Consider the following 861,582-nt stretch of genomic DNA (forward strand, 5'->3'; position numbering starts at 1 on the left):
CTTTAACGACGACCAAGCTTGGCAGCGGGCTTGACGCTAAGACCCACTCCAAGATGACCAGGGTTGCATTGGATTGCGACTGCCGCGGTGACCCTGGTCCAGCTGGATCTTGCAGGCCCCACAAGCCCTTTTTGGGCGAGCGCAAGCCAGCAGTGACACCTCCTTGCGTCATTCAATAGCAACCGGGAAGGAAGATGCGCTGTTCAACCAGGCGCTGGGACACAGGCCCAGCTGCGACGGTCGCCCCGGTGGGCAAAGAATGATGCAGTGCTATGGGAATGGAACCCTTCTGGGTGTCTGTCCATGACAACCGGAATTTGGCTTGGAGGAAAGACACGGAACTGATGAAGATCTATCGTCAGGATTACAGGAATCACTGTGCACGGAGTACCGCGCACCTCCCCTTCCTCTCTTCCTCGGCGGGCAGCCTCTCTTCCCCCTGGTTTTTGTTTTGCATCGCGACTGTGCGACCAATGCCAGCCATCGGAGCCAACCGCCGGCATTCGATTGGCACTACTGCGGAGTTAGCTGTCCCAGAACGGCTCGGCCCACCCTCACTGGCGCCGTCAAGCTGCTAGCTAAGCTCAGGTAGTGCACGCTAGGACTAATAGGTGAAGTGGTTTGCACACTACTCGCTTCCCGTCGCCGTGCATGGGGACACCCCCGGCTACTCAGTTTCTTCTGGCCTTCATATGAAGGCCAGCCCGCTGCCGCGCCTGTCGTGCCGGAGGACCTGACCGTTTCCTGTCGATTTGGTGATCTGACAAGCCTGTTTCGGGACGCCAGGGCATCCGGGGCGACTGACGCCTCGACTCCAGACGCCCTCCCAACGCGGTCGGTCGACAGGACAAGAGAAGGACGAAAGCGCGAGGATACTCAGTTACCCCGAGAGTGATTCCGCCCCGCCGCCAGCATGAGCAGCAACAGCGACCAGGCGGCAAAGCCGTCGTCGCTGTCGGGTGAGTGCCGGCCATGACCCTATATGCCACGACGGGGTGCATCTCGTTGACTCGTCGCTCGCTGCAGGCATGGTCTCGACCCTCGTCCCGGTAGCGGTCGTCTCTGCCGTGTACATTTCCATCTTCCTGGTCCTGCGGCGGAGCCAGCGCCGCTACTATGCCCCCAGGACCTATCTCGGGAGCTTGCGGGAGAGGTACGGTAGACTTGGTCCCTCGCAACCCTCGCAATCCCCGCGACGTCTCATGGCATCGGCTTGCTAACACGGGCCTCCGGCCCCGGCCCCAGCGAGCGCTCGCCGCCCCTTCCCGGCGGCTTCTTCAACTGGGTCGGCAGCTTCTGGAAGATCCCCGACATCTACGCCCTGCAGCACCAGTCCCTCGACGCCTACCTCTATATCCGTTACCTGCGCACCGCCCTGATCCTTTGTGCAGTGGGCTGCTGCATCACCTGGCCCATCCTGTTCCCAGTTAACGCCACCGGCGGCGGCAACCAGACCCAGCTCGACATCCTGTCGTACGCCAACATCAATCAGGACACCCAGTACAACCGCTACTATGCCCACGCCTTCGTCTCGTGGCTGTACTTCGGCTTTGTCATGTACATGATCATGCGCGAGTGCATCTTCTTCATCAACCTGCGCCAGGCCTTCCTGCTGAGCCCCTTCTACGCCGACCGCATCTCGTCCCGCACCGTGCTGTTCACCTCTGTGCCCGCCCCCTACCTGGACGAGGCGAAGCTGCGCAAGGTCTTCGGCCCCGCGGTCAAGAACGTCTGGATCACCAGCGACACCAAGGAGCTCGACAAGCTGGTCGAGGACCGCGACAAGGCCGCCATGCGCCTCGAGAAGGCTGAGGTCAAGCTGATCAAGCTCGCGAACAAGGCCCGCCAGGAGGCCATCAAGAAGGGCGCCGCTGCCGACGAGGCCGACAAGGCCCCCATCGTGGGCGATGCCGAGTCCGGCAGCGTCGCCGCCCGCTGGGTGCCCAACAAGAAGCGTCCAACCCACCGCCTCGGGCCCCTGGGTCTGTGGGGCAAGAAGGTCGACACCATCAACTGGTGCCGCTCCGAGCTCGAGCGGCTCATCCCGGAGGTCGAAGCCGCCCAGGCGAAGTACCGCGCCGGCGGGTACAGGAAGGTCCCTGGTGTCTTCATCGAGTTCCGAACCCAAGCCGACGCCGAAGGTGCCTCCCAGATCCTCGCCCACCACCAGGGCCTGCACATGACTCCCAAGCACGTCGGCATCCGGCCGGGCGAGATTGTTTGGAAGTCGCTCGCCATCCCCTGGTGGCAGAAGGTGATTCGCCGCTACGCCGTGGTGGCATTCATCACTGCCATGATCCTTTTCTGGGCCATTCCGGTCGCCTTCGTTGGCGCCGTCAGCAACATCACCTATCTCTCGAGCTTCAGCTGGCTGCACTGGCTGGGCGATATCCCGCCCGTCATCATGGGCGTCGTGACCGGCCTGTTGCCATCAGTTCTTCTCTCGATTCTCATGGCGCTCGTGCCGATCGTCATGCGCCGTACGTTCCGACCGGCCCCCCTTTGCTTAACTTCATCCCGAGTCTTGGCTGACCACCTACAAAAATAGTGTGCGCGAAGCTGGCCGGCGAGCCGTCCCTCTCGAGGGTCGAGCTGTTCACGCAAAACGCCTACTTCGCCTTCCAGGTCGTCCAGGTCTTCCTGGTCGCCACCCTGGCGTCCTCGGCGACCGCCGTGGCCAAGCAGATCGTCGACAGCCCCATGAGCGCCCCGAGCATCCTGGCCAACAACCTGCCCAAGGCGTCCAACCTCTACATTGCCTATTTTATCGTTCAGGGACTGAGCATCTCGGTTTCGGTCCTGACCCAGGTCGTCGGTTTCGTCGTTTTCACACTGCTCTACAAGTTCCTTGCCAACACGCCCCGCGCGCTGTACACGAAGTGGTCCAACCTCAGCGCCATCTCGTGGGGCAGCACCTTGCCGGTTTACACTAACATCATCGTCGTCGGTATGTCAACTGTCAACACACCCCCTCTCCCTCCCCCCCCCCCCCAACCCCGCCCCCCCGGCTTAAAGGGGCTTGCTGACACGTACACAGCCATCACGTACTCGTGCATCGCCCCGCTGATGCTGGGCTGGGCCACCATAGCTATGGCTGGTTTTCACCTAGCTTATAAATATAACATTCTCTTCGTCACCGACACGAAGATCGACACGCGCGGCCTCATCTACCCGCGCGCCATCAAGCAGCTCTTCACGGGCCTGTACCTGGCCGAGGTGTGCATGATCGGCCTGTTCGGCGCGTCGGTCGCCCCGGGCCCGCTCGTGCTGATGGTCGCCTTCCTTGTGTTCACCGTGCTCTTCCACCTCTCGCTCAACAGCGCCCTCGACCCGCTGCTGTACAACCTGCCGCTGACCCTGCTCGCCGAGGAGGAGGAGTCTGCGCGGCTCCTCGACCCCGAGAAGAACGCCGCCGCGGCCGGCCCCGGCCCGAGCACCAGCAATAACAACAACGACGCCGTCGCCGACGGCGACAAGCCCGCGCAGTCCGCGTCCGAGGCGGACGGCGACGCCGCCGCCGCCGCCCACGCACGCGAGGAGGAGGCCCGCCAGGCCGCCAGCCGCGGCGGCCGCGGCGGCGGCAACGTGCTCACGCGCTTCCTCAAGCCGTGGCTCTACGCGGACTACGCGACGCTGCGGGCGCTGGTGCCGCGCGGCGCGGCGCTGGAGCCGTACGCGGCCGACGTCGCCGCCAACGCGTACCACCCGCCCGCGGTCACGTCGGCGGCGCCGCTGCTGTGGATCCCCGCCGACCCGGCCGGCGTCTCCAAGCAGGAGGTCGCCCACACCGCCCGCGTCATCCCCATCACCGACGAGGGCTGCGAGCTCGACGACAAGGGAAAGATCGTTTGGGACCGCGAGGGCGCGCGCCCGCCTGTGTGGGAGGAGAAGATTTATTACTAGGCGGTAATGGTGGTGTGCGAACGGGTGAGGAGTCGGGGGGGTGTGTTGTGGGCTGGGAATCTAAGGAGGCAGGTGGGTGTGCGGTGATCGTGGACGGGTTCCGGTGCCTGGAATGGATTTGCGTTTGATACCCGGGTTGAACAGGCTGACCAAGTTGGAATTACATATTATTAGCTTTTCTCGGCCGTTGCGGCTGTAATCTTGACTATATTATTTACTTCATGCCATGATATTTCAGTAGCCACAGGTTCCTCGATGTCTGTTTCGCCGGCCATCCAACGCGGCAAGGCCCAGACCAGGTTGGCACAAACAAACAAGCCAGACCAAAGAGACATGGCAGACGCCGGGTATAATACCATGCCGTGGGAGGAGAACACAACAGAGCAATCATTGGCGACTCGAATACAGTGTCTTATCATTTAATCATTTGATCTCGTAAACACCCCTTCGCAGTCGGTCTACAGAGACATCTATCCAGGTGTATTTCTGAGCTCCCAAGATCTATCGACGGTTTCCAGTATCCAAGGTCTATCGACGGCTTTCCAAAACATCAAGATATGGCACGGTTAGATGGCAAAACCTCTACTTCTGCTCCTTCTTTTCGGCAGCAGCGGGCGCAATCTGTGCGAGAGCGACCGCCTTGCCGGAGCCCGCAGGCTCGCCAGCGTCCGCGGGGCGGGGGGCATGGCCCTGGGTGCCCAGCCGGACGAACGGCAGGAAGAGGAAGCTGCCGGCGGCCAGGCCGATGGACACCTGGAACGCCTTGGCGTAGGGCACCATGGGGTCGGCCACGCCCTGCGGCGTCTCGGTCGACTGCGTGAAGACAGCCGTCGACACGCCCAGCGCGATGGCCGTCCCCAGCCTGAACAGCGTGTTGAAGATGCCGCCGGCCAGGGCCTGCTGGTGGGAGGGCAACGACTGCATCACGTACATCTATCAACAGGAAGGAGGGGTTGCCCGTCAGCGACGCTTTCGTGTAACATTGCCAAGAAAACGAGCTTGGGGCTGGGGCTGGGGCTGGCCTGGGCAGGGCTGGACCTACATTCGCCACGTTGAACTGGAAGTCAGCCCCGACAACGCCCAGAATCAGCGACGGGAAGATGAAGGCCCAGTACGGGCTGTCGGGCTGCATGAGCGCCAGCAGCACGTTCGATCCGACGTACGCCAGGCTTCCCATGACCAGGAGCAGCGTGTTGTTGATGCGGTGCAGGACCGCGCCGGCGATCGCGTTGTAGATCAGGCCGGCGACAACCTGCGGCAGCAGGTGTACGGCGACCAGGAGCGGCGTCAGGCCTTGGCGCTCCTGCATGAAGAACGACAGCCAAAATTGGGACGACGTGAACGCCATGAAGCCGGGGAGGCAGGACAGTATGATCTGCGGGAGTCAGTCAGCCAAACACAAACCCTTCCCAACACCACCCTCAACTCCAACCCCAACAACGCCGCTCAGCAAGCAAGCACAGCGCCAGACACGTACAAAGGTGAAATTGCGGTCCTTCCAGATGTGCGGCGGCATCAGCGGGTGCGGGTAGACGGTCTCCCAGCCGACAAACGCGGCGAGCAACACCACGCCAACGACGAGCATGGCAATGATGTGCGCCGTCTTCCAACCGTCCGTCGGGCCGAGCCTGCCCCACGCACCACGTTAGTATACCTTCTCCCCCCCTTTTCCCCGTCCACACCTTGCCCGCAACACAATTAATTACTCACGTTATCCCGGCCGTCAGCAGGCCGGTCCCCAGGATGGTCAGCGCGGTGCCGACGAAGTCGAACGTGCGCACGAACCGCGCCAGCCTCTCCCGGAACGGCTCGCCGGGCGGGTATGCCTCGACCTTGGGGATGGTCCAGAGGGCGCCGACGGCGAAGACGACCCAGAGGATGGCCATGAGGACGTAGGAGGCGCGCCAGTTGAGGACCATGGCGGCGACGCCGCTGATGACGCTGCCGAGGACGAAGCCGAGGGGGTTGCCGGCGCTGAAGGCGGAGAAGGCGAGGTTCTTGCGCTTGCTGGGCACGTCGTAGGCGGCGCCCATGATGCCGATGGCGGGGGGGACGACCATGGCGGCGCACAGGCCCAGCAGGCCGCACACGACGTCCATCCAGAAGGGGTTCTGCGCGAAGGCGACCAGCAGCGCGAACGCCGCGAACGACGCCATCCCCGCCACGAACTGCGCCCGCCGCCCCAGCAGGTCGGCCGACTGGCCCAGCCCGAGCTGGAACGCGCCCGCCGTCAGCGACGTCGACGCCGTGATCCAGCTGATCTCCCCCTGCGTCATGCCCAGGTCGCGGCCGATGGAGGCGGTCAGGATGGCGGAGGCGCCGAGGAAGAAGGACGAGGTAGCTGTCGCGGTCGTGGCCTGGAAGACGAAAAGGCACTCCTGCAGCGTCGAGGTGAAGCAGGCCGGGCGCGCGCCGAAGGACTGCGAGCGCGGGCCCCCTTGGGAGATGCGGCGGTGTGATTCCGGGTCCGATTCGGGGTCCGAGTTGTGATCCCGGCTCTGGTCCGGGTCGGGCCGCCGCTGCTGCTGCTGCTGCTGTTGCTGCGGCCCTGGTGCGGCCGGAAGGGGCGCGATTGTCCCCATGGATGTCGATGCCGAGTCGGATTCGGCTCCGGAGACGGCCGGTGTCACGGCCTCCTTGGAGAGGGACAGGTCGTCCGCCGTTGCCATGGCTGGATTGTGGAAATGGTTCCAGGCTGAGCAAAAAGAGAGAAAAAAAAATCTCGGAATCCGAGAGAGGAAATCTGTCTTTTTGTCCTCTTCCTTCGATGACGCTTATGGTGGGTTATCCGAATCCCGCTGTGCTCATGTAATCCATCATCCTTCATGTTCACTAAGAGCGAGGTTAAGCCGGTGGCGCGGCGAGCCACCGAACCGGCTCGGAATTAAGCGGCTCTCATCTCGGAACTAACTACTGTGTCCTGTACATACATGTTCTGATTACAAACCTATGGATTTAGGTGCTGACCTCCCGCATTTTGGAGGATTGGATGACAAACAAGGAGTCAGCTCGTAGTAAACCGATGTTGATGCTGTGGTTGTTGCTCCTTTTTGCCGAGTTCCAACTGTTCGTTAATTTTCAGAGGACGCCACAGCAACTGGGCGGCAGCCGTTCGGGCTTTTTTGCCAACTGCCTTACACAGTAGGCACGTTAACGCCAGTTAACTTTTCCGCGCCTGGCAACACAACAGCACTACCACACCAGGGCAGTTTTCCATACCTACCCTGACCTGACAGGGCACTACCTACCAAGTGGAGTTAGTTAGCGGAGACGGGCCCCTGGCAGCCACCCCCAGATAAGGCCCGGACCAGGCCGCCTCCCCACGCGCGAGTCACGAGAACACTGTCCCGAAGTGAACCCCTTGCCTCAGATCGCTTCCTTGTTCGTTCGTTTGCAGACACCGAGCGGCCCTGCACAGCCCAAGGCTGCAGCCAACGATGGCTCGCGCTGAGGCTCGGAGGCGCCCAATGGCGGCCCTGCACCCGCGCGACCCCTTGCCCTTCTCAGTTATGTGTTGTCAACAGTTTGGGTGCCAGATGGGGGGCTGCCCAACGCAGATGCGGATGTCCATGGTATAAGATGTGCTCTTGAGACGTTCGAGGGCGGAGGAGGAGTGTCGTCTGCTTGTCTTCTTGAAAAGTCTGGCCCTCTTCCGCCGCCGTGCCTCTTCAATGGGTTGAGCCTTGAATCTGTCTGAAGTGACTTGTGATTCCCCATCAATAACAACAGCCCGTGTAAGTACTTGCCTGAACAGCCCTCTCACTCTCTCCCCACGTGCTGACCTCTCAGCCTCAGCCTGCCCGCCAGAACTCATCATGTCTCTCCCTGCCGACTCTCCCACCTCGGGCAGCCTCAGCCCCGACCAGGCCCGGGACTACTCCTTCCCTGCCCAGCACAGCCGGTCCAGCAGCGTCCAGTCGTCCACTTCGGACTATGAGCTCGCCACGGCGGGCAAAGAAGTCAGGTTCCCGGACATTGTCCGCCGTGATATGGAGTTCTTCATGGCGAGGCTGACCAAGACCACCTCCAACGAGTCGACCTCGTCGACCGTGCTGAGATGAGCGGACCACACTGCTCCCGGTACCTAAATGCCAGCAGCAGCAGCAGCAGCAGCAGGAGCAGCAATAGCATCAAACACACACACACACTGAGAGGAAGCATGGCGGCCGCGGCCTGGAAGGAGGATATACCCCGAGATTGTTTCGCATCTGTGACGACTGATGATGACCCGCTTTCCTTCCCGTCTGGTCTGGTGGTTTGGTGTTGGGGGCTGTATCAGTGTATCATCAATACGGAACAGGCAAGATTGTCAGCATCGGTTGGTGTGTACGGAGTATTTGAACAGGCAAACAAGCGAACAAAGAAGGACTTGAACTCAAACAGGCGCTGGGCTCGACCAAGGCCTCGACAGTGACCCACAGAAGATGCCCAACACGTCCCTTCCTTGGCCCAGCCTGCCCAAACGCATACCTACTTCTCCCCCATCCGCTAGTGTGGCATGTCCCGAGGCGTCGGCCAGTTGTTATGTCTCCTGTCCTCCCCCCACGATCACAGAAGGACGGACACAGCCACTTGAAGACGACCCACACCCACCCCCAGACAAAAGCAGGAAAACAGCACGAGCAACGTCGCACAACGTCAACGCCGCTGGATCGTGCCAAGGCCAGCAAGGCAATTCAGCTTTGTCCGACCACACTTCCCCCTCCGTGGGCCCGTGCCCGGGTACTTCCCTTCTTTCTCTTCTCGGACTGACTACTCCTAACCCACCTGTGATGCAACAGCCCCATACACTCTAGCCACGCCCCCCTCTCCTCGACCACCTTTTTCAGCCTTGAACAGTGAAACGGCAGACAAGGTAGGGAGGCAACGAAGAACAACGATTCCTCGGAAGGCGAAGAAGAGGGAAGAGAGTGAGGAGTGGGAAGAGCATAGAGTACCACACCGAACAAGCCATTTGCACAGCATCAACCGCTTCACCCTGGCCATTTAGTCCATCTAGCCATCGACACGCACAGCAACTTGCAACCAAGTAAGGAGCTCCAAAATACATAGAAAACTTGGCGCAAAATAGGTAGGTATCAAATATTGTAGTACCTGTAGTAGGTAGTCGCAGGACGCAACAGTAGGTAGTGAAGTACTAGGGAGCAACCATACACACTCGAATCAGAAACAAACGACAAGCTACAAAACAACCCGCGCCCTCAACAAACCCCCCTCCCTCCCCCTTCCCCGGCCCCAACCCCTTTACATGTCGTCAACAAAAAAAACCGCCGCGCCCCGTCCAGCCTGCCCGCGTGCCTCCTGCCAGGCTATGCACGGAAGAGAGCCCGCAACACCCAAGAACCAAAAAGAGAAAAAAATAAGAGAGAGAAACATTGACTACCAGTACGTACTACCGGCGAACGGGAGAACCGTACACATACTACTCCCAACTGCCAACTCAAAAAACTCGACCATAAACTGTGTGTGTGGCCTCGCGAGTGCGCCGTGAAGCGCCTCGCCATTCATAAATACCTAGCCCAGCGCGATTCAACCATCCCCATTCTTCAGAAGTTCTTTCCATCCGTTCCTCCACCACCACCCATCATTCATTCTGTCTGCGATACCTACATGAGATTTTCTTCACTCTAGCTTAGCACGCATTTCAAATGGGCCTACCAACTTCCTAATCTCCCCTTCCCCATTTCCCCCCCTTCCAAAACACACACACGCAGACACCTCTCTCAACAGGTGCTCTCTGAATGGTAACGTAGGCAGGGCAATCGACCAAAGCAAGAATGAAAGAAAAAGAAGAAGCCGAACCTTCCAAGTTTCACAACATCCCTCCTTCGCCCTTCGCCCCAAAGCCCTGTCAACCGAGTTCCCCACCCCAACCAACCAACAACTCCCCTCCCTACTTAGTAACAACTCCCCTCCCTACCTAGTAGCAACTCCCCTCGTTACCTAGTAAGAATACCCCCCGACATGCTGCACCTGCACGCCCACGGGCACGGGCACCCCGCCGCCGACCTGCTGCTGCACGCCGCCGCCGCCGCCGACCTGCGGGACCACCGTCCACACGTCCGACATGCCGCCCCAGAAGAGGTTGCCGGTGTCGGGCGGCCCCATCATGTCGGCGCCGTGGGCGAACTGGTCGACGCCGCCGGGCACCTGGGCCCACGGCAGCGACTGGTTCTGCTCGAGGTACTCGGCCACGTCGCCCTGCGCGTACGCCGGCAAGATGGGCATGACGCTGGCGCCCGCGCTCGCGGCCGGGTGCGCTTGCTGCTGCTGTTGCTGTTGCTGCTGCTGCTGCTGCTGCATCTGTGGGGACGGCATGGTGTCGGAGGATTGCGAGGGGGAGTGCTGTTGGTGTTGTTGTTGTTGTTGTTGTTGAGGTTGCTGTTGTTGCTGGAAGCGCCAGAGGGTGGAGGCCGCCGCCTCGGCCGCCGCCTCGGAGGCGGAGTCGGGATGGCTTGGGTGCGGCGGGGCGCTGTTGATAGGCGTGAAGGACAGGGACGTGGACCGCGGCGTCTTGGCGTGGTCGGTCGGGTGGCTGCTGTCGGGCCCGCCGACGGAGGACCCCGGCTCGGCGGTGCTGTCGCGCGAGGAGCTCTTCTCTTCGTCCCCGGCCAGGATCTCGCCGTTGTTGACCACCTTGAAGGCCTGCTGCTTCCACTCCTCGAGCCCGCCGCCGCCCATGCGCAAGCTGAGCCTCCCTTCGCCCGTGGTGCTGGCGGGAGGTCGCCGGCCGATGTGCCTCTCGTAGTCCTGCTTCACCGTGTCGTAGTAGCACGCCATCTCGCGGAAGTAGGTGACGTACGTCTCGGCCAGCTTGAGCCAGACGGACATGTGCGTCAGCATCTTGTACGTCAGTCCCGTCGGGCCGTGCTTGGTCACGTCCAACTCTCCAGCAGCCAGTTCCTGCTTCGGAAGCATATGGCCTTTGGTGTCGATGTGCGGGAAGTGCACCGCATAGATGCCCACGAACGCGGCGGTCCAGACGGCAAAGAGCACGAGCGACGACATGGGCAGCTTGTCGCGGCATATCTCGGTGAGATCGACGATCTCCCTGGCGGCGAGGAAGATCTGCTCGGCGCTGTCTTCCCAAAACCCCGGCGGCTCCTGACCGGCCGGGAACGTGGGCTCGTCGAGAGGGCCGACCGGCTTGTCGCAGAGGATAGGAATGAAGGGTATGTATTCCCGGTGGAGCATGATCCTGCACACGGCGCCGAGCATGTGCAGCGACACGTACACGCTGCTCGCCTGGTGGTTCTCGTGCTTGTAGTAGTTGCTGTCCGACCACCTGAAGTGGTCCGGTAGATCTGCGTAGAACGCCTCCAGCTTCTCGCGCAGCTGGTAAAAGGTCGACTGGGGCGACCATGGAGGGTGCTGCTCCGTGAAGCGGCCGCCCGCGAAGCTCCACTTGGAAATCTCACCCCAAAGGTCGACAAGACGGACGAAGCGGCCGAGAACACTATCGGAAACGCGGCGACCAGCTCCTTCCCCGGGCAGCGGCTTCAGGAAACCCGTGTACACCTCCTCCGAGAGGTCGAACGAGACTTCGGAGCATGGCAGTTGGATCCGCAAATCCTCGGACCGGATGGTCGAGACCCGGTCCTTGCCGCAGCCCAGCAGACGGTCCAGGATCAGACAGCTGAACATGGTGCGTCTCCTTATCTCTTTGGCGATCAGCCGCTGTCCTGGTGGCATGGTCTGCGGGGCCGGCTTGATGGGCCGTGGCCGGAAGACCTTGCCGGTCTCTCTGTCGCCGTCGCCCAGCCCCAATGCCTGGGCCATCCGGATGGCGACTCCCACGTACATCCAGGCTGCCATCCCTCCGACCCTGGGCCGAGCCTGGCTCCACTCGTAGAGGCCCAACATCAGGAACGCTTGCACCCTCTCCACCGAGGCCACCGTCATGCTCGTCCGCAGGCCGCCCAGGGCCTTAGTAAGGACATCGGCGTAGTACTCGGACGCGCTCGAGGCATCCGAAGCGGGGCCAGCCGGCCGGGCCTTGGGCGCACCCGACGTGGTGGGAGTGTTCTTCGGGGCTGTGATGTAGGAAACTAGCGTGCTGTGGAACCGTGCGGTCAGCGTCAGGATGCCGAGCAGTACCAGGTTGATCTCGGGCGAGGTGTCGGAGGGCTTCGCCCTGAACCTGCTGCCGAGCTTCTCCTTCAGGGTAGCCAGGTGTAGGAACGGCAGCTCGGTGGCGAAGTGCAGCCGGTAGATGTCGAACAGCTGGCTCCAGACCGTCTCGGTCAGGTACGGGGCCGAGAGCACGTCCTCGGCGACGACGGCAGGCGAAACGGCGCCCTCCATCTTGACGATGTCTTCGATCCTCCGCAGACGCTTCCGCTCCGAGCCCTGCTCCATCTTGATTCCGGCGGGCGGCTCGGACCGCTTCGGCGGGGCCGGGGTGACCTCCGGGTACGTGCATTCCTTGCCATTGCGGATACACGTCTCGCAGGGCTGGTCGCCGCCGGTGTTGTTGCACTTGATCTTGGATTTCCGGCAGCGTTGGCACGCGATGCTGGACCTCAAGGGGGTCCGCTTGATCCCCTTCTTTGGGTCGACAGCGCCAGGGCTTCCGGGGCTGCCCGCCATCATTGGAACCTGGCCGGGAGACCGGCTGTCATCGTCGGCGGCAGCAGTTACGGGTGCTGTGTAGCCCTGGTTGCGGACCGCCCCGGCGGCGGCGGGCCGCGGCGGACTGTGCGGCAGCGGTTGGCGTATGTTGGGCAACCGGTCGGGGGGCGGGCGGTGACAGGGCGGTGCAGACGGCTCTGCCGGCTCGATGGGCGCATCGGGCGCCGGCGCGGCGAAGGCGTCGTGGTACTTCCGCTTCGGAGTGGGCTGCAGTTGCGGCTGCTGCTGCTGCTGCTGGTTGTGGTGGTGGGCGAAGGTGGGCGTTGCCGCAGGCGCATCGGCGTCGGGCGGCTCGTCGGGAGAGAGGATGGACTGGATGCGCAGTTGGGAAGCAATCGTGACGGCGGGTTGGGTCTCGCGAAGGGACCCCCTTGACGCAAACACGGATAAAAAAGAACAAGGCCTTCCCTGGCCACACTGTAACCGTACAACAGGCGGCTGCAAGGACCGCTCGGAGGGGTGGCGAGGCGGGCACGGGAGGGGGGAGGGCCGAGACTCGACGTTCGGTCGGGGGTGCCGGGCGGACCGCGAGCGAGCCGACTAAATACGCACACTCAGGACGACGCTACCGTTGAGATCGATCGCCTTGCGGCAGTCGCGGCGGGAAGCAGGGTCAAGGTCAGGGGCAGCACAAGCGGAACAGGGCAAGGACCTCGGCGGCGGTCGAGAGCGTGGTCGACAGACGGACACCAAGGTCGCTGGTTCGGGACCAGGCAGCAGAGCTCTGGCAGGGGCAGAAGGGCGGCTTGCACAACCTCAGGCGGCGTGGGACAGCATCCACCAACGGTGCAAGTATCCGCACGCGCGGGCAGCCGGACGAGTGAGCAGGCGCAGGATGCGAGGATGCGCCTATCCGGGTGAGGCCAGTGTGACGCCGAAACGTTGCTGGCAATGCTTCTCAGAATGCGCGACGGGAGCGGGGAATGCGGAAGCTTGCTGATGTCGAGAGGCTGGTGGAAGATGGCAGGAGCAAGCGATGGAGCCAGGGGGGATGGGCACAGGATAACAGCAGAAAGCCGTTTTGGCGGACGGGGTCGATGGAGCAGGAATGGTAAGCTAACTCAGGTGGTGTAGTTAGCGGTGCAGCGGTGCAAGCAATCAGGGAGGGACCCGAGTCGGTCGGCGGGAACAAGCCGAAGACGGGATGGCGGGTTGCGGGTTGCGGGTTGCGAACTGCGGGTTGCAGGCTCGCACGCGCGGTTTCTGAGTGCGTCGCTCGGTACTCCGGAGCGTGGTGTCGGCAACGTCGGGCAGGGTCAAGCAGGTTCGTGTCGAGCCGGGGTCTGGATGCTGGATTATTTAAGCTAGGGTCATTCCAGGTCCCATGATGCCGACCACCATGTCTGGTTCAACGATGGAGACGGGCAATGCGATGAAGTACGGAGTAAGTCAAGACGTGGCGCCTTGCGGGCTTTTGGCATTTTTTGAGCCCCTCCACCAAACTCGATAATAACAATAACCTCGCCAGACGCGGAGCTCAAGCACGTACTCAGCGGCAAAACGAAGCGGGCGGCCTGTTCGCTGCTAACTACCACCTGAGTTAGCGCAGGGAGCGCTGGGCGGCGGGCCCTGCTCAGTGCTTGGCTCCTTCCCACTTCATTCCCGGACACGGCTCGGACAGTGTCACCGTGCCTTCTTGGCCTCCCAACTCCACCTTGCACCTTCCATGGCGAGTGGTCCTCTGCTCTTTCCGTCGGTCAAAACCCAGAGACCGCGTGGTTTCAGCGGAATTTCCACCCGGGATATGCTGAGTTTGAAACTTGGCTGCTCGCTCTGCGATGCCGTGGGAAAATGCGAATACAACAAGGCGTGGCGACGAATGCCGACGGCTGCTTCATCTGGCACGTCTTGCTCACCAAAAGCTCCCGTGGCCCTCGGGAAGGGTGCTGTGCACCGGCCGCTTGGCGCCCGGACGCCAAAAGCACCACCCCGCTCCCGCTTGAAACATCCCGTGCATCCCGTCTCCAGGTTACCACCATACACAGTACTCCGTACTGCATCATTGCACGGAGGACCAACAAAACTCGAGCTGCGGAGCAATAACTCGTGGGGGAAGTGCACGGAATGCAAACACTCATGTACTACGGTATATTCTTCATTCATACTGCAAGCAGTGTTGGGTGAAGTGGCCTGGCCCTGGCGATGCATGTTTTTGATCGACTGCACAGGACTGCCGTAAACATCCTCTCATCAGGCACGGCGGGATCCCCAGCCCTGCCGATCCCCCAATGCTTGCTCAGCATGACTAGGGTGTTCACTTGTCGGTAATGAAAGTTACGAAATATGTATTTCGTGCATACACTAACTGACCTACCACCTTCCGCAGGAGTGTGCGAGCATATTGACACTCCCGGAGCCGGCAACGAGTACGACGAGCGAGGTAGGCAACTGAGGTAGGTACCTGAGGTCCTGTACGTCTGCAGTGCAACTCCAGCGGGTGGCCGAGCGTGGAGATCGTGAGAGTGTATTATACAGCAGGCCGGCAAGGCGAGCCGCGGAACATCGACCCTGCCTGTGGGCAAAAGGAGGCATCCGCCGCAGCCCGGAACCGAGGCCGTCGAACAGGTGTGGATGGCCAAGGGGAAGAAGTTGGTGGCGTGCGATGAGTCGTTTTTCAAAAGACCACCTTCTTGGCATTCCGCCGTTCCAGGCTTCCAGCTTGCCCGGGAAGCCTCCCTGTTCGCTGGTTCGGAATGCTGGGGTCAGATTGCCGGAACTGAACAGCTTGGGTGGGGGTGCCTCGAGTTGGTGGGACACCAGGGCTGCTTGGGGGCCGGCAAATGCTAGAGTGGCCCGACGCAGGTGCATGGGAGCCGAATCGGGATCGCCTTGCAGCCACTCGCCGGTGAACTGCATCTCTGATTCGATCCGATGCGGCCGGACGCCGGGCTTCCTTGATACAGCGTTCAGGTTGTGCAACAAAATTTCAATGCCGACCGATTGTTGACAGAAGCTGACGGGCTCGAATCGCCTCTCTACAGACCTTATGAAGGGAGTATGGAACGTTAATGTACGGATCCGTAATGTGCGTCATTCTGCCGCATACAAGCTCTGGATCTGAGAAGGTTGGCGGGACTCCCTCTCGGGAGCAGGATGGAGGTCTCGGCACGCGGCGCATGTGGCTCCCTCGACCACCCACAACGTGAGAATGGCCAGGCTGGATCACCGAGGCGCGCGGTGCAGGGCCTTTCCGACCTCTTCCTGGACATTCGGGGTGTCTGTGCCCAACGTCATGGGCACTGTACGTACCGCGGTGTCTACGCTGCTCGGAGGCGACGACGCACACAGCAACTGCGCAGTACAGCCCAGCTGCAGCCGTCTCACGGTCGATCTTCGAGGGTGAAATAACTACCTTACCTAAGGTACTTTTGTGCAGCATCTACCCGTGACACGACACGGCACAGCGCGGCTTAGCGGCCCAGAAGAACCCGAACGCTGTGGATGCTTGCGAGCAAGATTGTGTGTGAGCTTGTTGTCTCCCCGGCACAGTGCAGACAGCATGCCTCATCGTACATAACCAGATCTCATCCGTAGGTACCTAGTGAAGGAGTGCTGCAAGGGCCACGTGAGGCCCGGCGGCCCTGCCTGCCCTGCATCTGTGATCGCGGACCTAGAGATGGCGCACCGGACCGAGGCGGACGCCCGGCAAGCGCTCGTGGCCGTCCGAGCCCGGCCAGGGACCCAACCGCCCCCGAAATGACACATATCTTCCAGTCTTTTCATTTCCTTTTTCCCATCTTTTTTTTTTTTTTTATTGAAACAAACCCCTAGTGCAAACGGACAGTAGTGAGCCTCAGGCCGGTGGGTGTCGCCAATGTAACCTTAAGGTATCGTTGTGTTGCGGGCTCATTTATGGTTGGCGTGCTTCTACTTTCCGGAAGAAACATTGGAATCGAGCAAGCTGCCTGCGAATGATAAACTTAGCGCTGACGAGAGGCCTGACTGCAAGCGCTCGCCATCCCTCTGAAGGTGGTGCTGGATGCACCTTCCAAGCTTGTCTTGCGGGCACACCCAATGACGTCGCTCCTGACCGAAGGCTCGAGAGAGGCCTCATGCATGCTCCACACACGAGGCATCTTTAAGCGCCTGGGACCGCGGGGCCGGGTGCTGGGCAGGTTGGCAGTTGCTATTTTGAACAACCTGGGACAGTGACCCCGCCTTCTGGGATCAATTGTCATTGCGAAATCCCGATCTTTCCAGGGGAGTTTCTGAGCTTGGGGCATTCTCGACCATCACATCGAAACGTGTGCGAGTCGAGCTCCTGTTCTTCGTCCATCAACACCCCGCATCGCGGCAATTCTGCAGGTCGCGCTAGGGTCTGGAGCGATCAACGACTCCTTCAATTTGCAGTCCAGGGGCCCAGGCGCCGTCTACTCTGGATCGCATTGAACAGGAAACAATGGCGTCGGGACACAATGTGAGTTCGTCGCTCGCAGGGCCGACATGCGGAGCATTAACAGCTGGCACCTGCGCAGGATCCGAAGCTGCTGTACGCCATCAACGGCGTGTCCGCCTATCACATCGCCAATGGCAAGGAGCAGCCCCTCACGCCTGCCGGGCCACAGACCTTGTCTCTCCTCATGGTCCCGACGACATCGGTCTTCGCCGACCCCGCAATCGACCCCGATGCTGCTTCCGCGGAGCAGGACTTCTACCTGCACCTCCACCTACCGCCTGAGCTCGATCTGCCACTCCCGGCCACCACACAGATCTACCACCAGCCGCCGACCAGCTATTTGATTCCGCGATGGGACCTAGGTCCGGACAGCGGCGCCTTCACCAGGATCGAATTCCCCTCCGTCAAGAGCCGCGAGGGGGTCCAGGAGGATGTAGATACGTTCGAGACGATCCTCGCGCAATGCACCGCGTTCCTCGAGCGGGCGCCACCGCCAAAGATCCGGAAGGGCGAGAAGAGCAGCGCGTCCAAGGCGGCAGATGCGGCGGGGAACGCATTGCCTGCGTATAACCCGGCCGACTTCAAGCCTGGCGAGGGATACGTGCGCGGGAGCCACAGCGGCGTCACGCCCGGCCAGATCGTGCTGGTCGACGAGGAGGATGGAAGCGTGATCGGAGAGCTGGCCGACGGCTTCCAGGTCGTCGAGGACAGCAAGTTGAAGCCGGGGTCAAAAGGTGGGTCTGCCGCGAACCCTTTCTCCAAGCATTCAATGTCTAACCCGTAGTCAGACCCGGTCGAGATCACTCTCCCACCCGAAGGCGGCCAGAAGATCAACGTCGCGCCGATATCACCGGAGCTGTACGAGGCAGAGCTGCACCCCGCTTACAAGAACTCGTTCCTGGTGTCCAACGCGTCAGCCGCCTCCCGCTTTATCATCACCGGCTCCGACATGCTCTCCAAGCTGCTCCAGAACCAGGCCGAGAACTACACCAAGAAAGCGCGGCCCAGCGCCATGCCCTTGACCTTCAAGCCGGCCACGCGCGAGCACATCCGGCGCATCAGCACCTTCACGGGCAGCGCCGCCACGCTGTCGGCCAAGACGGTCGGGCAGATCACCAAGGTGGCGCAGAACTTCGGCGCGTCGCTCGGCGGCCACAGCGGCACGCGCAAGGGCTACGACAAGGACGGCAAGCCGCTGAGCTCGTACAAGCCGGGCCTGCTCAACAAGAGCATGATGGCCTTCTCGACCGTCATGGACGGCGTCGAGAAGGCCGGGCGCAACCTGCTGGCCTCGACCTCGTATGCCGCCACCACCGTCGTCGCCCACAAGTGGGGGCCCGAGGCCGGCGAGCTGACCCGCAGCCTTGCAGGCGGCGTCAAGAATGTCGGGCTGGTCTACATCGACGTGACGGGTGTTTCGCGCCGGGCGATCCTGAAGAGCGTCGCCAAGGGCATGGTGGTCGGGCACACGGCGACCGGAGACAATATCATTGTCGGCGGAGGGGATGGCGGACTGGCGGTGGTGGACGAGGCGGCGCGGTCTGCGAGTGGCAGGAGCGTCGCGGAAGGGAAAAAACCAGCAGGCTCGGGAGATGGGAAGTTCAAGTAGATGGCATTGTGTGTGTGTGATAAAGGCGGATTTTGTCTTGGATTTCGTGCTTGGTAGTCTTAGGCGTTCTGGATCGGGTGGAACTTGGTTTCTACAGTGCGTAGTGAAGGGATCTTCAGGGGGATTTTCTGCGAATATCGAGTCGACCGTGGCACAACAGTTGGCCACTGGGTAACCCAGCGTTAATTGACAACCTTCACGTGACCGTGCTCCCTGCCCGACTTTGGGAGCGCGTCGGAACTGCGAGTCAGCGCGTCAACTCAATTCCAGGTTCACACCCCACCTTCCCACCTTGCCGGGTCTACTGGAGGCATTGACGACTGCGAGGGCCCGGGCCACCATTGACGCTCGACTTGCAATGGGACTGCGTTTTTCCTGGGACCGCACATTCTCGACGGGGAACCGGCCGGATGGGCACTGTACTCCTTGAACACCTCATTTACTCCCAGCTGCCCGATGTGCTGCCGGTTTGAGCTGTTCGGTACCCTGATCCTCTTCCTCCAAGCACTGAGCGACCGCCGCGCCCGAAGGCGAGCTGCCCGTCTGGAACAGGCGACAAAGGACTAGCTCGAGGCCGCCCTCTCTCAATATCGTTAACAGCCACCCACCACGGATCACACCTTAACGACCGCACCGAACTAAACCAAACCAACCCGCAACCATGCTGCAGGAAATCCTCCTGTCCCTCTCCGGCCACCCCTCCCCACTCCTCCGCTCCGCCGCCTCCTCACCCTCCCCTCACGACGACAACCCCATTTCAGCCACCATCTCCCCGCCCGAACGCGCCCTCCTGCAGTCTCTCGCCCGCCTCAGCGACCTGCACGTGTCGCTGCAGGCCGCCGCCGCCCACCTCGCCGCGTCCCACCCGTCCGTCATCTGCCGCGCCGTCGCCGCGGCCATCGACGCCCGCCACCTGGCCGCCTTCCGCCGCAAGGTGCTCGACGTCGAGGCCACGGTCCTGCGCCGCGACGCGGCGCTCGTCGGCGCGTACAACGTCGTGCCGCTGACCGCCGTGGTGGCCGAGTTTGACGGCTGGGGAAGGCGGTTGGAGTGGCTTGCCGGCGTGGTGAGGGCTATGGGTGATGGGAAGTCGAATGGCCCCCGGGGCGGCTGGTGTACCGGGGCGGCGATGGTGGACTTCTTGAGGGCGGAGTTGAGGACCGGGTATAGCGATGTGGAGGAGGCGGCGAGGAGTTTGGGCGCTGTCGCGGAGGCCGCGTGGGTGAAGCAGGTTTCGGCGTGGGTGTTGTATGGGCGGGTGCCGGAGTTTGGTCAGGGGGATTTCTTCGTTGCGCGCAGAGGGACGGGAGAGAGGGAGGAAGAAGGCCGAGGAGGGGCCTTGGCGGGTGACGCTGAGGCGGAGTTCGTGTGTGACAGTGCGTTGCTGCCGGAGTTTGTGACGCCCGCAACTGTCGCGTCGATGCTGTTCATTGGGAGATCGCTGAATCAGATCCGTGCTAAGAGCGCGGATGATTACAGTTTGAGAGGGAATGACCATCTGTCGACTCAGCTTGCCAAGTTGGCCGCGTTGAGGCATCCAATTGACTCGGCCACGTTTTCGAGGACGATTGCGGATATCAGGCAGTTTCTGTCGAGGACGACGCTGCAGCGACTGTTGCCTCTGAGCCGGGTCCTCGAGACGCTGCAACTGCTACGGGACTTCTTCCTGCTCCGCCGGGGAGAGTTCGCCATGGCCTTGACGCAACAGGCGGACGAGAAGATCAGGAGCCGGTGGAAGCGGGCCGAGAACCTTGCTTACGAGAAGCGGGATGGGCTCGCCAGCGCCACGGTCAAGGAAGGGGAGGTGGCTGCTGTCCTGGCCAGGACCTGGGCTGCCATGGGATCCATGCAAGGCGAGCACGCGGACGAGGACGAGGGCCTGGAGCTGGCCCGCGATCTCCTGCGGCTAACGCTGACCAAGTCGAAAGCGGCAACACCGGCGGCGCCTGGGACTGCCGACGGCGGCCTTAACTCTATCGCTCCTACGCCATTCCGAAATCTCCTCTTCTCGGTGCCTGTCACATTGACATTACAGATCCCTTCCCCCCTGGATCTCTTCCTCAGCCAGGCGGATCTACAAACGTACACGGCCATAAACTCCTACCTGCTTTCGCTCCGGCGAGCCCACATCCGGCTGACCGATCTGTGGAAAATTTCTGCCCTTCGGAGACACCACCCAGCGCCTCCTGGTCCGCCGTACGGAAGCACTCGGGGCGGCCGGGAAAAGGTGCACCTTTTCCGTCAGCGCCATGCCATACGCTCCAGCATCTTGCGCAACGCGTGGGCCACAGCAAGCGCCGCCATCTTCTTCCTCGGCGAATTTGAGGGCTACCTCCAAACGGAAGTCGTTGCAGGCCTTTCAGACGGCTTCCATCGCTGGCTAACAACTGGCGAGGACGAGCAGAGGCATGAGGACGAGGCGCACAAGAGGAGGAGTGCGTTCGCGGCTGAGGGCCCGGCCGCGTCAACGTGGAGACAGGACGAAGACGGCACCGCCGATGACGACGACATCTGGCTCGCAGAATCCAACGCCTCCGCCACCACCACAACCTCCTCTCCATCCCTGCCCGACGAACCGCCTTCTCACTCCTACCGCGACCCTCAAACCCTCGCCACCGCCCACCGCCGCTACCTCCGCGCCCTGGTCCACCGGCTGCTGCTCACCCAGCCGTCCTTCACCGACCCGCTGTACGAGCTGCTCGTGCAGATCGACCACCTCGTCGCGCTCGTGCACCGCCTGCAGTCGGTCTGGGCGGCCGCCGACCTCGAGGCCGACGCGGGCGTCGTCGACGCCTTCGTGGATCTCGAGCGCGAGGAGCGCGACGTGCAGCGGGAGATCCGCGGCGTGGAGGGGAGAGTGAGGCGCGGGATTGAAGGGCTCGTGGGCGAGCTGAGGCGGTTGGAGGGGAGCGGGGTTCTGTTGCATGGTCGGGAGGTCGAGGGTGATGGGGATGGTGGTGGTGCTGGTGGTGGTAGCGGTGGAGAGGAAGGCGATGACTGGGAGGGCGCGGGGGTGAGAGAGAGCGGCGAGTATGTGCCGAGACGGGTGGGCGGGGTGGACAGGTTGCTGATGAAGCTAGACTTTGGGAGTTGGTTTGGGAGGGGAGAGGGTGGTAATGATGGGTTAGACGAGGATGGCGAGCTTTGATGTTAGGGATTACTATTCGAGGTAGAATGGGCATTGGCGCGCGGATGGGATCATGAGCATGGTTATACCCCCTAAGCATGAATATTCATCTGTTTGCCGATAGTTGAATTAGTATACAAGCATCATGTGTCGTTCTGGAGTTCTCGTGTTTCTGTCAAGAACTCCTACCATCATCTCTTTTGCACAGGACCTCGCTCATCCGTCCTGGCCGGCGAGTGGATGGATGCCAACACCGTTCCTACCCTTCCAATACCGAAAATTACACAGTTCCTTACCCGTGATTGGCCCAGTTGAGTCAAAATTACACATTACCTTACCGTAACTGGCCCATTGAAGTTTGTCGCTGCCTAATCTGCGCCGCAGCAAGGACGCACTTGGCTAAGGATCTAATGGTCAAATGCTGGATCGCTTGCTGGGTCAGCTAGGTGATAAACAGGAACTGCTTGTGGTAGGTAGCGAGACACTTCGTCAACCCACCTGGACATTTGAGTCCGACGTGATCAGGAAGCTGCCGCGAAATCCGACCTGAACAATTCCACTGCCTCGGGTCCCCTGCTGAGATGCTGAGACGGGAGAGAAGACGGGCGTGTCAATAACAAGCTTGGGATAACCCCCGTTACGCATGGACGGGGAGGGTGTGGCCCAAAGCCAGACTTGGCACCATCACCATCTCGCAGCCCCGCTAACCATTTTGAGCACTGGTCGAGTTGTGACCGAATCTTGCGGTCATTCTGGACCCTGCCAGGTAAACAATGCACGGGAGCATCGATTCATCGCAGGTTTCCGTTGGTAGAGTATGCGATTTGAATTGCTTCGGTCTTTTTCCACTTCACACGAAACGAATTGTTTTTTGTCCATTCTGCGCCCAACAGCAACTGCCTGACAAAACGCGCAGCGGCTGTTGACAGTCGATTGGCTGCATTGACCGTGTTGCTGATTTGGACGGGCTGGGCGGGTCCCCTAGCCCCTCTTGGGCAGCGCCAAGCGCAGATCACCCGCTTTTATTGGACAACGTTCGCCTGCCTGGCTGCGCCCCGCCCCTCCTGGATGTTGGTTCTTTTGCACCCTCCCCCCCGGAACTGACTCTTGGTACGGACACCTCCCTCCTTCTCCATCGCCAGGTTGCCCACACCTCCCTGCTCGGTACACGCCCGCCCACGATTCGGTGTCCGGGTCGAGACCCAGCACCGAGCACCCGCCGGAACGCAGCTCTCTGATCTGAGTTGCGTCGCTGTTCGCCCCCTTGGGCTGCTCTTTCCTTCCGATTTCAACAATGTCCAGCACGAACGGCCATGCCGGCCTCCCCTACGGCGTTGCCACCATCCGACGACCCTTCCCGCCGCCGCACAATCCGCCTAACAAGCCAGCCACGACCCTTCCGCAACACGCACCCTCCTACCACCCATCGCAGACCTACCAGCCGCAGCAACAGCCGCCGAGCCAGTATCCCCATCACCTCTTCGGTCCTGCTCCTCCACAGCTCAGCAACGTCGGCAGTCTGCAAAATGCGAGTCGCCCGCCGCCCCCGGCCCTGCCTGGCCCGCGTCAGCGAGCCCAGGCTCCGCGTCAGATGCAGCAGCAGCAGACCCCTCCGCTCAGCTACCTCCAGCAGACGCTGAATCAACAGCCCCTGGGACAGCAGTCCATGCCGCCGCAGTCCATGTCGCAATCCATGTCGCAATCCATGCCGCCGCAGAGCCTGAACCCGCAGCCGATGAATGCCCAGCAGCTCAGCCAGCCCTCTCTCGGGCAGCAGTCTCTCGGGCAGTCGTCTCTCAGCCAGCAGCTCCAGCAGCCCATGAACCAGCCCCCCATGGCGCCGCCCATGACACAGTCCATGAGCCAGCAGTCCATGAGCCAGCCGTCAATGAGCCAGCAATCAATGAGCCAGCAGTCTATGAGCCAGCCGAGCCATACCCAGCAGGGTATCTCCCCGTCGGTGCAGCCGCTCCAGCAGAGCGACACGCCCATGCTGTCACAGCAGTCGACGCCCCATCCGCCTCCCCAGCCAACACTCCCTCCTGCCCCGTCACCGATGCCTCAGGTGTCCCAGGTGCCCCAGGTGCAAGCTCAGAAGGCCCAGCAGGTACCGCAAGTCCAGACGGTGCAACAAGGGCAGCCGGCTCAGGCCCAGCCCTCCTCGCGGCCTCCCGAGCCCGTCGAACCGGTGCAGGAAAACCACCAGGACGAGGACATGGAGGGGGCCAGCCATGACGAGTCGGGCGAGGGCGAAGTCTCTGTGGGGCACAAGGTGATTGAGAATTCGCCCTTCATCCCTCGCGAGCCAATGGGGCCTATGATGTCTGCGCCTCCGGAGGGCGGCAGCTTCCCGACGCTGGATGCGATTCACAAGCACGTGTTGAGCTACTGCACCTCGGTCGGGTATGCCGTCGTCATTGGCCGGTCGAAGAAGACGGTGCCTGGACTCAAAAAGGTGCTTTTTGTTTGCGATCGTGCCGGCAAGCCGCCGAAGCGGGTCAATCCTGAAACGCGCAAGCGTAAGACCACATCCCGCAAGTGCGACTGCCAGTTCGGCTTCTTCGCCATTGAGCAGAGGACGCAGTGGACGGTGCGGTACCGCCCGGACCCGAGCCATCTGCAGCACAACCACGGCCCAAGCGAGAGCCCGCTCCTGCACCCAGCGGCAAGAAAACTGGACAGCAAGATGGTTGCTGCCGTCAAGCAGCTGAAGGATAATGGTATGCGTAAGCAAGCCGTTCAGTTCGGTGCGGATCGAACTAACTCTAGGCTGGTAGGAGTGGGAGTGTCGCAGACCCTAGAGATCTTGCAGCAAGAGCATCCCCACGTGCCCTTGCTTCCCCGCGACATATACAATGCGCGAGCCGCCATCAATCGCAACCCGCAGAAGGTTGCCTCAGGCCTGTTGGAAGACCGGCCGGCCATTTACAACAAGCCGCACCCATCGGCGGAGGAGCGGATCCGGGCCGACCTGCGGCGCGAGCTCGCGAAGACGCGGGAAGAGCTCGACAAGCTGAAGTCAGATTCGAGTAAGGAGATCGAGGAGCTCCGTCAGAAACTGCGGGAGAAGGACAAGATCATCGAGAAGTTTGAGCAGTTCATCGACATCTGCAACCAGCGCGTCATGGTCAGCCTCACGAATAAGGAGGATAGAGCCGGCGGCACCTCGTCCGGTTCTTGACGGCGGCGGCCTGGCATATGCGGAGTCGAGCGCAACCAGTAGCATGCCGTTGCTCTCCGAGGCCGCAAAAGGGGATCGGCGTGGTTGCTTGAATGGCTTGGGTAGTGTAAAGGTTGGGTATGGGTGTTGGGATAGTTACGGACATTGGCGCCTAGGTGGTTTTTTCGAGTTCAGCATGGGCGTCTGGGTATCGGGAAGCGGGCGGCGCCACGGGTTCTCCTGAGGGGTGTTGTGTGTATGTACATTGCAGTTGGAAAAACGCGGGTTATTCTGGAGCTTCAGTTGATGCTGCTCGACCTACTTTGCAGTATGCTCCTGGCCGATACACGTTGGTTCGCATGATGCTGCGCAATAAAAAGCTACCTGCCTTTGTTTTCCAGGCGTTTGTTTGCTGTCTATGCTCACCCCTTCCACATAGAGGTGCAACCGGTTGAGCCGTCACGTAGAAGGCCTCCCCGTCCTTCCAAGAAGAGATGTTGTAGGTTGTATAACTACCTCTGTACGTCCCGAGATGCACTCCTATTATGGCTTTCCGCATGGTCCGGTCAGGTCAACCACTTCGTCGGTTTGACGTAACTCGTGACTGTGCGGACAGCTGCAGATGCCAGATGCCGGCCGCCAGCTGCCGGACCAGGGTCCCTCCAAGCCAATCAGAGGATGACTCACTGCATGGGCTAGCTGGCCCCTGATGGATACCCTCCGCGACAGGGGTCCAGCAAGTCGCGTCAGGCCTGGCGTGGTTTGGAAAGGAAACACCAGCTTCCCATTCAGGTGCAATCAAAAGCCGGCCTGCATTGCATGGAGTTCCTGCCTGCTCCCGGCTTTAAACAGCGCGGATCCATACTGCCCTTTCGGCCATCGCACATCGCCTTGTGGAGGAAGCGCGTCGTTGATACCCCCATTTCGTTCTTTTCTTCCTCCAGCACTTCTTTTTTGCCCGAACGATAGTAATAATTTCCGCGCCATCTCTGGCCGCGCCGTGACTGCGCTTTCCCTAATCTCCTGGCCTGAGACGTGGACGAGCGATGACCCCAACCGAAAGCGTGACACCCAAACCGCCCTAACGATCCCGCCGACCTCTTCAAATCCTCAGATTGCCGAATATCGCACTCTTCCACCATGGAAGCGGTCGCGCCCGCCCCGTCGCCGAGTCCAGGGGCGAACGGCGTTCCGGCTGCGCCGTTCGCTGCGGTCGATCCGGCACGCGTCGTCGAGTATCTCGCCGTCCTCCTCGAAGCCGCCCTTGGCGCAAGCCGGAAAGAGCTCGAGGGGCCGGGTAGTTTGCTGTCCCCGACTCTGTATAACGACACGCTTCAGCGGTGTACCCGCTTCGCCCTGGATACCCAAGTCGCGCTCTACATTCAGAAGGACTTAGTTCCCACGGATGCGCTCCAGAATGGGAACGCTGCTGAGCGTAGGACTTTCACCTTCCCCCGACATGTTTTGTTGGTGGCTCGCCGTGGTGCTGACACAGCTCTAGATATGCCGATGCACGTCTACTCGATCTCCTCCGATCTCTCCTCGTCCACCACCACCGTGGCTTTCCTCGTGCTCCTCAAACGCCCGCAGCCTCTCGACCCCAGCGTGCCGATAACCTCGCAGATCCAGATGCTCAACCTGCCCGGCCCGGCATATCTGTCTGCCACGGCCGGCGAGCAGGGCCCGACCGGTTCGCCCTACGAGATCCTCCAGCTCTACCTACACAATGGCTTGGCGCCGTATTTTGATGCCAGCACCAAAAGCCAGCAGATGCTGAGCGGCGGGAGAGGGCGGACGGACGTGGATGCGAAGACCGGAATTCCCGTCACCAAGAAGCGGTGGACCGAGCTCGAGCTCAGCCTGTCTCACCTGCAGCAAAACGTCGAGATCCCGGAGGTCTCGCTGCCCTTCCACCCCATCGTGCAGACAGCGCTGGACGAGGCGGCGGCCAAACAGGCAAAACCGACCCTCGATCTCATCCCGTCCGCCGTCCTGCAGGACAGCACCTTCTTGAACAACCTCCAAGCCACGGTCAACAACTGGATCAAGTCGATCCAGGTCATCACCAAGATGACGAGGGACCCCACCACCGGCACGGCCACTCAGGAGATCAACTTCTGGTTATCGATGGAGTCTGCGCTCGAGGGGATAGAGAACCAGCTGCGGAGCGAGGGTGTGATGCTCACCCTCGAGATCCTGAAGCACGCCAAGCGTTTCCAAGCTACCGTCAGCTTCACGGCCGACACCGGCTTGAAGGAGGCCATGGAAAAGGTGCAGAAATACAACCAACTCATGCGCGACTTCCCGCTTGACGAGTTGCTCTCCGCTACCACTCTGCTCAAGGTCAACGACTCGATCGGGCAGATCTTCGGTCATCTGAACAAGAAGCTGAGGATATGTCCGTACCCCATTCGCCGTGCGCTGCCCCTCGTCGAGACCATCTCGGGCGACTTGGACGAGGTGCTGCACCGCCTCTTGCCGGGCACGGAACTGGTGAAGCTCGACTACCAGGACTTCCGCCGCGTCATGAAGCAGGCCGACGCGATCTTCAGGACGTGGGACGAGAACATCAAGGAGTTCACAAATGTCGCCCGCGAGGTGACAAGACGCCGCAACGAGCGGTTTATCCCCATCAAGATCAACCCCAGGCACGGAGAGCTGCAAGCCCGCTTGAAGTACGTCAGCAACTTCCGCGACAACCACGAGCAGCTGCAGCGGACTATCGTCAACGTCCTCGGCCCGAAAGCGACCGTGAACGGCCTTGCCGATGGGTCCGGCATCAATGGCACTGCCGTTGTGGAGGAGATCGGCGACGTCGACGCCGTGGAGGAGGTGAGGCAAGCCTGGGAAGGTCTGAAAGATGTCGACCTCCTTGATGTCACCCCTGAGGGCACGCAAAAATGGGCCCGTGCCGAGAACATCTATAATGAGCGCACCTCGCGTGTCGAAAACTCCATTATTGCGCGGCTACGTGACCGGCTGGCCACGGCCAAGAATGCCAACGAGATGTTCCGCGTCTTCTCCAAGTTCAACGCGCTCTTTGTGCGCCCCAAGATCCGCGGTGCCATCGCCGAGTACCAGACCCAGCTGATCGACAACGTCAAGCAAGCCATCACGGCACTGCACGAGCGGTTCAAGCAGCAGTACGGCCACTCCGAAGCCCATGCCATGGCACAGCTTCATGACCTCCCACCCGTATCTGGTGCCATCATCTGGGCGCGCCAGATCGAGCGGCAGCTTGACGGGTACATGAAGAAGGTCGAGGACGTGCTGGGTGCTGACTGGACACTACACGCCGAGGGCCAGCGGCTGCAGAACGAGAGCGATCTCTTCCGGAAGAAGCTCGACACGCGGCCTATCTTCGAGGCGTGGCTTCATGATGTGCAGAGGAAGCAGATCTCAATATCTGGCCTTCTTTTCAACATCAACCGCATCCGCTCCGCCGGGAACACGTTGGAGCTCGCAGTCAACTTCGATCCTCAGGTCATTGCATTGTTCAAGGAGACGCGGAACTTGGTGTGGCTCAACTTCCCTGTTCCTCACTCAATCAACAATGTGGCCAAGGAGGCGAAGCGTGTATACCCGTATGCCGTCAGCTTGATGGAGAGCGTCAGGACGTTCGCGCAGACCAATCGCCAGATCTCCGAGATGTCTGAGGTTGCCGTGCTTCTGAGCGGCCATCGTGACGAGGTTTACACGCTGATTGCCAAGGGCATCCCCCTGAAGTGGGAGTCGTTTGTCAACACTTACGAGGTACACTTCAAGAATTACACGGCTAACGGCAGCCTCGACAATTTCGCCAAGAACGGGGAGAGCAAGCATGTGATGTTCATCCGCGAGTTTGCAGCAGCCGTATCCCTGCTGCAGTCCAAGACCATTACGCTGGCCAACATTCATGCCACCGTACAGAAGGCCTTGTCTGAGCTCGAGCGATGCCCTTACGAAGTCTCGGCGTTTGAGTCCCGCTTGGAAACCATCCAGAGCGCGGTCGACCAGCTCAACCTCGAACAGTACGTCAACCTCGGCTACTGGGTGGAGCGCATGAACAGGCAGATCAAAACGGCCCTCCTTGCCCGCCTGCAGCATGCTATTCAAGCTTGGATCGAGGCTTTCGAGGGCGAGTACCTCGAGAGACCGAACGACCGCAAGCGGGCTCTGGAGCCCGCCGATGACTCCAAGGCGGATGTGCCGGTGATCAAGAAGCTCGTTCACGAAATCACGATGCGCAACCAGGTCATCTACCTCGACCCGCCACTCGAGTTCGCCCGCGCGAGCTGGTACGCTCAGCTTCAGGAGTGGATCGGCGTCGTGTGCAACTTGAAAAAGATCAAGGCTACCCGCTACCAGATGTCCATTAGCACGACCGTGTACGACGAGCCGCGCTTCAACGACCTGCCCAGCGAGTGCACGCAAGCGCTTTTGCGGGTGCAGACGTCGGTCGAAGCCAAGATCCGAGAAATCGGGGCCTACGTGGACAAGTGGCTTCAGTTCCAGTCGCTTTGGGACTTGCAATCAGAGCATGTATACGAAGTCCTCGGCGACCAGCTGTCGAGGTGGCTGCAGTTGCTCCAGGAAATCAGGAAGACGCGTCAGACCTTTGACACCACCGAAGTCAGCCGCTCATTTGGCCACATCACCATCGACTATGATCAGGTTCAGACCAAGGTCAACGCCAAATACGACCAGTGGCAGCACGACATCCTGATCAAGTTCGCCAGCCGCCTCGGCACGCGCATGCGGGAAGTCCACGCCGAGATCGAAAAGGCCCGCCGGGATATCGAAGGCCAGGCGATCGAGGCCAATTCGACTGCTCAGGCCGTGCAGTTCATCACGACCGTGCAGACTTGCAAGCGCCAGGTGAAGCTTTGGGCGCCCGAGGTCGAGACGTTCAGACAGGGCGAATCGACGCTCGTGAGGCAGCGGTACCAGTTTCCCAATGATTGGCTCCACGTTGAGCAGGTGGACGGAGCGTGGGATGCACTGAACGAAGCCCTCGCCCGCAAGGCCAAGATCGTGCAGGACCAGACGGATGCGCTGCGTGCTAAGATCATCGCTGAGGACAAGGTCATCCTTGACAAGATCGAAGAGATTGCCCAGCTCTGGAACGAAGAGAAGCCCGTCTCGGGCACCATCCCCCCGGATGTCGCCTCTGCTACCCTCAGCGACTTCGAAATGAAGATCACCAGGCTCCAGGAGGAGTCTGCCATGGTCGTGAAGGCCAAGGAAGCTCTTGACCTGCCTGCCACCCCGGAGACCTCGCTCGCCGTCATCCTGGAAGAAGTGCAAGATTTCAAGTCGGTGTGGGCTTCGCTGTCCACCATCTGGAACAATGTGAACGAGCTCCGCGAGATCCTCTGGAACAGCGTGCAGCCCCGGAAGATTCGATCTTCCATCGACAACCTCATCAAGATGACCAAGGAAATGCCGAGTAGGATGCGGCAGTATGCCGCCTTTGAGCATGTTCAGAACGTTCTGCGGCAGCTGATGAAGGTCAACCCCATGCTCGCCGAGCTCAAGTCGGAAGCCGTCCGGGACCGGCACTGGACTAAGATCTACAAGCAAATCAAGCCTGGCAAACGCTATTCTCCCGTCTCCATGACTCTGGGAGACGTCTGGGATCTCAATCTCGTTGCCACCGAGGCCATTGTCAAGGATATCATTGTCCAAGCCCAGGGCGAGATGGCGCTGGAGGAGTTCCTCAAGCAAGTCCGCGAGACGTGGACCGGCTACGGCCTCGAGCTGGTCAACTACCAGAACAAGTGCCGCCTCATCCGCGGCTGGGACGACCTCTTTGCCAAGTGCAGCGAGAACCTCAACTCGCTGCAGGCCATGAGGCACTCGCCGTACTACAAGGAGTTCGAGGAGGAAGCCTCGGCGTGGGAGGACAAGCTCAATCGCGTCCATGTGCTCTTCGACGTGTGGATCGACGTCCAGCGCCAGTGGGTCTACCTTGAGGGCGTCTTTACCGGCAATGCCGATATCAAGCACCTCCTGCCGATCGAGTCGTCGCGCTTCCAGAACATCAACAGCGAGTTTTCGGCCGTGATGAAGAAGGTCTACAAGCAGCCCAACGTTTTGGATGTCCTGAACATCCCCAACGTGCAAAAGTCGCTCGAGCGGCTGGCCGAACTGCTCAACAAGATCCAGAAGGCGCTTGGAGAGTACCTCGAGAAGGAGCGCGTCTCGTTCCCCCGCTTCTACTTCGTCGGCGACGAGGACCTGCTCGAGATGATTGGCAACAGCAACGACACCATGCGCATTGCCAAGCACTTCAAGAAGATGTTCGCGGGCCTGGCCGGCTTGGTGATGGATGAGGAGTCGGTCATCGCCGGGTTCACCTCGAAGGAAGGCGAAGTGGTCCGGCTCAAGAAGGAGATCAACCTTGTCAAGACGCCCAGGATCAATGACTGGCTGGCCTTGTTGGAGAACGGCATGAAGGCAACGTTGGCTGAGCTCTTGGCCGAGGCGGTTGAGGATTTTGGCCCTATCTTTGCTAGCAAGGCCATTGACCGCGAGGCTCTCACCAGGTTCATGGAGTCGTATCCTAGTCAGATTGTCGTGCTGGCCACGCAGGTCGTCTGGACGACATCGGTCGAACAGGCCCTGGCTGAGGGGGGTGGAAATCTTCAGGCCCTCTTTGACCGTGAGGTGCAGGTGCTCCGCCTGCTCGCGGAGACGGTCCTCGGCGACCTCGAGGTGCTCATGCGCAAGAAGTGCGAACAGCTGATCACCGAATGCGTGCACCAGCGGGATGTCATCGAGAAGCTGATCAAGGCCAACGCCCGCTCCAACACACACTACCTTTGGCTACTCCAGATGCGCTATGTCTACGTTCCCGAGGGCGATTTCCTGCAGCGCCTGCACATCAAAATGGCCAACGCCAAGCTCAGCTACGGCTTCGAGTATCTGGGAGTTCCCGACCGGCTCGTTCGGACGCCGCTCACCGACCGTTGCTTCCTCACGCTCACCCAGGCTCTGTGCCAGCGTCTCGGCGGCTCTCCCTACGGCCCGGCAGGTACGGGTAAGACGGAGTCCGTCAAGGCTCTCGGTGTCCAGCTCGGTCGTTTCACGCTCGTCTTCTGCTGCGACGACACGTTTGACTTCCAGGCTATGGGCCGCATTTTCCTTGGTATTTGCCAGGTCGGCGCCTGGGGTTGCTTCGACGAGTTCAACCGTCTCGAGGAGAGGATCCTGTCTGCCGTCTCGCAGCAGATTCAGAACATCCAGCTTGGCCTGAAGCAGGGTGCTGTGGACGAAAAGGCGCAGATCGAGCTCGTCGGCCGCCAGCTGCGTGTCAACGCCAATACGGGCATCTTCATCACCATGAACCCTGGCTATGCCGGCCGTTCCAACCTCCCCGACAACTTGAAGAAGCTGTTCCGCAGCGTCGCCATGTCCAAGCCCGACAAGGAACTCATCGCCGAGGTCATGCTCTACTCGCAGGGCTTCAACCAAGCCAAGCAGCTCTCCAAGCAGACAGTGCCTTTCTTCGACCAGTGCTCGGCCAAGCTGTCAAAACAGGCGCACTACGACTTCGGCCTGCGTGCGCTCAAGAGCGTGCTGGTTAGTTCCGGCGGGCTGAAGCGTGCCCGGCTGACCGGCGGCGATGGCAATCTCGGCGCAGAGGAGGTTGTCGAGCCTGAGATCATTGTGCAGAGTATCCGCGAGACCATTGCGCCCAAGCTGATCAAGCCGGACGTCGACATCATGATGGGCATCGAGGAGGTCTGCTTCCCCGGCGTCAAATATGTGCCCGCCAACCTGGCCCAGCTCGAGGACGCCATTCGCCGCCTGGCGGCCGAGAGACATTTGGTTGTCAACGAGTTGTGGATGACCAAGGTGCTCCAGCTGTACCAGATCCAGAAGATCCATCACGGCGTCATGATGGTGGGCAACTCGGGCTCTGGCAAGTCTGCGGCGTGGAGGCTGCTGCTGGATGCGCTGCAGCAGGTTGAGAATGTGGAGGGCGTGTCGCATGTGATTGACAGCAAGGTCATGTCCAAGGAAGCGCTCTACGGCAACTTGGATTCGACGACCAGAGAGTGGACCGACGGTCTGTTCACGAGCATCCTCCGCAAGATCGTCGATAACCTTCGCGGCGAGGACACCAAGCGCCACTGGATTATCTTTGATGGCGACGTCGACCCGGAGTGGGTCGAGAACCTGAACAGCGTGCTCGACGACAACAAGCTGCTGACCTTGCCCAACGGCGAGCGTCTCAACCTGCCTCCCAACGTCCGTATCATGTTTGAGGTGGAGAATCTCAAGTACGCCACGCTCGCCACTGTCAGTCGTTGCGGCATGGTCTGGTTCAGCGAGGATACTGTTACGCCCAGCATGATGGTCACCAACTACCTCGAGACGCTCCGCTCTGTTGCTTTTGAGGATCTCGATGAAGACGCCGTGGCCACGGGCCAGAGTTCAGCCAAGGCTCTAGAGGCGCAGCGTCAGGTGGCTGATCTCCTGCAGGCGTACCTCACGACCGACAACTTCATCATCTTGGCGCTGCAGCAAGCCGAGGGGTTCAATCACATCATGGAATTCACCGTCGCCCGTGTCCTCAACACGCTCTTTTCGCTGCTCAACAAGACTGTTCGCAACATCATCGAGTACAATGCGCAACACACCGACTTCCCCCTTGATCCGGAGCAGGTCGAGGCGTACGTCTCAAAGAAGCTGCTTCTCGCGATGGTGTGGGCTCTGACGGGCGACTGCCCACTGTCCGACCGCAAGCTGTTTGGCGATAAGGTTGCCGGCTTGGCCAGCTTTGGCTCGCCGCCGCTGGACGGCACAGCCTCGCTCATCGACTTCGACGTCTCGCTGCCCGGCGCGAACTGGGAGCCTTGGCAGAACCAGGTGCCGACCATCGAGGTTAATACCCACTCCGTCACACAGACCGATGTGGTCATCCCGACGCTTGATACGGTCCGCCACGAGGATGTCCTCTACTCGTGGCTGGCCGAGCACAAGCCGCTGCTCCTGTGCGGTCCTCCCGGTTCCGGTAAGACCATGACGCTGTTCAGCGCCCTCCGCAAGCTGCCCAACATGGAGGTGGTCGGCCTCAACTTCTCCAGCGCCACCACGCCCGACCTCCTCATCAAGACGTTCGAGCAGTACTGCGAGTACAAGAAAACGCTCAATGGGGTCATGCTTTCGCCGACCCAGATCGGCCGCTGGCTGGTCATCTTCTGTGACGAGATCAACTTGCCCGCGCCCGATAAGTACGGCACGCAGCGCGCCATCTCGTTCCTGCGCCAGCTCGTCGAGCACAACGGCTTCTGGCGGACCTCGGACAAGTCGTGGGTCACGCTCGATCGGATCCAGTTCGTCGGTGCCTGCAACCCGCCCACGGATGCCGGCCGCACCCCGATGGGCGCCCGATTCCTCAGACACGCGCCGCTCATCATGGTCGATTACCCCGGCGAGCAGTCGCTCATGCAGATCTACGGAACCTTCAACTCGGCCGTGCTCAAGATCATCCCCTCGCTCCGTGGCTATGCCGAGCCGCTTACCCAGGCAATGGTCCGCTTCTACCTTGAGTCGCAGCAGCGCTTCACCCCCAAGATCCAGCCGCACTACGTCTACAGTCCCCGTGAGCTCACGCGGTGGGTGCGCGGCGTGTATGAGGCTATTCGGCCGCTCGAGTCCCTGTCGGTGGAGGGCCTCATCCGCATCTGGGCGCACGAAGCGCTGCGCCTGTTCCAGGATCGGTTGGTGGCGGAGGAGGAGCGCAAGTGGACCGATGAGGCTGTGCGCCGCATCGCTATGGAGTACTTCCCTACCATCGACGAGCAGAAGGCGCTCGGCGGGCCGATCCTCTTCTCCAACTGGCTCTCCAAGCACTACATGCCGGTCGACCGCGAGCAGCTGCGTGACTTTGTCAAGGCCCGCCTCAAAACGTTCTGCGAGGAGGAGGTCGACGTGCCGCTCATCCTGTTCAATGATGTCCTGGAGCATGTCCTGCGGATTGATCGGGTCTTCAGGCAGCCGCAAGGCCACTTGATTCTTATCGGTGTCAGCGGCAGTGGCAAGACGACGCTGTCGCGCTTCGTCGCCTGGATGAACGGCCTCAAGGTGTTCCAGATCAAGGTTCACGGCAAGTACTCGGCCGAAGACTTCGACGAGGATCTGAGGGAGGTTCTCCGCCGGTGTGGCTGCAAGGGGGAGAAGATCTGCTTCATAATGGACGAGTCGAACGTGCTTGATTCTGGGTTCCTGGAGCGCATGAACACCCTGCTGGCCAACGCCGAGGTGCCCGGTCTCTTCGAGGGCGATGACCTCGCGGCGCTCATGACTGCTTGCAAGGAGGGCGCGCAGAGGCAGGGCTTGCTGCTGGACTCGCAGGAGGAGCTCTACAAGTGGTTTACCGGCCAGATCGTCAAGAACCTGCACGTCGTGTTCACCATGAACCCGCCAGAGGACGGCCTCTCGTCTAAGGCGGCTACGTCGCCTGCGCTGTTCAACCGTTGCGTGCTCAACTGGTTCGGTGACTGGTCAGACCAGGCGCTGTTCCAGGTCGGACACGAGCTCACCCATTCCATCGACTTGGACAGGCCCAACTGGGTTGCTCCCGATACGCTCCCGGTGGCCTACCGCGGGCTCAACATGCCACCTTCTCACCGGGAGGCGGTCATCAACTCCATGGTGTACATCCACTACTCGCTGCAGCGCTTCAATGCCAAGCTCCTCAAGCAGCAGGGTAAGGTCACGTTCCTCACGCCGCGGCACTTCCTCGACTTTGTGGCGCAGTATGTCAAGCTGTACAATGAGAAGCGGGAGGATCTGGAGGAGCAGCAGCGCCATCTCAACGTCGGCCTGGAGAAACTGCGCGACACGGTCGACAAGGTCCGTGATCTCCGCGCCAGCCTGGCCGAGAAGAAGGCGCAGCTCGAGCAGAAGGACGCCGAGGCCAACGAGAAGCTGCAGCGCATGGTGGCCGATCAGCGCGAAGCCGAGCAGCGCAAGAACACGTCGCTGGAGATCCAGGCCGCGCTGGAGAAGCAGGAGGCCGAAGTGGCGTCGCGCAAGCAGATCGTGCTTCAGGACCTCGCGCGCGCCGAGCCCGCGGTCGAAGAGGCTAAGGCGTCCGTCAGCAACATCAAGCGGCAGCACCTCACCGAGGTGCGGTCCATGGGCGCGCCGCCGCAGGGCGTCCGTCTGGCGCTCGACTCGGTCTGCACGCTCATCGGCCACAAGGTCAGCGACTGGAAGCAGATCCAGGCGGTCGTCCGCCGCGACGACTTCATCGCCAGCATCATCAACTTCAACAACGAGAAGCAGATGACCAAGGCACTGCGGCTCAAGATGCGCAACGAGTTCCTGGCGAACCCGGAGTTCACGTTCGAGAAGGTCAACCGGGCCAGCAAGGCCTGCGGTCCGCTGGTGCAGTGGGTCGAGGCGCAGGTCAACTACGCCGAAATCTTGGACCGCGTCGGCCCGCTGCGCGAGGAGGTGATGCTGCTGGAGGAGCAGGCTCTGCAGACCAAGGCCGAGGCGAAGGCGGTCGAGCAGACGATCGCGAACCTCGAGGCCAGCATCGCCACATACAAGACCGAGTACGCGGCGCTCATCAGCGAGACGCAGGCGATCAAGGCGGAGATGGCGCGCGTCCAATCCAAAGTCGACCGCAGCGTCAAGCTGCTAGACAGTCTGTCGTCTGAGCGGATGCGCTGGGAGGAGGGCAGCAAGTCGTTCGAGACGCAGATCAGCACGCTAGTGGGCGACGTGCTCGTGGCGGCCGCGTTCCTGGCCTACAGCGGTCTGTACGACCAGACCTTCAGGAAGTCGATGATGGAAGACTGGCTTCACCAGCTGCACCTCTCGGGCATCCAGTTCAAGCAGCACAACCCGGTTACCGAGTACCTGTCCACGGCGGACGAGAGGCTCGGCTGGCAGGAGAACACACTGCCGGTCGACGACCTCTGCACCGAGAACGCGATCGTGCTCAAGCGGTTCAACCGGTACCCGCTCATCATCGACCCGTCCGGGCGCGTCACCGAGTTCCTGCAGAGGGAGTGCAAAGACCGCCGGCTCACGGTCACCAGTTTCTTGGACGACTCGTTCACGAAGCAGCTCGAGAGCTCGCTCCGGTTCGGCAATCCGATCCTCATCCAGGACGCGGAGCACCTCGACCCGGTGCTCAATCACGTACTCAACAAGGAGTACCAGAAGACGGGCGGCCGCGTCCTGATCCAGCTGGGCAAGCAGCAGATCGACTTCTCGCCGTCGTTCAAGCTCTACCTGTCGACGCGGGATCCGTCGGCCACGTTCGCGCCCGACATCTGCAGCCGCACGACCTTTGTCAACTTCACCGTCACGCAGAGCAGCCTGCAGACGCAGTCGCTGGCCGAGGTGCTCAAGTCGGAGCGGCCGGACGTGGACGAGCGGCGGTCGAACCTCATCAAGCTGCAGGGCGAGTTCAAGGTGCACCTGCGGCAGCTCGAGAAGCGGCTGCTGCAGGCGCTCAACGAGTCGCGCGGCAACATCCTGGACGACGACAACGTCATCGAGACGCTCGAGACGCTCAAGACGGAGGCGGCCGAGATCTCGGCCAAGATGAGCAACACGGAGGGTGTCATGGCCGAGGTCGAGGAGATCACGCTGCAGTACAACGTCATCGCGCGGTCGTGCAGCGCCGTGTTCGCCGTGCTGGAGCAGCTGCACTACCTCAACCACTTCTACCAATTCTCGCTGCAGTACTTCCTCGACATCTTCCACTCGGTGCTGCACGGCAACCCGCACCTCGCCGGCGAGATGAACCACAACGTGCGCCGCGACATCATCGTCAGGGACCTGTTCGTGACGACGTTCAAGCGCACGGCGCTGGGCCTGCTGCAGAAGGACCGCGTCACGTTGGCGATGCTCCTGGCGCAGGCGTCGCCGTACAAGATGGACAAGGGTCTGCTGGACGTGATCCTGGATGAGCGGATCGAGGGCAGGGACGTGTCGACCGACGGCGCGGCCAAGGACGACGCATTTGCGCGCGCCAAGCGCATCACGGCGCTCAAGGAGAGGCTCGACGCGGCCCCGCAGGCCGAGTGGGACAGGTTCTTGGCCGAGGAGCTCGCGGAGAACTTCGTGCCCAAGATCTGGGACGACAACACGGAGCCGGCGGACCAGGCGCTCATGTCGCTACTGCTGGTCAAGCTCTTCCGGCTCGACCGATTCGTGCCCGCCGCCGAGCGCTTCGTCACGCTCGTCTTCGGCGCCGACCTGCTCGACGTCGTCGAGGACCTCAAGCAGACGGTCGACCAGGTCTCAGCCACGCGGCCGATCGCGCTCGTGTCGAGCCCGGGCTTCGACGCGTCGTACAAGGTCGACAGCCTCGTCGAGCGCATGCGCGTGCGCTGCACCAACATCGCCATGGGCTCCAACGAAGGGCTCGCCAGCGCCGACAAGGCCATCAGCAACGCGGCGCAGACGGGCTCGTGGGTGCTCATCAAGAACGTCCACCTGGCGCCGACGTGGCTGCAGAGCCTCGAGAAGCGGATGGAGTCGCTCAACCCCCACAAGGACTTCCGCCTGTTCCTGTCGATGGAGTCGTCGCCCAAGATCCCCGTCAACCTGCTACGAGCGTCGCGCGTGCTGATGTACGAGCAGCCGGCCGGCGTCCGCGCCAACATGAAGGACTCGATGTCGTCGCTGTCGACGCGCGCGGTCCGGAGCCCCGTCGAGCGCACCCGCCTGTACCTGCTGCTGTCGTTCCTGCACGCCGTCGTGCAGGAGCGCCTGCGGTACGCGCCCAACCTGGGGTGGAAGGGCTTCTGGGAGTTCAACGATGCGGATGTGAGTATTTTATGCCGTCCAACCCCGCCTTGCAGCTAGCTGCTAACCGGTCTAAAACAGTACGAGTGCTGCGCCTTCGTCATCGACACGTGGATCGACGCCACGGCGCAGAACCGCACCAACATCGCGCCGGCCAATATCCCCTGGGACATGATCCGCTACCTGGTCACGGAGACGTACGGCGGCAAGATCGACGACGACGCCGACTTCCGGGTGCTCGAGTCGCTCGTGCGGACGATCCTCACGCCCGCGGCGTTCGACATTGGCCACAAGCTCGTCGGCGGCCAGGGCCAGGGCCAAACCGAGGGCGAGAGCGGGGACGAGGGCGAGAGCGAGAGCGGCGCCGACGCGGCGGCCGAGCTCGTCGTCCCCGCCGGCACGTCGCTGCAGGAGTTCATGGGCTGGATCCAGCGGCTGCCGGAGCGCGAGCCGCCCACGTACCTGGGCCTGCCGGCCAACGCGGAGAAGCTGCTGCTGGTGGGGCTGGGCAGGAGCATGATCGGAAACCTGAAGAAGGTCACGGACTTGCTGGATGAGGGCGAGGCGTTGATGACGGAGGCTTAGCCCTGGCAGGCCTGTCGGGTTGGGAGTGGGTGTTCATGAGGGTGGGTGTGTGTATGACGGGCAAGGGGTTGTGTATTCCTGAGAATGGTGTTACGGGGTATGGTATGGAATGGGTGTTCTGTTACATATGCCACTCCAGGCTTGATGGTTGTTTTCCTAGATTTGTTTTCTTTGCTGTCGTTACTGCCCTGTAGGGAATACAGTACACTGCTAGACGAGGAGGCAGCGGGGCTGAGGTTTCTTTTCCTGTGGAGGGGCTCAACCGGCCCCCCGGGTTTACTGTTGCTCAGATCTCGGGGTACAGAATACATTTAATGGTCTGGGTGGTTTTTTTCTTTTAGCGCATGTATTGTGGAGAGACTGTCTACAGTGCAATAGAATTAACAACTTGCAGAGTGTCATTGATGCGCTGTAGCTCCAGAGGCCGTCCAGGCGGAGCCCGGCCGCCAACCCACTAAAACGGCCGCTCATGCGGCGTGCCGCAATGCCGTGCTCCGGTTTGCCGAACGGGCAATCCGATGCCACAGACGGCGCCGGAGGCAAAAAGTTTCTCACTCGTGCCAATGCCCTCTGCCTCGCTCGTTCACATGCCATTTCAACCCATCATGGTATTTACCGGCCTTTAAACGTGCAGTAGCCATAAGAAGCCGGCGAACTGGTGGCACATACTTACAAGCCTGGTCGATTTGCGGAGTTAAAAGAGCCGATCCGCCATCTGCGCCGCCGTCACCGTCGGCGTCTTGACAACTCCGTAATCTGTTGCTGCACCACGCCGACGCCGAACTCCGAGTGAGCTGGTTCCGTCCCGCTCACCGCTCACTCTCACCCTCACCATGGCCTTCACCATGCACTCGCACTCGGGCCAATTCTGCCCCGGCCACGCCAAGGACCAGCTCGAGGACATCATCCTGCACGCCATCCGCATCGGCTACAAGACCATCGGCCTGACCGAGCACATGCCGCGCACCGCTCTGTCCGACCTGTATCCGGAGGAGGTATGTCTTTTTTTACTGGCTTACCCCTTTGCCCAATCTTCACCCTTCCCCCGGTATACATCCCCATCCCTCATCATAAATACATAAACAACTAACTCAACCTGGCCCAGCTCACCCCTTCCCCATCCGAATCCCTCGCGGCGCTCATGCCGCGCCACGCCGCCTACCTCGCCGAAGCCGCCCGGCTGCAGGCCAAGTACGCGGCCCAGATCCACGTCCTGATCGGCTTCGAGGGCGAGTGGATCCGGCCCGCCTACGGCCCCCTGATCCGCGAGCTGGCCGCCCACCCGGCCGTCGACTACTTCGTCGGCTCGCTGCACCACGTCTGCGGCGTGCCCATCGACTTCGACCGCGCCCACTACGCTCGCGCCGCGGCTGCGGCGGCGGCGGCCACCGGGTCCGCGTCTGAGGAGGAGCAGGAGCAGGAGGAGGCGCTGTACGCGGCCTACTTCGACGAGCAGCACTCCATGCTGACCGAGGCGCGCCCCCGCGTGGTCGGGCACTTCGACCTCGTGCGGCTGCTGAGCGCGCAGCCGGGGCGGGAGATCGCGCGGACGTGGCCGGACGTGTGGGCGCGGGTGGTCCGGAATCTGGAGGTTGTCAAGGCGTACGGCGGCTGGCTGGAGTGCAACACGAGCGCGCTGCGCAAGGGGCTGGCCGAGCCCTACCCCAAGAGGGAGATCGCGGAGGCGTGGACGCGGATGGGCGGCCGGTGGACCTTCTCGGATGATAGCCATGGGATTGCGCAGGTGGCGACCAATTATGGGAGGGGGTTGGACTACTTGGAGGGGTTGGGCGTGAGGGAGCTGTGGACGCTGGAGCGGAGGCCGGCGACGGGGGCGGAGGGCGGGAAGGCGGAGCTGATCGAGAAGAGCGTGCCCATAGAGGAGTTTAGGGCGAGTCTGCGGCTGGAGGAGTGAAGATGCCGGTGGTATATGCAGGCCGGCCTTTTAGATGGGGAGTTTGAAGGAACAATCTTTAGACAGGTAGGAGAGGCGGGATCATATAGACGGTGAAACAAAACGGAGGGAAGTGAAGACAAAGCATTGCTGGTTTTAGCTCCGGCATCTTCATATCGACTTGCTCAACCGACCTCGAAGGAGAGCTTGCCAAAAGGATAGAGTGCATGGTACCCAGGGCACACAAGGGCTCTAAATCCGCACCTCATCTATCTGCCAAGGAGCAGCACACGCAACACGGCGTCCTGCCATATTGCCCGTTCTGTGTTCCGTCATCAGCGGCTTACACCACTTTCAACTGTTCTCTTGGCGAAAAGGGGTTCCTGCAGCCTCCAAACACTATTTTCCATTCTCCGTCATCCTCTAATGATCAGGATTCTAAAAAGAACGTAGGAAGCAGCGGAAACCCGATGCTAGTGGGACTCGAACCCACAACCTCAGTCTGGGAGCTCCCTTTAGGAGGACCACACGCTACCATTGCGCCATAGCACCGAATGTGGGTAGCCCGGGCTTCATAGTCGTGTTAATATGTTGTGCGTTCGCGATCGGCCAGACTCCAGGCAGGTTGGTGTGATTCCGAAGCGGTGATCCCGGGTGTCTTGTTGTGCAACGAGACGCGGATGGGTCAGATGCCACCTCTGCGCGCGGCTCCAGAGAGACCCCGTCGGGTGCTCAAAACCACGCGCCCCAACATCACTGGTTTGCATCTGGTTGGTGCAGAAAACGAAGCCGGCCAAAGAAAAAAACTGTCTTGCCTCAAATTGCAAAAGTGAAGTGCTCTGGACTGCCCAGATTCCTCGTCTCGATCCACCCAGGGGTCGAACCTGGAACCTCCTGATTACACATCGTAGTCAGACGCTCTGCCATTGAGCCAGCGGACCGAAGATTTCAACTGTTGGAGCCGGTGGGGTGATTTGGAGCTTGAAAACCTTGCTTCGACAACTGTCCCTCCCTGATTCCAGAGCGGGGAGGGAAATTGTGACGCACGGGCCACCGTGCGGGTAAAAGCTGGCCTCCAATGCCCGCTGATACGGCTTCTGGGCTGTGGGGACCCAACCGGAGGAATTGGTTGACCTGACCGACACCCCCCTCGTTGACCTGACCGGCAAGGGGAACTGACTTGACGTGACCGACCCCCTTCCCTGTTGACCTGACCGGCAGGGGAGACTGACCTGACCCGACCGAATCCTCTCCAACCGTCCTCGTCTCTCGGTACAAGCCAGACAGCTCTGCCATTGAACCAGCGGATCTATGTGGGATGCGGGAGTAGAGTCTTCGGCATGTGCGGGTGCCGTTGGTTGGACGACAGAGTGACGGTCTCGGCCCACGGGGGTTCATCCACAGGGAAGACGCGGTGATGTCGGGATCTGTGTGGCTTGATTTCTCAAGCCAGCCCTTGATAAGCGGAGCTCGGAGGAGCCTGCTGGCAAGTCGGTATAGAAGCCTGCAACACTGGTGAGTAAAGGAGTTGAGCGAACGTCTTTGGCGGGAAAGCGACGGCCTCAACCGGTGGCTTGCACTGTAACCCTAATACCCTCCTGCGAGCAAGCACTCCTATTGGAGTTCATTGTCAACGGAACGCAACTCAGCGTCGCCGCGGAATAGGTCGATGTAGTGGGATGATGAAAGATGAGACCGGTCGAAGAAACACAGCACGGCGTGGACATGCTGCCTAAAAGCCGACCTCCAGCCGGGGCGGGCAATGTGCACTGCACCTTCCCGCCTCTGCCCACTGCTCCTTCCTCCAACACGTTCCCAGCCAGCGACGCTGCAAACAGCAGCACTGGCATGCAGCTGGGGTGTTCTATGGTTTGTTTCAGTCGCTGGCGGTGTCTGCCGACAGGCCATGTCAGCTTCTATCTTACTGACCTCTCTGGTTTCCTTGCCTCCGCTGACTGTGGTTCCTTTCTCACCCGTCTCCCTGGTTGAGACTCTTCCATTTTCTCCTTTCTTGGCTCATATTCCCCGTGCTTGCTCCATTACTACGTGGCACCCATACTGCGCTCGCCATCGTCTTGCCCTGCATCAAATCCGATGCATACAGCCGTCGCATATTGGCCGTCGTGGCTGATGCTAACCATGGCCATCTGATCCCTCCTCCCATCGCCGGGCTTGATCACCGCGACAGGGGCCGGGGCACGCGGCCAAGCAGCTTCTGGCTTCACTATCTCCGCCTCCGTCTCCGAGGGTGTCAGGATGAGGACGTCGTGGAAGCCCAGCCTGAGATGCGCGTGCGCCTTAAACGCCGCTTCTTTCGCAGCCCACCTACTCCCCAGCGTCAGTCGATCTCCGAATATTGCCTCCTCCCCTCAGTTCAACGCGGAGCCGGGAAACACGTAGTGTGCACGCAGAACCACCCACCTCCCAGCTAGAAATCTTGCCGCTGCCTTGTATGGAGTTCGCTCTTCTCCCACTCTCTCACCTTCGCCCGCTTCCCCCTCCCCCCCTCTCTCTCCTTCCCCCACCTCCCATTTCCCAACCTCCCGATCCCCGCTCACCATCCTCTCGACATCTCCCATATCCTCCCTGGTCTCCTCGACTTGGCCTTGCACCAATGACCTCCACTCCACCGTGGAAGCTTGCGTCCTCGTCCCCACACTGCTGTTGCTGTTGCCATTGCTGCTGTTGCTGCGGGCCGCGGCCGCGGCCGCGTCGAGCACGGCGCGGACGGCCGGCCGCGTGTGCGCCAGCTCTTCGGGCGCCAGCACGCGCTGGATGAAGCGCGGACCGCGCGCGCTCTGCAGGATGCGCTGGATCCGGCCGATGCGGCAGATGTCGGTGCCGATGCGGAGGGGGTAGGGGAAGGGGAGAGGAGGGAGGGGCGGGGGCATGCTCTTTGCTGTCGTTTACACTTCGTGTTTTGTTTACGGGTGGGTGGGCTGAGGATGGTGCACGTGGGGTGTGTGAGGTGCCTAAGTACTAAATTGACGTCGGTTCCATGTGGGTTGTTGTGAGTATCTCATGGACCGGAGAGATCCGAATTGAGGTTTGACTACTGTGTAGGGGTTTAGAGCCCGCTTCGCGGGCTCGTGGAATTTTTATCTGCATTTTTACATCACATGACTTGCTTACTGTTACTACTGGCTACCTGCATTACCGACGTACTCCTGGCCCACGGCTTGCCTCCTGGCCTACGGCTCCCACAGTTGCTTACCTGCCTATGTAGTGCCTGTGTTATACCCCCAGTGCCCGCGTTGTGCCCCCGGTGCCCGCGTTGTGCCCCCGGTGCCCGCGGTATGGCCTGGGTGCCTGCGGTATGCCCCCGGTGCCTGTGTTGTGCCCCCGGTGCCCACAGTATGCCCCTGGTGCCTGCGTTGTGCTCCTGGTGCCCGCGTTGTGGCCCTGGTGCCCGCGTTGTAGCCCCGGTGCCTGCGTTGTGCCCCCGGTGCCCACAGTATACCCTCGGTGTGTTACACGCAGATAGTGCTCGGTGACCATCTAGCGGTAAACGTATAAGGGTGAGAAAGATCAATGCCTCTTAGCCTCGTCAGCTAATAAGGCGGCACTCCTAAACACTAGTATATATTATAAAAGTATATTGATATAGTCTATCTTCCTACGAAGGGGTTCTAGGTAAGGTTCCCTTTTTAAGGGAACGCTCGTTACCCTTAACTATAATATAGTTATAGGTGCCTTTACTATAGTTGTATATAATAAGTGCCTAAGGATAAGAAGAAAAAGATAGTATCTTTGCTATTATTATAGAACTTAATATAGGATAAAGGAGTATATAGAAAGAAAGGAAACTAATCTATATTATACTCTATATAGGTTTTTATATCTATTATCTTGTCTTATAGCAAAGTCCTCTATTATAATATATCTATTCATTTATTCTATTTATTAAGATCGACTATACTATTACTAGTATAAGGGTCGTCTCTTCTAACCTTAGATACCTTTATTACTACTTTACGTTTAATAGAAATAAGCGTCTTCTTAAGCTTCTTAAAAGGACGTATTAACATCTCCTATACCTTGTTGTTAATAGTTACTTTACACTAGCGCTTAGTAGCAGTGACTTTAGCCTCTTTAGCTCCTAACGTTGAATAAATACTCTTATTGTATTAGCTTTATAGCGTCTTAGCCAACGTCGTTGATATAACTAACAATATAGCTTTAGCGATAGATACCTTAGTAGACGTTTTCTAAGCAAATAGCTATATAGTCTTAGTAAAGTATATAGCTATTATAGTTATAGTGTAGCTAACCTTAGGTACTACCTCTTAGCGTCTAACAGTTTAGATAGCTATAGTAGCCTACTTCGCAACGTCTATCTTCGTAGTAGACAAATCTATTATAGTAGTTTAGGACTCAATAGCTAAAAGACAGTGCTCAATGTCCTATATACGCTATACTAATCCTATATAGATACTATTGTATAGGTTTACTATCGTTTAGGTAGTAAAGTCGATCTTCTTTAAAAAGGCATTATTCTTATAACAAAGATGTTATACATAGATAGTGCTTGGTGACTATCTGATAATAAACGTATAAGGGTGAGAAAGATCAATGCCTCTTAGCCTCGTTAGCTAATAAGGCGGTACTCCTAAACACTAGTATATATCACAAAAGTATATTGATATAGTCTATCTTCCTACAAAGGGGTTCTAGGTGAGGTTCCCTTTTTTAAGGGAACGCTCGTTACCCTTGACTATAGTACAGTTATAGGTGCCTTTGCTATAGTTGCGTATAATAAGTGCCTAGGGACAAGAAGAAAAGATAGTGTCTTCGCTATTATTATAGAACTTAATATAGGATAAAGGAGTATATAGAAAGAGAAGAAAACTAATCTATATTATACCCTATATAGGATTTCTATATCTATTATCCTAGTTTATAGCAAAGTCCTCTATTATAATATATTCGTTTATTTGTTCTATTTATTAAGATCGACTATACTATTACTAATATAAGGGTCGTCTCTTTCGACCTTAGATGCCTTTGTTGCCACCTTGTATTTAGTGGAAGTAGGCGTCTTCTTAAGCTTCTTAGAAGGATATATTAGCGTTTCCTATACCTTGTTGTTAATAGTTACTTTACATTAGCGTTTAGTAGCAATAACTTCGGCTATTTTAACTTCCAACGTTAAATAGGTACTTTCATTGTACTAGCTTTATAGCGTCTTAGCTAGCGTTGTTGATGTAACTAGTGGTATAGCTTTAGCAATAGGTACCTTAGTAGACGTTTTCTAAGTAAGTAGCTATATAGTCTTAGTAGAGTATATAATCGTTATAGTTGTAGTATAGCTAACCTTAGGCGCTACCTCTTAGCGTTTAACGGTTTAGATAGCTATAGTAGTCTACTTCGCAATATCTATCTTCGTAGTAGACAAATCTATTGTAGTAGTTTAGGACTCGATAGCCAAAAGGTAGCGCTTAACGTCCTATATACGCTATATCAATCCTATATAAATACTGTTATATAGGTTTACTATCGTTTAGGTAACGATATTGATCTTCTCTAAAAGAGCGTTGTTCTTATAATAGAGATCCATTATAGTCTTATTGTATATTAGCTATAGGTCGTTGATCTTTATTGTCTAGTGATAGTATATATTATTAAGGTTGCTTTAGAAGGTAAGACTACTAGGATCTAGGTTATTAGCTTTACTATTTACTTCTAAGGTGCTAATAAGCTTTGCTAATTCTACTATAGTTTTTTTAACTTCCTTAATATAGACTCGGTACTTCTAGGCGAATTAAAGTAGATCCTTAGTTAACGTTTATACCGCTTTTATATCTACTTATAGCGATTTAATAGCGTTATCGTTTATAGTGACTATATAGCTAGTATTGCTCGCTATATCTATAGCTTAGGCGTTATTATAATAGGCTAGTCTAAGCTCTACTAATATTATATTTATAGAAGGGTTGCCCTCGCCCTTAGGCGAGACGTAATATAATATAAAGATTTCAATCGCTATTGGTATATAGCTTACTATAACTATGCTCGTCTCTTAGAACTCTTTAAAGGCTCTTTTAATTGTGCCTTTAATCTTTTGAACGTATAGGTTATATACGAAGCTAGTAGGCTTATTACTGAAATCCTTCTTTAGGACTATATAGTAGAACCTAGCGAATTATATCGCTAGCTTAGCTATATACTCGTCATTGTAACCGAAATCTATATATATATAAGCAAGCGCTTCGCTTATAGTAGCAATATACTTGTTTACGACTTTGGTTAGGCGCTAAGAGTACCTATACAATATATAAGTTTCTTAAAGCTCTAGGATATAGTATAGCTTAGTTGCTATATCCTCCTTATCACTAGCGTAATTGGCACTATCGTCGTTGGAGACGTCTAGGTCGTCGTTAATTATAGTAGCCTCGTCCTCTAATATAATATATAGAGTTTACTAGACTTCCTAGCGCTATAGGTTAGCGGAGATAACGGTACTAGTTTTGTTACACGCAGTTGTAGGTCACCTGTGGCCACCTGTGGCCAACTGCGCAAGTGTGGGCCCACTAGGCCCACTGGGCCCCACAACAGCACTGGGCCCTGCAACAGTGCATAGGCCACCTTACGCACAGGCCACCACACTCCTGTATTTAGGCAAGCACTTGCCCGCATTCCACACTCTTGCAATACATCTATCTTACACTCCTCCGAAGCTCCTGCTTGGTTTAAATGCTCTGCTACCTTGGCTAACGAGGTCGGGTAGCACCCACTTTGTTCGTATAATAAGTGGTGCCCACTACTGGACTCGAACCTATACGATGAACTATAAGACTCCTTTGTGAGGGAGCCAGTGTTTATCAACAGCGTGCCCGAGTAGTACCGCGTCATATAGCTTAGGCAACTATATATAGGCGTAGGTGCCCCAAGTACCCTGCTAGGAAGCACTTATAGTTTTGCTTACTTGGGTGGTCTCCAAGTATTGCGAAGCCCTTGAGCTCCTAAGACCTAACCTAGAGGTCGGTATCTAGGGCAACAACGTCAATCGCGACCTTCAACACCTCGTCGCCCCGGCTCGGCTCCTAAAGACCACGTCAATTGCGACTACTTTCCAAGACCTCGTCGCCCTAGCCTAGCTCCTATCCTTCCAACTGTCAATTGCGACCACTTTCCAAGACCTCGTCGCCCCGGCCTAGCTCCTATCCTTCTAACCGCTCCAACCTCCAATCGATCGCTCTAATCAATCGCCCCAACTAGTCGCCCCGATCAAAGAACCCAACCGGCTAGTCGCCCCGATCAAGGAACCCAATAGGTGGATTGAATGGATTGAATGGTTAGATGGTTGAGGTGCAAGATACAATAGACCTACAAGCTAAGGACAGCTTTTCTATTTGTTCGTAGGGGGGGCAATTGTTATATACAGTTGTAGGTCACCTATGGCCACCTATAGCCAACTGCGCAAGTGTAGGCCCACTGGGCCTACTAGGCTCTACAACAGCACTAGGCCCTGCAACAGTGCATAGGCCACCTTATATATAGGCCACTACACTCCTATATTTAGGCAAGCACTTGCCCGCATTCTACACTTTTGCAATACATCTATTTTGTACTCCTCCGAAGCTCCTACTTAGTTTGAGTGCTCCGCTACTTGGCTAACGAGGCTAGGTAGCAACCCACTTTGTTCGTATAACAAGTTTCTAGATATTTGATTCCTAGTATACATTGTAGAGGCTACTCCTCTTCTATATACTTATAAGTTAGGAGAGTTTCTAAGTACTCTTATATAGCGTCGCTATCTAGCGCTTTATTATAGTCCTTATAAACGTTCTATTCATTGTTGGACACTACAATAGGGTCTATAGTAATGTTCTACTACTATTCTTTATAGGTAGTCTCTAAGCTATTTTAGATTGCTTTAGCTATATTAGCTTCTTTAGTAGCTATCATTTCATTGTCTTATATAGTTCTAGAAGCGATGTTCTTAGTTGTAGCTTAATAGGATATATATACTCTTATAGCGTATAAAGGAACATTAGGTATATTGTCGGCTCTTTTCGTACCTCCTACTTATTTAATAGCAAGATAGGTGCTCTCCCTCTTCTAGGTACTAGCGGTATAGCCTTTAGTAGGCGTCTTTTGTATATAGGGAAATATCTTATATACGACGAAGGCTAGTTGAATATCTCCCTCTATAATGTCGATACAATTATACTTGAGTACTTCGCTACTCGATAACGTTAGTAAGCTAAGAGAATTGACTATATAGTCGCCTCTATCGTTGATATAGGTATTATAAAAACGTATAATAGATTATTTTAAGTTATAAATATAATGTAAATATATATCGACTAATAGTAGCTTATATAAATATATATAGTTTAGTAATAAGAAGGTTTGACGATCGATTATATAGCGAATGTAAATAACTACAATAAGGAATTGTTAAAGAAGATAGATATATTAAGGTTGATATACGAAGAGAAAGGAAATTGTAGTAGCCTATATTAAGCTATTCTAGAAGTAAATAAAAACAATAGTACAGTGCCTATAGCCGATAAACAGTATTACTATCTAGCAATAGCTAGAGAATAGAACATTATACCCTTAAAGCTCAAAGCCCTATACTTTTATAGCAATAGGATAGCTTTCCTTAACTATTTATAGGTCAAGGTCAATAGCGAATCTATATATAGGAAAACTAGAATAAGCAAAGTGCTTAACGAACTAAATGACTATAGTTTTATAATTAAAAGCGTTGATAATATCTAAATAAAGGGTAAAGAGAAGAAAAACTAAGAGATCTATAAAATAGAGGATAGCGCTTATACGTCTAGTAGTAGTATAGCGGTAATAGATATACTAAAGCAAATATATTTTAATAAAGAAAGTATAAACGAATAAAAGGAAGAGAGGGAAATAGAAAAGAAGGAAAGAGAAAGTTAATAATAGTATAGCTATTAATAGTCGTTACCCTTCCTCTATAGTAGCTCGATGATAACTTAGTTCTAAGACTAAGGGATCTCTATTACTACTTCCTACTCTTTGATAGTAATACCTTTGTTATAGTATTCCTTTTCCTAGTCAATAGGGTACGCCTTTTTATACTCTTTAATAAGCTCTTTAGCGCTATTAATAAGCTAGATATATAAGATCTACTAGTCGTCCTTAGCGATAAATCCTTTCTATTATACTAAATACTCGACCTTAGGTCTCTAGTTCCTCTAGATAATATACTATTATATAATTCTCTCGACTTCCTATTGCTCGTCTCTATTAACGATTATAGGGCTAGGGGGTTCTACATTATAGCTAAAGGGGTCTTTCCCCTAATCTAGTTTCTATAACTAGGAAACTAAAACTATAGGATAGACTTTCTAACTAGCTAGGAAGTTAAGTTTATAGGCGTTTCTATCGATTTTATAGACAATTTTAAATAGTTTTACCTACTATAGTAATTACTTTTGTTTACACTTTCTTAGGAGATAGTATTTATTATATAGTTGTAGGTAAACGGTGTCTTCTACTTCGAACTTAGTAGGTATATATTTGTCGTTATAACGTATTTTCGCAATAGTACTTATATAATCAATCTATTCTACTACTTCCTTCTAATACTACTGTCTAAGGATACTAATAGCTTTAGCGAAGGCAACGATACCCTTTTTATAGTAAAGTATATCTAGGATAGAGCGTAGTTTAAAGTTGTATACCAACTTGTTTAGCGATCTTCCGATAATAACTATAAGTATATTATTAAGGTTATACTATAATATAGAGAGAAGTAGAGGCTATAGCGTCCCTAGTTTTTCTATAGCTTCTATATAGATAGCGATTTCTATTGTCTAGTTCGTCCTTTCTAACTAATTGTCTATCTAGAGATAATAGGCTATTAAGAAAAAGAGGCTAATGCCTAGAATATAAAAGATTTCCTTCTATAGGTCAGAGGTAAACTTAGTATCTTAGTCGCTAATGATTTGTACTAAGAGCCTCTAATTTATATATATCAATGCTCTAAGGATTATAATTCCCTATTCCTTTACTAACATTTTATCGTTTTTAGCTATAAGAAGCTTCTTTTTACTAAACTTATAGATAATAATGTATATAGTGTTGAGGATTAAGTATTTTTTTATTAACTATAGTATCCCTTTAGAGGGTATAGTGGGTAAATCGACAATAAAATCTATAGTAATGGTATAGAAAGGCTATAGCGATGTCTAAATTAGCTAAAGGTCTCTAGGCTTTAGTTCTCTTAAGGTCTAGTTCTCTCTATATATAGGGTAGTGCTAAATATACTTATATATTATCTAGCGCTTTTAGTTAAATGTAAATGCTAAGAGGTTTACTATTATATTGTCTATATCAAAGTAGTAAGTATTATCGTATACAATAGTAAGAATGTCTTTAATATAGCTACTAGGGATATAAAGCTTCTTTGCTCCTTTATAGTCGATATAGTAGAGGAGACTATCCTTTAGTTTATAGAGTCTAAGCTATAGCATTTAATACTACTTTCTTTATAGCTCTTTTTTTTACTTTTTATATTCTCTCTATTTAACGATTTTCTTAGCTTATTCTTTTATATTGTAGAAACTCCTAATAATCTTATTATACTAGTAGTTGTTAAAGTAAACTATAGTTAGCTTAGCTTTAAACTCGTTACTAATAACTAGTTTAAAGGTACTAGTGTCTATAGCGTAGTATTCCTTAGTATCGATCTAGGTAGTAGACTAAATGTCCTCTAGTTCATTAGTAATATCTTAGGTTTTGTTAAGGGCGTCTTCCTCGAAGGTCGATAAATATAATAAAGTGTCTAGTACAATGTTAAACTTTCCTAGTATATAGAAGATGTTAAAGTCGAACTAGGATAGCTAGTTTATAGCGTTAACGAGCTTTAGGTTAGCCTTTATAAGGTCTATAGTAATAAGAGATATATACTTTACAATGCCTCTAGTCGCTATATAGTCTATTAGGATGTTTATAGGGTATTGGTTTAACTATACTATTTTCTAGAGCTTTCTAACTACCTATATAATAGTGGCGACTTCTACTTCTATACTCCTATACTTCCTTTCTATATTAGAAGTTAGGTAGGATAAGAATATAATAGGCTAGATCTTACTACTTAGGATATCTTAGCTAGGGATATTGGTGCTGTCCTATTCGCTATAGAGTTAAAAGACGATTGTTTTATATCCTTTGTTGTTTACGTCGAGCTTAATGAATAGTAGCTTATTAGGACGATAATAATATAGGAAGTACTACTTATATAGGTGTTTCTATAGTAGCTTAAAGGACTTTAGTTCTATTAGCGTAGACTTAAATTTAACGTTTAAGGTGAATACCTTCCTAGTATTCTTCGACTTAGCGATAGGAAGGTCTCCATTTACTCTCCTTTAGGTAAGGAGCTTGGTTTTATAGTCCTATAGAGGCTATACTTTCGCTATATACTATAGGATACCTTTATATAGCTATCTAGCTATACTAAGGTACTACTTTAAAGTCTTAAAGGTATTAGAGAACTTAAGTTTCTTAAATATAACGATCTTATCGTCTATTTTAGCTACTCTTTCGCCATTAACTATATAGCTAAGAAGTCTTACTGATAGGTAGGCTATAAAGGATTTTTCTATTGAAATATAAATATATACCTTGTCGAAGATGTTAAAAACTATCTCGATATACTTAAGGTACTCCTTTATATTCTTGCTAACGATAATAATATCGTTGATATAGATATATATAAAGTGCTTATACTTATAGAATAAATGGTTTATAAAGCGCTATATAAAAGTTAGTAAGTTTTTAAATCTCATTAGTATAACGTTTAAGCATTCTAAACCTCTAGGACTAATAACTACTATATAGTTATAATGTTCTTCTACAACTAGAAGCTAGAAAAAGAATCTAGAGGCGTTGAATACTATAAAGATTATATTACCTATTATTATATTTATAATGTCGTTTTAGTTAGGTAATAGGTATATATCTAGTACTACTAACGTATTTAAAGGCTAGAGGTCTACTATAGCTCTGCCTTTCGTTTTTCTAGCAACTATATAGTAGACTACGAAGACTAGGTAAGTGATAGGGGTTAGCTAGTCTATAAAGTCTATCTTTCCTTATATATATAGTTTATTATATTCTTCGTCGACGATCGCTTAGTCTTTAGCGTTTAGTAGATAAACCTAAATAGGCTTAAGCTAATTCTACTATCCGTCGACAAGTAGAATTCTTATCTTCTAATCCTTTAGTATAGGGACAATGCTATAGTTATAGAAAACGTTATACTTGTCTAGTAATACTTTCATTTCTTCTATATATCGTTTGTCTTTACTATAGACGTTTACCTTTACTATTGACTTAATATATAGGATGTCGTCTAGTCTCTCGATACTATAGGATAGTATATAGAACTCCTATTTAGTAGGTAGCTTATACTTATCCTTTGCTAATGTCTCTATTATTAGTTCCTTATCGCTAGGCTCCTATTATATAGTCGTCGTTATCTATATACATTTGTTGTCTATAACATTATCCTAGGTCTATTGTATAAAGTTTTATACTATTGCTTAGATATCCTCCTCTAGGCTATATTGGAGGAGGTGTCTAATACGCTATCTCTCGACGATAGTGATTAAGTAAACGGTATTATTCTTTACAACGGCTTGGTATACGCTCTTTATATCTATAATAGCGTCTAGTATACCTTCGATATATAAAGCGAAGTAGAGCTTACGTTTCTAGCTACCTAGATTATTATTATCGATGTCTATAGGCTTAAACGTAGTCTCGATTAAATGTTCTATTATAGGTACAACTATTATAGTATTTATAGCTTTCACTTTCTAGATTATTCTTTTCCGTTCTATATATACTTTTACCTTTATATTGTAAATAGACTAGAAGTAATAGGTAGATGTATTAAGGTTAATCTTTACTCTGTTATAGAGTATAAAGTCAATTTTAATCAATAGTTTTACTTTTAAACCTTTAATAATGTCGGCTATTATAGTAAAGTAACTATCTATATTAATATTATAGACGATTCTTCGAATATAGAAGTTAAACTTAACTTGCTTCTTGACTTTGGTATAGGCTCTAACGCCTTTAATAAAGTATAGCTTTATATCGATCTAACGTAGGTTCTTAGCCTACTTAGAGATAAACTCTTTATCAACGAGGTTAGTATTGCTACCTATATCAAAGTAAACCTTAGTACTTAGCTTATTTAGGTTTACACTAATATTGATTATAAGGTATATAGCTTGCTTGTTCAATACTTTTAGTAGCAATATATATAACTATACTTCTATAATCTATTCTTTAGTTAGTATAAAGTTTATATTCTTACTATTAAGCTCGTCCTTATTGTTACTAAGGTTGTACTAATAGTCTATTTAAAGTTATATAGGTTAACATTTATCTTCGTCGCTATTGTCGGCTATATACTCGAAAAGCTTATAATGTATTACAAAGACTCTACTATAGGTAGCGTATTGCTAAATCTATAGAAGCTATTATAGTGGTTTATTCTAATTTAGTCTAAGCTAGCGAAAGGTGTAATATAAGTAGTAAGAACTATTAGCTTCCTCGTTTTCCAATTCCTTATCCTTAGCTTCGGTATTATATTCGTCGATAAGAATATACCTAGTCTTCTCTAATATTTTATAGTAAAGGTTAGCGTCTTTGTCGTCTCCTATCACTATGATTTCACTATAGTATAAGAAGGTACTATCTTTGAACTACTTTTTATATATATATATTCGAATCTATTAAAGTTGTTAAGGTTAAAATGGTCTTCCCTAGTTGCTATTGTCGCTTTATCTTTAGCTATTGAACGATCTAAGTCCTTCTTTATAATCGTTGAATAGTTAATATCCTCTTCTATATCTAGTTATACTATAGAAGTTTCGGTTACTAAATAGTTGTACTTAGTTATTATCTCTATACCAATTGTTTCTAGGTCGTTAGAGTTTATCTTTATCTCTTCTCTAAGGATTATAATATCCTCTTCTACCTTTTCCTATCTAGAAGGCTCTACTATCCTTTTAGTCGTCTCCTTGTCCTTCGTCGTTATACTCTATATTTATATTGTTAGCAATAGGACTATAGCTAATAATATAGCCTTTAGCGACGTCCTAGCAAAGCTTGTCTCTAATAATATATACTTTAGTGTCGAGAATACTAAGGAACGTATTTATCTCTATAGTTATATCTAGTTTAAGGTATAGCTAATAAAGTTCTAGATAGAGGTAGTTATATAGATATATTAGACGTTGCTCTTCAATAGTATCTCCTTAAATATATATATATTTGAAGTATTCTATAGCGAATTTCTGGACTAGCTTGTCTTTATAGTTGTCCTTCGTAGTATACTAGTTTTTATTTAGCTATTTCTCTACTTTATATCTCTTAATCTTAAGCTCCTTTTTTAAACGCTTAGTCTATACTTTTATAGATATAGTCAATACTACCTTTTCTATAGTAGAGAGCTACTACTTATACTATTATAGCGCTAAGCTTTAAAGTAGAGTCTATATCTCTATATATAAAGTCTCTTCTCTTACTAAGTAGTATCTAATGACCTAATCTATCTATTTAACCTAAAGGTTAACGTCCCTATAGTATAGCTACTGTTTATTATACTATAGGTCCTAGGGTTCCTTAGATTTGTTCTCTATATCTAGCTAGAAGAGACTAGTGTCCTAAATCTTCTATTTCGATATAGATATAGATAGCTATAAGGATATAGTACTTCTATCCTTAGTTTTAGGCTAGTAGTCTTTTATACCTATAGCCTTATTCGCCTTTTCGATTATAATGTTTAGGTTCTCTATTATTCTAGCTATCTAGGTAAAAAAGTCCTATATAGCAAAAGTAGCCTAGATGTCTATAGCTCTAGTAGCTTGTTTAGAGGGTCTAGCTCCTTGTCTAGAGGGTCTAGCTACTTATCTATATAATAGGCTTAGTATCTTTTAAAATAGTATAGAGACACTAGAATCGACTAAACTGTCTATATATTCCGTTCTAAGGTTCTAGACGACTATACCTAGTCTAGGAAGCTCAAATAGATACTAGGATAGTTGGCTAGATGTCTATAGCAGTAGTTAGGGAACCTAGTTGAAAGCGCTAATTAGCTAAGCTATTAGAGATAATAAGTCTTCCTCTTTAAGTTGTTAGTTCTAAAGTAGTAGATCCTACGATCCTTTTAATAGTCTTTAATAGCGTTTACTAAGATTATAGCTATTGACGATATAGGTTTTATATCTCTATTAAAGAATAGTTGATATATCTTAGGGCTCTAGTTGCTCCTAGAAAATTAGGCTTAGTAGAGTTGTTAGCTAGTTCTTAGTTGGATTATATCTAGTTCTTACTAATGTTTTTAGCAATATAGCTAGTCCTAATTACTAATCGTTGGTCCCCTAAGGCTTTAGGGTCTCTAATAGTCCTCGACTCTCTAGTACTAAGGTCTCTAACGTTTCTTAGGTCGAGTCCTTAGTCTCTAAAGTAGTATCTTCGATCCTAGAGTCTAGGATAAGGTTCTTGCTAATAGCTATCTAGACTTTATATCTAATAGTTATAAAGTAGGTGTAAAGAATATAATTGTTAAATATCTAAGAAGGAGGATATTCTACAATGTATAGTATTTCAATGTACTATTAGGTATAGGCGTCTCCTTCTAGTACCTCTTCAAGTAATATAGTAGCTTCTAAGTATTAGAGTTCTTAAAGGTTGATAACAGTTATCTATTAGACGTTATAGATAATTTCGAAGTCTTTAATAAACTTAAGTGTCTACTATATATCCCTATAGACGTTGGCGTTTATAAGGCTTAGATCTATCTAGCTTTTAACTCTTTATAAGTACTTAGTACTAGAATAATAGTAGCTAGGTTGTAAACTAGTTTATTATAAATTATATACTTCGAAACTTGCTTCTTTACAAAGGAGCATTATCTACTTTAGGTACTACTCTATACAATTTACTAAACGTAACTTGTAATACTTTCTAAGCTAAGCTTAGCTCCCTTCGAAGGGAAGTAAATAGGTCTAAATTGTTAGTAGGCACTACTTATTATATATAGATAGTGCTTAGTAACCATTTAATAGTAAACGTATAAGGGTAAGAAAGATCAATGCCTCTTAGCCTCGTTAGCTAATAAGGCGGTACTCCTAAACACTAGTATATATTATAAAAGTATATTGATATAGTCTATCTTCCTACGAAGGGGTTCTAGGTAAAGTTCCCTTTTTTAAGGGAACGCTCGTTACCCCTAACTACAGTGCGATTATAGGTGCCCTTACTATAGTTGTATATAATAAAAGATCTATTATAGTCTTGTTGTATACTAGCTATAGATCGTTAATCTTTAATATCTAATAGTAGTATATATTATTAAAGTCGCTTTAGAAGGTAAAACTACTAGGATCTAAGTTATTAGCTTTGCTATTTACTTCTAATATATTAATAAGCTTTACTAATTCTACTATAGTTTTTTTAACTTCTTTAATATAGACTTAGTACTTCTAAGTAAATTAGAGTAGATCCTTAGTCAACGTTTATACTACTTTTATATCTATTTATAGAGATTTAATAGCATTATTGTTTACAATGACTATATAGCTAGTACCGCTCGCTATATCTATAGCTCTAGCGTTGTTAAATAGGCAAGCTTAAGCTCTACTAATATTACGTTTATAGAAGGGTTGTCCTCGCCCTTAGGCAAGATATAACGTAATATAAGGATTTTAATCGCTATTAGTATATAGCTTACTATAACTATACTCGTCTCTTAGAACTCTTTAAAAACTCTTTTAATCATACCTTTAATCCTCTAAATATATAGGTTATATACGAAACTAGTAGGCTTATCATTAAAATCCTTCTTTAGGACTATACAGTGAAACCTAGCGAATTATATCGCTAGTTTAGCTATATATTCGTCATTATAACCAAAATCTATATATATATAAGCAAGTACTTCGCTTATAGTAGCAATATACTTATTTATAGCTTTAGTTAAACGCTAAGAGTACCTATACGATATATAAATTTTCTAAAGCTCTAAAATATAATATAGTTTTAATATAGGGCAAGAGGAACAAGGGGGTTATATAACCTATATATCTATATATATAGATTAGATAAGGGTGCCCTACGCCCTATGTTATAGACTTTGCAATGCTAGGCCTATTCGGGCAAGCGGTATACATATATATGTTCTGCCCTATAGATATATATTTCTTAGTGTACTACCACCTAGATCTTCGATCTACTACTATTATAAATCTATATCTTATTATTCTATATATCTATAGCACTTCTCTATATTAAGTGGTAGCTACGACTATAAGATTATTGACCTAATTATTTTCTTCTTTTTCGTTATTAATCGACTAGTCTATATAGCAGCTTTGCCGATAGTAGTAGCTAGTTGAACCCCTACTTTCTTTATATAGCAATTTGACAAGGTCGATAGCGTTGAAGGCATCTAATCTACTTTGAACGACGGTTTAGTCGAAGAGCCGCAATTGTATAGCAGTTCTACCGATAGCGATTACGATCTTTAGCTATTAATCGATTAGTCTATATAGTGGCGATCGCCAATAGTATCGCCGATAGTAGTAGCCGATTAACTATCTAGTTCTTCTTATATAGTAGCGATAGCCAATAGCGATTAGAACGCCCTCTCTAGCCCAACGACGAACCTTTTATTAGGCCTTCGTCAACTATCTATATATTAATAATACGCTTATTCGACCCAACTTCCTTAGTTTAAACTAAGGCGATAGTTAAAATAGCCGATTATAGCTATAACACTTGTTTTTATACCTCTTTACTAGCTAAGCAACTCTTTGAATACAACGTTGCTATATCTAAAAAGATCGAGGAGACGTTATATTCCCTATATAAAGGCTTTATTCCTCTAGCTCTAGAGCCACCTACTCCCTAGGAGTATACTTATTGTAATATCGTTATCGGCTAAGAAGATGATCTCGACGATATTTAACTAAGCGATAAGCTATCTTTTAAAGACGCCTAGAGCGACCCTAAGGAAGCTAAAGATATTCTAAACCTCCTAGAGTATATTAAAGTCAACATTAATTGGCCTTTCGTCAAGTAGCTTAGCTAGACCGTCGACGAATATACTACTTTATTTAAGTATACTATTACTATAGTTAATCAACTTTAGGCTAATATTGTTGAGATTTGACCTATATTTAATAAGTTAACGAACTTTTATAACTACTTTAAAAACCTACTAAAGGTTATAGGTTAGCTCTAAATAGCTGTCGCTTAGACTAATAAAGTCGTCTAATAGGTCTAGTATTAAAAAGAGCTCCTTATATAGTATATATATAATATAGATAATCGACTAAGTAAGATCAATAATACTATCGTTTAGTTAGCTACTAAGAACTTATTAGCTAATCCTAAGCTAGCTAAGGAGCTTCTACTAGCTACTTCTATATTGACTATAAAGCCTTAGCTATACGTCTCTTCGATTTAGAGCTATTGCTTAGTAGCAATAGTAGCCTCTCTAATAGAGAGCCTTTATACGCCTTCCCTAGTCTAACCTACTTAACCTTGTATATAGACTACCTTTCCTATCCCTTTAGAGGGCGTCGATATTAGTATAGCCTATAACCTAGCTATAGGTATACTACTAGTATATTAAGCCTATATTATATACTTTAACAATTTGTACTTAGGCAACTAGCACTAGGCTACGTTGCCTCTTAGCGACCTATACTAGGCTAAGTCGCCTTAGAGCGACCTTCGCTAAGGCGAGCCGCCTCGAGATAGCTAACGCTAGGCTATGTCGCTTCTTAGGTAGCCCCCTAGCGCTAATAGCTATAATCTAAACGACCTAAACGACCTAGATAATAGCAATAGTAGATATTGTCTAAGTAACCGCTTAAACAATCGTCTATCTTTCCTACCTCCTCTAAACTATAACTACTAAGAGTATTCCTATAATACCGCTAGTACTAGAGGTAGCTAATCCGTCTCTACCTTTAAGATTAAGTGCAATAATATTAGTACTTTTAATCTTAGTTATAAAGACGCTAACGATATAAGTATCGTTATAGATAGTAAGAATATAATTTTTTGTTATACGCAACTATGACAAGGGCACCTATAACTGTATCGCGGTCAGGGGTGACGAGCGTTCCCTTAAAAAAAGGGAACCTTACTTAGAACCCCTTTGTAGAAAGATAGACTACATTAATATACTTTTATAATATATACTAGTGTTCAAGAGTACCGCCTTATTAGCTAACGAGGTTGAGAGGCATTGATCTTTCTTACCCTTATACGTTTACCGCTAGATAGTTATCGAGCATCATTAACGTATAACAAGTAGTACCTACTAATGATTTGAACCTATCCACTTCCTATCGAGGGGAGCTAAGTTCGGATCGGGAGATATTACGAGTTACATTTAGTAAGTTGTATAGAGTAGTATCTAAGGTAGATAATACTTCTTTATAAGGGAGTAAGCTTCGGAGTATATAATTTATAATGAACTAGTTTATAGCCTAGATACTGTTATTCTAGTACTAAGCATTTACAAAGAGTTAAAAACTAGATGGATTAAAGCCTTATAAACATTAACGTCTATAGGGACGTATAATAGACACTTAAGTTTATTAAGGACTTCAAGGTTATCTACAACGTCTAGTAGGTAACTGCTATTAACCCCTAAGAACTCTAATACTTAGAAGCTACTATATTACTCGAAGAGGCACTAGAAGGAGACGTCTATACCTAATGGTATACTAAAACACTATATATCGTAGAGTATCCTCTCTCTTAGATATTCGACAATTATATTCTTTATATCTACTTTACAACTATTAGGTATAAAGTCTAAGTAGCTATTAGTAAGAACCTTATTCTAGACTCTAGGATTAAAGACGTCGCCTTAGAGACTAAGGACTCGACCTAAGAAACGCTAAAGACCTTAGTACTAGAGAGTTAGGGACTGTTAGAGACCTTAAAGCCTTAGGAGACTAGCGATTAGCAACTAGGACTAGCTATACTATTAGAAATATTAGTAAGAACTAGATATAATCTAATTAAGAACTAGTTAGCAACTCTATTAAGTCTAACCTTCTAAGAGCAACTAGAAACCTAAAATATACTAATTATTCCTTAATAAGGATATAAAACCTATACTATTAATAGCTATAATCTTAGTAGACGCTACTAAGGACTACTAAGAGGATTATAGGATCCGTTGTCTTAGAACTAATAACCTAAAGAGGAAGATCTATTATCTTTAATAGCTTAGCTAATTAGTGCTTTCGACTAGGTTCTTTAGCTACTGCTATAGACGCCTAGCTAACTATCCTAGTACCTATCTGAGCTTCCTAGACTAGATATAGTTATTTAGAACCTTAGAACGGAATATATAGATAGTTTAGTCGATTCTAGTGTCTCTTTACTATTTTAAGAGATACTAAGCCTACTATATAGATAAGTAGCTAGACCCTCTAGACAAAGAGCTAGACTCTCTAAACAAGTAGCTAGAGCTATAGATATCTAGGCCGCTTTTACTATATAGGACTTTCTTACCTAGATAGCTAGAATAATAGAGAACCTAAACATTATAATCGAAAGGGCGAATAGGGCTATAGGTATAGAAGACCATTAGCCTAAAACTAAAGACGGAAGTACTATGTCTTTATAACTATCTATATCTATATCGAAATAGAAGATTTAGGACATTAGTCTCTTCTAGCTAGATATAGAGAACGAGTTTGAAGAACCCTAGGACCTATAGTATAATAAATAGTAGCTATACTATAGGGATATCAACCTTTAAGTTAAATAGATAGATTAGGTCATTAGATATTACTTAGTAAAAGAAGAGACTCTATATATAGAGATATAGACCCTACTTCGAGGCTTAGCGCTATAATAGTATAAGTAGTAGCTCTCTACTATAGAAAAGGCAATACTAACTATATCTATAAAAGTATAGATTAAACATTTAAAAAAGGAGTTTAGTATTAAAAGATATAAAATAGAGAAATAGCTAAACGAAAACCGATATACTATAAAGGACAACTATAAAGACAAGCTAGTCTAGAAGTTCACTATAGAATACTTTAAATATATATATATTTAAAGAGATACTACTAAAGAGCAATGTCTAATACGCCTATACAATTACCTCTATCTAAAGCTTTGCTAATTGTACTCTAAACTAGATACAACTATAGAGATAGGCGTATTCCTTAGTATCCTCGATACTAAAGTATACATTATTAGAGACAAGCTCTACTAGAACACTACTAAGGGCTATATTATTGGCTATAGTCCTATTGCTAATAACGTAGATATAGAGTACAACGACGAAGGACGAGGAGACAACTAGGAGGATAGTAGAGCCTTCTAGATAGGAAGAGGTAAAAAAGGATATTACGATCCTTAGAGAAGAGATAAGGATAAACCCTAGCGACCTAGGAACAATTAGTATAGAGATAATAACTAAGTATAGCTATTCGGTGACTAAAACTTCTATAGTACAACTAGATATAGAAGAGGATATCGACTATTCAACGATTATAAAGGAGGAGTTAGACCGTTCAATAGCTAGAGAAGAGGCGACAATAGCAACTAGGGAAGACGACTTTAACGACTTTAATAGATTTAAATATATATATATAAGAAGCAGTTCGAAGATAGTACCTTCTTATACTATAGCGAGATTATAATAATAAGAGACAACGAAGACGCTAACCTTTATTGTAAGATACTAGAGAAGACTAGGTATATTTTTATCGACGAATATAACATTGAAGCCGAAGACGAGGAATTGGAAGACGAGGAAGCTAATAGTTCTTACTACTTATATTATACCTTTCGCTAGCCTAGACTAAGCTAAAGTAGACTATTGTAATAGCTCCTATAGATTTAGCAATGTACTGCTTATAGTAAAGTCTTTGCAATATATTATAAGCTTTTTAAATATATAGCCGACGACAACGACGAAGATAAATATAGACCTATATAACCTTAAACGGACTGTTAATATAACCTTAATAACAACGAGGACGACTTTAATAGTAAGGATATAAACTTTATACTGACCAAAGGATAGATTATAGAAGTGTAGCCCTATATACCGCTACTAAAGGCGTTGGACAAGTAAGCTATATACTTTATAATCAATATTAGTACGAACCTAGACGAGCTAAGCACTGAGGTTTACTTCGATATAGGTAGCAATACTAACCTTATTAATAAAGAGTTTATCTCTAAATAGGCTAAGAACTTATATTAGATTAACGTAAAGTCGTACTTTGTTAAAGGTGTTAAAGCCTATATTAAAGTTAAGAAGTAAGTCGAGTTTAACTTTTATATCCGAAGAATCGTCTATAGTACTAATATAGATAGTTACTTTACTATAATAGCTAATATTATTAAAGGTTTAGAAGTAAAACTATTGATTAGAACTGACTTTATACTCTGTAATAGAGTAAAGATTGACCTTAATACGTCTATTTATTACTTCTAGTCTATCTATAATATAAAGGTGAGAGTATATATAGAATAGAAAAGAATAATCTAGAAAGTGAAAGCTATAAACACTATAACGGTTGTACCTATAATAGAACATCTGATTAAGACTATATTCGAGCCTATAGATATCGATAATGACAATCTAGGTAGCTAGAGACGTAAGCTCTACTTTGCCTTATACGTCAAGGGTATACTAGACGCTATTATAGATATAAAGAGTGTATATTAGGCTATTATAAGGAACAACACTACTCGCCTAATTACTATTGTCGAAGGACAATGTATTAGACACCTCCTCTAGTATAGTCTAGAGGAGGATATCTAGGCAATAGTATAGAACCTTATATAGTAGACCTAGGATAACGTTATAGACGACAAATATATATAGATAATAATAACTATATAATAGGAGCCTAGTGGTAAGGAACCGATAACAGAGATATTGATAGAGGATAAGTATAAGCTACCTACTAAGCAGAAGTTCTATACGCTATCCTATAGTATCAAGAGACTAGACAATATCCTATATATTAAGTTAGTAGTAGAGGTAAACGTCTATAGCAAGGATAAACGGTATATAGAAGAGATAAAGGTACTGCTAGATAAGTATAACGTCTTCTATAACTATAGCATTGTCCCTATACTAGAGGATCAAAAGATAAGAATTCCGCTTATCGACGGATAATAGAATTAGCTTAAGCCTATTTAGGTTTATCTACTAAGTGCTAAAGACTAAGCGATCGTCGACGAAGAATATAATAAACTATATATATAAGGAAAGATAGACTTTATAGACTAGCTAACCCCTATCGTTTACCTAGTCTTCGTAGTCTACTATACAGTTGCTAGAAAAACGAAAGGCAAAGCTATAGTAGACCTTTAGCCTTTAAATACGTTAGTAGTACTAGATATATACCTATTGCCTAACTAAGACGATATTATAAATATAATAATAGGCAATATAATCTTTATAGTATTCGATACTTCTAGATTCTTCTTCTAGCTTCTAGTTATAGAAAAACACTATAACTGTATAGTGGTTATTAGTCCTAGAGGTTTAGAACGCTTAAACGTTGTACTAATAGGATTTAAAAACTTACTAGCTTTCGTATAGCGCTTTATAGACCATTTGTTCTATAAATATAAGTACTTTATATACGTCTATATCAACGACATTATTATCGTTAATAAGAATATAAAGGAGTACCTTAAGTATATTAAGACAGTTCTCAATATCCTCGATAAGGTATATATTTATATTTCAGTAGAAAAATCCTTCGTAGCCTACCTATCAATGAGACTTCTTAGCTATATAGTCAATAGCGAAGGAGTAGCTAAGACGGACAATAGGATCGCTATATTCAAGAAACTCAAGTTCCCTAATACCTTTAAGACCTTAGAGTAGTACCTTAATATAGCTAGATAGCTATATAAAGGCATTCTATAATATATAACAAAAGCGTAGCCTCTATAGGACTATAAAACTAAGCTCTTTGCCTAAGGGAGAGTGAGCGAAGACCTTCCTATCGCTAAGTCGAAGAACGCTAGGAAAGCATTTACTTTAAACGCTAAATTTAAGCCTACGCTAGTAGAACTAGAGTCCTTTAAGCTATTGTAGAAACATCTATATAAGTAGTACTTCCTATATCATTATTGTCCTAACAAGCTACTATTTATTAAGCTTAATATAAGTGGCAAAGAATATAGAGTAATCATCTTTTATCTCTATAGCGAATAGGACGGCACTAGTATCCCTAGCCAAGATATCCTAAGTAGCGAGATCTAGCCTATTATATTCTTGTCCTATCTAACTTCCAACGTAGAAAGGAAGTATAGGAGTATAGAAGTAGAAGTCGCTACTATCATATAGGTAGTTAAGAAGCTTTAAAAGATAGTATAGTCAAATTAATACCCTATAAACATCCTAATAGACTATATAGCAATTAGAAGTATTGTGAAGTATATATCTCTTGCTACTATAGACCTCGTAAAGGCTAATCTAAAGCTTACCAACGCTATAAACTAGCTATCCTAGTTCGACCTCAACATCTTTTATATACTAGGAAAGCTCAACGTTATACTAGACGCCTTGTTATACCTACTAACCTTCGAGGAGGACGCCCCTAATAAAACCTAAGACATTATCAATAAACTAGAGGATATTTAGTCTATTACCTAGATCGACATTAAAGAATACTATACTATAGACACTAGCACCTTCGAACTAGTTATTAGTAACAAGTTTAAAGCTAAGCTGACTATAGCTTACCCTAACGACTGTTAGTATAATAAGATTATTAAAAGTCTCTACAATATAGAAGAATAAGCTAAGAAGATCACTAAGTAGAGAGAATATAAAAAGCGAGAAGAAGAGCTATAAAGAAAATAGCACTAAAAGCTATAGCTTAGACTCTATAAACTAAAAGATAGTCTCCTCTACTACGTTGTTAACTACAAAGGAGTAAAGAAGCTTTATATCCCTAGTAGCTATATCAAAGATATTTTTACTATTATATACAATAATACTCACTACTTTAGTATAGACAATATAATAGCGAACCTCTTAGTATTTGCTTTTAACCGAAAACACTAGATAGTATATAAGTATATCTAGCACTGCCCTATATATAGAGAGAACTAGACCTTGAGAGAACTAAAGCCTAAAGACCTTTAGCTAATTTAGACATTGCTATAGCCTTTTTACACTATCACTATAGATTTTATCATCGGTTTACCTACTATACCCTCTAAAGAGATACTATAGTCAATAAAAAAGTACCTAATCCTCAACGCTATATATACTATCACCTATAAGTTTAGTAAGAAGAAGCTTCTTATAGCTAGAAACAATAAAATATTAGTAGAGGAATAGACAGTTATAATCTTTAGAGCATTAACGTATATAGATTAGAGACTTCTAGTGCAAATTATTAGCGACTAAGATACTAAGTTCACCTTTGACCTATAGAAAGAAATCTTTTATATCCTAGGCGTCAATCTCCTTTTCTCGATAGCCTATTATCCCTAGATAGATGGTTAGTTAAAAAGGACGAACTAAATAGTAGAAATCGCTATCTATATAGAAGCTATAGAAAAACTAGGAACGCTATAGCCTCTACTTTTCTCTATATTATAATATAACTTTAATAATACACTTGTAGTCACTATTGGAAAATCGCTAAACGAATTAGTATATAGCTTTAAACTACGCTCTATCCTAGATATACTTCATTGTAAGAAGGGCATCGTTGCCTTTGCCAAAGCTATTAGTATCCTTAGACAATAGTATTAAAAGGAAGTAGTAGAATAGATCGATTATATAAGCGCTATTGTGAAAATACATTACAACGACAAGTATATACCTATTAAGTTTAAAGTAGGAGACACCGTTTATCTACAACTATATAATAGATACTATCTCCTAAGAAAGCTTAAACGAAAGTGGTCACTATAGTAGGTAAGACTATTTAAGATTGTCTATAAAATCGATAAGAATGTTTATAAGCTTGACTTCCTAGCTAATTGGAAAGTCTATCCTATAGTTTCAATTTCTTAGTTATAGAAACTAAATTAGGGGAAAGACTCCTTTAGCTATAATGTAGAACCCCCTAGCTCTATAATCGTTGATAGAGATAAGTATTAGAAAGTCGAGAGAATTATATAATAGCGTATTATCTAAAGGAACTAGAGACCTAAGGTTGAGTATCTAGTACAATAGAAAGGATTTACTACTAAGGACAACTAGTAGATCCTATATATCTAGCTTGTTGATAGTACTAAGGAACTTGTTAAGGAGTATAAAAAGATATACCCTATCGACTAAGAGAAGGAACACTATAACAAGGGTATCGCTATTAAGGAATAGAAGGAAGTAAAGGAGATTCCTCGATCCTAGAACCAAGTTGTCGTCGAGCTATTATAAAGGAAGGGTAGCAACTATTGACAACTATACTATTATTGACTTTCTCTTTCCTTCTTTCCTATTTCCCTCTCTTCCTTTCGTTCGTTTATACTTTCCTTATTAGAATATATTCGCTTTAGTATATCTATTACCGCTATACTACTATTAGACGTATAAGTACTGTCCTCTATTTTATAGATCTCTTGGTTTTTCTTCTTCTTATCCTTTATTTAGATATTACCAACGCTTTTAGTTATAAAACTATAGTCATTTAGTTTATTAAGTACTTTGCTTATCCTAGTTTTCCTATATATAGATTTACTACTAACCTTGACCTATAAATAGTTAGGGAAAGCTATCCTATTGCTATAAAGGTATAGAGCTTCGAGCTTCGAAGGTATAATGTTCTATTCTTTGGCTACCGCTAGATAGTAACACTATTCATTAGCTATAGGCATTGCACCATTGTTTTTATTTACTTTTAAAATAGCCTAATATAGGCTACTACAATTTCCTTTCTCTTTATATATCAACCTCAACGTATCTATCTTCCCTAACAATTCTTTATTATAGTTATTTATATTCATTATATAATCGATTGTCAAACCTTCTTATTACTAAGCTATATATATTTATATAAGCTACCGTTAGTCAATATACACTTATACTATATTTACAACTTAAAATAATCCGCTATATATTTTTATAGTGCCTATATCAACGATAGAGGCGACTATATAGTCGATTCTCTTAGCTCGCTAACGTTATCAAGTAGCAAAGCGCTTAAGTACAATTGTATCGATATTATAGAGAGAGATACCCAACTAGCCTTTGTCGCTTATAGGATATCTCCCTATATAAGAAAGATATTCGCCAAAGGCTATACTACCAACACCTAGAAGAGGGAGAGCGCCCAACTTATAGCTAAATAAGTAGGAGGAGCAAAGGAAATCAATAGTATACCTAGCGTTCCTTTATATACCCTAGGAGCTTCTATATCCTACTAAGCTATTACTAAAGACGTTGCTACTAGAACTATTTATAACAACGAAATAATAGCTATTAAAGAAGCTAATATAGCCAAGGTAATTTAAAATAGTTTAGAGACTACCTATAAAAAGTAGTAGCAGAACGTTACTATAGACTTTATCGTAGTGTCTAACAACGAATAAGAAGTCTATAAGGACTATAATAAAGCGTTAAATAGCGATACTATATAAGAGTACTTAGGAACTCTCCTAATTTATAAGTATATAGAAGGGGAGCAACCCCTATAATATACGCTAGGGATCAAGTATCTAGAAACTAGCAACGTTACCTCCGCCAACGTATAGCGCTAGGAAGTCTAGTAAGCTCTATATATTATATTAGAAGACAAGGCTACTACAACTAACAACGACCTAGACATCTCTAACAATAATAGTACTAATTACACTAGTAATAAGGAGGATATAGCGACTAAGCTATATTATATTCTAGAGCTTTAGGAAACCTATATATTACGTAGGTACTCTTAGCGCCTAACCAAAGCTACAAATAAGTATATCGCTACTATAAGCGAAGCGCTTACTTATATATATATATAGATTTTAGTCACGATAACGAATATATAGCTAAACTAGCGATATAATTTACTAAGTTCTACTATATAGTCCTAAAGAAGGATTTCGATAATAAGCCTATTAGCTTTATATACAACCTATATATTTAGAGGATCAAGGGTATAATCAAGAGAGCCCTTAAAGAGTTCTAAGAGATAAATATAGTTATAGTAAGCTATATACTAACTACAATAGAAATCCTTATATTATATTATATCTTGCCTAAAGGCGAGAGCAACCCTTCTATAAACGTAATATTAATAGAGCTTAGACTAGCCTATTATAACAATGCTAGAGCTATAGACGTAACGAACGGTACTAGCTATACAGTTACTATAAACGATAACGCTATTAAATCTCTATAAGTAGATATAAAAGCTATATAAGTGTTGACTAAGGATCTACTCTAATTCGCCTAGAAGTACTAAGTCTATATCAAAGAAGTCGAAAAAACTATAATAGAATTAGTAAAGCTTATTAGCACATTAGAAGCAAATAGCAAAGCTAGTAACCTAGATCCTAGTAGTCTTACTTTCTAAAGCGACTTTAATAATATATACTATTATTGGATAGTAAAGATTAGCGACTTATAGCTAATATACGATAAGACTATAATGGATCTCCGTTATAAGAACAACGCTCTTCTAGAGAAAATCGACCTTGCTACCTAAACGACAATGAACCTATACAACAGCATCTATATAGGACTAGCATAGCGTATATAAGACGTTGAGCGCTACCTTTCGGCTATCGAGTACTAAACTACCGCGATAGATTCGTCTATTACAAAGATAGACGTTGTAAAGTAGGCTACTATAGCTATCTAAACTATTAGACGCTAAAAGTTAGCGCCTAAGGTTAGCTATACTACAACTATAACGACTATATACTCTACTAAGACTATATAGCCACCTACTTAGAAAACGCCTATTAAGATACCTATCGCCAAAGCTACGCTACCAATTATATCGACGACACTAGCTAAGACACTATAAAGCTAGCGCAATAAAAGCACCTATTCAACGTTAAAAGTTAAAATGGCTAAAGTTACCGCTACTAAGCGCTAGTGTAAAGTAACTATTGACGATAAGGTGTAGAAGACGCCGATATACCCTCCTAAAAAGCTTAAGAAGACGCCTACTTCCATTGAACGCAAAGTAGTAACAAAGGTATCTAAGGTTGGAAAAGACGACCCTTATACTAGTGATAGTATAGTCGATCTCGATAAATAGAACAAATGAATAGACGTATTGTAATAGAGGACTTCGCTATAAGACAAGATAATAGATATAAAACCTATATAAGGTATAATATAGATTAGTTTCCTTTCCTTCTATATACTCCTTTATCCTATATTAAGTTCTATAATAATGGCAAAGACGCTATCTTTTTCTTCTTATCCCTAGGCACTTGTTATATACAACTGTGACAAAGGCACCTATAACTGTACTGTAGTTAAGGGTAACGAGCGTTCCTTTAAAAAAAGGGAACCTTACTTAGAACCCCTTCGTAGGAAGATAGACTATATCAATATACTTTTATAATATATACTAGTGTTTAGGAGTACCGCCTTATTAGCTAACAAAGTTGAGAGGCATTGATCTTTCTCACCCTTATACGTTTACCGCTAGATGGTCACCGAGCACTATCAGCGTGTAACATTTTTACTAATATCTATTGCTTTATCCAACGTTTATCAACTTTTCTAGAGGACTTTGACACTAGCTACGATATAGCCTAGCAAATCCTATACTTCCTATCTATAGTTCTCGCTAGCTAAGCCCTCCTTTAGTAGAATAGCGAAGTAACTATATAGGAGCGCTTATAGTAGCGTTAAGCAGGCCTTTATATAGTCTTTGATTAGTTGATAGAGCGTTTTACAATAGATCGTCAAGTGGCTATCGACAAGTTCAACTAAGGACGGTTAACTATTAGATATATTGTAGAGAACCCCAATACCTTAATAAACTTCTTTTAGAAGAAGTTACGTTTTACGTATATAGTAGGCTAGATCAATTATAATAATTCCAACTAGTATAACACTATAGATACTATCTATAACTATTTGGATTCGACTATTATATCTTTTCTTCTATAGCCTAAGACAAAGTATACTTTAGCGTACTATATATATAAGATTGCCAAAGTATAGCCTACGCTTATTACTATAGCTTATAATAAGTTCCTAGAGTTGAAGAAGTCTTCGTTTACTAGCAAGTCTACTATTTCCAACAATACTAAGTCTAATAAGAAGCTCTCTAGACACGCTAATCGCTATAGCAACGATCGCCGAAACTACAACGATAACCGCTATAACCGAGATTACGACTAAGGCGGCAAGCACTACCTAGATAACTATAATTCTAAATATAACGATTAAGCCTAAGACTAAATATACCTTATTAACAACGTTAATTTAAAGATATTATTTAATTTAAAAGCTAATGACGATATTAATATTAACTATAAGTTATCTACTTTCAATAGTACTAACACATTAGATATCGCCTATATAGCTTATAATTTGAAGCTAACCTATTATAAATGTCATTAGACCTTTAATATAGTACCCGCTACTAATATATACGTTTACGCTTATAGTAAGATAATCGTTCCTAAGAGCATTTACTATTATCGAGCTAATTAGGCCAACCTAGGCTAGCGAACCTATAGATACTACAATACTTTGTTCGATTCTTAGAACTAGCTCTTTAAACACCTAAAAACCTATTTAGTAGCCGCTTCTAGTATCATTAAGTGCTTAGAGTATATTATCGCTATTGCCAAAGACGCTTCGAAGGACGATATCCTACTTACCAAAGGCTCCGGTCTAGCTATAGACTTCGCTACCGACCTAGAAGTATAAGAGGCTCCTAAAGCGGCCAACCTAAGTATCGACAGCCTATATAGCGCCTATACCTACTTATATATTAAGGCCTACGTTTAGCCTAACTACGAAGACCTAGAAGTTTACTTTAATCTAGGTACTAGCTATTTAATTGTCGATAAGACCTTCCTAAGCATCTTCGAATACTCGATCGAACACTGTAATAGCTATATTTATAGCATTGGAAAGACTTCGTCTACCTAGTAGACGACCTTCGTCATTTACTTACTAAACGTTATAGCTACTAGCCTAGTACTCTTCAAGTTCACTTAGTCTACCTAGGTAGTAGATAAGCTACCTACTAACCTTCTATTAGGAGCTAACTTCCTAGATTTATATTAGGCCTCTATCGATTATAGTACAAAGATCGCTAGCCTATATAGTATCCTAGGAGGATTCAATATACTATTCGCTATATATACCTAGATATTCCTCTATATATATAAGGTCAAGACTATATATACCGTCACCTTATAGCCTAAGTAGGAAGCGTATATCGCTATAGAATATAAACCTCTCCTAATAGACTAGTCTATAATGTTCAACGCTTGCTATTCTATTATACTAAACACTATTATTAACGCTAAGACCCCTAAGGTAGTAGCTCTTAAGAACCTAACTAAAGGAGTTCTTACTATTCTAAAGCACTATCCTATTGGCTATATTAAAGATACTAATAATAGCAGTTACCTCGCCTATTTATAGGAAATAGCCTTTATAGCATTGACTATAGCAACCGCTTTAATAGCGATATCTACTACTACGAACCCTAGTTCTATTTAAACCGCTATTTAGTATACTAGCCCTAGTATATCAACTATATTCGATATATATAGCTCAGTTTATACTATTCTAGGAGACTCTACCCAACTTATAAGCGATATTTCGCCTTAAACTATAGTATCTCCTCAAAGTTCGCTAGAGCTATTAACGCCTTATAGCAATGTAGTATATTAGCTAACTACTTTATCTAAATCTAGACCTATATTATACCAATTAGTATATCTACTAGGCTAGCCTACTTAGTCTATATTACACTAATCGATCTAAGATCCTAGCACTAATAGTTATACTAATAGGTATAATCCTAACCTTAAGTTGCCTTCTAATGACTATAAGCCGATAGTACTAGAAAAGTATTTGACTCTAGGCCTTAAGATACCTACCGACTTACTAGAGATACTTACTTTAGAGGGCGTATACGTATATACCTAAGATTGTAAGCTAGTATAGCGATTTATTAATATCGTTAAACGTTATCCCTACCTATAGAAGGATAAAAGCCAAGTTGTCTAGGACAAAGAGGATATAATACGAGTACCTCTTATAGAAGGCTAGTAGTATTAGAAGATCCGTGCTCGCTAATACTCTCTAAGCGCTTGCGATTATAAAGTTCTTAATACTACTTTCGACGAACTATACTAGTAAAAGTGCTTCGAATAGGCTACAAAGGCCACTCCTTTTATATATCTGGTATTTGTCGTTTAGTATACCTTTTATAGTAAGATCAAGGGCTATATAGTCATCGATTTATATACTCTTAACAAGGTTATAGTACTTGACAACTACCCTCTACCTTTATAATTGGATATTATTGTATACTTATAAGGCAAGAAGTTTATTATTACGATCGATACTATATCCTTCTTTTACTAATTCGATATATATCCTTTATATTGTAATCGCTTTACCCTAATCAGCCCTTACAGATTAGAATAGCCGAAAGTATATCTAATAGACTATTGTAATACCTTTATATATATCTAGCGTTTTATAGATCAGTTACTTTGCCTTTATATCTCTTTCGCCTATATATTTATCGACGATATTATTATCTTTAGCAATATTGCGAATAAGTATACTAAGTACCTAGAAACTATTTTTAGCTTATTTAAGAAGAAGAATATCTCTATTATACTAGCTAAATCGTATATCGTATATCCTAGTATAGAGCTACTTAGTTTCTATATTAATAGATTTAGATTAACTAATATAGAGCACTATATCGCTACCTTTAGGAACCTTGCCTTTCTAAATAACCTAAAGGCCTTAGAGTAGTATATTGGCGCCTTAGGATTTCTACGCTATCTAATCCTATACTATATATAGCTTATTAAGCTTCTCTAGAACTGTAAGACAGTGCTATTTACAAAAGGCTAAGCAACTAGCTAAGTAGAAAATAGCAACCTTGGCAAGCGTACTACCTATTGCGCTAAAACTTTCTTTAAACCAACGCCTATTGAAAAGGCCTCTTTCGAAGCTATCTAAGATACTATCTATAAGCTAGACCCTACTATTTTAGTTTACTTCGACCTTAGTAAGACCCTCTTCTTATAGATCGATAGATACCTAGAGTATAGCTTTAGCGTTATAGCGTTCTACCTTGCCGATAGTTATAAGTAGAAGCCTAGGACTGTTATCCTATCAACCTAGGTTTAGCCTATTATATTTCTAAGCTAGTACCTTACAAAGGAGGAACTCTAGTATAGGCCTTCTAAATAGGAAGTTGCCTACCTTGTCTAGGTAGTTAAGAAGCTATATACTATAATCTATTCGTTGTATAAGCCTATCGTTGTCCTTATAGATTATACCTCTATAAAAGGCATCGTCAACTAGACTATTTTAGATATATCGTCTATTAAGCAAGCTAATTGTAAGCTTATCAATGTCTTTATTTACCTTTTATAGTACAACTTAGAGATCTATTACCTTCTAAGCCGCTTAAACCTAGTGTTTAATGTACTTAGCCATTTAAAAGCTCTATAGGATAATCTGAACTACGAGAATAGCTCCGATAACAACGACGTAGTCCTCGACAATATCTAGTTCGCCTTCGTAGAAGTGAAACTAGATAATGGCCTTTAAGCTCGCTTTATAGCTATATACTCTTATAACGCTAAGTATACCGCTATTATCAAAGATCTTACTATTAAATTAGCTACTAAGGGCAATAGCAAGGTTTTCTCTTAGCCTAGCCTCCTATTTATCCTTGTAAATAGCCTTCTCTATAATATTTAACTCAACGGATTACGTTTACTCTATATACCTTACAATATAATTTAGACTATCTTAGAAGCTATCTATAATAAAAAATACTACTTTAGTACTAAGCGGATATTATACGACTTACAAGGTATATCGATAGCTTATAAAACCTATAACGTTAAGAAGTACATTAAACTATACCTAAAGTACTAAGTTAATACAATAGATCGTTGCCCTAAACTAGGTAACTATTAATCAATTCGACTATCTAATACCTTGCTAATATATATTATCGCTATCGATTTTATTCTAGGCCTACCAAAGGTCCTAGCTACCGGTTTACCTTAGTAGCTCCCGAACTACGACCACTTCGATAATTTGCTTATAGTATTTTATAAGTTATCGAAGTATACCCTCTTTATTCCTAGTAATTCTAGCTATTTAGCTTAGGAATAAAGGTATATTCTAATTTGCTAATTGCTTTTTAGCGACTAGGGTATACCTACTACGATTATCTTCGACTACAATTATAAGTTTATTTCCGACCTTTAGTAAAGCGTTTAGAAGGCTCTAAGTACTAAATTGCTAATAACAATATCCTACTACTTATAAACGGATGGCCTTTCGGAGTATAAGAACTAGATAGTAGAAATCGCAATCTACTTCTATATATTCGAGTGCCCTAAAGGCAATTGGCTAGATATTATTGTACCTCTACAATAGTACTTTAACAACGCTTATATTAAAGCCGTTAAATCCTCGCTTTATAAATAGCTCTTTAGCTTTAAGCTTCCTAGACCTTTAGAAGCTTTTACTAACTAGGCTACTATTAAGCTAGCTACTATTCTAGCTCTATAAAATGTTCTACGTTAGGATGTTTAATTAAGTATAGACTTCGCTATAGTATATACTAAGTGCTATTACAATAGTAAATATCGCGATATCGAGTTCAATATAGGCGACAAGGTTTATTTATACCTATACTATAGTTACTATCTCCTAGGTAACCCGTCCTAGAAGTATTTGCAATAGCGCGCTAGGCCTTTTTTAATTAAACGCTACGTTAGGCGTCTAGTATACGAACTAGATCTCCTAGCTAATATAGGTATCTACCTAGTCATTTCCGTCGTCTACCTTCGCCTAGCTTCTTAGGAAGAGGATCCCTTTAGCTATAATACGCCACCTTCTAGCCTAATCGTCGACTTTCAATTGGACCATTCCTCTAATAACAACGAATTAGACGATAAATATAAGGTTGATATAATCTTTAACTACAAAGTTATATATAAAGGCCTTAAATACTTAATTAAATAGACTAGCTATAGCTAAGAAGAGAGCGTTTAGAAGACTATATATAAGCTACGTTATATATAGTATCTAATCAACGAATACTAGGCTTATAAAGGCGATTATCTAGATCGCCTAGTCTTTTAAAAAGAGCCTCTTATACCTAATTAGGCACCTCAACTGGCTTGTAAGCGTAGCTAGCCTTGTAAAAACCTTGTTCCTACTAATAACGACAAGATGTAGAAAAAGCTAGTTAATCGCTATCCGGATCAATCTAGCACTACGCTTCTAGCCTTATATCGTAGTACTTGATTAAAGAGTATTTGACGATATAGAGGATCTAGATAGGTAAGGCAATGAGGGCATTGCTATTTTTTCCTATAGGCCTAGACTTAATATAGGGCAAGAGGAATAGGGGGGTTATATAACCTATATATCTATATATATAGATTAGATAAGGGTGCCCTACGCTCTATATTATAGACTTTGCAACGCTAGGCCTATTTAGGCAAGCGGTGTATATATATATGTTCTACCCTATAGATATATATTTCTTAGCGTACTACTGCCTAGATCTTCGATCTACTACTATTATAAATCTATATCTTGTTATTCTATATATCTATAGCACTTCTCTATATCAAGTTTAGTTGCTATATCCTCCTTATCACTAGTGTAATTAGTACTATCGTTATCAGAGATGTCTAGGTCGTCGTCAATTATAGTAGCCTCGTCTTCTAATATAATATATAGAGCTTGCTAGACTTCCTAGCGCTATACGCTAGCGGAGGTAACATTACTAATTTCTAAATACTTAATCCCTAGCGGATATTGTAAAGGCTACTCCCCTTCTATATACTTATAAGTTAGGAGAATTCCTAAGCGCTCTTATATAGCATTGCTATCCAACGTTTTGTTATAGTCCTTATAGACTTTCTATTCGTCGTTAAACACTATAATAAGGTCTATAGTAATATTCTACTACTACTTCTTATAAACAGTCTCTAAGCTATTTTAGATTGCTTTAGCTATATTAGCTTCCTTAATAGCTATTATTTCGTTGTTGTAAATAGTTCTAATAGCAACGTCTTTAGTAATAGCTCGATAGGATATAGAAGCTTCTAAGGCGTATAAAGGAACGTTAGATATATTATTAATTTCCTTTGCTCTCCCTACTTACTTAGCTATAAGTTAGGCACTCTCTCTCTTCTAGGTATTGGTAGTATAGCCTTTAGCGAGCGTCTTTCTTATATAGGGAGGCATCTTATAAGTGATAAAGGCTAGTTAGGTATTTCCCTCTATAATATCGATATAATTGTACTTAAGTACTTCGCTACTTAATAACGTTAGTAAGCTAAGAGAATCGACTATATAGTCGCCTCTATCGTTAATATAGATACTATAAAAATATATAGTGGATTATTTTAAGTTGCAAATATAGTATAGACATATACCGACTAATAGCAACTTATATAAATATATATAGTTTAATAATAAAAAGGTTTAACGATCGATTGTATAGCGAATATAAATGACTATAATAAGGAATTGTTAAAGAAGATAGATATATTAAGGTTAATATATAAAGAGAAAGGAAATTGTAGTAGCCTACATTAAGCTATTCTAGAAGTAAATAAAAACAATAGTATAGTGCCTATAGCCGATAAACAGTATTGCTATCTAGTAGCGGCTAAAGAATAGAACATTGTACCCTTAAAGCTCGAAGCCCTATACCTTTATAGCAATAGGATAGCTTTCTCTAACTATTTATAAGTTAAAGTTAGTAGCGAATCTATATATAAGAAAACTAAGATAAGTAAAGTACTTAACAAACTAAATAACTATAGTTTTATAACTAAAAGCGTTAATAATATCTAAATAAAGGGTAAAGAGAAGAAAAACTAGGAGATCTATAGAATAGAGGACAACGTTTATACGTCTAATAGTAGTATAATAGTAATAGATATAGTAAAGTAAATATATTTTATCAAAGAAAGTATAAGTAAATAAAAGGAAGAAAGGGAAATAGAAAAGAAAGAAAGAGAAAGTTAGTAACAGTATAGCTATTACTAGTTACTACCCTTCCTCTATAATAGCTTAACAACAACTTAGTTCTAGGATTAAAGGATCTTTGTTACTACTTCCTACTCTTTAATAGCGATACCTTTATTATAGTATTCCTTCTCCTAGTCGATAGGATATACTCTTTTATATTCTTCGATAAGCTCTCTAGCGCTATCAACGAACTAAATACGTTTGATCTACTAGTCGTCCTTAGCGATATACTCTTTTTATTATACTAGATACTCGACTTTAGGTCTCCTATTCCTATAAGTGATACGCCGTTATACAATTCTCTCAACTTCCTAATACTCGTCTTTATCAACGATTATAGGGCTAGGGGGTTCTATATTATAGCTAAAGAGGTCTTTCCCCTAATCTAGTTTCTATAACTAGGAAATTGAAACTATAGGATAGACTTTCTAACTAGCTAGGAAGTTAAGCTTATAAACGTTCCTATCGATTTTACGAATAATCTTAAATAGTCTTATCTACTATAGTAACCACTTTCGTTTAAGCTTTCTTAGAAGATAGTATCTATTATATATATCACACACAACTGTGGCAAGGGCACCTATAACCGCACTGCGGTCAAGGGTGACAAGCGTTCCCTTAAAAAAGGGAACCTTGCCCGCAACCCCTTCGTAGAACAGTAGACTATATCAATATACTTTTATAATATATACTAGTGTTCAAGAGTGCCGCCTTATTAGCTAACGAGGCTAAGAGGCATTGATCTTTCTTACCCTTATACATTTACCGCTAGATAGTCACTGAGCACTATCTATATATAACAAGTGGTGCCTACTAACGATTTGAATCTATTCGCTTCCTATCGAAGGGAGCTAAGTTCGGATCGGGAGATATTACAAGTTATACCTAGTAAGTTATATAGAGCAACGCCTAAGGTAGATAATACTCCTTTATAAAGGAGTAAGCTTCGGAGTATACAATCTATAACGAACCGGTTTACGACCTAGCTACTATTATTTTAGTACTAAGCATTTATAAGGAGTTAGAAGCTAGACGAATTTAAGCCTTATAAACGTCAATGTCTATAGGGATGTATAGTAGACACTTAAGTTTATTAAGGACTTCGAGGTTATCTACAACGTCTAGTAGGTAACCGCTATTAATCCCTAAGAACTCTAATACTTAGAAGCTATAGTATTACTTAAAGAGGTACTAGAAAGAGACGTCTACGCCTAACGGTATACTAAAATACTATATATTGTAGAGTATTCTCCCTCTTAGATATTCGATAATTATATTCCTTATACTTACCTTATAATTATTAAGTATAAAGTCTAAGTAGCTATTAGTAAGAACTTTATCCTAGACCCTAGGATCGAAGACGCTACCTCGGAGACTAAGGACTTAACCTAAGAAACACTAAAGACTTTAGTACTAGAGAGTCGAGGACCACTAGAGACCTTGAAGCCTTAGGGGATCGACGATTAGCAACTAGGACTAGCTATATCGCTAAAAACATTAGTAAGAACTAGATACAATTCGACTAAGAACTAGCTAGCAACTCTACTAAGCCTAACCTTCTAGGAGCAACTAGAAACCTAGGATATACCAACTATTCTTCAATAGGGATATAAAACCTATATCGTTAGTAGCTACAATCTTAGTGGATACTACTAAAGACTATAAAGAGGATTATAGGATCTACCGCCTTAGAACCGATAACCTAAAGAGGAAGACCTATTATTTCTAATAGCTTAGCTAATTAGTACTTTCGACTAAATTCCCTAGCCGTTGCTATAGACGCCTAGCCAACTATCCTAGTACCTATCTAGGCTTCCTAGACTAGGTATAGTTATTTAGAACTTTAGAACGGAATATATAGATAGTTTAGTCGATTCTAGTGTCTTCTTACTATTCTAAGAGATACTAAGCCTACTATATAGATAAGTAGCTAAACCCTTTAGATAGGGAGCTAGACCCTCTAGACAAGTAGCTAGAGCTATAGATATCTAAGCTACTTTCGCTATATAGGACTTTCTTACCTAGATAGCTAGAATAATAGAGAACCTAAACGTTATAATCAAAAAGGCGAACAGGGCTATAGGCGTAGAAGACCATTAGCTTAAAACTAAGGACGAAAGTACTATGTTTTTATAACCGTCTATACCTATGTCGAAATAGAAGATTTAGGACACTAGTCTCTTCTAGCTAGATATAGAGAATAAGGCTAAGGAACCCTAGGACCTATAGTATAATAAACAGTAGTTATATTATAGGGACGTTAACCTTTAGGTTAAATAGGTAGATTAGGTTATTAGATATTACCTAGTAAGAGAAGAGACCTTATATATAGAGATATAGACTTTACTTCGAGGATTAGCGCTATAATAGTATAAATAGTAGTTCTCTACTATAGAAAAGGTAGTACTAACTATATTTATAAAAGTATAGACTAAACGTTTAAAAAAGGAGTTTAGTATTAAGAGATATAAAGTAGAGAAATAGTTAAACGAAAACTAGTATACTATAAGGGACAACTATAAAGACAAGCTAATCTAGAAATTTACTATAGAATACTTTAAATATATATATATTTAGGGAGATACTACTAAAGAGCAACGTCTAATATACCTATATAACTACCTTTATTTAGAACTTCGTTAGCTATACCTTAAATTAGATATAACTATAGAGATAAGTATATTCCTTAGTATTCTTGATACTAAAGTATATATCGTTAGAGATAAGCTTTGCTAGGATATTGCCAAGGGCTATATTATTAGCTATAGTCCTATTGCCAACAATATAGATATAGAGTACAACGACGAAGGACGAGGAGACGACTAGGAGGATAGTAGAGCCTTCTAGATAGGAAGAGGTAGAAAAGGATATTATAATCCTTAGAAAAGAGACAAAGACAAACCCTAGCGACTTAGAAACAATTGGTATAGAGATAGTGACTAAGTACAACTATTTAGTAACTGAAACTTCTATAGTATAACTAGATATAGAAGAGGATATTGACTATTTAACGATTATAGAGGAGGACTTAAACTGTTCAACGGCTAGAGAAGAGGCGACAATAGCAACTAAAGAAGATCGCCTTGACCTCAACAACTTTAATGGATTTGGATATATATATATAAGAAGTAGTTCGAAGACGGTACCTTCTTATACTATAGCGAGATTATAGTGATAGGAGACGACGAAGATACTAACCTTTATTATAAAATGCTAGAGAAGACTAAGTATATTTTTATCGACGAATATAATATTGAAGCTAAAGACGAAGAATCGAAAGACGAGGAAGCCAACAATTTTTACTACTTATATTATACTTTTTACTAGCCTAGACTAAGCTAGAATAAACTACTACGACAACTCTTGTAGATTTAGCAATATATCGCTTATAGTAGAGTCTTCGCGATATATTATAAGCTTTTTAAATATATAGCTAACGACGGCGACGAAGATAAGTGTAAACCTATATAACTCTAAATAGACCGTTAGTACAACTTTAGTAACAACGAAGACGAGCTTAATAGTAAAGATATAAACTTTATACTAATTAAAAGATAGATCGTAGAAGTATAGCTATATATACCGCTACTAAAAGCATTAGACAAGTAAGCTATATACCTTATAATCAATATTAGTGTAAACCTAGGCGAGCTAGGTACTAAGGTTTACTTTAATATAGATAGTAATATTAACCTCGTCGATAAGGAGTTTATCTCTAAGTGGGCTAAGAACCTATATTAGATTGACGTAAAGCTATACTTTGTTAAAGGCGTTAAAGCCTATACCAAAGTTAAGAAGCAAGTTGAGTTTGACTTCTATATCTAAGGAATCGTCTATAGTACTAAAGTAGATAGTTACTTCACTATAATAGCCAACGTTATTAAAGGTTTAAAAGCGAAACTATTAATTAGAACTAACTTTATATTCTATAATAAAGTAAAGATTGACCTTAATATATCTACCTATTACTTCTAGTCTATCTACAATATAAAGGTGAGAGTATATATAGAATAGAAAAGAATAATCTAGAAGGTAAAAGCTATAAATACTATAACGGTCGCACCTATAATAGAACACCTAATTAAGACTATATTCGAGTATATAGATATCGATAACGACAATCTAGATAGCTAGAAACGTAAACTCTACTTCGCTTTATATATTGAGGGTATACTAGACACTATCGTAGATATAAAAAGCGTATACTAGGCTATTGTAAAGAACAATACTGCTCGTCTAATCACTATTGTCAAAGGATAGTGTATTAGACACCTTCTTTAGTATAGCCTAGAGAAGGACATCTAGGCAATAGTATAGAACCTTATATAGTAGACCTAGAATGACATTATAGATGATAAATATATATAGATAACGACGACTATATAATAGGAGCCTAGCGGTAAAGAAACGATAACAAAGATACTAATAGAGGATGAGTATAAGCTACCTACTAAGTAGAAATTCTATACGCTATTCTATAGTATCGAGAAACTAGACGATATCCTATACATTAAGTCAGTAGTAGAGATAAACGTCTATAGTAGAGACAAACGGTATATAGAAGAGATAAAGGCATTGCTAGACAAGTATAACGTCTTCTATAACTATAGTATTGTCCCTATACTAAAGGATCAGAAGATAAGAATTCTACTTGTCGATAGATAGTAGAATTAGCTTAAGCCTATTCGGGTTTATTTACTAAGCGCTAAAGACTAAGCGATCGTCGACAAAGAATATAATAAACTATATATATAAAGAAAGATAGACTTTATAGACTAGCCAACCTCTATCGTTTACCTAGTCTTCGTAGTCTATTATACAATTGCTAGAAAAACGAAAGGTAGAGCTATAGTAGACCTTTAGCCCCTAAATACGTTAGTAGTACTAGATATATACCTATTGCCTAACTAAGACGACATTATAAATATAATAATAGGCAATACGATCTTTATAGTATTCGACGCCTTTAGATTCTTCTTCTAGCTTCCAATTATAGAAGAACACTATAACTATATAGTAGTTATCAGTCCTAGAGGTTTAGAACGTTCGAACATTGTACTAATAGGATTTAAAAACTTACTAGCTTTTATACAATGCTTTATAGACTATTTATTCTATAAGTATAAGCACTTTATATACGTCTATATCAACGACATCATCATTGCTAGTAAGAATATAGAGGAGTATCTCAAGTATATTAAGACGGTTCTCGATATCCTTAACAAGGTATATATTTATATTTCAATAGAAAAATCCTTTATAGCCTACCTATTAGTAAGACTGCTTAGCTATATAGTTAATAGCGAAGGAGTAGCTAAGATAGACGATAGGATCGCTATATTTAAGAAACTTAAGTTCCTTAATACCCTTGAGACCTTAGAGCAGTACTTTGGTATAGCTAAATAGCTATATAAAAGTATTCTATAGTATATAGCGAAAGTGTAGCCTCTATAGGACTATAAAACCAAGCTCCTTACCTAAAGGAGAGTAAGCAAAGACCTTCCTATCACTAAGTCGAAGAACGTTAGGAAAGTATTTACTTCGAACATTAAATTCGAGCCTATATTAATAGAACTAGAGTCCTTTAGATTACTATAGAAATACCTATATAAGTAGTACTTCCTATATTATTACTATACTAATAAGCCGCTATTTATTAAGCTCGACGTAAATAGTAAAGGATATAGAGTAATTGTCTTTCAACTCTATAGCAAATAGGACGATACTAATATCCCTAGCTAAGATATCCTAAGTAGCGAGATCTAGCCTATTATATTCTTGTCCTACCTAACTTCTAATGTAGAAAAGAAGTATAGGAGTATAGAAGTAGAAGTCGCTACTATTATATAGGCAGTTAAGAAGCTTTGAAAAATAATATAGTTAAACTAATATCCTATAAATATCCTAATAGACTATATAGCAACTAGAGGTATTGTAAAGTATACGTCTCTCGCTACTATAGACCTTATAAAGGCTAACCTAAAGCTCGCTAACGCTATAAACTAGCTATCCTAGTTCGACCTCAACATTTTCTATATACTAGGAAAGCTCAACGTTGTATTAGACGCCTTATTATACCTACCGACCTTCGAGGAGGACGCCCCTAACGAAACCCGAGACGCTACCAATGAACTAAAGGACATTTGGTCCGCTACCTAGATCGATATCGAGGAATACTATATTATAGATACTAGCACCTTCGAACTAATTATTAGTAATAAGTTTAAAGCTAAGTTGATCGTAGCTTACCCCAATGACCGTTAATACAATAAGATTATTAGGAGTCTCTATAATATAGAAGAACGAGCTAAGAAGATTGCTAAGTAGAGAGAATATAAAAAGCGAGAAGGAGAGCTATAAAGAAAGTAGTATCGAAAGCTATAGCTTAGATCCTACGAACTAAAGGACGGTCTCCTCTACTACGTCGACTACGAAGGAGCGAAGAAGCTTTATATCCCTAGTAGCTATATTAAGGACATTCTTATTATTGTATACAACAATATTTACCACTTTAGTATAGACAATATAATAGCGAACCTCTTAGTATTCGTATTTAACTAAAAATGCTAGATAGTATATAAATATATTTAGTACTATTCTATATATAAAGAGAACTAGACCTTAAGAGAACCGAAGCCTAGAGACTTTTAGCTAATTCAGATACTGCTATAGCCTTTCTATATTATCACTATAGATTTTATCGTCGATTTACCTATTATACTTTCTAAAGGGATACTATAGTTAATAAAAAAGTATCTAATCCTCAACGCTATATATACTATTACCTATAAGTTTAGTAAAAAGAAGCTTCTTATAGCTAGAAACGATAAAATATTAATAGAGGAATAGGCTATTATAATCTTTAAAGCGTTGATATATATAGATTAGGGACTCCTAGTATAAATTATTAGTAACCGAGATACCAAGTTCACCTCTGACCTATAGAAGGAAATCTTTTGTATCTTAGGCGTTAGCCTCCTTTTCTCGATAGCCTATTATTCTTAGATAGATAGTCAGTTAGAGAGGACAAACTAAATAGTAGAAATCGCTATCCGTATAGAAGCTATAGAAAAACTAGGAACGCTATAGCCTCTACTTCTCCCTACATTGCAATATAACCTTAATAATACGCTTATAGTCACTATTAGAAGATCGTTAAATAAGTTGGTATATAGCTTTAAACTACGCTTTATCCTAGATATACTTTACTATAAAAAGGGTATCGTTGCCTTCGCTAAAGCTATTAATGTCCTTAGACAATAGTATTAGAAGGAAGTAGTAGAATAGATCGATTATATAGGCGCTATCGCGAAGATACTTTATAACGACAAGTATATACCTACTAAGTTCGAAGTAGGAGATATTATTTATCTACAATTATACAACGGATACTATCTCCTAGGAAAGCCTAAACGAAAGTGGTCGCTATAGTAGGCAAGACTATTTAAAATTGTCTATAAAATCGATAAGAACGTCTATAAGCTTAACTTCTTAGCTAGTTGGAAAGTCTATCCTATAGTTTTAGTTTCCTAGTTATAGAAACCGAATTAAAGGAAAGACCCCTTTGGCTATAATACGGAGCCCCCTAGCCTTATAATCGTTGATAGAGACAAGTATTAGGAAATCAAGAGAATTGTACAACGATATATCATCTAGAGGAACCAAAGACCTAAGGTCGAATATCTAGTACAATAGAAAGGATTTACTACTAAGGACGACTAGTAGATCCTATATATCTAGCTTATTGATAGTGCTAGGGAACTTGTCGAAGAGTATAAAAAGGTATACCCTATCGACTAGGAGAAGGAACACTATAACAAAGATATCGCTACTAAGGAATAGGAGGAAGTGAAAGAGATTCCTCGATCCTAGACCGAGTTGTCGTCGAGCTACTACGAAGGAAGGGCAACGACTACTAATAGCTATACTGTTATTGACTTTCCCTTTCCTTCTTTCCTATTTCCCTATTTCCCTCTCTTCCTTTCGTTCGTTTATACTTTCCTTGTTAGAATATATTCGCTTTAATATATCTATTACTACTATATCGCTATTAGATATATAAGCGCTATCCTCTATCTTATAGATCTTTTAGTTTTTCCTCTCTTTACCCTTTACTTAGATATTACCAACGCTTTTAGTTACAAAAGTATAGTCATTCAGTTCGTTAAGCACTTTACTTATCCTAGTTTTCCTATATATAGATTTACTATTGACTTTGACCTACAAATAGTTAAGGAAAGCTATCCTATTGCTATAAAGGTATAGGGCTTCGAGCCTTAAAGGTATAATGTTCTATTCTCTAGCTACTATTAGATAGTAATACTGTTCATTGGCTATAAGTACTACGCTATTGTTTTTATTTACTTTTAGAATAGCCCAACGTAGGCTACTATAATTTCTTTTCTCTTTGTATATCAACCTTAATATATCTATCTTCCCTAATAATTCCTTATTATAGTTATTCGTATTTGCTATATAATCGATTGTTAGACCTTTTTATCACTAAGCTATATATATTTATATAAGCTACTATTAGTTGGTATACGCTTACGCTATATTTATAAATCGAGATAATCCACTATATATTTTTACGATACCTATATCAACGACAAAGGCGACTATATAGTCGATTCTCTTAGCTTATTAACGTTATCGAGTAGCAAAGTACTCGAATACAATTATATCAATATTATAGAGGGAGATACCCGACTAGCCTTCGTCGCTTATAAGATACTTCCCTATACGAGAAAGACGTTCGCTAAAGGCTATACTACTAATACCTAAAAGAGGGAAAGTACCCGACTTATAGCTAAATAAATAGGAGGAGCAAAGAAAATCGATAATACGCCTAGCGTTCCTTTGTATACCCTAGGAGCTTCTACGTCTTACTAGACTGTTATTAAAGACATTGTTACTAGAACTATTTATAATAACGAAATAATGGCTACTAAAGAAGCTGATATAGCTAAAGTAATCTAAAATAGCTTAGAGACCGTTTATAAAGAGCGATAGTAGAATGTTACTATAGACCTTATCGTAGTGTCTAACAACAAATAGGAAGTCTATAAGGACTACGATAAAGCGCTAGATAGCAACGCTATATAAAAGCGCTTAGAAACTCTCTTAACTTATAAATATACGAAAAGGGAGTAGCCTCTACAATGTATACTAGGGATCAAGTATCTGGAAATTAGCAACGTCTCCTCTACTAGCGTATAGCGCTAGGAAGTCTAGTAAGCTCTATATATCGCGTTAGAAGACGAGGCTACTACAACTAACGACGACCTAGACGTCTTCGACGACAATAGTACCAATTATACTAGTGATAAGGAGGATATAGCGACTAAGCTACACTGTATCCTAGAGCTTTAAGAAACCTATATATCGTATAGATACTCTTAGCGTTTAACTAAAGCTATAAACAAGTATATCGCTACTATAAACGAAGCACTTGCTTATATATATATAGATTTTAGTTATAATAACAAATATATAGCTAAGCTAGCAATGTAATTCACTAGGTTCTACTGTATAGTCTTGAAGAAGGATTTTAATAACAAGCCTACTAGCTTTGTATATAACCTATATATTTAAAGGATTAAAGGCACGATTAAAAGAGCCCTTAAAGAGTTCTAAGAGATAGGTATAGTTATAGTAAGCTATATACCGACTATGATAGAAATCCTTATATTACGTTATATCTCACCTAAGGGCGAGGGCAACCCTTCTATAAATATAATATTAATAGAGCTTAGACTAGCCTATTACAACAACGTCTAAGCTATAGATGTAACGAGCAATGCTAGCTATACGGTTACTATAAACGATAACGCTATTAAATCTCTATAAGCAAATATAAAAGTGGTATAAACGTTAACTAAGGATCTACTTCAATTCGCCTAAAAGTACTAAGTCTATATTAAAGAAGTCGAAAAAACCGTAGTAGAATTAGCAAAGTTCATTAGTATATTAGAAGCAAATAGTAAAGCTAGTAACCTAGATCCTAGTAGTCTTACCTTCTAGGGCGACCTTGATAATATATATTATCACTAGATAGTAAAGATCAACGATCTATAGCTAGTATACAACAAGATTATAATAGATCTCCGTTATAAGAACAACGCCCTTCTAGAGAAGATCGACCTTGCTACCTAAACGACAATAAATCTATACAACGGCATTTATATAGGACTAGTATAGTGTATATAGGACGTTGAGCGCCGCTTAGTAGCTATTGAGATCTAAGTCGCTACGATAGATTTACCTACTATAAAGGCAGTTGTTATAAAACAAGCTAGAATATCCATTTAGACTACTAGCTACTATAAAGCAGTATCTAAGATCGCTTATACTATAACTATAACTACGGTATATACCGTTAAAGCTATATAGTTGTCTATATAGAAGACGCTAAGCAAGACACCTATAGCCAAAGCTATACTATCGGTTATACTAGCAACGTTGGCTAAGACGCTATAGAGTTAGTATAACGACGATACCCGATCGACGTTAGGAGCTAAAACTGTCGAGGTTATAGGTAGTAAGCGCTAGAGAAAAGTAACAATCGACGATAAGGTGTAGGAGACGCTAATATATCCTCCTAAGAAAGTTAAGAAGATACTTATATCTACTGAACGTAGAGTAGCCACGAAGACGTCGAAGGTAGCTAGGGACGACCTATACACTAGCGATAGTATTGTCGACCTAGATAAGTGGAACAAATGAATAGGTAAATCGTAACGGAGGACCTTACTATAGACCAGAATAACGGATATAGAAATCCTATATAGGGTATAATGTAGATTAGTTTTCTTCCTTTCTATATGCTCCTTTATCCTATATTGAGTTCTATAATAATAGCGAGGACGCTATCTTTTTCTTCTTATCCCTAGGCACTTGTTATATACAACTGTAGCAAGGGTACCTATAACTATACCGCGGTTAGGGGTAACAAGCGTTCCTTTAAAAAAGGGAACCTTGCCTATAACCCCTTCGTAGAATAGCAGACTACATCAATATACTTTTGTGATATATACTAGTGTTTAGGAGTGCCGCCTTATCAGCTAACGAGGCTAAGAGGCATTGATCTTTCTCACTTTTATACGTTTACCGCTAGATGGTCACCGAGCACCATCTGCGTGTAACAATATAGTTATAGGTAAACAGTGTCTTCTACTTCGAACTTAGTAGGCGTATACTTATTATTATAATATATCTTTGTAATAACGCCTATATAATCGATCTATTCCGCTACTTCCTCTTAATACTATTGTCTAAGGATACTAATAGCTTTAGTAGAGGCAATGATACCCTTTTTACAGTAAAGTATATCTAGGATAGAGTATAGTTTAAAGCTATATACTAATTTGTTTAGTAATCTTCTAATAGTGACTATAAATATATTATTAAAGTTGTACTATAACGTAAAGAGAAGTAGAGGCTATAGCGTTCTTAGTTTTTCTATAGCTTCTATATAAATAGCGATTTCTACTATCTAGTTTATCTTTTCTAATTAACTATCTATCTAAGGATAATAGGCTATTAAAAAAAGGAGGCTAACGCCTAGGATATAAAAGATTTCTTTCTATAGGTTAAAAGTGAACTTAGTATCTTAGTCACTAATGATTTATACTAGAAGTCCTTAATCTATATACGTCAATACTCTAAGGATTATAACTATATATTCCTCTACTAACATTTTATCATTTCTAGCTATAAGAAGCTTCTTTTTACTAAACTTATAGATAATAGTATATATAGCATTGAGGATTAGGTACTTTTTTATTGACTATAATATCCCTTTAGAGAGTATAGTAGGTAAACCGATAATAAAATCTATAGTAATAGTATAGAAAGGCTATAGCAATATCCAAATTAGCTAAAGGTCTCTAGGCTTTGATTCTCTTAAAGTCTAGTTCTCTTTATATATAGGGCAATACTAAATATACTTATATACTATTTAGCGCTTTTAGTTAAATATAAATACTAAGAGGTTCGCTATTATATTGTCTATACTAAAGTAGTAAGTATTATTATATACAATAGTAAGAATGTCTTTAATATAGCTACTAGGGATATAAAGCTTCCTCGCTCCTTTATAGTCAATATAGTAGAGGAGACTATCCTTTAGTTCGTAGGGTCTAAGCTATAGCTTTCGGTACTACTTTCTTCGTAGCTCTCCTTCTCGCTCTTTATATTCTCTCTACTTAGCGAGCTTCTTAACTTATTCTTCTATATCGTAGAGACTTCTAATAATCTTATTATACTAATAGTCGTTGAGGTAAGCTATAGTTAGCTTAGCTTTAAACTCGTTATTAATAACTAGTTCGAAGGTACTAGTATCTATAGTATAGTATTCCTTAGTATTAATCTAGGTAATAGACTAAATGTCCTTTAGTTCGTTAATAGCGTCTTAGGTTTTATTAAAGGTATCCTCCTTAAAGGTTAGTAAATGTAATAAAGCGTTTAGTACAACGTTGAGCTTTCCTAGTATATAGAAGATATTAAAGTCGAACTAAGATAGTTAGTTTATAGCGTTAGCGAGCTTTAGATTAGCCTTTATAAGGTCTATAGTAGCGAGAGATATATACTTTATAATACCTCTAGTCACTATATAGTCTATTAAGATGTTTATAGAGTATTACTTTAATTATACTATTTTCTAGAGCTTTTTAACTACCTATATAACAACGGCAACTTCTACTTCTATACTCCTATACTTCCTTTCTACGTTGGAGGTTAGATAGGAGAGGAATATAATAAGCTAGATCTCGCTACTTAGGATATCTTAGCTAGGGATACTAGTATTGTCCTATTTACTATAGAGTTGAAAGACAATTGCTCTATATCCTTTACTACTTATATTGAGCTTAATAAATAGTAGCTTATTAAGATAGTAATAATATAGGAAGTACTACTTATATAGGTATTTTTATAGTAGCCTAAAGGACTTTAGTTCCGCTAGTATAGGCTTAAATTTAGCGTTTAAGGTAAATGCCTTCTTAGCATTCTTCGACTTAGCGATAGAAAAGTCTCCGTTTACTCTCCCTTAGGCAAGGAGTTTAGTTTTATAATCCTATAGAGGCTACGCTTTCGCTATATACTATAGGATACCCTTATATAGCTATCTAGCTATACTAAGGTACTACTCTAAGGTGTTAAAAGTATTAGAGAACTTGAGTTTCTTAAATATAGTGATCTTATCGTCTATTTTAGCTACTTCTTCGCTATTGACTATATAGCTAAGAAGTCTTACTAATAGGTAGGTTATAAAGGATTTTTCTACTAAAATATAAATATATACTTTATTAAGGATATTAAGAAATATCTCGATATATCTAAGATACTCCTCTATATTCTTACTAACGATAATAATGTTGTCGATATAGATATATATAAAGTACTTATACTTATAGAATAAACGGTCTATAAAGCGCTATATAAAAGCTAGTAAGTTTTTAAATCCTATTAGTATAACATTTGAGCATTCTAAACCTTTAGGATTAATAACTACTATATAGTTATAGTATTCTTCTATAACTAGAAGCTAGAAGAAGAATCTAAAGGCGTCGAATACTATAAAGATTATATTGCCTATTATTATATTTATAATGTCGTCTTAGTTAAGCAACGGATATATATTTGGTACTACCAACGTATTTAGAGGCTAGAGGTCTACTATAGCTCTACCTTTCGTTTTTCTAGCAACTATACAATAGACTATAAAGACTAAGCAAGCGATAGGGGTTAGCTAGTCTATAAAGTCTATCTTTCCTTATATATATAGTTTATTATATTCTTTATTAACAATCGTTTAGTCTTTAGCGTTTAGTAGATAAACCTAAATAGGCTTAAGCTAATTTTACTATCTGTTGATAAATAGAATTTTTATCTTCTAATCCTTTAGTATAGGAACAATGCTATAGTTATAAAAGACGTTATACTTATCTAGTAGTGCCTTTATCTTTTCTATATACCGTTTGTCCCTATTATAGACGTTCACCTCTACTACTAACTTAATATATAGGATGTCGTCTAGTCTCTCAATACTATAGGATAGCGTATAGAACTCCTGCTTAATAGGTAGCTTATACTTATCCTCTATTAGTATCTCTATTATTAGTTTCTTACTACTAAGCTTCTATTGTATAGTTGTCGTTATCTATATATATTTATTATCTATAACGTTATCCTAGGTCTACTATATAAAGTTCTATACCATTGCCTAAATATCCTCCTCTAGGCTATACTAGAGGAGGTGTCTAATACACTATCCTTCGACAATAGTAATTAGGTGAGCAGTGTTATTCTTTATAATAGCTTAGTATATACTTTTTATATCTATAATAGCGTCTAATATACCTTCGATATATAAAGCGAAATAGAGCTTACGTTTCTAGCTACTTAGATTATTGTCATCGATATCTATAGGCTTAAATATAGTCTCAATTAGGTATTCCGTTATAGGTATAACTATTATAGTGTTTATAGCTTTCACTTTCTAAATTATTCTTTTCTATTCTATATATACTCTCACCTTTATATTGTAAATAGATTAGAAGTAATAGGTAGATGTATTAAAGTTAATCTTTACTCTGTTATAAAATATAAAGTTAGTTCCAATCAATAGTTTTACTTTTAAACCTTTAATAATATTAGCTATTATAGTAAAGTAATTGTCTATATTAGTACTATAGACGATTCCTTAGATATAGAAGTTAAACTCAACTTACTTCTTGACTTTGGTATAGGCTCCAACGCCTTTAATAAGGTATAGCTTTATATTAATCTAATATAGGTTCTTAGCTCATTTGGAGATAAACTTCTTATCAACGAGGTTAGTATTGCTATTTATATCGAAGTAAACCTCAGTGCCTAGCTTACCTAGGTTCGCGCTAATATTAATTATAAAGTATATAGCTTACTTGTCTAATGCTTTTAATAGCGGTATATAGGGCTACACTTCTATAATCTATCTTTCGATTAGTATAAAGTTTATATCTTTACTATTAAGCTCGTTCTTATTGTTACTAAGGTTACGCTAATGGTCTATTTAAGGTTATATAGGTTTATACTTATCTTCGTTGCTATTGTTAGCTATATATTTAAAAAGCTTATAATATATTATAAAGACTTTACTATAAATAGTATATTGCTAAATCTATAAGAGCTATTATAGTAGTTTATTCTAACTTAGTCTAAGCTAGCGAAATATATAATATAAATAGTAAAAACTATTAGCTTCTTCGTCTTCTAATTCCTTGTCCTTAGCTTTAGTATTATATTTATCGACAAGAATATACCTAGTCTTTTCTAGTATTTTACAATAAAGGTTAGCGTCTTCGTCGTCTCCTATTACTATAATCTTATTATAGTATAAGAAGGTGCTATCTTCGAACTACTTTTTATATATATATATTCGAATTTATTAGAGTCGTCGAGGTTAAAGTAGTCTTCCCTAGTTACTATTATCGCCTTGTTTTTAGCCGTTGAATAGTCTAAGTCCTTCTTTATAATTATTAAATAGTTAATATCCTCTTCTATATCTAATTGTATTATAGAAGTTTTAGTTACTAAATAGCTATACTTAGTTACTATCTCTATATTAATTGTTTTTAGGTCACTAATGTTTGTTTCTACCTCTTCTCTAATAATTGCGATATCCTCTTCTGCCTCTTCCTATCTAGAAGGCTCTACTATCCTCTTAGTCGTCTCCTCGTCCTTCGTCGTTGTACTCTATATCTATATTATTAGTAATAGGATTGTAGCTAATAATATAGCCTTTGGCGATGTCCTAGCAGAGTTTGTCGTTAACGATATATACTTTAGTATTGAAAATACTAAGGAATATACCTATCTCTATAGTTATATTTAGTTTAGAGTATAGTTAACGAAGTTCTAGATAGAGGTAGTTGTATAGGCGTATTAGACGTTGCTCTTCAGTAGTATCTCCCTAAATATATATATATTTAAAGTATTCTATAGCGAATTTCTAGACTAGCTTGTCTTTATAGTTGTTCTTTATAGTATATCGGTTTTCATTTAGCTATTTTTCTACTTTATATCTTTTAATATTAAACTCTTTTTTTAAACGTTTAGTCTATACTTTTATAGATATAGTTAGTACTACCTTTTCTATAGCAAAGAGCTACTATTTATACTATTATAGCACTAAGCTTTAAAGTAGAGTCTATATCTCTATATATAGGGTCTCTTCTCTTACTAGGTAGTATCTAATAATCTAATCTACCTATTTAACCTAAAGGTTAACGTCTTTATAGTATAGCTACTATTTATTGTACTATAGGTCCTAAGGTTCCTTAGACTTATTCTTTATATTTAGCTAGAAGAGACTAGTGTCTTAAATCTTCTATTTCGATATAGGTATAGACGGTTATAAAGACGTAGTACTTTCGTCCTTAGTTTTAGGCTAACGGTCTTCTATACCTATAGCCCTATTCGCCTTTTCGATTATAACGTTTAGGTTCTCTATTATTCTAGCTATCTAAGTAAAAAAGTCCTATATAGCAAAAGTGGCCTAGATGTCTATAGCTCTAATAGCTTGTCTAAAGGGTCTAGCTCCTTGTCTAAAGAGTCTAGCTATTTATCTATATAGTAGGCTTAGTATCTCTTAGAATAGTAAAGAGATACTAGAATCGACTAAACTATCTATATATTCCGTTCTAAAGTTTTAGATAACTATACCTAGTCTAGGAAGCTTAGATAGGTACTAGGATAGTTGGCTAGATATCTATAGCAATAGCTAGGAAACCTAGTCAAAAGCGTTAATTAGCTAAGCTATTAGAGATAATAGGTCTTTCTCTTTAGGTTATTAGTCCTAAGATAATAGATCCTATAATCCTTTTAGCAGTCTTTAGTAATGTCTATCGAGATTATAGCTATTAACAGTATAGGTTTTACGTCCTTATTAAGAAATAATTAGTATATCTTAGAGCTCTAGTTACTCCTAGAAGATTAAGCTTAATAGAGTTGCTAGCTAGTTCTTAGTTAGATTATATTTAATTCTTACTAATATTTCTAGTAGTATAGCTAGTCCTAATTATTAATCGTTAGTCCCTTAAGGCTTCAAGGTCTCTAGTAGTCCTTAACTCTTTAGTACTAAGGTCTTTAACGTTTCTTAGGTTAAGTCTTTAGTCTCTAAAACAGTGTCTTTAATCCTAAGGTCTAGGATAAGGTTCTTATTGATAGTAGCTTAGAGTTTATATTTAATAGTTGCGAAATAGGCGTATAAAATATAGTTGTTAAATATCTAAGAAGAAGGATACTCTAAAACGTATAGTTCTTAAGTATATCGCTATATATAGTTGTCTCCTTTTAATATCGTCTTAAAGGATACTATAGCTACTAGGTATTTAAGTTTCTATAAGCTAATACTAGTGACCTACTAAATATTGTAGATAACCCTAAAGTCCCTAATAAACTTAAGAGTCTACTATATATCCCTATAGACGTTTACGTTTATAGGACTTGACTTCGTCTAGTTCCTAACACTTTAAAGGTACCTAAGGTTAGGCTAACAATATTAGCGAAACAAACTAGTTTATTATATAATACGTTTCCTAAAGTTTACTCCCTTAAAAAGGAGTATTATCTACCTTAGGCGCTACTTTATATAACTTACTAAATGTAACTTATAATATCTTATAAATTGAACTTTGCTCCCTTCAACGGGAAGCGAATAGGTTTAAATCGTTAATAGGCATTACTTGTTATATATAGATAGTACTTAGTAACTATCTAGCGGTAAACGTATAAAGGTAAGAAAGATCAATGCCTCTTAGCCTTGTTAGCTAATAAGGCGGCACTCCTAAACACTAGTATATATTACAAAAGTATATTAATGTAGTCTATCTTCCTACAAAGGGGTTCCGGGTAAAGTTCCCTTTTTAAAGGAACGCTCGTCACCCCTGACCGCGGTACGGTCATGGGTGCCCTTGCCATAGTTGCGTGTAACACGGTGCCTGCGTTGTGCCCCCGGTACCCGCGTTATGGCCCTGGTGCCCACAGTATGCCCCCGGTGCCTGCGTTGTGCCCCCAGTGCCTGCGTTGTGCCCCCGGTGCCCACAGTATGCCCCCGGTGCCTGCGTTGTGCCCCCGGTGCCCGCGTTGTTGCCCTAGTGCCCACAGTATGCCCCCGGTGCTCACAATATAGCCCCGGTGCCCGCAGTATAGCCCCGGTGCCCGCGGTATGGCCCTGGTGCCCGCGGTATGCCCCCGGTGCCCACTTGCCTGCGGCTAGCCCAGGTGCCCAGGCACCTGCGTACGGCCGGCCCAGTTCGACTATGCGGCGGCGTGGCCCACGATGCGGCGGCGTGGCCCACGATGTGGCGGCGTGGCCCACGATGTGGTGGCGTGGCCTACGATGTAGGCGCGTAGAGAAAAAGAGGAAAAAGGAAAACAAATCAATTAGGAAGAGAAAACAACAATTGGAAAATGATAGGGTAGAGCTAGACCAATCAAAAGCAGTAAAAATATCTTAACAGCAATGTACCCTGCAGCTGTTATTTGTTAACAGATATGGAAGGTGGATAGCAATAACAATTAGTTAAGGGAGACCCCTGTTTTGCAGCTTAAATGACCATCGCCTTATAGCAAAATTGAGGGCCGTTGTGTAGTATATATATTAGATGAGAAACCTCATTAGAACCCGGGCGGGTGGTTGGTGTTGCGTTTGCCTAGCGGCGCTAACTGTATTAGGCATGAGCAGGCGCCTTTTATTACCGTATTAGGCATGTTTCAAAGTTCGGTTGCGTGTCGCTCCCGCCATCACCCTAGCCGCCACTACCAGGTAGTTAACGACGCCAACCAGCGAGAGAGCCGGCAGTTCTGGTGGTGAAACAGAACGCCTTGCAAACAGATTGGTCTCCCGTGCTCTGTACTGCCATTGGCACACGCTCTCCCTAATACCGAACCACCTTCCAAGACAAAAACTGCACCTGTCGCAACGCGCAGAAGCAAGCAATCTGGCCGTGCAGATTCCCCTCTCTAATCGGGCACCTCCAGTCAGCACTTTCCGCCAAGCAGCAGCAGCGCCTGCTCGGCATCCGCCTGCCGCAGCTCGGCCGTCACAGCCCACGGCCCCGCGTAAGTCGACACGGCGCGGCCACGATGACAGCGAAGACAGACCGCAAAGCAAACGGTTCCCATTCCTGTGCGTGACCGGGTATCCGGAGACCGAGCCTTCACCTGTGGGGGCACGTGAACTCTCCGAGGCTGAAGTCGAGGGCCGCGATGGGGGGCCACAGGACGACACTACGCGTTCGTGCAGCATGAGAGCGTTATGGGGCGAGGCCAGACCGCCCATTTGAAACGGCCGATTGCTGCAAACTAGCGCAGGCAAAAGCCGAGCAGTAAAGCACTAGGTCGGCGCCCTGAAGTGTGGTTCAAGGATGGATCTGGCTGCCTTGCGAGCTAATCGAATAATCCGACCGACTGACCGAAACGGCTGCTTTCAGCACCCGAAGACTCGAATCACCGGCGCAATGCGCGCGGCACTGGACCAACGAAGCCGTGTTAGCGAACCCAAAGCCCCCGCAGGACACTCTTGTCAGTGAAAGTCCGGACACAAGGCCACAAGTGGAACAGATTGGCCGCTGCGGACCGGGAGAGATGAAGGTAGGGTCCTTCCTTGCCCATGTTCAGGCCAGACGACTTGCTGTGAACGAGGCCGATGGTGGTTCTTGAGCACCGGCGTGCGGGTTAGCCGTGGTGTCGAGCCCGCCACGAGGGGTGACGTTCCCGGCCAGAGAAGAAGACGGACCGTTTACTCGTCGGTCTTGGACCGCCCAAAGCACTCATCGTGCAGGTGATGCTGCCACCCGGCGACGCCAACGCTGCCGTCGGCTTCATGTCCTTCGGCCAGGCGCTGGGCGGCATCGCCGTGTGTTCGGCGCCGCCGGTTGCGTGTTCCAGACCCTGGCCGCCGTTTACATTGCCGGGGTCCTACCGAGAGCCTCGCCCGCCGAGATCCAGGCCGTCATGGCCGGCTCCAACAGCGCCTTCTTCCGCGGTCTCGGCCCGGTGCTGCGCGAGCTGGTCGCCTGCGCCATCACGTGCGCGCTCGCAAGGATGTTTGCTGTCAATGTTGCTGCTACGTTCGGCTGTGATGTTTGTGTGGTTGCTTTTTATGAGCGTGAGGTTGTTTTGTTTTGTTTGGTTTGGTTGGTCGACTCCGCCCCTTGCTCCTTCAGGGGGTGGCGGCTCTTGTTTATAACAGCGTACAACATCCATCTCTCCCCATTCCATCCTTCTTTGGTTCGACTCTGTACTGGCTCATCCTGGCCTGTAGCGAAAAAGGCTTTGGACTTAGAGCGGAGCGCTACCTGTAATGCTCCTTTTTGGGGCCTCGAGGATGACGTTGTGTGCGAGTGGGGAGGCTCGGGCCTCCAAGGGATTTCCAGTATTATAAATGACCATCAACGCTTGCACAGGATCTCCACAAGCTGTTGGCCTGCGCAAAAAGTGGCAGTGAGGTCTTGCAAAGCGTCTAAACATCACATTGCGAAAGAGGAGAGAGCCATGCTCAGCCACTGCGCTGCGTGGAATGACGACTAATCGGCCGATCGCCGAGGACGTCCGTTACACCTTTGACGACATCCATGTAAACGTGGACGTCGCGAACCACCCTTAGTCAGAGTTAGGTTTCCGTGCAGAGTGCAAAAGAACCTGAGAGGCTTCAACGTAACCTTAGTTGAACGTGAGCCTGCTGTGGCGCTGTTCCCCCCGTGACAGCTCGCGAATACAAAGGTTCCCCTGAACCTCCCTCAACTCAGTCTCTCTTTGGCCACTGACGGCTTTCCTTGTTGAGCAGCTTGCAAGATCGCATCCTTCCATTGGCTGAATGATCGTATGAATGAGGAGCTCACACATACGTGGCGTGCCTGCCTTACCATTGGGGCAGGCAACAATGGGCAGCTGCCCACTTCTTGCTGCGCGCCAGCCTCGCCTTCCGTAATGCCATCCCCTCACGGGCTGCAAACCCACCCACACGTTCGAAAGGCTGGGCTCTCCGTCGCACCGCGTCGATCACCACATTGCAGCATCTGGCGTGCCCTAACTCGGGAAGCACGGCAGCAGAGATACCAAGTTGAGTTCTACAGAGCTGCAAGGTCCCGTCCCTGACAGGCTCTGTTACAGGGAAGTCTAGTTCTGCTTTTCCTCCTTTTTTTTCTTCTTCTTTTTGTCAAGGACATCGAAGCTCAAAAATTCCAAAACTGGCGAAGAGAACGCCTCGGCAAAGGAGAGAGTCTTTCAACACGCGACACAAAAAAGTGTATTTCCCCCCTTCAGCCATCAGTGATAGCCGCCAGACTGACCCAGGTGCAGTCCCAGGCGTTCAGACAGACCGCGAAAATGTAATGTGCCTTGGCTGCCGTAGGCGGCGAGTCGAGCCCCAACCTCTTTGGACCAGCGACGCATTCATCGGGCGTTTCCCTTCCCCTGGTCAGCTCAGGATGCGGGCGACTTCAGTGGTGCATGGTGCCCCGGTCTCTGTTCCGCAGTGTCCTTAGCACTGGTCCTCAGAGGAAAGTCTGTTTGCAAGCAGTACTTCGTCTGTCCACTTGGCCGGATTCTAAGGACAGTCGCGCCTTTGGACTCGTGGCCGAGCGTGGGAAGCTCGAATGGTTCGGTTCGCAACGCGTTGAGCACCGGCTGAACTGGCACCCAGTTATCTCGAACCCTCATCTCATCTCCTTTCCGCCCGGTGGATGTGCTTGGTGCGCGAACCACGCCACCGACATTTCCAACTTCCTGTTTCACTTCTCTCAAAAGACAATTGCGCCCTGCTTCGGTGTGTCCCTCGTGTCGGGCAAAAAGATCGCAGCACATTTCGAGGCCAGACCCCGATTCCGAACCTGCATGTGGCAGGCGCACTTTAACGTGCATTAGCCAAGCAGCTCAAAAGACCCAGAAGTCAAGTTATTGGTTCAGCTGTACCTATCTGAATGTGCGAGATTGTCTTCTGTGCATCGCCCCAATTACATCTTCCAGATGCGGAAAACACAGTGGCCGCCTCGTAGGCGGACTCAACAGGCAAACCCCCCGCTACGTCCGCGACCCACGGCGAGGGCAGTTGGGCTTCAAATATCTGACTGTTAACTATCCGCCCGCCTGCTGGCATGATGCTCGGAGATATAAGGAGAACATGTCTAGCACACTGTCATCCATCTCCACGCTGCCTGAGTTTCTTCTGGGCACACAATATGAGACCCTTCATCCCAGGAACCCGCAGGAACGCACGGAAGAAGCCCGATGCGGAGTGGGAGGCACTCAAGTCGGACATTCTTGAAAAGTACGAGACCCCCATGTCCGTCGAGGCCGTCAAACTCTGGCTTGAGCAAGAACATGGCTTCATTGTTTCGTAAGCCTCACTTTGGGGATTCATCGCTGCAAGATACGATCTACTGACTTGCTTCCACAGAAATCGGCAGCTGGGCCGTCGAATACGTGACGTGTGGGGGGTTAGAAGGTACAGACCGAACAGTGCTCGAAGGAGATCTTCGCCCGAACTGCCGCCAGCCCAGGGAGAGCCTTCCGGCATTGGCGCCGTGCCTGTCGAGGAACACGGATCTGGCACACACGCGCCCTTTGAACAGCAAACCCCCATTCACGCTCTTACTGCCGCGCCACGCTTCCCTCCCGCGTCTCCCGATTCGCGGTCGTTTCCTGTGCAGTCGCAGCCCAGCGTCCCACAGCTTGATTCCCCAGACGCCAGGCTTCGGTATCGCAGGCTTGCTGAAATACTGCGCACCCTCGGGGACGCCCACTCTTCCTTCATCTTTCACGCTGCGTTGTGGGATGTCGAGCATTTGACACCAGATATCTACACGTGCGTCCGCACCGCTCAGACGCAGGCGCAGGCTGACAAGGCTCGGGAAATGCTGGCTTCTATTGGAGACATCTGCTCTGAGGATGAGGACTCGTGGATTGCCGTCACCGTTGACCTGTTGTTGGCCCACACGTACGACCGGGGGCCGGATCAGGTCGACGCCATCGACCTTATCAAGGACACCATCAAAGATATCATCGACGACAACCAGGGGCAGGCCAACCTCCGAAGGCTTGCCAAACGAGGTCCTCCCCTCGACGTGCCCGCTTACAGCATCCTTAGCGCGGCACTGGCTCGGTACAATCACTGCTTGGACCTTGAGCATGGCGACAGGTTTATCAACGCTCAAAGTGTTCTGGAGCAGTTCGTCGACCAGCACATGACCACCGACCCTCGCCCTGACCTTGACGTCCTCCCGTCTTGCCTGCGATGGTGTCGAGACGTTTTGCGCAGAAGCCCAGCCACCGCCCCTGACGTCGGCGGCGCTGACGAAAATCCTGTCGCCGAGGCCTGCTCCGTCTTGTGCACCCTCTGGCATTCGTGGCTGGCCTTCGGTCCGCCTCACTCGCCTCTCGACGTCGCCGCTGCCGACCGCGACCCTTCACTGGCGCCGACGTGGTCCGACAAAGTCGAGGCGCAGCTGGGCATCTCCGTCACCGAGTTCTTGGGCGCAGTGGTCTCCATGATCATGGCCGAGGCTCCCCGGCCTGAGATTGGCGACGAGAAACAGCCATTGCTGGAGAGAGCCCGTGCTGGCGCGAGCGAGCTTGCGGGTCTGAGCTCGGAGGCCCTGCTTCGGCGGTTCCTTGACCGGGTGCGGGCTATGAACCAGCCGCTTACGGTCCCGCCGGACGGGGAGCACGGCTTTTATTTCCAGAACGGCGCCGTCGATACCGGCGTCATTGCGCCTTTCCGGGACTTTGCCGCCAAGACTCTCGGGATTGACGACCTGCCTGCTCTTGAACCCGGTGTGGTCGTGTGCCCTCTTGTGGCGACAGATTCGGAGCAGCTTACGTACGACGACATGGTCTGCCTCTTTGAGGACTTCCAGGGTGGCGGCCACAATTACCAGCTGGGCTGACAACGAACAGGACTGCGATGACGGCAGCAGCGAGGTCGGCGACGTGTCCATGCCGTCCGGTTGGCGGATGATGTGAGCTGGATGCTTATTCTGTTGTGCGGCTTGGGAGGTGCCTCCAAATGCTAGGTAGGTACAGAGGACATGAACAAGTTTCCAGTTGTTTGGATATCCGGTATACGCACTCTCGGCTGTTAGAGTATGGATGATATTTCTTTCCTTGGCTTCCAACTCCTCTACTGACAGCTTTCTAGGCCTGTGTTGGTGTCTTGAGGGGCTGTAGACATATGGGTGAGGATAGTGAAGAACTCGAAGACTTCTCTTCTCTCGTTTTAATGTTCGTTGCACCTATTGCTCCCAATCTTCTGTCCTCCCTGTATAGTGCAGGCTGCATACCAGCCAATGTTGGGGCTCGCCTGAGAGGAGCTTCCCGCTTTGATGGAGGTTAGAAACTGAGTTCATCTACAGTGCCTCCCACAAAACCAAGTCTCTACGTGCCGCCCGATGTGAGCCGTTAGCTAAACGATGTCTGACTAACGGAGAGATAGAAGCAGCAGAGGTGCGGACTCACCACAGCTTGAGGTAGAGACAGAACACTGGGCGTCTGGCCTCCCCAGCTTCTCAACCTCGGAGGAGAGGAATACCAGTAAACTGGCCAACTCACGTATTTTGTGCCTTCCCGGCAAGAAAAACACGAGTCACACAATCCCTTGCTGCACGCATTCACTTCTTATTTCCTCCCCCCTGATGCGTATCCCCCTTAGACGCAGCCCGAGCCCAAAACACTCCCCCTGACTCAAGTGTGTGTTGTGGGGGTGGTGCCGTCCGCCAGAGCAACGAAGGTCTAACACGCGAGGGTGGCTTCCCCCCCATCAGACCCGACAGACACTACTTTCTCTTTTTCCGGGCAATGAGAATTACCCCCCCTTTCGACAGTCGATACCGTGCCCAATTCGGACCCCGATGTCGCAAGCTGTGGCTCCCTTAATCCTGTTGTCACTGGGCATGGCCGGTCAATCTCATTCGCAGCGATCGAGTTGGAACTCTGGATTTCGGGGGGGCGTTGTAAGTTAATGTGGTGAGTCTTATTTCAGCACCTCAAGTTGACATGGTTCGGTGAGTGTGGATCCCAGACAGGTGAGTAAGGTGGTCTTCTGTTTGTTTTCAAAGCCGCCCCTGAGCTCAGGGTCATTGTTGTGCGCCGCCTTAGAGGGGGGTTATCCGGGGAGAGCGTCCAGCTGGACGAGTCGATAGCCGGTTCCCACGTAGCAGCCCGGTGTTCTCTCGCTGGTCTGGGGATCTACGGCCCATCCCACGTAGTTAAGCCTCCCAGTTCACCACTCTCTCCGTAACCCGGGCAACGCTCCTCCTCCCCTGAATGTCGACGAGGTGAGTAGACGACGGCGGTCCATCAGGGCGGGTTGACATGCTGGACGGGAAGACGAAGCCGGATTCTCACAGCGTCAAAGAGCCATCGAGCAGAGATGGGGAAAAAAGCGTCCATTCTTATATCTGTCTGTCTACGACCCGCACGTCATTCCATACAGCCGACGAGCTGCAGCCACGGCTGATATTCCCGTCCCATCACCTCGCAAGCCCTTGACGACGTCACCAGCTCGCCAACTCTTAATCAACGCAAGACACAGCCGCGTCGTCTTCAAACAGTACAGCATCCAGCTGCTTCTTTAGCCAGATAGCCAAAGCTCTCCAGTCGGGGGAGGAAGGGCCGAGGGCAAGGCTCTGAGGCCGCGGCTATCAGGCATAGAGGAGCGGCGCACAGCCGCGCGGGCCAGGACAAGACCTCCCCCCCTCATTCAGCCTGCAAGGCTGGGAAAACAAAGCATCGCGCCCAGCCTGGAGAGCGGGAAGTGGGAAGCAGCCGCTCGGCCACGTCTCACAGGTTGTGGCAGGGAAAGAAGGAGCGGCGGGTGAAAGAGGCGGCCGGCGTCCCTCGTGCCATCATCTCACACGCCCTGTCCTCCAAAAATCCCGAGCACGGCCAACACATCCAGTGTCAGAGAGTGGCTCGAGGCTAAAAGCGGCCAGGTGCCAAGCGATGCGAACAGTTTCCAGACCTCACACCTCTGTCTGGCCTCGGGACAGCAACCGACGACTGAGCAACGCCGGCGGAATCACCACAGCTGAGACGCCCGCGGCAAGTCAGCTGACTGACTCTTGCTTGCCATGCACTGACAAAGCACCGAGAACCAAAGACGCGAGATCATGCGCTCCGTCCAACGACGGCAGGCTTCTCGAAGGCCTCGAGCCAGCCCTGTCCCTGCCGTCCATCCCACCGTCCGTCCCCTGCCGGCCTGCTGCTGCCCGTCGGCAATGCCGGCGTGTTCCTTCCCACGTAGCATCCGATCAGATCTAACAGAGTGAGAGATCTTGCATCTTGCATTTGCATTGTTCGGGATCGGGGATGCGTCCCCATCCGTGTACCGCGTGGGCGAGCAGGGATGGGGGGTTGGGCGTGCATCCGGTTTCCACCCTCACCCCTTGCTCTCTCCGCCGTTCAAACAAGATATTGAGATCTGAGTCCGCTTGGTACGAGTTCTACCGTTGCAACCGACCTCGAAACGGGGGAGAAGCGGGCTGGCTTGGGTATGGGACTGTAGGTAGCCAGCGGTGTGGACGTAGAGAAGGAAAGAGAATGGGAGATGCAGGACTGCACAGATCATCATACCAATACGACGCTGGGCAAAGGAAGGGGAGGGCAGAGGGGGGGACATGATCAGCCTCCCATCGAGACTTGATCAGACGAAAGGGTCGTCTGCCGGCCATCTGACATGCAAGAAGGCTTCTCGAAGATCGACTGGCCCTCGGGCAGGAGTGCGCAGTGGTCCAGGGCGGTCCCCCCCCGCGACCCGAGCTCGCGGGAAGATGGTAGCAGCGACGGAATCATGACTGGATAGGCATGTGGGCATTCCAAAACACGGATCTGGTCTGGGAATGCCGGAGGGTGTCTCCCTGTCGTCAACGACGGAGCTTCACCTGATTTAGCAGCCGCCTGTCCCTGACCGGATCGGGGTTTATAGGGCTGAGATATGACCGGCATCTCCATGCCAGGCGCAACTGAATGAGCAGGACAGCCAGACAGCACTGAGCAGGGCTTTGGGGGAAGGAATTGGAGATCTGACCTCTTGTCAAAAAAAGGGGGGCTAGCGTCAGGGGAGAGACGGCTCACAGTTAGCCAGCGACCTGACACGAGCCACAGACTCTGCATGTGTAAAACGGAGAAGTGATCAGTTCCCCGGCTCAGACTCCTCTATCTGTGCTTGCCCATGCACGTCCAGACATTCAGTTCGCTCAGGTCCGCCAGCGCGTTACCATCATAGCAGATAGGATGCAGGGCTTCCAACTTGGAGGCCAGCACACCCACAACGCGTCACGCCTGAGCATCACCCACAAGACCATAACACCAGAATGAAAAGGGGTATCTTCTAGAAGGGATGTTCCGAACATCAAAGAAGATCCCCACCAGACAACTGATGGCCGGCAACGTGGCCCTTGAAACGGCAGCAATATCGTAGGAGGATGCTCACTTCATGCGGCGGTCCCGAGCGGCTCTCTCACTCACTCTTACTGTGCAGGGCAAGGGAAGTTCAGACGAAAGAAAAAGAAGTGTGGACGATCAGATGGGGGAAGAATGCCCATACTGTGGTACGGCGCACAGTCGGCCGTCGGCAGAAGCGATGAACGGCCGTTTGATCGCCAGATCCGTCTGATGACGTTATCATTTTGTCTCCGAGGAATCATTGCGGGGAAAGAACCCTGCCTCCTTTCCCGCTCCCCAACTGGCACACGCCCAAACGAGTGTTGGGGCGACGTTGCTGTTTGGTGGCCGCGCTCGGCAGCGGCAGCGGCAGCGGCAGCATCTGCAAGGCACAGGCAGATTCAAAACACAGACTGTGTCAGTCCCGCTAGCGCGCGGCCGACAGCAAAAAAGTAACTTCGGATGCCGCCTTTGGCAAGCCGTCACTCGACGATTGCAGACCCCCAGCGGCCCATAGAAGGGAAAAGGGTAGCCATCGATGCTTGGAGAAGGAAGGGTCTGTCACTGAGCATGCAAGCCCGGTTGGGCTGTGTGTGTGTGTCTCTCTGAGAAACTGCAATGATGCGCCGTCCACTGGGACTGAAGAAGCTATCACGATGCTTCCAAAGGCCACGCGCATCTGCCTGCCTGAGGGTAGAGGACGGTGTATGGAGGTCGGGATCCCTGCACAGGGTGCTGCTCCGGCCCCAGATCGATCGACTCGGAGAAATGCCCGTGGGCAGAGGAGGTTTGGGGTTCGCTTCGAGGTCGGCATGGCAAACGGCACTTGGGCGCGGCCCCATATCGGTAACCTTCTTTCTCGGCAAGGGCTACTGAACTGATGCTCTCGCAGCCAAATCCTCCGGGTCCAGCGCGTCTGTGAGGATGGGCTTCTGGTTCCCTTACCCGCCGGCCCCGCGATTTGCTTCACGAGACGAGACTTCGGAATACCACCCAATTCTCCTTCCCCCGCAGCCAGTCCGACTTACACTAGTGTAGTGTATACTACTAGTTAAGCTTTGCAGATCTGACAAGTGCCGTAGAGGCCGAAGGGATGGAACTTCAAGCGGGGCGTCCTGCCGCATTCAGCCATCTCCGTGTTCGCTGCAGCCACCCCCGGGGCGAGAGGACGACAGGGGATGACGGCGGCCCCGGGGGTAGTTAAGCTGTTGCCGAGTTCATTCCCCGCGAGGCTGAATGAGCGCGGGGCGAGCTTGAGATCGCGCGTCAACGGCGAGCGGGAGGATATGTTTTGCGCTTGACTCCTCTGAGCTTATTTCCAGCTGTCTCCAAGCCCCTGCTTGCTTCACGATCCCCGATCGGACTCGGGCGCCGCTCTGTCGCGCGATGACGAGCTAGCTGGTGAGCAACATCCAATCACTCAGAGTCCCTGTTGTAAGTAAGGATCGGACCGCCTTTGTGGTGCAGAAGGCCCCGAGCCAGGCCGTTCCCCATCTGCCGAAGGCGTTCAACTAGCGTCTGTCTTGCCTGAGGTGTCCTGGGTCCGAAGCCATGCATTGTCTCCTCCAACGTTTATTGTTTGTTGCTGGGGCGAAACGCCCGGCCGGGGCAGCGGGGTGGAGCTTTTGAGCGAGGAAAGGCTGGTTCCAACCACGGCGGCGACGTCACAAATTGCCCGATAATAAAAAGTAATCTGGCATCGCACACCACTTCCGGCGCTATACCCCTGGTGCGGTCGGGGGTGAGGCAAGCTCAATCAGATCGAACAGCTCTCAACGCAACCGTTGAGACGAACGTTCTGGCCCGCCTGCCCACTTGTCAGGCACCTTCCCAGCTTTGATGGAGGAGAAAGGCAGCATGACTGTGCTGGTTCGGGTGCAACAGCCAACTTCTCGCTGGCCCCCGGCACGTGGTTTCAATGAGCACGTCTCTCCCTCCCCCCGGCATGATCAACACGGGATTCGAGACCGCTGGCTTCAACCAAAGCGATTGGTAGTGCGATGTGCGTTGGCATGTGGTACTCCACTGCCGTCCACAGCTACCAGATCCGAACGGGTTGGAGATATAGTGTACGCTGCCACTACACTAGTGGCGAGCCTTGGTGCCAAGGTGAGGTTGCAGTGTTTTTGACCAGGTTTCCACCTTCCCCGGAGTGTACACTTACTGTACTTGCCTGATATCCGCAGGCCAGGATCCAGCTCCAACATGGTCGCGGGATCGCCGCCTGCGGTTCTCATGCCGGGAGCCATTTGGCTCAGGGCCGGAACCATGCGCGGTGGCCGTTGCGGTTTTGCGCAAGATCTGCGCCAGTGGAGCCCGGAACGAGCTTCGACGGCGACGGAGCTGTCGGCCTCCCCGAAGAGTTCGGGCGCGTACACTAAGGTGAGGTGTCGTCCGTTGTATGCACGTATGTAGTGTACGGAGTACCGTCGTTAGCTGAACGTCAAGGCGGCATGGTGCCGTTGAAACAATGCCGGGGGCCTTGGGTCTTGGCGCGGGGCGCATCTGTTGTGGGCCGAGCTGCTGTGTTGACCACGAAAGGAAGGTGAACTGCTTCGAAAAATGATCAGGTCCGGCTACCCGACACGACTTTTCGGTTCAAGCGGGGCGGGCGCGCAGCGCTGGGGGCGACGGTGGAAAAGCGGTCCCCGTTCCGAACCGCACCAGCGGGGTGCGTTAAGCAAAGATAGAGTGCAACAAACTCTTGCCCCTGACATCGAAAGGCTTCAGTTGGCTTGCCCGCAAAGCATGCACCTGGCTGGGTGCATGTTCCGCTCCAAAGGAATGAAATGGAGGGCAGCCAATCTGACGTACCAGATTGTCACCATGTGACATCTGTCCTGGGGGACTGCAGAAGTGTTTTCGGAGGATGTTGTGAGTGTGGAGTAAACAGTCTCGACAACGCCGCAAAGCCATGCAGCAGCGGCTGAGTGGAGTGCATAGAGCGCGGGATTGCGGTCGGTAACTGCCGATGACACCGCACTGGGCGTTCACTTCTCTCCTGTTTCTTCCACGCCACCGTTCCCAGCCAACTGCTGTAGTTCAGACCAGAGGAAGTGGAAGGTTATCTCGCAAAACAGTCCCTTCACAGTAAGAGAGAGGCTTATTTCCTGTTTCAGGCTAGGCTGCGCACGGAATACACTAGGGTACCGAAAGACGTGAATGGATGGCTGCACAGGGTTTAAAACCTTCTAGAAAGCGACTTGACGCATACCACAGTAGTGTACGGAATACACCCATGCCGCGTGACGGAGGTACATCCATAACCACTAGGAAGGTCCACGAGTTATGTATGTGTTCTGTAATGTGAGTGACAAGCGGAGGAAAGGACACTCTAGTGTAGGCGTGATTGGCTTCGCTCTTCTGGTCCCGAACGCTCAAATCGTGATCAAGGAGCGTCCTCGTGTATGCACTTCCAGCAACCAGAAGTTGCGCTCTGGTGGCTCGACGAGGAACGAATCGGTGGCTTGGTGAGCGCGAAGTCCAGAGATGATGTGCACAAATGCCTGGCCAGGAACGGCAATCTCCACCCCCTGCTCGGGCCAAAGGCAGACGGGGTTTCGGAGCAGCACTCCAGGCCATGGGGCCTCGGTGAACGCGCCTATTGGGCGCGTGCTCGCTGGGAATCAGTTGGCGCATGGCCCGGACATGGATGCTGGCGAATCAGAGGCGCTCCGGCCCCTTGACGGTGAGCGAGATCTTGCTTGCACGTGGAGTTTCGGACCGTCAGCCGAGCGTTGGGGGAATGCGCCACGCCGGCAAGGGTGGCCGGGGGCCGCCAAGCCCCCAGAGGATCTGGTGGCGTTAACGTCAGTCGTGTAATTGTCACTCGCTTTTTCCCCATGAGTGTTACTTAACAATGACTAGTCCTCGATGAAAACGAAGCGCCGGCCAAGCAAACAAACTGACAGAATGGCTACCTGAGTCAGAAGAACCGTGATAAGTGCCGTCAGGGACAGAAGCGGAATGCGACGCGAGCGGTGAGATGGCGTCTGGGAATCCCCAGCTCAAAGTGTGGGGAGTGGAATCCTGGACCAGGCCGACTTTGTGCAACTGTGAGCGGCACTTGTGGAGGGGTTCCGAGCCGTCTGCTCCGCCTGTACGCAGTCACGCATGGCCGACAGTGCAGCTGTGCCCAGGTGCGGCAGGCGCCTTCAGCTGCTTCCAGGAAATGCGGAGGTTCCCAATCATGGCAGTCCAGACCGACACCAAAGTAGTGTAGACTACTGTGTAGGTAGTGCATGGCGTAAATCCGGTCCACGAATTATACTACTGTGTAAGAGGCGGGACCTCGATTGGCACGCGTCGGAGGTTTTGTCGACCAGGCAAACGGTGTTCTTTCCAGATGGCGGCGCCGCAAGGACAACAAACAGCCTTTTGATGCTTTGTCAGCTATTGCCAGGGGGACCCGAGGAATCAAGAGCAGCCCCGAAGACCAACGGAGCCAGGCAGTGATGTTTTCCTTGGCACACCGGAGGACAGTCATCGTGGACAGAAAATGTTAGCACCAACGACGTGGTTTGGTTCCGGAGTAAGATGCTCAAACCATGGCTCTTCTTAATTGGTTCCGGCGATCGGATTTGTTGTTCAAGTAGAGACCACACCCTCTTCGCCCTTTTTTTCGGCCGATAATTGACGACCTAAGGTTCGGATATTGCTCTGCCGTGCGGGACCGAAAGTTGAGTCGAGGTCGAACCACGATGACCTGCTCAGCTGCTCAGTTGCTCCGCAATTTCGAAAGGCGTTGTCTGCGAGCCCGTCCGTGGACTGACGGGCTTGGACTACTGTGGTACTGTGTCCACGTTGTTCTGGAAGTCTGGGGTTTGAAGAGATTGGCGTGCCATGTGGGCACTGCCAAGCAATGGATTTGCTGGTTGTCAATGCTCTGGAGATTGCGGAGGGGAAGGAGCGAGGGTGGGATGCCTCGCCCACGGTTTCTCCTCGTGACATGAGTGTTGGGTGTTCCTGCCGTCTCCGACTCCTGTTGAGATGTTGCTGCGATTGACGATTCAATCCAAGGTTTGCACTGCAAGGCAGCTGCGATGAACTGAAAGCCCAGCCCGTCGCTTTCGTGGACCTGGGTTTCCAGGCTCCAGCCTGACTCGGGCTGCTTCCTTCCTCTCTCCTGATGATTCAGCCAACTGATCATGCTCAGAAGAATCGGAAGCGGCGCCCCACATTGGGGGAGTTGAGGAAAAGAGGGCCCGGCTTTGCTGTTAACCCCCCTTGTCAAGCCCCCTGCCGGCCATCTGCCGTGCTCCGTCAACTCCTCAACGAGATGGGCAAGGTTCGACATGAGCTAAGACCTCGAAGCTCACTAACAAATATTCTTGCGACGCTTCTAACCATCGGTGTGCCCGTCTTTTGACATTGCCTCCGCGGATCGTCTTCCAGGTTCGTATCCACCCAGAGTTGGAGACGAGTGTGTTCGGCGCCCCTGACTGTCGGGAACGGTCAGACCAACAAGGGAGGTAATCCCTTCCTGCTTCTGTCCCTCGGAGCGCATACACAGTGCTACCATATGCCTTCGTCCGGACAGGTACATAGCAGCAGGCCCGACAACGTCATGCCGCCGCGATGCTATCGCAACGGAATAGGAGGCGCCCCATTCCGCCATGTATACAGTACGTTAGCATCGCCCATCTGTGCGTTGGTCACGGCCATCTGCTTTTCGGTTCCATATGCCCAGAAGCGAACCTGACGGCGGTTGGCTTAAGCGACAGGGGCCGCATGTCTGCACTGCAGTGCAGCGGAGGGTGTGCAGTGTGCAGTACATGCATGTATGTGCAAGTTTCCATCGGCTCGACCCTCCTGCAGTTGTCCCGAAGAAGGCGTCGATGGGCGTCAGACGCAACAGCGGCGAAGGATAGGTAGCCCAGCTGATGACCACTGCTCCGGTTCGGCCCCGATTCTCCAAAGAACTCCCCCCAGCATGACCCCAGCTTTTCAGGCACCGCCGCCTGGCCATGACCCCATTGACAGCGATGGGATTCCTCTTTCGGCGAGACGACCGCTGTTGGGGGCACTGCCAAGCCCACTGCGGACAGGGATGGCGCTGTTCGGCACCCACCAACATTGGGCTTCTCCGCTGCTTCTAGCGCCGCGTCGTCCGCCGCGATTCGTCGAACTGCTTTGGGGTGGAGGCTTCGAAGATGCACCATGGAAGCCATCAAGCGCACCATTCAAGGTGGACCGCCCCCTACCAGAGAAGACTGCACGGTACTGTGTACACTTGATTGTGGGAGGGGAGAGTGTCAGCGCCGGTGGCCTGAGTCGTCAGTGGCAGAGGCTGGTAACTCGAGAGCGCGTCGCTGCGTTGGCTCTATCGAACTCGGGCATCATGGAATGCGCTTTGATGCCGCTCCTATCACCTAGTCACAACACGTACGGGCCTGGTGATGCCGCTACTCGGTATGGACAGACGGCGGGCGAAAGCTCCACCGTGAGCACTACCATGCACTAACCACCATGGCAGCTGTCAGAGCCCCCGCCAGAAAGCCGACCCATGTCTGGCATTGCTCCAGGCAGGCCTGCTTGTGGAAACAGGACGAGGCACCCATATAAGTCATCCTCACCCAGACCCTGACAAGGCGCATTCCCCAGAAAATCCGCTGCAGTCACCTCTCCGACACACGCCCCGCGTCCGCACACCGCGCCCACCCGCCCCCAAGACGACTCCCGTCCCGCCGACATATATTGCCCTCGCAATATAAACTTGATACTTGATATTGTGCTGGACCAAAAAGCGTCGCCCCCTGCCGCTCATTGCGTCCGGTCTCACCCACAACGCTTCTCACGGCTCTTCAGAGGTGCATGCACGCCAAGCCGACGGACACACAAACACAAAGTGCGCCGAGAGGCAGGAACAGCGAAGAAAAATTACCGATTTGCCCACTTGCTCAAATCGGATATCCCTTGGCCCTTTTGGCACTACGTGCTCGCTCCGACCCCCTCTTTGGCATTCTTCGGCACATCGCTCGAGGCTGAGACGCGCTGGACAGCAGCGCAGCACCCTGGCCGTCCGGGGCAGAGACAAAGAGACCTGAGAACACGTTATTTCTCAGATTCGCAGCTCTGGGCGGTCGAAACGGTGTGGCGAGCACAGAGCGGCTGGCTCAGGCCAAAAGTCAAGCGGTTCTTTTCCCTCGATCCGTATTCCGTCCGTAGGTAGGTGCAAAATCTCATTTCCCCTGTCTTCCCCAACTTCTCGTCCTCGGGGAGGCTCGTTTCCATTCCGTTGCGCGCCACCACCCCCCTCTCAACCCCCTGCCGGCTGGCTGCCCGTCATCCAGGCACCCCTACCCACCCCCCTCCCCCAGTCCGCTGTGCGATGCTGGTACTGCATCCATCGTGCAGTTGGTCGTGCCGCGCCCTCTCACACCCGCGCGGATCCCCTCTCAGAGTCTAGGCGTCTGTCAATGCTATCCCAGTAGTGTAAGGCGCCCATTAATGCTCATGCCTGTTACTGACCTTTCCCCACAGGGAAGCTGAAGCTCACTTCGGTCCGTCTGACTGCCGTTCTCCAGTCCGGGCCCGGCAACTCGCCTGCGTGCTCCGCCAAGAGCTCGGATATAGATAGCTCCCACCGCCCATCGTCGCCGTCAACGGCCCTCACCTGTCGTCTCCCCTCTCCGACCTTGACGTAGCAGCGCTTCAACCAACTGCCCGCATTCGCTAGAAGCCGCTCCGTCTTCATATGTTCTGATTCGCAGGTCTTGACGACCGACCTTTTGTTGGTAACTAATCTCACCCCACGCCCTCCGTTGTCCCGGCCTCGTCTTCAATCAAGATGTTGTCGAATCCGCTCCACCGGTTCTCTCCCTACCACATCCCCTCTACCGCGCTGCTCTCCAACGGCCATGTCCCCGCCAGCCACCTCCACGCTGGGCTCGACACGCTCGCGCCAGGATCCCACTACGCGCTCCAGCAGCTCCAGCAGCACGTCGGCGCCCATAACCCGCACCTCGCCAGGACCGGAGCTCAACCAAAGCACAGGCAGCACCCTTACGGGCCCGCCGCCAGAGCCGCTGGCGCAGCGGGACCTATCCGGAGAAGGATCAGCAGAGCCTGTGACCAGTGCAATCAACTTCGGACAAAGTGTGATGGCCAGCATCCCTGTGCGCATTGCATTGGTGAGACCGAGTTGTACACTCCACGGATGAGCGACGGCTTCTAACGTTCAGTAGAGTTCCAGCTGGGCTGCGAATACATCCGAGAACGCAAGAAGCGTGGCAAGGCCTCCCGGAAGGATCTCGCACAGCAGGCTGCCGCGCAAGCCGCCGCCGCCGCCGCAGCGGCAGCCCAGAACGGCTCATTGAAATCCGAGAACCAGAGCGCCGAGAATGGCCAGTCAACTGAGAGCCGGAGTGACACCCCTGCCGCCACCAAGCCGTCCTTGACCGTGTCGACCGAGCAACCACCCAACTCGGACAAGAGCATCAACGAGATGGCGGACGACAGCCTCCGGGGCCAGAGGACGGGAAGCATGGAGACGCTGGGTGAGTTGAGCGCCCATCCGGGGCACATGCCGAGCCATACCGGGGCTCTCGACAGAGACCATCTCGACAGCCCAACGGCTCTGGATCTTAACGGATACGGCACCGTTCACGCTGCATACGACCGGCCTATGGGCACACACATGATGGGAGGCCCTGCTCATACGCCCTACGGTTCCAACCAGGGAAGCATGTCCAGCTATCCCGACCTGCCGTATGCGCTGCAGACACAAAGCCCCACCGGCTACTCCGCGGGCGCCTCGAATGGGTTCCGTCTCGCGAACAGCCCTCTCAGCGCCTATCCCATGGGCGGAGAGACGGCATCGCCTGGTGGCTGGATGAACATGTCGTCTCCGCCGCCCCAATTTGCTTCGCATGTGCCGCAGAACGGCTACAGCCACGCGAACCTGCGGTACCCGGTGCTGGAGCCCCTGGTTCCGCACCTGGGCAACATCATCCCTCTATCCCTTGCCTGCGATCTCATCGACCTCTACTTCTCGAGCTCGTCTTCGGCTCAGATGCACCCAATGTCGCCTTACGTCCTGGGCTTCGTCTTCCGGAAGCGGTCGTTCCTGCACCCTAGCAAGCCCCGTCAGTGCCAGCCCGCTCTGCTCGCGAGCATGTTGTGGGTTGCCGCACAGACGAGCGACGCGCCTTTCCTGACCAGCGTCCCCTCGGCGCGCGGCAAGATCTGCCAGAAACTTCTCGAGCTGACCGTCAGCCTCCTCAAGCCGCTCATCCACACGCCGTCGGAAGAGGCGTCACCCGTCTCGAGCCCCATTGTGGATGGCGTCGCGCTCGGCGGCCTGGGCGTGGCGCTCCCGGGATCCATCAGCATGGAAACTCTTACTAGCGAGTCGGGAGCTTTCGGGGCGGCCGGCACGCTCGACGACGTGGTCACCTACATTCATCTGGCGACGGTGGTGTCCGCCAGCGAGTACAAGGGAGCCAGCCTGCGATGGTGGAATGCCGCGTGGTCGCTCGCTCGCGAGCTCAAGCTCGGCCGCGAGCTACCCCAGAACGCGCCTTCGACTCGCCAGGGAGGTTCGGCCGATATCGACGGCGAAGACGGCGGCGGGATGGGCGGTGTCCCCGGCGTCATCACTGAGGAGGAACGCGAGGAGAGGCGGCGGATCTGGTGGCTTGTTTACATTGTCGACCGCCATCTGGCGCTGTGCTACAACCGGCCCCTCTTCCTGCTCGACATCGAATGCGAGGGCCTGCTGCAGCCGATGGATGATACGGACTATCAAAACGGAAACTTCCACGCCTACGCCGACCCGAACGTGCTCGCCTCGGACCAGGAGGCCGGCCGGAAGAGCCGGGTGCGCGGGCCGTCGTTCGAGTGCACCGGCCACAGCATCTTCGGCTATTTCCTGCCTCTGATGACCATCCTGGGCGAGATCGTCGACCTCCATCACGCGAAGAACCATCCTCGCTTCGGCATCGGATTCCGCTCATCCCGCGAGTGGGATGACCAGACGTCCGAGATCACGCGCCACCTCGACTTGTACGAGCAGAGTCTGAAGCAGTTCGAGCAGCGTCACCTCAGCCTCAACGCGCAAGCGCAGGCTGCCGACGAGAAGGCGGCCGAAGCGGCCGGCGTCCCCACCGCGAACAACGACCTGCCGGGCACACCGTCCGGCCACAGCGTGCACAGCGTCCACACGACCTCGAGCCGGATGACCGAGAGCGACATCCAGACGCGGATCGTCATAGCCTACGGCACGCACGTCATGCACGTGCTGCACATCCTGCTGACGGGCAAGTGGGATCCCATCAACCTGCTCGACGACAACGACCTCTGGATCAGCAGCCAGGGCTTCATCACGGCCACGGGCCACGCCGTCAGCGCCGCCGAGGCCATCAGCAACATCCTCGAGTACGACCCGGGCCTCGAGTTCATGCCCTTCTTCTTCGGCATCTACCTGCTCCAGGGCTCGTTCCTGCTGCTTCTCATCGCCGACAAGCTGCAACTCGAGGCCTCGCCGAGCGTGGTCAAGGCGTGCGAGACCATCATCCGCGCGCACGAGGCGTGCGTGGTGACGCTGAACACGGAGTATCAGGTGTGTCTTTGTCTCGGTCACCTAACCCGGAGAACGATGAATGCTAACTCGCTTTTCTTTCCAGCGCAACTTCAGCAGAGTCATGCGCAGCGCCCTCGCACAGGTCCGCGGCCGCGTGCCCGAGGACCTCGGCGAGCAGCACCAGCGCCGGAGGGAGCTCCTCGCGCTGTACCGGTGGACGGGCGATGGGACCGGTCTGGCGCTGTGAGCTGCTTGGCCTCCCTTTCCTGCCCCCCCTTCCTCCTGATTATACCTCCCTTTTCTCTCTTCTCCTAGGAGTACATGATGCTCAATTGGACTGGCTGGTCGATATGTGGGTTTTGCTACTTTCCCTTCCTCTCCTCGGCGTTTTCCGGCTTTGCTTGGCTTTGTTTACTGGGGAGGGTGTCCTTAAGGTTACCAAAACCAAAACGGCAACGGTGGGGTTGTTCTTACGGGCTTGGGTGAATTTTTGGTTCCCCGGAAAGGGGGGTATGTCGGCTCGTCAGGGTGTTGTCTACAGGACGAATGGATGGTCGGAACGGGCCGGACCGGACCGGACGTGCGCGGATGCTGGACGATTCTGATGCCTCAACGACGGAACGGGAGGTTTGGCGTCCCTCGAGCCAGGGTCCGTTACGTGGTGGACTCTGACATGGTTCTTCTCTGCTGTGGGCGATATGCGTTATTTTGGATACCTCAAGTTTTGGCCTTATGGGGTTTGGAAGGAGTGAAGTTTGCTGTTTTGCTTTTGGTTGCTTTTGGCAAGACGGTTTCAGGGCTGGGGGTCGCGAATGAACAAATGCTGTGTAAGGTAGATATTGTGTTATGTATAGTTACTGCTCTAACTAGCTAAATGACGATGCAAACTCTGGGTGCACAACTCGAAGACTTCGTGACTAACGTGGCTAAGGGCTGAAGGGTTTGCTTGTGTTTTACAGGCACCTAGTGCTGCTGTTGAGGCACAGAGCATGAGAGAGGGATGCGTGGCTGGTTGGTGTCGGTTTATGCAGAAGATGTCCTCCCTGGGTTCATCGCCCGCGAGTTGGTGGGTAAAGTCACCTTGACGACCTTCTGGTTGATCGGCTCCTCCTTGCAGGGACCAAAGACAACTCCAAGACTTCACACCCATACTATACAGAAGAAGCTAGCGAGCTTCAAAGTGACCGCTCCTCCCCGAGGCAGCCCGCTGGTTTTCGAAAACTGGCCAGCGACTGGAAGATACCGTGAAGCTTGCACAACCCCAGCTAGTTGTTCACTCTCCGTTGCCCATGTGCACGAGGGGGCTGACTGCCCGCCCACCGTTTCGCTGCTCGGGGAGGCAGAACGTGGTATTGACGAGCAACCGGGTTGATACAGCGCCTCCCATGCGGAAAACGTGAGGGAATGCATCTACAGGACAATATATACGACCGGACCTTGCACCTGGGAGACCTTGAGTGCGGAGCAGAAGCTACCGCAGCACGGCTGTCCGCTGCAGCTGGTGCGGTACTCCCCCAGAAAGGGCCTTGTTCTGCAATACCTGCCGCGAGGCAACCTACGCGAGCATCTCTGGCACTGCCGCCGAGCATCCACCACGTTCGCCAGCGGCGGCAATGGGCCTGCACCTCCTCCACCCGCCCGTCGTTATCCAGAGTCAAAATCATCAACTTCTCGCACTCGTCTTGCGACGGGGTAGTACGCTCTGCCATTGAGAGCAGCTGAGTTTTCTTTCCACGGCCATTGAAGTAATCGTGGATCGGGGCACAGCAAGGTACAGACCGCAGAGGCAGTCATGCTGCTAGTCAGAGCAGAGATGGAGCAGCCGACTAGTTGAGGCAGGCCTCGCATGTGTCTCGCGCTGCACCGCCAGCCCCTCATGTCTGACTGCATTCTTCTCCACAGGCTTGACTACGCTGGCCCGTCCCGACGTCTCGCTCGAGCGTCTCCTTGATACGCTGGTCAGCAGGTTGTCGAATACTTCCTGCTTTCCGGCGCACCGGTGACCGACCGCAGATCCCCACACGGACATTCATCCGGTAGCTGAGCCATTCCTATCGAAAGGCATTGCCGGTGATGTCACCGTGGCTAGGCGTGAGCGGCAGCGCCTCGGGCCCGAAATCCAGGATCGGGAGCCACGATGAAGGTGCTCAGAGATGGGTCGGAGGGCGGGGGCGCAGGGGGCTGGGAATCTGGTGCCATTGCCAGGCGTATACGGAGTGGCTGACCGGGTATAGCCAGCGTCGTAGACAGCGGTGCCGCTGCCCAACCTGGTTGAAAAGCCCTCCACTGCATAAGCAGGGTTTTTGGCCACGAAAAACCATTCTGGCCATCGGCATGGACCCTCTTGTGCTAGGGTACCGGAAGTCGCCAAAAGCAACCCACCCCTAGGCAGCGCCCGCCTCCATCGCCGCCATCTTCTCATCCATCCTCCTGGCCATCTCTTCCTCAGCATCACCAAGCCCACCCCCGTTCTCATTCCCAGCACCAACCCCAATCCCCCTCCTCCGCAACTCCCTCTCCACATCCTCCCTCGTCACCATGCCCCCCTCCCACCCCTCAATGGCCTCCGCCCTGATCTTCCTCCCCCACCCGTCCACGCTCCGCATGCCGACGACCAAGAAGCCCAGCTCCTCCCGCTCGACATCGAACACCTCCCACCAGTCGCACGCGGGCATCCTGGCGCCGACGTCGCGCGCGGCGTTGTACAGCGCCGCGACGGCCAGCGCGTGCGGCTGGCTGGTCAGGTAGAGCAGCTGCGGCGAGAGCAGGGCGGTGTTGAGGTAGGCGAGGGCGCGGCGCGCGAGCGGGCCCCGCCGCGGCTGGCCGAAGAAGTCGAGCGCCTGCAGGTAGGTGACGGCGAGCGGGTGCGGCAGGGCGACGTGCGTGTTGAAGGACAGGGAGGCGAGGATGTGCGCTTCGAGGGGGAGGAGGCGGGCGTGGAAGGCGGCGTAGTCGGCTTGGGTGGGGGGTTGGTTGGAAGGCGAGAGGGGCGGGGGTGGAGGCGGTAGGTGCGCGGGGCGGAAGAAGGTGCTGCTTGTGCGGGAGAGGAGGTGCGTGTAAACGAGACAGAGGTCGCGCGGGGAACGCGGGAGGTCGGAGCACTTTGCCGTGAGGTAGAGGATCGCGGCGGAGACGTCCTGAGTTGGCGAGGTGGTCAGTGAGAGGGAGATGGAGGCGGGGAGAGGTGAGGAGTGAGGCGGGTAAATACGCTGAACTCGTGCGACATCATGGGCTCGACAAGCCAGTAGCGCGCCAGAAGGACATTGGCTTGGGCGGTGATGGACTGCGGGAGCTCGAGGAGGATGCCGGCGGCTTGGGTCAGGCATTGGGTCGCGAAGAAGACGGCGTCCTGCAGGTCCATCGGGAGGGCGCCGAAGGAGCGTCGCTGGAATAATTGTTCTGGCGTCGCCAGCGGGTTCGTCATGTGTGCCATGGTGACTGGTCGCTTGTTGGCTGATGGAGTGGCAGATGTTTCTGGACTGGCACTCGAGTTGACGAAGCTGGGAAGAGGCAGTCAAGAGCTTTGCTGCTCGGTCCAGAAACCACCGACCACAGTGTCTCAGCACAGTACACTAGCTCGCACTCGGACAGCTAACGATCTCGGGGTTAGGGTACCCTTGGCTACCTGTGTTCATCACACAAAGAGGCGAACACGCAAGGACTTTAGACCCTAACCCTTGCGGCCCATTATGAGATGAGAGGATCCTTGCAGAGACGGTCACGGGATGACGCGTGATTAGCGGCCCCACTCTCTTTGATCTTCCCCGGCAAGTCGCGTCTTGCCCGCCAAATGATTGAGCAATTTCCCTCGAACACCTCGCAATCACTTGCTTGATTGCTTCCCCCCGAAGTGGTATTTGCTGTGAGCACAGCCGCAACAGTCCGGGTTTGAAGTCTTCTGTTTCTGTCTTTGATACGTTCTTCTTCTATGTCCCCGGTGTTCCAACTTACCTTCGTCGCGGAACGCGAAACGCGTCGGAGACACGACTGGGTCTTGTCCACGGACCCGATAAATCCTCCACAGTAGTCGGCCACTCAGACCCACCCAGCCAGGCATACTCCGTACCTTATAATTAGGTAAAACCATGGCAGCAGTGAAATGCGAGCCCGTGGACGAAGCCGGCTTCAAAGCCGATGAGCAGCATAGCCCAGCACCGACCGTCAGCTATCTTCAGCAGCTCGTCTCGGAGCATGCCACATCTCCCGACCTGCTCGAAAAGGGTGTCGGGCTCGGCATACGGCTGCTCAAGTCTCTCAAAGAACCGCTGGAAGCCGTGGCCCCGCTCAACACCACGCAAGCCTCCCAGTGGCTGAAATCCATTGGAGATCTCGAGGCTCTTGCGGCGCCCACCAGGACAATTGTTGGTGTCGTGGGCAACACGGGAGCCGGGAAGTCGTCTGTGATCAGCGCTGTCCTCGACGAGGAGAGGTTAGTACACCGGTAAAAGGTGTAAGCCAGTCTAACCAGTCGCTGCACTAGGCTCCTCCCGACCAATTGCATGAGAGCTTGCACCGCGTCTCCGACCGAGATATCCTACAATCACTCGGAGGATCCTGCAGAGCTGTATCGTGCCGAGGTCGAGTTCATCACCGTTGACGACTGGGTCAAGGAGTTGAGAGCTCTCTACAGCGACCTTATCGACGGCAATGGCGAAGTTTCGCGGGAATGCGCGAACCAGGATAGTGATGCTGGCGTCGCATATGCCAAGATCAAGGCCGTCTACCCCAAGATGACCAAGGAGATGATCACGCAGACTACGCCTGAGGCCCTCGCTAACGATGTTGCCGTCCGTTCGGTTCTTGGCACTGTCAAGAAACTTCGAGCAACAACCGCCGCAAGCCTGTACCGCCAGTTGCAAGACTATGTTGACAGCAAGGAGAAGAATACCGAGAAGCGCATCGAGTTCTGGCCGCTGATCAAGGTTGTGCGCATCTACACCAAGGCCTCCGCGCTGTACGTGGCAATATCCATGCTATTGTCCCTGCTGTGCTCCCCAAACTTCCTTGAAAGCAGTCCAAAAGAGTGAATGTGCTAACGCAAGCGAACAGGGCCACTGGTGTGTGTCTCGTCGATCTTCCTGGCGTCCAAGACTCAAATGCCGCGCGAGCAGCTGTTGCAGCAAACTACATGAAAGCTTGTACCGCACTCTGGATTGTTGCCCCTATCACCCGTGCTGTCGATGACAAGACTGCCAAGTCGCTGCTTGGCGACTCGTTTCGGTAGGTATTCTGCCATCCATTTATCTCTCTCCACTCTCCCTCACCCAAGTCGCTCTGTCTCTGTATCGTTCCGTCCTGTCTGGAGCACCCAATCGCTGACACCTGGGGGGAAGACGTCAGTTGAAGTACGACGGCACATACTCTGCTGTGACCTTCATCTGCTCCAAAACGGACGATATCTCTGTTACCGAAGCAGCTGAGAGTCTGGGCATTGAGGATGAGATCTCCGAGTCCTGGTCCCGAATCCAAGAGCTTTCGGAATGCATCAGACAGCAGAGGTCCGATATGGCCGACCTCAGAGACGAGCGAGATGCGTGCAATGATCTGATTGACAACATTGAGCAGACCTGGGACAAGTGGGAGGCTTTGGGCAGCAAACTGGCTAACGGGACCGCCGTTTTCGCTCCATCCAACTCGCCCACGAAGAAACGCAAGCGGCAAGCAAAGCCCAAGGGCAGTCGCAAGAACCGCAGCTCCGTCGATCCGGACAGCGACTTTTCTGATTCTGACAATTACGACGGCAGCGACAAGGAAAATCAGGAGTCGCCAGGCGGGGATAGAGAACCGCTCACTGCTGATCAAGTTGACGCGAAGCTTGCCTCCCTCAAAGCCGAGAAAAAGGAAGTCCGCGCCAAGAAAAAGGAGATCGAGGAACGGGTTTCGACCATCCGCGACGAGATTAAGAAGCTTGTCAGCGAGAGAGAAGTCCTCCTTGCCGAGGTGAAGGCCATTTGCATACAAGGCAGGAACGAATACTCGAGGCGGGCAATCAAGCAAGACTTTGCCATGGGCATCAAGGAGTAAGGATCGGCGACAAATTAGCTGTTTTGCTAACACACCGCTAATCACCGTGTAGACTCGACCAGGAGAACGCCGCGGAGGAAGACGAGGCCACCTTCGATCCCGAGGTCGACCTGCGGGACTACGATGCCGTTGCAGCGTCTCTCCCCGTCTTCTGTGTCAGCAGCCGTGCGTTTCAGAAGCTGAGCGGTAGACTGCAGAAGGATGACTTTAACGCCGCCGGCTTTCAGTCAGTCGACGATACCGAAATTCCCCAGCTGCAGGCGCACGCCAGAAAACTCACCGAGGTCGGCCGAGCCGCCAACTCCCGGCGGTTCCTGAATAACCTGGCGCAGCTCCTGAACTCGATGTTAATGTGGGCCTCGGATGATGGGACCGGCTCAACCCTCTCGGACACAGACAAGGCCGAAGAGGAGAGGCGCCTGCGGAAGCAACTGCACAGTCTAGAGAAGGTCAGCATCAGTCTTGCCGCACCGGGACCGACGAGGCCATGCGACTAACGCCCGGCAGGATCTCGGCATTGCGCTGCAAGAATGCACCGCTTCTCTGAACCAGGTACTTGAGGAGAACATTTTTGAGAAATTTGAAAGGTACATACCTATGGCGGTCGATGCGGCGCTGCCAACTGCGACGCAGTGGGGTGCTCCACGGTCCATGGGCGGGTTGTGCTGGGCAACATACAAGGCGACATGCAGGCGGAACGGAGTGTTTTCTGGCAGCTCGGGCCCTCGAGACTTCAACGACGAACTGTTCAGCCCTATCTCGAAACAGCTGGCGAATGGTTGGGAACGAGCCTTCCAGCGTCGGCTGCCATCCACTTTGGACAACTTCATCAAAGCTCTGAGGAAGCGCCTGGAGACATTCCACCGCGAGGCAACAGAGAGGGCGAGGGAGCGCGGCACCCACTACGACGGACTGACCATGCTGGCGCAGCAACTTCAGGCTCACTCGAACGGCATCTCTGACATTAGGGAGGCCGTCATCGAGGCGACGCAGGAACTGCAGCGAAATGCCAACAGAGCCTTCACGCCGGTTATCCAGCAAGAGATGATTCCGGCTTATGACGGCTGCTTCGCAGAGCGAGGTATGTCTCGCCCCTTCTCTTTCTGTCGCACACACACACATATATCCCCCCCCCCCCCCCCCCCCCAAAAAAAAAAGAAAAGAAAATAAAAGAAAAAAAAAAGAAAAGAAAAGAAAAAAGTCGAGACCTAACTGACGCACGACGCAATCAATAGGTCCTGGCTCCTTCATGCGCATGAAAGAGCTCATGCAAAAGCACGTCACCGAGAACCGCGATACCATGTTCCGGATGGCCACCGACGTCGTACGGATTCAGCTGCTGTCGCTCTGCCGCCAGGTCGCTGGGGACCTTTCCGCGCAGGTTAACGACCTGAAGGCGCAGCTTGCCCGGGACTATCTGGCGGTTCTCGTTGGTGCTGACGCAGCTTCTAAGGGACCGTCTCGCGCGGAGCTTATGCTGCGTGCCGAGATGGCCCCTCTGTTAGCCAAGGCGGATCAAGTGTTCGCTGAGCTAATCCCTGATCAAGCCCTCCCGAATCATGGCGGTTCGGCTGCGCGTCGAGAAGTTGAGGACATTCGGAGCAACGGGCCTCTGAAGAGCGAGTCTGATGCGACGATCCAGGATTCCATCATGGTCAAGACGGAGCCGGAAGAGTAAGGTAGGGGTTTTCACTGTTAGTGTGTGGGAGAAGTCGGCCATGCCGATCCCAAGTGTCAGCTCGTTGTGATTTTGTTCAAATCTTGTAGCCCCTTTTCTTTTTGGCGGGAAGAACGGCTCCTTGCTGGGTTACTGTGCAGCTAGAGTTGCCGGCAGCAGTAATGAAAAGAGGAAATGTGGCTCATTGTGACAGTCCGGTTAGTTAGTTAATCACCTATCGGTCGGCATCCCGGGCTGCGGACTCGGCACGGGTGGGTCCGGAGATGCGGGGAGGTGGGGACCGATGGCGCCGAAAATCTGACTTTTCTCGGCATTGCATTGCTGCCTTCGGTCGCTACTCGCACCCCACTCCAGACAACAACAGACTGCACACCCTCCTCGTACCCATAGACTGGTGCCAGAGATCAAAGCAGTCCCGGCCCAAGCGAGGCAATCGGGTGCAATAGCAGTTCACAGCATCCGGAGGAGCGAGGATTGTCACTTGCTTTGTTGACGGTCTTACTGTGTAAATTCGCGCTGCAAGGCCCGGAGGCTGCTCATCTTTTTTACTCACTTTGTTTTCATCGGTTCGCTCGGTCACATAACACTCAGCCCCGCCACAAAGCATCAGCGCCAGAGGGCTGCAGAGTGAGTGAACATGGACCAGGTTACGAAAGACACCGAGTCGCTCAAGCTCGGCCACTCAAACGCCAATGGAGACGCCCATCCAGACATCACCGCGATGCTGCCGGAGCTGCCGCCCGGCCGCGCCCTGAACGCGGGCATGACGCTCGAGGAGACGGTGGCTGACCTCAACAAGCACCCGCTGTTCATGACGGAGCTCGACACCTCCGGGGACAACGAGGAGCTGGCGGCGCTGCAGGCGCTCGCCTACGAGGGCACCCCGCTCGAGAACGCGACCAACTTCAAGGAGCAGGGCAACGAGTGCTTCCGCGAGAAGCGCTGGGCGGACGCGAAGGAGTTCTACGGAAAGGGCATCGCCATCTTGTCCGCCGAGGAATCGAGGAGGGCGAAGGGCGGGAAGAAGAGGGTACAGAAGGCGGCCGGCCCGCTGGAGCTGAAGCCGGACGCGGATGCGGACGACTCTGCCAAGCCGGAGGCGCCCAACCCACCCAACGATGAGGAGTTTGAGGAGGTAGATGACGACCCGGCCGAAGTCAAGTCGGAGCAAGCCCTCCTCGAGACGCTGCACATCAACCGCGCAGCCTGCCACCTCGAGCTGCGCAACTACCGCTCCTGCACCCTCGACTGCGCCGCCGCCCTCCGCCTCAACCCGCGCAACATCAAAGCGCTCTACCGCTCCGCGCGCGCCCTGCTGGCCGTCAGCAGGCTCCCCGAAGCCCGCGACGCCTGCGCGCGCGGCCTGGAGCTGGACCCCTCCAACAAGCCGCTCCAGACGCTCTCGGGAGAAATCAGCAAAGCCGCCGAAGCCGACGCGGCCCGCGCCGCGCGCGAGGCGGAGCTCGCCTCGCAGGCGCGCCGCCGGGCCGCGCTGCTCAAGGCGGCGCTCGCGGCGCGCGGCATCCGCACGCGGGCCACGGGCCGGCCGCCGGACATGGAGGACGCGCGGGTGGCGCTGGCGCCCGACGACCTGGACCCGGCCAGCGCGCTGGTGTTCCCCACCCTGCTGCTGTACCCGTGCCACCTGGAGAGCGACTTCATCAAGGCCTTCAGCGAGCGCGAGTGCCTCGACCAGCACTTCGGCTACGTCTTCCCGCTGCCCTGGGACCGCGCCGGCGAGTACAGCGCCGCCGGCGTCGAGTGCTACGTCGAGAGCGTCAGTGGCGGCTTGGTGAAGGTTGGGAGGAAGGTGCCGCTCTTGCAGGTGCTGGCCGGGGGCAACGTGGAGGTGGTGGATGACTTGCTGAAGGTGTTTGTTGTGCCCAAGGCGAGGGCGGAGGGCTGGGTAAGGGAGTGGAAGGAGAATAAGAAGAAGGAGCAGGCGGGTGGGGGGCAATGACCACCTGGCAGCTGGGGCGGGGAAAAATAAAATAGGGCCATGATATGATACCCGGATGAGACAGACAGGATGGCAGGGGGAGCGCAACCGGCGTTGAGGCTGCTTGGAAGAGCAGGATGCTCGGTGCCTTACGTTGGACGCTATCCCCATGAGGATTCGGCAGCCCGAGATGGCGGCATGCATGTGCGGAAGACACGCCCCTGGCAGCGCCCCTGAAGTAGGGAAAACAAGACTGCATTGTGTCGTCCCGTCAAACGCCGTGACCACTAAGGCACCGCGTTCTATGCTATCGGTCTACTCACAAACCAGATGCCGCCCACGCCACGAAACCCTGTGCATGCCCGCAACGCAATGCGCAGACAAACCAAACGCCCGCACCCCTGAAACCAGGCTAGCCAAGCCGCGACTCCCTACGCGCCTATTCTGAGCCCTCATCCGAGTAGAACGAGCAACGCAAAGAAAAATGCTAAAGAAAACGCAAGGAAACAGTCCGCAGAAACCCAAGGCTCTTCTTCAGCAGCCCGCCAGTGCCCTCCATTACTCGCGATAGGAGAGACCGGGACCGGTCGCGAGCGACTAATCTTCCGCCGACAAAAGCGAGACCTATCCATCCCCTTCAATCACATCAACGGCCCGCCATCCACCCTTCCCGCAACCACCACACCGTCCAACGCCCCCATCCCGCAACGCAGCCAGCATCCTAATCAAAGCCAGAACACCAGTTGCTTCTCAACAAGACAAGACAAAAAAAAAGCATAGTGATCAACACCCCGCCATCCGCCGCCTCTTCGCCCGCGTGTTGGGCCCACCACCACCCCCGGCCGCAACCGCGCCCGCGACCGTGTCCTGGCCTTCCACAGAAGCAGCAAGCCGCGGCGGCGGCGGCGTCGGCATGGCCTGGCGGGAAGTAGCACCAGCACCAGCACTAGCACCAGCAGCAGCGGCACCACCGCTCCCTCCCTCCTCCTCCTCCTTCGTCCGACCCGGCCTCCGACGCGGCGAGGAACGGTCGCCTGCTGCGCCGGTTGGCCGCTGATGGTCTGCTGCGCCACTGCCACCACTACTGGCGGACCTGGCGACTGCCCCGGCTTCGTCGGCGTTGGCTCTGCTGATGCTGGTGTTGCCGGTGTTGCTGGTGTTGTTGGTGTTGTTGGTGTTGCCGTTGCTATCTCCATTGCCATCGCTGTTGCCACTGTCAATGGCAGTGTCATTGCAGTCATTGTAATCATTGCTGCTGCTGTCCGGACGCTGCACCGCGGCAAGCAGGCGCATCAGCGTGAGGGCGGCGTCGCGCTCCACGGCCGGGCGGGGGGGTTGGTTGTTATTGTTGCTGCTGCCACCGCCGCCGCTGCAGCTGTCGCTACTGCTGTTGACGGGGGCGTTGATGGTGTCGGGACGCTGGGCGAGAAGGACCGGCATGCTCTCGGCAGTCGGACACCCCGGGCCGGAAGCAAAGTCTGACGCGCGCCTCGAGGGGGGAGGGGGGTGCGGGGGCGAAGGGGACGGCGTCGGCTGCGGGCTGCCGTTGTCGTTGCCTTCGTCGTCACTGGCGGGGGTTGGCGGGGGCGCCGGGGTGTTGCTGGCGGTGATGTCGTGCTCTGCTTCTGCTCCGCCGTGGGCGGTGGTGGGGCGGTCGGAGATTGGGGCCGCCGAGGCGGAGCCGGGGCTGCTGGTTCCGGCGTGGCTTCCGTCGGCGTCGTACGCTTCGTCTCTGTCGCTAGGGTTGGTGGGCAGCCGGCTGAACCTGTTGTAGCTGCCGCTGCTGTCGTCTAGGATGTCGACCTCGTCGAAGCGGCGTTTGAGATGCAGTGGCGGTAGCACTATCCGCTGCTCGTGGAAGGGGCTGGATGCCGGTAGCGGCAGGTAATGGTGATGTTGGTGAGGATAGGGAGGAGGACGAGGAGAGCACGGGGGCAGCTTGCTGCTGCTGGTTGCCGGAGACCGCGGAACGGCTGACAGCCAGGGGTTGGCAACGACGGACATGTCCGTGCCAAGCGGCTCCCCGTGTAGGTTGGAGATGGCGCGCTGGTGACAAGCATGATGGACCAGGGGCCGTGTTTGTTCGTTCACGGCCGTCCAGGCCGGGGAGTGCTGGGGCGTAGGTGCTGGCGCTGCCGCTGGCGCTGCAGGTGGGTTTGTGACTGGGACTCGCAACGGCGGCACAGACCGGTAGATGCGGCGATCGTAGAGCTCCGACGGCGGGCGGTAGTCGACGTCTGTGTCGGTGTACGGGCTTAACATCACGGGCCGCTCGTACTCGAATGGGTGATTGTAGGGCTCGGGGATGTGTGCCGATCGGTGGGACGGCAAGGGACTGACGCTACGCGATGCTCGCGGACTGGGCAGCGCGGCTGGCGGTCTCAACGCAGCTGCGGCCTCGCTTCTCGCCCGTGCCACAATGTCTGGGTTGATTGTCATGCGGCCGTGGCCCGCCGCTTTCTCGGGAATGCACTCAAAGGGGAACTGGGGGCCGAAGAGCGGGATGAGCGCGCCGGCGATGCTGTAGCAGAAGGTCGCGCACACGGCTTTGGCGCAGGAGAAGGGCATCCAGTAGCCTACGGTCAAGCAATCAGCCACGCAGTTCGAGCTCCCGGAAGAGTGTCGGGCTCAAGACGCACCTTGAGCCTTGATGGAGCCACCGGTGATGCTGTGGGTGATGTCCTTGAGGCCGGGGTTCTGGTTGAGCATCTTCGCGGGCGTGGTCTGGCCAGGTCAGAGTGGTGTTTGTTCGAACAGGGAGGGGGGCGGAACTCGCCTTGCTGTACCCGCGGCACTTGAAGAAAGGAGTCATGCGGACGAGGCCGACGTTGTAGTCCCACATGACGGTGTAGGGGGTGTCGTCGCCGGGGATCTTGAAGTCGTAATGGAATACTGGCCAGGTTAGTCTGGGGCCCCTGCCCAGCTTCAACACAAGCGGGGTGCTGCCCTCACCTTCGAACCCCTCTCTGCCGGTCTTGGAAAAGAAGTCCTTCTTGCCGCTGTTGTAGGGGATGCGCTCGCAGGTTTCCTGGATCGAGCCGAATGGATGGACCTGGAACCTGCGCACCTCGCGCAGGGAACTCTCATCCAGCGCTTCAAAGGGTGGAAAGTTGACGACGCCCCTTGTCTTGCTCTGGGAGGAAGCAGGCTTGATGTTCTCGGTCATTTTAATTGTCTCGATCGACACGCTGGCTGGCGCTGGTTCGCTTCGAAAGCCTACGCTCCGACGAGCCGGAGACGGCGGAGTCGGACGACACGTTGGCAACGGAGCCCGCGGGGGCTCCGGGTTAAGAAGTTCGGCTACGGACACCATGGCGGTGAGGATGCAGTGGAAATGTCTCGCGTACTCGTCGCGACCGCTGCAACTCGGATGGGGGAGGGGTAGAGTTGAATGCCCAGTGAGAAGGCGGGGACACAGATTATGAAGTCAGACAGCGCTTGCAGCCCAGCCCTTCTCTGGCTGGGCTGAGGGCAGAGAAAAACAGATGACCCCTTTGACTCCGCAAACAACAAAGCTCCGCGCGACCCTCGCGCTCCGGCGGGTACCTCAAGGGCGTGCAACCCCCGACCAGAACCACGACCTGTCCTCCTGCTTCGTTGAGCGCCGGCATGCAAGGGCTCGTAGCCCCGGCGAGCGTCCCCGTCCCCGTGTTCAGTGTTCTCGATGCAGCTCCTTTGTCCGGGGACGCAGGGAGTCGATCGCTAGCTGTCGGATAGAAGCGTTTGGTCCTTCCACCGCTCTTTTGGGGGGGGTGTGACGGGAGAGGGATGGGGGTTCCAGTTGGCCGCCAAATGTGACAAGTGACAGCAGAGAGCGGCGGTCAATAGTCAGTTTGATGATCGCAGCAGTGGACGGTCTGATAGCCCGGCTGTGGCGGTGGGTTAGCTCAGCAGGACGGAGGGGAGTGTGACTTGGTTAGAGCGATGTACGCTCCGGGCTGAGCTTGTGTATGTACCCCCCTGGCGGCATCGATTAGGCGCCAGTGCCGCACACACTCAACTCTACGTCACCTTCCTCCCCCTCAAGGTTCTTCTAGGTGTTGTAAAACCATCGGGAAAAGCAGGGCTCGCTAACGGCCAAGGCGGCACGACTGGGGAAAGACGGCGGGAGCGAGGTAGGTTGTGACTCTACACACTGAGGCTTGGCTTCTCGAGCGAACACAGGTGTCCGGGCTCCACGCTGGTCTTGTGGCCAGAAACAGCAAATGAGTTTGACAGCGCAAATACCATACCGTGAACAACCGGGCAGGGGTGCGGCCTGTTTGAGATCACTTGACAGAAAGCTGGCTGTCGGCCGGCTGCAGGAGACGTCGCTCGGTTACCTGGTTGAGAATCTCCGGTGAGCAAGGTGGAACAAAGAGCGAAACTTGTTCCCATGTCGATGTCCCAGACGGAGATGACTGCTTGACTCGACACACGTGGCTGCCTCACCGCTAAGGGAACGGCTCTCCCGGGCAAGGAAGGCACTGTAGGGGCGAAACTCTGGCCCAGTTACCGGCCCGGGAGCGGTTTGCTGGTGTCACGCCTGACTGCGCGCCAAATGCCGGCTTCGCTGTTGCGCGAGGGGACAGCGCCGAGAGAGACTGGATGCGCACAAGGCTTAGCAAGGGAGATTGCGAGTACCACTCTCGACCGGAGGTCGCTGCTCGGCGCCCTCCTCCGACCCGGTCTTTTTGAGGTATCCAGGTCCCTTCGAGAAGCCGAATCGGTATTCTCCGCCGAAGTTCACGGCAGCGGTGCGGCAGCAGGCATCGGTCACTGCACCGAGCCTTGCTTGCCCCCACGAGCTTGCGCTTTTGCGCAACGGCAGCACAGAAAAAGCGTCCGATGGGGACAGAGGCATAGTTTGAAACTCCCCAACCCTGTCGGAAACCCTCTTTGTTCTTTAGCAAGGGCGGTGTCGATGCGGCAGCGGGTTGACCACGGCGGGCGTGCGCTTGGAAAGCACCCGAAGGACACGCCGGATGTTGGATCCGGAGTCGCGAGGAACGGTCGAGGTTGAAAGAAAATGTGGCGCACTGGCTGGCGACAGGTGAGGGTCGGGCAGGGCGGCGAAAGGCCACCACCCACTTGACCGGTCGCCGCTGCATGGGCGACTGGGCTGCTGGGGGCGGCGTCTGTCCAACGGCAGCGGACAGGGCGGGCACAGCGAGCCGTTGTGTGTGCCGGGCAACATGGATCCCTCGACTCGTGCCCCCTAGACCATGCCCAAGCCTGTCGTTCCAAACCTTGATGAGTGCTGCAGCTACCCGGCGAGCTCTCCACGGCAAGGCCGCCCGGCACCAGACAGACGCCAAAGCACGGCTGGCGCACTGTCCTCAAACGGCAGCACAAGAGCCAGAGGACCGCCAAATCGAGCCGTGAGGAGAGACAAACTAGGCCAGAACGGTCTCTAGAGGGACTTCCGCCAGCTGGGCGGACGCACCTCCGTGCGCATCGCCGGCCGGCCCTCGGGGAGTGCGGAATGAAGACGAGGAGGCTGGTGGGCAGTCTGTCGCAGCAAACCTAGCAAGCTTCCCCGAGCGCGGACTTCATTGCAGCCCCGGCAACGGTCTTAATAATCATGGCCGGACTGGCTTCCCCGGCGGCTCCGTAGTCAACTTCCCCGTCTCCTTGTCGGTCGGCGTGCGTTCGACTGATCCCTGCCTGGTGTTCCACTGGTACACTCAGGGGCTGGCTGGTCAGGCAAATTGGTGCCCGATGCTAGCGCCGAAACACCGCATTGCCGTGGCCAGGCACATCCAAGTGAGATGATGGATCTGGCTGCACGTCAACCTGCCAGTCAGCATCTGGCGTGGCGTCCATCCACCACACAGAGAACCAGCCGTCAAGGTATGCATGTCAAACTTGAGCACCGATCACGGCGCCGCCAGGGCGCGTTAGGAGAAGCATCTCCCTGCCTAACCTAAGCAGTGCGACCGGCAGAGGCTTGTCGCGGTTATGGGCATCCGGTCGGGATATTTCCAGCGCGTGTCGTCCGGTGAGGCACAAGTAGCACGGCAGACTGCGCAGAGGAGAGCACGACATCCATCTGCCGCACAGAGGCTGCTCCACTCTCTCAGGGCTCAGAGAGTGACGACGGGGGTCGTTGAAACGCCCTTACAGCAGAGAATGCATGGGTAGTTGTCCCCGGCGGGCCGCCTCGCAACCATCGATTGGAGCCGCTTGAAACAGGTGTCCCTGAATAGACGGACGTTTACAGCCGGACGGGAAGGCGCGCAGCTGCGGTGCGTTGCCATCGGCCATCACTCCGCGGCAATTGATCCTCGAGGATTCTGTGTATTCTTCATTCTTCAGGAGAGCAGACGCGGGCAACGACCTGGAAAGCCTGGAAAGAAACTCATCAATCGGGCTTCCCATAGACTGAGTGCCGGGAAGCAGCGCAGCCCACCAAAAGGCTAAGCGCGGAAGAGGACACGCCAAACAAATTGCAACCACAAGCACAACCACAACCGCAACCACAGCCGCAGTGCATGCAACCACGGCCGGCGAGGACTCGATCCGCATGCAACAGTGTTGCAATTTTGGCCACCACCGCTGCGGATGTCAAATCGCCCGCGTGATCGCCTTGCCAGCGCCCTGCCATCGCCCTGCCACGCCCAACATAACACAAACTCACCTTCAGCGCACTTGTGTGCCCTTTGCCAGACCCTGAGATCCACAGTTCACACGACGGAGCAAACAGACAGCCCGGGCCGGTCGATCGACCGCAGCGACCAACGACCGCCAAAAATGGATGATGCCAGAACAAGAAGCACTGAACAGCGGCATCTCGCGACGACGACAAGTCCCGGTCGTTCGTGGTTTGACCGCCTGGACGGCTATGCAAGGCCGTTGCATCTACCGATGCGAGCTCCGACTGAGGTAAATAACAGAACACCGTACCTGCCAGAAGCTGCTGAACTGTTGTTTTCATTTTCCGTGTTCCGCACTCGTGGTTGCTCTTGCCTGTTGCTGCTGCCGGTTTCGTTTGTTGTTTGTTGTTGAGCAAAGTGGGGCCATCCCCCTTGCTGCCTGCCCGCTTACTTAATCAGCTCTCCTTCATTCTTTGCCTGAAACCGTGCAAGGGATGCACCGGCGGTTTCGGCCTCAGGCACCAACGGCAAGGCGCGTTCTGGGTTCTGGTCGGGTCGCGCGAGGGTCACGGGTCTCTCCCTGAACCGTGGCCGAAACCCGTCTGTTTTGGGAATCCACACAACATTCTCTGTTTACATTGGGCTCTCGCTTTGCCACAACAACAGTCCGTTCTTTGGCCCGCTCGACCTGCCTTGCCCCTCCTTTTCCATCCTCCTCCTCCATTCCGCCCTCTGCACGGTTTTCCTTGTTCGTGACAATTGTCCCGCGGATTGGATCCGAATTTGGAGTCGCCGCGGCTAGCCCCCGGCAGCTTTTTTTCATTGTCCGTCGACCGCGACGGATTTGTGTTCTTTCACCCCTTGCTGCATGCGCCCCCCTCTTTTGTTGCCCACCCGCCGACTCTTTATCCGAGCCCCTGAGTCTCTCCCCCGTCGTGTGCTGTGGGACACTGTGCCCAATCGGTCGCTATGGATTCCGACGTGGATTCGGTCTTTGATGACTTCCAGGAGGACGAGTCTGACGCCTACACCCCAGAGGCGGTACGTATGTTGCGCATTTGCCCTCGCCGATCTCAACACCTGACCGGCGCTGTTCTTCACGCAACAACTTCGCGAGTCCGCATCGTTGTTCCGCGTATCATTCATTGTTTTTGCGCGCCTTTTGGACTGACGCCCTTGCAGAAACCCAAGGCTAAGGCCGCTCCAAACAAGACGGCCACTGCGAAACCTGCCAAGATGATCCAGACAACGCTCACTGGCGGCAAGGCCGCGCCAAAAAAGCGCCCCAAGCAGGAGAGCGACGCCGAGGACGACGGACTGGGCGCCAGTACGCCGCCAAAAAAGCAGAAAAAGGCACCGGTGAAGAAGTCAAGCAACAAGCCTCTCGCCCCTATCGAGAACGAGAGCGTGGTGATTGACGACAACGACGATGACGCGCCGATCGCCAAGCCCGCCCCCAAGTCCACCAAGTCCGCCACGGAGACGTACCAAAAGCTCACTCAGCTCGAGCACATCATAAAGCGCCCCGACACCTACATTGGCTCCGTCGAGCGCATGGACCAGAAGATGTGGGTGTTTAACAAGGCCGAGAAGCTGATGGAGAACCGCACAATCTCCTACGTCCCCGGCTTGTACAAGATCTTCGACGAGATCCTCGTCAACGCCGCAGACAATAGCCAGAGAGACTCGTCTATGACGTATCTCAAGGTCAACGTCGACCGCGCGACGGGCGAGATCTCGGTCGAGAACAACGGCAAGGGCATTCCCATCGAGATCCATGAGAAGGAGAAGTGCTACATCCCCGAGCTCATCTTCGGCCATCTCCTGACTGGTTCCAACTACGACGACAACGAGAAGAAAACCGTTGGTGGCCGCAACGGTTACGGTGCGAAGCTCACCAACATCTTCAGCCAGCGTTTCACCATCGAGCTGCAGGACTCCCACAACGAGAAGCGGTACAAGCAGACCTGGACGGACAACATGAGCAAGATGGAGAAGGCCAAGATCACGACCAGCAAGTCCTCCGACTTCGTCAAGGTTTCTTTCCTGCCCGACTACAAGAGGTTCGGCATGGAGAACGGAATCGATGACGACCTGGAAGCGCTGATCTACCGCCGCGTCTACGACATGGCCGGCACCGTGTCCGGCGTCAAGGTCTGGCTGAACGGCGAGCACCTCAAGATCAACTTCAAGACGTACTGCGAGCTGTACGCCAAGTCCATTGCCAATGAGCGCGGCGATGCCGCCGTCGACGGCGAAAAGCCGGTAGCCAAGGTCGAGTTCGACCAGGTGAGGGACAACGGCCGGCTGTGGCAGATTGGCTTCACCGTCTCGGACGGCTCGTTCCAGCAAGTCTCGTTCGTCAACAACATCGCCACCACGTCCGGCGGCACGCACGTCAACTACATCGCCGACCAGATCTGCGAGGCGCTCGGCAAGGAGCTGAACAAGAAGAAGAAGGGCCACTCGCTGAAGCCGTCGCACTTCCGCAACCACATCTTCATCTTCATCAATTGCCTGATCGACAACCCGTCCTTCAACTCGCAGACCAAGGAGCAGCTGACGACCAAGATCAGCGCCTTCGGCAGCAAGTGTGTTCTCAGTGACCAGTTCCTCAAGAAGGTCAAGGCTTCCGAGGCCATCGCGAACATCATGGAGTTCGCTGACAGGAAGGCCGACAAGATGATGGCCAAGAGCGACGGCAACAAGCGGTCCCGCATCAGCAACGACAAGCTCATCGATGCCAACTGGGCCGGCACCAAGCGCGGCCACGAGTGCACCCTCATCCTGACCGAAGGCGATTCGGCCAGGGGTCTGGCAGTTGCCGGCCGTGCCGTCTTGGATCCGGATCGCATCGGCGTGTTCCCGCTCCGCGGCAAGATGCTCAACGTCCGCGATGCCTCGATCGATCAGATCATGAAGAACAAGGAAATCGAGAACATCAAGAAGTTCCTCGGCCTCAAGCACAAGCAGGAGTACAAGGACACCAAGGGCCTCCGGTACGGTCACCTGATGATCATGGCCGATCAAGATCTCGACGGGAGCCACATCAAGGGCTTGCTCATCAACTTCCTCGAGGTTCAGTTCCCCTCGCTGCTGCGCATCGACGACTTCTTCCAGGAGTTCATCACTCCCGTCGTCAAGGTCTGGCAGGGCAACAACCCGAAGAAGCCCCAGAACCTCAAGACCTTCTTCAACATACCGCAGTATGAGGCTTGGAAGGAAGAGCACAAATCCCAGCTGCGGAAGTGGAACTACAAGTATTTGAAGGGGTTGGGTAGTTCCTCCAACGAGGACGCCCAGATCTACTTCAAAGACCTGGACCGCCATCTAAAGAAGTTTGAGGTCTTGAAGCCCGAGGAGTCGCAGCTGTTCGAGCTGGCCTTCTCCAAGAAGAAGGCCGATGCTCGGAAGGAGTGGCTGGGCAACTTCATCCCCGGAACCTATCTCGACTCGACCGCCAGCCGGAAGACCTACACCGACTTCGTCCAGAAGGAGCTGATCCTCTTCAGCATGGCCGATAACATGCGATCCATTCCCTCCATGATCGACGGTCTGAAGCCCGGTCAGCGCAAGGTGATTTACGGCGCCTTCAAGCGGAACCTCGTCAAGGACCAGAAGGTCGCCGAGCTGGCGGGTTACATCAGCGAAGTCGCCGCATACCACCACGGAGAACAGTCGCTGCAGCAGACAATTATCGGTCTGGCGCAGAACTACGTCGGCTCCAACAACGTCAACTGCCTGGAGCCCAGCGGTAACTTTGGTTCTCGTCTCGCGGGTGGCTCGGATGCTGCCAGCGCCCGTTACATCCATACGCGGCTGTCGCCTTTCGCCCGGCGCGTGTTTTCCAAGCTCGACGAGCCAAATCTCGAGTACCAGTTCGACGACGGCAACATGATCGAGCCTAAGGTCTATGTTCCGGTTATTCCGATGGTCTTGGTCAACGGCGCCGACGGTATCGGCACGGGCTGGAGTACCTCGATTCCCAACTATCACCCCCTCGAGATCGTCGAGAACCTGAAGCGGCGCATGGGCAGGCTCGACCCTGCGGATCCTGAGGAGAAGCCGTTCAAGCCCATGACTCCCTGGTTCCGGGGCTGGAAAGGTGTAGTTGAGCCCGACGGCCCCAACAGGTTCAAGTTCAACGGCATCATCAAGCAAGACGAGCAGAATCCTAACGAGATTCACGTCACTGAACTGCCCATCCGGATGTGGACCGATGATTTCAAGTCCAGGCTCGAGGACATCATCCGCGCCGAGAAGACTCCCTCCTTCATCAAGGACTACAGGGAGTTCAACGACCACCAGAACGTCCATTTCGTCATCGAGATGGAAGACAAGCACCTGAAGGCGGCGCTTGACGAGGGCTTGCTGGAGAAGTTCAAGCTCACCAAGACCATCACAACCACGAACCTCGTCGCCTTCAACACCCGCGGCCAGATTCAAAAGTACGAAAGCCCGGAGGAGATCATGGAGGAGTACTACCATTATCGTCTGAAGATGTATACTGAGCGAAAGGTTTGTGCTCCCCCCCCCCCCCCCCCCCCCTACCGCTCTGGCTTCAAGGACCTTCTGCTAACAGACGCAGACTCACTGGCTTGGCGTCTACCACGCCGACTATCGGAAGCTGCAGAACCAGTACCGGTTCGTCTCTGAGATCATTGAGAACAAGCTCGTGGTCAACAAGAAGAAGAAGGCTGTGCTCGTGCAGGAGCTCCGCGACCGCAAGTACGAGGCGTTCCCTCCCAGGGACGACAAGAAGGTCAAATCAACCGACGAGGAGCTTGGCAAGGACGATGCCGAAGAGGAGGAAGACGAAGCCTCTGGTGGCGCTCGCGACTACGACTACCTTCTCTCGGTACGACCCCCCTCTTCGTTGCCGACTCTGTCGGGCTGCGCTTTGCTAACAGGCCCCCACAGATGCCTATTTGGTCGCTCACGAATGAGCGTCTCGAGAAGCTCAAGAACCAGATTGCGGCGAAGAAGGCTGAGTACGACGAGCTCAACGCTTTGAGCGAGAAGGATCTATGGGTTCGGGACCTGGACGACTTTGTCGAGGAGTGGCACACCCAGCTCAAACTGGAAGAGGAGATCACTACCGGCATTCGGAGAATGGGCCGCCGCACGTCGCAAAAGATCGGCGCTGGAAGGGGCCGGCGGCCCCGTGATGACGACGACTATGAGCCCGAAAAGAAGACCAAGCCCAAGGCTCCGAAGGCCGAGAAGGTTGAGACCAAGACGCATCAGAGGTTCACCGAGAAGTTCCAAGCGGCTGCCAAGCCCAAGTCCCAGACCGACCTCTCGGATGACGATTTTGCTTTGCTTGGCAAAAAGGCGGCAGTAAAGGAGGAGTCCGAGCCTCCTGCTTCCCTCCCAGATGCCGCCGGCGCGCGCAGCAAGCGTGCGGCCGCCGCCAAGCCCAAGTACGTGCTGAGCGACGACTCGGATGATGACGACTTCATGGACTTGGGCAAACCCGAAGTAAAGGACGAGCCGGAGTCCGAGCCAGAGAAAGTGGTCGAGAAGCCAGCGAGGCGGGCAGCTGCCAAGTCAAAGCCGTCGTACGTAGACGAGGAGTTCGGCTCCGACAGCGATGACGACGATGACAAGATGCTCGGCGACGTCGGCGCCATGGTCAAGGGCATAGGGGTGCCGGCCACCTCGAGCAGCAACGGAGGCAGGCTTAGTCTGTTTGCCATGTCCCGGCCCGAGGCAGGCGACACGTCCGTCCCCAGGATGAAGACTAAGCCGTCAAAGTCCAACATTCTCGACTCGGACGATCACGACGACACCAATTACGAGGCCCTCGCCATGTCGTCACCGCGCAAGTCCACCAAGACTGGCGATCTGGATGACTTCCTGTCCGACGACGACCTGCCCGCCGTGACCAAACCCGCCGCCAAGCCTGCCCCTCAAACAGCCGCCGCAAAGGCCAAGGCCCCCCTGAGCGTGGTTCCCGTGGCCGCCAAGAAGCGCGGGCGCCCGCCAGGGTCCAAGAACAAGCCCAAGGGCGGCGACGACGCTCCCGCCCCCAAAGCCAAAGCGGCGGCTGCGTCGTCCAAGCCCAAGCCAGCGCACCTCTCGCCCGCCGCCAAGGCCTACGCCGCGAAGAAGGCCAAGACGAGGAAGTTCCTCAGCGACGACGAAGACGACATTGTCGACGAGCCCGCTAGCCCGGCGGCGCCGGCGCCGGCGCCCAAGGCCAGGCCGGGGCGCGCGGCCGCCGCAAAGGCCAAGCCGATCTACATTGACGACTACGAGGACGACGAGGACGACTCGTTTGTCAATGGCGGCGGGCGCCGCAGGGGCAAGAAGGATGATGACAGCGATGCGTTTGACATGGACGAGGACAGCGAGTAGCTTGGCCTGCGGCCGTCGGTGCAGTGGTTAGCTGGCCTTGACGAGACACATGACTTCCTTTGCCGGTTGGGTTGGTTGGTCGGTGGATTCCATTCTTACGTTTCCCTCTCGGTTGCCTCCCTTCTCGTTGGCGGTCAGGATTTAGGTGAAGCCCAAGGCGTTTTGGTGGTGGTGGTGATGGTTATGGTGTGGCGCGGTTTCTTGGAACCGGGAAGGGGATGGGTCGGCTCGTCGTGCTTGCTTAGGTTTTTCCCTTTGTGTTGTTCGGGTGGACCGAGGGTATGGTATCTACATATGAATCCCCAACTGTGATGCGCTCTCGTCATGTACGATATATTTCTGCTTTTAACCCATTGGTTCGCTACGTCAGTGCTTGCTTCTTGGACCTTGACGTCCCCGCTGCTGCTACTGCTGCTGCTGCTCTCTGCGTTGTGCTTGCTTTACTACTATGGGCGCTCCGTCACTCGGCACCTAGCTCACTTCGTCTGTATTGTGTGGGACCAAGCAAGGCAAACGACTCTGCTCTGCTCTGAGCGACCCGGATGAACTCATCAGCCACGGCACAGCCCGGTGCAAGTAATTCCTGTAAGACGCCTGCAAAAAGGGAGAGAAAGCAACCGCAACCAACTTGCGGGGGCCTCTCTCTTTGCTTTGGCCCATTGTGACGGAAGAGACTGGTCAGTCTTTTTACCAGCAAAAAGCCGTGAGATGGGAAGTTCTGGACATACACACATAGTCTACCCAACTCCGGCTCGCGCGGAGACAGACTGCCTGTCGCTGGTATTGTGCAGCTCCCGTCCATCCCTCCCATACACAGGCTTGAGCTAGCTAGCATGCTGATATAATCGGCGCCGCATTCATGAATCCATGGAGGGGGCGAGACACTGTCCTTTTCCCTAGGCGAGGGGTGGGGAGAGGGATAGGAAGTTGCGCCCGATCCCGAAATGCAAAACAAACAAAATCACAATTGATGTAGAGGCTGACTGAGGTGGGTAGGAAGAGCTTGCTTTGCTTAGCTAAGCCTAAAGGAAGAACGGAAAGACAAAACGGAAAAGGAAAGTACATATATTTCCACAAGAAGACAGTACTCCATCCACCCATCCGTCCGTCCGTCCCTGAGTCCACTAGATAATGAGAGCTGGAAAAGTCAACGGAGTCGCATCTCTCTGTCAACGAGAGGGAAATGAGCCCCAAGGGAACCATCACGACCCGCCTTGTTGACCATAATACTTCCCCAGCGAATGCCACTGCCTGCCAATCTTGCCTTGCCTTGCTTTGCCTTACCTGGCCTTGCTATTCGGTCACCATTCCCAATTCATTCCCGTGGCGATGATCTCTCCGCCCCGCTCCACAAGCTGTTGTTGTAGGTATTGAGGTTCGGATGCCGTTCTTCGCCCTATTTCGGCCGGCACAGAGACAGGGATAGGAAGGAATGAGTGCCAGCCGGGCAGGTGTAGAATAGTACAAATGGAAACGTGCGGTCACCAAAATGGGGAAGGGAAAGAGGCGCCGGCTTAAGCGGCAATCAGGGGCTCCTCTTCCGTTTTGGCGACGGGCTCGGGCTCGGGCGCGGGCGCGGGCTCCGCGTCGGCCGGCTTCTTCGGCTCCTCCTTGGGAGCAGCGGGGAAGTCGGACGCCTTGAGGGGCGTCGTCTTCTTGGGCGCCTGCTCGTGATGATGGGTGGCGCCCTTGATCAGGGCCTGAGCCTTAGCGGTGTAGTCGCCCATGTACTGCTTGGTCACCTGGGTAGCCTGCTTGGTCTGCTTCTGGGCAACCGAGCGCAGCTGGGCCGTCTGGGCGTTGAGCACCTCGCCAGCGTGCTTGAGCTGCGAGTCGATGAACTCCTGGTTGGTAGTGTAGACGAGCGGCGCAAAGAAGACGACGGTGGTGGCGATGACGGCCAGGCCCCAGTAGGGCACGATCCTGACGAGGTAGTACGAGATGAAGGCGGCGAGCGCGGCCTGGCGGGGTCCCTCGACGTTAGCTTCGTAGCTCTGACGCCATAGCTCCAGCGAGCCCTCAAGCTAGCGCGGAAACAGGAGTGGAGACGACTTACAGCAGCGGAAGCATAGACGTTCTCGGCGAACAGCACGCGCTGCGACTCGATGACGAAGAAGTTGATGAGCTCGTGGACATCGCCAATGAGAGCATCGAGGGTCTCCCGCGGAACGGTGTAGTACTTGCGGGGCCGGAGCTGGGTCGTAAAGCCGTGGTTCAGGAGCGCCTTCCCGACGACCTCGGCGGCGATGGTGATGCCGAGGACCATCCAGGTGAGCTTAAAACCCCAGCGCAGAATGTCCAGATACCTAACCGAGAAGATGAGCGACACGACGGCGGCATAGGCGATGGCCGAGGCCCCTGCGGTGCATCAGCATGAGCAACGGCTCCGCGTGCTATCAACAAGTTGGGATTTCGTTTAACATACGAGGGTTGCGCCACGACAGGAGCTCCGAAAAGAACGAGTGATAATGTGTCAGCGGCTGGCCGGTGGCAGCCGTGTAGCTGGGCCGTTGGCGGGAAGCGGCCAGGTTGGAGAGCTCGGCCGAGGTCTTCGCGGACTGATCCATGACGTTCTGAGCTACCGGACCTGAACAGGAAACCGAGAGTCAGCATCACCGGGGGTGACGGGGGAGGAATCGGCACAACGCAGCAGGTATACCATTGGCGACAGTGTTGTAGGCGGCTGCGGCATCTGGAGCGGTGGGAATGGTATCGTCAGCTGCTCTGCGCAGCGGAAGAATCAGGGTGCGATGGAGAGGCTGTGGGCTGTGAGACACTTGACACTAGCTCAGGGTTAACTGTCAGTTGGCCGGACCCCGAGACCGAGAAAAGCAAACCATGGCAGAGAACGAGAAAGTCACGAACCTTACTCGACTTGAGGGAATCCACGGGGGGATTGCCGTTGACGGCGGCGCTGTCAGCCATTTCTTATTGCTAACCTATGGTGCGATGGCGCGATGGGCGCGTGAGCAATGTCCGTGGAGGGTGGTGGAAGGTTGGATGTTTCGGAAGACCCGTGACGTCGACAGGACCCGCGAGAGGAGGGGAGGGGTGCCAGAAGAAAAAAACGGCTGACGGCAAGTGCGACAAAGCTGGTAACTTCACAACACCGGCGGCGCTTTCTTTGTGGGCAAGGGAGAAGCGGCAGAGCTTGCGGAGCTTGCAATTGCAGATGCAGTTGCAGGAGGCAATGGACTCCGAGATTTTGCGTTCCCGAAGAAAGTTGGGATAGGCAGGAAAGCAATGAGAGCTGCGAACTCTGAGACAGCCAGGGTGGAATTATTTGGTTTCTTCTGCTTGGCCCGAGCTGGCTTATCAGGGCAGGCAGTCAAAATGGTCCATGACGGGATCTGGGAAAGCTGATGGAGACTGGGCCAGCCAAAACGGCAAAGCACCACTGCAAGCACCCACTGCAATGATCTCATCATGCCACAGCAACACCAAGGCAGGAGCAGCCAGGAGCAGCCTATCAGGGCGCGGCAAGCTCCCAGCTCCGGTACTCGTCCTGCATCGCACAGACAAATGGATACCCGGTCTGGAATTCTTACCCCGTAGTTACCTGCAGCTCTCTCCGTTCTTACAATCCGCAATCCAAGCTGTCTCCTTTTGCAGCATTCTGTCTTCAAAAAGGGGGGAATAACTTCAGAACCATGCAGTTTCACCTCGTGAAATTTATTAGTATACCTACTAGCCTAGCGAAAATGGCACCTTCCGTTATGTTAATGCCGACCCTTGCCTGCCTCCCTGCGAATGTAAGGTATCCATAGGGGGTGTGACCTTCTTGGCCTAGGCCCCAGAGCGTCATCGCACGCATGTGATTCCGCGCTAGCGCAGCAGGCAACCCACCAACCCACCCGAGAGAACGACCATGATGGGGGGGATGTTATGGTAAGCTACCGGTAGCAAGCAAGAAGAAGTGCTCGCCACACAAAAAGAGCTGACGTGGAGGACAGCTTGGTCAATACCAACCAGCTTGAGCCGCTAGGCTCAGTCCGTTTCAGTCCGTCTCCAAAACGTCAAACTGTCTCTTCCCACATACATTCAGTCCAACCATGGGAGCACTGCGAGACGAGAGAGAGAAAGAGGCCGACGGTTGCTGATGTATTCCGAATTCCAGCCAAGATGCGAGCCTGTTGATTGCTGTCTAAGGTATGTCTGCCTCCGCCGAAGCTCTTTCTAAGAGAAACAGCCAGTAACAAAAGCAACTCAACTCTGCCTCCCAAGCAGTCCATCCCGCCCAGCAATTGAGCCCACAACTTGCGGAAAGTATCTAGCCAGTAATCCTGTACGTCGCCGGCGGGCAACCGCCCGCAATGCCCCTCTCCGCCATGCAGAAACGAAATCAATGAACTATTTGGTATCATGATGCTCGACAAATCCAGCCGCCCAGCGACGACAAAAAACAGATAAACCCAATTCTCGATGATAAATGCCAGCAATGCCGGCGAAGCAAAGCTTCCTTTTAACAAGAAACCCTCACCTCCTCCACCCCCAAAACCCACCCCCACCACCACCACCAGCACCGCCCCCAGCAGACGAGGCATTCCCACCCCCGGCCTCAGCCGCGCCCGCACCGGCGCCCGCACCCGTAAGCCGACCAAACACGCCCATCGCAGCCGCCGCCGCCCCCGCCGCGGCGGACGGCGGGGCGCGCGTCGGCGTCGGCGTCAGCGGCGGCGGCGTCTCGCCGGGCGCGAGGCCGAACGCCTTGCGCAGCTGCTCGAGCTTCTGCTTGGCCTCCTCCAGCTCCTGGCGCGCGACCGCCTCGGCCGTCTTGGCCTGCACCAGCTCGAGCAGGATCGCGTCGGTTTCGCCGGGGCCGGGGCCCGGGCCGGGGCCGGGGGTGTGCTGCTGTTGTTGTTGTTGCTGTTGTTGTTGGGCGGCAGTCGCTGCGAGCGACTCGCTGCTGGGCTTCTTCTGCATGCTCAGGATGGAGGATGTCCGTTTGCCGTTGTTGCTGGTGCTGGTGTTGTTGCTGTAGGCCGACGCCTGGGACGGCGTGGACCTGCTGCGGGCGAGCTTGAGCTCGCGCAGCCCGGTAGAAGCGGCGGGCGCCGCGGGGGCTGATGCCTTCGGCCACCAATCGCCGCCCTTGTCTGCGCTCGCCGGCGTGTCAGACGCCCGGAGCCGCATGCCGTGGATCTGCCTCTCGAGACGCTGCTTTTCCTGGTGGACTTTGCGCACGTGTGCTTGGGTTTCCCGGAGCTGCTCCCTCATGGAGGCCATCTGCTGCTCCATCTCTTGCACCTTGCGGTCGTACTGCTTACACCTGGCCCTCTCCTGTGACAGTTGCTCTTTTGCCCGCGCCAGCTCGTCTCGCAGCTGCGACTTGGTCTCGTGAATCGACGACGTCGGGCTGAGCGCCGATTCGCTGAACCGCACCTCCACAATGTCGAGCAGGTCGGAGAGCTGCTCTGCCGTCGGCTTGTTGGTGTCATCGGCGTCCCGCGAGGTTGCGGACTCGCCTGGGCTGGCCGAATTTGCATCCTCCTCATCGTCAGCGCCGGCCTTCCTGCGCAGCCCGTCTAACAGCGATCGGACTGCCCGCCGGTCCTCTTCGCGCTCCTCCTTCTCTCTCTGCAACTGACTGGCCAGCAGCGCGTGGTTGCGCTGCAGCTCGCTGAGCGCGGTGAGCAAATCCTCGATCTGGCTGTGCAGATACTTGCTTCCGTCCTTGGAGGTATTGGCGCTCCCCGAAAATGCGGGGACAGGTGTCGGTTTGCGGGACGGCGCCGTCGCTTCCCTGGGCGGATCGTCGGCGGAGCTGTCGCGCGAAACTGTGGTCGCCTCGGTCGACACGGAGCTGAGCACACTGGCGGCCGACGACGTCGTGGATGACGAGACCGCCTCCATAGAGGACAGACTCTGCTTCGACGTGCTGCGCCGGAGCATGCTCAGCGGGCGCGGTGCTGCTGCTGTTGCTGCGCCGAGTCCCGGATTGAGCGCGTGGTGGTTGTTGCTGACGGATGAGGATCCAGAAGCCGCGGCGGCTGCCGAAAAGGTGGCAAACCTGGGGGTCGACGAGGCAGCCCATAGGCGTCCCAGAAAGCGGGAGGCGGCGGTGGTGACATCCGCCGATGGTTGTGCCGCGCTTGTCCCACGGTGATTGGCGCCCGAGCTAATCTTAGCGTCCCTGTACCCCTGCTCGAGCGCTATCATTCGCTCGCGCGTGACAGTGTCGGACAGGGAAACAAAGTCGTTGACGAGCTCATCGGCGTTGTAATTGTAGCAGTCCCAGAGCCCCCGCGACAGCAGCAGATGCATTACGTCTTCCAGCTCGGTGCAGGCCAGGATGCGCGCCTGGTTTTTGCGCATAAGCGATAGCGCCACCCGCATGAGCGTGGTGTCGGAGCCGTCGACGAAGATCACATCGTAGATGCGAAACAGCATCGGCAGGGGGCAGGTTACGGCGAAGAAGGACAGGAACCATTGTGAAACATAAGCCGGCTCAACTTGCAACTCGTCGTCCAGGTGGGCCGACAGAGCGGGCAGTTCTTGTCGCAGCAGCTCGCGAAATTGGTAGATTCGGATGTGCAGCCCGGAGAGGTCGGGAACGAAACATTGGCGCAGATCGTAGTTTTCCATTAGTCTGTGTTGGGTTGCACAAGGTTAGCGCAGCGCCGATTAGATTCAATTTTCATCCGAACTGGGATCCCCATCCCAGCCAAACATACCTGACCAGCACGCAAAAGGCTTGTTTGTCCGGCATGTGCATCAGGAGCGGCCCCACGAGGAACGCTAGCCCCTGGCAGTACCCGATCTTGGTGTCGTAGAGGCTGAAGCACTTCAGCACCCGTGCCAGCATCCGCTGGCCGTCCCCGTCCGGGTCTCTGAACATGTCGACGCCAGGGAAGCTCCGTCCCAAGTCCTTGCTGATGACGCCCTCGTACGGGCTGGACTCGCCCGACAGTCGCTCAAACAGCTCCTCCAGGGCGCTATCCCGGGCGCCCGCCAAGCTTTGCCAAACCACGCCCCGCAGCGGCGGCGGAATGCCTCGCCGGATCTTGTTGGTCAGCAGGGTCGGCAGCCGAGCAGCCGTCTGCTTCGGGTCTTTGACCAGCGCCGCGTAGAACTCGAGCTCTGTCATGGGTGGCGGCGGCAAGGTCGAGTATCGGAGGGCGGGCGGCGTCGGACCGCTGACCATTTGTCGCAGCTGCGCCATGGAGGGGGGTCTAGGCCTGCTCTCGCGCGATCGCCGCTTGCCGGCCGTCCTGACCTTAATGCTCTTCGGGTTTGCCGCGATTTTGTCATTTTCCTGTTCCAGCCTGGCCAATAGCGACGCCGTAGACTGTAGGGCAAGGTGTGTCAATAGCAGCACAACAAGGACACAGGCGAGGTGAGACTGGTACAACGCACATTCGCGGAGCCTTGACCCTTCGACTCGAGGTCCTCCTTCTTCTGTAGCTCGTCCCAGTCTACTCGCTCGGATCCCGAGCTGGAGCATGAGTCGCGGCGCTTCCTTGCCTCTCCATCCTCGTCGGCAATGCCGGCGCCCGCCTGACCTAGCTCCTGGAGCAGGTTGAGTCTGCGTTTCGCCGCCGAAGGCTCGGGCTCAAAGATCTCCGACTCGCTGTCGTCATCCTCCTCTTCCCCAGCAGCCTCACCCATCGCGTCGCTTGGTTCGGGATTGGGAAGGGGGCTTCTCCTCGCAAAGATGGCGCTCGGCGGGACTGTCGTGTTCACACGGAGCGTCGGTGGCTCGGAGAGACGGACCGTCACGAGGGAATCGTGTTCGCTCGCCTTGTCGCTGGCCGTCACGGCGGCGACTGGCGACGAATTGGTCCTTTCGGAAGCGTCATCGTCTAGTGACGGCGTCGCATCGGTGGAAGGCGGTGCCTGCTGCGTGTCTACTCCATCCCGGTCGGGCTCCATCCCGAACCAGGCCGCGATCCCACAGGTTCAGGCGCGCAGAGACGACCCGAGCGCGGTGACGAAGTCCGAGCGTGCCGAATTGCGAAGTATCGATAGGTGGAGTTTACCTGATGTTCCCTCTGAAGTCTCGGCTCCGTCGCGAGGGCTGATAACGAATGCAGGTTTCCCCGCGCTCTCCACGCCAACTCGGCTCCTTGGAAAGCCTTCTCGACCTTTCGAAGGGCGCGTGTGCCAGCTTTCAAGAGAAAAAGGCAGGGATAGCTGGTTCGCCCGGGAAGGGGTGGAGTGCGAGGCGGTCGAGATCATCAAGCTCGAAATGGGTGGGTCTTGGCGCCTCCGCGCTCGAACTGCTGGGGCCGGCGGGAGCTAGCTCTGGTCTCGCAGAGCGGCCGAAGACGCTGAAACGGTTCGGTCGGAGGCGGGCCCGCAGCAAACCCGGGCCAAGACAGGACAATTGACACACTAAACGTGCTGCTCATAAGCACAACAAGAGACTAAGAGTACGGAGTGCACAGGAGACACAAAAGGGGAGTTGAAGGCATGACTGTCGACGGCGAGATTAAGCGCGAGCCCCTGGCGAGGATTATTCTGGTAGGGCAATGGGGCCTGCAGGAACCATGCAACCCTGTCGAGACGGGAAATGCGGGGCAACCAGCTCCCACCAACCGCCAAACGGCGCGGAAGACGGCACAATGGGACAGGCCACTGCGCCACAGGACGCATTGACTGTGAAATACTTGAAGCTACCTTAGTTGCACCTTTCATTGCATGTTTCTACACCCATCGAAAGCATGTGTATTGTCTCTTGTGAAGCCGAGAGAGCACGGAAAGCTGACATTGGTCGACGCGCCGAGCTTAATTCGAGCGCGGCAAAAAGTGGGACCAATGGAATTCGAGAAACTCCTCCTTGCCAATCGGCGTCAGCGCAGATATTCAAATGGCTGCGAGGGACTGAGTCAACTATCTTTATGACGGAGAACTGATTCGTCCCATGGTCTTCCGTGCCTAAAGGAGCATCACAATGCCCTTTCCCTTCCGAAGTATTCTTTCTCTCGCTCTCCGCAGCCTTTTGTCTCGGTCCTTCTAGTTCTTTTAAAGAATCGAGTCTCCCTCACCGTGACAGGGACTTCCATCGCACCTATGGCGTCCATAGGTGACAAGCACGGGTGTTTGGGTGTTGGGTGCTCGAGAGCAGCCTTCAGCCTCGTCAATCGAAGATAAGACTCGTGCTACCACACCCAGTTCCCTCCTTCCACGGGCGTTCCAGCTACCCTGGGCGGACCCGAATCCGAGTTGTCCGCGGTTAACTAGAGCTATACACAACTTCCAACAAAAAGATAAAGCAATGGACTCTGGGTGTCAAAGGGTAGGAACGTAACTCGAGCGGCCAGAGACGTGTATGTCCGTTGGTAAACTCAACTCCTTAGTATAGATAGAAAGGATCTCGGCAGATTAAACAAGCCTCAGAGATACGAAAGCTGTCCCTCCCAGGCTGGTATATACATCTTGTGAATCTCAAGTTCTGCCTCGTGTAGTACACTAACGCCTGTACTCCCGAGGCATGATAACACAGGCGCAGCTAGGTAGGTACTTATTGTGTAAGCTGAACAACGTGGTGAGTGCGACAACGGAACTCCAGCGTCGATCCAAATCGACGTCGAATATTCGTACTCCGTGCACTACCACTGAGTGTCTGTGACGGGTGAGTGTCTGTGATAGGCCCACAGCAAGCTCAAATCGTAGTGTGAATTGAACTCCCAGCCATTGAACAACAGGAAACCAGAAAACCTCCCCACGCAGACCGATCTCAGCTTGACAAGATGATGCGCCTCGTCCGATGGGCCGCGCCACACACGAAACGTCCCGACCCCGCCGACTCTGGGCCAGGCCATGCATGGCCCGGCCCGGGCCACACCCAATGGTTGCAGCCACTATCCATGTGCTCAAGTTCATCGCAGACTTGATGACCTCAACCTTTCCTGGGTACACTACATATATCTACGAGGTGTGGGAATGGCGATGGTGATGATGATGTTGGTCGTGCTGACGGTGCTGTGTTGATTGCAAGATGTTGCTCGTCCGTCCCGCCAGCACGCCAGCACGTAAGTGGCTGCACTAGTCGGTCGGTTGCGAACACATCGACAAGTGTTCTCGCGCCAGGTCATAGCCAAAACACACAAGCTGCTTGCTTAACCGGATTCACTCCATTCCGTTTTAGTGTACTACCCCTCATATTCCCCCATCCAACGAGGTAAAGAAGACAAGAGGAAGAACAAAAAAGCGGCTTGCTCTCGGTATCCTGCCATTCCCGCGCGCCCACGGCCCCAACGCCTACTACGCCTCTCAACCAAGCATTTTCCTCCCCCGCCGGAATGAGATCCACAGGTTCCCGCCATGTAAGTCAAACAAGATCGACGATATATCTCCCCCCCAACACAGATTCGCAGCCACCGCCTCTATGCACTATTTTCCATTCTCGCACGATGGCACCGGCCCATCCATCTCGCTCTCTCACATCGTACAGCGCAAAGAAAACCTACTCCCCCCAACCGGGTCATGAACTAGCCTGCATCAGCCCCGGCGCCGCGGCATTTGCCATTTGCGGGGTCCCCTGCGGCTGTGCCGGCGCAGGCGTGGCCGCCGGGCTGTTCTGGGTCGAGCCCTGGCCCGCCGCGGGCGTGGAAGCCTGGCCGTTATGCGTCGCCGGCATCTTCATCCCCGCCGCGGCCGCGCCTGAGTTTGCCGTCCCCGGCCGAGCCCCGGCCGGCTGCACGGGGGGCTCCTTCTTGGGGTCCACCCCGGGATAGAGCGACTGGAGCTTCTTGTAGAGGCTCTTCAGCAGCTGGTCGCGCTCAGCGCGGTCCGCGACCGGATCTGCGGGCTGTTCGATGGGGTCGTCAGGCATGCTGGGCGGCAGCCTCAACGTGAGCTGCAGGTTGAGCGGCGGCGGGGTCAGGTAGGCGGGCGACGGGGGGACTTGTTTCCCCTTGCGGTCGGCGAGCGCGAACATGTAGGTGAGGTTTGCCTGTAGCCTCCTCATGCAGCTGCGGGGCTGCGTTAGATCAATCCAGATTTGGCTGGGACAGGGCCGGCATAAAAACTCACTGGTTGTAGTCCACGTTCGCCAACTTTTCCTCCTCTGCGTAATCCACCTCGCCGCTTTTTGTCCCTGCCGACTCGGCGGCGGCCTGCTCCTTCTTGAGTTCATTGCGGCTGTTTACGAGCTGTATCGACTCGTACAGCAGCTCCTGGTTAATCTCTAGCAGAACCGCAAATCTCTCCTTGTCGCGAGATTCGGTCGACGGACTCTGCGGCGCCGAGACGGTGGCAGAAGCCCCGCTTGCCAGCTGCTGTCCCTGCTCGGTGGGAAATGTCGGAGTCTGTGGTGTTGCGATTGATGCTGGCGGAGGTTGGGCAGTCGTCGGTGTCTGGCTCTGGGGAGTACCTTGATGTTGCGGCGTTGAAAACTGTTGTTGCTGGGCAGGCATTGAGTTGGTTGGAGTGCCCTGTGGAGGGTTAAATTGCCGCTGAGGCGTTGAGACAGGCATGGCGCCGGCGCTTTGCTGGGCGGCGAGCATCCGTTGCTGCATCATGGGCTGCTGGCCTGGCATCCCCGAGTTCATCTGATAGGGTGGCATTTGGCCGGCCATCATAAAGTTGGCCGGCAGCTGCGGCTGGGGAGCCGCGGAGGAAGGAACAGCAGCCACATAGGGAGATGTGGTAAAGGGTGCCTGCTGGAACGCCACTGTAGAGACGCGAGTGTTAGTCGCCATCGTCAGCCCGGATGGAATGGTCCCGGAGCGAAAGGAGGTCGAAGTAGTGGGAGCACTGGGGCGGAAGTTCGCGCAGCAGCAGCCGTCTCGAGACCACCGGGGCCCATCGCACGTGTCGAGGCGAGGTAGGACAAGACTCGACGAACCAAGTTTGTCCGACCCTCTCGGCAGGGAGCAAACGTCATACGCCAGACAGAGGAAGGGGGGGGGAAGGGGAGGGGGCGCTTACTTTGATGCCCATTGGCAGCCATGTGCGGCATGGCGGCATTCTGCATCATTCCTGCAGGCCCGCCAGCACCACCTCCCATCATGGCAGGGTTGGGACCGGCGGGAAAGGCACCGGGCTGACCCGGCACGGGGAATTGCTGCGCGTTGTACATGATCTGCTGCGGCTGGTTCGGGGATGGGCCAGGTTGCAAGTGCGCGCCCTGGGGTGGGGCGCCGTTGAAGATGGGACCAGCGGCGGGATTGGGGTAGCCATAGGGGGCCGAATACATGGCTCTGCTGTCGGGCTGGAGGATGCCCAAAAAGCCAAGAACCGGGTGACAGTGCCAGGGGGTCGAGACGAGCGGTGGATGGCACGGCGAGGCGGCCGTGGAGCAGATCAGGAATTGCGGCTGCTTGTGTGGGGAAGGAGGGCACGGCCGTCAATCCGGGGATTGGCGGGCGGGGAGGCGCTCCCGAGGAGGTGTTCGTCGCGAACGAGAGACGAGAGACGTCAGCCAGCCAGGCACACCTGGGTCCCCCAGTCGTCCACCCGACAAGGGCAGTGTCCCGGCCAGGAGAGACAGCGTGTGTTAAACCCAGTCGCCCGAGCAGGAGCAGCCCGGGAGGGATGCGCCGGGATGGGAAAAGGATGCAACACACGGTCGAGGTAGTGGGCTGGCCTGCAGGCCCGGGACTACCAAGGAAGGTGCTGCTAACGTCACCTGCCCTCTGCCGCCCTTCCAGAAGCCAGCAGCCAGCAGCGAGTTAACTAGCGGCCAGCAGGGATCGTGGATTGTCACGGCGTGCGTTGCAGGGCAGAGATGCACGGGGCCACGGGTAGGCTATCGATCGTCAGGACCGCAGACCCACGGGATTGCCGCTTGTGTTTCGCGGCTTTTTTGTGAACACAGCAAATGCCGGGGATGGCCAGGCTGTGTGTGGCTCAAGGTGGGTGGGGACGCCCCAGACAGGAAAATAAACGATATGAGCTTAAAATATTAGTGTAGAGCAGGAAAAGGCCGCTTAGGCCAGGAATGGGCCGTGCCGGTGAAGGAGGTGCGCGGAATCCGGCTTGGGTTCTGCTTGCTGCTCTGGCGGTCGGCAGGCGGCGGCGTGTCAGAGAGGGGAAAGGGTTTGTGTGTCGCGAGAATGCCACGGGGGGTGACCGGAACGCCAGATTGCAACAGGGCCAAAAAAGCGGATAGCAGTGGCTCCCGCACGTCGTCCGAAGAAGCGCGCTAACTGGATCAGGAACGACCCGCTGCGCGCTGCGCGTAAGTGGGGACGTGCTTGCAGGGGATCAATCTTGGCTATATTCCGTACCTTGGCCTGCAAGGCAATCGCCGAGGAACCCCGACCGCCGTCGGCTTGTATCGGTAGACGTTAAAGAGGTCCCGCCAAGCCTAATTTCCGTAGTCCCTACAGATACCCGTGGGTCCCGCGCTTAGAAGTCACTCCTTTTGCCGCCGCTTAACAATTTCTACGCGGTGGTCTTTGCGCCTACGTCGCGTTAGCAGCTGCCTAGCCGTTGGTTTGTATCTTGCCTACGTTTCCCTAACTAATCTACGTCTATACCTACCCTCTATTGTACTTCGATCTATATTACAACGTTATATTGCTATAGAACTATATATTTAGCCTATATCCAATGGATCCTATTGGTAAGTTGGTCAACTAGTTTGCTATTAGCGTATATTAGTAGTTACTAAGTATTGATCTAGCTATAGACTAGTATTTTACTATAGACTAGCTCGCTTTATATAGCTAGCAATTAGAAGATATACTAAGTAAGTTCTATTGTTTTACTATCTACTAATTAGTAGTTGCTTAGTATTAATCTAGCTATAGACTAGCTTGATTTATATAGTTAGCAATAAAATAATACGCTATATAGCTAGTAGTAAAACGACGTACTATATAGCTAGTAATAAAACGATATACTGTATAATTAGCAATAAAACGACGTGCTATATAGCTAGTAATAAAACGATATAGTATTCATAGCCTATTAGCGCCTTTAGTCTCTCTCAATATATAAATACCGTTTAGTCAAATAGCGAATTTGATCACTAGCATTGAATTACTAATACTATACCTATAGCGAGCTCCCTAGTCCTAGAATATATATCTACTAAACCCAACCTCGATCTAGCTACTTAGTAGGTACTACCTTAGCTCCTCCTCGTCCCTAAGCCTCTAATTGTACAATCGTTATAATTAAATGGTATTCTCAATCCTACTCTAGCCTCTACCTAGCTACTAGACAGCTCTACATTGTCCGATAAACTGTCCGATAAAGGAGATAGTTCCTTTATAGAGGAACCGGCTTCTAGATATAGATATAGGTATATATCTCTAATTCGCTTATCTAGACCAAAGCCTAGGGCACCAAATAATAGCCTTATAATTCGTAATAACATTTAGAAGATCTAGGAACGCTAGTTCAAAGAAGGCGAGTTTACCCTCCTATATATAGCCTAGTAAGCCAAATAGCGCTAGGTATCGCATTTCTATAGTAGGAGAGACGCTTCGAGGTAACGACAAATGAAGACTATATTTCGCTACTACCTTTGGAAAACGCTATAAAAGACTAAAGGGCAAGGTAAACGCAATAGGGCGCTATAGAATATAGAGCTATATCGCTATATTCTTTACGAAGTTTAATATAACGATAGCACTGTTGATATTGTAATTCGCTATAGGTATAATTACTCGATAGAAGATATCGAGATAGTCAAACGCCTATATACCATTATAGAGTATATTGCCTACCTCCTCACTATTGGATATAGCGACAACGCTATAGAACACTAGCTATATAGCTACGTTGAAACTCCTAAGGCTAGGGCACGTCTTTACTATATAGACGGCTAATATATTACGACCTAGGAGATTTATAACCTTTATAGATCTCTTAAGCTCTATAAACGTAATAATTATAAAGTATAGTCCTACAAGGTTTTCAGAGAAACAGAATTCGTAGAAGCCGTTATCTAGCTACTAGCCTATAGTGATCGATATAAGTATAAGGCATTGACTATACCTAGTAAGAACTCCTCTACGTTGGTCTTTATATATAGAGACCTATTAGATACGCTAAAAAAGTATAGCCAACTAGCGATTATAGATACTACTTACAAGACTACTTATAGTGGTTAGTACCTATTTACAATTATAGTTTAGGACTTCAACGGCTATTAGCTCCCTTCTACTTACTTCTTTACAAAGAGGTAGACTGCTAATAGTATCGTAGTATACCTAAATATACTACTAGAGTAGTATAGGGGAGTAGCTAATAGGGGCTAGCTTCTAAAATATATAATTATCGACGACTCTATAGCTAAACAACTTACTATCTAAGAGGTATTTAGCTACGATGAGTATAACCTCCTATATATATAATATCTCCTTTGTACAAAGTATTGCTAAGAGACTTTGAAGCGCTAGATTAGTACTAATAAGGAGTGCCTTAGCTATATAGTAGCTACTCTTCTAAGCTATCGTTCGGAAAAAGGCTATATAAAGTCTATTGAAGCTACTATTGCTTACACTAGTATCGATAGGCTTAAACAATATTTAAAGAACAATTGGCTAAGCAATACTCGACTATAGGCGCATTAGGTATAAGATATAACCCCCCTGCTCTACTAGATTACTATAACAAATATAGTCGAAGGATAGTACTCGAAGGTTAAAAACGCTAAGCCTATACTAAAGTAGTAGATAGCTAGCACCTTCTCTCTTACTAGTTTGATTATTTACTTTGATCATTATATATAAGACTATCGAAATAAGGCAATCCGGGCTAAGTTTAGGAGTCTCAATTATATACTCCTAGCTATATATATAGAGCAGTTTAACGGCTAGGGCTTTAATAGGCTACCTAAGTAGGCTTAATCACTAATCGTATATAAGCTATCGATAGTATATAAGTAGTTCGATACTAATAAGCCTCTCGACTTCAATAGTATTTTTATACTAGACTAGTTCCCTAGTCTATAGTACAACGATAGGTAGTGGCAAAGTAGTATAATAGCTATCTAGCTACTATAGTTAACTGCTTAAAGTACTACTAACATTGCTACCGAGGTCTCTATACTTAAGTAGGCTACTCTAGACGAACGTCGTAACCTAGACTACTATAATATAGTCAACTAGGTGGATTAAGTTGCTTAGCTCTTATAGGATACTCTAATTCTAGAGCTAGTTAATATCCTTCGCTATAGGTATATATAGTTTAGGAGCTAGTTGCTCCCCTGCTTATATATCTAGTATTATCACTTGTTAACGAACTCGTTATAGCTAGAGCACTTCTAGTAGCTAATTAGTATCTTAAAAGCGAAGGGGTTTAGAATATATTATAGCGTCGTTCTATAGCTAGTAGATCTTACTAGCTTAGACAAGGTCTCTATTAATCGATAGCTATTCCTATAGGTCTAGGAGCTAATATAATTGCTATAAACTACAATATATAGGATCTAGAATAACGTATAGGTAATATATAGCTTATAAAAGGATCTCAACTATATTCTAAAGAAGCTATTAAGCAAGGTTTAGAAGGATCTATAATAGGTTTAGAGGTTAGATATTCCTTTGTTTATATCTTAGCAATAAGTAGTAATATATAGTTCTCTAGTTGAGTACTAGCTAGCCGTTAGATTGTACTACCTTACGTCCTTATTCCTACCTCTAACTTCAAGGAACTTCGTAATAACTAATAGCTAGAAGTTAGAGGATTAGTAGCTAGCTAGCTACTAGACTATAAACGAGTTGCTCGGTTCCTAGCCAATTAGCGTATTTAGAAAGGAGTTTCTATAATACTAAAATATAGTAAGTATTGCTAGTAGTCTAAGTCTTAGCCCTAGGACGAACTTAATAGAGTTGATCGAAGTTTCTAAAAGTGGGCTTAATACTATATAAAATTGTAGATAAATAGAAATTTTATCCTAACCTCTAAGCTTAGCTTTATAGAGAAACTAAAGAAGGAATATAAATATAGAGAAGGTACTAGCTAGCTACTATTCTATTGCTAGTCTAGATACTTCGTAGTTAGATAGATTCTAAAAAATGAATAATATTTACTCTATATAATTGATATTGAAACCTTTGATTCTTTAAGAACTATATAGGCATATAGGCTATAGCTTTTTCTACTGCCCTAGAGCCTTTTACCTACTTCTTCTTCCTTTCCTTCTTCTAACCTCGTAGCTATAGCTATTGCTACCTACCTATTCGCCTACATTGCTATTATATAAGTTGATTTAAAGCTATTTCTATCGTCGCTATCGCTAAAAAGCTAATTAGCTATATTATAGTTTCAATCTATACTTTTTATATACTCTATAAGTCGGTTAAATCGAAAAATCAGTCAAAATTATAGTAGTATTACAATTAGTAATAGCTAATTGAGTTATATAGCAACTTCAAATATAACGATATAGAGCTATACAAAGAGAATAACCCCCCTACTACCGTTAACAACGACGCTCCTACTACTAGCGAGTAGCTAGCTCCTACCGTCCTCCTAGCCCCTATCGCCGACCTTCTCGCTACCCTCGACCAGTAGTAGCAACGCCTCTAGCCCCGCCTTATACGCCCTATACGCCCTACATCTACTATTACTACTACTACTACTACCACTACTACTATTAACGAAGGCGCTACTAGCGAGTAGCTAGCTCCCGCTGCCCCCCCCGCCCTAGCTGCCGCCTCTTTCGCCGCCCTTAGCTAATAGTAGTAGCGTTCCTACGCCTACCCTATACGTTCTACACCTACTACTACCATTAACACTAGCACTAGTAGTAAGAACGTTGCTAGTAAGTAGCTAGCCCCCCTCGCCCCCCTAGCCTCTATTACCCCTAGCTAATAGTAGTAGCGCTCCTATATACGCTCTACGCCTACTACTACTACTAACACTAGCATTAGTAGTAAGAACATTGCTAGTAAGTAGCTAGCCCCCCCTACCCCCCTTGCCCCTACTACCCTCGCTACCTCTACTACCTTTGCTAATAAGGGCAAGTCCAAGCTAGTTATACCTAATAACCCTTAGAAGCGTCTAGCTAGGTCCTTAGGTATAAAGTCTTTAGTAAAGAGTATTGTTTAAATACTAGTTAGTAGCTAGCTAACGTTGGATAAGCTAAAAAGAAGAAAGAGGAGCCCAACTATAGTAAGGTATAGGCAGTACTATATATAGTCTATATTATATATATCTATAATAGAGATATATAGGCTTACTACTTCTAAGAAAGTAAGTATAATATTATATTTTTTAATATATTAGGTTTATATTCGCTAATTAGTATATAGATCTAAGCAATATATATTAGAAGTATACTAAGTAAAGCTATACTAAGTCCTATATTTTTATAAGTAATATTAACTAATAAACGACTATTAGTCTAGTACTAACGAGCTACTAGTAGCTATTCTCTATAATTTAGCTAGAGATTATTAAATAGTATAAGTAAATCCTCGAAGTCGACAAAGACAAGCCCCTATCTACCAACTTTAAAGTATAGAATAGGCATTTAGTTACAACTATTTATAAGCTATATAGCTCTATAGCTACTTTATATTTATATTTAACTAACTAGCACTAAAAGGTATAATATATAAAGAGACTACTACCGCTCTACCCCTAGCTAGCGCTAGTATACTTACGTCTAGCGCTCTCGCCGCCTCTATAGCTCACCTTTTGCTCGCTAGGGCTAAGCCCTAGCAGAGCATTGAAGAGAGAGTCGCTCTAGCGGCGAAACGCTAGGCTATAGCTGTTAAGTAGCTAGCTACTACTGTCAAGGAGTTAGCCTAGCTAGCTCGAGATACTTTAGAGGAGGCTAAGCGATATACTAAAGCTCTAACCTAGATATATAGGCACTTTATAAATATCGAGTAGAATATTATAAATATACTATACCTCTACTTTATAGCTAGCTAATAGCTAATTAGTATAGTATAGAGAAATTTAAAGTAGGAAAGATAGTAAAGATAAAGATAAAGATAAAGGTAAAATAGATACTTAAATTCAATTCTTTTATTTTAATATATTTCTACTACTACCTAGTAGCTAACTAGGCTCTACCTAGGTTAAATATAGTCTTATACTTCTTTAGCCCAACTATAGCCTTTATATATAACCTATTCTTATATAGTAAGATAGTAGTAGCTCTAAAGTAGGTTATATCACCTACTATATAGACTTAACTAATATAGCGTAGATATAGCGATAGCCCGTAGCTAGCCTATAGTGTAAACGCGCTGTTACCTACCTTTAAGCGCGCTACACCCTAGAACATACGCGAAGACCCCTTGCCGGTACTGCTATAATACTTCGAGTTGTAGTAGGGGGGTGGCGTTGACAGGGGCCGGAAATTAGTCTTGGCGGGACCTCTTTAACGACGACCCTTACATCAGACAGGCGTGCTTGCTGCGATCGGCTCGAGTCTGGGTCGCAAAGGTTACTTGCTCGCAACCAACCTACGGAGTGCACAGTACGCGCGCGGTACGTGATGCATTCGCCGGAAGAATCCGTAAGGTTTGTTCGCCTGTTTAGATTATTAAATTGTGAGAGACTTATGTACATACAAATACGATTAGGTGGTTAACCATCGTAGTCACGCATATTAACTCCCTAGAGGTACCTTAGGTAGGGAGGTAGGTGGCCAGCTGCTCTGTGCTTGGCCACGGCGCGTGAACGAGGCAGCAACCTGGAACTCTCAGTTGTAGCGAGTTCCGTACTTGGATTTGCCCGCCACAACGTCGATGAACGTCTTGCCGATGATGGAGCCTGCATTGCGTGTTAATCCCGGTAGAGCGGTAAAAAGGTATGTATCGAGCTCGTTGGGGGGGAGCTGCTTACTGGTCTTGTTGGAGGGATGCAGCTCATCATACCACATGTACCCGTCGAGGGAGCCCGGCTGGTTGACGCACGGGCTGCCGGCGGGGGGGCAGTGGTGGTAGTAGCCCGTGGCGTTGTGCGGAGCGTCCAAGTACTGGGCCGGCGAGTTGTAGATGTCGACCAGCAAACTGTGGACATCAAAGATGTCCACCGTCGCCTTGGGCCAGCGGTTCTTCAGCGACACCTGGACCGGCACACCGTACTCGTAGATGGTGTTGACGTTGGTCGCGTACTCTCTGATCTTCTGGCCGTACTCGGTGATGTTGTACTGCGACTTGGTCGTCCAGAACTGGCTGTCCTCCGTCCCGCCGTTCGCCGGGTTGGCATACAGTGGAGTCAGCTCGAGCGGGCCGACGTTGAGCAGCACGAAGCGCCGGCCGCCCGTCTTGTAGATGTGGTCAAAGACGGTGAAGACGCAGTCCACAAAGTCGGTGATGGTCTTGCCGGGCGCCTGCGAGTCGGACAGGAAGGCGTCGAAGCCCAGGTCGTTCGTGCCGATCCAGACGGCGTACACGGTGTTGTCGGCCGTGCGGTCCGGGTAGAGGGTCTTGAACGCCACGTCGGCCTCGAACGAGGGCAGCTCGTCGTCGAGAATGGCCGGGAAGGTCCGGTTGATGGCGGCGAACCAGCGCGCGACGACCTCGTTGGAGCACACAGCGCCGCTGACGGCGTAGTCCATGAGGTTGGCGCCGGCATCCTGGGCGGCGAACTGGGCCCAGGACAGACCGCCGGTGGCCGTGACGTTGGTCACGGCGGGGTAGACTCCCGGCGGCGGCGCCTTCCCGCCGTTGTTGATGTAGTACGACAGTCTCCCATCGTCGGTGTAGCTGTCGCCAAAGACAACCAACGTACTAAAACCGCCCTTGCAGGGCTTGGCCAAGGCAGCCACCGCGCCGGCGAGGATCCAGGAGGCACGCATGGTGGGGGTGTCCTTTGAGACGATGGATGAGTGCGGATCAACAACACGACATGAGCGGAGCACAAGGCAAACCCGGGACACCCAGCGGCGCGGCGAAGGGATCGATGGCTATATACGGAAGCTCAGGGGAGCAAAAGCTTACATACTCCGGAGGTGCTGTGTGCGTATGCTGGGCGCTGGGTAATTTGGCGTGCCAGCGGTGCCATTCACCCGGGAACAGGGACTGGCCATTGCCAGCAGGCTATATTGCGGCCCCACATCCCCGGGTCCGGGGCGACCGGCGGGCGGGTAGGGGTTTCATGGCGGCGACCGTGCCACACGAAAAGCAGCACGCGGTTCCGGTAGCGCCAACTGACGAGCGCATCCAGCATACGCAAGAGGCAATAGTCGGGACGGGATGTGGATCCGGTGCCGGGCGAGAGGAGGTGAGAGGCTTGCTGCGAGAGAAGAGGGGGCCTGAGGGGCCAGAGGGTGCGGAGGGGGAATGGCGGGTTGAATGCAGAAACGGCCAGGGCGGGAATGCGGGAATGCGCGCCCTGGCCAAGCGCGGTTACATCGTGCATTCGCCTGCAGCGCGTCGTGGCATCGCTCCCGGCTGGTCCAGCACGTCTTCCGGGTCCGCCATCGATGTGGTCCGAAGTGCTTCTGCAGTGGAAGCGGGAGGGACGGGAAGATCTGTTGGTCGAAGCAGCTTGTAAGCGATATGGGTGAGCAATTGGCCAATCAGTTTTTTTCCTAACACCGATCGCCTGACTTCGTGGTGCTCAAGCGAGCTCGCGTCGGGGAGCCAGGTACCACGTACACTAGGGCGTCCCTGGGCAGAATCGCGGACGCATACGGAACATATTCCGTATACACTTTAGGGCGTGGGGGGCGGTTCAAGTTAAGCGGCGGCTCCGCCAGTTTCTTGGTTCAGTTTTCGGGCGTTTTTCCAGAAGGGCTTGGCGACCGAGTCCCCACTCACCCGCATTCCAGGGTTCAAGTGAAGTGAACTTCATGATGTGGGTCTGAGGAATTACACAACTGAGGGTTAGGGTCTTTGCAAGCGGCACCGAGGACAAGCGGAGGAAGAGAGCGAGAGACGAATCCTGAATGTGCGAAGCTACAGTACCATTGCTTTTCGTACCTCCATAGTGTATTCTGTGCTCTGTGACTCGCATCCTGGTAAAGGTAACGGGTATTTGTAACTCCTTGTTTTTCTTTTTATTGTTTTCTTTCCCCCTTATTCTTTGGTTGTTTTTTGAATGTTCATCCACCAGAACCATGGACCCGCTCTCCGGCGTCGGCGCGGGCAAGTTCTTCATTTTCATTTCCAGCGCCGGATTTCAGAGCAGCTTCCGTGACTCACTGCGTGACTCCCCAGCATCACACAGTCTCACTAAGCCCCCATAAAGGTTGATGTGCAAGGGGATCTTTCGCCTGCTGTTGATAACCATCACAGCATCCGACTCCCACGATGTCGCCCTTCAATCTTGAGACCTGCGCGCGGCCCAACATCCTCGCCCTGGAGCCCTATCGCTGCGCCCGGGAGTAAGCCCCCTATACGCTTTCGCTCACTCACTCACTCGCTTCCTTCTCAAAAAGTAAACAAAAATTGACCCCGCCACAGCGACTACAAAGATGACGGCACCAACACCCTCCTGGACGCCAACGAAAACGCCTTCGGCCCACCCCTTCCCACCACTACCACCACGAACAACAGCAACTCCTCCCTGCCCACCCCGCCCAATGCCGCCACCCCCCTCCGGCTGTCCACCCTGCATCGCTACCCAGACCCGCACCAGATCCCGCTGAAGCAGCGGCTGTGCGACCTGCGCACGACGCACACGCACACGGCGCGGACGCTGACGCCGGACCACGTCTTCGTGGGCGTCGGGTCCGACGAGGCCATCGACGCGCTGCTGCGCTGCTTCTGCGCGCCCGGCCGCGACCGCATCCTCGTGTGCCCGCCCACCTACGGCATGTACGCCGTCTCGGCGCAGGTCAACGACGTCGGCCTCGTCCGCGTCCCGCTGCTGCCCGCTGAGCAGGGCTTCCAGCTCGATCGGGCGGCCGTGCTGGACGCCCTGACTCGGGATGCCGAAGCCGCGGCCGCGGCGGCTGCGGAGGGCCGCGGCGCGGATGCGGTAGGCAGGATCAAGCTCGTGTACCTGTGCTCGCCGGGCAACCCGACGGGCGGGCTGCTGCGCAAGGAGGACGTGCGGGCGGTGCTGGAGCACCCGACGTGGAACGGGGTGGTGGTGGTGGACGAGGCGTACGTGGACTTTGCGGAGCCCGGGGCCAGCCTGGCCGAGTGGGTGACCGAGTGGCCGAACCTGGCGGTGATGCAGACGCTGAGCAAGGCGTTCGGGCTGGCGGGGATCCGGCTGGGCGCCGTGTTCGCCGCGCCGCCGATCGCGCGCCTGCTCAACAACATGAAGGCGCCGTACAACATCTCGAGCCTGACGGCGGCTGTGGCCGAGTACGCGCTGTCGGCGGAGGGGCTGGCGGCCGTGCGGCGGACCCGCGCGGACCTGATCGCGCAGCGCGACCGGATGGTGCGCGAGATGCCCAAGATCGCCGGCGTCGGCCGCCTGCGCGGCGGGACTGACAGCAACTTCCTGCTGTACGAGATGCTGGACCGGGACGGGAAGCCGGACAACGCCACCGCGCTGGCCGTGTACGAGCGGCTGGCCGAGAACGAGGGCGTCGTGGTCCGCTTCCGCGGCAAGGAGCACGGCTGTCTGGGCTGCCTGCGCATCACCGTCGGCACCGAGGCCGAGGTGACGCGCTTCTTGGCTGCGCTGGAGCGCACGCTGGCCGAGGTGCGCGGGACGGCGCCGGGGACGGACGAGGAGAAAAAGGAGGCCGAGGCAAGCGCCGTGGTTGCTTAAGGAATAGATAAAGACAGGTTAGGGGATAGAAAAAGGTAGTTTACTATCGTGTTCAAAGTGTGGGGAGACCGAACGGCCACCGTCCAGAAATGGCTGTCCACGTCTGTCTATTTTGCCAGCCCGCCCAATGCTATGCCAAAATGCAGTGATCCACGTCTGCAGATCAAAAATGCCCAAAACTATATACAAGACAAGAAGGTAATCCCCGAGACTGTGAAGTTCCCCCCTCCTCTTACCAGCACACTCTCTCGCCCACCTAAGCCCGGCGCATGTCGTACCGTCCCCCGCGCTTAGAAGCGGAGGAGGAGCCAGCGAACTCGCGAACGACCTTGATGTCGCTGCCCTTAAGCGGCGGCGCGGCCTGGCCGACGAGCAGGCCCTGGATGGTCTCGAGGGCGCACATCTCCTCGCCGAGGCCGGTGATGCCGTCGTAGCCGCCGACGTACCACTTCTGGCCGCAGTCGGTGCCGCTGGCGCCGCCGGAGCAGGCCTTGGCGGCGGCCAGCGCCGACGGGTGCCACAGCTCGTCGATGACCGGCTGGATCGAGGGCACGAAGAGGCTGGCGGCGTAGACGAAGCGCGAGAAGTAGGCCTTGAAGCTGCGCATGTCGACGTTGCAGCTGCCGACCCGCTCGCACGCGTGCTCGTACATGATGTCGGTCGCGTTGTCGAAGGGCCCGAAGAAGGAGCGGGCGGCGCCGAGCAGCTTCTCGGTCCGCTGCACCCACTTCTGGTCGCCCGTGTGGTTGGCCAGCACGGCCGAGCCGTACAGGTAGATGGCCGCGCTGTACGAGAAGGTGACCGGGTTCGTATCGGTGCAATTGTGGCTGGAGCTGGCCCCGTCGTGCACGTTGAAGTCGCTGTCGATGAGCCCCACGGCCTCGGTCCAGTCCCAGACCTTCTCGGCCCACTCGAGGTACGTGTTGTTGCCGGTGGCGCGGGCGAGCCGCGCCGCGATCTGGAAGAGGCCGCCGTTGCTCACCGTGTTCTTGTAGTCCAGCCCGTTCGGGTTCGAGGCGAAGATCTGCCACAGCAGGCCACCGCCGCACGCCGTCGTGTTCCATCTCGAAGCCAGCGAGTTGAAGATGTTGGCGCCCAGCTGCAGCCAGGACGGCACGTTCTCGTCCGGCTGCGGGAAGTTCCTCTCGGCGGCCGCCATGACGGCGAAGCCCCAAAACGATTGGTCGTCGTTGCCCTCCTGGCCGAAGTGGCTCGGTAGCATGAAGTCGAAGTTGGGGCCGACCTGGGCCAGCAGGGCCGTGGCGACCACCTGGTCGTAGGTCGTGTCGCCGGTGTAGTGGGAGTAGTCCAACATCGAGCCCATCAGGGCACCAGCCTCCCACCAGTAGTACGGCTGAGGGAGGTCGACGAACTTCTGGGCATCGCCGGGGTAGTACGACATGGCGCCGGCGGCGATGGTCTTGGCCACGCCCTTGATCGACGCTGCCATGTGTCAGGAGAGCTACAAACGAAGAGGGAGTGAGACACGGGTTCTCGCTTACATGGGTCGTTGATGTTCAGGTCCTTGGGAGCAGTGGCCGAGATGGCGGCTGTCCCCACCGCCAGTGGTTTGAGGGACTTGACAAACTTCATGGTGGGCAGTACTGGGAGGTGGTGTGGCTAATTCGTCTCTACGAGATGTTCGAGAAGAGCAATTGGATCCGGTTGCCGCCAGCGAGCAAGAACGAAGTTAAGCAAGTCGTCGTGTCGGTGATAATAAGAGTAGGTCGACTCGGGGTTACACGAGGCTCGTCCAGGAGGCCAGGCTGAACTGGGCGGGAGGCTTTGAAGCTCTTAAAGGTCCAGCGCGTGCATCTGTGTTTGCTCCCCAGACAAAGACCCGAAAGGGCTACGACGACTCGAAAGGCAGCAAAAAGAAACAAACAAAACAGAGCACAATAGAAGGGAAAACGATTGTTGGTGGTCAACACGGTCGAACGAGAGGATAATAGCTGACAATAACGGACAATAGGGACAATGGTGAAGAGCGAAGGCCAGCTGACGGGGCGGCTGTGTTGGCCCGGAGCGTGCGGGCTTCTCCCATGGCTTTTAACTAAGGGAACCAAAAGTCCAAATGCAACCACCAGCTCTCGACGCCTCGTGTCTGCATCCCGGCGCACTGAGGAGGACAGGCCCAGAAGGCCCACCGAGTCCCTCCCGAGAGAGACGAGGAAAGGGCCGACAGGCCAATGGGCGATGGCGCAGTCCGCGGGGATGGCATCCCTTTGCGGCAACGTTTTACACCCCGTTTCCTTTGTTGAACAGGTCTCGCTGGCGCAACCCCCGCCCATTTGACAGGCAGAGGGTTGCAATTGGGACATGGCGGTGCTGGGCTGGTCGGGGAGGGGTTCACTTCCAGACAGGCGGCGGGCGATCGAGAGCGATCGAGAGCCAATGCAGGAACCAGGGGAACAACCTGGAAGCTCTGAGCTCTGGGCGGCGGTTCATCGCTGCTGGGGTCAGTGGGGGGGTTTGCAGGCGCTGGATTGGTGGGCAGCCGCCCCACGCCGCCTTGGCAGTCCCTTTTTTTGCAACATGAAACATGAGCTAACGTTGACATTGACGAAAGTCCGAACAACTGGATGGGCAAGCAAGAGGAGAGGGCAACCGCGCGACTAAAGAGGACGGATGTTGGCCGGTTGCTAGGCGTCAGGCGTCAGTCAAGTTGCTGTTGCGCTTGAGCTTGGTTGGTGCCAAGTCATCGACACAGCTGTGTCCTGTCTCGATCGGGCTGCACAAACATGCATCAGCAAGTAAGACATGCACAATATCAGGGCCAGACCAAACAGAATGCCGCCCTGAAAGCCATCCGTTCCCATGGTGCAAATATCGAAGCCAACAAGCCACCAAATTTCATCTCCCGTCACCCGTGTTCCCCCAACCGAGTCCAGACACACAAAGGGGTATTTGTCCCAAAAACAAACGCAACGAAGACACCATAACCGTACCTACCTAGGTATCCGTCCAAACCCAACTCCAAACCCCACACACTTGACTAGAAGATCCCCTCTCCAAAACAAAAAAGACAGCTCAACACAACCGCCCCGACCGAAGCCCCGAGCATCACTGCCCTGCTCACCAGCCGCCCCCTCGCTCCGGAGGTTGGCGTCGGAGCAGCCATCACGGTCGGGACCGCGGGGCCGTCAAAGCCGGTCGTGCCCGGCAGCGGCGGGGGCGTGGACAGCGTCAGCACGCCCCATGTGACGTCGGCGGCCGCGAACGTCTTCGTCCAGGCAACTTGCGTGGGGCCCGTCAGCGTCCCTTCCCGGTCGTTCGCGCCCAGCGACGACGAGCCCGTGCAGGTCGCCGCCGTCGTTCCCTCCAGCTGGCACCGCAGGTCGGCCGTTCTGAGAGCGGTAGCGGCACGGTGTCAGCGATGGACTGATACGGGGAAGGGAGGGGAAAAAGGGTTGGGGGGGGGGGGGGGGGGAGGGGGGGAGGGGGAAAGGGAGAACGGACAGAGTTCCCGGGTCGCTGCCCGTGTATACGAGCGTGTGGGCACCCTCGGTGAAGACGAAGGGCAGGGCGCCGGCGATCTGGCAGCTCGGCGCCTGGTCCGCGCAGAAGACGGTGTATGCGGTGACAGACTCGTCCTGGACCGGTGTCAGCGGGGTCCCGGGGTTCGATGTAACAGCCGCCCTCCTCCCCGTAGCAGCCGCTCTCCGTGAAGAGGGGATACGAGTGACACTCACACTGCTGATGATGCTCCCGCGGAGCGCGGCCCAGTCCGAGTCGCTGTATTCCGGCAAGTAGACCGACACGGCCGTCGTCGTCGTCGTCTGGTTGTCGGCGCTGCCCGCAGCTGCGTAGCGGCAGGCCAAGGCGAGGAGGAGGAGTGGCGGACCTCGCGATCTCATGGCGCCGTAGTCTCTGCTTTACGGCCTTCTGACGGCACGGCCATCGCTCCGAGGAGGCCAGAGACGATGGAAGAAGGAGAGAAGGAGGCGTGAAGAAGAGGGAGATTGCGTTGTTTGTGATGCGGTGGTGGACTGCAAATCATCGGGCTCTTGGCGCTTGCTTGGCGGCGTGCTTGGCCGAGGCAACAGTGAGTGCCAAGCAAGCCCTGAGCGCCCCTGAGTGCCGTTTGTTCCGGGGTGACAGCCATTGCTGGTTGCTCACGGACACTGCTTGGATGCCATCCATTGCAGAGGTTTTGAGGAGTAACTATGAGGCGAGTGTAAGTTGTGCAATTGTAAACTCCCGTCCCCCCAATGCAGAGAGCTCGCGCAAGGATACCGGCGAACCCCCGGGGCCGCCGTGGGTGGTGGACTCCGCAGCGACGGGAGTGCTACCGATCGAGCAGGTTCATTTCATGAGAGCGCCTACGAGTGGTATGTTAGGCACTCAACCATCTCAACCTGCCATACGGATACATACCGGGCACATCCATGGATGCAGAATCACCTGCAGAGTCAGGTAAAATGGCCCCATGGGCCCGCCCCTCTGGGATGACGCCCCAAGAAAAGGACCGCTGGTGGCCGCGATGCGGCGATTGACCCATTGAGCCGGAGCCAGATCGCACCAAGCCCGCCCAAACACTCCGCTACCAGGCCAGGCAGCCGCCAATCTGCCGAGCCCGCAATTTCGGAGCTGCCCCGGTGCTCTATGCGAAGCAGGCCATGCCGAGGATGCATGGTTCTTGTGCTCCGTGATGAAAATTTCATGGTTATATATAACTTTGGACGGGTGACTGAAGAGTGCTCTCTTCTCTACCTATTCCCCCTCCCTCTCCGTCAGCCACTCGTTCAGTCGTTCATTCTCTCGTTCATCTTCTGCGTGTTTGTCTCAGTTTCACTGTACTGTCGTTCCTTCAGCGCTAAGGTGCTGAGGATCCTGAGTTACCACCACCACCACCACCACCACCACCACCAACATGAAGCCCGCATCGTCCCTCCTCCTGGCGGCTTGCGTCGCAGCCGCCGCATCAACTACTGTCGTCCAGGTCCTGCTACCAATGCTAGACGAAGCGGAAATCGTTGGCTCCGTCATCTCGGCCGGACCTACTGCCACCGAGTACTTTGTCGCCTGCCCGACAAACGAGCCCGAGGAGGACTGTGGCGCGGGCGACGGCATGCGCGTTGTCTACGGGCAGTCGACCTGGTCCTATGCCATGACGTATCAGGCAGCCGCATTGTTAGCCAGCTCCCGCATCATCCCTTCCTCGCTGCGCGCGCCTGGACGCTAACCGCAATCCTCCCCGCAAGCACCGCCCTCGCCGAATGCAAGCTGGACCCGGCCGAGAACTCGGCCGACTGCCGCGAAACAATCATCAGGCCAGGGCACACCTCGGCCGGGGCCGACACCCTGACCTCGTACAGCGACTTCGTCGTTCCCCTGACCATCACCGCCGGCGCCGAGAAGCTGTCGGGCGCCGCTACTGCCGCTACCACCGCCACCGAGGGACCCAGTGCCACCGGAGGACCCAGCACAGCCGACGGCAGCGGCACGGCCGCCACCACTCCCACCACGCTCTCGACCGCGGCGGTGCCGCCGACGACCTCCGCCGCCAACAACAACGGCACAGCTCCTGCCCCGAGCACGGTCCCCGCCCCGAGCTCGAGCAGCAGCACGGCCGGCGTGCCTCGCATCACCCAGAACGCCGCCGTCCTGGGCGCGGCGGCCATGATTGGCGGCGCCATTTTGCTGTAGAGGGTTGAAGAAACGTGCTTCGTAAAAGGGAGATCAGACTACCATAGCTACCACTATCTGTACTTGATACCCACGTCTTGCGTTTGGATACTCCTTGCAATAGAGCTGGGGCTGAGGCTTGACACAGAGCCCGCTCCGAGGTATTCCCTGTGAGAGGTTCCCGTCCTTGAGCAACAGCTAGCTGACGTAGCCTGTTAGCCCCGAGTCTCCCCGAAGGCATACGCAGTATGGGTTTATGGTCAGTGACCGGAAAACTCTCTTCTTCTGCCCAGCAACCTTGACTATGCATACCAGCCTCCTCAGTTGGGTTGCAGATCTTCCCTGCCGTCCTGCCAACTTGAACAGTTCACACACCGCAAGGCCTGCAGCGGGTCAGCCCAAGCCCTATTCGTCACCTGAGTTGAGACTCATGCACTCACCTTCTCATTGATCCTCTTCCGGCAATACCGGCTGTGTAACAACGCGTGTTAATCCTTCCCTAATCAAGAAAATCGGAATCTTGGATTGAACGTACCACTTAACCATGTGCTTGATGATCGGATCCCGCGAGAAATACTGGTACACGGCGGCCAGGCCATAGAGCGAGAAGCCGACGCCCATGAAATTCAGCAGCCGATTCAAGAAGACCCTAGCAGGCACCAGTAAAGCTGTCCGTCAGCACACAACCAGGCCACCATATCCTATCCCATCCCTCCAGCAAACAACCAACCAAACGAAACAAGACTCACCCATACGCCATAACAACCGCCCCATCATCCCTCGCCTGCTGCAGGGTATTATACCCCCCCTCCCCCCCACCCCCTCCCTGTGGCCGCCGGCGTTCGGCCCGGGCCGCAGGACGGCGAACTTCTCCCGTCCTCCAGGTTGCGGTTCAGCGGCAGCAGCACCGACAGCGGCGGCAGCAGCACGTCGCTGACCAGCGACGTCACCATTACAGCGCCGTGAACATGGACGCCAGCACCAGCCCGAACGCGATCTCCAGCACGTTGCCCCTGGAAGGGCGAAGTCCGCGAACCCCTGCAGGAAGTGGCTTGCCCGCTGGCGCGACTCGTCTAGGAGTGGGCGGGTGTCGGGATCGTCTGCGTTGATGGAGGAAGCGGTGGAGGAGGGGGGGCGGTCGGGGGTGAGTGGTAGGCGGGGCATTTTTTTTTCTCTTTTGGTTTTCCTTTCTCTTTCGGCGTGTGTTGTTGGGCCGGTGTTGAGACGGGGAATTATGGATTGGATGGGGGAAGTATGGTGGTGACTGCTGGGATGGTAGATGGGCGTAATTGGGGGAGGGAAATTGGCGGGTTTGGGATTAGGACTAAACAGAGTTCACAGCATCATCGCACCTGGTCACGACAAGAAGGAGCCAGAGTCGAGGGGTGTTGGCCTAACTCGGCCGCCGTTCCGTTCGGCTGGGCTGGACCATGGCTCCCAACAAGTCAAATCTACTCAACGCAACTCAACGCAAATCAACGCAAATCAACGCAAATCGGCCCTGTTCGCAAGCAAATACGGCCCAGTATTTGACTTGTTTACTTGCAAATATTTGCCAAGACCGCATACTGGTCAGTGCTTCGCAGGATGCCGCCCAGCCCAGCCCAGCCCAGCCACCACAGCCACCAACAACAGCCCTGTTTTTTCCCACCCTCTGGAGTCTGGGCATACAAAATGGAGCCAGCCGTGGAGCCACGTCGCATCACAACGACTTTAACCGGGTCAACCCAGCGAGCCCACCAAGTGCTGATGGCTAAAGAGGTCCCGCCAAGACTAATTTCGGCCAATTGTCGGCAATGTTTTTACAACGTTTTTACGCAACCCCGATCGCCAAGGCGTTTTCGCTATCGCCAAGGGGTTTGCACTATCGCCACGGGTTAGCCACGGGTTAGTTCGCCGGGGGTGCGGGGGGCGGCGCCAGCCCTCCGCTGGTTAGGGTAAGGGTTATAGTTAGGGTAAAGGTCAAGGTTAGGGTAAGGGTTAACTTCGTTTTCTTTTTTTTCGATTTGGTTGAGGTTTCGTAAAGTTGTTGCAACGAGTCTTTGCGATTGTTCGTTGTTGATGTTGCTCGAAGTCGTCTCGTAGCCCCGTCGTGGCCCCGCTTACCCCGTGGCGATTGTAAATACTTGTAAGCGGCAGTCTCCGAAATTAGTCTTGGCGGGACCTCTTTAGCCATAACCCAGCAAGTGCCACAGCCACAGCCATACATACGGATCCATCTGTGGCCTCTGTGGGCCAGTCCGCGCTCATGGAGGCGTTACGACGCGGCCGTCCGAGCGTTGTGCGGGAGGTCTGGGCAGGGCGCAGGCGATCTGGGATTATGTAAGCAATTGCTTAGTCAGAAATTATGTAAGCAATTGCTTAGTCAGAAAAAACAAAACTGGCCACTCTCGATTTTATTGCATTTTTGAGCGATTTAGCCATTGCGAGTGCTGGAGAGCCAGAGAGCCAGAGAGCCAGAAAGCCAGGCAGGGCATGGAAAGAGTGGGTGGGGCATGGCAAAAGTGGGGGGGTCTGTCAGGGTTAGGGATATATATGGCGATTTGACTCGATTTGACAACGACTTGATCAAATACAAACAAGTCAAATATGGTCGCCATGCACCCAAATCAAGGCAAATGGAGCTTCATATTTGACTTATTTGACTTGTTGGGAGCCATGGACTGGACTGGCACAAGGAAGCATGAAGGTCGGTAGGTAGGTAACTCGGTCGGGTCGCTCCCAGAACATGAGGGCGCCTTCGACGTCACCGTTCCTTGGCAACGACCAGGGTACCTAACATTAATCCACACAGACACTGGTTCTCGGCTGCCCTGAGCTTGCTGAGCTTGCCCAGAACGGGCCACTGACTGCATGCCAAGACTTCTGGGAGTTCCCGGACATCAACAAACGGATCGAGATGTTATCTGTCCAGACAATAACCATTTTAGTCGCTTTCCAGAATCAGATTGTACATGAACAACAAAAGCCGGTGACTATCCTATAATACCCCGAAGAAACCATGGATCGATCCAAAAGTCGAATCTCGATGAATCCAGCAAACGCCCCAACCCCTCCAGCACCCCAACCCATACAGACAGACGCTATTTGCTTGTACTTGTACACCGTATCCGAAAACGAGAGCGTAATGCCATAAAGAGCACCTCGGAGAAAGTATAAATGAGCGACAAAAGCAGAGGAGGAAAAAACGAGTGTGACGAATGGAATGGACGCATTGCAACGCGAAGCCCGTCGGTTACTTCAAGAAAGGAGCGGCTGAGTCGACTGAAGATGGTGCCGGACAAAGAGCGATTGATGATAGAATGGACGGTAATGGCCGAAGCACGGAGCGGTAAGCCTGTAATGGCTCTGGTAAGGAGCGACGATGTCGTGTAACAAGACGGGTGCTTATCGAAAGGGGCGACGAAGAGAGTGAAGAGTGACCAAGTCGTTGAACGATTGACAACGTGCGGCGGCGATCCTTGGTTGACCAAAGAGTGACGATATCGGGTCGAGGCGGCGCTCCTGAGAAGGGACCGTCCAGAAAGGTAAAGAGCGGCAGACTGAATAGAACGAATGTCGACGGCGTTGGGCCGCAGGGGTCTGGCAATGAGTGACAATGAAGTCTCTCGAGGCGTTGCTCGCTGGGTAGAGCGATAAACGAGTGACAAGTTAGTTGGGTTCGCCAACAATGAACGATTGGCAAAGCGATTGGACCATCCGGTTTGACAACGAGTAACAGTGAGGTCTCAAGACGGTGATCGCTGAATGGAGCGGTAAAACGAGTGCAAAGTGCCAGATCAAACGAACGACTGACGGCATGACCGGGTTGTAGGAAGCGTGAGAAGGAGTGACTGTGGTCTGTAGAGACAGTGCTTTCTGGAAAGAGTGACAGCGTTTTCTGAAAAGAGCGATGTAGCGAGCAAGGCGTGACGAGTTGACTAAAAGATCGGCAATGCGGTAGAGACTTGAAGCCCGGAAAAGGAGTGACGATGCAGTATCGGCATAGCGTCGTAAAGAGCGACCAAGCGAGCGTACATCCGACTCTGCCAATTGGTTCAGAGCCAGATGATGGGTCGGGAGGCTATGCGAAAGAGCGATGAAATGCCGTACCGAGTACAGTAGGTATCGTAAACACTGAGGAAGCGAGCAAAAGAGCGACGATGCGACCAAGCACCGCAAAGAGCGACGAAGCGAGTAACGAATGACAAGTTGGTCCAAGGGCCGCCGGCGGGTGTGGTAAGACGGTTCAAGAAGGAGTGACAAAGTAGTCCGTTGATAGCAAAGCTGAACGAGCGATCAAAATAGTAGGGGTAACGAATGGAATGAGTGATAAGACAGGCTGGGTGAGAAAGAGTGGCTACCCCGTGTCGAGTATAAAACCAAGAGAAGGACGAAGAGACCAAAGACTGACATACTGGCTCCAAGGATTGACAACCGGTCGGGTCGGAGCCGTTTATAAAATGAGTGACAAGTCAGTCGTATCGAGTGCAGTCTAGAAAGAGCCACAGTAAAGAGTGACAGGTCGACTCAACGAGCGGAAGTTTTTGTAGGTCCATAAAGCACTGGATGAGGGAGCGACAGTACCGGAGAAGATGTTCCCGGGGCGAAAAATAGCACAAGCGAGTGTCGAGGTCGGCAAGACTGCACGATACTAAAGGTATAACGGTCCAAAGCGGGTTCCCGAGTTAGCACAAGCAGTACAGGTGGTGCACGGTGAGCGAGTGGATGTCTCAATCAGCGAGTGATAAGGTGTGAACGAATGTCGAACCCAAGGCGTGTGGGCGGACACGAAGCTTCGAAGGAGTTGGGTCTTGAGAGGGACGAGCGTCGGAAGAAGGAACGTAAGTAGCGAGTATGGCAGCGGTAGAGCGTTGAGCAAAATGAGTGGCGAGAGGAGCGAGCGTTGGAAAGAGCGAGCGTCGAAGAGAGCGTCGAGAGCGTCGAAGAGAGCGAGAGCGTCGAAAAGGGCGTCGAAAAGAGCGAATGTAAAGTAAGCACCGAGTGTCGAAGGAAACGGATATCAGCCAAACCGGGCGATCCCTAAACTTCCCACCTCTCAAGGCCTCCCCGAAACGGGCTCAGCAGGCCCTCCATTGATGGGCTCCTCATAGAACCCATTTGCATCCTCCTGCACCGTGCTCGCCGCCGACACGTTCTTCTCCGCGTACGGCTCCCGCGCGACCTGCATCCGACTGCGGCCGTCGTCGTCGCGCGCGCGGCGGTAGACGCAGAACAGCAGGGCCAGCGCGGCCGTCGTCAGCACCAGTGACATCCACAGCAGAAAGTACAGCGCCGAGCTGGTGGCCGCTGCCATGCCCGACGCCGACGCGCCGCCGTTGACCGTGCGCTTGACCTTCTCCGCCACGGCCGTGGTGCCGACCACGCCGACGAACGACAGCAGCCAGCCGAAGCCGGTCGCGCCCAGCGCGCCCAGCAGCAGCATCATCATCATCAGCGGCGGTGCCCGTGCCCGCATCACGCTCTCGGCCACTACCGCGGCCGCCGACAGGGCAAACCCCGCGGCGACAGCGAGCGTGGCAAACAGCAGGATGAAGCTCATGGCGGCGAGCGCGCGGGGGATGAGGGCGAGCGCGGCGCGGGCGTCGGGCGCGAGGTCGAGGTCGCGCAGCGCGAGCTGGAACGGCCCGGCCTGCAGCTGGCCGTCGAGCGTGGCGGCCAGGTCCGTGTCGCGCGGGTGGAACTTGGGCGTGCACGACTGCACGTCCGGGTCGCCGGCGGCGTCGTTTGGCGCGCGGTAGTAGTCGCCCTCGCAGAGCGCGCCCAGGTGCACCGAGTAGTACTCGCTGATGCCGATCGCCGTGGCGATGCTGATCGTGGCCGCTGCCTGGCTGGGAGTAGCGTCGCGCGTCAGGTGCAGGGCCTGGTTGGCGCGGCATGCATCTCTGGCCGTTCCGGCGACCAAGTCGGCTGCCTTGTTGAGGATGGAGTCGCTGATCTGCCGTTGTGGGCTGCCACCGCCCAGAAGCGCTGCCACCTGGCCGATGCCGTTGGTAACGGTGCCCGACGACGAGGGGACGGCGCTGCCGGCCGTGATGCAGTCGTCCTTCGCCGCCTGGGAGAGGTCAGAGGTTTCGAGCAGGCTTTTGCCGAGCGAGGACGTGTTAAACTGGCCGCGGTCCCTGTTAGTACGGGCTCATGCATGCTTCGAAACGTAGAGGGGAGGAACTCACGCGGATGACGGCGACTCCCTCAAGGTAATTTGGCTTCATGCCCGACGACAGGGCAATGGCCATGAGTAGGAAGGCGAAGAAGGAGCAGGCGATGGGCGCGATCCTCAGCATCACGTCCCCCAAGCGCCCTCTGGCGCCGGTACCGAAGCCTCGCATGTTGGAAGGGAACGACTATGTCGGATCAAAAGGGACCAGCCCCTGATCCCCTGTGCAAAGGAGCGGCAGAGGAAAACCACCTCCACAGAAAAAACGAGCGTGTGACAAGGAATGTCACCCGCCCATGGCAGGCAACAAGAAAAAAACAATGCCGAAGGAAGAAAAGAAAAAGAACAGAAAGGAACAATGTGTTCCAGGGCGAATATCCCGAGGGATGCTGAGGAGAGAGGAGAAGGGCTCAAACCTCGGTGCTGATGTTGCACTATATACCCAACACCATGACAGACAGCACTGCTGCATCTTGGCCTGTGAACATCAAAACAGCCAGCAGACAAACTGGATTTGGCCCTCATCGAGTGTCGTGGTCTGACCTGTCTCGGGCCGGGTGAGCTCAGTGGTTCAGACGAACCGGCCCGCTGTTAGCGCTCAGCACTGACTCGAGAGAAACAATCGCTCTAGCTAGGGAGACGTGAAAGTGAAAGGGGAAACAGCCAAGGCGAACGAGTTGGGATGGCCGCATTGTCGCGGGTCTGATGCGGAACAGGGACGCAGCCAGCCAGCCCAGCAGGGTAGCAGGCCGATCGTTCACTATTGGCGGTCAGGGGGCAGGGGAAGGCTAACTAGCAGGCGTTGCCGATTTCTCCGTGGAGCCGGGCCGGAGATCGTCCACCGCTTGGGGGGCTATGGTGCTGTTCAGATGTTTCTGGTCGACTCCCCCGGACAGGGAGAAACGGCTGTGGTGTTTTTGGCGTCGAGCCGCCCGGACACACGCCCATTTTGCAGGCGCTCTTTCCGGGTTGGAGACCGGATTCGACGCTGAGATGGGCCGATCGAGAAAGCAATTGTGGGCCCCGTGGCTCGTTTTTCTATGTGCGCCGATTTGGGCGACCGGGTTCCGACCGCGCTGGTCAACCCGCTGTCAAGTTGTTGCCGAGTTTCGTAATCCGGTCCTGCGACAGGGTCTGGGCCCGGATTTCCGACCCGGTCCCCACTTTTCCCGAATCGCCGGCCGGTCCCGGCCCGGCGAAAACAGCGCCGCTTGGCGTTTCAACTCATCCGTCAATGAGACATGCATCTGCAACCCAATCCTCGACCTTGGAACGATTTGTCGCAGCAGCCCCAATTGTGTTTTCCTTGGAAACAAAAATGAACAACGCAACCGGCCTAAACGAAAGCGAGAGAGCATTGGTATCAAATCATGACATTGGGGCTTGCAAGAGAAAACAGCGCTACGTATACAATCCTCCGTCTACAACCGCTCACAACTTGGAAACGTATGAGTTGCCCTTCTTGATCCAAGCAACCGCGTCGTTGACAAACTCGTCCACAATCTCCTTCGCCGGCTTCTTCTCGTTGACGACAGCGGCGCACTGACCCATGAGGAAAGGCCGGAACTGATCGAGCAGCTCGTCCACATCCACGTCGTCGTCGGCGCTGGCGTTCATGAGGCCAGAACCCTTGATGGCGGGCGTCTCCTGGGCCTCGCCCGACATGACCTTGTCGAGATCCGCCTCGTAGGGGATCTTGCCCTTGGAGGTGAGCTCCTTGATCTCCTGCTGGCGCTCCTCCTCCCAGTTCATGATGTAGGGATTCTTGCGCACGCGCAGCGGGCGGCCCGTGAAGATCAGCGTGCGGATGGTGTCGTCGAAGCTGGCGGTGCGCACGGCCTCCTTGTGCGACTCGGGCGCGCCAGCCTCCTCGGAAAGGACGAACCGGGTGCCCACCCACACGGCGCTGGCGCCCATCATCAGCGCAGCCGCCAGCAGCTGGCCGTTGTGGATACCACCCGCCGCAATCACCTGCACGGGCTTGCCGGTGAGCGGCGACTTGTGCCCCTTGCAAGCCTGGACGACGGCGGGGATCAGGACCGTCGTGGCAATATCGCCCGTGTGACCGCCGCCCTCGCCTCCCTGGGCGCAGATAATGTCGACGCCGAGATCGAGGCACTTCTTGACGTGCTTGGGGTGGCCGATCATGTTCATGTAGAAGACGCCGTTCTTGTGCAGCTTCTCGACGACGTGCTTCGGGGGAACACCGACGGCCGAGACGAAGAGCTTGGCACCCGACTCGATAATGATGTCGATCAACTGGTCAAGCTTGCCCTTGGTGTAGTCGTAGCTAGCGAAAGGCAAAACCAACAGGTCAGCGGGGGTCACCCAAACTGCTTGCGCGCGGCGGTGGGCCTACTTGGTTTTCCGGGCGTTGCCGCCGATCTGGGGCAGCAGAAGGTCGACGCCGAACGGCGCGTTCTTGTCCCTGAGATGCGACTTGAGCTCGTCGATCTGGTCCCTGAGCATTTCGGGAGTGTAGTTGATGCCGCCCAGAACACCCAGGCCGCCGGCATTTGTGACCGCCGCCGCCAGCTTCGGGCCGGCGGCGACATTCATGCCGGCGAGCAGGATGGGGTGGTTGATCTTGAAAAGATCGGTAATTTCGGTGCGGATTTTCTCTGCAGCGCGCCAAAAGCAAGGGGTTAGTTAACCACTGTCAGCCACTGCTCCCACGCCGGTGCTGTGGCGCACGCTGATCGCGATGACGTCGCGCGGCGGCAGCAGGCGAGATGGGGGGGGTCACTCACGAGGAGAAGCCATGGCGCCGGTTGTGTCTGGAATAGCAATGGTATCAAAGCCGGATTAAAATGCAAGCCTGCAAGTATTGAAGTAAATGTGTTGCTCAAGAGAAACCCGGATCCGACTGGGAGGAGACAGACGGACGACAAACATCAAGGGTCCGGGGAAGGAGCGCCATCTTGAACCGAGGAGCGAAGAGCTAGGGGTTCGGCAGCGCCTAGCCCAGCCCGGGCCATTGGGGCGTTGTGCCGAGGTTGGCCGTCGCTCCACGCTAACCAGACTGAAAGTGCGGAGGCGAGCCGGTGCCGAGGCACGGTTGAGTGTGGGGCAGGCAGTTGGTTAGGTGATGGTCGACTCGGGAAGTCACTCACGGTTATCGCGATGCCTGAATGACTTGCAGGTTTGTTCTTGACAGCGAAATCTTGGACAACTCCGATCCCGGCCAGCAGCAGCCGGCGACATTATCCATTACGGAGTACCTTGCTGTGTAACTCATGTATTCCCCCCTGCGTGTCCAACATGCTGCGGCGTGTGCTGCCGCTGGTCCAATGGCGGCCCTGCGGCTTCGGCCGGATATCCCAAGCAGAACTGCCCGTGTCGTCGACCAGAGCAATCTGTTGTCTTTGAAGTGATTTCTTCACACGCGGACGACGCGGTCTCAGACGGGCTCAGGCAGGCTCTGACGGAAAAGGTCAGCCGCATGGATTCAAATTCGCGAACATCAATAAGCTGACTCAGCTGGGCCAGCATGACCCTAACCCTCGCTGTCTGCTCAAGTGGGATGTGGAGCCTCCAAGCGATCACGGCTGGATTCTCAGTGAGCTCGAGTGAGCTCAGCATGCGGCGATGAAGTGCTTCAGTCTCACCATCGCGCGGCCATTGAGACGCGCCCAGCCACTGCGGCCGCGCGTGCAGCATGTGTGTCATTGTGGCCGGCCCACACATGTGACAAGAGCCGACAACAGGCTGTTTTCACTGTCGACGCGCCGGGTTTCCGACTCGCTCGCCTTCAAAAAATACACACTGCCGCCGAACTACAAGCCCGGCGCGGGCATCGATCTCCCGGCCGGGATGAGTGCTTCTGAAGCCGCTGGCGCTGCTCCGCGCAAGCGGACGGCGTACATCGCCCTGGGCAGCAACATTGGCGACCGCATCGGCTGGATCGAGAGGGCCTGCAACGAGATGGACGCGCGGGGCATCAGGGTGAAGCGGACGAGCAGTTTGTGGGAGACGGAGCCCATGTACGTGCTAGACCAGGATAGATTTGTCAATGGCGCCTGCGAGGTTCGTCAGTCTCGTGTGTCTCTGGCGGCCCACGGATCGTGCCCATGACTAAAAGCCCGAGATAGGTCGAGACGACCCTGGAGCCACTCGAGTTGCTGGATGCGCTGCAGGACATCGAAAAGGCGCTGGGCCGCGAGAAGCTCATAGACAAGGGGCCACGCAACATCGACCTCGACATTCTGCTCTACGACAACATCACGTTCGACCATGAGCGTCTCAAGATCCCTCACGTTGGCATTCCCGAGCGGGAGTTTGTCCTGCGCCCCCTGGCCGAGTACAACCCCTCCCCCTTTGACCCCCCCGCCTCTCTCACTACCACTAACCACAACCCAGGCTCATTCCCGACAAACCCATCGACCCCTCACGCCCGTGGCGTCTCGTCGCCGACTACCTCGACGCCCTCCCGCCGTCCAAAACGCCGCTGACGACCATGACGCCGCTCTCGGCGCACCACCCGCCCATCCAAGCGCTGAACCCGTCCCGCAAAACCCACGTCATGGCCATCCTCAACATGACGCCCGACTCCTTCTCCGACGGCGGCCAGAACGCCCCGCACGACACGGCCGCGCTCCACCAGACGATCGCGGGCTTCCTCGACGCGGGCGCCACCATGATCGACATCGGCGGCCAGTCGACCGCGCCGGGCGCGCCCGAGGTCTCGCTCGACGAGGAGCTCGCGCGCGTGCTGCCGGCCATCCGGCTGATCCGCACGGCCTTCGCCGCGCAGCCGGTGCTGATCAGCGTCGACACGTACCGCGCGCGCGTGGCCGAGGCCGCCGTCGCCGCGGGCGCCGACCTCGTCAACGACGTCTCCGGCGGCGCCCTCGACCCGGCCATGCTGCCCACCGTCGCCCGCCTGGGCACCACCGTCTGCCTGATGCACATGCGCGGCACCCCGGCCACCATGGCCTCCCTGGCCGACTACCCGGCGAGCGAGGGCGGGCTGGTCGCCAGCATCGCGCGCGAGCTGGCCGACCGCGTGCGCGCCGCCGAGGACGCCGGCGTCCGCCGCTGGCGCATCGTGCTCGACCCCGGGCTAGGGTTCGCCAAGGTCGGCCGCCAGAACGTCGACGTGCTGCGCCACCTGGACGAGCTGCGGAGCTGGCCCGGCCTGCAGGGCCTGCCGTGGCTGGTGGGGTCCAGCAGGAAGAGCTTTATCGGGAGGGTGACGGGGGTGCCGACGCCGAAGGAGAGGATCTGGGGCACCGCGGCGACGGTGGCGGCCGCCGTGCAGGGCGGCGCCGACGTGGTGAGGGTGCACGACGTGCGCGAGATGGCGCAGGTCGTCGCCATGGCCGATGCCATCTGGAGGTATTAGCGGCTGGCAGGCATGGGGGGATTCAACATACGGTGCACTTGTACATTCAACAAAGAAGAGGACAAGGGGGGAAAGGCGGTTTTCTGCGAGGCCGGATTGGGGACTGGGGAAATTGGCGTTTGTAATTAGACGGCGGGTGGCCAGCCAGTCAATCGAGTTTGTCGGGCTATGGGGGGGACCACCATGGTCGTCACCTTTCACCCTCTAGGTATATACCTGTCCTGCGAGCACGGAGCTTCAGTCGTTGCTACAGCGGGCATGTTGACGGTTGACCCCGGACTGCGGGTGCTTTGCATTCTCGGAGAGGCAAGCCGCACCGATCGGCAGGGACCGCATCCATGTCGTAAGTAAATACGAGAGACTGGAATCAGTCCTTCTCTTTGGAAGATCCCACCAAACGTTAAAAGTGCAGGATTCAGCATCTTGTTCGAGGCCTGAGTCGCCTTCATCCGACAAGAGCCGCGGGCCCCTCAACCCTACTCCCTCACGCCTGTCCTGCTGAAGCCAAACCACCGCAACCTTTCCAAACCTCAACCGTAGCCATGGTCACACACAATTGTCCCCCGCAGCGGCCAAGGCCGAGCCAGAACGTGGGGGAAGAAACCTCACCTCTCCGTTCATATGCGCTAAAGCGCCTGCACACTTCCACCAGGGTATGGCACTCCCACTCCCACCGTGAACGCTCACTCCCCACCGCCCAATGCTACCGCCACCGCCACCATGGCTGCTGACAAGCCACCAATGGTCATCCAAGGTGTGCGTGTGGATCGAAGAACGACACAACGGTCTGGTCAGACATCACATGTCCCCCTTCCTGTTTCTCAGTCCACCAAGTCATAGCGTAACGCGCCTTGGTCTGGGGCACCGCACAGCAACCTTGTGCTCGATAGAGCCTGCCTTGAGGGGCGGGCAGGGTGCGGAAGAGGGATCAAAGACGACGTGCAGACAGGCTAGATGGTGGCTGCTATTGTATTCAAGTAGGAAATCGGGAAGGGGAAGCATAATATCTCCTTAGAGGGCCGGTAGTGCAAATGCCCCCAGGAGACAGTCTCTAATTGATTTGCTAAAGGCCAGAGTGAAGCGTAGCCAAGTAGCTTCCATTCTCTCGCCTCGTCTTCTGTCTACGTACATACCGCCTACGACTTTCCAGGCGGTTTGTACGTCTCGACGGTGATGAACCTGCCCTTCCCGGCCCTCTGGGCGCGGATATGCCCCTCGACCCTGCGCGCGGCAGACAACAGCCCCCAGAACCGCACCAGCTCGTCCCCCTCGTCATCACCTCCCTTGCCGTGCTCCTCCACGAATCGATAACCAGGGTGCAACACCAGCGTGGTGATCTTGCCCCAGGCGCCGGCCCAGTCGACCGACTCGTCGCCCTCCTCGCCGGCCGTGGCCCACAGCGCGGGGAACCAGGCGCCGCAGCCCGTCAGGTCGAGGTACTCGAGCCCGTACAGGCGCCGGCTCAGCCGGCGCAGGATCAGCACGGCCTCGGCCCAGTCGTCGTCCAGCGAGTGGCTGTAGGGCCCCGTGCCGCCGTACTGCAGCGAGCGGCCCGTCTGCGGCGAGACCACCGTCGCCAGCGTGGCGTTCGGGGTCAGCGTCGGCTCCGGCCAGAAGGCGAGGCTGAGGTGCGTCAGGCCCGGCAGGTGCGCCGCGAAGGCGAGCAGCTGCCGCCACGAGACGGCGTGCGGCGAGCCCGGGTCGAGCGCGAGCGAGAGGTGGGTTAGGTTGGGCAGCAGCGGACGGGGGATGTCGGGAGAGGTGTTCTCGGGTGCGTCCCACGATTCCTGCGCGTCGACGGGCTCGGCCTCGGGGGGGAAGAGGAGGTCCGACAGCTCGCGCAGCTTCAGGGAGCGGCCGACCGACCCGGATAGGTCCAGATAGGTGAAGGTCTCGTTCATCACGCTCGGCGCCAGCGCCGGATCGTCTCGGTACTCTGGGGCGTCCCGAGGAGGGAGGAGCACAGCCCGGAGATCTCTCAAAGACACGCCTTCCTCGGTGTATGTCCCGAGGTACACGATCAGGGCAACCCGCAGATGGGTGGGCAGCCCGTAGAGATGGTACCGGCAGTAGGACCTCTGCCACCGCCAGTCGCGGGCAAACCGGCGGAGCACCAAGTCAACCAGGCTGCCGCGCGAGGGCAGATGCACCCCCGGCAGCGGCTTCCGGACCCAGTCCCTCTCTCCGTCTCCGTCAGGCCCGGCCGCCGAGCGTCGGACGGCGCTCTCCAGCGCGCGTTCCGGCCGCGACAGCCAGCTGCGCGGCGGGGCCGGGCCGGCGGGCAGCCTCGCGCCGCCGGGGCCGAGGCGGAGAGGGCGGCGCGGGCGAGGCGGGGGTGTCTCGGGGATCTGGAGGATCTGGCGGATGGCAGGCGGGACCGTCGGCTGGACGACGTCTGGCGTCTGGTGCCGACTGCCGCTCAGGCCGGCGCGGCGCAGGCCGGCGAGCAGCTCGTTGACTCCGCGGCTTTGCGAAGGGTCATCTGCAAGTCTGTCGTCAGCAACAAAGGGCAAAACACGGGATGTTCGTGTTCGCCAGCCAAAACCGCCGAACGGCGGCTGGGCGCACCAAGGACGACGGGCTTGTGCTGCGGGACCTGGGGGGGGAGGCGGGGGGTGGGCCGAGGGGACGTGGTGACGCACCTTGGCGACTGTCGTTTCTGCTGGCAGCCGAGCTGCTGAGCAACGCTGGGGCAGTGGACTGCGGCTTGGAGTACTTGTTTTGGTGTCTCTTCTTCGGCATTACCCCGGTGTCCGGATATTGTCTTGTTTTTCTTCCCAGTTGCCCTTTCCGAAAAGGTCGCAGCTTCGGGAGGGAAGATGCGGGCAGGTCAAGGCCAGCGTCGACGTGACGTGCATGTCACGACAGGTATGGGCGATAGCGTGGACCCTGGTCGCCCACACGGCGCTGTGCTGAGTGGCCCGAAAGCACTTCCACAGTGCACGGAATACCTAGTGTCAGGTAGTGAAGTGAGCGGGGCAGTGCGGGCCTGTGCCACTGCGTCATGCGGCGGTTCGGGGCAACTGCACCTGCAGGCCCGACGGAGGATGTTCCAAGGTTGTTACACAGTTCAATCCAGCAGCATCAGACCGTGGGTGGAGCGTGGTTGCTCTCCAAAACAAACGGACAGCGGACAGCGCAAGGCGACGGAAAACGAAGCGAACAAGTAGGACATACACTCCTCTGACTCTAAGCGAAATGTATCAGCCCGATTTGTTCACTTCGTCTTCCGTGCAACAGGCCTGACCGTGTAGCTACAGTACGGATTACTGTGCGTTTTGGGTGTGGCGTGTCGAGCGGTTCATGTCAGTCAGAAGCCGTTGGCTCGCGTGCGCCCCTCCGCTGTCATCCTCGGTGCTGGCAGGCTCCAACCCCGTACAACGTCAACAAGCAGAGCAAGCAACTTTGTCCCCTCCAAGACGGATGACGGGCAAGGATCGAGGGGCGTGTCTATCTCCTTTTGGAAGCCGGGAGAGATGATGGAGACGAGGAGCGGCCGACCTCCAGCCTCCAGCCTGTCTGAGAGACTGAGACTCCCGGCACGTGTGGGAAAGCGCAGAGGGGCCTTCCTCCGGTCCTGAACATGCCGAACTGAAGGCCGCACACAACAACACAGCGACCTACACTAGTGTAGATACCGGAGTTGGTGGTGGGACAGTTCTCTCATTGGATCCCTCTCCGCTCTTCCTGACGACGGCTCTGCTCGGTGCAATTAGCCCAGTCATACCCACCCGGCTCCGTCGCCATGGCAAGCTTGCGTCCGAATGGACCGGACGGCCGTCCAAGCTAAAAGCATGACTTGCATTAAGCCGAGACAGCTGATCGAACCAATGCAAGCGTGGGCGGTAGTGTCGGCTTGGGGCACCCGATGCTTGTCTCTGGGGATGGATCCCGGCACGGCTGCAGTACCCATGTTGTGATTCCAAGGCTGGGTACCTCTTGTGTAAGTGTGCCCCAACTCCCGCAGCATGGCGCACCGATCTCGGTTTGTTAGGGGGGAGCCCAGGTATCTTTGAAGGAGGGAAGCAGCCAGGTGTCGTCAGTGTGTGTGAAGGCGGGACCATCCGAACCTATGGATCTTCGGATTGACGTGCACCAAGGACACGAAGCCTCTGGATCCGTTCTTGGCTGCTATTGTTGGTGTCCGCGGACGGGGCCGTCTGTCAGCGGAGAAGGAAGCTGACCCATCCGCTCGCGAATCGGATGCGGTCTTTGGGACGAAAATGCTTGCCCTGCTGCCTGCTCGGTGCCGAATGCCTTGCCCGGATTGCCTCTGGAGCGCTCCCATCTGCCTTTCCGAAGATTCCAGGACCTTGCCAGCCGGTTTCTAAACAGGAACAGTTTGGAAAGCCCTGCAGTGTCGGCAGAGAGGCCCTATCGCCACCCCGTAACAGCGTCGCAGCTGACGTCTTGGTCATGATCGTCCAACAAACATTAGGCTCTGCGGTGCGGCGGGCCCTTCGCAGATCGAGACAGTTGTGTACAACCGTGGCTTGAGGGAGACATGAAGCAGTTCGCTGCATCTTTGTCCGACCTAGGCCACGCGACAGGTGAAGTGGCGCTGGAAACTGAAGAGACCACAGCTCCGGGCATAGAACCGTTGGAGATTGGCGTCGCCTGCTCTCGCACCGCTCGAAACCAGCATGCTTCCCGTCATAGGACACGCGCGATCCCTTAGCGTCGTCTGGCGAAGACCGACGCCAGCATCGGAAGCCATTCTCCAACACCTGTGTCACACCGCGCTACTAGTGGCCCCGGCACCGAGAGAGGAGCTCGCCTCCTTTTGGGGGCCTTGTCTGGTGGCCGGCCGAGAGGAGATCCGCACAGTACGTGTCGGGTTGTAGGACAGATCATGCATGCTCAGGACCAGTCCTCGCCACCTAGCCCCATCCATCGTCTTTGCCGCCGGACCTTGAGGGATGTTTTCCTCTCCCGTTCCGATCCGACCAGCTGCGTCCGCCCACGTATGCAAACAGAACAGACCGAGAAGTGCCGCGTAACGGCAGGCGGGCAGTGCATGGCAAGCGACTTTGTCGATGCCCAGATACTTCTAGAGCAGTCGCTTAAATCGCTCTCCGTGCGTGGAGTTGACTCGTCTCGTCTCGTCGGATCGCCGACTTTCTGCTTCCTCGGTCACACACGAGACGCGCAGCAGTGTCGTGGACCGTGGCCAGCAGGGCGCGGAAGGCTTCTGTGTCAGCGAAGAAGCGGCTTGTGACAGGAGTTCGACCGAGAAGAAGCCTGACAGATCCCGAATCTGGAAGGGATTAGCAAACAAATCAGGCAAGTAATGTCAAACGAAGGTCTAGATTAGGGGTGGTGAGCGCGGTTGAGCAACGTGGGTCAGGTCAGACCTACCTGAAGGGGCCTACTTCCCCCCAGCGCGCCGCTGGCCGGTGTGCCAGGTTTGTCAGACCGCGGAGGCGTGCCCGTTCATGCCTGTGGAGGCTGCTCCCAAGGGGCTGGGTCTCGTGTACAAGCCCATCTCCCTGATACTGCCGGGAGTCACCCGGGGGAAGTGGGCGTCCACAGTGTCCGCTGGGATGCTGCGACGGGCAGGGGAGTCGACTAGGTCGCGCTGCTTGTTGCCGGTGCGACAACAGGTCATCTGCCTCGCCGCAGAGACTGCATCGGCAGCCTGCTTCTCGGGGACGGGCAGCGGAGATTGAAACCGATGGCGAGCTATCGATCGATGACTTCCGCAGCCCAGAACGTTCTTGGGGTCGGCTGTTGTTTAGCACGACCTGGGGGACATCTCCCGTAGGGGCAGCTACTGCGGTTTCTGCAGGCTCCTGATGGCGGTTGCTTGGTGCAACCATTGTTGCATCAAGAGTTGATTGGTTGCTCCCTCGTCTTTCGGAAGTTAACAGAAGCGTGCTCGCCGGGCAGGGAAGGGCGAGAGGGACAATCTTCGGTCCACCGATCCAGCGATTTAGCGATCCAGAAGCTCAGCGGTGCGGTCATAGTTGGCGTGTCGACAACAGATGCTGACCGAGCGGGTGTGACGATTGCGTCTTAGGACCTCCAGTCTGGGATAGGCCCTGCGGACCGCAATGCTTTGGGCCGCGCTGTTGAATCTCAAGCTACAGCCCGACTCTGCTGCGCAGTTGATGTCGCCAACACAAATGAATCTGATATAGAGTGGCTTCAAAGGACACCCGGCCCGTCTGAAGCCCCTCAGGGGAAACTTGCACTGTGCAGATAGTTAAACCACCAACACCGAGTTCTATGCCGGCTCCCGTACCCGTGCGGGGGACGTGGACGCCGGGAAGAAAGAAATGTGGGCGGGCATGGCGAAGGAGACGGTAGAAAACGCACAAGACCTCATCCATGAGCTCCCAGGCGTTCGAAATGCCTCTGTACTGTCAGCATCCCATAACGGCCCATCCAATGAGGGGGGGGGGGGGGGGTGTCCCGACCTCGGAGCCGTTGAGGTAACTACCTACCTTACCTACCTAGGAGAGCGCGGCGCTAATGTCTCGGGCTGAGTCCGGTGGGTGAACAAATTAGAGGGGATACCCTGTCTCCAGCCATCGTGCCCGACATAAGCAACAGACGAGTCCATGGCCCCTGTTCAGTGTTTTTCAGAGCCGACTAGGCGTTGCGCGGTGAGTGCGGGCTATTCATTGCCTTGGCCATGGCCCCGTTTCTGGCGCATAAGGCCGATCGGTATCTGCCGCGCCAGACAAGTACCTGCTCGTACCGTCCTGTCTCAGCACCTCTCTGATGCTACAGGCCGCCGATACGGACCCGGCTGCGCTGCTGCCTGCCTCGATTAGGGAGGTCGCGCGGCCACACACCCCGCCGCACCCGGCGGCAACAAGGGTATCCCAATCTCCATCAAGCCGCAAGTCCTCAAGCGCATAGGTAACCAAAGCAGACCTGGAAGGCGAGGAGAAGCTCGTCGGGCAGCAAAAGGGCGCACCCGAAGGAGCGAGTCCATGACCGATCGGGTGACGGGTTAGCAAAGCCACGGCGCACCCCCTCCCCCTCTTCCTAGCGTGCCTGCGACGCGTGGGCCAAGGCTATAGGAGGCGATCGACTGAGACTTCTGACAGGAAGAAATTAAGAGGACCAGTTGCGAGTACCCCGGGGTCTGGCGGACGGGTGCTTAAGGCCTGACAAAGGCCGGTGAGCGACGCTGCAGGTTTCTCTGGCGCTAGTAGTCTCACTCTCGACGAAGCGGTGTCCTCACATCTCGTACGTAGGTATGTATGGTCGCTTCGTGCAGAGCGGCATAAACGCATCGGCGAGGCTTGCCAAGGCATCCAGGTGGCCAGGGCAATGAATGTAAGGCGAGCAAAGAGAGAGTCTGCGTATCGCAGGCAGAGCCAGCCCAGCCCCCAGGGAGGCAGTTACCTACCTTAGTTACCTACTTGAACAGCTTCAACTGGACTGTGTTTGCTGTCTCGCTCCTCACACCCGACCACCTTGGGGGAAAGGGGGGTTGGCGTTGGTGCAGCCCACCAATGGTCGCGCACTCGCCCTGTTCAACCGGTGAGCTTAATGACGGCAGGCGTCTGCAAGGCCACCCTGACGTCAAAAAGTCACTCGCTGGATGCCGCAGGCGACTGGCCTTCGGAGCTGCGCCGCTTCTCGCGCTCGAGTGTCGCGCTGTCCACTCCTCATCCGGCGACGGCAAAAGGCGCTGAAGCTTGCATACAACCAGAGACAGGCCCAGGAAGCTGGAAGTCAGAAATCCCACGACCCGAGCCAGGCGAAGAAAATAGCGAAAGGCCTCCAGGACCGAGGCAAACTGCACGGAAGACGGCTGTGTACGGTATGAAAGGGGGGTTGGATGAAGTGCCCCTCGAATCGGGCTTGGCATGCGGGTGTCCCGCTGCCGGTCAAGCCCGAGCATGCTGTTGCCTGTATCTCTGTGCAATATCCGTAATTTCGTGCTTGCACCAACCGAGGGACAGGCAGGACCGACCTTCTCACGGGTCTGCTGTTGCCCTGCAGTGCCGGAAGAGGAAAACAGGTCCTGGCCGTGCCTGCCTCATCCAGTGAGTAGTGAAGTGTAGTCGAAAAGGTCTAAGTGGGGCCAGTCGTTCAATTGTTGCTTGGTGTGTGGGGCCCGTCGGGACTCGCTCACAAGCGGCAACAACCCCGGGTCGCGAACCCGCTTGCGCATCGAGAGTGGGCCAAAGTGGAGTCAACGGGCGGATTAAGGAATACACAGTGGTGAATTACTGTAACTTACAGAGTATTCTGCCTGTACACGTCAAGAAGGAGGAAGAAGTCATTTGCTGCACGGCAGGAGCTTGGCACATAACCCAGGTAAATTACACACTAGATTTCCCCACCATCCCGCAACCTTCGAGGCCGCATTCGCTGCAATGCTCCGTACTGTACGGAATACAGCAGTTCTCACACCAGGCCCCAACCACGCCAACCTCTGATCGTGGAAAGTGCAGACTGGGCAGGGCTGCCTCGGGACCAGCACCACGGTTTTGGCCTCTGGTAGTTTCCAGGAAGCCATCCATTTCCCAACTCCGCATCTCCGCGCCTTCTCCCGCACCCAGGTTTGCCAAGACCTCGAAAGAGCCGCTTGCAGATCCTATACTTCCCAGAACAGGTCGCATCCGAAACCTGCGAGGGCCCGGATCCGCTCTCCAGTCTGAGCGACTCCAAAGTGGCTTGATGCCCGGGCACCGGTTGCAGCCTGTATCTCGTTTTGCCCCTTACTTTTCTTCCCTGTTTATTTTATTTTATTTTATTTATTTTTACCGGTCGTCATTGTGGTCGGTAGACGACCTTCGGGGATACTGGGCAGCTGTCGTCGGCGACATCATGGCCTGCCCATGCAAGACCCAACGGCGGCCTCCCCTGGCGTACTGACTGACAGGTGGTGAGAGGGTGAAACAACGCTGCTCGACCCCAGAGAACCCCATGGTTCGTCTGCCGACGTTACCCTAGAGAGACCATTTTCACAGTAGTTCGCCAAAAGAGAGCTGGGGGGTGGCGAGATGAGGTGTCACATGGTACAAGATCTGGGGACCGCAGCAAGATGTGGGCGAGTGTGGTGAAGAGATGCGCAGTGGACGCCCTGAGGCGTCCGTTGTGTTGCAGTCGACTTGCGCCTCAGCGGCCGCGGCAGCGATCCGGCAGCCGATGAGGGCTTGCATGCTGGTGCTGGCAGACAGACAGCCAGCACGACAGACAAACAGTGCGTGATACTGCTTGGCCTGCCGCAGAAACCGATCGTTGGGATCGCGGCCGGGACAGCAGCATCGCGCCCGCGCCCTGGACCACGAGCAGCCTTGTACTCCACTGCTTGCGTCCGCCTGCCGTCACCGGCCTGGCGACTGGAGGCGCTGCCAGCAACGGGCCGATCCGATCTTGCCAGCCGGCGAACCAGAGGTTGACCTCACCCGACTTGTCCTGCATCCGACCTGCGTCCATCGAATTCGACAGCGGGCTTGGAACAGGAGACACGGGGATCGCTGCCTGCCACGATGGCTGGGGCCACAGCCGCGCGTCGACCGAACGAGCCTGCTGGCCTCTCCAAAGTACGTCTCAACAGCACGCCGGAAAAGCTGAAGCTTCCCGGAAAGCCCCCCTCCCCCCAGCCTCGACAGTATCGCGACTGTGCCCGTGCCTAGATGCGTCTGAAGCTCCTTAGCCAATCATCGTGGAATCTGCGCGCGAAGCCACTTGGCGTAACGGCCGAAAGAACATCGGATCTGAAACAACGGGCTTAGCTGCCTTCCTTCCGCCACAGGGAGGCTTCACGATGCCCGTGTTAAACGTCAGATTGGTGGGTGCTCGGGCGCATCGATTCGAAGCAGACGGGAGCCTGCACAAGCGACCTTTCCCGAATTGTCCGTTTTCATGCCCCTGCCGGCATTTCCACGCCAGCAGCGCATATCCTCCTGCACCCGGGCGACACGAAGACATTTCACTCCCGCTTCCTTCGAGAAGGCAGAGGACCCAATGGTACTGCGGTCCTCGACCCATCAGGTCTCTTGCTCCAGGCCATGACAGCAAGGCTCGGATAAGGGATGAGGTCATTGCCTTCTCATTGCTCACGCGAGGTGGCCAACGCAATCTGTACCGGGGCGTCAGGAGGTTGGGTGCTTGCCAGGCTCCAATTTGCACACCGGGGTGCCGGCAGTCGCCCCCGTCGTCGAAATGATCCGCCTGCTGCCAGAGCACTTTCTCTATCTAACCCTTCCAGGTTTTCCAGAGGGGGATATGGTATCATCAAGAAGCTGCAGGAGATGGCCTGCGCCCACATCGTTCAGAAAACGGTTAGCCATCCACCCGCTCACGTGTCGGGTGAAGGGCGAGCCCGCATTCTCGAGTGGGACGACTGCCGGGTGGCTTTGGCACTGGTTCCGCTGCATGGCTCTGTCGGCCGTTGCCGAAAAGATCCCGTCAGTCCTATAGGACCGACAGCTGGAGAAGCGCCGCAAGGAACGTTCAGCTCCGCTGTACCCCTGGGATCGCCTTGGACGTGGACTGCCCTGGACATGGCTTGTTCAATACCGTGAAAAGCCTCTCGCCCTTTGTGTGTCAAGCCACGACGAATCATTGCGCCTGTCTCCTTGTCCTTTCTTCCAACCTCCACCGCATTTTCGCCGGTCGAGAAGGCGACCGAGACGACATTTTCGGTTGCGGAGGCCATGGACCGTCCACTTCGAGTGGAATCTGGACTGGCTATTCATTGTCAAAGCTTGTCATAGTGCTGCAGCTACCCGTTGGTGGGCCATCCCCCGGCTAGGACGCATTCCCTTTTTTTTTTCTTTATTTTTCTTTTTCCTGTTATCAGAGCGGATATTTGTACCCTGCTTCAGGGGGCCGTGACGGCAGGGTGCTTGCATACCCAGCACATGGGGAAACGAGGACAATGATGCTGCCTATCCAGGGCTTGAGTATCAAATTTCATGCTCAACTGCTGGCTCTCGGAGGCACAGCTCTGACTTTGCTCCTTGGGAACGCGGCGGGTTGGGCAGTAGCCAGCGCGGCCATGTGATACCCGGTTTGCTTCGCCATCGAGAAAGAAGCGGCAATCATGTGTCGGCCGCTATCTCTGGGAAAACACAGGTGCCGGCTGGGGCAAGAAGCATTTGTGGCGAGTGGATCGGTTTGCTTGGCCGAGGCACTGGCCCTTACGACGACACGAATCCATTGAGCTGCAACTTCAGCGGCTCCTTGCTTTGGCTGTCCAGTGCGGTCCTTTGCCCGACACTGAGTTGGCCGAGGGGGAGTTGCTCTTCCACAAACCTGACATGGGGTGGCCTCCGGGCTGACCGATATGTACATGGGAAACGAGGCCGGGAGAGACCGCAATCTAAAGCCCTTCAGCTCTTGCCCGAACGCGCATACATACCAAAGCTCTCTCTGACAAGACCTGGATCCTTCTTACTTAAGAGACTGGGGCAATCCAACTCCCCTCCCCATTGCCTGCTCTCTCACCGTTTGCCTCGAAACCCTGCGCAACCTCGCCTGCCGCGCGGAAGCTTAAGAGGACACAAGAACCCCATATCCAGCTCGTCCATTCTCTTACACGGGCGTTTTAACACTCTTCCCCGGATATACTTCCTCCGCAAGCGCCGGACCCACGGGCAATCTGTACTACAGCTCTGTTGCCTGCTGGTCTACGAACGGGCATCGATATTCCCCCGCCACTGGTGCGCGATTCGATCCAAGCCATCGCGCCACAGACCCCGCGACGCCGTCGTCGACAGCAGCATCACGTAGGTCCAACACCTGACACTATCACGGCGTTCCTTGCATACGAAGCAGTCACGATCCGGCCGTCGTTGTCCGCAACAGTCATCCGCGGCTTCTGGAAGACGACGGAACAGTCTCGGCGAACCAGAGGGGGGCCGCTGGCCACGAAAACAAACCAATCGAGGCCCACCTCCCACGGCTTGAAAGTAAAGGGGGCAGCTGCTGCTTGCCCTGCTTGCCTACGACAGCCTGAATCTTCTTCACAGCTCCTGGAGAGAATAGAATCGAGGTAAGCGAAATTCCTGGTTGGCTTTCTTGCATCTGCATTTTGGCCCTTCCGTGTGAACGTCTTCCCAAGGCAGCCAGCCAGACAAGAGCGGGCCTCACGTCCGGACACCGGGCTTCCCTGCGGCAGCGACAGAGCCTCGAACAAATCAGAGCGATCCTCGACGCCTTGGGAACAAATACGGGGTTTGCTACCGCATGCCTGCATACACAGTACTAGCGCAGGTCAGTACGAGGCAGGGACTGGCCTGCGAGTTGGTCCACGGAAGCCGGCGAGATTTGACGCATCGGAATTTGGACCCTCGAAGGTTCGACGGCCGCTGGCGTGGAGAACCCGCACTCGGATGCCAGTGGCGTTCTGGTGATCTCCGACCTCGTCCGCACACAATGAGACGGCGGCCTAACAAGCGCCTGGGCTTACCATGGCTGATCCCTCCGATAACTACGTTCGCTCCCGCCGCCGCGAGTTTCTGCCAGAACGGGGGCCGCGCTGGAGTGGTCCGCAAGGTTCCGAGAGAGCTGGTGTTGGGTCAGCATGCTGACAACAGAAGGGGATTTGCCAGGCGAACGAGAGGCCCAGGGTGCTGTAATCTGTGTCCTTGACATGACTGGGGTCCCTCTGGAGGTCAGTTCAGCCAATCCCGTCTCTGAGACACGCCCGCCCCCCGGGTATGCACCCTCGGGCAGTTTGGAAAAGGAGAGGCAGGCCGGATCCCCCTGAGCCCTGCAACTGCAAGGCCTGCTTGCAGCGCCCCTCCTCGCCCGCCCGTCCAATCCCAGGCCCGCCGTCCTGTCGTTGCTTCGGCCGTTTCGCAGCGTTCGGCGCACCCACGGTACCTGGAGCTTGGAGCCTGCTGGCCCAGGGCGGGCAGGACAGATCGGGCCACCACGGGCCGGGATCTACAGGGCGGTTGAGCTGACCAGCAGCCTCGAGCTAACTACCTGGTATCTTACAGGAACGGGAAACACTCAGAGCGTTTCTGGCTGCCAGCAGCGACACCTCGCTCCCCGCTGGAGCAGAGGAGCGGCGCATGAATCAACAACTCCCCAAGGTACTGCTCCATTTTTCCTTTTGTGGTCCGCGTTTCTAGATGCCATCGCCCTGTCGAGAACAGCAACAACGACTTAGTGGCGAGGAGGGGAGGCCTTGAGCCATTTTGCTGGCAAACCGAAAGCGTATAAATACGGGGCCTCCGTCTTTCGCAACGCATAACTAGCGGCGGCGGCAGCGGCAAACGACAAACGAAAGACGGGCCCCTGCAGAGGGTGCGGGCAGCTCCAGGTCAGTGACAACCTCCACAGCCACTCACCACAATTACCATCCCTGCAAGATTTGCACATCCATTGTTTCTCGTCATCTTTGTCTTCTTGCCCTCGGCCGGACAACAAGGCTGCCGACAGTCTCCGCGGTTCGATAACCATTGCTTTTTCTCATTTACATGATTTCACTCGATCTGCTGTTGCAATGTCCTCTCAGGGGACGACGAGGCCTACCCAGCCTGCTGCTGCTGCTGCTGCTGCTGCTGCTACGCGCAGAGGTGCAGCTTGCTGCGGACTCATCGAAATGGCCTCGATTCCAGGGCGCCGAGCTCGCTGATGCGTTGTGGTCGAGCCCCGAAGCACAGCCAATGTCAGCCGCCGGAGCCCCCCTCATTCATTGTTTGGAAAATCAAGAAAAAAAAAAAGGAAAAAAAAAAAAAAAAAAAAGAAAAAAAAATGGGGGCAGTCCCAAGTAGTGGCCGAACGGGGAGCACATCCTCAACGTCGAGCAAACCGGCCCAGATAACCCAAGGTTGCATCCCGAATGCAAAGCTGCAGAACCCAGCGACCGCTACTGCTGCTTTCGTTGTGAATGCTTGCCTTCTGGCCTCACGCTCGTGGCCGGCTCCAAGTGGCACGCATGTATGGATTCAGTACCCCTGCAGGTGCAGCGGTACCTGGTTGTACTGGATGTACATTCATACATACAGATGCGCCTCCATGGACGCTGGCCCGCGAGTGTCCCAGGCTGCCCCGTTCAAGGCAGAGAGGCAGTGAGCCACAAGTCGCGCGCAGCCGGCCGGTATCAGAGCAGCAAAACGGCAGCGGCAGAGCAAACAGCATAATTTTTTCTTATTATTATTATTTCCTACGCCTCGCCCGCTGGCCTTTCCGTCCCATTCAACAGCCCCTCTCTTTTCATTCGCCTCGCCCCCGCTGCTCTTTCTGCTCGCGCTTTTCTTTCCTTTTGCGCGCCTCTCAGCCATCCACTCTCCTGGGCCCCTCAAGGCACGCTGATGAGGCCGGTCACCGGTCTGCAGCCCGTCACTAAATTGCGCGCAACAGGTTTCATTTTCACCGCCGTACCGCCGCTCGCCGGTCTCTCCTCGGCACGCCGCCGGAAAATGCCCCCCGTCCAGCGTCCCTCGGCTTAAGAGGACATAACCCTTTCGGCGGCAGCCGCATCTTTCCTTGCTCCTCTGGGAGGGGGCAAGGGACGACACCCTGCGGCCTTTGCAACCCTGCTACGACGCTTTGACAGCGGGAGAAAAAAACAAGGATAGAAGTCGGCTGGAGAAGTGAGAACATGGCCAGATTGCTCTAACAGGTGCGTTGTTTATAGCAGGATTTCGTCGAGCCCTCGCCGCCCTCTGGCCCCGGGCTGGACTACCTCGATATACCGGCGCCGACTGACATGTGGTGCGTATGCTCCTGTTTTTCCTCTCATTGGTTTCTTTGTCCAGTACAGTACCCGAGCACCCTGGAGATCAACCGGGGTCGTTTAGATGCCTGCTTTCCATCCGCACTTACACCGTTTTAATTCCCTGCATTGGGCCCTGGAACAGGGCCCTCCCACCTCCTCCCTCCCCCCTTCTGGGGCACACCCTCTTCCTCGCCACGAGATCCCAGATCTGTGTGCAAGTGCAAAACATCCCGGCAAGCGGCCGCTTTATACTTTATTTTTCCTCTATGCCCCCCGTCTCCTAAGGTCCGCCGCAGCCTCCTGCGAGCAATTGCGCTCTTCTTTTTCGTGGTGCGTCGACACTCCTGCTGCCGTTGTTTTCCTGGCTTCTTCCTGGCGATCGCAGCGGCTTGTGAGACATGGGTGGTGCTTGGTCCGGCGTGGTGCGTGCTACCGAGGATCGACCGCCAGTGAGCCTGGCTCCCGCGCCGTTGCCGCATGCGCCATGCTCGCTCTTCCGATTGCTCCTCAAGACTGCTGCTGCGGACCACCCCCCTCCCCTGCAAAACACCTGTGCACCGGTATGACGGGTGCCTCCCACCCCCCGGTCCGACCGCCAGCACTTGGCGTTGCACAGGAAGAGCAGTTGGAAGCACAGGGTGTTGGAAGAGGAGCACTGGGGCGTGGTCAAAAATTATAAAATTATACAGATTACACGCCCCTCCGCATGCACACGCACACACCCCCCCTACTTCCCTTCCTTTTCGCACCTCGATCCGCCCCCCTCCCCACTCCGCGCAAAGCGCTGGAGCATGGGCTAGTTGCTGACCCGGATGATGCGCCGACAGCTTTACTCAGGGCTCTACCACGTCCCTATCGACAATAGAAACGCCGGCCCAGCCTGCCTCATATCTAAGCCTGATCCCACCGGTCCCTCAGCCGCCCGTGACCCCCTACTCCCCCGAGGGAGGCCACTTTTATACTCCCGCTCCCCCCGTCTTCCCCGGCCTCGACGTTAGGCCTCGACTGGGCTCTCAGTAGGTGGCACTTGTTAAGACACACAACTTGCTTGTCGTAATGATCTCTCTGTCCCATGGCGCACCCGTTCCTCCCAGCTGCTTACAGCCATAGCAGTAGCACGGCCGGCCAGGGCATGGCACATGCCCATCGGTCGACGACATTGCCGCACCCAGGAACCCATCTGAGCGCGCGAGAGCTCTACTCCTCCGCGACGCCGGCGTTCAGGAGACCGGACCACCACATCCCGCGGTCTCCGCCCTTCTCGAGCATACGACGCCACAACCCGCTCTCGCCGACCAGCAGCCCGGCCGGGTACGGATCGCTCAAGATGGACGCGGGCTACCCGGGGTCCAAGAACCAACAAAACATCCCGCCAATGCTCTCGATGACGTCGCTCGGCCACCTCTCGTATGGCGACGCGGCGGCGACCTCCATCAAGGTGGACATCAACGGCGTCATCGACAAGGGCTTCTTCGTGGCCGACAACGAGTGGACGTGCTACCGGCGCAACTACTTCTCGTGCGTCTGCTCTTTCTCGCTGACGCCCCTGATGCACAACACGCCCATCCACTTCCTGCCCACGGGCGCCACGCAGGCGTACAACGTGTACGAGTTCGCCATGTGCATCTCGGCCGTCGTGTCGGACAACGACAGCCACACGATCGACCTGGTCCAGCACACGCCGAAGCGGGACAAGGGGCCGATCGCCAAGCCCGAGAAGGTGCGGCTGTCGCCCAAGCCGCCGCAGGCCAGCCACCACCCGCTGACGAGCCTGTACGCGAGCCCGGACGGCAGCCTGGGGTCGTCGAGGTACGAGCAAGGGTTCGGGCAGCCGCAGCAGAGCTCGGCGCCGACCGAGTACACGTTTGAGCGCATCCAGTTCAAGCAGGCGACGGCCAACAACGGGAAGAGGAGGGCGGCGCAGCAGTACTACCACCTTATCGTCGAGCTCTGGGCCAACGTGGGCCAGCCAGGGGGCGCAGACCAGTGGGTCAAGGTGGCGTACCGCAAATCGGCAAAGATGATTGTGCGCGGCCGCTCCCCCGGCCACTACCAGTCGGAGAGGAGAGGAAGCACGAGCAGCGGGCCTGGCGGCTCCGGCGGCGGGAGCATCGGCGGGGGCGGATACGCGGGCATGCTCGGGCCGAGCGAGTACTCGACCGGCTCGTCGATGCTGGGCGGCGGCGGCGGCGGCGGCGGGTACGGGCAGCAACACTACGACCCGCGCTCCGGCGGCGGCTACGGCGGCACGCGGCACCACCACGAGCTGACGATGGAGCCCATGATCTCGGCCGAGGACGTCAAGGCGATCACGGACACCAAGGGCTACCAGTACTACCCGGCGACGCTCTACGAGGGCGAGCAGGACCCGCGGCACCAGCAGCAGCAGGTCGAGCTCTTCTCGCACCACCACGGCCGCCCCGACGTGTCCTCGGAGAGCGCTGGCGGCGGCGGCGGCGGCGGCGGCACCACGGCGAGCTCGATGAGCGGCGCCGCCTTCGACCCCACCAAGGTCAAGTCGGAGCTTGAGAACGGGCTGCCGAGCCTGTTCTACCCGGCCGGGCCGTACTACTCGCAGCGCTGCGGCCGGTTCGAGGGCAAATCGACCTCGGCCGGCCAGTACCCGGCCCTGATCCCGCCGCCGTCCGGCACCACGACGATGAGCATGACCTGACCTGACGAGTCCCGACCCCCCGACCGAACGGAAAACGAAAACGAACAGCGCCGCGCGCGCCGCCGCCTTGTCATTTCATCCAAGTTACCAGCCACGACGATTACAAATGTTTGTCAGTTTCAACCTACCGGACCACACCAACACGACGTCTTCACATCTGCGATGCATTTACGACTAGGACAGGCACTGAGTGGGGAACAAAAAGAACGGATTTGGGAAAAAGTCACGTCGGGGAAACACTCACTCGCACAGCACACACACAACAACGCTGAAAGGAAGCAACGGAAAAGTTTGCCACGCTCGGGCCGGGATTTGGGAACCGGGAAGCAGGAGGTGAGGGCATAGGCACTATCACGCATCTTGTCATGGCCGTCCTTTCCCCCCTTTCTTTTTATTTTCTCCCCTCTTCGTTTCTTGTTTCTCGCGTTTCGTTTCCAGCACAAACTGTACGTACAACCCCCTAGATCGGGGCGGAAGGGCTTGCAAGGGAATGGAAAAGGGAAAGGGCAAGGGCAAGGGCAAGGGAACGGGAAAGGGAATAGGACAAAGTGTTTTCTTTTCTGCTCGGCGGGAACGGCGTGTTGGCGGGAACGGGCGCGCAGGCGCAAGGGACAACAAACAAGCTTGCTTCTTCGGGAATCGAGGTGCTGGAGTTGCTTTACGATCTTTTTTTGTTTTCTCTTCAACTTTGGGACGTAGGGCGGTTTGGGAGGAAGGGAGGGGAGGCCCATTGGGATCATCAAAGTACCATCTGACGACTTGCAATTTGAGGCTGCGAGGCTCTTGCGCGATTTTCTCCAGTGCGATGTTTTCTTTCTTTCCTTTTTCTTTAATGCTGGCGGTAGGGACTGGCATCAGGAGGACCGGCACCACATGCAGCGAACGGGCTTTGGGGACTAGGGGGCACACAAAAGAATGGGATGGGACGGGGACGGAGGGATATGCTGAGGTATTTCCATTTTTTTCTCTTTAATTGCTCATGGTCTGGCCTAACTGATGTTTGTTTCTTTCCCCTCATCTCTTTCCCCCTCGTCTTCTCCTATTCCGATCCTCGGCGGCCATGGAATCACAGAATGGTGTCTTCATGGGGAAACAACTTGGAACTTGGGTCGCGCAACGAAAGATGGCATTTGCAAGGGATACCCGGTGCATCATCATTTTTCCCTCTCTTGTTGTTCTCCTTGCTAACTACCTATGTACTTTCTGCGGTCCTCTTGGTCATTGCCTCAGCTGAGGATAACTCTTCTGCACTGGCACGCGGCCTTGCCTCCCGCCTTTTTTCCTAATTTTCTCTTTTTTTCTTTATTCTTGGTCTCTTTATCTACATTCCACGTTCGTCGTGGCGGTGCGTCTTTCCCTGCTTCTCCCCGCTCCCGCATCACCTCCCGGCGCCGCAAGGGTGTTCTTCAACACTACTACGCTGCACGCCTTTCCTTCGCTACGGGACCGCTCATCTGCCGGCTCGGTGCCGAGGCGGGGCAGGCGGAAACATTCCTTCAGCGGCGTTATCCAGGGTATTTCGAGATGCGGCCGGTTCTGGGCACGGCGGATGCTGGGGGGTTGTTGGCTTGGCTCCTTCGAGGTGCATGGGGCGAAAATGGCTACGGGTATTACGGGGGATAGTTACAAGGGGAAAAGGGAGATCGATGAATGGGTAGGGCCTCCTCGATGCTTTCTTTGCCTTGAGTTTCTCCGCTTCTTTTTGCTGGATGCATTTCGTCGTAGATTCATTCTTTCGAATGAAGCCGCTTTGCGGTGGGATAATCGACCCGTCGCTGACTTTGCCTGGCCTGAGTGTGCTGCAAAGGTACTGGACAAGCGTCGCCGTGTCCGTCCGGGGGCGGCGTAACGGGAGCATTGCCCGGCGGTTGCGTCTGACTGCTTACCTCATTGCCCCCTTTTCGAACCGGATTCTGCACAGGGAGACATGGGCGCAGAGAGTCTGGTTCGGGCTGCCGGCCGCGGCGCGCTCAAGCGCCAGACGCATGGCACCTAACTACCGCAGTAACTGTTCCGAGGGGCAGTGTACACTACGGAGGAGATACAAGGCAAAACCTTGAGGATACCCCTGCAGGCCCGAGGCAGAGACTGAGCCAAGGCCGGGATAAACGAAAGGATCCAGGTATGTACGGATAACGTTATGGGGGCCAGGCAGGCGGTGTCACCGAATCTGATCTGAACATGAACTGGGCTGGGGTGCAGTGGGTCGATGGATGATCACCGCGTCAGAAGTAGATTCCCAATGCCGCCGTTACCACCGTGGGAAGGCCAGCAGTTTGGGCTCACCGGCTGTGCCCGTTTGTTGTTGAGGTGGTGGTCACCTAATTCCGCGGAAGGGCCCGTCTTGTTAGCGCTTGTATAGATACCACAATGTAACCGCTGCCTTACCGGTACTGTACCTTGATTATTGTGCGAGCAAACAACAAGCAAGTCCGGTTGGTTCCCTTGGCGCTGCACGAGGGCGCTATGGACACGGAGAAATGCAGACTGGTCTTTGTTCACGTCGCCCAGGCGGTGAGCTTGTGCGCGTCGTTGTTGAACGGTTGTAGCCTGATGGATGACTCAAGGTCCCGAGTTCCAGTTCCAATTGCGGGCGATTTTCGGCAAGCCGCGGGCAGGAATTCGGGCGAGGGTTCCATTGAGGAAGAACCGGGACGAGCGAGCTGCACTGCGCTAATGCGGTGCTCGAACGGAGAAGAAGCGGGCATTAACATCGCCGGCAGGTACCGCGCAGATTCGCTGCTACAGTATTCCGTACAATACCTGAGGTACCTACTTCGAGCCGATGCAGCTGAGGGCGGGGTGGTAAGCTGCAGCAAATCAATTTACTTCGCCCGCCAACTGCAGCGCCCAAGCAACGCACTTCTGCACTCCTACGCAATGGGGGCACACTCAAGGCCATTGCAGCGCAGCATCGTCGAAGCCGGTGTGCATGGGCCCCCCTGGACAAGACGTCAGCCACTCTGCCACACCTCTCCATACTGCAGCGCCTGGTGGCTCTTTTCTTGATTTTCCTGCTCTTAGTGTACCCGCTGGCGTCTGACCTAGTGTACACTACCACACTACGCTGGTTAGTGTACGGAGATGTGAGGTGAGCTGCCCCGGTTGTGTCACGCCGCTAATCTGCTCATCTGCCGAAGTCGCCCGGGCGGACGGGGCGGACAAGGCCACGACGCAGTATGACTTGCATGAGCGGCCTCCTGCGCCGGCCAAGCAGGGAGGTCCGCTGGCAAACACACTCGTATGACTCCTCCCCTGGCCTCTACACTAATCCGTACACTTGTACAGTACACCAGGCAGCCGAGGGGGTAACGGAGTGTGGATGAGAACCCCGCAGACGAGAAACCGCTCAGCGGCGCAGCTGGCGCGGACTTGGACTGGACGTTTGCGAGCCGAGTCCCCTCCAACCCCCCCAATGAAAGCAGTATTCCGCGTTGGCCGACGTTGGCCTTGGCCACCAGAGTGCGGGGGACCCCGCTACCACAGTAAACCAGGCAGTCACAGCTGCCCGTCTTCTGGCTCACAGCATACGCGTGCGTCAACACAGATCCGAGCAACCCAGGCCGCGCCAACGACCAAAAGGTGAGTTAATTCTCGGGATCCCCGCTGCTCACCCAGAAAAAGACGAGGAGTCAGGCATGCGCCACCTTCCTGCACGCCGGTCCTTAGCTAGTCCCGAGAGAACGGTTTGGAGGAACACAGCAGCGATCTGTACCAGGCGCCGTTCATCCGCGGGACACATGGGCATCTTCCGCGTGCCTCCTCTTGAGACACGTCGACGCGAGCGTGCCTCAAGGTAGGCAGCAGGGCGAGCAAGACCACTCTTGTCCGACCCGGTCCCGATCTCTCCGTCCCAGCCGAGCTGAGCACTGACGGCCGCCTCGGACTACGGTCCCGCGGCACATGGTTGGTTGCGGCCTGGAGAGGCAGGAGCCAGGAGGCGGGGCTGGCCGCAAGGCGTGTTTTGGCTGTTGTCCAAATAAGGTTTCGGGACTAAAACAGCCTAACGACACAGTGATCAACGCCATCCTTGCCTTCCCTCTTCCCCCCTTCCCCCCTTTCCGCCATTGACTCCACCCCACCCGGAACGCCCGGTCATTTTTCAAGTCTCTCGTTCGCCGCCAAGACAGCATCGGTAAACTAACCTCGTCCCGCCGTTGCACAACCTAAACTCGCCCTTCCCGGATCCGCACTTGCTTGCGCTAGCGCCATTCCAACCCCAACCGGTGAGAGCCTCGAACCGTAGGTACACTAAAGGACGGCGGAAGGAAGGCGACCATTCCCTAACCGAGCCTCGAGTTAACTTACGTGAGTGGCTAAACGAGCCCTTTCGAGCGCCGGGGCTGCAAGGCCCCTCAGCGGCCATCGACAGCTCGGCAACGGCAGCCACAGTTACGGCCAGCGTTTCTGCGTCCGGCGATCGTCAACGCAGCAATTCCGACTGGCTCGACTTTACAAAGTGGCGGACATACTAGATAACCAATCTCTTGTTCCGATATGGCGACCGACAACAGGATTGGTCCAGGTACTCGACAGCCCTCCGAGACATTCTAGAAGAAGCGACTCGACAGCTTCGCGTCGTCTGACGAAGCCCCGTCGTAACCACCTCAACCATCCAGCGCCGGGTTGCATGTACTGCAAGGTACTGTACATAGAGACATGCGCAGGCCGGACAATGCCTCTCGCGGCGTTTGGCCTGGCGTCCTGTCACGGCGATTCCTGCGACACCAGCCCTGCTGCTCGTGGAGTTACCCCCACGAGGCGCTGCCGATGCGCGCCAGCCAGCCCTCAACCTTTCATCTCTTGTCGTCACCCAGCCCGCAGCGCGGTTGGTTCCGTCAGTCACTGCGGCGCTCCCCACTTTTTTGCCCTTTTTCTTTTCCCCCTCTTCCCGCTCCCTTCGATTGCCTCGTCACACATCCCGCTCCTTGTACCGCGTCAGATCGGTCCCTGGCCGTGGGGTTTGCGATCGCGCGTGGCCGTGTTGCACAGCCCAGATGCGAAGACGCCACCTTCCCACCCTCCATTAGTTCATGATCATAGTGTAGTTGACGTTTGCCTGTGTCGTTCCCCCGATATTTATTTAATCAGTGTGCGTTTTTGTTGACAATGTGCAGGAAGTCAGCTGCCAAGAAGTCGTCCTGGCAGCACATCCAGGGGCCGAACAATTCCTTTTTCATGCACCGACCCGCTGCGGGCGAGGCGATGAGGAATCATGACGGCAAGGAAGCTCAGCCCGTCCAGATATGCAGTCGACTACGCAAGCAGTAGTATAACTGGCGTTGAGTGGTTCATTACGTACTCGAGCAGTTCTCCGAAGTCCGAACAAGCCACCGCCAAGCCCTGATTCCAAACTTTCCCGTCTCGAGGGCGTTGTTCTCGTCGCCGATCATTTGCCCCCTCGGCGAGCGCCGTGCCTGTCTGCCTGCCTGCCCTCGCACACCGGCCTGCAACTCCCTGCCAAGGAGGGGTGGGCAGGTGTGCGTCTGGCATGGAGGGGGAGTGGTGTGGGTGGGATGTTGTAAGACCCGGTCAGGGTCGCATCCGAGGGCTGTGGCGTTTTAAGCTCGCCGCCATCACTTTCCGCATCGGGGTGTGACTGGCGGGTCGCTTTCATGAGGCTATTCGTGGATTCCGCGGTGTACTGAATCTCTGGGCTCACTCCCTCCTGCGTGAAGCTTACGACGTCAGTTAGTCGGCAGGGCAGGGCAGGGCAAAGCCGGCGTCCGTGAGCTGGGCTTCGTGCAGTGTATGCCGCGTGTGTGCTGGGCTGCGGAACTGGCCGCCCACTTTTCTCTCCTCAACCTTTTTGCCTACTCTCTCTTTTGCACGCTACACGAGGATTCATTCCCAACCCGTATTTCGAAGTCCTTATAACCGTTGGGTCTCGTCGTCGAATCCAGCGCTGCGCTTGTTATGTCGCAGTCTTGCCTTTACCCGTGGATGGCCGCTGGTCTAGACTCGGACTGATGACTGACTGACTGACTGACTGACGGACAGACCGACCGAATCTCTTGGTCTGTCTCGAAGGGGTAGCATTCTCAGCCCTACAGCCCGCGGTGCGCAGCGCGATCTGCAACGGCCAGGTCCGTCGCTCGGTCGGATTGGTCGGCCAGGGGAAGGTCTGGTTATTGACGTTACGTTGCGTTGCGTTGCGGCTGACGAATTTTCACTCAACACCAAGTATAGGCAACCGCTGGGATATTCAGGAGTTGGGTATTTTTGTTTCCCCTTTCCTGACTGATTGACCACCAGACCAATTGACTAATTGAGCGCTCGATCGATCCATTGATCTCCGTGGTGTAGTATCGGCGGCTGCGGAAAGCGATTGCCCCTGATTGGGGCGTTTCCGGGTTTGCCTCCTGAGTGACCGACCACCAGACTTGGTTCTTTGCTTTCCACCTCCATCTCACAGACGCGAAAGGCTCAGAATGCGGTATTTTTTAGAGTCTTTAGCATCCTGGCAGCCATAGGCATAGGCGTTTCGGTTGGCCAGGTAGGGCTAACCAACAGGACAAGGCCGCGGCGAGTGGCCGGAGGCACGTACGTAGGTATCTTGTCTCGTTTCCGCTCCCTACTACTCACACCTCCTGCGAATAGAACAAACCTGGGTTGCAGTTTACCAATGGGTAATGGGTAATGGGCTCCTGCCTGCCAACGACATGGTATCTGCCCTACTACCCAACTTACCCACCTACCAATATATCTTACCTCCCCAGCTTGCTCAACCGGAGCAATTGACTCACCGTGGTTGCGTTGCGTTGGCCTTCTCGAAACGAGCGTTGCTTGTGTCGTGTCGGCTTTGCCTTTGGGGACTTGCTGCGTGAGAGGTTGGGTCTGCATGGCGGACTCGCTCGCTGCGTCGAGCCCTTGCTTGCGTAGGGCTTGTTTGGGTACAGACCGAGACTTTACTGCGTACGCAGGCCGACGCCATGCTGGATATCGTGCGGCAGAGCCGTGGGACTGTTCTTTGGCTGCTTCTGCTCTGGGCAGAGGACCCTTCTTTGGACAAGCACATGGAGTGAAAAGGGGGGGGGGGGGGGGGTGGGGAGCGGGAGATTGCCGGCTCTGTCTTGTTTGTTTGCGTTGGATATCCTGCTCCTTGTGCTGGTCAGTTTTTGCTCGGCAGGCCCTATGATACTGGTCTCGATGACTACTGACGGGGTAGGCAAACGCTCTCGGAACGGAAGCTTTCCTTCTGCTCTGCTCGGCCGGATTACCTAGGTACCCCTGAGCCTCGCCCCCGTACTTGCGAGGCCAGATGCACCAAGGACGGCATGTCCTCCGGACATTTCTGCATGTTCGAAGTGTACTAACCACTTGCAGGTGCACGAGTGGGCGTGGTTGCGGTGTTCTCGCGCGTTTGTCAACGCATAGGGTCTAGTGTAAGTGGCTTGCTTTGAACGTATGGGCGGACCAATTCCAAATGTCTCAGAACGCCGTCTCGCAGCCCTGGTTTGCATGCATTTGTACGGAATTTATTCCGTACTTATTGGCATGAGAAGCCCGGCGGCTTGCTAGAGCAGGTCATATCCTCGTTGAGGTAAGGGAGGTCGGCGAAGGCCACAGCAAGACTCTAAACAACTCAAATCTATCCAACTCAACTCAATCAAATCCAACACAAATCAACGTAAATCGGCCCCGTTGGCAATCAAATATAGCCCTGGATTTAAGTTGATTGAGTTGTCTATTTGCCAAGACCGCATATTGCCTGGCGCCTCGCAAGATGCCTCCTAGCCTAGCCTAGCCACTATAGCCACCGCCAACCGCCTTGTTTTTCCCTATCTTCTAGGCTTAGCAATGCAAACGGAGCTAATTATAAAGTCGCATCGCATTACATCGTCTTTAACCGAGCTAACCGACTGCCCTAGCAAGTGCTATAGCTATAGCTATGCCTAAGACCTCTATAGGCCCCCTAATAGCTACGTTATACGGCTATTCGAGCGTTCTAAGCGTTGCTATATAGTTGGAAGCGCTAGTTAGCACCAACCTCGAAGAACTATCTTATAGTTCTATCGCCGAATAGCCTAAGGTCGTACTATATAGTAAACAATATATCCTAGAAGACTAGCTAACTAAGAAGAGGCCCTAAAAGTCGTAGATTATAAGCTATAGGAGCTTTCTTATCGAGGCTACTAATAGCAAGCTAGGAGAACTATCTTAATATTGTAAATACTACAATAAGATCTTTAAGGCTATTACAACGAGTAGTACCGTAGCTTATCTATCTACTAAATATAACTGCTATAACGATATAAAGGAACGGCTAGTAAAGAGACTAAAGCTATTGGTCTTATCGTTATAGTAGGCTATAGCTACTAGTGCCCTAGTCGTTAAGCCAACGGCTAGTTCGATCAAAGCGTTGCTAGTTACTTAGATCGTTTATAACGACCTCCTCTTTATAGCTATTAAAGATATATACTTCTATAAGCTCCTTCGACTATTTAACTATAAGCTTTTTAAATTTGTTCTAACGTATAGCAATACGATATAGAATTAGGTAGACTAGCGATACTACGAAGAGAAGGAAGCTATTAAAAAGATATTTAAATCTATAAGGTTTATTAAATATTTTTCCTTCGATATATAGACCTTACTAAATTCGTATATACTCCTCGCTATAGTGGTCTACTTCGTAGATAGCTAGTTTAAACTATAGACAAAGCTATTATAGATAGTTTAACTCTATAGCTTATACTCTAGGATTATATAAGCTATAGAGATTACAAAGGTCCTTAACGACTTCGATCTAGCTTAGAATATTAGCTTCTTCTAGTATAACAATATCTCCTTGAATGATATATATATTGCAACGATCCTCAACTATATCTAGCCTAAGTTCCTACTATCGAGAAAGCAATAGCGACTTCGCTATCTTAGCTATATCGTCAATATTATAGCGAGAGCCTTTATTAAAGCTTATATCTAGGAATAAGAAGAGGAGGGTACTAGGCCTGTTTAGAAGCTTCACTATATCGTTCACTATATTCGCTATAGTCTACAACGTTGTAACACCTTCGTTAAGATAGCCTAGTTTAAACAAACTAAAAGCGATACAATAGACGAATTTAATATACTTTTAACCGAGCTAGAGAATATAGTTAGGCTATAGTTGGTAGTAGACAATGATACTAGGTGGAACTTAGTCTTCTTAATAATCTAATGTGCTATACGACTATAGGACTCTATAGACCTCTACTATATATAGTCTATAGCTAAAAAGGATAGGCTTCTATATAATAGTATCCTAACTAAATAGGATTAGTAAGTATTAGCTGATATTAAGGATATATTATAGCTATTCGCAATGATTACTAAGTTGTTTAAGGGCAATAGACCTACTATACCTACTATTGTTAGAACGATATACTTCCTACTTAACAAACTAAAGAAGAAGCTTAGCCTACCCTAGATAGCCACTATATTAGAGATGCTACTGCTATCTACGCTATTATATAGACTACAACGCTAAGCTAGGCGACTATAGCGGTTAGAAGACTATAAGCTTGATCTTCTACCCTCCTAGCTATCGAATATACCCTTCTTATAAGCTATAACAATTATAAGCAACGAGCTAGCTCTAAAGGCACTATTTATTTAAAATAGTATATAAATAGTGATTACGAAGCTCTAAGAATATATTAGCCTGCTCAACGACTTACTAGCGTACTAGATTATAATAATCTTATATCTTAGGTATAAGATTAGGTAGATATAAAAGCACCTTCTAGAGGATAAGTGTAAAAGCTATCTTATTGCCTTTAAATAGTATTTTTAAGAGCAATATAGCTATATAGAGCTTCTAGCTAAACTAGAGCCTTCTATTGAATGTATAGGGCAGCTAGAGAGCTAAGGAAGTAACTACTTCCTTACGTCTTCCAACTACTACGAAGATACGAGCTATTATAAGAATGAGGTTGACAACTACCTTGCCGAGGCGCCTAGGCATATAGAAAAGCCATTAGAGTAGTGGGTAGCGTATACTAGGCAATTCCTACAGCTCTTTAAGATAGTATTCGACTTCCTTTTAATCCTAGCTACATCTTCTAAGTACAAGAGACTATTTAGCCGCGCTAAGCACTATATAAGCTATAAACGATACTCGCTTTATATAGATTTAATTAATATATTATAATGCTTAAAGAATTAGGTATAAAATAGGGAGTTCTAAAGCGTGAATATTCGTCGTCGACGGTGTTAATGTCTAGGTAAGGCGATAGCGATCTTAGCTATATGTAGGAGGTCTAGGCAGGGCGATAGCGATCTTAGCTGTGTATAGGAGGTCTAGGCAAGGCGATGGCGATCTTAGCTATATATGGGAGGTCTAGGTAGAGCGATAGCGATCTTAGCTATATATAGGAGGTCTATATAGGGCGTAGGCGATCTAGGATTATATAATCAATTGCTTAGTTAGAAAAAAACAAAACTAGGCTCTCTCGATTTTATTGTATTTTTAAGTGATTTAGCTATTATAAGTGCTATTGAGCTAGAGTGCTAGAGAGCTAGAGAGCTAGAGTGTTAGGAGCAGGGGCTCCTAAAAGGAAGGGGGTATACATTGAAGTGACAGAGTACAAGCAAGGCATAAGCAGAGTACACGCTATAGGGTAGCTATAGGTAGGGGGGGTACGGGTAGTTGCATTGAACGCTAGCCTCTCCTACTGCCTATAGGTTCTATCCTCCTTATCTCTCCTATCCTAGCCCTCGATCTTCCTCTACATCGGCTAGCCTCTATTCCTAAGCTCGCAGATCCTTTCCTAGGCTATCCTATAGCGCCTATATAGCTCCCTAAGTACGCCCAATCCGCTCTGTTGCCGACCCAATGTCTTAGTTCCCCGCACTTGCTTAGCCTAATGCCCTGTACTTCGCTTAGCTCTATACCCCTCTGATCGCTTCTCTAGGTAGCTCGTGTAATCTAGGCTACTGATGTACGCCCTAGTAACGTATATAGATAATTTGTATAGTGCCCTATAGTTGGCTAGGCTATGCCGAGTACTAGATATAGAGCAAGGTGGTCGGGCCAAGGGTTGTACTAGGTGCTGAGACACGTCCTAAGGGCTGTGCTAGGTGCCGAGGCAAGTCCTGTAGGTTAGGGTGGTTCCAAAGTATAATAGGGCCCTCCTCTTTTAAGGTCCCTAACCCTAGGGACTACTATGCTATAGCTTAAGGGGCGTAGCGATCGTGTTTTAGGTTATAGCCTTGTATACCTAGCGACGGACTATATAATAGTAGTTTAGATAGCGTATACGTAGCTTACGATCTTGCTATATACGTAGTTCCTATCGATCGTACTTTGGCCTACGACCTAGCCTACTAGCGGTAGATCGTATAGCGGTAGTTTAGATAGCGTATATATAGCTTACGATCTTCCTATATATATAGCCTCTATCGATCCAACTGCTCCTCTATATATACGATCTAGGGCGGCCTAGATGGAAGTGGCCTATTTAGACCTAGGGCCGCCTATTTAGGGCCTATTTAGGCCTAAAATAGGAAAGCAACAATAGAGCTAAATAAAACTGAATAGAAGGAGTATATATTTAGGGTAATAGTAAGAAAGAAAAAGGGGTAAGGAGCATACATTATATACGTCTTAAGCGCCTTCGCTATATATATAGAAAAGGGGAATTGAAACTTCTATTAAAATATCGTAATATAAGAAATATAGGATTTTAGGCCTTCTAAGCTTAGACTACTTTACCGAGTATATCTTCTAGGCTTATAGCTCCTAGGCTTCCTTTCCTCCTTTTCTTCCTTTGTACTATCTTTGTAAATGCCTAGCCTACCTAAGTGCCTAGCCTACTACAACAATAATATAATACTAGCCTACAATTGCAATTGTATATATACTCTCTACTTCCTTTTAACGCTCCTTCTAATCGTATATATATAGCTAACTTCTTTACTTTATAGATAATTCGTTTTTTAGCGCTCCCGCTTTCGCCTCTCCTTAGTAGATCGCCCTACAATAGTTTAGTCGATTAGTAGGATAGCTCTCGATCAATAGGATAGCTTTAGCGATTCTAGTATATAAGGGCTATATAGCTAGCGAACTTACTACGTAGCTAGTGGAAAGAATATAATAGTATACTAACAATGTAGTAGATTCAAATAACTTATTTATTTCTAGCTACGCCTTATAAATGACCTTTAATGCTAAGATATCAATAGATAGCGTAGGGCAGACGTTGCTAATACATTAGATAGAAGTAATTATATCAAAGTTGTTCTCGAGCCTAGGCTTCTAGCCTATTAATATAACGTTTAAAGAGCGCCCTACTAGCAAGGCGGAGTCGCTTGCTAACAACGTGCCTATAGCTCTCGCGGAGCGTACGTCTAGCGTAGCGGCTACGCCCGCTAACAACAATAAGAAGGAGAAGAAGAAGGAGAAGGACAAGGATAAAGAGATAGAGGAATCTAAGCCTCCGACTCTATATAAGGGCGGCTTTGGCTATAAGAGAAGGGCGGTATATAGAGAGGGTGTAGATAGGGAACAACGTAATCGCTAATAATACGATAGTCTAGTGACCTTGACTCGACGCTTAAGAAGAGAGTCCCTATAGACGCTACCTATATTATTCTATAAGTGTAGAGAGCGTAATTAAAGTATATCGAAGGCGTAAGCTATATATATACTAACAATGGTAGCTATCGCCGTTGTATAGCTAAGTTTTTCAATAGTAGTAGCACCCTCGTCTACTACTATTAAGCTGGTATATATCTATATATAGGTTATATATTCGTTGTGTCTAATATGCTTATAGGTTCTAGTTTATACTACGTCGAGTATATATAAAATAAATATACTTACCTAGCTATAAGTTGCCCTCCTTCTTTAAAGGTACTAACCTTAGCGCTTTAAAGTTGAAACCTATGTTTTTATTATATATACGTTGTACTATTGCTAATCCTTTTAAAAAAATAAAGATTTATCCTACTGCCTTCGCTATAATTTATAGCTTTATTGAAGCCTTTAATAAGAGGGACTACCCTATCGCTAATAAAAAGGTAAGTTTTAAGTATCTCCCTTATATATACGTTGTATATACTAAGTACGTTCTAGCTGGCTATACTTGTCTAAAGCGTTATTAACGTATTTATAGTAGCCCGTAAGGCTATTAGCAGTGCCCTAGTCGCCTCTACCGCCTACTCTAAAAACTTCTTAGAGTAGTAGGGGGAGGTATAAAAGGTAGAGGGTATATTGAAGAGGCGCCTCCAACGCTTTATCGGCGTGTCTACGCTGCTCCTACCTCCTTCCCCTCCTCCTAGTACTACGTTAGAGGAGGTAGTAGAGAGGCTAGCTAAGCTAGAGGAGTAGCAAAAGTATATAGAGGGGGTAGTAGTAAATTAGCGAGTCTATTGTATCTATAAAGCGTATATATAGCTAACAATTAAAGAATGAAATTTTAATAGTAGTGAAGAGCTAGGGTCTACTACTAGATAAAGATAAGGAGGGGGAGGGGGGTAGTAAGGAGGGCGCTAATAACGTATAGATAGCTGAGTTTATAACGAAGTTGATCTAGGGCTTAGAGAAGGACTTAGCAATGTAGGGGGTAGCTATTAGGTAGGTAGGTAGGTAGCTATTGCATTGTTTTTTCTTTTTTCCTTTTCTTTTCTTTTTTCCTTAATTGAAGCGCTGTTTAGCGCCTTTATTGCGTTTCTACCGCTTATCGCCTACGCCTATACTCATTTTAAATATATACTTTGTAAACGTATAGTAAAGGCCTATTATTAATATACCTATGTAGCTCCTAGGTGTTCTCCTTTAGTGGGTAGTTCTTTTATTTAATAAGGAAATACCTATCGAGAGGTGGCCCTATATGATTAAGAATAGCTTTGACCTCCTAATACTACTTCTATACAACGACCTATATATAATCGCGGTATATAAACGCTTTCTATAGGTTGTCGTTGAATAGCTTAAGTATTACAATAGAGAAAATAGGGTAGAACTTAAATATAGGTAGAAGATCTAAACGATATATTATCTTTTTACTACCTATATTAGCGATGATTTTAAATGGCCTAAGATACTTATTTGCAAGTTTGCTACTTAGGTACCGCTAGCGAATATACTTTGAATTAACCTAAACCTATTGGCCAACTCTAAAGGTTATAGGCGTACGCTTACGGTTGTACTACTTTATATAACCTTCGTTGGCTTGTACTAGGGCTTTATAGATTCTTTCCTAATCTTTAGTGAGCTTCCTAGTATACTCCTCTATAGTAGGAACGTTGCTTGAGCTATTTGTAAACGAGTCTGCTGGATCGCGTAGGTGGTAGCTGTAAAAGAGGTATACCGGGGTCGCCTTTGTAGCCGAATACACTAAGGTATTGTAAGTGTATTTGGCTAGAGCCAACTTCTATACCTAGTTATACTGCTCCTATATACAGTAAGTATATAAGTAATGTTCTAATGCCTAATTCTACCTCTCTGTCTAGCCGTTAGTCTAAGGATAGTATATAGTACTCAGCTTTTATATAATATCTAAGAGGTCGTAGAGTATACGCTAAAACTCACTTATAAACAAGCTCCTATAGTCGGAAACAATGGTCTATAGTAGGCCGAATAGTTGGTAGATGTAATCAAAGAAGAGGTGGGCAAAGGCGTTAGCCTAGAGCTGCTTATACATTGCGATATAGAGGGCGTACTTAGTAAACTTATCGACAATAACGAGGACGGCGTTGTAAGATTTGTATATACAGGGGTCGATAGAGGTAGGTAGGCTAGTGACAAAGTCAACTATAATATCTTGCTATAGGCGTTTAGGAACTGGTAGCGCTACGAGCTTACTATAAAAGCAGTGGGTTCTCACTTTTGTTTATCTATATATAACGTATTCTACTATATATTGATCGATCTCCCTATATATATCTAGCTAATAGTAGTAGCGCATTAGGCGCTTGCAAGTCTTTCTAATACCGCTATAGCTACCTATTGTAGCGTTGTAGTAGTGTACTAAAAGCGTATACTATAGGGCTATAGGCATATAGATCCTACTACTATAACGTAGGATACTATCGTCTCTACGCTTCTACTGCCTACGTATATAAGCCGTCTTCTAAGCGCCCTTAGTTACCTAGGGATCGACTTCCTATACCTAGATTAGTTGCTGCTTAAAAGGCTAGCCTTCGTCCTCTACTAGCTTCCTAGTAACAGCAACGACGTATAGGCGGTGATTAGACATATATACGTCGCTAGCTAGACTACTATAGGCCGTCTAGTCTAAGGGGGGTCGCCGCTTAGGCCCTAGGTAGCTAGATTCCCTTATATATGTTTCCTAGGCCTCTAGGGAGCTACGCTCTAGTAGTGGTTTACTAGGTCTATCTAGGCTATAGGTAGTACTTTTGTCTATACTATAGTTGACTAGTGGAAAAGCGTTATCTAAATAGGGCCTCTACGTCGCCGCCTCTCCCTTGTCCCTAGCCATAGGCTCACAGTAACGTTTACCGCTACCTATACATTATAGGACCTCCTAATTACTTTACTCAAGGTATATATTAGGTGTAACACTCTTATTAAACTCCTACTTACGTAGCTTATACGTATCCTCCAACTCTCTAAAGCCTATACTAGGTCTTAGCTATATAGTTAAAGTAACAGCCCTAACTATAGAGTAGTGCCCTAGTATATAGTCCTTTCCTATAGCAATATACTCCTTTAGGAGTTGTAGCAATGGGTTCTTAGCGCCTTCGTCGCTAGGGCCTTCTACTAGGTCTAGTCTTCGAAAGAGTCTGTTAGTAGGGTTCTATAGGCTAAGGCGATACTTAATAACGAAGTTAAATTCTATAAGCTTATCGCTCTAATGTAGTTACTATATAGAGGGCTACTTCTTTGTCTTTATATACTTGAGGTTCAAGTAGTTAGTAAGGGCGATTATAGTAGTCTATAAGTATAGGAGGTAATACCGCTAGGCCTAAAAGGCGTCGATAAATGTAAATAGCTCCCTATTACTAGTGCTATAGCGTATTTCTTTAGAGCTAAGTTTATAGGAGTAGAACGTAATAGGGTGCTACTAGCCCTTAAACAGTTGGGAGAGGACTACGCTAATAGCGAACTTCGAAGTATCTACTTTAATATAGGTCGGAAGGCTAGGATTGAAATAGCGTAGGATAGGCACTTCCTAGAATCTATACTATAGCTTATAGAACGTATTAATTATATCCTATATTATCTCGAAGATATAATTGCCTTAGAGTAGGTTGGTCAAGGGGGTATAGATCTTCGAGTAGTTATAAATAAACTTATAGTAGAAGCTAGTAAACCTAAGGAACACCTAGATGTTATAAGCGCTACGAGGTAGTAGCTACTATGTAATAGCTTCAATGTACAATAGTTCTATCTTAATGCCCTCTAGGGTGACAATGAACTTGAGGAATTCGACTTTACATATATAGAACTAGCACTTAGGGAGGTTGACGTAGAGGTCGGCTTTTTACAACTATTCTAAAACTTTATATATATACCGTTTATACTTAGCTTCGTCATTGCTAAAGATTAGTATATTATTTAAATATACGATATAAATAATATTAACAAGGCTAGAGAGGGCGTAGTTGATATAAGTTTAGAAGGTTGTAGGTACGTTAGCTAGGCCTATTGGCATTACAACAAACTCAAAGTGGCTATAGTATATACGAAAGGTAGTCTTCTACTTGTCGCCCTTATATAGCTAGATCCGATAGTATATATCCTTTAAATTGAGCTTAGTATAGATCTTTATAGAAGATAGGCGATCGAGGATCTCGCTAATTAGAGGAATAGGAGTGCGGCTTTTATAGGTAATATAATTAAGCGTATAATAGTCGATAACGAAGCGTAATTCGCCTCCCTTCTTTGGAACAAATAGAATAGGTATGCCTATAGGACTAGTAGAAGGTTGGATCTACTGCTTCTCTAGAGCCTTTGTAAGCCATTTATATAGGGTTTCTAATTCCTTCTCGCTAAGAGGGTAGATTGGCCCCTATAGTATAGTCGCACTATCTTCGAGATCAATATAGTATTTAAATATAGTGTAGCGAGGCAGGGGAGGTCGATCTATAGTGGAGAAGAGGTCTCGGTAGGCCTTATATACTTCTAGGAGCTTAGGAGTAGTAGGTTATAAGCCAACGGTAGGCGAGTCTTCTTTAGCTAGGTCGTTTAGGTTAGCTAGGTTAGGCGGTTCGGCTAGGTCGGTAACTAGTATAAGCGTAGCAATAAGGAAAGTATTATCGCTCTAATCCTATTTAGGCTCAACTTGTAAACTAAGGTAGCGCTTTAAGTTTAGGTAAGTCCAAGTCTTTTTATAGTAGTTGAAGAATAGCTTAGCTATCTCTATCTAAGTTTAGCCTAAGAGGATTGTAAATAGCTCAATATCTATAACTACAAAGCGTAGTAGATAGGTCTAGGAGTATCTAAGGTGGTTAGTAATACGAATATATAGGGGGTATACACTATACATTAGAATAGGTACATTGCCAACAGTAGCAAATCTAGAGCATTGAATAAACTTAGTCAACTATGAGTACTTAGCTAGAAAGCTACAACTAATTATATTGTAATCCAACCTAGTATTGAATTAGGGTGATAGACTACTTAGATATAGGGACCTAGTTTTTCCATTTGTTTCAGTGCGTTGCATTCGTTGCTAGGGGGATCTAGCCCTCTAATCGTATATATTTAAGCAGGCTAAGCCTATCTTCTTTGTTATTAAGCAAGATATTAAACAGTTGTCAATATATGTTCGTTGACACTACGTTAGTGGTTCTCCTTCTTCTAGGAAGGCTGTTGAGCCTCTCCTTTCGTTGTTCTACCTTTATCTAGACGATAGGCATTCGAGCTATTGAGCTTTGACCGTATTTTTATTGTCTTTTGTCTTCCTGCTATATCCTACTAGACGTACCTGAGCTATATATTTTCCTTTTAGGAGATATCCTTCCTACTACTCGATATATACTATCTTCGTCTATCTAGAGGGATATTACATTCCTTTAGGAGCTATCTTGTGTACCTGGTCCTAGGTATAGTAGGGTAGGTTGGTATAGAGGTTTTACACTATTTTAAATAGGGGCTTAATTAGGGAGGAGCTTAGCTCTATATCTAAATAGGATAGTATAGACTACGAAGTCTTCTAAGATCGTAGAACTATATAATGCTATATTAATAGCTATATAACGACGATATAGCCGACCTATTGAGGCTCTAGTACACTGATATTGGTATCTCTAGGAGACGTAGAAACCTATTGAGGCATATACGTTCTAGGGGTCTATTGAGACCTTGTCCTAGGAAACCTTCCTTTGCCTAGATAGTATAGGGCATCGAAAAGATATCCTATTATCCCTAATACTTCGAAGACCTATTGAAGCTTCGTTATTATCGATATAGCGGTCGTAAAACGCTAATCTAATCGAAAGACGATAGTTCTATCCTTCTAAGTAGAGATAGAGGTAGAATTTTTATCGATTATCATTTTCTTCTCCGGTCTAGCTAAACTAGTTACGAAAGCGATTAAGCGTAGTAGCTATTTATAAGCTTCCGAGCTTAGGACTATACCTTTATAATACTTAGCTCTTTCTAATAGTATATCTAGCACTATTTTATATCGGATACAAGGTCTTAGTATAGACTTTTACTTTTCTTCTTAAGAGCTATACTCTTACTGCTATTATATTAGTTGGGTCTAGTATATTAGTTGCTAGGGGTATCTAGGTGATTTATAAAGAACCTATAGTTATCCTTCGAGGCCTCTAAACTATATATTCCAAAGGAACTTAGCTTCTTAAGAAGTTTTCTTCCTCTAGATAGACGTCGAGGGAGTCGATATTTCTATAGAAGTGTATATATCAGTCTTTTTATAGTCTATCGATATAGTCGTTGCCTTTCTTAAAGACGATAGCGAAGCGCCTAATAACTAGACTCTAGCGATATATATATACACTGTCTATAGAAGCTCTAGGAATTCTATTGACCTTTATAATACTATTAATCCTAATACCGACCTTCGAGGGAGAGTCTAAGGACGTACTTATCTTATAGCCTTTCCAAAGTATACTAAGCGAAGAAGACTTAGCCGAAGTAGTATAAACACCCTTTCTATCTTCGTTAGATACCTCTACTCCGCTTATCTATATAGAGGCATTTATAGTAACACCTTCTAGTCTCTCTAAAGCCAAAGCTCTAAAGAAGATAACTAAGTATATTCTTACTATTGTACTTAGTATAACCTTTCTAACCCTAGCGAAGGCTAGCCTTTAGGGCCACTTCTCTAGTCAGAATGCTATACAATGGATTAAGACCTTCGAAGAGATATATAAGGCTTATTAGGTCATCAATAACAAGACTTATATATATCTATTCGAGCTTTAGTGTAATACTACGATCTAGCCTATTATCCATTACTAGGAGAAAAAGGACTGAGAGACCTAGGTAGCTTTTAAGGCTAAGTTCCTAAAGCGTTAGAAAGGCGACGATCCTAAGCAATATAGTAATAGCGGTTACCTTTGTAATCTAATTAAAGGGAGATACTAGCTAGTTAGCAAGGTTATCTACAACTATTTTAAGTTAATCGATTGTATATATACTATCGCCCTAGCTAAAGTTCGTAAGGAGCTATAGTATATAATTGTTCCAACTATATAGTATACGTTTGATTAGCGGATCTAGGTAGCTCTTAAGGACCGTTAACGTACTTTAAAGAAGGACGACAAGGACTCTATCTATATTATAAAGTAGATAGACTTCCTCGAATTTGTTTAGGATACTCTTTAGAAGGGTCTTAATATAGAAGACCTCTTTCTTAAGACCTATAAACGTAAGATCAATTTGTAGAAATACTACTCGCCTTTAGCTACGTCTACTATTAAGACAACTCCTAAGCTATAGGAGTAGGAAGAGAAAGAGCCGAAGAAAGCTCTTATATCTACGCCCAACGATATTGATAATCTAGCTAATTAGCTCTAGCGTCTACGCATTTAGAAGTAGAAGATCGTTAAGTAGTTTAAACGGAAGATCGAGGCCCTCCGTTCATATAGAATCGATCCTACTCTTAACGAGATCGAGGTTCTCTAGACGTATTTCTAGTAGCGGAGCTACTTATAGGAGAGATACATTAGCTTCGTCACTGGCCTATATATTGATAGTTGTCCTTCTAGCTATAGTAGACCTATAAGCTCTAGCTATTACTACTATTGCAGTAACTCTAACTATATAGTCCTCGAGTATATAGAAGCTATAAAAGCTATAGCTATAGGTCTAATATATCGCAAGGGTATAGACTACTGCCTTAGCGATAGGAGCAAGAAGGGCTATACACCAACTGAGACGATTACCTTTATAAAGGTAGATGTTGATAGTATACAAAAGGTCGGCAAGATCAGCCAACTCGTTCTTATATATATAGCCTATTGTCTACGATATAATAGCTACCTTATATACTAGGCGTACTATCGTGAGTATAAACGCCTAAATAGCTGCCTATTCAAGCTAGATATATCCCTAGTATTAAACAAGTACTACCTCTAGTAGCTTAAGCTATATTAGGAGCCTACAACTATCTAGACAACAATTAATCGTCTTATATACGAAGGGGAGCCTAAGCTTACCTCTGTCTTCTATTATATAGCGTCTAATCAGTTATTGTTTTATATAGTTCTATTAGAAGGAAGTCGTATCTTAACTTAGAAGGTTGTCCTATGGCCTATGCTAAAGGCTAATGAATTTCGCCAACTACCTCTTCCTCTCTTTAACTAGACTAAGGGGGAAGCTAAAGGGGAAGTAGACAAGGAAGTAGAGACTATACTTCAAGGTATACCATCTACTAAGCGTCGGTTCGCTAAGGACGAAAGGGAAGACAATATCTAGATAGGCGGCACTTCTATATCTCTAGCGAAGCCTCCTTATATAACTATCCTTAAGAACCTAGCTATAGCGAATTATATAAAGAAAGAGGAGCTATAGTCTAAGCCATCTATATTGAAGGTTGCTACGTTGCCTCTGTATATAAAGGATACGATCTATACTACAATAAAGGCGAAGACCAGTCTAACCTTTAACGACTTAGTCTATATCTTGCCTAAGTATAAAGACGCTTTGATCGTATATCTATAGAGCATTTCCGCTAACGTCGAGGTTATCGACTATAAGAGGTCTAGTGTTCCTAAGCCTAATAGACTAGCTACTATACTAAGAGATATAGGAGTCTATATATAGGCTTTATATACTAATATAAATATACTTAATAGTCTTTGCTCTAGTTAGACTAAGACGGTTCTAGCGATCTTTAGAGTTACTAAGGACGACGTATAGAGCATCTATATAGGAAGCCTCTGTTAGAGAGATAGATTGTTATTATGCTAGAGGAGAAGGCTAGCATAGGAGAGCAGGTTCAGAGGTATGCACCGAAGGTGTAGGGTAGGTCGATCGAGAGGTATTAGAAGGTTCGGAGGTTTAGGAGGATGCTCTACGGGTGCAAGGTAAATGGCTTAGTAGGAGGGTTCGGAGGATAGTTCGAAAGGTTGGGAGCAAGATAGCTAATCGCAAGCATATGAGGTCTTCGGACCCCAGTGCTATTGTGCTTCGTCACAGAGATGGCGTAGCGCAGGTGGTGGTTATGGCATATGCAAAAATAGATCAAAGAAGCAGAGGCTATGAGTTCAACTCGCAAAAGGATCTATTTAGTTCAAGGTTCTATCTTCTAGAGCTAGGAGGCACTGCGGTATTTATAGTTCTAGAGCTACGGTACATACCTTAGCTGATTTGGCTAAGGTTCGGCTAATCCGGATGTTCTAATGGAGCTGCACTAGCCGTATTTAGCTAGGTTATCAAAGTATAACGTATAGAACCAATTAGAGCTACACTGAACGTTCTAACAGAGCTGCACTAGCCGCATTTAGCTAAGTTATCAAAGTATAACGTTTAATATCCGTATGCTCGGATCTGAACGGCTCTAATCCAACGGTTTAGATCAGATATATCAGTTTCGACAGCTCGGATCTAATAACTTAGATCCACTTATCTAGATTCTATCTCAGCCGTTGTCAACCGTTAAGGTTAACAGCCATTGGCAATGGTTATCGAAAACTAATAGCTGTTACCAACTGTCAGTAACTGCCAAGGTATAAGTTATAGTACTATAGTAGTTATAACGTTATAGAACCTTTAGAGGGAGCTTTGTTATAGGGAATGCTTAGTATTAGTTATTTATATTGTTATATATTAACACTCCCCTATAATCTTAGCTCTCGCTTAGATTAGTTATTTATATTGTTATTTATTATAGCTCCCCTGTAATAGGTATACTGAGAAGAGGAAAAATTGTAAAAACCTCTCTTAGATTATAGAGAGAAAAACTCAGTGTGAGAAAACCCTTTATTAGTTATTTAGGGATAACCTATGTAGGAAAAAACCCTATTATCTTATTAAGGGAAACCTTATTCGGAGAAAAACCCTTTTATCGTATTGAGGGAAACTATATATAGAGAAAAACCCTTATTATATAAGCCGAATATTTTTCTTCCACTGTTCTAGCTATGTAATGGGTATTGTTTTTGTAAGAGAATCTATAAGATTTTCCTTTAAAGGAATATATTTTATTTGAATCTCGTTATTTTCTAGCAGTTCTTGAACAAAGTGATATCAGATATCAATATGCTTAGTTCTCTTATGAAATTTAGGGTTATTGGCAAGTTTTATAGCGCTAGTGTTATTAACTAGTATAAGAGGAAGTTGTTTTAGAACAGGTATAGAAAGCTCTTTTATTATATAGTTAAAACTGTTGTATATATATAATGCCTCTTTGCAAGTATTGGCCAAAGCCATATATTCTGCCTCTGTGGTAGAGGTTGCAACAGTTTTCTAAAGAGTACTACTCCAACTTATAGTGTTATTGGCGAGCATTGTTATATAACTAGTTACTGATCGTCTAGTATTAGGGCAGCTTGCCCAATTAGAGTCACAGTATATTTTTAATATCAATTCTTTTATATTAGAGCAGTTATAGAGTATTCCTTCCTCTAAGCAGTTATGAAGGTATGCAAAGATATCATCAACGGCTAGGAAATGTTCCTTTGCTAGATTTAAAGCGTATTTAGCACACCTTTGTATAGGATAAGCAATATTAAAGCGCGTTTTAACTGCTAAGTATAATATTGAACCAACGTATCGTTGATACTCAACAGTCTCTTTATAGGTAGCTTGCCCATTATTTTTATATAGCTTTATATTTCGAGTTGGACTCTTTCTCAGTGGAAGTTCCTCCTTGTTATACTTCTTTATTATATTTCTAGTATATTTTTCTTAGTAAAGGAGGAGAGTTTTATTCTTCTTGTTTATCTTCATTTGTATACTAAGAAAAGTATTTACTTCGCCAATGTATTTAAGCTCTATATTCGTAGAGATCTTTTCTAATATCTCCTTTATCTGTTTATAATTTAGGCTAGTTATTATTAGATCATCTATATAGCAAAGCAGTATTATCTTATAGTTATAATTTATAAAGGCTCCTTCATTATATAGTATTGCCTTAAAGCTAAGTTTATTTAGGATATTAGAGAGGTATTTATACCAAAGTCTTAGTAATTGTTTTAGACCGTATAAGGCCTTTTTCAGTTTAAGGCACTTCTTATTTTTATCGAGGTCGTTATAAAAACTTTGTAGTAGAGCAATATATATATTAGTATTAATATCTACGTATACAAAGGCATTCTTAACATCAAATTGGTGAAATGTCTAACCTAGGGCAGTGGCTAAGACAAAGGTTATACGATAGGTCTCTAGACGGTATACTATAGAGAAAGTCTCTAAGTAATCAAGTCCTTCTATTTATTTAAAGCCTTGAACTACCTATCTAGCCTTGTATTTTATTATATTGTTATTCTGATCAGTCTTCAACCTATATACCTAATGGGCACCAAGTGGTTGTCTATCTTTAGGAATATCAACAATATCCCAAGTATCCTTGTCGACGAGCTCAAATATCTTAAGCTTCATTGCCTTAGACCAGTTATCAGCGTAGGGACCAGTTGTTGCTTAGTTATAGCTATTTGGCTCGTTATTCCCTTCTTTTATTAGAAATATATTTGGATATTTATTTATTATCTATACACAGTAGTGTATCTTTTAGAATTGTTTATAGTATTGGTTTTCTTTGTAAGGGATTTCAATGATAAGTTCTTCATCGTTATTATTATTATTATCTTGTATTACTATAGTAGAGGAGTTTATACTTATAGTAATTGACCTTGTTATTATCCTTAGATTTCTCTCAACTATATTATCCTCTTCTATTTGAGGCTGAGACTAAGCCAAAGTCTTATTTTGAGAGTTATCTAGAGTATTATTCTAAGAGTTATTCGGAGAGTTATTAGGTATTTCTATATCTAAGTCTGCAAGTTGGTTATCTATCTCCTTATTTTTATCTTTATTATTAAGCTCTTTATTAGGGAATTGGCCTTTGAGTATTTTAATATCATGGGTCTAGAAAGCCCGTTGTTTATTTGTGTCAAAGACTTTATAGATATGACTATCTTGCCTAAATCCTATTAATATGCCTTTCGCAGCTTGTTTAGCGAGCTTGTTATTGCTATTTGGTCCTTTTATCTTATAGTAAGCTTTAGATCCCTAGATTCTTATATTATCAATATTTGGTTTTATTTTATATTTTATCTCAAAAGGAGTTTTATATTTGAGACTCGAATAAGGAGTTTTATTATAGATATCGGTAGCGGCTAATAGAGCTTCTCTCTAAAGGTATTTCGGAGCTCTTGAATCTATTAACATTGCCCTTACTCTTATAAGCAACGTCTGATTTATACGCTCTGGAAAGCCGTTTAGCTCTTTGGTATTAGCTAGTGAACGTTGATATATTATACCCTCTCTAAGAAGGAAGTCTTCGAATATCTTAGATATATATTTACCACCGTTATTACTTTGGAAAATGCGTATCCTTTTGTTATCTTTATTATTTTCTGACCTTGCCTTGAATTTAACAAAGGCATTATAGACTTCGTCTTTAGTACGAAGCAGTTCTACCTCTAGGAATCTAGTTCCTTTATCTAGAAAGGTTATAAAATATCTATATCTATTATAGGTAGGTGTTTTGAAAGGGCTACAGAGGTTACTACTTATTTTATCAAGGTATTCGTATACCATTTTATTAGTTAATGCTCGGTACACTTTATTTCTAAAGAAAGCCTTAAGACAGACTTTACAACAATTATCTTTATCTTTATCCTTATTCTTCTTCTTCTTTATATAGGTGTTATTCGAAGAAGTGTTTTTTATTAGATTATCTATATTCCTTTTATTTAGGTGACCGAAACGCCTATATAGTGTCTCAATATCTACTGCCCTCTTAACGTGATTTATCAAAGGTAGATTTTTATTCTAGTTATTGATTATTAGGATATAGAATAATCCGTCTCTCTTTTCTCCTTGGGCTATTGTTCTAAAGTCTGAGGTTCTTACTAAGTATAGATATCTATTTATAGTTATTGTTAACAACTGTAGTGAGGCAGAGATACTTATTATATTTATTCCTATCTCTGGGATATAATAGCAGTTCTTCTAAGTGACTATAGTTATTTTATTTGTTATTAGATTAAAGAGAGCTGTTTTAACATTCCCAATTCCAGTTATATTTATAGTTGTTACCTTACCCTAAGCAACTTGTTTCTTTATAGGTTTGAATGAGGAGAAGAGTCTTCTATTAGCTATCACACTTATTTGGGCACTAGTATTAGCTATAAAGCTATCTAAGTATACCTCTAGAGCTAAAGACTTTTCCTCCTTTTCCAATCTCTTAAACATTACTCGGAGGAGTCGATCTAGGTTATTATTATTGTTATTAGTATCTGTTGCTAAGGAGGTATTATTTATTAAAATATTAAGGTTATTTACCTCGAAGTGATCTTTCTTATTATCTAAATCTATCTTGCCAATGTCAAAGTAATCTTCGAATTCCAAATCGGCATTTAAATCGTTATCGGTATCTATTTCGGCATCGGGATTTGCTGTAGGGGAAGCCGAAGAAGAAGAGGCCGAGGGAGGTTTATTGGTATTGAGGATTTGCGGAGAGCTAGAACTAGCGTTCGACTCTGTGTCCGTATTATCCAACAAGGCCCGTTTTGCTATAGCCAAGTGGATTTTCTTTTCCCTCTCTTCCTTTCTCTTATTTGGCTTTTAGATAGCCTTCGAGGCAGGGGAGGATTTGTATTTCTAGCCCTTAGGAGCTTTTTCTGAGTGTAGAAAGGTATAGTTATCTATAGTATGCCCAACGAGCTTATAGTAACTGCACTTTATCTTCTTCTCCTTCTTTCTCTTTACAACACTAAAGACTTAGCTATCCTTATTTGTATTGTAAGAGATACTAAGCCTCCTAGATTTATCTAAAAGGCTAGCGGAGAGAGAATCAAAGGTATAGGCATTAGGATTTTTCTAGAGGGTCTAAATTATTAAACTGGCAAACCCCTTAAATTCCTCTATTAAATTAAACAACACTTAAGCAATATTCACTTCCTTAGGGAGTTCAACGTCCTGTGATTTTAGATCGTTGATACTCTCCTTTACCTTATTAAGGTATTTTTCTACCGAATCGAAGTTTTCTAACCGGCAGTTGAAATACTCCTTCAGTAGGAGGTATTTAGAGGTGAAGCCTTTAGAGTGATATAGCTCCTTATACCGCTCCTAAGCTTAGAAAGCGGTGTTGATGCCCTTTATTTAGTGGAGAGGGCTATCCTCTACCTAGAGCTTTATCTCGGCTAGTGCTCTCTTTTAACACTTTTCAACATCGTTATTAGTACTCTCAAAGGCATCTTTAAAGCCGAGTTTTATTAGGCAGGCCTCTATTTAGAGGGCCTATATAATATAGTTCTCTGCTCCTTTGAGTTTTTCGAAAGCATAGATCTTCTATAAGGAAGCCATTGCCTCGAATTGGAATCTCCTAGTTAAAGGAAAGACTAAAGGAAGTTATTGTTTCCAATAGAATTTCCTAGAAAAAACTAAAGGAGATAGGATCCTATAGTGAAGGAAATCCTTATTCTCGGATACGGCTCTAAGCTTATAACCTGTTAGAGAGATAGATTGTTATTATACTAGAGGAGAAAGCTAGTATAGGAGGGCAGATTCGGAGGTATATACCGAAGGTGCAAGGTAGGTCGATTAGGAGGTATTAGAAGGTTCAAAGGTTTAGGAGGTGTTACACGCAGTTGTGGGTCACCTATGGCCACCTGTGGCCAACTGCGCAAGTGTGGGCCCACTGGGCCCACTGGGCCCCACAACAGCACTGGGCCCTGCAACAGTGCATAGGCCACCTTACGCACAGGCCACCACACTCCTGTATTTAGGCAGGCACTTGCCCGCATTCCACACTCTTACAATACATCTATCTTGCACTCTTCCGAAGCTCCTACTTAGTTTAAGTGCTCCGCTACCTTGGCTAACGAGGTTGGGTAGCACCCACTTTATTCGTATAACAAGTGGTGCCTACTACTGGACTCGAACCTATACGATGAACTATAAAACTCCTTTGTAAGGGAGCCAGTGTTCATCAATAGCGTGCCTAAGCAGTACCGCGTCATATGGCTTAGGCAACTATATACGGGCGTAGATGCCCCGAGTGCCTTGCTAGGAAGCACTTGTAGTTTTACTTACTTAGGTGGTCTCTAAGTATTACGAAGCCCTCGAGCTCCTAAGACCTAACTTGGAGGTCGGTATCTAGGGCAACAACGTCAATCACGACCTTCAATACCTTGTTGCCCCGGCTCAGCTCCCAAAGACCACGTCAATTGCAACCACTTTCCAAGACCTCGTCGCCCTAGCCTAGCTCCTATCCTTCTAACTGTCAATTGCAACCACTTTCTAAGACCTCGTCGCCCTAGCCTGGCTCCTATCCTTCTAACCGCTCCAACCTCCGATCGATCGCTCCAATCAATCGCCTCGACTAGTCGCCCTAATCAAAGAACCTAACCGGCTAGTCGCCCCGATCAAGGAACCTAATAGGTGGATTGAATAGATTGAATAGTTAGATGGTTGAGGTATAAGATACAATGGACCTATAAGCTGAGGATAGCTTTTCTATTTGTTCGTGGGGGGGGCAATTGTTATATATAGTTGTAGGTCACCTGTGGCCACCTATGGCTAACTACGCAAGTGTAGGCCCACTAGGCCCACTAGGCCCCACAATAGCACTAGGCCCTGCAACAGTGCATAGGCTACCTTACGTATAGGCTACTACACTCCTATATTTAGGCAAGCATTTGCCTACATTCTACACTCTTGCAATATATCTATCTTGCACTCCTCCGAAGCTCCTGCTTAGTTTGAGTGCTCCGCTACCTTAGCTAACGAGGTCGGGTAGCACCTACTTTGTTCGTATAATAGGAGGATGCTCTGTAGGTATAGGGTAAATGGCTTAGTAGGAGGGTTTGGAGGATAGTTTAGAAAGTTGGGAGCAGGATAGCTAATTGCAAGCATATAAGGTCTTTGGACTCTAGTGCTGTTGTGCTTCGTTATAGAGATGGCGTAGCGCAAGTGGTGGTTGCGGCATATATAAAAATAGATTAAAGAAGCAAAGGCTGCGAGTTCAACTCGTAAAAGGATCTATTTAGTTCAAGGTTCTATCTTCTAGAGCTGGGAGGCACTGCGATATATATAGTTCTAGAGCTATAGTACGTACCTTAGCTGATTTGGCTAAGGTTCGGCTAATCTAGATGTTCTAACAGAGCTGCACTAGCCGTATTTAGCTAGGTTATCAAAGTATAACGTATAGAACCAATTAGAGCTGCACTGAACGTTCTAACAGAGCTGCACTAGCCGCATTTAGCTAAGTTATCAAAGTATAACGTTCAATATCTATATGCTCGGATCTAAACGGCTCTGATTCGACGGTTCAGATTAGATGCATCAGTTCCAACAGCTTAGATCCAATGACTTAGATCCACTTATCTAGATTCTATCTCAGCCGTTGTCAACCGTCAAGGTTAACAGCTATTGGCAGTGGTTATCGAAAACTAATAGCTGTTACCAACTGTCAGTAACTGCTAAGGTATAAGTTATAGTACTATAGTAGTTATAACGTTATAGAACCTTTAAAGGGAGCTTTGTTATAGGGAATGCTTAGTATTAGTTATTTATATTGTTATATATTAATAGCCTCTAGGAGCGTTGGATTTATAAAGGTCTATCTAAAGATGTTAACGATTATATCTATACCCTACTCTAGAAGTCTATCTCGACGCTTTTAGTCTCGTAGTACATAGAGCTTAGTACGATAATAAAAGTATAGTCGCTTCCTACTCTATATATCTAATTCGAGAAAGGTCATTATAATAAGTATCTTGCCCTAATCGACTTTAGTTTAAAGTACAACTATATCTCGATAAACGTTGTCAAGAAGTATATATTGCTATACTAGCCTACTAAGGTCGTTTTAAAGGGTCTTTATAGCTTAGCACCGTTCTTTGGAGAGACCTAGGTCACTCTTTACTTAGACAGAGTCAGTATCAATCTTTACTTCTTTGTAATTAAGGATACCGTTAGTAGATACAAAGCAATCCTTAGTATACTATTCGTCAAGGATACTACTTTAACCTTCGATTACTATAATAGCAACCTAATTACTACTAATCTACTTATAGAGGGAAAGATGGTCTAAGCGTACATTGTCTCTAAGAAGATTGCCTAATAAAATTGCCTACTATCTTTGATGTAACTAGCTGTTTAGAAGCAATTCTAGGGATTGACAAAGAGTCTTAAAAGAATCCTTGACTAGGCAAAGATAAAAGAAGGCGAGACTACCCTCGGTTTCCTCAACGATAATATAGGTAAAGCGGTTTTTCATTTCGTTTTATAGAAGTCTTATATACCATTCTTTAATACTTTTTTTCACGTTGTATATTCTTATTTTTCATCTTCTCTATCTAGATAAACGAAGATCGAATTATTGTCCTATTTAAAAGGGAAGAGGGGGACCCTAATTAGAAACCCCTTTTCTAATCAGAGACTAAGATAGAAGTTCGAACGCAAGGTTAAATATACCTTAAAGACGTTTATACTCTAGAAGAATATTGTAAACAAGGTTCGACTAGTCGATTCGATACTATTAGATAGCTCTATACCAAAAGGAGACCTATTATAGCGAGAGAAGCGGCTTATAAAGGCTAAGGCAAAGATATAGTTCAAAGAGGAATAGGACAATCTTATAGTCCTTTGTTTCTTAGATCTTAAGCTAGGCTTAAAGCTTATTAAGGAGCGCCTTTAAACGATGCTTACTACTATAGACAGATTCCTTAATAAGCTAGAAAAGGAGATATTTGCTAAGATCTTATAAAACTAGGAGGCTACGCTTATATAAGATTTTACTAAGTATAGGCGTATCTATAAGGATGTCATCCTACCCTAATATATTAAGACTATCCTATATAAGGCTTAGTAGAGCAAGTCTATTCTAATTCCGAAGCCGCTAATATAGAAGGTCATTGATCTATTTAGAGAGAGGCAAATATATAGAATTATCGAGTATAGCTATACAAGCTACTATAATAACTAGTTCCTTATTCTTAAGAAGGACAGTGGATTATAGCTTATTAATAATATTTAAAAGGCTAATACTATAGCAATCTACAACACTTTCGTCCTACTTACTATAGAGGAATTTAGTAAAGACTTCGATAGCTATAAGCTAATGTCTCTCTTAGATCTCTTTTCTAGTTACAACTAAGTTAATCTCAATAAACGAAGCTACAATTTAACGACCTTTTCAACGCCGATTAGTCTCTTCTATATATATACACTACCGATAGAAGGTATAAATTCCATTGCTTAGTTCTAGCAAGCTATAACGACGATCTTTAGTAACTTTATCCTAGATATTTATTAAATCTATCTAGACGATATTACAATAAAAGGTCTTCAATTTAATTATAATAGCTATTTAGATAGAGAGGGACATTGCGAATTTATTGTCGAGCATCTCAAGAATATCGATACAATATTGCTAAACGTAGAGCTAGTAGGTACAACTATCGTTATAGTAAAGTCGAAGTAGGCGTAGCCAAAAGTGGTCCTACTTAGTTATCTTTATACATTTAACGGGCGCCTTCCTAAAGAAGCGAAGGTGATCAAAATAAGGGAGTAGAAGACCTATTCTAACGTTAAAGAGGTATATACCTTCGTTAAAATAGTTGGATACTACCGGATCTAGATTAAAGGCTTTACAATTATCGCAATTCCTCTTTATACTTTAATAAAGAAAGACGCTAAATGGACTTAGAGGCCTACTAAGCAAAAGGCGATAGATAAGCTAAAGGAGAAAATTACTATTACTCTAGTTCTTATAACGTTCGTCTATAGCGATCTATAGTATAGTATAATCTTTCTAGTTTACAACGCTAGTATCCTTAGTTAGAGAGGTATACTCGAGCAAGTTAGTCCCGATAGCAAAAGACACCTATATAGGTTTAAGAATAGTATTTAGTTAGAGGCAAAGAAGTGGTATAATACTATGAAGAGGGAGCTAAGGGGGCTACTCTTCCTTCTAAAGCGCTTTCGCCGCTACCTCTTTAGTATATATTTCACTATAGAGACCGATACTCTAGTTCTAATCTATTAGCTCAATAATACTATAAGCAATATTCTAGGTACTCTTATAATACGCTAGATTACTTAGATCCGCCTATTCGACTTCGAAGTCAAGTATATCCTAGGTCCTAAAAACATTGTAGCCAATATATTATCCTATAAGCTGTCTAGGCCCTTTAACTATATAGAGAAAGAGTTAGAAGAGGATATCGACGACTAGGTCGATACCCAAATCTTTATCAACTATATAGGCGAAGAGACTTTATATCTAGAGGGGAAGCTAGAACCTATCCGCCTTTAGAATAGTTACTCTTAGCGTTCCTAGGACATTGCCTACTTCCTATTGACGATAGAAGCTCTACCTAGCTACGGTCTGTACTAGAAGCGACGTTAGTTTAAAAGGGAAGCATTGAAGTACTTTGTTAAGGATTATTACCTTTTCCTCCGAAATACGAATTATATACAGTGTTATAGGTATATTGTTAACATCCTTAAGGAGAGGCGTTTAATCTTCGACTAGTATTACAATGAGGTTAGCTATTGTAGAAGGGAGCTAATGTACTAACAAGTGACGAACTACTACTACTAATATAGTATATACGAGGATATAGCGAACTAGATTTAGGCTTATATCCTATATTAAGCGTACAATGTCTAGAGGTTTAAAGAAGTAGTAGGTTGGATAGCGCCTCTGCCTTTTCCTTTTGCTAAATGGTACCTCGATATCTAATATATATTGTCTAGCTATAGGGAGAAAAAGTATTTCCTCGTCGAAGCTTACGACGATCTTATAGGATATATCGAGGCTAAGATCCTACTAAACAAGTCCTCTAAGTCCGTCAAGTCCTTTATTTCGCGATATATCCTTTGTTACTAAGGTTACCTTATAATTATAGTTGTCGACAAAGGCTCTAAGTTTAAAAGTGAAATTAAAGAGATCCTTTGTAAACTAGGTATTAAAAGAGTTATTATTTCGCTATACAATTCGTATATAAATAGCGTAAATAAGGCTAGCTATATCCCGATTGCCACCTTGTTTATAAAGATGACTAATAGTATAGGAAAGAGGTAGAGGGAGCTCCTTCTATATATCTTATATATAGATTGTACAACTATCAGGGGCTCTTATAGAATATCTCCCTTCTTTCTTGCCTACAATTATAAGCCTATTAGTCTAGTTGAGTTTGATGTTTCTATATAGCGAATTCTTATCTAGGACTCTATCTACGTCTAGTCAGAGGAAGAAGATCCTACAAAGGTCTACACTAAGCTTATTGCCCTCTATACCTATATCCTCTAGGAAATAGAGTACAATTATAAGATTACCGTCGAATAGGTTGCTATAGCCTATAAAAAGATAGCTAAACGCTATAATAAGGCCTATAAATGTAAATTTCGCCCTAAAAATATAGTTATATTCGTCGATAATCTTGTCCTCGTCTATAACAATGTACACTAGCTAGATATAAGCTTAGTTCAAAAGCTAGAGTACCGTTGGTTTAGCCTATTCTATATTCGGATAATCAAAGACTAAGATACTTACTTCTTAGAGACCTTAGACAGTATACCTATCTAGACGCTATATTCTCCGAACTATATAAAGAAATTCTTTAAGCTAGATAACGTCTAGCTAGAAGTAGATAGGCTAGCCCTATTCTATTACAGAGAGGAGCACTATAACGGTAGGCATTACGACGAGGTTAGCAACGAGGGCTATAGCAACGAAGAGTAGGATTCTACAAATGCCAATTACTTAGGAGCTACTAACAGTGACGATAATTGTAGCGAGGGTATAGATTCTATAAATATACGTCACTCAACGCCTACCGACAATAGCGAAGGGGAATATAGCGTTACCAATAGTATTAGCCTCGACTAGGTAGAGGGAGACTACACCTACGTCTTCACTAGCCTAGGTAGCTACACTAATTACCTAAATAGGCTTCCCCGCAATAGCGTCGTAGTTCTAGGTTGCAACAAGGTCTATAGTATAAGCGATTACGACGATAGGACGTCGAAAGGGGACAGTATAGAGGATGCTATAGTTGTAGTTAAGAAGGAGGTCCTTAAGGAGGAAACCCCTAGTTATACTATAGCACCTTAGGCTAGCTAGACTCGCTCGACTATAAAGGGGGTAAAGAAGGAGCAACCTCGTTAGGAGCTTATCGTCGAAATCCTCTATAGAAAACTACCTAGTTTTTAACACTAGCCCTCTAGACGTATAAAGATATATATTCTAGAAAGGGGGGAGGGTATAGAAGCTACTACCTTCGATAGTTTTATCGGCGTTTAGCTACGTTTCCTTCCTAATACCCATTGTTACATTGGCCTCCTACTTACTAGTAATATCTCCGTTAGCTATATCTCACTTAGTCTTTATTTGTCTACTATCCTTCGCTCGTTTTTAGCCCTTAAGACCTTATTCTTTTTCGCTAGTACCTAAGTTTTCCTCCTAGGGGGTAACTCTGCTTTTAAGGGCCTTATAGTCATTTATACCTTTTTCTTTTCACTTCTACCCTCTAGATAGATAGTTTCTATCGTATAGGACTAAGTTTCTTAGAGCTAAAGTTAAAGCCGAGAAAAAATCTATAATTAGGGTATATAGTCTTTTAATTTATTATTTATAGGCTAAGCTCCTAGACTATGTTCTACCCCTTGCCTATCCTTGTCCATTGTCTCTGTCCTTTAGTGGTATAAGCTCTTACAGTTGACTTAGTACTATGCTATCTGCTCTTTAATAGTATCCTCTAGCGAGATAGACCACTTTTAGCCCACTTCTTCTAAATATAGCTTTAACCTAGGATTGTTCCTTAGATCGTATAGAAGATAGCTCTACGAGATTAAGTCTTAAGCTAGGTGCTTCTAATTATTCTTATAGACGTGAGTCTAGGTATATTCCTTCTCTAACTAGATATAGTTAGTACATTTGTTGGCAAAGAGAGGAGTAAAAGAAGCGTAGCTATTAAAGGGCTAGGTCATATAGATATCCCTGTCTTTGCTAAAAGGAGTTGTTGAACGCTAATACGATAGTTCGTAGCTTTAGTAAAGAACTTTGTTGCTATAGGAGTATTAGTCTTCCTTTACCTAGAGGGCAAGTATAAAAGGGAAGTATAGCATTTACTTATAACCCTATACCTAGATCAAAAGAGCCGAAGCTCGGTTTAGGCGTATAGTAAGATAATATATCCAACGTCTAAGTAGTCTACCATTGTAATGCTCTATATATACTAGACGAAGGACTAAGGTGTTATAGTGCTATTTAATTACGTTAACTAGCCTATCGTCGATATAAACTAATTATTATATTCTACGCTAATCTTGCTAATTACTTAGTAGGACCTACTAGATATATAGTAGCCTAATGTTCAGTTGGAAGATCTTGATTATACTATAGATAGCCTTATATTCGACTGAGATTATAGTGTACTCGTTAGTATAGCGCTTATCTTTTAGCATTGGCGGATCCCTTATCTTGCTCTAGACTACCTAGACGTACTTCTAGGCTATAAAAATATTCGTTTTTAGTACTAGCGAAAGATCGATATAGCGGTTCGTAATCCTATATAATAATAGCCTTTGGTTGTCTACTTTATTAGTGATTTCCTATAAGACGTTGTAGATACGCTAGTTATTCGATATCTTAGTTTTTAGGTTATAAATTTATATATAGGAGCTATATATAAATTTGAAAAGGAAGTAGAAGACCTAACTACTAAGAACCTAATCTACCTAGAGAGGTAAAGGCATTAGAATAAGGTGGTAAAAAGGTTGGAAGAAGGAAATGGTTCTAGGATAGCAAAGAGGAGAGGAAGGCCTTAAGAATTTAGGAGGCGGACGCTCTTTTCTAGCCTATCTCTAGCTAATTAGTAGACGCTATAGGCCTTATCTATTTTCTTTCGCCTAAATTAGGAAAGAGCTAAGTAGCCCTCTTGCCTTTAAAGGCTTGCCTACCCCTTTTCTCGATCCTCCTACTAGCTCTTTTACAATCAACTATTTCTTTTACCTCGCCTACTGTACCTTGGATTTTCTTGTAATTGCTTCAATTAGTCTAGATCTTTTTGCCCAAAGAACGACTTTTCTATCGAGCTAAATTTTTATACGCTATCGCAAATATTACTATAGGTCGTTGTAAAATTCCTAATTTCGTAGGGCCTATATAATCTTAGGCTAATATAACCGCTGCCCTAGGATGGAAGTAGCCGCTTAGAGAGCTTAAGTTTTATATACCACTAGGTTTGTAGAAGCCTACTAAAGATAGCGATTAAGCGAGGTATTACGCCTCCTTCGTAGAGTAAGAGCTAGACTCAAAGATGCTAAGTCACCCTAGGAAGACTAGTCCTAAGCTTTTTCTATTTCTATAGACCCTAAAGAAGTACCTATAAGATGTAATTAACTAGCGGCCTAACTAGATTTAGAGCCCTCGGCTTAGTGTAAACCCTAAGGTTATAAGCTACCTTTTCCTAGACTAGCTAGAGGGAAAGTATATAATAGATCAGTTTTTCGAGATCAGTTTTATAGATATAGGAGTTTTATTCTTTAATATAGAAGATATACTACTCGCTAAGGAATAGCTAGAGGGCTAGATAATCCTAGACGTTATATAGTTTTTCTTTCATCCTTATAAGGACTATCTCTAGTTCTACCTATAGCCCGTCTTAGATACTAGTCCTACGTTAAAGGAGTTCCACTAGTCTAACCAAAAGGTTATTGCCAACCATTATTGTTTCTAGGTCTTTCTTTGCTTTGTTAATAGAAGGCATTGGGCTATTGTAATCTTTGACTAAGTTGTAGACTAGCTTTACTACTTCGACTCTATACTTAAAAGTATAGAGATATATATCAATATCTTATTAAAGGTCTAGATCGCCTTCTAATCTATCTATAGGTTCCTTTAGTCGTAGCTATATAAGGAGATAATCGTCTATTATCCTTAGTAAAGTATAGGTTAGAAGTATAGATAGTTCGCCCTAGAGTTTATATAGGCTTTTCTTTAAAAGCTCTAGCCCTATCTTCTAGATAGATTGATATAATTCAAAATGCCTTAGCTCCGACTATATTAGAAAGACAATAAGAAGGTTGTATAGTAGTGTATATTGTACTTGTAGTTAGGAGCTTATAGGAATGCTTTTAGCACCTTCAAAGATTGCCTACTCTATATAAAAAGGATCTCTTTACTATAGTAGAACGAAGGTAAGACGTATAAGCTCCCTCTAGACCTATTGTCTTTAACCTAAGAACCTATATAGCCTACGCTCTCAAAGTATAACGAAGACGAGGTAATCGAAGTCCTCTAAAGTAACAACGTATTTATACCCAATGAACTAGACATTCCTAGACTCGACGACCTGCCTATATATATCTACAACCACTTTAACGATATAGAGTTTAGGATCTTAGCTATATACTCAGTGGCATTTAAATAAGCCTAGATCTTTAACTAGAGCAAAAAGGGATTAATTGCTACTATACAACTGATCTTTATACTCTAATCAAAGTAAGAGGTAGCGTACTAAGTGTACTACTATAGGATCGTAGAGCTTCTATTAAACAGATAGCTAAGTAGTAGGCTATCTTTACAAGACCCTATAGGTAACCTTAGACGATAGTTATAAACTACATTTTTAATACCTAGGGCTATTCCGCTACTTCGACTAGAGGACTAGAATACTACTTTAGGACTATTGGCTACGCTAGCGGAGGATCTTGACAATATATCGATCTAGGCGAACGTTGAGGCTAAGATTATAGAGATCGCTACGATATAGGCGACTATAATTCGAAGGCTCGTCGACGTCCCTATAGACAAGTTCGACTAGGAGCATCTCCTTAGTAGTATATAGGTTGAAAAGCTCGGGGCCCTAGTATAGGCAGTACTTAGGATAATAGTACTCGATCTCTACCTCTAGGAAAAAGAGACATTTGTCTATATACTTATAAGAAGGCTAAACTATCTTAAGATGCTTTACTCGCTAGTATAGAAGTATTTATAGGCTTGGGGTTCGTCTATATTATTCGGCTATATATTACCCTTAGTATAGTACTGTAGTAAACGCCCTTATAAAGAGCCTACTAAGCCTAAGTAGCTACTTCGCCCACTATTATACGACCTATATAACTGTTACACGCCGATGGTCCTCGGTGACCATCTGACGGTAAACGTATGAGGGTGAGAAAGATCAATGCCTCTCAGCCTCGTTAGCTGATGAGGCGGCACTCCTGAACACTAATATATGTTACAAAAGTATATTGATGCAGTCTGCTGTTCTACGAAGGGGTTGCGGGCGAGGTTCCCTTTTTTAAGGGAACGCTTGTCACCCCTGACCGCGGTGCGGTCATAGGTGCCCTTGCCATAGTTGCGTATAACAAGTGCCTAGGGATAAGAAGAAAAAGATAGCGTCCTCGCTATCATTATAGAACTCAATATAGGATAAAGGAGCGTATAGAAAGGAAGAAAACTAATCTATATTATACCTTATATAGGATTTCTATATCTGTTATTCCGGTCTATAGCAAGGTCCTCCGTTACGATTTGCCTATTCATTTGTTCTACTTGTCTAGGTCGACAGTGCTATCGCTAGCGTATAGGTCGTCCCTAGCTGCCTTCGACGTCTTCGCGGCTACTCTGTGTTTAGCGGATACGAATGTCTTCTTGACTTTCTTAGGAGGACGCGTTGGCGTCTTCTACGCCTTGTCGTCGATTATTACTTTTTTCTAGCGCTTATTGCCTATAACCTCGATAGTTTTAGCTCCTAATGTCGATCGGGTATCGTCGTTATACTAACTCTATAGTGTTTTAGCTGGCGTTGCTAGTACGACCAATAGCGCGGCTTTGGCTATAGGTATCTTGCTTAGCGTCTTCTATATAGGCAACTATATAGCTTTAATGGCGTATACTATAGTCGTAGTTATAGTGTGAGCGATCTTAGATACTGGTTTATAGTGGCTAGTAGTCTAAATGGGTGTTCCGGCTTATTTTATAACGACTGCCTTTGCAATAGGTAAGTCTATCGTAGCGGCTTAGGTCTCGATAATCGCTAAATAGCGTTCAACGTCCTATATATACTATACCAGTCCTATATAAATGCCGTCGTATAAGTTTATTATCGTTTAGGTAGTAAGGTCAATCTTCTCTAGAAGAGCATTGTTCTTATAACGAAGATCCGTTATAGTCTTGTTATACGCTAGCTATAGGTCGCTAATCTTTGCTATCTAGTGATAGTATATATCATTAAGGTCGCCTTGGAAGGCAAGATTGCTAGGATCTAGGTTATTGGCTTTACTATTTACTTCCGATATACTAATGAACTTTGCTGATTCTACTACGGTTTTTTCGACCTCCTTGACATAGACTCGGTACTTTTAGGCGAATTGGAGCAGATCCTTGGTTAGCGTTTACACCGCTTTTATATCCGCTTATAGAGATTTGATAGCGTTATCGTTCACAATGACTGTATAGCTAGCACCGCTCGCTATATCTATAGCTTAGGCGTTGTTGTAATAGGCTAGTTCGAGCTCTACTAACATCGCGTTTATAGAAGGGTTGCCCTCGCCCTTAGGCAAGACGTAACGCAATATAAAGATTTCTATTGCGGTCAGTATACGGCTTACTATAACTATGCCCGTCTCTTAGAACTCTTTAAGAGCTCTTTTAATTGTGCCTTTGATCCTTTGAATACGTAGGTTGTATACAAAGCTAGTAGGCTTATTATCGAAATCCTTCTTTGGGACTATATAATAGAACCTAGCGAATTGCGTCGCTAGCTTAGCTATATATTCGTTATTATAACTAAAATCTATATATATATAAGCAAGTGCTTTGCTTATAGTAGTGATATACTTGTTTATAGCTCTAGTTAGGCGCTAAGAGTATCTACGTGATATATAGGTTTCCTAAAGCTCTAGGATACAATATAGCTTAGTCGCTATATCCTCCTTATCACTAGCGTAATCGGTATTATCGTCGTCAGAGACGTCTAGGTCGTCGTTAGTTGCGGTAGCCTCGTCTTTTGACACGATACGTAGAGCTTACTAGACTTCTTAGCGCTATACGCTAGCGGAGGAGACGTTACTAGTTTCTAGATACTTGATCCCTAGTATATATTATAGAGGCTGCTCCCCTTCTATATACTTATAAGTCAGGAGAGTTTCCAAGCGCTTTTACGCAACGTCGCTGTCTAGCGCTTCGTCGTAGTCCTTATAGACTTCCTATTCGTTGTTGGACACTACGATAGGGTCTACGGTAACATTCTACTATCGCTCTTTACAAGCGGTCTCCAAGCTATTTTAGATTACTTTGGCTATATTGGCTTCTTTAGTGGCCGTCATTTCGTTGTCGCGAGTAGTTCTAGTAGCAACGTCTTTGGTAATAGCCTAGTAGGACGTAGAAGCTCCTAAGGTATATAAGGGAACGCTAGGTGTATTGTCGATTTTCTTTGCTCCTTCCATTTACTTAGCTACGAGTTAGACGCTCTCCCTCTTCTAGATATTAGTAGTATAGCCTTTAGCAAGTATCTTTCTTATATAGGGAAGCATCTTATAAGCGACGAAGGCTAGTCGGGTATCTCCCTCTATAATGTCGATATAATCATATTCGAGTACTTCGCTACTTGATAACGTTAGTGCACTAAGAGAATCGACTATATAGTCGCCTCTATCGTTGACGTAGGCACTATAAGAATATATAGCGGATTGTTTCGAATCGTGAATATAGCGTAAATATATACCGACTAACAGTAGCTCGTATAAATGTATATAGCTCAGTGATAAGAAGGTTTAACGATCGATCGTATAGCGAACGTAAATAACTATAATAAAGAATTGTTAGGGAAGATAGATACATTGAGGTTAATATATAAAAAGAAAGGAAATTGTAGTAGCCTACGTCGAGCCGTTCTAGAAGTAAATAAAAACAATGGCGTAGTACCTATAGCCAATGAACAGTGTTGCTATCTAGTAGTAGCCAAAGAATAGAATATTATATCCTCGAGGCTCGAAGCCCTATACCTTTATAGCAATAGGATAGCTTTCCCTAACTATTTGTAGGTCAAGGTCAATAGCGAATCTAGATATAGGAAAACTGGAATAAGCAAAGTGCTTGACGAACTGAATGACTATAGTTTTATAACTAAAAGCGTTAGTAATATCCAAGTAAAGGGTAAAGAGAAGAAAAATCAAAGGATCTATAAGATAGAGGATAGCGCTTATACGTCTAATAGTGGTATAGCGGTAATAAATATATTGAAGCGAACGTATTCTAATAAAGAAAGTATAATTGAATAAAAGGAAGAGAGGGAAATAAGAAAGAAGGAAGGAGAAAGTCAATAACAGTATAGCTGTCAATGGTCGCTACCCTTCCTCTATAGTAGCTCGACGACAACTCGGTTCTAAGATCGAGGAATCTCCTTTACTTCCTCCTATTCCTTGATGGCGATGCCTTTGTTATAGTGTTCCTTCTCCTAATCGATAGGGTACGCCTTTTTGTACTCCTCGACAAGTTCCTTAGTACCGTCAACAAGCTAGATATATAGGATCTACTAGTCGTCTTTAGCAATAAATCCTTTCTATCGTACTAGATATTCGACTTTAGGTCTCTAATTCCTTTAAGTGATATACCATTGTACGATTCTCTCGACTTCCTAATGCTCGTCTCCGTCAACGATTATAGAGCTAGGGGGTTCCACATTATAGCCAAAGGGGTCTTTCCCCTAATCTAGCTTCTATAACTAGGAAACTAAAACCATTGGATAGACTTTCCAACTAGCTAGGAAGTCAAGCTTGTAGACGTTCCTATCGATTTTATAGACAATCTTGAACGGTCTTGCCTACTATAGTAACCATTTTCGTTTAGGCTTTCCTAGGAGATGGTATTCGTTGTATAGTCGTAGGTAAACGGTATCTCTTACTTTGAACTTGGTAGATATATACTTATCGTTGTAATATATCTTCGCGATAATGCCTATATAATCGATCTGTTCTGCTACTTCCTTCTAGTACTACTGTCTAAGGACACTAATAGCTTTGGTAGAGGCAACGGTACCCTTCTTATAGTAAAGTATATCTAGGATAGAGCGTAGTTTAAAGCTATATACCAACTTGTTTAATGATCTTCTAATAGTGACTATAAGTATATTGTTAAGGTTGTACTATAATATAGAGAGAAGTAAAGGCTATAACGTTCCTAGTTTTTCTATAGCTTCTATATAGATAGCGATTTCTACTATCTAGTTCGTCCTTTCTAACTGACCGTCTATCTAGGGATGATAGGCTATCGAGAAAAGGAGGCTAACGCCTAGGATACGAAAGATTTCTTTCTATAGGTCAGAGGTGAACTTAGTATCTTGGTCGCTAATGATTTACATTAGGAGTCCCTAATCTATATACGTTAACGCTCTAAGAATTATAACGGCCTATTCTTCTACTGACATTTTGTCGTTTTTAGCTATAAGAAGCTTCTTCTTACTAAATTTATAGGTGATAGTATATATAGCGTTGAGAATTAGATACTTCTTCATTGACTATAGTATCCCTTTAGAGGGTATAGCGGGTAAACCGACAATGAAATCTATAGTAATAGTGTAGAAAGGCTATAGCGATATCTGAATTAGCTAAAGGTCTCTAGGCTTCGGTTCTCTTAAAGTCTAGTTCTCTTTGTATATAAGGCAGTGCTAAACGTATTTATATACTATCTAGCGCTTTCAGTTAAATACGAATACTAAGAGGTTCGCTATTATATTGTCTATATCGAAATAGTAAGTGTTGTTGTATATAACGGTAAGAATATCTTTAATATAGCTACTAGGGATATAAAGCTTCCTTGCTCTTTCGTAGTCGACGTAGTAGAGGAGACCGTCCTTTAGTTCGTAGGGTCCAAGCTATAGCTTTTAGTACTACTTTCTTTATAGCTCTCCTTCTCGCTCTTTATATTCTCTCTGCTTAGCGATCTTCTTAGCTTGTTCTTCTATATTATAGAGACTCCTAATAATCTTATTGTACTAACGATTATTAGGGTAAGCTATAGTTAGCTTAGCTTTAAACTCGTTACTAATAACTAGCTCGAAGGTGTTAGTGTCTATAGTATAGTATTCCTCGGTATCGATCTAGGTAGTAAACCAAATGTCCTCTAGTTCGTTGGTAGCGTCTTAGGTTTCGTTAGAGGTATCCTCCTCGAAGGTCAATAAACGTAATAGGGCGTCTAGTACAACGTTGAGCTTTCCTAGTATATAGAAGATATTGAGGTTAAACTGAGATAGCTAGTTTATAACGTTGGCAAGCTTTAGGTTAGCCTTTACAAGGTCTATAGTAGCGAAAGACGTATACTTTACGATACCTCTAGTCGCTACGTAGTTTATTAGGATGTTTATAAGGTATTAGTTTGACTATACTATTTTCTAAAGCTTCTTAACTGCCTATACGATAGTAGCGACTTCTACTTCTATACTCCTGTACTTCCTTTCTACATTGGAAGTTAGGCGGGACAAGAATATAATAGGCTAGATCTCGCTACTTAGAATATCTTAGCTAGAGATACTAGTACTGTCCTATTCGCTATAGAGCTAAAAGACGATTACTCTATATCCTTTGCTATTTACGTCGAGCTTAATGAATAGCGATTTATTAGAGTAGTGATGATATAGGAAGTACTACTTATATAGGTGTTCCTATAGCAACCTAAAGGACTCTAGTTCCGTTAGCGTAGGCTCGAATTTAGCGTTTAAGGTAAATGTCTTTCTAGCATTCTTCGACTTAGCGATAAAAAGGTCTCCGTTTACTCTCCCTTAGATAAGGAGTTTAGTCTTATAGTCCTATAGAGGCTACGCTTTCGCTATATACTATAGGATGCCCTTATATAGCTATCTAGCTATACTAAAGTACTGTTCCAAGGTCTTAAGGATGTTAGGGAACTTAAGTTTCTTGAATATAGCGATCTTGTCGTCCGTCTTGGCTACTCCTTCGCCATTGACCATATAGCTAAGAAGTCTCACTGACGGGTAGGCTACGAAGGATTTTTCTACTAAGATATAAACGTATACCTTGTCGAGGATATCGAGAACCGTCTCGATATACTTGAGGTACTCCTCTATATTCTTACTAACGATAATGATGTCGTCGATATAGGCGTAGACAAAGTGCTTATATTTATAGAATAAACGGTCTATAAAGCGCTATACGAAAGCTAGCGAGTTTTTGAATCCCATTAGTATAACGTTCAAGCGTTCTAAACCTCTAGGACTAATGACCACTATACGGTTATAATGTTCTTCTACAACTAGAAGCTAGAAGAAGAATCTAGAGGCGTCGAATACTATAAAGATTATATTGCCTATTATTATATTTATAATGTCGTCTTAGTCGGGCAATGGGTATATATCCGGTACTACCAACGTATTTAAGGGCTAGAGGTCTACTATAGCTTTACCTTTCGTTTTTCTAGTAACTATGTAATAGACTATAAAGACTAGGCAAGCGATAGAGGTTGGCTAGTCTATAAAGTCTATCTTTCTTTATATATATAGTTTATTATATTCTTCGTCGACGATTGTTTAGTCTTTAGCGCTTAGTAGATAAACCTAAATAAGCTTAAACTGATTCTACTATCTATCGATAAGCGGAATTCTCATCTTCTGATCCTCTAGTATAGGGACAATGCTATAGTTATAGAAGACGTTATACTTGTCTAGTAGTACCTTCATTTCTTCTATATACCGTCTATCCCTGCTATAGACGTTTACCCCTACTACTAACTTGATATATAGGATATCGTCTAGTCTCTCAATACTATAGGATAGCGTATAGAACTCCTACTTAGTAGGTAGCTTATACTTATCCTCTATCAATGTCTTTGTTATCGGTTCCTTACTACTAGGCTCCTATTATATAGTTGTTGTTATCTATATATATTTGTTGTCTATAACGTTATCCTAGGTCTACTACGTAAAGTTCTATACCATTGCCTAGATGTCCTCCTCTAGGCTATATTAAAGAAGGTGTCCAATGCACTATCCTTCGACAATGGTGATTAGGCGAACAGTGTTGTTCCTTACGACGGCCTAGTATACGCTCTTCGCGTCTATAATAGCGTCTAGTATACCCTCGATATATAAAGTGAAATAGAGCTTACGTTTCTAGCTACCTAGATTGTCGTTATCGATGTCTATAGGCTCGAACGTAGTCTCGATCAGGTGTTCCATTATAGGTACGACCATTACAGTATTCGTAGCTTTCACCTTCTAGATTATTCTTTTCCGTTCTATATATACTCTCACCTTTATATTGTAAACGGACTAGAAATAATAGGTAGATATATTGAGGTCAATCTTTACTCTATTGTAGAGTATAAAGTCAGTTCTAATCAATAGTTTCGCTCCTAAGCCTTTAATAACGTTGGCTATTATAGTGAAGTAACTATCTACGTTAGTACCGTAGACAATTCCTCGGATATAGAAGTCAAACTCAATTTACTTTTTGACTTCGGTATAGGCTCCAATGCCTTTAACAAAGTATAGCTTCACGTCGATCTAGCGTAGGTTCTTAGCCCACTTAGAGATAAACTCCTTATCAACGAGGTTAGCGTTGCTGCCTATATCGAAGTAAACCTTAGTACCTAGCTCGCCTAGGTTTATACTAATATTGATTATAAGGTATATAGCTTACTTGTCCAATGCTTTTAGTAGCGGTATATATAGCTATACTTCTACAATCTATCCTTCGGTCAATATAAAGTTTATATCCTTACTATCAAGCTCGTCCTCGCTATTACTAAAGTTGCGCTAACGGTCCATTTAAGATTATATAGGCTTATACTTGTCTTTATCGCTATCGTCGGCTATATACTCGAAAAGCTTATAACGTATTACGAAGACTCTACTATAGGCGATATATTGCTAAATCCATAGAAGCTATTATAGTAGTTTATTCTAACTTAGTTCGAGCTAACGAAAAGTGTAATATAAGTAGTAAGAACTATCGGCTTCCTCGTCTTCCGACTCCTCGTCCTTGGCTTCGGTGTTATATTCGTCGACAAGAATATACCTAGTCTTCTCTAGCATCTCGTAGTAAAGGTTAGTGTCTTCGTCGTCTCCTATCACTATAATCTTACTATAGTATAAGAAGGTACCGTCTTCGAACTACTTCTTATATATATATATCCGAATCCGTTAAAGTCGTCGAGGTCGAGGTGGTCTTCCCCAATTACTATTATCGCCTCTTCTCTAGCTATTGAACGATCTAACTTCTCCTTTACGATTATTGAACAATTAGTATCCTCTTCTACATCTAGTTGTACTATAGAAGTTTTAGTCATCGAATAGCTATACTTGGTCACCATCTCTATACCAATTGTTTCTAGGTCGCTAAGGTTTGTCTCTATCTCTTCTCTAAGGATCGTAGTATCCTCTTTTGCCTCTTCCTATCTAGAAGGCTCCGCTATCCTCCTAGTCGTCTCCTTGTCCTTCGTCGTTGTACTTCGTATCTACGTTGTTAGTAATAGGACTATAGCCAATAATATAGCCTTTAGCAATGTCCTAGCGAAGTTTATCTCTAACGATATATACTTTGGTATTGAGGATATTAAGGAATACGCCTATCTTTGTAGTTATATCTAGTTTAGGGTATAGCTAGCGAAGCTCTAGATAAAGGTAGTTATATAGGTATATTAGACGTTGCTCCTTAGTAGTATCTCCCTAAATATATATATATTTGAAGTATTCTATAGTAAATTTCTAGACTAGCTTATCTTTATAGTTGTCCTTTATAGTATATCGGTTTTTGTTTAGCTATTTCTCTACTTTGTATCTTTTAATATCGAACTCCTTTTTTAAACGCTTGGTCTATACTTTTATAGATATAGTCAATACTGCCTTTTCTATAGTAGAGAGCTACTATTTATACTATTACAACGCTAATCCTCGAAGTAGAGTCTATATCTCTATATATAGGGTCTCTTCTCTTACTAGGTAGTATCTAACGACCTAATCTATCTACTCAACCTAAAGGTTAACGTCCCTATAGTATAGCTACTATTTATTGTACTATAGGTCCTAAGGTTCCTTAGCCTTATTCTCTATATTTGGCTAGAAGAGACTAGTGTCCTAAATCTTTTATTTCGATATAAGTATAGACAATTGCGAAGATATAGTACTTCTATCCTTAGTTTCGGGCTAACGGTCTTCTACGCCTATAGCCCTATTCGCCCTTTCGATTATAATGTTTAGGTTCTCTATTATTCTAGCTATCTAGGTAAGAAAGTCCTATATAGCGAAAGTAGCCTAGATATCTATAGCTCCAGCTACTTGTCTAAAGGGTCTAGCTCCTTGTCTAGAGGGTCTAGCTACTTATCTATATAGTGGGCTTAGTATCTCTTAGAATAGTAAGGAGATATTAGAGTCGACTGAACTATCTATACGTTCTATCCTAAGGTTCTAAATAACTATATCTAGTCTAGGAAGCTCGGATAGGTACTAGGATAGTTGGCTAGGCATCTATAGCGGTAGCTAGGGAACCTAGTCGAAAGCATTGATTAGCTAAGCTATCGAAGATAATAAGTCTTCCTCTTTAGGTTATCGGTTCTAAGGTAGTAGATCCTACGATCCTCTTAGCGATACTTAGTAGCGTCTATCGAGATTATAGCTATTAACAGTATAGGTTTCACGTCCCTATTAAGGAATAGTTGATATATCTTAGGTTTCTAGTTGCTTCTAGAAGGTTAGGCTTAGTAGAGTTACTAGCTAGTTCTCGGTCGGATTACGTCCAGTTCTTACCGATATTTCTAGCGGTATAGCTAGTCCTAGTTGCTGATCGTTGGTCCCTTAAGGCTTCGAGGTTTCTAGTAGTCCCCGACTCTCTAATACTAAAGTCTCTAGCGTTTCTTAGGTTAAGTCCTCAGTCTCTAAAATAGCGTCTTCGATCCTAGGGTCTAGGATAAGGTTCTTATTAACGGCTACTTAGACTTTGCGCCTAATAGTTGTAAGGTAGGCGTAAAGAATATAATTGTCGAGTATCTAAGAGGGAGGATACTCTATAATATACGGTATTTCGGTATACTATTAGGTATAGACGTCTCCTTCTAGTGCCTCTTCGAGTAATACTATAGCTTCTAGGTATTAGAGTTCTTAGGGATTAATAGCGATTACCTACTAGACGTTGTAAATAACTTCGAAGTCCTTAATAAATTTAAGTATCTACTATATATCCCTATAGACATTGGCGTTTATAAGGCTTAAATCCGTCTAGCTTCTAACTCTTCGCGAGTACTTAGTATTAAAATGACGGTAGCTAGGTTGTAAACCAGTTCGTTATAGATCGTATACTCCGAAGCTTGCTCCTTTACAAAGGAGCATTATCTACCTTAGGCGTTGCTCTATATAACTTGCTAAGCGTAACTTATAATGTCTCCCAATCTGAACTTAGCTCCTCTCGACAGGAAGCGAATAGGTTCGAATCGTTAGTAGGCACCACTTGTTATACGCCAATGGTCCTTGGTAACCATCTGACGGTAAACGTGTAAGGGTGAGAAAGATCAATGCCTCTTAGCCTCGTTAGCTAATGAGGCGGCACTCCTGAACACTAGTATATATCATAAAAGTATGTTGATGTAGTCTACCGTTCTACGAAGGGGTTGCGGGCGAGGTTCCCTTTTTTAAGGGAACGCTTGTCACCCCTGACCGCGGTGCGGTCATAGGTGCCCTTGCCACAGTTGCGTGTGACAATAACTATGCCTTCGCCTATAAGTATAAGTATCTAGTATAGTAGCAAAGATAGAACGTATATATCAAGGAGGTAGAGGAGTATAAGAGACGATGTAATCAGCTACTATAGCTAGCTGGACTTTCGTAAGCCGAGAGAGCTATACGTAGAGAGTAGCTCAAGGAGTAGCGACGATAAGAAGTGTATACTAGGGAGCTTTTAAGGTACAAGCTTGCCTATAGGAGCGTATAGTAAGCTCGAAAAGGAAGTGTAAATTAGAGTAATAGACTACTTAGATATAGGGACCTAGTTTTTCTATTCGTTTCAATACGTTGTATTCGTTGCCAAGGGGGTCTAGCCCTTTAATCGTATATATTTAAGTAGGCTAAGCCTATCTTTTTCGTTATTAAATAAGACATTAAACAATTGTTAATATACGTTCGTTGATACTACGTTGGTAGTTCTCTTTCTTCTAAGAAGGCTATTGAGCCTCTCCTTTCGTTGTTCTACCTTTATCTAGACGATAGGTATTCGAGCTATTAAGCTCTAACTATATTCTTATTGTCTTTTGTTTTTCTGCTATATCCTACTAGACGTATCTAAGCTATATGTCTTCCTTTTGGGAGACATCCTTCCTACTACTCGATACGTACTATCTTCGTCCATCTAGAGGGACACTGCATTCCTTTGGGAGCTATCTCGCGTGCCCGGTCCTAGGTGTGGTAGGGTAGGTTGGTGTAGAGGTTTTGCACCATTTCAGTATCTAGTATTGCTACTATAGGCTTTTAATTTTTATCTAAGCGTATAAGGGTAGTGCTCTTAATCTAAGACGACCTAGGCCCTCTAGGTTCCTAGGTGGCGTTAGCGCTATAGTTACGCTTAAGCGAAGCAAGGTTTAGGTTATTCTAGGCGTTTAGGTTTAGAGGCTCCAGGCAACGAATAGCGGTGTAGCCTATACGTCTATAACAACGGTAGATGGCCTTAGGGTAGAATATAGAGATGTAGTCAACTTCGTTGTAGGTATAGTAAACTAGGTGCAACTTAGGTGTAGTAGCGGGTGCTATAACGGCATCTAGGGCGGGTTACTAGGGTGTAGGCTATATAGGAGGGAGCTAGGTAGACGTAGCCGTAGGCGAAATAGGCTAAATAGGCGGGGTAGGCTAGGTAGGAGGGCGGTTCTTAGGGCAGTTGGCGTAGCGATAGCCCTCTCTGCTATAGGTAAAGCATTGAATAGGGCGTTGGAAGGGCGTAGGCAGGACGTTAACAGGGCGTAGCGGCTATAGAGCTGTAGAAGCGTTGTTTAACGAGCAAAGGCGATAGCGAGAGGTACTAGCAATACATTGACTATACTTGATATAGTGGATAAAGCTTATAAGCTACTAGAATATAGCGAGTAACTAGGGGGAGCAGTTAAGGATAAAGCTAATCTCTAGACGAAACTTTAGTAAGAGGGTAACTATATAGGTAGATTTATTTTACTTCGAAGATATATTAGCGATTACGTTGATGAACTATTTAACGAACTCTAGGACGGTCTTGTCTTTATACTATATAAAGCGTTTAAGCTCTATAGCTATACTAAAAGTATATAAATTGGAATTAGATAGTTCATTTTAAAAGAATATAACGAACTTGCCCTAGGTAATAGCTAAGAGACGAAAGTTAGGATTAGCCTCCTACTCCTAGATATACTTTACCTAGATGTTCTTAGGTAGGCTTTAAAGGTAGCTTGCTATATATATAATGTAGTTGCTACTATTGAGCGAATAGCCTATAAGCTAGAAGTTGGTACAATAATTGTATAGGAAGGCCTAAAGCGAAAAAGTATCCTTGCCACTATATATAGGGTGGTTCAAGCTAGTAGCACACTAGAGAGGAGCTCCTACAACGCTAGGAAAGATCGGCGAAAGCGCAATAGGAGCGCTAAACTTAGGGTTAGCAATAGGTAGAACAGTATTAATAGCAACAGATATAGCTATAGGTATAGCTATAGGTATAGACGTAGGCGTAGTAGCTACAAGCGTAGCCTTAAGTATAGCAATAGGTATAGGAGCAGGTATAGGAGTAGGTATAGAAGTAGGTATAGGCGTAGGCGTAGCAACAGATATAGCTAATACAATAGTATTAGCAGCCTAGGTAGTAAAAGGGTTAGAATTCGAAGAAGTAGTACCCTCAGCAATATATATAAGCTAGGTATTCTAGCGTAGGAGCTACGTATATTGAGCTTACAGTTAGAGGATAGCTTGACAACAACGTTTAAAAGCGATCTTAACGCTTAGACAGCGCTCCTCCTTAGTAAGATCATACTCCTAGGTAGAGAATAGGGAGTCAATAGACGCTACGTAGAAGCCATTTAGATCAATCTAGGTGTACTAGGAGCTCTCGCCTATAGTAGCATTAGGTATAAGCGGTATAGAAAGGGTATACAAAGAGGTTAGATCGGTAGAAAGTGTTTAAGATTATAAGAATATAGGGCTCTGCTTAAGCATAGTATAGACGTAGGTCTAGGCTATAGCTCGTCTCCGCTAGTTCAACTCCCTAGGGTAGAATAAGAGTATTCAACTTATTAGGAGTAGGGGCTCCTAAAAGGAAGGGGGTATACGTTGAAGTAACAGAGTATAAGCAAGGTATAAGCAGAGTATATACTATAGGGTAGCTATAGGTAGAGGAGGTATAGGTAGTTGCATTGAACGCTAGCCTCTCCCATTGCCTATAGGTTCTATCCTCCTTATCTCTCCTATCCTAGCCCTCGATCTTCCTCCGTATCGGCTAGCCTCTATTTCTAAGCTCGTAGATCCTTTCCTAGGCTATCCTACAGCGCCTATATAGCTCCCTAAGTACGTCCAATCCGCTCTATTACCGACCCAATGTCTCAGTTCCCTACACTTGCTTAGCCTGATGCCCCGTACTTCGCTTAGCTCTATACCCCTCCGATCGCTCCTCTAGGTAGCTCGTATAATCCAGGCTACTGACGTGCGCCCTGGTGGCGTACGCAGATGACCTGCGTGGTGCCCTATAGTTGGCCGGGCTATACCGGGTGCCAGATGCAGGGCGAGGTGGTCGGGCCAAGGGTTGTGCCAGGTGCCGAGGCGCGTCCCGAGGGCTATGCCAGGTGCCGAGGCGGGTCCCGTGGGTTAGGGTGGTTCTAGGGCATGATATAGAGTGCTAGAGAGCTAAGTAGGGTATCGAAAAAGTAGGTGGGCAAAGGAAAAACAGGGAGGGGGCTATCAGGGTTAGGGATATATATGGCGATTTGCAAATATTTGCGTCAATTCAATCAAATCCAAGCCAACTCAAATATCACTGCTATATATACAAATCAATCCAAATGGAGCCATATATTTAAGTTGTTTAAGTTGTTCAGAGTCTTGGGCCACAGTGGCTTGCTCGCTTGCTTTGCCAACCTGCTGTATTATACAGTGGCTTCTCACCGAGGGTCTGTGGGCCAAAGAACGGAACAGGCAGATCCGCAACTGTGAGTTCACTTAGTTGATCAACTAGGATGTTGGCCAAGCAGACGCCGAGACAGGTCGCCGGTGGCGCCGCAGGCGTCGGACGCTGAGCCGGATGCGGAAGAGCAAATCTCGGGATGTACGGATAGACTAGTGTAGGTTTCACCATCCTGTTGGTTCCAAACAGCAGATCGCCGGTCTGCCTGCTCCCTGCTCGCGTGCCCGGTCGATCCCAGGGCCCTGGAGTCGGAACCCCGGCCTCTCGGCCTGCGGACGCTTTTCCCGACCCGGGTGAGATCGTCTGATGGCGCCGTCCAAGTCCAGACCAACGATCGCGCAGGGGTTGAGGGGCGCAAACACAGGCTGCCAAGAGATGTGCGGTGCAATGATTGCTGGATGTGACGCTCGGCGAGGATCAAAGGATTGATGCTTGCGCGGGATGGGATGCGGAATGGTGGGCAGGGTGGACACAACCGAGATCCTGCGGTTTGTGACATCGGTGAAGCATTGCAGCACAGATCGTCAAGCCTACGCCACTGGGAGTGGGCAACGGGCTTTGTGATCGACAAACCGGTCAGCGACGTTTGTCGTTAGCTCACTACAACGTGGCCTTAGGACGCCTGAAAGCAACCTCTCGAAGCCGTATGTCGTGGTCACACGTCCGAGATAAACGCTACAACACCCATTTTCACATGCGTGGGGGTTCATATGGCAGAAAGGTGCTAGACGCTAGCCGCGGTGTTTGTTTATAATCACGGTTGGGGACCCCTCAACCCCTGACACGCTCCAGGAAGCACGAGCAACTACCGTAGTCCACTCTGCAAATGCGCAACATTTTCCAACTCCCCATCCCTCTACCTCAGCAGTGGCCACAACAGCTCAGCCAAGCAGCCAAGAGCGAGGAAGGACAGCCGTCCCCTGATGAACAGCTCGCCCACCCGCAGCATCAGGGGTGCTGGGTGACCCAGCCTGGGGGTAAAAAGAGGAAAGGAAGAAGAATAAGGGGGTAGAAAAAAGCGAATAGCAACGCCATGCTCCTGGATCATGCACTGCCGGCTCCCAGTGAATATAGCTTGGAAGCAGGGCGGGCAGTGCCCAGCCCCGTGTCCGTTGCGCAGAGCTGGGCCGGCCGTAAGTAAAATCCCGACCCTGCCTCCCACCTTCTTCCCCCCAGCCCTCTTCCAAGGGGCGCTCCGTACCTGACCTGCATACCTGTTCTCCCGGGGACGAGAGCTGAGTGGCGAGCTTTCCGTGATCTCATCCTGTCCATGACAAGAACAAGACTGTTCAGAAGTAGCCATCCAATAACTCTCTGTTTCTCTAAAACATGTGTCACTCAAACCCACCATCAACTCACCACACACCCAAACTCGGCATGTCTAGACGATCTCATTCAGGAGCATGGGCACGCCTTCTGTGCTGCATGATGAACCTAACCACGCACTCATGAAACCTTGCCCGGCGCCAGAACCAGCATAGCTTTCTCGCCCCTCCGCGAAAATACCCCACAGCCCAGTTACCCACCGAAAATCCACACACAGCCGCTTTGCCCCCCCTTAACTCCCCAAGTAAGCCCTGATAGCGCCCTGCAGCCGCCCGGCGCCCTCGCCGAGGAGGTGGGTGAGGTTCTCGAGGTCGTCGGCGGCGGTGATGCCGAAGCGGCGGACAAAGTCCTTGGCGGCGCTCTCGAGGTCGCCGTAGTCGTCGGCGGCGCGGTCCTCGGTCTCGGGGCGGCCGAAGTAGGCGTTGCTCGAGATGGCCTGGGCGCCCTCGAAGCCCTGCAGGCGCGACTTGGCCTCGGCCTGGGCGCTGGCGTCGAACATGCCCTTGCCGAAGAACTCGTCCGACGAGATGGCCTTTTGGTTGCCGAACTTCTTGCGCGCGTACGTTTCCTCCTCGTCTGGGGACGGGGCCCGGGGCGGTTAGCAAAGTGAAAGGACCGAGCTTGAGCGGTAAAACGTGAAAGAAGACCAATGGGTTGGTTGGCTTACCCTCGGCAGACGCCTTGATCGGCCCGACCGAGCCGAATCCGCCGGCGCCCTTCTTCGCAGCGGCGGGCTTGCCCACCTGGCCGAATCCGAGCCGGGCGATGCCCATGCCGAGGCGCTCCACCTCGGCGGCCGACTTCTCCCGCGTGTGCGAGCCGTAACCCCCCCGGGCGGGGCTGACGGGGGTCGGCGAGATGATGGCCGCGCTGGACTCGGACTTGGCGGCGGTCGTCTTGCCCACCGGTGCTTCCTCCTCGGCGTCGGGGTCGTACCCGAGCTTCTCGATGCGCTCGGCCTCCTCCTTCGCCTTCTTCTCGGCCTCGTCGAAGTCGATCGCGGCGTCGCCGGCGCCGAGCTTCTTGGCGCCCAGCTTGGACGACGTCGCCTTCTTGGCGCCGAGGATGTTGGCCTTGCGCGGGCCCGACGTGTTGGATCGTAGCGCGGCCGAGGTCGTGATGCGGCTGGCGGCGGGCTTGGCCTCGCCCTCGCTGTTCTTGGCAAGTGGCGACGGCGCGCGGGCAGCGTCCTTGCCGTTTTGTGCGTTCAGGAAGGGAGACGGCGTGCGGCCGACGACAGGGGGCGTGGCGGTCCGGGAGATGGGCGGGCTCAGCTTCTTGACGGCGGGTCTGCTCCACGAAGAGAAGAAGTCGTCCTCCTCCTCCGCGGGGGTCTCCGCGCCCTCGGCGCCCTCGCCGCTGTCGGTGATGACCACCTCCTCGGGATACCTGGCGACAGTTAGCGCATGAGTGCTGGCTGGCGCGCCAGTAGGTAGGGCGGGCGCGTACTCCTTGGCGTCCCTGGCGGCCCGCTTCTTAAGCTCCTCCTTGTACTTGGTGGCCACGGCTGACGTATACTTCGTCTTGGGGTCCTTGCTGTTCAGCGCGGCCGAGCCGCCGTTGGACTGGAAGAACTTGGTGGCCGACTCATTGCCGCCGACCTTCATGATCCGCAGCTGGTCCCATTGCCACTCTGCACACAAATTAGCTCGCGCGGCCGGACACGGCTTCGGCGCAGGACGCGGAGATCGCAGGAAACGTACGGTCGAGGTTGGTGGAGCGAACAAAGGAGATGTGGACGCCGAGGTTGCGGTGGTTGGCGGAGCAGTCGAGACATAGGTAGATGCCGAACGGGACTGAGGTCCAGGTGGGGTTCTTCTGACCGCAGTCGAAGCAGACCTGGCAGCACGGGTCAGCACCGAGTCGCGCGAGCGCAGTCAATGGCGGTCGCAGCCGCAAAATACGAGCGAGTGTTGCGAATGTTGCGAGTGTTGCTTGCCTTGTTGGCCGGCTTTGTCTTCAGCTTCTCAAAGAGCTTGAGCGACTGCTGCTTGGATGCAAGGCCGCTCATCTTGGCTGATGCAATGATGCTACGGGTCGCCGGGAAGCAGATTGTGCCGTGGTGGTGGTGGTCGTCGTTGTCGTCGTCGCCGTCGCAGCCGCGCGGAGGGCGGGGGGAAGGCCGGGGGAGAGTGTCGGGAGGTTAAGTTGGCGATCGTGGAATCCGCCGTTTCAGGAGAAGGAGCCACATTTTCGGTGGCCCGGGGATCCATCCAGGTGTCATCAAAGTGCGCCGCTATGCCCGACCGACCCTAGCGCAGCGGAGCTTGTTGCCCCACGCCTCGCCCGAGATTCCCCACCCGAGAAATTGCCGGCCGGCACTGCACCTGCAACTGCAAGGCATTCATTGAGCAGGAGCTTCGGGCGGCCCAAGCTCCGCTCATCCCAAGCTTCATCAACGCTGACCTCGTCCACTGACCAACGAGCCCATCCAGCAACGCCGGCTGTCCAAGCCACCAGCGATGGGCACCACCAAGCCGCCATGATGAATCGAGTCACGGTCTCGGGGCTGCGGCTCCGTCCCGCCGCCAGCACCGTCGTCGCCCGCTGCCCCTCCTCCACCGCTGCCCACTCCGCCTCCCCCCTCGCTTGCCACGACCGCAACGACAACCACAGCCGCAATGGCCGCCGCCATTACGCGACGCAGCACCAACCACCCTCCTCCGCCTTCGCCTCTGATTCCCGCCGCCGCGCCGTTACACCCTTCAACGACGACGGCCGCGTCCCCTGGACTGAGCTCTCCGTCGGCGAGAAGACGGCGCGGGCCGCGCAGCAGACCTTCAACTTTGGCTTGGTGATTCTGGGCGTGGCCCTGACGGTACGCCGTTCCTTGCCTTCTTCCCCCGGCGGTCCTTCTTCTTTTTTTTTCTCGTCCCGCAGCAATACAGCAGACAGCCAGGCACTGACCAGCGCGAGCGAGTGAGTGAGTGACCAGGGCGGCGTCGGCTACGTGCTCTACTCAGACGTGTTCTCGTCCGACAGCAAGACAACCCACTTCAACCGGGCGGTGGACCGGATCCGGGCCGACGCGCGGTGCGTGGAGCTGCTGGGCGACGGCAAGAAGATCGAGGCCTTCGGCGAGGAGACGTGGAACAAGTGGCGGCGCGCGAGGCCGATTGCGTGGGTTCTAACCCAGTCCCCCTTTCCATTCCCTCTCGTTTTACCCCGTTTTGGAGGTAGGGAAAGGGGTGGGTGAGTGAGTGGCTTGGTCATGAGGATGCTAACAGGTGTGTTGCGGGGCGTCAGGTCGACGGTGACCAAGGACGCGCAGGGGAATGAGCATATGATGATACAGTTTAATGTGGGTGTGGAAGCAAAATGAAGGACTGGCTGATGCGGCTGACAGTTACTGCGCAGGTCCAAGGGCCGAAAGGCCGCGGACGGGTCGGCATCCATCTGATCAAGCGCCCCGGGCAGCACGAGTACGAGTACGACTACTTCTTCGTGGACGTGGGCCAGCAAAGGATATATCTCGAGAATGCTGCTGCTTCCCGGGTGAAGCAGGGCGAGAAAAAGGAGTTCAGGTTGTTCGGTGTCAAATGGAGCTGATGAGATGATCCCGTCCGACCCGCGGGAGCCGGCCTGCCCTGGCCTTGTCCTGCCCCTGGAAGCGGCTCTACTGCGCAGCCGGTGCTTTCTGCCGTACAAGATGATGTACAGTATGTATATTATGCGCTCCTGAGACGACGGACGTGGTCAGTTGCTCCATGATGAGCGTGATTAACTACGTAAACTGAAGAAAAGTGTCCTTCGCGGGTGTCTCATGGCCGACCGAGCCCCTAGTGTACATGCACAACACGAACCAGTTATCTTACAATCTGTTGCCTTCTGCCACCGTCCCCGAAAATAGAGCTGTCGCCTTTAAACCCCTGAGCCTGCATACCGCCTGGCCGCCCAAGGAAAAGAATAAAGAGCCGAAGACAGGCAGACCTTGAAGGTCTCCCAATATGAAAGGCGAGACGAGAACAGCAAGCCTTCACCCAAGAACATGAGACGACGACAAGATAACCATACCTCAATCCCGCAATCATAGCACGGCGCATACCGTTTCAGTCAGTCAGCCAGTAAGCCAGCCAATCAGACAGTTCAGTTCCCCTCCTCGCCCTCCATCTTGGCAATCCACTTGTTCATCTGGGCGAACTTGTCCTCGAAGGACTTCTGCAGCTTCTCGCAGGCGGCCCACATGGGGTCCTGCTCGTTCCAGTAGGTGTAGCAGTTGGTGAAGATCTGGTTCATGTCGGCCAGGAACTCGTTCTCGTCCGCGTACTCGTGCGCGTCCATCTTGGCCTTCATCGTGCTCAGGTCCATCGGCCGCTTGATCACGTCGAAGTAGTCGGGCACGCCGTCGCGCTGCGGGTCCACCGGTTCCTTGAAGGGCCCTACCACGCGCGTCCAGAAGCCTGCGCCCCGTGGGGGGTGTGTGTCGTTAGTGGTTACACGAGTGCGAGAACACGTGGTCATGGCGAGGGTTAAGGGAAAGCAAGCCTAGTGGGGAAGTGGAATGGATGTTGATGATGATGCAGTGGAGGATGGGGCAGGGGGTGGTTACCTGGACCGGAAAGCATTCTCGTGAGGAGATCGGCGCAAAAGTTGAGCTTTTGGTTGGACGAAAACTGCTGGTTCCCGGCGGCGGCTGCACTGGTCCGCCGCTTGGGTCCCGGTTTGGATCCCGGCTTCCCCGACGGGAGAGATACCCTATGCCCGGGCTTCCGGCCGGAGTTCTGAGTGCTCACAGCGAGCGCGGTCCCGTCGGCCCCATTGGCGCCATTGGCCCCATCATCTGACGCGCGGCGCTTCTTGGCCGGGCGCCCTTCTGCCTCATCGAGCTCGGCGTTAGGCGCCGACCGACGCTGCGCACCAGATGCAGCGGCCGGGTCATCGGCTTGGCCTGGCTGTCGACCTTCCTGCGAGCTCATGGCGATAACCAGCTCGCTCAGCACCTCTTGAGGCAGCGACTTCGCGAACTCGGCTCGCAGCTTGCTCGACATCATATACTCGGCGGCCCACGAAAGCAGGAGCTTGCGGATCGACGAACCCTCCGGAGTGTCCTTCCAGACCTGGACGAGAAGCGGGGTCGCGGGGATGTGAGAGGTCACGCGGCGGATCTCAGCCATCGCGTCGAGGGTCGCGTCGCAGAGACCGTCAATGCCCAGGTCATGACCGAGCTTCCAGACGCCGATGAGCACCTCATAGCTTGGCAGGTCGTCCAGGTTGGGACAGACTTGGCCAGTGTAGAGAAAGTTTTGGGCGTAGGCGAAGACCTGGACGGGCGTGTCTGGAAGCTTCACCAGGTTTTCGACCATGTCATCTTTCGGGTTCTCGGCGAAGTACTTTCTGTAGAAGGAAGACTTGGCGCACAAAAAGTCCTTTTGGATGCCGAAGGGCGTCTCCTCGGGGCCGACCAGGGCAATGACAAAGATGGGGTGAGGTTGCCTAGGAGCAGCTTTGTGAGCTTGGCTGAGTAGTTAGGCGTTGTAACGCAACTTACAGCCATGAGAAGGGCTGAGCCTCAACGGGGACAGCAGAGGCTTCTGCTGGGGCATCCTTGACATTGTTGGCGTCGTTCACGCCGTTTTGCTGGGACGTCTTCTCATCGGCCATGGTGTCTGCTGAGGGTATTTAGCAGGGAAACGCCATCCAGAGCTGAGAAACGCATGTTGGTCCGGTCAATCAACCGCAGATGAGAAGATGATATGAAGATGATCATGAGGGCACGTCTGCTTTTGATGAAAGGCCCCGGCAACAACATCACAAAATCAGCTTCCTCGACTGCGGAAGAGATGCTACATATCAAGGCAAAATCATCATCAAGGCAAAATGGTCTAGAACCAGACAAAAAGAAGACCGCATACCAATCGGCTATTGCAAATTGAATGACTTGTTGCGCCAGAACAGGCACCGCTGACGCACAGGACCGGCGGTAGCGATGGTGCGTCCTCGTCCGCGTCTGGTGGAGTGGGCCTGGCTCATGCCCTGAGGGCCTTCACCGAAAGAGCGAGCCGAACGGCGATCCAGACACCCCGACTGCGGCAAATGATGGCAAATGAGAGCTGCAAACCAGAAGGAAGTGCAATAGTGAGGCACTTGCGTATACGCCTTACTGCTCGTCGCGTGTCTTGACCGCGGTGTGAGCGAGACCGGGTGTGAAGTTGGGGGTGTTTGAGATTGGCGAATGGCAGTCGAACCATCGAACCATCGTGCTTTGGTGCTTGATCCGCCTCGAGAACCATGAGCCCCACCATTGCCGTTGGACAGTGCAAAGAGCACGGTGGTGCCGGTGCTGATCAACAGCAGCATCCTGCAACAGCACAGTGCCCAGACAGTTCCATTTCTGGCGGCAGTTCAGGAATCTCTCCCCATCTTCTCATGCCAACAAATGTGCGTCATAGCATCGGTCGGCAAACCAATGCAAAAATGCAAAAAAAAGACTCACGCAGGGATGGTTCTGTCGAGTCGCATCTTTATTCACGGTTTATTGCATGCATGCTGTCCGTCTCGGCGGCGCATTGGTAGTTGACGGTCAACTGGCTCTCAGCCGCTGGCGCACGCTGAGACGCTTCGTTGTGGCTGAGACCCCTCGACCCCTCGACCGCCAGGAACTCAGCCCAGGAGGCATCCAAGGCACATCTGCATCTTTAGCTTGGTCTTTTGAGATAAGTAGGTAGACATGGACGGCAGCGTCTGGAGTTAAATATCATCATTTTGTCTATGGTTCTGGAGCGCTTCCCCGTCCCCGGACCAGCACTGTGCTGAAGGCGACGGGCGACGACGACAAACGACCGATCGCTCCATGGTGGGATGGGTTGCGCCGAGTCTCGACACGAGCAAAGTTCTCAGCCGCTCCTCACAAATACAATCTCAAGCCACACCGACGACAGCTCAATTTCCATGCAACAGAGGTCAAGTATGGGCCAGCCGCAGCCTGCACCACAGCCCCTGACTGGCGCTGCCCAGTTGTCCGCCCAGCATGAGCGTTTGCTCCTCGAGCTGCTGCCCTTCAAGGATGCCCGCCAATTCCATGAGTACGCTGGTTCTCCTGTCATCCTTGCCCCGGCTTTGCAGAACCCCTGAACCTAAACGCGAGACATCCCAGATGGCTGAACAGCGTGTACGTGCTCGGGTCCTGGCACGAGTTCGTCCGCGACTACCTCGCACGCGAGCCCCTCGCTGTCGAACTCGACAAGTCCAAGACCGCCCAGAAGGCGAAGGACGCCCTCAACTCGCGCAAGCCCGAGTACCTGATGTACCACCCGGACAAGACCGCCTGGACCGCCGAGGACCACCACGTCCGCTTCATCGTCACCGTCATCTCCGACAACATGCTCAAGGGCCTGTGGTCCGAGGGCGACTGGAAGAAGAGGAGCATCGAGATTGCCAAAGCCGTCTACGAGGTCCTTGCCTTTATGCGCGCCACCCACTCCGTGCCGGATGCGAATCCGCCGCGATACGAGGGCTGATTAGCGGCGTCTCTGAGAATCGGGAATGGGAAATGGGAATTGCGGAGCAGGTGCTAGCCGCTGTTGACATGGTGATATCGATATGCACGAGTTGAACGAGCAGCAGAACATTGCGTCGTGTGGCGAGCTGACCTCCTCTCACTCGTGCCTGTGGGATATACACACATCAGATCAAGCACACCACATCTGACATGCCGTGGGACTGAGGAACGACACCTTCATGGGTTTCGATAACCCAAACATCAACAGTTTTCCTTGTTGAAGGCGCATGCCCCTGTATCCCGTGGCATTCGTCTCTCCACCAACACCACGACCAGTCTCGCAATCAACTCGCTCATTCAGGCCACGTCGATCTCGTCCGTGAATTACCATCAATGTCCAGTCCAGTCGACGATTATTCACACCCTGCCATTGAGGGAAGGAGGGGGCGTTTGCCTAGCATCTGGTTGGATTGCTGTCCTGTATTAGAAGCTCCCCGAAAGATTCGAAAACATTGTCAGCATGCCCCGTACCAGTGACACAAGCCAAGTTCCTTTCTCCAAACAGTGACTTCTCGCCAAAGTCTCTCCGACAGCTGGCCGTGGACTGGAACACGAAAAATACCCTGCCTCACCCGAGAAGCCCTAGATCCCTGAACAGTCCATCTCGGAGGATCATGGGCTCGCCCCGTCCCGGGCCTTTAGTCACGTCAGTGGCCCGGTTGCCGGCCGAGGCCATAGCAGCTTGCATATAACTCGGATCAGGTAAACAAACGGGGACGGAGTGGAAAGGGGGGGTAGAACCCCAAGACGCGGTGTCACACCTCCGTTTAAGCAGAGGGCATACCGCAGGCCGCAGTGGAGAGCAAGCGGGGACGAGGCGATAGATGGGTGATACAAAGAGGGGAAAGGAGGCAGAGATGTCTCCTTTTTCTCCCTCCTCCGTGTTGCTTCTAGTAGATACAAGAAGCGATGGGATATGGAGTCCAATCAAACACCAGCTTTCGCACATACCCGGTGTGCGATAACCCCCCCTCCTCTCCCCTGAGGCTGCAGGCCAAGCCATGCCAGATGCCACCACTTTCCGCCTCAATCAACCCGCAATTGCTGTTACCCGCCTCGACTCGTTGCTCGAGCCAGCCTCTGGCGGCCGCAACCCAGCTCAACGTCAAAACAAGATTACCGACCAATCCCCCTGAAGAATTTCGGGGACCATACCGCACGTCCAATACACACCTCGCTCGGCGTACAACCCCAGAATTCGCATACCGGCCGAAGAAGGCGGGATGGTGGGGGGCGAGGGCCCGGCGTGATGCGAATGCAAGCTGTGCCGAAGTGCGCCGTGGGAAGGAAACATCATCGGCTCGATGACTTGGAAAACCCATGGCCGGCCCGCCCAGCCACATCACACCAAGCTCGCCTCCAAGCCCTTGGCCCGTCCGCGGATCCCGTTCCGCCCCTCGGTGTGAACACCAACAGACAACCAGACGGGAAGGGAAGCGGCCATATAGGTAGCTTACGTAGGTGAACCAAAGCGGGAGAAAGGAATAACCAGCACTAGCATCTGCACCGTATTCTCTAACCTTCTACACCACCACCATCACCCCCAGCAGCCCCTCGACAAATGCCGGCGAGCGAAACAACCTGAACTTGTTCCCGCACTAACTCACCTCTGTTTTTCTTGCTCGACCCGCCCCGAGCCGTATACCAGACGAACCAGCATACGCCCGACTGCGGAAGCGAGCGGGGTGCGGAACGGGACCGGGGTAACGGCAGAGGCAGAGCAAAGGCAAAGCGAGCAGAGATCGGATGCTGCAGCAAGTCCCATATCCGATAGCCCGTCTCGAGCACTACCACGAGCACCACCACCAGCAGCAGAGCTGCTGCGGCTCCTGCCATCATCATGTCCTCGATCCGATCGGCTCGGATATGGATATCTGATGAAAGGAACCACCGGAAGGCGCCTTCAACGGTGCAGATTTTAAGGCGCGCTCACATGGGAGACACGGCGCGATGCGACACAGGTAATGTTGGTGGTGGTGGCGGCGATGCTTGTAGTGGTGGTGCTTGTGATAATCATGGCACTGGCGAGCAAGGGGCAGGACTGGAAGGGAAGGGAACGGAACCGAAGGACATCGCAAGGGGGCAGGATTGCCTGCCGGAGTTCCAGCCAGCTTTTTCCTCTTCCCAATGCCTCCCATTCCCTCCCGCACTCGACGCAGACACACACTCACACACACAAATCCAGATGGAACTCTCTCCGCGACCCGTCCGTGGTTTTGTCCGTGTGTATGCACAGATTCTCAGAAGCAAACCGATCCTTCCGTGCAACCGAATCTAGTGCAGAGGCCGAGGAAAGGCACCCTCCCATGCGGAGCGGGCGAATGGCCGAAGGGGCAGGGGCGGAGTGAACAGAGTGAGTGCCCGGGCCTCGCTCGGCCGAAGCAGTGTTTCTCTCGGCCCGAGATTCCCAGTTTCCCAGTCCGGGTAGAGGGAGTGGGAGCTTTTGAGCCGGGGCGACGGCCATTCGTCCGTCACGTCCTTGGGCCTGCCGCGTCAAATCTCATTACACTTCACTGCTGCTCTTGACCGATCGTCACCCTCGTCTTAATGATCAGGGTTGCGTCCGCCAGATTCGGTGACACCCCGATCCATCCCCGACGATCCCAACGGTCAGGGATAAATCAGAATGATCTGGCGATTAACCAAACAAGTTTGATGAGGCCGATGAGGAGGTTCCCTTGCCCAGGGCTCCTCGGAGCGCCGGGGGTGCGGGTTGAGCCGCGCCTGGAGAACGGAGCCGCTCACCGGTGTATGCAGGTGGTCTGAAAGGGTTTAAAAGCCGCCGTTGCCTATGCAGGCAGAGACGGCTAAGACAACTGATAGACGCGGTACCAGAGACCTACCCCTGGTCTTGGCGACCACACGAAACTGCTGCCTACTCCGCGACCGTCGCTCTCCTCGCGCATGCCAGTGTACATACAACGGTATATTTGGGGTAATGAATGAGCGAAGGCAGCTGCAAAGGTGAGGAGGCCCAAAACAAACATTCCAGTGGCGGTCACACCACAGTGATTCACGGACCGAACGCTACCTTGCAGTGCTGTATGCGTTCGCATCGCCACTCGCAGGACGAACGGGCGACCGGACTGTGTGTCCACCACATCGACCAAAGGACACTGGCGGGAGCATCTCGGGGCAGGACGTCTCGCCCTCCAGCGACCCAGTCCGAGGGCATTCCGGGATGAAACCGCGGCCGACTGTCATGCAAGGTAGTCTATGAGACATGTGTCTTATATTGAACGTCAATCTCAGGCAGTTGAACAGGAATTACACGCTTGAACAACCGCAATAGAAGCGCGGCAAATCTGGTTGCGCTCACCCCTTACCGGTCTCACGCCCTGCCTCGGCCGAGAGTCCCGCTGGGCCTGCTCGCTTCCCCTGAGCTAAAGGTTCTAGACCACATGCAAGACCAGGCAGTCAAGACCAGGCAGTCATGAGAGAAGATAAACTCAAGGCTGCGGAGCAATCCCCAAGAAGATGGAGCGGCATACGCGTTGTGGGTGACCTGCAGGTTTCCCCGGACGGCAAATGAATGCTTCGCAGGAACCTGGACATCTCCAAGCTAAGCTCGAACGAAGACCACGGGTTCCTGGCGTCCGAGATTTGAGCAAGGAAGCCCTGATCAACCGTTCATCTTCCTGGGGATGGAAAAGACGGCAATATTGCCGGATCCCTACGAATGCGGGCCCGGTTCTCCCTCCTGCACGTCCGCCCATTGACAGAGCAAGAGGACCAAGTGAGAGGCAAGAGTGGTAATCCCAATTATCGGGGCTGAAATTGGTGTCACGAAGAATAACGGGTATTAAGACGGTGTAAAGGAATAAATTGTGCTAGGAGAGAGCTTGATGAGACTTACCCATGGGGGTTTGAGAGGCGATCTACTCCTCAGTAACGTGCATCCCGGGTCTCCGGTTGCTGAGGTGTGCCCGTAAGCCCAGCCAATACCAATACGGGATGCAACAGCCGGGAAGGGAAAGCCCCGGCATGCGTGCGAGTTGACCCCCTCTCAAGGAATGGCGACATTTCGACAGGATTGCGGTTGGAAAACGTAGCTGCGTCGGATAGCGTCCAGATCGCCCTCAGGATGCAGCGATGGATCGGATGGCGGGAGCAGATGAGCGGTTCAGGAGGGGTGTCGGCGAGAGCTCCACGGAGGTTCGTTCTTGTGGCGGGGCAGGCATGAGAAGCTTGGTACCGGAGGGAGCACAACAGCGGGCATGCTTCCCCCCTCTCATGCCGCCGAGGCAGAAACACAAAAGTAGACGGCGAGATGTGGCTCTCCGGAAGAGGTTTCCAGCTTCCGGAAACGCGAGCGGCTTGGGCTCTCTGGGCTCTCCGAGATCAACTCGCTCTGATCTCGACATGTCTTTGTGTTGACGTAGAAGTGCTCGTTAACGTTTTGTAAGGTTGCTCCGTTTGCAATGATAGAGAAAACGTTAGGGCAGCGCTCGCAGGTATTCCGTCCCTGGGCATCTTTGCTGCTCATAGGTGGCATGCATTATAGCCCGGACCGCAGTTGCTGGGACCGTGGTACCGCCCTAGGCTGCAGCGGGAGTCTATCAGCAAGTGCAATCCCCGGTGCGAGGCAATTAAACAATCAATATCAAACCTAGGACGGCCGCAATATCACCCACACCGGGTCCAATTTGTGGAGATAGCTGACCGATAGGCTGAACGAACAGACGAGGGTACCGTTTCCTGCCCTCATTTGTCTCGAGGGGAGAACGGATGACATCATTCAAGGGCCGGAAAGCAGAGTTGCCGGAGTCCGTACTCAAAATAGTTCGGCGTAAGCCCATGAGCCGTGAGCCACGCGTCGGGGATCAGGTGATACTTCGAATAGCTTTTAGCACATCGATAAGTCTCTCCGAAAGTAGCCTGACAGTTTCCGATGTAAAGGCGCGGGGCGCAGCATGCCTGGACTGATGCGAACCGGAAGAGCGACTGGGAAAGGCCATCATGGCGGCACGGGGGAGCAAGGGCCCGTGTTTTGCAAGACAACATCGGAAAGGGTCGGCATCGGGCGCAGACGCGGAGCCAATGCTCTGCATCAGTAAGTAGCATTGCCGACAAGCCTGCGCGGTCCTGAGCAGCAACTTTCATGACATTGACCACAACGTTGACTACCAGATTCTGTGTAGGTGGGCTCACCGGTAAGTCACGCGGACCGAGACTGAGACAAGCCCACCCAAGCTGCGATCTCGCCTGGGCACAGCCTTGGCTTCGAACCCGGTCAATTCAAGTCCCGAGTCTCGCAACCCGCATTCGCAACCGACATTCGCAACCCGCAGATGACATGGCATGGTGCTAAAAGCGTCAGAGGGGAGGAGGACGAGATACGTGTGGTGGATGGCAGAAAGACTTGGCAGCAATCCGGGCAGGCTAGCAAGGTCGTTGGTTTCGCTGTGAATTGAGGAAACCGCGCCCTGCACCGGTTGAGTCAGCTGTTCCATGGTACGGAGTGTGCGATCCGTCGAGTATCGCACCTTCTCAAAATCGGGAGGTTCGGTAGACAGTTGCAGGACTTTTGCCTATCGTCCCTTACACAGTCTAACTAATACCTTGATCATAACAATGCAGTTCTACGTGTACAGCACCTTAAACTGCAGGTATACCGGTGTAGGAATGCTCTGGGCTGCCTGCACGATTGTGCATCGTTCTTCATGCACTCCGCCAGGCCATCTTTCGGTGGTCTCGATGTTTACTTGGTCGATTGTGGGGTAACACCCCTGATCCTGGCCCGGGTTCGCGTGGGGGTCCCGCCCCATGGATGGATGGCTTTGGACGTCGCAATCAGTTGCCCAGACAGCCTCTTATCACCACGAGCTCCATAGAGTACAGATTAACTATCATCTCTCTTCGACCGAGCATCATGCAACTCCAAGAATAGCATCCAGCCGGCTGAGGCAAGATAAGCCTGCTTTATCTGGGAGATGAAACGCTCGCTACACTATCTGGAATCTTGCAGACACTCTAGCTGCTGTGTGGTAAGTCCCTGCGGTCGCCGTAGCTGTTTTGAATTCGGCGCGCCTTACCTCCGTGCGCCGAAGCGGTTGTTTCCCCCAACAACGAAGAGCCGGGTCGAGCCAAGTCTCGCCTGTGCATCCAGCGTTTCGGGACCAGGTTTCTCGCGTTGCATGGGACCGGCTCCTGACGCTGGTCGCTTAACTAATGTGCACTGGGAGCTGGAGGTTATAGAGGTCCCGCCAAGACTAATTTCGGCCAATTGTCGGCAATGTTTTTACAGCGTCAGTACCCCGCCAAGACCGCCAAGGGGTTTGCACTATCGCCACGGGTTAGCCACGGGTTAGTTCGCCGGGGGTGCGGGGGGCGGCGCCAGCCCCCCCGCTAGTTAGGATTCGGGTTAAGGTTAGGGTGAGGGTCAAGGTTAGGGTACGGGTTAACTTCGTTTTCTTTTTTTTCGATTTGGTTGAGGTTTAGTAAAGTTGTTGCTACGAGTCTTCGCGATTGTGTATTGTCGATGTTGCTCTAAGTCGTCGTGGCCCCGCTCACCCCGTGGCGATTGTAAATACTTGTAAGCGGCAACCTCCGAAATTAGTCTTGGCGGGACCTCTATAACCACGACCCACTGGGACGAAAACTGCAACTTGGATCCCACCAGCCTGCAATGGGAGACCCGGTCAAAGGCAGGAGAAGTTTGCGATCTGCTTAGTTATTACACGAAGTTCTGCCTTTCGGGTGGCCTCGATTCGCTTCTCCAGCTTCTTGCTCACTTTCCACCCTGCGGGGAAGCGAGGTTCCGGAACCTCGGAACCTTGGCAATCAGCCCTGACGAAGGCGATTGCGGGGAAGTCGATGGCGCCATTCAAGGGTGCTCAAGAGACCAGGGTATTTCTAGGGAACCGCCCAGACGTTGTGTTGGTCACAACACAATGCTGCCTGGGAAATCATCCGGTCTCGCCTACATCTTAGCGAAATGGCGACGACTTCACCACGAGCAAATTCGGCAGGCCCCGACCGCTCCAGTTTGCGCGAGTTTGTGGAGGAAAGGTGTCCGGATTGCAAGACGCCAAGCAGACAACAACAGACCCCGAAACAGCCCCGACCTCACAAACCCACACAAGCGGTTCGTATCTGCCGCTCAACCCCAGAGTTACATAGGTAAGATGTGCGTGCAGCTGCCGGGCCAGCCGAATGCCCAGGAAACTGTCGATCATGGTCCCGAGCAGACGTCATTGGTCCTCAGTCCTCGAGGCCGTGGACGGGTCGACGATCCGTATCCGCGAATACCGCTTCCAACACCGTCGTTGGCTGCCTGCGGAGCACAACTCAATACCTACCTTAGCTGGATTTGCCCAACCATCCTCCCATTTGGCCTGGGACGTGTGTCTGTGCCGTGTCTCGAGCCAAACTTGCGGTGAGAAGCCCTCTCCGCACCGTCTTCATGCACATGTCTGGTGTAGGCGTGTCTCTGGCGGGGCCCCGCAACCTCACGTGTGATCTGCTCTTCTTTCCCTTGAAGCGCGGCAAACGACGCCTGTCCGCCTGCCGGTTTGAACTGCGACAACTTGCTTCCGAGCAGCCAAGGAGGCAATGACTCCCGGAGCTGTGCGAGACAGACGAGGACAAGCCATCGTCTCGCCTCCTCTGGCAGCAGAGCAGTCCGAACTCACCAACTTGGGGGTTTCTCCAAATCGGTCATGGCGTTGATATCGCCCAACCCTGGTCCTTTAGAGACAAATATCAGGCAGGAAACCCGCGCAAGAATCCCTGCGACAGTTGATGACAGCTCTAAGGCCGAACTCCGGTGCGGGTATTCGCGCTTTTGTCGATCTCCGCGCATGTATCCGTACATCCGTCCGCAGTAACGTTACTGTGTTGTGTAGTGTAGCGTGTCCAAGCGCGTGACGGCGAGGTGACCCCCAGACTCCCCGCTAGTCTGGCCGCCCCCACGATTTCCCCCGGACCAGGGGTGCGGTTGGCTCGCCCACCGGAAGATTTTTCTGGGGCAAGGCGAAGTCAAAAAGGGGCAGCTGGGTCAAACGCTGACGTGATCCCACCCCACACACCCACAACCGCTTTCACCCAAACTGCGGCGCGGTGCCCGACTGCGTGGCATTCTAGGCGCCTTTTTGACAAGCCCTGGCTGTGCCACGCGATTCGTCAGAGTACCGTTTGGGGAGAGAGGCTGAGCCAACAGGCACCCGTGAACGCATGGCTCGACGACATTGGATGGCTACGGAGATTGTGTTGAGGCCCGGCCACGAAGAATAATGCCTTTTCGGTGAGAGATGGGGGGGCAAGCCCGATTTTCCAGCTGTCACTTCGCGGGAGGACCTCTATGGTGGCTTCTCGCTGCGAGACAGCTGGCGCCAGTTCGCTCGCCCGTTGCCCGCCCACTCGCTGTCTCTGGGATGACCGGTTGTTGACACCATCCGCGCCATCGCTGGCGCCGCAGGCGTGTTCACTCTCCCACGTCCTTGGCGTCCTGGGCGCGCGCCGTACCACCCTCATATTGACTTACATGCGGCGGAGGACGCAAACTCCCCCATGCAGAGCCCCGGTAGGCAATAAAGTTCACGTAAGGCCAGCGTTGCGTCCCCACAACCCGCCGCACGGCGACTCCGCGGTCCCAGGCTCGGGACACCGACAGCGTGCTGCAGCCGGCTCCCGCCAATAAGTAAGGTGTTGTGTAGGAGGAACCACGTAACAATAACTACCAAGGTAACAACGGGAAAAAAGATCCCCCTCAGCGGCATCCAGAAAAGCAAATGTTCACACCTCGTTGACAGGCCATAGAGTCATGGTAGGTAAACTTGGGTTGTAACGCAGTGTAAGGTGAGACATCAAAACACTCGACGCGGAGAAGCCCGAACCAGGAAACCAGAAAACTGACAGAACCAGGGCCAACCCCAGACAAAAGGTGACGCGAACCATGTAAAAGAATGAGCAAGAAACCAAAAGAAAGCCTGGCACGCCAAACATGGCGCACTGCATGCCGAGGCTGCCGTGCCACGCCGACCAAAGCCCGAAACTCCTCCCACCGAACTTACAATCTGTTGACGCCCCGTGTCGGAGCTGTAACAACATTCCTGAGCAACAGGGAACGAAAGCCAAGCTCAGTCCCAAGCCCACGCGCCGCAGCACAACAATGGAAGGCCAATCCAGACCCCCCCCCCCTCTTCGCTCCCCCCACCCCCGGCTGTTTCCATCCTGCTGCTCCGTCCGCAACATCCTTTCATCCTTCCATCCAGCACCCCTGCCTGCTTCCCCGCGGCGGCCCAGCCAGGCCTTACTTACTTAGCACGGCCGCAGGCCAGCCTTAAGGGTTCCCGTTGGCGCCAGCAGGCCACGGTGCTGAAACGTGCGGAGAAATAAGCTGCGGCGGCTTGGCTCTCTCCTTCCTTTTTGCTCGGTGAGTGGTGGGGGTGACGGGACACGACACAACACAAGGGGGCGGGCAACATCGTGTCGTGTATTCCTGAATCCGTATGCAGTACACTACACCAACACCCACCACAGTCCAGTACCTACCCAACTGATGTTAGTTAACGTGGGATGGAGGGAGGAGGGCGCGCAAAAATTCTCAGTTCCCCTTTCGGCCTGATTGCGCGTGTGTACACATCCGGAAGTACTCCTGTGTAAAGAATGTCGTGCACACGAGCAGAGCCTGATGTTCCCCATCCTCGTATCTGAGTAGGGTAGGCACATCCCTGTGCAATGGCAGGCTGGCAGCGCTGAGAGAGACTGAGAGATTGTATTTAGTAACCTCCTTGTGTTTACCGCATGATATTACCGGCGGGAGTTGACTCCATTGCCAAGGAATCCGGAAGGAAGACAGTCCCAGAGACCCCAAATTTGCTTTGCCGTGTTCTCCCCCTTCCAAGATATTCGATTGCCATCTATCGACACCCAAGTTTTTTCGCCAACCATTAAACAGATAAGGAAACGAGGTGTAGAGGGATCGAAGTTGTGTCAATGTGCTTAAACATTCTCTGAAGCCCAGCCCAACCACTCCAGCCACCGTCCAGAGACCCCGATTGAGAAGGAACAAAACAAAGGAAAAGAGTTGTGGCTTTCGTAGCCCCGTGATGGAGGTAGCACAGAGAAGCGAAGTCTATCCTGCCCAGAAGAAGAAGTGGTGATGTCTATCCGTCCCGAGTCCAAGAAACCGGCAACACGCGCTTTCCGCAATATATCCCTTGGCTTCAACCGAGTATTAAAAAGAGCCCGAGTACCCCGTACCATCCAAACAAGGAAGAGGAAATTGGGAAGAGATCTCCAGAACGCCCAGTGATTATATATCCTCTCTATAGATTTCCCGGGTTTGTTGGTTCGTCATCAATCATGTCGTCGGAGGCTGCAGACTGTCACAGAAGGACTCCAAATCCGGCGTTGTTGCCGCGTTGCTCCCCAAGTCGCAGATCTCACAACCTGTCAAAAAGATCCGCCCCTGCGAGGCTGTTGGAGGATGAACTCCTGCCGCTCGCGGGGAAGCCGTCGCTCGGTCCCAGGAGGTCGTGCACGGCCACTTTCGGGACGGGCAGCTTCCGCTGGGAACCGTCAGGCCGACTCATGATGTCTGTCAGCGAGATGCCGTTGCTCCGGGGCGCCGGCTGGGGCGGCGGGGCGTGGCCGTCGGGTTGCGGCTCAAGCGGGGCCAGCGCCGGGGCGTGCAGGCTCAGGTTGCGGAACGGCGGCAGTTCGATGCCGCTGTAGGGCCGCAGACGGGGAGAGTGAGCCGGCGTGGCCAGCGGCGTGTGGTCTGGTGTTGGCGACAGCGAGTTGTGGGAGAACGTGGGCGACGACGGGGCCGTCGAGTTGGGCGAGTTGGGCCTCGACCGCTTCGGCTGCCTGTACGTCTGCCCGTAGTGGTCATCGTGGTCGTCGTGCGAGTGCGAGCGCGACATGTGATACGCCCCGAGGCCAGGCAGAGGATTCCGGGCCGAATGCAGGCCGCTGCCGTAATACGGATGCTGTCTCGTCGAAGGCGGGTAGTGGCTGTCTCGCTCGACCTGACCAGCGGCCCGGGCGAGCATGGCCATGTCTGGCCCACTCTGACTGGCGAGTGCGGAGCGGTTGTAGGGGCTGAGATTCAGCGGCGGAGGCAGGGTCAGGTTGTAGGAGCTGTAGTGGGGCGGCGAGACATTCGGGGACGACAAGGTGGTCGAAGGCGCAGAGCGGATCATCTTGGGGGCAGGCGGAGGCGGCATGACTTCTGGCTGCATCCTGTGGATCATGGTAGCGTGCTGCGGGTGGCCCTTGTTCCCTCGCCGCGAGTTCGGGTTGTTGTGTATCCTCGAGTGCCGCGTCAGCTCGTCGGACCGCGAGAACCGCTTACTGCAGCCGGGGAACTGGCAGGCATGCGGCTTCTCTCCAGTATGCGTGCGGATGTGGCGGGTCTGATGTTCGAGGCGGTGGAATGCCTTGTCGCACATGGTGCACTTGTAGGGTCGGGGCAGCTCGGTCGGCTGCTCAGCGGGCGGGGCGGCGGCCGGGACGGGGCCGTTCGGCCGGATGAGACCCACGGTCGCCATGTCGGCCTCGGCTTGTTGTTGTTGTTGTTGCTGTTTTTGCTGTTGGGGCTGCGAGATCAGATCGCTCTCCGCCTCAACCTCTGGGTTCAGCAGGCTGGAAAAGTCCACCGCAGACTTTGCCCGTTGCATGGGGCCGTCCTCCCAATAGAGTCTCTTGTCTGCCCAGCTCTAGCCTTGTCTTCTTCGGGCACTCTTCTGGTGCGACCTGCACAGAGTGCACGGAGCCAGAGAAAGGGCGGGGGACACGGTCCGTCCGTAGGTTGAGTCGTCGCCCCGAGTTGAGCGTGTCGAGGGCGGGATGGCGTTGGCCGGCGGTAGACGGAGAGTAGGTTGGTTCGGGTCTCAGGGTCTTTGACGTTGTCTGGGGTCTGGGGTGCGGGTGTTGGGGAAGCCTTAAAGTAGCATAGGGGAGTAACAGAAAGCTGACGGGGCTTGTTTGGGGGAGGCGGCGCTGGTTTTAAATGGCGAGCGGGCGGGTCGAGATTGGGGGGTGTCGGCATGCCCCTGGTGTGGGCACAGCAAGGGCTGGGGTGTGGCCCGGGAACGCAGCGGCTTGGTGGGGAGGAGGACAGGGGAGTGCGCCTGAATGCCAGGGGAAATCTCGGGGAAAAGAGGGAAAAAAAGAAAACAGTGGTTCAGCGGTACGGAGTACACTACCGCAGTAGTATACTTGGCCCACAAGGTACCGTTCCTTACGCGCGTTACAATACCGAGCGCAGTATCCTAGTGTACACAACCTACCCTACCTCGCCTCGGCCCCTGGTGTGCCTGAGTGGAGAACAATCCATTCTATCTGCAATGGAGCCTCTGCAGCCGCCCCTCCCTTGGGATGCGATGTTGCAGATTTGGCCGGCTTAGCGACTGCTGGAGAGCTGGCCTGCGCGAGGTGCTATATTGGTAATTTACAATGCAGTGTCGGTGTGGTGTGTGGAAAAGACGTAGGGCCGCCAGACGGTGGGGTGCCTTTGGGTGGTTCCACTCGAGAGAGCGAACGATGAGAGACCACGGGCGTGAGGGACACGGCGAGAAGAGGCCATGCATGCGTGGTGTGTTGATAGGACACAGAGCAACCCCCAGGTTGTTGGCCCGAACACGTATTCCGCACAATAGTGTAGTTAAGGTACTTGGGAGATACACAATACCTGGAGTCGGCCACGGGCATCATCTGGTTCGATGGGGTAGCGTCGTCTCCTAGGATTCCTAGGAAGCCTTGGGAGTCTTGGAAGTCTTGGATGCCTTGGATTTCCCCATCGGGCGAGGGGCTTGTGTTCAGACTCCTTTTTCCCCTCCAAGCGCTCCTGCCGTGGGCAGTCCCGGCCTTGCAGCCAGCAAGATTCTCGAACTGGGCAGCAGTGATGACAACAAAAAAAAAAAAAAAAAAAACCGAGTGCATCCAGCGTCCCTTGACAACCCTCTGGGAACACGAATCGCGAGCCTGTTGTTGTTTTCACAATGTCACCAGCGCCCGACATGTGCTGGCAGGCTGTACTTGGCATGATCATGACGAGGACCGTCCCGTGTTCTGGCCAACCATCGGGGTGCGCAACTCTGTGGAGCAGATCATTGGGGGAACCACTTGCGCAATCCGGGGCGGTGTGGGCGGTGGCTGAGCTGTGGTACACTACGAATGGTTGGGCTCAGATGCGTCTTGGCTTTCCTGATCTGTCCGACTGCCCTTCTGGGGGGCTTGGGGGCATCTCAGAGCCAATCCTCAGAGCCAATCTCACATCTCACCGACGGACCGCCATTTGCGAGCGCGCCTTTGGAAAGACCGTCATCAGCTCAGCTGATGCGAGAAGATGGCGGCATGCGAGGATCCGGGGGGTTGAGAACACGCTAGAACGGCTAAACTGTTGCACATCTGGGGATGTATCGCACATACTGGGGCGATTCCCGGCTCCCGCAATTCCCCAATCCACAAGCCACGGTCACCGAGAGAACTGGCCCAGCAAACTTGTCCAACGAGCCCGGCATTTGACTGATGTCGTGGCATTCTCGGCCACTTGCGCTCAGCCGCGAATGCCGCGTGGTTTCATCTTATCGCGCAGGCTCATGTCCGACGGAGTTGCAGGCAGACAAGACAGACGGGCACGACTGGCCTATCTAGCTTCTGCCGACTTTTCTTTCCTCCTTCAGATAACTATTACCGAAAGCGTAGGACGTGCCAGGAGCAAGCCCGGGGGTGGCGCGAACAGAGATAAGAGTCGACGACGCCATCGGTGGAGCGGGGGAAGCACAAAGATCCTGGCTCGGCCGTGTTCGGTTCGATTACGGCTGGTCCCTGGCGAAGCAGACATCACCGAAGTAGCAAGTGCTATACCAAGGAATCACAGTCCGGCGACGGCCGGATTTGACCGGTTCGCAACACAGTCACAAGCCAGCGATAGGCTGTTCGCAGCACGGCTGAGCATCATCGACCGCGGCGAGGAGAGGTAAGTTGAAACCGGGGGTTGGCGCGCCTGGCAAGTCCGACCGGGGTCTTCGCTTCTCGCGCGGTGGCGTCAACGCACCCCAAAATTCCAGAATCCGGGGTACCGCCCGATCCTCGGCCACATCCATCCATCCACATGCTCAGGCAAGGAGATAACGTTGGCTTACACAGTAAGCGCACCAACGTACACTAGCAACTCAGGCGAGGCGAGCACGGGATTCAGCCGGCCGAGCCGGTGCTGATGAAGCTTGCCGAGGATGCGTCAAACCCCCAGGGGCTGCTGCACCCACGCAACAGGAGCGTGGCATGTTGCCAGTTGACGTCGACCAGGACATGGGGTCAGCTTCCGCCGACACAGCATCCACCCGCTGCGTGGGGGTCCGAACCACGTTGGGAAGGGTGCGCTCAGGGCTTTATCACCGTATCAGCGCCCGCAGTTACATCACGCCCTCGACTCCTGAACCTGGCCGGGATGAAGCGGCATCAATCGGTATGAAGCGGCCAAAGCGAAGTCTTTGCGCATCACTCCTGGTCACAGCATCTCCATCCATCCGCAACGGCATTGCCAGCTGGCTCTGTCTCAGTTGTCCCGTTACGAGAGAGTACTCAACCGCTCGCCCTTTGCCAGGAGAGGGGATTGCATGCGACTCACGATGTCTGCCTCGTCTCCTCGAGGTTCGAGGTGCACAACGATCTGGTACGTGCGCAACGATCTGGAAGGTGCGCAACGACCCAGATCCCTGATTAGAAGGATTTGGTCCGCACTCCACACTGCCAGAGCGATGCGCCGGAACCGGGCCGAACAGCCAACGCTCGTACCTTGCACACACCCAGACAGCCTGTCCGCCCATCCGGCTGAGTCAGAAAACAAGCGCGAGACGGTTTCCGAGATCGTCTTCTGACCCAGATTTTTGGGAAACCGAAGACATCCGACACAGTAAGCCACGTCTTTTGTTTTGACACGTGGGGGAAGGGCCCGGGACAAGGGGCCAGGTCAGATTTCCGGATGAAATTACCGGTGGTATTTTCCGTCAGCACCGCACATCAAGCACCGCCGCCTCACAGAACTAGGAGTACTCCGTAACTGGCATAACAACAGCACGCACAATTTTCATGTTCGCCTCCCCGCCGCGGCAAGGCCGAAGCATGAGAGGGTGCCAGTCCAGTCCACTCGGTGTGGTGCTCAGCGAGTCATTTTTCAAGAACACACCAATTGCCGCGGTCCACAGAAAGACCGAGGATCCGCCCGGAAAAGACAACGAGGTGTAACGAAAAATCGCATGCGTGTCACAGATAATCATGCTGAGTCCAGAACACAAACAGCTAAGCAGAGTGACAGGCAGTTCGGCTACCAAGCGCTTCCATTGTCCATAACCAGTTACTCCGGACAGCCGCCCGAACGAAAGGCAAATGCTGCAGGGCGGGCGAGGCTAACTTGGGGTAACACACACAGAGATCGATCGGCCCAGTGGGCAGGCAATCAACCTTAAGTGTAACTTCCCGTTAGTTAGTGTTTTCCGTAGAGCCGGCGGCTCCGCAGCCCGCGAGGGTTCCCCAGCTGAGGCTACACTCCTCGCAGTAGCTCCGCCTGCCCGCCGCCTGCAAGCGCCCAGGGCAGGGAGGCGAGCGAAGAAGTTGTCAGCCAAGCGGAAAATTTCAACAGCTGGCCTTTTTGCGGGGCCCCACTCAGGCCTTGCTGCCCAAATAAAAAGAAAAAAAAAAGCAAATTTGCTCGCCAAGCCCATGCGGAAAATCCATTGCCACGCCCGTCGTATGAGCGGGTAAGGAGACAAACTTTGCAATCTCGTCAGGTAGCCGACACAGTAAGCGGTACGTCCGTGTAATACCGGTCTCTTCTCGCGAAGCGAGCTTTTCCGATGGTGCAACTGGAACGATCGGAGAGTCTCGGGATCATCATGAGACGTCAGGGGAGAGCGGGCAGTGGCAATAGGGCGGGAACACCCCCACGCGGGTTTGGTGGTTAGGGTTCGGTTGCCGTCCGATCCAGCCCGCTGCCAAGTCGCCAGCGTTTTGTGGCTCGATGGCCGACAGTTGGCTATGGCTCGATTGGGCAAAGACGAACCAGCGACTGCCCTGCTGTCACATGGGGAAGAGCCCCAATGCGGAGTGGATGGGCAGGGTCAAAAGGGGGCAACTTGGACAAAAATGGGCAAAGGAAAACAGGAAATTGGATCCCCGGTCTATCGGATTTTTTTTCCCTTTTTCTACCCCTTGTTACCCGAAGGGAAGGGGGGAGAACTCCCCCGGGCCTCGGTGGTCTCGGTGTCCGGCTGTTTGTGAGTTGAACCTTTCGCCTCATGATTGCCTGTGTGCTGCCGAGGAAGGGTGTACGGAAGCGCACCAAGGCCGCGGTGTTGAGGGGTTGGTTGCTTGGGGCGGTTTTGATCCTGGGCCCCTTTTCCCTTCTTCGTTTTTTCTGCTTTCTCATCTCAGCATCTCCTGGCCAGCCGAACATATCACTTCCAGCATTGGCGAAACGGCGGGCAACCCCCACAGTTCGTTCCCATCTGAGCCTAGGGCCGGAATAGGATCTACACGTAGTGTACCACAGTAGTGTACCCTCGGCAGCCGCAAGGTCGTCGATGCCGGGTTCCACTGCACTGCTCGCCAAGTGTTAGTTTACTCTGCTTGACTTGTTGAGGCCAACGATGCCGGTTGGACTTTTGACCTGAAAGAGCAACGCTGGGCATGTGAATCATATCAACCTGCCGTTTCTGGATACGGCGGTAGTGGTTCGGCACCCTCTAACGCCGGCACTCGCATACCTTAACCGTGTCCACATAGGAAATGGAGTACGGAATGCGGGGTAGCGTGATGTTTGATTATGTACGTGCCACCGGAACAGACTCCGGGTCCATGACAGTGCAGTTCGTGTTGACGAGCGGCCGGGAGATTGCGAAGTGGTACGATCATGAGATGAGCACGCCATTCATGGAGTTGTTGTCATCCAGGTCTTTTGACCGCTGTGCTCGGCAGTCGATCGTTTGAAGCCCAGTCCCTACGGGGATGCTCGTGGGAGAAAAGAAACCGCTTGGACCCTCCAGTCGAAGTGACGACGACTGTGTAATCCGCAGTCGTCGCTGGAAGCTTCCAAGAGTGTGTGGACGGTGTTGAAGATACGGTTACTACCGCGCCGCTCCTGTTCTCGAATTGGTTGAAGGCACATAGGCATTTGAAAGGCCTTGGCCCTTCCACAAAGCGGGTTTAGCTCAGTTGGGAGAGCGTCAGACTGAAGTCAAACTTCAGGAAGTCAATCTGAAGGTCGTGTGTTCGATCCACACAAACCGCATTTGCTTTTGCTTTCTATTCTTGCCTTCATGGGTCTTTTTCTTTTTTCATTTTCATGTTAGCTTTTCATGATTGTTGCGGTGTGTTCTCTCCCAACCATATTTCAAGTGGTCAATGACAGATTTGGGAGCAAGCTGCGTGATTTGTACACATCACTTGTCTGACATGTGAAGTTGGCGAACGTATGAGCCCGATTAGGCAACGCTCCGTAATCCAAGGGGCTGCCAATTTTGGCAGGCGCGGCCCGCCTCCACGATTGATGTCCGGCTGCACAGCAACACCAACATCCACAAAATCAGGACGCAGCACCGGCGTCGGACCCGGAAACCAGAACCATACCCTTGCTCTTATCACGATGCAGAATAATGGAGCAAGATGAGCATGATGAACTATCACGCAATACACGGCCATGATGTCTCCAGCTTTGATCTGCCTTCGACGCGTATGTGTTTGTCGCCCAATCCATTGCATCACGTTCATCTCGCGCGGAAATCGCGATTGGAGAATACTATTTTGGAAGCGCACCAACTGACCCGCCCGGTCAAGATCGTCTACCCACTGTGTCGGCCGCGCAGGCTTTGGAGGACTTGGAGAGAGACAATAGCAATTTCATCTCAACGGGGCTTGCCTCCCTCGATGCGTCATTGAGATCTGGCTTGGACGGTTCCGGCCCCGCCGGCATCCGGAAGGGTCATGTAACCGAGGTCTGGGGTCCTCCGGGTGCAGGAAAGACGGCCTTGGGGTACGTACAGTACATCCCCGTGTCCCCAACACGCGCGCTCGGCTGACCTGCTTCAGGATTCAGCTTGCTGCCCGTTGCCTCGCTGAGCGCCGCGGAGTTGTGTGGGTAGGTCCGTTCATCCTCCCTTGATCGGCGTGCCTCGGCGCGGTGCTTTGCTCACGTTGCTCACGCACTCCTCCACTAGACGGATTCCACCGCATGCCCATAGCGCGCTTGCGCGCCGTCGCCGGCAAGGAAGCTGCGCAGGCCGAGGATGCGGATTCGGGTTGCTTGGACGGCTTCACACACTACACGTGCCCCAGCCTTCCGCACCTGATTGCGCTGTTGTGCCGTCCCACGGTGTCCTGCATTCCGCCAGGGACATCGTTGGTAGTTGTCGACTCGCTCTCGGCTTTAGTCAACCACTCCTTCCCGAAGCATCCGGAGACGCGAACCGCTACGGACAGTAAGGGCAGCAAAGGTACGCTGCCTGCTATTTTGAAGCACACTGATGAAACTGACTTGGGCATGAAGGACCCTCCGCCTCGGCAAGGAGGCTCCAGGTGCTCCAGTACATCGCCGGCAGTCTTCAGAAGCTTGCGGCAACACGGGACCTGGCCGTTGTTGTTCTCACTCAATGTGCCACAAAGATGCAGGCGGAGCGTGGTGCGACCCTGATCCCGGCCATCAACGCGAGCGTCTGGGACCAGGGGATGTCGACCAGACTTGTCTTGTTTCGCGACTGGCTCCAAGAGCGCTCGGGTGTACGTGGTGTGCACTTTGTCGGGATCCAAAAGTCGGACGGGAAGGATACGGCGTCCCTGATTGACAGCATCGGCGCCTTCACAGTGGAAAAGGTGGGTGCAAGCCGTCGTCTGAGCTCCCCGCTCCCCGTTTGCTGACCAAGCGTAGACCGGCCTGGTTGCAGTGGACTACGACAACACTCGACCATCTAGGACGCTCACATCTACGCCTGCGCAAAAGCGGAAGCTTGGGGATACCGACTTCGAGATTGCTGACAGCGACGACGAAGACTACGGTTGGGACGACGACGAAGACCTGCCTCCCATGCCGTCGCAGTGGCAGGGAAGCGAGGATCTCTTGCTCGTCCGGCCGCTCGAGAGCGAGGACGAGCAGCAGCAAGACGAAGATGAGGAGCCCCTCGACACTGGGACGGAGGAAGACCGATGTCCGAGCGATGTTGCAGAGCATGCAGATACCGAACCTAATGGTCCAGACCGCGCGGGCTAAACCCCTGCGTGACCGTTGAATCACCCCATATTGGCCCGTCGTGGCTCGGATAACCGCAGCCAACCCCGGTCCCTCGCGGTCCGCTAACTGCCCCGGACAACGTCGGCCCCGCAGTCATGACGGAAGCATTCTCGGTCTAACATCTGAGGGTCTGCCGATGCTTGCTTCCAAGCCGTCTGGTAAGCGGTATCAATCGGCTTCAGTTGTTCGGCACAGATGGACGCAACCAATGATCTGGCTTCAGTGCAACGGCTCCGGCGACCCTGCAGATGCCCCGAGCACTTCTCTCCGACTCTATCCGCCCGGATGCATCCACCCCTCCTCCTCCCCAAGAGGCATGCTCGAGAACCTTCGTCCCAGGGCTGGATGACGCCCAATTCATGTCGCAATCCAGATGCCCTGCATTATCATCGTGCGAGGCTGTCTCACAACGGAGCGATTCGACATCTTAGCCTCGTTCCAGCAATACCAAGTCCAGCGTCGTATAGCTCGCTGCACCGCAGCATCGTCTAAGGGCGAAAATGATAGGAGGGTAGCAATGCAGACCGACGTTCCAGAAGCCCTGGCTGGATGGCCCGGGGATCGCTACCTGATTTGACCCGGCTGGGCCTAGCTCCCGCCCGCCAAGCGGATGCAATGGCAATCAATCGGAAGTTTTAGACGAAGGTTGCGGAAGGAGACGCTACGGCGCTGCGTTCCCAGGAAAAGCAGCTCACTGCTGTATTAGTGCGTTGTTGACAGTGGGAGAAGTGCTCGACAAGGGGAAGAAGCGAGAGGGGGAGCTGCAGCCGGTGAAGGTCTATCCGATTCAGCCTGTCAAGGAATGCCGCAACGCGATCGTCGGTGGAACGCATGTGGGTGCTAACTATCTCGTGCCGTCATTGCGACATCGATCTTCCCTCTCTGGACATCAAGATCGAGATTCATGCCGCTCTTCCACTTAGCGTAGTTTAAGCTGCCTGGCTCGGGCCGGGATCGCCAGCTCCCCGACTCGACCCTGTCGGCGGCTTGTCTTCCTACTTGTCAACCGGTCCGTCAGTCTGAAAATCATGGTTCGTCTCATGAATTCGGCCCTCCTCCCGAAGAATCCCTCAGCATATGTGTACGACATAACGATTGTGGACACAAAAGCGACTCTCTCCAGACACAGCATGCTACACAGTGTATACACACAACCCCCCGCGAGAAGCCTCCGCGAGCCCCGATTGAAATGTTTCAACCCAAACGGTCCGCCCGCATAGATGATGCGCAGCGGCTATGCAGGCCGCCTTCCCCGCCAGGGCCTTCCCGGCCCTGGAAGGCTCCCCGGCACAGCGTCCGTAACTGCCACACCACACACACCCCTCGATCTCTTTTGGTGCCCGTGCAGATGCACGCTTCGGCGGCTCAGTTCCCAGTCCCTCGCTCGGCCTTGCGATCCGACATGGACTCGGCCGGTCGTCGTCCGTTCCCCTCCTTCTCTTTTGGTGAAGACGGCATGGAGTATTTTTGCTATTGTACAACAGGTACTACTGTTGCTACTGCGTACATTACAGTGCTGCGAAAGTGCACTGGGCTCTGCGCACTACTACCTGAGACAAATGCCACGCTGCCACCAAATGCAGGGCAGCGGGGTAGCATCTCTGCGACCCTGTCTACCTGGTAGTTCACTCCGTATCACGATTTCTTGCGCGCCCGTATTCGGTTCACAGCAGGGACTGACAGAGACGAACGGCCCGGTAACAGGTCGTAACGGTCATTTCATTCATTACCCCCTGACCTGATGTTCATGGCATGTGAATTCCGTCCTGTACCGTGACAGCGCTGCTGCTAGGTGCTGCTGCTGCTGCTGCTGCTGCTAGGTGCTGCTGCTAGGTGCTGCTGCTAGCTGTACGACGGAAGGGGGCGCTGCAACACGCCACTCGATTGCGAGGAACCCCGTCCTGCAAGCGACACGACGAAAAGGCTGCTCTTCCTGCATAACAATATGCAACCCGTTGGGGTGGAGTCTTGCAGAGAGAGAGAGAGGGCTTTTGCCTGCCTGGCTGCCTACCCGCAAACTGCGCTCGCGCTGCGGGCTGGTCGAACGATTTTCCCCCGCGTGTGGCCGCCGAGATCGAATGATGGATCGGCCCATCCTGACCAAAGCGGCGAATGCGACTTGTGCGGGGTGCGGAGCCGTGCGCGCTGCGCTGGGCGAGTTCGCTGAGGATTGTTTGCCGGGCGCATCCCGTCCTCCGGCTGCTGTCGATTCGACGAGGCCCTTTCGTGATGACCTGCTGTTCCATTGTGAGCAAGGTCAGTCTGATGCCGTCGGCACTCGTATCCCCGCGCGCTCTCCGGCACTTGGGCCCTGGCCGGCCGCCGCCTGATCTGATCTGATCGGCTCATGTGGTGTCGCGGCACGGCTCGGCTGGGGTCTGGACCTGGAACTAGATACCATACACAACCTGTGTAATTGCTGGGGCCGGGGAGCGGGGGGGGGGGGGGGGGGGGGAGGAGAAGGAAGAGGGAAGCCACTGCTCCGAGCATGGCAGGCCGTGATAGCCACTGGCGGCCACATGCCGGTGCCGGGTGGGCATGGTGTGATCCTGCTCCCAGCCTGAGTGAAGGGAGAGGTAGGGAGGTATGAGGCGGCCGGTGTCGTGCCCCGGGTCTACTCGCGGCCAACATAGAGCCCAGAGCGCGCGGAGGTCAGGCCTGGTGCAGATGCTCGGGCTCACCTGGCAATTCCGTGCCTCTTCCGTGTTTTTTTGAGGCTACACTGAGTGTGCTGCGACGCCACCGGCGCACCGGAGTCATGCCGGGAAAGCTTGCGAATTCACCGTCGCGACGCAGGCCGAGGTGTTATCTGGAGATGCGTTAGAGTATCCTGATAGAGGGGCAGCACGGCTCAGCGAGTTGGACGACTGTGCCGCCCCGGTTGGCGTGTGCGAGGACAGGCGTGTTGACGGGGCGGCTCTGTGTCAGTTGTCTGTTCATGGGAAGGGCAGAACTGAGCCACAGGCTTTAGAAGTAGGTCAGGAGACGTCTAGACACATGGAGAGAAGCTGCTTGAGTCTGGAAGCATTCAGATGCCCCTGACACAATACTGGGACAATACAGCTCATTGTCGAAGAGCAATTCGGAGTCAGGAGAGTATGTCAGGCGTTGTTTTGAGCCTGTTCCTAGAAGAATTCCCCGACTTTTAGCTCTGGCGGCCTCTCTACACTTGAAGTGATGGTCTCAGTGCCCCCCCGAGGAAATATGCACCCGGTCTTGTCAAGTTCCTGTATCTTGGAGAATATGTGTGATGTACCTAGTAGCAGAAGAAGAAGTCCTGCGAGGCACTGGGACAAGGAGGCATTTTGAGATTCGATGACGCTGCTGGATGCGAGGTCATGCGCTTTGCTGGCTCCAGTCAGTTGACATTGAAGATAAACAGTCAAAGGAGAAGCCGGTTCCAGCGGCTGGAGTGGTTCTGTCCAAGTCGGTCAGAGACATGTCCTTCCCGACCAGGTATGTTGCAATACGGCTTGTCTCCTTAAGTCTGTTGCCTGAACTACTTGTAAGACATGGGTAAGCGTTGGAAGGTTTGATACTGAGCCCCTCTCTGCAGTCCTTTGGCGAACAGCGCGTTGGGTGTTGGGACGAAGCTTGTTGACTACTCTAATTACTCGAACTCGAGACTGAGGGCGGGAGTGTCCGGGTGAAGATATTGCAGTTCCACTTATCGTTGGTGCGAGGAAGACATGGGGTTTTGCAAAGCTTTGTCTTTGCATGGGCCCCCATTGAGTAGGAGGAATTATTGCATTCTTCTCCCGCTCTCAAGGGAGAGCTAGCAGGACAGTGTCATTGAGCTTTTCTGACCCCGTCCACTGTCCAAAGACTTGTACTTGGTGACCTCTTCCTATCACGAAAAGGAAACGTCTTTAACAGAAACTGGATTCTGGTGAAATTCAGATATTGTTGGACATTTAAAGAAGTTCGCCCCAGGTTCATCAGGCTCTGAGAGTGGTTGGTCGGGCTTTGGGTCAACGGTGAAGCTAACTGTCGATGATCACGATTCTGTAGGAATGACATTCTGTTACAACCTGATAACCTCTGTGAGAGTGGTGGACTGGCGGTGAGATCTGATCTGGGACTCAGGAGTGAGTGGTGCCGGGCAGCGAGCCTTTGCCACTGAGCTTAAGGACAATAGCAGCCCCCAAGCAAAGCATCCTGCCAGGTTCTGGTTATATCCTCGCTATGACTCTGGTTGGCGACATACTCGCCCTCTCTTCCGGTGTGGTAGATGCCCAAGGAACCGTAAGTGACAGTCTCCGTCATGCTAAAGTGTCGAAAAGTGCTGCCCGCGTCATTGGTCCCGCACATTTACTTGGCCACTGCCGCGGCACCTGGACAGATGGGCAACACTCATTCTTCAATTGAGGTCAGAGGATGACCTTAGAGTGCTGGGAGAAGTCCTTGGAGTGGCGCGTCTTGATCAAGATCAGTAACCGCATTCCGAAGGAGAAGCAGCCTGATGGAAATCCGCTGCTCTCTTGTGAACCAGGAGAACAACTCCGGAGAGATGATGGTCTCAGGCCACCCTTGTCAGGGTCTCCCCCTACTTTCCTCCTCTTCCACACCAACAACGTTGGCTTCCTGAAATTGGGTGTCTACTGGCCGTATCATCAATCGGAGAGCTGCCCTGGAGGCTGAATCCAGAGTTCTGCCAGCACTCCGAGAGCCGCTAGGCCCAGGACCGGTGAAAAGACAAGGAGAAAAGTCTCGGTTCCGGTCTTTCAACAGTCGGAGCATCTCCTGAGAAACGAAGCAAGGCCTCACTTAGCATCCACGCCGTATTTGCTCGACTGGATTCCGAAATTGCTTTGGTACCACAAGGGCCACTTGGCTGTTTGCCCTGAGTCTGAGTTTGCCCTGAGTCCTGGCCCAGATATCAGGGGCGGCCGAAGCCAAAAAGGCTCCGCCCAACAACGAAAAAGCAAGCAGTGCGGTTTGTGTGGATCGAACACACGACCTTCAGATTGAGTTCCTGAAGTTCTGACTTCAGTCTGACGCTCTCCCAACTGAGCTAAAACCGCATGTGGATACCGCTGGACAGGGCGGATCCTCTGATATCGCGGCATGCCGTCGTCCGTGAGAAGTGGCACCGTGGCCGGACGAGGCGGCTTGCCGTCTATGCTGCAATGCAGCTGTTACCTCCGGCTCTCGCCGATGGCCGAAAGCTGCGACGTCCGTGTTCCTCGAGTTGGGAGTATGTGACTCCCATGTTGAGCAGGGCCAAGGGGACAAACGAGCAGCGTAGCAATTTAGACAGCTGTAACGTACACCGTATGTGGAAGCCGTGCCTGAGATTGTGGCTTTCAGGGAGGAGGCCTTCTGGCGGCGTCGAGAGAGTATCTATCCTTCACCCATCCGTTAGCGCTGTTGTTCTTGCCGTTTCGGCAGCATGGTTCCTCTCAAGGATTGCTCCTCTTCTCCTTGCCTCGTCGGGTGATGGGCAACAGGTCCAGGCCGAAGCGATACTGGCATATTCTCCCTTCAGCTGTGGGCAGAGCGATGTTGTGGAATAAGCCAACTGCATGGCCGATGAGTTTATGGTCCGATTTGGATCATCCCTCGGTAGACCGTAGGTCTTTTGAGCAAGGCAAAGGATGGGATGGCGGACTGGCAAGTCTAACAGCTCTTCGATAGTCTGTCTGGTGGCCACTCCGGAGGGATACTCTTGCCCTGCTGTAGCAAATGGGACACTTGACCGACGCGTGTCTGGTGTCTGGGGCCCCAGACTCCTCGATGGCGCGCTGCGGTGCCCTGAGCTCGGACGCATTTGGGAACCTTGGGAACCTCGACAACTATTTACCGGCTCAGTTCTTTGCCGACTTGATGCCCCGTCTCATGGAGGATGCCGACAGCCGTGTCGCCCATTTTGATACGCTGTTGCGGTGTGAGACGTTGCTGGATGCCCCTCTCGAAGCGGGGAGGGAGCGCGGTCCAGAGTGGAGTGGCCAACCGAATCCAAAGCGTGGTTTTGAACCCCGAGTCCGGTTTCAATCCAAGTGTGCGGGGCCCTCATACCCCGGGTATATCAAGTGCCCGGTCCGGAGTCTCCGTGTGCCGGTTCGGCAATTGACGGGACCGGCGCCGGAGTGGGTCTGGTTGCTCGGTCACAGCACAGACCATCGGGCGCGGGATGCTGAAACAAGCTAGCAATTGTGGGAGAGCTTGTGAGCCAGTCAAACATCAGTGGACAGAGCGCCACACCACGACAGCGACAGCGGGCGGCGGGACCAAATTCCGCGAGAGCAGGCGATGGCGGTGCAGAGACTGTTTGGGCGCTTCACGGATTATGGAAGAATGTCTGGCTGTCAGCTTCCCTTGTTGACGCCCAACCTGGTTGCTTTCGTCGAATAATTCGTACCGGAACAGGGATTTCGGCCGACCATCCAGTAACACGAAGAGGGGCCAGGGTTTCGAAGATCCCCATCGAGTTTGGCGTGGCAAAAGGGTAAGTTACTCCGGACTCCGTAATCCGGACACTTGCCGGGAGTGAGCGTGAAACGGCAAGCTGACCGAGACGGGAATGGCTTCTGGCTTCGGAGTCCCTGCTCGCTTGGCCAGTGAGGCACGGTGAAGCCGACCTGCTTGGCTCTGCAGCAATCCATGCCGTGTGGCTACCAAGGGTTTCAGCCCAAAGAACAAGCCCGGCCACGAAGAGACCGCCGCGATTTGGGAAGCTTCTCGCTGAGAAACAAAGAAAATTTGCCCACTTGGACGCCAGCGATTGGAGCGATCAAGGTGAAGCGTTGCTCTCTGGAGTGCGAGACGGGAGAGTGGCCGTCATTGGTGTTCCTGGACGCAGGTACCGTGCCACGCAAGAAGCGGCGTTCGAGCTAAAATTAAGGAGAGCTGATGAGTGGCCGCTTGGCATCCAAAGTAAGGTACCGCTGCCTTGTGGTTAAGGGGTAGACGTTAAAGAGGTCCCGCCAAGACTAATTTCCAGCCCTGGTCTTACACCGTCAGTACGTAGCCACCATCGCCACGGGGTTTGCACTATCGCCACGGGTTAGCCACTGGTTAGTTCGCCGGGGGTGCGGGGGGCGGCGCCAGCCCCCCGCTGGTTAGGGTGAGGGTTATAGTTAGGGTGAGGGTCAAGGTTAGGGTGCGGGTTAACTTCGTTTTCTTTTTTTCAATTTCGTTGAGGTTTCGTGAAGTTATTGCGACGAGTTTTTGCGAGTATTTGCGGTTTGTCTTCGTCGCTGATGCTCTAAGTCGTCGCGGCCCCACTTACCCCTTGGCGATGTGTAAAAGCCTGTAATTCTTAGTGTCTTGGCGGGACCTCTTTAACGACGACCGGTTAAGGTAGCTGTCAGGGTACTTGCCGCCCCTGGCCCCATTTTTCGACCTAAGCTCTTTGAGGGTCCCTGGGCACCCATTCCCCCAGAGATCGTCGCGCCCGTTTTTGCCGCCCTCATTTCCCTCTCTCGCCCACGCCCTCATCCGTCGTCCTCTTCGCACGAAGACACTGCCATTCCTTTCAGAGTCTCTTGCGCTCTATCCATTCGTTTCTAAATCCCCAACGGCGCCGATTCCTACTGCCTGACGTAGTCTGCGACTCCCTTACGGCCATACTTCGTCAAAAAACACCTTTTCAAGTTGCCACTTCCGCGTGCGTTCCGATTGACGACCTCAATCTTATCGCCATGCTTGTCAAGTCCATCACCGCCATTGCGGCCCTCACCTTCGCGGCCAATGTCGCTGCCGAGCCGATGCCCTACAGGCCCAGCCTGATGAAGACATCCGTGCGCGATCTCTTCGGCCGCCAGGACCCGGGCTACCAGCCCCAGCAGGCCGCCTGCGGTGCCGGCGACACATGCGCCCAGGCTTGCGGTGCCGGTTACGAGGCCTGCGCTGCCCAGGACAACCAGGTCCACTGCTACAACCCGGCCGCCGGCGAGATCTGCTGCCCAGACAAGTCTGGCAGTAAGTGATGCGGTCGATCGATTGCGAACTGAATTGTGGCAATGCTGACCCTCCCCCTCTCCCAGGCTCTTGCGACGCTGGATACTACTGCACAGCCGACAAGAAGGGCGAGACGTGGTGCTGCCCGGAAGGCATGGACCTGAACGCGTGCGCCTCCGCCTACAGCGTGGTCGGTGGTCTGGTCTCGCAGACCGCCCCGCCCACGTCCACGTCCACGTCCACCAGCACCACCTCCACCACCACCTCCACCACCACCACGTCGTCGACCAGCAGCACCTCGTCCGCCGCGCCGACCACGTCCTCGCCAAGCACGACCTCGGCCCCGTCCCTCGCGCCCAGCAGCTCCATCTTCGTGCCCTCCAACACGACCGCCGTTACGACCATCGTCCCGCCCAAGCCGTCCGCCACCGCGTCCCCGACGGGCGCCGGCAGCGTCGTCGGCCCGGCGTCTGCGCTGGTCTTCCTCGCCGCCGGCCTTGCTGCGCTTCTCTGATTTTGAGTAAAAGCTTATAACGGCACCGTTCCCCGGAGAAGGGGGGGGCCAATCAATTTCAACGGCGTTACCTGTGTACATGAGGGACAACCCCCGCCGAGGGCATTGCTTTTACGAGGACTTACGAGATACGACCAGCGAGCGAGTGGTTGAAGATCTGCTTACCTAACTTGCCGAAACTTACCCTACCTAATTTACCTCGAACTTTGTGCAGAGCTGGGATGTTGTGTGTTTCTGAGCCGCATTTGGTTGTTTGTGTGCTATGCCAGGGGTTGGGGTGTGTCAGTGGTGTGTGTGTTTGCTCTTTCGCGTGGCTACATGCGGGCTGTGTCGATTATCATTCGACTTGATACTCTGCCGAGGCGTGCTCCTCGGGCATTTTTATGCGCTTTTTTGTTCTCTTCTGTGTGCCATTTTTGTTTCTTTCACCTCGGCTTGGCTTCTTGTTCGTAACTTGCGGCGGAGACAGACAACATGCCAGCTTTGCACAGTTTCGCGGTTCCAAGCTGAAACGTGGCTTTGCGTTGTCGGGCCGTCCCAAGTTAGGGCCCCCTGATGATGGACGATGCGGTGTTTTGGAGCGATGCAGCGGGAAGTCCAGACGAGAATTAGCTGCCCAAGGATGCTTGCGAGCTGGTTCCTGCCGCGGCAACTGCTTCGTGTTGTAGTCTGCACTTCGTACCTGCACGTGTAGTGTTCACGTTCCACACATCAAGTACCCAACACAGGCCCGGGCCTAGGGCGAGCTGCGGCGATCCGACGATCATCCCATAACCCCGTCGCACGGCATGGCGCCGCCCTGCCGCTGCGCGTGTCTCTCTGGGAGGCTGTTCCTGCAGGTTCCCGTGCGCCTCGTATTCACTACCTTCCTCAGAAGTCTCGTTGGTGCATTAACTATTGGCAGCATTTCAGATGCCAAACACCAGCAGGAGGAGAATATTGTGCAAAGGGTGCAACAGCACGACGGCGCGACCTCTCGCAGTTCTCAACGAGCATTGCTGCTTCTCATCGTGCTCCCATCAGCGTCATCCCGTCTCTCCACCCCCAAGCCCCTTGCTCCCATCTCAGACGGCCGTTCTTGACACCCAAGCCGCTGACGTTACTCTTCCTTCACCTTTTTTCCTTCCCCCCCCCCCCCCCCCCTCTTCCCTCACATCCCCCTTCTCCATTTTCACCAACCTTACCCCTGTGCGCCAGCCCGAGGAAGCGGATGGCCCCGCTCACAGAGCCCAGCAGGCGCGACCCGATGGCGCAGGTTGAGAGCAAGGAAGTCCTGCTTTTCCGCAGTGGCAGCCCGGGCGGTCTGCTGTCGCAGGTAGCTGTAACGGCCCTTGTTGATAGCCGGACAGCACATGCGAACTACCGACCGCGGTGTCGGATGGGTCGAGGATGGACGGTCTGCGGCAGGCAGCTATAGCTATAGACAAGCGCTCGACTTCGCCTGGCGAGGGCTGACTACCTAGGTAGGTAGGGCTCTCGGTCTGGCTCCCGCGGGGGTTTGCAACCAAGGGGTGGTCTGCAGGAGGCGGTGGCGACGTGCCATTGCTCGTCGACGTCGACAGCTGGAGTGTTGGGCCATGATCCGGCGCCGTAGGTATGTACAGGACGCGGGTGGCCTGGTCCGTTTGTCAGCAGCACACTTCCCAAGAACTAGTCCGGCGCGGGGAGGGTGGACAAACTAGATGGCGCAAACAGCGCGAGGCGGCCGTGTATTGTCACGAAGTACAGGACTCCGAGGTATAGCGTCAACAGCATAAGATAGCTACGCTTGCCCATGGTGGTCATGGTGATGGGCAGCGTTCAGACGGGAATCGACGGGTGTGTTAATATTGAGTGAGCTATCTGGGAAAGCACGCATGCAAGAGACGACAGACAACACGGCAGTCGTAATCTGGGTCCGGAGCGTCCATTGTCCTCTCTCTCCCTGGTTGGGCGTGGAATGTGCGCGATCGATCGAGGGAGAGACATGCGGGATATACCGAGCACGACTGAGACAGGCCAAGCTATCCCAGAACGAGGAGCTTCATTAGGTGGATTCCGGGCCATTCCCGCAAAATCTCTTGTGTTCATCAATGACCTTTCTCCTTCTTCTGGCGAGGGGCTGCTTGGGTACGAAGCGCCACAGGGGAGGGTGCGGGCCTGCACTTGGGCGTCGCATCACGGTCGCTGAATAAGCAAGACAAGATGGTTTCGTGGTGTAGTTGGTTATCACGTCAGTCTAACACACTGAAGGTCTCCAGTTCGAACCTGGACGAAATCATTCAGCTTTCCTTTTGCTCCTCGCTTCCGTTGCTTTTGCTCCACTAAGTTCTCATGGGGGCCAGCCGGGGTGGAGGTGGAGCCGGCAGCTCCGGAGTTCGGACCCGAGCCGGTGGCTACGGCGGCGTCCAATGCTGGGTGTTGTAGGATCCCATTGTACAGGTGAGTTACGGCGATGCTGTTGAGTCGGTAGATCAGCCGCGGTTTGAGAAAATAATGCCTACAAGTCTGCCTCCGAAACTCTGGAAAGGGCGTTACCCTTAGCTGGCTGTCAGATCGAAGCATATGCCGGGGGCGTCGCGGACGGCGGCAGGAAGGCAGAAGTTGCACCGCGGAGTCGAGCAGTCTCCATAGAACTTCTTGGCGAACGCGGCTAGAAAAAGGAAAGCGAGAGCTAGAAAGAGCTGAACATGCATGGTGGAAGAGCCGTGCCTGACGAGACGGTGCTGGGCCGATGAATCGTCCCTGAAGTTTAGCCCGAGTAAAGTTTCAGGTTGCAGGATGAGTTTAGGCTTTCAGCAGGGTACGCGGAATTTGCAGTGTCCAGGACTGCGGCTTCGCATGGCATGTTGGTCCTCGGGATTCTCTGAGTATAGAGACAAGGCGAAGAGCGTGCGGGCCAGACATTTGGGTCAGATCAGCATCTCTTTGAAAGCCCCCGAGCTGCTCGCCGTCCCTAGATATGGCTGTTTCATGAAGCTGACCCTTCCAACAACATAGGCCCGATCCCCATTGATGTTGTCAATGGACCGATCCGCGACGAGTTCCTCAGGCATGCCGCTCACCACAACCTCTGCCCTTCCTCCAGCACCGCCAACGAGGATTGGCAAATGTGAGCGCTGTCGTTCCTAGCAACGATGGCGAGACTCGCAACCAGGGCAAGTTTGTCCCTGCTATCTTTGCCGTCCACCGGGGCAGTCCTAAGCTCAAATTCCATGGCAAGTGCGGCAGTATAGATCACAGACGCAAGCACTCCTCGAAGCCCATGCACAGCGCGGAGGGCCCGATTGGTGGCACGGATTGCATGAGAGCACAGCCCCACCAATGTTGATTTGAGTACAGTTATATATTTCTGGCATCTGTGCCAACAGACCGCTCAGACTTCACCCTGGTCACCAGCTTCGCCGGCTAGAGCATGATTCAAGCTCTCCCTCAGAACAGGCAGAAGAGACACGATCTTCACCGCAGATATCTGCTCCTGTCAAATCTCTCGCCTCGCCATGTCGTTCCGCGACGATTGGCCCAAGATGCCTGATGGCCGCGACTTCGATGGCCGACATCTGCTCACCCTAGTCCGCAGTGGTAACAGTCCGTTCCAGGACAAGTGGGATGTGAACCTCCTCATTCAGGAAATTGAGGAGAATCTCGGCGCCCAGGTGGTTGACATTCCCTTCGTTTCCAAGGGCTCCAACAACTATGTAGGTTGTGGTCAAGACGCAATGATCGATTCAATCGCACACCCCATGCTTACACAGCGGCCGGTGGGTTGGCAAAAGGGAATCCATCTCAAGCTGTCCAACGGGATGGACATTGTAGCACGCCTAGCCCGTGGCGATGTCAACATGCCTGATTACGACGGCTTTCCGATCCACGTGCAAGTCCCCGAGGTCAAGTTCGAGGCCGAGGTGTACGCACTTCTGCAGTCAGAGCCGGACATCTTGGCTTCTCGTCTGCTTTATCATCGCGTCCCCGTGCAGCATGAGGGCCCTAAGCTGGACCGTCCCAAGGACATCGCAGGCCGGCGCTTGCTTGTGTTCCAGAGGACCGAGGGAGAGGATAACGTGTGGCGCGCCCTCAGCCCGGCTCAGAAGGTACATACGCGCAAATGATTACCGATCTGGCCATTCGCTTCGTATGCTGACTTCCTCTCCCAGTCTTGCCTTCTCGCTCAGGCAGCTCACATCCGCGCATCGCTGTACAAATTCCATGTCCCGCCCAGCTTCGCTTCTGCCTGGCTCCGCGAACGCCTGTTCGAGCAGAAGCCAGAATCGTTTCCCGTTCCCGTTGCTCCCACGCGCGAGTTCTGCGTTGCCCTCTTTACGTCCAAGATCGAAGCAACCATCAAAAATGTCGGTGACATGATTGGGTGGGAAGACGACCATAACACGGTCGGTCCGGTGGCTGCAGCAGCCAAGCAGTCCCTGCTTCGCCTCATCCCGCACATAATACCTACCGGCGATGATGAAAACCTCCTATACCGGTTCGTTATCGACCACGGCGACTTTGGCGTTCACAACATCTCGGTTACAATGGATGCGAACAACCAGCCTCTTGCCACGTCCTTGTACGATTGGGAGACCGGCTGCATTGTGCCGGCCATCTTGTCCGACCCGCTGATGGCGGTGACCGTCGACCTGGTGACGGATGAAGATGCGGCGCCCGCCGTGACCCGCTTGTCGCCCGTCGTTGCGGCGGATGAGCTGGAGGAATTCGCGACATGGTCGAGGCTGTGCTTTGAGGTATGCTCTTCGTTTAGATAGTTCGTTGCCGCTGTGTCCAGTGTACTTCAAAGGAACTGTGACTAAACAAATACTTGGCAGGCCCTCTTCCGCGAAGCACCTGACTACAAGCGCGCTATCCAGGCTGGCAAGGACGCGCGCCACCTCTGGTTCGCGCTGCGAGACTGGCGTGGCGACGACCCAGAGGGCTATTTTGGCGATCTGGGAGCTTGGGCTGAGAAGAGGATGAAGGAGCTTGGTGTGACGCGAGAAGTCGACTGAGCCATTGTTCACGCTGCAGTTCGAGACAGGTAGAGTCCGCAAGTCCCTGTCTGCTACCCTATCTGTGTCCAAGCCGGGCACTGAATGACGGCTTCCCGGGGGGTCTATTCCCCATGACCTTTAAGGCTCCGGCTCCGTCCAAACTGTTCGCCCAGGAGGGAAATTTTGAAGCTATCGGGCCGGTGTACGAAGTAGACGGGCTCACCGTTGCGGAAGTCGTGCGACTCCAATGGGCTGGCATTCGAGCGTGTTTCTTCTACCTTACCTCCATACCTTGCATGTACATACTGGGGCGGGGCAAAAAAACGTACAGCACCGGGGATTCGCTGGTCGTCACCGACCCAACTACTAATCCGGCGGTTGGTAGCTTATCTAGGGGAGAGCGGACGGGATCCCGAGTTTTCTACCACCTATGGCCGTACGTGCCATGGAAAACCGGAAATCCAGCTGATATGGAGCAATTGCTCGTTAGTTAGCGTGGTTGTGGTTGGCATCGCCAGTCATCTGCCCTGCTGCTTGGATTTGCAGACCGGCGCCAAGACATGTACCACCAATTCGGCAGAGTGGTGGACTTGTTTTCGACTTTCAGCACATCCCGCCCTCGTGGCAGTATTCGGCCCGCGCGCGGCACGTGGATGGCGTCCCTTTGACAAAGAGAGCGCTGAAGAATTGGAGAAACAAGCCAGGAAATGGCAGCGTGAAACACATCTCTCAGGCCGTTTATGCCTTGTTGGCGATCGCCAATCTGCTGTGGTATGCGTAGAAATTTTGAAACTTTCCAATTTTTGCAACAACATGCTGCTTGGCATACCTCATCACGCTCGGCGAGCCAGAGCCCTTTGCGAGTGAAGCGGCCCGACGTGCTGTTGGCGCTGTAGATCTGTAGATCAGTTTAAGGTCCAGTGCCCTGTAAGGCAGGCGTACCCAAGACCAGCTTCCGACGCGAGGTGCTCGGCCCGTTGCAAGACCCCGACTCGGCTGCGGTTTCTTCCATTTTCTCTCCCTCGAACCTCAGAAACGTCCTCCGAAATTTCTCCGTTTCAATATTCTTCACAAGTGTACGGAAACGCTGGGGCTGGCTCCTCTTGCGACTTGTCCGCAGCCTGGACCATTTTTGGCAAACTCGGGAATCTCCGCTAACCATTGCAAGCATCCACGCGCATACGCGTCCGATGCTTTCCATCTTCCCCCCCGCAGACCTTCCATGTTAAGCTTCAGCATAAATAAAGGTGAGACAGAGCGGCCAGGGCTGGCTGGCCTTGTACGCATTCGCATTACACCAGTTATTTGGAGTACGGCCGTAAGCTGTGCTCTACATCTTACTCCGTACATCCACTACACTTCCAGTCCTCCCCGTCACCTCCTATCCCAATGCAACAAACAAGCCAAGACCATGATACTTCAAGCTCTCCGCTGCTGGTTCCCACCACATACGACCATACCTGTCAGAAAACTCGGGATCCCGTCCGCTCTCCCCTAGGTAAGCTGACAAGGGCCAGATTAGTAGTTGGGTCGGTGACGACCAGCGAATCCCTGGTGTTGTATGTCTCCTTTTGTTTTTTGTTTGGTTCGGTTTGGTTTCTGTCTCCTGTCTCTTGCCTCTTGTCTGCTGTCGATCGAGGTAGGTTTCCACCTGCTTGGATGTTTGCGAAGCTGAGGAAAGAGATTGCCAGAGCGAGATAGTTGGGCTGGCTTCTCAGCAGGGCCCACCTCTCTCTGCGCGGACATCCAGAGCGTTCCAGTTGTTTTCCGTTGTTTGAGGTCAACCTTGAGATGCGACGCGAAGTGAGAAAGCTATGCGTTACGCAGAGACAAAGAACCTGCTCTAATAACTGAGTGGGGTATAAATGAACACACTAGCACCGCGTATGGGCAACTGTAAGCGACCTTGAATCTCTTTTTGAGGTATGCAGGTCGCACACCTGCATGGTGGGTTGAGAAAAAGGTGAGACAGAAATTCATCACCTCATACGAGGCTGGATCTTAAAGAGGTCCCGCCAAGACTAATTTCGGCCAATTGTCGGCAATGTTTTTACAGCGTCAGTACCCCGCCAAGACCGCCAAGGGGTTTGCACTATCGCCACGGGTTAGCCACGGGTTAGTTCGCCGGGGGTGCGGGGGGTAGCGCCAGCCCCCTGCTGGTTAGGGTGAGGGTTATGGTTAGGGTGAGGGTCAAGGTTAGGGTGTAGGTTAACTTCGTTTTCTTTTTTTTCAATTTGGTTGAGGTTTCGCAAAGTTGTTGCTACGAGTCTTTGCAATTCTTCGTTGTTGATGTTGCTCGAAGTCGTGGCGACCCCGCTCCCTCGCGGCAATTTGTAAATACTTGTAAGCGGTAGGTTCCGAAATTAGTCTTGGCGGGACCTCTTTAAGAATAACCTATGCGAGTGTGTGTTTTGTCAGGGAACCCTCCGTTTCCAGCGTAGCACACTTGGCCGGCTTCGGCTTAGTCATTCCGGACTTTCGTCGAGAACAGACTGCTCTCCGTCGGTGGCGCCCCCGCCTCGACGCTTTGGGAAGCAAACAGAAAGCCAGCTGAGCGTGTGGCGTTCTGCTGGCGCACCAGCGCATTGACTGGCGCCGCAGTTTTCTGCGGGGACTGTGCAACGGCCCTGAGCCAGGCCCCCTGCCTTTGATGATGCTTTCTGTTCCCTCCAGCTGCCGGCACTCGATGCCTCAACCACGGGCCCCTGGCTTCTCCCGTCTTACTCAGACATGCCTCCCTCGCCGTTGCCAGTTGCTGTCCCATCGACTTGAACTACATTTACCTATGCAGACAGGTCACTTATGGCAGGTTCGCAGCGTACAAGACCCCTCTGGCGGAACGAATTGGAGACCTCAGAATCAGATAGTGACGCCGAGGCGCAGCCTGCCTCGAGGCTGCTTTTGTTCTTACTGTGCACGAGGCACGGGGGCCGGGGTAGGAGGCAGAGCCAGGGCCCAGAGAGGCAGAGACCGCTCCCTTAGGTAGCGAACTAATGACAACACTAAAGGGTTTGGCGCCTCGGAGTGCCCATTGTCCCCGTCGCGAACCCCCGGCCATCTGCTTTGTCGTCCCGCTTTTGCAGTGTGCATATCCGGCATTCCTTAGCGGCAATGACCTCGTGGCGAATGGTCCAGATCGCTCAAGCGGTTTGTTTGACCCCTTGCGCGTGAAGGCTTGCTTCGGGCTTGTTTGCTGGTCAGCGACCCCCTTGGATATATCCTAGCCAGCCCCTCGCCTCTTCCTCGCGGCGTTCCGTTTGTTGGACCTTTTGCTTTTGCGCACACCACAAGACGGCCCGGTCCATGGCATGACCAGTGCTTCGCGCGAGACAACATGGTCGGCGCCGTGGTATACCCCATAACGGGCACGGCCGACCTGTCGAGGGTCGAGGCGCCCGTGACCCTCAAGGCCTACCTTCTCTGTGCCTTCGCCGCGTTCGGCGGAATCTGTGCGTCTGTCGTAGGTCCCAGTCCTCCGTTCTGGCAGCCATGCTAACACGCGCCAGTCTTCGGCTATGACACGGGTTGGATGTCGGGCGTGCTCGGGATGCCCTTCTTCATCACCCAGTACACCGGCCTGCAGTACGACTACGCAGCCGGGGCGCCGATTGGCGTCGACCCGACCGACTTCGCGCTGCCGTCGTCGACCAAGTCGCTCATGACCTCGATCCTATCCTGCGGCACCTTCTTCGGCTCTCTCATCGCCGGGGACCTGGCCGACTTCATCGGCCGCCGGCCTACCATAATCATCGGCTGTACCGTCTTCGCTATCGGCTGTGTCCTCGAGATCGCATCGACAAACCAGGTCGCCCTCTTCGTGATGGGCCGTCTCGTCTCGGGGCTGGGCGTGGGCTTCATCTCCGCCACGATCCTGCTGTACATGGCCGAGGTCGCTCCCCGGAGGGTTCGTGGCGCCCTGGTGTCGGGCTACCAGTTCTGCATCACGCTCGGGATCCTGCTCGCAAACTGCGTCGTCTATGCGACCTCGACTCGCGACGACACGGGTTCGTACCGCATCCCCGTGGGCGTCCAGTTCCTGTGGGCCTTGATCCTGGGTATCGGCCTGTTTATTTTGCGTGAGTGCTGCCCCGCCCCCGCCCGTCATGTCTAGAAGGGACGCTGACGCCTCGCAGCCGAGTCTCCCCGTTTCCATGTCATGAAAGGCATGATCAATGCTGCCGCCAAGGACCTGTCGCTCGTGCGAGGGCAGCCGATCGACTCGGACTACATCCGAGACGAACTGGCCGAGATCGTGGCCAACCATGAGTACGAAATGCAGATCATCCCGCAGACGAGCTACATCGGATCGTGGATGGCCTGCTTCCAGGGGTCACTGCTCAGGGGGAACGGCAATCTGCGGCGCACGATCCTCGGGGCGGGCCTGCAGATGGTGCAGCAGCTGACAGGTCGGTGGCGCTCCTCGACTTGCCGTTGCCTGTCAGGTGGGAAAAAAACTAACACGAGGCAGGCATTAACTTCATCTTTTACTTTGGCACGACATTCTTCCAGCAGCTCGGCACGATCCACAACCCGTTCCTGATCTCGCTCGTCACGACGCTGGTCAACGTGCTCTCCACGCCGGTGTCATTCTGGGCCATCGAGCACATCGGCCGCCGGCCGCTGCTGATCTGGGGCGGGGTCGGCATGGTGGTCTCCCAGTTCATCGTGGCGGGCGTGGGCGTAACGGCGGGGCGGGTCGAGGAGCACGACGACGCGGCGGTGCGGGCCATGATCGCCTTCATCTGCATCTACATCTTCTTCTTCGCGGCCACGTGGGGCCCCGTGCCCTGGGTCGTGGTCGGCGAGTGCTTCCCGCTGCCGATCCGGTCGCGCGGCGTGGGCATCTCGACGGCGTCCAACTGGTTCTGGAACTGCATCATCGCAGTGATCGCGCCCTACCTCGTGGGCAAGGGCCCCGGGTCGGCGGACCTCGGGCCCCGGGTGTTCTTCATCTGGGGCTCGCTGTGCGTGCTGTCGCTGGCCTTCGCCTACTTCCTCGTGCCCGAGATGAAGGGCCTCACGCTGGAGCAGATCGACAACATGATGGAGGAGACGACGCCGCGGCGGTCGGGCAAGTGGAAGCCGACCACCACGTTTGCGGCGCAGATGGGACGGGTCCGGACGGACAGCCCGAGGGATGAGAAGTCGGCGGTATTTGGGGCGGGTGGAACGAGGTAGTTAGCTTTTTTGTCGCTCGCGGTTCGGCGGCGTTCTGGCGCTGGGGAAGCTCATCTTGCTTTGCTTCGACCCAAAGGTTTCTTTCTTCTTGATGAATGCAATACAATTCGCAAACTCCCTTACCTAGCCGGGGCATCTCGGGATCACAATTCCTCGATGAACCACAACAGCGTCGGACCTGGCCTGCCAGTCTGAGCCAAGCGCTTGGCTGGATTGCGTGATAGAGCAAAAAAAGGGCAGGCAATGCAGCCCGGGACCGCCAAGGAAACCGCGTTGCTGCGCGGCGGGGGACCGCAGCTTCCCGGTCCAATAAGGGGAAAATGACATCCACGCCGGCCCGCAGCGGCAGCGGCGTGACTCATGGCCGGCCGAATCGCCCGGGTCGCTCAGGCCCGGGTGTTTTTGGGGGATTGGAGAGCGGGTTTTACACAGTACTAGTAAGGTGAGTGAATGATCCCACTTGCTGTGGAATGAGGTTGTGACAAGTGGATCTGCCACTGTTCGAGCGTGAGAGAGGCGCAGATGAGCTCCAGCTTATAATGCAGGAGAAGAGGGACGATGAACAACTAGCTCAGGGGATGCGAGGAGCTTCCGATTGGATCTCAATGTTCAGCTGTTGGACCTGCCCGGGCATTTCATCAGAACTCGTAGTACTCCCATCGGCTTAGACATCCGTCATGACATCGATCACGGCCGAGTCCGTCTCGACCATCTTGGTGTCGTGCAAGCAGACGCGCTTTCACATCGAGAGCCCCAACTACCGGGAGGTGAGGTTCAAAGACTGGTCTCGCTCTCGCCTTGCCCGGATCCTGTCACTGATAACCAGATAAAGCTCGATATTGAAGGCCTCAACATCACGGTCACTTCCGGCGCGGCAGGCAAGGGCAAGGGCAAGGGGAAGGCAGCCGCCGAGGGCACCGAGATCCTCAGCAACGCGAAGCTGCGCCTCAAGGCCGGGAGTCGCTATGCATTGGTTAGGAGGAACGGGTCGGGCAAGTCAAGTAAGCTTAGGCAACCCATCTGCTTTTCCGGCGCGCTGGGCTGATCGTTTCGACAAGCCCTGCTGCGGGCCATCGCCGAGAAGCTCATCCCCGGCATCCCGGAGCAGACGAGGGTGTCCATCCTGCAGCAGACGAGAATTGGCGATGCCGACACGGACGACCTCGCAGCGAGCAGCAGCAGCAGCAGCGCCGCCCGGGACGGCCCAACTGTGCTCGAGTATGTGGTGGATAAGGCGACGGCCAAGAGCGAGGTGGAGCAGGAGATCAACTGTACGCATCGCACTGGCTCAACGCGGACAACGAGCCTGACTGACTCAAACATACCAGCACTCTCCGCCGCGGTGAACAGCGCAGATCCGTACAGCCCGCTCCGGGCACTGCGGAAACTCCGTCTCGAGCGCATGCAGAAACGCCTCTTCGTCCTCGACAAGGATGCTCGGTTGCGGAGCGGCGCGAGAGGTCTGCAGGCGCGGAAGGCGCTGGTCGAGTACGAGAAGCTGGTCGCACAAGCCGCCGCGCTGTGAGATGTGCCCCTGACGATACCCCTGACGATACCCCTGACGACGGGCCCTGTTCCCTGCACAGTTCCTAACTCCCGGCAGGAACGAGCAGTCTACCGAGGACATCTCAGCCGAGACGCTGCAAGCAGAGACGCAAGAGGCCGCGGACATGCTGGCCGATCTCCAGCTGCAGGTTGAGCCATCGCGGATGGCCGACATCGAATCGCGCGCGAAGAAGATCCTCGCCGGCCTCGGCTTCACCGACGCCTACATGACCAAGACCGCCGCCAGCCTGTCCGGCGGGTGGCGCATGCGCAGCGCCCTCGCGGCCGCCCTGCTGCAGGAAACCGACATCCTGATCCTCGACGAGCCGACCAACTTCCTCGACCTGCTGGGCATCATCTGGCTGCAGCGCCACCTGCAGAGCCTCGAGGACCTGCCCGCGCCGCCGACCCTCCTGCTCGTCTCGCACGACCGCGACTTCGCCAGCTCCGTGTGCACCGACCTGCTGATCCTCAAGGACAAGGACCTGACCTACTTCCACGGCGACCTGCCGGCGTACGAGTCGGCGCGGGCCGAGAAGAAGCTGTACCTCACCAAGATGAAGGAGGCCCAGGAGAAGCAGAAAGCCCACATGCAGGAGACGATCCGCCAGAACCTGGCGCAGGGCCGCAAGAACGACGACCAGAACAAGATCCGCCAGGCCAAGTCGCGCCAGAAGCGGCTCGAGAACCGCGCCGGCATGCAGGTCAACGAGAAGGGCGGCCGGTTCAAGCTGAACCGCGACCTGGCCGGCTACCACTACTCGGCGCGCGCCGAGATCGTCGTGCCGCAGGACGAGCGCGGCGTGTCCATCGCGCTGCCGGACCCGCCCGACATGCGCTTCCCGGGCTCGCTCCTCTCGCTCGAGAAGGTCACGTTCCGGTACGCTTCCGCAACCAGCGCAACCAGCGCAACCGCCGCGCCGCCCACGCTGCAGGACATCACCCTCACCGTCAGCCCGCGCGACCGCATCGGCATCCTGGGCCTCAACGGCGCCGGCAAGTCGACGCTGATCCGGCTGCTCGTCGGCGCCCCGCCGCCGCCCGGCTCGCGCCAGACCGGCACCGTCACCACCCACCCGCGCCTCCGGCTGGGCTACTACTCCCAGCACGCGGTCGAGCAGCTGCAGGCGCTCGGGCGGGCCGAGCCGGCGCTGACCGCGCTGGCCCTGCTCGCGCGCGAGACCGCAGCAGCAGCAGCAGCATCCGCGGCCGGAGGAGGAGGTGTCGAAGCGGCGGCGGCGGACCTGGGCGAGCCGGCGCTGCGCGGGCTGCTGGGCTCGCTCGGCCTGCCGGGGCGGCTGGCGTCGGACGTGCCGCTGCGCCGGCTGTCGGGCGGGCAGCTGGTGCGGTGCGAGCTGGCGCGGCTGCTGTGGCGGCGGCCGGGCCTGCTGGTGCTGGACGAGGTGACGACGCATCTGGACTACGAGACGGTGGCGGCGCTGCGGGCCGCGCTGAGGGTGTGGGAGGGCGCCGTCGTGGTCGTGTCGCACGACCGCTGGTTTGTGCGGGGCGTCGTGGAGGGCGCGAGGGATGACGAGGGGGACGGGGAGGAGGACGGGGAGGAGGATGAGGAGGAGGATGGTGAACGGGAAGGGGCCCCGAGGAGGAGGACGGTGTATAAGCTGGCGAGCGGGAAGCTGAGTGTGTTGGAGGGCGGCGTGCAGCAGTTTGAGGAGGGGATGGAGCGGCGGGTGCGGAAGTTGATGGGTGATTAGCTGCGTATCTACCTATATAGTGACATTGAGAGGGTTCATCCCGGCCTACCGTACATGCACCCCGTCGACCAAGACCCTCAACCACACCCTGCCCTCCCGGCGCACGCTCATCCACCCGCCGCGCTCGACCTCGACGATGGTGCCATCCACGCACATCTTCCGCCACCGCGGCGCCTCCTCGTCGACCGTGACGCGCACCTCGTCAACCTCCTCGTAGCCGACCTCGTCCATACCCACGTGCGCCCCGTCGCGGTACGCGGCCGTCATGATCTCCATCGTCCTGGCCCCGCCGACGGCGCCGAAGTGCACCAGCCGCAGCCGCCCGTCCAGCGGCCGGCTCGCCGGCGAGATGGTGAACGTCTGCTCCAGACTCGACACCAGCGTCGCCAGCACGTAGCCGAACCGCTGCTGCCCATCACCACCGCCCGGGTTGCGATCACCACCACCACCACCACCCCCACCACCAGGCCTGAGCACCGCCCACCTCCCCTCTCCCTCCCCCTCTCCTTGCCCATCCCCATCCCCCGATTCCAACCCCGCACCCAACTCCCGACGCCTTCTCACCTCCACTCGAGCGCGATACCCATGCGCCTCCTCGAGCAGCGCGGCCGCGGCCATGCCAAACCGCCGAGCGCCGTGGGCGCGGTAGGCCGGCGTGTCGCTCTCCCAGACCAGGCTGGCGTGGAAGCCGTATGAAGCGACGATGGCGCCGAGGAGGTGCGGCACTGCTGCCTCGTTTTCATCCTCATCCCCATCCCGATGGTGGGGGGTTGGAGCTGGTTGCTCCGGTTGCTCTCGTTGGCCCGGCTGCTGCTGCGCTTCGGCGGGGTTGGGGGCCGGCGCTTCAGGGCCGGGAGGAGGCGTGTTGGACCCGACGAGCCTGGCGCCGGGGGAGAAGGAAGCGCGGAAGACGGGCAGCGGGGCCGGGCGGCCGGCGAGGAAGGTCCGGAGGGCCAGGACGAGCGGGGAGGGCGGGTTGGTGCCGGCATACTGGGGCTTGTGCAGCGAGTGGAACAGGGCGTTGCCCGTGCCCAGGGGAAGCAGCGCTATCGTCGGTGGCGCGGCGGTTGATGATGATGACGCCGAGGGCGACGGCGACGGTGCTGCGGCCGCCGCGCGGTCCAGCCCGTTCAGGAGATCAACCACCCCGCCGTCGCCGCTGAGTAGGACGACCGTCTTCTCCCCCGCGTGGACGTCGCGCGCCAGCTCGCGGGCGAGATTCCGGACGGTGTTGGCATCCTGCGTCACGGTCACCCGGTACCCAGCCCCGTCCCCGTCGCCCTGCTTCAGTCCGAGGGCGCCCAGCAGCGGGCGCAGCACGTTCTCGAAGAAATCCGGGGCCCGCCGGAGCCCGGAATGGGTGGACACCACGACGTGGACCTGGTGCGGGAGTCGCAGGTGGGAGGGCGGAACGGCATCTTGATCCAGCAAAAACGCGGACAGGTCGTCTGGCAGCTGCCCAGTGGGCACCACACGAAGGCTGAACGGTTTGCCGTCATCCGACGTTGATCCCTCGGACAGGGCGTAGATCAGATATTCGCCGCCCGTCTCGGTTGGTGGGCGCAGGATGCAGACGATTTCTTCGCGCTTGATTGCAGCAGTACTAGCATTTTCAGGGTTGTTGGCCGTCGCCTGGGCGCCTTCTGGAGGCGCGTGTTCGGCGGCCATTAACTGGGCTGTTTAGTGGGACAGCTAGGTTGAAGCGCTGAAGAAATAGGCTTTTTCTTCCCCTTTCAAACCTTTCCTACGGCACGAGTCATGAGTGGAGAACGACACTAAGGTAGCTGGCCGCAAACTAACAAGACGACGAAGGTAAGTCTTGAGAGTTCACAGAAAGATGATCTCTAGGTAGTGTGTAGATTTATAATCCCCGGCGGCGCCGTCGAGTCAAAGCCGCGGCGGTGCAAGACGGGGCTAAATTGCGTTATCACCGCCGTATGGGGTGCGACTCCGCGCGGGTGGAGTGGGCCGGGCGTGGGATAGTTACACTGGGGCGGAGCAAGGAAACGGCGGGATTCGGGCTTGTGACTGACCTTTCCCTTTCCTTTCCCCGTCCGGCCCACCTGGGACGACTTGCGCCCGCCCTGCTCGGATGTGCCGGGCATCCATCACCGTGAACTGCCCCGGGCAGTGCCGAGAGCTCCTCAGCGCCTCGATCCCAGTAGTTTACTTCCCTTTGGCCCTGTTCATCGGGCCCCAATTCTCCCTCGGATTTACCTGGTACCGGATGTACTTGCCCTTGTCATCGTAGCGCCCGAGTCGCTCGTCAAATACGACCTCCGGCGTCTTGCTCTCCCCGCCGCTTCCCACCGGCTTCTCATCGGACTGGGGCCCTTCCGCGGCGCTCGCCTGCTCGCCATCGTCCGCGGGCGTCGTCTCATCCGGCTTCGGTTGCTCGGCGGCCTTCTTGTCCAGCCTCAAAAGCCGGTAGGCGACGCTGCCAGGCTTGATGTTCTCCTCCTTGACCGGTGCTTTCTGGCGGACCCACTCCCGGAAGACGTGCCAGATGACGGACCACGGCGCGTCCGTCTTCATGCTGCCGGCCTTGCAGTGGCTGCGCGTCACGCGATAGCCCAGCCCGATGAGCGCGCCCCGCAGCGCGTCCTCCGGCGGGCTGGCGCAGTGCAGGACTCCCGATACCGCCGGCGGAGAGAAATAGAACGGGTACGGGTCGATGGCAGCCACTTGCGCCTCGGTCAGGCTCTTCTTCAGTATTTTAGTACCGTCGCCGTTCTCCGACTCGCCGGCCTTCATCTCCTCGGGCGAAGGTAGAAATTCCTCCAGCGCCGTCTGCAGCATGCCCCTGATTCTGCCCTTGGTCCCGTAGATCTTGGGGTCCGCTTCCTCGACCTCGGCGATCACGCTCTTGATGAACTCGAGCGAATGGAGGCGTCCGGCATACATGGGCCCCGCGAGGTGCATCACCGATCCGCAGTGCTCGCAGGACGTGCCCGTCGTCGGAGCCCTTTCGAAGCCGTGCTTGTAGAAGATCCCGCTGCCCTTCTTGTTCGGCACCGGCTTGTTTTTCATGATCAGCTGCGTCGTCCAGGCGCCGCACCCGCTGCCGCAACTGTATACGATCATGTTCTTCCCTCCCTGGAATTTGACCATGGACGGGGACTTCCTGATCCGGACAAAGATGCGACTGTAGAAGTCGACCGACAGCGACAGCAGCGGCTCCATCGCCAGGCCGTATTTTCCAGCCGCTGTCTCAATGGCGTGTAGGATGAGGCGCAGCCCCACCTCGTGCGAGTACCAGCCCTTCACCGGGACACCGCCGTACAGGGAGTAGCACTTCTCCGGGTAGCCGTTCGAGGCCCAGACGCCCGAGTCCGTGCAGGTGACGCAGAGCAAGCCGCCGTCGTCCCGCACCGCCTGCACGGCGGAGTCGAGGAAGGGAGCCGCGGTCCCGTAGGGGTCCAGATCGATCACGTCGTACTTTGCCGCCTTGCCCTTGCCAAACGCGGCTCTGCGCGCCTCCCGCACCACGACCTCGTACATGTGCGCCAGGGCGTCGTCTACCGAGATGTTGATCTTGCTGGTGAGCCCGTTGTGCGCGGCGTTCCGCTCGATCGCCTCGGCGGCTGTCTTGAGAATGTCGTTTGCCGTCACGGCCGTGGCGAACGGGATCTCGTGGGCATAGCGCAAAGCGCGGAGCCCGCTGGCGGAGAGGGCATCGAGGATTGTGAATGGAGGCGCAGAATCCTTCTTTGGAATCTCGCCTTTGTCCGCAGGCGCTCCGTTGTCTTGTGCTGCGGCAGCATCATCTGCGGGCTGCTCTTCGGTGGGCGTGGGATCCTCGGGGGCTTGCTCTTGTGCTGCGTCCGGCATTTCGACATCTGGTTGTGCCTCGGCGGCCGCGGCGTCGGCCAGTTTCGGAGACTTGGCCGGCCGTTCGCCTTGCGCCTGCGCCTGCGCCTGCTCCTTGCGCTTCCGCTTCTTGTCGGCAAACTTGTCGGCGCGGAGCTTGTTGGCGGCCTGCTTCTGTTCCATGCGCTGGCGTCCGTAGGCCTTGATGGCGAGCACGGTCAAGTCGCGGTTGAACTGCTGGATCGGGTTGTAGAAGACCTGCTGCACGGTCTGGCCGTCCTTGACCGAGTCCTCGGGGATCAGGATGTGAGCCATCCCCTCCTTGACGGTGGTATACACAACATTGTTGTGCTTGATGCGCTGCCCCTCGGCGGGCGGCGCACTCAAGTCGGCGATGCTGTTGGCGGTGCTGTCGGCGGCGCAGTCGGCCATGGCGCGGATGGAGAGGGCTGTGATGCGGAAAGGGCGTGGGAGCGTCGCTCGTTTCACATATCGCGGGAGGCGCAAGTGGACAACGGCGAGTGGGTTCGGACGCATCCGGGAGAGCAATTCGGTGCTGTTGTAGGTGCGACTCGTGACTGACTTATTCAGAGAACTCCGCCAATCGGCCCATAAATTTTGGGTTCTGCCGGGCGGTGAGGCCGCTGTCATGCAATCCAAAACGTCCACTCGGCGCCATTATCTTTCGGTGTCTACCTTGTATTCCGTAGATGCGTAACGTACTCCGTACAGCGAACCTACAGCTGCACATGAAAAACAGCTTTTTTGATGCTTTTTCGCTACAGGTGTGGCAACGGTCGAATTGGAAAACAAGTGTCCAAAAAAAAAAAAAATGCTTTAGAATTCAGAAAGCTCACCAGCCAACGGCGGGACGGGGATTTTTAGGTCCCCGCGCTCCTCCCATTATGCCAATGACTGGGAGGAGCTGGTGGTATGGGAGTGTGGGAGGTGTATATAAAGCGCGGTAAGGGTGCGGGAAGAGCGAGGGGAGGCGGGGGTCGCGTGACACCAGACGAGGAACCAGCTCCAGGTGATGCCTTCAATTCTTCTTTTCTGCCTATTTATCTGTTCTCTCTCTATACCAGCCGCCATGATCATCATCATCCAGTCATGGGCAGTCGTGGAGAAAAGCAGACCCGACGCCTCGCTGTGTCACAGTGCCTATCCCAAAAAAAACGCCAGGCTGAACACAATCCGTAACTCCCGTCGTGAACTCGTAACACCCCGTCTATCCCATAATCCCCACGTCCGTGTATCTCGTGTCCGTTGTGCGCCGGTAAGCAATTCTCGAAATCCTAAACCCCACCAACACACCGCACCGTCGAGCCTTAACAACAGATCAGCACCACCAGCGGCGCTGATCGTCACTCCTCCACAGCCTCCACGTCGGCCACCTGCTTGCCCCTATCCTCGCGGCCCCTCTTCACCGAAAAGCACTGCACGGACCCGACGAGCGCCACCAGGGCGCTCGCATACCAGGCCAGCGCCGTGCAGTCCATCTTCTTCCCCACGGCATACAGATACCCGGCCACGGGGGGCGCGACCATGCGGCACGCGGCGCCGGCGCTCGCGGCCAGGCCGTTGACCCTGCCCAGGACGGCGGAGCTGGGCGTGGCCTCCTTGATGAGGATCAGCAGCAGCGGGTAGAGCAGGATGGAGAAGAAGTTGCGCACGACCAGGCACGCGTAGATGGCCGGGAACAGCCAGCGCTCGGGCACGTACAGCAGCGGCGGCACGGCCAGGTAGGCGAGCGGGTGCAGCACCGTGACGAGCAGGAAGAGCCGGTACACGCCGACCCGCTCGGCCGTCAGCGGGAACACCACCGCCTGCATCACCAGCGCGATGGCGCCCTGCACCGCCATGACCATGCCGACCGCCTGCAGCGAGAGGCCCAGCCCGCCGGGCGAGTAGAACGGGCTGCCGGGCCGGGCGGCGGCGACCAGGGCGGATGCGGCGGCGCTGGAGAGCGAGTTGGGCGCCGCCCGGTCGTCCTCGAAGAAGATGGGCAGCAGGTGGTCGAAGGTCATGGAGTGGTAGGTGAAGATGGAGAGCGAGAGGATGACGGCCATGATGCGCTTGCAGAAGATGCTGGCCGGTTGTTTCTCGACGTCGTTGGCGGCCCAGGCCTCGGCGGCGGCGGATGCGGCATGCGCGCGGTCGCGCGAGCGCATGGTGCCGTAGTTCTCGTCGCGGAGGTCGACGGCCGGGCGCTTCATGGCGTCCGACGTCTCGATCAGCGGCGTGTTCTCCGACTGGAAGGTGTCGTCCGGCAGCAGCACGCGCGGCTGCATGTCCGGGTGCGTCTCCTCCAGCAGGAAGTAGCCGAGCAGGATGCTCATCAGCAGCATGCCGGCGCAGATGAGGTTCGGCAGCAGGTAGGGAAACCGCTCGAAGAGCGAGCCCTTAGGGAATACGTGGGGGTACGTCTCGTGGGGGTCAGCAAACAAACCCCCTATCATGGGGCCGATGATGGTGCCGACGCTCCAAACGAAGGGCACTTGAGGGGGGCGGGGGTTAGCATACAGTCAACATCTCCTAGTGACTGGTTTAGTGGCACTCACTAATCGAGTATGCACGAGCTGCGTCACGTTAGCAATGGGAGCCTCCGCAAAATTAAAAAGGGGGTGAGGTGGGAGGGGCGCTGCGGAAAACCTACGCTCGTGCTCTGGCTTGGTGACGAGCTCGCCAACCATGGTCTGGATGACGCCGATGTTGCCGTTCAGCAGGCCGCCGATGGCCCGGCCGAGCAGGGCGACCCAGATGTTGGAGGCGAAGCCGACCATGACCATGCTGAACATGGTGCCGACGCAGCCCAGCAGGAGCACGGGCTTGCGGCCGACCCTGTCGGACAGGCCGCCCCAGTACATGCCCATCAGAGCCTCCGCCAGGGAGAAGGCCGAGATGAGCAGGCCGGCGTAGAACGAGGCGTCATCTTCGCTGCCGATCTCGAAGCGCTTGACGAGGGCCCAGGCGTACGGGAAGATGGACGTGAGCGCGATGGGCTCCGCGAGACGGACGATGGCTGCACGGGTTGGGTTAGCCTAGCCGTTTTGCTGCTGAGATCTACTGCGATTCGCGCCATGTGGACGCGATGGTTGATGGACGGGACCTCACCTAGGAGGAAGAGCTGGACGGTGGGAAACTCATCCGGATTGCGGTGACTTGTTCTTCTGGTTAGAGTCATTGCTTCGCGGTTTGGCTTCACTCTTACGCATTCGGCAGCACCTGGCGGAGAAGGTGTTGCGCGGCAGTCAGAAATGTTCTCTCGAGCTGGCTTCGGTGCAGCCCGAGGTCCCTAACTGAGCAGACGTGTCGGTGGGCGAAGTGGTCGGGGGAAAACGGAAGGTGGCGGGAGCACACTGCGCACAGCTGGGTATAAGAGGGAGGGGATGAACGACAGCGCCGCGTGTAAAAAAATTTCGGGACGACCAGGGCAGTCAGTTGATATGGACCGTGCAGTTGACCCAGGACCGGCGTTCGAGGTGGTTCCAGACACAGTTCGAGACACACGGTCTTCAACATTATCACCTTGGAAAGGGCTTATCCGGTCCGCTCCCGATTTCCGGACGCGGCCCACTTCCGGATGCGGCCTGCCATTGCCGCGCTCTCCTCCGGAACCCTTGGTCACCGCAGACATCAGGCATCAGGCATTGAGCATCGGCTCCTCTTGCATATGCTGTCTGCGTCGTAGCAATGAGAGGACGGAGCTTCCCTGACGCATGCGACCAGCCAGAGTGGGCAAAGCACCGTTGCTGCCCCTCTGAGAGATGATTTTGGCGGGGCACGGTCGCTCGGACCGGGCGCCCCGCTGAATGTGGTCGCACTGTACGGGCACGGTACGGGCTTAGGGCTCGCCTCCGCCGTCACATGTCGATCCAAGTGCCACCCACACCAAGCGAAGATGCGAGAATAGCCGTGAGGTCACTATGCGGCAATTCCTTGAGGTGAGCTATATGACTAGGTGTGATCTGAGACAGATGTGTCCGGGATTGAATTTGTGTGCTACTCTGGTCTTTTCAAATTCCGAAGACGAACCATCATCGGCCGGTATGAAGAGCGAGTAACCCAGGTAACTTATCTCGCGGTTGTCGGCCTCACAGTGCCAAGCTGCATGCATGGCGCTGGCGCTTCGGCAAGAGCGGCGGCGAATTTTTAACAAGGCCCTGTCCCTGGCGGCTTCTGCACGCTAGTAACGCTAGTAACGCCAAGATTTTGTGGGGAAAGGCTCGCTGCAGGCTGAGCACCTGAATCCCCTCCGATGTCGTATCGCTGAGTGCTTGCATCCTGGCTGGTTTCGTCAGGTCATGAAAATCTCCGGATTGGCCAGCGACCGTCATCTCGACGTCTCACCGTCGGTCTGGCGACTTTTGGTCACAGAGCATGCGCGTATCTCGGCTGCAAGTTCATCTCAGCTGCAAGTTCGAGAGGGGCCCCTCAGCCGTGTTCCGCCGAAAAGCAGGAGGATGATCAACGCAGGAGTTCACGCATCTGCCGCTAACGTGAGCCGATTCCACCCGCTGAGCGGTGAGTCTCTTCACAAATCTCGACTGCTCTTCCCTGGCCGTGTGCCGTGTTGTGTCTTCCCTGGCAGTTATACCACAGTAGTCCACATTGCTGTATCGGTTTTTTCTCACGTCAGGTTCCGGCGCAATTGTCGTTGATGGTTGGGTTGCATCCATTGATAACCCGATACCAGTTCTCGAACAGTTTGACTGACCAGCTCATGAGTGCCGCCGACGACAGCACACCCGCCTACAGTGTAGCTGGAGTGCACCTTTTCGTATCCAGTCACATATCATGGCTGTCACACGTTGGTCGCGAATGTTAGCGGCGCCGACCCCGGACGTTCTTTGGAAGGTAATGTAGTGTAACCTGCGAGCCGCTTCCGACACTGCTGCAACAGCAACTTCATGATAACGGCACCAGCTGCCCCACCTCGCTCAATGCAATAACCCAGTGTATCTGTTTCGGCCGGAATCTCACGGACTCAAAAAACAATGGCGAGGGAGCAGGTTATGGGCCGGCCTTGAGATTCCGTTCACCCTGAGGCTCGATCGGGACAAGTTGTCTATTACACCCACCTTTGCACGGCACCAACATCCGGGGCTCTTTAGCCGGATCCTTCTTGGCTTTCTGCCGTAACAAAAGTTCGGATTACCTATCGTTGCGGACCCCTCAAGAAATGGGACGGTCCTGCAGCGCACACAGCTGGCCGACTCGGTTTCGGGGCCGTTGACTTGGGATGATAGTGATGCTGCTGGTGGTGGTCTTGTGCGAGTCTGCAAGATAAAGAAGATGCCAGATAACGACAGCATCACAGCAATATGAGATCCGAGAGATATCGCTTATCTCCGTTGCACGTCAATGGCACGGCTTGGCTATCGTCAACGGGAGATCCAATGAATCGCTTACCTTACTTTCCCCGCATTTGCAAGACAGTAATGGTTGGAATGCGGGAGTTGAGCATCTGTTTCTAGTGTATGTACATCTGAAGGGCGGGAGAGGTGGCTTGCCTTGTGAGAAAATAGAAAGGGGAAAAAAAAGAAGAAAAAAAAGAAGAAAGAAAAAAGGAAGAAAGAAAGAAAGAGGAAAGAGGAAAAGAAGAAGAAAAAAGAAGAAAAAGAAGAAGAAGAAAAAATGAGGCTAACTCCTCGACACTAGAGCCTAGGACCTAGTTAACCCCGACCATCAATCTCGTCCTCTTCGTCCTTCTCGTCCTGCTCGTCCTGCTCGTCCGTCTCGTCCACTTTCTCTCCATCATCAAAGCCCCGTCCTATCAGACCGAGACCGAACCATCTCCGCCGTCGTGGTTGCTTGGGGATCACGGGAGGGGCCGCGAGCTGGCAACCGTGCTGGTCCGCTAGGTCTTGGGCGATCTTGAGCATCTGCGCCTGGAGCTGTCGGTCTCGAACATATCTTGGAATAATGATGTGGACGTCAAGCGACAGCTTGCGCTCTAGCCGATCTTTTCCCCTCGTAGGGACCTCGGCGATCATCTCCTGGAGGACGCCGGTGTATCCTGTCCAGCCTTGTTTGTGATCCTTCGCATCTACCGGCCTCTGATGGGCGTGGTAGTAGTAGAGCATGGTGGCGACGTCCCACACCGGCATTCTCAGCCCACTCACAACCCAACCAGCCGCTGCTTTCGCAATGTGGTGCCATCCCTTGCTGTCTGGGAGAGCTTGTTGTTGCCTCCAACGCCATGCGGTCGCCACAAGGAAGGTAGAGAAAGATTCGGACTCGGTCCATAGGCTATGGTACCAGCACTTGGGAAGAGCCTTCGGTCCACGGATTGGGTAGGGCGGAAACCCATAGTCGATGACAAGCATGAGCTCGAAAATGTATGTAAGCGCGGCCTTGATTGATAGATCCCATGTGGGTACTCCTGTGCTTTCACGGACTGCCATTGGCAGGGCTTCCTCGGCCCCCGGATCGTCGCCCGTCCATTCCATCGCATATATGATGGCGCCGAGGGCTTCAAATACATGCTCCGCGGAGCGGGAGTAACTACGGCCGCGCTGCCTTGATTCGATAAGGCTGTTGGCTGATCGCTCTCCCGCGGCGTGGATGGTGGCTTGCATCTTCTTCGCCACCCGGTCCATGGTCTCGCGCGCGCGACTGTCCTTCAGCGCTCCTAGCTCGTCTCCCTCGGACACGACCCGACGCATGGTCGGTTGTTCTGGCCTCCTGGAGGCCTTGAGCGGTGTGCACATGAGTTCCTTGATACGCTGGAGATCGGCCTCGGACTCGCTGGTGTCGAGCTCCGGAGAGCCGCCCTCTGTGGGCTGCTCACGTCGCTGCGGGGCGGCGAAGTGGTCAACGGCGGGTGTGGCCGTCAGGCGCCCCGTGAGGACAATGTTAAGGTGCGCGCCGCAATTGGGGCAGTTTGAAACCATGGTTAGCGACATTGCCGACCGACGATTTGATCTGGGAGAGTGTGGAGGAGGTGGAGTCAAGACATGAAGGGTTTTCTGGCAGTTGAGGCAGGAACATCTGAGAACGCCGAGATGTGACATCTAGGAGCCCGGGCACTGACGTATAAGGTATCTAGGACCTTATGCCTTGCCTCACACACGTTTAGATGACGTAGCCTGAGCTCATGTTACCTCCCCTGCAACGCGGTTGTATCTCTGGATCTTGCCATGACCTCCTGCGGTCAACAACCCGCGGTGGTTGAACGGCTCGTCGCCCCCATGTAAATGGAGGCGAGGGTGGAAACGAGCGAGGCAGTGGAAGCGCTGCCAAAGATGTCGAATGAGACTCGAGTTGCTATATAGGCAGTGCGCATTGTACGTAGAACCTACATAGCTCAACACGTCCAAACATGCCACAGGCATTTCGCAGGACCACACAGGCCAGCCACTTGCATTGCGGACGACTTGATCTCTGAACAGGTGTCATCCACTTCATGGTGCTCGTCCCTTGAGTCCCAAAACTATATCCTGTGTCCCTATGTCCTAACACAACATCACCAAATAGGGGTCACCAGTCCCAGCCCTGTCATGCAGCTGGAAACGGCCGATCACCATTCCGCTTCGTCCACACCTATCGAGTGCTCCAGAACACGCAGACACTAGAGACAGCCACCCCGGCAGCCGAAGACGCGGATTACGGTCGGCTGGACCACCCAGTGCCGCCAGCGTCGTACGTCTTCAACTTCCGCTCCGCACCGCTTCTCATACGCCTGCGAAATGGCCCCTCGTATGGACAGAGCTAGAGCAATATCTACGCCTCTAGCTGCCCATCGAAATTGATAACCCTATTCCAACCGTAGTGCTGCTTACGACGCCGCTTTTTCCTTGCTCCTACTCCCCAGCCGTATTGTTGTCTGCATTACTGTTCCTTGTGCTGGTGTGGCTATTTGTAGCTTTGAATACCGCGTTAGCGCCGTAACCCGTGATGTGGTTTGCGGTGCTGGCAGCGATAGCTTCATTGCCACCGCTGCTGGCTGTCCTTCTTGTACTGCTATCTGTAGTGACTCTGCTGCGTGCACGTTATCGGAAGCCGTGGTAAGTAGCCTCGCTCGACCAGCCCCTTCCCATGGTCCCTGAGCGTACCTCCCAGCGATCAGCGACCCGATATAAGTACCTATGTCCATGCCGCTGTGACGCTCCCACTCTAAGCTCTCCTCTTCTATTGTTCAGTTCTATAGCCCCGATATACCCAACCAGGACTCAGTCTAGCCATGCGTATTCCCTAATGCTTGTAATCCATCTTGCCATCGCCAAGAACTTTCCAAAACTCTTCCACAAGCTCTTTCTGCCCGCTGCTGGCGCCCCTCACCGCGAGGTACACCCTCGAATCGAGCTCCGTCTCCCACCCGCCGGGGTTCCCGCTCACCATCATGCCCCCCGCCTCGTTCAGGATGCACCACCCGGCCGCGACATCCCACGCGTAACACCCGCCCTCCCAGTACAGATCCAGCTGGCCGGCCGCGCAGGCGCACAGATTGAGCGCCGCACTCCCCAGCGACCGCATGCCGCCGACCATGCCCCCGCCGGCCTCGCGCGCGGCCGCCAGCCGCCGAAACGCCTGCGCCTTCAGCTCGAAATTCGGCCCCTCCCGCTGGCTGCCCCACTCGATCGACACCAGCGCCGAGCTCAGCCCGCCCAGCGGCGGCGGGCTCTGCCCGCCGAGCGGCAAGCGCACCCGCTCGCCGCGGCCGCGGCCCTCCGGCAGCGACGCGTTGCGCTGCATGTAGCTGCCGGCGCCGCGCACGCCGGTGTACAGGACGTCGAGGAAGGGGTTGTAGACGACGCCGACGGCGGGGGCGCGGCCGACGGCCAGGCCGAGCGAGATGCAGGCGTGCGGGAAGGCGTGCACGAAGTTGGTGGTGCCGTCGATGGGGTCGACGATGAAGGTCGGCGCGTCCGTGATGCGCGTCTGCCCGGCCACGTACGTCTCCTCGCCGACGAAGGCGAAGGTCGGGTACGCCGCGCGCAGCCGCGCCGAGACGTGGGCTTCGACTGCGCGGTCGGTCTCGGTTACGATGTCGACGGCTGGGGGGGCGCGGGCGGGTTAGGAGCCCTGGATCTGATGTCGGGAGGAGGGGCCGGTTGAGTTACCGTTCAGCTTGGTGTCGGGCGAGATGCTGTTTGTGTTGGCGGCCAGGATCATGCGGCCCGCCTCGAAGGCGACCGACACGAGCGTGTCGAGCACGGCTTGAAGGTCGACTTCTGCCATTTTTGTACCTATATGCGCTATGGTCTGGGATGTTGTTGCAGTTTGAGGTCGGAGCCCTGGGCTGCTCAGGGGTTGATGGAGGGGTTCACGGCGGGGTAGCTCTGGCCCCTGAGAAGTTTCAACGCTAACATAGCGGCTGCACTAAACTGGGGTTCCCCCCCGGGCCATGCTCGCCCAAGTGAGGTGGGTGGGCTGGAGAGCTCTCTGGTCGTGTTTGGCAGGATCGGCAACAAGGTTTCACGACACTCTCGACCTAGAAGCGATTAAGCAAGGAAACTGCAAGCAAACGCATCCACAGGCCTGATCCAATGCCAGCTACACACTCCCTAACGTTACCCCCCAACTGCCCGGACACCTCTGCCTCACGGGCTCCGAAGGGCTGCGCATACAGCGGCAAGTAGCGAACAAGAACACGTATAAAGAGTGCCTTGAGATCAGTGCGTGACAGAGGAAGACACGAGAAAGCCGCCGGCCAAACTCCTCACCCAAGCCCAAACCGAGACAGTCCCAGAATCCCAAGACGCTTCATACAGCAGCCGGCCCAGACAGAGACACACCGAAGCAAAAAACCGCCAGCAGCCCAGAAACGCAGTCAGAAAAGCACCGCTTACATAGCACGACCTACCCCAAGAAAGCCACCCCCCTCACACCTCCTCCCTGAAAATCGACCTCCTATCATCATGATGCTGGCCCTCCGCCGCCGCCATGCGCCCCGCAAACGACGACGCCTCCATCGGCCGCGGACTGACCCCTCTCAAGCTGATATTACTCGGCTCCGCATCATCCCCAAACGGATTCGCCCTCGCATTAAGGTGCTGCCCGTGCCCGGGCCCCGGCTCAGGCGAGCGACTCCTCGTGCGGCCCCTCCTCTCCTCGCCGTCTTCATGACCCTGCTCCTCCGCAGCAGCAGCAGCGACGGACGTAAACGACCCGCCACGCGTCGGCGTCGCGGCCAGATTCATCGGGTACGCGTCGCCATCCGGCGGCGGCGGCGGCGCCAGCCCTCCTCCTCCTTGCCCTCCTCCTGCCACGACTCCGAGCTCGCGCTCCTCCTCGTACGGGTGATACGCGCCGACGCGGGCGTCCCAGGCGCTGTCGTCGTCGTCGTCGGCGGGGTGGGTGAAGCCGCCGCGGCGGGTGGACGAGTAGCCGGTGCCCTCGTAGGCGCCGGTGGCGGTGCGGGTGTTGCGGTGGCGGAAGAGGCGGATGCGGTCGTTGATCCAGCCGACGAGGCCGCCCGGCGCCGGGGTGGGGCCGGCGTAGGCGGAGGAGCGGGGGGAGAGGAAGGGGATGTAGGATTTTAGAGGCGGCGGGGGGAGCTGGGAGACGGTGGTTAGTTAGTTTGCTGTTTTCCTTTTCTTATATTCTTTTCGGCAGAGCGAGGAGATGGAGATGGGGATGAGGGCGGGAGAAGGGCGAGAAAGGAAGAAGGAGCTCACCCCCAGCCGTGAAGCGCGAACGCGCGTGAAGATGACCCAGCCGATCCCTGCCGCGAGCAGCAGCAGGACGATGGTGAGCACGACGGCACCGGCGGTGTTCATGACGACCGGGTGCGACCGAGCGGGCGGTGGCCGAAACAGGCGGGTTTCGATTGGAATGCGCCGATGCGCAGTGGGCATTAACTGGCGTAATTTCCGCAGACCAGGCGTGGTGGATGACGGCAAGTTCGCGAGCGCGAGGTTGCGGCCCGGCAGCCTGGTGTCGCTGTGCCGCATTGTCGGCTGCTTCCAGGTTCCGAGGGTCCCGCTGGGATCAGCAAGTGGCATGCCCCACTCCCGCTAACATGGAAGCTCGCCAACAACGCAGGTAACCACTGCAGCCCCCAAACCCCGACTTATCTAAGTTGAGATTTTGACGTTTTCAAAATGAACGAAACACCACAGACAATGGGGAAGGTCCCCGAGGGCTGAAGGAAATGTGGGAAGTTTCGCTTCTTCTGGAAGAAGAGAGGGCTGCGAAAACCCCCACTTTTCCTTCAGCCCTAGGTCGGGTACTCCCTCTGTGATACGACGATGGTCGTCAGATTACCGCCCTCGGCTCTTTCATGGTCAGCGATCTGGGAGTTCGTCAAATCTGGCTGGATGATTCAAAGAGTATCAGTAGGGGTTGCAGGCAACCCGAGACACCTCCACACTCGCTTGCGTTTACAACCTGGGTCAATGAACGCCACGCTCTCATGCCTCACTGCTTCATCCTAAAACAATACTGTGGCATTTCTAGGGTATCAAGCAAAGCACAAATCCCATCTCCCATTGCCCCTCGCAAACGCCATGCTCTCGACAAAGCTGCTCAGCGTGCACAGCCCCCTCTCATCCGCCCCGCACCCCTTCAGCGGCATCACGCGGTCGTTGACCAGCACGCGCACCATCTCCTCCTCCTCCGCTTCCTCATCCCCACGGCCCCCACGGCCCCCACCGCAGCGCATCTTCTCGACATACACCCTGGCGGCAAACGGCACGGCCCAGCTGGCCGCGAACCCGCTGTTGCGCTCCGGGCCCGTGCGCGTGGTGTTGTCCACCTTGCCCACGACGCCGTCGTACACGCCCAGCGCGCCCAGGATGCCCATCATGTCGTTGTCATGGCTGAAGTCGGCGTACAGCGCGCGGTCGAGCGGGAAGGTGCGCGGGTCGGCGTCGAGCGAGGCGTTGGTGCTGGTCGCGTCGCGCACGGGAGCCCGCGTCAGCCGCGCCACCAGCTCGTTCGCGAAGCCCGCCCCCTGCGTCGGCCCCAGCGGGTTGCCCGGCCCGAAGCCGTACCACTTGCCCAGCGACTGGTAGTAGTCGTAGGCGAGCCACTCGGCCGCGGTGAAGAGGTGGCAGAAGGGGGAGAGGGAGAGGGAGGCGGAGGGGGAGGAGGCGACGGTGTCGAAGGGGCACAGGTCCATCAGCGCGACGGTCTCCGCGTCGGAGAGGTTGGCGCCGGGCAGGTGCTCGTTGAGGCGCGCCGTGATGGGCGGCGCGAAGACGGCCTGGTAGGTAGCCTGCGCGCTGTCGCCGATGGTGGAGTAGACGCCATCCTCGAAGGCCGTGCAGAGGCCGTGGTGCAGCGTGTTGTTGGCCGTGGCGGCCTCCGAGATGACGACCATGTCGTAAGGGAAGTCGTGCGGGGCCGTGGCCTTGGGGTCCGCGAGCAGGGCAGCGTGAAAACCCTGCGTGAAGTTCTGGGCGGACTGCACGACGCGCTCCTGGCCCGAGGTGCGGATGAAGGGCACGGACTTGCGCGCCAGCGAGCAGTACCGGCGGTAGAACTTGAGGCCCGAGTTGACCATCTGCTGCTGGCCCAGCGGGGTGAGCTGGTCCGCGCCCAGCGTGTAGTTGTAGGTCTTGAGAAACTCGTAGCCGGCGGCGTACGAGGTGGCGGTCTGCTGGATGTCGTCGATGACCTTGGCGTAGAAGACGGCCTTGCTGTGGGTCGGCGCTCTCGCGCCGTGGCGGGAGAGGATTTGTGCAAAGGTCAGTTCACAGCCCTCTGGGACCGACGCATCGATCTCGGACGGCACCGAGAAGTATGGTGAGTACTGGCCCCAGAAGTGCGAGGTCGTGGGGCTGCACTGAAACCCCCGCTCGGGAGTGTCGCAGTGCTGGGCCGTGGAGGTCGCCGCCCGGCTGGACACTTGTTAGTCGTTGCTGTGGAGCAGCGGGACGAAAAAGACGCCGGAGACGCACAGGAAGGTGACGGCCAGGAAGCCAGCCATCAGCAGCATGAGCGCGAGGGCAGCGACCTTGAAAGCACGTCTGCTCCGTTCATGGCGGGAGTGGGCTCGGTGATCGGGAACCGCCTGGCCATGCGCAGCGCTCTCGGGAAGCTCGCTGGTAGCGTCGTTGGTCGGGAGCCGCGAGTACCGGGAGCCGCCTCGCCGGAAGTAGTCCATGAGGGAGGCCATCGCCCAGCCGACTTAAAAAACGTCCGGACGACTACACGAGAGTCCTCGCTATATCGCAAGCCGGTCTTTCCGTCGTGCTTTGAGGAACGCCAAGGCCCGGGCAGGCACGCCGGGATGAGTTAGGCTAATGCACTTGTCGGCGCACTGCTACGTTGCGCGGACTTGGCGGTCCGCATCGACGACTCGGGCCGTGTTGGGTCCCGGCATCGGTTGCGCCAGCTGTGATGGTTGGACAGTTGGGCGCCAGCCAGTCAGCGGTGGCCCGGCTAAACTGAAACCATCACAGGGCGTGGGGGCCGAGTTAACGAAATTTGACTGTGTGCGGAGTTCAACACAGCAGATCACTCAATGGTTTTCGGGCCGTCCATGGAAGTGGTCAACCTAATATAAGGTAAAAGTTTCGCATGCCTCTCCCACTCGCCCGGCTAGCTCAATCGGTAGAGCGTGAGACTCTTACGGAGATCTCCGAAATCTCAAGGTTGCGGGTTCGACCCCCGCGTTGGGCTCAATTCCCATCCAATGATGGCTGGCTCCTTCTTTTGCACCTTTTTTCAAGGACGGAACTACCGTACTCAAACCATGGAAGTTAAAAAACCAACAGCTCCAGCTTCTTTATTTTCCCTTTCTTCCCCCTTCTTATTTCTCCTTTTTTTTCTATTTAATTTTCTTTTTTCTTCTCAATTTTCTTTTCATTTTCCTTTCCTTGTCTTTTCTTTTTCTATTCTTTTTTTCCTTTATTTCTTTTTTTTTTCTTTTTTTCTTTTCTTTTCTTTTCTTTTCTTTTCTCTTTTTTTTTTTTTTTTTTTTTTTTTTTCTCCTCTTCTCAGAGAATCTTGAAGCTGGTCTTGGCCAAGCAATCAGTCTCTAGCATCCCTTTACAAGTTGCTCAGGAGCAGCTGAACCGGGAACATCAGGCGGCAACTCGGCCAACGACAGGACCATGACCTGCTCGTCCTGCACCTAGCAGCAAGGTATAACCGCCGTCCTTTGGCGATGCAACGCCGTTCCCAGCCAGAGCTGGACCTAACACAACAATTTTGCCCATGTCCACGGACAGGAGTACCATTCTTGCCGTAACCCATGACCCGTGAGACCGTCCTGTTTCGCCCCTCCTGGGGCTGGCGGCTAAGTAATTAAACGAAGGAGCGTGATATTGCCTCGGGAAATGCACCCGCGGCGGCTATGTGCTCCTTTTTCACACACCTTCATCAAAAACAGAGTACACCGAAGCGGCTCTGGCAGTGTCTCAATCCACTCAGGGACGTATTTGCACGATGCTTGTCTCAGCAAGCAGCGTGCCACGTCTGCCCGTCTATGACCGAAGCTATCGACGCGACATAGAAAACACAACGCAGAACCTTGTGGTATCATCGCCGGGCACTAACCGGTCAGCACCCAGTAGGCAAAACAGAATGCAACCCTTCCCAATTACCCAGGTGGCAGCCCCTGTCCCGGCGTCAAGCATCCAGCCTCGACGCGAGCGGGCCATCCATTTTCCTTGCCAACCCCACCTTTCCTTCCTCTATCAATGCCCAACTGCCTCCGTATATGGGTAGATAGGATAGATGGATAGACGCATGTGCTGCAAGGGAGTCTTCATCACCCAGCCAGCCAGCTAAACGGGGACGGAAAGGGAAGAGAATACAAGGTGTAAAAGGAAGTAGTGAAAGAGGGTTCAGAGCGCGACACCCACGCTCAGCGGACGATGTCCGTCCGTCCCGGCGGCCGCCAGCTCCATCCCCAGCTCGTCAGCTGCACCGCCAACCGCAACGCCGGTCTCCTTCTCAAAACACTCCCCGCCTTTCCCAAAGCCCACGCCGCCGCCAATCACAGGCGTGGTATGCCTCGACCCCAGCTTGGGCGTCATCACGGGCGACCATGCAGCCGTGGTGGTAGTCGGGACGGTCTTGGCCTCGTCCTCGTCCTCGTCCTCATCCTCATCCTCATCCCCCACCTCGCCGCGGCCGTTGTAATCCTCGTCACCACCCGTCGTCCAGGTGCGCACCGACGAGGACGTCGTCGTCTCCATGCTCGTGCGCGGCAGGCCCTCGGGCGGCGCGACGCACTGGTAGAACCCGTCGGACTCCTTGACGGGGCGGGGCGTCGTGGTGATGATGGCGCCGCTGGCCGCGGCGGTGGTGCTACTGCTGCTGCTCTGGTGGTGGCCCGTGGGGACGGCCCCCCGCTCGTCCGGGTGGAAGAGCCAGTTGGAGACGCGCGAAAAGGACTTCTTCTTGCGGAGGGGCGGGCGCAGGACGAGTGGGAGGGGTGGGGCGAGCGGGCGGTCGAGATGGTCGGGGTCGCTTTCGAAGGGGTTGTTGGTGGCGGTGGTAGTGTGGTGGGAAGAGGTGGAGTGCGGCGGCTGGGGTGGGTAAACTCGCGGTGTGGGCGTTCTGGGCGGCGGTGGTGATGTTGTTGGAAGCTCGAGGGGCTGTTGCTGGACGTTCGTGCCTGCCATGTGCGAGGGCGCCGTGCGAGGACGGTCATCCACGCTGAGTCTCTCGGCAAAGGACGGTGCTGCCGCGGGCAGCGCCGGGATCGACGGCATGGGTTCGAGGCCTGCAGCAGTTAGCATGGTGAGCGTCCAAGCAGCGGGCGAACACAGCTCACCCCGCATGTCGTAGCCGGTCGACGGGCGGCTGCCCAGGTAGATGCTCTGCCGCTCAATTATCGAGTCGATCTCGGCCTGCAGCCGCTCCTTCTCGAGCAAGGCGCTCGCGATGCGCTCGACAATCCTGGCCGTGTTCGGCGCTGTGTACGCCCGCGCCCGCGACTTGGGTGGTATCCTCGGAGGACTCGGAGAGCTCGGAGAACTGTCGTCCGAGATGCCGGATACCTGCCGTACATGCTTCCGGGGAATGTGGAAGGACATGGACGAGTGGCTCCGTTCGTGGACGAGTGTCCTGCCGCTGCTGGCCGTGTAGGCGCGCGGCGGCGGGGTGACGACGTCCAACTCGAGATGGGGCAGGATGGGGGACAGCCGGTTGTGCGGCTGGTAGATGCTCAGTTCGATCGGCCGGAACGAACTCGGGCGCTCCCGGCGCTGAGGACGGGACGGCGGCGGAGAAGGGAACTGGAACGACTCGGAATGCAGATGGCGGAAGTTGGTCGGCCCCGATATCCGCAAGCGGCGTGTCGACGACGACGACCTCGAGGACCAGAGCTTTCTCACGGAGTTGCTGTCTCGGCTGCCTGGCCGCCGGAGGCGTGCCTTCTCCCTCTCCTTCTGCCGTTCCCGCTCCAGCGCTCTCTCATATGTCCTCTGCGTCGACCAGAGCGGCTCGGCTGAGGGCCGCGGAATGGCGGCGGGCTGGTCCCTCAGGACGACGACGTTCCTCCCGGGACTCGACGCCCTCGACCGAGGCTTCTCGCGGGCGCCGCAACATGAGGCAAAGGAATTAAGCCACGAGGACAAGGTCTCGGACAACATGCTGCCGGGGTTGATACAGAGCTTCTGGAGCTAAAGTGACTGCCTTGACTGCCTCATGCCGAGCAGAAAGGAACGAACGAACGGAACGACCGTCCAGCAGCGACCAGCACTCGCAAGACAAAGGAAGGGCGAAGGCACAAAGACGCATGGGGCCAACAGCGGCAGCACGCGGCAGCGCGCCGGACGGACCAGCCATCTTTACATAGCATTTGCAGCAGCCCGACGCAAGCGTGGAGCAGTCTCTGCGGTCCGGGCTGAGGAGTGCTGACCTGCCGGCTACGCAGCAGTGGGTGTGTACGAATTACACACGGCCGGATGCGAGGTCACAGGGGGCGGCATCTGATAGGCTGGCGAGGTCCGGCCGGCGAAGGCCCAGGAACCAGTCGGCGCTTACGTGACCGGGGCCCAGGGTGATTATCGGGCAGCCGTACACACCCGGCTCGGGGTCGTCTGACCAGTGACGTGCCGTGAAGGGTGCCGCACTGCGCGCGATGTCTCACTTTGTTCTTGGACAGCAGCCACCTGCGGCGAACGCATTGCCACAAGTGCCTGCCAATGGGGGGGTCTCGTGGCCGTCAAGATTGGCCGGGCCTGGCCGGATCCGATCCCCTCATTTGGCAAGGAACAAAAGAAGAACTCAGATCAGATCTGGAAGGAAGGAGAGGCCGTGCGACGCAGCGCTGCTATTCTGGCTTGAAACCGAGCCCTACGGCGCGGAGGGCGTTACCGTGGCCAGCGACGCGGCCCAATTGTCTGTCGCGAGAGGACCCCTGCCGGCATGTCTCGATCGTGGTGGATGTTGGCCAGTTCCGACAGACGGATGCAAGGTACCGTTGCAGGGACGGGAGCGTGTCTCCAAAAGCCGGCCGCCGCCAAAAGATTGGTTATTTGCGTTAGAGGCCGTGGATGCCGAGAGCGAACGGCGAGTGTGCCGGGCTGCCTTGGAAATGCTGCAGTGTGTGTGGAGCAGCGGGCAAGAGGCGAACTTGTCCGTCGTAGTGTAGCAATGCCCCCCTCAGCCCAGAGTAGAGCAGAGCATTGCAGAACGGCACCCCCGGAGCGTCGCGTGGGCTTTTGGATCTGGAGCGACGAGGTGTGGTGTTAAATCTGGTGATGGATCCAGGATCGAGTGGCCCTGGACTTGCGCCGCTGAGACAGGGCTCAAAATTGCCGAAACAAGCGTTGGCGCATCAGAACATCGAAACATTGCAAACGACACGTGCCGCCGGCAGTCGGGCGTGCTGTGAGAATTTCTGAAACTGAACAGGAAATTTGAGCCCTTGCAACTTCCTTTGCCCTCACTCGAAGCCGCAAGCCCGCGATTTCTTTTTTTGATTGGAATCAATTATCGTCAGCGGAACAGGGAGAGACTTGGGTTGGTTGCAGTCAGTGGCTGAGACCTCCCGCTGCAGATCAGCCCTGCGGCGCGTTCAGGCCACAGCCCACCCCATGTCTCGGACCGGCAGAACACCTCTCCGGCAGAGCCTCACCGGATCTGGATTACGTAAGGCGGAGCTGCCCTTTTGGCCTTTTCTGCGCAGGATTCCTTGCTCCATAACTTCGGTGGAGCGCCGGGGGCCGAGCTTTCGGGGTTGGGCCAGGGCACAGACCAGGCCACCTGCTGGCTGCAGGGGTTTTGGAGATACGTGTACCGATTCGTACGGAGTCCTGATTAACCTTCGTCAGAACAATTAAACAATTCCATCTCGCTGGACCCGACTCGCTACGAGCGAGGACTCGGAATTTTGCACAAAGCGCTCGACTTTCCAGCTGTGGCGGCCTCGAATTGCAATAACCCACACCACATTCCGACGACTCTGGAGTGATGCAGGCTCCTCCTCCCCCTCAAGGGCCCCAGGGCCCCCAGGGACCGCAGCAGGGCGGACCGATGCCCATGATGCCCAGCCCCGAGCAGATTGCCGCCATGCAGCGGCAGCTTGCCATCGATGCCGAGAAGATGGGCATGACGGTGCCGCAGTTCATCGGTAATTACGCTTGCACAGATCGGTGGCTAGCTGGCTCCTGCTAACGGTGTCAATGCCAGAACATATCAAGCGTCATCGGATGCAGGCGCAGCAACAACAGGCGCAACAAGGAGAGCATGCCCACCAGCACCAGCACCAACACCCGCACCCGCACCCGCACCCGCACCAGCATCAGCATCAACCCCAACCGGGCCAGCCCCAGCCCATTGTGCCGGGCCCGCCCAACCCGGTCGCCATTGCGCTCGCCAAGTTCCTCCGCAGCCAGAACCTCAAGCCGCGCACGTGCATCCTCAACGGCGAGCGCAAGGACATGTTTAGAGTGAGCTGCCGACGCGCTCCCTCGCTCCTCCCCGCCCGCTGCCGCAAGCCCTAACATAGTCCAGGTCAAACGTGCCCTCCGCGCCCTCGAGTCGGACGCATACAAGAAGGCGCGGCTTAAGAACCCGGCTCTGCCCGAGATCACGGACCGCGCGTCGCTCGAGAACACGTTCAAGCTGCTGCCGCTCTCGATGCTCGCGCTGCGCGTCGTCAAGGCAGACCCGCACGAGGGCCACGACCACGCGCCGCCCAAGAAGCAGGGCAAGCGCATCAAGGGCCTGTGGACCGTGCGCATCGAGCCGCAGCAGGAGGCTGGCGACGACATGTACTACGTCTGGCTGTGGGAGGGCAGCCAGATCATGCGCAAGGTCTACGCCGCCCTGGCCCTGGCCGTCATCTTTGCCCTCGTCTGTTACCCGCTGTGGCCCGCCAAGCTTCGCCAGGGCGGGTACTACCTTAGCTGGGGCTTCCTGTGCTTCATGGGGCTGTTCTTCGCCATGGCTATCTTCCGCGTGATCCTGTTCTGCATCACGTATTTTGTGCTGCCGCCGGGCCTGTGGCTGTTTCCCAATCTCTGGGAGGATGTTTCCGTCGTGGATAGCTTCAAGCCCGTGTGGGCATGGCACGAGGTGAGCCTGCCCCTTCTTCCGTTGCCTTGCGCGTCGTTCATCAACTGACCGCAGCTAGCCCGCCGCTGAAAAGAAGAAGAAGAAGAAGAAGTCCAAGAAGGCTGCCGGCTCCGCCAATGCGAGCGCCACCTTCTCGGCCGCAACCGGACAACCCGCTCCCGCAACTGCGACCACCACTGCCACCGCGACGCAGGTCTCGGCTGGACCCCAGCAACGCAAATACATGGCTCCGAGAGTGGAGGAGCTGGCGGACGACGAGTGATTGGAAACGGTGGGGCGTTGGGCATGGGGATTTGACATACTGCGTAAGGGTTGCTGCACGCCACGAGCAGGCTGCATATACGTCTAGCCTGCGTCACCGGTGCTTCTCCCGTGCGCGAGTGGTCTCAAAAGGCTTGTCTGGGTACAGCACTAGGAATGATATCGAGTGTTACTTGGGAGAGTGTGTGAGAGTGCGGCTGCTGATCTCGAGTGCATCGGCTCGAGAAGGGCATCTTGTGGAGTGAGCGACCCCTGGCGATGTCAATACCTGGCTGACCTCGGAGAGGCTGGATTATAGTTTTGGCACCAACTTCTGATGAAAAACTATATGCGACAAGCAAAAAGCGGGGATTCCGAAAACCGCTGCAGGAAACGAGGAGGGTGGGCGGAGGAGGGCTGCACATGCTCGGTTGCGTCTGGGTAAAATAATTAAGCTAGATCTCACGGCTAATTGAGCGCTGCATCCGACCCAGTGGGACATCTTCCTCCGCCCCGGGATATTCGACGCCGAGCCCGCAAGGTTGCAGCCGACGGCGCCCCGGACGAGTAAACAACAGCATCTGAGCGCAGCCGGTATAACCATGGCGGCAGCCGGCGCAGCAGCGCAGACCTCATTCGTCTCCGAACCCGTAAGTCACTCCATCAAGCAGGTGCCTGCCATCGCGTCGCTCGGCCGGCCATGAAAGTCTCTCCAGGGCTGACGCTGGCGCTACTCGCCCAGGTTGCCGCGGCCGCCCCGGGCCCGGCGCAAAACTCGACCTACTACAACCCGGTGCTGCCCGGCTGGCACTCGGACCCGTCGTGCGTGCACGTGGACGGCATATTCTACTGCGTGACATCGACCTTCATCTCGTTCCCCGGCCTGCCCATCTACGCATCGCGTGACCTCATCAACTGGAAGCACGTCAGCCATGTGTGGAACCGCGAGTCCCAGCTGCCCGGCTACAGCTGGGCCACCGTCGCCCAGCAGCACGGCATGTACGCGGCCACCATCCGCTACCGCGCCGGCACCTTCTACGTCATCTGCGAGTACCTCGGCGTGGCCGGCAAGGACGCCGGCGTGCTGTTCCGCACGACCAACCCCTTCGACGACGCGGCCTGGAGCGACGCGCTGACCTTCCCCGTGGACAAGATTGATCCGGACCTGTTCTGGGACGACGAGGAGGACAACAACAACAACATCAACAACAGCACCAGAAACACCAACACAACCGACGAAAACAAAGCCTACGTCGCCACCCAGGGCATCCAACTGCAAGAACTCGACCTGACCACCGGCGCCATCACCCGCCCCACCTCCCTCTGGAACGGCACGGGCGGGGTCTGGCCGGAGGGCCCACACCTCTACAAAAAAGACGGCTACTACTACCTGCTGATCGCCGAGGGCGGCACGGCGCTGGACCACTCCATCACCATGGCGCGCCTGCACCGCCTCACGCAGCGGTCCGCGCCGGAGCCGGCCCCGGCCAACCCGGTGCTCACCAACCGGGGCACGGACTCGTACTTCCAGACGGTGGGGCACGGGGACCTGTTCCAGGACGGCGCGGGCAACTGGTGGGGCATGGCGCTGGCCACGCGGTCCGGCCCCGCCTACAAGTCCTACCCGATGGGCCGCGAGGCCGTGCTGTTCCCCGTCACCTGGCGCACGGGCGAGTGGCCCGTCATGCAGCCGGTGCGCGGCCGCATGAGCGGCTGGCCGCTGCCGCCGCGGAGCAGGGACGTGCCCGGCTCGGGGCCGTTCAATGGCGATCCGGACGTGTATGATTTCCCCGTGGGCGAGCCGCTGCCGCGGAATCTGGTGCACTGGCGGGTGCCGCGGCCGGGGACGTTCACCGTGACGGAGAAGGGGTTGGCGGTGGTGCTGGGGCGGAATGATCTGACGGGCTGGCCGAATGACGGGGATCCGGAGGAGGGCGGGCGGGCGGTGTCGTTTGTGGGGCGGCGGCAGACGCATAGTTTGTTTCGGTTTGGCGTGGACTTGGACTTTGCGCCGCGCGAGGCGGGCCAGGAGGCCGGCGTGGTGGCGTTCCTGACGCAGGCGGCGCATGTGCAGCTCGGGGTTGTGATGGGGGAGGAGGGCAAACTGAGCTTTCGGTTTAACGGGACGTCGCCGGACGGGGAGGCGACGCTGAGCGAGGTGCCGGCCGCGTGGGCGGGCAAGCCGGTGCGGTTGGAGATCGAGATGGCGGAAGAGCCGACCGAGTACACGTTTTCGGCGATGCTGGCGGCCGACGAGGGCAGCAGGGTGGTGGTGGGCAAGGCGTCGGCGGAGCTGCTGAGCGGCGGGTCTGGGTCGTTTGTGGGCACGCTGCTTGGGATCTATGCGACGTGCAACGGTGCCGGCTCGGGAGTGGACTGCCCCAGTGGGACTCCCAAGGCGTACTTCAGGCGGTGGAGGTACACGGGCATTGCGCAGTATATCTCGGCTGACGAGAAAATCCCGAGCATCGTGGACAGCCTCGGGCAGGAGGAGACATAACGGTGCAGCTTTAGGTAGTCATACCTCATTGAATGACCCAGGACAAGATCTGACCTACCCGGCCAAGGTACGCGTATTTCACTGATTCATCACACTTACGAGGAGAAAAAGCCAATGCATTCGGCTCTGTCAACGACTCCGTGGCTTACTGAAAAGGTGGGACTATCCCTTGGTGACGGCGTCTTTGCTCGACTCCCCTTACGTGTAAAGCTTGTCGGTCAAGCTGTTCAGCGTCAGCCCGTTCTTCGCCAGATCCTCCACATCAATCAGGAACTGCAGCGGCATTTCGACCAGAGTTCCCCTGATACCGGCCAGCCAATCCTTCAGCTCCTCGACGCCGCCCGGGAACTCGTCCGGCACGACGTGTCCGTAGTCGACCTTGCCCTGCTTGTACCCCTCGGCCGCCTGCTCGGCCGGCTCGCCGGGGATGACGAAGTGGCGCGAGAAGAAGCGGTCGTAGTCCTCCCAGGTGCGCACCTGGTCGTTCGGCACGGGGTGGAACGCGCGGCTGAAGATCTCCGTGTTCCGCCTTGCCGTGGTCTGCCACAGGCGCAGGAACTCCGGGCTCATCGGGTCCTGCACCAGCCGGTCGGCGGGCGAGCCCCAGTCGTACTCGTTGGTCGGGTCGTGCGTGACGGGGGTCCAGTTGCGGGTGACCGCGTCCGGGCGCTGGTCCGGCAGCAGGCCAAGGTGCTTGCGGAAGAGCTGACGGCGGAGGGACGTCGCGAAAGCAGAGGCTGTGTAGGGCCTACCGGCCATCATGCTCGGAACGGGAGTGGGGTCCTCAATGACGACAGCGATCTCGCTGTCGTGGTTGCCAAGCTGCGATCGGTCATTGAGGTTGGCTGAGCCGCAGATGACGAGGTGGTCGTCGGCGATGAGGACCTTGCTGTGAATGTACAGCTCTTCGGACACGAACGCGTTGAATTCGTCCTCGGGGGAGCCGGTCCATGGGATGCGGCGCAGATCCGGCCCGTTCTCCATGTAGCACGCCGAGATGGTATCCCAGGTCTGGTCCGACAGATGACGGGCGGCCTCCTGGTAGCGTCGGTATTGGCTGTCATCGTAACCGTACTGACCACTGCTCGCATAGTCATTGCCGCCGCGACCGTAGTACCCGTCGTCACCACGGCCATAGTCCTCGCGGCGGCGCGGTCCGTCGCCCCACCCGTACTCGTCACCTCGGCCGTCGCCATGGACGTGCTGATCCCGCTCGTAATCGTATCCCTCGTAACGCTCGTCGAACTCACGTCGCGCGGTCTCGTAGCGCACGCCGCTCTCGCGCTCGGCGCGTCCCATGATGGCGCTCGTGTTGATCCGGTCGAAGCTGCGTAGGTTGTAGAAGGTAATGTACCTGTGGGGATCCTCGACGCCCGAGTTCCGCAGAGTCTCGACAATGCTATGCCCGCCACGGTTGATGCTGTTGTATTGGAACTCCATGATTGCTCTCGTGCCCAGCGCGCCGTCGGACTTGAGGTCTCCAGCAAAGGCAGGCACGGCAGGCATCACGACCACGATGTGGAAGTACTCGCCATTCTCGTGCGCTCGGAGGATACGGTCGACAATGGCCCGGCCAATCTTATTGCCCACCGGTTTCTGCTCGTCTGACGTCGCCGTGATGAAGAACTGTGCCCGTTAGTGCCTGCTCGGGTAGGGCACGTTTGACGAACAAAACCAACCTGATTCTCAATGTAGACAAAGTGCCTGGCGTTCCTGATCGCCTCGATGTACGCATTGGCAATCGAGTGCTCCGTGCTGACACCCATCGACCACTTGGAGCAACTGCTCAAATCAGCAATGCCCTCTTGGGTGTGAAGCGTGACAATTACCTCCGAGTCAGTTGAATGTGGGCGCCATCGCTTGGTCCCTGCGGCCCGCGGAATGTCTCCTCTCCTGCGTCTCCAAGGAAGCGGTGCATGTGGCGTGTAAAGCGACGGTGCAGCCCGCCAAAGTACTCCTCTCCATCTTCCAATAGGTGGGAGGCGGCGTGGCGATGAGTGGGAGGCCCTTCCAGCAGCTGGTACTTGCCGATGTCACGGGAAATGTATTTCGAGTTGAAGATAAAGTTCCTGATAGTGGTTACCATGGATAGACCTTGGGCTCGATGGACTCCACTCACCAACGCTGGACGAAGTGGATGGCAAGGCTATCCACGATCGGGCCCGAGAGGCTGATGCTGATGTCGGACCATCCCATGCGTGAGCTTTTGGTGCGATCGACTGGGTCCGTCAGCTCGGGCTCCCAAGGAGAGAGGCAGGAGAGGAATGTGACGGGAAGGAGTGGTTGCACCCACGCTTGTTGTTCTCCCACTTATCGACGTCCTCAAAGTCGTAGATCCTTGCGTTATTGTAGTCTTGTCCCGGGAACAGGATCTGGTCCACGTTTCCAGGATGGGCGTCCGCGATGGGGTGGCCTATGATGTCAACCTGGTCCTCCTATGAATAGAAGAAGGGGGACCTACTGTTCGTATCCCATCTTCCGAAGCCTGTTTCAGTCAGCAAGGACCCGCCCCGGATACACAGGCACGCACTTACACATATCTAGACCTCCCATGAAGGCAACCCGGCCGTCAATGAGGCAGAGCTTCTCGCTAAACAACAGCCATATCAGCCACACTCCTCCGCGACGAACCAGTCGGACAGCACGTACTGGTGTGCCCAAAAGAGCACAGTGTCCTCGGCGGTGCCATAGAGACCCTTGATGACGTCCTCGGAAGCGCGGGCAAGGTCGAATGTCTTCAAGCTGAAATTCTGCAGGCTGGACGAGAGTTCCGAGACGAAGTCATTGCCGCTCGGATAGTGGTCAGGGTGCCGGAACACCTTGATGTTTGGATGCAGGGCTTCCAGGGCGTGCTTGGTGTGCTAGGCTCTGTTGTTAGCTGGGCTGGCGGATTCGACTCGCGCGGTGGACTGTGGGCTTGTCGTCTTACTTCCGAGTTCACTATGGCAGTCAGCATTCACTGCGTCAGCATAACGTGACTTGTCCGGGTGCGCACTTACGAGTCAGCGCTTGCGGCACCTCCTTGTAGACTATCACGTAGACGCGCACGCCTCGCTCGGCGGCGGCTTTGAGCATGTAGTCCAACCTGTAGCGCTCATTGCGTGCAGGGGGGCGGCGAAGGTACAGCTCGGGGCTTTGCAGATGTCAGTGCCGCTACGCTCCGGCTTCCCGCGGCAGAAGGATTACCCTACCTCAGCCACCAGTCCAGGATGTAGATGGACTCTCGGGCCTCTGCGCGTGGTCAGCGGATACAGCATGCGTGGCTGGACTGCGGTAATGCACCCACCTTCCAGGGCCACAGAGACGGCCCAGAAATACGAGGCGCCGTCGACATACCACTTGGCATGTCCCGAGCTCTGGGGCGCGAAGGAGCAGAAGCGGTTGCTGCTGTACTCGGCATGCGAGGCGTCCTGGTGACACTCGTGGCCGTCGTGGGTGTGCGAATGTCTCTCTTCGCCCTCGAGCAGCTCTTCGAGGCCCTCCTTGGCCTTATGCAGCAGCGAATGCAAGCCCATGGTCTCGGCGCCGAAGTCCGGTCAAGGGAGAGTCCAGGAGAGTCGACGAGCGTCCGAGAGAGCGGTCTAGGCTCAACGGCAACTTGCGGGGCAGCCAAAGCAGAAGGCAGCCTAAGCTCGGCGTGCAATGTGCCAGAGCGGCTTTGTGAGACGTTGGATGGATCACGAGAGCAAGACGATCCTGGGAAGTCCAGCGAGGGTATTCGAAGCACTGGTATACGGTAGCTACCTCGGTAGGTTGGTAGTACCTTCATGTGGTGTATGGTCAACAGTTGATGGAAGCCCCCAGGCGATCCCAGGTCCCCTCAGCTTCTCAAGGCTGCGGGGGTGGAGGGCGGGGTCCAAACCAATGAAACAGTTAAGTTACACTAGCGTTGCCATTTTCTTGTGGAGAGATGCCCCATCATCCCGCCCCGGCAGCGGTGAGAAGTCATTTGCTGGGCTGAGCCCCGTCGGATCGCGGCTGCGCGTGGAGCTGGTATGTCAGATTGTCAGATTGGTAGGGCTGAGGAATTGAACCCACCTCGGCACCTAAGCAGGGCTTTGTTCATCGAGCTGTGTTCGGAAGACCGGGACAATAAGCCTGAAATACCCGGCCTTACTAGCAAGACAGTCCCAGCAGTTGAGTCTCGTGCTCAAGTGGCCCCAGGGACCCCCGGCATCCCCATCTGGGTTCCGACGGCAACCGAAGCCGGAGGCCAGGCCATGTGGCTCTGACTTCCATGATAACCAACGTTTAGGTACCTCTGCGGGACCTGCATCAATGCGGCCAGCCGACGGGACCTAACTTGCGCTTCCGTCGGCAGAACCTGGATGGATTAGGTTGAGATGATGTTTGTTACACATGGGAACTCAAGCCAAGGCCCTCCGGGAAACGCCAAGTTAAGCCGCTGCATCTCTCTGCATCTCGGTGAAGGAAAGAGCTAATGTTGGCGCCTAACGGTGATGAGCAACACTACAAATCCATGCGCCTATCGAACGATTTAAGTCTTGCCGCGGCTACCAAGGTAACCCCCGCACTAAATGCTGTGGCGACCCTCCCCCTGGCGGTAGGTGCCTTGCAGCGCAAATCGGCACCCGACTACCTATGGAATGGCACACACGCCCACGGCAGGAAGCTTCTGACACTGCAAGACGCCGCAAATCAGAGACATCCACCTGCATTCCCGTTGCTCCACCGGCTTGCAACCTTGCGGACTTCAATTAAAAAATGACCGGTGAGCCATGATGCAGTGAGCCTGCATCCGACCCTCAAGTTAAAAAGTCAGGTACGGAACCACACACACCTGCGCTAGTTCATCGTGCGACGGGAATGAACTCCCGTCGCGACCATCACCCTCCGCCGTCGCACGTTCACGTTACCCCCATCTGCCATCCTCCCACCAAGCCGCCAAGGGGGGGAAGGCAAGACAGAAAAATCTTCTTCCCACCCTCCCGCTCTGAGACATTTTCCAAGGCCCTTACCCGGCGTTGGCGCCATGCACACAATTGGCTGACCGCCAACCACCCTGCCCCGCAGACGCCATTTCAGAGAACGCTGTCTGCAGTGTCGCTCGACCGAGTCGACCCCCAAGTTCTCGAAAGAGGAAAGGAGAGGGGGGGTTGAGGACAAGGGGGGGTGTCATGGCATTGGCGCGGTAGTGAGTAATGCCACAAAAACGTCGTGGTCTCGGAATCCAACCATTGCGTCTCTCACTCCAGCCATTGTCACCAACCCGACGGGGCTCCCTTCCCGCTCATTGACAGCTCTCTCACAGACAAGTTGCCGCGAACCGCCCAAGGCCCGCACAAGGACGACCCGGAGAGGGCCGGCACCAGGAAAATGGCCTCCATAACCCACGTCTTCTCGCAGGAGCAGCACGGCCACCTGGTCCCGTACATCGCGGCCCTCCATGCGTCTTGCATAACCCTGGACCACATGGTCGGGCCCTTCCTGCCGCCGCTGACCAACGAGAAGCTGCTGCCGTGGTGGAAGGAGCGCCTCGCCGAGGCGAACAACGGCACGCGCATCATCGTGCTGCTGCTGCCCGAGCTCAGCCTCGGCAAGAAGCCGCAGGGCACCGACCTGCGCGGCCTGGCCATGCTCAAGCTGTCCGAGTCCGAGACGGGCTCGTTCCGCGGCCACATCGACGCCGTGCTGGTCGATCGGAGGCACCGGCGCCAGGGAGGCGCCAAGGCGCTGGTGGCCGCGCTGGAGTATGAGGCCGCGAAGAGGGGGCGCTCGTTGTTGGTGGGTCTCTCGCAATTCCCTTCCGCTGAGCATTCTAGAATGGGCGCGCTTGTGTTCTATGACCGCCAGTGGCTGACTGCGCTGGACCAGCTCGTCGACACCGAGACGGGCAGCGTGGCCGAGGCGGCCTTCAAGAAATTCGGCTACATTGAGATTGGCAAGGTGCCGCACTTCAGCCGCGCCCTGCCCAGCGGCAAGAAGGGCGAGACCTTCTTCTATAAGGAGTTCCTCCCTTCGTCGTCATAGACCATGTGCGCAGGACGGCATACTTCTATCTTCTTGTTTTCATTTGTCGGGCGCTGGTGTTGGCTGGTTATCTAGATGGACGAGGCCCACGCCTCGGGTGGATTTTGCTTTCTGCCTGTTGTTTCGGGTTGGATTTGAGGAGTTCGACTGCAGCAAACTTGGACATCTGGGAAAAGTTATAACTGTTCAATGTCGTTCCCACTTTCCTCTTCCTCCAGAGGCGAGAGATCCGGTTGCCGGCTCTGTACATGCTATAGACGCAAACTCACGCTGAGTCGAGCCCATTGGAGATGGCAATGGAAGGGAACAATTTAACTTCTTGGGCGTTTATTTGGCTTCTTGAATGTTGCTGCACACCGACCCCTCTCAGTGTCGACGACAGGACGTCCCTTGCCATCCCAGGACTAGCCCCTCCTGCGGCCAGTTTGGCGGCCTAGTGTGCATACCGAGCCTCGGTTTGTCACTCCCTCTCCGATACAGCCCAATGGCCAGTGACATTTTGGAGGCACAAGCATACCAGGTATGCGCGCTGCCGAAGACCGTCCAATCAGCGAGCAGGTGTTGCAGTGCAAAGAGCCCGGTTTCTCATCTCTGCATGCCCCGTGGCGGCGCCCCTGAGCATTGGCCAAGCTGGCCATGCTGCATCGTAGTAGCGGCTTAGCTCGAAGCTGTGGCATCAGGGGACAGCCCGTGCCTGTGAAGCGTCCTGTCCTCCCTCATGCCGTTTCTCATTTCAGGTTGTGAAATGAAGAGCAAGCTCTTCGCCTCCAGATCACCAACCTGGCCGGGAGCGATGTGTCTCACCTCGGGACTCAGTGAAGCCGGTGCTTCGCTCAGTGTGACATTAACTATGAAGTCTCCCTCACCTCATTCCAAACCCCTAACCCCCCCCAACATTCCCGCAAGCGACTCACCGACCAGCTGCCCATCAACAGTATACCCCCCACACCAATCAGCACATAAAGCATCAGATCACCGACGCGGGCGAGGCGACGAGGCGGGACGGTTGATCACCACACGTTCCTGGCCAGCAGCCCCGTCGCACCAGCAAATGCCCGGGAAACCCAACCCCCTCCCCCCCATTCTCCCAACCCCCCGCACCCCCCACGCCTGAACCCAACCAACTCACCCAGCATGAGCACACAAGCACCCATACAAGAGGAGGCAAAGTCCGACCTGAATTCCTCCGAGCCCGTGGCCTAGATCCCATGCCACTGGAATGTTCCAGCCCGGATCTACCCCCGCAGCCGAGGATCTTAACACACACGTGTCTTACAGCACGGACGCGGTAGAGCGAGGTGGGAGGGAATGCGGGAGGAGAGGGGTGGAAGCATGAGAATGAGGCGAGGTTAAGGTATCTAGATTCATCAGGCTACCGGTGCCGGTCGAAGTCAGTTGGCGGGGGGGGGGGGGGGGGTTGGGAGTGATGCACATTGCTTCCAATGTACCTTTGAGAACACATACTGTACCTGGACAGAGAACCGAGAACTCCCCAGGGTTGAGAATTAAAATATGTTTACCTTTATCTGAGGGCAGCTAGCTACCTTGTTGACGCCCGCCATGGCTCTCCATAAGGTGCACTCAGCGACTGAGCAACACAACACGACAAGACTCACATCCACCGACACAGCACCCAATAGTACCCAACCACGGAGGAAACCACGCCCTCTAGTCCCCAAACTCCATAACAATCTACAATGCGCAGCGGCCCGAGACTCGTTACAGGGGGAAGGACCACGAACCAACCACCACCTTTCCGAGCCAGGAATAGGGTATTAGTACCTTATGCAACACCAGGAAGCTGGCCTGTCCCCCACATTCCCAACCGCCACCGCCACCCAAATAGGTACATAGGAAAGGAAGAAGAAGAAACAAAAACAGGCATTTCATCCAACCGTAGCATTATACACACACGCGCGTGCACACACGTAGACAAATCCCAGCTTTATACGGAAAACCCACCACCGCCCAAAGCCAAGCCCTCCAGGAACCGAAAACTCCAAGCCCCCTCTCAATCTTTCTTCCCTGCGCCGCCCCCGCCGCCATTGGCAAACGCGCCGAGAAGCGGCGCCTTATAGTCCCTAGCCGGCGGATCCTCCAGCCTGAAGTGGCCCTTCCTGCGCCTGGACAGCCTGGCGCGGAGCCAGGGCACGAGGGCGAGGGCGCCGCGGAGCCAGGGCAGCAGGCCGCGGAGGTAGGACAGCAGGCCGAGGAGACAGGGCAGCAGGCGGCGGAACAGCGAGGCCAGGCCGCCGCGGAACCAGGAGAGGCAGCCGAAGGCGATGCCGAGGACGCAGCCGGAGCTGAGGTAGGGGTGCTCCCGGAAGGTGGTCTTGATGTCGAAGAAGATCTTCTCGATGAAGCCGATGGTGAACTTGGGCTTGATCTTGGGCGGGTTGGCCGTGACCTTGTTGACGGTCTCGAGGATGGAGGTGCGCGACGGGACGATGTTGTTGCCCGTGCTGGTCTGGTCCCAGTAGCGCCGGTTCTGAGAAGGGGGGGAGGGTTAGCGGGAGAAAGGAACGGCCTACAGCAGGTCGGGTGCGTTCTGCTCAAACTTACATCCTCGTCGTTGATGATGACTCGGTCCCCTGCCGTGGAATCGATGCCGTACGTGGTGCGGATCCATCGCTGCCAGAAAACGGCGTCGACCCACGCAAACGTAACCTCCTTGCGGTCGGACCGGTCCATGTTGATCCTGATGTTCTTGGCGTTCCGGAGGGCTCGCTCGTCGCCGCGGTCCTCGGCCTCCTCGATGCGAAGCTGCTTGGCGTCGCGCAGCTCCTGGCGCTCCAGCTGGAACAGCTGGATCTGCTTGTCCATCCACTCGTTCGCGGCGCTCTTCATCTCCCGGATGGCGCTCTGGAAGGCGTCCTGATCTTCCCGGTTCAGAATACCGAGCACGACGATCTTGCCGTCCATGATCTCGCGCGCGTTGGTCGCGCTGAGCTCCGGCACGAGCGGCAGCCAGACCGATTTCATCCAGTTCAGCACCAGGTTGTGGTCCCGCATCTCCCTGGGAGAGAGCGGCGTGTAATACGTTGGCCGGCCCTCGCGCGAGACTAGCAGGCGGGGCCACGTAGTGATCTTGAACCGGTCGTACAGCTTGGGGTCCCGGGTCCGGACCAGCTTCGCGCGGCCGATCAGGCTGAGAGGCAGGCGCTCAAGCGCCAAGAAGTCCTCGCTCGTGGTGGCGTGGTCGTAGAAGTAGAGGAAGATGACCTCTTCCTTTTGCTCGAGAGCCTCGAAGGATTCCGCGTCGACATCCTGGATCCCGTTCGACAGCTCTACCGCCTTCTCGGCATACTGGATAAAGTCGCCCAGGCCACGGAGACCCTGGTACTCGACACGCTCGCCGCCCTTGAAGAACAGGATGGTCGGGTAGCCACGAACGTTGAAGTCCTTGCAGAGCCGAGATTGCGCATCGCAGTTCACCTCGCCGATGTTGAGCCGACCCTTCATCTCCTTGGCCAGTTGCTCCCAGTTCGGCGCCATCTTCTGGCAGTGATGGCACCACGGGGCATAGAACTTGATGAACCAGGGCTCTTGCGTCGCGGTCACCAGGGTCTGAAAACTTTCGGCCGTGAGGGGTACGGAGATGCCGTTGGGGTTCGGAGTCGCCTTCGGCTTCACGACCTTCGGAACGGGAGGTTCGAAGTCGGGAGGGACCCAATCAGCCCCTTTCTTGGTTTGCTCATCCATGGTCGAAGATTCCTTTCGCTTCAAGTCGGTCTTGGCGGTCGTATCGCGTGTTCCCTCTTGCGACGACTTGTCCTTCTCGCCTGGTGATGCCTTCGCTTCAGAGGCGCCATTCGACTCGGGAGATGTCTGGTCGCCCGGCTGAGGCAGCTCGATCTTGGCAGGCCGCGTGCCCGGCTTAGCCTTCTCCAGCACTTCCTCCACCGCGCTGCTCAGGACGCCCATGCTCTTGACGCCCTTGAGAGTCACAATCGGCTCGCCGTTCTCGTACAGGATGGTGGTCGGCCATGATGTCACTTTATGCTGGGCGCACAGGTCGTTGTACGCGACGCAGTTGATGTCGGCGAAGCGGAAGTCGTAGAAACTGGTGAAGTCGGCGTTTTTCGGCGCGTCGCCGGCCGGCGATGACGTGTAGTAGAACTCGTACAACGTTTGAAACGTCGGCGCAAAATCCATACAATGCGGGCAGTACGGGCTGGGGACATCAGCACGGGCGGGGCATGCAGCGTGGGACAAGCGAGCTACCTGTAATGCTTGACCAGCAAGTATTTGGAGGCCTTATATTCCTTCTCCCAGTTGTCGGGCGTCAGCCCGAGCATTGGTGGGACCTTCTTCCCATTGAAATATGTGGGTTCTCGGGGCACTTCCTCGTCCTCATCGTCGAAGCCGGCGACGGCCCGGGCGGCCGCCCCTAGCAGCACCGCCCAGCTCGAGAAGCGCATGGTCGTGTGCCACCCTCCTTGTCGCGTGTCTGCGCGACTGGATCACAGGGCAAGAGCACGCTCGGCGGCAGCACGAGTGCAGACGGAGACCCGACGTGTGCACCGCCAAACAGTCAGGAATAGGCCGTCGGCTCTGGAGGCGTGTCGTCTCGTGGAGCCCCGTTGGTCACCTCGGCATCGGCGCGTACCGTGGGGGAACCGGCGGCTTGCTCGCTCGGTCGCCTGGTCGGTCGCTGGGGCGAAACAGTTCCGGCTCGCGTGATACGGATACCTGATGGTGAATACCGCAAATGTTGCACACTGTCAGTGGTGTGTCAGGCGTCGTCTAGGGGGTCATGACTCGGGGGCAAGGCTGCGGCGGCAGCAGAAAAAAGTGCAGGACGGGCGTGTGTGTTTGCCTTTGGTTCAGGGGAGGAGGCGACTGCCAGTCCAAGATTTCTTGACACGCTGTTGGTTGGCTGTTTGTCGCAGCAGGTCTGGCCATGTCGATTGAGCTGCGCCTTGAATTCCAGGCAGCTGCCATGCCTCTTGCGCCGAATTCAGAAGGCGGCCAGCGGCTTCCCCACAACGCTAAGCAGGGGCGCTCCCATCAACCCCTGTTGCCGTTTTGCCGGTAGACGTTAAAGAGGTCCCGCCAAGACTAATTTCGGCCAATTATCGGCTATGTTTTTACAACGTTATTACGAGCCACTACCGCCAAGGCGTTTACTCTATCGCCAAGGGTTAGTTCGCCGGGGGTACGGGGGCGGCGCTAGCCCCTACGGGGGCGGCGCTAGCCCCTCGCTAGTTAGGGTTTGGGTTAAGGTTAGGATGTGGGTTATAGTTAGGGTGCGGGTTATCCTCGTTTTCTTTTTTTTTCTTTTTTTTTTTTTTCGATTTGGTTGAGTTTTCGTAAAGTTGTTGCGACGAGTCTTTGCGATTGTTCGTTGTTGATGTTGTTCGAAGTCGTCGCGGCCTGCTTACCCCTTGGCGAAATGTAATTACTTGTACGCGGCAGTCTCCGAAATTAGTCTTGGCGGGACCTCTTTAACGACGACCGTTTTGCCCCTTGCACTCAGCTTCCACTGGCAGCTGGCCGTGGTTGGCTCGCACTGTCAGGTTCAAGACAGCAGTGCTGAGAGGCAAAGTCGATGAGACGAGACTGACAGCCAGCTCGAGTCAGAGAGGACATCCTTCTCCTGCCGTCATCTGGAAGAGGGATGGACCGACAGAGCAAACGGCCGGCTTCAGCCGATGGCAATGGCGACGACGAGCCGGGTCGGAAGCCGACGCCTTCGTCCCTCACACACCCCATCAGCCCTCCGACCAAGAAACGCCGACTGGCAACGGCAGTGGAGGATGAGAAAGCCGCAGAGACACGACCGACACCATCCCGGCTGTTCAGGTCGCCTTTCAAATTGACCAAGATTCGAGACCTGCCTCCAGAACTGAACAGGGACACGACCACGCTCAAGGACATCCTGGGCGACCCCCTGATCTCGGAGTGTTGGGAGTTCAATTATCTCCATGACATTGACTTCCTCATGGCCGCGTTCGACCCGGATGTCCGCGGTCTCGTCCAAGTCCACGTGGTGCACGGTTTCTGGAAGAGGGAGGACCCCAGCAGGCTGGAGCTGCAGGTAGGCCGGCCATCCCTCTGCTCAAGCGAGCAGAGTTCTCTCGCGCTTCAGTTTTCTCCCGCTGCCACAAGACGCCTAACGTCTGCCAGGCGGCGGCATCTCGCTACGAGAATGTCACTCTCCACAATGCCTACATGCCTGAGATGTTTGGCACCCATCACTCCAAGATGATGATCTTGCTCCGGCACGACGACACAGCCCAGATCGTCATCCACACGGCGAACATGATTGTCCGTGACTGGACCAACATGACGCAAGCTGTCTGGCTCTCGCCGAGACTTCCTCTCATCAAACCTGCACAGCAGGCCGTCAACCAAGCGGAGGCCAGGACCGGCAGCGGTGCCAAATTCAAGATGGACTTTCTGAACTACCTGCGTTCCTACGACACCCGGAAAAGCACCTGCAAGCCCATCATTGAGCAGTTGCTCAGATATGACTTCTCAGAAATCAGGGCTTCCCTAATAGCCAGCGTGCCTGGCAGGCACAAGTTCAGCGAGAACTCACCCACACGGTGGGGCTGGGCGGCCATGGAGGAAGCCCTCAAAGCCGTCCCGGTTAGCCAGGCCAAGTCGGAAATCGCGATCCAAATCTCCTCCATCGCAACCTTAGGACCTACAGACAGCTGGCTCAAGGACACATTCTTCCGTGCTCTCAGCCGCGGGCGAAGAGGCACAGGCCCGCCTTCAGCCCCGCCAGACTTCAAAGTTGTCTTCCCGACCCCGGACGAGATCCGCAAGTCCCTCGACGGCTACGCCTCGGGCGGCTCGATCCACACCAAGATTCAGTCGCCGCAGCAGGTGAAGCAGCTGCAATATTTGAGACCCATGCTCTGCCACTGGGCGAACGATTCCCCTCATGGTGTCGGTTCGTCAAGCCGCCGCCCCTAACCATAACCCTCATGATTAGATACCGTGACTAACAACAGCCACCTAAACAACCCAGAGCTGGAAGCCGGCGCCGCGGTCCAGGAAGCAGGCAGGAAGCGCGCAGCGCCACACGTCAAGACCTACATCCGCTACCGCGGCGACGGACCGCCCCACGGGCCCATCACCATCGACTGGGCGCTGCTGACGTCGGCCAACCTGTCCAAGCAGGCGTGGGGCGAGGCGGCCAACGCCAAGACGGGCGAGATCCGCATCTCGTCGTACGAAATCGGCGTGCTGGTCTGGCCGGAGCTCTACGCGCCGGGCGCCACCATGCAGGCGACGTTCCTGACGGACACGCTCGCGGAGGGGGAGCGGCGCGACGCCGCGGCGGCGGCGGCGACGGCGGTGCCGTTGCGCGTGCCGTATAACCTGCCGCTGCAGCCGTACGGGAAGGGCGAGGTGCCGTGGGTCGCGACCGCGAGTTATTCGGAGCGGGACTGGATGGGGCAGGTGTGGAGGCATGGGTGAGACGGTTCTGCGCAAGTGGCGCGTCCCTCTCTGGCATGGGTGTGCTGCTCATTTTGCAGCGAAGTGACATCGCATTTTAGGAGATGCTTGCGGCGCCCGCTTAGCACTCAACGAACATGTGACAAGATAGCTAGCCCTGCTGGTGGTGTATGGCCTGCTTGCGCGCGAGACCGGCCTGCTAACAATGCTGCTTCACCTTACTTCTCCCTGCCACCTTTGTCTGTCGGTCTCTCCGGCCGCCTATTGCCCGCCGACGGCCTCGGGCTCCTTGTTCTCGTCGTACCCGTACTTGGTCTTCATCTCCTCGATCTTGGCGACGTACTTCTCCTGCGCCTCCTCGACCGAGATGCCGTCGTCGACCTTCGCCCGCCAGGCGTTGTACTTGGCCTTGGCCTGCGGCTCGTGTGTCAGTCCGTTTGCTGCTGCTTTGCATGATCCGATCTCTCGAAATGAGAGCCGGGGACGGCCACCTGCCTTGAGGTCGAACATGCCGGGCTTCGGCGCCTTCTCGATGTCCTCGCCGGTGCCGATCTTGTACAGCGCTGTGGGGTGTTCTTCGTCAGCGAGGAGAGATATTATTCAAGAGTGTGCAAATCTGCCATGCAAGGGGGGCCGGTGCACACCATAGATCTCGAGGAGGTCCTCGTTGCTTGGCTTCGACGTCAGCTTCTTGCTGTCGACGACGGCCTTCTGAAACGCTTCGCTCTGCGCAACCATTGTGACGATCTGCTTGGGCTGAAGCTTGGGAGTCGGTTTCGTTCTTCGGTGTTTTGGGTGAAATCTGGCGGCAGCGAGATGTTGAGGAGACCGGGCCCGTTTGTTGGGAGCATAGCGGGGTCAAGGTCCCAGGCGCGGGGTTCCAACTTTAAGGCCGCCCCTGGCAGGGGAGGGGCATGTGGATTTCCCATCGTCGCTGGGCCTGGAGCGTCATGTGGCTTGCTCCACAGAACCAGACGAACGGTCTGCAAAAGCAGAGAGCGGAATCGAAGGGGAGGAAAATCTCATCGTCCCATGTCTACCACAGTATATGGTTGCTATGACAGCCCAGTCCTGCCTGAGCAAGGTAAACAAGCACACCATCTCGCAGCGACCTGGAAATGTGCATCTGGACCAGTTGGCCAGTTGTACGAAAAACGGAACGAAACGCTTTTTGTATGCACTCTCCCTTTCTTATTGCTCTTTCAGTCATCTTGCGTGAGGAACCCAATGAACCATCAAAAGAAAGCACACGTCATGCGCTCGAAGGTGTCGGTGCCGAGCTGTCCTGGTCGGGTGCCGCGGCAGGCTGCGACTGCGTGGTGCCGTTAGCGGTCAACTTCAAATGTTACTGCATCGGGTTAGTTAGCGGAGCATCCTTAGCATTGCTTAGCATTGCACGACACGATCCCTTCGGTCTTTCGGCTCCGGCCTGCTCCGTATACTCCGGAGCCGTTGAACTTCAGCTTCGGGCGGTTTCATCTCGTCTCGTTTGGCCAGCAACATAGCCGTCTCGTCATTGCCCTGGCCGGATCCCCGTGATGGAAACCTCTGTAATCCAGAGGGTAAGCCATGATATCTGTGTTGTGAGTTGCTCCTGTGTACTCCGGAGTATATTTCGAACAGTGCGCAATTGCGGATTCGCGGACGCGTGGGGGAAGGCCGACGGCTGTCTCGCCCAGACCCGGATCGACATCAGGGATGCTGTGCATCGAAGCCACGCCGCTCCTGCCCCCCAATGCCCAGCACATGAGTGTTTCGCTGTTACGCAAGAGCGACTGTGCGCTGGCACAGAAGAACGGGGTAGTTCTGGGCCCCGCCACCGTGTTGTGGGAAGCGTGCTGTGTACAGTACAAAATAGCTGTGAAATACGTTTACGGAGAGGTCCGTCGGAGTGTCCCCGAGTGCTTGCAACTGTATAAGTGGAAGGCGGGACCCAAACAGCCCATACCGCCTCGGCATCTTTTGCAATCTTTCACTCACCACGAATTGTGCCCCATCTATGTGTTTCCGGTTGATTTAAGCTTCCTGTTCTGGTGAAGAAACCGCTTTTTCTTGCTCCGGTATTGGTATCGTCAGTCCAACGGCACCGCTAGCAATAATGACCAAGACTGTCCTGATCCTCGGGGGTTCCCTCGCGGGCCTTCACGTTGCCCATGCGCTTCTCAGGAAGCGCAACAAGGACCTGAAGGTCATCATCGTATCCAAGGTGCGCAGCCTTCCAAACCATCGCGGCAACAATCATGTGACAACCCCGATGAACGACCACCCTTCGGATGCTAATATGCGCAGAACACTCATCTCTACTGGAACCTGGCATCGGTCCGGGCCATTATTCCCGGTCAGATTAAGGACGAGGCCATATTCAAGCCCCTCAGCGACGCTCTGTCCCGCTATCCCAAGGAGTCCTGGGAACTCATCATCGGCACCGCCACTGCGGCGAACTTGGAAGAGAAAGCGGTCGAGGTCGCGGTCTCGGACGGCACGACTCGCAAGGTCGCCTATGACCAGCTCGTCATGGCCACGGGCGCCCGCTCCGCCGCGCCCAACGTCCCCTGGAAAGCCGCGGACAGCTACGAAGACACGGTCAAAATCCTCCACGACACCGCGGCCCGGGTCAAGAATGCGCAGCACATCGTGGTCGGCGGGGCAGGCAGCACGGGTGTCGAGGTCGCCGGCGAGCTGGGCCACGAGTACGGCAAGACGAAGGAGATCATCCTGCTCTGCGCCGCCGACAAGATCCTGGGCGGCGACAGCGTGGCGGCGGCCGCGGCCCACGAGCTGAAAAAGCTCAACGTCACCATCAAGTATGGCGCGCGCGTGGCCGAGACGCGGACCACGCCCGAGGGCAAGACGCACGTGGTGCTCTCGACCGGCGAGGCGCTGTCCACGGACCTGTACCTGCCGACGACGGGCCTGCTGCCCAACACCGAGTACCTCCCCGGGCGCTACCTCAGCGCGGACGCGGGCTACCGCCGCGTGCTGGTCGACGAGTTCCTGCGGGTGCAGGACGCGCGCGACGCGTGGGCGTGCGGCGACGTCGTCAGCAAGCCGCGCGCCGGCTTCCTGATCACGCAGAAGCAGGCGGCCAACGTGGCGAGGAACGTGGAGCTTGCGCTGGCCGGCCGCGAGCCCGCCGTCGCCAAGGACCCGCCCGCGGATATCTTTGCCTGCTCGGTCGGGCGCGACCGCGGCGCCGGCCGCATCAACTCCATCCGCCTGCCCAGCTTTGCCGTCTGGCTGGCCAAGGGGCGCACGCTCGGGATGCAGAGGGTGCAGGGGTATGTTGACGGGAGCGTTGCGTAGGGGGATTGATGCGTGCAGGGTGAACAGCTCTTTTTAGTGGCAGCCGGTGCAGGGTGATTAGCTTTCTTTTGTTAGGAAGGGCCCGGTTACAGTAGTAATAATACCATTCCCTGTGCCATAGGTAGCCAAGTCGTGGGTGTGTCTTCTTCGTCGTCTCGTCAAGGGGGTGGGGGAGGGAGTGCATGCATGCAACCAATCCGCTAGCTATCTCCCCGCTCTCTCGTCCTCGATCTCCCTCCTCAACTGCTCCAACACCTCCTGCCTCGTCCGCAGGTGCGCCTCCAGCCCCTCGACCTGCTCCCTCACCGCCTGCAGGTCCTCGTGCACGCCCTTCAAGCTCGCCCCGGCCTTGCTCCTCCCGCTGCCCTCCTCCAGCTCGCGCAGCTGCTTGCGCTTGTAGTCGAGCAGCTGCTCGAGCTCGCGCTTGACCAGCGCCGGCTTGGAGTCGCGCTTGCCGCCCTTGCTGCGGCGGTCGGCGGCGGCCTCGACGCGCGCGATCCGCTCGTCCAGCTCGGCCAGCTGCTTGCGCAGCCGCACCTCCTCCCACTCGGCGTCCGTCTGCGCGGTGCTGCGGAAGTCCGTCCCCGCCGTCTTGAAGCTGCTGCGCCCCAGCCGCGTCAGGTACTGGTCGCCGAACTTGGCCTTGCGCCCCGTGCTCGTCTCGTCGTCCGCCTTGGTCGCCCACCGCGACTGCGCCGCCGCCGCGCTGACGCTGTTGTTGCGCGCGCTGTCGACCTGGTAGTCGATCTGGTTGCGCTCGAAGCTGGCGCGCAGCGAGGCCGGCACCGTGCGCGGGATGCGGTAGCCCTCGTGCCGGTAGTTGAGGATGTGCAGGAAGGCGAGGCAGGCGTCCTTGTTGATGGTCTGGCTGGCGGACGGGTTGATCAGGTTCCAGGCCGAGCGGATGTCGGTGTCGGGCACGTCGAGCGAGTCGTACAGCTCTTGGAGGGACGAGACTGGACAGGTGCTCAGTTAACGGAAGGTGAAGTTGGGAGAGGATATTTGGGGGTGGGGAGGGGGTTAAAGTGCATCAGGCAGAAAACGTACAGGCTACTTCGCCCCGCATGTCCCGGTTCTCCTGGTAGATCTGCTCGTACTTGGCCTTATCTTCCGGGCTCATGTACCAGTCAAAGCCGTCCTTAAGGCCCGGCGAGTCCGGCTCGTCCTCGACGCGTTCGAACTGGGCGGCCTTGCCGGTGAGCGCGCGGTTGGCTTGCACCAGGTGGGCCTTGGACTCCGGCACGAGCCAGTCGGGCAGCGAGGTCGGCACGTCGGTATACTCGCCGTTGAGCAGGTCGAAGATGATGCGCATGGCGACGCAGAACTCCTCGAAGTCGAGGTTGCCGTCGTTGTCGACGTCGGCCAGGTCCCACACGCGCTCCAGCTGGTCGTCCCGCAGGCCGCTGTTCTTGAGCACCGGCGCCGCCTGCTCGCCGGTCAGGTACTTGCCGCCATTTGTCCTGGCCGAGAAGATGTTCCAGTATGTCTCGATCTCCTGGGCCTCGATGCGCGGCGCCATCGTGTCGGTTCGTCTGCGCGCGCGAGGGCGCTGTTGCGAGGCAATCGGGGGAGTTGGTGCCGATGTCGAATCGAGGGCCGGGCCGGTTATGACAGCAGCGTCTGCCGGGTTGTGCAATTGCTGGCGACACGGGCAAGCTGGCGGCGCGTGCTGCAAGGGTTAGGTGTTGGATACTGACGCCGTTGATAGTCGCGGGTTATCGGATGGCATCGCTGGGTAGGTTGGTAAGTTACGTCGTCGGCTGCCGCATGGAGCTCACCGTCCATCCACTAGTGCCGTGAACCCTGTCTGGCTATTCGTACAGTGCGTGAGTGCTGATTGGTCCCAAGTTACTGGGGCAATCCTCCCTTTATCCACCAGCTCTAGCCCCTGAACCAACATCAACAACAACAACCGACTTCATTTTCCATGCAGAGTCAACGTGGTGGTTATTCTGTACCTGGGTTATTTTGGCGATCACTCCCCGCAACTCTCACGTGGAGTGCATCTAGCAAATCCTCCGCTATTGGTTTCAGATTCCACACTCCCGTTCTCTACCATTGAGCCCACGAAATCCCTTCGACGAGAGCTCGAGAGATTAAATCTCGGTGCAAGCGTGTGGAAGCAAGCTTGGCCAATCTCAAGAAGTCGTCAAAATGCCACCCATCGCCAAATCAATTCAACGAAGATTGACCATGCATTCCGTATTCCTAACCTGTACACGCTCCGTGCAATACCACCCCTAACAGCGGCTCAAGAATGACGCCGGCAAATGGCTGCCAACCGTGGACATACCTCCCAAATCAATCCCAACGAGTCCCAAGCCCGATCCCGTACTCGCGTCTTACGCTGCATCTCCTGTTCCCAATGATGAATGATGAAAAGTGCTCGTCCAAAGCCGTCTGTCCCGTACCCATGGCCTTCGCCATCACCAATCCAGAGTTCAACCTGAAGTCTGGCGGCCAAGACTTGGCAAGCCCCTTTTCTTTCCAATCCCGCAACAGCCAAGCGGGACAACTCCATAAAAAGACCAAGAGAAAATCCTCCGTCCGCAAGCTTCAGTAACATCTTACGCATCCCAGAACCAATGCCAGTGAAGAGACAACGAAAAAAGCAAAAGGGGCAGAAAAAAAAAAAAAAAAGGAAAACAGGTCGCTCCTCATCCTGGTCTCCCTCCGACACAATCCACCCCATCAACCCTCGAGGAACCCGCTCCGGCAACATCCTCCCTACGCCCTACTCCCACTCCCCTCCCCATCCCCCTGCCCCTCCCCCTGACCATGCGCCCCCCGTCCGGAACCATGACCATGACCAGTCGGCGGCTGGCCAGTCGGCTGCGACGCATCGTCCTGCCCCGGCCCCCGCGTCCCATCCAGCGGCCCCAGCTGCACGAGCAGCATCTCCAGCCTCGGCCCAAGCCAGGTGAGGAACTCGGCGTCCGACGCGAACTGCGCGCGCGTTTTGATGCCCCGCTCGCGGCACCGCTGGTCCAGGAAGGCCACGCGCGCGGCTGTGCGCGGGCTCGACGGCTGCGGAGGTGGCGGCGGAGGCGGCGCTGGCTGCTGCAGTTGCGGTTGTTGTGGTTGTGGTGGTTGTGGTTGCGGTTGCGGTTGTGGTTGCGGTTGCGGTTGCGGTTGTGGTTGTGGTTGTGGTTGTGGCTGTGGTTGTGGAGGCGCCGCTGCTGTCCGTGGCTTGGGCGCGCGCTGTCGAGATCGAGGTGCAGCCCGAGAGGTCCCCCTCGTTCGCGTGCTCCCGGTTGGTCTGGAGAGGCCTGTCGGGGGGTCTGCAGCAGCTGTGCCAGCGCGCTGATCAAGGGGGACGCTGGTGGTGGTGGGAACCCCGATGGGTTGGGCCGGCAGGGCGGGATGGGTCGGCGCGTTCGGCCGGGTACTGCCTGTCGTCGTCGGTGGTCGCGGGGTCTGGGTGGCCGGCTGCTCCGTTGGATCATCGAGGCCGATCACAGGGGAGAGCCCGATGATGGGCCTGGCGAGATTGTGTGCGGTCGGCGCGGCTGAGGAAGAAGACTCCGGCGCGGACAAAGTGGGCGCCGGAAGTAAGGGCCGGGTAGCGGCGGGCTGGCTGCTCTGGGGCGGCTCCTGCTGCTGGTAGTCGCTCGGCTCCACGACAAAGGACCAGACGACGCCCGTGGCGATGATCTCGTACCGCCCTCCGCCGATCCGGCCGCCGGGCAGCCAACGGCGCGTCGACATGGGGTACGCCAGGTCGAACTCGGTGCGCGTCATCTCCTCGCCCTCGGTCGACCGCATTCGCGCCTGCGGCGACACCCAGAAGCCGCGCGGCGTCCCCGGCGTCTTGGTGAGGATCGGCTTGCCGTTCTCGTCGAGAAAGCGCTTGCGCCGCACAACAGGGATCGGCTTGCCGTGCTCGTCGAGTTCGGGCTTCCAGGGGAACGAGCGCCGCTTGGGCGCTGGCTTCGCGGCCTCTTCACCGCTTTGCTCGCTGTCGTCCGTCGGCTTTTTGCGCTGGCGTGGCTTCGGCTTGGTCTGGGCGGCGTTGCCGGCCGAGGGGGCTGCCGCGGCGGTCGGGGGGGTAGGTGGCGCCGCGGGACCCGTGCTGGGCGCGGGGGCAGGGGCGGCCGTCGTCTTGGCCCTTGGCGCCCTTGGCGCCCTCGGCGCACTCGCACGCCGGCCTCTCGGCGCAGCCGCCGTTGTCTGCAACCGCTTGGGGGTCTCGCCGGCGGGATTAGCGCGGGCCGGGGGTTGCTTCCGCCGTCCGCCGCTTCTAGGCGGCTTGTACTCGCCGTCGTCCTTGTCCTCGACGTGAGAGCGAGGACCCCCGCCGGCGCGCAAGATCTCGTCCGGGCTGATGTCGCCGTCGTCGACATCCTCGTACTCGTCCTCGTCCTCATCGCGCCGGGTCGATCGGGCGCGGCGGCGAGGAGCCGGCTCGATCCAGTCGACGTCGTCCGCAAAGCGGACGCCGGCCGACTGCTCACGGCGCCTGGCCAGGATCTCGGTCACCTCTGCCGCCAGGACCGGGTCCTGGGGCCGCACCGAGGGCGGGCGCGCGATGGCAATGGGGTCGTCCCCGAGAACACCGGGGGCTTCCCCGGCCGGCGCTTCGGAAGGGGCGGCGGACTCGTTGGTGGCGGTGGTGGCGGTGGTGACAGCGGGCTCGGGGGCGGCGGTGGCGGCGGTGGCGGCGGCATCGTCGTTGTCGTTGTCGTCGTCGTCGTCGCCGGAGGAGGAGGAGGGGGAGGAGGACGACATCCGCACCCAGTCCAGGATGTGGAAGGCCTGGGAGGCCGCGTCGTCTGCGCCCGGCCCAGCCTGGTTCGGCGAGCCGAACCCGTACTACGGGTCCGGCCGGCCGTCGTCGTGCCAGGCCGGGTCCGGGTCCGCCGGCAGGTGGTTGGCCCCGTAGTCGAGGTACTCCACCGGGACCGGGGCCGAACCCGCCACCACCGCCGGGCGCTCTCCGAGGGCCGCCACCTCCTCCTCACCGAGGAAGGCGACTTCGTCCGGCACCTCGGACCGCCTCGTCGCGGCCGCCAGCACCTGCGTCGGGATGACGCCCGCGTCGTGCAGGGCCTCCCACTCCGCCCAGGCCGACCTGTCCTGCGCCCAGTAACGCCGACCGCTGGCGCCCTCCATGAGGAAGTTCGCCGGGTGCAGGCCCCCCGACGGAGGGACCCGCAGGGGGGTGGCCGTCCGGGCACGCAGCGGCGGCGCCCCCTGGCTCAACCGGTGGGGGTTGAGCGTGTTGGGAGGCGGGTCCAAGCGGACCATCAGCTCGCCCCCCGAGACGGCCCGCATGGGCCGCCCCTGCTCGCTCCTCCACCGGTCGACGCCGGCCACGCGGATCTCGTGGAACCCCCCGCCGGTTCCCCGCCACAGCCCCAGCCTCTCCGCCGCGTCGGCGAGGCCCAGCGCCCTCAGGAACGCCCGGCCGCGGCGGACCTCGCGGCCCGAGATCCCGTCCGTGACGGGGACGGGGCCGACGAGGTCCTCCGGGCTGGGGACCACGCCGGTCTCGACGTCCTGCCTGACGTTCCGGTTGAATATGTTGATTTTTTTCCGCTCGTTATTGATCAGCTCGAGCAGAGCCGTCACCTCTTCGTGGGTGAGGCCGAGTTGCTGGACGGCGTTCGCGAACGGAGTTTGGTCTGTCAGGTCGCAGACGATGGCGTATTTGATCCCATCACTTAGATCGGACCAGCTCGGGGGGGCGCAGTGGCTAGCGCTGTAGTCCTGTCAAGTGTCAGAGTTTCATCATCAAACATCGGATGAAGGGTTCTTACCGAGAGTGCCGGGCTCTCATAGGAGGCTTGACTGGAGGTGATCATGCTGTCTCCGTCTTGCGGCGTTACCGTGGACGTGCTGCTGGTTGGCTGTCGTCTGGGGATCTGCGCCACATGCGCCGGGCGCCCGTGGGTTGCTGTGGTTGGGGGGCTGACCATCGTATTATAGCGGCGAGAAGGAGGTTGCCAGGGACTGTTGCCGCCGCCGGCGCCGGCTTCGACCTCTTCATTGTGGCCATGGCCATTCTGGTGCTGAGCCTGGGCTGCCGACCTTTCAGCCGCCCGTAAAGCCGCGCGACGGGCCGCGTTAGCCTCAAAAGCCTCGCGGCGAGCCCGCTCAACCTCCGACGGTCCAGGTCCGGGGTGGTCGAGGGGCAGTGAAGGATGGGCGCAGTGCTGCGGCAGGGAGTCGTCGAAGGGTACGTCTGGGTGGACAAAAAGGGGGCGGTCGGCCGTGATCGGCCCGTCGTCTTCCCGGTAGCGGCCAGGCCGGCGCCTCATCGAAGCATCACGAAGTTGCATACGGCTCATTCTCGATGTTGTTTTGTGTCGCTCACTAAATCGACACGAAGAGAGGAGGGATGGTGAGAACAAATCGATCCGTGAAGTGCACGAGTCGAGAAGACGAGGTGCGTGATTGACGCAGCGGGATGGGAGATCGTTGTTCTGACAAGAAGGAAATGAGTGGTGTCTTCAGTTCTTGTGAGGTTAAGGCGCGCGAGGCACCAAGGCGGATATTCTTCTGTTCAGAAGAGAACAGTTCGGTTATTCCTTGTCTTGCCGGACGGATGACCGAACGATAGAACGCTGCTGAGCCAACACACGTAGCGCGAGTTCCTGTCGAAAAGAATGACAAGGATGGAGGTCTTTCTTTGGTAACAACAAGTGGTCTGACAGAGCGAGACCTTGCGTCGTCAAACGAGGATGGCTGAGATCTTTCTCACTTCATGAATAACAGACCAAGCCAGCTCGGAGTTGGTGATGACGAGACGTAAACGAAAAAGCTCGCTTCTTGTTGGGTGGATGGTCCAAGGCTTCGCGGTCGTGTCGCAGAGAACGACTGAGACTTGTCGGCAGCGGCCGAGCTGAAGCCAGAGGGCGACGTCGTTGTCGGTGGTGGACTGGTTGAGATTTGCCTCGCTGTAGAAGCTCTGGAGACAGCACAGTGACTGTCCTGCTGGTGAGAAGGGAAAGACAAAGGTTATCGCTGGCAGCGACCGATCGGAAAGAGAGAGCGCGAAGTCCCTGTGAAGGTGGATTGGTTAAGATGTGCCTCGTTGGTTAGAGGACCAAGGAACAGCACATTGACTGTCCTGCTGGCGAGAAGGAAAGGCGAAGATTATCGCTGGCAGCGACCGCTCCGAAAGAGAGAGCGCGAAGTCCCTGTCGGCAATGCGGAATTTGTTGAGATGTGCCTCATTGGTTAGAGGCTCGAAGAACAACGGACCGTGACTGTCCCGCTGCTGAGAAGAGAGAGTCAGAGGTTGCGGAAGAACGTGAGTGAACAGGCCAGGCGAAAGACGCGACGGTGACACGTTGATGGAGTTGTTCTCTTGAGGGGGTGGCTTGTAATGCGTCGCCTCTGATCAGGTTGGTGAGGAGAATTATGGAGCGCGTGGCTCGTTGCTCACAAGGAGAATGATTGAGGTCGTTCTTGTCGGTTAGAGGCCAGAAGTCCGAGCGAGTGGCCCGTTGTTGACGAGAAGGAAATTGAGTTGGATCGTTCTCGCTTGGTTAGAGACCCAGAGGGCAGAGCGCGACCTTTTTGTTGGCGAATATCGCGGCTATCTTGAAAGATGGGGGAAGCCGCTGGGCAGGAGACGCGACAGGCTGGAAGAAAGACCGGGATGGTCGCGAGCGGTGGACAATTGAGGAGGCGTTCCTTGATCGCGATGAAGCTGAGGGGCTCGGGGGAAGTTACCCACTGATGAGAATAAGAAAGTTAACGTTGTCCTCGTGAGTTAGAGGCTCGAACGCGGGCGCGCGAGGTTCTAGCTGCCTTGGAGAGGGAACAATCGAGGTGATTAATGCAGAACGTGGATGAATTTCTCGAGTGAAGAGTGTGGATGGTGGGAAGAATGCCACGAAGGGCGCGAGAGAGTTGAGGGCGCGAGAGAGTTGGGGGCGCGAGAATGTTGAGGGCGTGAGAAGGTTGAGCGAAGGCGTGGGAGGTTGGAAGAATGGCGCGAAGGGCGCGAGAAAGTTAAGTGAAGGCGCGGAAGGTTGGAAGCATCACGGGACAGGCGCGAGAAGGGCACGGCAAGATCATTGGTTGAAGGGTAGAAAAGCCCAAGGCAAGAGGCGTGCTCCATTGTTGACCCAGAACTAGGATAGATCGTTGAGTGAAGAGCACGGCAGGTTGGAAGGATGCCACGAAGGGCGTGAGAATGTTGAGTGAAGGGCAGGGAGGGTTGAAAGAATGCCACGACGGGCGCGAGAAGGATACGAAAGGCTTTCTCGTTGGTAGGAGGGTGGAGAAGCAAGAAGAGAGAGGCGAGCTTACAGGTTGCTTGGGAACGTGGATAGATCGGAGGAAAGGGCGAGGAAAGCTGGAAAGATGCCGCGACGGGCACGAGCAGGTCTTACTGGCCGGCTAGAGGATAGAGAGGCCGAGAAGAAAGAGGGGAGCTTCCAGGTCAACCCAGAATGTGGATGGATTTGATGAGTGAAGGGCTTGAAAAGGTTGGAAGGAGAAGGGTGCCATGAAGGGCGCGAGAAGGATATGACTCAAGTCTTTCTCGTGGGTTGGAGGGTAGAGAGGCAGAGAAGAAAGAGGCGAACTTACAGGTTTGGAAGAAAGCCGAGGAAAGGATCAAGAATATGACCGAGGGTAGCGCTCTCTGGAGCTATGCGCTAAGTTGTGACAGGTTGGTTGGTTGTTGGAAGTATGGCTCGTTGTGCGCGAGAAGAAGAGGGTGAGGTGGAAGAAATAGAAAGCGAAGAGGCCTGGGAACGCGGGCGGTGGAGAAGGCCGAGGAGGAAGCAGGAATACGCGACGAGCTTGGGAAGTCAGGTGGTGGCGTGAGAGAAGAAGGCGGAGGCGGAAGAATTATTCTATTGCCATCTAATCTATCTAACACTTCGGGGGCTTAGGCCCAGCCCATCTGGGCAAGCGGTCCCTCCCCAGCTATTCTACATGCGTGATGTGCTCATGCTTGCTGCCCTCGTCACTGCCTGCTACACCCTGTCGGCTCTCCCAGGAGGCAGAAGATGAAGCGAGGAGGCTTGAGAAGTTGGGTGGTGGTATGAGAGCAGCAGAAGGCCGAGGTCGAAGAAGTAAGTGGCGAAGAGGTCTGGAAGTCGAGTGGCAGATGGGGAGATGAACTCCGAGGGTGGTGGGGAAAGGGGAGAAGGCAGAAGACTGGAATTGCGGTGGATGAAGTTGACGCGTGGACGCAGGGCGACGAGCAAGGGCAGGGCGTGTATAGGAACACGTGTGTTAGGAGGTTGAGTGGTGAGTTTCGTCTGATATCTGGGAGCGCTGTTGAGGAAATCGACGCGAAAACGACGCGTGACACGTGAGGGCAAGAGGTTCTGGAAAATGTCGAGGTCACAAATATTGTTTAGGAGGCTTAGTGGTGAGTTCCGTCTGATATCTGGGGTCGCGTTGTCCTCGTGTGCCAGCCTCCGCGTCATCTCAGCCTGGTAGCAGGGCGGCAGGACTGCTTTCCTTTCTCATCAACACGCTTCCACCTCTTCGCAACATCACGAGAGGTTGAGTGAAGATGTGCTTGGCATAGAAGAAGGGGTCTTTACAGCTGGCCGCTGAACAAGCCAAAAAGGGGTCTGTTTACTTCCCAACCCGGCAGTTCTTGGCATCTCTCGCTTGGGTTCCTCTGGCTTGGGGATGTTCTACGAGGTTAGAGACTTGAGCAGTGTACTGGCGAATTAGTAGGAGGAGGCAAATTGAGGGACGTTTTCACGCAATGCTCAGCCGAGAAAGGGATATCGTGACCCGTTCCAGCGAGGGTGATCGATCTCACAGCCATTCACACTTTTGACTTCCATGTTTATACACTGGAGAATATGCTAAGCAAGGCAACTCCGGCAAGCATGATGCGTGCTTACCAGCCCGACGTTGACCAAAGCTGGAGGGACCATAATAATAATGCCTTTCGACATAAATGATGAGTAGAGGGCAAGGTTAACTCGTTCCAGGTTGTCCATTATGCGGGGTACAAACGCCGCTACAGTCAATACAGTAGGACTTTGCAAAAGGGCTGAGTTTAGGAACAAGTAACGCTACTCGCATGCTTTTCGGATGCCGGGGATGTGGTGAGGTTCCTTCCAGATCTGAGTCTTGAATACCAGGTACCTTACAAGACTGGCATCAACCGTTGGGTCCGGCTACGCCAACGCACTGCTTTATTTCCAGTCTCGCTCTCTTGTACGAGACGCTGACAGATGCCCCTAGCAATGGCCTTTCGATGGGAGTTAAGTGCTTCTGATCACGAAAATATGACGGAATTGGCTGTCTCGAGGCTGAAGACAAACAAGTAACGTGAGGAGTACTTAGGAGCAGAGTCGGTGCTCCATGTGCGAGAGACTCCGTCGAGGTCCTACTCGGGAAACAGCGAACCTGGCAGGTTTGAGAGAGGACTAATCGGCCACAGGCTGCCTCAAAACGCAAAGCCTGATGCAACGAACCTTAGGAAGTGGTGCAAGTGGTACGTGGAGCTGAACATCGAGAGCCCACGGAACGGTCATGACTCCAGGAGCTCTGTGCAGAACTGACTGGATATCAGGACCAATTTTGTTTGCCAAGACATCCGACTACTCCTACCCTGCCAACACAAGTCTCCTGGAGTATCCATGCCGACAGGCCAACACGACTGCGGCAACCATCCCAGCCGTTCCTCATATTCAAGCCATCACCTCCTCGCACCGCTGTCATTCCCCAGGCCCTGGGCCTCGATCCTCGCCTTGGCGCCGGCCTTCAGCTTCTCCCAGCGCGCCCTGTACTTCTCCAGGGTGAGCTGCAGCTTGAGGTGATCCTTCTCCAAGCTGGCCATGCGCTTGACCATCTCGCCGAGCTGCTCCTCCAGCTCCCGATTGCGCCGCCTCAGCGCCTCCTCTCCGACCGGCGCCGGCGGGGCCTGACCGTCCAGGCCCGCGGCCGGCGCGGACGAAGACGACAGCGGCGAGGCGGGCCGCTGCAGACGCAGGCTCTGGGCGAGCGCCAGGTGCGAGCTCTGCGAGTTGAGCTCGAAGGCGTGCAGGCGCCGGCTGAGCTTGTCGAGCACGTCCTTGAGGCTGGCGTTCTCGATCTGCAGCTCCTCGACGACGTTGCGCAGCTCCCGCTCGGACGGCCGGCCCTTTCCGCCGGCGCCGGCGCCGGCGCCGCCGCCACCGAAGCGTTTACGCACGTTGGGTGACAGGCTGGGGCCGGGGGCCTGCTGCGACTCGCGCGCGTCGACAAAGTCGTCGTCGTCTTCGTTGTCGTCGTCGATAAGGTTGTCCTTGCCGGTGTTGGTGTTCTTGTCGTCCTGGCTGCGATGGATGGAGGCGGCTAGGCGGCGCTTCTCTTTGCGCTCGTGGCTCAGGATGCTGGCGTACGAGGCGGTGTGGCCGCTCGTGGGAACAACGTAGAACGAGTCGTTGGGCCCCTGGAGGTCAGGCTCAAGTGAACGCAGCGTCGCGCGGGAGTAGATCTTGGAGAGATCTGGCTCGGCGGCCGAAACAGAGTGTTTCTGCCGGGATTTCCTAGGGGTGGACTCTGGAGCGGACGGGGCCGGCGGGGACGAAGGCTCGTCCGGTGATAGGGGGAAACCAGAAAATACAAGAGGCAGGGGGATGCGGTTGAAAAGCGAGCCAAAAGCGCTGTAGAATCTCGAAAAGCCCTCGTCCGTCGACGGCTGGCTTGTGGGCTCACTTGCGGGCGGTTCACTGGCCGTGTCCTCCTGGACCACTGGGGGCGTCTTCGTTGGCTTCCGCGCTTTCTCGCGCTGGTCAGGGGCTTTGCTCTTGGTAGAAGCCGAAGAGCCCTCCTTGCGCTCCCTGCGGGGGTGCACCTCGACACTCCCCGGGGCCTGGTCGTTGGTCACGCTGGGGCTCAGCGGCTGCGAGCTGTAGTGTGCGCGAATGCCTCGCGCAGAGGCCAGGTTGCTCGCGATGGACGAGAGGTTGCGCCCGGGATACCGGGTGTGCGAGATGCTCGGCGGGGCCTTTGCCGGGGCGACGGTCTGCCTCGCAACGGACGGCTCCTTTGTGGGCGGCGGCGCGGGATCGGGATCAGCGCCGTGGCCTTGCCCCTCCTTCTCCTCCTCCTCCTCGGGGATGTCGCCGTCGATGCTGGTGTGGCTGGGCGGGCCGACGGGCAGCTTCAACAGCTCGGACAGGCGTCTGTGGTGCTGCTCCAGCAGGCTCAAGGTGCGCAGGGCCTCGATGCTGGTGGTGGTGCGGGATGCGTTGGCGAACTCGCCTGCGGCCTGGGCGTGCTCGGTGATGGCCACGGCCGTGTCCGACGTCTGCGTCGCGATCGCTGCCGCGCGCGCATGGTCGTGGGCCTGGTCACGGTCACAGTCAGATACAAATGCTGGCCAATAGGAAAACTACGAGCTGTGCGTTGTGTCGTCGGACATGCCTTGGTCAGCGGAGACGACTCCATGTTTGCATGTTTGGGCAGCTAGGAGTACAACTGTGACTAGGTGGTGCATTGCTTCTGCTCGCAAGAGAGGTACAGCGCGCAAATGGCAGATGGCGGGGACCGCTGTAGGGCTGGAGACCCACAGGCTAAATAAGGTGAACCGTGGAAGTTAGCGTACTTTGATATGCAGTGCTCCTTTATCTTATCGCACCCCTGTGAAGGGCAGCCTAGGGTCGTGGTTATAGAGGTCCCGCCAAGACTAATTTCGGAGGTTGCCGCTTACAAGTATTTACAATCGCCACGGGGTAAGCGGGGCCGCGACGACTTCGAGCAATATCAACAATGCGAAACCGCGAAGACTTGTAAAAACAACTTCGCGAAACTTCAACCAAATCGAAAAAAAAGAAAACGAAGTTAACCCGCACCCTAACCTTAACCCGAATCCTAACCATTAACCCGAACCCTAACCAGCGGGGGGCTGGCGCCGCCCCCCGCACCCCCGGCGAACTAACCCTTGGCGATAGAGCAAACGCCTTGGCGAGCGGGGTTGCGTAAAAACGTTGTAAAAACATTGCCGACAATTGGCCGAAATTAGTCTTGGCGGGACCTCTATAACCTCCAGCCAGCCTAGACGGCTAGACGGGCTACCTAGACGGGCTTGGCTTGGCGTCATCGGGGTGTTCGGACCCTGCCTCAGAACTGGAACTGCGCGAGACGAGTGATGGATGGCTGGATGGCCAAGATCAAACGCTCGAAACGCTGAATGAGGGGCTCGTGTTCTCGGCCTCAATTGTCGCAAACTGCTGGCCTTTTCCCCCATCCTCCTGTTCGATTTTCCTCTTCGGCCTCGCACATCGCACCGCGCCGTCGTCCACTGTTCAAGTAACTGATTCCCCTAGCTCCGCCCTGCTCAGCACGCTCTCTTGGCGCTGCACCAGTGATGGCATCAGTGTCTTAGAACCCGCATGCCAGATCAACCAACGGCCTGTCTCCCACGAAGACTGGGTAGTTCCCGCCTCGGCCGCTGCCCGAGCTGACATGACGGACAGTCCGTCCAACGGCCTCGGCAAGCTGCTGCCCAAGGCCATCACATCAAAGCGCCGGCGCAACAAGGCGTCGTCGGCCGCCGATGCCGCGAGCAGCAACGATGATGTGGTGGCGGCGCAGAAGGGCGGCGACCCCGGCAATGACGCACGAAGCGACGCCCGCTCGCTGAGCGGAAGCACAACCAGCGCGGCAAGCCGCCGCAGCAACCACAACAACGACAGCAACGAAAATCCCGATGGCTCGGATTCAGAATCGTGAGTGCCTCAATAATTTGACCTTGTCATTTCATGCTTGTCATTTGCATTCGTCAATTTTACCTGCGTGGCGGAGGATGCCGAGTACGCGTATCCGTATAGCTCGGACAGAGCTCCATCCCATGTCCGAATGCACGTCAAGCGACTCGCCAGCTGTGAGCTTCTGGTCCCACCCTGGGCTTTTCGATGCGCACTGCTTGCCTGCGCCTCCCCCAGGCGGCGATGCTTTTCGATCGTTGGCCGTCGTCATCAGCCTCATCAGTCTCACCTCACCCGTTTCATTTTTACCCCCGGCCTGCCGGATTCGTCGTTGCTGGATATTATTTTTCCTTTGTGTATGGTTTGCCGCAAAACAACTGACATCACTAACTATCGCTGCTCTCCAGCTCACACCGCCGGCCCACCGCCTTCTCCGCCAACCAGTCCCAGATCGACGACCCGACGACATCATCGCCCCTTGTACAGGTTACCCACAATCCCGAACCCCTTGACTCGAACACCACTTCCAAGCAGCCCGAGCGGTCCTCTACGGTACCCAACGGAAGCAGCGACAGCCTCGAATCTGCTCCGTCGCTTGGAAGGGGCCGGTCTGCTCTCGAGGCTCCCCAACTCCACCCCAAGCGGTCTGCATCGTCCAGCCGGCTACGAGACGTCTTCCGGTCTAAAAAGAGCTCGGCCGACGAGAAGTCCCCGGCTCCCGGGATCCAAGCCGAAGCCGAACCCAAGGCCTCCGTCGACCGCCGCCGGCGCCTCTCCCGGGGCCAGAAGCTAGAGCCGCTCCGAGCGCCGCCTCGGACACCGCCAGGCGAGCCACCTACGCCAGTGATTGTGAACACGCCGCCGACGCCGACCGATCCCGAGCCGGGTGACGGCAAACTGCGTCGCCCCCCGGATGCTGTCCTTACGGGGAGTATGATCACCCAACGACGGAGGGCAGGCTCCGGTGCTGGCCCAAGCAAGCTGTCCACCGTTGCAGCCCCACCGCTCACCCCGACGCCCGAAAATGGCCCGGCGTCACCAAGCAATCCTGCTAGCACCTTCTTCTCGTCCATGTTTTCAGCCGTCCAGAACACGGCAAGCTCGCTCAGCACAACGATACCATCTTTGACACAGGGCGCCGGCAAGAACAAGGGCACACCGGGAAAGGAAGTAAAGGCAGAAGACGATCCGGAAGCGCACAGCGTCGAGGTGGAGTCGGTTGCTCCTCAACGACCGTCCACCGAGCCCAAGGAGCCCGCCGTCAAGACATTAGGCATGGGTGACCTCAGCCTCAGCCACCTAGGCATCGTGGAGGCGCCAAGTGCTGCGCCAAGTCCGGTCGCGACTCGCTTCGCAGAGACTGAAACACGCACGCGGTCCGAATCCGCGCCCGTGGACCCCCATGCAGCCGGCATCGACCTCGCCGAAGACATTCGGCCGCGGTCGGTCTACGAGGCGGTCGGCGGCGAACGGACACCGCCGGCCGGCAGTGTGTACGAGGGCAAGACGGGGATCCACCGCAGCGGCAGCATCCGCAGCGCTATCGGCCACCGCAGGAACCGCGGCAGCAGCATCGCCACGCACGCAACGACGGCCACGAGCACGATCGGCGCTGCTATCGCCGCTGCCAATGCGTCGCTTGTCAACCCGGCCGCCACCGTCGGCGCACCGAAGCTGACCGGCTTTGCCGTTGCCAACAAGAAGCGCAACCGCGACTTCCACGCGCTGTTCAAGAGCGTGCCGGACGACGACTACCTGATTGAGGACTACAGCTGTGCCCTCCAACGCGAGATCCTCGCGCACGGCCGCTTGTACGTTTCCGAAGGCCACCTGTGCTTCAGCAGCAACATCCTGGGCTGGGTGACCACGCTCGTGATGAGCTTCGACGAGATCGTCTCGGTCGAGAAGCGGAGCACTGCCTTGGTGTTCAAGAACGGTCTCGAGATCTCCACGCTGCATGCCAAGCACATCTTCGCCTCGTTCGCTAGCCGCGACACCACGTACGACCTCATCATCAAGATCTGGAAGCTGGGCCACCCCCACCTTCAGAGCTCGCTCAACGGCGTCCGCCTGGAGGAGCCCGGCGGCGACCGGACCGAGAAGGTCGACGTGGAGTCTGTGTCCGCAGTGGGCAGCCACAGCATTTCGGGGTCCGACGACGAAGAGAGCGATGAAGGTGATGACGTCTACGACGAGGACGAAGACGAAGGCGAGTCGCACGCTGCCGGGCCGCCGTCCGATGGCCTGGTTGCCGAAGTGGCCGAGAAGGCTGCCCCGCGTAAGGTGTCGGGCGCCGTGGCGCCGCCGGAAAAGCTCGATGACGGCGCCCCGGCCGGTGGCGCCGACTTCCCTGGTCCTGCAACCCACGCGCCCACAGACTGCGGGGATGCGGCTACGCACTTTGAGAAGGTGTTGGGCGACGAGGTCATCCCTGCGCCGTTAGGGAAAGTGTATACTCTCATGTTCGGGCCTGCATCTGCTGCCTGGATGGGACGCTGGCTCACGGGCGACCAAAAGTGCACCGACCTCCAGATGGAGGATAAGCGGGGCCTGACGGAGGAGGTCAGGACGCGCACCTTCTCGTACGTCAAGCCTCTGAATGCTTCGATAGGGCCGAAGCAGACAAAGTGCATAGTGACGGAGCAGCTCGAGCACATCGACCTCGAGAAGGCAGTCAATGTCCTCGTCAGCACCCAAAATCCAGACGTGCCCAACGGCAACATCTTTGTCGTCAAGACGAAGTACTGCCTGACATGGGCCGAAAACAATGGCACGCGGATCCAGGTCAACAACGTTATCGAATGGTCCGGCAAGAGCTGGATCAAGGGTATGTCTTTTGTGCTTAGTAGCCCCCCACCCCACCACCTTGAACACCGAGCTGACTGTGTTTAGGTGCAATCGAACGAGGCGCAAACGAAGGACAGGCACAGTACTGCAAGGACATCTTTGCAGCGCTCAAAGCAGCCGTGTCGTCCCGCGCGCGCTCTGGCACGCTCAATGGCGCCGCCGGCGGCCGCGGCGGCAAGAGGCGCAGCCGCAAGAACAAGTCCCAGCTGGCCTCCCATCCAACCAGCGACGCCGAGGGCGCCGCCAAGGTCTCCGCCGAGCAGGGTTGGGGCTTGTTCGAGCCCGCCCGCCCGCTCCTCGGCCCCGTCGTCGACGCAGTCCGGCCCATCCTCACCGGCAACGTGGTCTACGGCATCCTCGTCGGCCTGCTCGTCGCCTCGTGGTTCGGCTTCGGCGCGCGCCAGCCCGGCGTCCCGCGCTACACGCACGACCCGGTCTTCGCCAGCGCGCCGCAGCGCCTGGCCGCGTACGAGGAGATGTGGCGCCGCGAGGAGAGCGACCTGTGGGCCTGGATCGAGGAGCGCGTCGGCCTGGAGCGCCTCGGCGCGGACCCGGCGCTGCGCAAGCGCGCCGTCGACCCGCGCACCGTGGAGGAGCGGCTCCGGCAGGAGAGGATGGACGAGCGCGAGCTGAGGGAGGCGATCCACGTGACGGAGGAGCATCTCGAGGTGTTGAAGGCGGTGATGGATCGGAAGGGAGCTGAGCGGGACAGGTGATACGGAAGTGATTGTTGATGCGACGTCCCAACTCGTTGCATGCAGGCAGGCAGGTTGGCTGGCTGGCTGGCGCTATGGTCTATCCCTTTTGTTTTCATTTGTATCAAACAGGCTGCGGGGAAAGGTGTTCAGTGTGCATAAGCGGCTGGGAATATTTGATTTTTATTTGAGCGTCTCCAGACTGGCGTCCGGAATGATAACTTTATTCCGAGTGATCCGGGCTTCGCTGGCGAGTTGAGCGAGAGTGAGGTGTAGATTGTCAGCGCAAGCAGCCATGGACTGCACTGAAACTGATGCAGGCAGTTCATGTCCTCCGTTTACATGGTCGTTGTTTGTACGAGTAAGCCCGCTTGGCCATTCCGCAGTCCGATGAGGATACCCCTCACACGGAGCATCGAGCAGTTTATTCAGGTAGGGATTTATCCATCTGAGACAGCTAGCTATACACCTATATAGCACACACCCTACCCAACTCTCGCCTGACACCTCCACGGCCCACTCGCCGAACATCTCCTCGGCGGCCCAAACAACAGCCGCATCACCAAACATCGGGCCCGAACCTCCCGCCCTCCGGCACGGTCCGGTACGCACAAGCCCGCCAGTCACAGCCCCGCTTATACACCTCGGTGCCCCACCAGCTGAACCCGCGCATCCAGCCGGGGTAGACAAAGCCGAAGAAGACGACGACGATGCCAAACGCCAGGCCGGAGTCGAGCGCGGCGCTCAGCGTCATGGTGTACTTTGCCCACCAGAGCGGGGCGCGGCGGCGGAGGGCGCGGTTGAAGACGTAGCAGACGAGGGCCCAGACGGAGAAGTTGAGGCCGGTGGCGGGGGGGATCCAGCCGAGGGAGCCGAAGAGGACGGGCAGGTTGACGCGGCGGAGGAGGGAAGCGCCGCGGCGGCGGCGGTTGCGCGCGTACAGCCACAGGGGCAGGGGCAGGAGCGCGCCGGCGGCGAAGGCCCAGACCAGCGGGCGGTAGAGGGCGCCCGGGCCGAAGAACTCGGCCGGGCCGACGACGCCCCACAGGATGCTGCCGTTGAAGTGCACGCGGGCGATGGGGCAGGTGAAGCCGTTGACGGCCTGCGGGGTGCACAGGCCCGGGACGTGGGCGAACATCCAGTTGAGGACGGCGATCTGGGTCAGGGAGGAGACGGTGGTGGCGGCCACCTGCACGGCGAAGAGGATCCGCGGCGGGATCTTCATGTAGTGGCCCAGCTTGAGGTCGGCGGCGAACTTGATCCCCTGCGCCGACGAGATGTAACCGTACGTGACGAAGACCATGTTGGCGACCGGCCGGCCGGGGAACACGATGCCCGCGATGAGCTGGCAGATGAGGTAGATGGACGAGTGCTGGTTGGTCACGGCCATGATAATGCCGATGGGTATGAACAGCACGGCGCAGATGCCGAGGGCGAGCAGTAGGCCATACCAGGGCAGGTGAACGGGGTAGCTGGGGGGGTGTTAGTGATCTTCGTGCCGTATTAAAGGGTGAATAAAAAAAAAAGAAGCAACTCACTACTCAACGACAAAGATGCCTATGGCTGTCATGGAGGCAAAAGTAACCAGATACCACGCCATCGGGGCGTCCTTGTACCGCCGCATGAGACGGTTGTGGACGTCCTCGCGGCTCAAGAGATTGTCGGTGCTCAGAGACGATCTGTGCGCCCTGGCAGTGCGACCGTCGGATGGCCGGGCAGTCCGCTCGCTCGACCCAGCCACGGGTTGATACGCGCCTTTGGGCTCGCCGTCTGGTTCCTCCAGCGACCGTTTCCACTGCGTCCAAATGTCTCTGCCGTGCCAGCACAGCGTATGTGTGACGAGCGACGCCAGGCCGGCGAACTGCACCCCGTAGCTCAGCACGTACGTGATGGGCAGGAAGACGCGGCTGTACTTGGAGTAGGCCTCTCTGTCGAACAGGAAATCCTTGGTCAGCACCTTGCTGACGTCGTACACGTTTCCGGTGTTGTCGAAGACAGCCGCTGACAGAATGGGCATGTAGGAAGAGTACAGCCAGTTGCTGTAGTAAGCGATGGGCGCGATGATCCACATGACCACCACAAGCCCGCCGACCACGTTCACAGCCGCCCAGAAGGGGGTGAGCAGCGGCGAGCCGATGTAGGCGACCTGCGCCCAGTCGAAGGTCATCGGGAACAGGCCCAGCCCGGAGACGACGCCGAACAGGTTAGCAATGACAACATTGTCGGGCGCAAACCAGGTGACGACGTTGAAATAGCTGAGCGCGGGCATCAGGAGGCCGGGCAGGAAGTAGAAGAGGAAGGCGCCGAGCCAGACGACATAGAAGAATTTCCATCTGCTGATCCGCCAGCCGTTGGCCTCCTTGTTCTCCTCCTTGTGCAGCGTGGTGAACATGGCCGCCGACATGAGGGTGCCCGGCCATATCATGCCGCTGGGCCGCACCAGGAAGCGGCGAGTGAGCCCCGCGAAGGTGTAGCCCAGGATCTGGGTGGACAATGTGAGCAGGAGCTGGTAGGTGATGCTCGCCTCCTGCTTGTAGAACTGGGTTTGCTCCACGATGACGTCTGTCGCGAAGGCGAACCCGAAGGACACATTGCTGCTCACATAGACGCAGGTGTGCTCCTTCTCGTTCCAGCAGCCCTGCGCAAGCCACAACCGCAGACGGTCGAGGCGGCCCCGGCGCTCGGCCGGAAGGAAATGCGGCGCGCGCGGGGTGCCGGCTGGCGAGCTGTTACCGATGCGGCACCCATCGAGGAACTCCTCGGGGGGATCGTCTGGCCGCTTTAGAAGGTAATCCCACAGGAGGCCAAGAGGATGGACCATTAACAGGGCTATAACTGGTGTAATCGCAACACTGGGGTATCTCAGAGAGAAGAACAAATTGGTGGCAGATCCGAGAATCGAGAAGAGTATTGACAAGGCCCACATCCGGGGCGTGTTGATCGACAGGCTGGTGTTGTCGGTCGGCGAGACGGAGGCTCGGACCTGAGCGTACGGGGAGTTGTCCGGCGGGTCCTCGTCCTCGTCTACCTCGGAATCCGCGACATAGGACCTAGCATCGTCCTGCCCTTCGCCCTCTTCGTGGTCGGCTAGACCGTTCAGGAGGGGAGTCTCGGTGGTGCCGAAGCGGCCCTCGAGGCCGCCGATTATGGTCGAGCCACCGAGCTCCTCCGACTGTCTCGCTTGCCGTCTCAACGTCGGGGACCTGGGCTGGGAGCTGTCGCGCCGCCGTCGCAGCCCCCGCTCGCCCCCCTCAGACCTTCCACTCGCGCTTGCATCCGAGGGCTTCCGAGACGGCAACAGAGGGCTGGCAACCCCCTCATCGGCGCTATCGTCGGACGGACGCGGCGTGATGGAGCCGTACGAGGGACTGGTGAAGCCCGCGGCCGAGCGCAGCAGGGGCGAAGGCGGGGGCGGAAGCCTGGTCATGGATCCGGCTGCCGGCTCGCTCGGGCTGTTGCTCTGGGTCTGGTCCGCCGTGGCCACGGTCGCCTCGGGTGCGCGGCCATGGGGATCGTCAGGTCGCGGCTCGGTCCGGTCGTGCGATGGCAGCGCCGTCTCGGGGTCGCGGGTGCGGGGACGACGGGCGCGGGGGTCGTCGGCGGCCGCAGGTCTGGGGACCAAGGGTTGCAGCCGGAATGCTTCGTCAGAATGACCAAGCTGCTGGTGGGATGGAGCGCTTCTGCCGCGGCGGGGCGTCATAGGTTGGCGGCAGACAGCCTGGGGGCGCGAGCGTGGGGTGTGACGCGCGATTGTGGGGTCTCGAGCATCCGAACAAGCGCACCATTGGGACCGATGGCAAAGACAAGAAGAGGAAACCTTGCTTATGACAGCGTCTAAAAATCTGAAAATATGTCAATCTAAGTGTACCTCGCAGAAGATGGCGGTTTCCTCGCTTTGCAAGTCCCGCCCGATTTTCTGATCCTTGCAGTGTTCAACCTTCAGGAGAAAAGTAAGATCTTTGTTGATGGGAGACAGAAACCCCCACCCTCGCCCCTGTCGTGCCGCGGAGAGCTGCGGCTTGGCATTACGGAGCATGGAACACGGAGCACTGCAGTGCAAGGGCCGCGGTGTCGCCGCAGACGGAACGTTACGGCAGTGTACCCGGAACATACACGGAACATACACTAGCGTATTTTCATGTATTAAACATCCGCTCGTACTCCGAATAGATGTGCCCTCCACTGGGCTCATTCGGGGAATTGCAAGCATCATGCGTATTGTACTGTGATAAATACATAAGGTACCGACGGGAGTTACCGGCAATAATCTTAGGTTTGTGTGGCCTGACGGCATGCGGGACGGCTGCGGCAAATTGAACCGCCTTCCTGGGACGGAACAGCCAGTAGTGTAAATTCCATGTCGTTCAATACCCTGCGATTCATCAACAACGCCGAGAAACGGAATTGTGCAGGACTGGCCCAACGCCGACTCAACGCCACAGTGCCTCATGCATGGCTGAAGCCGCGGCTGCCGAGCAAGAGATGGCGCCGCTCAACGTCGCTAAGCGCCATCTCCGGGCTGCAATGAAACTCAAGCTCAAGGGAGTCCCGCACGACTCTATCGTGGCACAGAGTACAGCGCGCCAGCAACCTTAAACACAGTGCTACATGGGCCCAGCTAAGCATCGCCAGGTTCCACCGTCTACAGCACCCTCAAGACCATCAGCGCCTACGTGAACGCCCGGCGGGTCAGCGTCTTCCTGTCCATGCCCACGGGCGAGATTCAGACCGACGCCATCGTGCGGGACGCGCTGGCGGCCGGCAAGGAGGTCTTCATCCCCTACCTCCACAAGAACCCGGTCGAGGGCCCCGGTCTGCCCGCGCGGGTCATGGACATGGTCCGCCTGAGAGACCTCGCCGACTACGAGTCGCTGCAGCCGGACAAATGGGGCATCCCGAGCATCGACCCGGCCAGCGTGCCCGCGAGGCAGCGCGTGTTCGGCGGGCCCGACGCCCCGCACTCCGACAGCACGCTGCTGGACCTCGTGCTCATGCCGGGCGTCGCCTTCGACGCCGACCCGGACAGCGGCGCCATCCGGCGGCTCGGGCACGGCAAGGGCTTCTATGACTACTTTCTCTTTCGGCACAGGCTGAAGGCGGGTTCGCTTGGGCGGCAAGAGCCCCCTGCATTGCTTCTCGGCTTAGCCCTGTCTGAGCAGTTCCTATCTCCATCCGAGGGGGCGGTACCTGTTGGTCCCCTGGATCAACCTCTCGATGGCCTCATCCTCGGGAACGGCGAGATCAAGGGCCCGCTCGCTCCTGCAAATAAAACAGCCTAATCCCATGCCTGTTTTGCCGTGCGCCATCCATGCGCCAGTATTTGTTGTCCCCTGGTATCCTACTTCGTCGTAACCGCCATTTTCTTTTTTGGCATTGTAAAAACCGAATTGCGTTGTTCGTGCGCGTGCCTCACCCAGACAAGCTCTGGATAAGCGAGACGTTGTCGCCCTTCAGGAGAATTTGCTAGAGCCCCCGTCAGCCTGTGTTTCGGCACGATTTCAGTCTGCATAGAGCGTACCCCCAATGGCCTCCTGGTCTCGGTGTCGTTCGTCTTGGAGATCTGCTTGACCTCGACCGCGTCGTCAATCTGGGTAGTGTCAGCCAGGGATCGTCCTGGCAAGCGGCGCATGCTCTGCTACTCACAACAAGGTTCATGAACTCGTCAAACCCCTGGGTCGGCCGTCAGCGCCAGTTGCAGATCAAATGAAAGTCCGGTTTGGTCTCCTACCCGAATGGTGCCTACGATGCGGATCGACAGCTGCTCGTAGAGCCAGATCTGGACCGTGGACCGCTGCTGCAGGAGCCGGAAGAGAAAGTTGATTGGCGGCAGCAGCACCCGGCGACCGCCACCCGCAGCTCGTCCAGTCATTGTGCTGTGCTGTGCTGTGTATAATGGCGGTAAAGGCGGAAGCGGCTACGCGTGCGATGCAATGCTCGATGGATGTACCGAACCCGTCGCGCCTGGCTTGTCCTGAAATCAGAATTCTGGCGGAGCTTGGAGGCGCGCCAAACCAAAGCGCAGATGCTGCCGCAGCCAAACGGCTGATTGGCCCGTGCGCCTGCCCCTCCTTGCGCAGCCTGACGTCTCCAGTCGTGCAGTCGCGGGTCGGGGTTCTTGGTCATTGCCAGAACTGTTGACGCGCCAGGCCATCCCACCTTCGCCTTCCCGCAATTTCTCCAGCTGCCATCCTGCTCGAGCTTCCATTTCGGCAGAACAACAACTCCCTCATTCGCAACCGGCGCCTCCTTCCCCGGCGTGTTTGCTTTCTCGAGCTTCGTCTACCAGAGACAGTCAGTCAGTGGAAGAGTCGAGCAGGAGGGAGGGGCTCGCAGGCGCACATCGGCGCACATCGGCTGTGCTGGTCAGGTCGAAGAAGCGGCCGCAAACAGACTCTGGCCTACACCGGGCTTTGGCGACATTGACGGGCCGTCGCATCCCCCGCCCCTGAAGAGAACTGCTGCATCCGCCATCATGGCTTCAAACGGAGCTGCGGACAGCTTCGCCGTCCCCAACGTGCTGGCAGCCATGCTGACCATGCGCAGCGGGGACGCCGACAAGAAAAAGATCGCGGTCGACTACCTGGGCCGCTTCCAGAAATCTGTTTGTTTGCCCCACACCGCCGCCATCCGCTGTCCTCTGTCCGCCACATAGTTGCTGATTGCTCGCAGAACGATGCCTGGACGACAACGATATCCATCCTCCAGAACTCGACCGAGGCGGAAGCCCAGCTCTTCGCCGCCACGACGCTGAAGGGCAAGGTACGGGAAACTCAGTCGCCCTGCAGACGGCGGCCACCAGCGCTGACTTGAAAAGATCACCTACGACCTTGCGACACAGGTTTCCGAGGGCGACTTGCCCGCCCTGCGCAGCCAGATTTTGCTGTTGCTGAAGAAGTTCGCCGCGGGGCCGAAGCCCGTCCGGGTCCAGCTGTGCGTGTGCCTTGCCATCCTGGCCATCCAGATGCAGACATGGAAGGACGTGCTGCCCACCGTTGTCGCCGCGCTCGGGAACGACGTCGCCAGCCACGCCTGCATCCTGGACTTCCTGCGCGTGCTTCCGGAGGAGGTTACGGAAGGCCGCAAGATCAACTTGTCTGTATGTGTGGACCGATATCTCGCCGCCCGCCTCGACCGTCTCGGCATCCCGTCTTACTTGTTCCGGCCTGGGATCAGTGTCTAATTCGGTCGTCATAGGAAGAAGACCTCGCCCAGCGGACATCAGAGCTGCTGGCCGACAACGCTGAGCAGGTGGTGCAGCTGCTCGTCAACTACGCACAGTCATCACGTGGGTGCAGATCCCTCAGACGTGACTACGCTGTCGCTGCTAACATCCCCTCCAGCTGCCGCGGCGACAAATCCTCAACTCTTCGACTGCATCAGCTCATGGCTCCGCGAGGTACCGGTCAGCGTCATCATCAACTCCCCGTTAATGGGCGCTGTGCTGCACGGCGTGACGGACGAAAAATCCCTGCTGGCCGCCGCGGACTGCCTCGGCATAATCTGCAGGGAAACCAAGGACGTCGACGACAACTTGGAGACGATTCAGGCCCTGCTCCCCCGGGTGCTTGAACTCAGGCCGCGCATCCAGGCCTTGGTGGACGAGGATGACACGGAGGGGTTCAAGGCCATCACCAAGGTGTTCGCGGACGCTGGTGAATCGTGGGTCTTGATTATCGCCCGCCAGCCCCAGCACTTCCTGCCCCTGGTCGAGTGCTTGCTGGAGTGCTGCGCAAGGGACAAGGAGCGGGACGTCATCGGCTACACCTTTACGTTCTGGTACGAGCTGAAGCAGTATCTGACGCTGGACCACTACATGGAGGCCCGTGTGCAGCTCGTCGACGTCTACGCGAGGCTGGTCGACATCCTGCTAAAGCAGCTCGAATACCCGCATTCCGACGATCCGAACGAGCTTGATCTCTTCGACGGCGACCGGGAGCAGGAAGAGAAGTTTCGCGAGTTCCGCCACCACATGGGCGACACGCTCAAGGACGCTTGCGAGGTCATGGGCGTGACCGCCTGCCTCACCAAGGTGCACGATGCCATCAAGCTCTGGCAGGAGAAGTACGGCAGCCAGGCGACGCCGACTTCGGTGCCCCATTGGCAGTCGCTCGAGGCCCCCTTGTTCGCGATGCGGGCGATGGGCAGGATGGTGGAATCAGACGACAGCAGCGTGCTGCCCCAGATCTTCCCCCTCCTGGTGCAGATTCCCATCAGCAACGAGAAGCTGCGTTTTGCCGCCATCATGGTCTTTGGCCGCTACACCGAGTGGACCGCAGCTCACCCCGAGTTCCTCGAATCCCAATTCCAGTACGTCGTGTCCTCCTTCCAGACCGACTCTCAAGAGATCCTCCGCGCCGCCGCCCAGGCCTTCATGTACTTCTGCGTCGACTGCAAGCAGCTTCTCGGCTCCCAGGTTCTTCAGCTTCAGGCCTTCTACGATCAGATTCTCGATAAGCTGCCCGTCTCTAGCAAGGAGGAGATCACGGAGGGGGTGGCCTATGTGGTCGGCGTCCAAAAGGCTGAGGATCTGTACAAGCTCCTGAAGCTCTACTGCGATCCGCTGGTCCAGCGGTTAATGGTCAAGGCGAACAACGCGGTCGAGAACAAGGCCAAGCTCGACCTTGCTGGTGAGTAACGTTCTTGCCCCTGAACATGGACTCGGCTAACCTCGTATAGACCACATCAATCTCCTCACATACTTCGTCCAGCACGTTGTGCCATACTTACCGAACAACGCTGAGAACCCGGCGGTCAAGTACTGGCAAGAAGTCTTCCCCGTCCTGTCCACGATCCTCGACAACTTCATGGGCTTCGTCCCGATCTGCGAGCGTATCTGCCGCTGCTGGCGGTTCATGGTCATCTCGTACCGGACAGCCATTACGCCTCTACTAGCGCCCCTCGCCAACAAACTGGCCGAGGGCTTCGCCCAGTCCAAGCAGGGCTGCTTCCTCTGGGCTACTAGCGCCATCCTGCGTGAATTCTCCGAAGACAGGGAGCACGTAGAAGATGGCATCACCCAAAACATCTACGTATTCTTCGAGGCGCAGGCGACGAACGTGCTTCGCACCATGAGCGACCTGCCGCCCGTGGACCTCCCAGATGTCATCGAGGACTTCTACCGCCTCCTCATCGACGCCCTCCTCTACTACCCGACGAGACTGATCCCATCCGCGCTGTTCACCCCGATCTTCCAGGCCGCCATCTCCGCCTTGGCCCTGGAGAAGCAGGAGCCTGTCTCGGCGGCGCTCCACTACATCCGCGATGTGCTCACGTACGGCGGCCCGAACCCCGCCGGGTCCGGCAGCGACCTCGGCCCGGCCGGCGCTCAGCTGCGCCAGATCGTCAAGCAGCTCCTGCTCGCGCAGGGCGAGGCCCTGGTGAAACAGACGCTCGCCGGCATGATGATCACGTTCCCGCGCGACTGCTTCGCCGACGGCAGCGGCGTGTTGCTGGGCATGTTCGAGCTCCTGCCCGCCGAGACGACCCAGTGGGTCGACCGCACCATCCGCATGCTGCCGCAGGGCACCATCACGCCCGCCGAGGCCGACCGCCTGCTCGCCAAGATCAAGGACCGCCTGCACGGCGGCGACGCCGCCAACGTCCGCCAGATCCGCGTGCTGCTGCAGGACTTTACCAACACCTACCGCCGCCGCTATGTCGCGCCGCGCGACGGACTGGGACAGCTCGAGGCGGCGCGCTTCCGCTTCGAGGGCTAGAATCCGGCGCTGCGGAGAGGAAGACGTCCTACGGTGCGGCAGGTGCTGGCCGCGTTGAATCCGTGGGTGTGCTGACACCTGAAACTTGGAGTGGGGCTGAGATGGTGCCCCGGGGCACTTCGATCATCGATTATTGGCGAGATGAAGCCTATCAATCATTAAGGTGGGAGGTGGAATGGCGGATTGCGCATTAGACAGGACAGGACGGGACGGGACATGCAATGGAAGGGAACCGGAGGAATGGAACGGGAGGGAGGGAATTGCGTCCGGACCAATGCGCATGAACGCGGTGGCTATCACTATGAAGATGAAGCAGTGATTGTAGATGTGGTATGTATCTAGGCAGAATATCAGCGGCGTGGTGAAAAGGTGTGAGCGAAGGCGGGCTGATGATACCTATCGCAGAGGGAAGCCGACGCAAAAGCAAAGGGAGGCATGTGTGGAAATGGCGGTGGTTAGATGGAATGGGATGATTCGTTGGGGGGTGTATTTGCAAGTCGTCATACTTGTTCGTTGCTCGAGGAAGAACAATCTTCGCTGAACAATCTCAGGAGCGGGATTGGCACTCTAGCAATTAGCATCCTGACGACTGGGTTATTTTCGTGAAGGATACTGAGTACGGAGTATACATAGGGTGCATGTTGCCTCTAACTATGTAGCAAGCACAAAGCTGTTGTTTTACCTCGTGTGGGGGCTGTCTCATGTCATGGCAGCATGCATGCCATTCTCCTGGGGCTGGGAAAGGCATCAGGGGACTTGAGTCTGGACGGATGGAGAAGATTCAGGTAGATATTTGGTATTTACCCTGATACGGTCGTTCCCGCGGTTGTGAGGGCTGTCCCACAGGCAAGGCTCCCAATGACTCAACTCCACCCAACTCCATTCAACCCAAGACAACGCAATTCGGCCCTGTTGGTAATCACACCTGACCCTCCCTGGAGTTGAGTTGTTTGAATTGTCTATTTGCCAAGACCAAATGACCATATATTCCCTGGCGCTTCGCAAGATAGATGCCTCCCAGCCCAGCCAGCCACCAAAGCCGCCACCAGAAAGCCCTGTTGTTTCCCACTCTCTGGGCTTCCAGGTTGGCACGCAAACGGAGCCAGTCATGCAGACGCACCGCATCACAGCAACTTCAGAGGAGGTCAACGCAGGGAGCAGGAGGTCTAGCATTATGTCAGCAGTTGCTTGGCCAGAAAAAACGGCCGCTCTTAATTGTATTGCGTTTTTGAGCGCTTCAGCCCTTGTGAGTGCCATTGAGAGCCCGAGTGTCCTGAGAGCCTGAGAGCCTGAGAGACAGAGCCGGGCAGGGCGTGGAAAAAGGGGGTGGAGCACGGAAAACATGACCGTCAGGGTTAGGGATATAATTATGGCGATTGACAAGTACCTTACTTGACGACGAATTGAAACTCCGTTGTCACCACGATCCACGCCATTCAGTCCTATTCAGACCTTCTACATGACTTTAAAGTATTGGGAGCCTTGTCTCACGGGTGCCTGGGCTCGGTGAATGCTTCACCCCATCCTCGATTTCTTAAGGTCTAATGCGATCCATTCATCCGTCCAGTGTAACTAACTCTGATGTAAAAAATCCGATAAAACATGACCAGGCTGCCAACTCGTGATAGCTGGCTCCTTTTCTTTGTAAACATAGCCCCGTTCCTTTGCAACCATAGCCCCGAGTTATCAGCATAATATCTCATGTTTCGCACTGGGTTACGCCGAACCCCCTAATCCCCCAACTGGGACACGGTTCGCGTATCATGCTTTGAAATGGCCGATTAAGTTGGAGAAGACGGTCCGAAACACCATTGGGGAGTTTGTTTGTGTTGCTGAAGCCTCCGCTCGTTGCTGCCACCCGAGCCGGACTGAACGGACGGCTGGCTTGTTGTTCAACGGCGCACCAGTTGAAGATGCATGGTCGGCTCGGGGCTTGTGATCGTCTTGTCCTGGCCTCCACCCGCGGCGGGCGAGTACACCTCTGGCTTGTTGGCCAGCACGGTGGCTTTGGCGTATTGCAGCCGCGTGTAGCACTCGTTGAGGACGTCCTCCACGGACTGGTCGGCTTCGACGATGCCCGTGTCGAGAATCTCCTGGGTCGGTTGATTTAACAGTTAGCTGCCGCCTGCCACACGTTACAGAAACAGGGCCCAGAGCAAAGAGCGAACCTTGATGAAGTCCTCGACCAGCACAAACTGCGCCTTGTCCATGCGGTACCGGTCCGGCAGGCCGCTGTTGTGCAGCAGGCCGAGCAGGCCGGCGCCGACCGTGTTGACGGCCGCCAGCACCGTGATGGGCGTCGCCTGGCGCTGCGGCAGCGACCCGAGCGCCGTCAGCACCGCGCCCAGCGTGACCTGCAGGATCAGCAGGAACCAGTGCAGCGCCCCGACCAGCTGGAACCCGATCGCATACTTGGTCCGCTCCGTCACCGCGTCCCGGTACAGCCCGTCCGGCATGCCCTTGGGCGGCCAGTACCAGCAGGTCGGGTGCACCACCTGGTGCTCCTCGCCCTCGCGGATGGCGCCGAGTCCGTGGGCCACGCGCGCCCACTCGGTGGGCGTCAGGAAGCGGTGCTGGACCGACGGGCCCTGGCCCGGGGCCGGGGGCTTGGGCTTGTCGGCGGGGCCAGGCTTCGGAGTGGGTGCCGGGGGGGTTCCGGCTGCCGGCGGGGGCGGGCTGATGGGGTTGGGAGCGGGCGTGTTTCCGGAGTTGGCGGGCGGGTTCGGGGCGCTGCCCGACCTGAGGTTTTCGCCGGTTGTCTCCGAGCGCTGGGATCCCTGTGGGAGGCCAATTGGGAGGATTTGGTCCCTGCTGGACGAGGCCATGGTGTTGTGGCGATTGTTGGTTTCAATGGTAGCTGCAGGCAGGCAAAGATCAAATAGTTGTATTGTGACGAATACGCATTTGGCGGCCACCAGAGTGACGGGAAACCGGATGATGAAGAGGCGAGGGGAACATGTGCAAGCGTCCGAGTGCTGTTGATGGCAATTGCATCGTGCCGAAGTTCGGAAGTCACTTCCCGGCACTGGAAGGCGAGTTTTGCATGGCGACTTTGAGGGAAGGAGCCAGACACGGAACTCGCAGCGGGAAGGAGAGGCTTGCTTCGACCACGCGAGCAACTGTGTATGCTTTCCGCGCCTTTAAAGCGGCATCATCATCCCACTAACTAGAACTGCTCTCGGAGTTTCCAAAGAGGTGCGCATTCCCTTCATTCATAGCCAAGGGATCAAACATGGCGAGGAGAATGCCTTGCATGACTCCAGCAATAAAGCGACTCACGTTCCCGCTGCCGCACTTCTGGCTCCTCATATGGGCCAGGGCGGTTGAGAAGAAAAGACGTGCCCAGGCAGCTGGATTGAAATGCGTAGGTACCTAATCAACATTTGAGTGCTTTAACACCTGGGATGTGGTTCTCCCAGACCCGCGACCTGGAAGAAAGGAAAGCCTTGCTTGGTGTGTGAAGGGCTGACTGGACAGAGGGGCAAACTTCTGGCATTGGAAACGGGTTCTCGAGCATCGGCTTGGATTGGTAGGAACAGGCTTTCACGGCCAGCACCAAACGAGGCCCCCTGATCAAGTTCAAGCACCTCCCTCAACTGACATACACGCTGACAATCGGCATATCAGCTTCAACCATAGACCTGGATACAGGAAAAGCTGCGAAAAGGGGGTGGAGGAGACCGCCCGCTTGGGTGACGCAACACTATGCGCCGGAGTTGGATCGAGGTGGCCGGAAAGGGCGGGCCACAGCCAAGCCTCGTGACGAAGTCGGCCTCGGCTACGCACTGCATCTCTGGTTTCTCTGGCGGATAGGCCACGGGTGTCTGGTCCTGAGGACTTGTGAGCCGCTCGTTATGTCTGGCTCAGCACCTCGCTAGTCACTGCCGTCCAATAACTTCCTTGTACCGTACCAAGCCTGCCGCCTTCCACCCATTAGAACCCGAAGCCGACAGATCGAGCCTCGCTGTCAGAAGCCCAAATCGTCACGTAGTCGTGTTGAACGGATTGGGTGTCCCATGATGTGGCCTCGGCTCGTCCTTCCCTCACCGGCGATCTGCACTCTCCGCTCGACGAATGTCGACTTGCATTTCGGCTTGAGCCAAAGTCCAGGGTGAGAGCCTGGTAGGTCGCTTTGTTGTTGACGCGGCTTGACCGAGATGTAACCGCCAAGACTGTCATGTTCCCCTCGGATGCACTTCGAGATGAGAAGACGACGCCATCGGTCACTGCGAGCGGCGGTCCCACGGTCCAACATCGGTGTCTTGATATTTTGTTCACTTTCGACATCCAATGACAGCGAAGGGAATTCGGCACGACCACTGCGTCGCCGGCTAGAGGCTGGCCCACCCCGGACCGTGATCGCCGCAGCCAGCTCGGAAGTTGAAGGGGGGCGGGCCCGGGAAGTGGGAGAGTGTGCGTAATCCGGGGTCCCACAGTTCTCCGCTGGAGCTTTACGTTGCGCGTCAAGGCCACCCCTTAATCACCACTTTCCAGGCTAAGATTATGCAGGTAGATCTAGCTCCGGCAGTGTAGTATACTTGGCGATCTGGTGGCTGGATACCTATGGAATTAGGTGTAGGCTCATTGGCTCACCGCGCATAGCATCCACGGCATCTTGCACCCTTAGGCGCCTTGGCACCATGTCGCGACCGCGCAACACTTCGATGGACGGACAGCCAGGGCGGAAATTCCCCGGGCGGGAGTGAATATGTTCTTGGCGCATACGTTCACGGAGATTGACGTGGTGTACAGGGCGGCGGGCGGGCCATGAGCAAGTTCAACAGATATATAGAGGACCGGACGGTGTCGTTGTCGCCTCACCTACCTTCTTCACCCCATCATCAGTCGTTCCGGCAACCGCCCGTTTCTGAAGCCAATCCATCGTCATGCATCTCACCAAGGCTGTCCTCGGTCTCGCCGCCCTCACCGGGCTCGTGGCTGCCCACCCCGGGCACGATGTCGCCCAGGAGGCTGCTGAGCGCCGCGCCTACCTGCAGTCGGTCAAGCGCACCTCGCTCGCCCACTGCGCTGACAAGCTCAAGGCCCGCGGCACCGAGGCCCGCAACGTGGCCCGCCGCGGGGCCGCTGTCCAGAAGGCCCGCCAGAAGCGCGCCCTGAAGAAGCGTGACTTCTCCACCGTCCTGAGCACCAGCCACAACGAGACGAGCGCCGGCTACACCGAGAACACGGACCCGGCCACCCTGTTCGCCGGCTACAACTCGTGCCTTCTGACTCCGGAGGTGACTCAGGGACCGTACTGTAAGTCTCGCCCCATGCTGCTTCCGTCCGGATCGCTCCGAGTTTCTAACAGCTCGCCTCATTAGACGTCGCCGGCGAGTATGTCCGCGAGAACCTCGTGGAGACCCAGCCGGGCGTCGACCTGCTGCTCGACTACCAGGTCATCGACGTGGCGACCTGCGACCCGGTGCCCAACGTCTACGTCGAGATGTGGCACTGCAACGCCACCGGCGTGTACAGCGGCGTGGTGGCCAACGGCAACGGCAACAGCGCCGACGCGACCAACCTGAACAACACGTTCCTGCGCGGCATCCAGCAGACCGACTCGGACGGCGTCGCGCAGTTCGAGTCCATCTTCCCGGGCCACTACGCCGGGCGCGCGGTGCACATCCACATCCTGGTGCACACCAACGCGACGCTGCGCGCCGAAAACAACACGCTCGGCTTCGACAACTACGCCAGCCACGTCGGCCAGGCCTTCTTCGACCAGGACCTGATCACGGCCGTGTCGCAGCTGGCGCCCTACAGCGCCAACACGCAGCCGCTGACCGCCAACGCGGACGACGACATCATGGCGCAGGAGGCCGCCGCCGACGGCGTCGACCCCGTGCTCGAGTACACCCTGCTCGGCGACTCCGTCGCCGACGGCCTGTTCGCCTGGATCGCCTTCGGCATCAACACCACCCAGTCCTACCTCGTCAGCCCGGCCTCCTACCTGTACGAGTCTGGCGGCGTGGCCAACCCCGACAACAACATCGGCGGCGGCCCGGGCGGTCCCGGTGGCCCCGGCGGCCCCAGCGGCTTTAGTGGTTTCCCCGGCGGTACGGGCGCGCCGCCCAGCGGTGTTCCCCCCACCGGCAGCGTCTCGGCGCCGGCTGTGCCGGCTGTGACGTCCTCTGCGGCAAGTTCGTCGTCGTAGTCGTCGTTATCTTCGTCCTCGGCTACTGCGTCGTCATCCGCTTCGCCTGCGAAGGGTGGGTCAGGGCTCCAAGTCGGGTGGCTCTGGCTCTAAATCAGGCGAACCGAATGGGGTGCACTGCGATTCGCCTGCGTAAGGGAGCGGACGGGCCGATGGAGGTCCGAGTCAGTCGGTCGGTTCGAAGTGTTGAGCTTTGCAGATGGGGTTCCGTTAACTGCTTCGAGAGAAAATGGTTGGGAGGCTTCGCTGTACATACTCTTTCAAGACCAGCTAGTCGCTCATTAGCCATGTCGTTGTATTGAGATTCTGTCTTGTCTCCCTCCCCAGCATTCCGTTTCTTATTTCACCCTCTGGTTGAATGTACTCCCATCATCCATGTCCCTACTCCTAACCATGAGTGTCACTCTGTTCAAGAAGTAAGGTGGTGGGTGTCGAACCTCTTTGACTGCCAGCCGAGAACATCCCTAGTCAAATTTGCCGTCGTAATGTTGCCACGGATAGCAACCTCTTGATGGTGCTGGAAGAATGTTGACTTCAGCAAGAGTTTAGTGTTCTGGACTGGACCGGAGGATTTCTGTTGGAACCACTGCTCGGAAGCGGCCAATTGAAACTGTCGCGATCTGAGCACTCCACAGCAATGCGTTCAATCGTGGTGTTGAAGATGTTGCATTGAAGGAAGACTGTGGAAGAGAGGGCGCAAGTTGGGCGGTAGTTGGGCTTGCCCGGGACCCCGGGCCCGGGCCCGGGCCTGGTGGATCCTGATCTCGGTGTTCTGGCCGGGGGTGCCGGGCTGGGCTGAGCCAAATCTCCGGTTCTCACAACTTCCTCACCTGTCTCTGATGCTTCCAGGTTGCTTGCGCCCGACCATTGGCCTGTGCCCTCAGCTAACTGTCGAGCTCTCGCGCGACCAAAGAGTGCGCTGATTTCGCTTGCTTCCTCAGTGATCTCTGTTAATTGCGTGCTCAGCGATCCAGCTCCGTTGCGGAAGCTGAGGACAGCTAGGCTTCAGAGTGCGTGAAATCGATGCTGTCGTGATCACCTATCTTTGCTGAATACCTTTTTTCCTTCCGAGGAGCACTTGTTGAGGTGCGAGACAGTTCTTTGAATGGGAGGTGCGATGCCTTTTCTGCTCATTGGATGTTGGATGCTGAGTTGTTTTCGTGACAGGATTCTCGGTGATTCTACTTCTACCCCTCGTTCACCAACAACGGTCGAAAGCTCGATCAAGGCCGGAAACTTTAAGTCTAAATATCTACCTTCATCACAGTCTTCCAAAGCGCTACAAAAATCGGCAGGAAACCTCAGCCTCCAGTCGAGAGGATCAAATCAGGAAAACATGGTTTCGTCTCAAATGCCCTGGATGCGTGACCAATTCCACATCCTAAGATGGTGTCCCTGGCACCGCCAACATCACGTAATTCAAATGAGTTGGCGACCGGATAAACAAAGACATGCTTTCCGAAGTTGAGACCTCCTCGACGAGTGCGACTCGGAATGGTAGAGTTGTCGCGGATGTTCTCCGTCCGTCAGTTGCTTCCCGCTGATCCTCCGACTGCTTGAACCAACCATTCTGTGCCCAGATCAACTTGGCCAAGAAAGTATCCTGCCCTCCTCAAACCTCGCGCCTCTCTCGAATCCTAGTTGCTTGCCTCCAGCCTGACCTCCTCACGACTGTATGTCGCACTCCCCGAACGCAATACCAAGTGCTCCAAGCGCTCGTGTTCCCTGTGATCCCGTAACGTGAACCAACAGGGCATTCTAAGTTTGTATCTTCAGGCGCATTTGCGGAGCTCGAGGCGGGGCTTCCGTCTCATCCGAACTGAGCGGCTGCTGGTTGAAATCGGTGTTGTCTCGGCCGGTCGTGGCCGGCGTATTCCCAGTTTCACTCTCCAGAGTTCGGTACAGAAAAGGTATGACTTCCTCGAACAGCTTGCCGGCCTGACGGAGGGACGCTTCGCGTTGCTCTGTCCGGTCGCGGTGGGTTCCCACTGCGTCAAAGCCGACAGGGTGTAGAGATGGGTGCTCAATACTGTATCACCCCCTTCATATGCGCAAGATAATGTGGAGAAGCGTCCATGGCTGGCGTCTGAGTCGAAGTCTGCTGATGCTAGAGTTGATACTGGATCTAGGTGGGCTTTATAGTCGTCTGACTTCGAGAAGAGGATAGGTATAGCCCAGAAGGGGGGCGGAAAGCGCAGGCCGCAAAAGGGAGCGGTTCCTTTAAAAGCAATTAGTCCAAAGCCAACTGCTCAAAGGTCTTTGATAGGAGTAAGCCACTGTATTCCCTTGATAAACTTGCCATCACCGCGTCGTCCGGCAGCCCGTCCCTTGCTGAGCAGTCGGCTGAAAACAAGGCTGCAAGTCAGCCCGGCTTTGTTTTGATGCCTCCCATAGTTTCGGAAGGCCGATTGCGCGTCACCTCCAACACCTCCCTTGTCTCTTCAAGAAAGCCTCTTGTCTTCGAGAGTAAAGTCTTTCCCTGAGTCTTCCGTTGTCTTCGAAGCGGATCTGTGCTCCAGACTGCGGTTGTGCGTGGCCCGTATCGTCTAATGTTTGCAGATCATTAGCCCCATCTTTGAGTCGAAGGGCAACTAGTTTGTGTATGTCCTCAAGACATACTAAGCCCCTGATGCTCTCATAGACGGAATGCCCCTGATACTCACATAGGATGGAACAATGCCCCGTGGCACCGCAAAGAGGGCAGAACCGCAAAGAGGGCGGCACTGCGGAGACGGCGAGACTGCGAAGACGGCGAGACCGCGAAGAGGGCGGCACAGCGCTTGATCTTGCTGGTGAATGCTCTCACATCGGAGGTCGGCGCGGTGGCCGCAAGATAGTAGCATTCTGCGGCCAATGCTGAACCTTCCCGGCATCGAGAGAATGAGGCGGACCCGCCTGAATGCGAGGGCGAGAGGAAAATGCCCATTCTGCCCTCCTAGCTGAGGGCTATTTCTCCTTCTACGATGGCTGACCAGAACCCAATTTCATTCTCTTACCAACAAGAAAAAATATCCAGCCAGCAGAACACAGCCCACCATGGACCAACCTGCCGGCGACAACCAAGGAGACGCCGCCCCCCCAATCCCCGCCATAATCAACATCATCGACAGCCGGCTCGGGGTCCTCGGAATTCCCCTGGGCGTACACATCTCTGGTGGCACGGCCATCATTAACTACCTCCTCCATGCGCCTGGCGGCCCGCCCAACGTCATCGATGCGCCTTTCTTCCTCACCACTGTCAACTTCTTCGTCCCGTACGACTACCGACTCGCCTGGACCGCGTCGCGGCCTGAGAACCAGATGATGTGGCTCTCAGGGATCTCCATCAACGTTATTCAAGTCCCCGCGTTTCTCGCGTCTCTTCCCCCCCTCGTTCCTTGGGGCGGGCAGCCCGCCGGACATGGTTGATCTGAGCGCCAAAATGAGGTTGGTTGTCTCGTCCATTCCTGAACTGGGCATTTGTCTGACTGGCGAAGCAGCGCGAAGCCAGATCCTCATCGTTTCGTCGGCTCTCCTCAAGCCGCCAATTTCTTTCGTGAGTTCCCAAGCTGCAAGAGACTACACGAGCGAATGTTGACTCTGGACCAGGGCAAGCTTCGTACATCATGGGAAGAACAAGTTATACATTACGGGACTTGGAAGGGATGGCGTCTGGGCTGGACAGATAAATAGCGGAGGAAGATAGGGGACAAGGACATATCGGACCACAACGTCTCGTTTCTCACCGAACCTTCATTCGTCCCGTGTCTTTGGCGTCTCGTGTACAATGTGCCAGCATACAGTAACTGCCTCTGTCCTCCGAACCAGCCCGAGACCTCCGTCCAAAGCTCCTAGCTCCCAGCTTCTCGGCTTCACTGACCTCTCGGTCCCTGAACCTGGCCCCCTTCCGCCACTTCTATACTCTCTCCTCTTGATCAACCCATCGTATACCCACCTAGCCGCTTCTATGCGACACAAACGGCACCTCCACTTCGCCCGGGGACCCCCTCCACGCTGTTGGAACCGCTGCGCAGGATCGGCTAGCTTGAAGCTGTCAGATACAGGCGCTCAACCGTATATGCCTTCATTCGGGGTGTTGAAGGTGTTGTATTTAGGAGGAAGACTGCAGAAGAGAGGCCGCAGGCCGGGAGGTAGTCTAGTTGTGCGCCCGGCCTGGTTGATCCTCATCTTGGTGTTCTGGCCAGGGGAGCCTGGCCGGGGCCGAGTCATGGCCCCGGTTCTGACACGCGGCCACGGAGTCCGTACGACAGAAGCGGCGTGTATGTATATGCTGCAGACCGGCTTGGCGTCCAGCGCAGAAGCCGTGTAAGCTACAGCGAGTCCCCGGCGCCGGGAAGGGCTTGTGTCTTCTCCATGGCGCCAACGCACGTACAGGTCGAAGCGCGGCAGCGATTGAGCCCCGTTGCTGGACCGGCAGCGGGGACGGTCGGCTGGTTGGATGGAAGCGAATTGTGCTTTGTCGGGATAGAGCGCGGGGCTTTTGTCAGCTCTCATGCCGCTGCTAGGGACTTGGATGGTCAACGTCATCCGCAATCGGATCCTCAGCTTTAGGCGTGCTGACTCAACGGCTGCGGCTTGGATTGAAACTTGTTGGCCCGTCCAGTGTAGACTGAGCCGCAAGACAGACGGGTCTGATGGAGCAGGGTCCGACTCGCGGAGGCGAAGCCGTTGCCGCCGTTGGTGTGTGTGACGGAGATGCTGTCGTCGACGGCCTCCACGGTAGAAGTGTTGGGACTCGGGCTGATGTGGACGGCCGCAAAGAAGGTCCACCATTCGAAGGACGGCGGACGTGGGCGCCTGCCGGTGGCGGGGCCAGCTTTGCCGCTACCGCTGCTGGGATGACTGCTCTCTGAGCTCGTCGGGCTTGAAGTGCATGAGGACTTGGCGGTTGGCTGGGGCGGTCCATCGTCCGTTCGGATCTGCTGTGGTGCTGGCGATAGATCGCGGGCGGCGGCGCTGACCACCAATACTACCTAAATGTGTCCCGGTCGCGAGCTAGGCAGGCTGGGCTCCCCTGTCTGTGGCTCGGTTCTTTGTGGCTCTGCTCTGCGGGGTTGTGCTCCCACTTGTGTACATAGAGCTCTGCCCTCCTCCCACTTCCTGGGAGGAGCACCGTCGATCTTCGTCCTCTATTCTCACCTCCGTTCTCTGGCTCTAGCTTTGCCAGTGATGTGCCCTCGGCTTTCCTCCTCAGCCTCCAATGTCATGTTACCGCTGCTGCTGGCGCTGCCGTCGATGTCGATGAAGATGTTGTCGGGTATTGTCTGATCGAGGCAATGACCCTGGACAGCTGGTCGCCCTTTAGGATGGTGTTGATCATGGGCTGAAGAAGGTGGCTGTAGGTCTCGACGAAAGAGTCTTGAGAAGATGCTAGCTTCTGTCCTGTGGCTCTGCCGTCCGAGCTGAGAATGCAGAGATCGGCCCGCGCGGTTTCAGTGGACACAAAGGCCAGCGGGCTCTGCGCATTGTTCTTGAAAAACTGGACTGCTTTGTACTAGCGAGTCTCTCTTCGGCGCCGGCTTCTCCTCCGAAACCACGTACATGCTGTCGTCGAGCGCGATGTTGCTCTAGCCACCCACCCCCCTTCGTGAGTCGTTATGGTCTTCCAATCTGTCCCAGCGGACAACGAACCGGGCCGCCCTAACGGGCATGATCTTCAGGTCAGCCGCCCCGTTGGCGCCGCCCAGACTCCGCAAGCAACGACGGAAATCATCTCGGACGCCTTATGTTGGTAACGCTGCGCAGGATCGGCTAGAATGAAGCTATCACCATGCGGGCGCTCAACAGTGGATGTGTTCAATCGTGGTGCTTAAGTGGTTCTATTCGGGAAGACTGTGGAAGAGAGGACGCAGGTTGGGCGGTAGATGGGTGTCCGGCCTGGTGGATCTTAGTCTCGGTGTTCCGGCTCGGGTCGCCAGGCTGTACACGGTCATGGCCCCAGTCTGACACCTTGAAGCCCCGTCGCCTGTTTCCGCCTCGATGTAGGCCGTGGTCTTGTCGTGGTATGCTATGGGCAGCCACTCAGCGACGTCGGTATGGCCGGGCGCGAGGGTGCTGGCGCCGGCGTCGTTCCCCACTGGCTGGTAGTCTTGGTCCTTCAGGGCGTCCGTCGGATCGGGCCATGTGTAGGTTTCCATGCTGAAGAAAGCGTAAGCCACGGTGGCAATCCAGAAATAAAAGTAAACATGGTTACCTCGGAGCAAACAGCGTCGCCTGGGAGTATTGCAGGGTCATCGTCCTTGGGACCTCTCAAATGCCGTGGCTGTACTCTCCACTGGCAGACTCGCCTTTACCCATTGTCTCCTCATCGATCAGCTGGCCGCCCAGTTCAGTTGGCGCCCCAGATCGGTCGGCCCTCCGATCGGTGGGTCCCCCGGTCGGTTCACCGGTCGGTCAGTCGGACCCCCGACCGCACCCCGGGCTGTGAAGGGTAAGCAACGACAACAAGCCTTTCCTCCACTCACTGGTTCAACCCGGTTGACCTCGCATTCTGGATCGCTATTCTTGTTGGTCTCCCTTTGCGCCGTCCCAGATGCTATGATGCAATTTCACGGCAGCAGTTCAGGAAATCAATATTGGAAGAGCGAGCAAAGACATACTGCTTTCGGGAACTACCCCTAGCTACGGAGTGGGGAGCTTTGTCTCTGTAGAAGCCAATATCATCATTTGAGCATGCACCAAGCCATGGGTGGGAACACGGAGTATCAGCCATCTTTGTGCCCTTCTTTCGAGAGGCAGCGACACCAACGACTGGCACAGCCTGACACTGTCGTGCTTTTGGGAGTGAGGGAGATGATTTTGCTTGGATGGGAGGCCAGTCTTCACAGACAGTTGGAGTGAGAAAAGGCGTAACCTTCACAAACATCACTTAGCCGTGCACAGAACAGCACAATGAGGGCAGTGGGAGGAAGCTTTTGTTAGGGATCAGGCGGGGGTCTTGTCTCGCATACAGCAACCTACCTTACTGGAACTGCAATGGAAGAGATCACAGCAGGGTTCTCAAGTTGACGGGGGTGTAGGGGACATCGCTGGTTGGTTGGCATATAGGGCTCACAGGACCCACTTACTCGATTCAGCATCACATCGCTCGCTCATTGGCCATGACCTGTCATGGTCATCTATCTGCCGTCATTGAGGCTTGGTGAGGAACGCCCAAGAGCTGAGATACGATTGTGCGATACCTTGGTTGTGGCTACCCCAAGATTTGAGTTCAATTCTCAGCGAGGAAGGCTTCATGTCATTAAACGGCAGCCGGCTTCGGACCATGGGCATGCAGCCTGATATTGTGCCACGGCCCAGGCCAGCGCCAAGACGGATTAGACATACTCGTCAAAAGATCTGACTGGCCTCTTGGATGACACTGCAATTAACCATAGGGCAGCAGGAGATGGAGCCTGATTACTGACCAGATTTGGTCGTTTAGCGACCGACTGCATTCTGCGTAATTGGCCACGCATCCGAGCTGAACCCAGCAGCAAAGCCGGGAAATTAGGTATGCACCCTCGGTCTGGACCAGCGGCAGCCGCGCACTCTCACATACTCCGGACATGGACAACAATCAATTGAATAGTAGCAAAGACAGTTCATGCAAGTCATCGCGTCTCGGCCAATACGATCTCGAGCCTTCCCTCCGGATCGCCGCCACCCAGCCGCCCGGATACCGACCCCAACCCCAACCCTCGCGCCTGCGCTCAGCGGCACTTGCGCCAGTCGAGCGAGATGTTGACCGTGATCTTGCCGCTGATGCGATCGACCTGCCCCGAGCCAAACCACTCATTCAATCAGCATCAGCACATTACTTCAGACAGAGCCCTCTAACTATATCTCGAGTCGAGAATGGAAGAAAACGGTGGCGAAGACGAAAAAAGGAAAGGAAATGGAGGAAAAAAGACACATACCGCAATCAGCGCCTCCTCCTTGGTCGGGAAGATGTTGCACTGCGTGTTCATGTTCATGATGGCCGTGGTGCCGCCGCAGGGCGACCACGAGACGACGTCCGGGTCGGCCTTGAGCGTGAAGGGCCCCTCGACCTCGCCCTTGAGCTCGACGGAGTACGACGACTGGCCCGAGATGCCCGTGAAGTCGAACGTGTTGGTGCACTGCCCGCGCACGCCCGCGGGTATCTCCGCGAAGCCCGACATGTCCGTCGTCAGCGTCGCGAACCTGCCGGCCCGACCCGCGTTCGGGTCTTCGGTTAGTGAATCAACGTACGTGCGACGACTGCGGGACTGGGGAAAGGTAGGAAAAGGGGGAGGAGGAGAAGAAGAAGAAGAAAAAGAAGGGGCGGCAGACTGGAATCCCTCGTCAAACTCGAGATTCAGCGTGAGCTTGCAGTTCTTGCGCCAGTCCGACGCCCGCGTGTCCGGGCCCGTCTCCACGATGTACTCGGAGAAGGTGACCTCCATGAGCGTCTTGGTGGCGTCGATCTGCACGTCGGCCGTGCCGGCCGGGCAGCCCGAGCCCAGGAGCGAGACGCCGACCACGCGGACGTTCTGCGGCACGATGTCGTTGGGCACCGTGAGCCCCGGCGGCGAGTTGGAGCCGCCGTCGGTCGGGGCCGCCGCGGCCAGGGGGAGTACGGAGAGAAGCGAGAGGGGTTTCATGGTGAAGGTATGAAGGCTTGGAGAGCGCGTCTTTTTCTGGGGTGCTTGAGTTGACTGGGGAGGAGCTTGGTGATGATTGGGAGTGTTGGCTTGGAGAAGATGCCGCTTCTTATACCTGTCGTCCGCCGTCGAGGCTCACAAGGACCTGGTTCTGGGAGGAGAGTTTACTCCGTGTTTGGATCCCGAGCAATTCGTCTGGACACGATGTTGTTCTGAGTTTGGCAGGACGGGATGTCAACGCCGCCGTCAAGGACCCCCGGAGCCTCGTCCACTCTATCCTCACTCTCTCGAGGCACTATTTTTACCAACACAGATATTCAGTCGAGCCTCCTACCTGGGCTGCTGGGCCTGGCCGCAATTCAAAGTAATGAGTTTCGAATTGCTCAGGATTGACCCGGTGTCCAGGTCCAGGCCCTCATTAAGGACTCTACGGATTTGCATCCCGGGCAGAGTACATAACTGCATTCGTCTGCCTGGAGTGCATCGTGTCAGCGGCGCTCCCTGCCCGAGTAAACAAGCACTCGACCCTTGCATGCTCCCGAAGGGACCGTCAGCACGGCGGCCGATGCTGGCGAGAGTTGCATGTGTAATATGGCTTGTGATTACTCCTATAGTCGAACGCACAGGTCAGCGCCGTAAATAGCAGCGGAATATGCGCCCCTATAGCTGAGTCGCTATGCGCCAATACCAGGTAAATACCTGATGTTGCGCCCTCCTGCTGAAGTTGCAACACGTCCGTTTATCTCCCCACGACGTTACTTCTTTCTGACGATGTCGACTCAGCGCTGAATGCAGGACCTCTGGGGCCACGACTGGCCGGTGCGATGCTGAGTGCAAAGCGAGAATGAAAAGATGCCTAAGCAATCTCGGTGTTGTTTATTCCATTTCATCCACGGCCTGTTATTTGCCGGAGCCCGCTGCCGCAAAGACGAGCAAGCGAGGAACCGCTCCTGGAGAACCAACATAGGTCCCACTCAGAACTAATAGCGGCGGATGAGCCGGGAGACGAGCAGTCTTGGCGGACGTGGAAAAAAAGCCGGCCATATTGACATTTGCGGCCCCTGAGCGTAGCCCCACGACATGGACGGTCCAGACTACCGCTGACCTGGTTCCAACATGCTTCCCAGGGTATCAGTTGCGAAGTGTCAACAAGCTGACTACGGAGTATGAGGCAATCACAACGTAGTACCCTTCCACGGGTGCCCCCTATTGGTCGAATTCGCCGGCGTAGAGAATGTCGCCGGGGTCCCCGTTCACAGTCTGCCATAGCGACCGAGCGACGTGCTCGAGGTCCCTCTTCGTCACGTCGGTCCCGTTCAACTCCCTCTCCCCATCCTCGCGCCCTATCTTGACTGCTCGTCATCAGCGTCAGTGCACGCCCCAAAGAAACTTTAGATATACTGCACCGGTAGGGACAGCCCACACTCGGCTCGGAGAGGGGCGGCGGGGGGGGGGGGGGGGGGGCTACCAACCGTGCAAGTAGACAGCCGCGCGCTTTCCGCTGAAGAGCGCATGCGGCACGTTGGTCGTGTTGTCCGAGTTGGCGTCGCCGATGGCGTACACGCCGGGGACGTTGGTCACGAGCCCGTTGGCCGGATCGGCCGCCAGGCGGCCGCCGTACAGGTGCACGCCCAACTTCTCGCCGAGGTGGGACGCCTGCTCGGACGGCCAGGCGGCGAGGAAGGCGGCCCGCTCAACCGGCGGCCCCTCGGTGAACTCGACCCTGAACAGGTCGTGCTCGGCGACGGACGGCAGGCTGGGGTCCTCGGAGCCGTCGGTGCCGTTGCGCAGGCGGCGGATGGCGGCGATGGTGCGGTTGTCGACGCGCACGCCGTGCAGCTGCAGGTAGCGCTGCCAGCCGGGCATCTTGGCGTCGGTGGCGGCGCGGAAGGCGGGCGTGTCGGTGCCGTTGACCAGCGCCACGATGTCGCGCGTCAGCGTCAGCATCTCGCGCACCGCCGCGGGCACGTTGTCCAGGCTGCCCAGCAGGCCCAGTGGCTGGTCCGCGTGCTCGTACCCGTCGCACCACGGGCACCAGAAGATGCCCTGCCCCCAGTTCTCGCGGATGCCTGGCGTGGCGGGCAGGATGTCGCGCAGGCCCGTCGCCAGCACGATCTTGCGCGCCGTGAGGTCCGTGGTGGCGTTGCTGCCTGGGCTGGTCGTCGTCACGGTGAAGAAGTTGTTTTGGCTGTCGCCCGGCGTGATCTTGGTGACGGTGCCGTTGGTCATGCTCACCGTGCTGTAGTGGGCGAGCTGCTGGCGGGCGGCCCAGCGGAAGTAGGCGGTTGTGACACCTGATGGCGTGTTAGTCTGGATCGTACGAGACAGGTGGAACAGCAAGGGAGACTGAGATACCATCAAAACCCAGCACATCATGCATGTGTCTCGTTTGCCCATTGCGGTACTCGCCAGAGTCGATGAGAAGCACGTTCCGGCGGACGCGGGCGAGACCGCTCAGCGCAGCCAGGCCCGCAGGGCCGCCGCCCACGATGATGGCATCGTAGTCTGTCGTGAACGGGGCGCTGGTGGCTCCGGCACGAGGGACGGCAGCGCCATGCGCCACCGCAGCAAGCGCGGCGAGAACCAGTCCTGCCAGACGAACCATTTGCAGCAGCGGCAGATGTCGTGTCTCAGGAGCGTAGAGCAGAGAAGGGGTCGGTGTCCACCGACATCAAGAGGTGAAGGCCAATTGTGGCGTCATACGAGTAGTTATAGAGATATTTCCACACACATCTTCCCAGTCTCTCTCAGCTACGCTGATGAATATCCGGTCGTCGTTAAAGAGGTCCCGCCAAGACTAATTTCGGAGACTGCCGCGTACAAGTAATTACAAATCGCCAAGGGTGAGCAGGGCCGCTACGACTTCGAACATCAACAATGCAAAATCGCAAGACTCGCAACAAAAACAACTTTACGATACCTCAACCAAATTGAAAAAAAAGAAAACGAGGATAACCCGCACCCTAACTATAACCCGTATCCTCACCTTAACCTAAATCCTAACTAGCGGGGGGCTAGCGCCGCCCTCCGTACCCCTAGCGAACTAACCCTTGGCGATAGTGCAAACCCCGTGGCGATCTTGGCGACGTACTGACGGTGTAAAAACATTGCCGACAATTGGCCGAAATTAGTCTTGGCGGGACCTCTTTAACGTCTCTCGAATATCCCCCATGGGCGATCCTCGATCCGACAGCGGATCCTTTCCGAACCCATCCAGCGGGGTTGGCGATCGCTGTATGCGCGGCTCGGCCGCTGCCGCAGTGCACCCCTATCTATTCCCCAATTGGTTCTTCTTGCTTGGATCAGCAGAGACAACCTTAACTTGTCGGCCTCTCAGCTGCATCGCATCCTTGGACTGTGGTTGATGTTTTGTCATATCCTAGCTTCGCATCTGTGAGGGAACCGACGGGAGGGAGAGTGGCGAGCTGAATCTTGACCGCTCACCAAGGATCAGCACTTGATCAGGAAGTTAGACACCCAATGCGCATCCTGCTAGGACTTCGCTAGACGCTCAATAGGGTCGTCGTTAAAGAGGTCCCGCCAAGACTAATTTCGGAGACTGCCGCTTACAAGTATTTACAATCGCCACGGGGTGAGCGGGGCCGTAACGACTTCGAGCAACATCAACAACGAACAATCGCAAAGACTCGTCATAACAACTTTACACAACTTTACGAAACCTCAACCAAATCGAAAAAAAAGAAAACCGAGATAACCTGTACCCTAACTATAATCTATATCCTAACTATAACCCGAACCCTAACTAGCGGGGGGCTAGCGCCGCCCCCCATACCCCTAGCGAACTAACCGCTTGAACGCCTTGGCGATAGTGCAAACGCCTTGGCGATCGGGGCTGTGTAAAAACGCTGTAAAAACATTGCCGACAATTGGCCGAAATTAGTCTTGGCGGGACCTCTTTAACGTCTACCAAAACTTTTCGGTTGACACTCATTGTGTTAGCCGGGGTGCCCACACTCTCTCCTTCGCTAACATACATTGATGTCACCGGCAGATGGGTGGCAGAGTTGAGGAAGTAAGAAGGCAATGAAGCGAGTTGAATGTCTAGCCGCCTTTGAGGATCACAAGAGTGATAGCGAGCACGTGAATGGCGAAAGGAGTTCTGATGACCCCTTTCAAAGTGGCCGGCCTTGGAGGGAAGATATTTGCCAGATTCGATGGCAGTGGTGGCCTCGATGCAGAATGGGAACTTCCTCAACACCAGCTGCTCCTCCAGCTTGTACGGAATGACTGTTTGCAATTCGCAACCGCTAGCGCCAAGCTTCGTGCCCAATTCCTCAACTTTTATCCCAAAACAGTGACTGGCCAGACGGGTGGGAGCGGCGGATATTCCCAAAAATGCTTACTTTCCGGCGCCGGCGATGCACCACGTTGAAGATGGCAGATGGGTCCGAGAAGTTGAATCGGGCCCGTGTAGGATGCGACCTTTGAAGTATGCCTGAAAGTGAAGGTCCTGCCTCTTCGGATGTGTTGACCCAACGAAGCCTTTTTCATTTGCACTGCGCAAGCGGTCATGGGCACTCAAAGCCGTGTTTCAGGCAGCTCGATTGCAGACCCAAAGTGGCCGTAACGCGCCCTGACTTGCGGCAAACCCATCCTTCGATCCGTAAAAAAGTTTCCCGCACCACTTCATGCATCACTGCATGATTCACCAAGAATTTCCCTCCTGGCCAATCCAATCCCTCGCCATTCTCCGACCGCAGAAACATCAAACGCGATTTCAACTCAGCTCCATTTCTCCCGACATCGAAACTGGAATCCATTCTGCCAAGAAGGTTGCACGGCTTTCTTGGTTCTCAAGGAGATCGCTGGAAGACAAAAAACCGCATCGGCTTTTCCAGGGCGACAATGGCAACCGCTGTCCAAGGTGGTCCTCCTCCTGAAGATGACCGAGCTAGATTCTTCCTGAATGAATTGGTTTCTTTCTTCTACATTGAGACCGGAAAGAATCGCGCCCTCGTGGAACCACTGATGAAGTTGTTGGCGGACCGACTGCGAGAAGCCCAGGAGAACACATCTTGGGCCGTGTTCCTCTTCAAGGTTTCTCAGAGCTGGCATGCCCATCGTAAGTCAAACCGGAGAGTTTTCAAAGACGTGAAATGAGCTGTAATCAGTCTTGCTAATTGCTGGTATGGTAGTGAACCGACCTTTCGGACATGAGCTGCCATGCGACCGGACGCCGGTCGTCGACTGCGCCGCAGTTCGCGACATCCTTCGCAAACCCACACCCGTAATACTTCCAGTGAGACTCCGGGCGTTTCCGGCATTTCAGCGTTTTGCAATATCTCAGATCCGGCGATATAAACCAGCCAAAAACAAGGAGCCAGCCGTCGCTCCTGAGCAACAAGCCGGAGGAGGCGCCGTGATGCCACGCGAGGACGAACCCGTCGCCGCATCATCCGGCCAAAAGCCGACAACACTGCAGCAGCAAATCGACCAAGAGTGGGCCGTGCTGATGGCCGGGCCGAACCGACATGGCTTGGGAGCCTGGGAAGTCCCCGTCCCCGCCGGGCTCGACAGCCGCGACTTTTTGTTTAACCCAGCCGCGACGTCTGAGCACTTTGAGGGGCTCGATATTTTCCACAACCCCATCACCGACACCATCCGGCCGATTCTGCGTCTCCCAGCAAGGGTCGTGCAGCCGCGGCCCGAACGGCCCACGCGCCTGTTCGCTCGTTTCATGCGCGTCAACGAGACGCTGTGGGCGTGGGCCGACGAGATCAAGGGCGAGCAGGGCATAATACCTCTCGAAGAGTGGTTGGAGAAGCGAGCGGAGATACAGCTTGGTCGGCAGAAGCAGCTGATGATTGAGCGCTACGAGAACTGGGACGGTCGGTCTGACTTCGGATCAGCGCGCGGTCAGCTTGCTGCAACCGGGGCGGACTCTCCGGGAGCTGAGGCTGAAGGTCGCGAGGCGAAACGAAGAAGAACTGAATGATTACTGCATGGAATGTGGACGTGGAGTTCGAATGAGTTAGGGTGGCCGTCTCGGCCTGGTACTCGCCACGCTCGGCCTCAGCGTGCAGATGGGTCAGATTGCGCGGGATTCCTCGTCGGAAATGGCCCAATCTTCTCAACATTGTCTTTGTATCTCTTTGTATCCAATTCAAGCTATGCAAGATGGGCTTGAGGCGAGAAATGACGGAAAGAATGGGCAAGCTTGCAAGTTTTCGATCTGCGGAATGTGAAAAGGACCCGAGACCAGCCTGGCAGCCGCCTATGCAGCGGGCCGGGCCGTACCCAAAGCCTCGCCCGCAGAGGACCTCTGGCTGTTGAGTGCAATACAAAGCGCCTTGCTTTTTGGGAAGGCCCTTTTGCAGCTGTCTACGGTCTCGCTGTTTACTACGAATTACCCAAGAACATGCCAAGCAACAACACACACCCCCCCGTCGCTCACCACCATTTGGGGGCTTACCGGAGCTTGGGGGCGGAAGCTTGGTAAGCTTGGGGGCCCTTGGGGGCCTAAGCTTGGGGGCATAAGCGCACCAAACTGCGCTGATTCCCTCCCTACCGATGCATAGAACAGTACAGCAAATTATCGCCGAGGAGTGAGTGGACATGTATTGTAGCAGTCATGACCCCGCGGCTGCGTCTGTCAAACTGGATCGCTTTCGTCAGCTGTGTAACTACACACTTCGCATTTGTCAGCACCATTGTGAAGGACAGCCTTGTCCGGCATTTATCTAAAACACACATATCTAGTACACCCAATGATCAACCAGCACTGATCCAGACCAAGCACGCTCGGCCACATCGTGTAGTCGACTCGTCATGGCACCGACCGTAGTCCTCATCACGGGCGCAAACCGAGGCATTGGCCGCGGCCTCCTGCAGCGCTTTCTGGCCCTGCCCGACCACACGGTCATCGCCGGGAATCGAAACCCTGCCCATCCGTCATCGCAAAGCCTCGCTGAACTCCCCCGCGGCCCGGGCAGCAAGCTCATTGTCGTCAAGATCGACGCCACGGTCGAGCAGGACCCGTTCGACGCCGTCAAGGAGCTGCAGGAGAAGCACGGCATCGAATACCTCGACATCGTCATCCCCAATGCGGGCGTCTCCTTTGCGTGGCCGAAGGTGGCCGACGTGAAGCTCGATGACCTGCGCGCCCACATGGCGCCGAACGTCTTCGGTTTCCTCACCCTCTACCAGGCCACCCGACCTCTTCTGCAGAAGTCCACCCGGGAGCCGATTTTCGCCCCCATTGGGTCGACTGCTGGCGTCCTTGCGTGCGTGTTCCCCCCTCTTTTTAGGCTCCTCACCACTTCTCTAGTCCATCCATGCACGATGTCTGCGCTATACACGTACTGCTCGCTAACGGGAGCATGGAATTCGGAACCCGTGCAGGCGGCAACCGCCTATAACTAACGGGACGTACGGCCCCACCAAGGCGGTGGTCAACTGGTACACCATCCGCATCAACGCCGAGGAGCCCTGGCTGAACGCGTTCGTCATGGACCCCGGCTGGGTGCAGACGGACCTGGGGAACGCGGGCGCTCAGTACTTTGGTCTGCCGCAGGCTTACACCACGCTGGACGACTCCTGTGACGGCATGATGAGGGTCTTTGCCGAGACGTCCAAGGAGAAGCACGGCGGAAAGATGGCCCAGTTTGACGGCAACATCTGGGAGTGGTGAAATGTAATGTACAATGTGTCTGTTAGCCTTGGAAGTTGGAGGCCTCGATTCACTGGAGATGTGGCTGACGGAGAGTTCTAAATAGATGGGGAAGCTTGAGCCGCTCATGGCAGTCAAGGCGAACATGAAACTGGACGTCTTTATGTACTTATCAAGGAAGCTCACGGCATCTCCTGCTGATCCTAACGTCGTCGCACGACTGTCGTTTACTGTGGGATGGTTCTTTCTATGTAAGCCAGGCACCGCTTTGCTGTCGAAGCCACATTCCTTCTTGGAGACCTTCAGCTGCGGGAGACAAACATGTAACCAATTCCTCCATGGAAGTCTCGGCCTGATGAAAGCTGAAAGTTGGGCTTCGCCGTCCCCGTCTCGGTCACAGGGGTGATACGATCATCATCGGGTCGAGTATTAACGGCCTAGAGCCGGGGTCGCCAACCTCAAGAGATCTCGTATAGTGTACACTATGTTCGCGTCATCCCGCGCTATGCACTGCAACGTAAGCTGTTCACCCTGATAGGCTGTTTGGCAAACCCGGGTACCGTAGCAGCCAAGAAAACGGAACAATGTCGTCAGCTGCGATGACAACATACAGAAATCAATAGTTCTTTCCTACAATACAAAACGGCGGTGCAGATTTATAAGCAGGCCCGGCCGGGAGCTCGAAGCTTTGTTGAAGGAAGGATGGACCACTGGAAGGAAGGAGCATATTGGTGGGGCACCAGGTATTTAGCTACGCCCGGCTGGGCCACCACACCTTAGGAAAAACAACCCACATCCCACCCATTGTTTTCATGGTGCCCAGTAACAGGATGGGTGGCACTATCCTACCCAGTGGGCTCGTCGCCTTCGTCGTTGTTTTCTAGCCCTCTATCTTCCGGTCTGGGCCCCGGCATTTGTTTGTTTGTTTTCTGGTGGCATTGCCTGGTGGCTTTGCCCGTAGCCCTTCTACGCTCCGGTCTGGGCCCTGGCTCTGGTGGCATTGCCCCAGCTTTTGTGTGTTCTCTGGTGGCATTGCCCCAGCTTTTGTATGTTTTCTAGTGGCATTGCCCCAGCTTTTGTATGTTTTCTAGTGGCATTGCCCCAGCTTTTTAGGCCTTATCCCGGCATTGGCCTCCCGGTGTGTGTTTTCGACCTTTTTCGACCTCGATATCGTTGTTTACGCTTTTTGGGCTTCAACCGGCACTAGCCCACCGGATTGCGACTTTTCCTCACGTTTTGGGCGTCTACCGGCACTGGCCCACCGGCTTTTTCGCGCTTTCAAGCGATTCCAAAGCGACTTTTTCTCCTTCTCGACCGCGGCCCCGGCTGGGCATATGGACTTGCCCCTACGGGAAGGACGATTGGCGAAATCATCAGAAGTATGGGAAGAAACCCTCACAAGCTTGGCGAATGGACATGAAGGCGGAGGATGTGGACACGACAATGGAGGGTATGGACATGCCCCTGGCAATAGGACGGTTGGTGTGGCAGGTTCACTGAAGGCAAGGGATACAAAGGCGAAGGATATGGACACGAAAGCGGAGGATGTGGACAAGACAGTGGAGGATATGGACATGCCCCTATGCATTGGTATGTTGGACCTGGGTTTGGGCCGAGTTCTTAGGCATGTTTATGGGTCTTGAGCATGGCGATGGGGACATCGCCATCATGGCTGATGGGGGGACTCTGTTGAAGGAAGGATGGACCACTGGAAGGAAGGAGCATATTGGTGGGGCACCAGGTATTTAGCTACGCCCGGCTGGGCCACCACACCTTAGGAAAAACAACCCACATCCCACCCATTGTTTTCAGCTTGGGCTCGACCGATCCTTAGGGCCGCCGTCCTAGGAGATATCAGACACCCTATTTTGTCTACGCCTTGGCAACTTGGCAACGGATCACTGCAGCGATGTGATGCCGGAGCCTAGGGTCGAGTCCTAGCGAGCTTCCTAGGTCGCCGACCCTGCAAGGCAAGGAAGGACCCCGCTAATCAGCAACACCACAGCAGAAGAATCACCCGGAAAGGGCGCCGGGAAGGTGTCCAGGTATGCTCGCGACCGTTCTGCCTGCATCCGCTTCCTATGGGATGCAGTGACGGGCGGCTGAGGTGTGCGGCCGCCCAGTGCTTGCATATGTGCCTGAGGTTTAGTAATGAGCACTGTCCGTCTCGAGAGCGCCAGACAGGTTCCATCCAACACTTGAAGAGCCGGCCAGTTAGACGGATGATTCGATCAGAAGTTGCCACACACGAAAAGCCGTGAAGTTATTGACTCGGTTCGACTTAAATCTCAGTCCTCGAAGCCTAAAGAACCCAGCGAGGCGTGTAAGCCCACCGGCGGCGAGCATTAGACTACCCTCAATCCATGACAAGGACCGCTCTAAACCGGACGCTTCCGTCCATCATTGCTTCTGATGATAGAGTACAGCCGTTAATTAGTACGCGTCCCACGGGAATGGATGACAAGCAGAGTGCCAACTTACTGTAGGCCTTGTTTGCTTCCGCAAGAGGGAAAGTTTGCACCATGCAGTCAATCTTCTGCAGCTCCATGAACTGAAGGGCCTCCTCCGCATCGGTAGCGTGACCACACGGCCAAGATGTTACCGAGAGGGCGTATCTCAGCTGAGTTTCCGGTCAGTCGCTACACAAAACGGAAGGCGCACATTCGTGGGGTGAGCAGCTTACCAAGGGACCAGTATCTACCGAGACCTGGCCGGGAACTGCGAGAGACACATCAGTATCAGCATTCCCCAGCAACGCATCCAGCTGGTCCTCGCTTACGGGACAGAATCAACAACTTGCCGAACGGCAGCAGCCCCTTCAGCAGCGTGCCCATGACCTCAGCCGACGGCGCGGTCGTCACGACGAGCTTCGCACCGCCCAGCCTGCGCAGCGCCTCTCCCAGATCCTTTTCCTTGCTCGCGTCGACGTACTCGTGCGCGCCCAGCTGGCGCGCGAAGGCCTCCTTGTCGGCGCCGCGGCTGACGGCCACCACGCGATAGCCCATCCGCCGCGCCGTCTGCAGGGCCAGGTGGCCCAGCCCTCCGAGCCCCTGCACGGCGACCGTCTCGCCCGGTTTCACGTCCATGTGGCGCAGCGAGTTGAAGACCGTCAGCCCGGCGCAGAGGAACGGCGCGTATTTCGCCGCGTCCACGTGCGTCGGCACGCGCACCGTCGCCTCGGAGCGCAGGATGACGTATTCGGCGTCTGGGTGTGCATACCGCTGTCAGCGAGGAGGGAGGAACTCTAAGTGTTTTGGCCGGGGTGGAGAAACTCACAACCGCCGGCCTTGGTGTGGCCGTTGATGACCTGGTTATCGCACATCTGGTACAACCCCTGCTTGCAGGCAAAGCTGTTGGAACCGCTACGTAGGCTCAGGAAGATGAAGCTATCACGATACAAGCGATGCACACAACTGGGAACAATTGTAGTGTTAAGGATATTGTATTGTAGGAGAGTTCTCCTGATCAGGAGCCCAGTATTGGGCAGCAGTTGGGCATCAAGCCGGTGGATTTTAATCTCGGTAGGCTAGCCCAGTGCCCTAGGCCGGGCTAGTTCTGACATACCTCTCTAGGTCGAGCCTCCAGCTCTGGCCTACCAAATCCAGTAATCTATAAAGCTATTCCTAACATTACGTCCTTCCTAATCTAGCAATTCTATAATATTAAGGTCCTTCCACTATTGCCCTAATCTACTAAGCTTTGCCCGCCTACCCTTCTTAATCCTATATATTACACTGTAAACTAAACCCTCTATTTAGTTAGAGCCTTCTTCTAGCCCTATATTTCTTTCTTCTACGTTGCTTAGTAGGCGTAGATCTTAATAAGGGCCTAGATATCTACTAGATTAAGCTTTTCTATAAACTTGCTATAGGGCTCTAGTTCTAGTACCTTCGTTAAGCCGTTGACTAACATTTAGTTCAAGGGTATATAATCTATACTAACCCTCTTATTCTAAGCTTTTTAATATAGCTAATAGTTATAAATATCAATATATTTTAGCTTTGTCTATAATATAGGCATCTTAGCGTTAATTAGCTAGATCGTCTATTTATTATCGTATTAAATCGATAAGATCTTATTATTTAGATAGATCTCTAGTACTTCTAATAGGCGCTAAAGGAATATACCTTCTTTCGCTACCTATATAAATGCTAACAACTCTACTTCTATAGTCGATATAGTTATTATATTTTATTTACTAGCTTACTAGGCGATTAGCCCTTTAAATAGGATAATAGTATAATCTTATAAACTTTTATAATTAATATTATTGTTAGTGAAGCTAGTATTATTAGCTATAATTAAGATATTTCCTCCTTTTAGTTAAAGGGCCTAGAACCTCGTTCGATAGAGGTATTATAATATTCGATTAGCTATATAGTAGTGTTCTAGTCCTAGGTTCTAATTAAATTGTATAAGCTTAGAGACTATAAAGGCAATATCTAGGCGTATATTGATAGTGGTATATAGGATTAAGCTAACCTTCCTTTAATAGAGCTTAATAAAGCTATAACTAGCAATATCGTTAAATAGGAGTAATTCGCCCTTAGCTATTAGAGTCTCTAGCTCTCCTTCTTCCTAGGCTAATCTTATAATCTTCTCGATATATATCGTCTAGCTAAGCTAAATTAAACACCTTTTATAGTTGTAATAAATCTCTATACCTAGGAACTATAGGAGGTTATCTCCTCCTATAAGTTTATACTTTTCTTATAGCTAGCTAATTACTTTGTTAACTTAATATTAATCCTTCTTATAATAGATAAAGACAATGTTATCTATATAGAAAAAGATAATAATACCTTTATTCGTTATAATATAGGGCTTTTATAGTATAGCCTAGAACCCTAAGTTCCTTAGGGTAGCTATTAGCTCTCGTTGTTAGAAGAGAGGAGACTTCTATAGGCTATAGAGTACCTTCTTTAGCTTTAGGATAGTTCCTAGCTTACAATAGCTATATAGTATCTCTATATAAATGTCTTTATCGATCTTTACATTGACAAAGACATTAACTATATTAAACTACTTTAGTTCTAAGTCGAACCTTACTATAGTAGTAAGCACTATTCTAAAGGATTGTATAACGAGTATAGCTATATAGTTCTCTTTAACGAACTTTTTCTTTTATTAATCGCTATATATTATAAGCTTCGCTTTATATTTAACAAGGTGCCTACTTTTATTAAACTTATAGATATATACCTATATACAATCTAGGATTTACTTACTCTAGACCTCTTTATTATAGTGGCAAATCTCTTTCTAGGAGCCTATTACTTTATAGCTTCGAAGATAATTGCGTTCTACCTCTAGAAATAGCTAGCCTAATAGGTAATTTTCAAATTCAAAGTACTATCGAGGTATAGGTAGGAGTATTAACTAGTAGATAGATCTAAGCTTACCTTCTTTCTATAGGCGATCGACTTCTTCTTAGAAGATCCTCTTAGTGCTACTATCTTCCTTCTTAATAGTACCGACTACCTTCTTAGCCTTCTTTTTACTCTTTTAAGTGAATTCCTCTCTCTCTTCCTCTATATAGAGGACCTTCTTTAAATACCTATATTTAGTAGCTCTAAGACCTAATATTCCTATATTAAAAGTAGCCTCCTATAGCTAGAACGCTCCTTTAAAGGCTCTAGGCGAATATAAGCCTAAGAAGGTAACTACGATCAAGGCGTTTAGCGAAGTAGATAGAGGAGTTAGATATTAGAACTCTAAGAAGATACCTATAGCATCGTCTTTTACTATAATAGTATTTAACATTTCTTCGGTAGTAGCTAGGCTCTTTTCTAGTTCTTTAAAAGTTGTTGAAGGCGTATTAAACACCTCTATTGTATCCTCTTCTTTAGCTATAGGCGTAAGATCGCCGTTATCTGGCTAATCGGTATTATTAGCGCCTCTAACATTGAGCTAGCGCTTTAGCTCTTTAAAGTCTATTTAGGGAATATCCTATACTATAAGCTTTAGATCGCCTAGATATATCTACTTCTTGTTAAAAATTATATTATATATATATACTATTTAGTCGATAGTAGGATTCTAGATATAATAGATATTTAAGAAATTATATCCTATAAAGTAACTAATCTAGGCTTTTAGTTAGAACTATTTAAAACGCTTTTCTTTCTTTTTAATAGTATCTATTATAGCGAATATCTTGTAATTATAGACCTTTAAATACCCTTAGTATAGCTTATACTCTAAAGCTCTTAGGCTATCTCTCTTAGTAAAAAAGATATAAAAGTAATCTAGTAGCATTATCTACTCTATTGTCAAAGATAGTGTCCTATTATAGAGATATACTATAGCTCTAATGACCTTTAGCTATAGTTGCCTTAGCAACTATATATCGATAGCTATCGTTCTAGCCTTCTCCTTGATTATACCCCCTAAGCGTTTAGCGCCTCTATTCTATATAGGCGTATTAGGCGTTAAAAGCTCTATTCAGATACTTTGTCTCTCTACCTAGATAGTAATAGCGCTCGCCTATATAAATTCGTTGTTATACTCTAAGACCTTAATATATAGCTAATACTACCTTTTAAGCAGTATAGCGAAATGTTTAATAGCTACTAAGATACTTAGCGCCTTATAATCGTATAGATAGTAGTCCTATATTATACTTAAATAGCGATTTGTCGCTAATAGCAGATATTTAAAGCGCTATTAGCTCTCCTAGAAAGGGTATAGATCTAGGGTAATCTTATCGCCTAGGCTATAGTTCAATAGCTTAGGAATGCAATTAGGCCTACGTTTTAATTTACTAAGGCTATAGCCGTTATATTCGAACGTTAGTACACCTTTGATATACCCTCCTTATAAGCAATTAACGAAGTGTTCAAAGACCTTTAGGCTTATATAGCTAAGGCGTAGATATTAAGTTATAGCATCTACTACGCTCTCTATATAGCAAGCCTAGCGATTAAGTCTCTTCGTTTAAATAGCAAAAGCTATAGGTATATAGTCTTTAGGCATATATTCGAAGATATATTGTTAAAGCTTCTTTATAATATATCCAAAGAGTATATAACGTGCTAGCCTTATAGCGTCTATAGATAAGCGTACAATGTTCTATTCAACTACCTTAAGGAAGGAAAAAAGGAGAAGTATAGGCTGCGGTCCTTGCGCATAGAGTTTTTCAGGGGCTCGCGAAGTGGGTTCGGACCGACGTTATTCCAGGTACGAGGCGGGCCCGCCATAGGTCCGTCCTAGGGCCGCCGTAGATCCGTCCTAGGGCCGCTGTGGATCCTAGGCGTAGCTCTATATACCTAGCCTGGGTATAGCCTAGTCTATAATATACCCCCCCCGCCCCGTTGGGTAGCTGAATTGGAGTATATATAACGTCGTATCGAGCGCGGTTTAGGTCTAGCGTAGCGTTGGTCGTAATAGACGTTGGTACCTACTGTCTAGTTGTATAGCGCTTACCTCGCTATTAGGGTAGTCCGGTGTAGTTGCCTATTAAGGCCTTGCTATTCGTAGCTATTCTATTGCCTAGGCTTGAGTTATTTATTTATATCGCTTAGTAAGCCGTTGATTAGCCCTTCTTCGCTTTATACGTTCGTATATTGTAACTACGTTGTACTAAGTGTACCTACTAATTACGTACAATCTAACCTTGCCTACTACTATTTAAACCCTTCCTCCTATATAACTTGACTTTCTTATATTTTTTTCCTATACCTAACGTATACTTCCCCTTCCTTCTCTATAATCTGTTTTTCCCCCTCCTTATATAGTGACATCGTTCTCCCTATTCCGCCTTGTATATATTTCTTTTCTTTCGTACTCCTACCTCGCGTTTGCCTATACCTTTGAGCACGCTGCTCGTTATCGCCTCAGCTCCTATAAAAGTCTTTTCGTCCCCCCCCTCGATAGCGATATAGTTCTAAAACTCGTCTCTACGTTCGTGTATAGGAACGTCAAAATGTTAGTCGCTGCTACTACTCTTAGAGGTAGTAGCGCGGGCCACTGTCCTAGTAGCGATAATAACGAAGACTATAATGTAAGTACTTCTAGGACGACTTCGCTATAGATCTAAGTTGCTTACTAACTACGACGTTATAGAACTAAAACAATCGCTAGAAGAACGATAAGCTATCGATTGGCGGGTTTATTGTCGAAGGAGACTCCGACGACAAAGAAAATGAACTACTCCCCAACAAGGGAGAGTTTTATATATAATATATTGCTCGCCTTCTTAGTAGCACTAAGGTCGAATATACCCTTAGTCGTAGTAAATCCTATAAGGAATGTTGGAGAGCCTATACTATATATAAGTAGGACTCTATATTGTAGATAATAAACCCCCACCTTTAGTCTAGTCTAAAGAAAATCCTTAAGGTATACAATATAGGCTAGGCTATTGAGACCTTAGCCTAGAAGAAGACGAGCTTATAGCCCGCTTGCTATATAGTCCTTAAACGTAAATTTTAGAAGTTGACGTAGTCTTTCTAGACTACTTTTAACAACGTATAGATATATTGTATCCCTACTTAGCTAGTACTACTCCCTTTGTCTACTACTAAGTAGACCTCGATTTACACTATCCCCTAGACCCTAGTCGCCTCCTCTACTATACTAAGCTACTATAGGGCTTTAGTACCCTATAATCCGCCTACCTCCTCCCTAGACTACTCCGCTTAGCTAGCTGTCTACCTAACTTATCGCTTAATAAGCAATAAGAAAGCCTATTAGTATAATATACACTATTTAGTCGACGCTATTACAATAGTTGTTAATACTAATAACCGTCTTGTCAACTACGTTTTAAGCTCGCTATAGTCTAGCCCCTCTCTATAAGGCGGCTATAGTACGACTCCTACTAAGCGCGACATTGCCCTAGTTCCCTTCGTCCTATATCCCTAGCGCTATCTATCTTCTCCCTTTGAGAACCTTGCCTATGTCCTTTGGGAGTATGTTAATCCTCTACCCTAGACCCCTAGTAGATCTAATAGATAGCTAATTATAGAGGTGCTTTTATCGTTTAACGAGGGTGTCGAGTACCTACCTATTAGCGATATAGTACTATCTAGAGACGAAGAGGCTATAAAGTAGGGCTAGAGACAGCTTTATCCTTTGCTATAGCCCTACTCCTACTTTATCCTATGCTTTAACCTATTATCGAACTAACCTATCAACTAGAGTAGTTGTAGTAACTTTAATATCCGCCTTTGCCCTACCTCGGAGATCCTAGAGTAGGTAATACATTGGCTATCGACCCTACCTCCCTTTAGCTTATATCTAGGTATCTCGCAATATTATAGAATTAACACTAGGATAAGGCTAAAGGACTACCTATATCTGAGGAAGGAGACCTAGTTGGTATATCGGAGCCTCTCTACACTTATATTTTTCTTATTGTTCTTTTATAATAAGGCTATAGCTAGACGTATTAGGGTGACTATACACTTAGTAGTACTATCGAGCTATATTTGTTTTATCGTTGTTGTTTTTTATAAAGTAGTCTATATACGAACATTGCATTTTCCCTTCTTTCTCTAGCTCGACGTTAGCCTATCGTTGTATCGCGTATCTCCCTATTCCTATTCAAACTCATCGAGTATAGTAGTATCTAAGAAGTTCTCTAGAGGCTCCTACATTGGTTTATTATAACCTATCTACTTGACGTATATATCGCAATTGTTTCCCCTTCCCCTAACGTTCTAAGCTTTAAAGATCGCCTCTACCCTATACTCCTACTAAGGAACATCCTCCTTCGATATAACCTATATAAGGTCTAGCCACTTATCTGTAACTTTCTACGAAGAGAGTAGATTAAAGGCTATTCGCTCAACTAGATCGATATAGAAGGTCAAATATAGACCACTTAGTATATCGAGCGTTATCGTCAAGGGGGTAGGTACCGTAACTACCTTATACTTAGTATTTAGCTAGTTGAGTTTCTTATTAGAGCGGTTCGTCTTTATATTATATAGAGAAAGCTATATCTCGTCCCCTACCTTAAACCTCTTAGCTAGGCGGTAGAAGCGGTTTATATTCGTTTACTGCCGCTACTATATATATACAATAGCTACTTAGGTCTACTTTATTCCCTTCTTTAGATAGTAGAGGAACTTGGTAGTATAGCCCTCTAGGGTCGCTATAGGCGTCGTTAGGATCGTAATAAGTTGTATAGGGCTTATATCGAACCTATAGAGGAGGTAGTTCGGGCTTACCCCGGTTATAGACAAGTCCCTATTGTTAAGTATAAACTAGTAGGTTGGAAGGTGTTTAAGCTAGTTGTACTATGTAAAGGAGACGAAGATTTAGAGGATAGCCTATATCTCTTAGTTAACCTACTCTGTTCCCTTATCCGTCTAGGGATAGTAAGAAGTCGATAGGAGCTGCTCTACCCTTACTACCTTATATAGCGTAGTCTAGAATCTACTTAACTAGTCCAACCTACGGTCGGTTATAATTTGAGTTAAGAACCTATAGAAACGCTACTATATATTATAGAACTAGAAAATATATTCTTCCGCTTCTATCGAATATATCGCCTTAAGCTATATATATTTAGAGAAGCGGTTAGTGATTACTATAAAGTAGCTAGGCGCCTCTTCGTCTCTTATAGGGAGGTCGGTTATAAAGTCAATAGAGATCTATTTCCAAAAGCGATTAGGGATAGGCAAGGGTTGTAAAAGCCCTTGATATAGTTGTTGGGAGATCTTGCTCCGGTAGTACTAGTTATAGTTCCTAATGAACCGCTTTATGTTGGATAATATAAAGTCCTAGTAGTAATCTCTCTAGAGTATTTTAAATAGCCTATTATACCCTAGGTATCCTAATATAGCTAAGTTATAGATCTGCTAAATGATTATAGTAGTTAGGGGCTCCTATATAGGGAGCTAGAGACGGCTATAGAATTGGAGCGCGCCTTATACGTTGAGAGAGTAGTCTATAATCTAGGTTTATACTATATTCGCCTCCTTTAGAAACTTCTAAGCTCCATTGTAAATAGCCTAGAGCCGGTGAGCGTAGTGCTTATCTCCGATAATACCCTTATCCTATAGGGCTATAAGCTACTTGTCCTCGAAGAGCGTCTCTCTTATAGGCAACCTAGCCTCCTCTTATACGTTGGTCTAATATACCTTGATCAGAGGGAGTAGCTAGGCGATATATTGGCTATCTTTAGGCTCGTCTTATTTACGCTAAGAGAGTGTATTAAGGCGTAAAGCCTAGGATCCTAGCTAGTACTTTAGCTCGAAGTTGAATAGGGAGAGTATCTTCGCCTATTGGGCCTACTATTTACTAATTGGATATAACTAGGTAAAGTACTTAAGGTTCTTATAGTCGGTTAAGATAGTAAAGGGGGCTACTATACTCCAAAGCTTTGCCGACTAGGCTTTGAGATATAAGATAATAGCCAATAGCTCTTTATTATAGATAGTGTAGTTACGCTCAATAGGGCTTAGTTTTATAGAGTAATAGGCTATAGGGTAAAGAACCTTGTCCTCTCCCCACTAAGATAAATATCTACTAAGTGCTATACTAGAATAGTCTACTTCTATAATCGTCTCTCTCTTAAGATCCTATTAGGCAAGGATCGGCTTCGATATAAACGTAGCCTTAAGTATATCGAAGGCGTCCTACTCCTCCTTGCCCTAGCGGAAGGGGACGTTCTTATAGGTAAGGCGTATTAATAGGGCTACCTTCTTAGAGAAGTTAGGGATAAAGTTGTAATAGAAATTAGCGAATCCTAGGAAGCTTTATATTCCTTAGACTTTGTAGGATACCTTCTACTTATAGATAGCCTTGATCTTCTTAGGGTTAAGGCGAATATAGACCTTTGCCTCTACAATATACCCTAGGTACTTAACTTCCTTTATTACAAATATATATTTCTTAAAGTCTAGGTTGAAGCCTATGTCCCTTAGTCTTTAGAGAACCTTATATACCTTCCTTATATAGTCTTTTTAGCTTTTGCTCGAGTATACTAAGATATTGTTAAAGTATACTGTTATATAGTCTCCTAGCATTGGACTAAAGGCGTTGTTAATATATCTCTAGAACGTTATAGGAGTATCTATAAGCCTAAAGGGGTAGACTAGCTATTCGAATAGTCTAAACTTTGTATAAAACGCTATAAGGTGCTCGTCTCCTTTAGCTATCTAGATATAGTAGAATATAGCTTTAACGTCTAGCTTTATAAGCTATTTGGCTTTAGCTAGGGACCGAAGAGTCTCCTTAATTAGGGAGAGTAGGTACTAGTCCTATTTAATAATCTTATTTAGGGCTTAGTAGTCTATATAGAACCTCTATCCTCCTTCTAGCTTCTTTATAAAGAGGATTAGGGTAGCTACTAATAAGAAGCTTATCTAGATCTATCCCTTATCTAATAGGTCTACGACCTACTTCTAAATCTCTAAGAGATAGTCCCTTAGTATATTATATAAAGGTCCTTATAGAAGCTTAGGAGGTTTTCCGTCTAAGCTCGTCTTAAGACGGATATAATGGTTGGCCTCCCCTTGATAAGGGGGGAGGTCGTTCGCCTTCTCTTTGTTGAAGAGGTCGACGAAGTTATATAGCTCCTTTGGCAAAGCGACCTTTAGGTCTAGGTCGATATTGGGCTAGGAGATGGCCGCTCCTAGTATAGTGGTTATCTTATAAATACTAGTGACGAGGAATGTGTCTTGTACCCCTTTAGACTTCTTCCTTTATACTCTATAGGCTAAGCCTATAAATACTATACCTATAATTAGAGTAGCGTTAGCTTCCTTCTACTACAAGGAGTACTTATATACCTATAGGCTACTTTATAAATTGACGGTAAAGACCCTATTGGCTAGGTCTAGTACAATTCTATAGTAGTTTATCTAAGGGAGCCTTAATATAACGTTATAGGCTAGCCTTAGTACTATATAGAATATAGTAGCACTAATCTACCTATCGACGTCTATTATAACGTAGGCGATATATATAATTTTCTTTATAATTTGTACCCCCTTGACTATAATACCTAGGGTATAGGAAGTTAATAAGCTTATCTACTTAATCCCTAATCTCTAATATACTCTTTTACTAATAGCTCTATAGCTCTAGTACCTACTATCTATTTATACGTTTATAAAACTAGAGGAGTTTAGAAAAATAAGGATAAGAAAGAGGGGCTTATCTATTCTCTCTCTAATCTCTATAAACTTGTTCTATAAATGGCTAGGTCCTTTTAGCCCCTATACAAGACTTTGTATAGAGGCTACTCTTTTCCCTCCTCCTCCTTAGAGGGGGAGTCCTCCTCTATCTATTCCTTAGCCTCTAATTTATTAATGTCGACCTAAGGAGCTAGTCTCTTAGCTAGGGCGAAGGGATAGATAGCTACAAAGTAGCCCTAATACCTATAACAGATATAGGCTCTAGCTTATTGGTATACTATATATACTTCGTTGTTTACCTACTTCGCCTATAGCGTATTCGCGCTTCGTTTTCCTTTGTTCTACTATTGCTTTCCTCTACAACCTTTGTTAGCTCCCCCCTAAGCTAGGGTAGTATAGGTTATATTGATCCTAGTTATCGGTATATTTCTATCTATATCCTTCTCTATATCTACGTTAGGCCTAGGTCGCTTACCCTAGGACTACTAGTGTCGTTCCTCTAAGTAGAAGGCCTCTAGGTCGATAGCGATCTTATAATACTTTGTAACGGCTATAGTATAGTCGTTCTATAGGACCCCTCGTCCTACTACGATATACTTTAACTTTAGGGAGAGGCATCGTTATAGTCTAATAAGTTGTACTTCGTTGCTCTAATTAAGTCCTCTAACCTTTGATAGCTTTGCTTTAAAGCGAACAATAAAGGAGGAGAATAGCTCGTTATCTCTTTAGTAGAGTATATCTAGCTCTATTAAGGCTATAACCTATTTATAGAGGTTTATATAAACTGTTATAAGATACTTAAGAAACGTTCCTAGGTCGTAGTTGTAGCTAGGTCCTCTCGATTTATAGAAGGCTATGACCTTAGCTTAGACCCTCTAGTTAAGGTTCTCCTAAATAAATATCTATTAGTCGTAGAGACCCCTAATAAAGTCCTAGTCCACTACTAGGATATACGCTATCGTAGCCCTCTAGGCGGTAAAGAGCTCCTTTTTACCGTCGAAGGGTTGTCCTATAAGGAGGCACTTTCGCTATGTCTAGGGAGCTGCCAGAGCTACGGTGTTAGTCGTTGGAGCCTAGGCGTTGGCCACCGCGGGGGCGTTTATAGTCTGAGCTACAACAATCTAGGCTATACGAAGTTCCTCAATAGTTACGTTCTAACGTACGATCGTCTCCTATAAAAGTTAGAAGTGTTCGCGGACCTAATCTAGGTCCAGGACCTGTAGGACGTTTAGGTTGTTTATAGTGGCGTCCGGCCTACTTAGTGCTAGTGTCGAAACGCCTAGTGTACTACTCTTATCTATACCTAAAAGTAATAGCTGCTCTATCTATACGAAGGTAGTTGAACTGTAACGTACTAGCCTTATAGCGTCTATAGATAAGCGTACGATGTTCTATTCAACTACCTTAAGGAAGGAAAAAAGGAGAAGTATAGGCTACGGTCCCTACACACAGAGTTTTTTAGGGGCTCGCGAAGTGGGTTCGGACCGACGTTATTCCGGGCGCGAGGCGGGCCCGCCACGGGTCCGTCCTAGGGCCGCCGCAGATCCGTCCCAGGGCCGCCGCGGATCCTAGGCGCAGCCCCATATACCCAGCCCGGGTACAGCCCGGTCCATAACAGAGTATATAGTCTTAGCGCCTAAGTAGGTAGTTTAATATACTCTCTAGTCTATTGTCCTATTAGATCCCTTGTTAATTAAGCTACTCTAATAATATAATGTTGTATATAAAGGTTAGATAGTAAGCTATATTGTATAGTATAAGTACTATAATACCTTCGTTGTTCTATAGTTTAATATCTATCTCGCTATATCCTTTAATCTATATAGAGTACTTGCCTACCTAGATATAGTTTTTAGATACAACTAACTTAGGAGGCCTTTTAAACCTATTTAGATAATTAGCAATATAAATAGTTGACCTCGAATCTAGAATTACTAAGTTGATTAAGGGATATCTCTAGCTTATCTAGAATATAGCTAGGATCGTAGCAAAGTTCGCTATATATTTGCCTATAGCTCTCTACTACTATATTCTTATAATATACTAGTAGCTAAACATCGCTATAATGTTGGTGCCTATATCAAGGGCGTTGCCTATATTAGAGCCAATGCTCACTTTGGGGGCGATACCCTCTTCCTAGGTAGTGCTCTCTTTAAGAGTAGTACCCTCTTTAGAAGTGTTGGCATCTGCTATATCCATTTTAGGGACCTTAAGCTCCTTCGTTAAGAGCATGGCTATAGCTCTCTTAGAGTAGTTAGCTAATTAATATAGTAGCGGATCTTTGCTTATATCGCTCTTTACGTTGTTAGTGAGGCTACTCTTAGACCTCTTTATTTAGAGCCTATTGGCCTTTGCTTATAGAGTTAAATTAGCCTTTAAATTAGCCTCTATATAAGCTTTGACGTATTCTCTAGGTTTCTACCTAGGTAGTATACTCTTAGAGTTCAAATAATAGTACCGCTCTATTAGATAGAAGTGATTATATACATAGTACTTCCTTAATATACTCAAGGACCTTATAGAGATACCAAAGGCTATAGGCGCGCTTAGCTTATATTTAGAGTAGGATCGGCCAATTCTAGCTCCTTCCTTACAACTAGTTTAGCGCCTAGGGCAATCTTCTTAATCTTCTAGTTGCTTAGGGTCCTTATTTTCTTTCTCTTTAAAGCTATATATTAGAAAAGATCCTTTTCCTATATAGCTAAGTGCCTTCTTAAAGAATAGGTATATACCTTTATAGACTTTTATAGCTATATCTTAAAAGGTTAGCTTTTTAAAAATCTCTATTTTACTTATAGTATAGAGGGAAATAAAGCTTAGGAATAGCTTCTCTAGTATAGCTATTAGTTCATTGAACTATAGGCTAGGATCCTTTACCTTATTTATCTTTTAAAGGGAGGCCTTATCTATTTGGCTCTCTTACTTAATAAGCTACTTCTCGAAATTAGCTTCCTTAATATATATATTCCTAGGGTACTTAAGTATATCGAAGTAGATATAAATATATATTTAAAGCTTAGTTATCGTCTTAATAGTTAGCTAAATAGTCTTTTTAAGATTATTATACTATATTCGAAGGTCAATACGCTCTATAAAGTAGGTAGACCAGTAATTAGCTACTACTATAGTAGTTATAAAGGTTAATATTTAGATAAAATAGTTGGTCTAGCGTTTATAGTCTTTATACTTATAGTCTAGATCCTTCTTAACCTATATAATAACGATAGCGATATTGTTGTTAAACTACTTCTCTCTCTTATTGTAGAGCTTCCTCTAATAGCTATTTAGTACCTTGACACTAGGCTACTCTTATAGACCCTCGTTCTTAGAGAAGGTCTAGGAATCTATATTGTTATCCTAGGCTATAGAGGTAGTGCTAGGCTACTATTCGTCTATAGTGGACGCTCCTAGATCGGCTAGAGCTCCTACGTTAGCTATAGCTTCTATAGCTATAGCTAGTATAGAAGCCTATAGTTCGATAATATATTTCTAAAGCTTATACTAGATACGTTTATAGGCAAGATCGTAGATATTAGCTAGTATAGGCTTTAGAAGGAGCTTTGTCTTACCTTCGAAATAGTTAAATAGGTCGAGATGCTTAGCCTTATTAACGAACTTATAGTTCTAAGCTACCTAGTTATCTAGGCTAGCTAGGATAATATCGATCTTTGTATTAGCTTTCGAAGATATAGTAGTTGCTACTAAGCGCTATATATAGGGCTATATACTTAGAGATAGGGCTAGGTTTTCGAGCTAATAAGACTTTTAATTGTTAGAACCGCTATATAGGCTTAGGAAGATAAAGCTATTACGATATAAGCGATGTATACAACTGGGAACAATTGTAGTGTTGAGGATATTATATTGTAGGAGAGTTCTCCTAATCAGGAGCCCAGTATTAGGCGGCAGTTGGGCATCAAGCCGGTGGATCCTAATCTCGGTGGGCCGGCCCGGTGCCCCAGGCCGGGCTGGTTCTGACAAAAGCAGGTCCCTAAGTGATTAGAGTCAGCAAGAGGAGCCGCTTGAACAGGCCAGGCAGCCGCCCGATCTCACCATCATGTCCCCCATGCCATCCTCCGCCCACCCTGTCCCCGACTTTCCAAGCCGTTACCCCGTCGCCGACAGCCACAACACGGCCGATTATCTCATGTCCCGGGACAGCTGGACTATTGGACGCAAGCAAGTGGTCAGTGTCACTGCTGCCCACTGAGGTGTGGACGCGACACGACGGAACGAACGTACAAGACACCGCCCATGCCGTTGCGCTGGGCGAACGAGTCCGAGAAGCACACGCCGCAGGCCTCCACCTTGACGAGCACCTCGCCGGGCCCGGGCAGCTTCAGCTCTGCATCCTCGACGGTCAGGTCCGCGCCCGCCGAGCGAAACGCTGCTTGCTTGAATGTCTTGGGCAGCGACATGGAACTGTTAGTGTTGAGTGAGCGAGCAGGGTGTAAGTGGTACGGAGTCCGATGAGAAAACAACAACTTGGAGGGGCGAGTCAGGACGGGAGAGAAGGACGCGCGGCCAACCTACTTATACACGGGGAGACATTCAGGACGCAGTCCTGCGGCGCTGAAAGGCCCAATCGTTGTCCGGACACACATAGTCGAAGAATTCCGTAGTGTGGAGCCAAGACTCAAGATAGACTTACATGAGGAGGCATGCGGAGCCGAAAGGAGTATCCGGAGTCAAGGGCTGACACAGAGTGTAACCTAACCCGGACATAGCCATGTCAATTCCGGCCTCGGAGTTAAGCAGCACAACCACCTTGGGTTGAGCCTGTCCAAAACAGGCAGTGAAATTACGCCGAGAGGGGGCAACTGGTCAGATCTCGAGAGAGCAATGCAACAGGCGCGACCTTGGGCGGACACATGGAGAAAGAAAAAAAAAAAAAAGAAAAAAAAGAGGAAAAAAAGAAAAAGGAAAAAGAAAAGAGAAAACAAAGAGGAGTGGTGTATTATCTAGGTACCTAAAGACTTCAAGTTCCACTCTATGAACATAGCCCAGTCTAAAAGGAATACCTCTAAACCTATAGTAAAAGACAACCTCTGCCTGGGTGCTCGGTGATCTTGAGAGCTCAACAACGTCGGCTCAACCACCACTCTCACCGTCAGACCCGCCATTGTAACCATCAGCCCGTCCACCGGCCCAGCTTCCCCCTTCCTCTGGAACCCCGGACCCAGTCAAGGCTCGGGCGACTCAGTCGCACTACTATCCCCCGCATCCTCGCGCTTCGGGATCCACCTCGCGCGGCTCAGGAACAGCGAGCACAGCGTGTACAGGGCGCCGGCCGCGACGACCATGAACCAGCAGCGCGCGATGCTGTCGACAATGGCATCGAGACACCGCGCGCGCACGTCGGGCGCGACGGACCGCAACACATCGCTGCGCGAGCCGGCCACGGCGGCGCGGATCTGCGCGTCATCGAACCCCAGCGGGCCCAGCACGGCGCGCAGCCCCGCGAAGGCGCGCGTCTGGAACACGGCGCTGGCGACGGTCAGGCCGATCAGCATGCTGGAGCCCTGGCCGACGTTGAGGAACTGGATCATCTCGGCGACGCGGGCGGGCGCGACGAGGCGGTTGCCGACGGCGTAGCCGGCCTGCGAGGTGGTCATGCCGAGGCCGAGCAGGACGGTGTAGCCCAGGATGCGGCCGGGCGGGGTGTTGGCGGTGACGGTGGCCATGCAGGCGCCGCCGGCGGTCAGGCACAGGCCCGAGGCGAGGAACCAGACCATGTGGTAGCCGGTGCGGCCCATGGCGGCGCCGCAGGCCAGGATGGTGGCCACGTAGAGGCACACGAACGGCAGCAGGCGCACCGCCGCCTGCACGCCCGTGTCGCCGTACACGAAGAGGAAGTACAGCGGGATGTAGTACATGGAGACGAAGAGCGCGGAGCCGCCCGCGGCCATGATGACGTACAGGAGGACGAGCTGCGGGTCGCGGAGGAACTCGCAGGGGAAGAGCCGGTCGAGCGGGTTGGTCAGGACGGAGTACCGCTGCGTGACGGCGAAGACGACGATGCAGGCGACCCAGACAACGATCAGGGCGATGGTGCGGCCGTCGCTGTATGCCCAGAGGACGCCGCCGAAGGAGAAGGCGACCGTGAAGGTGCCGTAGACACCGGCGTTGAGCAGCGTGCCAAGCCAGTCGATGCTCTTCACGCGGTCAACCCAGGACGCCCCCGGCCGCCGGGGCAGCGACGGCAGCAGGAAAAGGTAGATGGGGCTGGCGGCCGCGAAGATGCAAAGGTTGAGGTAGAACGCCTGGGGAGGCCACACCGGTCAGCTCAGTGTTACTTGCGACTCGGGAAGAATGCGAGTAGTGGCGGCTCACCCAGCGCCATGACGCCGAGCTGTCCGCCAGCGATCCTCCCACGATGGGACCCAAGATGCAGCCGCTCCCGTACACAAACCCGGCCAGGCCGACGTACAATGGCTGCTCGTGGGGTGAACTGAGGATGGTGCAGAGATTCAGCATGCTAATAATCAATTAATAAACACCCGTCAGCCACAGCGCCAGCGTACCGAGCCCGCCACACCGGACAACACCCACCCAAGATACATGCCGGCACCGCCCACGCCGCCCCAGACCCGACCGACAATCATGGCACTCATCCCCGGCACAGCGCCGCACAGCGCGCTGGCGGCGGCGAAGTTGGCAAGACAGCCAATGAACAGCCACTTGACGTCGAAGACGGCGTAGGCCTTGCCGAGCGGGAGGATGGCGACGGTGGAGCCGAGGGTGAAGCCGACGCCGAGCCAGCCCAGCTGGGTGACATCGCCGAACGTCTCGGACACGGCGCCCTGGATGTCGGCGACGATGGTCGTGTCCAGCCCGTACAGCACGCTGGAGGAGAAGATGGCGACGCAGATCAGCAGCCAGCGGACGCCGTGGACCGTCCGCTCAGAGGCGCCCGTGACGACGGGGCCGTCTGGCGGCGCTGTGTGCGGTGCCGCCGCCGCGGCGAGCACCTCCTCCTTTTCGGCCGTGTCGTTCGCCTGTTGGCGTGCCGGCTCTTGAGCCAGCCTGTCGACCGCCGCCATGGTTGGAACTTCGGACATTGAGGATGAGATCGAATTCGGCGTTGCGGCCGCCGCCGTCGGGCTCATTGTCAACTATTGCTGGCAACACGGATTGCAACGCAGCTGACGCAGAGAGGAACGGCCGCGTCGGCCTACAAATACACTGGAGGCTCTGCCCGGAGTCATCGGAGTCATCTTCATCTTGCCAGATTCACGGCGACGACACAAGCAACATCCCCGGAGAGAACCTCAGGCAAGACCTCAGGTAATCGATGAGTAACACACATTCTCCTCCGCGGTTCGTACTCGGAGTCGTTCGTACTCGGGAGTCGGGACCCTCGGGAGTGTCCCCACAGCATGTTGAAACACCATCCGCAAGGCGCAAGGGACTTTCGAGACCCTTGACCGTGCCACGCCCCAGTCAGTGGTGAAGCGCAGCTTGGCGGGCCGGGGCCGATGCCGTCATCACCCGCGGCCCACAGTTGCCGACGATCGCGCCAGCCGCCTTCCGGCCAACTGAACCTGCTTACGGTGGCCGAACTTGCTTGTGTAACACGTTGAATTGGAACGCAGTGGCTAAGCCACAACGCCGCAAACACTACAATGTCAATACTACCTTCGATAGCGCCTACTACACTGCTCTTTCGAGACATGTCAAGCGGCCGTTGATGATCCTTACCTGCCGTAAGCCGTCACTGAAGTCAGTACCAAGTTATCACCATTTTCCATCGACACTGTGAGGAGATACAGCCCAATAGGGAAAGAGAGTGTAGGTAGATTCCAAATTGACGCTAGCAGGGGACCATCTCCACCGCCAAGACACGGCACAGCTATGCGCATCCAGTCGCTGCAAAGAAAACTCCAGAGGATTGGCCTGGTGATTGAGCCAAAACTTCCTCGCTGCCTCGATGTCCAGATGACACCATCGCTAGGCAGGGACTTTTGACGCCTTTTTGAGAATTTTTTTTTCCCCTGGAACCCACTGTTAGTGCCGATGCTGAGCAACACAGCTTACGCCTTGACACACCCCCAATTCCTCCTGAGCTCCCGGCCTCCGTCAAACTGGCGGTAACACTTCAACAATGCCGCCTAGGGCGATATTGCAGCCGGATACCGGCATCTTGCATCGAACGCCATCGGCACGCGCCCCACGAATCCTCCCACTGCCACGAACCTGCAACGCGCCAAGAGGCATACGCAGCAAAGTCATCGATTTCGCGTCTCTGCTTGCCCTCGATCTCGCGAAGGGCGCAACTACACGTACAGTACAAAGATAGACTCTGAGAGGATGGCGAAAGCCACCCTCGGCCGGCACTTCGAGAACACAGAGCAGAAGCTCTCGTGCTAGCGCGAGGTGGTTAAGGCCGTTACTAACGGGCTCAACAGCTTCCGCCGAGACTCAAACCTCCATATAAAATCCATGTCCGGCACAAGCGGTTGGAAACGAGAATGGTGCAGCAAGCGGTTGGCGAATGTCGAGACCAAGTAGTTAACCCGCCGGGAGAGGACGGCATTTTGCTCAAACGGGTTGTCTTTCGCCATTTTCGCTCATCCGAGCCGCCCCGGCAATAACTCGCCAACACAGAGGGACGGCGTCTCCGGGCGGATCCGGCGGGCGGAAGAGTGAGGAGCGGAGCCTCTGACTCTTGGCCCCGAACGGCCACGGAAGTTCAGGTAAAAATGTACTCCGTAGGGGGTTGACTCATTGATCCCCGGCCCCTCCTTCCCGATTTGGCTGCGCACCCCAAGCCAACAAGTCCTCCCAATTTGGCAATCCTACCGATTCTGTAACAACGTCAGCACGCAGGTCATGAGACGGGGGTCAGCGCGCTGTGCCATCACAGGAACTTTTGAAGAGAGGGCGCAAGTTGGGCGGTAGTGAAGTTGGGCACCCAGGGCCCCGGGCCTGATAGATCCTCATCTCGGTGTTCCGGCTCGGGGCGCCGGGCTGGGCCGAGCCTTGGCCCGGATCTGACAACAAGGTCGCATACCGGAGTTCTCGATTTTCGCAGCCAAGGCACTGAGAAGCAAGACCGGCCACGGGGCCGGCAATCTGCAGATGAAAACGCCGCAGGGCCACGGGTGCACTCGCCTCAGCAGAATCAAAGGGGCTTTACGGTAGGCCGGAGACCAGGGTTGAAAAGTGAGGCAAATCGCGGAATGACGCTTCATGGGAGATAAGGGACGGTGAAGTCGCTCGCCATTGAGCAGCACCCAATAACTACCGTGACTTCAGCAGGCTCCCGCAGAACGGGCTAGTAAAATCCCGGCGGCCAAGCATCCATCGCCATGTTGAGCCCACCGGGGAACGGCACGCCCATGGGCTGGAAAGAGTCCGCCGAGTACACCATGTCCATCGTGTCGGCCAGCATATCCCGCACCGCAGCCGCCTCCTCGTCCGTCATCTCCGGCAGGAACGCCGCCGGCTGATAACCGACCTCCGGCCCAGTCGACGGCGCCACGGCCGTCGCTGCAAGCCCCGTCCGGCCGGGCGGGGCGGCCGTGTTCGCCTCGTCGCCCTCAGGACCCCCCCGTTGGTGGTGGGTCCCCTTCCCAACCGCCTCCAGCTGTGGTGCCAGGCCAAGGCCGGTGCTCGCGCCGCGCAGCAAATCGGCCTTGGAGAGCAGCTCGCGGGTGGCGTTGGCGGCGCTGGTGCCGACGGAGAACTGCCTGCCGAAGGCCTCGAACACCTCGATCGCGGCGCCCACCGCGGCGCGGGCGTCGGACGCGACCGGATCGGCGGGGAAGGCCAGGACGGAGCCGACCATGGTGATGGAGGCGTTCCACTGCTGCTGGAAGGCCTCGTGCCACCCGTCGAGCAGGTCCGTCTCGACGATGACCTGGCGGAGCAGCGTTGTGAGGGCGATGGCGTGGCGGACAGCCGTCATTGCGTGGGCCATCACGAGCGGACCGGGCTTCGGCGGCGGCGATGGCACGGATGCGGCGGGGAAGACTATGAAGGGGCGATGGAGGTTGATCATGAGGGTGTGGTAGAGCAGCTCGAGGAACAAGCGCTGGCGCTGGAGCCAGGCGGGCGCGAACATCTCGATGTCCAGGCGGCTTAGATCGGCCGACAGGGGGACGCCGTCGCCGACACGCTGAGTCTTCATCGCGGCCGGCACCTCGCTCACCCAGGCCCTCAACCCCTGGGGCTCACCCATGTAGCGCTCTAGCACTTCGGCGGCGGTGTCGAGGGCGACGGGATCGTCATACAACGAGGACGAGGAGCCGGCGGCCGTGCCGAGAATTTCAGCACACCGGTCGTAGAAACCAGCATAGACAACCTGCGCTGCGCGCACCATCTTGGCGTTCTGCCGCGTATACGTTAGCCAGGTCACCGTGCAGCCGTCGGTGGTGATGGACGCCGTGTTGGAGCCGCTGCGGAGGGCCAGCTCGTGGTCGTCGGCGGGCAAGCTGCACAGCACCTGTGCTGCGTCCGTGGTCCAAGGCCGGCCGAGTTTCATGGACGTCTTTATCTCGACGATGTAAAGCCCCCACCAAACCCGCTTCCGCAGCTCCCTCTCCGGCCGCGGCATGGTCTCGGGCGGCTCAAGGTGAAGTCCGAGCGTGTGCGCGACGCGCACAGCCAGGGCGAGCATGTGGTGTGCCGTGTTCTGGAAGCTACCGCAGCAGAGGTAGACGACGCACAACACGAGGCTCTGGACCGTCGACAGCGTCGGCCGCTCGATCTCGAACTCCAACAGGGCCCGGTGGCGCTGGTAGTGCCGCCAGCCGGGAAGGGTGCCATCGTTGGGACCCAGGTCGCCGCTGCCGTACTGCATGCAGAGGGCCACCATGATGTCGACGAGTGCACTGGGCCGGCGGAAGCAGCCCGGCGGAGGATCCAAGCAGAGCGACCGGTAGTGCTCGCGGAACGCGGCTTCGTCGACGATTTGCAGTGAGCAGTGATGCGACTGCCAAAACAGGCCCAGGAAGTACTCCTCCTGCGACGCGTTCAGGTACTCGCCGGGTGCGGCGCTCGACTTCCGCCCGGGGCCCTGCCGCTCGTCGTCTTCGCGGGCGCCATTCGCCGCGTCTGCCTGCCTGGCGGTAGCTTCCTCACGGCCGTGCTCGCCAGGGGACGTGGGAAGAGACTTGCTGGCGGCCGAGCTGAACCAGGTGGTCCGTTCCGTGCTCGGCTGCTGCAGCGCCCGGGTCATGTATGCTTCCATGCGCCCCAGGAAGTAGAACAGCGACGACGGCCCGTACCACTGCAGGTCGTGTGCGTCAGCGCAGTACCGGGAGGAGGGCTAATTAGCTGCAAGGTCTCCGTACCTGTTTGGGCGACGACTGCGTGGTACTCGCATAGATGCCCTCCCACAACTTCAACTTCCTCGGTGGCTTATCGGCAGATGGGCCGTGTGGGTCACCCTCTTGACCCGTTGGCACGGGGGGCATAGGCGGTTGTGTCGTTACCGGCGGCGGAGTGGACGCAGACGCCGCCACAGGAGACGCCGAGTCCCCGCTGTTGCCTCTGTCTGAGCCCGCGGCATTGTGCCGGGCTAATTCCAACTCCAGTTCGCGCACCCGCGAAGTCAACCGTTGAATCTCCCTGCCAGTGAAAGGGTGGTGCGTCAATATCAGCAGGAATTGTTTACGCTGCGAGGCCATCAAGTCGACCTACCGGAAAGCGTGCGGGAGCGTGCGCACCTCGCGGCCCCGCGAGTTGGAGCACTCCCCACCCCGGAGTAAGCAGTTATGACACGGCCTCGTGCTGTCACACTTGACCCTATGCACGCGGCACCAGTCGCATGCTTGGGCCACCTGGGCCCTCTTCGCCTTCGGCCGGTCACGGCCCTGCGCCTCAGGACCGACCGAATCGCGATGCGCGGGGGTCGCCGTGCCGAAAGTGACGAACATGGCTCCGGGTTCTCCCAGTGGGGAATTTTGGAGCCGCCGAAATATGTATTGGTGCTAGACGGAGTTGCCGGAGTTGCACGCCAGGAGTGGGAAACGAAAGCTGCGGGGTGCCCGGACGATCGGAGATTGAATGGAACATTTCCACTTCGAGCGCTGGGCAGGGCTGAGATTGCCGGTTGGATTACCTATGTATACGCGCTGCAACGCTGCAGGGTTGGCAGGAACGGGGGACGCTGTGACCTCCACTTCCAGAAACAAGGTTCCATTGTCATTCAGCCCTAAAACCCCTCTGCCACGCGCTTCTGCGCTCTCAAAGCCTCTATATACAGAGTTCTCTCGAAGCAGCACAGGTACAGTACGCTGCGATTCATCGACCCGACCAGAAGCATGCACCCTCCGGTCCCATCGCCCCTCATCCACTCCTCCCGGGCCTGTTATCATCGTACTTGACGGTAATGTCTGTCACCTGCACAATGCCGTTCTTAGCGCGCCCCGGGTCGGCATTGGTGCCCAGGATGCTGCGGTCGCTGCCTTCGTCGCCCATCTTGTCAAGCTCGACGTCGCTGGCCGGCGGGCCCGCCTGGCTCGTGATGGTGACGAACCGGCTGTAGTTGCCCGCCGTGCCCGTCTGCTCGGCGTACCCGCTGCGATACTGCCGGGACGACTTGACGTCGCGCACAAAAACGCGCAGCATCGGGATGCTGGCCGCCACGATCGACAGGCACGACTCGGCGTTGCCCCAGATGACGAGGTCGACGCCGTCGGCTGTTTTGCCTCGGTCAGCGCGGGGAATGCGTGAATTACAGATTTGCGGACCAGATGCCTCGCGAGACTCACCAAAATCGGTCGACAGCATCCTCGGGAGCAGGGCGGCCTTGACGAAGCCCGCGATGCCCGCGAACACGCCCAGACTCATAGCCAGACCCACGCCAAGCTTCTCTCCGCGCCTCATCTGCAGGCCCCAGAGGAACTTCCAGGGCAGGCCGGCGAAGACGATGTCCAAAAATGCCGAGTAGGCCGCCGAGAACATGTTATAGTGGAGGAGCACCTCGCCGGGCCAGCACGAGCCGTCCTGCACCGACAGGTCCCACGTCTTGCGCACGGGGGTGCAGTTTACCCAGGTGAAGAGCGCCGTCAGGCCCATGGCGATGTTCATCGAGATGAGGCAGAACCAGGTGAACTTCTTGGCCCAACCGTCCATGATCCTCAGCAGCGTGATGCCGAACGACGTCTTGCTCCAGACCGCCGCCGTGATGGAGAAGGTGCCCGACACGTCTAACGACAGCACCAGCGCCTGCAGGTTGCGGGAGTCAAAGTCCCACGTGTGCAGCCCGTATCCCATGTGGGCGTTGTACGTCATCAGTCCTGCATCGACCAGGACGCAGACCTGCGCGAGCCATGTCAGCGCCGCCAGCACACATCGCTATTCGCCCTCAGGGTCGTGGGTTTGGGGGAGACCAACCCAAGATGCGATGAGCACCGCGTCATCCCACCACAGCCGCTGGCCCTTCAGCAAGCGACAGTAGATGCGCAGCGACAGCAGTACGGTGGCCGTACCGGTCAGCGCCCAGAGGCAGGCGACCAGCTTCGGGCCGGTGTTTTCGTGCGGGAGCGCGTTGCCGTTCTCGCCGGCGTCCGAGTCTGCGCTCATCGTCCTCCGGTTTCGTCGCGCCGCTCGGGTCGGACTGCCGGGGAGCTGGGAAGGCAAAGTCGCCGATGCTGCCGCGTCAATGGCTCTGTTGTTCAAGGCTTTTTGGGACCTTATAAGTCGTATGACAGAGCAGCGGTGCCAAAGGGGAGGAAAACCGGGGAGTCCGCTTCATTGTGGCTATCAGGTACCGGTTTCCCTGATATTCTGTGGAGTGTTGACACCAGAGGAGGAAAGGCGGAAAAGGCCCATGCCAAGCAACCTAGTGTTGGTTGTTCAGCGATTCATCATCGCTCGGGCGATTCAGCTTTCGATCTAGCAACGCCTCGTGTCTATAGTCCAGACAGCGGGTGGACAACCTGCCGGGCCATTGGACGCTCTGGCCCGGCAATGCTGGACAGTTTGGGTCGTGAGAATCGCCCAGTCGCGCCCGAGCGCTCTGCAGCAAGGGACACCCTCGCCGGCTTTTGGCAGTCGAATCCTGCCAAGCTCCGAGAAGGGGAACACTGCTGCAATGCTGCCTGCTCCGCAAAATGTCGCTGGTGGTTACAATCAATGATCTCCTTACTTGCACTCCGCCTCTTACCCCCCTTTGCTGTTCTCACTTGCAATCTGCGCTAGAATCCGATGTACAGGTGTACTAAACGCTGTCCGCTTCTGTGCGTCCGCCGCTGTCTTGACGCCAGGGGGGTTCGCTGCCGCCGGATGTTTAAGCGCCAACAACAAACGACGACGTCGAACTCCAACTGCACGCTTCTTCAGGGGGTGATACAAAGTTCCCCGACAGTCTGGGTTCCCGGCCGTTTCAGCAAGCCTGTTCAGGAATCCAAAGCGACCCCGAAGCCACTAGTAGCGAGCTGCGGTCTTTCTAGCTCTTCTAGACCGTTGTGGAGCCGTGGGAACAGGCAGCTCCCTAACTACCAGGTACTTTTGAGCTGGGCCGGTTTCTAGCGATTGGTGTCCCCCTCTGACAAACGATGACTAACTCGCAGTAGCGCCTCGGGGATCACACGTGGCGCTTGATTTAATTATCGGCCTGACGGGGCAGGAGATCGGAAGGATTTCGGGTCCTGCAACAGCATTCACCCCACACACGACCGGCCCGCGAGTCGAAGAATGCGCCGTCACTGCCGGATCTCGAGTTCGTAACAAGCCGGCCCGGGGTTCTCGGTCGCCTGACTCGCCTTTGATCAAGCGCCCTGCTCCCACCCAAGATCATCATGCCGTTTGGCCTTCAACAACCGGCGAAGTTCTCGAGATGGGCAGTTGCAGCACTGCCCTCGGAGACTCGAGCCCAAGTTCCTGTCTCTCGGGTGCCTGCTGCTTTCGGGGGCAAGAGCCAAGATCAAGTGAAGGTAATCCGTACACTACGCTAGTGTCTGTTGCGGTGTCTGTTGCGGGGAAGTACAGAATATGCAAGCCACCTTTCCTAAGTGTCTCCTTAATGGCGGCCAAATTTCCGTTTTGGGGATCGTGGCAAGATACCTTGAACTCCCGTGCCTTCTATACTAGCTCGGTATGCACCATACGGGCAGAGTCGCCGCAACGGATGGTGTAGTCAGCAGGTGCGACGCGAGTCCCTACTCCAGGCTGGGTTAAGCTCTGAGCGCGCGCGATCCTGACTAAAGAAACAAATTATTTTCTAATTCTTGAAGCAGGTATAATGCGTGTTGACGACGAGTGGAACGATGGGTGCCGACGGTTCCATCTCTGACGGAGGTCATCACGCTTCGGCGAGGAGCCGACAATGGCCAAGAGGATTGCAAACGTGAGAAGATGGAAGGATAATAACTGTAAGGCTCGGTGGTAGGCCAGAATGTACCTAGAGATCGTTCTTACACCGGAGTCTAGGACACTAACGGAACGTCTGCCTCTAGTCTGTTTGATCCTGTAAGATTTCCCCTTTTTTTCTCCAGATCGCAGTATCGCAGTTTCGTGTGTAGCCGCTCGGTTCTCTTCCACCCCGCTCCCCTTCTCCGTTCTCGGAGCTCACGCAGAACGCTTTCTTCTTCCCACCCGTACGTCGCGAGTTTTGCAGCAGAGAGATGGTTGTTGGAATGCGGGTCCGCTCCGGCCCCCTCGGAGGATGTAAGGCAGCAGCAAGGCAGCACGGTACAACCCGAGGAAGGCAGGAAAGGACGGAGGCCTGCCGTCCACCTGCCCGATCCATCGCAGCACGCGCCTTCCATTGATCCTTGTTTTGCTCTCAGCAATGGAGCCCACACTTCTCTGCTCGGCCGCCGCATGCCACTCGAAACCACGCTCTGTCCACCACATCTACAGTACTTCTACCAACCACACGACCTCGACCCAGCAGCTTCCACCACGTCTGGGCCAGCCACCATGTCAGCGAGCGGTCCGGTGAGCCTACCGCCGCCGGTGCAGATCTAGAGACGCCCGGTGGTCTTCGACTTCTACGACCACGACATCGCCGACCTCGTGTACAAGCCCGGCACGCACCTGTTCTTCGCTCCCGTCGTCATCAACTGGCACGGCCTCCCCCGCATCGAAGTGCCCAGCCCGCGAGTGTACATCTACTACGGCCCAGTGACGATCAACTACCTCGGTCGGGGCACCCACGGCGCCAGCCTGTGCGGCCACCACATCTACCACGGCCAGGTCGCGATGAACTCGACCTTCGCGGCCTGGGACGGCGCGAGCAACTGCGGCCTGAGCGCCTTCCACGGCCCGATCTTCTTCAACATGCTCCCCGACGGCGCCGCGCCTCCGCAGCCGATCCCGGCAGCCGCGCCCATGATGGGAGGCGGCGTGCCGCTGGCGGCCGCCGCCGCGTTCCAGCCCATGTGGAACGGAGGAATGGCAGGGGCTGGACTAGCTGCGGAGCCGCCACAGCCCGCGATGCCGCCACAGCCTGCGGTGCCGCCACAACCTGCGGTGACGCCACAGCCTGCGGTGCGCCCCGGCCAGCCGGCGGCAAGCTCACCAGCCGGGATACCTGTCGCGGCGTCGAGTGCGGGCGAGCCTGGTGGCCCGAACGGGTGGTATTACCCGGCAACAAATCGGAACTGACCCAAGGTTTCGGGGGAGTGAAAGGAGCGGGGTTATACGGTCCTAATGGAAAGAAAGAATGAGAGCCGCGCGTGACTAAGGAGAGGGCAAGATATTGGAGATAGACACTGCAGCGATTGTACATACGCTATTGCATTTGGCGAAAGCGGAAATACCTTGTTTGTCATCAAGTGTAGCTGCCCCGGGCGGCGAGTCTCAGGACCGCAAGTATGAGCTCGGCTCATCTTTTTGTTTGAGAACGGATTCCCCTCCCGCCCAAACTGACTGGAGTCGAACTTCTGGTCAACACTACTAGAGACCTACCATGAATATAGGGGCAACCACGGAGGGGCATGCCGCAGTTGAACTCACCAGCGAAGGTCTGCTCGGTACGGTGCGAGTGCTCAGAGCTCTACAGTGACCTGTGCGCCACATTCGAATGAAGAGGAAGCCCGTGGATAAGGAAATGAAGCAATGCGACAAGGCGGCATAGGATTGTCCGAGGAATGGCATCACACGCCGCTCGGAAAACGCTTCGGCGCCTGTCCTCAGAGCTTGAAAGCACAGCACCCTTACCATCGAAAAGCCCGTTGCCTCCTGGTATGCAAGGGCGGTCAGCGATTTCTCATGCTGTGATGATGCCCCGTCGGGCTATTACACTACAACAGACAGCTTCCCCCCCCGGGCAGGGAGCGACACGCCGATCCCAATAAGTTCCGAGGTTCCCATTGTCCAACTGGCCGAGTCCATGGCCCGGAGGTATTGCGCCAGGTGGCAACGCAATACTGAGGACCCCTGATCACAGGGCTGCTGGCCAAAGCAGCCCCTGCTGCCGGCATAGATATCTATGTAAACGTCACAAACAGGTCGCCCCAGGGCCACGGTCCGTGGCCAGCAAGATGCACGGCTTGCGAAGCGGTCAGCGCAAGCGGGAGCAAGGGGAGTCGGGAGGAGGCAACGGGACAGCGTCATGTCCAGATACATGGCACCTCGGAGGCGCACCAGGAGAAGGGTAGGGCCGGAAAGCGAGCCAGCTCATGCCCAGAGTCCGACACAACCCACTCACCCCATCAATGCACGGGTTTCTGGTAGCCCAGGAGCAGCGAGACGTGATCAGCCGGAAACAAAGCACGTTTACTACAGAAGACACCTTCCGAGCCACCTGCCCCGTCCCCGACACTACTCACGCCCGCGCCACCACCTGGGCGCTGCCGGCTTGGTCTCGTCGCGCAGCAGCCACCAAATCCCGCCAAACAAGCTCGCCAGCACGGCCGTGGTCAGCACGGCGGCGCCGGCGCGGTCGGCCTTTGTGACGGGGGCCAGCGGGGCGCCGGGCTGCGTGGCGTCGTTGCCGGCGGCGGGGTCGCCCTTGCTGGTGCCGCCGGTGGTGTCGGTGAGCGGGGCGCGGACGCCCTGCTGGGTGACGAGCAGGCTGCTGAGGGCGGCGAGGGCGCTCATCTCCTGGCCGGCTCCCGTGTCGCCGTCGTAGCTGCCCGTGTTCCAGCGGAAGCCGCAAGTGCCGTCCGGTTCGCAGGAGCGCACGGCGCCGGCGGCCGAGGTGCGCAGGCGCGCCATCACCGTCGCGTTCGTGAAGGGCGCCAGCTGCGTCGCCGTCGCCAGCCACCGGTGCATGTACCCCTTGAACGACAGCTCGTCGGTCGTGCAGCCGATCGAGTCCGGGTGCTCGCACATGATCTCCACCAGGATGCCGTCCGGGAAGAAGAAGTCGAGCGTGCGGTTGAGGAGCCCCTGCAGCCGGGTCTGCCATTTGCTCGAGCGGTTCGACTGCACACCGGGTTGTTTTGCCAGGAGGCGTTAACTGTGAACAGCTTCTTCGAGAGGCAGCAAAGGAAGGGGGTATGATACGAAATACGTACGTAGTCATACATGTACGCCAGGCCTTCGGCGAGCACGGCGGCGTTGTACGACCACTGGCCCTTGTCGATGATGGTGCAGTTGTCCTCGATGTGCGCGCCGTCGTAGATGTTGTACTGGTCGTCGATGTATTTCAAGGCCACGAGCCAGTCCCAGGCCTTCTCGGCCCAGCCGGCGTACGTGTCATTGTGCGTGTACCGGGCCAGCCTCGCGGCCAGGTTGAACAGGATGCCGTTCGCGATGGTGTTCTTGTAGTCCGAGCCCTTGTTGAGCAGGTTGATCTGCCACAGCAACCCGCCGCCGCAATTCTTGGTGTCCCAGCGCCAGGCCATCGTGTTGAACACGGCCTGGGCCAGAGCGAGCCATCCTGGCGTGCCGGAGGGCGGGTCCGGGTAACCGACCTCGGCGGCCAGCATGACGCTCATGCCCCAGAAGCCCTGGTCATCGTTGCCGAGCGAGGCGGTCCAGTTGAGCGGCATGTAGCTGTTCTCGGACTGGAAGATGAGGGCCTGCGTGGTGATGTTGTTGTACGTGGTGTCGTTTGTGTAGTGCCAGTAGTCGACCATGGTGCCCCAGAGCGCGCCGCCCTCCCACTGTGGTGGTGGTCCCTCGCGTCAGCACCGCACCGGTCACAGCAGCGCACTCCGCTCCGCCCGCCCCCCGGAACTTAACCTACCCAGTAGTACGGCCCCCCGGGCGGCGGACCCGGCAGGATGCCTGGAATCTGACCCGGCTCGTCGCCATGGTAATAGGTGGAGATGAGGTTGTGGGCGACCACCTTGGCGGCGGCCTTGATAGAGGCTGCGCGGCGTGGGCTCCTTAGCGCGGGCTAGTTGCATGGCAAAGGGGGGATGACAGGAAAGTTAACCCTACCTGGCGAGTTTAAGTCCACGTCAAGCGCTGCCTGCGCGCATGTCGCGGCCCACAGAAACGCCCAGCGCATCGACGAGAGGCTCACCATGACGGACGCCCTGATCTAGCGAGTGACGGGATCTAGCGAGTGACAGGATTTCAGGGTTCTACTAGGACGGAGCTTGCACATGTTCGCCGGCCGGTGCTTGGCAGCAATGTCAATGCAAAGAAGCCCAAAGGAGGAAGAAATCTTGGCTTATTCAGACTCCGGCAAAGACGGCAAAGACGGCAAAGGCGGGACTTAACTAACACGGCGGAGCTCGTATTGTGGTCAGCGGTTGGTCGTTGAGCTGTGGCGCAGCGTCGTTTTTCATGGATCCTTCCCCAGAGACGCGCAATTTTGATTCAAGCGCGCAGCAAAAATACGAGAACAAGTCTGTAAAGCAATTCATGGGTGCGTGAGTTGTTGGCCCCTGAATGCGAGGGGAAACACTTCCTCTCCTCTCCCTGCCAAAGTAGGCAACTTGTATCTTACACGCCATTCACTTCAACCCATTCCACTTCCATACTCCTTTCAGGTACATAATATACAAATACTCCGCATCCAACGTTGTCCTGTGATAGGAACGCCGCCACAGCCCAACGCTGCACCACCAGGCCGACCTGGCACCTAACAAGCCCGAAGCATGCACGCCTGCGGGTGAGACATACATATTCCTTTCCAATCTTGTCTGCCCAAGCAAGGAGCGAGTTGATGCTGGCACCCCAGGCTTGTAGCAACCACTCCTGTGGCCGTGTGTTTTAGCCCACTACTGGTGCAAGGCCCTTCAACTATCCGGCGTCTGGGCTTTCTCCGGTGCTGGCTGCCACAGAACGGATCTGCCGATCCCCGTACGTAAGCAATCCACGCATCACTTTTCCAAAAGCAGTCAGGCAAAATCAGCGCATCCCAGCATCGGTTCGTCTCGACTCTGCCGCTCCTTTGCAGCGCACATGGAGCACATGCACGATCTTACTAAGACGACGGCAGCACGGGGAGTAGCAAGACTCGGCTGGTCCTCTTCCTAGTGTACACAAAGAAGGTGGGGGCCGTTTTCTCGTTCTTCCAGGGCTCGAGGTTTGCCGCATGAACACGCTTACGCTCGGCGGCTGCGGTTGCTGGTCGGCAGAGAGCATGAGATCATGCTCGGAGCACACCGCAACCACGGTAAGTCAAGCTGACCATCCTTGCACATGGGAATGTACATACGATGTAATGGCTGTCCGTTCTCGTTAAGCCTCTTTCCCGTTCTCTCCGCACCGATAGGCCTGGTAGTGCGATGGGCCCGAAAACCCACCTGATCAACGACCCCCACGGCGCTGCCCAACATCTGCCATCTGCGCGCAAACAAGAGACCGCAGTACAGCTACTAGCCAGGTGAGTTCAGGGGCATGGTCGAGAACACGACTGGCAGAAGCATTGAACTGAGCGAGGCAGGATGGATTTTTCGGTAGCCAGGTAGTCGGTGCTGGGAGGGACAGGACTGCCAGCCAGTGCAATCAACCATACGTTGACCCTTGCAAAGCCTAGGTAGTCACATGCTTTACTTTGCATTTACGCAATAATGAATTGGCCCAGGTGAACGCTCTTATGCTAGCAGTGACCCGAAAGCAAGTAGAGGCATCTAAGTCAGACATGGCACTTGGAGCCTATCCGTCATCCTCCTCCTCCACCTCCTCCGGTGTGCTTCCGGATCCACTCGTCCTCCAGCAGCTCCCTGGCCGAGCTGCGTTTTTCCGGCTCCCACTGCAGCATCTTGCGCATGAGGCGCAGGAAGGCCGCCCTGTCCTGCTGCTGTCCGGATCCAGCCGCGAGCAGCGTCGTCTCGCGGTCCTCGAGCGACCGCGCGGCAGGCAGCGGAATCCCGGCGCGGAACTCGCCCGTGCTCAAGTCGAAGAACTCGCCGCTGCGGCGGCCCCGCGCCAGCAGGCTCGGCGGCGGCGGGCCGAGCAGCGCAACCATCTCGCCGAGGTGCGCCCGGCTCCGGTACTCCCCGTGCTCGGGATCCCGGCCGCTGAACAGGTGGCCGCCCTCGAATATGTGCCAGATCTGGTGGTTGTAGTGGTGCGTTGTGTGAGCGGTGCGAGAACTCAAAATGGCTGACTAAAGGTCAGGTCCTGTGTGTGGGCAAGTACGTACCATACATCCTACGTTCCATATATCTATGCTATACGTCCAGGGTGCCTCGAGGATGACCTCGGGTGCGCGGTACGCGTCCGGTTGAACGTCTTCGCAGTGCTCTCGGCCGTCGTCCAACGGCACGGCGGAGCCGAAGTCGCAGAGGACCGGGTTCGCCAGCTGCTGGGGCATCGGAAGCTCACGGGTCAAGTAGATGAACCGGCCATCTACTTCTTTCCTAGGCGACGGGCTTCTGAGCTCTTCCTGCTCAAAGTTGATAAAAGCCGCATCGGTGGCCCCTATCCCGAACATGATGTTGTCGGCCTTGATGTCTGACGAGTATCAGCCAGTTTCATGATTAGCTACGCTCGCTGCTGACATAGACGAACCTGTATGCGCAATGTGGCATTCCGTGTGGAGGAAATCCAGAGCTTGAAATAGATATTTGAGAATGACGGCGAGGAGCAGCGGCGGCAGCCGACGTGTGGGGTTTCGATGCAGCAGCGCGAGCACGCTGTCCCAAAGCGGCGGGTGTACGAGGCAACGATGCTCGTCGTCTGGGCCCTTCACGTCGAAAGAGTCGAGAAGCGGGCGGACGGCAATTCGGCCGGGATGACCGCGCGTGGCGGCGTCGGCTATGCGATTGTAAATGTTGAGCTCGTCATCGAGCTGCTTCCCCAAGGATGAGGCGCGAATGAAGATCTTCAGGGCGACGTGCCAACGGCCACTAGATGGTGAATTGGATAAGCATTGATGTAGGGAGGGAAAGTCGGCGGGACGGACTCAACTTAAGTCCCGGGCAAGCCACACGGTTGAAGTGGTGCCATAGCCCAGCTTGCCTACGACTTGATACCGGTCGTGAATGACGTCCCCAATGCGGACAGGGTAGTAGCGATCCGCGAGATAGTCTGGGATGGTCTCCTCTTCAATCAGTTGATACGGTGCCACTAGTGGGATGCCTTTCCGGGGAAAAGAAAGAGGCTTCCACGCTGGGCGAAAGACCCGTAGAAGAGAAGTTAGCATGGAGGATGGATAGCTCTGGACCGATTTGACCACTCCCGATCGGAGCCTTGTTGTGGCCATCCTCAGTGGCATTTTGAGTGTGTGCGAAGAACCAAATGATTTCCAGAAGATCAAGGTAATGTACCGAATACGCAGGTTATGAATTTTAGCGCAGGCCCACCAAGGTGAGAACTTGGGATGACTGAGATTGAATGCTGATCAACCCGAGCCAGGCCCCACTTGTAGTTACAAATGTCCGCCGCCACTTGCCTGGCGGCCCGTGGTTCGTCATGGAACGGCTGGTGAAAGTTCGGGCCGCCTCTTCACTATCCGTATCGGCCAGCCAGTCCACAAATGAAGTGTTCACCTCTCATTTGCGTCACAAACCGCCTTACTTGGAAACACAGCGGGAGGCTTTCGGATGAGAAGTCATCAGGCCAACAAAACAGCCAACCAGGCGCTAGTTAGCTGGAGTCGAACAGGGTACACAACTCTTAATCGATTTTAGCCGCCGATCGAACTCTTCTCCTGCCCGGCTGCAGACAAGAGCAGGGTAACAGGTCCGGTGCCGAGCCTAGTGTTACGAAAATGGTCAGCATAAAAGAAGAAGAAGAAGAAGAAGAAGAAGAAGAAGAAGAAGAAGAAGAAGAAGAAGAAGAAGAAGAAGAAGAAGAAGAAGAAGAAGAAGAAGGAGGAGGAGGAGGAGGAGGAGATGGAGGAGGAGGAGGAGGAGGAGGGGGAGGAGGGAGAGAAAAAGAGAAAGAGAGAGAATCTAACGCGAACAAAATGGAGGAGTGTCAGGCACCCTCCAGGCAACCAATGCTGGCAGCGAGCACTGGTACATGCTTGCTTGTGTCTCTTCGTACCATAGCCAGGAGGCATCGATTCACCCTGTATCTTTGCCAATCAGACACCTGCCAAGGTGGAAACGAGGCAGTTATAAAAGGCGGCTCCGTAGTTCGTTGGCGTAGCTACAAATAAGGACTGAGCGCCGTAACTCAAGGCGTCTTCTTGAGATTGCCCAATAGGGCAGCTCGGTTCATATAGCGTTTCCCCTTATACGTTGCTTCGCGGCGATATTCTGTACACGCCAGGGTCCTCCCTGTCGCCCTCTTCCGTTTCCACCAAGAAGGCGGAAGCACCGAGCCGCCTGAGATACGCCCTACAGTTACTGCTTCGCCATTGTTTAAGCAAACGCAAAGGATCGTCCGTTTCGCGTAGGTTCCCAGACCTGTCGTCAAAGCGAGGGGCATCCTGAAGCACAACTCCCGATCATTCCGTGAAGCCAATGAGCCACGTAATTTGGGCTCGCTTAACTCCTCGGTTTATTCTATTTGGTTTGCCCTATCACTACGCCTGATCTCCCTCCCGTTTTGCTCTCCAGAACTCTACAGTTGGATCGCCCCGTCGAGCCTTCTTGGCCCTTGTAGGACTCGGACTGCAATTCTTGCCTTCTAGAGGCAGAGCCGTAGCGTGTAATCCAGATGAGATTGAACACACTAATCAGGCTCTCATGTAACCAGGCGCCTATATATCATTTTACCTTGCCTCCGCTACACCGGGATTTCGTCCGGTTGCAGCTGACCACGTTGGTTGGTCTCTAGGAGATGTCCCAGATGCGGCATCGAGAGATAAAAAGGGGTTGGCCACCTGCTGCCTCTACATATATATTTGGTCGGTACCTAGGGCATTTTTGCAACTGTTTTGAACAAGGAGGTGTGAGGTCTTCCTTGTGAGATTCGTTTTGGGAGAACCTCCTTTGTGCGGCCATCCACCCACCTTTTTCTGATGCCAGTGGTTCCCACCAGTTCCTCCTTTTCCACACACACTACTCCATTGTGGTAGCAACCTCTTGATGGAGGCATTGGGCCCCATTTTATCTTTGAGTTTCGACTTGTGGCATTCATTTCTACAGGCCGAGCTCCTCAACCGAATGTAAATGCAGAGCCAGGAGTTCATCAGAGAAGCTTTCTCCTCAACAACCTCAACAATAGTAAAACAACAATAACAACAACGAAACAAATAAACAAGACGTAGTTAAGTACTTCTTTTCCTTGGTTCGAGGACTGTTGAGTCCGTCTGCTCGTTGCCTACCGTCTGTCCAGTTGCGGATGCCGAGAGCAGTTAAGCTCGCACCGCATCGCAGAGATGCTACACACTTGCTTCACCACTAGGACCATCTGAGCCGCACGTCTACCTCTTGAGGATGCGTTCCTCCCTCCTGTCGAATCACTTTGGATCCGTCTGTCCAGAGGGCCGTGACAATCCTTTTGGGGACACCTCGCATCCATCCTCCTGGGCAGTCGGGCTGGTTCGTTTGGAGGTCTTGCACCACTTCACTTCGAGGAAGTGGGCAACCATAACCTCCTTCACTTCACACAACGCAATCCACCGTCATCATCTGCATCCTGCATCTTCCATCCGGCACGAGGTCTCGCAATTGCGCTGGGATTTGGCCACGTGTCGTAAAAGCGGCGCCGCTTATGCAGCCAGCATTAGCGTACCCCGTATAGTCGTCACACCGCGCTAATACTGAGCGGACTTGTGCGCTATAGGCAACTCCTACGCTGTGAGATGAAGTGTTTGGAATGATAACAAGCGAGATTGTAATTGCTTAAAGTAATACACGACTTCTAGTCAGGATGTGATCGAGCTAAAGCTGTAGTCAACAAGGAGCCCAATCCCAGAGATCTCCAATCACAATGTCGAGCAATGAGGAGAACTGGGCTCGGTGAGCGGGGTTGTGGAGAAGTACCAACGGTGCGCAACACGGCACGCTGCTTGAGAAATGCTATATATACAAATGGAGGACAGGGGGGAAGCCAGGTGGCGTGACGGAATGAGTCTCGCAGTCCACTGGCAAGGGAAAGATAAGGAGGAGAGGGGACGGAGGAGCGAGCGATCAAGCCATTGTGACTAGGAACAAAGTAGATCCGCTAGGAAGTGTTGTTCTTGCATATGCAGATGTCCTTTGGGAGCGGAGCCTGCTCCGCCCGGACGGTGAGCAGCGGGCTCCAACAGGTGATGGAGCCAGAAGCTCCATCCCTCCGACCTTTTCATGGTTCACGAGACTAAACAACGACATCGTTTGATGTACTCCATATATCTGAGCCTGAAACCCAACCCAGTCTTGTAGGCCTTGGAGCACCGGTACGGCACATACAGCCCAACGGAACAAATCTGTTCTGGGCACCTGTCGAACCGGGTAAATTAAGGTACTTGGTGGAAGAAGCGGAGAGGGGCTGCAGTCGCCATCATGGCTCCCACAAGACGAGCCCTGCCCCATGAGAAAGGAGAGGATGGCATTTTGACCATAACAGCGTGAGCGGTCGTCACTCGCAGATATTGGGGCAAAGCACAAAAGCTAACACGAGATGCCAGCTTCGAGGGCGCGATTACGGTGCGCGTGCTGGAGCCGGGCGAGCGGGCATTCCTGTTCGACGCCGTCTTCCAGACTCGCCACCGGCACTTCCAGGGGGCGCCCAAGCCGCCCGAGCACTTCCACCCGTTCCAGGATGAGTACATGACGGTGCTCGAGGGCACGCTTATTATCGAGGTCGAGGGCGTCCAGCACGTGGTGAAGGCCGGCGATCCCGAGTTCACGGTGCGGCGGGGCGTGAACCATCGCCTCTACCCCCCACGACGCGACGAAGGCCCTCCCGCAGCGCGCGCCGCGGCCGAGGAGCAGGACGTGATCCGGGTCCTGCTTTCGGGGGAGCAGACATCCAAGCAATTCAAGCTGGACCTCGTCTTCTTCGAGAACTGGTATGCGTACCAGGATATGCTGGTCGTGCAGAAGGCCCGGCTCAACCTGCTCCAAGTGTTGAGCGTAAGTACTGTACCTGCCTTGCCTGCATACACTTCGGCAATTGTTACCCGTCGAGACTGAACACTGATCCCGCATGGCTCGCCCCGCAGATGTTTGATGCGGGCGACTCGTACCTGACCCTGCCGAGGTGGGTGCCCTTCCGCGCCAAGGTTTCGCGCATTGCGGGCGTCGTTGGCGGCCGATGGATCGGCGGCCTGCTGGGATACCAGCCGTTCTACAAGGAGTGGACCACCGAGTGGGACATTGCGTGCGAGAAGATGGAGTCGTCCCTCTTCCTGCGGCGGTTCTCCGACAGAAGAAACAAGAAGTGATTTGAACATGGGCCACGATTGGAGTCTCTGAACATGATACGCATGGCTGGGCGTTCTAGGAAAGTTGATACCCGTATTCCGTATTCCAAACATGTCCGCTGCAAGAATTCAAGAGCGCAGTAATCATGATGCCGGTGTTTATCATTAGTGACTGTCAACTGGTGCAGCGGTGAACATGTGGAACTCCGCCAAACCCATCACTCCCTCCCAATAGCCCGTGTTCTCCACGGATCCATAATTCAAGAGCAGTCTCCCAAGAGCAAACTATTGCTGTACCATGCTCAGGGATGTCCAGCGAATAAGCACCGTGGAATTGCAAGGAATTGCAGTACGTCTCATTGTCGGCCTTCGAACAACGCATTCACGCAATTCCGTTTATGAAAACCCTCACCCAGAGTTGGACGGAAGTCAAGCGGTCCACGGCCGACCGGGCTCATCAAGGAGGTATAATCATGATGGCCCGAAAACGAGGAGGATTTACCGTGACTGAACGATCCTTGATGTATTAACCATCCGAAACCCGAAATCAAGCTCCTTTCCCAGTAAACCCTTCGCACAAATCATCAATCATCATGTAGACACCGCGCAGCTGCCATCTGCGAAGTCTGAATGTGCCTGTTCCCCAAGCTTAGACCGCCCCTTCTCCCGCCGGGTTCGTTCCCGGCCGAGACTCGCCAAATGTCAAAGACAACGGAACTATCAAATCATGATACCGGCTGTACCAGCCACTCCAAGCTTCCCCCCCCTCCCCCCCCCCCCCCCCCACCCCCCATATCTCAGCCGGTGGGCTGCCATCCATGAAGTGTGGCAAGCCACTGCGATCCGCGAAGGAAACCGAAAACGATGCCCGACCACAAGCACCCAGCAAATCCACAACAAGCAACCCATCCACCACTCAGTCCTCCATTCCCATCAGGCACATCCTGATAAGGCTCATATGCCATCCAGGCTCCGCTCCGAAGTCCAGTAATGACTGCGTTATTTAAGGGGGGTGCCGAAGAGGCTAACGCCCGAACCGGTGGCGCCAGCCTTGCCTTTCTCCTTCCCCGGATCCTCCCCAGTGACCTGCTGCTTCGGGCCGGCGGCGGACCGCTTGGGTGCGGGCGAAGGGCCTTCATCGCCGCCTGCGGCCTGCAGGAAGCCGCGCTTGCGGCTGTCGGGCTGGGCAGGCCACGGCGGCCCGGGCGGCTGGGTGACCGACTGCGCGGTCCGCTTGAGCGTTTCCAAGTCTGCGAACAGCGAGAATTGTCTGACCGGCGTGGCGGTCGCGGCTGGGGTCGCCGTCGTGGTTGGCGCTGGAGAAGCCGGTTTGAAGATCGACGCAGGGTCGGCGCTGTCTTGCTTGCTCCTCGCGGCGGCAACCTCCTTGTCAACGAGCTGATTCACTTCCTTTTGCCAGCCGTCGTCCTTGCTGGGAGCGCGGTTGGCGTTCGCCTGCTCGTTGTTCGACTGGAGCTTGCTCTCCAGCGCAGCAATTCTGTCCGCCATGGCGGTGTTCTTGGCTTCCTGGTCCTTTCGGTAGCTACTCAAGTCTTTGCTGATTTTCTTGAGCATCGCAAGCAGGTTGGGGTCGATGCTGGTATTGACACTGGCGGTGGAGTTCTCGTCCTTGTCGGCGCTCACACGCTCGGGACTCGGGGCCGGAGCCAGGACTCCACGAGGCGGAATGTGGTCGGCTTCCCAATCATCGAATTCCGTGTTGTCGCCAGGGCTTCCCCACTGCTGGGCCAGTGCAGCGGGCTCACCGCGCTGGTAGATGGTGTTGTTAACGTTGACTGTGGCGCCCGGGCCGTGAACGGCAATGAGAGCCGGCGTGACTCGAGGATCCGAGGTCGTTGCCTCGGCGCGATAAACTCGGTGGGCAACGTCTTTGGCAGCAGGGCCATCCTGTCGATAGCCGCCAATGCTGTTGCTGCCGTCGTTGGCGCCAGCGTCAGCGCCGTTGTCCTGAAGGTTTTCAGGCATTTTGCTAATGGATTGCAATCGCTTGGCAGCCTGGTGTTTTATGATGCATGAGAGAATGTGCGCGGAGATTCCAAAGCGCAATCGCGATGTCAGAGGAAACGAAACAGAGGCTGCGAGATGTGCCTGCCGTTTCGAAGTTGGCAAACGAGAGATGCCTGTGGCTTGAGAGATGCCTGCAGGGAATCAAGAAGGCACCCTGACTTTAGCGGCGATGGGTAAGAGAATTTCTTGCTGGCCTCGAAAGCTGCCACTAGGCAGTTGTTTTCATTCTCAACCAAGGAGCTCTTTCCCGCAGATATCTGTTTCCTCATCCATTCGTCTCATGCTAGCCACCACTCAGTTCTGTCACCCAAATCACCTCAATCCACAAACCTAACAGCAGCCATTACGCACGAAAATGAACCGAACTCTTGGAGAAGCCTGAAATTTTGCTGTCAGTTTCAGCCTTACTACCATTCCGTCGACCACCTGCCTGCCGGCCCGATTCCGGTGCGTCACTCGGTGTTTCCCATCTCGTCCACCCAAACGCCTCCGGCCCTTGCGGCTGTCAGTACGGCATCCTCCATATAGGTGCCTGCGGTTCAAATGCTTCGAAACAGTCCGGAAGGCGAAAGAACGCTGCTTGCGGGAGACTTCATAAAAACACCGACCAGCTCGGAGCACGAACTCAAACGAGGACGAGCGCTCCGTACGGCATCAGGATGTCAAAAAACATGACAACAGAGTATCACCTGGAGCGGCGGTCCTGTTTGGGGCGTACATGTGTGATGGCTCAATAAGTGCCTTCAGACTGATAAAGCTGGTGGATTGCTAACTCGAGCGTATCATCGACATCTTCCAGGCTAACAACGATCACCGCGCTGGGCACCCATCAGAGCGTCGACTCGTCCGGCATCAGGCCGTTGCGCCACTTCATGGCGGCGTGCTCGTTGGCCCACTCCAGCAGCGCGTCGTAGTCGACGCACTCGTGGTCCGACCCCTCGCCCGGCCCCTCCTCGGTCTTGCCCTCGAGCGTCGTGTCGGCCGAGCACATGATGCCCTGGCGCAGGTAGTTGAAGCAGTGCGCCGTGTGGTGGGCGACCTCCTCCGTCAGGTCGGCGCCGGCGTAGCCCCGCTGGTAGTGCTCGGCCAGGTACGAGAGGCAGTGCAGCTGGTGGAACACCGTCATCATGTACCCCGGTCCGTCCCGGTGCCGGTCGAGCGGTACCGTGTACGGATCCGGCAGGTCATAGCGGCTGGCGTCGTCCACGACGATGTAGCCTCGGCTTGCTGTCGAGGTGGGTGTGAGTGGTCTCTCTCTTCCACGTGCGTGACCATGCGTCGCGGCATACCTGAGCTCAACTCGATCCAGTTGTGGAGAGTGCGGAGAGTCAGCGACTCGTTGAACCACATGTCGTCATTGACATATTTGGGGTTGTTGCGGAATGTGTATATCTTGCGCGGGACTTGACACCATTGAGTCAGCAGCAGCAACAGCAGCAGCAGCAGCGGGAAGGGCAAAGTAAACGTACACCGAGGTACCGGCGTCCTGCGTATGGTCTCGCGGCTGACAACGAAGGGCTTGAAGACGAGCAAGTACACAATCGTGACCGCCATGCCGATGTCCAGAAGCAGTCTCAACCACCATGTCACTTGCCTTCGCCGAGATTTGTGGCGGGTGGGCTGCTCCGAGGGGCCGTCGGCGTTGGCATCTTCGCGGAATCCGGCCTGCGGCAAGAAGGCCTGTTCCTCCTCGTCAGCTTCGTGCTTCCTCGAGTCCATCGCCGGGTCTCGGTCGCAAGAATTCGGTTGCTGCGAGGCTGCCGAATGGATGATGGAGAACAGAAGTTGGGAAGAAGTCGACGTTGAAACCTGCCCAAGCCTAGGCGGCCAAGATCGCGTTTAGCCGGTATACTAGGGTGGTTATCCAGCATCGCGGAAGGTTACATCGCCTCGGCAAGAGGTTACCGTTCACCGATCAGGCTAGTCTGCCCGACATGATGTTGCCGGCAAATTTAAGGGCTGGCGGCCCCACGTTCACGGGTGAGAGTGACGGCAGCGCTCTCGAAAGTGTATCTGTACGACTGATCGACGCGTGTAGCAGTCTGGGCGCGGGAGTAAAAAGGGGCGTTGTGCCTCAGTCACTCAACCAGTCGCTCTTCTGGACCGCGTTCCGCGGAACAATGTAGTCCGCTGGCAAGCCTCTACAAAACCTGCAAGCAGCAAATTTCCCGTTCGCTGGATGTTTCATCCCCGCTTTCAGAAAACACAACTGGTGGAAACTGCGTTGATAGTTGTCTCCAACCCGGAGTATCTAAATGAGGTTGTAAAGTCGAGATTGCTAACCCTAGTTCCCATATCTTGGCCCTTTCTTCGCAGGGCTGGCTTGCAATATAAAAGTATACATGGCTGGGGGCACCTCGGTTCCGTCCCTGTTCAGGTCCAAGATCTGCCGTCAAATGTTCTCGCTGCTGCTGTCCGACCTGACGCACAATGAAGGGCGCCTCGTTTCTCAGTATCGCCTTGGGCGTGCTCTCGCTCGGGCCGCTGGCGGTTGTCGCCCAGCTGAGCGGGAGTGTTGGGCCGACGACGTCGACAAGCGCCAAGCGGTCCAAGAAGGTCTGCAACGTGCTCGACTACGGCGCGAAGGCGGACAAGCGCACCGACGTTGGCCCGGCGCTTACCAAGGCGTGGGCGGCATGTGCTTCCGGCGGCATTGGTGAGCACCATACTTCTGGCTAGGGCAGACGGTGATCATGAGCTGGGTTATTGATTGGCCCTGACAGTCTACGTTCCCGCGGGCGACTACGCCATGGCCACATGGGTGACGCTGAATCACGGCTCTGGGGTCGGCATCCAGCTGGACGGCATCATCTACCGCACGGGCACCGCCGGAGGGAACATGATCGTCGTCGAGAACTCCAATGACGTCGAGTTCTTCTCGAGCAACGGCAAGGGTGCCATGCAAGGCTACGGCTACGAGATCCACAAGTCCGGAAGCCTCTCAGGGTGCGTAATCAAATAACCCCCAACAGAGGATAATTCTCGCTGAGATGCTCTGGCAGCTGCCGCTTGCTCCGGTTCGTCAAGACTCAGGACTTCTCAATCCATGACCTGGCCTTCGTGGACGCGCCCGCGTTCCACGTCTTCCTGGACCAATGCACCAACGGCGAGGTGTACAACCTCGCGATCCGCGGCGGCGACCACGGCGGTCTGGACGGCCTGGACGTGGTCGGCACCAACATCCATGTGCACGACGTCATGGTCACGAACAGGGACGAGTGCGTGACGGTCAAGTCGCCGTCATCGAACCTCCTGATCGAGCAGATCTACTGCAACTGGTCGGGCGGGTGCGCGATCGGGTCGCTCGGGGCCGACACGGCCATCTCCAACGTGGTGTACTCCAAGGTGTACTCGGTCAACTGCAACCAGATGATGATGATCAAGTCCAACGGGGGCAGCGGCACGGTGCAGAACGTCAAGTTCGACAGCTTCATCGGGCACAACAACGCGTACTCGCTCAACGTCGACCAGGCCTGGTCGTCGATGAGCAAGGCGGCCGGCAACGGCGTGCAGCTCAAGAACATCACCTTCTCCAACTGGAAGGGCGACTGCGCCGACGGCAAGCGGCGCGGGCCGATCCAGTTCAAGTGCAGCGCCGACGTGCCCTGCACCGGCATGACCGTGTCCGACTTCGCCATGTGGACCAACGCGGGCGCCGAGGTCGACTACATCTGCCAGAACGCCTACGGCTCCGGCGCGTGTCTCAAGGCGGGCTCGGGCGGCGCCTACTCGACCACCACCAAGGTCACGTCGGCGCCGTCCGGCTGGCAGGCCCCCAAGATGTCCACCGACGTGACCACCAGCTTCGGCTTCACCAGCGAGATCCCCATCCCCGCGATCCCCTCGACCTTCTACCCGGGCACGTCGCCGCTGAAGGCGCTGGCGAAGTGAGGCGTAGTAGCTAGGTAGTTATTTATGTGAAACAATAATGGGGGGCGCAGAATTTGGAAGCCGGATAGAATGTCCTTGGGCAGCAGCTCTCCTGGGCAGTTTTTCGTTGCCCGAGCGCTGCACTGAACGCTTGAAGTTGTAAAAAAAAGCCGAGATGGGAATTCAAAAACTATTGTGCGTGCAAGTTGTCTGTCTGGGCTGGTCGGTTTCAAGCCTTGGTAGTGGTGGACTGGTGGTGCCATCAACTCACACCGCACCCACATTTGCCAGATCTGTCGCGGTCGACTACCTCAAGAAGTTCTGCGAGATCTCGACCAACTCACTCCAGCATCGGCCTTGCCTACTTTCCAGGTTTACTTCGATTACAAACCCCCCACCACCACCCTAGGCGTCGCGGTCGCTCTGCTGGAACAACTGTTCACCCAGTCCTGGACGCCCCGCAAGGGAATAATAGGGTGGAAGAGGAGCACAAGGACATTGCCGTCGGTCAGGAACTCTCATGAGCTAACACGCGAACTCGCGCTTCGAGTGCTGCTTATTATTCTCGGCTTCGGCGGCGGCGTTTACGTCGACCATGCTCAGCAGATGCTCGATGGACTGCTTCGATTGCTCAAAGCCTGTCAGGTCAAGGCTTATCTCCTTGCATTTGCTCTTAGAAGGCGGGAGGGGAAGTACTCCTATTTTAAAGAAAAGGAAAGGAACGTACAATTGGCTATAGAATGCTGGTCAGTTATTACTCTAAAACTATAAAAAGAAAGCAAGAAAAAAAATAAAAAGAAAAAAGGAAAGAAAAAGAAAGAAAAGAGAAAGAAAAAAATCAGCCCTCTCCTACACTGTTCTGCCATCATCCAGCCTGGACCATTCCTGCTGTGCTCAGCGGACCGGTTGGAACATCTCCGGTCTCGGGGCACGTCTCCTTCCCAAGATAATGTTGGGGTGCACGCGAGAAAGCCCATCGGGGTCATTTCTGCCTGGCCAGCTCAATGACTCGATCCGGCTTCAACGTCACGTATCAGCTCCCTGAGCCAGGCAAGTCCTGGGCCGACGTCCCTTCCGCCCTCAAGCGCATGGAGATGTTTGGAGATGTTTGTGGAGAAAAGGAGAAGAGAAACGCACTCGAAGCCAGCTCAGCCGCAGGCACTCCATTATGAAGTGGCGGAAGGCCCCGCATTGCAGTGGGCAGGGGTTGGAACAGAGCCAATGGACTTGCCGTCCTACCTGCGCCTCCAACTGCATCTGCCACAATTTCATCGCCGTGCAGCCGCTCCAAGAAAAGACGACAGGCCCCTGGGGAACAGCTGGAGAGGAGCAGCAGCCACTGCATTGTACTTCCAGGTGAATGAAAGGCACGGTGGAATATATAGATCAGGCCCTGTGGTCATTGGGTTTTTGGGGAGCGTCCTGCACAAATTTCCCCACCATTCCGTCCCACCATTCCACCTCCCCGCAACTACGGTTCCCCTCCACTACGCGCAGCGGGAACTATCTGAAAACAGCACGCGACGCAACCACCCCACCACAACCTCCCGATTACACCCCTGCAGCTGCACGGGCATACATACTGCGCCGTCATCCAAGCCCACATCCGCATATACGGATTGCCGCCTCCGCATGGACGACGACTGGGAGCCGCCGGTGCCGGCCGGCTACAGCGACGCCCACCGCGCTTTTCTGCAGGCCTTCATGGCGCGCGGCACGCTGACCTTCAAAGAAGGCCAAAAGGTGCTGGCAGCGATCAAGTCGGCCTCGGAGGGAGGCGGGCCCGGCGATGGCGACGGCGACGGCGCTGTCGACCCGCAGTCCATCACGGCGGCCGAGTTCGACAACTTCGTGCGCACCGCCCGCGCGGCCGTCGAGCCGCTCGACTTCGACATCCGCAACACGCGCGACCAGGTGCGCGGCGGCGAGCGCGTCTGGGCCTTCGTCAACGCCCACAGCGACCCGGCCACCCAGCTGGGCACCACGCGCTCGCCCGAGGAGGTCGCCTACATCAAGCGGCTGCTGGACGCCATGTTCGAGCAGTACAACACGCCACGCATGGAGGTCATGGCCGTGGACGAGGGCCAGGCGCTGCGCGTGTCGCGCCCGCCGCGGCGCCAGCGGGAGAGCAGCGGGCTCAGGGCTGACGGCCGCACGGACGAGGACGACAACAACAACAACGACAACGACAACGACGACGGAGGAGGAGGAGAGCAGCGGACGGCGGCCACCGACCGCGGGCTGAAGCACTCGGAGGTGCTGTCGCTGCTCTCGAGCCTGGTGGCCGAAGGCTGGCTGGACAAGAGCCGGGACGGGTTCTACAGCCTGGCGCCGCGCGCGCTGCTGGAGCTGTGGTCGTGGCTGGTGGCGACGTACAACGACCCGGACGCGGAGGAGGGCGCGTGGCAGCGCATCAAGTTCTGCGAGGCCTGCAAGGAGATGGTCACGTACGGGCAGCGGTGCAACGAGCCCGCCTGCACCGTGCGGCTGCACGACATCTGCGAGGACGGCTTCTGGCGCACGAGGCCCGCGCGGACCTGCCCCAAGTGCAACACGCCGTGGGAGGGGAATCACTTTGTCGGGGAGCGGGCCGTCACCTCGAGGTCGGGGTTCCAAAGGGGGCGGGGGCGGAGGGGGAGACGCAGCGATGCTGCCGAGACCCAGGAGCCCGACGAGGCTGAGGCGATCGAGGAGGACGGGGACGGCGAGTAAGCTGAAGAGAACGGGGAGAACGGGAAGTGATCTGTAAACTATGGGACGGAAACTGGTATTGATACCCGGCAGTGTACATGTACCTGCACTAGCCACAGCGTAGATCTGACGAACTGCCGTTGCATGACATCATTGTGGCGGTGCGAAGCTTGGCATGTCACTCGAGGCCGACCCTGGCCGGCCCTGGCTGACGACTGCGACGCGTTGTCATTCGAGACGAATGCGGGATAGCATGTCCAATGGTGCCGTTTCCCAAAGCGACAGCAACAACTTTCATAGAACCGATTTCTCAACTTCCACAATTGGATTCACACTCTACCAGCCACTGCTAGCGGGACACCATGGCGTCGTTCTTCAAGAAACACAAGCAAGCCGACAAGGCAGCAGGGACGGCGACGGGCAAGAAGCAAGGCGAAAAGCCGCAGGACAAAGCTGCATCTGCGAGCGCAATTCCGCCTACAGGAGACGACAACGAACCCGCGCCGCTGCTCGACGACGACGACGAACAGTTTCTCGAGCGCCTGGTCTCCAACAAGGACGACGAAGGCGACGAGGAGGGCCCGCCGCCGCCTCTGCCGCCGCGCCCCAAGACCCCCGTCCTAACCTGGGATAGTGACGCCGAGTCGGGCCAACAGCCCGTGGCCGAGGCCAACACTTCCACCACTGCTGCCGCCACCACCAACACCACCACCACCCCAGCCCCAGCCCTGAAAAAACCAAACCCCCTCTCCCGCCTATTCCGCCGCAACAAACAACCCGCCTCCAGCACGCTGACAGTCAACAACAACAACAACCCCCCCGTCCCCGCCGAAGAAGCAGACCGCGAATGGGCAGACCTCAACGGCATGCTCGCCCGGCTGGACATCATCGCGCCGACCCCTCCTCCCGCCGCCACCGCCCCAGCCTCCCAAACCCCATCCCAATCCAAACCCGCCTCCAAACCCAAATCCGCCGCCCTCTCAGCCTCAGCCGAGGTGCAGACCCTCCTGCGCCAGTTCGTGCAGATCCTGAAGGACATCACGCGGGGCGCGCCGGCGGCGGCATCAGACCTGGCGGCGCTGCTAGACGGGCGCAACGACGCGCTGCGGCGCGGCTTCGAGCGGCTGCCGGGGCCGATGCGGCGGCTGGTGACGCAGCTGCCGCGCAAGATCACGAGCGCGCTCGGGCCCGAGGTGCTGGCCGCCGCGGCGGAGGCGCAGGGGTTGCGGACGGGGTCCGGGTCCAAGTCCGGGCAGGAGGCCGGGCTGGCGGCGCGGCTGCTGGCGCCGTGGCACCTCGGGGAGCTGGCCGTGACGCCGGCCATCGTGCAGAGCATGCTCAAGGCGATCGTGAACGCGCTCAAGGCGCGGTGGCCGGCGTTTGTGGGGACGAACGTGCTGTGGAGTGCGGCGGTGGTTTTGCTGCTGTTCGTCCTCTGGTATTGTCACAAGCGAGGGAAGGAGGAAAGAGAGAAGATGGAGGCCGAGAGGGCTAAGGCGGAGGCGGAGGCGAAGGACGTGACTGAGCCGAAGGATGTAGCTGAGGAGCAGGCTGTGGACGGTGACGGGCCGTCAACCGCTGTCGTTGTCGTGGACCCACCTGCCGATCGTCCGCGGGTGTGATGAATGTGCTCGATATACGCTAATAATCTTCGCCGTACGCGGGCCAGCTCCTGACTCAGTCGTCCTGCACGAGCTCCTTGATTTCCTCCCTGCCGGGCGCCACGGCCTCGCCCGCCTTCTCGTCCCGCCCTGACCGGTCAATGACCTGGCCACCGTCCTCCATCCAAAAGCCGACCTCGTCGACGATGTCGTAGACAATGTCCTCGACAATTTGCTCGTCATATCGCTCACTCACCGCCCGGAGCTTGCCGAGTCGGTTCTGCCGCCCGTCGACGCCCTGCATCTCCGCGTCCTCGGGCGCCGGCGGCGGGAACCAGAAATCCGGCCCGAAATTCACCTCGACCGCGCCGCCGCGGAAGACGCTCACGGCCGGGTAGTATCCCAGCGTCCCGTCGTCGAGAGCCTCCCGTCCAGCGCTCTGCTGCGCCTGCCTCGACGCCGGCGGCAGAAAGGCCAGCAGGTCCGTCCACGGCGTGCCCATGAGCACACCGTTCTTGTACACCTTGATGTACGAATTCGGCAGCGTGCGCAGCGCGGGCAGCGGGTGATTCGGGTTCGGCGGCTCCGTGTTGCTGTGCCCGTGCCCCGACGGGTTCATCAAGTCCTCGAGCTCCTTGCTAGTGTGGTAGTCAATCTTCTCGAAGTAGATGTGGGCCTTGAAGCGGATCGGGATGCGGTCGCGGATGATGTCGGGCGCCTCGGGCGCCAGGTCCGAGTCCTCGTCGGCAGCGTCGATTGCCGGGTTGTATTGGCCCTGCACGACCTTGCGGTGGAGGCGCTCCGACGGCAGCTGTATCTCCAGCCCGATAACATCGCCTTCCTGGATTTGCTCGCCCGGCGGGAAGAAGTCCTTGGGCCGTGACATGTGCACCTTCTGCCCCGCCACGTCCCGGATGCCGTAGCTGTACGCGTCGAAGCCGACGGGCGCGTCCAACGACGCCTCCCTCCGAGCGAAGCCGACCCGGACATGCCCGTGCGACTCGGGGTCACCCTCACCCCGGTTCGCCAGGATCCCCCGCGTGATCCTGCACTCCCAGTACCAGCGCCCCTCGCGGACGGCCACATTGGCGCGCGACATCCGGAACCCCTTGTCGGATGTGACGTGCTTGCCGGCGCGGTCGAAGAACATGTGGGAGGCGGCGTCCTCAAAGCTCATATGCGCGCCGTATGGGGGCGGCTCGGTGTTGCGGTAGTAGAACATGGACGGGAAGGCAGGGTCGGCGATGCAGTGGGTGTAGTGGAAGTTCTTCTTGTTGTAGACGCTGCCGGGGTCAGCTGCCGTCCGACCAGACCAGGCATTTAGTGGGGGACGCTTACTGATCCAATGTCTCGCAGAACTCGATGGTTTTCCCGTCTGGGTCCTGCACCTCGTGGTGGCTGGCGAAGACGGGCCCCCTGGACGGCTCGAAGTCGGTGGGCTTGGGCTGGGCGAGCTTGTAGCGCATGGGGGCCAGTTCGCCGGCAGGCTCCTTCGGCTTGGGATCGGGGGTCGCGCGCGCGCTATCGGTGGCACCCTTGGACTCCCGCTTCTTGAGCGAGTCCTTCTTGGTCCTCTTCTCGCGCCCCATGGCCTGGCCGTCGTCTTGGATCTGCACCTGCACGCGCTGTGCCTTGGATTCCGGATTCAGCGGCGAGGAAACAGCTGGGCTGTGGTCTTCCCCAAGAGCACGTTTCTGGGGTAGTATGGAGGGAATCGCGGGGGGAGTTCCTGGGGGAGGCGCGGGGTGGGCGGCCGAGGGCGTGGGCTCCCTCTGCGGGGAGGAAGCGGCAGAGGCCATTGTGTGATGATTGCAGCGACAGAGGATAATGAGCAAAAGCAAATAAAAACAATGCCGGATGTTCCAATTGGATAAGATGCGGCTCAGAATGTGTGGTGTTTGTGCAATGCCTGATGTTGCTGCATCATGGTTTGTGTGTGGATGAGAGGATGAACGAGCTCCTCGGTCGGAGCTTCCAGTGCCACAGCAAGGATAGCTCACGCTACATAGGTGACGGCAAGTGGGGCACCGCAGATGGAGCTCCACCCAGCCAATCAGGCTCAGCCCTGCCGCAACGCCTCGAACTTTAATTGATGTTAGCGCCTTGTCCTCTTGGATGCAACCTCTGCCGAGTTCTGTCCAACACGTGCCGCCGCGATCCTCAACCCATCACGTCGCCAAACATCCGCATCAGCCGCCACCATGCCCGTCGTCAAGGGAGGCGTGTGGACCAACATCGAAGATGAGATCCTCAAGGCGTCGGTCAGCAAGTACGGGCTGAACCAATGGGCGCGCGTGTCGTCGCTGCTGGCGCGCAAGACGCCCAAGCAGTGCAAGGCCCGATGGAACGAATGGCTCGACCCCAGCATCAAGAAGATCGAGTGGAGCAAGGAGGAGGACGAGAAGCTGCTGCACCTCGCCAAGTTGATGCCCACGCAATGGCGCACCATCGCCCCGATCGTCGGCCGCACCGCCAACCAGTGCCTGGAACGCTACCAGCGCCTCCTCGACGAAGCCGAGCAGCGCGAGGCCTCATCGCTGGGCCTGACCGGTCCCGACGGCGGCGAGACCCGCGCACCCACCGCCGATGACGTCCGCCGTCTGCGGCCCGGCGAGATTGACCCGGACCCCGAGACGAAGCCCGCCCGGCCCGACACGATCGATCTCGACGAGGACGAGAAAGAGATGCTTAGCGAGGCCCGCGCGCGCTTGGCCAACACCCAGGGCAAGAAGGCGAAGCGGAAAGCCCGCGAGCGACAGCAGGAAGAGTCACGCCGACTGGCGGTGCTGCAGAAGCGGCGAGAGCTCAAGACGGCCGGCATCAACATCAAGGTCACGACGCGCAAGAAGGGGCAGATGGACTACAACGCAGACATCCCGTTCGAGAAGAAGCCCGTACCAGGCTTCTACGACACCACCGAGGAGATCCAGCGCAACGAGTTCCAGCGCGCCCACTTCGACCCAAAGAAGCAGCAGGTCGGCAACAAGCGCAAGGGCGAGCAGGACGAGGACGCCGAGCGAAAGCGGCGGAAGAACGAGAAGGACGGGCCGAGCGCCTCGCTGCAGGCCGCCCTCAAGGCCGGCCAGATGCAGAAGCTCCGCGAGGCCGAGCAGAGCAGCAAGCGGAAGCCCCTGGTGCTGCCGGCCCCGCAGGTCAGCGAGGGCGAGCTGGAGGAGATTGTCAAGATGGGCGTGATTGGCGAACGGGCGAGCGCGATGGCCCGGGAGAGCGACAACGACGCCACGCGCGGGCTTGTGGGCAACTACTCGACCATCAACACGAACGCGCCCATCAGGACGCCTCGCGCGCCGCCGCAGGAGGACCGCATCGCCAACGAGATCCGCAATATTCGGGCCTTGACCGAGACGCAGTCCTCGCTTCTCGGCGGGGAGAACACACCCCTCCACGAAGGAGCAGGGTCTACGGGGTTCGAGTCCGTCGCGCCTCGGAAACAGGTCATCGCTACGCCGAACCCGCTGGCGACGCCCCTGCGCCCCGCCGCGAACGGTGTCGGTGCCACGCCCCTCCGAGTTGGACAAACCCCACTACGGACGCCGCGGGACACCTTCTCCCTGAACGCAGCCGACAAGGAGATGGACATGGTCGGGGGCACGCCAGCAGATGCCAGGATGCGTGAGCTGTCGCTCCGCCACCAGCTCAAGCAGCGCCTGGCCGCCCTCCCCAAACCGAAGGAGACCGAGTGGGAATTGGAGCTCCCCGAGGATCAGCAGGAGCCCAAGACGGCCGAGCAGCTGGAGGAGGACGCTGCCGAGCGCGACCGCAGGGAACGCGAGATCCGCGAAGCACAGGAGCTTATCGAGCGCAGGCGGCGGACGCAAGTGATGCAGCGGGACCTGCCCCGCGCTGTCACAGTCGACTACGACGCCCTCCTCCGCGCGGCCTCAGAGGACGCCCAAGACCCAGCCGAAGCCCTGGTCGCTCGCGAGGCGGCCCTGCTGATGGCGCACGACGCAGCCAAGTACCCGCTGCCGGGTGCCCCGCCAGCCGCAAAGCCCGTCGACCTCCCGCAGATCGACGATGCGGCCCTGGCTGAAGCGCGCCTGCAAATACTTCTCGAAATGAAGAACACCCCGAAGCCCGACGAGGTGCAAGCAGTCTGGAACAAGGAAAACTCGAACGCGCTGCTCCTCGGCCTAGGCTGCTACGACTCGGACGACGAAGAGGACCAAGTCGCGACGATGAAGTCCGCTCTCGACGTAAGTCCCGTTTCTCCCCTTTCCTACACCTTCTCCCTGCATGATGTATCATCCCCCCTCCCCACATTCCCATGCTAACAATCATCTTACTTTCAAAAGTCCGCCCTCGAGTCGCTCCTCGCCTCCGCGGAAAAGGGCAACAAGCTCGAGAAGAAGCTGGCCCTGCACCTGGGCGGGTACCGGCGCCGCGCCGACGCGCTGCGCGCCCGCGCCCAAGAGGCGCACGCCGCGCTCGAGAAGGCTCGCCACGCGCTCGCCGGCTTCCGCGTCCTGCGCGCCAGCGAGCAGGCCGCCCTGCAGCGGCGGCTCGCGGCGCTGCGCGCCGAGGTCGCCTTCGTGAGCACGCGCGAGCGTGAGGCGCAGGAGCTGTACCGTAGTCTGAAGGAGGAGTTGGAGGAGCTTAGGGCTGCCGTTGATGGGCGGTGAATTGCGGGGTGTATTCTAATCTTTGCATGAGGGGATTACAAGGAGTTGGTTGAAGGGCGGGCGTTCTATGCGTGTCAGTGTGTTGAACGCCGGTTTGCAGAGGGACAGTATCTAGGTCCAGACGAGAATAGAATGAAACCAGATCGCGATTGGCATGCTGCGAAATGGTGCCTCTTACTCGGGTATCAACATCGCTCAGTGATCTTAAGTCCCTTTTCCCTCCTTCTATTTCCCCCCTGTTTATTTTGCCCCTCCAACACCCTACTGTGTAAATACGCCCCCTCACTTCTTCCCCAACCGCGGCAGCCTGACCGGCAGGACCAACAACCAACTCACGACCGCCAGCACCGCACACCCCAGAAACGTGACCCTCAACGCCACCTCGTAGCTGCTAACCACCTGCGCCCGGTACGCCTCGAGCAGCTAGCTCCCTGATGACCTCGACGGACCTCCTCGCGCGGTCCATGACGGCATGCTCCTCCGCCACCGACGGGCCGGCCACGTACATGCTGGAAGCCGGTCGACTTCAGCAGAAAGGCGGTCAACAGCCACGAGGCGCTGTTGCTGCTGCCAAAGTAAGGACAGTGATGACCGGGTGGCTCGAGGCCATGATGGTGCTGTCGAAGCAGGCGATGAAGGAGCACGCCATGACCTGCAGGAAGAGCAGCCAGAAGCGGGTGGGTGACGGAGACGCCGCCCAGGTACGGGGCGTTGTTGTTGTTGCTACCCGGCGTTGTGGGGGCAACAGTCTCGGCTACGTCTTTCGGGTGTGCCTCCAGAAGGGGCGTCTCCTCGTCGAGGACGGTTGCACATTCCGAGGTCTTGGAGCTCGGGCGGCGCTTGCTTGATGGCCGCCGCCGTCAGGAGACGGAGTCCGGGGAGATTCAGCTCGGGCGGTACCCCGATTAGAAGCGTCTGATGTCTGGGGCGCCATTTTGGGCTCCCCTTCTCCGCAACCCGTCAAACAGGAGAAGATGCCTTCTCCGCTAGGTTGACGACCAACGTGGGAACGACGGAGCCATATCCGGCCCCTCGTCGATGACTCCTCAAGACCCCTCCTCATGGTGTTCAACAGGTCTTCCCGCAGAATTCATCCCTCCGAGGCTCGGTCCGGTGCTCTGTTGCCTGCCACACGCCAAACTGGGAAATCCAGGGGCCATTGGACCCTCATGGCAGCCGTCACCAAGCGCGGCCAATCGCGTAGGCATCCTCTTCCAGGTGGAGGCGGCTCGACATGCAGGAAGATGCATCGCGACGTTGCACTAGTGCGTCGGCTTGCGTCCAGCCCCTCATGAGTGGGCTGTCTCACTCCGCGCCTAATGTGTCACGATGATCGGAATCTTAATGCCCGCCCGCCGTACCACAGGAGAGCGCGGCCGACATTGGTTGTGTGCGGTGTCCGTCGCACCAAGTACTTCGTCTGAGGCAAAGGACTGCATCCACCAGAGCCGCTGACAAATAAATATACCAACGATGTCTGTTGACAACGATGTGCATAACATATGCTATGTGCTGTGGCTCGCGAGAGCGCCTGGTACGAGGATTCCCGCTCCGGTGATGCCGCCGTCGTGACATGGCGTAAGGAGGACGCGGGCGTGGGCACGGCCAGCGAATTCGATGTCTAAGATACGGTCGATGAACCTCTGGGTGTCCTCCAGATAGTTCTGGAAATGCTGGATACAGCCACCAGTGTAACCGACAGCAAGCTCTGTGATGCCTGAACTCGGCGCGTCTGCTATCTCCTCGGCGCACTGCAGGAGGCCGACAGTCGACGCAGCGACAATGCCGGCTGCGCGCAGCTCGATGGCCTTCGCGATGCGGTAGAGCGCGTCCGCCAGCTCCGATGTCCATCGGAATGAGGCGTCCTGGGGTGGAAACTCTTGCTCTACCTGGGACAGCATGGGCCCCTTGGGACTGTCCGGGTAAAGATGGCTGATGAACGTTGTCGTAAGACCGAATCTCTGGAGAAGTCTCCTGGGAAGATTGCTAACGCGGCGGCCGAGGATCGTCCCATAGTAGTCGACGAAGATGAGGCGTGCCAGCTCGCCCAAATAGCGTCCGGCAGTCATGTACTCGAGCGGCTGGAAGCCGGGCAGCTCCCCGGCCTGGTCTAACTCGGCGTCCCACCTGCAGATCAGACCGAGTTTTCGCAGCGGCGGCGCGGACCCTTTGATGCTCCACTCCGTGTTGACGGCAATCTTGACATCCGGGGCTTCCTGGCCCGGCAGGACGCTGATAGCGGCGGGCCTCTTACTCTCGTGCAGGGTGCTGAGCTTCAGCGGCAGCGTGGCGTTGCAGCCGGTCCCAACGATCAAGCTCATTGCGGCCTTTTGGTGGGACTTTGCAGGGAACCGGTGGACGAACGAGACGAGGGTAGCCACGGCGTCATTGGCGATGGCTGCGACCCTGATGCGCGGCAGACCGGCGGCCCTGTGTTTCTCGTAGCCCGCAACGAGGTGGCCGCCGAGGTCTAGATTGGACGTGACGGCAAAGCCTTTTCCCATGGGCATGAGGATGGCTTCAGCAAGCGATTTCTGCCGCATTGGGAAGCTGAAGGCGACGCCCATGGGAAGCTCGTCGGCGGCGGACAGGCCAAAAGCTGCAGCCCCCCGGTGCACCACATCGGCAACGCGGGCGCCGATCCACGAGAACAGGCTCTCGGAATTCTGGTGCTTCAGGTGCTCCTGGATGGGCCAGGACTGCTCTAGGAGGCGGTTTAGCTCGCGCGGGCCAGGCTCGTCACCGCCTAGCAGTTCAACGAAGCCGACTCGCAGGTTCGTACCGCCGCTAAGGAGGTCAGCAAACGTGCGCGAAAGGGTGGTCCCCCAAGGAGGCGCCAGTCATCAGTCACCTTACATGTCGATGGCGAGGAAACTGCGACAGGCCAGTCAGTCTTGGTGTGTGCGGAACGGGGGCGGAGCCAGACTTGCCGGCCCTGGCCGCGGTGAGCAGGCCGCAAGACGGACTCGGAGATGGGAGTCGGCAAGAACTGGTCCAGAGACTCGGCGGACAGTTTGCGAAACGTTGAGGCCAGCTCGCGCGAGAGCTCAAGCACCGTCTCGTCGTCGATGGCCAGGGGCTGCAGGAACCCGTCCAGGTCGGAGGTTGCCATGACTGCCGCACCGTTGGCGTCCCGAAGTGCCTGCGCAAAACACTGCTGTCACTCACTCTTCACGTATTTTGCCGAGTATCTACCCAGTTATCGTGACGAGGCTATCTAAACTGCCAACCGCACACGCGAAAATCTAAACTCAGTGCGGGATAACCGGCATGGAAGGCAGCCACCGACACGTGGTTTGGGCCCCACGGTTTCCCAAGGAGGAAGCTGTTCGAGTCCACCTGCGACTCGGCGGCGGCATGCCTGCCTCGCTAACTTGCTACAGGAAATGTGATGGAAAGACGTAAGAGGAAGGCGCAACTGCACTGGTTCTGCGAGTTGCTTGTATTTCGGCCCAACCCGGAGGAGATGCCCCCTGATTAGAATCTGTGGCCTTCTTCCCCTGCTACTGAAATCATGTCAGTAAGGTAGCCCAGAAAGCCTTTGGTAACTCTCGCAGGTTGGTGCGCACTTTGCGCTTCGACGAGTGGCCCAGTCACATTACCTTATTCTGTAAGGTAGCAAGCGTCAATGCCCCGCTGTCCCATGTGGCCTGCTGTAATGGAGTTCCCAGGAGCCCCACGCTGACAAGGCTAACCTAGCTCTCGCAACCCTCTCCGCGCGATAACGACATTGCACCGCCATCACCATCACGGTCCCCGAAACAACGCCGCAGCGCTTTCAACGATCATACCTTGCCCATAGACTACGGGTCAGGACACCCTGTGATGGACGAGAAACACGCACCGATGCCGCCGCCGATCCGACGCGGCGTGGGCCCCGCGCGGCTGCTCATGGCCCTCGGCTACCTGTCGCTGGCTGCCGTCACATACTGGTACTTCCACACCCGCGCAACGTTCCTCCAGAGCCTGCCAAGCCCGCCGAGCCCGGCGCCCGTAGCGGCGACGAATGCACTCGTACCTCTCGAGGCGCACATCATGAGCAAGTGCCCGGACGCTAGGGACTGTCTCCGCGAGCTCGTGCTGCCGGCAATGCAGAAGGCCCACGAGAAGGTCAACTTTACGCTGTCGTTTATCGGCAAGTATGTGTTGCCCGCCCGCCTGCCAAAGGTCTCCTTCCCCAGCGCAACCTATCTGACACCTCGACAGGCCGACGGACGAAGACGACGGGGTGGCCTGCAAACACGGTCCGGAGGAGTGTACGTCGCTCTGCTTCTGATGATACCTGCTGAGCACCACGTGCCGAGCTAAGACAAAGAGACAGGCCTCGGCAACATCATCGAACTCTGCGCGCAACGGCTCTACCCCGACCCCAAGACATTCCTCGGCTTCACCATGTGCCTGATGCGAGACTACAAACACATACCGCAGCGCAGCCTGGTCGAGGACTGCGCGCTGGAGCACGCCATCGACTTCAACCAGCTCAACGACTGCGCGACCAAGGACGACGGCGCCTTTGGCATCGGCATGCTGCGGGACAGCGTGGAGCGGACAGCGAAGGTACGTACACACACATACACACACCCACCCACCCGCAGGCAGGCAGCCCCATTTAGGTAGATACCCTCCGCTCTCTCTCTAACACCCGCCCGCTGCCGCAGGCCGGCGTGACCAAGAGCTGCACGGTGCGGCTCAACAACGAGATCTACTGCGTGCGCGACGACGGCGAGTGGAAGGAGTGCCCGACCGGCCCGGGCGTCAACGATCTGGTCATGGCGATCGAGAAGCTGTACCGTTCTTCCTCTTGAGGGGCTCGAACACGTCGACCCACAGGTCGCTGGCCTCGCCCAGCGTGTAGCATAGCGTAACAGCGTCCATGCCGGCGTCGTCGCCGTCTTCGCCGTTGGCCCCCTGCATTGTCTCGAGTTGCGAAATGATGCTCTCCAGCCCGAACGCCTTGCCGGTGGCCTGCGTCGCGCCCGCCTCGAGCGCCACGTGCACGATGTGGATGTGGAAGTGGTAGTAGGTCGGCTGGTAGTGCACGTACAGCTTGAGCTGGTCCGGCTCGACGGCCGGGTAGACGCGCGTGGTGGCGTCGACGAACTTGGCGCGCATGCGCCGCAGCCAGGGGACGTGCCGGCGCCGCAGGTCGCGCAGGCTCCACAGGTCGCGCCGCTCGACCAGCCCGAGCAGGTGCAGCGCCTCGATCGTCCGCCGGTCCCAGTTGAGGTCCGGCAGCAGCAGGAAGCCCTCCTCCGGGTCCTGCCCGAACGGCGTCCGGTAGATGACGTCCTCGGCCTCGGCGCGGCCCTCGATGATGTTGAACGCCCAGTTCAGCCGGCCCTCCGCGCGCTGCGCCGCCATGTACGGCCGCACGTGCTCGCGGTAGATGGCCGGCGTCTCGGTCACGACGCGCATCCCTTGCTTGCTGTACTTCTTGACGTGCTTCTCCGTGCACGGCCAGATCAGGTTGATCTTGAGGTCGGCGAACTCGTGGTCGGCGGTGGCGTTGCCGTCGCCGCCGGCTGCGGCTGCGATCTCGCCGCTGCTGGCCAGGTACCAGTGGTAGATGTCGTTGGCGCCCAGGTTCTTGAGCGCCCGCAGGCTGCCGGCGACCGAGCCCAGGTAGTCGGCCGAGGTGGGGAACGGCGCGCGCTCGAGCACCAGCAGCGCCGGCTGGCCGTCGATGGCGCCGTAGAGCGCGCACCGCCGGCCGGCTTGGTCTGGGGGCAGCGAGTCAGCGACAATTTACTCTCTTTTTCTTGAAAAACATAGGTAAAGGTGGGCTGGATGAAAAGCGCACGCACCCTGGTTGAGCAGCCGCTCGAACTTGAATTTTGGCACGAGGGCCTCGGCGTTCGCGCTGCTGCTGTCGGTCATGGCGGGTTTCAATGCCGTCTTTGGGGTTGCTTTGGAGAGAGGACGGCAGAGAGACGGCGTGCCCCGCAGACCCCGCCAACGGCGTCGGGGGAGTGGGCCGCGCCGGAAGGGGCCGGTCCGGCACACTACAGGGATCGATCAGGGCAAACACAGAGCCTCCTACACTATTCCAGTATATTTCGTACGGATTACTGCTTCACACGCATCATGATAACATCCATCCTGGATGGCTTGGCATTTGAGTATGAGCAACCTCCAATAACTCTAAAAAAAAAAAAAAAAAAAAAAAAAAAAAAAAAGGCAAAAACGAGGCAGACAGACCAGAGCCGTGCACAGGCTAAACCAGCAAACGAACAAGCAAGCCCTCACCATCGACTTCTGTGCGACAAGGGACGGCCTGGCGCGTCTATGTGAGTATGGATCCCTGCTGATGGGAGCCCCCATACGGAATGGAGCCGCTGGCTAGGAGGGCATCGTCAAGTCACTGGACAACATGGTCTGTCAAGCTCCGGATAGAGCAGCGCAGGGCAGCAGCGTGGCTACGGGCGCGAGGGCGGTAGTTAGCTGTATCCGGGCAGGACGAGATAGATAGGCGGCCCCCGGCAGGACTCGGCGCCGGGACCGAAGGAAGGGGGTCAGTGATAAACCCTCCCGACCTGGCCCGTTCGGAATTCACGCGGGACTTGTTGAGTACAGCGCAAGACTGCGCTGGACATCCTGTCTGAGGGCCTGGCCGAGCGGGAAAGGAATTAAAAAACGGGGTCAGCGAGGCGGTGTACACAACGTATGGACATACATGTGCTATGTAGTGTATGTACCTACCTGAATCCTTCAAGACGCATCACCAGGCGGTGTGGATGCCATGTTCCGCCGTCATCGGAGTGTCCACGCTGTCCAGGCCTTGCCGGGAACATTCGATGTACATCCGCCAGTCCGAACCAGACCATCAGCGTCTCGGCAGTTGTGCTTGGCGTACAGTACACTTCACCATGCGCCCATGACCGGCCGGAGATGCGGGATCCCTAAACATTACTGCATACGTAGTAATCCGTACATGCGTTGTGTAGTTGGTGCACGCACTCGCCCTGGCCGCGCCCAACCCGGTCCAGCACGCCACGTATTCGGCCCGGCTCGGTCTGAATGGCACCTGGGGTATGAAACGTCGTAGTGTAATCCGTAAATGTACACTATAACTTACTACCGCAGCCGCCGAGCCCGGTTTTCGCTCGGCAGCCATTTTGCCGACCGGGGCGGCCGGGCCCCCCCTTGGAGAAGGGAGGTTGCATCGGTTTGCAATCCGACTGTGCCCGACGTTTCTAGAACAGCATGCTGGCTCGGGGGCGTGACCCGGGGTTGCACAGGCACAGGGCAGGGCAGGACAGGACAACATCGATCCCTTGCCCTTGATGAACGCGTCATGCGCGGACAACACAGCAGAGCATGTTGCGAGTGAGGTTCTGGCTTGTTGGGGCGGAGTTGCAGCCAGCACTGTCTGCGTCAATTCAGAGGAGACTGTGTTCGGCGCATGCAATCCAACAATGCCAATGTAGTGTATTATACCCGGATATGTAAAACAGCTCTTCAAGTGGCGCCACTTAGATTCGGATTGCTTGAGTCTGCCTCCCTCGCCGGCCCAGATGTACCCACAGTGATAGCAGCTCCCCTTTTCAATCCAAAATGATGATGCTCCTGCAATGCCAACTTTTTGTCCAGATCCTATCCATCCAATGCTGTAAACGATTGAGATCCCCTTGCAAAATATAGCCAAGATCAGATAGCCAAAGTTGCTCTTCTGCCCCTGTGAAATAGACGGCGCTTGCTCGCTCGCTCGCTGTTGTGTAAAGAGAAACTCCGATGCCGATATGCCGGGCCCGTGTGGGCCTGGTTCTTGGTCTTGTAAACTCGGTGTGTCGCGCGATGATTCCGTCTCCTGACTCCCATCTCGGCCCCAGCGGCGCGGTATCGTCAGCTTGGAGATGTTGCGCGTTGCCCCGTCGCCTGTGCGCCCGTTGTCCAACAAAGACCTTCCCTGCTCCAGGGTGAGCTCAGGGGCGGCCCTTGCTCTCCCCGTGTCACGGGGAAGGGCCCCCTGTGTCCCATGCCCGCAGCCCGCATCCGGCCGCCCGCATACGTGCTCCCGCTCAACTCTCCGCTCCCGCCCCGTCCCACCTAGGCAAGCTAGCCCATCATCCTCCGCGTGCTCTTGTACACCAGCTTCGGCATATCGTCTGAGCCCTCGGCATCCACGTCCCCCACGCCCTCATCCACCTCGAGCGGCTTCTCGGCTCCGGCCGCCGGCGCCGCAGGCGCCGCCGCCGACACTTCGGCGGGAGCAGCGGGCTTCACCACGCTCTTGCGCATGCTCTGCGGGCGGTAGCTGCGGCCGCGCATGCCGTCGTCGTCGCCGACCTTGAGCAGGGCGGCGGGGTCCTCGCGGCGCACGCGCTCCATCTCGCGGTCCGCCAGCTCCTTGGTCTCGGCCAGCCGCCGCTTGATGTTGGCCACCTCCTCGGCGCAGTCGCCGTCGCGCAGGAACTGGTGCGCCGCGTGCTCGCACATGCTCTGCACGTAGTCCAGCCCCCGGTCCAGCTCGTCGTACACGTCGCCGGCGGCCGCCCCCGCGGCCGGTGAGGCTCGGCCCATGGCGGCCGCTCGCGAGTACGGGTTGCGCCCCGTGCGCGCCATCAGCGCGCTGGGGCCCATGCGCCGCGTGCTGACGAAGGGTAGCGAGGGCTCGGCGTCGTCGTCGTCGCCTGCTGGTTTGCTCCCGGATGATGTGGGCGCCGGGTCGGCGGCGATGGGCGCGTCGCCCGGGGATGATGAGCTCGGTATTGGCGGCGGCTTGGTGGTATCCTCGTCGGCCTCGTCGTCCGGCGTCTCCAGCTCGGCGAGCCGCTTGATCTGGGCGACCTTGGCGGCCATCTTGGCCTTGCGCATCATGTTGCGGCTGGCGCTGACGAACTTGACGAGCTCCTCGAAGAACATCTGCACGTAGCTGTCGTAGTAGACGATGATCATGCTGCGCGTGCGGTACGCGGGCCCGGCGCCCTCGGCGCTGACGACCGAGTCGGTGCGCTGTCGCTTGCGCAGCATCGCGCGCGCGCGTGCCTGGCCGGCGGCGCGCATCTGGCTCACTTGCCGCTGCAGGGCCGAGGGCGAATGCGGATCCGACGGGCTGCTCGGTGCTGCCGGTTGCTCGGTGCGGGCCTTGGCGGCGGCGGCCTCGGCGGGACCGGCCGCGTCGGACGGCGCTGGCGGGTCGCGCGGCTGGGCCTCGGGCTCATCGCGCGGCTGGGCCTCGGGCTCATCGCGCGGCTTGAGAGACTCGGTCGATCCCTTGTTCCGTATCGACCGCGCGGCTCCGGACGAGGATCCCTCGGGCGAGCCCGCCCTGGCCTCCTCGGTCAGCTTGGCGAGCTCGATCTGGCGCTGCTCGATCTGGCCGTTGAGCTCGTCGAGCTTCTTCAGCCAGTCCGGCACGTTGGTGATCAGGGACTTGAGCGCCTCCATGGCGAGATCCTCCTCCTCCCCGCCGGAAGGGCAGCCCTTGGGTACGTGTGCCGTCTTGTGGCCGTGGGTGCGTGCTTCGCGAGGCGAGCACGCACCTCTGACGCGATCACGCGGGATGACGCGAGTGTGTGTGTCTGGTGCGCAGTGAGAGGGGGTAGTTGAAGGATATCTCGACTCGTCCTCGGAACTGACAAGCGGCGCGGTGTATCAATGCAGAGATTTGGTCCTCGGGCAGAGATGGTGGCGTCGTCGTCCGAACCAAACACGGTACGGAAAATCATGCGCGGGAAGAGTGCACAAGCTGACTCGCAGTGCTCGGTGTAGCGCCGACAGAGGGAACAATACTCGACAAGAGAAGATCTCTAGTCTTCTTCCGGAAACAGCCGCCCGGACGTGTGGTGTGAACGGTAGGATGGAGGTGAGGCGTCGATGTGGTCGAGAGACGTTCTTGCTCCAAGTTTGCAGGGGAAGCCCCCCAACAGTTCACGCCGCGGGATTGGGCCGCGGCGAAAAGAGGGCCCCCAACCTGGGACCGGGGGGGCTAGTTAGTTAGCGGGCTCGATCCGCAGCTACACTAGTGCGTGTAGTCAGGTGTGGTGTGGTGCCGTGTAGGTATACTACCTAGGTAGTCTCCGAAATACACACACACTGAAGTCGAAAGTCCGGGGGGTCCAGCTGCTGCCAATTTTCGCTTGGCCGGGTATGCCTGTTCGTCGACAGTTGCCCACTCAGAACCAAGCGTCACTCATCAATCGGCGTTTGACTGGCTGGGCAGCGAGCGGCGAGTTGTCAAGATCGGGTGGGGGATCGGCCCAGCAGTGGGCAGAGCACCTTTCGTTTTTTTTTCGCCTTGGCCAGTCGTGGAGCCTGCCGCGCCCAACAAGCCTCTTCGTCACCGTAGTGTAGTGTACTGTATTCCGTACATACACTCCGCAGTTCATCGGCCAAACGGACGAGCGATGGAAAGGCGGGAGGAACGACACCGCAGCGTCAGCAAGCCACCAGCGCCTCCATGCACATGATATAGCAAGTAGTTTTGGACAAAAGCCGCTCCCCCACCCTGGCGTTGGCAATTGGCGGCTTGCGGCCAGCTCCGAACGCACCCTGCTCCTCCTCTCCTCATCCATCTGCTTCCGATTTGCTTCCGTCCTGCACCGGCCTGGCTTGGCCCTGCACCGATGCTGCATGTCGATCACAACAGGACATATAAAAACGCGTGTATGTACTATGTATATTCCCTCTCCTTACGCTCTCATTCCCTCCACTTCCCGCTCGTACCCTGATCTTGCCCTCCGGGCCCACTAAAAGGTACGAGTCTGTCGTGTAGATGCAACGCTGGTTAGCTGGCTGGTTGCCTTGCTGCTGCCGAGTCCGATGTGTCTCTCTCACACCGGTCACCCGTCCTGCAGCTTCCCGCCTCAGCCGGTTCGAGTCGCGCTGGCAACGCGATGGCCCGAGGGCGCCCCGACCCTCTTCGGGCGTCGGACGGACGCTGTGATTTCGTTGCGGTTCTGCGGCGAAAGTAAAAAATGCACCTCGTGCGACGTCAGGGGCGGGCCGTCCGAAGGCGGTCTGCGAAGGCCAAGCAGTTGCAGGGCGGGGGTCACACCTCTCTCTGTCTCTCGGCTGCAGGTCGCAGGGCGGCCAAGGAAGGATGGAGGGGTGGGTGGGTGGTGGTTGTCTGCACGCGCGGGAATTGGCCGCTCGATCTGGCGTATCATCCGCATCCGCAGCGCCGCCTGGTGTGAGCCTTGGCTGCCTGTAGCACAGTGCCACAAATGATGACGCTCTCTGTTGGTATCCGACCTCCTTCTGCGCCAACAGCAAAGCCCTCCAACACGATTATCGAAGTGAGTAACGAACTCGGCCTGTATGAAATCCGCACATGTGGTGTGGATGGCGGATTCCACCAACCGGCTTCCCATCCCTGCCCGGATTGAATCAACGAAGGCTGGACATGCAGCAATGCCATGTCGCCCGAGCGTCAGAATGCGGAGGACGTGACATCGGCAACAGCCAAGGGCGTGAAAGGGCCCTCGAAGGAAGCTGCGGGTGATCGAACATGGGCGCTCTCCGTACTGTACACAGTAGGCCCCGCCTAGCCGAGGAGGCTCCGTCCGCATGAGGCGTTGATCCGAATCTCCGCTCGGCGTGCAGCGTGCGTGGCTGGCAGGATCCTGTCGTCTCTGGCTTCGCCCTGTGCGAGGAGGAGGCACACAGATCTCTTGCGAGCCCCGGGAGGCTTAAACGCCGTGTCACTGACGATGGCGGGATAACACTAGGGCTGCTCAGCGTTCATTTGACAACATACGATGGCCGTGTAACCGCTGGCAAGCCGCTTGCGTGCAACGTCGGTTTGCAATAAACGCTTGCGGCGGGCCGTTGGCAGGATCATTGCATGAGTGTGGAAACCTCCTTGCTAACTCTGGCCAAGCAGATCCGCATTGATCGTATGCGAGGATGCAACGCCTTCTTTTTTGGCTATAAGCCCGTCGGCAGCGGTCAGCCATTCTTGCTGGACAACTCTGAGCCCACCCAGTGGCCTGTGGAGCTGAAGTGGTTCAGGGCACAACCAGATGACTCTTTTAAGTCACCAATTCCCGGTACATAGCATCCGTCTCTGCACAAGATGTCATAGCGCTGGTCCGACATCCTATGACCTTCCTCCCGTCTGGCAGCCCCTGGGACTCATCAACCCGTCCGAGCCGTGTTGAAACATGGAGGGAATAAATGACAGGACTCGAGCCCGATGTGGAGACGAACCCGCAAGCTTGAGCTGCCTGAGAAGCTCCGTGAAAGCCGAGCTCAGCTCGTAGAGATGCGAAGAACCGTTCACGGGAGCTTGTGTGGATCCATGACAGGGCGCAGTCGAAGGAGGATGAGGTAGTATACCGCAGTAGGGTGACGGTGAGCACCAGGGGCTCACGTGTTTCTTCTCTTTCTATCACGTCCAGACAACTCCGAGATGCGGCTAGTATCCACTACAACGTGGTTCCACTCGTCCCACCGCACAACACGCCGTCCAGGGAGAATGAGTGTTCTGGGATGGAACATGGGTAATCAGATCCTCACCAGCCGTCGTCGGTCGAAGAAGGTTGACAGGAGCCGCTTCTCTCCTGCCCCATCGGGGCGAGCCCCTTGCGTGGAGTATAAGCACGAGACACTCATCAGGGAATCTCAACACACAACAGTGGAGAGAGCCGGTTTCGCCCAAAGAGTCTCTCTCCCTCGTCATTCGCCGATGGGTCGTTGTACCGAGGTAACCCGCCAGCCAAGTATCAAGGCAAGGAACGAGAACTTGTCCTTCTCTGACCAACCACGTCAAAATTTTCCCCATTCGGCAACCGACGCGGGATGTGTCGCACGAAGAGGAGCGAACACTCCTACCGCAGTATGCATGCCGTTCGGAAAGAGAAACACACCCGCTGCTGCCGTTTCGCCTCCAAGCTCCGCTCCGCTGTGACAAGGAGAAGAAGCCCGTCGCGCTGCTTCCTGTGATACACTCCTCCAACCGGGGTCCGCATTGTGCGCCAATTTTAGCACGCCCGACGCGACCCCGGATTTCATCCATAGTGTTGCCGCGTGTCTTCCGTGCACTTCATCATGTGGTGTATGTTTTCCGTACCCTTGCCGGCAATCGTCGAGATTGATGATGAGCAGGCAGTCCAGATTGCCGTTGCATACCGCCGAGCGGAAGTTGCGCCGTCTGACAGCCGGCCGTGGCCGCAGGCGATCCGTTGCTTGGCGCCAACCCGGCGCAATGCCCATGCTGATGACCGCTTCTTGCCGTTGGCACCAGATCTCAAGCGGGATTCCATTACTCCTGGCCCTCGTTTTACGAAGGGGCAAGGCATCATCCTCCATGATCACGAGCCATTCTGATGTGTCGCGCACTCCCCAATAGACACGACACTCGGCCACCTCCTGCCGCGCATGTGGCCTTTGCTCTCGTGTGCCGCTCTGCAATTTGTCACGAAACGGCACAGCAATTGCGTGTTCCTCTCGGCGGACCGGGGTGTCGAGCCCCGAAGAGGGGGCCCCGGAGTTAACTGCCTTGACAGGCTGTGCACGTGGGAAGTTGGGCCGCAAGGGAACTTGAGGGGCCGAAAATGCCCTAACCCCCACCCGCACGCAGTGCGACCTTTCCAGCTTCCCCCCTGCAAAATTAGTCGGCGACCTGCCCAACGTTGGACGCCGGGGGCCCTCGCGTGGTCCGACCGTTGAACTGCAGCCAGCCCGCGCGCACGTCACGGTCGCTCTGTGCCAGCTTTGTCAAGGCTGAATAAGGAGATGGTGAGACGGGAGCAAGGGGAGCGCTCTCGTATATGGTGTATTCCGTATGTTCCCTCGATTGCGTGCAACTTTTGTGGGCCAGCTGACCTGGCATCATCCAGTGCTGGATGGCCGGCCGCCGACGGGCCACGGACTTCCCCTTGGGGAAACACTCCAGAACATGCCAACCAGAAAAGTGCTCTGCAGTGAACGCGAATCGACTGGACGAACTCGGTCTTGGCATTTCCGCGGGACAGGGATTACGATCCGGGTGGGGGCCACTGACAGGGCTGCCATGTGCCGCATTGACGTGTCCTCTTCATCCGGCGAGGACCGATGGCCAGCCGCCAACGGCGGCAAGAAGTGAACAGGCAATTTCCTCTGTTCCCTCTGTCGAGAGAGAATGCCCCCCGCCCCACCGTCCCCCTGATTGGCTCGGACCTGGCTCCGCCGGATGAATCGTGCTGCAATCCGCAAAAAGGCGGTCAGGCTAGCCAACCAGAGCCAGCCCCAAGAGTGCCCACCACGCTCTTGATCTTCTCTTTCTCTGCCCTTCCCCAGTCAACGCCCTTGAGCGCCTGCGTGGCGGGCTCTTCAGAATAAACTCCCCAGAGCTCGTCGACGACCATGCTCTTGACCCGCGGCCAGGGGTGGAACATGAGAGCGCTCAGTCGGGTTCGTGCCTGGCGAATACCCTCCTCCTTCCGCTGGGAATCACTGCTGTCCGCGGCAGGGAGCGCGTCGCGGCGGAGTTCCGCGATTGCACCGTACACCTTGATGCAAGCCTCGATCTTGCGAACGTTGCCGGTCTTGTAGCATGCCTTTTGGACCTGCAGACACAGGTTGCTGTAATTGACGCTGCTGTTCCGTGCGAAAATGCCAACGTGGAACAGGAAGGCCACCACCTCGAGGGTCGGGACCAGTACCCGGTCTGTCCCTTGCCAGCTCTTCAGGTTCCGGGCGAGCGCGGCGCATACGGCATCCGTGTCGGCAGCCGACCGCTCGCAGAACTCGCACAGTGCCGCTCGGGCTGCAATGACCAGCTCCTCGTTGCCCGTGTCCGCGGACGACACGAACCCGGATAACAAAGCATCCATCCAGCGGTCCGGGTCAGCTTTTACGAGGGACACGGCAGGGTGCAGCCAGTCCTGACGGAGCAGGTCAAGCAAGAAGAGGAAGTATGACTTGGACGAGAACGTAGATCGGCGCAGCGCCGCGGCTTGGCTGATAGCGGTTAGCAGTTGCCGCGGGGCGTCAGGGACGACCTTACCTTGGCTGCAAGACAACGGCGAGGGCTGTTTGCGCCTCAGCCCTGACTCGGTCGAGCTTCTCGGCCGCCAGTCGCAGAATACGCAAGAATAGTTCGGATACGAGGTGCTGTTTCTTTGCCCAATGCTCTTCTCCTTCTCCCAGCCCCTCCCACAATGATCTTGTTGCCCGAATCGCTTGGAACCGCACCTGAGATCCCACGTCGCCACGAGCGTTGGTGTGGTAGTCATCCAGGCCTTCGGCCACGAGTTCGAGTAACACGTCGGTGTTCTGCTTCAGCAGGTCGCTCCCTGTCAGGCTCTGGAGAATGCACGCGCGTGTGTCTGTCTCGACATCGTTCTTCCAACGCTCCGTGATGGCATCGCAAATCAATGTTTTGTCCTCCTCTAACGCTAGCGTCGACGCCAGCGGATAGACGGAGGCAAGTGCGGAGAAGTGGCCGCTCGTCGTGCGAGTTTTGGATGACTGGCGCGCCCGGGCGGCATCGGCCCACCCCCGGATAGCCTCGTCGCGCTGTGTGTCGCTGCAAAATATCACAAAAACAACGGCCGCCTCGGAAGCGGCGGCGATGATATCGAGGTCTGGCCAGACGAGCCATTTTTGAAGATTATATCCGACAACACGGATCAAAGAGTCCACCTTCACCGTTCTCATGGACGCGCATTTCGCCAGCTCAGCTAACTCAACGCCACTCTTGGTCGTAAGAGAGTGCCCAGGCAGCAGGATGCCGGCGACCGATGTCGCAGCCTGTAGCACGGGGAATGACGAGATAATCAACCGGCTCGCGGCTTCGGCAACAAGCTCTGGCCGGCGGTAAGTCTTGGTGTGGCAATCTCCCAGTATGCCCAGCAGGGCATCTATCGAAAGATCAACAAACTCATTCAGCACAACATCCTTCCGTGTGCCGGCAGCTGCCGGAAGAGCATCGAGGACAGCCGCGAAAGTGAAAAAAAGGCCGTGTCGCTCTTCAACCTGCCGGGCCTCCAGCGACTTGATGCGATTCAGGACCAGGGTTAAAGATCGCGCCAGGCGCTGAACGGGGTTGGGATCCGTCGAGGCCAGCTGCACAGCAATGGTGCCAAACGAGGCACCCGCAGCCCGTCTTGCACTTGCGTCCACGTCCCCAACACCTCTCCAGCCCAGCAAGGCATCCAAGATGGCCTCTCCGTACTGGCCAGAGAGCTTTGTCGCACCCAGGGCGACGTCCTGCAGCGCTCGTGACCTCAGCGCTACAGCATGGTAGTCGACGGTTTGAACAAGCCAAATGCCCTTTTCGACGGTGTCGGGGTGGCGCCCGATCAACTCTTGAAGCGCGGCCGAGGAGCCCCTTCTGATATTACCCGATGGGTCCAGACAGGCAGCGGCGACGAGCTCAATGGCGATGATTTGTAAGATCGATGATCCTGAACAGGGTCCGGTGGCCCAAGAGGCAGTCGGTACTGCCAACAGCTCGGCCGTGGTATACCGGCGTGCCAGCGCCCAGATGCCAAAGCAGGCCGCGTCGCGGACATTTGCCCCGGTGGAGCTGCCGGAAGTACTCCGTCTCTCAAAGGATAGGCCCATGAGCAGCGCCTGAACAATGCTCGCCAAGTTATCAGCCGGAGGGGATCGACGGTACAGCAAGTGGGAAAGTGTAAGCATCAAACCGTGCCATTCCAGCGGATCGACCATGCTCAAGTCCTTCTTGGGTGCCAGCGTAGAGACTTGGCCATCGTTCACGCGCAACACGTTGCGGTTCAAAGACTCGAGGACGGCCTCGACCACCTCCGTCGCCATGACAGGGTCCAGCTTGAGCGTGATGATGCTGAGGGCTTTGCTGGCCGCAAATCGGACGGGCGTGTCGTTGTCTGCGAGGCACTCCAGCAAGAAGCCAATGGTCGTCTCCACGATCTCAATCCCGGCCACGCCCTGCGCGTTCCTCAAGGACATCACGGCGATAGCCCGTATGACTTTGATTATCGCCTTGCGGGCCAGAGCCGACGACATCACGATCCCCGCCTTGGTGTCTTCGGATGCGATGCCGTGCACAGCTTGGAAGATGGTCGCCAGGAACTGATCCATGTCAGAGGTCTCTGACGACGACGCCAAGATGCCGGCGAGGAACGATAGCACGCCAATGTAATGATACGGCGTCCTCTCTGTTGCCTCCTCCGCGCTCGGACGAAGTGCAGCGAGAGCCCAGTAGACTAGCGCATCAAGTACGCCAAGCTGCTGCATGTCCCGGCGCATCGAGATCCTCACCAACAAAGCCTTCGACGCGTCACGCTCCTTCCCGGGCACCGACAGGTACTTGATAGCCAGCGGCAAGATCCTTGTCGTGATGCTCGGTAGCCCAGCCGGCCACGCGAGCCCGGGGATGCGGACCAGCTCGTCGTCCTCGACCTCCTGCCAGGAGATGGTCGACAGGTCGAACGGCGCCAGCATGAGATGCGACAGCCACAACAGCACGACATAGCGCTCCTCCCACGTCCACTGCGCGGATGGCTGGGCGGCTCTCTCGGATTCCTCCAGGGCCGACAGGAGCAGCTCGAGGTACTTGGCCTCGTTGCTGAGGAAGCGCACGATGACCTTCTCGCCGCGGATTTTGCAGAAGGTGTAAACGAGCTTGCAGATGGCCCGGGGCAGCGGCATCAACAGCTCGGAGCGGGTGGACCGCACGGCGGCGTGCCGGCGTGTGAGCTGGTACTCTAGAAAGGCGTCTCCCAGCGCGGGAAGCCATTTGGGCAGGTGAGGGTCGAGGAGCTGGGGGAGTTCTTGAAAAGGTCCCAGCAACTTGATGCGGTGTCGGTGTCAGTGCAGGTCAGAGGCAGGTAGTGCGCGGCGGCGGGGAGCTCACAGAAGAGATCAGCCGCTCCGTTTCGCGGGTCCGCACCCGTGACCGCACAGCGCCACCCGCGACATCTTGTTTCCTCAGAAACGGATGCAGCGACTTGTCAAAATCGGCGATGAGATCGCCCGAGATCTTTTGCAGTTTGACGTCGAGATCCTCTTCCGGGGCATCCATGGCGGAGCATGAGGAGGAAGGGGTTGCTAAGTTGAGGTTCCAGGGTTCCGAAGTGGGGCAGCGAGAACTTCAGGAAGTCAGTCGCCAGGCAACAGTGCTTGCAGCTTCTAGTTACCGAAATAGGAAACAGCAACGGCAACACGCACATACCCCGGGCATGCATGTACCTTCAATGCTTCCTCAACAGAGCGCATCCACTCATCATCAACGAGGTCCACGACGAGGCACACATAGCCGACGAGGCGCACATAGCGACGGCACCTCACAACTTGCGCGCGCTGGGCCAGTAAACAGCATAACCATGGCAGGAAGACACCTGGAACTGAAACTACCTCGTTGACTAATAACTGAGGTAACCGGGATATAAATAAAATGCCTCCTGCCTCCCAATCATTGCAAGATCATCATGATGATTGAACAATCTCCCAGACGCCACCAACCGCTGCCCGCTTAGCGACTTAGACCACCGCCAGCGCCGCCACAATCACGTCCATGGCCGAGCTATGCGTCGAGGCATTCGGCCCGCCGCCCGCGCTCGCCGGCCCCGTCCAGGCGATGCCCAGCTGGTTCTGCGCGTTGCGGTCGTTGGCCCAGATCGAGTCGGCATTCTTCTGGATGGCCGTGCGGAACGCGTCCTGCGGCGCCGCCTGCTGCAGATAGTGCAGGTTGCGCACGAAGATGCCCTTGAACTGGCTGCCGTCCCCGCCGCAGTTGGGCTCGCAGTTGTTGGCCTCGTGGATGATGCCGTTGCTGTCGCTGAGGAACGCCACGGCTGCCTTCGCGATCGTGGTGGCCTCGCCGAGGTACGATGAGTCCCCGGTGGCCTTGGCCAGCTCGACGAGGCCGCCCAGAACGACGCCCTGGTTGTACGACCACGTCGTCATCCCATTGTTGACGCAGGTTCCGTCGGCGTTGATCGTCAGGCCGTCGTTGATGAGGTTGTTGCTGTTGATCATGCCGCTGTTCTTGAACCACGTCCACTGATCCTTGGCAATCTGTGTGTACTGCTGCTTCTTGCTTGGGAGGCGGTTGGCCAGGCTGGCCGCCACACTGAGATACAGCTCGTTGGCGATGGCGTTTTTGTAATTCCGATCCTTGTTCCACCAAATGCCGCCGCCGCAGGTAGCGTCCGTGCCGTTCTGCATGTCCTGGAAGATGTGATCGGCCGCATCAAGGTAGGCCTGCTCGTGAGCCACATCCCACGACCTGATAAGTCCGAGCGCCCACCAGCCCTCATCGTCGTAGTAGTCATTGATGAACTGGGGGAAGCCCCGCTTCTGCGCAAATGTGAGAGTGTACCTCGACGTGGGCATACCCGTGGCAGAAAGAGTCTTCCGCGCCGAGGCGGACACGCGCTGGGCGTTCTGGAACGTGTTGGCAATGACCCCGGATACGTTGAGGCTCTGGGCGGCAGACGTAGAGAGAACCGCCCAGTCAGCGAGAACGGTCAGGCAGTTTGCGCTGTTCCACCAGCCGGTCGTGCTCCAGAGGCCGCTGGGTGTGTCGTACCAGCCTTGGAGCGCCTGAGCTGCGAGCTGCGAGTCTCCAGAGTAGGGAGAGGCGTCCGACTGGTGGCTCTGTAGAGGAGACGCCAGGTGCAGGGCGCGGGCGGCGAGGCCGCCCCATCGTAACGCTACCATCGTGGCAGGTGGGTGTTAACGCGCGGGCAAGAGGGGCGATGGCCAGAAGGGCGAGCGGATAGAGATATAGAACGCTAGAGGAACGTGACCTGAATGCCCACAACGGAGGCTCCGTTGCGCGGCGAGATGGACGAGCCGTCGAAGGGCAGCGTAGTTATGAGTGCTGGCCATGTCGTTCAACACGGCCTCGGTCCTGGGATCTGAATATTGCTTCACGTCCCAAAAAGGAAGCTCTATAACAGCAATAAGATCCCGGTGGCATTCCCGGCTGGTGAGCACCACGCTCACCAGGCAACGATCACTGTCCCCGGTTGGTTGGCACGTTGCAATACCGTCAATTGGCCAAATGGAACGGCATTAAAGAGCACCGCTTGGAGCAAGGGACGGATAGGATGGCACTTCATGTGAGCGCGGACACGGGGCGACCTCGGCCATGCAACTCGTGCTCCGGGCGGCCCAGAGGCTGACCATAGCGGAGAAGATCTCCTTCCAAGACGGGGCGATGCGAGGCCACATGCTGGATTCAATACTACAGCGCCTAGCGTGCCACTCGGTCACGCAGCTGGCGCTGACGTCTTCCTGGAGGATCTAGTGCGTCAACGAATCGCCAAAGCCTGTTTTGGCCGCATGAAAGTGTGGTGTTGCGGGCGGCATGAGACAGCCGCCTCGTGAATTATTGACCCGGCAGCTCACGGTGCTTGTTCGGCTGCTCCATGTCGCGGCTGCGCGACATATCCACGTGGTGGGCGCTTTCTGGATCAGTGTCTGAGATCTCCTCTCAACGACTAGAGGTGCTGTCACAGCATCGGCAAGCGGCTTGTTGGTGACCTGGGGACGACAGAAGGACGAACCAGAGGGCCTGCTGGGGCTCGCATGACACAACCAGCATTCAAAAATGCTCTGTCGTGATGGGACGTGATGGGACCATCCTCCCTGCCAGCTGGTTGGTCGAACTAATCAAGTCAGAGTTAACGTTGCAGACCACACAGGTGAACATCAAAGCTGTCCGAACCGCCTCGGTTTGTTGGTCCGAGCTGGCTGGACGGTTGGGCTTGTGGACCTTCACGCACGGCATTGACGGCGGAATTCCGGTGTAACCGAACAATTTGACAGCGTTGCCATATTGACTAGCAGTGAATAATTTCCGTCGTCAAGTACTCCACTTCGACAACTATGGGCGTAAGGTGAGAACTTGGAGGATGAAAATGGAGGTTGTTGTCTGCCAAGGGATTGGCAGATCGGCAAGAGTTCCAGCTTCAAAGTGTGATGTCAAGTAGAGGAAGTGGTTGAGCTGAACCTCTGTCCAGTAAGGTGGATGGCCATGTGATGGCGGACTGCGCACTGGCCATCGGCAGATGGGTCAGCGGGTCTCCTTGGCAGCAGGTAACGTTAGACGGAGCCTTAAATGCGGGGCTGGCTGGGTACGGGTACCTGTTAAGGTAGGTGGGCCCAATTGTGGTTCCAGACGGATTCCTGACACCCTCCCGTGGTGCATTTTTCTTCAAGAACTTGTGCTGTGATGGCTTATGGGCGTTCTTTTCGTCTAGCCACGGAGAATGCTCGCTCAAGCAAAGAAAAACGAGCAGTCTTCGTCTTTCGCGAAGATTTTTCCTCGCGTTATGCGGTCTTCGATTCCCCGCAGCATTTCGAGCAACGGCCCCGCACCCTTTTTGGGAAGTCTCACATGCTTCTCCAAATGGTCCAGAATCCCCCCATGCATCCCCCCGCCAAGAACTGTCGCCTTGCTCCCTTGCAATTTCCGACATCGCGCAGTGCCTCCAACCACAGACACAAGACGATGTTAATTTCACTGCTGGCCTGGACCACACGAGGTCGAGCGGTCTCGAGCTTCAGCCCAACGATGGGCGGCCAGGCCGACAATTCGGCGTCGCATCGCCACGTCGCGGCGACGGCCATCTCGGCCGTTTTCCGGGGCGGGGCCGTCTCGTTTTCGCGCCGTCATTTCGGGCAGACCACGGCGCACGAATCGCTGGCCATCTCCCAGGCGACAAAGATCGATTACAGGGGCTAAGTTGGCCGTGTTCGACCGAGGCATCGCTGTTGACCCAGCTGCCACACCCGTATTGGTTAGATCGAGTTGGGACACGTCGCTGTGGGTGATGATGGAATCACAGCACCAAGCGTCGTCGGGAAGGTGGTGCGCCGTTTCTGAGGAGGAATTTCCCGAGAAGTTGGGCTTCGAGGGTTTAAGCGGCCCTGGGCCGGCTGACTGCTCCTTACGCATATCAGGCTGGTGGCCGCAACCAGGGATGCGTGTGATGGCATCACGGTCACCTTGCTTCACGCGTGACTAATGTCCAGCGGAGCGAGGTAGGTGTTACGCCCTGGGCCCGAACGGACTGCAGCGCATCGTGGAATCTTGCTGGTACCGTGATGGCCGAGGGTGTGCCGGATCTCGGTTCAGCTCTCTGCTCGAGGACTTCACACCCGTGCGGCCCACGAAGACAAGGCGGAAGGTTAGCAAAGGCAGGACGAAGATGGGTCTGGTACATATATAATGCGTGATTGCGCAGAGCGCTGACCGAATTGTGCACAGGAAACAAAACAGGTCAGGCTCTCCGTTATTGTGCCGGCGCGAGCAATCCGAATATTGCCATGCGACACCACGGTTTCGCCCGGTGCAAAACCCATCTCGGCAAGCAAGAGAGGATTGGATAGGACGCTCACCTTGGAACGGAACTCCATCTAGCGCGTTATCATACGAGTTGACGCAGGAGAAAGTGTCAGATATGTGGTGCGGTTCCCAAAGCCGAACTTCCTAGTTTACCACTCGAAGTGGTAAGTGGCTTGCTGTCATGGAGGCTCCGCGCCGTGCGCCCGGTCAGCGACTATACAAGCCGCATCACGGGCCGATGGTCCGTGCGGTCGTGTCTCGATCAAAGCCTCTGATGTTCAGGCTGATATCGCAGGGACCCACAACCCAAGTTTCGATATCAGCGATAATCACCGACCCATCCTTCGGTATTTTCGATCCGCAGGCGCGGGTCTTGAACGTCTCGCGATGCCCTCGTCAATGACACAATGACAGCTTGTTTTCGCCCGCAAGCCCCGGCATGGCACGGGACGTTCCGTCCTGTTGGTGCGCTCGACAACATCGCCAGGAAAGCCGAGGCTTCAGGTAGAACTGCTGGGAATTGTCGGCGCTGCCGTTGCTGTTACAACAAAACCTGATGATCCACGCTTCCCATCCACCCTGGGGCCAGAATGCCGGAGATCCAGCATTATCCCAAGGCTCTTCGGCGGTTCTCTTCGGTAGCAGCCTAGCAGCCTCGGGTGTCCCGGGACACTCGGCAGAGACGGAGGATCTCGGGCCTGTCAAGATTTTGTCGCTAAAGTGCAAGTCCGGCCAGATGGAGCCTAGCGCATGCACCTGATCAGATCGGGCAAGCCAGATATGCAACGGTGCACTAGTGAAGGAGTTCGTGATAGCCATGGATGGACGCGGCGCCACCTACTTGCGCCTCGACGCGTCATCCAAGGAAAGGGGTATGTACCTTGCATCTTAGTGTAGTTTCAGGCACGACTGGCACTCACTAGCTCCGCCAGTTGACTAGCGCGGCCGAGGATCGATGGAGGACAGCGGCGCACAATATCTTCGAGAAGGACATTTTCGACAGGAGGGACGGATACAAGTAAGGCCGTAAGCCGGGAGTTTCTTGCCTTCCTTGTTTGCCTTCGAATGATGGTCCGCGGTCAACATGAGGTCAAATACCTATGCCGGCAGTTGATCGCAAACAAGCATCCTGGGAGACATGAGGCTGAACGAAAGGTTTGGGGAGCGTCAATACGTCTCACGGCAACGTCTACAGTTCAGGTACGGCCGTACTGTGCATCAAGTATCCGAACCCTACAAAGTACATACACTGACGGTGGCGCAAACACACTGGAGCTCGCGGCAAGCCTCCGGCCGGCCCGCCGGCAATCGTACGCGGAGATTCGGTTTGCTAGGTACGCAGTAAGCGGTGTCGAGGGATTTGGCACCCCCTTCCCCAAGCAAGCACCAGCGCTCCCGGATCCATTCCCCGCCAGCTCTACATTTAACGTCTGCAAGGAAGAGAAAAGAGAAAACCGACGTGTCTGCTTTCCTGCTTGCGCAAAAAAACGCACGTAGAACCAAAAAGGAACACACCCTCGTTCGAATCCCGCCCCTGCACAGCAAACGCACCAATCACAGCCCCGCGCACTGCCGCAGGCGTCTGAATCGGGCAGTCGGCTCGGGAAGTGGAACATCCCCGGGCCCCATTGCCCATGCCCCATGCCCCATGCCCCGCTCCCCCACCCCTTTCCCACCCCCGCTCAGCTGCGGCCGGATCTGGATCGTGTTGTGTGCCTACAAACAGACGAACGTCCAGCTAAACTTCATACACTACTGCGTACGAAGTACACTACACCGGACATACGGTACTTTGCCCTTGCGTCGTCGAGCGGGACCGGCTCGAGGTTCCCGTGCTACCACGGTGTGTATGTCAGGTACCTATGAGTACCTCCCAGATACGACCCTAACCAAACCCACTCTCCCCAACCATGAGAGTAGAAGAGCCTCACGGCGGCATTGGGATCTGATGGCGAGATCTATCCCGTGCAGTGAGGCGATTTGCCTCCGTGGGGGACCGGCCTGTCTCAGGTTGACAGATTAAATTAATACACGCGACTTTCCCCTCGAGAAAAGCTGCTTAAAATTTTTCCCCCGAGCTGTTTTTTTGCTGCTTTCTTTCTCCCACGTGCACACGAAGCTGCACCTCGCTCAAAGCAGACAGGAGATCTCCCTCTCTGCGGCCATCCGAGCAGCGAGTGAAGTGAAGCTCGTTGGGGGATCTGTTGCTGGCATTATGCCGGGAATACCTACTACCTGCCACAACTTGTGCATGGACGGATGTTCAGCACACCAGTGAGGCAGCAGGGCACGCTCTGTGTGTCATGTTAGAGAGAGCCGGCCACAACAAAGTGTATTGTTTGGATGAGAGGGTGGAGAAAAGCAACCGTGCCCAACAGAGAGAAACAGAGATGAGAGATGCTAGTGGAGAGGACAACAGTGATCCAGCACAGTTTTTTTCCCATCGCATCGTCCATCCCTTCTTTTCCATACCCGCCTTTTTTTTTTCCCTTTTGATAACGCCTGTAACCCCCCGTTTTTGTTATCATTTCCTTCCTCCCATTGTTGTTGATTTTTTTTAACCTTCTGTCATGTACCGTGCCGCCTCGCACCATCCAGTGGTGTGATCGCTGGGGTAATGAAACCCTTCCAGTCTATCCTCGCGCGCCGCCAAAGCCCAAACTGGGCAAACAAAAAGCGTACCGGAAACAACAGTGAGAGGGAAATACCGCAAATCCGGGCCGTCTATCAGAGCAAACTCCGCAACCATAAAAAAAAGTGGGAAAAGGAAAGGAACGTGTAATGGGTCGAACGCGACCTGCCCGCACCGTGGCGTAACCTCGCGTAATCTGAGGCAGGGATGCAGCGGGCAGGGGGGTGGTCGAAAAGTACCAAGCAGTTGGGTGGGAAAATGCAGTGCTAGGCGGACGGGAGGACCGCAGGATCGGTTTGACAGCGGGAATCGAAGCGAGATTTGGCGAGCCGTCTCAACGGACGCTGGACGGCCCCGGCGAATCTCCGCTGTCACCCAGCGGCATGCAGGGCGCCGACGGGAGTCTGTCGACGGGCAACGGTGACGGTGACGCACTGGGTGGGGGTGCTTGGTTTCGTCTGACAGGGGCTGCAAGCCTGAGTGGGACCCGGGTCGATTGCGATTTTGCGTTCTGGTTGGGCATCCGCAAGACGTTGCAGTGTTGACAATCCCGACCGTTTGGTCAGGCCGCCGTTGCTTGCGGGTTTCTGTCAATTGTCAGCACCCAAACGACCCTTCAGGTTTTCTGTGCAAACGAATCTGCGATGGGATGGAAGGCGAAACGCCGGCGTCCGTCGGTGTCCGTTTTCTGGCACTTCGTGGCTGGTTCACATGAGCACGCCCAGCCCTGGTCGGCACGTCACTGGGCGACCGCCACATGCTGGTGATCAAGTGCAAGGGTCCTGCACTGTTGCGGCTGCGGTTATCTGGATGTAACTCACCTGCGTCCAGACGCCGTCCAAGCCAACCACACCGCGAATGTCCCATCCCATCCCCCGATCCGGCACCGAGACACGCAGCTGGAGCGCGCATCCCGTCCGGGCCCGGCGCCCGCCTCAGGCGTTATCCATGCACGTCCGACACGTGTGGAGCCGGCAGTACCGACATTCCCAGATGACCCAGAACGGACCATGGAGACAGATCTGGCACATCCATTGGATCAGGGTGTTGTCCGACTTCAGCATGACGAAAGAGTGCGCGCAATTGCTGTGGTTGGCAAGAGCCATCTTGCTTGCGCGTTGTCGGCTGTAACTTATAGGTGGCGGTCGGTGTAAGAGCCTGGGATTGGACGGGGGGTCACCAAGCCAAGGCTGGGCTTGCTGGGGTTATGGCGCTGTGAGTGCACCTCAAAAAGGAAAACGGCCCTACTGTGGTAGTCTTCGGCGGTGTTAGTGCTGAGAATTCGGTAGGGCACGATGTCACACGCACGAAGAGAGTGACGGTGAGGCTAGGTTTCGGCTAGATCCTTAATTGCCGAAGTGAGACCGCACAGTCTGGCCGTAGGCGATGGCTGTAGCTTCGGTTGAACTGGAGAGGCGGACGTCCTCAGAGTTGGCGGGAAGGAGGGTGGTTGATGAAGAGGGTGGTTGCTGCCAGAGCCAAACCAAAGGTGAGGGCGAGCCAAGTGTACTTAAGAAGAGCCGAGGTTCAAACCAGGAATATCTCGGGACACAACGGTGACGGGGTGACAGTCGAACGGAAGCGACCTTCACTGCTGTTCGTTTGTCAAACGTGGGTCTGCAGCGGGAAGTCTGATTGTAGGTGAGCCGCAGAGGTAAACGGGTGAGAGAGGCGGCCCTTATGAGTTGTGCCGCAGAGCCAGAGTGGAGGCTCCTGGTAACGGGTTGAAGGTTTTGTGTGGATCGGCCTGCCGGGTCGAGTTCGACACAAATTGACGACCTGGTCGTCAGTGAGCCAGAAACGAGCTCGAGCGGGCCGGCGATAACTATGCGTCACAAGAAACCTTCCGGTTGCCGAAGAAGGGGCAATCCCGGGACCAGCATGGGTTGGCGAGATCTTGCCGAGCGACAAGAGTCGCCTTCCTTGTTCTGTGAACTTGCTCTACGCGTCAGCGAGTAGGGAGGCTCTTACACCCCCTCACTTGGTGGCTCAGGCAACGGCCATGGGTCGGCCATTCCCCCGTCCATGGAAGAAGCCCGGGACGGTGAGTGAGAGCTTTCGGGACAGCGGCGGCAGTTGGCAGGGAACGGGAGGATTCAAGGACAAAACATGGGCGCCGGCGTACAGTAGATTGGTACTGTCCTGCTGCAAGAGGCGCAGAAACCGGGTGTTGAAAGGTTTGTCTCCATTCCCACCCGGTCAGCGATCCCTGTCGGGAAGAACGGCGAATGCGGTGGAGCAGCTGAGCTCAAACCGACTGGCACCACAGAGCTCGCCATGGAGGCAGCACCACCGGTCGAGAAAGACGGGACGATTCTTGCTGGCTGGGATTGCCCTGCAACTGAGCCGTCCGACGTTTCCTCATCCGGCGCCCTTGCAGACTCCTCGCAGCCACATTTGGTTCACTGCGGCCTCTTGGGGGTATAAGAGAACGATATAGGAGAGCGTTTAGCCGTCAAACCTTGGTTATCGTCGTTCCCTCTACGCGGCAAGCCAATTACAAAGAGGCCCCGATCTCCAAACAGACGACGACGCTTCGGGGCTGGCCGGATGGGGTGACGGTTTGCTATGCACAAGGGTTGGGCATCTGTCTCCCCGGCGGCTCTCTTGGCTGAAGGCACGGATGAGACAGGCCAAACGCCATGCGATTGGCCCGGCACAGAAATGAGTGAGCTGAGACGCTTGGGGCACACTCCACACACAAAAGCCCCATGTGGATTCTCCTTCTCTTTCCATTGTTGATCGGTTGCCTGAGCACGGACCGGGCTGCCAGGCGCGCAGGCGCTGGCGTTGGTGATGGGCGACGGCCAGCGAGATCGTTGCTGCTGTCGACATCCACGAGTCGTCACCCGCAGAATCTCGGGTCGCACAAGGTGGCGCGCACGTTGTTTCAACAACAGCGGCGGGTACCTTGCATGCAGTTCCCGCGAGAACGCCGCCTTCAGCCGAGAAGGCCAGTGATTGCCCAAAAATTGGCTGGTCGAGCAAGGCGGATAAAAGACTTCGCGGCGCTGCGGGCTGAGCGCCGGGACACGGAAGCGGTGCCGGCGCGACAACTTCCCGAACACACCGTCGGCTGCTGATCCCTCGAGCCCGAGCGCATTGCCAGCTTCTGATGGTGCATTGCGGGCACCTCAGGCCAGGAACTGACAAAAGGCGCACGCACGCACTGAGATTGCGGCGGGACATTGGGCAGGAGGGCGCTGCCCCGCTGTCTGACGCTGTTGATGGGGACTGGGGACAAGGCCTGCGGACAACGCCTGGCAGGGGAGAGATTGGCATGGCCTGGAAGGGGGAAGGCGCGATGTCTCTCCATGGTGGGGACCGCAGGCAGCCAGGCAGCAGCAGGCAGCTGTTCAAGCATCTGCGCAGGACTCATACACTACACTAGTGTAAGTTGCAAGGCCAGATTGGCAGTCGCGGTTTCCCCGGGCCCGCTTCGGAGGCCCGACTTCCATGCGCCTTCCTCTCATGATCGGAATCAACCCGACTCAGTCGCAGACAGCCCATCGGCCGACCCATGCGCTGTTTCTTCCCTCCAACCCGCTCATGCCGCGCCGCAGCCACAACATGCATGATCGTTATGACCGAGATTCTCAGGAGTCCGTCCTGTCGAAGAAGACGCCTTGACCGGCGGGGCTTCCGCAACAGGCAACCAGCCTTCGGTCCCTTGGCGAAGGGCAAGTGGAGCCACAAGGCTCCAGGTGGAAGCTGTGGAAGTCTGCCTGAGTGATGTTCCCCAGCCCTGTGCGCCGATTAGTGGACACAACCACGCTCCTGCTCTCGCAGGGTCATGGCGAGAACAGAATCCCGGCAAAGAACTTTCTGGGCAGCTTCTACGGAGTGGGGCCCTCGAGTTTGACAAGCGGGCCTTCTTCATGCGAGAGCCCTCAAGCCAGACAAGGAGGAGGATCCAGTGCCCCCGACTGACCGGTTCGTCCGAACCCAAAGTGCCGTGGTCCATTGGCAGCAACTGGCGCAGTCCAGCTGGTTACACTACGGAACCCGGTAAACGGAACACACGAGGCAGCATCACACTACTTAACCGCCCACCGTGTTCTGGACCTGTCAGCACTGACAAGACGGAGCGCATGCTCACTTTGCGTTGAGGTGTCCTGAACCCGAGGTTACTCCCTTCTCTCTCCCGCGGACGACGCGGACGGCAATGCCGAACAGAACCCGTCCGCCGGTTATTCCCACGTTTTTTTCACATGCATGCAGCAGATCATCCTCCCGCCTGCAGGCCGAAACGCAGCCACCTCTCGGCCAATTGGGCACCCTCCCGGCTCCCTGCTGACTTCGCAGCCATGCGACCGCCTCTCAAGACCTCATGCAGGCGGTCTAAGCACCCCGACACTGACAACATCAAAACAGCATTTCGGTAGTGACAGCCTGCATCAAGCACCTAGAGCATGGACCGGTTCACCACGGAATGGCAAACCACGGAATGGCAAGCCACCCTCAAGCTCTGCTGCCTTCGAGCCGTCTGCGAAAGTACATCTTTTTTTTTTCAAATTGCTCCCGCTCCTAACACTCACACCAGCGTATATCCGACATACGGCCAAAGCGTCATCGACGGATCCTCACCCTGGATGACGTGTACGGAATACACAGTACTCCTTGTCGGCACTGGGGTCTTTCTTGCCCAACTAGCGCTTCCCCCCACATGCCGCTCAGAACTACACTACGGAAGGACACTAGTTTGCGAGCACAGAACCCATGGTTTCAGCCCGGTGGACACCTTTAGTTCCAAGCGTCCGTTGCGCCGCTCGCTCCTTCAACCAAGAAAGGAAGACTTTCCGCAGCACTATTTGTGTTGAGCAGCCAGAATGTTCGCCTGTCTTGAGCTGGTGTCCTCGACGGAGTCACCGGTTGGAGGCAATTATGTATGATCTCCCCGCTGAGTTCACCTGCAGGGTCTGCGATAGCTCGAGCGCCGGGTGCGGCGCAACCGCGACTTTACACAGCATACTGCCTCGCAAAAAACGTCAGGTTGCATTTTGGATTCTTTATCCAAAGTGGCATGCTGTCAACAGCACAGCCGTCCGGGATACCTCCCTAATCCATGCGGAACACAACAGGTTAACAATCCGAGCTTCGAACAGCCCTACTAGATGATCTGTGCCACACGCCTACCCTTCCGCTTCTGCTCAACCTCGAGCTGGATTCCAAATCTCAGCTTCTCTCCTTCTGAGCGCTTCACGCCTGGCGCTGGAGGTTGCGCCGCGAACTTCCATCGCTTGAACATACGGCGACACTTCGCATGGATGGACTGTAATAGCCCCTGGGTCGATCATGTCAAGGACTCCTCATCACACCAGCATCCCAGGCCTCCGACTGTCCGAACCAATTCGTTCATCAGTGCGGAGTACGGATGCGTTCCTGCATCCTGTTCATCACGAGCTGACAGCCTGCAGCTAACCTGGAAAACTACCACGGCAGTCCATTCACCCGAGCCGGCAGTCTCACCCGCACCTCAATGCTTGTCGAGGTGGTTGGATGAGCCGTGCTCAGGACCCATGCATCCAAGCTGTGGTGATGTCACGTCCAGACTGCCGGTGTTCCCCTGCCGAGCCTGCCAAGTCCGAACACAGCAGCCCAAAGCAGCTTAACTAAATCGATCGGCGGGCGCTACGAGCACAGGGTGCGGCGTCTCGGCTACGGTTCGCGAAGATGTGATGAAATAACGTTAGTGAAGCGAAGAACACAAGCGAGCCAACGTCATCCAGATCGTCGGATGCGGCCTGCCTAGCGCCTCGCTTGGCCATTTGCATCGAATAACAGGATGGACAAGCCCGTGCACAAGCAAGTCTATTCGGGCCTCAGGTGTGCCCCCCGCGGACCTGCCAGCCGTTACACCCACCCAGTCAATCCAGTCTCGGTGCCGCAGGGCCGTCCCGCATCGACCGTTGCTTCCCGCAAGCCCGGAACCAGAGATGAACCAGAGATCGCCGCTTTTGCGACTCGTCAGATTTCCTTTCTTATCCGATCGATCTCTTCGCGCTTCCCGTGCATCCGGTCTATCACACATTATAGGTTGCCGCTCTAGTATACTCTATGTCATGCAGCCCATACCCATACCGTGATACAGTCCATACCAGGCGCCCATCACAAAACCCAAACCCGCCTACCCTTTTCCCGTTCCCCACGATCCAAGGACGATCCCGCCGCGTTCTCGAGCCGGTGACCCTGGTCGTTCGGCATCGCAGAATGCCCACCAATACCTACGCATGTACACAGCCCCCCTGCCACGGAAAAACAAGAAGGAAAGGAAGAAAGAATGGCGGTGAAAGAGCATGCATCATCGCGCAATTACTGAGCCCAACATCATCCGAGCGCGGACGCCCCTCCCGATGGGTCACTGTGCACCGTGATCAAGCACTACCCGAAACCCGCTCTCGCCAAGATGCCTGCCTGACAATGGGACGGAGGGATGACAAGCATTGAGATTCCGGCCGGAACCCGAAGCCGGCCCAGGTCCCCCGAAAATCGGATGGTGCCAGCCACTTGGCTGCTTTGGGGAATGAAGGAGGGGAGAATCCGCCGGGTCCCCGCGGAGGGGCTGCTCGCCAGACACACGCCAAGTCGGACCGATCTCCGATCTTCCCAAGCAGGATTCTGTTTTTTCCCTTCTGAATCAATTCCCGCCGGCAATTCCCCCTTCACCCTCAGGCTCAGGTGGGTCCTGCGGCGACGAGCTAACGGTGCTCTCCTCGGCGGCGAGCGCGTCCGCGGCCACCTCTGGGATGGTGGCGGTGGCAGCGGCAGCGGTGGCGGTCGGGTCGATGATCGATTCGGCGGCGCGCTGCTCCTGCTCCTGCCCCTGCTCGGCCGGCCGCAGCTCGTGCCCCTCGGTGTCGCTCAGGTGCTGCTTCTCCTGGAAGGTGAACGCGTCCGAGAGGTTGACGGCCAGGAAGGTCTTGGGCAGTTTCACCCTGGTTGCCGCGCAGAAAAAGACACACATGAGTATCGGATCGGACCGGATCACATCGGATCGCTGTTTTCCCGCCGGGACCACGGGCAGGGCAGGGAAGGACTTTACTTACTGGTGAAACTTGGCTCTCAGCGTCTCGATCACCACCTTCCAGTCATGGTGGGCGGTCAGGCTCCGGCGCGGCGCGCATCCGATGCAATGCCTGCTGTCGAGCTGCACGTCGAGCGGGTCGAAGATGTGGCAGCCCGGGCTGATGGTGATCTTGATGCTGTAGTTGAACGCGGGGCTGTCCTCGGCGTCGACGGGCGGGTTGGCCGGCATCTCGTACAGCTCGAAGGAGATCTGCGAGAGGAAGTCGAGCTCCGGGATCGTGGCCCGCTTGATCTTGGTCTCGAGCCCGCCCTCGAGGATGCAGTTGAGCAGCGTGTAGATGTGCGACTCCTTGGTGAAGTAGATGAAGCACTTGGCCTCGTCCGACGCCTGCATGTCCTCGAGGTCCTGCACGATCTCCTTCAGCAGGGGGAGCGTGGTCAGGAGGCCGATTTCGAGCTAGCAAGCACGCGAGCAAGAACCAGGTCAGTACTATTTCCGCCAAATTTTTGACGACGCCAGCCTCCCATTTCTTACTCACCTTCTCGCTGTCGGATATGCCGTATTCCTGCGGGCAGATGAAGTCAAACAACACCTTGGCGAGCTGGTACAGCTCGCGCAGCGGCTCGAAGCGGGCGTCCGTCTTGGCCTTGGTCTGGCTGTTGCCCTTGTACAGGTGGAAGTACTTCTCGGGCGGCTCCGCCTCCCCGCCGTTGCGCAGCCCGGTGAGGTACGATCGGCGGCGGAAGATGCGCTTGACAGCCTTGTGGCTCGAGTTTTCGATCTTCTCGCCCAGGCCCCCCGACGATGCGTGCTTCTCGTCGCTCCCGTTGCCGGAGGACCCGTTCGCCGCCTCCTCGGCATCCTTGGCGGGGGGTGGCGACGTTTTGCTCTCCTTCGCGTTCAGCAACATGCCGTACTCCTCCTCGAGCATGTGCTTGGGCGGGGTGAACACCCACTCGAGGAACTGCCGGTTGTGCAGCGCGTCGAACTTCATCGTGTCGTACAGCTCCGAGATCTTGCTGGGATCCACCTTCTCGCCGTCGCAGAACTCGGCGAACAGCTTCTCCCACCGCTCCCTGAAGAGCTCGGCGTCCTCGCCGCAGCACCACCGCGCCTGGATGCTGTTGACTGCGTTGGCCTGCGAGAGCGACGACCCGGCGGCCGAGGCTAGCGACGACGTCGACACCCCCGAGGACCCGCCCTCGCCGACGCCCTTCTCCACGCTAGGGTTGTTGAGGCCGGCCAGCGGGGTCACGGCGCCGCTGTACAGCTTCGCGTAGTTGTGGTGCATCACCTTGCGGTGGAAGTTCATCAACTGCACCACGCGCGTCTGCACCTCGGACGGCTCGGGCATGCCGTCGGGCCAGGCGAACTGCGGGGGGCGCTCGTTGCCCTTGCGCAGCAGGCCCTTGAGCTTCTTCTTGACCTTGTCCATCTCGTCCTTGGCGGCGTTCGAGTCGTCGAGCAGGTCCTTGCGGATCGTGATGAAGTCCTCGGGCAGGTCCGTCTTCTTAAGGAAGCTCGCGGTCCAGATCTGCGCGCTCGTCACGACGCGCCGCTCGCTGCTGCTGAACACGTGCACTTCGTCTAGCACGTCGCGGTTCATCAGCCCCAGGTCGCTGCGCATGTTCTCGCCCAGCTCCTGCGCCTGGTAGCGGGCCGAGTGCGTCGGCTCGCCGCCCCACTTGACGATCAGCTGCAGCTTATCAAGCACGAGGCTCTCCTCGGCCGCCGTGAACTTGGACATGGTCACACCCGAGAGCGAGTCGTGCCTCTTGGACGCCTTCTTGCGAGGAGCCGACTGGCCACCGTCCTTCTTCTCGGCGTCTTCGTCGGTCTGGGCCGGACCGTCATCCTTAGGGGCGTCGTCCTGGGGCGCATCGGCCGGTTTTGGCGCCGCCTTCTTGCGGAACATGGGCTTGATCTGCACCTTCGTGCCGGCCCAGCTGCCCTTCTTGATCAGGACGTTGCGCAGGGCCCTGAGCTTCGCGCGGTCCTCAATGCCCTCCCTCATGGCCTGGTCTACGGCATCAAGGACGCTCGCCAGGGCGGGCTCGCCGATGAGGAGAACCTCCTCCTGGTGTCCCCTGAGCAGCTCGATGAACGGCGCGGTGTGGAAGGTGAACTTGTACTTCTGCTTGGGCGTGCGATCCGCGTGGCGGATGACGGACACCACGCCCTTGAGCTTCCAGCTGGGCTTGGGCGGCGGAGGCGGGGGCGGTTCCTGCTCGTCGTGCGTAGCAGTCTCGAGCAGCGTGGATGGCGTAGCAGACGTGATGGCCGACGGCGCTGTAGAGGGCGCGCTGTCCTGCAAGGAAGCCGAGAAGTGGCCGACCAGCGGACTGGCGGGCATGCTCGCGCTCTTGGACTCGGGCTTGACGTTCGCCACGGGCTCGACGAGGGACTCGCGGGCCGACTTGTTATCGACGCTCGGCCGGCCCTGCGAAGCATTTTCCTTGTCCTTGATCGCTTGGCTCGTGCGGGCCGACATAGTAGGGTCCAAGTCGGAAATCGCGGGCGACGGGATGGGCGGCGGGGTCCGGCCGTCCCTGCGCAGCTTCTCCTTCATGAACATCTCCCTGAGAATGCTGGCACAGTGGTTGTAGTAGTCGTCGTTGTCCTTGACGAAACTCCAGCCGTTGACATCAATGACGTAGCTCTTGCCGCCGGCGCGCAGGAAGTCGAAGCCGCACACGCGCTGGCCGAAGGCGGTGCTGATCTTGCTGGCGATCTCCTTCTCCTCGTTGCTCAGCGCGGTCACGTAGCGCACCTCCTTGCCGTGGGTGTTGCGGCGCACGATGCCGTCGACCACGGGCGACTTCCTCGTCTCGGCGTGGCAGTAGGCCGGCCCGACCGTGTAGGCCTTGACGTCTTCGGCATTGTCGACCTGCATGAAGCGCTCGTAGATGTAGCTCTCGTTCGGCTGGGTGATGGCGCGCGGCACCGTCAGGCCCTCGACGAACTCGCTGCTCTTGTTGCCGATTTTGCGGAACAGCTTGCGGGCGCCGCCGCCGGCGGACGAGGGGAAGTAGATGATGATGTTGTGGTCCTCGCCGCTGGTTGGCTTCTCGACAAAGGGCTTCTTGATCAGCTTGCCGTCGACCGACAGGATGTCGCCGCCGTCGAGCAGTTCCACCCTGCGAGGGGCCGCTCGCTTGGCCTTCTCCGTCTCGGAGTCGCTCGGCTCGAAGACGATGCCGCTGACCTCCCGGATGTGCTTGCATATCTCCGGCGTCAGCAGCGTCGGGCCCCCGTCGCGGTTCACCTCAATGCGCTGCGGCGTGGGCACGCCGATGCGGTCGAGCAGGCGCAGGCAGAGGCGGCGGTCCCAGAGGATCTTCTGCATCGGGACGTCGTTGACGCAGAAGGGCTTGCGAGCCTTGACGTAGGCGACGGCCTTGTCCAGCGGGAAGCCATCGGAGTAGAAGGAGATGAGATAGTCACTGGGAGAGTGGTCGTCAGTTGCAAGCAGATAACTTTGGAACGATTACAAGGCTTACCATATTGGCCAGTTTTCAATTTCTAGATTATGTTAGCCAGCCATCCGAAGCAAAGTGTCACCGACAACTTACCCTCATCAAGAATGACCTTGTCCCCAAAGACGCAGACGTCGAACTCGCGGTTCTGGATCAGACGGTTCAGGATATTCCTGCTCGGCTTGCTCCTCGCCTTCACGTCCAGCGCGCAGACACCGATGACGCCCCACGGGGCCGGTTTGTGCTCCTCCTTTTCGGGTCGGTGCGAGCCGCCGCGGTCGCCGCTCGGGCTGTTGTGGCTGCTCGCGCCAGTGCTCCCGCTGAACCGGCGCTTAGCCCGGCTCCTAGACCTAGTAGGCTGCGGGCGCGGCGTGGGGTGCGCGGCATTCTGCTGCTGCTGCTGCTGCTGCTGCTGTGCTTGCTGCCCATTCCGCGGGTTCCTAACCGCGTCACTTGGTTGTTGCGGGTGCGCCTCCTGACCGCTCGTCGTGATGGCAGCATTGGTCACCCCGGACTCTGCTTGCGCGGCGGCGGAGTTCTTTTGCCCGCCAACTGAGCCCATGATGCTCGATACGGACCTGTGACCGGGGACGCCGGTGATGCTATTGCTTTCGCTGCCGTTGGCCGATGCTGCGGAGCTGGGCAGGCCACGGACGGATGCTAAGCTGTACAGGGAGCTGACGCTCATGCGGTTGCTGACGGGAGCCTCGGAGATGGACGAGCGAGCGCTGCGCAGGGCCGGCTCGGGAAGGGCGTGATGCTGGGTTGGGTCGGGGTTTGCGCCGGCCTGGAGGCGGGGTGTGTCTGCGTCGTCAGGATCGACGGCTTCGATCGCCAAGTCTCGGGACGAAAACGGCGGGGCGGTGACGGGGGAAGTAGCGAAGTCGGCCAGAGCGCCCAAGCGAGCTGTCTCTTCCCCCACCGGAAGGTGTTGTGGCAGGCGCAACCTCCGGGAGGGTGAGGGCATGGATCCGTCAGGCCGCTCGATCTTCTCAGCGTGGGTCTCGGTGGTGCCGGACTCAGCCTGCTTGCTCTGGTGGGTGGACAGCGCGGACGAGGAAGAAATATTCCGGGAGTGGGAAAGGTGGGAAGAGTGGGAACCGGCTTGCTGGACTAAGGGCCTGGACTCTGTCGTCCCTGCTGGTGCTGCCGCTACCGAGGACATGACTGGGGTCACCGTCACGGCTGGGGATGCCTCCATTGTCTGTCTTTCGCGTCCAGCGATTTCCTGCGTCGGGAACGCTGCCGACGTGGCACCGTCCACGTCTGGGTCTGCATTGGTCGGGTTCATATTGTCCTGCGATCCTCACCGGCGTAATTGTTTGTCTTGTTCAGAGCTGCGATGCACACTCGGGCTGGGATCGCAACTCGCTGCAATGGCGAGCGCATGCAAGTGTGTGCTGGCGATGGTCGACTGCTCGATATCCGAGTCAGGGGCTCTCAGACCCGTGCATTGGTGGCATTGGTGGCAACCTGTGGATGAACGGTGCAAGTTGCAAAATTACGAAGACCGAAGACGGAGCACATGCTAGCGGGCTCCAGAAATCAAAGCCGGGATCAAACCGGTCCCCTCAGTTTCACGCTTCCCTGTTTCCGGGGCATGAAAAACAGGAGATTTTTCTGGATCGGCTTTCCGCCTGGCTCAATGGCCCAGCCAAGCAACCGCCCCAGCAGCCGGAGTCGCGAACACAAAATAGGGCTTGTCAAATGGCGGAGAGAGGGAAGCTGATATCGGGGCTGGTCAAGGGGTTTAGTGTAAACCGCTGGATTGGCGGGACACAGAATGGCGGTTAGTTCCACGTTTGGCGGACGTGGGCGGTCGACGTTAGCGGGCGGCGACAGGGATCATTTTGTGGCGGGGTGGAGGGGCAGAGGGGCGGAGGGGCACAGAGCCGAGCCAAGCCCATGTGCTTCTGGAAGCGTCATGACGCCAGAGCTTGCTGCATCCGGCAGGCAGGAACGCCCTGCATCTGGCAAAGGTACCTTACCGTGTAATAATCGAAACTTTCCAGGTTCAGCTCTCACCTTCACGCTGTACACTACACTACACACAGTCAACCTGGAATGTCCCGCAACTTCGAGCAACAGGTCTTCGGGCGGCAGAGATTGGCATTTGCGAGGCCGATTGCCCATATTGTGAAATGAACTGCCTAGCTCCTGTTCCACTGCAGACCCTGTCAATCCAGGACGCCAGCAGTGACCGATTGACAGCAGGGCAAGTGGTCGCGTGACATGCAGCCATTTTCGGCCGGGCTGAAAAATCCAACCGCCATAGGCCAGCCGGCCGCTTTATGTCGGAGCTGCGTACACTGCGTGTAGGCGGTGAGAAATGCGGCGCCGCATGTAGCGCCTGGTTTGTGCGGCACCGTCGGGAGCTGATCTGTGGCCATCGGATAGTTAGTTACCGGTCTTGGCAAGCTGACGACCGGTTATTCTTAAAGAGGTCCCGCCAAGACTAATTTCGGAACCTGCCGCTTACAAGTATTTACAAATTGCTACGAGGGAGCGGGGTCGCCACGACTTCGAGCAACATCAACAACGAAGAATTGCAAAGACTCGTAGCAGCAACTTCGTGAAACCTCAACCAAATTGAAAAAAAAGAAAACGAAGTTAACCCGCACCCTAACCTTGACCCTCACCCTAACTATAACCCTCACCCTAACCAGCGGGGGGCTGGCGCCGCCCCCCGCACCCCCGGCGAACTAACCCGTGGCTAACCCGTGGCGATAGTGCAAACCCCTTGGCGGTCTTGGCGGGGTACTGACGCTGTAAAAACATTGCCGACAATTGGCCGAAATTAGTCTTGGCGGGACCTCTTTAAGATCCAGCTGACGACCGGCGATTTTAGCGACCGGGTTACCGGCCGCCAGGTGGGGCCGAGCAAGGCTACCTGAAGAGGCTACCTGAAATTTTCTGGTGGGGCGGCTGCTCGTGCCTTTTCGGACAGAGGCTGCCGAAAACCTCAAACACGGACATCAAGGTTGCGGAGGACCACGGCAGCAGCGGCGACAGCAGCGCAGCAACCAATTGAAGTGGGCTGACAGCGAGCTGCTGCGCGACACAATGCCTCACTCAGAGTCCGACCGCCCATCAACCAAACGCCAGAAGCTCGATGGGGTTGTCAAGGCGCCCCCGGCGGCCAAACGCGGCTCAACCATCTTCGCGCCGTTCCGGGTGAGCACCGCTGCCTAGAATAGAAGAAACGGATGTAATTTGTGTGTGCATTATTCTGATGTCGCCGTCACTTAGACCATCGGCCTAGTGTCCCCTACCGCCGTGCCCTTCTCGTCGATCCCCCTCGGCAAGACCACCTTCCAGATCACCACCTCCGTCGGGCGCGCCCTGCAGACGTACGACCTAAAGCGCGGCCTCAACCTCGTCTTCGTCACTCGCCCCCAGACGCCCGCCGACATCACCGCCACCCATGCGTGGAAGGAGAAGGTCTATGCCGCCTGGGGCGACCCGCGCTCCGGCGAGCCCCAAGGTCTGTGGGCCTTCCAGCGCGGCAAGAAGGCTGCCGAACTGCCGCTGCCCGCCGACCTGGACCAGCCCATCAAGCAGATCCTGATCTTTGGCTCGTGGATCGTCGCCTGCGCGCTGACGAGGATCGAGGTGTTCAAGTCGGCCACATTGGAGCACTACACGACCATCTTCACCGCCGCCGCCAAGAAGGGCGACAACGAGATCACGGGCGGCGTCTGCAACATGCCCACCTTCCTTAACAAGATCTTTGTCGGCCGCAAGGACGGCTGGGTCGAGATCTGGAATGTCAGCACGGGCAAGCTGATCTACACCATCCTTCCGCCATCCCGAGAGTGCGGCGCCGTGACCTGTCTCCAGCCCAGTACGGCCCTGTCGCTGCTGGCCATTGCCTACTCCGAGGGCCCCCTCGTCATCCAAAACGTGCTCACGGACAAGCCGGTGTTGCAATTGATGGCGGGGACCGAAGATGCCCCGGTTACGTGCGTATCGTTTCGCAGCGACGGTCAAGGAGCCGGTCAGGACGGCAGGAAAGACGGTGTCATGGCAACGGCGACAAGTGTCAGCGGCGACGTTACCTTCTGGGATCTCAACAAGGGCGGGCGAATCATGGGCGTTCTCCGAGGCGCGCACAACCCGCCTTCGCACAACAAGGACGTTCGAGGAGGTGTCAGCAAGATCGAGTTCCTGCCGGGGCAGCCCGTCATTGTCACGAGCGGCCTCGACAACTCGCTCAAGTCGTGGATATTTGACGAATCGCCGTTCTCGCCGATCCCGCGCATCTTGCACATGCGGAGCGGCCACGCGGCTCCTGTCCGCTGTCTGCAGTTCCTACCCTCTGACTTCGACGGTGCGGAGGGCGGCAACAAGTGGCTGCTCAGCGGTGGCCGCGACAGGAGTTTGTGGGGCTGGAGTCTGCGCCGTGATGGTCAGAGCACCGAGCTCAGCCAGGGCGCTATCCGCAAGAAGGCCAGGAAGATGGGCCTGCTGGCTGCCGGTTCGCTCTCGCACGGGCCGACCACGACGTTGGACGATCTCAAGGCGCCGGAAATTACCTGCATCGCGTCTTCGCTTAACCGCGACGGCGGCATCGGCGCCATACCGGGGAAGCAAATGATTTGGGATAAGGGCAACGACAAAAATAAGCCCACCAGCGCCGAGCTTAGCGGCGCGACGGGCTGGGAGAGTGTCGTCACGGCCCACAAAGACGATCCCTGGGCGCGTACCTGGTTCTGGGGCAGGAAAAGAGCTGGCCGGTGGGCTTTCAAGACGGGCGACGGGGAGAGCGTGTCGACGGTCGCCATGAGCTCGTGCGGCAGTTTCGCCCTGGTCGGCTCCGCTGGGGGCAGCATCGACATGTACAATCTGCAGTCTGGACGCCATCGCCAACGGTTCCCATCGAGACTCACGCCGGCGCAGCTGCGGCAGCTGAAAATGCAGCAGCTGAAGGCGCTGGATGAAGTCAACAAACTGCAGACGCACTCCAAGCCTACGTTCGCTCCAGGCACCGGGAGGCACTCCAAGGCGGTGACAGGCATTGTCGTCGACCCGCTCAACAGGACCGTCATCTCGTGCTCGCTTGACGGCAAGATCAAGTTCTGGGACTTCGTCACGGGCAACCTCGTCGACGAGATCGACTGGGCGCCCATGACCAAGATCACCGCCTGCCGCTACCACCCAGGCAACGACCTTATCGCCTTTGCTTGCGACGACCACTCGATCCGGGTAGTTGATGTGGAAACCAAACAGACCATCCGCGAGCTCTGGGGCTGCCGCGGGGACATCAACGACTTTTGCTTCTCGAACGATGGGAGGTGGATCATCGCCGCCTCGCAGGACTCCGTCATCCGCGTCTGGGACCTGCCCACAAGCCACTTGATCGATGCGTTCCGGCTGGAGAAACCCTGCACGGCTCTCGCCTTCTCCGCCACCGGCGAGTACCTCGCCGGGGCGGTCGAGGGCGATCTCGGCGTGCAAATCTGGACGAACAGGACGCTCTTCAAGCACGTCCCGACCCGGCAGATTTCCGATAAAGAGATAGGCCAGGTCGCCGCGCCCACAGCGTCCGGTGAAGGCGGGCAGGGCCTGATCGAAGCCGCGTTTGAGGCAGAGGCCGAGGAGCAACCCGAAGACGACGGCGTCACGGCGCCGGTGATCGACCAGCTCTCGTCCGACATGATGACGCTCAGCCTGGTGCCCAAGAGCCGCTGGCAGACGCTGCTGCACATCGACCTGATCAAGGCGCGGAACAAGCCCAAGGAGCCGCCCAAGGCGCCCGAGAAGGCGCCGTTCTTCCTCCCCTCGTTGGGAGGGCCCAATCCCCTGGTCCCTCCTCCCGCGGCAGACTCCAAGGACAAGCAAGAAGGAAAGAGCGCGAGCGGCGCGTCCAGGATAACGCAGCTCGACCGCACGCGGAACCAGCAGGCCTTGACGTCCAAACTCTTGGCCTGCGGCGCGTCAGGAGACTGTAAGCCCTCTCCCCCAAACAACTGCCATGTTTTCCACCCCAGTAGCAAAAAACTAACCCCCGCCTGTTCTCCCCCCCGCAGACACGCCCTTCATAGAGCACCTCAAATCCCTCCCGCCGTCGGCGGCCGACCTGGAGCTGCGCTCGCTATCGCCCGGCAACGGCGACGACGACCCCGCCACCAACGAGCTGCTGCACTTCGTCCGCGCGCTGACCGCCCGCCTGGCCGCCCGCCGCGACTACGAGCTGACGCAGGCCTGGATGGCCGTCTTCCTGCGCCTGCACTTCGACCTGGTCGTGGCCAGCCCGCCGCTGCTGGCGGCGCTGCGCGAGTGGAGGGCGCTGCAGGCCCGGGAGCGCGATAGGCTCGATGAGCTGCTCGGGTATTGTGGCGGGGTGGTCGGGTTTTTGAGGAGTCCTAGGACGTAGGTAATGAGGACGTGTGTTGTTGTGCTGTTACTGCTGGTACTTGCTGTGTGGGTTGTGGGGTTGTGGGAGATGTCGGGTTGGTTTGGTGGGATAGTTGGCGGGTTTCTAAAATAAGGGAGTCTATTGCGAGCAAAGCGTCTGGGGTAACTACCTAGCTATCTCTCGCTCCCTTGTCTGGGGTAACTACCTAGCTATCTCTCGCTCCCTTGAAGTGAGGCGGCGTCGTCGAAGCCTGACTCGAGGTTCTATCCCCGTTTATACCGCCACATTCTAGACGTATATCCAATAACCCGGTCCTGGAACTTGTCAAAGAGGTTGCTGGATCTTGACAGAGAGACCATCACTCCCCGGTCGAGCAGGTGTGTGGTCTGTGTGCGCATGTTTTCATACCATGTAAATGATGAAGCCCCGGCTGTCTTGAGGGTTGAGGTAGGGTAGGGTAGCCCAACAGGGAGAAAAATATGGCCAAAACAAGTTTTGCTAAGCCGTTGCCTTTCCGCCGGATCTCGAGCTCCTCTTCTTCGAGACGGATGTGCGAGATGGAGAGAGGAGGAGTCAGGGGCCCGGGAACCGGAGGGGAAGAAGACCAAGCCCTGCTGTATATGTGTGTTGGAAGTCAGGGAAGCGGAGGGTGTTGGCTGCTGGCCCCATCCCCGGTTCCCCCTGCAGCCCGCCAGCACCCGACTCTCTGTCACGCGGGCTGTCTTTTCTCTATCAGAGCTGCTCAACCACTAATGAGTTTTACAGGAGGCCGACACGGAGGGGCAAAGACGCAGTAAGACTGGGAAAGAGAGAGAAAACAAACGTTATGGATTGGTCCCTCTCCAACGCCTAGACAACGACAGCTCCATTCACGCCGTCCGTGTAAGATGCAACTCCGGTTTTCCCATGCCAACCGTCTTTCAACCACTGTGTCATCTTTATGCAGAGCAGCAGAGCGACGAGGGGGCCCTGAGAATATCAACAGCCCCCTCCCCCACCCTCGACTACATCGTAAATCATGAGGAGGCCTCTTCAAGCCGCCGTCTTGCTCGTGAATGAAAAAACCACCCCGCTTAGCCCCGCCCAAAATCAGTTGAAACAACAAGCGCCGGCCTTTGAGCCTCCCTAAATCTCCATCTCGGCCTGGCTATCGAACCCCAACTCCGCCTCCTCATCCTCACGCAGCCCTCCAGCGCCACCGCCACCACCACCACCGCCGCCGCCGCCGGCTTCACCCTTCCTACTCCCGCCGGCGCCCCGCCTGCCGGGGCCGCCGCCCTGGCGCGACTGTCTCGCGGCGTCGAGGACGTGGAATCGTTTTCCCGCCTCGCGCGCCTCGCTCACGCTGGCGGCGAGGTTGGCGAGCAGCGAGACCAGGTCGACGTCGTTGGTCTCGCGGCGCATCTCGTGGTGCAGCGCGGCCGCCTGCTCGGCCGGCGGGACCACCAGGCCGGCGTTGGTCACCAGCGCTTGGATCTGGCGCAGGATGGTGTGTGACGGGACGGTGTGTTGGGCGGCGGCGGTGGGGGTTGCTTCGGAGGAGGTGGAGGAGGTGGTGGTGGGGGGTTGGGTGCTGCTCTGCGTAAAGGACGGGGGTAGGTGCTGCAGATAGGCGATCACCAGAGCAAGGCGTGATTTCATCATCTTGATGGCGTTGTACTTCGCTTGTAGCGACGCCACGTACTCGGCCTCGGCGCGCGTGAGATTGGCGTCGGGATTTGTGCTGCTGCTGCTGGGGGCGGTTGCGGACCCTTCGGCGGCGGGGGCGGTGTCCTTCCTCGGCTTGCCACTCTCCTCGTAGGCGACCGCTCGACGCTTACCCTTGCCGTCGTCGACGGCGATCTTCTTGTCGAACTGCTCCAGGATGTGGCTCTCGGTGCTGTCCACGGCGGCGTTGGCGCCGCCTTCGTGGATGAACTGCATGGCGATCATCTCGGCCTCGCCGGTTTCTGTCGTGTAGGGGAGCTTGCGGAAGCGGAGGACCATCTTGGTGGGCGTCTCGGCGTCCTTCATCTCCTTGTCTTCTCCGTCGGCGTCCTTGGCGCTGTCCTCGGCCTCCATGCTGCTCTCGTATATCGTTACCGGTAGCGGGTCGCCTGGCGCTGGCGCCAGCATGTCTTCAATGTGAAAACCAAGCAGCACGGCCGACTCGTTGTAGGCGCTGATCTGGCGGTGGATGGGGAGATGTAGGGCGGTAGGGCCTGTCCTGGGCACGAGCGCGTACCAGCCGACAAGATCGAGAGCAGGGCTCTTGTGGACGAGTTTCACTGCGTCGTGTTAGCTGAGCATCGCGTTATATCAGGCTGCTGCGGCACCGGGGGGATCACACTCTGTTCTAGGCGCTGCTTGAACCAGTCCCGGTCCAGCTCGTAGAAGCCGTCGGCGTTCTTGGCCGACTTGCAGCTGAAGCTGTGCTCGATGGTGACCTCGCGTCCGTTCTGCTGGCCAAGAAGCGCGCCAACCACAGCGCCGGTGAAGTCGCGCTGGTATCCGCGGGTGATGAAGTCGGATATCTCGAGAATTGGCAGCGGGTGCAGCACGACCTGCAGGCCCGAGTCGGACGCCTGCTGCGTCGAGAGCAGCTCGTTGGCGGCGAGGCCGGCCATGGTGGCTGTATGGTCTCTCTGTAGTATGTGGAAGAGAATGCAGCAGCCGCGCGCTTTTCGTGTGGGTTGCTGAGATTGTCTCCGAGACGCCCGGGCGAGATGCAGTCGAGCGTCGTGGAGGGAGGGACAAGGCAGAAGCGCAGCCTCGCCCCGCCGGACCCACTGGAGCTCAAGCCCTGAGTTGCTTATGGTGGATGACCGGCCGGAAGGCGGGGTAGCTGTCGCCAGCTGGCACTAGCCGGGTGCTTTTTTGCTCCCTTCAGCCTCCATTCGTTCAGCTTCAGGGGCTCAGGGGCCCAGGGCACGTAAACTAAACCCGTTGTGATGAGCCTTGAAGAAGTGAACAATTGCCATCGCTCCACAACGCACTTGCATCCCACCTGGATGTTGTTGTGTGATCACACTGATGAGTGGACGAGAACCCAAACGCCTCCATTCATTTCCCTTCCTTTGCTTCTATCAATCAACTATGGATTTCTATGGGAAGCTGTACGCATCTCGGCGATCAGGCAGCGCGGGAAGAATATTCTCAGTGATGGCTCTGCTCACTTTCTCAGTTACCGCCAGGCAATGCGATTTCCATCACGCATGCACACTCGCTGCTCCTCTCGCGGAAGTGAATGCCGATGGTGCAGCCCTTTCCTTGCACAACTTGCCTTTGCAGGTTTCCTTTCCATGTTCACGCTCATTCTTGATGGTCTCTTTGAATGCCTTCTCTGTTCTTCCCGTCCTTTGCTGGAAGCATTGAGTCCCGGTGATGATGGTGACCACGCTGGTGACTGTTGTCAGTCTCATGGATGCGCGCAACAGCGACGCTGAGCACCACGTCCTGAATTGCTTTCACACTCCGCCCTAGGAGGAGACACGGTTGGCCCAAACGAGTGATGGAGGGGGCCTCGCTTTGACAGCCCAAGCATATATCCTTCCGTTCTTCCTGTCTCTGCGCCATGCTGATAGTTTCTCTCCTGTCTCGCCAAACCCCTTCGGAATCTTGCTTCTGGCACCTTCATCCCGAGTGAACATGTCTTCGCCTCCGAAGGAGGAACAACCAGAGCAGCCCCAAGAGCCCGCGCCTCCCGGCAACACAGAATCGGACGGCCCCCGCCCCGTCACGCCAGCCAAGAGGCCCGCTGCCGATGACGAGATCGAGTTCATCTCATCCAACCCAGTCAAGAAGAGACGGTTGACCGAGCAGAAGCCCGAGAAACCCATCCTGATGGCGCCGCCGCCGCCAACGCCAAAGCCAACAACTCCTCCGCCGGTCCCCGCCGCCCAGATGGCAGACCGTTGCCGCAGCGCCTGTGGCGACGGAATGAAAATTGCTGGCTCTGAAGCGCTGCTCGAGAACCGAGGAACATCGGCCCCTGCCCTCGACAGCTTCTCCTTTCCGCTGTCGTTCCCGCCTGCCTCAACCATACCACCCCGGCACTCGGAGCCCATCTCTCCTAGGCAGCTTCCGCAAGTGCTCCCGTCGTCGTCCGGGGGTGAGATCACGCGGGACCAACCCATCGGCTCCGGTCCCAGTGCTTCATCGCATCCCACTGTTACCCTCGACCAGATATCGTGCCTCGACTTCAACGGTGTGCCGACCAACACCCCGGGTTTTGATGTGAGCCGCGTCTTCTCAGCTGAAGGTGGTATTCTGAGTGGCCTTTGCGTGGGTGATGAGACCAGCTCGAGCCCGCGTCCGATGCCGGCCTCGGCTCCGCCGCCCTTCAACCCCCTGACCAGCCACAACGCAATCCCCTTCACCATGTACTCAACGGGGAATATCGTGACAATGCCTCAGGCGCACTGCACGAGCCAGCCACCGGCATCGTCGGCCACTGTCTCTGCTCCGCCCCAAAGTCAACAAATCGCAGTCTCCGCTCCCGGCAGCCTCGCCAGCCCGCAGGCCCAGTTTCCTGTCAACCACCAGCATCCTCCAGGTCATCCTTCCACGGCTCAACCGATGCAAGGCCGCTTGCCATTTTCAGCGCCGACCGCCAGGCCGGCTTGTCCGCACTGCGCGCGGATCCAGCAGGAGAACATGCTACGCCAGGCGCAGGGGTCTCCTCCTCGACCTCCCGCGAGCGCCGCCCAACAACAGCACCGCCAAGTCAATCACCAACATGCCTGGCAATCCCCCCCCATGCCGCCCTGCAGCCACCTTCCGCGGCCAGACTTTGCACAACAGACAGGACCCGCCGCACCACGCCCGATGCCGACGGCACACGCACAAACACACGCACACATACCGACACCGCGTCAGCACCAGGCCCCACCGCCCCAGAACGTCGAGCATCCAGGCCCCTCCCCCTCCTCCTCCTCACCCACGTCGTACCCTACCGCAGCTCGTGCCGCCGCCGCTCCGGGCGGTCCGCCGCCGCCCAGTAGCGATCTGTTCAGGGACATTGCCGAGACGATCCACGCGACGTTCCCTTCGGCCCAGGTCGCAGCCCGACACGGCGTGGCGCCGGCCAGGGTCGCCGAGCTGATCTCGGGCTTGGTCATCCGGCCGCTGCTGCTGCGCTGTGCCGGTCGCCCGCCGCCGGCTACTGGGTGAGGGGGGCGGTGAGGACAAGGATCTCCATACCCCCCCCCCCCCCCCCCCTCCCCCTTCTCTCCCCTCTTCTTTCCCCTTTTCCGTTTCCGCGTCTTGAGGAGCTGATGCCTTTTTCGAGCTGGATGGATGGATACACGCATGCTGTCCTAACTGCCCCTCATATCAGGGACCAGGGGGCCTCCGAAGACAACGTCCCTCCATCATTCTGCTTCTGACTCCATTTCTTGTTGAGTTCACATGCCTCTGCTGGCCGTAACTAGCCATGGCCTGGTCCTTCTGATAGGCGTATTTAGCTTCGTCAACATGTAGCGGTGGGGCAACGAGCATTGGTTCGTCGGAGGAGGACAAGGAAGCAGCGGGGGGGGGGGGGGGGGAGAGGGGAAGGGGAAGAGAGAACCGAGCTGTTGTGTAGTAACTACTCGCGCTTTGTATTATCTGAAGCAATTTCCATTAGTGAGTTATCAGCAGGCTGGCGAGTTGGACAATATCCCTCACTCGCAGTAGCTAGATTCGAACCAAGTCATTCTCCTTTGCAAAGATCACAAACTGCCGGACCCAATAGAAAATCAAGCAAGCAGAACAAAGCAAAGCAAACAATAGGAGCGCCAGGCGGAAAGGACAGCGGCACGACAATCACGAACCAGATAGATCCAAGTCTATAAGCCAGTATTACTCTTTCCCCCAGGAACAATCGCGCTCTACCGTAGACAAAAAGGAAACCGCCGATAACCACTCCCAAGCCCAGTCCGTCATTAGTCCGGCTCGTCCAGCCGGTTTTCTATCGTCATTGCGTGTTGAATCGGTTCCGGACCAAGGAAACAGTAAAGGACGGTGAAAAGATGGGGCGAAAAGCAGTGGCGAGAACGCTCTCGAGGCCGGCGGCAAAAGGACTCGCAAAGTGACCAACTCCGTCACGGCTGACATTGGGTATCCAACAGTCCAACAGCGACCGGCAGACAGACCCCCTCCCGCAACCCAATTAAGCTTCAATGACAACCTTGAGAACCAGATTCCCATCGTCATCCACGGTCCTGCTCGCCAGCTCGAACGCACGCTGGGCATTCTCGAGCCCCTTGAACCGGTGGGTGACCATTTCGTCCAGGCTGGGGATGACGAAGCCGGCGCCGGGGGCCAGCCGGTCCCTCGCGCACAGTAACCTGACGCCGGTGGCATACGTGTTGGCGTAGCGGAAGATGCCGAGGATGTCGATCTCGCGGAGGTGCGCCACCGACATGGGCAGCGTCTGGATGGGCGTGCCCATGCCCACCATGATGACCTTGCCGCCGGACCGCGTGGCGTAGAGCGACGTGTGCATGCACACCTCTTTGCCGGTGCACTCGAAGGTCACGTCGACGCCGTCCTCCTCGTCGTCGACGTAGAGCGCGTTCGAGTTGCGGGTCAGGGAGAGCATGTCGGCAGCAAGCGTCTTGGCGTAGTCGAGCTGGCTCTGAAAGGATAGCGTGCTCGCCGGCGTCATGACGCCGTCTAACGGGGTAGAGGTGCCAGAGCTGCTGCCGCTGTAGATGGACGAGCTGCTGGATGAGGTGTGCAGCGGCCGGGGAACGACGTAGCCATGCGTCGCAAAGCCCTTGGCGATGGCGAAGTCGACGCGGCCTTGGTCGACGTCGGCAATGGTGACGGTGGAGCAGCCGGATTGCCTGGCCATGGCCGCGGTCAGCAAGCCGACGGCACCGGCTCCGAGGACCAGAGCGGTTGAGCCAGGCGCTGGCTTCGCACGGTTGACTGCGTGGATAGCGACAGACAACGGCTCGAGCAAAGCAGCGGCGTCGAAAGAGATGTTGTCGGGCAGCCTGGACCATGTTAGCATTCATTGACCCGTTACCCACGACGGGACAAGGAAAAGACGTACTTGTGGCACCACACGGCCGGGTGATTGATCCTCTCCTGCAGCGTCCCCTGGAAGTGCGGAACTGACTTGGCACTACTCCTAAACCTCATGTGTTTGCAGAGATTGTACCTACCCCGGCGGCAGATGCCGCACTGCCCGCAAGGGATGCCGACTTCGAGGGCGACGCGGTCGCCGATGCTGAAGCCTGTCACCTGAGGCCCGATGGCGACGACGGTACCCGACGCCTCATGGCCGAGCGAAAGCGGCATGCAGGCGCAGAGGTCGCCATTGGCGAATTTCTTGTAGTAACTGACATCTGACCCGCAGATGCCAGTTGTGTGGACGGCAATCTGAAGCTCGCCGATGCCAGGCTCCTCGATCGTCCTCCGCTCCTGGAAACGGTGTGGTTAGCTGATTGGTGGTCATACCGAGGCAGCGGGAAATCCACTAGCGAGCGAGGCGTGGGCGGGCCGAAAGAGCGCGTGACAGGACGACGGGGAGCCGACGCCTGTGTAACCCAGGGATCTGGGGAAGCCAGGGGTAAGGCGTGGCAGAAAGGAAGGCGGGCGTTACCATTCGTAGATCGCGGGGCCCATGTAAGACAGAGGCGTTAATGGTCGAGGTTGTTTTAGAGACGGCGGGTAGGTGCATTGGCGCCGGCTCGCCTGTCGCGGAGGGCGCCATGTCGATAGGGCGACTACACTAGGAAGCTGGAGGTGGGATGGAAGTGGGATGAGCGTGGGACCGGGCGAGCTTGGCCAACGTGAGTGGCTTGCCCGTGGGGTTCACCAAAGAGGGCTGCGGCTCTTGCTCGGTGGCCGCCGCCGCGCGGGATGTGTGCGGAGAAAGAGGGAGCGCTGCCCACGAGGTGGGTGGCAAGCTTGCACTGATGTACCCGTCGGTGTGAAAAAAGAGATAAGTGGGCGACCCGATGGACTACACCAGGCACAGCAGAGGGGCGTAGTGTATAGGAGAGATCAGAGAGATGCTCGAGAGACAGGCAGAGCAGGGTATGACGACCCCCACTGCTTAAGTATACTATCGACGGTTTGGCGGCCGGAACGAAATCGTTGACGAGCTGCAATGTGTCAATCTCTGATGCGCAACGCCCGGGGGGGCATTTGGCGAGACAGGAGCAGACGTCAAGGGGAGACAAGGTCCAGGAACGGAGGTGAAGATGCGTCCTCTGGAACCAGAGAGCATGCGCCCGGCGGAAGCTCGCCAGTCAGATATCGACGAGTTATCTCCGTGCGGAGGCAAATGGCCGGGCGGAACACGCCCCAGTAGTGTAGAGTCCCGATAATCTCGGGAGAGCATGCATCAGGCCGGCACGAGCACCCCACCCACACAGGTCTATCGCCGTCTGGAGGGAGCATGGCGACATCCAGGGGCATCCATGGATGGAACCTTGAGCCGGAGCCGGAGCGGTTGCAGGACAGCAAGGGCACGCAAAGGCGCGCCATGTCAATGACCGCTGGAGGTGATGGTGGTGGAGGTGGAGGGTGCAACGGGGAGCAGCAGGATCCAGGGCTCGGAGGAGACGGTGTGTCCGGGTATGACAGAAGCTGATTTTGGCCAGTCCTGATGCGATCCGGGAGCACTGGGGGCGAGGGTCTTGCCTGTCTGGGGCTGCTCGAGCCGTGTGGTGGAGCAAAGATTGGAAGTGCAGGCTTCGTGTGCTTCCAACCGAAGCTGGGCGGGCGAGATAGCCGGGCTTCCATGCAGCAGCCATGCGGATATTTTGTGGGTACCTCGAAGCTAGCGTGAACCACGACCGCTGCAGCATCGACTGCAGCATGCAGCAGCCCCGGCCCTGGTAGTGGGCCTGGGAAACCAGCGTTCGCACGCCCGGCGGCGAGGCGGGAGTGCTCAGGCCACAGATGCGACAGTCAATCTCAGCCGCCCTTTGAATTGCCAGGGACGGCAGCGAATAGACGTCTTTCGTGCGAGCACGCCATCACTTATGCCTGCCGTGGGCCGTGGAATCGCGGCAGTCAGGGCGGTTTGTCAGACGGAAGACGGGACTCTGGACCGGCAGATCCAACGGTCCAAGACTCTTAGCGAGCTAGTTATCGTCCACAGCAGTTAGATAACTTCCGGAGAATGCCTGTGCCGCCGTAGTGTACTGGACACGACGGGGAAAGGAAAGCTAGTCGGGATCAGCCTGCTTTCCACCGCAACGCCGTGACCTGCGAGCTTGGCTCTTGCGCTGTTGTGATTTCTTCGTCCAGGCCTAGCCCAAGTGCGTGTGTCATGCTGGGGGAATATACAGTAACATACCAGACATCATGTCGCAACCGGGCAAGTTCCATTCTGTGTAGTGTGTAGTGTATACGGCGGAATATAAGCAAGCATTGCGCAATACGCGCGATGTCAAAGCCATGTGAAATTGACGCCACACTCGGACGTCGAGGGCAGATCCGGGAGCCGCCGGTTTCGCAGCAGGGCAGGGGTTGAGGAGATGACGAACCGCAGCGACCCTGCGAGTGTGTGGGGTCGAGCGTTGATGACGCGAGCAGGGGAACAAGGAAGCAGCGAGCCAGGGGAACGAAAAAGTTGTTCAACTTATCGGTGACCCGCACCGAAGGAAAGAACACCTTGACAGGCCTGGCTGGGTTCTTGGGTGGACGAACTCCGGGGCCGAGACAAAGGAAGGAGCGATTGCACTTCAAATGACTGCCCCGCCACGGATACGGGCGGATATGGGGTCTTTTTCTTCAACTGTGTCCGTGGACTGTCGAGCCGCATTTCCAGAGATTAGCGAGCTGAAGCGAAAGGTCGCTTGTCAACACCTGCCGCCCTCTGGGGGTGATGTTCCAGGTTGCGCATCGCGGCACGACGAGCTCGTCTCTGCACCGCACGCTGCCGAATGTTACCCGACTCCCATCACTGACTGCCGCTGCTTGGGACGGGTGTGGCCGCCATGGCCGCTCACTCGTCTTGCGACCACCTCAGAGAGAAACGATTGCCCTCAATGACTGTCTATCCGCGGTTGATCTTCGAGTGAATGAGCCCCCTGATGTCTCCAACTCCCAGACCCCACCAGCTGCTCCAATACCCCAATCAGGGAGAGGGACGCCACTTAGCTGGGGTCGTCCAAACGGCCCGGTAACTGCGAAACAGTGGAGAAGGCACCGCGAATCCACCGAGGATCAAAGCTTCGAGAAGCTAACTCCTGCGTACGCTACACAGTACTGCGTCAGGTAGTGTAGCGGACAGAAAACACGACCAAAGATCCGTTTTCCGTACATAACGGCCGAAGGGCACCCACGGGGATTCGCTTTGGACGTCGAAAATGACGAATCTTCTCCGGCGCGGACTCCAGCACTGCGACGAACCACACTGTGGTGCGAGAGGTACCACGGACGAGTCGAGAACGGATTCTCCCATTTTGCCGACCCTACGGCAGGCGAACATGCCAGAGCAAGGGTGTTGCGCATGAAACGGAGCAGAGGCTTGCAAAGCTCAACGAAGTCAGGTAGTGTATCCGTTTGGAGTGGAGTGTACACTACAAGGGAGCACGGATCCGCACACTTGACTTTCACTCCTCGGACGAATTCCAAGTGGAGCGCGAGGAGGGAAACTTCGCCCGGGACAGTGCAGAAGGCTTCCGGAAGATCGGAAACGCGACGGGACCCTGGCGCGGCCTAATCCTGGCCGTGTGCTTGCACAGCAGTACCGAGGTGTGTGTCGGTGAGCATGCAAACCGCCCCGCTTCCAAACAAATCATCGATTCCTTATCAAGGCATTTGGGAACATGGCGCTGTCGCGATTGCAGGTGTGGTGCAGAGTGTATCACAGACGCCGAGTCCAGGGCAGCCCATGCCTTTCCAAATGCAGCAGCTTGCCGAGATTCGGCCCCCCATCGGATGCTGTCTGCTGCTGTCCGGTTCTTTGGAGAAGATCGGAGTCGCGACAGGGGTTGGGATGGCGGCTCAAAAGAAAAAAGCAACAACCCCGCCCCACGATTTCATCATTCCGTCGCACGTGTGGAACCGCTAGGGTTCTCGGGCCAACTTCGTTGCAGGCCTTTTTGTTGAGCTGCACCGGGACATAGTGTACCTCTCTGCCTCGCGTTTCAGCAGTCCTTCCTCGGGATCAGTGCTGCATTTGGAGCACTGATCTCCAGGGATGCTCGATCTGGAAACCCGAGGGTTTCTAAGATTGCTGGTGTATCTGGACCGTCCGTTGACGCCCGTCTGTGTTGGCAGACGCCCGCCGAAGTTCCCAAGCTCCGAGTGCCCGGAATACGGAATAGTTGGCTTGTTGGCGACTGGCAAACCCGTCCACCATTACCAAACCCTGCATTTACACTACGACTCTGTATGGCAGCATACATACACAGTAGACCAGCTGCGCGATACGCCGACGGCCAATCCTATCGGTGAACCAGCTCACACGCTCAGCACCGCCGTCGCATCGGGGGATTCCTGGGTCTCGCGCCATCTTCGCCCGTCCCGGCACTCCCGGCATCCCCGGGCAGGATTCCCCATCAGAGCAAAACGGGCTTCCAACGACGCGGCTGAATTCTGAGCGGATGGGCGACCCGGGATCGGCGTTGAACTGCAAGATATCGAACCCCGGCCTCCGCAGCCGAATGGCGAGGCTTTTGACGGTCCTAGACCACACTATGTAGTGTACATATCTATCATCCTTAGACAGAACCATGGATACCTCTGCCATCGTCATCGGTTAAGGAAAAAGGCGGTCTGATATCAGTCATGATTAATGCATCGACTGATACACGAGACATTCCTGCCTTCATATCCATATCTAAGGCACGGGCCTGGCTGGACGGCCCCAGCGGAAACATGCATATCTCCTCCCCGCAGCGGCTGTTTTCCGGCCGCGCCGCCGCTTCTCGGCCGGCCATGAGCCGGAGCAAACGATGTCGCAATCGCAATGCTGGTGGCCAACATGGTACCGATGTCGTGGAGACGAGGCGGTGAGTCTGCAACGCAGGGCGGGACGAAGTTATTGAAGCATTGCATGCGCGGCGCCCAAGGCGATCTCGCAGCCTGCCAGGCGATAACTACGGAGGTAACGACGGAGTAGCGCACGGAATACGTCGGCTGTCTAATCAAGGTCCGACCAGCCCGCGCATTGGACCAGCCCGTGCATCGGTGTACATACCAGGCAGTTACACGGCACACTATCTATACCCCGGCGACGGGCATGCTACCACGGCTCGCAATGCATGTAGTGTTCGGATCACACATAACTCGAACATGGCGACCGAGGCGAGGCGGCGCCCTCGTCTCAGCAAGCACAGCAACTCCCGAAGCCGGACGGGGCCCCGGGCCTCAGCACGCGGCCCCCCCCCCCCTTTCCCCCCACGACGGGACGGCCCTGCCGGGTGCCGAACCGTCTTGTGGGGAGTTGCGTGGGGGAACATGCTCTCTCTCTCTCGCCCGGCCGGAGCATGTCGAGCCGAAGGGCTGGACGGACCAGCCAAAGAAAGAACTGCAGCACAGCTACCTACATACAAAGTAGGTCAACGGGATGCGGGATGCGGGATGCGTGGGGGACAGGCGGCAGGCAGAGCAGACTGTGTGAGAGGGGACAAGAACCGTAACGCAGCCCGCTGCGGAGAGCACTGACTCCGCTGCGAGATCATGAGACACAGCCAAGCCGGTGACATTGAGATCTGTCCCTCCTCCTCCTCGTCCTCCTCCTCGCCTCACGGATGCAAATGTCGAAGGGGCGCGGACCCGACAGAGGAATAGACAGCCAGTCAACAGACGCCGCCATGCATGCAAGCAAGAATCACAATCATGTTGTGGCCTCAAGGGCACGTTAACCATAAAGATAGCCCGTAAACCATCTCCGTACATACATACATCAATGCCCTTCGCTAACAGCCCCGTCTTCCTGCCGCTGCTGCTGCTGCTGCTGCTGCTGCTGCTGTCCCCCACATACTGTAGCTCTCGTAGCCCAAGCAACAACCTAACCCCCATCCCCCATCCCCCATCCCCCATCCCCCATCCCCCAGACCCGGACCGCGGACCGCGAGCGCTACGGGTGTTAGTTAGAACGTGCTAGCGGCGAGACGACTCGCGGCATTCCGCGCGTCGATGCGATCCTCATCATCCTCCTCCAGCAGGCCGGGCATCCTGCCTCCCGGGCCGACGCCGGCGCCGACAGCCCCGCCGTGCGCGGCCGCGGCGGCGTCGGCGCCGGGGCCCTCCAGCCCGCCCTCCTCGCCGACCGCCTCGGCGACGGCGGTGGCCACCAGGCTGCCGGACACGCTGCGGGCGAGGACGTCGGCGGAGCGGCGGGGCACGCCGCTCCAGGCGTCGCCCTTGGGGCCCTGGCTGGCGGCGAGGCTGGAGCGGCGGGCGGCGGCGACGGCGGGGGGCGGGTGGGCCTCGCGGCCGAGGCGGCTGAGGCCGCCGCTGGCGTCGATGGAGCGGATGTCCGGGCGGACGGACTCGAGCAGGGCGAGGGTGCGGCGCTCGGCCTCGATCTCGCGCAGCACGAACTCGCGCACGCTGAGGCGCAGGTCGGCGGCGGTGCGGGCGGCCCAGCGGCGCCGCTCGTGCACCAGGTTCTGCGTCACCCGCGCCGTCTTCTGGTGCAGCGCCGACTCGGCGTGCCGCGCCTCGTCCAGCGCCGCGATCGCCTCGTCCACCTTCTCGCGCCGCACGTTGGACGACGCCTTGAGCCGGTCGGCCGCGTTGAGCCGGCTGCGCGTGGTCTCCTGCGCCTGCAGGAACTCGCGGATCAGGATCTGCCGGTTCGTGAGCGTCTCCTTGACGATGAAGGCGTCTTGCGAGTGGTACTGGAGCGGGTCGCCGATGGTCGTGGCCTCGGCGGTCGCCTGCGCCGCGTGGTAGTCGCCGACCGTCTGGATGATCTTGCCGAGCTTGCGGTAGGCGTTGGCGAGGCCCGGGTGCGGTTCTTGGACGTTCATCTGGCCGAGCTTGACGCCGAAGTCGGATTCGGCGAGACCGAGGCCTGGGAATGGGCGGGCGGTTAGTCTAGGAGGAAAAAGAGAGTGCAAGGCGCCAGGAGCGGGGGGAGGGGGGCATGGCACGGCTTGCCTCTGCGTGACTTGACGAGTTTGTCCACCTTGTGCCCGGCATCCATGGCGCCCAAGTAGAACAGCTTGACCACGGGTCGGGCTTCCTGCAGCTCGGGCGTGTCATCTGGCGGCGGGGCGAACTGCTTGAGGATCTTGCGCCGCACGCCCGTGGCGGGCTGCTTCTTCTTGACCATGGGGCTGTAGCCGAAGTCGCTCTCGACGAAGAGCACCATCTCGTCGTCGCGCATCAGCACCTCGTTGCTGCACACGTAGTTGAACCAGCGCTGCATGAGCGCCTTGACTCGCACCTCGTCCTCCTCGGTGCCAGCACCGGCCGATGTCAGCGCCGGCGGCACCGCGGGGACGATGGCGTCGGGGTTCGCCGAGATCAGGTGTTCGGCGAGCTTGATGAACTCGGAGTGCAGGCGGCGCACATCGCGGTATTGCGTGGTCCTGAAGGCGGGCAAATTTGTCTGCGCCGAGTTAGCTAGAGCTTCCCCGGCGGTACGACGACATGGCAGGCAGAGCATACGTGTACATCGAACCTCAAGATGGGGTCCTTCCGTCCGGTGCGCTCAAGCCCAGTAATCTTAGCCTGCAGCTTGAATTGCGGGGGTGGCGGTTTCCGAGGCTGCTGCTGCCGCTGCTGCTGCTGTTGTTCTTGCGAGCGCTGCGCCTGGCCCGGTGCGGGCTTTGGCGCTTGCTGGTGCTGCTCATCGTGATGCGGCTGCGGCTGCGACTCTGGCTGCGGCGATAGCGGCCCCTGCTCCCCAGCAAAGCCCTGCTGTTCGGGGTACGGCTCGACGGGAGCTGGCTCCCCAGACGCCGGCTCGGTGGCCTGCGAGACGGTGCTTGCGGTGTCTGGCCGCCGGTACTCGGTGTCGCTTGCGCCGAAGCCGCCTTCGTCGTTGAGGCCGTTGTTCGAGACGGGATAGCGGAACGGGGAAGCCGGGGGCTCGCCTGCGAGGGGACCGTAGCTGGTGCGGTTGTGCCGGGGCGACGAGCTTGGCGAATTGCCCCAGGGCGAGGCCTCGGCCGGGTGGTCCGGGTCGTGTATCGATGAGCTGTAGTCCATAGTGCCCGCTTGCGCCAGAAATGCGCCCTCCTCCGCCTGGGATCAGTTCGGTTTCGATGACGTGGTGCGCGGGACGCGGGCAGATGGATTGCGTGCACTAAACGCTCAGCGTGGCTGCGACGGCCGGCATTGATAGAAGCGGGTTGATAAAATTACGTGTGCGGCGTAACCGTTCAATCAGTCGCACAGGGAAGTTGGGAGGCGGAAATCCTCGGTCGGTGATCGCAGCTGCTCCGCGTGCATCGGCCGGGGCTGGGAGAAGCGGCACAGGGCAGTCGTGTAACTCCAGGATGAACGGGCTTGGCGCCAAGGCCGGGGGAAGGCTGGGTGCACAGACCCTACCAAGGCCTGGGATGGCCTAGAAAAGCAAGTGCAAAACTTGTGTGAAACCATCAACGGTCAATTGTGGGATGGGACATGTCAACATCGGTGTGTGCCGCCGCGGGGCAGCTGATGTTTTGCTTACCTACGAGCTGACAGTTGGCGACCTGAGATGCAGGGCCAGTCGAAATCTGCAGCGCCAGACTGAAGCTGTGCTTTATTTATTTATTTATTAATTCTTCTTGTTTTATTTTGCGCTGTAGGTCTGTACTCGTCATCTGAACTGGTCTTGAAGAGTTTGAGGTGGGAAAAAAAACGAAAAATAAGAGCAGTAAAGAGAAAGAAGCTTGAGACGGGATGCTCTGCGGCGCCCGCCTCCGTCGCGGGCCGAGCCGGCTGCTGCCAAGGGGTATGCTCCCGGCGGCCGTGTTGGCGCTGAGAAACGCCCAACCGGCCCCGTCCAGGCTTGCGCGGAGCTACTCCAGTGACCACGCACACCACGAGGCCCGGATTGAGAGCATCCGCAACATTGGCATCATCGCCCACGTCGATGCGGTGCGTGTCTTGTCTTGGCATTGAGCCTAGCACTAGCTCCCAGACGCCCTCACCCACATCACTCACACCTCCGCAGGGCAAGACGACGACCACCGAGCGCATGCTCTACCACAGCGGCCGGACACGCCACATCGGGAGTATGCCTGTCCCCGTCCTCCCTGCGTCTGGGAAAGGACCCCGCTGACCCGCCCGCCCAGATGTCGACCATGGCAACACGACCACCGATTTCCTCCCCATGGAGCGGGAGCGCGGCATCACCATCCAGTCGGCCGCCATCACCTTCCAGTGGCCCCCCAAGTCGCTGTGCCCGCCGGGCCTCGAGCCCAAGACGATCAACCTGATTGACACCCCGGGCCACCAGGACTTCCGCTACGAGGTTGACCGCTGCCTGCCCATCCTCGACGGTGCCGTGTGCATTCTCGACTCGGTCAAGGGCGTCGAGACGCACACCGAGCGTGTCTGGGAGTCGGCGCAACTGTCCAGGATTCCCCGCCTGCTCTTCGTCAACAAGCTGGACCGAGACGGCGCCAGCTTCAAGCGGTCCGTCCTCGAGGTGGCATCCCGGCTGCGCACCTGGCCTCTCCTCTGCCAGATCCCCTGGTGGCAGAAGGACGACTTCGTCGGCGTCATCGATGTGATCCACGAGCTCGGCCTGCGCTTCTCCAGCACCGGCGCCATGTCGGTCGTCAGCAAGGAGAGCATCGCGAGGGAGAACCCGGCGCTGCGGGACGAGATGGCGACGGCCCGCCTGCGCCTGGTCGAGACCCTCTCGGAGCACGACGACCAGGTCATGGAGGAGTTCCTCGAGCTCGAGAAGGACGTGCCCTCGGCCTCGATCAAGCAGGCCATTCGCCGTCTGATCATGGACGGGGACGCCAAGTTCACGCCAGTTTTCGCAGGCGCCAGCTTGCGCAACATCGGCGTCCAACCGCTGCTGGACGCCGTTGTCGACTACCTGCCCAGCCCATCCGAGAGGCCCCCGCTGGAAATCATGGGCGCCAAGGCTCCCACCTTGGCCAAGCTTCTGGAGGAGACTGTCAGGAGAAAGGGGCAGCACCAGGCCGAACCGCCCATTGTCGCTCTCGCGCACGTCTTCAAGGTCGTCGACGATCCGCGCCGGGGCATGATGAGCTGGGTGCGCGTCTACCACGGCGCGCTCAGCCGCAGCAGCCACATGTGGAATAGCAACGTCCACTCGTTCGAGAAGCCGCAGCACATCCTCCACGTGTCGGCCAAGGACTATCACGAAATCCAGCATCTGCCGACAGGACATATCGGCGCCCTGACCGGCCTCAAGTCCGCCCGCACCGGCGACACCCTGATCACGTATCCGGGCCACCAGGGCAGCACCGCCCCCGAGGCCTTCAGGAACCTCCGCATCAGGGCGCCCGAGACACCGCCCGCCGTCGCATTCATCGCCATCGAGCCGTACACGCGCACGGCAGGCGAGAAGCTCGAGGAGGCGCTCAACAAGCTCTCGCGCGAGGACCCCAGCATCCGGTGGAGCAAGGACGAGAAGACCGAACAGCTGATCCTGTCCGGCATGGGCCTGCTGCACCTCGAAATTGCTCAGGACCGGCTCCTGACGCACTACAAGATCGACCGCGAATCGGCCATGTGGGGCGAGATCGAGGTCGAGTACTCCGAGTGCCTCTTGGCGCCGACCGGGCCCCAGCGCGCCGTGTACGACCGCCCGATCCGCGACAAGGCGGGCAAGGCAGCCTGCACGGTCAGCATCGAGCCGCTCGAGGAGCACCACCACCACCACGATTCGCTCCTCGAGTCCAGCGTCGAGCGCGACGGCAACATCATCCACATCGCCATCCCGCTGCCGCGCGACGCCGCCACCGGCGCCGACCCCAAGCTCCTCGCCTTCGACCCGGAGCTCGTCCGGCAGCAGCTCTTCAACGGCGTGGTGGCGGGCCTCACGCGCGGGCCGCGCCGCAGCGCGCCGGTCCGGCGCTGCCACGTGCATCTCACCTTCGACCCGGCGACCGACTTCTTCGGCGCGGCCACGACGGGCGGGCACATCACCAACGCGGCGCTGCAGGCCGTGCGCGGCGCGCTCAAGGCCGCGCACGCCGCCGGCCACGTCGGCGTGCTCGAGCCCTTCGCGCACGTGCGCATCCACTGCCCGGAGGAGGCCGGCCACGCGATCCAGCACGACCTGGTCGCCGCGCGCGGCGGGCAGGTGCTGGAGGTGCGCAAGGCCGATGAGGACGACGCCGACAACTACAGCCAAGACCACACCACCACCTCCGAAGACGACGGCAGCGGCGAAGCCGCAGCCGCAGCCAACTCCCGCCCCCGCGCCATCGACGTGAGCAAGGTGTACGCGCCGCCGGATCCGTACGAGTCGGTGCAGAGCCTGCGCGGGCCCAAGCGGGCGGTCGTGCGCATGCTGACCATCCTCGGCAAGGCGCCGCTGCGCGACATGCTCGCGTACGACAGCCACCTGCGCAGCCTGACCGGCGGCCGCCACACCCTGCAGCTCGACCCGGGCGGCTTCGAGCTGGTCACCGGCGCGCGGGAGAGGGCGCTGGAGGAGAGGTAGGAAATGTAAGAAAAGAGAGGGGAGGAGAGGAGAGGAGAGGAGAGGAGGAGTGAAGTTGGCCCGTGGTGTCCGGATTGGGTAGCGGTGTGTTCTGTGTGTAAGCGGCTATGGCGGTTGTAAGTAACTAGTGGAAACGTGTCTGAGGGGGTTGCGGCCGCAGTGCTGCTGCTGGGGCTGATGATGAGATGCCTTCCCCCGCCAGTTTCGTGTTCCACCCCTTCTCCTACTGTACAGTAGTGCACATAGGTCCTGTGTGCGTGTATCCTCAATGGAGTCAACGGGGGCCGATTTTCGTTTAGGGAATGGCGAACAGTTCGTTAGTCCACCAGACTTTTCATTGTTTTGTGGAAGGAATTTGGCGCCATGAAGGGCTGCCACTAGATGCTCAGCGACGACCTCGAGACGGCAACCCGGCTTTTTTTTTTTTTTTTTTTTTTTTTTTTTTTTTTTTTTTTTTTTTTTTTTTTTTTTTTTTTTTTTTGCTAACCCGTGCCCTTGCCCGATTAAGGGTCTGGCGGCTGGGGTTGTGCAACTGACTAGAGAACGGTTAGTGTAGCATACACTCTGGCAATTCTCACGAGTGTGGTTTTCCTGCGGGTTTTGCATCTTTCCAATTGTTTCGAGCACAGCCAGGGATCTTGATGATTATGGGAAGGATTCAGGTTACGATGCATCTTGCTGTTCAATTGCTAGAGTACACAATCTTTGAAGGGCGGTTACAAGACAGAGTGATCTGAGACAGTGGAAAGGGACGGGTAGTAAAAGCGATGTGAGAAGCCTGTCTAGAGCAATGCTAAGAGTAAAAGAGAAGAGGAAGACAAAGAAATGGTCAACCACCGGGAGTCAAGCGGCTGTGGGGGGTTGAGTCCGTTGGAATCATCGCCCGCAGTCGCCCGATTTCCACTCCCGCGAACGTCCAAAAAACACCCCCTTATGCTCTTCGTAGCCGACTACCTCCCTTTTTCCTCCGAAGAGAGGACATCAAGGGCGTTCCTGATCTGCGCGAGTCGCTCACCCATGCCCCAGTCGAAGATGTTATGCACGCGACGGCGGAACCGCCTGACCTCGGCCTCGTCCGCCAGCCAGTACCGGCCGACCTCGTGCATGCGGTACGAGTCCGGACGGTCGGCGGGCTTCCACGACACGTAGAGTCTCGCGGAAGTGCGGTACACCACAACGGAGTACACGAGGTTGTCGACCGTCGCCGCCGCCGCCGCCGCCGCCGGCTGGCCAGTCTCTTCCGCCTTCTGCCTCAGCACGTCGTTCAGCCTCTCGACCGCGTTGAGGCAGGCTGCCGAAGTGCCCGCGTTCCGGTTGATGGCCGGCCACAGCCACCACGTCGCAGCAATCTCGAAGCAGATGAAGGGGAACTGGAGCCCCGCGCGATTGGACTCGACGAAGCGCTGGCCCGGATACTGATCCAGGGCTCGCTGGGCAATGAGCTGCGACTTGGTAAAGGGACATGCCTCGTCTGGGATGCTGGTGTAGCCGTACAGCAGGCCAGGCCTCGGCCGACATACCGTGGCATCCGCGGGGGCGCTGGGATGCTTGGGGGTGAGGTAGGCCGACATCGGGACCCCGAGGGCACACGCCAGGCCGGTCTCTCCGCAGAACGCGTCAGGCAGCAACCACCGGACTAACAGCCGGGTGAGATCCCGCGGTTGGTATCGGTATCCCGAGTCCAGGCGCTGGCGCTGGCGCAGATACGTAGCCATATCGTCTCCGTTGAGATCAGGGGTTTTGCTGCAGCGTTTGTGCCTGATCTCGGCCATGTGGTCTCGGACGTGTTGCGGGAGCTCGTTCGGCAGCAACTCGACGAAGATGTGGTTCCTCCGTAGGTTGTACCGGAGGTAGGCAATGTCTGGCGGCCCCAGACTGCGCGGGGAGGTGCTGGATTGACTCGCTTGGCTTGGCGCGCATGTTCTGGTCGAAGTCAGGGATGGCGTAAGAGATGGCACCATAGTGGTGGGCAGGCACTTGTCGGATTGTCCTATCTCAGGGGCGGAGCCTGGCCGACTCTGAGGCGCCGGGTTGGGGGGGCGTTGAAGGCGATCCAAGCCACTGGTCTCCGAGTTGGAGAACGCCGAGCTCGACTCGAGACAGGGAGAGACACCGGCGCCGAGCGTCGAGGGGGGAGGGTCCCGTTCTCCCCCCAGAAACGAGGGGTATGAGCTATTCCTGGGCCATGGTTGCTCGCGTATGAGACGTGGCACCCTCCGGCTCCAAGCCTGCGGCTGCTCAGCTTGGCTAGTCATGTTTCAGTCCGTTGTTGATGGCCTGAGGGGGTAAGTGAGAGTAGGCAACGCGCTGGGTGAGGGATCCGGCCTGGCGAGAAGGTTGGAAGCCGGATGCAGAGCGCAACGTGGCGAGGCTCGAGGCTTTGAATTAATCAAACGGCTGACACACAAAGCGAGCTTTCAGGGTGAGTTGGGGCTTTCGAGGGCATGCAAATCTATCGGATTCAAAACAGAAAGGACCTGCTCCCAAACCTGCGAGCATGGCGTTTTTATATTTTTTTACATGGCCAGCTCAGCTCAGCCGGGCACAAGTACAACACAACGTTGTGGTTGGCCTGGCCACCCTGGTGTGGTCGGACTCGTGGTCGGCGGCAGACAATGCGGTTAAACAAAGAGCTCAGCAACACTCCTGAATGCGTGAGCTCCTCGGCCTGTGGCTGATGGATCCAGTTACCCCGACTTGGCAAAAACGATGGCGGAGGAAAGAGACGAGAGGAGAAGAGGAAGAGGACAAGATTGAAGAAGGGCAAGAATGAGCAAGAGTTGAATCAAGAGCTGACCTTGAATGACTTCCCTGGTTCTCGCGGCTCAGTGACGTACATACCTCTGGTGTACCAACATGGTCCGTCGAAGGGGACAACTTTAAGCGCTATCGCAAGCGCCTCATCAAGGCCAACAGCTAGCGTCCGGGCCGCTAGTTGCTCGATACAGATCACACAAACAACACAACCTGGAACACACTGGCCAATGGCTTAATGAATTCATGTTTCCTCCGAGACTCGCACGCTATGAGACGCTACCACAGCCCCGTCCAGCATCGCTCCTGGTGCCTCTGTGAACAGGCGACAGCAGATGACCGCCGGTTTGAATTCTCCTCTTCCACCTTTCATGCCCAAGAAGTCGTGTAATCTCTTCTCAACAGCGTCCAGATCAGCGAAAACAAATCCTGCATGTATGTACATATCAACATGCTTCAGTGCCGAGCCTGCTGACTGCTGTTCCGAGTATCGTTGATGAACTGGATCAGCTTGGGCCCGACCTGCTGGGCGATGAACTGGTCGCCCTGGTCGTTGGGGTGCACGCCGTCGCTGCGGAGCATGGCGTTGGTGAAGCCGGCGGCGCGCGAGCAGTCCGCGATGGCGATGGGCGACTGCGCGGTGGTGTGCGTCTGCGCCCAGCCCGGGATCCCCGTGTTGACTGCCTCGATGGTCGCGTCGCTCCAGCTCGTCGGGATCAGCTTGTCGATCTGGCGCAGGTCACGTCAGTGGTTAGAGAGGAATCTCACGCGTCAACGGTGTATGGTGGATAGCCTCAGCCTGGGAGCGCCGCGGACTGAACTTACAATGACCTTGACGTTGGGGTTGGCGGCGCGCAGGGCGTTGAGGATGAGCGTGTACGAGTCGAGGATGCTCTGGGCGTTGCGCTTGCCGATGTTGACGTCGTTGGTGCCGAGCATGAACTGGACGATGTCGGGCTTGGTGTTTTGAACCCAGCCGGCGATGTTGTTCCTGGCGACGTCGTACGCCTGGTAGCCCGAGTGGCCCTCATGGTGCGGGTCGAAGCCCGCCGGGCTCGTGCACATGAGGTCGGTCATGCTGCCGACGAACTGCACGCTGCTCGTCAACCCGGCCGAGGCGAGCTGGTTCCACACCAGCGGCCGCCAGCAGGTGATCTCCGTGATGGAGTCCCCGAGCAGCACTGGTCCCGGCAGTTCCCCCAGGGGGGCACACGTCAACATCTAGCCTCCGATCGACAACACGGCTCGCCGCCCTCACGATGGTCACTTACTGACTTTGACCTTCTGCGCCGACGCAGCGGCCGCAAGGCCTGCAACGAGTGTGAGAACGAAGCGACGCATGGTCACAAAGATTCCAAGCAGATATGAATTCCAGTCAGTGGCCCGGGGAAGCAGACAGTCTGCCGGAGATCCGTGGCAGCCATTTTATTCTTGCTCTATTCGACGCTGACAGCGGATGGTGGCTCCGACGTTTCCAGATCCAGTGAACCTCTCCGTAGAGTCGGGTAGTCAGTTCGGCAACTCTCTGGTCACAAGCGCTACCCGCACATTAGCGTGGCTGAGCCAAGCAAGCCCAAGGGAAGGTGTTTTTGTAGAGAAGACGATGCCAAGCTGTAGAGCCGGTGGCAGTTCCGGAGCTGGTGGATGTATAGCCGCGACTGTCGTAGCCGCGCCAGTCGGGTTAATGCGAGGCTTCCACTGTTACATAGAGCACACCAAAGCAGGGCGGACCTAACGACCAGGCTCCACAGACATAACGCCTCCGTGCAAGGCACCTCGGAGCACTACTACACGTGTAGGATCCCTGAAGCATGAATCAAACTGACCCAAACGGACCCTGTCTTCACGGTTGAAGGGATGTTTGACGTTGTCCTTGGGTAGCCCAAATCCCCCTACATTATCCGGCCAGCCGAGAGGGTACTCGATTGGGAATGTTAATGGGGAATGACTTGAAAGAGATACGGCAGCGCACCTACGTGCGTCTCGAGAGCGTTGTGTCTCCAGAGAGGAATCTATCAGAACTCAACGGCGGCACCTCGCGCCTTCTCGTCCTATTCAATGTCCCATATCCAAACCCACCCGCTGTCAGGAGCACTAGAGTTTGAGAGCAGCGTGAGTTGACTCGTAGGACCAAGGTTTGAATAAACACCTGTAGAAAGCCTGGGCTTCGAGTTCTAGTCCGCCCTGGTAGAATACACAACACAAGACACAGCTCAGGCTGGAGGCCCAAAAAGCAAGCCACACTGAGCCTACCTAAAGTTCCGAGCATTTGCTGTAGTTCACTCAGCCCATCAACAGCCCCGTCACACCCCCAGCCCCAAATATCGCCGCCGCCGTCAGGAAGCTCGAGATGGACATGAGCGACAGCCCGCTGATGCCGTGCCCGGACGTGCAGCCGCCCGCCATCCTCGACCCGAACACGATCATGAAGCCGCCCAGGACCGACCTGGCCGGCGAGACGGCCACGTCGGTGATCGGCCGCAGCGCCGGCACGGCGGCCGAGATGATCCACGCGCCGGCCACCACGCCGGCGGAGAAGAGCACGTTCGCGTACTTCCTGCTCGCGCCCCACACCCAGCCACCGAGCTCCTCAAACCCGGTCGACGCGCCCAGCAACGACCCCCTCAGCACGATCGACACCAACTGCGCGGCCGCGATGGCCAGCCCGCCGAGATACGGCGGAACTCCCCTGGCCTCGGCGGCGCCGGCGTTCGCGAACCGCGCGCACGCCGCGACCCCCAGCACGAGCACGGCCTCCAGCCCGACCAGCAGCGCGCCGCGGCTGACGCCCAGCGCGTCGTACACCGTCAGCGGCATTTCCGCCTCCCGCGCTTCTTCTTTCATCTTCTTCTTCCCATCTCCCTCCGCCGCGCCCCTCCCCACCGTCCCCGTCCCCTGCTGTTCCCGAGCACTCCCGAAACCACCACCCCGCCTCCATCCCTTGACAATCCCGCTCCAGACGACACCCCCCAGCACGGTGCCGGCCAGCGCCCACCGGCCAGACGCGACGCCGACGCCCAGCTGCGCGAGGACGGTGCCGGGACAGGCGCCCGACACGGCCATCCCCGCGCCCAGCAGCGCGCCGCCGAGCAGGTTGCCGTCGTAGCGCGTGCCGAGGCAACCGAGGCCCAGGGAGGCGCAGGGCCGCGGCGGGAGGGCGGTCAGGTGCAGTGTTTGGGCGGCTGTTACGACGAGGCTGTGCGCATATGAGTTAGTGTGTTGTTTGTTTTGGTGCGATTACACGTGGTGGTGGGGAGGGGGAACTGGGAGGCGGTGAGGAGTGTATGGGGTGAAGAAGGATTGGAGAGCAAACGGAGACACGGACGGGAACAGGAAACACCTACGTGCTGCCGGCGGCGGCGGAGAGGAAGGTCTGCAGCATGGTGAAGTCCTGGAACTTGAATTGCGAGAGGATGATGTCGGGCGCGTAGACCCCGGCTGTGGTGAGGGCGGCGCCCATGGCGGCGCCCGTGATGAAGTTGTTCATCGTGTCGTCGTCGTCGTCGTCGTCGTCGTCGTCGTGGAAGCGCGAGGCGAATCTTGACTTGACGGTTAGTGGCGATGGCAGAGTTGACGGGTGGCGCGACTTGGGCTTTTTGGAGACGGACCTTGCGGACCTCCGGGGAACCGCTACCCGTGATGGCCCTGGACGGCGGGGGTGCGGATCATGCCATGACGGATCCAAAGAGTGTCGCCCCAGAAGCCGTGGGTAAGGTTTCCTAGCGTCCGATCTTAGCGCGCCCGATGGTGTGCTCGGCGACAGACACCTGGAGCAAAGCAGACCCGACATGCCCGAATTGGGACTGGTGTCTCCAGCCATCTACACGTGTAGCGCGGACGAGCCTATCACCGTTCTGCTCTTGCTGTACAATGCCCCCCTTGTTTGTTCGTTAGCGTGGTACTTAAAGTGGATCCCGACAAGCATTTATCAGGTACCTTCCTAGCCGTCTTGGCACAGAATAGACTAACCGCAATAGAAAGTCTGAGGGCACTGTAGCCTCTGCCTACAATGCAGCTTCCTTCGGTGCCTGGCCAGTTATCCGAATTGCGTTCAATCCACTGCTGCACTATACCTGAACGTGCCTCACTTAAACTTGGAGTTTGGAGAGTGACGAGGCCAGAGGATGGAAAAGGTGGGTAACTCGTGTAAAAAGGCCGATATTTGGTTGGCTACAAGCCCCTGTCAAAAAGTGGGGGTAAGAACCAAACTAACAAACAAACAAGCATTGTACACCTCCGCCGGGGTTTAAAAAGGAACAGACCAGGGTGTCGGCCAGGGTGCTGGCTAGGGTGCAAGCCGGGTTATGTAAGCCACTTACGCACTTCATCAGCAAGTCACTTTTCTCTCTTTTCTTAGGTCACACGCTGGCTGGCGTATGGCAGCACCTGGCGGCAACCTAGTGCACCTGGCAGCACCCTAGCCAGCACCTGGCGGCACCCTGGTCGGCACCCTGGCTAACAGCCTGGCTGGCACCCTGGCCGACACCCTGGTCTGTTCCTTTTTAAACCCCGGTGGAGGTGTATTGTAGGCTGATCGCCAGCCGGGGAAGGCGCCATCGTTCTCGCGCGGAATCCCACCGATTCGGGGCCTTTCCCTTTCCTCGCGCAATAACTTGCAAACATTGCAACTGTGTATGTTTCAGAAGCCGGCGACTCTTTTTGCCAGATGCCAAGACATGGTTCCCAGGACCCACGGAGTCGATGCTATCGGCGACCACAGCCCTGGGTCCTTGTCCCCTTCCCCGGAGACTTCTGGAACTTGGGTAGGATTTTTGGTCGGCGATGTGACCATCCACTTTCGGGGTCCTCTTTCCCTGTGGCCCGTGCCGAGGCCCGCTCGGGGTCGAGTGGAGCCCTTGGGCCGGGGCCACCCAGCGATCTGCAAGCCGCACGTTCCCGGTCGTTCGGTCGCGGCTGTCGGCGGGCGTCGGCGAGCTGCATCCACGCAACGGGAACCTGTCCGCGTTACACGACACGGCCGGCCGGCTCGGGTGTGCGCTTAACTGCCGACTCGACATGGCCGACGGAACACCAACGGAAAATGACGGATTGTGCGGCATCTCAATACCTGTTATTCGACGATTTCCCGAACATCATCCGATTTTGATCTCATCGACAGCATTGGACATTGGATGGTTATGCGATGCTGATGATAATGGTAAGCTCGATCAAGGGATTAGACGGATACGGTTGGCACCCAAGACTTTTTCGGGATGAACCGACAGAGCCCGCGTGGTCAGACTGGGCGAGAACGACAACCGACAACCACATCGACAACCACATCGACACCGGCACTGGTATTTAGTCGGAGCGGCAGGAGCTACCCAGCCATGGGGATGACGTGGGCCACAATGAGAATACGAACTGCTCCATTTCTCTTTCCGATCTTGTCAGCTCCCACATTGCCATCTGGCCTGCAGTGCATTGTACGGAATACCAGATACGGGAAACAGTCTGGCCTGTTGCGCCGCCGCGACGCAGGACAGGGTGACTTGACTGACAATGTCATCCGCGACTTCATCACGCACCCGGTTGCTGACTCGATGCCGGCTGTCGGTCCTCAGCGGCAGCACGAGCCATGCAGGGGGCCATCCTTCGCCTCCGGCCTGCTGTGGCTGGAAGTCGCCGACTCAAGCGCCGGCTTTCCCACGCCATGCGGGCGCCCGGGTGAGACACTCATACTTCCAGGCCAGCTCACATCCTCCAGCTCACCGCTGGGCGTCCGGAGGGCAGCGCCCAGCCATATATGGACCCGTCATCTCCGCCAGCCTGGACATTCACTCGGCGTCAGGTCCGGAGTCGCATCCGCCAGAGTCCTCTCAAGACAGACACGGACACAGATACCGGACGCAGGGACCTGCCCCACCCGCCATCACCATGGAGCCCGTCGTCCATCCCGTCTTCGAGCCGCAGACGTCCACCTGGCAGTACGTCGTTGCCGACCCGTCCACCAACGCCGCCATCATCATTGACCCCGTCCTGGACTTTGACCCAGCTCGCAACACCGTCTCAACCAAGACCGCCGACGGACTTCTCGCCCTGGTGAAGGAAAAGGGGTACACCATCGAGCGGCTGCTCGAGACGCACGTTCACGCCGACCACCTGACGGCCGCCAGCTACTTGCAGGACCGACTGGCCAAGGAGGGGAAGCGGCCGCCGATCGGGATTGGGAAGCGGATCGGGGAGGTCCAGCAAAGGTTTGCGAAGCGGTATGGCATTGGCATGGAGGAATGCGAGGGTGCCTTCGATAACCTGCTTGACGACGACGAGATCTTCCACGTCGGGAACCTCGAGGTCAAGGCGGTGCATCTGCCTGGGCACACGCCGGACCACATGGGATATCTCGTTGGAAGTGAGTACGGTCTGTTGATGACACGGTACACTCACCTTGACTGACACTCCATCCCAGGCAACATCTTCTGTGGCGACTCCATCTTCAACACTGATGTCGGCTCAGCCCGCTGCGACTTCCCCGGCGGCAACGCCGGCGACCTGTACGTTGCCATCGCGTCCCATGCGCTCCCCTAGCCTTCCCTCCCATTCTTTGTCCCAACTAACTCGCAATCCGTGGCAAAAACCGCCAGCTTCCGAACCGCCACCCGCCTCTTGGCCCTCCCGCCAACCTTCAAGATCTACACGGGCCACGACTACCCGCCCGGGACGCCGCGTGCCTCGCCGCAGGCCTGCGCGACCGTCGCCGAGCAGGCGGCGCACAACAAGCACCTCCGGCGCGGCACGTCCGAGGCCGACTTCATCCGCTGGCGCCGCGAGCGCGACGCGGCGCTTGCCGAGCCCCGCCTCCTCCACCAGGCGCTGCAGGTCAACATCCGCGCGGGGAGGCTGCCGCCGGACCGGCTGCTGCATGTGCCGGTGAAGGTGGACCGGGATTCCGCGTGGTGCGGTCTGTGATGGCAACGGTAACACCGCTTGGGCAGTTGGACCGGGTAAAGGAGGTCTAGTGTATGTGCCTGTGATGGGGCACGGCGGGTGAAGCGGGCTACTCAAGACGTGCGCGGCATCTCGATGCCGGCCTGCTCGATGTGGTCGTGCCAGATGATGCATGAGCAGAAGGACCTGGCGATCAGAAGGCCCCAATGTGACCGGACGGGTAACGAGCCGCCCGGCCGCTCCCGTCGATTGCCACACCCTCCGCCGCGCTCATCATTTTCCCGATCAAGAACCGGCCAACCGAGTAGCGAAATGAGCTTCTCGCCAAAAGCGCAACTATCTTGGGGTCGCCTTGCAGCGGCCGCGTTGGGAAACATGCTGATACCCCCCGAACCAACACATTTGACTCTTGTCCACTAGTGGCTGAAAGCTTGGCTATGCGGGTAGGCGCCGGGAGTAACCACACCACACCACACAACCTCACATCACATCACATGTGCCTGATAGGGAAGGGAAGGAGGAAGAGATGCAATATCCGTAGTGAGCGCACCGAGCAAACAACAGCTTTCTTTTTTTTTTTTCATTTCATTTCAACGCGTGGTGATCTCGCCCACATCACACGTCGACACCTCGCGACTACCACCCAATTACGTGACTCCCATCCGCGGTGCGCGTCCGTAATCTCCCTTCATCCCGGCCACAAGGCCGCCACGTCCTATCCATCCATGCGTTTGCCTCTCGCCAGCTCCCCCTCCCTGCATTCCATACAGTGCAGTAACGACCGACTTCTGACTGACCGGTAGACCTCCCCCACTCTCATGCATGTTCATCATCTTCATACTCATCAAAAAAGGAGCGTGACACGTACATGGCATGGACTCATCCATCCATCCTCGTACCGTACCGGGTATCTCTCAAAAAAGGGTATGTATGCCAATCCCAAGCCAGCCAGCCAGAAAGTAAACGCCGCGCGAAGAAGAAAAGAAAAGGGCGGGTCATAAGACATTACCAAAAGAGCGTCGTGAAGTCGTCGTAAAACCAATCCAACCAACCCCTGTTCCCATCGCTCTCTCGTCCCAGCCGTCCACTCGCTTCACGGCATCGGTCTCCTTCACCCCCTTACGCCTGCAGGGAAGGGCAGCGCAGAGGCAAACAATCCCCCCTCCATCCAACCCGATGATCCCAATGCACATCCGCAACCCTGATCCAACCCGTCAAAACCATTATTAAAAGACCTCGGGTGTATACACTTCACCCACGTCCCACCACCCCGCACCGCACCGCACCACACCCTATTCACCTCCATTCAAGCCAGAAAGGGTGGGTGGGGGGATGTGGCTGATATAGTGTAGACCAAAAATGGTGGGGAGGGGCAGGCAATTCAAGAATTAAGCATTAGAAGCAACGCAACGCAAAGCAGAACCAATACCAAAAATGCAGGGCACAACCTTTCAACCCACCCTGCCCTTGCCTGTGGCCGGCTTGGCTTGGGCGAGCTCACAAGAAGAGCCCCACAACACCCAGCAGCGAGGCCAGTATGTTCCCCAGCCCCAGGCGAGAGACGACCACCCTGCCGGCGCCAGCCGTGGCAATCGTCACCGTCGGCGGGCGGGCCGTGGTGGACGTGCTGAGCGTGGAGGGGCTCGTGGTGGCGGGGCCGGGCGGCGACGAGCCGGCGGCGCCCGAGGAGGGGGAGGGGGAGGAGCCGGAGGGGGAAGGGGTTGCGGTGATGGCTTCGACGGAGGAGACGCCGGACGGCGAGGAGGACTGGGCCGTTTCGGACGGGGACGAGGACGGGGACGAAGACGGCGGCGGCGGCGCGGACTCGGACGTGGCTGGCGCCGTGGTCGGGGTCTCGGTCGTCGAGCCGGGCGCCTCGCCCGTCGTCGTGGTGGAAGCGGGGGTGGAGGTGATGGGCACCGCGCTGGTGTCGGTGTTGGGCGGCGACTGGGTGCCGGTCACGATGGTGGGCGTGCCGGTGACCTGGGTCTGCGGCGGCAGGTTGGTGGTGCCGGTGACCTGCGACTGGGGCGGCTGCAGGTCGCAGAACTCCAAGAACTGGGCGAACTCCGGTTGAAGGTAGACGCGCCACGATTGCTTGGCGTCGTCCTTGTGAGCATCGATGCATACCTGGCACGAGTCCAGGTCTTGCCTGAAGGTGGACCCGGGGGCGCACAGCGCCTGCGTCAGGCCTACCCGAGAGGCTTCCAAGAGCGCCGTGTTGCAGATTGCGTAGCAGATGGCGGGCGCGACGGTCTCGTCGCGTTTCGAGAGACGGTGGCTCGGGGCGCCGCGCTTGTACCACTGGATGGTCGTCGCCGTCGGCTCCGGCGGGAAGTGGGTGATGGCCGTCTGCGAGACCCAGTTGCCCGTCGTGATGGTCGTCTTCTTGCCGTGAATCTTCGTCACGATCTCCTCCACCGCGAAGATGTCGAAGCTCAGGCCGAACGCGTTGGGGTTGAGGTTGAAGTAGCCTTCGGTCGGCGGGAAGTAGCCCGTCTCGTTCACCGGCCAGTCCACGAGCGGGAAGAACGGCGCCGGCTCGCAAAACCTGGGATCGCACACGAAGTCCCTGCTCGGCGGGTCTGACCACACGTTGCAGCCTGCCGGTTTCGGCGGGTTGCAGACGAAGCCAGGGTCGCAGCCCCAGAGCTGGCGTTGCTTGCTCTTGCTCCAAGTCTGGGTTCGCGTGACGGGGGCCGTGTTCGTCGGGGGCGGGCAGACCGAAACGTGCTGGATCACAGTCGTGCCAGGTAGCGTGACAGTGGCCGGGGGCAGCGTGAGAGTCGTCGTTTGCGTGACGGTGGGCCCAGGGATGATCGATGTGGTCACCGTTCCGTTCTCGGTGACGGTGACGGTGATCGGAGGGAGCACCGTTGTCACGACATCGGTGACGGTGGACGCGGGCAGCGTGGTGAGCTGTGTGATGGTGTTCGTGACGGTGTCTGTGAGCTCTCTCACAGTCGTGTACGTGCTCACCGTCGTGTATGTGGACACGGTCGTCGAGGTCACCACGGACGTCTGGGTCGTGTACAGCGTCGTGCTGTCGGTCACGGTAACAGGATAGGACGTGACAATCGTGGAGACGTCGGTTACCGTCGTGGTGGTAGTCAGCGTTGTGGGCACGAGCTCAGTGGTGACGACGGTGTTGGTCAGGGTCGTCGGCACTGTTATAGTTGTCGGCACAGTGGTTGGTACAGTCGTGGGTACAGTCGTGATGAACGTGGTGACCTAGCCGGTTAGCGGCACTGCACCAACCACTCGCATCTGGGGCACTTACGTAAGTTGAGACCACCGTCGTCGTGTCCGTCTTCCATTTTGTCGTGCCCGAGGTGACCGTGACCGGGTAGCTGATCCTCGTGGTGTACGTGGTCGTGTGGGTCTTGGTCGTTGTTGTTGTCCTGAAGACGGTGACGCTGACGCTGTTGGTCTTCGTCGTGGGCTTGATGACCGTCGTGGGCTTGACAATGGTCGTCGGGATTGTTTTGCAGATGGTCTCGGTCGTTGTCGTTGTCCGCCACTTGGTTGTCGTGCTGACATCGCAGGAGTGAGGATACCCCTTGCAGACCGTCGTGGTAACGGTGACCGGATAGGACTGACGGGTTAGCGAGGTCGTGTCTAAGCGGGCTGGGGAACTTACTGTAGTGTAGGTCGAGAACAGGGTCGTAGTGAAGAACTCGGTGGTCCTGGCTCTTGTCAGCGCAGCAAAGAAGAAGCGGGCATCAAGAAGAACGCGTACTCTTGAGTGACGGTTGCGGTGGCTGTAACGCTAACGCTGACCTTGTCGGTCTCGGTGGTAAACCAGCTCACAGTTTCCGTTGCAATCCCCGTGTCAATGACCGTGGCCGTCTCCTTGTCAGTAACGGTCGCCGTTGCCGTTGCCGTTGCCGTGTTAGTGACTGTCGCCGTAGCATTTTCCGTGACTGTGGTTGTAACTGTATCCGTGACCGTGGTGATAGCCGCGTTCGTAACCGTAACAGTCGTCGTGGAGGCTGGAAGTGTCTTGCTGCATCGTTGTTAGAGAAGAAGAAAACGCCCGGAAGTGGACAATCGGGGAAGTCTCATACGTTACGGTCTCACTGCTCTGGTCAGCAAAGCTGCAAGCCACACAGAGTCTTCCAAGACAACTCACTAGCATGTCTCAGTGACCGTCTTCGCACACCACCAGCCACATTCGTGGTCCTCGTGCAATCCACCGTGGTCCACTCCATCCGAAGTCACCGTCTCATTGGTCCTCCGAAGCACCGGATCTTCCACGGCGACGGCGAGATGAACGAGGGACAGGGCCCCGAGGCCCTGTATTAGCTTCTGAAGAAGCATCTTGGGACTGCGCCAGCCGGACGCGACGAACTTGCGAACGAGTGAGGCAGTCGCGTAGGGGAGCGAGCGTGAGCACAGCGAGCGGAAAGGGCAGAGTGCAAGTTGACCGATGGGGGCTGCGGCGCGTTGCCCTGCATATAACTAATAAGGCTGGGCAGCTCCGGGGTACGGAAGATGGATAACTAACGATCACTGGCTCAGGGTGGAAATGACCCCAGGCTTGGCAGGCAGCGAAAGCACAGCCCTGAGCCTGGCTGGCAAACACTGGTCCAACAGCGCGATGTCGAGCCGGTCAGTCAGCGGCGGCAGGAGCAGTGAGGAAGATTTCACCTCGACTGACGCGGCTTCGAGCTTGAGTTGGGGAAAAGGCGCTCGCGCAGAGCCTCAACTTCGCAGCAGAGCCCACTAGACCGAGGAGGGAAGAGAGGCGGGGAGGACAATGAGAGAGCTGGGGAGCTTGACAAGCTCCCCGTCAAGCTCCCCAAGGAACAGACTCACATGCATGGCGCGAGCGGATCGTCCGGTGTCAATACACACCACCTCATCTGCCCTATCAGGATAAAGTCCAGTTGCCGGGGTGTGGGCGAGCACTCCTCACCATGTTCCCCCCCTTGTCCACCAGTCCGCGGGGATACAACCCTCGCCCACGTAACCTGGTGAACACGACCAGGCGCATCACGCCGGTCCGGAAGACGGGAAGCCAATGACGTGCGGCAATTCCCTCGGCCCGCCAGGCCCTGATCAATGAGCAACGCTCGGAGGAGCTAAGACATGGAAAACTCAAAGCGTCGACTCCTCGCGTACCTCCACTCATTGCTACTTGGCATGCCTTCGTAGGGGCCCTTTGACAAGCCAAGCTGAGAGCGTGGCTGCGCAGATCCCTCGGCCGGGATATGCTGACTGTCCTGGGCGTGGAGGGAAGAAGTCCGCGAGCCTCAACGAGGTCGCCGCGTGGCAGCGAGGGGCGCTGGGGGCAGGGCGTAAGCAAGGCGGAATTCGGCGCAGGAGAGAGCGAAATACTGCTGTCTCTGGAGCAGCATTCGGCGACTTGAACGTTGCATCGGCCGCATGCTCGGCGGGGCGGGCGAGTGGCCAGGGAGCGAGGGCTGGGCTGGGAAGTGGGAGCGATGCTGACAGGTGCACCGTGGTGCCTGCCCGAAGAGGCTGAGTGTGTTCCGCGCAGACGGAGGCCTGGAAGCCACAAGGCCGGCGAGCTAGTGGAGCCTTGGCCGCCAACCAGAGAGCCGAGTTGAGCCACACCGCATATAAAATTGCAGATGCGAGCCTGGTTCCCCCGCACCCGCACCGACGGCTGGCAAGACGCCCGGATGTATGTCGTGTGCATACGTGTGGTTGATTGACGCGGGACGGCAGAGGACGGTGGCACTCGAGAGATATACGAGAACCCGGGTTCCTCATGTCCTGTCAATCTTCGCATCTGTGGCTCCTGGGGACTCTCATCTGCGATGTTTATTATTTGTCGCCACGGCAGCGAGCTCCCGGCGGCCGTGCCTTGCAGGACTGCTGCCAACTGCTGCTCCGTTGGGGCGCACGCAAGTTGGTGAGCCAATTGCCGTTGGCCTGATGGGACCGAAGCAGCCACCGAAAGACGTGGCTACCGTGATAACTAGGTAGTCCGTAAGCAGCAACGACAAGGGAGCCAGCCCTTGCCGTTGGGACTTGCGGAGCCGCTCAAGGCCTCCAAAAAAAACTGTGCCTGTCCCCGCTGTAGGAGCCTCAGTGTCTTCCGCAGCTCCAAACTGGTCGATGCTGCAGATTTTCGGGCCTTTGTGCCGGATCGTCCGAGGAGCTGTGCAGTGGACTGTGTCCGAAATCCGTATTCTGAAGCCAGAAGAAGAAGCAGCGAGAAGTGAACAGTCGGTCGACAGTTGGGTTTGCGGGAGCGCGGGAAGCAAACCCTATCGGGAAGGAGCTTGGGCGGTTGGCGCCCGATGATTGGCTGATCGGCTGAAGTCTTTCCGCTTGGGTGCTAGTCTTGGTAGTGAATGTGGTGAGCCCTGCAGGGCGGGATTGGCGTGGGACCCACTTTGGCGGCCATCCTCCAGGCTCCAGCACAACCTTGCGCTCTCCCTTGCTCCCTTGCCCCGCTCCGACTCATCAGCACCTTTGGGCAGCTTGACAACTTTTGTCAACACACACAGTGATCGCCGCAGCTCAGAACAATCTCGTTGGATGACGATGAGAAGGCGGTTCATCAGTCTTACGAGAAGCAATCCATCACCAACAAGAAAGGTGGGGTTTCTCAATTCCTTGGGGCCGGGGACAATTGAACAATTCCACGGCACCCGTGTGCGAAGGGCGGACGTCTCTCCGTTTGCGGAAGACTGAGGACACTGAACTTCCGCCCCCATCGTAATCATCAGTCATGACAATCCAGGCAATCCACCGAGCAAACAGTGGGAAAATGGGCCAGCCGGGTCCAGACCAGCAATAAGGTAACCTCGGCAAACTGGTAACTAAACGATACCACCACCAGCAGTGTCCGTCCGACCCTGCGGCGGCAATTCTGCAATATTGGAAGGGCATCCGGAACGGTCTCCAGAATTCGAATACACGAGATAGGTACCCGGCAGTTCGCCACAAGACGACCATCTCCGCAGTACCTCGACTCGACGCATCGGGCACCCATGGTTGCATGCACAAAGAGCCGCGAACCCCCGCCGGAAAGAGTCCATCACTCCGTGATGAACACGCAAGACACACTTGCGGTCGGCAAACCACACAACGATGCCAAAAGAAACTCTTGGGCTCGGTAAAAGTGACGTGAGTGTCTGTCCCTGGCGAGAAGACCTCCCTTTGGAGAGGCCCCGGCGTCGATCACCAGGGCCCCCACTGCGCACAAGGCTGAAGGATTGGGAAAGAGGCGGCCAAGCCTCTGGCGACATTTCCCATTCAACTTGACACCTAACTACCTTACATACACACTACCTTTACGGAAAAACATTAACATTCCTCCTTGCGCTAAGGTCAGGAAGTTTGTGTCCCCTGTACGGAGTCCACGAGGTTGCTCAACCAGAGTCGCCCTCCGTCTTGCTGGCTGTGAACTCACCCAAACTCACCCAGCACACTTTGAGCCACGCTTCAGTTGCTCGCGTTTTGCGCAAGCGCTCAGCTCGGCCCTAACCGAAGCGTGAGGTTGGAAGCAATGCGGTTGTGGCCATAACTGAGAAATCGGGATCGCCGAAAGATAGTGAAGACTGAAAGTCTTCGATAAGCGCACCGTGGCGTTCGAGGCTTGGGGGCGAGAACCACCGCCTCTTCCGCGGGTTCTCTCAACTTGTGCCAGATATCCAGTCCTTCACAGGGACGCCAACCTTTGTTGCGCTCTTCTCCAAGCCTCGAATCCATCTGGCACAACTACTGTCTATATGTACGTTAACTCAGCAGGACATACACTACGGCGGTGCTCGTTTTCTCCATTGCACGGCGGATTGGGAAGGGAGGGAGGTGCCCTGCCCAACGAGCAGACTGTTTGTGGCGGTGTTGCTGGGTTCCATCGCAGGGCTCACCCCCCGGACAGCCAAGCAGAGACCCGGCCACCCCACCCAATAACACGGCAGCCCAACCATGGGTAGGCTGACGGCAAGCAGGACATCTCACCAACTAGCGATCAGCGGCTCGCCATTGGCCTCGCTCGCTGCGGGGTTCAGCAAGCTGTTGCTTGCCTTCTCTTTGTGATCGATGCCAACAATGAGTGGCACTTGGCACTCACGGAGCCGGCGCATGGGTCCGGCGAGGCTTTGGCACGTGTTTCCTGGCCCGACATGATCGGTGCCTCTTGTGAATTGCTACGCTTTCCCCTGGCTGGCAGCTCTCGACATTCCCAGGCTTCCCAGGCTTGATTCCTCCTGCGACGCTCGCTTCCCTGTCGCGCGTCTAGCACCGACGGCCAAGAACAGGTGCTGGACCGGCGCTGTCCCGAATCTCCATATTCTGCTACCCCCTTGTATCTCTACCGTAGTTCGGAGTCCAGTCCGGCCCCCTGGCTAATCGGCCGGGTTCCGACCATGTTCGGCCCGGGCCTCCTCGTGGCCGTGGTGGCCCTGGCCTCGCCGGTGTTCGGCCAAACGGCATGGCAGCCCAACCAGGTCAACACAAGGATATGCCAATGGCTGCAGTTTGGAGGTGAGCTGCGTCGCCCTTGTTCTGTCCCGATGTCAGGATCTTGCTCTGTCTGACCTCCCTCGCGCAGCTGCTGTCCTCCGGGACACGGTCTACTTGAACGGCGGTGATCTGTGGTGGGAGCCAGGCTTCGCCGACGGCTCAACCGGGCCGGCCGTCACCGACAGTGAGTATACCGCCCGGGCGTCCGGCCGAGAAGGAGGTCGATACTGACCCTGGGCAGACAACCGGCTGGGCGTCATCTACACGCTCAACTTCAGCACCCCGTTCAACACCACCCAGAACATCTCGGCCATCCTGGGCACGCTGGCAACCGGCGGCGGAGATGCCAACAACCGCGCCCCGAACTACGTGGATGGCGCCCTCCTGGGCAACGACAACGAGTTCTTCGTCTACGGGGGGCTCCCGCAGAAATCCGATGCATTCACGCCGCCCCCGGGCCACTCCGTCCTGGCCTATAACAAGTACCAGTATGGCGCGCCCAAGCCCGGCTTCACCTCATATTTTTACAACAAGGACCTCGGCCCCAACGTGACTCGTTACGTCGCCTACGGCGGAGCTGCGAGCGCGCCCTCGGAGAATCTGGCCTGGTACTTTTCCGGCCTTCGCTCTCCCAGCGGCGGAGAGATCTACTATCCGGGCACGGGCAACGCGACGACTACCGCCTCGAACGTGTCGAGCACGCTCATCACACTTGACATGGCGACGCAGTTGCAGGAGACCTTCACCAACGACACGCTGCCGCAGGCTATCCCTGGCCGAGCCGACCCAGAGCTTGTCTGGGTCCCCGTCGGCTCGAAGGGCATCCTCGTCGTCCTGGGAGGAGTCGTGTACCCCGACTTTTCCGAACGCTCACAGACGTCGGCGAACCAAACAGCCAGTGTACGGCTTCCCGTTTTCTTGTTTTGAGCCTTCTCATGCTCTGACCCCATCAACAGGAACTCCAGAGCCCGTCGTTCATGTCCACCATCGACATCTACGACGTCGCCAGCCGCAAGTGGTACACCCAGAAAACCACGGGCGGCCCCGGCCAGCGCACCCGCGGGTGCGCTGTTGTCGCCCGTGCCCAGGACGGCTCGAGCTTCAACATCTACTACTACGGCGGCTACGATGGCCTGCACCAGGACCAGCCCTTCAGCGACGAAGTGTGGGTTTTGTCGCTGCCGTCCTTTACGTGGGTGCTGCTGGCGAACAGCACGGTCGAGGGGCGCGCCGGACACAAGTGCGTGGCGCCCTACCCGGACCAGATGATGGTCATTGGGGGCTATCCCCACCCCCAGGGTCTAGTCACGAGCTGTCTGACGGAGACCATCCGGGTGTTCAACCTCTCGGCGGGGACGTGGCTGGACCGGTACGACCCTGCCATCTACTCGAACTACACGGTCCCCAGCGCCGTGCACGAGAAGATCGGCGGTTCGGGGACCGGGGGCGCCACGGCGACGACGCCTAGCCCCTCTGGCTTCGATTCGACCGAGCTGGCCAAGGTCTTCGCCACTCCGTACCCGGTGACCAAGATCGCGACCTACTACCCGTATCCGTCCGTCGGCCCGGTCAACAACACCAACCCGAACGTAGGGCCCACGCCCTCGGCGCCAAGCTCGGGAGGCGGCGGTCTGCCGTCGTACCTGCCGCCCGTGCTCGGCGTGGTGCTAGGCCTGGTCTTCTTCACCATGGTTGCCGTGCTGATCCTGCTGTGGCGACGGCGCCGGCTGCTGCGTGCCGGCACCGCGAGCGAGGTCGGCACCGAGTACACGACCCCGAGTCGCGCGTTCATCAAGTGGTGGCTGCGCGGCCAGCCCGCCCAGCCCGCCCAGCCCAGCGAGGCCAAGGCGCCGACTGTCACGTCATCTGACTACACACCGGCCAGCTCGGCCGAGCCCGACACCCTTGCCGTGGCGCCGCGGCCGATCGCCGAGATGATGGACACGGGCGTGCCGCTGCCCGTCGAGCTGCCAGCAGGTAACCAAATCTTCCTGCTTCCTCTTTCCGAGTCCCACCTCCCCCCTAAACCCCCTTCTTCTCCCTGCTCCAGCCCTCGCTGACCAGCTGTCCAGACACCTCCCCACCGGCTGAACTGCAAGGCAACAACAACAACCCCCTTGCCCCCGCCGCCTCGCTCAACCCGGCGGCGCTCTACCCAACCACGCACCAAACCGACCACGCCGCCACCACCACCACCACTCCCTCCCCTTACCCGACCCCGAGCCCACCCCACCCAACCCCGCCGCCCGTCCCCGTCGACAACGAATCCCCAGTCTTCTACCGCCCCGACTCGGACGCGCTAGGCCAGCCGCTCTCGGCCGGCGCCACCAGCACCGCCGGCACCACAACCGCCACCACCTCGCCGACGACGCCCGCCACAGCCACGGCCACGGCCACGGGCACGGGCAGCGCGGCCGCCGCGGCGCGCAGCACCAAGGTGCTCTCGGGCATCTCCAACCTATCTGAGCGCGACCGCGCGCATCTGCGCCAGATCAGCGACACGACCGTCAGCTCGGTGACCACCGCGCCCAGCGGCAGCGTTGCTGGTAATAATAACGGGGCCGGGGGGAGGGCTAGCTACGGGTCTGCTGCGCCGCTCGGGAGTGACGGCGGTGGCGAGGGCGGGCGGATGAGGATTGTGGTGGGCGGCGCCGACGACCGCGGCATCGTGGAGAGCCCTGCCGCGGTGTCGCCGCCTACGGCCGGGCCTGTGCAGGGCGGGGGGGAGTTCCTCGCTGCTGCGGGGCGGCCGCTTGTTGGACAGGGCCAGGGGCAGGGCCAGCAGGGGATGGGCAGTCCTTTGCGGAGGAGTGTGTTCTCGGAGGATATTAGTGATGGGGAGCACGGCTCAGGGAGGGGGTGAGTCCGTTCCGGGCGGAGGGGTCAGGGGTTGCTAAGAGTGTGTGTGTGCGACGGAGAGGGTGAGGATTCCTTTTTGTGTGGCTGCTCCGGGTTTGGATGGGGTTTGAAAATGCTGCGCTTGGCCGGGCGTTGGGTCTGGTATTTGCAGTTGGATCTGGTTTTGTTTGGCCCTGAGCTGGATCACTCCTTAACTGTACAGCGGGTTCCATGTCGGTTGTGTATACCCGCATGTCTGAGTTCTCTGTGGCATTATGGATGGCGAAGCTTGTAATATGGCACTGCCGGATCTTCATGCGTACTGTCGTTGTTTGGGAGAAGGGAACGATATACATGATAATATCTCGACGCTGCGCATCACGAATTCGAGACTGCCACCCATGCCACTTCTCTGCGGACGACGAGCCCCGTCATAGCAGCGTCGTCCGGTCATCCGCAACACCGCCCTTCTTGGCCGTCACCTCGATCTCAATCTTCATCACCTCCTCCATCAGCCCTGCCTGGATCATGGTCGCCGCAGGGCGGACCTCGCCGAACCACTTCTGCAGCACCGGCCTGCTGCCGTGTTAGCCCGCACCAACAGATCCACTGCCCCTTTTAACACCACCCCCCAAGGAATCATCAGAGTGTGCCTCGCAACCCCAACCCGACTCGACCTACCAGGTCCTCTCAAAGTCCCTCCGGTCCGGCAGGATATACCGCACGCGCACTACATCGGCCACCGCGGCGCCCGCCTCCGCCAGCGCGGCCGCGATGTTGCGCATGCACTGCTCCGCCTGCGCGGCCACGTCGTCTGCGATGGCGCCCGTTTTGTAGTCGTACCTAGGTCGCCGTTAGCTGATTTCTTTCCTTCCTAAACCACCCCCCCCCCCTCCCCCGAGCTGCTGTTCCCTTCCCACTCCTCGCTCAACACAATCCCCGCCTTGGGTCAAAAAAGAGAGAGAGGTGAGATTAGTTACCCCGTGCATCCGGACACAAACACCATGTCGCCGACCACGACGGCGCGCGAGTAGCCGATCTGGGCCTCGAAGGCCGAGCCGGAGGAGATGAGCTTGCGGGTGGCCATGGTGGGTGATTACGAAGGGGGGATAGAGGCGAAGAATTGGTTAGGTAGGTATTAAGTTGGGTGCATGAGTGGAATCGCCGTCGTGGGGTGAGAGAGAAGAATCACGGGTTGAGTGAGTCATGAAGACTAAGGGTGGGTTGATTCAGGGGTAAGGGACGTAGTATGCAGTGGAGGTGCCGGAACCGGTTAGGTCAACCATAACTCGCGGCGCCTGGAGACTGCTGTTGCCCCCTTTCCTGGGGTAAACATCTCTGCTACCCAGCCAGCCCAGAGCTTGCCTGCTTATTGTCTCGACTGTCTGAGCACCGCTGAGGCTTGTGGTTTGTTAGTGAGTTTGAACTCTATGTACCAAGCGATAGGACAACGGATGGATGGACGGATCAACTCGAGCTAGCAGCTCATTCACAACGGAATAAATGCCGAGGTCCAATCCTCGATCCGCTCCGCTGCAGTTAGCGGCACGAGTAAATAGACATCTTCCTAGTCATCTCCAAGCCATGCACGGCTGGCACGACCTTAAAAGCACAATCCAGTCTGCGCCTGCAAACCCCAACCCGTCATCCATGGCGCTCCCGCCCTATAAAACAGCCTTTCGCCCCAGAACTCCGAGAGACGCAGCCAGCTAGCCAACGGCCCCTCCCTATTGAAACTGTTCCTTTCTTTTGGTCTCATATCTACCATTTCCCAATAGTTACTTCGCCCCCCGCACTGTGGGACACCTTGACTCCGCTCCCTTACCCGAGCATTGAATGCGTCCGAATGCCCTTTGGGCCGAGCTCACTAGCACGCACCGTCAGCATCACACACATGCAGAAGAAGAGGGCCGTGAAAGGAAGAGGGGACGACTCACTTATAGTCAACACGACTCAGACTCATGAGCCGCTGCGCCTCCAACCCCTGGGCGTCGAGGTTGTGGATGCAGAAGGCGATGCGTGCGGCGACCTGGGCGCCGAGGAACATGGCCTCCTCGAAGCCGTGCTTGGTCCACTCGGTCAGGTAGGCCGGCAGCGGGGCGAGCCGGATGGTGGTGGGCGTCTGGCTGTGGAAGTGGTGGCTGGTGCCGCCGCCGGCACCAGCGGCCGCGGCGTCGCCGGCGTTGGACCCGGCCGCGTTGGCGGCGCCGCCGCCGGCTGCGGCGTTGACGACGCTGCCCGGCACGCCAAGGCTGGCGGTCGTGGCGGCCTGCAGCAGCGGGTTGACGCCGCTGCCGGGGGCGCCGGCGAGCGAGGAGACGCCGCCGGGCCCGCCGGGCCCGCCGGCGTAGGACGAGGTGGGCGTCTGCGACCCCGTGCCCGAGGGCGTGCCAATGTTGGAGGGCAGCTCCGAGGTGAACATGGTGGCCGAGCTGGGCGAGACGAGGTGGCGCGCCTGCAGCGTCTGCATGATGTTGTCGCGCAGGCCGCGGATGCGCGCGCCGTTGCCGACGAACACGATGTTCTCCCAGCAGCCCGGCCGCATGTACAGGTCGTCGATGTCCTGGATCGCGCGGTAGATGGCCGTCGCGATGCGGTCGATCTCCTGCCGGTCGGCGAACTGGAACCGCTCGAGGCCGACCTCGATGTCGCGGCGCACTCGCCGGGTGACGCGCTCGGTTGCGCCAGTGGCGGCGGCGTCTGTTTGCGGTTGTGGTGGTTGCTCGGCCGGCTCTGTCTTGGGTGCGTCGCTGGGTGCTTCGCCGGCCGCGGCCGGGGCTGAGCCATCTGCCGGCGCCCCATCTGCCGGCGCCCCATCTGCTGGCGCCGCATCGGCCAGCGGCGCATCGGCCATGGCGGTGTCTGTGCTGGTACTTTCTTGCGCTGGCGCCGCGACAGGCACGTCCTCGGTGACCAGCTCCTCGTAATGGAACGTGTTCTTGACCCTCTTCGAGTTGGGTAGCCTGACCGGCTTCGCCGGGCCCGCGTCGCCGCCTTCCTTGTCCTTCCCCTTCCGGGCTGCCTTGGCCGCTTTTTCCGCCTTTTCCTTCTCCTTCTTCGCCAGGAACTCCCTCGTCTGCCCGCTCGCGACGATGTTGGCAACATCCAGCACACCATCCTCTACTTCTTTGCTGTCGCCATTGGCGCCAGTGTCATCATCAGCATAGCTCCGCCCGGGCTCCACAATCTTCGGCGCCTCGCCTGCTGGGCCAGCGCCGGCCGCGCCCGTCTCCGTCGGGAACTCGGCCAGCTCCGGCCGGTCCGGCGCATACGGCAGCACCTCGCACACCGGGCTCTTCTTCAGCTGCTCGGCCATGTCGTAGTCGAAGCCCTTCTCCTCCAGCAGCTGCTTCAGCTTCCTCGTAAACACCTCCCCGCCGCTGACACCGTCCCCGGGTTGCGTAGGCGACACGTCCTTGTGCGAGACTACGCGCCCGTCGGCGATGCAAGTCACGTCGACCTTCTCGTACCCGATGTCGACGACGGTCATGCTGGGCCACTTCAGGCCGTACTGGGTGGCGATGCCGCTGTGGATGAGACACAGGGCGGGCGTCTTTGTCTTCTCGAAGATGTAGCGGGCGATGGCCTCGCAGTCGGTGCGCGACCACTGCGGCGAGGCCATCAGCATGATCGGCGTGTTGTGGTAGGTCGTGGTCAGCTGCGAGTGGACGTGCTCGAGGAAGGCGAGGAAGGCCTCCATGTTGACGATGCGGCCGGCTGGGACCAGAGAGTCCTGTCAGTTTTATCATCTCCATGCCCATATGCACGCGCCAACGAAGTAATCAGCAAGGAAACCATAACCCACCCTGGATGGGGTACACGGCGCCCTCGACCGAGTCGGTGTCCTCAACGTACTCCCACGCATCCTCCCCCTCTGCGGTGGCGCCCTCCTTCTTGCGCTTGTACGTGTGGTAGGGCCGCCAGTCGTCCGAGTCGGGGTCCTTGAACATGCGCGTCGGGAAGCGGTGGGCGGGCGGGGTGAGCTCGTTGCAGCCCAGCTGGGCGAGCGTGGTCTGGCTGCCGGGGCAGATGACGAGCACCTGCTCCTCGCGCCACTTGCCCGTCTGGCTCGACATTGCGACCGGCGCGCGAGTGGTGCGGGAGGAGGGAAGGGGGAAGTGGGACGGCTACCAAGGGCGGGAGCAGCAGCAGCAGCCGCAGCACTTGTTTGGCGGGGACGAGGCAGTGCGTTTTGCGGGGATCAATTGATCGTTCGGGGGCTGGCGTGTTTCAACGGTTGTAGCAATTTTCGGTATGGCAGCTCTGGCTATTCGGGAGTTCTGCTGCGACGTGTGTCAATGGCTTTCACAGTTGACTGTACTTGGTCAGGTAGTGTAATGCGACAGCTACCTTGGGTTCGTTGCTACGCGAATGCGCTGCGCGTCACAGTCGAGACAAGCGCGGTGCCGCACCCAGTGAAATTTTGGGGCTGTTGCACAGTAAAGCTGGATTATGTAATATCGCTATATCGACAGCTGCAACTCCCATGTATGCCGCCACAATATCTCAGAGGAACGGTAGTAAAGCGGAATTGCAGCCCATTCCGTATGAATAAGGTACCGTACTTATTTTCCATGATGAACCGATTCATGCTTGATGGGATGATAGTAGCCAAGCGTCCTGTTTTCCCGGGTATCGCCGTAAACTCCCGCACCGCTAATGCCTATGCCAACGCCCACGCCCTCCGTATTCCCAATGAAATCATACAAGTACAGTGTCCAGAACCATGTCGCAGAAGTCCGCCAGCGTCGGCGGCTGGCCCTTCCGCCGCAGAAGCGCGCCGACCCCTCCTCGCGCGGCCGGTTGCGACGGCAGGCCCGTCTCCAAGAACGCCCTCTCCGCGCCGGACAGGTCCCTCTTCTCCGTCGCCATCCACCTGCGCTCCGCCTCCTCCTTGGCCTTCCGCAGCACCTCTTCCGTGTCCTCCGACTCCCACAGGTTGCACTTGCTGCACTGGCTGCACTTGCGCGCGTCGCCCTCGGGCCGGAAGTGCTCGCAGAAGTGGCGGTACCCGACGTCGGGCCCGTCGCCGGTGCCACCGATGTCCTTGCGGCAGACGTAGCACATCTTGTAGCCGCACGGGCACGTCAGCTTGTTGCAGCCGGCCGTCTTGACGAACGACGTGTTGCAGCGCGGGCACACCCGCTTGACCGCCATGCTCATGGCTTGCTCGACCTGCGTGCGTAACGCCACGAGCGACGACTCGTTGCACACGTGCACGTCCACCCACGCCTTCTGGCAACTGAGGCAGGACGCCCGCTGGCAGTCCGGGTTCCGGCACTGGAATCGGAGGCCGCGGCGACGCCGCCGCCGGCGGACGAGCGCCTCGCGGAGCGCGGTTATGAGTTGGTCGCCGAAAGTCTCCTTCGAGTTGGCGAGGACGGCGACCAGGGAGGAAAGGAGAAGAAGGGCGAACAGAATCGGGCTGCAGCAGATGATGCAGAAAATCAAGACGAGACTGGTGATATTGTCTATTCGGGGTCGCAGGTCCGTCTCGCTGGCCGGGAGGTAGATGTCGTCGACCTCGGCGTACTCGCAGAACGGGCAGCGGATGAGCGGCAGATTGCTCGACAAGAGGCTCTGGTCGGCAAGGCGCTGCTCCAGCTTGTGCAAGATCTCGGCGCCCTTCTTCTCTTGCAGCATCGCCCGAAGCATGTGGTCCTGGGGGATGCAGCCCCGGCAGTCCTCCGACTCGACGGCAGGACAGCGGAGCGTGCCCGTCTCCTTGTTGATGCTTCGTTGCCAGCCCTGCCCGAACACGGCCTCGGATATCGAGTGCTGCACGCACCGGAAACATATCAGGTGTCCGTTGGCGGTGCACGCCGTGAACTCTTCAAACGTGGACTCGGTGAAGCAGCAGGCACACTCGATCAGGCTGTCGGCCTTCTCCGCCTCCTCGCTGTTCAGCTTCGCCGCCACCTCCCGGTCCTTCGTTTCGCGCTCAGCCCGAATGCGTTCCGCCAGGGGCGCGACGAGCGCGTCGAAGAGCTCGCGGTCGAGCTCGGCGTTGCCCGTCGATTTGAGCGAGGGCACCACGGACCCCTGGCCAGCCGGCTTCCACACCACCAGCGGATGGTTCTCGGCGTCGCGGGCCGACACGGGCTTCCGCCGTAGGAAGAGCGAGGATATCGTAAACCGCCACGACTTCGACGACAGGTCGACCAGGGTCTGCCGGGCGTCGAGGTACGAGTAGTTGTGCTCGGCCAGGACGGCGTTGATGGTGGAGCGCGACAGCCCCTTGAACTCATGCCAAGCGAGGCTCATGACGGCCTGCTTGTACTCGGGACTCCTGAACAGTTCCTTCTTCGGGACAACGACCTCCTCCGTTCGGCCGTCATTCGCCGACACCTTCCACCGCCCCTTGACCCAAGAGACGCGGTTCTTCAGCAGCGCGTCGGCGACCAGCGCGAGCCTCGATTCGCCGCTGAAGCTGGCGAACATCTCGCGGAACACCTCGATCTGGACATCGGGGAAGACGGCGGCAAGGGCGCCGAGGCACGCATTCAGCTCCCGCAGATCGGGGGGTTCGGGGTCAACAGGCGGCAGATCGGCCTCATCTACGATGTGCTCGGGCTGTGTCGGGCCGGGGTGGGATGGGGACGGGGACCGGGACAAAGCGGCGCTGGTCGAAGCCGTGTTCTTTGGGCTCACGGAACGGTCGCTCGAGGAGGCGCCGAGGAGGCCCGAGAGACCCATGGTGCCGCATGCACGGTGAGGTAACTGGACACGCGATGCACGAAACAGTTTTGCATTGCTGAGCGGCGCTGGACTGCCGGTGGGCAAACTACAAGTGGCGATACGTGCTTCGGTGGCGTTTGTCCATGGCGCTGGCGTCTGTGTCTTTTCTGTTGTCCGCGCAAGTCTCAGCAGGCAACAGCCCAGGAGAGGTGGCTGACAGCCGATGTTGCTCCGTTTGGAAGTGCCAGTTGTAAGCTTCAGGCTCGCCCGCTGGCGGCACTTTCCTGGAGCTCCGATTGTTCAGGTGCGATGGTCCGTGCGGCTCCGTGTTGACCTCCAGTCAGACAGGCTCAGTGGCGCGGGGCAGTGGGGCAGGCAGTGAGGCATGACCCCGGCCCAACTTCTTGAAACATCCAATGCTTGGATCCATCCGCTCTTTCGAGTGAAAGGAAGCGGTGCTAGCCGACGAACTGCACAGCGGCGGCCCAACAGCTGCATGGCCGTGCGGAGGACCGGCCTCCGGCGCTTCCTCCGAGTCTCGTTTCTCGAATCTGGGACCACAGCATGAGTGGTCCGCCGGAGCTTTGGCCATTCCGGCGGTGTATGTACACTAGTACATGCCTCCTCCCCGGTCGTTCAAGCGGCGGGTTCGGTGTGCAACCGCCGGCTCCTCGGCGAATGAGGGCAGCAAAAAGCCGCAGGTGACACACCAATCGCGCTCGGTAACTGCCGGTGGTGTGTCTGCAAAGGATCTGCCTGCGAGATGCGGGACCTGTTCGCCGCTGCGTCGCAATCTGCCGAGCCCGCCCTTTGACGACTCCGCCGTTTCTGGCCGGGGCCGTACTCAAGCTTTAATCAGGACCTGATCTGTGACTCGTTAGTGTAGCTGCAACGGGTACCCACTCCGCCTTGTATTGCGGATTATCACGAGCCGGATTATCATGGGCCTCGCCTGACAGTCCACCAAATGCCCTAACGTAAGTCCATGTTGACAACATCCCCGAGAAAAATTCCTCGACGGCCACATGCCTCGTCCCCGGTGTCTGTTGCTCGCAGATGTACATTCACTAGCTCATAAAATGTCCGTGACACTACAAAGCAGTCGTCCCTTTTCAGAAGCAACAGAGCGCCACAGTAGCATTCAGCGCTGCAATGCGACCCAGGAAACCGCCAGCCTCGCCATGCCGCACACAGTTTGAGGGCCAACAAGAAGGATGATGTCGCGCCACAACGGGCTCCCTTCGCCCTCTCCTCCGGACGCCTCGCCACGGCCCTCGTCGCCCTCAGCATAGCTTGTGTACGACAGTCTGTTGTTTTGCTACGTATTACCCCCGACCCAATTTTGGATCGGGATGGCCGAGCCGAGTAACGAACCCTTCCTCGCATGCGGCGAGACAGGCTACATCGAGTGCGCCCAGAGCGTCGGAGGCGGGTGCTGCCCTGCCGGCCTCGTCTGCCACAGCGACGCTTGCCTTCCCGATGTCACTGGCACGACAAACTTTGCCGCGCCCTCAGCTGAATGCGCCGGCCGGACGGGATACTTTTCCTGCGACCAGTCTGTGGGCGGTGCGTGGCTTCTACGTTGATAAGCAAACCTGGACGCCTCGACAATTGTGTAGTCTCTCTTCGCTCCTGGGCCGCGTCCATGGCAGTGCTAAGACCCAACGTAAGGTGACTAGAGGTAATTATTGACCACCATGAGTGTGACAGGCGACTGCTGCCCCTTCGGCTACCTCTGTGACCCCGCAACCGACGTTCAGTGTCGCCTGACGCTGAAGCTCAGCGAGGTCGTCCAGACGGTCACCACCACCGTCGGCACCTGGACCGAGACGCTGACCAGGACGCTGGTGCAGGGTCCGACGCGCACGGCGGTGGGTCGGCTCGCCGAGATCACGTCCGCTTCTAGCGGCAGCGGAGGCGGAGGCCTGAGCGGCGCGCAGATTGGCGGGATCGTGGCCGGCGTTGTGGGGGGTCTTTTGCTCATTGCTGCGGCTGTGTTTGTTGTGCTTCGGCTCAAGGCACGGAGGCGCGAGACGGAAAGCGGGACAGGTGAGGGCACCAGTGCGGTCGAGACCCGGGAACTCGATGGGCAGGGTTTGGAGCGCGCGGAACTACCGTCAACGAGCGACAAACAGCCCGTGGAGGTGGATGCCGGGCATCTGGGGCATGAGCTGGAAGGATAACAGCGCATGCATCAAGGGAAGTGGAACAAGTGCTTCCAACTCCATTGCTCAGTGTAATGTAATGTAATGTATATGCTGTAATGTAGTGTATTGTAGTTAGCTGGACTGTTGGTTCCGGGCTGGAAGAGGCAACTTTTCTGATGATTACCACATCCAGTCTCCCCGCCTCTTTGCGCGGAGAGGGAGAACAGATGGAGCTTATTATGCCCCTGCAGCGATTAACTGTGTAGAGGTGTAGCTTTGATTATCTCGTGTCTCGTGTTCAATATCTACATAACTGCGCTAGAGCCGCCTGATAAGTCTATTCATCAAGCTTGTTCATGGCCGGGGTTAGAGAGGTTTTACAGATATTGCACACAGCGGGAGTGGAAAACATCCGGCATTCGCCTTACACAGTAACATACAGAACTTCGACAGCCTTCTTTGTTCGTTGTTCGTACGTAATCCGTACATACATCCATACACTGCGCAGCGTCCTGCTGGCCGTTGTCAATCTCTCGTCAGCATGTGTGGCGTCCGGCGGACTTTGGTCCGCTTTGCGGAGCGTGTCGTCGTCCCATGCGCCCACGCGGCCAGAATGCTTCTCGAAGGAACCGGGAGCCGGGAACCCGGCCGTCCGCAAAAATATCCCCATCGCATCGTCACACCTCCATTCCGTCACGCACAGGGCGGACCCGCTTCTTGCTCACCGCTTCCGCAACCAGTGGGCGGCAGAGCTTGGTGGGAATCCACCTGGGCCCAGCAATCCGATGAGCCCTGTCTTGGCTTGCAGATGTGTTCGAGCGGCCGGCCCTGCAACTGGCCGCCAATGCGCCCACTCCCCTGTTTCTGCGGTCGGTCGTCGTTAAAGAGGTCCCGCCAAGACTAATTTCCGGCCCCTGTCAACGCCACCCCCCTACCACAACTCGAAGTACTGCAGTAGTACCGGCAGGGGGTCTTCGTATATATTCCAGGGTATAGCGCGCTTAAAGGTAGATAATAGCGCGTTTACACTATAGGCTAGCTATAGGCTATCGCTATATCTATACTATATTAGTTAAGTCTATATAGTAGGTGATATAACCTACTTTAGAGCTATTACTATCTTACTATATAAGAATAGATTATATATAGAGGCTATAGCTAGGCTAGGGAAGTATAAGACTATATTTGACCTAGGTAGAGCTTGGCTAGCTATTAGGTAGCGGTAGAAATATATTAAAATAAAAGAATTGAACTTAAATATTTGTTTTACCCTTATTTTTATCTTTATCTTTACTATCCTTCCTACTTTAAATTTCTTTATACTATACTAATTAGCTACTAGCTAGCTATAAAGTAGAGGTATAGTATATTTATAATATTCTACTCGATATTTATAAGGTGCTTATATATCTAGGTTAGGGCTTTAGTATATCATTTAGCCTCCTCTAAAGTATTTTGAGCTAGCTAGGCTAACTCTTTAGCGATAGTGGCTAGCTACTTAGTAGCTATAGCCTAGCGCTTCGCCGCTAGAGTAACTCTCTTCTCAATGTTCTACTAGGGCTTAGCTCTAGCGAATAAGAGGTAAGCTATAGAGGCGGTAGAAGCACTAGACGTAGATATACTAGCGTTAGCTAGGGGTAGGGGGGTAGTGGTCTCCTTATATATTATACCTTTCAATGCTAGTTAGTTAGATATAAATATAAAGTAGCTATAGAGCTATATAGCTTATAAATAGTTGTAACTAAACGTCTATCCTATACCTTAAGGTCGGTAAGTAGGGGCTTATCCTTATTGACTTTAAAGACTTGTTTATACTATTTAATAATCTTTAGCTAAATTATAGAGGATAGCTACTAGTAGCTCGTTAGTACTAGACTAGTAGTTGTTTGTTAATTAATGTTATTTATAAAAATATAGGACTTAGTATAGCTTTACTTAATATACTTCTAATATATATTGCTTAGATCTATATATTAGTTAACGAATATAAACTTAATATATTAAAAAATATAATACTATATTTACTCTCTTAGAAGTAGTAAGCCTATATATCTCTATTATAGATATATATAATATAGACTATATATAGTATTGCCTATACCTCACTATAGTTGGACTCCTCCTTCTTTTTCTTAGCCTACCTAACGTTAGCTAGCTGCTAACTAGTATTTAAATAGCACTCTTTACTAAAGACTTTGTACTTAAAGACCTAGCTAGGTGCTTCTAAGGGTTGTTAGATATAACTAGCTTAGACTTGCCCTTATTGGTAGAGGTAGTAAAGGTAGTAGAGGCAGCGAGGGTAGAGGGGGCAAGGGGGGCTAGCTACTTGCTAGTAACGTTCTTACTACTAGTGCTAGTATTGGTAGTAGTAGTAGGCGTAGGATATATATAGGAGTACTACTACTACTAGCTAGGGGCGACGAGAGCTAAGGGGATAAGGGGGGCTAGCTACTTGCTAATAGCGTTCTTACTACTAATGCTAGTATTAGTAGTAGTAGTAGGCGTAGAACATATAGAGTAGATGTAGAAGCGCTACTACTACTAGCTAGGGGTGGTAGGAGGGGCGGTAGCTAGGGCAAAGGGGGTAGCAGGAGCTAGCTACTTACTAGTAGCGTCCTCGTTAATAATAGTAGTAGTAGTAGTAGTAGTAGTAGTAATAGGCGTAGAGTATATAGAGCATATAGGGCGGGGCTAGAGGCGCTACTACTACTAGTCGAAGGTAGTAAGAGGGTTAGTAGTAAAGGCTAAGGGGGTAGTAGGAGCTAGCTATTTACTAGTAGTAGGAATATCGTTGTTAGTAGTAGCAAAAGGGTTGTTCTTTTTATATAGCTTTATATCGTTGTATTTAAAGTTGCTATATAATTTAATTAGCTACTACTAATTGTAATATCATTGTAATTTCGATTGATTTTTCGATTTAACCGACTTATAGAGTATATAAAAAGTGTAGATTAAAGCTACAATATAGCTAATTAGCTTCTTAGCGATAGCGATAATAGAAATAGCTTTAAATCAATTTATATAATAGTAGTGTAGGTAAGTAGGTAGGCGGCAACAACTATAGCTACGAGGTTGGAAGAAGGAAAGGAAGAAGAAGTGGGTAGAAGGCTCTAAGGCAGTAGAAAAAGCTATAGCCTATATACCTATATAGTTCTTAAAGAATCAAAGGTTTCAATATCAACTATATAGAGTAAACATTGTTTATTTTTTAAAATCTATCTAACTACAAAGTATCTAGACTAGTAGTAGAATAGTAGCTAGCTAGTACCTCCTTTATATTTATATTCCTTCTTTAGTTTCTCTATAAAGCTGAGCTTAGGGGTTAGGATGAAATTTCTATTTATCTATGATTTTATATAGTATTGAGCCTACTTTTAGAAACTTCGATCAACTCTATAAAGTTCGTCCTAAGGCTAAGACTTAGACTATTAGTAATATTTACTATATCTTAGTATTGTAGAAACTCCTTTCTAAACGCGCTAATTAGCTAAGAATTAAGCAATTTGCTTATAGTCTAGTAGCTAGCTAGCTACTAATCCTCTAACTTCTAGCTATTAGTTATTACAAAGTTCTTTAAAGTTGGAGGTAGAAATAAGGATATAAGGTAGTATAATCTAATAGCTAGCTAGTACTTAACTAGAGAACTATATATTGCTATTTATTACTAAGATATAAACGAAGGAATATCTAACCTCTAAACCTATTATAGATCCTTCTAAACCTTGCCTAATAGCTTTCCTAAAATATAGTCGAGATCCTTTTATAAGCTATATATTGCCTATATATTATCCTAGATCTTATATATTGTAGTTTATAGCAACTATATTAGCTCCTAAACCTATAGGAATAGCTACTAATTAATAGAGACCTCGTCTAAGTTAGTAAAATCTATTAGCTATAGAACAATGCTATAGTATATCCTAAACCCCTTCGCTTCTAAGATGCTGACTAGCTATTGGAAATACTTTAGCTATAACGAGTTCGTCAACAAGTGATAATACTAGATATATAAGTAGGGGAGCAACTAGCTCCTAAACTATATATACCTATAGCAAGGGATACCAACTAGCTTTAGAATTAAGGTATTCTATAAGAGCTAAGTAACTTGATCTACCTAGTTGACTACGTTGTAGTAGTCTAGGTTACGACGTTCGTCTAAAGTAGCCTACTTAAATGTAGAGACCTTAGTAGCAATGTTGGTAGTACCCTAGGCAGTTAGTTGTAGTAGCTAGATAGCTACTATACTACTTCGTTATTGCCTATTGTTGTACTATAGACTAGGGAACTAGTCTAGTATAAAAACGCTATTAAAGTCGAGAAGCTCGTTGGTATCGAACCGCTTATATATTATCAATAGCTTATATATAATTAGTACTTAAGCCTATTTAGGTAGCTTATTAAAGCCCTAGCCGTTAAATTGCTCTATATATATAGCTAGGAATATATAATTGAGACTCTTAAACTTAGCCTAGATTACTTTATTTTAGTAGTCTTATATATAGTAATTAAGGTAAATGATTAAACTAGTAAAAGGGAAGGTGCTAGCTATCTACTACTTTAGTATAGGCTTAACGTTCTTAATCTTCGAGTACTATCCTTCGACTATATTTGTTATAGTAATTTAGTAGAGTAGGGGGGTCGTATCTTATATCTAATACGCCTATAGTCGAGTATTACTTAGCTAGTTATTCTTTAAATATTGCTTAAGCCTATTGGTACTAGCGTAAGCAATAGTAGCCTCAATAGACTTTATATAGCCTTTTTCTAAATAACGGCTTAGAAGAGTAGTCGTTATATAGCTAAGGCACTCCTTGTTAATACTAATCTAGCGCTTTAAAGTCTCTTAGCAATACTTTATATAAAGGAGATGTTGTATATATAGGAGGCTATATTTATTATAGCTAAATGCCTCCTAGATAGTAAGTTGTTTAGTTATAGAGTCGTTGGTAATTATATATTTTAGGAGCTAGCCCCTATTAGCTACTCCCCTATACTACTCTAGTAGTATATCTAGGTATACTACGATACTATTAGTAGTCTACTTCTCTATAAAGAAGTAAGTAGAAAGGAGCTAGTAGCTATTGAAGTCCTAAACTATAATTGTAAATAGGTACTAACCGCTATAGGTAGTCTTATAAGTAGTATCTATAATCGCTAGTTAGCTATACTTTTTTAATATATCTAATAAGTCTTTATATACGAAGACTAATGTAGAGGAGTTTTCACTAGGTATAATCAGTGCCTTATACTTATACTAATCATTGTAGGCTAGTAGCTAGGTAATAGCTTTTATAAATTCTACCTCCTTGAAAACCTTATAGGATTATACTTTACAATTATTATATTTATAGAGCTTAAGAGATCTATAAAGGTTATAAATCTCCTAGGTTATAATATACTAGCTACCTATATAGTAAAGACGTACCTTAGCCTTAGGAGTTTCGATATAGCTATATAGCTAATATTCTATAGCGCTATCGCTATATCTAGTAGTAAAGAGGTAAACAATATACTCTACAATAGTATATAGGCGTTTAACTATCTCGATATCTTCTATTAAGTGATTATACCTATAGCGAATTACAATGTTAATAGTACTATCGTTGTACTAAACCTTATAGAGAGTATAGCGATATAGCTCTATATTCTATAGCGTTCTATTGCGTTTACCTTACCCTTTAGTCTTTTATAGCGTTTTCTAGAGGCGATAGTAGAATATAGTCTTTATTTACTATTGCCTTAGAGCGTCTCTTCTACTATAGAAATACGATACCTAGCGCTATTTAGCTTATTAGGCTATATATAGAAGGGTAAACTCGCCTTCTTTGAACCAACGTTCCTAGATCTTCTAAATGTTGTTAGGAATTGCAAGGCTACTATTTAGTACCCTAGGCTCTAGTCTAGATAAGCGAATTAGGGATATATACCTATACCTACGTCTAGAAGCTAGTTCCTTTATAGAGGAACTGTCTCCCTTATTAGATAGTTCATTAGACAGTGTAGAGCTGTCTAGTAGCTAGGCAAAGGCTAGAGTAGGACTAGGAATACCGCTCGATTATAACGATTATACAATTAGAGGCTTAGAGATAGAGAGGAGCTAGGGCAATACCTACTAAGTAGCTAGATCAAGGTCGGGTTCAGTAGATATATATTCTAGGACTAGGGAGCTCGCTATAAGTATAGTATTAGCAATTTAACGCTAATGATCAAATTCGTTATTTGACTAAACGGTACTTATATATTAAAGGGGACTAAGGGCGTTAATAGGCTATAGATACTATATCATTTTATTACTAGCTATATAGCACGTTGTTTTATTGCTAGCTATATAGTATATTGTTTTATTGCTAGCTATATAGTATATCGTTTTACTATTAGCTATATAGTATATTGTTTTATTATCAACTATATAAATTAAGCTAGTCTATAGCTAGATCAATACTAAGCAACTACTAATTAGTAGATAGTAAAACAATAGAACTTACCTAGCGTATCTTCTAGTTGCTAGCTATATAAAGCGAGCTAGTCTATAGTAGGATACTAGTCTATAGCTAGATCAATGCTAAGTAACTGCTAATCGATAGATAGTAAAAACAATAGAACTTACCTAGTATATCGTTTTACTATCAACTATATAGTATATCGTTTTATTATTAGCTATATAGTATATTATTTTATTACTAACTATATAAATTAAACTAGTCTATAGCTAAATTAATATTAAGCAATTACTAATCAGTAGATAGTAAAACAATAGAACTTACTTAGTATATCTTCTAGTTACTAGCTACGTAAAGCGAGCTAGTCTATAATAGGATATTAGTCTATAGCTAGATCAATACTTAGCAACTACTAATATATATCAATAGTAAACTAGTTGACTAACTTACTAATAGGATCTATTAGATATAGGCTAAATATATAGTTCTATAGCGATACAACGTTGTAATATAGGTCGAAGTACAATAGAGGGTAGGTATAGACGTAGATTAGTTAGGGAAACGTAGGTAGGATATAAACCAGTAGCTAGGTAGCTACTGATACGACGTAGGCGTAAGGACTACCGTATAGAAATTGTTAAGCGGCGGCAAAAGGAGTGACTTCTAAGCGTAGGACCTACGGGTATCTGTAGGGACTACGGAAATTAGGCTTGGTGGGACCTCTTTAACGTCTACCCTGTGGTCGGCTTGGCCCTGACTTGTCACTGGCTTTGGGCACTCCTACCCCTGGCTTTTTGTCTCGAGCTCACCGACTTGTTCCTCCTAGACTTTCGGTGTCGGAGCCTCTTCTTCTGCACCCTTGGCTCTGAGGTGGTTTTCCGGCCCGCCAGCGAGCAAACTGCACCACGGAAGACATGACTAGTGCAAGGGACAGCGGGGACTCGTGCGTTTTTCCTCTCTCATTCTGCATGCCGTGGCCGGCAAAGCTGACGCTGGGTGCTGGGGCCCACTGATGATGATTGGTCCCGGATCCTGTCAGACACAAGCATGCCACCGCTTGGCGGTGTATAAGTCGGGCTGCTCACCCGACCTCATCAATCATACGCATGACGGCGATTTCTCTCTGCTGGATGCTGTCTCGCCTGCTGTCTCTCGACTGCTCGATGGGCCCAGCTGGTCGCACCTGGGTATCTGGGTCGTCCCGATGGTTCTTGTCGTTCCAGCATGGACTTCCTCCCCGTCGAGCTGGTCCGACTCGTCTTCCTGTACTGCGATGCTCCATCCGTGAGAGCCCTCCGCCTGGCATCGGCCAGATACGCCGATGTGGGCTACGAGTTCCTCCTTGAGCCGCATTTCACCGCCGTCGAGTGGAGAGACGACATCACGCGGCTCTACAACATCGCCGGCCACGACCGTCTCCGCGGCAGCATCCGGTCGCTCACCTTCAACTTCTCCAAGGTCGACGAGTACAACGCCCGTCACACGACCTTTTTCCAGCACTGGCTGCAGGAGCCCGAGGAGCGCTGCGCGCTCCTCCAGGACGCGTGGACGAAGTACTACGAGCTGGAGGAAGGCGCCCGGAAACTGCCGCCGCTCCACACCCGCTCGGCCGCGGTGGAGGAGGCCTTCAAGCGGCTGCCCAACCTGAAGGACCTCGAGATCACGCTGACCAAGTGCCCCTACGACATCGAGGTCCTCAACGAGGTCTTCCAGGTCCGGTCGTGCCGCAAGCGGGACCGAAGCCAAGCGTGCAAGAACCTGAACGCCATCGTCTCGGCGGTCCGGCACGTGCGCCTCTCGTCGCTGTCCATCGACCAGCTCCCGCTCGAGATCTTCCGCCTCCCCGACGACCGCCGGCACTGGTTCGACTGCGCGCGCTCCTTCGCGAGCCTGTCCCGGCTCAACCTCGTGCTCGACCCGCCCAGCAGCCTGCTCCCGTCGGCGCGCTTCCGCGCCATCAACGGCCTGGGCCACGTGCTCCACTACTGCGTCAACCTGACCCATCTCAGCCTCGCCTTCCACACGTACCACGCGCCGCTCGAGAAGTTCCACCTCTCCTTCCAGGCGCTCTTCTGCGGCTCCGACTTCGCCTTCCCCAGGCTCACCGACCTGAAGCTCGAAGGCGTCAGCTGCGCCGAGGACGACCTGCGCGGCTTCCTCCTGCGGCACGCCGCCACGCTGGAGCGCCTCCGGCTGGGCGGCCGCGGCCTGGCCCGGCCGCACGAGTGGAGCATCGGCGGCGTGCACCTGCACGAGGGCTCGTTCCGGTCGCTGTTCGCGAGCCTGCAGGGCAGGCTGCCGCGGCTGAGGCGCTTCCACATGGAGGGCGACGCCGAGGCGGGCGACTTCATGGCCAGCTCGCGCGAGGTGTACGTCTTCCGGCCGGTGACGGACGACGACTGGCAGCCGGTGGAGGCGTCGGCCGAGGGGAAGCGCCGCTACCGGCCGGAGGGCCTGGCGTGCGTCAAGACGGTGGATTGCTTGGCGCTCGAGAGGTTCCTCGTCGAAGGCGGCGAGTACCCGCAGCTGGGGAAGGCTGTGGGGGAGTAGTTGATCACCTGCCTGGGGAGAGGTGACCAGGCCATGGTCTAGGGAAGGTTAACCTTTTTTTACCTGCGCTTCCCACCAGGACCACTCGCCAAACCGACGGCCGCGACCTCATACCGGCAAGAAGCGCCCGTCATCACGATACACACGAAACCAATATCCGCCAAATGTAGATATCACGACTCATCACGGAGGTTTACGACGTCTTCGATTCAGACAGCAACGCATTTAGACTGGGGTTGGGGTTATTGGGGAGGGGCGGTTATGTCTTAACGGAACGGGGCGGGCGGCACAATTTTAGACAGAATGCAAGCAATTGGCGGTCAGACCTGAATACCATCTTCTCTTTCCCGAGATTGAGTCTGGGATGTTTGATCCCGAGTCTGTTTTCTTCCACTCCTTATGCTGCAGACAGACCAGTGCTCTACGCTGGATCTGGTAAGTGTATGAACTTGGTACTGGGCACGGCGAATCTCAACCGTTTGTTTTACGGTCTCATAACCCACTTGAACAAGCCCCAGCCGGTATTTAGGTGTTTCACGACTCAGGCAGGCAGGCAGCTAGGTAGGCAGGCAGACAGACTGGCAGCAGGTTTGGATTTCGGTGTGTTGCACATGGACCCAACATAGCACTGCACAGCGCCAATCCCGCATTAACGCCGACCACCGACCGACCAACAACATCGATACATAGTAGCCTTGTGCTGCTGGCCAACGCTGGGTGTATTATTGTGTAGTAGGCAGTTAGCTGGCAAGCTAGCCAGCCCCGCCCGGTTCGACCACCCAAACTTCCTCTTGCCGAAGTGTCGGGATATTTTGTTTGCCTGTAGTTACCTCCCCTCGCTTGGTTGACAACCCCCGAGCCGCCGGCAGACACACCTTCAGGCTGTTGATCCTGACATGAATGCTTACAAGTGGTGTGAGCAGGTTTCCTATTCATAGTGCCTAAGTAATCAGTGAAGGCACGGTAGTTGACCTGCACTACAGCCCCGTACCCAGCAAGGCTGTTGATACAAGACCGATTCCGATAGGTGTGTTGCATGTTTTGTGGTGATCCAGTGAGAAGTGTCCAGCCCAACACAACCGTCTTGATTCAATATCCTGCTCCGCTGCCCAGACATGAAACGGATGGACCTTAGGTACTGAGAGTTCGCCAGCAAACCGTGCCTCGCCGCAGGACAGAGCGCGGCTGCATGCTGCACTGTGGCGGGCAGTAACCTCATCGTCGAGCTGTGGTCAACTGACTTGTGCAAGCAGAGCCCTGTCAGAACTGCCCGTGGGTCGAACGAAGGCAAGCCAATGCAGGTGGCCGGGACGCAGCAGCCCAACAGCATCTGTTGGGCGAGGCGTGCACTGATTGGCAGGTTGGCTGTGTGGTGAAGCAGGCAGACTTGCTTGCAAAGTCGTTTGACATGTATGTACATCTATAACACACAGCAGTATCCTGTGTACAAGGACCGTTCTCAAGGGGGTTGTTGTCATCATAGGACCGGCGAGCGAGCGAGTTGGGCGTCACAGAACGCATCTGTTGTGTCCGAGTCGCTGTGCCGTTCTCTTCTCGACAACTCCGGATTGCTTTCCCATGCACACGCGCAAGGGAATCGTGTGGAGCCTGGGAAAAAATTTCCCATCTTATTCTTTCTTCTTCGCCTGCTCCTCGTTTGGTTCCTTGCATCGGAGAAGGGCCGATCAGCCAGATAGATCGCCCGCCCACGTCGAAGTGCCAGTCAAAGCGGGTGTTCCTGTGGCTTGCGTGGATCGCATCGTTGGCATCATTGGCTTCATTGGCACGCCCGTGTCCGAGACAATCGGAAGTGTCTTGGGGTGAGATTCTTGTCTCATCGCACTCCTACGCTCGCTGATAATTTCCGGATGGTGACTGCGGGGGGCTGGCAAAAACAAAGGATCGCGTTGCGCGCAGGAAGCTAATATACAATACAATGCTTGTTTGTTTGTTAGTTTGGTTCTTACCCCCACTTTTTGACAGGGGGCTACAGCCAACCAAAGTCGGCCTTTTGACCCGCCTGTTCCGTTCTCTAGCCTCATCACTCTCCAGACTCCAAGATCAAGTGAGGCACGTTCGAGTATAGTGAAGCAGTGGATTGAACGCAATTATCCTATCTAGCTAACTGGCCAGGTACCGAAGAAAGCTGCATTACGGGCAGAGGCTGCAGTGCCCCTGACTTTCTATTGCGGTTAGTCTATTCTATGCCAAGACGGCTAGGTAGGTACCTGTGATTTAGAGCCCCTGTCGTGATCCACCATAAGTACCAAGCTAACGAACAAACAAGGGGGGCATTGTACGAAGTCGAGCGAATGGATGATCACGGCCTCCAGGTTTGGATCGATTTGGAGCAGGTTCCCGTGGCGCCGGCAAACAAAGTGAGCACATGACGACGCGGATCGCTTCGCGGATCCCTGCGTGGATCGCTGGTCGGGTTAGGCTGGTCCCGCTCAGGATGGGCGCATGAACCACCCAGGGGCTGGCAGGGACGGCGCGCGAGGGCGAAGTTGATGTCAGGTTTTTCGTTAAATTTACGTTCCTTGTGCAGTTGGTCATCCCGTCTTCACGGTGAAGCAACACCGCTGACTTGCTTCATACCCCATAGTTCTAACGCATGGAGCCACAATGGTCGAATATTTACGCTATACGATGTCGTGAGGTTCGCTCAGCGGCGGTGCATGACGCTTCTTGCTCTGAATAAGCAACCAGATGCTTGTTGGACGGATTTATTGCTGCTCACTATAATCCGTCAAAGCTGAGCTTATGTGTGCATGCGTCAGGCTGCTCAATCCCCGTCCAGCGCGTACCCAGCATTTCCATGAAACACGCTCGCATTCCACATGAATGTCTCTCCCTGTCTATCGATCGCCTCTTTCTGTGTTTCCCTGGATCCCGCGGCCAATCCGCTCGCCCTTGAAATGCACGCCAGCGGCGCAAGCTCGGTCTAGTCTTGTGCAATATCAACCTGGATCGGGTGGCTTTGTAAATGGGCACCTCGTGATCGCGAACTGGGCTCGAGCTCGATGAGATCAGCGATGGAGCACATCGGTAGGTAAGGTACCTTAGTCAATACTGCGTATATCGAGAGCCGAGTCCATGACGACCCATGCTCGCCCTTCCCGGCAGTGGGCACGCATGAAGCTTGGATGCCAATCAATCTTGGGGTGCAACAATCAATTGCTGTCAGGCACCCAACAGCGGGAGCTGCACACCCTCAGGCCTTCAACCCGGAACACGACGGATTACCTCCACGACGGATTGCACCAGGCGCTGTGGGGTTCCCACCTGCAGTACCTGTTCTTGGTGGGCGATTGCGCCGTCATTGCTGCGTGCAAGTGCATGGTAACTGGTCCCCGCGAGCAGTGAGTGGTCGGAACAGGGAAGCGACCACCTGCAGCACTTGGCCCAGCTGCATTGACCCCTGTCACCCCTGTCGGGCTATGATTCTGGGCTTTTTCGCCTTTCTTTTCGGTCGTCGTTAAAGAGGTCCCGCCAAGACTAATTTCCAGCCCCTGTCAACGCCACCCCCCCACTACAACTCAAAGTACTATAGCAGTACCGGCAAGGGGTCTTCGTATATATTCTAGGGTATAGCGCGCTTAAAGGTGGGTAATAGCGCGCTTATACTATAGGCTAGCTATAGGCTATCGCTATATCTATACTATATTAGTTAAGTCTATATAGTAGGTGATATAATCTATTTTAGAGCTATTACTATCTTATTATATAAGAATAGGTTATATATAGAGGCTATAGCTAAGCTAAGGAAGTATAAGACTATATTTAACCTAGGTAAAGCCTAGCTAGCTACTAGATAGTAGTAGAAATATATTAAAATAAAAGAATTAAACTTAAGTATCTACTTTACCTTTATCTTTATCCTTATCTTTATTACCTTTCCTACTCTAAATTTCCTTATATTATACTAATTAGCTATTAGCTAGTTATAAAATAGAGGTATAGTATATTTATAATATTCTATTTAATATTTATAAAGTGCCTATATATTTAGGTTAGGGCTTTAGTATATTGCTTAGCCTCCTCTAGAGCATTTTAAGCTAGCTAGGCTAACTCTTTAATAGTAGTAGCTAGCTACTTAGCAACTATAGCCTAGCGCTCCGCCGTTAGAGCAACTCTTTCTTTAATACTTTACTAGAGCTTAGCCTTAGTAAGTAAAAGGTAAGCTATAGAGGTGGTAAGAGCACTAGACGTAGGTATACTAACGTTAGCTAGGGGCAAGGCGATAGCGATCTCTTTATATATTATACCTTTTAGTACTAGTTAGTTAGATATAAATATAAGATAGCTATAGAGCTATATAGCTTATAAATAGTTATAACTAAACGCCTATTCTATACTTTAAAGTTAGTAGGTAGAGGCTTGTCTTCGTCAACTTCAAAGACTTATTTATACTATTTAATAATCTTTAGTTAAATTATAGAAGGTAGCTACTAATAGCTTATTAATACTAGACTAATAGTCGTTCGTTAGTTAATATTATTTATAAAAATATAGGACTTAGTATAGCTCTACTTAGTATACTCCTAGTATATATTACTTAGATCTATATACTAGTTAGCGAATATAAACCTAATATATTAAAAAATATAATACTATACTTACTTTCTTAGAAGTAGTAGACCTATATATCCCTATTATAGATATATATAACGTAGACTATATATAATATCGCCTATACCTTACTATAGTTAAACTTCTCTTTCTTCTTCTTAGCTTATCTAACGTTAGCTAGCTATTAACTAGTACCTAAATAGTACTCTTTACTAAAGATTTTATACCTAAGGACCTAGCTAGGCGCTTCTAAGGGTTGTTAGATATAACTAGCTTAGACTTACCTTTATTAGCAAGGGTAGCGAAGGTAGTAGAGGTAGTAAAGGTGGGGGGGGCGGGGGGGGCTAGCTACTTACTAGTAGTGTTCTTACTACTAGTACTAATATTAGTAGTAGTAGTAGACGTAGGACGTATATAGAAGCGCTACTACTATTAGCTAGGGGCAATAGGGGCTAGGGGGGCAGGGGGAGCTAGCTACTTACTAGTAGCGTTCTTACTACTAGTGCTAGTATTGGTAGTAGTAGTAGGCGTAGAATATATAGGGTGGGCGTAGGAGCGCTACTATTGCTAGCTCGGGGTAGTGGGAGGGGCGGCGGCTAGGGCGAAGGGGGCGGCGAGAGCTAGCTACTCACTAATAGCGCCTTCGTTGATAGTAGTAGTAGTAGTAGTAGTAGTAGTAGTAGTAGTAGACGCGAGGTACATAGGACGCGTAGAGCGGGGCTAAAGGCGCTACTACTACTGGTCAGAGGCGGTAGGAGGGTCGGCGGCAAGGGCTAGGGGGGTAGTAGGAGCTAGCTACTTACTAGTAGTAGAAGCGTCGTTGTTAGCAATAGTAGGGGGGTTGTTCTCCTTATATAGCTCTATATCGTTGTATTTGAAGTTGCTATATAACTCAATTAGCTATTGCTAATTGTAATACTATTACGATTTCGACCGATTTTTCGACTTAACCGATTTATAAAGTGTATAAAAAGTATAAATTAAAGCTATAATATAGCTAATTAGCTTCCTAGCGATAGCGATAATGGAAATAGCTTTAAATCAATTTATACAACGATAGTATAAACGAGTAAACGGATAGCAATAGCTATAGCTATAAAGTTAGAAGAAGGAAAGGAAGAAGAAGTAGGTAGAAGGCTCTAAAGCAATAAAAAAAGCTATAGCCTATATACTTATATAGTTCTCAAAGAATTAAAGGTTTTAATATCAACTATATAGAGTAAACATTATTCATTTTTTAGAATCTATCTAACTACGAAGTATCTAGACTAGTAGTAGAATAGTAGCTAGCTAGTACCTCCTCTATACTTATATTCTTTCCTTAGTTTCTCTATAAAGCTAAGCTCGGAGGTTAAGATAAAATTTCTATTTATCTACAATTTTATATAGTGTTAAGCCTACTTTTAGAAACTTTAATCAACTCTATAAAGTTCGTCCTAGGGCTAAGACTTAGACCATTAGCAATATTTACTATATTTTAGTATTATAGAAACTCCTTTCTAAATACGCTAATTAGCTAGGAACTAAGCAACTTACTTATAGTCTAGTAGCTAGCTAGCTACTAATCCTTTGACTTCTAGCTATTAATTATTACAAAGTTCTTTAAAGTTAGAGGTAGGAATAAGGACGTAAGGTAATACGATCTAGCGGCTAGCTAATATTTAACTAGAGAACTATATATTGCTACTTATTACTAAGATATAAACAAAGGAATATCTAACCTCTAAACCTATTGTAGATCTTTTCGAACTTTGCCTAACAACTTCCTTAGAATATAGTCGAGATCCTCTTATAAGCTATATATTGCCTATACGTTATCCTAGATCCTATATATCGTGGTTTATAGCAATTATATTAGCTTTTAGACCTATAGGAATAGCTATCGATTAATAAAGACCTCGTCTAAGCTAGTAAGATCTACTAGCTATAGAACGACACTATAGTATATTCTAAACCCCTTTACTTCTAAGATATTAACTAGCTATTGGAAGTACTCTAGCTACAACGAGTTTATCAATAAGTAATGATACTAGATATATAAGTAGGGGAGCAACTAGCTCCTAAACTATATATACCTATAGCAAAGGATACTAACTAGCTTTAGAATTAGGGTATTCTACGAGAGCTAAGTAACTTGATCCGTCTAGTTGACTATATTGTAGTAGTCTAGGTTACAACGTTCGTCTAGAGTAGCCTACCTAAACGTAGAGACCTTAGTAGCAATGTTGGTAGTACCCTAGGTAGTTAGCTATAGTAGCTAGATAGCTACTATACTACTTCGCTACTACCTATCGTTGTACTATAGACTAGGGAACTAGTCTAGTATAAAAACGCTATTAAAGTCGAGAGGCTCGTTGGTATCGAACTATTTATATACTATTAATAGCTTATACGTAATTAGTGCTTAAGCCTACTTAAGTAGCCTATTAAAGTCCTAGCTATTAAACCGCTTTATATATATAGCTAGGAGTATATAATTGAAACTTCTAAACTTAGCCTAGATTACTTTGTTTCGATAGTCTTATATATAGTAATTAAGGTAAATGATTAAATTAGTAAGAGGGAAGGTACTAGCTATCTACTACTTTAGTATAGGCTTAGTGTTCTTAACCTTCGAGTACTATCCTTCGACTATATTTATTATAGTAATCTAGTAAAGTAGGAGGGTCGTGTTTTATACCTAATACGCCTATAGTCGAGTATTACTTAGCCAATTGTTCTTTAAATATTGCTTAAGCCTATCGATACTAGTGTAAACAATAGTAGCTTTAATAGACTCTATATAGCCTTTTTCCGAACGATAGCTTAGAAGAGTAGCTACTATATAGCTAAGGCACTCCTTGTTAGTGCTAATCTAGCGCTTCAAAGTCTTTTAGCAATGCTTTATATAGAAGAGATATTGTATATATAGGAGGCTATACTCATTGTAGCTAAATACCTCCTAAATAGCAAGTTGTTCAGCTATAGAGTCGTCGATAATTATATATTTTAGGAGCTAGCCCCTATTAGCTACTCCCCTATACTACTCTAGTAGTATATCTAGATATATTGTAATGCTATTAGTAGTCTACCTCTTTATAAAGAAGTAAATAGAAGGGAGCTAGTAGCTATTAAAGTCCTAAACTATAATTGTAAATAGGTGTTAACCGCTATAGGCAATCTTATAAGTAGTATCTATAATCGCTAGTTGGCTATACTTTTTTAGTGTATCTAATAGGTCTCTATATATAAAGACTAATGCGGAGGAGTTCTCACTAGGTATAGTCAGTGCCTTATATTTGTACTAATCACTATAGGCTAGTAGCTAGGTAATAGCTTCTACGAATTCTACTTTTTTAAAAACCTTATAGGACTATACTTTACGATTATTACGTTTATAGAGTTTAAGAGATCTATAAAGGTTATAAATCTCCTAGGTTATAATATACTAGTCGCCTATATAGTAAAGATATGCCTTAGCCTTAGGAGTTTTAATATAGCTATATAGCTAGTGTTCTATAGCGTTATCGCTATATTTAGTAGTAAAGAGATAGGCAATATACTCTACAATGGTATATAGGCGTTTAACTATCTCGATATCTTCTATCAAGTGATTATACCTATAGCGAATTACGATATTAATAGTACTATCGTTATACTAAACCTCGTAGAGAGTATAGCGGTATAGCTCTATATTCTATAACGCCCTATTACATTTACTTTGCCCTTTGGTCTTTTATAGCATTTTCTAAAGGCAGTAGTAGAATATAGTCTTTATTTACTATTACCTTAGAGCGTCTCTTCTACTATAGAAATGCGATACTCAACGCTATTTGGCTTACTAAGCTATATATAGGAGGGTAAACTTACCCTCTTTGAACTAGCGTTCCTAGATCTTCTGAATATTGTCGAGAATTATAAAGCTACTATTTAGCGCCCTAGGCTCTAGTCTAGATAGGCGAATTGGGGATATATACCTATACCTACGTCTAGAAGCTAGTTCCTCTATAGAGGAACTATCTCCCTTATTAGATAGTTCATCGAATAGTGTAAAGCTATCTAGTAGCTAGGTAGAGGCTAGAGCAAAATTGGAAATGCCGTTCGATTATAACGATTATACGATTGGAGGCTTAGAGATAGGGAGGAGCTAGGGTAGTACCTACTAAGTAGCTAGATCAAGGTTAGGTTTAGTAGGTATATATTCTAGGACTAGGGAGCTTGCTATAGGTATAGTATTAGCAATTCAACGCTAGTAATTAAATTCGCTATTTGACTAAATGGTACTTATATATTAAGGGGGACTAAAGGTGCTAATAGGCTATAGATACTATATCGTTTTATTACTAGCTATATAGTATATCGTTTTATTACTAGCTATATAGTATATCGTTTTATTACTAGCTATATAGTATATCGTTTTACTATTAGTTGTATAGTATATCGTTTTATTGTTAATTATACAAATTAAGCTAGTCTATAGCTAGATTAATACTAAGTAACTACTAATCAGTAGATAGTAAAACAATAGAACTTACTTAGTGTATCTTCTAGTTACTAGCTATATAAAGCGAACCGATCTATAGTAGAATACTAGTCTATAGCTAGATCAATGCTTAGCAACTACTAATATATATCGATAGTAAACTAGTTAACTAACTTACCAATAGGATCTATTAGATATAGGCTAAATATATAGTTCTATAACGATATAACGTTGTAATATAGGTTGAAATATAATAGAGAGTAGATATAGATATAGATTAGTTAGGGAAATATAGGTAGGATATAAACTAGTAGCTAGGTAGCTACTAACGCGACGTAGGCGTAAGGACTACCGTGTAGAAATTGTTAAGCGGCGGCAAAAGGAGTGACTTCTAAGCGTAGGACCTATAGGTATTTGTAGGGACTATGGAAATTAGGCTTGGCGGGACCTCTTTAACGTCTACCTTCTTTTCGGCTTAGCTAGGTCGTCGTTAAAGAGGTCCCGCCAAGACTAATTTCGGAGACTGCCATATATAAGTAATTATAAATCGCCAAGGGTGAATGGGGCCGCCACGACTAAGAGCAACATCAACAATGTAAAATCGCAAAGACTTGTAACAACAACTTTACAAAACCTCAACTAAATCGAAAAAAAAAAGAAAACGAAGATAGCCTATACTCTAACTATAATCCTTATCCTAACCTTAACCTAGTGGGAGACTAGCGCCGCCTCCCGTACCCCTGGCGAACTAACCCCTTGGCGATAGAGCAAACGCCTTGGCGATAGTGGCTATGTAAAAACGTTGTAAAAACATAGCCGACAATTGGCCGAAATTAGTCTTGGCGGGACCTCTTTAACGTCCACCCTTGGCTGGGCCCTGCGCTCCACTGCCTAACAAGCGGGATCGCTGGCGCCCAGGTCACTTTTGGGCCGCCCAGTGGGCCGGCTTCCTTGGGCTAGGCCTGCCTTGGTTCGGGGAGAGTGGGATTGAAAACGGCAACCGGCGCCCTCCCTTCTCTCTCCCGTCTCCAATTCCAATCCCTGTACATCAACAGGACCTCACCTCTCGGCGAGCCTGGTGGGAACAACCCCCTTTGCTCGCGCCGTCGGGCAGGCGAACTCACCATGCATCGCGTCGCGGCTCTGCTCCCCTCGTGGGACCGGTCGAGACAAGCGGCAACAACATCGACGACGACGACTCCGACGCCCACCCCCGCGCCTGCCCCCGCGCCTACGTCCGCGTCCGGGACTGCGCCGAAAACACCCCGGGCGCTGGACAAGGTCTTTGGCTGGGCCGAGAAGATGGTCGTGCCCGCCAGCCGGAACAGCTCCCCCGCCGCAGTCCCCGTGCCCACCCGCTACGGCCGAGAGACATACTGGCCGACCTCGCTCGACAAGGAGTGCGACAAGGCCGCCCGGATCATCAAATCGTTCTGCTGTGAGTCTTGCCTATCTTTCTTTTCTTTGGTTCTTTCCGTTCCAGACACACGTGCTAACGGCGGGATTCAGTTGACGGCTTCCTCTCCCAGGAATTGGAGACGTCTGAAGCAGCAGACGCAACCCAGCCCCAGTCGTCACCCGCCTACGTTACCAAAAAGATTCCCCCACGAATTATACAAAATGCTGTTGGCCTCGCCGTGTTCTCGTGCATGCGCTCCGGCCTCTGGATGTCCGGGTCCGGCGGTGCCGGCTTGATCATAGCCCGCAAGGCGGACGGGACCTGGTCACCTCCGTCGGGCATCATACTCCACACGGCCGAACTTGCCTTTGTCATGGGTGTCGACGTCTACGACTGCCTTCTGGTGATCAACAGCGTGCACACCCTTGAGCTGTTCACCCGCCCCAGGTTAATACTCGGCGCTGATGTCAGCCTGGCCGTAGGGCCACTCGTCGCTGCCGCTGCCGCTGATGGATCCCGAGACCCCGAGATCAGATGGAAGGAGATCAGTGACACCGTCTTGACCTACGTGAAAGCGAGGGGCAAGCACCAGGCGGTGCAGTTGGATGGCTCACTCGTCACGGAACGCGCGAATGAGAACGAGAGGTTCTACTGCGCCGACGTCACCATCCTCGACATCCTTGCCGGCAACATCCCCAAGAACGTGCCTGAGATGCGTCCCCTGTTCGAGGTGATCAAGGCTGCCGAGGGCCGCTCCGACTACGACAAGGCCTTGATGGATTGGTTGGCCCAGCAGCCCGCCCCTGGCGACGCCGACATCGAGAGCCCCGAGGCTTCCATCGCCTCTCCGACAAAACAAGCCTTCGGCCTCCCTGACGCCAACGATCCCGACCCGTTCGGCGTCATCGGTCTGGAAATGGCCGGCATCGAGATCCGGGAGGCCGGCACCAAGCTACGCCCCACGAGCACCCAGTTCGAGTACCACCCGAGCCCGACGAGCCCCGCGTACGGGAGGTTCAGCCGCCAGAGCATGGACACGTTCGTCTCGAGAAGTAACCGAGGCAGCTGCATGTCGGCGAGGACACAGACAACCGTGATGACGGACGCGTGCACGCAGACGGACGCCGCGAGCACCGCTGACACCAGCTACAGCCGCGCCAACAGCGACGACGGAAAGGACGGCGTGGAGAGGTTACCCACGGTTGCGGAACCCGATGAAGTCGATTACACACAGGTCGACAGCAGTGTCATAGAGCAGCTGAAGCCAAAGCCCGTCGAAGTCGCAGCGCCAGAACCGATACCCGCCGCCGAGCTCAACGCGGTGCAGGCCACCGCCGATGCCGCCATCGCTACGGAGCGCGGAGAAGCTAGAAAGACGAAGCTCGAGCCCACAGACCAGGCTGCTAGCCCGGAGGTCTCGGTTGAAGAGCCCAGTCCTCCCGTCACCGACGAGCAGGACGAAGACGCCGATGACGAGGACGACGAAGAAGACGAGGACGAAGAGCCCGTGATCTGCGAAGTGGCCACCGCGTCGACCCAGCCAACGCGGAGCTCCATCCAGACGCCCCAGGTCACTCACGTCATCCACGCCAAGGGCGCCATCGTGACCATCCCGAAGAGGATACCGCCGCCCCTGCCGGCACGGAATCCCGCCCGCGCATCGCGGGGCAGCAAGAGCGACTACGGCGACGTATCCTCGCTGCGGAGCCCCGTCAGAAATTCCTTCCTTTCGGTCGAGTCGCGCAGCGATGATGCCAGCCCCGCTGCGGAGAGAGTTTCTATCGACGAAACGATTGCCACTACCCAAGAAGAGCCCCACACGTCCAAGCCCACCGAAGGAAGCGCGCTCATGCAGCGACCCGCCAGCCCAAGGCACCAGAAGAACTCGTCATCCGTCTGCACCGCCGTCGCCATCGACACCACCGTTCAGCACGGGACCAGCCTCGCCCGAGATGAGAACGAGAACGAGAACGAGAACGATAGAGAGAGCCTCGCGGTCCCACCGACGCCGCAGACCCTCGATCCGGGCTCGTCAGCCGAGGACGAGTCGGAGCGCGAGCCCAAGACGCCCCAGACGGCCGAGACGGATTTGGACACGGCGTCGGAGCAGTCTCGCAAGTCAGGCGAGCGTGTGGACGGGATCTCCGCCTCCGCGGCGAGCGACCCCGAAAGAGGCGGCGCCGTCAGCGTTGCGTGAGCATGCTTGCGCACCCATTCTGCGTACCTAACCAGTCCCACGACCTTGGCACCTGATTGCTTTTGGTGGCGACCTGGCGCAGCAAGGGCGGGTGGAGGTGTTTTCCGATGAAAGGGATTGGGCCATTTTAGAAAGAAAACCGGCGGGAACTTGCTCCTTCCGTTTCTCTTTACTCTCCCAGGCCCGGGTATGACATGAATCCTTCGCCGATGCCGCGACGGGGGCTGGCCGCAGCAGGTAAATCAGCGAGGAGCGGGCTGCGCGTTCAGCCAGCGTTCTAGTTCGGAGGTTCTCCCTATTTCCATGCAGGGGAAGGAAGGCTGGGTCGGTTGATGGGTCGGCGTTTTTTGGTGTTTTGCTTTGCTTTGCTCCTTCATCTCATTGATGGGCGACGAGAGGTCGTCTAAGCCTAATGTGTTTTGTCATGTCCCAGGGGCAGGGTTGGGAGGAACTGAGATGCAGAGGCAGCGCGATATTATGATACCCAATTTAAATGGAATGACGGGATGGCCATGTTCGGGGGGGGAGCGAGGGACGTTGAGAGCGCCGGCCTGGGCAAGACTCGCGGATAGTAGGTGATGGTCTCGACCAGTGATAAGAAAAAGGAAGAAGAGAATAGAGCCAGCGGATATTCCCTAGCAACACCGTTGCAAAAAGCTTCAGGTTGTGACAGTCTCCATCTAGTTAACCAGGAAACCAGAGTTAGTTCACAAACCGGACTTCCTAAAATCATACACACGTTCATCTCGCCAATACCCAGTCCAACGACCGGCCCCTTCCCTGATTTTCACAGCACGACCGACCCAATTCAAGCACTGACAACACCGAACTACACTACACCAACTCCGCCGCGGCCCCACCGATAGCCAGCTTGCCCGTCTCTTTGACCTTGGTCTGGAAGATGACCTTCTTGCTGTTGCCCGGCTCCCGCCACATCTCGGTGACGAGGGTCTGACCCGGGACGACGGTGCCGGCGAAGCGGACCTTGATGCTGCGGAAGCGGCCGAAGCGCTCGTAGACGGCCTTGCCGGCGATGCCGAAGAAGCACAGGCCGTGCAGGATCGGCTGCTTGAAGCCGCCTACCCTGGCGAAGGCCGGGTCGATGTGGAGGGGGCTTTTTTTGTGGAAAAAGGAGAGTTAGTTAGCTTGTCAAATTATTGATAGGGGGTTGCGGGAGGGAGGCACGGGAGGTTGGGAGGTTGGGATAGGATAGGATAGGTAGATGCGGGAGGGAGGGAAGGACATACTTGTAGTCGCCGCTCAGCCGGTAAATGGCGGCCTGCTCCTCGGTGGTCTTCTCCTCGACGACGACGTCCGGCGCGCGCGCGGGGGGCTTGTTGGCGGCGGTGCTGGCGCCGCGGTCGGCGGGCTTGCTCTGGCCGCCGAAGCCGCCGCAGCCGCGCAGGAAGACGGTCATCTCGTTGTAGAAGAGCTCCTCGCCCGTCTCGGCGTTGACCGTCGTCACGCCCGACCGGACGATGGCCGCGTTGCCCTTGTCGACCACCTCGAGCAGCCGGGCCTTGGAGATGAGCCTGCCCGACGTGGGGATCGGGTACTTCTTGATCTCGAGGTACTGCTCGCCGTGGAGCAGCATCATGGGCGAGAAGTTGGGCACCAGGTCGTCCAGGTTGTAGGGCGTCTCGGCGTCGAACGGCGGGATCACGCCGAAGGTGGGGATCGCCTGGAACTCGTCGTTGCCCTCGCTGGTAGGCTTGTCAGTCCTGCGGCTGGAGAGCAACTATGCGGGCATCCATCTTACAAGACGTAGCGCAGGTCGGTCCGCTTCGCGCCGATGCCGAGATTGTAGAGCATCACGTCGCGCTCCGTGTACTTGAACTCGGTGCCCTTGCCCTCGGCCTTGAGCGCCTCCTGGATGGCGTCGAGGTACTTGTTGCCGCCGGACGCACTCTACGGGAACAGAAACTCGTTAACATTTCATGTAATTTTACACTTGAAACATATCATGATACTATGGTACATAGATGGGAACAAAAAAACAGGCCCCGGAGGCAGGGAGGAAAGAGGATCATACCTTTCCTTCGCCGCTCCGGTTGTCCAAGTTCGCCATGATCTTCTCCAGGCTGTCCTGCGTCTTCTCGGGGTGGTCGGCGCGGTCGTCGAACGTGACGATGTCGCGCCAGTGCTTGACGACTTCCTCAGGGGTGAGCGGCACGTCGATGGGGAACGCGTGCCCGCCGGAGCGCTGCCACCTCGTCTGGCCGACCCAGCCGCTGCCGACCTCGTACAGACCGCCGGTCGGGTTTGGCACCTTGTCGCTGCAGAGCGCGAGCACCAGGGGCGCGATGTAGTCGGGCTTGAACGCCCGGACACGCTCCTCGGGCAGGATGGTCCTGGTCATCGCTGTGCCCGCATTAGGGGCAATAGTGTTGACGAAGATGTTGTACTTGGCACCCTCGAGAGCAAGCGCGCGCGAGAAACCCAGGATGGCGCATTTCTGTCCGCTTCGGTTAGCCTGTATCTTTTTTTGCCTCGCCTCACCCGAGGTTGGGATTCCCTGCTTACCGCCGCAGAGTAGTTCGCTTGGCCAAAGTTGCCATAGATGCCGCTGGTCGACGTGGTGTTGACGATGCGGCCGTACTTCTGCTTCAGGAAGTAGGGCCAGGCGGCCTTGGTGACCTTGTAGGTACCGCGGGCGTGCACGTTCATGACAGGGTCCCAGAGGCTGTCATCCATGTTGGTGAAGGCCTTATCCCTCAGAATGCCAGCGTTGTTGATGACAATGTCGATGCGACCGAAAGCGTCGATGGCCGTCTTGACCACAGCATCACCGTCCTCGGCCGAGAACTTGGCGGCCACGGCCTTACCGCCCATCTTCTTGATCTCGTTGACCACGTCGTCGGGGTTAGCAACATCATTGACAACCACAGCGGCGCCCGCTTTAGCGAAGGCCAAGCAGTAAGCACGGCCGATACCGGCACCACCGCCGGTGACGAGGGCGACGCGGCCGGTGAAGTCGATCTTCTCGCCCTGCTCGTTCGGACCCAGCTTCTGCGACTCCTCGAGGAGGGCGGTGAAGTCGTTGGGGCCGGTGGGATACTGGGGCTTGGAGAAGTCGCCCACACGGTCCCACTTCTTCAGGATGGCGCTCGCGGTGTAGGTGTCGTCGCACTTGAGCAGCAGGCCGCTCGACCGCTCCCACCTGAGCTTGGCAATGTGGCCGCCGCCGACCTCGAAAATGGAGCCCGTCTCGCTCGTGTTGTTCTTGTGCACCAGGACAGCCACCAGGGGCACGACCCACTCGGGCTTCATGAGGGCCAAGACGTCGGGGGGCATGACGGTCTCGGTCATGCGGCTCGCGGCGACGGGGGCAATGACGTTGGAGATGATGTTGTACTTGACGCCCTCCTTGGCGAGCGTCTCGGTGAAGCCGACCATGGCGAGCTTGGCGGCCGAGTAGTTCGTCTGCCCGAAGTTGCCGAACAGGCCGGCGGCCGAGGCCGTGTTGATGATGCGGCCGTACTTCTGCTTGCGGAAGTGGGGCCAGGCGGCGCGGGCGCACTTGTAGCTGCCCTTGACGTGCACCTTGAAGATGAGGTCCCAGTCCTGGTCCTTCATGTTCTTGAAGCTGACATCGCGCAGGATGCCGGCGTTGTTGATGAGCACGTCGACGCGACCGAAGGCCTTGATGGCCGTGTCGATGATCCGGTCGCCATACTCGACGCTGTCGTAGTTGGCCACAGCCTTGCCGCCCGCGGCCTTGATCTCGTTGACGACGACATCGGCGGCCTAGCAGTGTTGCGTTAACACGGCGGGACCCAGGCAATCCCCAACCCGATCATGATCAAAGCATACGCACCTTGGTGTCGTTGCCCTCGCCCTTGAATGACCCGCCGAGATCGTTGACCACCACGCTGGCGCCGCGCGATGCAAAGAACGTGGCATAGGCCTTGCCGAGACCGCCGCCCGCGCCGGTGACGACAACCACCTGGCCGTCGAATCTCAATTGGTCCGTCATGCTGAATCTGGGAAGAATGCGAAGAAATGCGGCAAAAGGGAAGAAGGGGTAGAAATTGGGCACTCCAGTCTGGATTTGGGTAAAAGGCACAAGAAGGCAGCCGCTCTCTCCCTACTTGTTTTATGCAGTCAGCAATCCCTTTGACGTCGGCAAGTGTAACAGGGCTGAGCTGCCGGTCCTCGTTAAGCCGAGGCAATGAATGGGGTGCCACTGTTAGCCAGCTTTGCCGAGAGGCGGGGACACCGGCCGAGACGCAACGGCTGTAGAAGGTAGCACAGACCACCTTGGAGGATGGAGGAAATTAGTCATCATCAGTAGGGGAGCACAGAGAGCATTTAGTATGGCAGATGCTCACCTCCTATACTTAGAAAAATTAACTACCTCCACCGTTTGTTTTTATAGTGCCCAATAATAGGATTTAGGTAGCTTCATCCCGCCTAAGGCTATTCCCTTTTCTTCTAGTTGTATAGCCCTTCTACGATCCGGTCTAGGCCCCGGTTTTCTTCGACGTTTTCTCGGCGACATTGCCCCGACGTTGTTTACTGTTTTCTTTAGTAGTTTGACGGTTGACACCTTGACGGTATAATGTTTTGCCCTATCAGTTGGGCTTTGATTATATTACAATTTAGTTATTCGATTATACGTATAGTAGTGCTATTTTCTCTTAGTTTAGGCCTCGATACTAGTATTAGCCTCTAGTCTATTTATTTGTTTATAGCTGTTTAAAGGCCTATTTCTTAATAGCAGCATCGACGCTAGTTTACTATTACTATCACTATTATAAATTTACAAGCGCGATTTTATAGCGGCTTAGGCCATCTATATCATTTACACTAGGGTAGAAGAAACCGTTATAGCGGCTAACGGCCTTGTAGAAGCTAGTAGAGGAGACGGGCATACTGAGGGCCTAACGACAACGAGCGACCAAGGCCTTAGACAGTCGCCTTAGAGGGACGCTAAGACAGACTGATCAGCAATAGTAGCCAAAAAATATTCCTAGACGTATATCGCTATAGCCTAGATCAAGCTTAAGTCTAGAGACCTCGACTTTCTAGTCAACCTCTACGATAGTCTAAGAATCCCTCTACTTATCGCTATAACACCTACCCAAGCCCTTAAGAAACCTCCCCAAGGTTTCTACCAAGGTTTTTAGAAATCAGCCTCGACAGTTAGGAAGTTGGGACTTCGATTTTACATCTACCAAGGCCCTAGAGTAGCTAGATATACCCTAGATACAAAGGAAGTCGATAGGTAGTAGACTTATACTAAGCTTTAGCAGCTCTAATAGAGGCCTTGAACTTAGAATTCAAATCTTTACCTAAAGTAGCTAGTACGACCTTCCCTTCGACTAAAAACCTAAGGAAGTTAGACTTAGAAAATCGTAGCTTCCCCTAGCCTAGCTATACCTAGTACCTACTAAGTATACTACGTAGTATCTACCTCTTATCTACCTCTATAGGGACTTCTTTCCTTCCTTTAATATCACTAGAGCGGCACCCTATTACATTATCTAGTATCACAAGTCGGCAAGACTATTGTAGATTTCATAGTGGCAAGGTAGGTACATAGATTGTAGGGGTAGCGCTTAATATATTAGATAAAGGACGTCTACCCTACTTTAGACTAGGAGAGGAGATCGATCCTATAATTATTATCACTATTGTTTCAAGGGGCGTCGCGTTCCTATAGTGTACCTAGTTGTTTCTTAGTTTAGAGTATCCGTTAGCCCCCTTAATTGTTTGCTATATTACTATTACTAAAATTCTTTTAATCAACGTAGTATATTAGCGTAGCCAATTTTCTTATATCGTCGTTATTTAGAAAGTCTTTGTAGAAAACCCTATAGGATCAAGCTACTTTATCTTCTATACCTATAAGCCTAGAGATTGGTTTAGCCCTATTGCAATCCTAGTTTTAGGAACTTAGAGTATTAGAGCGATACGAAGCTAGTAGTAAATCATTAGTATCGTCTTTGCTCATTTCCAACCTACTATCGCTTCGACGCCTAGCCGTTGTAGCACTACTCTCTATAACGTAGCGTTATAAAGGCGCTAGCACAATAGTATCGTAGCCAGAGTTTTATAGCTAGTACCGGGAGTTGGCCCAGTTCTATATCTCTACGATCTATATATATATCCAAATGTTGGATATCGCCTAGGATATAGTAGACAACGTCACCCTATATTAATTTGTCGCTAGACTTTATAGCCTAGTATATAAATAGTAGCTATCTAGTTACTAAGGTAATTGTAAAAACCTCAAGGATATTAAAGCAGTATTTCTAGCCTAGTTCCTAGAGCCTAAGGCCTCCGAATCTATTAACGACTTTATTATAGCTAGCTCTTTTACCTAGAATAATAGAGAGCTACTAAACTATTATTTGCGCTAAGCTAGAGATCTAGAGCGTAGAATCTTAGATCTAAAAGTTAAATATATCCTTGTTAACCGACTTATCTTAGGAATATACAACGGTAAAAAAGATCTAGCCCTTTAGGCTTAAGTTTATAATCGCTTTTATAGTACCTAGAAAATAGTCCTATATAACTATAGAGATAAGTTGTCTAAGGATATAACTTTCAAGGATATCTATACTAAGATTTAGTATATAGCCTCAGAGCTTAAGGAGATAGAGAAGCCTATAGAAGAAGAAGTCGATAAAGATAATTAGGACCCTTAATTGTAGCTTATCAAGAAGCTTATAGAGTCGATCGCTATAGCTATTCGATTAGCCCCTCTAGCCTAGCCTATTCCCTACCCTTAGAATATTCAATATCGTTAGCTATATAACCCTAAGTAGGATCAGTTAGGCTAGTTTTAGCTAGGTCAGTTTCAGCCTAGTTAGTTTTAGCTATATTGTCCTACTTCGCCCCTTCCCAACATTTAAAGAGTATAACTCTAACTATAGTTTAGACTCTTTTAACGGTTTTACTACGATTGATATAGTGTTATAGATGCCGACTATATAACACTAGAGTGCCTCTACTAGTATAAAATCCTATCGTATATCTAAGAGGCCAACTTTCGTTATTGAATTGCGAATTAGCTACCTCCTATAGCTATATAGTCTAGTGCTCTACATTGTAACTAGTTGTAGAGAGTAGCCCCTACCTAAGAGGAAGCTCTATATATATCTACATTGACTACTAAGCCTCCTTTAATAGCAATACTCTTAGTAGGTAACGCTATAGCCACTTAATAGGAAATAGAGCATATAATAGCCGAGGCTTAGGCTATTAAGGACGCCCATTAGCTTATTATTCACCTAATAGCCTACAACCTAAAGGTAGCTCGCCTACCTCCTACTAAGAAAAAGGATAAATTGACTTCTAAGCCCGCTTTAAAGCTAATAACTAAGCTAGTCATTTCGAAGTAGAAGAAGGTCCGATTTAATCCCTTAGCTATTCGCTAGATTAAAGAGTATATTCGAGACAAAGACTATATTCGTAATATTATAGATAATAAGGACTATTAGGATAAGGTTGTAGTAGCTTAGGATTTCCTATCTACTATACCGCTAATGCTAGAGGCTACACTACCCGACCTCCGCCTAATAGAGCAGCCTACTAAGCCGACAACCTAGCTTGCCTAGGGAGGTCTATTAGCGATAGCTTAGGACGTTGATATAACGGGGCCTAATACTGTAGCTACTATAGTAGTAGACAAACTTATTGAGTAGATTGCTTAGCAGGTAAAGGCTAAGCTTTAGGCTAACGCCTAGGCTTCTAACACTAACTCCCCCAAACTGACTAAGTATCCTAACGTAGAAGACAAGCGATTCAAGATGTAAGTATAGGAAGATTTGAGCACGTCTTCTTAGCCTTGCTTATACTTAGTTGGCTTAGTACGCTATAGGATTCCCTTATTTGACATTGGATCTATACTAGCAGATGTCAAAGTCAGTATCAATTTGATCTAGCTACTAGATTTAGTACTATGTCTATAGACCAATTTAAATTATATCCTAATGGCAAAGGAGTATAGTAACTATAAAAAGAAGGACGATTAGTCTTATATAGTTAAGTCTGTTACTATCAATCTTTGCCTACCTAAGATTAGACCTTACTAGCTTTCCTAGGATATTATTGATCTATATTATCCTATTGTTATAGGCCGTAGCCTCAACTATTGCAATGTCGATGTAATCGCCATCTACTTCATCGAAGGATACCTCAACTATATTAAATCCTAGTGCCTAATAGTTGATTATAGTATATCCCTTAACTACATCTCTCCCTAGTTTTATAAGAAGCTTAGGCTAACGCCTATCCCACTGAAGTTCCTATAGAAAGTCAGCCTAGCCAACGATACTACTAGCTTCATTACGAAATACGTTACTTTTATACTTTACATTGGCAATGTAATCACTAGTATAGTCAGCTTCGTATATAGCAATAGAGGTGCCGATATACTATTGTCGAACAACTAGCTTCTCTACGTCAAGGGTCGTATAGACTAGGGAGACCTTACCCTTATAGTCAGAGCTATAAACGGTTTCACCTTGGTAGTGCCTTTCACTATTATATAGGAGCATTATACAACACCTATGAAAGAAGCCGAGCCTATTATTACTAGCGACATTGACAAAGAGGTTAAGCATTAGACCTCCCTACTAAAGACGGCTAGCATTGAGTAGCGTATCGACGTTATTACTAAGTTGTATAAGCTCAATGACCTATATTAAGCCTTGGAAGAAGCGGATATAGTCAACGCCGTTAGAGGTCTAGAAGATGTTCTTAGCAACCTAAATATAAAGGCCTAATTCCTAAGGCTTAGGGGATCTAGGCCTTATTGTTTATAGAGCTGTATTAGATTTATATAATTTAGTTGTTATTAGTTTCCATCGAGGATTCAACAACAGTTTCCTCTTTAGAGATTTCTTTATATAAGTCTTTTATATATATTCTTCCTACTTATTAGGAGTATTCTTCGCGTTATAGGCAACATTTGCCTATAGATTCTTCTAGCATTGCTAGGATCAGTTAGGCAGACTTAGCTACTTCTTCCAATAGTATAGTTTACTACTACCTCGCTTCCGTTGGTAATAGCGTAATGCTATGTAATCTATTGCCTAGATTCGGCACTACCACTATTATAGAGATCTTCGCTATATAGCTATCAAGGTAGCCACCTAATAGTCGCTCCTCGCCACCTTTACCACTATCACTACTACTGCCACTATTACCATCGCCGCTATTACTACTATCTCCGTCACCGTCTTCGTTACTACTATTATCGCCGTTGTCACTAGATGACTTATCACTATATAACTCATCTCTAGATAACTTATCGCTAAGTGACTTATTACCTATAGCTACGCTAGGTGTATCTACTATATTATTTGCGATAACTATATCCATTACTTTAATCGCACCGTTGCTACTATCGCTATCGCTATTAGCGTCATCGCCGCCACCGTTACCGTTGCTATTAGAACTATTACCCTACCGTTTAGCTCTAGTGTTAAGGCTCGACTATTTTATACAAGTTATACAATTATATTATTGTAGCCTTCTCTGACCAGCACCGTTTTCTAGATAGAGGCCACCTAGTGATAGTATCATCGTACGTTTAGTATACTTAGCGATATCGAGTTCTATATAGATCCTTAGGGACAGTATTATCAAGACTACTAGAGCCGAAGAAACTATTACACTATAGTATAGGCCGGCCTTAGCCATAGGCTTGCTAGTAGTGCAACGACAGTAGGCGATTTAGGCCTTGGACAGCTACGCTAGAGGGACGCTAGGGCAGACTAACATAGGAAGGGCTACTTAAGATAGCGCTCAATAGCATTTTGGTAGGAATCTAGTTTTTCAAAGCCCTTAGCCTAGATTTCTAGATTTCCTATAGAAACTAGCTAGCCTCACTAAGTCTCTAGGATAGCCTAAGAATCCTCCTACTTATTACTACGATACTACCCTAAGGCCCTAAGAACCTCCCCTAAGATATTAGAAACTAGCTTTAACTAATAAGAAATTCTGTCTTTGTAGTTTACAGCCCTTAACTATAAAATCCCTAGAGGCTATAGGGATTACCCTACAACAGTGGAAGAAGCTGAAAGAACTTAGCCTACACTACTCCCCAAGGCCTAAGACAGCATTTTAGTAGTAAAATCGAAATTCGAAGAGGGACCCCTTTGAAATCCGCTACTCCTTGTAAAAATGGCCATTTTCATAGAGTCTATAGAGTATAGTCGACTCTTGGTTCAAAAACTCTAGGATCACCTTAGGCCTAGTTGCTACTTCCGATCTAGATAGGGCAACCGTAGCCCGCTAGCTCTACTATACCTAGAAGGACTACTTCGCTTTCTCCCTAGAAGATTTACCACCTACCAATATCGTAGAGTATCCTATTATTACTAGGCCTAGGGCCAAGCTAGTTGTTAGACCGTAGCTATTTCGGTACTCCCTAGGTTATTAGCACTTTGTAAACTACATCTTTAGGAAGATAGAAGAAGCGGCGATCATCTTATATAGCGAAAGCCTATATAGAGTATAGACCATCTTTATAGACAAACCTAGCTAGTTATCTCGTCTACTAGAGCAAAGGGTTTATCGCGTTGTCTATAATTTTCGGCCTATCAATTCCAACACCGTCAAGTCGACTTACCTATACTATAATATAGAATCGGATTTAAATAACGTTGGTTTAGAGAAACCGACTTGTTATTTAAAAACCAATATCTCTAATAGCTACTAGGCACTCCCTATCTGTCTAGGAGATAAATGGCTAACCAGCTTCATTTCACTAAATAGGTAGTTTACCTACCGTTGTATTACGTAAGGCCTAAAGAATATACTTATAATATACACCTAGTTTAGTAACCTAGTTTTCAGGGCGTTGTTGGAAAGACTAGGACTAAATTTCAATTGGCATTGTCGACAATGTAGCTAGCTAATCCGCTCGCTAGACACCGATTAGCTAATCACTTAGAAACTACTATAGAAACTTACCTTGTTGGGATCTATATAGCTTTTACTAGTATTGCTATCTGCTCTTAGCTACTATAAGTCTATTAGCAACTGTCTTACTATCTATATCGACGATTATCTTATAAGCGGCTATAACTTCTAGAGCTACCTTACGTTTCTCTATAAGGTTTACTTCCTATAGGTTGCCTTTAGTCTAGTCTCTTTAGCTCCTAGGAAATTAGAATTCTTTATAGACTAGATCAAAGTAGTTGGATTTCAGCTTATAGGCAGAAAAATTTTTCCTACTCAGAAATATCGGCAGAAGTTCCAGTAGTAGGCAGAACAGTAGGCTAAGTCGCCGCCTAAGACATAGGAGGAGGCGTAACAACTGATTTTTATAACTCTATTTTTACAGAGATATATCCTAGGGAGGGCTAATCTAGTACAAAAGCTAAAGACTACGTTTTTTAAAGTTATTACCACTACTACTACGACTAGGAAGAAGTTAGTAGTAATGGAATAGAAACCTCGCGACTCGCTTTACTAAATAGCAAAGTACAACGAGGCTATTTAGCGGATTTATCGGTCAATTTAACAAAATACGATCTACAGTATTGATCTTACTAAAGCCTTCTATATTGCGACTAATATAAGTAAGACAGAGCTTAGAGCAATTATATTTTAGCTTAGCCTAGAAGTATATCCAAATAAAGAATATTAGTAAACCTAGTACTTTAAGAACATCGAGATCAATATATTTATATCGTTTAGCTTAATAGATACTAAGTCCTAGTATTTAGTGCTAGAGAAGGAAACTCTAGCTATTGTTAAGGCACTAAAGAAATCGCAATAGATTACTTAGGTATCCGATTTTCCGATCTATATCTATACCGACCACCTATCTATTATATAGTCTATAAACAACTTTAACGAGGTCTATTTAAAGGTAGTTCGATAAATCGATAAGATTACCGAGTTCGACGTCATCTTCTACTATCGACCGAATATAGATAAGATCATTGGGATTACTGATAGTATGTCTAGACTAATAGGCCCTCTCTAAGATATACTCGACTATAGATTAGGAGAGTGGTAGAGCATTAGGTCAATAATACGTATAGACGACTCGACTAGGCTAATACTACATTTTACTGATCTGCCATTTAGTAGCTACCCTAGCAAGTATCTACAATATCACCTCAAGGCTATTAGAACGACGTTCACTGACACTTAGTATAATAACATTGTAGTATAGCTAATAGAAGGAGATAAAGGCATTTAGTATCTCCCCCGATATCGACGCCGTTAAGTAAAACGGTAAGCTTTGAACTTTCGCCTAACCAACAACTCGCTATTCCGCATTGAGCAGGATAAGAGTTTAGCTTTATATATTTTGCCTACTAAGCGAGCTAAGATCTTAGTTTAGGCTTACAATAGCTATAGACACTTTGCCGACGCTATAACTATATAGAAGCTTAGAGGGAGATTCTAGTAGCTAATATAAGTAGCTAATGTTAAGGCCTATTGCTAAGCTTATAAGACTTGCTAATTAATTAGTTAGAGCCTTCGTAGTAGTATTCTAAGATATATCGCTATCTTCTAGCCTATATAGCTTTTTGGCCTAGATTTTATTAGCCCTATTTCATTGGCTAGCCTAGATAGCCGACGATATATCCTTCTAGGAGTTAACTACTTTATTTGCTTCCTCTTTGCCTAAGCTTTAATAGAAGTATCAGCTTATATAGTCGCCTATACTATAGTGTATATCTGGGCTCCTATCGTTGGGTAGCTATAGTAGACCTATTCTAACAATAGTAGCTATTTTAGCAATACGACTTTTATCTAGATATTTCGATAGTATAGTATAGAGATGGTTTTTAGGCTAGTTTCCTACCTATAGAGCACTAGTATAATTGAGCGTTGCGTTAGGCTTATAAAGGCGTAGCTTATACAATAGGCAGTTAGATAGTTAGAAAGCTAGCGACATCTATAGCTAATAGCCCTCCTATCTATAGTTGTCGACATTAATACTCGATTCTCTCGATCTATTGGTATATCCCCTACGAAGGCTTTCTTAGGATTTGAGCCTATATATATATAGGTACTAGAGGAAGCGTATCTTTATATTATACCTAATATATTTAAGTCAAATAAAGATGTCGCTAACTATATCGTTTACTATATTGACGATTAGGACGAGTATCAACTGTATATCGCTTCTAAGTTAGCTATTAAAGCCGATAAGCATTCTAACGAGTAGCTAGTTCGATACTTTGCCTAAGGCTAGTAGGTTTTAGAACTTTAGGACAAGGAGTATAAGGATAGGTCGAAGTTTAATCCTCGATAAACTAGTCTATTGAGAGTTATAGGTATAGCGTCTCTATATATATATTAGGTCTAGCATATGTCGAAACCTAGCCCATTGTACAAGGTGTATATTGACCACCTCAAGGTATATAGATCTAGGGCATAGTGGATAATAGCTAAGGTAGAGGATATAGACTTGCCTTTGTAGATAGAAAAGTTGGCTAGCTCTGAAGAAGCTTAGGAATCTATTATTTAGGGTCGGGAAGTGATACTGGAATAGGTATAATAGGAGTAGAGGGAGGACAGTTGACCTTGACTTTTAGCCCTCTTTTGCGGTATTGACAGAGGGATCTTTATAATAGGCAGTTTCATTTATTATTGCGATGGGGTCATCGCATTATTATAGAGGGGGGAAGCTTGTAGAAGGTAGCACAGACCACCTTGGAGGATGGAGGAAATTAGTCATTATCAGCAGGGGAGCATAGAGAGCATTTAGCATAGCAGATGCTCACCTCCTATACTTAGAAAAATTAACCACCTCCACCGTTTGTTTTTACGGCCCCCACCTGCCTTGCCCAAGCACATTTCACATGCAATTCACCGCGGCCAAGCCTGGGCCGTTGCCTATGGCCAATCAGCAGAGCGCAGCGGAGCAGGGGGTGGCCCGGATGACCTTTTCCCTCGGTTGAGTTCACGTTGCGCAGGACGAAGTGATTTTACTGTGTATGGCATCCCATTGTATATACCCGTAGTCAACGTTTAAGACCCGGTTGAAAGTTACTAGTTGCTTTGAAGTCCGCATCTCGCTGCAGCAACTCGCAACGATGTGAAGGCTCGAGGCGTCCTCGGGTTCGTATCCGGCATTGATCGGTTGCCCTGGTTGTCCGGCAAAGCTCCGTCTCTAATCCGGATGCGGTCTCGGAACGGACGGGTTCCAGCATCATCCATCGAGCTGCCCCAGCCGGGAACAACACAGACAAAGGTTGAATTCAGATTGCAACAGAGCAAGGTGGGATTCATAAGCTGTCCCACAGAGGGCGCTCTCCTTTACATGGCCGATTCACTTGGACAACAACGCAGGCTGTTCTGGCTCAGAACTTGATAATGGGGCTGGCCCGGAAGCTTCCCCGTCTCGATCTGCTCCCCCACACCTCGAAGCTTCCCCGCGCTTCACCCCCGGATGCACCCCACAATGAACCCCAAAAAGCCCCCGGGTTTCTGTCGTCATTGCGTTTCCCGCGACGTGCCGCCAGCCAAACACCGGCTTGGAAATCCCAAGGCTGCAGCCCCAACGACTGGCTGGGAGCGCAACGGGAGCTTTATGCTTGAATGCCCAACTGCGACGCCCCAGACGACCGCGGGAGACAACTAGGAAACCCGGATCTCGCGCCAAGACAGCCCCTCGAGACCAAAAAGGGCAATGGCCGCCACGCCCGATGCACCCCTGCAGACGCGCGTGGTCGACGACAAGTCACCTCTCTGCATCCCCTTCATCCTCGAGCAGCTCGCCAAGTACAAGAAACAGACCGAGGGGCCGAGCAGTACACGGCCGTTCATCGTCGGGATAAACGGCGTGCAGGGCGTCGGCAAGACAACCCTGGTCCGCGCTCTGGCCGAGACCCTGCAGGATCGCGAGGGTCTCCCGACGCTGGTGGTGAGCATCGACGACTTCTACCTCACCCATGCAGACCAGCTTGCCCTGGCAGCGGCGCATCCAGATAATGCGCTGGTGCAGTACAGGGGCCAGCCAGGTGTGCTCTCCCAGCCTTCTACTTCCCATCCCCGCCGTTGCCGCCCCTAAACCCCTCTGGAAGCCGGGGAGAAAAAAGAACAGGGAGAGGAACACCTAAAAGCTGACGCTTGCCCCCAGGAACGCACGACCTCGCCCTGTTCGAGACCTTCCTAACCTCCCTCAGCGCCGGCAAGCCCACCCCGATCCCGCAGTACGACAAATCCGCCTTCTCCGGCCTCGGCGACCGCGTGCCGCCGTCGTCCTGGCCGACCACCAGCGCCACCAGCCCGCCGCAAGTCCTGATCCTCGAAGGCTGGTGCGTCGGCTTCCGGCCGCTGCCGGCCGACACGCTGGAGCGCAAGTGGCGCGCGCCCGGCGCGCGCACGCTGCACCGGCACAAGCTCGAGCACCTGCTCTTCGTCAACGACCGGCTGGCCGCCTACGACGGGCTGGTCAACGCGGCGCTCGACGCGTTCGTGCACGTCGACGCCGAGGACACGGCGTACGTGTACGCGTGGCGCGCCGAGCAGGAGGCGCAGCTGCGCCGCGAGCGCGGCGCCGGCATGTCCGAGGACCAGGTCGTCCGCTTCGTCGACGCGTACTACCCCGCGTACGAGCTGTACACGGACGGGGTGCGGGAGGGGGTGCTGGCGGCTGCGGGGAAGGGGACGGGGCGGCAGTTGAGGCTGGTTGTCGGGCGGGATCGGAGGGTGAAGGAGAGTATGGTGATATGATCTGGTAGAACGGTGCGTCGTAGACTAAAAAAGAGAGAGAGATCTACTTTAGATACCAGCTACATACCTAGCCATCTATGTGAAGTTACCTAGCTTCACCCCACTCTCTCTGCGATGAGAGATGCAGCTCCGTCCATCCCATGCAAATTAATAACAATAGATGTTGCCCAGGCACTGCTATATCCCGCCGCTTGTCGTCATCAAGTTTCGTTAGTCATAAAGTCGTCAACAATGGCGTGCTCTTGGTCGTTAGCTCGTTAATCATAAGCCAGGTTTTTTAAGTGGAAAAAAGTGGAAGAAAGAGAAGAGAGAAAGCGAGAAAAAGAAAAGAAAAAAATAGTTGTAAAAAAGAGAGAGAAAACGGCCAGCGCGGTAGAGCGACGAGAAAAATATCGTCTGTCGTATACACCCGTACCGTGGAGCAAACATACCACCGCGACCATAATCCCCCCTTCTCCCACCATTACACCCTCCACTTACCACCCCTCCGCAGTCGCAGTCGCTCAAAACTCGACATCCACATCCTTGCCCTGCATCATGCTCTGGCCCTCCTGCTTAAGGTCCTCGAGGGTGCGCGCGATGCCCTCCATCTTGGCGCGCACGGCCTCCTCGCGGGCGGCGATCTCGGCCTCGAAGCGCTGGACGAGCAGCCGCTTGGCGCGGCGGGCCTGCTTGAGCCGCCGCACGACGTCGCCGAAGCGGGCGAGGAACCAGTCGCCCGCCTCGTCCCACTCGTCCACCGACAGGCGCGCGAAGAACTCGTGCTGGTCCAGGCTGCCCTTGCCGCGGTAGTGCTCCAGCCGCTCCTCGATGCTGCCGCCCGCCGGCGGCAGCGCGCTCTGCTGCAGCGCCGCCGCCTGCGGGTCGAAGTCGAAGGCCTGGCTGCGCAGCTCCGAGTAGCTCATGGCGTGCAGCTCGGCGTCGTTGTAGTCGAGGCTCTGGCGGCGCTTGCGCGACGTGGCTGTGGACGTGGTGGGTGCCGCGTCCTGCGACGGCTCTCGGAGGCGGCGGCTGCCTGTCCGCCCCAGCGGCGCTGGGACTTCGCTGAGGAGCTTGTTCTGCGGCGGGAACAGCTGTTGCTGCGGCTGCGGCTGCGGCTGGGGCGGGCGGCTTGCCCGCGGCGTGCGCTGCAGCGCTTCCTTGAGCGCCTCCGGGTCGACGCCGGTGCTGGACGAGACGACTGCCGCCTTGGTGTCGTCGAAGTCGAGGTCTTCGAGTTCGAGTGGCGTCAGGTTCTCAAACACGGTCGACCGCTTGTGTTGGAGCTCTCGCTCCCGCTCCCGCTCCCGTTCCTGCTCCTGCTCGCGCTGCCGTTCCCTCTCGCGCTCTCGCTCTCGGTCACGCTCACGCTGCCGCTCGCGGTCGCGCTTGAGCCGCTCCTGTAGTCTGATCTTCTCGATGTGATTGCCTGCCTCCGCCTGTCTCTCGGGCGACAGATTCAGGCTCTGTGACTCTGGCGAGCAGTTGGGGCCACTTCGGTCTGACGATGCGTTGCTCTTAAGATCGCGGTTGTCTCGATACGCCAGCTTGGTTCTCCTCAGCCCGCTGGTCCTGGTGGGGGTCTCGAAGGGCTGGCGCGCTTCATGATATAAGTCGTCGGAGAGCTTGACGCTCTGGTCGTCAAAAATACCACCCGGCGTGGCATTGGTGGCCGGGGGAGAACCAGCAGGTGCCTCGGGCGCCTTGCTGGTGCTGGGCGGTGGGATGACCTTGAGGATGCCGTTCTCGCCAATAACAAACGGCAGGTTTTCGTCGTGCCTGGCCTGGGTGCGAGCGGGCTGGGCGGGTTGGGGAGCTTGGTGTGGCCTCGGCTGGGACTGGAGCTGGGGAGCATCGCTGTGGTGGCGGCCGTGGCCTATCTGGGGCACACGCAGCCTCTCCGACGCAGCCCTGCTCTCGCTGTCGCCAAACATGGAGGCGACGGTCGAGTCCTCCCACGCGTTGTGGCCGCGCTGGGTTTCGCGCGCCGTGTCCGAGGCCGACGTCCGCGTGCGCTGCATCGGGTGGTAATGCTGGGTGGGCAGGCTCATGGACGCGGTTGGCTGAGATGCGGCCGCGTTTCCAGGTCGACCGGCCCTGGGCACTGGTATTGACCTGGCAGTCGCGGGCGTGTCGGGGAGCTTTCGTTCCTGCCGAGCGGCGATGATTTCTGGTGGGGGCTGCAGCTGGGGGACCGGGAGTTGCGAGTGCTGGGTTGTCGCCTGGCTAACGGGTGCAGGCGTTGCAGGAAGGCCCACTACGCCTGCCCGGGGGCTGCTGCCGGGGCCACTGATGGTCCCGTCGGCCTGGCGCATAAACAGACCGATTGATCCCAGTTTTTTCTTTGTTGTCGGCATCATACTCAATCGCATCGGCGCAGACCAGAAACAGGGCAGCACAGCGCAGCGCAGTGATGGTGCCAGTGACTTGGAGCGAAACGACTGGCGATTGAGAGTCAGGCGGCGGCCGTTGTTTACTTGTTTACTTGTGTACGCGTGGTACGATGGTATACGTGTGGACAGGAGATGCGACAGCGCGTTGTGCGTTGTGGAGGGGTCAATCAAGCAGTGGAGGCAACTGGCATGCAGCAGCAGCTGGAGGCGCCGCACCGCAGGTTATTATCTGTTTCGCCCGACGGCAGGCTTGCGCCCCGCGATTCGACAAGGACTTCGCGAATTGGGGCAACGGTCGTGAATTGAGGCAACGGCGCGGCAGTGGATGCGGGGAGCCGGATGCGTTCTGGCTTCTTTGAACGTGGGAGTCCGGCATCATCGAAGTGCGTGGTTCCACTGGCAACGGTCTGCATTTTTTTTTGGCTGTCAACTGCAGGGGGTTGACCCGCTAGCTCGACGCGCTAGCTTGCCTCCTCCACACGCGGTCAGGTGAGCCGTTGATGCAGGGTCCGTCGAAACGGACGCAGCTGGCCCCAGTTGTTTTCTGAAACCTGCCACTCGTCTTCACCAATTCTGGTCGTCGTTAAAGAGGTCCCGCTAAGACTAATTTCCGGCCCCTGTCAACGCCACCCCCCCACCACAACTCGAAGTACTATAGCAGTACCGGCAGGGGGTCTTCGCGTATATTCTAGGGTATAGCGCGCTTAAAGGTAGGTAATAGCGCGCTTACATTGCGGGCTAGCTACGGGCTATCGCCGTATCTACGCTATATTAGTTAAATCTACGTAGTAGATGATATAACCTACCTTAGAGCTACTACTATCTTGCTATATAAGAATAGGTTATATATAGAGGCTATAGCTAGGCTAGGGAAGTATAAGACTATATTTGACTTAGGTAGAGTCTAGCTAGCTACTAGGTAGTAGTAGAAATATATTAAAATAAAAGAATTGAACTTAAATATCTACCTTACCTTTATCTTTATCTTTATCTTTACTACCCTTCCTACCCTAAATTTCTTTATACTATACTAATTAGCTACTAGCTAATTATAAAGTAGAGGTATAGTATATTTATAATATTCTATTTAATATTTATAAGATGTTTATATATCTAGGTTAAGGCTTTAGTATATTGCTTAGCCTCCTTTAAAGTATTTTGAGCTAGCTAGACTAACTCCTTAGTAGTAGTAGCTAGCTACTTAGTAGCTATAGCCTAATGCTTCGCCGTTAGAGTAACTCTCTCTTCAATACTTTACTAGGGCTTAGCCTTAGTGAGTAAAAGGTAAGCTATAGAGGTAGCGAAAGCGCTAGATATAGGTATATTAACGCTAGCTAAGGGCAGGGCAACGGTAGTCTCCTTATATATTATACCTTTTAATACTAGTTAGTTAAATATAAATATAAGGTAGCTATAGAGCTATATAGCTTATAAATAGTTATAATTAAACGCCTACTCTATACTTTAAGGTCGATAGGTAGAGGCTTATCCTTATCGACTTTAAAGATTTACTTATACTACTTAATAATCTCTAACTAAATTATAGAAGGCGGTTACTAGTAGCTTATTAATATTAGACTAGTAGTCGTTCATTAGTTAATGTTACTTATAAAAATATAGGACTTAGTATAGCTTTACTTAGTATACTTCTAGTATATATTGTTTAAATCTATATACTAGTTAGCGAATATAAATCTAATATATTAAAAAATATAACACTATACTTACTCTCTTAGAAATAGTAGGCCTATATATCCCTATTATAGATATATATAACGTAGACTATATATAACATTGTTTATACCTTACTATAGTTAGGCTTCTCTTTCTTCTTCTTAGTCTACCTAACGTTAGCTAGCTATTAACTAGTACTTAAATAGTACTCTTTACTAAAGACTTTATACCTAAGGACCTAGCTAGGTACTTCTAAGGGTTGTTAAACGTAACTAGCTTAGACTTATCCTTGTTAGCAAAGGTAGTAGAGGTAGTAGGGGTAGTAGAGGTAGGGGGAGCGAAAGGGGCTAGCTACTTACTAATAGCATTCTTGCTACTAGTACTAGTATTGGTAGTAGTAGTAGATATAGAGTATATATAGGAGTGCTACTACTACTAGCTAGAGGTAGTAGAGGCTAGAGGGGTAGGGGGGGCTAGCTACTTACTAGCAATGTTCTTACTACTAGTGCTAGTGTTGGTAGTAATAATAGGCGTAGAACGTATAGGGCAAGTATAAGAGCGCTACTACTATTAGCTAAAGGTAGTGGAAGGGGTGGTAGCTAGGGCGAAGGGGGCGGCGAGAGCTAGCTACTTACTAGTAGCGCCCTCGTTGATAGTAATAGTAGTAGTAGTAGTAATAGTAGTAATAGGTGTAAGGCGTATAGAGTATATAGGGCAGGGCTAGAGGCGCTACTACTACTAGTCGGGGGTAGTAGGAGGGTCGGCGATAGGGGCTAGGAGGGCGGTAGGAGCTAGCTACTCGCTAGTAGTAGGAGTATCGTTGTTAGTAGCGGTAGGGGGGTTGTTCTCCTTATATAGCTCTATATCGTTATATTTAAAGTTGCTATATAACTCAATTAGCTATTGTTAATCGTAATACTACTATAATTTCAACTGATTTTTCGATTTAACCGACTTATAGAGTATATAAAAAGTATAGATTAAAGCTATAATATAGCTAATTAGCTTCTTAGCGATAGCAACGATAGAAATAGCTTTAAATCAACTTATACGATAGTAGCGTAGGTGGGTAGGTAGGCGGCAATGGCTATAACTACAAGGTTGGAAGAAGGAAAGGAAAAAGAAGTAGGCAAAAGGCTCTAGAGCAATAGAAAAAGCTATAGCCTATATACCTATATAGTTTTTAAAGAATCGAAGGTTTCAATATCAACTATATAGAGTAAACATTATTTATTTTTTAAAATCTATCTAACTACAAAGTATCTAGACTAGTAGTAGAATAGTAGCTAGCTAGCACCTCTTCTATACTTATATTCTTTCTTTAGTTTCTCTATAAAGCTAAGCTCGGAGGTTAAGATAAAATTTCTATTTATCTACAATTTTATATAGTATTGAGCCTACTTTTAGAAACTTTAATCAACTCTATAAAGTTTATCTTAGGGCTAAGACTTAGACTATTAGCAACATTTACTATATTTTAATATTATAGAAACTCCTTTCTAAGCGCGTTAATCGGCTAGGAACTAAGCAACTCGTTTATAATCTAGTAGCTAGCTAGCTACTAATCTTCTAACTTCTAGCTATTAGTTATTACGAAGTTCTTTAAAGTTGGAGATAGAAATAAGGACATAAGGTAGTACGATCTAGTAGCTAGCTAGCACTTAACTAGAGAACTATATATTACTACTTATTACTAAAATATAAATAAAGGAATATCTAACCTTTAAATCTATTATAGATTCTCCTAAACCTTGCCCAATAGCTTCTTTAAAATATAGTTAAGATCCTTTTACGAGCTATATATTGCCTATATATTATCCTAGATCCTATATATCGTAGTTTATAACAATTATATTAGCTTCTAGACCTATAGGAATAGCTACTAATTAATAGAGACCTCGTCTAAGCTAGTAAGATCTACTAGCTATAGAACAACGCTATAGTATATCCTAAACCCCTTCGCTTCTAAGATACTAACTAGCTACTAGAAGTGCTTTAGCTATAACAAGTTCGTCAATAAGTAATAATACTAGATATATAAGCAAGGGAGCAACTAGCTCTTAAACTATATACACCTATAGCGAGGGATACTAATTAGCTTTAGAATTAAAGTATTCTACAAGAGCTAAGCAACTTAATCTACCTAGTTGACTACATTGTAGTAGTCTAGGTTACGACGTTTGTCTAGAGTAGCCTACCTAAGCGTAGAGACCTTAGTAGCAATGTTAGCAATACCCTAGGTAGTTAGCTATAATAGTTAGATAGCTACTATACCACTCTACTACTGCCTATCGTTGTACTATAGACTAGGGAACTAGTCTAGTATAAAAATGCTATTGAAGTCGAGAGGCTCGTTGGCATCGAACCACTTATATACTATCGATAGCTTATACGCAATTAGTGCTTAAGCCTACTTAAGTAGCCTATTAAAGCTCTAGCCGTTAAACTGCTCTATATATATAGCTAGGAGTATATAATTGAGACTCCTAAACTTAGCCTAGATTACTTTATTTCGGTAGTCTTATATATAATAATTAAAGTAAATAATTAAATTAGTAAAAGGGAAGGTACTAGCTATCTACTACTTTAGTATAGGCTTAACGTTCTTAACCTTCAAGTACTATCCTTCGACTATATTTGTTATAGTGATTTAGTAGAGTAGAGAGGTCGTATCTTATACCTAATACGCCTATAGTCGAATATTGTTTAGCTAATTGTTCTTTAAATACTACTTAAGCCTATTAGTACTAGTATAAACAATAGTAGCCTCAATAGACTCTATATAGCCTTTTTCTAAACGACAGCTTAGAAGAGTAGCCGCTATATAGCTAAGGTACTCTTTATTAATACTAATCTAGCGCTTTAAAGTCTCTTAGCAATACTTTATATAAAGGAGATGTTATATATATAGGAAGCTATACTCATTATAGCTAAATACCTCTTAAATAGTAAGTTGTTTAGCTATAGAGTCGTCGATAATTATATATTTTAGGAGCTAGCCCCTATTAGCTACTCCTCTATACTACTCTAGTAGTATATCTAAGTATACTACGATACTATTAATAGTCTACCTCTCTATAAAGAAGTAAATAGAAGGGAGCTAATAGCCATTGAAGTTCTAAACTATAATTGTAAATAGGTGCTAACCGCTATAGGTAGTCTTATAAATAGTATCTATAATCGCTAATTAGCTATACTTTTTTAGTATATCCAATAGGTCTCTATATACGAAGACCAATGTAGAGGAGTTCTTACTAGGTATAGTTAGTGCCTTATATTTATACTAATCACTATAGGCTAGTAGCTAGGTAATAGCTTCTACGAATTCTACTTCTTTAAAAACCTTATAGGACTATACTTTATAATTATTACATTTATAGAGCTTAAGAGATCTATAAAGGTTATAAATCTCCTAGGTTATAATATATTAGCCGCCTATATAGTAAAGATATACCCTAGCCTTAGGAGTTTCAACGTAGCTATATAGCTAATGTTCTATAGCGCTATCGCTATATCTAGTAGTAAGGAGGTAGGCAATATACTCTACAATAGTATATAGGCGTTTAACTATCTTAATGTCTTCTATTAAGTGATTATACCTATAGCGAATTGCAATATCAATAGTACTATCGTTATACTAAACCTCGTAGAGAGTATAGTAGTATAGCTCTATATTCTATAGCGCCCTATTGCATTTGCCTTGCCCTTTAGTCTTTTATAGTGTTTTCCAAAGGTAGTAGTAGAATATAGTCTTCATTTACTATTGCCTTAGGGCATCTCTTCTACTATAGAAATACGATACCTAGCGCTATTCGGCTTACTAGGCTATATATAGGAGGGTAAACTCGCCCTCTTTAAACTAATGTTCCTAGATCTTCTAAATATTATTGGGAATTGTAAAGCCACTATTTAGCGCTCTAGGCTCTAGTCTAGATAAACGAATTAGGGATATATACCTATACCTACGTCTAGAAGCTAGTTCCTCTATAGAGGAACTATCTCCCTTATCGAACAGTTCATTAAATAATATAGAGCTATCTAGTAGCTAGGTAGAGGCTAGAACAAGACTAGGAATACTGTTCAATTATAACGATTATACGATCAAAGGCTTAGGGATAGGGAAGAGCTAAGGCAATACCTACTAAGTAGCTAGATCGAAGTTAGGTTTAATAGATATATATTCTAGGACTAAGGAGCTCGCTATAGGTATAGTATTAGCAATTTAACGTTAGTAATTAAATTCGCTATTTAATTGAATAGTAGTTATATATTAAAGGGGACTAAAGGTGCTAATAGGCTATAGATACTATATTGTTTTATTGCTAGCTATATAGTATATCGTTTTATTGCTAGCTATATAGTATATCGTTTTATTACTAGCTATATAGTATATCGTTTTACTATTAGCTATATAACGTATTATTTTATTGTCAACTATATAAATTAAGCTAATCTATAGCTAGATCAATACTAAGCAACTATTAATTAGTAAATAGTAAAACAATAGAACTTACTTAGTATATCTTCTAGTTGCTAGCTATATAAAGCGAGCTAGTCTATAGTAGAATATTGGTCTATAGCTAGATCAATACTAAGCAACTACTAATTAGTAGATAATAAAAACAATAGAACTTACCTAGTATATCGTTTTACTATTAGCTATATAGTACGTCGTTTTACTATTAGCTATATAGTATATCGTTTTATTACCAACTATATAAATCGAGCTAGTCTATAGCTAGATTAATACTAAGCAATTACTAATCGGTAAGTAGTAAAACAATGGAACTTACCTAGTATATCTTCTAGTTACTAGCTATATAAAGTGAGCTAGTCTATAGTAGAATATTAGTCTATAGCTAGATTAATACTTAGTAACTACTAATATACACTAGTAGTAAACTAGTTAACTAACTTACTAATAAAATCTATTAGATATAGGCTAAATATATAGTTCTATAGCGATATAACGTTATAATATAGGTTAAAGCACAATGGAGGGTAGGTATAGACGTAGATTAGTTAGAGAAACGTAGGTAGAATATAAACTAGCGGTTGGGCAGCTGCTAACGCGATATAGGCGTAAGGACCACTGTGTAGAAATTGTTAAGCGGCGGCAAAAAGAGTGACTTCTAAGCGCGGGACCTACGGGTATCTGTAGGGACTACGGAAATTAGGCTTGGCGGGACCTCTTTAACGTCTACTCCAATTCTTCCTCCCGTAGCCACCGCGGCTCCTGACAGGCTGCCCTGTTCTTGTGTCCGCCTGCAGCTCCGATGGATGGGGCGCTGCCGCCCCTCCCCGGACTTTGCTCTTCGACCACTGATGATAAATGGCCCAGCGTCTAACTAACAGCCGTTGCATTCTACCCGCCGAACCTGCACGCTTTTTACCGATCAATACCCAACGGCCCCGGCCCCGCGCAGTCCAAGACGCCATAGACGCCCGACGATGAGCACACCCTCCCAATAGGCGATGCCAGACGCGACGATTGGCCTGCTGTCGCATCGATGCCCAATCGCAAGCTCGGCGCAAAGGGTCGCTGGTGTCGGCGGAGTAGAGGACGTGCCTGGGGGGGAAGGTCTAGGGCGGGATGCGCATGCCTTCGTACCCTACGACGGGGCTCATGATCGGAGGATGGGTGGCCGTACTGGTCTCCGATGTAGGACTCTGGAGACCCTCTTGTCATCTTGTGGACGATCAAGAGGAGCATGCGCCCTTGTTGAGTGGCTGGCTATCCATTGCTCATCTCTTTGAGGTCTGCAGATCAAACAGCAGCGCTGGCCTCCACTCTCCAAGACGGGGCGTCCTGCGTATGCACCCACAAATGGTGGTGACTGGGGAACTCTCTGGGGGATACAGTCGCCACGAGCAATTCGCGTGGACTCACGCCAGACCGCCCTGTTTTCTCTTTTTGAGAGACTGGAGGAGCCGGGAAGTGGCCGGCTCCGCGTCGACCTAGCATTGACTGCTTACAGGTCGAGTGTATGTACAAGTTGCGCTCGTGGACAGGATCACGGCTTGTTCCTCTTGTTCTTGGAGATTTTACTCCGCACGGGGGTCCGTCAACAGTCGTCGATTCTTGGTCGCGTCACTTGTACTGTGTAACCGGGCTCGTCGACTCATCCCGCTGGGCTGGGCCAGGGACGTGTTGGGGTGACCCTTGGGCCGTTAAGCGCAGCTACTGCGTACATTGCAGACCCCACGTCCGCCGATAAGATAAGCCCCACTATCGCCGCCTTCGGGGCGATTTCTAAGCCAGACAGACCTCCATGACTGGAATATCTCTCCATGCTGAATCGCTGTTGACCGACCTCAGCTTGTTTTCGCTGCCGCTATCGCCATGGCGCCGTCATTTGAAGAGCCAGAACCCGTCGAGGACGTGCTCACAAACCCTCTCAAGCAAAAGCCGCAGCTCGTGGCCCCCGAGCCAGAACACTGCCCAGGCCCGGAATCGCAGCAGGCCGGCACCGCCGACTCGTGCGCCGGTTGCCCCAACCAACAGATATGCGCCTCCGCCCCCAAGGGGTCCGACCCCGACATCCCGCTCATAACAGCACGCCTCGCCGGCGTCAAGCATAAGATCCTAGTCCTGAGCGGTAAGGGCGGCGTCGGCAAGAGCACGCTCACGGTGCAGCTCGCGCGCGCGTTTGCCACCAACCCGGACATCAACGTCGGCGTCATGGACACGGACATCTGCGGGCCGAGCATCCCCAAGATGCTGCGGGTCGAGGACGAGACGGTGCACGTCAGCAGTACCGGCTGGACGCCCATCTGGATCGACAACCTGGCCGTCATGTCGATCCAGTTCATCCTGCCGAGCCGCGACGCCGCCGTGATCTGGCGCGGGCCCAAGAAGAACGGGCTGATCAAGAAGTTCCTCAAGGACGTCGAGTGGGGCGACCTCGACTTCCTGCTCGTGGACACGCCGCCCGGCACGAGCGACGAGCACCTCAGCGTCAACACGTTCCTGCGGGAGAGCCACATCGCGGGCGCCGTGGTCGTGACGACGCCGCAGGAGGTGTCGCTGCTGGACGTGCGCAAGGAGATCGACTTCTGCCGCAAGGCGGGCATCCGGATCCTGGGCCTGGTCGAGAACATGTCGCTGTTCGTGTGCCCCAAGTGCACGCACGCGACCGAGATCTTCAAGGCGACCACCGGCGGCGGGCGCGCCCTGGCCGCCGAGATGGGCATCCCCTTCCTGGGCGCCGTGCCGCTCGACCCCAGGATAGGCATGTCGTGCGACCTGGGCGAGAGCTTCTTCGACGCGTTCCCGGACAGCCCGGCGTGCGCCGCGCTGAAGCAGGTGGTCAGGGGGCTGGCGCAGCAGCTCGGGCTGGACCCCGGGGAGGTGGTACCGGACGCGGATGCGGTGCGGGAGGGATAATACACCGGTGACCCGCATGCTTGGATGTAGCATACGACTTGGACTTACACCGGCGAAATGCGATAGGAATATCATGAATCATAATCTCCAGACCCCATCCTCCTCCGATAACCCTTTCCTCGATCGTTAACCTTATTTTCCTCCCTATCCTCCCGCCCCTCCACCACAACCATCCTTCGAAATACATCCCCCCCCACCCCAGTTCAAGCCTCAAGCAGCGCCCAGCTTTTTGGGCAGCTCCTCCAGCTCCTCGGCGCTCTCGAGGTCGATGATGCGTGTCACCTCGCTCGTGTTGCGCATCAGTTCCTTCGCGCCCGCGTACAGCATGCGCAGCTCGTTGTTGCACGTCGTCGGCAGGTAGTACAGCATCACGTAGGGCACCGACAGCCGGCCCGAGGGCTGTTATGAGACGCGGCAACGGCGGGTTGTTAACAAGCTAATCCCCGGCAAGCAGGTAGGCAGACAGGCAGGCAGTAGAGGAGGAAGAGGGGAAACGGACCAGCGTCAACGGGTAGCTCAGCAGCACGAACCGCGGCGAGTGGTCCGGCAGGTCGTCGGCCAGCTCCTCGAGCGACCTGTACACGGTTGCGTCGTCGTCCTGGCGGATTTCCTTGGTTTGCTTATCGATCAGGTCTGAGCCAGCGGGGTTAGCATTTGCTTCGGATGACCTGAACTTAGTTGGTTCCCCTTTCCCGGAAGAAAACGGCGGAGCGCGTGGGCAGAGCAAGGTTGAGTCGCAAGCCAGCGCAGCGAGACAACATACATACAGATGACGGCTTGCGGACTGTTGGACCGCGATGTGCCGAGGCGGAACTTGCGCAGGTGGTCCTTGGTCTCTTGCGAGAAGGTGTATAGCCTTGCTTCGGAGCTCTGGCAACAGCGGGTGAGCTCGGCAAGGGGGGGGGAGGGGGGAGAGAGGTCGTCGGGAGGGCGGAGCGGCTTACCATGATGGGCGATCTGGTTTGGGGTACTCCTCGGGATTCCACGCTTAACCTTTTGTATACGATGAAGCAGCTGGTCGCAAACCGTGAAGTGAATGCAGCTTCACGAAGTCGCAGTCAGATCAAAGGTGGGGTGGTTTCTGCTGAGATGCCCCGCACCGAACACTAATCCACACAGGTTCTCAACGCTCTCCCTCAACAGCCCCACATACCTGTGGTTAACTGCGGAGGAGCTGCCTACCTGACCTTGACGGGCCGGTTAACGGTACCTCAGCTGCAGCGCTTCCCGTCTCTCAGCCGTGTCATTGCTTACGCTTCCCGGGCGTGTGTGCCTCTGCCTGCCTAGGTACATAGGTAGCCGGTCTCATGTTCTCTCGCTTATCCCAAGTGGCACGCCATCTCTCGCGACCGCTGCCTAATCTCGCCCACTCATCGTCCGCCGCAGCATCCGGGATCTCCAGAATGACGAGCGTAAACAGCGCTGGCGACCCATCAGGGGCCGGGGCACGGAAAATCCACACGGCAGCGTGTCTGATTATTGGCAACGAGGTCCTGGGCGGAAAGGCAGGTTTATGACACCTGGGTAGAAGCGCGGCTGACTTGCCGAGCCTCAGGCTGACCGCCGGTTGCTGTAGACCAAGGACGTGAGCAAACCAGAGAGACCCTCACTACGTTGAGTACGGAAACTCATGATGGGGGGGTAGACAAATTCCCATTATTTTGCCAAATGGTGCTTTAACTTGGGAATCGTAGGCCATCTCCTTTCCTCCCTATTTTGATAGAGCCTCCACGTTGACGCAGGCCGCCAGATCCTGAAGAGGGTCGAAGTCATCGAAGATGACGAGTCCGAGATTATGGAGGCGGTCCGCCGCATGAGCAACCGCTACGACATGGTGGTAACAAGGTGTGTCATGTACTCCCGGGAATATCACCGCAGTGACTCGTGCTAAGAGAACCCCCCTAGCGGCGGAATTGGGCCGACGTAGGTCTCATTGTCCCTCTTTTGCATTGGAGGTCACTGGCAGCTCAACCCGTCCAGCCACGACGACATCACGTACAGGTCCATAGCCAAGGCCTTCAATCTCCCGCTCGTCCTCCACAAGGAGGCCTTCGCCCTCATGAAGCAGCTGTCCAAGCCCCACCCGAACCAGCCCAACTTCAACTGGGACGAGGACTCGCCGGCGCTGCGGGCGAAGCTGAGGATGGTGGAGCTTCCTACCGACGCCAGCCGGCCGCTGGATGAACAATTCCTCTTCCCCTGCAAGGATATGTGGGTGCCCGTGGCCGTGGTGAACGGCAATGTGCACATCCTCCCCGGCGTGCCGAAGCTCTGTGAGTAATAGCTTGGCTCGCCTCATTGCTCACTGGGGGGTGGCGCTGACGGGGTAAAACACATTGCAGTCGAGAAGCTGCTCGACGGGCTGACGCCGTACATCCTGCCGCGGCTGGCGGACCCCGAGGGCAGAGGCATCGCGCGAGTTATCATCTCGACGCCGCTGCCCGAGAGCGCCGTCGCTGCCTACCTGGCTGAGCTCGCCGAGAGGGTGGAGCCCAAGGGCGTCAAAGTCGGCAGCTACCCGCGGTGGGGCAAGAAGAGGAACACCGTGACGCTGGTCGGGAGGTATGCCTCCACGAGTCCTCCCTTTCTAGTTCTGCCTTTCCCCCTTTTCGTTCGGAGTTGCCTGCTGCCCATTCAGAACTGACATGTCGTGCAGAGATAAGGCATATCTGGAGAGCATCGCACCAGAGGTGGTCCACTATGTCAAAGGTCGGCTGGTGAAGGTCGAGGGGGAGGATGATGAGGACGAGGGTGCGTTCTGACGGATTCGGCTCTCGCCTATTCAATGTGACAAGCCTCTTCTCTGATTGTTTGTATCTACATCGTACTGTACGCAGTATGTAGTGCGTGGTCCTGCAAGCGAGCCCCGGGGCTTCCGGCGCGTTGAGTGCGCAACAGACGAGTCTCAAATGACAAACCGGGGAGAGAGAATGGTACTTTCCCCTTTGGGGTGGGCGCAGTAAGGGTTGCTGCAGGCTGCATATTCCAGGTACCCTTCTAGAAGAGGCCGATGACTTGTCGGTCGGAATAGGGGGCGGCACCATGTTTCTGTCCTGGGATTTCGGGCCCCGTCCCTTCAGTGGAGAATGGAAGCGAGATGTCTCTCCGAGCCGGCGTGTCGGTAACTTACCCCTGAAGATGGTTTCAATTCCATCGCGTTGCGGTGGCACTCTTGGCGCACGAAATCGAAGGCTAAAAGCGAAGGCTAGCTGCTTCGAACGCCCCACCTCCCTTATCTGCTGTGGGTACCGAGGTGCGAAGCTAAGCTCCAAGACCAGCAATTGGTTCAAGCTTCACCCGACCTCAGGAAGTTCATGATGCCATTTCGGTATGTTGGTGAAACCATGTCTTGCAATCGAGAAGCACTGTCCCTCTTGGACCGCTCTCAGCTACCCGTCTTCTACCGAGGATAGGTAGGGGAGAAAAGGGGGACAAGCGTAACATACCCCACGATCTGCCCGGAAAGTAGCAATATCAGATGTGGAGAAGCCCAATCCCAAAACTTCCCGATGGCGTCCCCTGTTCCTCAAACTCGACCCACAATATCGCACCCGCCATTAATCCGCCGTCTATGTACACAACACTAGCCAAACCCGTGCTGTGTCCGCCCAACGCTGCCGCAGGCATCGAGCCGGGAATTGCTGATGCAGTGATGCAGAGAATTGCATTCGTGTCGCGTCCGGTGGCCGGAGATGACCTGCGGGACGGCGAGTCGCACCCGACCTAGCGCCTGACTCGAAGTTGATTCTCCAAGTGATCTGCGCAGTGACCAGCCGACCCGCCTCCACGCTCGCTCCGCTGGGCCGGCACACGTGCTAAAGGGAGCACCCTTCGTCATCTCTCGTCGCTAACTACCCTCAGCGCTGCTCCACTTGGCCACATAGCTGGCAATGTAGTGTACTGTGTAATGGGCAGGTGGTTCCATCCCAAGTTGCTTCTTTCATCAACCAAAAGAAAGCCTAGAGAGCTGTTTGCCCTTCAAAGCTGCCAACATCTTCCCCCAAGTTGGGCGTCTCTCGGCTGAGTACGGAGTACTGTACATATGCCGGTCTTACCGTCTGTTCCGCACTCGAGCTTTGCGGCACAGGCAACGGTGGAAGCCACAGTTTGGTGACATTGATTCTGGCCTGAGACAGCTGGGCCGCTGAGTTGATGGGAACAGGCTCGGTGTTGCATGGCAGGCACTGGAAAAAGAACATAACGTTAGACTCCTTGCCAAGTTGTCGTCAGCCTCACCCACCGTTGTGCATTTGAGCTGCGGCGTTCTTTGTGGATGACCTCCTACGTCCAGCGGGGTCGGAACCATCCACGGCTTGGCTTGGCTTCTCTGTGCAGCCTGCAGCGTGCAGCGAGGCGGGTGGTCAGGACCGCTCATGCATCCGTGCCTGGCATGCCTAGAAGCTAGGTAGTTAGCTACACTACTTGATTGCTCGCACTAAGGTAGTAGGTTAGAGGTGAGCAGATGGCATCACAGTGGGAGAAATGCCCATTCAAGTCGGCCACCACTCTTCCTGTCGACCTGATTGTGTGTATCCATAACAGGCCACCGCAACATCTCGCTCAGAGAGCTCTCACCATTTGCAGGGAAGATGCTTGCTCGAGTTCTGCTTTCGACACCGGCCATCCTCTCCACATAAATACACAGTACACCTTCAATCACGGACCAGGGCGCTTGTGACGCGGTTGTGGAGGGGAGCTGGCATCTACAAAGCAGCTGTGAATCGGAGCCTCGAGAAATGTCGTCGTGGAAAGACAGGCCTGACGGGTGAACGTTGCTTTCCCTAGGCCTTGAGCCACCTCAAAGCCATGTCTTTGAGAGGGTCAGAACATGGCAAGAAACATGAAGCTTTCGTTCGGTCTGCCACCGTGCGAGCAACACGGCGGCCAATTTGAACTGTCACCCCCAAAGCGGACAAGGCGGGCAGACGGGCCCAATCGGCAGGTCCGGTGCGTTTCCTGGTTGTCCACCCCCAATTCACTGTGTGCGTAGCGGCGCGAGCCCGCCCCCCATTTGCCAATCACAAAGGGGGCAGGCCTAACTAACCCACAGCGGTCCCCAGAGACGGCACACGGACCTTCTTCTCGCTCCCAGGCCTTTGCCTGCTTCTTCTTCTCGCCCAAGCCTCCGAACCTTGACCTTTCCCAGGCCTGTGTGCTGCGAGTTCCTTCCGACCTGCCTGCCACAGTGCAATTTCAGGGTATTTCTCGGCCAGTTCTCCGTCCTTCTTCCTTCTCCTCGCTCGATCCTGGGCCGATTGAGAGACTTTGCCGGGACGCCGCGCGTCGCTCGTCGATTCACCAGCAGCCCGCCAGATTCTCGCGAGCTTCCGAGCTGCTCAACGCAGAGTAACGCCAGGCCGGCCTCTCCTGTCTTCCCCTCCCTCCTCGAGAGTGGTCCAGACCCCCCCAAGGGTTCGCGTCGTCCAGTGAAGTTCACCCGCGCATCGCGCCATCTTTCTTTCTTTGGATCACCTGCCTTCGCAACGTCGGCTCCAGGATCCCCCTTCCATCGCGCTTCGCGAACGCACCGATCCTGTGCGGTTGCCGAGTTGACCCCGTCATCCGGAGCTGTCTCCCTTGTCTCAGAGCGTCCCGCAGCCTTTCAATTGCAGCTCGGGAGCTTCGATCCGATTGACGTTTCCTCCCTCTCCTTTTCGCACTTTTCTCACATTCAGCCACAACGATGGCCTCCAAGGTTTGTTTTTTCCCCTGACCCGACTGACCAGCCGACGCCGATCAAGGTCGCGCCATTCTTCGCGCATGCACTCCTCCCCCATTCCCGCTGGGCATTTCCTTTCGCTGACGCCCGCCTGTGTGCACGCTGCAGTTCACGCGAGAATATAAGCTGGTGGTGGTCGGCGGTGGTGGCGTCGGCAAGTCCTGCCTTACCATTCAGCTGATTCAATCGCATTTCGTCGACGAATATGACCCGACCATTGAGGGTGCGCGATCCTCCCTGTTCCTGCATCCGATCTGTGCTTGCGGCGATCGCGATTGGCTGACCCCGTCCTGCGCGCAGACTCGTACCGGAAGCAGTGCATCGTCGACGATGAGGTGGCGCTGCTGGACGTGCTAGACACGGCGGGTCAGGAGGAGTACTCGGCGATGCGGGAGCAGTACATGCGCACCGGCGAGGGCTTCCTGCTTGTCTATTCGATCACGTCGCGGGAGAGCTTTGAAGAGATCAGGACTTTCCAACAGCAGATCCTGCGAGTCAAGGACAAGGACGCGTTTCCCATGGTGGTGGTTGGCAACAAGCTTGACTTGGCGAGCGAGCGCAAGGTCTCGGTCGAAGGTATGTCAGATTGCCGGAAAGGGGGGTAGGTAGCCTGCCTGGTGCGCCTTGCTGACCCACGCGGAACGTGCAGAGGGCAGAATGCTGGCGGAGGAGTTCAAGTGCAAGTTCCTCGAGACGTCAGCCAAGACCAACACCAATGTGGAGCAGGCCTTCTACGAGGTCGTGCGGGCGATCAGGAGATACAACCGCGAGATGCAGGGTGGGCCGGCCGCGGCAGGCGGTCTCGCGCACAACGCCGGCGGCATGGGCAAGATGGACATGGCCGACGAGGACACCGAGGCCGGTTGCTGCTCCAAGTGCGTTCTGATGTGAAGGGCAGGAAAAGGAAACCAATCGTTTGGAACTTTTGCTGTCTGCCGGCGGAGAAATGGCCCTCCCACGGTACCTCGACCTCCGGGGCGTGAGGAATGGAGGAAAGGTCAGTGCTTGTACATTGGAGGGGTTGATGGCGAAGTGGTGCGGTGCCTTGGATCTTGGGGTGTGTTCTGCCCTGCACACGAGTCACGGCGGGAACATTTTGCATGGGCTGGGTGTTGGCTTGCTCTTCCAGGCTGGGCCAGTCACTGCGCTGCCGGGCACCCGAGGCAAGGCGCGACAACAGTTTGCCAAGCGCAAAGCATGCGCTCAAGGCGAACCGATGGGCGGCAACGGCTGCCCGTTTGGAATTTTCTCTTTGGGAGTTGGTGAACTAGACACATCGGTTCACTAGGGCTCCTCTCAGAACTTGTAATTCATCTTCTTTTTTTTTTTTTTTTTTTTTGTTGACGGTCAGCCCTCTGCTCGGTCCTGCGGATTGTTTCACACTTGCAAAGGCCCGCTTGCGTGTTTCCAGCTCCATTGAGCCTTTGTAGAACCAAGACGACGTCACGGAAGCAAGCAGGCCAGCAATCGTGTCGGCGCAGCTCCGGTATCAATCGGACAACCGCCAAGCTGCCGGTACCGGTGCCAGTGCCGGTGCGGGAAACCAACAGCATAAGACGTGCATCGATGCTACTGTGGCCCACTGTATCGCATCCTCGGTATAACATCCTCGCTATGTTTTCTAGAAACATCTCTGCCGGCATCCATGGGAGGCCAGGTTACACGAGCAGTCAGCCACGTCTGGAATCCATCTCGGCTTCTATTTCTCCCTCCAACACCACCCTCAGGTCTGTGTGTGCCGCAGCGGAACCGAGAATCTGTCAGTTGCAGGCGGCAAAGCAGCGTAAGCCATCTACGAGACTGGCTAGCTCGGACAGAACGGAGAGGGAGAAGGTGCTCGTACGCAGCGGACCTGTAGTCAACCGGCGTATTCGACAACGTCAGCCGCAGCCGCCTGCCGCAGCCCGCTTACCGCCCCGCCACTGGGGGCTGGTGTCAGAGTTATTGATTTCTTGCAGCCGTTACGAGATCTGCAGTCAGCTGCGGTGGCACAGCGAGGGTTCACCGCATGGCCGATGACGCAACATGACACAGCAGCCTGACGGGCAATAGTGTACGGGTAGTTTCAAGTTGCAGTGGATCAAGATTCGGATTGCGACTGGGAAGGGAGTACAGAATACGGATTATGGAATAGTGTTATCCGATTCGAGCGCATCCGCCCCCCATTTCGATCCGCTCCTTGTTTCGATCTGACACGGGCCGCCGCCCAGGCTCCACCTCCGCCGATCGATAAACCGGGCCGGCGCCCGGCCAAACGCGGTTGGATCGACGCCCCGAGTTTTGCGGCGGCACAACCTAAAATCGACTTCAGGGCAGGCCGAGACATATCTCATAAAAAAACAAAACCAAAAAAAGCCCCAACGACTAGTGTAACCCAATGACCAACCCCGAACCAACCAAACCTTCTTCCACCCTCATCCCCGGGCGGCTCCCCAGGCAGCGCGTCTCCCGCGCAACCGACATCCTCCTCGACCCGGGCGGGAAAGCCGCCCAGCCGCGCTACGCCGCCTACGTCCGCGCCCGCCACCGCTTCTGGGAGGCCTTCCCGCGCGGCGGCGCCTACGTGCGGCTGCCGACGCCCGGCGCCGACCTCGAGTGCGGCTTCCACGCGCTGCGGCTGTCCATGATGCACCAGCTCGCGCTCTCTCCTGATGATGATGATGACGGGGTTGTTGCTGCTGATGCCGGTGGGGCTGGCGTGGGGGCTGGTGCGGGGGCTGGGGCTGGGGCTGGTGATCAGCTTCATGATCAGGACCGTGATAGTGGTGGCGGCGGCGGCGATGGTGGTGGTGATGGCGGCGTAGTGCGCATCCGCATCCCGACGTTGGCGGAGCTGCGGCACGTGTACCGCACGGGCGCGGTCGCGCGGGAGAACGCCGCGGCGGGGATGGACAACGACAGCTGGTTCACGGCCGACCAGCTGGCGGCCGTGTTTGCGGAGTGGGGGCGGCGGTATCTCGACGGTTCCGGGGTGCGGTGTCAGATGGGCTACGTCGCGGACGACGGCGTGCCGGTCATGATGAACACGCCCTGGGTCGATACCGGGGAGGTCGGCGAGGGGATTGTGCGCGTGTGGGTGTACAATGATGGGTGGTCGTTGAGGGGCGGGGTGGGACATTTCGAGGGGTTGAGGAGGCCCACTGAGGAGGAGTTGGCGTCGCTGTCAGAGGGGAGGGATGAGGACGGGAGTGGTGCGGAGGAGGATGGTTCAGTTTGAGTCGGGAACGGGCATCACGAATTCAGTCTCCATGACGCAGCTCTTCGAGGTCGCCGGGGCGGATTGCGATCCAGACTCGCGAACGATTCAGACCCGCAAACTACGGCCTCGCCGCCGCCGCATCTCGGAGTTCAGCTCGTCCACGGAAGTCGTTCATGAAGGCCTTCTACGTCCCGGAGGGGCCGTGCCTCATCAGGACGCCACCGGTCGCCTCGCGCAGCCCTTTCACAGCCTTTGCACCCGGAAAAGTCAACTGGGAGCGCAGTCTTTCCGCGCCGCTACTTCTTACGAGTTGAGCTTGCCGCCATCCCTGTCAGCCCTGTCTGCCAGCGTTGCAGATGAGGGGCCATCGGTTTGGAACACCGGGATCCAGGATGGCCATGTGATTGCGCCGGCGTCCACCTGGGTTGAACAGGAATGCCAAGGCGACTGCCAACGCCACGGAAAGCAGGAGGTGCTGGCCGTCCCAGTTGTTATGTTTGAGGAGATGGACACAGACGAGACGCTGCTGTCGCCGCCGTATTCGCCGTGGAAAGGCACTTTCGATGTCATCGTTCTCGATGACTGACGCAGACGTCACCATGGACCGGAACAGGTTGGCAACATGTTAGACTAGGACGCCATCTCAAGCGGCGTTGTGGCTTGAGCTTGCAGACGATGATGGGTGACAAGAACGGTGGTGGAAAGAAACAGGGATAATGAGACGAGCGCAATGACAAGGACGAGCAGCGGTCAGGCCGCGCCTAGAGACCAGAGAGATAGATTACAGAGAGCAGGATGCTTCCCTCAATTGCCCATCCAAGACTGGGAACTCCTCGTCCAAGCCTGCCGGGAGTGGTTCGCATCAGTCCCGGGCCATCTCCACAGTCCAGATATTCTGCTCGTGCTTGGCTCGTCTCTACCTGACATAGCGCATGCGCACTCTTGGCCGTCACGAAGAACAGGACGCAGCACTCAGCACATAATCAGACCCCTGCCCTTGAACCCCGTACACTGCCTGCCTCCCCCCTACAACTTCGATGACGAGTCCGCCTCGGGGTCGATCTGGATAACCAGCTTGCCAAACTGCTTCCCAGCCTTCATGTCGTCAAACAGCCCGTCGATGGCCTCGATGTTGTCCAGCCCCTTGACGACGCGGCTGACGACGGGCCGGATCTTGTGCTCGCGCACAAACTCGACCATGTCGCGGAACTCGGCCTTGGACCCCATGGTGGAGCCCCTGAGCTCGACTTGCTTCAGCGTCGCCTGCATCAGCCAGTCCATCTTGGGCCCGACCGTCATGCCGTAGCTCACGATCACGCCGCCCGGCTTGAGCAGCTTCACCGTCTTGCCCACCACGTCGCCGCCGGCCCCGTCGATCACCGCGTCCAGGTACGGCCGCTCGGCCGGCAGCAGCCCGCCCAGCGCCTTCTCCCACCCGTCGCGCTTGTAATTCACCCCGCCAGCCGCGCCCATGCCCTTGGCCCGCTCGATCTTCCCGTCGTCCCCGCTGGTGACGAACACGTTGCACCCCCTAGCGACGGCAAACTGCAGCACCTGCAGCGCCACGCCGCCGCCGATGCCGGTGACGAGCAGATTCCTTCCCGGCTCGGCATTGCCGCTCTTGCTGACCAGCGCCCGCCACCCAGTCACGCCGACGAGCGGCAGCGCCGCGCCCTCCGCCGGCGTCAGATGCTCGGGGGCGCGGACGACGTCGCCCTCGTCGACGACGGCCCACTCCTGCGCGGTGCCGACTTCGCAGCCGGCCGAGGCGCCGATGATGCAGAAGCGCTTGGCCTGGTCCTCGGGCCCGTCCGGCGCCGCGTCCCACCCGCGCGTCGGCACCAGCAGCACCGGCTGGTCGAGCAGCGTGGCGCGCGCGGCGGCCGAGCAGCCCGGGCCGAGCTGGACCACGGTGCCGTAGCCGTCGGCCAGCAGCGGGTGCGCGAAGGAGATGCCCGGGTACAGGTGCTGGCGGATGAACAGGTCGCGGTGGTTGAGCGCGGCGGCGGCGAGCTTGACCAGCACTTGGCCCGGGCCGGGGGTCGGTTTGGGGACCTCGTTAAGTTGGAGGCTGGTGAGGGGAGGTGGGAAGTAAGTATGAGTGAGTGGATTGTGGGTTGTGATAGTAGCAAATAGCAAAATAAGGGGGTGGAGGCTCACGGGTAGTAGACCTGGCCGGGCTTGCCGTCAATTTTCTTCACGGTGAGCGAGTACGGCATTGTGGTGGGTACTCGAGTAAGCGAAGATGTGTGTGATATGTGTGTGATGTATTTCGACGGTTATTATTCCGTACAATGAGAGCGAGTGCGCTACTGATATCTGTCTGGCATCGACTTGACGAGCAGTTGGGCGTCTTGCTTTCATATATACACAACAACACACATTGTGCGGCAGAGGTGACGCCGGAGTGGCGCACCGCGTCGCCGGCATCCGCTTGTGCGGGGATGTGGAGACTTGACCTCGGCCCAACGCCGACCTGGGTGGCCGGCAAAATCTCCATTATTAATCCGCCGCTGCGCCTCCGGAGCCACGTAATCGGGAGTACCGTACCCCGGCCTACTCCACCGCGAACACGGGCACGGGCACGGCATCGCTGCCCGTAGGCTCAGACCAACGCGGGAAAGCCTCCTCTGCACCAGATCGACGTCCGGCCTGGCATGGGTATCACAACGAGATTGCAGGCAGGAAATCGCCAGGGCCCTTCGTCCCTCCCCAGCATCCACCATCACCCTCAGTCGTGCGTCGTCTTCCGCTTCTTGGACTTGCCCCCCGTGCTCTCCTCGGGCGGCACAAACTCGCGCTCCCTCTCGCGCTTCTTCTCCTCCTTCTTCTGCTTGGCCTTTTCGGCCCGTTCGGCCTCGGCCGCCCGCTGCTTCGCCTCCTTGCTCAAGAAGTACTCGCCGCTCTCGATCTGCATGTCCACCTTGCTCTTCTCGGGCGCCGGCGGGAACGGCGTGTACGGCTTCTTGCTCTTGTCCGTGACTTTGAACGGCTTCCGTCTCTTGGACAGCGTGCGCTTCTTGAAGTTGGGAAGGTACCGGCTCCAGTCCTCGTGTGCCAGCGCCGGGTCTTTTGCCAGCTCCCGCTTGATCCTGCCACCCACTCGGTTAGCTGCCGTTGCTGCACGGCACCGGTTACCGCTCCGGCTGCGGCAACTCACATCAACTCCTTGATCAGGTAGATGGGGTGGATGTTCTGCATCGTGTCCTCCACCACCCGCCTGACTTCCTTCAGCCCCTTATACGGGCCCATAACTGAGACCGTGTTGCCGTGCACCAGGATGTAAGTTTGCGTCAACAGCTCCAGCGCTTTCAACGCTGCTCGTTTGTCAGCCATCGCCGTTTCCGGCCAAGGACGAGCCCAAGCTGCAACTCACTTGTGCCATTCTGCCCCAAGATCCGTTGCCGCCTTTTGACGAACCGCTCCTTGTTCCGCACCATGTTCCGGATCTTGATGATGTCGCAGGCCATCCCGTCCTCCAGGATCTTGATGGCCTGCGGGGCCGGTACTGACCGCGCCAGCAGCTTGATCAGATCGCGGGCATTGAGAATCGCTGCGGGATCGAACGTCTAGGCATAGCCGTCAGCATATGCCTACACGGGGCATCCGGGACCGGCCAGCGTGGTCGCCTCACCTTCCGTGTCGTCTTGACGGTCATGGAACCCTCGACGAGATCGAGCGTCGCCTTGATGCCGTGCTTGTCGAGCGCTTTGGTGACCAGCGGCCATGCGTCCTTGAGATAGCGTTCGCGGTACTTGGGGAAAAGGGTCATGAACGACGATTCTTCGAGGAACGGGCCGGACGAGTCCTCCTTCGTGAACGGTTCGATCTTCCACTTGTCGATGTCGTCCGTGTCCCACGGCTTGTCCTTCTTGTGCGTCGACGGCATGATCGTTTTTTCTAGGTCTGGGTGGTGTGTTGATTTATGCAGTGTCGGTGTTGGCCGATCGGTCGGGTCTGCCTGAAGCGGGTTGAACTTGGGAGCCTCTCTAGATGTGTACGGACGGACCTGAGATAGTGGTCAACTTGCTTGCATCGCTTCCAAGGTTCTGGAAATTTTTGGGGTGCAGCACCTTGCAGACAGTGTCGCGGCAGGCTAAGGTGGGGCTCACTACCTAACGTTAACGCTGTGGCTGGCTAACAGTTAACTACAGTACCTACCTAGCGATAAGATCCCAAGCAGCCAGGAAGCAAAAGACGGCCTGCCCTACAGCTGAGTCCACGATACTTTGATGTATTCCTGTACTTGGATAATTATGCCTTGCTTGGTTTCTCGATTGGGCCGCCTGCTTGGACAGAAGACCGACCTACCTCTACACAGTACCTGAACTTACACACAGTATGCGGTACCATACCTGGTAAGGTTACGGCGCAGGCAGGGACAGGCGTCATTAACAATATAGAATTGTGAGCCAATCAGAATGCCAGAATTAAACGGGATGCCGAGCTGGGAAGTAAACTCGAGGGGTACGAAGGTACTTCCCTCGCCGCCAACTTTCTTCCTCTCCCACTCGCTCTGGGATCTCCATTCGCCATCCATCCGCAATTGTTGATCAAGCGCAAAACATTTCCAACCCCCAACTTCTGTCATCTCGCAACCGGCACCCCTTTCTCCCTGAACTACTCGACACGGTTGAGCACCTTGGGCTTCCCAAGGAGAGGGATCTCGCCCGTTTCCCCGTCGGCCACCTTCATCAACGAGGTTGCTGCACTCGTCGCTTTTGCGAACGGACGATCATCGAGATCTTCCGCCGCTGTTACCGATCCCTGCCGCCCTCTCTATACGGAATAGACACCCGCAGAACACCCGCAGAGGCCGCCGCGCCGACCCCTTCTCTCGAACACCCCAAGCGTAACCCTCCAGCGACCCGTTAAACACCGCCAAGCTGGCTGCGCTTCCGACTCCCGATCTCCCTCAGGGCGACGCAGCAGCGCCGCTGCACCCTGACTTCGAGCTCGCTGCGGTGGATTCAAAAATGGAGCCGCAAATGGAAGACGGTTCGCATGGCGCGCCGCCGCCAACCTCACTCGAAGCGGAGCCCTTCTCGCGGCAAAGCTCGGTCTCGACGCAAGCTTCCGCCGCTCAGAACCCTCCCCAACCCCAAGCCAGCGCCCCAGCGGTTGCCACTGCTACCCCGGCAACGGACTCGTCACAATCAAGGTCAGTGAGGGATCCGAAATTATGCGCGGGTAGAGGACGAGGGGGAACGAAGAAAAGGGCAGTCGCGTCGCGCTTGGACTCAACCTGCAAGACGCGCGCTCTTTGCGCCAGCCCCATTGATGTCGGGCCACTCTGATCTCGGAGGCGGTTTTGAGCTTCTCAATTGACAGTACGCGCCTGCTCTCATTCTTCCGTGGCTGACTGCTCCCAGGCCCGTCGCGATCGCGCCCGCCATGTATGCTTCCGGCACGTCGCCCGCCAGCACCGCCCCTGGCCCCGGTGGAAATCTGGTAAGTCGAGTTCCTTTCTGCCCCAGCGTCGCTTTCTACAATATGCTGCAATCGCTCGGGAAGTCGGGCGTCATTGCTTGTGCCTCGACCAAGGCGCAGCCTGCTATTGGCCCGCGTGATCTCGGTGGTTTGCAACTCGAACTTGCCCGTTATCAGCGTGCCCCACTCTCGCGGGCCATGCTTCCACTTTCTTCAAAAATTTCCTTATCACCTTGCCTTATCATCTGCGCGATCGTCGGCATTTATCCTTTGTCTTATCGTCACATCTAATCGCTGTGGACGGAGGCGCATCCACGTCCACATCGGTCAACAATCACCAGTATCCCCAGTATCCTGGACATCACAGAATATCCACCGCCAGCATGGCAAGTATGGCTAACCACGACCGCGCATCCACACAGCCCACCTGCCAGAACTGCGGCACCTCGACAACTCCGCTATGGCGCCGAGACGAGACGGGCGCCGTGCTCTGCAATGCTTGCGGCCTCTTCCTCAAGCTCCACGGGCGGCCCAGGCCGATCTCGCTCAAGACAGACGTGATCAAGAGCCGCAATCGCGTCAAGACGATGAGACCCGACCTTGCAAAGCAAAAGAAGGCAAGAAGGCTCCCCCGCCGTGGATCCGTCACCAGCCCACGGCAGCTAATGATCGAGTGCAGGCGCAGGCCCAACAGCATGCGAATCTCCCCCAGCCGGGCGACGTGGGCGGACAAGATCTCGGCGTCGGCAACGGCGCAACCGGCGTCCGCAGGACCTCGCAAAAGTCGGCCAACGGCGCGATTGACGACGCGAACTCCCCGATTTCCCGCACCGGAACGCCCAGCCTCTATGCTTCGCACATCGCCCCGATCTACCAGAACATCGACGAACAGTTCCAGGCTCAGCACCTGTCTGGCTTTGGCGGGCCCGATGGCCACGCCCCGTCTCCCATGAACGGCGACCGGCTGGATATGCCACAAACACATGAGCAGCTTCTGGCGGCAAATGCCAGTCTGAAGACGCGGGTCAGCGAGCTCGAGGTGATCCAGCAACTGTACCACGGAAGGATCCAGCAGCTGGAACAAGAGGAGGCCAGCCGGCAGGCGCGAGAGAAGAACAGCTCCGAGGCCGAGGTGCAGCTGCGGGCCCAGCTGGAGACCATGAGCAAGGCGCACGCCCAGCTGCAGAACGAGCTGGAGGAGAGTCACCGGAGAGAGAACATGCTTAAGCGGCGCCTCGACGAGCTTGAGGTCGAGCTCAGCCAGGCCAAGGAGGCTCTCCAAGTCCACGAGAGTGGCCGGGCCAAGAAGGCCCGTGTCGAAGAGCCTGCAACGAGCACGGACGAGACTGCACCAAGCCCGCAACCGGCCTCATAGCAGACATCCAGTTTGTCCTATGCCGCGCTGCGATTGGCCTGATGTGGCAGCTGCGGCCAGATCTGATGTTGGCCCTTGTGTTTCTCAGCTTTGAACGGGTCTCACAAAAGGAAGCAGTGAAATCGTCGGATGGCTGGTTTGGAGCGGGGGTATTCTTTTCCTACACCCTTCCGTTCTCTTTATCAGTGGCTTTGTTACGGGAAAAAGCCCGACCTTGCGTTTCGGGCACAATCAACGGGAGAGATTGAAGAGCTGCGTCGGGGCTCTCTGGAGAGGCAGGACTACAGGACGGGCTGGGCGGAGTTGTTGGAGTACGGCGAGCATGAGTGCTATGAGATGGGGTTATAACAGGAAGCATTAAGGGAAAATTCCGGGACGGGAAAACCAAAAAAAGTCTTGGTGTGTCAGTGGTGATACCGAGTATACTTTCTAATGCCTCAATCGAGAGTTCTTCAACGCACTCAACCCCGGCCGCCTGGGACATGCTGCATCCCGCTGTGTGCGATGCACTCCTGCCGCGCAAACGATACCTGGCTTGTCTCCCTTGATGGAACCGTCCCAAGGCTGCGGAGCCCGCTTTGCCGGGGTGGTCGTCACGACACCTTTTCGAGCACGAGCATGGGGATGAAAGAGATTGATACGGACGATGAAAGAGATTCTGGAATTAACACCGCTCGCAAGCCTCGAGGATAGCACGGATGGATGTTCTTTTCCTGCACTGGTGCGGTACAGCATGCTTAGGTAGGTAACGATGCGCACATGTGGAGTCAAAGCCTGCTTGCGGCTATCGGTGCCACTCACTCAGGGCGGACACGCAAGTGTGTGTATGACCGTCAGATCAAGGTCTCACTGCCGCACAATCACACATTCAGACGGCCTCATGGCGGCGTACTCTGCTTTTTCCAAGGCACTCACTCAGGCGTAATTTAGGAGAATACGTCCTACTAACTGCCTGTAGGTCAAATGGTTGGAATGCCAGTACTTTTCATGCAGCAAAGCAACACCAGAGACATGGTCTGTGGCAGCTTGAGACGGCGCAGTTTGCTCTCCGCAACACAGCTGGTCCATTTTTCAGGGTGGCGCAGATCTCGCACTCGGACAAACATGCGCCTGTGCCTGTTTCACCCCAGCCAGTAGCCAACTGCGTTTGCCTGTGCCTCACAGCTACGCCGCTTTCAGCAGCCCAGGGCCAGCTGAGACATCTTAACCACCCATTGCAATGACGAGCTCGTAGATCTCGCAGCGGCCTACAGGGCAAATACATCCTACCCATTGCATGCATAGGGTACACCAAGCAAGATGCTGCCCTTAGCCATGGCACTATCAACGCCAGTCGCGCACCGATACGCCCCGCTCACGCCGTCGCCTCTAAACCCCAACACTTACAACAGCAGCAGCAGCAGCGACTCGAAAACCCAGCAGGACAAGCCCGCCTCGACCTCCCCGAGACCAAACCCCAGACCCAAACCCACGACCCTACACCTCCCTCCGGGATACGCGGCCCCGGCCTTCTCCAGCCCAACACAGCGGCTCCTGCGGTACAAGGCCGCGCAGGCCTGGCGCTCCGAGACGCTCCAACGCCGCGAGGCCGTCCAGCCCGCGAGCCACGCCCACGCCCAGTATGCGTCCCATGCCCGGAGAAAATACCAACCCCACCACCACCACTACCATCACCACCCCGGCGACGGCGACGACGACGAGAGGTGTAGCCAACGCCGGCATGAAAAGCATCAACGCCCCCAGGACCCGGCGGCAGCAGTGGTGGCAGCGGCCGTAGCAGGCCACCACAGCCACGACCAGACGCACACAGTTCCCTTCAAGATCCCCTTTACCATCCCCGACCCGAGCTCAGTCCCAAACAGAGACACGGACCCGCACCCGTACTCGTACCCGTACCCGGCTGCATACGGGCACAGCAACGGCAACGGCAACGGCAACGGCAATGACAACGGCGGCCGGGCCCCCCGCGAAAGTGATATCAGCGGCCTCGTCGAACTGGAAGCAGCAGCAGCAGCAGCAGCAGGAGTATCATCCCTGCCGCGGGCCGATGACAGGCTTCCCGGAGCCGGAGCCGGAGCCGGCGGCTGCGACGGCGCAGGCGGAGGCGGAGCAGGAGAAGAAGCAGCTGTAAACGGAGCCGCACACCTAGTCGGCGAGGGCCAGGAATGGGGAGCATGGGAATGCGGCGGGCAAGGGCCGCCCGCTGGCTGGCGCGCGGGGCCCGGGCATGACGGGCGTTGTCTGGGCATGGAGATGGTTGAGCTGGGGATGGTGTCTGGGCGCCGCGGGCTGGTCCGCGGGAGGCGGGGGAAGATTCGGCCTGGGGGCGGTGCTGCTGGGGATGGTGTTGGTGTTGGTGTTGTTGGGCTTGGTGGCGGTGGGTTGCGCGGTGCGGTGACGGCGCGGCGTGTTCTTGTCGCGGTGGCGTTGCTGATCGCGTTGGCGCTCGTCCACGGGCTCGTGAGCGCGTTTGGGGGTGTCGGTGGCCGAGCCACCGGTGGGTGGGGTGGTAGGGAGGGGTGGTGAGGCGTCGTTGGGGTACTCGACGGAATAGCTTGCTCGTTCTCCCCTGCGTGATGGGAAAACGCGGAAGAGCAGACAGTTTGAGCTCACAGAGGAGGACCAAGATGAGGTGGAGACCGGGTCTTGCGTTGTGAGTCGAGTTGAGACGGGTCTAACAGACCGCCAACCTTGCCATGCCACGCCGTCCCCAAGAACAGAAAATTATCCCCGTCCATCGCCCTGGCCGCCCTTCGCTGAACTTGGTCGGATGATATACACGTTGTTTACATACACCGTCGCCATCCAAATGTCATTGCGACTTCTTCTCGTCGTCGCTTGTGTGTTCTTGCGACTCCTTGGCGGCAACCTCAGCGTTGCGCTTCTTGATGGCCGTCTCGACCTGCCAGATGGCTCGCTCGAGCTCGACCTCGAGCTGCGGCAGGTCTAGCGCCTGGGTCATTTCCTTGCCTTTGGCTTGCGAGAGCAGCATCGTCTCGCCGTCGGGGGGATGGGAGCCGTTCGCTGAACCGGGATCCAGATAGTTCAGTGCCTCTCCGCTAGAGTCCGTTGTCGGCTCCGGTGCGGAGGGGAGTGGCTCTTTTTGCTCGGCATACACCTTATCGACGACGGGCGACGGCGTGAGGGCGAGGAGGTTATTGCTCAGGAGAAACTGGACGTGCTTCCCCCCGGACAGTGCTCTCCAGTGCGACCAGGCGCGATATGCCAGGTAGAAGAAAGGGAGATTGGGAACGAGGGGGATCAAGGCAATCGGCAGTGTCAAGGGCATGCCCACAAGGCACCAGAGAAGCCTTCTCTTGTGCAATGGCTCCCTCTCGGTCGCCAGGGTCTCCAGTATCTTGGGCACGCGGTCCATCTGCATCAGGCTCTTGGGGTAGACAACCTCGACCTTCTCGGTGCCCTTCAGCTCCACCTGCCTCCGGCGCTGCGACAGCGGCGGCACCGACTTAAGGCCCCATTCCTCGTAGGGGATGCGGCGGAGGATCTGGTTGCCGTAGCTGACGACCGATTTCTGCCAGCCGCGTTCCTTCTTCTCCCAGCCGGACCAAGTCCTTGCAGCTTTGGACTGGATCCAGTCCGACCATGTCTGCTTCTCGTTCGCTGGCGCGTTGAGCTTCTGGCAGTAGAGCAGCGTGCGCCTCGTCGAGATGGGCAGCAGGTAGAGGCGCATGGTTGCGGCCAGTGGCAGGCCCGAGTCCGTCACGGCTACCTCGGGCTCAGGCTCAGGCTCGGGCAGCCTTCGGTGTTTCCGATGATGTTCCTCGGTCGACCAAGAACAGCTGCCTGCACGGCGCGGGGAGCGGGAAAAAGAAGGAAAGAGAGTAAAGAGAGTGAAGCCGCGGTGCTCTAGGTCCTGGGATGGGAACTGCGACGGGGCATCTTGTACATCGGCTCACTGAGAGCTTGGGTGGGAGTACTGTCGTAAACGTTTGCTTGGCTGTGGTGGCAACGCGGGACTGCGCGTTCGCAAAATCGAAACTTTGCTGGGATCTTGAGCTCCTCCGAGGCTCCCTGGAACCTGGACCGTTGGGAACCAAGCAAGGGCTCAGAGCCAGTGACGCAGATGGTGGTCTAATGTTGCGCCGTGATTCGCTAAAACAAGTCCGCTGTGGGGACGCTTGGTAACTCCAGTCTCCAGGCTTTGTTACACAGTAATGGGTTTTCCCAGGACGGGACACTGGGCCTCGAAAGCTGCCGCTCGAGATCCCCCAGCGCGGTCATGTCAAGCAGAAACTTGGTGCTGTAATGGGTTAACATGAAGAGAGAGGTTGCTGGACGGATCTAAGAGGAACGGCCGGCGCCAATAGTTAGAGCCAAGTGTACTCCACTTGCGCTGGAATTGCTTGATTCGTGAAGAAACAAGAACGGGATTAGAAGATTGCCAACAACATGTATGACCGTCCTTTGCTGTGCTGTAGGTGCTAAGGAATACCCAACGGAATGCTCTGTAGTTGTAGCCTTGATGTCTGTCCCGTAATTCGTAGGTAATTTTCGACCGGGATGCCGGTAGTGATGTGTTTCCATGTACGCAGTAACTACACTACGCCGGCCCGGAGACCTCCAGGGTGCCCTGCCGACATGACGCATCACCTAGCCGAGAGTTAAACGTTAGGCGGAATTGATTGTCGTCATAGGCATACTGTGGGAATTGAAGTGTCTGTGCATACCCGGAGCTTCCCTGCTGTGGCCCGCTGCAGATTGGAAGTGCTGCATGGCCGCCAAGTCTCGGCTCACCTGCTCAAAAACAGACGATCAAAGCACCACGCTCGACCTCGAACAAGTCCCATGTTGGAGCCGGAGCTGAGCCGGCCAAGTTGGGGGTCCTCGACACGACGAAGCCAGGATGTCGTCAATTTGAACTCAACAGTACTGAAGACCGCGCGATGCAGCGACCGCACCGGGTTGCACCCAACCTCATCCCGCCGCCGCCGCTCCTCAGCATCCGTCGCTGATTGATGCGCCGCGAACTACTGTGCTTCATGCACGTTGGTAGAGCCGCTGGAGCGACCTACCAGTCAACGCACGCCCCGTGCGCGGCGCCCGCCCCCAACCACGGTGATGGCGACACCGGGCCGGCCGCCGTCGAGCCCACATCATTCCGATCATCATTCCGATCCGCACCCATCCGCAACCACTAGGTCTCGAAGTAGTGCTGCGGGGTCTCTCTCCGCCTCGCGCGGCGCTCTGCGGACCCTCCCGCGTACGAGGCCCCGTCTTGTATCTAGAAGTCCCTGTTTTGCTCGTCCACCAGACTAACACATCGGCCGTCAGCATGGATTGATTCGTACGAAATCCGCTACGGCCGGCCCGACGACGCCCAGCTGCGCGCGCTGAGCTCGCCGCCCCCGCGCGCCCTGCCTGCCCAACACAACCATTCCCCGAGCCAGGCGCAGAGGCGAGTGTCCCGCGATGGCTACGTCTACGAGAACCCGGCGGTGTTGGGGCTGGAAGGAGCAAGGACGCCGTGGGCGAGGTTACGCATGCGCCTGATGCGCAAGGACGGTTCCGAGAGGGGCCGCAAATGGGACCACCTGCGTTCGGCGGAACCCGTCATCGTGCCCCAATACGGACGGGCGGCGCCAGACTCGCCCTGGCGGAGCTACGTCCAGTCGTGCCGGTACGGTAGATTGCCGAACGAGGAGGCGCAGATCGTGGATCCCGAGGTGCTGGATAAGCTGCAGCCCGGCTTCCAAGGCCCCGTCGATATGCCGCCGCTGAGCGATGCCTGGGGGAGGCGACAGACGCGGACTGCGGTTTTGTACAAGAGGATATGGCGCATCATCCTCCGCCACCCGCTGGTCCCGCTGGCCTTTCGCCTGGCCGTCCTGCTCGCCTCGATCCTGGCGCTGGCCCTGTCGGCCAAGATCTACGAGTTCGAGCACCGCGGGGATGAGAAGCCCACATCGGAGCTGGCGCAGTCCATCGTGGCTATCGTGGTGGACACGGTCGCCATCCCCTACATCGGCTACATGACCTGGGACGAATACACGGGCAAGCCGCTGGGTCTGCGACTGGCCACCCAGAAGATCTCGCTGGTCCTCATGGACCTCTTCTTCATTATTTTCAAGTCGGCGAGCACGGCGCTCGCCTTCGAGGCGCTCGTCTACCACAACGCGGGCGACCGGGAGACGACACGGTACACCCAGGCACTAGCCTCCTTCCAGCTGATCGGCCTGATATCGTGGAGCTTTACCTTGTCCGTGAATGTGTTCCGCCTCGTCCAGAAGCTGGGCGGAGGAGAGGATGAGCAGTGACGAAACCGGAATTTCATTACCAAGGTGGCCGGGAGAGTATGGGTCTTGGAGTACTGGCGTTTGGCTACCTGCATCATTCCTGCATTATTCCTTGGAAGTATACCCTCATTAGCCATCAGCGGGCTTGGAACAGTACCTTGCACCTTAGCATAGCCATAAGTAGTGTGTATGAGGCATCTGCAATGCGGATGCCGTGAATGAACAAGCGTGTAGCTTTGATTGTGCGGTGGTGAGCAATGCCACCGGTTGCTGAGCTCTTCGTGCATTAGCACTCCGTACTCCGGAATTTGCATATGCAAGGTCATTGTGGATGCGAGATCTAGTGTAGGTTGGCCGCAAGGATGAGGCTCCTGGGCTGGGGTCGTGATTGCGAAGGATAAGAGCAGAGGGAAGGGTGCGCCTCTTGGCGCTTAACGGTCGCTTGGTCCGCCTATCAACGTTCGCAGCATCGCGTTTGAATGCACAAAAAAATCGGCCCTGAACACCGGGACCCTCCCCTCCTGCCTGAATGGGGCGCCTGGAACCAGCCTTCCAACAACCGGCTCCTGCTGAGGCAACCCGGCATCACCGGCAAACGTCCCGGCTTTGTAGGTCGGACAAGCGACATCGTAGTTACATTGGAAGCTTTTCATTTCATCTTTTGCCTCTTGTCACCATTCTGGTTCACTTTAAGTTCCCATCGGCTGGCCGTTCTACACTATTCCGCAGCGTCCTTTGAGGTGCCCCAAGCGGGCGGTAACCGCTGCCACTCACCACCACTCACTCTACCACTTATCTTGTTCCCCACATTTCCACCTGCTGGAGGGACGGGAGCCTGAACGCCCGCCAGTCGCGCTCGCCATTCTTGGGTAAGGCTGCTTTGCTTAGGCACAACACATGGCTGCAACCCTCTCTTCCTTTCCGCACTGCAACTTCGAAGCCTTGAGACGGCAAATAACTGAGAAGGCGTGCTCCAGGGACTGAAACCGATTCCACCGGCCGATTTTTTCGAGCGATCGCTGGGCAACCGCGACGTCGCCCGCTTCAGCGAACTCATCGACGACCCCTTCCACAGCCCCTCCCCTTCGGCAGCCGTCCACCAAGATGCCGCCCTCTGCGCTGCCGGGGATGCCCCCCCCGCAGGGCAGAGAAGATATTGAGTCGACGTGCGTGGCAGCGCCCCGTTGTGTTTGCTGCGCTCGATCCCGCGAGCTGACCTGCGAGCAGGTGGAACTACCTGCAGTATGGCATTACCAGGATCATGCACAATCTGCAAGACGGCGTGGATCTAAATACTGTACGTGGCCCGGCCGAGTTTGCTTCCTCGTAAAGTTGATAGAGTCGACGTCTCGCTGACAACCCCGGGGCAGTACATGGGCGTCTACACGTCAGTGGCCTCCTTGCATCGACCGCGCGAACGTGCTGCGGGTAGCTGACTTTCCCCCAGGGCCGTCCACAACTTCTGCACATCCCAAAAAGTCGTCGGCATGAGCATCGCAAACAACTTCTCGGGCGCATCTCAGCGTGGTGGTTCGTGTCCCTGCTCCGTTCCGATCACCTGGCGTTCGCTGACTTGCTTTCCTCGGCAGCCCATCTTCTCGGCGAGGATCTCTATAAGAAGCTGTCGGAGTATCTATCCGGACATCTTAGGGAACTGGTCACCCAGTCGAGGGCCCACACGGACGAGGCACTGTTGGCGTTCTATATCCGCGAGTGGCAACGGTACACCGACGCCGCCAAGTACATCCACCATCTCTTCCGCTACCTCAACCGGCACTGGGTGAAGCGCGAGATCGACGAGGGCAAGAAGAACGTGTACGATGTCTATACCCTGCACCTGGTACAGTGGCGAGACGTCTTCTTCACCCAGGTCTCGACCAAGGTCATGGATGCCGTCCTGAAGCTGGTCGAGAAGCAGCGCAACGGCGAGACGATCGAGCACAACCAGATCAAGCAGGTCGTCGACTCGTTCGTGTCCCTGGGCATGAATGACGGCGACTCCTCCAAATCGACTCTCGACGTCTACCGCTTCCACTTCGAGCGCCCCTTCCTCGACGCCACCATGCTCTTCTACCAGAAGGAGAGCCAGGAGTTCGTCGCCCAGAACAGCGTCGTCGAGTACATGAAGAAGGCCGAGGCCCGGCTCGAGGAGGAGGAGGAGCGAGTCAAGATGTACCTCCATCCGGACATAGCGATTCCGCTGAAGAAAGCTTGCAATCAAGTCCTGATTGCCGACCACTCCAACATGCTTCGCGACGAGTTCCAGGTGCTCCTGGACAGCGACCGGGAAGAAGACATGGCGCGCATGTACAGTCTGCTGTCTAGGATCCCAGACGGACTGGACCCGCTCAGGACTAAGTTCGAGACCCACGTGAGGAAGGCCGGGTTGGCTGCCGTCGCTAAGGTGGCGTCGGACGCCGATAAGCTCGAACCCAAGGTCTACGTCGATGCCCTGCTCGAGATCCACACCCAGTACCAAGGCCTCGTGAAGCGTGCCTTCAAGGACGAGCCCGAGTTCACCAGGTCGCTCGACAACGCCTGCCGGGAGTTTGTGAACCGGAACGAGGTGTGCAAGTCGGGCTCCAACAAATCCCCCGAGCTGCTGGCCAAATATGCCGACTTCCTCCTCCGCAAGAGCGGCACCGGGACCGAGGGTGCCGATCTGGAGAGCAGCCTCGTCCAGATCATGACCGTGTTCAAGTACATCGAGGACAAGGACGTCTTCCAGAAGTTCTACTCGCGGATGCTGGCCCGCCGCTTGGTCCACAGCAACTCGTCGTCGGACGACGCCGAGACGAGCATGATCGGCAAGCTCAAGGAGGCCTGCGGGTTCGAGTACACCAACAAGCTGCAGCGCATGTTCCTCGACATGCAGATCTCCAAGGATCTCAATGCCGGGTTCAGAGAGCACGTCCAATCGTCGCTCGACTCTAAGGGACTCGACTCGTCGTACTCGATCCTGGGCACCGGCTTCTGGCCTCTCTCGCCCCCCGGGACGAACTTCAACCCGCCCGAGGAGGTGGCGGCCGACTGCGAGCGCTTCGGCCGCTTCTACAAGGCCAAGCACGAGGGCCGCAAGCTCACCTGGCTCTGGCAGCTGTGCAAGGGTGAGGTGAAGGCGAACTACATCAGGAACGCCAAGATGCCCTACACGTTCCAGGTCTCAATATACCAGATGGCCATCCTTCTGCTCTTCAACGACAAGGACAAGAACACGTACGAGGAGATCGCCACGACGACGCAGCTGAACAGCGAGGCGCTCGACCCGTCGCTGGGCATCCTCGTCAAGGCGAAGGTGCTCAACATCGAGGGCGGGAGCGCCAAGGTCGGCCCCGGGGCGACCTTCTCGCTCAACTACGACTTTAAGAACAAGAAGTACCGCGTCAACCTCAACGTCGGCATGAAGTCGGAGACGAAGCAGGAAGAGGCCGAGACGAACAAGACGATCGAGGAAGACCGCAAGCTGCTTTTGCAGGTGAGATAACCATGCCTTTCTCCCTCCCCCCCCCCCCCCCCCCTCCTTTGCCTTCCTTCAGGTATGCTGACGTATCTGTGTGCCCGCCCGCCAGTCGGCCATTGTGCGCATCATGAAGGCGCGCAAGCGCATGAAGCACCAGCAGCTCGTAAGCGAGACCATCAACCAGATCCGCGCGCGCTTCGTGCCCAAGGTCGGCGACATCAAGAAGTGCATCGAGATCCTACTCGACAAGGAGTACCTCGAGCGGCTCGACGACGACGACATCGGGTACCTCGCCTAGCCGCGCGGTGCCCGGTCGGCGGCCGTCGCCTAAGGCAGGCAGGCAGGCAGGCAGGCAGGCAGGCAGGCAAACCTTCTACCTCTTTTCCCTCTAGCGCTGTCTGGCAGACAATGAAACAAACAGAGAACACAAAGTTAAATGTGGCAGCGGAACGCTCCTGCCGTCATGAATTGTGTATGAGTAACAGACCACTACCCCTTGCTTTGAGAGTCCCTCAGTTTTTAGGTTCCGGTGCGGGCTCGGTAATAATGGCGGGTGCTTTTTATGCAGAGTTATGGCATGGCTTCCCTTCTGCCTTGGTTCGTCCTGGTTTCGTTCGAATGTGCGCGCAACTTGGGGACGGAAGCTCTGTGCTTGGGATTGAGGCTGACCGATTGACCTCTGGTCTGGGGAGACACTGAGGCGGGAGTGGATTGATGGATTGATTGATTGACATCGGGACTGGACAGGCAAGAGCAGCGTGCTGGAGTTATTTAGGTAGTTGTTATTCGCAAGCGAAACTACAGAAGTTAGTTAACTAATCCAATCCGTAAGGGGTTTTCGTGAGGTAGTTCAGGTAGTTCATGGAGGTCGTCAGCCATCAGGGAAGCGAAGGGCAGGGCGTTTAAGCCGGCGCTGGCGTAGTATAACTACCCTACATAGGCCTAGATTCTTGCTACTGTGTTTTGGTTTCTTTTATTCCTTTATTTTTCTTTTCCCCGTGGTTCTGTATTACGAGAATATGATCTGCTTTTCTCTGCCCTTCCTTCTTTCGAGAGCAGGCGGCCTCTACAAAGGGCCCCTATTGGGGTAGACAGACTGAACGGGTCGCAGCAAGAGCGCATGAGTGTTGTCTTTGAATTCTCTGTTTCTGTCCTTGCTGTGGTACGGAGCATGTACGGATTAACAAACGTGGACTTGTCAACAGTTATGAGCCTCATGCAGGCTGGCATTTTGGGCAAAGACGTCGCCAACTGAACTGCTGTTTCAGGGTGAGGAGCTAGGTAGTTCGCGAATCCTACAACCTTCTCGGTTTTAGACCTATTTAGGTAGTCAAGCTTACTTCCACCAAATCTCATCAAATCAACAAATTTACTATAGCAACAGAACTGACCGAAGTTTCTCCCAAATATAGGTACTCTTTCGACTCTCCTCGACCTCGCGATCACGAGTCTCCATTCAACGAACGAGCCCATGCCTCAGCCAGCACTCCAGGGCCGAGACTCAGTATCCAAGCTTATAACCTAGTTCTCCACCACTACCACCACCGGCAGCCAATACACCAATCAATCCTCGCAACCCCCCAATGCTTCATTTTCTAGTATCATCTTGGATTGGGGTGACAACCGCTAGGTAGAGACATAGGAGGATTTGTTAGGTTCGTTTCTACAGGTCAACGGAGCCTCGTGGGAACCAAGAAGCCTGGAGCCCATCAGGGGGACTTTCTCCTTAACAACAACCTCTTCTCCGTCTTCAAGACAGCTTAATCAAGCACTTCTTTCCTTACCTTTCCGGGTTGTTGATCCCATCCATTCGTTTGATTCTCCATCTACCCAGACGCAAGGGCTTGAAGCGGCTGAGCTCACACCGCAGAGATGCCCACACAAGGATCACCACTGGGATCATCTGAGTTATGACGTCTACCTGTTGAGGAGACACTCTCCGCGCGGTATTAGATTCCCAATGCCAGGGGCGCGTTATTTGCTGAGTGGCGCTGAGAGCGAAATGAATTTAAGATACGTGTTATGGTGTCCGGCACTTCCGAGTGTCAGCGAGCTGAAATTCAAACAGTCGACTAGACTGGCCCGACCACGATATGATTTACAGCGATCCTGCACGGCACTATTAGTCGTCGTGGCAATCAAATGTCGAGATTTGGTCTCCATGCTTCGCTCCAGAATTCAATGGCAAGATGCCGCTGGCTGGTTCCACTGCTCTTTAAGGTCATCAAACAGAGCTAAGACATGGCTGTGAGTATTCATGGTTGAGGCTACTATCAAAGATGCACTCGACTTTGACTATATTTGACTATGACTCGCTAACACCCAGTGTCCTCCAAGTCGGTCATAGCACAACCCAATAGAAATCCAATGCCGTTCTATTAATGCATCCTGGCCTAGCCCGTCTTGTTGCCTGCTGCAACTTGGTATCTCGTTTCATCGTAGCTCGATGCAGCTAATTAGTTACATACTTACCTGTACTCATCCCCACGTGTATCTCCAAGTCTCAAACCCAGTCAACGAAAGCCTGTGTAATTAAACAAGACAGTTTGCGACCCCGCTTCATCTCGGCATCATCACATCACAATCACAGCCACAGCAGCAAGCACCGTCCCGGTTGTGCCAATTCTCAGGCCACGGTCCTGTCTCAATCGGACACGGACAACGCTCTCTCACCTGCTCTCCCACGCCTGCTGTGCCTCAGCCGCCTCCGTCGTCACAGCATCCGGTAACCGAGGCGACGGCTCATGGTCTGTGCTGCCCTCCCCAGTCTCCTCCGTCCTCCCCCTTGCCGGAAGCTCAAGATCCTCGTCCTTGGGCGGCCCCTTCGACGCGGCGCCGGCGGCATCCCCTAGGCGATGCCCATTGATCTTTGGCCCCGATAGGCCCTCGCCCTGACCCTCATCGCTGCCAGCCACGGCCGCCGACAGCACACCATCCACGACGGGCGTCTCAGCAGCGTGGCCGTCGGCAGTCGACACCAACGGCGGCGACACCAACGGCGGCGGCTTCTTCGTCGGCGAGGCCACCGGCGACGAGAGCGCGCTTTCCGAGCCGGCGCCGTCCAGCATCGACTCGCCGCTGACAGAGCCCCGGTTCAGAGGTCGCTGCTCAGGCGCCACCCGGTCGGAAGATCCGTTCGTCCTCCGGTCTGCGCCCGACGAGGTCGAGATGCGGGGCTCCTTCTCCGAGACCGCGTCCGACGACCACGCGCTGGCCTGCGATTGCGACGCGCGGTTCTTGCTGGACTTGACCCAGCCCGACGCCCAACCACCAATCCCGCCGTTACCTGCTGTTGTTGTCGTCGTCGTTGTTGTCGTGCTGCTGTTATCACCACTGCTATTACTACTACTACTACTGGAAGCGGCCGTGGACCGGCCCCAGCCCTTCCGCTTCTCTCCTGCCCAGGCTGCCCAGCTGTTGACGAACGCGCCGGCTTTGCTCCCGACGGCCTGCATCGTCTGGTGCGCCTTGGCGAGATCCACGCCGGCGCCGCCTCCGTTTCTCTCGTGGTGATGATGCCCGCCCGCGGCGGCGGCCGCCGCCCTAGCCTCCTCGGCCCGCTTCCTCTGCGCCTCCCTCACCGCCTCGACATCGGCGTACAGCTTGTTGAGCAGCGTGCTGGCCTTCTCGCGGCCGGCGGCGAGGTTGCGGCCGAGCGCCTCGCGGCCCTGGGCGAAGCGCTCGTCCAGGTGCAGGTCCTGCACCTGTTGCGTGATGCGGCGCTGGATGTCGTCGATGGTGAGGCCGCCGGCGCAGGGGTGCTTCGGCTCGACGATGTTGAACAGGTCCGAGTCCGTGTGGCTGTTCCAGATGCGGTAGTTCTCGGTGCGCGACCACGCCTCGATGAAGTCCTGTCCAAAGTCGTGCGACGGGTCGCCGTCGATCTCGGGCAGCAGCAGGCGCGGGTTGTGCGCGTGCTTGGCGAGGTGGGTGTGGTACTTGGCGGCCGAGATGAGCGAGAGCAGGTACTCCTCGAACTGCAAGCGGATGAACTCCTCGCTGCCCACGTAGCCCATGGTCTTGGGCCGACTGGGGTTCGCGTCGTCCCACGTGTCGTTGACGTTTTGTGTGATGAAGTCGATCCAGCGGCGGTCGGGGGTCGAAAGCTGCAGCGCGGCTCTCAGAGACGGCGAGGTGATGTTGATGGTGCCCTCGTCGAGGTTGATCAGGATGTCGCTGTACCGGTCTTTCTGCTGCAGGAGCAGCGAGTTTGTGCTGCCGACGATGTACGATTTGGTGCCGAAGTCAGCAAGGATGTCGAGTTGTTGCAATGGCGTGTACGGTCCAAACAAGCTTCCCTGCCAAGGCAGATTTGTGAGTGGGCGTTTTCGACATGGAGACATAGCATGCATGCAGGCTCGGAATCGAACTCGCGCACGCACCTTTCCGAATATTTGCAACGGTAAACCCATGTACGCCAGCAGGGAATTCCTGTCACTGGTCTTCAAGCTTGTTGGCGTCGACAGGCTCTTCTCGTAGCTGTCCAGGTCGGGGCCGGCAGAGTCCTGGAGGTTGCGCAGGAGCCCGGGTATTAAAGAGATTAGGGAGAATTGGGTCAGACAGAGGCGCTCGCACCGGGTGCCGAAGAAGAGCATCTACGAGGTGGGGGGGAACAGAGGACGGAATCAGTACACGTCGCAGATCATGCCGGAAAACGCCCAGACGAGGGGCCGTTTGTTTACCTTGGGCTGTAGCAGACAGCATTTCAGCAACACCAGGGTTTGCCACCTAAACTGGCGCACCAGCTCCCTCAGGCTCAAGCCCAGATACTGGTCGCGGTCCTGGTCCTCGTGCATCAGGCCGCGCTCCTGCTCGTCGGCCAGGCTCTCCTGGAAGCGGCGCAGGATCTCGACGTCGGTGAACTCGCGCTGGGCGAACCAGGCCTTGGTCACGACGCTCAGGCGCTCGCGCAGCATGCCGAAGTACTGGGGGCTGTCGGCGATGACGACGACGGCCTTCTGCACGGTCGAGCGGGTCACGTCGGCGGGGCGGACGAGCAATTGGGCGGCGTCGATCTGCCGGGTGCAGGAGATGCCGAAGAGGGAGGTCGCGGGGGCCGAGTCGGTGGCGGGGCGCAGGAGAGTGAAGTAGGAGAAGTCCTCGGTCAAGCTGCAGGCAAGCTGTGCCATTAGCCGGTTTGGGAGCCCATCGACTGAGTGCAGCGGCATCTAGGCTATCCAGACTGGGAAGGGACGAGAACGTACGCATGGGCGCCGTCGCTCAATGCCATGAAGGGCAGCAGGGTCCAGTCGTACTCGGCGGCCGGATCACGGCCCTCGTCGACGCCGAACCATGTTTCCACCTCCGGGCCGCGCGCATGGTGGAAGTCGACGACGCAGACGAGCGGGACGAAGGGCTGCCGGGCGCTCTTTGCCGCCGTCGCCGTCGGCGTGGGAGGAACGGACATGGCTGGAGCGAAGGGAGCGTCGCGGGCTTGCTTCGTCTTTCCGTCCCGAGCTCAGGTCAGGAACCCGCGCGGACGCCGAGCGCGGAGGGGGGTGGGCCGAAAAATTACGGTGGGGAACGGCAACGGCCTTGCGATGAGGGGCACTGCTGAGTCCTTGAGAGTGGGGACTGGGCCCGGGAGAAGAATTAACTTTAACGCTGGGAACAGCAAAAACAATGGGACACCGACAAGGACAATGGCAATGACAATGGCACTTGCGTCTCCGTACTGCGATAAAGACTCGACAAGTTAAAATCAGCTGCAGGAAGTCTCGAACGAGCCAACCACCATTGTTTCAAGCGCCAATGCGCGCGCAGTATTCGTTCGTTGGCCGAGGCGGTCTGCAGGAGCCGGCCAGCTCTCGAAGCGGCGGCCGTGATGTGATGGGTGTGAGTGACGTGCGATCTGCTGAGTGGAGGCTTGGCATTGCTGTTTGTTTCACCGCAGCGCAGGCTGCAGCAGAGCACAGCAGCACAGCAGCAGGTCGTCGTTAAAGAGGTCCCGCCAAGACTAATTTCGGAACCTACCGTTTACAAGTATTTACAAATCGCCAAGGCCACGATGACTTCAAGCAACATCAACAACGAACAATCGCAAAGACTCGTCGCAGCAACTTTACAAAACCTCAACTAAATCGAAAAAAAGGAAAACCGAGATAACCCGCACCCTAACCTCAAACCCTATCCTAACTATAACCCGAACCCTAACTAGCGGGGGGCTAGCGCCGCCCCCTGTACCCCCGGCGAACTAACCGCTTGGCGATAGTGTAAACGCCTTGGCGATCGGGTTTATGTAAAAACGTTGTAAAAACATTGCCGACAATTGGCCGAAATTAGTCTTGGCGGGACCTCTTTAACGTCCACCCCCGCTGGTGCACAGCATGGGATGTAAAATTGTAGATTGTCCTAGGGTTAGGGTAGGCAGCTTTCCTAGACCCCTCCCTCCCCTGTCTCCAGCCAAGGTTGCAGCACCTGGTGCCAACAGTGTAGTGTACGAATAACGATATGATCTTCAGACTCCAGACGCCACAAGACGGCAGCGACTTTGACGGCAAGCAGCAGCTCAACCTTAACCATGTCCGCAGCGACAACCCGCTTCCCACGATGCTCGGGGATGTGAATCGCCCTGCCCAGGTCCAGGAGATTGCAGAGACCCTGCCCACTCATGTGGCCGACATCGTAAACATGTTCAATTAAGAACTATCAATATCAACTTCAATGCTCCAGACACCAGCAAGGGGAAGGAGGACATATATTATGCGTCGCATGCCCGCCAGTTCCAGCCATCCAATGCAGCAAGCAAGCAAGCAAACCCGCCTTGTCCGTCTCCCTCCCCGACAGCAAACGCCTGTTCAGCCATCTCTTTCTTGCTTATTCCACGATCCACGACCCTATCTCAGATTAAGATAGCCATGTGGTCCCAGCCCATCCCAGGACTCCCGCCCAATCTAGTCGCGACACCCCAGCAGACGAGGCAGGGAATGCGTTCGTCGCGCAGCAACAAACGACACTGTTTTTGGTATACTGCTCTCGCGGCCGGCCAGCACAGTCCTTTCCCCTTCCCAGCCGCGGCCCCAGTTAAAACAGAACACTCCCTTCTCCATCTTCCAACGCGCCACTATGTATGAGAACGTGGCCCAGGCGAGTTTTTCGACGCGTGTTCTCGCCGCGATGACTCCGCTGCTTTTTGCATTCTGGTACAGGTGAAACACTCGGCCTCATTGGGCCACATAGAAGTCCTGTGGGGGGACGTTGGCCGCTTCGACGTTGTGGTAGTCGAGAATCTCCGAGTACCTAAAATGACAAACATGTCAGCGTGGAGGGCGGACCCGACAACCATCAAACTTCCTCCGGCGGAACCCACATCATGATCTTCCACGTATCCACAGGCAGGTCGGCGTCGTTGAAGCTCCAGTCGAACTTCTCTTCGGCGACCGGCTCATCCGTAGGGTCGTGGTAGGGGGCGAGGTACTCGTGAGCCAGCGCCTCGGCCGCTGTTATCCGCTTCTTGGGGTCGAAGACGAGCATCCGCTCCAAGAGGTCAATGGCTATGGTTGGGTTAGTAGCTGGTCCGCAAGCTATGTCGGCCGAGTAGCATGTAGGTATCTTACCCGGTGGATCAGCGTCCTTGAACTTGTTCTTGAGCGGCTGCCTCTCGCGTCGCGGCAGGGACTTGACGAATCTCAGGGTCTGGCGCGCTCAGTCAGCATGTTGTCCCTTCCCCGCGCAACACAACATTGATGAATCGTTGGGCAATTCCGACTCACGTTCTCGCTCGCGATGGTGTTGATAACATCATCGGGCGGCGTTCCCAGGAGCTCCGTGATGATGGAGAACTGGTTGACATGGTCCTTGCCGGGAAAGAGCGGCTTCCCCCCAATCATCTCGGCGAAGATGCAGCCCGCGCTCCAAATGTCCACTTCGACGTCGTACTTCTGCCATGTGAGCATGATCTCGGGCGCTCGGTAGTACCTCGTCGACACGTAGCCGGTCATCTGGGGATCTTGGATGCGCGCAAGGCCGAAGTCGCAAATCTTCAAGTCGCAGTTCTCGTTGACCAAGATGTTGCTGGGTTTCAGGTCTCGGTGGACGACGCCAGCCGAATGGACGTATTTCAGACCTCGCTGGTTGCACGTGTTAGCCCGATGGTCCCTGAACTCCCCTCCCCCCCCCCCCCCCCCCCCCCCCCCCCCCGGGCGGATAGTGAGACGGACCATGATCTGGTAGAGAAAGTACTGGACGAACTGCGGCTCCAGCGGCCTGGAGGTGAGCAGCCTGTGGAGATCGGTGCCCAGCAGTTCGGTGACAAAGTAGCTAGTTGCAGGGGTCAGCTACGGTGTCCCCATATTTGCTTCGGTGCAGACAGCCATGAGCACTTACATGTCCTCGAGCGGGGAAATGAAGATATCGCTCAGCGAGATGACCTGCACAGACATTGGTAAGTCGCCCGTCCTCGGACAGAGTGCATGACGGCTTGGGAGACCAACGTTCTCGTGCTTCAGGTGCTTCAGCAGCTTCAATTCGCGGTATGTCCTTTTAGCGAGCACCGGGGAGCTGAAGGGCTTCATGATCTTCTTGATCGCGACATTCTGGTTCGTGAGCTGGTCTTTTGCAGAGCTGTGTGTGCAAAGGGCCAACAGTCAGCGTCTCGGATCGGGCACAACGGCTGGAAAGGGGCCAAATGGACGGACCAAACCAAACCGAACGCCCCCATGCCCACAGGCTGGAGGTCGGAATACCTATCGCGCCATCAGCCAATCTGTTCCTGCCCTTGCTGCACCCGGAATCTCATACCTCGAGGTGATCTCAAAGGTGGTCCCAAAGATTTGGGCGCGCACGAACTCGGCCATGTTGTACGATCTGTTTGTGGTGCTCCGAAGGGCGGCGTCGCAGGGCTGCGGATGCGGGATGCGGGGCAGCGTTCGATTGTTGAGTGCGCTTGGCGGGGCCGCTGCGGGCAGTGCGGAGAGCGCTGGTGGATCCGAGTACTTAACAGCGGGGCCGTTGTGGTTCAAACCCCTGGGAGGCGAAATGCCAGACTGTTGGTGTAGCTCCCACTCTCGAAGACCGCAGCAGGGCGGTGCTGGAAGTTGCTCGGCTCGCAGCACTTACCCCAGCGTCCAACAGCCCGGCCTGTCGGAAAATGCTCCTCGCAGCGCAGCACACCTCAATGCGATGGGCCGACGCGTACTTTTATTCTCCGGGCGTCCTGGAATGGGCTCGGCAAGCACAACGGTCGATTGCTGCTCTCTCAGGTGGGCGGGAACTTGCTGGGGTCCAGACCAGCGCCAGCTTCGGGATGCGGGTTCTGGAGCGTTTGCGTCTGAGGACTTATCTCCCGTCGGCGGCCCTCGAACCAAACTTCAGGCCGCGTTGTTAGTGGGGTCGAGGTGTGTACTCGATTGTGGCAATGATGCTGGAGCCTTGCCGAACGGTCAGAAAACGGAACCTTCGTGCACTGTTGCAACTCTGTGGCATTTGGCGAATACTCACCCGTGCGGTCTGGGTCGCTGTGTCGAGTTACGTCCGGCGACTCGTAGAACACAACCAGGAGAGGGAATTGAGGCCGCTAGTTATCTAGCTTCTTTGCTTCTGCTCAAGAGAGTGAAGGAGGAGTAGACGAGGACAGGAACGAGAGAGGCCGAGCTGCTGGAATTATTTCAAGAGTGTTGCGGGAGGAGAAATCGCCGGATCAAGTATTCGCAAGTCAGGCATCTCCAGCTAGGTAGGATGGGGCGGGATGCGACGGTGGAGAACAGGATCTCAGCGCTTGGCACGCCGAGTTTTCGAGTGCATACGGTACCTTACCTGAAATACGCTTCTGGAACACTACAATACATCGTGGCATGGTGCTCCTTCGCTTCTCATCAGTCGCTGCCCGTGGCCTCCCGTGGCCTCTTTCCAATTCAAAATACGGACACAGTCTCCAGGTGGATTTTGGGCTCGACGACGGATTGCGACTCGAACGCCTCGCGACCGTCGCGTGGCCATTGAGAGCCTCTGTCTCCACCATGGAGCTCAGTGAGTTGCTACGCTCCTCAATGCAACGGCCACGCAGTTCTCCTTTCCGCAGCACCGGGATTAAGCAACACGGCGCAGCTACGACACAGCTCTACAGCTCTGCGAGCATGGATGTTGTCGTGCACCCGCAGCCGCTAGCTGACGATTCGATGCAAACGGCGGGAGGGACTCGTTTTGTCGGAGCGGTACGATGACGTAGTTCGCATGGTGGGGTTCACTCCCCTGTCGCAGCTTCAAGCAAAGGCCCACTGGCTGCTCGATCACCAATCATCGACGCTCTGCCTACTGCACGACACGAGTGCCCCTCCGCTGTCCTGGCATCAATAGTTGGTGGTAGGCTGCCAGCGTTCAAGATGCTGACTAGGGCTGCATTCTCCGAGTTGGGGGCATCCAACTCTCATTTGCCTGTGATTTCTACCTCGGCACCTTCACCATTTTCCCGTCATTTCCCTTTCATCGTTAATGTCCAGGGTCCGTGATGCCCAAGCTCTACGACCTCCCGAGGCCAGACCCTTGGATCATCAGGGGGCGGCAACAATGGGGGCAAATTTGATCTCTCGGATCTGGCCATGAAAAATAAGCTTTTTTCGCGCAAGATGGTCAAGGAGCACGTCGTGCTCACGCCGCTCGCTCGATGCAACACACAGCCTGCTCGCACAACAGAGAAAGAGTAATTCAATCGAAGCAACGGGCCATCACAAGCCCAGCCGGGACCCTGAGTCGTTCCTTCCCGTCTTTCAGACTCCCATCAAGCCTTCAACACCGGCAGCGAGCGCAAATGACGACACAGCGCAGCTGTTCACCTGGGCGGGCACGCCCAAAGCGGGGCTCTCAAAGCACTCTGCTTGGCCTATGCACAATGACGTCGTTACGCCGAGCCGAGCCAGCCCAGCTCTCGGGCACCAAAGCTGTATGTACCCCGCCTCATTCAAGCCGCACAGCAATTGGAGAGGGACCAGGCATTGATTTGAATATGAGCAGGCAATTGCGCTATCACAAAGCCGGAACCCAAAGCGGAATCCGGTATTCCGAATTCTGAAAGCAGGAGGGTGATGCAAACATTACGCTACCTAGACTGCGCTTGTCTGCCCCCTCGCTCGTCTCTCGTCCCTCAGTTAGGCCAGAGCCGGAGGCGAGAGCAACATGCCCCGTTTTCTTGCGTACGGGATACTGCCACTTACTTGAACAGTAAAGGCAATGCCGCGCGGTGCTCAGCTGAAAGCTTTCCCATTATTCTACCCATTATCTAAGTTACCAACCATACCAAAAAAATAAAAAGAAAAAGAAAAAAAAAAAAAAAGGGGGGGGGGGGTTCATGCATTCGTGCCCATGTATGGAGTATAGACCTCGCTTCACTTGTTATGTGCATACCAGACATCACTTGTACTGTGTAAACCAGACATCACTTCACTTGTATGTATAAACCCGACCAATGCATAGCCTTTAAGCCCAAAACAGAACAAAACAGAACCATAACCAAAAAAGAAGAAAAATGAAAGCTACTATTCCCCGGCCTCTGCCGGTTATACCCCCCCAAAACAACTCCATACCAGTTTCCTGATGCGAAGACGACGACGACGTGGTTGTGGAAGCGGGAGCGCCGCGCTCGCCCACGTCCAGTTCGAATCCATGCAGCAGATCACTCAGGCGGAGGACCCAGGTAACCGGGCGCACCATTAGTGCCCCGAGCCTCTCAAGCCAGCTGGGGCCGTAGATGGAGCGTGGGAACCACGAGCGACCATAGGACCAGGGCTGCGACCACGTCCCGGAGCCGCAGGCGGAACTGGAAGAAGACCCCCAGCCCAGGCCGCGGCGCCGCCCGGTCGCCACCCACCACCTTCAGCGCGCCGCGTTATGCCTCCTACGCCTCGCCGCCGTCCGTCACCACTGCTGCCTCCTTGGGCGCCGCAGTCTCCTTATCCCTGTCCACGACGAGCGGCTCAATGTTCCAGATGCCCTCGGCGTACTCGTTGATGCAGCGGTCCGAGCTGAAGAAGCCCATGCGGGCGACGCTGGTGATGCACTTGGTGAGCCACTGCTCCTGGTCGCGGTAGGCCTCGTCGACGAGCGCGTGCGTCTCGAGGTAGCTGTGGAAGTCGTCCGACACGAGGTAGTAGTCGCCGTGGTCGCGCACGGCCGACACCATGCCCGCGAAGTCCTGCGGGTTGCCGAACGTGCCCCTCTCGATCTCGTCGAACACGCGCGCCAGGTCCGCGTCGATCGTGTGCTGCCCGTACAGGTGCGCGTGCCGCAGCTCCTCCACGTCCTCGGCCAGGTTGCCGAAGAGGAAGATGTTGTTCTCGCCGATCTCGCGCGTGATTTCGATCTTGTAAAGAACCGTTAATTCCTAATGTTCGTAACAAGGTTCCTGGGTGAGACTGTTGGGGACTCACATTCGCGCCGTCGCAGGTTCCGATGATGAGACCGCCATTGAGCACGAACTTCATGTTGCTCGTCCCAGAAGCCCTGTGATGCATTAGCACATCGCAAGCCTCGGGTTTTCTCGCGGTGGGGAGGGGGGAAGGGCGGGGGGAGACCGCGCTTACTCGGTGCCCGCAGTCGAGATGTGTTCGCTGATGTCGGAAGCCGGAATGATCATCTCGGCCTTGCTGACGTTGTAATCCTCCAGGAAGACCACCTTGAGCAGGTCGCCAATGTCCTTGTCGTTGTTGACCACCGCACCCACATTATTGATCAAGTGGATGATCTGCTTGGCCATCCAGTAGCCCGGCGCAGCCTTGCCGCCGAAGATGGACACGCGCGGTAACTGCTTCTGCCGCTCCTCGGGCGTCATGGCCTTGAGCGTGAGATAGCGGTGTATGGCGCCAAAGATGTTCATCTGCTGGCGCTTGTACTCGTGGATGCGCTTGACCTGCACGTCGAAGAGCGCGGATGGGCTCACGGTGACGCCGGTGGTCGCCTTGATGTGCTTAGCGAGGCGCACCTTGTTGGCGTACTTGATCTCGGCCCATTCCTTGCGGAACTCCTTGTCGTCGACGTAGAGCTCCAGCTTGCTCAGCAGAGTCAGGTCCGTCAGGAAGCCCTTGCCGCCCGTCTTGCTGGCAATCAGCTCGGATAGGCGCGGGTTGGCCTGGTGGAGCCACCGGCGCGGAGTGATGCCGTTGGTCACGTTGGTGAATTTGTCAGGACCAAAGATCTCAACAAAGTCCTTGAAGATGGTCGTCTTGATGAGGTCCGAGTGCAGCTCGGCCACGCCGTTCACCTTGTGAGAGCCGACAATGGCCAGGTGGGCCATACGCACCATCTTAGGTTGCGACTCCTCGATAATCGAGACTTCCCGCAGGAGGTCACGGTTGTTGGGAAACTGACGCTCGACGCTCTGCAAGAAAAACAGATTGACATCATAGATGATCTGCAGGTGCCGCGGCAGTAGGTGCTGGATCAGCGGCACAGACCATTTCTCGAGGGCCTCGGGCAGGACGGTGTGGTTCGTGTAGCCGAAGGTGTTGACAACGATGTTCCACGCCTCGTCCCACTCGAGACCCTCGAGGTCGACCAGGATGCGCTGGAGCTCCACGATGGCGAGCGTCGGATGGGTGTCGTTGAGCTGGATAGCGACCTTGTCTGGGAACTCCTTCCAGGGGCGCTTCGACTTCTTGAAGCGACGGACTATGTCGTATAGCGAAGCGGCAACCCAGAAGTACTGCTGCTTCAGGCGGAGCTCCTTACCGCGGTCGAGGTTGTCGTTCGGGTAGAGCACGGCGCTGATGGTTTCGGCGCGTTGCTGGTCGGCAACCGAGCTCTCGTAGTCGCCGCTGTTGAACTTCTGGAAGTCAAACTCGCCGCTGGCAGCCTTGCTAGACCACAGCCGCAGGTTGTTCGTCGTGGGCGTGTCGTACCCGGGGATGGGCACGTCGTACGCGACGGCCTTGACGGTCTCGCCGCCTTCCCAGCGGCACACCGTCTTGCCGGACTCGTCGGTAGACTTGACGACGTGGCCGTAGAATTGGATCTGGCGGCACGATGCTTGGTTAGCAAGTGCTGCCGCGGGTTTGGTATGTCGCCGTCGGTATGGTTGGTACCCACATCAACCGTCACGTCGTGCCTGGGAAACTCCCAGGGGTTGAAGTCAAGCCAATAATCTGGCACCTCGACCTGGTAGCCGTCGATGATCTCCTGCTTGAAGATGCCATAGCGGTACCGCAAGCCGTAGCCCCAAGCCGGGTAATTCAGACTGGCCAGACTGTCGAGGAAGCAGGCGGCCAGGCGGCCGAGACCGCCGTTGCCGAGGGCGGCATCGTGCTCCTGCTGGATGACATCCTCGATGCGGAAACCCAGTTCAGCGAGACCAGCTGCCGACAAAAGACAAGCGTGTCAGCAACAACCTAACCATGAGCCACTTCACTTCTTCCACCTGTAAACCAACCTTTCGCCAGGTCCTTCTGCCCAACATTCAGCATGGCATTGTCGAGCGCCCTGCCCATCAGGAACTCCAGGCTGAGGTAGTAGACGCGCTTGCTGTCCGCAAAGGTCTGGCGCTGCTGAGTGCGGTTCCACTCGAGGATCAGGCGGTCGCGGAAGGCGAGGGCGCAGGCTGCATAGGCGGCCGACTCGTCGCAGTTGTAGAGACTGCGGGCGAGGGTGGTCTCGACGTGGCGGACAACCTCGCGCTCGAAGCCATCCTTGTCCTTGAAGGGGCTGGTCTGGTGTTTCAACCAGGCCTCGCGCTGGGGTTCGGGGATGGAGGCTGCAAGAGAACGGGGATGGTGTGTTAGCGCTGTCTTTCGTCCTTCGAACGTGCTGGGGAGGCCGGGAGGGTAGCAGGTCTTCTAGATGCACAAGCACTTGCCACACTTGCACGTTACGCTACTTGCGGTGCAAGTGAGGGGCATTCACAATGCAAGATCGAAGAGGTCATGGAAGAAGAATAAGAAGGGAGAAGGACACCTGCACCAACCTTCCACACTCTTGATCTCGCCCGCGCCAAAACCAGTAAAGGTGCGCCTGTGCTTGGGGCGCGAGATGCCTGCCGGCACCACGGACCCCTGGATGTCGACAATGGGAGCTCCAACCGAGGGGCGCCGCTCCCTAACCGGGACTTTCTCGGTCGCCATGTCGCCAATCAATTCCAATCAGATCCCGCTGATTTTGATTCTGAAGGATGATTCAGAGGAGTAGGAACAGAAATCGAGGCAGAAGGCTGTCTGGGCCAGGCGATCGGATTTGGCAATGAGCTCAGCTACGAGGTGGGGTAGCTGCCCGGGTTAGGCACACTAGCTCTCCTATCGCAAGCAGATAAGGTAAGGTAGGTAGCGTGAAGATGGCTCAAAGAGCAGCCTGGGACGGTGCGGCTCGGAGCGGTGATAAGCAGTTGATTGCCTTTTCTGGGGGGATGAGAATGCACCGGGAAAGTGTTGAAGGGGACGGCCCGGGGGCAGAGGAGGAGCTGCGCCCCTCAAATGTCGACCGGAGGGGAAGCAGCGTTGGTGACAGAGTAAGGAAGTTAACGGTTGGCTTGCTGTGGACAGCCTGGAAGCAAGCGCCTTGACAACAGTAGGACAGGACTCGCGTGGCCCGGGGGAAGGTGGAAACCAGCAATGGAAAGGGTGGATCAAGAAGATGAGATCCTGAGCATATGCCTAGCACAAACAAGCAGCGTGACCAGGCATCGCGTCTGGAGACGCAGCCAAACTTAGCAATTGGATCTCAGCAGCCTCCAGCCTGCGGTTCACCCTACGCTGCCGCAATCCAGGTCGGTTTCAGCAGGTCTCCAGGATACCAAGCTGGCCCGTGACAAAGACAGGGACAAGGCAAGGACGCCATCCGCTGAGCGCGGCCAGACAAGGGGCCCAACGCCCACCCCACCGACTGTCGGGCGCGATTGGGTCCAGATCCAATGCAGATGCTGATTGTTGGAATTGTTGGAGAACCTTCGCGGAGTTATCCCCGCTGGTTTCAGCAGCGCCGTTGTGCCATCCGAACCGACAACGCCTGCAGAAGCCATGATCCAACACGCCGCGCTTTCGAAAACTGCCACATCCCGCGGGAGGCGAAGCTGTCTGCAGCTGTCCGAGGTGGTGCCTGAATCTGCGGCACGGCGCGGCAAAGTGAAGAGAGAGATCTAGGGTACCAGGCAAGTTAGCGAGGTTGGTTCGTTCCAGGCCGCTCAACCTGAAGATCCCCGCCGAGGTGTCGAGGCAGGCGGTGGATCCCCTGCAATCCCCCTCCATTCCATAGCCCTACCACCGCCCCACCAGAGCACCTCCACGCACGGGGCGTTGACATCATCGCTCTGCACCACGCAAGCAGTCAACCCCTCAAACCCTCATGCGCCACTGCTTGCAGATATTAGCTGGCCATTGCCGTGTGATGCCTTTCCACCGCTTGGATTGGGTCATCGGAAGAGGGGCAAGAGCCGATTATGACTAGCATCTCGCTTGGTGAGGCATTGGCATGTGACGGCGAAGGATGGCGTGCATACTGTGTGTGGAGATACCGGGCAGTTGAGAGCAGTCCGGAGTTGGGCTGAGTCAGGAACGGCTGTTGATTGTTGGGTCGCTGACCCGTGTTTCACCGACAAGCGCCATTCAGCCCGACCGCCGTCTCGGCAACAATGGGATGCCCGGTACTCTGTAGTATTCCTTCGCGCTACAGAACGCACGCAACATGCGCAGGTATCAATTGCCTTTTTTCCCCAAGATCATAGACAGCGATCTGCTACCATCTGCAGACTACTAGCCCTCCAGGCCGCCGCCCAGGTATATATAGCCGCAGTCCAAACCAAACATGTCAAACCAAACGTGTCGTTTCGAGGTCAAACGTTCCCTTCGCAGAGCGGTGTTCAGCCGTGGTGCGAAACAGGCGTCGTGAACCCGAAGAAGCACGGACTACTTCGCGACCGGACCATAGAACGAATGACCAAGGCCAGCTGTTGGTCCGAGCCATCCACCCAGATATCGAAGCCAGAGCTGCCGTGATGCTGGTCCCGCGGTATAAGCCCATTTCAGAACCAGCTGCAGTGAACCACAGTCCCAGCAGTGCCATACCGGTGCTTCAGTGTCGTAAAAATGATGGCCGCCAGGGAAACCTAGCAAACGCGGATTAAGAGAAATCGTATATCGCAGAGATGTCTCCTCCCAGGCCGCATCCACGTGTTGCGCCGGGACAGACTGAGCGGGAGAAAGGAGTGGACGTTAGGGTGTTGCGTTCCGAAACGCTGCCGAAAAGGAAAGAAAGAACCGCCGCGGCCGCCAACGCCGAATCATGCAAGAAGTCATCCGACCCGAAAACCGCTCTAAGCAGGACGGTGAAAAAAGGAAGTCGCTATGTGACCGATTCAAGGTCGAGGGGGGTATATGGTTTTGAATGAGAGATGACTGGGTCTGGGCGATTAGAGGATTCCCGAATCTTTGAGTGCGTTGTTCAGGATCGTCTCCTTCACCGCGGCGAAGACGAGCCGGATGTTTGACGTATCGGTCGCTTGGGTCAAACTGTCGGTGAGGTGAGCCACTGTTGAGTGCCGCTGGAAGGGGGGGCAGAACGAAAACAGAAGGGCAACATACTGTGGATAGAGATTGAGGTGTGCTCGGTTGACCTGGTTGAACCTCCACAGCAGGTACTTCGCCGCTTTGTTGACGTCGGGCCCGCCCGAGTAGTCTGGGAAGTAGTTGCCCAATGGGGACCGGCCGAGTTTCTGCTTGAAGATGTCGACCTTGTTGAGGAAGAGGATGATACTCGTCCTGACGAACCACCTCGAGTTCACAACCGAGTCGAACAAGAGCAAGCTCTCCATCATGCGGTTCTGCGGCAAAGGGTCAGCAGCAGCGGGGAGTCATTGAGCCATGCGGCATTCTTACCTGACTGCTCTCTTCGAGCAGCACCTGGTCGTACTCGCTCAAGGCAACGCAGAATATGATTGAGGTGACATTCTCGAAGCAGTGGATCCACTTCTTCCGCTCGCTTCTTTGCCCGCCTACATCGAACATGCTGCAGAAGGAGTGTCAAGTTAGCCACGGGTGTCTTGTCGGCGAGCGAAGCCGTTCCCAACGCACTGGATGCTCAGCTGCCCCATCTTAAACCTCGTCTCATAGATGCCGGTCGTCTTCGTTCGAGCTCGTAGCACATCCATCTCGACAGGGAGATAGTTTGGCGACACGATCCTGTCGGCCTCCTGGAAGAAACTTTGGGTCAAAGTCAGCCTCAGCGCAGCCTGACGTCGGCATTCAGATAGGGGCAACCGACTATTCGGCCGAGTCCATCAGGTAAAACTCGGTCTGCCTCTCCATGAGCTGCTCCTTCGCCGGATCGTTCCATACTGACTGTACCGCCACACCAACTCTGGGATCGATCCGAGCCTGCGGATTCGCGTCGAGCGAGTAGTCGAGCAGGAAGTCACAGTACGCCCTGTTCTCCTCCAGCACCGGCTCGATCTCGAACTGGCGCATGGCACCGCATAGCGCCTTGGCGCATTCCAGGAGGTTCTTGTACACTGTCGGACGGTAGCTGGCCAGTTCTTCAGGAGAATAGCCCTTGAGGTGGATGATCTTCATCTGCTTCACGATCGTCGACTTCCCACTCTCCCCGGAACCTGTGCATGAATGGGGAAGCACTAGGGTCAGCATGCGCTGCATGGCAGTGAAGGCGGGCGGGCGACGTACCGAGCAGCAGAATCTTGCATTCCTTCCGCAGCCTTTTCGAGTCCTCCTCAAGCTCCTTGTCAATCTTATTGCTCCTTTTCCGCAGCTCCGAGTCCTCCCCACTTGTGCTCATGCACGCCCCCATGATGACGACCATCAGCTTGCGCGCCGGCAAGCTGGAAGCGGTAACTGCAAAGTCGGTCGGTAGGGCGGGGGACGGCGGTGGACGAGACCAAGGGAGGCGAAGAGGGCGCTTGCTCGTCGGTGGGATGTGGACACCTCCCACGTTATGCTTCCATTAATGCCGGCAACGACGAACTGGTGCGGCACACCCGCTGAAACAGGCGGGGCGAGAATAGTAGATCGTTGAAGGGTGACCCGGAGGACTGGAGAGACGGGAAGTGGGCGATGGATGGAATGATGCTTCGGCGGGCCGGAACAGGGCGTCGCTTCAATTGAGAGGGGCCCTTCCAGCGAGGGTTGCAACGGCGCAACGGCGAAGGCCCGCCCCTGCCGGGAATCGGAAGTCGCAACTCTTTGCCGACAACGGGGTAAGGCTGGCGGATTAGTTGGGTACCGAGTTGCTGATGTACGGATGGACTCAGGAAGCAGGTAAGTCGTGTCAATTTGCCGACCTCGGGCAATCCTGGACTTTCGATGACGCCAAAGACTGGAGAGTGGTGGTCAGTGGAGAGGCTGCAAGGGCGGCGAATGCTGCCCTCGGGTTGCCCAGGGCTGTCTGCTGTCTTGTGATGGGGATGGGTCTGGCAGGGTGGCGCCTGGAGGTGCTGCAGGCAGAGTGGATTGCGGGCAGCCAGGCTCCGTGATGCAGCGCTGATTGCTCTTCCACTGGGATCTTGTGTAGCCGGCGAGCCAGCAGGCGTCCGCAGCCGCTGAGATCGACCACTGCAGATTACCTATGGTTTTGTGCACGTACTGTGTAGGTAGGCAACGTACAGGCGCACATTTGCACCGTGGCTCGTGTGGTGAAGTTTCGTGGGAGAAACGGGGGAGGGAATAGGTGAGGGACGGGACGCCCGGCAGGGCTCGATGCCTTTGTCAATCAATCCAGGAAAGGCTTTCTGTTCACTTGCGAGTTGCACTAACCAACGCTGCGATGGGCCCGCCCCGGCCCCGAAAGCTGGGGGGCGGGAGAGGAACCAAGACAGGGGCTGGAGCTCAGGCTCTGGACTGCCTGCTCGGACCCGTCCGTTTCATCGAAGCGGCGGAGGACGGGAGCCGCGGAGTTCCTCCGTCCTTGTAAATACCAGCCCCCGTGTAATGAACGGTCCCAGGAAATTACGGATACAGTAACGTTCTTGGTATGGTAGGACCTCCTCACGGGCTTGCATGCTCACCTAAGACACCTACGGGATTTATTATAGAAAAGCTACGGTACACAGCATACCTGGTGCGGATACATTCCAGGTTGCAAGCAGCAGTTTGCTGGCGCTGCCTGGCCCCTTTTCGAGGTGTCGAGCCCTTGCCTTACGCCGCACCTCGTGTAAAGGAAACTGTACCTTACAGTACACAAGGCGCATACTAGTGTAAGATGCTCCATACAGCTGCCTTGTCATTAACATTACAGGCACATAATTCTCGCCGTGTTGCCGTCCGTGCAACGCAGATCTTCACTCAACTGAGGATGGCCCAATTTCCATGACACACAGCTGCACCTCGAAGGGCTGACTGACACCAATACTGTCATCGTGAGATGTTGTAGGCTGGACAGAGTGTTTTAATGTGCGGCTGCCTTCGCAGTATGGACTGTGTTACTAGTGTAGTCCGTACTTCCTTGCGCCTTCATTGCTTCAACCTTCGCTGGCGGAGTCATGGTTTGACAATATCAATCTGATGGACTGCTGGCTTACACTACCTGAGGTACCTACTCCTGCCATTCTGCCAAGGCGCCGTTTTCCAACCACGTTCGATCCCCAGATATTTCGATTCTCAGGCTTGTCCGTTCATGCCCTGTCGTAAAGCCCGCTAGGGCCTCGCAAAACGTTGTTTGGTTAGAGTATGCAATTTAGGGTGAATGCATCTGGCTGCCACCGAACCACGTGTGGTAGTTATTGTTGCCCTCTTGAGATTCAAAACCGAACGCGTGGTGTTTCAGCTTATCGATCCCTATTCAATTACCTTTCCGGAGGATGCCTGTAACTCCTGGAGATGATTACAGAGATTTCCCTAGTGTACTCGGTCCGTACCTGCTTTCGGGACGGTATGCTTGCATGGCACGGAGATGCTCCCCCCCAATTACCCCGTGAAGGTCCCGTCCTGCCGCTCCGGGAGGCCGGGATCCTGACAACCACGTGCCTTCACCCGCTCCAGAACCCGGGAAGCTCAACATGATCGACGCCGGGCTGCGCACAAGACGGCGGCCAGGGGTTTATGCTGACCGCATTCGGACCGGCCAGACACCGCAATGCGCGCACCTCGAGAGGCCCGAGACGCGCAACGCAGCTGCCCGTTGCGTGTCTCGCAACCACCTTCCAGGAACGATGGCAGCTGCGTTGATCCCGTCCCAGGGCAGTGAGGCGGTCCGATGAGGGCCTGCAGCGTGCCGCGGCGTGCACACCGAGCGAGAGCAAAAAGCAACCGAATTCAAAGCGGATGGTGTGACCGGCAGTTGTGGCCAAAATGGGACGGGGAGGGAAACTGCGCCGCAAACCCGTCTGACGCCACAGAGCGCGGCGGCTGCCAAAAACCATCTCGATCGTCAGCCAATCAACGGAGTTCAGCGGTTTCAACCCGCCAACCTTGTTGCGCTACACTATTTCCAGGTGAACTATTCCGTACACAGTACCTAGGTACCTTAGTTACCCTTGGCATTACGGCATAACTTCGCTAGTGCAGTCTCGGCCTCTAAGAAACCCCGCGAGTCCACCGTCGAGTTGACAAGTTGACCGTTAGTTACACCATGTAATTTCGGTATATAAAATACGCAAGGTATTCCATACATGCTGTCCTGGTGCAGAGCCAAGGCAAAGAGAAACAGAGAACTTGCAAGGCATTGCTTGTCATTGCTTGTTCATACGAAGCCAATCATTGACCTGTCTACTGCGTTCACATACTGCGCAGTATGACTGAAACCAAGGTCAACAACCGTCACTATTACTACTGCATAAGTTACCTAGTGTATAGAACACCTTTCAAGGCAGTGCACACCCAGGACAGGGGCGGAGCTGTTGTTAGTGTAATGCGGCACTAACACCCAGCATTACCTACCTTAGGTGCACTTCAAGAAGAGAACTTGCTGTTGTGGCCGCCGAGTCCGCTAGCAAGACTTCTGCGCCCCCGGCATCTGCGACCTGGAGAGAATCCGGGCCGCGAATGCGACCTCGGGTAGGACATCCGTTTGTCATGGAGTAAGTGATGTCGAATAATTGTTAGTGCAGCCAACCTTCTTCATGGGGAAGCGATCCTTTCGACTGCTACCCTCTCTTCTCATCCTGTTAAGGAGAAGTCCCCGAGTCTGCACGAGACCAGTCAGGCAACGACTTCCAAGTTTTTCAACGCCATCCATCTATTCCATCTGTCGCCCCGTCTCTGCTGCTAGTTTCAATTGCCTGGGCAGGGCCGAAACTTCCAAGAGGACGTGCCTTTGTTCGCCAGGTCCCTTTTTGCTGCCGTGGACAGTTCTACCGGAATCTTTCCTTCATTCGGGTTCATGGCGCCCGCAGCGCTCGGTCGCTTGCTCAGCGGCGACGGCAGCATCCGCAAAGGCCTCAGCTTGAGGCGGAAGAATGCGAAAGCGCCGCGTACACTACGGCCGCAAGACCCGACGCTTCCTTGTCCGATTGCGAAGATATCCGAGGACATCATCCTGCATATCTTCGAGCTCGTGCACGCAGCCAGCCCACACAGCGCGGCCAATCTGGCCCTGGTGCACCCGCGCTTCTACCGGCTCGCCCGATACGTCCAGCACCGCTGCGTGGACATCGCCCTGAGCACCACGGATGAAGCGGCGGCTAAGCGTCTCGATCTTATCGAGAAGGAGGGCCTACTACCCGCCATTCAGGAGCTCCGCGTACGCGGTGGCATCCGCGACCTCAACCAGCATTGCCTCTCGCGGCTGGCGGCTATGCTTGCGGGCATGACGGCCCTTCGCTCTGTGTTTTGGGAGTCCGGACCCATTCCTACTCTTGCGCTTGAGAATCTTCGCAAGCTGCCTTTTCCTGTGCAGCTCCATGTCCGAGTCGAAAAGATACGCGGCGGGAACCCAGCGGCCGCAGAGCTTCTTAGCGCGCTCGCCGGTTATGATGCCCTGACCTCGGTCACGCTCGAGGCAGGGTACACAAACGCCGGCGACTGCCTCCATCTGACACGGCCACTCAAGAAGCTCTTGCTCAGCTGCCCCAACCTCGTCAATCTATCCATCGACCTGCACCTCCCTCGTCAAGGCTGTGTCGGTTATTCCCCGCCGGACGAGTATCCCGGTCTCGGCTTCTCTCGCGGTGAGCGGCCACTCCGGCCGTTGGAGTCTCTGACCATATATGAGTACCCGTGGGGGGAGGGGGTCGTACGCGGTCTCCCCCACTCCATAGGCTATCCATGCGAGGGCCGGGAAATGGATTACTGGGCCGCCAACTTTGACTGGTCAGCGCTGCGGCGGTTGGCGCTCATTCCACCGCCTACCCAGATCATGCTTTATAACACTTCACAGCCCTGGATCGCGAATACGCTGGCGCCGAGACTGACGGCGCTGCGGGAGGTCAGCTTCACGGTGGTCGACGACCCTTTCGGCAACTCCGTCCGGACATTTTTCGACCAGGTGCCGTCGACACTGGAGGACATCAGCGTGCCCTACCTGGACTCCATCGGCGTCGCGTGTCTCGCCCGGCATGCGCCGACCCTACGCAGACTCGCCGTGCACCAGCCCGGGGGCCCCTCCAGCCCGAGCGGCTGGGAAGAGCATCTCCTCTCGGAGGCTGCCCTAGAGGATCTCTCTCAGACAGTCCCGCACCTCGAGGAGCTAGGCATCGACATGCTGCGAGTCGACGGCGACTGGCCGCGAGGGAAGCTTGACTTGCTGGCGCGGTTCCCCCGCCTCCGCGCCCTGGAGCTGTGGTTCGACTTGGGCAACGGTCCGCCGCAGCCCGCCCTCACGGCATCGTCCGCCGCGCGGCTGTTCGCCGACCTCCGCCGCACCTGCCCGGCTCTGCAGCAGCTGCGCATACATTCGGGCTTCCCCCCACAGCCGAAGTTGGGCTTTCCGGCCTCCTTCGGGCCCTCTTATACAGAGTACAACTCCACCAGCTTCACGTGTCGCGTCGCCGAGGGGGACGGCGAGGCTGTGGCGGAAGGGGTCGCCGTCACCAGTCCGAAGCTGAGCCCGCGGCTGAATGCGCGCATGTGCCGCATCCTCAAGGGCAAGGAGAAGCGCGAGGACATCCCTGAGCAGCTGATCGCGCTGCGGGTCGCCCTGGATGGGCCGCTGCCGTCTGCCGACTGGGAGCGGTGGGCGGAGCGGTGGCGGTGGCCCTCGCTGGACCCGCCCGACAGTGGCAAGAAACGCGGTCGCTTGTCGAGGCTATGGCAACGGTGAAGACGCTCGGAAAGACTTGGTGGCATCACTCCAATCAAGAAGAGAACGATTTGGCTGTTCTGTTTCGTTTTCTGTTTTTTGCTGATGAATCTCAACTACGAAGACAACCTATTGAAAAAGCAATGCTCTCCCCCAGTCTCGCTTAATCCCCCGCCCCTGAGAAAGACAAAAAAGCCCAACGAAAGGCTCTCACTCCTGGAATATCCTCCTTGCCTGCTGCTCTCATCTCCGGACCCTCATGAAGCAGACCATTCAAGGTCGTGCCCGAGGTAGTCCAGGCGCATGGCGCCGGCATCCGCCGAGTCGAGCGGGCCGGGCACGTGTCCTCCCGGTCCAGCGGCACGCCTCTCGCCAAGCGACAGGCGCGGCGCGTCGCGGCCGATGACGCTGCGCTTCCGGCCCGGGGCCGGCGTGGCCGCCTGGGGCGGCTTGGGCATGCCCCAGCGCGTGTTGCTGGACATGCACATCTCGGCGAAGATGCGGTAGCCGTCCGGGTTGACGAGGGCGTTGCTCTGGTGCGTCTGCGCCAGCAGCGCGCAGCGGTTGAAGCCGTAGGCGGCGTTGCTGTCGGGGAAGATGTTGTCTCCCACCTGGTCGTTGCCCTGGTCCTGATAGGTGCCGGTGTCGATGGCGTGGATCATCTCGTGCAGCAGCGTGCCCGACGCCGAGCGGTACTTGTCCGGGTCGGGGAAGTCGGCCGACGGGTCGTTGGCCTGGAAGCCCGAGGCGAGGGTGCCCTTGAAGTTGTTGGCGTCGAGCAGCTCCGTGCAGAAGAGAATGACGGTGGCAGTTCCCGTGGGCAGCGTTGTTATATCGGCGTTCAACGGGTAGATCTTCCCGTTGAAGGTTTGGCCCAGCGTGACCGGCGTCCCCTGCGACGGGGGCGAACAGGGCCGGATGCCCGGCGGCTCTAGATATTCACCCTCACGATCAGCCGGCCAGCCCCGTTTCCACAGGCCTCTTTTTCCTTTCCTTCTGGTACGTACGTGATGTTAGGGCTATGACGTCCTGGGTCCCCGGAATGTTGTAGTACCAGGTATTGGCGTCTGTTGCGTGTGATACGTGCATTAGCCGAACGGGCCTGGGACCAACCGCCCAGACGGGAGCAACTTCTTCATCCTCTTCCCCTCCCCAGGGTCACTCACTGGTGCCGACCTGCCCCCTTAGGGCCGGTGCCCCACTGCAGATGAGGTAGCCATTGTTGGATTGCAGCAAGTTCTTTGCTTGGCGGTACACGGCTGCATCGTGGGCCACCAGCCGCGCGGTTAGCGTTCAGATGCACGAAGCGGAGGGAGATGGGATGGATGCAGAATGGGGCGGGGAACGTACGGCGAACAACGTTGTTGAGAGTGTTTTTGGACGACGAGGGCAGGACGCCGCCGAAGTTGACGCTGATGCCGAACATCCACTTGGCGTTGTTGGCAAGGTTTGACGACGTCGTCAGGGCCTTGATGACGTTGTTGCCCGTCAGAGTCTCGAGGACGCTGTCGGCGTTGGCGGCCATCAGCGCCGCGTTGTCCCAGATGCTGTCGATGCTCTGGCCTTGGACGCTGGCCCCTTCACAGCCGATCATGGTCCACTGCACCACAGCGCGACCCGGCCGGGGCGCGAGGCCCAGCAGCGCGACGAGGATGGCCGTCCAGCCGTGATAGCCGCGGTTCAGCATGGCTGGAGAATAAGATGGTGCCCGGACTTGGAGAAGAGCTGGTCTGGCCGTCGCGGGCTTTCCGCTCGTCGCGCGGCGAATCAGTATAAGTGGCGGCGCTGCTCTGTCCCCGGCTTCTCGAGTCTTCGACAGGAGACCGGCTGCTCTCTCACCTCACGTGAGATCAGACGCGAGATCAGCGAAGTCGGCACGTCACCTCCGAGACATCATCTCGTCGGGTTGCACGCGAGGATCAAGCTATTGAAGGATTGTTGCATTCTCCATACGGGGATTCCACTCCCATTGCGACGGGGTTGAGCAGGGCTGCTACTCTATACGCACACGCCCTGCCCGGATGACGCGGAAGTAACCCTGGACGGCGATCCATTTCCCCATAATCCCGGCCCTAAGGTTGTATTGGCAATTTGGCGGTGCAGGGGTCGTACCCACATCCATGGCACAGCTCCCGCATACGGAATACTGTGTATTATTCCGGAAGGCTCGCGATGGAGCCCTGGCACCACCGCTGATCGAGGCGCGAGGACGGCCGATGGCAGGCTGGTCTCACATAAGCCCTCTCCCGTGGCGAGCAGCCTGGAGGAACACCTCTTGTCCCAGGTTCCCGGCCGCGCAAGCGACGGCAACACGAGATATCGTTAAGAGAGGCAAGACGGACAGCCCCCCCCCCTTGGAGGTCGACGTCTCTCGCTCTCGCTGACTTGATCCAAGGCAAAGAAGTGGCAGGCCTTCTCCAACATGGCCGGTCTGATTGCCAGGCAGCTGCTCCTGCTCGCGGGCTGCTGCGTCGCCGGCGTGCGCGCCGTGCAATGGCCAGCCGACTGGCCCGACTACAAGGTGGCATCGCCCTCTCGTCCGCCTGGAGGACCACAGGTGAGTAACATGTCATGCTTTGGTGTCTACTCTCGACGTGCCTGCCCCCGGCTGACGCGCTGCCTGTCTTAGCCGGTGCCGTTCTACATGAAGGACAACAGGGGCAATAGGTTCGGCGTGGCGCCTGACAAGGGAACTCTGAACGGGCCCGTCACTACCGAGGCCAACCTGACAGAGATCCTCGACCACAAGCCAAAGAAAGTCTCTGGGCCGCACGGCCCGCACCAGCGCAGAGCGTCGTCGGACGGGTTCTGGGTCGACAACCTGTCGCAGCTGGGCGAGATGCCCCTCGCCCCGTCGGGCTACACCGTCTTCCGCAACGTCAAGGACTACGGCGCCAAGGGCGACGGCTCGACGGATGACACGATGGCCATGTAGGTATCCCGCAGCATTGTTCTGTGTGTTCTGTGTCTGACTCTCGGGCTCCAGAAACAAGGCCATCTCGGACGGGAACCGCTGCGGCAAGGACTGTGGCTCAACCACCACGCTCGGCGCCATCATCTACTTCCCGGCCGGCATCTACCTCATCAGCAGTCCCATCATCCAGTACTTCTACACGCAGTTCATCGGCGACCCGAACAACGTCCCTATCATCCGCGGCAGCAAGAACTTCACGGGCATCGCTCTGATCGACACGGATGTCTACATCCCCGGCGGCAACGGAGCCGAGTGGTACATCAACCAGAACAACTTCTTCCGCTCCATCAAGAACTTCAACCTGGACCTGACCTACATGAACGCCACCAACTACGACAACGACCAGCAGTACTTCCCGACCGGCATTCACTGGCAGGTGGCGCAGGCGACGTCGCTGCAGAACATCGGCATCAACATGCCGACCAGCACCTCGACGCAGCCGGCCACGGCGGTGGGCATCTTCATGGAGAACGGGTCGGGCGGCATGATCTCGGACATTGTGTTCTACGGAGGCAACATCGGCTTCGTGGCCGGCTCGCAGCAGTTTACCGCGCGCGGGCTCACCTTCACCAACTGCCTGACGGCGGTCAACATGCTCTGGAACTGGGGCTTCACGTGGTCGCAGATCACCATCAACAACGTCTACGTGGGCTTCAACGTCAGCTCCAACGGCGGGTCGACGGGCCAGGGCACCGGGTCCATCGCCATCATCGACTCCGTCTTTAACCATGCCGAGTGGGGCGTCACGACGCACACGGGCGGCGACCCGCCGGCCATCATCCTGGAGAACGTGCACAGTCAGGGCAGCACGTCCATGGTCCAGGTGTCGGGCGGCGCGACGACGCTGACGGTGAGCGACCCGGCCACCATCGACTTCTGGGCCTCGGGCTACCGCTACATCGCGGCCAACGGCACCGGCAGCGACGTGACGGGCTACCTCTCCAAGCCGCCGGCGCGGCCGGCCAGCCTGGTCAACCAGGCCGGCGAGTATTTCTGGCAGGACCCGCCGCTATACTCGACGCTGACGGCCTCGTCCTTCGTGGTGGCCACGGAGTCGGGCGTGGCCAACGACGGCACGGGCGACCAGACGGCGGCCATCAACGCGCTGCTCAAGAACAACGTCGGCACGCCCATCTTCTTCCCCGCGGGCATCTACCAGGTCCAGGGCACGGTGCAGGTCCCCGTCGGCTCCATCATCGTCGGCTCGGCCTGGTCCCAGATCAGGGGCACGGGGAGCTACTTTGAAGACGCGGACAACCCGCAGGTTATGGTGCGGGTGGGCAACCCGGGCGAGTCGGGCGTGATCCAGATCTCCGACATGCTCTTCACCGTCAAGGGTCCGACGGCTGGGGCCATCCTCATGGAATGGAACGTGCACGAGTCAACCCAAGGCTCTGGTGAGTGCCGACCCCGTGTCGCATATATATTGCTTTGTTTTGGCGTCCAGTTACTAATACGGCACTGTTCACTTCTAGCGGCCATGGTCAGTGTTCCTCCCCCTTATGATTTCCCTTCTCTTCTTGCTGAAGATGGATAAGATGGCTGACTACTCACACCCGTAAACAGTGGAACTCGCACTTCCGCGTCGGGGGGGCTACTGGGAGCGACCTGCAGCTGGCCGACTGTCCAACCGGCAGCGGGGTCAACAAGAACTGCATGGCTGCCTCGTTGCTGCTGCACCTTACCCCGAAGTCGTCGGGCTACTTTGAGAACGTGTGGGCCTGGGTGGCCGACCACGACCTCGACAACCCCCTCAACGCGCAGATCACCGAGGGCACGTCGGGCGTGCCGGAGAACGTGCAGACCGACATCTCGGTGTACGCGGCGCGTGGCGTCCTCATCGAGTCCAAGGGCCCGTGCTGGTTCTACGGCACAGCGTCCGAACACGCCACGCTGTACCAGTACGAGCTGAGCGAGGCCAGCGACATCTACTTCGGCCACGTGCAGACAGAGACGCCCTACTACCAGCCGGTGCCCGAGGCGCCGGCCCCCTTCACGCCGGGCGGGTTCCCGGCGGACCCGGACTTCAGCAGCTGCAATAGCAGCTCCTGCAAGGAGGCCTGGGCCATGCGCATCGTCGAGTCGTCCAACGTCATGATCTACTCTGCCGGCTTCTATAGCTGGTTCAGCAACTACGACCAGGGCTGTCTCCCCACCGAGTCGTGCCAGCAGCGCCTCTTCTCGGTCGAGGACTCGGACCTGGTCTGGGTGTTCAACCTGTTCACCAAGGGGACGGTCGAGATCGCCAGCACGGGCCGCGCCCCGGCAATCCTCACCAACGCGACCACGCAGAGCGGGTACACGTCCGAGATCAACATCTGGCTGCCGTTGGCCGAGTCCGGCGGCAAGGGGAGCGGCAGCTTCGGTGACGGCAACGTCGTCTACGTGGACCCGGACATCTGGACCAACCCGAACGAGTCGGTCGGCTGCCTGCCGCCGTGCACCCTGCTCTTCCCGCCCCTGCCGCTGCCCACGCCCATCACGGTCACCTGGCCGCCCTACGGCACGGGCCTCTACTCGCTCACGGACAGCTCGACGGTGACGGTCACCACGACCATCAGCATCCCGCCCTTCACCATCAGCTCCATCCCCTTCTGGCCCGTGACCATCCAGCCGGGCGACCCGTCGACGGGCGTCATCTCGCCCGTGCAGAGCGTCATGCCGCCGTCGACCACCATCGTGCTGCCGCCCGGGCTGGCGCCCATCAGCGTCACCGACGGCACCATCGGCCCGACCTCGGGCGCGACGAGCAGCACCAGCACCAACACCACGTACCCCTTCGGCTACATCACCTACAGCCCGCTGCCTCCCGTCTTCGTCACGACGAGCTCGACCATCACCATCCAGCCCATGCCCACGATCGCGGTGACCATCCCGCCGTCGGACACGCCGACGGGCTCGCCCTCGCCCTCGGTCACCACGTCGCACACGGTGCCGTACACGCGCAGCAGCACGGGCACCTCGCCCAGCTGCACGCGGGAGCCCTGCGGCAGCGGCAACTGCCTGTTCGGCTGCAACGGCGGCTGCGGGCTCTTCGGCTGCAACGGCGGCTGCGGCATCTTTGGCTGCGGCGGCGGCGGCTGCGGCCTGTTTGGGTGCGGCGGCGGCGGGTGGAACCAGGGCGGGTGCGGGCCGGCGGGCTGCGGCTGCTTCCTCGGGTGCGGCGGCGGCGGCGAGGACGGCCACGGCGGCGGCGGCTGCAACGGGCCGACGTGCCTGGGCAACGACAACCCGGACGACGAGTGCCAGGGCGACGACTGCGAGTGCGAGCCGACCAAGACGGTCACGTCGTGCCGCGTCGTGTGCACGGCGACGGCGCGGCCGACCGCGACGGTGACGGGCTCGTGCACCACGTCGACGTGCGAGGTGACGAGCTGCGGCCGCGACACCACCGTCACGACCACCACCACCACCACGCCGGGCGAGGAGATCCTCGCCACCGCCGCGGCCACGGACCCGCTGTGGACCGAGGACGTCACGGCCGCCTTCGTCACGACCATCTACAGCGAGTTCACCAGCTGGTGGGACTACGAGAACTCGGCGGCGGCATCGGACACCGGCACCGGCGGCGGCAGCGGCGGCCCTACCACCACGACGCCCGCTCCCACGCCGTCGCCCTGGATGGCGCGCATCTACGCCTGCATGGGCGAGTTTCCGGCCGGCGTCTTCCCGGCGGTCTCGTACTTCTGGGCCGAGCTGGACTACTCGTCCGGGGCGGCGCCGACGGGCACGGGCACCGACTTCTGCAACTCGCTCGAGCTCAAGACGTCCAACATGGGCGGCAACAACAAGGCCACCGACTACCCGGCCACCTTCACGATCCCGGGCACCATCCACGGCGCCTACTCCAGCTGCACCTACTTCGACCCCAGCGCGCCCGACCCGGCCGTCGGCTCGCTGACCTGCGCCGGCCTGGCCACGCCCGTGCCGTGCCCGCCCATCACCAGCGTCGCCCAGTCCTCCTGCATCGACGGGACGCTCGAGCAGAACATCGCGTTCAAGCCCCTGGCCGACTGTGCGCTGCCGACTCGGTGAGGGGGAGGTGGAGCCGGTATTTATTAAGGTTCTATAGCCATACATGATGTAGTGTACCTTACTTTCGAAGAGATGAATAAAGATCAATGTAGTTACCACAGCGCGCCACGCCGGGGGGGGGGGGGGGGGGGGGTTGTCGACATGGTCTCTACTACTACCATCTTGGAGCACGAATTGGATCACATAGTCGTAGGAGAATGTTCGATTTTCTCTAAAATTATCGCTATGAAAGTCGCCTAAGCGAAATCCTCCTACCTCTTAGAGCACAGCATACCTGCCCCTGGTAGTTGAAAGAACATCCCTCAGCATAAGAGAACGTCTTTAAGAGAAGGGATCATTTTCAAGTGGAAATATTGTAGGCTAAAGGTTACTTGCGGAAGGAGAGCTCAACGTCCGTTCTTCTCCTAGGGGAAGTTCTTCGGTCTGTCGGACAACTGCCCCTGACCAAGGAGACGGGCCCCAGGACCATATCGGCAACCCCCTGTGGCTACGCTATAGTAGTTCCAGCTTCTCCGTAGGTAGGTAGTCACGCTGCGCCGCCTGGTTGGCCAGGCTCCTTTCGTATGCTAAGCTTGTTGTTGGCAGTCGTGGACCAGTGGAAACTGCCGTGAACGAACGCGAATTGCACTGTGCGTGAGCTTGTGGTGAGCGCTAAGAACGAGTACGACGCCTCGCACGGGAGAACAAGGTTGGTATCGTCTCCACCATGAGCTTCCGGAGGGGAAAGTGGCACGCAACATCATTGATTCAAGTACGAAAGGTGGAGCAATTCTGAACCAGAGCTGCATGTTGTTGTTGTTGTTGGCCTCACTCACCGCTTGAACCTTTGCGGCTCGCTGGTCAACGCACCCGCGGCGTTGAGAATCGGGAAGGTGTCTCTTGGATCATCACCCGATGGGCATACACCAGTGGAGTGTAGATTCGGCTCATGAATGCCGAGTTAAAGTTAAACCCGAGATTTGCGTTCAGCCGCACAGCCCAATGACTGTAACCTCTTGGCTGTGCAGTGAGATTGCCAAGCTTACACAGCTTACACTACACTAGCGTTGCATCTGCTGCGGCGCAGTCCTTCGTTTTTCAAGCTTTTGCTGACTGTTGATGTGCCGATCAAGCGGGCTCTCGGGGAACTGGGCACAACAACATTGAAGATCAGTGGAGCAGATACCGTACCCGATCGTTGACGACCTACACTGTGGTATGTCCGCAGTAGTGTACGGAATACCCGACGTCCTGCCAGCTGCTTTGGCCACTTGGGACAATCGGACCAGAGCTCAAGTCCTCACGCTTTCGGCCCTTTCGAGCTGGAAGTCAAGTTAGCGAAGGAAGCACGCGACCGCTTGCTCTCTGCGATCAGTGGACATGGGCACAGGTACTTCGGATGATTTCAGTACACTACCTTCAGTACCCGACTCAATCCTACCTGCTACTCGGCCCGCTTCTAGCGTACTAAGTGCACCCCCCATCGGGCCACACTACACCCCTCCCGGCTTCTCCCCCACCCCCTCTCCCCGCCCCCCCAACGGGGTCAGTCAGGCCACTACTGACGTAGTGTAATTGGCAAACCCAACTGTCAATACCCCTGAAGCAGGATGGCCCGGAATCGGCTCCCATTCTAATCTAACGTTATCACCATTTGCAGTCTCCTTGGCATGGAAAATGAGCCAGTTCCATTAGGAAATCCTCCTCTAACTAGCCTCCCAAGTTGGTTGTGAATTGGTTCGATCAAGGCATCTGAAGACCCAGAGGGATTTGATGAACAATACCTATCTTCCTACAGAAACTGCTAGAAAAGTGACTAACCAGAAGATCCCGCACGTAATACTCAACGGGCCCCACCTATGTTGGACCCCTCTGCCGACTCACCGCCCTACTTGCTAGTGTACTGTGGTAGGCATCGGTCATTCCTTCCTTCCAGGTTGTTTGCCATCCTTCCAATCCTCCGCTTAACCTTACCTTTCCACGGTTCAAGAAGGACCCGACGCCTTCTCCGTGAAGCCTTTGTGTTACGCGTCTCCGGTTTCCAGCCGCCGACCCACCGCCGCGGCGAGGTGCATGCCCTGCCACTTACTGTGTACAATCCCTCAACAAGCCCTACACTACATGTCCACGTGTACTGTGTAAGGAAGAGATGACTTCAGCTTACGGTTGCAACCTAATGGTGACAACCGTTGTGGGGAAGGAAGCAAAGAGCCTGATCGGATGTGCTCGCTTGTACATCAGAGAGATGGATGAGGAGTGCCGAGATGTGTAACTTGGTACCTAGTTAGACTGCCACCCCAAGCCGGAAGCTGGGAATAACGAGGAGCTGGCATCCGAACACTCGAGAGTTCCGAGTGTAGCATGCATGGACTCAGGCATGGAAACCAACTCACAATCCTCAAGAGGCACAATCCTCCGAGGGCTATGAGCAATACGAACACGGTGTTGCAGTGTCCATGTGGCACTGATCATCACCAGCCAGCTCGCTTCCACTAACCGAGCTCTAAGCCGCAGCTGCCTGCTGTGTACATCGCCGATTCTCACGGAACGGCGGGAAGAGGGGGAAGGGCGCAGCACGATGAGAAGCAACAGTGGGTGTTAGTCTGAGACCAGAGCCGCTTGTCACCACGGGCAAGCATTGAATATAAATACTGCCATTGCTCTCCCCTCCGCGGCGAGGAACAAGAGGTCATCAGTCCGCCAAGCACCGCAGATTTCAAAAGTTCAAGTGAAGCAATTCCTCCGCTTCCTAGCCGATCATCACTCTCTGCTTCTTCATCTACGACGACAAGCTTTCCTCCTCACAGCCACCATGCAGTTCGCTACCCTGCTCGCCCTTCTCCCCGCCGCCCTCGTGGCTGCTGCTCCGGCTGCCCCGGCTTCAGAAATCCAGGACCGCCAGGTCGCTTCGGGTTGCTATGCTTTGTACGTTACCATGTCCCTGTCCTTATCTCTTGCCACACCCTCCCCTCCTCCCTCGGATCGTTTCTACCTTTCAGGAACCGTCCGCAAATCAGCATCTAACAAGTACGACCCATACAGCGAGGACCCCGACTGCGGCATCAACTACCCCGTGTGCCAATGCGCCAATGGTAAGATACGGCCTTGTTCGTTCTGTGCCGATCGAGACGAGAATGGCTTTCTGACTGGGACTCTTCCCGTTTCTCCTCTACCTAGGCTGGTTCTACCAGTTCAACCAAGACAATGCGAACAACGGCAACTACTGCAACCCGCCTTGGGGAATCCTCGCCAAGTCCGTGAGCGGCCTCCCCGGCTACAGCTGTTAACTTAACCTGGTCGGGGGCATCACAGACCGCGTGCCGTGAGGGTTGGTTAGTGGTTGCGCTCGCTCTCGCCGGCGGATGAGAATCGTCTTGACGAGCCTCCCGGCGTGACCACTTGGAATTCCTGAATGGTCCGTCGTCTCATGACGAGCGAGAACCTCGATATGAAGACCTGTAAATAGTCAGATGATTAACGTATGTTATGAACGAGTCGCGAATACGAGTGAGCAGTGCGCTCTCACACAGTCTAGTGGCTTCTGTATGTGATATGCACTCGTAGAGTCGTCACCAGCAAGTTGCAATATCCACCTGGGACCGTTACAGCACCCAAATACTGGTATCCAAACAACACCTAATCTATCCTCTACCCCGCTTCTGAAATGTCTAGGTCACTCACGACTGGTGTTTGAATTAAGACACGCAGCGCCGTTGTGTACATACATAGGCGACTCCAAGACAGAATCACAACCCGGCCTTGGGCTACGTCTTGTCGGACAATACGAAGCAGTATGTACCTGAGCATGCCGGCCTCAATAACTATCGACGAGTTGGCCGTTCTTCATAGGGATCTCCTCAATCCAGTGCTTGACATTCTGCTCCGCGGCGAGACTCCGTGTCGGCAAAATCCACGTCTTAGCAGCAGCTGCTTGAAAGTTCACGAATCCTGGGAACGAGCTCAACCGAGGACCGGCTCCTCGAGAAGGGATGAGATGGGCATGCATAGGAGCGGGGGTAGCACAGTACCTGTAGTCTCTGACTCTGCGATTATCAACAACATGTGATATACGGGATACATTGCAGACTCCGGCCAGCTCTAGACCCAGCCTGTCCCCGCCTCCAGAACCCATCGTCGATGTCAACTTGTCAATCTCAACATGAAGTCCATGTTGGCGGCGGCAGCGGCAGCGGCCTGCGGTTCACCCGCCCCCTCATATATTCGCTCAGCCGGCCGCCGCCATCGGCCGTGTCGCAACCTGGAACCCATCGAGCCGCAATTTGCGAGCTCACTCGTTCCAACCCGGCGGCCGCCTGGACCGAGTTCTTCGGCGAGCCGGGCTCCTGAGGCGGGCCAGGATGCCGCACCGACGATATCTCGACACTGGCAAGCACAGTGGCGCTGTCATCAAGTGCATGACGGCGCTGTCGGTCGACGAGACGGAGGTGGCCAAGGTGACGGTGGCGGGACAGTCCTTTAGGAACGGCGAGGAGGTCGGGGACCTCGTGGTCGAGCGGCTAGGGCCAGCGGAGCCCGTGACGGTGCAAGACAGCGAGGCGGTTCCTGTCATGCTCGACGACGAGTAATAAGGCTGTTTGATGCTCCATGTCAGCGGTAGGCCGCAGTGTGTACTGCGGTGCTCACTGTGCCGTCCATACCTCCTCATCCGTCCCTTCACGGTGTGCGTGTTCTGTCTCGACGCCACCAACAAACGGCAACGGTCTCTACAGAGAAGAATCAAGCTCAACAGCCCTGGATGGAACCTCTATCGCACATCACTCCTCTATTAGCCCTACGCCGACAGACCCTTGCGCCCGTCTAGAAATACAGCGACCCAACAAGGCCAACGTAGCCGTGAATACTCGAACCAGTTTCTCAGGAAACAAAAAAGGGAACTTGATCCCTCCAGACGCAACCCAGCTCTATGCCCGCACCTGCTGAGAGGCACCACCTCTCTCCTTCGGACAAAACCCAGTCCGAACGGACCCAGCCCCGCGGCCCCCTTTCCGCAGATGAAAACATCCCGTCCAACTATATCCACTTCCGCTCTCCCTCCTTCGTGAAAATGTATATACAGTTAATCGCACATGCCCGCTTCCACATCCATATCCGTGCTCTCGCCCGCCGGCGCGACCACGCCGTCTGGGCCCTCGCCCTCGATGACCCGGCCGCCCTCGTACGTGACGCGGCGCCAGCCGCACTCCTCGGTGGGGTCCTTGATCAGCTCCACCGTCGGGAAGTAGTGCTCGTTCTTCTTCATCGTCACCACCCACGGCACGCTGTCGAACGTCATGGCCCGGAGGCGGAAGTCTAGAGAGAAAGAGAAGCACACGCTTTCGTCAGCAAGAAGACACGGTAACAATGGGAACCTGAATACAAAACGAAGAGGGAATAAAAATGAAGAGGAAAGGAAAAGACTCACAAGTATTATCCGGGATCTTGACCACCTCGTCCAAGAACGACTGCAGGTCCGGCGTCGGCTTGCCGTTGACGTGCGTGATGAAGTTGGTCGGCGCCAAGCCGTACTGGTAGGCGGGCGAGCCGCGCGTGCGGGCCGACACGTAGACCTCGCTGAACAGCTTGCTGATCTGCTGGCGGACCGCGTGGTGGGGGCGGTGGAAAATGGCGCCGCAGAACGACACGGCGCGGTCCGTCTCGACGTCGTGCGCCGCCACCGTCGGCAGCCGCAGGCTCAGCTCGCGGCAGTCGCGCACGATGACGGCGTCGAGGTACTCGTGCGAGTACATGACGTCGAGGTCCGAGATCTTGGTGATGATCTTGCCGTTCAGCGTGAGCAGCACGTCGCCCTCGAGCAGCGCCGCGGCGCCGTCCTGCTCCTCGCGCTCGAACGTGCGCTTGGTCACCATGAAGAGCTGGTGGTGCGACGTGTTGGCCAGCGACACCCGGTGGATCCACTCCTCCGACACGCCCATCAGCCGCGCCTGCGACATCTGGATCGCCCGGAACTCGACCGACAGCATGCGCAGTTTGGGCACGATGCCCGCCTGGATCTGCTTCACCACGGGCAGCAGGGTCGGCGTGGCCAGGCCGAGGTGATACTCCTCGTCGCGGTGCGTCGTCGGGTTCCGCTCGCCGAGATAAGTCAGCCAGAGCGCCTGCACGGTGCCGTCCTGCGCGACGAGCACGCCGCTGCCGCACTGCCCGCTCAGGCTGGTGTCGACGGTGATAGCGTCCACGTTGACGGCCCGGTATCTGGGCGCCCCGGAGTTGGCCGGGATCGTCACGGCGAAGATCTCGGTCACCGTCGTGGCCGCGTGCACGATGCGCCCGATGCGGTTGTAGCCGATGAAGTAGGTCGACGCGCCCTGCGTGATCTCCTCGGAACTGAGCTTGGCGCTGAGCACGGGCGCGTCGACGAGCTTCGGATCGTATTGGATGATGGCGTAGTTCTGCAGCGGGTGCAGGAACACGACCTTGCCCTCGACCACGATGGAGTCCGCGATGGTGATGCTGATGTCGGACAGGTCGTACGGCACGATCGCTCTCGATATTACCACGAGGCCCTTGTCGGCATCGATGACAAGCCCCATCCCCCACTTACGGTTCTTGGGGAAGCCGTCGAGCTTGACCGGCATCGTGCAGGTGACGTGCACAAAACTGCGCACCAGGTCGGCCACGGCCGGGTGCGATGTGTGCTCCAGCTGGATGAAGGAACCCTTTCTGGGGACGGGCGGGACCGGCGGCAGGGGGTCCGCCAGGTTCGAAAAGTCCCACAGCCCGGTCTCGTCGTTCCGGACCGCCAGCTTCATCTTCTTGGACCAGTGCCTGTCGACGTAGATGATGGTCGTGTTCAGCGTGTGCAGGTCGCGCAGGTGCTTGTACGTGACCACGACGCGAGCCTTGTCCGGGATGTTCTTGACCACCTCGATGAACGTCTCGAGATCCGGCGTCTTCTTGTGGTCCACCGACTGGATCAGCCAGCCGTTCTCCGAGTTGTCGAACCGCCACGACCCGCCGGCCTCGCACACGTAGACGCCCTTGCAGGCGACGCCGTACAGACGGGCTTGCTGGTACGAGAGGCTGTGGAAGCTGCCGCCGGCGACCGAGACGAAGCGGTCGGGCGTGATCTTGTGCAGGTCGCCAACCTCGATCTCTACCTCGACCTCTTCGCCGCCGCGGAGAAGCAAGAGCTTGACGGGTTGGCCGACGCTCGAGTCGAGGATCTCGTCCAACCGGATGAACTGCGTCAACAGCTCGCCGTTCACCTTGATCAAGACGTCGCCCTCCTCGATCTTGTGGTGCGAAGGGCCCTCCGGCAGGACGATCTCGGCAACCAGCATGTTGGTCTCCTTCGGGAAGGCCTTGCGGACCTGCGCTTCCCACTCCGGGGTCAGGCCGAGTCTCCGGCACTCGTCAAACGGCTTGAGCAGGAACTGGCACTGGATGTCGCCCCGCGTGATCGGTTTCCCTTCCTGCAGGCACTTCAGGGCTCGGAGAGGCCGATCCAGCGGCAGGAAGTAATCGGTCGCAGCACCATCGGCTCGGCCGCCGGCCTGCAGGGCAACGGCATATCCGTCAATGTTGACGACAGGACTGCCGGAACTGCCACCGCTGGCTGCGGCGCTGGCCTGGTAGTAGCAGGTGTTGAAGTCGCTGTATCCATCGCCGTACTCTGGCGCGTTGCGGTCCAGCCTGCTAATGACGCCGGAGAGGATGCTCAGCTTTTCGCCGGCATCGTTACCCACCACCCTGATCTCGACGCCGACCTTGGCGAGGTCGGGCCGCAGCGGCAGGGCAGACACGGGCATGTACTTGATGGCCTTGGGGTCGAACTTGAGGATGCCGAAGTCGTGCACGGGGTCGCGGTAGACCGGGTAAGCGTCAACCTCCTCGTGGTTGTCGAAGATGCAGTAGCCCCAGAAGGGGCCGGCGCCAACGACGTGACGGTTCGTCAAAATGTATCTGCACAGCGCCAGGTGGTTCGGATTAGCTTCGCACTCGCCGCAGGCTGGGGAAACTGCAAAAGAAAGCGCACCCTCTCTCTGCGTCGACGACAAAGCCCGTCGCCTCGCTCGTCAAGGCCGGGTCGGTGTCGAAGGAGCAGGTCTGGCAGAAGCGGATCGACACGACATTCTTGACCACCTTCTGGATGGTCGCCTGCCACTCGGCCGTGTCCGGGCCGGCGGGCAGGAGGGCGGACAACCTCGGGTCGTGGTCGTCGTACTCCTCGTAAGGCGGCTCGAATTCGTCAGGTCTGTCAGGGGTGTTGTCGCCGCCGGAGGACAGGTCCCCGTTCGGGCGGTGATGCTTGGGATGCCGGTTGTCGACGGCATGCGGCGGCTCCTTGCGCTTGGAGCGCGTGGTCAGATTGGGGCCGTTCATGGTGCTGGGTGGGCTGGCCGCGCCGTCGATGGGGACGAGAGCGGACGTCGAGCCGGATGCAGCGGCAGCCGGTGGTGTCGAGGTCGAGGGGTCGGAATGCGCAGCAGACGTGGAGTAGAACCGAAAGGTAGTGGTGGTAGCGAGGGAAAGCAGCGGCGAAGTGCCGGGAAGGAAAATTGCCGAGCGGGTGTGCGGCAGTGACGGCGAAGGCAGTCGAGGTGCAAGATACAGGGCACCCTCGACGCTGTTACCACTGGCGGAGGTGGTGGTGTTGGTGTTGCTGCTGCGCTTGCCGAGGGAGTTTGCGGCGGCGAGGAAGCTGCTGGTAGTTATGCGCAAGCCCCGGCAAAGGCAGAGCGCTGGCCGCATTCAAATTGGCAGGTCGCAGGCCCCAAGCACTCAGCTGGCCTCTGCACTGCTTTGTTACGGGGCTCGACGGTTGGGGAGGGCAGGTGGGGAGGAGGTCGAAAGTCTGCTCGAGCCTCTGTCCGAAGAGTGAGTGGCCAGGGGGTCACGAAATCTTGTGTTGCCTGGCCCGGGAAGGCAGTGTGGTTGCACGCGCTCAGATTCAAAAGTTGGCAGCGGGCCATTCAGACCATCGAGTAAGTGGATCCGTAGGGTCCACATTAACAAACTACTATGTATTTAAGGAAATCAATTGACTAATCCGTGCATTTGATAGGGCAATATTCACTACTCGGAATGCTCTGGGACTTATATGCGCTTACAGGGAATGGTTAACGTTAACCTCTCCTTTCCCGATGATTTAGGCCCCACCGGATATTTCACGAGTCAACCAACGCTGCGAGACTCTTGCGCTAGCCAGACCAACCGAACAAACAACTCGGGCTGGAACGAGACGCGTGCCTTGTGAATCTATCAGGCACCATAGCCAGTCTACGGCCGCAAGGGCCCGCACCCAACAACCGCTAGACTACACAGCCGACTGACCGCGCCTGCCACAGCCCACAACCAAGCCTGATCAGGCCGACCACGAGGAATTGACTATCTAGTGGTTCATCTCCACAAGATTGAAGGCACATATACAGCCGCTCAGGACTCCGTAACAGCAGTTGTCGTAGTAGTAGTATTCCATGGGAAACGCAGCAGGTCTTCCCTCAACTCTGACACATAAACCACGAAGTAAACGACATCATCTCTCTGTCCAGGCCTTCCTCGAACAACCCCCAGAGCACCAAACCGCTACTGGCGCCCAGGATGTCTTCTTGCCCAACCTACAACACCGTCATCTATCGCCAACCCCCTGTTCCCCACATGACGATGCCTGAGAGGCTATAGGGGAGTCTCAGAGAAAGAGCAAGACAAACGAACGAAGCCCTGCGACACGCAAGACACCAGGAGACATGCATGACATATACGCCGCTCATGGCGGGATCAAGAAGAGGTGGGTGAGAAAGGAAAAGGGGATGGGGAAGGAGGGGAGGTGGGAGGTGCGGCCCAGCAATCCGAGTAAACCAGTCCGAGTAAACCAATCCCACCCGCGGCGAGCAGAACGGTCTTCATTGTGCATACCAGCAGTGTACACCATAAAGTAAATCACCGTAAAGGCCAGCCCACCCATCCCTCAATTATGTGCAAGGGGTATCAAATACATAGCATACCGATATAAGACTGAACTCTCGGCACGCCCAACTGGCTCAGAGAGGAAAGAGGGCGGATGTAAGATAGAGACTATACACGCAGGCTCCGCCCAGAACTGAAGCAACTCAACGCGGGGAGGAGAAAAAAAAAATGAGAAGGGGGGAAAGCCGCAAAAAAAGTCCCCAATTAAATCAGACAGACCAAACACCCGAGCCATTGTCCAGGCAGTACATAGAAAGACAACACATAGAGTCAACTCCAAACTCCAGCCCTAACCCGCTTCTATCACTACCGGTGCGGTGTGCCATGTCACGCAAACGCCGTCTCCCAACCCAGCCCAGCCCAGCCGCAACCCAAGCCAACTCAACCAGTCCACTCCAATAGTCCATTCCCGTCTAGTCCGAAATCCGCTCAGTTCAGTTAGTTCAATTAGTTCAGACCAGCTCCGTTGAGCCCGCCGAGCATGCGCTCGCGCCAGCCCATGAACTCGCGAAAGTGCAGCTCGTGGGCCTCGCAGGCCGCCATCCACCGCTGCCGCACGATCTTGTCCTCCTCGAGCGCGCGCAGGTACTCGAGCACGCCGGCGTCGCCCTGCGCGTCGAGCCACGCGAGGCCCTTGCGCTCGTGCGCCCGCTGCCGCGCCGCGAAGTGGTCCGTCACCCGCCGGTTGAAGTCGAGCCACAGGGCGACGTAGGCCTCGAACTCGCGCACGTACGTCGTCCACGCCGGCGCGCTGGCCTTGGTCCCCGGGATGCAGAGGCTGGCCGGCGCGCGCGGCGCCGTCGGCGGCGCCGGTATGTCGAGCTGCCGAGGCTTCTCGGGCGCGAGGGGCACCTTGGCGGACGCCCGGCTGGGGAAGGGCAGGTTGGCGCTGAGGTCGGCGAACGAGCCGAGGCCGGTGGGCTTCTGCGCGAACGGCTCGACGTTGCGGAACTCGGAGAACAGGGGCCGGAAGAATTCTTCGCTGTCTTCGGATCCGGCCGCGTTGGGGTTCGGCGTTGGCACCTTCGGGGCCGGGGTAGGGGCCGGGGCAGGGGCCGGGGCCGTGCCCGTACCCGTGCCCGTGCCTGGCCCCGGCCTGGGCTCGGGCTCGGCATTGATCCCGTTAGCATTGCCCGCTCGCCACTCCGGCTTCGTCGGCTCGATGTTAATGTTCCGCGGGCCGTTGGCTTGTTGCGCGGCCGAGGGCTCGGGGGGTGGGGTACTATCAATGTCCATAGCATTCGGACTCCTAGATCCGTCAATGCCGCTGGTTCGAGAGCCCGGCTTGCCCTTTTCCTCGCCGCTGGTCTCCTCCTCTTCCACCATTCCTGCCGTGCCGGCGGTCATCCGTACCGGCCGCGGCTTCTTGATCGGTCGGATGGGTCGCGTGGGCGACGTTGACGCCTTGTTGGCTTGCGGGGGCTCGAAAATGTGAGGCCCAAATGCCTCCTTCCACTCTTCCGCCACAAATTCCCCGTGCTTCTTGCCAGTCTCGGGTTGTGGAGCACCGCTACTTGGCTCGGCCGACGGCGTGAATTGGTTGCGAAGCGGTGATTGCTGTGTTCGAGCCCGCTGCTTCGCTCGGAGAAAGCCGTCATGATCCGTCGACGTCGTTGCTCCCGCGCTGAACTCGAAGCTAGCGCCGCTCTTCTCCTCCGCCACAAACCGCGTGTTGATATTATCGGCACTGTTTCGGGTGAAGCGAGCGTGCGGGGCTGGCGAGTCAAGGTCGTCGTCCGGAACCGAAAAGCTAACATTACGATTGCCGTTAGCGTGCTTGCTAGACAGATAGTCCTTCTTCTCCCTCGGTAGGGGATCGCCGACAGGCGGCGATGGTCGAGCTCTGCCCAGAAGCTGTTGCAATTGAGCAAGCAGTTTCGCCTCGAAAGGATTGGCGCCTGGGCTTCGAGTCTCTCCACTGGGAGCCGGGCTGGCGCCCTCTGCGCTCTTGTAGGCTGGGAAGTCGAACCTCTTCGTAGGAGTCAAACCCACACCAACACGGACATTCTGATGGGAGGTTTGGACGCCTGTACGGAGAGGCGGAGCTGGATAGGATCTAGGAGGATTGGCATAGGAGGGAAAGTCATACACTTTGGTGCCATTCTGCGCTTGTCCTGCTGCGACGCCCTCAACCGTTGCTGCGAAGCATGTCAGCAAGCCACACCGGCGCAAGAGTGGGCTATGGAAATCGCTTAAATCGCTTACCACCGTTGGCCCTGCTGTTGACCGGGGGAGCGGTGCTGTTGGAAGCCGGGAACGTGGCCGTTGGGGGGGCAGAGTTGGCGTCAGGGCCGTGAGGACTATACCGTTCCCTTGCCCGTGACTGGAAGGGGAAGGCCGGTTTCGTACTGGGCTCATTGAAGGATGGCTTTTCGCTCGTCGACCGCTTGAGGTTATCCGAGCCGACACTGGCACTCCGCTGTCGAGGTGGCGGCGTGGGGGGTGCCTCGTCAGCGCCGTCTTGGGGCCGCCGCGTCCCGTCTCTCATGCTCTTAGCCCGGTGGATGTTGAGCGGCTCGAAGGGGTTTGTCTTCTCGCCGACATTAGCGGCATACGGCGTGCGCTGACGGCTGTCCAGAAACGTCTCCATGAACTGGGCGCTCAGTGGATCGACGAACGCAGATGCTGGTTTGGGTTTGCTCGTTTGCGTCGCGCCCGCCCCTTGGGCGGTGTAGGCGCCAGTGTTGTAGTGCTGGTTCTTGACAGGAGGTTCGTCTCCGGCAGGCGACGCAGGGGCATATCCGGACTTCCTGGTCCCAAACGCTGCTTCCTGCCGCCTGGCTTGTGCTGCGGTCCGCGGGATTGGCGGCTCCCTGGGCTTGGAAGCACGGGCAGCGCCCGCGGCGCCAGCGTCGGTACCGCCAGGTGCAGTGGTTGGCTGCGATGGTTTGGTTTGTGGCCGCGCCCGGTCCCACGCATCCATATTAGCTCTGGCGCTCTCCGTCCTCATTTTGGCCGACTGGGCCCAGTTCCATTGCGACGTCGGCGCTGCCTTTGGCGGAGGCTGGCGGGTGGGCATCGGAGGACGTCTCGGCGGAGCCCCATACCGCTGGTTTACTTCCTGCGTGGTGTACTGCCAAGGGTTGCCCCTCACCCCAGAAGCGGCGGGATACCTCGAAGTCCGCTGACGATGGGCATCGAATTTGTTCTTGCTGATAGGATCGGAGAGGATTTCGTGGGCGGCCTGGATGATCAGGAACTTCTCCTTAGCGGCTTCTTCCCTCCCCGGGTTGCGGTCGGGGTGCCATTTCAGGGCTAGCTTTTTGAACTGCTTCTTGACTTCGGCAGCGTCCGCCGTTGGCGGCAGTTCGAGATCTGCATAGTAATCTCGGTCGTAATCCAGCTTCACCATCTTGACTCGGAGGGTCGATCAACAGACGGAAAAGCGAGGGAACGGGAAGGCGACAGCAGCGCAGACGGTCTCATCAGCAGCTATTTTTATCGACAAGCCGAAAAAAAGAATGAGCGAGAGAGGAAGGTTGGCGAACAACCTCGTTGTACGGCGTCGCGGTCGAGTATTCTGGGTTTGTTTCTCAGCCAGAAAGGTTAACCAAGCTGAGACTCAAGCCCAACAAGACTGTGAGAAGCACAAGAAGGAATTCGGTCGGGTGCAAGCGAGTGTCTTTGTTGAGTCGTCGTCGCAGCTGGGCGGTCGGGCGAAAATCAGTCAGTGCTCCGCTCAGCTTTGAAAAGAACGCCTGGGGTCGAGGCGGGACAGATCAACGGGATGCAACGGTCGGGCGGCCTTGTTTTGTTGTCGAGAGCAATCGATGGGCCGTTGGTCGGAAAAAGCGGTCGCCGACGCGCCAGGTCGTTACGAGTTTGGAGTTGTCAGCAAGGTCGGGAATTGTCTGGACAATTGCGCGGTTTCTGGTGCAGCGTTTGTGCAGTGCAGTGGCTGACGTGCAGCAGAGAGGATAAAAGCTCCGTAGTGGTTGCCGCCAACGTGGGTTAACCGACTGCTGGCCAACCTGACGGGGAGGCACAGCAACTGCACACGGTCCGGTGACACCCGTGAGGGATGGCTATTTTGAGTGAGGGCAGATCGAGCCGAGGCACACCGACCGTCAACCCGCAAAAGAGAAACCAGCCGACACCAGGCAACAGGGCTATCTGTTGTCTCTTGTGGTCTTGCCGGTTGAGTTTCGAGAAGCGCCCGGACTGGGTGAACAAACAAATTGTGGGGCTTTTTTGGCTGTCAAGGGCAACTCGAGGATCTGCTGTTTTGGTGTTAGCTTTTGGTGTGAGTTCCCCCACCGGACCCTGGGCTGCTTGGATCACGCAGGATGACGTATCCGCACTGGGTGCTGAGAGCAATTGGTTGTGCAGTTCAGAGCCGGAGGGGTCAGCGAGGGCACGCCCAGTCACGATTCTACTGCGAGATGCCGCTTGGCTGCCTGGAACCTCTAATTTATGAGACATACTCCTCGGACCGTAGGCCCTGCCCTCCCGGACCGTATCACGTGATATCCGCCCCGCTTTTTTCCCAATTCGCCTACTACACTTTGATCAATCCGCCCACCACACTCTAGCCGATGAGGACTACGACTTGCGGTTCTATGAGTTCGACCAGGTTGATCAATTGCGTGGTCGTCCCCGGCATTCACAGCCGTTCGCTCCCGATACACAGGCACCGCGGTCCAGCGCTCCCCTCTCTACGCGAGCCACCCAGGCCGTTCTCCCTTCACAGCTGACAGGGCTCCAGCCGTCGATATACCGGAATACGTCGGCGTGGGAGGGGGTCGACCTGAGCCAACCAGATGACAACGAGGTCATCCCCAATAGCCAGCCAACTACCAGAGCGGCCAGGGGAGGGCGCGCAAGCACACAGGGCAGGGGGGGCCACGCAGATACTTGCGCAGGCACCCGCGCAGGCACCTAGGGCAGGGCGGTCAGAGGGCCGCACGCAGGGCAGGGCGCAGAGACTGTAGCTTAGTCATCCTGCTTAGTCAGAAAAAAACAAGATTCAGCTCTCTGGATTTTATTGCATTTTTGAGCGATTCAGCCAGTTCCAGTGCGAGAGAGCCAGAGATCCAGAGTGCGGTAGGCAGACTGATCAAAGTGTAGTAGGCGAATTGGGAAAAAAGCGGGGTGGATATCACGTGATACGGTCCGGGAGGGCAGGGCCTACGGTCCGAGGAGTATGTCTCTAATTTATTCACCAAACAAGTCAATAATGCATTTAGTTATTTTGGGACGTCCATTGTGCTCAGTCGTTACAAAGAGATCATTCCAGCTGCCCTCCAGCTGCCCTGGCCCCGGCCTCCCAGTCACCACCTCGGCAAGTTAGGCACATCCTCTGTGCACCTACTTTGTGCATCCCTTATGTGCTCGGCCGCAGGGATACACAAGCTCCCGCGCGTGCAACCACACCGAAATTAGGCGTTCAACGTGACAGTCATGAAGGCCGATCCCGGTGTTTCCGCCTAGATCTCGTGACCCTGATGAGCAAGTAGAGGGCCCGAGGCCCCTGGCAACAGTTCAAGTCATGCGTTATGGAAGGTTGTTAAGGTGCCGAGATTGAGCACTCATTGGTGTTGCTGCTAGCCGTGTTGTGTGAACGATTCCGCACTCCCAACCGCCTGCGGAGAGCTCTCAGGCACGGGCGAGGGATACAAAATTTACAAGAGAAAAAAAGGAGCACGATGGGAGATAAAATGCAGTAAAGGGAGGGGAATGAAAGAAAGTGGAAGAAGACGGTTGTCTAGCAAAGTGAGAGCAAGGTCACATCCATTGGTGGCCCAGCTTTGATATGAATCTCCAGACAACCCAATTCCCCCGACTCGAGGGTCTATTATTGAAACGCAATCGATGCCCTTCCTGCATTCCATTCTCCATGTGCCAACATCCTCCAGCCAAATATGGATATGCCCGCAACCTCCAGCAGCCTCACACAATAAGCTAACTGCGCCAGAGAAAAACAACAACCACGAAGTGTCTATCCCACGATATCCATACCACAAGCAAAACACTCCTCCCACTCCCGAAATTACCCATCGCCCCATACAGAAACAGGGGCTAAAAAAACACAACCTAAGATAACTCCCGACCAAGCTCATAAGACCAGCCGCCCTCGCGGCGCATCTTGTCGCGAGCCGCGAGGTCCTTCCGGATGTCCTCCTCGGTGAGCCGGTCGGTGCCGCTCCAGTTGGCGCTGCTGGTGCGCGCGCGGAACTTGTGCCACCGGTCCTTGGACTTGCTGAACACCTCCTCCATGTTGAGCGGCGCGGGCGGGCCGAACACCTGCATGGGGTCCACGCGCTCCTGCGCCAGCAGCGCCGCCCGGAGCGCCGGCGAGTTCGCCCACGCCGCCACCGCCACGTGCCCGCCGTCGTCCTCGTCGCTGTCGTCGTCCGTCTGGATGTCCGGGAGCTCGATCGTCTCGCCGTTCGGGAACCGCGGCGACGACCGGGCCGCCGACTTGGCCGACTTGGGGTTTGCGCCGCCGCCGCCGGCTGCTGCAGGCCGGGCGGGCGTCTTGTGGTGCGACGGCCCGGCTTGGCTGGCATTCGAAGAAGCGAACGGAATCGCCCCCTTGGACAGCTGTGCCATGTCCAGCGGATGGCCCGCTTTGGCGTGGCTGCTTTGCTGCGCCGCCATGACCGTGGACTTGAACAGTTCTCTGCTCGCGCTCGACGGTGGCGGCGCGTTGGAGGAGCCGTTGGCAAACATGGACTTTGTCGGCAGATCCTGGGCGACTGGGTTAGCTCCCTGGTACCGCATCATCTGGGCCTGCGCGCCTACCTTCTTGAACCCCGCGGAGGGCCGCACAGGCGGTTCTTTGATGATCCGCTGATTGTTGTGGCTCTCCGCCATGTCGATATCCTCGTCGAACTCCTCGCTCATGCGCATTCGTTTCGCCTCCTTGGCTGGAAACGATGGCGCAGCCCGTTGCTGCTGGGCTCTCGAGCTCTCCTCGCCGGCGTCCTGCTGAAGAGGCCGCTTCGACGGCCCTTTGGCGGTGCTGGACAGGACCGTGTTCACAAGCCGACCCTCTTGATGCATCGTCGACCCTAGCCGCGAGGGTGGCCGCGCGGGCCCCTTGTCTGCCATGCTGTACTCCGGAGGTCCGTTCGGCTGCGATCTAACGGCTGGAGGGGGCGCCCTGGTCTGCTTGGCCTTCTCAATGGCTGCCTTCTTGGCCTGGGCCGCTTTCCGTTCCTCCTCCTTCTGCCGCTCTGTCTCGAGCCTCCGCTGTTGTTCTTGCCTGCGCTCTTCCTCTAGAGCGGCGCGTTTGCGCTCGATCTCGAGCTTCGTCTCCCGCCTTCGCTGCGCCTCGCGCTCTTCTTGTTCTTTCCGCTTGGCCGCCAACTCCAATGCCTTGGGGCGGCCCGTGGAGGAGACCGAGCTATTGAGGCTCCGGAGGGACGGCTTTCCATGCAAGGAGTTTTGGCTCGCCTTCCCATTCATCGGTTTGGCGGAGCCAGGCTGTTGGCCCAGAGTGTCGTGGAGCGTCGCCGCAAGCACACTGTTCGAGGGGTGAAACTGGGTCTGCTGGGAGCTTGTGGTGTTGACCCGGATCAGCGTCGGAGCCTGCTTCGACTTGGCAAGGGTCTCCTTCGTGGGCTTCACAGGCCGCTTGATGGTTTGCGTTGTCCGGACGGATGAGGCCGTGGTCGGACGCGGAATCGACTGCGGGGCTACTGTAGTGGTGACATCTGTCATCTCCTGGTCGAGATCATCCGAAGGAGCAGCGGTGCTCTTCCCGTTGGTCTTCCGCGGGGTGGTTCTCGCGGTCTTGCCTGCGCTCTTCACTGCATTCTTCGGCGCCGGTCCGGGGGTTCGGGTGTCTTGTGCTTGCGGCTGGGGTTGGGGCTGGGCCTGCGCTGCTCTCTCCTGTTCTTTTTGCGCTGCGACTTGCCTCTCCATGGCCGCGATCTTCTCCTGCTCCTGGTTGAAAACGCGAGCCTTCTCCCGTTCCTTCTCCCGAGCCTTCTCGAGCTTCTCCATCTGCTCCGCCAGACGCTTGGCCTCCTTCATCTCTCTCTCTTTCTCCCTTTCCCGCTCCTTTTCCTCCTTCTCTCGTTCCTTGGCCTCTTGTCTTTCCCTCTCGGCCGAGGCCCTGGTCTTTCGCGAGCCATTGGTTCGCCCCGGGCTAAGGGGGGCGGAAGCGGCGGAGACTTGCTGCGACAGATCTGGGTACATAACATTCTCCGCTGTCTTGAAGGACTCGACGGAGGTCTCGGCGTGATACCCGAGTCTTGTTGTCGAGGGAGACTGCAGCAATGACGATTTTCCCTCGGCGCTGATTGCTGCGCTGCTAGCGATCAAGCCTTTGGAGCTCTTCAACAGCGACGAGAGTTTGTTCTTCACCTGCTTCAACGGGCTGTCCCTGAAGCCTCGCGAGGGAGACTTCGGCGGCGAGGAGCTAAATTCGTCTTCAGGGACTGTAGAAAGGGCCGGATTGGAGACGGAAACAGTCTTCTTCAGGGAAACATCTTCCTGGTCTGCGTCCAGCTGATCGGTGGTCGGCAGCACGGGAACAGACGCGGACTTGCCGTGCTTGGGGGTATGTTCCGGCATGAAGGGGGTTTTCGCTGGGGAAGCCGGCCTGCTCTTCGGAAGCACGAATCCAGAGTTGCCGGTGGTCCTCTCGCCGCCCAGATCGCCGGCGACATCTGAGTGATGTGCTTCTGATGACAGTGGTTGAGGATTGCTGGTAGCCGCCGCAGTATCAGTAGGTGGGGATATCCAGTCATCTTCGTCGTCCTCAGGAAAAGCACCTGGAGCCGGGACCGAATGCTTGGGTTTGGGCGATGGCTTGCTGGCCTCTGGGGCGGGCTGCGACTGAGACTGACTTTGTGCAGCTGGTGCACTCGGCTGCGAAGGCAGTAGGTTTGCCAAGGACTTTGACGGCCGTGGCCCAATGGACTGAGCCTTTCCGAGCATGCTGATCTGATCCTGCAATCGCTGTGTATAGGTCTTGCTGTGGGCCGCCAACTTCGCGTCCATATCTTCGTGACGGGTGGTGACCTCATCGTCGACGTCCATCTCATCGTGGTCATCCTCTGGGGGCTCCTGGCGGATCGCGCTGCCCAGGCTCTTCCCGCCTGTTTGACGGCCGTAGTAACTCTGACGATTGAAGTCCAAGTGGCTTGTCCTGGAGATGCGAGCTCCGCCCAGGCTTTTCTTGGAAGCCAGCGGCTCACGAGCCGGCAAGGAAGCGAAGTTCAGGCTGCTCTTGCGCACAATCGGCCTGATCGGGCTTGACGAGTCCGACGGTGATCTAACCTCATCGGCTTCCGCCACATCGTCGCCCACATCACCGCCCTGATGTACCGTGTCCTTGAGATCCTTGGCGGGTTGCGGGAATCCCTTGTGTGGGCTTGCGGGTCGCGGTTTCTCAGGCGAAGATGATTTCTGTGGTGGCGATGACTTGTGAGGCGAGTGCCGAAGTGGGGAGGACGTCGTTTTGGGAGAAGGTGACCGTGGTGACAAAATCGGCAAACGCGCTCTGCTGGCAAATGGACTGCTCTGCTGTACAATGGCGGACGAAGGGGTCGGGGCAACCTTGGCTGGCAAATCTGCCGTACCCTCTTGCGTCTGACACCTGTCTGCAGGGGGGGATTGCTGTTCGACAGAGGCAGCAGACGGCCTTCTCTGCTCCGGTAGCGCCCCCGGAGGAGGAAAGACGGGGTCCGAAGTCGGCAGGTCTCGCTGGGGAGCGTCGGACATCTCAATATCCTTATCAAACTGCTCGAAGGGCGCCGTATCTTGTGACTGGCTTCCATGGTAGCCCGAGTCCGCGAGAGAGATGGCAGCTCGGGACTCTACCCGATGCGGAGGATGCACCACCGCAGGCTTGGCTGGGCTTTCGCGGTGGGAAACCGGACGATCCGGGATGTCTTCGGCAATCCGGAAAGGGGGGCTTCGCGGCTGCGACAGATTCGACAAGGCGAAGGGGTTCGGCGCGCCTTTCGGGTTGGCAGAAAACACATCGGAGAGCGGCTGTGCAAGTTAGTCAGCACACGACGCGTCTGCTCGGCACTAGTCGCAAGACATACCACCCGGACACTCGCCGTCTCGGCTTTCCTCGCCGTCCGCGGAGTCTTTCCGCGCAATCTGCCAGGCGTCTTGAAGAGTTCCGCCACGTTTCTGTAGATCCCGTCAGCCAGACAGGCACGCTGTTGCTTCGGCCTCGGAGCGACGCGCACGTTTGGTTCTCGGAGAAGATCTCAGCCATGTGCTCGTTAAGCCAGTCGATCTCGTTCCGCGCGGAAAATGCAAACTCCTCGATCTCGGATTGGGCGATGTTCAGCGCTGACTGCCTCTCCTCGGCAATCCAGGCCGCCGACCCGACCTGGAGACGGGGGCCTCCTCGCATCGCCATTTTCGCGGCTCGCTCTGGTCGCGCGCAAAAACGGTAAACAAGGTGGGAGAGAGGGCGAGAGGGGAAGAAGGAAGGCTAGATAGAAGAGAAACTGCGATATTCAGCTAGCATGCCATGGGGAGCCGGAAAGACTTGGTTGATTCTCGTCGGAGTTGGAGAGTAGCCTGCCCTGTTTGTGACGCTCGAAGTCGAGTTGTGGGTTGCGGGATCCAAGGAGCTTGGATGGGGCTAGGCTTTTGTTTTGATCTCTCCCAAAATGGAATGGTGCGGCAAGGAGCTGCTAAGTGGGGTCCTTCAACAGCTCTCTGACGCCAGTTCACGTGCCTCTGACCCTTGACTCCCGACAGTCAAAATCACAGGGCCTCAGTGCGGTGCCCTGGAAGCACAGTTCATGCGTGGTATCGACACTGTAGTTACATCCTTGGCTCTGCTGCCTGACACGCTGTGAAGAGGCAGTCGCGTCTTCCATTTCCAAGTCCCCAGCTTGGTGAGATTGGCAACACAATGATTTGAATCCCATCGGTCAAGCAGCAGCACACAGACCGGTTCCACCAACAAGGCATTGTACCGCTGTCTTGCACACGGCCTTCTCTCCCCCTCCCGGCCGCATCCTGGCTCTGTACCAGCATGGACTCTGTCACCGGCGATCCATTCGATGTGCCCGACTCGACCGACTGGCTCGGGACGCCGCTTGCAGGCCTCATGCAGGTCGAGCAGGCCTTCCGCTGCCACGTCTGCAAGGATTTCTACAACTCGCCCATGATTACCTCCTGTAACCACACGTTTTGCTCCATCTGCATCCGGCGATGCCTGTCCGTCGACGGCAAATGCCCCCTGTGCCGTGCGCTCGACCAGGAATCCAAGCTGCGGGGGAATTGGGCCTTGCGGGAAGCGGTGGATGCCTTTGTCAAGTCCCGCGATGTGCTGCTGCGCTTTGCCAAGAACGCCTCCGACGCTGCCACCCCAAGGTCACCTAAGCGGAAAATGACAGAGATGGCCGAGCCGAGCGAGGAACAGCGAGATAACAAAAGACCCAGGATGCCTACGAGGTCAAGCAAGGCGAAGGCGGCCGAGGTAACTGCCGCACTCATGCGTGAAGAGGCCGATGTGTCAGAAGGCGAAGACTCAACGTATTGCGAGCCCGAGCCAGGTACGCGGATTGTCCCCCTCCTCCCCGACCCACTGAACCCAAGACTAACTTGACCCTATTTGCAGACGATGGATTGGTGGCATGCCCGATATGCTGGAAGCGAATGAAGCCCTGGCAAGTTGACAAACACATCGACACTTCATGTCCGGGTTCTCCCCAGCCGCAAGAGGCCTCCTCGTCGTCAACGGCAAACAATCGCAGTGGGAACAGTTTTGGGTCAGCGCGGACACTTTTGCAGAATCCGCCGACGCCGACAAAAGCACCCGAGCGACTACCAGCGCTGGCGTATTCCATGCTCAAAGATTCCGCCCTCCGCAAGAAGCTGGCCGAGCTGGGGCTCTCCACGAGCGGCTCTCGGCAAATGCTCGAGAAGCGCCACCAGGAGTGGGTGACGATCTGGAACGCGAACTGTGACTCGGCAAGGCCCAAGAAGCGCTCTGAGCTCTTGCATGACCTGGAAGTGTGGGAACGCACAATGGGCACGCGAGCACCAACCATGTCAAAGGCGGCCAACATGGGAGCGCAGATCAAAGACAAGGACTTTGACGGAGCTGCTTGGGCTTCGAAGCACAGCAACTCATTCAAAGAGTTGATAGCCCGGGCGCGCAGCTCAAGTAGCAAGGGTCACCAAAAGAGAGGCGAAGTTGGCAACTCTGAGGCAGGCTCAACAGAGCCTGAATCAGAACAGAACAGCGAGATGGGAGTGGATCGTGCAGCTGCAGTTCGGGGGCATTCAGAGCCGGCGGCGGTGCCTGTGATCGATCTCACAGCACCACCGTCCAGTCAGCCCCGACCGCCCGATTCACCCACCGAAGGCGGGCAGGGCCTGTCACAGACATCACTTCTTGGGAGAGCGCCATACACCGCACAATCCCCGTTGGGGGAAGCAGAGAGTGCGCGTTCATGAGACTTGAGGCATGAAATATACTAGTCATTAACTCGTGAGCAAGTTCCTGTAGTACTCCATGTCACACAGTGCCGTTACTCCTTCCCGCTCCAAGATCTCCTGCCGAACCGACTCCCATGATGCTCCATGCTGGAAACGCCCAACCCCTACAACCCGGAGCCTTGCTACAGGCCCTGGTGGACGAAAGAGACCTGCTCAACATCCCGTGCCTGAAGCCGTAATGTGTCTTGCTCATTCATGAACTGGGCACAGATGAGAATTAGCTCTAAAGGTCTCAGATTGCTCCCAAAACAGCAAAAAGGGTCAGAAGATCCTCCGTCAGGCAAGTTGCCCAGCCGGCGCCTCCTTCAGGGACATCCTACTCATCATATCCTCAGCGGCCTGCACATCCTTCTCGGCCGATTCCTCCTTACCCGCTTCCTTCCCTTCCACCTTCTCTTCGGGCTCAGGCAGCAGCACACCACCGGCGGGTACCTCCCCGGCCTCCTCCAACTTCTTGCGCGTCTCCTCCGCCTGCCTCGCCAGCTCGGCCTCGCGCCGCGCCCTCTCGGCCTCCTCGGCTTTGCGCCGCTCCTCGCCCTCGAGCGCAGCCAGCTCGTCGTCGACCTCGGCCTCGTCGACGACGACGGAGCCGGCCGACTCGGCCAGGATGCAGCCGACCTCGTCGGCAGCGGCCATCTGCTCGCGCAGGCGGTCGACGACCTCCTCGACGCGCTCGACGCCGCCGGCGCGCGCGTGCAGGCTGCGCAGCGCCTCGGCAGACGCCGCCATGACGCGCACCAGCTGCACGTTGTCGGCCGCCTGCTCGATGCGCGCCGCGACCTCCTCGAGCTGGTGCACCGTGGCGAAGCGCCGCTCGAGCGTCGTCTCGGCGAGCTTCTTGGACCGCAGCGCCGCCAGCGCCGCCAGCCGGTTGTTCTTGGCCACCGCCTGCTTGGCCTGCGCGGCGAGCTGCTCGATGCGCCGGCCGAGCAGGGCGGTCTGGTGGGTGAGCGAGGCGAGGAGCTCCCTCAGCTGCGCGACCGAGGCGTCTTCGTCGGTGATCTCGGCCGGTTCGTCGGCGCCCGGCGCTCGGATCTTGACGGTGGTCCCGTCGTAGAGGATCGCGCCCTTGTCGCGGGACAAGAACCTCAGCAGCACCTCCATGTCTGTCTCGGAGAGCTGCCTGCCCTCCACAAGCTGGTCGTTGAACGTCCTGTAGAAGTGCGTCTTGGAGAAGGTCCGCTCGAACCGCCCCGGCGCAGCTTGTGCGGCCGCGCCGCGCTCCGCAAACGCCTTGCCCGCCTCCTCCACGTTGGCCACTACGACGAACTGCCCCGGCGGCAGGCTGTCGCTCTTCAGCATGTCTGCCACGCCCAGTTGCTTCATGGTCCACGCGGCGAGATTCCACACGGACCACGGCCGGCGGTATATGCTCTCCTTTGCATCCAGAAACTCGCGCAGCGGGATCAGGTCCTTGGCGGCCAGCGCCTCGCGGACGACGGCGCCGAGCGCAAGCGGCCTGCCGTACTGCTTCGACTCGAGCGCGCGGAGGAGCTGCTCGTCGGAATGGAGGACAAAGAGGTCCGGGGCGGAAGCGCGGCCTGCCGGGGCGCGACCGGAGCGGACTATGTGGGCGAGGGCCCGGCGCCACGCCGAGACGTTTGCTTGGTAGCCATCTGGGTTGAGGGTTCGTTGGGTTTGGAAGTCAGAGTATAGCGCGGGGAGACGGGCTCTGCATGAGAAGTTCGGTTAGAAACGACACAGCGGCCGAAGAGAGAAACAGCCGCCGGCCCAGTAGTGCAACGAGGGCGCAATGCAACTCACGCACTTCCGGAACGCAGGCTCGTTTTCTACGAGGTAGTCCAGGAGTGATTGATCCATAATGGCGGGGGATATAGGTCTGGTAGTTATGATATGACGGGGCCGGTGGAGGCAGAAGACTGGTTCGGTCACTTGGCAGCTAGCGAAACAGCTTGGGAGATATTCGTCGAACAGGTCAAAGGTTCCCGGAGAAGAACCGCCGGATCAAGATGCTTCAAGACGCCGGAGACAGCGGCAAGGCCTCCGCGACGAGCATCATCCGCGTGAGGACGGACTCGCGTCTTGGCCGAACTTCAAAGTGCGAAGGCAGCAAGTCGTTTCTTCAAACAATGACGTTCAGGCAACAGGGCGGGCTGCCAGGCTCCAGGGCCCTGGGAAGGGGTTGTTATCTTATCAGTGACAGCAGGCAGCTACGCTAGAGGTTATAGAGGTCCCGCCAAGACTAATTTCGGCCAATTGTCGGCAATGTTTTTACAGCGTCAGTACCCCACCAAGACCGCCAAGGGGTTTGCACTATCGCCTCGGGTTAGCCACGGGTTAGTTCGCTAGGGGTACAGGGGGCGGCGCTAGCCCCCCGCTGGTTAGGATTCGGGTTAAGGTTAGGGTGAGGGTCAAGGTTAGGGTATAGGTTAACTTCGTTTTCTTTTTTTTCGATTTAGTTGAGGTTTAGTAAAGTTGTTGCTACGAGTCTTTACGATTGTATATTGTCGATGTTGCTCTAAGTCGTCGCGGCCCCGCTTACCCCGTAGCGATTGTAAATACTTGTAAGCGGCAACCTCCGAAATTAGTCTTGGCGGGACCTCTATAACCACGACTGGCAGCTACACAAGCTTCTGGTGGGGCATGAAGCTTCCCCTGCTCCTCCGACAACAGAGGATAGGGGTCCCGTTTGCAAAGGAACACTGAAAATAGACTGGCCTGCAGACCTCTCATCGGTCTTTGGTGTGTTCGCTACTACATTAGTCATAGCCGTATGATACAACGCCGATCCATGCAAGCCGGCTCTCCTTGCGCCCTTGTCCCCGTGCCCTCCGGTCTACCTGTATCATTGGATGCTCTTAGCCAAACCCGTCATCCGGGGACGTGGCCCCTTCATCGTCCGGCAGTCTCGCCGATGTCGTGTCGTTCAGCGGGGCCGTCTCGAGCCCCGCGCCGCCCCCTGCAGTGCCAATGAGGCTGGCTCGCCTCGACCTCTTTGTGCCCAGCGTCTCGCTCTCTTCATCCACCAGTAACTCGGGCTCACCCTGGCCCTCTTGCGCCTGTTCTCCCTCGGAGACCATATCGATCCCCAGCCCTGCCCTGAGCCGTTCGTTCAGCTGCGCCAGGAAATCGCTGGCCCCGGCAAAGTTCTGCACGCCGCACTCGCCGGGGAGCAGCGCGTACATCGTGCGCGCCTCGTTCAGACACTTCTCCGCCTGGACGTACTTGCCCTGGGAGATCCACGCCTCGGCGGCGAGCACGCTCCACAGCGCCGACTTGCGCCGCCTGCTGCCCCAGGCCTGTGACCCGACGCCCTGCTTCGAGGCGTAGCATATCGCAAGCCGTTCCTTGAGCAGGGCGTCGCCGACCGAACCCAGCAGCTTGGATTCCAGCACCCTGATGCCCCACCGGACCGCCTCGTCTACTCCGGAGCCGCCGCGCATCCGCAGGAGCTCGAGCGCCAGCACGATGCACCGGACGGCCCCGTAGAGCGAGTTGCAGCGGGTGTGGTACGAGTAGAAGGCCTGCTCGAGCATCTGGCTGATCGTCTCGATGCGCGTCTTGGACGACATGTTTGGCGGCATGATGAGGAGAGCAAGGGCGGCCATCTCGTTGGCCGCCGCGTGATACTTCCACGCCTTATCGTTCTGGAAATCACTGCGCAGGAGCTCGTAGGTCGACATGGCCAATTTCCAATCGCGCAACATGAAAGCAAAGTCGGCCAGTCTCCGCATGATGGCCTCGGGGCTGTCCGCTCGGTAGAATCCCAGCGAATCGAAGTTGCTCGACGAGCCAGAAGTGCCACCCGATGAGCTGCGACTCGAGCCGCCAAAGGCCCACCGCTTCGACAGGCTCATGAAGCGTCCGCTGATGCCCCGGCGGCGCGACGCCACCTGATCGTTCCATAGGGAGATGTTCCGCTCCATGGTGGGGATCACCGACTGCGTGACCATTTCCCGGACAAATGTACGTATTGCGGTCGCGTCCGACTCGAAGATGTATCTCGTTGGGTCCTCGAAGTCTTCCCTCCTCTCGCTCTCCTCGATATCCGCCAGCTCCTCAGCCGCCGTCATCCAATCGCTCCGCGGAAGGGGTATGCTATCGTCGTCCGTCTCGGCGCTCTGTGTGCTGCGTAACCTGAGTAGATGGCAGTGCAGCCCAAAATTGCGCTTCATCTGATCGAACAAGGCCATCGATTTGGTGATGTCCCCGTTCTCTTCGTCGTGCACCAGGACGTAGTACCGCAGATAATCGCCATCCACCCACGGCGGCGGCCTCCGCTCGCCCTGGCTCGTTTCCTTGTACAGCTTCTGCAGCGCCTCGATCGGGGCCGTATTCCTCGAGCTGATAGCCATCACACAGGCCACCGGATGTGCAAACGTCTCGTGGCACGCGAGCGGAATCCCGGACAGCAGCCGGCGCAGGTACAGCGCATAATACGGAGACGTGGCGTCGACATCCAGGCCCTGCCTGGTCGGCGTCCCGGGCGGCGACGCGGCACTGGCCACATACGCCTCCTCGGCGAACCGCAGATGTCTCTCCACGACGGTCTCGACCTGCGCAATCGGATCCGGTCTCTTCCCCGTTCCCGCGCCTTTCCCCCCGGCCTGCCCGTTCAACACCACACTGCCGCCCAACGCTTCCGGCTCCTCCAGGCCCTCCCCGAACCTGACAAACCGCACGGCAAAGTCCTCCCACGCCCTCGCGCCACCATTACTGTCGCGAATGGTCACCCTGCCCTGCACGCGCTCGCCAAACGGCCGCAGCAGCTCCCACAGGCCGCCGGCAAACCCCTTCTCCCCCACCAGGCGGTCCACGTCCTCAGACGCGTGGATCGCAATGTGCGGCACAAAGCTGCGCAGCAGCAGGCTGAGCGGATGCCCGGGGTCCGCCGCCGCCGCGCCTGTCGCCGCCGCAATGTCCAGCAGCGACAGCGACGGCTGCTTCGACCCCAGAAGCCCACCCCCACCACCAACACCGCCACTGCCACTACCGCCGAACACGGACCCGGCGGTCATGGAGCGCGCCGGCGAGCGGGCTATTATGGAGCTAGCGGGCGAGGCGGAGCGCGAGGCGGGCGGGGAGAGGGTGGAGCGGAAGAGGGCGGCGGCGGCGGCGGAGGAGGTGGTGGAGGAGGAGAGGGTGGAGCGGCGGTCGCGGACGGGCAGGGACAGCGGGGCGGCGACGGGGGCGGGCTCCGGCTGGGCGGCGAGCGGGTGCTGCGAGTCGGACGGGACCAGGGCCTGGCGCGTCTTGGGCAGCCTCACGGAGGCGGAGGCGGAGGCGGAGGCGGCCATGGGGACGGGCTGCACGGCGGCGGCGGCGGGCGGTGGTAGGTGGGGAGCTGGTGGTGGTGGGGAAGACGCCTGGGTGAGGTGGGCATCGTCGGGAGGCTGCATCGGCTTGCGGGACGCGGCAGCTTCGGGGCCGGGGGTTGTTGTGTGTGGGGAGCTGTTCGGCTTGTTTTCGTCTTTCTTAATTCCGGGGCGGTTAAGACGCAACGAAGATCCGTCGGGGGATGCCGTGGATGTCGGTGTGGTCGGTGTGGAGGCCAGTGGTAGAGACGCATTCCCTTGTGTTCAAGCCATCGATTGCCAGTCTGCTTGTTGCTCTTCGGACTGTCGTCAATTGGGAGCCAGGTTCAGGGTTACGATGCTTCTTGGTGGGTTCCGAAGCCTAGCTCCAAGGCGACCACTCATTGGCCCGGCCCAAGGAGCGCGGTGTCACGTGGTTTCTCAACTGCATGCACCCAAAAGCGACAAAAGCATGACGTGTTTCTCTGAAGCTTTGTTCCGCTGGGCTCAGTTGAAACGATCGACCATCCATCTTCAAACACGAAACAACATGAATCACAGTTCTTCCAACGAAGCAGTCATTTAAACCTGGCTGTTTTATGGGGATCCTTTTATCACGATAGCAAAAAAGGCACTTCCCTCGCGATGCGGGATACAGCCAAGGAAGAGGGAATCGAATCGTCTCCGGGTAAGGTACGGTACCTTGGCGAGCGAAGAGCGATGCGTGCTGTGTGCGATGCAAGCGCGGGACCCCAGTGAGGACTGCCCGCCCGCGCATGGAAGTGATGGGAAGTGATGGGAAATCAGGTGCCTACACTCAGGAAGGTTAATGGGCATCATCGGTCCGGAACGTAAGCCACGTTGGGCCGTCTGTTGGAAGGCACGGTGCGCAGCATGGACAAGGGTTATATGAGGGCAGTCTGGGCTTGGGGGAGATGGAAGCCAACCGGCCAACCACCAACCTACCTACAACAATTCAGCCATTCTGCCCCGTTGTTCTTCACGTCCTGGAGAGAGATGCGCGAAGTCTGAACACGCCCCCGCTCGACATCCTGGCACAGAAACCTCCCAGAACACGATGCCAATACATTTTGTTTATCTTGCCGAGTTGCGCAGCATCAGTCTCAAAGCTGTGTCGCTAGCAGCACGCAAGCCTTGAAATTCTCTGCGGCTTTTACACGCGCACTCGTTACCATCTCCAGATACCTTTGGTTTCTGCATATATTATTTAGAATGGCGTGGGGCTCAATGCCACCGGATTAACACCGATTCCACCGAGAGAAGAAGGATCTACCTCATGGAGGCTGCCGGCCAAATCAGAGCTCAGCATTTGCCCATTCGGCTGAATGCTCACCCTTGGCCGTGAGGTCGCCTCGAGTCGAGGTAACGTTTAATCCAGGCCGCACCTTCAGCTCTCAGGTGGGAGAGGAGGAGGAGTAGGACGATGGCGACATCGATCGTTGCATTTCCCGGCGCCTGCACAACGGAGATGGCTCGCTCGCAGCCGGCCACTAGTTACACACAGGAGAGTGTGGTGACAGCATACTTGATTGCACATACATATGTATGTACATACCCTACATCCATCCAGCTGTCGGCTGCCTCGGGCGGCACTGAACGCACGCCATAGTTCGCCAGGGGGTGAGAAGAATGGGTTACCTCCAAGGGAAGGGTTCCCCGCACTGCTTCCGTTGCCTACACTAGTGTAGGCGGCCCTTCATCTCCGCGGGCTGGGAAACGAGGAACAGATCTGACGACCCCAGCTTCTTGGCAGAACGGGATCTGCAAGCCAAGCCTCGGCTGGGCCTGACTGCCGATGCTCGCCCCTGCAGGGCACGCATTTCCTGCTTGGCATCTTAACCGGTCTGGTATAAGCGAACCGGAAACTCTCCGAGGCTCTCACAGCCGCCTTCTAGTATAATGTCCACTCCTAGTGTAGTGTACGGAACACGGAATATACACAGTACCATGACAAGCAGCGCTGTCTGTCTATCCCCATTCGAAGCCCGTATGCGGCCGTGTCCTGGTTCGGCTCCTAGTTCCAAAGAGGCTCCTGAGTCCCGAGTCCAGGAGTCTGCGTACGACTCTTCATTTTACTCAACTGTTTCGTCCGTGATTCGTGGATTGTGGCGCTTCCGTTGGCCTGCTCACGGCCAAGGCTCTCGCCAGCCCCTGGATTTATCCTGTCTTTCACCCGCTGCCGTTAATTAACGCCGCAGAAATAATGAGCGCACATGCGTAAGCCCAACAAACCGAGCCCGCTCCTGTGTTCCACCTCGAGATGACGAGCGAGCGGCCACGGCGGCCATTGCGGCGTTGCCGGTTCTCGCGGGTCTGGGCCGGGAAACCGTGCTCAGCGAGCCGTTCCTGGCGGGACACATCCATCAAGATCGGATAGGATACTGCCAGACGGTGACACCGTGCTCCGCACCTCATATATGCGGCCGTCCAAGTCACGAACTGCCGGCAGCCTCTTTCTTGGCTATCCGGGGAAATACAAATATCTGCCCGGGTCAGCATTGAATGCGCATGTACGCAGTGGTGGCTTCTTCGGGACACCCCAAGCGACTCCTGCCGTGACGGACCTTGCTCGCCATCTCCATGCCGCTCGTGAACCGCCTTGTAGTCGGCCTGGCCGGTCTGTTGACCGCCGCCGGGGTCAACGCCGCCAACTGCAGTTCTAACCTCCTGGTCGACAACTTCACCAAATGGACCAGCGGTGTCAACAACCTGGACTGGCAGAACGGAGGTAGGTCGTGCTCGCCCCTCGGGGAACCAGCAGACGCCGGACTGACAGACGTCTGCAGATGACGGCACCATGACGGCCATTGCCGCCTCGGGCGGCCAGGTTATGTTCATCCCCAAGGACGGGAACTCGTACTTCTACGAGTCGTTCAACTGCCAGCAGGCCGTGACCGACGGCTATGGCGGCATCCAGTTCACCGTCTCGGGCCCCGCTGGCGGCTCGTTCGCGCTCGAGCTGCAAAGCACGGACAACTGCGCCAACGGTAATGCGACCTACAGGAGCTCCTACAACATCATCGGGAACTTGACCGGGCAGCTGCAGACCGTCAACGTCCCCCTGGATGGCTTCGACAACGACCCGAACTACGACGCCATCGTCGGCCTGGTCTGGTCCGGCTTCTCCCAGAACGGGATCCAATGGTCGATCGGGAACATCACGTTTGTCTGCGGGACTGTGGCCTCCTCTCCTCCGTCGACCACATGTAGGAGACTGTGCCGTCGCTTGCTCTAGAGGGGATTCGAGCTAACACGGCAGCAGCGGTGTCGACGAGGTCGACCATTCCGCCCACAACCGTCCCGACCACCTCGCCGCCCGCGACCACCTCGCCGGCGGGAAAATGCTCGAACCTGCTGATCGACGACTGGGAGTCCCAGTCGCGTCTGACCTTCCTGGGCTACAACGCCATGAACCAGGCCTCGAGCGACGACGGGACCATGGCGTCCATCGTCGTCAGCGGCCACAGGGTCATGCTGACCCCAAAGGACACCGACTCGTACTTCTACAGTGAGTTCGGCTGCCTGAACGTCAACACCACGTACGGCGGCATCGCGTTCCGCATCCGCGCCGCACGCGGCACGACCTTCGATGTGACCATGGGCTACACCACCTCGTGCGGGGCCAACAGCAGCGATCCCAAGACGGTCACATTGACATCGGCGCAGCTCAAGTGGAACTTCGACGGCATCGAGAGGCTCTACTGGTTCCCGTTCTCGGTCTTCAAGGGGATCGACACCACGAAGCTCTACATGATCTACTTCAGCAACTTCAACGCCCCCGTCATCTTTGGACCCATGTCCTTCTACTGCGGCTCGACCGCGTCCGAGTACGTGGTGCCGGCGACCCCGCCGGGGAGCCCGGCCATCACGCGGTCCGCCGTCTCGGAGCCGGCGCCGGATGCCAAGGGGTTCGTGATCGACAACTTCGCCAACCAGGACACGAACGCGCTCGGGGAGTGGCACGGCATCGACGAGGACGGCATGACGGTCACGTTCGGCAACAACCGCATGACCATCAGCGCCAACGACTCGGACGCGTCCTGGGACACGCAGCTGAGCAGCAAGTGCGCGGACCTGAGCGCCTACGCGGGCGCCTACCTGCACATCGCCTACTCGGGCAGCAACAAGTTCACCGTCTCGCTGCAGCAGCACAACGCGCAGTGCAACGAGAGCATGCAGCCGTTCCCGGAGACGTGGGACTCGCTCGAGGCGGCGCGCTACGCCTCGGCCAGCGACATCTACATGCCGCTCAGCCACTTCAACGTCAACCTCACGCGCCTGGTCGGCTTCAGCCTCAAGGGCTTCTACACGCCCGACAGGACGACCATCACCAAGATGGAGATCGTCGACCGGCTGCCGGCCGGGTGGAAGGTGCCGAGCAAGCTCGCCTCGGGCCGGCTCGTCTTCGCCTGCACGCGGCCGGACTCGTTCGCGTTCGCCATCGACGACGGCGACCCGCAGCTGGCGCCGCGCGTCATGGAGATCGTCAAGCAGGCCGACATCCCCGTGACCTTCTTCACGGTCGGGCTGCCGCTGCTGGACCCGAGCAGCGGGCTGGCCGACATCTACAAGGAGATGGCGTCGCGCGGGCACCAGATCGCCCTGCACTCGTACACGCACCCCAAGATGGAGGGGCTGCCCGACACGGCGTCGATCGACTGGGAGTACAACAACGACATCGGCGCGACCAAGCAGGTCTTCGGCGCGTCCAACCGGGCCGTGCACCTGAACTACTTCCGCCCCCCCTTCGGCACCGAGGGCGCGCGCATGCGGCAGCGGCTGGCCGCCAACCTGGACGACCCGAACCCGTACATCATCCAGTGGAGCGTCGACGTGGAGGACTGGCTCTGGGCCATGACCGACACGCCGGGGAAGCAGCTCGACGCCTTCAAGCGCGACGTCGCCAAGGGCGGCAACCTCGTCGTCATGCACTACCTCTACAACTCCACCGTCGAGCTGCTGCCCGAGTTCATCAAGGTCGCCAAGGCCACCGGCAAGCGCCTCATGCGCGTCGACCAGTGCCTCGAGGACCCGCGCGCCCCGCCGCTGTCGTAGTCGAGGGGGGGTGTGGGCGCGGTTGGATGGGGAGATGCCTTGGGGGAAGTGATGTCTTCTCTTGTATCCAATATACAGTGCGGACGGACATGACATGACATTCATAGTGTGTGGGATTGCATATTATCTGCACCAAGACCGAAAATTTGCGAGTTGCCTAGTATTGTTCAGCGTACTCGGGAGTAATTAAAGCTACGATGTTACGACCGACGCAATTCTGGGTCGAGATAGACTATGATTACGTCTGGCCTTCCAACAATTGACAGTCGAGATCAAACCGGGTAGAACTGTTTGAAATAGTTGCTCAAAACCAACATCCTGACATGCTGCGGGAAAACTGGACTGGGAAGGAATCATATGAGTGCTGGTCTAGAGAAAGGAAAACGAAAACCGTTCCTCTCCACTCCCTTAACCTTCCTCGTTCCTAGGTTCCTGCCTGCCAGGCAAGGGCCATTCACGGATCAAAGGCGGTAACTGGGAATTGATATCTCACCATGAGAGGTGTAAAACATAGAGCTTCGAAACAGCAGAGGCACAGAATATTCCCCTTAGTTCGGTGGCATACCTCCCAGCGGTTGTACACGCTCACACGCTCCACTAATGTCTAATTCAATTCCAGGACCAAGCCATATGCCCTCCCCTCCCACGGTCCCAAACTCCTGACGCCCGTCTCGTGTATCCACCCGTCCCGATCCCGCCTGATGACCATCGTTTCCGGCCTAGATCAATACTCCTCCACCGCGCAGTTGGGATGCAACACGTAGACGACCTGGGCCGCCTGTGCCGAGCTGCCTTCACCAGCATCATCCGCGTCCGCCATGCCCTGCCCGCGGATCGCCATGAGGATGTTGTCCTGCGCGGGTTGTGTCAGTATTTAACAGCCTTCTCACCGAACAACGCCAGCCTGGAGGAAACACAATAAACTTACCTTGACCATCTTCTTCAGCACCTTCCTCGCCAGCGCCATCTCGCTGTTGTACTCCTCCTCGCTGTGCAGCTCGTCCTCCTTCTGCTCCAGGTACCACTGCACGAGCGCGTCGCCGTCGACGCCCTCGCCGCTGCCCTCCGCCTCGTCCTCGGCCACGCGCGATACCAGCATGTTGACGATGCTGATGTACTTGTCGTACGAAATGGTCTGCTTTTCTCTTTGCGCCGCCGCTGAGGGGCCAGCCGAGGTCTGGCGCGCTGCCTGCCCGTCGCCGTTGTCCGCGTCGTCCTCCATCCGCTCGTCGCCATCGGCGTGCGCGCCCACCCCGGCAGCCGCATCCGCCGCGCGCCGCAGCGCCTCCCCGCTCTCCGGCCCCGCTGCTTCCTCCTCCTCGTCATCTACCTCTACATCGTCGTGCTCCACCGAGATGATGCTCTGCCGCAGCAGGTTATACGCCTCGTTGACAAAATCCGGAGTGATGTCCTCGACGCAGTTCGCCTTGGCGATGGCCTCGGACAGGCGGATCATGCTCTCGAGCTGGCGCACGGTGATGCGGTAGCTGTTGCGGCCGACGCCGCCCTGGGCGTCGTCGGCGCGCAGATCCTTGTAGCGCTGCACGAGCACCTCCTTGGCCTCCTCGGTGAACTCCGGGCGGAAGGTGCGGGCGAAGCGGATGTAGCGCTGCAGCTGCTCGGTCGAGAACTCCGGGCTGACGGCCGCGTCGCGGTTCTGGTGGATGCCGACGATGTGCTCGGCCAGGTGGCGGTCGACCTGCTCGTTGCACTCGTCCAGGATGACGAAGAAGAGGTCGAAGCGCGACATGATGGGCGCCGACATGTTGATGTTGGCGCGCAGCGTCGTCTTGCGGTTGTACCGCCCGCCCACCGGGTTCGCGGCCGCCAGGATGGACGTGCGCGCGTTGAGCGTCGCCTGGATGCCCGCCTTGGCGATCGAGATGGTCTGCTGCTCCATGGCCTCGTGGATGGCCACCTGGTCCGCGATGTCCATCTTGTCGAACTCGTCGATGCAGCAGATGCCGTTGTCGGCGAGCATCAGCGCGCCGGCTTCGATGGTGAACTCGCCCGTCTCCTCGTCCTTGACGACCGCGGCCGTGAGACCGGCGGCGGACGAGGCCTTGCCCGAGGTGTAGACGGCGCGCGGCGCGAAGTTGCAGACGTATTTGAGGAACTGGGATTTGGCCGTCGAGGGGTCGCCGACGATGCAGATGTTGATGTCGCCGCGGAGCTGCATGCCCTCGGCCGTGGTCTTGGTCACGCCCGACAGCAGCTGCAGCAGGATGCCCTTCTTGACGATCTCGTGGCCGTATATCATGGGCGCGATCGACTGCACCAGCCGGCTGTAGACGTGGTCGCTGTGCACCATGGCGCGGAGATCCTGCACCTCCTCTTCCGTGTAGGACGACAGCATCGCGTCCTGCAGCTCCCGCACCGTCTCGGCCGTCTCGACGTTGGCGTTCCCGGTCATGGCGCCGACGATGTCGACGATCTGCGCTTCGCCAGACGCACCGATCGACGAGACGTCGGGGCTCACCATGCAGGCGAGGAAGGCCAGACGGTAGGTGAGGTCGCGGACGCCCAGGGACTTCAGGCCGGTCACGCCACTGCCGCCGGCGTCGGCTCCTCGGTCGTCCCGGACGGCCACCCTCCGGAGACCGGGCAGGCCCAGCTGGCTGACATCCGGAACGACAATCAGGGCACCGGTGAAGATGCACTTCTCGCCAGCCTTGGCGCGGTCGACCATCTCGCCGCGGAGGATGATGTCCATGGTGCGCGGCATGCTGCCGGTCGGGATCTCGTTGCTGTTCTCCTGCACGCGCACCTTCTGCCAGTCGACAAAGGTGCTCTTCCGGATGTCCAGCCGCCAGGCGGTCCGGTTCAGACAGGTGGCGTTGGGGCACTGGGTCGGCTCGGTGTAGCGGAAGGTCTGCTCGACGTCGGGCACCACGCTGAGGCAGGCCTCGCAGACGAAGGTGGCGAGGGCCAGCTCCGGGCGGACCTCGGACGTGCGGGTGACGGTGCCGCTGATGGAGAGCAGCTGGCCGATGTTGCGGGCGCGCAGGGCGCGCACGCGCGAGACCAGCGGCAGGTTGTAGAAGGCGATGGAGAACAGCTTGTCGGTCTGCTGGTTCGCCGTCTTGCTGCTCAGCTCGCTCTGGCTGGCCGAGCCCATGTTGCTGGCGCCCGACGTGTGCTGCTGGCTGGAGGCGGTGGGCTGGCGGTGCTCGCGGAAGTACTGCGGCTCGTACTTGGCGATCATGTTGTGCAGCGCGGCAGTCAGGAAGGGGAGGAAGCGGTAGTACGACTCCATGATGCCGGTGGCCAACGCGCCGCTGCTCCAGCTCTCCAGATGCTTGTAGTCGACGTAGAAGGTAGATAGTTGGTGGGTCCGCAGGCCGTGTATCTGAGCGACATAGTACTTGTCCGTGGTGACGGCGCTCGACGTTGGCTGTCCGGATGCCCTCGGCGTCTCGACGTAGCTAACGAGGGCTCAGGGTCAGAGAGAGAATGTTACGAGACAGAATTCTGCAGGCAAACAACCAGTGCGCACGCACTTCTCGATGAACTCTTCGAACAATTGCTGGATAATGAGGCCGATCTTGTCTTCCACCCTCGGGATGTTGGCGGGGTCCGTCGGCCTCGCTCGTACGGGGACCTGGTCGTCGGCAAACCCTTCGCCCTCACCGTCGCTGAGCGCACCGAGGCTCTCGGAGGGCGGCACTGCAGGTCGGAGGCTGCTCGAAGAGCCGGGCAATCGGCCTGCCCGCGGCGTTCTCGACGGTCCGTCCGAAGCCATGAATCCAGGATCGCTGGACGCCACTCGTTGTGTCGCCATTGTATTTTTGGCTGACAGAAAGAGAAGAAAAAAAAGAGAGAACGAAATATTAAGAAGGATGTCAGAGAGAACCAGCGAGAGAAGCGTGTCTCAAGCTGACCAAAATGGCGGGACAGTCTATTGTTGGAGAGGGGTAGCGAGGGTTGGTGTTGGCGAGTTGTTGGTGTGTCGGGCAGGGAAAAGGCCCACGTCGTCAATAAAACGCGAGAAAACGCGGGACCCAAGGAGAGAGACGCGCCGGTGCGCGACACGGCTTGGATAGTGGGGTCGAGCTTAATTGCCTCGATTGGTGCATAACTGCCTACCTATCCAGCTAACAGAGGTAGCATTCAGGGATATCTGTGCGAATTACGGATACTGTTACACATAACGCTGAGCCTACCATCCCCATGTCCTGCTCGCCGCCGTAAAGACGGGTGGTTTCCACTGGATCCGGGAAGGATCAATGACGCGCCTCTGCTTGGCCCTTGACTTCTCGCGCTGCTGCACCAGCTTCTCCGGAATCACAATCTTGTGCTCGCCCTTGTGGTAGACCTGCATCTTCAGAGCCTGCAGCGTGTGCTCGACGTCTTGGGTTGTCATGGCGAGGTGTGACGCGATCCCTTCAATCGTGCACTTCTCCTCGCGCTCGCTGTACCCAAGCAGCAGGTCGATGATGTTCTCGGACCAGTATTGCCGGTAGCTCAGCAGTCCCAGGTCCGAGAGCGGCTTCTCCGGCGACCCCAGCTTGCCCTCGATCTTGGACAGCTCGTACGAGAACTGGATGAGCAATCGGCCGTACCCCTTCCGCTGGTACTGCGGCAGCGTGAGGATGCACGCCACGTTGTAGCCGTCCGCGCTCTCCTTCTCCTTGGAGAAGTAGCCGATGATATGCGACCCCTTTTCGTCCCGCGACGTCATGACGTAGAAGAGGAACGGGTCCACATCGTAGTAGAGCGTCTTGTGATCGAGGAACATTTTGGAGAGCAGACACAGGTTCCGGCACCACGTCCGCTGCCGCCTGCCGTCGATCTCGAAGAACGACACGAAATCGTCCCGGTAGATTTCGTTCCCGGGAGGGTGCAGCAGCGTGCACTTCATGCGGTGCCGTTTGAATGACGTGAGGTCGGCGTAGTAGCTGAGGCAGAACTCGCAGATGTAGATGCAGTCCTCCTGGCTGAAGGCCTCCGGGTATGGAGAAAAGTACCACGGGAAAAGCACGTACCGCCCAAACTCCACCTTGGAGATGTTCCGGATGCGGGCGATCTCGGCTGGGTTCTGCGTCATAGAGCCCGACGTCCGCAGCTTCTCTATCTCCTGCTCTCGGCTGAACGGCTGGGTATGCTCCTTCTTGGCCGCGCTGGCCGGCGTCTCGTCCTCGTCCAGTTCCATCTCGTCGGGGCCGACATTGGGCGTGGCGCCAAGCTCCAGGCTCGCATTTGCCTTGTCTTCGCCATCTGGCTTGGTTTGCGACTCGACAAACTCGGTCCAGGGGTGCGGCGTCTGGCCCTCTGACGCGACCGACTGCTCCCGCTTGCCGACCTTCTTCTGCGCCTTCTTAGACGGCTGCGACTTCTTAGACACCGGCGCCGTCTTCTTGCTCTTAGCGTCCTTCTGCTTGTCCTTCTCCGGGTTCGGCCACTCGACGTCCTGGTCGAAGTCGATCCTCGAGATCGGGACCCATTCGTCCAACCGCTTGTTGAAGTTATCAAAATTGCAGTAGAACTGCCTCCCGCTCTTGGTTTCCTTGATGCTGAGGATTTCGGCACGCCGGAATTGTCCGTCTTTCAGGACGAGGGCTATGCACCCGACTCTGGAGTGGAGTTGCGTCAGCGAGAGCTGGTCGGGGGTATGGGTGAGTCGCATCGTCCGACGCAGCCCTGCGCACGCGACGATGCGCGGGACCTACCTACTTGAGCGTGTCGGGCGTCGCCCGGCCCTTTTGCCTTGGCCCATCGGAGCCTACCTCGGCCTCGCCATTAGCGCCGTTATTGCCCATGATAAATGTGATGGTGGTGATCCGGTTCTTGATGGATTTGACCTGTACTGTCCGACGGGATTTTATACGTCAGCTGGGAGAGGCGTGTTGGAGGGGCAAGTGTTGCCGACTTCACCTGTTCACCCCTGCAGTGCTGCGCTAAAAGTCGAGTGGGTCCAGAACCTTGATCCATGGTTCTGCACATGGAATTGGGCCAGGCAACCAACCGCTTCTGTGCAGCGGCCCCACTGTCACATGGCAGCCTGGCCTGCTGGGTTGTTCAGGTTTGCCCTTGCAGGTCATCCAGTCTCGAAATCTCATGCTTCAACCTTAATGACCACATAAACAATGCAAAAACTCCACCCGCAATGACCGCTGAGACATAGCCAACCATGACCGCCGAACTGTCGTCCAATTGGAAGAAGCTGCAAGCCAAGATCAAAGCCGAGTCAGCGTCAAAGCCATCGGCGCCCAAGAGAAAGGCTGCAGACGGCGACAGCCTGGATGCCCCTCGGAAGAAGCTGAAAACGAACTCGGCTCCGCCATCAAAGCGAACTCCTAAAAATCCCGCTAAACCAAAGCCCTCTCAGCCAAAGAGCAAATCTCCCATGGGCAACACGCAGTCGTCCAAGATCGACTTGGTACCCCCGAAGCACGGCGTGTCCCCCTCGCTTGCCCTTTGGGCTGCCGACAACGACATCTCTCCGGAATCCATAGCCGAAGCATACGGCCTCGGACTACGGTCCAACTCGCTGCTGTCCACGGACAACCCGGCCCGGCCCAACGAAGGGCTCGCGCCCAACGTGGAGGTAGGCAAGTACGTGGCCATCGACTGCGAGATGGTCGGGACCGGCGAGGGCGGGTACGACGATGCGCTCGCCCGCGTCAGCGTGGTGGACTTTCACGGGAGGCAGGTGTACGACTCGTACGTGCGGCCGCGGGAGCGCGTCACCGACTGGCGGACCCATGTCAGCGGCGTGGGGCCGAAGCACATGGCGAAGGCCAGGACGTTTGACGAGGTGCAGGGGCAGATTGCTGAGCTGTTGCGAGGGAGGATCATTGTCGGGCACGATGTCAAGCACGACCTGCGGGTTCTTGAGTTGGACCATCCCTCGCGGCAGATCCGGGACACGGCCAAGTTTGGAGGCTTCAGAAAGTACGGGAACGGGCCGAAACCGGCGCTGCGGGTGTTGGCACGGGAGATCCTGGGTGTCGAGATCCAGACCGGACAGCACTCGAGCATAGAGGATGCGCGGGTTGCGATGCTGCTCTTCAGGAAACACAAGTCGGCGTTCGACATGGAACACGCCAATCGGTACCCTGACGAAACGAGACCGAAGCCGAAGAAAACCAAGGGGAAAAAGACGAAGAGGCGCTGAACTAACACCTACGCTATGCTACGCGATGCCATGCCGTGCCATTCAAGCCGATCTGCTCTTGCCCAATTGAAACTGGTCTCCATGTCCCCCCAAAACATGTCCTTCTCTGAGACACCCGCCTCATGTCCGCCATCCATTGATGCTCTCGCGCTCGCCCCTAGAGCGGGATGCCCTCCATCAGCTCCACGGCGCCCTCCCGTCCAACGGTGATGATGACGTCTCCGAGGGTCTTGGTCACGAAACCCGCTTCACAATATGCGAAGTAATACTGGACGGCAATCTCGTCAGCCTCGACACATCACGACAGATGAGATGAACGGGGTGCAACTCACCTCCCACTTCCTCCGAAATACTTCGACATCTTCCTGTCCCATGCCTGGATGCTGCTTCATCAAAGCCGGGCGGATCCGCTCGTCAAAGTTCGCCAAGAACTGCTCCCTCCACAGACGCAGGGTGCGGGCATAGTGGCCACCGATGTTCTCAACCTTCTCCACAATGAGCGTGCCCTTGGACTCGGTCGTGATGTGGTTCAGCAGCTGCGTGATGGAAGGCAGGTATCCGCCGGGGAAGATGTAGTGGTTGATAAAGCTGTTCCAAACCTGTCAGCTTCGGCGTCGTTGTGGGGGGTCACATTCTTGGGCCGTGAACTTACTCTTCTCTCCGCGAGTAGGCCGCGTGCCTGCCCTCGGGCATGGTGATGCACTGGAACACAGCGATGCCCCCATCCCGCTTCAGCAGCTGGTGGACACGAGCAAAGTACGTACCGAGGAACTTCTCGCCCACCGCCTCCAGCATCTCGATCGACACGATCTTGTCGTAGGGCGTCTCCGGAACCGGCAGGGCGCGGTAGTCCATCAGCAGCACCTCGATCCGGTCGGCGAACCCCTCAGCGGCGATGCGCGCCTCGGCCAGCGCCTTCTGCTCCCGGGACAGCGTCAGCGTCGTCACGCGGCACCCGGTCTGGCGCACCGCCTCGATCGCAAACGAGCCCCAGCCCGTGCCGATCTCCAGCACGTGGTCGGTCGGCTTGATCCGGGCGCCGTCGATGAACCGCTGCAGCTTGGTCATTTGCGCCTGCTGCAGCGACTCCTCCTGACCCTCGCCGCGCACCTCCCTCCAGATCGGACAAGAGTACGTCATATCGGGCGACAGGAACGCGGCAAACATGTCGTTGCCGAGGTCGTAGTGCGCGGCGACGTTCAGCCGCGCGGTGGGCAGCGTGTTGGCGGCGCGCGCGAGGCCGGCGACCGCGCCGACCAGCGCCGACAGCGGCGTCGCGCCGTCGCCGAGGGCGTCCCGGTTCAGCACGAACAGCCGGAAGAAGGCGGCCAAGCCGTCGCCGCCGCCGCCGCCGCCACCGCGCCGCGGCTGGCCCCCCTCGCCGCCAGCCCTCGGCCCAGCTGCTGGCGCGTGAGCTCCTCGACTACAACCCTGGTGAGATAGGGGTTTACCACGGGCGTCTCCCGGATTGCCGCCCAGGGCGGTCTTTTCGGAGGTCGCGGGTTGGGCGTCGCCGACGGGGTCGCCCTGCGCTTTCGGCATGGCGATGGCGCCATCGCTGCCGCCGTCGCGGTGCGCCACCACGACCTCGACCTCGCCGAGCATGTAGGCCTCGGCGAAGCCCATGTCGGCGAAGAGGGCCAGGCGGGTCCAGAAGGCCTCGCTGCGGACCGTCAGCTCCACGCGGGGCGGAGGGGGCGGGTTCCTCCGACCTGGATACGCGGGGCGTTGGCTGTTCTTGTTGCTGCTGCTTTTGTGGTGGTTGCCATTGGCGGGGAGAGCAGCGGCGGTGCCGTTCGGCTTGGTGGTGGCACCGTTTGTGGGGGGCTGCTGCTGCTCGTCGTCTTGCTGGCCGAAGACGAGGCGCTCGCCGCCGCGTGGCTCGTCAATGATGACCAGCGTGCCGACGGCGATGGGTGCGAGCTGGGCTAGGACGGCGGACCTGGCCAGGGAGACGAGGGGGCCCCAGGTGAGGTTGCCAAGCTTGTTGCGCAGGAAAGCCGCGCCGCGGTAGACGGGTTGGGAGAGGAAGTTGGACATGGTTACAGCGGGCGATTTTGAGGTGGGAAGTTCATCTGAAGCGAGCTCGCTTCTCTGCTATCGGGCGGCGCGAATAACTCAGAAATTTGGAACGGGGAGTGGAGAGTAGGATGGAGGAAGAAGAGAGGGCATCTGGAATTAGACGGAGATTCCTGGCCGCGGACAAGCTGCGGTGGGCGATTGTAGTGATATAGGACAGTAGGGTCCCTTTGGTGGCTGGAATTAGGGCTCTACGACAATGCAACGCACATTGATGGCAGAGGTGGAACAAGAGGGCTGTTACGAAGAGTTAATCAGAGCAATCTACAGCTGAAGGGATGAAAGAGAACAGGAGCATATCTCGGCGGGGTGCAGATCTGTGTGATAATAGTGCCACTTCACCACATGAACGGGGCTTCAACCCAGTTTTCCGGAAAGCATATGCAGTCCCGGAGCACTATTTGCAGTGCGGACACGTTCACAGTCAATGTCCGAGCAAGCACCGGGTCGAGCGGGCCTTTAGTTCGAGCTTGCATTGTAGTATTCAATGATGATTGGTGTTTAGATATGCAGTTAGGTCCGGTAGGGTTCCGGTAGCATGCCATGCCCAGGGGGGGAAGTCTCCCGTGGAGCCTCTCTTGAAGTTAGCTTTTGATACATCTACACTATGCGATGGCAGAGCTTGTTTGCTCATTTTCTCGCCCATTGCTGTGCGAGGGAACCAAAACTAGGGCAAGGTAACCATGGGGTATATGATGCCGTGATGTCTTGACCATGGGCAACCTTGGTATTCACAGAGTATGCCTGGGGGTTTACCCTTGGAGCACCGGATAGCATGCGGCCTACCCCTGCGAGGAGGTGACGAGGTGACCAAAGAAGGAATAGTCTTGGACCGCCACCCCGCCGGGGCTTGCGCCATATGCGTGGCTTTTGAAGATGTGCCCATGCAGGCAGGGCTTTGCTGGCTCGAGGTTAGGTTTCCTCGAAAGTCAAGATGTCGCCAGCTTGTTGATGTGCTGTTCTTCCCCTCGACTGCCTCAAGGGCTGCGTCTCAATGGTTTTGTCCTGAAGCACCTTTCGACGCCTATTTCCGAGCAGCCTGCGACTGTCATCACAGGTGCGATGGCAGGCCCTTTTAGCATGGAGGAAACCCCTCCCATCACCAGCACATGCATCAACACTCTTGCTAGTCTCGGAGTTGTACGGAATACACCGCCAACAAAAGTCTCCATCCCAACCCTGTCTGCGCTTGGCAGCGCCATCCCAGCGAGCCCAATGCCCGGCGCGGCCGACAGCGATAGGCGAGCTGGAGTTGCGTCTTGACCATTGGGCGTTTTGTCAGGTCGGATGCCCAGGCCGAGTCAATTAAGCAACCATCTTATCACCTCGGGGCGCATCCATCCACCGCCACGGGGACGGGGTGATGGGTGTGTGGAGCAAGCAGGTCGTTGCCGTTCGCGGCCCGCTGTGCTACCCGAGGGCGAGTGGGGAATCTCCCTGCTCCAGCCTCTGTTCTTTCAAGTTCCCCCACCCACTCTCGGGAAGAAGACGGAGTTTACATCAGGTAGGTAAGTTACACAACGGATTCTTCCGTATTCTGGACACGACCGTGTAACGACCTCACGTTTTCGGAGTTAGACCCCTGCACTCGTTCGAGAGTGCAACTGCAGTGTCCCATGCCCCGTGCCAAGTCACCGCTGGGACCTGCTGTGGAACGTGTTCCACTCAAACTCCCGTCGGCCCGCTGCGACGCGTCTGCTGCTTCGCGTCTCCCACCTCTTTGTCCGTCTGTAATCCGTACTCAACTTACATGGCGGTGCATCTGAATTTCGAAGTCTTCTCAATACCTCTATCAGCATGTCACAGCCCATGATCAGCCTGCAGCCGGAACCAGCCGCGGGCCACCCGCCCCAGGCAACAGCGCACCTGCTGCCCTGCCGCGTGCACCACAACGGATCCGTGGAGCCGGTCCAGTCCTTCTGGGAGCCCAAAGCCGGGGAGGGTAAGTCCAAATCTGGCCAGGCAAGGCGTATTTCTCCCTGCTTTATTTTATTTTTATTTTTATTTATTATTTTTTTTCTGTTTTCCTTCCCTCAGTTCCTCGGCTGCTAACCAGCGCGTCAGACGGCACCAGCACAGCATACTTCCGCGGCCGCAAGCTCCAGGGTAAGGCCATCAAGTTGCCCGACGGGTACCGCGGCGTCGTTGCCGCCATATCTGCGTCTGCGTCTGAGAGCCCGCTGGGGCGCCCGGAGGAAGCCGGTGTTGTCGACCTCGAGGCCGAGACGCCGCCGCGGGGAACGCTGCAGGCGCAGGCCGAGTTCGACGAGATGGTCATCTGGGGCCACGAGGTCGCCGTCGATGCCTCGGCCGATCCGTACATGAGGGGGGCGCAAGAGTGGATCGCCCTCGCCGAGAAGGTATGTCGAAGTCGTCCCGTTAAATTGTCTGCCTGTTCGTGGCTGACACTGCAGCCGCAGATTCACGCGTATTCCGCTCCCGACAGCAAGGGAAAGTGAGCGAGCTGGAGGGATGCATGTTGCACAGCGTTCGATCCATTCTCATGGGGAAGCCTTGGGAGGGCTAGCCCGCGTTGCTGGTTGGTCCCGTTGATTGCTCGTGAGACCAGGGGTGTTTGCGCTCACCAGTCCGTTTCCATGAGCAACCGGGAAAGAGCCAAGGGCAGGAGGCGTCGTCGCCCCGGGCACGGGGCCGCAACCTTCTGCCCCTCAGCGTCCGCTGCGAGGAAGCCGTGGTTAGAACGCAGGTTCCAGGACTAGACGGACATTCTGCGATGAATTCTAGAGAGCCTGCTGAGCTGGGTGAGGCGAAGGGGTTGAGCTGTCGATGGGTCTGCTCTTGGAGGAGATAGACCGAGCCGCCCTGGTTGCAGGCTGAATCATAGAATGGCGTGCTTTCCGCCCTTCGCCACGTCCATCCACCGTGTATGCGACTATTTGAACTCGCCTGCTGACGCCTCGACCCGTTGGCTCCCCGGCGGCTGCCCACCCTCTGATCCCTCCAACATCCGCCTCAATACCCTCCCTAACCTCCTGACCCCCTTGACAAGATTCTCCTCCTCCTCCCACGAGAAGCACAACCTAATATGCCGCGGAAACCTCGCCGCCTCCTCGTCCCCGCTGACCTCAAACAGCCGTCCTGGCGCCACAATCAGGTTCTCCTCCCTCGCCCGCTCCGCCACCGCCGCGGCATCCACGCCCGCCGGCAGCGTCAACCAGACGAAATACCCACCAAACACCTCCCCGCCCCCCGTCCTGGTCCCGCCAACCCCATTCCCGCTTCCCACCTTCACCCCCAGATCCACCCAGTCTTCCCCCTCCACCAGCTCCCTCACAACCAGCGCGTGCCTCCGCCGCAGCGCCGGCCGCACCACGTCGCGCAGGTGCGCCTCCAGCTCCCCCGCCGCCATCATCTGGTGCACGACCGCGGCAGCGAACTGGCTCGCCGCGCCGCCGCTGCGGTTCGAGCCCGTCTGGGAGAAGCCGAGCGTGAACGCGCCGAGGCTGCCGCTGCTGCTGGCGCTACCGCTGCCGCCGCTTCCGCTGTGGATCCAGCCCGTGCGCACGCCAGGCCCGACCAGCTTGCTGAAAGAGCCGTTGGAGATGGCGTGCGGGAAGCGCCGGCTTCCCGGCGGGTTGTGGCGGGAGGGGGGCAGGGCGGCGTCGATTTGCGAGAGGAGGGGGAGTAAGGGCGGTAAGGGTAAGGGGGAGGATGATGATGGGGGGTCTGGGTCTGCCAACGAGGCAGTGACGGGCCACTGCAGCAGGTCGTAGACGTCGTCTGAGATGACGAGCGCGTCGTGCTCGCGCGCGAGGTGTACGAGCCGCCGGCGGCGGGCGAGCGAGAGCGTCTTGCCGGACGGGTTGGCGGAGGTCGCGACGAGGTAGATGATGTGTCGGTACAGCTTGCGGTAGGGGGCGGGCGATTTGAAGGCGCGGCCCTAGGAGTATGTGATATCATCGTTAGCCAGACTTTATTTTACTACTTTCCCTGTATCCAGAAACAAAAGGAAATGAGACAGCGGCCCCACGCACCTCCCACGGCTTCTCCCCCTCCTCCCTCAACCCCCTCTCCAACGCGTCCAGATCGATCCCGCCATCATCCTCGGGCACGGCCCTCAGTCTCCCGCGAAACCCGGCATCCTCAAAGATAGGACAGGCCAGGAAGTAGCACGGCGCGGCCATCCACACCGCCCGCGTATATGCCGGGTCCGCGAAAGACTGCAGCACGCAGGCCAGCGCCTGGCTAGCGCCGCCCGTGATGGCGATATCCTCCGGGCGGATGGGCGCGGGCACAAACTCGGCCTCAGACTCAGACTCGGACCCAGACTCAGGCGCGGATCCGCCCCGGGACGAAGACGAAGAAGAAGACGACGAAGAAGAGGAGGAGGAAGCGCAAGCGGGCGGCACGCCGCGATTGTACAGCGCGCCCAGCCACCGCGCCAGCTCCTCGCGCAGCGGGCCGTAGCCCTCGTCGGGCGCGTACTGCAGCGCGGGCACGGCGACGGCCGGGTCGGACAGCACGCGGGCGGCGGCGGCCTGCAGCTGGGCGGCGGGGAGCAGGTGGGGCGAGGGCCAGCCGCGGAGGAGGTTGATCAGGTGCTTTGGTTTCGAGGGGGTTTCATTTTCATTTTCATTTTTACGGGTGGTGTCACCCGGCTTGGTGGTGGTGGTGGTGGTGTTCAGGGTGGTCATGGTGGAGGAGGAGGCGGATGAGAATGAGAATGAGAACGACGGCGAGGGTTTGAATCTGGATCCCTTGAAGCAGCAACGGTGGGCAGCATATCTTGACTTGAGAGTAAACCGAACCCTGAGTTCCCGGAAAAGAAGCACCATCTGCTCAGTCCAACTCCATGGCTCGCATCTCCGGTTCGTGATGGGATGCAGTGCGCAACCTGAGGTGGAGACGGACAGGCAAGAACGTCAACGAGAGATTAAGAAGCGGCGGCAGCGGGGAAACGCGCGCGGGAACCGACTTTCGGTAGGAGTGGCTCCAGAGAAAGCCCGACGCTTCCTTCAGTGGACTCTTGCGGAAGCGTCGACAGTTGAGCACAGTTCACAAGTGAAATGTTTAAATGTGTCTGGCATTGCTACCTTGGACATGAGGCTGCCGTCGAAGTGACGACACACAACCTAACCCTCCGTAACGCAACCCACCGCAGCCCCCACCTCTCTCGGCAGGACAGGGACGGCACCAGCACAAGCACAGAGACACAGGCCCGGCCGGATTGATCACTGATTCATGTTTCTGTCGAGAGATCGTAGAGTCGCCGCAACTAAGAACTATCCCATTGTGCAGCTACACCACCTGCCCCATCTTTCTGTCCGTCCGTCCTCGGTATCGCAACTCCGCGCGCGCGATGCGGGTTTGAGCCATGCAACGATCCATCCATCGATTCATCCTACTCATTTACCATCCGCTTCGAATACAAGAAGCGGCCCTCGCTTCTCTGGCCCGTACCGAGAGACCCAGACAGGACAGAAGACATGCGCAGCAGTCTCCCTCATCCAGCCAGTCGTTAATCTGAGTTGAGCCAATGTTCATCGCTGCCAGAAATTGTCCACGCAGTGCGAGCAACCGAGCCGCCCTGCTCCCGTCCGGCCTCGTCATCATCCATCCCCCTTCATTCCTTTATACGACCTGCATGCTCTCCAGGTCCTGCGCTCAAACTGTCTGCCCTCCAATGCGCACGCGCTCATGAAGTTTGGTTCGTTTTTCAGACTGCGGCAGGTTTCCGTGGGTAGGAAACAAGCGCATAGTTCGCAACCTCCCTTTGGTCAAGGACCAAGAGACCTGGCAGACCGGCGGGCTAGGCTGCAAGCAACCAGAAGCACGGACGGAGCGGCGGATGGAGGCTGCCGCATCGCCAATGCGAAAAGAGGAAAAAAAAGTGGAAGAAATCGAAACTAGTACAAGTGCTGCCGCTCGACTTTCGCGTAGCAGGCAGCGCTAGCGAAATATAGAGTAGATCAACGGTCGTCGGTTATCCCCGGGGACGCGGGTGCCCGTAGACTGCTGCCGTGCACGAGTGCGCTGCCGCTGTGCGAATGACGGTCGAGTGTGCCAAGATACCCTAGACAAAAACTCCGACTGGGTCCCCGCCACCAAGCCCTCGCGATTGGTGTCGAGCGCGCGAGTCGCAATTAGGTCTGAACTGGGTTTGTCGCGCTCCGCGACCAGTTCTCGCGATCGCGCCCCCGGTAGCCTCCTCGGTGGTTCCTACCGTGCTGGGGGTTGGATCCGGAGCCACCGCTACCTGCGCCTTGCTCTGTCGAGTATGAGGCAGACGTTTCGCGGACTCTGCCCTGCCGATACGGACCCGGCGCGCCGTGACGTCCGCCTCGCTGCCCGCCACGACGCGGGTTACTTCGAGTCCGCCCAAATGGAACCGTGATGTTCCGGCTCTCAGTGCCCGGAAGGCAAATCCGCCATACCATCCCCGCGCCCGACACGTCAGCGGGGAACGTGATAGGTTCCGCGCTTGACACGATTGCGTGCAGCTTCTTGGGCAGCGGCTTCGCCGGCGGGCTGGGCTGCCACGCCATCTCCGGTATCGTCTTGGGAAGCCGCACAGCCGGCACCGAGCCCATTTCTTGCTCCTCGAAGCATTCCTCAGCCATACCCTTCGTGGTGACCGAGGAACCCGGGGCGGAGGGTGGCGAAGGCTCGGCCAGCTGATGGGGAATGCGGTTACCGCCGTCCGCTCCGGTGGTCCTGGGTGGCGGATGCACCTTCCTTCCGCCCAGCAGGTTGTCGATCTTCGCTTGCCACACGTTGTCCGGCTTCTGAACTTGGCTGCGCGCCCCGTGGTCGTGCTCCCTATATGCCGGCTGCGATGCCCATGCAAAGTCCGGCCCTTGCGACTTCGACTGTCCGAGCGAAGCCTTGGTTGTCTCGGCCGCAGTCGCCGGCACGTCCTTGGCCGCCGATGGTGGAAGACGCACAACAGGCTGGGGCCGCGGCAATGACACATGAGGGTGCGTCGCGTCGCCATCAAAGGCCGGATGGCCGGCCATATCGGGAGGAGGCGGAGAAGGGGATGAGTGCCGCATCGCTTCTGCGCTCGTCTCCTGGCGGACCTCGCGGTTCGTTTCCGGACGGGCGTCCCGAGACGGGAAGAAGCGCGAACCCCTCGCCTGCTGGGCCGCTGCCGCCTGTGCGCCCAGCACCGACGCCGATGCCATATCACGAACCGGTGGGCCGTACTCAGACGGCGCGCCACTCGAAACAGAGGCCGCTTGCTGCGAAGCCGCGAGTTTTGGCTCGGCCGAAGCCGCCCACGGGTTCTCCTGGCCAATCTGCAGCGTGTGCTTCGCGCCGGATTCAGTGCGCATGCCGTTCTCATCGAGCTTTGTTGGGCGCCACGTATCTCTGATGGCCGGTTGGATGTCTTTGAGCGTCCGGCCTTCTGCCTGCAACCGACGGTCCCGATCCTCGTACTGTGCATTCAGCATCTCAGAGAACTTGTTGTCGTTGAGTCGCACGGCAGCCGCCCAAGGATTCTCATTCATCTCGCGCTCGCGATCACCCGTGCCCCGCACTGCCTGCGCTTGCCTCGGAGGACCAATTGGCGGCTGCCTTGCGGCCGCCGTAGACATGTTTGCCTGCGGCGCCGAGGGCGCGCGGGCGCTATTCGGAGGCGCAATGGGACCGGGCCCAGCTTGATTAGGGAGCTGGGGAAGCTGCGATGTCCCAATGTCGGCGGCAAATGTGCCATTGCCCAGGCTGCGGTTGTTGTTCGGCGCGGCCCATACATTCTTCGTTGACGGCTGGGGGCCCCACGAGGCCGCTGGATGCCGGTCGGCTGGCCTTGCTGCCGGCCCCCAAGTGTGCGCGTTGCTGCTGCCAGGGGCTTGGGGACGAGACTCAACACCATCAGATGGAGGAGGAAGAACCTGTGCCGATCCGTTCGGCTGTGGAACAGGCTGCTTGGCATTTGGCTGTGAAATAGGCTGCTTGGCAGATTCAGGTCCGGCGACAATGGCCGAGTCTCCCTCACGAGGTTGCGGCTCGGGTTTCTGAGGCGCGCTAGTCTCGCGCGCTTGAATCTGTGTAGGAGTGGGAGCCTGTTCCTTTGCCGCCGCTTTCTTCGCGCTGTTGGGCTCGGGCGCGGGGCCCAATGCCTCGAGCTTCAAGCGGATCCTCTCCCGTCGTGCCGCCTCTTCTCTCGCTTCCTCCTCCTGGCGGCGTTTCATGGCAAGCTCTCGGCGTTCCCGCATCAGCCTCTTTTGTAGCTCGAAGTCCTGTTCGGTAACCAGATGAACTGACGGCTGTTGCGGCTGTTGCGGCTGCTGTGGCTGCTGCATCTGGGGCGCTACGCCTCGGCCGTCGGACGCCTGAGCACCAGCGTGGTAAGGGGCCGCATGGGCGGTCGCGGGCGAAGCTCTGGGCTGCCACGGCGGGCCATGATGCGGTCCGCCCTGAAGGCCAGACGGGGAGAAATTTCTCGGAGATACCGGGCTGTCGGTTGTTCCAGTCATGGACGCTCGTCGCGCGTTGATGAGCTCGGGAGGCGGGAGGGGAGGCTCGAGGTTCCGGGGTCGTTGCCAGCTGCCGCTTCCGCCACTAACATTGGAAGATCCGCGCCTCCGGCCATACGGAACCTGCTGCTCGTTGTTCCTGCCCGCGTGGAACGCGCCAGGCGGTGGCTCGACCGGGCCTTGTTGTTCGTGGTGCGACGACCGTTGCAGGAGGGCCATCTGTCGGCCGTGCTGAGGCTCCGCGCGCACTGGACCGCGTCGGTCGAGGACCGGTTCGTAGCGACCGGACTGCGAGTTGAACAGCTCTCTGTTGGCGCCCGAGGGGCCATCGCGCCAAGGAGTGCGACTGAAGTCGTCCGCGGCAATTTCCTTGACAGGCGGCGGAGGATTGGCCGCGTGCTGCGGATGATCCCTTGCAGGGAACCTCGTTCCCGGCTGAGCCGGCGCGTCGACCGCGAGCGGCGACACCTTGTCGATTTTGGGGAGAGGTGCCCAGGGGGACTTGGCTGGGGCGGGGGGGGCCGGGGGTTTCGCGACTAAAGTAGGTTTCTCGGGGGCACCCTTCAATACGAGTCCCTTGCCCGATGCAAGACCGCCGGGTTTGACGGATGGCGAGGTGCTAGGCGCTGGCGATCTGGCTTTCTCTGCGGAAGCGGGCCGAGCAACGGGTTCCGCCGCCGGCGGCGGCGGATGTTCCTCGGCAGGCGCGAGCGCGATCTTGGTGCCGTCCTTCCAGGTGATTGTCTCCGGAGCCCAATCCTCGTCATCGTCGTCGATATCAGCCCAGTTGGACTGGCCTTTAGTGTCGTCGGGCTGGAGTCGGGAGGCCATGTGGATCCCATAGCTCTTTAGCTCTTCATCGGTGTATTTCTTTGGTTCCGGCGGAGGGGCGGCTGTTCCGCGTGTCAGTAATCAATACAAATCCGCCGGCCGGCTACCAGCAGCGTGCTGCAGGGGGCAGTTGTTTGCTCACGTCGATTCTTGTTCCAGACCGCATTCGGGTCCGGGGCTGACCCCGCCTTGGCCCCGTTGGCGCCGGACGATTTCGCAATCAAGCCGCTACCAGTTTTGGCAACCAACCTCGGCCGAGTAGTAGTAGTGACGGGCGCGGTCGGTGCGGCAGCGGCAACGGCTGCTGGCGGTGCCTTCTCGCCGGCCTTGGACTCGGCGCCGGGCGCAGAGCCCTTGGGATTGAGGAAGGTCTTGTTGACCTTGACAGCCTTGAAGGAAGCGGGCTTCTTCACGGCAGAAGCGGCACGGCCGTGGCCCTTGGTGTCGTCCTTGCCCTTGGAAGCATCGGATTTGGCCGCTTCGGTGTCGGATCCTCCACTAATGCTAACTTCTGTTGAGTTCACCAAATCGTCGACAATGTCGGAGATGTGCTTGTTCTCGAGCTCGTCCCTAGCGGAAGCGGGGGCATCGCTACCGTTTACGTGCGGTCGGTTGAGGTCGACATTTTGCGAGTCGGTGTCGATCTTGATCGCCTGTGGGCGCAGTCAGCGACGACGGTCAGCGACAACCGACACCGGCGGGTCAGCAGCAGCAGCAGGGGTCGCGCGGCTCACGGGCTGGGGGGCAGAAGTCAGAGTAGCTTCATCGGATCGCTGCTTAGGTGACTCAGTTGCCATCCTACGGTTGTCGTGATCGTTCGGTAGTCGAGCGTGCGACGGGATTGACCGATCGCTGCGTCCACCTGGTCGTTCGCGGGGTATCGAGGGATTGGGGTACTTCGATGGGATCTAGCGCAAAACAGCAAATAGGTATCCAGTCAGCACGCTAAATAGAGCGATGAGGAGCTAAAATAGAGGAAGAAGCTTGCGCAGGCCTTTTGGCGAGAAACGTCGCCGGCAGGCGCACGATTTGCTGCTGTGCAAGCTCCGAGTCGCGCGAAATGTGTGGGCACGTACCTCGTTCTTCCCTGAAAATGTGTCGCGTGGAACTTGAATTAAGGCACCTACGCGAGTCCTCGAGATTGGGACCGGTATTGCGGGAGGCGGAAGGAAGGTGCGGGTGGGCTATCGGGAGCCGGAGGGGGTGGGTGGTGAAGAGTGAAGGTTGATGGAAGGGAATGTTCTGCTCCCTGCTGCAAAAGAGGCGATGCGGCTGCTGGCTGGCTGGTCGTCTTTTCGCCGACTGACCACTGCTTGACGGCCAGGGACTGGCTGGGCGTGGTTGGCGACCACTGGCGGAAGCCAAACGCTGGGAAGGTGACCGCTTTGGGTTTAGCGCCCGGAACAGGCCCTCTGACGCCTCGACAGGGAAGCTCGGCCTCAGAACTTGTTCAAAGCACAACCACGCACGGCAGTCTGTGATGCAACTTGCAAGCACGATATGAAGCTGACGCGGGAATCGGGAAGCCCCGTTTCAAGTTTTGGGACTCAAATGGCTTGGTGGAGATCCAACAGAGCACTTTGCATGTGGATGCAGGGCCTGCCCATTTCCATTCAACATCCATCTCGACTCCAAATAAATCAGCTAGGTACCGATTTATTCACGAGTTTTCGCACGTTACTCTATCTGCGGGTTGCTGCTCAACTCGCGCATAGTCTTCCACCTACGCGGGGTATTCCAGGTTCTTATTGCTTGTGAACAACTTGAGCAACCTGGAACCATGCCCCTTTGTGCATTGAGAAGACTTCGATGTAACTCGCAGCTGTCTTGACTCAGCTAAGCGTCACGGCTCCAGACTGCCTTCGCTCCTCTACGCAGTAAGCTGGGCACCTGGCTGTTTGGTTGTAGTCTGACTTGGCGATGCCTGTATTCCGTACATGAACCAAAACCGTCCAGGCTTCAAATAAGCTAGGTAGCGAGCGAGCCGCCCGCCACAAGATCTCCAGTGGATTGACAGTGCAATTCCAAGCTGGACTTCCCCATCTGGTGACGGGCATTTGGCAAGGTCCAAGCGCGGAGCCCAAAGGGGTCCTTGGTCACTCTGAGAGCCGAGTAAGACCTTAGCGAAGCGGACAAAAGAAAACTCTGTTACGGTGCGTGCTGGGCACGCCGTCTATTGATAACAGCTTATGTACACGCCTGGGTCTTGGCCAAGTTGAAACGCTCTCGCAGCTGCCATCTAGTGGGCGTGGTTCTTGTGGTGGCCTACGCGAGACTGATCAGCAACCCATGACGGCCTTAGGGAGTCCAGAAAACCCAGCACTTACGGAGGTGGAAATAGTAGTTCTGGGCATAGCCGACGATGAGCAGGAGGCCGATGGCGTGAATGATGGCTAAAGAAAAAGATCAGCATCTGTTTCCCCAAGCAGCTGAACTTCAGCGCGAATGAGATGCAGTTCACATACGCTTCGCCGACGGGTTCTTGCCGAAGTGCTTGGCCTGATATCTGCCGAGAATGCCGGTAGCCTTGACCTCGGGGGCCGGGCCGCGGGGAAGCTTCTCGTAGAAGTTGACAACACGCTGCATGCGAACCGCATCAGGGGCGGCACCGATGGCCTGAGGGTCGCCCTTAGTTAGTCCTCGGGTCCTATGGAAGGCCGCCCTCCCGTTGCCAATCCGTCGTCGCGCAGGAGTACCACAGCCATCCTATCCTGGTTCCTCCCCCAGAGGAATGCAGCTTCGAACCGTATCCTCCCCAGCTCCGGACCGCCCGGTGTGCCGGCTTCGGGACCAGCTGAACGGGGAAAAACGTACCTTCGGCGACGCAATCTAAAGGAAAAGCAGTTAGCAGCCATTCCGACGCTGTCGCCTGGCAAGCGACGACCTACCTTGGGCGGAATGAGCGTCGAAAGCGCCCGGCGAGTGATGTAGCTCATTTTCGCAAAGTGCGGCGCGGGCGCTCGCAAACTCGTCGAGAAGTGGATGAGGAGGCACGAGAACAACGCAGACAAACGCCCAACTGCTCGATGCGCGGGTCCGGCTCAATTGGGCGACGGTCGTTTGGGCGTATTTGAGCTGTTAAAGGCAGGATCGAGCGGGAAAACGCTGGGTCCATCGTCGGCGAGATGTTGTTGCGCGCAGCGGTTGTTCCCGGCAAACCAATCAGGTGCTGCGCAGTGGGGCTCGCCGCAATTGGAGCAAGGCCGGCGGGCAACGTCGAACTGCATCGCCCTCATCAGCCACTCAAGGCGAACAATTCGAGCTCGCCGCTGCCGGAACAATTCGAGTTCGCAGCTGCCAAACAATTCGAGCTCGCAGCTGCCGCAGCTCGAGACGACTACGGACCGCCGACCAGACCGACGAGAGAGGGACCATCAGCCATGTCCTCATTACGAACCACGACTTCGGCCGCGCGCCTGCTGCGCAGTGCGTCGCATGGCCGCGCCGTGCTCCCCGCCGCGCGCCGCTTCGAGAGCTCGAACTCGAGCTCCATGGTGCCAGCAAAGACCGAGGAAGAAAAGAAGGAGACTTCGCCGATGGCCACCTTGCCCCGGAACTCTCCCGACTACAATGTCCCCATTGACACGGCTACCTCGTACGAGCTCCTCCCAGCCCGAGCCGCTCCGCTCTCCGTCCGGGTCTGTTGTTGTTGACTTTTGCATTCCTGCAGCACCTTCACCCCGGTGCCGAAGCACGTCCAAGACGGCAGCGAGGAGGGTGTCCTCCCAGCCGGCCTCGTATCCGGTGCGCCCATCGAGCTCCAAGCCAGGACAGTCCGGTCCGTACAAAGCCCTTCGCCCCCCTTCCTCTCCTGTCTTCAACCACAAATGACGAACCCACTAACCCTCGCCCGCCTTCCCCTCTGCCCTGCAACAGCATCTACAAGCCGACCAAGCCGGCCACGCAGTCGGGCGACCACATCGGCACGCGGTGGCGCATGGACTGGGACGTGCTGCCCAAGGGCCACCGGTGGGAGAACCCGCTGATGGGGTGGCAGTCGTCGGGCGACTTCATGCAGGGCACGCACATCCACTTCAAGAGCAAGGAGGACGCCATCGCGTTCGCCGAGAAGCAGGGCTACGAGTACTTCGTGCAAGAGCCCAACGAGCGCAAGTTCGCGCCCAAGGCCTACGCCAACAACTTCTTGTACTCGCCGGGCAAGCTCAAGCACATCCGGACCAAGTAGAGGGAAGGAAGGAAGGAAGGAAGGAAGGAAGTTTGGTGGGAGCGCATGAGGAGGGGGCAATTCTGTTACTCTTGCTGTACATAGGACCCGTGGACGTGCTGCGACTGCGGATTTCCGCTCATAGAATGCGAAGGACGAAGGGCGTACGAAGAACTTCCAACAAGTTTGTTGACCAGTGCATACTCGAGACACTTCGCGGAACAAACAGTCGAAACGAAACACAATGCCAATACGTCTTGTCAGAGCCCGGGTCAGTGCCTTGCGGCTCCCAACACTCCTCAAAACCTTGTAACACTACCACCGCAACGCCGCCATAATAATGCTTCCATACCCCATCCCGAGACAAAGACCATCTCCCAGTCCCATCGCCGGAGCCGTTTGCCTAACGCCTAAGCCTGAACGATAGCATACCCATACCCTGAAGTAGCCTCACAAAAAAACGCCCTCGTCATCATGATCATCCGTGCCCTTTTCTCATGTCGTCATCATCGGCTCATCGCCGTTGTTGTCATTGTCGCCATTGTCGCCGCTCTCTTCTTTGTCCGCATCGAGGCCCACGTCGAGAGACTCAGGCAAGTCCTTCTTCTGAGCCCGCGCCGACGTCTCGGCCCACGCCCTCATGCGCACAAACTGCCGGATGGCCGCTTCCCGGCGCTGGTTCTGCTGGAGCAACACCGCCTCGTTGACCTTGGCCGCCGTTGTCCGGCGAAAATCAGAGTCCAGCAGGGCTGCGAGCTCCGGCTGCAGCTTGTCGTGCGGGAAAAGGAGCAGGGACATGGTCTTCTCGAGATCACCCAGAAAGCTGGGATTCGCGGCTGCCCGCGGACCCAGGTTCTTGGTCGCGAACTCGAGCGCCGGGATGACGTTCCCGCCTTCGCACTGCCGGATCAGCTCCACCATCTGCAGCCGGAGGAGCAAGAAGTGCAGCTCCGGGTTTGTGTCCAATATCTGGCGCCTTGTTAGCTTGGAATACCCCAGCGCACGGCAAGGAACAAGTCAGGGATGAATAGATGTGCGTCTCATAATCTGCTTGTGGTTGTGTCTCATCACCGGCCGGAGGCCTATGCGTGGTGCATGATGAAACTCGTTTTCTAATCATCGGAGCGAAAGGGGTCGACACAAACAAGAGCTACCGTACCTCTGGATCAAACTCGTTGAGAGCTGAGATGGCCATCTCGATGTTGCCGCTGTGGATGGCATGCTGGACCTGCTGACGCATCTGAATGGAAGGGTCCGGCTGCTGCGGCTGCAGGTTGGCCTCCTTACAGAACCTTGCCGCGGCCTTGGGGTACCCTTCCATTGTCAGATAGTCAAGGATCAGGGCGTTGATGTCGCTAGTCCGCAAGTCAGCACAAGCACAGCGCAACTGATCGGATACAACGCCAAGTAACAGAGTGCAGGGCAAATCAGGGTGTTAACGAGCATGTGCAGAGTTTCTCAACATGAAAATTTTCAGAGAGATTCCCATTGATATGCAATCATCATTTTGACCGGGTCTCGTCATCGATCGAGACATCACGGTGGGGGGCGGATCGAGCGGTGCTTGTCGCTTACCTCTTCGGCGCCTTGACCGCGGCGGCGCGCTTTTCAAACGCATGTTGGGCAGAGGTCGGCGCTGTGGATGGGGAACTCTGCGATCACCAGCGCGGTCAGCATGGCCCGCCCCGTGCAATGATTTTCCGGCAGTCGCGCCCAGCACCGGGCGTACATACCATCTGGCCAAAACTCTCGCGAAGCTGAGCAAAGACTGTCTCCCGAAAGGTTGAATCAATGTCGAGTCCGCCAAGTTCCAGGGCCGCGTTCCAGCTTGACATGTGCTTAGACTGATGAGTCTCGGTGTCTCACATCTGCTTGCACGAGTGCCGAAACCCCTGGGCCGGCACGCTGATGGCTGGACGGGGAGAAGAGGAGTGGAATGTTTTGAAGAAGGCAGCGGGATTGGGAGTGGAAGTTGGTCAAAAATATACCTGCACAGCGGCAGGCGTCAAAGCTCCTCTATGTGGGGCCGTGCTTGGTGGGTCGGAGCACACTATGGATACCTGGTAGGTAGTGTACCAGCAGAGTAACTATCGCAATGAACCACAAACAGGGCAAAAAGTTAAATAACTATTACGGTGACAGTACCATCGGAACTTGAAATACACGTCACCATGAGTTAGAGGATAGGAAACCTAAATTGAAGGGAAAAAGGTAAGCTGTATAGGGAACATGCAGGTTCTGACATCTACGTTACCTCTGTGCGGAATACAGAGCGGGGCACATGGTCAGAATACCTGATCTTCCGTCCATGTGCAGTGCAGTCGCTCGATAACAGTGCCCCCGCTCCGCAACCCGAAAAAGGAAGATCTTGCCTGGCTCACAGCCATCGTCCAGCTCAACGGGCAGCGAATCAGACGAAGCAACGTCCAAGCATCTTCTCACCTATCTTTAGGCTTTTCTCGCCTCGTCTCCTCTCGAAGCGAGACTGTGATCCCAGATGAACGGTCTGCAATAGTGCAATCAACAGCCTGACTTGTCCAAAGCTTGGCAAGTGCAGGTCCGCCTCGATTCAGGTCCCACGCCCCGTCCTGCAGCTTCCTCGGCAAGCCTGCGCATTTGTCCTGCTGCCGCGGCAGCACCCGCAGCGGCGACGCAACCATGGCGCCTTCGGCGGCCGACGAACCGGAAGTCGCCCTCAACGGCACGGCATCCCCCGAAACGGACGGCATGATCGCAACGAGGGCACACTACGCGCCGCCCTGGGCCGATGTCAGCATCATAGGCATTGCTGGCAGCTCTGGCTCGGGCAAGTCGACACTGTCGCATGCCATCGTGAACAAGCTGAACTTGCCGTGGGTTGTCATCCTGTCCATCGTAAGTCCCGTGGGATGGTCAAAAAAACGGTAGCCAGAGGCTTATTGAGCGGCGTGGATTCTGGCACGCGTAGGACTCGTTCTACAAGAGCTTAGATGCCGAGTCATCAAGAAAGGCGTTCCGTAACGAATACGACTTTGACTCGCCAGATGTAAGGCTACCTAATAGAAGTTCCCTCAACACCCGGCTCGGCCCAGGCTCATCACCTCGCCAGGCCCTAGATTTCGATGTGCTGGTAGAACGGCTGCGTGATCTCAAAGCCGGGTAAGTGCATAGACAGAGCATCAGGCCCCGCCCGTAGCTGATTGATGGTTCCCCATGTAGGAAGCGCGCGGAGATCCCGGTGTATTCCTTCGAGAAGCATGCGCGCCTGGACCGGACCACGTCGATATACTCGCCGCATGTGCTTATCCTCGAGGGCATATTTGCGCTTTATGATCCTCGAGTGCTCGAGTTGATGGATATGAAGGTAACCGAGACTTTCTTCTCTATTTTGAGACTCCGCCAGGGCTGACTCGATTTTTTTGGCAAGATTTTCTGCGAGGCGGATGCGGATACATGTCTCTCGAGGAGGAGTACGTTGACAGATGCCGCCTCTCGCGCTTCCGCTTCTGATCTCATTGCTCTGACGTGGGATGAACAGTATTGCGCGACCAGAGAGACCGTGGCCGAGATCTCGAAGGCATCATCAAGCAATGGTTCACGTTTGTAAAGCCGAATTTTGAGAAGGTGAGCGCTACTCGTCGTCGATTACTGGGATATCCCGCTGAAGCTCTTTGTGCGTTCAGTATGTCAACCCTCAGCGGAATGTGGCCGATATCATCGTGCCTCGAGGTGTCGAGAACCATGTGGCCATGTGTAAGTGGATCGGCACCCAACACAGGGAACCCGAGATCTGACAAGGCCCAGCCATGGTTGTCCAGTTCATCCAGCAAAAGCTGCTCGAGAAGTCGACGCATCACCGTGCAGCACTCACACGTCTGGAGCTCGAAGCTCAGTCGGCACCGCTCTCAGACAGGGTGATCGTCATGAAACAGAGCTCGCAGATGCGCGGCATGAACACCATCATCCACGACATCGACACGTCGAGCGAAGATTTTATCTTCTACTTCGACCGCCTCACGGCGCTATTAGTCGAGGAGTACGGATCCTGATCGCCCGTCCGTAGATCCGGCGAGCACTAACAGTCAAATCTAGAGCGCTAAACAAGGTCCCCTTTGTGGCGTGGAACATCACCACGCCGCAAGGGCACACGTACGCCGGCCTGCGACCGAAGGGCGAGGTGTCGGCCGTGATCGTGCTCCGGGGCGGGGCGGCGCTCGAGGCCGGCCTGCACCGCTGCATCACGGACTGCAAGACGGGCCGGGTGCTGATCCAGAGCAACGTCCGGACGGGCGAGCCAGAGCTGCACTACCTGGTGCTGCCGCCGGACATCGACAAGCACGAGGCGGTGCTGCTGCTCGACGCGCAGATGAGCAGCGGCGGGTCGGCGCTGATGGCGGTGCAGGTGCTCGTCGACCACGGCGTGCGGGCCGACAGGATCGTCCTGGTCACGTACAGCGCCGGGCGCATGGGCCTGCACCGGCTGACCAAAGTGTTCCCGGAGATCACAGTCGTAGTGGGCCAGGTGGTGCCCGACATTGAGGAGCGGTGGGTGGAGAAGAGGTATTTTCGGTGCTAGCGTTAGCTAACGTTGGATCTGGTCATGATCCGTCGGGGCATGGTGTTGTGGACAGATACAGGTAGATAGGCGTTGTAGGGGGCCGGAGGCGGGTTCTGCATTTGGCCTGGCGTTTCTCAGGTGCCCCCTTGCTGACTTGATAGGACTGAATGCATGCCGGTCCTGATACTCATGCTGCGTCTGATGGGGGCATTTCTCGCCCGCTGACTGTTTACCTCCGTCGAGGGGCCCCCTCTTCTCCCGCGGGCGGCACGGATGGTCCGTGGACCTGCAAATGCCCCTGTCGTGACTGTCCAGTAACTGCGGCACAGTGTCGCGAATCACGCTACAGTACCGGGTTTGCTTCCACAGTGTGGTAAAATACTGTGAGCAATTTGAAGAAACGCGGCATATGGCGGACCAGGTATTGTACCCACAGCCACCTAGCAGCTGAATGAGTGATTCTCACTGGACGAACTGAGTGTAACGTACCTTAGTGGTTTGCTGCTTGTGCAGTCACTGACGGAGCCCAGTATAAGCCTGAACGTGAGCGCCATGGGAGTTGGCTGATACGACACAATGCAGCAACTGCATCGCTGCGGTGCTGTCACCCGAATTTTGCCCTCAACCTCTGCAAACTCTCGTTTGACACTCCCGAATTTGCCCTCCACTTTCACTGCTAGGTTTCCTCGCTCAAGTCGATCCTTCCCTTCGCTTCCCTTCTGATGGCCCGTAACTGAACGCCAGGGGAGGGAGGGAGTTGTCTTATCGCGGCCTCTGTTGACGTCACGGGGGAAATCCGCCCCGAAACGATTCCACGCCAGAACGTGAAGGAAAAACACCTGGGCAAAAACAGCAGAAAAGGAAGGCGCGACGATGCTACTCGGGCCCCGGGTAGCACGAAAAAGCGGGTGCTTGTGCCCTCGAAGCGCCAATTTGACCGCCAGGCACCGATGGAACCAACGGAGCAGCAGGACACAAACCCAGCCACTATGCACGCGGACCACGGCGCAACAAACACCCAAGAGCGCACTCCTCCTCCGCGGTTCGACTCCCTTGCGGCGACTACGGCCCGCGCCACTGACGCTCGCACGCCTGTTGTCCGGCAAGCCCCTCCCGCAGCGCAATTCGAGGTTGCTGAATTTCTGTTACCGCGCCGCCGCCTGGTTCGGCGGCTCGATTCTCTTCCTAGGCATCGGCATCGTCGGCTTCTTCCTCTACGATGCCTCGACCTACCAATCGCACGCCAGCCAGGCCGACGTTGCCGTCTCGGCCCTCGCTATTAACCCCCGCCGCGGCGGCCCGAAGAACCTCCCGATCCTCGAGATTTGCCTCGACGACGATGACAGCGAGGAAGCGCGCAGGCAAAAAGAGAAGCCGCGGCTGGTGATTCTCGGCGGCGGCTGGGGTGGCGTCTCGCTGGTGAAGGAGCTGGCTCCCGACAACTACCACGTCACCGTCATCTCGCCGGCCAACTACTTCCTTTTTACGCCCATGCTTCCGTCCGCGACGGTGGGAACGCTCGGGCTGAGGTCGCTGGTGGAGCCGATACGCAGGATCATACATGGCGTGGGCGGCCACTTCATTCGAGCGCGCGCCGAGGACGTCGATTTTTCCGCGAGGTTGGTCGAGGTCTCCCAGACGGACTGCCACGGCAACGAGCAGAGGTTCTATGTTCCCTACGACAAGCTGGTGATCGCCGTCGGATCCGTCACAAACCCGCACGGGGTCAAGGGCCTGGAACACTGCCACTTCCTCAAGGACATCAACGACGCTCGGGAGATCAGGAACAAGGTGATCCAGAACCTGGAGCTCGCCTGCCTCCCGACCACCACAGACGACGAGCGGAAGCGCCTGCTTTCCTTCGTCGTGAGCGGCGGCGGGCCCACGGGAGTCGAGTTCGCCGCCGAGCTCTACGACCTGTTGAACGAGGACCTCATCCAGCTGTTCCCGAAGCTCCTCCGCAACGAGATCTCGGTGCACCTCATCCAGAGCCGCGACCACATCCTCAACACGTACGACGAGACGCTGTCCAAGTACGCCGAGGACCGCTTCGCGCGCGACCAGGTCGAGGTGCTGACCAACTCGCGCGTCAGCGAGGTGCGCCCCGACTCGATCGTCTTCACCCAGAAGTCCGAGGACGGCAAGATCATCACCAAGGAGCTGCCCATGGGCTTCTGCCTCTGGTCGACCGGCGTCTCGCAGAACGAGTTCTGCAAGCGCATCGCCAAGAAGCTCGGTCCCGCGCAGACCAACCACCACGCGCTCGAGACAGACACGCACCTCCGGCTCAACGGCACTCCGTTGGGCGACGTCTACGCCATCGGCGACTGCGCGACGGTCCAGAACAACGTGGCCGACCACATCATCACCTTCCTGCGCAGCCTGGCCTGGAAGCACGGTTCGGACCCGGAGAACCTGCAGCTGCGGTTCGAGGACTGGCGCAGCGTCGCCGAGCAGGTCAAGAAGCGCTTCCCGCAGGCCATTGGCCACCTCAGGCGCCTCGACAAGCTGTTCGCCGAGTACGACCGCGACCAGTCGGGCACGCTCGACTTCAACGAGCTGCGCGAGCTGCTCAAGCAGATCGACAGCAAGCTGACCAGCCTGCCCGCCACCGCCCAGCGCGCCCACCAGCAGGGGCGGTACCTCGCCCACAAGTTCAACAAGCTCGCCCGCGCCACCCCGGGGCTCAAGGCCAACGAGATCCGCGAGGGCGACCTCGACGCGGCCGTCTACAAGGCCTTCGAGTACAAGCACCTCGGCAGCCTGGCCTACATCGGCAACTCGGCCGTCTTCGACCTCGGCCCCGGCAGGGGCCTCGCCGGCGGCCTGTGGGCTGTCTACGCCTGGCGCAGCATCTACTTCGCCCAGAGCGTCAGCTTCCGCACGAGGGTGCTGATGGCCATGGACTGGGCCAAGCGCGGCCTGTTTGGGAGAGGTGAGTTGTCCTTTTGCAAATGAAAAGCCCATCATGTAGGACTGAGTGGCTGATTTCGTGAAAGACTTGATGAGCTACTAGAAGTACGACTTGCTTCCCCATGGAGATGGCCCGCCCATTTGTGGCCGAGCTGAGCTGCCGATGGCTTCCCTATGTAGGTAGACGGCTGAATCTGGGTGACGATCTAGCCACCAGCTGTGTATGCTGTCGAGCCATTTTCTTCATCTTGATATACCTCGCACCGAAATTCAGGAAGGCGCATGATGCTCACAATGATATCCCTGTCCGTACTCCCGCTTCGTCGTTGAGGTGTGCGAGAGATCCGGATTAGCATAAGTCGATTACCCCTACTGTCAAAGAATTACCGAGAAAGAAATCTTATGACTTGGTTCAGATAGTCGACTGCACTGCGGGCCAAAACAACATAATGATCTTCAATTTGTGACTGACCGGCATAAAGTGAGAGAACAGTAGGAAGATAGTCGGGGGTCAGCCCAGAGTCAAGATATAAGAGGCCACTCCCCTAGTGTGGCTTCGGCCCACCAGCGCCAGGGTGGTGGTTGCCAATCTGACCACCTTCCACTGCACATGAAGGTTCTCTGTCTGTGCAGTGTTGTGCTGGAACTGTCTCCTCCACCTTCTCGGAACATGCGGCGGCAAGCACCGCGTCGATTCCTCTTGCGTCTTTGGCCGCTGGATCGGCCCCATCCGATGGAGCCCTCGCGTTGTCGAGCTGGCCATGAACGACGTGACTTCCCACCGCCGGCCGAGAACCAGCCACCGGTCCTGCCAGTATATAGGGGTCTATGCCCATGCGGCGGATCAGCTCCTCCACGATCCAGGCTTGTCCACCCTCTGCGGCATACTGGACAAGTCCATATGCTGCGCTGGTCTGACCGAGATTGTCCGAACGGCTAAGCCCAATGTGGGCCGACAGCAGGCGAGAGAGGCTCTGGCTGTCATTGAGCTGCGCTCTGATCTGACAACGACATTTCTCCCAAGCCAGACTCGGCCCCCTGAGCCTGGTGATGCAAGTCCATGCCTCGGTCGAGCATGGAACGAACGAGCTGGACATAGCCACAGTGGGAGGCAGCTTGCAGCAACATGGTCCCTGCCTGGGAGCGACTGAAACTCGACCAGTGTTTGGTACTCGCCAACACCTTTGCGATGGGTTCTTCACGCAATGGCCACAGGACCAGAAAGGTAGCCGCGCCTGTGTACTCCACCGGCCACAAAGCCTGCAGCATGCGGGCGAGCCCGGATTGAGCGTTGAGCGCTTCGTAAGCTTCAAGATAGCCCAGTTCCACTAGGCAGTCGATAGCTGTCGACACTAACGGTGGCGTCCGTAATCGCTGCCGGGTCCGTTCTTTGGCTTGGATTTGCTTCAATAAATCAGAGAATCGTTCCCACGCCGCTGCTTGAACTTGCTTTGTGTCGGCTCCCTGGAGGTCCAAAGCTGCCAATTCAAAAAGAACTTCGCGAAAATCGACTGGCGGGCGTTCAAACCCTTCTGGACTCAAGAGGCACCGAGCAAGGTATGCTTCCAGCGGCAAGCTTCCACCAAGCCTGGTCCCGCAGCTGCGCGGATACAGAACCTTCAGAAGCTTGACACAGCGCAACGACGCTTCGCTTGATAGGTTATGCAGCGGGCTGGTTTCGATGCGAGTTGCTCCTTTCAACGCAACACAGAGGCCCTCGTTGAAGAGGCTTTGGATCAATCCCTCCGATTGTGATAACCCGGCAAGGGCACCTGGATTTTGATTTTCGGTGCCGTCTTCAGCAGACTTGTATCCGTGTCTCTCGGCCCAGAATTGCAGAAGGGTGGCGGCAGTTTCCTCGTTTCCCGACCTGAGCGCTTCCATTAGTGGGGTGAAGCCCTCCGGGAACGTAGTGGTCCGCAGGGCCCGATCGAGGGCCTCGCGGTCCGCAGCGTTGACGATTGCTTTCAGCTGTTGGGGCTTAGCCAGATTGGCATGCAGCACGCTGCGTCCGCGCTGATCCCGTTGGTCGACACTGAGTCCAGCCAGCTCGAGAGACCGCACGAGATCTTCCAGAAGCTCCGAGTCCTGGTCCGACCGAGCCCAACAATCCCAGCCCCAGACATGAAGAGGCGTCTCGCCGTTGTCGTCTGCGATTAACGGAGATATGCCAGCTTTGAGCAATCGGTCTGTGACGATACGGAGCTCTGTGATATTGCGATAGTAACGGGGACCTTCCGTAGCGACATGAAGCAAGGACCCTCCTCTCTCGGTGCGAAGGCCTAAGGGGTCGAGCCGTGGGTCGCTCAAGAGCACGTCTAAAGACGCCATATCAGCCGACCTGACAGTGCTGATGGCCCATATGGGAAAGGCATCCTCCGTAAGCCAAATCCTAGAGTCGAGAGTAGATAGCAGCTGTTTGGAGAAGTTTCCAGCCAAATCAAAGTGCGCCATAACCTTCCACACAAGAGAGGCCAATGGGAGCGCGCTAGGCGCGCTCTTGGCCAGGTCGTTCAGTGATAGGAGGAACAAGGGGAGGGCTTGAGCCAGGGGTGTGGGCTTCGCGGACAGGTCTCGGAGGAAGAGCGAGCGCATCAAGAGCCTCTCGAATAGCACAAGCTCCCGTTCACTGACGGTGACGCCGTGCGCCAGCAGCATGCCGATCACCGAGAAGTCTGTCAAGTCGCGAGCAGCAAAGATGGCAGTTCTCATCAAGGAGATGGTGCTCCCAGGCAACAGGTAGGAGTCGTCGCATCTCGCACCGGCGGCAAGGAGGCACTCGACCGTCTGACCCATACAATTAGGTGGAGTTTCTGGTGTTCCCGCGGATCTTGGTCGGTAGAACCACCCGAAGTTTGCCATATCGGCCACGTGCGATTTCTGGTTTTGCAGTGAAAGGAGTCGAACACCGGCAGTGGCGCACTGCAGCGGAGAACCCAGCGGGCTTTGAAGGTTGATTTGGGAAGTTTGGTCTTTGAGGATCCGGCAGCAAGTGTTCGGGAGCCCAAGCAGCGCAGCTAGGTGAAGAGGCTGCAATGTGTTGTGGAGCATCTTCGCTGCCGTCCCGACCAGCTCACGTTGGTGCCTGGGACTGTTTTCACTAGCATCAACAAAGTCTCCTAGATGACCACGCAGAGGCGAGTATGCATGCATGACCGAACCCGCAGTTTGAATCTGCAGGCTGAGGCACAGCGCCCAGCGATTGAATGCCGGTGTTTTCTGGGGCGCAAAGAAACTTGTAGCCAGGTCTGCAACCTCCGGGTCTTCCATCTCGCCGCGTGCATACACAGCCCAAAAGACGGACGCGTAGTCGTAGAACACGTAGAAGCGCTTGTTTTCTCGGGCAACGGCCCCGATGCTTTGGATGGTGGCTTCCGGGACCTTGTTGAAGTTGTCCAGCATCAGGTAGCGCAGACACTGCACTGCGAGGAGCCTGGCACAACTCGACGCCGACACCCTGAAATGTTCGAGGCCGAGATCCGCGAGCTCGTCGCTGTCAAGGAACTCGCGGACGGAGAAGTGGGCAAACTCGAAACGAGACTTGAGGTCGTGCCCACTGCCCGACTTTCTGATCAGGCTGCTGCACAAGTCGGAGATGGTGGTTTGGCGGATGATGTCGCCTGGTCCGAGCGAGCCTCCTTTGGCCGAGGGAGAGATTGCATGCTCGAGCAGGGGAATTGGAAGGGGCGGGTGGGCGAATGCGATGAAGTTCAAGGCCATCTGGGCGACGGCGACCTGCCTTCGGGGGATCCGCTTGAGGATACGACTGTAGGTTTCGGAAAGCGTCGGCGGGAGGGTTTCGAGAGCATCGCGGCACTCCCTGTCCGTGAGGCAGGTGCCAAGATGGTCCAGTTGGCACGCGACCCAGCGAAACCTATTCAAGGCCGGGAAGGCGTCATCACGACCTTTGAGTTAGCGCGGCAACTTGAGTACTTTCCAAGTTAGGTAGCAAGTGATTAGGCACCCACATTCCAGCTGCTCCTTCTGTTAGACGATCGAGGATTTCCCCTTTCAAACGATCGTCGTGGATCCGCAGCCTTCCGGTCCGGATGCGCTCCTCGATTTGGGCCGAGACGTATTCGGCGACATCGTCGGCGCGAGCTGCGATCTCGACCTTCTCATAGTCATCTTCCAAGCGAACCCGGATGGCGGTCTCGTCACGGCTGAACAGGGCGATGCTCAGCCGTTCTTCGTTTTCGGCCCAGGAAGCGATGGCGGCGACGACATCGCTGACATGGTTCCCGCATTCATCGAGAGCATCCACAATCAGGTACGCTCGGTCGAACAGGCTCAGCATATTGGAGAGTACCTTTTGAAGACCCGATGTGGTCGGATTCCGCGACAAGTGGCGGGCGCCGTGCAGCTCCTGGTAGTACCGGGCCAAGACGCCATACGCTTCATCCTTCTGCAAGGCCAACTGGGCGGCAAGGGCACCCAGAATGTTCACCGGCAGCTGGGTGCTCTCGTCCTTGTAGTCGCAGAAGAAGAAGGCGATGGCAACATTCTCGCTGCCTCTGGCAAGCGCTGCTTCGATGACGGAGCCGGCAAGGACAGTCTTGCCCGCTCCTGGGATTCCAGTGAGCCACAGCTTCGATCCAGCCGTGTCGATCCATCTCTGGAAGGCTGGCAGACGGAGGAGCCACAGGCCGGTCCGCGGATGCCGCAGGCTCAGGCTCGTCTCGTATCGCCCCTGCGGGTTGGCCTTCAGAAAGAAGCTGAGCACACGCTGCCGTTCTGCATCCTCCTGAATGCGGGCAGTGATTCTTTTAGTGTCCCTGATTTCAGTGAGGATCTTGGACGTGGACGCCTGGAGGCTGCTTCCCAGGGCGAGACAGCGCAGGATTCCGTTCATCGAGTCGGCCAAGGTCGCCATCGAGATGCTTTCTTTGTGTCTCGATAGCTCAGACATGAGTTCCTTGATGCGCTCGGTAGAGAGCGGCCATCGGAGTTTGCGCTGTAGGACGGTGAACTGGCTCGGACTCTCCAGTTCTTTCTCGGCCTTCTTTAGGAGCTGGTTCAGATCAGACAAGACGCGGAAGCAGCCGTCGATATGGTGCATGCGCAGCGTGGCATCAAACGGCTCGTCTTCGAGCGCGCGGGCCAACCTCGAGAGGCTGTTGAGAAGGCCGCCGACAGCGTTGACCTCGTCCGCCCACGCCTTGGCCTCACTCGCCGCATTGCTGGCTGATTTGGCGTACTTGACGAGCCGAGAGAAGACGACATCGACAAGCGTGATGACGCCGGCGATGCTCGCTGCCATCGAGAGGGGATCGGCCATGGTTGATGAGCCAATGCAGTCCGTCGCATTCAAGTTGATTATCGGCAAACCATTTTCAGTCGGTTCAGAGGCGCAACAGAATATCGAAAGACAAAGACAGTCTGGCCGAAGCGGCTAGGTAAGCCCCTGAATGCTTGCTCAAAGTACCTGATTCGAGCGGCAGCACTGCAGGTCTGCCTCACGCTCTGGCCGATGCGGGCCAAAATACCTCTACTTGGGCTCCCATCAAGGCTGCCGAGGAATACCCCTTCCACCAATCACTGCAGGGCGTGGTGGCGTGGTATTGGCGGTAAGGACTGCACTGCCTCCCCTCTGAATCCGAAGCGCGCTCCGGGGACGGAAATGTACTGAGGCGCAGTGTCATCACGAGGTAGCTCACTACACAATGGCTCCCGTTTGATCGATAACAAGATCCCAGTCCATGATTAACGCTAGCACCGACAGATTGAGTCGAGAATTTGCCGAGATCGTGTTTCTCTTCTAGGCACGCCTTGCCGCAGTCGATGCAAATCCGATGGCTCTCCGCACTGCTGCTTGAGAGATCTCAGCGCCGCGATGGATGGGTCTCGTTGCAGCCGCACCTCAAGCTGCCGGACCCGCGATCGGTGTCTTGCCTCGTCGTCGCGCAGCAGTGCTTGCCCAATCTGTCCTGCACCTGTCTGGCCCAACTTCAGCTTCTTTATCGACCATCCGCTCTTGAATGGCCAAGGGCTTCTTCTCCTTGTGCCTCAGAGCGTCCACGATCTTGACGGCCGAGTCACGGGAGCCATCATGCTCCCAGGTCGAAGCGCCGTCCCGAATCAGGTCACTCCAGAACCGCTCTCGCAGTGATTTCAGCCTCGCCTGGCCCCTTTCAGCCCCATCCCAGAGCCGGCTCCGCTTGGTGGTGACCAGCGAGAGGTTGGGGAGCCCCGCCGCACCGCACAGCGCCGCGAGCATCCGGATATTGTCGGCCGCGGCACCCTGCATCCGTGCTTGATCGGATATCGGGTGTAAGTAAAGATGCCGCTCAACCACACCCCCGACTCGTAGAGGATGGAGAGGTGAACGGCAATGTCGGCAAGAATCGCGCCGTCGGGACGGTCGGAGCTCCCGATTCCCGCGAACGGGAGGCCAATTGGAGGATCAGGTGATCTACCAAGTCCTCGACGGACTAAGGAAGACGTGTTTGAGGAATTCACCTACTTACCTACCCAGGAGCCAGAAACGCAGCCACGCTTTCCAGCCGATGCCAACGCACACCCGACGCTGGTCAGGCTGAATGAAGTTTGGCGCTGAGAGGGTCCCGTTGTTGTCCATACGCGGGGCGGGCCGCACAGGCTTCTCGCCAATGGTCCGAGAAATTCGTGCCAGGATCCAGGAGCTGCTGAACCTCAGCTAAGCTTTCCGCCCGTTGCTGCCCGACACACACGGCATCAGGCACCCGCACGTGGCGACGATCAGCTTGAGGACTGAGAGGGAAATGACATTCACATATGCACGCGGGGTCGGCCATGCCGAAGTATGGCGCTGGGGGCCCCATGTCCTCCAGGCGCGAAGTGGACTGAAGAGGCTTCTCTCTGGTGACGCAATGGCTTGAGTGGCGTCCAAAGGACTACCGCCCACGTCAGATCTAGTTTCGAGGCTACGCGCACACATCGATAGAATTGGATAGCCCTACTAATCTTCGACAGACCTAAGGAGAGACGCTAACTAAGGGCTCACTAAGTTGAGGAAGGATCCAGGAGCTGGAAACTTAGCTACGCTTATCGCCCGTTGCTGCCCGACACGCTGCATCAGGCGCCCGCACTTTGCGATGACCAGCTTGTATCTACGTTGGGTCTAAGAGGACTGAGAGGAAAACGACGACACCTACACATGTCTACGGTGCCGGCGATGCCGAAGTTTGGCGCTAAGGGCAGGGCCCTTTCCAGGTTGACGTCCAGGTTGCGAAGCGGACCGCAGATATTTCACCAGCAGCCCGACCTGCATCCAGAAAGGTTTTGGGCTGCGTCCCGGAATCTTGCTCCCACGACTGCGTTCAGCACGTGTGGATGAAGTGCTCTTACCACATCTCCCACGGACGAAACTATCCCACGCCTGGGTCTGGACAGATTGGCCCGGCTTTGCCCAGCATTACATCAGAGCCTCTCTGCCGCCGGTAACAGAAACGTTCGGTCTGCTGTCAGACGCCGAAGCCCAGCACCTGCGCCATGTGGCTTATCAACACCAGCACGCTAGAGCTCGAGTACTTCGCCTGCCCGCCTGACCGGTACGCGATCTTGTCCCACACGTGGATGAGCGACCAAGAGTTGTCGTTACAGGAGTTTCGCGAACTCCAATGCGCGCATCCGGACGAGCGCGCTGCGGAGCTACGCGCTAAGAGCGGCTATGCCAAGATCCTGCGATGTTGCAGCCTCGCCAAGGACGAGGGCCTCTCGCACGCATGGGTCGACACGTGCTGCATCGACAAGACCAGCAGCGCGGAGCTGTCGGAGAGCATCAACTCCATGTTCGCCTGGTACAAGGGCTCGACCGTCTGCTACGCCTATCTGGAAGACGTCGACTCGTCCACGAGCACACGCAAGCCCGACGGCTCAGCGAGCCGATGGTATTCCCGTGGATGGACGCTGCAGGAGCTTGTGGCGCCACTCCGCCTCGACTTCTACAATGCGTCGTGGCGCAAAATCGGTTCCAAGATGAGCCTCCGCGGGGAGATCTCGGACGTGACGGGCATCGGCGAGCTTGACCTCATCTTTTTCGACCCGGAACGCACAAGCGTGGCCCAGAAGATGTCATGGGCGGCGACGCGGAAGACAACGCGGGAGGAGGACAAGGCGTACTGTCTGCTGGGCATCTTCGGCATCCACATGCCGCTGCTCTACGGCGAGGGGAGGAACGCCTTTCGGCGCTTACAGGAAGAGATCATCAAGGTCTCGGCCGACCAGACCATCTTTGCCTGGACCCACCCAGAATGGGACGACTCCCTGCCATGGGGCGTCCTCGCCAGTTCGCCGGCGAGTTTCCAGTACTGCGGACAGCTCACACGGTCCCGCGCACACCTCAAGCAGCCGCCGCCGTCGCCAGGTCCCCCTCTTCGCCCCGACGGCAACTCGTACGCCATGACCAACACGGGCTTGAAGATCGAGATCCCCGTAATCGAATACCCGTCCACATCTGAGCTGTCCATTTGGAACCACCACCATCTACAACTGCCGGCGTTGCTGGACCGCAAGTTCAAAGACCAACCCACTGGTTCGCACGTGCAGCATGTCATTGCCGTCTTGGATTGCCTCGACGGCTCCCGAGAGGACGGCCTGGCCATGGGCATCATCCTGACGGGCTACAAAGGGTCATCGGTCTTCCACCGCGTGCTCCACGAAGACCTGGTCGAAGTGGACACCAGGTCTGCCGGTGGAGGATCCATGGCCATCGTGATCTCGCTCGAGAGCAAATGGCTCGCATCGCGGGCCGACCCTCGGCCGCTGGGAGAGAGCAAGTATTTCGCCCATGTCTTCCTTCACCCTAGCGTCTCGCTGAATAGGTCTCGGCTCCTCTTGCCGACCTCGGCAGCTGAGATCCGGGAGCAGGACGGCGGGGTTTGCCTCGAGCTCACGTACGACGCGGCCGCCATCATGGATCTCGTCGTTGACGGCCAACCGTGCGCCGTCTACTTTGGCATCCTCTCCAAGAGGCGACGCGGCCCGCCGTGGGTGGTGTGCTGCAGGGTCACGACCGACGTCGATTCCCGAACCATCGGCCTCGATGCCTGCAAGAAAAGACTTGGCCATCACGGCGAAGCGCGCAGTGACCAGGACGGTGTCTGGACCAATCACCAGCTGTCTGGTGGGAGGATCATCTCCATCTTCGCTTTCAATGCTTCCAGGTCCGGGAACGAAGCTCGGGACCTCGTGTACATCGGCTACGACGGGGCAAACTCGGCACCTTCGACGCACCCGGCGTCTTCGACGCCCCCCGCGTCTTTGACGCCCTCGTCAACTTGGACGCCCTCGTCGCCTTCGACACACCCGGCGTCTTTGACGCCCTCGTCGACTTGGACGCCCTCGTCGCCTTCGACACACCCGGCGTCTTCGACGCCCCCCGCGTCTTTGACGCCCTCGTCAACTTGGACGCCCTCGTCGCCTTCGACGAGCCCGGCGCCTTCGCCCCCCCTGGCACCTTCGGTCCCCCTGGCGCCTTCGATCCCCCCCGCGTCTTTAACGCGCGTGGTGCCTTCGAAAACCCCCGCGCCTTCAACGCGAGTGGTGCCTTCGAAAACCCCCGCGCCTTCAACGCGCGCGGCGTCTTCGAACCCCCCCGATCAAGCATCCCTTCTACCCTCGGTAGTCGAGCTTGCCGAGCTGCCGTTTCGATCTGTGCCGCTGAAACAGCACATACGAGCGCGCAGAGCAGATCGCGCAGTAGCAAGGGCGGCAATTTTGAACCCCGATATACGGTTGATACTCTAGGGAACCGAGCCCGGCAGAGGGAAGCTGACGTCGCTGGGTCGACCCTCCAGGCCGTCCTGGCACGGGCCGAGAACAGTCTGTCTGTGGGATCTTTTCCCGAAACGGACGACCGATGAATGGGAAGGCTGGGCTTTTGCCCTAGTTTTGTTTTGAGTAGTGTATCAAGAGTAGTTCCTTTCGGCGCAGAGACACGTTCATGTTGCTTGAGGATGTTGGGCTCCCAATAACAGCATTCTACTTCAGACGTCCGATCGCGGGACCATTGCGAGCAGCCCTTGTGTATGCCGCGCTTGGCAAGGACAGAGAGTATTGCCTGTTGCTGAGCTTACATCCACTCCCCACCCCTGGAATCATTCATAACGATTGCCTGGATAGGAGCCGGGCGTCTCCCCACACGCATCATCTCAGTCTCCCCCAAACAGCGTTTCGATGTCCCAGTCCATGTTGGCCCCCGACTCGGCCGCCCGCGACCTGACCCCGTCGACGTTCTGCACCACGCCGCGCTGGAAATCGGTGGCGAACGCGGCCCCCTTCCCGAGCTGGCTCCAGTCGCCGGCGAGACGTCCTGGGACGTGCTCAGCGAGAAGCACGAAGCAAGCGGCCAAAGCGGCAGGGGCGTCTCGGCCCTCACGGACATCCAGTTGGACGCCGACGCGTACGGCGCGGCCTACGACCATGTGCGGGTCGAGTTCGCCGCCATGTCGCACATCGCCCGGCGGGAGATCCTCGACGCGTGGCGGGACAAGCACCACACCCCCAAGGCCACCACCAAGGCCGACGAGCGAACGCCCCTGCTGGGGCTGCCCAAGCCGCCGACCCACGAGTCGCCCGCGCCGCCCGGGTGGATCACGCACCACGGCGCGTCGTCGTCGTCGGCAGCCACCGCGTTCGAGGAGAGCCTCACCAAGTCCTTCACGCTGTGCAAGCCGACCTTCAAGCCGACCGACCTGAGCAGCATCAAGCTGGGACACCTCGGCCTGCATCGGCGGCGGCGCCGGCCGCGACTTGGCGTGCCAGGAGAGACCGATGGGGCCAAGCCGGCGGCGGAGTCGACAGCCGTGCAAGCCGTCGACATGACGGGCTTCGTGGGGCGCGGGGCGGCGATGGGCTGGCGGGAGGGCGAGGAGCTGGACCGGCGGATCCGGACGCGGTTCGCGCCGTTCGACGATGCGTGGTTCGCGTCGGAGCACGAGGCGGAGACGCCGCGCGACAACGTGCTCGCGGCGCTGCGGGACCTGCGGCCCATCGCCTCCTTCACGAGCCGCATGCCGGGCTTCTGGCGCCGCGCCGCCTGGCTTGCGCTGCACCTCGTCCTGCTGGCCCTGCTGGCGCCCGTCGCCACCGCCCTGCTGCTCGTGGGCCTCGTGCTCGAGCTCGTCCTGCGTCTAGTCGTCGCGCTCGTTTATGGGCTGGTCGTGCTCGTCAAACTGCTGTGGAAGGTAGTCGAGGTTCTCGCCGCCGCGGCCCTGTTCATCGCCGCCGGCGCCTGCGTCGTCGGGCTCGTCGTCGGAGCCGTCTACGTCTCGCTACCGCTCATCGTCGCGGGGGTCGTCATGTTCCTCGTCGCCTCGCTGGGGGGCCTGCCTTTTCCGGACCTCGACACGCCTCAAGAGTCCTCGGACAGGCCGTGGTCTCGTGCCCAATGGGTCGGTGGCGTCGTCATCGCCTGCTCTCCGGTCGCTGCGATCGTGGCGACCGTGTATTTGTTTGGCTGGCTTTGTGCCAACGCTCCAGACGGCCGTTTTGTGGTTGGCTCGGGAGGATGTAAGCGATGTCTGTGGCTGGCCGTGTCATTTCCCTTTTGCATAGTTAATGATGGTGTATAAATCGGTATAAAATGGCGAGGCCACTGTCATATACTGCATGTTCTTGCGCGGGGGTTGTCCCTGCTTAGGTAGTTAGACGGACACGCATTAATGATGGTCTCAATTTCACAAGTCGCAAGTGTCCGAGGGTTGGGCACACTCCAGGCACCCGGGGCTTGACCCAAGCAATACCACCTACCGGCGTGTGGGAAAGGGGTGGCATTGCTGGGAACATGCATCAATGACTTTTTCCGCACCGAGTGGCGGTGACTTACTGCGACGAGGCTGTGAAGAACTGAGGTTGGATGAGCCTCATGACGTCGGGAAAAGCGGCACGAGAACGTGGTTGCTGCATTGGACGAGGAGGACGAGGACGGTTGGCGGCCACAACAGCAGCCTGCCTGAGATGTATTCAATGTGTTTCAACCCTTCAGATCGAGAAATCCTTGAACGCCCACTTCTCGGTGATCTTGCTCTTGGCCTGTTTTCTGAACGGAATCTTCCTCCGACTCTCCATCTTGCCTCGGAGAAGCATGCTGCGGTACCGGTCTTTGAGCAGGTTGCCCTCGGGCTTGAGGAGCCTGAGCGAATCCTGAAGCTCGTCCGGTAGCACCAACTCCAGATCCTTCTCGGGGAGCTTGAACTTGCCCAGCTGCCTGCGCCGCAGCTTCACGTCGTCACCCTCCTCCTCGCTCGCATCGCTCATCTCAATCTTCTCCAGCGCCATCCTCCGCTCCTTCTCCGCCACCTCGAGCGCGATTTGCTTGACGCGCTCCGCCTGCGTATGCTTTCGCTTCATGGCCGCCTCGTGCTTCGCCTTCCGCTCCTCCTCCTTGCGCCGCTTGATTCGGTTCCTCTCGGCCTGCGTCTTGCGCCGTGGTCTCTTGGCCTTGACACTCAGCTCCTCGCCCGCGCTCTCGAACCCTTCCCAAGCGGAATCGTCCTCCCACTCGGACAGATCAGCCCGTGCCTCCGCCGCTTCTGCCTCGGCCGCCGATCGCGCCGCTGCCTCGAGCTTGAGGCGCTCCGCCTCGAGGGCCGCGAGGCGCTTTCGCTCCGCTTCGACAGCCTTTTCGCTCTCCTCGATCAGCCGGTCCTGGTAATCGGTGAAGGCCGGGTTGTAACTGTGGCCACCTTTCGGCTTCGGCACCGCAGGGATCGGCTTCCCGCTGGCTGCCAGCGAGATGGGCTGCTGCTCGAGAGTCTTGGGCTTCTTCTTTTGTTCGGCTTTCGGCAAAAAGGAGAAGGTCTCCTCAGGTTTCTGGTCCTCCTTCGCCTCGGCCCAGATATCGTACTCGGCATCCACAACCGCGACTGTTTGCTCGTGGTGGCCGTCGGCAACCTTTTTTAACCTCGAGAGCTCCTTGTGCGTGACATAGTCGGTGCGCTGCCGCTTGACGGGGAGAATGCCGTCTGTGGTTTTGTCACCGGACCGCTTGCGCGCCGACACGGCAGGTACAGCCGAGCGCTGCGCAATGATCTCGTCGGCCTTGAGGCCCTTTTTCACGTGTTTCGGGAACCGCTTCTCGAGTTCGACGTCACCAACAGTATCGAGAGAAAAGAGGCCCGGGGTATCCTGCTCGGCGAGAACTCCTCTGGAAAGAAGGAAAAGAAAACAAGTCAGCAATTGCTGTCAAGCCGCGTCAAAAAAAGGCATACTCCGTACCCTTTAATGATTTGCTCGCTCCGTTCCTCGAGGCCCTGCTGCACCTCGGAAATGTCGATGTTCTTGCGCCATGCCTTCTTGCCTTTCCTGGACGGCTGCTTGTATTGCTGGGGGGCGTCTGGGTTGCCCGAAGGCGGTCTCAAGACGGGCATCGTGAACGAGCGCTACTAAGTGTCAGACCCGGCGCACCGTACTGAATCTGTATGCGTTTCGGCGTCGGGGTTGATGAATCGCAGCAGCTAAGCTGCAAGCGGTGGGGTTGTTGCTCAAAATTTCAGTCCAGAATGTGGCCGATAAGATAAGCATGGTGCGGAATACGGTTATTCTTAAAGAGGTCCCGCCAAGACTAATTTCGGAACCTACCGCTTACAAGTATTTACAAATTGCCGCGAGGGAGCGGGGTCGCCACGACTTCGAGCAACATCAACAACGAAGAATTGCAAAGACTCGTAGCAACAACTTTACGAAACCTCAACCAAATTGAAAAAAAAGAAAACGAAGTTAACCCGCACCCTAACCTTGACCCTCACCCTAACTATAACCCTTACCCTAACCAGCGGGGGGCTGGCGCCGCCCCCCGCACCCCCGGCGAACTAACCCGTGGCTAACCCGTGGCGATAGTGCAAACCCCTTGGCGGTCTTGGCGGGGTACTGACGCTGTAAAAACATTGCCGACAATTGGCCGAAATTAGTCTTGGCGGGACCTCTTTAAGATCCAGCGCGGAATACTGTGTACACCACGGATATCCCGTAGGAGTAGTTCCGTATCTGTACTGTGCATAGCCTACGGGCGGGCACTTACCGTTACGGAGAGTTAAGGACACTGGCGTCGGATGCGTGCGGAAACGGAATTCTCCGTACAGCATCCGCCAAGCACTCTGCGCCCCTTTTTGCAGGGGCCAGAGCCACGAGGGTTGCTCGCCAGGTGCCAAAGCCGGCGTCATTGCGGTCGTTGTCCGTCACAAAGCAACGCAGACAAAAACCTCGATTTTCATCTTCTGCACCAGCCAGTAAAGGAAGATACTTGGCCTCAGAAGGTTCCATTTGCGAAGCCAAGGTCCATCAACGAAGCCGTCCTCACGTCGCCAGCCCATAACTTCGCAGCGCATCCCTGAGAGCAGCACGCCACGAACGAGAACGAGCGCTCGGCGCCATTCCCTACGCCAGTCACTCCAACAATCATGGCGCAAACAGCAGCCGGCGGGTCCTATAACAACCCGCTGAAGAAGTTCAAGTAATACCCCTCCCGACAAAGCCGCGGCGTGGTCCAACTCGCTAACGTTTGGTGTTGGCGACAGACTCGTCTTCCTCGGCGAACAGAGCGGTACGGCATGCCCGGGCCAGGCACCAACAAAATGCATTTGCTAAACAGACGCGCCACACTAGTTGGCAAGACATCGCTCATCACACGCTTCATGTACGACTCGTTCGACAACATGTACCAGGCCACCATCGGCATCGATTTCCTCTCCAAGGCAGGCTCCGGCCCCTACCGGCTCCGAGAGACAACAAGAGAACGGGGCATGCTAACTATCACCCTCAGACCATGTACCTAGAAGACCGGACAGTGCGGCTACAGCTCTGGGACACAGCGGGACAGGAACGATTCAGGAGCTTGATTCCCTCCTACATCCGGGACTCGAGCGTGGCGGTGGTGGTCTACGACATCTCAAGTGAGCCTGCGTCCTCCTTCCCCTTCATCCTCCAGCCCCATCCCAACGCTCTCTGCCCGCCCCTAGCCCCCGACGCTTGACCCAGCGTGACAAATACTAAACCCGATGGTTGCACACTTCCTTTGCAGACGCGAAGAGCTTCCAAAACACAAGGAAATGGATCGACGACGTGCGCGCCGAGCGGGGCAACGATGTCATCATCGTGCTGGTGGGCAACAAGACGGACCTGAACGACAAGCGCGAGGTGACGACGCAGCAGGGCGAGGAGGAGGCCAAGCGCAACAACCTCATGTTCGTCGAGACGAGCGCCAAGCTGGGCCACAACGTCAAGACGCTCTTCAAGAGGATAGCCCAGGCCCTGCCCGGCATGGAGGGCACCGACGCCGCCGCCCAGGCGTCCAGCCAGATGATCGATGTCAAGACCCCCGCCGCCCCGCAGCCGCAGGAAGGCTGCGCGTGCTAGAGTGGTGCCTCGGGGAACGGAGTTGTGGTGATGGGAAGGACGGATGGAGAGTGTGTGTCACTCGCTCTGCATTTACGAGGGGGGTGGTTGTACTGGGAGGGGAAGGCAAGGCAGGGGACGCGGGATATGGAGGCTTCGTCTGCATCAGCGTCTTACCATGAATCAATTTAATAATATCTACTGACATCCGTTTGGTTCTGGTGTTCCCGATGTGAAGCCTCGCCTCATGGTCACCGTGTGAGCTGCAAGCGGACAGAGGGGAATCCAAAGAGCCAGTACAGACGCCATCTCGATTCGACAGCAATTTTCAAGACAAAACAACATCCAAAATCTCGTCCGCAATTCTCCGCCTTGCGACGGACCGACTGGCGTGTGCATTTTATCCTCCCCTCAGTCTCAGCAACCAGGGGCGTAATGGAGAACCTAGGTATCAAGCTAATCACATGCCCTATAATTCTGTGACAAGTTCCGCCTCCGATTAACGCCGACTTCGCCAGTTTTTCCCAAAACCGATGGTGTCTATGAGTGCGCCTTTCGCTGGCGCAGAAACCTCCGTCCGACAGAGCCAGCAGCGTCGCGGCACGTGGGTCCCGAGAGCTACTGTCTGCTCCCTGCAAGACCGCCTGTAGTGCTCGATGAGAAACACCCCAAATCCTTGCCCTTGCGTCCTCCATTGCGGATGGAACCGAGCCGTGATGTTGAGGCCAAGGGCGGGTTGGTGGAAGGGGACCGGTAGCACCGAACATAGGAGTTGTAGGCCTAGGTCCCTCAATCCGTATCCATGCCGTCGTCGTCCTCGTCGTCGTCGTCCTCCCCCTCTTCGTCGATGTATCCGCCTGTAGACTCCACGGTGTGCTCGACGCCGCCATCCACCCGCAGGTGGGCCCTGCGGACCTCGCCTCCAAACGCCTTGCTCTTCTTGCTCGTGCGCAGGGCGGCCAGCTCCTCGCGCTCGAGCTCCTCGACGGAGATGCCGCGCTCGGCGGCCAGCTCGGGCAGCCGCTTCTTCTCGCTGGCGCGCAGGCGGGGCAGCAGGTGCTGGTTCTCGGACACGAGCTTGCGGGCGGCGGCGAGCTCGCGGGCGCGCTTGCCGGCCATGCGCTTCTTGTAGAAGACGCGCTCGCGGCGGCTGCGGATCTCGCTGATGCGCTCCATCGCCTTGAGCGTCTTGGCGATGAGCTCCCGGTTGTAGCGCACGGGCACGTTGCGCCGCGCCGCGAACTGCAGTGTGCTGTCCACCACCATCTCCTTGCCCGCGTTCTTCCGGTACGCCTTGGTCCACTTGAGCTTGCGCGGGTTCCGCTTCATCTTGAAGTTCTTGTGGCACTTGGAGCGGCAGAACCGGAAGGATTTGCCTGGCGGGAGGGAAAGGGCAGAGTCAGTACCATGGAACGCAGGCGCTGGCGTGCATGGTGGGAGCAGGAGAAAGAGAGGGGGGCACACACCGTCGTTTCTCATAAAAGTAATGCCTTTGCTGGGCCACGCGGGCCGCCCGCAAAAGAAACAGTTCTCGACACGCATCTCGACTCTCGGAACCGACGGGTGCCTTCACGGCTTGCCGAGGTGCTGCTGCTTGGAATGCTCCAACCTCACGGGGCTGATGCGGGCCGCAAATGTCGATAAAAATTGACCGCCTTTGCTGCGGAGACAAGGTGGGTGTAGGCTTATCTCTGGTTAGTCAGCACGATAAGGTTCAGCCTAGGGTTAGGGTGTCTATCGTTTTTTCCGCCATCAGGCAGCTTGCCTCGCGGACCACTCACATCGAAGCTAACTAAGGTACCTACCTTAATCATCAGTCGACTGAAGCGATTGTTTCTTCAACCGGACAACTACACGTACATTAAGGTTGATACTTGTTTGCTGTGTGTATTGTGTAGCGAGCTGCCGCGGATCCCTACAAGGCTCCGCTCAATTACCAAAGTTGTCAGTTGCGGTTTCAGTCAGAACGACCCACAAGGCCGTCGACCCTGGATTCACGCCAAGCCAGCACCTCAATGATTCCAAGCTCCACTTCCCAGACGAGGAGGTTCTCACGAGACCAGCAAGTGTGCGCGCTCTGATGTTTTGGACAACTATCAGGAAGGACACGGGAAAGGATAGGGGAATTCACTTCAGAATATTGAGTTTTTGGTTCAGTCTGGAATTTCGATGAATGATCGGCAGGCAGTCTTCTGTCTAAACCTTGTTCATAACAACTTGCTCCTGCTTCAGGGAGGAACCACTTTGGTATGGTCAGTTTTCAGGAGGGTGTTTTAAAGGAAAGGGCCTTACTATGACAGCCAATTAATTGACTTCCTGAGCTTCTCCTGTGTCGCGTGCTTAAATCCTCCAGCCGGCCCATCTTGCTTACTATCCTTCCATGTTAAAGTGTGGAATTGCGACTGGTCAGCGAGCCGAGTCGGAGTTTCGATGCCCATGGCCAACAACAGAAGGCGAGTGGCTTTGGTGATCTCGTGCTCCACCAGCTCCACTTCATGCGGGGAGCGGAATCTGGGGAATGTGGAGCTTCACGAACAACAAGATCCACCTGCCCCTGCCAACACGCTAAACGAGCAACCCAAAAGATATCACTGGGTTTATTTAAACATCAAGACAACGACGATGAGAGTCCAATGTGATATCGCTGTTGTTTGCCCCGACAACGCGAGGTCGACTGGTCGTACCATCCACGGGTGGGCCGTAGTCAATTGGACGGAAAGGTTCAGCCCTCCGGATCATCTGGCATCTTCCCTCTAGGTAATCCGCCCTCTTCATGAAAATGCCACTTACTGCAATGTGGCTTGCCCCGGTCGTTTCGAGTCAGTGGGAAGGACTAAGCTCTCTGTGCAGCAGATGCCTTGTAAGTGCAGAGTGACGTCCATCAAGGCAGTGATTGGTGCTGGGTAATACACATGGCGACTCTTACCCCGCTCGGCCAGGGGCCAGCCGATGGTCTGAGAAGCCTCCCTCCCTGCCACGAAGGCCACTGCTGGGTTTGGAAGCTGACGGGACAGGTCCTTTTGGGTGGCGTTATGTACTCCGGATGCGCCAACCCATCCACGGCTGTGTGGTCGCTCATTTCCATTCCAGTCACACTTAAAGCAGGTGCCCCCCTTTCTTCCCCTCCCCTCTTTGTGCAACATCAGCTTTCCCATCTCGCTGTACTAGCACAACCAACGCCTTCCAATCGATACAGTCATCTCGCCATCCACTTTTGACCATCTTCTGCATCAACGCGCAGGCAAAGCCATCTACATCGGGGTAAGCATGTTTTGTTATTCTTCGGCCTGCTCTTCTTGTCGCTCCGGTCGGGGCGTAGAGCAGCGCAAAGCAATGGCCATCTCCGCTCGGCGTCGCTGCTTCATCGCCGCCCCTTCGCCACGCACTTCTTCCCGATTTCCACCCACCGCCGTCGTCAGACTTGTCCACTGACATCAAGGCATCGGTGCCACCAGCCGCTCCTCAACAAAACAACTTACCCGAAACTCTCCACTCTCCACCCATCAACATGCCTGTCCGCATTCCCGCCGCCACCAGGACTGAGGTCTTCTGCATGGGCGCCGCCGGCGTCAGCGGCTTCGCCCCGTTCTACCTGATGGCCCCCGGCGCCGAGGAGCGCCTCTCGCGCCAGACCCTCAAGTGGGCGCCGCGCTGGGAGCGCAACATCACCATGTTCCGCAACCCCGTCGAGCGGGGCGTCCAGCGCGCCGCGCCGTCCATCGAGAGGGCCGTCCAGAGGCTCGAGCGCCGCCTCCCCTTGGAGAGGGCGGCCAAGAGCGTCGACAGGAGCATCAAGAGGAACCTTGACAGGCTGGGCATCAAGCACTCCTGAGCGACCATCGATCAGATTGACGTTGGAAGACTGACACGGTCACGTCGGGTGCATGGAAGATCTCTGGCCCTGGTCGGAGCTCGGATTTGCTTTGCCACTTTGTATATAATACCCCGTGGGGGGTCATGCTTTCCAGTCTTTGTGTTGCGAAGATTTGCAAGGAGGAAAGGATGTTGTCCGTGGCAAGCCGCTCCCGGGGCCATCGAGATAGCATTGATCAGGACGCAGGTCAGGGATAATGGTCGACATCCCTGGCCGGCTTGTCCCATAGCAGCACGCAAGCGAATAAACGACGCTTCACTGTTCCAACGGCCGACCCCATCTGCAGTGATTACGAGCCAAGGGTTTCTGTGTTGCGGAATGTTTGCCGATCCCGCGAACCACGTCAGAGATTCTCAATACCACAGTAGCCCCCGCCCCATGTTGGGGTCATCCTTCACGCCCCCAAGTGAAGACTTACCCATCTGCTTGGTCTGTTCATGGAGAAGCGGCTACGTTAATATGTTTTCTTAAGGTTATCTACTTTAAGGAGAATGGCTAGTCTTCAGTCCCTCTAAAGGACGGACATTTTGGGCTTCCCTCGTTACGGTTCTGGAATTGGGCTGAGCTGCTGGTCGTTCCGCTTCCATCTCGGTTTGTGACATCAAGGTAGGCACAGTACATAGTTGAAATGCAAATCTGTGACTGGGGGTTGTTTGGCTACCGATTGACTAGTCATGTCCTCACGTCCCAACATATCAAGGCCGAAAGAAGGAGAAACATGGTAAGCCCCTGCGACGCTACAGAGCATTTGGTTCTGGCGCTTCGCCCTACTAGGTGCGAGAGGAGAGCCTAACGTTATGAAGAACCACTAGCTCTCGAAGTCTTGCTTCGACGGGGCAAGCTGTCTGCCAAGCGGAGTGAAAGCAAGTCTTTGAATTAGGCCAGCAAGGATAGATAGGCGATCAAGGCTTTTGTGCTCTGGACAAAAGAAACCCGCCGTTCTGCAGCGTCTGAAAAACGTGCCTCGGGTCATACTTCTTCGCCACAGCCTTCAGTTTTGCCAGACTTTCCGAGCCGTACGAGGCCAGTGGGTTCTGGTCACGCGCGGCATCGTTCATGTAGAGAAACGGAATGCCAATGTCCCTCTCCACCGCAAGTTGAGCCCATTTCTCGGTTGTATCAACGGAAACCGATCTGACCAGGTCATCATCTTGGGCACTTTGCCAGTCAATTGAGGTGGTCCACCCTGCAAAGAATTACATTAGCTCCACAGTGTCCTAATGCTATTTCGCGCAGCGGCCAGCAGAGGCAAAGGGGAGGGAAAAGGACAGAGACGAGAGACGCACATTGTTGAGGTCCTTGCGGTATATCTAAGGCGTTGTCGCCATTTTTGGTGGCTTGGTCAATCAGATTCTGGCCGACGTGCTGGAGTACAAATATTTGGTTGGCCCCTGTGGATTGTCTCACTGGGAGAGCTTTCTTTCTCCAGAGGCTGTAGGCTTCCTAAGTCAGGTTCGTGTCGATTCGGGAACTGTATCCTCTGTAATCGTGTCTAGTTGAGGACGACGCCCACCGTTAACTATTTTGTTCGTGTCAAGAGGGGGAAAAACAAAAAGGTAAAAAATAAGAAAGAAAGAAAGAAAGATGCACGCATACCGACCTGGGGTTGAGAACCCAGCAGTCTCTAAAACTGCGCTGAGCTGATTCAAGGTCAAGTTCGTCGGCGGCAAGGCTACTTCAATAGGCTGCAGAGCAGTGAATGGCTGGAAAACTTGGAGAGGCTCTGCTCGAGGCTCCGAGTGAACCAGAATGAGCACGATGTAATCAAGAGAGATGATGATATCTGCGTTGGACTTGGTGTCTGACCCTGCACTTCTCTGCCACTCATCAAATGCGGCAAGCACGTTGGAGCCATCATTGGGCGAGTAGACGTTTATATGCACCCAGACGTAATGGACCGGCACAGTATAGAGGTCGTAGCGCGTCACGACGCCAAAATTGGGGCCGCCTCCCTTGAGGGCCCAGAACAGGTCGCTGTTTTGTTCCGAGTTCGCGTCGACGATGGAGCCGTTTGACAGGACGACCTCGAAATTCTTGACGTTATCGGCTGCCAGACCGAACTGGTTTGGCAGATGGTGATAGCCCCCTTTTTCTTCTCCGTTAGTTTTCCCCTTCTGTTTCCCCACTTCGCCCCCTGTTCTGTGCCAGGCGGAGAGAAGAAGGGTAGAACTGACCACCAAGGATGGAACCGCCGACCCCGACGGTGCGATCTTTGGCGCCAATAACAGACGTTCCATGACTGTCCAGCACCGAATACACGTCGCCCCAGCGGGCACCAGAGCCGACACTGGCAACGCTGCCGTTGCCTGAGACGGTGACAGAGTTGAGTTTCTGCAGATCTACGAGAATGCCGTCGCTCCCGATACTGGACCACGTCGGATTCGGCGAGTGGCCTCCGCTCCTGATAGAAAAGCTTGACTTGAAATTCGTCGATAATCTTCAACAAGGCGGCAACGTCGTCAGCACTCTGCGGTTGAGCAACGCAGTGGGGCTCCACCCAGCAGGCCTGGCTCCTGATGGTTGCCATCGAGATGAATTAGGGCCGTGTAATACAACATCAGGTGGGGAAAAGAGCTTTTCGCCTCAAATTACCAGTTCTCTTGCACGATGCTTTCGTTGATGGGCCGGCTTTGGGCCTGGGTGGTATCCAGCGAAGCAATCGCGGCCTGGCAAGTGACCTCGGCAACTTCGGAGGGAGTCGTCGCCCGGGCATGTTGTCTTGCCAGAGCGTGCGACGGGGTACCCTGCTAAGCCGAGGGTCTTACCCAGGGAGACAACGTTGTCTCGTGCCTAGGAGGCAGGGACGGCACCCGCGATAGAGACGGTGCAAGACAGAACAAAGTAGGACAACCGCATAACTTCGGTAACTGTGATTGCTTCCAACAGAGACGGCCTTCGGAATGAATCAAGAATCAACAGAGCTGGGAGAGAGAATGGTGTGGAATCGGTGTGCTAGGGGAGGCACTAGATATGTAGGTGATTGATCCTCCGACGGCAACTTACTTCTTGGGAGTCATCATAGTACCGTTGGCACATACATGACATTACTGTTTTCCTTATTATGTTGCGTTCCTCTGTGTACTTGCTTTTTTTGGCCAGTTGGCTGTCAATTAGGGTCCTCTCAGTCCCTTCCCCAGAGGAGACAGGACTGTCACAGCCCCTGTCCTTCGATTGCCAATGTTCTCAACCTTCCGGTGATGGAGGTGATTTTACCGCGCCACAACACGGCGTGTGAAAGGAAACCAAACGCGGGAGGATGGGTAACAGCGGGTGTACCTATACGTATACACCTCCTCTAGGATATAGAATCCTTGGTGCAAATGTCGATCACCTAAACGTAAATCAGTCAAAGTGCTAAGAAGTTTAGATATAGCCAAGCTATATACAATTTCTATCACAACAAAAGTATCAGTACTAAAAGGAGTGTCTTGCTAGTAGCTCGGGCTATTTGCAAAGTAGTCCTATTTGCAGTGCTTCCGTAAGGCCCGGATTTCGATCTTTTCGTCGTGCGTAAGAGGTGTTGAATGCCGAAGACCTTGAGAAACTGGGCCACTGTGCAGTTTGGCCTGCCTTTGCAACTGGAGCTGGTAAAATCGCTAGGCTGAAGGCGACGTGTGGATGTCGTTGTTGTTGATCAGAGCCTGGATATCCATTGTTGCCGTGGTTCGAACCGCAGGTTGGTGGATTGAACTGCAGTATGGTGGATTGGATTCGATTCGGTTCGATGGATGTATCATTCGAAGTATCTTGCTAAATAAATTGCTAGGGGATTGACTTACTGGCTGAAAATGGAATAAAGTTTGGAACCAACAAGAACAACAACAACAACAACAGCAAAAACAGGGTCGCGGCACGGCTTCCTAATGATTGGCTAAATCACGAAATGGACACTGGCCAGCACCAACTGCAGTCGCACCCCATCCACTGCAACGGTCTGTCATTGGTAATTGCATTCAGTTATTGTTCAATTATGATCCGCTCTGCGCGATCACTCGTATCTTCGAGATCCCGATGATCCGGCTGCATACCTATGCATGATCCCTGAATGGTTGGCTACGGCCACCATCTGGCCGGATTTGATGAAGTGGTTGTTGGTTCGTGACACTTTCCACACACCGCCCAGCCAACCCCCCCTTTTCCCCAACCTTTCTTCTCCCGTGGCCCCCAGAAAAAAAGAGAGAAAACAAATCACCCAATCTCTTGCGCCCTCAGCTTCCCCCCCAGTCTCTCGTCCTTAAACGAGCCCTACCGTCTCTCTTGAAAATGGCCACGACGGACGAGGAGAAGCACTTCAGCCTCCTTCGCTTCCTTTACCACCAGATCAGGTACAAGCCTTTCGCGGTGAAAGATGTCGACCTCTCGGGCAAGACTGCCATTGTTACGGGATCCAACACGGGCGTCGGCCTCGAGATCTCGCGGCAGCTGCTGGGCCTGGGCCTAAGCAGGCTTATCCTCGCCGTGCGCGACCAGGAAAGGGGCAAGGCCGCCGCGGCCAAGCTTGCGCCCGCCGACCCGTCCGTGATCGAGGTGTGGCACCTCGACCTACGCGACTACGATTCCGTTGTGGCGTTCGCCGATCGGGCAAAATCGCTGGGCCGGCTTGATATCGCGGTGCTCAACGCAGGCATCTGCCCGGTTAAGCGCATTTTCAACGCGAAGACGGGCCACGACGAGACCATCCAGGTGAACTACCTGTCGACCGCCCTGCTGGCAATCCTCCTTCTGCCTATCGCCAAGGCATCCAGCGCCAGCCAGCCCGCGCCGACGAGGATAACCTTCACCTCGTCCGAGTTCTCGGCCGTGGCAAGATTCAAACTCGGCAAAGAGACGCCAATCCTCGCGGCCCTCGACAAGCAAAAAGGCCGTGTCGATACGATCGACCGGATGTACGTCTCCAAGCTGCTCGGCCAGTTCTTTTTCCGGGAGCTCGCGAGGCGCGTGCCCGCCAGCGTCGCCGTCATCAACGCCGCTTCGCCGGGCGCCATCCACGACTCCGAGTTTATGCGTGACCTGGACGGGACATTTGCCGGGGCCATCATGAGAGCGGGCCTGAGGCGGATTGGGAACTCATCGGCGATTGGCGCGCGTATGGTAACCGACGCCGTTGTGAACCATGGGGAGGAGACGCACGGGCGGTTCTGGTCGTTTCAGAAGCCCGCACCGTAAGTGATTTTTGAACATCTGGTCTTCTCTATTACATTGCTAACAGCGATCTGACGTGGCTATGATTCTTGCAGGCTGGCGCCGGTTGTCTATACGGAGGAAGGAGACAAGATCTCGGCACAGCTGTGGCAGGAAACCATGGAGGAGTTGTCATTTGCGCACGTGGAGGACATCCTGAGGGATATCACTTCGTGAAACAGCCCGAGATCCAACGGGCTATTGACTGGAATAAGAAATTCTGTGTTCTTATGACTGCGAGTACCCGGTCGGCTGATCAAACTTGCAAACTTAACACCATGAACCACAGTTGGAAGCCTCATGCGCCTCGCCCGCCGCTAGCATTCTTAGTCGACCTTATCATCGCGCACGGCAAACCGTCTTTGGAACACGCTCGCTTCCATCTTTTGGCAGGCCAGGTCCCAGTCTGACGTCCACTTGCGGTAAAAGGGCTGGTAGCCCAGGAGCCCACTGCCAATCACTCTTCCCAGGACGACTCCGAGGATGATGGAGACGGTCTGCCCAAAAGGGACCCACCACGGCAGTGACAGATAGGTTCCACTGGCGTCAAACATCTGTTTGTGCGGCATTCAGCCGAGGATTGATTTGATATCGCCCGCAGGGAGAGAAGACTCACGCATAAGACCTGGATCAAGTCGATCCGCTTTCCGTTGGCGAGAACCTCGTCTTGGTGCTTGTACCAGTTCTCGAAGAAAGATAGGATTCAGCTGGAATACGTGGTCTGTCTTCTCGCCGCTTAGGAGAAACCTCACGGCGTCTGGTCAGGGTCCTGGCGTTCCAGCGGGATGAGGTAGGAGCGATGGTTGACTTAGGGCCTGATGGCGAACCGTCCGTCGGCAGGCGTGAGCACAAGCTCGCGTCCCTCGATCTCTAGCCCGAGCTTGCCCTCTAGGGACTCAATGCACTCCTCCTGCGTGTGGAAGTGAACTGGCGGCTTGCGCGAAAAGAACTCGGCGCCCATGACTAGATCGAGCGTCACTTCAATGGCGAACGATCACTCGGGGTGCTGGAGTAGCCGCCCGGAAACGGCCTTCTTGAGACTGTTTTGCGCAGTTATCACTACTGGAATTGTTCACGAGCAACGTTATTTACCTCTAGCTAATCACAGGGGAACCTGAAGCCTACACTTCAACTCTGAAGTCCGAGGGACCGTATTGCACTGTTTTGGCGTCGGACTCGGGCATTTTGCCTTGCGATTTTTCTGCGAGTTTCGCGCAGGACGAAGGTGAGAGCTCGGTTAAGGGGGTGACCGTCGTCTCCTTGGGGGCTGCCGTCTCAGGGCAAGAAAGACGGCCATGCCCTGCTTCCCTCCCGTCCGAAGTCACGCTGGTCTCTGAACAGCGGAAAAAAATGGCCGACGAGGGCTGCAAGGCTCACTCGGCCAATGCCTTCGGTTCTCTCCCTTCCCTAAACCGACAAAATTAGCATTTCAGAGGCAGTTTCTGCCCACCAGGCACCAGTCTTTGGAAGACGCCATGCGGATCGTAGCGCCTGGCCACCTCCCACAGCCGCCGCACGTTTTCGGGGCCGTAGCTCGCAATCACTTCCTGCCTCGCGTTGGCGTCGTTCATGAACAAGTAGTCCAGCCTGGTACCCGAGCGCGCAGCCAGGGCGTCGATCTTGTCGCGGAGGGCGTGGACGGCTCCATCGACGACGCCGTCGTCGTCGGCGCTGGCCCACCCCGCCGACACGGACCACCACGTCTGCTCGACGGCCTCGAGGCCGAGCGCGTTGCCGCCGCGCCGCGCGCGGCCCGCGAGAACGGCGCTCGCGCTGATGGGCTGCACGGCCATGATCAGCGAGCCGGACGCCGCGCCCGCGACGGCCGACACCTCGGGCGCGGACGGCGCGAGCAGCGCGCTGATCTCGGCGTACAGGCTGGCATTGGGCCGGAACGAAGTGTCGTACCAGGTCCAGCGGGGCAGCGTGGCCGGGGGGAACAGTTCCATCAGCTGGTGCAGGCTCATGACGCCGGTCTGCTCGGACACGGGCGTCAAGCTGTAGAAGGGGGCGAAGGCGGCGGGCTTCTCGACCGGCTTCAGATAAACCAGGGTCAGGAGCAGCAGACCGTTGGTCGGGAGCAAGTTGATTATCAGGTTCGCCTCCGGGTCCTGGGGCGCCGTCTGGTACTCGTACAGCGCTTGCATCAGCGCCGCCATCTGATCGGCACCGAAGACGAGTAGACCGCCCCATACCTGCGGTGCGGGAAACGTCTGGCTTGTGAAGCGCGTCAGGACGCCTTTTCCATAATCATGCAATTAGTCATTTAGAGTCTTAAAAACAAACAGTTGCTAGTGGTGGATTTTCCTTACCAAAGTTGTTGCTTCCCCCTTTGAGCGCCCAAAACAGATCCGGGTGCGATATTTCGCTAGCTTCAACGATTTGTCCGTCGGCCAAGACCACCTAGCATGTGTTTGACTGGTTAACATGTCTTGTCTCTGGGTAAAATCTCGTCCACGGTAAGGGGAAAGGGGCTGATTGGCCGGTGGAACGGAAGGGAGGGTTACCTCGTAGCTGACGATGTTATCGCATGCCAGCCCATGGAGGTAGGAGAGGTAACTCAGCCCGCCTCCGAGCGTGAGTCCGCCAACGCCAACGGGCATGACACGGCCCCCGACGACGGTGACGTTGTGCTGGTCCAGGGCCGTATACACGGCGCCCCAGAGCGCGCCGGGGCCGATGTTCGCCAGCTGGCTATGGGGGTTGTATGTGACTTGATTGAGGCGGTGCATCGAGATCATCACGCCGGAGCCGTCAATGGTGGCGTCACCGCGGTTGGGCGAGTGGCCACCCGAGCGGATGGCGAAGGGCACCTCGGCCTTGACCAGCGTCTTGACCAGCAGGGAGACGTCGGCGGCGCAGGCCGGCGAGGCCACACACGCAGGTCGCTGCCAGACCGTCTGCGACCAGTTTTCATCGCTGAGCTGCTCGAACTGCTCCGTCTGGGAGGGCAGCGTCACGAGGTCGGGGCGGAGGGCGTGCAGCTCGAGACACGTCAAAGAAGCACGACGATGTGCTGCTTCCTGGACATCACGGGTACCGGTGCTGGCCATGATTTTGGTGGGAGATAGAAGCGTCCAGACAACGGCAAAAAGAGCGATGACGACCATGGTAAGAGAGAGAGAGGGAGAAAGAAAGAGCGAGAGTGAGAGAGAGATACACCAGCCCGTAACGATCCAGGTACTTGGCGTGGCTCGCCGAACTTGTTCCCGTGTCTCCAACGGTCCTGAGCAAACTCAAACGCAGTGCAACCCACGGGTGAACATTATCCGCTTTTCAACTAAATGGGCGGCATGCCTACTACCCTGACCTTTGCAGCACGCCCCCGGAAGACACAAGCGTGCGGTTGAGAATCAGCCAATGCCTCGGGGCCCGGCGTGACCGAAGGCCGATTGTGTACCGATAGGCGGGATGGTGTGAGGTTGGGGGCGGTGCTGCAGTCAAGTAGATTAATTGATAGCCTTGGTAGTCCCAACAGCAAGGTCGCTCAAACATCCGGCCCCTAAGCCAACACTTGCCGTGCTTCGCTTGCATCAACCCTGCGCAGTAATGGACGCTGCAGAGCACATGCTGTCTGCTCGCGGCACAGCAGGCGTGAGAGGTCCTTGGTCTGTCTGCTGTGTGTTCCCCCAGCTCAGAGCAAGTTTTTTAAAACCGTGCCGCATGTCACGGCGTGTGCGGCGTGGTTTTCCTTCTGCATATTCGTGGCACCCTTCCCGCCCCTCCTAACCCACCCCAACCTGTGTGTGGTGTCTGGCGTCTGGCGTCTGGAGTCTAGAGTCTGGTGTCTAGTGTTTGGAGTCTGCCAACCTCCCGCTGGTGATGGGAAGATTGAAAAGTGCCGCTGCATCCCGCAGTGGGTTAAACCATTTGCTGAGGAGACGCTTCTCGTGCTCCCCAAATCGTTGTGCTCTAGTTGCTTTCTATCTTCCACCACCATGTCATCCTCGTCCTCGGCTTTTCAGCTGCCCCCGGATGAAGACCACAAGCACGCGCTGCAAGCGGTGTGGTGGGCGGAATTCTCCATCGCCACGGTGTTCATCTGTTTGCGATACTGGGCTCGCCTCCCAAGAGGAGCTGGGGAAGTGACGACCTGCTCATGACGGGCTCTTGGGTATTTGCTTTTCTCACTATCCTGCTTTTCCAGTCCGTCCCGGGTCATTGAAGACCTAACATTGTTGGCAATCAGGCTTGTGTTTCCTGGCGGAGGCGGTGACGAGTAAGCGATCAGCACACATATTCAAGCCCCCCCTGTGTGCGAGTCATCGACGGAGTCATTGACCGCTTGCCCAGTCAATTATGTGGCCGAAACCGGTCGCACCCGTCACCTGCTCTATATAGCAGAGGCGGGCGGATTCCCGGCCGTCGACTCTGCCGTCATGTGGTACATTATCGTGCTCGACATCGGCATCTTCGTCACCGGCTTCGGCAAGATCGCCATCGGCCTCACCATCCTGCGCGTCCTCGGCACCACCTCGCAGTGGCAGCGCTGGACCATCTATGTCACCCTCTTCCTGACGGTGGCCACCTGCATTATTGACTTTTGCATCTCAACCTTCCGGTGCGGAAACCCCAGCAACACCTGGACGATCGAGTCGTGGCAGACCGCCACGTGCGTGAGCGTCGACACGCAGACAGACATCAACATCTTTGCCAACTCGGTCCAGTGCTTCGCCGACTTCGCCTTTAGCGTGCTGCCCATGGCGGTCGTGTGGCAGCTGCGCCTGCCCATGCGCAAGAAGCTGTTCCTCGTCATTGCGCTAGGCCTGACGCTCGTGACGGGCACGGCGGCCATCATCAAGACCGTGTTCGCCGCCACGATGGACCAGGCAGACATCACCTACACCATCTTCCCGTCCCTGGTGTGGTTCTCGACCGAGTCGATGCTGATCATCGTCTGCGGATCCGTGCCGAGCCTGTACCCGCTCTACGAGCGGCACGTCAAGCGGCTGCGCCAGGGCTACAGCTCGCAGAAGACCTCCAAGGCGTCGCGCACGTACGTCTACTCGGGCGGCCGGGAGGCCTCGCACGCGTCAAGCAAGAAGAGGCTGGCTCCTACCGCCGCAGCCGCCGCCGCCGACTGGTCGCTGGCCACGCTCGACAACTGGGAGGACACCGAGAGAGGACAGCCCAATTTGGAGATGGCGCGGCTGGCGGGCGGTCTCGTGCAGCAACCGGTCATGATTGCATCTGCCCATGTGGCGAAGCCGCAGCTGCAAGGCATGCAGGATGCACAGGGGATCCAAATCGTTCAAGAAGTGCGTGTAAGCTCCCGTGAGCGGTGAGGAAGCCCGCTTTTCACGGGCTATGTGAAATATGTGCCGCGTATGTAGAGTATTGCAACACAGCCGTCCGTCTGAATCACCGCTGGGTAGAGCTGCCAGTCCTTGAGATGATCATTACCGTGACCTCGCTTGATCGTGGCGTCTCAGTGTTGGAACCACTGCGCGCACGCAGGCGAATGAAACTATGGCGATCTGAGCACTCAACAGCGATGCGTTCAATGGTGACGTTGATCTGTGTATTGGAAGACTGTGGAAGAGAGGAGACAAGATACTGGGAAACTGACAGCCGTACTGTATTGGAGACTGCCAATCCAACGGCCCAACCGCCCAGACTATGGCTCGTGTGCGTGGGATGCCTCAGCCGATGCCCTATGGACTGAAGCCCCTGGCGGCGGCAGCGGTGACAAGTGCGTTGGCGGACGAGACTCGCTGTCTTGATTGCGCCATGGACGCGACGAGATGATTCGACGGTAAACCTCTGCGGTCCAATCCGACAGATTCTCCAGCTGCGCGTCAAGAAACCCACGAGCCTTCTTGATCAGAGTCCGTTTCTCAGCTTCGTTGGTTCCCAGAAACCAGGCAACAGCCATACAGATGATGTACGTCAACAACGGAACTACGATGAATGTGGTCGTAAATCCAGATGGTATCGTTGGCTGGCCGCTACTTCCATCGCCGGCAGAGTTGGAGAAGAAGGGCAATGCCCAGAAGGCCTGCAGGTCGGGTCTTAGTTGAAAGCTTGTGACACGGAGCAGTATGAGATTCCGCAGGCAAACGTACAGCTAGGAACCCAATCGGCGTGTAGAGAACCGTTACGACAGTGAAGACGTAGATGGCACGGTTCAAGGCAATGCTCTTTCCGGCCTCGCGCAACGAAGTGGCGTTGAACAGCTAGGCAAGAAAGCGAACCGTTAGCATGGGCTTGCCGGCTGGAGGTGGGGTCGCGGCTGTGACTCGTACACCGTCCCGAAGGCTCTTGATTTCTTCGGATTTGCGGGAAATCGTGGCCTGGACGCGCTGGGCTCTGGCCTCGATTATTGCGGTGGCTGTGTCCCAGTTGTGTGCTGCATCTGCCAAGTCATCATCGGAGAACATGCCGCTAGGACAGACAAGACTGTTCCATCGCCGGCGCAGGTCGGACCAGTTTCGAATGGTGTCGTCAACCATGTTAGAAGCTCGACGCAACGTTTGCAGAGCGGCAAAGTACGTTCTCGACAAGTGGAAGGAGTCATCAAACATCAGGGCGTCAAGGGCCTTGTCGCGGAGCGTATATCCCAGCTGGCCAGGTCACGACACTGTCAGCGTACCTCACCATCCGGGGGCAGGGCATCTCCACATTGGAAGTAACGCAGGGCTTGTGACTGACCTGGAAGTCTGCAGCTCTGTCAATAGCGCGGAGGGCACGGAGCCACTCTTCTTCCCACCTCGCAAGAACCGCGAGGATCATCCGCATAAACTGGGTCAGGCCAGCACATCGTCCTGCAGGGCGCAACCCATCCGGACCATCCCCTTGAAGCACCCGCGCGTCGGGAAACACGCCGTTTCCGGCCTTGTCCACGAAGCCATATGCCAGATTCCGATCCATCGACATTAAAAACCGCATGGCGTCGTCAAGGAGCACAACGATGGAGTATGGCGCATCCTTCGTGTTCAGGATCGTGAGGGAAACTGAGGAGACGCGTTCAAGCAAGGGCACCGCAACATCGTGTTCACCCCGTATCATTGCCTGTTGTCGATGGAGAAGCACGCGGGGCTTCTCAAAATAAGCGTCCTGATCCCATGTTGCGTCCCTCAAACTGAGATGCCGGGTATGGTACTGCAGCGCCAGGTCAACAGGCTGGTGGTTAAACGAACGGTTGAGACCGAGCAAGACATGCTGCAAGGCGGAGAGTCGGCTATCGGGATCCACAAAGGTTCGAACGAAGCGAGCTCCAGGGGAGAAAGAATGGTAGAGTCCGTCTCGGGCTCCGACTCCGTATTCGATACCAAGATCGGCTGTCTGGCAGTAGTTCACGACGAATGCAATGAGATCGAGGGACATGGCGAGCATATGACTGTCGGAATCGGCGAGGTCGTCGGCCACGACCCTGGAGTATTTGGTCAGCAACTGCAACTGAGAAAATAATCATGGGCGAAGAGCAAGATTAATCATTGAAAGGGGCTATACCAGATTCTACTGTGGCAAGGCAGTTCATTATCTAAGATCACGTCATGTCGAAGGCGTTTGCTTTTGAAGTCGACTACCCTGATCCACTGGTTCTCCTGGTTGACAGAATAGAACGTGTTGGAACCGCTACGCAGGCTCAGGAAGATGAAGCTATCACGATACAAGCAATGTACACAACTGGGATCAATCGTAGTGTTTAGGATAATGTATTGTAGGAGAGTTCTCCTAATTAGGAGCCCAGTCTTAGGCGGCAGTTGGGCAGCAAGCCGATAGATCCTAATCTCGGTAGGCCGGCCCGGTGCCCCGGGCCAGGCTAGTTCTAACACACCCCCCTAGGTCGAGCCTCCGGCTCCGGCCTACCAAATCCAGTAATCTATAAAGCTATTCCCAACACTACGTCCTTCCTAATCTAGCAATTCTATAGTGTTGAGGTCCTTTTGCTATCGCCCTAATCTACCGAGCCTTGTACACCTACCCTTCTCAATCCTATATATTATACTATAAACTAGACCTTCTATTTGGCTAAAGCCTTCTTCTAGCCCTATATTTCTTCCTTCTACGCTACCTAGTAGGCGTAGATCTTGATAAAGGCCTAGATATCTATTAGATTAAGCATTTCTACGAACTTCCTATAGGGCTCTAGTTCTAGCGCCTTCGTTAGGCCGTTAGCTAACATCTAGTTTAAGGGTATATAATCTATACTAACCCTCTTGTTCTAAGCTTCTTAGCGTAGCTAATAGTTATAAATGTCGATATATTTTAGCTTTGTCTATAGTATAAGTATCTTAGCGTCGATTAGCTAGATCGTCTATTTGTTATTGTATTAGATTAATAGGATCTTATTATCTAGATAGATCTCTAGGGCCTTTAATAGGCGCTAAAAGAATATATCTTCTTTTACTACCTATATAAGTGCCAATAACTTGGCTTCTATAATCGATATAGTTACTATATCCTATTTACTAGCTTACTAAGCGATTAGCTCTCTAAATAGGATAATAATATAACTTTATAAGCTTTTACGATTGATACTATTGTTAGTAAAGCTAGTATCACTAGCTATAATTAGGATATCTCCTCCTCCTAGCTAGAGGGCCTAGAACCTCGTTCGATAAAGGTATTATAGTACTCGATTAGCTATATAGTAGTGTTTAGGTCCTAGGTTCTAATTGAACTATATAAGCTTAGAGGCTATAAAGGCAATGTCTAGGCATATATTGACGATAGTATATAGGATTGAGCCGATCTTCCTTTGATAGAGCCTAATAGAGCTATAGCTAGCAATATCGTTATATAGGAGTAATTCGCCTTTGGCTATTAGAGTCTCTAGCTCTCCTTCTTCCTAGGCTAACTTTACGATCTTTTCGATATATACCATCTAGCTAAGCTAGATTAAACACCTCTTATAGTTGCGATGAATCTCTATACCTAGGAACTATAGGAGGTTATCTCCTCCTATAAGTTCGTACTTTTCTCGTAGTTGGCTAATCACTTCGTTAGCTCGGTACTAATCCTTTTTATAGTAGACGAAGACGATATTATCTATATAGAAGAAGATAATAATGCCTTTGTTTATTATAATATAAGGCTCTTATAGTATAGCTTAGAACCTTAGGTTCTTTAGAGTAGCTATTAGCTTTCGTTACTAAAGGAGAAGAGACTTTTATAGGCTATAGAGTACCTTCTTTAGCTTTAGGATAGTTCTTAATTTACAATAGCTATATAGCATCTCTATATAAATGTCCTTATCGATCTTTATATTGACGAAGACGTTGACTATATCGAATTACTTTAGTTTTAAGTCGAACTTCGCTATAGTAGTAAACACTGTTCTAAAGGATTATATAGCGAGTATAGCTATATAGTTCTCCTTAGCGAACCTTTTCTTTTGTTGATCGCTATATACTATAAGCCTTACTTTATATTTAATAAGGTATCCGCTTTTATTGAACTTATAGACGTATACCTATATATAATCTAGGATCTATTTGCCCTAGACCTCTTTGTTATAGTAGCGAATCTCTTCCTAAGAGCCTATTACTTCGTAGCTTCGAAGATGATCGCGTTCCACTTTTAGGAATAGCTAGCCTAGTAGATAATCTTTAAGTTTAAAATGCTATCGAAGTATAGGCGAGAGTATCAACTAGTAGATAGATCTAAGCTTACCTTCTTACTATAGGCAATCGACTTCTTCTTAGGAGATCCTCTTAGCGTCGTTAACTTTCTTCTTAATAGTACCAACTACCTTTTTAGCCTTCTTTTTACTCTTTTAGGCGAGCTCTTCTCTCTCTTCCTCTATATAGAGGACCCTCCTTAAGTACCTACGTTCAGCAGCTCTAGGGCCCAACGTTCCTACGTTGAAGGCGGCCTCCTATAGCTAGAACACTCCTTTAGAGGCTCTAGGCGAACGTAAGCCTAAGAAGGTAGCTACGATTAGAGCGTTTAGCGAAGTAGACGGAGGAGTTGGATATTAGAACTCTAGGAAAATGCCTATAATATCGCCTTTTACTACAATAGTATCTAACACTTCTTTGATAGTAGCTAGGCTCTCTTCTAGTTCTTTAAAGGTTGTTAAAAGTGTATTAAACACCTCTATTATATCCTCTTCCTTAGCTATAGGCGTAAGATCACTGTTATTTGGCTAATCGGCATTATTAGCGTCTCTAGCATTAAGCTAGCGTTTTAGCTCTTCGAGGTCTATTTAAGGAATGTCTTGTACTATAAGTTTTAGATCACTTAGGTATATCTACTTCTTATTAAAGATTATATTGTATATATATACTACTTGGTTGGTAGCTAGGTTCTAGATATAGTAGATATTCAAAGAATTATATTCTACAAGGTAGCTAATCCAAACTCTCAGTTAGAACCGTTTAAAGCGCCTTTCTTTCTTTTTAGCTATATCTATTATAGTATATACCTTACAACTATAGACCTTTAAATACCCTTGGTATAGCTTATACTCTAAGGCTCTTAGGCTATCTCTTTTAGCAAAGAAGGTATAAAAGTGATCTAGCGACGTTATCTACTCTATTGTTAAGAATAGTGTCCTATTGTAGAGATATATCGTAGCCCTTATAACTTTTAGCTACAGTTGCCCTAGCAACTATATACCAATAGCCATCGTTCTAGCCTTCTCCTTAATTATACCCCCTAAGCGTTTAACGCCTCTGTTCTATATAGGCGTATTAGGCATTGAAGGCTCTATTCAAATGCCTTATCTCTCTACCTAGGTAGTAATAGCGCTCGCCTATATAAATTCGTTGTTATACTCTAGGACCTTAATACGTAGCTGATATTGCTTTTTAAACAGTATAGCGAGGTGTTTAATAGCTACTAGGATGCTTAGAGCCTCGTAGTTGTATAGATAGTAGTCCTATATTATACCTAAATAGCGATCTATCGCCAATAGTAGATGTTTAAAGCGCTATTAGCCTTCCTAGAAAGGGTATAGATCTAAAGCGATCTTGTCGCCTAGGCTATAGTTCAACGGCCTAGGAATACGATTGGGCCTACGTTTTAACTTGCTAAGGCTATAGCCATTATACTCGAACGTTAGTACGCCTTTAATACGCCTTCCTTATAAGCAATTGACAAAGTGTTCAAGGGCCCTCGGGCCTATATAGCTAAGGCGTAGGTGCTAAGTTATAGTATCTACTATACTCTCTACGTAGTAAGCTTAGTGATCGAGCCTCTTTGTTTAAGCGGCAAAGGCTATAGGCGTATAGTCCTTAGGTATATATTCGAGGATATATTGTTAGAGCTTCTTCGTAGTATATCCAAAGAGCGTATAATCTTAGCGCCTAAGTAGGTAGTTCGGTATACTCTTTAGCCTATTGTCCTACTAGATTCCTTGTCGGTTAAGCTACTCTAATAATACAATGTTATATACGAAGGTCGGGCAGTAAGCTACATTATATAGTATAAGGACTATAATACCCTTGTCGTTCTATAGTTTAATATCTATCTTACTATATCCTTTAATCTAAATAGGGTACTTGCCTACCTAGATATAGTCATTAAGTATAGCTAATTTAGAAGGCCTTTTAAACCTATTTAGATAGTTAGCAATGTAAATAGTTGACCTTGAATCTAGGATCACTAAGTTGATTAGGGGATATGTCTAGCCTATCTAGAATGTAGCTAGGATTATAGCGAAGCTTGCTATATATTTGCCTATAGCTCTCTATCGCTATATTTTCGCGATATACTAGTAGCTAAATATTACTATAATGTTAGTACCTATATCGGGGGCATTGCCTATATTAGGGGCGATACCTACTTTAGGGGCAGTACCTTCTTCCTAAGTAGTACTCTCTTTAGAAGTAATGCCCTCTTCGAGGGCGTTAGTATCTACTATATCTACTTTGGGGACCTTGAGCTCCTTCGTTGAGAGCGTAGCTATAGCTCTTTTAGAGTGGTTAGCTAGTTAATACGATAGCGGATCTTCGTCTATATCGCTCTTTGTATCGTCAACGAAGCTACTTCTAGACCTCTTTATCTAGAGCTTATTGGCCTCTGCTTATAGAGTTGAATTAGCTTTTAAATTAGCCTCTATACGAGCCTTAACGTATTCTCTAGGTTCCTACCTAGGCGGTATACTTTTAGGATTTAAATAATAGTATCGTTCAGTTAGATAGAAGTAATTGTATATATAGCACTTCCTTAATATGCTCGAGGACCTTATAGAGGTACTAGGGGCTATAGGTATACTTAGCTTACGTTTAGAGCGGGATTAGCCGATTCTAGCTCCCTCTTTACGACTAGCTTAGCGTCTAGGGCAATTCTCTTAATCTTCTAGTTGCTTAGGGTCCTTATTTTCTTTCTCTCTAGGGCTATAGATCGAGAAGGAACCTTTCTCTACGTAGTTAGGCGCCTTTTCGAGGAATAGATATGTGCCTTTATAGACTTCTATAGCTATAACTCGAAAGGTTAGCTTCTTAAGGATCTCTATCTTATTTATAGTATAGAGGGAAATAAAGCTTAGGAATAGCTTCTCTAGTATAGCTATTAGTTCGTTGAACTATAGGCTAGGATCCTTCGCCTTGCTTATTTTCTAGAGGGAGGCCTTATCTATTAGGTTCTCCTACTTGATGAGCTACCTCTCGAAATTAGCCTCCTTAATATATACGTTCTTAGGATATTTAAATGTATTGAGTGTCAGGAGCGGGGGCTCCCAGAAGGAAGGGGGTATACGTTGAAGTGACGGAGTACGAGCAAGGCACAAGCAGAGCACGCGCTACAGGGTAGCTACAGGTAGGGGGGTTGCGGGTGGTTGCATTGAACGCTGGCCTCTCCCACTGCCTGTGGGTTCCATCCTCCTTATTTCTCCCATCCTGGCCCTCGATCTTCCTCCGCATCGGCCAGCCTCCATTCCTGAGCTCGCAGATCCTTTCCTGGGCCATCCTGTGGCGCCTGCATAGCTCCCTGAGTGCGCCCAATCCGCTCTGCTGCCGACCCAATGTCTCAGTTCCCCGCACTTGCTCAGCCTGATGCCCCGCACTTCGCTCAGCTCTGTGCCCCTCCGATCGCTCCTCCGGGTGGCTCGCGTGATCTGGGCTACTGACGTGCGCCCTGGTGGCGCACGCAGATGACCTGCGTGGTGCCCTGTGGTTGGCCAGGCTGCGCCGGGTGCCGGATGCAGGGCGAGGTGGTCGGGCCGAGGGTTGTGCCAGGTGCCGAGGCGCGTTCCGAGGGCTGTGCCGGGTGCCGAGGCGGGTCCCGCGGGTTAGGGTGGCTCCGGGGCATGACAGGGCCCTCCTCCTTCAAGGTCCCTGACCCCAGGGACTGCCGTGCCGTAGCCTGAGGGGCGCAGTGGTCGCGCCTCGGGGTCGTAGCCTTGCATGCCCGGCGGCGGACTGCGTAACGGTAGTTCGGGTGGCGCATGCGCGGCTTACGATCTTGCCGCACGCGTGGTTCCTGTCAGTCGCGCTTCGGCCCGCGGCCTAGCCTGCCGGCGGCAGATCGCGTAGCGGTAGTTCGGGTGGCGCATGCGCGGCTTGCGATCTTCCTGCATGCGCGGCCTCCATCGATCCAACTGCTCCTCCGCATGCGCGATCCAGGGCGGCCCAGATGGAAGTGGCCTGTTCAGATCTGGGGCCGCCTATTCAGGGCCTATTCAGGCCCGAAACAGGAAGGCAACAATAGAGCTGAATAGAACTGAATAGAAGGTGTGCATGTTTGGGGTGACGGCAGGAAAGAAAAAGGGGTAAGGAGCGCACACTATGCGCGTCCCAAGCGCCTTCGCTGCGCACATGGAAAAGGGGAATTGAAACTTCTGCCAGAACATTGCGATGCAAGAAACACAGGATTTTGAGCCCTCCAAGCTTGGACCACCTTACCGAGTATATCTTCTGGGCTCGCGGCTCCCAGCCTTCCTTTCCTCCTTTTCTTCCTTCGCGCCATCTTCGTAAGTGCCCAGCCCACCTAAGTGCCCAGCCCACCACGACGACAATGCGATACTGGCCCGCGATTGCGATCGCGCGCGTGCCCTCTGCTTCCTCCTAACGCTCCCTCTGATCGCGCGCGCATGGCTGACTTCTTCGCTCTGCAGATGATTCGTTTTTTTTTTGGCGCTTCCGCCCTCGCCTCTCCTCGGTAGGTCGCCCCGCGATGGTTCGGTCGATTGGCAGGATGGCTCTCGATCGACAGGATGGCTCTGGCGATTCCAGCGTGCGAGGGCCGCGTGGCTGGCGAACTCGCTGCGCGGCCGGCGGGAAGAATGCAATGGTGCGCTGACAATGTGGCAGATTCAAATAACTCATTCATTTCCGGCCGCGCCTCGTGAGTGACCTTCAACGCTGAGATGTCGATGGATGGAGCAGGGCGGACGCTGCTGACACGCTGGGTAGAAGCAATCATGTCAAAGTTGTTCTCGAGCCTGGGCTTCCGGCCCATCAACGCGGCGCCTGAAGAGCGCCCTGCTGGCGAGGCGGAGTCGCCCGCCGACGACGCGCCCGCGGCTCCCGCGGAGCGTGCGTCTGGCGCGGCGGCTGCGCCCGCCAACGACGACGAGAAGGAGGAGAAGAAGGAGGAGGACGAGGACGAAGAGATGGAGGAATCCGAGCCTCCGACTCCGCGCAAGGGCGGCTTCGGCCGCAAGAGAAGGGCGGTACGTAGAGAGGGCGCAGATGGGGAGCAACGCGATCGCTGACAGTGCGGCAGTCCAGTGACCTTGACTCGACGCCCAAGAAGAGAGTCCCTGCGGGCGCTGCCCGCATCATTCCGTAAGTGCAGAGAGCGCAACCGAAGCGTGTCGGAGGCGCGGGCTGTGCGTGTGCTGACAATGGTAGCTGCCGCCGTTGTGTGGCCAAGTTTTTCGACAGTGGTGGCGCCCCCGTCTGCCACCATCAAGCCGGTGCGTGTCTGCGTGTAGGTTGCGTGTTCGTTGCGTCTGACATGCTCGTAGGTTCCGGTTCGCGCTGCGTCGAGTGTGCGCAAAATAACCATACTTGCCCGGCTGTGAGTTGCCCTCCTCCTTCAAAGGCGCTGACCTCAGCGCCTTGAAGCCGAAACCTGCGTTTTCGTTGCGTGTGCGTTGCGCTGTTGCTGATCCCTCTGAAAAAATGAAGATTCATCCTACTGCCCTCGCCGCAGTTTGCGGCTTTATCGAAGCCCTCGACAAGAGGGACCACCCCGCCGCCGATGAAAAGGTAAGTTTTCAAGTGTCTCCCCTGCGTGCGCGATGCGTGTACTGAGCGCGTTCTAGCCGGCTGCGCTTGTCCAGGGCGTCGTCGACGCGCTTGCGGTGGCCCGCGAGGCCATCAGCGGTGCCCCGGTCGCCCCCACCGCCCGCTCCGAGAACTTCTCGGAGCAGTGGGGGGAGGTGCGGAAGGCGGAGGGCGTGCTGAAGAGGCGCCTCCGGCGCTTCGTCGGCGCGCCCGCGCCGCTCCCACCTCCTCCCCCTCCTCCTAGCACTACGCTGGAGGAGGTGGTGGAGAGGCTGGCCAAGCTGGAGGAGCAGCAGAAGCGTGTGGAGGGGGTGGTGGTAAGTCTGCGAGTCCGTTGCGTCCACGAAGCGTGTGTGTGGCTAACAATCAAAGAATGAAATTTTGGTGGTGGTGAAGAGCTGGGGTCCGCCGCCGGAGGAGGGTGAGGAGGGGGAGGGGGGTAGCGAGGAGGGCGCTGATGACGCGCAGGTGGCCGAGTTCGTGACGGAGTCGATCCAGGGCTTGGAGAAGGACTTGGCGATGTAGGGGGTGGCTGTTGGGTGGGTGGGTGGTTCTTGCGTTGTTTTTTTCTTTTTTCCTTTTCTTTTCTTTTTTCCTCAATTGAAGCGCCGCTTGGCGCCCTCGTTGCGTTCCCGCCGCTCATCGCCTGCGCCTGTGCTCATCTTGAATGCGTGCTTCGTAAGCGCGCAGTAAAGGCCCGTCATCAATATGCCTGCGCGGCTCCCAGGTGTTCTCCTCTGGCGGGTAGTTCTTCCACTTGATGAGGAAATACCTGTCGAGAGGTGGCCCTGCATGATCAAGAATGGCTTCGACCTCCCAATGCTGCTCCTGCGCAACGACCTGCACGCGATCGCGGTACGCGAGCGCTTCCTGCAGGTTGCCGTTGAACGGCTCGAGCATCGCAACAGAGAAAACAGGGTGGAACTTGAACGCAGGCGGGAGATCCAAGCGATACGCCATCTTCTTGCTGCCCACATCAGCGATGATTTTGAACGGCCCGAGATACTTATCTGCGAGTTTGCTGCTCGGGCGCCGCTGGCGAATGTGCCTTGAATCAACCCAAACCCACTGGCCAACTCTGAAGGTCATGGGCGTGCGCTTGCGGTTGTACCACTTCGCATAACCTTCGTTGGCTTGCACCAGGGCCTCGCGGATTCTTTCCCGATCCTTGGCGAGCTTCCTAGCACGCTCCTCCGCAGCGGGAACGTTGCTCGAGCTGTTCGCAAGCGGGTCTGCCGGATCGCGCGGGTGGTAGCCGTAAAGGAGGTATGCCGGGGTCGCCTTCGTAGCCGAATGCACTGAGGTGTTGTAAGTGTGTTCGGCCAGAGCCAACTTCTGCGCCCAGTCATGCTGCTCCCACGCGCAGTAAGTGCGCAGGTAATGCTCCAACGCCTGATTCTGCCTCTCTGTCTGGCCGTCAGTCTGAGGATGGTACGCAGTGCTCAGCTTTTGCGTGACATCCAAGAGGTCGCAGAGTGCGCGCCAAAACCCGCTTGTAAACAAGCTCCCGCGGTCGGAAACAATGGTCTGCGGCAGGCCGAAGGGTCGGTAGACGTAATCGAAGAAGAGGTGGGCAAAGGCGCCAGCCTGGAGCTGCTTGTGCGTTGCGATGTAGAGGGCGTACTTGGTAAACTTGTCGACGATGACGAGGACGGCGTCGCAGGGTTTGTGCGTGCGGGGGTCGATGGAGGTGGGCAGGCCAGTGACGAAGTCGACCGTGATATCCTGCCACGGGCGCTCAGGAACCGGCAGCGCTGCGAGCTCGCCGTAAGGGCGGTGGGTTCTCGCTTTCGTGCGGCCGCATGTGACGCATTCCACCACATGTTGATCGATCTCCCTGCGCATGTCCGGCCAGTAGTAGTAGCGCATCAGGCGCTCGCGAGTCTTCCTGATGCCGCCATGGCCACCTGTTGCAGCGTTGTGGTAGCGCGCCAAAAGCGTGTGCCGCAGGGCCGCAGGCACATAGATCCTGCCGCTGTAACGCAGGATGCCATCGTCTCCGAGCTTCCACTGCCTGCGCATGCGAGCCGTCTTCCAAGCGCCCTCAGTCACCCAGGGATCGACTTCCTGTGCCTGGATTAGTTGCTGCTCAAAAGGCCAGCCTTCGTCCTCCACCGGCTTCCTAGCAGCGGCAGCGACGTACGGGCGGTGATCAGGCGCACGCACGCCGCCAGCCAGACTGCTGCGGGCCGTCTGGTCCGAGGGGGGTCGCCGCCCAGGCCCCGGGTGGCCAGGTTCCCTTGCGTGTGTTTCCTGGGCCTCCGGGGAGCCACGCTCCAGCGGCGGTTTACCAGGTCCATCTGGGCCGCGGGTGGCACTTCCGTCCAAGCCGTGGTTGACCAGTGGAAAAGCGTCATCCAGGCGAGGCCTCTGCGCCGCCGCCTCTCCCTCGTCCCCAGCCGTGGGCTCACGGTGACGCTTGCCGCTACCCACGCGCTGCGAGACCTCCCGATGGCCCTCCTCGAGGCGCACATCAGGCGCAACACTCTCATCAAACTCCCGCTCACGCAGCTCATACGCATCCTCCAACTCTCTGAGGCCCATACTGGGTCTCGGCCGCACAGCCAGAGTGACAACCCCAACCGTAGAGCGGTGCCCTGGCACATGGTCCTTTCCCGCAGCAATACGCTCCTCCAGGAGCCGTAGCAGCGGGTTCTCGGCGCCCTCGTCGCTGGGGCCTTCTGCCAGGTCTGGTCTTCGAGAGAGTCCGTCAGCAGGGTTCTGCGGGCCGGGGCGATACTTAATGACGAAGTCAAATTCTGCGAGCTCATCGCTCCAGCGCAGCTGCCGCGCAGAGGGCCGCTTCTTCGTCTTCATGTACTCGAGGTTTAGGTGGTCAGTGAGGGCGATGACGGTGGTCTGCGAGTACAGGAGGTAATGCCGCCAGGCACGAAAGGCGTCGACGAGCGCAAGCAGCTCCCCATCACCGGTGCCGTAGCGCGTTTCTTCGGGGCTGAGTTTGCGGGAGCGGAACGCAACAGGGTGCCACTGGCCCTCGAACAGTTGGGAGAGGACCGCGCCGATGGCGAACTTCGAAGCATCTGCCTCAACGCGGGTCGGAAGGCTGGGATCGAAATGGCGCAGGACGGGCGCTTCCTGGAATCTGCGCTGTAGCTCGTGGAACGCATCGATCGCATCATGTGTCATCTCAAAGGTGCGATTGCCTCGGAGTAGGTCGGTCAGGGGGGCGCAGATCTTCGAGTAGTTGCGAATGAACCTGCGGTAGAAGCCAGTGAACCCAAGGAACACCTGGATGTCGTGAGCGCTGCGAGGTAGCGGCCACTGCGCAATGGCTTCAACGCGCGATGGTTCCATCTTGATGCCCTCCGGGGTGACAATGAACCCGAGGAATTCGACTTCGCGCACATGGAACCGGCACTTGGGAAGGTTGACGTAGAGGTCGGCTTTTCGCAACCGTTCCAAAACTTCGCGCACATGCCGCTCGTGCTCAGCTTCGTCGTTGCTAAAGATCAGTATGTCATCCAAATACACGATGCAGGTGACATCAACAAGGCCAGAGAGGGCATGGTTGATGTAAGTCTGGAAGGTTGCGGGTGCGTTAGCCAGGCCCATCGGCATCACAACAAACTCGAAGTGGCCGTAACGCGTGCGAAAGGCGGTCTTCCACTCGTCGCCCTCGCGCAGCCGGATCCGATAGTACGCATCCTTCAAATCGAGCTTGGTGTAGATCTTCGCGGAAGACAGGCGATCGAGGATCTCGCCGATCAGAGGAATGGGAGCGCGGTTCTTGCGGGTGATGTGATTGAGCGCACGATAGTCGACAACGAGGCGCAATTCGCCTCCCTTCTTCGGAACGAACAGAATGGGCGCGCCTGCGGGACTGGTGGAAGGTCGGATCCACTGCTTCTCCAGAGCCTCCGCGAGCCACTTGCGCAGGGTTTCCAATTCCTTCTCGCTGAGAGGGTAGATCGGCCCCCATGGCGCAGTCGCACCGTCTTCGAGATCGATGCGGTGCTCAAGCGCAGTGTGGCGAGGCAGGGGAGGTCGATCCGCAGTGGAGAAGAGGTCTCGGTAGGCCTCATACACTTCCGGGAGCTCGGGAGTAGCAGGTTGCAAGCCAACGGTGGGCGAGTCTTCTTCGGCTGGGTCGTCTGGGTTGGCTGGGTCGGGCGGTTCGGCTGGGTCGGTGACTGGCACAAGCGCGGCAACAAGGAAAGCATTATCGCTCCAATCCTGCTTGGGCTCAACTTGCAAGCCAAGGTGGCGCTTCGAGTTCGGGTAAGTCCAAGTCTTTTCGTGGTAGTTGAAGAATGGCTCGGCCATCTCCATCCAAGTCTGGCCCAAGAGGATTGTGAATGGCTCGATATCTGCGACCACGAAGCGCAGCAGGCAGGTCTGGGAGTATCCAAGGTGGTCGGTGATGCGAACATGCAGGGGGCACACGCCGTACGTCAGAACAGGCACATTGCCAACAGCGGCAAATCCAGGGCACTGAATGAACTTGGTCAACTGCGAGTGCTCAGCTAGAAAGCTGCGACTGATCATGTTGTAATCCGACCCAGTATCTAGCATTGCTACCGCAGGCTTCCAATTCTTATCCAAGCGCACGAGGACAGTGCTCTCGATCCGAGACGACCTGGGCCCCCCGAGTTCCTAGGCGGCGTTGGCGCTGCGGTCGCGCCCGAGCGGAGCAAGGTTCGGGTTATTCTGGGCGTTCGGGTTCAGAGGCTCCGGGCAACGAACAGCGGTGTGACCTGTACGCCCGCAACGACGGCAGATGGCCTTGGGGCAGAATGTGGAGATGTGGCCAACTTCGTTGCAGGTGTAGCAAACTGGGCGCGACTTGGGCGCAGCAGCGGGTGCCGTGGCAGCATCTGGGGCGGGTTGCTGGGGTGCGGGCTGCGCAGGAGGAAGCTGGGTGGGCGCAGCCGCAGGCGGAACAGGCTGAACAGGCGGGGCAGAAGGCGGGGCAGGCTGGGCAGGAGGGCGGTTCTCGGGGCAGTTGGCGTAGCGATGGCCCTCCCTGCCGCAGGTGAAGCATCGAACGGGGCGCTGGAAGGGCGCGGGCGGGACGTTAACAGGGCGCGGCGGCTGCGGAGCCGTGGGGGCGTTGTTTGACGAGCGAGGGCGATAGCGAGAGGTGCCGGCAATGCGCTGACTATGCTCGATACGGCGGGCGAAGCTCACGAGCTGCTGGAACGTAGCGGGTAACTGGGGGGAGCAGTTGAGGATGAAGCTGATCTCTGGGCGGAACTTCGGCAGGAGGGTGACTATGCGGGTGGGTTCATCCCACTTCGAAGGCATGTCGGCGATTACGCTGGTGAACCGTTCAACGAACTCCGGGACGGTCTCGTCTTCGCGCTGTGCGAGGCGCTCAAGCTCCGAGGCCGCACTGAAGGCGCGCGAATCGGGATCAGATAGTTCGTTTTGAAGGAACGCAACGAACTCGCCCCAGGTGATGGCCGAGAGACGAAAGTTAGGATCGGCCTCCTGCTCCTGGACATACTTCACCCAGGCGTTCTTGGGCGGGCCTCGGAGGCAGCTTGCCGCGTACGCAACGCAGTCGCTACCATCGAGCGAGTAGCCCATGAGCTGGAAGTTGGTGCGGCAGTCGTACAGGAAGGCCCGAAGCGAAGAAGCATCCTTGCCGCTGTACGTGGGGTGGTTCAAGCCAGCGGCACGCCAGAGGGGAGCTCCCGCAGCGCTGGGAAGGATCGGCGAGGGCGCAATAGGAGCGCTGAACTCAGGATTGGCAGCGGGCGGAGGGGCATCGATGGCAACAGACGCGGCCACAGGTGCGGCCACAGGTGCGGGCGCAGGCGCAGCGGCCACGGGCGCAGCCTCAGGCGCGGCAACAGGCGCAGGAGCAGGTGCAGGAGCGGGTGCGGGCGCAGGCGCGGCAACAGATGCAGCCGGCACGGTGGTATTGGCGGTCTGGGCGGCAAGAGGGTCGGAATTCGAAGAGGTGGCGCCCTCGGCAACATGCGCAAGCTGGGCATTCTGGCGCAGGAGCTGCGCATGCTGAGCTCGCAGTTGGAGGATAGCTTGACGGCGGCGCTCGAGAGCGATCTCAGCGCTCAGACGGCGCTCTTCCTCAGCAAGGTCGCGCTCCTGGGTGGAGAGCAGGGGGTCGATAGGCGCTGCACGGGAGCCGTTCAGATCAATCTGGGCGTGCTGGGAGCTCTCGCCCATGGTGGCGTCAGGCGCAGGCGGTGCGGAGAGGGTGTACGAAGAGGTCGGATCGGTGGAAAGTGCCTGAGATTGCGAGGGTGCAGGGCTCTGCTCGAGCGCAGCGCGGGCGCGGGTCTGGGCCATGGCTCGTCTCCGCCGGTTCAACTCCCTGAGGTGGGATAAGAGCGTTCAACTTGTCAGGAGCGGGGGCTCCCAGAAGGAAGGGGGTATACGTTGAAGTGACGGAGTACGAGCAAGGCACAAGCAGAGCACGCGCTACAGGGTAGCTACAGGTAGGGGGGTTGCGGGTGGTTGCATTGAACGCTGGCCTCTCCCACTGCCTGTGGGTTCCATCCTCCTTATTTCTCCCATCCTGGCCCTCGATCTTCCTCCGCATCGGCCAGCCTCCATTCCTGAGCTCGCAGATCCTTTCCTGGGCCATCCTGTGGCGCCTGCATAGCTCCCTGAGTGCGCCCAATCCGCTCTGCTGCCGACCCAATGTCTCAGTTCCCCGCACTTGCTCAGCCTGATGCCCCGCACTTCGCTCAGCTCTGTGCCCCTCCGATCGCTCCTCCGGGTGGCTCGCGTGATCTGGGCTACTGACGTGCGCCCTGGTGGCGCACGCAGATGACCTGCGTGGTGCCCTGTGGTTGGCCAGGCTGCGCCGGGTGCCGGATGCAGGGCGAGGTGGTCGGGCCGAGGGTTGTGCCAGGTGCCGAGGCGCGTTCCGAGGGCTGTGCCGGGTGCCGAGGCGGGTCCCGCGGGTTAGGGTGGCTCCGGGGCATGACATTGAGGTAGGTACGAATATATATTCGAAGCTCTGTTATCGTTTCGATAGTCGGCTAAGCAGTCTTCTTAAGGTTGTTGTACTACGTTCAAAGGTCAATATACTCTATAAAGTAGGTAGACTAGTAGTTGGCCACTACTATAGTAGTTATAAAGGTTAGTATCTAGGTAAGGTAATTAGTCTAGCGTTTATAGTCCTTGTACTTACGATCTAGATCCTTCTTGACCTATAAAATGACGATAGCAATATTGTTGTTAAACTACTTCTCCCTCTTATTGTAAAGCTTCCTCTAGCGGCCGTTTAGTGCCTCGATATTAGGCTACTTTTATAGACCCTCGTTCTTAGAGAGGGTCTAGGAATCTGTATCGTCATCCTAGGCTATAGAGGCAGTGCCAGGCCGCTACTCGCCTATAGTGGACGCTCCTAGATCAGCTAGAGCTCCTATAGCTATAGCTAGCGTAGAAGCTCGTAGTTCGACAATATATTCCTAGAGCTTACGTCGAATACATTTACGGACGAGATCGTAGGTATCGGCTATTATAGGCTTTAGGAGGAGCTCCGCCTTGCCTTCGAAGTAGTCAAGCAGATCAAGATGCTTAGCCTTGTTAACGAACTCACAGTTCTAAGCTACCTAGTCATCCGGGCTAGCCAGGATAATGTCGATCTTTGTATCGGCTTTCGAAGACATAGTAGTTGCTACTAAGCGCTGTACGTAGGGCCGTATACTCAGAGATAGGGCCGGGTTTTCGAGCCAATGAGACTCTTAATTGTTGGACCACTGAGCTAAAAACCTAGGGTGCCCCATTTGTTGTTATTAGGACTTAGCTCAGTGCCGTTATATTCTGACAGAACGCTCCCCACACGCGGAGCTCGCGCTGTAGCTCCCAGCGGAACAAGGGCGGAGAGCCCTCTGCCGGTGCAACAAGCCTACCGAATGAAGCCGGGCAAGCCGCCAGGATCCGCTCGCGTATTTGTTCCTAGTTAGCTGAGTTGGCTGACGCTAATGGATTCGAGAGGACTTGCCATGCGTAACGAAGATAGTCGCCGTCAGGCTCGAGGGTCGTCGCTCCGGGTGCTGGACGGTCCACGACTTGGAAAAAATCCCTACTGAAAAACGTTTGCATCATGTCGGAGAGCCGCTCGTTTGCAGGTGCTGTGATCACAAACGCCTCATCCAAGTCGATATCGTCGAGGCGATCACCTATCAATGTCGGCTCTCGACCTGGCTCCAGCGGATCCAAGCCCAGATGACCTAAATCGAGAGGCCTGAAGAGGATAGCGCTGGGGCGTAGCCCCTCATCGCGGATTTTCGCCAAGGTTGAATATGACAACGACATACTCCGATTGTGCTCGTGTCTGTCGACGTGAGATAGACCTTCCCAGACATGATGTTATGTTGAGAGGACAGATGCATGGTGTTGGAAGATGCCAAAATGCGACGGGGCCTTTCTCCCTTCAGCAACGGACAGGGCTGGGGTTGTCGCAGGCGCCAAGAGGTTAGGCGCCAGCCAAGTGCTGTAATTGTGTAGCAATCAGAGCGGCGACACGAGGCTTGGCCTAGGTCTGTTTTGGTTGGTTTACGCCGACTAGGCAGTGCATCCCTCGCAGTTGATTGGCTTGAATGTGCCTTCTGCACCAGCACCAGAAGAAACGCGCCGCCAACTAACTGATGGCTGAGATGGATGGAAGCGAGAGCGACGATGCCAAACATAGCGCACGCAGCGCGGGCGGAGGAGGAGACACGCGCGACTACGAACGTTCTCCGAATATATCGAAGCATGCCAACGACCTCGTCTCCACCAGGTTCAAGGTCGAAACGAACCAGGATATCGATGAGGATAGGTTCACGGTCGAACCAAACCAGGATATTGACGAGGACGCTCTGAAGCAGGCGCTGCAGGGAGCAGGCGGTGCTGGCGAAGTGTCCGCGGCCGGCCCCTGGGTCCCGTCGTGTCAAACAAGAGAGCTAGGTGTACGGACACAGCGGCAAGCAAACCAAAGGCGAAAAGTGATAAGTAACGTCAATGCCAACTCGACGCACTCAATCCTATAATCTCACGCTGTGTCAGAGCGTTGATGTGAAGACTCGTTGCGCAGAAAGGATGAAGGCCCAAGCACCACAAGCAGCAAGCAGCAAGAGCGCCAAGTCTGGGGTGAAACGGATTGGCCCGAATGCGGCCAATGGCGAGACAGATCTTCGAATCCACTGCTGTGCACGCGACCAGCAACTGCCCCGCCGCTGCTCGAACGAGAAACCAGTTGCCGCTAACTTGTTCAGAGCCGAGGCCGCGTTATGGGTGGCAGGCGGGCTCTCGGGCTTTTGCGAGTTCATGTTCCAGCCAAGAATTCGCTCCGCCCTTGGCCCGGACTCTCCGGATACTCCGGAGTCTGCGAGAAAAACACCACCATTTCCGCCGCAGCGTTCAATTGAAATGTCGTCGAGTTCAAACATCAAGTAGGAAAAATCAGGAGGGCCCTGCCGATTTTTCAAAATGCCCCCACCGTCGAGGACTTCGTGGCTTCGGCTGCCGCGGCCGAAGGTTGGTCACCACCTGATGCACGCCGGCGCAAGCGCTGTCCTGCCGCTCAGCTTTTTTTTGCTAACCGGCTTGCGCCTCGCAGTCCTTTCTCGGCCTGATGTCCCTCCAGACAGGCACGGAGCTGGCCTCCATCGCGCTGCTCTTCAACAAGGCGATCGGCGTCTACGGCATCCTGACGCTCTTCACGGGCTACTCGCTCTCGGCCCTGCAGGTGACCGCGTACCTGTACTCGGTCCTCGTGCTCGCCGCGCTCGCCCTCTGCGCGCCGCACATCCGGAAGCTGAGCCCGCTCCACACGCTCGCCCTCGCGTGGGTGCACGCCGTCGACACGATCGTCAGCGCCGCCTACACGGCCGCGTTTGCGGCGGGCTGGTATCTCGCCGCGGCGCACGGGACGGCGGGACTTACGGGCGCTGGGGAGGAGGGCGCGGGAGCGCCGAGCAATCGGGAGGCGCCGCCGCGGCGGCAGCAGCAGCACGACGAACCCCAGGCCCAGGCGGCTCAGGGCAAGGCGGGAGGAGCTGGCGTCCCGGACACGGCGGCGAGCATCGTCCTCGTCGTCGCCTTCACGCTCGTCCGGGTCTATTTCAGCCTGGTGGTCATGGCATTCGCCCGCATGGTGCTGCTGCGCTTCGTCGACGAGAGGATGGACGAGGCGCACGACAGCTCGGGCGCGTCTCCTGACCCCTTTGCCGTCGGCGCTCCGTTGGGAGAGGGATGGAGAGGCAGGCTAGGCAGGGCCATGGTCTCGTTTGGGAGGGGATACTGGCTTGGGGGGAGGAAAGAGGATGAGGAATGGGCGCGTCAGGTTAATTCCAAGTTCCGAAGCAGCAGGAGATGAGCTGGGGCGCGCAGTTGGGGGGCAGGGGAGGCGGCTCAACAGCTGCACTTGGGAAACGCTCGGATGCTTTTGAGGAGTCAGGACTGATGAATTGCATAGCTGCGGCGTTTGTCGTTGTCCCTTTTTTTGCGAGCTCTGTTTGCATGGGCAGGAGGAGAGCAGGGATGCGCTAGAGGGGGAGGACTTGGGATGGTACTATGGAATCCGGTCAGGTAGCGGCTGAATAATTTACAGTACTGCGTAAGATGATGGATGCCTCTGGGAGTCTCGGGAAGGTTGGGTGCCAGAGGTGCGTTGCGGCTTGCAGCGTGCAGCAGCCGCTCCCGTTTCTCGCGACTTGTGTGTAGAGGTCCACGAGGCGTCAGCACCTCAAACGGTCACGGGCCGCCCTTCATCGGCAGGGTGTCGCGAGAATGGCGAGGCCGAGGGGCAACGGCGCGTCTCCGGGAGTTCGCCGTCTAACAAGAATTGCAGGCAATGCCTCACTGGATTGTTAGTGCATGATTGAGGCTCCACCCCGACAGCCGACAACACCGACAGCCGAGCCGCTGCCGCGAAGAACTGGCCCGGGGGCCGGCGACGCTGGAAATCCCTGGCACGCAATTCGCTGGATAATCTGGGGCGCTTGGCAGGACCCGGGATGCGAGGCGCTAGGGCGATCACGCAATCGCTCACCTCCAGCAGCCGCTTACCATTGAGAGAAATTTGGGGCCGGGCGGCGGGGCCGATATAGGCACTGTTGTAGTGTAAATCTTGAGTGTCTGGACTCGGTGTATTCCTTAGAAACCGTCAGAGTCCTGGAGGGAGGCCGTTCTGTGATGTTGCAGGCCTTCACGTCCACGCACTCCCATCATCATCCGCCTCCTTCCTCCTCCAATCGACGATGGCAGAACTCAAGCTGAGGACGCCTGAAGAGGCCGGTAAGTGCAGCCAAGCATCCGCCCCGCCGTGCGTGCCTGCCCTGCCTGCTGCCCCGCTATCGCAGCCAGTTTTGGAACCCGGCATTGTGCATCGTCACGGCTTGCCGCACCAGGGAAAACAGAGAGACGGCGCTGCGCATTCGGACATCGAAATGCGTTGATCGGCCAATTGCATGCAGCAGCTTCGTGTTTGCCAGTCAGTAGCTGACGGTTGCTTCCTGCAGTCGCCGCCATCGCGTATCTCGCGAGCGACGTGGTCGTGTCGGTGCAGCCGTCGCTGGCCGCCGACTCGGAGTTCTCCAGGCTCCTGAAGCAGCTCGCCGCCCGCAAGCAGCCGAGCTTGGTCGCAAAGACCAGCGATGCCGTGCCCGAGATCCAGTCCGTGAGGCACAACAACGACCCTCTGCTCTCCGTCTTCACCCCGATCCGTTCCGGCCGCCTCGTCTCCGTCACCACCACCTCCGCCATCCTGCTGCCTGCGGTTGCCCACCTCTACAAGCTCGCGCACCTGCCCGTGGTGCTCCATGTCGCTGTCGCGCCCAAGAGCTTCCCCGACTTCTCGGCCATCACGTCGATCCGCAATTCCGGCTGGACCTTCTTGCAGTCATGGTCCCTGCAGGAGGCCCACGACATCGCCTTGACGGCCCACGCTCTCGCCATCCGCTCCGGCAAGGGCGTCATACACTTCTTTGACCCTGCCGCGAGCGCCAACGACGAGGCCATCGACGTTGCCCCTGCGGAGGTCGTCCGCAGTATTCTCAACCTCGACAATGTGCGCAGGTTCCAGTCCGCCCCCATCTCTGGCGCGAGCATCTACGCCGATGACGGCCGCGTCGCCGTGGTCTCCGAGCAGCCGGAGCCCCTGACCACGGAAACGGTTCGCGTGGGCGCCGTACCGGCCACCGAGGTCGAGCTCGCCTCGCCCACTATCACCTCACAGTCCTCAGCCAAGTCCACCCAGCAGAGCGCCGCGAGCTCCCCCCCTCTCCCCTCGGCTGCGACCACTATCGAGCCCGCCGCGCCTATCGTCTCGTCCGAAGACATCTACAAATACGTGACCTCCATCTGGTCCCAGCTCAGCCACCTCGTCGGGAGGCAGTACAGCGCTTTCGAGTGGACGGGACCAGCCAAGGCCGAGACCTGCCTCTTCCTTTTTGGGTCTGATGTGGCGCTTTTCGCGGACGCCATTGCACACGCGCAGGCTGACGATGCTTTCGCGAACGCGGGATTGATTGTTCCCAGGCTGTACCGGCCGTGGCTCGGGACAAGATTGCTCGAAGCCCTGCCCAAGTCCGTGAAGAAGATCGCTGTTCTCGAACAGGTGTCGAGAAAGACGACGAAGTGGGGCCCGGTTCTGCTCGATGTTCTGACTTCGGTCAAGAGCGCCGCCGGCGGTGTGGAGACCATCGTCGGTCACCAGCTGGGGTACCTCTCCAAGGACACCCTTCGGCAGGCCCTCCGCGGTGTCTTCCAGAACCTGACCGCGGACAAGCCCGTGCAGAGCCTGGAGGTTGGCGAGCGCGAAGCACCGCAGCCGTCCCCCGAGTACGGCCTCGAGAAGCCCAAGCTCGAGACCGCTTATACGAAAATCCTCAACCAGCTCTTTGGCACCAGGGCGTACATCGCCAACTCGCTCGACTCTGACAACGCCGGCATCTCCAGCACGATTTCCGCGACCCCCGAGTTCGGGTTCGGCTCATTGCTTGCCCGAAAGGAGCGTAGGCAACAGTTCGTTTCTGAAGTCAAGGAGGCGGCCAGCTCGGGTCAGTTCCTCACCGACGTCCCCAAGCGCTCGCTCGCAAACTGGCTGGCAAACGCCGAGGACGTCAAGAAGGCCGACGAGGCTGCTGAGGACGCCGTGTCCAAGCTGACCATCGACAATTCGCGCTTGTCCAGGTCGCTGCTGCAGAACAAGCACTTCTTCCGCAAGCAGTCGCTCTGGCTCGTGGGATCGGACGCTTGGGCCTACGATCTGGGCAACTCGGGTGTCCACCACGTCTTGGCCTCAGGCGAGAACGTCAACATGCTGATTATCGACTCCACCCCCTACTCGGAGCGCGCCGCGGCTGACGCCAACCGGAGGAAGAAGGACATTGGTCTCTACGCCATGAACTTTGGCAACGCCTACGTTGCGTCGACGGCCGTCTACAGCTCCTACACGCAGGTGCTGCAGGCCATGGATGAGGCTGACAAGTTCAACGGCCCCTCCATCGTGCTGGCGTACCTGCCTTACTTCGGAGAGCACGACTCTCCCCTCACCGTCCTCCAGGAGACCAAAAAGGCCGTCGACGTCGGCTACTGGCCCCTGTACCGCTGGAACCCTGACAACGAGAAGAAGGGCGAGCCCAATTTCTCCCTGGACTCCGAGCGGATCAAGAAGGAGCTGAAGGAGTTCCTGGACAGGGAGAACAGGCTCACACAGCTCATGCGGCGTGAGCCGCAGTTTGGTGGCGTCCTGTCGGAGGATTTCGGGACGGAGATCCGGGCGCAGCAGAGGAGGCGAGCCAAGGATGCCTACAACCAGTTGCTGGAAGGCCTGTTCGGCGCCCCGCTCACCATCTTGTTCGCTTCGGATAACGGCAACGCGCAGTCTCTGGCGAAGCGGCTAGGGGTCAGGGGCAGAGCACGTGGCCTGAAGACGACCGTTATGGCCATGGAGGATTACCCGGTGGAGGACCTGCCGACCGAAGAGAACATTGTCATGATCACATCCACAGCCGGGCAGGGCGAGTTCCCGCAGAACGGCAGGCCGTTCTGGGATGCCATCAAGGACAGCACCGAGCTCGATCTAGCCTCTGTGAAGTACTCGGTCTTCGGCCTGGGTGACAGCCACTACTGGCCGCGGAAAGAGGACAAGGTCTACTACAACAAGCCTGCCAAGGACCTGGACAGGCTGCTGGCCAACTTTGGTGCGACCAGGCTCACAGCAATCGGGCTCGGCGATGATCAAGATCCGGACGGATACCAGACCGGCTACCAAGAATGGGAGCCCAGGCTCTGGGAGGCGCTTGGCGTGGCCAACGTGGAGGGCCTCCCGGAGGAGCCGCCCCCGCTCACCAACGAGGACATCAAGCTGGCGTCGAACTACCTGCGCGGCACCATCGCCGAGGGTCTCAAGGACACGTCTACCGGCGCCATCTCGGCGGCCGACCAGCAGTTGACCAAGTTCCACGGCACGTACATGCAGGACGACCGCGACGTCCGCGACGAGCGCAAGGCGCAGGGTCTGGAGCCGGCCTACTCCTTCATGATCCGGTGCAGACTGCCGGGCGGCGTCGCGACGGCGAAGCAGTGGATCCAGATGGACGACATCAGCACGCAGCTGGGCAACGAGACGATGAAGCTCACGACGCGGCAGACCTTCCAGTTCCACGGCGTCGTCAAGGGCAAGCTCAAGCCTGCTATGCAGGCCATCAACCGGGCGCTGATGACGACCCTCGCCGCCTGCGGCGACGTCAACCGCAACGTCATGTGCAGCCCGCTCCCGACGCAGTCCAAGTACCACCGCGAGGTGTACGCCTGCTCGAAGCGGATCAGCGACCACCTGCTGCCGGCGACGACGGCGTACCACGAGATCTGGCTCACCGACGACGACGACAAGAAGACGCAGGTTGCCGGCAATGCGGTGCAGGACTTTGAGCCGCTCTACGGCCCGACCTACCTGCCGCGCAAGTTCAAGGTCTCGATCGCCATCCCACCGCACAACGACGTCGACGTCTACGCGCACGACATCGGCCTCATCGCCATCAAGGGCAGCGACGGTCACCTCGAGGGCTTCAACCTGCTGGCCGGCGGCGGCATGGGCGCCACGCACAACAACAAGAAGACGTACCCGCAGGTGGGCCGCATGATGGGCTTCGTCAAGGCGGACGAGGTGCACATCGCCTGCGAGAAGGTCATGCTGGTGCAGCGCGACTTTGGCGACCGCAAGAACCGCAAGCACGCCCGGCTCAAGTACACGATCGATGACATGGGCGTCGACGCGTTCCGGGCCAAGGTGGAGGAGTACTGGGGCAAGACGTTCGAGGCGGCGCGGCCGTTCCACTTCGACAGCAACGTCGACACGTTCGGGTGGACGCGGGACGAGACCGGCATGAACCACTTCACCTTCTTCATCGAGAACGGGCGGGTCGAGGACAGGGCCGACTTCCGCATGAAGACGGGCCTGCGGGAGATCGCCAAGGTGCACAAGGGCGAGTTCCGGCTGACGCCCAACCAGCACCTCATCCTCAGCAACGTGGCGGACGAGGACGTGGCGGGCATCAAGGCGCTCATGGCCGAGTACAAGCTCGACAACTTGCAGTTCTCGGGGCTGCGGCTGAGCTCGTCGGCGTGCGTCGCGTTCCCGACGTGCGGGCTGGCCATGGCGGAGAGCGAGCGGTACCTGCCGGTGCTGATCTCCAAGCTGGAGGGCTGCCTGGAGGAGAACGGGCTGCGGCAGGACTCGATCGTCATGCGTATGACGGGCTGCCCGAACGGGTGCGCGCGGCCGTGGCTGGCCGAGGTCGCCTTCGTCGGCAAGGCCTACGGCGCCTACAACATGTACCTCGGCGGCGGCTACCACGGGCAGCGGCTCAACAAGCTGTACCGGTCGAGCATCAAGGAGGACGAGATCCTCGCCATCATGAAGCCGCTGCTCAAGCGGTACGCGACGGAGCGCCTCGAGGGCGAGCGGTTCGGCGACTGGACCATCCGGGCCGGCATCATCAAGGCGACGACGGAGGGTCGGGACTTCCACGAGGGGGTGAGTTCGAGATTTCCTTCCCCTTTTCGTTTCTTTCGGTTGTTTGGTGCTACCGACAGAGTCGCTAACTGAAACACCTGCAGGTCGCCGAGGAAGAGTCGGACGAGGAGTGAAGTTGCCGTTGTCGTTGTCGTTGTTGTTGTTGTCGTTTGTAGATTAATCTGCGGGAGCATGCATGCATCTGGACCACCACCTATCCTTGCATTTCTCGTGTCTCGGGCGTCAAAAAAATTAACTAGTTGCACGTACATATCTTCGCATATTGACCATATTGACGTATCATACCTGATCCATCTTGCACAGAATGTTTTGTTTTTGTTTGCCAGTAAAATGCAGCAATGCAGGACTGTTTTACGCACGTAACATGTGCCAGCTGCCGTGTCCCAGGAATGTGTCTGGTCTCGATGTAGCGGCGCGGAGAAGCAGTTGGGAAACGAACTGAGAGCCGTGACTTGCTCTGCGTTGGAGGGATCAACGATTGGCGATCGATGCTTAGCTGGTTTGGTGCAAGTGAGGTTATGGTTGACCTGACTGGACCCCCCCCCCTGTTGACCTGACCGGCAGGGGTGGAGCTGACCTGACCTGACCTATATACTGCATTTGCCCTACTTACCCAAGTGCTCAATTTTCCTAAATGCCGCATTGTCCTCCTCTTCCTTTTTCTACCTTCTTTCTATTTGTTTGAACCAAAGTTTGATATTAAACTAGGTAATCACTTTAGAATCGATTCTAAATGGATTCTAAAGAAAATTTACTAACTTTACTACTTTGTTAGGGGTTTAGCCAAATGGCTAAGGAGACCGCCCAATAGGTTGCGTAAGAGCTTGAAGATACTCCTAACCTCCTAGAGGTAGCTAAGGAGAGGGTTGACCAACCTATTAGCGACAATATCGTAGAGGTATATAGATTATTAATCGTTTATTAAGTAGGTCCTAATTGATAATAAATTGTTTAGTTTAATATACTAGTCTAGATTAGTGCTAAGCAAGCCACTAGCTAGGAAGCTTGGCCTCCTTTGACTATAGGAAGGTTGATCTATATTACGGATATACCTGAATACCTAGAGTCTAGCGATACTAGCATTTGCTATATACTTCTTTTCCTATCTAGTGTAGATAAGTAAAAATACCTTTAGGATTTAGTAAACGTTTACTAATCGCTTTATAAGGCTTAGTTAATTGATTGTCTACTAATTATATAGTAGATCCAATACTATAAAAAACGAATAAGTGGGCTAAAGCCTACTATATCTATGTTTCTCAACTCTATACCCTATATACGAGCTATATATACCTATATAAGTATAAAAGCTTGTAAATTCTTTGACTATTGAATCTATAACCTCTATTATATAGCTATCAATAAGGAGATCTAGAATACTATAGCTGCTATTTACGAGGAGTGCTAAATACTAAGTCTAAGATAAAAAGCGATTTCGTAAATATTCCTAATCGATCTTTAATCAATTTTATACTAATGCCTCTTTAGCTAGGCCTTTAGCATCATCAACTGCTTCTAAAAGAAGAAGGCTTATATCTCCTAGCTTGAATCTTATATTTAGCAGATAGTTCAAGTCCCTTATATGGTATATATAATCAGTTCTAAATCAATTGGATACTACTTATATATCGATTAGGATATTACTAGCGAAGTAAGATAGTAAATCTAGTATATAAACTAGTTAAATGCTACCCTAAGTAGTCGAGGCTATAGAAAATGGGCAGTTCCTCTAGCCTACTACCCCTATATTTCTACGATTCTTATATACTTTGATTAGCCTAGGCCTACTAAAGGCGATAACACTTGCTTCGAAGTAGATACTATAGGGCGGAAAAAGCTTAAGTACAGTAAGTTGGCTTATTGATTAATAGTCGATTAGGCATTGATTAGGTATCGATTATAGGTACCGACTATAAATAAGGCTAAAGAAATATAATCTATATTGGCTATAAGGCCAAATGGACCTTCCTTATACCCAAGGATCTAGAGGAGTTACTATACCTTCTAATTGCTTACTATAGCACTTATACCCACCTACTACCTCCACTAAAGCGAACGCCTAAGGAGCTGATCGAAAGCATCTTACAAGTGATTTACTAAATCAATGATCCTTTATTGACAGTTGGTAAGTAATTTATTTCTAATTGTTTAGGCATTATAGTCTAATCGATTATAAATCAACTATAGTTAGTCTTCTCCGAAATCCTATATTGATCGACTTCTATAAGAGGTTTGGTAGCAAAAGTATCTTAGAACTCTATATAAGCCTTATAAACTACGATCGAGTGCAATTGATTCTTAAGCAACATCGCCTAATCTACTATCCTTTAGGTAGTAACCGTCTAGCAGTTGCCTTTAAATAGTAGATAAAACATTGTAATAACCTTGATCAAGTAAATGTTTCTCTATCATTGGGTAAACGACTATTAATCGATTATAGTATATCTAGCATTTCTACGATAACGGTATCAACTTTATAGTGATTTACTTCTACCGTAAGTAGGTTGAACTGTTCTAGAAGGCTACTACTATTTCGTTCTAGTTGGATATAAACTATAAACACCTATCGTAGATAGAAAATCGAGAGGTTATTTAGGGTATCTACTCTAATAAGCTTCAACGAGGTAAATATTGTTTAGTTGATTTATAATCGTTTACTAACCAATTTACTTAGCTATCCTACTTGTTAGGGTGATTACCAATTCTAATAGCCTAGAGATATATCTCTATATATTTAAAACTATGTTCTATATCTTCTAAAAGCAGTATCACTATACTATTCAGTGGTATTATATCTATAGAAAGGGGCTTTTCGGGATTACTATCGACTAAGACTATAAGGCACTGATTAGTAAATGATTACTAAGCGCTTCTATAATTTTATCTAATCGGTTATCAAAGGATTTACTATATACCTTTGCTAGGAGGTTGATGCCTAGTAGGGCAAGTAGTTGTAGTATACTTGGCGAACTATTCGATTCTATTATATCCACTTTAAACGAGGTATTCGCTAAGTATTAGGCGAAGATTGCGATAAAGGCTCTGACTTAGACCACTGCTATATAATGTCGCTCCTTAGTATTCGTTTAACGTAGGAGTATAATAAGCTTTACAACTTGTTGCAAAGTAAGTATACTTTTTTTATAATTGGTTTATAATCGTTTATTAATCGTCTAGACTACAATAACCCTAAAGTACGCTAGTGGGCCTTATATAAACAATAGGTTGCTATTATAGCTAGGCTTATAAGAAGTTGTACCTCAATGCTAGTTAGCTAGTAGGATTAAATGGCAAGCTATACCAATTTCATTGAGGTTTTACACTAGTAAGCCTACATTTAGAGTAGAAGATATATTAATCTTCTAAATTATATACTTAGGTATATAATTGATTATTAATCGCTTAGGAAGCAACTAATGATCGCCTAGCAATCAAACCTTAGATCGGAACTATATTAACGACGCTAGAGTTATATAGCAATATAACATTATATATCGCTATAGTAGCAGTAGTATAACTACTTGGTTTAAGCAAAGCATTCAACGAGGTAGTAAATGATTTTTAATCGCTCTATAACTGATTAGCAGTGACTAACCTATTAATTTAGGGATAAAGAGGAAGCGACTATTTGAGAGAGCCGAAGGTGCTACTTCAAGGACTAACTCTCTATTCTCTTCGCCTATTGGGTCTATCCCTTTAATCGAGATTGACGAGTTGTCGGACTATTCGTCGTCAAGAGTATCAACTTCTAGGCGAGGATTGTATATATCGATTGCTAATTAATTGGCAACCGCTTACTAACCTATTTTAGTCGTTGGTAGCGCTCTTATAGTCAAAGCCTTCGTCGATCATCTGTAGCCAACTTACGTAGCTAGGCTATAGCGTAGGCCGCCTTACAATCCAGCTAAGCCTCTATATCCTCTATTAGAGAGGAAAAGGATATAGAGGCAATATAGGCGAAGGCTCGGCTAATCGAGGCTCGAACATAGGCTATATAGACCTTCCTAGAGTTGAAGCGTGAACTGGGTGATATATTCTCAATGGATTTCGAATCGTTTCTATCTTCTCGTTAGTTATCTAGGTAGCTCAATTCATTTTGTATCGCTTCCTAATCGATTACCTTACTCTAGTCAACTATTTATTATATTATATCTTTAATTTAATATAAGTTAATAGCTTTTAAAGTATTTATTTAATAGGTTTATATTTTAGATTTAGTTTTTAATATTACTTTTTATTATTATAGTTTTTACTACTAATCTTTATAAAAAATTTCAAAAGTATATATTATTTACTTATTTATATTTAAATTTTTTAATCTATTTTAGAAAATATACTTTTTATAGTCTTTAGCTTTTTATTAATTTTATAATCTAATTTTATTTTTATTTATATAATTTATTTTTAAAAATAACTTTAAAATCGTTTTTCTATTTTAATATAATACATTTTTATATAATTAGCTTTTAAAATTATTAATATTATTAGGTTTTTTAATTAAATATATAACTTATTTATTGTTCTATTAGAGTTTATAGTTAATATTTATTATTTTATATTTAGCTTAATTATAACTTTTTAATATTAATATTATTAGGGTTTTTATAATAGAAGGTATAGGGGAATCGATTATACATTGCTTAGGTATTGATTGAGATACTATTGGGTAGTTAGGGGTATTATTTGAGGATAAGATTTTATAAGGTATACAATAATCGATTAGGCAGCGCTTATATATTGATTGAGATACTATTAGGTAGTTAGGGGTGTTATTCAAAGATAAGATTTTATAAGATATATAGTAACCGATTAGACAGCGCTTATATATTGATTGGGATACTATTAGGTAGTTAAGGGTATTATTCAAAGATAAGATTTTATAAGATATACGATAATCGATTAGGCAGCGCTTATATATTGATTAGGATACTATTAGGTAGTTAGGGGTGTTATTTAAGGATAAGATTTTATAAGGTATACGATAATCGATTAGGCAACGCTTAGGCATTGATTATAAACTTATTGCTCATCAATTTATAAGCTGATCCTACTACAATCGGTATTAGGTATTAGCACCAAAAAACGATCTATAACCCATTGTAAACCGATTAGGCCTTACTAGCCTCTTAAGCCTCTTTGGCTACCTCGCCCTCTTTAGTATTCTCTTTACTACTACCCTCCTCCATTTCCTTCGCTATAGCTTCCTTCGCCTTATAGCGAGGCTAGGCGATCTCCTCTATAAGCGTCTTCTCGATTTTATATACCTTAAAGCGCGTCTAAGCGAGGTAGGAATCGTCCTAGAACATAGGCAGACCTAATCGATTAGACGACGATTAGCAATTTATTATAAACTAATTAGGAATAGATAGGGAATGACTTATACTTAGGGCGCTTTGCTACTTTATAGCTATTACACTTGCTCTAGCTATATAGGCCAATAGCCTTATATATATCGCTATACTTAGGCTATAGCTATAATCAATTAGAAATGAGTACAATATTAATTAGAAAACATTTACTCGACGGAGTTTAGTTTTTATAACTAGCAACTTAGGCTAACGATCGACCTTTGGAGGGGGGGCGTTTAGGTGATTCGTTGGAAGCTTAGATAGGGTCGGTATAGTAGAAGGCGACAACGGCGTCACTTCGTCGTCTTCTTTACTAGTTTCTATAAGCTTATTACCCTCCGTAGTATACTTCAAGGCGTAGTAAAACACTATATACTCGGTAATCGATTAGTAATCAATGTAATATCGTTTTAAAAGCGATAGGCTATCAATTACCTAGCGCTTTTTCCTAGTTATCAACGCTATTAGTTCCTTATCGATAGGGCTTAATTATAACGGGGGCGCTATTACGTTGTTTATAGGACTTGATATACATCTTAAGGTTAGATTCGTTGGAGAATCGCTTCTATATCGATTTATAATCAATTAGTAATCGATCCTAAAAGGCTTAGGTATTCTATACTATTATAATATATAGTCCGTTAATCGAGCCTAGAAAGCGGCAATAGAGCTTGCTAGGAGCAATCTTGATTTCGTCTTTCTATACTATAGTTAGTAATCGATTACCGACCGATTACCTAATAATTAATAATTGATTTAAGGTATACCTCATTTAATTTGAAGGGTAGAAGGTTCTTAGGGCGTACTTCGTCGTTGCTATAGAGGTACCATTGGTATAATTCTTTCCCAATCGATTAGCAATCTATCGACAATTGATAGAGGATCGATTGACAAGCATTTACCGTCGTTTTTATATACTATAGTAGACAATTAGCGTAATCGATTCTTAATAGATAAGTAATTGATCTCCCTATAGGGGGCCCTAGGCTAGAAAATCCGTATAATTGATTTGCAATTGATAGGCAATTGATCTTCGTTTGGGGGGGGGGGGGTCCTATAGGGGCTAAGCGATAGAAAAAGTAGAAAAGAGGAATGGGTTTACTAGCGGTAGGAGGAAAAAATTTGAATATAGCCGAGTAGGGCTGCTTATAGGTCTAAAAAGTAGGTCTAGAAAAATTTTTCTACAATTATAAATTTCTACCTAATTGATTACTAATCAAACGATAGGAAAGCTATTCCTAATCGATTAACTAAAAATTTAAAATTCAACCCAATCAATTCTTAAACGATTATTGAGTATCACTATCGGGCGCTAATCAATTAGAAAGCGATCGGGGCTATCGCGGTTGCTGAAAATTTTGCTAGTGGGGTGGGTCAGGTCTGCCCACCCCTGCTGGTCAGGTCAACAGGGGGGGGGTCCGGTCCGGCCACCCACTTCCTCGGTGCAAGTGGGTCTGCAGAATCGAGGTTGGCGTTCAGTGGCGGCAATGTCGGGTAAGGTACCTTAAGGTACCTTGCGCAGTTGCCCCGGCAACACCACCTTCTGCTGAGGCTAAACAAACCGCCGGAAAGAACCCCCCACCATCCACCAGCTGAAGGCAGGCGCATCCGATCCACTTCGTTGAGCTCCACGATAACGTTGACGCACTTTCTGACCTGCCATTAACGTTAACGTCGTTCGTCGTTGATTGCTGTTTTCGCAGTTTCCGATTGAGCGCAGCCGGCGACGCGATTGTCGCCCACAACCGCATTCCTTCTTTCCTCTTCCCCCTACATTACAGCCCCGCCGCGACAATCGCAATCTAAATTTCTTGTTGCCCGCATACCAGCGCAGCCAGCCTGCAACGTGCGCCCGAGCTGAGCGCGCGTGTCTCAAAGGCACACAAGCCGGGCCCGTCACAACAGCAGCCACTGCTTGTTTCCACTGCCACAATGGACGGCCGACCCTCGCCCTCGCGCGCGCCGCACGAGTACACGCTGCCTCCCTACGGCGACCCAGACGACCCGACCCCGACTGGCACGCCCGGACACGGTGCTGCCGTGCGCCTGTTGACGTCGATGGAAGAGCCCTTTGACCCGCGGTCGTATGTCTCACAGCACGTTTCTATCCCTCCCCCTCTTCCCTTCCAGCCCCTCCCACCCCTCCAGCAAGTACACTTGCCTCGCCAGCACGCAACGCCTGAGATGCTTGATGCTCTCGGGCAGCAGCCGGCGAGAACATTGTCCAGCAGGAGTAGCGCCGCGACTTCAGCCAGTGCCCCAGCTCCCACGGGCCCGCGGCCGAAGCCGGCTTCCCAAACAGCCATGGCCGACGGCAGCACATCCAGCAGCTGCTCAACAGTGAGGCTGCAAAGGAAAAGGCCGCCGCAGACTCCTCCTGCGCCACCGACCACAATTGCGGAGAGCTTGCCCGTGATTCCAAAGGGCCCGTCCCCGAGGAAGCAGTCGCGGTTCCAGGCTCGATGCGAGTCTGGGTCTTCCACAGAAGAGCAACTCACGAAGAAGCCAACCATCAACTCACACCAGAACGAATCTAGAAGCTGGACGCGGCGGCAGTATGAGCCGTCCGTCGACTCTCGCCAGTCCATACTCGATCCGCCACACATGCCCCCGCCAGAATCTTCATTCAGCGCCTACAACCCAGCCATGGATGGCTCGTCTCCCACGCAACCGTGGACTCCATCGCGGGGTTCGTCCGAGTTTACCCGGCCGCCTCCAGTGACCACCAGATACGAGCCGGCGGAGCTCAACGGCAGTCCAAGACCAGGCACGCCCGCCTCGACCTACGGCGGCAGTCCGAGGCGACCGCTGCCCCCTGCGCCTTTATTCTCCCACCAGGCTCGCGGCTCGACCAGTTCCTTTGCCGACGACGTCACTGTCAGCATTCCGCTGGCAGAGGACACCGACGACGTCTTCGCGCCCGAGTCCGATCTAGGTGGTGCGAGGCATCAGCGTGAATCGTACGCCCAGTCGCAGACAACACTGAGCGAAGACGCCACGGATGCGTCGGTCAATAATGAGAAGATGGGACGCTACGGACTGGCGCCCGAGGGGAAGCAGGAGCGCCGCGGCGTCCGCGCGCCGCAGATGAGCAAGAAGGAGGTGCAGCTGATCAATGGCGAACTGGTGCTCGAATGCAAGATCCCGACCATCCTGTACAGCTTCCTGCCCCGCCGAGACGAGATCGAGTTCACGCACATGCGGTACACGGCCGTAACCTGCGATCCCGACGACTTCGTCGACCGGGGCTACAAGCTGCGCCAGAACATAGGGCGGACGGCGCGCGAGACGGAGCTGTTCATCTGCATCACCATGTACAACGAGGACGAGTACGACTTTACGCGCACCATGCACGCCGTCATGAAAAACATCAGCCACTTCTGTAGCCGCAACAGAAGCCGAACCTGGGGAGACCAGGGGTGGCAGAAGATCGTGGTCTGCATCGTGTCGGACGGGCGCGAGAAGATCCACCCGCGCACGCTCGACGCGCTGGCCGCCATGGGCGTCTACCAGCATGGCATCGCCAAGAACTACGTCAACCAGAAAGCCGTGCAGGCCCACGTGTACGAGTACACGACCCAGGTGTCGCTGGACTCGGACCTCAAGTTCAAGGGCGCCGAGAAAGGCATCGTGCCCTGCCAGATCATCTTCTGTCTCAAGGAGAAGAACCAGAAGAAGCTCAACTCGCACCGCTGGTTCTTCAACGCGTTTGGCAAGGCGCTCAACCCCAACGTGTGCATTCTGCTGGACGTGGGCACGCGACCTGCAAATACGGCGCTGTACCATCTGTGGAAGGCGTTCGACACCGACTCGAACGTGGCCGGCGCGTGCGGAGAGATCAAAGCGATGAAGGGCCGTTGGGGTAAAAACTTACTGAACCCTCTCGTCGCATCTCAAAACTATGAATATAAGCTGTCCAACATCCTCGACAAGCCGCTCGAGAGTGTGTTCGGATACATCACGGTGCTGCCCGGCGCCCTCAGCGCGTACCGCTACCACGCGCTACAGAACGACGAGACCGGCCACGGGCCGCTCAGCCAGTACTTCAAGGGCGAAACCCTGCACGGACAGCACGCGGATGTGTTTACTGCCAACATGTACCTCGCTGAGGATCGCATCCTCTGCTGGGAGCTGGTGGCCAAGCGCGGCGATAGATGGGTGCTGAAGTATGTGAAGGGATGCACAGGCGAGACCGATGTGCCCGGTAAGTTGCATGATGCACCCCCTAGCGTTATAGGTCACGCCTTTCCTTTCCATTCTTTTTTTCATTTTTTTTTTTCATTTTTTTTCCCTTTTTTCTTTTTTTCTTTTTTTTCTTTTTTTCTTTTTTTTCTTTTTTTCTTTTTTTCTTTTTTTCTTTTTCTTTTTTTTCTTTTTTTCTTTTTCCCTTTTTTTTCTTTTTTTTCTTTTTCTTTTTTTTTTTTCTCCAGCTGACAAGATTTTTTGCAGACACCGTGCCCGAGTTCGTCTCACAGCGTCGCCGCTGGCTCAACGGCGCCTTCTTCGCTGCCGTGTATTCGCTTGTCCACTTCAGGCAGATCTGGCAGACGGACCACACTCTCGCCCGTAAGATCTTGCTGCACATCGAATTCGTGTACCAGTTCATCCAGCTGCTGTTCACCTACTTCTCGCTCGCCAACTTCTACCTGACCTTCTACTTCATCGCTGGCGGCCTGGCCGACCCCCAAGTGGATCCCTTCGGCGGCCGCGCGGGTCTGTACATCTTCACGATCCTGCGCTACGTCTGCGTGCTCCTCATCTCGACCCAGTTCGTCCTCTCCCTCGGCAACCGACCGCAGGGCGCCAAGAAGATGTACCTGGCGTCCATGATCATCTACGCCGTCATCATGGCCTACACGTCGTTTGCCTGCATCTACATCGTGGTGCGGCAGTTCACGCACAAGGACGACCCGGACCTCAACCTGGGCAACAACGTCTTCACAAACCTGGTGGTCTCCACGGTGTCGACGATCGGGCTGTACTTCTTGATGTCGTTCCTGTACCTCGACCCGTGGCACATGTTCACGTCCTTCATCCAGTACTACATCCTGCTGCCGAGCTACATCTGCACGCTGCAGATCTACGCCTTCTGCAACACGCACGACGTGACGTGGGGTACCAAAGGCGACAACGTCATGAAGACGGACCTCGGCGGGGCCGTCGGCAAGGGCAGCACGGTCGAGCTCGAGATGCCGTCGGAGCAGCTCGACATCGACTCGGGCTACGACGAGGCGCTGCGCAACCTGCGCGACCGTGTCGAGGTGCCGCCCCCCGCCGTGTCAGAGGATCAGCTGCAGCAGGACTACTACAAGAGCGTGCGCACCTACATGGTGGTCACCTGGCTCATCGCCAACGCGACGCTCGCCATGGCCGTCAGCGAGGCCTACGGCGGCAGCTCCATCGGCAACAACTTCTACCTGCGCTTCATCCTCTGGTCCGTCGCCGGCCTCGCCGGCTTCCGCGCCCTCGGCAGCACCGCCTACGCCGTCATCGCCCTCGTCAACACCGTCGTCGAGGGCCGCGTCCGCCTCACCCTCAAGATGCCCAAGTGGCTCGGCGGCTGGGGCAGCAGGATCAGCGACACCATGAGCAGCGTTGCGAGCAGCGTGAGGAGGTGATTTTCTTCTTTTATGGTCGTGACGTCGCGGTTTGGTTGCGGTTCATGTTGGGTTATCTGTCGGTTTTTTATCTGGTTGGAAGATGAACGAGGGTTAGGGGTGGACGGGTATGTCGAGATGAATGGTTAGGAATGTCACGTCTTGTATGGTAATCAACTGTGATGAAGTGCCGTCGGCTGGAAGGGAAACATCGACGAGGTTGATGATGTGGGAAATGGCGACGAGGTTGATGATGTGGGAAACGGCGATGAGGTTGATGATGTGGGAAATTGGCGGCGGAAGTTGACGGCGTGTGATTGCTGTGTAAGTTTCTTTTCTGGCCTGAAAAGGCTGTTGATTGTCAACCAATGTAAGATAGATACCCAGGCCCGGATTTGGGCTTTCGTTTCTCATATCGCAATGAATTCGTGCGTTCGCATCCTGCCTCCTGTTCGACACTCGTGGTGCTTCCTTGCCATTACCAGTAGTCCTCTCTCGTAAACCATTATGACCGATTCTCGTCAACCATTATGACCCAAGCCACCAGACCAAGCAAGCAAACCTCCTCTCTCCAAAGCCACAAGCAGATCCCGTTCCGTTCTTCCCCCGCCGACCATCCAAAATTCAATTCCATTCAATTCAAGCTCGTCAAGCGACGTAAACCCCGACCCCTCCTCCCTTCCCGCCGCGGCGCACCTGCAAGAAGCCGAACCCGACCAGGGCCAGCGCGAGCCCGAACGAGATGAACTGCAGCGCCTCGTCGGCCGTCGCGCGCTGGCAGTTGCCGCGCAGCTTGCCCGGCGCCTCGTCCTCGTGGCCGGGGGTGATCACGCCGTAGAGCGTCTGGCCGTCCACGTCGAGCGTGCCCTCGTTCAGCAGGCCGTTCTGGAGCATGTTTTGGTAGTTGTTGCAGTTGTCGAGGTTGCGGAGGCCGACTGCCCAGGCCTGTGCATGTAACCAAGGGAGTTTGCTTTGGTTAGTGGGGAAGGCGAAAGCGGGAAGGGAGGGTGAGGGGGGGTGGGGGGAGGGGAGTTGATGAAGGGCAAGGCACGTACGATACCGCCGGCGAGGAACAGCAGCGCGGCGAGGCCGTCCAGCGCGAGCGGCACCACCTCGGGGATGAAGGACGCCAGCAGCGACGCGACGCCCACCAGGCCGACCATCATGCCGAAGCCGCCCGTGAAGGTAGCGTAGCGCGTGGTGACGGGCGAGTCGCCGACAACCTGGTTCGCGATCAGGGACGCGGCGATACCCAGAATTGTGGCGCCGATGAGGATCTAATGATGAAAAGGGGGTGAGGTGGTTAGTTTGGGGCTGGCTGGAGAGGGGGTCCTGCAGTTGTATTTGATTTACCTGGAGAGCCCGCAGGCCCAGGCCGACGGCGCGGTTCATCGTGATATTAAGTCGGACACAAGAAGGGTAGTTGGGGCCAGAAGCAGTCGGATGCCACAGGATATGGGTTCCAGGGGACAAAAGCCAGGTGTCTGTGGACTCGCGAAATATTGCGGTCGTGGTTTCTCTCCCGGTCGGCTTACGCCTGCTTTTGTCTCAGCCAGGCTCTCAAGAACGGGACCTTCCATCTTTTTGCGCCATGGGAGGCGGCTACTCTGACGCTTATTATACCTCGTCCGAAGCACAAGGACCTCGCATTTGAGCAAGGTGGTATCAGGCAGCTGCCTTGTCCCAGCCGCTCTCCGGGAGAGCTCAATCCTGCAGGTGCTGTCCAATGGGATCCAGGAACCCGCAATCCAAACGCCATCCTTCCCTTCCCCCTGTGGCCCTGGTCTGACCACCGGCTGGCCCGAAAGTTAAAGTTCATCCCGGCGGACAACAGCCAGATGGCAGCATGAATACAGATCCGAGCGCGGCAAACGCTCCCCTACGTATTGTTGTGTACGTACAGTGTATGGAGTACCGTGTCGATCTCAGCCCCAGGGCGTGCTAAGGTCGCCTTCGCCCCCTGTTTGTTTGTGGCCAGGTCAAACTTTCTGTCAAACGCCTGACAGAGTAGGATGTGGCGACAGGGACGGGGCTATGACTGAGTTAACATGACGGAGTACGGAGCCTAAATGGATGTTTTATTACGTTCATTTCCACGACCAATGCTTGGCATCAGGCTTTTGAAGCTCTTTTTCACGTCTGTCTCGGCCAGCGCAACAAACCTCTGATACGGACTAAGTTACACTGCCAACACCACAAAAAGCTGGGCATCAACGCTTTTCACTAAACACTTGAACAGATCCAAATAGTCTGCACAGAAAGAAAGAACCGAAAAAGAAAGGGAAAAGAACAGAAAAGAAGAAAAAAGAAGAAGAAAAAGAAAAAAGAAAAAAGAAAAAAAAAGAAGAAAAAGGACAACTTAAAGAAGCAAATAATCGAAAACTTAAAAAAAAAAAATCAATGATTTTGTCACTGGAAAGCAAGGCCAATTGGCCCGCGGGCGCACTTGAAGAACCAGATGGTAACCAATAAGGTCAATGTTTATGAGAGCTAGGCTTAAGCTTATCAGGCACTTGTCCAGAGGTGGCCAACAACGGAGGCAAGCTCACTTACTGCGTCTGGCTGATTCTCGAAAGGCACCTTCACACTCTACAACTGGAGGTCACAGGTGAGGATAACATCAGTAACTGTGTTATCTAGCAGTCGCAGCTGCAAGAAATCGACGCAGTTGCAAAGACCCTCCAAGTCCTTGAGCCACTTAGTACTCTTTTTAAGGAGTCGCATTCGCATTATTTTGAGTGAGGCACCAAACGTTAACCTTTCGATACTGCTTCAACTCGGAGAACCGTATATCGAGGCTCAGCCACGGCTTGTAACGCCTGTCGAGGGTACGCAAGGTTCTCGGCCGGCCTTTGCATCTGCTGGAGCCCAATACTTGATTGCCGAGAGACCGGAGGAGCTATTGAAGGGCTCTTAGCCTTGTAAATATAAACGACTTGGTGACTGACGATTTGCCATCTGTTTCCCGTTGAGCCGATTGACCGCCTGCTTCAGTAGGTAGTGATGGATGGATCGAGGTCAGAGCATCAAGTTGTGCTGCTGTGGCATTGACAATGCCTTAGATGTTCTCTCATGGGTGGCGGAGCTGACAGTCGTCGGTTCGGTGCAACAGGGCAAGGTTTCCATTTTGGTATGCGCCGCAGCGACATGACATAGGCATTTGGAGTCGTGATTTGGGTCTTCGTCAGGATCCAACCCACCAGGGACGGCAAGGACTCAGCTAGGAAGAGAGGCGGCCCCGTGAGTGTTGCCTCTGGTATGGAAAAAAAAAAAAAAAACCTAATTCTGGTACTCTGGGAGTTAAGGTGTCGCACAGCCAAGCACAGTGTGTGGTAGCGCCGTCACTCGGAGCCGGGAGCGCGAGGGAAAGGTGGCACCCAGCGTGACCCAGGGAAAGTGGTTGCTCTGCCACGGCAGCCGATGAAACAAGGTACAGTGCTACCTCGAGAGCAAACTCAGACATGACGAGCCACCGTCAAAAGCTGCTAGCGGCAATACCTCGCGGCGGTGTGACTATGGATGCGATTCGAGTCAGGTCTCGGGTGTTTTGCCTGTTGATGGGTTTCAGGGGCCAAAACCAACGCAGCAACTGGGACCCAGAGGTCAACAAAGCCCGGGTGGAACGGCTTCATCCAGGAAGGACTAAGGCATAGGTATGGTCAAGTCGAACTTTAGGCTGGCAGGTGCTGAGGTCGGTCTGCCCGCAGCGCTTGGTTCCTTCCAATTCCTTCCAAACCAAGTCCCAAGGCTGCCATGTTCCACATCATTGAGAAAACGGGAAGGCGCGACCAAGGCCGTAAAACCTGAACACTTCTGGGTTGCCACAGCCCGAATCAGGTTGGACCACAGCGTGTCACCAATTTTCCTCCGGAATTGCACGAACTCCCGTCAGAGGTTCTTCGGCTCACTTCCATCTGCTTCCTCCTGCACCTCGATCATTTCGGACTGGAAGCAGCCAGATCAGCCTCCCCCGAAACCATTCCAAACATCTCGCGTTGCCTCCGTTCGTTTACTCTCGACTGTCACTTCCTCTCAATTTCTGGCACCTGGCCGCCGATTTGAGAACGCACTCTAAGCAAAAAATCGTTTCTGCCGTCAACCGCTGCCTACCTGACTTTCTGCCTCTGCCTTCGTAAGCTCTGCCATCGCTTTCTCGCTCCCTCCTCGAGTAACAACAAGTCGCTCACCTCTCGTCAGCACCCAAATCAAAACAGGCCATCCTTCGAGTGGACAAAGATGTTCGTCAACCACATTTTCGCGGTCACGGCCACTGCCATCTACTTCGGCATCGCCAGCGCTGCCGGCAATGGCGGGGTCGGCCTTCCGAAGCATGCAGCGCTTGACGCGCGTGGCACAGACTCGACGACGACCACCGTCACCCTTACCGTCACCCAGACAGCTGCAGCCCACAGCGAACCCTGCGAGACCGTGACGGTTACTCAGACCCCGGGCTCTGTCCTCAGCAACAGCTCCAGCAGCACCACTAGCACCACTACGACCGTCACTCCGTCCTTCACCACCGAGACCAGCACCTCGACTACCACGGCCAGTTCGACCGTGCCGTTCACCTCGTCCGTGACCACCACCGTCCCCTCTGTTCCGGGCGGCGGCACCTCGTCGACGGCCACCACCACCACCCACTCGCACACCACCTCGGCCACGCCGAGCACGACAAGCAGCGTCAACGGCGCTGGCGGCAAGAAGCCTAACCTGCTCGGCGGCCTCTTTATGGGCGGCGTGCTGGCGCTGGCCATGGCCATTGCTTGAAGCTCCCCGCGCTTCCTTGGCGATGCCGACCGACCCGCCACATCTAACCGCATGAATTCCGCCGGCCAATGATCTTGTGGATGGGTCACTTCAGGCTTGTCAAGGGACGAAAGAGTTCAAGAGGGCTTGGCGTGGAGGAGGTTGGAACGGGATAGTAGTAACACATCGCTGGTCAGCGGCGAGAGGGGAACTCTGCATCCGTTTCTGAGGGTAATTATTACTTGCGATGTGTTATTTGATTTTCATGCTTTACTTCGAGAGAGCTTAGTAGCCAAGACTTCGAGGGTAATTTGAGCAGGTTCAGGCCCCGAGCACGCTGTCTCGGAAGTAATTAGCTGCCATAGCACTCATTCATGGGTTGTGATCTCAATGGGTGTCTGAACGGATAATGCACGAGCGTGGCGTGACGGTCACGGAGAGAGACGCCTGCCGTTTCCTCCCATCCAAATCCGAACAGCCAGGCGGTGGATGGGCAGTTCTTCCCAACGGAGTCCAATAGAGGTTCCGTCTCCCGACAACTTAAGGACCGCTGCAATTTGCAGCTCTTGCTGCCATGAATGATGACGGTTATTATACAGGATATCTTTGCACGCTGTCCCCTCTGACCGACCCCTACGCAGAAACGTGAGTGAGTGCTCACTGTATTCCGTATATCACCTTCAACCTGGCTCCCCACAGCAGCCCACTCAACCAACATCCTATTATCCATTTGAACTCTCGACCTCCACACACACACACGTACACACTCTCTCAGAGCAACAAATCCCCATTATTCGCCACAGCCTGCGCCGGCTGGTACACGGTCTGCGGGGCGTACTGGTTGACGACGTACCCGGCGGTCTCGCCGGCGTCGTTTCCGCCGAAGCTGTCCCCCTGCTCCTGGATGCGCATGCCGCGCAGCTGCGAGGCGAAGTAGGCGTCGGCATCGGAGACGGCCTGCGCGAGGTTCCCATTCCCATTTGCGTTGCCATTCGCATTCCCGTCCGGGCCGGCAGCGGCGGCGGCGGTGGGGACTGTGGGCCTGTCGGCGTGCGGGTTGAACGCGGCGGGCTGGCCGCCCATGCCGAGCTGGCTGAGGCTCTTGTAGTTGGGGTCGGACTCCTCGGGGCGCTGCAGGCAGGGCGAGTCCTGCAGGCGGCGCGGGCGGGCGTTGCGGAAGACGGTCTGGACGGGCTTGAGGTAGACGGTGGCCAGGGTTCCGACGTTGAGGCACATCTCCTCAAGGGTGACCGGGTCGAGGCGCTCCGACTCGGCCGTGATGGCGGGCTTTTCGCCCATGACGATGCGCTTGGCGGCGTCCATGTCGGTCGAGAGCATGCGCCAGTACATGTAGGCGCGGTCGCGCAGGTCCGGGTTGTCGGTCTCCTCGGTGGCCCACTTGAGCACCTTGGGCACGAGCTCCTGGCCCTTGGTGGGGCGCTGGATGAAGAGCTTGACGGTGGCGGTGAGCAGGGCGAGCTGGACCTCGACGGGCTCCTCGGCGAAGGAGAAGAGGAAGTCCTCGAGCAGCGCGTCCGAGTTCTCGATCCGGCTGGCGTACTGGCCGATCACCCACACCATGGCCGCCTTGGCCTCGGGCTCGTCGAGCGAGTCGAGGTGCTCGCAGAGCGTGCCGATGATGCCCTCGTACTGGTTCGGGTACTTGCGGAAGATGTTGCGGATCACCACGGTGGCCTCCTGCACGATGTACGTGACCTTGGTGGCGACGAGCTCCAGCAGCAGGTTGATGCACCGCCTCGCGGCCGGCTCGATCTTGATGGCCAGCTTGCCGATGGCACGGACGGCTTTGCGCACGAAGTGCACGTCGATCTCGGTGGCGTACTCGCGCAGCTCGGTGAGCACCTCGTCGATGTTCTTCTCGTTGGCGAGCATGAAGATGAGCTCGAGCTTGGTGACCTTGACGTAGATGGGGTCGTTGTATTTGCAGAAGAAGACGCGGATGTCGTTACGCAGCACCTCGGGCCGCCGCTGGAGGATCAGCAGCGCGTTCCGGAGCGCGAGATACTGCACCTCGGGGCCCTTGGCCAGCAGCGTGACAAGCGGCGGCGACAACTTGCGGCAGAGAGCGGATATCTGTTTCTGGTCGGCAATGTAGTTCATCAGGTAGAGAATCACGCGTATGCACGTGAGCACAACGGCCGAGTTGGAGTGCGAGAGCCGCGGGGCGATGCGCTCGGCGAGGAGCGCAGCTTCTCCGGACTCTTGTGGCACGTAGGACATCAGCGCCTCCAGGATGTACGTCTGGCCCCATCTACCGCACGTTAGCACCGGACGCCGGATCACCCACACCGCCTGAGACTGAGAGACTGAGACCGGGGGCAGCGTACTCGGAGCAGTCCGGCAAGATGGCAACCATCTTGGAGGCGTTGCTGTAATCGATGGTGAGCTTGATGGAGTCGCTTCTCTCCCAGATGTCCATCAGGCTGGCCAGTGCGCTGGCCACGACGGTCGGGTTGTCGTCCCTCAGGAGGCTGTTTAACCTGTCGATGAGGTCCGACCTTTCGACCATATGCCTGTCGTGATCGTACAGCTTGGCCACGCAGTATGCGGCGGTCTTGCGCACATACGGATCCGGGTCGCGCAGGAGGTGCTTGACGATGGGGACGGTCGCGTCGACGAACTCTCGCACGTGGATGTAAGACATGGTGCGCAGCGCCAGCGCGCGGACGAGCGGGTTCGGGTCTTCCATGTCCTGCCAAGGCAAGGTAAGGCACATGAGCAGCCGGACATGGCAAACAAGAAGCGGGGCTAACTAACATGTTGCAAGACCGGTATCGCCTTCACGGCCACGTCGGGGCGCATCCTCGAGTAGTTGACGAGGAAGAGGAAGCACCTGCGGCGGACACAGACAGAACAGTCAGCGGGGATGTCTTGCTTGGTAGTAAAGGGCACGCTCTGTATCCGGGGGTCGGGCGCGAGCGTACATCTTCTTGATCTCGAGATTCGGGATGTTCATGCAGCCGATGATGTCGGGGAAGAGGGCGACCATGTCGTTGTTGCTCATGGTCATATTGGCGACGATCTTCTTGAGGGCGATCTTCTTGGCGGTATGGTGCTTGTCCTTCTTGCCGCCGCTGTTCAGCTCGAAGCGCAACTCGGCGACTTTGCCCTGTGCGGTGCGAAACTGTGAGTGGACGGACGGGGGAAGATATGCCATAAACATGGTGACGACGGCGATCGGGGGAAGTTCATGATGATGGCTTGGGAAGGAAGTCGGGGCATCGATGGGAGCGGGAGACAGTAGGAGGAAGCGTGGGAACGGTGCTGTTTTGGGGAGTCTCGAATAACAAGCCACCAGAGAGCAAGGGAGGGGGGAGGATGAGGGGCAGAGCAGGGCAGTGGAAAGCTGGGTTGGCTGCCAGAAAGAGAGATAGGGTCGGGAGCTTCCCCGCAATCCGCATTCGCACTGAGCTTGCTTACCCGAGCGAACAGCTTCGAGTCGCCTCCTCCTTGTGCGCCCGACATTTTCGCTGCTGTCCTATCTACAGCGAAGCCAAGGTCGCGTGATGTGGTAGCGGGCGGTGAAGGCGGGCGGGTGCCGGGCCGGGACCTCGGGGCGGAGGAAGCTCAGCAACGTTGGCAGCACGGCCTGCCCGGAGACGGTGGAGAAGACGGGACGGACGGGGGGAAAGCCCGCGCCGGCCCGCTGCAGCACACCTTCGATTATTATTTCTGCGCACTCTTTTGGATCCGCCTGGATGTTCACGCGGTGAAGTCGACTCGATGTCGCATGCAGTGTCGCGTGCAGTGTCGCATGTCTCGTTCGCGTTGTCACTCGCGGTCGAGGCGGCGAGGGCGCTCGTCGGGCAAGGTCGCGTCGGTGCACACGGAGGCTGCGATTGCGATTGCCTCGCGTCGAGCGTTCTGATGCGTGTCAATGGCTGAGGCTGTCGAATTCGGGTCACTCAGGGGTTGAAGTTGACGAAGTTCCCGCGGCCGACAAGGTGCACCCGGCCTTTTCGGCGGATCGCCAACAGGGGGCCAAACTCAGTCTCAGTGGGGGCCCTGCCAGGTCCTTGGGTCCAACCCTCCAACCCTAACCCCAATCCCGCTCTGAGGGAGTTGTTTTTCCTTCAGACACTTTCGCGTCAGTTATCCGAAGGAGGCGCGGTGCCGCCAGGAACGTCCCATCAGCCTGCCACTGGCTCAGTCTGTTATTTCATCCGTTGTAGCGTATGTACGGATTATCCGTACACCAACTTGATTTAGTACCTGATCGATTTTCACGTTGCAGGCGGTGGTGCTTCCCACGAGCTTCGACGCAGCATGGCTGGCAGGTCACGAACTTACCTACAGGGCGAGAGGGAGTTAAGTGCCTAGTTGCAGCCCCAAAGAACCTTGAATCGACTCGGGAGATGAGCCTCTGTCCTGGGAATGAAACACGCTCTCCATTGACATCGCCATTCGGTCCTCTCGTATTGGCGTTGCGGTTGGTGGAGATCTAACACGCTATAGCGAGCTGCAATGTGTAGATACAACGGTGGGATCGTAGCAGAGCATCGGAATGTAAAGAGAGTGCGTTGTTTCAGTATAAAGGAAAGCTAAAGACTGAACAGAGCGTGATATATATATATATCCAGGAGTGGGGAAACTATGGCCAGTGCGTTATATCAAGCTCTGAGCCCCTTACCCCTAACGTGATATACCCCCCAGTTGTTCAATAGAGCGCCTAAGTACATATAGTTGAACAATTGTACTACAAAAAACTAGAATATAAGAAATCCTTATAAACAGTAGGTTATATAGAAGTAGATTATATAAAGCTATAAGAAATTCTAAAGTATAGTTCTAACTAATTAGAGCGCTTAGATCTAGGGGGAGGTATAAATTCCTACCTATAGGAGCTTAAGCTTCTTTCTTCCTATATATATCCTTTTATTTATATATATAGTAGCTACTACTACTATTACTATTCCTAACTCCCTAGAGTATATAAGACTACTATACCTCTATACTTTGACATCTTCTTAGATAAATCGCCTATACCTTCGCCTACTCCTTTAGAGGAGGGTAACAATGCTAAAGAGCTTATAATAGAGCCTACTACCCTATATATCGCTTCTAAAGAGCATGCTACGCCTTCTTCTAATTAACGCTATAGTCTCTTAGTCGAGTAAGTTATACGCTCTTCCTTCTAGCTTACTACTATATCGCTTTAATATATCTCCTAGTTATACTTTGTAAATAACTATAGAGTATAAAATCCTTTATCTAGGTTATATATATACTGCTTTTATAGGCTTCTATAATAGAACCTACTATAACTATAATAGCTATAGTATATATTGCTAATACTATAAACGCTTCAACTATAGCTATAAGCTAATTCTATCTACTACTATAGAAAAGGTATAAGCTCTAACTATAGCTATCAACGACTTCGACTAGAAAGTAAGTCCTAATTATCTACTACTCTATATCCTCTATTTAATAGCTAAGTAGACTACAAAGAAGATTCGCCCTATACTTTATATACTTTTAAATGATCTCTAAGAGGTTAAAGAAGAAAGAGAGCAATAGGATATAAAGATAGTAGAGCTAAAGGAGTAGTAGCTTTAGTAGTAAATATAGGTATAGGAGTAGACGTAGAAGGTTCCTATAGTCGCCTAGGGTAGAGCCCTAGATAACCCCCTTAGTTTTACGCCTATAGCGTTGATTAAAAGTAAGGTATAGGAGGTGCTCTCTAAGTAGGTAGAGAGCGATAAGCTAGTTGATAATGAGGAGCTAAAGTAGGTTATTATATATACAATAGAGCTAGTAAAGCGGTTAGAGATATAGGTAAAGATCCTTTGGCTTTAGAGAAAGGTAGCGATAATAGAGCTTATTAATTGCTAAAATATATAAGGCAAGAGTATAGAATAGCAACAGTAGATAGTCCTTAAGAATTAGATAGTTGACTCCTCTACTCTTTTCTTACCTAATATATATCTTAAAGGTTTAATAGAGCGTAGAAGTGCTTGAACTTCTACCTTAAAAGCTACTTTGTTAAACCGTCTATAGGCATCTATATTATAGGAAGGTAGAGTATATTGAACTACTTATTCTAATACTCTTAACAAAGCTATATATTATAAATATCTATATAGTATAGACGAGTGTTAATCCTTATATACTCTTCTACTATAAGGCGAATCGTCTACTAATTATTATAGAAGATCTTCTAAAGCTCTCTAGTCTTAAATACGAAGTCCCTAAATAAGCGTTTTAAAGCGATCGTCTTAGCTATAGTAAGCGATAGAGCTTTTAACTCTACTTTAGTAGAAGATATAGTAATAGTATCTTACTATATAGCCTTTTAGGAGATTAACCTACTAAAGAGCATTATAATATAGCTCTACGAAGAGTGTTATATATCTAGATCGTTAGTGTATAATGCATTAGATATAATCTAGAGTACCTAGTGAACAACTCTATCCCTATACTATATACTAAGGAAGCGTATAGTATATAGGTACTAGATAACTTATTTCGCTACTTTAATATACTCTAGTCCTAGATTTATTAAGAACTATAAGAGCTTTATAGCTATAAAAGCAACGTTAGGCTAGATTATAACTATAGAGTAGAGGATTAAGCCTATAAGCTCTTAGTACAGTTTAATCTACTTAGGGGTCGCCTTTCCCTCGAATTTACAAAGCTCCTCTACAAGGAGAGGAATAGCTAGAGCGTTTATAATATTAGAGAGACTATACTTCTTTACAATCTTCTCGATATACTAGTTGTATATAAGCTAGATTTTATATACTCTACAGTTATAGATAACCCTAATCCTAAGGAAGTATTTGACATTGCCCTACTTATATACCTTATACTTCGCTTTAATGCCCTTTATAATATACTCTATAGCTATAGCGTTATCTTAATAGTAAACTATTAAGAAGTTATTGATATAGAAGATAAAGATTATTTTCTTTTTAAGGTTAAGGAATAGGCAAGGTTCTTCTATAGAGGGCTATATACCAAGCTCTTTAAAAGTACTATAGAACTTATTGTACTATAGGAGCGGCAAGTCCTTTAGCCTATAGAGAGCCTTTAAAAGCTCTATACAAATCCCTAGCTTCTTAAATCCCTTTAAAAGCTTATAAGTTACCTACTCTATATCCGGCCTCCTCGCATTTAGGAACGCCTACTTAATATCGAACTGCTTTATCTTAAGGTCAAAGTATACTATAAGCGCTATAACAGTATAAAAAGAGCGTATAGCGAAGGTAGCTATATATATATTCGTAATATTAGTAGTATCTTATAAATCACCTTATATATAGATATACGCTTTATACTTCTTAAGGTTACTATCCTTATTAAGCTTATAGTTGAACACCTATTTCAAAGGCAGAAGGTACGTTTTTATATACTCTCACTTAATCTCTCGCTATATTCCCTTACTTATAAGATTATAGATCTCCTTATATATAGCCGCCTTAAACTCCTTCTTATATAGGTAGTTCTCCAAGTCTCTCTAGCTCTTTAGGAGAGGGGAGAGCTTAGTATTATAACGTATCGTTGGCATCTAGCTAGCGGCAACAGTAAACACTGTATATAGGGTCTAAAACGACTCTAGGAAGAGCGTCTTAATACCTTTTTAAAACGTAGGGAAGAGCATCTTATTACTATTGTAATATTCCTAGGGAATAGGATCTAGGTAATCAGTCTAGAACCTTAGCCCTAGGTTCTCCTATATTTCCAACGACCTAATAAAGAAAATATATATACGCTCTAAAGCTATATTTAAAGCTATATTCTTATACGCTTTCGCAAAAGGCTTCTAAATCTATATACTCCTCCTTATAGATATAAGATGCTCCCTAGGCTTATATCGCAGTTTTAGTATATTCGTTTCTAGCTTATCGGTCAAAGGTTATATTTATAGAGCTTTAAGCCTTATAGGCTAAGCATCTTACTCTACTATATATTCCATTATATTGTAGAACATATCCTTTTCTTTACTTTATAGAGTTACAAGCTTTATAGGTGGAGATACCTCTTTATACTCACTTTATAGAGCTAGAGGCTCTATAGGCGGAGAAGCCCTATATTTGCTCTTAGGGGCAGCGCCTTGTAGGATAGCCATAGCTAGCCTAAGATCCCTAGGTACTCTACTAGTCTCTAGAACAACTAGACCCCTATTTCCGTTATCACCTCTATCTATAAGCTCTTTCTATAGCTAAGCCTATAGTTCTAGTGACATCTTAGGGGTTAAGAGTCCACCCTATATATACGCTTCCTCTACCTCTAAGTCTTAACCTAGTAGTATACTTTTATATTTAAGAACTACAATAGTAATAGACTTAAGCGTTAGTCCTCTATACTTAAATTTATAGAGCGTTCGAAGAATCGACCTAGCGTCCTAGGTCTTTTTAACCCCCTTATCTAGGTGCTCTACCACCTCTTTAACAATAGCAACTTCTTAAGCTAGAAGCTCTTCTTTACCTAGATAGTAAAAGGTCCTCTTATTAAACGTTATATTCCTCGTTACAATAACCTTATTGAGCTTAGGCACCTAGATATAGTAAATATTAAATACTCTATACCTAACTAGGTATCTAATTTGCCTATATAGCTATACTTTAAATTCTCTCTTCCAATGCTCTACTTTATACTCTTTATCTAAGGGGTATACTCTATAGCTATATACGAAGATCCTAGACTAGTTAGAGTATAGATCCGCCATTAACGCTTAATAGAAGGTCGACTCCTACTAACGAAAGTAGTTCTTAAACTAAGAGTAGATGTAACAGAGCTGCGCAGTACCACTCCGCTAAATAGACAAAAGATCCACCAGTTCGACTACAACGTGGTCGAACGCTGCGCACCACTTGCATATATCGCAGCAACCACCACAACTGTGCGTAGCTCTGTGACAACTATCCTCCCCTCCGGAGGAGCTCGACCTCGAGCTCCCTTCGCAACGGCTGCCAGTTGCTAAGGATGGTCATGCAAGTGTCAGACCCCCAATGAATCGCATGACTCGCGTAGGTGGAACATCTACGTACACCTACGTCACATAGGGAGAACCCTACGTAAGTAGGTCTTGGCGAAGCGAGCCGCCACTATGTTATACGTCATTGTGAGCACGACGAAGGAAGCAACCCAATGTTCGAAAAGCGACCCTACGCCGGTTCGAACACTGGACCTCTAGTATACCCACGTTGTAGTCGAACAATTGTAACAGAGCTACGCAGTACCACTCCGCTAAATAGACAAAAGATCCACCAGTTCGACTACAACGTGGTCGAACGCTGCGCACCACTTGCATATATCGCAGCAACCACCACAACTGTGCGTAGCTCTGTGACAGTAGAATACTTCGTTAAAGCTTTGAAGACTATAAGTATAGCTAAGCGAGATAGAATATAAGAAGGCTACTACCTTTATTCCCTTTAGCTAGAGCTTCGTAGATAAGTTTATAGCAATAAGCATCTTTATACTCTTTAGCTATAAGACTTGTCCTACTTGCTCTAAAGCTCTATTTAGCTATAGAGTATATATTAGTATAAGCTCTAAGTCGATACCTTCGTTGTATACCTAGAGCTAGTAAGCTATTAGTTAGCGATCTTCTAGTATAATAACTCCTATATCGTTGTCCTAGCGGATTTTATAGACGTTGAGTCCCTACTACCGTTTAACCTAGCGTTTAAAAGCTCTAATAGTATTGAAAAGCTTAGTTTAACCCTTGTTAAAGAGTATAAAAGCCTAGATCCGTCTACTATATTCGTCCTTGATCGTAAGGAGGTATTAGGATCCGTTAAACCTAGAAGGGAATAAGAAGAGGTCCTAGGAAATACACTAGAATAGGTATAGAGCACGATACTCTATTTTATAAAGCGTATTGTACTTCCTAGTATATAATAAAGTATATATCTTATATTTAATTGTTGGTGTTCCTTAGATCTTAATGTTCTTAGCGCTCTACGCCAATGCCTAAAGAGCTCTCTAACCTAGATGTCTAGATCTCTTGTACTAAAGCTCTTTAGTATCTTCTTTCTCTTAAGGCGTATATAATATATATAACCTTATATTATCCTTATAAACAACTATATTCACTATTACTAGGCCTATAAAGCTCTATAAAGGTTAGAGAGTATAAAAGTAAAAGGAAAGGTTCTTCGATTTAAGGAAAACTACTTGACTTTTATACTCTTTTTAAGTGTTCTATACTATAGAGAGTAGTCTAGACCTAAATATTAGATACTAGCTATATATAGAGCGGTTTCTAATATAATGTTGGTGTAAAAGCCCTCTACTATAGCGACGTTCTTTAAATAGAGGTCTATAGTTCTTTTCCTCTACTCTTTATCTAGTACCCCCTTTATAATATGCTCTCCTCTTCCTAAAATAAGGAAAGTAGTAGTACCTACTTCTATATAGTTACTATCTTTTAATAGTATAAAGGTACTAGGAACTAGGAGCTTTTTGTCGTTGACGATATATAAAGTAGTATAGTTGTTAAGGAGAGTACTCTAAGTGAGCTAGTAGGTAATAGCGATTAAGAATATAAGTAGGTAGTAAGCTCCTTTGCTAAAGAGGCTTAGGTCGATAATAGTATAGATAATCTTATTAGGGAGAGCTAAGCTAGAGTTCTCCTACTCTATAGAGCTAGAGCTATACCGTTTTTAGAGACTCTCCTAGAGGGAATACTACTTTAGTTTATTAAAGCGCTCTTTAATTTCAATAATTTGTACTTCTAAGAGCTTATAACGGCCCTTCTCTACCCTAGAGATTATTGTCTAGAGAAACTAGTAGTCAACTAGCTTCTATTTATACTTGCTATTAACTTTATAAAGGTATAGGTAGAGCTTTGAGCTATAAAAGCTTATACTATCTAAGGAACTATTGCCTTAAGCTATTTCTAAAGAGGTAAATACACTATAGCTAAGCCCTTTAGAGTAGGCGTTGTCAATCTAAATGCTAAAGCGAGCGTCTAGCTTATTAAAAATAGGAATTAGACGCCTTTTAGCTTTAAGTGCTTCGATCTTAGAGAGCTAGTAGCGAGCCTAGTCTAAAGCGATCTAGTAGCCAACTACCTTAATAAGGTGCTTAGAAGCTCTAAGTCTAATAACCTCTAAGATATCAAAGCTCTTTATACGTAGGTACACTTTATTCTAAGAATAGTACTACTTATATAGATTAATACCTACTCTATAAGCTTCTTATAGGACTATTATATATTAGTGAACGGCTATATCTTCTATAAGAGCGTTAGTAGGTATAAGCTACTTATAGAGCTTATAGATAAGGGCCTAGAGGCTACTAAGGCTAGTATTTAAGATAGTAATATATATAGCGTTGAGTAGAAGCTAGTAGATAGAGCATATAATCTACTAGTTAATAAGCGAATAGGATTTAACCTTGCTCTCCTAGATAATAGAGATTATAAGGTAGTCCTTATATATAGCTTTGAGCTTAGTAGCAACCTCTTATTTAATAGGAGCCTAAACTTGCTTTAGAGGAACGCTCGATACCTTAGTACGCTTTTTACAAAGCTCTTCAATTACGTTTTCCTCTATAGGAACTTTTAGTCACTTATCTTAGAGCTCGTTAGGAGTATCTAGATTATATTTATCCTAGATACTATTGCTTAGAGCTAAGATCTTAAGCTCTATAAACTACTTAGTCTAATCTATATAGGACTAGAGTATAATAGTTAAATTGCTCTTAGTAGTCGTTATATTGAGATATAGAGTATAAAAAAAGGAGAGAGAGAGAGAGAGCTTACTATAGGTTACTTACTATATACAATTATAGAGCGTCTAGGCTTATAACTAATACGCTATAGCGAGCTGCAATATATAGATGTAACGGTAGGATCGTAGTAGAGCATTGGAATATAAAGAGAGTACGTTGTTTTAGTACAAAGGAAAGCTAAAGACTGAACAGAGCGTGATATATATATATCTAGGAGTGGGGAAACTATGGCCAATACGTTATACCAAGCTCTGAGCCCCTTACCCCTGACGTGACAAGATCCCAAGTTTGATATGTTTGATTTCTCAGTCACGGACTCTGTTCCATTGAAAGCTGTAAGCGCATAGTTTACCCTTGATAACAACGCAACAGAATCCGGAACTAGACCGCTGGAAGCAAGCCCATGCCCCAGTGGGGTTGGGTCAAACGGAGACAGACAAATGAATATATACTTGGAATGTCCGTCAAACAACAGCTATGTACAGACAAATGCGGTCCCCTGAGCAACTTGAACCCCATGGCGCCACCTCCCCCCCTTCTCCCTTCTCAGGTTTGCGACCTCCACCGTCCATGTGCGCTCTGCTCCGATTCCTGCCGCCGTTGGCTCACCGCTCTCACAGACACTGCGAGTACCCTGTAGCATCCGTCACGTTAGCGCGCCGAAGATGAGAAAGACAGACTTGATTAAGCAGAGGAGGGAGGGAAGAGGAGAGGAGAAAGGACTCACAAGGGTTCTGGTAGGTGCACGTGTAAGGGCTCTCGCACACGGTCGGCCCGCTGTAGCCACTGCCGCCGCACTGTCCCCAGTGCGCGACGGTCCCGCCGTTACCCGGCGTGCTCGTGGCCGGCGGCGTGGCCGTCGTCGTAGGCGTGCTGCTGCTGCCGCCGCCGTTGTTGCCGCCCGTCGCGCCCACCAGGGTGAGCAGGCCCGGCCGGTACGGCTGCAGATCGTAGGTGCTGCCGCTGCCGTTGCGGCCCTGGTAGAGCAGCTGCAGGTTGCACGGGTCGATGGGCATGGTTTGGTCGGCCGAGGAGCGGATCAGGTCGCCGTGCGAGATGTCGGGCGTCCACGTGGCCCCGCTGTTGGCCTTGCCCGCGAAGGGCGCGCTCTCGCTGGTCGCCTGCGGCGACCACGAGCCGCTGAGGCTGCTGGCCGTGTACGACCGGAAGTAGCGGTCGCCGCTCGAGCCGATCGACTCGACGATCATCAGGTACTGCGGCGACGACTGGCCCGTCACCGTGTACACCTGGACGGCCTCGAAGATGTCGTTGGTAGCGCCCGAGAGCACCACGGTCGACTCGGTGCCGAAGTTGCCCGGGAAGTTGTCGATGGGCATGCTGGACCGGTAGATCTTGCCGTCGTCGCCGGCGAAAAAGAGGTACATGTTGGTGCTGTCGCCGATCAGGGTCTGGTCGATGGGACCGTAGGGGGCGCCCTCGGCGGTGCCGGTGAAGAGCGGCTGGGCGGCTGACCACCCGTTGGCGTTGGTCGGGTCGGTAGACGTGCGGTACGAGAAGGCGGTAGGGCCCCACTGGTAGGCCAAGACCCAGATGCTTTTGGGCTCGAAGTAGAAGAGCGTGGGCGCCACCGCGGCCTGGCTCATGGCGTTCTGGCTGGCCGAGGCCATGTCGGACCAGTTGGAGAACAGGCCGAAGTTCATGGAGCCATAGCTGGAGCCCGTGTCGTGGTCGGTGGCGTACACCAGGTGCTTGCCCTGGTACGGCACGTGGGTGAAGTCCTTGAGCGAGACCCAGCCGGACTTGGGGGTCGCCAGCGGTCCGGTCGACGTCCACTTGTAGCTGGACGGCAGACTGCACCCGGCGCGCACTGCTGGGGCGGCCAAGGCGAGCAGCGCGAGGCTAACTTCGGTCTGGGGAAGCCTCATGGTTGCTGGTGATCTTCGTTTCGCTGGCGAGGACTGTAGGCCGACGGGACAGAGGTGGCGGACCCAGGTGCATCTCCCAAGGAGGCACCGGGAGGCGCCAGGCGGCTATAAGTAGCCATCCGCGACGCCATGCTGCTGGGGATGTCGAGGTGATGTGCCGGGATACAGGCCCGTCTTGGACCTTTCCGATCTAACCCAAGAAGTCCGGGGCTAGGTTCCAATCTGTGCTGTGTAGTTCCGCCCGAATGACAGGGAGGCAAGTGGCACGATGGCGTTTGGCGGAGGAGGAGGCTCACGAGCCTCCCGGCCACCCCTCGGCGAACTGCACCATTGACGGAGGAAGGCTTCGTTTGTTCGATTGTTCGGCAGTGAGCGAAGCAGACGGAGCATTTTCATTTATCCAAACGAGCTTCCATTCGCTACAACGGTGCGGTGGAGCATGGGGCCCAGGGCAAAACCAGGTAGCCGGGAAGGCATCGCGGGTTTCAGATCGTCCGTGCCGTCGCATTTTCGCGGCAGTGATCGTTCCGCCTTTTCCATTTCGTCGGTCTTCCGGCCGAGATCTGGGTAGCCTATGCGCTCCAATCGCATGATCGCGAGCTACACTACATAAGGCAGTTCAGGCACTGAGTGTCCTTGCAGTTAGGTAGTCGCGACAAATGTTCCGTCCTTCAACGAGCAAACGAGAGCATCATAGTTGCCTTATTGCTTGGCATGGCTGCGGAGTACGGTGAGGTCCGTTTAGAGCAAGGCATAGAGCGCTGTACAAGTTGGGCCATCGAATCCTTTGGTTCGCCTGGGATGCAACGAAATCCCCGGGCCGGGAGGAAAGCCGTCCTGCTCTCTTGTCTCGAGGCTGCCCATGTGACCGAGAATGTCTCGAGGAGAGTGGATGGCACTACCGAAAACTGAGAAACACGTGCGCATCTTACTTCCGGAGGGACGCGGGAGTCTAGTAACAAAAGACCTGTTCGTTCGTCGATTTGACTGCCGAGTCGGCCGGTATGAAAAACGTTCCCGTCGTGACGTTCCTGTCCGAAAGGACGGGCTTGTAAAGATTCCAGGTTCATTTAGGAACCTGGGCTGGAAAGGAAGGGGTTCCGCCTCAGCGGGAAGAAGCCTGAAGGTTGACAGCTTGCAGGTCGGTCGGGCCGCTGTGGGCCCACTGGGGTCGGACCAAGCAGGCCGCCAAGAGGCGCTAATGGTTAACTTAACACTAACGACCTGGAGCGGCTCCCTCCCGCCAACCGTTCATGACATCGCTTGCTCTGGACACGGCGACGCTCCATGGTCCAACGCGGGAACATCAACCACGACACCCCCGGAAAAACGCCGTGAGGCGTCGCACACGATGTCAGCACTCGCAACCGCTCCAGTAGCACTGCCCGCGTGGGCAGCAGAGCTCAAGAACCCGCCAGCGCACAAGCTGAAGCCGGACAGCATTCCTGATCCGCCAGGCTCTCCGTGGGCGTCATCGCAAATCTCGACCGGCTCCAAGGTCAGTCGCAGTTTTCGCCTTCCCTTTGCGCCCTTGGCGCCTGGCGCCACGGCTAACGCAGGTTGCGCGCGTCGCAGAAGAAGGATGCCAAGGACAACAACGCCGGCAAAGCCGCCCCCCCCCGCAAACCGCCGACGCCCGCCGAGATGGACACGCTGAAGCTTAAGAAGGCGTGGGAGGTGGCGCTGGGCCCGATCAAGAGCCTGCCCATGACGGCCATCATGATGTACATGTCGGGCAACTCGCTGCAGATCTTCAGCATCATGATGGTCTACATGGCTTTCAAGAACCCCATCATGGGCATCCTGGCCACGAACCAGGCGTTCGAGCGCTTCGAGACCGAGGGCAACCGGGCCAAGATCCTCCAGGTCAAGCTGGCCTACGTCGTCATGCAGCTGGTCGCCCTGGCGCTCGGGGTGTGGAAGGTCAACTCGATGGGGCTGTTACCGTAAGCCATCGCCGCCTCGCCTGCGGGCGGCTTCCCATTCTCTGCGAGCTCGCGTGGCTGACAAAGCACGGTACAGGACAACGAGATCGGACTGGCTTGCGTGGGAAGCCCAGCGCGATGTACTGGAACATGCGGTACCAGGGTTATGAGCGATCTCGGGCCTCTGCAGATCGTATGACTCGGTGCCGAGGACGGCATGTGTGAACCGGCCAGTTCAATCCATGTTCGCTCGATATTGCGGTCAGCAATGCTCTGAAGGTGCTGTCGCAGGACCGTTGAGGATCAGAACGAAAGAGCACAGTGCGATCTGAGGTTGAGATTGGATACCAGGTATCCAGCCCTACGAGGCAGTGCTGTGGCATGGGGTTTGACGCGCGGGGTTGACGCGCTATGTTGACCCGCAGCCCTTGACGCGCCTCAAGAGCCGGCGAGGAAGGCGGGGTGCTTCTCTCAACTTTAGTTATTCTCTGCCGCTGAACACGAATTGACCGTGCCCGTTTTGGTGGCCCATCTTCTTGATGAGAACATCCGTACACAGTATTGCGCCGTTGGAGGGTTATGGCTAAAGAGGTCCCGCCAAGACTAATTTCGGAGACTGCCGCTTACAAGTATTTACAATCGCCACAGGGTGAGCGGGGCCACGACGACTTCGAGCAACATCAACAACAACAATCGCAAAGACTCGTTGTAACAACTTTACGAAACCTCAACCAAATTGAAAAAAAAAAAGAAAACCGAGATAACCCGCACCCTAACTATAACTCGTATCCTAACCATAACCCGAACCCTAACTAGCGGGGGGCTGGCGCCGCCCCCTGTACCCCCGGCGAACTAACCGCTTGGCGATAGTGCAAACGCCTTGGCGATAGTGTAAACGCCTTGGTGATCGGGGCTGCGTAATAACGCTGTAAAAACATTGCCGACAATTGGCCGAAATTAGTCTTGGCGGGACCTCTTTAGCCATCAGCCGTTGGAGCTGGGTGACTGCCAAGCCGTCGTGGCCAACGTGTAATTTCCGGTTGGCGTGATGTGGCTGACTGAGTAGGGACCTCGGGAAGGTCGTTCCTCTGAGGGATCGAGCGAGTGCCTCCTTTTGGAGTTCTTCAGTGGCCCAGACTTGCATGGACGGATCGCGGAAAGCCCCAGTCCAACCTGGTCCCTGAAAGTTTGTTAGCGTGTGATGACGATGGGGCCAAATGTAACATGCCAAGCCAATCAACTTTGGCGTGAATCCAGAGATTAGTGCCAGTACATATATTAAGCCAAAAGAGACCCGAACTTCTATGGAAATTAGCTGTGAAAAGGAGTTCCCATCAGTACCCCGTGTATCCGCGTCGCCGTGGCGTCATTGAATTGACCAACTGCAGGAGAAAGTGGGCCGGAAACGAGGTGCAGCCTTCAATTCGTTGCTAGTGGGCCGTTGAACGTACCTTGCGCGATCGAGTCAGCGCTTCATCCAGACAGAACCACACGTGTTCAATGGCGTTGAGGTTTGGGCTATGGGGAGGACACTCAACAATTGTGACTCCTTGGGAAGAACTGAGATATTGCGGACGGTGTGGATCTGGTGTGAGATGCCCGTGGTGAGAGCTGTGGGCCGTTCGCGCGATCTGATTGGCTAGGTAGATGGCAAGATGCCCTTGTCGAGGCCCTGTTAAAGCCCTGGGAAACTCGTGTAAGCTTACACTACGGTACCTACTCCCTGCCTTCGGTAGTATATATACGCTAGGCAGCAGTGGAACAAACAGGGATTGACTGGATTTCGCCGTGTATGCACAGTACACCCTGTACGGAGTGCAACTTTTCGCGGCTCGTGGGCGTTTTTGCCAATCCTTCCACCTACCCCAGCAACACACACCCTGTCGTGCTGATTTGCAGATGGATCTCCCACAGAGGTTCCTCCCGTGAAGGAATCCGTACCAGGAAGGTATTCCTCCCGCAATGTCTCGGCAACGACAATCCGCACGGCCCCGACAAGTTTCGCACTCGAACCCGAATCCTTTGCGGCTCTGCCTCACGGCACAGGTGGGGCTTCTTTCTCACCTGAGATACCGCAGACTGGTGCTTTGAGGAATAAATAGTGTACCTCACTACTGCGTACGGAATACACTAAGGCCGGTACCATGGCGTGCCACGGGGAGTTGGCGAAATGGTCCTGGCGCCCGTCTCCTTGGTCACGGACAGTCCGACAGACCGAAATAATTCGCCGAGAAGAACGTACGTTGATCCCTCCTTCCGCAAGTAACCATCAACCGAAAAGATTTCCTTTTGAAAATGATCTCTTAGAGATGTTCTCTTATACTAAGAGATGCTCTTTCAACTATTTTATGCTATAAGAGGTAGGACAATCTCGTCTAGGTGACTTTCATGGCGATGATCTTGGAAAATTGAACATTCTTCGACGACTGTGTGATCCAATTCGTGCTCCAAGATGGTAGTGGAGACCATGTCGACAACCCCCCTTGGCGCACTATGGTACCTGAGTTATGGAGGTACAAGTAGTGTACTGCGGGTATGGACTGCACATCGACGTTCACAGCCTTGTTTGAGCAAGCTTTGCTGGGAGGGAGGCGCCATGGTTTGGCAGTGGCTGAAGGTCAGATATCAGCACTGTCGGTTTCCACAACCCTTCCACAAGTTAGGTACCAAACATGCGGCACAGATTTTCTTCTCGTAGCGCCAGTTGGGGGGCGCGCCACTGCAGACAACCAACCCTTACAAGCATTCGCATTACAGCCAACCCTTGCATTTCCTCCTCTCCAAGTGTCGTGTATGTACACTACTGTGGAGTGTGTGAAGTGTAGTTAATTCGAACAGACATTTTTGCTGCCAAGCCTGGTCCAGGACGCCAGATTGGCCCGGTGGCGCATGGCGGTCCCAGTGAGAACTGCGCCGAGCGGGCGAAGCAGGGAGAAGGGAGCGAGAGGGCCCATGTCAGGGGGGTCGAGAATGAGAACCTGAGGCGCCCCCCATTGCTGACATTCAAAAATGACCGCCGCCCGCACTCGTCCTCCGCGCGCCGACTCCGACTCCGTGCTCCTTGGCCGTGAGAGTGTTTCTTTCCCTCGCGGGCCAGGTTAGCACACCGACGAGTCGGCAGCACGAACACAACACAACGGTCTTTTGACCGCCAGCCGCACAGACATGGCGGCCGGCCGATCCTGGGCTGTCGACTCCCTGCGCGGCTTGTCCATCAAGCGCGCGGGCGCACTGTCGACCAAGTTCTGGATCCTCAGCCTGGCCAGCGTCTTCGCGGTTGCGCTGCTCCTCATCGGCCATTCGCATCTACCTTCCTTGTCTTACTTGACTAATCACCCGCCGCATCCCGGCTCCCCTCCTCCTCCTCCTCCGCCGCCGCCGCCGTCGTCGACGCCGCCTCCGTACGGACCGAAAGACCCTCCCGTCCCGGGTGAGCTGAAGATATGGGATCCGCCAGAAATGGAGGCCCTGGTCCATGGTGTTCTTGCCGGGGAAGGGATCAAAAGGAAGCCTAGCTATCCCCTGAATCCATTCCCGCCCTCGCCCATGACGACGCCTCCGCCGGACGACGGCCGGCAGCGGCCCTGGCTCGGGTCTGTCATATGCTCCGCCTTCGACATCGAGCGGCGCATGCTGATCCGCTACACGTGGATGAAGCTGTTCAAGGACGTCCCGATGGACCAGCGCTTCGTCATCTCCAACCCGGGCCCGGAGTGGATGCCCGTCATCCAGCAGGAGAACCGCACGTTTGGCGACCTGATCGTCCTCGACCACCTCTCCGAGGACGACTTCACGGCCAACACGATCAAGACGGTCGAGTACTACCGTTGGCTGGCCGAGAAGAGCCCGCGCAAGTACCAGTTCGTCTCCAAGATGGACACGGACCTGTTCCTCAACGCGCGCGCCATGTACGACCGCAAGCTGCGCCCGCGCATGGCGCCGCGCAACTCGAGCACGGACGAGCTCGTGGCGACGGTCAACCACACGCTCGTCGGGCAGTTCTACTACGACTCGTACCACAAGACGTCCTTCCCGCACGGCGCCATCTACACGGTCACCTGGGACATCGTCGAGCTGCTGCCCAAGCTGCAGGACGAGTTCCACGTCGTCGCGGGCGAGGACCTGACCATGGCCTGGCTGCTGATGAAGGCGCGGCAAAAGGTCACGTTCGTGCACATGAACGAGAGCGAGAAGTTCGAGTTCGACCCCAAGGACATGCGGCCCGGCGAGCGCACGCCGTGGGCGCGCAAGGACACCGACCTCACGTCCAGCTGGCACGCTCTCTACGGCGAGGACGTCATCGCGGTCCACCAGCTCAAGAAGGACGAGGACTGGCTCATGGTCGCCGGCGTCTTCGACGAGAACGGCATCCGGCCGATGCCGCCGTTCCCTGAGGAGCCGCCGGCGGACGAAGGCGAGAAGCCGGGCTACAGCCGTCCATTATATCACTCAATCCCGGACAACTATTGGGAGTTCGACCATGACGGCACCTGGCTCTGCAACGGCGTGTGGAAGCTGGAGCCCGGCATTGGCCGGGACATGAAGAAGAATGAAACGGCCCAATAGCAGCTGTCCTGACTGAGATTTTTTTTTTTCTTCTTGTTCTTAATATCCAGGGTTGGGCGTTGTAAGCTTGGGGAAAGGCGGCCGGCGTCCGGAACTGCACAGTGTTGGCTTGGTACAGGATAGGGAGTCCGGCCGGAGAATTAGAGTCAAATGCACCTCCGTTAGATGGGCGAGAGGTGCTTGACGTGGTAGACTAGAGAAGGCGTTGCGCACTCGCCGTCATAGTGTTAATAAGCCATTGCATCTAAACAAGCAGCTACCCTTGACGTTGAGCCCCTGACAACCCCTGGGGGTCTGGTTGCACAACTTCCTTGCTTCCTGGGCAACCTAGGTATGCATTGTTGACAAGCTGCAAGGTCATAGCCCGAACTTGTATACATCGCTGGGGACCGTAACACCGCATGCGGCTTCGGGTTGGCAAAAGTTGCCAGCGCATTCGCTTCCAACCGTGACGGGTGCGGCCGAGTCCCTGCACACAATAGCAATGCGGTCAACTCCACGCTCTCCTCGTCACAAGAAAACATCACAAATGAGGCCGCAGGTGGCTTAGTCCCTGAAGAGTCACGGACCTTACAAAGGATGGTATGAACGAACCTGGGGGATCCGTGCCTGGTCTGGTGGTCGGTCTGTTTGGCCTGGAACCTGGACCCTGGGCCAAGGATTCAAGGCCGTCATCGTGGCGACACAGAACTACGCAACGGCTTCTGGACGGGTCTTCAGAAAAGCCCAAATACAGGGAACTCGCAATTGTGAGGTTCAATTTCTTCCATTTTCGAGGAGACTTGCACCGATGGTAAGCAGCCGCTATCACCATGACGAACCGGAACCATACACTGTCCGGATGTATGGAGTGCGTCATATGCCGACTGACTTCCAAGGTTGCCGCTGCGATCACTTGTTACCTATTTCGATAAGTCGCGGGTTTCGCCCCCGGCGATAGGTCGGCTTCCAATCAGGTTGCTGGCCTGTGCAGTGCGGCCACCCCCCACAAGTTCACCAGCCCACAGCGCTGTCCTGCTTCCAAGGCTGTTCCACATTCAGCTTCCGGGTAAAGTTACGTGCTCCGTACTGTGGTAAGTAAGCCCATGAACCTCAGCGTTCCCGGTATCGAAACGACTCCGGGTAGGTACCATGATTTCCCCTTCGCTTTCCCCCTTCGGCTGCAAATCGCACCATGCGCGCGATGCGAATTGTCTCCTGGTAGATATTGTTTCGGTGCCCTGCTGGCTCTTTCTAGCTGCTGTTTTCCTGTTTCTTTTTCTTTTTATTGAGAATCGCATCTACATCCGTGATTGCTTTGCTGATCCCCCCTGTCGCCCTGCCGCCCTGCCGCCCTGTCGCCCGTCGCTCCTGCCAGAACTCGCCTTAGGGGAACGCCTGCTACCTGCTGTGGCCAACGAACGGACCGGTTTTAACCTGGGCCATTCCACCTCCAATTTGCGGCGTGATACATTACGCCTCTCCTTCGTGGCTCGTCCACTTCCTCCGTTGAGGATCGTGTTGACGCCCTATTTTGGCTTCCGCTCTCCGACGCTCGTTCCAGCGAATAATCCATGACGCCAGGACGGCACATCCGGTAGTTCCGACAGTCACACCGCTAGCGGCCAGCATCCGCGGCCAGCATCCGAAGCCAGCGAAGTCGGATTCAGGAAAAAAAAGGCCTCTAAACGAAGAAGAATACGAATCAGTGTCGGATTTGGCCCAATTACTGCTCTCGTGTGGTCCTTTCCCGTTCCCGGACAGTCGGAAGCGAGTCCTTAGATTGCCCACCCCCCGTATCCGGCGCGTCGGGAAGCTCCGCTATCCAGCTCATTGCACGCACACGGACGCCGGCATCCGTGCCTTTCTCCGCTCGCTTCGAGGACTAAGGCTTCTCGCTTGCGCATTCGCTGCCTCTGCGACCATGGCAGAATCGACACCCAAGGCCGACGGCGCGCAAACATCAAACGCGAGCGCGGCGTCACCGCCCGCCGACATGCTCCCGGGGGACGAGGGGCGCCACGAGACATCGGAGGAACACATAGAGGACAAGCAGGCGGTTCAAGACCCCTCGGCACAGGCGAGCACCTCGACACCCGCACCCGACTCGGCGTCAAAAGGGAAGGATAAGAACGAGCCGCCACCACCGGCCGAGAAGGAAAGAGAAGGCGATTCCCTGTCAATAGGACCGACCGACCCGCCGCCGCCCGCCATCACAGGCAGCAGCAGCACAGACCTGCCGGTTTGCGCCATCACGCTGCTGCTCCCGACCGGCGCCAGACACCCGTACAGGATTGACGAGAAGTACCTGGCGAAGCGCAACGTCGAAATGCCGGATATGACGGAATCGGGTGGGAGAGATCCGTTCAGCATTTCGGTCTACAAGCTGAAGGAGTTGATTCTGCGCGAGTGGCGGGACGACTGGGAGGGCAAGCCGGCCAGCCCGAGCAGCATACGGTTAATCCACTTTGGGAAGCTGCTGGACGACAAAGAGCAATTGAAGAGTCAGTCTCGCACATTTGTCCCAACATTGACCATGTAAAATCGCTGAGCTGACTGACGGCCCGAGCAGAGTACCATTTCAGCCAGGACAGCCCCAACGTCGTCCACATGTCGGTGCGTCCGCCCGAGATGATGGAGGAGGAAGAGCCCGGCAAGGGCAAGGCCGGCGGCCGGGAGGCGAGGACCCGCGAAGGGCGCAGTGGCTGCTGTGTGATCTTCTAAATAAGCCGGGCGGCTTCATTACCCTCTCGCGGCCTTGCCCTTCTTGTTGGCTGGGAGGCTGGCCCGGGGCCGGGCCCGGAATCATCCCCTCGGATCGGACGGGACGCCGCGGCCCTACTCTCACGTACCTATTGCGTTTCCTTGTTTCTCTTATCTGTTCGGCATCCAACTCGCATCCAGATGGTAAGGAGCATGCCGGCGACGTCTTGCACGAGCACTTCCTGTTTCCTTTGACTGTACACGGCTGCGGCGGGGTTGGGTTTTGGCGTTTTGTGTTGTTCCATGTTAGCCTCGTTCAGTACAAATGGATGAAGAGGCGTGACCTGCGGGTTCCTCCAGCGATGCCCTATACAGCAGACAAGCTTGTTCCTTGGCGCAAGAGCACGATGACTCGTATCTGCCAAGGACTAGTTAACGGATGCTGGCTGGGATAAGTTGTCCCCAGCGGGGCGTCAAGGATTTGCGATTCAAGAGCATAGCCCTGTCCGCCCTTCAATTCCGGTGTCTATGTGTGATGGTGTGACCCTTGCGGGTCCCTATCCCAGTACTGCACAGCCCTCGTCTGGGCGAAGCATCGCATCGCCCCAAGCATCATTCAGGTACCCGGCCCCGTAGTGCTCCGGATCCCCATATCGCCTGCCGAGCTTCCAGAAACGACAGCAACCAGCACCCCAAGGTGCACCGCGCCGATATGATAATGAACTATCGCTCAGCTCCCCAGCTGCGTATTATCTCTTGCGGTCCGCTCACATCTTCAGCTTCCTCTCCATCTCCTCGTGGATGCCGACCACCGCCCTGGTCTCCTCCCCGGTGAACACATCCTCCCACGTGATGGTGTCGTCCCTGCCGCTCAGGATCTCCTCGTGCACGCTGCCCAGCCCGCAGCCGCCGCCGAGCGCCATGGGCCGCCACTCGCCGTCGCGCACGATCTTGAGCTCCATGCCGCGGCGGATCGGCTCGGCCATGCCGTACGTGCGCCGCAGCATCTCCATGCGCAGCGCCTCGCGCGTCGCCTCCCACGCCCGCAGCCGCGCCTCGAGTGGGTGCGCCGAGCTCGGCTGCCCCTCGGCCGCGGCGAACGGCGAGGGCCCCACGCCCGCGCGCAGCGTGTCGTGCTGGCCTGGCACGGACGGCGCGCTCGTGCTGCGCGAGGCCACGTGGCTGAAGGAGCTGAGGTGGTTATCGGCGGGGACGATGCGGAGGGACTGCGTTGTCGAGGGAGATGTGTGTCAGGTATGGTGCTCTCACCGGCGTTTGCGGGGAGGGAAAGGATAGGGAGGTAGCGGGGCAAGGCGGGAGCTTACCATCTTTGACGGCTGGTTTGACCGCGACCGTTGGTTTCTGAGTGTCGGTTATCCGGGTTTGACTTGACGGAAGGTTCTTGGTATCGAGCTCTTCAATTGATCGGTCGCCAGATTCTTTTTTGCGGTACCTAGGTGTTGGAAGTTGGCATGATGCAGTTGCAGGGCGGAGCTTGCTGGCGGTGATGCTCCAGGCTTCCAAGCAGCCTCGCGTTCAGCAGGGATCAGGTCAGCCCCAGGCAGTTACCAGGCGCCAATCGGCTACTCTTGCATTACGTAAGGCAGCGCAACCTGGAATGGAAGCTCTGACCCACTCGGCTTTCGGTTGAATATTCCCTGGAGCTGCTTGCTCTCTGGGGTGTTATCTCCGAGCCCGCGAGCTCCCTTTCCAGCTCGATCATACCCGACTTTCCTTGACTCATGCCTCTGCTTCCCGCAACGCCATGGCCGTCCAGCAGTCCGCCAGTGGCCAATTGACAAGATGCGTCTTCCATCGGGGCCGCCGCCCATCATCCGCATCGCCAATGGCACTTTCTACCGCCACCAGCCGAGCACTGTCTCGCACTCGCATGCGCATCCGAACCCGGCGCTCTTCAAAGGCTTGAACTTTGAGCTGCCCGGCCGGAGCACAACCCCACACAACTGGTGCATCGTTGGTCCGTCGCTCTCCGGCAAGACCACACTGCTGCAGATCCTCCGTGGCCAACTCCTGTGTTTTCCTCCCACCGCACGGTCGTTCCCGTACCTCAGCACCGACCACGTGCCCTACCGGCTGAGGACGCCAGCCCGGGCGATCCAGTATGTTGGCTTCGACTCGCAAGGCGGGGGTGGTCTCGGCCCGGCCACGGCCACCTACCTCTCGGCCCGCTACGAGTCGAGGAGGGAGATCACCGACTTCTCGCTGAGGGACTTCCTCCTGGGCAACATGCAGCTGAACTCGTCCAAGCTGCCCGATGATGAGGGTGTCGACCAGAAGCTCTTTGAGCGTGTCGTGGCCGATCTGCGCCTCGGGAGCTTGCTGGACCTGCCCGTCACGTTCTTGTCCAACGGCCAAGGAAGGAGGGCGCGCATCGCCCGCGCCCTGCTCACGAGCCCGGAGGTCCTGCTGCTCGACGAACCGTTCATGGGCCTGGACCCACCCACTGTTGCCGGGCTGAGCCCGCTGCTGCATTCCCTAGCCGAGAAGGCTAGTCCGCGGCTGGTGCTGACCGCCAGGCCCCAGGACCCGTTGCCGGAGTGGATCACACACCTGGCGTACCTGCGAACGGACGCTCAGATCGGGGCTATGGGGGCGAAGGACACCGTCTTGGAGGGTCTAAGAAAGTATGTGCGCGGCGTCCGGAATGGCACACTCAGCGAGGACGAAACGCTGCCCGTACATTCGCTGAGCGAGATGGGCCGCACGCTTACCAAAGACGGCATCTCTGGCGAAGGCATGGCTGAGGAGTTCTCCGTTGGCGTTGCTACCGCAAGCATAGGAGAGGAACCCATGGTGAGCCGGACGCTGGGAGAGCCGCTCGTCGAGATGAATGGTTGCATGGTCAAGTACAGCGACAGGGTGGCGCTGGGAAACTGGACCGAGCAGAGAGACGGGCAGACGGTCAGCGGACTGCACTGGACCGTCCGGCGGGGCGAGAGATGGGGCGTGTTCGGCCCGAATGGGTCCGGCAAGACGACCATCGTCTCGCTCCTCTGCTCTGACCACCCGCAGACCTACTCGCTGCCGATCAAGCTCTTTGGGCGAAGCAGGCTGCCAGAACCGGGTTCGGGCCAACGGCCGCTGACGTTCTGGGATATCCAGTCACGCATCGGACACTCGAGCCCCGAGATCCACCAACACATGCCGCGCAACCTGACCATCAGGCAGGTGCTCGAGAGCGCGTGGGCCGATACGTTCCGCGCCAAGCCTAAGCTGGACGAGGCCGCCGCCGAACAGGTCGAGGCCACGCTGAGGTGGTTCGAGCCGGAGCTAAACCCGGCGTTCCACAAAGGGGCCCAGCCGGCTATTTCCGAAGGCGCGGAAGAGGCTGCGGTGGCGTGGGCCGGTGACTACATGTTTGGCGAGCTGTCGTTCAGCGCGCAGCGCGTCCTGCTGTTCCTGCGAGCCATCATCAAGCACCCCGACATCGTGGTGCTGGACGAGTCGTTTGGCGGCATGGACGACGCCGTGCGAGACAAGTGCATGCTCTTCCTCGCGCACGGCGAGGAGAAGAGGTACGAGCTGAGCACGAAGCCGGGCAGCCGGGCCCTAACAGGAGCGGCCGTGGTGGATAGCGCAGCGGCAAAGTCTGGGAAGGTCAGAGTGAAGGGTCTCACGGACCGGCAGGCGCTCATCTGCATCAGCCACGTCAAGGAGGAGGTGCCTGACTGCGTGCGGGAGTGGCTCTGCCTCCCGGAGGCCAGCACGGGGCTGCCGGCGCGGTTTGGGCGGCTGGACGGGCCGCTGAGGACGAGCTCGAAGCGCTGGACCGAGATCTGGGGCACAAGCACGGTGGCGTAGTCTCGAGCATGTGAACATGGCGGTGTAGTACGCTCCTGTGTGTCAGAAATATCTAGAGCTTCTCGGGGTTTCCAGCCTCGGCCCCCTGATGAGGTTGTGTAAATACGTCGGATATGCGCTCATGCAACACGCGATCAACAACACGCCATTCGTGAACCTAGGTACTCTTCCTTTCCCAGGAGGGACCTCCTCGACATGTGGAAGAGAGAGGATTGATCGATCGGGTATAGAAGAAATGACGCGTCGCAGATGCAAGAAACGCGGGCGACGGGCTTCCGTGTCAAAGTCATTCCGCACCCTCCTCCGATGAGCCGTAGCGCGATCAAGCAAGTAGTCGTGGCCACCGAGGCGATGCACACGGCAGAGGTGCTTTCCTTGAAAAAACACCGGCTGGACAAGGATTCGCACATGTTCCTGCAAAACGGGCTCGGTGTGCATTGCTCGCGCTGTCTCGTCAGTTTCCCAGATGTTGTGGCCGTGACTGACGGGACACAGGCTGAGAGACTGGGCTTGCCATGCGAACATCACAAGCGTTTCGTGGGTAGGATCATGTCTCGCCCACCCTCCCGGCTAAACACGTCAACACGAAGGTCGCACCGCATGCAGCACGAGACTCTCAGAAACAGGGATGGATGGAGACGAGGAAGTATAGTACCCCGCCTGAGTGTTTAAGGTGTTAAGGTGGCAATCAAAACGGCGGTCGCTATCGTCTGACTGAACAGGGAGGTTGCATGACTGGTAAGCAGTCATCCGACGCCCAAGCTGACGGATGCTATCCTGCGTCGCGGCAAATCTCGGCGGCATAGCCCTCAGTAAGCTCAATGGAGTGATACAGAATCGTGCTGTATCATCGCAATGTTGGCTCAGGAGCGCGACTGGCCCCGCCTGCATCATGCCAGCCATCTACTCCGTATACAGTGAGGTTCATGGTTTTTTAGGGTTTTTTTTTTTTCTTTTTTCTTTCCCTTTGCTGACTTCTGCCACTCTGTTCACTCCGGACAGTCCTACAGTACCACAGTGACCTGACATCTCACGGACCATGATTTGATAACCCCCCTTTTGATCTGTTGGGTCGGGTGTTTCAGGGCTTAGCTTTTGCGGCTTTGCCTAACTGGTTGGACAAGCAACACTTGGATATGCATCGCTAATGGTATCTTCCACGCTAGATACACGCTATTGAATCATCTATGATATAAGGCAGCAAAGCAGCAGCCCCTTCACGCAGAGGTTGCGCCCGCATCAGAGACAGCGGAGGAAGATACCCGCTCTTCACCGCTCCAGGAGACCCCTAAAGCTCATCACGTTCTTGCTCCACAGCCTCTTCGCACTGCGGCCTTCGCAATGCCACCTGATGCTGCTTCCTCTCAATCTCCGCCTCCGCTTCCGCCTCGGCCAACGCCTTCAGCAAACTCCTCTCGAACTCGTTCAGGAAGGGGATTGCTCCATTGCCGGGAACCTGTTCGCACGGAACAGGAGGTTGCCGCAGTGGCGTGATGCCGAGCGCGCGCAGGAGCACGCCGTCCAGGCGGCAGCGGTAGGCCGGGATCAGGAACATGGCGACCGCGTCGGCCCTCGGGTCGTGGCGTGCTGTCCGATTCGGCTGCAGCTCCTTTATCAGGATGAACCACAGCTCCTGAAAGCTGTCGGCGTTCCGGGCCGCCTCGACCAGGCCGAGGTAGCGCCTCAGTATGTCCGGCTTGTCCTTGTGCATGGCCGCGAACGCGTCGAGGCCCTCGGGTATGGTGGCGTCGTGGTTGCAGCCCAACACGCCGTACGGCGTCTCGCGGTACAACCTGGCCGCTGGGCCAGTGTGGTACGGCATGGCCGGTCGCTGCGGACCGCAATGCGGCGTCGCTCCGCGGCCCTGCAAGTCTGCCCCCGTGTCGACGGAAGCGGTCGCGTCGAAGCCGCTATGGCCGATGCCGACGGTGGCGAGGAGGCGTGAAAGGATGTGGCTGAGGTTCATCTTTCGCGAAGACAGTCGGACAAAAAGCCGAGCCTGTCAGCGATAATGCAGGCATTGACAAGGTGAGGAAGGCAAAGGCGATGCGGTCTAAGGAATGCCGTTGAATAGCTGCAAGATGGTTGCACGCGGAGAGCACGGAAGACAACCAGAGACTCCGAATTGTTCCAGCTGCATGTCGAGCCGCACCTACTGTCAGCCGGATCGCAACTGCCGTTATTCTCGCCCGTTCAGGGGGGAAGGAGAGAGGTAACTGCCTTGCCGTCCCTCGCAGCAGTGTTTCTCCACACTGGCGAAATGTCCCCCTGGCCCCTCGGATCCAATCTCAGCCAAACGGAGCTCTCCCACATCCCAACTCGCGGCCAAGTAAAGCACGGGGCCTCATGACGGTAGCGTGTAGGAGAAGGAAGTCGTAGCTACCATTTACAGTCGTACCATACTTCCCACAGATACCCCAACATCGTCCCACTGTGTACCCGAGACTCCAGACATGCGCCAGCCAGCGACCATAACCCAGTGGTATCTCGAATAATCCAACCCGTCCAGCAGTGTTTACCGCCCAGTAACCGCTCTTCCAAGCCCAGCCTCTGATGCCTCACTCAGAACAGGTCGTCACCATTATCCCCAATCGCATTCCACCGCTTGGGGGCCAGCTTGCGCATCTTCTTCGGGCTGGTACTCGCCGCTGAGCTGCGCACCGAAGCCTGGTCGTCACTAACGCGCAGCTTCTCCATCTTCAACAGCAGGCTCGCCTCATCATCACCTCCCTTGGCCTTGCAAGCGGGACGGGGACTCCCGGTCTCCGCCGCCGGCTTGCCCCGAGCAGCCACCACGCTCGCGTCACTGCTGCGCTCCTGGAGCGGGATCCGCTTGGTGGGACTCAGAGCCGCCAGCTCGCGGCGGAGGACCTCGTTCTCGTGCCGCAGCCGCTCGTTTTCCTGGTGCACGTCCTCGACGAGGACGTTCTCCTTGTCCTCGTCGTCGCCGGGCAGGCCGTCGTCGCTCGGCGCCGCGACGGCCACGCAGCCCATGCTGCGCTCAAACACCTCGATCTTGCGGCCCCAGTGCTCCTCGCCGCGCTCCATCTCGACCTGCATGATGGCGCGCCATCGCGCCATCTCGATCTCGAGCCGCCGCTCGAACTCGTTGGTGCAGTCCTCGCGGATCACCTGCTCCAGTTCAATCATGCGGTCTTCCATCGACAGCAGGTGCGACTCCGCTTCCTCGCGGGCGGCCCGTTCGGCGTCGAGAGCCTGGCGGAGATACTCGACTTCTTCCGACAGGCGGGCGATCTCGAGCGCGGCCGCCTCCATGGTGGTCCGGTGCACGTCGCTGCCGGGGCTACCCACGGGCGAGGCGTTGCGGACAATGTTGGGCGACGACAGGAGCTGCGGGTAGCCGGGGGGCGAGAAGGGACGGGAATGGAGGACCGGCGACTCCAGCGGGCTGGAGCATTGCCGCGGTGCCTGTGCGGCGGCGGCGGCTGCCGTCAGGATGGTCTGCGTGATGCTGGGAATGCGGGGCACGGTGACCTCGCGGGCGAGGGCGCTGTATCGGAGGATCTGGGACGTCGCGTTGAAGTCGCCGTGGGGATCGGCCGTGACGATCATGACGGCTTTTTGCGGGTTGCGGTGTCTGCCCGAGGAGTACGAAGAAGGGGACGGGTAACAGTTGGAAAAGAGCAGCTCGGTGAGCTTGCACTGCCGGAAGGGGACCAAGTTAGGCTGCGGGGGACGGACGGGGGAAGCGGTTTGTTAGTTTTCGTGCCTCGGCCATGGTGAGCGACGCGAAGGGGCGACTGGTTACTGACCTTGTCCTTGTTTGCTGCGTCGCTTTGCATCTGCAGACACTGGCCAAGGTACATCAAGCTCTCGTTAATCTTGCCGGCCTCGGCCAAGGTCGCACCGGCAGTCTTTGCGTCCCTCGCTCTCTCGCTGCCGGCAAGGTCGACCACTGTGAGAGTGCTCCCGCTCCAGGACGCTTCGCTGCCCAGCCTCCCCCTGCTCTTACTTCGTTTCTTGACCTCCACACAGAAGAAGCCATGGCTGCGCGAGCTCACGCTGTTGCTACCAGTCCCGGCCACCCGTCGCTCATGCAGGCCTGCCTCGAGCACCAGCAATGCCTGGTGCAGGCTCCCGCAGATTATCTTGCGCAGCCCTGCGACGACCTTCCGATCGGGAGACGCCTCGGTCGACTTGAACAGCAGCGGCCGTCGGCGGTACTCTTTCGTCGAGGCTGATTTTGTCGCCGGCGTCAAGAGGTCGAAGATTCGATCGTTGTACACCTCGTACATGGAGATGAGGACGGCATATTCGGACGAGGGATCGCAGGACACGGACAGGGCACTGACATCGGGCTGCTGCGGGAAGGACGAAGGGCGATGGAGTCGGCGCGACGGCGTCTGTCCTGGCCCATGAGGCTCGGCCTGGGCATGCAAAGCAGATTTAGCGCCAGTCTTCAAACGGATAGATGCAGTCGGAATCATAAAATGCTTGACGCCCCGCTGCTCCCGGAGGACCCGCTTGACTTTGAGCGGCTGCTGGTGTTGAGGGCTGCGGTCGCTGGAGTGGCCAATGTTATGGGGGAAAGCATTGCCACGGCTGGGACCGGATGTATCCTCAACATGACTTCTGCGCTCCCGGTAAGGTGTCGCAACCGGCGTGGGAGGCGGAGCTGAGTCTTCGCGACTAACAATGCGCACGCTTCGGCATCTTGCAGAGAGCTGCGACCCACTGAGGCCGTGCTGCGCCGACTGGCGAGAGTGCAGTTGGGGGGGAGGCTGAGGAAACCCTACACTGATGGGAGTCTGCGCCCTTGCGCTGGCCCGGAAGGGCAGCGGCGCGTCTGAATATACGCTGTCTAGGAAAGTTGACGCCGAAAAGATGGCCGCCTCGGATGGATCGGACGCGATGATCGATTGCTCGAGGGCAGGATCGGAATCGCAGTCTAGGACGTTGGGGCCTAGCGATCGGAATATTACATCGAGTGAGAGTTGGGTCAAGCCACGCTGCGATCGTGATCCGAGAATTGTGTGTGTCTAGTTGCCCAAATCAGATCTCGGTCAGATACACGCTGCAAACACGACCAGTGGCCCGGGCGATGACGGACCTTTCCCGACCCCGTGACGCCCAGCGTAGCCAGCAAGGCATCTGTCCCATCCCCGCCGCACGGCGCAAGCACGCCCTTGACCAGGTTCGCAACTCCGGTACAGTGGAATACGTCGAGCTGGGTCGCGTCCTCCTCGAAAACCTGTGTGAAGGCGAACTTTTCGATGGCGCGTCGTCGATCATTTGGCGGGTTCAGCGTGATGTGCTTGGGCGGCTCCGCTTCGTCATCCGGTCTCTCGACCGTCAGAAATCGTTCCCCAGAAGCTGAGCCTCCGTTGGGTGGAGGCCTGAGTCGCAGGTACACCTGGAAGAGGTTCATGGCCCTCTGCGTCGATGCAGACATGGCCGGCTCTTTGTCCATGGGACCGGTTGCGAAACTGGGTGGACGGTGGTGGTGCCACAACGCGGGGGGAAACAGTCGAATGGTGTTCTAAGTAGCTGTGGCTGTGATTCCAGGGAAGCAACGCTGACAGTAACGGAGTGGAAATGTTGGTAGATATTTGGGAGAGGCTCGACCCGGGTCACGCCCGACCCAGAATTCTCGAAGCGCGCGCACGAAATTGTTTTTGCCAGGCCAGGGATGTCAGCAAGTTTCCCCGGCAACAGTGCATCTTGGCGACCGATGGATAAGGCGATAAGATAAGAGATAAGATCTTGCCAAGCCGTCACCAGCTTCAATTGCATCTCCAAAACCACCTGAAGCATGTCCTCTGCATCGAAATGATTATTCTACATAGTACCTTACTTAACATTAACGAGGTATATCCCGTAATTAGCGGACAAGCTATACGTTAGCGGTCGGTTTGCAAGCAGATGCGGAAGTCAAGCGGACAGCTGCAGCCCAGGTCCTAAGGATTTCCGGCGCGAAGACCGAATCCTCTGCCTCGGAAGCTGAGTTGAATCTGTCACCTCTGCCGCCCCGGTGTTTGGCGCTTTCCCCGGAATTTTCCCCAGCTTCCCACATCCTGCTCCCGTCCAGCAACGCCCAGTCACGAGGGTTGCGTCTGACTCAACGCCGGCACGGACCGTCAGCCTACCCGATTGGTCGATATCTTTGTTCCAAAGAGAACGTGGCGGCCGTGGGACAACTGACGCTACCTCAAAACTGCATGATGAGGGAGGAGCCGAGCTTCCCTGGGGTACAGATGTTGTGACTCGAGTCGGGATTGCCAGCTGGCAGATGGTAACCGTCCGGTAGCTACTCCGTAGTCCTTGCGATACCCTAGCTCAGTCTGACCTCTGACTCCTCTTCCCGTGACTCGCTGAGGATCCACCCAGGTCGGAAGTTCCGCGGTGGAGGTGGTGTGGGATTGCAAGACGGCAGTGGCTGCAGTCATGAACAACGATGCACTCCGTCATACCTTCACTAACTGTCCCTTGACTCTGATGCATCTATCCGTACTCGCACACCTAGCGTTAACTAATCTGTGCCCTGTGCTTTTGGCAAGCGGATCAGACTGAATGCGGGGCAGAGAGCCAGGCGGCCCCGCCTTGAAACCCGCACGGCTGGACACGCACGGATGGCGTCTCACTGCTCGAAGCTGGGACCAGACTCGACGGCCAGAGGGATATCTGAGTGAAATCCTGCGCAGAGTGGAAATAAGCACCTACCGCACCTAGATACTGCGTCGCTGCTGCCAATTGACCGAACGCTCGCCTGCCCTGGCCTTTGCACCCTTTCACCGAGGACCGCCATGTGTCCGGCTCCGCCCCGGGCAAGCGATGCGGCCAACGCAACTCGTGCCGTGCAGGAAAAGAGCGGTGACGAGGCTGCTCCAGGTTCCGTTGGCTGACTTGGACGCCGGCAAATTACCCCAGCTTGACGCAGCAGTTGATTGTGCTGCCGCGGGCTGGAGTGCCGTTACTGCAGGGCTCTCGGTTGCGGCTGCCCCACCAATCCGACCTCAGTGGTGGATTGAACCGATCTCACCCATCCAACCAACCCTGGCCCTGGCTCCAGTCGAGTGCCCACCAGTGCGAAAAAAAAGTGGTGGTCAAAAGCGGCCCGCTGTCCCCTCCTCGAGCCTTCCCTTTCCCTTCTTGCACTCCCCAACCAAACCCAACCGTCAGACAACGAAGTCGCCCTACCGCACTCAGAACTTCAGTACCATCCCCATCCAATCTTCGTCGAGCTTTTTCAAGATGCCGTCGGCCGTCGTTGAGCTCTAAGCGCCCACTGCGGGCGTGCCAATGCCCCCCGGCGCGCCCGCAGTCCAGCAGCCTCAACGAGATTCTCAAATCCGCCAACTTCCCTCGACGAAGATTCTGCAGGCTTTCACCGTCTCGAGCCCGCCTCTGCAGCTGGCAGCGAGTCTCCTACCAGAGAAAGTCTGCCTTCGAGCTGAAAACCACGAGTTCTAGAATTCGGCCCCGATCAAATCGGCCCAACAGCGACCCCTTCGTGAATACCTGCCTGACGCCGACCTTCGAGATCTGAGCATCACCACCACCCTGGTTTCTCTCAACTCTCTCCTGAACCAAACCCCCGGCTCCCAACGTATCCCGTTTGCGCACTCAAGTGCTCCCGCCAGTACTTGCACAACGGGCAGAACCGCACAACCCAAAGGCACCACCTCTCACGTAGGTGTTCGGACCCTCACCAGCCGGTCCGTTTGCAAGGTCCACCGCCGCTCGGCTGAGACCGTGCGCCGTCCGCTCTTGCTCTCCACCTACAGTAGCTACCCGCACCCTGGCACCGAACGCTCTCGCTATGGTTCGAAGCGTCCAGCAAAAGTACGCCAGCGCGCCCGTCCGGGCCACCAAGCACCAGGACTCTGATTCGTCATCACTCGACCTGTCAGACGACAATGGCTACTCTGGCGTCGAAGACGTCAGCGATTCCGATGATGAGGACGAGGAGCGTGTCTTTGCGGCCGAGGAGGAGCACATAATCAATGATGCATCGCGAAAGCGATCCTCAGCTCCCCCTCGGCCGCTGCTGGAAGATGATGAGGAGGATGATGCGGACGAAGAGAGCGAGGCGGACGAAGCAGAAGAAGAAGAGGCGGAGTCCGAGCTTGAGGAAGCTGACCCCGCCGACGACAGCGCTAGCTGGGGAGGCATCTCGTCCGATCACGAGGAGCCTGGCCCCGCAGAACCCTTCGCCAGCGACAACGTTGACCAGGCGGCTATCACCACCATTGAACGCCATGTCCGCTTTGCCGGCGTGCCCGACAGCGACTCGGACTCGACCACAACCGATACTTCGGATGCCATCAACGATTTCTTCCCCGATATATTTGTAGAGCAGAGCGCCCTCGACCCCTCATTTCGTCGGGAGATTGAGGCCGATGACGAGACTTCCTCGAATGATTCATTTTGGGACTTCCACAGCGCCGCGCTCGACGCCTTGGCTCCGGCCTCAGACGACGAGGTCGGTGCCCTAGATTCGGATATCACGCCGATGGCGACGCCCGGGCCTAGCCAGCCTTCCACCGATGCGTCCACTCCCGTCGCTATCCCGGCAGACGAGCTGGACCTCGACGGATACGAGTGTAAGTCAGACCGTCGGAATGTGTGGGAGCGCTGAGTCCTAATCTTGCTCTGGCAGCCGACGGTGAGACGACCGAAGAAGATGTGCCGGAACCCGTTGTCCGAAAAAGGCAGATACGACGGACGCCCTCAGTTGAGCCGTCCTCCGACTCGGACACGGAGAGACCTGTCCGGCGTGGCCTCGGGAAGCCTCGCGCGGGCCGGTTCGATCTCGACAGGTCGGATAACAAGCCCATCGGCGTCGTCGATCCGAATTCTGGGAAGATGATCATTTTCACTCCCCGCCGCACGAACCAGTTGGATCTCTCGCCCGAGTCGCTCCATCTTGACTTCTCCAGGCAAGACCTGCCCGCCTACTCCCCGCCGGTGAGGAATCCTGGTTTCATCATGATGGGAGCTATGGCGTCTTCCAATACCTTTGGGGATTTCATGAACATGCAACCATTCGGCCCGGCCGAGGCCTTCTTCCCTTGCACCTCCGACGCCTTGACGGGCGAGGAGAGCGACGACTCGTACCTTGCCGGTGTAGGCGAGGACGATGAGGAAAGCATGCTCCGAATTGAAGACTTTATCACGTTCCACAATGATCCCTCCGACGGGGAGGAATCGGGTGCCGAGTGGAACGGCGATCTCGTTTCCAGCCCCACGCGGCCCAAGACCGCCGCGAGCAGCGCAAGCGCTGCTTCCGAATCGGCTGCAGCGCATCCGCTGCTCACGCACTTCGACAACAATTCGGACGCGGTCGGTGCCTTCCGCCGCAACCAGATCAACCAGCAGCTGATCTATAGCGACAAAGCCAGCCAGGAGTCGCTCGCATTCTCAGGGCCCTACTACCACGGCACGCTCCGAGGCATCAAGGCAGGAAGCTTGGAAACCGTCACGACGCCCATCACGCCCATTCGCAGGCAGAAAAGAAGCAGCACGGTAGGGATGAATGGATTCTCGGACCTTCAGCAGAGCAGTCCACTCAACGCGCTGTCACAGAAGAGGAAGGCATCGGGCAACCACGCGGACGCGGGCATGCACAAGCGACACCGGAGTATCTCGGACATGGAAGTCTTGCGCATCTGACGCCCCCCTTGGGGCGGACTCGGCGGCAGCGGGACTGTGCAAATTACGTCGGAGGACGGCATGGTCTGGGCCCGTCAGTCCTCGGAAGTGGACGCGGAAACTCCCCCCAGCCATCCCTGGCCTCGTAATGTTTTGACGACGAATCCTTCGACCGAACGATCTTTCACTTTGTTTCCTTCTCTTGCACTTATCCGACCCGTCATGACGAGTTCAGCGTTTTCTCTTTTAAGCCCGGTGGAAAGGGCGGTCGCAGCGAGGGATTTCTGACTGGTTCTCCGCGGATCTTCTCCTGTCACTATTTCGAAGCTGGTGGAATTACGGTGCCGGATTAAATATTTTTGTGTTTCTTTTTTTCCCCCCGTTTTCTCGTTTTCTCTTGTCCTTTTGCCCGAGACGAAGACAACTTCACGGCGCTAGACAGACGGCTGGTCAAAAAAAATGCCGGTTTGGCTGGTAGAGGTAGACAAAAGCGGGACAGACATCTGCGGATGTCTTCGGCTTCGTTGTCTTTCGAGGACACCAGGCGGCGCTTTCTTATTGGCGCCGGAAGATGGGTAGATCTCCATGGGGAGCAGGACAAGAGCGGTAGTTACGATGCAAATCTATGAATGATGCTGTGTCTTCCTTGATGTTATAAGCGTGTTTTTCCATTAGGCACAAGGCTCAGCCGCAGATTTTCTTTGCTCCGACGCTCAGCGTGCTCTGTCAGCCAGAGGGGCTCAGCCTGCGTGGCGCAGGGCGAATTTAGGTATGTTGAAGGGCGGCCTCTTCTGAGCCTGTCAGCCAACCTTGAAGGAACCCCGCTCCTTAAGCTGAGGATTCCCTCCGCGTCCAACTGAGGAGGCACCGAACACCAGCCCGAGTATCCCTTTCAAAATTGAAGGAGCGAACTTGCGCGGATTCAATTCTCGATGGACTTGGGCACCGTTCTCACTGTGGTGGACGTGGTCCGGAAGGCTATCGCCATCTACGAACGCATTGAGAGCCTCCCGCAGCAGATGGCCCGTCTGGGGCAGCAGATGGAGCGCATCAACATCTTTCTTGTCCGGCTCGAAGCCTTCGTGAGGGCAAAGCCGACCACGGCTGCGGCGATGCTGTACTCCGGGGAGAGGGAAGACCTCGCCAAAATCCTCGGGGCGATCCAGACCAACGCGGCCAAGGTGTACGACCTGTTCGACCGCTACGAACAGGGCATCATCTCTCGATCGATGGAGCTGGAGTTTCGCGCCAAATGGATGTCCCGCCTCTGGTTCTCGCTCGTCGACAACAGTCCGGACAAGATCCAAGCTATCATGGAGGACATGGACTCGGCCCTGAAAGTCTTGAGCTACTACCTGGCCCTCATGCCCCTGATGGCTGCCAACAACGCAGCACCTGCGTTACCTGCGTCGGCACAGCCAAGACCCGACAGGAGCCCAAGACCCGGCAGGAGCCCGAACAGGAAGACAGCAGCACCGCCACCAGCAGCAGCAGCAGCAGCGAAACACACAACCGGCTCGCCACCATTGCCCTCGCCGGCCCCCCCGCGGCGGGAGTACAAGGTCCTCTTCGTCGACGCCTACAACACGGATCGCAGCGTGGTCGCAGAAGCCCTGCTCAAACTGTTCAGACAGCTGACGCTCAAGGACCGGGGAGACTGGCCAATCGCGGTGGTGGAATCGGCGGGATTCTTCGTCAAGGCGGGCAGCGACTGCGTCGACCTGATCGACGGTCTGAACTACAGCTTCGAGTCGTTCAAGAAACCGTTGATAGCGGGCGGCCAGACGCCGGGCAAGGTGCCGCTGGCGGCCGTCTTCGACAACAAGTGGTGCGACTTCCCGTTCAAGCGGGACGTCCAGACGGAACTGGCCGCGCACTCCTCGCGGGGGATGCGGCGGGACATGTTTGCGCGCTTCGACTTCATCGCCGTCTTCACGCGCCGCGAGCACGACAACATGATCAAGCTCAGGGCGCAGGTCACGGCGGACGGGACGGCAGCAGTCCCGCGCGGCAAGGGGAGGGTAGTGCAGCTGGGGGCCTACCTGACCCGGCCCGGCGGCGTCGTTCGGGAGATCCTGTATCCCCTCAAGAACGGGGACGGTAGCAAGGACAGGGAGGCCTGGAATCGGAAGGTGGCCGAGATCAAGACGGCGCTCAAGAAGTTCCTCGAGCAGGAGATGGACTGGAAACAACAGCTTGGCAGCGGGACAGCAGGGGCTGGAAGAAGCTAGTAGAAATATGCTTGCTCACCGGAAGACCGCGCTGGATGTGGTCGGTTTGTGTTCGAGACCCGTTCGTTGGCTGCTCAATCAGCTATACAAGGAGTAGGGAGGCCTATCAGTCACAGGTCAAATTCCAGACGTCGTAGAGTTGTATAACTGTTGAAGTCAAGCAAGCCACGTTCAGAGACGAATCAGTGAATGAGTTGAATTGAATTCTTAAAAGAGCCATGTTTATTTTTGGTTGCAAACATCCACGCTGGAGGGTCTACATGGACGTTACTTGTCAGTTTCTACAACTCAGCATTTCTTCGTGGGGAGAAAACTAAGTTATCTTGCGGGCGTCAGCGCGGGCTGCCCCCTGGGCAGAAAAGGAAACTTGGTCTGAGATGCTGGCAGCACCCGGGAGCAGTCCATCGAGTTTCCATGACAGGTGACGCAGTACCAGCGGTTGGCGTCGACCGTCCGGTACCTGCAGCAGGCGGGCAAGTAGGCGCCGCAGTCGGGCCAGGCACACGACCGCTGCGAGTCGGGCGAGTTACAGATCCAGTTGATGGCAAGCCACAGGTCGCGCGAGATGACCGGGGTCATGCAGGGCAGCAGACGGTCCAGCTTGGTGTTGTGGCCGCAGCACGTGAGGGCGGCTAAGTCGAGGACGGTCCGGCGCAGCAGCGAGTACCGCCGCTGGAGCATATCCTTTTGCAGCGGGCCCATGCGGGGCTCCAGGTAGAGGCGGCGGTCGATTTCTTGCATCTCGAGGCGCGCCTCCCGGATCCGCACATGGTTCATCTCGATCTTCATCCCGACCCTGAGGCCGGCCACCAGCAGGCATTCCCGGCAGAGCATGTGGCCGCAGGGAAGGTCATGCAGCTCATTGAGGGCAACACGGATGCCACAGTCACCGCAGGGCAGCGTCCAGACCCTGCCGTCCCTCCTGCCGTTGCGGGCGAGCATCCTTGCAAGGTGGCCGTGGGTGGTGTCGTAGCGGTGGTTGCCGCAGTTTTCCCAGCCGTGCAGGTGGAACTTTGGAATATTCGCAATGACCGAGCGCGGGGGCGGCAAAGGGTCATCGTGATCTCTTCCTCCTGGCCGGCTCCAGGGTGGAGGCTGGGTGGTCATCGCCTCGCTGTGTAGTTGATACTTCGGGTCTCGACGGGAAATACCAAGCCCCTACTGACACGCACACGGAGTAATAGCTGTTGCTGTAGTTGGGATCTTCCGCAATCATCTGCGCGGCCATGGCAATATCTGTTTTATAGCCATGGAAGGACCTGCCGCAGCTTCCTGGTGGACTTTGAGCAGCATAAAGCACGTTGTTGTGCGGAAGACCAGGAGGGCTGTGTTAGTCGATGCATTGGACAGAGCTTCAAAGAACAGTATCTGAGGGAATAGAGCTGCCCAACAATTGCTTTGTTTTCGACGCCTTGTACAGTCATCCCAAAGGGATTGATTTTCCTCCGGCAACCTGCGGCAACTAGGACGCTCTGGATGGCCCAGGTTCCCCATGAGCAACTGAAATGCACGATTGCAAGAGTTGTCCGACCCGCCCACAACGTAAGCCGGTGTCGTGCTTCAATGGGCCACAGGCCATGTTTACGCGTCTTTGGTAAGTCTGCCGGCCTTCATCTCGCGCTCTCCCCGGCGCGCAATAGCATCGTCCTTCTGCACGCCTGCCTCGCTTCCAAACGCCTTGTCGACGGCCGCATTCAAGCCTCCCCGCAACGACTCCCCAGCCCCCTACCGGTTGTCAGAACGGCTCACTCGAGTATGTTGTATGAGGGCGCATTGTGAGAATTGACTACGCACGTGGATGCCGGAAAAGACGTCTCTTACCCCGCGACCGACCTGTTCACCGAGCTTTCCTGATGCGCTGCTGGACACCGGCTCGGCCGTGGCTTTGTTCTGCGCTTGTGATCCTGCTGCAGTGCCAGGGCCGGTGACGTTGGTGTCCCGTTGGTTGTTCATTGCGATGAAGAGTTCACTGAACGCAGCAGATAAACGCTCTCAGTATCTCGTTCCGATGCGCAGCTTCCTCCTCCCCGTCCGTGGGACGCGGATTGGCACTTGGCAGCTGTTTTATGCCCGCTTCAGTCTGTGGCGTCACCCGATATCTCGATTTCCCTGTTGTCGGGTGTACACCGCAGACAGCACGCCTTACTGAGTGCATGTACCTGCACAATACATCTTAGGAGCTACGCTGTCCCGGTTTGGTCAGTGGCTGCAACGATATCCAGGACGCGACAGCGTTCGTGCCAAAAACTCAACATCCGTCGGAATCCATGACCCAAGAATGAGATGGCAAGCAAGGACGCAACAGGAATGAAACACTCGTAAGCACTAAGCCTCCTTCCCGAAGCATTACAAACTGCAGACTCCGTTCCTACAGATGATCAAGCTGTAGCCGCAGTCGGCATCTGAATGACACGAGAACCCTACATTGAGCGTCAGCGTCAGGATGCCGCCGTCATATCGCGAGTAAGTGCTCCACGCGTACCAATGCAGGCAGCTGGGCTGGAGCCACACGCAGGTGTTGCGCCGCCTGGTGACCCGGTCGGCTGGCCCCCCCCCGGTTGAGTCTGTGGGAACACCTGGGGTTGAAGTGACATAGACGGTCGTGGTCACGACGATGGTCGTCGGGTTGGCGGTTGGGCCTCCAGGCTGACTGGAGTCCGGGCTGGCGCATTCGCCATCCCGGCAGGCAAGGTCGCCGTCGCAATCTTCGTCGGAGTCGCAGGAGTCCCCTGAGGCAGCTGGTCAGCCCGGTTTATTCGCAACGATAGCAAAAGCGCTCTCACCAAGGCAGTGGTCTGTCCAAGAGCAAGAAGATGACCCGTCGCCTCCATCGAACTGGCGAGCGACAACACGGGCAGCGGGGGATGGTCCGGCGACCGCGGCCCCTGCGCGTAGGGCGGAGGTCAAAGCCGCTGCAAGGTAGGCCAGCTTCATGCCAACAGTTTTCCTAAGCGGTGTGTGGTCCAGAAATGCGCTTCAGTCTATGGCTTCGGCGTTCAGATAGCGACGGCGCCCCAGCCGAGCCAGCTGGCTACTTGACCGCTCTTTAAATGTCCGCCTCTACCGCCGCACTCCTGGCTCCGCGGAGGTCACTGGCATGGACATCAGCGCACATAACGACTGCCGTATAGTGTGAACGATCAAAAACTGAGTCGAGTCCCTTCTGCAGCACTCGTGGTTCGTGATTCGTCATCGGTGAGAACTCGACCCCTTGTCGTTGGCCGGAAGCGTTGAATGGTGTTTATATGAATAACAATACATTCCAGTCGCCGGCATATCGTTGCCGGGTTGTCACCCGGTTGGGCTTGCGAGGCCGCAGCATAGTACCGGCTCGTTTAACCAGAAGGGTTGCACCCGGTAGGAAGCTACGTAGCCTGCATTTCGGTTACAGAATGAGAAGAAATGATGGGTGGAAAATTTTGAAAGCAGTCAAAACGGAGAGGTCCCACGAGCTCCAGCCACCCCGTACTTGAGTGCCGCGGAGGGGACCAGACCATTGCGCGAGACGAGCCGCGCAAATCAGGGGTGCAGGGAACTACTGCGGAGAAAACCTGGAGGCTTGCTGGCCTGATCACTGCGTGAGGGTCCTTGCTCCACGCAAGATTTATTACCTGTGCCGCCTGCGCAGGCCTAGGTCCAGAGCCATCAGAGTCCACAGACCGCCGCACCGGCTTCCGAATCTGCTCATGCTTTCCGGGGGGTTGCCGATAATTCAAAGCCCTATGCGCCTATCTAGCTAACTGCGGTACCTGTCTTTCCAATTTGGATTGGTGTAGGAACCATTTAACGGGCTGCGAATGTTCATGATCAAGCCAGGTATTTGCGGACATGGAGGCTCGGATATCTAACGGTGATGGTGGATTAGGTAGCGGATGGAAGAGAGAGTTGACCTACATAGATGCCTGCTGTTAGAAAGGCATCCGATTGATAGTCAGGGGAAGAAATGGAAGAAAAGAGGACAAAGACCAACACAACAGCCTGCCTCACGGCTCGAAGACAACAGAATAGTCCTGTTTGATACCAGAAGTGAACTGGAGGGGGATGCCCCGCTTCGGTTTTGAGGACCAGAGAACCGGGGCTGAGAGCAGCTTGGATCCGAGTGGTGTCTGGATAGTGCCGGTCATGTGGAATCTTTGGACCAGTGACTAGACCAGAGGGCATCATCTTCCCAAATGGACCGAATTGTGCTTCGACACATCCCGCTCTCTCCAATGAACAGTAGCTTACGTGATCCTGGATAATCCGGCATCAGGCAGCCGTTCGAGCTTGGGGAATGTGGTTGCGTCATGCTTGGGCATGACGTCACGAGCAGGATAAACTGCTTGCGATCAAGCAGGGACGGCAGTTTTAATTTTTAAGAGATGCACCATGGAAGCTCTGCTCTCTTGCACAGCTTGCGCCGACATTCTAGTCAAGTACACCCGACATCCAATATCACCAGAAAGAGAACAAGAGACACACCATGACGCTCGACGCCCTCTTCTCCAGCGTGCTGCTGCAGCTCTGCCTCGCCTCGCTGGGCCTCGCCGCGCCCGTGTCGACAGCGTCCATGGACAACAGCTGGCAGTACGGCACCGGCGGCGGCCTCTTGGGGCTGGTGGTCCTCATTCTGGATATCATTGTTTTTAGTCAGTCGCATCCGGCCGGCTGTTCCCCGCTCGCACCTTGCAAACATTCCTGGAGCTATGCTAACAATCACCCAGTCGAGGTGCTTCAGTCGAGCCGTCCGCCGATGCAGAAGCTCGTGTGGTGCCTGGTCGTCTTCCTGTTCCCCGTCATCGGGATGGCCGTCTACTACCTCTTTTCGAATCGGTCTGCCTACCAGCGCGGATCCGGCTACGAGGCTCTGGCCTAGTCATCGATGCCTGTCAGAGGAAGAATCAGGTGCATGGACAGACAAGGCGCGTTGTGCTCAGCATATACAAGGGAGAAACTTGTTGGGAGAGGTTGTGATATCTGGACCGGCAGTCCAGGAAGATCATTTTTGAGCCGAGCTTTGAGCCGAGCTTGGAACCAGGCTTGTAGCCCGTAACGATAAGAACTCAGAGGCCCGTTTCTACCATTTCTTTCTGCTGCCTGCCGCATCCTTCCCGGCTGGTCATTTCCTTTGTTCGATCGGCTCTCCAAGATTGTCAGGATACGCGCTGTTTGCGCTGAGGCATCTTCACGTGGGTGCTGTTACATCTCCCGGGAGAGGGTGCTGGGAGCGGGTTTTTGAGTTTTTTGAGGGGTGTTCTCTTGCAAATGGTTTGAGGGGTTATGCTCGCCGAGCGCCGCTCCCGACGACGAGAGCGACAGGGTGTTCTGCTCGTTGGGATCTTTGCGGTGTCTAATAGCACACTACACGCCTCCCGTCCCCTGAGAGCTTCAATAGCGGAGAGCCAAGCCCACGCAACATCCTAATGCTCTATGCGGCCGTATGGGCTTTGAGAACGGAAGAAATGGTGTCGGGCAGGTTCCCTCTCCGCGTTATGATCGACATAAAAGGTACCGCAGATGATTTGCTCGAATAAATTAAGGGCCACTTGCCCACGGTCCGACGCGACCGGCTGTTAATTAGGAGCTGACATAGCATGGGCAACAGCCGCGGGCGGAATTCCAAATTGAGCATTACGGAGGGAGTAGACAATCGCTCCATACAAGCTGATCTATGCAACAGCGGCAACATACTATGTACATAGAGTCGCGAACTCCAGCGGCGGGTCCAGAATATATCTTAAATACCTTGTCCCACGTCCCTTCGATGCGGCCCCTATACGACTTCCCACTTTCTCTGGACACTGGCATCCCTTGCTGAGACGGTCCCAATCCGCAACCATGTTCCGTCAAACCGCCCTACTAGCCCTTGCTCTGCTGCCCTTCTCGCTGGGCCAAGTGTCTGACGACTTCGAGAAGGGATGGGATCAGACGGCATGGCCAATCTACGCCCCCGACTGTAACCAGGGCGGGAAAGTGAGCCTCGACAGTTCGACGGCTCACAGTGGGAAGAACTCGATCCGGGTCGACGGAGCCGGTGGCTACTGCGGACACGTATTCTTCGGCACGACCAAGGTCCCTAGCGGCGATCTCTACGTCCGGGTCTACGTGTAAGTGCCAATATGAGGCGGACGGCGGATGGTATACAAAGACAGCTCTGACATGCATCCAACTGTGCAGTAAGGCCTCCAAGGCTCTTACCGATTCTCACGTGTCCTTTATCACGATGCCGGACTCCGCGCAAGGCTCCAACAAGCACCTCCGCATCGGCGGCCAAAGCAAGATCCTGATGTACAACCGCGAGTCGGACGACGCGACCCTCCCTGACCTTTCCCCGCAAGGCATCGCCACATCCACCGCTCTCCCTACTGGCAGCTGGCAATGCTTCGAATACCATATCGGCACCGACGGTACGGTCGAGACCTGGCTGAACGGCAACGCCATCGCCGGTTTGACGTCCAAGCCGGGTGTAAGCAACCCCAATGCGGCCCAGTGGCAGAGGAGCTCCATCAAGCCCAAGCCGACGGCCGTTTACTTCGGTTGGGAATCGTATGGCGGGGACACCAACACGTTTTGGTACGACGACATTGCCATCAGCTCGACTCGGGTTGGATGCACATGAAAGGCTCTGTACCTTTTCCAGCACGATCAGCACGGGCGCAGTTCGCTGTTCTTGAGATGGGCATTCGCCAGACTCTGCGCTGTACATAGCTTGCATATGCATGTCGCTAGAAGTTCAGCATACACAGCCGTTCTTGTTCCCGATCAGGCTGTTCTCGTTCCCGGTCGGCCTCTGGGCAACCGACTCCAAGACAGCTTGCCAACTCACCGAGCCTGGCCCGCCTGCATCTCGACGTGAGCCTGACGAGAGAAGTTGCTTGAGAGCCAACATCATGCAGGTTTGTCACTCACGGAGGGTTCGGTTGAAACCATCCAGTGCGGGGTTTGTGTAAGGTACTTAAGCCTAGTGAGTTTGGCCTTGCGGACACTCTTGGTTCAATGAGCATCCTTCTCTGCAGCACCGTCAGTCCCACCCTCATCTAGACGCAGACATGTGCAAGTACGCCAAGCAAACGCTCAAGTTCAAGGAGTGCAAGAACTCCACGCCCCATGTCCCTACATTCCGGGTCCTCGCCTACGGGTGCGAGACCGATAAAGGATTGCAATGCGAAAGCCTCGAGTTGGACATCAAAACCGTATCTGGCTCAGTGTCCGTAATGGGTGCTTCTCCAAAGTGCCCCCAGAACTAATGTGGGAACCTAGCTCCCCATTCATCTCGAGACGCCCATGGCTAAGCAAGGTATACGACATCTACAGTGTTGGGCCTCTACAACGAAACACGCTGGAAGCGGGCAAAGTGCGGTTGGTTAGATGGAATTTGGAGGATCGGGATTGGGAAACTTGGAAATGGGAGTCTCCTTTGTTTGTCCAACTTTTCCCAGCACACTCTGGCTCTAAGAGTGGTAGAGCTCCAGAGGAGTCTCAGACACGATTTGTCGTGTCAAGACTTCCAAAGCGTCGTTAGCACTGTGAAATTCTTCATGCCAGCACTTCCCTATCACCTGAGCCGCCGCGTTGCCCTCGAGAGAAGGAAACTCCTCGCGCGCATATCTCGCCTCCACCTCCTCATCCTCGAGGCCCTGGAAAGGCCGCTGCCAGGCTGTGATCTCGTAAATCGCCGAGCCCAACGCGAAGAGCTCTCGCTTGACCGCCGGGCGATCGCTGAATCGCCTCCCGCGTAAAGGTAGCTCGTATTGGGTCTCTTCACAAAACGTTGGCTTCAATCCGCAGCCCTCGAGAAGCGAGGCGCCAAAGTCACCCAGCTTAATTCGGAATCCGTGGAAGAGGAACAGATTGCGACAGCTCAGATCGCAGTACTGCACACCTTTGGAGTGGAGGTAAGCGAGGCCCGTCGCGACGTCGAGAGCCATCCGCAACCGGGTCTGCAGCGGAGGCGGTTGGCGGGGATGCTCGGCAATATACTGCCGGACGCAGCCCAGCGGCGCGAGCTCTAAGCGAAGCGAGTGAACACCAACGCAGTGCTCTTCGAGGCCAAAGCACTTGAGGATCTGCGGATGGTCGCCGAGGTGGGCGTAGATAGCGGCCTCTCTTGCTAAGTCGTCCTCGCAGTCATCTCGGCCGATGTAGTACTTGCCATCTCGCCAGACCTGATGGCCCTTCAGTACTGTCTTGTGGTCGGTGGTCGTCACGTAGCAAGTAGCCCCGAGGCCGAGCAATTCGTAAGGCATCAACAGGGGGGCGGGTGTGAGCAAGGCAATTTGGCGTCGAGGCCCGGGGCCTGATATCGGATGGGCGACGGCGGAATTCGCAGAATCTCGGGGTTTGGAAGAGCGACAGCTTTGAGCCAGGCTCGTAAATTGGTTCACGTTAGGGAGCCAACCGAATTCGGCATTACAGTTAGTCCGACGGCAAAGAACCCCTGTCTGCCTTTTCTTTGTATCTTTTTCTTGCGTCCCCAATGGCGCGGCACCACCGGAATGACCCGCAAAGAATCATGGCCTCTCCCGCGCTCATCGCTGGCTGTCCCTTTCACCATTGCTTTTGGGTGCGTCAGCCGAGGCGTGCACGTAAATGCCGGACGCGCTTCCGGCGGAACTTTGGCCCATCGCCTGGATAGCGAAATCATCGGTGCTTATCCTTCGTATCGGCTTCTTTCTGCTCGGGAGCGGTCTGAAGGTGCCGGCGGTTTCCGTTTGGGTCGCACGGGCGGCTCAGCCGTGGCTTGGCTGTGGCAGAGGAGCGACTGCATCATCTCGAGGGTTGGACAGTGACTTAGAGATGGCTGACTTTCAGCCAAGTGACCAACCAATATGAACTCGTATTGTGTCGCTGTGGCTACGGGAGAGAGGTGCTCTCAATGAGAGAGGGAGGGAGCGAGAGAGGGGCGGAGGGTACGCCGGCGCGTCAAGAGGTTCAAAGTTCAGGTAGAGCTCCCATTCCTCGTTCTGCTTACGGCCGCTCGTCAGTTGCTTCTACGTCAACCTCGGGCAGGATTAGGACCATGGTGGTGAGGTACAGCAGCCAATGTCACATTCCCGAGTTGTTCTCAGACCTCCGCGTCTGACGCAATATCAAAAGTGCGCCGTGCAAGACACCCGGGTTGTGACCCTGAACCCGTGTCACCTGTGCATTCAGGTTCAACAAGTTGTCTTCACTATCCAAGTTGTCCAAGCCATTCCTATGGGAATTCCGGCTCAACCGGAGCAGTCTACGAAGCTTGGATAGAAGTGACTGAGGGAATGCTTCCCCGGTTGTTTGCGGTCGAAATCGGAGTTGCAACTGTATGCCGTAGTAATCTAACATATCCTTTCTGCCATGTCGGCTGGAGCCCGGCTTGCCTTGATTTGGTTAAACGCTGATACCAGGTCCCGGCCGCTGCAGATTTCTTACCCGTTTCTTTGGCGGCATACCTCTTGACAACCTCATTTTCAACAGGGCCGGCGCAAACGCCATGGGTGGGTCGCAGGAGTGGCTGAACGACGATCAGTGGTTGTACGACTACACCACAGCAGCCTACGGCTTCATGGACTAGCAGCAGCTCGGTTTCGATGCCCGGATAAAGAGCCTCGCCCGTGGCCTCTTCAAGTACAGCATGAACGTCGTCGACGCCAAGCAGCTTCGGTCCCCCAATAACGCCGCGGTGCAGGCGGTCGAGTACATCTACGAGGCGAACTACGTGGGCACCTTGGTTTATTCCGGGGCCAAGCTCATTACGCTCATCTCGACTGTTATGCATCCTTTCTCGCACGAGATGGAGCCCCGCGAGGCCGCTCAAACAGACGAGCAGTAGCTTGCCTTCGCTAAGAAGGCGCTGGGCAGCTTCTGCCAACCTGTCGGAATCTGCGCCATGTTGCCCCGCAAGGACGGCGGCGTCATCGACTCCGATCTCCGCGTCTACAGAACGACCGGACTGCGTGTCGTCGATAGCAACATCACTCCTGCTCCCCCTTCGGCCTACATCCAGGCCGCGACGTACGGCATCGCCGAGGTCGCCGCCGCCAAGATCATCTCCGGTGCATAGAGAAACACGAGGGAGAAGGCAGGGTGCCGGGCCCGAACGGCCGTTCTAGTGGACGTATATCCTACAAAACACTCATAATAATGACTCGAGATCGCGCATCGATGAGGGCTGCCCGCCCTGGAGTGCCCCAATGGCCATGACGGCCCCTGTGCCAGTCTTTCCCTTTGCTCCCGAAACGCCAAGACGCCGATACTTAACGGCGAGATCCAAAACCGAGAAAAAACCCGCGACTGTCCTTGCCCACCATGAGAGAGGTTTCCTGTGCTCGCCCGCCCCACCCACAGCCATGTCTCTTAGTGTCAATGAGATGTATGTCTCTACAAATCAAGGAATTGAGCCTTGGCAAGTCCATCCCCGCCAGGTGCCCTCAGCGGTTCCAAAGTCCAAAGGCGGCTCGTTACCGAGATACCTTCCTCGCACCTCCGTTATTCTGGGAACATGCCAGGGAGCCGGGGTGTCACGATCTCGCTTGCAGTCGCGACCTGGTTGGGAACCGAGACCTTGTGAGCCGGTCCCGCGCCTCTCAGAGCGGCCAGTCGGATCTTCTCGGGGTGCTTTGGTTGCATCGCCGGCGATTCTTTTTCCTGTGCCGGTTTGTTCACGGCCCATCGCCGAACTCCTTCAGCTTGCAGCTGGATCGCCAGTGATTCCTTCTCCTGCAGCCACCTGTCTAATGCCCGGATTCCTTCATGCTGTACCCGCAACGCCAATAGCCGCTCCTGCGGCTTGGCCCGCAGCGACGGTTGTTTCCTGATGCCGTCCTTTTGGGCGCGTATGGGCTGTTGCTCCAGTGGCCTCTGTGGGATGCGGTTCGGGAGGTTGCCCGGCGACAGCGCGGGCCGGGGCGGCTTTTGGTGGCGACGCCGAGGGTACTCGATGACGGGCGGGGGCGCGGGCCGAAATCTGGCTTGCCCGTGGAGGACAATGGCTGCCGGCTGCGGCACGTCCGGTTCGATAGGCGGGATTTGATTCCTCGGAGTGGTCAAACCTTTGCCGTGAAACAAAGCGACGAGCATCTGAGCGGCCGATGCCCGAAGCATCGGGTTCACCCTTGCCGTGGGTTGGAGCTCTGGGCAGCCACCTGCTGCGGCCTCTTGGGCAGCCCGTATGATGTCGCTAGGACTGGTCACAGACTTCGGCGGAAAATCGCAGTTTGGGAGAATCTCGGCCATGGTGACAAAAAGAGACCATACGTCCATCTTTGGGGTCTGGGACTGGCCGTTGTAGAGTTCTGGAGCGAGATACAGGCTGGTCCCGCAGAAGGTCTTTGCGTCTCGAAAGTCTTTGGCGAAGCCGAAATCCGCCAGTTGGAACAGGTACTTGTCTGGGCCCAGGACCTGGTAGAGGATGTTCAGCGGCTTGACGTCTCGGTGACAGTAGTTTCGGAAAGCGAGGTAATCCAGGGCTCTCAGCATTTGGTCCAGGACTTGAGTGCAGAGCGGTTGGGACGCCTTTCCCCCTCCAACAAGCGAATGCAAGTTCCCCTGGCGCAAGGGCATAAAGATGAGCGGCTTGTCGGTGTGGAAGTCCTTTGTCCCCAAGCATTCAATGATATGGTCCTGGCCCACGTTAGGATTAGCGACGCAGAGAAGAGTTTATAGGAGTGTGGACTTACATGCGAGACCGTTTCCATCATCTTAATCTCCCGGTGTAGAGCAGATCGCGCTACTTCCGGATCCATGCCTGCCTGTCCTCTGAGATCGACCTCCTTGACTGCAAAGGGGTTGCCAGATGCCTGATCAATTGTCTTGTAGACCTTGCCGAACCCGCCCTCCCCGATGAGAACTCGGCTGCCTTTGAGCTCTGTGAACAGGGGAGCTTTTGCAGACCGGAGGCGCGTCATGTACCATGAGTTGGCGGTGGAGGTCTCGGGGATCGAGAGGTCGCGTGACCTGACGTCTTTTAGCCGCTGCATGGAATCTTCGTAGCCTTTGATGGCCATTTCCTTGAGAGACTGGATCGGGTCCGGACCCTCGGTAGACCGCCAGACCAACTTGAACTCATAAGACGCAATCGTGATTTCGTATTGTTGTCCGTAAATGATGACACAATCTCCAGAGATTTCTTCTTCATCATCCCCCCAGTCAGATGGCACAATCTTGACAGACGAGACTCGCTTTGTCCGAACGGACAGCATCACAACCAGTGTTTCTGGGTGTATTTCGAACGCCACGTGAACAGCTGAGTAGCTCTCGCGGAGGATCAAGTCGGTGTTTCGCCCGAGTCTGGTAATCACATTACCGCGAGAAATCGGGGGAACATGAAAGCCAATTTCGAGCCCTGGCTTGTTTTCGGCGCTGAGCGAGACAAACCGTCGGTTATCAGGATGTGAGAGAGCCTCTTCGGCAGCCTGATTGCCACGGAGTGGGACGAGATGGAAGAGGGTTCTGTCGTTGGCTGCCGAGTTTCGAGCCATGATGGGAAGGGAGGAGAGTGCGAATGGGACTGGAGCAGGGAGCTGAACGTTGCTTAGCTAGCGGCAAAGGGATGAAGTCTTGGTCATCTTCTTTTTCTTCTTTTGATGGCAAAGCTGGGCAGTCCGACTCCATTTCACAGATTTCCGAGTTGCGAATGAGCACAGCAGATTCCGAGAATGACAGCATGTTGGCTGAAATGAGCGCCCACCAACACACATGGCCTAACGGAGGCGGCGGCGCCACTGAGCGCATAGTACAGCCATCCTATTCGCACGAAGCCCTGTCCTTGGAAGATGGTGTGAAGGTAGAAGGTTGGTCACCGCAAGATGGTTGGTGACGGATTTTCCCTACTGGAACAAGTGTGGGAGGGGTCAAGGCAGGGGCAGGCGGCAGATGCAACCGCTGCGGCCCTCCACAGCGGCGCGAAAGTCAGGCGCTAAAGCCAGGCGCTAAATTGCGGAAATCATTCCCAGGTCCGAAGAGGCCGAGCAGCTCGGCCTTAACTTCGGTCATGGAGCTCCTCATCGACATCGGCAGAGCTTCCAGTTGCTCCTAACACCAGCCGCCGCAGATGACTCGACATCCACACCAACCTTGGAACCTCAAAATCGCATTCCTCTCGGTCTAGCACGCGACTGCACGCGACTGGCGCGCGACTGCACGAGACTGTACGGCGACAACCATGCCACCATTTTTTGATCTGTTGCAGCTCCAGGACGCCATAACCGCGCGCGCAGTGCCGGTTCTCGAGCGGCTGGCCACCAGCCCGAACCGTCTCAACAATTCCTTAAACAACCGATTCGAGCGCGATGACCCGCCACCATACGTGTCCTCGAGCGAATCCGAAGAGGAAGAAGCACTGCACCATCCGGTGCTCTCTCGGCCCCGAGAGATAGTCCTCGAAGAATACAGGGATCTCCTCAGCAGGCCTTTGAACGACAACGAAACTCAAAATCTGGTGTCGTCGCTTAATGGAATCGGCATCTACACGCCCGGTGGCCGCTATCGCTACGAGGCGAGCCGGGAGCATGACCTGCTGAGCAGCTTTTACAGATCTGTAAACGCCAACTCACACGCCAATGATCTCTTGAAAGGGACAAGCGGCTATCAGAGGCGCGATGTCATTGTAAGGCGCAATATCAGGAAGCGATGGCAGCGCCTTGGCATCTGGAACCCTGAATGGGGCATTCCTGGCCGGGTCAATAGACAGCCCAACGACAACTTGAGGAGTTGGAAGTGGAAGTGGCAGCATACCGCCGATCCGCCTCCCTCTGACCCTCGGCATCCGGTCAACCGAGCGGTGCAGCTCCGCAGAAACCTCGCCTACGGCGAGTACGCTCCGCCTCCTCCACGCTCCCGCCTTCGAGATGATTCTTCCACCTCTGAGGCCGAATCGTTCATCATATCCAGGCCTTGGTTCGTCTGGGAGGTTGAGAAGTTTGAATTCAGGGAGAGACAGCGTCGCATTCCGGTAGAGAAAAGGGGACGCCCGAATCCTGGCGAAGATAGTCTGGTAACCAAGTGGTGGAAAGAAAGAGGCGACTGGACACCTGGGTGGAAGTGGCGTCACGAGAGCCCCTCACCGGAACCCGAAGATCTGACGCTCCTGAACACGGACGACATGGATTTCACGCCCTCTGAGGTGGACGCCCTCGAGGTGATCCCTCCCACTCCGCCGCCAAAGCCGACAACCTTTCAACCGGGCTTGCCGGAGACGGGGGGTCTTTTTGATGGCCCGTGGCAGGTTGGTTTCAAGCCTGCTGATCCTTCCGGGGACGCGCTCTCAGGCGCTGCAGATGCACCTGAAAACCAGCTTGTGCAGGAGCTGGAGGAGAGCCCCCCCAATCCGCCGCCACGCCGCCGTGGACGTCCACGCAAGCAGTCCCAGCCAGCAAGGGTTGCTGCTTCATCACCACCACCACCACCGCGGCGCAGCGCGAGGATAGCGGCAAGGAATGCCAATCCTCCACCGCCACCTCCAGCGGTCACCGCCCAGGGAACGCGGACTCGCAGATCGAGGGGGCCTCCAGCCGCACCACCGTCGCTCAATGGACCTTCGGCCGCCGACACGCCTAAGAACAGGGGTCGCCCTCGAAAGAAGCAGGACGGCAGCATTACAAAACCAGTTGCTTCCACAAGCAAAAAAGCGAGGAGAGCCAGTGGCAGGACAGCTGCAGTCGCCGTGGCAGCGGCGGCCCGCGTGGTAGATGGGGAAGTGACGAAGGGAGTCGCAGCAGCCGGTAAACGGCGACGAGGTCGTCCTCGACGGACAGGGTAAGCCCAGGTGATTGGGGTCAAGTCGGGTGAGCTGAGTCAGCCACTGAATGGCAAGACTTTGGGAGGCGAGGGATGGAGCAAACTCCCCTTGATTTTAAAGACGCATCAAGAGGCGTGGCGATCCATTGAAAGCGAAGAGGATGTTCAGTTCAAATGCCCGGCAGCCTGCTGTAAGCCACGGGGCGGAATCAGAGAGCACTACCACCCGGGCACCAACATTCATCATCAGAGCCTCGTTCCCCTCCTTCACCACCGGCCTGTTTTGACCTTTAGAACGCCCTCAATCTTTGGCTCTGTGTACACGAGAAGTACGCAAGAAGGCAAAATATCTTCTTAGCAGCCCACAACGGCCGAGACTAAATCAACGTCGATTGACCCTTCTAACCTACTCCAGTCGCTCCCCGAGTCGCCGGCAGACCTGCGCCAGGTAGAGACAGCATTGAGCGGTGCGACCCTCGCTGCTCACTGGCCCTCCATCTCTGAAGGGCTTCAGGGTCCCGCAGCTGATGGTGCTACGGAAACCATGACCGTCCCAGAACTGGCAACAGCCTTCAGATGTCGATCCCAACCGCCCTGTTCGAGCTTCAGTCAAACGGGGTTGCAATTGCCGCTCTTTCAGACATTTCGCGATCAACGGGACGAGATCTCTTCCGCAGACTCCGCCGATGACATTCTACGCAGTTCGTGCAACCAAGGAGGTAAGACACCTAGAGCATATCCCGTCAAGTAGGGAGTTACTACCTGAGCAATACCGCACTCCGCCAACATGACGCGTAATCAAACAATGTAGTGTACGTTATCTTCAGCGCCGAATCACGGAGCAGGTAGAGTCGGCCATCGAGATAGAATCGCCCAACTGGCAACAAGCAACCATCTAGTCGGCCCCCAAGCTGATCATGCAAAGGTTCTTTTTGCAGCAACCTGAAGCTGTCCCAAGTTGCTCGCATTGTGCGGATCTCGTATCTATCACAGCACAACCATCTCGGCGTTAACCAGCACTAGGTTCGTCAGACTCAAAAAGTCCGCAGGGGCAACATTTGACCAGAGAGTATTGGTTACAATGGAGCTTTCTGAGACCTTGTTCGCGCTGTTCAGCAGCTACAACGGGTTTATGGGAGATCTTGTTGGTCGCCCGGACTACTGGTCATCCATCGTGATACCGGAACCGTATCATGTATGTAAATAGATGATGACCCCATCTAGGAAAGGCTCTAGGTTAGGGTTGCGCTATATAGGGTTAACCCTGTATGGCCCATGCACCCTATACACTGCTAAGAATATCTTGGCAGTGGAGGGAGCCTCCCCACTTTGAATCCATCATCACACTTACTATCAATCTTCTGTATACTGTATATTGCGCGCCACTGCATCAAATGGTAGCTGCGACTATTCGATCGCGTTGACCACCATCTTCTTCAAATCTATTTGATCGATCGAACCTGTTTAATTCGATCGAACCACTTAAGTATCCGCGATCTCTTGCGATGGCTTACCTATAGGAGGCCTCTATATGCTATAGAAGTCAACTGCAACTATCGACTCTACTAAGCAGTTGAGTCCAACAAGGATTTCGACGGCTACTATACCTCCTTCGCTAAGCGCTATAGCCCCTATGTTCCTATAGTCAAGTAGGCTATATCTTAGTAATACTGTACTTTCCCGATCTGAGGCTCGCTAGACCTTGTAACCTATAAGTGCTTAATGATACCCTCGACACTATAGAGACCCCTAGCTATATACTAGTATCTAGAGCCTTCACTATGACCTACGGTTGAAGGCCCCTCTTTCTAATCTATATCCGCTTCTACTATACAGTTGTTTAGTTAGCTAGTTGGTTACGTTGGCTAATGTGAGATATATCTCCTAAAGTAGCGAAGGGCTTGGAAAAGCCCTTTAAGCCGTAGGACCTAAAGGATTCGAATATACTAGGCGAGTTTCTAGAGAACTTACTAGTAACCGCTCGATCATCTATTGCGCCAACGTTCTTACTAATAAAGTAAGTCAAGGAGTATAATCTAGGCTAAGAATATCGACTAGCTAAGATCTAAAATACTCGATGTACCTAAACTAAGTATCCGCCTATCCTAGCTGTTTAGAGCCATGATACCTAGAATATAACAACTCTCAATCGCGATCTATAGGATATAGAGGTATCTTTCGTCATTGGATACGATTTATAGCTAGGCAACGACGATATAGAAGAGGACCTTTATAGTACTAAGGATTCGATCTCGAAGCTAGCTAATTTTAGCTATAATAAGTAGATAATCTTATACCTCGATTAGCATATTAATCGCTTGGAATAGGACTAGATCGCCTTAGGCGATAGACTAGCTGTTCGCTTTACTAAGGTGATAGCATCGAATTTGGATAAAATGAGCTAAACTATAAGCTAAAATATATGTTAAATAGACGCTTATATTGTATATTTGGAAGAGCAATCTATAGTTCGCTCTATAAGAACCTACTCCTAGGCATTGTAGTAAGCCTATTAGGAAGCTATAGATCGCCTATATATAGGAATTTAGCTGCTACGTCAACCTTAGCCCGCTATCCTAGGCCTCGACAATTTAACATTGAATAGCTTGCAACGTATACTGAGACAGTGTATAGTAATGGAGGACTACTATAGGTAGGCCTAGCCAAACTAGGCTTCGCTAGTCGACCAACTTGTATAAACGCCTCCTATATAGCTAGCTACGACTATACTGGTTATATCGTATATCGGCCTAGATCTACGTTAGTAGGCACCTATATATCTAGTTAGCTAGGCTCCCTACTAGCCGGTATAGCCTTATCTACCAATATAGCTAAACTTGTCTATTTAAACTGTATATCTGATTTCCAAGGAAGGTATAGCTATCGGCTTACGATATAACCTCGTTTACAATAGCCCTTGCTATATAGAGTAGTATTATCGTTATTGGCTAAACCCTTAGAGCGACAGCTCAACGCTCGATAGCCGCTAGTACTACGATAGCACTTACGACTCTAGCTATACGATAGGCTATACCGAATTCAAGGTTAAATGCGAGGACATTAGTGTATTCGATCCTTTCTACTTAGATCCTAATGGCTTAGGAGTAATCTGCGAAGGCAAGGCAATTACTTATACCGATACTCATCGTTTTCAAGCCTATATTGAAACCTTTATTGAGGATAATAACGATAGATCTATTAAACGGTAGATTATTAAGATGTTCCCTATGCTCCTTGAAGGCTGGGCCTAACTTTGGTAGTTCGAAGCAATCTCTGATAGCTATCGTCGTTTTCTTAAAGAACAAGGCCTTAAGGCGATGTTGGAGGCCCTAAGGAAGCGTTTTAAGTCTAATTCAATGGTAGCTACTAAGAAGTTCAACATTATATTCCTCTACCTTAAAGACATTGTTATTGACGAAGAAGCCTTTATAGAATTCGTAGAGCGTAAGTTGCGCTAGGCTTATACAATGAATAACAATGCCGATAGCTCTAATTAGTAAAGCACTATATATTAGATCTAGGAGTATATAGATTTGAATATCCAATAATATATTCGTTACCTCTAGTTTTTCACCTCGCTTGATTAGTGCCTATACGAATAGGAGCAATTGTGAGCTATATTGAAATCAGTAGCTACAAAGAAGTATCCTAATATATAGAAGAAGCCGAGTAGTAAGGAGAAGGACGAAAAGGACAAAGCTAAGTAGGTACCTCGATATTAGGCTAATAAGTCTCGAAGTAATTACAAAGATCGGTACCGCTATAGTGGAGATTACTACTGCTTAGCCGATTGTAACTATGACCGAGATTGGGACGACTACTATAACTATGACGATCGTCGCTATAACGACCGTCGCTACGACGATTAGCGTAATGATCGGAAAGACTGATATAACGATTGGAAGGACTATTATAACGACTATAAGTGCGATCGGCGTAACTATATATATTTCGCTAGTGACCCCGAATCTAGGAACGAAGCTGATATATTGGACTTAGTATCCGAGAGTTTATCTACTATCTCTATATCGTCTTCTAAATTGGAGATCGCTTATATAGTTATCGACTTAGAGCTTATATACTGTAAATGCTATAAGACCTTCTAAGCTAAGTTGGAGGTTCACTAGTATATTAAGGCTTGTAAGGGCATAGGCCTAAAATACACTTAGAAGAACTATATAGCTAACTAAGCTATGCCTAAACGCTATATTTATAGCTATTGTACCTCTGTTCTAGGTTTATATAATGCGCTGTTCCGACATTTAAAGTATTACAAGGATATAAAGAACGGCATTTTTCGCTACTTGGCAGAGCCTAATAGCCTTAAACCTATAGAATCCGTAGGCAACTCGGTTATAGAGTACAAACTAGAGACCCCTAAAGTTATAGCTTACTAGGTTAAGGAAGCCCTGGCTTTAGAGTCGAACGATAGTATCGACAGCCCTCTCGGCAACTATATACACCTTTGTATCGCCGCTTATACGAAGGAGGATAGCGAGGAGCTAGAAGTGTGCCTCGACCTAGGAGCTAGCCATTTAATCATTGGCTATAACCTATTGAACCTACTCGACTACTCTATCGAACGCTATAAAGGCAAAGTGATAGGCGTCGGTGATAAGAAGCTAGCCCTTTCGTAGTAGGCCACCTTTACTATCTTCCTAGCTAGTACAGAGAATGGAAAGCCCATTTTATATAAGTTTACCTACTCTGCTTAGGTAGTAGATTCCCTAGGACCTAATCTTCTACTTGGCAACGATTTCCTAGATGGCTACTACGCCTTAATCGACTATAATGCGAAGAAGGTTGACCTCTAGGCCTTTAAATTTACTATTCTGTTCGCTATTAACGTCTATTCGGCTCTATATGTATATAAGGTCAAGACTATATATATAATTATACTTCTACCTAACTAGGAGGCGGAAATTCCTATCGAATATAAGCTACTTCTAAAAGGCTAGTCCTTTATATTCTACTCTGACTATCTAGCTATATATTATATTATAGTTATAGCTAAAACCACGAAGGTGGCCGCCGTTAAAAACACCTTCTGTAGCATCATTAAGATCCTAAAGCGGTACCTAGTAGGTAAGATCTATAAGTGCGAAGATAGCGGTTTCCTAGCCTATTCCTAGACCTTTGCCTTAATGGCATTGGTAGCTAGTATTGCGATAGCTACAATGGCTACCCTAGCAGTAGCTATAGATATTGAACCCCCTTCTTTAGCAGCGTAGTCTACTACGGTTATACCGGTCAACAGTGAATTCGCCTTTAATAATTGTATCGTAGCCGTAGCGTAATATAGCTATAGCGCTTATAAGCCAGCTATTCCGACCATCAACCTTACAAAAGCAACTTTAGTTAGTGAGTTTAACGACACTAATTCTACTACGCCAATAAGCGACTATATCTTCCAACTAGTATAGGCTAACGAACTCGACGAGCTGGCTAGTAAACCATTTGTACTAGAAAAGCAGTCAACTCTCGGCCTTTGTATAGACCTAAGCCTCGATGAAATTATCACCAAGGATAGAGTACACGTATATACTAAGGATTCCAACACCGCCTAGCGATTTATCGAGGTTATTAAGCGATATCCTAGCCTCTAGAAGGACGAAGGCCTCGTCTAGCAGAGCCTAGACGAACTGATATATATACCTCTAGTAGAGGGCTAGCAATATTAGAAGGTCAACGCCCGTTCTTACCCTCTAAGTAAGAAGGATCGTAAGGTACTCGATAAGACGTTCGATAGCCTATATAAGCAAGGCTATATAACGTAGACGATATATACTATACTATTTATATACCTAGTATTCGTTGTTTAGAGGCTAGGACGCAACGGAGAGCTTAAAGGCCAAGTTATAATCGATCTACGGAGTTTGAACTATATAATAGTGCCTAATAACTACCCTCTACCTCTATAATCAGAGATTATCGCTAAGTTGCGTAGCAAGCACTTCATTATAGCGATTGATACTATATTGTTTTTCTACTAGTTCGACGTTTATCCTCTATATTACGATTGATTTACTCTGATTAGCCTACGTAGCCTAGAGCAGCCTACAGTATACCTAATAGGCTACTATAACTCTCTAACGTACGTTCAACGTATTATAGACTAGCTCCTAAGGCTATATTCTACGTATATACGCGCTTTTATCGATGACATTGTAATCTACTTAGACAATGCTAAGGATTATATACGCTATCTAGATACGATATTTAGCCTCTTTGTAGATAAGAACATCTCCCTTTCGCTAGCTAAATCTTATATAGGATATCTAAGCGTAGAGCTCCTAGGATTCTATGTCGATAGCCTAGGCCTTACAACCATTATATAGTGCGTTAAGGCCTTTAAGCAACTCGTATTCCTATATACTCTCAAGGCTCTTAAGCAATATATCGGCCCTATAGGTTTTCTTTGGCACCTGATCCTATATTATACGCAATTGGTAGAGCCTCTATAAGCTTGTAAGACCGTGTTGCTGAGGAAAGGCCGTGAAGAAGGCTATATTAAGACCGGTAACGCCTCTAAGAGGACCGTTTACTACGTAAAGACGACCTTCGAGCCTATACCTATAGAACGCCTATCCTTCGAAGCGATTTAAGCTACAATCTATAAGGAAGATCCAACTATCTTACACTACTTCGATCTTAATAAGCAGCTCTTTATACAAATTGACGGCTATCTAGAGCGTAGATTCGGTATAATGGTATTCCATTTGTACGATAGCTACGAGTAGGAGCCTAGTACCCCGATTCCTTTAAACTAGGTACTCCTAGTGATATTCCTTAGCCAATGCTTAACGAAGGCCAAGATATAGTATAGGCCCTCTAAATAGGAAGTGGTATACCTAGTATAGGCCATTAAAAAGCTCTATACTATGATTTATTTAGCTAGGCTTCTAGTGAATGTACTTACTAACTATATAGCTACCTATAGCATTGTTGTATAGACCTAGCTCGATACTTCGTCTATTGATCGAGCTAACTAGTAGCTGATCACCGCCTCCGTCTACCTCTCGGAGTATAACCTTCGACTATATCACCTGCCTAGCCGCCTTAACTTCGTATCGGATGCTCTAAGCCGCTTAAAAGCGATATAGGATCCTGTTAAGCGCCTAGAAGGCCTTATAGTGCTCGACAATGTAATATTCGCCTTCGCCGAAGCCTATATAGAGGAGTCACTTCGATAGAAGTTTATTGCTATATATAAAGAAGACTCTAAATACAAGGCTATTATCGACGATCTAACTAGTGGCTCGCTATCCGCTAAGGGTAGTAGAGCTTTTTTATATCCTAGACTACCTTTTACGATAGTTGATAGCTTGATCTACAATATCTAGCTATATAGTATACACCTTTTTTATATACTATTCGGTATAATCAAGGAAGTTCTTAGCCTAGTTTATAACGCTAAGCATTACTTTGGTGTAGAGCGTATACTCTACGATTTATATAGTATATCGATAGTCAATAAGATTTATAAAGTTAAGAAGTATATAGCATATTACTTATTATACTAGCTCAACGTTATAGATTGTTAGAAACCGATTAGCGAATATTAGCCAATTCGACTAAACGATATACTCCTAATACAAGTTATCGCTATTGACTTTATTATAAGCCTTCTAAGCGTGTTATCGAAGGGCTCTCCTTAGCAACTAGAAGGCTATAACACCTTTGATACGATGATAACTATATTTTATAAGAGTAGTAAATAGACCCTCTTATTACTAGGCAATGGCAAATACTTTACAAAGGACTAGGGCTATATTCTTATATATTAGTTGCTTCTATCTAATTGGAGTATACTATTAGCTATTATCTTCGACTAAGACTATAAGTTTATATTGGATCTCTAGACTAGTATATAGGAGTATCAAGGCACTAAGTTACTGATGACAACTATATACTATCTGTAGGCAAATGGTCTAGTAGAGTATAAGAATTAGACTATAGAAATCGCTTTACGATTCTATACCTTCGAATTTCCAACTAGCAACTAGGTCGATATTATCCCGCTACTACAATGGAACCTCAATAGTGTATATTCGGCTCTAATTCGCTCAACGCCTTATAAACAATTGTATAGGTTCCGACTATAAGGACCACTTGATATAATCGTAGCCGATCTAGGCGTAGCTACTCTTATAGACTTGCCTATGCTATAGGAGGATTTACGCTATAAGGTATAGTTGGCTATAGACTTTGTAACTATATAAGCTAAACGTTATTACGATAGTTGCTATTGCTAAGTCGAATTCAAAGTCGGTGATAAGGTTTACCTTCGGCTATATTATAGCTACTACCTACCTAGTAACCTACCTTGGAAATTGTTATAACAGTGCGCTAGGCCGTTTCCTATCAAGCGCTATATTAGCTAGCTTATATACAAACTCGATCTTCTAGACTATATAGGAATCTACTTAGTTATCTCTATAGAATATCTCTCGTTAACACTGCTAGAAGAAGATCTATATAGCCGTATTGAACTAGAGGTAGGCCTAGTCGAAGATTCCTAAGCCTCTAATTGGTTGGAAGATCATGAATTTAGTAATAACTACGAAGTAGAGCGTATTCTTAAGCACTTGGTTATAGGCATATAGATCAAATATTTGATCTAGTAGAAGAATCTAGGCGCCTACTACAATATATAGAAATCGCTATATAATATATAGTACGCTCCGAAGGTTATAGAGGAATATTAGAAGCGCCTAGGTATCGACCTGTCTATAGGTACGGTATAGAAGAAGGAAGCCGAGGCGCCTACTAAACGCCCTCGTAGCTAGCCCCAAAAGAACGTAGAGGCTATAGACAAGGCTATAGATAAGACTATAGACAAGGCCGCCGACAAGGCTATAGAGAAGACTGTAGGCGCTATAGCACCTACTAAGCGCCTATGTGGCCGCCTTCGGAAGGACCTAGCAGTAGCTAGCTTATCGACGAAGACCTCTTTGCAAGAGGTGCCTACTCTAGTAGCCTAGACTAAATAGCCCTCGGGGCCATAGACTATAGTACTGTAGCCCAGTACGCCCAGGGAGGAACCTACGCCAAAGGCCCCGATTAAGCATATGACGGTGCTACAATCTACAGCACCGTAGCTAGCAACGCTAGAGAAGATACCTATGCCGGTTAAGTATGTCCTGGAGCTACCTTCGCCAGTACGTTCGACCATTGTAGTAGCTAGTCCAGCCTTGAATCTATAGCGCAATATATACGCTAGCAAAGGCGTTAAATCAACGTAATACTATAAGGAGAAGGAGGATCAATTCGAGAAGCAACGTAGTGAGGGCATTATAGTGTTTTTCTTGCAGCTCGGCACTTGATACCGGAACTGTATTATATATATAAATAGATGATGACCCTATCTGGGAAAGGCTCTGGGTTAGGGTTGCGCTATACAGGGTTAACCCTATATAGCCTATATACCCTATACACTGCCAAGAATATCTTGGCAGTGGAGGGAGCCTCCCTACTTTGAATCCATCATCACACTTACTATCAATCTTCTGTATACTGCATATTGCGCGCCACCGCATCACATCGGTGGATGCGAAGCAAACGACGAGACCTCGGAAGGCCCAGGGGAATGAGGAATTCAAAAACCCACGTCCCGTGCCCTTTTATGAGCGACGTTAATCCCACCTCGAAGTTAATACGGTTGCCACAGAACTTTTTACACTATTCGCCTTCATTGTCACACATATAGAAGAGGACGCGTCGATGGTGCCGCCACTGGTTGGTCTCCGTGCCGAAAAAAGCTTTGGAAATGAAGTTGACGCAGGTGAACACTCACTCCCAACTAACGTGAAGGAATACGACTCTGAGAAACGCAATGCTGTCTGAGATAAGTTATATTTATCTTGGCTGCCCATGGCTTCTTGTCCGCCAGGACAGGGGGGTGTGTGCGCCATAGTGGAACGGCGCAATGTAGTGTATTCCGTAGTCCATATGTTCCGTAAGAAATACTGTAATTCGCACGGAGATGCAACTCTGTGCCAAGATGCCAGCTAAGGCGTTTTGGCAATGCCTCCCATCGCAATTCTGCAAGCTTGGAGCTCGAACTAACACAATTCCTCGACCGTCGACGCTCTAGCCTCCGACCAGTGGGCAAAATGCGCTGGCGCGCGCCAGTAACGCCCGGCCACGCACTGCACTAGGGAAACGGACGATCTGACGCAAAACCCCAAGATGATGTTCGTGCTGGCACTGGCGGCTCTGACGGCCGGAGCGCTGGCTGCCGGCCGCGACCACGCGCTCTCGCTTCCGTCGTACCACTACGGCGCCCCGATCCGCGTCGAATGCATGAACCGGAGTTCGTGAGTGACGCTCTGGCATCCATCCGCCACGCAGACCGAGATCGTCGAATTCGGCTCCCCGCGCTGACTGCTTTGGTAATTCCTTCCCGCTTGCAGCGAAACGGGCGAACACATCGAGAATGCGGCGCACGAGATCCAATGGGTCCCCTTCCCGGTCTGCAACGAGACCAACAAGCCGCTCGAATTCCACTACGGCATCGAAGGCGAGCAGAACTGCACCATCGCCATGGTCAGCGACCCGTTTTTCCACCTGCTCGAGTTCTACATCCACAGCGACGCCCCCTTGTCGTGCCGTCTACCCGCGCGGCCGCCCGCGCACGTTGAGGTGGTCGGCGAGAAGCCGCACCAGCAAGAGTACATCCCGCTGGTCTTTGCCTTGGCCGGCACGCTCCAGCTGAGCCACATGCACATCAGCACGCACCTCAACGTATTGCTGCACAGTACCCCCAAGCACCACATCCATCCGCGCGACAGCGGAGTGCTCGACAGCGCCACGGCCTACAGCACCAGCCCGCTCACCCACATGGAGGGCAGCGCGACGCGGCGCCTGGTCATCGGGGACCCGCTGCCGCTGAGCTTTAGCGTGCGCTGGTTCCCTACCCCGGCGCTCCCCAAGATCGAGGGCAAGGTCGAGTGGTCCGGCATGGGTGGGCACATATACGCCAGCACCGTCTTCTACAGCTTGGTTTCGTTCTTCGCCGGCGTCGTGGTCTCGGCCGTGTACTTCTTTGGAACGGTCCTGCCCAGGCGGCTCAGGGGGCGCGGCCTGGGCGGGGCAACGCCGCTCGGCTACGGGTTGAACGGGGTGGGCAACGGCTGGGGATACCAGAAGAGGGCAATTGACTAGGTAGCTGGTATCTCAACAGACCTGCCACCGCCATCCGAGCGCCTGCTTGCCTGGTGCAGGAAGAAGGTGGTTCGACTGAAAGGGAGATACCAGGGACATTTGGTATCGGGCTGGATGTCACGCGATCCAGCGTGCCGATCCGCTTACTTCCCACGCACATACATCACGCACATACAATTACCGTTCCAACGCAAGCATTCACCATCCTCTGCCAATGAGACATTTGCGCACCTGTTGCTCGCGATTCCCTTCCACACCTGTCTACTGCGATTTGCGCCCCTCCAGGACGGCGTCCGCTGCCTTGATGCGACCAAGAATTCGGGAAGCCATGTCGATGGCCCCGATCGCCGCTTGGTCACGGTCAGACAAGCGCCCGAATGGGATGACAGTGAGGCAAGGACGATGGACACTTACGGATAAGGCACCACGGCCCATAGAATTGGAAGCGCAGCGTGCGCTTCAGCTCGTCCGAGTAGACGGTGCTGTCCAGGTAGTAGGTGTCGTGGATGCACACCAGGGTCGTGAAGGCCACTTCGAGCGCGTAGACGAGGAAGAGCAGCTCATCAGCGCCCGAGGTGCCGCGACGCTGCACGGCTAGGCGGTACACGCCGTACAGGACGGTGGGCAGGAGGAAGAGGAACTCGACGTGGAGGAACAGACCAATCCAGCTGTCATGGCCCGAAGCCGTCTCGGGCGACCACTGAACGATCGGGTCGTTGTACATCTGGATGTACCACTGCTTGAGCGCGTAGAAGGCGTGCAGCGGCGCGCCGGTAGGTTCGTACACCCAGGCGGGATACAGGTACTCGAGCAGGTCGATGACTGCGTGAAGCCGTCCGTCAGCCTGGGGCCGGGCCAACTGCACCTGCCGGCTCCCGACCCGGCCCTCCCGTGTCGCGGTCACTCACAGAAAATGAGGGGAACCTGAAGCAGGAACCATCCCATCCACGCCTTGTTCCTCCACGTATTGTTGTAGGTTGCCATTTTGCATACGTGAGCTGTCGTCTGGAGATGAAGGCACCGCGAGGGACAGAGCTGGAGCTTGTTGTGAGACACAAGCTTTCCACCAGTCGCGTCCAACTTGTCTCGCCTTCGCGTCCAGGAGGCCAGGGTTCCCTGAGCTTATTTTGGCCCCGAGGGCAGGGCCGGACCAACATCGTGCCAGGGGTCCCACAGGGGCCCCGCAGGGGTCGACCACTGGAATAATACCGTACCGATATACTGTATGCACTTCGTTCACACGTTACCTGGAGTTACACTCATGTACAGTTCAATCCCTGTTTGTTTGTTAGTTTGGTACCTAGAGTGGATTACCATCAGTATGTGCAGACTGATTGGTTGAATTGGCTAGCGTGGTTGATTTTGGTCGATTTTGGGACAGCAGGGTGTGAAGTGCCGAAGCCAGTCAATGGAGCGGGGGGGGAAAAAGCCAGGTTTTGGTTGGCTGCAGGCCCCTGTTAAAAGTGGGGCCAAGAACCAAACTAACAAACAAACAAGGATTGAACTGTACTCCACTCCGTGGTGTTCCTGGAAAAGCCGCAAGTCCACCATGGCTGCCAACTCCGGCAGGTCCAGCGGAACTGAAAAGCGCCCTTCAGCAGCGATCAGCTCGCAAATACCTGACTTGAGTTGCGAGCAACCTAGCGACGATGACCTTCATAATTATATCGAATTTGTCGCGTCTCAATAGCCATACCTTGCTTTGTCAAAAACAAGCAAGAGAGACCGAATAAGAACAAAACTCCCTCTTAGTAACGGGCCCCTCGCTCCACCATGGGATCGGGCTTCTTCTCCATCCCTTCCCGCAGAATGGCAACCTGCTTCTTGATTTCCACCCACAACACCAGGTCGTCCAGATCTTCGTCGTCCTCCGCTCCACATTGGCCGGCAACAGCCACCCAGCCGCTCTCAATTTCATCCTTCTCCGCAACCGGGCCCGAGCCAGCGGGGTCCCGGGCATCGCGGGCGATGGCAAGCAAGGCGGCGACAAAGGCTTCCTGCATGTAGGCGAAGCTGAAGCCGTCCGTGATGCCGGCGATGGCCGGGCAGAGCTTGTCGGGGAACTCGACGTCCTTGTTGTCCGCCAGCTTGCGTTGCCAGAAGCGGCAGTAGGCGACGCGCTGCGCCAGGTCGGGGTCCGGGAAGTAGTACTTCCTGTCGAACCGCGAGGGGCGTTTCTGCAGGGCCCTGGTCAGGAAGCGCCTCTTTCCACCGAGACGTGGATAATTAGGTAAGTAAGGTACTCACCGAAATCCCCGGGTCGAGACGGTCCAGGTGGTTTGTGCTGCCGACGATGAAGATGCCGTCGTTACTTCGCAGCCCGTCGATCTCGTTGAGGAAGTAGCTTCGGACGTGGTCCGTGATGAGCGAGTCGAGATCCTCAAAGATTAGGTAGCAAGGCGCAACCTGGCGCGCTTTGGAGAAGATCTGCCGGATGCTGTATTCGGGGCCGGCGAACTGGTCGCGTCAGCGTCACTGGGGTTGAGAAAGTGCCATACTGCGGGCAATGGGCATACTGAAACGAAATTCCGGACGTAGAGCGCGGGCACCGGATCTTTCCTCTCATACAGCGTGTGCATCATGGCCTTGATGGAGATGGTCTTGCCGTTGCCGGGAGGGCCGTGGTAGATGATGCCGCGCTTCCAGGGCACCTTGAGTCGGCTGTAGGTGTCGCGCGAATCGAAGAACGTCAGATGGTCGGCTATGATGGCCTTCTTCATGTCCTCATCGAGGATGACGGCGTCCCACGTTGCGTGGCGGATGCTGTCGAAGAGCTCGGCACTCTTAGTCCATGCGCCGCCATCCCACACCCACACCTGCTCTCGCAACTCGCTGCCCCACTGGCCGGCGGCAATGACTAGCGAGTCCACTTTGGCCGTGTCCTTGGCCAAGATGTAGTAGTTGCGTACGGCCGGGTAGTAGCTGGACCCGTCGCGTCCATCAACGATATAGACGAGAAACTCGGCATCCCGCCACCTGTACAGGAACTTGGCGAACAGGACATCTTGTCGGAGGCTGCCGGGGCTGCCGTCGATGCGCCGGGCCGGGGCCGCGTAGGTCTTCCACATCAGCGACGACGGCACTTCCTTGTCTCCGAGGTCCATAGGGACGAAGACCGCATGTCCCGCCGCGGCGTAGCCGAGCAAGTCGACGCCTGAGGAAGAGACAACGACGAGTTGGAGGTTAGGATACTCGGCCTTAACGATCTGTGCAATGGTTGCGTCGGTATTGACGCGCTTGCCGGATGAATGACGGAAGAACTGCTCGGTGACTTGGTCGGCGACAGGCATGGCTGCTGTGGGCGGCGATAGATGGCTTCTCTCATCCGTGCTATTGGATCCGCGGCAGGAGGAAGAAGTCGGACGGTGTCGAGGTCATCTCAAGATTTGCGGGGAAGCCTGGCTGCGCCGCACAGCCATAAGTTACCGGGCCACGCGTAATGCTGCGGCATGATTCGACGACCCAAACAGGCGGTCCGCCAAGGACCTCAACGCGTTGTTGGCATCGTGTTACTTCGATCCGGGCTCTTCGATCACTTGGGAGTGAGCAGCAGGAGGCAAAAATAAAGGGCTGTCGAGTGTGCGAGGGATTTGGTTTGCCGTCCTTCAGATTTAACGCCTTTCACGCGCTTGGACTTACTCAAGCTCGGAGGTCTGAAGTGCGGTTTCCAGAGCAGGACTGGGAACTAGTTACACTCCATTCCCACCATCATAACATGTCCTGCTCATTGCCCGTGCTGGCCAAAGTCATTCCCACCTTATTCCCCTCCGCCATACAACAGCCTCCGCACTTCCTCACCGACCTCTAGAGTGGCACTCCGCGCCGCGTTGGACCAGGCTGTCATCTGTAACCACCCGTGTGTGAGGTCGTCGTAGTGGTGCCACCGAACCTTGACACCCGCAAGCTTGAGCTTTCTCGCGTACTCGATACCGACGTCTCGCAGCGGATCGAACCCATTGGTGAAGATGACAGCACGAGGCTGACCAGCAAGCCGGTCTGCAGGCTGCATCCCAGGCGAGACATATCGGTCCAGTGGTGAGGGGCCTATCAGTGAAGGGGATATTAACGATAGGGACCCCCTAGCGGTGGAACAGCAACCTAGTGCCTCACCATTGGGACGCGGCAGGTAATTGTCGGCGAAGCCAAAGATGCCGTTGCACTGCAGGTAGTACCCAGAGTTGTTCTCTTCCGCCGCTGGGGTGTCGAAAGGAAGGCGAGCTTCGGGGTACAGGAGCACCTGGGCAGCAAGCGGCTCTTCGCCCCGGTCCAGCCGGCGCAGGCATACCGCGGCCGTCATGTTCCCTCCGGCAGAGTCACCGCCCCCAGCAATGCGTCTGGGGTGCACGCCCCTGGTCCGACCGCCCTCGGTCTGGAGCCAGTCGATCACGGCCGAGTACTCGTCCAGCTGGATGGGGTAGCGAAATTCGGGTGCCAGGCGGTAGTCGACCGCATACACCTGGCACCCCGACTGCTCGGCAACAAGTCTCAAGCCGTTCTCGAACTCGTCCACACTCCCTGTGGAGTATCCGCCGCCGTGGAAGTAAACAAGCGCCCCTGCGTTTCCGCTATTCCTCCAGGGCTCCCCCGAAGACGGGTAGAGGATACGGATGGGGATGGTGCCATGCGGCCCGCGGATGGCCGTGAACTCAACGTCGGCAATGGGGTTGACCCTGCTCTCGGGAAGCCTATGGAGAGCAAAGACCTCCATGTGATGCCGGCGCTCAACAGCGAAGCCCTTGACACCGCCAAGCTCCAGCTCGGGATGGTTCGCCAAGAAGTCTGCCCCACGGCGCCGTTGACCATATGGGCTCGTGAGCCGACCTGTGGTATTATTGGGTGAGTCGACATGGCCGTTCGCAGTTCGGGAGGTTGTCCTAATCAAGGAACCGCCAACCTTGACTAAGTCTCGACAGCTGCCGGTCTGCGGCGTCGTCGCAACCGCCGTGCCGGAAATCCCAAGTACCCGTATCCATTGGGAGTAACTGGGGTTATTGTTGACGTCATGAAGGAGCCAAGCGCATGCAAACCATCCGTGTCATCCAGGTCCCGTAAGGTTTGGATGGCCTGGGCCCGTGCCAGTCCACTTCAGAGAGTGTTTCTCAGGTCCTGATGGTGGATCGCTTCGCTTCTCTACCCCAGTACCACACCCGGGATCGTAAAATGCTCCATCAAGGGCGAACCTGCAGTGGGCTCGATTGTGCGGGATGTGAATGCGCATCGGGGGACCTGTTCCCTCGTGTGGTCATCCATCCGGACCGCCACAATGGGAAAACAGCCGTCTACTGTGTATTGTGAAGATTTCTGAAATGGACGGGAAAGGGTTGCGACCGCCCTGCTGTGGCTACCCGCTTGATGGCCAATGGGAGACTTGTCAACAATCACGAGTCCCACTCCGCGTTTTTGCTTTTCCAGCAACCCAGTCGATTAGTGTCCTGGCCGCCAAATATTTTGGCGAATCGCTGGTATGCCGCCAATGACATTATCGGCGGCATCGGCAACGCTGCCGGATGGACGACGCGGCCGGGTTGCTGCTTTGGGACTCTGCAGACTGCGGAGCGCGAGGAGGCTTGATTATGCTCGTCATCTGACGACGCGTCGCTGAGCCTGTATTCCCTGTGACCACGAGGGAGCTGCGCGCACAGGCCTGCAAGCAGCAAGCCAACGTGATGAGAGACACCACCAGGGATGGGCTGGCCTGGGACGACAACGGCCTAGGTCCAGAGCCGAGATGGACACGCGACCCCGACATCCGGGCCGTCCGGCGTGTCTGTCGCCGGCACCTCTGCACGGCCGAGGACTCGTCCCAGCCCGAGGTGGACGTGATGTTCCACGCCGATGGCGCCTTCAGCAAGCTGTACAGGGTCAACTCCGTCCGCGGCCCCTTCATGATGCGCGTGTCATTGCCCGTCGACCCGCGCCACAAGACCCGAGGCGAAGCCGCGACACTCCGGCTGGTCCGCCGCAAGACGGGCATCCCAGTGCCGGACGTGGTGGCCTTTGACGACACCCGGAACAGCGAGGTCGGCTTCGAGTGGCTCTTGATGGACAGGATGCCCGGGACGCCGGCTTACTACCGATGGCGCAAAATGCCCATGGCGCAGAAGGAGGCTCTGACCATACAGGTGGCCGACTTCCTGGCCCAGCTGTTCCGCTGTGGCAATCTCGGGGAGGGCTTCAGGGGTATCGGGACGTTGGGGACCGGCCCTGACCGCGAGGGTGCGACCGCCAACGGCATGCCCGAGCCAGGCCCTATCGTGTCTAGCTTCTTCTTCTCGGGACCGCGGTACCACTACCCAATACCCCGGGGCCCGTTCAGCTCGAGCCACGACTGGCTACGCGCTCAACTCAACGTTATCATCAAAGAGCATACCACCGCCCTGGCGGAATCCAAGGACGAGGACGACAGAGAGTACGCACAGAATGCCCTGCGCGTGGCGCGCAAGCTGCTTCGCATCCTGCACAAGGTCTTCCCGGCCATCGTTCATCCGCCAGAGCGCACCGTGGTGTGGCATGACGACCTCTCGCTGCGAAACATCTTGGTCGACGACAACGGCAGCGTCACAGCAATACTAGGATGGTATGCAATCCAGGCCCGCGAAGGAAACAAACCCGGACAGGCGGACTTGCAGAGACTGACATGAGCGGCAGGGAGTGTGCTTCGACATTGCCTCTGTGGGCTGCGTCGCAGGTGCCCGAATTCCTGCGGGGGGGCGAGAGGGAGACAAAGCCGGATCGAGACCGCTACACGGATGTGGACAACACCGGCGACACCTTTGGCAGCGACGACGAGCTGGACGACAGCCTCGACAACGAGGGCAAGACCGAGCTATATTGGATCCACTTGATGGAGTACGAGCAAACCCAGCTCCGCAAGGTGTACGCGGCTCGCATGCGGCAGCTGAGGCCCGGATGGGACCTGGAGGTTGAGGAGGGGGCCCTGAAAGTGGACTTCCTCGCCGCCGTTTCGCGCTGCAGTTCCGGGTTCTATCTCAGGCGCATTGAACAGTGGGCGGATGCGGTCGAGCGCAGAGAGTATCTACCCTTGATGGAGGTGCTTAGGGTTGGCATCAAGAAAGAAAGGGTGGTCAACCAGGCCTCGAGGGCGACGACATGAGGCAGTCCCGCCTTGGGAAGCAGATTGTCTTAGCTGTCTGCCTACCTAATCAAACGCTAACCTCACTGTCGACCGAGCAAAGTCTCAGCTCTCCAGCAACCTTCCCATCAAAAGCCTCCTGGAAGATTTCGAAATTGCCCTCGTTCCTCCGGTCATAGACGGCGAACCAGATCTCTTTGAACCAGCCGCCAGCGAACTCGGTCTCGGCCAGCACCTCGGCCCAGCACGCGGCCACCTCTCGCGGCGGGTTCCGGAATGCGCCACAACCAAGCGCCCCGAGAACCAGCATAGTGTGCCCTCGCGCTGCGGCCATCCGCAGGCACAGACGCATCTTGTCCTTGGTCAACTCCCTGGCGGCGGGATCCGCGAACACTAGGGGTCCCTTGAAGGGCTTGCCCTTGCCATGCCTCGGCTCCGAACTGCTGGTATTTTCTGGCTCCTGCTCGTCCACCTTCGATGTACCTTTCGCCGTCTCGTCGCTGGTCTGTTCCGCAGCTGGCTTCACCGACGGTCGGCGGATGCCAGCCACGCTGAGCACGCTAACCACTGGCAGCTCCGCCGGGGTTGTCTCGGGCACCAGGAGTTTGTGCTCGTTGGCCATGGAAGTACGGAAAATGACGACATCCCGCGTGTACAGGCCGGCCCGGCGCTGGATGGGGTACAGGTTGCGGTGCAGAGAAGCTGCCAGCGTGCTGCGGAAGCACAACGCTTCTTCCTGAGCCGACGCGCCGCTGAGCCATCCACCTCCAGGGTTCCGATCCGACGCCATGTTCAGCACCGCCACCCGTGCAGCCGTCGAAGATTCCAAGTTCTCGGGGGAGGCCGCCAGGGACCGGAGGCGCTCGAGGATATCCGCCTCGACAATCTTGGTGGCTCTTCGGGGGGTTGGCGGATCATTGAAGCCGAGCACGGATGAAGGCATGCAGATGGCGGCGTCGAAGGAGTCCTGATTATACACCCTCATTGTTGTGCCGAAGATGAGATCAGCCGACCTGCCCGGTAGCGTGAACCGTGGGCATTTTGCCGGATCAAGCGGCGGCAGCGTTTCCAACTCGAGCTTCTCAGATTTCGCCGGGTCCAGGTGCGGCAGCGCTGCGGCGATAGCTGGCGTCTCGGCTCGTGTCTCTTTGGCGACGGCGGCGAGGGCTAGTCGCCGGGGGTTCTGGGCGTGCGTCTTCCTCCACATGACAGCTTCTGCCGGCGCACCTTATGCTTGAGTATTTTGCTGGCCTGGAAGTCCGAACATGATAACACTTGCAGTCGGCACTCTTTAAAATCTTACCAGGCGCACATGGGTGCTTCTGTGAGTCCCCCCCGGCGCCGTGGCTGAGAACCCGGTGCGTCACCGGACTAACTGTGAGCAAGCTACTGTCGGACGGCGAGCTCAACAAGGTTAGTCCGTGAACTGGTCAGCGATGCACCGACGCCTAACGGGGCTTCGATGATCCTCAGCCGCAGCGGCAACATCTCCGCCAGCGCAACCCTAACCCCTGTTCTCTAAGACGTCAGAGCTTTTGGCACCCCGAGCGTGAACAGTCGCAATGTGGTGGAGTCGGCGACGTCCATGACAGGCTTGCCTCGATGCGGCTTCGCGTACGGAATATTCTGTCCTAGTCTCCGATTCGGAAGCTGCTCTTCATCTTCCGTGTGCGGGGGGAGGTTTATTAAAACGCCGGTTTGGTTTGTCATCTGCCTGGGGAACAAGAGAATTTACTCGGGAATTGCGCTTTTTCTCGGCGCCACACTACAACCCTCGCTGCCGTCACAGTCGATAGCATTGTATATACCTACCAAGATGCCCGTCTACTGCGTCACCGGCACGAACCGCGGCATCGGACTCGAAATCGTCCGGCAGCTGTCGCAGTCGAGCGACAACACCATCATTGCCACCACGCGGTCTCTGTCCTCGGACCTCACCGACCTCAAGGCCGTGGCGTCATCATCGACGCACATCCTCGAGTGCGACACGGGCGACGTGGCATCCATCCGGTCCTTCGTCAAGGAGGCCGCCCAAACCCTCGGGGGCGACAAGAAGATCGACTTTCTGCTGAACAGCGCCGGCGTCAACCTCGCCTCCTGGCAGAGCTCGCTCACCCTTGGCCCGGACGAGCTGCACACCCAAATTTCCATCAACGTCATCGGCCCCGCAAAGATGGTCGAGCTGCTGCTCGACGCCGGCTTACTCTCCCGAGATGTCCGCATCCTTAACATGACTTCGGGCTTGGGCAGCATGCAAAGCAGCTTGGGGATAAAGCCCCGCAAATGTGCTGGATACTCCATCTCCAAGGCAGGTCTCAACATGTTGACGGTCCACCAGAGCGAGGACCTCAAGCAGCATCTGCCCGGTGCCGTGGTCATCTGCATGGATCCCGGCTGGGTCAAGACGAGGATGGGCGGTGAGGGCGCTGTGCTTGAGCCGCACGAGAGCGTTGGAGGCATACTGCGCGTTCTGCATGCGTTGAAGCCCGAAGACACTGGCAGCTTCTACCTGTACAACGGCGAAAAGTGCCCGTGGTAAAAACGGCTGGACCGGGGGTGGGAAGGGGGTATTAACGGGTTACTTAGGCGTCCTGCTCAGGATCGGCTGATCAAACCCAAACATGACTTCATTTCGCAAGACTGGGCACGGTGTCGCACGAGCTTTGCTTGATGTCTCTGCCCCTTGTCCTCAAACTAAAAAGATCCTCGTCAGCCTCCTCCGGCTCCAGCACCGCCCCATCCATGATGCCGTGAGTAAAGCACATTCCAACCAGTTGGCATTCTGGGCCTAACTTTCTCACTTGCTTAAACTTACTCAGCCTTCATAAAATAATCGACCACACTCGCCGGTTGACAGCCGGTTGTAAGGGACCTCGGTGCCAAAAACAAGGCATACGCCATCTCCAACCTGGCTCGGCTCCGGGAATATGTCGATGTAGCCATTTCGGTGACGCAGAAGACGTACGGACTGGCGCCTTCCCCGATGTTGAAGAGGAGATCCATGTTCAGGAAGTCCTCGTTGGCCCTGCGGACTTCCTCTCGGCGTGCAGGCAGGAATAATTCGCAAAGGAGTCGCTCCATATGGCCTTGTGGGACCCTCAAACCTGACAGTTTTGCCTGGACAGCTGACTCACTAGTGGCCATGACGTTGAAGTGAATATCGCTCCTGCCCCTCCACCTTTGGCAGTAACGCGCGGATGCGGTCGAAATGCTGTCCACGTATCACGAGTCGGGCTCGTGAGCTGCCCCGTACCTCGGACGAGGTCCTGCCTGAAATGGAACGTTGCTAGGGGCAAGCACAAGGCGAACTGCAAGAGACTGAGGCCGGGACTCGTTCGCCAGAGAAAGCTCATAAGAATAAGGCAGAAAATGGGGGGTTTCCGGCTGGGTCCAGAGAAGACAAATAACAAGTCCAGGGTGGATCCAGTGTTCTGCAGAGTCAAATGAGTCGGGGAAGACCCAAGAGTCGCCAATCAATAGAACCAAACACACCAGTCCTTAGCCGCGAGGGAGGCACTGACTGAGCTGACAGATTAGAGAATATTGATTCCCAGCTGCAGGACGTCTGGACAACTTTGGCTTAGAATGCCCAGATTGGTGAATCGTCATACATCGGGCGCACTCTTAGCCTGGTGGCCGAGCTCGTGTGAGAGTGCATCTGCACTTCGCACCGCTCAGCAACTCGACGGGAGCCAGACTTGATGAGCAAAGGTGCCAAAGCCGCCTTGCAAGGCCCCTTGTAAGGCCTCTCCTGGCGTTGCTCGGAGCCATCCCGGCAGCATTCCCATGCCGCCTTGCGAGGGTCCCTACTCTGGGCGCGCATGACGCACAGGGAACCAGGATAGGCACGGTGCATTCTGGGAGTTCTCAACCCAAACCATCACGGATTATCGGGTCGGAACATCCAGAAAAGGCGTTGCATAGAGTGCAGGACAGGCTCATGGTAGTAGCTCGCAATGCAGGCTTGCGAATAGAAAAATTCGACTCTATGCAATGCTTATGTACCTGCAACATACGTACAGTATCTCAGCTCGCGATGCTCGTTGCGTGTGGTGGAACAAGCTGAGCGAGCACCGATTCGCCTTCGAAATTCCACAAGGGTAGTGAGGGTGATGGAGCTAGGACGAAGTTGTCTTGGCCGCGGCTAGGAGAAAAAGGAGCGAGCAGGCCGTGCAAAGGGCCGAAAGAACGGCCACGAAGACGAGATGCCAGAGAGTGAAGGTCCGTTCCTTGCGGTATCCTCGCAGCGCCATCGGCCCCACGATTTTCTCCATCGGAGCGATGTGCTCCTTCTTCATTGTCTCGTATCCTGCTCGCATTCCAGGCAGCCCGTCCACACTGAATGAGTTCTTGAAGGCCCAATACCTAGTAGTCGCGTGTGACCGCATTAGATGAGGCCCGGCGAGGACGGAAAGTGAATACCGTGTAGTGCAACACGGACACGAACCTTTCTAAACTCATGTCTAAGTCGCCCTGCTGGAATTTCTCAGCCTTTTTGGCAAAGACCTCGTTGAGGGTGGCTCGGAAACTCTTGAACTCGTAGAAGGGGACCGAGTAGCCGCACGAGGTCATAACCTGGTGCAGGCGCACAACGATGATGGATCTGGAGCCAGGGAGGAGCTCAACGTCGTGCTTCTTGACAAACTCGTCGAAGGCGCTGGTGCCCCGCTCCAAGACGGTGCCGTGGCCAAACAGGCGGACGATGCGCGGCGAGCTCTCAAATGAGCTGAACATGACAGTGATGCGGCCGTTGCCCGGTTCGTAGAGATGCGAGATGGTCTCGTTGCCGCTGCCGGTGAGGTCCATGTACCAGAAGGTGGTGTCGTTGAGCAGGCCGAAGTACGGACCGCCCTTGGGCGACACGTTGACGTGGCCGGACGCCGAAAGCGGCGCGGTGGCTACCCAGAACATCTTTTGTTGTGGGATCCATTGCATCAGGTAATCAGGAATTGTCTCGAAGAACTTCCCCATCGTGCATCCGTCCGACGCGGCTGTCCGTGAAACCTCCTTGGTGGGTTGCCTGGGCTGTGATCAGTCAGTCCTTTGCATCCTCGAGACGAAGCAGGCTGAGTTGGTCGCCTGGCTCCTGGTGGTATTGAGCGAAGCAGGGGTGCTCATGCATGCCTTTTACACTACTGCGGTAATGTTCGGAGCAAATAATGCAAGCCGGACGGGGTGCAAAGGCTCCGGAGGTAAGGTAATTACACCGCGGCCCTGGTGAGTCACTCAGGTCAAACAGACAGCCGCACTGGGAGGGGCAGCGAGACGAACGTGCTCACGCAAAGAGCAAAACGAGATAATGACAGCCATGGCCTCAGATTCGGTGCAGACGAGCTCGACGACCCGAGGCTGCCTACCTTATATAAGACAGACGCTCTGGGCCTGTAACAGGCGGAGTCGGGATGGTTGAAGTTTGCAGCGGCCGACGTTTCGTTACCAGTTACCTACCTGGGCAATGTAGCAGAGTGGAGGTGGTACACCCGTCGCAGCAGTGGAGGGTACACAGTACGACCCTGGTTTGTCTATTGTGGCACAAACGATCGCTAAGAGTGGGCCAGCCTCCGCCGCTTCCCACACGTGTGTGGGGCTCCAAGCCATCTCCGATAGAGACCGGCTTACCTGTCTTGGGCGACGGTCGAGTCGTCACCAAGCGTGCCATATCAGTTACGCACTCTCGCGATCAGATTGTGCATCGCTGTTTCCCAGTTCCGCCACCCATATTTCTTGCACAAATCTCGTCCCGATGCCTCAGGCGGAACTGCAAGATCGGGGCCGTTCCCGGGCACGGCTCCGAGCCGATGCCGACAGTCCATCGCAACCGGAGACTGCCAGTGAAATCACCGACCTGGCTGACGAGTTCTCTCGCCTTCTCCCGCAGAGCATCTCAGAACGGGAACAAGACGGCGGCCACAGCGGGGTCACCAAGATCTTACCGGGCTCGGTCATTGGCGACGCCACATCCGAAGACTCGAAGATGGATGGGGCCGTGTCGACCGACGACAGTCCGAGTCCCAGCTCGGACAACCAGTCGCTCATCAGCAACATGTCTGACCGTGGCCGGTTAGACCTTGTTGACCGCATCATGAAGAGCTTCTGCGCCTCTCTGGACTCAAAAATCGCGGTTATCAGGCAGACGAAGATGCTTCAAGCGATCGAAATTCCGCCTGGAACCGCGGCCCGAAGGAAGCAGCCATCTAGGCCCGACAAGTTGGGTTCGACTTCACCCTCGGATGGGCAAGGAGCACAGGCTACCGCGGCGCTTGGGAGCGTCCCGCAGAGCAGGGTGTCTCGCGCTGTCCGAGGATTAGCTGCCGGCTCCGTCCCGGCCCCAGCAGCAGCAACCGCCGGATGGCAGCTACAGGCTCATGTGTCTACACCCAAAGCATCCATTCCGCCTCCTTCCCCGCTCTCCACTTTACCTTCTTCGAGGGTGCACCCTTCGCCGGCCCCTACGCCGGTCTCTCCGCCTCCGCCTCCTGCTCCGCGCCCATTCAAGTCAGCGCGGCAACTCCAGGCTGGCACAAGCCCGCTTGGTGCGGCGTCTCTCCCGCTTTCTTCTCCACTCGGCGACGGTGCTTCGGAGACGCCGCTGGGGCTCGATAGAGCCAACGACAGTGCTCCGCCCCCGTCGACTAAGGAAGAAGTCCCAAAACGTCGAGTATCGAGCTTGCTAGGCACGCGACTCCTCCCCAACAGTCTTGCCGCAAGGAGCCAGCCGTCTGCGAATCACCGGTTGCTCGAGGCGGATGCCCCAGCTCCGAGTGGGCCTCGAGTCCAATCTGAGCCGGCGCCGGTTCTCCCACCGGAAAGCATTCATGGGCGGCGGGCTACAAGAAACGTCCGCGACGGCGGAAGTTCGTCTGTCAGCACGGGTTTGTCGCAAGACGCGGACGATGAGCCACCCCATGAACGAATTCCTTCGCTCCAAGGCCCTGCGCTGCAAGGGCAACCCGCTAGCGCGTCTGCTGAGCTGACAGCCCAAGGTTTCGCAGAGGGTGATAACTTCGCTCCGCCTAATGACCTTCTTGGGCTGCCCCCGGCCGGTGGCGGCTCATTCACCGATGCTTATGTGCAGCCTCACCTGGAGCTCCAGTTTATAGCCTTTGCCCATCAGCAGCTCCCGCCCATTGACTCCACGCCACTCCCACCTACAATGCCAGATTCGTCGCTCGTTGGTCAGCGTCGCGACGACGCAGTTCCTAGGCAGATTGTGGAGGCAGAACCACGGTTGCCCGGTGACGCTTCCGCGGGCATTGCAGCCTCCTCTGGAAAGAAAAGGCCGGCGGTTGTTGTCAAGGAGCAGATGGGTGATACCGAGAGATGGGTGGAGGGGACTGTTGATGGTGACGGCAGGCGCAAGAGGAGCAAGGCAGGGTTCCTTGCCGCCGAAGCAGCTGGAGGGACCGGGAACAGAAAGTTTGCATGCCCCTACTTCAAGCGGAACCCAAGAAAGTATCGGAAGTGGACCTCCTGCCCCGGGCCGGGATGGGACGAGGTGCACCGGGTCAAGTATGTTTGCCAAACTGCCGCAAAAACCATCCTGGTCTGACCTGAAACCACCTTACAGGACTCATCTCTACCGGAGACACCAGCTTCCGATCCAGTGTCCACGATGCTGGGAGGTGTTCAAGGCGGACAGCGCACTCCAATCACATCTGCAGCAAGACCCTCCATGTGCCATGCAGGAAAAGGGCACCCTCTACGAGGGCTTCACCAAGGACCAGGAAAAGAGGCTCCGAAGTCGAAAGAAGACTCATCCCGGGATGACCGACGAGGACAAATGGAGAGAGATCTTCATGATTTTATTTCCGGATGACGACCCGAATTCTGTTCCGTCGCCGTGTGAGCCGCCCTGCTTCGGACGACCATCTCGGGAGTTGCTGATGACCGTAATTAGATTACAGCGAAGCCGAGGACGAAGGGGAAGGTGGGAGCCTGCACGGCGCCGGAGAACTCGAGGACTACGCCACCTTTATCCGCCGAGAGATGCCCACGCTGGTGCGGCGAGAGCTGGAAGCCTTGTTTCGCCATGAGTTCCAGGACATTGAGGAACGAATCAGACCGCGCGTCGCTGAAATCGTGCTCAACCTGCAGCCGAGGCTGCTCAGTCTCTACAAACAATCGCAGACGCCGCTGAGCGAGTACGGCCCAGAGCAGCCTGGAGTCACTTCCAGTGGTGGCGAGCTATCCCTTGCCCCACTGCTGTCGGATGGATCATGCGCGGCAACAGGGACCAGCTCGACACCCTCGACCACGCTCAGGGCTGACAATTGGTTCTCAGAACCCAAAGCTCAGCTCGGATTACACGGCAGTGGCCTGGATTCCGACTGGGTCGCCAATGACGCTGAGCATTGGGACCTAATACAAGTCCAAGGGACGGATAGTAGTCTTGGACTGGACTGGGACTTCGAATTCGACAACTTGCTCAACCCTGCGTTGTTCATGCCACCATCAGAGGAGATGCAACCAGGATCCGCGGGCGAGATGCCAGCCTAGGGTAGGTAACAGTAGGACTAAGCTAGGTACTATGACTCGAATCGGGGCGCCTTTGGGCTGCCACAATGCAGGCAAATAGATTTGCACAAATGGCAATATGGTGTCATGCCGGAGTGAGACCCGTTCAAGGTGCCAGAAGCCAATCTTGTTAGAAAGCTTCGCTTCCCGGCATCCGCCGCTGACGAAGCAGCCAAATATCTTGCACGAGTTAGCATGAGCCGCTGAATGGGTTGATTGAGGTACATATCCCAACTTCCTCGCCTTCTTCCTTGCCGCGCATAACAGTTGATCAGTGCTCTGTAGCTCTCGCCGACGATTTCATTCACGAGCGTTTCCAACGGTTCCAAGCCAGTTAGGGTCGCCTAGCACCGTAGCGACATCACATTGAGTACCTCAAAGACGGTCTCAGTGACGTCGCCGATACGCACAGCCGAGCCCCCAAGCGCACCGCTATCGAGCACTGCTACGCTTCCATGACCATTTTCTTCTCGTTCGCAGAATGTCAAACCCAGCAAACATCTCCAATACGTCCAACATCTGCACGCTCATCCCTGCTCTGGGCTGCACGAGACTGAGGAGGCCGCGAACTCGACGCCGCTGGTTAGGTTCCTGAGCCTCTACGACAAGCCAGCGACCGACATCAGACAGTCCAAATTGTGGATCGGCATCGGTCAGGTGAGTGACAAGAGTGGCATATACACATGCGCGAGACAAAGTCTAACGCGGGTCGCAGATTCCATGGGCGACGGCCTACTCGATGTAGAACCATCAACATATCACCTTCCCAAGCAAGGCTTTGACAGTGGCCATCCTGCTTAGCGAGTACGGAATACACACTCACAGATCGTGATACGTGCTTTCTCTCGCTTCCCGCCAACCTGACGAGCGAGACCACCATTTTCTAGGCCGCCACCGTCAAGGCAAACGACCCGCTCCGCAATCTAGCACATCTCCTGGTTGAGTCGAGGGCACCGAAGCACAAGATGGTCAATGCTTTTGCGAGCTGGATCATCAGAAAGGAAGGCCAAGGGGTCATTGAGAACTTTAAGAAGAATGGACAGCAACTATACACTCCGGCACCTTGGCAGGTACCTGGTGCCCGAGTCGACAGAAAAGCGCTGTCACGGGAGGAGAAATCATATGGGTGTCTTGTAAAAATCCCCCAAAGCAGACACATCCTGCGAGTCGATAGAGCAGGAAGCGCCACTCTAAATGTGCCACGTTGATCAATTTCTCCAAGAAAAAAAAAAAAAAAAAAAAAAAATGCATGCCTTTGTGTGAGTAACATTTATTAACGCAAGCAACCAAGTGTAGAGTCGAGAGGCCACTAGTTAAGCTGACAAAACCCTGTCTTCGAATAGGTGCCATGCTAGTGTTAGCTGGCTTAGTTCTCAGCTTCGTCCTGTAAGCCACAGCGCGAACCCAAGGACAACAAGTAGGAAGCGGAAAAAGAAGAACCTGAGACCAGTGCTGTGAGCGTACTTGATCCGCCATCTCGACGTCTCTAAGACCTTGCTGGCCCGGGGAACGCTGAGAGCATCGAATCCCTGGACTGCGTTCTTCAACGAGGTTGCTGCGACGAGCTTCTGGGCCAGATCCCAGCCGTCTTTCAAAGCTAGGTTCGCGCCAAAGCCAGCAAAGGGGCTCACCGCGTGGTTGCTATCGCCAATGAAGATGATCGGCCCTGCGTCTGCGCTGTGATAGAAAGGCTTCTTATCTCTCGCGGGGAAGCAGAACACGTCGGCGGGATTCGTAGTGGCGTCTACTATGGTGTGAAACAAAGGGCCCAACATGCGTCCTCTTGCGCGCGCTTCTTCGATCACCGGGCGGGTTGCCTCGGCGGAACCGGAGTTCGCCAGTCTCGGACGGGGTTTGGGCTCGAGGAAGCTGAGCGCCCAAACGACACCATGCTCGTCGACGGGCGAGTAGAAGCAGCAGACACCTTGGCCGCCCGAGATTTGCATACCCCAGTTCTCGTTCACTGGCGGCGGAATCCCGTCGGGGAAGAGTGCAATACCGCCCATCTGGACGGCTCCGGCGTATTCCAGGCCGTCGTCCGGCCGCAGGCATGCTCTGATCTTGCTGCTTGCACCGTCCGCCACGATGAGCAGGTCGCACTCGACAGTCGACTGGTCGGGCCCGATACCTTCTCCGACGACCTGGACTGATACTCGTCCGTTTTCTAGCCTCGCTGCTGACTCGCACGCCACGCCCCACCGGACGTCATCTGTCACGGCCTTTAGAAGAATTTGGCGAAGATACTTCCGGGCGATCCTGATGCCCGGAGTCGGCAGACCGTTCGCAGCACGGAGGCGCACACTCATGACTCTCCTCCAATCGGCATCCCAGATGTTGAAGCTGCCACGGCCCTCCACGCCCAACAGAGCATGCTGGAGGGCTTCGTCGAGCAGGCCAAGGTCCTTGAGTGCGACGAGACCGCCGTTGTTGTCGAAGCCGGCAATAGATATGGTGTAACCCTGTCGCCCAGCTGCGTCCTCATCCTTGTCACGCTCAAATATCGTAAGACGCGGGGGCGGTACCGCAGCGGGCCACTGCTTGCGGAGAGCAGTCGCAAAGGAAAGCCCTGCCAAGCCAGCGCCCGCAACAACGATGTGCTTTCCGGATAGGAAATGGGAAGCCATGCCAAGGACAGTCCCGGCCGATGGAACCACTCGCGTGTTCAGAATACGCTCTCTGCGTGGTAACGTGAGAGTGTTCGATCGTGTCAAGCGTCGAGACTTTCGAGGGATACCAGCAGACCACGGTCCCGCCCTCGCTTCTGTTCAATGGTTTCTGCTTTAATAGCTCGTTGCGGCTAACGACGGGTTGACGCGTCAGCGGGGCAAGGATCTCGGAGAATATTGCGTACCGAGGTCCGCTGATTTGTCTTTGGTGGCCTTAAAGTGCGTATACTGTCAACGAAAAGTTTGAAAGGTGGTGTGAAAGAAGTTCGAGGCCAAGCGGGACCTCGGGCTGTGGGCCTACCCGTTTGTCAAGGTTCAGGAACGTGGGAAGTCTGTTCCAAATGCGAGCATACCTGATCAGTTCGGCCGCTCGCACCCTGTGCTGGGCAGCGTCAGGTGCATGCACAGTGTCCAATCCGCAAGCCGCGCACAGGCCAATATTTTCTGGCCATCGAGGAACTGCAAAAGGGGAGCAAGGCCCCTTCCCATCGTGAGCCTGCAGCTTTCGTTCTTCTCATTTGCCTGACAAGAGGTCTAGCGAGACGGTCTGTCGGTCTGCCATCCGGTCCACTGGCCAAGGCTGCGCTGAGTTGATACGTGGGATTGACTGCGCCCGTCGGCCGCGGTTATCCTTAAGTAACGCCCTGCTCTCGCGTAACTCTGGTGACATTGGACTTGGACTCAGTGTGGCTGCAACCATTTCAATGTGCGCCGGGTCGTTGGTGGGGGGAGACGGGGCTGTGTTGTGTTGTTGTGTTGCGCATTGCACCTGGCCGACTCGTCCGGATTAAATTGTGTCCCGAGACGATCGGTTGAGCCTCTCGGGACGATCCCCCCTTGTCGAGGTCGCTAGCTCGTGACCTTGTTTCGGATGATCCTCCTCCAGATCCGAGAATGGGCAAGAGCCGAAAGACAGATCGGACTTGGCAGTCGCAACCCCTTGGGCGCTTTGTTTCAAGTCCAGGCTGAGTCTTAACCTGTCCTGGAAGTCTCATCCGCGATCCACAGGTTGAAGAGCCCACTTTCTTCCGCCAATGGTTTGTGCGAGATTGCGAGGGTCGTTCAGGAAACACATGCCCCAGTTGAGAGAAGACCGCCACGGTGGACGGTATTCCTGACCGGTGGCATTGCCCCGGGGTTGATGGAGCAAGGTGGGGAGGGTCTGTATCCGAGCCTCAGCATCGCCCACAGGAGCTGGATTGGTGGATAAACCAGGCGGACGACGTAACCCACTTCACATGTACGCGAAATCTGTAAACGACTGAGGACTGGAGGGGGGGAAAGCCTGAGCTTCGAACGTTATAAAGATCTTTGGCAAGGTACTTAGCTCACCGGCGATGTCAAGCCCTGCAAGCCAACCTTCAGCTAGCCTTTTGAAACCGTCACTCTTTGCTCAGCCATCCAGAGCCAACATGTCTTCTTTGGCCCTGCTTCTTTCCCTCAGCGCCCTGGCGGCGTCCAACCCGCTCCCCGCCAAGCTGGCCGACCGAGATAGCTGCACGTTCACCGATGCTGCATCTGCCATCAAAGGCAAGACGAGCTGCAGCACCATCACGCTAAGCGGAATTACCGTCCCCGCTGGCACTACGCTGGACCTGACTGGTCTTAAGGACGGCACTCACGTCACCTTCTCTGGAACAACCACGTTCGGCTACAAGGAGTGGTCCGGGCCTCTCATCTCCGTGTCAGGCAACAACATTCTCGTTGATGGCGCGCCTGGCCACATCATTGACGGCAATGGAGCAGCGTGGTGGGATGGCGAGGGCAGCAACGGCGGCAAGACTAAGCCCAAGTACGGCGATGATCCGTGAATGTTGTTCTAGGTTGCTCTCTCAGCTAACGAATCTGCAGGTTCTTTTTTGCCCACAGCATGACGAACTCCAACATCAAGGGTCTCAGCGTCAAAAACACGCCGGTTCAGGCCTTCAGCATTAACGGCGCCACCAATCTTGGCTTGTAAGTATCAGCTCCGATCTGTCAACCATCTTGAGTTCTAGCGGGGAACTAATCCACGGCCAGGTACGATATCCACATCGACAACTCTGCGGGAGACAGCCAGGGGGGCCACAACACCGATGCGTTCGATGTCGGTTCTTCAACCGGTGTCTACATCTCTGGCGCCATCGTGAAGAACCAGGACGACTGTCTTGCCATCAATTCGGGGACCAACATTACCTTCACTGGAGGGCAGTGCAGTGGCGGGCACGGCCTTTCCGTTGGCTCAGTCGGCGGCCGGTCGGACAATACTGTTAAGACGGTGCGCATTCTCAACTCGTCCGTTAGCAACTCGGAGAACGGTGTGCGTATCAAGACGGTCTACGGCGCAACGGGCTCGGTTTCGGATGTTACGTACTCGGGAATCACCCTTTCGGGCATCACCAAGTACGGTATCGTGATTGAGCAGGACTACGAAAACGGCTCGCCAACCGGAACTCCGACCGGCGGTGTTCCTATCACAGATTTGACTCTGTCCAGTGTGACCGGGACGGTTTCATCAAGCGCAACCAACATCTACATTCTCTGCGCCGAGGGCGCATGCTCAGACTGGACCTGGTCCAATGTCAGCGTCAAGGGCGGCAAGACGTCTACGAAGTGCTCTAATGTCCCGAGCCCGGCCACATGCTAAACAGTCCGAGAGACAAGAGAGATTATGGCCAAGCTTTGAGCACTGATGTCTCAAGTGTCGAGTGTCTTGGGCGTGAGCTTTTTTTTTTTTTTTTTTTTTTTTTTTTTTTTTTTTTTTTTGTGAAAGGCCGTTGTTGGCGAGCTGCGAAACTGGCTCTATCCAACATAGTGGTCAGGGTAAAGCCGCCAGATCATGCAATGGTACATACTTTGCTTTGTTGATGTATATAGTTATCGGTTTCAACCTCAGCACTTTCTCATTCCCACGCTGATGCTTAGAACATTCGGCTCCCAGGGTGAGGAAGTCCCAGTCTTTAACTAAGACCATATTATGCAAGTAGCAGTACCTAAGATCAGCCGCCAAGGCTAGCGGTTAATATGAGCCGTTACATTGACAGGTCCCCCCGAGCGTACACAGTATGCTCAGTACCACAAAGGCGGAGAAGTAATTAGCCGCCAGGGTCTTTCGTCTTTAGCACGCCAAGTTCGCAAATGGACACATTTCAGTTGAGTTACCAACCCCCAGCCATGGTAGCTTGCATTGGAACACATCTCTAATTGCTAACAGTCAAGGCAAACCCGAAAGATGCTATCCTAGTTCTTCTCCAAAGTGGCCAACACAAGTCATGGCTCTCGGAACTCGGCATTCTCCTTCACTTGCTAAGCGATGGTGTTTCATCCACCACCTCCAAGACGTGATCCTTTTGGCGCTTCAAGTCGTAGCCACAGTCGCCCACGTGGTGCCACCCGCCCATCAAGCTCGATGCGCCAATCTCCCATGGGGAAGGCTCGGTGACACTTCGCCTTCGTTCTGTCCCGTTCCAGGAAGAATGGGAATCCTTGGGGACAACGCGGATAGCGAGAGCAGCATTTTCTGGACCTCCCCCCCGAGGTGCTACAGCGAAGCACTGCAAAAGAGCAGTGATTCTCGCCTCGACTGTCTCTTTACCTCGGCGAATTTTCGCAATGGACATGGGACAAGCATCGTGTCGAGCACAACCGCGGTCTCGCACTTGATAGGTCTCGGGGCTCTGCTCGACAAGCCGTTGCCGCCTCCTTCTCGACGACGAAACATCCTTGAACCAGCATACGAAGTTGTTCCGGTCCGAGGCAGAGGCCATGGGGTGGTGGCGAAACGTAGAATCTCTCGGGGAGAAATCGTCATGACCGATGTGCCTGCGTTGCTCATTGGAATCGCCTTTCTAGCTGACGCTAAGCCTCACCACCGCCGACGATTTCTCAAACAAGCCATCAGTCAGCTGCCGGAAGAGACACGAAGCAAGTTGTACAGCCTTCACCGAAGCTCAGCAGGGCACGAGGTGGATGCAATGTTGGGGCCCAACTCGCACACCGTGACGGTCGCAGGGGAAGATGTCCATGTTGGGCTGTTTGCGGAGGTTGCGGTACGTTGCCTTTGTAGTATGATCAAAACAGGCTCGAATGATGAGTAAGAGACGTGGCTTGCTAACATCTTCCTTGTGAGTCTGGCAGAGAATAAATCACTCGTGTCGGCCGAAGTAAGTCTTTCATGAGCCACGCTGTTCTTTGGCGCAAATCGGAGAGTCTAATCATTTGCCGCAGCGTATACTTCAGGTTCTCGGAACGCAGATTGACTATGGAGGTCGTTGCTTACCATGCCATCGAGCCAGGGGAAGAAATTGTCATGAGCTGTAAGTACCCACTTGCTATGCCTCTCAACTGTTCAAAGCACTTACGTGAGAACGCGGCAAGATGTGCCACTCGAGACCCCCCGCTGAAGTGCGGCGAAAGTATTTGAAGGATCATTGGGGCTTCGATTGTGCATGTTCGTTGTGCCGCGGGCCCCAGACGGCTGTCGACGAGTCTGAGAGCTGGAGACGGAAGATCAAGAGTCTTAAAGGAACAATTGCGAGCGCAAAAGCTGAAGGCTTCTACCGAGATGCCATTGCCATGACCAAAGAGTGGCTCATGTTTGCGGAATGGGACCGACAGCCGCCGTTCATGCCCGAGTATTATAGCGAGCTTGCTGAGCTGTATTTCCTAATGGGGGACACAGTTAACGCTACTCGGTATGCGCGAATGTCTCTGGATGGCTGGGCAAGGTTTGGAAGCGTGGACGACGAGCAGGTGGAGAAGGCGAGATTATTTCTCCACCGTCTTGAGCAATGAGGGGGTGCGCAACGCACTTCGCACGCTATTCGATGTTCTTTTTGTTTGTCGCCAAGCTCTAGGACGTTGGGCCGTTGATGGTCGCGTAGGCATGCTTACGTTCCATTGAACCTCGGCAGGATTGTTGGACAAGATGAGGCTAAGCATGGTAGCGAGGCAGTTTCAAACGACAAAACATCACTGAATGCGTCTCAACATACTTAGGGTTACTTAGGGTTAGGGTTAGGGTTAGGGTTAGGGTTAGGGTTAGGGTTAGGGTTAGGGTTAGGGTTAGGGTTAGGGTTAGGGTTAGGGTTAGGGTTAGGGTTAGGGTTAGGGTTAGGGTTAGGGTTAGGGTTAGGGTTAGGGTTAGGGT

The 861,582-nt window shown here is 55.1% G+C and overlaps 224 protein-coding genes and 6 non-coding genes across 230 annotated transcripts; 105 read left to right on the forward strand and 125 right to left on the reverse strand.

Annotated features, from left to right (window-relative positions):
- Positions 1 to 746: 746 nt before the first annotated feature.
- On the forward strand, positions 747 to 4,010 carry THITE_2122491 (uncharacterized protein). The gene is made up of 5 exons (XM_003657049.1): positions 747 to 959; positions 1,027 to 1,153; positions 1,246 to 2,480; positions 2,549 to 2,947; positions 3,038 to 4,010. Exons 1-5 carry the CDS (start codon positions 914 to 916, stop codon positions 3,901 to 3,903), a joined length of 2,673 nt encoding a protein of 890 aa, XP_003657097.1. The 5' UTR covers positions 747 to 913; the 3' UTR covers positions 3,904 to 4,010.
- Positions 4,011 to 4,403: 393 nt separating this feature from the next.
- Positions 4,404 to 6,732, reverse strand: THITE_2122496 (uncharacterized protein). The gene is made up of 4 exons (XM_003657050.1): positions 5,614 to 6,732; positions 5,381 to 5,531; positions 4,946 to 5,278; positions 4,404 to 4,836 (listed from the first exon to the last, which is right to left on the reverse strand). Exons 1-4 carry the CDS (start codon positions 6,570 to 6,572, stop codon positions 4,486 to 4,488), a joined length of 1,794 nt encoding a protein of 597 aa, XP_003657098.1. The 5' UTR covers positions 6,573 to 6,732; the 3' UTR covers positions 4,404 to 4,485.
- A 1,108-nt stretch (positions 6,733 to 7,840) lies between these two features.
- THITE_2122499 (uncharacterized protein) lies at positions 7,841 to 8,486 on the reverse strand. The gene has a single exon (XM_003657051.1). It carries the CDS (start codon positions 8,062 to 8,064, stop codon positions 7,903 to 7,905), a length of 162 nt encoding a protein of 53 aa, XP_003657099.1. The 5' UTR covers positions 8,065 to 8,486; the 3' UTR covers positions 7,841 to 7,902.
- Positions 8,487 to 9,620: 1,134 nt separating this feature from the next.
- On the reverse strand, positions 9,621 to 12,588 carry THITE_2122500 (uncharacterized protein). Its single transcript, XM_003657052.1, has one exon. It carries the CDS (start codon positions 12,493 to 12,495, stop codon positions 9,847 to 9,849), a length of 2,649 nt encoding a protein of 882 aa, XP_003657100.1. The 5' UTR covers positions 12,496 to 12,588; the 3' UTR covers positions 9,621 to 9,846.
- A 4,054-nt stretch (positions 12,589 to 16,642) lies between these two features.
- THITE_2122502 (uncharacterized protein) lies at positions 16,643 to 18,794 on the forward strand. Its single transcript, XM_003657053.1, has 3 exons — positions 16,643 to 16,951; positions 17,010 to 17,664; positions 17,719 to 18,794. Exons 1-3 carry the CDS (start codon positions 16,934 to 16,936, stop codon positions 18,537 to 18,539), a joined length of 1,494 nt encoding a protein of 497 aa, XP_003657101.1. The 5' UTR covers positions 16,643 to 16,933; the 3' UTR covers positions 18,540 to 18,794.
- Position 18,795: 1 nt separating this feature from the next.
- THITE_2122505 (uncharacterized protein) lies at positions 18,796 to 21,772 on the forward strand. The gene has a single exon (XM_003657054.1). The coding sequence runs from the start codon at positions 19,201 to 19,203 to the stop codon at positions 21,685 to 21,687; it is 2,487 nt and encodes an 828-aa protein (XP_003657102.1). The 5' UTR covers positions 18,796 to 19,200; the 3' UTR covers positions 21,688 to 21,772.
- Positions 21,773 to 24,320: 2,548 nt separating this feature from the next.
- On the forward strand, positions 24,321 to 25,128 carry THITE_2171424 (uncharacterized protein). Its single transcript, XM_003657055.1, has 2 exons — positions 24,321 to 24,386; positions 24,444 to 25,128. The coding sequence occupies exons 1-2, from the start codon at positions 24,353 to 24,355 to the stop codon at positions 24,845 to 24,847; spliced, it is 438 nt and encodes a 145-aa protein (XP_003657103.1). The 5' UTR covers positions 24,321 to 24,352; the 3' UTR covers positions 24,848 to 25,128.
- Positions 25,129 to 25,820: 692 nt separating this feature from the next.
- THITE_2122510 (uncharacterized protein) lies at positions 25,821 to 39,313 on the forward strand. Its single transcript, XM_003657056.1, has 3 exons — positions 25,821 to 26,261; positions 26,328 to 38,611; positions 38,672 to 39,313. The coding sequence occupies exons 1-3, from the start codon at positions 25,967 to 25,969 to the stop codon at positions 39,173 to 39,175; spliced, it is 13,083 nt and encodes a 4,360-aa protein (XP_003657104.1). The 5' UTR covers positions 25,821 to 25,966; the 3' UTR covers positions 39,176 to 39,313.
- Positions 39,314 to 39,910: 597 nt separating this feature from the next.
- Positions 39,911 to 41,193, forward strand: THITE_2122512 (uncharacterized protein). The gene is made up of 2 exons (XM_003657057.1): positions 39,911 to 40,170; positions 40,281 to 41,193. Exons 1-2 carry the CDS (start codon positions 40,009 to 40,011, stop codon positions 41,088 to 41,090), a joined length of 972 nt encoding a protein of 323 aa, XP_003657105.1. The 5' UTR covers positions 39,911 to 40,008; the 3' UTR covers positions 41,091 to 41,193.
- A 344-nt stretch (positions 41,194 to 41,537) lies between these two features.
- Positions 41,538 to 41,621, reverse strand: THITE_t139. Its single transcript has one exon. It is a non-coding gene; the product is annotated as a tRNA-Arg (tRNA).
- Positions 41,622 to 41,932: 311 nt separating this feature from the next.
- THITE_t138 lies at positions 41,933 to 42,010 on the reverse strand. Its single transcript has one exon. It is a non-coding gene; the product is annotated as a tRNA-Arg (tRNA).
- A 935-nt stretch (positions 42,011 to 42,945) lies between these two features.
- Positions 42,946 to 44,072, reverse strand: THITE_163683 (uncharacterized protein; the record flags this gene model as incomplete). The annotated part of the gene is made up of 3 exons (XM_003657058.1): positions 43,552 to 44,072; positions 43,129 to 43,380; positions 42,946 to 42,962 (listed from the first exon to the last, which is right to left on the reverse strand). Exons 1-3 carry the CDS (start codon positions 43,958 to 43,960, stop codon positions 42,946 to 42,948), a joined length of 678 nt encoding a protein of 225 aa, XP_003657106.1. The 5' UTR covers positions 43,961 to 44,072.
- A 39,346-nt stretch (positions 44,073 to 83,418) lies between these two features.
- On the forward strand, positions 83,419 to 83,691 carry THITE_2057984 (uncharacterized protein; the record flags this gene model as incomplete). Its single annotated transcript, XM_003657059.1, has 1 exon — positions 83,419 to 83,691. A coding segment is annotated over one exon (273 nt), but the record flags the coding sequence as incomplete, so codon positions are not given.
- Positions 83,692 to 91,429: 7,738 nt separating this feature from the next.
- On the reverse strand, positions 91,430 to 91,681 carry THITE_2057917 (uncharacterized protein; the record flags this gene model as incomplete). The annotated part of the gene is made up of 1 exon (XM_003657060.1): positions 91,430 to 91,681. A coding segment is annotated over one exon (252 nt), but the record flags the coding sequence as incomplete, so codon positions are not given.
- Positions 91,682 to 96,493: 4,812 nt separating this feature from the next.
- THITE_156659 (uncharacterized protein) lies at positions 96,494 to 99,663 on the forward strand (the record flags this gene model as incomplete). Its single annotated transcript, XM_003657061.1, has 6 exons — positions 96,494 to 96,511; positions 96,581 to 96,669; positions 97,313 to 97,563; positions 98,052 to 98,185; positions 98,218 to 98,412; positions 99,631 to 99,663. The coding sequence occupies 6 exons, from the start codon at positions 96,494 to 96,496 to the stop codon at positions 99,661 to 99,663; spliced, it is 720 nt and encodes a 239-aa protein (XP_003657109.1).
- Positions 99,664 to 100,508: 845 nt separating this feature from the next.
- On the forward strand, positions 100,509 to 102,548 carry THITE_2152081 (uncharacterized protein; the record flags this gene model as incomplete). Its single annotated transcript, XM_003657062.1, has 3 exons — positions 100,509 to 100,666; positions 100,727 to 102,341; positions 102,467 to 102,548. The coding sequence occupies 2 exons, from the start codon at positions 100,509 to 100,511 to the stop codon at positions 102,213 to 102,215; spliced, it is 1,647 nt and encodes a 548-aa protein (XP_003657110.1). The 3' UTR covers positions 102,216 to 102,341; positions 102,467 to 102,548.
- A 1,993-nt stretch (positions 102,549 to 104,541) lies between these two features.
- On the reverse strand, positions 104,542 to 105,072 carry THITE_127241 (uncharacterized protein). Its single transcript, XM_003657063.1, has one exon. The coding sequence runs from the start codon at positions 104,942 to 104,944 to the stop codon at positions 104,705 to 104,707; it is 240 nt and encodes a 79-aa protein (XP_003657111.1). The 5' UTR covers positions 104,945 to 105,072; the 3' UTR covers positions 104,542 to 104,704.
- A 2,841-nt stretch (positions 105,073 to 107,913) lies between these two features.
- Positions 107,914 to 109,616, forward strand: THITE_114562 (uncharacterized protein; the record flags this gene model as incomplete). The annotated part of the gene is made up of 6 exons (XM_003657064.1): positions 107,914 to 108,090; positions 108,279 to 108,379; positions 108,931 to 108,998; positions 109,052 to 109,178; positions 109,257 to 109,396; positions 109,576 to 109,616. 6 exons carry the CDS (start codon positions 107,914 to 107,916, stop codon positions 109,614 to 109,616), a joined length of 654 nt encoding a protein of 217 aa, XP_003657112.1.
- A 3,186-nt stretch (positions 109,617 to 112,802) lies between these two features.
- On the forward strand, positions 112,803 to 117,218 carry THITE_2122523 (uncharacterized protein). Its single transcript, XM_003657065.1, has 5 exons — positions 112,803 to 112,875; positions 113,191 to 113,840; positions 113,895 to 116,269; positions 116,334 to 116,582; positions 116,665 to 117,218. The coding sequence occupies exons 2-4, from the start codon at positions 113,498 to 113,500 to the stop codon at positions 116,475 to 116,477; spliced, it is 2,862 nt and encodes a 953-aa protein (XP_003657113.1). The 5' UTR covers positions 112,803 to 112,875; positions 113,191 to 113,497; the 3' UTR covers positions 116,478 to 116,582; positions 116,665 to 117,218.
- A 1,396-nt stretch (positions 117,219 to 118,614) lies between these two features.
- On the reverse strand, positions 118,615 to 119,663 carry THITE_2092283 (uncharacterized protein; the record flags this gene model as incomplete). The annotated part of the gene is made up of 2 exons (XM_003657066.1): positions 118,615 to 119,367; positions 119,439 to 119,663. 2 exons carry the CDS (start codon positions 119,661 to 119,663, stop codon positions 118,615 to 118,617), a joined length of 978 nt encoding a protein of 325 aa, XP_003657114.1.
- A 374-nt stretch (positions 119,664 to 120,037) lies between these two features.
- THITE_2122530 (uncharacterized protein) lies at positions 120,038 to 124,064 on the forward strand. Its single transcript, XM_003657067.1, has 7 exons — positions 120,038 to 120,659; positions 120,711 to 121,184; positions 121,280 to 121,450; positions 121,564 to 122,250; positions 122,307 to 122,703; positions 122,762 to 123,335; positions 123,490 to 124,064. Exons 1-7 carry the CDS (start codon positions 120,316 to 120,318, stop codon positions 123,930 to 123,932), a joined length of 3,090 nt encoding a protein of 1,029 aa, XP_003657115.1. The 5' UTR covers positions 120,038 to 120,315; the 3' UTR covers positions 123,933 to 124,064.
- A 432-nt stretch (positions 124,065 to 124,496) lies between these two features.
- THITE_2122533 (uncharacterized protein) lies at positions 124,497 to 126,334 on the forward strand. Its single transcript, XM_003657068.1, has one exon. The coding sequence runs from the start codon at positions 124,570 to 124,572 to the stop codon at positions 125,890 to 125,892; it is 1,323 nt and encodes a 440-aa protein (XP_003657116.1). The 5' UTR covers positions 124,497 to 124,569; the 3' UTR covers positions 125,893 to 126,334.
- A 7,081-nt stretch (positions 126,335 to 133,415) lies between these two features.
- THITE_72528 (DNA topoisomerase 2-like protein) lies at positions 133,416 to 138,806 on the forward strand (the record flags this gene model as incomplete). Its single annotated transcript, XM_003657069.1, has 4 exons — positions 133,416 to 133,487; positions 133,629 to 136,964; positions 137,035 to 137,304; positions 137,367 to 138,806. 4 exons carry the CDS (start codon positions 133,416 to 133,418, stop codon positions 138,804 to 138,806), a joined length of 5,118 nt encoding a protein of 1,705 aa, XP_003657117.1.
- Positions 138,807 to 140,244: 1,438 nt separating this feature from the next.
- THITE_2122543 (uncharacterized protein) lies at positions 140,245 to 142,175 on the reverse strand. The gene is made up of 6 exons (XM_003657070.1): positions 141,883 to 142,175; positions 141,672 to 141,745; positions 141,466 to 141,589; positions 141,232 to 141,393; positions 140,863 to 141,164; positions 140,245 to 140,767 (listed from the first exon to the last, which is right to left on the reverse strand). Exons 2-6 carry the CDS (start codon positions 141,729 to 141,731, stop codon positions 140,321 to 140,323), a joined length of 1,095 nt encoding a protein of 364 aa, XP_003657118.1. The 5' UTR covers positions 141,732 to 141,745; positions 141,883 to 142,175; the 3' UTR covers positions 140,245 to 140,320.
- A 1,107-nt stretch (positions 142,176 to 143,282) lies between these two features.
- THITE_2055772 (uncharacterized protein) lies at positions 143,283 to 145,968 on the reverse strand (the record flags this gene model as incomplete). The annotated part of the gene is made up of 2 exons (XM_003657071.1): positions 143,283 to 145,395; positions 145,481 to 145,968. 2 exons carry the CDS (start codon positions 145,966 to 145,968, stop codon positions 143,283 to 143,285), a joined length of 2,601 nt encoding a protein of 866 aa, XP_003657119.1.
- Positions 145,969 to 149,037: 3,069 nt separating this feature from the next.
- THITE_2122547 (uncharacterized protein) lies at positions 149,038 to 151,274 on the reverse strand. Its single transcript, XM_003657072.1, has 3 exons — positions 150,681 to 151,274; positions 149,784 to 150,423; positions 149,038 to 149,722 (listed from the first exon to the last, which is right to left on the reverse strand). The coding sequence occupies exons 1-3, from the start codon at positions 150,946 to 150,948 to the stop codon at positions 149,233 to 149,235; spliced, it is 1,398 nt and encodes a 465-aa protein (XP_003657120.1). The 5' UTR covers positions 150,949 to 151,274; the 3' UTR covers positions 149,038 to 149,232.
- A 6,770-nt stretch (positions 151,275 to 158,044) lies between these two features.
- THITE_2122548 (carbohydrate esterase family 16 protein) lies at positions 158,045 to 159,813 on the reverse strand. Its single transcript, XM_003657073.1, has 2 exons — positions 158,514 to 159,813; positions 158,045 to 158,441 (listed from the first exon to the last, which is right to left on the reverse strand). The coding sequence occupies exons 1-2, from the start codon at positions 159,469 to 159,471 to the stop codon at positions 158,371 to 158,373; spliced, it is 1,029 nt and encodes a 342-aa protein (XP_003657121.1). The 5' UTR covers positions 159,472 to 159,813; the 3' UTR covers positions 158,045 to 158,370.
- A 745-nt stretch (positions 159,814 to 160,558) lies between these two features.
- THITE_2122549 (uncharacterized protein) lies at positions 160,559 to 162,472 on the forward strand. Its single transcript, XM_003657074.1, has 3 exons — positions 160,559 to 160,641; positions 160,835 to 161,001; positions 161,081 to 162,472. Exons 2-3 carry the CDS (start codon positions 160,928 to 160,930, stop codon positions 162,342 to 162,344), a joined length of 1,338 nt encoding a protein of 445 aa, XP_003657122.1. The 5' UTR covers positions 160,559 to 160,641; positions 160,835 to 160,927; the 3' UTR covers positions 162,345 to 162,472.
- Positions 162,473 to 164,177, reverse strand: THITE_2122552 (glycoside hydrolase family 76 protein). Its single transcript, XM_003657075.1, has 2 exons — positions 163,847 to 164,177; positions 162,473 to 163,787 (listed from the first exon to the last, which is right to left on the reverse strand). The coding sequence occupies exons 1-2, from the start codon at positions 163,935 to 163,937 to the stop codon at positions 162,601 to 162,603; spliced, it is 1,278 nt and encodes a 425-aa protein (XP_003657123.1). The 5' UTR covers positions 163,938 to 164,177; the 3' UTR covers positions 162,473 to 162,600.
- A 779-nt stretch (positions 164,178 to 164,956) lies between these two features.
- Positions 164,957 to 166,576, reverse strand: THITE_2122553 (uncharacterized protein). Its single transcript, XM_003657076.1, has 4 exons — positions 166,037 to 166,576; positions 165,804 to 165,937; positions 165,297 to 165,691; positions 164,957 to 164,986 (listed from the first exon to the last, which is right to left on the reverse strand). Exons 1-3 carry the CDS (start codon positions 166,199 to 166,201, stop codon positions 165,340 to 165,342), a joined length of 651 nt encoding a protein of 216 aa, XP_003657124.1. The 5' UTR covers positions 166,202 to 166,576; the 3' UTR covers positions 164,957 to 164,986; positions 165,297 to 165,339.
- Positions 166,577 to 167,072: 496 nt separating this feature from the next.
- THITE_130699 (uncharacterized protein) lies at positions 167,073 to 169,136 on the reverse strand (the record flags this gene model as incomplete). The annotated part of the gene is made up of 6 exons (XM_003657077.1): positions 167,073 to 167,477; positions 167,549 to 168,355; positions 168,413 to 168,443; positions 168,508 to 168,621; positions 168,722 to 168,756; positions 168,792 to 169,136. The coding sequence occupies 5 exons, from the start codon at positions 169,134 to 169,136 to the stop codon at positions 168,293 to 168,295; spliced, it is 588 nt and encodes a 195-aa protein (XP_003657125.1). The 3' UTR covers positions 167,073 to 167,477; positions 167,549 to 168,292.
- Positions 169,137 to 173,010: 3,874 nt separating this feature from the next.
- THITE_156641 (uncharacterized protein) lies at positions 173,011 to 174,301 on the reverse strand (the record flags this gene model as incomplete). The annotated part of the gene is made up of 2 exons (XM_003657078.1): positions 173,011 to 174,081; positions 174,146 to 174,301. 2 exons carry the CDS (start codon positions 174,299 to 174,301, stop codon positions 173,011 to 173,013), a joined length of 1,227 nt encoding a protein of 408 aa, XP_003657126.1.
- A 535-nt stretch (positions 174,302 to 174,836) lies between these two features.
- THITE_2122561 (uncharacterized protein) lies at positions 174,837 to 175,280 on the reverse strand. The gene has a single exon (XM_003657079.1). It carries the CDS (start codon positions 175,075 to 175,077, stop codon positions 174,922 to 174,924), a length of 156 nt encoding a protein of 51 aa, XP_003657127.1. The 5' UTR covers positions 175,078 to 175,280; the 3' UTR covers positions 174,837 to 174,921.
- A 1-nt stretch (position 175,281) lies between these two features.
- THITE_2122563 (uncharacterized protein) lies at positions 175,282 to 177,088 on the reverse strand. Its single transcript, XM_003657080.1, has 3 exons — positions 176,880 to 177,088; positions 176,489 to 176,750; positions 175,282 to 176,419 (listed from the first exon to the last, which is right to left on the reverse strand). The coding sequence occupies exons 1-3, from the start codon at positions 176,890 to 176,892 to the stop codon at positions 175,561 to 175,563; spliced, it is 1,134 nt and encodes a 377-aa protein (XP_003657128.1). The 5' UTR covers positions 176,893 to 177,088; the 3' UTR covers positions 175,282 to 175,560.
- Positions 177,089 to 177,636: 548 nt separating this feature from the next.
- Positions 177,637 to 179,572, forward strand: THITE_2122567 (uncharacterized protein). Its single transcript, XM_003657081.1, has 3 exons — positions 177,637 to 178,155; positions 178,221 to 178,429; positions 178,489 to 179,572. Exons 1-3 carry the CDS (start codon positions 177,943 to 177,945, stop codon positions 179,471 to 179,473), a joined length of 1,407 nt encoding a protein of 468 aa, XP_003657129.1. The 5' UTR covers positions 177,637 to 177,942; the 3' UTR covers positions 179,474 to 179,572.
- Positions 179,573 to 180,609: 1,037 nt separating this feature from the next.
- THITE_2056950 (uncharacterized protein) lies at positions 180,610 to 182,215 on the reverse strand (the record flags this gene model as incomplete). Its single annotated transcript, XM_003657082.1, has 2 exons — positions 180,610 to 181,955; positions 182,116 to 182,215. The coding sequence occupies 2 exons, from the start codon at positions 182,213 to 182,215 to the stop codon at positions 180,610 to 180,612; spliced, it is 1,446 nt and encodes a 481-aa protein (XP_003657130.1).
- A 12,730-nt stretch (positions 182,216 to 194,945) lies between these two features.
- Positions 194,946 to 196,794, forward strand: THITE_2055949 (uncharacterized protein; the record flags this gene model as incomplete). Its single annotated transcript, XM_003657083.1, has 2 exons — positions 194,946 to 195,136; positions 195,231 to 196,794. Coding segments are annotated over 2 exons (1,755 nt in total), but the record flags the coding sequence as incomplete, so codon positions are not given.
- A 32,315-nt stretch (positions 196,795 to 229,109) lies between these two features.
- On the forward strand, positions 229,110 to 229,418 carry THITE_2057184 (uncharacterized protein; the record flags this gene model as incomplete). Its single annotated transcript, XM_003657084.1, has 2 exons — positions 229,110 to 229,215; positions 229,243 to 229,418. Coding segments are annotated over 2 exons (282 nt in total), but the record flags the coding sequence as incomplete, so codon positions are not given.
- A 10,795-nt stretch (positions 229,419 to 240,213) lies between these two features.
- THITE_2020757 (uncharacterized protein) lies at positions 240,214 to 240,459 on the reverse strand (the record flags this gene model as incomplete). Its single annotated transcript, XM_003657085.1, has 1 exon — positions 240,214 to 240,459. A coding segment is annotated over one exon (246 nt), but the record flags the coding sequence as incomplete, so codon positions are not given.
- A 9,314-nt stretch (positions 240,460 to 249,773) lies between these two features.
- Positions 249,774 to 251,953, reverse strand: THITE_2152095 (uncharacterized protein). The gene is made up of 5 exons (XM_003657086.1): positions 251,742 to 251,953; positions 251,506 to 251,641; positions 251,252 to 251,435; positions 250,470 to 251,191; positions 249,774 to 250,378 (listed from the first exon to the last, which is right to left on the reverse strand). Exons 1-5 carry the CDS (start codon positions 251,811 to 251,813, stop codon positions 250,035 to 250,037), a joined length of 1,458 nt encoding a protein of 485 aa, XP_003657134.1. The 5' UTR covers positions 251,814 to 251,953; the 3' UTR covers positions 249,774 to 250,034.
- Positions 251,954 to 252,148: 195 nt separating this feature from the next.
- THITE_2122581 (uncharacterized protein) lies at positions 252,149 to 253,480 on the forward strand. Its single transcript, XM_003657087.1, has 4 exons — positions 252,149 to 252,620; positions 252,738 to 252,922; positions 253,049 to 253,103; positions 253,160 to 253,480. The coding sequence occupies exons 1-4, from the start codon at positions 252,285 to 252,287 to the stop codon at positions 253,349 to 253,351; spliced, it is 768 nt and encodes a 255-aa protein (XP_003657135.1). The 5' UTR covers positions 252,149 to 252,284; the 3' UTR covers positions 253,352 to 253,480.
- A 578-nt stretch (positions 253,481 to 254,058) lies between these two features.
- Positions 254,059 to 255,970, reverse strand: THITE_2122583 (uncharacterized protein). Its single transcript, XM_003657088.1, has 3 exons — positions 255,655 to 255,970; positions 255,291 to 255,408; positions 254,059 to 255,235 (listed from the first exon to the last, which is right to left on the reverse strand). The coding sequence occupies exons 2-3, from the start codon at positions 255,401 to 255,403 to the stop codon at positions 254,272 to 254,274; spliced, it is 1,077 nt and encodes a 358-aa protein (XP_003657136.1). The 5' UTR covers positions 255,404 to 255,408; positions 255,655 to 255,970; the 3' UTR covers positions 254,059 to 254,271.
- Positions 255,971 to 256,509: 539 nt separating this feature from the next.
- On the forward strand, positions 256,510 to 257,345 carry THITE_2122584 (uncharacterized protein). The gene is made up of 2 exons (XM_003657089.1): positions 256,510 to 256,824; positions 256,896 to 257,345. Exons 1-2 carry the CDS (start codon positions 256,709 to 256,711, stop codon positions 257,257 to 257,259), a joined length of 480 nt encoding a protein of 159 aa, XP_003657137.1. The 5' UTR covers positions 256,510 to 256,708; the 3' UTR covers positions 257,260 to 257,345.
- Positions 257,346 to 258,642: 1,297 nt separating this feature from the next.
- Positions 258,643 to 259,142, reverse strand: THITE_2132235 (uncharacterized protein; the record flags this gene model as incomplete). The annotated part of the gene is made up of 3 exons (XM_003657090.1): positions 258,643 to 258,696; positions 258,758 to 258,801; positions 258,908 to 259,142. The coding sequence occupies 3 exons, from the start codon at positions 259,140 to 259,142 to the stop codon at positions 258,643 to 258,645; spliced, it is 333 nt and encodes a 110-aa protein (XP_003657138.1).
- Positions 259,143 to 265,932: 6,790 nt separating this feature from the next.
- THITE_2122588 (uncharacterized protein) lies at positions 265,933 to 266,555 on the reverse strand. Its single transcript, XM_003657091.1, has one exon. It carries the CDS (start codon positions 266,196 to 266,198, stop codon positions 266,037 to 266,039), a length of 162 nt encoding a protein of 53 aa, XP_003657139.1. The 5' UTR covers positions 266,199 to 266,555; the 3' UTR covers positions 265,933 to 266,036.
- Positions 266,556 to 267,598: 1,043 nt separating this feature from the next.
- THITE_2122589 (uncharacterized protein) lies at positions 267,599 to 269,214 on the reverse strand. The gene has a single exon (XM_003657092.1). It carries the CDS (start codon positions 268,925 to 268,927, stop codon positions 267,689 to 267,691), a length of 1,239 nt encoding a protein of 412 aa, XP_003657140.1. The 5' UTR covers positions 268,928 to 269,214; the 3' UTR covers positions 267,599 to 267,688.
- Positions 269,215 to 271,808: 2,594 nt separating this feature from the next.
- THITE_2122590 (uncharacterized protein) lies at positions 271,809 to 272,263 on the forward strand. Its single transcript, XM_003657093.1, has one exon. The coding sequence runs from the start codon at positions 271,883 to 271,885 to the stop codon at positions 272,129 to 272,131; it is 249 nt and encodes an 82-aa protein (XP_003657141.1). The 5' UTR covers positions 271,809 to 271,882; the 3' UTR covers positions 272,132 to 272,263.
- A 2,185-nt stretch (positions 272,264 to 274,448) lies between these two features.
- On the forward strand, positions 274,449 to 274,539 carry THITE_t134. The gene has a single exon. It is a non-coding gene; the product is annotated as a tRNA-Phe (tRNA).
- Positions 274,540 to 274,764: 225 nt separating this feature from the next.
- Positions 274,765 to 276,618, forward strand: THITE_2122591 (uncharacterized protein). Its single transcript, XM_003657094.1, has 6 exons — positions 274,765 to 274,980; positions 275,085 to 275,280; positions 275,337 to 275,389; positions 275,465 to 275,740; positions 275,794 to 276,116; positions 276,172 to 276,618. Exons 1-6 carry the CDS (start codon positions 274,914 to 274,916, stop codon positions 276,508 to 276,510), a joined length of 1,254 nt encoding a protein of 417 aa, XP_003657142.1. The 5' UTR covers positions 274,765 to 274,913; the 3' UTR covers positions 276,511 to 276,618.
- Positions 276,619 to 281,463: 4,845 nt separating this feature from the next.
- Positions 281,464 to 281,555, reverse strand: THITE_t137. The gene has a single exon. It is a non-coding gene; the product is annotated as a tRNA-Phe (tRNA).
- A 2,385-nt stretch (positions 281,556 to 283,940) lies between these two features.
- On the forward strand, positions 283,941 to 285,599 carry THITE_2097422 (uncharacterized protein). Its single transcript, XM_003657095.1, has 2 exons — positions 283,941 to 284,454; positions 284,520 to 285,599. Exons 1-2 carry the CDS (start codon positions 284,175 to 284,177, stop codon positions 284,945 to 284,947), a joined length of 708 nt encoding a protein of 235 aa, XP_003657143.1. The 5' UTR covers positions 283,941 to 284,174; the 3' UTR covers positions 284,948 to 285,599.
- Positions 285,600 to 286,383: 784 nt separating this feature from the next.
- Positions 286,384 to 287,001, reverse strand: THITE_2122598 (uncharacterized protein; the record flags this gene model as incomplete). Its single annotated transcript, XM_003657096.1, has 2 exons — positions 286,627 to 287,001; positions 286,384 to 286,563 (listed from the first exon to the last, which is right to left on the reverse strand). Coding segments are annotated over exons 1-2 (254 nt in total), but the record flags the coding sequence as incomplete, so codon positions are not given.
- A 132-nt stretch (positions 287,002 to 287,133) lies between these two features.
- Positions 287,134 to 287,207, forward strand: THITE_t135. Its single transcript has one exon. It is a non-coding gene; the product is annotated as a tRNA-Val (tRNA).
- A 1,219-nt stretch (positions 287,208 to 288,426) lies between these two features.
- THITE_2082271 (uncharacterized protein) lies at positions 288,427 to 290,246 on the forward strand (the record flags this gene model as incomplete). Its single annotated transcript, XM_003657097.1, has 3 exons — positions 288,427 to 288,624; positions 289,081 to 289,665; positions 289,747 to 290,246. 3 exons carry the CDS (start codon positions 288,427 to 288,429, stop codon positions 289,924 to 289,926), a joined length of 963 nt encoding a protein of 320 aa, XP_003657145.1. The 3' UTR covers positions 289,927 to 290,246.
- Positions 290,247 to 293,242: 2,996 nt separating this feature from the next.
- On the forward strand, positions 293,243 to 295,197 carry THITE_2070615 (uncharacterized protein; the record flags this gene model as incomplete). Its single annotated transcript, XM_003657098.1, has 4 exons — positions 293,243 to 293,357; positions 293,415 to 293,984; positions 294,042 to 294,298; positions 294,373 to 295,197. 4 exons carry the CDS (start codon positions 293,243 to 293,245, stop codon positions 295,084 to 295,086), a joined length of 1,656 nt encoding a protein of 551 aa, XP_003657146.1. The 3' UTR covers positions 295,087 to 295,197.
- A 405-nt stretch (positions 295,198 to 295,602) lies between these two features.
- Positions 295,603 to 298,346, forward strand: THITE_2097425 (uncharacterized protein; the record flags this gene model as incomplete). Its single annotated transcript, XM_003657099.1, has 5 exons — positions 295,603 to 295,853; positions 295,919 to 296,087; positions 296,145 to 296,357; positions 296,415 to 296,607; positions 296,690 to 298,346. Exons 1-5 carry the CDS (start codon positions 295,764 to 295,766, stop codon positions 298,344 to 298,346), a joined length of 2,322 nt encoding a protein of 773 aa, XP_003657147.1. The 5' UTR covers positions 295,603 to 295,763.
- A 66-nt stretch (positions 298,347 to 298,412) lies between these two features.
- Positions 298,413 to 299,972, reverse strand: THITE_12521 (uncharacterized protein; the record flags this gene model as incomplete). Its single annotated transcript, XM_003657100.1, has 3 exons — positions 298,413 to 298,849; positions 298,901 to 299,129; positions 299,223 to 299,972. Coding segments are annotated over 3 exons (1,416 nt in total), but the record flags the coding sequence as incomplete, so codon positions are not given.
- Positions 299,973 to 300,487: 515 nt separating this feature from the next.
- THITE_2122605 (uncharacterized protein) lies at positions 300,488 to 302,735 on the reverse strand. The gene has a single exon (XM_003657101.1). The coding sequence runs from the start codon at positions 302,586 to 302,588 to the stop codon at positions 300,513 to 300,515; it is 2,076 nt and encodes a 691-aa protein (XP_003657149.1). The 5' UTR covers positions 302,589 to 302,735; the 3' UTR covers positions 300,488 to 300,512.
- A 703-nt stretch (positions 302,736 to 303,438) lies between these two features.
- THITE_2122608 (uncharacterized protein) lies at positions 303,439 to 305,442 on the reverse strand. Its single transcript, XM_003657102.1, has 4 exons — positions 305,271 to 305,442; positions 304,813 to 305,178; positions 304,718 to 304,735; positions 303,439 to 304,653 (listed from the first exon to the last, which is right to left on the reverse strand). Exons 1-4 carry the CDS (start codon positions 305,338 to 305,340, stop codon positions 303,521 to 303,523), a joined length of 1,587 nt encoding a protein of 528 aa, XP_003657150.1. The 5' UTR covers positions 305,341 to 305,442; the 3' UTR covers positions 303,439 to 303,520.
- Positions 305,443 to 309,924: 4,482 nt separating this feature from the next.
- Positions 309,925 to 311,728, reverse strand: THITE_2122612 (uncharacterized protein). Its single transcript, XM_003657103.1, has 2 exons — positions 311,222 to 311,728; positions 309,925 to 311,155 (listed from the first exon to the last, which is right to left on the reverse strand). The coding sequence occupies exons 1-2, from the start codon at positions 311,337 to 311,339 to the stop codon at positions 310,353 to 310,355; spliced, it is 921 nt and encodes a 306-aa protein (XP_003657151.1). The 5' UTR covers positions 311,340 to 311,728; the 3' UTR covers positions 309,925 to 310,352.
- A 255-nt stretch (positions 311,729 to 311,983) lies between these two features.
- Positions 311,984 to 312,880, reverse strand: THITE_46655 (uncharacterized protein; the record flags this gene model as incomplete). Its single annotated transcript, XM_003657104.1, has 3 exons — positions 311,984 to 312,219; positions 312,277 to 312,658; positions 312,779 to 312,880. The coding sequence occupies 3 exons, from the start codon at positions 312,878 to 312,880 to the stop codon at positions 311,984 to 311,986; spliced, it is 720 nt and encodes a 239-aa protein (XP_003657152.1).
- Positions 312,881 to 313,340: 460 nt separating this feature from the next.
- On the reverse strand, positions 313,341 to 315,364 carry THITE_2122615 (uncharacterized protein). Its single transcript, XM_003657105.1, has 2 exons — positions 315,005 to 315,364; positions 313,341 to 314,944 (listed from the first exon to the last, which is right to left on the reverse strand). The coding sequence occupies exons 1-2, from the start codon at positions 315,220 to 315,222 to the stop codon at positions 313,564 to 313,566; spliced, it is 1,599 nt and encodes a 532-aa protein (XP_003657153.1). The 5' UTR covers positions 315,223 to 315,364; the 3' UTR covers positions 313,341 to 313,563.
- Positions 315,365 to 315,641: 277 nt separating this feature from the next.
- On the forward strand, positions 315,642 to 315,728 carry THITE_t136. Its single transcript has one exon. It is a non-coding gene; the product is annotated as a tRNA-Lys (tRNA).
- Positions 315,729 to 316,837: 1,109 nt separating this feature from the next.
- THITE_2122616 (uncharacterized protein) lies at positions 316,838 to 318,897 on the reverse strand. Its single transcript, XM_003657106.1, has 2 exons — positions 317,833 to 318,897; positions 316,838 to 317,781 (listed from the first exon to the last, which is right to left on the reverse strand). Exons 1-2 carry the CDS (start codon positions 318,650 to 318,652, stop codon positions 316,898 to 316,900), a joined length of 1,704 nt encoding a protein of 567 aa, XP_003657154.1. The 5' UTR covers positions 318,653 to 318,897; the 3' UTR covers positions 316,838 to 316,897.
- Positions 318,898 to 320,215: 1,318 nt separating this feature from the next.
- On the forward strand, positions 320,216 to 321,908 carry THITE_2122618 (uncharacterized protein). The gene is made up of 4 exons (XM_003657107.1): positions 320,216 to 320,637; positions 320,697 to 320,956; positions 321,021 to 321,584; positions 321,643 to 321,908. The coding sequence occupies exons 1-4, from the start codon at positions 320,478 to 320,480 to the stop codon at positions 321,844 to 321,846; spliced, it is 1,188 nt and encodes a 395-aa protein (XP_003657155.1). The 5' UTR covers positions 320,216 to 320,477; the 3' UTR covers positions 321,847 to 321,908.
- Positions 321,909 to 322,384: 476 nt separating this feature from the next.
- THITE_2122621 (glycoside hydrolase family 43 protein) lies at positions 322,385 to 324,423 on the forward strand. The gene has a single exon (XM_003657108.1). The coding sequence runs from the start codon at positions 322,525 to 322,527 to the stop codon at positions 324,322 to 324,324; it is 1,800 nt and encodes a 599-aa protein (XP_003657156.1). The 5' UTR covers positions 322,385 to 322,524; the 3' UTR covers positions 324,325 to 324,423.
- Positions 324,424 to 324,462: 39 nt separating this feature from the next.
- THITE_2156422 (uncharacterized protein) lies at positions 324,463 to 327,839 on the reverse strand (the record flags this gene model as incomplete). Its single annotated transcript, XM_003657109.1, has 11 exons — positions 324,463 to 325,950; positions 326,004 to 326,106; positions 326,154 to 326,393; positions 326,444 to 326,543; positions 326,618 to 326,737; positions 326,786 to 326,809; positions 326,859 to 326,914; positions 326,974 to 327,163; positions 327,324 to 327,457; positions 327,516 to 327,555; positions 327,611 to 327,839. 11 exons carry the CDS (start codon positions 327,837 to 327,839, stop codon positions 324,523 to 324,525), a joined length of 2,664 nt encoding a protein of 887 aa, XP_003657157.1. The 3' UTR covers positions 324,463 to 324,522.
- Positions 327,840 to 329,553: 1,714 nt separating this feature from the next.
- THITE_2122626 (uncharacterized protein) lies at positions 329,554 to 330,487 on the forward strand. Its single transcript, XM_003657110.1, has 2 exons — positions 329,554 to 330,069; positions 330,160 to 330,487. Exons 1-2 carry the CDS (start codon positions 329,662 to 329,664, stop codon positions 330,313 to 330,315), a joined length of 564 nt encoding a protein of 187 aa, XP_003657158.1. The 5' UTR covers positions 329,554 to 329,661; the 3' UTR covers positions 330,316 to 330,487.
- Positions 330,488 to 332,210: 1,723 nt separating this feature from the next.
- THITE_2122629 (uncharacterized protein) lies at positions 332,211 to 334,873 on the reverse strand. The gene is made up of 3 exons (XM_003657111.1): positions 334,540 to 334,873; positions 332,878 to 334,489; positions 332,211 to 332,803 (listed from the first exon to the last, which is right to left on the reverse strand). Exons 1-3 carry the CDS (start codon positions 334,734 to 334,736, stop codon positions 332,327 to 332,329), a joined length of 2,286 nt encoding a protein of 761 aa, XP_003657159.1. The 5' UTR covers positions 334,737 to 334,873; the 3' UTR covers positions 332,211 to 332,326.
- Positions 334,874 to 335,820: 947 nt separating this feature from the next.
- Positions 335,821 to 337,841, forward strand: THITE_2122630 (uncharacterized protein). Its single transcript, XM_003657112.1, has 3 exons — positions 335,821 to 336,355; positions 336,445 to 337,219; positions 337,298 to 337,841. The coding sequence occupies exons 1-3, from the start codon at positions 335,936 to 335,938 to the stop codon at positions 337,747 to 337,749; spliced, it is 1,647 nt and encodes a 548-aa protein (XP_003657160.1). The 5' UTR covers positions 335,821 to 335,935; the 3' UTR covers positions 337,750 to 337,841.
- A 25-nt stretch (positions 337,842 to 337,866) lies between these two features.
- On the reverse strand, positions 337,867 to 338,699 carry THITE_2122632 (uncharacterized protein). The gene is made up of 2 exons (XM_003657113.1): positions 338,373 to 338,699; positions 337,867 to 338,291 (listed from the first exon to the last, which is right to left on the reverse strand). The coding sequence occupies exons 1-2, from the start codon at positions 338,464 to 338,466 to the stop codon at positions 337,990 to 337,992; spliced, it is 396 nt and encodes a 131-aa protein (XP_003657161.1). The 5' UTR covers positions 338,467 to 338,699; the 3' UTR covers positions 337,867 to 337,989.
- Positions 338,700 to 339,609: 910 nt separating this feature from the next.
- On the forward strand, positions 339,610 to 341,122 carry THITE_2122633 (uncharacterized protein). The gene is made up of 2 exons (XM_003657114.1): positions 339,610 to 339,934; positions 340,018 to 341,122. The coding sequence occupies exons 1-2, from the start codon at positions 339,827 to 339,829 to the stop codon at positions 341,029 to 341,031; spliced, it is 1,122 nt and encodes a 373-aa protein (XP_003657162.1). The 5' UTR covers positions 339,610 to 339,826; the 3' UTR covers positions 341,032 to 341,122.
- Positions 341,123 to 341,133: 11 nt separating this feature from the next.
- THITE_2122635 (uncharacterized protein) lies at positions 341,134 to 342,790 on the reverse strand. Its single transcript, XM_003657115.1, has 2 exons — positions 342,079 to 342,790; positions 341,134 to 341,987 (listed from the first exon to the last, which is right to left on the reverse strand). The coding sequence occupies exons 1-2, from the start codon at positions 342,548 to 342,550 to the stop codon at positions 341,236 to 341,238; spliced, it is 1,224 nt and encodes a 407-aa protein (XP_003657163.1). The 5' UTR covers positions 342,551 to 342,790; the 3' UTR covers positions 341,134 to 341,235.
- Positions 342,791 to 343,758: 968 nt separating this feature from the next.
- On the reverse strand, positions 343,759 to 345,759 carry THITE_2092334 (uncharacterized protein; the record flags this gene model as incomplete). Its single annotated transcript, XM_003657116.1, has 1 exon — positions 343,759 to 345,759. The coding sequence occupies one exon, from the start codon at positions 345,757 to 345,759 to the stop codon at positions 343,759 to 343,761; it is 2,001 nt and encodes a 666-aa protein (XP_003657164.1).
- Positions 345,760 to 347,020: 1,261 nt separating this feature from the next.
- THITE_2171434 (uncharacterized protein) lies at positions 347,021 to 347,774 on the reverse strand (the record flags this gene model as incomplete). Its single annotated transcript, XM_003657117.1, has 1 exon — positions 347,021 to 347,774. A coding segment is annotated over exon 1 (257 nt), but the record flags the coding sequence as incomplete, so codon positions are not given.
- Positions 347,775 to 351,661: 3,887 nt separating this feature from the next.
- Positions 351,662 to 353,397, reverse strand: THITE_122466 (uncharacterized protein; the record flags this gene model as incomplete). The annotated part of the gene is made up of 3 exons (XM_003657118.1): positions 351,662 to 352,105; positions 352,157 to 353,296; positions 353,374 to 353,397. 3 exons carry the CDS (start codon positions 353,395 to 353,397, stop codon positions 351,662 to 351,664), a joined length of 1,608 nt encoding a protein of 535 aa, XP_003657166.1.
- A 908-nt stretch (positions 353,398 to 354,305) lies between these two features.
- THITE_2122639 (uncharacterized protein) lies at positions 354,306 to 358,526 on the forward strand. The gene is made up of 3 exons (XM_003657119.1): positions 354,306 to 354,677; positions 355,064 to 357,483; positions 357,549 to 358,526. Exons 1-3 carry the CDS (start codon positions 354,415 to 354,417, stop codon positions 358,217 to 358,219), a joined length of 3,354 nt encoding a protein of 1,117 aa, XP_003657167.1. The 5' UTR covers positions 354,306 to 354,414; the 3' UTR covers positions 358,220 to 358,526.
- An 11-nt stretch (positions 358,527 to 358,537) lies between these two features.
- On the reverse strand, positions 358,538 to 362,014 carry THITE_2122643 (uncharacterized protein). Its single transcript, XM_003657120.1, has 2 exons — positions 359,737 to 362,014; positions 358,538 to 359,670 (listed from the first exon to the last, which is right to left on the reverse strand). The coding sequence occupies exons 1-2, from the start codon at positions 361,896 to 361,898 to the stop codon at positions 358,758 to 358,760; spliced, it is 3,075 nt and encodes a 1,024-aa protein (XP_003657168.1). The 5' UTR covers positions 361,899 to 362,014; the 3' UTR covers positions 358,538 to 358,757.
- An 801-nt stretch (positions 362,015 to 362,815) lies between these two features.
- THITE_2122644 (uncharacterized protein) lies at positions 362,816 to 363,604 on the forward strand. The gene has a single exon (XM_003657121.1). The coding sequence runs from the start codon at positions 362,905 to 362,907 to the stop codon at positions 363,475 to 363,477; it is 573 nt and encodes a 190-aa protein (XP_003657169.1). The 5' UTR covers positions 362,816 to 362,904; the 3' UTR covers positions 363,478 to 363,604.
- Positions 363,605 to 364,206, reverse strand: THITE_2122649 (uncharacterized protein; the record flags this gene model as incomplete). Its single annotated transcript, XM_003657122.1, has 4 exons — positions 363,927 to 364,206; positions 363,842 to 363,868; positions 363,717 to 363,767; positions 363,605 to 363,661 (listed from the first exon to the last, which is right to left on the reverse strand). The coding sequence occupies exons 1-4, from the start codon at positions 364,065 to 364,067 to the stop codon at positions 363,608 to 363,610; spliced, it is 273 nt and encodes a 90-aa protein (XP_003657170.1). The 5' UTR covers positions 364,068 to 364,206.
- Positions 364,207 to 364,280: 74 nt separating this feature from the next.
- THITE_2122653 (uncharacterized protein) lies at positions 364,281 to 368,077 on the forward strand. The gene is made up of 6 exons (XM_003657123.1): positions 364,281 to 364,799; positions 364,868 to 364,957; positions 365,013 to 365,294; positions 365,393 to 365,483; positions 365,539 to 366,825; positions 366,875 to 368,077. Exons 1-6 carry the CDS (start codon positions 364,671 to 364,673, stop codon positions 367,912 to 367,914), a joined length of 2,919 nt encoding a protein of 972 aa, XP_003657171.1. The 5' UTR covers positions 364,281 to 364,670; the 3' UTR covers positions 367,915 to 368,077.
- A 1,801-nt stretch (positions 368,078 to 369,878) lies between these two features.
- THITE_16271 (uncharacterized protein) lies at positions 369,879 to 370,535 on the reverse strand (the record flags this gene model as incomplete). The annotated part of the gene is made up of 2 exons (XM_003657124.1): positions 369,879 to 370,007; positions 370,083 to 370,535. Coding segments are annotated over 2 exons (582 nt in total), but the record flags the coding sequence as incomplete, so codon positions are not given.
- Positions 370,536 to 372,800: 2,265 nt separating this feature from the next.
- THITE_72454 (uncharacterized protein) lies at positions 372,801 to 374,398 on the forward strand (the record flags this gene model as incomplete). Its single annotated transcript, XM_003657125.1, has 2 exons — positions 372,801 to 373,173; positions 373,239 to 374,398. The coding sequence occupies 2 exons, from the start codon at positions 372,801 to 372,803 to the stop codon at positions 374,069 to 374,071; spliced, it is 1,206 nt and encodes a 401-aa protein (XP_003657173.1). The 3' UTR covers positions 374,072 to 374,398.
- Positions 374,399 to 378,618: 4,220 nt separating this feature from the next.
- Positions 378,619 to 380,208, reverse strand: THITE_2132264 (uncharacterized protein; the record flags this gene model as incomplete). Its single annotated transcript, XM_003657126.1, has 3 exons — positions 378,619 to 379,044; positions 379,284 to 379,550; positions 379,999 to 380,208. The coding sequence occupies 3 exons, from the start codon at positions 380,206 to 380,208 to the stop codon at positions 378,619 to 378,621; spliced, it is 903 nt and encodes a 300-aa protein (XP_003657174.1).
- A 1,554-nt stretch (positions 380,209 to 381,762) lies between these two features.
- On the reverse strand, positions 381,763 to 382,674 carry THITE_122459 (uncharacterized protein; the record flags this gene model as incomplete). The annotated part of the gene is made up of 3 exons (XM_003657127.1): positions 381,763 to 381,804; positions 381,970 to 382,234; positions 382,364 to 382,674. The coding sequence occupies 3 exons, from the start codon at positions 382,672 to 382,674 to the stop codon at positions 381,763 to 381,765; spliced, it is 618 nt and encodes a 205-aa protein (XP_003657175.1).
- A 1,206-nt stretch (positions 382,675 to 383,880) lies between these two features.
- On the reverse strand, positions 383,881 to 385,279 carry THITE_122458 (uncharacterized protein; the record flags this gene model as incomplete). Its single annotated transcript, XM_003657128.1, has 3 exons — positions 383,881 to 384,021; positions 384,196 to 384,968; positions 385,111 to 385,279. 3 exons carry the CDS (start codon positions 385,277 to 385,279, stop codon positions 383,881 to 383,883), a joined length of 1,083 nt encoding a protein of 360 aa, XP_003657176.1.
- Positions 385,280 to 387,540: 2,261 nt separating this feature from the next.
- THITE_2092348 (uncharacterized protein) lies at positions 387,541 to 388,630 on the forward strand (the record flags this gene model as incomplete). Its single annotated transcript, XM_003657129.1, has 2 exons — positions 387,541 to 387,757; positions 387,831 to 388,630. The coding sequence occupies 2 exons, from the start codon at positions 387,541 to 387,543 to the stop codon at positions 388,628 to 388,630; spliced, it is 1,017 nt and encodes a 338-aa protein (XP_003657177.1).
- Positions 388,631 to 389,463: 833 nt separating this feature from the next.
- THITE_2147584 (uncharacterized protein) lies at positions 389,464 to 390,325 on the forward strand (the record flags this gene model as incomplete). The annotated part of the gene is made up of 2 exons (XM_003657130.1): positions 389,464 to 389,918; positions 390,037 to 390,325. 2 exons carry the CDS (start codon positions 389,464 to 389,466, stop codon positions 390,323 to 390,325), a joined length of 744 nt encoding a protein of 247 aa, XP_003657178.1.
- Positions 390,326 to 392,660: 2,335 nt separating this feature from the next.
- On the reverse strand, positions 392,661 to 393,626 carry THITE_2147585 (uncharacterized protein; the record flags this gene model as incomplete). Its single annotated transcript, XM_003657131.1, has 5 exons — positions 392,661 to 392,713; positions 392,786 to 392,924; positions 392,988 to 393,022; positions 393,084 to 393,509; positions 393,581 to 393,626. 5 exons carry the CDS (start codon positions 393,624 to 393,626, stop codon positions 392,661 to 392,663), a joined length of 699 nt encoding a protein of 232 aa, XP_003657179.1.
- Positions 393,627 to 401,892: 8,266 nt separating this feature from the next.
- On the reverse strand, positions 401,893 to 407,813 carry THITE_156586 (uncharacterized protein; the record flags this gene model as incomplete). Its single annotated transcript, XM_003657132.1, has 3 exons — positions 401,893 to 401,907; positions 407,507 to 407,561; positions 407,638 to 407,813. The coding sequence occupies 3 exons, from the start codon at positions 407,811 to 407,813 to the stop codon at positions 401,893 to 401,895; spliced, it is 246 nt and encodes an 81-aa protein (XP_003657180.1).
- A 590-nt stretch (positions 407,814 to 408,403) lies between these two features.
- On the reverse strand, positions 408,404 to 410,776 carry THITE_122455 (uncharacterized protein; the record flags this gene model as incomplete). The annotated part of the gene is made up of 5 exons (XM_003657133.1): positions 408,404 to 408,416; positions 408,640 to 409,658; positions 409,729 to 409,873; positions 409,948 to 410,335; positions 410,740 to 410,776. The coding sequence occupies 5 exons, from the start codon at positions 410,774 to 410,776 to the stop codon at positions 408,404 to 408,406; spliced, it is 1,602 nt and encodes a 533-aa protein (XP_003657181.1).
- Positions 410,777 to 411,478: 702 nt separating this feature from the next.
- THITE_2122656 (uncharacterized protein) lies at positions 411,479 to 411,731 on the forward strand. Its single transcript, XM_003657134.1, has one exon. It carries the CDS (start codon positions 411,500 to 411,502, stop codon positions 411,692 to 411,694), a length of 195 nt encoding a protein of 64 aa, XP_003657182.1. The 5' UTR covers positions 411,479 to 411,499; the 3' UTR covers positions 411,695 to 411,731.
- Positions 411,732 to 412,315, reverse strand: THITE_2122657 (uncharacterized protein). Its single transcript, XM_003657135.1, has one exon. It carries the CDS (start codon positions 411,957 to 411,959, stop codon positions 411,762 to 411,764), a length of 198 nt encoding a protein of 65 aa, XP_003657183.1. The 5' UTR covers positions 411,960 to 412,315; the 3' UTR covers positions 411,732 to 411,761.
- THITE_2122659 (uncharacterized protein) lies at positions 412,316 to 415,492 on the reverse strand. The gene is made up of 3 exons (XM_003657136.1): positions 415,042 to 415,492; positions 414,693 to 414,969; positions 412,316 to 414,628 (listed from the first exon to the last, which is right to left on the reverse strand). The coding sequence occupies exons 1-3, from the start codon at positions 415,275 to 415,277 to the stop codon at positions 412,673 to 412,675; spliced, it is 2,469 nt and encodes an 822-aa protein (XP_003657184.1). The 5' UTR covers positions 415,278 to 415,492; the 3' UTR covers positions 412,316 to 412,672.
- Positions 415,493 to 415,689: 197 nt separating this feature from the next.
- Positions 415,690 to 416,928, reverse strand: THITE_2092354 (uncharacterized protein; the record flags this gene model as incomplete). Its single annotated transcript, XM_003657137.1, has 3 exons — positions 415,690 to 416,042; positions 416,115 to 416,664; positions 416,740 to 416,928. The coding sequence occupies 3 exons, from the start codon at positions 416,926 to 416,928 to the stop codon at positions 415,690 to 415,692; spliced, it is 1,092 nt and encodes a 363-aa protein (XP_003657185.1).
- Positions 416,929 to 419,268: 2,340 nt separating this feature from the next.
- On the forward strand, positions 419,269 to 419,955 carry THITE_2132273 (uncharacterized protein; the record flags this gene model as incomplete). Its single annotated transcript, XM_003657138.1, has 2 exons — positions 419,269 to 419,286; positions 419,317 to 419,955. 2 exons carry the CDS (start codon positions 419,269 to 419,271, stop codon positions 419,953 to 419,955), a joined length of 657 nt encoding a protein of 218 aa, XP_003657186.1.
- A 1,158-nt stretch (positions 419,956 to 421,113) lies between these two features.
- THITE_2147589 (glycoside hydrolase family 76 protein) lies at positions 421,114 to 422,770 on the reverse strand (the record flags this gene model as incomplete). Its single annotated transcript, XM_003657139.1, has 4 exons — positions 421,114 to 421,719; positions 421,812 to 422,402; positions 422,486 to 422,610; positions 422,683 to 422,770. 4 exons carry the CDS (start codon positions 422,768 to 422,770, stop codon positions 421,114 to 421,116), a joined length of 1,410 nt encoding a protein of 469 aa, XP_003657187.1.
- A 1,587-nt stretch (positions 422,771 to 424,357) lies between these two features.
- Positions 424,358 to 425,842, reverse strand: THITE_2147590 (uncharacterized protein; the record flags this gene model as incomplete). The annotated part of the gene is made up of 4 exons (XM_003657140.1): positions 424,358 to 424,750; positions 424,841 to 425,151; positions 425,209 to 425,546; positions 425,628 to 425,842. 4 exons carry the CDS (start codon positions 425,840 to 425,842, stop codon positions 424,358 to 424,360), a joined length of 1,257 nt encoding a protein of 418 aa, XP_003657188.1.
- Positions 425,843 to 426,111: 269 nt separating this feature from the next.
- On the forward strand, positions 426,112 to 426,692 carry THITE_2092358 (uncharacterized protein; the record flags this gene model as incomplete). Its single annotated transcript, XM_003657141.1, has 2 exons — positions 426,112 to 426,129; positions 426,426 to 426,692. 2 exons carry the CDS (start codon positions 426,112 to 426,114, stop codon positions 426,690 to 426,692), a joined length of 285 nt encoding a protein of 94 aa, XP_003657189.1.
- Positions 426,693 to 429,077: 2,385 nt separating this feature from the next.
- Positions 429,078 to 429,961, forward strand: THITE_2056962 (uncharacterized protein; the record flags this gene model as incomplete). The annotated part of the gene is made up of 3 exons (XM_003657142.1): positions 429,078 to 429,142; positions 429,203 to 429,650; positions 429,740 to 429,961. 3 exons carry the CDS (start codon positions 429,078 to 429,080, stop codon positions 429,959 to 429,961), a joined length of 735 nt encoding a protein of 244 aa, XP_003657190.1.
- Positions 429,962 to 432,650: 2,689 nt separating this feature from the next.
- THITE_2122664 (uncharacterized protein) lies at positions 432,651 to 433,787 on the reverse strand. Its single transcript, XM_003657143.1, has 3 exons — positions 433,438 to 433,787; positions 433,258 to 433,371; positions 432,651 to 433,195 (listed from the first exon to the last, which is right to left on the reverse strand). Exons 1-3 carry the CDS (start codon positions 433,685 to 433,687, stop codon positions 432,798 to 432,800), a joined length of 762 nt encoding a protein of 253 aa, XP_003657191.1. The 5' UTR covers positions 433,688 to 433,787; the 3' UTR covers positions 432,651 to 432,797.
- Positions 433,788 to 434,398: 611 nt separating this feature from the next.
- Positions 434,399 to 435,859, forward strand: THITE_156575 (glycoside hydrolase family 28 protein; the record flags this gene model as incomplete). Its single annotated transcript, XM_003657144.1, has 3 exons — positions 434,399 to 434,624; positions 434,692 to 434,914; positions 434,971 to 435,859. 3 exons carry the CDS (start codon positions 434,399 to 434,401, stop codon positions 435,857 to 435,859), a joined length of 1,338 nt encoding a protein of 445 aa, XP_003657192.1.
- A 1,611-nt stretch (positions 435,860 to 437,470) lies between these two features.
- THITE_25004 (uncharacterized protein) lies at positions 437,471 to 438,541 on the forward strand (the record flags this gene model as incomplete). The annotated part of the gene is made up of 1 exon (XM_003657145.1): positions 437,471 to 438,541. A coding segment is annotated over one exon (1,071 nt), but the record flags the coding sequence as incomplete, so codon positions are not given.
- Positions 438,542 to 439,149: 608 nt separating this feature from the next.
- On the reverse strand, positions 439,150 to 441,929 carry THITE_45100 (uncharacterized protein; the record flags this gene model as incomplete). Its single annotated transcript, XM_003657146.1, has 3 exons — positions 439,150 to 439,284; positions 440,297 to 441,413; positions 441,469 to 441,929. The coding sequence occupies 3 exons, from the start codon at positions 441,927 to 441,929 to the stop codon at positions 439,150 to 439,152; spliced, it is 1,713 nt and encodes a 570-aa protein (XP_003657194.1).
- A 302-nt stretch (positions 441,930 to 442,231) lies between these two features.
- On the forward strand, positions 442,232 to 444,990 carry THITE_2122671 (uncharacterized protein). The gene is made up of 2 exons (XM_003657147.1): positions 442,232 to 444,347; positions 444,447 to 444,990. Exons 1-2 carry the CDS (start codon positions 442,332 to 442,334, stop codon positions 444,771 to 444,773), a joined length of 2,343 nt encoding a protein of 780 aa, XP_003657195.1. The 5' UTR covers positions 442,232 to 442,331; the 3' UTR covers positions 444,774 to 444,990.
- Positions 444,991 to 445,055: 65 nt separating this feature from the next.
- THITE_156571 (uncharacterized protein) lies at positions 445,056 to 446,009 on the reverse strand (the record flags this gene model as incomplete). The annotated part of the gene is made up of 3 exons (XM_003657148.1): positions 445,056 to 445,196; positions 445,280 to 445,616; positions 445,957 to 446,009. The coding sequence occupies 3 exons, from the start codon at positions 446,007 to 446,009 to the stop codon at positions 445,056 to 445,058; spliced, it is 531 nt and encodes a 176-aa protein (XP_003657196.1).
- A 269-nt stretch (positions 446,010 to 446,278) lies between these two features.
- On the reverse strand, positions 446,279 to 447,885 carry THITE_2147597 (uncharacterized protein; the record flags this gene model as incomplete). The annotated part of the gene is made up of 3 exons (XM_003657149.1): positions 446,279 to 447,560; positions 447,679 to 447,708; positions 447,740 to 447,885. 3 exons carry the CDS (start codon positions 447,883 to 447,885, stop codon positions 446,279 to 446,281), a joined length of 1,458 nt encoding a protein of 485 aa, XP_003657197.1.
- Positions 447,886 to 448,428: 543 nt separating this feature from the next.
- THITE_2122679 (uncharacterized protein) lies at positions 448,429 to 449,426 on the forward strand. The gene is made up of 3 exons (XM_003657150.1): positions 448,429 to 448,912; positions 448,980 to 449,029; positions 449,095 to 449,426. Exons 1-3 carry the CDS (start codon positions 448,620 to 448,622, stop codon positions 449,388 to 449,390), a joined length of 639 nt encoding a protein of 212 aa, XP_003657198.1. The 5' UTR covers positions 448,429 to 448,619; the 3' UTR covers positions 449,391 to 449,426.
- Positions 449,427 to 449,540: 114 nt separating this feature from the next.
- Positions 449,541 to 450,650, reverse strand: THITE_2092369 (uncharacterized protein; the record flags this gene model as incomplete). The annotated part of the gene is made up of 2 exons (XM_003657151.1): positions 449,541 to 450,493; positions 450,578 to 450,650. The coding sequence occupies 2 exons, from the start codon at positions 450,648 to 450,650 to the stop codon at positions 449,541 to 449,543; spliced, it is 1,026 nt and encodes a 341-aa protein (XP_003657199.1).
- A 2,110-nt stretch (positions 450,651 to 452,760) lies between these two features.
- THITE_2122680 (uncharacterized protein) lies at positions 452,761 to 454,374 on the reverse strand. The gene has a single exon (XM_003657152.1). The coding sequence runs from the start codon at positions 454,158 to 454,160 to the stop codon at positions 452,829 to 452,831; it is 1,332 nt and encodes a 443-aa protein (XP_003657200.1). The 5' UTR covers positions 454,161 to 454,374; the 3' UTR covers positions 452,761 to 452,828.
- A 4,543-nt stretch (positions 454,375 to 458,917) lies between these two features.
- Positions 458,918 to 462,705, reverse strand: THITE_46289 (uncharacterized protein; the record flags this gene model as incomplete). Its single annotated transcript, XM_003657153.1, has 3 exons — positions 458,918 to 459,656; positions 459,703 to 462,473; positions 462,538 to 462,705. The coding sequence occupies 3 exons, from the start codon at positions 462,703 to 462,705 to the stop codon at positions 458,918 to 458,920; spliced, it is 3,678 nt and encodes a 1,225-aa protein (XP_003657201.1).
- Positions 462,706 to 463,163: 458 nt separating this feature from the next.
- THITE_2147602 (glycoside hydrolase family 76 protein) lies at positions 463,164 to 464,345 on the reverse strand (the record flags this gene model as incomplete). The annotated part of the gene is made up of 2 exons (XM_003657154.1): positions 463,164 to 464,106; positions 464,215 to 464,345. 2 exons carry the CDS (start codon positions 464,343 to 464,345, stop codon positions 463,164 to 463,166), a joined length of 1,074 nt encoding a protein of 357 aa, XP_003657202.1.
- Positions 464,346 to 469,296: 4,951 nt separating this feature from the next.
- Positions 469,297 to 471,219, reverse strand: THITE_2171440 (uncharacterized protein). The gene is made up of 3 exons (XM_003657155.1): positions 470,921 to 471,219; positions 470,434 to 470,869; positions 469,297 to 470,199 (listed from the first exon to the last, which is right to left on the reverse strand). Exon 2 carries the CDS (start codon positions 470,716 to 470,718, stop codon positions 470,548 to 470,550), a length of 171 nt encoding a protein of 56 aa, XP_003657203.1. The 5' UTR covers positions 470,719 to 470,869; positions 470,921 to 471,219; the 3' UTR covers positions 469,297 to 470,199; positions 470,434 to 470,547.
- A 395-nt stretch (positions 471,220 to 471,614) lies between these two features.
- THITE_2132287 (uncharacterized protein) lies at positions 471,615 to 472,039 on the forward strand (the record flags this gene model as incomplete). The annotated part of the gene is made up of 2 exons (XM_003657156.1): positions 471,615 to 471,656; positions 471,743 to 472,039. 2 exons carry the CDS (start codon positions 471,615 to 471,617, stop codon positions 472,037 to 472,039), a joined length of 339 nt encoding a protein of 112 aa, XP_003657204.1.
- A 4,115-nt stretch (positions 472,040 to 476,154) lies between these two features.
- Positions 476,155 to 481,539, reverse strand: THITE_2122694 (uncharacterized protein). Its single transcript, XM_003657157.1, has 5 exons — positions 480,212 to 481,539; positions 480,140 to 480,161; positions 477,178 to 480,082; positions 476,659 to 477,095; positions 476,155 to 476,547 (listed from the first exon to the last, which is right to left on the reverse strand). Exons 1-5 carry the CDS (start codon positions 481,404 to 481,406, stop codon positions 476,250 to 476,252), a joined length of 4,857 nt encoding a protein of 1,618 aa, XP_003657205.1. The 5' UTR covers positions 481,407 to 481,539; the 3' UTR covers positions 476,155 to 476,249.
- A 1,530-nt stretch (positions 481,540 to 483,069) lies between these two features.
- THITE_2122698 (uncharacterized protein) lies at positions 483,070 to 486,722 on the forward strand. Its single transcript, XM_003657158.1, has 3 exons — positions 483,070 to 483,289; positions 483,365 to 486,062; positions 486,145 to 486,722. The coding sequence occupies exons 1-3, from the start codon at positions 483,179 to 483,181 to the stop codon at positions 486,489 to 486,491; spliced, it is 3,156 nt and encodes a 1,051-aa protein (XP_003657206.1). The 5' UTR covers positions 483,070 to 483,178; the 3' UTR covers positions 486,492 to 486,722.
- A 712-nt stretch (positions 486,723 to 487,434) lies between these two features.
- On the reverse strand, positions 487,435 to 489,253 carry THITE_2122701 (uncharacterized protein). Its single transcript, XM_003657159.1, has 2 exons — positions 488,803 to 489,253; positions 487,435 to 488,740 (listed from the first exon to the last, which is right to left on the reverse strand). The coding sequence occupies exons 1-2, from the start codon at positions 489,077 to 489,079 to the stop codon at positions 487,599 to 487,601; spliced, it is 1,419 nt and encodes a 472-aa protein (XP_003657207.1). The 5' UTR covers positions 489,080 to 489,253; the 3' UTR covers positions 487,435 to 487,598.
- Positions 489,254 to 490,260: 1,007 nt separating this feature from the next.
- Positions 490,261 to 491,661, forward strand: THITE_2122702 (uncharacterized protein). The gene has a single exon (XM_003657160.1). The coding sequence runs from the start codon at positions 491,280 to 491,282 to the stop codon at positions 491,622 to 491,624; it is 345 nt and encodes a 114-aa protein (XP_003657208.1). The 5' UTR covers positions 490,261 to 491,279; the 3' UTR covers positions 491,625 to 491,661.
- Positions 491,662 to 492,444: 783 nt separating this feature from the next.
- Positions 492,445 to 494,354, reverse strand: THITE_2122704 (uncharacterized protein). Its single transcript, XM_003657161.1, has 3 exons — positions 494,047 to 494,354; positions 493,495 to 493,865; positions 492,445 to 493,435 (listed from the first exon to the last, which is right to left on the reverse strand). Exons 1-3 carry the CDS (start codon positions 494,047 to 494,049, stop codon positions 492,604 to 492,606), a joined length of 1,206 nt encoding a protein of 401 aa, XP_003657209.1. The 5' UTR covers positions 494,050 to 494,354; the 3' UTR covers positions 492,445 to 492,603.
- THITE_2122706 (uncharacterized protein) lies at positions 494,335 to 494,835 on the forward strand. Its single transcript, XM_003657162.1, has one exon. It carries the CDS (start codon positions 494,557 to 494,559, stop codon positions 494,758 to 494,760), a length of 204 nt encoding a protein of 67 aa, XP_003657210.1. The 5' UTR covers positions 494,335 to 494,556; the 3' UTR covers positions 494,761 to 494,835.
- A 4,369-nt stretch (positions 494,836 to 499,204) lies between these two features.
- Positions 499,205 to 501,658, reverse strand: THITE_2122709 (uncharacterized protein). Its single transcript, XM_003657163.1, has 3 exons — positions 501,030 to 501,658; positions 500,517 to 500,970; positions 499,205 to 500,430 (listed from the first exon to the last, which is right to left on the reverse strand). Exons 1-3 carry the CDS (start codon positions 501,570 to 501,572, stop codon positions 499,502 to 499,504), a joined length of 1,926 nt encoding a protein of 641 aa, XP_003657211.1. The 5' UTR covers positions 501,573 to 501,658; the 3' UTR covers positions 499,205 to 499,501.
- A 311-nt stretch (positions 501,659 to 501,969) lies between these two features.
- On the forward strand, positions 501,970 to 505,352 carry THITE_2122711 (uncharacterized protein). Its single transcript, XM_003657164.1, has 3 exons — positions 501,970 to 502,448; positions 502,525 to 502,585; positions 502,646 to 505,352. The coding sequence occupies exons 1-3, from the start codon at positions 502,251 to 502,253 to the stop codon at positions 505,000 to 505,002; spliced, it is 2,616 nt and encodes an 871-aa protein (XP_003657212.1). The 5' UTR covers positions 501,970 to 502,250; the 3' UTR covers positions 505,003 to 505,352.
- A 600-nt stretch (positions 505,353 to 505,952) lies between these two features.
- Positions 505,953 to 507,257, reverse strand: THITE_156556 (uncharacterized protein; the record flags this gene model as incomplete). Its single annotated transcript, XM_003657165.1, has 1 exon — positions 505,953 to 507,257. The coding sequence occupies one exon, from the start codon at positions 507,255 to 507,257 to the stop codon at positions 505,953 to 505,955; it is 1,305 nt and encodes a 434-aa protein (XP_003657213.1).
- Positions 507,258 to 508,144: 887 nt separating this feature from the next.
- On the reverse strand, positions 508,145 to 509,094 carry THITE_2122713 (carbohydrate esterase family 3 protein). The gene is made up of 2 exons (XM_003657166.1): positions 508,582 to 509,094; positions 508,145 to 508,485 (listed from the first exon to the last, which is right to left on the reverse strand). Exons 1-2 carry the CDS (start codon positions 508,975 to 508,977, stop codon positions 508,213 to 508,215), a joined length of 669 nt encoding a protein of 222 aa, XP_003657214.1. The 5' UTR covers positions 508,978 to 509,094; the 3' UTR covers positions 508,145 to 508,212.
- Positions 509,095 to 509,723: 629 nt separating this feature from the next.
- THITE_2122715 (uncharacterized protein) lies at positions 509,724 to 511,542 on the reverse strand. Its single transcript, XM_003657167.1, has 2 exons — positions 511,101 to 511,542; positions 509,724 to 510,952 (listed from the first exon to the last, which is right to left on the reverse strand). The coding sequence occupies exons 1-2, from the start codon at positions 511,241 to 511,243 to the stop codon at positions 510,040 to 510,042; spliced, it is 1,056 nt and encodes a 351-aa protein (XP_003657215.1). The 5' UTR covers positions 511,244 to 511,542; the 3' UTR covers positions 509,724 to 510,039.
- A 1,574-nt stretch (positions 511,543 to 513,116) lies between these two features.
- On the forward strand, positions 513,117 to 514,333 carry THITE_2122716 (uncharacterized protein). Its single transcript, XM_003657168.1, has 2 exons — positions 513,117 to 514,108; positions 514,166 to 514,333. Exons 1-2 carry the CDS (start codon positions 513,634 to 513,636, stop codon positions 514,282 to 514,284), a joined length of 594 nt encoding a protein of 197 aa, XP_003657216.1. The 5' UTR covers positions 513,117 to 513,633; the 3' UTR covers positions 514,285 to 514,333.
- Positions 514,334 to 516,141: 1,808 nt separating this feature from the next.
- Positions 516,142 to 519,358, reverse strand: THITE_2152124 (uncharacterized protein; the record flags this gene model as incomplete). The annotated part of the gene is made up of 7 exons (XM_003657169.1): positions 518,777 to 519,358; positions 518,712 to 518,741; positions 518,384 to 518,650; positions 518,285 to 518,330; positions 517,925 to 518,239; positions 517,606 to 517,875; positions 516,142 to 517,563 (listed from the first exon to the last, which is right to left on the reverse strand). The coding sequence occupies exons 1-7, from the start codon at positions 518,962 to 518,964 to the stop codon at positions 516,142 to 516,144; spliced, it is 2,538 nt and encodes an 845-aa protein (XP_003657217.1). The 5' UTR covers positions 518,965 to 519,358.
- Positions 519,359 to 522,992: 3,634 nt separating this feature from the next.
- On the forward strand, positions 522,993 to 525,149 carry THITE_72424 (uncharacterized protein; the record flags this gene model as incomplete). Its single annotated transcript, XM_003657170.1, has 4 exons — positions 522,993 to 523,110; positions 523,178 to 523,273; positions 523,331 to 523,989; positions 524,046 to 525,149. 4 exons carry the CDS (start codon positions 522,993 to 522,995, stop codon positions 525,147 to 525,149), a joined length of 1,977 nt encoding a protein of 658 aa, XP_003657218.1.
- Positions 525,150 to 526,055: 906 nt separating this feature from the next.
- Positions 526,056 to 527,208, reverse strand: THITE_2122723 (uncharacterized protein). Its single transcript, XM_003657171.1, has 3 exons — positions 526,908 to 527,208; positions 526,609 to 526,770; positions 526,056 to 526,503 (listed from the first exon to the last, which is right to left on the reverse strand). Exons 1-3 carry the CDS (start codon positions 527,012 to 527,014, stop codon positions 526,359 to 526,361), a joined length of 414 nt encoding a protein of 137 aa, XP_003657219.1. The 5' UTR covers positions 527,015 to 527,208; the 3' UTR covers positions 526,056 to 526,358.
- Positions 527,209 to 527,750: 542 nt separating this feature from the next.
- Positions 527,751 to 530,114, reverse strand: THITE_2122726 (uncharacterized protein; the record flags this gene model as incomplete). The annotated part of the gene is made up of 2 exons (XM_003657172.1): positions 529,733 to 530,114; positions 527,751 to 529,644 (listed from the first exon to the last, which is right to left on the reverse strand). Coding segments are annotated over exons 1-2 (2,051 nt in total), but the record flags the coding sequence as incomplete, so codon positions are not given.
- A 246-nt stretch (positions 530,115 to 530,360) lies between these two features.
- Positions 530,361 to 532,860, reverse strand: THITE_2122728 (uncharacterized protein). Its single transcript, XM_003657173.1, has one exon. It carries the CDS (start codon positions 532,621 to 532,623, stop codon positions 530,629 to 530,631), a length of 1,995 nt encoding a protein of 664 aa, XP_003657221.1. The 5' UTR covers positions 532,624 to 532,860; the 3' UTR covers positions 530,361 to 530,628.
- Positions 532,861 to 534,042: 1,182 nt separating this feature from the next.
- THITE_2122729 (uncharacterized protein) lies at positions 534,043 to 534,931 on the forward strand. The gene has a single exon (XM_003657174.1). The coding sequence runs from the start codon at positions 534,303 to 534,305 to the stop codon at positions 534,786 to 534,788; it is 486 nt and encodes a 161-aa protein (XP_003657222.1). The 5' UTR covers positions 534,043 to 534,302; the 3' UTR covers positions 534,789 to 534,931.
- A 7,066-nt stretch (positions 534,932 to 541,997) lies between these two features.
- THITE_2122730 (uncharacterized protein) lies at positions 541,998 to 543,889 on the forward strand. Its single transcript, XM_003657175.1, has 2 exons — positions 541,998 to 542,135; positions 542,232 to 543,889. The coding sequence occupies exon 2, from the start codon at positions 542,417 to 542,419 to the stop codon at positions 543,740 to 543,742; it is 1,326 nt and encodes a 441-aa protein (XP_003657223.1). The 5' UTR covers positions 541,998 to 542,135; positions 542,232 to 542,416; the 3' UTR covers positions 543,743 to 543,889.
- A 694-nt stretch (positions 543,890 to 544,583) lies between these two features.
- THITE_2122731 (uncharacterized protein) lies at positions 544,584 to 545,667 on the forward strand. The gene has a single exon (XM_003657176.1). It carries the CDS (start codon positions 545,321 to 545,323, stop codon positions 545,564 to 545,566), a length of 246 nt encoding a protein of 81 aa, XP_003657224.1. The 5' UTR covers positions 544,584 to 545,320; the 3' UTR covers positions 545,567 to 545,667.
- Positions 545,668 to 548,350: 2,683 nt separating this feature from the next.
- THITE_114469 (uncharacterized protein) lies at positions 548,351 to 549,548 on the reverse strand (the record flags this gene model as incomplete). The annotated part of the gene is given in 9 exon segments (XM_003657177.1): positions 548,351 to 548,355; positions 548,366 to 548,394; positions 548,447 to 548,476; positions 548,542 to 548,563; positions 548,671 to 548,693; positions 548,797 to 548,819; positions 548,947 to 549,052; positions 549,118 to 549,197; positions 549,526 to 549,548. Coding segments are annotated over 9 exon segments (341 nt in total), but the record flags the coding sequence as incomplete, so codon positions are not given.
- Positions 549,549 to 553,698: 4,150 nt separating this feature from the next.
- Positions 553,699 to 556,661, forward strand: THITE_2122732 (uncharacterized protein). Its single transcript, XM_003657178.1, has 2 exons — positions 553,699 to 554,214; positions 554,286 to 556,661. Exons 1-2 carry the CDS (start codon positions 553,902 to 553,904, stop codon positions 556,370 to 556,372), a joined length of 2,400 nt encoding a protein of 799 aa, XP_003657226.1. The 5' UTR covers positions 553,699 to 553,901; the 3' UTR covers positions 556,373 to 556,661.
- A 417-nt stretch (positions 556,662 to 557,078) lies between these two features.
- On the reverse strand, positions 557,079 to 560,602 carry THITE_2122733 (uncharacterized protein). The gene is made up of 6 exons (XM_003657179.1): positions 560,190 to 560,602; positions 558,896 to 560,119; positions 558,405 to 558,827; positions 558,132 to 558,280; positions 557,620 to 558,075; positions 557,079 to 557,486 (listed from the first exon to the last, which is right to left on the reverse strand). The coding sequence occupies exons 1-6, from the start codon at positions 560,346 to 560,348 to the stop codon at positions 557,207 to 557,209; spliced, it is 2,691 nt and encodes an 896-aa protein (XP_003657227.1). The 5' UTR covers positions 560,349 to 560,602; the 3' UTR covers positions 557,079 to 557,206.
- Positions 560,603 to 570,786: 10,184 nt separating this feature from the next.
- THITE_2122738 (uncharacterized protein) lies at positions 570,787 to 572,284 on the forward strand. Its single transcript, XM_003657180.1, has 2 exons — positions 570,787 to 571,317; positions 571,437 to 572,284. The coding sequence occupies exons 1-2, from the start codon at positions 570,987 to 570,989 to the stop codon at positions 572,030 to 572,032; spliced, it is 927 nt and encodes a 308-aa protein (XP_003657228.1). The 5' UTR covers positions 570,787 to 570,986; the 3' UTR covers positions 572,033 to 572,284.
- Positions 572,285 to 572,535: 251 nt separating this feature from the next.
- Positions 572,536 to 574,383, reverse strand: THITE_2147627 (uncharacterized protein; the record flags this gene model as incomplete). Its single annotated transcript, XM_003657181.1, has 1 exon — positions 572,536 to 574,383. The coding sequence occupies one exon, from the start codon at positions 574,381 to 574,383 to the stop codon at positions 572,536 to 572,538; it is 1,848 nt and encodes a 615-aa protein (XP_003657229.1).
- Positions 574,384 to 582,299: 7,916 nt separating this feature from the next.
- On the forward strand, positions 582,300 to 583,869 carry THITE_2122740 (uncharacterized protein). Its single transcript, XM_003657182.1, has one exon. It carries the CDS (start codon positions 582,422 to 582,424, stop codon positions 583,463 to 583,465), a length of 1,044 nt encoding a protein of 347 aa, XP_003657230.1. The 5' UTR covers positions 582,300 to 582,421; the 3' UTR covers positions 583,466 to 583,869.
- A 1-nt stretch (position 583,870) lies between these two features.
- On the reverse strand, positions 583,871 to 584,559 carry THITE_2122744 (uncharacterized protein). The gene is made up of 3 exons (XM_003657183.1): positions 584,410 to 584,559; positions 584,233 to 584,335; positions 583,871 to 584,098 (listed from the first exon to the last, which is right to left on the reverse strand). The coding sequence occupies exons 1-3, from the start codon at positions 584,410 to 584,412 to the stop codon at positions 583,902 to 583,904; spliced, it is 303 nt and encodes a 100-aa protein (XP_003657231.1). The 5' UTR covers positions 584,413 to 584,559; the 3' UTR covers positions 583,871 to 583,901.
- Positions 584,560 to 584,583: 24 nt separating this feature from the next.
- THITE_72406 (uncharacterized protein) lies at positions 584,584 to 586,227 on the forward strand (the record flags this gene model as incomplete). The annotated part of the gene is made up of 8 exons (XM_003657184.1): positions 584,584 to 584,970; positions 585,042 to 585,050; positions 585,111 to 585,155; positions 585,216 to 585,310; positions 585,371 to 585,388; positions 585,446 to 585,738; positions 585,808 to 586,027; positions 586,122 to 586,227. Exons 1-8 carry the CDS (start codon positions 584,773 to 584,775, stop codon positions 586,225 to 586,227), a joined length of 984 nt encoding a protein of 327 aa, XP_003657232.1. The 5' UTR covers positions 584,584 to 584,772.
- Positions 586,228 to 588,982: 2,755 nt separating this feature from the next.
- Positions 588,983 to 590,285, forward strand: THITE_2122749 (uncharacterized protein). Its single transcript, XM_003657185.1, has 4 exons — positions 588,983 to 589,160; positions 589,293 to 589,407; positions 589,485 to 589,760; positions 589,834 to 590,285. The coding sequence occupies exons 1-4, from the start codon at positions 589,149 to 589,151 to the stop codon at positions 590,073 to 590,075; spliced, it is 645 nt and encodes a 214-aa protein (XP_003657233.1). The 5' UTR covers positions 588,983 to 589,148; the 3' UTR covers positions 590,076 to 590,285.
- Positions 590,286 to 591,408: 1,123 nt separating this feature from the next.
- On the forward strand, positions 591,409 to 592,757 carry THITE_2122750 (uncharacterized protein). The gene has a single exon (XM_003657186.1). The coding sequence runs from the start codon at positions 591,562 to 591,564 to the stop codon at positions 592,399 to 592,401; it is 840 nt and encodes a 279-aa protein (XP_003657234.1). The 5' UTR covers positions 591,409 to 591,561; the 3' UTR covers positions 592,402 to 592,757.
- A 439-nt stretch (positions 592,758 to 593,196) lies between these two features.
- Positions 593,197 to 594,858, reverse strand: THITE_2122751 (uncharacterized protein). Its single transcript, XM_003657187.1, has 2 exons — positions 594,544 to 594,858; positions 593,197 to 594,454 (listed from the first exon to the last, which is right to left on the reverse strand). The coding sequence occupies exons 1-2, from the start codon at positions 594,600 to 594,602 to the stop codon at positions 593,410 to 593,412; spliced, it is 1,104 nt and encodes a 367-aa protein (XP_003657235.1). The 5' UTR covers positions 594,603 to 594,858; the 3' UTR covers positions 593,197 to 593,409.
- Positions 594,859 to 596,472, reverse strand: THITE_2122753 (90S preribosome/SSU processome component KRR1). The gene is made up of 4 exons (XM_003657188.1): positions 596,018 to 596,472; positions 595,760 to 595,952; positions 595,544 to 595,700; positions 594,859 to 595,475 (listed from the first exon to the last, which is right to left on the reverse strand). The coding sequence occupies exons 1-4, from the start codon at positions 596,270 to 596,272 to the stop codon at positions 595,115 to 595,117; spliced, it is 966 nt and encodes a 321-aa protein (XP_003657236.1). The 5' UTR covers positions 596,273 to 596,472; the 3' UTR covers positions 594,859 to 595,114.
- A 1,652-nt stretch (positions 596,473 to 598,124) lies between these two features.
- THITE_2171447 (uncharacterized protein) lies at positions 598,125 to 599,647 on the forward strand. Its single transcript, XM_003657189.1, has 2 exons — positions 598,125 to 598,430; positions 598,493 to 599,647. The coding sequence occupies exons 1-2, from the start codon at positions 598,206 to 598,208 to the stop codon at positions 599,186 to 599,188; spliced, it is 921 nt and encodes a 306-aa protein (XP_003657237.1). The 5' UTR covers positions 598,125 to 598,205; the 3' UTR covers positions 599,189 to 599,647.
- A 759-nt stretch (positions 599,648 to 600,406) lies between these two features.
- On the forward strand, positions 600,407 to 601,857 carry THITE_2122759 (uncharacterized protein). The gene has a single exon (XM_003657190.1). The coding sequence runs from the start codon at positions 600,503 to 600,505 to the stop codon at positions 601,712 to 601,714; it is 1,212 nt and encodes a 403-aa protein (XP_003657238.1). The 5' UTR covers positions 600,407 to 600,502; the 3' UTR covers positions 601,715 to 601,857.
- A 143-nt stretch (positions 601,858 to 602,000) lies between these two features.
- Positions 602,001 to 602,879, reverse strand: THITE_2092407 (uncharacterized protein; the record flags this gene model as incomplete). The annotated part of the gene is made up of 1 exon (XM_003657191.1): positions 602,001 to 602,879. One exon carries the CDS (start codon positions 602,877 to 602,879, stop codon positions 602,001 to 602,003), a length of 879 nt encoding a protein of 292 aa, XP_003657239.1.
- A 1,388-nt stretch (positions 602,880 to 604,267) lies between these two features.
- On the forward strand, positions 604,268 to 605,463 carry THITE_2132315 (uncharacterized protein; the record flags this gene model as incomplete). The annotated part of the gene is made up of 2 exons (XM_003657192.1): positions 604,268 to 604,409; positions 604,481 to 605,463. 2 exons carry the CDS (start codon positions 604,268 to 604,270, stop codon positions 605,461 to 605,463), a joined length of 1,125 nt encoding a protein of 374 aa, XP_003657240.1.
- Positions 605,464 to 606,414: 951 nt separating this feature from the next.
- THITE_2122761 (uncharacterized protein) lies at positions 606,415 to 609,331 on the forward strand. Its single transcript, XM_003657193.1, has 6 exons — positions 606,415 to 606,608; positions 606,670 to 606,739; positions 606,813 to 606,829; positions 606,890 to 606,972; positions 607,032 to 608,917; positions 609,012 to 609,331. Exons 1-6 carry the CDS (start codon positions 606,547 to 606,549, stop codon positions 609,198 to 609,200), a joined length of 2,307 nt encoding a protein of 768 aa, XP_003657241.1. The 5' UTR covers positions 606,415 to 606,546; the 3' UTR covers positions 609,201 to 609,331.
- A 2,085-nt stretch (positions 609,332 to 611,416) lies between these two features.
- On the reverse strand, positions 611,417 to 614,287 carry THITE_2122765 (uncharacterized protein). Its single transcript, XM_003657194.1, has 3 exons — positions 613,585 to 614,287; positions 613,285 to 613,497; positions 611,417 to 613,200 (listed from the first exon to the last, which is right to left on the reverse strand). Exons 1-3 carry the CDS (start codon positions 614,068 to 614,070, stop codon positions 611,572 to 611,574), a joined length of 2,328 nt encoding a protein of 775 aa, XP_003657242.1. The 5' UTR covers positions 614,071 to 614,287; the 3' UTR covers positions 611,417 to 611,571.
- A 1,227-nt stretch (positions 614,288 to 615,514) lies between these two features.
- THITE_2082381 (uncharacterized protein) lies at positions 615,515 to 618,135 on the reverse strand. Its single transcript, XM_003657195.1, has 9 exons — positions 617,642 to 618,135; positions 617,539 to 617,586; positions 617,335 to 617,464; positions 617,228 to 617,271; positions 617,062 to 617,161; positions 616,615 to 616,971; positions 616,459 to 616,537; positions 616,212 to 616,395; positions 615,515 to 616,141 (listed from the first exon to the last, which is right to left on the reverse strand). Exons 1-9 carry the CDS (start codon positions 617,695 to 617,697, stop codon positions 616,066 to 616,068), a joined length of 1,074 nt encoding a protein of 357 aa, XP_003657243.1. The 5' UTR covers positions 617,698 to 618,135; the 3' UTR covers positions 615,515 to 616,065.
- Positions 618,136 to 620,637: 2,502 nt separating this feature from the next.
- Positions 620,638 to 624,265, reverse strand: THITE_2122776 (glycosyltransferase family 35 protein). Its single transcript, XM_003657196.1, has 6 exons — positions 623,787 to 624,265; positions 623,256 to 623,576; positions 622,916 to 623,181; positions 621,415 to 622,841; positions 621,262 to 621,334; positions 620,638 to 621,194 (listed from the first exon to the last, which is right to left on the reverse strand). Exons 1-6 carry the CDS (start codon positions 623,941 to 623,943, stop codon positions 620,730 to 620,732), a joined length of 2,709 nt encoding a protein of 902 aa, XP_003657244.1. The 5' UTR covers positions 623,944 to 624,265; the 3' UTR covers positions 620,638 to 620,729.
- A 1,647-nt stretch (positions 624,266 to 625,912) lies between these two features.
- THITE_2171450 (uncharacterized protein) lies at positions 625,913 to 628,438 on the reverse strand. The gene is made up of 7 exons (XM_003657197.1): positions 628,403 to 628,438; positions 627,487 to 628,135; positions 627,071 to 627,416; positions 626,881 to 627,009; positions 626,686 to 626,815; positions 626,392 to 626,630; positions 625,913 to 626,319 (listed from the first exon to the last, which is right to left on the reverse strand). The coding sequence occupies exons 2-7, from the start codon at positions 627,608 to 627,610 to the stop codon at positions 626,220 to 626,222; spliced, it is 1,068 nt and encodes a 355-aa protein (XP_003657245.1). The 5' UTR covers positions 627,611 to 628,135; positions 628,403 to 628,438; the 3' UTR covers positions 625,913 to 626,219.
- A 2,548-nt stretch (positions 628,439 to 630,986) lies between these two features.
- On the forward strand, positions 630,987 to 633,131 carry THITE_2122786 (uncharacterized protein). The gene has a single exon (XM_003657198.1). It carries the CDS (start codon positions 631,136 to 631,138, stop codon positions 633,011 to 633,013), a length of 1,878 nt encoding a protein of 625 aa, XP_003657246.1. The 5' UTR covers positions 630,987 to 631,135; the 3' UTR covers positions 633,014 to 633,131.
- THITE_2122788 (uncharacterized protein) lies at positions 633,132 to 634,987 on the reverse strand. Its single transcript, XM_003657199.1, has 4 exons — positions 634,343 to 634,987; positions 634,159 to 634,251; positions 634,000 to 634,059; positions 633,132 to 633,923 (listed from the first exon to the last, which is right to left on the reverse strand). Exons 1-4 carry the CDS (start codon positions 634,677 to 634,679, stop codon positions 633,250 to 633,252), a joined length of 1,164 nt encoding a protein of 387 aa, XP_003657247.1. The 5' UTR covers positions 634,680 to 634,987; the 3' UTR covers positions 633,132 to 633,249.
- Positions 634,988 to 635,557: 570 nt separating this feature from the next.
- THITE_2122792 (glycoside hydrolase family 55 protein) lies at positions 635,558 to 640,118 on the forward strand. The gene is made up of 4 exons (XM_003657200.1): positions 635,558 to 635,923; positions 635,979 to 637,363; positions 637,442 to 637,449; positions 637,533 to 640,118. The coding sequence occupies exons 1-4, from the start codon at positions 635,637 to 635,639 to the stop codon at positions 639,999 to 640,001; spliced, it is 4,149 nt and encodes a 1,382-aa protein (XP_003657248.1). The 5' UTR covers positions 635,558 to 635,636; the 3' UTR covers positions 640,002 to 640,118.
- A 2,674-nt stretch (positions 640,119 to 642,792) lies between these two features.
- THITE_156520 (uncharacterized protein) lies at positions 642,793 to 643,267 on the forward strand (the record flags this gene model as incomplete). Its single annotated transcript, XM_003657201.1, has 2 exons — positions 642,793 to 643,072; positions 643,158 to 643,267. The coding sequence occupies 2 exons, from the start codon at positions 642,793 to 642,795 to the stop codon at positions 643,265 to 643,267; spliced, it is 390 nt and encodes a 129-aa protein (XP_003657249.1).
- An 850-nt stretch (positions 643,268 to 644,117) lies between these two features.
- Positions 644,118 to 644,566, forward strand: THITE_156519 (glycoside hydrolase family 79 protein; the record flags this gene model as incomplete). Its single annotated transcript, XM_003657202.1, has 2 exons — positions 644,118 to 644,302; positions 644,377 to 644,566. The coding sequence occupies 2 exons, from the start codon at positions 644,118 to 644,120 to the stop codon at positions 644,564 to 644,566; spliced, it is 375 nt and encodes a 124-aa protein (XP_003657250.1).
- Positions 644,567 to 644,699: 133 nt separating this feature from the next.
- On the reverse strand, positions 644,700 to 648,907 carry THITE_2122797 (uncharacterized protein). The gene is made up of 4 exons (XM_003657203.1): positions 648,684 to 648,907; positions 647,977 to 648,487; positions 645,403 to 647,903; positions 644,700 to 645,290 (listed from the first exon to the last, which is right to left on the reverse strand). The coding sequence occupies exons 2-4, from the start codon at positions 648,321 to 648,323 to the stop codon at positions 645,058 to 645,060; spliced, it is 3,081 nt and encodes a 1,026-aa protein (XP_003657251.1). The 5' UTR covers positions 648,324 to 648,487; positions 648,684 to 648,907; the 3' UTR covers positions 644,700 to 645,057.
- Positions 648,908 to 650,248: 1,341 nt separating this feature from the next.
- Positions 650,249 to 653,558, reverse strand: THITE_2122801 (uncharacterized protein; the record flags this gene model as incomplete). The annotated part of the gene is made up of 2 exons (XM_003657204.1): positions 652,113 to 653,558; positions 650,249 to 652,045 (listed from the first exon to the last, which is right to left on the reverse strand). Coding segments are annotated over exons 1-2 (2,833 nt in total), but the record flags the coding sequence as incomplete, so codon positions are not given.
- Positions 653,559 to 655,079: 1,521 nt separating this feature from the next.
- THITE_2122802 (uncharacterized protein) lies at positions 655,080 to 660,365 on the reverse strand. Its single transcript, XM_003657205.1, has 4 exons — positions 660,062 to 660,365; positions 659,912 to 660,002; positions 656,652 to 659,855; positions 655,080 to 656,597 (listed from the first exon to the last, which is right to left on the reverse strand). Exons 1-4 carry the CDS (start codon positions 660,235 to 660,237, stop codon positions 655,941 to 655,943), a joined length of 4,128 nt encoding a protein of 1,375 aa, XP_003657253.1. The 5' UTR covers positions 660,238 to 660,365; the 3' UTR covers positions 655,080 to 655,940.
- A 316-nt stretch (positions 660,366 to 660,681) lies between these two features.
- THITE_2122804 (uncharacterized protein) lies at positions 660,682 to 662,413 on the forward strand. Its single transcript, XM_003657206.1, has 2 exons — positions 660,682 to 661,387; positions 661,453 to 662,413. Exons 1-2 carry the CDS (start codon positions 660,865 to 660,867, stop codon positions 662,292 to 662,294), a joined length of 1,365 nt encoding a protein of 454 aa, XP_003657254.1. The 5' UTR covers positions 660,682 to 660,864; the 3' UTR covers positions 662,295 to 662,413.
- A 199-nt stretch (positions 662,414 to 662,612) lies between these two features.
- Positions 662,613 to 664,157, reverse strand: THITE_122400 (uncharacterized protein; the record flags this gene model as incomplete). The annotated part of the gene is made up of 3 exons (XM_003657207.1): positions 662,613 to 662,726; positions 662,778 to 664,008; positions 664,105 to 664,157. The coding sequence occupies 3 exons, from the start codon at positions 664,155 to 664,157 to the stop codon at positions 662,613 to 662,615; spliced, it is 1,398 nt and encodes a 465-aa protein (XP_003657255.1).
- A 998-nt stretch (positions 664,158 to 665,155) lies between these two features.
- Positions 665,156 to 667,573, reverse strand: THITE_2031750 (uncharacterized protein; the record flags this gene model as incomplete). Its single annotated transcript, XM_003657208.2, has 2 exons — positions 665,156 to 667,200; positions 667,276 to 667,573. Coding segments are annotated over 2 exons (2,343 nt in total), but the record flags the coding sequence as incomplete, so codon positions are not given.
- A 2,836-nt stretch (positions 667,574 to 670,409) lies between these two features.
- Positions 670,410 to 672,667, forward strand: THITE_122398 (carbohydrate esterase family 4 protein; the record flags this gene model as incomplete). The annotated part of the gene is made up of 3 exons (XM_003657209.1): positions 670,410 to 670,818; positions 670,875 to 671,893; positions 671,984 to 672,667. 3 exons carry the CDS (start codon positions 670,410 to 670,412, stop codon positions 672,665 to 672,667), a joined length of 2,112 nt encoding a protein of 703 aa, XP_003657257.1.
- A 540-nt stretch (positions 672,668 to 673,207) lies between these two features.
- THITE_2122806 (uncharacterized protein) lies at positions 673,208 to 676,663 on the reverse strand. The gene is made up of 3 exons (XM_003657210.1): positions 676,168 to 676,663; positions 673,596 to 676,092; positions 673,208 to 673,520 (listed from the first exon to the last, which is right to left on the reverse strand). The coding sequence occupies exons 1-3, from the start codon at positions 676,446 to 676,448 to the stop codon at positions 673,392 to 673,394; spliced, it is 2,907 nt and encodes a 968-aa protein (XP_003657258.1). The 5' UTR covers positions 676,449 to 676,663; the 3' UTR covers positions 673,208 to 673,391.
- Positions 676,664 to 676,826: 163 nt separating this feature from the next.
- THITE_122396 (histone acetyltransferase-like protein) lies at positions 676,827 to 678,426 on the reverse strand (the record flags this gene model as incomplete). The annotated part of the gene is made up of 2 exons (XM_003657211.1): positions 676,827 to 678,240; positions 678,341 to 678,426. 2 exons carry the CDS (start codon positions 678,424 to 678,426, stop codon positions 676,827 to 676,829), a joined length of 1,500 nt encoding a protein of 499 aa, XP_003657259.1.
- Positions 678,427 to 678,712: 286 nt separating this feature from the next.
- Positions 678,713 to 680,055, forward strand: THITE_2122810 (uncharacterized protein). The gene has a single exon (XM_003657212.1). It carries the CDS (start codon positions 678,798 to 678,800, stop codon positions 679,782 to 679,784), a length of 987 nt encoding a protein of 328 aa, XP_003657260.1. The 5' UTR covers positions 678,713 to 678,797; the 3' UTR covers positions 679,785 to 680,055.
- Positions 680,056 to 683,456: 3,401 nt separating this feature from the next.
- On the forward strand, positions 683,457 to 684,478 carry THITE_2122811 (uncharacterized protein). Its single transcript, XM_003657213.1, has 3 exons — positions 683,457 to 683,805; positions 683,928 to 684,223; positions 684,284 to 684,478. Exons 1-3 carry the CDS (start codon positions 683,661 to 683,663, stop codon positions 684,320 to 684,322), a joined length of 480 nt encoding a protein of 159 aa, XP_003657261.1. The 5' UTR covers positions 683,457 to 683,660; the 3' UTR covers positions 684,323 to 684,478.
- Positions 684,479 to 684,756: 278 nt separating this feature from the next.
- On the reverse strand, positions 684,757 to 686,518 carry THITE_2056168 (uncharacterized protein; the record flags this gene model as incomplete). The annotated part of the gene is made up of 4 exons (XM_003657214.1): positions 684,757 to 685,062; positions 685,093 to 685,764; positions 685,859 to 686,122; positions 686,234 to 686,518. 4 exons carry the CDS (start codon positions 686,516 to 686,518, stop codon positions 684,757 to 684,759), a joined length of 1,527 nt encoding a protein of 508 aa, XP_003657262.1.
- A 1,449-nt stretch (positions 686,519 to 687,967) lies between these two features.
- Positions 687,968 to 694,071, reverse strand: THITE_72370 (uncharacterized protein; the record flags this gene model as incomplete). Its single annotated transcript, XM_003657215.1, has 8 exons — positions 687,968 to 689,278; positions 689,747 to 691,197; positions 691,368 to 691,788; positions 691,831 to 691,997; positions 692,284 to 692,610; positions 693,463 to 693,528; positions 693,601 to 693,774; positions 694,020 to 694,071. 8 exons carry the CDS (start codon positions 694,069 to 694,071, stop codon positions 687,968 to 687,970), a joined length of 3,969 nt encoding a protein of 1,322 aa, XP_003657263.1.
- Positions 694,072 to 694,428: 357 nt separating this feature from the next.
- THITE_60812 (uncharacterized protein) lies at positions 694,429 to 695,500 on the forward strand. Its single transcript, XM_003657216.1, has 3 exons — positions 694,429 to 694,730; positions 694,806 to 694,913; positions 695,012 to 695,500. The coding sequence occupies exons 1-3, from the start codon at positions 694,516 to 694,518 to the stop codon at positions 695,319 to 695,321; spliced, it is 633 nt and encodes a 210-aa protein (XP_003657264.1). The 5' UTR covers positions 694,429 to 694,515; the 3' UTR covers positions 695,322 to 695,500.
- On the reverse strand, positions 695,467 to 697,230 carry THITE_2082404 (uncharacterized protein). Its single transcript, XM_003657217.1, has 4 exons — positions 697,034 to 697,230; positions 696,876 to 696,952; positions 696,460 to 696,655; positions 695,467 to 696,269 (listed from the first exon to the last, which is right to left on the reverse strand). Exons 1-4 carry the CDS (start codon positions 697,133 to 697,135, stop codon positions 695,796 to 695,798), a joined length of 849 nt encoding a protein of 282 aa, XP_003657265.1. The 5' UTR covers positions 697,136 to 697,230; the 3' UTR covers positions 695,467 to 695,795.
- A 408-nt stretch (positions 697,231 to 697,638) lies between these two features.
- THITE_2122825 (uncharacterized protein) lies at positions 697,639 to 700,090 on the forward strand. The gene is made up of 9 exons (XM_003657218.1): positions 697,639 to 698,174; positions 698,248 to 698,325; positions 698,389 to 698,438; positions 698,499 to 698,643; positions 698,707 to 698,749; positions 698,818 to 698,903; positions 698,963 to 699,032; positions 699,084 to 699,315; positions 699,372 to 700,090. The coding sequence occupies exons 1-9, from the start codon at positions 697,959 to 697,961 to the stop codon at positions 699,853 to 699,855; spliced, it is 1,404 nt and encodes a 467-aa protein (XP_003657266.1). The 5' UTR covers positions 697,639 to 697,958; the 3' UTR covers positions 699,856 to 700,090.
- A 479-nt stretch (positions 700,091 to 700,569) lies between these two features.
- Positions 700,570 to 703,260, forward strand: THITE_2122833 (uncharacterized protein). Its single transcript, XM_003657219.1, has 3 exons — positions 700,570 to 702,772; positions 702,837 to 702,926; positions 703,233 to 703,260. The coding sequence occupies exons 1-2, from the start codon at positions 700,711 to 700,713 to the stop codon at positions 702,851 to 702,853; spliced, it is 2,079 nt and encodes a 692-aa protein (XP_003657267.1). The 5' UTR covers positions 700,570 to 700,710; the 3' UTR covers positions 702,854 to 702,926; positions 703,233 to 703,260.
- THITE_2097476 (uncharacterized protein) lies at positions 703,182 to 708,028 on the reverse strand (the record flags this gene model as incomplete). The annotated part of the gene is made up of 4 exons (XM_003657220.1): positions 703,182 to 703,751; positions 703,837 to 704,102; positions 704,523 to 706,624; positions 706,719 to 708,028. 4 exons carry the CDS (start codon positions 708,026 to 708,028, stop codon positions 703,296 to 703,298), a joined length of 4,134 nt encoding a protein of 1,377 aa, XP_003657268.1. The 3' UTR covers positions 703,182 to 703,295.
- Positions 708,029 to 708,610: 582 nt separating this feature from the next.
- Positions 708,611 to 708,997, reverse strand: THITE_2092438 (uncharacterized protein; the record flags this gene model as incomplete). The annotated part of the gene is made up of 1 exon (XM_003657221.1): positions 708,611 to 708,997. The coding sequence occupies one exon, from the start codon at positions 708,995 to 708,997 to the stop codon at positions 708,611 to 708,613; it is 387 nt and encodes a 128-aa protein (XP_003657269.1).
- Positions 708,998 to 710,220: 1,223 nt separating this feature from the next.
- Positions 710,221 to 711,051, forward strand: THITE_2013287 (uncharacterized protein; the record flags this gene model as incomplete). Its single annotated transcript, XM_003657222.1, has 1 exon — positions 710,221 to 711,051. A coding segment is annotated over one exon (831 nt), but the record flags the coding sequence as incomplete, so codon positions are not given.
- Positions 711,052 to 713,718: 2,667 nt separating this feature from the next.
- On the forward strand, positions 713,719 to 714,456 carry THITE_2122834 (uncharacterized protein). Its single transcript, XM_003657223.1, has one exon. It carries the CDS (start codon positions 713,742 to 713,744, stop codon positions 714,300 to 714,302), a length of 561 nt encoding a protein of 186 aa, XP_003657271.1. The 5' UTR covers positions 713,719 to 713,741; the 3' UTR covers positions 714,303 to 714,456.
- A 95-nt stretch (positions 714,457 to 714,551) lies between these two features.
- Positions 714,552 to 716,203, reverse strand: THITE_2122835 (60S ribosome subunit biogenesis protein NOP53). The gene is made up of 2 exons (XM_003657224.1): positions 715,948 to 716,203; positions 714,552 to 715,876 (listed from the first exon to the last, which is right to left on the reverse strand). Exons 1-2 carry the CDS (start codon positions 716,097 to 716,099, stop codon positions 714,712 to 714,714), a joined length of 1,317 nt encoding a protein of 438 aa, XP_003657272.1. The 5' UTR covers positions 716,100 to 716,203; the 3' UTR covers positions 714,552 to 714,711.
- Positions 716,204 to 716,889: 686 nt separating this feature from the next.
- On the forward strand, positions 716,890 to 718,268 carry THITE_2152148 (uncharacterized protein). The gene is made up of 5 exons (XM_003657225.1): positions 716,890 to 717,181; positions 717,246 to 717,271; positions 717,334 to 717,422; positions 717,491 to 717,620; positions 717,749 to 718,268. Exons 1-5 carry the CDS (start codon positions 717,129 to 717,131, stop codon positions 718,081 to 718,083), a joined length of 633 nt encoding a protein of 210 aa, XP_003657273.1. The 5' UTR covers positions 716,890 to 717,128; the 3' UTR covers positions 718,084 to 718,268.
- Positions 718,269 to 718,297: 29 nt separating this feature from the next.
- On the reverse strand, positions 718,298 to 719,702 carry THITE_2122839 (ribosome biogenesis protein RLP24). Its single transcript, XM_003657226.1, has 2 exons — positions 719,529 to 719,702; positions 718,298 to 719,438 (listed from the first exon to the last, which is right to left on the reverse strand). Exons 1-2 carry the CDS (start codon positions 719,602 to 719,604, stop codon positions 718,852 to 718,854), a joined length of 663 nt encoding a protein of 220 aa, XP_003657274.1. The 5' UTR covers positions 719,605 to 719,702; the 3' UTR covers positions 718,298 to 718,851.
- A 1,515-nt stretch (positions 719,703 to 721,217) lies between these two features.
- On the forward strand, positions 721,218 to 722,201 carry THITE_2171462 (uncharacterized protein). Its single transcript, XM_003657227.1, has 2 exons — positions 721,218 to 721,323; positions 721,518 to 722,201. The coding sequence occupies exon 2, from the start codon at positions 721,571 to 721,573 to the stop codon at positions 721,892 to 721,894; it is 324 nt and encodes a 107-aa protein (XP_003657275.1). The 5' UTR covers positions 721,218 to 721,323; positions 721,518 to 721,570; the 3' UTR covers positions 721,895 to 722,201.
- Positions 722,202 to 722,838: 637 nt separating this feature from the next.
- Positions 722,839 to 724,981, reverse strand: THITE_114425 (uncharacterized protein; the record flags this gene model as incomplete). The annotated part of the gene is made up of 6 exons (XM_003657228.1): positions 722,839 to 723,122; positions 723,223 to 723,368; positions 723,533 to 724,022; positions 724,111 to 724,349; positions 724,529 to 724,680; positions 724,940 to 724,981. The coding sequence occupies 6 exons, from the start codon at positions 724,979 to 724,981 to the stop codon at positions 722,839 to 722,841; spliced, it is 1,353 nt and encodes a 450-aa protein (XP_003657276.1).
- A 938-nt stretch (positions 724,982 to 725,919) lies between these two features.
- Positions 725,920 to 727,480, forward strand: THITE_2122842 (uncharacterized protein). Its single transcript, XM_003657229.1, has 2 exons — positions 725,920 to 727,098; positions 727,174 to 727,480. The coding sequence occupies exons 1-2, from the start codon at positions 726,200 to 726,202 to the stop codon at positions 727,292 to 727,294; spliced, it is 1,020 nt and encodes a 339-aa protein (XP_003657277.1). The 5' UTR covers positions 725,920 to 726,199; the 3' UTR covers positions 727,295 to 727,480.
- A 1,058-nt stretch (positions 727,481 to 728,538) lies between these two features.
- Positions 728,539 to 730,227, reverse strand: THITE_122381 (uncharacterized protein; the record flags this gene model as incomplete). Its single annotated transcript, XM_003657230.1, has 4 exons — positions 728,539 to 729,356; positions 729,430 to 729,520; positions 729,625 to 730,101; positions 730,147 to 730,227. 4 exons carry the CDS (start codon positions 730,225 to 730,227, stop codon positions 728,539 to 728,541), a joined length of 1,467 nt encoding a protein of 488 aa, XP_003657278.1.
- A 1,275-nt stretch (positions 730,228 to 731,502) lies between these two features.
- Positions 731,503 to 732,060, forward strand: THITE_2033164 (uncharacterized protein; the record flags this gene model as incomplete). The annotated part of the gene is made up of 1 exon (XM_003657231.1): positions 731,503 to 732,060. A coding segment is annotated over one exon (558 nt), but the record flags the coding sequence as incomplete, so codon positions are not given.
- A 1,005-nt stretch (positions 732,061 to 733,065) lies between these two features.
- On the reverse strand, positions 733,066 to 733,644 carry THITE_2057010 (uncharacterized protein; the record flags this gene model as incomplete). The annotated part of the gene is made up of 2 exons (XM_003657232.1): positions 733,066 to 733,293; positions 733,363 to 733,644. Coding segments are annotated over 2 exons (510 nt in total), but the record flags the coding sequence as incomplete, so codon positions are not given.
- THITE_2132353 (uncharacterized protein) lies at positions 733,641 to 734,443 on the reverse strand (the record flags this gene model as incomplete). Its single annotated transcript, XM_003657233.1, has 2 exons — positions 733,641 to 733,697; positions 733,769 to 734,443. The coding sequence occupies 2 exons, from the start codon at positions 734,441 to 734,443 to the stop codon at positions 733,641 to 733,643; spliced, it is 732 nt and encodes a 243-aa protein (XP_003657281.1).
- A 6,418-nt stretch (positions 734,444 to 740,861) lies between these two features.
- On the forward strand, positions 740,862 to 742,335 carry THITE_2122846 (uncharacterized protein). The gene is made up of 2 exons (XM_003657234.1): positions 740,862 to 741,680; positions 741,734 to 742,335. The coding sequence occupies exons 1-2, from the start codon at positions 741,429 to 741,431 to the stop codon at positions 741,797 to 741,799; spliced, it is 318 nt and encodes a 105-aa protein (XP_003657282.1). The 5' UTR covers positions 740,862 to 741,428; the 3' UTR covers positions 741,800 to 742,335.
- A 4,518-nt stretch (positions 742,336 to 746,853) lies between these two features.
- On the reverse strand, positions 746,854 to 748,515 carry THITE_2092452 (uncharacterized protein; the record flags this gene model as incomplete). Its single annotated transcript, XM_003657235.1, has 1 exon — positions 746,854 to 748,515. The coding sequence occupies one exon, from the start codon at positions 748,513 to 748,515 to the stop codon at positions 746,854 to 746,856; it is 1,662 nt and encodes a 553-aa protein (XP_003657283.1).
- Positions 748,516 to 751,228: 2,713 nt separating this feature from the next.
- Positions 751,229 to 752,857, forward strand: THITE_2122853 (uncharacterized protein). The gene is made up of 2 exons (XM_003657236.1): positions 751,229 to 751,698; positions 751,781 to 752,857. The coding sequence occupies exons 1-2, from the start codon at positions 751,651 to 751,653 to the stop codon at positions 752,537 to 752,539; spliced, it is 807 nt and encodes a 268-aa protein (XP_003657284.1). The 5' UTR covers positions 751,229 to 751,650; the 3' UTR covers positions 752,540 to 752,857.
- Positions 752,858 to 753,201: 344 nt separating this feature from the next.
- Positions 753,202 to 758,745, forward strand: THITE_2122855 (uncharacterized protein). The gene is made up of 3 exons (XM_003657237.1): positions 753,202 to 753,459; positions 753,684 to 758,203; positions 758,287 to 758,745. The coding sequence occupies exons 1-3, from the start codon at positions 753,423 to 753,425 to the stop codon at positions 758,314 to 758,316; spliced, it is 4,587 nt and encodes a 1,528-aa protein (XP_003657285.1). The 5' UTR covers positions 753,202 to 753,422; the 3' UTR covers positions 758,317 to 758,745.
- A 7,410-nt stretch (positions 758,746 to 766,155) lies between these two features.
- THITE_2147675 (glycosyltransferase family 2 protein) lies at positions 766,156 to 769,169 on the forward strand (the record flags this gene model as incomplete). Its single annotated transcript, XM_003657238.1, has 2 exons — positions 766,156 to 767,755; positions 768,001 to 769,169. The coding sequence occupies 2 exons, from the start codon at positions 766,156 to 766,158 to the stop codon at positions 769,167 to 769,169; spliced, it is 2,769 nt and encodes a 922-aa protein (XP_003657286.1).
- A 627-nt stretch (positions 769,170 to 769,796) lies between these two features.
- THITE_2132357 (uncharacterized protein) lies at positions 769,797 to 770,540 on the reverse strand (the record flags this gene model as incomplete). Its single annotated transcript, XM_003657239.1, has 3 exons — positions 769,797 to 770,093; positions 770,204 to 770,425; positions 770,502 to 770,540. The coding sequence occupies 3 exons, from the start codon at positions 770,538 to 770,540 to the stop codon at positions 769,797 to 769,799; spliced, it is 558 nt and encodes a 185-aa protein (XP_003657287.1).
- A 2,844-nt stretch (positions 770,541 to 773,384) lies between these two features.
- Positions 773,385 to 773,915, forward strand: THITE_156478 (uncharacterized protein; the record flags this gene model as incomplete). Its single annotated transcript, XM_003657240.1, has 1 exon — positions 773,385 to 773,915. One exon carries the CDS (start codon positions 773,385 to 773,387, stop codon positions 773,913 to 773,915), a length of 531 nt encoding a protein of 176 aa, XP_003657288.1.
- A 522-nt stretch (positions 773,916 to 774,437) lies between these two features.
- On the reverse strand, positions 774,438 to 777,330 carry THITE_2122857 (uncharacterized protein). Its single transcript, XM_003657241.1, has 4 exons — positions 776,840 to 777,330; positions 776,673 to 776,748; positions 776,243 to 776,607; positions 774,438 to 776,166 (listed from the first exon to the last, which is right to left on the reverse strand). The coding sequence occupies exons 1-4, from the start codon at positions 777,076 to 777,078 to the stop codon at positions 774,666 to 774,668; spliced, it is 2,181 nt and encodes a 726-aa protein (XP_003657289.1). The 5' UTR covers positions 777,079 to 777,330; the 3' UTR covers positions 774,438 to 774,665.
- An 8,454-nt stretch (positions 777,331 to 785,784) lies between these two features.
- THITE_2122859 (glycoside hydrolase family 62 protein) lies at positions 785,785 to 787,608 on the reverse strand. Its single transcript, XM_003657242.1, has 2 exons — positions 786,328 to 787,608; positions 785,785 to 786,234 (listed from the first exon to the last, which is right to left on the reverse strand). Exons 1-2 carry the CDS (start codon positions 787,484 to 787,486, stop codon positions 786,215 to 786,217), a joined length of 1,179 nt encoding a protein of 392 aa, XP_003657290.1. The 5' UTR covers positions 787,487 to 787,608; the 3' UTR covers positions 785,785 to 786,214.
- A 1,229-nt stretch (positions 787,609 to 788,837) lies between these two features.
- Positions 788,838 to 789,581, forward strand: THITE_46416 (uncharacterized protein; the record flags this gene model as incomplete). The annotated part of the gene is made up of 3 exons (XM_003657243.1): positions 788,838 to 788,988; positions 789,096 to 789,432; positions 789,509 to 789,581. 3 exons carry the CDS (start codon positions 788,838 to 788,840, stop codon positions 789,579 to 789,581), a joined length of 561 nt encoding a protein of 186 aa, XP_003657291.1.
- A 2,735-nt stretch (positions 789,582 to 792,316) lies between these two features.
- THITE_2122864 (uncharacterized protein) lies at positions 792,317 to 794,155 on the forward strand. Its single transcript, XM_003657244.1, has one exon. It carries the CDS (start codon positions 792,577 to 792,579, stop codon positions 793,975 to 793,977), a length of 1,401 nt encoding a protein of 466 aa, XP_003657292.1. The 5' UTR covers positions 792,317 to 792,576; the 3' UTR covers positions 793,978 to 794,155.
- A 797-nt stretch (positions 794,156 to 794,952) lies between these two features.
- THITE_2122865 (uncharacterized protein) lies at positions 794,953 to 795,707 on the reverse strand. Its single transcript, XM_003657245.1, has one exon. The coding sequence runs from the start codon at positions 795,586 to 795,588 to the stop codon at positions 795,430 to 795,432; it is 159 nt and encodes a 52-aa protein (XP_003657293.1). The 5' UTR covers positions 795,589 to 795,707; the 3' UTR covers positions 794,953 to 795,429.
- Positions 795,708 to 796,036: 329 nt separating this feature from the next.
- THITE_2171468 (uncharacterized protein) lies at positions 796,037 to 798,117 on the reverse strand. The gene is made up of 3 exons (XM_003657246.1): positions 797,985 to 798,117; positions 796,529 to 797,885; positions 796,037 to 796,460 (listed from the first exon to the last, which is right to left on the reverse strand). Exons 1-2 carry the CDS (start codon positions 797,985 to 797,987, stop codon positions 797,427 to 797,429), a joined length of 462 nt encoding a protein of 153 aa, XP_003657294.1. The 5' UTR covers positions 797,988 to 798,117; the 3' UTR covers positions 796,037 to 796,460; positions 796,529 to 797,426.
- A 136-nt stretch (positions 798,118 to 798,253) lies between these two features.
- On the forward strand, positions 798,254 to 800,502 carry THITE_2122870 (uncharacterized protein). Its single transcript, XM_003657247.1, has one exon. It carries the CDS (start codon positions 798,463 to 798,465, stop codon positions 800,479 to 800,481), a length of 2,019 nt encoding a protein of 672 aa, XP_003657295.1. The 5' UTR covers positions 798,254 to 798,462; the 3' UTR covers positions 800,482 to 800,502.
- Positions 800,503 to 801,559: 1,057 nt separating this feature from the next.
- Positions 801,560 to 802,481, reverse strand: THITE_2122871 (uncharacterized protein). Its single transcript, XM_003657248.1, has one exon. It carries the CDS (start codon positions 802,445 to 802,447, stop codon positions 801,770 to 801,772), a length of 678 nt encoding a protein of 225 aa, XP_003657296.1. The 5' UTR covers positions 802,448 to 802,481; the 3' UTR covers positions 801,560 to 801,769.
- Position 802,482: 1 nt separating this feature from the next.
- On the reverse strand, positions 802,483 to 806,104 carry THITE_2122873 (uncharacterized protein). The gene is made up of 4 exons (XM_003657249.1): positions 805,553 to 806,104; positions 805,239 to 805,481; positions 804,255 to 804,869; positions 802,483 to 804,168 (listed from the first exon to the last, which is right to left on the reverse strand). Exons 1-4 carry the CDS (start codon positions 805,910 to 805,912, stop codon positions 803,044 to 803,046), a joined length of 2,343 nt encoding a protein of 780 aa, XP_003657297.1. The 5' UTR covers positions 805,913 to 806,104; the 3' UTR covers positions 802,483 to 803,043.
- Positions 806,105 to 808,125: 2,021 nt separating this feature from the next.
- Positions 808,126 to 810,570, forward strand: THITE_2122879 (uncharacterized protein). The gene is made up of 3 exons (XM_003657250.1): positions 808,126 to 809,045; positions 809,102 to 809,967; positions 810,028 to 810,570. The coding sequence occupies exons 1-3, from the start codon at positions 808,262 to 808,264 to the stop codon at positions 810,112 to 810,114; spliced, it is 1,737 nt and encodes a 578-aa protein (XP_003657298.1). The 5' UTR covers positions 808,126 to 808,261; the 3' UTR covers positions 810,115 to 810,570.
- THITE_2122880 (uncharacterized protein) lies at positions 810,571 to 812,377 on the forward strand. Its single transcript, XM_003657251.1, has one exon. It carries the CDS (start codon positions 811,026 to 811,028, stop codon positions 812,322 to 812,324), a length of 1,299 nt encoding a protein of 432 aa, XP_003657299.1. The 5' UTR covers positions 810,571 to 811,025; the 3' UTR covers positions 812,325 to 812,377.
- A 265-nt stretch (positions 812,378 to 812,642) lies between these two features.
- THITE_122364 (uncharacterized protein) lies at positions 812,643 to 813,431 on the reverse strand (the record flags this gene model as incomplete). The annotated part of the gene is made up of 2 exons (XM_003657252.1): positions 812,643 to 812,673; positions 812,785 to 813,431. The coding sequence occupies 2 exons, from the start codon at positions 813,429 to 813,431 to the stop codon at positions 812,643 to 812,645; spliced, it is 678 nt and encodes a 225-aa protein (XP_003657300.1).
- A 474-nt stretch (positions 813,432 to 813,905) lies between these two features.
- THITE_156465 (uncharacterized protein) lies at positions 813,906 to 814,277 on the reverse strand (the record flags this gene model as incomplete). Its single annotated transcript, XM_003657253.1, has 2 exons — positions 813,906 to 814,049; positions 814,119 to 814,277. The coding sequence occupies 2 exons, from the start codon at positions 814,275 to 814,277 to the stop codon at positions 813,906 to 813,908; spliced, it is 303 nt and encodes a 100-aa protein (XP_003657301.1).
- Positions 814,278 to 814,670: 393 nt separating this feature from the next.
- Positions 814,671 to 815,258, reverse strand: THITE_156464 (uncharacterized protein; the record flags this gene model as incomplete). Its single annotated transcript, XM_003657254.1, has 2 exons — positions 814,671 to 815,053; positions 815,108 to 815,258. 2 exons carry the CDS (start codon positions 815,256 to 815,258, stop codon positions 814,671 to 814,673), a joined length of 534 nt encoding a protein of 177 aa, XP_003657302.1.
- Positions 815,259 to 816,625: 1,367 nt separating this feature from the next.
- On the forward strand, positions 816,626 to 817,557 carry THITE_2122881 (uncharacterized protein). Its single transcript, XM_003657255.1, has one exon. The coding sequence runs from the start codon at positions 816,787 to 816,789 to the stop codon at positions 817,177 to 817,179; it is 393 nt and encodes a 130-aa protein (XP_003657303.1). The 5' UTR covers positions 816,626 to 816,786; the 3' UTR covers positions 817,180 to 817,557.
- A 584-nt stretch (positions 817,558 to 818,141) lies between these two features.
- Positions 818,142 to 818,922, forward strand: THITE_2055217 (uncharacterized protein; the record flags this gene model as incomplete). The annotated part of the gene is made up of 2 exons (XM_003657256.1): positions 818,142 to 818,410; positions 818,481 to 818,922. The coding sequence occupies 2 exons, from the start codon at positions 818,142 to 818,144 to the stop codon at positions 818,920 to 818,922; spliced, it is 711 nt and encodes a 236-aa protein (XP_003657304.1).
- A 741-nt stretch (positions 818,923 to 819,663) lies between these two features.
- On the reverse strand, positions 819,664 to 820,663 carry THITE_2122883 (uncharacterized protein). Its single transcript, XM_003657257.1, has one exon. It carries the CDS (start codon positions 820,547 to 820,549, stop codon positions 819,755 to 819,757), a length of 795 nt encoding a protein of 264 aa, XP_003657305.1. The 5' UTR covers positions 820,550 to 820,663; the 3' UTR covers positions 819,664 to 819,754.
- A 1,454-nt stretch (positions 820,664 to 822,117) lies between these two features.
- On the forward strand, positions 822,118 to 822,342 carry THITE_2055279 (uncharacterized protein; the record flags this gene model as incomplete). The annotated part of the gene is made up of 1 exon (XM_003657258.1): positions 822,118 to 822,342. A coding segment is annotated over one exon (225 nt), but the record flags the coding sequence as incomplete, so codon positions are not given.
- Positions 822,343 to 822,767: 425 nt separating this feature from the next.
- THITE_2055536 (uncharacterized protein) lies at positions 822,768 to 824,257 on the reverse strand (the record flags this gene model as incomplete). Its single annotated transcript, XM_003657259.1, has 2 exons — positions 822,768 to 823,901; positions 823,958 to 824,257. 2 exons carry the CDS (start codon positions 824,255 to 824,257, stop codon positions 822,768 to 822,770), a joined length of 1,434 nt encoding a protein of 477 aa, XP_003657307.1.
- A 1,184-nt stretch (positions 824,258 to 825,441) lies between these two features.
- THITE_156458 (uncharacterized protein) lies at positions 825,442 to 826,835 on the forward strand (the record flags this gene model as incomplete). The annotated part of the gene is made up of 2 exons (XM_003657260.1): positions 825,442 to 826,507; positions 826,582 to 826,835. The coding sequence occupies 2 exons, from the start codon at positions 825,442 to 825,444 to the stop codon at positions 826,833 to 826,835; spliced, it is 1,320 nt and encodes a 439-aa protein (XP_003657308.1).
- Positions 826,836 to 837,020: 10,185 nt separating this feature from the next.
- THITE_2122884 (uncharacterized protein) lies at positions 837,021 to 838,288 on the forward strand. The gene is made up of 3 exons (XM_003657261.1): positions 837,021 to 837,148; positions 837,207 to 837,334; positions 837,431 to 838,288. Exons 1-3 carry the CDS (start codon positions 837,131 to 837,133, stop codon positions 838,179 to 838,181), a joined length of 897 nt encoding a protein of 298 aa, XP_003657309.1. The 5' UTR covers positions 837,021 to 837,130; the 3' UTR covers positions 838,182 to 838,288.
- A 23-nt stretch (positions 838,289 to 838,311) lies between these two features.
- On the reverse strand, positions 838,312 to 839,299 carry THITE_2122885 (uncharacterized protein). Its single transcript, XM_003657262.1, has 3 exons — positions 839,090 to 839,299; positions 838,596 to 839,003; positions 838,312 to 838,531 (listed from the first exon to the last, which is right to left on the reverse strand). The coding sequence occupies exons 1-3, from the start codon at positions 839,163 to 839,165 to the stop codon at positions 838,443 to 838,445; spliced, it is 573 nt and encodes a 190-aa protein (XP_003657310.1). The 5' UTR covers positions 839,166 to 839,299; the 3' UTR covers positions 838,312 to 838,442.
- A 539-nt stretch (positions 839,300 to 839,838) lies between these two features.
- THITE_2122886 (uncharacterized protein) lies at positions 839,839 to 841,534 on the reverse strand. The gene is made up of 3 exons (XM_003657263.1): positions 840,698 to 841,534; positions 840,429 to 840,638; positions 839,839 to 840,358 (listed from the first exon to the last, which is right to left on the reverse strand). Exons 1-3 carry the CDS (start codon positions 841,469 to 841,471, stop codon positions 839,930 to 839,932), a joined length of 1,413 nt encoding a protein of 470 aa, XP_003657311.1. The 5' UTR covers positions 841,472 to 841,534; the 3' UTR covers positions 839,839 to 839,929.
- Positions 841,535 to 841,938: 404 nt separating this feature from the next.
- Positions 841,939 to 843,154, reverse strand: THITE_122357 (uncharacterized protein; the record flags this gene model as incomplete). Its single annotated transcript, XM_003657264.1, has 3 exons — positions 841,939 to 842,225; positions 842,292 to 842,960; positions 843,076 to 843,154. 3 exons carry the CDS (start codon positions 843,152 to 843,154, stop codon positions 841,939 to 841,941), a joined length of 1,035 nt encoding a protein of 344 aa, XP_003657312.1.
- Positions 843,155 to 843,615: 461 nt separating this feature from the next.
- Positions 843,616 to 845,320, forward strand: THITE_2122888 (uncharacterized protein). The gene is made up of 2 exons (XM_003657265.1): positions 843,616 to 844,758; positions 844,830 to 845,320. The coding sequence occupies exons 1-2, from the start codon at positions 843,848 to 843,850 to the stop codon at positions 845,293 to 845,295; spliced, it is 1,377 nt and encodes a 458-aa protein (XP_003657313.1). The 5' UTR covers positions 843,616 to 843,847; the 3' UTR covers positions 845,296 to 845,320.
- Positions 845,320 to 846,670, reverse strand: THITE_2122889 (uncharacterized protein). The gene has a single exon (XM_003657266.1). The coding sequence runs from the start codon at positions 846,479 to 846,481 to the stop codon at positions 845,345 to 845,347; it is 1,137 nt and encodes a 378-aa protein (XP_003657314.1). The 5' UTR covers positions 846,482 to 846,670; the 3' UTR covers positions 845,320 to 845,344.
- Positions 846,671 to 847,857, forward strand: THITE_2122890 (uncharacterized protein). The gene has a single exon (XM_003657267.1). The coding sequence runs from the start codon at positions 847,091 to 847,093 to the stop codon at positions 847,811 to 847,813; it is 723 nt and encodes a 240-aa protein (XP_003657315.1). The 5' UTR covers positions 846,671 to 847,090; the 3' UTR covers positions 847,814 to 847,857.
- A 1,295-nt stretch (positions 847,858 to 849,152) lies between these two features.
- On the reverse strand, positions 849,153 to 850,390 carry THITE_2122892 (uncharacterized protein). Its single transcript, XM_003657268.1, has 2 exons — positions 849,722 to 850,390; positions 849,153 to 849,639 (listed from the first exon to the last, which is right to left on the reverse strand). The coding sequence occupies exons 1-2, from the start codon at positions 850,243 to 850,245 to the stop codon at positions 849,393 to 849,395; spliced, it is 771 nt and encodes a 256-aa protein (XP_003657316.1). The 5' UTR covers positions 850,246 to 850,390; the 3' UTR covers positions 849,153 to 849,392.
- Positions 850,391 to 852,523: 2,133 nt separating this feature from the next.
- On the forward strand, positions 852,524 to 853,864 carry THITE_127193 (uncharacterized protein). Its single transcript, XM_003657269.1, has 3 exons — positions 852,524 to 852,783; positions 852,842 to 853,116; positions 853,172 to 853,864. The coding sequence occupies exons 1-3, from the start codon at positions 852,578 to 852,580 to the stop codon at positions 853,768 to 853,770; spliced, it is 1,080 nt and encodes a 359-aa protein (XP_003657317.1). The 5' UTR covers positions 852,524 to 852,577; the 3' UTR covers positions 853,771 to 853,864.
- Positions 853,865 to 855,078: 1,214 nt separating this feature from the next.
- Positions 855,079 to 856,750, reverse strand: THITE_2122893 (uncharacterized protein). The gene has a single exon (XM_003657270.1). It carries the CDS (start codon positions 856,410 to 856,412, stop codon positions 855,162 to 855,164), a length of 1,251 nt encoding a protein of 416 aa, XP_003657318.1. The 5' UTR covers positions 856,413 to 856,750; the 3' UTR covers positions 855,079 to 855,161.
- Positions 856,751 to 857,866: 1,116 nt separating this feature from the next.
- Positions 857,867 to 859,080, forward strand: THITE_122351 (glycoside hydrolase family 28 protein; the record flags this gene model as incomplete). The annotated part of the gene is made up of 3 exons (XM_003657271.1): positions 857,867 to 858,246; positions 858,306 to 858,410; positions 858,474 to 859,080. 3 exons carry the CDS (start codon positions 857,867 to 857,869, stop codon positions 859,078 to 859,080), a joined length of 1,092 nt encoding a protein of 363 aa, XP_003657319.1.
- A 1,162-nt stretch (positions 859,081 to 860,242) lies between these two features.
- THITE_2055665 (uncharacterized protein) lies at positions 860,243 to 861,227 on the forward strand (the record flags this gene model as incomplete). The annotated part of the gene is made up of 4 exons (XM_003657272.1): positions 860,243 to 860,482; positions 860,571 to 860,596; positions 860,661 to 860,753; positions 860,825 to 861,227. 4 exons carry the CDS (start codon positions 860,243 to 860,245, stop codon positions 861,225 to 861,227), a joined length of 762 nt encoding a protein of 253 aa, XP_003657320.1.
- Between the last annotated feature and the right edge of the window lie 355 nt (positions 861,228 to 861,582).

This window comes from Thermothielavioides terrestris, chromosome 5, assembly GCF_000226115.1.
Source record: "Thermothielavioides terrestris NRRL 8126 chromosome 5, complete sequence".
Lineage (NCBI taxonomy): Eukaryota > Fungi > Ascomycota > Sordariomycetes > Sordariales > Chaetomiaceae > Thermothielavioides > Thermothielavioides terrestris.

Excerpts from the sequence above, each read along its gene's own strand:
- THITE_2122491 (XM_003657049.1), top strand. The coding sequence starts at position 914 with ATGAGCAGCAACAGCGACCAGGCGGCAAAGCCGTCGTCGCTGTCGG. Across the intron at positions 960-1,026 it reads AAAGCCGTCGTCGCTGTCGG|GCATGGTCTCGACCCTCGTC; the intron begins GTGAGTGCCGGC and ends CGCTCGCTGCAG. Across the intron at positions 1,154-1,245 it reads CTCGGGAGCTTGCGGGAGAG|CGAGCGCTCGCCGCCCCTTC; the intron begins GTACGGTAGACT and ends CCCCGGCCCCAG.
- THITE_2122496 (XM_003657050.1), bottom strand. The coding sequence starts at position 6,572 with ATGGCAACGGCGGACGACCTGTCCCTCTCCAAGGAGGCCGTGACACCG. Across the intron at positions 5,279-5,380 it reads AGGACCGCAATTTCACCTTT|ATCATACTGTCCTGCCTCCC; the intron begins GTACGTGTCTGG and ends TGACTCCCGCAG. Across the intron at positions 4,837-4,945 it reads TCCAGTTCAACGTGGCGAAT|ATGTACGTGATGCAGTCGTT; the intron begins GTAGGTCCAGCC and ends TCCTGTTGATAG.
- THITE_2122499 (XM_003657051.1), bottom strand. The coding sequence starts at position 8,064 with ATGCTTCCTCTCAGTGTGTGTGTGTGTTTGATGCTATTGCTGCTCCTG.
- THITE_2122500 (XM_003657052.1), bottom strand. The coding sequence starts at position 12,495 with ATGATGGCGGGCAGCCCCGGAAGCCCTGGCGCTGTCGACCCAAAGAAG.
- THITE_2122502 (XM_003657053.1), top strand. Across the intron at positions 17,665-17,718 it reads GTTGAAGCCGGGGTCAAAAG|ACCCGGTCGAGATCACTCTC; the intron begins GTGGGTCTGCCG and ends ACCCGTAGTCAG.
- THITE_2122505 (XM_003657054.1), top strand. The coding sequence starts at position 19,201 with ATGCTGCAGGAAATCCTCCTGTCCCTCTCCGGCCACCCCTCCCCACTC.
- THITE_2171424 (XM_003657055.1), top strand. The coding sequence starts at position 24,353 with ATGGTTGCTGCCGTCAAGCAGCTGAAGGATAATG. Across the intron at positions 24,387-24,443 it reads CAAGCAGCTGAAGGATAATG|GAGTGGGAGTGTCGCAGACC; the intron begins GTATGCGTAAGC and ends CTAGGCTGGTAG.
- THITE_2122510 (XM_003657056.1), top strand. The coding sequence starts at position 25,967 with ATGGAAGCGGTCGCGCCCGCCCCGTCGCCGAGTCCAGGGGCGAACGGC. Across the intron at positions 26,262-26,327 it reads GAATGGGAACGCTGCTGAGC|ATATGCCGATGCACGTCTAC; the intron begins GTAGGACTTTCA and ends ACACAGCTCTAG. Across the intron at positions 38,612-38,671 it reads GGGAGTTCAACGATGCGGAT|TACGAGTGCTGCGCCTTCGT; the intron begins GTGAGTATTTTA and ends GGTCTAAAACAG.
- THITE_2122512 (XM_003657057.1), top strand. The coding sequence starts at position 40,009 with ATGGCCTTCACCATGCACTCGCACTCGGGCCAATTCTGCCCCGGCCAC. Across the intron at positions 40,171-40,280 it reads CCGACCTGTATCCGGAGGAG|CTCACCCCTTCCCCATCCGA; the intron begins GTATGTCTTTTT and ends AACCTGGCCCAG.
- THITE_127241 (XM_003657063.1), bottom strand. The coding sequence starts at position 104,944 with ATGTCCCCCCCTCTGCCCTCCCCTTCCTTTGCCCAGCGTCGTATTGGT.
- THITE_2122523 (XM_003657065.1), top strand. The coding sequence starts at position 113,498 with ATGTTGTCGAATCCGCTCCACCGGTTCTCTCCCTACCACATCCCCTCT. Across the intron at positions 113,841-113,894 it reads TCCCTGTGCGCATTGCATTG|AGTTCCAGCTGGGCTGCGAA; the intron begins GTGAGACCGAGT and ends AACGTTCAGTAG. Across the intron at positions 116,270-116,333 it reads CGCTGAACACGGAGTATCAG|CGCAACTTCAGCAGAGTCAT; the intron begins GTGTGTCTTTGT and ends TTTTCTTTCCAG.
- THITE_2122530 (XM_003657067.1), top strand. The coding sequence starts at position 120,316 with ATGGCAGCAGTGAAATGCGAGCCCGTGGACGAAGCCGGCTTCAAAGCC. Across the intron at positions 120,660-120,710 it reads GCTGTCCTCGACGAGGAGAG|GCTCCTCCCGACCAATTGCA; the intron begins GTTAGTACACCG and ends TCGCTGCACTAG. Across the intron at positions 123,336-123,489 it reads CGGCTGCTTCGCAGAGCGAG|GTCCTGGCTCCTTCATGCGC; the intron begins GTATGTCTCGCC and ends CGCAATCAATAG.
- THITE_2122533 (XM_003657068.1), top strand. The coding sequence starts at position 124,570 with ATGGACCAGGTTACGAAAGACACCGAGTCGCTCAAGCTCGGCCACTCA.
- THITE_2122543 (XM_003657070.1), bottom strand. The coding sequence starts at position 141,731 with ATGGCTGACAGCGCCGCCGTCAACGGCAATCCCCCCGTGGATTCCCTC. Across the intron at positions 141,590-141,671 it reads ATTCCCTCAAGTCGAGTAAG|TGTCAAGTGTCTCACAGCCC; the intron begins GTTCGTGACTTT and ends ACCCTGAGCTAG. Across the intron at positions 140,768-140,862 it reads ACGTCTATGCTTCCGCTGCT|GCCGCGCTCGCCGCCTTCAT; the intron begins GTAAGTCGTCTC and ends GGACCCCGCCAG.
- THITE_2122547 (XM_003657072.1), bottom strand. The coding sequence starts at position 150,948 with ATGTATTCGGCCCCCTATGGCTACCCCAATCCCGCCGCTGGTCCCATC. Across the intron at positions 150,424-150,680 it reads GGCTGCCAATGGGCATCAAA|TGGCGTTCCAGCAGGCACCC; the intron begins GTAAGCGCCCCC and ends GCGTCTCTACAG. Across the intron at positions 149,723-149,783 it reads GCGAACGTGGACTACAACCA|CTGCATGAGGAGGCTACAGG; the intron begins GTGAGTTTTTAT and ends GCAGCCCCGCAG.
- THITE_2122548 (XM_003657073.1), bottom strand. The coding sequence starts at position 159,471 with ATGCGTGCCTCCTGGATCCTCGCCGGCGCGGTGGCTGCCTTGGCCAAG. Across the intron at positions 158,442-158,513 it reads GCATCCCTCCAACAAGACCA|GCTCCATCATCGGCAAGACG; the intron begins GTAAGCAGCTCC and ends CACGCAATGCAG.
- THITE_2122549 (XM_003657074.1), top strand. The coding sequence starts at position 160,928 with ATGTCGCCCTTCAATCTTGAGACCTGCGCGCGGCCCAACATCCTCGCC. Across the intron at positions 161,002-161,080 it reads CCCTATCGCTGCGCCCGGGA|CGACTACAAAGATGACGGCA; the intron begins GTAAGCCCCCTA and ends ACCCCGCCACAG.
- THITE_2122552 (XM_003657075.1), bottom strand. The coding sequence starts at position 163,937 with ATGAAGTTTGTCAAGTCCCTCAAACCACTGGCGGTGGGGACAGCCGCC. Across the intron at positions 163,788-163,846 it reads CCTGAACATCAACGACCCAT|CGTCGATCAAGGGCGTGGCC; the intron begins GTAAGCGAGAAC and ends GACACATGGCAG.
- THITE_2122553 (XM_003657076.1), bottom strand. The coding sequence starts at position 166,201 with ATGAGATCGCGAGGTCCGCCACTCCTCCTCCTCGCCTTGGCCTGCCGC. Across the intron at positions 165,938-166,036 it reads GCGGGAGCATCATCAGCAGT|GACGAGTCTGTCACCGCATA; the intron begins GTGAGTGTCACT and ends ACACCGGTCCAG. Across the intron at positions 165,692-165,803 it reads GGCAGCGACCCGGGAACTCT|AACGGCCGACCTGCGGTGCC; the intron begins GTCCGTTCTCCC and ends TACCGCTCTCAG.
- THITE_2122561 (XM_003657079.1), bottom strand. The coding sequence starts at position 175,077 with ATGGGCGTGTGTCCGGGCGGCTCGACGCCAAAAACACCACAGCCGTTT.
- THITE_2122563 (XM_003657080.1), bottom strand. Across the intron at positions 176,420-176,488 it reads GGCAACGCCCGGAAAACCAA|CTACGACTACACCAAGGGCA; the intron begins GTAGGCCCACCG and ends GCCTTTCGCTAG.
- THITE_2122567 (XM_003657081.1), top strand. The coding sequence starts at position 177,943 with ATGAGTGCTTCTGAAGCCGCTGGCGCTGCTCCGCGCAAGCGGACGGCG. Across the intron at positions 178,156-178,220 it reads TTGTCAATGGCGCCTGCGAG|GTCGAGACGACCCTGGAGCC; the intron begins GTTCGTCAGTCT and ends AGCCCGAGATAG. Across the intron at positions 178,430-178,488 it reads GTCCTGCGCCCCCTGGCCGA|GCTCATTCCCGACAAACCCA; the intron begins GTACAACCCCTC and ends ACCACAACCCAG.
- THITE_2152095 (XM_003657086.1), bottom strand. The coding sequence starts at position 251,813 with ATGAGCGGCCTTGCATCCAAGCAGCAGTCGCTCAAGCTCTTTGAGAAG. Across the intron at positions 251,642-251,741 it reads AGACAAAGCCGGCCAACAAG|GTCTGCTTCGACTGCGGTCA; the intron begins GCAAGCAACACT and ends CCGTGCTGCCAG. Across the intron at positions 251,192-251,251 it reads GCCGCCAGGGACGCCAAGGA|GTATCCCGAGGAGGTGGTCA; the intron begins GTACGCGCCCGC and ends AACTGTCGCCAG.
- THITE_2122581 (XM_003657087.1), top strand. The coding sequence starts at position 252,285 with ATGATGAATCGAGTCACGGTCTCGGGGCTGCGGCTCCGTCCCGCCGCC. Across the intron at positions 252,621-252,737 it reads TTCTGGGCGTGGCCCTGACG|GGCGGCGTCGGCTACGTGCT; the intron begins GTACGCCGTTCC and ends GTGAGTGACCAG. Across the intron at positions 253,104-253,159 it reads ATATGATGATACAGTTTAAT|GTCCAAGGGCCGAAAGGCCG; the intron begins GTGGGTGTGGAA and ends GTTACTGCGCAG.
- THITE_2122583 (XM_003657088.1), bottom strand. The coding sequence starts at position 255,403 with ATGGCCGATGAGAAGACGTCCCAGCAAAACGGCGTGAACGACGCCAAC. Across the intron at positions 255,236-255,290 it reads GCTCAGCCCTTCTCATGGCT|GCAACCTCACCCCATCTTTG; the intron begins GTAAGTTGCGTT and ends AGCTGCTCCTAG.
- THITE_2122584 (XM_003657089.1), top strand. The coding sequence starts at position 256,709 with ATGGGCCAGCCGCAGCCTGCACCACAGCCCCTGACTGGCGCTGCCCAG. Across the intron at positions 256,825-256,895 it reads GATGCCCGCCAATTCCATGA|ATGGCTGAACAGCGTGTACG; the intron begins GTACGCTGGTTC and ends GAGACATCCCAG.
- THITE_2122588 (XM_003657091.1), bottom strand. The coding sequence starts at position 266,198 with ATGGTTCGCGTCACCTTTTGTCTGGGGTTGGCCCTGGTTCTGTCAGTT.
- THITE_2122589 (XM_003657092.1), bottom strand. The coding sequence starts at position 268,927 with ATGCAACGGGCAAAGTCTGCGGTGGACTTTTCCAGCCTGCTGAACCCA.
- THITE_2122590 (XM_003657093.1), top strand. The coding sequence starts at position 271,883 with ATGTCTGCCTCGTCTCCTCGAGGTTCGAGGTGCACAACGATCTGGTAC.
- THITE_2122591 (XM_003657094.1), top strand. The coding sequence starts at position 274,914 with ATGAGCATGATGAACTATCACGCAATACACGGCCATGATGTCTCCAGC. Across the intron at positions 275,281-275,336 it reads GCAGGAAAGACGGCCTTGGG|GATTCAGCTTGCTGCCCGTT; the intron begins GTACGTACAGTA and ends GACCTGCTTCAG. Across the intron at positions 275,390-275,464 it reads CCGCGGAGTTGTGTGGGTAG|ACGGATTCCACCGCATGCCC; the intron begins GTCCGTTCATCC and ends CTCCTCCACTAG.
- THITE_2097422 (XM_003657095.1), top strand. The coding sequence starts at position 284,175 with ATGCTTGTCAAGTCCATCACCGCCATTGCGGCCCTCACCTTCGCGGCC. Across the intron at positions 284,455-284,519 it reads CTGCCCAGACAAGTCTGGCA|GCTCTTGCGACGCTGGATAC; the intron begins GTAAGTGATGCG and ends CCCCTCTCCCAG.
- THITE_2122605 (XM_003657101.1), bottom strand. The coding sequence starts at position 302,588 with ATGGCCGACTGCGCCGCCGACAGCACCGCCAACAGCATCGCCGACTTG.
- THITE_2122608 (XM_003657102.1), bottom strand. The coding sequence starts at position 305,340 with ATGACTCTAACCAGAAGAACAAGTCACCGCAATCCGGATGAGTTTCCC. Across the intron at positions 305,179-305,270 it reads CGTCCAGCTCTTCCTCCTAG|CCATCGTCCGTCTCGCGGAG; the intron begins GTGAGGTCCCGT and ends CAACCCGTGCAG.
- THITE_2122612 (XM_003657103.1), bottom strand. The coding sequence starts at position 311,339 with ATGGCAGAAGTCGACCTTCAAGCCGTGCTCGACACGCTCGTGTCGGTC. Across the intron at positions 311,156-311,221 it reads GCCCGACACCAAGCTGAACG|CCGTCGACATCGTAACCGAG; the intron begins GTAACTCAACCG and ends GCGCCCCCCCAG.
- THITE_2122615 (XM_003657105.1), bottom strand. The coding sequence starts at position 315,222 with ATGGCCTCCCTCATGGACTACTTCCGGCGAGGCGGCTCCCGGTACTCG. Across the intron at positions 314,945-315,004 it reads TTCCTGGCCGTCACCTTCCT|CCGGGCGGCGACCTCCACGG; the intron begins GTGCGTCTCCGG and ends ACAAGTGTCCAG.
- THITE_2122616 (XM_003657106.1), bottom strand. The coding sequence starts at position 318,652 with ATGTTGTCCGAGACCTTGTCCTCGTGGCTTAATTCCTTTGCCTCATGT. Across the intron at positions 317,782-317,832 it reads GACCGGCTACGACATGCGGG|GCCTCGAACCCATGCCGTCG; the intron begins GTGAGCTGTGTT and ends TAACTGCTGCAG.
- THITE_2122618 (XM_003657107.1), top strand. The coding sequence starts at position 320,478 with ATGCAGGCTCCTCCTCCCCCTCAAGGGCCCCAGGGCCCCCAGGGACCG. Across the intron at positions 320,638-320,696 it reads GACGGTGCCGCAGTTCATCG|AACATATCAAGCGTCATCGG; the intron begins GTAATTACGCTT and ends TGTCAATGCCAG. Across the intron at positions 320,957-321,020 it reads AGCGCAAGGACATGTTTAGA|GTCAAACGTGCCCTCCGCGC; the intron begins GTGAGCTGCCGA and ends AACATAGTCCAG.
- THITE_2122621 (XM_003657108.1), top strand. The coding sequence starts at position 322,525 with ATGAAAGTCTCTCCAGGGCTGACGCTGGCGCTACTCGCCCAGGTTGCC.
- THITE_2122626 (XM_003657110.1), top strand. The coding sequence starts at position 329,662 with ATGGCCTCCATAACCCACGTCTTCTCGCAGGAGCAGCACGGCCACCTG. Across the intron at positions 330,070-330,159 it reads AGAGGGGGCGCTCGTTGTTG|CTCGTCGACACCGAGACGGG; the intron begins GTGGGTCTCTCG and ends GCGCTGGACCAG.
- THITE_2122629 (XM_003657111.1), bottom strand. The coding sequence starts at position 334,736 with ATGCGCTTCTCGAGCTGGGCGGTGCTGCTAGGGGCGGCCGCCCGGGCC. Across the intron at positions 334,490-334,539 it reads TTGCTGGTCAAGCATTACAG|CCCGTACTGCCCGCATTGTA; the intron begins GTAGCTCGCTTG and ends TGATGTCCCCAG. Across the intron at positions 332,804-332,877 it reads TCATCATCAACGACGAGGAT|AACCGGCGCTACTGGGACCA; the intron begins GTAAGTTTGAGC and ends CCCCCTTCTCAG.
- THITE_2122630 (XM_003657112.1), top strand. The coding sequence starts at position 335,936 with ATGGACCGACAGAGCAAACGGCCGGCTTCAGCCGATGGCAATGGCGAC. Across the intron at positions 336,356-336,444 it reads CCAGCAGGCTGGAGCTGCAG|GCGGCGGCATCTCGCTACGA; the intron begins GTAGGCCGGCCA and ends AACGTCTGCCAG. Across the intron at positions 337,220-337,297 it reads CGATTCCCCTCATGGTGTCG|AGCTGGAAGCCGGCGCCGCG; the intron begins GTTCGTCAAGCC and ends TAAACAACCCAG.
- THITE_2122632 (XM_003657113.1), bottom strand. The coding sequence starts at position 338,466 with ATGGTTGCGCAGAGCGAAGCGTTTCAGAAGGCCGTCGTCGACAGCAAG. Across the intron at positions 338,292-338,372 it reads GGACCTCCTCGAGATCTATG|CGCTGTACAAGATCGGCACC; the intron begins GTGTGCACCGGC and ends AACACCCCACAG.
- THITE_2122633 (XM_003657114.1), top strand. The coding sequence starts at position 339,827 with ATGACCAAGACTGTCCTGATCCTCGGGGGTTCCCTCGCGGGCCTTCAC. Across the intron at positions 339,935-340,017 it reads AGGTCATCATCGTATCCAAG|AACACTCATCTCTACTGGAA; the intron begins GTGCGCAGCCTT and ends TAATATGCGCAG.
- THITE_2122635 (XM_003657115.1), bottom strand. The coding sequence starts at position 342,550 with ATGGCGCCGCGCATCGAGGCCCAGGAGATCGAGACATACTGGAACATC. Across the intron at positions 341,988-342,078 it reads CATGCGGGGCGAAGTAGCCT|TCTCGTCCCTCCAAGAGCTG; the intron begins GTACGTTTTCTG and ends GCACCTGTCCAG.
- THITE_2122639 (XM_003657119.1), top strand. The coding sequence starts at position 354,415 with ATGACGGACAGTCCGTCCAACGGCCTCGGCAAGCTGCTGCCCAAGGCC. Across the intron at positions 354,678-355,063 it reads GATGGCTCGGATTCAGAATC|CTCACACCGCCGGCCCACCG; the intron begins GTGAGTGCCTCA and ends GCTGCTCTCCAG. Across the intron at positions 357,484-357,548 it reads CGGCAAGAGCTGGATCAAGG|GTGCAATCGAACGAGGCGCA; the intron begins GTATGTCTTTTG and ends GACTGTGTTTAG.
- THITE_2122643 (XM_003657120.1), bottom strand. The coding sequence starts at position 361,898 with ATGACGCCCCGCCGCGGCAGAAGCGCTCCATCCCACCAGCAGCTTGGT. Across the intron at positions 359,671-359,736 it reads GGCATCTTTGTCGTTGAGTA|CTACCCCGTTCACCTGCCCT; the intron begins GTGAGTTGCTTC and ends ACACCCCCCCAG.
- THITE_2122644 (XM_003657121.1), top strand. The coding sequence starts at position 362,905 with ATGCCCACGGGCGAGATTCAGACCGACGCCATCGTGCGGGACGCGCTG.
- THITE_2122653 (XM_003657123.1), top strand. The coding sequence starts at position 364,671 with ATGGCTTCAAACGGAGCTGCGGACAGCTTCGCCGTCCCCAACGTGCTG. Across the intron at positions 364,958-365,012 it reads CCACGACGCTGAAGGGCAAG|ATCACCTACGACCTTGCGAC; the intron begins GTACGGGAAACT and ends TGACTTGAAAAG. Across the intron at positions 365,484-365,538 it reads CAACTACGCACAGTCATCAC|CTGCCGCGGCGACAAATCCT; the intron begins GTGGGTGCAGAT and ends CATCCCCTCCAG.
- THITE_2122656 (XM_003657134.1), top strand. The coding sequence starts at position 411,500 with ATGCCGCCTAGGGCGATATTGCAGCCGGATACCGGCATCTTGCATCGA.
- THITE_2122657 (XM_003657135.1), bottom strand. The coding sequence starts at position 411,959 with ATGGCGAAAGACAACCCGTTTGAGCAAAATGCCGTCCTCTCCCGGCGG.
- THITE_2122659 (XM_003657136.1), bottom strand. The coding sequence starts at position 415,277 with ATGTTCGTCACTTTCGGCACGGCGACCCCCGCGCATCGCGATTCGGTC. Across the intron at positions 414,970-415,041 it reads ACGCTCCCGCACGCTTTCCG|GGAGATTCAACGGTTGACTT; the intron begins GTAGGTCGACTT and ends TTTCACTGGCAG. Across the intron at positions 414,629-414,692 it reads CGCAGTCGTCGCCCAAACAG|TGGTACGGGCCGTCGTCGCT; the intron begins GTACGGAGACCT and ends CACGACCTGCAG.
- THITE_2122664 (XM_003657143.1), bottom strand. The coding sequence starts at position 433,687 with ATGGACTCGAGGAAGCACGAAGCTGACGAGGAGGAACAGGCCTTCTTG. Across the intron at positions 433,372-433,437 it reads CAGGACGCCGGTACCTCGGT|TCCCGCGCAAGATATACACA; the intron begins GTACGTTTACTT and ends AATGGTGTCAAG. Across the intron at positions 433,196-433,257 it reads CTGGATCGAGTTGAGCTCAG|CAAGCCGAGGCTACATCGTC; the intron begins GTATGCCGCGAC and ends CCACCTCGACAG.
- THITE_2122671 (XM_003657147.1), top strand. The coding sequence starts at position 442,332 with ATGCCCGTCGTCAAGGGAGGCGTGTGGACCAACATCGAAGATGAGATC. Across the intron at positions 444,348-444,446 it reads CGATGAAGTCCGCTCTCGAC|TCCGCCCTCGAGTCGCTCCT; the intron begins GTAAGTCCCGTT and ends TACTTTCAAAAG.
- THITE_2122679 (XM_003657150.1), top strand. The coding sequence starts at position 448,620 with ATGCCGCCGCCGATCCGACGCGGCGTGGGCCCCGCGCGGCTGCTCATG. Across the intron at positions 448,913-448,979 it reads ACGCTGTCGTTTATCGGCAA|GCCGACGGACGAAGACGACG; the intron begins GTATGTGTTGCC and ends ACACCTCGACAG. Across the intron at positions 449,030-449,094 it reads CAAACACGGTCCGGAGGAGT|GCCTCGGCAACATCATCGAA; the intron begins GTACGTCGCTCT and ends ACAAAGAGACAG.
- THITE_2122680 (XM_003657152.1), bottom strand. The coding sequence starts at position 454,160 with ATGGAGGCGCTCAAGTCCCTGATCACCAACGTGCCGGACTGGCTGAAG.
- THITE_2171440 (XM_003657155.1), bottom strand. The coding sequence starts at position 470,718 with ATGGCTCTTGCCAACCACAGCAATTGCGCGCACTCTTTCGTCATGCTG.
- THITE_2122694 (XM_003657157.1), bottom strand. The coding sequence starts at position 481,406 with ATGAACCCGACCAATGCAGACCCAGACGTGGACGGTGCCACGTCGGCA. Across the intron at positions 477,096-477,177 it reads GCATATCCGACAGCGAGAAG|CTCGAAATCGGCCTCCTGAC; the intron begins GTGAGTAAGAAA and ends CGTGCTTGCTAG. Across the intron at positions 476,548-476,658 it reads CTGAGAGCCAAGTTTCACCA|GGTGAAACTGCCCAAGACCT; the intron begins GTAAGTAAAGTC and ends CGCGGCAACCAG.
- THITE_2122698 (XM_003657158.1), top strand. The coding sequence starts at position 483,179 with ATGCCTCACTCAGAGTCCGACCGCCCATCAACCAAACGCCAGAAGCTC. Across the intron at positions 483,290-483,364 it reads CCATCTTCGCGCCGTTCCGG|ACCATCGGCCTAGTGTCCCC; the intron begins GTGAGCACCGCT and ends GCCGTCACTTAG. Across the intron at positions 486,063-486,144 it reads CTGCGGCGCGTCAGGAGACT|ACACGCCCTTCATAGAGCAC; the intron begins GTAAGCCCTCTC and ends TCCCCCCCGCAG.
- THITE_2122701 (XM_003657159.1), bottom strand. The coding sequence starts at position 489,079 with ATGGCCGGCCTCGCCGCCAACGAGCTGCTCTCGACGCAGCAGGCGTCC. Across the intron at positions 488,741-488,802 it reads CAAGCAGCGCCTAGAACAGA|TGAAACTCGTCCACAAGAGC; the intron begins GTGTGATCCCCC and ends AACACGACGCAG.
- THITE_2122702 (XM_003657160.1), top strand. The coding sequence starts at position 491,280 with ATGCCGACGGCACACGCACAAACACACGCACACATACCGACACCGCGT.
- THITE_2122704 (XM_003657161.1), bottom strand. Across the intron at positions 493,436-493,494 it reads CCGGCCGTGTGGTGCCACAA|GCTGCCCGACAACATCTCTT; the intron begins GTACGTCTTTTC and ends AACATGGTCCAG.
- THITE_2122706 (XM_003657162.1), top strand. The coding sequence starts at position 494,557 with ATGTGTCAATCTCTGATGCGCAACGCCCGGGGGGGCATTTGGCGAGAC.
- THITE_2122709 (XM_003657163.1), bottom strand. The coding sequence starts at position 501,572 with ATGGACTACAGCTCATCGATACACGACCCGGACCACCCGGCCGAGGCC. Across the intron at positions 500,971-501,029 it reads TCTTGAGGTTCGATGTACAC|ACAAATTTGCCCGCCTTCAG; the intron begins GTATGCTCTGCC and ends AACTCGGCGCAG. Across the intron at positions 500,431-500,516 it reads ACTCGTCAAGTCACGCAGAG|GCCTCGGTCTCGCCGAATCC; the intron begins GCAAGCCGTGCC and ends GCCCATTCCCAG.
- THITE_2122711 (XM_003657164.1), top strand. The coding sequence starts at position 502,251 with ATGCTCTGCGGCGCCCGCCTCCGTCGCGGGCCGAGCCGGCTGCTGCCA. Across the intron at positions 502,449-502,524 it reads TCATCGCCCACGTCGATGCG|GGCAAGACGACGACCACCGA; the intron begins GTGCGTGTCTTG and ends ACACCTCCGCAG. Across the intron at positions 502,586-502,645 it reads CCGGACACGCCACATCGGGA|ATGTCGACCATGGCAACACG; the intron begins GTATGCCTGTCC and ends CCGCCCGCCCAG.
- THITE_2122713 (XM_003657166.1), bottom strand. The coding sequence starts at position 508,977 with ATGTTGACGTGTGCCCCCCTGGGGGAACTGCCGGGACCAGTGCTGCTC. Across the intron at positions 508,486-508,581 it reads ACCCCAACGTCAAGGTCATT|ATCGACAAGCTGATCCCGAC; the intron begins GTAAGTTCAGTC and ends GACCTGCGCCAG.
- THITE_2122715 (XM_003657167.1), bottom strand. The coding sequence starts at position 511,243 with ATGAACAACTTCATCACGGGCGCCGCCATGGGCGCCGCCCTCACCACA. Across the intron at positions 510,953-511,100 it reads TCCGCCGCCGCCGGCAGCAC|CCTCGTCGTAACAGCCGCCC; the intron begins GTAGGTGTTTCC and ends ATATGCGCACAG.
- THITE_2122716 (XM_003657168.1), top strand. The coding sequence starts at position 513,634 with ATGGAGCCCGTCGTCCATCCCGTCTTCGAGCCGCAGACGTCCACCTGG. Across the intron at positions 514,109-514,165 it reads CATGGGATATCTCGTTGGAA|GCAACATCTTCTGTGGCGAC; the intron begins GTGAGTACGGTC and ends ACTCCATCCCAG.
- THITE_2122723 (XM_003657171.1), bottom strand. The coding sequence starts at position 527,014 with ATGGCCACCCGCAAGCTCATCTCCTCCGGCTCGGCCTTCGAGGCCCAG. Across the intron at positions 526,771-526,907 it reads TTTGTGTCCGGATGCACGGG|GTACGACTACAAAACGGGCG; the intron begins GTAACTAATCTC and ends ACGGCGACCTAG. Across the intron at positions 526,504-526,608 it reads AGGGACTTTGAGAGGACCTG|GCCGGTGCTGCAGAAGTGGT; the intron begins GTAGGTCGAGTC and ends ACACGGCAGCAG.
- THITE_2122728 (XM_003657173.1), bottom strand. The coding sequence starts at position 532,623 with ATGGGTCTCTCGGGCCTCCTCGGCGCCTCCTCGAGCGACCGTTCCGTG.
- THITE_2122729 (XM_003657174.1), top strand. The coding sequence starts at position 534,303 with ATGAGTGTGACAGGCGACTGCTGCCCCTTCGGCTACCTCTGTGACCCC.
- THITE_2122730 (XM_003657175.1), top strand. The coding sequence starts at position 542,417 with ATGGACTTCCTCCCCGTCGAGCTGGTCCGACTCGTCTTCCTGTACTGC.
- THITE_2122731 (XM_003657176.1), top strand. The coding sequence starts at position 545,321 with ATGCACACGCGCAAGGGAATCGTGTGGAGCCTGGGAAAAAATTTCCCA.
- THITE_2122732 (XM_003657178.1), top strand. The coding sequence starts at position 553,902 with ATGCATCGCGTCGCGGCTCTGCTCCCCTCGTGGGACCGGTCGAGACAA. Across the intron at positions 554,215-554,285 it reads GATCATCAAATCGTTCTGCT|TTGACGGCTTCCTCTCCCAG; the intron begins GTGAGTCTTGCC and ends GGCGGGATTCAG.
- THITE_2122733 (XM_003657179.1), bottom strand. The coding sequence starts at position 560,348 with ATGACGGACCAATTGAGATTCGACGGCCAGGTGGTTGTCGTCACCGGC. Across the intron at positions 560,120-560,189 it reads GCGAGGGCAACGACACCAAG|GCCGCCGATGTCGTCGTCAA; the intron begins GTGCGTATGCTT and ends CAACACTGCTAG. Across the intron at positions 558,281-558,404 it reads ACCGGAGCGGCGAAGGAAAG|AGTGCGTCCGGCGGCAACAA; the intron begins GTATGATCCTCT and ends CTGTTCCCGTAG.
- THITE_2122738 (XM_003657180.1), top strand. The coding sequence starts at position 570,987 with ATGGCCGCCACGCCCGATGCACCCCTGCAGACGCGCGTGGTCGACGAC. Across the intron at positions 571,318-571,436 it reads GCAGTACAGGGGCCAGCCAG|GAACGCACGACCTCGCCCTG; the intron begins GTGTGCTCTCCC and ends GCTTGCCCCCAG.
- THITE_2122740 (XM_003657182.1), top strand. The coding sequence starts at position 582,422 with ATGGCGCCGTCATTTGAAGAGCCAGAACCCGTCGAGGACGTGCTCACA.
- THITE_2122744 (XM_003657183.1), bottom strand. Across the intron at positions 584,099-584,232 it reads CAGTCCGCAAGCCGTCATCT|ACCTGATCGATAAGCAAACC; the intron begins GTATGTATGTTG and ends CCGCTGGCTCAG.
- THITE_2122749 (XM_003657185.1), top strand. Across the intron at positions 589,408-589,484 it reads ATATGACCCGACCATTGAGG|ACTCGTACCGGAAGCAGTGC; the intron begins GTGCGCGATCCT and ends TCCTGCGCGCAG. Across the intron at positions 589,761-589,833 it reads GCGCAAGGTCTCGGTCGAAG|AGGGCAGAATGCTGGCGGAG; the intron begins GTATGTCAGATT and ends CGGAACGTGCAG.
- THITE_2122750 (XM_003657186.1), top strand. The coding sequence starts at position 591,562 with ATGACCAACCCCGAACCAACCAAACCTTCTTCCACCCTCATCCCCGGG.
- THITE_2122751 (XM_003657187.1), bottom strand. The coding sequence starts at position 594,602 with ATGCCGTACTCGCTCACCGTGAAGAAAATTGACGGCAAGCCCGGCCAG. Across the intron at positions 594,455-594,543 it reads CCCGGCCAGGTCTACTACCC|CCTCCAACTTAACGAGGTCC; the intron begins GTGAGCCTCCAC and ends TCCCCTCACCAG.
- THITE_2122753 (XM_003657188.1), bottom strand. The coding sequence starts at position 596,272 with ATGCCGTCGACGCACAAGAAGGACAAGCCGTGGGACACGGACGACATC. Across the intron at positions 595,953-596,017 it reads CCGTCAAGACGACACGGAAG|ACGTTCGATCCCGCAGCGAT; the intron begins GTGAGGCGACCA and ends GGCTATGCCTAG. Across the intron at positions 595,701-595,759 it reads CTTGGGGCAGAATGGCACAA|CGTTGAAAGCGCTGGAGCTG; the intron begins GTGAGTTGCAGC and ends ACAAACGAGCAG.
- THITE_2171447 (XM_003657189.1), top strand. The coding sequence starts at position 598,206 with ATGGCTAACCACGACCGCGCATCCACACAGCCCACCTGCCAGAACTGC. Across the intron at positions 598,431-598,492 it reads ACCTTGCAAAGCAAAAGAAG|GCGCAGGCCCAACAGCATGC; the intron begins GCAAGAAGGCTC and ends GATCGAGTGCAG.
- THITE_2122759 (XM_003657190.1), top strand. The coding sequence starts at position 600,503 with ATGGCACTATCAACGCCAGTCGCGCACCGATACGCCCCGCTCACGCCG.
- THITE_2122761 (XM_003657193.1), top strand. The coding sequence starts at position 606,547 with ATGCCGCCCTCTGCGCTGCCGGGGATGCCCCCCCCGCAGGGCAGAGAA. Across the intron at positions 606,609-606,669 it reads AGAGAAGATATTGAGTCGAC|GTGGAACTACCTGCAGTATG; the intron begins GTGCGTGGCAGC and ends ACCTGCGAGCAG. Across the intron at positions 608,918-609,011 it reads ACCGCAAGCTGCTTTTGCAG|TCGGCCATTGTGCGCATCAT; the intron begins GTGAGATAACCA and ends CCCGCCCGCCAG.
- THITE_2122765 (XM_003657194.1), bottom strand. The coding sequence starts at position 614,070 with ATGCCGCTGCACTCAGTCGATGGGCTCCCAAACCGGCTAATGGCACAG. Across the intron at positions 613,498-613,584 it reads GCTGTCTGCTACAGCCCAAG|ATGCTCTTCTTCGGCACCCG; the intron begins GTAAACAAACGG and ends CCCACCTCGTAG. Across the intron at positions 613,201-613,284 it reads CGTTGCAAATATTCGGAAAG|GGAAGCTTGTTTGGACCGTA; the intron begins GTGCGTGCGCGA and ends CTGCCTTGGCAG.
- THITE_2082381 (XM_003657195.1), bottom strand. The coding sequence starts at position 617,697 with ATGGCCGAGTTCGTGCGCGCCCAAATCTTTGGGACCACCTTTGAGATC. Across the intron at positions 616,972-617,061 it reads ACTTTCTCTACCAGATCATG|CGAGGTCTGAAATACGTCCA; the intron begins GTCCGTCTCACT and ends ACGTGCAACCAG. Across the intron at positions 616,142-616,211 it reads GATACGTGGAAGATCATGAT|GTACTCGGAGATTCTCGACT; the intron begins GTGGGTTCCGCC and ends TTGTCATTTTAG.
- THITE_2122776 (XM_003657196.1), bottom strand. The coding sequence starts at position 623,943 with ATGGCGACCGAGAAAGTCCCGGTTAGGGAGCGGCGCCCCTCGGTTGGA. Across the intron at positions 622,842-622,915 it reads GGCACGACGTGACGGTTGAT|ATCCAATTCTACGGCCACGT; the intron begins GTGGGTACCAAC and ends TCGTGCCGCCAG. Across the intron at positions 621,195-621,261 it reads GAACCTGCGACGGCGCGAAT|ATCGAAATCACGCGCGAGAT; the intron begins GTGAGTCCCCAA and ends GTTCTTTACAAG.
- THITE_2171450 (XM_003657197.1), bottom strand. The coding sequence starts at position 627,610 with ATGGGGGCGTGCATGAGCACAAGTGGGGAGGACTCGGAGCTGCGGAAA. Across the intron at positions 626,631-626,685 it reads TGCTCGAAGAGAGCAGTCAG|AACCGCATGATGGAGAGCTT; the intron begins GTAAGAATGCCG and ends CCTTTGCCGCAG. Across the intron at positions 626,320-626,391 it reads CACCTCAATCTCTATCCACA|TTTGACCCAAGCGACCGATA; the intron begins GTATGTTGCCCT and ends CCTCACCGACAG.
- THITE_2122786 (XM_003657198.1), top strand. The coding sequence starts at position 631,136 with ATGGCGCCCGCAGCGCTCGGTCGCTTGCTCAGCGGCGACGGCAGCATC.
- THITE_2122788 (XM_003657199.1), bottom strand. The coding sequence starts at position 634,679 with ATGCTGAACCGCGGCTATCACGGCTGGACGGCCATCCTCGTCGCGCTG. Across the intron at positions 634,252-634,342 it reads TCTCAACAACGTTGTTCGCC|CCGTGTACCGCCAAGCAAAG; the intron begins GTACGTTCCCCG and ends CCCACGATGCAG. Across the intron at positions 633,924-633,999 it reads CGTCATAGCCCTAACATCAC|AGCCGCCGGGCATCCGGCCC; the intron begins GTACGTACCAGA and ends GTGAATATCTAG.
- THITE_2122792 (XM_003657200.1), top strand. The coding sequence starts at position 635,637 with ATGAAGGACAACAGGGGCAATAGGTTCGGCGTGGCGCCTGACAAGGGA. Across the intron at positions 635,924-635,978 it reads ACGGATGACACGATGGCCAT|AAACAAGGCCATCTCGGACG; the intron begins GTAGGTATCCCG and ends CTCGGGCTCCAG.
- THITE_2122797 (XM_003657203.1), bottom strand. The coding sequence starts at position 648,323 with ATGAACGGCCCCAATCTGACCACGCGCTCCAAGCGCAAGGAGCCGCCG. Across the intron at positions 647,904-647,976 it reads GTCGTCGACGCAGAGAGAGG|ATACATTTTGACGAACCGTC; the intron begins GTGCGCTTTCTT and ends GGCGCTGTGCAG. Across the intron at positions 645,291-645,402 it reads CAAGATCCCGGATAATACTT|ACTTCCGCCTCCGGGCCATG; the intron begins GTGAGTCTTTTC and ends CTTTCTCTCTAG.
- THITE_2122802 (XM_003657205.1), bottom strand. The coding sequence starts at position 660,237 with ATGGCGATGCGAGGAGGCCCCCGTCTCCAGGTCGGGTCGGCGGCCTGG. Across the intron at positions 660,003-660,061 it reads ATCTTCTCCGAGAACCAAAC|AAACGTGGCGGAACTCTTCA; the intron begins GTGCGCGTCGCT and ends CGGGATCTACAG. Across the intron at positions 656,598-656,651 it reads CCTCCGCGGGGTTCAAGAAG|GATCTGCCGACAAAGTCCAT; the intron begins GTAGGCGCGCAG and ends CCAGTCGCCCAG.
- THITE_2122804 (XM_003657206.1), top strand. The coding sequence starts at position 660,865 with ATGGACTCTGTCACCGGCGATCCATTCGATGTGCCCGACTCGACCGAC. Across the intron at positions 661,388-661,452 it reads GTATTGCGAGCCCGAGCCAG|ACGATGGATTGGTGGCATGC; the intron begins GTACGCGGATTG and ends CCCTATTTGCAG.
- THITE_2122806 (XM_003657210.1), bottom strand. The coding sequence starts at position 676,448 with ATGGCGACACAACGAGTGGCGTCCAGCGATCCTGGATTCATGGCTTCG. Across the intron at positions 676,093-676,167 it reads TTCGAAGAGTTCATCGAGAA|CTACGTCGAGACGCCGAGGG; the intron begins GTGCGTGCGCAC and ends AGCCCTCGTTAG. Across the intron at positions 673,521-673,595 it reads TGCTGAAGAAGATGGTCAAG|GACAACATCCTCATGGCGAT; the intron begins GTAAGTTTATTG and ends CAACCCGCGCAG.
- THITE_2122810 (XM_003657212.1), top strand. The coding sequence starts at position 678,798 with ATGACCGCCGAACTGTCGTCCAATTGGAAGAAGCTGCAAGCCAAGATC.
- THITE_2122811 (XM_003657213.1), top strand. The coding sequence starts at position 683,661 with ATGTCACAGCCCATGATCAGCCTGCAGCCGGAACCAGCCGCGGGCCAC. Across the intron at positions 683,806-683,927 it reads GGAGCCCAAAGCCGGGGAGG|ACGGCACCAGCACAGCATAC; the intron begins GTAAGTCCAAAT and ends CCAGCGCGTCAG. Across the intron at positions 684,224-684,283 it reads GGATCGCCCTCGCCGAGAAG|ATTCACGCGTATTCCGCTCC; the intron begins GTATGTCGAAGT and ends CTGCAGCCGCAG.
- THITE_60812 (XM_003657216.1), top strand. The coding sequence starts at position 694,516 with ATGTCCTCATTACGAACCACGACTTCGGCCGCGCGCCTGCTGCGCAGT. Across the intron at positions 694,731-694,805 it reads CCCATTGACACGGCTACCTC|CACCTTCACCCCGGTGCCGA; the intron begins GTACGAGCTCCT and ends GCATTCCTGCAG. Across the intron at positions 694,914-695,011 it reads CTCCAAGCCAGGACAGTCCG|CATCTACAAGCCGACCAAGC; the intron begins GTCCGTACAAAG and ends GCCCTGCAACAG.
- THITE_2082404 (XM_003657217.1), bottom strand. The coding sequence starts at position 697,135 with ATGTCAAGCTGGAACGCGGCCCTGGAACTTGGCGGACTCGACATTGAT. Across the intron at positions 696,953-697,033 it reads GCGAGAGTTTTGGCCAGATG|AGTTCCCCATCCACAGCGCC; the intron begins GTATGTACGCCC and ends TGGTGATCGCAG. Across the intron at positions 696,656-696,875 it reads GCGGTCAAGGCGCCGAAGAG|CGACATCAACGCCCTGATCC; the intron begins GTAAGCGACAAG and ends CTTGCGGACTAG.
- THITE_2122825 (XM_003657218.1), top strand. The coding sequence starts at position 697,959 with ATGGCGCCTTCGGCGGCCGACGAACCGGAAGTCGCCCTCAACGGCACG. Across the intron at positions 698,175-698,247 it reads GGGTTGTCATCCTGTCCATC|GACTCGTTCTACAAGAGCTT; the intron begins GTAAGTCCCGTG and ends TGGCACGCGTAG. Across the intron at positions 699,033-699,083 it reads CGAGAACCATGTGGCCATGT|CCATGGTTGTCCAGTTCATC; the intron begins GTAAGTGGATCG and ends GACAAGGCCCAG.
- THITE_2122833 (XM_003657219.1), top strand. The coding sequence starts at position 700,711 with ATGCTACTCGGGCCCCGGGTAGCACGAAAAAGCGGGTGCTTGTGCCCT.
- THITE_2122834 (XM_003657223.1), top strand. The coding sequence starts at position 713,742 with ATGCCGGGCTTCTGGCGCCGCGCCGCCTGGCTTGCGCTGCACCTCGTC.
- THITE_2122835 (XM_003657224.1), bottom strand. The coding sequence starts at position 716,099 with ATGCCCGTCTTGAGACCGCCTTCGGGCAACCCAGACGCCCCCCAGCAA. Across the intron at positions 715,877-715,947 it reads AGCGAGCAAATCATTAAAGG|AGGAGTTCTCGCCGAGCAGG; the intron begins GTACGGAGTATG and ends CCTTCTTTCCAG.
- THITE_2152148 (XM_003657225.1), top strand. The coding sequence starts at position 717,129 with ATGGCGCAAACAGCAGCCGGCGGGTCCTATAACAACCCGCTGAAGAAG. Across the intron at positions 717,182-717,245 it reads AACCCGCTGAAGAAGTTCAA|ACTCGTCTTCCTCGGCGAAC; the intron begins GTAATACCCCTC and ends TGTTGGCGACAG. Across the intron at positions 717,272-717,333 it reads CTTCCTCGGCGAACAGAGCG|TTGGCAAGACATCGCTCATC; the intron begins GTACGGCATGCC and ends GCGCCACACTAG.
- THITE_2122839 (XM_003657226.1), bottom strand. The coding sequence starts at position 719,604 with ATGCGTGTCGAGAACTGTTTCTTTTGCGGGCGGCCCGCGTGGCCCAGC. Across the intron at positions 719,439-719,528 it reads TACTTTTATGAGAAACGACG|GCAAATCCTTCCGGTTCTGC; the intron begins GTGTGTGCCCCC and ends CCCTCCCGCCAG.
- THITE_2171462 (XM_003657227.1), top strand. The coding sequence starts at position 721,571 with ATGCCTGTCCGCATTCCCGCCGCCACCAGGACTGAGGTCTTCTGCATG.
- THITE_2122842 (XM_003657229.1), top strand. The coding sequence starts at position 726,200 with ATGGCCACGACGGACGAGGAGAAGCACTTCAGCCTCCTTCGCTTCCTT. Across the intron at positions 727,099-727,173 it reads TCGTTTCAGAAGCCCGCACC|GCTGGCGCCGGTTGTCTATA; the intron begins GTAAGTGATTTT and ends TGATTCTTGCAG.
- THITE_2122846 (XM_003657234.1), top strand. The coding sequence starts at position 741,429 with ATGTCAAAGTTGTTCTCGAGCCTGGGCTTCCGGCCCATCAACGCGGCG. Across the intron at positions 741,681-741,733 it reads TCGGCCGCAAGAGAAGGGCG|TCCAGTGACCTTGACTCGAC; the intron begins GTACGTAGAGAG and ends ACAGTGCGGCAG.
- THITE_2122853 (XM_003657236.1), top strand. The coding sequence starts at position 751,651 with ATGCCCCCACCGTCGAGGACTTCGTGGCTTCGGCTGCCGCGGCCGAAG. Across the intron at positions 751,699-751,780 it reads TTCGGCTGCCGCGGCCGAAG|TCCTTTCTCGGCCTGATGTC; the intron begins GTTGGTCACCAC and ends TGCGCCTCGCAG.
- THITE_2122855 (XM_003657237.1), top strand. The coding sequence starts at position 753,423 with ATGGCAGAACTCAAGCTGAGGACGCCTGAAGAGGCCG. Across the intron at positions 753,460-753,683 it reads GAGGACGCCTGAAGAGGCCG|TCGCCGCCATCGCGTATCTC; the intron begins GTAAGTGCAGCC and ends TGCTTCCTGCAG. Across the intron at positions 758,204-758,286 it reads GTCGGGACTTCCACGAGGGG|GTCGCCGAGGAAGAGTCGGA; the intron begins GTGAGTTCGAGA and ends AAACACCTGCAG.
- THITE_2122857 (XM_003657241.1), bottom strand. The coding sequence starts at position 777,078 with ATGTTTATGGCATATCTTCCCCCGTCCGTCCACTCACAGTTTCGCACC. Across the intron at positions 776,749-776,839 it reads AATCTCGAGATCAAGAAGAT|GTGCTTCCTCTTCCTCGTCA; the intron begins GTACGCTCGCGC and ends TGTCCGCCGCAG. Across the intron at positions 776,608-776,672 it reads CGATACCGGTCTTGCAACAT|GACATGGAAGACCCGAACCC; the intron begins GTTAGTTAGCCC and ends TTGCCTTGGCAG.
- THITE_2122859 (XM_003657242.1), bottom strand. The coding sequence starts at position 787,486 with ATGAGGCTTCCCCAGACCGAAGTTAGCCTCGCGCTGCTCGCCTTGGCC. Across the intron at positions 786,235-786,327 it reads GTGCACCTACCAGAACCCTT|GGTACTCGCAGTGTCTGTGA; the intron begins GTGAGTCCTTTC and ends CGGATGCTACAG.
- THITE_2122864 (XM_003657244.1), top strand. The coding sequence starts at position 792,577 with ATGGCGGCCGGCCGATCCTGGGCTGTCGACTCCCTGCGCGGCTTGTCC.
- THITE_2122865 (XM_003657245.1), bottom strand. The coding sequence starts at position 795,588 with ATGCTGGCCGCTAGCGGTGTGACTGTCGGAACTACCGGATGTGCCGTC.
- THITE_2122870 (XM_003657247.1), top strand. The coding sequence starts at position 798,463 with ATGCGTCTTCCATCGGGGCCGCCGCCCATCATCCGCATCGCCAATGGC.
- THITE_2122871 (XM_003657248.1), bottom strand. The coding sequence starts at position 802,447 with ATGAACCTCAGCCACATCCTTTCACGCCTCCTCGCCACCGTCGGCATC.
- THITE_2122873 (XM_003657249.1), bottom strand. The coding sequence starts at position 805,912 with ATGGACAAAGAGCCGGCCATGTCTGCATCGACGCAGAGGGCCATGAAC. Across the intron at positions 804,870-805,238 it reads GGGCGCAGACTCCCATCAGT|GCCGAGCCTCATGGGCCAGG; the intron begins GTAGGGTTTCCT and ends TTGCATGCCCAG. Across the intron at positions 804,169-804,254 it reads ACGCAGCAAACAAGGACAAG|CCTAACTTGGTCCCCTTCCG; the intron begins GTCAGTAACCAG and ends CGTCCCCCGCAG.
- THITE_2122879 (XM_003657250.1), top strand. The coding sequence starts at position 808,262 with ATGGTTCGAAGCGTCCAGCAAAAGTACGCCAGCGCGCCCGTCCGGGCC. Across the intron at positions 809,046-809,101 it reads GGACCTCGACGGATACGAGT|CCGACGGTGAGACGACCGAA; the intron begins GTAAGTCAGACC and ends TTGCTCTGGCAG. Across the intron at positions 809,968-810,027 it reads GGCAGAAAAGAAGCAGCACG|AAGAGGAAGGCATCGGGCAA; the intron begins GTAGGGATGAAT and ends GCGCTGTCACAG.
- THITE_2122880 (XM_003657251.1), top strand. The coding sequence starts at position 811,026 with ATGGACTTGGGCACCGTTCTCACTGTGGTGGACGTGGTCCGGAAGGCT.
- THITE_2122881 (XM_003657255.1), top strand. The coding sequence starts at position 816,787 with ATGACGCTCGACGCCCTCTTCTCCAGCGTGCTGCTGCAGCTCTGCCTC.
- THITE_2122883 (XM_003657257.1), bottom strand. The coding sequence starts at position 820,549 with ATGCCTTACGAATTGCTCGGCCTCGGGGCTACTTGCTACGTGACGACC.
- THITE_2122884 (XM_003657261.1), top strand. Across the intron at positions 837,335-837,430 it reads GAATGCATGAACCGGAGTTC|CGAAACGGGCGAACACATCG; the intron begins GTGAGTGACGCT and ends TCCCGCTTGCAG.
- THITE_2122885 (XM_003657262.1), bottom strand. The coding sequence starts at position 839,165 with ATGGCAACCTACAACAATACGTGGAGGAACAAGGCGTGGATGGGATGG. Across the intron at positions 839,004-839,089 it reads TCAGGTTCCCCTCATTTTCT|TCATCGACCTGCTCGAGTAC; the intron begins GTGAGTGACCGC and ends GGCTTCACGCAG. Across the intron at positions 838,532-838,595 it reads TGGGCCGTGGTGCCTTATCC|CGGCGATCGGGGCCATCGAC; the intron begins GTAAGTGTCCAT and ends ACCGTGACCAAG.
- THITE_2122886 (XM_003657263.1), bottom strand. The coding sequence starts at position 841,471 with ATGCCTGTCGCCGACCAAGTCACCGAGCAGTTCTTCCGTCATTCATCC. Across the intron at positions 840,639-840,697 it reads ACGTCCGGAATTTCGTTTCA|TTCGCCGGCCCCGAATACAG; the intron begins GTATGCCCATTG and ends TGACGCGACCAG. Across the intron at positions 840,359-840,428 it reads GTCTCGACCCGGGGATTTCG|AAACGCCCCTCGCGGTTCGA; the intron begins GTGAGTACCTTA and ends AGGGCCCTGCAG.
- THITE_2122888 (XM_003657265.1), top strand. The coding sequence starts at position 843,848 with ATGAGAGACACCACCAGGGATGGGCTGGCCTGGGACGACAACGGCCTA. Across the intron at positions 844,759-844,829 it reads GTCACAGCAATACTAGGATG|GGAGTGTGCTTCGACATTGC; the intron begins GTATGCAATCCA and ends CATGAGCGGCAG.
- THITE_2122889 (XM_003657266.1), bottom strand. The coding sequence starts at position 846,481 with ATGTGGAGGAAGACGCACGCCCAGAACCCCCGGCGACTAGCCCTCGCC.
- THITE_2122890 (XM_003657267.1), top strand. The coding sequence starts at position 847,091 with ATGCCCGTCTACTGCGTCACCGGCACGAACCGCGGCATCGGACTCGAA.
- THITE_2122892 (XM_003657268.1), bottom strand. The coding sequence starts at position 850,245 with ATGGGGAAGTTCTTCGAGACAATTCCTGATTACCTGATGCAATGGATC. Across the intron at positions 849,640-849,721 it reads TTAGACATGAGTTTAGAAAG|GTATTGGGCCTTCAAGAACT; the intron begins GTTCGTGTCCGT and ends CGCGACTACTAG.
- THITE_127193 (XM_003657269.1), top strand. The coding sequence starts at position 852,578 with ATGGGTGATACCGAGAGATGGGTGGAGGGGACTGTTGATGGTGACGGC. Across the intron at positions 852,784-852,841 it reads GACGAGGTGCACCGGGTCAA|GACTCATCTCTACCGGAGAC; the intron begins GTATGTTTGCCA and ends ACCACCTTACAG. Across the intron at positions 853,117-853,171 it reads GAATTCTGTTCCGTCGCCGT|ATTACAGCGAAGCCGAGGAC; the intron begins GTGAGCCGCCCT and ends GACCGTAATTAG.
- THITE_2122893 (XM_003657270.1), bottom strand. The coding sequence starts at position 856,412 with ATGGCTTCCCATTTCCTATCCGGAAAGCACATCGTTGTTGCGGGCGCT.